General features: G+C 41.7%; 1 protein-coding gene and 1 long non-coding RNA gene across 3 annotated transcripts; one reads left to right on the forward strand and one right to left on the reverse strand.

Moving 5' to 3' along the window:
* Positions 1 to 233,641: 233,641 nt before the first annotated feature.
* Positions 233,642 to 376,581, reverse strand: LOC144594375 (uncharacterized). 2 transcript variants are annotated; one of them, XR_013547385.1, is made up of 5 exons: positions 373,533 to 376,581; positions 312,823 to 312,887; positions 268,404 to 268,643; positions 245,116 to 245,235; positions 233,642 to 236,853 (listed from the first exon to the last, which is right to left on the reverse strand). It is a non-coding gene; the product is annotated as an uncharacterized LOC144594375 (long non-coding RNA). The 2 variants fall into 2 exon arrangements; XR_013547384.1 differs by lacking the exon at positions 268,404 to 268,643.
* Positions 268,577 to 818,128, forward strand: pmfbp1 (polyamine modulated factor 1 binding protein 1). Its single transcript, XM_078400784.1, has 42 exons — positions 268,577 to 268,930; positions 286,282 to 286,433; positions 325,156 to 325,284; positions 335,623 to 335,706; positions 363,546 to 363,668; positions 375,407 to 375,474; positions 395,955 to 396,087; positions 432,934 to 433,077; positions 483,226 to 483,297; positions 501,571 to 501,654; positions 501,955 to 502,101; positions 505,688 to 505,771; positions 507,532 to 507,744; positions 524,653 to 524,736; positions 577,780 to 577,926; positions 591,081 to 591,239; positions 595,062 to 595,145; positions 605,678 to 605,824; positions 609,447 to 609,614; positions 631,598 to 631,681; positions 634,236 to 634,403; positions 639,206 to 639,289; positions 645,490 to 645,657; positions 665,710 to 665,952; positions 670,991 to 671,221; positions 672,397 to 672,627; positions 700,275 to 700,397; positions 708,135 to 708,252; positions 710,751 to 710,908; positions 718,545 to 718,791; positions 729,363 to 729,552; positions 750,880 to 751,033; positions 751,640 to 751,807; positions 757,220 to 757,387; positions 759,431 to 759,598; positions 761,883 to 762,050; positions 764,717 to 764,884; positions 765,903 to 766,012; positions 773,855 to 773,929; positions 778,705 to 778,798; positions 779,123 to 779,193; positions 815,736 to 818,128. Exons 1-42 carry the CDS (start codon positions 268,816 to 268,818, stop codon positions 815,821 to 815,823), a joined length of 5,814 nt encoding a protein of 1,937 aa, XP_078256910.1. The 5' UTR covers positions 268,577 to 268,815; the 3' UTR covers positions 815,824 to 818,128.
* The last annotated feature ends 15,166 nt before the right edge of the window (positions 818,129 to 833,294 follow it).

Raw genomic sequence — 833,294 nt, forward strand, 5'->3', positions numbered from 1 at the left:
AATGGTCTGGCACACATTGTTGTCAGGGCAGTGAATGGAGTGAATGTTTAAGATGGCAGATAGGGTTCCCATCAATGAATTAATGAATTAATACTTTATTGTCACATGTGACAAGTCACAGTGAAATCCTTTGCTCGCATGCCCAAGGTATACAAATAGTTGCCCATAAAGGGCGCTTACAAAGTTACAAAGTACCCCCACGCTAGGTCCCCCTTTGTTCTCCCCCCCCCCTTTACACCATCCCCCCACATCAGGTCCCCATTGTTCTTCCCCCTCCATCTCTCATGGCGGTCCCACCAAGCCGAGTCCTCCTTTGTTCCTTCCAAGTGGGCTACACTCATTCAGATACATGGAGATGTCTATCATGTCCCTGGCTTGTGGCTGGTGAGTGGTGGAAAACATCCTTGGGGTATCAGAAGATGATACATTCTCCACATGATACCTAGGATTTGACCTTTTATACCTTCTGCCTGACAGGAAAATGGAGAAAAGAGAATGACCGGGGTGTGAGTGGTCCTTGCTTAAGTTGGCTGCTTTCCTGAGGCAGTGTGAAGTATAAATTGATTTGCTGGGGGAGGGGAGGGGGGGGGGAGGGGGAAGGTGAGGGTGGCTAGTGCAATGAACTGGACTGTGTTCACAACTCTCTACAAGTTCTTGAGGTCTTGGGTAGAGCAGCTGCCTCACCAAACTGTGGTGATGCATCCTTTGGTACTTCTGTAGAAATTGGTAAAGGTCGTTGGAGACATGCAGAGTTTTCACCACCATTGGGTACGGGAGGACTACAGAGCATGAATCTGATCCATTGGTTGTGGACAAAATACAAGTAGTTTGGGTTTTTTTGTTCAATATTCCCACAAGGGCGGCACGGTAGCACAGCGGTAGAGTTGCTGCTTTACAGCGAATGCAGCGCCGGAGACTCAGGTTCGATCCTGACTACGGGTGCTGCACTGTAAGGAGTTTGTACGTTCTCCCCGTGACCTGCGTGGGTTTTCTCCGAGATCTTCGGTTTCCTCCCACACTCCAAAGACGTACAGGTATGTAGGTTAATTGGCTGGGTAAATGTAAAAAATTGTCCCTAGTGGGTGGGGGATAGTGTTAATGTACGGGAATCACTGGGCGGCACGGACTTGGAGGGCCGAAAAGGCCTGTTTCCGGCTGTATATATATGATATGATATGATGATATGATACAGCGCGGAAACAGGCCCTTCAGTCCACCGGGTCCGCGCCGACCAGCGATCCCCGCACATTAACACCATCCTACACCCACAAGGGACAATTTTTACATTTACCAAGCCAATTAACCTATCAACCTGTACTTCTTTGGAGTGTGGGAGGAAACCGAAGATCTCGGAGAAAACCCACACAGGTCACAGGGAGTGGTCGTGCATAAGTCAGATGTTTGCTTTCTGTAGGACTCGCATATCATTCACTCTTTCCCCACTTATCTCACAAGCCTCTTTACATCGGCGTGGCTTTTCACCCCTGGTCCTCCCATTTCTATGACAGACTGACCACCACATCAGTAAAGGAGACTATTCATTTACACAGTGTGTAGGAAGGAACTGCAGATGCTGGTCTAAACAGTAGACACAAAAAGCTGGAGAAGCTCCAGATGGAGGTCAGGCAGCATCTCTGGAGAAAAGGAATAGGTGACGTTTCGGATCGAGACCCTTCGTCATACTTCAGACTGATTCATTTACACAGATTCTACTGCACAAAGAGCTTCAAGATTCCAGAATCTACAATGTGTCACCTTAAGGAAGCCAACAATTTGGTACCACTTACCAAAATTCAACACAAATGCGGCTCTTCTATCACTTTAAATAGTGTGCCTTCATTGTTGGTGTCAAGGAATATTGGTTGTGCTACCATGTTGGCAAAACAAGTCTTAACCAGACACAGCATCCTAATAATATATCAAGGAAGCTCCTTTAGACCACTAAAACTAATCTAATCCAGAATCTCAATCAAGGAAATTCGGTGTTAAGGATAAGATACTGTGACTAATGGATTACAGGTTCTACAGGCCACACTTCCAGGTTTGTAATTTTGTTTTTAAATAAATCCCCTTACGGTGACAGTCTCCAGAAGTTTTGACTAAGTCTGCTGGTTAGGTTGGACCTAATTTTAGGAATTGTGCTTTCAACAGGTAGAAGGCAGCCGTCGGCAAAGATTTAAGGCCAAGAATCTTATTTGAAAATTGCTCAAAAGGTTGGCGCTGCAGAAACAAAGATCACCTTGATGAGTCTTTATCGAGAGTTGGTCGCAGAATTTCTCTATTCATTAAATTCCTTTCTTCAACCATGTCACGCCATGATGGAGCACATAACAAATTGCTGGAAGAACTCGGCAGATGCTGCCTGACCCACTGAGTTGCTCCAGCTACCTCGCTGTGTGCCCAAGGTCACAGCATCTGCAGTCTCTTTTGTCTCCATCAGACTCCGATGGGATTGACACTTCAGAAATGTGCAGGATATGTCCAGGCGATTTGTCGGTTGACTTCGAGGCAAAGTCCACATACGGCTGACAAATAGCTTCACTGTTTTTTTGAAGTGATTGTTTTGAAGTGATTGAAGTGGAGCCTCGAGGCGATGGGGCCTCGGCGGTGGTGAAGCCTCGCAGTGGCGGCGAAGCCTCGTGGGTCAACCCGCGGCCAATAAGAGCGGAGGGGGACGGCCGTGAGGGGAAGAACGATGGAGGAGCTGGAGTGGGGGGGACCACTGTGACGGAGGAGAAAGAACAATGGACAATGGGGAAGGGAGGGGGGTGAGGGTGGGAGAACAATGAACAATGCAGACCCGTCCTGGGGCAATGGCTGCGGGGAGGGAGGGAGAACAAAGGAGGAGCCGGCGTACTTTGTAACTTTGTCAGCGCTGTCAGTGGCCGCTACTTGTACGCCTTGGGTTTGCAAGCAACGAATGTCACTGTGCCTTGTCACATGTGACGAAGAACTATTCCATTCCAAAACGTTTTTACAGCAATTTTTTGTCCAATAAATAGGTTGCTACAATTTGAACTTCTCTTCCTGCTACATTCTGAATCTAACAATCATATTTATACATCACAAAATGAGAGCCAAGCCACAAGGCTCATACACCAAATTATTCATCTCAATTGACCTGTACGTGTTGGTCATTGACAGGCCAGCAATAGAACTGACCATGTTAAGATCGCGGGGATCGCTGGGCGGGGCGGACTTGGTGGGCCGAAAGGGCCTGTTTCCGCGCTGTAGAATCTAAATCTAAATCTAAAAATCTAAAAAAATGGGTGGCACAATGGTGCAGCTGTAGAGCTGCTATAGTGGAGCTGTTGCCTCACGACACTAGAGACCCAGGTTCGATCCTCACTACAGGTGCTGCCTGTGTGAAATTTGTACCTTTTCCCTGTGACCATGTGAGTTTTCTCTGTTTACTCCGGTTTCCTCCCAAGTTCCCAAGACGAAAAGGTTTAACGGGTTAAGAGGGCGGTTAATTGGCTTCAGTAAGCCCATCGTGTGCAGACGTGAAAGCGGGATAACATAGAACTAGTGTATGGATGGTCGGCATGAACTCGGTGGGCCAAAGGGCCTGTTTCCACACTACCTCTCTAAACTAAAAGAGAAAATTAATTAAGGGTGAAAATCTTTTGGAAAGAAGGAATCACTTGCATTTTGTTGCCAATTTTCAAGATCCAAAGATGTAAAAATCAAGTATTTTGCAGTTTAGTCAATGGTGTAAAATATGAAATATAGCAGTCAATTTTTCACACAGCAAGCTCTCACAAACACACATTTTAATGGCCGTCTGTTTTGTAACTTGGATTGGTACCATTTGGCTATGACACGAGATGCCACGTGCTATTCAGACAATAGTATTGAATTGAACAGAATAAAAGATTTTACACGTTGATAACTTCACGTATATACCAGTGTATAAACAGAAGACATTAAAAGACCCAGAGTTTTAATCTCATAATGGGTGGCACCGTAGTTTAGTGGAGCTACTGTCCTACAGCATCAGAGACCTGTGTTTGATCCTGACCAAAGGCGCTGTCTGTACGGAGTTTGGACGTTCTCCCCGTGACTGTGTGGGTTTTCTCCGAGATCTTCGGTTTCCTCCCACACCCCAAAGAGGTACAAGTTTGTAGGTTAATTGTCTTGGAATAAAATGTAAAATTGTCCCCAGTATGTACAGTGTTAATGTGCGGGGATCACTGGTCGGTGCAGATTCGAAGGGGCGAAAGGCTTGTTTCCATGCTGTATCTCCAAACTAAACCAAAAAACTCAACTAAACTCCAGCATTTTGTGTCTACCTTCAATTTAAACCAGCAACTGCAGTTCTTTCCGAGACATAAAAAATTAAACTAATGCTTAATTTTATTTGCCTAAAAATCTTTTTTAGTATTCATTGGATTACAACCATTTAAATGGTGGACAAGTAACTTCTATGTGATTGCATTAAGCAATTTAGTCAGAAGAAATAAGGTCCTATAAATATCATTAGCAATTCTACATAAGGCACATAACTCTTTTAAGTTATCCCGGAATTCCTAGTTTTCAGAATATATAATGCAATTTAGACTAAAAAGCACCACACTTCTCAAATAAAAGCAGGCATCACATGAATTTAAAGTTAAGCAATAAAGTATTCTATTTTTTTGTATTCTACTTTGTCTGTATGATTATTTAAAAGATCAAACAGATTCATTCCTATTTGAAAATTAACTTTTTGGGAGATCAGAATAAGATTTATTTGTGGGCTGCAATTAAATCCCTTTCTCTCCCAGTGGCATAGTTGTGAGAGCTGTTCGTAGCCCAGCAAGCCAGGTCTCTGACCTGACCTCCAAAGATGTTTCTGTCGAATTTACATGTTCCCTCAGTGACCCCATTAGTTTCTTCCACTTGTTCTGGCATCTCCCCTCATCCCAAAAACATGTGGGGTGGTAGGTTAAATGACCACAGTAAGATGCTCCGAGCGTATAGATAACTGGTTGATGAGAATGTGGAGATAATAAAATGAAATTAGAGCAAATGGGTTGTTGCTGGTCAGCCTGGACTCAGTAGGCCCATTACCATGGTTCTTGACTCTATGCTATTAGACCCAATTGGGTCAGTGAATGGATTACAGGTTCTACAGGCCACACTTCCAGGTTTGTAATTTTGTTTTTAAATAAACACCCTTATGGTGACAGTCTCCAGAAGTCTTGACTAAGTCTGCTGGTTAGGTTGGTCCTAATTTTAGGAATCGTGCTTTCAACAGGTAGAAGGCAGCTGCCGGCAAAGATTTAAGGCCAAGAACCTCATTTGAAAAATGCTCAAAAGGTTGGCGCTGCACAAACAAAGATCACCTTGATGAGTCCTTATCGAGAGTTGGTCGCAGAATTTCTCTAATTATTAAATTCCTTTCTTCAACCATGTCACACCATGATGGAGCAAAAAACAAATTGCTGGAAGAACTCAGCAGATGCTGCCTGACCCACTGAGTTGCTCCAGCTACCTCGCTGTGTGCTCAAGGTCACAGCATCTGCAGTCTCTTGTGTCTTCATCAGACTCCGATGGGATTGACACTTCAGAAATGTAAAGGATATGTTCAGGCAATTTGTCGGTTGACTGAGAGGCAAAGTCCACATACGGCTGACGAATAGCTTCACTGTTTTTTTGAAGTGATTTTTTTCCCAGTTTATAAAGGTTGAGATTATTATGGTGGGCATTCAGCATTAAATCACACAAAGCAGGTTAACTATGGTGCACAACACAACCTGAATAGGAAGGAACTGCAGATGCTGGTTTACATCAAAGATAGACACAAAATGTTAGAGTAACTCAGCGGGACAGGCAGTATGTTTGGATAGAAGGAATGGGTGACTTTTTGGGTCAAGACCATTCTTACATCTATCCAGAGATGCTGCCTGTCCCGCTGAGTTATTCCAGCATTTTGTGTCTTGAATAGGAGTTTCTCTTGAGGCACATTCATAATCAGTGAAGTTTATCATGAATGAGCCAAGCTAGTCCCAGTTAATAGACAATAGACAATAGACAATAGGTGCAGGAGTATGCCATTTGGTCCTTCGAGCCAGCACCGCCATTCAATGTGATCATGGCTGGTCATTCACAATCAGTACCCCATTCCTGCCTTCTCCCCATACCCCCTGACTCCACTATCATTAACTCTATCTAACTCTCTCTTGAAATCAGCCACAAATGCACAAGTTTTTAAAAAAAAATGCTGTACAGTGCAAGACCAGAAACTACACTTTGGATTCTTGGCAGCCAAAATTCTGTTGATATTGTTGGCTCTGCATGATTGGAAATGTAGCCCTGTTGTTTAGGAGTAAGTTGTTTAGGAGTAAGCTCAGAGCCTGCACTTCCAAATGCAGGGCCGTCTCTGAAGAGCTTGATGTTGAATTGTTTTGAGAAATAGGAAGAAGCCATGTTTTATTTTTTAATGTTTAAACTGGTTCCTGAGTCATTTGTAGGTTTGCAGCCACATTGGATTTGCATTCCATCTGGGATCAAAACCAAATGATGAGCTGTTACCATCTCTTGGGAATCCTGCTCTGCTTCAGATTAAAGTATACTTCAAGACCAGCTCTGCCAATTTACTGTCAACAAAAAACATAAATTTCTTCTCACCATTGATTATTTTGCACTGTAAATGCAAAATTTACTAGTGGAAACATCGTCTTGAAATCTCTTTTCTGGCCCTTAAAATATAAAATAGAAAATGTTCTAAAACTTTAACCAAAATCACAGTAATGGCTTGTGTGCCAGAGCAACAATTCTGCGATATTTACATACTGTAGTTGAATGTCCCAAGGAAGTAACATTGGTCTTTGTGGAAAGAACAGCAAGCAGAATGAGTTGACTTATTGGGCACACAGTTGGTTAGAAACATTTTGAAAGTGCCTCATAAAGTCAAAAAACAAATACAAGCAGTCTTAAGTTCTGAAGTGATAGGAGTAGAATTAGGCCATTCGGTCCATTGAGTCTATGGAGTCCATAGCTGATCTATCTTTCCTTCTCAATCCCATTCTCCTGCCTCCTCCACATAACCTTTGATACCTTCACTGATCACGAATCTGTCAATCTCCACTTTAAAAATACCCAATGACTTGGCTTCCACAGCCGTCTGCAGTAATGCAATCCACAGATTCACCATCCCCTGACTAAAACAAATTTCTCCTCACCTCCTTTCTAAAGATATGTCCTTTTATTCAGAGGTTGCGCCCTCTGGTCCTAGACTCTCCCACTAGTGGAAACATCGTCTCCACACCCACTCTATCCAGGCCTTTCACTATTCGATAATCTTTCTAAACTCCAGCGAGTACAGGCCCAGTGTGGAAATAAATGCTAACATTGTATTTGATTTCCTTACTACTGATATAAGTTGCAAATTAACCTTTTGGGAATCTTGCACCAGCACTCCCAAGTCCCTTTGCACCTCCAATTTCTGAATCCTCTCCCCATTTAGAAAATAGTCTTTGCCTTTATTCCTACTACTAAATTGCATGACTCCACACTTTGCTACGCTGTATTCCATCTGCCACATCTTTGCCCACTCTCCCAACCTGAACAAGTCCGTCTGCAGATTCCCTGCTTCCTCGACACTACCTGCCCCCTGCCTATCTTCGTATCATCCGTAGGTTGTCCCCAGGTTACATAAGTGGTCCATTCTTGCCTGTAAGCCCATTTTTACCTCAGTTAGAAATGTCCGTTTTCTACAGTTACCCATATCACATGGCTCTGCATTAACTTCCAGTAAATTCATTCATTTCATTGAATTTTCTCTCTAATGCAGTCTATGATTACACTGCTGGAATATATACACTGTATCTAGGTGCTAGTGAGTGCCAAAAGCAATTTTCTTGAAGATCTATGGGATAATTTGAGGAAAATCAGGAGTCCCATAAGCCTGTTCTTCCATAACCCAGAGAGCCCTGTATCCTAGTGAAACATCCAAAGCAATGAATACATTGGTGCATTATTTCAGGTGCAGCAGAAACATCAATTAGGTAAAACACAAGCAATGGAAATTTATAATAAAGATATACTTAGTTGAGAAGGCTGTAAAAACAATGAGTGGTTATAGGGTGCTGTTTGGAAACGCCCAGCCATGAAAGTCATTGGTGTGATGCATGGCTGATTAAACTTGAACTAAGGCTAGTCCCAGTTGCACACCCTGATAAGATGGAACAATAGGTTCTTTTCTAGATTGATATATTTTAACATGTAATCTCTAAACTTGCATAGTTAAGTCTCCAATATTAATAAAAGCAGAATCTGATTAAGAATTCATTTACATTGAAAAAACCCTTGCAAGAATTCAAATGCAGCATTCCTGAAAACAAACAGCCCACATGTTCTGGGTGTGTTCCATCATATCACCTTTGCATAACCCAGAATAGTTTGCGCTGCCAAATTATCAAGTACAAGCAAGAAAGTTAATTATCTGAGAGGAAAGGCAATCCAACCTTTTCGGTTAAATGTCTTAAACTATTTGCATATTGGCAGGATACACTTGAATTTTCTTGCCGTGAAATTCCTCAGTGAAGGTTGTATTTATTTACTTCCTTTTCAAGATTTTTTTACTCCTTGGTTTCTCCAGGGTCTCCTTGGTTTCCCCCTTGGTTACTCACATGAGGCTCAGCGTTTGCCCTCAAAGCTATAAACCGGCTATATGTTCCTCTCATAATTTACATGAAAATCTAAATGTGAGTAAATCGTGGAGGATAATGTAAATAGACACAAAATGCTGGAGTAACTCAGTGGGACAGGCAGCATCTTTGGAGAGAAGGAAAGGGTGACGTTTCAGGACGAGATCCTTTTTCAGACTGAGAGTCAAGGGAGAGGGAGACACTGAGATATGGAAGGATAAGGTGTGAAAACAAGACATCAAGGCGACGGGGATCAAGGAAAATGTGGAATAGATCACTGTTAGCCAGGGGAAAGTGACAATGAAGCACACAAAGATAACATTTTAATCAGGAGGAGAGTCAGACTGCTAGGAGAACTAGGATGGGGAAGGGATGGAGAGAAAGGGAAAGTAAGGGTTACTTGAAATTAGAGAAGTCAATATTCATACCGCTGGGATATGTTGCCCAAGAGAAATATGAGGTGATGTTCCTAGTGTAATGTTGGTATTGAAAGTTTCCAAACTATTTGTCATGTGTGGCACTGATTTGGGAAATTCTATCCCTGAAACATAGATTGGTTAAAAATATTGTCAAAATTTGTTGTTCACTCGCTATGCTAAAGTTAAACTTCTCCATTTCATAATGTTAACATCAAAGTGAGCATATTTCAAAAAAGTTAACTGAACATATTTTGAAACTTATCACCATGGAAGTGGGCAGATTCGTATGATACCCCAAATCCCCATCACTGCCCCAAAATTTCCCCGGCAGCTTTACCAATCATCTCACACTCTAGCTTATAAACCAAACACAGTGTCCATATATTTCTTGTCATTATTAACCTTCTACCTTCCACCCTTTCCAGTGCGATCAAAATGTCACGGTTGCTCAAATATTCATCGCTTTATATCATAAAGCTTCTAGATCAAGACTTTGCAAAAGCTATCCATTAAAAAAATGTTTGCTGCAGATTAAATTTCTATAGTGTTCAATAATAACAGGGATATCTTAACCTCTCACTTTCCATTATAGAATTAGAATTCAGATACTTAATGCTCATGATATAATCTCTGGCATCGGGTTGAAATGGCAGCAATCAGTTTTACGAACTGCCTGATGGCTGTGGTGTCACAATGTATAAAGAGCTTTATTTTCTCTTCCTTGATCCAAAGTGGAAGACACCTGACAGATGGTAGCTAGATGGGTTATGGGATCTATCCTCCTAAATACTATATTCATGTGTACCAGGCTGAGTGAATGGTTGTGCACAGTAGCTGACGTCGAAGGCTATTATGTTTCCCAAGAGGTCATGTGTAATTTTCCAAGAGGGACATTAACAGTTGAGAAGATTGGGTGGTACCAGCAGGAGCACAGGCCTTCACAATAATCATGGGGCCTAACAGAATGTATAGATATGATCATACAGATGTTACATCCATCTGCTGACAGTGCCACTTTAAAAAAAGTCGTGGCTAGCTTCCAATGCCCATCCTTGTTTTTAGTTCAGTTTAGTTTATAGATACAGCGCAGAAACAGGTCCTTCGGCCCACCGGGTCCGCGCCGACCAGCGATCCCCGCATATTAACACTATCCTACACACACCAAGGACAATTTTTACATTTACCAAGCCAATTTACCTACATACCTGTGCGTCTTTGGAGTGTGGGAGGAAACCGAAGATCTCAGAGAAAACCCATGTGGTCACGGGGAGAACGTACAGACTCCGTACAGACAGCACCCGTAGTCGGGATCAAACCCAGGTCTCAAGCGCTGTAAGGCAGCAACTCTACCGCTGCGCCACCGTGCTGCCCTAATGTCCTTGTTTTCTGCACAAGATCATTGGATTTACGAGCACAGGTTGAGCAAACATAATTGGATAAATGGGCTAAGATCTATTGAAACTGTCTTGCCACCCCTTTTAAGGAATACTGAGGGTGAGAACTGCCTCGCAGCAAAGGGTGAGAGGTTCATTTAAAATGTGTTTAGGGACATCTAACACAATTTCACAGTATTTTGTGCAAGTTCCCAATGACTGTTTGGCTAAATAGTTTCCAAAAGCATCAGAGTAATATAAAGGAAATATTACAACATTACTACGAAGGTTCTCGACTCGAAACATCACCCATTCCTTTTCTCCAGAGATGCTACCAGACCTGCTGAGTTACTCCAGCTTTTTGTGTCTATCTATTGACTTTTATGTTCCCTTAGTGGTAACTGCGATGTTTTTTTTAGTTTGCCCGGCACCATAGGATATCTCAAGTTTTTGGATTGATATCGAAGAGATAAACAACACCATGGATTCTACAGAGGTCCTCTCTGCCCACTCACCCACATCTGCAGATATGTATACACGTCATTCTGGAGGCTCTCTACATGGGCTGCGCTGATGGTACTGATGGGTGAGATCCAATACGGGTAATTCTGATGAACTATGCAGCTGGATACACCACAGCTATGAACTTCAGGCATTAAGATGTACTGCCTGAAGAAAAGCACGCCAGAGTTATTAACAACCAGCAGAATCTGTTTGACAACCATTTGTATTTTGGGGAAGATGACAAGGGAAGGCTTTCTCTTAGTGCATCATTAATCAGGAGAAATTAAAAATAGCCGTTTTGCTTGACAAAGAACACCATTGAGACATGGAAATGAGGGTGGAAGTTGAACCCATGAAGACTCTGAAAAAGTGCAGACAACTTTTGAAAACCAAAGATTTTTGTAGATTCTGCTGAAAGGTTACGAGGGATTTTCCCAATAAGTCTACCATGTACTATTTTTAGCACCCCGAATAATGGAATCATGGCAGAGGCTGAAGTGGGGGCAATAACATTTGCACACCATTAATGTCAGATAATGATCAATTCCAACAATAGAGATAGAAAGATTCTTGGTTAGTATAGTTGTGAGAGGTTATGGGGAGAAGGCAGGAGAATGGGGTTAGGAGGGAGAGATAGATCAGCTATGATTGAATAGCGGAGTAGACTTGATGGGCCGAATGGCCTAATTCTACTACTATTCCTTAAGACCTTATGACCTTAGGTGTCAGAGGTTATGCGGAGAAAGCAGCAGAATGAGGTTAGGAGGGGGAGATAGAGATAGACTTGATGGGCCAAATGACCTAATTCTACTCCGATTATTTATGACCCCATGACCTTATAACAAGACACCACCTTTTGCCATTCGGTAGCATCACCAGTGCTAAGTCTCTCAACATTATCAGTGGTCAGAAACATAATTGAAAAGCCACTGGGGCCACATCAGCAGGTTATCGGCTGGGTATTCTACAACTCACGATTCACACCTGACTAACTAAACCTTTTTCACAATGTACAAGGCACAAGCACTACTGTGATGAAAATAGTCCCCACTTCCGTAGATGAATATATTTGTATCTTTCCACTGTAAATGGCTCGATTGTAATCGTGTAATGTCTTTCCACTGACTGGATAGCATGCAACATGAGGTTTTCACTGTACACAATAAACTAGACTGAACTGAACGATCAACAAAAGATAGACACGAAAAGCGGGATAGTCAGCATCTCTCGAGAGAGAAGGAGTGGGTGAGGTTTCGGGTCAAGACCCTTCTTCAGACAAGCTCCAAACCATCCAGGAAAAACACCAGCCTGCTTAATTGACACCAAATCCAGCACGAAGCAGTCACACTCTTCCGTAACTAACCAAGGCTAGATCAACAACAACTCCTAAACCCACAACCTCTATCACCCAGAAGGACAAAGAAAGAAGGTGCATGGGAACACCATCAAAACCTAATAATACCTCTTCAACCACCAACCTGGTTTGAAATCAGCCAAAACATTATGACCAGATGAGCCAAAACATTATGACCACCTGCCCAATATGCTGTTGGTCCTCCATGTGCAGCCCCACATGCAGACGGGATAGCTTTCATTGCCCTCGTGCATCAATGAGCCTTGGGCGCCCAACACCCCGTTGCCGGTTTGTGGTTTGTCCCTCCTCAGACCACTGTCGGTAGGTACTCACCACTGCTGACCGGGAGCACCCCACAAGCCTTGCCATTTCAGAGATGCTCTGATCCAGTCGTCTGGCCATAACAATTTGGCCCTTGTCAAAGTCGCTCAGGTCTTTACTCCAGCCTATTTCTCCTGCATCCAACACATCAACTTCAAGAACTGTCTGTTCACTTGCTGTCCAATATATCCCACCCCTTGACAGGTGCCATTGGAACAAGATAATCAATGTTATTCACTTCGCCTGTCAGTGGTCATAATGTTTTGGCTGATTGGTGTACATTGACTTGAGTTTCCTTTGAAACATTGAATTGAAATGCTCGGAGTTGTTGTGGAAGTAGTGACTATTCACACGTCATGGGTCAGCAGGCTGTTCATTCCTGAGCAAGCTTGCAGAAACAGAACTTCCTAAGAGATTCCCTCACGGAGTCCAATGTAAATGTTTCATCTATTTCTCAGTTGTTACTCTGGGAAATCTGCCAGTAATTCTGGGCCATCATAGATGGGATATAGGTTCAGCAACTCCATCTGAAGAGGTATGGCTGTGAGGGTGCAAAACTATTTTCATATCATTTACATTATTTTTCCTGAATCCGTTAAGTTTTTAAGTATCTTTATCTTAATATTTAAAGAATTTGAATGCCAGCAACATTCTGGGGTTGTGGCGTAGCTAGGGTCTCAATGAGCTTCAGTGGCTCGGGCTGGATCAGACCTGACCACATCAAGCCAATTGCCAGCAGAAGACTCGAACAGCTTCGTCAACCAACTTCAGTCAGGGACCATTTGAAGATCCACTTAAGGGAAGTGCAGATCTACAGAATATGGGAGAGCAAGCAAGGTCAGTCCTCTTCTAACAGGGAATTCCAGGGTCTTGCCTTTCTTTCACTGATTCTGGGTTCAATCCTGCAGCTGCCCCCACCCCCTGCCCCCTGTGGGAATACCTTCAACACAAATGAATGAGCGCCTGAATACGTTATTGACACATGTGACAAGTCACAGTGTAGTTCTTTGCTTGCGTGCCCAAGGTATGCAAACAGTTGCCTCATAAAGGGTACTGACAAAATATCCCGCGCCAGGTCCACCATTGTTCTCCCCTCCCCCCTCCCCCCCTTCTCGCTAGTCCCCCCATTCCAGGTCCTCCTTTCTTCTCCCCAGTTCTGAGCACCTCAAATAATGAAGCAGGGGGCTGAAAAGTGGCAAATATAATTTGCTTCTCATTAATGCCAGATATCCGACAGCTCACCACTGCCTGACAGGCAATTAAAATGGGTCCCTCCGATAATGCTCATCAGTGATTGAAGAAACAACAATCATATGATTCTCCCTGGTACAAAGATTGTCGTAACAATCAGATATATGAGATTAAATACTAATCCCACACCATAAGAAGCTGCTTCCGCGTGTCAGCAGACAGTCAGGTGAAGATTTATGCCACCTACAAAGCTATTGAAGATAACATACACCAAAGGAATTGCACTACCCTCGACAACTCTCTTTCAACCTGCTTTAATTTGCTTGGATACATGCTGACTTTTGAAGCTGGTGCCATGAAGTTACAAATAGCGCTAAATTCCTTGTAAACACTTCACAAAGAACCAGCTCTACTTTACAGGCCATCAAACTGAGAATCGCATTTGTTGCTACTGTAAACCCATGCGTTGGGCCCGCTTTCATTTCTTTTCTGGCTATCTGTTCCTCAGTTCCTGTGCGAGGGCTGACAACGATCTTTTAAATGTTGCCTACACTGTGCTTTTTATAATAAGCTGTCTTCTCCATCGGTGCTTCGTGCACTTGTCCAAATCTGTATCTGGAGTTGTGCATAATTATAATCATAAATATGATTATAAATTGAAATGATTGCTCACCCTGTCCCCACGCTTACAGCAAGGTTTGCACATTTCTTGACATTTTCCCTCAGCGCTGATTATGTGTAATGAAGAAATACTTTGCACCTTGACAAACCTTTACCTGCAAAAATATCAATCCCACAATTTACTCTCCTAAAGTTGTCCCTACTTATATCTGCAAATCTCCAATCAATCCTCAATGCTGGCATGTTAAATGTAAAACATTGTCCTCATTAATTATTCCCTTGATATTTTCATTAGCTTAGCAACTCCATTTCTGCTACATGTCTTACATAAACCATGCGATATTCTCAAGTTTTGTAGGCTCACATCCACCTTCCTCTGCTTCATTCTCCACTACAATCAATTTGGACATATTCTTCACCTTCTTCCTCTAAATCCTTCTGTCTTTGGTCCTTGATTTCTTTCAACATTTTTCCATCACAAAACTTGGCTGTTATTTCTGTCACTCGACTCTTTGCAGTCATTGCCGCCTCGTGAGTTTTAGCATCTACTAGACCAAGTGGACCCGTTGGGCCCAAACCTCTCCTGCAGCACCCTCTCCTGCAGCACCCTCTCCTCCCCCACTCCCCCTGCCCTCTTCCTCCCCCTCCCCCCTACCCCTTCCCTCCCTCCTCCCCCTCCCTCCTCCCCCCTCCATCCACCACCCCTCCCCCTCCCCTCCCTCCTCCCCTCCCCTCCCCCTCCTCCTCCCCTCCCCCCTTCCCCTTCCCCCCACTCCATTCCCCCTTATCGTCCCTCAACCCCTCATTTACAGAATCAAATCATGTTCATAAGTTATGGGAGCAAAATTAGGCCATTTGGCCCATCGAGTCCACTCCGCCATTCAATCATGGCTGATCTATCTTCCCCTCTCAATCAATGTTAGCTCTGACCAGACAAGTTAACATTTGGCTTTGATAAAAAAAGTACTATCTTTGTTGATTGGAAAAGATAGGTAGCTGAAAGGCCGATCAACAAGTTCACTTACCTTTGGGTTATCGCAATCCGAAGTCTTTATCTACCTTGTTTCAGCAGTGTGCTTCATGCCAAAAAGTTACAAATACGTTTTATTCAATATAAAGAGTACAAATAATTAAATCTACAATTACATTCAAAAACCCAATGGAGCCATTGCCCTGTTTGTGGTAGATAGTGTTGACGTAAATTATTCTCAGCTCCGAAACAGACCATTCGGCCCAACTTCCCCATGCCGACCATGATGCTTCATCTACATTAGTCCCATGTGCCTGCCTTTGACCCTCTAAACCTTTCCTATCCACGTGCCTGTCCAAATATCTTATAAATGTTATTGTACCTGTACCTCTTCTGGTAGCTCGTTCCATATATCCACCACCCTCTCTGCGAAAATGTTTCCCCTCAGTTTCTTATTAATTTGTTCCCCCTCTCACCTTAAACCTATGTCCTCTGGTTCCTGATTTCCCTACTCTGGGTAAAAGACTCTGTGCGTTCACCCTACCTATCCCCCTCATGATATTATTCAACCCTATAAGATCACCGCTCATCCCCTTGCACTCCAGGCAATATAGTGCTAGGCTGCCCAATCTCGACCCGAAACGTCACTCGAGAAGGGTCTCGACCCGGAACGTCACCCATTCCTTCTCTCCAGAGATGTTGCCTGACCTGCTGAGTTACTCCAGCATTTTGTGTCTACCCTCTCCCTCTCAAGTCCTGGCAACTCTGCGCTCTTTCCCACTTAGTCGTATCCTTCTACTGGCAGGGTGACCAAAGCTGAACACAGTACTCCAAGTGTGGCCTCATCAACATCATGTACAACTGTAACATAACATCCCAACTTCTGTACTCCATACCCTGGCTGACCTTCACAACCACCCTATCAATCTGTGTGCCACTTTCAAGGAACTAGGTACCTGGACTCCTAGATCCCTCTGCTCTGCACACCTCCCCCGAAGCGTGCCATTCTGTGTAGGTCATGCTCTCGTTGACTGACCAAAATGCAACACCTCGCACTTATCTGTTTTAAACTTCATTAAGCATTCCTCAGCCCACTTGCCCAACTGATCAAGATCCTGCCGTGATTTTTGCTGTAATTCGCTATCCATGGTACTATCCACTTTAGTGTCATCTGCAGACTTACTAATCATGCCTTCTACATTTTCATCCAAATCAATAATATAAACCATTAACAGCATTGGGCCCAGCACCGATCCCTGAAGCACATCAGACCTCCAGACCAAAAAACAACCTTCCACCATCACCCTCTGCGTCTTTCCATGAAGCCAATTCTCTTTCCAGTCAGCTCTCTCGCTGGATCCCTTGCGATCAAATCTTCCAGAGCAGCCTACCCTGCAAAACCTTGCTGAACTACATCTAGACAACACCTATGGATTTGCCCTCATCACCCTTTTTGGTTACTTCCTTAAAAAACTCAATCAGATTCGTAAGACATGATCTCCCACATACAAAACCATGCTGACTATCCATAATCAACCACTGCATACCAAATCCATACGTATCTTATAGCTCAATATCCTTCCAGTAACTTGCTTACCACAGATGTTAGGCTCACAGGTCTATAGTTCTCAGACATTTCCTTGCAGCCCTTCTTAAATAGAAGCACAACCTTAGCCACCTTCCAGTCCACCGGCACCTCACTTGTGTTCAACGGTGATTCATATATCTCAGCCAGGGGACCCTACAATTTCGTCTCTAGCTTCCCACAGTGTACTCAGATATATCTGATCAGACCTGGGAGATTTATCTGCCTTCATACGCCTTAGGACACTCAGCACCTTCTCGACTGTAAAATACGGACTGTCCTCAAGACATTTCTATTAACTGTCCCAGGTTCCCCAGTCTTCATGTCTTTCTCCATGATAAAGACAGAGCAGAAATACTCATTGAAGACCTTGCCCATGTCCTACGGCTCCACACTGCGATGACCACTTTCTCAGGGGCCACATCCACTCTCTAGTTGCTATCTTTCCCTTTAAATACATAAAACCTCTTTGCATTTTCCTTAATATTATCTGCCAGGGCTATCTCCTGCCCCTTTTATTGCCCCCTCATTTTCTTCTTCAATATGCTCCTCATTTCCCGGAACTCCTCCAGGGATAAAATTGATCCCAGCTTCCTATACCTGATCCAGGCTTCCTTCTTTTTCCCGACCATTTCTTAATTAAAAGTTATGATGATCTACTATTCCATCAAATCCTAGAAAAGACCTTTGTATGACCAACCATCAAGATTAATTTGTTTGGCTCTTTCGGTGTCAGTTGTGTGATGTCAAGGTTTGTTTATTTACCACCATTATTAGTTTTCTTTCTAAGTACCCATAAATTGTTCAACTATTACCATCCTGGAAATCAATTTATTCCCTGTTCTGAAATTAAAGCTGCGGTCTCTCTACAGAGCTGGGTTACTGTATCTGAGACCTTATGGATAAATTACTGGTGAGCCTTACAACAAAAACATTGTGCACCCAAGGCTGGGTGAGCAAATGTTTCCACACTTATAACGGCTAAGTGGCTTGTTAGCTATTTTAGAAGCGCTAAAGAATCATTAGGTTGTTTCAAGATTGGCTGCTCCTTAGTTTCCTGCAAACGAAAGGTTCCTCTCAGGAAGCGCCTATCTCAAAACCACATGTTCTTGAGATTTTGTGAGTAGCTGATAAATTATGGGGAAGCATGGGTATTTTTCCCAACATATTTTTGTACTGAGAGTGTGGATCTGCGCTATCAATTGCTAGAGTCTACATAAGCTATAACCACTTGGTTTTCCCAACAGTTCTGCCTTGTGCACTTGGCTTTCCCAGAAGTGATCCAAGTGAAATTGTGAGCTTGGTTTGTGAATTATTATAAACATGCACATCATAGAGATGTCTGCCTTCTTCTTTATACGTAGTTTACCCTCCACCAGAGTTGAAGGCTCTCAACGGCATTAATTCATTTCCCACAATTGTGGTCTACGAACCGCTCCACCCACCCAGAACAATGCAAGGGGATTTTCTGTCCCTACCCTCCACACTCTCAGCTCCCACATCAAACAGATCATTCTCTGTTACATTCTCACCTTCTTTGATGCCACCACTAGACAAATCTTTACCTTCTCTTTCTCACCCACCTTTCAGCATTCCACCACAATGTTTTTGTTCTCTCTTCCTTCTCCAGTAAAACACCATCCCTTTTTATGGCACCTTTACACACCTTTGCACGAGTTGCAAAACCTGCCATTTTAGTTCTTGTCTTCCCAACAATAGACAATAGACAATAAGTGCAGGAGTAGGCCATTTAGCCCTTCGAGCCAGCACCACCATGGCTGATCATTCTCAATCAGTACCCCGTTCCTGCCTTCTCCCCATACCCCCTGACTCCACTATCCTTAAGAGCTCTATCTAGCTCTCTCTTGAATGCATTCAGAGAATTCGCCTCCACTGCCTTCTGAGGCAGAGAATTCCACAGATTTACAACTCTCTGACTGAAAAAGTTTTTCCTCATCTCCGTTCTAAATGGCCTACCCCTTATTCTTAAACTGTGGCCCCTGGTTCTGGATTCCCCCAACATTGGGAACATGTTTCCTGCCTCTAACGTGTCTCTAACCAATTGAAGAATCAACTTTACTGTGACTCTTTTGACTTATGTACTATATTCAGTTCTGAAGATGTAGATTTATCATCACTGGAGAAACCAGGTGCAAATTATGTAACCTCTTTACGTAACAGCCCATTCATTCAACAAAGAGTGACTTTGAGTTGCCCATAATTTAAATTCTCTTTAGACTTTAGAGATACAGCACTGAAACAGGCCCTTCGACCCACCGAGTCTGTGCCAAACAGGGATCACCCCATACACTAACATGATCCGACACATTAGGGACAATCTTACATTTTCTACAGAAGCCAATTAACCTACAAACCTGTATGTCTTTGCAGTGTGGGAGGAAACCGGAGCACCCAGAGAAAACCCATGTGGTCGCAGGGAGAACATATAAACTCCATACAGTCAGTGCCCACTGTCAGGATGGAGCCCGGTGCTACTCTACCACTGTGACAATCTGCCACCCTCCCTTCTCCTTCCTGTTCCCACTTTGACTTCTATATACTTTGTTTCTTTGGGTTTTCTTAGAACAGTGTAAGCTTGAGGAACAGCAACACATCATTCAACCTGGAACGTTATAATCCTCAGGAGTTAATGTTGAATTCAAACAATTTGGATAACAAAGCTTACTTGTTTTTGTCAGAAGTGGCCAATTCTGAAGAGAGTTAAAACTAATGGTTCTTTCTTTCTTTAATTCTGTATTAATTTCAGTTATTCAGCTTTTTGATCATACCTGACTGACCTCCTCCACAGGCACACTCCCACCTGCACCCTCCGCTCTGCTGCTGCCAATCTCCTGTCCCCCCCCATCCGGACCAAACTCAGATCCTGGGGGGACAGGGCTTTCTCCATCGCTGCTCCCACCCTATGGAACTCACTACCCCAAACCGTCAGAGACTCCTCCTCACTCACCACATTCAAAACATCACTGAAGTCTCACCTCTTCAGCACTGCCTTCAACCACTGAAGGTCACCTCACCTTCTGTCTCCTTTCTCTGTCCGTTTACTTATTTATCTATTTATTCACTTCTCTATGTTCTAGAAATCCCTGTAAAGCGTCTTTGAGTGTTTGAAAAGCGCTATATAAATGTAATGCATTATTATTATTATTATTATAAGCAAGCCATCAATCATAACACATTTCACTGAAAAATCAATCCAGAACATGGAAAACATAAAACATAGAACACAGAACAGTACGACACAGGAACAGGCCCTTTGGCCCACACTGTTTGTGTTGGACATGATGCCTTGTTCAGTCTGCACATCATCCCTATCCCTCCATTTCCTGCATATCTTAAACGCACCTATGGAACCTGCTTCCACCACCACCCAGGAATGAGTAGGTTAACCTATGATGAGTGTTTGTCGGCACTGGGCCTGTACTCACTGGGGTTTAGAAGAATGAGGGAGGACCTAATTGAAACATACAGAATAGTGAAAGGCTTGGATAGAGTGGATGTGGAGAGGATGGTTCCACTAGTGGGAGAGTCTAGGACTAGAGTTCATAGCCTCGGAAATGAAGGACATTCTTTTAGGAAGGAGATGAGGAGAAATTTCTTTAGGGTGGTGAATCTGTGGAATTCTTTGCCACAGAAGGCTGTGCGGGCCAAGTCAGTGGATATTTGTAAGGCAGAGATAGATAGATCTTTGATTAGTACAGATGTCAGAGGTTATGGGGAGAAGGCAGAAGAATGGGGTTCGGAGGGAGAGATAGATCAACCATGATTGAATGGTGGAGTAGACTTGATGGGCCGAATGGCCTAATTCTACTCCTATCACATGACCTTATGACCACCCCTGGCAGCGCATTCCAGGCACCAATCACTGAATTCTGCCAATTCTGAATTCAAACTGCCAAGTTAATGTGAATCCCATGCTTCATAATTTTCTTGATTAGCCGATAATGAGGGACCTTGTTAGCTGACAATATCCATTGTCCTACTCTTATTAATCAGCTTTGTCGCCCATTCATAAAATTCAGTAAAGTTTGTAAGACATGGCCTGCCCTGAACAAAGCCATGCTGACCCTCTCTAATTAGCACATTATGTTCCAAATGCAAGTAAATTCCATGCGTAAGAATCCTCTCAGATAGTTCCCTAGCACCGATGTGAGGCTCAGTGGCTTATCAGAACAATGTTCGTGCCAAATATGATGCCACGTTAAACTAATCTTCTTTGCCCTATCCATATCCCTGCATTCCCTGCATATCCATGTGCCTATCCAAAGCCTCATAAATGCCACTATTGTATCTGCCCTCACCACCAAACCTAGCAGCACCCACCAATCTGCGTAAAAAAACTTCCCCCTTACATCTCCTTTAACCCTTGCCAATCTCACCTTAAGGTTATGCTCACTGGTCTTCAACATTTTCACCCTGGAAAAAAGGTTCTGACTGTCTACCCTATCTATGCCTCTCATAATTTTATAAATTTCTATTAGGTCACCCCTCAGCCTCCGAAAATCCAGAGAAAACAAACCATGTTAGCCCTACCTCTCCTTGTCGCTCATACCTTCTAATCCACGCAGCATTCAGGTAAACCTCTTCTGCATCCGCTCCAGAGCTCCCACATTCTTCCTGTAATGGAGCGATCAGAACTGCATGCAATACTCCAAATCCAGCCCAATTTCCTGGATTATCCCCATTTTCCCTTCTTAAACAAAGGAACAACATTTACTACTCTCCTGTCCCCTGGGTTCTCACCTGTGGCTAGAATGGATACAAAGATCTTTATGTGGGAAGGAACTGCAGATGCTGGTTTACACCGAAGATAGATACAAAATGCTGGAGTAACTCAGCGGGACAGGGGGAGAGAAGGAAAGGGTAACGCTTTGGGTCAAGACCCTTCTTCAGACTTCAGTCTTCAGACAAAGACCTTTGTCGTGGCTACTGCAATTTCCTCTTTTGCCTCTCCCAATAACGTGGGATGGATCCCACCAGGCCCTGTGGACTTATCTGGAGACTTGTCCTCCTTAATGAAATGTAGCTGAAGGTCCTTCTGGGCAATTATTAGCAAGGAAAATAAAATACTTTAAAAGTATTTTCTTCTTAAAAAACAAATTTCATGAAGGTGAATTAATTTCAATTATTGAAGCCCAACTCTCATTGCTTTTGGAATGTACCTTCCATGGTTCAACAGCCAATAGTTCACAGTACTCAGTACATACTATAGTGCTCAGTACAAATGCCCATATGCAGTCACTTTGTCATGTAGCTGAAAATATGAGTGCAGCATCTGTGTAACATCTGAGCAGAACAGTGCAGCCTTTGCCTACGGACACAAGGCGTTGGAGTAACTCAGCAGCTCAAGCAGCATCTCTGGAGAACATGGAAAGAACATGTTTCAGGTCAAGACCCTTCTTCAGACTGATTGGAAGATGTGAGCGGCAGGACAGACCTGGAAGCTGGAAGGTGTGAGAGGCAGGACTGGTAGTAGGTGGATACAGAGAGTTTTTGATCGGCAAATGGTTCGAACAAAGGCCAGAGATAAAAGCAGATGACTTAAGACCAGAATGGGGAGACACAAAGAGCGGGTGGGATAGACAACATCTTTGGAGAAAAGGAATAGTTGACGTTTCGGGATCAAGACCCTTCTTCAGACTGACGAAGGGTCAGTTTGACTCAGGCTGAAGAAGGGTCCTGACCCGAAACGTCACCTATTCCTTTTCTACAGAGATGCTGCCTGACCCGCTGAGTTACTCCAGCTTTTTGTGTCTATCTATTAGTAAGAGGTTATCAGGGAGGTTTCCACTAGGACACGTGAGGTTTCTGAATGCCGGTACTTTGACAGACTGCAAAGCAGGAACAATCTGCTGTTGTGCTCCATCTGCTTCTGTAACCTGAAATATGGATGGTCTCCTTTAGTTGAGTATGGTGTTGGGGTGAGCAATGAGCAACCAAATGCGTTGCATCAGGGATGTACAGCAGAAGTCTGGAGTGACCGTGAATCTAGTCTTCATGGGCAAAGCAGTCAGATATCCACGCGGTCATATTGGAAGATATTGGAGATCAGAAATCTCAGCTAAAGACAAAGATTGTAGTTGTGTGTTGACTCTTTAAACAGCTCCACCTCAAGGGAATTGGCAAAGTAAATAAGAACCGATGCTCCTCACACCAGTGATGTACTTTGCATTTTGCACGACTGCCGAGAGAGTTTACACCAGAACAAAAAGTGCTGAGGTGAGTGAAAATGTCAGCCAGAAATGGAGAAATGAATTTTCCCAATGGCCGTTAACTTTCAACTGCATATTTCCATTTTATTAGAGTTGTGTGAACAAATTTCTCGCCCCAGGTCTGAATAACAGGAAGTTAAATTGCGTTCGGTTGATGCCAGCAACTCCGGAAAGTGCATCGTGTGAAGGTGCACCGCATGCTAACCAGTCAGCTTGCTGCTGAGTGTGTACTCCAACTGTGCTAATGAGGTGCAGTCTAATTTCAGCTGCAAGCTGTTCCGCGCCGGTCTGTTTACTTGCACATTTGGATTCCAGCACACATTTTCCAGCGTGGTCAAATCCCAGCCTTAGCGTGTAATGACAAGTGGGCTCTGCGGCACAGATTTAAATGAAAGTTAATGAAAACTTGCTGAGGTAGATTGTACATTTTCATGTTGATAATACGATCAGTTGAAGAAAAGTATGTGAATTCAATTAGCTGAATAACTTAATTCAGTGTCTCACTGCAGCCTTAAGATTTAAATATTTACTGTTATATCTGCTGTTTGTGCCAGTTTCTTGCATTTTTACATGACGTTACTTGCAACAGCAATCTAGTGATCTTCCTCATGATTTATTCATTCTCGAATTAGTTGAAAGAATCCTTTTAGTAATTACTAATTGAAAAATTGCTAAATGTTGAAAACACAGAGGTTGTCTTCTTTTTCCCATGTCCCTCAAACACCCAAATATGAATTCTTTCTTGTTGTCTTTAGCACTAATCCGATGTTCCCATCCCTTCCACATGCTATTATCCTATTATTATCAAAAACTTCTCATTTAAGCTGCCAGACTTTGGCATCCTTCCTTAATTCAGCTTTCCCTCTCATGACAAGCTATCAGGCAGTCTGCGCATTGCAACTATACACGTGCCAAGTTTTAGCAGATGACAAAATACTTTAACCAATTTATTACAAGAAAAAAAGATAAGAATCAATTCATTCAGAGCGATGTCGCATTCCCAGGGATGATCTGTAATTGAAAGCATCAACAACAGCAATTTCACAGCACTGCGCAGGGGTTTGGAGAAGAGTTCATGGATGTGATCAACAAAACAGTTGTTACAATACGGTAAACGATACAGAAAAAAGTTGGTTTAGGGCAACATTTAATGAAAGAATTAACATGGTGGCACGACACATAACGTGGCAGAGTCAGAATAATTCATGACTGCCAGATAGAGTACGCACAACAGCTCAGAATCAGAGGAGATCTAACTTAACATATCGATCTGGAGATGATCACAGATTAACGTGAAACAAAATCACAATGTAGATGATGGGTGAGATTGTGCTTGAAGTTTGGTTGAAATGCTTTAGGTGAAACTTTGGTGCAATACTCTGAACTAATTTAATGTGCTGACGTCCCCCTAAAGTCAAAGGCATAAAAATTGAAACCAACGTGGTGATCATTAATTCACAAAATGCTGGAGTAACTCAGCAGGTCAGGCAGCATCTCGGGAGAGAAGGAATGGGTGATGTTTCGGGTCGAGACCCTTCTTCAGACTGATGTCGGGGGTGGGACAAAGGAAGGATTCACAAAATGCTGGAGTAACTCAGCAGGTCAGGCAGCATCTCGGGAGAGAAGGAATTTTCACAAAATGCTGGAGTAACTCAGCAGGTCAGGCAGCATCTCGGGAGAGACGGAATTTTCACAAAATGCTGGATTAACACTGATCATTAACACTGGTACATCCTGGATAACATTTTGGATGGTTTGTCCTGGGCTCAACATACAAATGTAATCACAAAGAAGGCACCCCTACTTTCTGAGAATTTAAAGAGATTTAACATATCCCCAAATACTCTTACAAACTAAATTATAGAAAGTATCCTGACTGTTTGCGTCATGGTCTGGTTCAGCAATTCCAACACACAGGAACACAACAGGCTACAGAAAGTCGGGACTCAGCCCGGTCCATCACAGGCACAGCTAGCTCTCCCCTATATCGAAAGCATCTACATGAGGCGGAATCTGTCATTAAGAATCACCAGCATCTGAGCCATGCTCCCTTCTCACTTCTACTAGTGGGTAGAAGTACAGAAGGTATGAGTAACCATACAGCCAAGTTCAGGAACAGCTACTTTCCTACGACTAAGAAGTTCTTGAACTAAAACTAATCAATGGAACTTTTTGGGCACTCCCTTGCACTCCCATGGACTTTTTTTCCAAAATGTGTTTCGCACTAATGCTTGCCTTTCTGAAAAGTGTCCTTTCATTTAAAAAAAATGATGTATAGTTTATGTACTGCATAATTTGTGTTTGTGTGTTAGTCTGAGACAATATTCCTGTGTAGGAGCAAAAATGGAAAGGCCATGCGAAGTTGGCGTCCAAAGTAACGGGCGATTTATTAAACGATTTATTAAGCGTTGGCTGACCTCCTCGTGCACAAGCACCAGTTTAATAAATCGTCCATTACTTCGAACACCAACTTCACATGGCCTTTCCATTTTTGCTCCTACAACCTGGTGCAAGCAAGATCCTCATTATACTTGTACCTCATTCTGCTTGTGCGTATGACAATAAACTCTACTTCACCTGACCTGCATGTCCTTCCAACTGTTATTTCAAAACCGACTGCCAACATTTAACATCCGTGTAGGCAATGGACAGACAACGTTTCAGGTCAGGACTCTTCTCAACGGTTCAATATTGCTACCTATGCACAGCACTGTGAAATTATTTTGCATAACCCACAAATGCACAGTCGCCATATTGTGGCTCCGTTTACGAAGAAAATGGCCAAAGTCCAAAATGGTGACATGTTGGAACTACTAGAATTTCCCCAATCCAGGTTCAGACTGATTGAAGCAGAGGTTGGAAAGCTGAACTGTGATTCATCTCGGTCTTGGCATGTGTCTAATTTATGAACAGGCATTATTTAGGAACCTCAAGATTTGGTACAAAAGCATTCATGGATATTGAAGAGTTGCTTTAGGCGGGGTCAGGTTGCACCCAATCAGTGCTTTTCTGTAGTGGGATGTGGATATGCTGTATCTGCACTTTTACCCTGATCAGTTATTGGCCTAAAACATAAAATTTACGAGCCTTGGGTTCACCGCTCCCTCTCCTCAAGGTCTGGTCTTACTTGGAGTGGGTCTCTGAGCACAAACGTTTAATAGCTGATCAGCAGGATCCACTTGCCACACAGGGTCTTTCCCCAAAAAGGCCTTGCTACCGAGTTGATCAAAGGTGTCAAGGAAATTAAAATGTTATGAATGAGTTTGACACATTCAAAATTACTCACAAAAAACAATTATAAAGTAAAAACACTAAAACAATTTTGAATTATGAATTAACGAGCATAATAACACCTAATAACCCATGAATCAATTCAATTCACTGAATTCATTTATTTTTAAATGATCCTGTACTTATGTTTCTTTCCACAGCCATTCCTTGGGTTCAGCACACGGATTTCCCAGGTTAATTGCTGTGAAATCCCCAAAAGTTGGGAAGATCTCACTGGAGACCAACAGGGGAGGTCTTTTGACCTGGGACCTGCCACCGGCCGAACCGGACATTTGCTCCGTCCGGCTTTGCGGATGAAAGCTGCCAATTCTGAGCGGAACTGACATTTTTTTAGTCCGAAAACTGGACTACTGCAAACATTTCACCAGGAAGCATTTTTATTTGGATGCCTGACCACGTAGAAAGAAGTCTGTAAGTAGCTATTAATACTCTCTCTGCCGGGACTTGAGATGTGTGCCATTTCAACCCATGTTAAGCAATATAGAGCTGCTGATAATTTATAATTCATAACTAATTCTCTTGTAACTTTCAATGTGATTAAGCATCCAAACATAAATGGTTCATGGTCAAATATTTGCAGAGGTTTGCGTGGCGATGTCCTTCTTATACTCAGCTTGCCTTGGAGGTTTTTTTTGGCATTACTTGATTTTTTTCAATCATTTTTACAATATTCATTTAAAAACTGCAATTATAATAAAACTGCAATTGCACCAACATTTCACCCATCCTATCGATCATTGGCGACAATTTCTTCAGCAAACCTATAAACCAAATCAATAATTATCAGTAAAACCTTATAGATGTCATTATCAATGGCAGATAACAATAAGGGATAGAAGTAGAATTAGGCCGTTCGGCCCATCAAGTCTACTCTGCCATTCAATCATGGCTGATCTATCTCTCCCTCCCAACCCCATTCTCCTGCCTTCTCCCCATAAACTCTGATACCTGTATTAATCAAGAAGTAAATAATGTATAAACAACATGACTTCTTTATATGGAAGATGGACACAAAATGCTGGAGTAACTCAGCGGGACAGGCAGCATCTCTGGGAAGAAAGAATGGGTCGAGACCCTTTGGGTCGAGACCCTTCTTCAGACTATATAGAATTGGCCTGTATAATTGACTTTATTCTTTGTGTCACACAGTCAAGATAAAACTTCAAACTGATTCCTGTGTAGTATAGTCTGAGAAGTCCAGATGCCAAACTTGTTATTTCCACAGTCTGCATTTTAAAAAAAATTAAATCATTTTTCCATTGACCCTGAACTACATATTTTACAACAGCTATCATCTCTAACATCTGTTGAACTTGGTATTTATGTTTTGTAAAATCCTAAGGAAGGATTTTGCAAATCCAGTAAATTATAATGTTATCTTAAAAAACAAATTCAAAATCAGAATTGAATCCTGTCACAGAACCTCTTTAACTGCATATATTGGGCTCAGTGATTATTTTTTAATGATTATAAAATGTAATTATTTTTTATGATTGAATTAATGCATGAGAATACCTCTCTCAATCAGAATTTCACAAAAGCAGTGGTACCTGATACAAGAAAAGTCACAACACAAAGTGCTGGAGTAACTCAGCGGGTCAGGCAGTATCTCTGGAGAGCATGGATAGGTGACATTTCAGAGCAGGACCTTTCTTCAGACTGATGGTAGAGAGGGAGGAAAGAGATGAGGGGCAGGACAAAGCCTGGCAGGTAATTGCTTGATATAGGTGAGTGGGGGAGGTGATGGCCAGTTGGTTGGACAGAGACCAGAGATGGAAAGACCGAAGGTACGAAACAAAAAGATTGAAGAGTTGCAAATTGTGAAGCTCCAGGAAGAAATGTAGATGGTAGGGGAGGGGAGAAATAGGTATGATTCCAGGTGGGGCTTGGGGGGGGGGGGGGGGGGGGGGGGTTGAATGTGGGGGAGAAGAGGAGGTTTTTATAGTTACCTAAAATTGGAGAATTAATTGTTCATATTTTTGGGTTGTAAGCTACCCAAGCAGAATATGAAGTGTTTTTAGTTTTAGAGATGCAGCACGGAAACAGGCCCTTCGGCCCACTGAGACCACACCGGCCAGAGATCCCTGCAAATTAACACTGTCCTACATACACTAGGGACAATTTACACTTATACCAAGCCAATTTACCTACAAACTGTACTTGTACGTCTTTGGAGTGTGGGAGGAAACCGAAGATCTCGGAGAAAACCCACGCAGTCACCCAAACAGCACCCGCAGTCGGGATCGAACCCGGGTCTCCGGTGCTGCAAGCGCTGTAAGGCAGCAACTCTACCACTGTGCCACAATGCCGCCCGTTATTGTTCTGCTCCTTCATTGCTCCTTCAATTTACACTTGGCCTGGGAAGAGGAGTTAAAATGGTTTGCAAACCAAAGATCCAAAGGCCTTGGTATTCCGAGTGCAAGTGTTCAGGGAAACAGTCACCATCCACACTTGGTCCAGCCGATGTACACAAGGCCACATGGGGAACACCAGATACATGTTAGACCTCCTCTCTCACCTCCATCCAGGGACCTTAGTGGTCGCTCCAGATGAGACAGAGGTTCACATGCACCTTGTCTAACCTCATCTCATCCAGTGTTCCCAATGTGGTCTCTAGTACATCGGCGAGACCAAACGTAGACTCAGCAACCGTTTCGCTGAGCATTTGTGCTTGGCCCAGCAAGGCCTGCTGGATCTTCCAGTTGCCAACCATTTTAATCCTCTTCTCATTCCCTTACTGACTTTTCTTTCCTGGGCCTCCTCCATTGCCAGATTGAGGCCACATGCAAACTGGAGAAACAACACCTCGTATTCTGCTTGGGCAGCTTACAACCCAATGATATGAACATTGATTTTTTCCAATTTTAGGTAACTACAAAACCTCACCTTCTCCCCTCCCACCTACATTCTTTCCGCTAGCCTCACAATTCACAACTCATCCATCCTTTTGTCTCACCTGTATTTTCATCTCCAGCCCGGTCCATTCATCTGCCTATCAAAAACTCCACTCACCTGGATCAGCCTGTCACCTGCCAGGCTTTGTTCTGCCCCTCCTCCCTTCCAACTTTCTCCAACCCCCCCCCCTCCCCTCCCCCCATTCCCCCAATCTGCTGAGTTACTCCAACACTTTGTGTCATTTTGTGTAAACCATCATTTGCAGGTCTTCGTTTCTACCAAGAAAAGGCAAATAGTTCAAGTCCTCGATTCTATTATCTCCCCCTTTAATGAAAAAGTGATGAGTACTGCATCTGTCTTAAGTTAGTTTAGTTGCTTGAACCTGCCAGCATGAAATGTCCAACTAAAAGGGATGAATCAATTTGATGGAGAAAAAAATCTCAGGTTAGTTTGTAAAATGTGCAGACAAATATATTACCATAGGATGTACAATTAGTTAATTTGCTCCATGCTCCTTAAGGGAATGCATGTAAGTAAGTGGGAATAATTTGAATTAATTGGATTGGGAGGATAAACTTATTTATCCCATGTTGGTTTCAGGATAGAATTGTCTTGCAAGCAACTGTTTCGTCTTTCCCCAAAACGGCCTTGCATAATCGCCAACAAATACAGCCCCACCAGGATTTCAAATTTATCTTTTTTTCACAAAGTTAGCCAGTTAAAATATCCAGTCGATTGGCTAAGTTGAATGCAAAGGCACAAGATTAGACTTGGTGAGAGGCTGGTGCTTACATCATCTTCAGCTTGCAAATGGGAAAGTGATGTAAGAGGAGGAATAGAAATGAATATACCGTCTTCTTCAAAGTTTTCTGCCTGCAACTATTGAACATTGCTATTCCATTGCTATCATGATGAGCTAATTAAATTGTCTAGGAAGGAACTGCAGATGCAGGTTTACACCGATGATAGGCACAAAATGCTGGAGTAACTCAGATGGAGGGTTCTGGCCTAAAGCATCACCTATTCTTTTTCTCCAGAGATGTTGCCCGACCCGCTAAGTTACTCCAGCATTCTGTGTCTATCTTCAGGTTAAACTGTCTCTGCTAGTTCACAAAGACGGGTGCATCACCAGTTTGTTGGAGAGTTGCAGACTATGTTTGCTGATGTGATTGACATAAGTTCATAAGTTCATATGTGATAGGAGCAGATCTTTTCCTCTTAACCCCACTCTCCTGCCTACTTCCCATAACCCCTGACACCTGTACCAATCAAGACTCTATCTATCTCTGCCTTAGAAACATCCACTGACTTGGCCTCCACAGCCTTCGGTGGCAATGAATTCCACAGATTCACCACCCTTTGACTAAAGAAATTCCTCCTAATGTCCTTTGCAAAGGAACATCCTTTAATTCTGCGGCTATGGCCTCTGGTCCTAGACTCTCCCACTTGTGGAAACACCCTCTCCACATCCACTCTGACATGTTTGAAAAGCAGCCATCTTGTGCAAGATGCAAGATCTCGATGGTGGCTTGCAACGCTGTTCAGGGTGTGAGTGTTAGATTGACCACATGGTTGTTGGAGATCATTGGTAGCTGAATAATGAGAAGGTGGAACATTAAACAGTGTATGGGGCTAATTATTGAACCTGGGTTTGTTCGGTGAAATATTTGCTAATATTATACACAGAAGGACATTGAATATTTTTATGGCATTGCATCGAGAACCATGACTTCAGGCATTCACCACCTGAGTTATCTCCTCCTGCAGCATCTACAAGGCACCGCTGAATTGCACCCGGCCCCCAGTGGATGGATCTTCCCTTCCAGTCCCTCTACTTCCTTCCTTGCAGCATCAGAAAAGCATGGAACACTATCTCTGCTGAATCAAATTCTGTTTGCAGCTCTACTTGGCTCATTAAAGTTATTAAAAAAGTTATTTTACTTTGTCAAAGAATTAAAGTATAGTTCTTAAATTTCCAAACATTTAAAAGCAAAGTAAATGTAATAATGTAAAGCAAAACCTAATCCACTTCAGGGTCTCTCGCGGCCATTCCTCGCCATCGAAAGGAATGAACTCACTAACCAGATACAGATTTATAGGCAAATTCCCCACACAAGTCCTGGAAATTTGCTGCATTCCTGTTCTGCTGCCGGAGAGCACAATTGGGAAATCAGGGATGAGGAGCAGCCAGAGAGTTGCGGTTTTCATGTTTGTGCTGGAATACCAAACGGTGGAACATAGGCAGAGAAATGTCAGCGGTTTTACCCAGAGCAGCCAGTATTTCCCAGCATATTCTGGCCTAGAGCTACACTGAAGCCACCTGCTATAGTCCTCCTTCACTCCTTAGCTAACGTGAGCTAACGAGAATCTTCCGACTACCTTCTAACGGTATCCCAATGTGACGTTTGCAGGAATATATTTTTGGGATGTTCACATTCAGTTTCGTGTTTGGCAATATACAGGACAAAGATGTATGAACCTCTGCAAGTCATGCGGTGTTCGACGGAGAGCCTAATGGCGTCTTGACAATTCTGCCTTATTACAAAGTACCTTTGTAGATAATTACTTTGCTATTGCAATAATTCAAAGGGTTCTGACTACAAAGTTATAAATGTATCACCTTTCATTAGTCAAGCAATCACATGTTAAGATTATCACTCCTCTAATAACTTGTTCTAGAACTTCCTAATAGGAAACAGATAGGCTATTTTCTCGAATTACAAAGCCTGTTGTTTTAACAACTTGCAGGGTGGAGATTTTATCCTGGATTCCCAGTTGATTATTAGCTTGCTCGCACAACCATGAATGCTAAAGACTCTGGCCAAACTAACTGCTTGGTCTGCAACCCGAATTGCTCCCCCACAAAATTTATATGAAATGGTGATTTAACCCTTGGATGTTTGAGCTTCCACGGCCATTTCTGTTCAGCATTGCAATCCATCTGCTCCGTCATCAAAATCTCTGTTCCATTTCGATCACCACTCCCAACAAAAAGAGAATCAGCAGTGAGCCCGCCTGCCTTCAGACATTACACTATTTGCATCTGTTCCATTTTGTGCATTTGGCACAGGTTCCACATCATTATTTAATCTCATTTATATTCCCATTTGCTCTGGTGTGCAATGTAGTTAGCAATCTAACTTCCAATGTCCCTGTGCTATAGATGAAAAATACATATTCCTCACTAATCCCCAGTATGTTCCTGTTCACTCAGTTGAGATATTATTTCCTTGCCGCTAAATATTTTTAATACATTTTCTGTTATTTTTAAATGATGGAATCGTTGGAGCATTGGGGAATAAATAGCCTTTGGCCCATTCTTTCTCAGTGCTGATAGCTCCATCTTGGATATATTTACTTTGAAATTAGATCTTATGAGAACTGGCACTTATAGGTTCAATAAAGGACCTAAAATATACCAGAAGATGCTGCCCTTCAAATTAGATCAGCCATCAAATAAGAGAGAAATAAATTTAAAATTATTGCTCATTTACTTAAATTGGTGGAATCCTTTATGAAATATTTTTTGTCAATCACCATGATCACTGCACCCTGCAGATAACTAGGCCAAAAATCAGTAAGGGCCTTACTGGACTCCACCCTTTCATGCAAGTCAGTAGGTTAATTGCCAGCTTGCCAACCTAGATGCTAATTAGATTCACAGCCCTTGGCTGGTTTTCACTTTTCCCAAGAGAATCGCGGGTCTTGGTAATTTTGAGCTGGCGTTGAACTGCCTTTGAACACTTTATAACAAATCAAAAGTGATCTGAAGGTCAGCCTTTGAGGCTGAAAGTGAACAAGGTTAGGAATTTATGGGAGGAAAGGAAGATCGTGCCAGCAATGAGTCTTCATGCAATAATTTTCCCGATGATCAATCTTTGAAGCTCTGTTGGCCACCATGGCCGCAACTCCAGTGCCATACGAGGCAATTGGCAGCAGTTCTATGCATTCTAATGGTCTCAATTTTAGTAGTCATGCCTAATGGCTTTTGAGGATCCAAAGATGAGATGCCTTCAGTGTGTCTGGTAACGGTACCACATGCTCATGAGGTCTTTTTATTTTTATGGTTGGGATATGCAATCCTCAACGTCTATAAGTGCGGTGGCATAGTTGGCCCAGATAGACTGCTGTGGGATGGGGTCAAGTATGGCCACATCGAGAACAGGGTCACAGTCACAGTTGAGGTCTTTAGAATGGACCTGTCGGCGTTTGTTGACTGCCTGATGATTTAGCTCCCATTCCTGACTCTCAGTATTTGAACGAGAATTGGCTTTCATATTGTGGAAGACCTTAGCTGTGAATGAGTTGCATAGCTTCCTGGGCTCTCTCCATCTACCTACTGTTGTTTAATTTTTTTTTCTCAAAAAAACAACTTTATGAAAGATATATACAGCAAATGCAATAAAATCAGTACATGTCTTTCTTTACATTATTGTGCTACTAAACCAATACAGACTCTTACAAAGAACCTATAGTGCTCTTGTTTTATCCACTAGATCTCTATTTTCAGGGGCCTGTAGACCTACTTCATTTCATCGGAGATGTCCTCATTCTTTAGGGAGTGGGGGTTCCCCTCTTCCATTATAGATGAGGCTCTCACCAGGGTCTCCTCAATATCCCACAGCTCCACTGGACATCTCCACTCAGTTGGCCTTAACCTGCCTGATCTCTTGGTTGCACAGCACTTCAACTCCCCTTCCCATTCCCAATCTGACCTTTCTGTCAGAGTGAGGCCCAGCACAAATTGGAGGAACAGCACCTCATATTTCGCTTGGGTAGCTTACACCCCAGCAGTATGAACATTGACTTCTCTAACTTCAAATAGCCCTTGCTTTCCCCCTCTCTCCATCCCTTCCCCCTTCCCAGTTCTCCCACCATTCTTACTGTCTCCGACTACATTCTATCTCTGTCCTGCCCACTCCCCTGACATCAGTCTGAAGAAGGGTCTCGACCCGAAAGGTCACCAGAGATGCTGCCTGTCCCGCTGAGTTACTCCAGCAATTTTATCTCTCCCTTTGTCCTATTTCATTTTCCTTGAGTAAAATTGGAGCTTTCAGCCTAGGAACACCTCTTATTTGCAGTTACTCAGTTGCTAGATCTCTTAGTTGTTCTCATCAAACGAGTCCTGGTACTTTGCCAACTATAGCAGACCAGGAATTATTGACATTCTGTGGCTCCTGTAGTCTGGGAGTTGACAGGTTGTTTTTGGGAGGTGCTGTCTGAGAAGTGCTGCCTGTGTGGTCCTTGGAAGCTTTAATATTGATCTTTTTGTGACATGCTTCGGTTGACTCTGATGTTTAGGGCAACAATCGAGTGCATTAGGCAGTAATTGTCGACACCTAGCGTGGCGTGGTGCTTCAAACATCATGGTCCCTTGCTATCTATCAGTTGGTAATGCTTCAACCAGATTATTGGCACAAGCTCTTGTGTTCATCTCTCTGATGAAACAGAGTCTGTGTTATAATGCTCGAAGCATTTTGTCAGAAGCATAATCCCATCGGAGTTAGCCTTTCCCATTCTTCCATTTCCACCATGCCTTGCCAGGTGAAAGGCGTGATTGCTCATGTTCCCATCCTGGCATCAAAATATCCCATGAGTGTCAATTTGTCTCTCTTGATGTGTGGACCTAAGTACTTTCAAGTCACAGTCTCTGATGGCCTCATCCCAAACCTCTTATGCTTGGGGTGTGGGCACTGATGACTGGAGCATGTTGAACTGAGCCAAAGGACGTCAAACAATTCCACAGGGTGAGTCTTGCCCCAATGCTTTTTTGCAAGTGTTCTTGCCACTGTGTTGCATCCTGCCTCCAGTAAACCTCTCAGAGGAGTGGAGTTAATCTTCGGAACTAATGGGGAGCAGTTGAACCTCCAGCGGTTGGTTGCACCCCCAGAAGCAAGCTTATTCACAGAGTGGTGGTAGTAGTAGTAGTAGTAGTAGTACAAGTGCAGAGTGCCCCCTGCATACGTGTTGAAAGAAGTGGATTAATTCGCAAACTACCCACCTACCCGCACCATGAGCCACACCTGTCCCATCTGCAAAAGAGTCAGCTGTTCCCTTACTCGCCACTCCAGAACCCACACAACTGGAATAGTAGCAAGCGATCCTCCATCCAAGGAGCTGTTTAAAGGAGAGAAACATTCTGGCAGTGTAAAAGGTAGAATGTCCCAGGTTTAAGCCCAGCAACTCGTGAAGGAGCAGTGGCACATTTCCAACTCGGTAAAGTGTCCAACTTGACTGGAAACTTGCAAATTGCAAGGGTTCCCTCATGCTGATTACGTTAGTCCTCCTAGGTATTAATGGACAATGTGCTTTTGAGGAAACCTTGGCAATCGCCACAGTGTGCTTTGTGGATATACAAACTGTAGCCGTCGGGCACCAATTAAAGAGCATATATGTTTAGTGTGGTGCATAACATGTATATCGAGCCTCGGCATATAGCCACACTTCATGTTTGCATGCTTTGGCTCAATGCACAGCTTGATGCATCCATGCACAAAGCTGGCCCTCAGTCCAGGGCACTGTTGGGTACACTTCTTTTTTCCCCCCATTCTCTGGAGACAAGTGCATCATGACTCATTGGACCAGCTCCATTTTGGATCACCAGTGGACATATGGTGACTGTGGGACTCGGGTGACTACATCTGTGCAGGATTGGGATAGGAGCCACACCTGCACCTGTACAGCACCGAGAACACCTTGCCCCTGATGTGCAAGTTCGTGCCCACCATTGAGAGGAACTACCACTCCCAATTCAAGATTCAAGATTCAAGATTCAAGATAGCTTTATTTGTCATCCAATATTGGACGAAATTCAGTCACCCACAGTCCAACAATAAAAGCATTAAATAAGCATTAAAATTACACAACCCCAAAAAACCCCCAAAACACAGCCCAACAATAAAAGCATTAAATAGGCATTCAAATTACCCAACCCCAAAAACACACAAAAAAAGAAACATCCATCAAAGAAACATCCATCACAGTGAGTCTCCTCCTCCAGTACTCTCTCTCCTCACTGTGATGGAAGGCCACAATGTCTTTCCCTTCTCCTGCTGTCCTCGCCCGCAGTCAGGTTGTTGTTCGATCTGCCCTATCTGTTCAAATCAATTTTTGCCACATGTTCCCGCCCCTCCGAACCAGATCCCCAGATCCTTCCGGTAGCAAGACTTCATAGTGAAGGGCCATTACCAAAGACATGCCCTCAGTCATCCTGCAGTTGACACTAGCCCCCAAGGTGCTAATCAGTCTATGGACCAGCCATAGATTTCCTTCATCAATTGCATCATCCATGTACCGGGAGGTTTTTATCTGAGCTGTATTGTAAGATTTGTAGCGTTTTGTAACATTATGTGTAATATTTTCTCAAAGAATTTACCAAAAATTTACCAAAATAGCCCTAATTTCAGAGAGAAATTAGTCCTCCATTCCACTGAATCACTGAGCTATAACAATGCAGGTTGCACTGCATTTGTTTATGTATGAGCTGTTCATTAATCATATGGATGTGACTGGGACCAAAGGCTGCTGCCATACTGGAGTCTGTGGTCGTGTTATACCCACATGGTTGACTACGAACCAAAAATAGTTCCTAATTAGTGCAGAATTCTTTGAAGATCAGTCTTGATAAGGTGATTTATTTATAATTCAGTCAAACGCCCTCTGGCATCATTCCGATTTCAAGTTAATGTTCGTGGGAAGACATAAAGTGGCATTTTAAAAATACCGAATTTGAGTTATAGTGACATTGCAACTGCCATGGAATTAAACATTGTAACACTGCACTATTTGTAGTTATCTGAATCAGTTACAATTTACTTAGGTCCATTCTAGATCTAGTTGCCCAAAGTGGTTTTATTGGGGTTTTGTTGTTGGCTGAACAAATCTTCTACTACCAGGTAGCATATAATTTCATAAAAGTGAAATAATCTTTTTTCCAATTATGTTCATGTCAACTTTAGATGTCATTCACCCATAAACTGATGCTTAAGAGATGAGGAAAATATTGATTCCTGTAACAAAATTCAAAGAGCTTTTTAAAGAACAATATTCAAGGTGAAACAAGTTTAAAGTTTAAACAGGAATATATTTCACTTTCATTATTTGGGCACAGTTATCAATAACAAACAAAATTTTATATTATTAAGAGTCAATGAACCTGTCAAAAGCAAGTGCAGATCATTCAGGAGCATTTCAAAGTAGTTCACTTTCTACCTGGATTGCGGTCCCAAGGATTCTGTCCTGTGTTTGAGCCACCACTGCACTCTATGGCCCTGTCAGAATTTTGATGAAGGAAATCACAATCCCTGTAGACCATAGACAAAAATATCACAGAACGTATAGGATCTGCTGGGGTTTTCCTGAAATAGTCCGCGATTGAGCCTGACAAATATGGCATTGTACCAAGTAAGGAACCTTAAACCCTGCAAGACAAATACAGATGCCAAATCCCGCAAAGTTAAAATGGTGCATTTATAGAAATGTACTCTATGCCATGAAGACGTTTGTTTTCCCATGCTCCATTTTTATAACTGTGCATAGCTCCGAAGTCAGCCTTATGCAAGCCACATTCTTTCTAGTTCACAAAAATGAAAAAAAAGTTGTTGCATAATGGCCACTTGATAACAAGAACACGTCTGCTTTTAATCTGATGTGCTCTTTCTAAGTTAGTCTCCTGAGGTAGAAGAGAGACTCTAATAAAAGGGTTGAATTCTGTTGATGCTGGATGAATTTCAGAGATCATACCACCTGCAGATAAAATGTTTAAATGTCAAATGTCACTCAGATTTAATGGCTGAAAACAAGAAGAAAGGAACAGAAAGTCGTCCAATCTTTTTTAAATTAAGAATTCATTAAATATAAGTGACTGCAGTCACGTGACTAGGTTATATATACTGTGCAATGTATTAACGTGCCCAATGTGTGCTAACAGGCAGCATTGTTGTGTTACTGCATGAACTGACCATTGAAAACAGTTTTCTGCTTAAAATACACACTTATCTTTTTCTCCCCCGGCTCGCAGCAGGGTGCAGGATCGGGGCTCGTGATCAATTCACTTTTCTCACTGATGTTCAGTAAAGCTACAAGCCAAAGAAGGCTGCGTTACCATGCAAGAAACCTCCCAGCTCATGCCCCACAAGCACTGCATCAGAAGCCATGATGTACGTAAATTTTTAACCTCAACAAATTCATATTTATGAACGGCTTTTGTGAATTTTAAATCAGATTATTTTATAACAATTTCATGTTGGTATGTACTTTTTCTTTCGCCTTGTCACCTGAAGTATCATCAGTAGCCGAGGTAAATGGATTCTTCCCATTTGCCTTTTCCTGGCCTCCCATAATTTTATACAACTTAATTTCCCCTCAGCGTTTTCTGTTTTCAAGAAAACAACGTAGCTTTTCTAATTATTCCCCTGCAACTAAACACCGCTATTCCTGCTTTGTAAATCTGCTCTGAAACCCCACTTGCGCCAGTACATTCTTCACGTAACTGCGAGCATCGATCTTGCTTTGTGCAGTGCCTACTTTACCTCCCTGCTTTTAAATTCCAGGCCACAAACTGTGGTCACCTGGTGACAGTAATGGAGTTCAGTACAATTCAGTTATTATTGTTGGACTGCACAAATACTATAAGGATGCTTAGTTTTGAAGGCTGGGATAAGTTTTCAAGTTATTCCGCTTGGCATGGTGTTCTGTTACACATTTTCAGTCAGAGAGTTGTGAATCTGTGGAATCCTCTGCCTCAGAAGGCAGTGGAGGCCAATTCTCTGGATGCTTTCAAGAGAGAGCTAGATAGAGCTCTTAAAGATAGCAGAGTCAGGAGGTATGGGGAGAAGGCAGGAACGGGGTACTGATTGTGAATGATCAGCCATGATCACATTGAATGGCCTACTCCTGCACCTATTGTCTATAAAGTGGAAGTTGTCCTTGGGATAAAGATGGAGCTTTATGTACAGTGCATTCAGAAAGTATTCAGACCCCTTCACTTTTTCCACATTTTGCTACGTTACAGCCTTATTTTAAAATGGATTAAATTCATTTTTTTAATCATCAATCTACACACAATCCCCCATAATAAAAAAGTGAAAACAGATGTTTAGAAATTTTTTCAAAGTAATTAAAAAGAAATAACTGAAATATCACATTTACATAAGTATTCAGACCCTTTGCTATGACTATCATCCTGTTTCCATTGATTATCCTTGAGATGTTTCTACAACTTGATTGGAGTCCATCAGTGGTAAATTAAATTGATTGGACATGATTTGGAAAGGCACACGACTGTCTATATAAGGTCCCACAGTTGACAGTGCATGTCAGAGCAAAAACCAAGCCATGAAGATGAAGGAATTGTCCGTAGACCTCCGAGACAGGATTGTGTCGAGACACAGATCTGGGGAAGGGTATAAAACAATTTCTGCAGCATTGCAGGTCCCGAAGAGCACAGTGGCCTCTGTCATTCTTAAATGGAAAAACTTTGGAACCACCAGGACTCTTCATAGAGCTGGCCGCCTGGCCAAACTGAGCAATCGGGGGAGAAGGGCCTTGGTTAGGGAGGTGACCAAGAACCCGATGGTCACTCTGACAGAGCTCCAGAGTTCCTCTGTGAAGATGGGAGAATCTATCAGAAGGACAATTATATCTGCAGCACTCCACCAATCAGGACTTTATGGCAGAGTGGCCAGACGGAAGCCACTCCTCAGTAAAAGGCACATGACACCCGCATGGAGTTTGCCAAAAGGCACCCAAAGGACCCTCAGACCATGAGCAACAAGATTCTCTGATCTGATGAAACCAAGATTGAACTCTTTGGCCTGAATGCCAAGCGGCATTGTTCATCACCTGGCCAATACTATACCTACGGTGGTGGAAGCATCATGCTGTGGGGATGTTTTTCAGCGGCAGGAACTGGGAGACTAGTCAGGATTGAGGGAAGATAAGCGGAGCAAAGTACAGAGAGATCCTTGATGAAAACCTGCTCCAGAGCGTTGTGGACCTCAGACTGGGGCGGAGGTTCACCTTCCAACAGGACAACAACCCCAAGCACACAGCCAAGACAACGCATGAGTGGCTTCATGCCAAGTCTGTGAACGTCCTTGAGTGGCCCAGCCAGAGCCCGGACTTGAACCCGATCGAACATCTCTGGAGGGACTTGAAAATATCTGTGCATGGACGCCCCCCATCCAACCTGACAGAGCTTGAGAGGATCTACAGCGAAGAATGGGAGAAATGACCCAAATACAGATGTGCCAAGCTTGTAGCGTCATACCCAAGAAGACTTGAGGCTGTAATCGCTGCCAAAGGTGCCTCAACAAAGTATTGAGTAAAGGGTCTGAATACTTATGTAAATGTGATATTTCAGTTATTTATTTTTAATTTTTCGCAAAAATTTCTAAACACCTGTTTTTGTTTTTTTTAATTATGGAGTATTGTATGTAGATTGATGATAAAAAAATTGAATTTAATCCATTTTAAAATAAGGCTGTAATGTAGCAAAATATGGAAAAAGTGAAGGGATCTGATTACTTTCTGAATGCACTGTAGTTATCTCCCATTGACAGACACATCTGGTAGATTAGTAAATTAGCACGTAAATTAGGGAAGAATGAGGTCAAAGTATTCGTCTTCTTTATCATTACTCTCTCACCTTCTAACACCAGCCAACAACAACAAAGTCTTGTGTAGGAAGGAACTGCAGATGCTGGTTTAAGCCAAAGTTTCAAAGCTGGAGTAACTCAGCGGGCCAGGCAGCATCTCCGGAGAGAAGGAATGGATCACGTTTCGGGTCGAGACCCCTCTTCAGACTCAAGTCTTGGTGAGTTTGGACTATTATATTGCTACAAAGCAACACTTGGTGATGGATATTAAATCTCTCTATCTTGAGGACACACTTATGCCCTTGCTCACCTGAGTGCTACTTCTTAGCAAGGTTAAGCCTGACAGACTTTACTTGATTTTTCAAGCAACAGTAGTACAAGACAGGGTACAAGACATAAAGACGTTAATTACAAGTACATTAAGTGGTACTGCACTGCAAGGTAATAAGGGGGAGAACTTTATTTAAACTTTTATGAGCCTCATGCGTGGTGTACAGATGTAAGTAGTCATCATAAAATAGCACTGAATTTTTTATGGTAATTGCAAAATTAGGTATTTTTAAGATGTATATGCCTTTTTCCCCAGTCTATAGTCTGAAGAAGGGTCTCGACCCGAAACGTCACCTATTCCTTCTCTCCCGAGATGCTGCCTGACCCGCTGAGTTACTCCAGCGTTTTAGAAGGATGAGAGGAGATCTTATTGAAACGTATAAGATTATTAAGGGGTTGGACACGTTAGAGGCAGGAAACATGTTCCCAATGTTGGGGGAGTCCGGAACAAGGGGCCACAGTTTAAGAATAAAGTGTAGGCCATTTAGAACTGAGATGAGGAAAAACTTTTTCAGTCAGAGAGTTGTGAATCTGTGGAATTCTCTGCCTCAGAAGGCAGTGGAGGCCAATTCTCTGAATACATTCAAGAGAGAGCTGGATAGAGCTCTTAAGGATAGTGGAGTCAGGGGGTATGGGGAGAAGGCAGGAACGGGGTACTGATTGAGAATGATCAGCCATGATCACATTGAATGGCGGTGCTGGCTCGAAGGGTTGAATGGCCTCCTCCTGCACCTATTGTCTATTGTCTATTGTGTCTACCTTCAATGTAAATACTATATTTGCTACAGACGTGTAGAAGCCCTGAAGAAATACTGGTCGAACTGCCTTAGTTTTTAAGATGATGTGCATTAGGAAATGCCAAGATACTGGCCTTATGCCAATGAGGAAGCAGGAGAAGGTGCCTTGGTTTGAATACGTGCGCGTTACAGGGAATCCTACAGATGACATTGCTTTTCAAATGTTACTTGTCTTCTCCTTCTCAGTGATGGTGTTCCTTCGCTGAACAGTGCTGTTGACCAGTTAACTGGTTAATCTTCTTTTAACCAGTTATCGGAGAACCTCTGTCGAGAGTCTGAATTTGGAAAAAAACATCTCCTTGCTAGCATCACACCAGCGTGAGAACACAAAAGAAAAATCAAGGACAAGAAATCCAACACACTTTTATGAGGACACAAAGCTGATGAAAGCAGCAAAGTGTTTAAGTATTGAAATGCCAGCCTTCAATTCATAAGCCCTGAAATGGATGTTGTTGAGTTCAAAGGTTCAACAGGCATCGCTTTCCTTCATTTCTACTAAGTTTTTCATTTCCTTCTGAGTTTTGAAAGGAGAGGGATGTTGAGTTAGCAGAATAATGTTGACCAGTAAAGAGGTGGCACTTTACTTCAGATGAGGCATTATCCTTTCCTCACTGTATCCGAACAGACACTGTACAATCTGGAGTTATAATGTATAGCTATGAACTGTTACAGATGATCAATGCTGCAGATTACAGGAGAGATATACTGCAGCCTAATTTTAACGGTTTTAATTTCCCGAGAAATTGGACACAAAAATTATAAGGATCAATCTGGGCCCTCTTGTGGACTGAATTTTATTTGCTTTCCTTCTTGGAACATGCAGAAAGGAATAATAGAATTGATGGGATCCTCTTGTCAAGTTTAGTTTAGAGATAAAGTGTGGAAACAGGCCCTTCGGCCCACTTGGTCTGCGCTGACCAGCGATCCCCGCACATTAACACTATCCTACACACACTAATGACAATTTTTACATTTGCAACCTACAAACCTGTATGTTTTTGGAGTAAACTGAAGATATTGGAGAAAACCCACGAGCAGAACGTACAAACTCCGTACAGACAGCACCCGTCTTCAGGATCGAACCAGGGTCTCAGACGCTGCAAGTGCTGTAAAGCAGCAACTCCACTGCTGAGCCCATTTGAACTCTTGCTTTAACTTTTTTTTGTTAACTGCCTTTTCACTCTGCAGCATGGGTACTGCATTTAACATTGCCATAGCTTTGAATATTAGGGCAATGATGCAGCCTTGTTTAGTTTGAGTTTACTGAGGTACAGCGAAAAGATTTTGTTGTATGCTAACCAGTCAGTGGAAAGACAATACACGATTACAAGCCACCCATAGTGTACAGATACTTAATAAAGGGAATAAAGTCCAAGATAAAGGCCAGTAAAGCCCAATCAAAGATAGTCCGAAGGTCTCTAATAAAGTAGATAGTAGTTCAGGACTGCTCTCTATTGTTGGCAGGATGGTTCAGTTGCCTGAAAAGAAGCTGGGAAGAAACTGTCCCTGAATCTGGAGGTAAGTGTTTTCACACTTCTATACCTCTTGCCTAATGGCAGAGGGGAGAAGAGGGAATGGCCAGGGTGTAACTCGCTCTTGATTATGCTGATGGCCTTGCATGAGATGTAAATGGAGTCAATGGAAGGGAGGTTGGTTTGTGTGATGGTCTGGGCTACATCCACAATTGTCTTGCATGGAACTGGATAAGACCAGTGGATTTGGTTCACTGAATTTGGTTCTATTGTAGACATAATGATTAGTTTCATAATTTGCACAATACTGTGGAACAAATGTGAAAAGAACATCAATTTTATGGTCAGCTTCAATTGAGGAGGACATTCCGCAGTCCCTCCCGATTAATAGTTGAGGCCCCTGTTCTCTCCTTGTTCTTAGGCAGGATTAACAGAGACTTGCTTCCACTCTGGTTTAGTGGGCGTTGAGGGGGCTCATGAGAACATTATGGGAAGTGCATACATTTCCACGGATGACGCAGAAGTAGCTTTGGGTAAGTGATTTGTGTGGTGGTGTGCGTCCTCTGCCACTAGTGCATGGGCTATGCATGCTTCTGAAGTGTGGACTCAAGGTTGGCAATGCTATTTGAAATGCCCCTTCACCAGTTCAGTTCAGTTTAGTGTCACGTACACCGAGGTACAGTGAAAAGTTTTTGTTGAGTGCTAACCAGTCAGCGGAAAGACAGTACATTATTACAATCGAGCCATTTACAGCGTATAGATACATGATAAGGGAATAATATTTAGTGCAAGGTAAAGCCAGTAAAGTCCGATCAAGGGTAGTCCGAGATCATCAATTCTGAGCAGTTTTGAAGCAAGGAGTCAGTAGGAATTTCTTCAGGAAACTTTGAGCATTGGGGCAATCATGCAGCCTTGGTTCACACCAGTCTGAGATGCTGCCTGACCCGCTGAGTTACGCCAGCATTTTGTGTCTACCGTCAGTCTTCACTGAGGTTGGTTCTGTTGTAGACATACTGATTAGATTCATGGTTTACATGATGCTCTGGAGCAAATGTGAAAAGGATCGTTTTTGCAGGTCGCTTCATTTGAGGAGGATATTCTGCAGTCCCTCCCATTTGATGGAGTCAAGGCCCGTACATAGGGCCATATCAAGGCTCGTATATATATAGAGAGTCCGAAGAAGGGTGTTGACTCAAAACATCACCTATTCCTTCTCTCCAGAGATGCTGCCTGACCAGCTGAGTTACTGGTGCATTTTCATCATCATATCATATATATACAGCTGGAAACAGGCCTTTTCGGCCCTCCAAGTCCGTGCCGCCCAGTGATCCCCGTACATTAACACTATCCTACACCCACTAGGGACAATTTTTACATTTACCCAGCCAATTAACCTACATACCTGTACGTCTTTGGAGTGTGGGAGGAAACCGAAGATCTCGGAGAAAACCCACGCAGGTCACGGGGAGAACGTACAAACTCCTTACAGTGCAGCACCCGTAGTCAGGATCGAACCTGAGTCTCCGGCGCTGCATTCGCTGTAAAGCAGCAACTCTACCGCTGCGCTACCGTACCGCCCTGTGTCTATCTTCGGTGTAAACCAGCATCTGCAGTTTCTTCCTACGTATATCTATCTATCTATCTATATATATTATTATTATTATCTATATATCTATATATCTATATATCTATCTTCTATCTATCTATATCTATCTATCTTCTATCTATCTATATCTATCTATCTATCTATCTATCTATATCTATCTATCTATATCTATCTTCTATCTATCTATCTATCTATATCTATATAATACTAAAACTCTGCGGTCCAACATTCCGTATGTATGTATGTATATGTGTATGTACGGAAGATTACTTACAAACCCTACTCCTCCTAGACGGTACACCAAAGCGCTACGATTTTTGTACCGCCGTATTCACCATTAACCTGGGCAACTATTGTAAGTACTTTCGTTCAAATTGAAGCTACCTTTTTAAAGCTAGAGAGATATTAAAGTTTAAATTTTCATTTCTAACCCTTTTCTTCAAGGGGCTACATTTGTTTCCAAAAGTTTACAGAAAAGGATTTAGTTTTCAGCAAGGATTTAGTTTTCAGCTTGTGACGGCTACATTGTTTCGAAAAGCTTCCAAGAAGTCTTTTTTGTTATTGCAAGTCAAGTCAAGTCAAGTCACTTTTATTTGTATAGCACATTTAAAAACAACCCACGTTGACCAAAAAAAAAAGAATGAAGGCTATAGTGGTCACTTGACATACACAGATCAGGAGGACGGGCCCAACGGGCACACTTGGAGAGTAAGAGTGGGGCTGGGGGAGGAGAGAATGGGGGGTGTGGGGACGGGCCCAACGGGCCCTCTTTTCTAGTATAGTAAAACTCTGCGTTCGTATGTAGGGATGTATGTGTGTATGTACGGAAGTTTAACTTACAAACCCTACTCCTCCAAGACGGTACACCAAAGCGCTACGATTTTTGTACCGCCGTATTCACCATTAACCTGGGCAACTATTGTAAGTACTTTCGTTCAAATTGAAGCTACCTTTTTAAAGCTAGAGAGATATTAAAGTTTAAATTTTCATTTCTAACCCTTTTCTTCAAGGGGCTACATTTGTTTCAAAAAGTTTACAGAAAATCATTTAGTTTTCAGCAAGGATTTAGTTTTCAGCTTGTGACGGCTACATTGTTTCGAAAAGCTTCCAAGAAGTCTTTTTTGTTATTGCAAGTCAAGTCAAGTCAAGTCAAGTCAATTTTATTTGTATAGCACATTTAAAAACAACCCACGTTGACCAAAGTACTGCACATCTGATTAGGAAAAAAAAACAAAACATCTGATTAGGAAAAAAAAAAAAACGGGCACACTTGGAGAGTAAGAGTGGGGCTGGGGAAGGAGAGAATGGGGGGTGTGGGGACGGGCCCAACGGGCCCTCCCCAACGGGCACACTTGGAGAGTAAGAGTGGGGCTGGGGGAGGAGAGAATGGGGGGTGTGGGGACGGGCCCAACGGGCCCTCTTTTCTAGTATATAATACTAAAACTCTGCGTTCGTATGTAGGGATGTATGTGTGTATGTACGGAAGTTAACTTACAAACCCTACTCCTCCAAGACGGTACACCAAAGCGCTACGATTTTTGTACCGCCGTATTCACCATTAACCTGGGCAACTATTGTAAGTACTTTCGTTCAAATTGAAGCTACCTTTTTAAAGCTAGAGAGATATTAAAGTTTAAATTTTCATTTCTAACCCTTTTCTTCAAGGGGCAACATTTGTTTCCAAAAGTTTCCAGAAAAGGACAGAAAAGGATTTAGTTTTCAGCTTGTGACGGCTACATTGTTTCGAAAAGCTTCCAAGAAGTCTTTTTTGTTATTGCAAGTCAAGTCAAGTCAAGTCAAGTCAGTTTTATTTGTATAGCACATTTAAAAACAACCCACGTTGACCAAAGTGCTGCACATCTGATTAGGAAAAAAAAAAAGACATCTGATTAGGAAAAAGAAGGCTATAGTGGTCACTTGACATACACAGATCAGGAGGACGGGCCCAACGGGCACACTTGGAGAGTAAGAGTGGGGCTGGGGGAGGAGAGAATGGGGGGTGTGGGGACGGGCCCAACGGGCCCTCTTTTCTAGTAAATATATAAAATCGCTGGTGTTGTTCTTTGCATTTTTATTTGGAAATGATACTTGGTGAAAATCACACCATTTGTGTCTCTGGAATGAAAGGAAAGCACAGTGTGGTTTAGGGAGCAGTAGCCTATGGAGAACCCTGGTGATGACTTTCCCCATGGCACACAGCAGGGAGCCAGACCCCTCTGAGTTACCACATTCTGATACCTCCTTTCTTGAAGATGGTCACAATGACAGCATCTCTGCAGTCCCCCGGGATACCTTCCTTTCCCCAGATGTGGTCACGACTGAAGCTCTTCTCCGCCGAGCTTTAGGGTTTCCGTGGGGATTACATTTGTTTGCCAGGTCTTGAACAGGAAATCAAAGACAAGAATTCAAATGCTTCATCCTTTTACAAAGATCCAAAGCCAATGAAAAAAAGCAAAGTATTTAAGTATTGAAATGCCAGACTTCAATTCATAATTGAATGGATTTTCTTTAAATTCAAAGATTTAACAGACATCACTTTTCTTCATTTCTAATAAGCATTTCAATTCCTCTGAAACCTTGAAAATAGAATGATATTAAATTATCAAAGTAACTAGACCAAGTGGACCCATTGGGCCCAAACCTCTCCTGCATTGGTGTAGCATCCTCTCCCCCCCTCCCTTCCCCCCCTCCCGCTCCCTTACCCCCCTCCCCCTCTCCCCCTCTCTCCCTCCCTCCCTCCTCCCCTCCCTCCCTCCCTTCCCCTCCCCCCTCCACCCACCTCCTTCCCGCCCTCCCTCCCTAGGAGATAGATTTAAATTTTAAAACGTGAATAACTTTTAAAATATAACACCGATTTCAATGAAATTTCTTCCATTAATACCAAAGGGAGACGGCCTAAAATTGTTGTGCTATTGTGTACCGTTTTGGCTGCAGTTCAGGAACAAACAAACAAGCAAACGAGAGTTTTAGTATATAAATATTGGTGAATAAGTAAGATTTTTGTTGAATGTAACAGTAAATATTATTTACTCGATGCCAATTAGACACCTGATTCAAAAAGGGACACTTTAATTTGTGTTAGGTATTATCTTAGTCTCACTTTATACAAACAAACAGTAGAAAATCTACCCTTTTCATGTGCAGCTATGACATGTGATCGATGCTTAAGGGCCTGTCCCACGTAGGCAATTTTTTAGGCGACTGCCGGCGACTGTCAAAGTCGTAGCAGATCGCCAAAATGTTCTTTTACCTGATGACAATGACCACGACAATGCCGAGTCAGGTCGAGATGACACCGTCTTCGGAAACATCGCAAAATTCCCAGGCTGTCAATGCTTCTCCAGTGTCCTAATTTTCGCTGAAATCACTGACACGTCGGTAAGTACTTGAGAGTTTTGAACTATAATATCTTGTATGGGTTACTTAAAAACCAAGCTTCACGGTAACAAGGCATAAACTGGATTGACTTCCAGTTTACTAATGGCAGTATTAAGAAATTTAATTTAAAAAGTGGTTAAATGGATTTTTGTGAAAAGTGTGTGGGCATTCTTTGAAAATGTACGGGAGATGCATATCTGGTTTCTGGGTTGCATATCTGGGTTGGGAGCCCACTTTAAATGTGTTCGCTGATGGCCATAAACATCGCGTAAATTCCCACTCTTACTTGACTGTCAAATTGTCGCCTCTAATCTACCTGTCAAATGGCCTGACGGTAAATAAATTGGTTAAACACAAGTTTTTTATGGTATTTTGAAATGACTTTACTTATTTTAATATTATGTGCTTCTAAATGCATCTAAGAGAACCTAGCAAACCTGGGGACAGCATGCGACAGCGCCCGCAATAAGCAACGATACCTGGCGACAAGCCAGCTGTCACCGTGAAATTTCACTCTGGATGATTTCTCAGCGACGCGCTGAGATCCACTACGATTCTTGGAAGACTCCTCACGATCATGCCCGCGACACCCCGGTGAACTGTCAGCGACAGCCTAGTCGTTGGCAGTCGCCTTATAATCGCCTAAGTGGGACAGGCCCTTTAATATTACATGTTGCAGATTAAAATATTGGAAATTTTAATTTACAAGAAAATAGGCACAGATATTGTAAGGTGTGTAGGATGGAACTGCAGATGCTGGTTTAAATCGAAGATAGACGCACAATGCTGGACTTACTCAACGGGACAGGCAGCATCTCTGGAGAGAAGGAATGGGTGATGTTTCGAAGAAAGGTCTTGACCTGAAACGTCACACATTCCTTCTCTCCAGAGATGCTGCCTGTCCCGCTGAGTTACTCCAACATTTAGTGTCTATACAGATATTACAAGAATCAGTCTGGATCTGCAGTGAAGTTTGAGTCTTGCTTGCTTTCATTCTCAAGACGAGTAGATTTGATATGATCCTGTCCTTGTAACTTTGTCACAATATGTTTGGTGTGAAGCATAGGTGCTGGGTTTAACATTACCACAAATGAGGGATGTTCTCAGTCTTGGTTAGTCCTTCGGGATAAAGGGTGACTTGCTTCCACTCCAGTTTTGTAGGTTCTGAAGTGACAAATGAGGCCAATATGGGAACTGCAGACAGTTCCACGAATGAGGCAGGACGTGACTGATGAAACAGGCGGCTGGGTGGTTTGTGACTGCACTCCTTCCAAGGCCTTGGCATGTTTTAAGTCCATGGACTCAAGGTTCTCCAGACCGTCCCAAATGCTGTTTCTCCCTCTTGAGCAGTCTTGGACCAGAGATTCCCAGGAGTCAGTCAGACACTGCATTTCTTCAAGAAAGCCTTGAATCTTTCACTGCCTAATAATCTCTTCCCGTGATAGAGCTCAGTATGGAGAGTCCACTTCGGGAGTCTGCCTGCCAGCATGTGAATAGCTAATACAATTAATATGGTTCTCTTGCTGTGACTTTCCTTTTGTTGTAACTGTGAAACCTAGGTGCCATGTTTAACATTGCCATCACGAAGCCAAGCGTTTTAATTGGAAATGAAAATCAAAAAACTGCAGATACTTGAAATCGGGAATTAGAACAGAAAATGGTGGAAACACTCAGCAGGTCAAGCAGTATTCATGGGAAAAGAAACAGTTAACGTTTCAGTCAGATACTCTTCATCAGAGCTGGGCAGGAGGGAAATCATGTTAGTTTTCAGCAGAAGCAGAGGCAAGGTGTGGGAAGCGGTAGGTAGAACAGAGGGAATGTTTCCGATAGGTTGACACTAAATGAGTAAATGTAGTTCAAATCAGTTAATAATTCTTTATTTGTGTAATGTGTTCCTCATAGCAAGGCTGTGGGAAGTGTTCAGTGGATCAAAGCATGTAACTAGGAAAAGGAAACATTAAACCAAAATGCAGAAAGGCATAAATGGCTGGTTCCGATACAGACAGAAGAGAGTGTTAGCTAAAGTTGTTAAATTTGATATTGAATCCTGATGGCTCCATCATTCTCAGACAGAAACTAAGAGTCCCTCTTTACGACCGATTGCTCCATGACTACTGGTAATCTGAAATTTAACAAAGTAGAAATTATTGAAGTATTCAGTAAATCAGGCAACAGTGTTGGAGAGAGAAACAGGATTTGTATTTTAAGACAATGATCTCTCATTACTGAGCAAGACAGAAATGTTACAGGATTAACCAGGTATTAAGGCAGGGATGAGATATGGTGGTATTTAGGGAGTAGAGAGGAACACGCCAATTGGTGATAAATTGGATAACAAGAGACCTTCAGTGAAAATATGGATGCTGCAAGCCAGACATGGATGGTAATGAAACTATGGAAAACTGAAATTAATCTAGAGGAGCTGAAAATGACAAAGGAAGAGTCATGGCCACCAATTGTTATCTGACAAAATAGTAGCAGTAGTTCTGACCTGAAATGGTTGAATTTAGTGTAGTGTCTAAAACGGATTACGTTAGAGGTCGAATGCTATTCTCCAAGCTTCAGTAGAGCTTTATTGGGAAATTCAAGTGAGATTGAAAATCATGATGTCCGAATGGGAATGGGACAAAGGCGTAAAACGATAGGCAATTGGAAGGACTTCAGTGAATGGAGATGTTTTGTAAAACGATTGCCCTTTTGATTTCCTTTGTTGCCTCGTCCCCTTTCTGAACCTGACCAGAAGAAGATAATTACTTTTAGAACTGATAAATAAAAGCAAGAAAGCGAAGGGGGCATTGAATGAAATACTGAGTTAAACAGTTGCTTTGAATCTGTGGAATTCTCTTCCTCAGAAGGCAGTGGAGGCCAATTCTCTGAATGCATTCAAGAGAAAGCTAGATAGAGCTCTTAAGGATAGCGGAGTCAGGGGGTATGGGGAGAAGGCAGGAACGGGGTACTGATTGAGAATGATCAGCCATGATCACATTGAATGGCGGTGCTGGCTCGAAGGGCCAAATGGCCTCCTCCTGCACCTATTGTCTATTGTCTATTGTCTATTCACTTCCATGTTCAGCATTCAAATCCAATCAAAACTGATGAGATGATTGTTCAGCTTCTCTTTGCCAGGCTCCAGTATGAAATATCTCAAGGCAGTTCCTACTAAGGATGCAATACAAGGTTAAGTATTTTTTAAAAATGGCCACATAACAGTATAGTAAGAGGCCCTTCTTCTGAGGAGAAACCAAGAGGTGTTGTGGGAGCAGTATTGAAAGACTTTGCTTTGCATCTGGCTTTGACAATGGATCTAGGAATGCTACATTCCAACACTGGTTCCCATCAAACATTAAATGTTCCACTCGCCCACACTGATTCACATGTCTTGCTGCTAAAGCAAATGGAAAGGACATTTGACTCCTGCATCAGAGGGCAATGACATTTCTTCTGTGTTTCAAATTACCCATTATCTTTCTCCATCCTCCAGCCATCCGGCTGAAAGGGTAATGCAATGAAAGAGTACGTTTCATGTAATGAAAGGGTACATTATCTATATATTTATTATCTTACTGTCCTATACACTGGGGATGATAGACCAGTGAACCTAACATGTGTGGTAGGCAAGTTACTGGAGAGCATTCTGAGGGATAAGATATATATATGCATTAGGATGGACAAGGTCTGATTAGGGATAGTCAGCACAGTTTTGCATGTGGGTGATCGTGTCTCATGAATCTGATTGAGTATTTTGAAGATGTGTCCAAAAAGGGCACATGAGGGCAGAGCTGCAGTATAGATGTTGTATAGATGGACTTCAGCAAGGCATTTGATAAGGTTCCAAATGGTAGGGTGCTCTGGAAGGATAGATCACATGGGATCGCTTGATTTACAAATGTTCTAATTATACTGTAAATCTATATTTTAGCACCGTAAACTCTTCAGCAAATGCATGCTTGATTTATGAAGCTTTTCTCTCAATGACAAAAGTATTTTCTCCCACAGCATCCTTATGGACGTCATCAAGATTGTAGATTTTGCTTGTTATCAGAATTCATCATAGTCATAGTGCATCCTTCAAGAGAATTTCAAAATTCTCCATCACCTCTGAGATTTGCACTTGCTCTGGGAAATCTTGGAAAACTGAGTATTAGTTCTAATGAGATATAATTAATAGCGGTAGAGCTATGGCCTTACAGCGCCAGAGACCCGGGATCGATCCTGACTATGGCTGCTTGGCTGTATGGAGTTTGTACGTTCTCCCCGTGACCTTGCATGGGTTTTCTCCAAAATCTTCGGTTTCCTCCCACACTCCCAAAATGTACAGGGTTGTAGGTTAATTGATTTGGTATAAATGTTAAAAACCATCCCTACTGTGTGATGGGTAGTGTTAAAGTGCGGGGATTGCTGGTTGGTGTGGACCTCAGTGGGCCGAAGGGCCTGTTTCTGCGCTGTGTCTCTAAAACTTAAAAAAAACTAAAAAGAAATGAAATGGGTGAGTGTTTGGTGGATATCAGCCATTGTTAAATCGTGCAGCGTTGAAGGTGCAAACAATCTTTAATAACAAAAGCAAAATGTTGCCCCTGAACGCCATCCTGTGTAATAGCAGGCAGAGATATAGTAATGGAGAGATTGGGGAAAGGGTTAAGAGTGTGGTTGGAAGATCAGACTTAACGGCAGATAACCCTGGCAAAAGCATAATGTGGGTGATGAATCTTCTGAAAGAGGTGAATGTTCAGGGCAGCCACGACTGGTTTTCATGTTCCAAGAACCTGCATACCGTTCATGTTTGCCAAGTGTACAGCACACTGATGCCTTGGCAGCCGAACATTTTCCAAGAGAGCAGGAACAAATCATCGAGGAAGGTGGCTACTCTCCTGAAGAATTCTTTATGAATGAGACAGGTTCTTTTGGAAAAGGATGCCTTCTGTACACAAATCTCCACAAATGGAAAATCTGCTTTCATAGCTAAAGATGGGAAGACTCTGTTACATCGGCAACTGGCTGGGTTTGATGGTGTAGACCAGGAAGATGTAGAAGGGCCCACACCAGCAACAGCATAAACTAACACAAATTCACCATCAATACCATCACTCATAGAAAGTAGGTGCAGGAGTAGGCCATTCGGCCCTTTGAGCCAGCACTGCCATTCGATATGGTCATGGCTGATCATCCAAAATCAGTACTCAAACCTGGGACAATTCTCCCTCTCACCTCCATATGCAAAGCCATCTCTACCGCTGAGTAAGAGTAGACTACTCAGCCTCATTCTGCTGCATAGTTCAGTCAAATCATGACTGATCTGATTACAAACTCAGCTCCACACGTCTGCCTACTCACGTTAATGTTTAATCCTTTGTCTTATCAAAAACCTGCCTCAAAGTAAACCCTGCTTCCAACAGCCTTTGACCACGTGGGATTCAAAGACTCACAATCCAATGAGGAAAAAAATAATCTCAAGCAAGTATCTTGAGACACTGAATTGTACAGGAGGAAACATCTCTCCATTTTTATTTCACCAGGCTTCTCAGCTATTATATGTTTCTCTTGGTGAATATCTGGAAAGTGTACATTATATATATATATATATATATATATATATATATATATATATATATATATATATATATATATATATATATATCGTACTACACTGTAGAATGGAAACTATTGACCAGTGAGCCTAACATGTGTGGTGGGCAAGTTACTAGAGAGGATTCTGAGGTATAAGATATACGTTTGGATGGACAAGGTTTGATTAGGGATAGTCAGTACATTTTTTAATGTGGGAGATCGTGTCTCACGAATCTGATTGAGTTTTTTGAAGATGTGACCAAAATGGTTGATGAGAGCAGAGCTGCAGATGTTGTTTAGATGGATTTCAGCAAGGCATTTGATAAGGTTCCACATCGAAAGCTCTTGCGTTAACGGAATCAAGGGACTTGGGGAGAAAGCAGGAACGGGGTACTGATTTTGGATGATCAGCCATGATCATATTGAATGGTGGTGCTGGCTCGAAGGGCCGAATGATCTATTTCTGCACCTATTTTCTATGTTTCTACTCTGGAAGGTTAGATCGCTTGGGATCCAAGGGGAGCTAACCGACTGGACGGAGAATTGGCTTCATGGAGGGAAGCAGAGGATGATGGAAAAGATTGTTCTTCAGACTGTAGGCCTGTGACTAGTGGTGTGCCTCAGGGATCAGTGCTGGGCCCATTGCTGTTTGTGGTTTATAGCAATGATTTGGATGAGAATATATTCGGCATGATTAGTAAGTTTGCAGATGACATGAAAGCGGATGACATCATGGACAGTGAAGAAGGTTATAACAAATGTCAGCAGGATCTTGATCAATTGGGCAGGTGGGCTGAGGGCTGGTTAATGGTGTTTAATACTGATGTGTTGCATTTTGGAAAGTCAAGCCAGGGCAGAACCTTCACAGTGAATGGCAAAGCTCTGGGGAGTGTTGTACAGCAGAGGATCTAGGAGTGCAGGTATATAGTTCCTTGAAAGAAAAGTCACAGGTAGATAGTATGGACAAGAGGTTTTAACAAACTGGCCTTCATCAGTCAGAGTATTGAGCATGTTGTGTTACAGTTGTACAAGACATTGTTGAGGCCACATTTGGAGTATCTTTAAAAAAAATAAAGTTAATTTATTTATTTTTTCCAGTCAATACAATACAACAGATTGACCATATAGTTGTGAAAGTTAAATAGTGCAAAAAACATTGTATCAAAAAAAAAAACCCCCAATATAACCACACATATTTTCTGACCGGAAAAAAAGGTGTAGGCAGAAGCCAAAGCTTATTATGCCTACCCTTAATACTTAACAAACTATAATTAACAAAACACAGCACCATAGGTCAGAAGCAGATAAACAAAACATAGAAAGAAACACAAATATAGTCAAGAACCATCATTTCTGTCATGTCATTCATTTCTCAGTGCTGATCACATATTTTGTATCTTTCAAATATAATATTTTTGAACATTTTCTTGAATTTACACATATTACTACACTCTTTTAATTCATTGTTGCAACTATTCCATAAATGGACCCCTTTAACAGTCACACATCTATTTTTCACATTTGTTCTTACCCTCATTTTTTCAAATATATAATTACTCAGTCCATTGGTTCTTGATTCCTCTTCTCTGGGCAAAAGACTCTGTGCATTTATCCTATCTATTCCCCTCATAATTTTATAAGCCTCTATAAGATTGCCCTTGATCCTCCTGCACTCCAAAGAATAAAGTCCTAGCCTGCTCAACCTCTCCCTACAATGGAGGCCAGTTCGTTGGATGCTTTCAAGAGAGAGCTGGATAGAGCTCTTAAGGATAGCGGAGTGAGGGGGTATGGGGAGAAGGCAGGAACGGGGTACTGATTGAGAGTGATCAGCCATGATCGCATTGAATGGCGGTGCTGGCTCGAAGGGCTGAATGGCCTACTCCTGCACCTATTGTCTATTGTCTATTGTCTATTGTCTACCCCTGAATGGACACCTGCTCTCCCTCACTGAAAACAAACCTCTTGTTCAGTTTTAGTCACCCGGTGATAGGAAATATGTTGTTAAGCCGGAAAGGTATAGAGAAGATTTACAAGGATGCTTCCAGGACTTGTGGGCTTCAGCTGTAGGGAGAGGTTGAGCAGGCTAGGACTTTATTCTTTGGAGTGCAGGAGGATCAAGGGCAATCTTATAGAGGCTTATAAAATTATGAGGGGAATAGATAGGATAAATGCACAGAGTCTTTTGCCCAGAGAAGAGGAATCAAGAACCAATGGACTGAGATTTAAGGTGAGAAGGGAAAGATTTAATAGGAACCTGAGGGTCAATGTTTTTTACACAAAGGGTGGTGGGTATAGGGAATGTGCTGCCGGAGGAGGTAGTTGAGGCAGGTCACAACATTTAAAAAGCATTTGGACAGGTACATGGATTGGATTTAGAAGAATGTGAGCCTAATGCAGACAGGTGGGACTAGTGGAGATCTTGGTCCGGTTTGGCCGATGGGTCTGTTTCCATGCTGCATGACACTATAAGATATAATCGTTAATAAATTAATACTTTTTTTATTTCAGACACATGTGTTGACGTATTTATAAGTGGTTAGATTTTTATGACTGAAATTCTTGAGCTCTGGAACAAAACCAGAATTGTTAGCTTTGAAAATAATGAGAACTGCCCGTATGATTTAAGAATGTTTCTACAACAAAACATATTCCAGGCATGCAACTCCTCTGTAAATCAAGGGATATATGGTGATTAATTCCACATGAATCCTATATTTTTTTTTTTAATCTTCCTGACATCTGTGTGGTTTGCATGGATATAAGGATGAAACATACTGCACAAATGCAGAGCAATCAGCCTCACCAGTCTGTGCACGTACTTCATGCACATTTCCTCTTGAGCAAAACTGCTGGAGGAACTCCAGGCAGCATCTGTGAAGGCTAATGGCCAGACGATGGTTCAGGTCGGGACCCTGCATCGGAATGGTTGGAGTCGGGGTGTGAAAGCTGGAAAAGGGTGGTCAGGTGGGGGGGGGTGGGGGGTGGGGGTGGGGGGGGGTGGTGGGTGGGGGGGGGGGGTGGTGGGGGGGGGGGGTGGGGGGGTGGGGGGGGGGGGTTGAGGGAGAACACCTGGCAAGTAATAGGTGGCTACAGGTGGGGAGGAGATTTGCTGATGGGTGGAATAAGTGACCAGAGCTAGTGGTGAAAAGGAGGCAAAATGGTGCTGGATAAGGAAAGAAGAGCAGGTGTAAAACGTACAGATGGAGCAAAGTGTATAGGTGGAAGGGGACGCAGTGGAGTGGAAAGAGGGGGATGTGGGACTCTGGTGGGAGATGAGCATATGGAGAAGGGGAGAGGAACAGGGTTACTGGGTGGTGGGAGGTGCCGGGAGAAACGTGTGTGCACTGGAACGGATGGGGCAGGAGAACGAGACCCTCTCCTCCCTCCACTTGGTCCCCATCTGACCTTTTTTTCTCCACCTCTCTTTCTATTCATTATCCACCTGCCTCTGCCTCCTGACTCCACCACTCCCCCTCTTCTATCCGGTTCTGCCCATCATCCACCTATCATTTATTAGCCCCTGTCTCACCCCTCCACCCCACCTCTTCACATTGGCTATTTGCCCTCTCCATTCTCAGTACTGATGCAAGGCGTCGACCTGAAACAGCAAAAATCCCTCCCCCTCTCCTCCCCCCACCACTCCCCCCCACCCCATGACCTCCCAGCACTGCCTTACCCATTGAATTCCTCCAGCAGTTTTCTTTGCGTCCCAGATTCCAGCATCCGCAGCCTTGGGTCATCTTTTGCATTGTGGGTATCTTTGAAAGGGACTGAGATGAAGCATAGGATTCCTTTTTTGTAGATGCTTACAGACTCTTTCACTGATTCATATGAAGGGGTGTTAATGGAACCTTGTCCTCCTTTTCAATGGCTCAGTGGTACTTTAATGTCACAGGGAAATTCTGTTTTGGCATGCAATTCGGTAAAGATCTCACGATACATAAGCACAATCACATCCGAGTGCAAGAGTGTAAGAAGAGTGTAAGGGGCTTTTTTAATTTCAGACACATGTGTTGACATATTTCTGTCATGAAATACCGCAGCGGTACAGTTGCTGCCTTACAGCGAATGCAGCACCAGAGACCCGGGTTCGATCCCGACTACGGGTGCTGTGTGTACAGAGTTTCTCCATTCTTCCTGTGTCCTGCGTGGGTTTTCTCCGAGATTTTTGGTTTCCTCCCACACTCCAAAGACGTACAGGTATGTAGGCTAATTGGCTTGATAAATGTACAAATTGTCCCTAGTGGGTAAAGGATAGCGTTAATGTGCGGGGATCGCTGGTTGGCGCGGACCCAGTAGGCCAAAAGGGCCTGTTACTGCGATATATCTCTAAAATAAACTAAAATAGTAGATTGCATGGAGTACACAAGAGCCGCCATGTTTCTGTCAACATCTTGTCTCCTTCAGATTTCAATGCTCTTAAAATTGTACATTCTTAATTTGGCCCTAAAGTCCAAGTCAAGGTCAAATTAAGTTAATTGTCCATCTCTGTTCATGTAGCAGAGACTTTCAGCTAATCTTGGTTGTGCAACAAGTTAGAACTTTGCATGCTGTTTCCACTGTTTGGCGCGCATCGAGTACAGTGATGTAGCTTCACCAGATGTTAAATGGCTCAACTTGCCTCTTCTAATTGTATAATACGCTCCAAATGGCATGCCTCTGGGCTGATAGCTGTTTCAAGTGGTGACGATGGTAAGTGCTGTGGTGGGGCTTGTTGCCAAGCAAGCCTCCTGGATTGCCTCTGCTGCGGTTCTGTCTATTTGTAACAAGGAAAGATGTACATATGCTGACATACCATGTTCTTGCTTCACAGAAGATGACACAGTTCATGATTCAACACATTGAGAGTCACTGAGCTTTGGAGCACAGAAACGGTCCCTTCAGCCCACTGAATCTGCAGCATCATCGAGCACCCATTACACATTAATCCTATGTGTAGGAAGGAACTGCAAATGCTGGTTTACACTGAAGATAGACACAAAACATTTATACACATAATAATATACACATTAATCGTACCCCTTGTCTGTTTTATTTTCCCCACATTCCCATCAACTCCCCACAGATTCTACCACTCATCTACACATTCAGGGCAATTTATAGTGGCCAATTATCAATCTAGAATGTACTGAAGAAGGGCCTTGACCCGAAACGTCACCCATTCCTTCTCTGCCTGTCCCGCTGAGTTACTCCAGCAATTTGTGACTACCTTCGTTGTAAACCAGCATCTGCAGTTCATTCCCACACATACAGTTTTGGGAGGTGGGAGGAAACTAGAGTACTCAGAAAAACAAAAACAGTCGCAGGGAGAACATGCAAATTCCATACAGGCAGCATCCAAGTTTATCCCTGACCCTGTGTCACTGGAATGGTAAGGCAGCTGCTCTAGCAAAACGTGTCACTCTGCCACTCCAGCCCCACAGTGCTACCACTCACTACTATGGAACCCCATTCATTCTGTCTGATATTTTTCGATTAGTTCATAGATACAGCGCAGAAACAGGCCCTTCGGCCCACTGAGCCCGCACCGACCAGCGAACCCTGCACGTTAACACTACCCTGTACACACTAGGGATAATTTACATCTACACCAAGCCAATTAACCTCCAAATCTGTACGTCTATGGAGTGTGGGAGGAAACCGAAGATCTCGGAGAAAGCCCGCGGGGAGAACGTACAAACTCCGTACAGACGGCGCCTGTAGTTGGATCACTGGCGCTGTGAGGCAGCAACTCTACTGCCGCGTCACCGTGATGCCCTCCACCTTCACAAATAAAATGATAAGGATAGAGATTCTGATAAAACTGTCTTGGGGCAATCCCCCTGTCCGAATGTTTGCAAATGCTTACCTTTCACCTGGTGACCTCTAATTTTTCATAATTAAAAAAGTTTGATGGACAGGGCTTCCTGGAAACTAAAAAATAATAATTAGGATCAATAAGAAATTTTAAAAAAACCCATATTTATGACCAGAAATTCTGTGGTGTAGATTCATGGCCCTATACATCTACTACAATAAATTGCAATGCTTGAGGAATGGCTGGGTGAGTATTGGAACTGGCTCTTTGTACTGTCGTGAGGTCAGTTTCTCCAGTCTTTTGCAGCTGTTTCATTTAAGGTTCTCCTGTCTCGATCCTGCTGTGCAGGAAGGAACTGCAGACGCTGGTTTACACCGAAGATAGACACAAAATGCTGGAGTAACTCAGCGGGACAGGCAGCATCTCTGGAGAGGAGGAGTCTGAAGAAGGGTCTCCCATTCCTTCTCTCCAGAGACGCTGCCTGTCCCGCTGAGTTACTCCAGCATTCTGTGCTGATCCTGCTGTGTTCATTTTTCAAACTGCCCTTTGTATGGTGATCACTGCAGGTTACTGGATATTTGAGGGTTATCTAAGCAATAAATTAAGTACACCGATATCTGTAAAATTATTTTGATTGGCATCAGTAACTACCAAATCTGCATGAAGGACTTCTATAACATGCTATAGGTCTTGGTATTTTTCTTCAAGTTAGGCATATTTTTGCAAATTTCACACCAAATAAACGGAGTTTAGAATCGTGTAATTATATCTGGGGATGATGACTGGCCTTGCCTATCGGGTCTGCTGAGTACTCACAAGTGTCTTTCCACAGATGAATTCAGCACTTCAGCTTGAATGTGCATCACTTGATTCTGACCTGTTATCTGTCTTTCTCTGCCACTCTCCGAAAAAATCATAAATTGCACCTCTGTGTTGACCCAATGAGCACAAAACAAGTGCGGTTTAGTGTTCGTGGGGCAGCTGTGTATTACTCTGAGCATGTTCTAATGTACCCAGCCTTTAAGGCAACACCCTCACTAGCTATTACATACGTATGTGCGCATTGAAAGAAATAAGTTAAAATTTTGATTCAGAGTCGGTTCTCGGCGAGAAACATAATCCTCTTGGATGTAGTCTGTGTAATTTCAAGGGTATATCCAGATTTTGGAATCATCCCAGCATTTATGTTTTGTTTTAAATAATGGTTCATTTTTGAAGGAAATGCAACTGATATTAGAGTATTCTAATTTCCAGATCCATTTGATAAAGTCAATTATGAAAATGCAAGAGAGGAAATCTGGCCTCAATGCTGAAATGGCAAATTGTTGGAGAAGCAGAAATAGTACAACAAGACCACAGAGGAAGGAACAATTAGAATGGGTTTTTGACTTCTCTTGGTCACGTTATTTATCAGCAGTACCCACTACTGCAGGCAGTATATTTGAATTTGATGAATTTAGACTGTTTGCTGTAAAGCTATGAGTGTGATACAAAGACAATCTATGCACCTAGTTTGAGTAGAGCATTTAATGTTGATAAATGTGTAGATGTAACAATAAGAAATGCAAAGTTATACAAACAGGAAATGATGATGCAAGTGATTTCTTTGTTTAACGGAGAACGCTGATAGAGTGCTCAAATATGGTCTTCAAAATTGTGAAAGGTTTTGTCAGGGTGAACATGAAGGGAGTGTTACTATGGTAAACCCAAAAGAATCATCTTTACTGAGAGAATAGTAAGAATCAGTGGTGGGGAAGATGCTGGAGTCAATTATAAAAGACGAAATTGCGGAGCATTTGGATAGTAGTAACAGGATTGTTCCGAGTCAGCATGGATTTACGAAGGGGAAATCATGCTTGACTAATCTTCTGGAATTCTTTGAGGATGTAACCAGGAAAATTGACAGGGGAGAGCCGGTGGATGTGGTGTACCTTGACTATCAGAAAGCCTTTGACAAGGTTCCACATAGGAGATTAGTGGGCAAAATCAGAGCACATGGTATTGGAGGTAGGGTACTGACATGGATAGAAAATTGGTTGACAGACAGAAAGCAAAGAGTGGGGATAAATGGGTCCCTTTCAGAATGGCAGGCAGTAACTAGTGGAGTACCGCAAGGCTCGGTGCTGGGACCGCAGCTATTTACAATATACATTAATGACTTGGATGAAAGGATTAAAAGTAACATTAGCAAATTTGCAGATGATACAAAGCTGGGTGGTAGTGTGAACTGTGAGGAAAATGCTATGAGATTGCAGGGTGACTTAGACAGGTTGTGTGAGTGGGCGGATGCATGGCAGATGCAGTTTAATGTGGACAAGTGTGAGGTTATCCACTTTGGTGGTAAGAATAGGAAGGCAGAGTATTATCTGAATGGTGTCAAGTTAGGAACAGGGGACATACAACGAGATCTGGGTGTCCTAGTGCATCAGTCACTGAAAGGAAGCATGCAGGTACAGCAGGCAGTGAAGAAAGCCAATGGAATGTTGGCCTTCATAACAAGAGGAGTTGAGTATAGGAGCAAAGAGGTCCTTCTGCAGTTGTACAGGGCCCTAGTGAGACCGCACCTGGAATACTGTGCGCAGTTTTGGTCTCCAAATTTGAGGAAGGATATTCTTGCTATTGAGGTCGTGTAGCGTAGGTTTACTAGGTTAATTCCCGGAATGGCGGGACTTTCATATGTTGAAAGACTGGAGCGACTAGGCTTGTATACACTGGAATTTAGAAGGATGAGAGGAGATCTTATCGAAACATATAAGATTATTAAGGGGTTGGACACGTTAGAGGCAGGAAACATGTTCCCAATGTTGGGGGAGTCCAGAACAAGGGGCCACAGTTTAAGAATAAGGGGTAGGCCATTTAGAACTGAGATGAGGAAAAACTTTTTCAGTCAGAGAGTTGTGAATCTGTGGAATTCTCTGCCTCAGAAGGCAGTGGAGGCCAATTCTCTGAATGCATTCAAGAGAGAGCTGGATAGAGCTCTTAAGGATAGTGGAGTCAGGGGGTATGGGGAGAAGGCAGGAACGGGGTACTGATTAAGAATGATCAGCCATGATCACATTGAATGGTGGTGCTGGCTCAAAGGGCCGAATGGCCTCCTCTTGCACCTATTGTCTATTGTCTAATGTGAAACAATCTTTCACACTTAGTGGGTTTGGATAAATTAAAGAGCAAACTAAGTAAATATAAGATGGAAAATGGAAGGGAAGGTTTTGCTGATGGAATTGGGTGAGTTGGATAGGAAGAAATGTGAACACACAAGAAACTGCAGAGGCTGGAATCTTTAGCAAACAAACAAAAGGCCCGAGGAACTCAGCAGATCAAGCAGCATCTGTGAAGGGAATAGTCAGATGATATTTCAGGTCGAGGCCCTTCTTCAGACCTATGGAGTAGGGGAGAAACAGCTGGAAAAGAGATGTGGTGGTGGGGCAAAATGCTTTGTGGATAACATAGTCAAAGATAAGAAGGCATCACAGAAGGGGAGCAGTGACAAAGGGTCTCAAAGAACTATCGAGATCTTCTCTGTCAAGGAGTTCTCAAACTCCACCCATCACACTCCTTCTGGACTCGCCCTGCTGGCCTTCTACCTTCTCTCAAGCTTCTCATCTGCAACAGCGGCGCAACCTCATCTCTCGACCTCCACTCCCCTTATCCACTCAAACCTCGTTGTCTCTGGATGCACAGACCTCCGCTCACTAATAACAATTCTTGGCTTGGATAGAGTGGAGGATGCTTCCACCAGTCTAGGACTGGAGATAATAGAGAATTAAAGGATGTTTTAGGAAGGAGATGAGGAGGAATGTCTTTCATCAGAGGGTGGTGAATCTGTGGAATTCTTTGCTAAAGAAGGCTGTGGAGGCCAAGTCAGTGGATATATTTAAGGCAGAGATAGATAGATTCTTGATTAGTACAGGTGTCAGAGGTTATGGGGAGAAGGCAGGAGAATGGGGTTAGGAGGGCATGAATGAATGGTGGCGTATACTCGATGGGCCAAATGGCCTAATTCTACTCCTATCACTTATGATCTTATGAATTTGAATATTGTCATCAAGCCCGCTCAGGAGGGAAGTGCCATTGTAGTCCAGCAGACTGACCTCTACAATGTTGTGGCCAGTTTGTCACTCTCAGACACCACCTCATTCCTACCCCTTGATGAACACCAGGCCTCCATCTCCCAGCCCGTTGCCATTGTTATCACCTCAGGTCCCTCTGATTCTTGAACAAAGACCTAATCAGTCCCGCTCCTACGGCCTAGTATTCTCCACCCTCACCTTTAACAACTTTGTTTTTGCCTCTCTCACTTTCGTCAAATCAAAGGTGTGTCCAAGGGGACTTGCATGGACCCCAGCTGTGCTTGTCTTTTTATTGGTTATGTTGAACACCTCTTGTTCCAAATGTATCCCCACGTCCTTCCCCAACTCGATCTCCGTTACATCAATGATTGCATTGGGGCTGCCTCTTTACACTTAAAGTTCAGCAACTTTACCACTAATTCCCACCCCACCCTCAAATGTACTTGGACAATCTAGGGCAGCATGGTGGCACAGCGGTAGAGTTGCTGCCTTACAGCGCCAGAGACCCTGGTTCAATCCTGACTACGAGTGCTTCCTGGACGGAGTTTGTACGTTTCCCCCCGTGACCATGTGCGTTTTCTCCGAGTGTTTTTGTTTCTTCCCGCACTCTGAAGACGTACAGGTTTGTAGGTTCATATGGCTTCGGTTACAGAAAAATGGAAATTGTCTCTAGTGTGTAGGATAGTACTAGTATTCAGGGTGATCGCTGGTCAACGTAGACTGGGCTGAAGGGCCTGTTTCCATGCTATATCTCTAAACTAAACTAAACCAAATCTCGGACACCTCTATCCCTTCTCTTGATCTCTCTATCTCTGTTACAGGGGACACGCTACCGAATGATGTCTACAAATCCACTAACCCACACAACTACCTTGACTTCTCCCACCCTGTCCCTTGCAAGGATGCCATCCCTTATCTCTGCTGCATCTGCTGCCAAGATGAGGTTATTCAAACAAGGGCGTCCAATAAGTCCTCTTTCTTCAGTAAATGTGGATTCCCCTCTGTTGTTGTGGATAGAGCCCTATCCCATATTTCCTATCCATCCTGCAGTATAGTATAGTTTAGTTTAGTTTAGTTTAGAGGTGCACCGTGGAAATAGGCCCTTCAGTGTAGGGGAAACTGAAGATCTCGGAGGAAACCCAGGCGGTCACAGGGAGAACGAACAAACTCTGTACAGACTGAACCCATAATGGGGATTGAACCCGGGTCCCTGGCACTAAGGCAGGAACGCTATCACTGCGCCACCATGCCGCCCAAAACCAAACACACAGACTGGCTGACTCTTTCACAAGAAACACCTCATTTTGGTACAAAAGAAAAATAGCTCAGAGCTTCCAGTCACTTTAATTATCTACCAGTTCAGATGTTAAGTATTGTGCAAGAAATGATTTAACTGCTGGCTCCCTCGTGCAATCGACCCTCCCCACAACTAACAAATCCCCAAGTCAAGTCATCACATCCGGACAAGGGAGGCTCCCAGCGGCCGCAGTGGAGCCGTGCAAGAGCGGAGCCCCTGGCTGGCCGACAACAAGGACCCAGCAGCGGATGGCGGGCCTGGTTCTCCGCTGCCTTCAGGGAGAAGCTCGGACCCCCAGAAGACCCGAGAGTCGAGGAGGGAGCCGCTGGCGACGACGGACGCGAGGATTGGGCCGGTCGGAGAGGGGCCAGGGTATTGCCTCCAGCGCCTTCAAGGTCGGCTGCAGGAGGTTCCCCCTCGGGATACAGAGGCCGTAGGGTGAGGAGAGAGACGTTGGGTCACGGGACCGAGCCTCACCTGGGCTCACCTGGATCGGGGACATTCCAGTACTTCCAGCATGTGGACAAGTCTTTGGACATTTGGATTTTTTCTTTGTGAACGTCACCAAATCATGGTGACTGTGCATTTGTGGGTTGCGCGAATGAATTTCACTGTGCTGTGCATTTGTGACAATAAAGAGCCATTGAGAATTGAACCACAGATCAATACCACTCCCTTCACATTTCTGCTGCTTTTTTACTATGACGGGATGCAAACTACTGCCTGAACTCCAGTAACACTCAAAGAGCTCACAAAAACCTCCCTTACTTTGATATCCCATCCACCAATGTAATCCTCATTAGCAGTACACCCCAGATTCAATGGGTACCATCTTCAAGCTATACTGACAAAGACTTCTTCAATAGTACTTCCGTTACGAAATATTTCCGTTATTTCTACCGCCTAAACATTCATAGACAGCAGCAGATTACGAACAACACCACATCCAGATCCCTCTCCAAGTCACACAAACCTCTGAATGGATGTATATTGCTGTTCCTTCAGTCCCTGGGCCAATATCCTCACCACACAGAATGCAGTGATTCAAGTAGGCGGCTCCCAGCACCACCTGCTCAAGGAAACTGGACCTTAGCAATAAACATTGGCCTCACTAGCAACACCCACATCCTGTAAATTAACCAGTGAAGGAATCAAAATATAAACAAACATTTCTTGTTGAAAGGAAGAAGTGGAGGCAGAGGATAGTCTTGCCAATATACAGTTTGAACGGCTGAAGCAGCCCTACTGCTGTACGGATGGAAAAGTTGAATTGCTCCACTGATTGCATGAAATTTTGCTGACTCTCTTCATTAACTTCTTATCCTCATAGTGCGTATCATGAACGGAATGTGGGCTGCAAGCAACTGTTTGTGTTTTTCCATACATGTATCATAATTGTTGCACAAGCCAAGAAATATAAGAACTGTCAGATCAACGTTAATAGACATTAAAACAAATGACCGAAATTCAAAAAAACTGCAGATGTTGGAAATCTGAAATAACATTATTGAAATGACTGCCCTGGTTGAATTTCAGAATGTTATTAACATTAGTCAAACACTGATTGCTGCATGTGAATGCTGCTACAGTGGAGTTTCATACTCCAAATGTTGGTGTGTTCCATCAATGTAACTATTTACATCCTCAAAAACTGACCCTGATTCAAAAAAGTGGAAATGTGCAGTAGACAATAGACAATAGACAATAGGTGCAGGAGTAGGCCATTCGGCCCTTCTAGCCAGCACCGCCATTCAATGTGATCATGGCTGATCATTCTCAATCAGTACCCCGTTCCTGCTTTCTCCCCATACCCCCTGACTCTGCTATCCTTAAGAGCTCTATCTAGCTCTCTCTTGAATGTATTCAGAGAATTGGCCTCTGAGGCAGAGAATTCCACCAAGTAGCTGACCAAGCTAAAGCTAAGTGACCAAACTAAAGCCAAATTTGCAACTGATATCAACGTGGTGTGTCAATTGGGTCAGTAGAATGTAAGGGTGGTGCAGCCATAGAGTTGCAGCGCTCCGGGTTCGATCCAGACTACGGATATTGTCTGTACGGAGTTTGTATGTTCTCTCCGTGACTGCGTGGGTTTTCTCTGAGATCTTCGGTTTTCCTGCCACATTCCAAAGACGTACAGATTTGTAGGTTAATTGGCTTGGTGTAAATTGTCCCTAGTGTGTGAAGGATAGTGTTAATGTGCGGGGATCGCTGGTCGGTGTGGACTCGGTGGGCCGAAGGACCTGTTTCTGTGCTGTATCTCCAAACTAAATTAAATGTTGCCGTAATGCTTATAATATTTCTAGGAAGAGTGGTTGTGCTGAACATTACTATAGCAAGCTAAGGGTTAACAATTACAATGAATAATTCTAAGTCCATTCTGATTTGGACAATTTCTGTGTATATTATGCTAAAAAATGTGTCAGTGTGTGATTATTTTATCTGTGCAAGGTTAGTTATGAATCATAAATCATTATATTTTTTCCAAGTGGACCTGTTAAATAAACAAGTGAATTTAACTTTTAACTTCCCCGTCTCCTTTAAACTTCAACCATTGCAGGTTTATGCCTGTTCAGCGATTATTTCAGCAGGTACCATCTGTACACATTCACTGAAAGAATCTCCATGCATCACGATAATCTGTATCCTTTTCCATGCTAAGTACCTAACTGCAGATGCCAACAATGTGAAATATTAGTAACAGGGAGGTTATTGGATGTCCAGTAAAGCAGGTCTGATTGCACTTGTGAGAGTAGGATTAAAATCACTTGTCTTCTAGAAACTAGATGAGTGTTAAATAAATTAATTTACTCTCATAAGGAAGGTGTGTTGCTGCTGTGCAGTTTTAAAATGGTGCCCAAGGATCACAGTTTTCAGTTGTTTTAGCAATAGTGTAGATACATTATCTTCTCACATCTTATCATGTCTTCTTCAAACTCATCTATTGTATCCGCTTCTCTAGATATCAACTTCTTTACATCGGGGAAACCAAACGCAGGCTCGGCGATCGTTTCGCTCAACACCTTCGCTCAGTCCGCCTTAACCAACCTGATCTCCCGGTGGCTGAGCACTTCAACTCCCCCTCCCACTCCCAGTCTGACCTTTCTGCCATGGGCCTCCTCCAGTGCCATAGTGAGGCCCACCGGAAATTGGAGGATCAGCACCTCATATTTCGCTTGGGCAGCTTGCAGCCCAGCGGTATGAACATTGACTTCTCCAACTTTAGATAGTTCCTCTGTCCCTCTCTTCCCCTCCTCCTTCCCAGTTCTCCCACTGTCTTCCCGTCTCCACCTATATCCTTCCTTGGTCCCGCCCCCCTGACATCAGTCTGAAGAAGGGTCTCGACCCGAAACGTCACCCATGCCTTCTCTCCTGAGATGCTGCCTGACCTGCTGAGTTACTGCAGCATTTTGTGAAAGAAATTATCTTCCCACATACTTCCTTTTGGCAATAGGCATTGCCTAATAGAATCCCTGGTGACACAGTTGCTTGGCTCAGTGTCAGCAGCTCAAGGATGCTGTGGAGAGAGTAATGGCAGTGAGAAGACAAGCGAAGGGAAGTGCTGGAACAGGAGGTAGAGGAGGAGAAAGAGGGTGAGGAGGAAGTGCTGAGCTCATGGCTGAAGTAGCAGTGAGAGAATGTTTCACAAAACTCCAGCTCAAATATAGATACCTCAAGGGTGGAACATAGTTTTGGAGGGCCATGTTATATAAGGAGAAATAGCTGGCACAACAGGATGTAGTCAGGCCACAACGCCATGTGGGCTTGCAGGAGGATGATTCAGTACTGCCGAGGAGCAATTGGATTAAAATCACCAAACATGTCTAGGTGGTGGCTATATGGAATGAGCTGCCAATGGTGGTAATTGAGGCAGGTCCAACGACAACATTTAAAAGACATTTGGACAGGTACATGGATAGGAAAGGTTTGGAGGGAGATGGACCAAATATGGGCAAATGGGACTAGCTTAGATGGGGCATCTTGGTAGGTATAGACAAGTTGGGCTAAAGGGCATGTTTCTGTGCTGTATGTTTCTATGCCACTATGACTATATATATAATGAAATGTTATATGCATTTCCTATCCTGTCGGATTGAATAATTAAGATGACCAAAAGCATCAAGAAGCCTCATGCATGTTGCAGTATGCTGTATGGAGTTGGGAAGACATCCCATCTACTTGAGTTGATCCAAACAGCATCAGCAAGCACGTCAGCACTACACTGCTGATGAATCAAGTTTCTGCTTGCATTGAGGCATAAACAGAGACCATTCAAACTTTGATCCTAAGGTTACCATTCATATATGGATGGGAATCAATGGTAACACTGCATGGAGAGAGGACAGAAGACAAAACCAGACATGGACTAAGACCTGCACTGCAAGATGAAGGTAACATTGTAAAGATTTAGATTTAATTTAGATCCCATTTTACTTCAAAATATTAACTTTCAGGGTACTATTTACCTGATGTGAGGCATGAACAGGTTTTAATGGTGCTGAAGTGGGAGATATCATTCCTATCATTGAGGTTTCCCCAAAACGCACCCGTGCCTGCTGCTTGTGAGTCATTGTGTTAGCAGAGTCATGGGATATAAATCACTGCTCTCTGCTTTTCCTCTGCTCATCTCCATTTATGTTGTCTAATGCACCAGATGTCCCAGATTTAAAAAGTAAAATTCCATCTTTTTTTTACTTGGAACACCCTGCGCTTGATGATCTGACAGTTTGCATTCGGTTTGCAATTGTCTGAGTTGTATTTTATATTCCCAGGGACGGGTAAAGATGCCCGAAAACATCATATCGATTTATTTCTTTATGGTTTTCCAAAAGATAGTCAATCAAGTATCTGTCCTAAGGATTGAGCAATTTTGCATGACATAGCTTTCAACGTGTACATAAAATGTCTTCAAAAGCTGACCTTACTGTCGAGTTATTTGTGTCAGATCGAACAAAGTGCAAAGGAACAACTTTTTTTTTGGTCACCATAAAATTGGTGCATTTAAGAACAAAAGGAAAATCCTTGAGAATCAGTGGAATATCAAGTGGACTCCACATAGAATTTGACATACTAATCTTTTCGTGCCATGCACCTATTTAGTCACATGTTTGAATTTTTGCCTACTTTTCAAATAGTATCTTCCTCCCACTGCTGAGTGAGATAAAAAGGTGAGAAAATAATGAAAAATAACAACCTGTGTACAACGCCACTATTTATACTGTTAAAATAATAAGCACAATTTTTGATGCCCACTCCACTGACAAGTAAATATGTCAATTAATTTCCTGCTTTTATTCCTGTTAATAACATTGCCATTGTTCGAGATTTTTGCTATAAGATGAAAATGTAGCATAAATGATACAAAATGTGAAGGTACAGGTAGTAAACCTTTAGTTTAGTTTAGTTTAGTTTAGTTTAGTTTAGTTTAGCTTACAGACACAGCATGGAAACAGGCCCTTCAGCCCACCGGGTCCATGTCGGCCACCAATCACCCGTTCAAACTAGTTCTATGTGATCCCACTTCTCCATCTGTTCCTCACACACTAGTGGCATTTTACAGAGGCTAATTAACCTACAGACCTGTACGTCTCTGGGACGCGGGAGGAAACCGGAGCACCCGGAGGAAACACACGCAGTCACAGCAAGAACATGCACACTCCAGATAGACAGCACCCAAGGTCAGGATCGAACCCGGGTCTCTGGCGCTGAGAGGCAGCACCTCTACCAGCTGTGCCACTATGCTGCCCTTATTTTATTTGTGAAAGAAAGAGAGAGCCAAACCCAAAGTGTGCAGGAACTCAGCAGATCAGGCAGCATCTGTGGAGGGAAAGAACAGAGAGTGTTGCAGGTCAGGAGCAGATGAATAAAAATGGGAGGTGGGGTGGGGGGGGGGGGGGGGTGAGAGAAAGCTGAAAAGAGAGGTGGGGGCAGGGCAAAGCCTGGCAAGTGACAGGTTGATACAGTTGGGGGGATTGATTGGCGGTAGGGTGGACAGGAGACAAAGGCTGAAGGTGGAAAGGAGACCAAAAAGTGTCAGATAAGGAGAGAAGAGGATGAGTGAAATGTAAAGCTGCAGGGAGGGATATGGGTGGAAAGGAAATGCGGAGGGTAAAGAGGGGGATAAAAGGGAAGGGGGGGAGCATTGCTTGAAATTGGAGAATTGAATATTCTTACCGTAAACTACCCAAGCGGAATATTAGGTGCTGTTCCTCCAGTTCATGTGTGGCCTTACCCTGGAAATAGAGGAGGCTAAAGATAGAAAGGTCATTTGTGGGAAGGAACTGCAGATGCTGGGTTACACCAAAGATAGAAACAAAATGCTAGAGTAACTCAGCGGGACGGGCAGCATCTCTGGATGGAACAAATGGGTCACCTACTCCAGCATTTTGTGTCAATCTTCGATAGAAAGATCATTACGGGAATGGGAAGGGGAGTTGCAATCATTTGTTATTGGGCGATCCAACAGGACTTGGTGGACAGAGGGCAATTTGTGGCAAAACGGTCACCTAGTCTATGCTTGGACGTTTAGTATTTGTGAAGGCTGGGTTTCCAACTTTCATGTGCAAGCTCGGGATAGGAAAGGTTTAAAGTAGTTTAGTTTAGAGATACAGCACGGAAAAAAAGCCCTTCGGCCCACCGGGTCCGCGCCGACCAGCGATCCCCGCATATTAACACTATCCTACATACATTGGGGACGATTTTTACATTTACCTTGCTAATTTACCTACCTTTACCTGCACGTCTTTGGAATGTGGGAGGAAACCGATGATCTCGGAGAAAACCCATGCGGTCACGGGGAGAACGTACAAACTCCGTGCAGACAGCACCTGTCGGGACCGAAGCCGGTTCTCTGGCGCTGTAAGCGCTGTAAGGCAGCAACTCTACCACTGTACCGCACAGGTAAAGTAGGTAAGAATTTACAGCAGATAAACCATGCATTCAGCCCCACAGGCCTCAAAGCTCACGTCATCCTAACACTGTACCTCCGTATACTTTGCTCTCTCAGGAATGTATCCAACAAACAGCATCTCTTAAATTAAGCATGATTAAGTCAATAATTCCAGGAGAAACAGCCATAGAAATAGAGGAAACAATCAGGACTAGCACAATTGACCATGGAATATCCGCAAAGGCAACAATTTAAGAAGAATGGCATAAAAGAGCCCAGATTAGATCACAGGAGATAGGAAAAGACCCATGAGAGAGATGAAAGAACAATAATGATTTGTGTACAGATTTCTACAATATAAAGCTTCAGTGAACCTTCCTACCTAAAGGTACTGACCTGAAATATTAACTCTATTTCCCCACTTAAAATTTTAATTTGGTCCTTATTTTGACATAAAACATCATAACAAGCAAGTGAAATGTCTAAAGTGAATAAGAAAATTACATAAGCAAAGGACTAAATCTTAAAAACACACAACGATATCTACTCCCCTCTCTGGGGTTTCATAAGTGAATTTTACGAAAAACATAATTTGATCATTTTTCTTCGAGAGGGTTTGAAATGGATTGAAAATCATTTTGGTTAAATTTGAACACAAGAAACAACCTCATACAAGCAAACCTCAGTTTTAATTCTTTACAGTAAATATTTCTGTTGCACAACATTAAAATTTACACAAACGAACCTCATATGAATTCATTAACTATCTCAGATGATCATTTTTGTAAAGTTTCTGTCTTTTTCACTGAGAACATATTTTGCCAAATAGGGACAAATTGATACTACTTCAAAATGAGTAAAGATAGATTTATATAAGTTATGGCCACTGGTCCATGTTTAGCTCTGTGTCTAAACATAGACCAGAGAACTGAATTCCTGAAATGAGGCAAAAATGTGTTCCATGTCATTAAGGCAATATTTGATGCTTTGGTAATACTTTGATTTCTTATCCGTTGATTCTTAGTCCATTAATATCAACATTACCATTGCCGTCTACCCCACTAATTACATACTGAGGGCCAGCAGCATAATCAAGGACGAGTCACACTCTGGCAGCTCCCTCTTCTCCCCTCTCCCATCGGGTAAAAGGTATTGAAGTGTGAAAACGCACACCTCTACATTCAGGAAAACTGTTTCTTTCTGGCTGTTATCAGGCAACTGAACCATTCCACCACAACTAGAGAACAGTCTTGAACTGCTATCTACCTCATTGGAGACCCTGGCACCATGGCAGAAGCGTCCACATCGCGGGGCTGGAAACTGGAAGTGTCCTGAGCTAATTCTGCTACCACCATCGTCTATTGTACAAGTGATGGCTCCCACTGATTGTCACCGGAAGCTTGTGCCCTTTTCAGGACGGACGATGACAGTGATGCAACATTTGAAACATGGATGATGGACACGAAAGGAGAAGAAGAAGAAGAAGAAGAATGGGGACCCTTGGATTATCTTTGATCGGACCTTACTGGCTGTATCTTGCACTAAACGCTATTCACTTTATTCCCTTTAACATGCATCTGCACACTGTGAATGGCTCGATTGAAATCATGTATTGTCTTCCTGCCGACTGGTTGGCATGCAACAAAAGCTTTTTACTGAACCTCAGTACATGTGACAATAAACTAAACTAAACTAAACTAAAACGTTGACATGAAGCACAATTGGATCAGCCTCACAACACCCATTGTTAGAAGAACACTTCAGCACACAGATATCCTGGGGCTTGAAACTCACCTTCTAACACCCCAATGTCTTTTCACAATCTACAAAGCAGATGTTGGGAGCGCAATGGAATATCTACAAACGTCTGATGCAGTGCACCGCAGGCTTCAGTGCTGGGACCATTGTTGTTAGTCATATATATCTCTAAATGACTACAATGAGAATGTAGGTGGAGAGATTAGTAAGTTTGATGATAAATCAAAAATAGGTTGAGTAGTTCTGTAGATAGCGAAGAAAGTAGTGAGAGGATAAGAGGGCCATAAATCATTTGGGAAGTTGGGTGGAGGGACGGCAGATGGAATTAAATCCAAAACCAAGTGTAATTTCATGCCAGATACTGTGAGGACCTTTACAATAAATGGAAGGGTTTTCGGAAGTGTTGATATACGGAGAGACCTGAGGGATGCAAGTTGTTCACTCCCTGGAAATGATGATTCAGGATAGGGGAATAAAGAAGGCCTCAGGCATGGTCACCATTGACTGCCTTGACGAGCTGCACAAAACGCTGGTCGGCCAGCTCTTGGAACGCAATTCTGGTTGCCGCAAAACCGGAAAGATGTGGTAGCAGGAGAAAGAGTGCAAAAAGATTGACCGTGATGCTGCCCGGAGTAGAGGGCTTTACTTTAGTTTAGTTTTAGAGATACAGCATGGAAACAGGCCCTTCGGCCCACTGGGTCTGCGCCGACCAGCGATCCCCACATATTAACACTATCCTACACACACTAGGGATATTTTTTATATTTACCAAACCAATTTATCTACATACCGGTAGTGTGGGAGGAAACCGAAGATCTCAAAGGCCACGGGAAGAATGTATAAACTCCATACAGACAGCACCCGTAGTCGGGATCAAACTCAGGGGGGGAGGGGGAGGGGAAAGCGGGTGAGAGAGAAGGTGGGAAGCCTTCCTGGCAGCTGAGATCCCCTGAGGCATTGGGACAAACCCGAGACCACCAGCTCCACGATGTGGTCGAGACTAGGCCGCCAGAAAGAAGCACTGGACAACCAGCGCCTCTACTGAGGCTAAGACTGAGTAGCCGGGGCAAGCTTGAGACACCAGTGTCTCTTCCTGCCCATGGACAATGAGGGATTGTGCCCACACACAGAGGCAAAGATTGAGCCGCCAGGATAATCCAGAGACCACCAGCACCGTCCCTTCCAGCCCTGAAGCTGAGCCACCTGGATAAGTCTGAGACCGCCAGCACCTCCTCTGGAGGCAAGGGTGAACTGCAGGGAGAAGCCTGTAATCGCCGCGCCTCCTCCTTATAGAAACCAGGACTCAGCTGGCAGGACAAGCCTGAGATCACCAGTGTCACCTTGCATGTGCTCTGACAACGAGAGACAGCGCCCCCATCCAGCCCTGGACTTTCTTGTCACGGTAAATAAAGATATCATGTGCGTTCACCCTCTACTGGGGGTGTCGGTGAGGTCACCGACATCCGAACCCGGCATCATCTCCAATGCCAGACACAATGTAGCCAAATGGGATAGCATAGCATCATGGTTAGTATGGAAGAGTTGGGCTGAAGGGCCTGTTTCTGTGCTGTGAAACTCTATAACTCTGTGAGTGCAGCACAACTCTCACGAGGCTTGACACCACCCGGGTAAAGCAGTCTGCTTGGCTGGTGTCCCTTCAACCACCCTAAACATTAATTCCCTCCACCATTACTGCACAAGAGTACTGCAGGAGTACCTTCACCTGAAGAAATGCAGCAGTCACCACCTTACCAAGAGCAATTAGGGATAGGAAATAAATGCTGGCATTAATCGACATCTTGGAGAGAATGTGTATGTGAAAAAGCCCCTTCACTTTAATGTTTGAAGTCGATTTATTGAGTTCATCTTGAGTACGCTGTGTGTTCTGAGATGGAGCAGAACATAGGCCCATTAATTCCCAGTAATTCTGACAGCTGGAAATCACACCTTCCCCATGCCTCACACATTTAAACTTGCATGCGGTGATTCTAATATTCATTCGCGTCTTCTTACCTAAAGTACCCAATCCCCAACAAATCTGCCACCCCGATTTTCAAAACCAAAATGAATACATGGCAGCCGACAATCTTTCCTCCAAATCTACCGTTTGGTTCCAGAGCAGTTGGTGCATTTACTGGCTTGTGAATGAGAATTGCGGCTTGCTTTTGTGAACATTTCTGTTGCGAGTTAAGCGAACACAAAGTTATGAGCTTCAATTATTCTGAATTAATCAGGAGCAATGGCTGATTGGAGTTTCATATTGCAGAAATCTGTATTCCAATCAGCTCACTCAACAAGAGGGAAGATAATACATTCTGCAGAGCAGTGGTTGCTCATTTGGTTGCCTTATGTTTAAAAATAAAATTGAAGATTTTGTTTTATTTCTTAATTCCCCTGATGAGTTGCTTGCAAAAGTATTTAAATTGGAGGGAAAAAAATGTACTGTCAGCAAGGTCAGGAAACGAAGGGAGGGGCACTTTCTTTAATTTCTTGCAATCTTTCACAAGGTAGAATTCAAAATTTGGCTGTCATTTGCAGTTTCTGTGTGGGAGAGTTGGGAAGTATTCCCAAATGCAAGGCCCATACTCTCTGCTAAATCCATAAGTTATAATACGTCCTATCCATGCTAGTTATAACATTAAAATTTGCATTCTTCTAACAGGTCTTTGTGAAACAAAGCAGCATCGATTCTGGTAGCAAATCATAACATATAAGGTTTCCATTACTTGTCATACAATATGAGCCATGATTACACATTCTTAACATTTCCTTCTACTACCACGCCCTGAATTGAACATTTCAATGTTCCACTGCATGTAATTCAGATGAATGTAACATATTTCTGATAAGATAAAACAGAAATTGGCAGGGCCAATTTGATTGATATTTTATGTTTATTCAGACAATATTTAAGTTAAATTTTAGCTGTTAGTAAAATTTTATCCCAAATTTGCTGTTTTATCATGTTTATAATCCAGATGACTATGTTATTGTTGCCTTACTAAACTAGTAATGCAAACCAGCTGTGCATCTTAGCAAAGAGCTTTTCTAATCCTGACAACCTGTTTATTTTGGCTCTTTTACTTGGGGAAACTTCACTGAAATAGGATCACTGGAACTACTGCACATGCAAACACATTTGTCGGGGAAGGATTGTTGTCAAATTTATACATTACTGCCCATGAAAAGTGAATGTGAACCTGTTTTGCCATCTTGCGTATACTACCATGTAAGCATATATTTTTTAAGAAGTTAAGATAGATGAGGGAACCTAAACAAACCAATGTGTATCTGGTCTCCACACTACTGCAGCACTAAGTAGTAGAGGAGGAATTGAGTGAGACACAATAAAGTACTTTGTGCAGAAGATATTGGTTGGGATAAGAGATTTCCACTGAAAGTACTCACATCCTTAAGTATTGCGTGTCATTATTTTCTTTGGATGGAAATCAGCTTAAGAGAAGGTCTACTCCAAGATACTCTGAAAATAGAAAATAGAATTTAATAGAAGTGAATACGGTCCATGATGTCAAGCAATAAGGATTGTGATTCACATTGGTTAGCCAGATTGATTTCCATGCAATTTGTCTCCTCACACATTCTTTTACAAGCCCAGAGACTACCACAGCTACCGGGACTACACATTCTCTCACCAAACTCACCACCAAGTTCCAATACCTGGAATAAAAAGGAACTGCAGACGCTGGTTTATGCCAAAGAAAGACACAAATTGCCGGAGTAACTCAGTGGGTCAGGCAGCATCTCTGGAGAAAATGGATAGGCGATGTTTTGGGTCAGGACCTTTCTTCCGGTATCCAATACCTATCCAATACCTCTACCTCTGCACTTCATTTTACAATTGGATCCTTAACTTCCTCATTGGCAAACATTCCATTAGTGCAGATCAATGACTTATAATAATAATAATAATAATAATAATGCATTACATTTGTATAGCGCTTTTCTAAAAACTCAAAGACGCTTTACATGGTTTACTAAAACATAGAAAAAATAAATAAATAAATAAGTAAACGAACAGAAAAGGAAAAATAAGGTGAGGTGACGGTCAGTGGTTGAAGGCAGTGTTGAACAGGATGAAAGGATTAAAAGTAACATTAGCAAAGTTGCAGATGACACAAAGCTGGGTGGCAGTGTGAACTGTGAGGAAGATGCTATGAGGTTGCAGGGTGACCTGGACAGGTTGTGTGAGTGGGCGGATGCATGGCAGATGCAGTTTAATGTGGATAAATGTGAGGTTATCCACTTTAGTGATAGGAATAGGAAGGCAGATTATTATCTAATTGTGTCAAGGTAGGAAAAGGGGATGTTCAACGAGATCTGGGTGTCCTAGTGCATCAGTCACTGAAAGGAAGCATGCAGGTACAGCAGGCAGTGAAGAAAGCCAATGGAATGTTGGCTTTCAAAACAAGAGGAGTTGAGTATTGGAGCAAAGAGGTCCTTCTGCAGTTGTACAGGGCCCTAGTGAGACCGCACCTGGAGTACTGTGTGCAGTTTTGGTCTCCAAATTTGAGGAAGGATATTCTTGCTATTGAGGGCATGCAGCGTAGGTTCACTAGGTTAATTCCCGGAATGGTGGGACTGTCGTATGTTGAAAGACTGGAGCAACTTGGCTTGTATACACTGGAATTTAGAAGGATGAGAGGGGATCTTATTGAAACATATAAGATTATTAAGGGATTGGACACGTTAGAGGCAGGAAACATGTTCCCAATGTTGGGGGAGTCCAGAACAAGGGGCCACAGTTTAAGAATAAGGAGTATGCCATTTAGAACAGAGATGAGGAAAACCTTTTTCAGTCAGAGAGTTGTAAATCTGTGGAATTCTCTGCCTCAGAAGGCAGTGGAGGCCAATTCTCTGGATGCTTTCAAGAGAGAGCTAGATAGAGCTCTTAAAGATAGCGGAGACAGGGGGTATGGGGAGAAGGCAGGAACGGGGTACTGATTGTGAATGATCAGCCATGGTCACATTAAATGGTGGTGTTGGCTCGAAGGGCCGAATGGCCTCCTCCTGCACCTATTGTCTATTGTCTATCAGTGCCAATATCTCCTCCTCATTGACCATTGATGCAAGTGCACCTCAAGGCTGCCTGCTTAGGCCCCTGCCTTACTCTCTTTACACCCTTAACTGTGTGGCTAAGCACAGCTCCAAAGCCATCTACAAGTTTGACGATGACACAGCAGTGGTTGGCTAGGTGATGAGTCAAATAAAAGGAGAGAGATAGAGCGTGTGGTTGAGTGGCGCTGACACAACATCGACTCATTGAACATCAACAAAATCAAAGAACTAATCGTTGCCTTCCGAGAAAAAGTCATGAAATCACGTGCCAGCTTTCATAGAGAGGACAGTGCTGGAGGGAATTATCAGCTTCAACTTCCTGGGTTCTAACAGGCACGATGGCCTATCCTGGGCCCAGCACGTTGACGTAATTATGGAGAAGGACCACCAGCAGCACTTCTTTCTTAGACGTTTAAAGAGAATCGGTCGCTGAATACGCTTAAAGACTTTTGCAGATGTAGATTTTTTTTAGATTTAGATTTAAAGATACAGCACGGAAACAGGCCCTTTGGCCCACCGAGTCCGCGCCGCCCAGCGATCCCCGCACACTAACACTATCCTACACGCACTTACCCAGTCAATTAACCTACATACCTGTACGTCTTTGGAGTGTGGGAGGAAACCGAAGATCTCGGAGAAAACCCACGCAGGTCACGGGGAGAACGTACAAACTCTGTACAGACGGCGCCCGTAGTCAGGATCGTACTGTATATGTACTGTAGAAAGTATTCTGACTGGTTGCATCATGGCCTGGTGCGGCAATTCCAATGCACAAGATCCAAGTGGCTGCAGAGAGTGGTGGACTCAGCCTGGTCCATAACGAGCACCGCCCTCTCCGCCATCAAAAGCATCTACAGCGGACGCTGCCTCAGGAGAAAGCGACATCTATCATCAAGGAGCCCCACTATCCGAGCCATGCCCTCATCTCACTGCCACCATAGAGCAGGAGGTGCACTAACTTGAAGTTACACACCACCAGGTTTAGCAACAGCTACCTTCCCACAAGGTCTTGACAATCCTGCGCGACTCAAATCCTGCTTTGACGATGGAATAGGGCAGACCACCTTTTACACCAACATGGACTTGGGTTTTTTTCCAATTGGGTTTTGCACTAACGTCTTGTTTTCTGCACAGTCTTTTTTCTTTTCACTGTCTTGCAGAATTTTACGTGCAATTTATGTATAACTAATGGTTTGTGTGTTGGTCTGACTATATGTGTGGGTGATGCAGTTGCAGGGAAGATCTCTATTCCACCTGTACCTCACCGTACTTGTGCATATAACAGTACTTGAGCCTGGGCCTCCTGCAAGGACACATTCATGTTTCCCAGATGCATTTCAAAGATGAGGCCTTCCTCTCTGGTGCCTGGGGAATGTTGTGGAATCATAAAAAAGCATGGAAAAGGATATTTGGCCAAAGGTATACATCAGTAGGCTGCCACTTGGTTCATAGCCTGCTAAAGCAACACAAGTGCTCATCTAGACGCTTCTTAAATCCTGTCCCTGACGCAGGTTCAACCACTCTTTTTGATTGCATAGAAACATAGAAAATAGGTGCAGGAGTAGGCCATTCGGCCCTTCGAGCCTGTACGCACCGCCATTCAATATGATCATGGCTGATCATCCAGCTCAGTAACCTGTACCTGCCTTCTCTCCATACCCCCTGATCCCTTTAGCCACAAGGGCCACATCTAACTCCCTCTTAAATATAGCCAATGAACTGGCCTCAACTACCTTCTGTGGCAGAGAATTCCACAGACTCACCACTCTCTGTGTGAAGAAATGTTTTCTCATCTCGGTCCTAAAAGACTTCCCCCTTATCCTTAAGCTGTGACCCCTTGTTCTGGACTTCCCCAACATCGGGAACAATCTTCCCGCATCTAGCCTCTCCAACCCCTTAAGAATTTTATATGTTTCTATAAGATCCCCCCTCAGTCTTCTAAATTCCAGCGAGTTTGATTTTCTTTTTCCACGGATACTGCTGGACTGGCTGAGTTCTTCCAGTATTTCTGTTTTTCATTTCAGGTACCAGCATCTGGAGTTTTATTTCTTTTCCTCACACACTATGTTCGCTGCTGGCATTTTATTTTTAATGCACGCATGTTATAATTTTTGTAAGTTCAAAAGCATTGACGAAGGCATTAAGCTCCCAAATAATCTGCAACAAACCATACCCATGGGCCTCCATTGTAATAAAGTAGATGAAAAGGCCATCACCTTGACTTTGTGCAAGAACTCTCCTGATCTTACCCTTCACCAGTTTCTCTGGTTTTAATAAAGACCTTTTATGGTTTACCTGGGAATCCTGCCAACTTGAAGTGAAAATCAAAAACTGTGGATGCCTGAAGTCTGAAATTAAAACAGAAAATACTGGAAACACTCAGCAGGTCAATCAGCCTAAGAAGAAATAGGTTAAAGCCCCAGTTTTGATGAAGGGTCTAGGATATGGGATATTAAATCCATGTATCTTTCCACGGAGCACAAAATGAAGGGTCTCGACCTGAAATCTCACATATCCATGTTCTCCTGAGTCCAATAAATCAGCCAGCCAAATCTTCTTCTTTCCTTTCATTAACAATAAAATAAATACACAGAATCCTTTCTGTGCGTGTTCTCCTGAGTTACTACCTATCACGAGTTATCTACCAAGTTACTCCAGCAATATTTGTTTATTTTCCTCTTTCCGCAGATTCTGCCTGAGGTGTTTTGAGAATTTTCTGATTTTAATTCCAATGCAATTATGGCAAGAAATGAGATGAATACAGTGGACTATTTTCCCCAAGACAGAAGACTATTTGTGTCATCACTTAAAACATACAAATAAATTCAACGAGGCGTTGCATCAACGGAGAGCGTGAGGGGTTCAAAGCCGACGTGGTAAAGGGGACTGGGGATCATAATGATAAATTATCCAGGGGACCATGGAAAGACAGCAAATGGTGACCAAACATATGATGAAGTAGATTGAGGAAAATGAGAGAAGAGGAATGAATATAACTTCTATCAGCTTTTAAAAGTGAGACAGAGTTCAAGGTCCACATGTTGACTCCAAGAGTAAATACAAAACACGATGAAGCAGCTTTTAGTCACTCTGCTTCGTGCATCTGGAATAAACTCCCCGAAGAACTCAAACAGGCCCAAACTCTAAATATATTCAAAACTAGGCTTAAAAACATCATGTTCTGCAATGTCTATGACGAGCACTTTGATTCTTGCTACTCTATATATCTTACTTTTGGTCTATTTCTTATTACTTTTTATATCTTATTACTTTTAATCTAATTTTATTACTCTATCGTTCGCTCGTGTGTCAGACGACGTTAGCTCGCTTTTGGTTTCTTTCGTCGCCCAACATGTTGGCAGAATTGGTCGCCCGACGCGTCACAGAGTCGTGACGCATCGTGTCGTCTTTTCAGGGGGATGGCCATGAGGAGGCTTCTGTCATGGTCCTCCATCACTTTATTAATCTTACTTATAAATATTATTTATTTATCTTATTACTCTTATTATTTGTATTTTCCTATCTTTTCTCCTTGTTCTGTATTTTTTTATGCTCTGTGTAAAGCACTTTGATTTGCCATTGCTGAATGAAATGTGCTGTATAAATAAACTTGCCTTGCCTTGCCTTGCCTTGCCTTTCCATTGGGACAAGACAAGCAAGGAACCATGAAAGACAAGAGATATTGAGGCTCTGGTCAGAAAAGAAGGAGGCATGGATCAGGTATAGGCAGCTGGAAACAAGTTGAATCTTTGGAGGAGTATAGTGGATGCAAGAGTCTGCTTAAGAAGGAAACCATGAGGGCCAAAAAGGGCATGAGATAGAGTGATACAGGGATAGTATCATCGTGTCATAGAGTCATAGAATGATAGTGTGGAAAACAGGCCCTTCGGCCCAACTTGCCCAAACTGGCCAACATGTCCCAGCTACACTAGTCCCACCTGCCTGCGCTTAGTATAAATCCCTCCAATCCATGTACCTGTCAAACTGTTTCTTAAACATTGGGATAGTCCCAGCCGCAAATACCTCCTCTGGCAGCTTGTTCCATACACCCACCACCCTTTATGTGATAAAGATACCCCTCAGATTCCTATTAAATCTTTTCCCCTTCACCATAAACCTATGTCCTCTGGTCCTTGATTCACCTACTCTGGGCAAGAGACTCGGTGCATCTACCCAATCTATTGCTCTCATGATTTTATACACCTCTTTAAGATCACCTCTCATCCTCCTGCGCTCCAAGGAATAGTCCCAGCCTACTCAACCTCTCCCTATCGCTCAGACCCTCTAGTCCTAGAAACATCCTCGTAAATCTTCTCTGTACCCTTTCCAGCTTGACAACATCTTTCCTATGACATGGTGCCCAGAACTGAACACAAAATCTAATTGCGGCCTCACCAACGTCTTATACCTGCCAACTTCTATACTCAAAAATAAGCACCCAACATGATAGTTTTGACAGCGAAGATTAAGGGGAATCCAAAGAGATTTCATGTATATTATGGGGGGGAAAGAGTAACCATGGGGAGAATAAGGTCCCTCAAAGACTAAAGTAGACATTGAAGCACGGAGTACCAGGAGATGGGTGAGGCCTTCAATGAATATTCCTCCTCGATTTTACCACAGAAAAAGACATAAAGATAAAGGAACTTGGCAAAGTTAATGGATGTCTTGGCAACAGTCTGCATTACAGCGGAGGAGGTGTTGGATGTCTTAAAACATATGGTGGATAAATCTCTGAAGCCAGATCAAGTACAATCACGAACATGGGAAAGCGAGATATATACATCATCATTAGCCACAGATGATGTGACAAAGGACTGGAGGGTTGGACAGCTAATGCTGTGTTTATTTAAGAAGGGCTACAACGTGAGACCGGGAAACTTTAGGCAAGTGAGCCTGACATCTGTGGTAGGTGCGTTACTGGAAGGGGTTCCGAGAGATAAGATATACATACATTTGGAAATAAAATAGTTGTTAGGGATAATCAGCATGGCTTTGTTCGTGGGAAATTGTGTCTCATGGATTTAATTTGAAATGATTGAAGAAATAACCAGGAAGGTTAATAAAGGCAGAATGGTCGATGTAGTCCATATGTGCGTCAGCAAGGCCTGTAATAAGGTTCTCCATGGGAGGTTACTCTGGATGGTTAACCATGGGAAGCACGGGATCCAGGATTACATAATTGGCTTGATGGTAGGAACCGTAAGTGTGAGGGTGGAAGGTTGTTTTCCTGACTGGACCACTGGTGTGCCTCAGGGGTCGGTGCTGGGCACATTGTTGTTAGTCAACTATCTGCATCAACAATTTGGGTGATAATGTGCAAGATATGATTAGTAAGTTTGCAGATAACACCACAAGAGGTAGTATCATAGACAGTAAAGAAGGCTGTCAAGAATTACGGCAGGATGTTGATCAGCTTGGTAAGTGGATCGAGGAGTGGAAAATGTAGTTTAATTTGGATATGTGGGAGGTGTTGCAGTTTGGGAGGTCAATCCAGGGTCGGGCTTTTGCAGTGATCAGTAGGGCCCTGGAGTGCGTTGTAGAACAGGGAGACCTTGCAATACAAGTACATAGTTCTTTGGTGGGCAAGTGGGTGGACAGGGTGGTGAAGTAGGCTTTCAGCACATTGGCCTTCATCAGAAAGACCATTGAGTACAGAAGTTCGGATGTTATGTTGCAGTTGTACAAGACATTGGTGAGGTCGCACTTGGAGTATTTTTGTGTTCAGTTTCAGTCACGCTGCTTCAGGGAACATACCATTAAGCTGGAAGGAGTGCAGAGAAGATTTATGAGCATGTTGCTAGGACTCAAGGAACTGAGTTATAGGGACAGGTCAGACATGCTAGGAATTTATTTCTTGGAGGCAAGAGGTGAGGAGTGGTCTTATGGAGGTGTATAAAATCATGAGAGGCATTGATAGGGTAAATGATAAATGATATAAACATAGAAGGCGTAGATTTAAGATGAGAGTTGACAGATTTAATAGAAATCTGAAGGACAACTTTTTTACACAGAGGGTCACAAGTACATGGAAGGAGCTGCCAGAGGATGTGGCTGAGTGGTACGAAAAACAACGTTTAAAGGCATTTGGGCTCTACATGGATAGGAAAGGTTCAGACGGATATGGCAAATGGGACAAGCGTAGCAGGTCATATTGGTCACCATAGACTAGTTAGGCCCAAGGGTCTGTTTCAATGTTGTATGGTGCCTTGCCTCTATATAAAACAGTGGATAAAGTAGCATTGTCTGCTCGTCTTCTTTGCAAGAATATTATACCTTTTGGGTTTAGGTATATTATTGTCACATGTATTAAGTTACAGTGAAAATCTTTGTTTTGCATTCTATCCAACCAAATCAGATAATACGATGCATAAATACAATCAAGCCAAACTCGAGAACAATCAGAAGAGCAAAGGGAAAGATACAGAGTGCAGAATTTGATTTTTCAAAATTGTAGCAGACCCGTTCCAGAAACACAGTCCAATGTCCACAATGGGGTAGAGGTGAATCGAACAACACCCTAGCCTATGGAAGTACCGTACAGAAGCCTGAGTACAAAGGCGAAGAAGCTGTTCTTGAGTCTGGTGTTGTGCATTTTCAAACTTCCATATCTTCTGCCCAGTGAGAACCGGGAGAAGAAGGAATGACTTTCGTATTTGATGAATCTTTAATGAATCTTTGATTATGTTGGCAGCTTTTCCAAGGCAGCATGAAGTGTAGATGGGGGTCAGTTGACAGGGAGTCTGGTCTGTGTGATGGACTGGCCTACATCTACAACTCTGCAATTTCTTGAAGTCTTGACCAAGGCTGTTCCCTAACCAAGCTGCGATGGAACCCAACAATATGCTTTCTATGCTGCTACTGTAAAAGTTTGTAAGAGTCATTGGAGAGATGCCGAAGCTCCTCAGGTTCCCGAGGAAGTAGAGGTGTTGGTGTACTTGGCTGTCACTTCAACATATTTGGTCCATGATAGATCAATGGTGATATTTAAGCCAAGGAACATGAAGTTCTTAGCCATTTCCTCTTCGGCACCATTCATGCTGATAACTTGCTCTGATATCTTGCTGACGTTGAGGGAGAGGTAATTGTTCTGAAACCACATCACTACATTCTCTCTCTCTCCCTGTACTCTTCCCCATCTGTGTTCTTGTTCTGTCCCACCACAGTGGTGTCATCTGCAAACTTGCAGATGGAGTTAAAGCCAAATTTGGCCTCACACTTGTGAGTGTATGAGGAATATTGTAGGGGACTGAGAATGCATCATTGTGGGGCACCGGTGTTGAGAGTGATTGTGTTTCTGTGGGTGGGAAAGTCCAGAATCCAATGGCAGGGGGGGGGGGGGGGGGGGTGGGGGGGGGGCTGATTCCCTGGTCCAAGAGTTTGGAAATGAACGGATGGAATTATGTTGTTGAAGGTGGAGCTATAGTGGATATGTCCTTGTTGTCTAGGTGTTGCAGATATAGGTTTAGGGTCAGGGAGATGGACCTGTTTTAGATTTAGATTTTAGATTTAGAGATACAGCGCGGAAACAGGCCCTTCGGCCCACCGGGTCCGCGCCGCCCAGCGATCCCCGCACATTAACACTATCCTACACCCACTAGGGACAATTTTTTTTTTTTTAACATTTGCCCAGCCAATTAACCTACATACCTGTATGTCTTTGGAGTGTGGGAGGAAACCGAAGATATCGGAGAAAACCCATGCAGGTCACGGGGAGAACGTACAAACTCCGTACAGACGGCGTCCGTAGTCAGGATCGAACCTGAGTCTCCGGCGCTGCATTCGCTGTAAGGCAGCAACTCTACCGCTGCGCCACCGTGCCGCCCTGTTGTGACAGTCGGCAAGCTGTAGTGAATCAAGGCTCTCTGGGAGACTGAAGTTGATGTGTGGCATCACCAGTCTCTCGAAGCATTTCATGGTGGTCAGAGCTACTGCACAGTAATCATTAAAAGGCTTTGAACTACAAAATAATGCAATGCTATGATTTCCATATCAGAATTTTCTTTGTTGAATGAACATCTTATTTTATTAAATTTCTTGTAGTTGGCCAATGATTTATAAGGATTCAATGATGTTACTGTTTATCATAATGTGAATCCGATGCCATGATTTTTTTAAATTATTTATTGGTTCACAGGATGTTAACTTTGCTGGCAAAGCTACCATTTATTACTCTTCTTTGATGGATCCTGTGTTATTGGGATATTTCATGCAACCTTTAAGAGTCAACCACATTGGTGGATCTGGCATCATCAGTGTTCTGAAAAGGTAAGGATTGCAGAGTATTCTACCTGAGGGAGATTAGTGGAATGACCCAGTGTGAAGGAAGGAACTGCAGATGATGGTTTAAACCAAAGATAGACACAAAGGTCGAGACCCTCCTTCAGACTGACTTCAGACTTCTGCAAACTTGCAGTCTGAAGAAGGGTCCTGACCCGAAACGTCACCCATTCCTTCTATCCAGAGATGCTGCCTGACCCGCTGAGTTACTCCAGCATTTTGTGTCTATCTTCAGTGGAATAACCCAACTGTTTTATGGTTGTTATTGCTGATATTAGTTACCAGGATTTAGGTTTGCAGCTACCATGGTTTGATTCAACTTCATATATTATATTTCAGATACAGCGCGGAAACAGGCCCTTCGGCCCACCAAGTCCGCACCGCCCAGTGATCCCCGCACACTAACACTATCCTACACACACTAGGGACAATTTTTACATTTACCCAGTCAATTAACCTACATACCTGTACGTCTTTGGAGTGTGGGAGGAAACCGAAGATCTCGGAGAAAACCCACGCAGGTCACGGGGAGAACGTACAAACTCCTTACAGTACAGCACCCGTAGTCAGGATCGAACCTGAGTCTCCGGCGCTGCATTCGCTGTAAAGCAGCAACTCTACCGCTGCGCTACCGTGCCGCCCAGGTTCATACGTTATGATCAGTGGATGCTAGGCCAAATGAACATTGAAGGTTCATTTTCACTATGATTTTAGATTTATTTAGTTTAGTTTTTGTTTAGTTTAGTTTAGTTCAAAGATACAGCGAGGAAACCTCCCTAAAGCCCACCATCCAGACCGACCAGCGATCCCCATACTTTAACACGAGGGACAATTTTCAATTATACCAAGTAGCCAATTAACAACTTACAATTTTTACCAAGCCAATTAACCTACAAACCTGTACGTCTTTGGAGGAAACTGAAGTTCTCAGAGAAAACCCCCGCAGTCACGGGGAGAACATACAAACTCCGTGCCGACGGAGCCCGAAGTCGGGACTCTAGCGCTGCAAGCGCTGTAAGGGGCAGCAATTCTACTGCTGAGCCACCGTGCCACCCTGAAACTTATATATGACTTATTTCCAGAATACTCAATGAGATCATGTGAGGGATATCAGCAGTGTGTGTGTCGAACCTGATTTCTACCTAATGCCCTCTATTGCGCACGTGGTGTGTGAGGACTGTTTGGGCAAGTTTATGGCCCACATTCGCCGTTAGCAATTAGCAATGAGTCGACACCACTTGGAAGGGAAAGGAGTGAACCACGGATGCCTGTGAAGCTATATCCTCATAGAAAGCCAATGCCTCGAGGCGATGAGGTAAAATTGTCTGTGAAAATTGGGAAAAAAATTATGTTTCTTCAATTTAACATCTATCTTCTTTTGCTATTCCACCATCTTGATTGTGGGGACAGGATTGATCTATGATCATTCATGAACGCTCATTCATAAACGCTGCAAAGAAGAGCTTGCTTCATGTTCACTGATCTACAATGACTAATCTGCCACTATAACTCTTAACTAGTGGCCCCGTGTTATCTGACGTCAAGTCAGGACAAACATTTGATATAAAGTAGTTTATAAGCTCCGCATTGTATTGTAAGTGGAGCAGTTCAGTGCCTGATGCCAACTATGGAATCTAGCTCTCTGTTTCCTCCTTGTTCATCTGGTTGCCCTCAGGAATTCACATTATTTTGCTCTCATCTAAGTATTCAGTCACGCTCTTGATCACGATGTTATAATTGTATTTGTGATATGATAAAGTAATTTCAAATTTGGTGATCTCTACTAGTTTCTGAATCTGCATGTCTATTTTCAAGCTGCTATCAATTTTTGTACCTTTTTTCTCAGCTTCGCTTCTACAAATTTACATATGAACTTTTACTGTCTGGTCCTTCAAATCAGGTGATCGATCGATGGGCGGCATGGACTCGGTGGGCCGAAGGGCCTGCTTCCATGCTGTATCTTTCAGTCACTCAATTCAGTCAATCAGCAAGTCCAATAAATCAGCCAGCCAACTCCTCTTCTTTCCTTTCATTAACAACAAAATAAATACACAGAATCCTTTCTCAAAATCCGAACAAACTGTTTATTTTGGCTGATTTACTTAAGGAAACCTTAAGCTTCCTTAATACGTGCATGTAAATAAAGTAAAATTGAGGGAAAATATACGTAGCTTTTTTAGGATTAAAAAAATTAATACCAATAAAGAGCAAATAAATAAAACATAAATGATGAAAGTAAAAAAGGAAAATTAGATTAACAAACAAGCAAATCATCAATTCAATAAGAACGAGCAAAGATAAAATAGTATGATAACTATTATGTCACCAATATCTCTTATTCTGTGTTACAAGTCTTGCCTTCAAGTCTTGCGCTCTCTCCACTTCGAAACCCATGGAAAAAATAGGTGCAGGGGGAGGCCATTTGGCCCTCCGAGCATGATAAAATAGGCCAAAGTCAGCATGGTTTTGTGAAAGGGAAATCTTGCCTGAATCTTGTTGGAATTCTTTGGGGAAATAAATAGTAGGAGAGACAAAGGAGAGTCAGTGGGTGTTCTTTGCCTGGATTTTCAGAAGGCTTTTGATAAGGTGCCGCAAGTGAGGCTGCTAAAGAAGGTGAGAGCCCATGGTATCAAAGCGAAGATACTCGCATGGGTAGCAGGTTGGCTGGATGGCAGAAGTCAAAAAGTGGCAATAAAGGGGACTTTAACTGGTTGGCTGCCTGTGACTAGTGGTATTCCACAGGGGTCGGTGTGAGGCCACCATGTTGTGTATCAATGATTTGGATGAGGGGATTGAAGGCTTTGTGGCCAAGTTTGCAAGTAATACAAAGATAGGTGGAGGGACAGGTAGTGTGGAGAAAGCAGGGACTCTGCAGAAGGACATGGACAGGTTAGGTGAGTGGGCAAAGAAGTGGCAGATGGAATACAGTGCAGCAAAGTGTGGAGTCATGCAATTTGGAATAAGGAATAAAGGCATATAATATTTTCTAAATGGGGAGAGAATTCAGAAATCAGATGTGCAAAGGGATTTAGGAGTGCTGGTACAGGATTCCCAAAAAGTTAATTTGTAAGTTGAATCAGTAGTCAGGAAGGCACATGCATTGCTCGCATTTCAAGAGGACTGGAATATAAGAATAGAATGTAATGCTGAAGCTTTATAAAGCACTGGTCAGACCGCATTTGGAGTAATATGAACAGTTTTGAGCCCACATCTGAGAAAGCGTATGCTGGTGTTGGAGAGGGTCCAGAGAAGGTTTACGAGAATGATCCCGGGGATAATAGGGTTAACATGTGATGAGCATTTGATGGCTCTGGGCCTGTACACGCTGGAGTTTAGAAGGATGAGGGGGGATCTCAATGAAATGTACTGATTAGTGAACGGCCTGGATAGAGTGGATGTGGAGAGGATGTTTCCACTAGCGAGAGAGTCTAGGACCAGAGGCCACAGGCTCAGAATCAAAGAACATATCTTTAGAAAGGAGATGAGGAGAAATGTATTTAATGAGAGAGTGGTGGCGGCAGCAATGGCTGCCTCGCCAACAGTCTGTCTGTCCCTTCTTCACGGTTGTTTCTTTAGTTTGTGTTGAATGTATGTTTTTAGTGTTCTTCAGTTTGTTTTATGTGGGGGGTGGGGGGGGGGGTGTTTGGGGGAAAATGTTTTCATCTCTTACCTCGACGGAAATGCGATTTTTTTAAAATATTGTATCTCCGTCCGCACTGCGGCCTAACATCGAGGAGCTGGAGGCCTCTGCTGGAGACAGACTTCGGGAGCTCCATCTGCAGGAGCCTGCAGGACTTTATCATCGCGGAGATGGCGATCCCTTTGCCAGGGATCAACCCCTGAGCTGCAACCGCGGGAGCCTGCGGACTTTAACATCATGGAGCTTGCGGTCTCTGGTTAGAGACCTACTTTGGGAGCTCCAAGCGCAAAAGCTTCGACCGCCCCAACGTGGGAGCTTCGATCGCCCCGACATGGGAGCATCGATCGCCCTGATGCGGGGGCTTCGACCGAAGGCTGCGATCGCCCCGACGTGGGAGCATCCATCGCCCTGATGCGGGGGCTTCGACCACCAGCTGCGGGAGCTTCGATCGCCCCGACGTGGGAGCTTCGCTTGCCCCAAAGGATGGTTCGACTGCCCCGACCGCGGGAGAAAAATGAGGGAAGAAGATTAGACTTTATTGCCTTCCATCACAGTGAGGAATGTTGGGAATCCGCTGTGGTGGATGTTTATGTTAACTCTTATGTAGTTGTGTGTCTTGTTGCTTTTTTTAGTATGGCTGTATGGTAATACTGTACCTTAATTGGTACACGTGACAATAAAAGACCTTTGAAACCTTTGAAACCTTTGAATCTGTGGAATACATCGCCACAGACGGCTGTGGAGACCATCAAGGGGTATTTTAAAGGCACAGATTGGCAGATTCGTGATTAGTAAGGGTGCCAGAGGTTATGGGGAGAAGGCATGAGAATGGGGTTGAGAGGGAAAGATAGATCAGCCGCGATTGAATGGTGGAGTAGACTTGATGGGCCGAATGGCCTAATTCTATTGTAATTTATGAATTTATGAAGTTTCCCCAATCCTGTCTGACCTGCTGAGTGTTTCCAACATTTTCTGTTCTAATCTAAATGTGGAAGTGGCCCACAAGAAGATGTCCCCACATCCACACACACACACAAGCATGTCCACACAGATTATCATGCTGAAAGTGCGCTCAATTTCCTGTTGTTGTTGAATTGACTTGTTCAAGCGGGAGTTAGATATAACTCTTAGGGAAAAAATAGTCAAGGGATATGGGGAAAAAGCAGGAACGGGGTACTGATTTTGGATGATCAGCCATGATCATATTGAATGGTGGTGCTGGTTCGAAGGGCCGAACGGCCTACTCCTACACCTATTGTCTATGTTTCTATGATTTGAGGTAAAGTACGTGTGGTTACAACCACCTTTGAATACACCAGTGAAGATCTCCCATCCATTTTCACTTTAAACGGCCTGACCAAAGAAATAATATTGGGCATTCATCTAAAAACGTACTCATTTCATCTTGAACAGTTTGTTAAACTAAAAGGAATTAAACAGTTTTGCGGCTCCTTATCATTCAATCTCAAACAGAAAAACTGGGAGATCAGAAGACACGGTGAAAGTGGCTCTAATGAAGCAAGGCAGATAAAGTCTGACTATGTGGCGTCGACTGAAAGATTTTCTTCTGAGTTACAGATACGCACTGAACTTCACAACAGGGTACTCTTCTGCAGAGATGTTGACACACGGAGGGCTCAGATCTGTGTGCGTGTGGTTCAGCTGCATCCAGAAGGGAAGCTAGAAAAAAAGCAGCTGAACCAAAGCAAACATCATGGTATATCTCATAAAGAGAAAAGATTCTGATTACACGATAAGGTGTGCCTGTTGAGAGCTCGAGGCCGGTGGAGGTGAGGAAAGGAAATATTGTAGAGATTATGGAGACAGTTCCGAGAATTATCTCATAAGGATCGGTGAGACATTCAGAAAGGTTAATATAGACCACTTGATCTCAGTGTAAGATACCCAGGGGAATAGCTGGGAAGAGTGAGCTTTAATATAGATCTGAAGTGAGTCCTGCAATTATTGAAGAGTTGACACAGTGTGTGACTGAAGAGAGGCAGGAAGAGATACTTTCAATGAATTCACAGTTGGAAGGTATATCAACAGCATCTGCCGAGCCTCCTGGATCAATACAATTCACATTGGTGTAGTTGCCAAGACTGAAGAGAATTTGAAATACAGGCAGTTAAACTTGTACATTTGTAAGTATTGTTAGTTTTACTCTTTTAAAGGGAAATACAGTATGTATGTATGTATGTATGTATGTATGTATGTATGTATGTATGTATGTATGTATGTATGTATGTATGTATGTACGTTACGTATGTATGTATGTATGTATGTACGTATGTATGTATGTATGTATGTATGTATGTATGTATGTATGTAGTGTCAGAAAATAACTGCAGATGCTGGTACAAATTGAAGGTATTTATTCACAAAATGCTGGAGTAACTCAGCAGGTCAGGCAGCATCTCAGGAGAGAAGGAAGGGTCTCGACCCGAAACATCACCCATTTCTTCTCTCCTGAGATGCTGTCTGACCTGCTGAGTTACTCCAGCATTTTGTGAATATGTATGTATGTATGTGGGATATAACGGCATGCTTTATTGGTCATATGCATATTGATGTGCACACATTTGTAGTGTAACCTCAAACAAATCTAATAACCCTCTCGAGCTGCCCATGTTTCCAACCAGTCACTTTGCACATTCTGCATGTAATGCCAGTTTAATAGCCATTACCGTCGCTCCCAACTCTCACCCCCTTTACTCTTGGACTTTTTGCAACCAATGACAATATTTTTTTAGGTGGAATTCTAATGACTTCTGGTGGGAGCAATTGTATGAGCTGACAAAATATTTTCATGGAAAAGAAAATTATTATTGAGAGGTGAAGCGGTTTACAAATGAGCATGAAAACAGTTGATTTTCAGTGCGAATAAGTTAAAAATGGGGCGTCCGGATGCAAATGGCAACGTCCCTTTACCAAATGGACATGAGTTAGTAAAGTAGATAAGCGTAGTGGTGAACTGGTGTTCAACATGTCTTTGGAGTTTGAAGTGGTCTTTATTAATCCAAGCAATACTAGTACACATTGCCTGAGGAACCCAAAGTCCAAAGAATTGGCATGAATGCTGTAAAATTTATTGCATGCAGTTATAAGGTGGAAATTACTGTTTCTTATATTAGAATATGCTTCCAAGGGAATTCCTTTGTCTATTATCATCCTCCAGGCATTAACCCACTTAATCTAAATGGTCAATGCTTCAATAAACTAACAGACAAAGGAATGTGGTACAAGTGCATTAAGCATCTGTTCACTGCGTTCACGAAGGGTGTTTTCTGGGCTTAGACTTCTAATGAAAATTAGTGTTTGGTGGGAGAGTAGACAGCTGCAATTTCAAAGTCAAAATTGTGCCTTTGTACATAAGCATTTATTTATATAGCACCTTTAATGTAATAAAATATCCCGAGGCACATCACAGGATTTTTATCAAACAATTATTTTCACTGAGCCACTTTTGGAGTTATTAGAACAGGTGTCTAACCACCTGGACAAAGAGTTAGGCTTTAAGGAACACCTTAAATGAGGATGTAGAGATTTAATGGGGAGGATATAGGTAGGTGAAAGAGGATGGCCAGTAATTGTGGAAACAGTAAGAGGTGATAAAATTGAAGGAGTGAAGATCACTTGGAGAGTTATGAGGCTGAGAGGCGACTCCAGAGATAGGCCGGGGTGAGGCTGTAGATGGATTTACAAACGAGAATGAAAATTCTAGCTGAAACAATGAACTTCAAATGCTAGTTTACACCCCAAAAAAAACACACAAAGTGCTGGGGTAACTCAGCAGTCAGGCAGCATTTCTGGAGAACATGGATAGGCAATGTTTCAGGTCGAGATCATTCTTCAGACTGATTGGAGAAAGCTGGAAGAGAGGTGGGGACTGGTCAAAGCTGGGGACTGGGCAAATGATGGATGGATATAGGTGGGAATGAAAAGAGAAAAAGTGTGAGGTAAGGATTTCCCAGTTTCCAAACACCTTTACTCCCCTTTCCCATTCCCACACTGACCTTTCAGTCCTGGGCCTCCTCCATTGTCAGAGTGAGGCCAAATGCAAATTGGAGGAACAGGACCTCACGTTACTCTTGGGCAGCTTACAACCAGCGGTATGAGTATTGATTTCTTTAACTTCAAGTAACCCTTGCATCCCCCCTCTCTCTGTCCCTCCCCCACGCTAGAGGTCGTACCAGTTTCACTGTCGTCGTGTTAAGTTTGATTGTCTGTACAACTCATTATCACCTAGCCCACAGCCAACCATTGTGGGCTCTACCTTTCCTTGATCATCATTTCTTTTTTGCATAACTTTCATTCATTTGTTCTATATCTCTCTGTATCACAGTCTATATTTCTCGGTTCCCTTCAAGGTTTCAAGGCTTCAAGGCTTCAAGGTCAGTTTATTGTCACATGTACCAATTAAGGTACAGTGAAATTTGAGTTACCACACAGCCATACTAAGTGAAAAGCAACAAGACACACAGCCACATAAAATAAAAGTTAACATAAGCATCCACTACAGTGGCTCCCCACGTTCCTCACTGTGAAGGAAGGTAATAAAGTCCAATCTTCTCCCTCTTTATTCTCCCATGGTCGGGACTGCCGAACCATCCGCAGTCGGGGCCGTCAAAGCTCCCGCAGCCGGCGATCCGAACCCCTCGCGTCGGGGTGATCGAAACCCCCTCATCGGGACAGTTGAAACTCTCCACGGCTTGGCGGTCTCAGACCAGGGACCGCAGGCTCCATGATGTTAAAGTCCACAGGCCCGCGGTTAGATCTCTCCACAGTCGATCCCCGGCAAAGGGACCGCGAGCTCCACGATGGTGAGCCCGCGCCGCGCCGGCGGTTGAAGCGCCGAGTCGGTCTCCAGGAAAGGCTGCGCCACTCCGCGGTGTTAGGCCGCAGTGGGGACGGAGATATGATACGGGAAACAAAATGCATCTCCATCGAGGTAAGAGATTGAAAAAAGTTTCTCCCGGCCCCCACCCCTCCACCCCCCACACAAAACAAACCAAGGAACACTAAAACATACTCTTTAACACGTACTTAAAATAACAAAAACAGAAGAAAAGACAGACAGACTGTTGCCGAGGCAGCCATCTGACTCTCAATCTGAAGAAGGGTCTCGACTCAAACATCACTTAATTTAGAAGGATGAGAGGGGATCTTATCGAAACGTATAAGATTATTAAGGGGTTGGACAAGTTAGAGGCAGGAAACATGTTCCCAATGTTGGGGGAGTCCAGAACAAGGGGCCACAGTTTAAGAATAAGGGGTAGGCCATTTAGAACTGAGATGAGGAAAACCTTTTTCAGTCAGAGAGTTGTGAATATGTGGAATTCTCTGCCTCAGAAGGCAGTGGAGGCCAATTCTCTGAATGCATTCAAGAGAGAGCTAGATAGTGCTCTTAAGGATAGTGGAGTCAGGGGGTATGGGGAGAAGGCAAGAACGGGGTATTGATTGAGAATGATCAGCCATGATCACATTGAATGGCGGTGCTGGCTCGAAGGGCCGAATGGCATCCTCCTGCACCTATTGTCTATTGTCTACTGTCTATTAATCCTTTTCTCCAGAGATGCTGCCTGAACCGTTGAGTTACTCCAGCGTTTTGTGTCTATCGTTGAGATAAGGATATATGGATAGAAAAGAGGCATTTTAGTGTCTCATCTGGATTTTAGTGTCAAGACATGCTAGAATCAATGTAAGTCAAGTGGCACAGACAAAATGGATAGACTTTGTACTATTTAGAACTATTTACTATTTAGAACACTGGCTACAAGAGTTTTGGAAAATCTCCAATTTACAGAATTAGATAATAGGTGGCTCATGTGCCGAGCATCACAGTGCAATGTAGGAGTTGCAGATGAGCTAAGTCAAGGGCAGATTTGGACAATGAAAAGAGACTTCAAGGAGATAAGGATGAATAATCTATAAGTAGGAACTGCAGATGTTGATTTAAACTGTAGACACAAAATGCAGGAGTAACTCAGTGGGACAGGCAGCATCTCGGGAGAGAAGCAAGGGGCAACGTTTCTTCAGTCTGAAGAAGGGTCTCGACCCGAAAAGTCACCAATTCCTTCTCTCCAGAGATGCTGCCTGACCCGCTGAGTTACTCCAGCATTTTGTGTCTATCTTCGGATGAATAATCTAAGTGGGTAAGAACTTGGCAGATGCAATATAATGTGGGGACAATGTGGTTATTTATTTTGGAACAGAAACAGAAAAGTGGAGTATTTTGCAGTGGAGTATATTAGGTTGTGTTGAGTCTAAAGGGGATTGAGGGGTCCTTGAATTAGTCACAGGAAGCTAATACGCAGGTTCAGCAAATGATTAGGAAGGCAAATAGCATTTTTTTTTAACTACTTTCTTAACCTGCTCTGCCACTTTCAATAAACTCTGCATGTGTAACCCCGGGACTTTCTTTTGGTGCATTCTTTGGTGCTGCGTACGAATGCTCAAAGAACAAAAACCCCAACAGGAGAAATGATTCATTCATGGCTGACAAAAGAAATTAAAGATAGTGTTAAATCCAAGGAAGAGGCTTATAAAAGTTGCCAGCAACAGCCAGTTGGCCTGAGGATTTGGGAGCGTTTTAGAACTCAGCAAAGGAGAACCAAGAAAATGTTTGGTTTTTAAAAAAAAGGCAAGATAGAATATGTGAGATGACAGCTGTGAAACATAAAATCGGACTGCAAGCTTTTATAGGTACGCAGGGGCAAATGTGTGCTTACAGACTAAGGCTAGAGAATTTATAACGAGGAATAAGGAAATGGCTTCGGAAGTATACAAGCGCATCTTGTCTGTCTGCATTGAGGAACATACACAAAACCTGCCAGGCAACGAACAAAGGAGCTAGTGAGAATAAGGAAATGAAGGAACACAAACTAGTGGCTGCTATATTTATCATCTTCCACAGTACTATTCAGGAATTGTTCCTGTGGATTGGTTGGTTGCAAATACAGTGCGGCCCTACGATTTAAGAAATGAAGAAGGGAGAAAATAGAAAACTATTAGCCGGGTGTCAGTAGTAGGAAATATGCTGGAATTTTTATAACAAAGGATGTGATAATAGAAAACCTTGAAAATAATAATAGGATTGAGCAGGGCCAACGTGAATGGAAAATCATATTTGACCAATGTACTGGGGGTTTTTTGAGCTTGTGGCTAATAGAATCGATAAGGGAGGAGTTGTGTGCTTGCATTTGGATTTGTGAAAGACATTGGATAAGATCCCACACAGAATGGTCATAGAGCCATAGAGCCATAGAGCCATAGAGTGATACAGTGTGGAAACAGGCTCACCGGCCAACACCGGCCAACACGTCCCAGCTACACTAGTCCCACCTGCCTGCACTTGGTTCACATCCTTCCAAACCTGTCCTATCCATGTACCTGTCCAACTGTTTCTTAAATGTTGGGTTAGTCCCAGCCTCAACCACCTCCTCTGTTCCTTTGTCCCATACACCCACCACCCTTGTGTGAAAAAGTTACCCCTCAGATTCCTATTAAATCTTCTCCCTTTCACCTTGAACCTATGTCCTCTAGTCCTCGATTCCCCTACTCTGGGCAAGAGACTCTGTGCATCTACCCGATCTATTCCTCTCATGATTTTATACACCTCTATAAGATCAACAAAGTTAGAACTCTTAGAAGTAGGAGTAATATACTGATGTGGATTTAGAATTGATTACTGAATAGATAGCAAAGAGTGAGAATAAACAGATGATTGTTTGGTTGGCAGGCTGTGACTGATGGAGTACCACAGGAATCAGTGCTTGGGTCCCAAATATTCAAAATCTATATCACCAATTCATAGCGCTGGTGTAGGACTCCCAAAAAAATAATTTGCAAGTCGAATTGGTAGTAAGGAAGGCAAATTCAATGCTAGCATTTGTATCAAGAGGACTGGAATACAAAAACAGAGATGTGATGCTGAGGCTCTATAAGGTGCTGGTCGGGCCGCATTTGGAGTACCGTGAGCAAATTTGGGCCCCATGTCTGAGGAAGGATGTGCTGGCTCTGAAGAGGGTCCAACGGAGGTTTACAAGAATGAATGAGTGGGTTGGCATTTGATGAGCGCTCGACAGCACTGGGCCTCTACTCACTGGAGTTTGGAAGGTTGTGGGGGGACCTCATTGAAACGTACAGTATAATGGAAGGCCTAGATAGAGTGGATGTGGAAAGGATGTTTCCACTGGTGGGAGAGTCTAGGACCAGAGGTTATAGCCTCTGAATTAAAGGGCACTCTTTTAGAGGAGGAATTTCTTTAGTCAGAGGGTAATTAATCTGTGGAACTCATTGCCACAGAGGCCATCAGTGGATATTTTTAAGGCAGAGATAGACAAATTCTTGATTAGAACGGGTGTCAAGGGTTATGGGGAGAAGGCAGGAAAATGGGATTAGGAGGCAGAGATCAGACGTGATTGAATGGCGGAGTAGACTCGATGGACCGAATGGCCTAATTCTACTCTTATAACTTGTGAACTCGTGAATATGGCCGAGGGGACACAACGCCATATTCCACGTTTGCTGAACTATGTAAGATTGTGAGGGCAGAGGAGAATGTGAAGATTGTTCAAGGAGATATGGGCAAGTTAGTGAGTGGGCGCAAATGAGGCAGATGAAAATCAATGTGGAAAAATATGAGGTTATTCAACTTGGTGTGCGACACTGAAAAGCTGAGGACTCCTGACATTCAAGATTCAAGATAGCTTTATTGTCATCCAAATTGGACGAAATTCAGTCACCCACAGTCCAACAACAAAAGCATCGAAATAGGCATTAAAATTACACAACCCCAAAAACACACAAAAGAAGAAACATCCATCAAGAAAACATCCATCACAGTGAGTCTCCTCCAGTCCTCTCCTCACTGTGATGGAAGGCCACAATGTCTTTTCCCTTCCCCTGCTGTCCTCTCCCGCGGTCAGGTTGTTGTGGTTGCAGGCCGCGCCGGACGGTGGAAGGTCCACAGCGGGCCGACCCAAGCCCCGCGATCCGGGGCGGGCGAACACGCTGTCGCTGCCGCTGTTGCTGCATGTCGGGGCGGTCGTGGCTCCCGACATTGAAGCCCCCGCCCAGCAGAGAAAAATCCCGCGGCCTATTTTAGGCCTCTCTGGGTGAAAAAGTTTTTTCTCACCTCAGTTTTAAATGGTCTACCCTTTATTCTTAGAATGTGGCCCGTGGTTCTGGACTCCCCCAACATTGGGAACATTTTTCCTGCATCGAGTTGGTCCGGTCCTTTTATAACTTCAACCACTTATTAATTTATTCAGACTCCAGAATCTTCCTCGTTGCTGAAGGCTCATTTAAGGCACTTATTTAGTTCCTCGGCCATGTTTTCTGCCTCCATAAGTAAATTCCCTTCCCAATCTCTAATCGGCCCACCTCTCCTTTCACAATCCTTTTCTTCTTCACACACCTGTAGACTATTTTTGGATTTCTTTTTGTGTTTGCAGCCAGTCTTTTCTTGTGCTCTCTTTTTTTGCCTCTTTTGTTTCCTTTTATACTTCCCCTATGAACTTTACATAATCAACCTGGTTCTCACTTGTGTTAACAACCTACCATCTGTCAAATGCTCTTTTTTTACCATAAATTCTTATGTGTAGTGTTCCTTCCAGCTCTTTTCCAGATTGGAAACCATTTACAATTCAGCGTCCCGCTTGCAACTTAGTGAAACCATCACAAACATTAGAAAGTTATCTTCTAAGATGTTGAAACACTGGCTTTGCAAATAAAAAGCAATATATACTTTAACTACTTTTTATCATTTTCACCTGTGATGCTTTATAGCATTTTTGGGGAGTTTCTGAAAAACTCAAGTAAATTCAATAATAATTGTTATTAATGTTATTATGCCTTAATTAAATTCTTACTCGCCAATTCTGCAGAGAGTTTTGTTTTACTGTGAGGTAGAAACTTGAGAGCACAACATTTTTGCACTGTCTTTGTACAATTATCTTAGGTGGGTTATAATAATTGATATAAATCCGTAAATAAGCAAAACCAGGCACTGATGTGATTTTAAAAAAACCAGATGGGATATACTGAAAAATGATCCCAATATCTTTGCTTTTAGGTTATAAGGGTGACCTCTAGTGTACAATAATGTTCTCAGTAGACTGCATTATACACTATAACAGAAACACAATTATATAAATTCTTCTACAGCGTGGAAGTATACAGTTGGAGTTGGGAAACACATTTGTTCAGCTCCAATTCATGAAACATAAACTGAACATTTTAAATGCGGTCCCGTGCAGAAGTGATGGAGGCAGGTTTCATGGTGGTGTTGAAGAAGGAATTGGATTAATATACAGTGAAGAAATATCTGCAAGGCTGCAGAAAGAAGGTCAGGGTGCAACTAGTGAGATAATCTGATTGAGAGCTTTTCTCAATATGATGGGCCAAATGGCCTCCTTCTGTGCCGCAACCTTACTATGATAAGTAGAACAAGTGCTGTGTGCTGACTCACTTAAAATGCAATGATTTTAATAAAAGGGGATATCAGGTTTATTTGTTAGTCCTAATGCAATCTTTTACTCTTTTAATTTTGAAAGCCCATATATTTTAAATAACCATTCATTCTAGACCCAAATATAATCAACAAAAGCATAGTCACTCAATGCTGAATAAATCAATTTTTTTCTTGAAGAGCTGTGGTTCCCGACGATTGTGTTTTCCTCTTGTCGCTGATATTGACTCTGATATTTGTCAAGGCTTGGAGAGAGTGGGGATATAATGGTGCTGACCTTTGGAGGTAAGGATTTTCTGGTGACCCTGCGAGACTCACTTGTTTCCCAGTTGGCAGCCCACAGATTGAGAAGTACTTGACCACAAGTGGGAAGTGAAAAGGGCAGAGCAGGTCAGAAGAGTGGATGTGCGAGAGCATTGCGGGCTGGGATTTGATTGTTTAATTTAGTTTAGTTTAGAGATACAGCGCGGAAGCAGGACCTTCGGCCCACTGAGTCTGCACCGACCAGTGATCCCCGCACACTGACACTATCCTACACGCACTATGGACAATTTACATTTACACCGAGCCAATTAACCTACAAACCGGTACGTCTTTGGAGTGTGGGAGGAAACCGAAGATCTCGGAGAAAACCCACGCAGGTCACGGGGAAACTCCGTCCAGACAAGCACCCGGAGTCAGGATGGAACCCGTGTCTCGGGCGCTGTAAGGCAGTAGCTCTACCACTATGTCACCTGCCGAGTTCTGGAACTATTGTTGGAGGGGATGTGAGGAATGGGAAGGAAGGCATTGTAAAAACTGCCCACCTCCCAGCCCACCAGATAAAACAGACAACTGAGCAGCTTATGTTTAGGTTTAATTTTAAAACATTAAAAGGACCATTTCCAACTCCTGCCCTTCTCCCACCTGGCCTTTTATAAAGAAAGGTCTCGACCCAAAACGTCACCCATTCCTCCTATCCAGAGATGCTGCCTGTCCCACTGATTTACTCCAGCATCTTGTGAACCAGTGTCTGCAGTTCCTTCTGATCCATTTAGAATTACTCCCTCTGCTTTGGGTAGGTGATGAATTGAAATGTGATGCCCATTTTGGCAATGTAAATTGTATTGTCACATATTGAACTGCAGTGCAACAGCATCAGGGTGCATTCAAGCCAAGATTTGGTTAGAATGGACTGAAGCTTGTCATCAACAAGATATTGTATTCCAAAACGATACAACTTGCACAATTTGTACATCGACTATGATGATAGTTGGCAGTTCTGAAGGAGCATTATACAGTTATTCTTCGGATGATCTCATAAAATGAAGTAAAGTCCTGTCTCTCAACATTGCCAAACCACAGGATCAATCATGAATGTATTTTATATAAGAGGTAAATTTATACGAACAAAAGCAAGAAGATGTCCCCTTCATTTATCTGTATGCAACAAGTTCCTTATTCCATGATAAACTTTTGACAGTGTTGCTGCAGGCAATTCTGACATATATAAATTACTTTAGCACGTGAATTTCTTGTGGTTTTGTACTGCTCCAAAAACAACAATACAATAATAAATTAGCATGAGTCAGGACGATTATGCTTGACAATGTTTGTGGTGAATGAACCACTAGTACCAGTCTAAACCTGCATTTAAGTATTTGCCTTGAGGAAATAGCAGCAAATAATAACTACCAAACTCAGTGGTATCATAACTGGATTCCACTGCATTGACAATACTGCTCTTTGAAGTCAAAGATCCCTTTTACATGTCTAAGGTATTTATTCACAAAATGCTGGAGTAACTCAGCAGGTCAGGCAGCATCTCGGGAGAGAAGGAATGGGTGACGTTTCGGGTCGAAACCCTTCTTCAGAAGAAGGGTCTCGACCCAAAACGTCACCCATTCCTTCTCTCCCGAGATGCTGCCTGACCTGCTGAGTTACTCCAGCATTTTGTGAATAAATACCTTGATTTGTACCAGCATCTGCAGTTATTTTCTTATACTACTATTACATGTCTAAGATCAGTTGTAATATTTTAGAGAAAATTTGATCTATATCTCATATGGAAAATCACTAATATTTTATTTAACTTCAAAACTCTCTTTGGTCTGCTTGTTCTCAAAAACGAGTTTTTAATCTACCTTATTCCTTATAGGGAAACTAAAGTCATTTTTTATCTAATCTGCTTCTTCCAATGCAGGAACGTCAGGTTTCAAATTGGAATTGCAAACATCGTAACCATCCCACCATTTATTCTGATAATTTAAGGGAATAATCCTCACAATTATATTAGGTTCCTGATCAACTGTGCTGCCCCAGTAAAGGAAACACAGGTAGGGAAAATCTATATAACCAAAACTCTCGTTTATTTGTTTGTTTGTTCCTGAACTACAGCCAAAACGGTACACGATAGCGCGTCAATTTTCGGCCCACTTTACTCACCGTAGTTCCTTTGGTGCTAATGGAAGAAGTTTCATTGAAATCGGTGTTATATTTTTAAAGTTATTCACATTTTAAAGTTTAAATCAATCTCCGAGGGAGGGGGGGGGGAGGGAGGGAAGGAGGGAGGAAGGGGAGGGGGTAGGGGGAGGGGGGAGGAGGGTTGGGGGCATGGAGTGGGGGAGGAGAAGGGGGGAGGGGAAGGGGAAGGGGGTGGGGGAGTGGTGGAGGGATTGGAGAGGGGAGGGGTGAGGGTAGGAGGGAGGGGGAGAGAGAGGGGAGGGGGCAGGGAGGGGAAGGGAGGGGGGGAGGGGGGGGGGGGGGGAGGATGGAGGGGGGAAGGGGAAGGATGGGGAGAGAGGGGAAGGGGGAAAGGGGAGGGGTAGGGGGGATGGGAGAGAGGGGGGAGGGATGGGGATGAGGGAGGGGGAGGGCAGGGGTGGGTGCTACACCAATGCAGGAGAGGTTTGGGCCCAATGGGTCCACTTGGTCTAATACCTTTGTATTGGTTTGCACTGTTGATAAACGCAGCAAAACATTTAATTTAGAAAACAGGAACTGCAGTTGCTGGTTTACAAAAAAAAGCCACAAAGTGCTGGAGCAACTCAGCGGGTCAGGCAGCATCTCTAAAGAAATGAACAGGAAACGTGTCGAGTCGGGACCCTTCTTCAGCCTAATTGTATTGGTGGGGGGAGGGGGGTGAGAGGTGGTTAAGAAAGTTGGAAGATAGGAAGGCTAGGACAAAGCCTGGCAAGTGATAGGTGGATACAGGTGAGCGGATTTTGGATAGGCAGATGATTTGACAAAGGCCAGAGATGAAAAGACTATAAAGGTGTGAGATAAGGATAGAAGAGTAGATTGTAGGTGGTGGGGGGGGGGGGGGGGGGAGGGTGGGGGTAGGGGGGGGGGGGGAGAGGGAGAAATAGGTGCGGGTCCAGGTGGGGCACAGGAAAGAGGAGGAGGGAAAAAAGGGTGGGGGGGGTGGGGGTTGGTATGTTCCCTAAAATTAGAGAGTTCAATGTTCATACCATCGGGTTGTAAGCTACCCAAACAGAATCTGAGGTGCTGTTCCTCCAGTTTGTGTGTGGTCTCACTCTGGCAAAGGAGGAGGCCCAGGACAGAAAGGTCAGTACAGGAATGGGAGGGCAAGGGAAAGTTATTAGCAAACGGGAGATCCAGTAGGCCTTGGCGGACCCTTCATAAGTGTTCATCAATAGACAATAGACAATAGACAATAGGTGCAGGAGTAGGCCATTCGGCCCTTCGAGCCAGCACCGCCATTCAATGTGATCATGACTGATCATTCTCAATCAGTACCCCGTTCCTGCTTTCTCCCCATACCCTCTGACTCCGCTATCCTTAAGAGCTCTATCTAGCTCTCTCTTGAATGTATTCAGAGAATTGGCCTCCACTGCCCTCTGAGGCAGAGAATTCCACAGATAATGGTCACCAAATCGATGCGTTTAGTGTGGTTTAGTTTAGGGATACAGTGCGGAAACTGGCCCTTCAGCCCACTAAGTCCGCACTGACCAGTGATCCCCGCACATTAACACTACTTACACACACTAGGGACAATTCTTCATTTTTTTAATCCCAAACTAATTAACCTTCAAACCTGTACATCTTTGGAGTGTGAGAAGAAACCAAAGATCCCAGAGAAAACCCACACAGGTATCAGGGAGAACGTACAAAGTTCCTAGCGACAAGCACCGGTAACCAGGATGGAACTCGAGTCTGGTGGTGTAGGCAGTAGCTATACTACTATGCCACTGTGCTGCCCTGCGTGGCGATGTCTTGCCAATGTTAAGGAGGCCACGTCAGGAACACCAGGTACATTAGGCGAGGTTAGAGGAGGTGAATGTGAACCTCTGTCTCAGGAAAGAAGGACCTGTTGGAGGCCCCAGGATGGATGTGAGGGAGGAGGTATAGGGACAAGTGTAGTAGGAAAAAAACTGTAGATGCTGGTATAAATCAAATGTAGACAAAAAATGCTGGAGTAACTCAGCGGGTCAGGCGGCATCTCTGGAGAGAAGGAATGGGTGGTGACGTTTTGGGTCGAGACCCTTCTTCAGACTGATGAAGCACAGATACATCTCCTATAGTTGCAGGGGAAAGTACCTGAGGAGAGGGTGGTTTGGGTGGGAAGGGAGAGTGAACCAAGGAGTTGCGGTGGTAAGCAGTCTCCACAGAGGATGTCAAAGTGTGGGGATGGGAAGATGTGACTGGGAGTGGGACCAGGTTGGAGGTGGTGGAAACGTCAGAAAATTATTTGTCAGATGCCGAGGCTGGTGGGGTGAAAGGTGAGGGCCAGGCCAACTCTATCCTTGATCTGACTTGGAGGGAAGAGGGAGCAAGAGCAAGAGGGGAACAGAGTAGACGTGGGTGAGTGATCCATCTATGGCAGCTGTTTACTAAAGAAAGAGGACATCCCGGATGTCCTAGAATAGAAATCTCATCTGGGGAGAAACTGCGATGGTGATGGAGAAATGGAGAGTCGGGGATAGCGTCCTTGCAAGAGGCAGGGTGGGAGGAGAAACACATACTCCCTGTGGCCACGTGGGTATCCACCAGGTGCTCCAGAATTCTCCTACATACCAAAGCTTTGCCTGTTTGTAAGCTAATTGGCCTCTATAAATTGATCCTAGTGTGTAGGGAGTGGATGTGAGAATGAGACAACATAGAACTAGTGTGAACGGCTGATCAGTGTCATATATAAATGTCTCATCTTGTATGTATGTATGTATGTATGTAAGAAAATAACTGCAGATGCTGGTACAAATCGAAGATATTTATTTCACAAAATGCTGGAGTAATTCAGCAGGTCAGGCAGCATCTCAGGAGAGAAGGAATGGGTGACGTTTCGGGTCGAGACCCTTCTTCAGACTGATGTCAGAGGGCGGAACAAAGGAAGGATATAGGTGGAGACAGGAAGATAGAGGGAGAACTGGGAAGGGGGAGCGGAAGAGAGGGACAGAGGAACTATCTAAAGTTGGAGAAGTCAATGTTCATACTGCTGGGCTGCAAGCTGCCCAAGCGAAATATGAGGTCCTGTTCCTCCAATTTGGCACTGGAAGAGGAACTTTAGATAGTTCCTCTGTCCCTCTCTTCCCCTCCACTTTCCCAGTTTTCCCTCTATCTTCCTGTCTGCACCTATATCCTTCCTTTGTCCCGCCCTCCTGACATCAGTCTGAAGAAGGGTCTCGACCCGAAACGTCACCCATTCCTTCTCTCCTGAGATGCTGCCTGACCTGCTGAGTTACTCCAGCATTTTGTGAAATAAATAAATATGTATGTATGTATGTATGTATGTATGTATGTATGTATGTATGTATGTATGTATGTATGTATGTATGTTCCTGAAATACAGCGAACACAGTACATGATAGTGCGACAATTTTAGGGGCAACTTATTCACCATTCACCTGCGGTGTGCAGTATCAAGTTTCATAAGAAAATAACTGCAGATGCTGGTACAAATCGATTTATTCACAAAATGCTGGAGTAACTCAGCAGGTCAGGCAGCATCTCAGGAGAGAAGGAATGGGTGACGTTTCGGGTCGAGACCCTTCTTCAGACTGATGTCAGGGGGGCGGGACAAAGGAAGGATATAGGTGGAGAAAGGAAGATAGAGGGAGATCTGGGAAAGAGGAGGGGAAGGGAGGGACAGAGGAGCTATCTAAAGTTGGAGAAGTCGACGTTCATACCACTGGGCTGCAAACTGCCCAGGCGAAATATGAGGTGCAGTATGAGTATCAATTTTCATTATATTTTAAAAGTAATTCATTTTATAAACTTTAATAAACTTTATACTGTGAATGGGACAAGTTTCAATGGCCCGGCAGCTGTGCCTGTGCAGTTGGGGGAGGGTTGCTGGGACCGGTATCCGTGCGTGCGCAGTTGGGGGAGGGATGCTGGGCCTGGCGGCGGCACGCCTGTGCAGCAGCGCCGGGAGGACCGGCGCCCATCCCAGCATGCCCCGCGCCTGACCTTCCTCCCGCGGCAGCAGAGAGAAGGTCAAAGAAGATGGCCGCCGGCAGGCCGATCGTGGGGCAGCGCCTTGCGGCCCATCTGCTGGCCGCCACGATGGCCGCCCGGGGCTGGGGTGAGTGGCTCCCTCAATAGACAATAGACAATAGACAATAGGTGCAGGAGTAGGCCATTCAGCCCTTCGAGCCAGCACCGCCATTCAATGCGATCATGGCTGATCACTCTCTGCCCTTTCCTCTCCCCCCTCGTCCGCCCCCGGCCCCGAGGGAGACTCCCTGGCCGCCACAGCCTCGGATATACCGTGGTATTTTGCTGTGCGCTTTTGGAGTGGGGCCCGCTGTCTCAACGGGAACCCAACAGGTCGTGTTTCATTCAAATTGTTGCGCTATCGTGTACCGTTTTGGCTGCTTACTGCCCAATCAATTGTTCAAGCGCTTTTGATTGCAACATGCGTCTTAATTTAGTTCAACAAAGAAACTGACAAGTTACTGAAGAACCTTTACAAAAAGTAACAACGGGAACCCAATGGGTCCACGGGTCGTCTAGTGTATACAAAAAGAGTGGACTCGTTGGGCTGAAGGGCCTAGTTTCCATGCTGTAACTTTCAATGAAACGTTATTCCAAGTCCATTTGAGGCAGAGGCAATAGCACCCCCAGCATATGTCAGAGACATTCTGAGGTCCAAGTGGAATTTGTAACCATTTTTGGTCAGAGTTGTTCTAAAACTGCAGTGGGAATGTATTGGAGCAGTCAAGCAATTTCATATCCTTGCTTTCGTCCCTGAACAATATGGGAACAAAACCAAATGACTTCTAAGTGGGGGGAAAAATGTTTCGCTAAATCATACATGATGAAGCAATAGCATTTAATTACAAAAAGACAAGAACATTGGCTTTGTTGGTGATGCTTGTACGGTATGGTCATGATGTCATTATAGTTCATTCCCCATTGCTATGCCAACCGTGTAATAGTCTATGCTTGTTGCTAAGCTACTAACATAATAAAATCTTGCTTTTTTAACTTACATAAAGGAGAAATGGCTGCAGTGCATGTAAATGGGAATTATGAAGCAGATTTCTTTCTCGTTTGATTGGCAAAAACATTACTTTTATATTAAAAATAGAAGTTTTAACCTGTTTCTTAGAATTAAACTGATTATTAACAAATATCCTCCACAGATTAATCTCCCAAATAAAATAACAGACAAACAGATTTCATACAAGTGTACTGCGTTCATATTCAAATGTTTGAATAGCCAAACTTCAATGCAATTTTTTCTTCTGGTAGATCTTAATTTTTTTGTTAATATTACAATTAAGAATCATAATGACCCAGATTTTCTGAGAAATGTCAGCAGTTCTACATGTAGCTGTCTGGAGCTTGGAGACTCCTTTGCAGATGTGGAATAACTGAAATTGTCAAGGTCCTTTCCAGCGATTTATCCGACCATGCATTGTCATTAGACTTCTCAGGGAGTCTCGTGACCAGTGTCCATTCTGCAGGTTCTCAGCAGTTATATTGGAAAAATGGACCCAGTGATCGTAGGCCTGGCTAGAAAAAAGGAACCACAGATGCTGGTTTATGAAAAAAATACTCAAAATGCTACAGTAACTCCGCGGGTCAGGCAGCATCCCTGGAGAACATGGACAGGTGATGTTTTGGGTCAAGCCTGGCTAAATTGGGTATGGGTCCTGTGACTCCATTCATTTCAATGGAAAACAGAGAAATAAGTTTCAAGTTATTTGCTTGCTTTCCATTGATTAAAAAATATTCAGATGTTTTTGAATATTCCCAATGCTTTTAAGTGTCTTCATTTTTTAATCGTTTCAACGGTCTTTGAAACTTTTGACTTTTAACAATCTTTGACATTGGCACAGCTGGTAGAGCTGCTGCCTCACAGAGCCAGAGACCTGGGTTTGATCCTGACCTCGTGCGCTGTCTGTGTGGAGTTTGCACTTTCTCCTTGTGACTGCTTGGGTGGCTGGGTGCTCTGGTTTCCTCCCACTTCCCGAAGATGTGTGGGTTTGTAATTCAATTGCCCTGTGTGTAGGGAGTGGATATGAAAGTGGGACAACATGGAACTAGTATGAACGAGTGAGCGATGAGCGGCGTGGACCCGAAAGGGCCTGTTTCCATGCTGTATCTCCCTCTCTCCTTCTCTCTCTAATTCAAACTTGTTGACAGCCTTGACATTGGTTCAGCCTACTGACTGACAAGGTGTTTCTGTGGTATTTCCAATCGGAAGGTTAAAGGTAGTTTGTGAACAAAATTGCAATTGAAGGGTCTTCTCAAGGTGAGTACACACCCAGTAGATAGGGGAAGACTGATGAGAAATCCGCTTCATGGAAATTATGGGACAAACAGCATCAGATGGTCCAAGGGAGGTTTACAAGAATGATCCCAGGAATGAGTAGGTGAACCTATGATGAGCGTTTGTCGGCACTGGGCCTGTACTCACAGGAGTTTAGAAGAATGAGGAGGGGCCTCATTGAAACTTACAGTATAGTGAAAGGCTTGGATAGAGTGCATGTGGAGAGGATGTTTGCACTAGTTGGTGAGTCTAGGACGAGGGGGCATAGCCTGAGAATTAAAGGACGTTCTTTTAGGAAGGAGATGAGGAGAAATTTCTTTAGTCAGAGGGTGGTGAATCTGTGGAATTCTTTGCCACAGAAGGCTGTGGAAGCCAAGTCAATGGATATTTTTAAGGCAGAGATAGATAGATTCTTGATTAGTACAGGTGTCAGAGGTTATGGGGAGAAGGCAGGAGAATGGGATTAGGAGGGAGAGATAGATCAGCATTATTGAATAGCAGAGTAGACTTGATGGCCTAATTCTACTCCTATCCCTTTTGGCCTTATGACCTTATCTTTCTCTACAATTCAGTGATGGCAAATATCAATTGTAACTTTGATTCTTTATCAATTAGAGATGGGTTATTACAACTTTTGAATGATAGAAATGGGTTAGTGGTAATTCAATCACTCAGCCTCGTTCTCAACTGTTGTAATAATTTTAAGTTCCAGTTCAGAAATTGTCTTTCACTGGACAATGGAGATCCTGGAGCAATAATGTAATAAAACACTTGTCACCCTTGGCATTGAGATTTTTTTAAATGCACAAGACCAAAGAAAAAGATTTTCTAGTTTAGTTTAGTTTAGTTTGGAGATACAGCGTGGAAACAGGCCCTTCTGCCCACAGTGGCTGCATCGACCAGCGATCCCCGTTACACTAGCACACACTACACAACAGGGACAATTTTCAATTTTTACTGAAGCCAATAAACCCACAAACCTGTACATCTTTGGAGTGTGGGAGGAAACCGGAGCACCAGGTTAACCCCACATGGTCACAAGGAGAATGTACAAATTCCGTACAGACAGCAGTCGTAGTCAGGTAGTATAAGAAAATAACTGCAGATGCTGGTACAAATCGAAGGTATTTATTCACAAAATGCTGGAGTAACTCAGCAGGTCAGGCAGCATCTCAGGAGAGAAGGAATGGGTGACGTTTCTGGTCGAGACCCTTCTTCAGACTGATGTCAGAGGGGCGGGACAAAGGAAGGATATAGGTGGAGACAGGAAGATAGAGGGAGATCTGGGAAGGGGGAGGGGAAGAGAGGGACAGAGGGACTATCTAAAGTTGGAGAAGTCGATGTTCATACCACTGGGCTGCAAGCTGCCCAGGCGAAATATGAGGTGCTGTTCCTGCAATTTCCGGTGGGCCTCACTATGGCACTGGAGGAGGCCCATGACAGAAAGGTCAGACTGGGAATGGGAGGGGGAGTTGAAGTGCTCGGCCACCGGGAGATCAGATTGGCGAACGCGGACCGATCGTAGTCAGGATCGAACCTGGATCTCTGGCGCTGTAAGGCAGCAACTCTACTGCTGTGCCACTATGCCAACCTAATTTCTAATTTATTAAAATATGTTCAGTCCAAGAATAATTTTGAATGCTTATTTCCTGAACAAGTTTAGGGAAGTGCTTTAAATGATTTGAAAATAACAATAAGATTCTGCCATACCTTTATGAATAAAAACAATGTTATTAATTAATTGGTTATTATTTAAAAGACAGATGGAGGTTTTCAATAAATCCAAGAAAATAACCATGAGGGAAATTATTTGAGTTCTTATTATCAATCATGATATCTTTAGTAAAAGTTTTGAGATGCAGCATTTTAAAATCTGGCACATCCAAGTGACTGGCATTCAGAGGAGTCAGTGGGAGACAACACCAAGGGTGTGGCCAGGCCAACTCTTTAGAGTTTAGATGTGTAGGAAAGAACTGCAGATGCTGGTTTAAATCAAAGATAGACACAAAATGCTGGAGTAACTCAGCGGGACAGGCAGCTTCTCTGGAGAGAAGGAGTGGATGATGTTTCAGGTCGAGACCCTTCTTCAGACTGAAGAAGTCGGAATCAGTCTGAAGAAGGGTTTCGACCCGAAATGTCACCCATTCCTTCTCTCCAGAGATGCTGCCTGTCCCATTGAGTTACTCCAGCATTTTGCGTCTTTCTTTAGAGTTTAGAGTTTAGTTTAGTTTAGTTTAGAGATACAGCGCGGAAACAGGCCCTTCAGCCCACTGAGTCTACACTGACCGACCAGTGGTCCCTGCACAGCTCTGGATGAACTGAATGTCATTACATGTGTCTAAAGCATTTAAATTCCTATTTCTAGAAATTGCTTTGCACTCTTTGCTAAACCAATGCAGTGTATCATGCTACATTTCATTTAGTTTCCCTGCAAAAACTCGTGAGTTTGGTCTTAAAGACACTGAAACCCAGAAAGGTTTTGTGTAGTCCCAATCATAGAAGATCATCAGCCCTTAAAGAAACACTCCCCAGGCCAGCTGGATGGTGACAAGGGAGGAACAAAATGGCTGTCAGGGACAGTTAGCTGCTTAAATGGCAGTAAACTAAATAAGTCCTGTAGTTCTGGTGCGTTATTGAGGTAGGGTGGATGCCCTGTGCTGTGGGAAGAGGTTTGGCTGAGGACAAGGGAGACAGGAGCAGAGATGCCATTAGATGAGCTGGTGAGGGGATGGATGATGGTGTTATTCAGAGGCGAGAATTGCCGCAGCTTGAAGCAGTACAGGCAACATTCTCCTGACATTTGAAATGCCGAAAGGAGCACGGCATCAATGTAGGCAAAACATTTTTCTGATCAATCACACACACACATACCCACTCACACACACTCACACTCCAACTCACGTACTCGCACACCCGCATGCGCGTGCACACATACTCTCTCACACTCTCACACACCCTCTCTCGCACACTCACTCTCTCACTCTCACACACACTCAGTCACTCACTCACTCACTCTCTCACTCACTCACTCACACACTCTCTCACACACTCACTCTCTCACTCTCTCACACACTCAGTCTCCCACTCAAGCACTCTCTCACTCACTCACTCACTCACTCACTCACTCACTCACTCACTCACTCACTCACTCACTCACTCACTCACTCACTCACTCACTCACTCACTCACTCACTCTCACTCACTCACACATGTATTCCATCTAGATACCCACAAACTTCACCTTCATTTACACCAGTTCTGTCCTCACCATATGGTTACCATTCCACAACCTCCACCTGCACATGTAAATGTCAGGCTATGAAGTAGACAATAGTAAGATGGTTAATTAATGTGATTTCTGTCCTTGTTTTCGGCAAGGACCACTAAAAGTAGTAGAGAAGCCACCTGTGCAGGCTGTGGACTCTCCCAAATGTAGTGCTCACATTGCTGGAAGGACCTCTAATGAATGCCTACCAAGTTCCAAATAAATTCTGGTCAGACCACATTTGGAGTATTGTGAGCAATTTTAAGCCCCATATCTGAGGAAGGATGTGTTGGCCCAGAGGAGGTTTATGAGAATAATCCCAGGAATGAATGGATTAACAAATGATGAGCGTTTGTCGGCACTGGGCCTGTATTCGCTGGAGTTTAGAAGAATGAGGGGGCACCTCATTGAAACTAACAAAATAGCGAAAGGCTTGGATAGAGTGGACGTGGAGAGGATGTTTCCACTAGAGGGAGAGTCTAGGACATAGCCTCAGAATAAAAGGACGTTCCTTTAGGAAGGAGATGAGAATAAATTTCTTCAGTCACAGGGTGGTGAATCTGTGGAATTCATTGCCACAGAAGGCTGTGGAGGCCAAGTCAAAGGATATTTTTAAGGCAGAGATAGATTCTTAATTAGTACGGGAGTCAGAGTTTATGGGGAGAAAGCAGGAGAATGGGGTTGAGAGGGAAAGATAGATCAGCCAAGGTTCAATGGCAGAGTAGACTTGATGGGCCAAATGGCCTAATTCTGCTCTCATCACTAATGAATTTATGAACGTTGTAAATTCTATTGCAACAGTGACCCAGAGTCTCCAAGTATGCTCATCACCAGTGCTTTATTCATGGAGATCTTTCTTACATCCCCATTGATTTGATCAACAATAGCATCTGTGCTGCTGCATTACTATAAAAAGTGTTTTGACCGCTGCTTATAAATCGAATCAACTTAAATCCTTCCAGAATATTGGGATATGTTCTGTGTTAGCCATATGTGGAATAGATGCTGCAGGGAGACAGGAAGAGGAGTGGGATAATGGTGAAGAAGGGCAGAGTGCATCCTTTTAACCAGCCACTGGGACTGGGACAATCAAGGTTGAGCAGTCTAAGTTAGGAAGTCAGGTGTCACTGGGAGATGCACCAAGCTCTGGGGAGATGTTTAGTTCAGATACAGCGCGAAAACAGGACCTTCGGCCCACCGGGTCCGCGTCGACCAGTGATCACCGCATATTAACAGTATCCTACACACACTAGGGACAATTTGTTTTACATTTACCAAGCCCATTTACCTACATACCTGTACATCTTTGGGGTGTGGGAGGAAACTGTAGATCTTGGAGAAAGCCCACGCGGTCACGGGGAGAACGTACAAACTCCGTACAGACAGCACCCGTAGTCGGGATCGAACCCGGATCTCCGGCGCTGCCAGCGTTGTGAGGCAGCAACTCTACCGCTGCGCCACCGTGCTGATGTGATGATGGAATTGCCACCTGGATCTAGACTGAAGGGGTTATGTTGGGGAGTGGGGTGGGGGATCGTCAGAAGTTAGTGGGAGGTGCCCGCATACCCTTGCATTTCAGAAGCCCCCGATAATGCCATCTGGAAACATAGAAGAAGACGTAAAGTTGTGGTAACTGCAACCTCAAAATCTGCAAAGGTTAAGTTAGTACAACTCAAAACTTAAGTGGCACTTGAAAGGTTTGTGAAAAATTGGAGATATAAATTTGTGGCGAGCAAAATTTGAAAACATTTAACTAAAATGTTTTGTATTATTTATTATGAACATAATCAAAATATGTTAGCATATCTTTGAAAGGTATCCATATACTTTGATTTTAAATTGCAAGTTAACTGCAAGGTCAATAATGAAGATCTTAATTTAGAGTACTGTATTTTTAAACAATTTATTTATTCATTCATGGCCATCAATGATAAAGCCATTTATTGTCCATCCCAATTTTCCCTTGAGAAAATGGCACGCCACCTTAATGATGAAATATTATTAGGAAGGAAGTACCAAGATTGTGATCCAATGTTAAAGGAATGGCAAAATATTTCATAATCAGGATGATGATAATGTTTAAATTATTGAATAGCATGGGATTTTCATATTATTTTATTATTTTCATATTTCATATTTCAGATACAGCGCGGAAACAGGCCTTTTCGGCCCACCAAGTCCGCGCCGCCCAGCGATCCCCGCACACTAACACTATCCTACACACACTAGGGACAACTTTTACATTTACCCAGTCAATTAACCTACATACCTGTACGTCTTTGGAGTGTGGGAGGAAACCGAAGATCTCGGAGAAAACCCACGCAGGTCACGGGGAGAACGTACAAACTCCTTACAGTACAGCACCCGTAGTCAGGATCGAACCTGAGTCTTCGGCGCTGCATTCGCTGTAAAGCAGCAACTCTACCGCTGCGCTACCATGCCGCCCTATGTGTCCAGCTTCTTCAGTATGGTTGGGGCTGTATTCATTCAGGCAAAGCAGTTCGTTTATTCCCTTCCCTGTGCCCCATTTGGACTCGTACCCATTTCTCTCTTCCCCCTCCCCTTACATTCCCCATCCATGTTCATTTCTCTGGTTCGCACATAATCTATCCTTATCTCACATCTTTTCTCTTTTCATCGCTAGACTTTGTGCAACCATCTCCCTATCAAACCTTCCCCCCCCCCCCCCCTTCCCTCACCTGTATCACTCGCTAGGCCTTGTCCTACCCTGCCTCCCTTCCAGCTTTCCCTCCCCACCATAATCAGTCTGAAGAAGTGTCCCTACCCAAAACCTCACATATAAATGTTCTTCAGAAATGCTGTCTGACCTGCTGGATTACTCCAGCACTTTGTTTCTTTTTAAAGTATTTCCCCACTTCTGTCTTGTGCCTTAAATGTAAACTGGTAAAATGTAAACTGGTAATTTAGTTTAGTCTCAATAAGCAACAAGGGAAGCACAGTGGCGCAGCGGTAGTGTTGATGCCTTACAGCACCAAAGACCCGGGTTCGATCCTGACTGGGTGCTGTCTGTATAGAGTTTGCATGTTCTCCCTGTGACTGGGTGGGTTTTCTCCAGGTGCCATGGTTTCCTCCCACATTCCCAAGACATGCAGGTTTGTCGGTTAATTGGCTTCTGTAAATTGTCCCAGTGTGTCGCCGATTTCAACAGATACACCATAGCAGCCATCCTACCTGGATGCATCTCAGCTTGGTGTGGCAACTGCCCTGACCAAGATTGTCAGAAACTGCTGAGAGTTGTGAAGACAGCCCAGTTCATTACACAACCCAGCCTGTCCCCGTCAACTCCATCTATGCTTCACGCTACCTTGGAAAAACACCCGCACCCAGGTTATATCCGCTTCTTCCCCTCTCGTCGGGCAGAAGATACAATGGCTTAAGAGCATGGAGCACTAGATTGATGAGCAGATTCTTCACAGCTCTCATCAAGCTCAAGAATGGATCTCTCATTTACTGAGGATGAATTCCTGTTCTTTCAATCTACAGCATCATGACCCGTGCACTTTATTTAATCTGCACTTTCTCTACCGCTGTTGCTGTATATTCTGTCTCCTGTTTCACTCGGCCCTGTTTCCTTTCTCTTTTGCACAATCTGATTTACTCATGTACGCTACGGCCTGCCTGGATGGCATGGTTTTCCATGTCTTCATTGTATGTTGGTGAACGCAACAATCATTATAAACCAAACCAAACCAAGCCAAACAAATTCTGCCTTGCCCTCTCACTGAAGAGAAATTAAAATCATTGAGAAGTGAAGATTCAGCTTATTCACAAAATGCTGGAGTAACTCAGCAGGTCAGGCAGCATCTCGGGAGAGAAGGAATGGGTAACGTTTCGGGTCGAAAATAAATCGATTTGTACCAGCATCTGCAGTTATTTTCTTATACTGAAGATTCAGCTTACTTTGTTAACTTATATTTTCCTATTCACACATAAAATTCATCTGCAGTGACTTTTGCCATTTAGTCAAAGAATAACCAAACCTTTCTCACCTTTCTGAAGATGGTTCTTGACCCAAAATGTCACCCATTCCTTCTGAGATGCTGCCTGACCCGCTGAGTTACTCCAGCATTTTGTGTCTACCTTCGATTTAAACCAGCATCTGCATTTATTTTTCCTACATACCTTTCTAACCCCACTCTCTCTGAAACTTTACTGCTTGAAGGCCATCACACAAACATCAGAGATTGTCCTTCATGAGATCCTGGACCACAAACACCATCAAGGCTGTGCCCAGGGTGGTCATTGTCATAGTGACTGTCCACTCCTTAACCTCAGGGTCATTCCAGACTGCCACTGCAGACCGCTGCCACGTTTCAAGGTTGACTGATCATGGTTGCGTTTGGGAAGTCACCCAAATATTACTGAAGAGAGAAAAGACCGTCTACTTTTCTTCCAGCCCAAAGATGAGAATATACATTTGCTTTTATTGGCTTCCTTAAAGTGCAGGGATTCAAAATACACGTTTTGACAGAACCCATCTTTCAAGGTTCCACCTTTGCCCTTAGAGTTACTCCATGGTTTTCATGCACATGGTGAATTCCTGCTATCAGTATTGACTTCACTAGCCTCTAACAATTCCAATAACCCCTTTGGAACACTCACCCTCCCTTTCCATCTTTACAGCTTCTATCCATTCAGTAGCAGCACTACCGTGTGGCTGGAAGAGTTCTGCTTATGTTGTGCTATGCCCCTTTAAACATTGAGTGCAAAGATTACACATAGAAGGCTGTGTGCTGACAACTGTGGGATTTGTAGCATTTCAAAGGGAACACAGGGCCGAGACCACAGTGTTTTGCGGTGAAACCTGACAACGCTGTTCTATGCATTGAAGTTTACATGCGCAGTGCAACTTCCACAAGAAATACTAAGGTGGCCCATAGCGGTGTTTTACTATTGTAAAACTTTGTCGGCAATTTCTAAACTCTTTTCTCTTGGGTTAGATTAAGAAAATGCCATCAGCTCTTCACTTTCTATATGGTTTAGTTTAGTTTAGTTTAGTTTAGTTTAGTTTAGTGATACAAGGCAGAAATAGGCCCTTCGGCCCACCGAGTCCGCACCGACCAGCGATCCCCGCACACTAACACTATCCTACACACGGGACAATTTTACATTTATACCAAGCCAATTATCCTACAAACCTGTGTGTCTTTGGAGTGTTATGTTTCATAACATATTCCTGGTTTCTATATGTTGCATAGCGCCACTGTACAAGGAAGATGCTAAACTGACTCTAATCTGCGTACAATTGGCAATGGACACTAAATATATCAAACTCCCTAGTGCCTATAATATCGAAGATGCAAAGATCTAGGGTCCTTAACCCAGCCAACAAGTGGTGGGAATTATAAAGCATGTTGACAAATCGATTCAAAAATCAGATAATAATCTGCTTAAATAGAAGCCAGCGGATCATCTGTATTTAGTGAACAGCTGACTGAAGCAGCCCTAAGTATCCGTCAAAGGTTTGTGCCATTAACAACGAGGGAAGGGGAAGAATTTGGCCAGCTTTTATCTGCTCTGAGGACATTACAAATAGATAAAAGGGATGGCCATCACTCCTTGGCACCAGGCAAACAGCTAATGGAACTACATAGATTTTAACAAGGACTTTAAGTCAGTGCTATTAATGTGTTATAAGCAGCACCTTTGTAATAGAATTAACTGATAATAACAAGTGGTTAGTGCCATTTTATCAATAAGTAACTTCTGGAGATAAGCATGGACAATGTTGTTAGAGACTGTATCCCAATCTAAACTATTCTGTATATTTGGGTAAAATGTTTTATTGAAGGTGGATGTAGATTATACCAGTATTAATAATGGGGTCCAAAAATATAAATCAATCCAAATTTAGCTTCATACAGATTTAGTTCTGCCGTAGGTGAATAATACAGAAGGCAGGTGGTACATGCGTTAGATTACCTTTCTTTGACACAAAGATGCATTTAGTGCCAGAGCAGCAAGTTGTAGTTCCAAATTTCTGTCATCCACATCCAAATCAAAATAACGTCAGCGACCAGTGTACCTTCACATTCATTATTTTTTTCACATCTAGTGGTTCGGATCTAGTCCCTTGTGAACTCTATCCTCTAATGTCTGCTGACCTTTAGACAGAACTTTATGGAGTTTGCATATTACCGCAAGGTTCCCTGCAGATTTGGTGGTTATAATCCAAAACCCAGTTATAGGCCTCAGAGGAGTGGAATTAAATTTTGGGGTCCTTTGTACTTGACAGAGAGCAGAATTTTTTTTTACACCATGAAGCATATAGCAGGTCTCATAGTTTTCACAACAACTTCTGTTTTCATTTATTCCTAAATGAAGAACATCAGAAAGACTTTGAGAAAAACTGAGGAGAAATAGACCTTGACAGAAATACATTAGCTACGCACACAAGAGCTGATCATTTTTCCCCAAATAATTAGGTTAATATGTGAAAGGAATGCTTCATTTTTTTTTCCAAATGAATAGGGAATATGTTTTGGCAACAATGAGATTTTAATGCCTTTTCAGTACCTATTAGCTCCGTCTATCTGTTCTTGCTTTAGCAATCCCTTTGATCAGCTAAGCTTAGGAGAATAAATAACTTCAACATGAGGCACAAAGGTACAGTTTCATTTAGCACTGGGAAAAGGGCCAGGGGAAAAGTGGGTTCTTAATACTATAATTGTTCTCTTTTTAAATACTGGCAGGCCTTGATTTCCACTCGAGCCAGTCTGCTGTTAAGAATTCAGAGCAAAAATGTGTTGTAACTCCATGTTGACCTTTTACCGGTTTAATGATATAAAGATTAAAGTGCCTGTGGCTTAATTTACATACCAGTCCGATACAGGATGCATGGATATAGGGATGTGAAATTAATGGAGACCAGGTGTTTGAAACAGGAGCTTGCATTCAGCTTACTTGTATGTTCCTTCTGCTTCAGATCTGACTGTGCCACATAAATATAATCCTCCTAGATTGTCCAAATCCTTTCTTAATCAGAATAGAATAATTTTGGCAACGGAAGCACAGCAGAATAAAACCATTTGCTTTATCTTTCCTATATCGTTCGCTCTTTAGGATTTGGCAGCGAAAGCTAAATTGTAAAGCCCAGTTGTATTACATGTGTCACTGCATATACAGTAGTTGTGGTTTGTCAAGGCCTATCCTTCAAAACGGAACTACTGCTAAAGTTTGAACACGGTTCAATTCTGATAAGATCAATTCACTTTTGCCAAACTAAATTTATATTTAAGAGGAAAAGGATCACTGTTGCAGATGAAATTAGATTTAAAATAATAGGCTGGACTATCTAAAGACATTTGTTTATAGTCGACCAGCATATGCCTTTACATAGTTGAAAGTTTGTAACTAACAAGTGGATAAGAGTAATAGTCACCCTCGCTAATGAACCACTGTAATGTTGCTACAGAGTAGTGTCAGCTGGTTAGTTCAAACAACCTCCAGTGTCAGATACCACTATTAAAGGAAAGAAAATGATTGTGATCAGAATGTAAAAGATTCTTTAGGACTAACATGTCAATCTGCGGGCACAACCAATGTACACTAATGATCGACTTTAAACTAGAAAAAGCTGTAAAGTTGGCATCTCGTCCCATCTGCCAGAGGACATATTTGTTATTCTCTCCTTGTGCGAGAAAACGGTATCCCAGTTGCAGCACCCAGTAGATTCGGGATAGTATTTCACAACTTTTACCCAGACTTTCACTTGCAAACGGACACCAAGATTTGTGACCACTTCTTTTGACAGGCTTTGCCTGTACAAAAAAACACTTTTAACCAACATAGAGGCTATTCAATGAACAACTTAGTCACACTATTTCAATATTGCAGCAATCATTTTTTTTAACACCCACACTTACTTTCTAATGGTTTATATATGGAGTGCTGACCATATCATTCATCTATGGTTTAATTTGACTGCCTAATGAAATATCATTAGCATCAATTTCGTATGGTTTATTGTTATGTTTTGAATAATTTGACTTTTGAAAAAATACCTGAAATAGCTGTGCAAGGTGTTTGACCTGTTACATTAAGTGTTAATGAGTTCTGTGTGAAGAAATGATTTAGTTGCATGAAACATTGTGGGTAATAAACTACATCATCACTACTTAAAAAATGGCGGGTTTTGTAGAATGCATTTGTTCAGCTCACCTGCAAAATTGAAAATAATTCTTGGTGCCTTCCTGTCAAAGTTGACGCAAGCAGTAAATACAGAGTCATAGGGTGATACAGTGTGGAAACAGGCCCTTCGGCCCAACTTGCCCACACCGGCCAACATGTCCCAGTTACATTAGTCCCACCTGCCTGGATTGGTCCATATCCCTCCAAACTTGTCCTATCCATGTACTTGTCTAACTGTTTCTTAAATGTTGGGATAGTCCCAGCCTCAACTACCGCCTCTGGCAGCTTGTTCCATACATCCACCACCCTTTGTGTGAAAAAGTTACCCCTGAGATTCCTATTAAATCTTTTCCCCTTCACCTTGAAAAACTATGTCCTCTGGTCCTCGATTCCCCTCCTCTGGGCAAGGGATTTGGTGCATCTAAATTGTCAATTTCTTCTCCAGTTTGTGGGTCAGATAGTGCTTGATCTGACCTGCTCACCCCCTGTGCTTGACCACAGTCCTTGGTTCCATAATCATTTTATGAATGGTGGACTAGGACTAGTGACATGTCCTGAGGCTCCACTATCACAGCCACCCTTGTGACCCTTCACAACATGTTCTCTTAAAGGCCTGTTTCAATGATTTTAAATACATCTGATGACTGACTTAAATTGAAATGAATTGTTTTCAATAGCTAATTAAAACGTAATGGATTAAGCTGCAAATTAATTAAACACAATCGCACTGAAATAAACAAGAAGAGTCAAAGAAATTGGCGAAACTTACCTTTTCATTCAAGGAAGTGAGTGCATGCAAATGAATGGAGCCATGTGAGAGACAACAGTGTTTAGCTGGTGTAAACGCTGAAGGGCCAGGTATGAGGTGTATCTGGTCTCTGAGATCTGCACATGTATCGCATGTGACCTCTAGCTCTGTAACGCACAGGTGAAGAAGCATAAATAGTGCTGTGGCCGGATGTCCGTTGCCTCTGGAGCTGCTATCAGCCCTATCCAGCTGATCGTGTGTTTGGAAAAACCTAAGTGTACTGTCATAAACTAAAAACACATTAGTATAGGAACCCGAGATCAAATATCAGACAGATTTGTTGTAAATTCTCAAAGTCAACATCAAAGTCATTCCTGAGGCCACTGTGACCTTTGGCCACCTTTGATACACTGCAGTGTGTTTTGCATCATAACATGTTCTTGGACAGAGTTACCTACTCCAGGTAAACCCTGCTGTATCTGGTGCTTCTAGCAATCCCCATTCAATTTCTAATCTGACTGAGTCTCCTGGGATTAAATGGATTCAGGCATTTCCAGACGTATGAATAGACACGGTCTCAATGTCCCACTCTGACAGGAGGTACCTTTTAATAAGAATGTCATTGTGTTCATAATAATGAGAAAACGTATCTCTGCCTTCAATCCCAATAGGATGAATCGAACAGGATTTCAAAGAGATGTTGATTGACTAACTCAACCAAACACAGCAGTTTCCCCACCACTCTAATGCTAATGCACTTCAATATCCTTAGAGTATTTTGAATGCCTATCTCTTTTAATCAAGGAATATTTGTGACTAATTACTGAAGGCTGGCATCACTGGAGACGCAGCTTGTTGGAGTTCAGTGAGAACCACAAAACAAGGGAAGTGAATTAGCATGTGCAGCTGAATAATGCAGCTACTAACACATTACATTAATGATGATGCCTTTTCTGAAATTAATTAAGCTCCTTCAACTATAAGGCCCAGAAACACCTGGAAGTTCAGTACATATATTTAGGTCACCCTCACCGTTTTCCAAAATTATGGATGTTTCTGTCGTAGCAGAATAGTATCACTGAAACCCTGCATAAGCATTCTAGGATTCTGCCAAAGCTGCTACTTCGAATATTGCAACTCAGTCATCCAGCATTGCCAGGACACGGGAGAGGGGGGAGGTAAGCTGGGGGAGAGGAGATGGAGGACAAAATGTGACATGTAACAAATAGGTGAACACAGGTGGGGTGGTTGTTGGCCAAGTGGTTGAAGCCATCTTTGTTGGTCTTTGTGCCAACCATCTGCTTGTCAATAACCCCCTTCGCCAGAGTCCATCTATTACTAATCAGTCTACCAGTCTGAAGAAGCGTCTCAACCCAAGACCCTTTTCTTCAGAGATGCTGCCTGAGTTACTCCAGCATTTATGTGTCAATCTTTGGTGTAAACCAGCATCTGTAGTTGCTTCCTGTCCAACTGTTACCTGCCAGGCTTTGTGCTGCCTCTCATCTCTCCTGGCTTTCTCCACCCCCCCACCCGCCCCCCCCCCCCCCCGACACCACAATCAGACTGAAGAAAGGTTTCGATCTGCAATGTCACCTATCCATATCCTCCAGAAATGTTGCCTGACCCGCTGAGTTACTCCAGCACTTGGTTTCCTTCTGTGTAAACCAGCATTGCTGTTTCTACATTCAGCGTTGCCATTTCTTTTCCTCTTCTCGAGCTATTACACTACAACTAAATGAGCTCGGTGGTGCCCTCCCATAGGATGAATCCCACCTGCAATGAATTCTAAACTTAATCAACTAAAACTGTTAACTATACAAGCTGTTTCATACCATACAGTGAGTGCTTAATGAAATAATCCACCATTGAAACCGAAGATAGATACAAAATGCTGGATTAACTCAGCGGGACAGGCAGCATCTCTGGAGAGAAGGAATGGGTGACGTTTTGGGTCGAGACCGTTCTTCAGACTGAGGTCAGGGGAGAGGGAGATACGTGGAAAAGGAAGTGTAAGGTGTGAAAACAGGACAATGGGAATGGAGATCAAGGAAGATGTAGAATAGATCATTGTTAGCTGGGAGAAGGTAACAACAAAGCAAACAGAGATAAATTGTAGTCGGAGACAGACAGACTGGTTGGAGAACTGGGAAGGGGGAGAGATGGAGGGAGAGGGAAAACAAGGGTTACCTGAAGCTAGAGAAGTCAGTATTCATACTGCTGGGGTGTAAGCTGCCCAAGCAAAATATGAGGTGCTGTTCATCCAATTTGCACTGGGCCTCACTCTGACAATGGAGGAGGCCCAGGGCAGAAAGGTTGGTGTGGATATCTCACCGTTGAAATGACCTACGTTTCACTAATCAAAGCTCAGAAACTGGTTCTCTGGGAAAAATGTCTGATTTTTATGCATAATAACAAAACGCCCAGCTAGAGCTCAAGGGAACCTTAAATGTTCCCAGTGTTTGATGACGATCCTGAGCTATCAACCTTTAATCAGCACCTCTGACACCGAGCTAAGCACAGGATGCCCAAGTGAGTGGCGCTGTTTTGAAAATGCACCTTTATCTTGGCTAGATAACCATCAATGCAGATACTATCGTTGTGAGCATAGTACATGACAATCTACACAGATGATGTGACTTTTTGCATCGCGAGCACACAAAAATATTTCACCCTCACTTTTTCTAGGTCACTTTAAAACAATGTTAAAAAATTGTCACTTGAAACGCAAAAGCTTTACGTTTTTGTGTAATTCTTCGAGTGGTTGTATGACTTATCATAAATAGCCTTCTGCCAAAGCTACAGTAAATGCTGGTGCCCAGAGAAATCACTTAGTCCAGGAAATTAATGTTGGTGTCACTGCAGCGAGATAAGGCAACAATGTTGTTTTCATTGTCAAGGTACACTTTGCATAACTAATAATAAGGTGATTATATGAAATCCAGCTCAGTATACATTTCATTCTTTTATTGATGAGATGAGGTTATATCGTAGATTGCGATGACCATGTTTTAAGGACCTCCTAGCCAAGCCACCAACAAGTCAAATAATTTAAATATTTTTTTATCAAGTGTAGAATGCATATTCATAATCCTCTGGAGAATTTTTAATAACACAAGAAATAGGTGCAGGAGTGGGCCTTTTGACCACCTCAAGCCTGCTCAGTCCTTCAATAAGATTATTGCTGATCTGACCTGAGCCTATTCCGCAAAACCTTCGATTTCCAGTGGTCCAAAATTATCTTCATCTCAGCTTTGAATATATTCAATGGCTTGGTCTCCACGGGTCTGTAGGATAGTGAATTCCAAAGATTCACAACTGTCTGAAAGAAGAAATATCTCATCTCCATCTGAAATGGGTGACCCCCCCTTGTTCTCCCGATTGAAAACATTGTCGCAGCACTGACTCAGTATAACCCCCTGAGCATCATACATGTTCAGTAAGGTACTTTTCTTCCTTCCAAATTCCAGTGAGTGCAAGCGCAAAGTGCTCACAGTGACGACACAGTGGTAGAGTGGCTTCGTAGAGACAAAGACCTAGGATCGACCCTGACCTCGGGTGCTGACTTTGTGTTTAGTTTGCACATTCTCCCCCTAACCTCCGGCTGCTCTGGTTTCCTCCCACATCCCAAAGACATGTGGGTTTGTAGGTTAATTTGTCACTGTGCGTTGCCCCAAGACTGTAGGGAGTGGATACAAAAATGGGATAACATGGAACTAATTAGAACAGCAGATCAATGGTTGGCGTGGACTAGGTGGGCCAAAGGGCCTGTTTCCATGCGGTATCTCTAAACCAAACTAAACATCCCTTCACCTCAGGAACCAACTTTGTTGAACCCCTGTCCCACTTAGGCGATTTTTTAGACGACTACAGGCGACTAGGCTGTCACCACACGGTCGCCGGGGTGTCGCCTGTATAATAATAATATAATATTCATTTATTGTCATTGCAATGAGTACAACGAAATTAAAAAATAGCCAATCCTGACGGTGCGTACAAACATATATGCAATAAATGCAAAAACAAATAAATACATAAATACAATTAAATACAATTATATTAAGTACAAGATTTTTTAACGGTGTTGCCTAGTGCAAAGGTAGTGTTCAGTTCTCGTATGGCCCTGGGGTAAAAACTGTTCTTAAGTCTGTTTGTTCGGGATTTGATCGACCTGAAACGTCGACCAGAGGGCAGATGAACAAACAGACGGTGGCCGGGGTGGGATGGATCTTTTATTATTTTGCTTGCTCTACTGAGGCAGCGTAGGCTGAACAGGTGCTCCAGGGAGGGCAGTGAGTCGTCTCCAAAGAGTCGTAACGTTTTTCTGGTCGCCGCTTGATTTTGAAATGTTTAAACATTTTCGGCGACTGTTGGTTTGACGCCAATGATCGTAGCTTGACGTCTCCTGACGTGGGCGCTGTCGTAGGTTGTCGCCAGGTTGTCGCCAGGTGACGTAGGTTGTCGCCGGTGCTGACTTCAGTGAATTCCATTGGCGACTACCTACGTCAACCGGCGACAGGTACCGGCGGCAAAACCGGAGGCCAAAATGACGTGAATTGTCTTCAGTTGTCGCCGACAGGGTCATAACTTGTCGTAGTTTGTCGCGGGTAGACGTAGATTGACTTCAGTTGTCGTAGGTTGTCGCCTGCGTGGTCTTAGGTTGTTGTAGGTGTGGTCGCAGGTGGACGTCCTAAGTCACGACGACTGGGTCGCTGGTTGTAGGTAGCTTGCCATAGTTTGACGTCGACTAGGTGGTAGGTTGTTGTAGCTTGTCGTAGATATTGTCGTGGGGAGGGGGACCAGTCGCCGGTTTTTCGGTGACCTGCTACGACTATGACAGTCTCCGGAGGTTGACTAAAAAAACGCCTAAGTGGGGGACAGGCCCTTTTAATCTTCTCTGCATGTATTTCCTTTCTGTCTGCAGCTTTCCATGTGTGATCTCACTAACATCTTACACAGTTACAGCAGACTTCTCTAATTTTATACTCCAAACTTATTGTAATAAAGCCCACATCCCATTTGCCTTCATTATAACTTGTTGCACCTGCATGCTTAATGTCTTTGTTCCATGCATAAGGGCACCAGCATTCCCCCTGACAGCAGCAGTCTCTTAACCTCTCCCCAGTTAAACGACATTCTGGTATTCCGTTCTCATCAAAAAATAATAATAATCTGCCAATTTTTTCCCCCACTCGCTTAACTTTCTTATTTCCTCTTGGTGTCCTCCTCACAACTTGCTTTCCCATTTACCATCAGCGAATTTGGCGACAATTTCATGAAATTCCATCTCCCATGTCTGTGTTATAAATTATATATAGAGCCAATCCCTGTGAAAACTAATTGGTTATACTTACCCAACATGAAAATGACGCGTTTATCTCTGAAGAAGTGTCTCGACCCGAAATGTCACCCATTCCTTCTCTCCGGAGATGTTGCCTGTCCCGTGGAGTTACTCCAGCTTCTATCTTCAGTTTAAACCAGCATCTGCAGTTCCTTCCTACACATTTATCTCGATCATCTGCTCTTTTACATAGCCAACCCTCTGCCCATGTTAATGTATTATTCACAATTCTAGCATTGATTATCTAATAGAAACCTTTTCTGTGCCATCTTGTATGCACTGGAATTTAGAAGGATGAGAGGGGATCTTATCGCAACATATAAGATTATTAAGGGGTTGGACACGATAGAGGCAGGAAACATGTTCCCAATGTTGGGGGAGTCCAGAACCAGGGGCCACAGTTTAAGAATAAGGGGTAGGCCATTTAGAACGGAGATGAGGAAAAACTTTTTCAGTCAGAGAGTTGTAAATCTGTGGAATTCTCTGCCTCAGAAGGCAGTGGAGGCCAATTCTCTGAATGCATTCAAGAGAGAGCTAGATAGAGCTCTTAAGGATAGCGGAGTCAGGGGGTATGGGGAGAAGGCAGGAACGGGGTACTGATTGAGAATGATCAGCCATGATCACATTGAATGGTGGTGCTGGCTCGAAGGGCCGAATGGCCTCCTCCTGCACCTATTGTCTATTGTCTATTTTCTATCTTGTCTATTGCCATTTGGAAATCCAAATACACTGCAAACAGTGAATCTCCTCTATCCACTCTGCTAGTTACAAACAGCTCTAATGTACATGACAAGCACAATTTATTCTCTCATGTTAGCTCTACTTGATTGTATTATTATTACTGAGCAAGATGGCACCATAGGTAGGTGACTCTTTGCGGTATAGAAGAGGATCTGCTGTCATCCATCACAATTGCTCCACTCGTAGAGTCATAGAGTCATGGAGTGATACAGTGTGGAAACAGGACCTCTGGCCCAACTTGCCCGCACCGGCCAACATGTCCCAGCTACACTAGCCCCACCTACCTGCGTTTGGTCCATATCCCTCCAAACCTGTCCTATTCATGTACCTATCTAACGATCCCAGTCTTAGCTAACTACTCTGGCAGCTTGTTCCATACACCCAAAAAGTTACCCCTAAAATTCCTGTTAGCCTTATTATTCCTATTACCCCTCTGATTCTGATTAAATCTTTTCCCCTTCACCTTAAACCTATGTCCTCTGGTCCTCGATTCACCTACTCTGGGCAACAATGTGCATCTACCCGATCTATTCCTCTCATGATTTTATGCACCCCTATAAGATGTTGTAGGGGTGCTGGCTCCCCATCCCCCAGAGAATCCAGTACAAAATCCTCCTCATGACCTACAAAGCCCTCCATAACCTGGCCCCATCCTACCTGACTGACCTCCTCCACAGGCACACTCCCACCTGCACCCTCCGCTCTGCTGCTGCCAATCTCCTATCCCCCCCCCCCCATCCGGACCAAACTCAGATCCTGGGGGGACAGGGCTTTCTCCATCGCTGCTCCCACCCTATGGAACTCACTACCCCAAACCGTCAGAGACTCCTCCTCACTCACCACATTCAAAACATCACTGAAGTCTCACCTGTTCAGTACTGCCTTCAACCACTGAAGGTCACTTCACCTTCTGTCTCCTTTCTCTGTTCGTTTACTTATTTAACTATTTATTCACTTCCCTATGTTCTTTAAAATCCCTGTAAAGCGTCTTTGAGTGTATGAAAAGCGCTATATAAATGTAATGCATTATTATTATTATTATTATTATTAAATCTTTATTTCGACAGCAGCGTTTATTACACTAACAATGCTCTGTACTCGCTGGAGTTCACAAAAATGAGGGTGGACCCCATTGGAACTTACTGAAGAGTGAAAGGCTTGGATAGAGTGGATGTGGGGAGGATGTTTCCGCTAGTGGGAGAGTCTAGGATCAGAGGCCACAGCCTCAGAATAAAAGGACGCACCTTTAGAAAGGAGATGAGGAGGAATTTCTTTAATCAGAGGGTGGTGAATCTGTGGAGTTCATTGCCACAGAAGGCTGTGGAGGCCAAGTCAATGGATATTTTAAAGGCGGAGATTGACAGATTCTTGAATAGTACGGGTGTCAGGGGATATGGGTTGAAGGCAGGAGAATGGGGTTGAGAGGGAAAGATAGATCAGCCATGATTGAATGACGGAGTAGACTTGATGGGCCGAATGACCTAATTCTGCTCATATAACCTATGCTCCTATAACCTATTAAGTTATGAAAGCTCTCTTTAATCTCCTCTCAGGTCTGTGGAGGACTGTTGAAAGACTGGAGCGACTAGGCTTGTATACACTGGAATTTAGAAGGATGAGTGTGGATCTTATTGAAACATATAAGATTATTAAGGGGTTGGACACGTTAGAGGCAGGAAACATGTTCCCAATGTTGGGGGAGTCCAAGAATAAGGGGTTGGGGGAGTCCAAGAATAAGGGGTTGGCCATTTAGAACAGAGACGAGGTAAAGCTTTTTCAGTCAGAGAGTTGTAAATCTGTGGAATTCTCTGCCTCAGAAGGCAGTGGAGGCCAATTCTCTGAATGCTTTCAAGAGAGACCTAGATAGAGTTCTTAAGGATAGCGGAGTCAGGGGGTATGGGGAGAAGGCAGGAATGGGGTACTGATTGAGAATCATCAGCCATGATCACATTGAATGGTGGTGCTGGCTCGAAGGGCCGAATGGCCTCCTCCTGCACCTATTGCCTATTGTCTATTGTCTATTGATTCTCTGACCTCCCAGATTGACTCCTGGACCAGTAAGGACACAACCAGCGAGACCTACCACAACCAAGAAGACCTACAGCCTACCAATCTCTCAGAGCCTGCAACTGACTCTACCGACACCCCCCAACCCCCCCCCCCCCCCCCCCTCGGAGCTGACTGGACCTCTGGGCTCAACTGAAAACAGGCGGCTACTCGTAGGCAGATTCGTATACTGACAACGCTCCCTTTAATCTCCCCTCAGGACTACCACGACCGATGAGACCTACCGACCTCCCGGAGCATTCCAGGCACCCACCACCCTCTGTATATAAAAAAAATCCCCACACATCTCCTTTAAACTTTCACCTTGAAATTATGCCCCCTCGTCTTTGGCATTTCCATCCTGGAAAAGGCTTCCGATGGTCAAATTAGAACTAGCAATGCACTGTATGAAAATCTCATTGCAAAAGCAGCTACAGAAATGTGTGCACGGTCCATTACTCAATATCGTGCAGTTTCTGAGAAATTTAAAAGTCTCACAAAACCAGATCAAAATCCATTGAGTATCTTTATGTGAAGATTCCCCACTTGTATTGGGTCCGTGTGTGCTTTAAGTACATAGAATTCTAAATACTAGTTCCTGACCCTTCCATATAATTTCTAATGCGATAAGGCCATAAATTTATTCTTAAATTACAAAAAGAAATGTTCTTGACATTTTACTGTTTGTGATTTCAGATAATAAAGATCACCCTTTGAGAGGAACCTTTATCATTCAGATGTAGCACAAGCATGCTGATTGATATGGCACCCAAGTTGCAAATATATCAGTCATATTAGGGCACAAATTATGAATTCAAGCTCCTGTTCAGTCTAGATTGCAAGCCTCATCTTTCCAGTCCATTTGACTCAATTACATTATTCAGTAATTAAATTCACATCATCATCTGACTGTTACATGTAAATATTTACTCATGGAGATAATGGCAAATATCTTAGAAGTCCTTGATCCCAGCAAACCCATAAAAACCTTCTTCTCCCAATGGCAAGCCAAGAAGATCTTGGCACCACGATCCAATCTAACCTATTTGTAAGAAAATAACTGCAGATGCTGGTACAAATCGAAGGTATTTATTCACAAAATGCTGGAGTAACTCAGCAGGTCAGGCGGCATCTCAGAAGAGAAGGAATGGGTGACGTTTCGGGTCGAGACCCTTCTTCAGACTGACCTCGTCAAAGAGAGGAGGAGAACTTCTTCAAAGTGGACATCGCAGTGGAATGGGTGACGTTTCGGGTCGAGACCCTTCTTCAGACTGACCTCGTCAAAGAGAGGAGGAGAACTTCTTCAAAGTGGAAATCGCAGTGGAGCAACAGGTAGTGTAAGAAAATAACTGCAGATGCTGGTACAAATCGAAGCTATTTATTCACAAAATGCTGGAGTAACTCAGCAGGTCAGGCAGCATCTCAGGAGAGAAGGAATGCGGTTCGAGACCCTTCTTCAGATTGAACCTATTTGTGATAGCTAGCCCTGTTTAGGATTAGTGTTTTCAGCAGTTTACGTCCTGCTATCTTTATTGCCACGCTGTTTTTCCAAGTTGCCGATCAGTGTTGAATGGCTTTACCTACCTTGCTCTATTCTTCGCCTTCAACCATGGTCAGAACTATACAGAGGACCATGCGTTTGTAACATTAGGAAATATAGAACGGCAGGAACAGAGTCATAGGGTCATCCAGCACAGAAACAAACCATACAATCCACTGAATCAATGCCAACCGTCCAGTACTCATTACCAATTTATTTTATTCTCCCACATTCCCTTCAACACCTCCCTCGAGTTCCACCGCTCCCCTGCACACCAAGGGCAATTTAGAATAGCTACCAACCCTAAGTCTTTGTGATGCGGGAGGAAACTGCTCATAAAGCTCTTTAAGATGGAAACAGGCCCTCTGGCCCTGCTCATCCATGCTGACTAAGTTGCCTAACCGAACTAAGCCCAAGTGCCTGCACCTGGGCCATATCCCTCCAAATCTGTCCTATCCATGTACTTGCCGAAGTACCTTTTAAATGTTGCAATTGTACCCGCCTCTACCACTTCCTCTGGCAGCTTGTTTCATATACGCACCATCCTCTGTGTAGAAAGGTGTCCCTCAGGTGTTTTAAAAATCTTTTCCTCCTCACCTTAAACATATGCCCTCTAATTTTAGACTCCCTTACCCAGGGGAGGACTGTGCCTAGTCAGCTATGCCCATACTCAACTATTCTCTATAAGGTCACCCTTCAGCCTCCCCTGATCTAGGGGAAAATAACGAACCATCCTATCCAGCCTCTCCTGAGATCTCACACCCTCCTCACACAGTAATAGCCTCATAAATCTTTTTTTTCACCCAATCCAGTTTAATGACCTTTCTATCACAAGACAACCAGAACTCCCCAGAGCTCCCCATGTGTGGCCTTGCCAATGTCTTGTACAGCTGTAACATGACATTTCAACTCCTGCACTCAATACACGCAGGCCTTCGATCACCACATTATCCATCTGTGTCACCAGTTTCTTGGAAGCATGTATCTGCACCTTGAGATTCTTCTGTTCTACAACATTCGCCAGGGCTCCACTATTTACCCGTTAGCACTGCCCTGGTTTTTCTTATCAAAATGCAACACCCGACATTTATCTAAATTAAACTGCATCTGCCATTCCTTAGCTCAGTGGCCCAGTTGATCAAGATGCCATTCTAATCGTAGATAACCTTCTTCACTGTCCACGATGCCACCACTTTTAATGTCATCCACAAAGTTAACTGCCCACGTCACCTACACTCACATCCAAATTTTTAATATGAATATAAACATTAGGGGTGGCACGGTGGCGCAGAGGTAGAGTTGCTGCCTTACAGCACTTGCAGCGCCAGAGACCCGGGTTTGATCTAGACTACGGGTGCTGTCTGTACGGAGTTTGTACGTTCTCCCCGTGACCGCGTGGGTTTTCTCCGAGATCTCCAGTTTCCTCCCACACTCTAAACAGCTACAGGTTTGTAGGTTAATTGGCTTGGTATAAGTGTAAAAGATTGTACCTAATGTGTAGGGTGGTGTTAATGTGCGGGGATCGCTGGTCGGTACAGACTCAGTGGGCCGAAGGGCCTGTTCCCACTCTGTATCTCCAAACTAAACTAAACTAAACTAAACTAACCAAAATAATGAACAATAGTGAAAGCAGCATCCATCTCTGTGGTGCATCACTTGTTGCTGGCCTCCTGGCTGAAAACAATCCTTTACTATCACCATGCCAATTATGAATCCAATCAGCTAACTCACCGTAGATCCCATGTAATCTTTCGGAATAGCTTACCATGTGTTATCTCGTCAAACGCCTTGTTGAAGTGCATGTAGACAATATCTACTGAACTGCTCATATCAGTGGGTGTAAATGATACAAACATTGTTGCTGGTGACGGAACAATTTCTTGCCTAGCTTCTGTCCTAATGTCCTAGAATATGCTCGATTAGGTCTTGGGAATTTATCCCATTAATTAATGGGTTTCAAGATCTCCTGCACCTCCTCTTCTATAATGAGGACTCCCTTTCATGCACCTCTATTAACTTTCCTATCTTCCATAGCATCCATGTCTTCGTCCACAACGAATACAGATGAGAAATATTTAGTTAATACCTCGCCTATCTCCTGTACTCCACACATTGACGGCCTCTTTCAGCTTTAAGGAGCCCTATTCTCTGCCTAGTTACTCATTTGCCTTTAATATAAGCGTAGAATCTCTTTAGATTCTCCTTGACTTTATCTACCAAAGTATCTCATGACCTCGTTTCGAGTTCCTGATTTCCCTCGTAAGCGTATTCCTGTGCCCCCTATACTCCTCAAGGGACTCACTTGATTCCAGTTGCCCCCCTTTTCCTGCCCAGAACCTTAATATCTCCTGTCATCAGGGTTCCCTGCTTCTGCCAGTCTTACCCTTCCTTCCCTCTAGCATGAACGTGCTGGCCCTGAACTCTCACTATTTCATTAGCAGCTCTCGTTTTTTCTGCAAACTGCCTCTCCCAAACAATTTCTGAAAGTTCCTGTCCAATACAATGAAAATTGGCCTTGTCCCAATTTAGGATTTGAAATTGTGGACCAGTCCCGTCCTTTTACATAACTATTTAAGGTTAATAGAATTATGGCTACTGGCCTCAAAGAGTTCCCCACTAACACTTAGTCGGCTGTCCTGCCTTATTTCCCAAGAGGACATCGTTTAACACCTTCACTGGTCAGGGTATCTACATATTGATTTAGTTTAGTTTAGTTTAGTTTAGAGATACAGCTCGATAACAGGCCCTGCGAACTAAATCAATATGTAGATACCCTGACCAGTGAAGGTGTTAAACGATGTCCTCTTGGGAAATAAGGCAGGACAGCCGACTAAGTGTTAGTGGGGAACTCTTTGAGGCCAGTAGCCATAATTCTATTAACCTTAAATACACACACTAGGGCCAATTTTACACTTATACCAAGCCAATTAACCTACAAACCCTGTTGGAGTGTGGGAGGAAACCGAAGATCTCGGAGAAAACCCAAGCAGGTCACAGGGAGAACGTACAGACTCCGTATAGACAAGCAACCGTAGTCAGGATAGAACCTGGGTCTCTGGCACTGTTAGGCAATAGCTCTACCCCTATGCCACCCTACTGCCCTGATTGAGAAAATATTCCTGAACGCACTTAACAAATTTCACCCTTTGCACTATGGCAGCGTCAGTTGATATTTGGAAAGTTAAACCCCCCCTTTATTACGTTACTGTTACTCTTGCAGTTATCTGTGATCTCCCTACATATTTCCTCTAACTCCTGCTGACTATTGGGGACCTTCAATGCAAACCCATCAAAGTGATCATCCTGGAGAAACAAGTAACTGCAGATGTTAGTTAATACACAAAGTGCTGAAGTAACTCAGTCGGTCAGGCAGCATCTCTGGAGAACATGGACAGGTGACATTTTGGGTCAAGACCTTCAGATTAATCATCGCTTACTGTTTTTTAGTTCCACCCATTTTGAACCCCAGAACATTAAACTGCCAGTCCTGTCTCTCCTTCAGTAACTATTATAATAGTTATAATATCCCAGTTCCATGTATACCAATGCACTGTTCATCCTCTTTATGAAATAATTGCGGTTTAAACCATTGCCTTCCCTGACTCCTTGCCATGCTCCTGCCTGTCCTGTTTACGGAACTTGCTCTCCTTAACTTTTGTATTTGCCTCAACTTTCTCAGTTGCTTTGAGTCCCACCCCACTAGTTTAAACCCTCCCATGAGGCTCTAATGCATCTCTCTGCCATAATATTGGTCTCATGTGGTGGAAGATCTCAAGACAGATGCTGGGACTGGGGTGCCTAAATCACCAAGGCATCAACCAGAGACATGTTGCCAAATACGTCTGATATCAGTGTGTTATGCCTTCTTCTTTGGCTGTGCCTGAGGATTGAGGATAACCTGCCTCCATTCCACTTTTATGAAGTCTGAGGTGATTGTTAAAGCTAATGTAAGATCTGCAGATTTTTCTACAGATGGGGCACTCCACTAAAATGTGGCTGTCTGCAGAAATTTGTCTCCCAAACTTAAATTTGTTTAATGAGCGAGATGAATGGTTTGGTAGCTTGGGGGGTGATGTGCACGTCCAAAACTTACACACTTGATGCACAGACTTGAGGTCTTCAGTTCCACCCCAAATTATCTTTCTCCACTCCTTCTGCATGGAGGCTTTGAGCACATCCTTGAATCTTTGCCATTTTGTCCAAATGTTAATCTCTTCACGTAACTGAGCTGGGAATAGTATGTCCATTTTGGGAGTCTGATGATGTGTGAGCAAAAGTTGCGACAGTGATGTAGACTTGTTTGACACCACTCTTCACTGAGATTGGCTATTTTGTCGACCTAATGGTGAGGATCATGCCTTGTATCCCGTCATGAAACAAATTTAAGTTGGGGACAGATTTCTTTCGGCAGCTGAATTTTGGTCGACTGAGCCCCATTGTCCCTTCGAGTTGATGTTGACAAATCCTTTAGTGAGATTGGAAAAAGGTTAAGTATTGTGGCTTTGCTGCTGCCTGCGTATCTCTTGCAACTGCCGTGAAGTGCAGATCATGTCCATTATGTCTTTAGGTGGACAGAACTCACCCTGCGATTCAGGAAACACGGTGATGCAAACAGGTAGTTGGGGCAGTAGCAATGCAGAAATAATGCTTGGTTGAAAACTTTCAACAGTTCTGGTGCAGTAACGGAAAATAAATAGTCAGGTAGAAATAAGGAACTGCAGATGCCAGCTTACAAAAAAAAGGAAAGGTAAAAAAGGGAAGAGGTAGACCAGGTTTGGGAGTAAAAGAGTAAACATTTGCCAGAATAGTGGAACTAAAGGAAAAGTTTGATGGCTAGCTGTTTGATGCTTAATGACCAAAGACTTGCGGCACATGTTTACGTTTTGGCAGAAATAACTTTCATAAAATGTCTCCACTAACCCATATTGAATACAAAAACCAAGAGGGTGCAGATGCTGAAAATTTGATGAAGTTCTAATGAAGGGGTTTGATCCGGAAACATTCATTCTGTTTTTATTTCCCACAGATGCTGCCTGAGCTGCTGAAAGTTTCAAGCATTTTCTGTTTTTATTTTATACTGAATATTCACATGTCAGAGTGGGCAGCCTACAACCCAGCGGTATGAATATTGATTTCTCTAACTTCAAGTAACCTTTGCATCCCCTCTCTCACCGCCACTCCCCCACTCCAGTCGTTGCACAGGTTCCACTGTCGGCCAGGTGAGTTTCATTGTCTGTATACCTGTAATTCGCTTTTACCAAGCCCACAGCTAACAATGACCTGTTTCCTTTATCATCGTTACTTTTTTGCATATCTTTCATTCATTTGTTCTATATCTCTCTACATCACTGTGTACATCTCTCTTTCACCTTTCCCCTGATTTGCAGTCTGAAGAAGGGTCTCAACCTGAAACGTCACCTGTTCCTTTTCCCCAGAGATGCTGTCTGACCCGCTGAGTTTTATGTGTCTATTCACATGGCAGATCCATTCTTGTTCCATTTTCTTTGTCATGTTTTTAAATATCAGTAATTTTGAAAGTTCCCTTCAGTCTCTTGGTCATTGCCTCTCAAACCATGACCACATAAATGTTTGTGATCGACTTAAATCTCGTTTCCTTCAACCTACCTTTTTTGCTACCAGGGGAGTAAACATTTTAATTTGAACTGATGATGTCATTTGATTTATAAGTTCAATAAAGATTTGGGGAACAAACAAAGATTTAGTCTAATGTGTTGCCCTAACAACCCTTCTCCCTTTCCCGTAAAATGAAATTACGTAAGCAAATGTGGCAACCATATTGTGCACGACAAAATCCTCGACCACGAGGCACGGTAGCGCAGCGGTAGAGTTGCTGCTTTACAGCGAATGCAGCGCCGGAGACACAGGTTCGATCCTGACTACGGGTGCTGCACTGTAAGGATTTTGTACGTTCTCCCCGTGACCTGCGTGGGTTTTCTCCGAGATCTTCGGTTTCCTCCCACACTCCAAAGACGTACAGGTATGTAGGTTAATTGGCTGGGTAAATGTAAAAATTGTCCCTAGTGGGTGTAGGATAGTGTTAATGTACGGGGATCACTGGGCGGCACGGACTTGGAGGGCCGAAAAGGCCTGTTTCCGGCTGTAGATATATGATATGATATGATATGATATGTCATATGACCCCAATATATGTTAACAGGGATCCTTACTGAATCAAATGGGAACCTTGGCTTCTGGCCAAAAACCAGGGTCAACCTTGCCAAGGGGCATGAATGAAGCAGAGAACAGAACACACATTTTTATCTTCCAATTTGACCAGTTTCTACAGGGGGAAAGTGGGTTAAAATCACCTCCCATCACCCCTCCATATTCCCAGCCTCCACCCTGCCTTAATTTCTGCGCTAAATCAAAACGAAGTTATGAAATTAGAACCCACGCTACTGTTAATCATCTCACAGACTCCATGCATAATGCATAAGGATACAAATTTTCACCCATCTGCACACACATACTTCAATTATCTTGAAGGACCAAGTGTATTCAGTCTAAATGATGTTGGGCTGAAGTTCACATTCTCATTTTGATTGGATTGATAATTAAATGATAGTTTTGGCTTCTGTTCAATGAACATTCTGTTTTCCACAATTCATTTCACATCTGGGGTTTATTTATCATAAATCTAAGCACAACATAAATGAAAGTTTTTGTGTTGTCTTGTAATTAAAAGAGAATACTTTCTAAGATAGGAAACATTTTATGTTTGTGTTACTTTTAATTAACTCTACATTATTTTCTGTTTCCTTTTCCTTAATAGATACATATATTTATTATGAATTCCCCTAAGTGGGATTCACTATAACCTTTTCTGTATTATTAGGTCTGAGTAATGAATGCCTTGTGTAGATTTCAGCTGCATGTTATACATTCAAAGAATGTCAAGTGCTATAAAAGTTTTTAGTTCAATGGCAAGAAGAAAAAGAAGAGTGAGAGGGCATTAAAATCCTAAAGTTTCTTAACTTATACAAGTATAATGTTATCGTATTTAAAAAATGCTAAGCTTGCTGTCAAGTTTTATGCTAAGCTCCAGTATCTAAGAAGAAACATATTGTTGGACAAATATCTAAAGTTAATGTAAACTGGTAACATTAATACCCCTTTAAATGCTTTTCTCAAGTTTCAATATTTGTAGTGAATGCAGGTCTTATGCTAAATATAAACATCTGAAGTCAACTTATATTTATAATTATTACCAGGAAAGGGTTTAATAGAACACATGTTTTTAAGATTCCTGGAGAAGAATTAGTCCAGGTGCAAATTTAACATACAAACTATCCCAGGCAAAAGTACTGCCTCGAAAGATAGTTAAATACAAACCTAGAAAACTGGATCACGTTGTGCTTGTTATTAAGTCCTGATTTTACCTGAACTGAATCACATAAATAATCATTTCTAAGTTGTACCCTGTCCTTTGTAAAATTGGACTGGACATTTTCCCAGGGTGAGGTGCACCCATAATGATTTCAAACACGGTCTATAAATACCATACTGATGTTACTGTGCTAAAAGCTAAACATCCCACACCATAAGCATCATGGAATACTCCCACTCAAGTCGGGAGCATATTGTGGTAGTTTGCTTCCTTTGTCTCTACTTAAAGGGATATTCTGCAGACACTGAGATGCGTGACTTAAGGGCCTGTCCCACTTGAATGATTTTAAGGCGACTGCCGGCGGCTAGGCTGTCGCCGACAGTTTGCCGGGTGTCGCCGGCATGATCGTGAGGAGTCTTCCAAGAATCGTAGTGGATCTCAGCGACGCGCTGAGAAATCAACCGGAGTGAAATTTTGCGGCGACAGCTGGCTTGTCGCCAGGTATCGTTGCTTATTGCGGGAGTTGTTGCATGCTGTCCCCAGGTTTGCTAGGTTCTCTTAGATGCATTTAGAAGCACATAATATTAAAATAAGTAAAGTCATTTGAAGATACCATAAAATACTTGTGTTTAACCAATTTATTTACCGTCAGGACATTTGACGGGTAGATTAGAGGTGACAGTTTGACGGTCAGGTAAGCGTGAGAATTTTCGCGATGTTTATGGCCATCAGCGATTACATTTAAAGTAGGCACCCAACCCAGATATGCAACCCAGAAACCAGATATGCATCTCCCGTACATTTTCAAAGAATGCCCACACTCCGCACAAAAATCCATTTAACCACTTTTAAAATTAAATTTCTTAATACTGCTAATAGTAAAAGAAAGTAAAGCCAGTTTATGCCTTGCTACCGTGAAGCTTGGTTTTCAAGTAACCCGGGCAAGATGTTATATTTCAAAACTCTCAAGTACTTACCGACTTGTCAGTGATTTCAGCGAAAATTAGGATGCCGGAGAAGCATTGACAGCCTGGGAATTTTTGCGATGTTTCCGAAGACGGTGTCATCTCGACCTGACTCAGCATTGTCGTGGTCATTGTCGTCGGGTAAAAGAAAATTTTGGCGATCTGCTACGACTTTGACAGTCGCCGGCAGTCACCTAAAAAATCGCTTAAGTGGGACAGGCCCTTTAGGAGCAAGATAGCTGAATCAGACACATTTCGGAGTTCATAGAGGATGCTTAAACTAATAAGTCAGTGTTTGCTCCAACCTTCAGCTGCTAAGATCTTCATTTAACAAATGTCTCAGTAGTGATACCATTGCCAGAACTCCATTCTTTGAGACGTGGCAAGCAACTCCGGGTAGATTGGGAACATGGAGCTGGAGACAAAGACATACCTATCAGTGGAGAGTGTTCAGGGTAACCACACCTGACCTGCATCTTTCTGATGACCACGATGACCAAAGTTTGCCAGCACAAAGATACTTGGCATCCTTCAGGAAGACCTCCTGCCATGTCCTTGTGTCTGGACTGGTCCCTCTATTAATATCAAGTTTGTGTTGCCTCTCCACTTCCTCACCACAGGACCTTTGCTTTGTGTTCCAATGTGGTGCACCCAGGCATTGTATACAAGGAGAAATAATGTAATCTGCTTTGATTTTAGTGATGCCAAAGTAGCAGCTTAGCTTATGGTGTACAACGTTTAGCGTCTAGCACAGTAACATCAGTGTGGTGTTAATAGGCCTTGTTTGCTCTAAGAGTTACCAGCATTGGAGGTATCCAAAAGGTGCAATCAGCCGTAGACATGAATTCACAAGGGGGTTTCCAATAAGAAATCAGATTTCTATTGAACAAGTATGTTTTCCATTCCCTCTGCATTGTGGATTGTGAAAATAATTGTTTGATAGTAAATGCTAAGTTTCTGGGATGCTCACATGGCTTCTTCTTAATCCAAAGGAACTGCACGACCAATAATTTCTCCAATAAGAGTCGTGGAACTATATAGTCCCCATACAGGCTCTTCAGCCCAACCAATATAATATTAACTGAACTAGCCCCAGAAGGTAATCTTCACTTAGAAATGTGGCCCATTGTTTGCTAATTAGTCCTTATATAATTTCACAATATTTCCCACCGCTTGAAAGGTTAAGCAAATGGCCTGGAGAATGTTGTAATAAAGATTGCTTCATTTCTAACTTCTCCCGGTTCTAATGACAAAGTAATTGACCTGAGGCAATAACTCCCTTTCTCTCTCTACAAGTACTGCCTTAGCTGCTTTTCCTGTTTTTATTGGAGTCGGGTGAGTTTGAATGACACAAGTGGTTCACAGTCATGAAGCTATACAGAAAAGAAACAGGTCCATCAACAACCATGTCCATGCTGACCATTAAATACCCTTCTATGGTAATCCCCTTTACCAGCAACTGGTCTGCAGCCCTCTAAGTCTTAGTGATTTAAGTGCTCATCTAAATGCTTCATAAATGTTTGAGAACATCTGCCTCCACCTCAGTTGTGTTGGAGTTGGCTGAAAGAATGTGGTAAAGATCAGTGGTCAGTAGTAAAAAGGTCTATCTAAAGGAGGTGTAAATAGGACATGAATTAAATCCAGAAATATCAAAAAAAGACAGGGAAAGAAATCGGAAATATAAGTGACGACTGGAATGGTAGATGATATAGAATTTTTTGAATCAATGTAGAATCTGTTTCTGTTCAATGTTGAGAATAACACGCAGACCGTTTTGATCACCAACATTTACTGTTTCACAGACTGATTACAGAATGGCACACTCCGATTGAATCTGTCTCTGCTACTGCCCCATGTTGAGCATTCCTGGTACTAACCACATGCTGTGTAATAAACATTAATGTCACTGTTGATTCTTCTGTCAATCACCTTCATTCCAGTTCACCTTGTTCGTGATCATTCTCCCATTCGGAAGATAGACACAAAAAGCTGGAGTAACTCAGCGGGTTAGACAGCATCTCTGGAGAACAAGAATGGGTGATGTTTCGGATCATGACCCATCTTCAGACTGAGTCAAGGAAAAGGGAAATGAGAGATATAGATGGTAATGGAGAGAGGAATACACAAATAAATGAAAGATATGCAAAAAAGTAACAATGATACTGAGTCTGAAGTACAGAGTCAGGAAACAGGTAATTGCTAGCTGTTTGTCAGGTGAGAAAGAATACAGACAATGAGACTCAATGACAATAGACAATAGACAATAGACAATTGGTGCAGGAATAGGCCATTTGGCCCTTCGAGCCAGCACCGCCATTCAATGTGATCATGGCTGATCATCCACAATCAGTACCCCGTTCCTGCCCTCTCCCCATATCCCCTGACTCCGCTATCATTAAGAGCTCTATCTAACCCTCCCTTGAGACCATCCAGAGAATTGGCCTCCACTGCCTTCTGAGGCAGAGAATTCCACAGATTTACAGCTCTCTGAGTGAAAAGACAACTTTGAAGCTAGTACAACTTGGGTGTGGGAGGGGTGGAGAGAGTGGGAATGTAGGGTTTGCTTGCAGTTAGAGAAATCAAAATTGATACCACTGGGTTGCAAGCTGCCCAAACGAAATATGAGATGCTGTTCCTCCAATTTGCGTTTGGTCTCACTTTGACCACGGAGAAAGCCTAGTAGGAGGCCCAGTGTGGGAATGGGAAGAGGAATTAAAGTGTTTGGCAACCGGGAGATCAGGTAGGTCCAGGCTGACTGAGTGAAGGCGTTCAGAGAAATGATCGCCGAGCCTACAATAGGTCACATTGGGTTGTAAGCTGCCCAAGCATTCTCCCTTTAGGAAGAATGTCCAGCAGCTCTCTTTGTGACTCTCTTTGAGAGCAGTCCTAGATTCTGCCATCTATTCTCTTACCTAAAGTTGCTCATCCTGGAATGATGGCATGGCATGCCAACTGAGGCAATACTCCAGATGTAGCTGAAGCAGTCATTTACAGAGGTTCATCACTACTCTGTTGCTCTTCTACTCTTTGCTTACAAAAGCCCAAGATCCAGTTTGCTTTCTTAAACACTTTGTCAACTTTTTCTGCCATTTACAATGAACTTTCACTTATACCTCAAGAACCCTCTGCTCTCGACTCCAATTTAGAATTGTGCTCTCCAGTTTTCTCAGCCTTAAAATTACACCTGCCACCTTTCCATCAATTCCACCAGCCTGCCCGTATCCTCCAAGTCTTTTACTATCCTTGACCGGACTTTCCTGGCTTTACCTTGCACTAAACGTTATTCCCTTATCATGTATCTATACACTGTAAATGGATTGATTGTAATCATGTATTGTCTTTCCGCTGACCGGGTAGCACGCAACAAAAAGCTTTTCACTGTACCTCGGTACACGTGACAATAAATTAAACTGAACTGATTATTAAGGGGTTGGACACGTTAGAGGCAGGAAACATGTTCCCAATGTTGGGGAAGTCCAGAACCAGGGGCCACAGTTTAAGAATAAGGGGTAGGCCATTTACAACTGAGATGAGGAAAAACTTTTTCAGTCAGAGAGTTGTGAATCTGTGGAATTCTCTGCCTCAGAAGGCAGTGGAGGCCAATTCTCTGAATGCATTCAAGAGAGAGCTAGATAGAGCTCTTAAGGATAGCGGAGTCAGGGGGTATGGGGAGAAGGCAGGAACGGGGTACTGATTGAGAATGATCAGCCATGATCACATTTGCTGGCTCGAAGGGCCGAATGGCCTCCTTCTGCATCTATTGTCTATTGTCTATTGTCACAGTTCATTCTATCTCCTATTTTGTGGGCTTCCACAGATTTAGAAATTATATTTTGTGTACCCAAATCCAAATCATTATCTATATTTTTAAGAGAAGCAGTGTTCCCAGTACTAAACCCCAGGGAACCCAACTCTACATTTCAGTTCATTTTACCCAGGCCTCATCTGTTCTCATCTTATTGAAATTCATCTTTCTCCAATTGACTTTTTTTAATCTTGAAATGGTCTACATCCTTTTGCATAACAATTCTAAATCTTATGACATTATGGTCATTATTTCCTCGATGATATCCACTTGGCCTGGATAATTTCCCAGAACCTAGTCCAACAAAGCCACCTTCTGAGTTAGACCAGGAAGGTAGAGATCATGGATGTTTTCCTGAATACACTTCAGAAACTCCTTATACTCCTTTGGTACATAATTTCACAGTTGAAATTCTCCAACTTTATTATTTTATGGCTTTTGCACATAGAGTCATATCGCATGGAAACAGGCCCTTTGGCCTATCGCGTCCATGTCGAAAAAGATGCCCCAACCAAGCTAGTCCCGTTCGCCCAGGTTTGACCTCTATCCCTCCAACCCTTTCCTATCTATGTACCTGTCAAAAATGTCTTTTAAATCCTGTTACACTACCTGCCTCAATTACCTCTTCTGGCAGTTCGTTCCAGATCGTCACAGGATGTGGAAAAGAAGTTTCCACTAGTGGGAGAGTCTAGGACCAGAGGTCATTGCCTTAGAATAAAAGGATGTTTCTTTAGGAAGGAGATGAGGAGGAATTCTTTTAGTCAGATGGTAGTGAATCTGTGGAATTCAATGCCACAGAACACTGTGGAGGCTGTCAATGGTTATTTTTAAGGCAGAGTTAGATACATTCTTGATCAGTACGGGTGTCAGGAGTTATGGGGAGAAAGCAGGAGAATGGGGTTAAAAGGGGAAAGCAGATCAGCCACGGTTGAATGGCGGAGTAGATTTGAAAGAACGAATGGCCTAATTCTGAGTGAAAAAGTGGCAGCTCAGGTTCAGAGTAACATCTTGCCCTTCTCACTTCTGGTTCTTGATTCTCCCACAGTGAGTAAAAAGGCTGTATTCTCCCATCTTTTCCCCTCATGGTCTTAAACACCTCTATAAGATCACCCCTCACCCTCCTGCGCTCCAAGGAACAAAGACCTAACCCGCCCAACCTTTCCCTATAGCTCAAGCAACATCCTCGTAAATCTTCTCTGAACTCTTTCCATCTTAATGGCATCCTCCCTGGAGCAGGGTAACTAAACATCTCAGCCACACAGTACTCCAAATGCAGCCTCCCCAACATCTTGTACAACTGTGACTTAATGACCCAACATCTATACTTAATACTCTGACTGATGAGAGGCAATGTACCAAAAACATATCTACCTGTGACACCACTTTCAAGAAACTATGTGCCTGCACTCCTCGATCTCTCTGCTCTACAACACTCTGCGAGGGCCATACCATTCACAGTAAAGGCCCTCCTTGATTGAGTTCCACAAATTGGTTCTCTGCAGATTGGTTCTTCAATATCCTTCCCACTAGTTGGTATAGAATCATCGCAGATGTATATTGCACCTCTATGGCTTCTTTAATTATAATCAGATTGATTCTATCCTCTGTTTAACATACAGTATTCTCCTTGCTTAGCCTTTCCTTCCCACGTCTTCCTTTCTACATTTTTCTTGAACACCTTACATACAGAGATAATTACAATTTGTTTCTGTCCTGAACAGCCAGTTACCTCTCATTTCCCAACCCATTTCCCATCCCATTTCCCATCCCATTCCCACTCTGACTTCTCTGTCCTTGACCTCTTACCCCATTCCAATAAAACTCAACGCAAGCAGAAGAAATGCACGCGCAGTGCATCACGATTCCTAACATCTAACACTGAATTCACCAATTTTCCAATGTCAAAATTGGCCAGTTCTGATAACAGATCATCATCATTCACTCCATATCCTCTCCACGAATGTTGATCAATCTGCTGTGAGTTTCCAACCTTCTCTTTTTATCACAACACAAGCATTGTTGCCCCCCCCTCCCTCCACTCGTTTGATTCATTTTCTTCCACTTGCATCTCCTCAGCAGATATCAGCTGTGACCAACAATTCTTTTCCAGCCGCCCTTGGTTGGGACTGCCCTTGCACCATTCAGTTTCTCTTGGTAATCACACTGTCATGCACAGCCTCTATGTTTTCTCTCCACCACTCCCTACTCTTTTCTCTCCAACTTAACATATGTCTGATTTCTAGTTTTGTTTCTAGTTCTGGCGATGGCCATAGACATGAAACATCAACACTATTTCTCTCTCCACAGATGCTGACTAAGCTGCTAGGTATTTCCAGCATCTTCTGATCGCAGATCCAATAATAACACACATGCAAGCTTTTCTTTGACTGCCTTAGACTAAAAGTGACTGTCTTCCTCTTCCTCTTGGTTATGTGCTTATTACTCAGTTGCATACAGTCTAGCTGGTAACATGGGCTGACCTCCAGTTGTAGTGGGTTTACACAGTATAGAGCAAGCCAACACATGAGCAAAACACAAAGTGTTGGAGCAACTCAGTGGGTCAGGCAGCATCTGTGGAGGCGGCGTTTCAGGTAGGGACCCTTCTTGAGATTGGAGTCTGAAGTGTCCCGGCCCAAAACATCGCCCATCCATTCCCTCCACAGATTTCTGTCCCAAAAATAAACTTTATTCAGAATAATAAAAAATAGATTCAAACCAAGAGCAGTGTAAAAAGCAAAGAGTGGGGATAAATGGGTCCCTTTCAGAATGGCAGGCAGTGACTAGTGGGGTACCACAAGGCTCAGTGTTGGGACCGCAGCTATTTACAACACACATCAATGACTTGGATGAAGGGATTAAAAGTACCATTAGCAAATTTGCCGATGATACAAAGCTAGGTGGCAGTGTGAACTGTGAGGAAGATGCTATGAGGTTGCAGGGTGACTTGGACAGGTTGTGTGAGTGGGCGGATGCATGGCAAATGCAGTTTAATGTAGATAAGTGTGAGGTTATCCACTTTGGTGGTAAGAATAGGAAGGCAGATTATTATCTGAATGGTGTCAAGTTAGGAAAAGGGGGCGTACAACGTGATCTGGGTGTCTTAGTGCATCAGTCACTGAAAGGAAGTATGCAGGTACAGCAGGCAGTGAAGAAAGCCAATGGAATGTTGGCCTTCATAACAAGAGGAGTTGAGTATAGGAGCAAAGAGGTCCTTCTGCAGTTGTACAGGGCCCTAGTGAGACCGCACCTGGAGTACTGTGTGCAGTTTTGGTCTCCAAATTTGAGGAAGGATATTCTTGCTATTGAGGGCGTGCAGCGTAGGTTTACTAGGTTAATTCCCGGAATGGCGGGACTGTCATATGTTGAAAGACTGGAGCGACTAGGTTTGTATACACTGGAATTTAGAAGGATGAGAGGGGATCTTATCGAAACGTATAAAATTATTAAGGGGTTGGACACGTTAGAGGCAGGAAACATGTTCCCAATGTTGGGGGAGTCCAGAACCAGGGGCCACAGTTTAAGAATAAGGGGTAGGCCATTTAGAACAGAGATGAGGAAAAACTTTTTTAGTCAGAGAGTTGTGAATCTGTGGAATTCTCTGCCTCAGAGGGCAGTGGAGGCCAATTCTCTGAATACATTCAAGAGAGAGCTAGATAGAGCTCTTAAGGATAGCGGAGTCAGGGGGTATGGGGAGAAGGCAGGAACGGGGTACTGATTGAGAATGATCAGCCATGATCACATTGAATGGCGGTGCTGGCTCGAAGGGCCGAATGGCCTTCTCCTGCACCTATTGTCTATTGTCTATTGTCTAAAAACTCTTCCAACATTCTCAGCATCTACATATACATGCGTTCGTGTTCACAAACTATCCTTATATCAAGCACCCTTGCCACTCATGTGGCCCCCTGTTATCCCTTCCCTTGGTTGACGGGGGTCTCCACCAGACCAAGCTTGGGAAATAAGGGACTGCGCACTGAGTTACTCCAGCACTTTGTGTCTTGCCGAAGATTCCAGCACCTGCAGTTCCTTGTCTCCAGGGCAACACATGCCATGACTTTCACTTTGCCAACTACTGCAAGGCTCCTCCAGTGTTTATCAGGACGTTCAGCATTGCTTCACCCACACTGAGATGTTTCATGCATTTTATCCCATTTTATGTGGCAGAATGGATTCTATTGTATGGCTGCAGTTTATGCCAATGGGCTGTGCCCTGGAGTGAGTGGACATGTTGTCAGCAGGTGACCTATTGCTGTGAGCCTTTGATTTGCCCTGGGAACTCAAATACAAAAGACACAGTGGATTGTCATTGAGTGCCAGGATACTGGGCTTTCACTTACATGATCTGCTCCCTTGGCGGTGGCCCTTATGGTGGCACTTCAACTTCCGTTAAGGGAGTAGAGATCATTTTGGTTCTGGCAGATGTCAAAATAGATAAGCACCACTGTTAATCACTGTATCACCACTGTGATCAGCATGAGATCACGGTTCACTGTTGGAATCCCTGCAGTCCGAGCAAAGGCACATGCCCTCTCTGCTAGCTTGCTCTGCCAAGAGAGAATGGGACTTAGTCTGCCGATATTGAACAGACAGTATCAGTAACTTCTCCTGCACAAGAGCAGATGGGAAACTGCACGCGGCAACAGATATTTCCACCTCCCGCCTGAAACTGTTCAACAAGGAAAGATTCTCTGAATTGATCATCCTTACAGCTGGTGAAAACGGGATTCTTGCCCAAGGTTATAGTTGTGACCACTGCAGCAAGCAGATTAGACACAATATCAGTGTTAAAGCGCAGGTTTCAGATACATTGCTTTCTGAATAGTTCACATAGGAGAACACCTTCATTAATCCCCTATGGCTTTCCACTGAGAACTCTTTTCCTCTTGCAGTGATGTGTTCTCTGCATCACTTCTGCTCATCTTCCAAGTCATGTTGGATTCCAAATACATATTTGTCTTCGGTTTAAACCAGCATCTGCAGTTCCTTCTTGCACGTGTGAATGTACAGGTGAACAGCAGCAATGGGCTTGTGTAAAACACCGTGTCAGTAAATAGTCCGAAAGCACTTTCCACACCGCCCCATATATCGCTGAACAACTTGAAACCACAATGGAATGCGTCCAATAATTAAATAATCACAGTGACAGCGAAACATCAACTGCTGGCAACCCACTAACCTGCTTCTGTTCAATAACCCTCCAAGCATCATCTGTTGTTGATTCTTCCCTGCTGCAGAATGTAAGCTCAGGAACGTGGAACACGCTGAAAGAAGTGTTGAAGCCATGAGCAGCAAGATGGCAGCACAGGAGCCCGTCACGTGTCTGGTGAAGACCCGGTTCCGACACATACACAGCATTGGTGGTGGAGATGTGATGCCAGCTGAGTGGACAGCTTTGCCGTAGGTGCCCAGTATCTTGACTGACGATGGAGCGGCACTGATTCAGGTAAACGGGGAGCATTCTACCACAGTCCCACCTTGTGCCTCATAGATTGTGGAGAGGAATGGGTGTTTTAAGATCATTTCAATCTACTTTGTTATCCACGATATTTATCTGCCTAGTCCATTTGAATTTGCTGGTCAATGCAAATCTCCTGAGAGTAGATTACCAGAAATCCCACAATGGTATTACCATTCAAGGTGGCATTGCGATTAGACTCCCTCCTGTTGGATATGCTGATTACCTTGGTAATTTTATGCTGTAAATATTTCTTGACCTTTAACAGCCCATGCCTGAAGGTACCCTCGATCTTTCTGTACGTTGGCATGGATGCTTCGTTTTCAGAGAGCTACAAATGGAAGTGAACATTGCGCAATCAGTCATGATATCTCCGAGTCAACCACATGATGGAAGGAAGTTCATTGCTTTGGCTGGAGGTAATTGGGTGTAGTCCACTGCCCTGTGGAATTCCTGCAGGGACAGTTCAGGATTGGAGATGATGAACTTCCGTCAATCAGAACCATCTTCCTTTGCACCAGGTGTGCCCGCCAAGCTGTGGAAATGTATGTGATGGAATTGGACAGTTAGATTTTTCAAAGTGTGTCCATTTATTTTCCTTCTATTCTTTTGATTTCATGTGGCTTGATTGTATTTGATTGAGAGTTAGAAAACTATGACTTCTTGCGGTCAATGCATCCCCAGCTTCATGGAACAATACAGCGTAGGAACAGGCCCTTTGACTACCATGTCTGTATTACTCATGATGCCAAATTAAACTGTATACGATCCAAGCATTCCTTTCCCCTGCACATTCATATCCCCTGAATCAATGACTCTCACATGTTACTATTCTATCCACTTCAATCCTCCTCCACTAACCCCACCCACCCCTCCACCCCTCCACCCCTCCACCCCTCCACCCTTCCACCCCTCCACCCCTCCACCCCTCCAACCCTCCACCCTTCCACCCCCCCACCCCTCCACCCCTCCACCCCTCCACCCCTCCACCATTCCACCATTCCACCCCTCCACCCTTCCACCCCTCCACCCCTCCACCCTTCCACCCCTCCACCCTTCCACCCCTCCACCCCTCCACCCTTCCACCCCTCCACCCCTCCACCCTTCCACCTCCACCCCTCCACCCCTCCACCCTTCCACCCCTCCACCCCTCCACCCTTCCACCCCTCCAACCCTCCACCCCTCCACCCCTCCACCCCTCCATCCCTCCACCCCTCCACCCTTCCACCCCTCCAATCCTCCACCCTCCACCCCTCCACCCTTCTACCCTTCCACCCCTCCACCCCTCCACCCTTCCACCCCTCTACCCCTCCACCCTTCCACCCTCCACCCCTCCACCCCTCCACCCCTCCACCCTTCCACTCCTCCACCCTCCACACATCCACCCCTCCACCCCTCCACCCCTCCACCTCTCCACCTCTTCACCATTCCACCCTCCACCCTCCACCCCTCCACCCCTCCACCCCTCCACCCTTCCACCCCTCCACCCCTCCACCCTTCCACCCCCCCCACCCTTCTACCCCTCCACCCCTCCACCCCTCCACCCTTCCACCCTTCCACCCCTCCACCCCTCCACCCGCCCAACCCTCCACCCTTCCACCCCTCCACCCCTCTACCCTTCCACCCCTCCACCCCTCCACCCTCCACCCCTCCACCATCTTCCCTGGCAGCACCTTCCAAGTACCTACTGCTTTCTGTGTAAAAGATTCACTCAGCACATCATTAAACTTTCTCCTTCTCACTTTAAGACTGTGCCCTGTATAATTTGTGAAAAGGTCCCGGACTATCTACCCTAACTGTGCCTCTCATAATTTTATAAACTTCTTTCAGGTCTCCACTCAGCCTCTGATGCGCCAGAGAAACCATTCCAGGTTTGTGCACCTTTTCCTTATATCTAATACTCCAGTAACCAGACAACGTCCTAGTGAACCTCTTCTCCACTTTCTCTAAAACCTCCTGATCCTTCCTATTTAGTGGTGACCATAACTACACACTTTGTAGCCTATCTAAAGTTTCATACCGCTGCTAACTTTTTATCACCTCCCAACTTTTATACGCAGTGCCCTGATTAATGAAGACAAACATGCCATTTGCCTTCGGTACCACTCTATCTACTTGGGTTGCCAGTTTTAGGGAGCTATGGACTTGCACTCCAAGATCCCTCTGTATATCAAAGCTCACGGAGGTCCTACCATTTACTATATTCTTACCCCTTACATGTTATCTCCAAAATGCAACTCCTTACACTGATCCAGATTAATCTCTGTCTGCCATTTTTCTGCCTATAGTCCCAATTGATTTATATCCTGTTGCATCCTTTGCAAGCTTTCTCCCTTGTCCACTCCCTTGTCAACAGGCAGCCTTGGAAGCCTATCCTCCCTCGTCAAACCGCAAGTCAAAAACCTTGGCGTGATATTTGACTCTGCATTAAAGTTTGAAAAGCAAGTCAACGTTGTGGTAAAAGCCAGCTTCTTCCAGCTTCGTACCATAGCTAAAGTCAAACCATTCCTCCAATTTGACGACATTGAAAAAATTATCCACGCATTCATTTCCTCCCGCTTAGACTACTGCAACTCCGTATACACTGGGATCAGCCAATCATCCTTGTCCCGCCTGCAATTGGTCCAAAACGCCGCAGCGAGACTCCTGATGGGTACCCTTAAAAGGGACAACATCACCCCGATTCTGGCCTCTCTCCACTGGCTCCCAGTACAGTACAGAATCAACAAGCTCCTATTCACATACAAAGCCCTAAACGGGCTTCCCTCCCCCCCCCCCCCCCCCCCCCCCCCCATATCAAAAATCCTAACCTACCACTCTATCTCCAGGTCCCTCAGGTCGGCCGACTTGGGGCTACTCACTATCCCACGGTCTAGGCTTAAGCTCAGGGGTGACCGCGCTTTTGCGGTTGCAGCTCCTAGACTGTGGAACAGCATCCCTCTCCCCATCAGAACTGCCCCCTCCATCGACTCCTTTAAGTCCAGGCTCTAAACCTATTTCTACTCCCTAGCGTTTGAGGCCCTCGGAGGGGGCGCTGTGAATTGTTTATGTATGTGCTGTTATGTTTGTGTGCCTTTGTATGTTCGTTCTTAGTACCTGAACTGATGTACAGCACTTTGGTCAACGTGGGTTGTTTTAAAATGTGCTATACAAATAAAATTGACTTGACTTGACTTGACACTACTACACCATCTTTTGTGTCATCTGCAAAATAATTCACCAACCTATCCACATTTTTATCCAAATCATTCATATGTATCACGAGGAACAGATGTCCCAACATTGATCCCTCCAGAACACCACCGGTCACACACCTTCAGTCATCGAAACAACCCTCCTCCACTACTCTCCGTCTTCTTCCAGAAACACTTGCAATGATGACTGATGATAAGCCTTGCAAGATGCACATTGAAGAAGATTTTTTTATCATATTCGGAGAAATGACAAACATACAAGATAGCATTCCTGTTATGCCAATGCTTAACCAACACAAAGCAGCTCAGGAAAATCACCCATTCTTCCCCCATATACCGTGTCATTATGTCCCTGTTGCTGGTCGTACGGTGATATTTTGCCCTTATTACTCAGTGATTATTAACATGTTGTACATGACTTCACCTGAATTAGAGCTGTCAGTTTGTCCAAGGCTGTTGTTGATGATTTTAGCACGATAAATATATATGGAAAGTTGAGGTCAGCATGATAGTCAAATGTAAGGAAGTAGGTTGATCTAAGCCCATCATTATAAGCAGTGCCTTAGTAGCCAGGAAGCTTTGAACATCGTTCTCATCAAGTCCAAAAAGAACTGCTTGTTTATGCATAACTAAGTTGATAATGGATTTTATAATAGCCACTATATTGTAATTTTACTTTTTCCAGAAAGGAGAAGCATTTTGTTTGTCTTTGTTTCTTGTGCCTAATAAACGATATTAACCATACTTGAAACAGATCATTAACTTTGAAGTGTAAAGACTAAATTCTTAAAATTGTATTGTAAATAAAAAAACGTAGAAAAAAAAATACTGTTGAAACATAATATATGCGGAAAATTAGTTTCCACCACCAATTATCCAATGTGTAGGCTGGAACGATGAGTGTTCACTTCAAAGACCCGGAATATAATTATTTTCTTCTCTCTTAAAATCAGAAGAATGCTTTTTCCCAGTAGACTTGAGCAACTGTACAGTTCAAGTCATTAATGAAAGAAACAAGAGATAAAAGAATTCATGTCTGTCACAATGGTTATTAAATATAGTCTAATTTATCGGCAATGGCAGAGTGATTTCTACTGGTAATAACACATAGGTGACCTTTAGATAGACAGCTGCATTTCTGAATTTAATAAAACGCACATGTTTACTGAAATGTGCATACTTACAATATGTTGCTCTGTGTGGAATTCCCACACAATCTACTGCAGCTAACTTTGTGGTAATTTGGTAATAATGACATCAAGAGAAACATAATATCCTTCTGCGAATGCTATTTGGCACAGTGCTGAGACATTGGAATTTTTCCTCAGATGTAACTCCCTCCAAAAATACTTTAAAAAGTGAATGCCATATAATTTTATGCACAACGTATATATATTCTAAAATAGAAAGTACCAGAACCTACTGCAAGTTAAAGATTGTAATCTAAACTTAGAATTTCAAATGACACTTATAAAACCACTTGAGTTTCGTAGGTTATCTAATTCCTCCAATTGGACTAGAATCTAGTAACTCACTACAAGAATCTACTTTTCGGTATTTTTCTCAGTTTCAAGCAAAATCATGATTTGGTGGTGCAGTAGCTGAATTCTCAGGAAGGCCTTTTCATGCGTTTAAATATTCGATGAGACTTTAAACTGCAAAAACAGCAACAAATGTCACTCATTCTCTATTAATAAGGAACGTCAGGGACCTGAATTACGCATATGTCTGGTGTTGCTTTATCACCCTCTTCATACATCAGTATGAGATACATACACAGAATACCAAAAGATGAGTTACAAAAATGAATGAAACCAGACTTCGTTGCAATGACGGTAATATGAACCATAATGCTCGAGTCACATTTCTAGACTAAAATAATATTTGCTTTGAGTTTTCTCCCAGAGGGTGAATTTCCGATTGTTACTGAGTTGCCTAAGTGCATCTATGAAGTGGCATTTGAAGCAAGTGGAAGCAAAAATGCACAAAGAGGAAATGAAAAGATAATAATTAGTCAAAAAGAACATTACATGAAGAAGGCTACTTTGATGTTAAACTTTATGACAAGTTTTCTTACCCCAAAGTGAAAACCAAAACACTTGACGGTACAGGAAATATATTCAATGCAGTTGAACATGATCTTCCCAAATACAGAACAAAACCCATCATTAGATCAAATCCTACCTTGCTTATTTAATGCAAAGTCAATGATTTCAAAGCATATTTTCTTTCAACAGATGAATAAGGTTGCCGTTTCTCGAGCATGTTACATAACTTACAGTTTAAATTTTAGACACTAGTACCAGACAATGTGAATAACAAAAGAAGTAAAATTTTTGAGAAATCTGGAATCATTTTTAAACATTATGAGAGGCAACTGCTGTATATGAATCCTTCAATGCCGTGTGACTTTTGAAAACGCTGTAAAAAGAGTCCATCTGCTTTCTTATTTTGTTACATATTTTATTAATAACATATTTTCACTAATTTTGAATGAGTAACCATGGCTTTTAGTAAAGTCCTTTTAATTTGGAAAACATGTACAGTCCAGACTTCAATATGAATTTTAAAAGGCTTCTAAGTTACAGATTTTTTTTTTGGCCCACTGCAGGAGAGATCTAAATAAAGATTGATCAACATACGAGCAGGAATTTGATTTTCGATTCACCGCCGAGTGTCAGAAAATGCACGATTCTTGAACCAGAAATGAGGTTAACTAACAAGCCCTGCTTCCACTGATCACACAGTATCCATTTCTTGTACATATAAGCAAACAGTGCTACCTCCTGGTAAAATGGATAAAAGAGAACCAAGCAGGCCATGCTTTTTCTTTTCTGTTTCTTTCCCCCCGGGGGATAGGAGAGTGAGTGATTTAATAACTGGTTAGGGCTTTACAGCTAGAGTATATATTAGAAATTAATATTTTAAACCTCCTAGCACAAACACAACAATCTCTGCTGTTTATCTATAATTATTTTTAAAGGACATATTTTGCACGAATGTTAGGCGCCTGCAAGTTAATTCAGCTAATGGCACCTACTTCTTTCCAGTTTGTATCAATGTTTAGTGGTAGAGCTTAACCTTAAAAAAAGTAGATTAGACATGACTACTCAATAGGTGCCACTTGCACAAGTTTGGCAATGACTGAGTGGGTGCTTGCTACACTGTCCATCACATTGTAAAGCAAGACAGTACTACAATCTCACTGAATAAAACTGGTCGAAGTGGAGAGTATGGCAAGCGTGTGTAGTGTAACAGGCTGACATTGGATTAAAACCTATTCAAGCAATAAAATGGAATGAAAGAAGGTTCAACTAACGATTTAACTGCTGAGTTCCTCCAGCAGTTTGTTTTTTTGCTTTGGACTCTGGCATCCTCAGTCTTTTGTGTCTTCAACCAATGTATATTGGATAGTAACTTGCTGTAGAAAGCCAAGAAATTAATACAGCAAACGCATGAGTGAAAACTGATTATTTCCTCAAAGAAAATTGTCAAAATAGTGCAGTAATTCCTTTATTTTACAATTAATGCAGAATTTTGAATAATCAAACAAAAGCTGTTTTTTTGCTAAAGAGTCTTATGTTATAAATGAGAGGGGAAAAAATTGAAGAGAATCTGAATAATTGTTCTCTCAAAACCCTAATCTTTGAGCTCCAATTTACAATATGATAAAAGTCAAAAGTTTTCTAATGGAGCTTTATGTGTGTTAGATTTTGGCAGTCTCAGACCCCAGTAGACTAAGTACACATCTGTACCAGGTCAAAATGATCTTAAAAGTGAAGGAAAAAAAAAATCCCTTCATATAGAAAAAATTCCCTAAGCAGTTAATGTTTATATGTTGTATTCCACAGTTCCTATAGGGGATATAAGAAAATTTATGGAAGACAGGCAATTCATATTATCTGGAAAATCAATGCACTTTAATGGAGAACATATGGAGAACTTATAGACAAAAGCGAAATTGAAGAGCAAAATGTCAAAGCAGCGGAGAAATTAATGTAAAACTCATCTTTAAAAAGACAGTAAAAGAGAAGAAAAAAATGCAATGAAAAAAACAGTTTATTCAAAGTACAGAGGATACATGTAATGGCAATTTAGTAAATTCTTATGAGAGTCACCGATTTAAAAGAAAATGTCAGAACATTTCAATGGTAAAAAATAATATTTGCCTTTGACAATTGACAAAAGGAATATTCAAAAGCTTTAATCTATGATAAAAACCTAATCTTTTGTTATATTGATAGAAAGAGGAGGAAGTTGAATATTCAAACTCTGTGATCTCTGGGCACTTTGTCAATGTTAATTTTAAGTGTGGACAAGATGTAGAATTTGGTTTCATATTAAGAAGTAAATGCATTTGCAGGAGCCAGCTATAACCCAGAAACCACCATTAAAACTGTTTCTTGTCTTTCTGACAAGTCGATGCTGTCTTGAAGTGATAACAAAGATATTTCAGTTAATTTTTGCTCATATGCACTCTTACAAATAAAAGCAAGAGCGAACCTATCTGTATATTTTTTGTGTTTTGAAAGTACCAAAATAGCAATGCATCCAAATGAAATATATAACACAGCTCTGTCCCATTTGAAAACATTGCACACTCTCTAGAATCTTTGATGGTAAATCAAATACTTGTCATTTACTGAGGTCCACCAAAAGCTATTATTTCAATTCACATCATAAATTAAGCTTCCAAACTATAAATTAAGTATGGTCTATTTATTTCATGGCCATATTATCAACTGCTAATCACAATGCTCTTTGAGTGAAGGATTATACTGAAAACTAACAAGAAAGTGGAATTTTCTTTAGATTGCGAATGTTTAATGAAGGCTTCTGTTAATGGCTCATTCATTTGGCATGACTTTAAGCTCCGTGCTAGAAATGAATACAGATAGTACATAGGATCTACACCTGTAATTATTATGTAATCAATATTCTTCTTCAGCAGTATCTCCAAGAAATGTTTACATTATTAAATTTAAAAATGCACACAAATTGATTTCTTGTTTGTTTGTTTTATTATTTTAATGAAACTAGGCTTAACACTTTTGAAGAAAGCAGCAAAGACTGCGATAACTTTACAAAGTAATGTAGAAGGGATGAAGATTTAAAAGGTTTTCCAACCAGAAATTGAAAATATAAGTTTATCAAATCTGCAAAAAGCATCAAAATTAAAGTGCTTCGATTGTGGTTTTTATTACTCCTTAAATCAGACTAACACTGGTATGCAGACACACTGGAACCTGTGTCACAGAGTAGTGATTCACACTGCCAGCCAGCTTCTGTGTTAAATTAAGAATGCCGGCATTTTGGTCGGTCATCAGTGCTCCATAACAAATACAGGACAATTTTTTTGATATATTAATTTTTGACCAAATGTCCCCCGCTTGACTGCTGTAACGAGGTATGATATATTGAGCTCAGTCAGTTGCCTAGGAGACCTGGGTCCCCTGTTACTTGTCATTACAGTGCAAACAAGTCCTGGCATATAATGTCATTCCAGTCATCATAAAGAAATAAGGCAATGTTGGCCCATAGTTAATTGCATGCAGACACATCACAACCACTAAAAAGTCCCATTTTGTTTGCAAATAAGAACAAGAGGTTTCTGAATAGTTAGGATCAGAAACATGCTGTAATTGCATTTGAACACTTAAATTCACAAAAAGCAATATAGCCCGTGTTGAAGCACAGGCTTTTTGTGAATAACTGGAAATTGCAGCGAGAAAATGCTAGTCATTGAACATTGTTAGAATAATTTTATAGATAAGAGTAGATAGATGGTGGATTTTTTTTTTTTTCCTTTCCTTTCAGAAAATCTAAGGTGGTCACGTCTGTTCAGCCTTTTCTTTCATCTTCCCTTTTTTAGTTTCAAAGGAGAGAGCCCAATGGCTAAATAATGAGCTGTAATTTTCAATGCTAAAGTGCACCTTGCTTGGGATCTTTTTCGGCTCGGATACCTTATGATTTACCACTGCAGTAAGGTGGACAGATCAAAGCATCGCCAAACACACACTCGTTTCATGCTATTTTTTAAAAAAATTATACGCTAAATGGAAATTACAGCCGATTTTAATTTCCAACTATGGTAACAGAATAACTTTTAAAGCAACATTCAATTTTCTGAAATATTACCACTGGTGTGACCTTCATTCTTGGATGGCGTGTCATATCATATCATATCATATATATACAGCCGGAAACAGGCCTTTTCGGCCCTCCAAGTCCGTGCCGCCCAGTGATCCCCGCACATTAACACTATCCTACACCCACTAGGGACAATTTTGTACATTTACCCAGCCAATTAACCTACATACCTGTACGTCTTTGGAGTGTGGGAGGAAACCGAAGATCTCGGAGAAAACCCACGCAGGTCACGGGGAGAACGTACAAACGCCTTACAGTGCAGCACCCGTAGTCAGGATCGAACCTGAGTCGACGGCGCTGCATTCGCTGTAAAGCAGCAACTCTACCGCTGCGCTACCGTGCCGCACATAAGTGGAAATAAGTGTCCTTCCCAGTAAATGGGCACCTGCATTTGAATATTCTTCTCAAATCTTGTGCACTGAGAAATCCAATCTCATTCATTCACATGTATTAGTCGGATTCAACATATAATGTGAACACATAGGAAAATATTAAGTTAACACTGTTGCATCAGGTTAAGTCTTAGAAAGTCCCATGAGGTTGGAGAAATCCAACCTTGGAGATACTTAGTATTTTTTAAGTGTATTGTCGCTTAGTTGCATTTTGGGCAGAGAGTCCTACAGCGCGGAAACAGGGCCTTCAGCCTAACTTGTCCATGCTAATCAAGATGCATTAGTCGCACCTGCTCATGCTTGGTCCATATCCCTCTAAACCTTTTCTATCCATGTGCCTGTCCAAATGTCTTTTAGATGTTGTTATACTACCTGTCTCAACAACTTCCTGTGGGAGCTTGTTCCATATACCCACAGTCCTCTGTGTGAAAAAGTTGCCCTTCAGGTTCCTATTAAACTTTTCCCATCTCACCTGAAACCAATGTTCCCTGCATCTTGATTCTCCTATTCTGGGTAAAAGACTCTGCGTATTTATCCTATCTTTTCCCCTCACAATCTTATAAGATCAGCCCTGATCTTCCTGCACTCAAAGGACATAATCCTAACCCGCCCAACCTCTCCCTATAGCTCAGGCCCTCATGTCCTGGCAATGCCCTCAGAAATCTTCTCCGTAATCTTTCCAACTTAGCAACATCCTTCCTATAGCAAGGTGACTAAAACTGAACACAGTAACCCAAATACCAGTGTCGTGTACAACTGTAACATAACATCCCAACTTTTATACTCAGTACTCAGACTGATGAAGGCCAATGGACCGAAAGCCTTCTTGATCACTCTATCTACCTGTAATGCCACTTGTAAGGAACTATGTACCTGCATCCTAGTTCCCTTTGCTTTACAACACTCCCCAGGACCCTGCCATTCACTGCCAGCCATGAGTAACGTTTATTGCAAATTTTGCCTCCATTTTGATAAATTCACCTGTCTTTCCCACACCCCACCAGGAAATTGCAAGGAGACAAATGTCTCCCTTCTTTTTTGTTTGAAATTATTAAAAAACATTACTCACTTGCAATAACTACATTGATTCTTTAAAAGCACAGTGGCAGGAGAAGCTGCTGTTGATAGCTCCAGACATCTAAGGTGTTTCGACAAAGTAGAGCTTTGTTCAACAGGTCACTTCTCTTAAAGTTGGGGAGCAGATAATAAGGTAAGAACATTGAAACGGGGAAGATGAAAAAGAACTAGTCGAAAAAGAACGACTACTTTTGGGCATCAGAGTAACCATAATGTGGAAGCAAACAAAATATTGCAAATAACAGTCAAAGCTAATTCAAAAACATTAAAGAATATCATTTCAAATGTGATGCAGCAAAGCCATTCTGAGTAAGAGATAAGAAAAGATAAATGCTGAGTTTTCATGTAAGTAGATATTGGCTTTTAATTTGCTTTTTAAAATCCAGAAAGATCTCTCTGAAATCATCTGCTGACTATACTCCAGTGCAATCTGTCTTAACTATGAAACCCTAGCATAAGGCACTTGAAAAAATGGACTGTGTAGATTTACTGTAAGGAATAACATGAAGAGGTTTTCTCTTTGAGCAGTGCTTTCATCATGACAGGGATGAATTAAATGGTGGTCAGGTAACTGATGGCTCCAGGATACTGGGAGACAATGTAGTAAGAAAATAATGGTATATGGAGATTTTAAATCTGAAGACTTCTGATACCAATTTACTCCTGTAGGATTCAGTTGTCGATCCCACAGTGAGCTAAAACTGGATTTCATTTTCTTCTATGAAAAAAATGACAGCCTTGACTGGTGAGGTGTATCGTGGGTAAATTATAGATGTAAGACAGAAACTGGACACAGAGGAAGTCAGACAGGAGTTATCAATTTCACAGAACAAAAGATTTTGAACAATTTTTTCCACAATGGTTGCTGGATAGTTTTATTAAAACATTACAGGTCAACTAATGAAATAGGAAAACAGATTTCTTAAAAAGATCTGTTTTTGAAATTCGACCCATCTATGAGCAATGTAAAACCCGCAAGTAATTTAACAAAGGCTTGGTGGGTTTTATTTTTAACAGTTCGCTTCAATAACAAACAGATATCGTGAAATAAAATATATTTGACCCAGTGGGAACAAGTGAGCAGTGATTGTCATCCACATCATCTGTATAATAATTGGAAATGCTTACACAGAGCTTTTCACAGCAATTTCGTGTTCACGTCGTCACACACTCAAAAAAAAATAATCCTGGCTATAAACCTTGCACAACTTTTGTGTGCGTACCTATTCTTCACCCATTGCTTTCCTACTTCCTTGCAATTCTCCTTAATGAAGAGGAGTTTAGAGTTCATGGACATATCCATTTACAGCCGGGCAAAATCAGATCTGTGGTACGGAAGACAGATATTCTCCAGCCAGCGTTCGCATCTCTCTTCACATGATCCAACAGAAAACGGTAAATGTAATCAACGTTATAAAACATTGTAGAGAGGTAAATCAAAACCAGAAGATGCTCTCGACAGGAGGAGAGTTGACTAGCATCTGTGTTCTCAATAGTTATACCATAGTTCCTCTGAACCGATTCACATAACACATTATAGTGATAGGGGACTGATACTTAGAACACTCAAGTGTACCAAATCATTTTTCCTATTTGAGAGCCTAGAGTTTTATAGTTATGACCATTGGTCACAGACCAATATTTGAGGCAAGCAATAAGAGTGCAGCTTGTATACCCATGGATTCATGGGAGGTGGTCTTGGAAGGGAGGATGCTCCTCAAACTGCAGAGCATCTTGGACAATACAGCTCACCCCCTCCATGACACATTAGTCAACCTGAGGAGCACCTTCAGCAACAGACTGGTTCCCCCAAGATGCAGTACAGAACGCTACAGGAGATCCTTCTTCCCTGTGGCTATCAAACTGTACAACTCCTCCCCCTTCTGTCATGGGGTAGACTGACGACCCCCCCCCCCCCCCCACCCAAACGTTTGCACATCCCTAATCCTTTCCACTCGTCACTTTAATTTCATGTTTCATGTATCTTGTGTTTTATGGCTATTGGCAGATCAATTTCCCTCCTGGGATAAATAAAGTTATATCGAATCGTATTGTATCTTATCATCAAACACAGTTGGCATAGGACATTGAGGGATGTGAAATAGGCCTCTCCTTCCCATTCAGTTAATTCCTCTGTGACTTTTCTTCTGGGCTGCCACGTAACCATCTAGAGGCTAACCATAAGACACACACCCAGGACTGATCACCCTGTGGTGGGCCTGCCTCAACTGAGGGTGTCTTGTGATAAAAGGCCGAAACACCCAGTGACGTTGAGGTACACAACTGAAGATGTGTCTGAATGGTAGCAACATCACCTAGTGGTCACCCCCAAGAACAACACCAGTCAATTGTAGTGCAAACCTTAGGGATTGTAACATCTAGTCCTACTAATCAATCTGATCATAGATAAATATTTTTCCTTGGTGTTTTTGCTTTACTTCTCCATGCTGACTTTTATTCTTCTACTTTGGACTTCACGATCTTCCTAATTCCATCCATTTGGAGTGTTAGCTGTGACTAAGCCATTTGTGCTTTCCCCCCCAAAATCAGGAAGTTGTCATTTCAAGTCTTATTCTTTCTTCCAGGGGAGTGTTGATCTCTCCGAGCCATTGGCCTCTCCTCGGGTGCGGTGTTAAACCTTTGGGCCTATCTGTTCTCTGGAGATTACACTTTCTGTGGATCTATTTCCACATTTTTCTGGTCAAGATCTATTCTTCACTCAAGTGTTCAAACAGATTGTGCTTGCTAATTATGTGAGCTGGCTGCTGTGCTTCCTACATCAAAACAGTAATTACTTTTCAAAGGTACACCACCATGATATGCAATGTCCAAAAAGGAAGATGCAGGAGCCGAAGAAATACAAGAATTTGATCTTTAGGAACCGATCCATGTTCTGGGGAGATGCTGCCTGACCCGCTGAGTTACTCCAGCACTTTGTGTCTTCTCTGACCTTTAGGAGTGGTTGGTTCAGATCGCAAACTTCCAGAAAGTCTCCTCTGCTGAACATCTCTGCAAAATATAGAACCAAAAGAAAATGAGGGAGAGTTAATATAAGGATTCTGTCCATACTGAGTGAGCACCAACTCGTTTCAGCAGATGGATCACTTTAGCCTGCACTGTCCGATTTCCTGCCAAAATAACAGGGCAGTTTACGCGGAGCTACTGCGTGCCCGTTAAACTCGCACAATGAACCATCATCGCCAGGGACTCAGGGAGTTGGCCAATTTGAGTATTCCTAATAAGTGAGGGCAGTTACTGGAGAAGGAGATGGGAAAATAGCCCATGGAGGCAGCAATGGAAGGGTGCATCTGCAAAACAAAACAATTTATTCATCAACATTCATTTAACAAAACTATAACTGATTAGTACGGATGCCAGGGGTTAGAGGGAGACGGCAGGAGAATGTTTTTGAGAGGGAAAGATATATCAGCCATGATTGAATGGCGGAGTATACTTGATGGGCCGAATGGCCTGATGCTGCTCCTATGACTTATGAACTTACGAACTTATGAGCCACAGCAGGAAATGCAACCACAGATGAAACATACAATCATTTCCCTCTCCAAGCAGAACAACGTCATAAGCCACACCATCATCTCCTGCAGATGGATGGATGCCAACCACGCAGGGAGTAGAGGGACATGGATTATGTTCAGACAGATAAGAGTAGGTCTCGGCATCATGTTTGGCACAGTCATTGTGGGCTGAAGGGCCTGTCCTTGCGCTGTACTCTTCTGTTTTCTATGTTTTCTGTTCTGTATTCAGAATATGTGCTCAAGAGATCAGATGTGATCTCCAAACCAGTAATGTTTTGAATCAGTTATTTTATCTTTAAGCATTTGGGTTAAATTGGCAATAGCTCATCAGTACTGACATAGTTCTTACACAAGGGTAAAGGATTCATGACTCATGGGTGCTGTGTGCTTGATTCGAGTTGTTTATTGAAATGTTGCTGATGCACTCGTCTCTATGAATCTTAATTCCCTTTGTCTTCTTTAATTTTGGATTTTCTTTTAGAGGTTTTGTTTTTCTCCCAGAACTAACTGCATGACGAGTATGGCCTTCTTAACAGACCAGAGATATTCATGTATTTGAAATACTCTGTGTCCCGAGGGGTTTGGTGATTAAGGCTTTCTGGGCTTTTGAAGTATCAAGGACTGTGACAAACTCATTGGTACTCAAGATATGGTTTCTGAAACAGTGAAACAAGGCACAGAATAGTTATCTGTGTAGCCTGCGACTGCACACCAATGTCCCAGGAAACAGACAATCTAAATGCTAATCATTTTTGGTTTCCTATGCAGGTTGCATTTCGAATTCTAAAAAAATATATCTTCACAATACTCTAAAAATATTTCCAAATTTTCACAAAGATCTCCCATCTTTTATTTTGTTACCTAGCCTGGTGATGGTCCTTAATTCTTTAATTTATAGCCATCTCGCACTATGTAGTCCAAACTTCATTGCTCAGTCCTTTGAATCAATGCGTGACTTGGAGAGTTTAAAATATTACAGTGTGGAAATACCTTTCATTCTGCAAACTTTCTCTGTTTTGATCGATTCTCCGTGAGCTTGGTTGTATCTCATTTGCATCTATTGGTATTATTGCATTGTTGCACCTTGTATCATCCCAAAACCTTCAGCGATACTATATGTGCTCAGAAATCAACCAAGTTTTACAATCAACATCAGCCAAAATTCTCAACTATATGGATAGGAACATAGCTTAAACGCTGCAATGCCATTTTTTGCTGTATTAACTATGCCTTAGTCCTTCACAGCTTTCCTTGGTGATTGCAATGCTGTTGTTTAAAGGCTAATTAATACTACATTGTATAAATAAACATGATTACACTGGGATTGTTTCAATCAATGGATGTTTCATGCAAGGTATGTATTTTTCGACTGTCAGTAACATTGAATAAACATGTTCTCTGGAGATCTTCCCTCCACAGTTTCCAGCCCCATGGATTCTGACCATGTGCAGCCTGCCTCTTCCTTCTGCCTAAGAACCATAAGAAGCACTTTCCCAGTAGACCCATCATTTCAATCTGTTCCAGATCCACAGAACTCTCTGCTTTCTGCCACAAACCTGAATCTCCCCTCATCCTACATTTGCAATACCTCTGATGTGCTGCAATGTTAACAGTTTATGGTTTCCCAGTCTCCAATGGCTCTTTCTCACCATGAGTCATGGAGTCGTACAGCATGGAAACAGATCCCTTGGCCCAACTTGCCCATGATGACCAAAATGCCCCATTTACACTATTCCCACCTGCCTGTGTTTGGCCCAAATCTCTCTAAACATTTCCTATCCGTGTACCTGTCCAAATGTCTTTTAAATTTTATAGTACCTGCCTCAACTACTTCCTCTCACAGCTCCATCCATATACCCACCACCTTCTGTGTGAAAAAGCACCCCTCAGGTTCCTATTAAATCTTTCCTCTCTCACCTTAAACCTATGGTTCTTAATTCATCTACTCTGGGTAAAAGATTCTGTACATTTACTATATCTATTCCCCTCATGACCTCGATAAGATTACCCCTTAATCTGCTATGCTCCAAGGAATATAGTCTTGCCCAACCTCTCCCTATAGCTCAGGCCTTCAAGCCCCGGCAACATCCTTGTAAATCATCTCTACATTCTTTCCAGCTTAACAACATCTTTCCTAGAGCAGGGTGACCAAAACTGAACAGGATACTCCAAAATGGACTCACCAACCTCTTGTACAACTGTAACATAACATCCCAAGTTCTGTACTCAATACCCTGGCTAATGAAGGTCAATGTGCTAAAGCCTTCTTGACCACTTTCTTGAATGTATAAACACACTACATCTCCATCCCCCACCATAATGATCTGAGGGCCCTTTACTTGAACAGAGGCCTGGTCAGTCATTTTCCATTGTTAATTGCATTCACGGCTAAATATTCTCAGTTTGAGCAACCTTTCCTTTAATTGCATGCACTTTCTCCAAATAAAATGACTAACAAAGGGAATCCATTTGGCCCAATCTATTCCTGTTTCTTTGAGGAATATGTGAGCCAATCCATGCTTCAGTCAGTCAGGCCCGGCCCAACATCTTTTCCTGCTGCGTTGTTCTGTATTGTAGTGCAGGTGCTGCTTTTTTTTCCCCTTGAACAGAACTAGAAACTGTTATCATTTTTTGCTGCCAATTTCAAACCCACTCTCAGTTTCACATTCATTTTCTACCTCTTCCTTCATCAGGAACATAAGAAAATAGGAGCACGATTTGTCCACTTTGCTCCCTTAATTCTGCCCCACCATTCAAAATGGCTGATCAGCTCCAGGCCTCTCTGCTTTTTCTGTGCCAGTTCCACATCACTGCCAATACCTCAATCTTTTAAACATTTATCTATCTTCTCTTTAAATATGTCCTGTAATCTAGCCTTCACAATCCTCAGGGGCACCTTTCATGAAGAAGGACTCAATGTAATCATCTATTTTTTTCTGCTGTTTCCTTATTCCACAATATAATCTCAGCCCTGGCCCCCATTAACCTCTGCTAATCTTTTTTTTAACAATCTCTGCTAGCTTTTAAAGTCAGCTTTTTTTTCTGCTAGATTTCTCGCATGTGTTACTGCCTCAACTTCACCTGATGGGGGTTGGGGGAGGGTTGGGGAGAGCCTTTGTTGAATACTGAAATGTTTGCCCATCGTCATGGTTACTGGTCTGCTTGGAAAACATTATAAAACTTCTCCTCTGATTTTTAACTTCCTTTATCAGCAAGATCGGATCACTTTACCTGTTGGAGTTTTGCGCCGGACAGGGAAATATATTTGTCGCTAACTCGGTATAGCTTTTTTAAAAGGAGACATAAGAGACTGCAGATGCTGGAATCTTCAGCAAAAAACAGACTGCTGGAGGAACTCAATGGGTCAGACAGCATCTGTGAGGGAATAGACAGACGCCATTTTAGGTAGGGATTGAAGAATGGCCCCAACCCAAAATGCTATCTGGCCATTCCTTCACCAAAACTGCCCTCTGCTCCCCAGCGTCTACCTTTAAATGTCAACCATTGTTTGTTTCTTCTCTTATCTCCTTGTTTAATCTCCCAATTTGTGCAGCCAAATTATGCCTTATCCCTTTGTGGTTTATATTTAAGACCCAGGTTTTAGATTGAACTAAATTACACTCATTGTTAATATAAAATTCTATCATTAGGATCAACCTTCCCTGAAGGCAAATCAACTACATGTTTATTAATTAACTCTTTCATACGATGCCAGCTCCAAAATAATATTTCCATAATTGGTTTCTCAACATATTGATCTCAAAATAACATCCTGTATGTAGAAAATTAAAATCAAATAATTGATGCTGGAAATTTGCACCTATTTTGTTGTGAATGCTTTACGCATTTAGATACAATTACTTTAAATTTGGCTTTCTTTTTTTTCTGAATGCTTTATTTTCTGTATATTTTTGCTTACCCGCTCTGTTTACTTTTACCAACACCTCAACTCTTTCAGAAGGGTTTGGCATTTTATTACCTTTTTTTATTGTTACTCCATCTTCACATTCTATCCCTTCTCTGGCCTCAGATATAAAATGGAAGAACTTTCACCAGTGCACAATATAATGGCTACATTGATTTCACAAACCTCTGCACGTTCTTAAACTACAGGTAGAAACATTGCACAATATTTAACTAGAGAAAGAATGAGTCTACTTCAAAGGTAGTCACAAAATGCTGGAGTAACTCAACGGGTCAGGCAGCGTCTCTGGAGAGAAGGAATAGGTGATGTTTCAGGTTGAGACCCTTCTTTAGACTTATCCCCCCCGAGTCTACTTCAATGTGGGTACATAGAAATTCTATTGACTGGGAGCAGACTTCCCAATATCTCTGATTCGTGGACATTTAAACCTGACTTTGTCACATTTTTGGCATGATTCATAGAGCTTTAAATCAGGCGTGTCACATTTTGATCAGCCAGATTATCATTAAAAAATAAACAAGTGATGCATTATGGAGATGCAATTTCATACATCTTCACATGTAGAAAATTAAAATCTGTTTTGCTGAGTCACCTGCAATTAATAAATTGCCAATCCAGCAAAATGATCAAACATGATTAAATAACTTGAAGTACGATGAACAGGTCATTTCTATTGGGATCAGTCCAGTGACATTGTAATTATGAAACTTTCTTAGCAAATCTTGACTGAATTTGGCCATCACACATTTAGGATATACTAGACCAAGTGGACCCGTTGGGCCCAAACCTCTCCTGCATTGGTGCAACACCCTTTCCTCCCCCCCTCCCCTCTCTCCTCAACCCCCCCTCCCCTCTCCCTTCTCCCCCACTCCCCCCTTCCCCCTCCCTCCCTCCCCTCCTTTTAAACTTTAAAATGGAATAACTTTAAAAATATAACACCAATTTCAATAAAACTACTTGCATTATCACTAAAGTGACAATGATGAGTATGGTGGGCCTAACATTGTTGCGTTATCATGTACCGTTTTGGCTGAAGTTCAGTCACAAACAAGATAACAAACGAGAGTTTTAGTATATAGATAATGGTTGTAATCAGGTTGTTTTCAGACTCCAAAAACATGCAAATATGCACATGTGGTACGATCTTATAAACAATTGATGTACTTGGTCCTTCCAACACCTTCTTGGCTTAAATATGAAATAGAATTTGGATCTCAGCCATGTTCACACTTTCGTAATTGAATTGGAGGAAAGAATATTAGTCAACGATAGTTTAATGCCAACCTGCAACTGGAGAAGATTTGACTGAAGATGGGGCATCATCCATACATTTTCAGCCACAGCTAATGAAGCATTATGCTTACATTCACAATACGTAATGAGTTAATTAGATCTGAGATATATTTTCAATTTCCAGAATCATAAAAAAAACATACATTTTATTTTTATGATTTGTTCCATGACCTTCGGAAATCCAAGAGAATTTTATATTTGTTGTTTTGTTTCTGTTGTAACATGGAAAATGAGTCACTAATTTGCACATAGTAATGTCCTTCAAACGGATGGATAAAGAAAATATAATTAACTTTAGTGATGTTGTTGTAATGAAATTAATATTGTTAATGGCTTCCTTTTCCTAATATTATCCCTTTCTCCTTCATGTCTGTGTCATTAGATAGGTCTTGAAAAAGCCAAACATTGATAAAGAAATAGCCATTCTTGCCAATTCCAACAATACTTACACACTGTTTTTCTCTCCATTTTCTTCATAAATATATTCTCAAAACCATGACGTTTTCACCAAGATTTTTATCATCTGCTTTAACATTTTCTTTTGTAGCTTAGAGCTAGCTTTTTTTTTGGATAAAGTTGCTATTATAGTACACACTTGGAACATTTTGAAATATGAGCATGGCTATTTAATTATATCTTGTTGTTCATATCATATCATATATCTACAGCCGGAAACAGGCCTTTTCGGCCCTCCAAGTCCGTGCCGCCCAGCGATCCCCGTACATTAACACTATCCTACACCCACTAGGGACAATTTTTACATTTACCCAGCCAATTAACCTACATACCTGTACGTCTTTGGAGTGTGGGAGGAAACCGAAGATCTCGGAGAAAACCCACGCAGGTCACGGGGAGAACGTACAAACTCCTTACAGTGCAGCACCCGTAGTCAGGATCGAACCTGTGTCTCCGGCGCTGCATTCGCTGTAAAGCAGCAACTCTACCGCTGCGCTACCGTGCCAATAGATAACCATTAACTTGGACAATTTACGTACATTTCTTTTTATCAAAACGGTGCTGAGATATTTTTTGTTCATAGTATAACATTGCACCCAAAAGACGATTTGCATGCAGTTATACATTCAGATTTGCAGTTTAATACCTTGGAGTTATTCAGAAACTCATGACTTTCAAACTCAGAGGAGAATGTAATGCAATCTGAACTGGCAAAGATGGTACAAATGGATCAGCAATAAATATTCTCATAATCTCTGAAACTTGGCCCGTAATGGAAATGTTTGACATTAGGCAAAAACAAACACATTTCTATCCCGAAGAACATTGCAAATGTTTTTACATATTTTGAATGGCAAATCTTCCCCAAAACCATATGATGCTTTGTCTATAAGAAAATAACTGCAGATGCTGGTACAAATCGAAGGTATTTATTCACAAAATGCTGGAGTAACTCAGCAGGTCAGGCAGCATCTCAGGAGAGGAGGAATGGGTGACGTTTCGGGTTGACACCCTTGGACCCGAAACGTCGCCCATTCCTTCTCTCCTGAGATGCTGCCTGACCTGCTGAGTTACTCCAGCATTTTGTGAATAAATACCTACGATGCTTTGTCCATCATCAACAGTTTATTGGAATGCAAATCTATTTCCTACCATCAGACAAATGGGGTTGTCTGGAGATTATTCTTGGCAAGATTAAATATGTAAACAATACGCTGATTGTGATCATGCTACGAAGCACTTTGTTAACTTTACAAGGTTATCATATCTTAAGAGGCCATAAAAGTTATTACATGAATCTAAGTTAGTCTTGTCCACTGGTAATTTGCCCGTCTATGTATAACACTGCATCTCAGGAAACAGTAGTAGGTGTTCCAGCAGTTATGGCACGAGGCAGGACATCTGTCCGCTGTGTAATAGTACAGGGGCACTACTTGAGTCATCTGGATAAACTCATTTTAGGGGTGCACCCCAGTTTGAAGGGAAAGTGATGGATTACTGTGGCCTTGTAACCTAACCACACTAATGCTTCTTTATTGCTTAGGAATCATTGTGCATGATCTCCAGGATGCAATGTAAAATTCACTTTCTCTTCTATTTCAACAGCAGAATTTAAGTAGAGGAAGCTGGCATAAAGCCTCATAAGTAAGTTTATAGGCGACAAAAGAAATGTGCATTTTTTTATTCTCCATAGCTCCAAATTACCAGAAGACAAGAAAACAAAAGGCACGCCACAATTACACAACCATAAGAAGTAGCCAGTGATTTCTGAACAAAGCTAACCCCATTTTCCACTCAGCAGGAAATACATTATATAAATGACCGTCTAGCTCTTTTTGTAATTTGTGCATAGGAGAGTGTGATTGTGAGTGGTCGAGATGAGTCTCCTGGTGATTCAGAATAGAAGAAGAAGCAAGAGTCATCTTCTCATACAAAAAGGAAGCAATTCTCCCAATGACGGTGTGCATTGTCCAAGCTAAGAGCAGTCATTACACTCCTTAAGAGACATTTTTTAACAAAGGTAATTATTCTTATAATTGGTGTGATATTTTTCAGGAGCAAAATTTTCTTCTGGCAAATAACAAAGTTGTTAGCGAAAATTGGATAGCTGCAATTGTGGTTTTTTGTGACTGTAATCAGTGGAATTAAAACACAGATTCAGTCTCTGAGGCCAAGATCACAACATCCTTCAGGAGCGTGAATCCACACAAAGCACCTCGTCCAGGCAGCGTACATATATAACATATAACATATAACAACTACAGCATGGAAACAGGCCTGTCCGGCCCTACCAGTCCACGCCGACCATTCTCCCTGACCTAGTCTCATCTACCTGCACTCAGACCATAACCCTCCAATCCCCTCCTATCCATATACCTATCCAATTTACTCTTAAATAATAAAATCGAGCCAGCCTCCACCACTTCCACCGGAAGCCCATTCCATACAGCCACAACCCTCTGAGTAAAGAAGTTCCCCCTCATGTTACCCCTAAACCTTTGTCCCTCAATTCTGAAGCTATGTCCCCTTGTTGGAATCTTCCCCACTCTCAAAGGGAAAAGCCTACCCACGTCAACTCTGTCCGTCCCTCTCAAAATTTTAAAAACCTCTATCAAGTCCCCCCTCAACCTTCTACGCTCCAAAGAATAAAGACCCAACCTGTTCAACCTCTCTCTGTAGCCTAAGTGCTGAAACCCAGGCAACATTCTAGTAAATCTCCTCTGTACCCTCTCCATTTTGTCGACATCCTTCCTATAATTTGGCGACCAGAACTGCACACCATACTCCAGATTCGGCCTCACCAATGCCCTGTACAATTTCAACATTACATCCCAACTTCTATACTCGATGCTCTGATTTATAAAGGCAAGCATACCAAACGTCTTCTTCACCACCCTATCCACATGAGATTCCACCTTCAGGGAACAATGCACAGTTATTCCCAGATCCCTCTGTTCCACTGCATTCCTCAATTCCCTACCATTTACCCTGTACGTCCTATTTTGATTTGTCCTACCAAAATGCAGCACCTCACACTTATCAGCATTAAACTCCATCTGCCATCTTTCAGCCCACCCTTCCAAAAGGCCCAAGTCTCTCTGTAGACTTTGAAAATCTACCTCACTATCAACTACTCCACCTATCTTAGTATCATCTGCATATTTACTAATCCAATTTGCCACACCATCATCCAGATCATTAATGTAAATGACAACCAACAGTGGACCCAACACAGATCCTTGGGGCACTCCACTAGACACTGGCCTCCAACCTGACATACAATTGTCAACCGTTAACCTCTGGTATCTCCCATTCAGCCATTGTTGAATCCATCTTGCAACCTCACTATTAATACCCAACGATTTAACCTTCTTAATCAACCTTCCATGTGGAACCTTGTCAAATGCCTTACTGAAGTCCATATAGACAACATCCACAGCCTTGCCTTTATCAATTTCCCTGGTAACCTCTTCAAAAAATTCAAGAAGATTAGTCAAACATGACCTTCCAGGCACAAATCCATGTTGACTGTTTCTAATCAGGCCTTGATTATCCAAATAATTATATATATTGTCCCTAAGTATCTTTTCCATTAATTTTCCCACCACAGACGTCAAACTAATAGGTCTATAATTGCTAGGCTTACTTTTAGAACCTTTTTTAAACAAAGGCACAACATGCGCAATGCGCCAATCTTCCGGCACCATCCCTGTTTCTAATGACGTTTGAAATATTTCCGTCATAGCCCCTGCTATTTCTGCACTAACTTCCCTCAATGTCCTAGGGAATATCCTATCAGGACCTGGAGACTTATCCACTTTTATATTCTTCAAAAGTGTCCGTACCTCCTCTTCTTTAATCCTCCTAATTTCCATCACTACTCTACTTGTTTCGCTTACCTCACATAATTCAATATCCTTCTCCTCGGTAAATACCGAAGAAAAGAAATTGTTTAATATCTCCCCCATTTCTTCCGGCTCAGCACATAGCTGTCCACTCTGACTCTCTAATGGACCAATTTTATCCCTCACTATCCTTTTGCTATTGACATATCTGTAGAACCCCTTGGGGTTTACTTTTACATTATTTGCCAAAGCAGCCTCATATCTTTTTTTCGCTTTTCTAATTTCCTTTTTAAGATTCCTTTTACATTCTTTATATTCCTCAAGAACCTCATTTACTCCCTGCCGCTTATATTTATTGTATATCTCCCTCTTTTTCCGAACCAAGTGTCCAATTTCCCTGGAAAACCACGGCTCTTTCAAATTATTATTCTTTCCTTTCCACCAAACAGGGACATAAAGACTCTGTACTCTCAAAATTTCACCTTTAAATATCCTCCATTTCTCTATTATATCCTTTTCATAAAACAACAATTTCCATTTCACTCCTTTTAAATCCTTTCTCATCTCCTCAAAATTAGCCTTTCTCCAATCCAAAATCTCAACCCTTGGTCCAGATTTGACCTTCTCCATAATGATATTGAAACTAATGGCATTATGATCACTAGACCCAAAGTGCTCCTCAACACATACCTCCGTCACCTGACCCATCTCATTTCCTAACAGGAGGTCCAACACTGCCCCTTCTCTGGTAGGCACCTCTACGTATTGCTGCAAAAAACTATCCTGCACACATTTTACAAACTCCAAACCATCCAGCCCTTTAACAGAATGTGATTCCCAGTCTATATACGGAAAATTGAAATCACCCACAATCACCACTCTGTGCTTACTACTAATATCTGCTATCTCCTTACATATTTGCTCTTCCAATTCTCGTTCCCTATTTGGCGGTCTATAATACACCCCTATAAGTGTTGCTAAACCTTTCTCATTTCTGAGTTCCACCCAAACAGCCTCCTTAATCGAGCCTTCTAGTCTGTCCTGCCAAAGCACTGCTGTGATATCCTCCCTGACAAGCAATGCAACACCCCCACCTCTTGCCCCTCCGATTCTATCACATCTGAAACAATGAAATCCTGGAATATTTAATTGCCAATCGCAACCCTCCTGCAACCATGTTTCACTGATCGCCACAACATCATACTTCCAGATGTCAATCCAGGCTCTAAGCTCATCCACCTTTCTTACAATGCTCCTAGCATTAAAATATACACATTTAAGGGACCCATCATTTCTTATTCTCAGTTTATTTCTTTTCCCTTCTTTCTCTCCTACATATTGGGTCTGAGTGTTTCCCTTTTCTGCCTCCTGCCTCACACACTGCCTATTAGCTATCTGTGTTTGAGTCCCTCCCCCCAACCGTACTAGTTTAAAGTCTCCGCAGTTATTTTAGCAAATCTCCCCGCCAGGATATTGGTTCCCCTCGGGTTCAGATGCAACCCGTCCTTTTTGTACAGGTCATACTTCCCCCAGAAGAGGTCCCAATGATCCAGAAACTTGAAACCCTGCTCCCTGCACCAGTTCCTCAGCCACGTATTTATCCTCCACCTCACTCCATTCCTATTCTCACTATCGCGTGGCACAGGCAGTAAGCCTGAGATTATTACTTTGGAAGTCCTTTTTTTTAACTCTCTTCCTAGCCTCCTGAATTCTCCTTTCAGGACCTCTTCCCTTATCCTACCTATATTGTTGGTACCTATATGTACCACGACCTCTGGCTCCTCTCCCTCCCCTTTCAGGATATCCTGGACACGCTCAGACACATCCCGGACACCGGCACCAGGGAGGCAAACCACCATCCGGGTCTCCCGACTGCGTCCACAGAAACGCCTATCTGACCCCCTCACTATAGAGTCCCCTATTACTACTGCTCTCCTCTTCCTTTCCCTACCCTTCTGAGCAACAGGGCCGGACTCCTTGCCAGAGGCCCGGGCACCGTCGTTGCCCCCAGGTAGGCTGTCCCCCCCAACAGTACTTAAACAGGAGTACTTATTTCCAAGGGGTACAGCCACCGGGGTACTCCCTAGTCCCTGCCTCTGTTCCTTGCCCCCCCTAACAGTGACCCACTTGTCTACCTCCCGTGGTCTAGGAGTGACCACCTCCCTGTAACTCCTATCTATAACCTCCTCACTCTCCCTGATCAGACGGAGGTCATCAATCTGCCGCTCCAGGTTCCTAATACGGTCCCTTAGGAGCCCCATCTCGTCGCACCTGGCGCAGATGTGGATGTCTGGAAGACTATCAGACTCCCAGATTCCCCACATCTGACACCCAGAACAAAAAACTGCCCTGGCAGTCATACTCTCCAAAACAAAGCCCCGCGCTCGGTTACTAAACCTACCGCCCGGCCGCTACTCCAACCGCTCCAACCGCCCACCCAAAAGAACTGAGTGATCTCCTGGGAGAGGCGAAAAACCGGATAAAAAACCCAGGCCAATTTGGGAAAAAATCCGGGAAATTCCTCTCCGACTCTCTTGACTAAAGATCTGTGCAGACCAACTGGTTGGAGTATTTAAGGTTATTATCCACCTCTTTCTTCTGTGGTCTGGGGTACTTACCTGCTTCAAAAGGGTATCTACCATACCGGTACCCATGGGTGACCGCATCAATGACTACTTAGCACTTACGTACACCGTGATGAAGTGCTTCAAGAGGTTGAAGTGCTTCAAGGGTTGGCGCCAATCAATTCCAGCCTCAAAAATGAGCTGGATTCACTTTATTTTGCCTATGGCCATATCAGATCAACAATATAGAAACATAGAAACATAGAAAATAGGTGCAGGAGTAGGCCATTTGGCCCTTCGAGCCTGCACCGCCATTCAATATGATCATGGCTGATCATCCAACTCAGTATCCTGTACCTGCCTTCTCTCCATACCCCCTGATCCCTTTAGCCACAAGGGCCACATCTAACTCCCTCTTAAATATAGCCAATGAACTGGCCTCAACTACCTTCTGTGGCAGAGAATTCCACAGATTCACCACTCTCTGTGTGAAAAGAAACGTTCTCATCTCGGTCCTAAAAGACTTCCCCCTTATCCTTAAACTGTGACCCCTTGTTCTGGTCTTCCCCAACATCGGGAACAATCTTCCAGCATCTAGCCTGTCCAACCCCTTAAGAATTTTGTAAGTTTCTATAAGATCCCCCCTCAATCTTCTAAATTCCAGCGATATGTGCTCTCCACACTGCTTTGGACCATCTGGATAATAGGAACACATACTTCAGGCTGTTATCGACAGACTATTGCTTGTCATTCAACATGATCATTCAAACTCATCACCAAGCCCCAAGACCTGGGTTTCTTTACCTGCCTTTGCAACTTCACCGATCTTTAGCATTCACCCAGGAACACTGCCCGGGCTAGATGCTTTGCATGGATCATTGCCTTCCCCTTCGGAGGACCTCACGCAGTGCGATTCAGTAATAACATCACTTTCTTATCAAGGGCAGACACAAAATGCTGGAGTAACTCAGCGGGTCAGGCAGCATCTCAGGAGAGAAGGAAGGGGTGACGTTTTGGGTTGAGACCTCTCTTTCTTATCATGTACCAAGACACTATAAATGCCTTGACTGTAATCATGTTTTGTCTTTCTGCTGACTGGTTAGCATACCACAAAAGCTTTTCCCTGTACCTCGGTACACGTGACTATAAACTAAACTGAAACTTCTTACTGAGCATCGACACAGGCTGTGTACGTAGCCCCCTGCTCTACTCTTTTTACATCCATGACTGTGTGGCTAAGTGCAGCTTCATTGCTAATTATAAATTCACCAATGACACCACCGATGTTGGCCAAATCGTGGGTGGTGATGATTTCCCCCCCCCCCCCCCCTGTAGAGAGATGGAACATCTGGTTTAGTGGTACCACAATAACAGCCTCTCAATCGTTGTCCACAAAATCTAAAAACGTATCTGTCTGAAGAAGGGTCTCGACCCGAAAGGTCACGCATTCCTCCTCTCCAGAGATGCTGCCTGACCCGTTGAGTTACTCCAGCATTTTGTGCCTGCCTTCTAGAAACTTATCATCGGCTTCAGAAAGAGGAAGACCACATGCCAGTTTTTAGTCATGGGGCGACAGTGGGGAGAGTTAGCGGGTTCACATTCTTGGTGTAAGCACCTCAGATAACCTGACCTAGGCCCAGCACATAGATGTAATAATGACGATGCCACACCAGCGTCTCTAATGTTCTTATAAGTTTCTCATGAGCTATTGTGTAAGAAGGAACCGAAGATGGACACAAAAAGCTGGGGTAACTCAGCGGACAGGCAGCTTCTCTGGAGAGAAGGGATGGGTGACGTTTCGGGTCGAGAACCTTCCAAGTTCTAAGTGTATTAAAAAACAAATAAACGATAATAATAGTGGTAAATGCAAAAACAATGCCCTCCAGTCTATGTAGATTGGAGCTTAATAGGTCTCGACCCAAAACGTCACCCATTCCTTATCTCCAGAGATGCTGCCTGTCCCGCTGAGTAACTCCAACTTTTTGTGCCTGTCATGAGCTATGGTCAATAGCATGTCAAAAGCTATTCCAACAAACAGCAGCATCCTGACTGGCTGCAGCGTGACCTGAACACACAATCCTAACACACAAGAACACAAGAGACTCCAGAGAGCGGTGTGCTCAGCCCAGTCCATCACGGGCACACCTCTCCCCATCACCAAGAGCATCTATATCAGGCGCTGCCTCAAGACGGCAGCATCTTTCATCAAGGATCCCCACTCTCTGGTCATGCCCACTTCTTACCGCTCCCATCAGGCAGGAGATACAGAAGCCAGACGTTCCACACCACCAGGGACAGCTCCTTTCTAAATCATCAGGTTCTTGCATAACATAACCCTCCCTCATCTACAGAATACCACAGCTCCTACACTACCATGGACTTATTTTCGAAATGTGTTTCTCACGAATGTCTTGTTCTATGTAGATCTTTCCCTAACGCTGTCTTGTGGAATTTAAGCATCATTTATGTTCCTGTCTGCTGTCTGAGTCGATGGGTCTATGATTTTGCTGCACTCAAGCTTCTCGTTGTACCTGTAGCTCACCAGACCCGTGCGTATCACAATAAATTTTACTTGATCTGGCCTGATTTATTGCAAGGCAAGATATGTATATCCATTTGCCAAAATTATAATTCTTATTAGTTGGTGATGGACAATCCTCAAGAAAGGGGGATCATGGATACATTGTGAAGCGCAGCATGTTGATGACAATAGACAATAGACAATAGGTGCAGGAGGAGGCCATTTGGCCCTTCGAGCCAGCACCGCCATTCAATGTGATCATGGCTGATCATTCTCAATCAGTACCCCGTTCCTGCCTTCTCCCCACACCCCCTGACTCCGCTATCCTTAAGAGCTCTATCTAGCTCTCTCTTGAATGCATTCAGAGAATTGGCCTCCACTGCCTTCTGAGCAGTGAGTGAACATGAATGTGGAGTGAACATTCAATGCAAGAGTGCGCTGCAGATATGCTGCCAGAGTACTGCCATCTTGGAGCTCCACTTTCCAATTAGCTCCATTTATTCAGCAGCCAAAGAATTTACCACTGGAGATTTTAACGGATTATTTAGGATCAGCACATTAGCTCCGTGTGACTTTGTGTGGCTGAAAGTAGGAATCTACACGTACTTGAAGCTGAAGAATGTGTTTGGCACAAATCTGTTACTTCCACACATACATGCATTGGCTGGCATTACCTCAGAAAACAATGTCGTTGGAAATATGAGCAGTGAACACACCATGGCCCAACAAACTGGTGCTTGTGAAATTGTGTTATTCAAAATGCATAAAGCATTTACCTTTTATTTGCTTCTAGATGGCTAGGCATTTGATAAGGTTCCACATGGTAGGCTGCTCTGGAAGGTTAGATCGCATGGGATCATTAGTACAGAATTAGGCCATTCGTCCCATCATGTCTGCTCTGCTATTTAACCATGGCTGATCTACTTTACCCTCTCAAACCCATTCTACTGCCTTTTCCCTGACACCCTTACTATTCAAGATCCTATCAATCTCTGCTTAAGAAATACCCAATGACTTGACCTCCATCACCATCTGTGGCAATTAATTCCACAGATTCACCATGCTCTGGCGAAAGAAATGTCTCCTCTTCTACATTCTAAAGGCATGTCCTTTTATTCTGAGGCTGTGGCCTTTGGTCCTAGATTCTCCCACTACAGGGAATATCCTCTCCAAATCCACTCTATCCACGCCTTTTATTATTCGGTAGGTTTCAACAAGATCTGCACTCCCTCATCCTTCCAGACTCCAGTGAGTATAGGCCCAGAGCCTTCAATATCTCCTCATACATTAAATTAATCATTCCCGGGATAATTCTCGTAGACTTCCTTTGGACCCTCTCCAACACCAGTACATCTTTCCGCAGATATGGGACCCAAAACTGCTCACAATATTCCAAGTGGTCTGACCAGCGCCTTATAATGCATCAGCATTACATCCTTGCTTTTAATTTCTAGTCCTCTCAAAATAAATGCCAATATTGGATTTGTTTTCCTAACCACCGACTCGACATGCAAGTTAACTTTTTGAGAGTCGCCAACCAGCACTCCCAAGGCCTTTTGCACCTCCGATTTCTGAATCCTCTCCCCATTTAGAAAATAGTTTATGCTTTTATTTCTTCTACCGAAGTGCATGACTTTACACTTTGCTGCACTGTATGCCAGTTGCCACTTTTTGGCCACTCTTCCAACCTGTCCAAGTGCTTGTGCAGATTCCTGTTTCCTCAACACTACCTGCCCCTCAACCAATCTTTGTATCATCCACAAACCTGGCCACAAATTTGCATTCGGGGAGAGGTGGCTGATTGGGTAGAGAATTTACTTTGTAGAAGAAAGCAGAGGGTGAGGTTGGAAGATTGTTTTTCGGACTGGAGGCCTATGACTAGTGTTGTCCCTCAGAGAATGGTGCTGGGCCTAATGCTGTTTCTAGTTCATATCAATGAGTTGGATAAGAATGTAGAAAGCATGATTAGTACGTTTTCAGATGAAACTATAGTGGATAATATTAAAGATAGCAAAGATGGTTATCAAAAATGATAAGAGGATCTTGATCAGTTGAGCAAGTGGGCTGAGGAATGGTTAGTGGAGTTTGTGCCGATAGGTGAGAAGTCTTGCATTTTGGGAAGTTAAACCAGGGCAGGACCTTCATGGTAAATGGAAGGGCCCTGGGGAGCGTTGCAGAGCAGAGGCATCTATGAGTGCAGCTACATTGTTCCTTGAAAGTGTTGTCACAAGTAGTGAGGATGGTCATAAAGGCTTTGGTATATTGGCCTTCATCAGTCAAGGTATTGAGTGCAGAAGTTGGGATGTTATGTTACAGTTGTACAAGACGTTGGTGAGGCCACATTTGGAAAGGAGAAAGATTTAATAGGATCCTGAGGGGCAATTTTTTTCCACATGGAGGTTGGTCAATATATAGAACGAGCTCCCAGAGGAGGTAGATGAGGCAGAAACCATAACATTAGAAAGATATTTGTACAGGTTCATGGATAGGAATGCTTTAGAGGGATTTGGGCCAAATGCAAAGACCAAATGTCTGTACAAAGTTGTATGTTCTCCCCGTGACCGTGTGGGTTTTCTCTGAGAACTTTAGTTTCCTCCCACAGTCCAAAGACGTATAGGTTTGTAGGTTAATTGTCTTGGTATAAGTGTACATTGTCCCTACTGTGTGTAGGTACTGTGTGTAAGTGTACATTGTCCCTACTGTGTGTTAATATGCAGGGATTGCTGGTCATAGAAACATAGAAACATAGAAAATAGGTGCAGGAGTAGGCCATTCGGCCCTTCGAGCCTGTACCGCCATTCAATATGATCATGGCTGATCATCCAGCTCAGTAACCTGTACCTGCCTTCTCTCCATACCACATGATCCCTTTAGCCACAAGGGCCACATCTAACTCCCTCTTAAATATAGCCAATGAACTGGCCTCAACTACTTTCTGTGGCAGAGAATTCCACAGACTCACCACTCTATGTGAAGAAATGTTTTCTCATCTCGGTCCTAAACGACTTCCCCCTTATCCTTAAGCTGTGACCCCTGGTTCTGGACTTCCCCAACATCGGGAACAATCTTCCCGCATCTAGCCTCTCCAACCCCTTAAGAATTTTATATGTTTCAATCAGATCCCCCCTCAGTCTTCTAAATTCCAGCGAGTACAAGCCTAGTCTATCCAGTCTTTTTTCATATGAAAATCCCGCCATCCCAGGGATCAATCTGGTGAACCTTCTCTGTACTCCCTCTAAGGCTAGAAGGTTGGGGCAGACACGGTGGGCCGAAGGGCCTGTTTCCGCGCTATATATCTAAACTAATCTAAAACAGTTCAGCATCGGAACAGGCTCTCTAGCCCATGATGACTGTGTTGATCATGATGCCAATTTAAATTGCGCATCTGCCTGCACATGCTTTAGACCGGTCCATTCCCATATTCATTAACCATTGGCATTGCAGATTCAAAGAGCGTAGAAAGAGCTGAAGAAAATAAAGCAGAGGGTAACAAGGCACAGATTTATCGGGCTGATATATGTACAGCAGTGCTCATTTAAGAGGGTATGATTACCCTCTGCATTTGGCCTTCCTTGAATGAGAGGAAATGTTCCAAGCAATGATGTCCTCACGGAAAATGGGTGCGGTTTTACTTCTGGCTCAGTAGTTTTAGCTCTTCATGGTTAAATTAAGAACATAAATGGAAGAGGGCTGAATTAACTGTTTTTAAACTGGAGATTGAAGTATCTGGAAAGGCGAACAGGAAGCCATTGAAGAAAAAATGTCCAAGCTAGCATAACTTTAATCTTTTTTGATTTCTGACCAACCTTCTGTCCTCTACCCCAGCTCCCACCTTCCTCCCTCCCCCTCACACCCCTTCTCCCCGCTAATATGAATTAACTTCTTTCATTTCATCTGATAATGGAAATTATGGTACAGTATGTTGTGCAATTCACCAGATTAAACTTCTGGAAGTGACACGTGAGAATAAGGGGCCATGTTCACGTATAATTGTGGCAAGGTGTCAGATCACTTTCTCACCACTACATTGAGGCTGAAGTTTCCTCGTGACTAATACTGGAACAGAAACTGTATTCAAAATAGGCTCTATCTTAGCAGAAAGGTATAAATGTATAAAGAAACACTGTGACTTTTTTCTTTCTAACTTTATTGTTTATTTAGTGCACAACAAACAACGCATCCTACAAACAGAAAGAGATTATCCCATTTTTAAGAATTCCTGCTTACATTCTTTAGAATTGTATTAACTGAGCCTTAATCACGACTTAGTGCTTTAAAATAAACCACATTTTCTTGCTGAAGTTGGAACGGTTTTTTTGTGTTTCAGTTTTACATTTGCTTGATCTCTATGCCTCTTATTTCCTTTGTCTCACAGGCTTGGAAACAGTTCATTTTAATATTCTGTATGAATTAATGTTTAATAGAGCTGTAATACTGCACCTATAAATAATTAACAGTTTAATAAAATGTTATTGCATTGCAATGAATAACCGAGAAATGTTGGATAAGACAAAAAATGACATGCCACATTCTGATTCATTGCCGTGTGCTCAGACTGAAACCTTTAGTGTCACAGCCTACAGATGTGCTGTCATGGTTACATATTATTAGTTGTATACTACGCAGGTCATATTTGTTACTGCAATTTATAATTTACCTAAACAAATCAACAGCATGTGTTAAAAGCTACGTGTAAGATATATTTTCCACTTAAAATGAAATGGTATTTTTTCAATGGCTTGACACAGTTACATTTGTACGTTTGCAATGCCTCCCATCACATGACAATTTTTCAGTTTTCAGAGTAATGACTAAATCGCAAGCATGTGTGCTGAGAAACCTGTGATAATCTTGAGAAATAGACAAAGGGAAATGTCCGCCATGATTTCTTCCACCTCTTACGCATTTAAAGCTTCCATTACCTTCTACCTTCTACCTGCTTCACCAGCTGAAATTTAGATGAACTAGCATGCGTCGTTAAATGCGTCAAAATGTGCATAAATCAGGCTTCTGTAATTTTTCATGCTGATTTTGAAAACATCTTGCTAGAAACAGACACTGCTTCTGAAATAATTTTCCTTCCAGATCGGATTCTGTACACTACCTCACATTCTGCCCTTTTTTTTCAACAGAGACCTTCATATCAAACTTCAATTGAGGCTAAATAAACTTTATATTTGGTGAAGTAAGTTACTTTATCTGCCTTGTAAGATATTCAAAGGTATCTTCTGTTCTTAAAATGACTTTACTCTCAGGGGATTGATTTATTATCTTGAGCTGAATCCCTTTGGCAATGGCCAATTTACTTTAGATTTTAGACTTTAGAGACACGCAGCGGAAACGGGTCCTTCAGCCCACCAAGTCCGTGCCGACCAATGATCACCCCATACACTAACACTACCCTACACACTGAGGACACTCAACCGAAGTCAACTAACCTACAAACCTGTACATCTTTGGAGTGTGGGAGCACGCAGAGAAATCCCACGTGGTCACTAGGAGAACGTACAAACTCCATACAGACAGCACCCTTAGTCAGGATCAAACCTGGGTCTCTGGTAATGCAAAGCAGCAACTCTACCGCCGCGCCACTGAGCCATCCTGGAGAGAATTATTGCTCTGGTGAGATTTGTTTGCTTTCAGCCATTCCAGCCATTCAGCCATCCCAGTGCCTGTAAGTCGCTAAGAGACTGGAACGTATGACATCTACTTCCCAGGCAGCGCACCATCTTTTGAATTCTCACTCCACCATTGATTTTCTACACACTCCACACCTCCACACAGATGTTTCACCTCCAAAGGGGTAATGGTGAAAAGATTCCTCCATCTTCTCCATTTAGGCAAAGACAGTGAGAAATAGCGTGACATAGAGGACTTCAACTTCCTGCCAAGGGCTAAAAGGGGCCACAATCCCTAAACACCTCAAGAGCAAGAGTGTTCTGCAATCGGCCAGGTGTGCTCAACAAGTGTCTTTCATTGTAATTACTACATCCCCTTTGAGGCGATCAACAATACACCCCTCATTCCCATCTGCTGCCGCATCTCCGTCAAGCGTGTTTGGCCTGCGGCTTGCTTACAAGTGCAATTATCTTCTGTTTCATCTTTGCAAATTATCAGGATGCACCACCTGTTACCCCTTCCATACAAGAAAAGGATGCAGAACATGGAATAATGAACAGCAGAGTGCAACGTTGTCGCCGACATCCTCAGAGTCTGGCATTGACGGGGGGAGACAACAGAACCGAGCACCGGCAAGTTGCAGCCTGACGCCAGACATCGAGAATCTGGTGCATGGCCTCCATCTCCATACTGCCCAGAGGACATAACTGGACTAATGTGGATGCAATATGTTTAGAAACATGTCAGGCATTTCATGCGGAGAGTAACATCAAGGTTTACACCGAGGGTAACGCGGTGGTGCAGCGGTAGAGTTGCTGCCTTACAGCGCTTACAGCGCCAGAGACCTGGGTTCGATCCCGACTACGGGTGCTGTCTGTACGGAGTTTGTACGTTCTCCCCGTGATCGTGTAGGTTTTCTCCGAGAACTTTGGTTTCCTTCAACACTCCAAAGACGTACAGGTTTGTAGGTTAATTGGCTTGGTATAAATGTAAAATTGTCCCTAGTGTGTGTAGGGAATCGCTGGTTGGTTCGGACTTGGTGAGCCCAAGGGCCTGTTTCCGAGCTGCATCTCTAAACTAAACTAAACTAAGATATAAGGCTGTGATTTCCCTTTGGGCATCATGCACATTTGTTTGTTGAGCATTATCAGCAGCTGATCCCACAACACTTAATGGTCCAGGTGGTTAACTACTATGGACCTCAGATGGAGGCCATATGGCAACTTGTGCCTTTCTGGTCTCACACTGACCCAAATCAAAATCCGGTTTCTGCAAGTTGGACCTCGAAAGGAACAGTGCTATCCTCAGTGAATAGGTCACAAACAGATCACCGATCTCAATGGGTGTGAGAATAGTACTGCGCATGAGCAGATTGCCCTTGTACCTTAGCAGAGAGAGAGGCCACGTATGAACAGACCACTCTACTGCATCGTCAAAGAGAAGGGAAACCTAAGTGGAGATCTTTGCAACTCTAAAGAAGGGTATCGACCCGAAACATCACCCATTCCTTCTTTACAGAGATGCTGCCTGTCCCGCTGAGTTACTCCAGCATTTCGTGTCTTTCTTTGCAACTCACTGCAGTCTGTTGAGACATTTTCCAAATTCCACAGATTGGGCTAAAGCATTTATATGTTGACATTCTTGTTCAACGGGTTTCCCTACACAGTGACACAGCTGACGGCGCTCCATTAGCAAGCTTTTTAGGTAAGGTCTGGCAAAGCCAGGTCTGCAGCAACAACAGCGGCCACCATAATGGGCTCATTAATCTCTGCACTACGAAGAGTGCGATTTTGCCAAATTAACCAAATCTGCAAACCATATCCCAACAATCTTCCCCAACAAAATCGTCCCCAACAACTCTCACCAATATCTTCCCCAACAACTCTCACCAACTTCTACAGATGCGCCGTGGAAAGCGTTTCATCGGGATGCATCACAGCGTGGCTTGGGAACAACTCCGTCCAAGACAGCAAGAAATCGAAGAGAATTGTGAACACAGCCCAGACCATCACACAAACCGACCTCCCTTCCATCGACTCCATTTACACCTTACTCTGCCTCGCTCGGCAAGGCCACCAGCATAATCAAGGACGAGTCACACTCTGGCCACTCCCTCTTCTCTCCTATCCCTTCAGGCTAAAGGTATCGAAGTGTGAAACGTCACACCTCCAGTTTCAGGGACAGTTTCTTCCCAGCTATTATCAGGCAACTGAACCATCCTACCACAACTAGAGAGCAGTGCTGATCTACTATCTACCTCATTGGTGACCCTCGGACCATCTTTGATCTGACTTTACTGACTATATCTTGCACTAAATGTTATTCTCGTTATCCCCTTTATCATGTATCTGTATACTGGTGGTGGCTCGGTTGTAATCATGTGTTGCTTTTCTGCTGACTGGTTAGCACGCAACAAAAGTCTTTCACGGTACCTTGGTACACATGACAATAAACTAAATTCAAATAACAAGCATTTGAAAAGAGCTACTGTTTCTAAAATTGTTTCGTAATAAACAAAACAATCAAATAATATGAAAAAAGTCAAAATTCACAACATTTGGTTCTGAACGCTATATTCTCGTGTCTTTCCTCTCTCACGAGGCCATACGTGCGTTTCCATGTTTTAGTTGCATGTTGCAGTGTCCCCTTGGCGGCTACAGTCTAGCTTTGATCCCATTGAGATATCTTTGCTGATCCACACAAAATACTTGTGCAAGCTGGGCAGCTTTTAGTCTGCTGCCTATTCTAGGTGAAGGAGCTAGAAGGGATGATTCACTGGGCAACATGAGTGGCTACACTGCCTGAGAAACCATGGAAGGAGATTTGTTGCCGTGGTGAAGAGGACACCAATTTTCTGAACCTGTGCATCAAACAAGCTATGACAATATTGGATGGACTGACCAGCCAGCATAACAATGCCCCACCGTTCATCCGACCACCAGACCAGGAGCTGAACCAGTTAACAGAGTCTGAATCATAGGTAGAAATCAGCCTGAATAATTGTCTCAACCCAAAACGTCACCTATCATTGTTCTCCAGGGATGCTGCCTCGCCTGCTGAGTTACTCCAACACTTTGTGTTCTCCCGAATCCTAGGTGTTTAGTCCCTGTTTTCTTCATCTTTCTCCTCAGAAAAAAATCCCTGAGGTATTTCAGCACAAATCATCACGAAGAAGGGTTTGGGGCCAGGGAGGTGAGATGGAGTCACAGACAGCTTTTCTTCCTTTAACTGTGACTGTCCCACGACTGTTGTAAGTTGCACCTCTGAGCACCAACTTCTGCTGGTAAAGTTGTAAATTGATTTTGTGCCAATAACAAATTCATTAATAAAATCAGAACATGCAGGGAACACTCAGTGCCTGTTCCTATTACACAATGGTCACAGTTTTACCAGAGAAATGATTGCTAGCGCTATTTACTGCAAGCTCAATCAATTTGACAATTAGGAAACTATGCGTGCTACCCAAATCAATTTCCAGAGACACAAGAGACCGCAGATGCTAGAATCTTGAGGGGAAAAAAAAAACTAACTGCTGGAGTAACTCATTGGGTCAGGCAGCATCAGTAGAGGAAATAGACAGATGATGTTTCGGGTTGGAAGATTTTGGGTCTGAGGAAGAGACACGACTCAATACACCATCTGTCCAACAGGACAGGCAGCATCTCTGGACAGAAGGAATGGTATAAGCATTGGCCGTGGACAATGGCAGGGGTCTTTTATAGCCACCTTTTTGAGCAGACAGTTTAATATCTCGATTCACCTCCGATGCTGCGGCAGTCCCTCATCATTGTATTGGCATTTCAGCTTGAGAATCTCCATGCTTTCCCACACACAGCAGTGAACAGGGTCTGAATTACCCCTCTGCTGAACCCATTCTATATTGTAGTTTACACGCATGACAATTTCCTGGATGCCCTCTTGCAAACTTAAGAAAAAAGAGTAAACAGTTGAATCATTGAATTTATAAAATGATAGTTTTATTTTGAAAGTACAATCCTCCTCCATTTCCCTCTACAATCCTTACACAATATTAGGCTGAAATCTGGCATTGCTCCCCAATGGACATCTATTGATAATATGCTTGTTTATTTGCCTGAAGCAAAGTGTTGCTGGGAAGTATTTGACGAGCAGATCCTTCACAATTTCTGCATAATATAAAAATCTCCTTTATTCTATCTGTGTAATCAGACTGTTAATTAAAGTACATGGTTGGGTGGTCGCAATTCAAAACTTTCAAACTGTATGTGTTATGAACAGTTCTCGGAATCTGAGCCTTTGTAACCTGTGGGGGACTTGTATAAAGAATATCACCTGAGTGAAACACTGCATGATATCCTGCACCACTGACACACCCTTTAGTGGGCGAGTTGTAATGGAAAGAAATGGGCGGCACGGTGGCGCAGCGGTGGAAGTGTTGCCTTACAACACCAGAGACCCGAGTTCGATCCTGACTACAGGTGCTTGTCTGTACGGAGTTTGCATGTGACTGCACGAGTTTCTGGTGAAGCCTCACCAACAGCCTGTACAATTGCAACAAACACTGCCTATTTTTATACTTCAACTCCATTGCAATAAATGCCAATTGCTGTTTGCCTTCTCAACTATTTGTTCACTCTGCCTTCAAGCTCTTTGGAAGTTGGAACTGATGACAAGCAAATGAATCCCAATAACCAACTGAGAAATGATTTGGAGCTTTAAAGAGTGGCGTTCCTACTGCATTTTGAGTTTCACATACGGATTCTCAAATATTTTTACTTTCTTTCAAACCTCAACTTAAATATCATAGTTGGGAACCAGTGCTGCTGGCAAACTGGCCACACCCAGGAACCACATGAAATTGGTTGCTGGCAGCTGTTTATAATGATTCAGGACTGCAGCCAGCTAACTCATTACTTGTCTTTGGCTTTCTGCCTATTTCTGGAGATCAGGAAATAGTGTCTCTGACACTATTTAAAGGTAGTCAACAGTTAAAGGGAAAGTGTCAATTGAAGCAACTGGAACCAAGTATTGGGATTGAAAATATTGGTTGGAAGAAGTTGGCATATTCTCCTTTTCCCTCTGGCAGTTGGAAGTCCTCAGTCATAGAGTAATACGGCATGGAAACAGGCCCTTCAGTCCAACTCATTCTCGCTGATTGAGATAGCCATCTAAGCTGGTTCCATGTTAGGCCCAGAGCCTTCTGATCCTTTTCTGTCCCTGTATCTGTCAAATGTCTTTTAAATATTGTTAATTTACCTGCTCAACAACTTCCTCTGGCAGCTCACTCCATATATGCACCACCCTCTGTGCAAAGAAGGTGCCCCTCAGATCCCTTTTAAATCTTTCCCCTCTCATCTTAAACTTATCGCCTCTAGTTTTTCAATGCCCTTCCCTGGAAAAAGTTTGTGCATTCACCTTATCTATGCCCCTCATGATTTTATGCACATCTATAAGGTTTATCTCTCAGTCTCCTGCACTTCAGGGTGTAAAGCCTGCAAACCTCTCCCTGTAACTCAGGCCCTCAAGTCCTGACAATATTCCTGTCAATCTGCTTTGCACTCTTTGCTATAGCAAGATCACCAAAAACTATGCACAATACAACAGATGGGCAGCACAGTGGCATAGTGGTAGAGCTACCTGCCTTACAGGCAGGAACAGGGTACTGATTCTGGATGATTAGCCACGATCATATTGAATGGCGGTGCTGGGCCGAAGGGTCGAATGGCCTATTCCTGCACCTATTTTCTATGTTTCTATGTTTTTACAGCGCCAGAGACCCGGGTTCGATCCTGACTGTGGGTGATTGGCTGTGGGGAGTTTGTACGTTCTCCCCATGAACTGCGTGGGTTTACTCCGAGATCTTCAGTTTCCTCCCACATTCCAAAGATGTACAAATTTGTAGCTTAATTGGCTTGCTATAAAAGTGAAAATTGTCCCTAATATGTGTAGGGTAGTGTTAGTGTGTGGGGACCGTTGGTTGGTGCGGACTCGGTGGGCCAAAGGGTCTGTTTCCGCACTGTATATCTAAACGAAAAAAACATCAGTCTTAACAATATCTTGCAGCATGGCATCCCGACTCGTACTCCCTGAATGATGAAGTCAAGCATGCCAAATACTTTCTTCACCATCTTGTCTAGCTGTGATGCAACAACACTCTTCAGCATTCACTAGATGACTGTGGAATTCCTACCCTGGTTTGACTTCCCAAAATGCAACACCTTGCACTTGGCTGAATTCAATGTCATTTGCCTTTCCTTAGACCATTTATCTAGCTGTCCTGTTGTACTTGTTGATAATCTACTTCACTGTCAACAATACTACCTATTTTAATGTCCTCTGCAAATTTACAAACCGTGTGTGTGCATACTCATCGAAATCATTTATATAAATGACAAACAACAATGGTTCAGCATCACTCCCTGAGGGACACTGCGAGATACAGGCCTCCAGTCCAGAAGGCAACCTTCCATTGTCACCCACACATACCTTCCATCAAGCCAGTTCTGAATTCAATTAGCTCGCACTCCTTAGTTCCCATGCAATCTTCCAGAGCAGCGTAGCATGCAGGACATTGTCAAAGTACTTGCTGGTCCATGTAGACAACATCCCTCATCAGTCCTCTGTGCTGACCATCCCTAATCAATCCTTGTCCATCCAACCAGCTATGGTGGTGCAGCAGTAGAGTTGCTGCCTTGCAGTGCAGGAGACCCGGGTTCGACCCCGACTACGGGTGCTGTCTGTATGTAGTTTGTACGTTCTCCCCGTGACCGCATGGGTTTTCTCTGAGATCTTCGGTTTCCTCCAACACTCTAAAGATGTACAGACATGTAGGTTAATTGGCTTGGTTTATGTGTAAATTGTCCCCAGTGTGTATAGGATAGTGTTAATGTGCGGGGATCACTGGTTGGTGCGGACTTGGGTGGCCGAAGGGCCTGTTCCCTCGCTGTATCTCTAAAATAAAAACTACTCCGCAATAACTTACCCACCACTGATATCAGGCTCACTGGCCTGTCGTTCCCTGGCTTGTCATTGCTCTCCTTCTTAAATAGTGGTACAAAATTAGCCAATGTTCTGGAACTTCACCTGCAGCTAAAGAAGTAAATGTCTCTGCAAGGACCTCTGCAATTTCTTACCAAGCTTCCCATACGGTCCAAGGATGCACTTGGCCAGGCCTTGAGGATTTATCCACCTCAGTGCGCTTTAGGACTGCAATACCTGCTCTTTGGTCATTTGTATGTGGATCACAACACAAGACATCACAGCCCATATGCCAATTCCTTAGCTTCCATGCTCTTCTCCACTGTAAAAACCTGAAGATAAATATTTGTTAACGTGATCAGAGAGCCATGTGGAACTTTGAGACCTATTCTCTCCTTACCCTGTCAAAAGTCCTTGAAAAAGTAATTCTAAATCAACTACTGCCTTACCTACACCAAAATACCATCCTGGAAAGTTTCCAGTCAGGTTTCAGGGCCCACCACAGCACAGAGTCTGCCTTGTTGAAGGTACACAACGACCTGCTTCTCGCCATCGACACCGGCGACTGTGCAATCTTGCTCCTTCTCGATCTCAGCGCAGCGTTCGATACAGTGGACCACACCATCCTTATTGACTGTCTCCGGTACGGGGTTGGCGTTGATGGCACTGCCCTGAGCTGGTTCGTTTCCTACCTCAAAAATAGGAGTTTCTCCATCAACATAGGCAATTATTCCTCTTCCCCAGCTAGCCTCTCTTGCGGGGTTCCATAAGGCTTCATCCTAGGCCTCATTCTCTTCTCTCTATACATGTCCCCCCCTCGGCCAAATCATTCAAAGGCATGGCATTTCTTTCCACTACTATGCGGATGACACACAGCTTTATCTCCCCCTGAAACCCAACAACCGGTCAAATTTAAACAGCCTCATGCACTGCCTTGAGGACATAAAATGTTGGATGGCACAGAACTTCCTTCAACTAAACGAGAGGAAGTCTGAGGTCATCCTATTCGCCCCCCCCCCCCCCCCCCCCCCCTCCCCCCCCGACTCCATCAAAACGATAACAGGCTGAGGGAAGCCTATCCTCCCTAGTCGAACCGCATGTCAAAAACCTTGGCGTGATATTTGACTCTGCATTAAAGTTTGACAAGCAAGTAAACGCTGTGGTAAAAGCCAGCTTCTTCCAGCTTCGTACCATAGCTAAAATCAAACCATTCCTCCAATTTGACGACATTGAAAAAATTATCCACACATTCATTTCCTCCCGCCCAGACTACTGCAACTCCCTATACACTGGGATCAGCCAATCATCCCTGTCCCGCCTGCAATTGGTCTAAAAAGCCGCAGCGAGACTCCTGACGGGTATCCGTAAAAGGGACCACATCACCCCGATTCTGGCCTCTCTCCACTGGCTCCCAGTACAGTACAGAATCAACAAGCTCCTCCTATTCACATACAAAGCCCTAAACGGGCTTGCCCCCCCATATCAAAAATCTTCTAACCCACCACTCTATCTCCAGGTCCCTCAGGTCGGCCGACTTGGGGCTACTCACTATCCCACGGTCTTGGCTTAAGCTCAGGGGTGACCGCGCTTTTGCGTTTGCAGCTCCTAGACTGTGGAACAGCATCCCTCTCCCCATCAGAACTGCCCCCCCCCCCCCCCCCCCATCGATTCCTTTAAGTCCAGGCTCAAAACCTATTTCTACTCCCTAGTGTTTGAGGCCCTCTGAGGGGGCGCTGTGAACTGTTTATGTATGTACTGTTATGTTTGTGTGGCATTGTATGTTCGTTCTTAGTACAGCACCTTGGTCAACGTGGGTTGTTTTTAAATGTGCTAAACAAATAAAATTGACTTGACTTGACTTACCCACCCTTTAACTTTTAATTTACCTGCAGAACTCCTTTGATTTTCCTTCCTGTTGCCTGTCAGATCTATCTCGTTTCCATCTTTTTCCCCCCTCATGTCCCTCTTAAACTTCTACCCTCCTTATACTACCCCTACTCCTACATTTCCTGTACTCGTTGAGGGATCCGTTTGATCCCTGCTTCCTCAGTCTGACGAATGCCACCTTCTTTTCCCTTGCTCTTCAACGTAACAAAAACACACTGTCCCTGAACTTTAGCCATCGCATTTGTAAAATCCTCCCACTTGCCAGATGCCCCTTTGCCTGCAGACAGTCTCACCCAGTAAACCCCAGTAAGTTTCTGCCCAATGCCTCTAACATTGGACTTGCTTTAATTTAGGACGTGAACGAGTCCTATCTTTCTCCATAGCTATTTTAAAGCTAATAGAATTGTGGTCACTGGTCCCAGAGTGCTCCCCTGCTGACACTTCAGACTCTTGTCCTATCTCTTTCTCCAAGATGAGTTCCAGTGTTGGGCTTTCTCTATAAATTAATTAGGAATGTTTTCTTGGATACTTTTATCAAAGTCCAAGCCTTTTGCTCCACAGGTGACCAAGTCAATATTAGGGAAGTTAAAATCTCCCACTAATGCTTTCTTATTATTATTACAGCTATCCTTCAGCCAACTCCTCTGCTACTGCTGGAGGCCAGACCTTACCTGCCAGATAATGGCAACAATGTCCAAATAAATTCACTGAACTTAATAAAGCTGTCTTGTTACTCTTTAATCATTCTTCCACTTCCTTCAGCTTTTTAGTGCGTGGCGGTCTCTCACGAGTTCCTTCATTCTCCAACAGCCACTGCCTCACATCTAGATCTATATCTTTCTACTAGGCTCACGCATTCACCGGTACTGTATCGCATCTTCGCATATCAACCATTTTACAAAGCATCCCTATTTTCCAAGCAGTAACAACAATATACTATTATATTTTAAAGCAAGTAGAATTGAGGTGTCAGAGATTATGGGGAGAAGGCAGGAGAATGGGGTTAGGAGGGAGAGATAGATAAACCATGATTGAATGGCAGAGTAGACTTGATGGGCCGAATGGCCTGGTTCTACTCCCATCACTTATGATCTTATGATTGAGTTGAATTGAATTGAATTGAATTGAATTGAATAAGTATAAATTGATCCAATATACAATAAGTATATTGTATACAATATATAATTTACACTTTATCAACAATGCTTTTTTTGTTCTTCCATTCTTCCTTGCACAAGGAGGATGCATCCTGTGGCAGGAGGCTCCATCAATAGTCAAAGGTGCTGTTTTTGTTTTGCTCATGAGCACTACAACGCAGGCGGTGCTGAGAGCGGATTCCTCGTGATAGCAGATGGGTGCAAACAAGCTCTAATCTTGATAAACAGTCGTGGCTGTCGAGCAAAGCTGCCCCTGACCAGTCCAGGCAGCAGAGTTATCCTTGAGCGTTCTGACTGCTCGATGTTGTTTCTGGTGGCCGCAAGGCTTTCACTGTCGGCCAACTCTGCAGAAGTTAACTGGTAATTTCAAAGGCCAAACAAGCCATATATATTTACACAGTGGATGAATTCTTTAAGCAGCACTGTTGACGGGTCCTTGCTGCCTGTTAACCCCACAGGCATGAACACACACCAGTTTCACAAAAGGCTCCTACAAATAGTGCAGAATACTCCTCTAAACATTATTGAGCTTCGTAAATCTTTCTTATGGAAACAGCAAATACTCATATTGAATAGATTCTCATATTATCAAGTATTACAGCCTCTTCAATCTTGAGATGGGCAGGCACACAAGACAATGCAGGTCATGTTTTCCTTCTCTGTCATTTTTGGCTGAGTGGTGAAATGGTTTTCAGAATAAAGTTGAGGCTCATTGCTTCTTCCAACCAATGAAACAGCCACAATCTAAAACCAACAAAGTTGCTGACAGAGAACCCAGATCTCCTTTCCTGGCTTGGTTTTATTGTTCTGTCATCGATGAGCTTGCCTTTGGTCACCAAGTTTAATTTCATATTCCTAGCCTTTCAAACCTTCAAGCTCTTCGTTCCTTTTTAAGTCACTGCTTATGAATTAATTCTTGCCAAGTTTTCAGTCATCTGGCCCAATATTTTCAATATGACAAAATGCTTCCTTTGATCTGATAATGTTTCTGTAATGAGCCATATAAGGCCAAGAATAAGAAGGAGTCATGGGGGCAGGTTTTGGCAGCTGGGAATTCCTGGAGGGGTCTCGGGAACTGAAGAGCATGTTAAATAAGGAAATCAGGAGAGCAAAAAGGGGACAGGAAATAGCCCTGGCTGATAATATCAAGGACAATTCCAAGTGATTTTATAGTACATAAAAGGACAAAGGATAACGATAGAGAGAGAGAGAGAGTGGGACCCTTCGGGGGTCAAAGTGATCAACTCTGTGTGGATGGGCAAGGTCCTCAATGAGTATTTCTCCTTTATTTTTACCGTGGAAAAAAGACATGAGGATTGGGAACTTAGGACAGTCAATGGAAATGTTTTGAGGACAGTCAGTATCACGGTGGAGGAGATGCTGAAGGTCCTAACGCATATATATATGATATGATATGATATATGATATGAAGGTAGACAACTCTCCCGGGCCTGATCAGATATATCCAAGGACACTGTGGGAAGCTAGAGAGGAAAATGCTGGTGCCCTGGCCAAGATGTGTGAGTCATCATTAGATATCAGTGAGGTGTAGGAAGACTGGAGGGTGGCAAATGGAGTGCCTCAATTTCAGAAGGGCTGCAAGGAAAAGCCTGGGTAACTACAGCCCTGTGAGTCTAACATCTGTGGTTGGAAAGTTATTAGAGAGCATTAAGATAGACATGCATTTGGCTGGACAAGGGCTGATTAAGGATAGTCAGCACTGTTTTGTATGTGGGAGGTTGTGTTTCTTGAATCTGATTGAGGTTTTTGAAGATGTCACCAAAAAGGGTGATGAGGGCAAAGCTGTAGATGTTGTATATACGGAATTCAGCAAAACATTTGATAAGGTTCTGCATGGTAGGCTGCCATGGAAGGTTAGATCGCATGATATTCAAGGAGAGATGGCCGACTGGATAGAAAATTAGCTTCATGGAAGGAAGCAGAGGGTGATGGTGGAAGGTTGCTTTATGGACTGGAGGCCAAGACTGGAGACTAGTGGTGTGCCTCAGGGTTCGGTGCTGGGCCCATTGCTGTTTGTAGTTTATATCAATGATTGAGATGAGAACAGAAAGGACATGCTTAGTAAGTTTGCAGATGACAGTAAAGTGGGTGCTATTGCAGATGGTGAAGATGGGTGTCAAAGATTGCAGCAGGACCTGGATTAGTTGGGCAGGTGGGCTGCAGAATTGTTGATGGAGTTTAATACAGTGCCAAACCAGGGCAGGATCTACACAGCGAATGGCAGGGCTCTGGGGAGTGTTGTAGAGCAGAGGGATCTAGAAGTACAGGTACATTGAAAGTGGCATCACAGATAGACTGGGTCGTCAAAAAGGCTTTTGGCACATTGGCCTTCATCATTCAATGTATTGAATATAGATGTTGGGAGGTCATGTTAAGTTGCACAGTTAGAGTATTGTGTTCAGTTTTTGTCACCCTGTTGTAGGAAAGTTGTTGTTATGTTGGAAAGAGGGCAGAGAAGATTTACGAAGATGTTGCCAGAACTCGAGGGCCTGAGTAATAGAGAGGTTGAGCAGGCTAGGACTTTATTCCTTGGAGCACAGGAGGATGAGAGGTGATCATATAGAGATGTATAAGATCATGACAGGAATAGATAGGGTAAATGCACACAGTCTTTTACCCAGAATAGGGGTACCTAAGGACATAGGTTTAAGACGAGGGGTGGGAAAGATTTAATAGGAACCTGAGGGGCAACTTTCTTATACATAGGGTGGTAGGTATATGGAATGAGCTTTCAGAGGAGGTAGTTGTGGCAGGTACTATCACAATGCTGAGAAAACATTTGGACAGGTACATGGATAGGTTAGGTTCAGAGCGATATTGGCCAAATGTAGACAAGTGTGACTAGTGGACAAGTTGGGCCAAAGGGCCTGTTTCCATGCTGTATGACTCTATATGCATAAAAGTTGTTTGGAAGCAGAAGGGGCCATATTTGGATGATTCATTTTGAATGTTGTACTCCCCATTTACTTCTGCTCCATTTATATGCTCCTCAACTTGCAACAAAAAATTCTTATTGATATAAATCTTAATAATGAGTATCAACAATCTATGTATGCCATCCAGATTAATGGAATCCTGCATATTATCAATGTCCACCTGTACATCCAGCAAGTTTGATTTTTTTGTTTAAATACGGTGTCACCCAGGGAATTGGTTTATATCATAATGGACATTTTATGCTGAGTGCCAGAAATAGTTTAAATGCCCAAGTACCATCAGACTACAAGGAGAGATGGAGGCTCTACCTTGACTTCAACATAATCATTCTTATCACAGTGTCATAAAATAATATTAATTTGTCTTGATAAGCTATCTTCATTGCTCAAGTTGGCTTAAAGCCAATTGAAGAGGTGTAAAAAATGAACACCAAACCAAAGAAGAAGATAAAGGAGAGTTTTGAGAAACTTGTGAAAATAGCTGGATTTAAGGGTTTTAAAGGTCAAAGACAACCAATAGAAGTCAGAAAGAAATTCCAGAGTTAGTACCGAGGCAACTGAAGGAAATGCCACCGATGGTATTGTCAAAGAATAATTGAATAAGTCGATCACTAAATGGAGGAGAAATGGTGAGTGGGAAGGTTAGTGCGAAACATAAGTATAATCTTGGAAATCTCAAAATTTGAAACATTAGAAATCATGTAGAGAAGGAACAGACAAACAGTAGCATTCTTATAACAATGTACAGGCAGAAGTGTGAGCAGTTAGTATTCACAGACAATACAAGAATTAACGTGCAGAGATTTACCAGGAAATTGCTTTTGGTTATGAGGACTGAATGGATAGGCTGGGCTTGCTTTCCTTGGAATGGAGAAGACTGATGAGGGATCTGATGAAAGTGCACAAACTCAAGGGGGGCAGAGATAAAATGGAGAGTAGAACAATCTTCCCTACAATGGAGATGTCTAAGACCAGACACTACTGATTCAAGGTGAGAAATAAGAGATTTAGAAGCGATTTGAGAAAAAGAATTTTCACCGAGGGTAATTTAAATCTGGAACCCAATGCCTGAGAAGATGGTGAGGTAAAATAATTTCACAGCATTTAAATCATATCTGGATGAAAACTTGAATTGTCAAGATATATAATGCTTCTATCCAAGTGCCGGTAAATGGCATGGTTTAGTTCAGTTTAGTTCAGTTTATTATTGTCGTGTACATCGCTGGTACAGTGAAAAGCTTTTTTGTTGCGTGCTACCCAGTCAACGAAAAGACTACACATGATTACAATCAAGTGTACAGATACACGATAAATGGTGTGTTATTTTGTGCAAGATAAATTCAGATCAAGCCTAATTAAATTAGTTCAAAGATCTCATGAGTACGTGATGGTTGGCAGGGACCTGACGAGCCGAAGGGTATGTTTCTTTGTTAAACAATTCTATGACTTTACAGGAGATCAATAGGGAAACACTGGATTACCGGCTCCAACTTTCGCCTGGGCAGTTTGCAGCCCAGTGGTATGAACATCGACTTCTACAACTTTAGATAGTTCCTCTGTCCCTCCCTTCCCCTCCTCCTTCCCAGATCTCCCTCTATCTTCCTGTCTCCACCTATATCCTTCCTTTGTCCCGCCCCCCTGACATCAGTCTGAAGAAGGGTCTCGACCCGAAACGTCACCCATTCCTTCTCTCCTGAGATGCTGTCTGACCTGCTGAGTTACTCCAGCATTTTGTGAAATAAATACCTTCGATTTGTACCAGCATCTGCAGTTATTTTCTTAAACACGGGATTGATCCTGGAAAGGACAAATGCATCAATTAATATTTCAATCGTAGATAGGAATATAGAAACATTGGAGGAGGGATGGGCAATTTACCTTCTTGAGTTTGTTTTTCAAAAACTCCCATTTCTTGACCCATGCACAGATGATGCAACTTCCCACCACAAAAAAATTATAATACAGACCATTTTCTCAGAACATAACTCCCCTGCAAACCGAGCACTTCGTATATACTTTCACTGGGGCTGTATCATGGTATCACAAACCTCACTGACTAAGAGTGCATTTGTCTTTGGGGCAATCATATTTTTTAACTGAAAGCCACACGCATGTAAAATAATTTTGCGATGCTCAACATTGAGCCAATGCTACAATATCCTCTCGATCATCCTGCAATGGGTATCCCTGCCCACTATCATTTCTGCCCTTGTTGGCATCGTAAAGGGACTGCATATTAGTTTAGTTTGGTTTAGTTTAGTTTAGTTTAGAGATACAGCGAGGAAACAGACCCTTTGGCCCACTGAGTCCGCGGCGACCAGCGATCCCCACACATTAACACTATCCTACACACACTAGGGACAATTTACACATACATCAAGCCAATTAACCTACAAACCTGTACGTCTTTGGAGTGTGGGAGGAAACCGAAGATCTCGGAGAAAACCCGTGCGGTCACAGGGAGAACGTGCAAACTCCGCACAGACAGCACCCATAGTCGGGATTGAACCCATGTCTCCAGCGTGGTAAGCGCCGTAAGGCCGCTATGCCACTGTGCCGCCATTATGGTCCTTTTGAACCAGCCTGCATCCACTATTGATTTGTAGGCCTCCGATATCAATTAAACAATTCTCCAACCACCACCCTCTGACTCCTACCACCAAGCCTATTTGATTCAAAATGGTTAGCTCGCCCTGATCCCATGTAATCTAACCTTCCAAACTAACCTACCATGTGAGACCTAATCAAAGGCCTTGCTAATGTCCACATAGCCAATTGCCCCCATCAATCCTCTTCGTCACCTCTTCAAAAAGCTCAATCAAATTTGTGAGACACAATTTCCGACACAAAAAAACATGCCAATTATTTTTAATCAGTCCTTCCCTTTCCAAATTGGATCCAAAGTGAATCCAGTCCCTCAGAATCCCAGTAACATTCCCACCATTGATGTTAGGCTCACTAGCCTATAGTTCCTTGGCTTCTTCATGCAGCCCCTCTAGATGAAGCACAACATTAGCTACCCTCCAGTCTTCCAGTACCTCACCTCTAGCTACAGATGATGCAAATATATTTTCTAAGCCCTCTGCAATTTCATCTGGAGCTTCCCGTTGTGTCCTAGGATACACTTGGTCAAGCCATGGGGATTTATCTAACTTAACATGCCTTTAAAGCTCCATAATATGGATATGTTCCAAGATATTAGTATACATTTCCTTTAGTTCCTTAGCTGCCATGACCTTCCCTAGGGTAAATACAGATCAGTGATATTCATTTAACACCTCAAAGGTATTTATTCACAAACTGCCGGAGTAACTCAGCAGGTCAGGCAGCATCTCGGGAGAGAAGGAATGGGTGACGTTTCGGGTCGATACCTTTCTTCAGACTCTCGACCCGAAATGTCAACCATTCCTTCTCTCCCGAGATGCTGCCTGACCTGCTGAGTTACTCCAGCAGTTTATGAATAAATAGCTTCGATTTGTACCAGCATCTGCAGTTATTTTCTTATACTTCATTTAACACCTCGCCCATTTCTTGTGACTCCACACATAGATGACCACATTGATTCTTATGAGGACCTATTCTTTTCCTCGTTATCCTTTTGCTTTTAATATATTTGTAGAATCTCTTAGGATACAATAGTGGCATTTAAGAGGATTTAGATAGGCACATGGATATGCAGAGAATGGAGGGAAATGGATCACATGCTGGCAAAGGAGATTAACTTAACTTGGCATCATGTTGGCACAGATATTGGGCCAAAGGGCATGTTCCTGTGTAATACTATTCCATGTTCTATGTTCTACAATGACTTTGTGATTACAACTACTTAGCAGGTCTTGGACACTTGTATGACCACCCACTCTGAATCTCTTTTGAAAACGGCATATAGACAGAAAACCTAGAAAATAGGTGCAGGAGGAGGCCATTTGGCCCTTTGAGCCAGCACCACCATTCATTGTGATCATGGCTGATCATCCACAAGCAGTAACCTGTGCCTGCTTTCTCCCCATATCCCTTGATTCCACTAGCCCCTAGAGCTCTATCTAACTCTCTTTTAAATTCATCCAGTGAATTGGCCTCCACTGCCTTCTGTGGCAGAGAATTCCACAATTTCACAACTCTCTGGGTGAAAATTTTTCTTTGCACCTCAGTTTTAAATGGCTTCCTCTTTATTTTTAGACTGTGGCTCCTGGTTCTGGACTCCCCCAACATTGGAAACTTTTTTCCTGCACCTAGCTTGTCCAGTCCTTTTATAATTTTATAAGTCTCCAGAAGATCCCCTCTCATCCTTCTAAACTCCAGAGAATACAAGCCTAGTCTTTCCAATCTTTCCTCATATGACAGTCCTGCCATCCTGGGGATTAACCTCGTGAACCTAACATAGTTAGGTAAATAGTTGCGGCCCCAGCACCGAGCCTTGCGGCACTCCACTCGCCATTGCCTGCCATTCTGAAAAGGACCCGTTTAGTCCTACTCTTTGCTTCCTGTCTGCCAACCAATTCTCTATCTATGTCAATACCCTACCCTCAATACCATGTGCTCTAATTTTGCTCACTACTGTCCCATGTAGTACCTTATCAAAGGCTTTCTGAACGTTTAGATACGCTATATACACTGGCTCTCCTTCATCCATTTTACTTGTCACATCCTCAACAAATTTCAGAATATTAGTCAAGCAGGATTTCCCCTTCATAAATCCATGCTGACTTGGACCAATCCTTTTACTGGTATCCAAATGCACCATTATTACCTCTTTAATAATTGACTCCAGCATCTTCCCCACCACCGATGTCAGGCTAACTGGTCTATAATTCCCCGTTTTCTCTCTCGCTCCTTTCTTGAAAAGTGGGATAACATTAACTACCCTCCAATCCACAGGAACTGATCCTGAATCGATAGAACATTGGAAAATAATCACCAATGCATCCACGATTTCTAGAGCCACCTCCTTGAGTACCATGAGGATGCAAAGCATCAGGCCCTGGGGATTTATCAGCCTTCAGTCCCATCAGTCTACCCAATATTATTTCTCGCCTAATGCAAATTTCTTTCAGTTCCTCTGTCTCCCTAGATCCTCTGTCCTCTTATACTGGGAACTGTTCCCTTTGGCTCCTCTTCTATCCATCCCTCCAAACTGGGTTTGAGTTTGAATCCAAACTGGGCTGAGACTCAAGTTTTTTAATAGTGATTCTTAAGCATTTCCAATAATTCTGTTCTCGCTCCGCCTCCCCCCAAAAGGAACAAAGATAAGAGTTCACCCACCAGCCCTCATCCAACACATCATTCTCCAACATTTCTGTCACCTTCACAGTGATCCCACCACTAGTCACATCTTCTCTGGAGAAAAGGAATAGGTGTGTTTTGGATGGACACCCTTCTTCAGACTCTCGACATGAAAAATCACCTATTCCTTTTTTCCTGAGATACTGTCTGACCCGCTGAGTTACTCCAGGTTTTTGCATCTATCGTCGGTTTAAACCAGCAGTTCCTTCCTACACACCAGTCTCATCTTCCTATTCCGAGTGCGATATGTAAAAAGGAATAACACATTTCTGTGGTTCATGAAACCATTTGACATATTGTCCAACTCTGCCTCTCTGTGGGATGTCAGAATATAAAGAGGTGTACGGATCTGTCCAATGTGCTTAGTGCGCAGATATTTAAAACCAATTTCACCGTAAACTGTGAATTATAATTCCTGCCCTAGGATCTCCAACATTTTAATTTCCTAGTTGCACCTTAAGCTACTTAGAATGAATAAAGAATCGGATTCAACTGGAAAGAGTTGACTAAATGCATCTAGAAATGACTGAAACAGTAAAGCCAGATATCTCCATGTTAGTATTGAAACTTTGGGTAGCTTGGCCTTGAATTCTGGCAGGCAGGACAACTTTTGACTAAATCCTAATTATCTTGGCTTATTCCCAGCCAATATATGTAATTCCCTAAAGCCATCAGGCTATTAAACACTACAACCTCCAGTAAGCTCTGAACTACATAGACTAGTATTGTTATAATGCACTATTATTGTTTGTATCTTGCGCATGCGCGCACACACACATACACGCACACACGAGTATGTGTATATATACTGTATATATATGTGTATATGTCTGAAGAAGGGTCTCGACCCAAAACGTCACCCATTCCTTCTCTCCTGAGATGCTGCCTGACCTGCTGAGTTACTCCAGCATTTTGTGAATAAATACCTTGTATATACACATTTATACATTTTCCCGTTTATTATATTGTTTACAGTGTACTATATTTACAAATGTTGTTGTGCTGCTGCAAGTAAGAATTTCATTGTTCTGTCTGGGACATATGACAATAAAACACTCTTGACTCTTGACTCTCTTAATTTTGGCCCAAGACCAGATATGTCTGAGCCTTATGTTCTGAGTACAAATCTCACCAAGAACATGATGTTGCAACGCCCTTGAGATGACCATCTACTTGTCACAGGTCTGGTTTATGTTGAACTCATACCACTTTCACCATGAAGGCCAAATATCTTCACTGACGCCTACGTTTGACTAGTGCTATCTGGAAAGGCTTGTTCGTAGCTGTGACCAGAAAGTCATCTTTAATGAACTGGTTCATAAAGATTTCCACTCAAAATGATAGGTATTTTTCCATATTGGAACCACACCAGGGTCCACTGTATCATTCTGATTCAATTACATATTGCATCGTCCAAATGTGAGACCAGCATTCAAAGATGTGAGCATGTCACCATCGGAATAGTGGATTCTAGGCCAAAATCAGCAAATCAAACCCCATGGTCGATGTCTGGCATGATAGAGCATCTAGGCAGATGTGTTTATCAGCTTTAACAGTACATTAATATGTCTTTAAATAGATTGGCCTGATATTATTTACACCCATATTAAACACCCATTTAGCCCTGCATGCGGTTTATATAACTGAGAGTAAAGGCACAAGAGACCGCAGAAGCCTGAATCTTGAGCACTAAAACAAATTGCTCGAGGAACCCAATGTGCCAGGTAGTAACTGTGAGGGAATGGACAGGCAATGTGTCTCAGGTCAGCTGCGTTCCTCACACTGATGAATGAAAGGGGAAAAAGCTCACCGAGAGAGATGAGGGGAAGGGGTGGGGCTATAGCTGGCAAATGAATGATGGATTGAGATGAGGAGGGGTGATCGGCAGATGATTCAGATGGGGGAGAGATGGGTGGAGAGTGTAACCGAGGCTGGAGGTGCTGGAGAAGAGAAAAGGGTGCAGATCTGATAAGGAAGGAAGATGGGGAGTGAAATGTAGAACCAGAGGAAGCTACGCGGGTGGATACAATGACAACTTTCAAAAGATATTTGGATAGATATATGGACTGAAAGGGTTTGAAGGGACTTGGGTCAAATGCGGGGAAATGGGATTTGCCCCAAATGCCAACTTGGCCGGCCTTTCGGCCCATTTCCATGCTCTATAACGCAATAGCTCTCTGACTCTACGATTCACAGGGAGGAATAGAGGGTGAAAGGGGACCGGTGAGGAATGGCGGTGTGGTGAGGTGGGAAAGAAAAATGGGGATTCAGAGTAGTGATGGGTGGAAGAGGAGGGAGTGGAGGAAGTGGAAGGAACTGGGCGATGGGGGAAGGGGGAATGGCCTACTGGATTTCTTCGCTGCTAGCCATTTTATTTATCATCCACACTCCCCTCCCAACATTTCAGTCCTCGGCCTCCTCCACTGCCAGAGCGAGACCACATGGAAATGCGATGTAAGGCACCTCATATTCATCCTGGGGAGCCTGTAAATTAATGACATGAATATTGCCTTCTCCAATTTCAGGTAATCTGACCCCCCTTCTCAACGAATCAGTGTCCCCCTCTCCCACGCATACATTCCCCTCTCCCTGCCTCTATCATCCAATTCCTTATCCCTCTTACCCCTCACTACTTAGGGTGCTCTGTTTTCCTTTTCTCTTTCATCCACTTTCTCATCTATTCACTATCCCTCTCATTGGTTCTACGTTTCACCTTCATCTTCCTTCCTTATATCAGATTGCACATCTGCACCCCCTTGTTTTCTCCACCTCCACCAACCTTGTTTACTATCTCCTCCCACCTCCCCCCCACTTGGCTCATTTGACAATCACTCCTCCTCATCTGAATCTACCTTTCACTTGTTCTTTCCCTTCACATCCCTCGAGCAGCTTTCTCCCCTCGATTCCATCAGTGTGAAGGACGGTCCCGAACTGAAATGTTCCTCCACAGACGCTGCTGGCTTGGTGAGTTCCTCCAGAGGTTTGTTGTTTGCTTGTGTAACTGAGGATCTGTGCCCACATTTGGACCCCTTCCCCAAAAGTAACATTGGAGGGCGAGTGTGATTTGCCACAAACAATGTAATTGAATATCCCACGATTTCTCAGTCATTTTCAGTACATGTTTGCAACATTGTGGTGCCAGTGGTCAGCAATGTCCTAGCAAACCCCCATCGAGATGTGTCACAAATCAGTACTCAAGCCGAGTAGTGAGAGATCGAACCAAAGAGTTGCAAAAGGAGCAATCTCTGGAGTAGGCGGAATGAGGTAGTAATGGGGAGACGCAACTGGTGGTCAGATCACATTGGTGGCTATGGAAATGTTGGAGGATGATGCGTTAGATGTGGTGGCTGGTGGGGCATAAGGTGAGGACCAGAGGAATTCCACCCCTGCCCCAACCGGAGGTGAGGGGGAGCAAGAGCAGAACCATGGGATGCAGATGAGACACATGTGAGGGACCCATCCATGACAGCAGGGGGGAAACCACGCCTATTAACGAACAAGGGCATCTCGGATGTCCTAGACTGGAAAGCCTCATCCTGTGAGCAGATGCAGTGGAGGTGGAGAAACTGAGAGCAGGGACAGCATCCTTGAAACAGGCGAACCAAGGAGTTGTGGAGGGAGCAGTCTCTGTCGAACCAAGAAGCTGCAGAAGGAGGTACGATCAAGCTGAGTGACCCACCATGATACCCATTTCTAATTTTTTGATGCTCATTTTCTCATTTTAATTTATCATAGTGGCCTTAACATCAGAGCTGTGCCATGGAGACACCATTCAGGAGATGCATGGTTCTGAATTATCCTCATTTTATTCAGGACAATTCTGCACAAGGGCCACACCATTTATCTTCCTGCCTTTAGAATATTTCAGGAGTATCTACTTCTGTTTTCACATAGACCAACGTGCTCCAGCTAAACCTTGTGATTGTCGCCTTTTTTGACCACCAGGAGAGTGAGTATCTCTGGAAGAATACCTGCCAGGAGCTCTCCACACTTTATAGCCAACAGTGCCATTATACAATATTGTGTCTGAGGGATTTATATGCCATTTAATGCCTTCATACATGTATGTCCCACTGCTCCATGCTGTAAAACCTCTCTCATGCTGTTCAATACCCATAAAACTCTCAATCTTGCAGGCCATTTCAAAATGAAGCTCCAGTGATTGGGGTTATGCCTTTTCTGCCCAACTCCATCTGTGAGACCATGGATAATCCTTTAACACATAGCTGACAAATAGCCTAAATTGACATGGTGTGACAGAGTCTTTAGATTGCCAATATAATCACCTCACTGCTGGTGTGCAGAGCAAACATTAAACTTTGGACATTTTCCACGGGGTACGAGACTGGAAAGCCTGGGCAGAAGTTCCACCAACTTGTTTAAAGACCGATTAAATGTGTATTATGACAACATTGCATGTGTATTAGAACTTATCTGCACCAAAAGCATAACTTATTTTCATTTGGAAATTGCAGCATTGTGCACTTCGGTGTTTTTGATAATGTCGTTTGCCTTGAAGAACATATTTAACCATTCCAATATATAACACAAATATCTCTCACAGTCTGACATAATTTCTGACAAGTTTACTCATCACCAGTAAAGCATAGTTAATTTCCCTGGTATTGTACTATGGTGTTGTTGTTCGTCCTTCGGGTTCGAAGATGACCATGACTTCACTTTCAGTTGGAGGATTGGTGACTGTGGGTCCGGAAGTGACTGGTGAGGCCAATCCGGGCACGCCCACACGTAGGACACAAGTGGATGGGTGCTGCAGTGGAAGTGGAGGTAGCCCGGGCCTTGCGCGCGGTGCGTTTCCTCTGGGCCTCTGCAGTGCGTCTGTTCTCTGCTGCACGGGCTCCTGTGGTGAGCTTGCTATGCCAGGTTGGACGGTCCAGAGCAAGAGACTCCCAAGTGCTGAGGTTGATGTCCAAGTCTTTGAGGGACACTTTGAGGCAGTCCTTAAACTGTTTCTTCTGTCCTCCTACTGAGCGCTTGCCCTGACACAGTTCTCCATACAGAAGCTGTTTTGGCAGTCGACTCTCGGGCATTCTGACTATGATATTAGATAACTCCCAGGCCAGGAGAGCAGAGAAACATCCATATATTGTACAAGATCTGATTTTGCCTGAGACAATGGTTGAGTATTGGTAAGGAGACAGATGTGGGGGTACGGAGTATGTGAGAAGGACTATATACAAATGGCTTTGGTCCATTTATTGCCTAGAACTTGTGGATAATGATCCCATATTATTGGTAATCAGCAACATCCAGATAAGGAAGAGTAGGGAGGAAAGGATGGATCTCTGGAAATGATGGTGAAGGGATGGAAAGGGAAGACATTGGTACCATTTCTCTGGCTATGATCAGAGAAACAGGAATTAAACTGTAGTCCTACCAAACTGATCAATCGAGAAGAAATCATTTGTTGTAATTAAGTTTATTTTCAGAAATCATTCCGAAAATAATTTTAAAATGCAAGAAAGCAAAATAATTGAACACCTGTAACAAATATATATTTTTCATAGATTGAACAGGGTTCCCTGATCCTTTCTAGTTTATGGGCTTTACTCTGCAGTGCCCAAATGTACCCCTACGGACTTCAACCCCAAGTTCCCTCTGTAAAATAGAATTTAACAGCACTTAAGGAGTGGCCTGTCTGATGTGTGATAATCAATTTGTACAATGAATGATGCCTTTTCATGCAGAAAATGTTCCATCATAAACACAATCATTGTTCACAAATCCACAAAACAAAGGGAGCAAGTGTGCATTATTGCATTCTGGCAGGTCGAATGTAAGGGGAAGGCACACAGTTATTGGCAAGACCTTTAGCAACATTGATGTACAGAGGGATCTGGGGATCAAAGTCTGTTGCTCCCTGAAAGTGGCAACACAAGGAAATCGAGTGGTAAAGAAAGGCTTATGGTATGTTTGCCTTCATTGATCAAGGCATTGAGGATGAGAGTCAAGAACTCATGCGGCAGCATTATAGGAGTTTGGTTAGGCTGCATTTGGAATATTGTGTGCAGTTCTGCTTGCCCCCCATTACTGGAAAGACGTGGAGGCTTTGGAAAGGATGCACGAGTGGAATTACTGGAATGCTGCTTCGATTGAAAGGTATTAGCTATAAAGTCAAGTCAAGTCAATTTTATTTGTATAGCACATTTAAAAACAACCCACGTTGACCAAAGTGCTGTACATCAGTTCAGGTACTAAGAAACGAACATACAATGGCACACAAACATAACAGCACATACATAAACAGTTCACAGCGCCCCCTCAGAGGGCCTCAAACGCTAGGGAGTAGAAATACGTTTTGAGTCTGGACCTAAATGAATCGATGGAGGGACAAATATAATAAAGAGAAGTGGGACAAACATAAATTGTTTTCTCTGGACCGTCGGAGGCTGAGGAGAAGTCTGATGGAGATTTGTAAAATGATGAGTGCCATAGATAGGGTAGACAGAACCCTTTTCTCCCGGATGGACAATAGAAGTTTAAAGAAGATGTGTGGGGCAAGTTTTTTTACACAGAGAGCAGTGAGTGCAGGAATGCAGTAGTAGGGGTGATGATGGAAGTGGATCTAATGTAGCATTTAAGGGCCTTTAGATAGGCACATGGAAATGGAGGGAATGGAGGGATATGAATGACATGCAGGCAGAGGAGATTAGTTTAAACGCATCACATTTGGCATGGACATTGTGAGCCTAAGGCCCTGTTCCTGAGAAGTACTGTTCTATGTTTTATGTTCTATGTAATGTCAAACCATGGTGGATGCAACAACTGGGGTGGCTGAAAGCCTCATCTACAATATGTATTTTGATGTGGATGAAGGAGTGAACCAGGGAGATAGGTTGATATTCTGAGATATCAGGAACAGTTACAAGTCTGTATAAACGATCTGAAGCTCAACTCAAGCTTAAAGCTAAATGCATTATTAAGATTGGCATAGAAAGACACAAAATGCTGGAGTAACACAACAGGTCAGGCAGCATCCCTGGAGAACATGGATGCATGGGTGATGTTTCAGGTTGGGACCTTTCTTCAGACCTATTAAGATTGGCGTGTTTTAATAAGCCTGGGGGAACGCTTCAGGGAAGGACTGAAAGGCACAGGCACAGAATTTATGGAAAAAACCCCCAAATTATTTAGTTTCATCAAGAGTCAAGAGTGTTTTATTGCCATGTGTCTCAGACCGAACAATGAAATTCTTACTTGCAGCAGCACAACAGAATATGTAAACATAGTACTCTGTAAATAATATAACAAATGAGAATTTTTAAAATATATACACACACACACACACCCACACATACACATGCACGCATGTGCACACACACGCACACACACACACACACACACACACACACACACACGCACACATACACACACACACACACACACACGCACACACACACATATATATATATAAAATGTACACACATATACACATGAAAACAAACAATAATAGTGCAAAAAGACAAACCTATGACCCCAAGTCTGTGCAGTTAGAACAAGTTTACATACAATTAATATTGATTTATAAACAAACTGATATCAGACAGATACTCTGAGATATCCATAAAGCTGGGAAGAATTGGATAGATAGAAACAATGATAAAATCAGCCTGTGTTTTTGTGCCTTATTATCAATTCCTTCACATTGTTAGTCTGCATTTATCATTGTTTTCTGGTTAAAAAATAACTTTTGTACGAGTGTTCTTGATGTAACTGATTCTATAGCTTAATTAAAAGTTTACAATGCAAATGATTATTATAGCCATGCATTATTTTGCATTGTAAACTTCTTAAAATGGAATATTTCTGAGAAAAGACCTGATACTAGTGGAAACAATGGATGCTCCATATGCTTAAATATATGAGCAATAACATAGCCTAATAACTTAACATAATCCAATGTAGAGTTTCAGATGACGTCATAAACCAAGCTTGACTGGTTGGTATGAGAATGTGAACCCTAAAATTGGATTAGGGCACTGTAAACATGCCCCGGTATCTATTATTCAGAATACGTGGACCATTTCATTTTCAATTATGGAGGCTTTATTTTGTGTCTTGGTCAGTTTTATGCTGGCAGTTACTGTCACTATACTCTCTATCCTTGATGAACGATGACATTCACACACCAGGATTAATGAACGTGATGCCAATACTGCGGGTTTATCGAGAAGTAATTTTCTGTATATTGCTGGGAAATTCTGGGTACATTAAAATGGCTGGTTTGATAAGTGCATCCCGAAATGTTGTCAGAATTTCCTTGCAGAGATTTAGTCACACCAATCATGCAGCCAATTTTATTGTCAGTAAAATATTTACTACTAGAACTGCTAGATTGTTTTCATGGCGCGCGGGCTATGTTATTTTAAAAGTAGACACAAATAAGTGCACTTTCTGTGGTTTAATCATGAATTTGAAAACACGATCAAAATGGATGTAGCAATGTCGGTGTATATATTACCTGGCATTCTTTGTTTACTGACTTTACGGAATTTTTCCATCTATTTAATTTTCGTGGAGAATATGTAGAAGATTTTAAGAAAGGCATGAGCATATTAAGGTGGTTATTCTTTAAATTTGCTCTTTTACTAGTTTTGAAAAGCTAGTTTCTGCAGAAAAAAAACAAAAGAAAATGCTGCTTTCGTCAAGGGGAGTGCCTCCTTGAAAAGATATAGAAGCACAGAGATACGAAAGAACTAGCTCTCCAGAGCATTTTCTGAATATATACATTGATATTATTACATTATAACAACAGCCCATAGGGGTTTAAATTTTGCCATTTAGTTATCTTGGGAAAAGTAGTTATAAAAGCATTGTGTACATAAAAGACAAATTTTGTCAAAAATGTCAAATCCATTGCTTTCAGTTTCTTCTTTAGCAGATTGCCCTGCAAGGAATTCTCTCCTGTGTCCTCCAGGATTCTAACACAACACATACTTTGACAATGTTTAATATATAGTCACAGCAATCCATTATTGATTTCCCAACACAGATACGTAGGTGCTTGTTACCTGAGTTGACACATCCAAGATATGTTCTTTCATTGAAATGAATGAAAACGCAAAAGAGCAGTTAAAAAATAGTCTGCTTAAAGTAGTATGCCTGCCTCATACGAATCAGCACCCAATTATTTCCAATGGGGGGACCAAGTTGATGCATCAATTCCTCTCTGGTCTCTTTGGTCTACTGTAATACACAAAAAAGACCATTACATGTTTTATTACTTAGACAAAAGCCATGTAACAATATGCTTCAAAAACAGAATTAAAAAACATTTTCCAAATATTAACATATCAGTGAAAATGATGCATAGTCATTCGCATCTTCCATTCGCTGTGCAAATGTAGGTAGTGCTTTATAAATTGTAATTCAAATCTACCCTTCCATGACAACAAGTCAAATTTACCAATTTTTATCAGCATGTAAATTCTCTTGTGGTGTGGATAGCGTTAAAGTCTAAGGCATTTAACCTCTGATAGGATAAACATCATTATAACAAGTACCTGCTTACAGCCAACAGATTAACAGGCCTCACTGCTCCATTTTGGTGGAACATTAGCTGCCTGTATCACAAATCATTCTGCTGTAAATCTCTGGGCACTCACAAAAAGTGCCTGATGCAATCAAAACTTAAGAGCAGTGGTTCATGAACATGGGAAACAGCTTTGGCACTTCATTTTATTCACCAGTCTGCGGTCAAAGAGCTTGCACAGAAGATCTCTAATTTAGTGGGGGGGGGGGTTTATCTCTGAACAGATTTATATCGAATAACAAAACTGTTGTTTGAAGCTATGTAATCTCAAATTATTAAAAACTGGTGAAGCATTTATTCAAATAGAAGACAAAGACAAAGGATCAGAAAGCCAAACTAAGTCGAAATCTACAATGGGAGGTCTGTCATCAAGCAAAGATTCACTGCGAGCTTTCATTGTAGGATTTCCACTTCAACAAAGAGATACTCTTGAGTAATTCAGCCACAATCTCTCTACAGTTTTCATCTCTGCAGATGTTTTGCAATCATTGACTGATTAAAAATAGCGTAGGTACTGATTATTTTAACCTGGAAACCATTGTGAGTGGATCTTTTCACAATCTTTTCGTAGCTGAAAATCTGTCAGTCATGGTGATGGATGCGATATGAAAATAAATCCAGTGGTTGATGATTTAAGGGAAGAATTGCCTTTTTTTGTGGGGAATATGTGAATGTGTGTAATCAGCAACCAGCTGCCCCTTTGCAGATCATTTATCCAATATCTGCATCGGAGGATGACAACATGATGAATTGCAAACAAATGCATCTTTTATTGCCTGTACTTTCCAGCAGATTTCTGGACAGCTGGATACAGGAATTCATAAAATTTGTTCTGCTTCTTCTTTTCTTGTGTAATAGGATCTGCAGAAATAATTCAAAGGCTGAAAGGTAATTTACTTGCCTTTCACAATGAATGCAAGGTGCCCGCGAGATGAACTAATCATACTTAAAGCATAATGTCTGTTTCTAACATATTGTTTATTATGAATGTTTGAATTTTTCGTTAAGGAAAGGTTTGCACAAATGTATTTGTGCCTTTTCTGTCAATATTTTTGACACGTGCCGACCGCTCTGCTAGATTTTGTCATAGATTATGCAAGATAAAGCAATCAGACAAAAAGTTACAGTGGAACCCTTATGAAATCATTATTGTTTTGTGGCAATGGCTTTCTATGTGGTAAAGCAACACAACTTAAAGACTGCAACAAGGAATAATACACACAATAATGGTATTTAGTTTCCAACTAAACAAGAAAGTTAGAAAGCAGGAATGTAACCAAATAGTTCATGCCAGAAACAAGAACAAAGACTGAGCACAATATGCAGGGTATTTATGGCACGGTTTTGTATCACTGACTTTACTCCTATGGAATCAGCAATTTAAAAAAAACTAATTTTAATATGTTGGTTTTTTGATTCATAGAAACTGTAAATTAATAGTAACTTTGCCTCATTGAAAGGGTATCATGAAATATGGTGATGTCTACACGAATGCACTACGAGGGTGTGATGTTAGTTAATGTATGGTACAATTATTATCCCAAGCACCATCTCCACAAGCTGCATCCGAATTTATTATTCAGCCTAGATAAACAGTTGTGCTCCATCAACCAACCTGAATGTCTCCTTAAGTTAAACTTAGCCTTCAGTACAGGATTCTTCCCCTGTAGCTTATCTACAAACATGTCACCTCATTATTATCGGTCATCTCCACTGATATTCATTTCCCTCAGCAATGGAGTTATTTGCCCAAAATCTTTAATGGCCCAAGGGGCGATTTCCCCAAACTGCCATAGTCCTAACCCTCACTCAAACACACATTACTCACTAATGCCAATCTTATTACCCTACCTTTGGCCAGCAAGTTGAACCAGAAGCCATTCAAACATATAGTATAAGAAGATAACTGCAGATGCTGGTACAAATCGAAGGTATTTATTCACAAAATGCTGGAGTAACTCAGCAGGTCAGGCAGCATCTCGGGAGAGAAGGAATGGGTGAAGTTTCGGGTTGAGACCCTTCTTCAGACTGATCAGTCTGAAGAAGGGTCTCGACCCGAAACGTCACCCATTCCTTCTCTCCCGAGATGCTGCCTGACCTGCTGAGTTACTCCAGCATTTTGTGAATAAAGGCATTCAAACATGACTGTTCCTTATTTTGACAATATACCTCCTAGTTCTAGACTTGGAGCCCTTTTCAATAAGGTCATCTCTCATTCTCTAAACTTTAATAGGCCTACCCTATTTAATCTCTTGTCACGTGACAGACTCACTATTCCAGGAATCATTCAGGTGGAGAAACATTTTTCTTCACCCATCCATTTACCTGTTCACTTCTACCCACCATCCCTGCCTCTATTTCTATATTTCATTCCCCACATTCCTTCCTTATCAGATTCCACCATTTGCACCCTTTTGTCTTCTCCACTTATCACCTCCAACCTTACAGTGGAACAGCTGGTAGAGCTGCTGCCTTACAGCAACAGAGACCCTGGTTCGATCCTGATTATCAGAAACCCTCATCCATGCCTTCACCACCTTCCGTCTGGACTACTGTAACAGCCTCCTCTATGGTTCACCCTCAAAAATCATCAATAAACTCCAATACATCCAGAACTCCGCTGCCCGTCTACTCACCCACTCCCCGACCCGTGACCATATCACCCCGTCCTTTACAAGCTCCACTGGCTCCCCATCCCCCAGAGAATCCAGTACAAATTCCTCCTCATGACCTACAAAGCCCGCCATAACCTGGCCCCATCCTACCTGACTGACCTCCTCCACAGACACACTCCCACCCGCACCCTCCGCTCCGCTGCTGCTAACCTCCTGTCCCCCTCCATCCAGACCAAACTCAGATCCTGGGGGGACAGGGCTTTCTCCATCGCTGCTCCCACCCTCTGGAACTCACTACCTCAGACCATCAGAAACTCCTCCTCACTCACCACATTCAAAACATCACTTAAGACTCACCTGTTCAACACTGCCTTCAACCACTGACCGTCGCTTCTCCTTATCCTTCCTTTTTTGTTCGTTTATTTATTTATTTTTATGTTTTACTTACTCTGTAAAGCGTCTTTGAGTTTCCAGAAAAGCGCTATACAAATGAAATGTATTATTATTATTATGATGATGTATTATTATGGATGTTGCACATGTGGAGGTTTCACATTCTCCCTGTCACACAAGGGTTCCCTCCGGGTGCTCAGGTTTCCTCACACCTTCCAAAGGCATGTGGGTTTGTAGGTTAAATTGGCTGCTGTAGATTGTCCCTAGTGTGTAGGGAATGGATGCAAAAATGTAATAACAGAGAACGAGTGCGAACATGAAACCAATCGTCAACATAGATTCGGTGGGCCAAAGGGCCTGTTTCCATGTTGTATCTCTAAACTAAACTAAACTCAGATACTATCTCCACCCTTCCCTCTACCACCTGACATATCTGCTAATTAAACTCCTTACCTAGACCAGCTATCCCTTGCCAACTCTTGCCCGACCTCCACCCCTCATCTATTTCTATTTCCGCTCTACTCCATCAGTCTGAAGAAGTGTCCTGACCTGAAATGTCATCTGTCCATTTCCCTTCACAGATGTGCCTGATCCACTGTGTTAGTCCAGTAGTTTGCATTTTGCATCAGTCTGGTATATCTGCATTGCACTTCCCCTTAAGCATGTATATTTTTTCTTATGAAAGGAGACAAACCTGATATTAGAGTTGTGGTCTCACTATAATTTTAACATGGTGTTTGGTGTAAAATAGCCCAAACTATCCTTGTCTGCAGAGTTCTTTATGTGACAATATTATCAATTAAATTATTTACCCAACTCTTGATTGAATCATCACGTACTGTGCCAAGTTTACTCGTACTTATAGGAAAGTATACTTTAGGAAAGTCTCAGGTTTCTTGTTGATATGTCAATGTTTATGAAATTTTAAGTGCTCTTGATAATTACTTGAATCAAGTTCATAAGAACATCTATCTTAGAGTTGCCTCAGGAGCATAACAAAGAAATTATTAACACAGAATGTTTTGTCCAGGTTTCAGTTTGTTCCCACTTAAGGGAATAATCGACAGATCCCAAATAAACGCACCATTTCTCAAGAGTTCTGCAAATGGAAATTTGATGAGCTCTGAATATGTTTTGATCATAAATGATCTACAATTTTGATTTACAATTCTATAATCCAAATAATGCAATATTAGTTGCATACCATCAAATAGCCTTTAGAAGTTAAAAAATATATACTTTTCTTGCATTAAGCAAACATATTTTTAGATGGATTATTATTACTTGCCATTGTAACTTGCGAACTGCCTCCGATATGTCTGAAGGGGCAGCCTGCCAAGTGGTTAATAATCCTTCAACTAAGAATTAGGAGTTCCATCCTGGATAATTTCAATACAAAGATAATGTGATTTACCAGACACTCATTGAGCTAATATGAATACTTAGCTAAATGAGCACATGATAAAGACACAGACAAACACAATACCTGTTGACATTCACCTTTGATTATGTGGACTTGCGATTGTAATGCAAAACTATTGCTTAAGAACTCGAAGCAAAGGTTCGGCAGTGACAATACTTTGCTCTAAATCCCGGAACTCCTATAACTAAAACACTACTCCGGACTGCAGGCATCTGTAATAAATGGAATATTTGAGTGATGGCCACAGATAGGTCTTGTTTTCTCAGATTTTTCTCACTGCCACAATGTAAGCTTACGTATATGGTAAAAAAACCTATTTAGATTTACCATTGACTGCTATAAAAATAAATCTAGAGAGGGTCCCCACCCAAAACGTCATCTGTCCATTTCCCTCCACAGATGCTGACTGACCCACTGGGATCCACCGGCACTTTTTTTATTGCTCAAGTTTCCAATATCTGCAGTATCATGTATCTTCACAAAAATTGGAAAGCTAAAGTAAGCTACAAATGAGATACTTTTAGAATTTCTGGCACTCTGTGCATGTAGGAAAGGGAAGCTAGACCATTGTGGTGTGTTTGACAACATAGTGCTGTTACACAGGGCACCTCAAAGTATTTTAATCCAACAAGGAGCAACAATACATAGCTGGGTATTCAAAGCCAAATGCAGGATTTTGTGGGAACTTGTTTCATACTTTCTCCTCGTGATAATCGTTATTAGGCTGTCATTCCACAAGCTGCATGCATTAACCAGCACCTCATAGTACCAGGGCCATTTCTCACGTATGAGCAATCAATGATGATGCAGCATAGCTGAGTCCAAGCTCATCCTCATTTGTCATTCTGTTCTTCCTTCTGGAGATACTGAAAGCTTGAGAAAAAGATGAACGTCTATTGCATACCTGTAATTCACTTTCAGAAGATGATGGTGAGTTTTTATTATTTCTTGAATCACTGCAAGCTGTGGGTAGAATACACTCACATAGCCTCCCCAAATTTGGTCTCAGTAGTGACCAAGAGTGATATTCCTGTCTAAATCGCAGATTGCGAGACTCAAAGAGAAAATTGCCATGGCACTGCGCACATTTACTTGTTGTCCATGTCTTTCTACATGGTGAAGGTTGAGGCGTTGGGAAATGCTACTGGTGCACATGCATTTTTCAGCAGTAATAATTGAGCTGGGGCATGAATGTCACAGTTGACATGTCCCCTCCATTGCTCGGTCCAAAAATGCTGAAACCAAATGTAATAGTCGACACTAAAGTCAGCCAACTCACCATGAACTAATGACTGCATCTGGTGTCTTTGAGTTCCACAGGGCTTATTACTAAGATATCAAAGTCATTTGGGCCATCGGGCTGTCCTCTTAGAGGACCATATAAATCTGATCTTGAGGTCCAAGACTGCTCCTTGAAAGTGGTAACACAAGTAGATGGAAAGTAAAGAAGGTAAATAGTACATTTGCCTTCAACAGTTGCAACATTGAGTGTGAGAGTCAGGAAGGCATCTTGCAGCTTCATAAACCCTAGGTTAGATCGCATTTAGGGTATTGTCTGCAGTTCTGGTCACCCCATTACAGGAAGGATATAGAGGTGCAGAAGAGGTTTATCATTCTGCTGCATGAGGGTATAACTATTTGAGCAAACTTGGATTATTTTCTCTGAAGTGTCAGAGATTGAAGGGAGATCTGATGGAAGTATATAACATTATCGGAGACATAGATAGTGTAGACAGTCAGAACTTTTCTCCGAGGGTGGAAATGTTGCAGCATGAAGGGCAAAGCTTTAAGGTCAGAGAGGGAATACGTAAAAGAGATGTGTGGGGCAAGTTTATTTACACAGAGTGGTGGGTGCTTGGAGCGAACTGCCAGAGGTGGTGGTGTAAGCAGATACGATTACTGCATTGAAGAGCATTTTAGATAGGAACATGGACATATAAAGAATGGATATGGATCACATGCCAGCAGAGACGATTAACTAGACAACATGTTCGATTGTGGGCCGAAGGGCCTGTTCTTGTGCTATATTGTTCTATGGATCACAGACCCGGAACATTGACAGTTCATCTTTCCACTGATATGGGCTGCCCTGTGGGTTACTCTCGCATTTTCTCTACTATTCCTGATTTCCAACATCTGCATTATTTTTATTGCATTTATAAATAAAAAAAATCTTTGTGCTTAATAATGCAAAATCAATAGCTTCAAATGAGCATAAGTAATAAATTAGAACTTAATTTTACTTTAAAGTATATCTACAATGAAGTGGTTCTAAAATATCAGGTTTAGTCATTTCTACTTGCTCCCAGCTAAGTTTTCCAGCAACCTGCTCCAAGTTATTTCTTAACATTTCAAATGCCCCACCTAGTCTTTAGTGTGTCTCACTATAAAAAATCATCCATCAGGTTCTGATGTCTCTTACAGGCCCTAAAGACCACATTGACCTTGGTCGTTGAATCCTGCCAGATCTTGTTGCAACCAGGCTGTCTTCTCTTTGGGGTATCCTAATACACATATGACTGAGCAGTTGTCCCTCTGGCTAATGACCTCAGAAATTAAGATTTGCGTGCATCAAAGCTACATTTGGCAGCGCCCATCTTCCCTTTGGCTTCAAAACCACCACATAACTCAAAACTGTAGCAAGCTGGTTTAAATTTCCACATACTCTTCCATTGATTGTTATTAGCCCAGTCACTCTCATGAAATTTCCATTTGCTAGCAAATCCCAGTTTTTGCAAACCATGATTTTTTTAAAATGTTTTGGTCATTAAGAATAATAATAATAATAATAATAATAATAATAATAATAATAATAATAAACATTTATTTTATATAGCGCTTTTCCAAGTGCTCAAATACGCTTTACAAAAACAGTCATGACATAAAAACAAACAGACGAACTGTCCTGACGGAGAAGCGGCGAACAAATAGCGCCAGCGTCCTCTCACGTCAGGGTCTGGCAGTAGACAATAAAGAACACAAGACACACAATTACAATTTTAACACAAACAGCCATCACAGTGATTGCTCCAGGCACACCCTCACTGTGATGGAAGAATGGTATCTCAAAGCATAATTTATTTGAAAATAGTTAGATCTCAAAATAATAGTGTGATGATTTTTTCTCACAATCAACTCTGGATAAAAGCAAACTTGAATAAACTGCATAAAGCCAATATGTAAAAAATATCATATGGAATTATAGATGGAAATATAAAATTCTTACCGCGCCTTACTGAAAACTAAATCTTGTTTTATTAGTAATTTTGAATGCTCAGTACTTAAAATATCGTTTGCTACCAAATTTCACAAAAAATTATGGCACATACATTAAATTAACTTCAGTGTATTCAACAAGGGTTCAGTATCATCCTGAAAATTAAAAAACATGCAGTTGCTGGAAATCTGAAATAAAAACAGCAGGTTAGGCAGCATCTGTGGAGAGGGAAGTAAAGGTAATATCGGAAGTTGTTGATCCTTCAATAGAGCAGTAGATAGGTTGTTCCGATGAAGAATCTTGGAGCTGAAATGCTAACATTCTTTTTCTTAGCCGAGATGTTTTCCATCTTCCAGTGTTTTCATTGTAATATGGATGAATTCCATGGACACGATTATTCCGTTTTATTTCATCTTTGTTCTCATCTTGAACTTATAAACTTCACCATTTTCCATTGTCATCATGAAATAGTTTGTTAAAGTTGAATTACTACAACTGAACAAAGCACAATGGTTATTTGTTTAATTTATGTGTAATATAAGAACATGTGAGCACAAGAGACTGCAGATGCTTGAACCTTAGCAAATAAAGGCAAGCAGCTGGATTGAGCTCAATGGGTTAGGCAGCATCTGTGGAGGGAAATGTACAACTGATGGTTCAGATTGAGACCCTGTAATTATTATTTTTTTTAAATAATTGTCATTTTAAAAAAGAATTTGACCTACTGTTAAGCTAATTTTCTAAATTATAAATAGGACTCAATATGCATTTTATGGTATTTCAAAAGGTTAGTTAAATATTTTTGTCAGAAACCCCTTTTAATTTTTTTGATCAGTATATATACGTGACAAAAATATGACAAAAAAATATTTTGACAAAAATATTTAACTATATATATAGTTAATATATATATTTAATGTAGGCAATCAGCAATAGGTAAATACTTTTAAATCTAGAATATATTTCCAAACACATTTTTATTCAATACAATGGGTCATTTTGTTAAAGAGAGCAATGTCATTGTGAGTCAAGGAATCAAATGAAAAATGGTACCAGTGGATGATCTTTGATCCCTCCTCAATTGCAGTGAAGCAATGAAATAGAACAACTCATACGCTTAATTGTGTTAGACTGTAAGCATTTCTAAAGATTTTCTGTTTCAGTCTTTAAAAAATTTAACATATTGAAAAATTCACAGACTGGACTGTTTGTCAGTCTCTTTAATATTTGTTAGTGGTAGTCGCACATACCTGCCTGTGCCTATTTGATCCAACTGTTACAGAAATGGTCTGTTGTACTTTTGCTATTTATTGATATTTTTTGTACTATTTAAATTGCGTTAGAGAAAATTGCTTAAAAGAATTTGTAAATGTTAGGTTCAATCGTGATTATTCTCTTTTCAACAAATTTACTTAAATTTAACTTTTTTATTTATGATTGCAAATGCCATCAAATCAAAGTTTATGATAGCCATTATTTTGACTGATCCAGCATTGTTATCTGAATAGGGTAGGAGTGAAATGTTCAGTTTAGACATTGTTTACGTGCTTCAATAAACTGGAAGGTTAGAACAAGAAACAGGAGTAGAGCTTCCCTCTCCATCATTTAATATGATTATGTATGATCCTCCACATTATGAACATTTGTCCAACCTTTCCCCACATAGTAGTTTAGTTTAGTTTAGTTTAGAGATACAGCGTGGAAACAGATCCTTCAGCCCACTGGGTCCGCGCCGACCAGCGATCCCTGCTGTCGTGGATCAACACTATCCTACATCCACTAGGAACAATTTACATTTATAACAAGTTAATTAACCTTACAATTTTCAATAATACCCAAAAGTCTATTATAAGTCAATTATAATCCTGGATAAGCTTACCAAATGAATATGGCTGCCTGAGGTGGAAAATTCAAAAGACCTTCAACCTTTGTTGAGAAATCTCTTCACTGAACAAGAAGATAGACACAAAATGCTGGAGTAGCCCAGTGGGACAGGCAGCATTTGTGGAGAGAAGGAATGGGTGACGTTTCGGGTCAAGACCCTTCTTCAGACTGAGAGTCGGGAAACTGTTCACCCTCCATTCCTATAAAAAGTCAATTTTGGATTAAATTTGCCATCTTGCTCCGAATCCCATGTGCTGTAATCTTTTCAAAGTGCTGTTCCTCACATTTCGCTTGGGCATAACAGAACACAATGGTATGAATATTAATTTCTCTAACTTCAAGTAACCCTTGCTTTCCCTCTCTCTCTCTCTGTCCCTCCCCATCCCAGTTCTCTGACTAGTTTCACTGTCCTACTGAATACATTTTACTGATTGTATGCCTTGTTGTCAGCTTCCCCTCAGCTAACAATGAACCATTCTACATTTTCCTTGATTAGCATCCCCTTTGGCCTGTGTTTTCATACCCTTTCATATCCCTATGACTTCCTCTCCCCCGACTCTCAGTCTGAAGATGGGTGTCGACCCGAAACATCACCCATTCCTTCTCTCCAGAGATGCTGCCTGCCCCACTGAGTTACTCCAGCATTTTGAGTCTATCTTCAGTTTAAACCAGCATCTGAAGTTCCTTCCTACACTCTTCACTGAACAATCCAGCTTTTATTCCTTACTTGTACACCATTTTCTTACAATAAAGATGGACATGCTGCTTATTTTCTCAACCCTCACTGTATATGCTTGCTAACATTACATAATTAGTGTCCCAAAATTCACACTTCCTTCTGCCCACCAATGTTTTAGAAATGGCTTTTCCATTTGAAAATTTCATTTTATCATTTCTTCCACAAAAATGAATAACTTTGCACCTTTCCTTCATTATATTCGTGTGCCTACATTTTGTCCATTCAGTTAACCTGCCTCCCCTGGCGGACTTTCCATCCTCCTGTCAGCACATCTTCTCAGCTAACTTTGTGTTGTCAGCAAACTTCATACAATACATTTTGTTCTTTCCTCTAAGTTATTAATATAGATTGTCAATATCTGAAGGCTCATATCCAATTCTTGTAGCATTGCACTAATGGTAGTTTGTCAACCTAAACGTTATCCATTTATTCCTGCTGTACTTTCTGCCCTTTAAACAATCCTTTATCCATGTTGAAAATTAAAAAAATCCTTTAAGTGCTGGACATCTGAAATAAAAACAGAAAGTGCTGAATCTGGTAGCCTCCTCACAGAAAGACATGCTGTATTCAAAATCTTCATGACAATGAACCTTCATCAGAACTGGAAAAGAGAGTAAACAAGAGGGTTTCAAGTTGCAGAGAGGGTGAGAGAAGGATTTAATAAAGGGAAAGTTTGATAGATTGTGGACCACGATTGTCCAAGAAACGTAATATTTTAGAGTCTTTGAGTTAACGGAGAAGTAAGTCAGTTAGGGAGAAGGAGGTAAAATAATAAAAGGATATTCTGGAACTGTTTGTGGCATAACACTGCCATTGCTGGAAATATGATTTTTTTTAAATTCTGGAAATATTTAACAAAACTGGGAGCATCTATGGAGAGGGAAAATAGATTCAATGTTACAGTACATGTAGATGATTTTACATCCAAACTAGCCAGATAGAAGGTGTTTCTTGAGCATCACTGGAAGAGTGCAGGACAGAAGTCAGGCAAGGGATGGGATAGAGAATCAAGGTGTCAGCTGACTATAGTTCACGGCCAGTCTTGTGGTGGTGACACACAAAGCAATCACCCAAACTGTATCTTTTTTTAATTCAAAATAAACTTTATTCAGGTTAGAAAATATGTACAAAACAAGAACTGTGCAAAATTCCTCTGACATTCTCCACGGCTATACATACATTTATTAACGTTATAATTGGTAGTGTTCCCAAAAACCACAATTATACGTGGATCCCTTGCCACTCACCTGGCCCTCTGGGGTGATATACCTTCCCATGTTTGAGAGGAGTCTCCACCACACCTTCCCCCCTCGTGTCCAGCAGCAGAAAGACCCTCGTCTGTGGTCCTTCCCCACAGAGCCTTGGAGTTGGCTGCACCAACCTTCAGTGCGTCCATCAGCATGTACTCCTGCAGTCTGGAATGGGCCTGTCAGCAACGTTCCCTAATAGACATATCGCTCTGCTGGGAGGCCAACAAGTTTCGGGACGACCAAAGAGCGTCTTTCACCGGGTTGATGACCTTCCATTAGCATTTGATGTCCATCTCTGAATGTATCCGTGGAAACAGTCCATAAATCAGAGGATCCTCTGTTACTAGTCTCTCCAATGTAAAGGAGATTGCATCCTGCACACTGAATGTAATACACTGGGTTGGAAGAAGTGCAAGACAACTGCTGTTTCATCTAGGGACCCTTTGGTGTGAAGGAAAGAGATAATAGGGTAGGTGTTTAGTTTAGTTTAGTTTAGAGGTACAGCGCAGAAACGGGCCCTTTGGCCCACCGTGTCCATGCCGACCAGCGATCCCCGCACATTAACACTATCCTACACATATTAGGGGCAATTTTTACAAGTATCAAGCCAAAAAACCTACAAACCTGTACATCTTCGGAGTGTGGGAGAAAACCGAAGATCTCAGAGAAAACCCATGCAGGTCATGGGGAGAACGCACAAACTCCTTACAGACAGCACCCATAGTAGGGATCGAACCCGGGTCTCTGGCGCTGCATTCGCTGTAAGGCAGCAACTCTACCGCTGCGCCACCGTGCGGCCCTTGGATAATCCTGTTATCTATTTTGTATGAAACTCTCAATTATAGTAATTTCTGTGTAACTAATTTATGAAGGAAAAGTATAGAAATCCAGATATATTCCACCCATTGGTCCACCCTTATCTATCCTATTGGTTACATTTCTATAAAAAACATACATCAGAAGTGCTTTGTTGCTCAACTATCAATACCGTTGGCAATGTCGGTCTCCGGTAATCATCATTATGTTGGGAAGGGAGGTGGATGAGCAATTGAAAGCATGGCACAGTTTTAAAAAAAAAATATTAGTAATTAATCCTTCTCTTCCTTTGGCAGATTATACCTAAATTCTGAGTGGCTGCAGCAGAAAATATCTAATATGAATCTACAATCGTTAATAGTTTGAAGCTGAATGTTTAAAAGTTTGAATTATTATTACTTATCTGAACCTCTTTCTTTAGAGATAACTTGCATTTTTCACAACCATGCTCTGACGTCACCTTCAAACTGCAATATGAAGGAAAGAAACGACTGCATCAAAAATGTGGCAATGAATGGAGGAAAAAGATTGTGTGGGTTTATTAATGATCAATAGTTTTAGGTAAGGTTTGGCATGTAGGAGGCAAAAATAAAGGGAACATGAATAACTACAAGATGAAATGTAAAATGAAACAGTGATCAAAACAGAGTTCAAAAGAAAGATCTTAAAATCTGATTTATCAAAAGAAAATCTACTACCACCCCAGATCTCCTCCTGCTAATCCTCAAATGGCAAGTTCCAACGTCAGCTACACACTGACACAGGCACCAAGTAACGGTCAAACATTGGGAGGGGAAGTGTTTACCTGGGGCCAATCTCACACACCTCCCAGTGGCTAATCACTAAACTGCATTTACAGAGCAAAATGAAACTTCATAGTTGGTTAAATGTAGGAGAAAAAAACTGAGCAAAATTATGAGGGTGAAATGCTAAAACTGTGAGTAAATTAGAGTAAATTGATTCTTTACCATGTCCCTGTAACAGTGGATTGATTCGTTACCATGTCAGACACGATTTATACTCAGTGGGACTTAGTTATGATTTATATAGATCCTTGAAAATATTGATGAAAATTACATTCAAGTTCCCCTTTTACATTTCATGGCATAATTCACGTAAAAAAATAACAGGATATTTGTATTATTGATTAATAACTAATTATACGATTGTTGAGCTTCGAACAGATAAAGGATAATATATATTACAATGATTAAAAAATCAGCTTGCCATAATGGCACATCAGCCATGCCATAAAAATAACATTAAAATAAAATTACCTCTAGACAATTAAAAAACATAATTACCCAAACTGTACAGTAAAACACACAGAACTTTAAATTCACATTTCTGTAAACACATAAATTAACTAAATTATACTACCAAAATTCTTATAGGAATTATATTTGACTATATTCACTTCTGATATCTAAAGATGGATCAACCTCTTTGCTCAATTGACATTACAACAATTATAATTTTACCAGAATTAGGTACAATTGCATTGATTGGCGCATAACAAAATCTAGACCATCAAAATGTTCCTCTCTTTCAAAAACCAAGATAAAGCACACTATTTCACTGCTTTTTTGAAAAATGACATTAAAAGACATATTCCAAGACAACACTTTCCATTAATTTTATTTATTGTGTTAATTAAACACAATTTAAGTGCACAAAAATCCAAAAGTAGCAAATGAGCATCTGAATAGTATTTTCCCCATTCCTGTGATATGGTAAAACACTAAAGGGCCTGTCCCACTTAGGCGATTTTTTAGGCGACTGCCGGCGGCTGTCAAAGTCGTAGCAGATCGCCAAAATTTTCTTTTACTCGACGACAATGACCACGACAATGCCGAGTCAGGTCGAGATTACACCGACTTCGGAAACATCGCGAAATTCCCATGCTTATCAATGCTTCTCCGGCGTCCTAATTTTTGCTAAAATCATTGACAAGTCTGTAATTACTTGAGAGTTTTGAAATATAACATCTTGCCCGAGTTACCTGAAAACCAAGCTTCACGGTAACAAGGCATAAACTGGATTGACTTCCAGTTTACTAATAGCTGTATTAAGAAATTTAATTTTAAACGTGATTAAATGGATTTTTGTGCAGATTGTGGGCATTTTTTAAAAATGTTCGGGAGATGCATATCTGGTTTCTGGGTTGCATATCTGGGTTGGGAGCCTACTTTACATGTGATCGCTGATGGCCATAAACATCGCAAAAATTCCCACGCTTACTTGATCGTCAATCTACCTGTCAAATGTCCTGACGGTAAATAAATTGGTTAAACACAAGTATTTTATGATATCTTCAAATTACTTTACTTAATTTAATATTACGTGCTTCTAAATGCATCTAAGACAACCTAGCAAACCTGGGCTCAGCATGCGACAGCGCCCGCAATAAGCAACGATACCTGGCGACAAGCCAGCTGTCGCTGAGAAATTTAAATCCGGTTGATTTCGCAGCGACGCGCTGAGATCCACTATGATTCTTTGAAGACTCCTCACGATCATGCCTGTGACACCCGGCGAACTGTCGGCGACAGCCTAGTTGCTGGCAGTCGCCTTAAAATTGCCTAACTGGGACAGGCCCTTAAAACCATTGATCAATTCACTTCTGAAAAAAGTGTTCCTGCTATCCCAGGAATCAGTCCAAAGAACCTTGACTGCACTCTCTGTCAGGCTAGTATATCCTTTCTTGGCTAAGGGGACCAAAACTGCACACAGTACTTTACCACCCTATATAGGTGCCCCTGTATTTGAAGCCTCTTGCAATGAAGGCTAACATACTATTTAGAGTCAAAGCATCATGAAGTCATACAGCACAGAAACAGGCCCCTCGGCCCAACTCATTCATGCTGATCAAGATGCCCCATCTGAGCTAATCCCATTTACCCATGTTTGGCCCATATTCCTTGAAATTATTCCTTTCCATGTACCTGTCCAAATACCTTTTAAATGTTGTTATTGTACCTGCCTCAACTACTTCCTCAGGCAGATTGTCCCATATACCCACTACCCTCTGTGTGAAAAAGATGCCCCTCAGGTTCCTATTAAATCTATCCCTTCTCACCTTAAACCTAAGCCTCTCAGTTCTTGATTCCCATACCCTGGGGAAAAGACTGGATTTACCCTATCTATTCCTCTCATGATTTTATACAACTCTGCAAGATTACCCCTCTGCCTCCTGTGCTCCAAAGAATGATGTTCTAACCTGCCCAATCTCTCCCTGGAGCTGAGGCCCTCGAGTCCTGGTAATTTCTTCGTAAATCCTCTCTGCATCCTTTCCAGTTTAATGGCATCTTTTTGATAGCAGCGTGACCAAACTAAATGCAATACGCTGAGTGCAGCTTCACCAACGACTTGTACAACTGAAACATAACCTCCCAACTTCTATACTAATTTCCCTGACTGATGTAGGCCAATGTGCCTAAAACCTTTTTCATCACCTTATCTATCTGCGACGCCATTTTCAGGGAACTATGCACTTCTGGAACCTTCTGCTTACAACATTTCCCAAGATCCTATCGTTTCCAGTTACCTGGTTTGACTTCCCAAAAAATGCAACACCTCACACTGAATAAACTCCATTAGTCATTTCTTGGCCCATTCGCCCAGCTGATCAAGATCCTGCTTTAATTCTTGATAACAATTAACATTGTCTATGACACCACCTATTTTAATGTCTGCTCATGCCTTGTACATTCTCGTCAAAATCATTAAAGTAAATGACGAACAGCAATGGACCCTGCACTGATCTCTGAGAAACACCACTAGTCACAGGCTTCCAGTCTGAGAAACAACCTTCCACCACCACCCTCTGCTTCCTTCCATGAAGCCAATTCTATATCCAGTTAGCGAGCTTTCTTGTCCCCTGTGTCGCAACCTTCCAGAGCAGCCTACTATTCAAAACCTTATCAAAGGCCTACCCAAGTTAACCTCTTGGTTTCTTTTCAAAAACTCAACATTTTCAAAATATTACATTTGATTCCCTCATCCAAATCATTGACATAGATGGTGAATAGCTGGGGCCCAAGCACTGATCCCTGCATTAATCTACCAGTTACCACCTGCCACACCAAAAAAGGTCAATTTATTCCTACTCTCTGTTATTTGTTTGTCAACCAGGAAAGGCAGAGTCAACAGGGCAGGTAACCTCAGTAATCACTAGCATAGAATATATAATCCAGAACCTTGGACAAACACGCAAATTCATATCCCATCGTGGCAATTTCTGAATTTTAGTGAATCCATCTGCAGGAAATGGTATGAATCAGTAACGGTAACATGAAGCTATTGGATTGTCATTAAAACCTCACTAGTTTGTTAAGGCTCTTAAAGCAGGCCCTAGCCAGAATGGCTAAAGGCAGTTTAAGATACACAGTAAGGTAATTAATTCTGAACTGCTCTCTGAAATAGCTAAATAAACTATCCAGTTGCACGGCACCAGAATAAAACTGAATAGATCAGCTTGCACGGAACCACACAACAGATCATATGCAATAAAGCTACATCAGGACCAATTAAACTTTAAACCATTGCCATGCCCAACAGTTCGCAAGAGCTGAAGAGATGTCTGAATGACCCTGTTCTAGGATGAAGGGAGTTTAGTGAGTGTGATCAGAAGTGTAAAGAAAAAGTTCCAAAACAATGAATATTGCTCCACAGACCAATTAAGCAACAAACTGATACAGGTATGCTCACATAATTATACCTTGCATTGTAAAGCTGTGCAATGTGGCAGTGGTTAAATTACTGGATTAGCAGTCTCTGGAGTTGAGCAAGAGACATCAGTTTGAATCCCACTAAACCAGCTGGGGAACTTGAATTCAAGTAATTAATACAAATCTGTTTCTTTTTGAAATTAATGAGGTTAACCATAGATTTACTGGAATTCATTACAAAAAAAAATCATCTGGCTCACTTATGTTCTTTAGAGAAGGAGATCTGGCATCCTTAACTATTCTGGCCCAAATGTGATTCCAGAGCCACCAACTGGTTAAGTCTACTCTGTCCCTTGAGTTTGCAGCCAATTATAGATGAAGAATCAATGCCAGAAATGTCGACCTCCCGTGAATTAATAAATTAAACAAAAAACAAATTTCCAGATACATCCATCCTGTTATGCTTTGTTGTGCCATTGACACAAAAAAGCTTTAGAGGTTGTAGAATTATGGCAAATAATGAGCAAGGAGTGAAATTGTGAGTTGTCAGCAGATTTTCTATTCCTGATAAAATTTCCTAGCACTAGGAAAAACAAGGGCAAGAGAAAAAGAGTACCAGAGCTCAGATTATTCTCCAGGATGAACAATTTAAATGTCCACTCAACGTAATCTCGTCTAGAAGAATGTAGATGCTGGAACTGCCATGCAACAAATGATGAGAGTATTAATCCATGGTCTTCTCATTCTATTTAATGCATTTCACTGTGAAAGTATTGGTAGAAGCAATTGCTGTGTTTTGTGGGAATGTAACTATATCAGTTTGATTAGTTGGTGGAGTAGTCTTCTCTATTTTCTACAAGTATTCCATCATGTGAACAAGATTCTGGAGAGTTGACTCACCCGTTGTGACTTTATCATATCTGAATCCTATGTTCATTCAATTTATGCAACTTTGGGCACAGTTTTAGTCTTGTAGAGTCCTGCCTTCATACTGAGTAATTGAGTGGCACAATGATGCAGCTAGTAGAGCTGCAGCCTCAAAGCGCCAGAGATCTGGGTTCAATCCTGACCTCGACTGCTGTATGTGTGGAGTTTGCACATTTTCCCTGTGACTGCATGGGTTTTCTTCGTGTACTCCAGTTTCCTCCCACAAAGACATATGGATTTGTAGATTCATTGGTTTTGGTAAATTGCTCCTAGTGTGTAGGGCATGGATAAGAAAGTGGGATAACACAGAACTAGTGTGTGAAGAAGGGTCAGCATGGATTTGGTGGGCCAAAGGGCCTGTTTCCATGCTGTATCACTAAACTAAACTAAGCATACATTACATACTGTGGCACTACCATCTTGATAAATTGAAAACAGTTACAATAGATCCAGCAGTTCAAATTTGGATATTCATTGGTGTTGTGGGCCAGCAGCAAAACCCAATCCATCCCAAACCCTAATCACTTATACAGCCAAAACTTTAAAGTACAATTACATCAACTCTATATTCTAATTTTAGTTCAATCAGGAGTGGACCAAATAGAAAATACAACAAAAAAAATAGGTGCCACCAAACAATGGAGAAGCTCCTACATATGCTGATTAGTGTATGTGGTCTTGCACAGCATGCTATATTCAAAATAAAGTGACCCTACAAATAGATCCGTTCAAAACCATCACATGCAGCAAGTGATGAACAACAATCAGGATCAGTTTGAAAAGTGGAACGCAATGTGAAAAATAAGTGCCAAAGAATGACCAGCTGCTACCCGGAACGTCACCTATTCCTGAGATGCTATCTGACCTGCTGAGTTACTCCAGCTTTTTGTGTCTATCTTGTTACAAGTGAAAGTCCAAGAATCTTTTCTGGAGGTAATATCATCACCATATCCTCTCCAATCAGCATGCCAGGGAAGGATGTTGATGGGGGCAGTCTCCAACAATCAGAATGTAACTATTTAATTACAAGCCTGTCACTCTGCTGTGTGACTTTCCAACTGACTACCCAAAAATCTTTTCCATCACATTGTACATATGGTACAAATGTGACGGAATACTATCTACTGCTAAAGCTACAGCTCCAGCAATAGTCTGGAGAATTAATACCATCCAGGACAATGCAGCCCACATGATGAACACCACATTCACCATCTTAAATGTTTACGACATCTGCTAATAACCACTACCTTCTAAAAAAAGACACAAAGTCTTGGAATAACTCAGCAGGCCAGGCAGCATGTCTGCAGAACACGATAGATTATGTTTCAGGTCAGCACCATTCTTCAGACTACTCCCTTTGAAAAAGAATTGGCAAGGCTTTTTTGACAACACCTCCACGACCTGCATTCAATGGCATTCAATTTTCCCACCCAGAGACGGCAGTAGCTGACATGAAGAAAGGTCTCCTAATTCAAGTTCCCTCCACTAATGCATCATCTTGATATGGATATATACTGCTGTTCCATCTTCACAAGGTCAAAGCTTTTGAATTATCCATCTGATAACAATGTGAGCATTTTAATCACAGAGTACAATAGAATTAAAATGAAATGGTAACAGGAAAGGTAAATGTAGTTGTCCAATTATACACAACCCTTCAAAGTTTATGCTGCACTGCACAATACCCTTCCAACAAAAACTATTTCAAAAATTTAGCATGATTTAACAAAGCTGGTATTTATTCTATTGGTAGGCTATTAATCCGTAAAAAAACATTTTTTTCTTCAAGGATTGGACGAAGAAAACTTCTTGCTTTTAATTACTCTTCAGTTTTAATGTGCATCACAGCTATCTTTTTAATGTTTAAATTTCACTATTTATTGCTAAAATTTATCAGTCCCTTTGTCTGTTGACCTGTCTGCTCATACAGATAAATATATATTGATGACCATTTATGATCATTTAATTTGGGGTCTTCTAATTAAAAATATGCAGATTTTAACATCTGCTTATCTGAGTCAACCTATTAAAATGCCCTTTTGACTTTTGATCATGAATAATTTATGTCTAATTTATCTATTTTTACAATGCTTGAGCAATTTTAAAAGGAATGAAACTGTTGGTTACTTTCATCTGTTTGCAAGTATTCATGAGTCCATAAATATGGATTGATCAGAATTTAATCCTTAATCTTGAAGCAATAACATTAAAGCTGTTTTTTGCATTTTAATTAATGTTATTTTATTTTTGTCTTATTTTACAACTATGCTTGCAACTGATGTGCATCGATGCATTTGGCAGAATCTATAGCAGATTGTATATTATACTATTCCAGTTACCTTTTTTTCAAATTTTAAAACATCACTTAAGTAGTTAATCATACAAAATACATTGTGTGTAGGAAGGAACTGCAAATGCTGGTTTAAACCGAAGAGACACAAAATGCTAGAGTAACTCAGCGGGCCAGGAAGCATCTCTGGAGAGAAGGAATGGGTGACGTTTCCTATCGTCACCTATTCCTTCTCTCCAGAGATGCTGCCTGTCCCGCTGAGTTACTCTAGCATTTTATGTCTATCTTCATACAAATACCTTTATAGTTTCCTTGCAATCTTGGAAATAATTAATCTAGAATGCATTAAAAAATCGAATACGTGAAGGTGGGTTAGTTTGTACAGAACCTTAGCATCCTTCATCCCACAATGATCAGAACTGTCCTCATTTTAAATCCAAGCTACATCTGAAGAAGGGTTTCAACCCGAAACGTCACCTCCTCCTTTCTCCCGAGATGCTGCCTGACCCGCTGAGTTACTCCAGCATTTTGTGTCCACCTACATTTTATAACTTGAGCTGTAGCATGAGAGAGAAATTCACCTGCTCGCAAGATGTGACTGGTCAATATTTGCATCTCCTGCCCCCTTGTAGCCCACCCCTATAATCACTAACACCCCAGCACCATTCACCTAGTTGTTTTCCGTCAAGCCAGTTATGAAACATAGGTCCTCGGTCAGGTCAAGTTTATTGTCATATTCCCAAGTAATGTGAGGTGAAGGTATGATACAAAAATCTTGCTTGCAGCAGAATCAAAGGCACCCAAATACACAAAAACATAAATTATACATAATTACACATAAAACTCCAAAAGATAATAAAAAGAAAAACGATTGTACGGAAAAACAAGATATTAGCGCAAAGCACAATTGGGGGGAAAAAAACAAATGTCCATGGTAATGCAAAATGTGGTCAAGAGTGTTCCATTGTTGAGGCAGTAATAGGATTGTGAGGGTTGGTTCAAGAACCTGATAGTTGTAGGAAAGTAGCTGTTCCTGAACCTGATGATGTGCAACTTCAGGTTTCTATACTTCTCGCCTGATGGTTGCAGGGAGAAGAGGGCATAGCCTGGATGGTGGGGATTGCTGACGATAGATGATGATAAATAGCTTTGCTCTTTGCTGTGACAGGCAAACTTCTTGTTGTCATCACCGTCATGATGGAAAATTAGTTTGCTCGCCTCATTTATTTCTAACCATTAAGTTGAGAGCATCCGAGCTGGAGCCTGATTGCACACCAGTTTAATGCAATCCAATTCCTAAATTAATGGAATTTCACTCCCAGTCTCTCAGGGATTATGATCTGCAATTATCTTTTCTCAATCATTTTTGTGTCCTAGATATATATTGGTAATGATTGCAACCACACTGAATTAGTTACAAAAAAACAATTTGTATTTATATAACAGTTTAATATACCTGCGTAATGTTTCAAACAACAAATTACTTTTTGAATTATACTCACCCTTGTTATGAGGGCAAGTACATGAACAAGACTGTGCAATCAAGAACCTACAAACAGTGATAGGATAACTGAACAGATAAAAGGTAAACACAAAATGCTGGAGTAACTCAGCGGGCCAGGCAGCATCTCTGGAGAGAAGGAATGGGTGATGTTTCAGGTCGAGACCCTTCTTCAGACTCTGAACAGATAAAGCTTTCCTACTAGCATTGGTTGTCCGATAGAAAACCGTACTCTTCACAAAATGCTGTGGCAGGTCGAAAGGGCTTTATTTTATTAACAATGCTGACACTTCCAACAATGCAATCAGCTCTCAATACTCTAATTAAGTATCTGCCTACACTTTCTGTACTATAACTACAACATAGCTGAAACCAGAGGCACAAGTGCTGCCAAATCAACATATGTAATAGACATAAAGGGAAAGTTGTAATTATGCATCAAAAATACAGAAGGGGAAATAGTTGTTAAGGGAGGAATCAAAAATAACTGTGAGAGTAAATATAAAGTGGTCTCTACTACTACTTTCTATGTTTTCTTGCTTTGTCTCCTGTAGAAAGTTGACCAAATGGAAAGCAGGCATATATGCAGTATTCTACTTTTAAGCCTCTTGTAACAGAATAGTTTGTATTCTCCTTTGCTGTGATTTCTGTCCTACTATTTCCTTTCCTTTGTCTATTTAGTTTAGTTTAGAAATACAGCATGGAAACAGGCCCTTCGGCCCACCGAATCTGTGCCGACCACCGATCAACCCGTACACTAACACTACCCTACATACATGAGAGACAATTTACGATTTTACCAGGCCAAATAGCCCACAAACCTATACGTGATTGGAGTGTGGGTGGAAACCGGAACTCCTGCAGGTCACGGGGAGAACATACAAACTCTGTACAGACAGCGCCCGTAGTCAGGATCGAACCCGGGTCTCTGGCGCTGTAAGGCAGCAGCTTTACCGCTGCGCCACCGTGCTGGCCATAATTGGATATCATGACAGTTCACAAGATCAGTATAACTGCATTTTACTGTTCTACCAAATTCATTTTATATCACTCATGCCTCTTGTGTAGAAGTCTTACTCAGTAGCCCCAAAAATTATAGCTTGTTAGGTAGATAAACCATCTTCAGTGCTCGTGATAATACAAAATTAAAATGATTTTGTTTATTTACACTTACAATTTCCATGACTTTTGAAAACAGTTTTATAATGAATTATTTCATAGTAACAATATGATATGTTTTACATTTAATCTTGGACAAAGGAATGACAGATCCATCAATTGTTTAATACCAAGTCACATCAGAGTAGACACTAATTGAAATGAATGTGGCAATTTTATTCTGATGGTTTACAAGGATGGAAAAGAAAATTACCCCAGCGTAGGTGTTCTTCAGAAAAAGCTTCAAGATTTAATGGCGTTGATCCTTGCATTTGCTATAATATCCCATTGTGCTCCTTGGTGCAATGTGGATATTTGAGTCACATTATGCATATACAATTTAAAAGAAAACATTTCCTTGTGGTTTACATAATAAATCTGTTAATCTAAACTAGACATGACAATAAACGTGACAATAAATAAACGTGATAATAAACTGCACTTTGGTGCAGAAAATTCACTGGTGAGAAGACAATTTTCATGCAGCTTCTCTTACCATAAGTAAAATTATAAAATCGGTAAAAATAGGCTAAAGTCGTTTTTCTGCAAACTACTTTTCAATACTATGGGAAGCAATGATACTGCTAGTTACACTCATTTCTATAGAGTGTGGAAAGGCAAGAAACAATGCCATGGATATTTTTTTAATCATGCAAATCTTTCCTTTCGAATACTTTAATGAAATTAGTTTTTCTCAGTTGGAAATGTATGGGCAGAAATTCAGAAGCACAAGCTACACTAGCCGGCGTGCTTTGTAACTTTGTCAGCGCCATCGGTGGCCTCTATTTGTATACATTGTGTATGCAAGCAAAGAATTTCACTGTGCCTGGTCATTTGTGACAATAAAATATTCCTATTCCTATTTTGTTTCTATGATTTTTAAAAATGTAACCAAGTAGATATGGAGGGATCCTAGTTTCTTCCTAAATGGATTTTTTATCAGATGCGTTTTGCAATAACATGACAAAATGATGTCCAAAGTTGAAATTGAAGCTGTACTATAAAGAAAGCAATAATTGTTATCAATAAATATTTTCTATTGTACTATCTCTTGCAGTATAGAACAAGGGCAAATGAGTAGATCAAGACATTCCATTTCTGGTTAGATTATTTCATCCATTTTAAAAGGCATGATTAGAAGAATGTAAGAAAGATCAATCTCATTTGTTCAAATCGGTGGAAATTTAATGGCAGCAAAGTAGTTATACATTAAACTCATCATAAAACTTATTGTTCAGCCTAATTTTACCTCAATTTGTGTATATCTTACTTTGCATTATTTTTCAGTGTAAGTTTTCATTTAAATTAACTGTTCAACCTGTCAAAATCAAACCGACTGGAAGAGACTTTGGAAAACATTACGTTGACATTGTTTATGGGCGATACAGAGCATTTGATGCACATTTTAAATATCCCGTTTTTAAGAGAAAATGGTCAGAAACAAATTAGCCAAATATTTTCTGTATAATGTGAAACCACATTGATTTACAGTATCAATTAAATTTGTAAAGGATCAAGCATGGAGATTTAACATTTGGAAAGATAAAATAACTTTATACAAAATTATAAATGGTTTGTTTGTACTTATTAAAGTGGTCAGTATCATGATTTTAATCTAGTGTTTAAATTTGCTTAATCCTCTGAAGAAAATTTACAAAGGGAAAGAGGCATTTTAAATACAGATATTTATAATTTTACAAGTAATATGACCTTTTGTAAGTAAAATTAAGATACTCATGTGTCTTAATTTGCTAATAGGTTCTCTTATATTTGTGAATTCCCTACTTTCATGCTCACTAACTATTGTCATTCACCAGCATGCTGCTTCCATCTTGTCTAAAGAGACAAAATAAGTATTTCGGTAAGGTAGAGTTTAACATCCAATTTTTCTTTTCTCTCATGTGGATCATTGTTCATCAAACAACTTGAATAAGAACTTCTGAAATGAATTCCATGATTTCTGAAGCTGAGATCTCTGGTCCAGGATTTCTTGTTAAAATTCCACTCCTTGTCTGCTTGAACTACTGGGCCATCTAGATTTCCTCATGCTTCATTGGAAATCGAGTCGTTCCCCTGTGAAGAAATAAAAATAATTGAAAAACATACAATCTGCTAATCCTTTAAAGATGGCTCATTTTGCATAATGCTTAATTCCATTCATGATTCCTCAATGAATGAAACAGTTCATGCCAACATGGAGTAATAAGTGACAACTAATATCCACATCAGAAAAGTGCCAGACAATGACCATGTTCAACATGAGAACTCTCCATGTTTAAATTTCAACAGTATTGCGAGTCTGGAGGCTCGTTCTTTGTTGAAGAAGTTTATTGCGACAGCAATATTCGATCACAAAGTTTACTTAACGAGATTACAGACAACCATTAAAACTAACTGTTCACTTCGATGAAGTCTCCTAAACTGACTCTTTTTGGGCGCCAAAACCGCACGTGACGACGCTGTCCAATCAGCGGTCTCACTCCCTGGACCAATCCTTACGGTCGCACCCACACGTGACCTTGCTGGCCAATCTGAGGGTTCGACACCTAGGACCACTCTCTATGGTCGCTACAACGGTATTACAATCGCTGAATCTCCCTCCATCAATATGCTGGTATCCACCATTGATTAGAAACTCAAATGGGGCCAGCCATATAAGTTTCATGACTGGAAGAACGAGTCAGTGGCTGTATATCTGCAGAAAGTAACTCAACTTCTTATGTTCCAAAGACTTTTCACGATCTATTAAGCATGAGTCAGAGGTGCGATGGAGCGAAGTCCCAGCAACACCCAAGAGGCTCCACAGATTCCAGGACTAAATTATCTACTTGATTAGCATCCCTTCAATCACCCCAAACACACACTCCCTTCACCACCAACACACAATGCGTTTTGCATCATCACAGTGCAGTTTGTACCATCTGCAAAATGTAGCACCGTTACTCCCTAGGCTACATTGGTAATACCTATGAAACCTGCAATCTCCACCACCAAGAGTGAGAAGGGCAGCAGGCCAATGCAAATACTGGATACATGCAGATTCCTTTCCAAGTCGCACATTATCCTAATTTGAAAATCTATCAATGGCCCTTTATTGTTGCAGTGTCTGAACAGAACAGTGGGAGAACTGTGACCAGAAGGATTGAATGGATAACTGGAACTTTCTCAAGGATAACTAGGAATGCACAATAAACACTCAGCAATGTCCAAAATCTGAAAAATTAATAAATGGATAAACATCCTTTGTATTATCAAATTTAATTAAAGCAGAACTAATAAAAACATATAAAAAGCTTTTTTTAATGGGAGAGATGAATTTCCTCTTTTCCTCTTCCATGCAAGTAATTCAATATTTTATTGAAAACATGCTGATTCCTCAGTGTTAAGCCACTTCCTTTATATCAAGTACATCCTTAGTTTATTCAAATTCATCCAAGGAATATATGTGATATTTATATTTCCCCTTGTTTTAAACATAGAATATGTATTAAATGCTCATCTCTTTATGTTGTCCTCATCATTCTACAATTTCACTAATTCCTCTGGATTTGGCATTACTTGACAATTTTCATCAAGCTCATGCTTTTGATGAAGTTCATTGCGTTCATTCTTCTGTGAAAATTGCTCATGGTAGAAATTTCACTAATTCTTGGGCACCCAAATACTACCGTCTTACCAAACCAAATAATTCCTCTAAAGAAATTGCATTAGGAACATAAATCTCACCAATCATTTTCCTCATGGGTTAATACTTCATGTGGAACTTTATCAAAAATCTTGTGGAAATATAATTATGAAGAGGAAGAAATTTAGTGTTGTTTGCCAGCACTTGATGTGTACATGTACAGACCTCATTACTGCATGCTTCATTCCACTGACTTCAAAGAAAACAAGTGTAAGGTGATAAGAACATTCAATAACCATTTCTCTCACAGTGTTTAATGCCTATGACCAGGCCCAGACAAATGTCTTCCAATAGGTCATAGAATTTTATACTTCCACCCAAAGAATTAGTCGGCATAACTATCACACACAGTTTTGGCAAACTCAATAAGATCTAATGGTTTGTTTCCACACAGATATCTGGATATTCTAAGGAGATGCCCATCAAATGAAAAATTAAAGCTTGAACAGATGACAGAGATGATTATGTGGAAATTACCACTTAGAATTTGCAACCACATTTTGAAGAGTTAAGAGGAACTGGTTATGTTCAAGCTTTGCATCCATACCAATGACATTGTTAATTGAGGGTCTCTATTCTTGCAGCACTGAAGCATCTCTGTCCTTAAATTCAGTCTACTAGCTTCCTATTTCAGAAACACTAAAATAAATGGAAGGCTGAGAAATGAAAGACTCATTAAAAAATCATAAAGAGAAAAAACTAGCTCAAAAGCTGCTTCTTGGTGGTGTTTATTTTTATATGCAGTCTGAACAGACAGACCTAGATAGAGTGGATGTGGAGAGGATGTTTGCAGTAGTGGGAGAGTCGAGAAACAGAGGGCACAGCCTCAGAATAAAAGGACGTACCTTTAAAATGGAGATGCGGAGAAATTTCTTTAGCCAAAGGGTTGTGATTCTGTGGAATTCATTGCCACAGAGACCTGTGGAGGCCACATCATTAGATATTTTTAAAGCGGAGATTAATAGGTTCTTGCTTAGTAAGGGTGTCAAAGGTTTCAGGGAGAAGGCAGAGGAGAAAGGGGTTAAGGGGAAAAATAGAGCAGCCTGATTACATGGCAGAGCACACTCAATGCCGAATAGCCTAATTCTGCTCCTATGTCTTATGATCTTATGAACCATCTCAGGTGGGGAATATCAGGTAAGGGTTCCAAAGCAGCAAAATGATAACTGTTAAATATTTCATTAAAATCCGACCAAACACCACAAGTAAAATAATATAAATATAAACAACACAAATAATGTTACATATAACATTGTATAAAATTACCAAAAGTACGATTGGCAAACTTTGACACTGGAATGTTAGAATTAAGAGAAAGTTGGCAGGATTAATGGACCCTGAAGATGAGGGATATTGAGGCTATTGTCAGGAAAGAGAAGGGAACACATGTCAAGTTTAGGCAACTGGGATAAAGTGAACCCATTGAGGTGAACAAGGGATGTGGGAGAAGAAAATAAGGTCAAAAAGGGGACAATGAGATATCCAGGTCACATAGGTAAGGAAAATCTTAAAAGGTTCTGGAAGCATATTAAGAGCAAAAGGCTAACTACGAAGGGAGTAGGTCCCCATAACATGGGAGAGGGGCTGGGCAAGAGCGTGCGAGTGATGGGTGGATACAGGTGAGGAGGGGTTAATTGGCAGATAACAGACAGGTGGAGGATAAAAGTGCAGAGGTAGCAATAAAGGCTGACTGGTGATTAGTGGAGAACAAAAGATTGCAGATTCTGGTTCAAAGAAGAAAGAGGGTGATAAATGGTTTGGGAGTAAGGTGGGAAAAAGTGTGTGTGTGAGGGGACAGGGTAGATGAGAGAAAGGGGGGCAGAGGAGTGCAAGTTACCTGAAATTGGAAAATTCAATGGTGATATAGTTGGATTGTAAACTATGCAGCAGAAAATGAGATTCTGTTCTTCTGGTTTGTGGTAGGCCTCACCTGGGCCGTGGAGGAGACTTAGCACAGACAGGTCGAGATGGGAACGGGAAGGAGGATTAAAAAGGCAACTTGGAGAACCAGATGGCCACAGTAGACCGAGTGCAGATGTTCAGCATATTGTTCGCCCAGCCTGTATTCAGTCTCAGCGAGGTAGAGGAGGCCATGTCAGTAGCACTGAATGCAATGGACATGTTTGGAGGAGGTGCATGTGAATCTCTGTCTCACCTATAGAAGGGCTATTTAGGTCCATGAAATAGAAGTGAGGAGACAAGTGTTACACTCCTACGATTGCAGAGGAAAGTGCCGGAAGTGAGTGTAGGGAGTGAGGGGGAAGTAGAGGGATGTTGGCCGGAAATGTTGAAGAATGATGTGTTCGGTAGCTAATGATATTCCTTTTTTAGCAGTGGGCAAGTAAAGATTATCCGGGAAATTATAGGCCTGTGAGACTCGCATCAGTGGTAGGGAAGTTATTAAAGAGGATTCTTTGGGATAGAATTTACTTGCATTTGGAAGAGAATGGGCTAATTAGGGACTGTCAGCATGTTGTCTACAGTAAGTCACTTCTTACGAACTTGAATTAGTTTTTTGAGGAAGTTATGAAGGTGATCGAGAGGGCAGGGCAGTTGACGTCTACATGGATTTTAGTGAGGCATTTGATAAATCCCCTCATGTAGGCTAATCCAGAAGGCGAAAATGCAGGGGATCCATGGTAATTTGATCAGTTGGGTTCAGAACAAGTGATAAAACGGTGTTATTTTGGTTGGAGGTATGTGATCAGTGCACAGGGATCTGTGTTGGAACCTCTGTTGCTTGTGATATATATGTAAACGTAGATGGATTGGTTAATGAATTTGTAAACAACACCAAAATTGGTGAGTTGCGGACATTGAGGAGGGCTGTGAAAGTATACAGCGGGATGTAGAAATAGAAGAAGAAGTGGCAGATGGAGTTTAGTCTGATATTGAAGGTACCATTTCAGATTTTTTTTTTGGTAATTCTTGATCAACCATGAACAAGATCTCCCCAACATCTACAGTATTGCAATTTGGGAGGTCAAATGTGAGAGGAAGATATGCAATTAATAGCAGCACAAAGAAATGCAGATAGTGGAATCTTGAGCAAAACACAAAGTGCTGGAAGAACTCAGTGGGTCAGGCAAAATGGGTGGAGGTACCGGACTGGGGACACTTCAAGCCAAGACCCTTTCTTTAGACTGTTTGGAGTATTGAGTGGGGAGAAAAAACTGGAAAAGAGAGGTTGGGGCAGAACAAACCCTTGGAAGTGATTGGGGTGGGGGGTTGATTGGCAGATGAATGGAGTAAGTGACACAGAGGATGGTGGATGCTTGGACCTCGATGGCAGAGGTGGTGACATTTAAAACGCTTTTAAATAGACACATAATTATGCAAGGAATGGAGGGATATGGATCGCGTGTAGGCAGAGGAGATTAGCCGAACCTGACATCATGTTTGGCATGAACATTGTGGGCCATTGAGCCTGTTCCTGTGCTGATCTATGTTATTCTATGTGGATGCTGATGGGGTGAAAGGTAAGAATGAAGGAAGCTCTACTCCGTTCTGCTGCAGGAAGATGGGGTGAGAGCAGAAGAGAGGGATATAGAGGAGATTTGGGTGATGGCTGGGTCAAGCACATTGGGGGTGAGGGGTGGAGGACAGCCTGAGTTCCTGAAAAAGGAGAACATTTCAGATGTCCTGATGAGAAAACCTCAGCTCGAGAACAGATGTGGTGGAGAAGGCAAAACTGAGAGAAAGGGATGGCACCCTCACAAGAGAGAGGGTGGGAAGAGGAGTAGTCGAGGTAGCTTGTGGGTTTGTGGGGTGGGGAGGGGAGGGAAGAAGAGGGGAGGCAATGGGGAGCAGATGAGGCCGGGGTGGGGAGCGGATAGGTAGGGGGAAGGGAAAGTATAAGTGGGTATGAGCGAGTGAAGAGTGAACCCCCTTCACAGCATAGAGAGATGTAGTTTTTCACAAATGGTTTCAGTTCAGGGAGCTAGGCACAAGCAAGTCCACTTTAAATCAAAATCTTACTTTCAAGAAAGCTCTTCGTAAGACCTCCCCACTATACCTCAGTCAGTCACCATTCTAACCCTCTCCTCTGCCACTAATTGTGACCCAGACGCACACGATCCAGCAACCTACCATGATCCTCATGGTCTCAATTCCTACCACACTGTTATAAAAGTGTTTGGAATTCAATTTCCTTCAGTGAAACTCATTTTTGTTTCCTCATTACTTTCCTTCTTTTCTGTGCCCAGATTCAATGACCTAAATAGAAAATGAGTACTTGACTAAATTGAATGTGAGCATAAATGCAGACATCCATTTTAAGGCATGATTCCAATTAAATAGCCTGCATACTTTGCCTCATGCTCATTAACAGTGAGATTTCAGTTTGTATAGTGAATGTTTTATTCATGCTTTCCATCTCTTTTTAGCAACCATAATGATGTATAAACAAAAACTGCAGTGATGAGCTACACATGTCAGAACTCTTATTGTGGTTACCCATACAAATATTTATTGATATTCAGTAACACTTGATTCTCACCCCATCTTCAGACCACCAACATTGATGGTGTATATACAAAATATTCTAAATTTTGTTGATCCATTTCTATTGACAAACATCTGAAACCAGATTATTGGGGTCTGCACAAGTCTCATTACCTAATGTTCCATGTAACATACTGTAAAATGTAGCATTCCCAACTGCTGCCCTCGTAAGCTGACATGCCCTGTCATTGATGACAGCATGAAAGAGCAGTGTGAGACAGTTGGTATTGCATAATTGAAGTCTTACTCCTGGAAAAAACACGGCAAAACAACATTGTTTCTATGGCAGCATTCCAAGAGGGCATGTTGCTAAGCCTACGGCAGTACATGATATTGCCTAACACACGGATTAAAACTCTGCTCACTGGTGTGCATATTTTTTGTGAAGTCAAGACAAAGTCCAGAGGGGGTTGTGGAACTCCAGTGAAATCTCATTAAAGAGCAAGCCCTAAACATTGAAAATTTTGATGCAACTTAATTTTATTTTTAATAATTCCCACCACTATTTACAATGCAATTCTTCAACTACAATGCTCCTCTGGACTTGCTGGAATGAGGAATAAAGCACCCACGAAGCATTTTTCAAGAAGATGTGAAAAAAAGTAATTCAGTGATGAGTCACCTAAATTCATTTCGAATACTTAGTAAAAAATGGCTCATGAGATTGTTCTGTAATGGTATAATCTCCTGGTTATCCACAGATTATTTGCCTACCCTATCCATTATTGGGAGCCATGAATGGAAGCTGAAACATGGACAGGAATAGAGAGGAAGGAAAAAGAAAATATGAATGAAAAGAACTCCCTCTATCTTTCGTATAAGAAAATAACTGCAGATGCTGGTACAAATCGATTTATTCACAAAATGCTGGAGTAACTCAGCAGGTCAGGCAGCATCTCGGGAGAGAAGGAATGGGTGACGTTTCGGGTCAAGACCCTTCTTCAGACTGAAGTTCATGCATAGGGAAGTGTTAAATTACTTGCCTGAGGAAGGTTAAATTACTCAGACTGAAGAAGGGTCTCGACCCGAAACGTCACCCATTCCTTCTCTCCCGAGATGCTGCCTGACCTGCTGAGTTACTCCAGCATTTTGTGAATAAATCCCTCTATCTTTCTTTTGTTTGGACTGCAAACCAGGTGATTCACATTGGATTAACTAAATGGTTGGTGTGATCTCCTGCCGCCTGTATCAGTTCTTTAAAAAATCAGTACTTGCCTCAGGCAAGTAATTTAACACTTCCCTATGCATGAACTCAATTGGGTCATTCCTAAATATGAACCTTGGGGAATTATGCTGAGTTCAGGCTGACATGGTCTGCATTGAATCCAATCCTTATGAGGTTGAAATCTAAACAAGGTATAAAACAAAGGTAGCTATCTCCACTAGATATAATTTCTCATCCCTACAGGCAACATTGGGAAGAGAAGCAGATGCAATGTAATCCTCACCAATAATCTAAAATGATAATCACCCTGCTTCCTCCAAAAATCAGTTTCCAATTGAATGTCTATCATTTCAATAAATGAAAACAAAAACATCAACAATTATGAAATGTTTAGATAATAAAATATTTTGGACAAATTCTAGGGATGCTATTATAAATATACTAATTAAATATAAAAAATACAAAGTCATTAGATTCTGAGATGTAGAAAGCAATATTATTCTCAATCTGCATGTTGAAACTCAGATACTTTGATTAAATTTAACCTTGGAAAAGTTACCTTGGGTTTAAAAAATATAATGTATCAAAAAAGTTGATTAAATCTTTTGATGAACAGTTTTAATATTATTGCACCATTATGATTTCCGCAAGAGAAAAAGTGAATTTCCAGTATTTGCAATCATTTGAAATTGAATTAAATCTCACAGGATATTATGTAGAGAAGTCTTTTACATAGCAAGAACATATAAGGAATATTCTGCTGCAAAAAAAACTAATTGCCTATCTTGCCATATTTGAAATTAGAATATGGCATTCACATATGATTAGACATAAATCTAATTCAGTGACCTGAGTGCCCATATGAAGGACTTTCTTACAACCTTGCGTTTTCCTTTGACAGGGTTCCAATGCACATCCAAATTAACAGTTTACAATCTAGAGGTGCTTTTCACTTCAAAGGGAAATAATTTAAAAGACTAACCACATTCATCTTTGTGCTTCTCCTCTTTATTTGCTCTCTTCCTCGATTTATTTCCATACTTTGATCTGGACATTTCTGCCATAGATTTGCTGCTGCAGAAACTTCAGAGGCACCCTAGTCCTGAGAAATTAAACAATATCAACAAGTGTTACAGATTTTTCTAGCAGAAAAATATGGAACAAACTACATTTTGACAGGGGTAATGGGGAGAAGGCAGGAAAATGGGGTTGAGAGGGAGTGATAGATCAGCCATGATTGAATGGTGGAGCAGATTTGATGGGCTGAATAGCTCCAAGAACATGAAACTCAGGATTTGGGGACTGACTGTTGTAGTTGGAAAGGGGGTAAATGATTGGAGCTTCATGGGATTGGTCTTGGCATTGCGGCATTTGGGGGATGTGAGTATTGCGGCCATTAGGATTCAGAATGTCAGATGATGAGAGCGTCAAGAGTAGGGGTCTAGACCAATGGGGGAAGAGTACTTTGTTAGTTGGGAGGAGTGAGGTGAGGTGGAAGGTATCAGAGGGTTCATCTGAAGGAGAGGAAACAATAAAAGAACTTAATGGGGTGCCAGTCTGGCATTATGCAGTGAAAATACCCCAATGTTAGTTACTTGTGGGATAACGTGGCTTAATTTCTCTGAACGCTGTATGGTTGGAACATTATTGTACCTGACACTGAAAATGTACAGGATAATCTGGCACAACTCGTATTGTGAGGTACTTGGTCAAATATCCAGAGGCTTAATATTTCATGGAAATGGTTATTATTGTTTCACAATATTCAAAGTACATCTTAGTCATACATGAGATAAACAACGCTATGTGATCACATTTCTCGATAATTGTATTCAATTTAGGGAGATTCTCTGAGGCAATTTCAATGAATCATCAGATGAAAAAATCCACATGTAATTCCTTTCAAAGGCCACAGGCAGACACTATTAATTTTTATAAGAGGAAAATTATGGTGTGACTCATTTTGCAGATTCCTCAGGCAATGTTTATACTAGCATTCAGATGCTAAGTAGACCCTGGCATATTCCTAAAACAAACGTTAATTGTTGATTTGGACTTGAGTAAATGAGTTCCAATTTAGCACTGGAACATTCCAAAGTACTTCCAGATTCACTGTCATACTCAAAGCATATCAACCAATTCTGACCAATGTACCTTAACCTACTCCATTGGAATACATTGGTTTCATCCCACTGTGCATTTAAGAAAGTGGATGAAAGTAAGGAGTCCTGAGGAAGGAGGTACAACATATACGTGAGAAGACACAATGTGTTCGAGCAACTCAGCGGGTCAGGTGGCATCTCTGGAGAATATGGTTAGATGACATTTCGGATTGGGGCCTTTATTCAGGTCAGAGGCCTCCACGCTGCCGGCTCCAATTGCGTCATGTGGACTGACTCTCCTGGATCCTACTGCTACCCTCTTCCAACAAGGAACCTCAATACTGACAATACTGGGTCCTGCTTGCCTTCCCCCTGTGCCAACCATACAACCTCCCCTACTCCACCCCCCCTACACCACCCCTCACATCCCTCTCCCCTCCAAGCCTCCCTTCAACCCTCTGCCCCCTGCCCAGCCCTATACCCCTGTCAGGTTTTCATCATTCCCCCGTACCTCTTTATTTCTGATGCAGAACTGTTGGTCCTCAGCCGAGGCTTTACCGTTGTACCCTACGCAAACACCTCAAAAGGTTTCGCGCCCATCGTGATATTGTGCTCTTCGTCTCTGCCTCCTCTCCGGTAAAGAGTGATCACCGCCCAGTGATGATCCCCCCCTGTCTACCATCTCTAACACAGTGCCTGAAGAAGGTCCTAACCTGAGACGTCACCTATCTATGTTCTCCAGAGATGTTGCCTGACTTGCTGAGTTACTCCAGCACTTTGTGTCTTCTTTTGTAAAACCAGCATCTGCACTTCCTTGTTTCTACTGCAGATACCTGTATATGTATGTAACTTCCAGCATTATATGGGTCAAAATTCACCTTAGGTCGATGGTTAAATGAACAAAATTGAGGCAGTTACACATTGCAAAATTCATTTTCAAAATTCCAGTCCATTAAAGTCAACGGGTTTTAAAAGTGGACAGCTGCTACAATATTGGGCGTTGAATATAAGTAACCTGGTATGAAGCCTGAAATGACTAGGGTACATATAACATTTAAAAATACGATTTAAGTTTGTGGCTTAGAGATTTAATCAAACAGTGCATGTTCTTTAAGTGGCATATTATTGATTTCAGACCGCAGACTGCTCATTAACCATAACGTGATCTTTAATCAGTCGCTTGCATGTGGATGACACATCTACACATAGATCATGTGAACCACAAAACAAATTACATTAATTTGCATGCAACACCTAACTTTGGGCTCCTCTGTTAAATTGAATCAAATCTCAAATATGTAATTACAGGAGTGTGGCATGTGATTTGAGAGAACAAGTTTGAAATGAGGTGAGATTGGAAAGGTAGATTTAATATGGGTATGCCATCACTCTCAATGATCTTCAATTTGATGATCCTGTGGCAGCTGAGACCATAATAAGCAGTGTACTCTTTTCCCAACTGAGCCTCTAGGCACAATAACATCTCCAACAAGCCACTCTGCTCTTTTGCCTTAACTTGCGGCTGTATGCTGCCTTCCTCCGCAAGAGAGAATGTTTGTCCTTAAATGGATATGTGAAGTCATTGCATTTCTGGTGACACTGATACCAAATCATTGCAATATCCGTCCCCCACTGGCTCTGCAATTTCATTCTTTAGAGCTTCCCAGGCTGCTTGGTTTGCAGGATCTAACTTGTGGAGGGAGGCTTCTTTCACCAAGATTTTGAAGTCTGGCTTGGTGAATGTGGGTGTTCCTTCCAATGGCAAACTGCTGAAAATGTTTTCCCAGCTGCAGAATCACTTCCAGCAGTCTAAAGAAGGGTCTCGACACGAAACCCATTCCGTCTATTCAGAGATGCTGTCTGTGTCAATATTCACCCCAGCAGTATGAATATTGACTTTCTTAACTTCAAGTAACCCTTGTTTGGATCCCTGTAAACCAGCAACTACAGTTCCTTCTTACACACTTCCAACAGTGGTTGGGTTCAATGGCCATCTCCTCCATAGGAAATGGCATCCCTGTATGGTACCTCAGCTGCACGAAGCAGAAAGGAAAGCTCTTCAGCGGGTAGTCCATAGATCTCAGAGGACCATCGGAACACAGCTACCAGCCTTGGAGGGCATCTACAACACACGATGCCTCAGAAAAGCCACCAGCATCCGCAAAGACTCTTCACACCCCTGCAACAGCCTGTTCGAACTCCTTCCATTGGGCAGACGATACAAGGCCTTCTACGCCCGCACCTCCAGAGTCAGGAACAGCTTCATCCCCAGGGCCATAGCTGCTATGAACCGGTCCTGCTGAGCCGGATGGTCACATCGCACAGTGATCCGGCACAGATCTACTTGCACTTTATTCTGTCTCAAAACTGTTACAATTTGTTTCGTTGGGTTGTTGCTGTTTAAATTCATTAGATTATTGCATCGTATGGGAGGCGCATTCCCAATCTCGTTGTACCCCTGTACAATGACAATAAAGATATATTGTATTGTATTGTATTGTATTGCAGGCATGTTGCCAGCGTTAGCTGGATAATTTGCTGGATTAGTATCCAAGAATCCTAATTGTACTTTAATTGCTTAAAGGTGTGCCAATGTGAAAGATATTGTTTCTCTGAAATACTGCTTGAACAAGACAAAAAAATGATAATCAAGCACTGCTAACACTGGGAAAATGTAACATGTTCCCTTACAAAGTCATTCTTTCAAAAGTTATGGGCTCGGAGCCTGCAGCGTCGTACACATCCTATCAATTGCTTCTGGCTATCTTTGTGATTATACATAATCCTCATCAGCTGCTCCTTTCTCAAGATGCTTATTATTGCAGGCTCACATCGATAGAGAGAGACTGAATGCACCATAACTTTGTACTTTTCTTTCAAGCACCAGCACCAGCACAGAAGGTGATGCCCAGGAGTACAGATAATTAGCAAGAAGAGTTGATATTGGACAAATCATGGGCAGAAGTCAGCAACACCAGGTACAAGTGGAAAACAACAAAAAGATGTGAAGGAGAAAGAGCCACGGGATGCGATTGTGCTGGAGAGGGTGCAGAGGGCACACCAAGATGTTGCCTGGATTGGAGCATTTCAGTTATCAGGAAAGACTGGGTGGCGCTGGTTAGCCTGATGCAGATGTGGCTGGGAGGTGACTTGATAGAGGTATACAAAGTTATTCGGGGTATTGAGAGGGTATACAGTAAGAATTGTGGAGGTATGAAGAGGACAGGTGGGAGGTGGGAGGTTTAGATGGAATCTGAGGTGGTGGAGCTAGGTATACTCAAAACATTTAAGAAATACCTAAGCACGTATTTGAATCACCCATGCATAGAAAGCTATAGACCAAATGCGGGTAAATGGGATTTGTATAGGTAAATACAACGGTTGCCATGTGCACAGTTGGGTAAGGGGCCTGTTTCTATGTTATAAGTCTCTGGGACTCAAAAGGAAATGGTTCATCATTGTGGAAGCATGTGTATTGGCTGAAACGGGCAGACTTTGGTGCTGTGCCTTCACTCTATTTTTTTCTGATCGATGTAATGTTCCATCTATTAATGAACAATCAATGCTTGGTGAAGGAGCTAGTGATCAGCACATTCAATTAGTGTTAAATCTTCTTTGTGGGAATTATGGTGGTCATAGGAGTAACATCTCTAAAGGATCTTTTTTTTTGTTTTGTGTTGGTTTGTGATTGTGTGTGTAATTGCTTATTTTTATTGCTCTTATTGTTGGACTGTGGATGACAAAATCTCGTCCAAAAGACTTGGTTTTTTTGGATGACAATAAAGATTATTCTGATTCTGATGATTAAATTACCATCGTGAAGATCAGATCTGTATAATTTCCTCCATCTTTGGGAGACCAAATGATCACATGAAAGATCACATAAAGTATTTTTGCATATAATACTTCACTGGTTGATATCGCCTCTGCATGCCAGGCTACTCCACAATTTGATGCTAATAGCCAACTGGAATAGGATGTCTGGGCAGTTGCCAATAGGATGCAGGCAGCTACCGAGCTCATGTATGTTTGAGCTAATTACTGGAATCACAAGATCTTTATCTGAGATGGAGCAGGAGATATATGGACATTACAATTGCAAAGGCATTTACATCAGCAAAATTTATGGGAGGGGGAGGGAGAGAGATAGGGAGGGAGGGGGAGAAGATGGGGGGAGGGGGGGAGGAGGAGGAGGGGGGAGGAGGAGGAGGGGAGGAGGAGGGGGAGGAGGAGGGGGGGAGGAGGGAGGACGGTTAAGGGGGGTTGAAGGGGATGGAATGGGGGAAGGGAGGGGGGGTGGAGGTATGGAGGGAGGGGGATGGAGGGAGGGAGGGGGATGGCGATGGAGTGGGAGGAGGGGAAGGGGGTGGAGGGAGAATAAGGGGGATGGAGTGGGGGGAGGGAAAGGGGGGAGGGGAGGGGGGTTGGAGGGTGGGGGAGGGAGAGGGGAGGAGGGAGGGGAGGGGAGGAGAGGGGAGGAGGGAGGGGGAGGGAGGGGAGGTGGGAGGAGAGGGGAGGGGGGAACGGGGAGGGGGAGGGGGGAAGGGGAAGGAGAGGGTTTTGCACCAATGCAGGAGAGGTTTGGGCCCAACGGGTACACTTGGTCTAGTAACATAATAAAAATGTTCAGTGAATTTAAAAAAATCAACAATAGTGCAAAAAAAGCCCAAAACCCTAGTGTAGCAAAGACAGTTGGTAGTTTAGTTAGTATTTGTAGTGTTCAAGATGGTTGTAGGGAAAAAACTATTCCTGACTTCATGGTTTTTACACTCATACATACCTTCGTTCTGATGGCAGAAGTGAAATGAGAGCATGGCCAGGGTGGTATGGGTTCTTAATGATGAATGCTTTCGAGGCAGCGCCACCTATTGATCCCTTTGATGGTGGGGAGGTCAGTGCCTGTGAGAGTCCGGGCAGTGTCCACCACTTTTTGTATTCTCTTTTGTTTCTGGGCATTCGAGTTGCCAAACCAGGCCATGAGGCAACCAGTCAATATGCTCTCACTCTACACCTGTAGAGGTTCAAGAGAGTATTCATTGACATACTGAAGCATTGATGGGCTTGCTTTATGATTGCAGCAACATGATGGGCCCAGGACAGATCTTCAGATATGATTGTCCAGGAACTTGAATTTGTTGACACTCTTCACCCCGACCTCGATGAGGTTCATGGCACCTCAGTCTCCCTCTTCTAAAGTCAACAATCAGCTCCTTCGTCTCCTTGAATGTTGAGAGCAAGGTTGTTGCTCTGGCACCATACAATCAGGCGATCAAACTCTCTCCTGTACCCTGACTTATCATTACCCGTAATTCGTCTGTGAATGGCGATGTAGTCTGCTATGTCAATTGGTAACTTTGCTGTTTACATGATGTGAGTATCATGTAATCTTTAGCTGATGAACTTTGTTGGATGGTGGAATACCTCAGAGGGTGTACATAAGTTTTTAGACAATGTACTCCTCATCTGAGTTCATCTCAAGTGGTGTTTACTGCTCCCTATTCATTTACAATGCTCCCATCACTACCAAGCAACAGGACAGGCACCATCTCCCGGATGGCCGCTGCGGCAGACGTCTCCCGGCAGAGCCCGCGGCCTAGGTCGGAGCCGGCAGCTGTCGGAGCCCGGGTCGGTGGAGCCGTGAGTCGACGGAGCCTGCGGCTGGGTCAGCGTCATGGAGGCGTCAGGAGAGGACCCAGCAGAGTTAGTGGAGTGGTTGGTGTGGTGGTCGGTGGGGGCTCCGACCAACGGACAAGGACAGACCACATGGAAATGGGGACACCGTTGCCAAGGGAAGGAACAAAGGAGGACCAGGTTTGGGGGGACCACCGTGGGGGGGGGGGGGGGGGGGGGGATGTGGGTAGAACAATGGACAATAGACAATAGGTGCAGGAGGAGGCCATTCGTCCCTTCGAGCCAGCACCGCCATTCAATGTGATCATGGCTGATCATTCTCAATCAGTACCCCGTTCCTGCCTTCTCCCCATACCCCCTGACTCCGCTATCCTTAAGAGCTCTATCTAGCTCGAATGCATTCAGAGAACTGGCCTCCACTGCCTTCTGAGGCAGAGAATTCCACAGATTCACAACTTTCTGACTGAAAAAGCTTTTCCTCATCTCAGTTGTAAATGGCCTACCCCTTATTCTTAAACTGTGGCCGCTTGTTCTAGGCTCCCTCAACATTGGGAACATGTTTCCTGCCTCTAACTTGTCCAACCCCTTAATAATCTTATACGTTTCGATAAGATCTCCTCTCATCCTTCTAGAGGACCTGGCATGGGGGGACCACTGTGAGGGAGGGCGGAGGGGGAGAAGAACAAAGGGGGAACTGGCAAAGGGGGGGGGATAACTTTGTAAGCACCCCTTGTGGGCGGCTATTTGCATACCTTGGGTGGGAAGGGTGGGGGGGGGGGTGTGGAGAGAAGGAAAGCAAGGATTACTTGAAGTTAGAGGAGTCAATATTAATACTAGTACTAATATTAGTGAATATTGACTTCTCTAACTTCAAGTAACCCTTTAAGGAACTAATCAGGACAAAGGACATTAAATATGTATCTGACCAAAAGCAAAAGTTTGGAAATAGAAAAAGTGATTTACAAGCAATTTAAATAGGCCAGAGCCTGCAAATATGTTCACCATTGCACTCAAAAATGCACTCAACTGACGATGATGGGATCTGCTTGGAGATGTGATAGCTGAGGAGGAAGAATCAGCCAAGATCTTCAACAAGATGTACCTTCAGGCAAGAAACAGCAGAAGAATAGATCATTGGTATCTTTGTCCAGCTTCCCCAGAAAGAGATTCTGGGAAATACACTAACTGAATAGTTTCTGATGGCATCCTATAATCTTTAGCATAGTTGGGCGGTACGGTAGCGCAGCGGTAGAGTTGCTGCTTTTCAGCGAATGCAGCGCCGGAGACTCAGGTTCGATCCTGACTACGGGTGCTGCACTGTAAGGAGTTTGTACGTTCTCCCCGTGACCTGCGTGGGTTTACTCCGAGATCTTCGGTTTCCTCCCACACTCCAAAGACGTACAGGTATGTAGGTTAATTGGCTGGGTAAAATGTTTTTAAAAAAAATTGTCCCTAGTGGGTGTAGGATAGTGTTAATATACGGGGATCACTGGGCGGCACGGACTTGGAGGGCCGAAAAGGCCTGTTTCCGGCTGTATATATATGATATGATATGATATATGATAATCATAAAAATGTTAGCTACAATAATGGTTTCTGGAAAGAATAAGTTGATTTCAAGTGAAGGAAAAGCCACAGTGGCCGAATCCTCACCCTCACACATATCATTAAAAGGTCAGCTGAAGGGAATAGCTAATGTCAACGTTCCAGACTTCATTTTGAATTTTTCTGAAAAATCCTCTATTCATGCTAAAATCTCCCGGAAGAACATCATAAAACTCCTCTACAGGAACTCTGTACGCAAGGCTAACTAGCACTAATACCTCACAAATCGTTTCAGTGTTACTTTGGGAGTCAAACAACGTTGCATACTGTTTGAATAATATGGGCAGTGCGGCAGACGTTAGTCTCCTTCCAAACCACCAGAAAGTCATGCAAGACTAGACTGATGGATTGGCTGAGATGACCCAAAGGATGAAAGTGAGAAATGAAAGAACTGAACCATTGAAAATGAATCAGAAGAGAAATACCAATCCCTTCACCATCTCAAGAAGAAATGAATTTGTTAATCTACCAGGGAAGTAAGATAGCAACAGAGAGATGGTCTCCTTATCCATGTTGAAGAACATCTGGGCATCAGACCAGGTGGCACCATAGAAAAAGCTAAGTATCTTCAACAGGGACACGTTTACTGTCTTGTTGTATGTCGAACACTGAAGCTTTTCATATAAAGAACTCACAAGCTGGAGGTCTTCTAAAGCAAATATTTGTGGAGGATCTTTGGTATTTTGGTCTAAAACAAATTTCAAACAAAGAAATACACCAGAGGACAAATGCAAAGAGTACTGTCCAAACAGTGAAAAGGCAGAGATCGCATCATGGCACGCAGCCCAGAATAGCCATAAAATGGACACCACATCAGAGTGATTGCTGAGAGTAAGCATGGCACAAAAGAGCAGGGAAAGATGTGAAGATGTGCTTGATGCTATCATCAGACAGTCCACGCTCTATCTACAGGGATGGAAACTTTTGGGCACAAAGAGGATGGAATTTTCATCCATTTTCATCTGCATTATATCATGATTGAGTTCATAACTTTGGATTATAATGTGCACTTTCTGAAAACGGGTTACTGCTTTGATATGATTGCTAGCGTCAGAGAAAAGGCAAGACACTTCTGATGGCAAGCGGTCAGATCTCATCTCTGTAAATGGAGAATTGTGGTTGAGGTTTGTTTCATTTGTTAGTGATTTCTTGATGATGTAGAAAATGTAGGATGTCGCTTGTATTTCAGGGGCAGCCCTGCAGATGCTAAATGCATGAAAGAGAAACAATCAGCTTGCCAGAGATCTAAGTTGAAATTACGGGTGCAATGGGTGCAAGATTTCTGGCACAAGTTCTTTGGCGAAACATTATACCTCCTATATTTGAGGGAGTAAAACTGCCCCCTGGGCAGTTGTCACCTTTTGCTATGAGTCTTTCTCACCCTCCTCCTCCCTTCTCCAACTCCTTTTCCTGCATTCTCCTAATCTTGCTCAATTTCAAGAGGCCAGAGTGAAGCCATCTCTGAGAGTGACTTCTTTGAACTTAATTGAAAAGCCAAACATCGTAGATGCTGGAAAACCAAAACAAAGGAACAGACAATGATGGGGATACTAAGCAGTACAGGCAGCAACTGTGGAGAGAGAAATAACATTTCTGGTCAATGAACCTCTATTAGAAAAGGACAAGTGAGAAAACAAAAATGTTTTAAACTGAAGGGATAGGAAGGTTGAAGAGAAGAAAGGGAATCAAGGTTGTCATGGTGAAACAATTAACTTGCAGTCCTACGAAATTAAAATTAATATTCATTAACCATAGTTGATATAACTGGACATTTGTAAAATCGAGGATAGTGAACAAAGGTGGTGGTTGGTGGTTGGCATCCGTCCTTCTGCGAGAGATGATGGTGCAGTTTTGACGTTTTCCTGGTTGGAGAGGAGAATATTTCATCTGTGGTTGCAATTCCTGCTGTGACTGACTCGGCCTATCCTTGACAAGCGTTGGGGAGAGGGAGATTTAAAAAAATAACAAAATGCTGGAACTGCAAAATGGAGAACACAACACAGTTCTTGTTGGAGATTTGAAATGAAAGGGAATGTTTGAAATACTGAACAGTTCAGCAAGCAACCATGAATTAATATTACAGGTGGATGGTTAAACTTGAACTAGTGAATTCTGACAAAGAGAAAAGGTTGGTTATCTGAACTACAAAATTTCGATTCAAATTTTGAAATAAAGAAAATATTCTTCAACAATAGCTAGGCCACATTCTCCAACCTGCCCAGTTATGCAACGACAGTACATTGAGTAAGCTGAACCCTGGCATGTTACTGCCTTCAAACCAATCCAGAACTCGCAAAGATGTATAATTGTAAACATCCCCAAAACATAAATGTAATATATTCATGCATATTCATGTGCCATGTTAATGAGTGGGCGTTCCTTGAGCTAGGAATGCTGGGTAAATAAAGGCTGGTGTGATTCAGGCAACTAACGTGTGAGTGTACTTTATCTTTATGCCGTGTTGAACATAACAAAATTGGCGACGAGGACGGGATTGTGGAGGAGACTGAGTTTGTTTTGCATAGCTTTTGTACTGCTAAGTTTTAGGTGCTTTGCTACACCAGAACAGGCAGGAAATCTGAGCTTGTGCAAAGGGAAAAAAAAAGAGAGGGACAAAATGGCGGCATCCACGGGCTATATCGGAGACCTGGGCATCTTTGACAAAAGTAGAGAGCCGTTCAGCTCATATATGGAGAGAGCAAACATGTTCTTCATGGCAAACAACATCACGGAGACCAGTGGTGAAGGAGAGGTAGTGGCTGAAACAAACAGGGCCGTTCGTGAACGCATGAAAGCGATTCTGCTCACGGTGATCGGACCTGAAGTGTACGGCACACTTGTGAATATCCTTGCGCCCATAAAGGCAACAGATGTGCCATTCTGTGACATTAGAAAGAAGTTGGAGGAGCACTTCAACCCAAAGCCTCTGGAAATTGCAGAAAGCTACAAATTCGGCATGAGAAACCAGAAGCAAAACGAGACAATCAGTGAGTACATTGTTGCCTTGAAAAACTTAACGTTGCACTGTAACTTTGGAGCCTTTCTTGAACGCGCACTACGCGACAGATTTGTTTGTGGTCTAGTGGACGAACGAATTCAGTCCAGACTCATGAGCACTCCTGATCTTACATTTGAGATAGCATGCAAGATTGCTACTACAATGGAGATGGCATCAAAGAATGCTCGCGAGTTTCGTTCACCACATACTGCAGTGGCCGTGTATACTCACAAAGCAGCGCCTAGGGCCAAACTGAAACCGAAATATGGCGGGGAGCCGAGTGCAGCCAGTTGTTATCGTTGCAACGGTAATCACCCATCCCAATCCTGTCAGTTCAAAACAGCTAAGTGCTATAACTGCCAGACGAAAGGTCATATCGCCTCAGCATGTCGGGCCAAGCTTACAGTGGGAAACACACGACAACACCAGAAAGGAGTTCACAACTTAGAGATGAACCCGGATGACAATGAACTTGGGTTGTACATCATTCATGCAACTGATGTCAATAAGCCTACAACCAGCCAAGACAAGGACTTTCGAATTAAACTATTGGTTAATGAACAGTTAATTGATATGTGCATTGACACGGCAGCTGACTGTTCAGTCATGAGCAAAGACTTGTACGAAACAAAGTTCTCACAGACACCATTGTCCGAGAGTAAGGTCAAGTTGAGAACCTACTCCGGCGAAGCCTTGGAGACGTGCAGACAAATGGATTGCGAAGTTCAGTGTAATGGACAGTCAGTAACACTGCCCATCATAGTGGCCAGCTACAGAAATAAACCGACCCTCCTTGGAAAGGATTGGCTGCGTAAAATAAAATTAGACTGGAAGAACATTTTCAGCATTGATGTGTCCAAATCACGTCTTGAAAATGTCGTTAGCAAACACGCTGACATATTTGCTGACAGTTACACGGGAATAACAGGATACTCTGCACACATTCGACTGCAGCAAGATGCGACACCTGTATATTATCGACCAAGACCGGTACCATATGCGCTAAAGCAACAAGTGGAGGAAGAACTCAACAGGTTGGAGCGGAATGGAGTACTCGTGAAGACAGACCAGAGCAACTGGGCAACGCCAGTTGTGGCTGTGCTTAAGGCTGACAAAACTGTTCGACTATGCGGTGACTACAAAGTCACAATCAACCAAGTTGTTGATGACGAACAGTATCCTTTGCCAACCTCGCAGGATCTGTATGCAGAACTTAGCGGAGCAAGAGTTTTCACTAAGCTGGATTTGTCTCATGCTTATGCCCAACTCAATGTTGACAAAGAAAGTCAGCAGTGCTTGACCATCAACACACATAAGGGCTTGTATTCATACACAAAGCTGCCCTATGGTGTGAAATCTTCCCCGAAAATCTTTCAGTCCGTCATGGACAAAATGTTGCAAGGCATTCCGAACTGTGTGTGCAACCAGGATGATCTACTGATATTCACAGTGGGCATGGAAGAACATCTGGAGATACTTGAGCAAGTTCTCACACGATTGAACTGCCACAACGTAAAATTACGAAAGAGCAAATGTGCATTTGCACAATCAGAGGTGGTCTACCTTGGACTCAAAGTAGATTCCAACGGACTGCGCCCAGTGAAGGCGAAAATTGAAGCAATTGTGAATGCTCCAACGCCCAACAATGTGACAGAGCTACGATCATTCCTTGGGATGGTGCAATTCTATGCACGATTCCTTCCAGATTTAGCAACCGTGCTAAAGCCACTACATCATCTGTTACAAAAGGATGAGAATTGGATGTGGGGAAAGGAACAACAACATGCATACGACATCTGCAAGAAAAACCTGACAAGTGACAAACTCCTTGTTCACTACGACATGACGCGCGAGATGAAACTTGCTTGTGATGCTTCAAGTTATGGTGTAGGTGCAGTGATTTGCCACGTAATGGATGACGGACAGGAAAAGCCTATTGCTTTTGCCTCCCGCACCCTATCACCAAGTGAGCGCAACTATGCACAGATAGAGAAGGAAGCACTCAGCATTGTGTTCGGAATCAAGAAATTCCACCAGTTTCTTCTTGGCAGACCATTCACCCTTGTGACTGATCACAAACCACTACTCACGATACTGGGTCCCAAGTCAGCTATACCTTCCATGGCGGCATCAAGGATGCAGCGCTGGGCAATTCTGCTGTCCCAGTATGACTACAAGGTGGAGTACAGAAGCTCCAAATGCAACGCAGTCGCAGATGCGTTGTCCCGATTGCCCCATGAGAACTCTGATGTGGGAAGCGAGAACTCAATCTACATACTGCAAGTCGTAGATGAAGACTTTCCAGTGACTGCAACAGAAATTGCAGCTGAAACAGTGAAGGACACTGTGCTGAAGAGTGTTTATGAACAGACATTGAATGGTTGGACTGAAGTCGAGAGTGGATCAAACTCGGAACTGAAGCCTTTCTATAATCGACGACACGAATTATCATGCGAGCAGGGATGCATAAAGTGGGGTTATAGAGTGGTTGTACCAGAGTCTTTAAGAAACAAGATTATGTACGAACTTCATGCCGAACATCCTGGCATAGTTAGCATGAAGTCAATTGCTAGAAGTTTTGTGTATTGGCCTGGTATAGACAGTGACATAGAGTCACTGGTGAGCAAATGTAGCATGTGTCAAGATTGCCGCAGTAAACCACCAAAAACACCACTGCAACCCTGGTCATGGCCAAGTAGACCGTTTCAGAGAGTTCACGTAGACTTTTGTGAAAAGGGTAATGATAATTTTCTGGTGCTAGTAGATAGTCATTCCAAATGGATTGAGGCTAAGCATATGGGGTCAAGCACTACTGCTGAGCGTACCATAGACGAATTGAGATCAATTTTTGCATGTCATGGTTTACCAGAAGAACTTGTTTCTGATAACGGACCTCAGTTTCGTTCAGAACAGTTCAAACAGTTCATGCAGCGTAACGGGGTAAAACACACACTTGTTCCTCCATACCATCCAGCCTCCAATGGGGCGGCGGAAAGGTCTGTTAGAGTAGTCAAAGAGGCTCTCAAGAAACAGGTTTTGCAGGGTAGTTCAAAGCTCAGCATGAAACATCGTTTGGCTAGTTTCTTGCTGAAGTACAGAACTTCACCACACACAACTGCGGGTTATTCACCTGCAGAACTGTTGATGAAGAGAAGGCTAAGAATACGCCTAAGTCTAGTTCGACCCAATTTGGCCTCGAGAGTTGAGCAAAAACAGTTAAGTCAAAAACACCACTTTGACTTCCACAAAAAGGAGAGGAACTTCAAGCCAGATGAGCAAGTTCGTGTGCTCAGTCCTCCCAACAAGTCCAGTCGAGACAAATGGGATGTTGGGAAAATAGTGGAAGTGTGTGGAACAAAAAGATACTTAGTGGATGTTGGAGACAAGATCAAAAGTGTTCACGTGGATCAAATGATTCCAGCCAAAGACGAACCGAAAACTGAGCATGAATTCCTAATCCCTGAGTATTCATCTGAAAGTGAGTTAGAAAAGACTACTGTGGTTGATACACAAAATTCAGTGAGTACAGATAAAGAGACAGACTTCTCTAGTCAAGGTCAGCGTACTAACATAGAGCCAAACAAGCTAACAGTTGAGTCTACATGTACATCTGTTATGCCTGTTGCACCTGTTACTGTTAAACGATCAGGCAGGAACCGCAAACCAGTAACTAGGTTAAATTTGTAAATATGGTTAAAAGTATTGATGTAAATCAAGTATCACAATACCAAAATTGTAACTGAGTACTTGGATTTAATACTTTAAAAAAGGAGAGCAGTGTAATGTATTCATGCATATTCATGTGCCATGTTAATGAGTGGGCGTTCCTTGAGCTAGGAATGCTGGGTAAATAAAGGCTGGTGTGATTCAGGCAACTAACGTGTGAGTGTACTTTATCTTTATGCCGTGTTGAACATAACAATAAAGCACTCAAACAAATGTGTGGGACAGAGCATAATCATTTTGAACAGCTGGAGAACTGGGTACAAATTTGAAGCCTGAGCAATGTTTGTTTGATCAAATGACAGAGACAGAGTACAGGAAGAAGATAGAGAACTTTATGGTGTCAGGATAATAACCTCCCCCTCAAAGTCAGCAAGATGAAGGAGCTAGTCACAAAAAGCTGGAGTAACTCAACGGGACTGGCAGTATCTCTGGAGAGAAGGAATGGGAAGCGTTTCGGGTCGAGACCCTTCTTCAGACTGGTTAGGGATAAGGGAAACAAGAGATATAGACGGTGATGTGGCGAGATAAAGAACAATGAATGAAAGATATGTAAAAAAGTAATGATGATAAAGGAAACAAGCCATTGTTAGCTGTTTGTAGGATGAAAATGAGAAGCAAGTGTGACTTGGGTGGGGGAGGGATAGAGAGAGAGGGAATGGTGGGGCTACCTGAAGTAAGATAAATCAATATTCATACCACTGGGCTGTAAACTGCCCAAGCAAAATATGAGATGCTGTTCCTCCAATTTGCAGTTAGCCTCACTCTGACAATGGAGGTTCAGGTGGGCTGAGCGAAGATGTTCTGCAAAACGATTGCCCAGTCTAAGTTTGGTCTTGCCGATGTATAAGAGTCCACATATTGAACAACGGATGCAGTAGATGAGGTTGGAGGAGATGCAAGTGAACCTCTGCCTAATCTGAAAGGACTATTGGGGTTCCTGGATAGAGTCGAGGGAGGAGGTTTAGCGACAGGTGTTGCATCTTCTGTGGTTGCAGGGGAAGGTACCAGGGGAGGGGGTGGGTTGGGATGAGTTAACCAGGGAGTTACGGAGGGAACGGTCTCTGCAGAAGGTGGAAAGGGGTGGAGATGGGAAAATGTGACTTGTGGTGGGACCCCGTTGGAGGTGGCGGAAATTTCAGACAATTATGTGTTGTATGCGACGGCTGATGGGGTGGAAGGTAAGGACTAGGGGACTGTGTTGCGACTAGGGGGAGCAAGGGCGGAGCTGTGGGGTACCGAGGAGACACGAGTGAAGGCCTCATCTATGATGGAAGATGGGATCCGCCATTCCCTAAAGAATGAGGACGTCTCGGATGTTCTAGTATGGATCACCACATCTTGGGCGCAGATGCGGTGTAGACGGAGGAATTGGGAATAGGGGATAGTCTTTGCAGGAAGCAAGGTGGGAAGAAGTGTAGTCGAGATAGTTGTGGTAGTCAGTGGGTTTGTAACAGACGTCAGTCAATAGTCTATTTCCTGTGATGGAGACTGTGAGATCAAGAAATGGGAGGGTGTCGGAGATGGTCCAAGTAAATTTGAGTGTAGGATGAAAATTGGTGGTGAAGTTGATGAAGTCCATGAGTTCTGCATGGGTGCAGGAGGTAGCACCGATGCAGTCATCAATGTAACAGAGGTAGAGTTCGGGGATAGGGCCAGTGTACGCCTGGAACAGGGATTGTTCAACGTACCCTAGGGCTTGTTATTGACTTCAAGAATACATACCCCAACCAGCACGAATGGTGCAGATATGGAAATTGTTGTCAACCTTTTCCTTGGCAATAATATTACCAATAATCAGTCGTCGACCAACCACATTGATGTGACAGTCAAGAAGGACAGTCCTTCCATTAGCTATGGTACTGTTCAATTCATTTCTACCCCATTGAGGACATTGGACCTTTACTAAGGGACTGATGGGCTACAATGCTGAGATCTATATTCTGCACTCTGTACCTTCCTGTTCCCCCCTATTTATCGTACTTGAGTTTGAACTGATTATATCTATGTACAGTGTATCTAATCTGTTTGGATAGCGTGAAAAACAAAGTTTTTCACCGTATTTTGTTTTTTTTTACAATAATAAATCTATGATTCTCACGTGATGAGAAAGTTATTTAGAATTTGTTGAAATCAGTAACATTAAATAGTTAAAGAGCGGCACCTGGTTTGCCCAATCTTGCCAAGGCCAAAAGCAAGGATGTTAGAGATGTTGGAATTCAGAAAAAAACTATAGAAAAAGCTGAAAATACTCAGCAGAACAGGCTTCATTTATGCACAAAGAACTGGAATTAAAATATAAGGTGCAGTAACATATCCATCACTGATAAAGGGATTGCACGTAAGATCGTAAGACATGGCAGCTTCCGGCATTCACTAGTAACACATGCACCAGGTACATTCTTACCTTGAAAACCCGCCAAAATGGTCAATTTTTGTGCTGTAAAAAACGAGGAAGTAGCTAGACAATCTGGCAGAGGAAGTGGAACCAGGAGAAGAGCTGTCCAGCCCACAGACGCAAGAAGCAGCTGGGAAGACGTCTAGCCAGCCGGCGGGAGAAGGGGAAACGCGGCAGGGAAGGGAGGCCGGCGTGGGGGGGGGGAGAACAAGAGGAGGAGGAGGAGGAGGAAAGGATGGGGATGAGCGAACTGGGAGAGGAGCAGCGGGAAGAACCCGAGCCGAGGGGCCTGGAGGTCTGCAGGCGCAGAAGCAGCGAGCGCTGGAGGTCGGCGATCCGCCTGAGGGAGGAAGGGCTCGACGGCCTTGGAGGAGGAGGCAGTGGAAGTGGAGGAGGAGCGTTGAGCCCGAAGAGGAGGAGGAAGAGGACCGGGGAGAGGCCGATCGGCAGCTGAGGCCGAGCGGCAGCGAGAGCTGGGCTGGGCGCTGGGTGCTCGGAACCGAGGTGGAGGACCAGGCCACGGCTCAGCTCGGCGGCCCCAGCCACGAGGTATTGAGCGCTGGTCAAGTGGAAGCAGATGGCGAGCGGGGAGAAGGGGCTGGAGGGCCAGCAGGAGCGGTGAGCCTGGAGGAGCGCAGGAACGAGGAGAGGTGTCGGGACACTCGGAGCGACGGGAGGGAGCTGGAGATGCGCTGATGGGTGAAGACGGGTGAAGCCGAGCTGCAGCTAAGTGCAGCCGCAGCATTCAACTGCAACACCCTCTCATTAGGACTGGCGAATTGTTCCACAACAAAAGTCGTTCCATACATAAAATAGAAGAAAAAGACTAAACAAAGAGGTCCCGCTGCACTGTACGTGATTACCTGGCGTGCCCCCCCAGTAGGCTTTGCGTGGCAACAGTGCAGGTCAGGGGTCGTGACCTCGCCCGCAGTGCAACCCTCCTATAGTTAACTTTCCACCATTGTTGAAATTGCGCCCATCCTGGGAAATGACGCGTATTCCACAGTGATGGAAATGGGGGGGGGGGGGTACGCAAGGGGACGGCGTTCCCCTAGTTTTCAATTTCCAGCTCGGGTTTAATGAGTACTGCAGAAAGATTCGACTCGTTTATCACTTTATTCAACTCAGACGAAAACGATTTGTTAACTGCCACTGTTAGCACTTGAATAAAATTCAAGGGAGAATTTCTTAAACTCACTGTCAGGGCTACTGGACCGCGAGCACGGGCTCAGGTAAAGTCACGTTATTTTATTATTCCACGTTATTTTATTTGCCGCTGTGCCTCTCTGCCGCTGTGCCTCAGTTGTTTCAGTTAAATTAGAATGGATGGGGAGAAAATTAAATAAGTAGTACCAATAGTTTTTTCCAGCCTAAATCGTGAGTGGTGAATATTTTATCGTGGGTGGTTTAATTTAGCAAAACAATAGTGCAAGCGGAAATATTTTATTATATATCACTATCAAATTTTATTATATATCACTAGCAAATATCTATAAATTTCAGATTTGTGTACCCCTGTGAAAATGAGCATACTGAGATACATTGAAAGACAGAGTCTTCAGATTGATGAAGAAATAAATGATAATGAAAACACTCAGCCAGAAAAGAAGGCAAAATTACTTGAAAATGATAATGTAACTGATGCAGCTGTTTCGCCAGATGCTGCAATAGACAATAGACAATAGGTGCAGGAGTAGGCCATTCAGCCCTTCGAGCCAGCACCGCCATTCAATGCGATCATGGCTGATCACTCTCAATCAGTACCCCGTTCCTGCCTTCTCCCCATACCCCCTCACTCCGCTATCCTTAAGAGCTCTATCCAGCTCTCTCTTGAAAGCATCCAACGAACTGGCCTCCACTGCCTTCTGAGGCAGAGAATTCCACACCTTCACCACTCTCTGACTGAAAAAGTTCTTCCTCATCTCCGTTCTAAATGGCCTACCCCTTATTCTTAAACTGTGGCCCCTTGTTCTGGACTCCCCCAACATTGGGAACATGTTTCCTGCCTCTAATGTGTCCAATCCCCTAATTATCTTATATGTTTCAATAAGATCCCCCCTCATCCTTCTAAATTCCAGTGTATACAAGCCCAATCGCTCCAGCCTTTCAACATACGACAGTCCCGCCATTCCGGGAATTAACCTAGTGAACCTACGCTGCACGCCCTCCATAGCAAGAATATCCTTCCTCAAATTTGGAGACCAAAACTGCACACAGTACTCCAGGTGCGGTCTCACCAGGGCCCGGTACAACTGTAGAAGGACCTCTTTGCTCCTATACTCAACTCCTCTTGTTATGAAGGCCAACATTCCATTGGCTTTCTTCACTGCCTGCTGTACCTGCATGCTTCCTTTCATTGACTGATGCACTAGGACACCCAGATCTCGTTGAACTCCCCCTCCTCCTAACTTGACACCATTCAGATAATAATCTGCCTTTCTATTCTTACTTCCAAAGTGAATAACCTCACACTTATCTACATTAAACTGCATCTGCCATGTATCCGCCCACTCACACAACCTGTCCAAGTCACCCTGCAGCCTTATTGCATCTTCCTCACAATTCACACTACCCCCCAGCTTAGTATCATCTGCAAATTTGCTAATGGTACTTTTAATCCCTTCGTCTAAGTCATTAATGTATATCGTAAATAGCTGGGGTCCCAGCACCGAACCTTGCGGTACCCCACTGGTCACTGCCTGCCATTCCGAAAGGGACCCATTTATCCCCACTCTTTGCTTTCTGTCTGTCAACCAATTTTCTATCCATGTCAGTACCCTACCCCCAATACCATGTGCCCTAATTTTGCCCACTAATCTCCTATGTGGGACCTTGTTGAAGGCTTTCTGAAAGTCGAGGTACACCACGTCCACTGACTCTCCCCTGTCAATTTTCCTAGTTACATCCTCAAAAAATTCCAGTAGATTTGTCAAGCATGATTTCCCCTTCGTAAATCCATGCTGACTCGGAATGATCCTGTTACTGCTATCCAAATGCTCAGCAATTTCGTCTTTTATAATTGACTCCAGCATCTTCCCCACCACTGATGTCAGACTAACTGGTCTATAATTACCCGTTTTCTCTCTCCCTCCTTTCTTAAAAAGTGGGATAACATTTGCTATCCTCCAATCCACAGGAACTGATCCTGAATCTATAGAACATTGAAAAATGATCTCCAATACTTCCACTATTTCTAGAGCCACCTCCTTAAGTACCCTGGGATGCAGACCATCAGGCCCTGGGGATTTATCAGCCTTCAGTCCCATCAGTCTACCCAAAACCATTTCCTGCCTAATGTGGATTTCCTTCAGTTCCTCCATCACCCTAGGTTCTCCGGCCCCTAAAACATTTGGGAGATTGTGTGTATCTTCCTCAGTGAAGACAGATCCAAAGTAACGGTTTAACTCGTCTGCCATTTCTTTGTTCCCCATAATAAATTCCCCTGCTTCTGTCTTCAAGGGACCCACAATTGCCTTGACATTTGCATGTGAAGACATTTCAAAAGATATTGAAAAATGTGATCTTCCAGACTGTTGAACCCAAGAAATGGACGAAGCAAAATCAGGTCGAGTTTTTAGAACTGTACATAATATTGTACACAAAGGTAGGCCCTTCACAGATATGTCTTCTGATATTGAACTGCAAGAAAGAAACGGCATTGACTTTCTACACTCTCGTACGTCATGTGCAGATGTTTCTCACCACATAGGGAACCAGATGTGAAAGACAGTGGTGGAAAATATAATTTCAAAACAATCTAAAATGTCTATTATGATTGATGAATCTACTACTATTAATGGGAAAACTGTTCTAGTCTGCTTGAGAGCAGCAGTTGGTAAATCTTCCCAACCTATATCATTCTATTTTGACTTAGAACATATGAAAATTGGTGCAAATGCAAAATCTATATATGATGGGCTTCTAAGTTGCTTACAAAGAGGTGGTTTTTCAATACAGTACCTAAAAGAAAATGTGATATCACTTGTAACTGATGGTGCATCAGTAATGTTAGGACGAAATGCAGGGGTTGCAAAACTATTTCTTGATGATTTCCCTAATGCAACTGTTTGGCACTGTGCCAGTCACAGGCTTGAACTCAGTGTAGGTGATGCTATAAATGAAGTTGCAGGGTTGAATCATTTTCAGATATTTTGTGATAAATTGTATTCCTTATATCATAGGTCTCCTAAGAATCAGGATGAGTTAACTGCATGTGCTGAGGCTCTTCACTGTCAACTGTTGAAAATTGGTCGTGTTTTCAGTGTGAGATGGGTTGCTTCGTCTTACCAAACTGTAAAGGCAATGTGGCAGTCTTGTAAAGCTATTTGGGAGCATTTTGGAAAAGTACGCTGTGATGCTTCAAGATCTAGTGCAGAGAGAGCAAAGTACGAGGGGCTGAAAAAAGTATTAGAGTCATCAGCTTTCGTAAATAATTTGGACTTGTTGATGGACAGTTTGCTAGAGTTGTCTGAACTGTCACTTGAACTGCAGAACCGAAATTGTACACTTAGTAAAGCACATGAGGAAATTAAACGAACTATCAAGATTCTTGAATGTCAAATAGAGAAGCCAGAATTTTTTTATACTCAAGTGGAGAAAGCACCAAGCCAGATGATATTTAATGGAATAAATTTGAAAGCTGGTAAAGTACCTACTATACATAGATAACAGTTTTTGAGGAGTTTGGTCAATAATATGAAATCCAGGCTGCTTGAATCTATAACAGCTTCCAATGATAAATATAAAAAGTTAATTAACAAGTCGAAATATTTAGATATTAACAATATTCCAGAAGATTCACTTTTTACCTTTGGGGATAATAGTGTAGAAGAAAAGGCAGAACAATTTGGCCTAAATGGTCAGCTTTGTGCCAGAGCCTTCAGAGAATTCAAGGAATCTAAAGGGTGGATAGTTTCTGCAGATTTTCAGCAGCTGGTAACAACTGTAAATACAATTCCGGTATCAACAGCAGAATGTGAAAGAAGCTGCAGTGGGATGAATTTCTGCATGTTACCACAACGTGCAACACTTCAAACTGATCATCTCTCAACTCTTCTTTTAATTAAGTTGGTGGGACCTCCTCTGTCAAAATTCAACCCCGAAGAATATGTGAGGACATGGCTTCTTAGTGGCAGAAGGTGTGCTGAAGAAATGGCATGCAGAAAGAAAGAGGTGACAGACAAAAATGGAGATTATATACCATTATGGAACATTTTGTAATGTAAACAGAGAGAGATGCCAGAAAGCAGCTATGACATATAATACACAATAAACTATATTATAAATACACAATAAACAAGTTATGCATTCTTGTACTCTTACATGAGTATGACCACACATTAAAAAATCCCTCCCCCTTTCTTCCCAACCTCAGCCTCACGGACCTTAGTTCCTAAAACCCATTTCCACCACTGGTATTCCATCACACTTCTGATTTTAATCTTGTGGAAGGTGGACAGGCTTTTGGGATTTTGGAGGTGAGTTACTCACTTCAGGATTCCTAGCCTCTGACCTGCTTATGTAGCTGTATTATATATATGACTACTCCAATTCAGTTTCTGGTCAATGGTTTACACGTGGAATCAAAGAGTGATGGAGTAAATAAGGAGACACTTTTACCCATCGTTCCAGCGAAGTTTCTTTGGTATCTTGTCCAATTACAGTTTTCCCAAACTGTGATCCAACCATTTCCTATCTCAAGAAATTCTGTTCTATTTAAGAAATTGCAGCAGCACGATAAGATACCCGTTACCTATGAAATCTGACTGATGTTCACAGTATAGTCACAGTCAGGTAACCCCTATGCTACTTGCCTTGGGCTACTCCTCCTCCTTTCCAAACGGCCAAGCGAGGAGACGCTTCTGTTGCCCAGCCATCGCTTGGTCCCGCCTCCCCTCGCCCATGATTGGATGCGTCATTTCCAATACCCGCTCCTGGTTGGTCGGAGGAGCCGTCGGTCACGCCGCGTCCCTCCCACTGACGTCACCGCGCCGGCCATGGTCGCCGGGGCTCCGGCGGCGGCCAATGGCGAGGCGCGAAATGGCGTCGACAGGCTGCAGAGGCAAACACAAACTGCAGTTTGAACGGAGACCGCGGTGATCGAGTTGATGCCTTCCTTTCACAGAGGCGGCTTCGTTCATTACCCGCAAGCCCTTCCGTCTCCTCAAAAGTTTTGGACGTCGCTGTTAAATACCACAGCCCGGACTGTGTGAGAGAAGTGGTGTCATGTCCCAGCAGCAGAGTGTGAACGTGAACCGGCGGTGGGACAGAGATGCTGAGGCGGGAGTTGAAGAAGGCCAAAGCGGGAGGACTGGAGCACCTGCTGGCCTTCTCGGTACAGGTGAGACATCAATAAAAAACGGAAAATACAATAAAGGCATACAACGGTAAACTGCATATGAGTAAACCGTTAGTAAAAACAATGTTCTGATTTGTGTGTAGGGAGGAACTGCAGGTGCTGGTTTACACCCAGGGTAGACACAAGATGCTGGAGTAATTTAGTTGGGCAGGCAGCATCTCTGGAGAGAAGGAACAGGTAACGTTTCGGGTCGAGACCCTTCTTCAGACGGTCTTTTGGCAGTCACCTATACCTTTTCTCCAGAGATGCTGCCTGATCCGCAGAGTTACTCCAACATTTTGTGTCGATCTTCTGATTTGTGTTATTTGTTGATTAACTGTGTTAATCTGAAATCAAAGGACTTGACTCGTATTATAAACACATTTTCTTCCTAAACATAACTGAAATTATTTCATGATTATACAAATAGAATAGCGGATATCTACCGGAAATATTACCTGTTTAATAACACGGTGAAACATTATTTTCATAACAAGGGCATCATTATTTCATGCAGTGGGCCAGCTGCATGGCAATAGTAAAGACGTGACGACCTCCAAGAAGTTTCCTGTGTGATTTATATTTGTGCAACAAACGATAAGGAATTATATTTGAAGAACCTGGTCTTGATTAGTACAGGTGACAAGGGTTATGGGCAGAAGGCAGGAGAATGGGGCTAGGAGGGAGAGATAGATTAGCCATGATTGAATGGCGGAACAGTCTTGATGGGCCGAATGGCCTAATTCTGCTCGTATTACTTATGACATGACATAATATCTGTAAGGCACTTAAAATATTTGCATCCCTTGTTTCTGTATGAAATTATTGTATGATGTAATTTCTTATGTAAGAGGTATTAAAGTGAGAAATGATAAAGGATGTCTGAACATTTTCAGTGATCGAGAGTTTAGCTAAAGCACCATTTATGAAGGTTAGAAAGAAGCTGGGTAGAACTAATTATTTTATTAGATTTATCTATTAGGCTAGTATAATTTGACAACAACAAAGATTTGCATGGGTTATTGACTGTTTATTCTCAAATGTATTGTGTGTGTTATATATTAATTGAATCTTGAAGATTGTAATTTTCAAAATCAAGATTGTCAAGTGTGTTTATCTGTTATATGTGTCACATGTGAACTGGAACAAATGTATTCTTGCTTACTGCATACCACACTCTCTTCTAGCTGTTAGCATTGGGAGGAAGGTACAAGAGCTTGAAAACTGTTATCTCCAGAGCAGCTTCTTCCCATCCCAGGTTCTCAAATCACCCAGCACAGCCTAAACCACAACCTATCGAACCGCAATGGACTTTGCACCTACTTTGGGTGTTTGCAATACCATGGCCTACTTTACAGAAGATAACTGTTTTTATTCTATATGTATTATTGTTGTTGCATCTATTGTGCCTGTAAAGCTGCAGCAAGTAAGAGCTTCATTGTTTCCTGTAAAGCTGCAGCAAGTAATAATTTATTTGATCCGGTTCATATCCGGTGCACGTAACAGATAAACACTCCAGTGTTTGATGGTCTTGATTTGAATGTGATAATGTACATTAACATTTAACACTAGCATACATTTCAGCATAAACAGTCAATAAGCCATGCAAATCAGTATTGTTGTTAAAGTATACGGGCCAGATCTCAATCTTCTAAGGAAGTAGAGATAGACACACAATGATGGAGTAACAGCAGATCAGGCAGCATCTCCAGAGAAAATGGATAGGTGACATTTCGGGTCGGGACCCTACAAGGAAGTGGAGATGTGGGTAAGGTTTCTTTGTGATTGCAACAATATTCATGTGCATGAATGATTACTATGTAATGTCTAATAGATTTTGACGTGTACAACTTCAGTATGTATGAAAAGATTTTGAGTTTTTATTCTCCACAGAATGTGACTTCTCTGTCAAAATCAGCATTTAACACATTTTCCTTGACGATGATAACAGGTTGCCTTTTGAAGTGCTGCAGTTCTTTTGAGAGATGTTTTGTGAGAGATTTCAGAACATGTTCGGTCAGCAATGAAGGAACAACATATAACCAAATCTAAATGATGTGTAACTTGGATCAGTATATGTAATTGCAGATAGTTAACTTGATGAATTTGAGTGGTGTTATTGAAGAAGTCTTAGCAAGTTGTTGGTGATAATTTTTTAAAAATAGTACAAACAGTGGCAATGGTGCTGCGGTGATAGAAGATAAATTCAAGTGTAGATCTAGAAAATGGAAATAGTCATTTTCATCTTACTATTTGGGGAAAAAAAAAAATTCTGTTCTTGTAGCATCCTGTGATTGAATTTCTAGGCTAGAGGATCCTAAACCTGAGGTTAGCTCCACCAAAAATTGGCAAATCTCATATGAATTACCAAGATCATCTTGCTTTATAATTGGTAGTTGCCTAGGGTAGTCTTGAGAAATGTGAACACCTTGTGGATTTTTGTTTTTGCTCCATCCTTGGTTGAGTGTTCATCTCATTCAGCAAATTGGAGAATTATTTTCCATATGCAATAATTATTATTCTTGGAAGTTATAATTAATGCAATAAATTATTTTCATACTGATGAATTTCAATTCAATTATGATTTTTTTTGTACATTGATGAATACCTGAGTAGTAATTGCCATTCCATTTGATGGCTGGTCTCCTTAATAGCACACCATGTCCCTCCAGCCTGTTGGTTCACTGGGTCACTGAGAGGCCTGAATGGTAAAGCTTCTACCTATTATAGGGTTATAAGGATGCAGTATTTGTGAGTGAGGGCAAAGATAGCAATGACTGGTTGGTTGGGAGCCTCAACACCAATTGAACTGGGCTAGTTGTTGGTCTCTAATTAAGAAATTAGCTACTTACAAAAGAGTATCCAGCCAGTGTGTGGGGAGGGAGGGGGGAGGAAGGAGAAGGGGAAGGGGGAGGGGGAGAGGGAGAGGGAGAGGGAGAGGGAGAGGGAGAGGGAGAGGGAGAGGGAGAGAGTTAGTTAGTTAGTTAGTTAGTTAGTTAGTTGATGGAGAGAGTTGAAGTTGGAGAACATCTTCATACCGCTGGATTGTAAGCTGCCCAAGCAAAATATGAGGAACAGCGACTTAAAAAGATCACAGCACATGGGATTCAGAGCAAATTGCCAAATTGAATCCAAAATTGACTTGTAATAGGAATGGAGGCAGGTTGATTTTGTGATTGCAATTCTGTGACCAGTGATGTGCCATATAGGTCAATGTTGAGACCCTTGCTGTTTGCTATATATATGTATATTGACAGCAGGCTGTTCAACCTCGGGTGCCTGCAAGCTGTTACAAAGGTGAAGGAGACCATCATCAGAGATTTCTTGTTTGCTGATGACTGCGCCCTCAACGCCAGCACAGAGCAGAAGATGCAGCATGAAATCGACTGCTTCTCACAGGCCTGTGACAACTTTGGTCTCTCCATTAGCACCAAAAAGTCTGAATTTATGTACAAGCCCGCGCCTGGAAAGCCCTACCAGGAACCACACATCACGGTGAAGGGGCAGAATCTACAGGCAGTCGACAGCTTTACCTATCTGGGTAGTACACTCTTGCGAGTGGGGAACATTGACGCTGAGGTCAACAACAGGATTGCCAAGGCCAGCGCTGCCTTTGGGCGACTCCATGAGAATGTTTGGGAGCGGAGAGGGCTCAGCCTTACCACCAAGCTGAAGGTCTACCGTGCAGTGGTACTCACCACTCTTCTCTATGCCAGTGAGACTTGGACTGTCTACAGCAGACATGCCAAACAGCTCAATCACTTTCACTTGAGCTGCCTACGCAGAATCCTTCACATCAGGTGGCAGGACAAAATTCCCGACACAGAGGTCTTGGAACGGGCCGGAATCTCCAGCGTCCACACCCTCCTACGGAAAGCCCAAGCCAGATGGGCAGGCCATGTCGTCAGAATGCCCGAGAGTCGACTGCCAAAACAGTTTCTGTATGGAGAACTGTGTCAGGGCAAGCGCTCAGTAGGAGGACAGAAGAAACGGTTTAAGGACTGCCTCAAAGTGTCCCTCAAAGACTTGGACATCAACCTCAACACTTGGGAGTCTCTTGCTCTGGACCGTCCAACCTGGCGTAGCAAGCTCACCACAGTATCCCGTGCAGCAGAGAACAGACGCACTGCAGAGGCCCAGAGGAAACGCACCGGGAGCAAGGCCCGGGCTACCTCCACTTCCACTGCAGCACCCATCCACTTGTGTCCTACGTGTGGGCGTGCTTTCCGGGCCCGGATTGGCCTCACCAGTCACTTCCGGACCCACAGTCACCAATCCTCCAACTGAAAGTGAAGTCATGGTCATCTTCGAACCCGAAGAACGAACAACAACTACAAATATATATATATATATATATGTATATATATATATATATATAGTATAAGAAGATAACTGCAGATGCTGGTACAAATCGAAGGTATTTATTCACAAAATGCTGGAGTAACTCAGCAGGTCAGGCAGCATCTCGGGAGAGAAGAAATGGGTGACGTTTCGGGTCGAGACCCTTCTTCAGACTGATATATATATATATATATTGTTATATATATATATATATATATAAACAATTTTGATATGATTGTTGGAGATAATAGTAATTTTCCAGAGAACATGAAGATCAGTGTTGTTAACAATGAGAAGGATAGACTACAGGATTGTTTTTAACAATTGGTAAAATGGGCAGAGCAATGGCAGATGAAATTTAATCTTATGTGTGAAATGACAAACTTTGGAGGACTAACAAGGACAATAAATGATAGGGTCCTTGAAGTATTGATGAACAGAGGACCCTAATGTACAAGTTCAAGATATCAACATGAGTAGATAAAGTAACAAAGAAGACATACAGAATAATTTTCTTCATTAGCCCAGGCATAGAATACAAGAGCAACAAGATTATAGTTCAACTTTACAAAACATTAGTTGGGCCATAGTTGCAGTACTGTGAACATTTCTGGTTGTCCCACTGCAATAAGAAGATATTGGCGTTGGAGAAGGTGCAGCAGTGATATTACCAGAGTGTTGCCTGAGATGGGAGCTACAGACTATGTGCTAATAAAAGGGGTTGGCAGAGATAGGTACTTGATGGGACATGAGGAAATATTGTGTAATGCCAAAGAGACATGAAGGAATGTGTAGAAAAGAACTGTAGATGCTGGTTTAAATCGAAGGTAGACATAAAATGCTGTCATGGCGGCAGACTACATTTCGCCCCAGATAGCGCACTCCAATGTCGTCTCCATCATTGCTGGGAACTTCAACAAGGTTAGCTTGAAGAAGTTTTCCAAACTACCATCAGCATTTGTCATGCAAAACCATAGGATCAAACAATCTCGACCATTGCTGCTCCACTATCAAGGTTGTCTCTTGCTCCATTTCTCACCCGCACTTTGGAAAAGCAGACCGCCTGGCTGCACTTCTTCTTCCTGCTCATAGGCAGCAATGGAAGAGCATACAGTGCCTTCCATAATGTTTCGGACAAAGACCCATCATTTATTTATTTGCCTTTGTACTCCACAATTTGAGATTTGTAATAGAAAAAAACACATGGTTAAAGTGCACATTGTCAGATTTTTATAAAGGCCATTTTTATGCATTTTGGTTTCACCATATAGAAATTACAGCTGTGTTTGTACAAAGTCCTCCCATTTCAGGGCACCATAATGTTTGGGACACATGGCTTAACAGGTGTTTGTCATTGCTCAGGTGTGTTTAATTACCAGGTAATTAAGGTCAGGGCAGACCTTGACCTGCCTGCTTCAAGGTCTCCACTATTGTCCCTGTACCTAAAAAGACAAGGATCACTGGTTTTAATGACTACAGGCCTGTCGCAATGACCTCTGTAGTCATGAAGACCTTTGAAAGACTTGTGTTGGCCCAGCTGAAAAACATCACAAACCCCCTGCTGGCCCCCCTGCAGTTTGCATACAGGGCCAATAGATCGGTGGATGACGCAGGAAACCTAGGCCTGCACTTCATCCTCCAGCATCTAGACCGCAAGGGGACCTATGCCAGGATTCTGTTTGTGGACTTTAGCTCTGCATTTAACACCATTGTGCCAGAGCTACTACACTCCAAACTCTCCCAGTTGACTGTGCCTGAACCCCTCTGTCAGTGGATCGTCAAACTTCCTGACAGACAGAAAGCAGCATGTGAGGCTGGGAAAGCACATCTCGACCCGCAGACCCTCAGCATAGGAGCACGGCAAGGCTGCATACTCTCCCCTCTCCTTTACTCTCTCTACACCAACGTTTGCACCTCCACAGACTCCTCTGTCAAGCTCCTCAAGTTTGAAGATGACATAACCCTGATTGGACTGATCCAGGATGGGGAGGAAGTGTAAGAAAATAACTGCAGATGATGGTACAAATCAAACGTATTTATTTCACAAAATGCTGGAGTAACTCAGCAGGTCAGGCAGCATCTCAGGAGAGAAGGAATGGGTGACGTTTCGTGTCGAGACCCTTCTTCAGACTGATGTCATGGGGTCGGGACAAAGGAAGGATATAGGTGGATACAGGAAGATAGAGCGAGAACTGGGAAGGGGAGGCGAAGAGAGGGACAGAGGAACAATCTAAAGTTGGAGAAGTCAATGTTCATACCGTTGGGCTGCAAGCTGCCCAAGCGAAATATGAGGTGCTGTTCCTCCAATTTCCGGTGGGCCTCACTATGGCACTGGAGGCCCATGACAGAAAGGTCAGACTGGGAGTGGGAGGGGAAGTTGAAGTGCTCAGCCACCGGGAGTTAAGGCGGACTGAGCGAAGGTGTTGAGCGAAATGATCGCCGAACCTGCGTTTGGTTTCGCCGATGTAAAGAAGTTGACATCTGGAGCAGCAGATACAATAGATGAGGTTGGAGGAGGTGCAGATGAACCTCTGTCTCATCTGGAAAGACTGGGTCCTTGGATGGAGTTGAGGGGGGAGGTAAAGGGACAGGTGTTGCATCTCCTGAGGTTGCTGGGGAAAGTGCCCGGGGATGGGGTGGTTTGGGTAGGAAGGGACGAGTGGACCAGGGAGTTACGGAGGGAATGCAGAAAGGGGAGGGGATGGGAAGATGTGGCCAGTAGTGGGGTCCCGTTGTAGGTGACGGAAATGTTGGAGGATGATTTGTTGGATACGCTGGCTGATGGGGTGGAAGGTGAGAACGAGGGGGATTCTGTCCTTGTTACGAGTGGGGGGAGGGGGAGCAAGAGCGGAGCTGCGGGATGTAGAAGAGGCCCTAGTGAGAGCCTCATCTATAATGGAAGAGAGGAAGCCCCGTTTCCTGAAGAATGAGGACATCTCTGAAACCCTAGTGTGAAACACCTCATCCCGGGCGCAGATGCGGCGTAGACCGAGGAATTGGGAGTAGGGGATAGACTTTTTGCAGGATGGGGAGGAATCTGCCCAAAAGATGGGAAGTTCCACAGCTGGCATCCTGGTGCTGCCATCGCAACAACCTGGAGCTCAATGCTCTTAAGACAGTGGAACGTATTGTAGACTTTCGAAGAGCTCCCCCTCCCCTCCCCCCACTCGCCATCAACAACACATCTGTGGAGTCATTTAAGTTCCTTGGAACCATCATCTCCAAGGACCTTAAATGGGGGGCCACCATCGACTCCACAGTCAAAAAGGCCCAACAGAGGATGTACTTCCTACGGCAATCTGCCACAGGCAATGATGGTCCAATTCTATACTGCTATCATTGAGCCTGTCCTCAACTTCTTCATCATGGTGTGGTTTGGCTCAGCCACCAAGCACAACATCCGGAGGCTGCAACGGATCGTTCGTACAGCTGAAAAGGTTGTTGGCTGCAACCTTCCCCCCATTGACGAACTGTACACTGCAAGGGCCAGGAAGCGAGCGGGCAAGATCATCTCTGACCCCTCTCACCCTGGCCACAAACCCTTTGAAGCACTTCCCTCTGGAAGACGACTCCGAACTGTCAAAGCAGCCACAGCCAGACATAAAAATAGCTTTATTTCCAGGAGTGGCAGTTCTACTCAATAATCAAAGTCTGGGGTTTATTTTCACCCACTTGTTTAGACCGTAATGTTGTATCCTTATTGTTTTGATGCATTTATGCTTTATTCTTAATTGTTAACTGTATGTTTGTGTTGTCATTTGTGAGTGGAGCACCAAGGCACATTCCTTGTATATGCACATACTTGGCCAATAAACTTATTCATTCATTCATTCATTACCTCCTTAATGCAGGTATAAGAGAGCTCTCAGCATCTCCAGTCTTTCCATCACATTTGGAAACTTGTATTGCTGTTTATCAACATGAGGACCAAAGTTGTGCCAATGAAAATCAAAGAAGCCATTATGAGACTGAGAACCAAGAATAATGTTAGATACATCAGCCAAACAGGCTTACGAAAATCAACTGTTTGGAACATCATTAAGAAGAAAGAGAGCACTGGTAAGCTTACTAATCGCAAAGGGACTGGCAGGCCAAGAAAGACCTCCACAGCTGATGACAGAAGAATTCTATCTATAATAAAGAAAAATCTCCAAACATCTGTCGGACAGATCAGAAACACTCTTCAGGAGTCAGGTGTGGATTAGACAATGACCACTGTTTGCAGAAGACTTCATGAACAGAAATACAGAGACTACACTGCAAGCTGCAAACCGATGGTTAGCTGCACAAATAAGATGGCCAGGTTACAGTTTGCCAAGAAGTACTTAATAGAGCAACCACAGTTCTGGAAAAAGGTCTTGTGGTCAGATGAGACGAAGATTAACTTATATCAGAGTGATGGCAAGAGCAAAGTATGGAGGAGAGAAGGAACTGCCCAAGATCCAAAGCATACCACCTCATCTGTGAAACATGGTGGTGGGGGTGTTATGGCCTGGGCATTTATGGCTGCTGAAGGTACTGGCTCACTTACCTTCATTGATGACACAACTGCTGATTATAGTCGCATAATGAATTCTGGAGCCGATAGACACATCCTATCTGCTCAAGTTCAAACAAATGCCTCAAAACTTATTGGTCGGTGGTTCATTCTACAGCAAGCAATGATCCCAACCATACTGCTAAAGCAACAAAGGAGTTTTTCAAAGCTAAAAAATGGTCAATTCTCCAGTGGCCAAGTCAATTGCCCAATCTGAACCCAATTGAGCTTGCCTTTTACATGCTGAAGAGAAAACTAGAGGGTACTAGCCCCCAGCGGTGCTGGCTCGAAGGGCCGAATGGCCTACTCCTGCGTCTATTGTCTAAAACAAGCATAAGCTAAAGATGGCTGGAATATGGGTCTGGCAGAGCATCACCAGAGAAGACACCCAGCAACTGGTGATGTCCATGAATAGCAGACTTCAAGCAGTCATTGCATGCAAAGGATATGCAACAAAATACAAAACATGACTACTTTCATTTACATGACATTGCTGTGTCCCAAACATTATGGTGCCCTTAAATGGGGGACAATGTATAAACACTGCTGGAATTTCTACATTGTCTTCTTCTTCTTGCGTATGGCGTGCACAGCCTAAAGTTGTAGGTCAAGGGTAGACATCTGGGCCAGGGCAGTTGCTGGGTGGATGGCCTTGATGCCACCAGGGAAAAGCCTCAGAGTGCAGTCATTCACGATGTGTGGGATGGTCTGGTCTGGATATCCGCAGTCGCAAGCAGGGCGGTCTGTCATCCTCCACTTGTGCAGGTGATGGGCTGTTCTTGCATGGAGGGTGCGGATCCTGTTCAGGGTTAGCCATTGCTTGTGATGGAGGTCAAATCCCGGTGGTTTCACTGTGGGATCTGTGATGACCTCTCCGTTGTTGGTGTTGGCATCCTTCAAGGCTCTGTGCCACTCAGTCATGGGGTTAAAGTCTTCCTGGGAAGCCTACATGGTGAAACCAAAATGTATAAAAATGGCCTTTATCAAAATCTGACAATGTGCATTTTAACCACGTGATTTTTGTCTATTACAAATCTCAAATTGTGGAGTACAGAAGCAAATAAATAAATGACGATTCTTTGTCCCAAACATTATGGAGGGCACTGTAGTTCCGGTGGAGAGGATAGTACTGAACTGACACAGGAGGCAAAGGAGCAACTTTATGACTGCTTGGACTTGGTAGATTGGGCAATGTTCAAAGGTTTGGCAACAGACCTGAACGAATACGCAAATTCATTGTTTTGGTACATATGACGATTGGGTAGCGTCAACATTTGACGTTGCCCAATCTATCACTGGTATTAACTTTCCCACCATCAAAGGGAACACTAGGAAGTGCTGCCTCAAGAAGAAAGTTAATATCATGCACCCACATCACCCAGATCACTCTCATTGAGCAACTACCATCTTCAATAAGCTACAGGAGCCTGAAAACCGCTAATTCCAGCTTCAAGAACACCTTCTTCTCATCAACAAACCTGCAAAATCTTAACCATAGCCTTGCCTTAGTACCAAACGCCATAGATTTGCACTGAGGTTGGACTATGTACTTTGGCATGCAATATTATGGTCTGGTTCATGTAGAATGACAGACAATTATTAAATATTTATTTGTTGTATTGCTGAGTTTAATGTGCCTGTAAGGATGCAGCAAGTAAGAATTTCATTGTTATGGTCCTGGTGCATATGACAGTAAAACACTCTTGGCTATTGATGGCTAGGATGATCATTGTGGCTGAAAGGCTTGTTTCTATGCATTATGATGCCATGACTTTTTTTCTTCTCTCTTTTCTCAGATGCCGTTTTGACCTCACAGTTAAGGTTTCAGATCAAAGAATTGGGAAACGGAGAAATCAAGTCAATTTTAGATTGCAGAGAAGGCTGGGCAGATGATGGATAGCACAAAGGGAATATCTGTGAAAGGCAGACGCCAGGATTGCAGTTATTGGAGCAGTTAGAGGGTGATTAAGGATAGGAATACTTTATTGTCACATGTGACTAGGCACAGTGCGCTTCTTTGTTTGCATACACAATGTATACAAATAGCAGCTACCTGAGGCGCTGACAAAATTACAAAGCATACCGACTCCTCCTTTTGTCCTGCTCCCCCCCCCCCCCCAATTGTCCATTATTCTGCCTCCACCTCCCTCACGGCGGTCCATCCAAGCCGGGTCCACCATTGTTCTTCCCCTTCCCCCTCAGCGCGGTCCCTCCAAGCGGAGTCCTCCATTGTTCTTCCCCTCACCGTGGTGCTCCCACGCTCTCATTGACCGTTGGTCGTTGACCGTCGACTGAGCATTTGCTTTGGATATCCAGCATCTGCAGTTTTCATTCAGTGATGAATACATAGTGTTAGGTCTATATTGTGTGTGCACCAAATTGTTTCATAGAGTTCATTCCAAATATCTAAGAAACAAAAATCATATCTGTTATTTTTTCCATTTAAGTTAGGAGTTATGTGCTTTTGATGTAAGCATTTTTATCATAATAGGCACCCGTCTTTCTGAAATAAAAATAAAATGCCAGAAATAGGTAAATGACATCTGTTTGTTAATCTATTCTTTCAAAGATGGGGAAAATAATACGATGCAGAGGAGAGGAAAGAATAAAAGTCAGCAAGTGTCAAGCAGCAGCAGAGGATCAAACACTCTCAACCACCATTAAAGTCTTCTTCTGCTTTAGGGTAGAAGGCCTATGCAAGTGAAAAGCAAAGAGGAGACATGTATGGGAGTAGCAGAATTTGTAAAATTATTGATCTTACTGGGCCAGAAGTTGCAGTTAAAAGTAAGACACAAATGTCATTCTATTTAAAGGCAGCTTGATCTGGAGGCCTTGCGGATTCTTGGGTGATTATAATATACCATACACGGAGGTGCAAATAGGTTTTACACGCAAAATATTGAGGAAAAGTTTTCAAAGCCTGCTAAACCATGGCCTCCATTGCTACAAAACAAACTATTCATGAATATTCAAAAAAATGACTGAAAAATCATGATTCAAATACAAAGTCAAAGACCTAAGTATACTAGCATTTAAATTTGATTCAGATCAAAATTCTTAATTAATGATTACTTAATTAAACAATCTGCTGTGGCTATTCCTCTTAAATGGAATGGGTTGTGTGTTCCTATGTGTCTTCCTTGAACAGAGATCTTGATCAGTTTCTTTCCCCCCCCCCCTTGCCCAGACCCTTCCAACCAACATCTGAGACCTCTCACCTGCCCTTCAATAACTTTCAATTTCTAGGCCCCCATTATCTCATCTTTTCCATGAACGTCCAGTCCCTTTACACTTCCATCTGCCACCAGGAAGGTCTCAGGCCCTCGGTTTCTACCTTAAGCAGAGAACCAATCGGTTTCCCTCTCCTCCACCAGATAGAACATGTCCTCACATTCAACAGCTTCTCTTTTGACTCTTCTGTCTTTCTTCAAGTCAGCATTCTTTCTACTGCACACCTATAAAAGTGCAAGAGAGTCCTCAATCTTCCAAGGACGTACTGGTGTTGATGGGCTTTCTTTGTAATTGCATCAATGTGCTGGGTCCAGGACAGATCTTCATAGATTTGCAGTAACTTGAAGTTGTTGACTCTCTCCACCTTCAGAACCATCGATGAAGACGGGTTCATGGATCCTTGGCTTTCCCTGAAGTCCATAATCAACTCCTTGATCTTGCTAACGTTGAGAGCAGGATTGTTTTCTGGCAACTTTCAATTAGATTTTCAATCTCCCTCCTAAAGATGGCATTGCAGCTGTGCCTGGCTACACTTTTCATGGATGCAGAAATTTGAGCACACTGCCTTCAGGTGCTACTGAGTTGATGGTCATCGAGAAAGAAATGTTGTTGCCAATCAGTACTAAAGGTGCTCAGCCATCAATGAAGTTGGGGATCCAATTACTTGGGGACAAGCAGAGATTGTCCTACGTTTCCCGAGTTTGATGATAAATTTAGAGGGGTTAATGGTGTTGGTCATCGATTAATAATTTTTTATACATTTGCTTTAGGTCTTCCTCCCACAGAGGAAACACTATTGGGAGCAATGAAAATAATGTACTAATTTGAAAGAAGCAAAAGTAAATTGTTGTTACACATGTGAAGAGTCTGATGGAGGAAATTCTGAAAATTATATGAAAGATAAATAGTTTGTGATATGTATAACCCAAGAGCTTATGTACTGGGAAAGAATGACGGGAAAAGATGCCAACATAGTGAAGGGAACTTAAGGATGTTAGGAGATGCAATGAATAGATTTATCAGGTGTAAAATCCAAATATAATGGTACATAAACTGATGAGCCAAAACATTATGACCACCTGTCTAACATGCTGTTGGTCTTCCGTGTGCCACCAAAAAGCTCCGACCTGCCGATACCCTGAAGGTGTCCTGTGGTATCTGGCACCGAAACATTAGTAGCAGATCCTTCAAGTCCTGTAAGTTGCGTGGTGGAGCTGCCGTGGATTGGACTTGTCGATCCAGCACATCCCACAGATGCTCAATCGGATTGAGATCTGGAAAATTTGGAGGCCAGGGCAACACCATGAACACTTCATCATGTTCGGAGATACCATTCCCGAACAATGTGTACCAGGGCGCATTATCCTGCTGAAAGGCCACTGCCATCAGGGAATACCATTGCCATGAAGGGGTGTACGTGGTCTGCAACAATGCTTAGGTAGGTGACATGTGTCAAATTGACATCCACATGAATGGCCAGACCCAGGGTTTCCCAGCAGAACATTGCCCAGAACATCACACTCCCTCCACCGGCTTGTCATCTTCCCACAGTGCATCCTGGTGCCATCACTTTCCCAGGTAAACGGTGCACACGTACACGGATATCCACGTGATCTAAAAGGAAACGGGACTCATCGGATCAGGCGACCTTCTTGCACTGCTCCAAGATCCAGTTCTGACGCTCGCGTGCCCAATATAGGCGATTGTGACAGTGGACAGGGGTCATCATGGGCACTCTGACCAGTCTGCGGCTATGCAGCCCCATACGCAGCAGAGTGCAATGTACTGTATTGTGACACATTCCTCCCGTGACTGCCATTAAAATTTTCTGTGACTTGTCCCACAGTAGATCTTCTGACGGTTCGGACCAGACGGGTTAGCCTTTGTTGCTCTCGCACATCGATGAGCCTTGGGCGCCCAACACCCTGTCGCCGGTTTGTGGTTTGTCCCTCCTCGGACCACTGTCGGTAGGTACTCACCACTGCTGACCGGGAGCACCCCACAAGCCTTGCCGTTTCCGAGATGCTCTGACCTAGTCATCTGGCCGTAACAATCTGGCCCTTGTCAAAGTCGCTCAGGTCTTTACTCCTGCCCATTTCTCCTACATCCAACACATCAACTTCAAGAACTGACTGTTCACCTGCTGCCTAATATATCCCACCCCTTGACAGGTGCCATTGGAATAAGATAATCAATGTTATTCACTTCAGCTGTCAGTGGTCATAATGTTTTGGCTCATTGGTGTAGCTGTGTCCTTCATCGCACCCATTTGTTAGCTAAATGGAGTAATTGTTTCCTAATTACAGGAGGTTATACATTCATCATTGGTGAATTGGGTGAAAGATCTATTTCCTTTATTGCAACAATTTATTAGGTAAATTTGTTAGGAATTGTTTTCCAATGACAAGGAACAGGGTTAAACTTTGATAAATTGTTTTAAAGGTGTGAAATCAAAATGTAACCATTGTGTTGTGGGAATATAAAAATGCTGTGTGTGCTGTAAATCTTTGAAACACATGGGTTCTTTCAGAATGTTTCAAACAGTGCGCACTGTTGAGGCCTTGAATAAACTGACTTGTTTGAGAAGCTTACCACTGCTCTACGATGTGTTTTTTTGTGTCTGTTCCTATCTGAGTCACAATTAAGAGGGTAGTTGGGCCCGACATGAAAAACAGGTTCAGGGTACAGGTTGACCACTTAATTCCCCCCAACATCTTGAATGATGGGAAAGGTGAGATAAAAGGCAGGAATGGGAAAACATTGTTGAATGGTGTCAAGTTAGGAAAAGGGGACGTACAACGTGATCTGGGTGTCTTAGTGCATCAGTCACTGAAAGGAAGCATGCAGGTACAGCAGGCAGTGAAGAAAGCCAATGGAATGTTGGCATTCATAACAAGAGGAGTTGAGTATAGGAGCAAAGAGGTCCTTCTGCAGTTGTACAGGGCCCTAGTGAGACCGCACCTGGAGTACTGTGTGCAGTTTTGGTCTCCAAATTTGAGGAAGGATATTCTTGCTATTGAGGGCGTGCAGCGTAGGTTTACTAGGTTAATTCCCGGAATGGCGGGACTGTCATATGTTGAAAGACTGGAGCGACTAGGTTTGTATACACTGGAATTTAGAAGGATGAGAGGGGATCTTATCGAAGCGTATAAGATTATTAAGGGGTTGGACATGTTAGAGGCAGGAAACATGTTCCCAATGTTGGGGGAGTCCAGAACCAGGGGCCACAGTTTAAGAATAAGGGGTAGGCCATTTAGAACAGAGATGAGGAAAAACTTTTTTAGTCAGAGAGTTGTGAATCTATGGAATTCTCTGCCTCAGAGGGCAGTGGAGGCCAATTCTCTGAATACATTCAAGAGAGAGCTAGATAGAGCTCTTGAGGATAGCGGAGTCAGGGGGTATGGGGAGAAAGCAGGAACGGGGTACTGATTGAGAATGATCAGCCATGATCACATTGAATGGCGGTGCTGGCTCGAAGGGCCGAATGGCCTACTCCTGCACCTATTGTCTATTGTCTATAAAGGGCAAGGTGTGTTCATGATAATTGATGAGTGAATCAGCATATGGCCAAGGGAATAGCCCCTGCAGAATGGGGAAAGTACGATGTGCTGTGATTACTATTTTTGTATTTTGACCTAAATGAAATCAACACAATAAGTTTGAAACAATCATAAAGAAAATTTATTCAACTCATCATTTGCTTTGGATCCTAAAAGGTGTTTCGACTCATTGCCAGTCATTTAAAAAAAAAAAAATCTTTCTCGGATTTTTTGCAAATGTTTCTCAATCATTTTAGTAAGTTTATAAACTAAATATTTTGTAGTTAAAATATTAGTTTAAACCTGAATGCTTCATCTTGCTATCAGGTTTTGTCTGCATCAAATGCAAAATGATGATTTTTTTTCACATGTTGTCGAGTTTAGAAAATAGAATTATCTCTTAAATATATTATTCAATAAATTGGATATCATTTCATATGCCAAAAGCTCTAATTTGAAAAGACTAATGCCCCAAATGGGTGTGCCAAATGGCAATTGTAATACAGCGCTAATGATTCTTTTGGTTATGGGCCATTTGGCCCTTCGTGCGTGTTCTGCAATTCAATGCAATCATGGCTGATGGTTTATCTTGGTATTATATTTCCACTCTCTTTATTTCAAACCATTAAGGCATCAATCCACTTTCTCTTTAAACATATACAGCAACTTGGGCTACGTGATAGCGGATTTCTTAGCTTCACTGTCTTGTCAGTCGAAAATATTTTTACTCGTCACACGTGGACGCGTAAATTTACTATTCGACATGGTGACCATGTGGGTGCTTTGATGCGGAGACCACGAGGGCATCAGTGGGCTTCAAGAATTCCTTATGTCAGTGTGACTTTCTGTAAGTTGGAGAGTGCCTGTATAGTTGCACAAGAGTCAGTGGAAGCGATTTGCTTGTCATTTTCAGTGGCGACTTGTATTAAAACAAATAGACAGTATTTTACTGCCTGGACTTATTTTAACCAAGGCAACTTTTTTTTCTGCCGGACAATCACTAAAATAATATGAGTAGTTCTCTAATTCCCGAGCAAAATCATGTTAGAAACCAATTTGGTCCTATAATGCAAACAGTGTTCCTGATTCATCACTTGTTATACCAATCCGTGCAATGTAAACATGCTGTGGACCCTCCACAGCTCCAGAAGCTTTTCATGGGAGATGGATTGAGAAAGGATGGCAGTAAACAATCAAATGTCTAGAAATAAGATGTGTGAATAAGTCACTTCCTCTCTGTTCAGAAAGAGGTGGATTTATGGAGATCTTATGAAAATAAATTTCTTGAACAAATATTCAAACTCTAAATATGTATGAGCAAAACTGGACTGGATTCTAGAAATGTATAGGATTGGAAGAAGCTATTTTAGTCATTCTGGTCAGTTCCAAAGTTTGGGATAATGTTATTATTTATTTTTGCACAGCTTCTGCTTTCATATTTTGCTCTCCATCGTGGGCATTGCATAATACTAATGGCCAGAACAATTCTTGGGTGATTTCTTGGGATTGAGGGTATTAATCCCTGCAGATGGCTACCTTTCATACCATTGACTCCCAACGACACTTAAATGTTTGTTTTCTATGGGTTTGAAAAAAAATTAAATCATTTGTTTATTTTTTCTATCTTTTGAATGCATGGTAGTTTTGGATCACAGAAGTGGAAAGAAATTTGTGTCTTTATAAATAAATATATGTCTATTTCACAGGGAGCCATGCTGAGAGATTTAATATTAATCATGCCCTTGGAACTGTATCTCGCCCTGAGATGAAGGAACTTCTGGGTGAATTCCGCACACTATATCAGGAACGACTACACCGGTTAGAAGCCTTAACTGATGGAAGAGAAGAAACTCTTGGGGTTTGTTTCAGTTCTTAATCGTGTTAAATGTTTATTCTATTCAGTCAGTTGCAAGGTCGCCTATTTGCTATTTAACTGTGTATTTACACAAGCAAAAATCAAACCACAAAACGAGTACAAGAAATATTATTTTGTGGATAATCAGAATCTCAACAGAGTTCAAATTTAACAAATTGTTTTGGGATTAAATGAAACCATGCACCATTTATGCACCATTGTGGGAGGGGGGTGGGGTGGGGGGGGAGTGGTGGGGGGAAGTGGTGGGGTGGGGGGGGGGTGGGGGGGGGTAAGGGAGAGAGAAAGAAAAACGGTGTCATATTTTTACAAAGATGGTTGGACAAATTTTGTGATGTATCACTATTCATAATTCTGTCGCCATCTATCCCATTTAGTAGCATGTAGAAAACAACCTTACAATTTCCAATCTGTATTGGTTTTGTGTAGTAAAGAACTGCAGATGCTGGTTCAAATTGAAATTAGATACAAAATGCTGGAGGGAAGGAATGGATGACGTCCATTGAGACCCTTCTTCAGATTGATGTCAGGGGAGTGGGCAGTACAGAGATACAATGTAGTCGGAGACAATAATACTGGTATGAGAACTGGGAAGGGGGAGGGAATGGAGAGAGAGGGAAAGCAAGGGCTACTTGAAGTCACTGTTCATACCGCTGGGGTGTAAGCTACCCAAGCGAAATATGAGGTGCTAGGCCTCACCAGACCTCCCAACCCTTCCGAATTTGGCGGAAAGTTTCCGCTTTCTTATTTCATTTCCGCCATTCCGATTTCGCATCACATTTTTCTGAAAAAACACATGCCCTGCCGCTCGCCCTGCTGCAAGGCCTCGCCGCTGGCCTCGCCTCGCTGCTGACCTGGCCTCGCCGCTCGCCTGACTTCGCCACTGGCCTGGCCTCGCCGCTGGCCTGGCCTCGCCGCTGGCCTGGCCTCGCCGCTGGCCTGGCCTCGCCGCTGGCCTGGCCTCGCCGCTGGCCTGGCCCCGCCGCTGGCCTGGCCCCGCCGCTGGCCTGGCCCCGCCGCTGGCCTGGCCTCGCCGCTGGCCTGGCCTCGCCGCTGGCCTGGCCTCGCCGCTGGCCTGGCCTCGCCGCTGGCCTGGCCTCGCCGCTGGCCTGGCCTCACCGCTGGCCTGGCCTCGCCGCTGGCCTGGCCTCGCCGCTGGCCTGGCGGGGAGGGGGGGTGGGAGGGGAGTGGGGGTGGGAGGGGAGTGGGGGTGGGGGAGGAGGGTAGTGGGGGAGTGGGGTTGGGAGGGGAGTGGGGGTGGGGAGGAGGGGAAGGGGAGATGGGAGAGTGGGGGGGAATGTAGGTGGTGGAAAGGGGGGCGTGGGGGTAGAGTGGGGGGAGGGGAGAGGGGGGAGGGGAGAGGGGGGAGGGGAGAGGGGGTAGGGTGGGGAGGGGGTAGGGTGGGGAGGGGGTAGGGTGGGGAGGGGGTAGGGTGGGGAGGGGGTGTGGGGGAGACATGGACCATTATGGTTTGCTGTTGAAGACCACTGGAGCAAGTATGTCTTCAATGAAATTAGGTATGTGCAGTTTTAAATGAAACTCTTTCTTCAAAACTTAGTCATAAATATTTTGACCATTGTTCTTTTATTCAATACCAAGAGAATTGGGATGTGTAAGGAAAAACGTAAAATAGAAAAAACAAAGCAAAACAATTTTTTCTTTGTGTTGTAAAAAGTATTTCTGTTCAATAACCTTTCTATAATTGGAGAATATACTCATAATAGGTCTGACATTGTACATGTAGTCCAAGAACTACATTCTGTTGGAAATAATAGTAGTTTTTCACACATGAATGTAGCGCAACGTGTATGCGCATTTAGCGTGCATACTTTTTTTTTGCTGAACATTTGCATTACGAACCATATTATTAATTTTGATGTAAAATTCTGAATTTTGGACATCAAATTTATGAATTTGTAAAATCAAATGTTGGGAGGTCTGCCTCACTCTGACAATCGAGGGGGCCCTAAACAGAAAGGTCAGTGTGGGAATGGGAGGGGGAGTTAAAGTGTTGAGCAACCAGGAGATCAGTTGGGTTTAGGCGGACTGAGCGGAGGTGTTCAGCGAAACGATCGCCGAGCCTGCACTTGGTCTCCCCAATATACAAGATTCCACACCTGGAACAGCGGATACAGTAGATGAGGTGGAGGAGGTGCAAGTGAACCTCTGCCTCATCTGAAAAGCCTGTCAGGGTCCTTGGATGGAGTCGAAGGGGGAGGTATAGGGACAGGTGTTGCATCTCCTCCGGTTGCCGGGGAAAGTACCTGGGGAAGGGGTGCTTTGGGTGGGGAGGGGCGAGTTGACCAAGGAGTTGCAGAGGGAACGGTCTCTGCGGAAAGCAGAAAGGGGTGGAAATGGGAAGATGTGGCCAGTGGTGGGATCCCTTTGGAGGTGGCGAAAATGTCGGAGGATTATGTACTGTATGCGACGGCTGATGGGGTGGAAGGTGAGGACAAGGATGACTGTCCTTGTTACGAATGGGGGGAAGGGGAGCAAGGACAGAGCTGCGGGATATCGAGGAGACCCTAGTGAGAGCCTCTTCTATAATGGAAGAGGGGAACCCCCGTTCCCTAAAGAATGAGGACATCTCCGATGACCTGGTATGGAACACCTCATCCTGGGCGCAGATGCGGCGTAGATGGAGGAATTTTGTTGGTTTTGTGTTGTGCTCTGCTGACTAGAAAATGGATGGAGTTATTTAAGCTTGTTTGCCACTCAACTACAGCAGGTAGATAATTTTTTTTTGCCATTAATCAAGGGACCTAGGAGCTAAAGGGTTACTTTAGCAAATCAGTTACTTTAGCAAACTTACTTTAGCAAATCAGTTAGTTGTAACTTTCTATACTACCCTACATAATAAGAATTTAAGATCCCTTGCATAATTTACTTTCTTGCTGTTTGTAATAATGGTTCTTAATGTGAAGATCTAAAATATATATTGGATGACAAAATAAATGTTTTGATGTCCCATGGCAAAAGCAAATCAATGCTGATTTGTTTCTGATCAGAATTTGTCTTAAGAAGTATAATTTTAGGTATTGGAAAATAAAGGTTATTACTTTGATCGGTTAGTGCAAACTATTGAATCTAATTGTACCATATAATAAAAGTGACATTTTAATCAATACTATCAAATACTATCCTCGACTTCAGCTCTGCCTTTAACACGGTCATCCCGAGCAGACTGGTCACCAAACTTTCCGACCTTGGATTTTCCCAAACCATCTGCCAATGGATCAAGGACTTCCTGACCAACCGCCCCCAGACAGTCAAAATAGGCCCTCACCTCTCCTCCACCATTACACTGAGCACCGGCTCACCACAGGGCTGTGTGTTGAGCCCCATCCTTTACTCCCTCTACACTCACGACTGCGCCCCCACCCATCCCACCAACACCATCATCAAGTTCGCGGATGACACGACTGTGGTTGGACTCATCTCAGAAGGAGATGAGACAGCCTATAGGGATGAAATCCAAAGGCTGGCAGCATGGTGTTCAGTGAACAATCTGGTCCTGAACTCCTCCAAAACAAAGGAACTTATAATTGACTTTAGAAAAACCAGTGGAGATTACGACCCACTCTACATCAATGGGGTCTGTGTGGAAAGGGTACCAGCTTTCAGGTTCCTGGGTACGCACATCGCAGAGGATCTCACCTGGTCTACCAACACCATCACCACAGTAAAGAAGGCACAGCAGAGACTCCACTTCCTGAGGATCCTCAGGAAAACCAACCTGCAGGAGAAGCTCATGTTGTCCTTCTATCGCTGCTCCATCGAGAGTGTGCTGGCATACTGTATAACCACATGGTATGCCAGCTGCTCAGAAAAGGACAGGAAGGCCCTTCAGAGGGTCATCACGACGGCCCAGAAAATCATCGGCTGCTCACTGCCCTCCCTGGAGCACCTGTTCAGCCTACGCTGCCTCAGTAGAGCAGGCAAAATAATAAAAGATCCATCCCACCCCGGCCACCGTCTGTTTGTTCATCTGCCCTCTGGTCGACGTTTCAGGTCGATCAAATCCCGAACAAACAGACTTAAGAACAGTTTTTACCCCAGGGCCATACGAGAACTGAACACTACCTTGCACTAGGCAACACCGTTAAAAAATCGGTCATATAATTGTATTTAATTGTATTTATGTATTTATTTGTTTTTGCATTTATTGCATATATGTTTGTACGCACCGTCAGGATTGGCTATTTTTTAATTTCGTTGTACCCGTTGCAATGACAATAAATGAATATTATTATTATTATTATTAAATACATTCTTTTTTTTTTAACATGGAAAAGCTTTTTACTTCTGTTAATCCAGATTCATCATGTACAGCTTGTTTATCTCTGCATGTAGAGGTGAATGTCAGAATTGAGTGTGTGTGTATGTATGTATGTGTTATATTTCTTTGTAATTTATATAAATGACTTGGGCATAAACATGTACAGGTTGGTTAGTAACTTTGCAGGTGGCACCAAGATTGCTGGGGTCACGGACTGTGAAGAAGACAGTCAAGGGAAACAATGGGACATAGATCGGCCATGGAAATGGGTGGAGAAATGGCAGGTGGAGTTTATCTGAGCAAATGTGAGGTGTTGCATTTTGGGAGGTTAAATGTAAGGGGAAAATATACAATTAATGGCATGACCCTCAACAGAATTAATGTACAGAGGGACAGACAAAATGTGTTGGAAGGAACTGCAGATGCTGGTTTACATCAAAGATAGACACAAAATGCTGGAGTAACTCAGTGGGCAGGCAGCAACTCTGGATAGAAAGAATGGTTTGTCACTGGATAGGAGGAATGGGTACAGAGGGGTCCAAGTCCATAATTCCCTGAAAGTGGCAATACAAGGAGCTAGAGTGGTAAAGAAGGCATATTGTTTGCATTGAGTATCAGAGACAGGAAGTCATGATGCAGCTCCACGCATTTGGAGTATTGTGTGCAGTTCCAGTCCCCTCCAATTTCTTGTGAGAATTCTTTACGAAAGAAAATGCATCCGTTGAGGAGAATAGTAAGGCATAAAGGTTTACACAGTTATGAAATAGTAACAACAGGCAATTAGAGTTGCTGGGTAAAACTTCTCAAGGATGTGTAGAAATAGTTTCAGTCAAGAATTGAAGGTAACAAGGTTTCTTTTGAAACATTGACATGCAGGAAATTGTGTTGGTATACATTGATCGTGTGATGGAATTAGCAGCAAAAATCAAGACCAGCTGACTTATGCGAAGAGGTTGCTGAGATTGGGGGAAAAGAATACACCTGGAGTGAGGGTTAAGCCTCGGGAAAACATTTCCGTAACATCATAAGCAGAACGGAGAAATGTAAGAGGGCAGACAATAACCAGGAAAATTATGTTTGACGAGGTCACTTGTCTAAAAATACGAATTGGAGGAATCTAGTCTAAATTTTTAAAGACATTAGACGAATGAGAGATGAATAACTGAACAAGGGTTTTTAAAATGTAATAAAGCAACCCAGAAGGAACATTAAAATAAATCCACCACTCTTATTAAATGATTGCCTAATCCATTGCTAAAACAGATAATTGCAGTCTGCAAACTTCAGAAGAAGCCACGCAAATGAAATAGACCTATGGTTAAGGTATACGAGGTTAACTTATTTGTAGTGATGATTTGTGAGAATGAACTTCCCAAAAGAAATCACAAGTTGAATTGGTTATATGTGGCGCAGAAAAGATTGCACACGTTTGCAGATTTATCTGTAAGAGATGGGGCAGAATGAGATAAAATTGATCTGAACCATTAACCTGTTTCTATCTCCCCAAGTGCTGCCTGATCTGATCAGAATGTCTTTATTCACAAAATGCTGGAGTAACTCAGCAGGTCAGGCAGCATCTCAGGAGAGAAGGAATGGGTGACGTTTCGGGAAAATCAACAGACAAAAGAAAGAATGGGAAATGATGGATATAAAAAGTAAATACATTTATTGCGTTGTTATCCTACTTTAAAAGAATATCCTTTTAGTGCCGACTCGCTGCTCTGACCTTGCCTGTGAATTGTGGACGGCAATAGAATAATGCATATATTCACCAACATTGCAGAATTCAAAACCGATTGAAAACCAACACAAAAATCTCCAACCTTCTTCCACTAGTTCATTGTAGAAAGTTTTGACAAATTGACCTGATATTGTGGTTGGAATACTTTGCAACTATTGTTAACTGTCACTGTATTGTGAAATTGACTGTAACTTTGTGATATCTAAAGAATGTACATTAAGATGAGAGAATGATGAAGTTGTGCCTATTGTTAGTGATTCAGCTGTGGTCCTCACACTGTGATGGTTTACAACATGTTCACTGTAATTAAAGGTAATCGGTTGACAACGCTTTTAATACAAACTATTTTTTTACAGCAAAATACCTGTAAAATGTTATGCTTTGTTGCATAAAATATAAATGAAATTTTAATGGTAGACTTGGCCATAATCACAACTTAGAAAGCATTTAAATAACTTAATGTATATGGTTTGTTAATTCCTCAGACAAATATTTGAAAATATAATAGCTTAGATGTGTGATAGTACTGATATTACAACTGAAAATTTTGTGCTTGGCTGCATGAGATCTAAGTGAGTTTTAGTGATTCAACAAATTATAAAAACTAATTTTGTGTATTTTCGTGTATCTTTGTAATTTCATCTTATAAAAACATTTGTGGCTTAATTATTTTTTTGTAAAAGATAATTTAATAATGACCATTCCAGTTGTTATTTAGCTCTCCCTATAATGCCTCTGAACATTTTACATTGACAGCATAGAGTAATATTGTGAGGAAACAAGTCAGTTGGCCCAACTTGCCCATGCTGACCAACATGCCCCATCTACACTAGTCTCGCCTGCCTGTTTTTGGTCCATATCCTTCTAAACCTATCCTATCCATGTACCTGTCTTAATGTTTCTTAAACATTTTGATGGTACCTGACTAAACTACCTCCTCAGGCAGCTCATTCCATCTACCTACCACTCTTTGTGCTTTAAGGAAAAAAAGTTGGCCCTCAGGTTCTTATTAAATCTTTCTCCCCTCACCTTAAACCTATGTCCTCTGGTACCCCTACCCTGGGTAAAAAACTCTGTGTCTATTCCCCTCATGATCTTATACATCTCTACAAGATCACCCTTCATCCTTCTACACTCTGAGGATTAAAGCCCAGGCCTGCTCAACCTGTCCATATAGACCAGGCCCACAAATCCTGGCAACATCCTCCTAAATCTTCTCCGCACCCTTTCCAGCTTAATAACATATCTTTCCTGTAACTGGGTGACCACAGCTAAGAGTCGCATTTTATTTTTCTTTCTGCCTTATGACTGTGAATTCTTAAATGGAATTGGATGCCGCCGAGTCAATGTGATGACATCGTGGCAGCCGGACTCTCGGTCCTTTTGATTTGTGGCCCATCTGCAATGTGTTTGTAACGGGGAGATCTACACCACAAAGATTGCTAAATATTTGCAATTCGCTTTATTAGGGATATTTTAAAAAATTGTCACAAACCATTTCAAAGCCCGGACATAGCAAAATGAAGTAGTGGAGTATTTGTGTCCTGTAACTCAAATTATTGACTTCAGGGCTGTTCATGCACCATAAGAAGTTTTAAAATGAACCTAGTGCCGTTTAATAGCTGAGTACGAAAGTTGCAATGAGTATGGTGGTAGTTGATCCTTCCACTAGAGTGTTGCAATTTTTTTTAAATTAAAGATTTTTTGTTCGATCCTTCATTTATTGAGATATCTCTCACTTACTATTCAATCCCCATGATTTAACTGCATTTAAACAAATAGTAACAGGGTTGGTAATGTTATGGGTATTTGGGTGTGCTTTCTTTACGATTTTATTTCAAGCAATCCATCGTGGAGTCAATAATTCAGATTTTGCCATTTCATCAATAGCCCAATATTATTATTGGATTTCTGTTAAAGTTGATAACTGCTTCTTTATCAGGCACTGTTACTGAACAGAATGAAACCATTTTAGAAGCTGATTATCTGATTAATGGCTGAAATGATTCAAATTATTAACCTTTTTTTAATGTTGGTGTATTTGTGGCTTCCTGTGATGGGCTGTCGTCAATATTATAGTCTTCTGAAAATGCACATTGGTATGTTTTGTATTCATTGATGTACAGTAGGATCTTTAAACACCAAATAAAATCTAATTGAAACTTTTGAAAATTGGTTTGATGAGTTTGCTTGCATAAACAGCTGCTGAATATCCAAAACTGAACTTGGTATAATGGTCAGTATCCTAGGGGTTATCCTATGTCCACTGTGCTCAGCTACAGGCACAGTGGACATGATCTTGACTGTTCAACAGCTGCATGAAAAATGCTGCAATCCCATAAACCATCACTTTTCTTGACCTCACAAGAGCTTTTGATACATTTTTCAGACGATGCTGCAGAACAAAAGCAGAATGCTGGAAATCAGCCAGTCAAGCAGCTTCTGTGGAATGTGTAACTGGTTAATATTTTGGGTCAGGAACTGTTCCTCAGGACTGTAGAACGTTTGTAATGATGCGTACGTGTTGAAGTTTAGTAGGACGAATGGGGAACTCATTGAAACTTACCAAATAGTGAAAGGCCTGGATAGAGTGAATGTGGAGAGGATGTTTCCACTAGTTTAGTTTAATTTATTGTCACGTGTACCAAGGTACAGTGAAAAACTTTTTGTTGCGTGCTAACCAGTCAATGGAAAGACTATACATGATTACAATAGAGCCGTCCACAGTGATGAAGGGAATAACGTTTAGTACAAGATAAAGTCCAGTTAAGTGCAAATAAAGATACTGACGGTCTCCAATGAGGTAGATAGTGGCTCAGGACCACTCTCTAGATGTTGATAGGATGATTCAGTTGCCTGATAACAGCTGGGAAGGAACTGTCCCAAAATCTCTAGGAATGCATTTTCACACTTCTGTACCTCTTGCCTCATGGGAGAGGAGGGAAGAGTGAGTGGCCAGTGTGTGACTCGTCCTTGCTTATGCTGGTGACCTTGCCGAGGCAGCGTGAAGTATAGATGGAATCAGTAGAAGGGAGTATGGTTTGTGTGATGGTCTGGGCTGCGTCCACAATTCTCTGCAATTACGCGGTGCTGGAGGGAGCTGTTCCCAAACCAAGCTGTGATGCAGCCCGATAAAATGTTTTCTATGGCGCATCTGTAGGAGTTGGCAAGAGTTGCTGGGGAGACGCAAAACACGCTAAGCTTTCCAAGGAAGTAGTGGCATTGGAATGCATTCTTGCCATTGCTTTATTATATCTAGTCCAGGACGATGCTAGTGATATTTACTCCTAAAAACTTGAATCTGTCAAAGTAGTGGGAGAGTCAAAGGTGCTGTCAAAGTAGTGGGAGAGTCTAAAACCAGAGGGCATAACCTCAGAATAAAAGGACATATCTTTGAAAGAAAATGAGGAGGAATTTATTTAGTCAGTCGGTGGTAAATCTGTGGAATTCATTGCCCCAGATGGCCGTGGAAGCCAAGTCATCGGGTATTTTTAAGGCGAAGATTGACAGATACTTGATTGGTAAGGGAGTCAAGGATATGGGGAGAAGGCAGGAGAATGGGATTGAGGGGGAAAGATAGATCACCCATGAGTGAATGGCACAGTAGACACAATGGGCAAAATGGCATACTTCTGCTCCTAAGACTTATGAACTTATGACTTGAGGCTATGTACATGAAGACCGGCATCAAACATGACTGTCGCATTGTCCTGACATGTCAATTTTTTCCATGCTGCCACGTTACACAAAGCAATTGATTGCCTCATCCACATTGCAGCCATCTTGAGGGCAGCTTGCATTGGGAGTGGAACTCCAACTGTGCAGGAAGGATCTGACACATCCAGCCGAATTGTGAGTTCTGACAACAAGGCATTCTGCCAAATGATTTTGACAGTCTGTTTGTGAACCTTTCCAGAGATTTAATTGTGTCTCTCGCCTGCAGGGCCTGCATGATATTCAGTGCTGACCACTGCCCGATGGACTTGTGGTCCCAAGTGTTTCTGCAGGAACTTTTCTATAAAGGAAGGTAGCGTGTCACGGTCTAAATGAATGATGCTATGATTGGCTATGAGGCCAGACCCATTCTCTCCGACACAAGGAACAGGTAGATGCTTAGCACAAAGTTACATTTGATGCCTACATTCAGAGTTTAGGTTTGGGGTTTTTGTTTGGTTTCTTTTCATTTCTTTCCACCCCTTTTCTCTGGAGACATTTATGTCATGAGCTAAAAGACTCAATCCATAGTGTTTCTGCAGATGGACTGAAGGATGGCTTGGATGACTGCCATCCAGGATTGGAAGAGAGGAGTGTGGGCTTCAATTTGTGTAATACACCAAAAACACCTCGGACCTAATGGCCAATTCTTGCCTGTTATTTCAGAGGTACCGGTTTCCACAATCCAACATTTTGCTTTCTACTCCAGCCAATTCTTCACACCAGGCTCCGCTCCGCTGAACCTTATGTAGTTGGATGATGATGAAGTGAACAGAGGTTTGGTCAGATCAGTTGCCAAACATGGCATTCTTGTTGTGATTGATTTCTCTCTCTTTCCCCCTCCCAACCCTCCACCTCAAACTCTCCTGTGGCTGTTAAAACTGGTTGCAAATGCTGATTAACCTGCAAACTGGCCAGGGATCTGAGCAGAAGATGGTAATGTGGTACATCTAGCAACCTGCCCCCTCTGTAAAACTTGCCCTCTGACAGTAAAAGTCAGCCTCTCGGTGAAGACACACATGGAGAATGTTCATCGTCATCTTCAATTTATCACCATAGATTTTAGTCATTCAAAGAGAAGGAGTTTGAAGATCCAGACTTAAGACATGGCACAAAATGCATGGTCTACGTGGCCACAATGAATTCCTGCCCTCCCTCTTATATACTGAGACCTGATCTACCTATAAAAGACATCTGAAAAAACTTTAAATGAAGTACCAAGGCTGTCTCCACAAAATTCTCCAAGTTCACTCAAAGGATAAGTGAACTAATTGTCTTCCAGGCGAACTTCGCTGGCATTCACTTCCTGATTGCATCCATTTGGCTTCATTGGGCAGGCTGCACATGCTGGACTCCTGAAGCAGATACTCTGTCTGTTATGAGAAGAGATTACTAGGCAAACAGAGGGAAAGATTTAAGGATGTCCCAAACCTTCCTTGAAAAATGTTATCTCTGATGACTCCTTGACCCCCTTTTCCATGACTGCTGAAAGTGAAAAAGGAGCATTTGGAAAAGCATTAGAACCTGAAGTCCATACATCGAGAGTGCAAGGAAGCTCTGTGTAACCTGCAAAAAGTGTGCGCCACCTCACAAACTACCCACATACTTGCCCATCAGATACTTCCTGCCCTATCTGTGGTACAGTGTGCAATGCACAGATGAGCTTCATTAGTGTGTGGGAAAGAACTGCAGATGCTGGTTTAAATCGAAGGTAGACACAAAATGCTGGAGTAACTCAGCGAGGCAGGCAGCATCTCTGGAGAGAAGGAATGGGTGACGTTTCGGGTCGAGACCCTTCTTCAGACTGATGTCAGGGGAGTATTCTCCAAATCCTCTAAACTGTATGGAAGCTATTAATTTCGATCCTGAGGGATTGCCTAAGAAGCAAGAGATGAAATCCTTAGCTGCCAAAACAATTATTTTCTTACAATTGAATATTCGGTTTAAATATTTGTAAAAATGTATTTGTGTAATTAATAAATCTTCTAATTTCTTTTAAAACTTTAAAAACAAAAAAAAGAGACAATTAGAATTGTCAAAATGGTAGGGATGTGGATTTTATTGATGGTGGACTTTCTGATGTTTTGGGTTATGTCCTTCAGACAGAATTATCTTTTACAGTTATTTGAATTCAGTTTTAAATAAAATGTAATTAGTGTGGCAAAAATCTTTCAAAGCATAACGCATTGTATTGATGACAATGGGCACTTTGAGAAGGACTTTTAACATTTATGCAAATGTTGGGAATTCTGCTTTGGAAGTAATAGGGGATAGTTTATTATTAATAAGCAGCTTTAAAAAGGTAGATATCTATGGTATCCAGGTGTAGATTTTATCTAATTAGTAGTAAAATGGTGAATTAATTTATTTACTTTTCATACCAATGATCATTTTGTTGAGTTTTCAAGGTTGTCAAGGGAAACTTGATCAGTAATTAAGGGTGAAGGGTTGTTTTAATGTCATTGGACTATGTACAGAAATATAGATGTTTTATTTTTGTGGAGTTGGATATCAATGGTCTCGGCAACGAATAACGCATTACTTCACTTGGTCAAGTCAGTTACAAGTCTCTAAAAACACAAAGGTAAGGGGAAGAACATAAAATAAAGGTTATGGCATTGTAGTCTTAAAACGATTTATGAGTTTGTTGCATTTTAATAGAAAGAATGACCAGAGTATAGAAAAAAGAGGAGGTCATGGATCCCTTTTAAATCTGCTCCGATTTGATCTTGGCCTTGGATCACAGCTTATGATTTGATCTACACCTCAGCTTATCTTCCGTGCCTGTTCTCGATAACCTTTTGACTTCCCTCCAAGCTAAAAATTTGTCAACCTCGGCTATGATTTAACCAACAGTTGTCTGGGATAGAGAATTCCAAAGACTCTCAAAGCTTCAGAGAGAGAGAGAGAGTTAACTCCTTGAATTTGTCTTAATTCAGCAATTCCTTATTTTGAATCAAAGCCCCCCAGTTCCAGATTCCCCTGCCAGTTCCAGATTTCTCCTCGAGGGGAAACATCATTTTGACTTAGTCAAGTCCGCTCAGATTCTTGCATTTCAATAAAATCACCCATTTACAATTTTAAGCATTAGAATAATAATAACAATATTAAATGAAATAAATATAAGAATATATTCCATGGTTCTTCAGTGTGAATAAGCTTGGATTTGTACACCGTGGATTTAGCTTTAGAGTGAAAAATTGAAATGAATTGTGAAATTTTGAAACACTTTCAATGTTAGCTTAATTTAAAATATCAGGCTGCATTTAAAGTTTGATGTTTGACAGCACTGCAACATTTATTTCCTTTTTTGTCAAACTGTACATTAATCAGATGTGTTAATCTGTCTAAGTATAGGCTCATTTCTTCGACAGAAACGAAGGGACTTGTGAATTGTCCACAGCCTGTGCATTGGCTAAACAGCTTAACTGAAAGCTGTAGCCTCCAAAGATTTAGCATTTACCTGGCAAAGTGCTGTTGCTAGCTCTCGTCACAATACCAACACACAGGAGATGTGATCGAAAGTGTAAAGTTTTTCTCAAATATGAAGGTTCATTTTTAATTGGTATTCTCGGTCTGCTACAATGTTTTTGATATTATAATCCTGCTTTTTGCAATTCATGATATTTTTACCCATTTGCACTGTTGTATTCATTAATGATTGCAACGTGAATTTATTTGAGCAAAATATCAAGAATACAGATTTCTTAAAACCATATAAGAGTAGAATACTGAAAATGCTGGAAAGCTGCAATAGAAATATTCAGCGTGTCAGGTAGCATTTAGTGGAACGGGTGGGACAGACTTAATGTTAGAAATGTTACTTTTCATGGACATTTTAGTTTGGTTTAGAGATACATCATGGAAACGGGTCCTTAGGCCCACCGAGTCCACGTCAACCATCAACCAGCCGATCACAATAGTTCTATATTATCCCACGTTTGCATCCACTCCTCACACACGAGGGGCAATTTACCGAGGCCAATTAACCTAATAATTCACACGTCTTTGGGATGTACTCGGAGGAAACCCATGCGGTCACAGGGAGAATGTGTGAACAGACAGCATCTGTCAGGAACGAACCCGGGTCTCTGGCACTGCGAGGCAGCAGCTCTACCAGCTATGTGCCACTGCTACCAACAGGTTTAAAAATGCCGATGAGTTATTCAGTCATACAGCACAGAAACTGGCCCATCATGTCCATGTCCGTGCTGACCTTTTTTTCCCATCTGCATTAATCACATTTGCCAGCATTAAATCTATATCCTTCCATAATCTGTCTATTTAAATGTCTCTTTAAATGCTTAAACCTGGTAATTGTATCCTATTCCATCACCTCTTCTGGCAGCGCATTCCTGATATCAGCCACTTTTTTTATAATAGACTTAGATCCCCTTTTTGAAATACTGTTTTCTCATCTTAAAGCAATGGTGTCTTGGTTTTCATCTTAAAATGATTCTACACAGGGCTCATGAGAAGGGAGATGTTTAAGAGGAATCTCGGTGGCAACGTTTTCACTCTGAGGGTAATATGTATCTGGAATGAGCTGCCAGAAGAAACCATAGAAACAGATTCAGTAATGACTTTTAAAAGACATTGGTACAGATATATGGATAGGAGTGGTTTAAAAAGGTATAGTCTAAATGCAGGCAAATGGGTCTAGCCCAAAATGCCAACTTGGTCGGCATGGACCAGTTGAGCCGAAAAGCTATATAGCGTGGAAATGTCCTATGAATCTATGACTCTAAATCCTCCATTCAAAGCTACATCCCGGTGAACTCCACCTACATTGTCTCCAGAGCAGTCACAACTCTCTTATAATGTGGCAATCAGAACTGCACATGACATTCCAAGTCTGTCCAAATTGTGTTTTCTGAAGTAATGGGGCATTAAAGGTTGAGAAGGGGAGAAAATGCAAAGACATTTTCTCCAGTGATCAGAAATAATGAAATAATTTTCAATTCCCACCGCAAATCCTGTTGCCTGGCCATTGACTCCACACCTTGAACTGCACCAGAAATTAATAATATTGAGATCATAATTAAGGCTTTGCACCATTTATATGCATCATCTCTGATCTTGCCATATTCTATTCACAGCATCATCTGAAATCTTCTGCTGTAGCTCTCATTTACTTCTTTTTGTCTCTAAACTTGGCATTGCATGGTGCTGCTATTTCTGCTATTCCCCCAAATTATGTGGATTTGATCTTAATCAGACCTCTGCTATAAATGTCCTATTTTTCACCACCCTTTTAAGACGTATAACAATTGTTCTTGCTGTTCTGCAGTTCTTGTTTTCCTCCATTTAAAAAAAATCTCTATTTTCTCAAATACCTTCATGGTTTCACCAATCTTCATTTCTGTACTTTCTTCTTGCCATCTAAAACAATATTTGTCCTCTTCCAATTTATACACTTCTATTAATGTAACGGCACGGTGGCGCAGCGGTAGAGTTGCTGCCTTACAGCGAATGCAGCGCCGGAGACTCAGGTTCGATCCTGACTACGGGCGCCGTCTGTACGGAATTTGTACGTTCTCCCCGTGACCTGCGTGGGTTTTCTCTGAGATCTTCGGTTTCCTCCCACACTCCAAAGACGTACAGGTATGTAGGTTAATTGGCTGGGCAAATGTAAAAATTGTCCCTAGTGGGTGTAGGATAGTGTTAATGTGTGGGGATCGCTGGGCGGCGCGGACCCGGTGGGCCGAAGGGCCTGTTTCTGCGCTGTATCTTTAAATCTAAAAAAAAAAAATTAAATTTAATTGGCACCTGTGCCTTCAGAAGCCAAGGCCAAAGACACTGTAATTCCCTTTCTACATCTCTTCCCCTCTCTAACTTTACATTCTATAACATTATCTCTTTAAAGTGAACCATTTTAACAAAACTTCTTTGTAATGTGTTCTGGTATCTGCTAATGTGACTCATTATCAAACATTGCTTTGAATCACATCTTTTTTAAAGGCACTGAATAAATACAAGTTATTGTTGAATGTAAGAGTTTTTGATTGGTAACAATGAAGACTACAAATGTTTCTAAAAGGGATTATATAACTTGAAGAGGTATTTTGAGGTGGTGGTGTAATCTTGGGTTTGCTCGTTTTGATCTTCTAGCTGGCAGAGGTTATGGGGTTGGGAGGAATTGTGGGAGAAGCCTTGTGGAATGAATGTTGTAAATGGTACTGCATCCTGTTGTACTGATGGCAGAAGTGGTGAAAAATTTGTATTTTGTATGGGCGGTTGATCAAGAAACTGCTTTGTATTGGGAGGTGTTGATTTGTTTACATGTTATTGCAGCTACACTGAGGCAACCAAGTTGTATTCCATTACATTAATGATGTGCCCTTTGGCTGGTTTTAGTAATTGAGGAGGTGAGTAACATTCCACTAAATACTGCTTCTGACCTTTTGCAGGGTAGTTATGCGGATGATCCTTTGAAGTTTCCAGTAAGTAATGATCCCCACAGTATGGGGTAATAAACCTTCAGTAACGTTAACAATGGATTAGTGCTTGGCACTGACCCAATCCAACAAGAGAAAGCTCAGCTACCTGCCCATGTCATTTGATTGTCAAGAACTCCACCAACTGGACGATTTGCAGTTTTTGCTGCTTTTGTCACTGAGTGCTTCAATATTTGCATTGCGAATGGAACAAATGCTGCACAATTATCAGCAAAAATTTACTGCTTCTGAACATTAGATGGTGGAAAATTAATTGATAAAGCAAATGAGTTTTTTTTTAGCATAAGAACACATCAAGATTTTTTGCAGCAAAGTCTCAGGGGCAATGTGATTGGATTCCAACAATCATAACTTTTTTCTTTTCTGCTGGATGTGACTCTAATCAGCAATGATTTTTGTTGTTGTTATAGACTCTGGGGATTAAGAGCTCTGACGCTCAATATGGCATCACTTTTCAAGTTATTAGTGAGTAATAATACTGTCAACTACACCATTTTACTGGAGAGGGGAAGCATTCAAATAGGCAGTGATTGACAAATTAGATTTTTTCTGCTTTTAAAGGATGTCCGAGGTAGTTTTATGTGTAAGAAGGAACTGCAGATGCTGGTTTAAACCAAAGATAGACACAAAAAGCTGGAGTAACTCAGCGGGGCAGCTGGCATCTCTGGAGAGAAGGAACGGGTGACTTTTTAGGTCGAGATCCTTCTTCAGACTGGTTAGGGATAAGGGAAACGAGAGATATAGATGGTGGTGTGGAGAGAAAGAACAATGAATGAACGATATACAAAAAAGTAATGATGATAAAGGAAACAGGCCTGTTTGTAGGGGGGAAAATGAGAAGCTAGTGCGACTTGGGTGGGAAAAGGATAGTGAGAGAGGGGGAATGCCGGGGCTACCTGAAGTGAGAGAAATCAATATTCATACCACTGGGCTGTAAGCTGCCCAAGCGAAATAAGAGATGTTATTCCTCCGATTTGCATTTAGCCTCACTCTGACAATGGAGGACACCAAGGACAGAAAGGTCTGTGTAGGAATTGGAAGGAAAATTAAAGTGTCCAGCAACCGGGAGATTAGGTAGGTTCAGGCGGGCTGAGCGAAGGTATTCTGCGAAACGATTGCCCAGTCTGCGTTTGGTCTCGCCGATGTATAAGAGTCCACATCTTGAACAACAGATACAGTAGAGGAGGTTGGAGCAGGTGCAAGTAAACCTCTGCCTAACCTGAAAGGACTGACGGGGTTCCTGGACAAAGTCGAGGGAGGAGGGATAGCGACAGGTGTTGCATCTTCTGCTGTTGCAGGGAAAGGTGCCGGGGAGGGGGTGTTTTGGGTGGGAAGGGATGAGTTAAGCAGGGAGTTGCGGAGGGAACGGTCTCTGCGGAAGGCGGAAAGAGGTGGAGATAGGAAAATGTGGGATCCCGTTGGAGGTGGCAGACATTTCGGAGGATTATGTGATGTATGTGATGGCTGATGCGGTGGAAGGTAAGGACTAGGGGGATTCTGTCTCTGTTGCGAGTAAGTGGAGGGGGAGCAAGGCGGAGCTGTGGGGTACCGAGGAGACACGAGTGAGGGCTTCATCAATGATGGGAATGGGGAACTCCCGTTACCTAAAGAATGAGGACGTCTCGGATGTCCTAGTATGGAACACCTCATCTTGGGTGCAGAAGCGGCGTAGATGGAGGAATTGGGAGAAAGGGATAGAGTATTTGCAGGATGCAGGGTGGGAAGAAATGTAGTCGAGATAGTTGTGAAAGAAAATAACTGCAGATGCTGGTACAAATCAAACCCGAAACGTCACCCATTCCTTCTCTCCTGAGATGCTGCCTGACCTGCTGAGTTACTCCAGCATTTTGTGAATAAATACCTTCGAGATAGTTGTGAAGTCAGTGGGTTTGTAATAGACGTGAGTCAATAGTCTATTTTCTGTGATGGAGACTGTGAGATCAAGAAAGTTTTAGACAGTTTATGGCAGTTTTAATCAGTTTATGGCAGGTAGCTGAGTTGTATTGGAAATGTTTGACTAGCAGTGCAGGTGCAGCTATTTCTAGAGCACATCTTTAACATCTTGCAAGGGTAGGACCTACACAGTGAAGGGCTTTTGGGCAGTGGTGTAGGAGCAGGGCTTTTGGGCAGTGATCTAGGAGTGTAGGTACATATTCCTTGAAAGTGGCATCACCGGTAGATAGGTTGGTCAAAACGGCTTTCAGAATATTTGCCTTCATCAGCCAGAGTATTGAGTATAGAAGTTGGAAGGTAATGTTACAGTTGTATAAGGGTCTGAAGAAGGGTCTCGACCCGAAACGTCACCCATTCCTTCTCTCCCGAGATGCTGCCTGACCTGCTGAGTTACTCCAGCATTTTGTGAATAAATACCCACAGTTGTATAAGATATTGGTGAGGCCACATTTAGAGTATTGTGTTCAGTTTTGATCACCATGTTATTTGGAAAGATGTTGTCAAGCTTGAAAAGGTGCAGAGAAGATTTATGAGGATGTTGCCAGAATTCAAGGGTCTGAGCTATAGGAAGAGGTTGAGCATGCTAGTACTTTATTCCTTAGAGTACAGGAGGATGAGTGGTGATCTTATAGCGGTGTCCAAGATCATGGGAGGAATAGATCATGTAAATGTACAGTGTCTTGTGCCCATAGGGGAATCGAGAATCAGAGGATATAGGTTTAAGATGAGAGAGGAAAGATTTAATAGGAACCCGAGGGGTAACATTTTTACACAAAGGGTGGTGGGTATATGGAATGAGCTGCCAGAGAAGGTAGTTGAGGCAGGTACTATCATAACGTTTAAGAGACATTTGAACAGGTACATGGATAGGATAGGTTTAGAGGATTATGGGCCAGGCACGGGCAGGTGGGACTAGTGTAGATGGGGCATATTGGTCGGCGTGGGCAAGTTGGGCTGAAGGGCCTGTTTCCATGCTTTATGACTCTGAATGCTGATTGGAGATAATTAGAAATTATAACCTTTTTGTATCCTGTACTTTGGGTTGTATTTTTTAAACATTTATTGGATTTTTTAAACATTATTTCAATAGCAAACACCAAATTGGAATTCAAGGGAGTAAGTTTTTGAACCTCTTTTTTTCTATCAAAGGAAATTGTTTTGCACATCAGTGAAGAGTGGCTTTTTTGATAAATCAGCTCATTTACGGCGTAGGAATTTCATGCTGTTCAATATATTTGAATGGGGAGCCATAGCATGACATATTGTTTTTCTTTTGGCAGTTCATGATGCATCTAAAATAGTCATTTTATGTTTAACGGTGCATGTGTGCTTGCCAGAAATGGTCACTTGAGTATAAATTATAAGTGCTATTAGCCTCACTGTAATTTTCACGACAAAACATGGGCGATTGTTTAAGGCCATTTCTGTTGATGATCTCTGACTATTCTGAAAATTGAAGCAATTTCTTGGCATTAGTGCTTTTGTTCTCCAGGCCCTGATTTTAATATTTCAGTATCATCACCAAACTGTTAAATATTCATTACTTATGCATCAAAACTTTGAAAGTACTGCTTTGTAGAACATTTATGGGAATTATTTTTTCTTTCCATTTCTCTGCAAGATTAGCCTTGTAAAAATGCTGAAATTTGCAATTTGGGCCATTCTTAGTCATGTGTGTGGCCAAAAATGTGAAAAATTGTGGAATACATCTCTTCTAATTCTGAAAGCATTACAGGTATATTGTTTTGTATAGTGTGTATGACTTATATATGTCAAAGTTTATCAAGTGAAAATGTTATATCTTATGCTGACTGTTTAGGGTCAGAGGTCAAATATGACTGGTCACGTGTGTGGCCATATGAGGTCACACACGTGACTAAGAATGGCCCTTTTGTGCAAGCTTCACATGGTATACATTGGCACGTTATCAGCTTTAATTATATGCTAATAGAGACAGCGCAGAGGCATGAAATCCTGCATTCCCATAAATTTAATCCATTTTGATAATGGAGATGCAAATGCAGAAAAAATAAAGTCATCAACATCCAGCTCAAGGGAAGTTGTGCTAATGTATGAAATAGCTTAAAGACATACATTTTGCTCTTTAACCTAACTAAATTTGTAACATAGCATCACTTTTTCACCGGAGCCTTGAACCTCTGTTGATGACTATTTAATAGTGTGGATTGGACATGTTTTATATAACAAAGTTCATCAGACTGAAGAATCCATTAAATCAGAAAGCCAATTTGCTTATGTTTTTGTATGTTAGGATTTTTGGGTAGTGTTGTAATTAGTATTCATCATTAATGGAAGAAATCCTCATTGCAATGATAAAGGCAGATCAGGCAGCATTTGTGGTAAGAGAAAGCATTAACATTTTGCCTTGAAGACACTTCATCAGAATAAAATGAAAGTTTTAAATAGAAAATCTAATTCGTTTGTTATTGTCAACCTTTTAGTTCAGTTGCAATGTTAACTGTCAGGTAGTCTTTTGCTGCCCGACTGATTTTTTAAAAAAAGTAGATATTAATGCTATTAAATGTTTTTCTTAGCTCTGTTTTCTCTACAGCGAGGTAGTTAAATTTTACCCATCAGGTGGAACTTCAGTAGTTAATAATTTTAAAAACACACCTCACTTCCTGATTTTTGTCTGAACTTCATATATGCCGGTAACATATCATATCATATCATATATATACAGCCGGAAACAGGCCTTTTCGGCCCACCAAGTCCGTGCCGCCCAGCGATCCCCGTACATTAACACTATCCTACACCCACTAGGGACAATTTTTACATTTACCCAGCCAATTAACCTACATACCTGTACGTCTTTGGAGACGTCTTTGGAGACATCATATATGAGAACAACAATAACCTACATCATATATGAGAACAACAATAACCTGCATCTTAAATGCTTTTCACTAATGCAGGCTTTTAAGATGCAGGTTCAGGGTTATGTATTGTGATCTTGGTTTTGATTAAGTAGAAATGGACAAACTTAAATCAATCAAGTTTACATTTGAAGGCAACTTTGCGAACTAGGACTTTTGACTTTTTATTTGAAAAATGAAATGTCAAGTTGGGAAGGAAAATTCCGTACTCCATTAAAAGGACACAACAAAGTCTAAAAATGATTTAAAGTACTGTTGGTTGTCCTATCAATATTTACATTTAAAGGTTTCAGCCTGTGTTGTAGTGACAGCTGATCAATATTATCTACTGAATTTATGAATTCGTACTGAAGCAATAACAATGTACTTAGGAAGTGAATAAAGATTTTATACTGACATACTTCACACCAGAGAGAAATGTTTTAAATCCCTGAATGAATCCTTTTGAACAAATAGTACAGTATTAGCTAATATTTATAGATGTCTGTTAGTATTAGCACACCAGCAAAAGCTTATTTCAATGCGTTCATCAACGATGTATATTTGTTGTATGCGATCTGTTTTTCAAAGTGGAAAAATTAATTCAGGTTTTAAAGCATACTTGATATAGAAAAATGGCAATGTATCGATGGAAATGATCGTACATGTTATTGAAAATCTTAGTGTTTTGGATAAATGGGAAACTGGAATTTACATGGAATGAAAGAAATGTAACAATGCTTTGTTATGTAGAAACAAGGAACTGCAGATGTTGGTTTACAAAAACAGACACAAAATGCTGGAGTAACTCAGCAGAGTCAGGCAGCATCGCTGGATAAAACGGATAGGTGAAGTTTCGGGTCAGGATCCTTTGTCAGACTGTTTGTGGGGGGGGGGGGAAGGCGAGGGGCAAGACAAAGCCTGACAGGTAATGGGTTGATACAGGTGGAGGGGGGAGGGGGGGGGGGGTGATAGGCAAATACTGGACAAAGGCCAAAGATGAAAAGAAAATGGTGTGAGATGAAAGGATTGAAGAGTTGTGAATTGTGAAGCCAGAGGAAGGAATGTAGGTAGAAGGGGAATGGGTGGAGCAAAAAAGGTATGAGTGCAGATGGGGCGCAGGTGAAAAAAGGGGATGGGAGAAGGAGAGGGAGGTGGGGGAAGATGAAGGGTGGTGTAGTTATCTAAAATTGGAGAATTGAAATGGTTATACCATTGGTTTGTAAGCTAATGCAATACAAGGTGCTTTTCCTCCAGTTTGTGTGTGGCCTCACTTGGGCAATAGAGGAGGCCCAGGTCAGAAAGGTCAGTTTAGGAGTGGGAAGACGAGCTAAAATAGTTAGCAGCTGGGAGAACCAGAAGGTCTTGGTGGACCGAGTGCAAGTGTTCGACGAAAAGGTCTCCGAGACGCACATCATCCCGCCGATATACAGGAGGCCACGTTGGGAACACTACATGCAGTAGAAGAGGTTAGGGGTGCATGTAGTGATGATCCATTCTTGGTGAACAACATATTACTTTCAAACCAATATGCATATTTTGCCCTATCTATCCTAATTTCTTCTAAGTGGAGTTCTATTTGGTCTGAGAGGATAGTAAGCAAGGGGCCTCTCTGGTCATGACTCATAGTGCCCACGGATTCTGTTGATGATTTATGCCACCAATTGAGGTGAGTGTATTGCAGGATACATACAGGATATTTGGTAGACAAATTTGGAACATTGGCTCGTTCCATGGTAATGCTATCGTGTCAGGTTTATGAGAAGCACTTTGCAGGATCTAACAAGTTGGATGCATCTTTGCTATGTCCAGTGCTTATCTCTAAGTCTCTTGATGCTGGATGTTTGTTACGTTTTACTCCTATTATGTTTCATGTAATAGTTTTCTACGCTATTTCAAAGAGCAATTTAGAGTAGAGCACATTTCTATGCGTGTAGCATCTTATGCAGGCCAGATATTTAAGGGCAACAGAAACCCATGAGCCTTATGCCAATCAAATAGTTTCATGGACTAATACTTGTTTTTAGCTCTAGTTTATTTAATTCACTTAATATAATTTTCCCAGCTGCAGTGGGGTGGATTTAAACTAACATTTTCTAATGTTTAATGTAGGTTGATCAATTAATGTGTAGGAAGGATCTGCAGATGTTGGTTTAAACCGAAGTAAACACAAAAAGCTGAAGAAAGGTCTTGGCCTGAAATGTCACCTATTCCTTTTCTCCAGGGATGTTGTCTGACCCGCTGAGTTACTCCAGCTTTTTTGTGTCTATGATCAATTAATGGTTCAGCAATTTAACCTCTGTCCTCTTACATCCTGTTATCAGCATTGTATCTCTCAAAAACAATGTCTGCAACAAATTTCTAAGCTAGTTATGGTTACATATGTATCTTCATTTCTATATTTTACTCTCAGCACAATGTGATGCTTGACCAATACTTTAATGTTTAAATTGTTTCAATATAGAATCATTATTACCCTTGAGCATTATCTACATTCATGTAGGGCGGCACGGTAGCGCAGCGGTAGAGTTGCTGCTTTACAGCGAATGCAGCGCCGGAGACTCAGGTTCGATCCTGACTACGGGTGCTGCACTGTAAGGAGTTTGTACGTTCTCCCCGTGACCTGCGTGGGTTTTCTCCGAGATCTTCGGTTTCCTCCCACACTCCAAAGACGTACAGGTATGTAGGTTAATTGGCTGGGTAAATGTAAAAATTGTCCCTAGTGGGTGTAGGATAGTGTTAATGTACGGGGATCGCTGGGCGGCACGGACTTGGAGGGCCGAAAAGGCCTGTTTCCGGCTGTATAGATATGATATGATATGATATGATAAAATAACTGCAGATGCTGGTACAAATCGATGGTATTTATTTCACAAAATGCTGGAGTAACTCAGCAGGTCAGCCAGCATCTCAGGAGAGAAGGAATGGGTGACGTTTTGGGTCGAGACCCTTCTTCAGACTTACAAAATGCTGGAGTAACTCAGCAGGTCAGGCAGCGTCTCAGGAGAGAAGGAATGGGTGACCCGAAACGCAAACAGTAGAGGTCCCAGCGGGTCGAGACCCTTCTTCAGAAGAAGAAGGGTCTCGACCCGAAACGTCACCCATTCCTTCTCTCCTGATTTGCTGCCTGATCTACATTCATGTGATTGCTAGGGTAGACTTTTAGTTATCCTAGACATCGTATATTATGAGGTAGTAATGTATAACATCACAATTGATATTTGAAACATATGTAGAAATTGTAAAAGGAATATGCTTTAATTTCAAAAATATTTTATGCTCATCAGTCTGTATTCTTATTCCACTGTCTGGCAGTTACTAGCAGTCCTTGCAGGCTGGCAGGGACAATTTTTCTCCTCACTCTGACAATTTACTTTACAAGACGTACAGGTATGTAGGTTAATTGGCTGGGTAAATGTAAAAATTGTCCCTAGTGGGTGTAGGATCGTGTTAATGTACGGGGATCACTGGGCGGCACGGACTTGGTGGGCCGAGAAGGCCTGTTTCCGGCTGTATATATATGATATGATATGATATGATAAGAGATTCTGAAGTAAAATTTCTGAATGAAGTCAATAATTAAGCCCATGTGCAGAATTTGAAGCTGAAGCTGCAACATGGCGTGATGTCAAATGATTAGGGATAAAATTGAAGATTTTTCAATCATACTGCATAGAACTATTACTTCCTTAGCATGGAGTAGAATAGGATTGGTCAACTATGATAAAATTATTTGCAGAGACGTTGGCTGCTGGCTGCAAGATAATGCCGTGGAGATAAATGGCAAATATTTGACCCATTAGTCTTCTTGGTTGACAGAAAATACTTTTGTCGAGGTAAATGCATGGTCAAAACCTTTCCATTGATCTCTTGTGATAATTATGAAGGGCATCTGATAACATTGCCAGTAGATTTTACTGGTATTTGGGGAGTGGGAAATGAAATTCAATTGCACAACACTTTTTTTATTTCGGTGTCATGCAAAAACTATTTCTGGGTTTTCCAGAAACCCAATTGGAAATTTCTTGCTATAAATTGCCTTTGAACATCTAATGAGATTTCTACGTCGCTGTCGCACATGGGATGATGTTATACACCATGCACTGCTCCGCTTGAGCCATGCACGGAAACTTCAGTAAAATGCTCAGGACCTGTTGGGTGCTGCCAGGGCAGCCATGTTTTGGGACCCTGAACAGTGTGACACATACTTATTTTGGCCATCGGCCATCAAACCATTCCTCCCCCCCCCCCCCCCCCCCCCACCACCACCCATAGATATAGAACAACACAGTACAGGAGGAACAGGCCCTTCGGCCCACAATATCTGTGATGAGCATCATGCCTTGACCAACTCTTCTCTGCTTGCATATAATCCCTATTCCTCCACTATTGGCATATTCATGTGCCTATCCTGACCCATTTTAAGAAAACCGTACCATGATTCCATACAAGACTTGGGTTTCACCTCCTGACTCTACGGTTTTCTCATTTCTCTCATTTTCCCCTCATTCCTCTCATTTCCTCACCTTCCCACTCACCCCACACACACTCCACAGAGGCCTCCAAACCCAAAACAACCAGGTAGGTGGTGGTGATGGGGGTTTCACAACCAAGATAGTCATTAGTCTTCTGCTGCAGTCCCCTTTGTGTACTCAAGAGAGAGTTCCTTCACTTTCCTTTGTCACACAATATGTTTGACTCTACTTCTACCCGAAGTGGATCAGCTTTTCCTCTTTTCTGCTCTCTCTATTCTATGTCCATTCCATGATGGCATGTAATTTGGGTCCACCACAGATCAAATTCCCAGTGCAAACTAGAGACAAACAAGTCAGTAACAGCATTTAAAAGTAATTTAGACAGGTACATGCATAGGAAAGGTTTAGAGAGATATGGACCAGATTCTGGTAAGTAGAAATAGCTTAGATGGGGCATCTTAGTCAGCGTGGATGAGTCAGGCTGAAGCGCCAGTTTCCGTGCTCTATGATGCTGAGTCTTTGTTGTACCCAAACCCTCATCTTAGTCAGTCTTGTCCAATGTTACACCTTGCATCCTTTTGGCTTCCTGCTCAAGTTGAGTCAATCCTCTGGACAAATGGGAAACTGTTCAACCTCTGCTTCCATTCCCAAATCAAGGTAACTTCAACATCGTCAAGTTGTGGTACACTGACAATACTTGCATAGGCTTGCAGTTGGATGTCAAGCTCCAAGTCAATGTTAACTCATTTGATGAAGTTTGTGCGGTATGGACCTTGTGTTCAACAAAATTTGTTTTCGACAAAATAAAAGACATACAGCAACACCACTCACTGACAATGAATGTTCAGGACGAGACCTTGGAAATTCTGATCACTTACCATATCTCAGCAGCCAACTCTCAGCAAAGACGGACATCAAAAATGAAATTCACCACGGTTCCAGTCTGAGAAAACAAAGGTTTGACGGTCAGGACCCCAGCCTGATACAGAACTCTCGGTCTACTAGGACCGCTGATCATGCCATCTTATAAATCTCAGAAAATGATTGCCTGCAGTAGGCAATGGAATGGTGCCATCATTGTTGTCCTCCAAATGAACTGGCCTGGTAAATCAGCCAACATCAGCATTCTCTGTTAGGCTGATAATCCTCTCATTGAGGCTCTCATCACACTCCATCGCTACAAATTTGTGGGTTATCTGCATGCGCAGTATCACATGTCCAGAACTTCATTCTACTTTGAACTCTTTAGCAGCAAGAAATTGCCAGGGTGGCAAAGGAAATGTGTCAAGGCTTCTCAAAACTTCCATGACAAAATTTCACGTTCTCGAAGAGGTGTGCGAATTCCTGGCTAATGCCCAACCGAAATGGTGAAGCATCTGGGATGGCACAGAGAATCTCAACTGTTCAGGAGAGGGCAAAGGCTATATGAAAACTGTGGAAAGAGTGCATCTCCTCCCTCATTACATCCCATCTGTGCTGATGATCACAACCTCTCATGCCTTCTAGAGTTGGCAGATCCCATTTTAGCCTCATCAGCCACTCAGAACTTGAGGAATCGGAGAGGAAACAAGTTGTCCATAATCCCAAGAGGTTTCCTAAGAAAATGATATAACGATATTTTAATATATGTTTAAAAATATTATAAAGTAGTTTTAAGTTAGTCTGAAGAAGGGTCTCGATCCGAAACGTCACCCATTCCTTCTCTTCAGAGTTGCTGCTTGAACCGCTGAGTTACTCCAGCATTTTGTGTCTATCTTCGGTGTAAACCAGCATCTGCAGTTCCTTACTACACATTTAAATTATTGCTGCCCGTTTGTATCAATTCATTTCTAAAATGTATTTAAATATATAAGATTATGATTATTTTAGCAGTTACATGGTTTTACTTCACTGTTTTCTACAGAGATGACTGAAATATACTTGCTCGAACTACTTAAATGTTTCAACATGACGTTTCTATTAGTTCTGATACCTGATCTGATCTTAATGTTACAGTGAATGATAGATGGATAGATAATCCTGGCTGTCTACAGAGATTGATGGTTAGATTGATTGATCGCCTAATCATTTGAGGAAATGGGCCTGAAAATGAATGCAACTCTGCCCTTGGCTTTCAGGGAAAATTGCAAAGTTACAGGGTAATGTGCTAAGACAAGATTTCATTTACGGTTAATATGTAGTCATTGGATCCTGTACAATCCTCACATGATTAAAAAAAAGATGAAAATCAAGTTATATTGCTTACATATAATTTTCAGATTGATACTTTTTGCTTGAGGAGATCTAATGAATTTTTTTACATGGAAATGTTTAACACTTTTTACAAGGATGTGTTGAGGTAGGGAAGAGTACGGGTCACTGATTTGTCCTTTCACATGCTCTGTCATTTCTGAAGTGCTATTGAGTAGTGAAACCCTGAAGGAACAAATTATATTCAGTTTGATTATAAAACTGTAGGTTATGTAGGTATGTAGGTTAATTGACTGGGTAAAATGTAAAAATTGTCCCTAGTATGTGTAGGATAGTGTTAATGTGCGGGGATCGTTGGGCGGCGCGGACTTGGTGGGCCAAAGGGGCCTGTTTCCGCGCTGTATCTCTAATTCTAAAGAAAATATCTAAATAAAAGTAATGATTTGTTGCTGAATAAGTTTTGGATTAAAATCAATTTCCAGTTGTTATATTCAAAACAAATAGCTAATATATATATGAAATAGCTCTAATCTAGACACGTGAAAATCATGTTCATGTGATCCAGGTGGCGCAGAATATTAGTGTACTAATATTTTACTGCTTGCATTGACCTGGAAGAAGGATTTAGTCCAGTGATTTCCGTTTAGTCTGCAGTAGTAAGAGCACCTTCCCTGAAATAGGGGCGATAGAGGATGGATTGGAAGATGGGAGAAGAAAGGAACAATGAATAGGAAGGAACTGCAATAGACAATAGATGCAGGAGTAGGCCATTCGGCCCTTCGAGCCAGCACCGCCATTCAATGTGATCATGGCTGATCATTCTCAATCTGTACCCCGTTCCTGCCTTCTCCCCATACCCCCTGACTCCGCTATCCTTAAGAGCTCTATCGAGCTCTCTCTTGAATGCATTCAGAGAATTGGCCTCCACTGCCTTCTGAGGTAGAGAATTCCAGAGATTCACAACTCTCAGACTGAAAAAGTTTTTCCTCGTCTCCGTTCTAAATGGCCTACCCCTTATTCTTAAACTGTGGCCCCTGGTTCTGGACTCCCCCAACATTGGGAACATGTTTCCTGCCTCTAACGTGTCCAACCCCTTAATAATCTTATATGTTTCGATAAGATCCCCTCTCATCCTTCTAAATTCCAGCGTATACAAGCCTAGTCGCTCCAGTCTTTCAACATATGACGTCCCGCCATTCCGGGAATTAACCTAGTAAACCTACGCTGCACGCCCTCAATAGAAAGAATAGCCTTCCTCAAATTTGGAGACCAAAACTGCACACAGTACTCCAGGTGCTGTCTCACTAGGGCCCTGTACAACTGCAGAAGGACCGCTTTGCTCCTATACTCAACTCCTCTTGTTATGAAGGCCAACATTCCATTGGCTTTCTTCACTGCCTGCTGTATCTGCATGCTTCCTTTCAGTGACTGATGCAGATATCGGTTTACACCGAAGATAGACCCAAAATGCTGGAGTAACTCAGCGGGTCAGGCAGCATCTCTGGAGACAAGGGAAAATGAGGTCTGAAGAAGGGTCTCGACCCAAAACATCAATTATTCCTTTTCTCCTGAGATGCTGGCATTTTACCAGCATTTTGTGTCTATTTTCAAAAGAAAAACAAACCCTTGTGTTCCTTCCCCATTTTAGTTTAGTTCTGATCATTTACAAAGGAAAGCCGTAAATATAGTATGCATCCAATTTTATGGTAAAATGGAGGTGATTGTAACTGTACGGAAACTGAGCTTGACTGGATCAAATATTTTCAAGTAAATGAGGGGTGTTATGGGAATGTTACATGTGTTGCGTATGTGGACTTTTAAAAGAGATTTTTACAAAGTACCACAAAATGGACAATAACATTTAAACCTGTTAGGATTAAGGAAGAGCAATTGGTGAACTTAATTAGGAATTGATGGTGAAGTGAAAAGTGTTTTTTTTTAGTGAGAGAGTATATGTAATCATGTTGTCTAGTGGTCAGTGATGACCTGCACTTGGGTATTAAGACATTCATTTCAGTGTTTGCTGATGACACAAAACTATGAAACTAGAAAGACTTGAGGAGGACACTAGTGAAATAGACAGATGCACGGCAGTTGACATTTAGTCAGGATAGTGTGAAGTGATGGATATTGTCGGAGGAGGTCCATGCGCATGATACATTAGCAGATAAGGTGTGCAATGCTCAGCTGATGGTCTCCTGCACACAATTGTTTTACACAAGCCTGTGCGTAACCTGAATCGTGTTGGAATTAAAGGTTTGAGTTCTGTTTCAGCCTTGGTGGTAAGGCATCCTCTTGCTGTATAACTTTTTCATTATTACCAATTGGCCCTATTCTCTCCTATCTCCCTCCCCACTCCTGGCAATTGTCATTTCGCCTCTGACCAATCTTTACCTATCTGCCCTGGGTACGTGACCATTGAATATCGGAGCCTTCCTTTCAGGAATGCTTCCTTCAGAGAGACTGGGCATAAAATTAATTGTACGTTGAGCGCCCCTGGTCTAAAACTTTCAGTTCTGAATGCCACACTTTAGAGTGGAGAGCAGAGATTTACCGGATGTGTGCCTGGGATAAGTGACTTCAAGTTATTTGTAGATGCTAGAAAGCTAGATTTGCATTTCTAAAAGCTGAGGGAGGTGATGGTGATTTGTATCGTAATGGAACTGTTTCTGATGGCAAAAGGGTCATAAGGTGATTAACATTAGGAAACCTTTTTTTAATACAGTGATGTGGAAGGAACCTCTTTGAAAACATGACAAGGACAAGTCTTTGGTACAGAATCATGAGAGTACAACTAATTGGGTAGCTCCACCTAAGAGCTGTACCAGGCACAATGGGTTCAACATCCTGCATTTGTGTTTTCTAATATGACAATGCTAGAGAGCTCTACATCAACATTAACCAGATCCTTCAGAACAAAGCACTCATCAGTTAACTACTTTCCACATGAGATTGTGGTGAAAGGTCTTAATGGTGGTTGTTGAAATTATCCCGCTTTAGGATGGAGCCTTGCTGGCTGTCAAACTTGTTCTGATGAAATTTACCTGAAACATTATTTTTTTCCACAAATTCTGCCTGACCTGCAGAGTACCTCAATAAAATTCTGCATTTATACACCATTTTGTGGTGTTTGTTGGTGCTTCAGTGTGTCAGTATTCTCCAAACATTTCCACTCATTCAGGCTTGTTGACTTACTGCATAATAACATCAAAGCAAATAATTAATCTGGACGGAAAACTACAGATGTGCATCTATGTTGCCTGTGTGCTGCTTTGAAATTGGCAAAAATGGGTTTAAAATTCATCAACCTTATAATGAGGTAAAATGTAGTTCAATTAAATCTTTGTCAGATTGCTGTAATTAATAGAATTCCATCTTTTGTTCAAGAGGCATGCTACATTTATATATTGACCAAAGTACTCAAAATGACAAAATCTAGAGAATATAGAACATGATTACAAAATTAATGCCGTACCTTCTTCAAGTTGAAAATGTAACCTTTGCAAATACAGCCAGATGTTTGTGAATATATATCCCTTCATGTATGTTCATACAATGTATATGTTGGTATTTAAGAAGTTAAATGTGTCAACCACAAATGTTAATTGAGGCCATTTATGTGTAAATGAGCCATGGATTTTGTGCATTAATTCACATATAATGATATCTTAATGAGTTCAGACAGTTCTAATGAGCATTATTTTACATACTTGCCATAAATATCATGGTTATCAGTATTTCTAATCACAGAACTTATTGTTATTTCCTCTAGTAATAAATAAATAGCATTTTCTAATGTGGCAATATCATGTACAACTGTTCATATTTTGTTGTGTATCTGTTTCTCCTGAAATATTTAGGTATTGATGGGAATGTATTTTTTTCTTCTTTCATGAGATTCATGAGTGTTTGTTCTAAATGGATTATACAAATGTAAATGCAATTATTAAATACTTTGGACACAGGGATATGAATAGATCACAAAGCATTTTTTTCAGTACTGGCCACTCAAACTATCAGAATCCAACATTGTTGCCAGTGAATTTCCCCATTCAATAATGTTTGATTCAGTGTTTGTTATGTTTAGGCTGCACTGTTTACTGACTTGAATGAGGCTTATTGAACAAGTATTAACAGGTTTGCCTGAGTAGTATCTTTTTGAATTTCTGAAGATAAATCTGTGTTTCCAATCACAGTTCTCATAAAAATTTGAATTGAATTTTTAACTCCATTTACTCTATTGCAAAATATATCTATTTCCACTGCAGTATTATTTTCTACTACTTCCACAAAGACCGAGATGTTCATCCATGCTTTTAACATAAAACTTGACTATTCTAATGCCGTCCTGGCTCGCACTTGTATATCCCAACAGCAATAGCCATTTCCATTTCAGAAGATCTTTAAGTTTAGTTTATTATCACATGTGCAGTGAAAAGCTATTGTGATGCGCTAACCAATCAGCAGAAAGATAATAGATTATTATATTCGAGCCATTCACACTTTACAGATACATGATAAGGGAGTAATGTTTAGTGCAAGATAAAACCAGTAAAGTCTGATCAAAGATAGTCCAAGAGTCTCCAATGAGGTAGATAGTAATTCAGGACTGCTCTAGTTGTGATAGATCTCAAGATATGTTTCAGCAATGATTGTCAGAATTAGGATCTTTGGTTTTTTCAGTAAAACAATGAATGTGGGAAGCTAGGAAACCTCTTAAATCCAGCCACCAGAGCAAAGACCAGGAAAAATATTTGGCCATTCTCAGTAATGCATTATTTACTTTGCTTCAAACGATTCAAATGTTGGCAAGGTTACGAAACAAAATGTTCTTGCTGGGGTAAGCCATCTAATAATGGTGCAGCAACAGTGTGCGAATATGTTTGTGCATGACTTTACTTATATTGGCTTGGGTTCAACAGGAGATGTAATGTCTGTTCTACCCAAGTAGGCGTCTGGTGTCTCCATCCAGAGTACACTGGTGGTACTGCAAAAAAGCTGCGCACTACACATTCATTAATCAATTAATATTTATGGGTATGTTTGGAGCACACTTCAGCTGATTTTACAGTTCAAAATAAGATATCTATTTATCAATTTCTATATATGTGTTTAGTTTTCTGTCTTTCCAGAAATCTGTTTACTTTTAATATGTCTGTACACATGTCAGCTGGGAGCAACACCTGGCTTCACAAGTGATAGGAGAAGAAATAGGCCATTTGGCCTATCAAGTCTACTCCGCCAGTCAATCGTGGCTGATCTATCTTTCCCTCCCCATTCTCCTGCCTTCCCATAACCCCTGACACCCACACAAATCAAGTATCTGTCAATCTAAACAATCAAAATATCCATTGACTTGGCCTCCACAGCCTTTTGTGGCAATGAATTCCACAGATTCACCACCCACTGACTAAACAATTCCTCCTCATCTCCTTTCTAAAAGTTCATTCTTTTATTCTGTGGCCTCTGGTCCTAGACTCTCCCACAAGTGGAAGCATCCCCTGCACATCCCTCCTACCCAGGCCTTTCACTATTCACTAAGTTTCAATGAGGTCCCCCTCATCCCTGTAAACATCAGTGAACACAGGCCCAATGCCGTCAAATGCACATAGTCTGACTTGCTATCTCCTTTGTCCCATTCTTAATATTAAAAGCATAATTTCCTAGTTTTATAATGGTAACTGAAGCTTAATAAGATCCCAGAGCATCTTATTAAATTATAGCATATTTTGCAGAAAAATGGTGACATCGTCTTGCTGCTTAATGGCAATGTTAAAAGCTTACTTTCTTTGGAATGGTTCCATTATTCTAAGTCTAGATGTAGCTAGAGAGATGGGACAAATATCTCTACTGTATTAGCTTTGCTCAGTTGATTCAGTTTTGAACTGGAATTGTAGGGGCTATAGGATCAAATTTCATTCCAGAGTTTGAATGCATGAAACTAAGGTGACTCTATTGTGTTGTACTGAGGGAATCCTCGATTATCAGAGGAGCTTTCTTTTAATTTGGTATTAAATGAGAGTTTCATCTAGAAAAAAAAACATTTTTATAATAGCATTTGTAATCTCAGGATGTCCTTTGTACCGTCTCCTGTGATGATGTCTCCCAGTTTTGTTGATTTGGCAATAATGATCCACTTTAACCAGAAAATTAACCAGCATGTGTACCTTCAAGAGTTTCTGTAAAAAGGTATCTTTTTCTGATAGTGCAAGGTTTGTCACCACAAAGCTTGACATGGAGGTTCTGAACACTATCTGCAGAAGCATAGGTCACAAGGGAATAGCACAGCATTTGGTCATTGTGGTGTTTCTTCTTGTGTAGACGTGCTGTTCTTTGCATTCAGGTACATATTCATTTTGTGATTCGGTTGAAGAGGAGTGTTACATGGTGTGCTAATTTTGCAGTAACATAATTTCTCAGCAGTCTGGAACACTAAGGTCTGTACCAAGCCTGCTGTGTAAATAATTTAAGTGCACCGCTTTGCAAATAAAGCATTAGCTCTTGAGATCGTGTCATTACAGTCACTTTTCAATTTTGATTTATGGAGGTATAGAGCATCGTAGCAAGCCTCTGAGTCCATGCTGGCCATCAACATCTCGTTTACTATAATCTTACTCCAATACCATTTTTTAAACTCTGAAGAAGTCTAAAGTCTGACGAAGGGTCTTGACCCGGAACGCCACCTATTCCTTCTCGCCAGAGATGCTGCCTGTCCCGTATTTTGTCTGTCTTCCATTTTTTTACTTCCTGCATTCCCTGCAGCTCCCCCCCCCCTACCATTCATCTACACACCAAGAGGCAATCTACAATAGATATATAATGAAATACTAATGTTGACCCAAATGACTTTTTTTTCCCCCAAAACAACCACTGCTGAATTTGAATGTTGCTTGCAACATCCAGGGTATAAGGATATCCCTGCAGTGCACACCAGTTGCAGAAACTCTCCAATGGGCCAGTGGCTATTGTGTTCTTCCCCAGGAGTATCCAGATATTAGCGCACTCACCGAAGAAAGGCAGAGAGATTTTAAATGATAACATATCAGGAAATGATGTAAAAATTGGATTGACCAAATGATGTAAAAATTGTGCCACATGGATTGGTGTTGGGGCTGCAAATTTTTACAGTTTGTTTGAATTATCTGCACGAGGGATGGAAGGTGGAGAGGAGATTCAAGGGACTGCATGCTGGTTTACAAAGAAATGCTGTGGGTCTGACAGTATCTCTGGAGGACATGAATAGGCATTGTTTAGGGCCAAGACTTTTCTTCAGGCTGATTGTAGTGGGGGAAGAAAGGTTGGAAGAGAGGTGGAGGCAGGAAATGCCAGGCAAGTGATGAGTGGATGCAGGTGAGAGGGGTTTGATTGGCAAATGGTTGGACAAAGGCTAGAGACGAAAAGAGTAAAGGCTGTGAGATAAAGAGGGAAGTGCGAAATGTGAAGTCAAAGGAAGAGATTTGTGTGGAAGGAGATCGGGGTGGGAGGGGAAAGGGGGGGAGGGGCAGGATTGTGCGAGAAATAGTTGTGTATCCAGATGGTATATGTTGGCTAAATTTTCAGATAACAAAGAAAGATAGGAAAATCTGTTGTGAAGAGGATATAAGGAAGGGAGTGAAGAGGAGTAGGTTATGTGAGCAGGCAAAGATCTGACGGTTTGAATAGCATGCGAAAGAAAATGTGAAATTATAGCCAGAAACCTCCAATATAATAGAGATCAAGAAATCTTATTGGGAATTGAGAAGAAATGTTTTCCCCAAATAATGTGGATAATGTGGAGCTGCCTATTATAGGGTGTGACTGAACCAAATAATACAGTTGAACTTAAGGGGAATCCAGACATGCATTGAGTGTTACACTGACTGATTTACGTGAAGAAATACAGAAGGCAGGTTAAATGGAACATTAATACTGATGTGGACTAATTAAGCCCAGTATTTCTTTACTGTCTGCCCTATGTATTTTGCAGAAGGAATAGCTGCCAGTGGAGGATCAATTAAGTTCAAAAATGTTTAAGAGGCTAGAAGTCTAAACTAAGAAAAACTAATCTAGGTCAAATGCAATTTAAAAAAAAGGGACTCAGCATATTTGGAATGCAGATATGCCTTTTACAGTGGTTTAAGATAAAATAGTCTTTTGAATGAATCCCAGATGTTGCCATATAGAATTATACTACCTTTGATGCTACAGTCTATTCAGGAATATGAAAATATTCAGTTTACTAAGTATACCCATCAGATCTGTGCCTGGTGTTTTTCAAAGCAATCCATTTAGTTTTGTTCTCCTCCTCTTTTCCCATAATCCAGGACTTTTGTTTTCACCTGTAATTAATCAAACCTACTCTTTGGTGAGAAGGGTTATTCTGAATCCATATTGATGATATCACGCGACAGTCCAGTCTAAATCCTAATCATTTGTTGCATTAAAAAGATTATCTTCAAGCTAGTTACTGTAAAAGTTGATTTCTTGGAATCTTTCTGAGGAAGCCAAAAAGTGAGATGAGTGGTGTCTTTTATCAACAAAATCTATCCTTTTAAATGCATATGTTTTATTTGCTTTAACCACCCTAATCTATGGTGCATATCTATATATGTATCTCCTCCCATAATGTGGATTATGGCTTCACGGGATTGCATTGAGCCCACCATGTTGTCATGGACTCTGCCGGGCTGACTGCTCTGCTCACACTGTTGACTCGCTTCTTCCGTGTGTGAAACTGGTATGCACACTCAGACTGACCTATCCCAAATGACGACTGACCCCTCTCCAATATTGCTCTGGACCGTGTGTGTGGGATTTTCCCTCTGCCCCCATTGCCTCAATAATAAAAATATTGGCAGATCACTTGACTTCTCTGCCAATATCCTCCGATTGTAGACGAAGGTCCCAATGTTATACTCTGCATTACAACCTTTTCAGCAGGTCGACCATTTTCAAATTGAGGAGCACCTGGTCATGAGAACAGCGTACAGATAATGAAAAGATGGAAATTTATCAACAAAGTTATTTTCCTAGAACTGAATTCCCAAAGAGAGAGTGACTACTACATATATCTGTCTAGGTTTACAGTACCTTAGACTGTGTCTTCTAATTATCCAAAGATCGAAGGCTAATTACAGTTTTTCTTTATTTGTTATGACCTGTTTGTGATTTCAAACACTATAATCAAAATACCTGTAAGTCTTTTGCTCTGTGGACATGAGAACACTTGGTCTCCACCATCTTAATGAAACTGTTTGGCTTGAAAGTTATTTTCCCTGAAAATCATTTTATTTTGCTAATTAACCAGATGGTTTGCAGAAAATATTTCCTAATCTCTGGGTTAAACTAAATTTAACTAGATTTTTCCATTCATGCATGCGTATATTCACCTTATCAAGCAGTTCACCATACGAATAAAATCCATTAAAAGCTCATTTGTAAGTATGTATATTCACAATTAATTTGTGTGCTGGCATTGCCCAGGGGGTGAAGCATTTCAATGCAAAATCAGGGCAGCTATGGCTTCTTAAAGAAGTCTGTAAGTCTTAAAATAGTCGGGAAATTAACGACAATTATTTGTTTCTTATATATCAGTCCGTGAATGAGTGAACAGATATTTGTGGATTGAAAGATTGTATCGGCAGTACGTGTTACCTCTTAGCCTGCAGCTGTTAGAATTTGAGACTTTGAATAAACCTTTTGCTTAATTTGACAAAGTACCAATGTATCCATAAATGTAGATATGAGAGACAGATACTGGAATCTGGAGGAGAAAATCTGCTTGAGTAATTCAGTGGGTTGAGAGACATCTGTGTGGGGGAGGGGAGAAGCAATTGTCACTGTTTCAAACTACATGACAACATTAAGTAATCACATCTAAATTGATAATGAGCAATTGATAATTAGATATTGGATAGCTGAATAAAAAGTGATACAAAATGCTGGAGTAACTGAGCGGGTCAGGCAGCACCTCTGGAGAAAGTAGATCGGCGACATTTCGGATCGGGACCCTACTTCAGACTGTGTAGTTGAATAATAGGTGGGTCAGAGATTCATTTTAAGGAGCCTCTTAAAGGAGAAGAGGACAGAGAATTTAAAAGTTTGAATTCTGGAAATTCCAGAGTTAGGGACCTGGAAAGCTGAAGGTGTGGCTGTCAACAATGAGGCAAAATGAGCAGCAGGTAGAGGCTGGAATTTGCAAACGTTGCAAATTGGGGGATTGCTGAGTGCACTTTTCTTTATTTTTGTTCTTCCTGGCTTTTCAATATGTATTTCTTTACTCTGTCCTTCTCTTTCCTTTCTCCTTCTCTTTCTCATTCTAATTAAAACTGCTTATAGCCACAGCCTGGGCAAATTGATCAAGTCTAATGGACTGGGTTCAGCTAAGTTTCATTCGATATTGTCTTGGCTTCAATCTTGCAAGATACTTGGATCTCACAGCTTTCAGACTCAACCATGTTGCACCCTGGCACTGTCCCAACCATGCATCCAAAATTTACTGCACGTGACTATCAGATCCTACGTTACATCTATTTTTGTTACATGAATAAGCACCTCCAACATTTCTCTAAAGAAAGATTTGATGCAAACTGTCACGTGCAGTGTCAAAGGGGATCTGCTGGCATTTACGCAAATTAATTATGTCCCAAATTAAAACACAGGGCATTTTTGCCCCCTTATTTAGCCAACACTGTCCCCATTGGTGTTACTCAATTTCTCCTGGTTTTTGCTCCATCACACCCTGTTAGTGCTCCTCCTCTTAAACAAGTTTAATTTCTAACTCTCCCAGTTCCTATGAAAGGCAACATCCTGAAATATATGCTCTGTTTTTCTCTCCAGAGAACCTGCCTGACGTAATGAGTATTTGCAGTATTTTCTGTTTTTATTTGGTGTTATTATTTTAGTCATGTGTTGTCGATGTTAGAAATATGCTTACCCTCTGCATTCTGTTTGATTTTTTTACCTTACTTTTACATAGTATCTATCGAACATCATCAAAATAAATATATCACCAGATGTTTACACTTTTTCTCTTTGCTTAGTTGAAGGTGCAGATTCTTCAGTCTTACATCAATGACTTAAGTGAACAAAACGATGTCCTGATGCAGGCAATGGAGGAGCTTGAAAGAGAAGCTAATCGAAGAGTAACTACTTTGGAAGTCGACCTGCAGGTAATCATTTTCTTCTTCAAGACTGTAGTTGTAGATTTTTTACTTTCCATGCGGTTTGATAATGGTCCAAAGGGATACAATTCAGAACATCATGCACGGACTGCTGTAGGTAAAATGTATACTTTAAGGGAGATCAAAGTTGCATTGTAAACTATTCACGTTCATATTTCTCAAAATAAAATGAATTTTAATAGTGCATTTACGCTATGGATTTTAATACCTTTAGGCATTGTGCAGTCTTTCCTTTTTAAATGTCTTTGGGCATTAACTGATTTGTTACAAAAGGTATATTTATTGTCCAGATGTCTGTAACTGTTCACAACTGTTCTGGTATTGAAAATGCTGGGAGCAATTTTCTGTTTCCCTTGCACAAATTTATTTTACTTCATAAGGACATTTTCCATTACAAACCAGATAAAATGCCACAGAATGAATATAGCCATTTTATTTATTCTCGTTTCTTCTGGATGGACTATCTACATATTAGACTATACTTTGTTGATAGAATGATCAAACAAATTTTAAATTCATTTATATTATCTATGGTAGTCAGTCTGTTCACATATCACTCCTTTGTAATTGATGTAGGATAGACATTGCAGGCTGTTTGCCCCAAAGGATCTATGTCTCTTTGTATGTTCCGCATGAACTTCACCCCTCCCTTCTTCTATCAAATCTTATCAATATATAACTCGTATTTATTTTATTTTTTGCATTTATTCCAAAAATGCATCCATGCTTTCCCTTTTAACCACACTTTGTGGTTGTATTTTCCAGTTTAGCTGTTTTACAAGTATCGAATTTTCTCCTGTTGGATATTAATAATCATCTTAGGAATTCCAGCTCTGGTCCCCCTCAATGAATATAATGCAGAATTTTGAAAATTACATAATTAATTCACAAAGCAGAAATAAATGCACTTTAGTTTTTAACAATAACGTCTTTACACATCATGCAGGGGATGGAGGCGGCTGTAGTGGTGAACAAAGGGACAAAAGTGTTGCGTGCTGCAGTGTGTGCTGGCCATTTGGTAGAACCAGTGCTGGCAAAAACATTTCCACTGCCTGACCATGGGGAACTTGCTCACCAACAGCATCAGGAACTGATTATGGTAGAATATAAGTACCTACTCCACCCTGCCAGATTTAAAAATCATTGGCAGTACATTTTGAGGGATAAAAAGTTGCATTTTGTAAAATACATTAATTGAATTTGTACTCCAGAGCTGGCATGAATCCTGGCAGCTATGCATATAGATAATAACAACAACATCTCCGGCAGACTCCTATTTATGGAATAACATCATTATCCCAACCAAATTCATCTCCAAACTCCATGTGCTAGGAGTCATTCCCCCCCCCTCCCCCTCCCCTTTTGAAGTAGGGGTCTCGACCCGAAACGTCACCCATTTCTTCTCTCGAGAGATGCTACCTGTCCTACTGAGTTACTCCAGCATTTTGTGTCTATCTTCGGTATAAATCAGCATCTGTAGTTCCTTCCGACACACCACTAATCTATTTCAGTAGATTAGCACTATTATGGTCTTCCGATGGCAATGGAGTTACCGACTGTAAAGGAATCCCTGATAGCAGGGCGATCCCTAACTTCATGGAGGATCTCACTTACAAGGAATACAGCGCCAGAAAACACAGGGGAGGGTGCCATTGATCAACATGATGACCTGCAAGTAAGGGAACTACGACATTCCCCTCTCCACCATCCTACTGGAAATTGTACAATCCCTAGAAAATAAGGTTAAGGAATTAAGGGCAAGGCTGCTTTATCAGAGGGAATGCTGTGTATTCTGCTTCACAGAGACATGGCTCGCACTCAGCTCCCCAGAGCTGGCTTCGCAGACTCGGCCCTTAGCCCGAAGGTTTCTCCATTCATTGCATGGACTCAACAGAGGCACTGGGGAAAGGGAGATGCAGAGGGGTCTGCTTCATGATGAACTCTTTGTAGTGCTTAGAGGTGGCGATCCAGTCCAACTTTTGCTGATTGCACCTGAAACACCTTGCATTGAAGACCGTTCCTTCCATCTCCCGAAGGAATTCCCCTCCATCATCATGACTGGCCTACATCCCACCCTAGGCTCGCGTTCATCTAACACTGGAGGTGCTGCATGCTGTGGTCAACAAACACCAGCCGGTGTTCCTAGCATATCCAGGGATTTCAAAAAGGCCAGTTTGAAGAAGTAACTTCCAAACTACTACGTGTCCTGCAGCGTATAGGCAGTGACTGAAGAGCACAGCTCCAGTGGTGAGGACTGTAGAGCTGGTCAGGGGGAGGCAAAGGAATGACTCCAGGATTGTTTGGAGTTGGTAGTCTGGGCGATGATCAAGGACTCGGCAATAGACCTGAATGTATACGCCATGGTTGTTACCGACTTCGGAAGGAAATGTGTGAAGGGTGTGTTCCCAGCAAAACCATCTGAGTCTTCCCCAACCAGAAGCCTTGGATGAACCAGGTATCCGCAATATTCTGAGGACTAGATTTTGGGCGTTCGTCTAGCGAAGTATTCATACAGAAAGTCCAGGTATGACCTCGATAAGGCCATCTAAAAGGCTAAGAGGGTCTTTAGCTCCAAATTGGAGGTTGACATGGATATTTGGCGGCTGTGGCAGGGATTATGCAGTGCACGCCTAACGTCCTACAAGGTGAAACCAAGCGGCAGCTCTTGAAAGCGAATCAGCGTTCCTGGACGAGCTCGAAGCTTTCTACACATGCTTGAAAAAGGAGAACTCTGATATGCCTTCTTGGGTCCCCATAGCTCCCGATGGCACTGTAATCTCAGTCACCAAGGTTGACATGAAACGATCCTTCATGAGGGTGGACCTGATGGTGTACCAAGTTGCATTCTGAAATCCTGTGAGGACCAACTGGCTGGAGAACAACATGGTGCCACCAACCTTGCTCTCAACGTCAGTTAGACCAAGGAGCTGATTGTCGGCTTTAGAAGAAGGCCGAAGATTCATGAACCAGTGTCGTTGGTGGAGAGTGCCACTCACTTCACGTTCCTGGGCGTTACTATCGTTGAAGACTTGTCCTGGGTTCAGCATTTGATGCAATTGTAAAGAAAACCCATCAACACCTCTACTTCTTAAGAAGGTTAAGGAGATTTGGTATGTCGATGAATACCGTCATTATTTTCTGCAGGTGTACGGCGGAGAGCAAGTTGACTGGTTGTAAGAGCCTGGTTTGGCAACTTGAACGTCCAGGAATGAAGTTATTACAAAAGTGGTGAACACTGCCCAGTCCATCATGGGTACTGACCTCCCCACCATTGAAGGGATCTATTGGAGGTGCTGCCTCCAGAGGACAGCTAGCATCGTCAAGGACCCACACCGCCCTGGCCATGCTCTCATTTTACTCCTGCTATCGGAAAGAAGGATCAGGAGTCTGAAAACCATGACCTCCAGATTCAGGAACAGCTTCTTTTCAACAACCATCAGGCTCTTGAACACTAGGAACGGCAACTAAACTCCGAACTGTGTAGGTTGGTCCAGGGGCTTTGGGTATTTTTTGTGCACTCATTTTTTCTAATTTATTGAACAATGTTTTGTTTATTATGCTGTCTGTGAGCAGTGGGTTTACAAATCTGTTGTGCAGCTGCAAGTAAAAATTCCATTGTTCTGTTTTCGGCACATATGACAATTAGATATTCTGGAGTTGAATAATATACATTTGATTTAACAAAACATTTTGGATGTTCTCTAAACAAAAGGTTTTCTTTGTGCTCCATTTCACCGTACTACCTAAAGGATTACTTAGAAGTTGTTTAGTCCCACTTGCCTCATTTCCTTTATCTTTTCAAGAAACAACTCAATCCTCTTTAATATAATTATGAACTCCAGTTATAGTTCTCTTCTGTTAATTATATTCTATTTTATCTTAAATTTGTGCTCTTTAGTCCCTTTGGTGTTGTAAACTTTAAGTCATCTCTTAATTTTCACAGAGTGAAAATGATTGCAAAACAATGTAATAATGTCCAGAACATTTTAGAAAACCCATTTTAGAATATGTAAAATCTCATTGTTTGTTGAGACCAGTCCTTTGTGAGCAATTTCTGATTTTTATTCATTCTAAGAGGTAAAGAAAAATTCGGTCACCATTTAGATCGTTGGTTTGAGATCAAAATGGAAAATAAAATAGAGAAGTGCGCCACTTATAACTGCTTTCTTCTGCTTATTAAACCGATAATGCTGGTATAAAATGAAAGCAATGGGATTACATAGAGCTATTTATCTTTGGTGCTGCGCAGTCTAATTTTACCCATCATGTTTGGATAAGATTGGGCCTGCACAAGTGATCTTTTGCTGGCATCAATTTCGCACATAATGATGCACAAACCACCATGTTTGGCCCTTTGAACATAAATTGGAACTCAAAGATTTACTCCACACCACATGTGGAACTGTGTCAGTACAACCAGGAGCACATCATACCATTTAATTGCTTTTCTTGTCACTCAAAGGTATGCGCTCAATTTGGGGGTCTTGATTGGGCAGCTTCAGATCTCTTTGCAAGTTCAGTGTTCATAAAGTTATGTTTCCTCATTTCACTGCTAAGGTACTCATAGAGCTTAGGAGCCACCATTGGCAGCACTATTACTGGATGTCATTAGAGCCGTGACTAGCTGCTCGGGTTCGATCAGCAACCTTGAAACAGGAGGCATTCATCTATGAAGAGTTACTTCCATAGTCCGAGACACTGCATCATACTTCGACTACTTTGATGAGCACTATGTATTAAACTCTTAAGAGTTTTTAAATATACGTAAAATGTTACGGAAAGACACGGCTGTGTTCTTTGTCAAGATCAATGTCACCTCTGCGGGATCATGCTTTGTATCTGCTGCATATGTCTTCTATGTCGCCGTTCCTTTGACTCCCTGCAATATTGGAGAGAGAATTTCTCTGCAAATGAAGTACGCGGGTTATTTCATCTTTATTTTTTGGACGATTTAGGAGGAGCAGTAGCATTTGCCATCATTCTAGGGTTCCTGCAAGTGCAGACAGCTGTGTGCATGTTAATAACCCTAACCTTTTCTTCAGCAGAAAAGGTTTCCACTCCTTCGTTATTCAAGTAGTTGTAGATCATCATAAAAATGTCGCAGCTGCCAGTATCATGTTTGCAGGAAATACTTATGATACCTTCATCCTTGGGGAAATGATACTGCAGACATTTTCATCAGCCAGTGCTGTCTGGAGAAATGAATCCTGGAGGACATGGCAGTCCACCATTTTGTTGGCTCCAAAGACCAATTTTGCATTTCTACCAGCACATAGCTGAAACTGATGCAACGAAAGCCATACAATTACTAGAATCATCGATGAAAGAACAATTGGGTTTCTGAAAATGATATTCTGTTGGCTATATCAATCCAAGACCATTCTATAAATTACACCATTGTGACTCAGAAACGTTGTTGGATGTGCAACATGCAGTATACATCAAGTCAACTGAAGACAACAGCTATGTTGAAGGAAGAACAGTGACATGTAGATCAGCAGCCTCAAGGAGAAGAGGTAGAGCCTGGAATGCAGGAGCAGGACGATGAGAAAGTAATTGGACGAAGCTTTAACTGAGCAGTGCTGGCCTCCTTCCCAAGTAAAGCAAAGGATGAAGGCATTGATGCACAGGTTAGGGAGAAACTATTCTTATAAAGACCTGGCTATATGGGCTCCCAATACAGACCATACTATTTATTTCACAGTACCATCCAGCATGCATAATAAACTTTCTTTGCATGACAACATCTTCCTAATCTGTCACATCTAATGTAAAGAATTACGACTACACAAGATAACTTTTTTTTTCAGATCAGCTGCACTCTGCAGGTTTAAACATTGTTTGAAGACTCGATTCTTTGGACTGAAGTTCAACATCAATGCTGATTTGAGCAACAAGTGCAAGGTGCTGCATTGGTAGTGCTGTATTGAAAGGCTAACATTACGAGTCAATGAAGTCCATGATCACTCAGCAAAAAGTAATCCCTCATGAAATCCAAAGATTTTGGTAGTCTATTGCATCCAATTTATATTTTACAATCAGCTTGGTTTGGGAATAGCTCCATCCAAGACCGCAAGAAATTGTAGCGAATTGTGGAAGCAGCCCAGACCATCACACAAACCAACCTCCCTTCCATTGACTCCATTTATACCTCGCACTGCCTTGGCAAGGCCAGCAGTATAATCAAAGACACGTTGCATCCTGGCCATTCCCTCTTCTCCCTTCTCCCATCGGGCAAAGGGTATAGAAGTATGAAAATGCACACCTCCAGATTCAGACTTCCCAGCTGTTATCAGGCAACTGGACAATCCTACCGCAACTAAAGAGCAGTCCTGAACTACTATCTACCTCATCGGGGACCCTCGGGCTATCTTTGATTGGACTTTGCTGGCTTTACCTTGCACAAAACGTTATTCCCTTATCGTGTGAATGGCTGTGAATACAATGTGAATGGCTTGATTGCAATCATGTATTGTCTTTCCGCTGGCTGGTTAGCATGAAACAAATGCTTTTCACTGTACCTCGGTACCTAACAAAAGCTTTTCACTGTACTTCGGTACTTGACGAGCAGTCTGTCCGTGGGCGTGGGGTAGAGAGTGGAAGTTTTGTTGCCTCCATCACAGTGAAGGGGTGTTTGGAGTCACTGTGATGGACGTTTGTGTTGGGGTTTTGTGTCTTGTGTTCTTTGTTTTTTGTGTGACTGCTATGTAATTTCGTTCGGTACCTTGGTACCGAATGACAAATAAAGCTCTGTATTCTGTATTCTGTATTGACAATAAACAAAACTGTATTTGATAAACATTAGGTTACAATTGATGACCAATCAGCCATCAGTGGTTTTACATTTAACTTACAACAATAGGATCAGATTTTTTATTGTTATACTTTCCACAATCACTTTTCACTAATAGTTTCTCACCTACTTGTGTCACTTTTAATCCTCAACACAAACGAAGACTCTTACAGACCTGGCAAATTAAAGGAATTGTTGTCATTCAACTTCTCTCATATTATTCTGCCTCCAATAGAAGTCCTTCCTTCAGAGAACCAAATAAGCAGGGGATAAGAATCACAAGATAGTAACCAACTTTACATTGGGATTATATGCAATAATGTTTAAATAATATGGAAACCATGACATGAACCTAATTATTTCATGTGTTCTGCTACAATGAAGTAACGGTTTCTAAGGAGAAAGCACCACTTAACGTATGACAGCACACTTAGCTCAAACACAGTCACATGAAAGCATTCCACGTGAGGTAAAATAGGGTTGTCTGTGTGGAGTGTGCATGTTCCCCTGTGCTTCTGTTTCTTCCCACATTGCCAGGTAGTATGAAAAAATATCCAGGCCATAATTTAGCCTGAATTAATAGAAAACCTGAATTAGGTCAGCCCTTACCTTCTCTGCTATATAGAAAACCTTCCTAACATTTTCAAACTCGTTCCCAAATTATCCTTGGGAACATGCTTGTGCAATCCTCTGTACCCTTTCTAAGGTCCTTAAATCCTTATTGATACCCAGTATTGTCCACTGTGCCATAACTGAGGCCTAACCATTTACTTACAATGGCAATGAATTCCACAGATTCAACACCCTCTGGCTAAAGAAATTCCTGACACATCCCCTTTCTAAAGGTACGTCCTTTTATTCTAAGGCTGGGTCCTTCGGTCCTAGACTCTACCACTCATGAAAGCATCTTCTCCAAATCCACTCCATCCAGGCTTTCATTATTTGGTAAATTTTAATGAAATGGCCCCTCATCCTTAAAGCCCAGAATGTACAAGCCCAGAGCCATCAATCACATCATAAATTAACCCAGTCATCCCTGGGATAATTCTTGTAAACCTCCTCTGGACCCTCTCCAATGCCAGCAAATCCCTCCTCAGATGTGGGGCCCAAAACTGCTCACAATACTCCAAATGTAGTCTGACCAGTGCCTCACAAAGCCTCAGCATTACATCCCAGCTTTTATATTCTAGTCCTCTTGAAAATGAATGCTAACATTGCATTCGCTGTCCTTACTAACGATTCAACTTGCAAATTAACCTTTTGGAAATCCTGCATCAGCACTCCCAAGTCCCTTTGCACTTCCGATTTCTGAATATTCTCCCCATTTAGAAAATAGTCTATGCCCCCAACCTTAGAAAATAGTCTATTAGACCCCCCCCCCCTCCCCCTATCTACGGTCCTGGTTATGTTGTTTGCCAGGACCCTGGTCCCAGTATGGTTCAGGTGGAGTCCGTCCCATCGGAACAGCTCCCTTCTTCCCCAGTGTTGATGCCAATGTCCCACTTATTCAAACTCACTTCTCCCACACCAATCTTTGAGCCACGTGTCAACTCTTTAATCTTCTCACTCCGATGTCAATTTGCTCATAAATCGGGTAGCAATCCAGAGATTATTATCTTTTTGGTTCTGCTTTTTTAATTTAGTCCCTACCTACTCAAATTCCCCCAGTAGCAGCTCTTTCCTTCTACCCATGTCATTGGTACCCTCATGGACCACAACCTCTGGATCTTTCCCCTCCCACTCCAAATTCCTCTGCTGGCCAGACGAGATATCCCGAACCTGGTCACCAGGCAGGCGACTTGGCCTTCGGGACTCGACCCTTGCGACAGAGAATCGTGCCTATGCCCGTGATTATACTATTCCCAATGACAACTACATGTCATTTCTCTCTCTCCTCTTGAATGGCTCCCTAATCCGCAGTGCCATGGTTAGGGTTGCTCATCCTTCCTACAGCCCCTTCATTCGTCTGCACAGGGAACAAGAATCTCAGACCTGCTAGACAAGCTCATGGGTCGAGGCTCCTCTACCACTGCCTCTTTGATCCCCCTAACTGCCTCACTTGCAGTCACACCCTCCTTCTCCTGACTATGGACCAAACTGGAAGCAGTTAATCTAATGGGTGCGACTGCCTCCAGAAACACAACATCCAGGTATTTCTCCCTGTCCCTGATGTCCGGCAGCATTTCAAGCTCACACTCCCAGTTGTCAACTTTGAGCCTGAGTTCTTTGATCAACCAACACGCTGCAGATGTGGTCAATAAGTGAACCACCAAGGGTCCACCAGCTCCCACACCTCTGCAGCTGTGATACATTGCATGATCCTACATGCCTCCTTTATTTATTTCCAACAGCTCCTATTTACACTTCCTGTTTGCTGTTGCTCTGCTCCGGGCCTCACAGGTCAGCATTCTTTTCCTTAGCCCTTCTTGCCAAAGCCTTAAGTTGAACTTTTTCTCAACACAGCCCTTCCAAATAGGCCACTCTGCCATACCTTGGTTTCCTTGCATTTTTCTTCTCTGCCTCTTGCTCAGCCAATCGAATGTCTGTTTCTGTATCCCGCCTACCTTGCTACCATTTAGGGATTAAAAAAAAAAGTTTCTCAGTGTTCATATCTACTTTTCAAAATCAGCAATTCTAGCTGATCCGTAAGGTGTACTTCACTAGTCACATTGAACTTCACCTGCCCTGCTTCTGCCCATACCACATTTCATCTATCATTTTTAGTCTTGATCTCTATTGACAACATTGTTGAATTCTGAGATATCTGTAATGTTATAATGTTGTTTCTTGCATCCATGTGCAGGTTGTTTATAACAATTGAAAATAATTGGCTCAAACTGACTCATGGGAAATATTAGGAAAATAACTGCTGATGCTGGTACAAATCGAAGGTATCACAAAATGCTGGAGTAACTCAGCAGGTCAGGCAGCATCTCAGGAGAGAAGGAATGGGTGACGTTTCGGGTCGAGACCCTACTTCAGACTTCTTCAATCTGAAGAAGGGTCTCGACCCGAAACATCATCCATTCCTTCTCTCCTGAGATGCTGCCTGACCTGCTGAGTTACTCCAGCATTTTGTGATACCATGGGAAATATTACATCTGTTCACCTTTCAGTATGAAAATCCTCCATTGAACTCAAGTGCTTTCTGACACTGAGCCAGTGTTTTACCCAGTCACCTCCTCTAATTCCATGGGTTCTAACTTCTTTACAAGACTCCCTAAATTATACTATGCTGAACACATCCCAAAGTTCACACATACCAGGGTACAAACTGACGAGTCTTCCCTGTTGACCTCAAAGAATCCTATCAACCTAATGAATTATTTGTTCTATTTTTCAGCAACTTGTATTTCAGCAACTTCAAATTTGCGAAGATTTATAATGCGTATGGTGAAAAGATTTGTTAACTTATTTTAAGTAAATTTTCTGTTCAACTTATTTCAGCTCAAACAATGTGTGAAACAAGATTTTTGAGGCTGAACTAAATTTCATAAAATATATGATAATTATATCTGTTCAATATTTGACAGGAGTATGTTGCCAAAGTTACTGAGTGCAAGGCGGAGAATAATAGCCTGCTTGCAACAAAAGAAAATATGGACAAACAAATTGCTGTAAGTTCCTTCTAATGACTATGGTTTTGTCTGAAGTATTAATGACTAGAATTTATGGATTTTAATGGATGTAATTTTCATGTTATTGTTTAGGATTTTTTTTCCTTTTCCACTGATGTGGACTTGAAGATCATCCTCAAAGCTGTTGGGGAAAACATCTAGGCACAGCACATAGTGATTTAAAATCTTTAGCATTTTTATGCAATTATGATACTTTGTTGTAACCCTGCCTTGATGCTGTTCACTGCTGTAGAATCAGGAAAATGATGAAGATAACAATTGGTAACAATGGTAGCATTAATCAATGGTTATTAGCCGAGCCTACCAGTTTCTGTCTATATCACAAAACATTATTCATAAAGGAATAAATTGCGTTAAAGTGAATAAAATAATGCAACATTCAGGTGAATTTCTTTGGTGGCATCTTATATTGTATTTTATCATTGAATTGTGCAGTAAAATAAATGTTTCACAATTGTGCAATAAAGGAAAGGTCAGAAACGCGATTTGTGTTTTATATGCTGTAAAAGTATTCAATGATTTGGCAGAAATTCAAAGTTAACTTAATTAATATTCTACAATTTTAGAAGAAAAATAGCTTATGTATATAAGCAGGGAAAAGACTTTGCTACTATTTATTGACCAGAATAATATTATACAAGATGCTTGAGACGTTTATGCTTCTGTCTTTGTGTAACTTTTTAAAGCTGCTTGTTATTATAAAATATTAGATTTAATAAAAATTGATGGACAACAAATCTTAGATCTTTAGTGCATCATGATGGGTTCATCAGCTTTGAGCAATGTGAAATAGAATATGCAGTACAAAATTATTTATTCATTTGAAAAAGAACTAAAGTTCCACATGTAGATTCCACTAATGCAACCAAATGCAATTGCATACAGTTTTTTTTAGTGTATAGTGCTGGTCTGAAGGCAGAATAAACTCCACTTTCCTCGGGTTCAACTTATTGAGCTGAATTCTATATACAACAGGATTTTTCTCTGTTGATTTAATTTTAGTTTTCCTAGGCTAGAAAGGGAAAAACACAATTAATGTGACAGCTCAAAGTTAGTCATCCAAAACATAATCTAATTGCTGGATGTGCGTGTATATAGGCAGTCTGATGAATAGACAGATGTAGAGAAATTAGTTCATGTAACACTGTTGATATCAATGTTTTGTGGTTGAAAATGAAATTATCATGATGTGAAACATGATAATGACCATTCTTTATTTTTGCATCATCTTAAACCAAACACTTCATAACATATGACATATGCCATACACTAACACATGTGCAACGATTTCTGTGTCAGTTGCACACCAAATTATACTGTTCCCAAATAAGTTGGACCTAGTCTATGTAAATTTGGGCTAATTGACTACATTAATCCAACCAGAAATATAGTCTGGGGATCCAAGGGAAAATGGCAAATTGGATTCAAAATTGGGAGAAGTAATGGGTCATGGCTGACGTTTGTTTCTGTGACTGGGCAGCTGTTATCAGTGTGATTCTACAGTCCCATTACTCAGACCCTCACTTTTTCATATATATATATATATGAAAAACATATGATTTATGATATATGATTTAGATGTGACATGCAGGGTGAGTGCTAAAGATGCTTACAGATGATATATGAAAAAAGTGCAGTTTACAGTGAGAAGTAAAGTTTGCATTGTAGAACAATCTAGATCTAGATAGTCAATAAGGCAAAAAATGGGGGAAAATAGTATTTAATTCATAAATTTGCACGGTAATGTTCAGTGGATGCTCTCTTTTCTGATACTAGGTACAGAGAATAAAAGCAGTGAGGCTATGGTAGATCCATGTACAATGCTAGTTAGATCACAGCTTCGATAACTGCACACAATTCAAGTTAGAACGGTAGTTGAAATATGTGATTATATAGCTGGTATTTTAGCAAAGTGAGTCAGGAGTGCATTATTGCCATATGTCCAGAAGTGGAACAATTAAATTCTTACTGCGTAGGAAAGAACTGCAGATGCTGGTTTAAATCGAAGGTAGACACAAAATGCTAGAGTAACTCAGCGGGTCATGCAGCATCCCTGGAGAGAAGGAGTGGGTGACGTTTCAGGTCGAGACCCTTCTTCAGATTAAACCTCTTACTTGCAGCAGCACAACAGATATATAAACATAGTATTCAGTAGTAATAAACAAATTACTACTGAATAAATAAAATTATAATCATAATAAACAACAAAAAGTTCAATATATAAAACAAACAAAAATCTAATAAAAAGACTCAAAAATGTGCCTCCCAAGGCAGATTGTAGTTCACCATCAACCCCCTGCACTTCCCTATCCCCCACCATCCTTCCAGAGCCACATTCCTTGGGAATGGTTTTGGTGTTGCTTAGGAGGAAGCCTCATGTACTGAAAAACCTTGGTGGGGTAGTATCCCTGACTAGTGGGTCAAAAATCTGGCCTAATAAATTTGTTATATACGATTATAATTTTTTTTAAACAAAATTTTTGACTGATTATAATATGATTTTCTATATTGTCCTGCCACAGCTTCTTGACTAATCCCGATGTTTTCCCAATGTTAAGCTAATTCAGGCTAAATTATCAATATTAGGCTAAGCGGCTTCCTGCTTTCTGGCCCCATCTGACCTGAAAAAGGAGCATTATATATGTGTTGTTTTTTTTTTTCCAATCCACTGAAACTTTGTCGCAGTGTAGGAAAATTTGGAACAACATGGCTAATGCATCCATTGACTCTGTCACTTCTTGGAAAGTCCTACAGTGCAGGCCATCAGACCCAGGGGACTTGCTAGCCTTGAGTCCTTTAAGCTTACTTAGTATGCTTTCTTGAATGATAATGCATCTCTTGCTGAACATTTTCCACCATTATTGGGATGCTGTCAGTGTTTTCTGCTGTGAAAAATTGATACAAAATACTTGTTTGGAGCTTCTATCATTTCTTTCCCATTATCTGTTACCTGGTTTCATCCTTTTAGGAAACTAGCATTTACTTTAATGCTCTGATTTTTATGCATTTGTAGAAGCTCTTACTATCTGGGCGGCACGGTAGCGCAGCGGTAGAGTTGCTGCTTTACAGCGAATGCAGCGCCGGAGACTCAGGTTCGATCCTGACTACGGGTGCTGCACTGTAAGGAGTTTGTACGTTCTCCCCGTGACCTGCGTGGGTTTTCTCCGAGATCTTCGGTTTCCTCCCACACTCCAAAGACGTACAGGTATGTAGGTTAATTGACTGGGTAAATGTAAAAATTGTCCCTAGTGGGTGTAGGATAGTGTTAATGTACGGGGATCGCTGGGCGGCACGGACTTGGAGGGCCGAAAAGGCCTGTTTCCGGCTGTATATATATGATATGATATGATATCTGCTTTGTGCGTCTTGACAGATTACTCTCATAATATTTCTTCTCTTATTACTTACCCTTTCATAGAACATAGTACAGCACCAGAACAAGACCTTCAACCCACAATATTTGTGCTGAACATGATGCCGACACTATCTCTTATCTACCTGCACATAATCCATATCCCTCCATTCCCTGCATATCCATAAGCCTTGGCCTTCTCAACTTAAAACTATGCCCTGTAGTATTTGATTTTTCCATCCTGGGAGTAAATGTTCTGACTGTCTACTCTCTCTATGCCTCTCATAATCTTACCTACTTCTATCAGGTCTCCTGGGAACCTCTGGCATTACAAAGAAAACAATCCAGATCTGGCCAACCTCTCCCTGTAGCTAATAACAGTATAACAGGTATAACAGAGCTTTATTTGTCGTTCGGCACCGAAGTACCGAACTAAACTACATAGCAGTCATAGAAAAAAAGAACACAAGACACATAACCCCAACACAAACGTCCATCACAGTGACTCCAAACACCCCCTCACTGTGATGGAGGCAACAAAACTTCCACTCACTTCCCCACGCCCACGGACAGACAGCTCGTCCCCGACCGACCCGCACAGTCCCCGCACCGGGCGCTGAAACGTCCCGCGGCCGAACCGGGCGATGAAAGGCCCGCGACCAAGCCTTGCGCAGCTAAGTCCAGTGGCCGAGCCGCACCGGGCGATGTAAAGTCCCGTGGTCGAGCCGCACCAGCGATGTTAAGTCCCGTGGCCGAGCCGCACCGGGCGATGTTAAGTCCCGTGGTCGAGCCGCACCGGGCGATGTTAAGTCCCGTGGTCGAGCCGCACCGGGCGATGTTAAGTCCCGCAGTCGAGCCGCACCAGCGATGAAAAGACCCGCAGCCGAGCCGCACCGGGCGATGTTAAGTCCCGCGGCCGAGCTGCACCGGGCACTGTTAAGTCCAGCGGCCGAGCCGCACCGGGCGATGTAAAGTCCAGCGGCCAAGCCGCACCGGGCGATGTTAGGCCCCGTAGCCGAGCCGCACCCCGCGCCGTGAGGAAGAGAAAAGTCGTCCCCCCCCCACACCACCACCCCCTCCCACAACCAAAAATATATATAAAAACCATCCCAACACCGACACACAACAACAAAAAAAAAGGAAAAAAGACGAACAGACTGCTAGTGAGCCGCTGCCCCTAATGCAGGTACCATTCTGATAACACACCAATGCACCCTTTCCAAAGCCTCCACATCCTTCCTGTAATGGGGCAACCAGAATTGTACAAAGAACTCCAAATGCAGCCGAGCCAATGTGCTATAAAGCTGCGTCATGACTTCCTGACTCTTATACTCAATACCCGACCTATGAAAGCAAGTATGCTTTCTTTACCACTCTGTCTTCTTGTGTTGCCATTTTCAGGGAATTATGGAATTAGAATTGAAGATCCCTCTGAACATCAATGCTGTTAAGGGTCATGGCTGGTAGCTGTGTTCTGATAGTCTTCTGAGCTCTATGGACTACCCACTGAAGAGCTTTCCTCTCTGCCTCCGTGCAGCTGAGATACCACTGATTTCAGATCATCAGTTCTGAGGCAGTTATTTGGGCTGCCTGTGCTTCCTGAAGGTGGGTTCCATCAGTATAAACAGACTGTAGCCCAACACATGATTCATCCATGACCAGCTGTCTGAAGAAGGGTCTCGCCCCAAAACGCTACCCATTCCTTCTCTCCAGAGATGCTGCATGTCCTACTGAGTTACTCCAGCATTTTGTGTCTACCAGCATCTGCAGTTCCTTCCTACACATGACCTATCCTGCCATGTTTGGTTATAACTTAAATCACTCGTCTCTGCAATTGATTATTTAGTCTTAAGAAAATAATTTTAGTAATACTTTTTGCGCTGGATTACAATTTAGAGTGCATTTTGAAGTTGGAAGAAAATAAAACTGCAGCGCTCACTGGTCACTTAGTGAGGTGTCTGTCACACTTTTTAAAGCTCTTACTTTGCATTGTCAATGCTGCATCTCAATAATTCAAATCAGAATTTTCATTAAAGTCAAATCACTACACTTCGTTCCCCTGCATTATCTAATTGCCCCACTCACAAAATTAGATTAAAGCAAAGAAATGTTGATTAATTAAAGAATAGTTTAAAAAAATTACAGTGGTGGTGGTGTGAACAGAATCTTTAAAGCCCATTTGATCCTAAATATTCTGTTGTCTTTTATCTGGAAAACATGAATTTCCAAGCAAAAAAAGTCCTGCACCCTATGAAGAGTTATTTTTTGTCTGTCCATAGACCAATTTGTTTCTTGGATCTAGCAATGTATTTGTCGCTGCCAGGCTTAATTTTAATCTGCCGACCTGCTAGATGGATTTTATAGGCTTTCCTTTTCAGGGAATCATTGTTTACTCTTCCTTTTCAGGTCATTCTTTGAAAAGAAACTAAAATGAAACAGATGCAAATTAGTAGAACAGTGTCTGCAAATTCTTCTTGCATTTTTGCAGTGTGGTACAGTTGTCTCTAATCAAGTGGATGATTTAAAAGGTTGTGACGGCAGTAATAGCCTATTTTTACTTTTAGATGAGTATTAAAAATATATGTAAACTCTTGGTAATGTTATCAATAATTGCAATGATCTAAATGTTGCATGAGAGGAGCAGTGCAGAAAAACAAAGCAAAATAAATGCATATTTCAGAACATAAGTTTGGAGGAATTTATTTGGTGAACTGTCGCACTGTTTTCTCACTAACATAAGCTTCTGCAGGTAATTTGGTGCCTCTTTATCTCTGAGTATCAGAAGCCAGGATATCATAGAAACCAAATTCATGAACAAAGCTGCAACTGTTTCCATATAATGCAATGTTCTTACTCCAACAATGACGTGCAAGTGACCCATTGCTGCTTGGACTATTCGTGTGAGTTCAGTTTATTGCCAGGTGTACCGAGGTGCAGTGCAATCTTTTGTTGCATGCTGATCAGTCAGTGGAAAGACAATACATGATTACAATCGAATCATCCACAATGTACAGATACATGATAAAGGGAATAATGTTGAGTGCAAGATAAAGCCAGTAAAGTCCGATCAAAGATAGTCTGAGGGTCTCCAATGAGGTAGATAGTAGTTCAGGACTGCTCTCCACTTGTTGGTACGATGGTTCAGTTGCTTGATAACAGCAGGAAAGAAACTGTCCCTGAATCTGGAGGTGTGAGTTTTCGCACTTTTTTGTTTTCACTTTAATCTTTATTGCTTTTATACATACACAAATAAAACACACATGTAACAACAAAACGTACAACAGTTCAGTTTACAATTAATGATGCAGTATATAAACCTATTTTTTAAAATAAAACATTTTCCAATAACTTACATTATTGTCATTAAAATGATACAGTGTTTATGTCTTCTATACTTTTTGCCATAGGGGATAGAGGGAGTGGCCTGGGTGCGACTTGTCCCTGATTATTCGACATTTGGGCAGAATAATACCGTCGAGTTTGCTGATGCTAAGACAGGTGGGCAACGAATTGTGAGAAGGGTGCAAAGAGTGTGCTTTGGCATTTGAACAGGTTATTTAAATTAGAAAGTGTGCTGGATGAAGGATAATTAAAATGAAACGTGATTGATTTTCTTGGGAAGACAGTAATGTGGTGGGATTTTTTTTCTTAAATTGTTGAGAAACTAGTAAATCTTGGGTGCAGAAAGGTCCAAGAGTATTAAAACTGCAAACACAGAAATCTAGCATGCAGGTGTAGCAAACTCTGGAGGGGAAATAAAAAATGAAATGGCCGTTTGACCATTCCTGCAAGGGTTTTGAAGATCAATGAAATTTTGCTGAAATTATACAAGGTTTTAAGATTGTGCCCAAAGAACTGTATTTCAATTTTGGCCTCCATACCCAAGGAAAAATAAACTTGCCTTAGAAGTCATGCAGAATGAACCAGCTTCATTTCTGGGACGAAGGAGTTATTTGATGATGAAAGAAAAGGTATTCATTGCTAAAGAATGATTTGCTATTGGCTAGCCATGTCTTGCAAGTTGGTTTAATTTGTATGTATGTTCTGCGAAATGTCTTAGATATTAAAGATATAATTAGTTTAGTTTAGTTTGGAGATCCAGTATGGAAACAGGCACTTCAGCCCACCGAGTCCATTCCAACCATCAATCACCCATTCACACTAGTTTTGTTTATTATTGCCACGTGTACAGTGTTTGAAGTCGAGTGAAAAGCTTGTGCTTGCATGCTATCCAATCAAAGAAAAGACAATGCATGAATACAATCAAACCATCCACAGTGCACGGATAAAGGGCACAACATTTAGTGCAAGATATAGCATTGAAATCTGATAAAGTCCAATTAAAGTTCAACGGTCTTCAATGATGTAGATAGGATGTCAGGACGTATTCTAGCTGTTGTCAGGACCATTCAGTTGCCTGATAACAGTGGGAATCAACTGGCGTACCATTGCGTCAGTGATTCGCTACCCAGAAACCAAGATGATGTTCCTTTTCAACTTGTCTGTTCACATTCTGGCATTTTTTTAAAGCTGAAATCTACAGCCAGCAGTCCAGCAGTGGGAAATTAGCTTTTCAGCCATTTACAGTGCCCTCCATAATGTTTGGGACAAAGACCCAGCATTTATTGATTTGCCTCTGTACTCCACAATTTCAGATTTGTAATAGAAAAAATCAAATGTGGTTAAAGTGCACATTGTCAGATTTTATAAAGGCCATTTTTATACATTCTGGTTTCACCATGTAGAAATTCCAGCAGTGTTTATACATGGTCCCCCCATTTCAGGGCACCATAATGTTTGGGACATGGCAATGTCATGTAAATGAAAATAGCCATGTTTAGTATTTTGTTGCATATCCTTTGCATGCAATGACTGCTTGAAGTCTGCGATTCATGGACATCACCAGTTGCTGGGTACCTTCTGTGGTGATGCTGTGCCAGGCCTGTATTGCGGCCATTTTTAGCTTATGCTTGTTTTGGTGGCTAGTCCCCTTCAGATTTCTCTTCAGCATATAAAAGGCATGCTCAATTGGGTCAAATCGGGTGATTGACTTGGCCACTCAAGAATTTACCATTTTTTAGCATGGAAAAACTCCTTTGTTGCTTCAGCAGTATGTTTGGGATCATTGTCTTGCTGTAGAATGAACCGCCGGGCAATGAGTTTTGAGGCATTTGTTTGAACTTGAGCAGATAGGATGTGTCTATACACTTCAGAATTCATTACGCTAGTACCATCAGCAGTTGTATCATCAATGAAGATAAGTGAGTCAGTACCTTCAGCAGCCATAAATGCCCAGGCCATAACACCCCCCCACCACCGTGTTTCACAGAAGAGGTGGTATGCTTTGGATCTCGGCCAGTTCCTTCTCTCCTCCATACTTTGCTCTTGCCATCACTCTGATATGTTAATCTTCGTCTCATCTGTCCACAAGACCTTTTTCCAGAACTGTGGTTGCTCTTTTAAGTACTTCTTGGCAAACTGTAACCCGGCCATCTGTGGTTTGCATCTTGCAGTGTAGCCTCTGTATTTCTGTTCATGAAGTCTTCTGCGGACAATGGTCATTGACAAATCCACACCTGACTCCTGAAGAGTGTTTCTGATCGGTCGGACAGGTGTTTGGGGTTTCTCTTTATTAAAGAGAGAATTCTTCTGTCATCAGCTGTGGAAGGCTTCCTTGGCCTGCCAGTCCCTTTGCGATTAGTAAGCTCACCAGTGCTCTCTTTCTGCTTAATGATGCTCCAAACAGTTGATTTTGGTAAGCCTAAGGTTTGGCTGATGTCTCTAACAGTTGTATTCTTGTTTCTCAGTCTCATAATGGCTTCTTTGACTTTCATTGGCACAACTTTGGTCCTCATGTTGATAAATAGCAATACAAGTTTCCAAAGGTGATGGACAGACTGGAGGAAAGATTAGGTGCTGAGAACTCTGTTTTACCTGCATTGAGGAAGCAATTAACCACACCTGAGCAATTACAAACAACTGCGAAGCCATGTGTCCCAGACATTATGGCGCCCTGAAATGGGGGGACCATGTATAAACACAGCTGTAATTTCTACATGGTGAAACCAAAATATGTAAAAATACCCTTTAATAAAATCTGACAATGTGCACTTTAACCACATGTGATTTTTTTAAAATTACAAATCTCAAATTGTGGATTACAGAGGCAAATAAATAAATGATGGGTCTTTGTCCCAAACATTATGGAGAGCACTGTAAATGCATTAGTAATCATTATAGAGAGATTCTAAGCTCCTCATAAATTCTCTGTTGCATATCTGGTAAAGTGTAATGGTGGAAAGGAATGTGGCATGAAATTAACTTGTATTAAATACTTGATATTTCTCAATAAAAGTGTTGTGTGGCACCTTTTCACTTAGAACCATACGTAGACCATAATGACTGCTGTTTCGTTGGGGGGTGGGGGGGGTGGGGTAGAGAAATCGAAGCATTGCAGCTGCCCACAATTTTAAAGGATTTTTTGATGGGTAAGTTATCGGTGTTTTTTAGCAATGGAACAACCTGTCCTGTGTTGTGAGGAAGTGTACAGATATTAGGACTTGCTCGGAATGCTGAGTGTTTTTTTCTAGGAATACATTGATATGAGTTCATGTTTTTTTGAAAAATTCGGAATGCCCGCTTTAAATCATATTATGCTCTAATTATATACATGGCTACTACTATTAAAGATAGTCGAAACAATATAGTGGCATTATACGGAGGTACATTAATTCTCAAACTATTGATTCAAATTAAGCTTCATTTACCAGCAGACTGAAAGAAAAACAACTGGCGAGGTGTCAGTGCAATCATACTTTATCTGATTACATAGAACGTTTAGAAGATCAGATGCCAGCAAATCGGACCTCTCACTCTGCCCCTGGCTTTCCCTCCAGGTCCTGGGATGATTCAGGCTGTGGGGAACTCGTTATGTTTCATATCTGACCCCTTAGCTTTACACCAGGCAGGTTGGTGTCGATGTGCAGCAAGTCATTAGAATGGAGTCACCAACCTTAATGGAAAAGCAAAATGTTTGATTTGAATTTTAATTGATATCAATATTTTTTATCATTTTGCATAGGATAAAATTAAATGAAAAATTAAAGGCACATAATGACAATGGAGGTTAGGTTTAGTTGTAGAAAAGTAACACTGAGGTAAACTGTCAGTTATGAATTTATTGTAATGCAGCGCAAGGATGAGGGGCCAAATGGTCTTATCCTCCATCTATTTCTTATCTTCTTCTGTAAAATGATTACCCTCGGACCAATAGCTTGTCTGTATTTCCATCTTTCCCTTTTCTTTAATGCCAAAATGGCGAGTGTTATATTGTACTTTAAAGGAATCTTTCACAAAACAGAAGATTGTACTTGGGGCATTTCAATCTCCTTACCTATTTCTTAATCTTAAAGAGATATATAGAATTTCACAAATCTGTTAAAAATAATATAGGGCAACACAGTCTACTTAATGAGCACTTAATTCATTAATTTGAATGAACACCCCTCTGTACCACAAAGACTATTGTATCCTTTTTATGTCTTTGTCTTTGTCACCATTACAGAATGTGACAACAGTGCTTTTATTGTACAGACATGCTAGGTAAATAGGCAGCAAAAATAGTCCTTTGGGCCTGAGATTTTTAATGAAAGAGTCAGTTGGCAGCTTTGAAGAGTATCTTGTGGAGCAGCAATAATTTTGTCACCTTTTAGCAGGTGTAAGAAAAATGTTTATTTTTCATATTGTGATCAAACTGGTCAAGTTGACAAATTTGCATTATGTGCAAAGAGAAAGGTATTTGAAAATTAATGAACAAAGAACTTAAAGGATTTCATTTATGGAGCTTCTGTCATAAGTATATGTTGCAAATAGTCGATTTTTTTGCCATTTAAAAAAATCTTACTGAGAAGGAGAGCAGTTAAATAGCTTGTTTTAACATACTGTAATCAGCGTATGAAGCCTAGGCAATGATTCCCACTCAAACAGGATAATTAGCACATTCTGAATAGTGCCCAGCCATGAGGAAAAAAAAAGTCACCTTGCTTTGCTTGGAAATAATCCAGGTTGACAATTTGATGATTGGCAGGTGGAAAGGTGCAGATGTCTGTATGGTTTCAATACACTCTCATCTTTCCTGCTTTTATATGTTTCAATGCTTCCTTTGAGATCTTTTTATGCTATGCAATGGTAATCATTCTAGTAAAACTAGGTAGCTGTCATTAGTGTTGTGGAACATGCTGCTATTATGTGTACTGCACCAGTCCGGTGATGCACATTTTTTTTGTTCTCAGTCTCTCTGTGGAAATGTCTTGATTCTGTTTAGCATGCTGATTGAGATTTGGCGCAGGGCATGAGGAGCTGTGGGTGAATCTTTTATGTTGCCAGTTTATAGTGCAGCATTAATGCCACAGTATCTGCAGGGAATTTGTTTGTTTAGTATACTTTACTCTATGTTCTGTGTGATGTTGCAAGATAAAACCAGTATTTTCACCGTTCAGAGTTTTTACATGAGCAATGATAGTGCTTGCCAAGAAAATTATCACAATTCAAAATAACTGCATGGTTTATTCCTAATTAGACCATCTTCTTGACTGCTATTTTACTTGTCTCTTTAACTATTTTTATCTTGGCTTCATCCAGCAAATACTGAGAAAAATGTAGCAGAATTGAAGCACACTAATTAGCTTGCAGAATGGGCAACTGATTGGTAAATACATTTATATATAAACATAGCACAAAAAGTAAGGACATTTGTGTTTGGTAGATTATTTCTTTGTTGTAACAATGCTTCTTGGCAATAAATCTTATACCGTTGGAAAGCCTGTTTATTTCCCTTTTAAATGGTGCCACATTTGTAAGGAACATGCATTTGTGGGATGAGCAGCAGAGCTGAGTATGTGGGTTGCGCCCATGAAAAATCTGCCAAATCTTTGCCAATGCCAAACAGCTTATTCTGCCATTGACTCTTGTTCGGTGTTGTTTGGTGGATTGGATGATTGAAGTCTGAAGAAACAAGACATATTGGCAATTTAACAATTTATTCATTTAATAAACAGGAGCCTCAGTAGCATGTGGAAGAACCATACACAGCCACAACAGCCTGGCACCTCCTCCTCATGCTGGTCACCAGCCTGGTCACACACTGTTGTGGGATGGCATCCCATTCTTCAACCAGCATTTGTCGCAAGTCTGCCAATGTGGTTGTGTTGGTCACTCTGGCACGAACAGCACGCCCATGCTGATCCCACAAGTGTTCAATGGGGTTGAGGTCAGGACTGCTGGCAGGCCATTCCATCCTCTCCACTCCCAAATTCTGGAGGTAGTCTCTGAGAAACCCTGCTCTGTGGGGGCGAGCATTGTCATCTTGGAGGATAGAGTTCGGTCCCAGACTGTGGAGATATGGGATTGCCACTGGTTGCAGAATCTCATCTCGATATCTCTGCATTGAGATTGCCTCCAATGATGACAAGCCTCGTTTTTCCAGTGAGGGAGATGCCGCCCCACACCATCACACTGCCTCCACCAAAAGATGTTACTCTATCGGTGCAGCAATCAGCATAGCGTTCTCCGCGTCTTCTCCACACTTTGACCCTATGATCCAACTGCTGTAGGCAGAATCTGGACTCATCGCTGAACATAACGTTCCTCCACATGTTCAGGTTCCAGTGCACGTGTTGCCGACACCAGCACAAACGGGCCTGATGGTGAAGGGCAAACCTTGACTGCAAATCTGTAGAAGACAGCCTACGGTTCCTAAGTGCTGACAGGGTGAGGAAACGGTCTTCTTCGGGTGTCGTCTTCTTGGGACGCCCACTTCGCGGCCTGTCTCTGACATCCCCCGTTATATGGAACTTGGCCTTCACTTTGGAGATGGTACTAGGGCTCACTCCAAATAATGCTGCAACTTAGTTTTGCGGAACACCAGCTTGAAGTTGCCCTATCGCACGGGCCCTATCCAGATCAGTCAAACGTGGCATGCCGATTCTTGGAGCAGACACCTACTGACCACTGTAGCAGGGCCCATGCTCACAGATGCTGCCAATCAGGCACCTGATTGTCAACACCTGGGGGTACCAGAAGCTCAAAACAAGAGTCAATAGCAACAGCAGGATAAGCTGTTTGGCATTCATCATCATCATCATATATATACAGCCGGAAACAGGCCCAACCCATATGCTCAGCTCTGCTGCTCATCCCACAAATGCATGTTCCTTACAAATGTGGCACCATTTAAAAGGGAAATAAACAGGCTTTCCAACGGTATAAGATTTATTGCCAAGAAGCATTGTTACAACAAAGAAATAATCTACCAAACACAAATTTCCTTACTTTTTGTGCTATGTTTAGATATTTGTAGTGTGGCCCATTTCATCAGAAAAGATAAGTATCCCACTTTATCTTTGGAGAGTAAGAATCTAAATGGACTCGAGGGGCAAGAATTGTAGTGGTGAAAATTTACAAATATTGTAAATTTGAAAAGAATATTAAGAAACCCATAAAAATGTGCAGCAACATTAGGGCACATTTCCCACATAATAAAATTCAGAGGCAAAGAAAGACATAGAAACATAGAAACATAGGTGCAGGAGTAGGCCATTCGGCCCTTCGAGCCTGCACCGCCATTCAATATGATCATGGCTGATCATCCAACTCAGTATCCCGTACCTGCCTTCTCTCCATACCCCCTGATCCCTTTAGCCACAAGGGCCACATCTAACTCCCTCTTAAATATAGCCAATGAACTGGCCTCAACTACCTTCTGTGGCAGAGAATTCCACAGATTCACCACTCTCTGTGTGAAAAAAAACGTTCTCATCTCGGTCCTAAAAGACTTCCCCCTTATCCTTAAACTGTGACCCCTTGTTCTGGACTTCCCCAACATCGGGAACAATCTTCCAGCATCTAGCCTATCCAACCCCTTAAGAATTTTGTAAGTTTCTATAAGATCCCCCCTCAATCTTCTAAATTCCAGCGAGTATAAGCATGAAGTGCTGGAGTTACTTAGCGGGTCAGGCAGCATTCCTGGAGAACATGGATAGGTGATGTTTTGGGTCGGGATCCTTCTTCAGACTGATTCTAGGAGGGCGAGGTAGGGGGAGGAAAGCTGGAAGAGAGTCATCCCCTTTTCTCCCCACTCCCATTGAGCAGAAGATACAAAGCATGTGCCGCCAGATTCAAGAATCGCTTCTTTCCCACTGTTATCAGACCCTTGAACAGACTTCTTGCATGTTAAGGATTAATTCCAATCTTTAAATCTACCTTGTTGTGGCCCTTGAAACTTTTTTATTCTACATTTTCTTTGCAGGTGTAACAATATATTCTGCACTCTATTATTTTTTTTCTTTTGCACTATCTTAATGTACTTATATATAGTATGATTTGTGTGGATAACATGCAAACTAAAAGCTTTCACTATTTCAGTACACGTGACAATAATAAACCAATACCAATAGGGTGAGGTGAAATAACTCAAAGCATATCTCAATGAAGAGAGGCAAAACTGAATGGGCATGCAAGAGACGGGGTTTCAATCCACACACATCTTTGAAACTAGTCTATTAACATTTCAGATTGGAACTAATGTTCACGTACTTATTGTGGAAATTACAGATCGGTAGGCAAACTCAAGGCTATGTGCTTTGTCCCGAGTTCTTCTCTCTCTACATCCATGTCTGTGTAGCTGGACATTCCCCAATGCCATCTTTAAATATACTGCCGATCCCATTGTTGTTGGAGGAAGACGAGGTAACAATGGATCAGAGTATTGGAAGGAGATCAATAATCTGATTGAGTGGAGCCAGATCAACGATCTTTCTCTCAACATTAGAAAGACCCAGGAGCTGATTTATTGACTTTCGGAAGAGAAAGGTGAGGAACTATGCACCATCTTCATTGGCAGGACAGCAAAGGAGAAAGTCAACAGTTTTAAATTCCTGGGCATGCACATCACTGATGACTTGCCCTGGGCCCAGAAGCAGCACATCAATGCGATTACAAAGAAACCTCACCATTGCCTCTTCATCGTCAGACGTTTGAAGAGATTCTGCATGTCACGGGATACTCTATCAAATTTCTGCAGGTGTATGTTGGAGAGCGCACTGACTGCTTGCATCGTGGCCTGATTGGATAATTTGAATGCTCACAAGCAAAAAGACTGATGAAGGACCTGGGGATCAGCGGACAAGCCCTACACCAGGCCATCAAGGAAACATCAGGGGTGGCAGAGCGAAATAGCCAGTGGCTCTGGTTGAAGAGGAAAGACCCCATCTGGTCTCCTAAATAGGCCGGCTAGGCAGATGCAGAGGGGGGTGGTTGTGGGACACCAGCTGCACGGCTGAGCCTACTGGAGACGTCGTGGGCCCAATCAGCGAAACGTTGATGAAAGTAGGAGCCCACTTGATAACTCCAATGACGTGTCTGCCCAGCCTTTCTCAACATCAGAGGAGCGAAGGTGAGTGCTTAAAGGGCCTGTCCCACTTAGGCGATTTTAAGGACTGCCGGTGACTAGGCTGTCGCCAACAGTTCACTGGGGTGTCGCGGGCATGATCGTGAGGAGTCTTCCAAAGATCGTAATGATTCGTAGTGGATCTCGACGCGTCGCTGAGAAATCAAACGGTTTGAAATTTCTCTGTGACAGCTGGCTTGTCGCCAGGTATCGTAGCTTATTGCGGTTGCTGTCGCATGCTGTCCCCAGGTGTGATAGGTTCTCTTAAGATGCATTTAGAAGCACATAATATTAAAATAAGTAAAGTTATTTCAAAATACCATAAAATGCTTGTGTTTAACGAATTTATTTACCGTCAGGACATTTGACAGGTAGATTGGAGGCGACAGTTTGACGATCAGGTAAGCGTGGGAATTACCGCAATGTTTTTGGCCTCAGCCATTACATTTAAAGTGGGCTCCCAACCCAGATGTTCAACCCAGAAACCAGATATGCATCTCCCTTACATTTTCAAAGAATGCTCACACACTTTTCACAAAAATCCACTTAACCACTTAAATATTTTTTTAATACAGCTATTAGTAAACTGGAAATAAATCCAGTTTATTCCTTGTTACAGTGAAGCTTGGTTTTTAAGTAACCCATACAAGAAGTTATAGTTCAAAACTCTCAAGTACTTACCGACTTGTCAGTGATTTCAGCGAAAACCACGACGCCGGAGAAGCATTGACAGCGTGGGAATTTTCGCGATGTTTCAGAAGACGCTGTAATCTCGACCTGACTCGGCATTGTCGTGGTCATTGTCGTCGGGTAAAAGAAAAGTTCGGCGATCTGCTACGACTTTGGCAGTCGCCAAAAAAATCGCCTAGATGGGACAGGCCCTTAAGCCTTCCATCACCAATGGGAGCAAGTTAAGTGGTGGCACTTTGGATTTTGGATCACGTCCTGTGTATTTGAAAACAGCAGAAAGTGGTGGATATTACCCCGGACCATCACGGATATTAATCTCCCTGCCATTAAAGGGATCTACAGGAAGGACTGTCTCAAGAAGGCAGCAGATATCAAAGACCTACACCATCCTGGCCACACTCTCATCTCATTGCTACCATCAGGAAGGAGGTACAGGAGCCTGAGAATCGTTCGCTTCAGATTTAAGAACAGTTTAGTCCCATCAATCAATGGGTTTATGAATCATCCTGCATAACCCTAACCACAACCCCACAGTAGATTTTGCACTACTATAGTTGCGCAATGTACTTTGGCATGCACTAACATGGTCTGGTTTAGCTAGAATAACTGATGATTTTTTATATATTTATTTGTTGTATTATTTCATTTCATGTTCCTGTAAAGCTGCAGCGAGTAAGAATTTCATTGTTCTGGTCATAGTACACATGACAATTAAACATTACGTATCTCAATTGTGATACTGTTGCTTTTACCAATGCGGTTTAAGAGTTCAAAAAAGCATTAGATAATTTGCAGAAGGATTCACACCATAAAAACATTATACATAGGTGGTTGATCAACTTCTGTAATCTTCTGTAATTCCTTTTCCCCTTGCATTGAGTTACAGAACAGTGCTATTAGGAACTTTTCCAATACTGGTATGGAACCAAATCTTCTCCTCATCAATCAGTGAAGATATAACAATGATTATGGGACTCTTTTTTTCCTTTTTAAATTTTAGATCAGTACCATGGAGAGGGAAACAATTATTTGAGCAGTTCAAGTTCAAAGAAGAAAAAGAAGCAAGTAATGATTTTTTATGAAAGCATACTCGCTAACTTTCATTACAGATGTACACTGTTAGTGATCAATATCTACCTTGCCAAAATTATTGTTGTCATCCCACAATGGGGTCCATTTATATCATTAATAACTGGAAGTTGGCAATTTCACAGGGCTTTCAGCGGCAGATGAAGCCTGCATTTCATTTAGCTGGCCACAATAATAATGTTCTAGGATATACATTTGGCCCTAATTGCCATTTAAAAATAAAATTGGATGCATTAAGCATAAAGCTAGCTGCATTGTCGTCAATAAATAGGGTCTAGTAAATTCAGTCTAATTCTTTTTTGATTAGGGTGCATGTGACCAGTTTAATCTACTGGAAGCATCTTAGTGGCATCTAATATGAGTATAGAGAATGGGTTAATGTCAAAGGGTGGTAGTTTTTGGGATTCTTGGGACTGGAACAGAAAAAGGGCAGTAATGTGAAATGAAATACTAGATCAATTACTACGTATAATTAATATTAAAATCAGATTCATGTTTGTTTCTTTTATGAGAAGCTTTGTTCTTAGGTTATTTATTGGTTGAGAAAACACAGCATAAGTAACAAATTTATGTTATCCCATGAATTCCTGGGTTTTGATCTGGCGTGAGTATAGGAACAACAATGTATGTCCAGCAACATATTATCAAAGGCAGGGTGAGGGTGGTGTGTGATTTCAAGGAGAACATGGAGATTATCTTGTTCGGTGTGCCTGCAGTCCTGAAACTGAAATTGTCTTTCCAATCTTGTGAAAATGCCTGAACTTAAAATGGATGAGAAACAGCATATAAATTCAGGGCACAAAGAATATTGAATTTATGCCATAAAATACTTCTTAAGAAATGGAAATTTTGTTTTACCTCGTACAGCTGCCATTCAGGTAAGATTTTAGGAAATTGCATTAAAGTAATTTTGTTCAATTATTATTGTGACACACACTTGCACCAAATATGCAGTAAAGGGAATAGAAAGTAAATGACATTTCTATGAGTATACATTCAGAGAAAAACACTTTTTCTTTAAAGATATTAAGACGTGCACCCAAAGCTTGGCCAATGAGCCAAGGTATTAGTTTTAAGAAGCATCTTATATAGAGTTGGAAAACGGTAAGGTCTGGGGAGAGAATGATGGAATGATTAAAATTCAGAATGCGCAAGAGGGTGCAGAATTAGCGTGTGCCGATATGTCATACGTCATACAGCATCGAAACAGGCCTTTAAGCCAACCGAATCTGTACTGACAATTAAGCCACCAGTTCACACAATTTTTATATAAATCCTATTTTATGCTTCATATATTCCCCTCAACACCCCCAGCCTGTACCATTCACCTATGCACTAGGGGCACCATACAGTGGCCAATTGAAGACCAAGCCACGCATCCTTAGGATGTACAGGGAAACCGGAGCACCCAGCAGAAGACTGCATGTTCACAGGGAGAACATGCAAACTCCACCCAAGCAGCGCAGGAGGTCAGGATCGAACTCAGGCTGTTGGATCTGTGATAAAGCAGCATATGTGCCATTAAGCCAACCACATCAATTTGTAGGTTTCAGGACTAAAAGTGTTTGGAAAGGGAGTTCATGTTGGGGTTTGGGACAAGGGTGAGAAATGGAAAAGTAGATTCCAAAATGGATAGGGCTTGGTTTGAGTAAGAATGTGACTAGCAGAATTTAGGAGCACTTTAACTTAATGGATGATGCAAGATGGAAGTTATTCAGAAATATGTTCGTTTAAATGTAACAGAGAATAGCCATGTTTTGGCACAAGATGACAGGGCATTGGTGAACAATTGGGTGATTTTAGGGAGTTTGAAGGAGATGGGAAGTTGCTGACCAAAATCTGTAGTCCAGATCTTATCTCTGGATTAGATTCAGATTCAGGAGTCTAGCTTCAAATACCAGGAGCGAAATAGCAAGGAGATGTAAATTGTAGCACAAAGCTGGAAGGTGTCTTCCTAATGTTTAGTTTGAGGAAATTCCTGCTGGTGTAGTGCAAGCATCATGTGCTTTGGAGCAATTGAGAATCATAGAGAAGGTGGTAAAGTGGGGTTTGTGTTCTCAATCTGCATATGGAAACTGACTGCACCTTTGGATAAATCTCACCAAGTTGCTATGTGTAGATGAGACCAAGACTTTGGCACCAAGTCAAAGGCAAAATATGGACATGAGGACTTAGGTTATGGAGTTCGAGTAAAGATAAGCACATATTTGGAGACAACAGTATGTTCAAAGCTTTGAAGAGGAGGATAAGGTTTGAAAATGGGCAGTAATATTACAAGAATGAAGAGGGTCGAGTGATCTTGGAGAGGGTAGTGATGACAGCAGATTTAAAGCAGAGACGGACTGTACTAGAGAAGAGAGAATTGTTACAAATCTACGAAGATGTGGAAAGGAGAATTGGGTGATCTGTTTAGAAGGGATAGGGTGAGGAGAACAGGCATTGCTCCCATGTGGAAGATAACCTCATCCCTTCAGCTAAGGTATTCACTGCATTACGTACTTGCTTCCACCATCATCCCTGGCAGCGTGCTCCGGGCACTTACTACTCCATGTAAAACAAAATTGACCCACAGGTCTCCTTTAAACTTTCCCCTTTGACCTTAAAGCTGTGCCCTCTAGTCTTTGACATTTACACCTTGAGATAGCGTTCTGACTGTCGACCCAATGTATCCCTCTCATAATTTCATATACTTCTAACAGTCTCCCCTCAACCTCTGATGCTCCAGAAAAAGCTAAGTTCTTCCTTAACTAATATTTCCCAGCACCATATGGAATCCAACTGAAATTCCACCCTTAACAGCTCCAATCAACCAGATCAAAATAAACTTAAATCTGTCCATTGTTTTCCTGATCTCTGGTCTCATCATTTCCTCACATCAACGTGAGCTTAATGCTGTGCACCAACTCACTTGTATTCTTGACTGCTTTTTGCAACAGCACTAACTTGCTCTGCCTCAGAGCTGTACTGGTTTAACAATCCACTTTGTCCTTTACCATTTTTGGTGTTTCAACAAAACAAAATTTTCCTTTGCACATGAAAGATCATGAACTTCAAAAGTGAGTTAGCTCTTGAACTTTGAAAATAGTTCTCCATTTCCCCTTTTCATTTTCCTCCAGTCTCATCTCTCTACCTATTGCGTTTTCACTACTCTTGTACAATTTTGAATGATTAGTTCACACCAGTCATCCCCCATGTGCTCATTTTAATGAATTCCAAGCCTGGCATTATGCTGCGCCCGTTGTCTCCATGTCCATTTCTTTGCAAAGGAGAGCTGACCCCAGACTGGATTTCTTTCATTTCTAGAGTTCCCAATGTATCTGGACCCCAATGTCTGGCTTCTTTCTTTCTATTTATCACCAAGTGCCAATGTGACATTCATCACTTCAATTTTTCACTTTTTTTAAATTCGCCAATGACACCATAGTTGTTGGACAAATTGCAGATAATGATGAGTCAGTGTACAGGAAGGAGATCGATCATCTGACTGAATGGTGCCAGAAAAACAACCTTGCTCTCAACATCAATAAAACCAAGGAACTGATTGTTAATTTTAGAAGAGGAAGGCCATGGTTCCATAAACCTGTCTTCATCAATGGGTCGGTGATGGATAAAGTCAACAACTTCAAGTTCCTGGCACATCTCTGAAGATCTATCCCGGACCCAGCACATTGATGCAATCATAAAGAAAGCCCATCAAAGGGTCCACTTCCTGAGAGGATTGTGAGATTAGGTATGTCAATGAATACTTTCTTGAACTTCTACAGGTGTAAGGTGAAGAGCATGTTGACTGGTTACATCACGGCCTGGTTCAGCAACTCGAATGCCCATGAATGATGGAGATTGCAAAAAGTGGTGAACACAGCCCAGTACATCACCGATACCAACTTCCCCACCACCGAAGGGATTCAAGGAGGTGTTGCTTGAAAAAGGCAGCCAACATCATCAAGGACCCACACCACCCTGGCCACACTCTCATTTCAATTCTACCATTGGGAAGAAGATATGGGAGTCTGAAAGCTCAAACTTCCAGGTTCAGGAACAGTTTCTTCCCAAAAAACGTCATGCTGTTGAACACTACGAACTCCAACAAATCTATGAACTGCTTTGATTGCACTAGGAACTTCGGACTTTGTTTTTGTACTATATTGTTTTAAATTTTTTTATTAAATTACTTTTTGTTGATTATTAGCATAACTACTGACTACAGTCGGGTTGTATGTACTGTTTACAGCCTGTGAGTTAGTCTGAAGAAAGGTCGCAACGTGAAACATCACCTATCCATGTTCCCCATGGATGCTGCCCGACCTGCTGAGTTACTCCAGCACTTTGTGTCCTTTTCTATATTAACCAGCATTTGCAGTTCTTTGTTACTATATTCTATGTTTACATACTTAATGTGCTGCTGCATGTAAGAATTTCATTGATCTGTTTCGGGTCACCACTTTCTCACAGAAGCTTAATTTTGCTCAGACATTTCCATATGCCCCCCAATGCACCACCATCTACCATGGAACATAAGGCCAATATCTCTGTCACTGACCTCAAAAAGCCTGCTCTCCATAGCATCCCACCTCACAGTTCCACAGCCCTCATAGACTGCTTCTTATTTCTCCTCATGCAGATTCGCATGCCGAGCATTGTTTCAGCCTGCTCTGAATGCCCTTCACGTGTTTCTCTAACAATCCATTTTCACCATAACATTCATTGACTTGGTTAAATTTGTTCTTGCATTGAACGACATCTTTTTCAACGCCATTCATATCTTTCAATTTGAATGAGAACTCTCATGGCCCAAAGTCTTGCCTGTCATTTTGTTAGATATATCGAACAGACCTTGTTTAAGTCCTATTCAGCCTTCTTCACATAATTTTTGTCCCCATTACATTTGTGGCTGTATTTGACCCTGAGTTTCCAGTTTCATGTCATTTTAAAATATGTCCCATTCTTATTCTGACCTCTGTCCTACATTGCTACAATAATGCCCAACACAGGCCTGAGGAGCAGCACTTCATCATCCATCTGGGCATGTGGAAACCCTTGGATCATGATACTAAATTTAACAATTTTGGGTGATCACTTTCTTTTCTCCATGGATTTTACAGTGCTTTTTTGTTTCAATGGGGTTTTGTTCAGACCGTGATAGCTTTAAAAAATATATATTACCGTGCCAACTTCAACATAACGGAAATATTCTCCCTGTAGGAGCCATTTATGCTTAATTCAGTTATTGTCATTGTGTTATGGCTATGTTTTAATATTTCTAGTTTATGTCTTTTTTGCCTGCTTGTGGGTGTGAATTAATGCGTAATGGGGAGTGTCTAGATGGGAGGAGGCTAGCGTGTCGACAGAGGTTGTGGGTCAGTTTCAGACTCGGAGGATGGTGAGCATACAGTTCTTTACCATACACGCTCGTACCACACTCGCTCGTACCACACGCGCTCGTACCATGCGCTCGCATCGGTTATATTTGTAAGAACCATACGGTAATAACTGCAAGATTTCTAGATATTGTTAGAAGAAGAAACAGTTGATAAAGTACGGAAACTGATGAATTACTCTATGATTTGTGCTACTTTAATAAAACCAATTAATGAAGAAAAGAAGTTTGGAAGATTCGTTTTGTCATATCAGGGTGCGACGTGTGCGTAAGCTATAACTACATTTCATCCCGAGAAGTAATGGCTATCGAAGTGGGATTTCGAGATGGTATAGAAACTGCCATTACACTCCCTTTTTCTCCACTCCTTCTCTTCACTGTGACTCTCCTTCTTTCCTTACTGACGCCATGTGCCCTTCTGAGTACTTTGCAATTTCCTGCTTTTGTTACAGAAGAAAATAGTTTGGGGAAAATATGTAGATTGTGCATGATTCGAGGATTTAATCAGTGTTTCCCACATGTGTGACCTACACAAATGAGGGTATCAAGGCCAAGCGAGATGGCAATGTCAATGTGCTGAAAGTGGGTCGGGGAATTAATATGAAGGCCACATTTTACCTAATCATCAACACCATTCTGTAAAATCTGGGTAATGATATTTGTTTTAACATTCTTAATGCTCTTTCAGAAAGGACCAAAGATGTAGAGAAAAAGTAAGCTTACATCATTCTTTGGAAATAGTTTTGTTGTGTTAAATTTCTAGACTGCTGTGTGTTTCAGAGAAAGACAAAGGAATGGTTTGTCACACACTAATTAAAATTACAGTTACTCAAGCATTTTAAACTATTTGTTACACAACTAACAATCCCGCAGTGGGATAATTAATATTTCTATTATTGGTCCCGAGTTACAGGCCTAATGGAAAGTCATTAACAAAATTGTCATTAGTTCTTGCCTTTTGTTTGATTTTACAGTAGGATCATTACAGGGCTAGGAAATATTACCATTAGTTAATATTCAATTTTCAAGTGATATTGACATTGGAATTTAAAGCTCTGTAATATATTGGTATTTATTTTTAACGCACTAAAATAAATATTCAAATAAAACAGTGTTAGCATAATGAGTTCAATTTTGCAGCAGGAATGGCAGAAGAAGCGATATTGAAGCACATCGAAAATCCGAAAATGCATTCTGTGGAGAAACCTTTAAGGTATAGATCATGGCTAGGGGCAATTTATGATTCCCATGCACTTTCTTCATAAATATATTTGTCGCATCATTTGAAATCTAAAAATTAGATTCAAAATACTTTAAAAGGGTTGATCAACCTGAGGTTTTTAAAATTGGTCATTTGCTTTAAAGTAAACACCAATGATGCTACAGGACTCCTGAACTCAACAGATCTTTAATCATTTTATAATTATAAGCGGAGAAAAACCTCATGTTTTCTGCCATGCGGATAAGGTTAATATTTTATATTTATAGTTTTTCATAAAAGACTGTTGTCCGGCTACGGTTTGACCCCTTTAATAATAAATGATGGATATGAGAATTACAGAGAGAACTGAAAAAAATCCAATTTTGTCTTGGCTGTATTAAATGGAAACTGAAATTTGTGATTTAATGCATGGTGTGAATGGTTGCTATTATGTGTTATTAACAAATCAACCTTCTCTTTCTATAATACAAATCCTTATCGCACCAGGGACAGTATACACGCTTTTCTGTATTGATTTATTGCTGCTTGCCATATGACAATGGAAAGTAATGAGTTGACTACGTTTTTGATAGGATTGTGCAGTAAGTTCAGCAAGTTTTATCTCCGTCACTTGATTAGATTTTGCTAGGGTTACTTAGTTTGCAGAAAACGCTAACTCAGCTGCTACAATTGAATTGTTATGAAACAGATAATGGAATTTGAAGCATTTTGCTGTGTAGACTGGTGATGTTTTTGTAGATCTGAATGTTGCGCTACCAGAGACAGAAATTAGGTTTCCAGAAATCAGAATTTATATTGACAAAGTTTAAGTATAAAATGATATTAATGATACCACCATTCTCTGTTAAATTTTAAAACATTATTCTTTCTTTATAGAATGCACTGAGATTCTATTAATAAACTATTGCGATTCTCATGAAATACATTCTCGAGAGGAATAAGCTTAGTGAAAGGACGTTTTTAAGTTTTGATTAATCCGAAGGCCACAAATAATGCTTGTTACATGTACCTCAAACGCATTGGTCTCTGCAACAGAGTCGCCAGTTTTAACACTCAGAGAGAAGGCAGGCCATTAAAGCTGGAAATGTCAACAGGGAGCAACCGAGTACAAGTATTCGTATTAAAGATATTCTCGGATCATATGAATGTTCTCTATAATAAAATAGACTCTTTGGGGGACGTATTCAATTTATGAATCCATTTTTCACCATAATAGTATCCATTCTTCTCCCAGGGGAATACAGTATCAAAATACCCATAATGCATTTCCATCCATATTTTTCAATTTATCACATTTTGCTTAATGAAATGTTTTCTATGAATGCATCCCTTTTGTAAATTTCAGCATTTTTTTGACACTTGGATATTTGACAGACACAAGGCATTTACTTACTTGGGTACAGTGATTGCAACGTGAAGGTTAGTCTGGAATTTTGTGTTCGAATCAAGGATTTTTATTTTTGAAGGGATTGTATTTTTGAATACATATTTTGCAATTTCTTGTATTGAAAATATTCAAGTTAAAATTATTTTGTAAAATAACCAGGTAAGATGCTCTTGAGTACACGCCTCTTTTCCATCCCGACCACAATCAAAACCTGTCGGTAGCTAGAGTTACTTATTCCTGCACTATTCTATTTCCATGGCATAACATGATACAGGAAGAACAACTTAGGGTTTTGACCCGTAAGGTCACCTATCTCTGGAAGAACAACTTCGGAAGAACAACCTGTAACGTCACATTTCTCCACTGCTGAGTTACTCCAGCATTTTGTGTCTAACTTCAGCTCATTACTGGATTTATCGCTATAACTCAGGCTAGCTTAAGAGACAAGCAAATCTGACAATGTTAATCTTTAAAAAATGATTTCTTCAAGTAAAACATAACTAGGAAAATGTCTAAAGCAATTAAATGCAATTGTAATGCAACAATAACTCTCAGTAAGAATCTTTTTTTTCCAAGGTGGAAATGTCTAAGACTAGAGGATGTAAGTTTAAGACTAGAGGACCAGCATTTAAAGGAGATGTGTGGGGCAAATTTTTGTTTTACACAGAAGGTGATGCCTGGAACGTGCTGCCAATGATGGTGGCGGTGGCAGATACCATAGAGGCATTTAAGAGGCTTTTGGATATGCAGGAAATGGAGGGGTTGAATCACGCGTTGACAGAGGAGATTAGTTTAATTCAGCATCATGTTCGCCGTGAATATTGTGGGCTGAATGGCCTATTCCTGTGTTGTACTGTTCTATGTTTTACGAAATCTATAATTTACCCAAAACCTGCCCCCCCTTCCTTCCAGTTCATTCTCTTCAATAAAATGAATGGAGTTGCGTAACATGTGCCAAGAACAGGATATATCTAACCTCAGAGTAGATTCAGAAATCAACCAGGTTCCTTTTCAGAAACTCTGGGAATTCTGTGCTTGTGTACCCTTGCAAAAGTTCCAAACTTTCTGAAGGTTATGAATCCAAATGACAGAAGTACCACATTAGTCCCCATCATCGAAGGGATTTATCAGAATCACTGCCTCAAAAAGGCAGCCAGCATCATCAGAGAACCACACCATCCTGGCCACACACTCATTTTACCCCTACCATCGGGAAGAAGGTACAGGAGCCTAAAAACTGTAACGTCCAGGAACAGCTTCTTCCCTACAGCCATAAGCCTATTAAACACCATAACCTCAAATAAGCTCTGAACTACAATAGACTATTATTATTATTATTATTATTATTATTATTGCACTACTATTGTTTGTGTTTTGAGTATGTGTGTGTATATATATATATATGTGTATATATATATATATATATATCTATATATATATATATATATGTGTGTGTGTATTTGCGAGTATGTGTATATGTACACACACTGAACTTTTTTTTCCTCTCGTTTATCATATTGTTTACAATGTACTAGGTTTACATATTCTGTTGTGCTGCAGCAAGTAAGAATTCCATTGTTCTATCTGGGACATATGACAATAAAACACTCTTGACTCTTGAAATGCCTGCATTTCTCAGAAAAATCTGTGTCATTGTTTACTTGGGTGATCTGCGGAAGCTGGAGCACGCAATGCAATAGTCACTCCCACAGCTATAACAAAGTTATTGCAGATGAAACAAAACACTGATTCTGTTCAATTATTTCATTGGATTACAGGTAACCTTCCAAGTTGACAGTGTAACAGATTTGTGACTTGCGTGAAAAATATCTGATATTGTTGAAACTGTACATTGCATGAATAATATTCAGGGCAAGAGCAAGCATCTCTTCCATGCATTTCCTACCATTACACAGTGATTGTATTTTCTCCCTTATCAAAAAGTAGGTGTTTACCTTGGAATAAATTAGATAATTTTATCAGGCCTGGGAAATATACTTTAAGGAATCATTATTGGCAAATTATCCATGAATGGAAAAGATCATAACTATTCCTACCTTGCTGCCCATCTTGCAGCACCATCTTCCCCCCCCCCCCCCCCCCCCACCCCAACCCCCTCCCCTCACTGCCTCTCCCCCTCCTCCTTCCAGAGAAAAGCTGCTTTAAAATCATGGCCATTAATGAATGATAGTCAGATTTTCAGAGTAATGTCAGTGTTCAAAATATCCTTGACATTTTGTCTTGCTTTATATGAAGGATTTGCGATTTAAACTTGGATCTTCTGAGGAAGAAGTCTTAAAGGAACAAGTGGCGAACACATCCCTAAAAACAGAAATCTACAGTCTGAAGACCGCCCTCCAGCATACAAGATCAAAACAGGTGCTCTTTTTAAATAATTTGGCAGTATTTCTTATTTTATTTCCACATCCTTAGACATATGTAATCAAAATTGACGTAAGTTAGGAAGTTGGGACACTTCTAACACACCAATGGGCTGCAGTTGTGGTCCCATGTTTAAGTCTCTATGAATTCTGATGGAAAATATGCAGAGAAGGTAGAATAAAAGATCTTGTTAGTTAATCAGTTCTTTTTGAAGTAATGCTTAATTATTTTGCCTGAAAACCATTTCCAATTATTGCTATTAAGCTGTTAGATATCATGAAACATATCTTTTTCACTTTGTGCAGAATCACGCTGATTCACAGCTGGTGCTTCTGTAATGAATTACTAGCTTATTACAGGTTTTCCTGATTCCAAGCCAGGACATTACAATGCAAATTCATAAATAGGTCGGAGATCAGCCGTCAGCACATTGAACATGTTGTCTAAAAATGTGCTTATGTAATGAACAAAATCCTCAGTTACTCGGCCAATGCTTTGCGATGTACAGCAATGGAATCCTTGGTCTGTTGGATAATTTTGTCTTCCAACCTCAACGATGAGCGCTGATTATTTATGCTGCGTCTTCCACAACAACGTCACAGTAAAACATATTCACAGTCAAATGCAATAAAAATATGTAAGAAGGAACTGCAGATACTGGTTTATACCAAAGATAGACACAAAATGTTGGAGTAGCTCAGCGGGCCAGTCAGCATCTTTGGAGAGAAGGAACGGGTGACGTTTCGGGTCGAGACCCTTCATCAGATTGAGAGCCGGGAGAGGGAGACAGAGAGATATGGAAGGATAAGATGTGGAAACGAGAGATCAAAGGGGACGAGGTTCAGGCAAAATATAGAATGGATCATTGTTAGCTGAGGGGAAGGTGATATAGTCACGGTTACAATAATGGCTGTGGCAAAGCGATGGCAGAACGTCTTCTGACACACGAGCGAGCTAGGTTATAATATTAGTGAATGCGACAACTTGATTATGTGCAGAGCAGAGTTCCAGAAACAGAAACGTGATAATGATGAAGTCTGTTTTAGTAATGATGGTTGAACATTAAAGTTAAGAGTCTTTCAAAAAAACATTGATAAGGATTTAAATTTAAAAAAACTTAAAATAAGAATTAATCCATTTATTTAAATATTTAATTGATGTGGATTGATTAATATTCAAAACATAAATACATTAAGACAGGGGTTGTTTTCCTTGGAGCGAAGGAGCTTTGGGCATGACCTTATGGAGGTGTATAAAATTATGAGGGGCAACGATAGGATGGATGGTCACAGCTTTTTCCCAGGCTAGGAATGTATAAAACTAGAGACCATAGGTTTAAGGTGAGAGGGAAGAGATATAAAGGGATCCTTTGGGCGATTTTAAGAACGGTGGCGTCCAAGTTCAAGAACAATGTCTTCAGAGAAACATTGTTAGCTCTTGAACCATACAGCACGGCCCTACCTCAGCAATTATCTATCAAGGACTTTTGTGGGTTACATTTCTTTGCACGATTATAGTCTGGTTACTTAATACTACTTATTTCAAGGTTTCAAGCTCAAGGTCAGTTTATTCTCACATGTACCAATTAAGGTACAGTGAAATTCAAATTACCATACAGCCATACTAAAAAAAAAGCAACAAGACACACAACTACATAAAAGTTAACATAAACATCCAGCACAGTGGATTCCCCACGTTCCTTGCTGTGATGGAAGGCAATAAAGTCCAATCTCCCACTGTATTATTGATTATTGTTCATTTTTTATGTTGTTAGATTGTGTTAATGAGCCTGTAAAAGCTGCAAGAAAGAATTTCATTGTTCCCTCTATTTGTACATTTGACAATTAAACTCTTGACTCTCGACCAAAAGAGAGTGAAAAACAACCTATAAATACAAAATAAATACTCATTGTGATATTTAAGTTTTGCATATGTTGGTTAACATAATCTTTGTAAGTTATTTACTAAATAATACTCATTATAATCTATTTCCATAATTTAATTCTTGGAGTTTATGTGTCACTCTGCGCTTGGGCTGTGCTCCCGCCCAAGACTTGCGCATTCTTCCTATGGTTTGCCCACAGAACGGTTTTTTAATCTTTAAGGGCCATTCATAGTCACGTGTGTGACCAAAAATGTGAAAAATTGTGGAATACATCTCTTCTAATTCTGAAAGCACTAATCATAGGCACCAAAGAGTCAGAAGTCAAATATGACTGGTCACATGTGTGAAGTGACCAGTCATATTTGACTTTGACCCTAAACAAACATTGTCAGCATAACATATACAAATTTCACTTGATAAACTTCGACATATATAAGTCATATATACAGTACAAAACAATATACCTGTAATGCTTTCAGAATTAGAAGAGATGTATTCCACAATTTTTCACATTTTTGGTCACACACGTGACTAAGAATGGTCCTTTAAGCATTTTAAAATATTTTTTTAAATACCTTTTAGCTTCCAATTTTATGACCTGTTATTTTCAACTATAACATTTAATTGACCAGATTTTGCTTAATCTATAAATAACTTTTGTGTCGCTTCTTTTCAACTTGAACTCATCATCATTGTTAGATCGTTATTAGATAAGTGTTCAATTATTGTTAGGCGGTTGGCTAAAATTGATATAATACCCATCTCTATATCTAAATATTGTTGATTTGATAATGTTTATTGAAGAAAACCTACCCTGAAAACCCACATAGGCTCAAGTTAGCCGTGTGATGTAACACTCTTCACCTGCCTGGATGAGTGCAACCTCAACAACACTCAAGAAGCTCGACATCATACTGAACCTAACAGCCTTCTTCATAGGCACCTCACCCACAGCCGTACACACGCTTCATCACCAATGCACAAAAGCAGCAGTTTGTCTCATTTATAGGATGCACTGCACCAACTCACCAAGATTCCTTAGACAGCACCAGACAGATGCACAATCTCAATCAGTTAGAAGGACAAGGGCAGCAAAAGCATGGGAAACACATCACGAGGAAGTTGCCCTCCAAGCCACACACCATCACTATTGCCAGGTAAAAACCATGGAACTCCTTCCTCAAGGACTGAAGCAATTCAGGAAGGCAGCTCACCGCCCCATTCTCAAGAGCAATGAGGGATGGGGAATTAAATGCTGGCTCAGCCTGTGAAGCCCACATCACGAGAATGGGTTTTTTTTAAGTCCCCATTGCCTGCTTGTCTTTGCAATGCTTTCTCTAACTTAAATGGTTTCAGCCTTAATTGAAAGGTTAGTTTTTCAGTAGATCAAAGACACATTCGCTTCAATAATAACCTATTAATACATTTTCTTAGCAATAAATGATTACATTAAGCGGCTTATTTTATGCATGGTCCATAGGCCAAAAGTAATACTCTTCCATCATGGATCATCTTTACTGTAGTCCATATAACAAAAATATCTCAATATTATCAGGAAATAGTGAAAATATAAATAACGTTTACTTTTTCTTTGTCTACAAATATCAAGAGTTCTGTTAATTTAAAATGTTCTACTACCGCATTTGTGTGAGGCCTTGTTAAGAATGGATCTGGAGTATTGAATTCAACTTTGGTCATCTCAACTAAATAAGGAAATGCTTGCCATAGAGGGAGTAAAACAAATATTTAGAAGACTGGTTCCTGGGAGACTGGTTTGCAAAATAAGAATAGAATGAGTAGACTTTAAAGTTTAGAAAAGTGAGTGGATCTCATTGAAAAGTGCACCATTCTTTCGGGGCTCAGAGGGTGGTTGTGGAAAGGATGCTTCCACTGGCTGGAGTGTCTAGAACCAGGAGTTCAGAAGGAGTCACAGTATCAGAATAGGGGCTAGACCATTTAAGACTGAGATGAAATATCTTTAAACTGTGTGTGAATCTGTGGATTTTTTTTATCCTCGATGGGTATTGAGGCTCAGTCATTGGATTTAGTAAAAAAAAGATATATTTCTCAATATTAAGAGAATAAAGGGATACGGAGATAGAGCAAGAAAATGGTGGCGAAATAGAATGTTAGTCATCAACTGGATGCCAAGTGGAGCAGGGTCAGAAAGCCAGATGGTTTACTCTGTCCCTAGTTACATTCTTAAAATGCATGTGTGAGAATGAAACGTCTCAAATAAAATGAGAAAATGTATTATTTTAGAGCCTAATGTGCATGTTTTAGTTGCTTCAGAACTCGTATTTATAACTGCTGTTGATCATTCCAATAATCATTTCACATTAACAACTAATTATTCTTTAGTTGCTCACATTAGTGAAATTGCATTCTTAGATTTTCTTGAGCATCTTTCCTCCAAAACTGATTATTGTGGCGCATGCTGTGCAACGTATTTCTCGGGAAATGTATAACGTATTGACAATATTATATTGTTAGTTGAAAAAAAATCCATCTATTAAGTAGCTTTTGATTGCTGAATGTTTGATGACAATCTCTTTGGAAAGTGATGCAATAATAGGATAATGCTAATGCTGAGGTACTGCTATTTCCGTGAATATTAGTAACTTTTTTCCCTTCCCTTTCATTTTTTGGTGAATAATTTGAAATATCTCATTTGTTAAATGGTCTTTGAATTTTGCATTTACTGTCATGTTAATAAAAATTGAACTGACAGCAGTTTGAGTCAGAATATTATGATGAAATGAATCCTTGCAACTAATCTAAGGTCTTGCAGTGAAGCATATAAAGGACTCCTTCTTATGCTGCTGACTATGAAAAGAAATACTTGCTCGTTTCTCAAAATCTATTGAAAACATTTTACCAGGTAGGTTAGTGTTTGAGGATCCTTAAGTCCCCGACCCTCCTCGATGTTCTGAAGCATAGTTTATGGCTAAACCTTGTTTGAACTTGTTTCCCTGTCCAAAACTCTCAGAAATGACAAAACGGTGGTCATGGGAATTTTGGGTAGGAGCTACCCATTGCTTGCAATCCTCACATTTATTGTCGTATCCCAAAATATGTGCTGTAAGATGAATGAATAATAGTCAGGGGAAGGGAGTCCTGAGGATTCCTGCAAGGTTCTGAAGGAAAATTCCCACTTTACCTGGCCTTAAACAAAAAAAGAATCAAAACAATGTAGGAACGAACTGCAGATGCTGGTTTAAACCAAAAATAGACACAAAAAGAGGGATAGGCAGCATCTCTGGACAGAAGGAATGGGTTACATTTCGGGTCGAGACCCTTATTCAGACTGAAAAAGAATGAAAACTGTTCCTTACAATGACCATTTCTAGTCACTCTGCTGCACACTAGAAGGTTTGTTTCACTAGTTTAAAGAGATCTTGATCATTAGGATGAAGTAATTGCGAAAATCGCAAAGCAATGCTAATAAAATTATGCCCGTTCATTGTCTCCAGAGGGAACTTAAATGTCTGTAAAGTTCATAAATAAAATGGGGAAATCTGGCCACTTTTCCCCATGTCCCTGCAGTTTTCACAGGTTGAGCTTGGTTATTTTTGATCCCATATGTTCTAATAAGCTATCGATGTGTTTTTAGACTAATTACTTACAATACAACAAATTTAAAGCAACAATTATGGTTCCATAATGATAATGCATCTTAAATTTACGTGTGATCGATTTAAACAGGATAGAGTAAAAAGAATCAAGTAATCTCATAGTCAATGCCATTAATAAAAGAACAATGTTAGAGCAGGCGTCCAAGGATTTATCTAGCAGAATACTGCTATAAACAAAAATAACTAATGCACGGTAATGGAAATGGTAAAGCTGTGGAAAGTACATTGTGGGGAAAGTATTAGTGCGCGCCACAGGATCTAATGCGAGGTATGCACTAATACTTTCACCACAATGTAGATCTCTAAAATTCACACAGCTTTGCCATTTCCCTTAACAAGTAATAGTTATTTTTGTTTATAGCAGTATTGTGCTCTATACTGAATGGTGAACGAGTTTCTTGAACCAATGCCAATGTGATCACTGCTGCCAATTGCAATAGTGCTGGTAGATTTTCTAATTTATACATCTCCAGTGTGTAAATTCAGTGAGAGTTTAACATTTAATTGCATGCAATACAACTGATCAACTGAATGAACCAATTACTGTTCCCCTTAAATATAGAATTAATACTTTGCTAATGTTTTTATATTAGCAGTGAAATAAGGGAACATGATGAAAGATAATATCCTGTTGAATCCAATGACAGAGGTCTTCACTAACAAACCTTAACCCAGGGATCCCATGATTTGTTCTTGTCTATCTCATTCATAGTGGGTTAACTTGATTGTTTCTTGGATCACTTATTTAATGAGTATACATTTGGTTATTTGGTCTGGTGTCCAAGAAATTACATAGTAAACTGAAGATAGACACAAAAAGCTGGAGTAACTCAGCGGGACAGGCAGCATCTCTGGAGTGAAGGAATGCGTGACGTTTCGGGTCGAGATCTTTCTTCAGACCGGAAATATTACCCATTCCTTCTCTCCAGAGATGCTGCCTGTCCCGCTGAGTTACTCCAGTTTTTTGTGTCTATCTTCGGTTTAAACCAGTTCCTTCTTACACTGAAACTCCTGTTTATTTTGGTGCTCTGGAACTGAAAGATCAATATGATAATTTCTGGGTTGTTTCTCATCTCATCCAGTTCGGATATGAGCAACCCTTGCAGATCTTTTGTTGTATCAAACCACACCCCCTCCAACCAAGCCACTACCTGATCATTCTGATGTTACCTAAGAACACTGCCACTCTCCTCATCCCCTCACTCTAGAAACGAGACCCCAGATTTTTATTTGTGATCCCTATCTATCATTTAGGTATGGCCAAAATTGTCTAAAACTGTGCCATTGTATTTTGGTCTATGAAGTTTTACACAGGTCTGATTCTTTTTTTCCTGGTCACTTTAGACTTGGCTCAATAACGAACTTTTGCATTGATGCTGTACCTAAGGAAAGAATCCTGCCTTCATTCGATGCGGCGTTTACACTTAATGCGTGTTTAAAATTTCTGTTTTATTGAGATGTAGTTACAAATTATGCCCATTCATGAAAAGGCGAACGTTTGCAATAACAGTGAATAGCAGGAAATCATACAGGATGATTCCTGTATTTCTGCCATTAATGATATGGGTTGTATGAATAATGTGTTTTAGCATTCAGTGTTGATGAGTGCAGTGCCGGCATTTTTTAAATGAAGTCCACTTACTGACTGATTAGCTATGTAGAAATTGGTCTATTAATTTCTTTCACATGTATTTTGACAGTATTAAGGCTGGATTCTCTCTCCCCCTAGCTGGAGTGTGTTTGAAGATAAGCCTGCACTTTGAGGTGGAACTTTGGAAGGAACTACTGGCCAAATATCTGCTTTGTTTAGTTTTAGTTCAGTTTCTGGTCCCAAAAGTAAAACTAAGGAATTTTGACTTCACATCACATTTTTCTGCAAAATGGGTGTTTACTATATGGAGTGCTTAACAACACAATCTCTTCTAAGCTACATGTCAATTTAAATAGTCAGAGCAAATACCAGAATTGCTCAGATATGACATTTCAGTTTACATGCTGTTTCCCTCTCTGCGTACCCTCTCTGTTCTACTGAGTATTTTCTGCATCATCTGATCTTATTTCAGATGTCCAACATCTGTAGTATTTTATTTGCAAGCATGTTTAAAATCCCAGTTGCCATCCATAAAAAACAAAGTTAGTTCAGAGTTATTATTTTTAGCCAAAAGAATTCACAACATATATTGGGCTGCAATATTTGCATGATTGATGCAACTGCATGGATTAATATGACATAGAAGACCATTAATTCTACTTGTTTTCTTTATATCAGCAATTTCTTATTGCTTATTTCTTATTTCATTATCTTTTGAAGGGTATTGTTAAACTACATCCACCATCCTTTCAGGCACTGCATTGCATTGCAAATGTTAAACTTGGGGAAATGTTTTTTTTCTTTGGGTCCCCTTTGATTCATTTGTGATTTATATTATTAGTGGCCTGTTAGCAGTCCTTAAGCCACTGGAAACATTTACTCTGTGTTCACACATCATAAGTCTTCCCCTCTGAAGATAAACTACATTTTTCTAGACTATCAATATAACCTTCATCCGCAACACAACTTTAGTAAATTCAATAATCCAAAAGGGTGTGCCAAATAGCTAAACATTTTTAATTATAAGTGACTTCATTGTAAATTAGGAACCCAGCATTCTTTCATTTGTATGTCAAGGATCCCAAATGCTTTATTAACTTTTTGCTAAATTGTCAGACCTTCTTTATAAGTAATGCACTAAATCTGCATGTCTGTTTTTAGATGTTGCATCATTTACTTCATACTATTTGCTAATAATTTTTCAAATTGATTTGCTTCATCTTTGATGATTTCACCTATTCCACAAGCCTGAAGTATATCCTTTAGAAATGTGTATGAAGGAACTGCAAATACCGGTTTAAACGAAAATGGACACAAAATGCTGGACTAACTCAGCGGGACAGGCAGCATCACTGGAGAGAAGGAATGGGTGACATTTTGGATCGAGATCCTTCGAGGGCTCTTGACCCGAAACGTCACCCATTCCTTCTCTCCAGTGATGCTGCCTGTCCCGCTGAGTTACTCCAGCATTTTGTGTCTATTTTCGGTATATCCTTTGGAAGTCTGCTTCCTATCCTTCTTCCAGTGTCTCACACTTCCAAGTTTTGTATAAACCTGCACGCATAAGTTCATGTCATTCCCGGTCAACACAATCCCGGACCTGTTGAGTATTTCCACCATTTTCTATTTTTATCTAAAGAATTCCAGCTGCCTCAGTATTTGGTTTTCTAGGATAGTTGTTTGCAAGCCCGTTCCAGAAAATGTGTGTTTATGTCTGTCAACAAAACTATTTTAGTCATTAGGCATTGTGGATTAATTAACATGTTCATGTACAGCATTTCATTTCAGCTACCACTTTAAAAAATAGTTAATCCTAAAATGTTAACTTTGCTTTTATTTGTTAGATATTGGCTAATTTGTTTATCTCAAACATTTCCTGTTTACCTCAACATTGGGGATTCACCATGTCTACCAATAGTCACTGAGAATATATTGCGTTATCCCTTGTGTATGAAAAATATGCAGAATTAAATTAATTACGTTTCAGGACCGTTTTAATTACTGTTGCAAATACTGTTGAAAATTATCAAATAATATTTTTAATGAAAAATAGATCTATTTATGTCGTGGAATTTAACAGTGCAATTCGCAAAATTGTTTTTTTCCCTATATTGCGTTGGGAGAACAAAACAATTTTAATAAGCTAATTTGCGTTATTTGCATTGTGATCTGTTGTAATAATTTAAGACCTTGTTTTTCTCAGGCAGTTGACAGCTCCTTATAAACAAAGGTTGGTACAGTGTGGATCATACTGTTCTTCCAGATCTTAATTCTAATTTATATTAGCTACATGTTGTAATTAATAATCCGCACAAAACATTTCTCACAGTACATTTTCACCTTAAAGGAAACCGACTGTTCATTTTGTCTATTTATATTTGTTACACAGTTTCAAAGATTCCTACCAAAAACATTTTGATAAAAGTGATCACTTCAATTTGTTCTGTTAATAGAGAATAGTCCTCTGAATTATAGATTACTAATGATATACTTGCATAAATATATGCATAGGAAATGATTCTCATGAAACAAAAACACATTGTCAAATACACATTGAAATACCCTTTGAAAAGCCATTCATTAAATATGCAGGTCTTTTTTGTATTAATAAAAAGCATCGCAAATATTAATCAGTGCTAGCAAATGTAGATGTCATTAAGGTTTCAAGTGCTAACTTTTCATTTGCATGGAATTTGACAGTCTACACAGACGCAAAGTCAGTGCATGCATATAAATAAGTACCATCTTACCAACAGCAGTGAAAAGTGGTGACCTGAATACCAACGTTGTGAAAATCATCAGTGACTGAGTGATAATATCCGGTGGATAAATTAGTGAAAGCCATTGGAGAAATTTTTCTATAATTCAGTTATGTATGTAAAGTAGATCAAGTATTCAGTAATGGAAATAAAGGTTATCCATATTGATAAATCCATTCGAAGGTAGTTGAATTGGTACTATTCAGGACTACAGTAGATGACTACATGCACATTTATGTCATTATGTTTATAATTCCATGGCAAATGCTCCAGAATTCCAACACCATTTGATTCGAGCCACATTTATGAAGGCATTCCTCCAGAAGAAAAAGCAGAGATTTCTTGCAATAAAATTTAAATTACTTTGTATCCAAGTGATGCTCGCTGTTTTACATATCATTATAGCCATGTGAAGAACAACAGCGACATCTGCATGTCCTCTGCACAAAATGTCGCCGTCAGCAGTGTCTGGCTTTCATCGCCAGCTAATTGTACAGTAGAGTCACGATGTAGCTCATTTGAATATTAAGATTGGAAACAAAAGCGAGAGCGAAGGCAGGAACAAAGTGGCCTAATTTCCAAATGAATTCATGTGTTGTACATCAGCAAAGGATTTCCATGCTTAATTGTCTTTTTAGTTTTCCCAGGAAGTAATTTTGATTATCTGCCAGAACTCGGCAATGTTGGGGTGAATGAATTAAACCATTGAGTAGATACACAAAGGCCTGCGATTACTATGTTATTCATGTATGAAAGTGACAAAGACTCCACTGTATCTGTCGTGTTCGCATAATAGGCTTTCAGGGCAAAATAATTAATTAATCACATTAATGGTTTAATAGTGGCTATCGCAATCATATGCATACCAATCTGTGCACTATAGTTGACGCGTGCAGTCCGACTTTGAGGCAAACAAATGTTGCAACGTTAATTCACAATTTCACTTAATTTTCACTTCTGCTAATTTTTTTGTTTACTTATATAAACTAAAGTTCCCATTTTCACCGAAATTAAATAGTTATTAACATTGCTTTCCTATTAAGCAAAATTTCTATACTGGCGAATCCATGTCCCCTTAAATTTCCTTTGTTGCATAATTTTCAAAATATTTCAGCAATTTAAAATTTTAAATTAGAATTCCGTAATGACTTCCAGCCACCATGTACGAAATGTAACAAAGTCATCGGATTAAAAGCAAGAAAAAACGCAGACAGATCATTGAACAGACCAGCTTCTCTGATATGGATCATATGAGATTCGTATTGTATTCATCCCACTCTGAATACCCCATGCTTAACCAGCTTAATGATATGCAAATGAAATATGCATAAAACCATTCTACTGTAAGATGATTAAACACTTGGGACATTAACTGCCACCACATGACTGTTTGACTGTAATAATTTTAGAACATTCACTTTGATTGCGGCGTATGGAACCTAGCAGCTGGTAGAGCCCGTGACCCATTTAACGTTATCCCTCTGCAGAGAGCTTCTTTCCCCCTCGATCGTCGTTTTTTACAGGCGCTGCTGCCATTGTGTTCCAGCAAAATGCTCGAAGATTCTTTCCACACCACAAACGCATTGTTAGCAAATACCTCCTCCGTTTACATGCAGAAGCATATACTTGAAAATGAAAATTTTGATTAAAAGATATATCCACGTCTCATTGTAAAATTGCCCAGAAGATGCCAGGTTAAAATCCATCACCAGCAGAACGATTCAGCAGTCTATACACTTTGAATCTTGTGCAGTACTTGAGGAAGTTGCAGAAGTATATCCGTAACGTTGCTGTTGTTTCATGTAAAATCCATACCTAATTATTTTTAAAATTCCTTTTGTACTTTTTGTCCCTTTTGTTTTCAGCTCTCGTCAGTAATGCTGCGTGTGATGCCAACTGAACACCTTTCAGGATCCACGGCAACACTTCCACCGTAAGTAAGAGGCACTCTCTCCCATAAAAAGAGAAACATTTTAATTTCCCCATTCAACGTATTGTAGGATTTGTCCAAGTAGCACCTTTAAACCTTCTCACTTCAAGTTTGTACACGTCTCTCTGGCATCCCTCCTCCTTCATTCCCATAGTAGATCTTGTAAAAGGCTACAGATCGGCCCATTCATCTCCCTGGTGATAGCACTGAATGCAGATAAATCTCAGGCTGCCTGCCTGCTGCAAGAGTATGATTTTTATTTTCCTTGTGTACCTGGGTCAATTGATGGTTAAAAACAAGCTCCAGATTAAGTAGTAAATCTCCAATGTTCTGTCAGAAAGGATGTTCGCACCAACATTGCCTGTATTCCCATTTTTGTAAAGTGCAAGGCAGAATTTTTGCACAATCCTTGTTTTTTCTCTGAAGTGCCAGCACCCCGCAGACAAGTACGTTTGGTTCACTGTCATTCCCCATGGCATCGGGAAGAAAGCATTACTCCAATTCCTTTTGTATTTTCCTGTTGGTGTTGCTTTTGTAAACGAACTTGAATAGAACACAGGTCGACGTCGAACAAAACACTGACTCATGCTTTGACAGTTGGCCATATTGCCCCTGGCACCATGTCGTTGCTCCTGTTTTTTTTTTTCATCTCCTGGCATCTTTCGAAGAGGCAGTCGATGGCATGGCGGCTTTGTCTTCGAAGGGGGGAAAGTATCCGCAGTCGCTTCTGCACGGCCAAGCAAAAGATGATTAAACACAGACAGTGCACACATCCTTGTTTTCAACTTGAAACATGTCCTCTGAGGAAGGATTTACAGTGGAGCGCATGGTAATCCTGCCAGTTGCGCCTTCAGATATGACTTTGTGTTTGCTGTAAGGGTCTGGATAATCTCCCTTGGCTCAACAGTTCTGACAGACGTACATACGGGCCCTAACATACCCGCTGTTATCAAGAGAGCTGTGGCGCTGCCAGTGAGTGGATGGCAGTGTGCCAGCTCTTGCCATTTGCGGCTGCTTTCTATAGACTTGACACTAATTAACATAAGGGTTAATTGATTTTAAAAGCTGAAGAATTACAGTTAACATTCCCAAAGGGTAAACACACCAATAGCTTGGCATTACTGCCGAGCTGGCGCAGGGAAACCCGCAGCAGCAGCACAACAGTACCGGCTGCTTATTGGACTATGGCTGATGGGAGACGACGCTTTACAGTCTCATCTGCTACAATATGTTGCAATGATATTTTGTTATAAATAATCAAAGCCTATTTAAATAAAAGCTGGAATGAAGTTGTAGAGAAATTTTTGTCATAACCCCCTCGGGCTTTATTGTAATCAGTAAATTAGTCCCCTCTGTCATATTTGATTAAGTAATTATCAGCATATCGCTTTACCTAACATTTGAAAAGATGAGGCAAAGGGGAGAGGCTTTTAGATTTTTTAAATACTACTCTTCCTTAACCTTGTTTTTTCAGACAAGGTCATAGCTGACTAATTGGCTCAGGTGCTTAATTTAAATAAAGTACCTCATTAAAGAAAAGTTATTTCCTGCAATTAAGGGAAAAAAAAGAAAACCCAGAGCCTTGGCGCCTGCTTTACTCCGATAATTTCAGATGGTCACTGAAGGAATTTCTTTTACAAATCGGAGGCATGTTGTACAATATAAAATCCGTTCTCCGTAAAAAGAACTTGGCTTGTGGTATCAAAGCTCGCTGAATGGGAGGCAAAGAAAGGAGCTGAAGCAATGACAGGAATCCATTATGCAAATAGCCTTCATTTGCATGTATCCTACGACTAGAACATGTAAATGAAGAGCATAATTTAGCTTCGGCTGCTCTGCCTGAAACTATTACAATAAGTTGCAAAATTGGATCGCCGATGTTAAAATTAAAATTTGGCATAATTTTGCGGATAATTGTTTGTGTTAAGACAACAGGAAATCTAAACACGGTATGGATCAATATTTTGTACATCAACACACTCCAAAGACGTACAGGTTTATAGGCTAATTGGCTTGGTAAAATTGTTCCTCGTGTGTGTAGGATAGTGAAGGGCCTGTTTCAGGGCTGTATCTCTAAACTAAACTAAACTAAACATTTTAGTTCAATTTAAATCTAAACTTTATAACAAAACAATTCTTTGATCACATTCAAAACATGGGTATAAAATTGGATTTTTTTTCTTAAAGAGCAAACTACAAATTTCAAATTATTACATACCTTGATGTCAAAGGTTTTTAAAAGACAAGATTTTTGTAAAAAAGGGCAACTAATAAGAAAACTGGATATGTGATTTTTTTTAATGTTCTTTTGTTCTGCATTTGCATCAGTTGATTATACAAATTTCATCTCAAGTTTCATTTGATATTGAACCATTCTGTTTATTGAAGATAGACACAAAATGCTGAAGTAAGTCAGCAGGACAGACAGCATCTCTGCAGAGAAAGAATGGGTAACTTGCTTCTGAAAAAGGGTCTCGACCCGAAAAGTCACCCATTTCCTCCTCTCCAGAGATGCTGCCTGCCCCGCTGAGTTACTCCAGCATTTTGTGTCTGTCTTCGGTATAGACCAGCGTCTGCATTTCCTTCCTACACAATTCTTTTTATTAGTTAGTTTTGGGAATGAGAGATAATGTTGAGGTAAATGAAGGCTTCAGTCACTATTATCTCTGGATTTGCAACATCTCACACCTTTGCATTCTTATTTTACTTCTGATTCAAATGTGTGTTTCTGAAGTTCATGGTACGCATTTGAAGTCTTCTGTTCACTTCATGACAATGCTACCTGTAGCTGTTTTTTAAAAATTCATTCATATGTAGTTTTCCCTAAGGTTCCATCCACTGCATACGAGAGGATAAATGTATTTACATCAGTATAGCAATCCTCTGCTAATTTGTTAAACCAATGAATCTTCATTTGTGATTCAAGGTGGTGTCAATAGAATATTTGACTAGGTTGACACCATAATTTTCAATCATTCAAATTTACACAAATGCAGGAATGCTTTTGTTCCTCCTCATTCCACAAAGTCAGTAACCTAATTGAGATCATAATGAATAAGGATGATGTAAGATTTTTTTGTCTGTCACATTTAGTGCTACACAATACTCTTAATTCATCAATTTTGCTTTAAAATCAGTATCTACATTATTTAATATCTGACAAGTATGCAGTTTTCCGTGCTGCATGTGAAATGAGTAAAATTTGAGGTTCCCGAAAAGAGAAGTTAATAACTTAATAACAGTTGATCCTTGAACATTTGGAATCATTTTAATCATGAGCAAGCAGCAATCATCCTTTCCTCCCCTCAAATTCTATAAGAGATCGATGCATGTAATGTATGTCCATCCACCTTTTTTAGGAATGACCTTAATTCAGTAACTTGATATAATAATCATATCAAATAATATTTACAATACAATGATGTAGAAATTGCTTCAGCAGAGTATTTTTGCACGAGTATTTATGAATTTAATAGCTTATCCCTTTTGCAGCTTAACGCTACTTATTTCACTTCCTGTCATCAATATTGGAAGATTATTTTAAATGAATAGCAAGAGATTTCCATGTGGAATTAATTGATCCTTGCTTTGTGAAATGTTAGACATTATAATTGTAAATGCATTGGAAAACAGGACAAAATGGACATCAGACAAACTTACTTTATGGCAAATATTCCAGATTTTTAAAGTGTACTTCTGAAATTCTTTGTTTAAAATTCCACAACGTAGCTGGAAAGGCATATCAGTATGCTATAATTTAAGCTATCAATTTTTAAGTAGTGCGGTTATTTAAAAACAGGGAAGACATTATCCTTCCACCGTTTTTTTTTATTGCTTAACTATATTTAATAGTGTTCTGTTTAATTTTCACTTAACCAATAGCAGTTGAACATCATTGTCAGGTTAAATTAAATTGAGATGGTCGCCATTTTATGGCGCAGAATTCCTTATAATTAATCCAGCAATTGTCTGCAATTATTGTTGGAGATAGATTAATGTGGTGTGTACTGAACAACATGTCTAAAGTTGACTTTTTGCATCATGACTTCCGAGCAGTGTCAACTGGCTCAATCATCTTCAGCCACTTCAATCGTAATATTAGTTCCATCATAATATCAGGGGTGGGAATGTTCACTCATGAATGTACATTGCCAGTTCCATTTGCATCTCCTTACATAATGATGCAGATCGTCCTGTTTTACACTCTGGCCTGGCCTGACAATTAGCAAAGTAACATACGTCCCAAGTAAGTTCCAGGTAATTCTATCTAATTCTGTCAGGTCTCTCCTCAGCCTCCGATGCTCCAGAAAAAAACAATCCAAGTTTGTCAGACCTCTCCTCGTAGCTCGCATCCTCTAATCCAGGCAGCATTTTGGTAAACCTGCACCCTTTCCAAAACCTCCACAACCTTCCCTCAATGGGGCCACAGAACTGCACATAGTCCTCCAAATGCAGCCTAATCAATGTCCGATAAACAGAGTAACAGAGTAATTGTTAATTGCATTTCAAAAATGCTTCATTGGTTATTAAATGTCTCAGTATGTTATGAAGTCATGAAAGGCATATTTAAGTGAAAGGCCTTCTTCCTTACAAAACGTAAAATTAAAAAAATACAATTCTGATGTTTAATTTCAGTCAGAAGGCTAAATCTAAATCCACTTTTTGGAGAAAAAACTTGGACACAGAATTGTATCTGCTAAGTCAGTGTGAAGGCATATGTCTGGAAACTAATTGTGAAGTACCTTGCTTTGTGAACCATATGGAAGAATTTCAATGAAAGATGAAACTGAAGTGAAAACCAGGGACTTTGTTAATATTGTAGAGATCCATGAATTTTGTTCTGCGTCTAAGATGTGCCAATGCGTGGGGAAGTGTGCGATACATCCAGTTGCAGGCAAAGTATACTTCAGTGATTTTCAAACACGCTCATATAGAAACATGCTTCAACATCGTCTGTGAAGCTTGCTGCTGTATGATGTATAGGCAACCTTCCTGTGCAAATCCTAAGCTGCTGCTGGAAACTTGGTGTGGGAGTTTTCCCTGTAGGTTAGGACCCAACATTTCCTTCAGAACTACATAAGCCCCACAACCAATATTCCAACATCTACTGATCTATTGACAGAATATAAATAGCTTTCTAATAAAGTAATTTAAAGATTAGTTTAGTTTTGAGATACAGCACGGAAACAGGTCCTTTGGCCTACCAAGTCCATGCTGACCAGCGATCCCTGTACACTGACACCATCCTGAACACTAGGGACAATTTTTACCGAAACCAATTAACCTACAAACCTGTTCATTTTTGGAGTGTGAGAGGAAACCGGAGCACCTGGAGAAACCTAATGCGGTCATGGGGGGAATGTACAAACTCTGTACAGACAGCACCCTCGGTCAGGATCGAACCCGGGTCCCTGGCGTTGTAAGGCAGCAACTCTACCGCTGCACCATTGTGCTACCACAAATGATATAAAAATTGGCCATGAGCTTAATAAGGAAAAGAGGGAGCTTTCGACTTCAGGAGAATGTCAATGGTCTTGTCTGTTGGCTAAAAGGATATTGGAGTGGCACAAGAAGGCAAGGGAATATTGACAATAAGTGGAAGGATGTTGAGAACTGTGGTGGAACAAAGTGATCTTAGAATGTGTGTACACTGAATGTTTAAGACAGATCATAGAAAGAATAGTAAGCCGTACATGCTCCACCATTCAACACAATTGTGGCTGATCACCCATTTAAGTACCCTCTTCCTTTCTTCTGCCCATACTCCTTCATCCTTTTATCATTAAGAGGTCGGCACGGTGGAGTAGAGCTAGAGTTGCTGCCTTACAGCGCCAGAGACTCGGGTTTGATCCAGGCTTGGAGTGCTGTCTGTACTGAGTTTGTATGTCCTCCCCATGACCGCATGAGTTTTCTCCGGGTGCTCTGATTTCTCGCTGCGCTGGAGCAACTACATACAGTTCGGGTGATCACTCAATGTTCAGTCCAGGCGGGGGACCCTGAGCTTCCTGATTTCCCACTTCCATCGCTCATCATCCCACCAGCATGGATATTTCTGCTAGTGCGTTAGAGAGAGGATGGGCAAATGCTTCGGAGCAGCACCTATTCCTGGCCATTTCAATATTGAATTCTGCACCTTCCTGCCCTCACTCACCTGCCCTCCATCTCTCTCGCCCTCCCTTTTTCCTGCACTGCCTCTCCCACCCTCTCGCTCTCACCCGCCATTATTATCCCTCCCCTCCCTATCTCCCCACTCTCTCTGCCACCAAACCTCTCCTTACCTCCCTCTCTCCTGCCCTTCTCTCTCGTCCTCCCTCTCTCCCACCCTCCCTCTCTCCACCTCCCTCACTCCCACCCCTCGCTCCCTCCCATCTCTCTCCCCTCTTTGTCCTGCCCTGCCTCTCTGTCCCACCCTCTCCCTCTCACAAATCATTCTCTCTCCTCCCTATCTCCGGCCCCCTCTCTCATGCCCACTCCCTCACCCATCCTCTCACTCACCTGCCCTCTCTCTCACCCGCCCTCTCTCTCACCCACACCCTCTCACTCACCTGCCCTCTCTCTCTCACCCGCCCTCTCTCTCACCCGCCCTCTCTCTCACCCGCCCCCTCTCTCACCCGCCCCCTCTCTCATGCCCACTCCCTCACCCATCCTCTCTCTCACCCGCCCTCTCTCTCACCCACACCCTCTCACTCACCTGCCCTCTCTCTCACCCGCCCTCTCTCTCACCCACACCCTCTCACTCACCTGCCCTCTCTCTCACCCGCCCTCTCTCTCACCCGCCCTCTCTCTCACCCGCCCTCTCTCTCACCCGCCCTCTTTCTCACCCGCCCTCTCTCTCACCCGCCCTCTCTCTCACCCGCCCTCTGTCTCACCTGTCCTCTCTCTCACCCGCCCTCTCTCTCACCCGCCCTCTGTCTCACCCGCCCTCTCTCTCACCCGCCCTCTGTCTCACCCGCCCTCTCTCTCACCCGCCCTCTCTCTCACCCGCCCTCTCTCTCACCCGCCTTCTCTCTCACCCGCCCTCTCTCTCACCCGCCCTCTCTCTCACCCGCCCCCTCTCTCTCACCCGCCCTCTCTCTCACCCGCCTTCTCTCTCACCCGCCCTCTCTCTCACCCGCCCCCTCTCTCATGCCCACTCCCTCACCCATCCTCTCTCTCACCCACCCTCTCTCTCGCCTGCACCCTCTCTCTCACCCACCCTCTCTCTCACCTGCACCCTCTCTCTCACCCACCCTCTCTCTCACCTGCACCCTCTCTCTCACCCACCCTCTCTCTCACCTGCACCCTCTCTCTCACCCACCCTCTCTCTCACCTGCACCCTCTCTCACCCACCCTCTCTCTCACCTGCACCCTCTCTCTCACCCACCCTCTCTCTCACCTGCACCCTCTCTCTCACCCACCCTCTCTCTCACCTGCACCCTCTCTCACCCACCCTCTCTCTCACCTGCACCCTCTCTCTCACCTGCACCCTCTCTCTCACCCACCCTCTCTCTCACCTGCCCTCTCTCTCACCTGCACCCTCTCACCTGCACTCTCTCTCTCACCCGCAATTTCTCTCTCACCCACCCTCTCTCCCGCCCTCCCTCCCTCACAGCTTGCTCCCTCAACCTTCCCTCCCTCACCCATTCCGCCTCCCGCCCTTCCCGCTCCCGCCCTCCCTTTCACTCCTGCCTCTCTCCCGCCCTCCCTCTCACTCCTGTCCTGCCTCTTTCCCGCCCTCCCTTTCCCAGCCCTCCTCCTTCCCTGAGCCCTTTCTCACATCTTTCTCTTCCTCCCTCTCCACCACCTGCCACCTCTGCCCCGCACCCTCTCTCAACCCCTCTGTCTCACCCCCTCCATCTCCAACTCCCTCTCTCCCGCCCTCTCTCTCTCCCCTTCCCACTCCCCTCCAGCCCTCACCCCTCCATCCTTCACCCCACCATCCCTCCCCTCACCCTGCCCTCTCTCCTGCCCGCCCTCTCTCACCCCTTCCTCTCTCCTGCCCTCCCTCTCTCCCTCTTCTCCTCCCTCTCTCCCACCCTCTCAATCTCATCTAACCTAATTCACTCTCCCCCTCCCTTTCTCCTCCTCAGTCTCTCTCCCCTCCCTCTCGAATCCTTTCATCTCTTCCATCCCTCTCCATTCCATCTATCCCCCTTCATTTCTCTGCCCCCTCCCTCTCTTCCCCTCCCTCTCTTCCCCTCCCTCTTTTCCCCTCCCTCTCGTCCCCTCCCTGTCTCCTGCCTTCCCTCTCACCTGTTCTCCCTCTCTCCCTCTCCTCCCTCTGCCACCCTCTCACTCTCATCTACCATTTTCTCTCCCCCTCCTGATCTCCCCCTCATTCTCTACCCTCTAAACCCTCCCTCATTAAACTCTCCATCACTCTCCCATTGCACTTTTCTCCATCTATTCCCCCTCCATTCCTCTCCGCTCACGCTTCCCCCTCTCTCCCCCTCTCTCTCCTGCCCACATCCACCCTCCATCTCCCTCCCCCTGCCTATCTTCCCCTCCCTTTCTCCTGCCCTCTCTTCCGCCCTCGCGCTCTCACCCACCCTCATTCTCTCTCCCTTTTTCCCTCTCACTCTCTCCCGTCCTCCCTCTCACACCATCCCTCGCAATCCCCACCCTCACCGCTCCCTCCCCACTCCCTCCCTCCCTCCCTCCCTCCCTCCCTCCCTCCCTCCCTCCCTCCCTCCCTCCCTCCCTCCCTCCCTCCCTCCCTCCCTCCCTCCCTCCCTCCCTCCCTCCCTCCCTCCCTCCCTCTTTCCTCATCTTCACCTCCATCTCTCCCCTTGCCTACCCTTTCCCCTGTCCTGCCTCTCTCTTCCGGCCTCTCGCCCTCATTCTCTCTCCCCCTCCCTATCTCCCCCTCCCTATTTCCCCCTTCCTATCTACCCCTCCCTCTCTCCCCTCCCTCTCTCCCCTCTCTCTCTCCCCCTCCCTCTCTCCCCTCCCTCTCTCCCCCTCCCTATCCCCCCATCTCTCTCTCCCCCTCTCTCTCCCCCTCCCTATCTCCCCCTCCCTATTTCCCCCTTCTTATCTACCCCTCCCTCTCTCCCCCTCCCTCTCTCCCCCTCTCTCTCTCCCCCTCCCTCTCTCCCCTCCCTCTCTCCCCCTCCCTCTCTCCCCCTCCCTCTCTCCCGCTCCCTCTCTCCCCCTCCTTTTCTCCCCCTCCCTCTCTCCCACCGTTCCTCTCGCCCGTCTCTCTCCCCGGCCAATTACACCCACCCTTTCTCCTGCCCTGTCTCGTTCTTCTGCCCTTCGCCCTCATTCTATCTTCCCCCCCTCTCACCTGCCCTTCCTATCTCTCCCACCTTCCTCCTGTCGTTCCTCTCCCCATCCCCCTCTCTCTCCCTACTCCACCCCTCCTCTCCTTCCCTCCCTCTGTCCTGTCCTCCCTATCTCCTACTCTCCCTCTTTCCCCCAATCCTCTCTTTCCCTCTCTCTCCCTCTCTCCCTCTTTCTCCCTCTCTCTCCTCTTTCCCTCTCTCTCTCCCTCTCTCATCCCTCTCTCCCCTTTCCCTTTCTTCTCCCCTTCCTCCTTCACTGTCCCCCTCCCACACTCCCCCCTCCCTAACCCACATCCCTCACCCTTCCCTCTCTCCTTCCCTCGCTCTCTCCACCCCACCCCTCCCCCACCCCACTTCTCTCCCGCCCTCCACTCTCCCCTCCCTTCTCCCCCGTTCCCTCACCCCCTGCCTTCCTTCACCCCTCCCCTTCTCCTATCCCCCTCTCTCCTGCCCTCCCTCTGTACCAAACTCCCTCTCTCATTCCATCTCTATATACCTCAACCTCCCTCTCTCTCCTCCTCTTGCTCGCTCGCCCTTTCACTCCCCCTTCCTCTCTCACACCCTGTCTCTCTTCTACTCCCTCCCCATCCCTCTCAGTCCTTCCTCTCCTCATCCTTCTTCCCCCCCTCATTTGCCCCTCCCTCTCTCCCTCTCCCTTGTCCCTCACTCTCTCCCCTACCTCTCCCCCTCCCTTACTTCCCATCCTCCCATCTTTCCATAACCTCTCTATCCTCAACCTTACCTCCCACACCCCTCACCTCTCCCACCAATCTCTCACCCCTTCCCATCTCCTTCCCATCTCCTGCCCCCCCCCCTCCCACCCTCCCTCTCTCTCCCCCTGCCTATCCTGCCCTCCTTCTCATGCCCCGACTCTCTCTCTCCTGCCCTCATTCTCTCTCCCCCCTTTCTCCCCCTCACTCTCTCCCCTCCCTCTTCCCCTCCCCCTATCCCTCTCTCCCACTCCCAAACCCCCCTCCCGCCCTCCCTGTCCCACCCTCCCTCTCACCCCCAACTTCCCTTTCCCCCTCCCTCTCCCCACTCCTTCTCCCCCTCCCTCTCCTCCCTCCTTCTCCCACTACCTCTCCCCCTCGCTCCCCACCCCCTCCCTCTCTTCCCCCACCTTCTTCCTCCCACCTCTTCCCCAACACTCTCCCCCACCCTTTTTATCGTCCCTCTTTCCCTGACCCCACCCTCTCCCCCTCCCTCCCTCTGTCCTGTCCTCCCTCTCCCCAACCTCTCTTTCTCCCTCCCCCTCCCCCACCCTCTCCCCTCTATTCTCCTCTCGCACCCCCCCCTCTCCCTCTCCTTCCTGCCCCTCTCCCCCTCCCTCTCTCTCTCATGCAAGCCCCATCCCTCTCCCCCACCGTCTTGATCTCTCCCCTACCTCTCACCCTCCCTCCCCCTTCCCTCCTCTCCTTTCTCCCCAATCTCTCCACCATCTCCCCACACCTCTCTCTTCCACCCTCTCTCTCTTTCCTTTCTCCTCCTATCCCAAGCCCCAACTCCCTCTCTCCCCCTTCCCTCGCCCTCACTGCCCCCAGCTTCTCTCATCCACCTTCTCCCCCATTACCCTCCCACCCGCTCTGCCCCTGCGTCTCTCCCTCAGCCCCATCCCTCTCCTCCTTCTCAGTCCCCCCTCTCCCCACACTTTTCATACCCCCTCCCCCACTCTCTCCGTGTTCTCCCCTCCCCTCACATTCTCCCCCTCCCTCTCCCTCTCTCCCCTCACCCTTCTCCCCCAGCCTCTTTCTGTCACCCCCGTCTCCCCCTCTCCCCCTTTCTCGCTTCCCCTACCTCACCCCCCCTCCCTCTCTCCCCCTCCCTCTCTCCCCCTCCCTCTCTCCCCCTCCCTCTCTCCCCCTCCCTCTCTCCCTCTCCCTCTCTCCCCCTCCCTCTCTCTCTCTCCCCCTCCCTCTCTCCCCTCTCCCTCTCTCCCCTCCCTCTCTCCCCTCTCTCCCCTCTCCATCTCGCCCCTCTCCCCTCTCTCCATCTCGCCCCTCTCCCCCTTTCTGGCTTCCCCTACCTCACTCCTCCCTCCCTCTCTCCCTCTCCCTCTTTCCCCCTCCTTCTCTCTCCCTCCCTCTCCCCCTCCCTCTCCCGTCCCTCTCTCCCCCTCCCTCTCTTCCCGTCCCTCTCTCCCCCTCTCCCTCTCTCCCTCTCTCCCCTCTCCCCTCTCCCTCTCTCCCCTCTCTCCTCTCTCCTCTCTCCCCTCTCCCCTCTCCCTCTCTCCCCTCTCCCTCTCTCCGCTTTCCATCTCTCCCCTCTCCCTCTGCCCCCTCTCTGCTTCCCTCCCCCCTCTTCCCTTCTACCTCCCTCTCTTCTCTCCCAATCCCTCTCTACCCCCCTCCCACCGCCCTCCCTCTACCCCCTGCCCCATTCCCCATTCCCCATCTATCATCCCCCTCTTGTCCCACTGCCTTTCTTTTCCCCCTCTCGCTCCCCCCTGACTCTCTTCAACTCCCCCTCCGCCCCCCCCCCCTCCCACCCCCTTTCTTCCCCACACTCAGTTCCATCTAATTTTCATTCATCAGCAAACGTAGACATTTGGCAGTGGAAGTGTCCATGTAGATCGTGATAGCCGTTTCCCCGAGCAACAATCCAGGGGTGACATGAGGCATGTGAGTAAAATGCATAGGAAGGGTCCCAACCCGAAACATCGTCTGTCAATTCCCTCCACAGATGCTGACTGACCTGCCGAGTTATTCAGCACTTTGTATTTTACTCAACAATCCCTGTGGAACCCCACTAGCGATAATCTGCCAATGGGAGAAAGATTCCAACACTGCTTTCTTTCAGTTATACAATTCTCAGTCCATCACAGTGCATTACCACCAACTCCGTAGGATTTAACCTTGTTGTCCAGCCCTGTGTGCTTTATCAAAAGCTTTCTGCCTATCTAAATATGTTACATCCATTGGTTCCACTTTGTATTCTATTCATTACATTTTAAACATTTCAATAGATTAGATGAGCATAATTTCCCTTTCATCAGTGCACATAGACTCCACTCTATCCTGTTATTCTGAGTGTTCTGTTGTAATATCTTTCATACAGATTCCAACGTTTCCCTAAGTGGTCTGTACTTCATCCTTGTTCCTCCCCTCCCCCTTTTTATTTTTTTAAATTGTCAGGTCAAATTTGCTATCCTCCAACTTCAAAATACATCCAAGATCCATATAATTTTGAAAGATGGCAACTGATGCATCCTTTCTCTGCAGAATTATTTTTCTCACCCAGGGAGAAAAGCAGGTATATTCCAATTAACCCATGGAAATTTTGTCCAACGTTGGACGCACAGTCTAGGTTCGTTCCTCTAAGCCTACCCCGTCACCACAAGAAAGGTGCGGAAAATGGAACAGAAATTGCAAAATTGGATGTTGCCCTTACATCCATTTGATGAGACTTAAGGTTTTGATGAGACTTTGATATTAATCTGTGGGGTACCTTTCAAATAAACAGTTCTTCGTAACCTCTCACTCCGTCTCTCTTGCCGACTTTACTCACAGTTCTGCACCTCTCCGTTGCCGGTTTGCTCTGTACCGATAGCCGAACTGTTCCAGTACAGTTGCCACACTAGCATCTATCCTATACTAGGTTAATTCCCGGAATGGCGGGACTGTCATATGTTGAAAGACTGGAGCGACTAGGCTTGTATACACTGGAATTTAGAAGGATGAGAGGAGATCTTATCGAAACGTATAAGATTATTAAGGGGTTGGACACGTTAGAGGCAGGAAACATGTTCCCAATGTTGGGGGAGTCCAGAACAAGGGGCCGCAGTTTAAGAATAAGGGGTAGGCCATTTAGAACTGAGATGAGGAAAAACTTTTTCAGTCAGAGAGTTGTGAATCTGTGGAATTCTCTGCCTCAGAAGGCAGTGGAGGCCAATTCTCTGAATGCATTCAAGAGAGAGCTAGATAGAGCTCTTAAGGATAGCGGAGTCAGGGGGTATGGGGAGAAGGCAGGAACGGGCCATGATCACATTGAATGGCTCGAAGGGCCGAATGGCCTCCTCCTGTACCTATTGTCTATTGTCTAGTGTCTATTGTCTATCCACCAGTGTGATGAATTATGCTTTTCACAATAAAGGACACTTAATACAATTAATTTCTCCCTAATCTATCCTTTTTCATTCATCAGCAAAGTGCCACCAAGCCACACTTATTCACCTATAATCTGTTCTTAGCTGCCCAAATAAGCCTGAGTTTTGTAAGGACTATTTAGCGAAAGACATCTCAATGTTGGATGAAGGAAAACAATTTCAAAGGCAAGTTTTACTGTGTGGGAATGAACTGCAGATGCTTTTTTACACTGAAGATACTTACCAAATGCTGCAGTAACTCAGCATCTCTGGAGAAAAGGAATGGGTAACAGTTCGGTCCGAGATGCTTCTCCAGACTGAGTCAGGGGAGAGGGAAACTGGATGTAGAAGAGGTGATAACGAAGGAATACAAACAGTGAAACTAGCAAGACAACTAGGGCAAGGGAGGGACAGAGAGAGAAGGAATGCAAGGGCAACTTGAAATTAAAGACGTCCACATTCATACCACTGGTGCTCTTCCTCCAATTTGCATGTGGCCTTACTCTGACAGTGGAGGAGACCCAGGACAGAAAGATCAGAATGGGAATGGGAGGGGGAGTTAAAATTTTTGGCAACCACAAGATCACATGGGCCACGGCGGACTGAGCAGCGGTTTTCTTGGTCTCGCCATTATATAGTAATCCACATCGGGAACAATGGGTACAGTAGATGAGGTTAGAAGGAGGTGCAAGTGAACCTCTGCCCCACCTGAAAGAACTGTCGGGGTTCTTGGATGGAGTCAACGGAGGAGGTATAGGGATACAGATATAGGGATAAGTTGACTGACCTTGATATCAAGGCAGGTTTTGACTGAGTATCGAGGAGCCCTGGTGACATTGACGTTAACGCATATCAAGTAGAAAACATTCCAATCATTAGGGTAATACCCCGCACTAAGGAAGACAAATGTGATTTTCGTTAGCCCCTGACGTCACCGCATGGCCCTCCCAAAGATTGACAAATGCTTTAACAATAATCTTCCTTCCAGCACCATATAACAAGTAGGATCCTTGTTAACGAGTGCAATTCCTCAGCAGTCCATACCTGGATGCAGCAAGAACTTCATAACATTCTGACAGGGTTTGAGAAGTGGGAGATAATTTTCATCCTACAGAAGTGCCAGGCATTGGACTGTTTCTAACTGGAGAAAATCATACCGTATGTCATAAATTCTAGGAGCTGAACTGGGTCATTCGGTCCATCAAGCCTGCTCCGCCATTCAATCATAGCTGATCTTTTGTTCCCTCTCAACCCCATTCTCCTGCCTTCTCCCCATAACCCCTGACACCCGTACTAATCAAGAATCTGTCAATCCCCGCCTTAAAAATACCCAATGACGTGGCCTCCACAGCCTTCTGTGGCAATCAATTCCACAGATTCACCACGCTCTGACTAAAGAAATTCCTCATCTCCTTTTAAAAGGTACGTCCTTTTATTCTATCCTTTTATTCAATTTTATTAGCATTGACTTACCCACCCTCACCATTCTGGTGATTGCTATCGACCGGAAACTCAACTGTATCAACATCTTGGAGGAGGGGTATCCTTAAGTGACTCATCCCTCACATCCAAAAACATTTCAACCATCAAGAATATGATGGAATACCCTTTCCTTACCTGGACGACTGTAGCTCCATAAACAATTGAAGCTTGACTCCATCCAGGACAAAGCAACATACTTGAGCGTTAGCTCAGGTCCATCCTCAACAGTGCTCAATGGTTTATAAGTTCACAAGTCATAGGAGCAGAATTAGGCCCTTCAGCCCATTGAGTCTACTCCACCATTCAATCATGGCTGATCTATCTTTCCTTCTCAACTCCATTTTCCTGCCTTCTCCCCATAACCCTTGACATCTTTAGTAATCAAGAATCTGCCTTTAAAATACCCAATAACGTCAATGGCAATGAATTCCACGGATTCATTATTCTCTGACTAAAGAAGTTCCACCTCAGCTCCTTTCTAAAGGTGTGTCCTTTTATTCTGAGGCTGTGCCCTCTCCCGCTACTGGAAACGGCCTCTCCACATCTACTTAATCCAGGCCTGCAGGTTGCAGCATATAACGTCTACAAAATGTATTGCAGTTCCCCGGCATGCTGCACAAATAGCACTCTCAAAACCGCAACCTCTGCCAACAAGAAGGGGACAGATCCTTTATATGCGCACTGTGGATGGCTAGGTTGTATTCATGTGCGGTCTTTTCTTTGACTGGGTAGCATGCAAATGAAAGCTTTTCACTATGTGTGGGTACACGTGACAATAATAAACCAAACTGCACTAAACACTTCTGATGGTTGAGAACACCAACACTTACCACCCATACATTACTCTGACTTATATTGCTGTTCCTTTAATGTTACTGGTCTAAATTTTGGAACACCTGCCCCAAAGACACTGTAGTAATATGTTCACCAGAACGACTAAAATGGTTTGAAAAGGCTGATTACCATCACCTTTCAACATCAGGTATGGTTTGGTATAAATGGTATTGTGTGAAGGCAGTATTGTAACATATTGTAATCATTAAAAAATATAAAAGGATGAACACAATGTTAAGTACTCCCTGTATTTGAGTAGCATTGTGTACCCAATGTGTACAATTGCAACAGAGGAACACACAACTCGCACAACTTCCACAAGGGTCAATAAAAGCAACAATTTTATTTAACGAGGTTTTTGCAGGAGGTTGGAATAATGCCAATGTGTTGAAAACCTACACAGAAGTGCGTAATGGATCCAATTGCACCAGCGATAAGACTAAACTGATTGATTAAGTTTTCAGTGTGTCTCAGTTTACTGCTTTGCTGCATACAACGGAAAGCATTACCCTTGGAATCGCCTCTTTGATCTCATGCCAGGTCTTACCTGTTGTCGAATTGGAGAATGTATCCATTTAACAGATTAGCAAGCATAGGGTATGGGATGCAACTTTTCTTAACTTTAGTTTAACAGTGAAAACATTTTCTGGCGTTATGACTGGAGCACATTTCTTCGTGGAACAAAGCTTTCAAGGAATCCATTTTTTTTTTGCATTTTGGCATTTTGACAGCTGTGGAGGGGTGGGAACACTTCAGGGGTTAAAATGGAAATAACTGGCAGGTCAATCACCTTCCGTTTATGAGGTTAGTCCAAAGCATATTTAGATCCTCATGGAGGGAGATGAGATGAGTGTATACCTGAAAATAATACCACAAATGCTGAAAGGATATCAAAGCAGTTTATGGGAAGAAAATGTATAGCATGCTTTGAATTGTCTATCCAATAGATGCTGAGTTGAGAGAAACAAGATTTATTTCTTCTTCATAATTTCCAATCTATTGATTTTCCTATTTCATGGTAGTTATTTTACCAATATGCACACTTGTGATGAACTCGATTGAATTATTTTGCTTCAGATTGAAAGATCTCAAAGCATTTCACTCGGTTGCCTTTTTGATCTGCAGTGATTCTTCTTCTATTTCTTATGTAGGTTATAAAACACAACTGTCTTACAATATTTGTGGAGAAGAACTGCAGAAGCTGGTTTACACCGAAGATGGATACAAAATGCTGAAGTAATTCAGCAGGACAGTCAGCATCTCTGGAGAGAAGGAAAGGGTAACGATTTGAGTCGAGACCCTTCTTCAGACTGAGAGTCAGGGGAGAGGGCAACTAGAGAATATGGAGATATATACCCTTCTATTTCTCTATGTCTCTCTCTACACTGACTCAGTCTGAAGAATGGTCTCGACCCGAAACGTCACCCATTCCTTCTCTCCAGAGATGCTGCCTGTTCCGCTGAATTACTCCAGCATTTTGTGCCTCTCTTCGGTGTCTTACAATATTTGTTCCTTTCACTTGGTTGACCTGTTGTGCACGGTACATTTTGTAGTCATTCAATCATGTCATTGCACAGGTTTAGAAAATGATGCAACTAAAAAGCTTCATTGAATTGAATACACAAGTTAGGCTTGGCCTCTATTAGTATGACCGGTGGTAAAATATTACGGAAACTATGTCATTTACAGTGGTTGTTGCACTAATTGGATTATTTCTTCAAAATAGAAGTTATTATTCATTTCTTGCTGTAGCAAGAGGTGATCATCCACAAATGGGAATATAAAAGTTTGTAACTATTTCTGTTTCATATAGGAAGAAAGACCGTCTCGTATTTTAATGGAATGTGGAATTAAAACGTTTTCTAAATTTCACTGGTGTAGGTTTTTACATTCATCGTCATAGATTGCACTGGCCATCCATTCAGATTTACATATACAGCCAAAGCATGATAAAGTTTAGCAACAAAGACTTGCGTGGCAGTTGGGCAGATGATGCACTGGAGAAGACTTGCTCCAAAATTCCCATAACAACTTTTGACACTCAGTGAAGAAAGAAAAAACAAGACAAAATCCAGCTATCACTGCCTAACATTCAATGGCATCACCATCACTGATTTGCCTACAATCATACCCTGGGGTTTTACCTTTGAGCAGAAGCTACTGGAGTAACCATGTACACAATGTGGTTTCAAAAGAAAGGTCAGAGGGTAGGAATCCTGCAGCGAACAACTCGCCTCCTAACTCTCCAAAGCGAGTCCACAGTCTAACAAATCTAAGTCCAAGGGTGATGGTAGACATGAAATGCTGGAGCAACTCAGTGGGACATGCAGCATTTCTGGAGAGAAGGAATAGGTGACGTTTCGGGTCGAGACCCTTCTTCAGACTGAGATTCGGGGAGAGGGAGACATAAAGAAGGCTACATATCTCCATATCTCTAGTTTCCCTCTCCACTGGCTCTCAGTCTGAAGGAGGGTGTCAGCCCAAAACATCACCCATTCCTTCTCTCCAGAGATGCTGCCTGTCCCACTGAGTTACTCCAGCATTGTGTGTCTATCTTCAGTTTAAACCAGCATCTACAGTTCCTTTCTACACATTTCCAAGTGTGATGGTATACTCTCCACTTGCCTGCTTGAGTGTACTTTCAACAAAACGCGAGATAGTCAACAATAGACAATAGGTGCAGTAGGCCATTCGGCCCTTCGAGCCAGCACCACCATTCAATGTGATCATGGCTGATCATCCACAGTCAGTACCCCGTTCCTGCCCTCTCCCCATTCATCCTGACTCCACTATCATTCAGACCTCTATCTAACTCTCTTGAAAGCATCCAGAAAATTGGCCACCACTGCCTTCTGAGGCAGAGAATTCCACAGATTTATAACTCTCTGAGTGAAAAAGTTTTTCCTCATCTCCATTCTAGATGGCCTACCCCTTATTCTTAAACTGTGGCCCCTGGTTCTGGACTTCCCCGACATGTAGGATGAGGCAGCCCGTTTGCTGGGCACTCCATCCACGACCATTTATCCATTCTACCACCGATGGTAGCACCATAGCAGCAGTTTGTATCATCTACAGCATGCACTGCATCAACTCACCAAGACTTCCAAATCCACGACCTCTACCGGCCATGAGGACAAGGCCAAAGCGTGGAAACACCACAATCTGGAAGTTGCCCTTCAAACCACACAACATCCTGAATTGGAAACATATCCCTTCATTATTGCTGCGTTAAAGGTCTGGAACTCTCTTTATAGCGGCATTGTGGGTACACATATGCATAGACTGTAGTAGTTCATGAAGGCAGCTCACCACTGCCTCCTGATGGGCAATTAAATGCTGGCTCAACCTGCAAAGCCACTTCCCTTGAATGAATGTATATAGAAAAGCTCTGCCCCCTTAATTGCTGACTGTCAAAGATGTCAGGGTTTGTGACATTCAGAATCATTTTAAACTAAATAATGAACCTAAAAATTAAATTCCAAATTTAGAATACATCATATTCACTGAAAATACGTTTAAAATAATTTAAACACACTTTAACTTTAAGCACACTGCACCTAATTTACTATCAAAAGAACTTCCTCACCTACCCAACACTAGAATCACCAATTAAATCATAAGTTCATGTCATAGGAGCAGAATTAAGCCATTTGGCTTTTCCAGTCTACTCCACCATTCAATCATAGCTGATCTATCTTTCCCTCTTAACCCCATTATCCTGCCTTCTCTGTATAACCCTTGACACCCTTACCAATCAAGAACCTATCAATTTCTGCTTTAAAAATACCTAAAGATGCCCTCCACAGCCGTTTGTTGCAATAAATTCCACAGATCACTGCCCTCTAGCTAAAGAAATTCCCCCTCATCTCCTTTCTAAAGGTACGTCCTTTTATTCTGAGGCTGTGCCCTCTGGTCCTAGACATCCCCACTAGTGGAAACGTCCTCTCCACATCCACTCTATCCATGTCATAAATCAATGGCCTTGAAGATCTTGCGCCAGGATCGGAAGGTGGATTACCCATTACAATTGCTGGATAATTCCTGGGATGGACACCTTGGACATCCAGTGATGGACATGATTGAAAGATACAAGCTGCTGATGCAGTAAATCTAAGCCTGTCGCATATGAGAATGCATGCACAGAAATCCCAGACGTTTACTGGACAAACATAGGGCATTATTTTGACATCAATGATATGAGTATTGAAGGTCTAATTTATCGTTTGTTTCTAGTTTTGGAATATCATTTGAAGTAACTGTTTGAGTTGAAACATTTAAAAATGTGTAACCTCCACAAGTGGTACAGCAGAACCACTTGAGTTTGTAAGGGTGAGGGGGGACCTCAGTGAAACTTACCGAATAGTGAAAGGCCTGGATAGAGTGGATGTGGAGAGGATGTTTCCATTGGTGGGTAAGTCAAGGACCAGAGGCTTCAGAATAAATGGATATACCTTTAGAATGGAAATGAGGAGGAATTTATTTAGGCAGAGGGTGGTGAGTATGTGGCAATCATTGCCACAGAAGGCTGTGGAGGCCGTCAATGGATATTTGTAAGGTGGAAATTGATAGATTCTTGATTAGTACGGGTGTCAGGGGCTATGGGGAGAAGGCAGGAGAATGGGGTTGAGAGGGAAGGATAGATCAGCCATGATTGAATGGTGGCGTAGACTTGGTGGGCCGAATGGCCTAATTCTGCTCCTATAACGTATGAGAACCATTTAATTAAGATTTCATATGCTACCATGTACTCATTTAACAAATACATTCTTGTAAAGGCATTCAAATTTCACCTCTCTCTGTAACATTGTTTTATTTTGCAGCACAAACTCCAGTGAGCTTTTGATGGAATATGAAGAGGTCAAATCCCAGTTGGGGGCCAAAGAGCAGTTGATCCAAAGCTTACAGACCCAAATTCGAGAAGCTGTTTACCTACAACAGCAGTCAAAATATGAGGTTGGTTGGAATCCAATGATGCGATCTTTGAAACATAATAGATGGTGTTAATGTATTAGCCACAAAGGAAATGCAGTGAAAACATTTTTGCTGCGTTAAATTTTTATCACTTGCATAAGGTTTTGAGATCTTCAAATTCTCGGCTGTTAATAAAGTGGCAATCTTTTCACTGTCTTAATAAGTCAAAGTACATTGTCATCATATTCTACTAGAACCGAAGCCAATAACTATGTAACTGTGAAGCAATCAACTGTTTTGCTGTTGAATCACCCGAGTGAGAGAATTTGTTTTTTTGAGGATATTAAATTTTCCTATTTACTTCCTTGTATTCTCTAGTCTTCCCAGAGTACATTCATTTGCAGTGAGAGTGGATGAATTGCTCCCAGGTATCCATTGTTACTGCTGTTGAGCAAGCACAAGCTCGCTCTTAAATGCAGATAATAGGCAGGATCCCCCATTGTACTCTCCTTGTTGCCTCCAGTGAAATATTTCCAACTCTGCCTGGAGTGTCCTTCTAAAGCGATGAAGTTAGAAACTTGACAGTTAGGGCATTGCACCGCCATGGAGAGACCTATTTGCTGCAATCAGAATACGTACAATTAAGACTTAAAATCATGAACCATTTAGCTTTGGAACCTATTGCTGTTGCTCTCAAAGTTGAAATCCTCAATTTTTCACGATAAGTACCTATTTTTAACAGTGTTGAAGTAAGTTCTAGAATAATGTGCGACTTTTATTCTTTAAATGGCATTTGTAATAAAATAAACAGTTCACTGTGTCCTTTGACCATTTTTATGCTTTCCAACAAATATAACATATCAGCCAAATCTTAATTTACTGAAATTCGGCATGCTTTCACAATCTCTTGCATCACTAGCTATGAACTTTGTTTGAACATTGTTGCCTGCTTTCATTCATAAATCAGAGCCACCACTCCCATTCCTATTTTCAGCTTTGTTTGCTTTTTTCCTTTCTTCAACCTGACCAGTGAATCTCTTGTCCACATTTTCTTTACACAATCATATGGATTCTAAGCAGACCACTTGGTCTGATTAGCCTGCTGCACCATTTAATAAAATTGTGACTGATCTTATTGTAATCTCAACAATGCATTCCTGTGCACCCTTGCTAACTTTTCACCCTATTGCTTAGTGCTACGCTTGCCTTAAAAATATTGAAAGACTCTGCTTCCAGAGTCCAGGGGCCTTTGAAAAGTAAATTTGAAAGAATTATGAACTTCCAAAGGAAAAATAATCTTTAGCTTCAGATTCACACACAAGAGGAAACATCCTTTCCACATCCACCCTGTCAGAACCCTTTAGCATTTTTTCATGTTTCAATTAAGTCTTCTCTCCATCTTCTGAACATCAGTGGATGTAAATCTGTCCTACCATTATGCTTCTTTGCCTGATCTTGCATATATTGATGGAAATCCTTCCTTTTTGACTGGCACAGTCCAAGACCAGTCTTAATTGTAAAATGGGGTGCAATTGAGATTAAATGGTAATTAGATAAGATGCTGTACACCCCAGCCTGCGTGCATATTCAAAGCATATTAAGTAATTCAGAGATACAGTAGACACAAAATGTTGGAGTAACTCAGCGGACAGGCACCATTTATTCCCTCCAGAGATGCTGCCTGTTCCGCTGAGTTACTCCAGCAATTTGTGTCTATCTTCGGTTTAAACCTGCATCTGCAGTTCCTTCCTACACATCAAGTAATCCAGCTTGGTTTTATATTCCAATTTAATATGGGTCACAGAGTGGTACAGCTAGTAGAGCTGCTGCCACATTGCTCCAGCAATTCAGGTTCAATCCTAACGTCTGCTTCTGTCTGTGTGGAGTTTGCACATTCTCCCTATGACTGCATGTGGTTCCTCTGGAAGTTCCAGTTTCCTCCCAAATCTTAGACACCCGATTGGTAGATTAATTTGCTACTGTAAATTTCCCCATGTGTGTACGTGAATGGCAGAGTTGGAGAGAGCTGGTAGGAATGTAGGAGGACAACATAGTGAGGTAGGTTTTGTGTAATAATGGGTGTTTGATAGTTGGCGTAGATTCAGTGGACCAAGGGTCCCAAAGGGGACTCTTATTTCTGTGCTACACCTTTCTTTGACTATATAATAGAAATTAACACATTACTTAATATGGTAAACACTTATTTCCTATTCAATTGCTATTCATGGTTTGTAATTTTACATCGTAATGGTTGTGGTTTATTGATGTGTCATTATTATAGCACCACAACCTGATTGGATTGACTATATTGACATTTAATGTTATGCTTAAAAATGACCTTACTACTGAAGAAATTAGTTTAAAAATTGGGGGGGTGGGGGTTAGCTGGCTTGAAAGTTAAGGGCCTGTCCCACTTCGGCGATTTTTAAGGCGACTACAGGCGACTAGGCTGTCGCCACACGGTCATCGATGTGTCGCGGGGTGTCGCGGGCATGGTCATGAGTAGTTTCCAGGGAATTGTCTCTCTGCTCGAAATTTTTTGGCGACTGCTGGCTTGACGCCAATGATGGTAGCTTGTCGTCTCCTGTCGTGGGCGCTGTAGTAGGTTGTCGCCAGGTTGTCGCCGGGTGACTTAGGTTGTCGCCGGTGCTGACGACGGTTATCCACCTTTTATAAGAATTTTGTTTGTTTGAATAAAGTAGATTTTGGACATTTTGACAAAAGATTGTTGTTTGAAGTTATTGTATTTCAGAGTAGTTTCGCATGGCATCTCTTTCAAATATTTTAATTGAATTTATTTTGACCAATAAATAAACACAAACACAAGCATTGCACTGCATTGAAAAGTGAACTCTTTTCATTTATTTTGTCATTGCACTGCATTGGGTCTCTTCAGGGACAAGGGCTTCAACCACACAGACCTCTTCTTGGGCTTCTTCTTCCCCATTCTTCTTGTCCTTCTGTGTTGCAGAATTTTAAGCATGAGGGCCGCTGCAAGCAGCAGGGCTTGTTCATGTAAGAGCAATGCCATCATATGTTGCTCCATGGCAGTCATGAAGCAGAATGAGTGGAAACCCCACCCACACCCCTTTGGCGCCAAAATTACGTGAAATGGCTACAGTTGTCATCAGCTGTAACCAACAGGGTCGTAGCTTGTCGAGGGTGGAGGTAGGTTGACTTCGGTTGTCGTAGCTTGTCGTAGGCGCTGTCATAGGAGGAAGTCCTAAGTCGCGACGACTGGGTCGCCGGTTGTCGGCAGCTTGCCGTCTACTAGGTGGTAGGTTGTCGTAGCTTGTTGTAGACATTATCGTAGACATTGTCATAGGGGGAGTCCAGTCGCCGGTTTTTCGGTTTGCCGGCAGTCGCCTTAAAAATCGTCGAACTGGGACAGGCCCTTTTGCATGGAATAATGAAATTGCTTTAAATGAAATAACTGTGGGGAATTGTATCCATTTAACTCTTTGGAGCAACCTGTGTACAATTTGGTTAATCAAATACTACAAGTCTGGGAATAGAAGGGTATTAAAAATATAGGAGATTGCTATCAAGGAAATAACTTTTTGACATTTTCTCAATTGAGAAATAAATATCAAATTCCAGGGAATAGTATTTTTTTCTATTATCAATTACAATCTTTTTTAAGGGAAAAGTTAGGTAATTCAATGTCTCTATTTCAGATTAAAGGAATGGAATCCTTGATTCAGGGCAAGGGAATAAAAAAAATTATATCATCAATGTATAAATTATTACAAAAATCTAGTCCAAAGATAGGAATTCAAAAATCAAGACAAAGATGGGAAACAGATCTTAATATTATCATTGATGAACCAAGTTGGGAAAGACTGTGTTTAGATAGTATGAAAAATACTATTAATGTGAGATATAGTTTAGTACAATATAATTTTTTACATCAACTATATTTAACCCCGAAAAAATTAAACCATTTAAAACCAAACTCATCTGAAATTTGTTTTAGATGCAACCAAGATGTGGGTACTTTTTTACACTCTACATGGGCATGTCAGAAGGTAACTCCTTTTTGGAAAGACCTAAAAAAAAATTTGGAACAATTGATGAATAAGATCATACCAATGGATTCAAGGTTGTTTTTATTGGGAGATACAAAAGGAATATTACCAAAGCTAATTTTAGATAAACATCAGGAAAGATTTCTCAAAATAGCAATAGCAGTAGCAAAAAAATGTGTAGCGGTCACTTGGAAAGATCACAATGAAATAAGATTTGAAAGATGGTATGCAGAAATGCGTAGTTGTATCCCATTAGAAAAAGCAACGTATAATCTGAGAAATGGATATGACTTCTTGAAGGTGTGGAACCCATTCATTTTAAAGCTAGGATTAAGAATTGGAAATATTTAAATTCAGGATTGTTTTGATACCTTTAATAAGAATTTAATAAGAAATTACCCAGAAGTGTCTCCTTCTGGACTCCAGGTTTCTTTCTTTCTCTCTTTCTTTTTCTTTTTCTTTTTCCTTCTTTTTAACTGGAGGGTGGGGGGAAGGGGGGGTGTGGGAGGGGAGATAATACAGAACAATACGTGTATAATCGAATTTATAATGTAGTTATTATTGCTTACTATGAAATGTAAAATGTATGAGTTCTGTTCAAACTTAAATAAAATAAAAAAATAAAAAATAAAAATAAATGGCTACAGTTGTCATCAGCTGTAACCAACAGGGTCGTAGCTTGTCGAGTGTGGAGGTAGGTTGACTTCGGTTGTCGTAGCTTGTCGTAGGCGCTGTCGTAGGAGGAAGTCCTAAGTCGCGACGACTGGGTCGCCGGTTGTCGGCAGCTTGCCGTCTACTAGGTGGTAGGTTGTCGTAGCTTGTTGTAGACATTATCGTAGACATTGTCATAGGGGGAGTCCAGTCGCCGGTTTTTCGGTTTGCCGGCAGTCGCCTTAAAAATCGTCGAACTGGGACAGGCCCTTTTGCATGGAATAATGAAATTGCTTTAAATGAAATAACTGGGGAATTGTATCCATTTAACTCTTTGGAGCCACCTGTGTACAATTTGGTTAAATCTTAATTTGTTTATTAGATGTAAAATTCTGTTCCCTTTTAAAATTTTGATATATTGCTTGAATTTAATTCATTTTTCTTTTTTTTTAAAGTATCAGTTAAGCAAACAGAAAATAAATTCAAATTATACTGTATCTGCACTGAGATAATATCATAACTATCAAAGTTGATATATTTTTGAAGTACCTGATCATATTTGTTTCCTATTTAACAAGCATAAGACATTTTTTTGAACTTTGGAACAAACATATTGAGAATGCCGGTTATGACTGAAAACTCTTAAGTGGAAATACTATTTCAAGAATCATGTCAATCGAAGAGTGTTTAATTGTCACATGTACTGAAAACCGAACAGTGAACTTCTCACTTGCAGCAGTTTAACGGGCCCATAAACACAATTCACACAGATAAATAAAAATAAATACTTCTCTAGTGCAACCAAAGATACAGTTCATAGTGAGGTTACTATCCTGTAGTGTGTTAGTTTGATCTTTCAGTGCCATCTACTTTGGTCCAGATTTTGTGGGATTTTGCCAGCAGTTCCATCAGCAACTGCTAACATTTTACAGTTTGAGCATCAGTAAGTTTCAGTACTCCTACACAAGAATGGATATCGCCCTTGCTGGCTGAGATCCCACAGCAATTTCCTAGCTACATTCTGCGTTCAGCTGCTAGCGGAATCATATGGCATTAAAGGAGCTCACTGAAATTACTCAGCATTAAGGAAATGTGTGGAGGAGTGTGTTCTCACAAAAAAACATCCAAGTGTTCCCCAAACAGAAGCCTTGGGTGAACTAAGAAGTCCACGCACGGTCTTCTGAGGACCAGATCTTGGGAATTCAAGTCTGGTGACACAAATTCATATAAGGGGTTCAGACACAACCTCGACAAGGTCAACAAAAAGGCTAAAAGGGCCTTTTGCACTAAACTGCAGGCTTAATAGGGCAATGATCAGACCGCATTTGGAGTGTTGTGAGAAATTTTGGGGCCCACATCTGAGGAAGGATGTGTCGGCGTTGGAGAGGGTCCAGAGAGGTTTACGTGAATAATCCCGGGGATGATTGCGTTTTGATTGTGATCGTGTGATGAGCTTTTGACGGCACTGGACCTGTATTCACTGGAGTTTAGAAAGATGAAGGGGGGATCACATTGAAACTTTCCGAATAATGAATGGCCTGGATAGAGTGGATGTGGAGAGGATACTTACACAGAGGGATAGTCTAGGACCAGAGGGCACAGCTTCAGAATAAAAGAACATGCCTTTAGAAAGATGAGGAGGAGAAATTTCTTTAGCCAGATGGTGGTGAAACTGGAATTCATTGCCGCAGACAGCTGTGGAGGCCTATGGGTATTTTTAAAGTGGCGATTAATAAGCTCTTGATTAGTATGGGTGTCAAAGGTTACGGGGAGTAGGCAGGAGAATGGGGTTGTGAGGGAAAGACAGATCGGCCATGATTGAATAGTGGAGTAGACTTGATGAGCCAAATGGCCCAATTCTGCTCCTATGATTTATGAACTTTTGAGATGGAAATTCAGCAGTGGTGGCAGGGATTGCACGCCAACACTTCCTACAAAGCGAAATTGAGTGGCAGCACAAACGACAGTGAGGCAGCACTCCGGACGAGTTCAATACGTATTACACGAGCTTCAGTAGGGATAACACAGATGTGACATCTCTGGCTCCCATAGCCTCTGAAGTTATTGCAATCTCAGTCACAGAGGGCAACGTCGAAGATCCTTTATGAGGCTGAACCCTCAGAAAGAGTCTGGTCCCGATAGTGTACCTGGTCATTTTCTCAAATCCTGCGCCGACCAGCTAGCTGGAGTTTTTGTGGACATCTTCAACCTCTCATTAGTGAGGTATGAAGTTCCCACCTGATTAAAAAGGGCATCAACAAGAAGAGTAAGGTGACATGCCTCAGTGCCTGCTGACCAGTGGCACTAATATCCGTGGTGAAGAAGTGCTTTGAGAGGTTGGTCAACTCCTTCCTCAGCAAGAAACTGGACCCACTACAATTTGCCTGCCATTACAATAGATCAGTGGGGGATGCCAGCTCGCTGTCTCTCCATTCTACACAGGACCACTTGGACAATAAAAACACATATGTCAGGCTGCTGTTCATAGACTACAGGTTGGTATTCAACACCATCAACCTCTCCAAACTGGTTACCAAGCACAGGGAACTGTGTGTCCGTGCCTGCCTCTGCAACTGGATCCTCAACTTCCCCATCATCAGAATACAATCAGTCGAATTGGCAGCAACACTTCCTCTTGATAACTAACATCACAGAGGCAGTGCGCTCCAATGCCCAAGAGCGAAGAAGATTGCAAAAAGTGATGAACACTGCCCGGTCCATTACAGGTACTCACGTGCCCACCATCAAAGGGATCTACAGGAGGTGCTGACTAAAAAAGGGAGCCAGCATCATCAACGATCCACGCCTCCCTGGCCACACTCTCATTTCACTCCTGCCATTGGGATGAAGGTATAGCAGTCTGAAAATTGTAACGTCCAGGTTTAGGAAAAGATTCTTCCCATCAACCATCAGGCTATAGAATACTACGAACTCCAACTAAACTACGAACTGCCATGGCTGCACTCGGGATTTAGGGTTTTGTTTTGTTTTTGGATAGGTGGTTGGTGCAACTTATTCCTTTCGAGCTCTTATTTGATCAATGGTCCTTAAACATTCATGGGGTTTGGTGAATATATACCTGTGGTCCACTTGACTTGCATGATAAAATCTGAAATGAGAATGCCAAAAGTAATATAGAAAGGGTAAGAAGGGTATACTTCAACATTAGTCTTCATTTTGCATTCAATTAGATATTTGGGCTTTACTTTAGAGATCCAGCGAGGAAGCAGGGCTTTTGGCCCACAGAGTCCACACCAACCAGCGATCACCCTATATGCTAGCACTATCCTACACACCAGGGACAATTTATAATGTACAGAAGCCAATTAACCTACAAACCTGCACGCCTTTGGAGCGTCGCAGGAAACCAGAGCACCCAGAGAAAACCCACGCAGTCAAAGGGAGAACGGGCAAACTCCACACAAACAGCACCCATAGTCAGGATCTAACCCAGGTCTCTGGCACTTTAATATATATAATATATACATATATATATTAATATATATACAAATATATATATTTCTATATATATGTATGTGTGTGAGTGTGTGCATGCTTTGGAATTTGCCTGGGTAATGGAGTTATACTATGGGATCTTAGAGAAGAATAACCCAAGATTGAAAATCATGAATAGTTTCTGAGGCACATAATTTCAGATAAGTGATATTAAAAGATGGAGGAGTAAATGATAAGTGGGTTATGGAGCTTGACTAGATTACAGAGTAACCATATGTCATTCTGACTTGCAATATGATAGAATCTGTACATTAATCTTTTATCATTACATCTTCAATATTGTTTTCTTCTTTATTATAGTCCAGGGACCTACTACACATCAAAGTGGCATATTATACAAAGGTCCTGAAAATTGATATTATCATTGTGATTATATATTTATGGCAAACAAATAATCAGATTTGAAAAAGAGTGGTAAAATAGTGAGAAACATTAGGTGCAACAAAGATCAACGTAAATGAAGGTGTTGGAAAAATACCTCGAAGAATCGTTAATTATAAAATATACTCTCACAAAATAACATCCAAAAATGCAGACAGGCTTTCCAATTTTAATTCTTTTATTAAATATTTAGCTTCCATCTTTGAAAACACATTGCATACTTAACAATTAAATATTTATTAGAATCTCACATTTGATAGTTACATGACAGTAGTCTGTGTAAAATGCTTTGTGGTATGATGTAAAAAAAATGTAGTGCAGAAGCAAATCGAGTAGAACACAAATTCGAATTGAGAGTATTTTCTTCCTGAGTTATGGGTGAGCTGTCCAGATTTTGAGCATATGATGCATTGTGCAGTTTTCATAGTCTTTTGTATTGGTTTTGTTAGCTTCACAACTATTTGCTCAATTCCAGAAAGATTCAGGCAAAATGTTAAATCTTCTGTTATTTAGACGTTAAGAATGGTTGGCTTCCAAATAAAAATTATCCGTTACCAGAGGTAAAAGTGCCATTAGGATGCAGTGATCACAATATGACAAGTTTTACTCTACAAATTGAGAGGGAGAAGGGTAAATCGGAAGTGTCAGTATTACAGTAAAGCAAAGGGGATTACAGAGGCATGAGGCAGGAGCTGGCCAGAATTGACTGGAAGGAGGCCCTCGCAGGGAAGACGGTGGAACAGCAATGGCAGGTATTCCTGGGAATAATGCAGAAGTTGCAGGATCAATTTATCCCAAAGAGGAGGAAAGATTCCAAGGGGAGTAAGAGACACCCGTGGCTGACAAGGGAAGTCAAGGACAGCATAAAAATAAAAGAGCAGAAGTACAACAAAGCAAAGAAGAGTAGGAAGCCAGAGGATTGGGACTCTTTTAAAGAGCAACAGAAGATGACTAAGACTAAGAAGGTAATACGGGGAGAAAAGATGAGGTACGAGGGTAAACTAGCCAATAATATAAAGGAGGATAGTAAAAGCTTTTTTAGGTATGTAAAGAGGAAAAAACTAGTCAAGGCAAATGTGGGTCCCTTGAAGACAGAAGCGGGGGAATTTATTATGGGAAACAAGGAAATGGCAGACGAGTTGAACCGGTACTTTGGATCTGTCTTCACTAAGGAAGATACAAGCAATCTCCCAGATGTTCTAGTGGGCAGAGATCCTAGGGTGACGGAGGAACTGAAGGAAATCCACATTAGGCAGGAAATGGTGTTGGGTTGACTGATGGGACTTAAGGCTGATAAATCCCCAGGGCCTGATGGTCTGCATCCCAGAGTACTTAAGGAGGTGGCGCTAGAAATTGTGGACGCATTGGTGATCATTTTCCAATGTTCTATAGATTCAGGATCAGTTCCTGTGGATTGGAGGGTAGCTAAAGTTGTCCCACTTTTTAAGAAAGGAGGGAGAGAGAAAACGGGAAATTATAGACCAGTTAGTCTGACATCAGTGGTGGGGAAGATGCTGGAGTCAATTATAAAAGACGAAATTGCGGAGCATTTGGATAGTAGTAACAGGATTGTTCCGAGTCAGCATGGATTTACGAAGGGGAAATCATGCTTGACTAATCTGCTGGTATTCTTTGAGGATGTAACCAGGAAAATTGACAGGGGAGAGCCGGTGGATGTGGTGTACCTTGACTTTCAGAAAGCCTTTGACAAGGTTCCACATAGGAGATTAGTGAGCAAAATTAGAGCACATGGTATTGGAGGTAGGGTACTGACATGGATAGAAAATTGGTTGACAGACAGAAAGCAAAGAGTGGGGATAAATGGGTCCCTTTCAGAATGGCAGGCAGTAACTAGTGGAGTACCGCAAGGCTCGGTGCTGGGACCGCAGCTATTTACAATATACATTAATGACTTGGATGAAGGGATTAAAAGTACCATTAGCAAATTTGCAGATGATACAAAGCTGGGTGGTAGTGTGAACTGTGAGGAAGATGCTATGAGGTTGCAGGGTGACTTGGACAGGTTGTGTGAGTGGGCGGATGCATGGCAGATGCAGTTTAATGTGGATAAGTGTGAGGTTATCCACTGGTGGTAAGAATAGGAAGGCAGAGTATTATCTGAATGGTGTCAAGTTAGGAACAGGGGACGTACAACGAGATCTGGGTGTCCTAGTGCATTAGTCACTGAGGAAGCATGCAGGTACAGCAGGCAGTGAAGAAAGCCAATGGAATGTTGAATAACAATGGAATAACAAGAGGAGTTGAGTATAGGAGCAAAGAGGTCCTTCTGCAGTTGTACAGGGCCCTAGTGAGACCGCACCTGGAATACTGTGTGCAGTTTTGGTCTCCAAATTTGAGGAAGGATCATCTTGCTATTGAGGGCGTGCAGCGTAGGTTTACTAGGTTAATTCCCGCAATGGCGGGACTTTCATATGTTGAAAGACTGGAGCGACTAGGCTTGTATACACTGGAATTTAGAAGGATGAGAGGAGATCTTATCGAAACATATAAGATTATTAAGGGGTTGGACACGTTAGAGGCAGGAAACATTTTCCCAATGTTGGGGAGTCCAGAACAAGGGGTCACAGTTTAAGAATGAGGGGGAGGCCATTTAGAACTGAGATGAGGAAAAACCTTTTCAGTCAGAGAGTTGTGAATCTGTGGAATTCTCTGCCTCAGAAGGCAGTGGAGGCCAATTCTCTGAATGCATTCAAGAGAGAGCTGGATAGAGCTCTTAAGGATAGCGGAGTCAGGGGGTATGGGGAGAAGGCAGGAACGGGGTACTGATTGAGAATGATCAGCCATGATCACATTGAATGGCGGTGCTGGCTCGAAGGGCCGAATGGCCTCCTCCTGCACCTATTGTCTATTGTCCATTGAATGGGAAGAGGCAATATCTAGGAATTGTAGGATCTCGGACATTCGCCCATACTCTTGCTGATATTGACATTGTGTGCCCTTTTAATTTGTAAACTAGACCAAGTTAGGCCCAAACCTCTCCTGCATTGGTTCAGCACCCTCTCCTACCCCCCTCCCCCCTCCTCCCTCCCCCCCTTCTTCCCCCCCTTCTTCCCTCCCTCCCTCCCTCCCTCCCTCCCTCCCTCCCTCCCTCCCTCCCTCCCTCCCTCCCTCCCTTCCTCCCTCCCTCCCTCCCTCCCTCCCTCCCTCCCTCCCTCCCTCCCTCCCTCCCTCCCTCCCTCCCTCCCTCCCCTCCCCCTCCCTCCTTCCCCTCCCCCCCCACTCCATCCCCCTCAACCCCCCCTTATCCTCCCTCCCCCCCCTCCCTCTGCCCCTCCCCACTCCTCCCTCCCCCCCTTCTTCCCCCCCTTCTTCCCTCCCTCCCTCCCTCCCTCCCTCCCTCCCTCCCTCCCTCCCTCCCTCCCTCCCTCCCTCCCTCCCTCCCTCCCTCCCTCCCTCCCTCCCTCCCTCCCTCCCTCCCTCCCTCCCTCCCCTCCAACCCCCTCTCCCTCCCCTCCCCCTCCCTCCTTCCCCTCCCCCCCCACTCCATCCCCCTCAACCCCCCCTTATCCTCCCTCCCCCCCCCCCTCCCTCTGCCCCTCCCCCTCCCTCCCTAGGAGATAGATTTAAACTTTAAAATGTGAATAACTTTAAAAATATAACACCGATTTCAATGAAACTTCTTCCATTAGCACCATAGGGATGGCGGTGAGTAAGGTGGGCCTTAAATTTGTTGCGCTATCGTGTAACGTTTTGGCTGTAGTTCAGGAACAAACAAAGAAAAAAAAGAGAGTTTTAGTATATAGATAGCACATAGAAGATGTTTAACGTACAAATTAAAGAGATTACGAAAAATCGTATTACAAAATATGCTCAACAAGATATTGTTTCAGATACTTCTTTAGGCCATCCACACTTGCACAGAAAATAAACATTTCAGTCATAATTTGCAAAGCTAATACCATTATGGTTTATGAGTTCCTTTTCAGACTTTATGGCATGAATGTGGCTGATTTGGGTTCAACTCACCACTTTTAAAATCTACCCATATTGTGGCAGTCCAAAGGAGATTCGCTAGGCTCGTTCCTGGATGAGGTTTGTTGTATCAAGAGCAGGATAGTTTGGGTTTGGAGTTCAGAAGAACGGGGGGGGGGGGGGTGACCATACTCAAACATACAAGATCCTCAGATATTTTAGATGTTTTCTTGTGGGGAAAGTCACAAATAAGGGCATATACCTTAAAAACTGGAGCAAGCCAATTAAAGTTGAGGTGCATTGAAATTTCCTATCTCAAGGCGTAAATAATATCTGGAATTCTCTTCCCCCAAGGCTGGTTGATGCCAGATCATTATATAGTTTTGAGGTGGAGGTTGATAAATATTTGAAAAATCAAGAAGTTAAGTTATGGAGAACTGGTACAGAAGGGGAATTGAGGCCAGCATAGTTTAGCTATGATCATATTGAATGGAAGGATATATTTGTGGGGCCTAGTGGCCTATTCCAGGTCTTATTTGCTTATTTTCTTCTCCGAGAGGTCCGATCATCATGCTCTGTATCTTCAAGGTCATGGTGATCTTGACTATCAGCTGCTTCCCCACAGGGTTATTCTTACTGACCACAGCTGATCCATGTTATCCCAATTTGCTGCTCACTATTGCATCTGAACGGGCTGGTAGACAGTTTTATAAATGATCTAGTCATAAATGTAGATGAGTAAGTTTGCTGACGACACCAAAAATTTGAAGAGTTGCAGACAATGAGAAATGCTGTCAGAAGGTACAGCGGGACGTAGATCAGCCGCAGAAATGAGCAGAGAAATGGCAGATGGAGTTTAACCCGAGCAAGTGTGAGGTGTTGCACTGGGAGGTTGAATGTAAGGAGAGAGTATATAGTTAATGGCAAGACTCTTAACAACAGTGATGAACAATGGGATCTTGGAGTCCAAGTTTAATTTAGTTTAAAATAAAGGATAGTGTTTAGAGATAGTGTGGAAACAGGCCTTTCAGCCCATCGAGTCCATGTCGATCAGCAAACGCCATATACTAGGTCTATCCTATAAATTAGGGGTCATTTGCAGAAGCCAATTAACCTACAAACCTGCGCGTCTTTGGGATGTGGAAGGTAACTGGAGCACCCGGAAAAAACCTACAGGGTCACAGAGAGAACGTGCAAACTCCATACAGACAAGCACTCATAGACAGGACAGAACCTAGGTCTCTGGCGTTGTAAGGCTGCAACTCTATTGCTAAGTAGATAGAGTGGTAAAGAAGGCATATGTTTTGTTTGCCTTCTTTGCCAGAATGTATGAGTCAGGAAGTCATGATGCAGCTCTATAGGACTTTGATTAGGCTGCATTTGGAATGTTAGTGCAGTTCTGGTCGCCCCATTATAAGAAAGCTCTGGAGAGGGTGCAGAGACGGTTTATCAGAATGCTGCCTGGATGAAAGGGTTTCAGCTTCAGGGAGAGGTTAGATAGACTTGGATTGTTTTCTCTCAAAAGTGGGAGGTTGAGGGGAGAATTTTGTAGAAGAATATAACGTTTGGGGAGGCATAGTTAGGGTAGACAGTCAGAACCTTTCTCCCAGGGTGGAAATGTCCAACACATGAGAGCATAGCTATAAGGTGAGAGAGGGAAAGTTCAATGGAAATGCGCGGGGCAAGTTTTTTTATACAGAGTGGTGGTGGCCTGGAATGCATTGCCCGGGTTGCGGGTGGGTGCAAATACAATAATAGTGTTTAAGAGTCTTTTATATTGGTTCATGGAAGTGAAGGGAATAGAGGGGAATGGATCATGTAAAGGCAGCTGAGATCAGTTTAACCTGGCATCATGTTAGGGCCCATTCCTGTGCAGTACTGTTCTGTGTTCTATGACAAAAATACCATTATTGTTTTTGTTTTCATATGTATAACTTTGCTGCTGATAGGATATTCAGGATTATAGGAAGCCAATTTTTTTCCAGGTGAAGCAACAATTCACTTGCACTTCATCCAGACTGGTTTGGTGTTCACCACGTGGTCTCTGCTGCTGCATTGGTGAAATCAATATGTTGGGTGATTTATTTGCAAAGTTCCTTCATTTAACCTGCAGGATCTATCCTGAGATTCATGGTACCTGTCACTTTAATTCTCCATCCCCCTACCATTTCAACTTCTCTGTCCATGGGCTCCAGTTACAACAAGGTCCAATAGTATCTTGGGGAAGGCACTTCATTTTCCATTTAGGCATGTTGCAACCTTTCAGACTCAATGAATTATCCAACTCTAGGTAACTAGAGTTCTCTGTCTATATCAGAACAGGCAATTTCTACTATAAATCATCCATCTGTGAAAATGACTCAGTATTTCTGTCTCCATTATTACAGCTTGACCAGATGGGAATGTCCATATTAGCATAATGCTTCTTTGTCCATGTCAACTTTTAACAGACCCCATTAACCCATTTAAACAGAAAACAATTCATCCACATGGTCTGAAGAAGGGTCTCGAACCAAAATGTCACCCATTCCTTCTCTCCGGAGATGCTGCCTGTCCCGCTGAGTTACTCCAGGTTTTTGTGTCTATCATCCACATGGCAACCCTGGCCTTACTCTGTCACGTATATCCCTTTGTCTTCCACATTCTTCCCGCCGCCTTCTCTGCAACTTAAAACTAGCTTTCTAATCTATCGTTCCTAGCTCAGATGGCCTGAAACCTTAACTCTTTATCTCTTTGATGGTGGATATCTGGAAAGAGCTGCTAGTGGAGGTGGTGGAGCTAGATATCATTACAAAGTTTAAAGACATTTGGATATGGGGTTAATGTCAGTTCCCACACAATTAAATCTCCGAATGGAGATCTCACCTCCACCCTCTGGCTCCCACTTCCTGCCTTACTTCAGATGGTTCCAGCCCCAATTCCAGGTGTAATCTTATTCAGTGCCAAAATACCTTATCCAACGCTGACCTTGCACGCAGACCCCCGTCCCAGATGTACCCTGCTTCTTTTAGCTTGCTCGCCTATCCTGGCCTAACTTCACAGCCTACAGTCATAACCTCCTGATTCTGGCCTTAGGCAAGAATCCTTCATTGTCAACCTCCAGGGTGTCACTACTGGCCAGAAGGTTAACTGCCACAAAAATATTTTGGCTGCAAGAGTAATGTGCAGTCCAGAAGCTTGTTATGCTTTCTTGAAAGACATATTTCCATTCAACAATCTATAAGGCAGATGTCAAGAAAGTGATCTAATTATTTCCACATGCATGGAAGATGCAGCTTCAAAAAGATCAAAATGTTTGAACCAGCCCAGCGGAAATTATGTCATTCCGTGTAAAATCGTAGTGGAAATCGAAGCAAACAGACAAGGTGAATCGTGATCAGAAGTCCACAGATGAATTTCAGGAGTGGTGCGATTTGATTTACAAACGGTATTCCACCCTGGAACATGCATTACCTAGTAAAGCAGTGATTTGCTTCTGAATATCGACACCTTAATCGCTTTAAGCCTGTTGATCAAAAATCTATGGATCTCTGATTTAACTCTATCGAACAAGCATGCAGTGCTATTACTGTGTGACGGAATCACATTTCCACCATCCTTTTGTGTAAAGAAGTGTGGCCTGGTTCTAAATTAAAGTTTTTTTCCATGACCTAGAGCTAACAAGCAATGAAAAAAATGTTCTCTTTCTGCACTATCAATATCTTTCAAAATCCTGAAAGTCTCAATCAGGCTACTCGAAAAGTCAAGGATTTCCTGCCTGGAAAAGGCACGGTCGCAAATACCAAATCTGAAAGTGCATTGCGTGATCCCTTCAAAGCAGCACCAGCGTCCTTTCTGCCAGTTAATTTTGTGTTGTTCTGTTCGAGATCCACATGAGGTGACCTTTTAGGCTTTTCAAAGCAGGTCTTTGTATTGCAATATTGCAGATTTACAGGTAGTGTGATGTTTTAGGCTTTTCAAAGCAGGTCCTGTAAGAAGACAGAGGACCATTTGTCAGCCCTGAGAATGTTGTCAGTTTATATGCACTTACTTCCAATGTGATATCCTCAACAAATATAACAAGTTACTCACGTTGAGCCAGAATATTTGCACACAGTTCCTTCCTTTAATCACCTAAAGAGTAGTTAGCGCCAGAAAATAGGGTCAATGTTATGGTTACTATGTTCTAGGCTTTAATCCATTATTTGGGCATGTTATCCCTTCAAATTGTTGGTAAGGAAGACCTACTCTTTTCAAAGTTCTTACTTAGTAAATTATTTTCATTTGTACTTCACCCAGTTATTTTTTTCTAAATACTTTATCTTATTTATAGATTTTATTTTAGGTTTGACTGAATACTACACATTGAGGAAAAAATAGGCAGGGAATATTGATAGCTGGTAATGCTCATTTTGCATTTTGTTAGCTTGAATATCACGTTATCTCCAATATATGTGTACAACTCTCCCTGACCAATTTTCTTTTTATGCAATTTACTCGGGCAATCTTTTGTGCCATCGTGCATTATGAGGAACATCTTTTTCAACATTATTCTTAGAAAACATAGAAATCATAATGCTATCATCAGCACAGTCTTTCATATTTTCAAAACTTGTCTTTTAGTAAATAATTTTCTGTTGTTGTCATCTTTTGGATTCCAAGATGAAAATATTTGGATCTTCACCCTTAAAACAGAGGTATAGTTTTATTCCCATACATCAAATACACTCAACTTTCCTTCCAGAAAAAATTACATGCAAGAGCTTTTGCAATAAATGTATTTTTATGTTTGATTTCCACCTTTGCCTTGCACATTAGAAAATAATGTACTCGAACACTCGATAATGGGGCTCTAAGTAATGTACAGTTCTCACATGTGACCACTGCTATATATCATCTACGTTCTTCCATGATTCAGTTCTCTAATATATTTTATATTAGAACATTAATCCTTTTTTTAAAAAGTTTTTTTTAACCTAAATACTGCCAAAGAATTTCACTGTGGTTAATATGTATGGATCCTTCAAATAAAAATATGAATTCAGTCCCCAAAGGGTCAACAGTTGCAAACTCTTTCTGCATGCATTTTGAACAGTAGAATACAAATGATATAATGCTAATCAGATCATGAGATTTATGTGATTAGGGCTCGTGGGACTATTTCAAATGTTTCTGAAAAAAATTTAAAGAAAGCATTTTCCTAAAGTTATAATGGAAGCTTTTGAAGAATATTGTCAACTAAAATGTGAATGTAATTGTAATTTCATTGTTTATGAACAACAAATCATTTTAAAAGAATATAATCAACAGTGAGGAGGTTAAAGAGAAGTGGAAAGTAAAGTCACAAAATTAATTAGTACACTGAATTTGGATCAATTTCACCACATTTGATAGGTGCATATACAGTATTTCCTCAGCATTTTTTTCCCAAGAGATTGCTTTATCCATAACCCACATTTTACGTTCCTTCACTTCGTTGCATTTTCAGTTGACCTTTAGTAAAGTATTGCAGATTTACAGGTAGTGTGATGTTTTTAATCACACTGCTAAGACTCTGGGTGGATTCAGCATTTGGGGATTTTAAATGAAAAAAAAATCACCACCTTGAAGTCACCAATTCAAAAGTTAGAGATTAATCCTTAAAAGGGTAACTGCAGGGTTTATCTGGACTGGAACATATAATGCCTTTGAAGATGTAAATATCATGTTTTGGAACAAAATATTCACCAAGCTGTCGACCTGATACATTGCATTTTGTAGAGAACTTATACATTTCTCTACAAAATGCAAAGTCTCAGGTCAACAGCTTGGTGAATATTTTGTTCAAAAACATGATTGCGCAGAGGTACTTTCTTTCACGATCCTTAGTGAATCTACTCATGAATTGAAAAATGTAGGAGGTTGTAAAAAGATTCAAAACAAACCAAGATGCAGTGTCTCTTTGCATTGTGACTAACACATATTAAAATGAGAGTGCTGCTATTTATTTATTTATGAGCAGTTTGACATGTTTAAATTATGTACAAATTATTGATGATTTTTGTTTTCTCAAAATTTACAAAGATGTAGTGCCTGCTAGTGTAATCTGAACAGCAGTTTGGAGGACAGTGATTAAAGATACATAAGTTGCAGGGAGGAATTTCCACATCTCTGAAGCAGTCTAATTTCTGCATTATTGCCATAGTCAGTCTGAATGATGCTTAATTTTTGCATTCACAAGGGACTGATATGGGTCTAAATTATTCCCACTGCCTTTAGTACGTGCACTGGAAGAATTTCTCCATGTACATTTCTCCCCCTTGTCCGACTGACTTCATCCACAACTCTGTGATAAGGACACGAATCTTCCATTATTTAAATAGCAAGCATTCAGCCGCCAGCCTATATTACTGTATCTTGTCCTCTACTTAATTACTGGAAGTGAGTTTGGCAGCCCTAGTACTGGTCTGCCATCTACATACTTTTAATAGCTGCAAAACCATACAGCTCAGTGACCCGTGGAGAAGTGAGTGCCTTCAGATCAGTTCCATGGTGTATTCACACCTGATTTGTGAAAGCAGGAACTGTGTTTTTTTTCTGGTGGGGGGTAGGGTTGGTGGTAGAAACCCGAAGAATTTTCTATTAAAGGTGGGCAGAAGCGATTTCCATCAAACTAAAATGGATGAATTTCTTTAAGCAGCAACACACCAGCGCCCTCCTGCTAGATGCTGGTGTGACAAATAAAAATAACTGCAGCTTCAGAAAGCATGTGGACAGCAAAAAATGCAAACAGTATAAACAGAATTAAAAAACAAAGTCTTTGCCATATTTATGGGACATTCACAAGCTTTGGGAATCTGAGACCCTGATTAATCAAAATATTAAAATCTGATTATTTTTTTGATTTTTTAAAAAGTCTATTCTGTGTTTAGAAGCATGAGATAATCTATTACATATGCATAAAATGCAGATGGTCATAGTGTAGGAATGAGTAGACAAAGATATCCTTTCACAGTCTGATGTCTCTAAATTCATTTCATGGGGAGTGAGCACATACATATGGACATTTAATAGATATTTAAACAGCATGTGGCCTGCTTTTTTGTTTATATGGAAACATTGTTAATTTGCTATCCACTCTAATAACGGAAGAGGTTACCCCCCTTCAATTGCACAATCTATTAATGAAGGAGAATATTTATTTCATATTCCTTGTCAGTAACGAGCACATCTCGGATAATTCTAAATGAACTCTTAGTTTGCTATCTGTGCGATTTAAACAGTTTGAGAAGTTGTCATATTAAGTAATGTTGAACCTAATTAATATTTTAAATGTTTGTTGTTTTTCAGTAAAATGTGATTCTTAATGCTACATGCAAGACTAATTGGATAATGTAGGAGGGATACAATTGCAAAAGAATAATAATCAGTTGCCTGGAACTGTAGGGTGGGCTACGCATTAAAAATGAGTATTTTGAACATATTGCTCAGCACCCTTCTGCAGTTTACTTCTTCAAACAAATATCTGTGATAATATATCATATCATATCATATCATATCATATATATATACAGCCGGAAACAGGCCTTTTCGGCCCTCCAAGTCCGTGCCGCCCAGCGATCCCCGTACATTAACATTATCCTACACCCACTAGGGACAATTTTTACATTTACCCAGCCAATTAACCTACATTCATCAATTAACATAAAAATGCTATTAATATTTTATCTTTCTGTATTGTGCTTAAAATGTTAAAGATAAAAGCTACTGGTAAGGGGAAAAGGATTCATAATCTAAAGATTTAATGCAAGGATGTTATAATGCACAGGTAGGTGTGGAATAGAGGATTAAATACCAGTGATCTTGAACATGTTCTGAAGGACCAGGGCTGAGTGAGGACAACAGAGGAATATTGGACCACAAGGATATTTTTTGGAGCACAATGTCTGATCGAAGAGCAGCTAGCATTTTTATGTTAATTGATGAATGTGGCTGCTAGGAAAACGAATGAAAGCAAATTGTTACACTGTCCATTGAGAATAGCACACACGGGGGTGGCTGGAGGTGGGGGAGGGATCTAAATAGAAGGAATCATAATATTTAAAATAGGGCCGTAAGCTATTAAAGATTGTACATGCCCTTTTGGAATCATAGAATGTTTTATTGCAGAGGAAGCCATTCAGCTAATCGCACCTGCACGGTTCTTTATGAGAGCTCTCTAATTAGTCACAGTCAACTGCTCTTCCCTCATAGCCCTGGAATATTCTGCTATTCATCCATAGCCCTCTATAAATTTACCATTGAGTCCCCCTTAACAACCTTTTAGGTAGTGCATTACCTATTGAATTGAATAAAAACATTCTCATCATTCCCTACCCTTGCACCCCCAGCCCACCACTTTTATCCTAGTTATCTCAAATCTCCATCCTTTGGTCACCAGCGTTCCTCTTATTAGAAAATGTTTTGCTTTATTTTGAATATTGAATGTGTTTGTTGAATATTACCTTCAATCAAGGAGGTGGCCGTAGAAATCGTGGATGCAGAGTTAGATATAGCTCTTTGGGCTAAAGGAATCAAGGGATATGGGGGAAAAAGCAGGACCGGGGTACTGATTTTGGATGATCAGCCATGATCTACTCCTGCACCTATTTTCTATGTTTCTATGTTTCTAATCTTTTAAGTTCTGAGGAGAACAGTTCCAGCTTCTTCAGTCCCAGTGCGGAAATCAATTCCCTGATCCCCTACACTTCATGTCTCTTCTACCAACTCGTTACATCCTCCCTAAGTATGATATCCAGCTGTCGCTATTGTCACATCTAAAAATATTCTGTCCTATTTGTACTCGACAATCCTGTTTATTGACCAACGTCCCAGATGCTTTTTAAATCCCTTCATTGGATAATACCTTTTTAAAAAATTGTTTGTTGGAAGCTCTCGATTCATTTTCTCATAACTTTTTTAAATGGTACCATTTACTTTATGTGGCTTAATTATATTGTCTGATGCTGAATGCACAGCGCACCAAGTCACCAGCATCTTTCTGCAGTGTGGCACTGTGGCATTAACAGTTCACTATATTACAAAGTTATGGCATGCTTCAGGTCCCGTACTGTGAGGTCAAATGCAGGCAAGGAGCCCTGTCGCTGGTCACCTCCAGTCCTGCCTCAGCAAATAAATCAGAACACCATGTTCACAACATCTGCAAAAAAATTGTTGAGAGTTTTAAATGTATTCTGTGTGGGGGACTACACTGCTGATTACTAAGAACTGCCCAGTAGCATGATGGCGCAGCGATAGACTGACTGCCTAAAAGCGCCAGAGACCCGAGTTTGATCCTGACTACAGGTGCTGTTGGTACTGAGTTTGTACGTTCTCCCCATTATCGCGTGGGTTTTCCCCAGGTGCTCCTGTTTCCTCCCACGTTTCAAAGAAGTGCAGGTTTGTAGGTTAAATGGCTTCTGTAAAAATAGTAAATTGTCCCTAGTGTGTAGGATAGTGCTGATGTACAGGGATCGCTGGTCGGCACTGACTCAGTGGGCCGAAGAGCCTGTTTCCACGCTATATCTCTAAACTAAACTAAACTAAACTAAGCACCTCTACAGACTAAATGTGTATGAAGGAACTGCAGATGCTGGTTTAAACCAAAGATAGACACAAAATGCTGGAGTAACTCAACAGGACGGGCAGCATCGCTGGAGAGAAGGAATGAGCAATGTTTCGGTTTGAGACCCTTCTTCAGACTGACGTCAGGGGGAAGGGAGATAGATAAGGAAGTGTGAAGGTGTGAAAACAGGGCAAAGGGAATGGAGACCAAGGAAAATGTAGAATGGATCAATGTTAGCTGGGAGAAGGTAACAACAAGGCAAACAAAGATAAAATGTAGTCAGATGCAGTGAGACTGGTCGGAGAACTGGGAAGGGGGAGGGATGGAGAGAGAAAGCAAGGGTTACTTGAAGTTAGAGAAGTCAATGTCCATACCGCTGGGGTGCAAGATGCCCAAGCGAAATATGAAGTGCTGTTCCTTCAATTTGCGCTGGGCCTCACTCTGCCAATGGAGGAGGCCCAGGACAGAAAGGTCAGTGTGGGAATGGGAGGGGGAGTTAACGTGTGTAGCAACCGGGAGATCAGGTAAGTTTAGGCGGACTGAGTGGAGGGGTTCAGCAAAACGATCGCCGAGCCTGCGCTTGGTCTTGCCAATATACAGGAGTCCACACCTGGAACAGCAGATCCAGTAGATGAGGTTGGAGGAGGTGCAAGTGAACCTCTGCCTCACCTGAAAAGACTGTTGGGGTCCTTGGACGGAGTCGAGGGGGGAGGTATAGGTACAGGTGTTGCATCTCCTACGGTTGCAGGGGAAAGTACCTGGGGAGGGGGTGGTTTGGGTGGGAAGAGATGAGTTCACGAGGGAGTTGCGGAGGGAACGGTCTCTGCGGAATGCGGAAAGCAGTGGAGATGGGAAGATGTGGCTAGTGGTGGGATCCCGTTGGAGGTGGCGAAAATGTTGGAGGATTATGTGCTGTATGCGACGGCTGATGGGGTGGAAGGTTAGGACTAGGGGGAGTTATGAGGCCCTCACTAGGACCTCGATATCCCGCAGCTCCGCTCTTGCTCCCCCTTCCTCCAGTCGTAACAGGTTCAGTCCCCCTAGCAGGTATCGAGTTTTGATACCATGCTGTTTGTGAAAATCTCATAAACATGATTTTCAATTGGAGGCTCACAGAGCACAGTTGGCATGTTTCTCTGTGTAACACCACATCAGCTGTGCATTCTACCAGGCACAATGTGGTTACAAGTTAGTAAAACCCAGCTATTTTGTGAGTGCTGGTTTTGCCAACCGTTTAAAGCAATGCCAACCATCTCTTTAAGAAAGGTGGATGTAATGTAAACCTGCTTCAGCTCGTGCTCGCTGCACACAAAATTAAAACACAAGTATGCATTAAGACAATATACAGTTAGTAATGCTAAATAATACAATTATAATTTGGTCGTTTTATGTGCATCTAAGACCTGCGAAGAATGAGTGAGTTAATTGCACATTCTAATCTCAACAAATATTTGTCTCTGCTATGAAATTTAGCCCCTTAGAAATACAATAATAAGTGTACCACTTTCATCAGCATTTCCTGTTATTTCACCACAGTTACTTCAGTGATATGCTTTCATCAGATATATTGGAGGGGACCAATATCCTCTCTGGTGCTACTTGGGAGGGTTAAACTAGAGGGCGGTGGGGGGGGGGGGGGGGGGGGGGGGGGGGGGGGAAACGACTAGAGTAGTAGGTCAGCAATTGGAAGAACTGATGGGAAGGTACAGGTTAGGTCCAGTAAGTCTCAAAAGAAGGGCAGGCAGGGAGAGATAAAGGAAAATGGTGACTCTCATGGGCTGAAATGTGTTTATTTCAATGCAAGGAATATTGTGGGGAAATCAGAACTTAAAGCCAGGATCGGTGCTTGGGTCTCTGATGTTGTGGCCATTGAGAAAACGTGGTTGTGAGAGGGACACAACTGGCAGCTCCATGTTCCAGAGTGTTGATGTTTCAGATGTGATCGATAGGGAGAGAAAAGAGGTAAAGGAGTTGCACTTCAAATCAGGGAGACTGTCATAGCGGAACTCAGAGAGGACAAATTGGAGTGCTCATCCACTGAGGCAATACGATTAAAACACAGAAATGAGAAAGATGCAAGCACTTTAATGGACTTGTATTATAGACCCCACAATGGCAAGCGGGAGATCGAGGAAAGGATATATAGACATATTACTCTAAGATGCCAAAACAACATGGTCGTCTTAATGTTTGAGACATTAATGTTCTTAATGTCTAATGGATGATTTTGACTTCACCAATATTAACTGAGACTTACTCAGTACCAAAGGCTTTGATGGTGAGTAGTGAGGGCCAATTTTTTTAAACAGAGAGTAGTGAGTGCATAGAAGGTGCTATTTGGGGGGATTTTCAAAGCAGATGCGATAGCGGCTTTTAAGAGACTTTTGAATAGGTTTATGGAAATGCAGGGAATGGAGGGATATGAACTATGTGCGCGCAGATAAGAGTTGGTCTTGACCATGTTCGGCACAGACATTGTGGGCTGAAGGACCTCTTCTTGGGCTGTACTGCTCTGTTCTCTTGTTCATCCCCCTTCCACTCTGCAATTAATTTTGTCCGGGATTTTGGACCTGAAGAGTTTTGTTCAGAATCAAAAAGATGTGAAGAACTGCCTTTTCTGTTTTGATCTGGCTTAAAAGATCGTTCTGGGAATTTGGTAAATTTGAGTGGTGGCATATTCAGCTACTTTACAGGAAAGTGTTATCCCACATTCTAACGATTTTGGTTTACGTTTTAAGGCTGAATCACGAGCCTTGAAGAGTTTTGAAAACGTAGAAGTGAAATTAAAAGGGAAATTTGGGAAGGAAAGATAGGGTATGAAAAAAGATTGAAAAGTGAAAATTAAGGAAAATTAAAATGTCTTGTAAGTACAAAAAGAGTAGGAGATTACTAAGAAAAGACTTAGGACTACTAATAACCAAAACGATAACCTGGTTTGGAGGTGAAGCTTGTGGGTAAGGTTCAGAATGAATATATTTTGATAGGATTCACAAAATATGGAATAATGTAAGTATTGTAACTGAGATGAATACATTCACTAAACATACAAAAAATACATAGAGTAACTATAAAATAGTTTTTCACCTTTGAGAATAAATAGATCAATAACCACCACACAATTTTTAAGATAATAAAAGAAACGTGCAGGATATCACGAAGGCTCTAACTACATTTTTTAATCCCATCTGACCATAGGAGTGGTGCCAGGGCTGCTTACATTGTACCAATGTTTTAAAAGGAAGGGATAAAGAAGACCAGTTGGTTTAACTTCAGTAGTGAAGAAGTAATTGTAAATCCTCATTTAGAATGGCACAAATTAATCGGGGACAGTTAATTTTTGGATTTATTAAGGAGAGATCTAATACAACTAATGACTGATTTTTTTGTGTGGAGGATGTAAGAAAGGCCATCACTGGCAGTGCGTTTGATGCATTCCTCATGGATTTTAGAAAGTCTTTTGACAAAGTCTCACGTGGCAGGTTGCTCAAAAAGTTAAAGGCCAGTTATGCTCTGGTAAGCATATTGTCAAATGGAACCCAAAATTGACCCAGTGGTAGAAAGAAAGGGTAATGGTGTGCAATTGGAAAGCTAAAATAAGCACAGGACTTATTCCAGCACCAAACATCTTTTCCTCTCCTCCCTTTGCAGTGTGCCAAAGGAACCATTCCATCCACAACTCCCTGGGCCACTCTCTCATCTCCACCAACCCCTCCCCATTCTCACAGCACTTCCCTGTGCAACCACAAGAGATGCCGCAACTTTTTTTGCTTAACATGTACATACCCAAACAAAACTAGATGAAGCAGCAATTAATTTACACTTACAATTTAGTGCACTGTATTCAGAATGTGGTCGTCTTCACATTGGAGAAATCAAACCAGATAGAATGACTGCTTTGCAGAACACCGCCATTCAGTTCACATGGGTGACCATGATGTTTAGGTCTACTGACATTTTAATTCTACAGTCCATTCTTTATTTGATCTCCCTGTCTTCAGCCTCTTACCTTGCTTTAATGATGCCCAGTAAATCTAGAGGAAAACCATTTCATCTTGCATCTTGACAGATTGTGGCTTCTGGATTTTCATCTGAATTTAACCGTGTCAGTTAAATACCCTTTCTTCCCTCACCCCATAGATGTGGCTACACCTTTCTGTTTACATTTTATTTTTCTCTCTTTTGTTTCTCGCTGCTGGTTTTCAAATATAATTATTACCTTAATAGTGTTGGTCTCCATCGTAACGCAGATGTTCCGAATGTTCTCTCCACTTTCCCCCTCTGCTTCTTTTCTCACTTTCCCACTCCTTGACCTGGAACGTTGACTTTGTTTCTCTCACCATTGGAGCTGCTTGACATGCTGAGGTGATACCAGCATTTCCAGATTTTGTTTGGAACTTGGTCCCATGCTTTTTGTAAAATATATTAATAATTTAGATCTGAGCATATGGTCATGATAAAGAAGTTGGGAGATGATACAACAACTGGTCCTGATTTGACAATATGGAGGAGAGCTTTAGACTGGAGGAATATATAGGTGGTATAGCCAGTTGAATAGGAAAATGGTAGGGTAAATAGGAAGGACATATTCTTTATCTCTGCATCTTTAACCAAGTTTGATTTGTAATTCTTCCCGATTCTGATAAAAGATAACTGACCGGAAGCAATAGCTGTGTTTCTTTCTTCACTGCCTAACCTGCTAAGTGTATCCAACATTTTTTATTTTTGTTTCAGACTTTCAACACCTACAATTTTTTTTTCTATAATTACGAAGAATCTATTTTTGTTGGCAACGGCTATAGATTTAGAGTAACTGATAGAATGATTAGAGAGAAGATGAAACAAGGTTTTTTTACTTACACACAGTGAATGATGGGGTTAAGTCAAGTCAAGTCTACTTTATTTGTCACATACACATACAAGATGTGCAGTGAAATGAAAGTGGCAATGCCTGCGGATTGTGCTAAAACTACAAAACAGAATAGAACAATTTAAAAAAAAGACACAACACAAAAAATAAATTAATACAGTAAATTAGACCCTGGTGATATAAGAGTTAACAGTCCTGATAGCCTGTGGGAAAAAACTCCGTCTCATCCTCTCTGTTTTCACAGCGTGACAGCAGAGGCGTTGGCCTGACCGTAGCAGCTGGAACAGTCCGTTGCTGGGGTGGTAGGGATCCCCATAATGTTGCTGGCTCTGGATCTGCACCTCCTGATGTATATGTCCTGCAGGGGGGGCGAGTGTAGTTCCCATGGTGCGTTCAGCCGAAGCACTACTCTCCGCAGAGCCTTCCTGTCCTGGGCAGAGCTGTTCCCAAACCAGATTGAGATGTTGCTAGACAAGATGCTTTCTACAGCCCCAGAGTAGCCCCACTGAAGGATCCTCAGAGAGACTCTGAATTTCCTCAGCTGTCTGAGGTGGTAAAGGCACTGTCTTACCTTACTCACCAGTGCGGCAATGTGTGTTGTTCATGTCCGATCCTCTGTGATGTGGACTCCCAGGTATTCAAAGCTGCTCACCCTACCCACAGTAATCCCATTTATCTCCAGTGGCGTGTACGTCCTCGGATGTTGAGCCCTTCTAAAGTCCACAATCAGCTCCTTCGTTTTTGTGACATTTAAGAGGAGGCTGCAGTCCTGACACCAGAGTGCCAGATCAGCCACCTCCTCCTGGTAGGCCTTCTCATCGTTATCGGAGATCAGGCCCACCATTATAATTCATTGCCTCAAAGGATTGTTGAGACTGAAAACCTGAGCACATTTGAACAAAGCTTGGATATGTACTTAAAGTGCTGTTATCTTCAGGGCTATAGACATCGTATTAGATTAGATTAGTTTATCATCGTGGAAATTCCCTGATCATATGAAGCTCACAGAGTAAAATGCAAAGAGGAATGATAAATACAAAAATAAATACGGCAAGTGCAAAACCGCAGAATTCTTTTGTACCACTTTGATTTTGCATGACAATCAGGGAATAATCGAATGAGGTAGAGTTTAGAGTAAGAGAACATGGCAACACCTCTGGAAGTGGGTGTCAAAGAGGTGATTGATTCTGGAGTCAGACAGCAATGGGGAAGAAACTATTCTGAAGACTGGACATATGAGCTTTCAAGCTCCCGTATCTTCTCCCAGAAGGTAGCAGAGAGAAAAAGGAGTGTTCGGGGTTACAGGCATTCTTGATGAAGCTTCCAGCCCTACTGATGCAACGTGCCATGACGGTGGATTGGATGGAAGGAAGCTAGAGCCTGTAGTGAAATGGGCTGTGTTCATCAGTCTGCAGGTTCATGCTCCACGTAAAGAGTGCTGTAAAGTGTTCAATACAGTTCCGATGGTCCCTTTTCCTTTTCCCCCCTACCCTCCCCCATGCCCTGGGTCTCTCTTTGTTCTCGGTGGCCCCCCAACGCCGGGTCCGTCTTTCATCTCAGAGGCGGGTCCTTGACGGACTGCTAGAACCCCCGCAGGCTGTCCTCAGCTGACCCGGTACTGGCACTCAAGGGGACGATGGCTTGCTGGTGGTCCTCCTCGCTCACCGACGGTCCTCCTATCTCGTCAATGGTCCTCCTCGCTCACCGAATGTCCTCCTCGCTCGACCACTGGACCTGTCATCGTTCGCGCCAGCCCCCAGTCTAGCACCCGCTGGGAGTGCATCCCATCTGAATACTTTCTTTAGGTGGGATAGGGTTGGATAGCTTTTGTCTGTCCTATACATCTGCCAGGGGTTGAATTACTGCTTTTTTTCATAAATTTTAAATGATTTTATGAAGATTTGTGTTCCTGAACTAATCTACCCCTTTGTCATCTGAAATACAACATTATCAATGAAGATTATGCACATTTCCATTTCTATTTGAAGTAAGCTAAAGAAGATGGATACAAATAAACTGAGTTCCAGGAATTCAGTGCAGTCTCTTTTTGTGTGTATTTTTTAGCTTAATCTTTTTACATTGCATTTCTTTGAAATTATTAAAACGTGTATGTTAACTTTAAAAGTTCATTATCTGTTTGGGAAATTTGATTCACAGCACATTTCCTAAAGGGCTAAGACATGTAGATACACTGAAATAATCAAACGGGGAACCCTCAAGAGTTGAAGCCGTAATATCTTATTATCTAATTTAGTGTCAATTATTGTTTGGTAACACCCTGGAGAAATGATTTGTTGTTTTGCTAATTAAGTTTTTTTTGTTGCTGTTATTGTTTTTGGCAATAATATTGATGGCTTTCATTATCCTTAGTGAGACTCAAATAAATGTCAAGAGGTACAATTTGAAAATGGTGACATCAATATAGTTTGAATCAGTATGAAATTAGAAAAAAAAAGGATATAGAAGTCATGGATATGGAAAAGGTTATGATTAACTGCACAGAAAATTAGCAATTAGAATTAACTCTACAGTGGGGAAACCATTAAATATGAGATGGATAGAGTACAAATTAGATTTATACCTATAATACATAAAGATTAGAATTCAGCGGAGAATAGACATGATTAAAATGAAACCACAGTTTAGCAAAGTTAAATCCAGGACTGACAGTACATAAGAAAATCATGAAATATGTCACAATTCCAGTTACATTGCATAAAGGGAAATTGGAAAAGATTATAACAGTATCTGAATCAGGCTAATTTGATCCAGATCCCTTCTTAACTCAAGGAAATTTATTTTTCTTCACATTATTATCTATTCCATGGTCTGTATTTTACTCAGAATATTAAATGAACAATGTGAGCTAATTATTATAACTGCAAACCCTTTGTGGGAATTTGTACTCCAAACTCCTTTCGAGAGCCGAAATAAAAAATTGCTCTCTACCAGAAATTGAGAACCAGAATGAAATGGACAGGTATCGATCCAATCTGACTGAAGAATTGTGAAGGAATGGGGAAGAGTCTGAACTAGGATTTGTTAGAACAATTAACGTAAAGACAAATTAAATAAAGAAGGTGGATGAAAGAAAACATGATTAAATAAGAGCAATAAATGTGAGCAGAATGATTTTTTTTTAAATTAGATGACTGGTCAAATTGCATTTGGAGTATTCTGAGCAGTTTTGGGGCCCCATATCTGAGGAAAGATGTGCTGGCATTGGAGAGGGTCCAGAGGGGGATTACAAGAATGATTCCAGGACTGATTGGTGTAACATATGATGAGTATTTGAAGGCACTGGGCCTATACTCACTGGAGTTTAGAAGGATGAGGGGGGCCTCATTATTGAACTTACCGAGTAGTGAAAGGCCTGGATATAGTGAATGTGGAGAGGATGTTTCCACTAGTGGGGGAGTCTAGGACCAGAGGCCATAGCCTCAGAATAAAAGGACATACCTTTAGAAAAGAGATGAGGAGGAATTTCTTTAGTCAGAGAGTGGTGAATCTGTGGAATTCATTGCCACAATGGTGTTAACCATGGCATCTGTGATAAAGATCAGAAAGGAGGTAGCAGAGCAAAGACTAGGCAAGTGGTAGTATTATGGTTAAATTGCTGGGCTAGCAATCCAAATGCCTGGAATGATCATCTAAAATGCCTGGAATGATCATTTAAAATCCAAGAGCGCAACTGGACATTTTGAAGTTAGCTAATTTAATAATTATAGAATAAAGACTGATATAAGTATCAGTAACAAAGTCCATGAAATTACTGAATTATCATTCAAAAACAACCATTTTACTAATGTTCTTACCCAACAGATGTTTGACTTTTAAATGCCTTCTGAATCACATAACAAACCATTCAATTTGAGAGTAATTAGGGATGGGTATTAAATGTTGACTTTGTCAACCACACTAAGTGAATAGGAAAAAATCGCAATCTTCAAAAATCAAATGATATCCCGAGGCTAAAATACCCAATGGAATACCTCGAGAATGCACAGCAGAAAATGCCAGTTATTCCAGTTTTCCCTTGCAGGGAAACTCTTAAAATCTATAATTCAAGATTGAATAACGTGCATAACCTGGGTAAAACAGATAGGCAAAGAATAGAATAGACAAAATAGCTTTCACCATTTAATTATTACACTGATAACAAGAATGTGGTCCATTAAAGTTCATCAGAGAGTCAGAGTCCAATCGGATTGTTGATGAGGGTAGAACAAAGCAGAGAATATGATCAAATGGGTGAAGAATTGAATACATAGACAAATGAAAATGTTTTTTTAAGCAAGATAAGCTAGTTTATCATTCATTCAATCACACAGGCTGACAGCATTTGGCTTTTCATGTTGGTGCTAAGTTTAATAGTACAGTACATAGCCTCAATACAAGAGTGGTCTATGAATAGGTTGGTGATAGTTCTAAGGTTTGCAGCACCTTATTTTATTGATCTAAATCATACAGGCTTCTGACCATTGTTTCTTTTGCAAGTCAAGCCGCTCTCTGGCCTGGAATTATAGTTCTACTTGAATTTAAAGAATTCACTCAGTTTAGAAGTCTTAATTCTAGCAAGTGGTTGCAGTATTTTGAGCAAAGTTATCCTTTTCACACATCTCTGTTAATGCGCTCTTTTCGAAAGATGTGGAAGACAGAGCTGATGAAATTAGCCACTGAAAAATCTGTCAGCTGATTATTATAGACAATAGACAATAGGTGCAGGAGGAGGCCATTATTGAAAATCAAAACCTCAGAACAAGCAGTAAACAAGTTTTGTGTTGAATGAAATGTTCTGGTGTGAAAAACATTGGCATTGTATTATCAAGACCAATTCAAATTCAGCCAGTCTTAGCTTTAAAGCTAATCAAGGGTCAGACCTTAAAAACAGGGGAACAGAGTAAATGGAGTCTGAAGAAGGGTCTCATCCCGAAACATCACCCATTGCTTCTCTCCAGAGATGTCCCGCTGAGTTACTCCAGCATTTTGTGTCTATCTTCGGTTTAAACCAGCATCTGGAGGACCTTCCTACACAACAGCCAGCAGTGTTGTGAGTGAAAGAGCCATCCATTAGGAAATGTGGGAACCTCATTCATGCCTTACTTACTAAAACGCAAACATTTAAAAATATTTGTCTGATGATCTTGATCCAACAAATAATTTAGTAATAATGTAAAGAATAAGTGAACAAAGAAGAATCTATTAAACAGTTTGTGTACTGACAGAAAAAAAGCTTATCCCATATTGATTAACTAAATTTGTGTCATTTATTACCTGGTAAAAACGATATCTAGTAATATCTAAATCATGGACACTTTGCATAACTTTTACATGTGTCTATAATAAAAATGCTTCACTGAGATGCACTTTCTTTTTTATCACGCTTCAAGCTCGTATCTTAGAACGACAAATTGGAACGAAGGATAAATTGAATATCTGAATTAAAAAAACAAGAAATGCTGCATAGTACTTATGTAAATAACTAATTTTGAGTAACTAGTTAGAGAAACCTACAATTATCGAAAGGAGAAAAAGAACATTGAAATGGTATCCGTATTTTTTTAAGTCTACCCTTTTAGTCAGTTAGTAGTGTAACGGATTCATCCCATTTCAAGGTTCCCCATAAAGCACTTTATAAATTGTGTATAGAAAATGGTACTTTGCTTTTAAGCAGTTATATTCCCAAGACAGTAATGTGAAGAAATGGGATTAAGGTTCAATGAATGTCTAGCACCCATCCAACAATGAAAGTTAGTTTGGGTATTTCAGTAATAGTTCACGCTATTACGGCTTAAGTTTGATCATTTACTTGAGCTCAATGGGGGATGCTTCCAAGGTAATTTGATTCTAGTTTTATAATTAAACAGAACTGAAAATAAATCTGAATTTTAATCAATTGTACAGGCAAATACAAGAAGGAAACCCAGATGTGTACAAAATCATGAAAGGAATTGATTGAGTGGAAGCACATAGTCTCTGCCCCACAGCGGGGAAATCAAGGGCATAGGTTTAAGGCGAAGGGGGAAAGATTGAATAGGAAGCTGAGGGGTAACTTTCTCACGCCAAGGGTGGTGGGTGTATGGAACGAGCTGCTGGAGGAGGTAGTTGAGACAGGTGTTATCGCAACATTTAAGAAGCGGTACATGGTAAGGACAGGTTTAGAGGGATATGGATCAAACGCAAGCAAGTGCATATGGGACATGTTGGTTGGTGTGGGCAAGCTGGGCCAGTTTCCATGCTGTTTGACTCTATGACTCTTTGTGGTTAATATGTTTTCACAGCTCCCAAAATGAAGAAATTATTTTCCTATTAAAGAAATCAAAATAATATATTAATCTTTGTCAACCATAGGCAAAGAACGACAAGTCTGCTGTTCTTTGAAGAGTATGCAATGAAGAAATTTTGATTCTCTAGACAGTCAACGATAAAGTTGCAGAATATCTTCTGAGAAAATGTAGAATGAACTGCTGCAACTGGTGCAGCATTGTTTCTTGCAGTTACGGTCAATGGTACTCTGGTTCTTATTGGCTGTCGCATGAGAAATCGGCAATACAGTCAGATTCCAGCTCTGTTTTTATTAAATAGATGATTGATATCCTGTTTGTTGGCGGAAGTAGTTATTGCTTTTCTCATGGATACACAAAAGAAACAGGATAGAGCTGCAGGGTTATGACTGATTTCAGAATTCTCCATGTGCTGGATGTCATTGTCTTCACCCTCCACATCCTGCAGGCTCATTTCACATAATGTAGCTGCTTTTGAGAATTGCAAATGGTTTCATTTTCTTAATGTGTAACTGCTGTGTCATGACAAGGAACACATCATGCACATCTGTGCTTTCTTTCTTGGCAGCTATTATGATGCTTTTATGTGGCGTCAATCATCCAGCTGAACAATATTTACTTCTGAACAATAAGTTACAAGGTGCCTACTTGGAAATGAGGGATATTGTACATTTGATTCCTTTTAGGAACTCTCATTTCCCTGCAGAATTCTGTTAGGCTCAAGTCCATGATTCGACTTGAGCTCCAGCTGAGGTCTAAAACAATGTTGCAGCCCCAAATATTGTGGATCACCTGGGGCGGCACGTTGACGCAGCGGTAGAGTTGCTGCCTTACAGCGCCAGAGACTCAGGTTCGATCCTGACTACGGGTGCTGTCTTTACGGAGTTTGTAAGTTCTCCTCATGACCTGCGTGGGTTTTCTCCGGGTTTCCTCCCACACCCCAGATTTGTAGGTTAATTGGCTTTGGTAAAAATTGTCCTTCGTGTGTGTGGAGGATAGTGCCAGTGTACGGGGATCGCTGGTCGTCATGGACTCGGTGGGCCGAAAGGCCTGTAACCGCACTATATCGCTAAACTAAACGAGACTAAACTAATCTGACCTTGTGCCACGCTGTTTCTTCTCGCATGGATATGATGCAGTTCTGCAGTTCACTAGAAACCCCACTCCCCCTTTTTGTGCTCTATCTAGCTGTTTTGGCACCAGTGCTCTGTTGTGTTCACAGAATTTATTTGAGAGCTAAAAAAGCCCTGCCCTCCTTTGACTCATTGGCCATAAAAGATGTGAGCGTGGTCGCTGTCACTGAATGCTTGTCAATACCTTTGACAAGCACATTCAATAACAATGTGTGTGTGAAACCACAAAAAAAAATCCTTTACATTTACCAGCTAAAAATAACAGAATACTAAAATTCTATTAAAATCATTAAGAGTAAACTAGCCAATTAAAAAAAAAAGACCACTGGCAGTCCCTAGACTATGTCATGTCCGTAGCCAATTTCCCATCAAGTCAGAATCATCGGGTTTCATTAGCCATCAATATTGTATTGCTCTACATACACTTGCTATAACCCTTAAATTTTGTTGAATAGTTGCCCCAATACCACCTATAATTAAACTGATAGAATATACACTGTCCGGTCATTAATGAATACTGTGAATCATTTTATTATTGTTACTTGCTTGAAAAATGGTTTTAAAATGTGTGGGAGAATCTGCATAAATTTGGATTTCTGTAAATCGGGTAATTTGTAACTCAGGGAGTACCTGTACTGCAATTGCGTTGGTCTAGGGAGCTGGTCTCTCTTTTATATTAACGTCGCCCCATTGGTTTCTGGGCAGATTTTCCATTTTAAGATCTGGGAAATCCGTGGAAGTTCATCCTTACCTGTGGAATCCTTGAGAACTCCATTTGAGCAGCAAGGCAAAAGACGCTACTGCTAATTTAAACTAACACTAGTAATGGAAACCAGAACTTCATTGAGGAGAATTGGGTATATCACAATGCCAAGGTTGACAGTGGGTTGGATTATCTGACACAACATTTAAAATGGCTGAAGATAGACACAAAATGCTGGAGCATCTCAGCAGGCCAGGCACCATCTCTGGAGAAAAGGAATGGGTATCATTTCAAGACTTCTGTTCCTTTTCTCCAGAAATACTGCCTGACCCGCTGTGTTACTCCAGCATTTTGTGTCTATCTTTGATGAAAACCAGCACCTGCAGTTTTTTCCTACACAATTAAAATGGCTGAATGGTTTGGAGGCATTTTCAGTACAGCCAGAATAAATAAGATATACGATTGGGGTTTTGTTATTTCCCGCATAACTTTGTTCTGCATTGAGAGACAACACGTGGATCCATGACTTGAGAGAGACCTTGATGTGATAATAGAGTTGCTACTGATGATTAGAATGAAGAATGACAAAAAAAGGTGGGAAGTCCAATACTCCAGGGAAATGAGCCAGGCCGAATTACTTCATTTATTTATTCACTTTGTCGGTTGTCATTGGTGAGAGAAGCAATTAATGCCAATCCGTAAGTGTCTTTAAGAGGGTGGTGATAGCCTAGTGAACTGCGGAGAATGTTGCAGGACTTAGACCCAGTGACGGAATGGCAATATATTTCTAAATCAGGATGAAGTGCTACTTGAAGAGGATGAATAATAATCTCAAATCCCTATTGTGCTTGACCATCTGTGGTAGAGATCGTGGGCATGGAAATACTATGGGGAAGCTTAGTATTCCCCATACTGCAGTACCTTTTGTAGAAGACACACATAGTTGGATGAGATGGATGGCTGTTGTAGTTGATGAGGTGCCAATGGAATCTTGAATGTCATTGAGCTTTTTATGTGGTGGAACATCTCGAAAATAACATTGGTAATATCATAAGATTTAGTTATGGAAAAGAATAGAAACCACTCCACGGTAAAATTATTCAACTGAAGAATGGCCAACAGACCAATTTCAATGAGATGAACTAGATCGGACCCAAAACACAGCAATTGAACACGTGAAAGACATTTAATGTCGCGATCTTTCAACTGCAAGCTGGATACATTTCTAGATGGAAGAAGCCAGGAAGTAAAATTTTGAGCTCTCTGGCCGATCAAAAAGCTGTTAAATAAACCAGAGGGAAAAAAAGAGCAAATGTCAGATCCAAAAGGTTAATGCAAATAAAAAACAGACTAATTCCGCCATTATATTTCCTGTTCCCTAAACAGAAAACATTGACAGTACTCATAAGATCATAAGGTCCCAAGTGATAGGAGCAGAATTAGGCCATTCAGCCCACTGAGTCTACTCCGTCATTCAATCATGGCTGATCTATCTCTCCTTCCTAACCCCGTTCTCCTGCCTTCTGCCCATAATCCCTGACACCCGTATTAATCAAGAATCTATCTCTGCCTTAAAAATATCCATTGATAGCCTCCACAGCCTCCAGTGGCAAAGAATTCCACAGATTCCCCACCCTCTGACTACAGAAATTCCTCCTCATCTCCTTCCTAAAGGAACGTCCTTGAATTCTGAGGCTATGACCTCTAGTCCTAGACTCCCCCACTGGTGGAAACATCCTCTCCACATCCACTCTATCCAAGCCGGATACTCGGTGAAAATGTGAGGACAAGTGATTTTGTTTTATACTGATTTGTTTCTGATTATTATAGGTAGTTGATAAAGAACAAAAAAATCAGGAATTACAGGACATCATTACTGAATTACATAATGCAATGGCTGTGAAAGACACAGAGAATCTGAATCAGCTGCAGGATATACATCACCTGGAAAGCAAGATCAACGCCTTGAAACAGGTAAGAGTTCTGTTCTCAGCAAACTAGAAACCGATTTTAATGTTATTAGATCAATATATAATAAGCTCATTAATTGTCAAATTACACTTTGATCATTAAAATACAATAGAAAAATCATATACGATTTAAAACTCTTGGGTGGACAATGTGGTGAAGAAAACATTTGACGTGCTTGCCTTCATTGGGAAGGGTATCCAGTACCATAATTGGGACATCATGAAGCAGCTGTACAAGTCTTTAGTAAAAGTTGAGAGTATAGTGTGAATTTGTGGTCACCTAGTTATAGGAACAATGTCATTAAGTTTAAGACATTTGGACAGATATATGGTGTTGGAAGGAACTGCAGATGCTGGTTTGGACTAACGATAGACACAAAAAGCTGGAGTAACTCAGCGGGACAGGCAGCATCTCTGGAGACAAGGAATGGGTGACGTTTCGTGTCGAGACCCTGTTCACGCTGAAAGTCACGGGAAAGGGAAACGAGAGATATAGAACAAATGAATGAAAGATATGCAAAAAAGTAATGCCATTGTTAGCTGTTTGCTAGGTGAGAACGAAAAGCTGGCATGACTAGTGAGGGGGAGGAATGGAGAAAGAGGGGATGCAGGGGTGACTTGAAGTTAGAGAAATAATTTTTCATACCCCTGGGCTGTAAGCTGCCCAAACAGAATATGAGATGCTGTTCCTCCAATTTGTATTTAGCCTCACTCTGACAATGGAGGCCCAGGACAGAAGGATCAGTGTGGGAATGAGATGGGGAATTAAAGTGTTTAGCAGCAGGAGATCAGGTAGATCTAGGCAGACTACACGATGATGTTCAGTGAAACGATCGCCCAGTCCACGTTTGGTAAAGCCGATGTACAGTATAAGAGTCCAGTCTACGTTTGGTCTCATGAGATACTCCACCTGTCCCTATACCTCCTCCCTCGACTGTCCAGGGACCCCAACAGTCCTTTCAGGTTAGGCAGAGGTACACTTGCACCTCCTCCAACCTCATCTACTTTATCCGTTGCTCAAGATGTGGACTCTTATACATCTGTATATTTTTGATGTCCATATTTATGGAAGAGTATTAATGAGTTGGAAACATTTCAGAGGAGGTTTACTGGGCTAATACCTGGAATGAGTGAGTTGCTCTCTGTGGAAAGTTTCAACAGGCTTGCCTTGCATCCACTGGTGTTTAGAAGAGTGAAACACAAGATTCTGTCATGAACGTAAAGAAGATACTCCCACTTGTGGGAGAAAAAGGAATCATTGCCTAAAAATAAAATGGTTTGCAAATGTAAGACGGAATATTTTCATCTCAGAGACTCGTGTGTCTTGGGAACTCTTTTCCTCAAAGGGTGGGGGAAACAAAGTCTTTGTACATTTTCAAGCCAGAGGTAAATAGATACTTTAAGAGCAAGCAGTTGAAAGGTTACTGCAGATAGATGGGATGGTAGAGTTGAAGTTACAATCAGAACAATAAAGATTTTATTAAATGGTGGTTTGCTTTGGGAGCCAACCAATCATCTGCAGCTAATTTGTATGTTCATCAAATGGCGTCCCTGATGAATGTTACAAAGAAGTACAAAGGCAGGAAGCTCAGGCCATCTGGCCCATTATCTGATCATTATCATTTTGATATTGTAGATTGGCTGGTGATGTGCTTGCAAAGATTATATTTTAAAAGTTCTTTATTGTCTGTGAAACATTTAAAAGATGTGGGATTACATGCTCTGCTGTCAGCTTTCTTTCTAGTTGGTATTGAGTTCCAAAGGGAAATGGGTGATCAATAACCTGTTTACTTGGCAAGTCAACATCTATCTATCTATCTATCTATCTATCTATCTATCTATCTATCTATCTAATCTATCTATCTATCTATCTATCTATCTATCTATCTATCTATCTATCTATCTATCTATCTATCTATCTATCTATCTATCTATCTATCTATCTATCTATCTATCTATCTATCTATCTATCTATCTATCTATCTATCTATCTATCTATCTATCTATCTATCTATCTATCTATCTATCTATCTATCTATCTATCTATCTATCTATCTATCTATCTATCTATCTATCTATCTATCTATCTATCTATCTATCTATCTATCTATCTATCTATCTATCTATCTATCTATCTATCTATCTATCTATCTATCTATCTATCTATCTATCTATCTATCTATCTATCTATCTATCTATCTATCTATCTATCTATCTATCTATCTATCTATCTATCTATCTATCTATCTATCTATCTATCTATCTATCTATCTATCTATCTATCTATCTATCTATCTATCTATCTATCTATCTATCTATCTATCTATCTATCTATCTATCTATCTATCTATCTATCTATCTATCTATCTATCTATCTATCTATCTATCTATCTATCTATCTATCTATCTATCTATCTATCTATCTATTCTAAAGGGACATCGTCATGAATTTGTGTGCAAAATTAGATCACATGGTGTTGCGGGTAGGGTATTGACATGGATAGAGAACTGTTTGGCAGACAGGAAAGAAAGAGTAGGAATTAACAAGCCCTTTTCAGAATGGCAGGCAGCGACTAGTGGGGTGCCGCAAGACTCGGTGCTGGGACCCCAGTAGTTTACAATGTATATTGACCATTTAGATGAAGGAATTAAATGTAACATCTCCAAGTTTGAGGATGACATAAAGCTGGGTGGCAGTGTGAGCTGCGAGGGGATGCTATGAGGCTGCAGGGTGACTTGGATAGGTTGGGTGAGTGGGCAGATGCATGGAAGATGCAGTATAATGTGGATAAATGTGAGGTTATCCACTTTAGTGGCAAGAACAAGAAGGCAGATTATTATCTGAATGGTGTCAGATTAGGAAAAGGGGAGGTGCAACGAGTTTTGGGTGTCCTTGTACATTAGTCACTGAAAGTAAGCATGCAGGTAGAGCAGGCAATGAAGAAAGCAAATGGCATATTGGTCTTCATAGCAAGAGGAGCAAGGAGGTCCCATTGCAGTTGTACAGGGCCCTGGTGAGACCACACCTGGAATATTGTATGCAGTTTTAGTCTCCTAATTTGAGGAAGGACATTATTCCTATTGAAGGAGTGCAGCGTAGGTTCACTAGGTTAATTTCCGGAATGGCGGGACTGACATATGATGAAAGAATGGATCGACTCGGCTTATATTCACTGGAATTTAGAAGGATGCGAAGGGATCTTATAGAAAGATATAGAAAATTCTTAAGGGATTCGACAAGCTAAATGCAAGAAAAATTTTCCCGATTTTGGGGGAGTCCAGAACCAGGGTTCACAGTTTAAGAATACGGGATTGGCCATTTAGGACTAAGATGAGGAAAAACGTTTTCACCCAGAGAGTTGTAAATCTGTGGAATTCCCTGCCGCAGAAGGCCAATTCACTGGATGTATTCAAGAGAGAGTTATATATAGCTCTTCGGGCTAACAGAATCAAGGGATATGGGGAGAAAGCAGGAACGAGGTACTGATTTTGGATGATCAACCATGATCACATTGAATGGCGGTGCTGGCTCGAAGAACCAAATGGCCTACTTCTGCACCTGTTTTCTATGTTTATATGAAGCAATTAAAACAAAAGGAGAATATAAAATTGAAGGGTTATTAAATGACCAAGGATAGAAGTAACAGATTATCAGTAACAAACACCTAATTTAGGACGAGTTGAAATGTATGGAGTATAGAGGATTGGACACCAACCAAAAGAGCACTCATTGACATGGTTAAATCTTGAATTGAATTGAATACTTTATTGTCACATGAGACAAGTCACAGTGAAATTGCATACCCAAGGTACGCAAATAGTCATCCATAAAGGGCACTTACAAAGTTACAAAGTACAAAGTACCCCCGCGCCGAGTCCCCCTTTGTTCCCCCCCCCCCCCCTCACGGCGGTCTCCCCACGCCGGGTCCGCCTTTGTCCGTTGTTCTTCCCCCTCCTTCACGGTGGTCCTCCCAGGCCAGATCCTCCTTTGTTCCTTACCCCAGCAGCGGCGTCCTCACTTCCACGCGTCCATCCTCATCTGTCCGTCGGCGCCATCATCGACCGCCGCACCAACCTCTCCAGTATCGCCGTCGGGTCCTCTCAGGACGTCTCCGTGTCTTCGACCAGCGATACTCCACCTCTGACCTGCGAGGCTCCGACTCGCAAGACCTGGGCTCCGACCTGCGAGGCTCCGGCCTCGACTTCTCAGCGGCACCCCTGGAGTTATAATGGCATATAAGGGACATTTCATCGTAGATAGATAGAAAGAGCCAACAATACATAACACCAGAATATCCCAAAGCACTTCACAACCAAAGAAATACCTTTGAAGTTTAACCATAACATAGTGCCAATAATCTGCAGAGATTACTGGCACTTTATGGTTAAACTTCAAAGCAACGTGGTAATAATCAGATCTCCCAAACGTATGCTCACCACCAAACTTCTGAGCTGCTTCAATAATCCATTCCAATGGTCAAATAATTTAATGACCCATCAATGCAAGGCAGAGTAGAAGACTGCAGAAACTTAGGTTGAACCATTGAGTTAAATCTGTGGAAGTTTCTATTTGTTCTACACCATGTAATGTCTTTTGCAAAAACAGATTAACTGAGCAATTTTTTTAATGGGGTGATTGATACTTTTGTTTTGGAAAGTCAGCAGGCAGTGCAGAAGGAGAGGAGGTAATTTACATGGCATAGGATGGTAGTGCTTTAGGAAATTGGAGTGTCGATAGGTGACAATAGCATGGTAAGTGCCCAAAGGGGTAATGAAAGAGGAAAACAAAGAAACTCGAAATAGATGCAGAGAACATGGTGAGAGCAGTGAGGAGCTTGGACAGGTGCTTTAGCTGGTGAACAAAAGATTTCCTTCATATGTTTGGTTAACAAAAATCAAGCAAAATAATAATAATAATAATAATAATAATCCTTTATTCGTCCCACAACGGGAAAATTTGCAGGGTTACAGCAGCAAAGTGGATAGCAAAAATAAATAAGCGTTCATTAAAAAAAAAAATAACGGTAATTATCTTTATTTACTGGTCTGCTGGGAGCAGTGCTGATTGTGCAGTCTGACGGCAGCAGGAAGGAAGGACCTTCAATATCTCTCCTTCACACACTTGGGGTGAAGGAGTCTGTCACTGAAGGAGCTGCTCTGTGCAATGAGTGTCCTGCAGGGGTTGGGAGTCGTTGTCCAGCGGTGATGATAGCTTTGCCATCATCCTCCTCTCTCCCACCGCCTAAAACTTAAAGTCAATAACATCATCTGCCATTCACATCTGGCTTTAATATTTATATAATGACTTAATCCTCGACTTCACACTATAAATAATCAATGTATATTGAATGTTTATGGATTCTTTTGATATCATTTACAAAGAAGTCTGCAATGCTGTTAGCGTTTGGAAGTGAGAATGAAAGGAATAATGGTAAGTTCAGAAAGAACATAGCATTTGCTTTAGAGCAGACAGATCTGCTGTTAACAAGTTGAGTCATTTATAGACCATGTATGCTCTTTTTGACGTGAAGGAATACCAGAGAGTGCAACCAGGATAAAAGAAAAAAACATTTTATTGGAAATAAAGGGCAGCAATTGAGCCGGGGAGATAAAGAGCTGATCAATTATATCAAAGAATCAAATCTTGTGGAATAAGAAATAACAAAGGAGTTGAACAGTCTATTTGTAGGTTAACTCCATTAAGAGGTAGAGTTTTATTTTAAAAGCAAAGAAGGAGGAGAGATCAAAAGGAGATGAATGGTACACAAAAGTGATTGGAGAGGGCCCTTTCTATGATCGTGGCTAACGGGTCATGGTGTAAAAACATTAAAAAAAAAGAAAGGTAGTGACTTAGAAATGTATGGAGGAGCTTATAAAGAAGAAATCATTTGGGGACAACACGCGAGCATGGACATCAGAGGAGCAATAGTGAGGTAAGTGGAACATCTCTTAAATCTGATGAAGGGTCCCAGTCTAATGAAGGGTCCCGACCTGAAACATCACCTATCCATGTTCTCCAGAGGTGCTGCTTGACCCACTGAGTTGCTCTAGCAATTTGTGTCTTTTTGTTTCTATTACAAAAATCTTGTATTTTTCAAAACAAGATCCAGCACAGTTAAAACTCAGGATAAAAGCAGAAAAAGTGCAGACTTTGGAAATCTAAAGTTAAAAACAGAAAATCCAGGTTCTGGCAGAAAAAAATGGAGAGATGTGGAACTGCAGATGTTGGAATCTCGAGCAAAAAAACAAAGTACTGGAGTAACCCAGCGGGTCAAACAACACCCCAGGAGGACACGGATAGGTGACATTTTGAGTCAAGACCCTTCTTTCGACTTCAGTTTCTGACTCCATCTGTGAGGTTAACTCAGTTTCTCATCCAGGTCTGAGGGAGTACAGAGAAGGTTCACCAGATTGATCCCTGGGATGGCGGGACTTACATATGAGGAAAGACTAGTTAGACTGGGCTTGTACTCGCTGGAATTTAGAAGACTGAGGGGGGATCTTATAGAAACATATAAAATTCTTAAGGGGTTGGAGAGGCTAGATGCGGGAAAATTGTTCCCGATGTTGGGGGAGTCCAGAACCAGGGGTCACAGCTTAAGGATAGGGGGGAAGTCTTTTAGGACCGAGATGAGAAAACATTTCTTCACACAGAGAGTGGTGAGTCTGTGGAATTATCTGCCACAGAAGGTAGTTGAGGCCAGTTCATTGGCTATATTTAAGAGGGAGTTAGATGTGGCCCTTTTTGCTAAAGGGATCAGGGGGTATGGAGAGAAGGCAGGTACAGGCTACTGAGCTGAATGATCAGCCATGATCATATTGAATGGCGGTGCAGGCTCGAAGGGCCGAATGGCCTACTCCTGCACCTATTTTCTATGTTTCTATGTTTCTAACCCGAAAGGTCACCCATTCCTTCTCTCCAGAGATGCTGCTTGTCCCACTGAGTTACTCCAGCATTTTGTGTCTGCCTATAATTTTCAAGCAATTGACACCGAAAGGCAGGAAAATCCCTGAGAACCCTTTCGTTGGCTGAAGAACTGCCGAGGGAGGAGATCTGCCAGCACACAGAACCATTGGAATTACACCCTGTCATCCACATAATCTGTTTAAGCTCAGGGAGCATTTTTTTATTAAGAAAAGTAAAGATTTGAAGAAATATAGGCTGATTTACCTAGCAGAATATTTTCTTCCTGGTATTAGAACTATATAAACAATATGAAAAAACAAAGGAAAAGGATTAGACATGTTGGCTCATATTTCCACTTTGGGTTAAATATTATTAAGTAAAGACAAGTTAAGTCAAAATGCTTTTATACTTAATTCTACATACCACCGACATGTTGAACAAACCACAATAAGATGAAAATATCGAATTGACTATACACTTATTTTTTTGCTGCCACTGAAGTCGGAATGATCAGTGGTTCAATGCAATTCTATTTTTCACCAATTATCTATCATGCTGCCAAATTTCATCCAAGTAATTTATTTCAGCTGTTGCCTTCTATTACATATAGCTGAATATACCTGCATAGCTGTACTGCACTGGGTTATTTTGGAGCTAAGTTGCTGAAAGGATCATTTCTTGCCATAAAATACAAAAGAGTCTCTTTCTGAATTTATATGTTTTAGAAAGATTTGCTGGAGTCAAGGACACAAGGTTACATTTTCCATTTTAAAATGTACCTTTAAAGGCTATTTGCAGTAGGATCTACTAAATTGAACCACATTTATATATAAATTGAAAGCAGTGGTGGGTAAATCCCATTTGTAATTTAATCAAGTTTAGGGTTGGGGAATTCAAATAAAGAAAGAGGATTGGACATATGAGTTTCAGTGTTTTTTTAATCCCAAATCCAAATCTGGATGAATTGCTATTTTTCTAATGTTTTAATGCTGTTTATGCTATTTTGTGATGAATTTAATTTATTTCTCATTAAAATAAGCATTCTGTAGTTTATGATCAATTATAGAACCTTAATTGAACAAAATAGATTTGATGATAGTATCTAATGGAAAACCTGACATTGAAATTCAATATCGTCACCAGAGCTGAAATGGGGTTTAAATAATTATACATAACTGGGATTTAGAAATGCTTGGGTGTGACAATCTTTATATTGTTTGCGCGTTCAATTCATCCACCTTATTTCGAATGCTCCTCGCATTAGAGCACAAAGCTTTCAGGTTAGTTTTTCTTATCTCGCTTCTACCTTTTGCTTCTGTCCTCCTTTTCTGGCACTCTGTTTCCTTGCTTTGGGTCCCACCCCCCTGCCCTGTTAGTTTAAACGTGGCCTTTCCTAAACGCTTTTTCCCTTTAGCTGCACGGATACACGTCCACGTTGTAGACTCCACCCCCCACCTTTTTAGTTTAAACCCACCCGTGTAGCACTAGCAAACCTGCCTGCCAGAATGTAGGATATATGCCAGGATGTAGGATAGGCTGCCTGCCAGGATATAGTGGCACTAACAGTTAGTACGTTAAGTGATAGATACTGACAGGCGTCTTTTGGACTCTGCGAGCAACAGAGTACAAAGGCAAGGGAAATGAATATTTTAATGGCAGACACTAGCTGGCAACTTGAACTAATGTATTAATAAATACCTCCAACAGTTTTTGGGACTTCAACACTCCTTCCTTTTTGTCCTTTAGGACAACATACCAAGCTGATTCGGCCACTATGGGGAGCCTGAGAAACTCCTTCTGAATAGCCCTTCCAGGGTGGGGTGTTTGCACCAGCATCACTGTTGGTCCTGTGGTGACAAGGGTAGTAGCTGTCTGAGTGCAGCAACGTCAGATCAGGGCAGCAACAAACCCAGCATGCAGATTTGTTAATAGTCTTGGCATAAGTATGCGTCCTGTGTAAGAAGGTTTAGTTTGGGAGCGACCTGCATCAATACAATGGCAAGAGACAAGGTCTCCTCCATGTGGTTATGTTACTGGTATGCGCGGCCTTTTGCAGTTTGACACGTGCATCCACGTAGGACATTCTTTGACTTTGACTTTGACCGCTGTATTCGTAGTCAAAAGTACTTGGAAGGGTCCCTCAAAGCAGGGGTGCAGGTTGGTTTTACGCTTGACAGCTTGATGTGAATGAAATCGCCAGGTTCCAAAGAGTGGCACCTCCCGTCTGCTGGGTCAATCTGTGCCTCTTTCACCTGAGAATGAAAGCTGGAAATGCATCTGGTTAGATCAATACCGTAGCTGAGCATATCCTCATTCCTCTGGTGAATGTCCGCCTGTTTCACCATAGAAAGTGCAGAAAAAGGAAGGCACTGCGGGCAGCCCAGCAAATCCTCATGAGGAGACAGACCGGTCATTTTGAAACTAAGGGCAGGGCATCATCCCATTTCAGACCAGTTTCTGCACACATTTGTGCAAGTTTATTCTTGACCATTCCATCGTACCGTTCAACAAGTCCTGCAGACTGAGTGAGGGTGGTAGCTGCAGTGGAAACGTTGGCCAATCTGTAGTCCCTTGCACAGATGTCGGTCCTCCCGGCGGGGGATGGTGGGGAGCGCATTTATTAAAGTTTCAGCTCAACGGCTAAGCTGCCTCCCCCCCTCCCACCTCTTTGGCCGCCACTCCCATCACTCTGGCGGGTCCCGCCCCCGGTGGCCATCGTACCCCCCTCCATCCTCATTGGCCGCAACTCCCGTCACTCGGCTGGGTCCCATTGTGACATCGAACTCGACTGACGGCCAGGGTAAATGGAGAGGTGATTTTTAAACTTTAAAATGTCAATAACTTTAAAAATATAACACCAATTTGAATGAAACTTCCTCCAGCCCACCCCAGGACAATGGTGAGTAAGGTGGGCCTAAAATTGTTGCACTATCGTGTACCGTTTTGGCTGTATTTCGGGATCAAGCAAACTGACAAACCAACAAACTAACAGGATGATAGATTATTTAATTTCAAAACCATTAAAAATAATTTTTTGAAATCTGAAACAGGTGGACAGGCAAGCAAGAGATGTTGTCTCCCACATGGTACTTTTCTACTAATACAATTTGATATACACCATCACTTAACCTTCACTGCAAATTAACTATTTATTCTCTTAGCCATCCGCTTAGGGGACTTCCATACCCAAAGTATTTAGTTGCGACATAGGGCAATGGTCCTAATTTGGTCAAGGCTTTTTTTTAGCTCCTTATTGACATGTGGTAATACCCCTACAAATTGAAGATGATTTGTGTTCTTTCCCAAACATGACATCAATAAAATGTTCTGAAACTGTAACAATCTGAATTATGTTGCTGCTTAATATTAAACCATTTGGTCAATCAATTACCCAATTCACAAAAGGAAACAAGAAGCATCTCACTGCATCTTGTATTCACATCTTCAAGACTAACTTAAATCTTAGTGAGTCCTAACTATACGCTGATACTCTTCTTTCACTTTCAAATGCATGTTGAAAGGATCATACTGTAAACACATGCAATGTTTGTTTTGTTTTGTTTTAGGTTATTTTTGCCTTGTTTGTTGGTCTCGGAGAAAGAGTTGGCAGATCAAACCAAGAGCAACCCATCCCTTCAAGCCATATATAAATAGATCAAGGACAACATTTCTCCCAAACTGCGCACTGACAAAGGATTTGTCAACATTCCACCAAATCCCAATTTCTTTCCGAAATGTTGGCATCTCGTATCCAGAATAGAGATACCCACACTTCTGACACATAAACCAGGATTCCACATGGCCACTGTGGAATTACGGTATCTCTGTGAAATCAGTTCAAAGTAAATAGGAAGAAAACAAACTTAAAACACAGATAAGACAAGACAAACTGCATGTTTGCATCTCTCCTTTGTTAAAACTTTTATATTAAGAGAAAACAAAGGACAAAGAGTTAAATTTCACATAGGTAGCGCAGCGGTAGAGTTGCTGCTTTACAGCGAATGCAGCGCCGGAGACTCAGGTTCGATCCTGACTACGGGTGCTGCACTGTAAGGAGTTTGTACGTTCTCCCCGTGACCTGCGTGGGTTTTCTCCGAGATCTTCGGTTTCCTCCCACACTCCAAAGACGTACAGGTATGTAGGTTAATTGGCTGGTTAAATGTTAAAAAAAAATTGTCCCTAGTGGGTGTAGGATAGTGTTAATGTACGGGGATCGCTGGGCGGCACGGACTTGGAGGGCCGAAAAGGCCTGTTTCCGGCTGTATATATATGATATGATATGATATGATATGATATGATATGATATGATATGAAAAACATATCCAAAGAACAAAGGAAAAGATCTGTGTGTGGCTTCACCCCCACACAACTTGCACAACTTCTTCAAGAGGCACTACCTTTTAAAGCACAAGAGACTCTACAAATATATTTCCTACAGAGGAGCAAAATCATTCAGTGACATCCTATTTTTCTGGGCGGTAGGTTTAATTCACCATTCTCCCAGAATTGTCCCATTAAAACGTAACAATCTTTCAACTCACTTGCTTCATATCTTTTTTTTTAACTTCCTTACATACAAATCAAAATTCACTCACAAGTTGCCACGCCTCATGCAATATGCTGAATCTCTCAGATATCCACACACTTAAAACAATGCTTAAAACACAGTCATACACACCTCAAGGAAATCATTCAAACCCATAAGAATTTGATGCGGCAAAAGACACGTTCATACTTTGTTCATACATACAACACATACTTAAGAAAGGTCTCGACCCAGAAACATGCATACATTTAAGACTCTTAAGCAGTAAACAATTTTAAACAAGATTCCAAACAATAAACAATTTTAAACAAGAATGTAAACAGTAAATAATTTTAAACAAAACTCTAAACAGTAAACAATTTTACCCAGTAAGTTTAAACTTTAATAGTTCAGTTCAATTTACGTTGTTTGCCACCATGAATTGAGATCTTATCAACTTATTACTTTAAACCTAATTTTCCTGAATCTCGACTAAATCTTAACTTATCACTTTAAACCTTATCAACTTAGAGCTTTAAACCTTATCAACTTAGAGCTTTAAACCTTATTAACATCACTTTAAACCTAATTTTCTCAGATCTCGACTAAAACAGAACTTACCCTTAGACAATCGACTAATTACCTTAAACGTATCCTTATACTCTTAAGATTTGAGACCATTCTCAAATGGAATTCTCAGTTTATGTTTGTCGCCACTCTAAACTGAGGCCTTATACAACTAATTATCTTAAACTTATCTATGTACTACTTTAACTCAAAATCCTAATAGGCACCTTTTACCAGTGGCATATCTAGGGTATGGCAGCTATGGCACGTGCCCTGGGTGCCTCTTGAAGGGGGCGCCACAGAGCAGTTTCTATTAAAGTTAGACTAGCCATCCTCGGATAGTGAAAAAAGAATTTTCTTCAGATGTGTGATCTGTCTTTGATTATCATGAGTGAGAAGCACTGGGATGGCCAGAAAACCTCCTTCAATTTAGTGGAATGCCTTCAACTTGTACAATTGTACAATTATTCAAACTAATGAGTCCCGCCAAAATATTGCAGACTCCAAGATTACCATAGCCACAAGAGTATTATGGCATTTCTGATTCCGACTCAATCTCTAAAAGTGATCGGCGTACTGCTTCCAAAAATCAGTTCTTGGCTGATTCCATTCGACCAGCTGCAGTCTCTTCATCTACTGTCTAATCCCACAGGCTGCTACCACATGACTTAACTCTCCCTTTCGGCCTGAGTCCAATCGGCGCTATTATCCGATCCCATTATCCCTTCTTGCATTATGTGCAAACGGATACCACAGTACAAAAGAGTCAGAAACCATCTCAACTACGACCCAGTCCCCGTTCCCTCGAGGTCTTGCTACGCTCTTCTCTGACATGTCCCATCATTTCCTGCGGTTCAGCCCACAGTTTTCTTCGGCCATTTGCTAATGTGACCAAATTCCTCTCTCCTTTGCCGCCTGTTGACACTCCTCGCCCACCAACCGTCATTTCCTCTATCACATGTTTTCATTCTCCGATGATCCATTTTGACTACGGACCATGATCTCTGCCGCTGCTGTCCACTCCCTCCACCACTTTTCGATTTAGGTTTAGGTTTACTCTTGTCACGGGGGGACAGGAAAAACTCTTTCTCATGCTATCCAAACACATCGGGTAATACTGTACATAAATCCGATCAAGGCAAGTTCAACTACAATAAGTAGAGCAAAGGGGAAGATACAGAGTGCGGAATATAGTTCTCAGCATTGTAGCATCAGTTCCAGAGTCAAAGTCCAATGTCCACAATGGGGTAGAGGTGAATCGGACAGTACCCTAGTTTATGGAAAGACGGCTGGCAACAGGAGCGCAATTTCCATGCTTGCCATAGGCGCTGTTTTCCGTAGATACACCCTTGCCTTTTACTCTCTTGCCGGCAAACATCCTTGACGTCCTTTAGTTACGTTTTTTAGTTTTTACAGCAAACACGTCCCTGATGTGCCTTGTGCAGCATGATGCACTGGTACCTTTTAGCCAGCAAACAAACGTCCCTGACGCATCCCTGAAGCATTCTATCCAATTTCATGCCAATTCACAATTTTGGTTACTTTTTATACGGCAAACAAACGTCCCTGACGTGCCGAATGCATCCCTCATGCATCTTATCCAATTTCATGCCAATTCACAACGTATTTAAATTTAGTGGGTACCCTTTTATACAGAAAACACATCCATGACGTGCCTTGTGCATCCCTGATGTACGGGACATCCCTGATGTACAGGGCACCCCTGATGTACAGGATATCCCTGATGTGCAGGACATCCGTGATGTGCAGGACATCCCTGATGCCTGATCCCAACAGCTGCTGACGACCTTCTACCGCTGCACCATAGAGAGCATCCTAACGCATGGCATCCTTGTGTGGTACCTCAGCTGCACGGAGGCAGAAAGGAAAGCTCTACAGCGGGTAGTCCATAGAGCTCAGAGGGCCATCGGAACACAGCTACCAGACTTGGAGGGCATCTACAACACACGATGCCTCAGAAAAGCCACCAGCATCCACAAAGACTCTTCACACCCCTGCAACAGTCTGTTCGAACTCCTTCCATCAGGCAGACGATACAAGGCCTTCTACGCCCGCACCTCCAGACTCAGGAACAGCTTCATCCCCAGGGCCATAGCTGATATGAACCGGTCCTGCTGAGCCGGATGGTCACAACGCATAGATCAACTTGCACTTTACCCTGTCTAAAACTGTTACAATTGTTTCGTTGGGTTGCTGTTGTCTAAATTACTTAAATTATTGCATCGTATGGGAGGCGCATTCCCAATCTCATTGTACCCCTTGGTACAATGACAATAAAGATATATTGTATTGTATTGTATTGTATTGTATGTACAGGGTATCCCTGATGTGCAGGACATCCCTGATGTACTGGACATACCTGATGTACAGGGCACCCCTGATGTGCAGGACATCCCTGATGTACTGGACACCACTGATGTACTGGACACCCCTGATGTACAGGGCACCCCTGATGGACTGGACATCCCTGATGTGCAGGACATCCCTGATGTACTGGACATCCCTGATGTACTAGACATCCCTGATGTACAGGATATCCCTGATGTACTGGACATTCCTGATGTACTGGACATCCCTGATGTCCTGACATCGAATGTCAAACCTGCATGCTCTGTTACCTTAAAACTCTGATGCGTTAACGTTCAGGATCTGCTTTTTGCCGATCCCAGTCTCTTTAGCGCTTCTCTGTATAGAGCAAATGTTCAGTGAAAAGAAGGTCGGAAGCTGATACTGCCTATTTCTTGAGTTAGATTCACTGTGCAAGTGTTGGGACAGAGAGAGGGCCAAAACGACAAGTGGGTGGAAAGCCCCCTTGGTACAATGGTACACTGGTGGCCACAGGGAGGTTTTTCAGACGACAAACAGGAGCGGTCGTCTATCTCCGTCCGTTCTTACCTTAATAAGCGATCTCGGTGGGACTTTCAAACTGACTTTAATAAGACTCAAGGACTCTTTATGATTAACCATCAACAGTGAGTTTTACTTGCACAAGGGGAGAAGTGTCTCATTTAAAGGCTGTGATCACAACTCCAAAGTTAAGTCAGTGCAGCAGGATATTTATACACCAAAAAAAGATTACAGCTGAGGAAGTACAGATGTGAGGAAGATTGATATGTTCATTACAGGAATTGTGTTTTACGCTTACATTGTACAAACTCATGACTTCTCAGATCTCCATGCAACAAGATGCAAAGGTAACGTCAATGAAGGTGTTAATGGCGAGTCTGCGAGGACCGGGATATAGTGGAACTAACAGTTAGTATGTTAAGTGATAGATTCTGACTGCGAGCAACAGAGTACAATGGCAAGGGAAATGAATATGTGAATGGCGGACGCTAGCTGGCAACTTGAACTAATGTATTAATAAACACTGCCAACAGGTTTTGGGACTTCCACAGGATGCATAGGGGATTTCCGTAGCGTACCAAATGTATGAATGATGGCAAATAATCACATTGTGATATTCTGCTGTATTTCTGGAGGATGCAACTGGTGAAGTTGAGAGGAGGAAGAGATCCTGTCCCCACAGGAGAACTGCTTTAAACAGATAATCAGGTAGCAGTGGGATGAGGTAGCCAAGCTAGTATAAGACGTTAAGCCCCGAGGAAGTGAATGCAATGTTACAGAAAATGTGATGAATTACAAGGTCAGAGTACATTTCAGTAATATCATCAAAGGCCCACACCACCCTGGCCATGCTCTCATATCGCTGCTACCATTGGGAAGAAACATTACCTTCAGGTTTAAGGACAGTTTCTTCCCATTAGCCATCAGGTTTTTGAACCATCTGCACAATCCTAATCGCATCCCTACCTCAGCATTGGACTATTATGGACTTTGCACTAAGGTTGTGCTGCATGCTTTGGAATAACTGAAATAACTGATATTTTAATTATTGCATATTTATTTGTTGCTTGTCGTGTTTAAATATGCAACAAATATGCAGCAACAAATATGAATTTTATTACTTCAGTCCCGATGCATGTGACAATGAAAAATTCTTGGATCATTCTAACAATTTTCAAAAAATAAGAGAGACACAAGAGACTGCAGATGCTGGAATATGCAGCAAAAACAAGTTGCTGGAGGAAGTCGATAAGTCAAGTAGTGTCTGTGGAGGCAAAGAGATAATCGAGACTTTGCATCAGGAGTGAGAGTGTAAAGGAGAGATAGGCAAGGTAAAGAGGTGAAGGGGAGAGGTGAGGCAGGTGCTGACCATCTTTAGGTAGATCCAGATGAGGAGGAGAGATGGATGGGCAGATGGTGCCAGAGACTGTGGAGACAACAAAGGGCTCCAGACTATAGAATTTGATAAGAAAGGAAAGCGACAGAACCAGATAAAGGAAGGATGGTGGGCAGATTAGACTAGATTGGCAGTGGGAAGAGTCCCAGAGCAGAAAGAAGACAGATGAGAGGTTGAAGTTAAATACTGCCGTCAACGAGATCACGTTTAGTAGACAGGGCAGACAAGAGTATGGTAAAGAGAGATGAAAAAAATGGTGGTTTAAACTATTTAAATGCTAGAGGCTTAGCAGGTAAGGAGGATGAACTTAGGTTATAGATTGGATCAGGGGATTAGGATATTATAGCCATAACTATGGCCAAAATTAGGGAAATGGGACCAGCCCAAAATGGCAACTTGGTCAGAGTGGACAAGGTGAGTTGAAGGGCCTATTTCCATGCTGCACAGTTCTATTACTCTACGACTCCAGCTCTTGGGGAGAGGGCTGAGAAGTCAATATGGAACCCAAAAGCTGTCACGTGGTGCGGGACATCCTACCGGAGGCACAAGAGACGACAGATGCTGAAGTCTGAAGCAACAAAATAATATTTTTCAGGTGAGGCAGAGGTTCACTTGCACCTCCTCCAACCTCATTTACTGTATCCGCTGTTCCAGGTGTGGACTACTGTATATCGGCGAGACCAAGCGCTAGCTCAGCTATTGTTTCGCTGAACACTTCCGCTCAGTTCGCCTAAACCTACCTGATCTCCCGGTTGCTAAACACTTTAACTCCTCATCCCATTTCCACACTAACCTTTCTGTCCTGGGCCTCCTTCACTGACAGAATGAGGCCCAGTGCAAATTGGAGGAACAGCACCTCATATTTCACTTGGGCAGCTTACACCCCAGGGGTATGAACATTGACTCTCTAACTTCAAGTAACCCTTGCTTTCCCTTTCTCTCCATCCCTCCCACTTCTCAGTTCTCCGACCAGTGTTACTGTCTCCGACTACAATTTATCTCTGTTTGCTTTGTTGTTACCTTCTCCCCGCGAACAGTGATCTATTCTACATTTTCCTTGATCTCCATTCCCTTTGCCCTGTTTTTATACGTCACACTTCCTTATCGATATATCCTTCCCTCCCCTGACGTCAGTCTGAAGAAGGGTCTCGACCTGAAACGTCACCCATTCCTTCTCTCCAGAGATGCTGCCTGACCCGCTAAGTTACTCCAGCTTTTTGTGTCTATCTTTGGTTTAAACCAGCATCTGTAGTTCCTTCATACATGCAATAAATAATATGTTGGAAGAACTCAGTGGGTTGAGCAGCATCTTTGGGGGTGAGGGTGAGGGTGAGGGTAGAGACAGGGAGGAACAGTTGGCAGTTTAGATCAAAACCCTGAACCAGGAATAAACGTGAAGAGGGAAGTTGTCTCCTGCTGCTTCTCTCAGTCTCTCCCTTCTGCCCTCTGGCTATAATGCCTGGGTTTTATAGTGAGCACGCTGACAAGGTCGAGGTGGCCAAACCAATATCAGTACACCTGTAGAAGTTCAAGAGGGTCAAGAAGTTCAAGAAGGAAATAGAGGTATCGATGGGCTTCTTTTATGATTCTATCAATGTGCTGGGGCCAGGACAAACCTTCAGAGATATGCACACCAAGGAACATGAAATTGCTGACTCTCTCCACCACCAGTCGGCCAATGAAGACAGGATCAAGGATCTGGGGCTTTTCCTTTTTCACGTCAACAATCTGTTCCTTGACCGTGCTTACGCTGAGAGCGAGATTGGGCTTCTGACACACTCAATTAGATTTGACTCATTATTGCCTGCTCTTTGTCCAACAAAGGTGGCATCAGCAGCAAATTTATAGAACTGTGTTTGGCAACACAGTCATGAATATTGAGTAAGCAGAACTTGGGACTGAGCACACTGGCCAGAGCTGCTCCTGTGCTGATGGTTATCGAGGAGGAAGTGTTTTTGCCAATCCATACTGATTGTGGTCTTCCGATGAGGAAGTTGAGGATCTAGTTACATTAGGATAGCTGAGACCCAGTTCCCTGAGTTTGATAACAAGTTTAGAGGAGACGATGGTGTTGAACACTGTGCTGTAGTTGATGAACAACAGCCTGACATATGAGTTCTTATTGTCAAAACCTAGATGGAGGAAAATTCAGTGGATAAAATGTGTGCGTAGTAGGGTGATGGAACCAGTAGAGGGACAAAAATAGCTGCCTACTGTTCTCTGCCCATGATGAAGGAGATGGACTCTACTACACTTGAATGATGTGTCTCCAACAGCTGAATCGTCTGGTGTGTTGCAGATTTGGAAATATTGTTTGTATATCCTCCACTAGCCAAGAAAGGGCATGCAAGCATAAAAGAAAATTAATGTAATAATGCATGCATTTCAGAGCACAGTTTTTCTTTGCAAGATGTGGACCTTCTCAGAAACAGGCTTTTCTGTCGAGCTGATATTGAAAAAGTGGTAAGCCAGAGGTTTTTGCTTTCTTCTATTACTCTGCAGGCCCATCTGCTCCTCTTCCCTGTCTGGCTGAAGTCTTGGAGCCATCATGCTGAGATGCAACAAGGGAAATTCAATTGCAAGTCACAATCTCTCAAATTTTAAACCTATGAACCTGCATAACCAACCCGGCTTCCAATCAATCACAATCAACCTACTAGTCTTCGAAGAATCTTTTAAATAGCATAGGTTAGGCAGGTTCTTCCAGCTCCAAGGCACTGAGTTTCCCATGCCTGCTTAACGCATAGAGTTAGCTGGATGATTGGAGTTTAATTTGGCAGCACAAGCATCAAATTAAGAACGCATTATGATTGACATCGAATCTGCATTCTCTGTGTACTTATGATATGTATGAGCATTATATGCAACCTTCTCGTCAGCTTTCTGAACAGCATAAGCTGCACAAAGTTACATAAGTAATTGGAAATAAACTCGCATAATGACAGGTATTACAGAGTGCTAGTTGGTGACCAATGTATTTAAAATTCTTGTATCAGAGAGGAGGACATATTCAAACATAAGAGTTAATATTTTTAACTGTGTAATTAATCCAGTGGATATTTCTCCTTGGTGTTTGTATTCTTATTAGATGGGCACAGTTGCACCAGAATTATAATGCAGTGGAGAAAAAAAATGAGAACCAGCATCAATTAAATTCAGTATGAATTTGGTAGCAATATTAGGGCTGCTGTAATAATGTTGTTTGATTTTAATAGTTTTTAACTATCAAATATGTAAATCATCTAAATGTAGCAAAAAAAGGGACAGTGTATCATTATTGTTGCAAATGCTGCATTTTTGCAGTAATTTTTATTTTCCTGTCGTTGAATTAGCTAATTTATGAAGACTTTCTGGAAAAATGTTCTATTGGCTGCCAGGCTGTAATTTTTCAATTGTCAGGATATGTCCCAGACTTCCCAGGGACGTTACTTGTCCAATCCTAACAGTGTTTGTGTGTGGTGTTCTTTTTAATATGCCACAATGATTGAATTAGTTTATTTTCCTCTGCACTGGCTCCTGAACCTTTGTGACATGATGCATAGGTTTCCCTATGTATGCAGTTTTTGTGACCTCATTACAAAATTAATACATTTGCAGTAAAGCTAAAAATCTGAGCAGCATATCGTGACACAAATGTAAAATGATAAAACTATTACTTGCATATGTGTATATTTGTAACATTTCAGTATTTTATGGTTTTGCGGTTATTTAAATTATTGAAATCTAAAGGATGATTTCTGTTAAAAATAGGCTTTTCTGCATTTATTTGACAAAACTATACAAGTATATTACTGTCACGTTGAATTATTTCACCGCGACAAAGGATTTCCTATATAATTTATTACACAAAAAATAAGATAGGTCAATAATTGACTCACCATATAATTTTAGAATTTGGAAAATCAATTTTAGTCAAACATTACAATTTTTGTTTGTCCATTATAACAATGAGAAACTACACCTTTAAATGAGCAAGGTTAAACCTTGTCTGCTGCATTATCTCTTATTTACTCTTTGAATTTAATTGAAAAGAAAACAACTGATTAATGATTGCTTTATTTGACCACGTATTTATTACTATGCAATTAAAAATGTGCAGAAACTGTATTGCACTTGAATCAGCTATGCACACAGGATAAATATAGTTGTTTTGTGTCAGTTTTATGTATTATTTACAACAAAATCCAATCAATTTATTCAATTCCGTTGCCTCATAGTATAGCAAAGCATTATTTCCTATCAGACATATTAATCATATGGCACATTTGACGTGAATCCATTGGTTTACACTAAAAATGAAAAATCATCTATTGACAAAATTAATTTTAATGGATTTTCTGGCCGATTATATTTTCACATTTTTCAATCTAATCATAATTACACCCTGAAATGTAATAAATTAAATACGTTTTAAAAATGATCAAAAAATACCATTGGAAATTTTTATTTTCTTCAGTTTGCACATTATAATTACATGCATTCAGATCTGTGTTTCTATTTCACAAGGAAAATGTCGATCAAATTATTATATTCATGGTGGCAATTGCTTTTAGCTGACTGGACCAAGTTAAATTTAGTGCCGTGGCATCATATTCAGACTGACGTGTACAATTAATTAAAATTTATCTTAAGTAGATGGCATTCAAATTTAAAATGTCAAAATTGCAGGTTTTTGAATAAAAATGGAATCAGCTGCTTCAGCAGAGGTTGTAGGTTGAGAAGGGTGGCACGGTCACACAACATTAGCTTCTCATACAGCTCAGCACAAGTCATTACTCTTCACTGACAGTATCAAGAGACCGTTTGAATTTGCCATGGCTACCTTCTTTTAAGAGAACACTTTCCTGGTTGCAGAAATCGCTTTGTACTTCAGCCTTCGGTACTTGACACATACGACATGTCCCAATGTGTCACTTTGAACAATCTGCCCTAGGTGGGAGTGTAGCGTTGATGAATTTTTTAAAGCAGCCTTTAAGGAAGGTGTGGGGTATGAGATTTCTATGCCACAGCCCCCAAATACTAAATTCAGTTCATTTTCAGAAAAGAAATATGATATCTTGTTCTGTCCACACCTTTATTTATACATTTCCCTAAGGAGTTAAGGACGTGGGGAAAGAGGCTGATGAGGAAATCACAGCATGGTGTTAGCACACAATGGCAGTGACAAATTGTACTCTCTTCTAGTTACTTTAACTGCCATCATCATTGTGGTTTCTCTTTTAATGTGGGGTTGTCTGAAGTGTGAGTTATACTAATTTAAACAATAAAAAATTATAAGCATTCCACATTTTAAAGATGTCCGCTACAAATTCATTAGCACCCCTGTGTGCTTGGTAAGATCATAAACCTCGAAGGCAAGCTACCCTGCCGAGGTGACAGAGCATTTTACAATCTCTGCAGACAGGTTCTGCGGCAAATTACTATCTACCCTCATAAGTATTGCAGTTATAAATATTTAGAAGCTTACGTGCTTTGAGGGCTGGAGTTGACAGAAAATGAAAAAGCAACCTTGATTGCTACTAGGAGGCTCTGTGTGTATTCTGGATTCATCTTAACATTGGTTCTTTTTAGACAAAGCTATTTTGTTTTCATGTTGTGGTGCTCTGACGTGAATGATCATGTTGAAATATGGGTTAACAAACAAAATCATTAACTCATATGAGAGACTGAAATGTAACCCTCCTGAAATTGTTAAATTCAAATATATATCATATATTTTAAGAAAATAATTAAATTGATATCATAAATATATAGAATATTGGTTTTATAGATTAGATTTAAAATAACAACGCCTTATTTTCAGTCACGAGTTGGAAATTCAGTGATTTATTGAGTTCATGATAAAAAAAATTGCTGCAGGGTAGAATTGACCAGGGTTGGCTTAGCAATATTTTAATCATTCTTTGGTCTTAACTGATAGTATTTAATGCTAATTTCCTTCTTTCAAGCATGAGCCACACAGCGAACGTGTTGTTTCTTAGCTCAGTTCGGTACAGTCATCTAATTTAGTATTGAAGTGAAAACAAGGTGGAACAACGCAGATCCAAATAATGTGGAGGGGATGGTAGTAGGTGGGACAGAAAGAGGAAAGGGCAGGAATTGGGAAAGAATAGATGAGAAGCTGTATAGTGTCATTTATTGGAATACCTTTTTTTTCTTAAACCAGGTCAACAAAATTAATTAAATATTGTTTTTGTGAATTGTGCTGTGGTGATTAATAGAACATATCTACATTTTATATATTTAACATCTTATCTCATGCCATTGCTTTAAGATAGACTGGGATCTGAAAGCCACAATCTGAAATTGTAAATATAGCCTCTCTAAGAACACCTGAATCAACTAGAGCCGAATTACTAATAGTGTTGGAAGTTTCATTAGTTTACCAGGTCATGTTGAGAAGAAGTCTAATTATGTGAAAGTCAATGAAAATAGTGGGAAACAATTTTATTCCCTCTTTTACATTTTATTAAAAATTACAAATGATCAATAAAATGGTTCATACTAGCAAACCATTTCTGATGGATGAACAAACTTTTCTAATTATAAACAGACCTGTAATTTTCTTCAAATTGAGCACATAAATATATTAATGCCATATTGTGCATTGTATTTTTTTCCGGCATTATATTATTGATGACTAGTGATTGCGTCAGATTCAGATAATTGATGAATATCAAGTAATTGCTTCAGATGTGGACCCATCATTGCAGACAACTACGACAACAGCCTGTACTTCTGTAGTAGATTGAACATAAAAACAATGTAAACAAAATCTGATATTGAACCACATGAGGAAATACTAGTGTGGATGACATCAGCATTGTCTAATAGGTAGGTTTTAATGAGCCAAGAAAAAGGAAAGCAGCACAGCGAGCTTTAAAGGTGGAATTTCAAATCTGCATGCATGACCGCTAATGATAGCCTTTAAATCTGTGATTCCCAAGAGATCAAAATTGGAGCAGTGCAGATTTCCTGCACACCACAATAAATTAATGCATATCATGAAATGATTTCAGACTTCAAGCCAAGCAAGAGCCCTTCCGGGTTACTATTATTAGAACGTTGAACAATACAGCACAGGAACAGGCACTTCAGCCCACTGTGTCTGTCAAACTAATCCCATCTGGCTACACATGGTGTGGATCTGCCTATTCTCTGCATCTTCACACGTCTGTCTAAACATTGCAATCATTTCTGCTTCTACCACCACCCCTGGAAGTGCATTCCAGGCATCTACCAGGTCCTACCAGCACCTTCCAGACATTCCAGGTCCGTGTAAAAAACCTGTCCTTCACAACTCCTATAAACATTCTACGTCTCACCTTAAAACTATGCTCTCTAGTATTTAAAATTTTTGCTCTGAAAAAAAGAATCAGACTATCTGCCCTGTCTATGCCTCACATAATTTTACATTCTTCGATCAGGTTGTTTTTCAGCCTCCAACGCTTCAGAGAAAGCAATCCATTTTTCCGACCTCCTTATAGCTAATACACGAATCCAAGCAACCTTCTGGTGAACCTCTTCTGCACCCTTTCTGGAGCCTCCTCACCCTTCCTGTAGCGTGGCAACCAGAACTGTACATAATACTTCAAATGTGTCCTAACCAAAATTCTATTCAAATGCATTTTTCATGTGGGAGTACTGAATGCAGTAGACATCTGTAGAACCTCTGTCACACCTGGAAGGGCTGGTAGGGTCCCTGGACGATGGTGAGGGAGGAGCTGGGTCTTGCTGCCCTTCCCCGTATGCTAACCACACCACTTCTTCCATCCCTCCACCCCTATACTACCCTGTACATCCCTCGCCCCTCTGAGCCCCCATCCTTCTTCCATGGTGCTTGGGTTTTTACCATCCTCCCCGATTCCCCCTCTCCAATGTTGAACAGTCTGCCCTCAGCCAAGGCCGTCCTTTGTAACACTGTGCCCACATCTCAATGAGTTCCAAGCCTGTCATGCAGAACTCTTCCTCTGTAGCCTCCGCCTCCCAGTGATGACCCTTTTCCTATCTCCAACGTTCCTCCTCCTCCCGGACTCCCTCTGTCCACGTTCATCAACTCTGGATCTTGTGTGATAGACTGGGCTACACCTACAACTCTGCAATTTCTAGTGGTCTTGGGCAGAGCTGTTACCAAATCAAGTTGTGATGCATCCCAACAGTGTGCTTCTGGAAACCCAATGTTCCCGATGTCGGTGAGTTTAGCAGAGGTGCACGTGATCTTCTGTCTGACCTGGGCAGATTGCTGGGGGTCCTTGGATGGAGATTTTGGAGGAGGTATAGGGACTGGTGTTACATCTGCTGCAGTTGCAGGGGAAAGTACCTGGGGAGGGGTGGTGTGGGAAGGGATGAGTGAACCTAGGAGTATCAGAGGGAGCATGTCGGAGAATGATATGTTGGATGAGGTGGCTGGTGGGGTGAATGGTGAGGACCAGGGGAACTCTATCCTTGTTCCATCAGAAGAGAGGAGCAGTGAGAGCAGGACTACGGGACATAAAGGAGATGCAGGTGAGGGATCCATCTTATGGCAGCAAGGGAAAACTACATTTACTAAGAAAGAGGACATCTCGGATCTCCTGGAATGGAAAGCCTCATCCCTTCTCCAAGATTTCCGTCACCTTCAACTTGATCCCACCACCAGTTACATCTTCTCATCCCCGCCCCTTTCCTCGTTCCACAGCGACTGCTCCCTCTACAACTCCTTGGTTCACTCACCACCTTCCCACCCAAACCAATCCCTCCCCAGGTACTTTCCCCCGCAACCACAGGAGATGTGACCCCGGTCCCCATACTCCTCCCTCATCTCTATTGATGGACCTCTCTCATGTGCACCTCCTCTAATCTCATCTACTGCATCCTGTATTCCCGATGAGGGGCCCTGTACATGAGGAGACCAAGCGTAGACTCTGGGACCTTTTCACTGAACATTTGCACTTGGTCCGCCAAGGCCTACTGGATCTCCCGGTTGCTTATCATTTCAACCCCCCCATTCCCATACTGATCTTTCTGGCCTGGACCTCGTCCATTGCCAGAGTGACACCACATGCAAACTGGAGGAACAGCACCTCATGCTGCTTACAACACAACGGTATGAACATGGAATTCTCCAATTCTCCAAAAACCCTTCCTTTCTTAGCGCCCCCTCTCTTTCCTTTCTCTTTCTCCTCTGGGCCCCACTTGGGCTTGTACCTATTTATGCCTTTTCCTCCCACCTATATCCCTACAATCCATTTGTCTCACACCTTTTATCTTTTCATCTCTGGCTTTTGTCCAACCATCTGCCTATCAAACCCTCCATCACCTGTATCCATCTATTACTTGCCAGGCTTTATCCTGTCCTTCCTCTCTTCCAGTTGCTCCCCCCCCCCCCCCCCCACCATCACAATCAGTCTCAAGAAGGGTACTGTCTGAAATGTCACCTATTCATGTAATCCGGAGATGCTGCCTGACCTACTGAGTTACTCCAGCACTTTGTGTATTTTTTTGTCGACCAGTATCTGCAATTTCTTGTTTCTATATTGAAAACTCTTAACAGCTTTTACAGTTAACAAAACTGGGCAAGTTGTATCATTAGAGTTTTGAGAGTATATTTTGAAATGATTATATTGCTTGAAGCCCTGCAGCCATTCAAGGACTTGCGGATCAGCTCCCAAACAGATTTGGCTGGCAAGATTACCCTTTTCACATGCAGATAAGGTAAACAGACACTTTGGAGCAATGAGTGCAGGAAGTTAGTTCAATTTAGCAAACTCCAAGCCAATATCTCAGCTAGGTGATCATTCATTGGAATAGGAAAGTGTCAGTGATGTAACAACCAAGTACAGAGAAGGGGAAAGCACAGAGGAAAGTGAAGATAGAACAGAAGGCAAGGTCAAGGGTAGGGTAGATTTTCATGGCAGTGATTGAATAACAAATAATCTAAAAAGCTAAACGATACAGATGCTGGAAATCCAAAGTATAAACAAAAATGCTCAGCAGGTGTGGCAACATCTATGTAAAGTACAAAACAAAGGTCACCTTTGAGGCAAATCAGCTTTTATCAGAATTTATAAAAATGTACATCTATATAATTGATGAAAGTACTGATGGCAATGGAAAAGTTAAAACACGAATGATGGAGTTATAAATGAGAATTGAAAACTAATTGCAAAGGAATTTTGGAGAGCTAATGATCATGTTGAACTTGACAAGTGAACATGCTCAGGTTTATGCTTGTGCATAGAAAGGAATATTCTGCAAAATAATCACACCTTCAGCATTTGGACTCAACAATTTACAGGAAATTATATTGTGAGCAGTTTGAAAGAAAAAAACTTCTACATTTGGAAAAGAGACCGTCCTAGGCAGTTGAAAGAGAGATGTTAAGGAAGGAGAGATTTGTAACTCTCTTACATTAAAGGAAAGCTAGTCTTGGAAGGGCAGAGGAATTGGGAGTGGTTAGAGCATGAAACAGAATGTTGCATGCATAACACTGTTTCGAGAGTGCTAAAAGCAGAGAAGTAATGAAGGGTCAGTGGTGGCTGGAGATAGCACAAACAATAGCAGATGATGCATTGAATGTGAATGATTGAACGTGAGTTCAAGCAAATTCCCATTGTAGGTCTGTGAGCAAGGGATAAGGGAAGAACCGGAGATGGAATGGACATAATTGGGAGAGATGGCAAACACTGTCTAAAGTAATCCTTGTTTGAGAAAAGGATATATGATAGGCACTTGAAAATATTTTGTATCAGGATTAAGGAGAATCCCAAAGCATTTTATACATACAGTAAAAATAGGAGGCAAGCTCGGGGGAGATTAGGACCCCTCAAGGACTAAGGAGGGAATATATGTTTGGAGCCAGAGGAAGAGGGTGAGCAACTAAATGAATACTTTGCATCAATATTAGAGTCATAGAGTGAAACAGTGTGGAAACAGGCCCTTCGGCCCAACTTGCCCACACCGGCCAACAAGTCCTAGCTACACTAGTCTCACCTGCCAGCATTTGGCCCATATATCCTCTAAACCTGTCCTATCCATGTACCTGTCTAACTGCTTCTTAAATGTTGGGATAGTCCCAGCCTCAACTACCTCCTCTGGCAGCTTGTTCCATACACCCACCACCCTTTGTGTGAAAACGTTACCCCTCACATCTGATCAAGATATTGCAGCAGCTTCACCAAGTAAAATGATGTGCGGGATATCAGAGAGAGATGTGCTAATATTCTAGGGCATGTTGATATCAGGAAGGAGGAGATGTTGGATCTTTTGAATGTCCCAAAGTCTTATGGGATTTATCCCAGGTGACTGAGAGAGGCAAAAGAGGAGATTGCTTTGCCTTGGCAGACATCCTTTTCAGCCCCAGACAACTGGAGAATAGCAAAGATAGACACAAAATGCAGGAATAACTCAGCGGGACAGGCAGCATCTCTGGAGAGAAGGAATGGGTGACGTTTCAGGTCGAGACCCTTCTTCAGAGAATAGCTAATGCTGTTCCTTTTTTTAAATTAGCGCAATAGAAACAAGGAAATTGGAGGTCCGAGAGCCTTGCATCAGAGGCAGGGATATTATTGGAGAAGCTTCTTAGGCATAGGAATTACTCCCATCTGGTTGAAACATAGACAGGGATCGTCAGCATAGCTTTATGCAGTGGAAGTGATGTCCTACAAACTTGATTTCTTTTGATGAGGTGATGAAGATAATTGTAGACTGGGTGTAGTCTACATGGACTTTTTAGTAAAGCATTCAATAAGGTCCCTCTAGACATATCGATCCAGAAGGTTAAGCCACGTGGGATCCATGGAGTCATGGTAGACTGGATTCAAAGTTGGTTAGGTCATAGAAAACAGATGGTTGTGGTGGAGGAGGGTTATTTCACTGGAGACCTGTGACCAATGGTATTCTGCAGGGATCAGTGCTCGGCTCTTTGGATGAAAATGTAGATAGCTGATTAATAGGTTTACAGATTACATGAATTTGGTGAAAATATGGATAGCAAGAAAGATTGTCACTGAATACAGCAGGATAATCAGTTGGTAATATGGGCAAAAAAATGGTAGATGGTTTCATCTGGACAAGTGTGAGATGTTGTATTTTGTGAATTCAAATGTAAGAAGAAAATATATAGTGAATGGCAGGGCCCTTAGGAGTATTGATGTGCAGAAGGATATTGGGTTGCAAATCTACAGCTCCCAGAAAGTGGCAAAGCAAATAGGGCAGTGTTTTCCCCAGGCTGGACTAAATAGTATAGCTTTAAGGTGAAAGAGAGAACGTTTATGGGAAATGTGCAAGGCAAGTACTTTTGTACACAGTGGTAGCTGTTTTGAAAAAAGTGCTGGCTGCGGTGCTCGAAGCAAACATGATAATGATGTATAAGAGGCATTGAGACTTGAAATGCATGGAATGGAAGGATATGGATCATGTGCAGGCAGATAAAGTCAGTCTAATTTGGCATCATGTTTGGTACAGACATTGTGGGATGAAGAGCCTGTTCCTGTGTTCTATGGACTTTCTACTCCTGATGTGAGACTTTTCAGTCTGTTTTTTTACCAGGCTATGTCTTTAGCAGGGCTTTTAACTAAACTGCAATTATCAAGTTATCTCTCATCTCTTTTTAAAAGGAGCATTGCATTTACCATATTTCAATCCTTGAGTACCATTGCATTATAGTTTATTAATACTTATAAAGCAAAGATACAGCTTTATGTTGTTTTAAATCAAAATAGTGTAAATGGCAGCTAGCATTAGAGGCTAATATATAATTTTCATTGCATTCAAAAATTTTAGAGGTGCATTTTTATATGTCTTGCACCATTGATGATATGAATAGAATCCATCCATTTTTTTGCGTACATGGTCCAGCAGTCAAAAATCTCTCCTGTATATGCTAATCCTTTGAAATATCCCTGCAATTTATCTTAAAAATCAATTTAATACTTTGCAAAATTAAATTTTAAAGACACTTAATTCCTTACTGCAGAGAACGTAATTTCTGACTGCATTAATTAGTTTTTGCATTGGTAAATTTTAAGCGCATTTTGCACAACATTGCTCTTAACCTTACTCCCTAGAATTGGAAAAATAATCCTCAATCAAGTCAGAATATATAAGGAAAAGCTTGTGCAAAAAAAAGGTTGTAAATGAAAACCTAAACATTTGATGTTTTTTATACAATTCAAAAGCCTTTATGCACTGTGAGCGATGCACTATGTTAGGCTTGGGTTGGTAAAATTTGCACAGTTTATTGATGACTAGAATGCAGCATCCATCAACTAACTAAACAACTTAAATGACTACAAAGGCGTTACAAATTTTAAGCACGATCAGGAAGGCATAGTTATTGTCCACTCTTCCTTTTTTTTTACCAGCTTCCTTTGTCCTAATTTATTTTGCAATGCTGACAGGCTAGAAGAGTTAGTATAACAGTTTGCATCATCAAAGGCATTGAGTAATGTTTCTGTTGAAAAAGTAGGATTTAGAAAAAAAATTAGCTTTGCCTTGATGGTTAAATAGTCTAACTGTAGCAACAATATATAATTTCAACTAAAACACCACCATTTTGAGAGATTTTTAAAAATTATTACCTTTGTAACCACATTTAGCTCTTATTAAAATTGTCTGGGGAAATTTTACAGGGCTGTGATTTGATTTTATGAGCTTTGTGTCTGATATTGTTTCAGTGGAAAGCTTTCTGAATGCTACCAATGCTGCTGTTTTCAATTTGACACATGATGAAATCACAGATGAAATGTCGGAATCCGTAAATTGTTGATGATAGATATACCAGCCCCGTTTTATCTTTCACACCCTTTTCTGAACTTGACCGTGTTTTGCAGTGTATGTCTGCCTCTTTTATCTTAATTTGGTCATATAACCATTGTGGCACATGAATACTCCGTTTTGCATTGCTGCTGATGCAGTTGCACTGTGTTTAATGACTGCTTTAAAATCCTTGGCCTTACAGTTAAAATTTTTAGTGTCTCAATTCAGAGAAGGAAAATAGTTGGGATATCACGCTTGGTATGTTAATTTCATTGGTTTATGTTTAAACTTAAGCTTATTTTAATTTTAATTATCGAGGGTAGGTAGGGAAAGATATAAATACAGACCAAATAACATGGCGGCCGTGAAAGCTGCATTAAGCAATTACAGGAAGGCAGCGGAGAAATGAAATGATGTGGTGATTTTTCTTGGTAATTGCCTCAGTGATCGTCTTTGATCACAAGAGAGTAAAAGAGATATGCACAGTGTCTTGACATCAGCATTTTATATGAGAATGCGCAATGTAGCTGTGTGCAGCTTTACATAAACACTGTTGACCTGAAACTCTGAAATACTTCTCTTTCATTTTAATTTAAGTATAATGTCGCTGCAACAGCACTTGCATATAATCAGTTCCTTGCATGTATAATATATTAAAATTAGGTGTAAAAAATTACCTTTGTTAGAAGGTAGAATGCCTTGCTCAGCACCATTTCATGTTGTTTTTTTGTTAAGGTGGATTTAGCAATAAGTAAGGGGTTCTAATCTTAGCTGCTGTTCTATTGATTTGTAGCAGACCATTGCCTCAGGACACTACATAGATGGTAATTAAAAGTAAATGATCTATAAGCCACTTGGGCCTTGTACATTCCATCAATATTTTCACAGGCAGCGATAGAGATGGGTATTCTGCACTGATAGCTTAGGTTTGTCTTAATCTTCACTAATTTAGAAGAGTATTGGCTATATTTAATACAGTTAACAAAAAACTTCATATTCTACTGTATATTATGGTCAATTGAAATGAGATTGTTTCACAATGGAAATGTTGTAATGAAAGTAAATCTCTTCCATACTTTTTTTTAACTGTATGATTTTTATTTGTGTATGGTCAGATTTACATTATAATATAATCTTTTGAATTTATAATTTACCATTACAGCACTTATTATTGTGAATTAATGTGAAATAATTTGATTTATTTTTCCTCCTATATTCTTCTTTACATTCTTGTTGAATGCCACCATTATTTATAATTGAGATTGAGCTACAGGAAAACATACCTGTTTACGATATGGACAACTAGGCACACTGCTGTTAGTGATACCTGGTACGCTTCATAAAATAATCAACCATGATTTATTAATGGAAAACCCACCAGTCTGATTCCTTTGAATCACAATAGTGTCTTTAATTTTTAAAATAATAAGTAATCACGATATGCCATTTGAAGTGCAGAGATTTGGGTCTATTCTGTCTGAGAAGAGTAAAACTATTTTTAGTTCACACTAGATTATAACAGGATCTAAATAGAAGCAAATCATACTCGCTGCTTTATTTAGCCATTGGTGGAAAAGGTTTGCACACTAGTTGTAAATTACAACAAACTGGGGGAAAAGGTGAAAGACACTAGACCCTTTTGGAGTTTGGTGCAAAAACACTGATTGTCCTTTTCCTTCACTGCATAAAAGAAGGTTATTCGTGGACAGTCAACTCACATTGATGTCAGTCACTTTTTTCTGGTGCATATCAACAGGAGCATTTTGGTAAACGTTCATACTTTTATCACTCATCTTTCAGCTGTACAATTTAATTAAAACCATGTTTGTTAATCACTTTGTAAATTTTGATGCAAATTCTATCCTGACCATCATGAGTATCATCTTAATGTCATCTTTAATCCTGAATTTACCTTGCGCAAAATTTATTTGGGGTTTCAAAACGAATGTAATGTATTAGTTAGCAATGGTACCCTAGCCAGCAATATTACATACTGAGCAGAGAAATTGTTGGGGCTTTTCAATGCATTAAAGTGGCCACAGCTTGAAAGTATATCTACACTGCAACTTGGTATTGATGACAAATGCTAAACGTTCAAATTACTAAGTAAAGAACATTTTTTAAGTCCACAGATAACAAATGTCACACTCTGCATCTTAAACTTGACAGTGCTGCCTTTTGTACAGCTGGTACTAATTTGTTGTGTGGTACTCTTAAGATTTTGATCCAGAGAGTATGATTGAGGTGGGTACACATACATGTATGTATTTGCCCAAGATTGCTATTGGAACTTGCTGAGGATAGTGCTTGAGTAACATTTTCAATTAGGCGTTTTGATGAAGGAATTTAGAAGTGGCATTACTGGTATTGGCATTGATTTATTATTGTCACGAGTACTGAGATACAGTGCCAAGCTATTCAGTCAAATCATACTATACATGTACAATCAAGTAAGTACATGTTTACTAGTACAACCAGGTCATGCACAGCTACAATAGGTAGAGTAAATAGAAAAATACCAGAATGAAGAATGTATTGTTAAAGCATCATAGCATTACGGTTTCATAGAAATCGTCCAAACCTGCAATGAGTTAGGTTGGAAGATTGGGACCACAGCTCATGGGAAAACCGTCCAGTCGTCTGATAATAGTGGGGAAGAAGCTGTTCTTGATACTGAAAAAATGAGTTTTCAAGCTTGTGTATTTTCTGCATGATGCAAGAGGAGAAAACATAAAATATAGAATAGCACAGAACAGGAACAAGCCCATTTGCCCACAATGTTCGTGCCAAACGTAATGCCAAGTTGAATTAATCCCTCTGCCTACATGTGCTCCATATCCCACCATTTCCTACATTCGCATGTGCCGATCCAAAAGTCTCTCCAATGCCACTATCATGTTGGTCTTCATCACCACCCCGGCAGCTCATTCCAAGCACTCACCAATCTCTGTGTAAAAAACTTGCCCCACACAAACCCTTTAAAATTTGCTCCTCTCACCTTTAGAGCTATACCTTCTAGTTCTTGACATGTCTACCATGGGGAAAAAAGATTCTGACTTTCTACCCTATCTATGCTTCTCATAATTTTATATACTTCTATCAGGTCTCGCCTCAGCTTCCAATGTTCCAGAGAAATCAATCTAAGTTTGCCCCGCTTCTAAATAGCTAATATCCCAAGATCGCTTTGTGCATTAATATTGTTAAGGGTCTTGCCTGTAATTATATATTTTCCCCATACATTTGACCTCCCAAATTGCAACGCCTCAAACCTGCCTGGATTACCCATTATCTGCCATTTCTCTGCCATTTCTGTCGCTGACCACAATCCTGCCCTCACTGTCTGCACCCCCACCAAATTTGATATTGTCTGCAAACCTATTGACCATCCAAATTTACGTCCAAGTCATTTATATATATCTCACACATTAGAGGTCTCAGCACAGATCCCTGTGGAACTCCACTGGTCAGAGACTTCCAGCCAGAATAACATCTTCCCATCACAATCCGCGGGTCTTCCATGAGTAAGCCAGTTCTGAATCCAAATGTCCAAGTCATCTTGGTTCCCATGCCTGCAGTCCGTCTGTCTTTTGTGTTTTTTGTTGTTTTTGTCTGAATTGTAGTTTAATATGATGTAGTGTTGTATGTTATGTTTTGGGGGGGGGGGGGGGGGGGGGTGGGAGGGAACGGGAACTGTAACATTCTCTCTCCAGAACGGAGACGTGACCTTTGTTCTGTGTCGTGTCTCCGTTCCCGTTGCGGCCTACCACCGGACATTCACCTGGGAACACCTGGGGCTCTGGTTCGCAGAGCCCGCGGCGCGGACTCACCACCTGCGGCGCTGGCTGCCTGCGGATGTTGCGGGCGCGGCTGCGACTCGTCTCCGGAGGCTCCGGCGCGGGCCGCGTGGACGTCGGAAGCCCGCAGACCCCTGGGTGGGGGCCGACATCGAGAGCTCCGGCAGCGGCAGAGGCAGCGTGTTCGCCCGCCCCGAATCGCGGGGCTTGGGTCGGCCCGCCACGGACCTTTCACCGTCCGGCGCGGCCTGAAATAGGCCGTTGACCTTTCACCGCCCAGCGGCGGCTTCAATATCGGGAGCCCCGACCGCCCCGACGTGGCAAATCCAACAGCCTGACCGCGGGACAAGACGGCAGGGAAGAGAAAAAGACATTTTGGCCTTCCATCACAGTGAGGAGGGACTGGAGGAGACTCACTGTGATGGATGTTTCTTTTTGTTTGGTGTTAGTTGTGATTGTATGTGTTATTGCATTTTTATTGATTAATCTTATTGGTCTTATTGTTCAACTGCGGGTAATGTTTCATTTTACTACACATTTATGTGTATGTAACAAATAAACGACTATTGACTATTGACTATTGATCTTAATCCTCTGAGGGACTTTATCAAATGCCATTATAAAATCCATGGAGACAGCATCCACTGATATGCCTCCTTTGAGCATCTTTGTCACCTCCTCAAAAATCTCGTTGGAGACATGCCAATCTTCCTTCGAAGATAGACACAGAATGCTGAAGTAACTCAGCGGGACGGGCAGCATCTCTGAAGAGAAGGAATGGGAGACGTTTGGTGTTGAGACCCTTCAGACTTCCTTCGCCTTCTGAGGTAGATGTGTCATTGTGCTTTCTTGGCCTGAGCTTCATTACTTTCAATCATGTTAAGGCAATCACAATAGATTACTTTTACGTTTAAGAAAGTTATTCACCAATACCTTTCAAACGAATACTTGAGGTGAAGCTAAGTGATATATTTTCTCTTGCAAAGAGACATTAAGATTGAGTAACAGTGAACAACAGCCAGTGCTGATCAAGAATCATTGTCCTGAAACAGCAACTCTGTTTCTGTCTCCTTGAGTAGTGCCCGACTTGCTGATCATCACCAGTATTTCATGTTTTATTTCAGATGTTCAGCAGTTACAGGTTTTTTTTTGTTTTTCTTTGGGTATTAACTTTAACTTTCAAGTCCAGTTTCCACAATCCCCTGTATTGGGATGGGTACTAACTGGAAGGTTGAACACTAGGTCAGCTTTGCAAGAATCCAACTGCAGAAACTACCTTAACCAGAGTTGGTCAATATTAATTTAATAGCTGACTGTGGATACTAAAGCTAAGAGTGTCACTCGCTGTGACATCCTGAAGCTCAATACAAACCTCTTGAGGTTGTGGCTGATTGACCAATAACAAAAATTGAAACGAGGTGAATGCAGACATCATCAGTCCAGTACATTTTGTTGGGTCACTTTTTCTGAAAGTGGTTATGGTGTTGATAGTTTATCAATAAATGTGCCATGTGAACAGTAAGCTTGGGAAATAACACACATTTTAGTAACTTTGTTCATAGAATCAATACTAGAACTTGGTCCTAAATGGTATTGATATTTGTTTATTATTGTCACGTGCACCAAGAAACACTGAAAAGCTTTGTTTGGTGTGCTATCCAGGCAAATCACACCATACATGAGTATAATCAAACGATACGCAAACACTAGAGATAGTGCAAAAAAGCAGGAAGGAAACCGTGCAGAATATAGTTTTACAGCTAGAGAGAAAGTGCAGATAAAAATAAGTGCAAGGGCCACAACAAAGAAGATTAGGAGATGAGTACTACATCCTTAGCAGTCTGTCTAGTAGTCCAATAAAAGAGGGGAAGAAGCTATTCCTCAATCTGGTGGTATGTGTTTTCAAGCTTTTATTCTATCTGATGGGAGAGGGGAGAAAAGGGAATGACTGAGTGTTAGTGGTTCTTGATTATGTTTGTTTCTTTCCCAAGGCAGTGCAAAGTGTAGATGGAGTCACCGGAGGAGGGGGGAGGGTGTGTGATGCACTGAGCTGTGTCAACAACATCGCAATTTCGTGTGATCTTGGACAGATCATTTGCAGAACAAAGTGCTGGGGGAACTCAGTGGCTCAGGCATCATCTGTGAAGTGAATGGACAGGCAACCTTTTGGATTGGGATCCTTCTTCGGACTGAAGCAAGAGCAGTCAAGCTCATCCACATTTCCTATGATTTTCTAGGGAAGTAAAGGCGTCAATATGCTTTCTTGGCCAGAGCATTAATGGAGTTATAGTAAGATGGATTCTTGGTGATATTTATGTTTCAGAAGCTCTTGACCATCTTCACTTCAATGCCATTGCTGCAGACTGGAGCAAATACTCCACCCTGCTGCTTGAGGTTGATGACTAGTTGCTTCATTTTGCTGACATTGAGGGAGAGGTGAACTCCATGTTGCTACACCCTATTTCTTTTCTCTATTCTTTCTCATCGTTGCTTGAGATCCAGCCTACGAGAAGGTGACATTTTACATGGCATGAGAGCAGAATTTAGTAAGGAGCTCAGAACGTGGATCACTGATATTGAGAATCATGGAGGATATTTTGTTGCCTATCTTTACTGATTGTGGTCTATCGGTCAAGAATTTGAGGATCCAGATGCAGAGGGGACTGCTGAATCATAGATACAGGGGTTTGGAGATAAGTCCGGTTGGAATTATGGTGTTGAAGGTGGAGCTATAGTCTGACACAGATGTCCTTGTAATCCAGATGTTCCAGAGTGTAGGGTCAGGGAGGTGGCATCTGCCATGGATCAAGGCAATCCTAGAGGCTGGAATTGATGTGTGCTATGACCAGCCTCTTGTAGGACTTCATGATGGTGAATGTCAGAGCACCAAACAGTAATCATTGAGGCACACTATCTCACACTGGGATTATCATGCTTCTCTTAATGCAGGTGGCCACCTCAGATTGGAGTAGGGAGAGGTTAAAGATGTCCACGAATATTCCTGCCAACTGGTCCATGCAGGTTCTGAGGATAGAGCAGAGACTTTCATCTGGGCCAATTGCTTTCCAAGGGTTCCTCATTAGAGTCAATCAAACATCTGCGATGCTGACTGTTGGTACAGGTGCTCCCAAGGCTGTTGGGGAGTTAATGTCATTTTAATGACCTTCTGTTCAATGTGAGCATGGAAAGCTTCAAACTCGTTGGGGTGAGATAATTTCTTGCCAGTGTTCAATGGCATGCTTGTTCTTCTGTAAGGTCATTTGTAAGGTTAGTCTAAAATTAGTTACCCAAACTTCAAGGATTCCTGGAAATGCTCCTTATTAAATACAGCAAGACTGCTCTGGCACCAACTTTGACTAAACTAAAACTAATTACTTATCTATTGAGTTAGACAGATTGAAATCTCTGGGACTGAGTCCCCAGATCATAATAGCTTCCAAGAGTCAACCATTTAATACTTATAATAATGAATTGAAGTACTGTGTTATCTGAAACATTTGATTCTCTATTTCTGTAACAACAATGAGAACTGTTTTCATTTCCAAGCGCCAATTGATTAACTAGATTCATTATGCTCCATTCATTTATTTGGAAGAGTTGCTTGGGATTGCATTCTGATACATAATTGTATGTGGTAGCGATGTACTGTTGTCACAACTTGGGTGAGACCTTCGTGGATTAGAGGCACACTGGGATCTGGATTATCCATAATGATGGAAAGAGCCGTCATCATCGTAGACTGGTAGATAATCAAGAGTATGCAGCAGTACCCTTCTATGTGTGGCTCCAGCCAACAAAATTAACAAACATTGGAAATCCTGATCTAAAAGGGAACCTCAAATAAAATCAGTGTTATATGGTGTCTTTAACTTCATTAAAAAAATCCCAAGGTATTGCCGTGTCTGGGTTATTGTTCTGCACATATGTTTGTGGTTCCACGACTGGATGCTTGAATCATCTCAGGACTCAGATAAATCTGTGCTCGAGATCATCCTTGAATCATGGGATCACTGAACATAACAGTTGCCATCAAGCTTCAACAGTGTGCGTTATTATATGAAACTAAATATTAAGAGAGGTGATTCACAATTTAATCAAATAAGCACAGAAACACAAAGATATATACCACAGAATAAACATCTCCACTCTTTCCATAATCCTGCATCTTCTTGTGCTTCAAATATTTATTCATTTATATTTCTAAAAGTGGCATTCCCTCTCCCGCCTCTTACCACTGCAACTTAAAGCATCCCAGCGCTTTTATTGTTCCAATTCCGCTGAAGTGTCTTTGACCTGAAGGCTCTCTACGATTGCTGCCACATGTGTTAAGTTCATCTGACTTTCTCTGTTTTTTGTCTTGGTCATTTTAAACATGTTTAGTACAGTATTTTTATTGCCAGAGATTATAAATGTGTTTTTAGACTGATTTCAGAAAAGGTGTTTTTCTTTCACTTAGCTTAGCTTAGCTTAGTTTAGAGATATGGAGTGGAAACAGGCCCTTCGGCCCACCAAGTCCGCACCGATCAGCGATTCCCGCACATTCACCCTACCCTACACATACTATGGGCAATTTTACATTTATTCTTTCTTTCTTTAAATTTTTTTTATTTTATAATTGATTACAATGCATATAACAACAACAGTAAACCCCATCCCTCCCCTTCCCTACATAATCATGAAAACAAACAAACAAAAACAAACAAATAAATAAATAAAAATACATTAAAAAAAAACATAACTACAATGTAACAAAAAAAGACAAAAGCACAAAAACATGAGGCAAGGTAATTTTCACAAGTCAAATATTTCAGTATTTCCACTGCTGGATTCAAAGAAGGTACAAAAGCATGTGGCATTGAGGGGATAGTTTTACTTGTCCTTAATATGCTGCAGCACTGGGTTCCATATGTTGAAAAACTTTTGAGGGTTGCCAGACAATTCATATCTCAACCTCTCTATGTGTAATATGCCCATTAATTCTCTTAACCAAGTCTCAAACTGAGGAGCAGAGTCTGATTTCCATAGTTTCAAAATACATCTGTTGGCAATTACCATACCATAAACCAAGATTGTGCGAGCATTATGGTCTAGCTTCTCAAGCGTTGTGGAATACCCGAATAGAGCAGTTTCAGGGTCCGGAGTTAAAGTGACGTTTAAAACAGTGGAGTACCATTGAAATAAAAGACACCAAAAGTTGTGAAGTTTTGGACAAGTCCAAAAGTGGTGAGCGAGTGTACCCTCAGCGGTCTTGCATCTATTACACAAAGGTGAGAGATCAGGAAAGATTTTATGCAGCTTAACCTTAGAGTAGTGTAATCTGTGTATAACCTTGAATTGAATCAGTTGTAGCCTAGAATTAATAGAACAGGATTTTATACTTTTCAGTACTTCCTTCCAGACATCGTCATCAATTTCAATGTTAAGGTCTTCTTCCCAGGTTTGTTTTATTTTTAAAGTAGATTTATCTAGTTTGTTTAAAAAGATACCTACAAACGATGAGATTAGGTTCTTTGCTTCCGGGGGACCCAGCAAAATTTTGGACAACAAGTCGTCTTCGGGCAGGGACTCAAAAAGCGAATTGTTTTGTCGAACATAATTTCTCAGCTGTAAGTACCTGAAGAATTGAGTTTTGGGCAATGAGAACTTGGATTGTAGCTGATCAAATGATGCAAAGTGTCTATTTATGTAAAGATCTTTTATTGTAACTATCCCTTTACAGCTCCATTCTTTGAATGCTGTGTCTGTAAATGATGGGGGGAAAGCGTGGTTATGCCAGATTGGGGCGTGCATTGACGTATTCGGAAGCTCACAAGCTTTCCTAATTTGGTGCCATATTCTCTGAGCATTGGACAGAGTGAAGTGATCCTCTCTAAGAGAGGTGAGAGATCTGGGTAATGAAAAAAGGAGAGCAGGGAGAGAAGTTTTTGGGGTTAAGCTTTTTTCAATCGCCAGCCAAGGTGGCAGGTCATATCCAACTCCCCGTTCATATGCATACTGCCAGTATACCATGACTCTAACATTGGCCGCCCAATAGTAATATAAAAAGCACGGTAACCCCAGTCCCCCATGTTCCCTCGTTTTTTGAAGATAAGCTTTTGAGATCCTGTGTGCTTTATATCCCCAAATAAATGGCATAATGATAGAATCGATTAACTTAAAGTAGGATTTGGGGATAAAAACAGGAACATTCTGAAATAAATACAGAAATCTCGGCAGGGAGACCATCTTTACTGCGTTCACGCGGCCAATCAAGGAAATAGGCAACGTTCTCCATTTCTCTATGTTCTCCTTTAGCTTGTTCAACCTTTCGGTAAAGTTAATTTTAAAAAGGGTCTTGGGGTTTTTAGATATTTTAATGCCCAGATATTTTATACTATCCAGATTTGTTTTAAACTGCATGTTGGCTAAGAATACAGGGTCTAATTCTGCTGTTATCGATATAAGTTCACTCTTCTGCCAGTTTATAGTGTAACCTGAGACCTCGCCAAAGGAATTAATAAGCTGGAATAGGTAAGGAACAGAATGTTCTGGGTCAGATACAAAGATGGCAATATCATCCGCATAAAGCGAAATCTTATGTTCCACCCCACCCAGTATTATCGGTTTTATAAGCGCATGCCCTCTTATGCCGATTGCCAGCGGCTCAATGGCTAACGCAAAGAGGAGCGGCGAGAGGGGGCAGCCCTGTCGCGTACCCCTCTGAAGGGCAAAAGGGGGTGACCTATCCTGGTTTGTGAGTATGGAAGCGGTGGGATGAGCATATATAAGACGTACCCAGGAAATAAAAGAGGCTCCAAGACCAAACTCTTCCAGCACTCTGAATAAATATCCCCACTCAACCTGATCGAAAGCTTTTTCTGCGTCTAAACACAGAATGGCTTGTTTGGAAGAACTATCGAATTTGTGATACATAATGTTCATTACTCTTCTAACATTAAAGAAAGAGAACCTATTGGGGATGAACCCAGTCTGATCCGTATGGATAATGGATTCTATACACTTATTTAGTCTAGTCGCCATTATTTTAGTAAAAATCTTGAAATCCAAATTAAGCATAGAAATTGGTCGGTATGAGGAGGGATTGGTTTCATCCCTATCTTGTTTCAATAAGAGAGAAATATTAGCATTGTACAATGACGGTGGGAGCTTTTTCAACTCGATTGAGTGGGAGAGCATCCTGTGCAGAATCGGAGTTACCTGGTCAGCAAACTTCTTATAAAATTCGACTCCAAAACCGTCTGGCCCAGGGCTCTTGCCGTTTTGCAACGACCTAATTGCATCCTTGATTTCTACAGAGGAGGGTTCTGAGTTTAAGGCCTCACAAGAGGCACTATCTAATTTTGGTATGTCCAACTTTTTTAACCATGCATTGATATCACCGTTAGCTTTGGATTTATACAGCTCTTGATAATACTCCTCAAAGCGTTCATTTATTAATTTTGGATCGGTTAAAGCAACACCCTTGCCTGATTTTATTATATGTATGGCCCTACTTGCTTGTTGCCCTCTAAGCTGACGGGCTAACAATGTATTTATTCACAAAATGCTGGAGTAACTCAGCAGGTCAGGCAGCATCTCGGGAGAGAAGGAATGGGTGACGTTTCGGGTCGAGACCCTTCTTCAGACTGATGTCGGGGGTGGGACAAAGGAAGGATATAGGTGGAGACAGGAAGATAGAGGGAGATCTGGGAAGGAGGAGGGGAAGGGAGGGACAGAGGAGCTATCTGAAGTTGCGGTTCAACATTTAACAATGTATGCGGTTTGTCCCCTAATTCAAAATATCGCTGTTTCAGTCGCAGTAGCTAGTCACTGACTTGATTTGTTAGAATCGTGTTATACTCATATTTAAGACTGAGCATATTTTGCAGCGTTTGGGGGTTGTTTGTGCTCCGATACAACGTCTCCATTGGAGAAAGCTCCGAATCAATTTCTTGTAGACGTCTCTCTCTGGATTTCTTTAAAGACGCTTCATACGAAATAATATGACCCCTCATAACTGCCTTGAAAGCTTCCCACAAGGTGGAGTCCGAGACATCAGAAGTGTCATTGGTCTCCAAATATTCTGTAATTTTTTCAGACATGTATTTACAGAAAGTTCCATCATTAAGCAAGGAAAGGCGTAGTCGCCATTTAGCACATCGTTTAGACAGCTTAAAGTCAAAGATAATTGAGGTTGGAGCGTGATCTGAGATCAAAATGTTATGATATTTGGTATTTATTACATTAGGTATGAGTTTCGAGTCTAATAAAAAATAATCGATACGAGAGTATGAATTGTGCATTTTAGAAAAAAAAGAGTATTCTCTGTCTGTGGGATGTTGTATCCTCCAAATGTCAACTAAATTGGTGGAGGAGATGAGATTTTTCAAAACCGTGGATGCATTCGAAGGGCTACACATTTTATTTGATGACCTAGCCAGGTGCCAGTCAAGGATTGTGTTATGGTCCCCTGCAACAATCACATTCGTATTAGAAAGGTCAGGTAGCTTATCAAAGATTTTGCGAAAGAAAGCTGCATCATCAATATTCGGACCATAAATGTTAAGCAGTGTTACATGAACAGAGTAAAGGTACCCAGTTACTATGAGAAATCGACCATTCGGGTCACTTACTGTAGAAATATGTCTGAAATCTATGTTTTTCTTAACCATAATTGCCACCCCGCGGGCTTTGCTAGAAAATGTGGATTGAAATATCTGATCTGCCCATCTGCAGCGCAACTGTCTCTGCCCCAATGTTCTAATGTGAGTTTCTTGGAGGAACACAAGGTCGGCAGATAAAGACCTAAGATGTGAAAACACCTTAGCTCGTTTAATTGGGTGGCCCATGCCGCGGACATTCCAGCTCACCATGGTAACCCTCCCACGCACATCATCATCCCCAGGTACCATCAGAAGGTGTAAATTGTATTACATAAGCAGCGACATAATAATTTGCCTCAAACAAAAAAACAGGAAGACCACCAACACAAAAACACACACAAAACTCGGACTTTCCCTCCCCCCATCCCCACTCTCCCAAACAAAGTGAGAGAAAATATCCTAACATACTGTAAACGGGGGTTACTTCAACTATCTAGCCTGTTAAGCCCAAAGGCTAGCTAAAGGCTAAATTGTGAAACCGCTAGCTAGTTAACTACAAATTCAGTCGGCATCCCCTCCGATGAACAAACAAAATTACGGATCTGTTCAACAAAAAAAACGTTTCCCTTTGAAAAATTAGCAGGAACCCATCCTGTAAAATCATCCTATTCCTGAAACGAATTAAGCACATTAAACAAAGTTAAAGTTAAATCTATTGAGTCCAACGTCTACCTTTCGTGTGAATGACCATGTCCATGGCTCAGAGTTAACTCGTTCGCATGTTAGCCGACGCCCGCCGTCCACTCCGGGCCAGCGGCTTAAACATGGATAGACATGGGAGAGTCAGTGCACTTGGACAAAAGCTTGTATCCTCAGGATTTAAGCTTACTCGACAAGAGGGTGACCATGCCCCCACGTTGAGATTGGCTGAAACAGCTGGTCTGGAGACCAGCTAGTCAGTGTTAGTCTGTTAGCCGACATTAGCCCACCGTTGTCACCGGGCTGGGCGGCAGGTTATCCGCGAATAGTTTGGCCTCCTCCGGGGTGCTAAATATCGACGTGTCGATACCCTGGGTAACCCGGAGGCGAGCAGGGTAGATATATCCGGTTCGCAGGCCTGCCTCTTTGAGCTTCTTCCTCGTGACCTCGAAAAGACGACGTTGTTTCATTATCTCTGCCGGGAGATCAGGAAAAATGTGAATTTGCTTCCCATTGTAGTTCAGCGGGTATTGTTGTTGTGACAGTCGCATTATCCGCTCTTTCTGATGGCCGCTGTGGATCTTAACTATCATGACTCTGGGGCGCGCGAGATCGTTAGCCGGTTGTCCTCCCAGCCTATACGCCCTATCAACTTCTATGGGCATCGAGAAATGTTCTGCCCCCAACAAGTCCCGAATAAAGTTACCAATGAACTCCATGGGGCGGCCGCCTTCAAACTTTTCTGGTAGTCCGACCACTTTTATGTTCTGGCGTCTGGAGCGCGCCTCCAGATCAATAACTTTATCCTGGAGGGCCTTGTTAGCATATTCTAGCCTTAGCCACTGCTGCTCCAACTGAATTAGTCGAGTGTCATGGTCACTGCTCGCATCTTCTACCATAGATATCCGTGCTCCATGTTCAGTCAGAGTGGCTTGGGTAACTTGGAGGGACACCTCCAGGGTATTAAATCGGTCATCCATCTTCTTGCTCATTTCATTTATAGCTGTAAGAATGATGGCTGTTTCAGGAGTTCCTTCTGCCGATAGTGTGATTAGCTCCGGCTCTCCACCACTAGGCCGCTCCTCATCCAGTGACGATGCTGGGTTTTCATTAAATTTCCTGACGGCTGGCTGCTTTCTGGACGACTTCTGCGTTGTCATTTTATGTCGGTCTGTTATTACAGCAGTAGACACAACTTAAAGTGGGAGTTGTACTATAAATAGTCTTTTATTCCTTAATCTCGATTTATCGGAGGGGAGCTCTAGCAAAACACGTCTATTACATCATATGCACACTAGCGCCCCCTCGTCACCTCCTATTTTACATTTATAACCAAACCAATTAACCTACAAATCTGTACGTATTTGGAATGTGGGAAGAAACCGAAGATCTCGGAGAAAACCCACGCAGGTCATGGGGAGAAGGTAAAAACTCCATACAGACAAGCAGGATCGAACCCGGACGCTGTAAGGCAGTAGCTCTGCCGCTAAACCACCTTGCTGCACGAAAAATATTTTTTGTTTGATCTCAAACATTAGAGAATACAATGATAAGGATAGGTCCTCAAGTATATTGTGTGCAGTCCTTTTGGAGTATTATGTGCAGTTCTAGTCGTCCCTTTATAGGAGGGCCTTTGGAGAGCGTACAGAAAGGTTTACCAGAATGCTGTCTAGATTAGAGAGTTATAAGGAGAGGTTGGACAAAACTTGGATTGTTTTCTATGGAGCATTGAAGGTTGAGGACAGATCTCACGGAAGTGTATAAAATGATGAGAGGCATAGATAGGGTAGACATTTTCCCTTTTCCCAGGGTGGAAATGTCAAAGGCTAGAGGGCACAACATGACAACATGTTTGGCACGGACATAGTTGGCTGAAGAGCCTGTTCCTGCGCTGTACTGCACTTTATTCTATTAACTACCTTGGTCTTATCACTCCTAAAAAGAATATAATGGGGCAATGTTGTGATAGAAGTGTATAAACCTGAAACATTTTTACAAATTGCATCCACATGGTTTGCAAAATGTAAAAAATACTTAAATATATTTATGTTAACAACAAAACAAAAATTATTATTGTAAATACCAAATTGGTGGAACAGGTTACCAGCTCAAGTGATCCAGCTAAAAACTTCAATGGGCTTCAAGGATTAACAACATAGATTCATGTCAACAAATGGATTGAAGATTATGTGAAATACCCCATAAAACACTGTGTCTATATTGGCCTGTGTGTCGAAGGTTATCTGCTACTTGATCGCACCAATAAATATATGAAAGCAAAATCCACAATAGAGCATCAATTGTGAACAAATATTTCCGACTCTGTAGACCTAGTGTAGGGAATCATAGGGAGAAGCCATTCTATAGAAAATAAATAGTTTCTAAATAGTATGTATAAAAGTTAAGTAATTATAGTTATGATGCTGAAATATTTTGCACAGTCAATGCAAACAGCAAGATAAAAACAAAGGGAAAAAATTAGTTCATGAAATGCCTTGAGGATATTATACCTCGGGGACCTTTAAATGCTCTTCTGTAAAACATTCTAACTAGAAAGTCCTAAAAAACATTCTATTTGGATGAGTAGATGCAGAGTAAACAATGTAAACAGAAACAATATGAACATTTAAATAGTATCAAATATTTTATTTTATATAATTAACTTAATCCTGTGCTGGCATAAAATAAGAGGGACAAAGCAATTTGCACTATTATAGTGAACTATCACGGAGTTTCATGTTCATAAGTAATAGCAGCAGAATTAGACCAGCCCATCAAGTCTGCTCCGCCATTCAATCATGGCTGATCTATCTTTCCCTCGTAGCCACATTCTTCTGCCTTATCCTCATAACACCTATTTATGTTTAACTATGACAATGGCAAAATAACTAAACCTAGAAAAATGATAAACACAGAAATTTGGAAGATTTACAAAAGTTTATTGTGGCTTGCTGGTTTGTAAATGTTTACGTGAAATTGTTTTCGATGAATATTGAAGAAAAGTATTACTCTGACCCATCTTCAGACTTTGGGAAGCAGCTTCCAATATTACCAAACAATGCTTCAAATGCATTATCAACTGCCTTTTCTGCTCATGAATGACATTTTCTTGGTCTTGGAGAACAGGATTATTTTCTCATAATTAGTTTTACCTTTCACAGTGTTTATTTTTTTGTGTAATCTTTAGAGTTGCACTTACTTTTAATAATAATCCAAGCCGGTGACATAACCTTCTTCCCCATATTTCTGTTACAACTACAAGAATAACAACTTGTATTTATAAAATGACTTTAATGAGGTAAAGGCTTTTCCATGAACAGTTCAAGGCTTTTCCATGAACTGTTATCAGACAAAATTTGACGATGTGTCACATGAGTTAATAGTAGATGAATATTGGCTTCATGAACGAGCTAGGTTTGAAGGAGTGTTTTAATGAAAGGAGACGAGAAATTTGAGGCATTAAAGCATTGGCCATCATTAGTGGAACAAATTAATTTGTGAAAGATTAATAATCCAGAATTGGAGAAGGACATGTGTATTCGAAAGTTGAAGGACTGAACACATATGTAAACATAGAAATGCCAAGGTGGGATTTGAAAACAAACCAATAAAGTGCTCTTTTATATGTCCTCTCTATTTCATTGAAATATGCTTATGATGTCTATAATCCAATCTTCGATAAACTAATTTTCTTATATTTGAATATTATTAATGTCTCTAATCCTTGAATGGGGTACTATCAACATAAATCTCATACAAATTTCTCCATTTCAATTAAGCTGTTCAAAACTTGAATATCCTTTATGAATCAAGGCAGGTTCCTATATTTGTTAAGAAAGTAAATTTGATGGTACTCCTTCTTTCAACATGTTATTGAAAATCAATTTAATCCAGAATAAATCATCTTTGCAATCATTCCCAAGTCAAATCACGCAAATTAGGAAATTCACATGAACCTTCTGGTCAGGAGTCACCTACTCCCTCTGCTCTACTCCCTCTTCACACACGACTGTGTTCCTGCATTCGACACCAACACCATTGTCAAGTTTGCAGACGACACAACGGTGATCGGGCTTATCACCAACGGGGATGAAACAAACTATAGAGCGGAGGTGCAGAACCTGGCGGACTGGTGCTCAGATAACAACCTGTCCCTAAATACCACCAAGACCAAGGAGCTGATCATCAACTTCCGTAGGTCACATAACGGAGAATATGCCCCGATCTCTATCAACGGGGACAGTGTGGAGAGAGTGTCCAGCTTCAAGTTTCTGGGCACTCACATTTCGGAGGACCTAACATGGTCCAATAACACTGCTGCGCTGGTCAAGAAGGCACAACAAAGACTGTTCTACTTAAGAACACTGAAAAAGTCTGGTCTACCCCAACAGCTGCTGACGACCTTCTACCGCTGCACCATAGAGAGCATCCTAACGCATGGCATCCCTGTGTGGTACCTCAGCTGCACGGAAGCAGAAAGGAAAGCTCTACAGCGGGTAGTCCATAGAGCTCAGAGGGCCATCGGAACACAGCTACCAGACTTGGAGGGCATCTACAACACACGATGCCTCAGAAAAGCCACCAGCATCCACAAAGACTCTTCACACCCCTGCAACAGTCTGTTCGAACTCCTTCCATCGGGCAGACGATACAAGGCCTTCTACGCCCGCACCTCCAGACTCAGGAACAGCTTCATCCCCAGGGCCATAGCTGCTATGAACCGGTCCTGCTGAGCCGGATGGCCACAACACATAGATCAACTTGCACTTTACCCTGTCTAAAAACTGTTACAATTGTTTCGTTTCGTTGGGTTGCTGTTAATTACTTAAATTATTGCATCGTATGGGAGGCGCATTCCCAATCTCGTTGTACCCCTGGGTACAATGACAATAAAGATATATTGTATTGTATTGTATTGTATTATATACAACTCTATGGGCGATGTGCCACACGTGACTATTTAATTTCTCATGCATTGCTCCCCCGGGGGGGGGGGGGGGGTCATGCATTTTAGGGACCAACTATAATGTTGCACCAACAGGAAAGTAAATGAGAAATGTATCTAATTTGTTGCCACCCAACTGCCCCCAACAAATTGAACAGATCATAATATCCCAATCTCCCACATGTTCCCACTGCCAACATATGTTACTAGAGCTCTCAAGCCCATTTCTTCTATGTTGTTGGCCAGCATTTTGCAATGAGAGAGTACACCTCCTCGGATGTTGGTGTGATTCTTTCCCAATGCTTCTGGCCAGCCAGCCAGCCAGCGTTTATGCCAGTGACATCCCAGCAGTTTCCCAGCTTACAAACTGGTTATGGCTCCAATGCATTGATGTAATTCCACGCTGGAACTTCTGGACACCCATAATCTTTTTCACAAAGAATGCTGACTTCCAATATTGCCCCTCTAGCTCCAAATCATTCCCCATATCTGCCTCTATCTCACCCTAATTGCTACTGAAACTATCACCTAAGCCGGTCTAATCCCTATTCAAAATTACTTCATCATGCTGTACTCCAGGTTCAATCACACCCTCTATAGGTGCAGGTTTCGGTCAGTTTCACTAGTTCACCTCTATTGAATATGAAATTAAAATGAATTAAAACTAATATGGATATCCTGATAGCAGAATTGATCATGTATGTCTCTCTCACAATTCGATCATTTACTTTTGTTGCTTTTCTAACTCACTGGCGTTTAATGCAATGATGTCACCATGGCATGGCACCACCCAATTATCCTCTCTACATACTACCTCTTTCTACAATTTAATATATGCTTATTCTCACACTTTTCTCTTCTGACGGGGTTCCTGACCTAAAACTGTTTCCCTCTCCAAAGGGAAGTCTAAAGAGGGGTCCCAATCCAAAACATCACATATCCATATTCTCTAGAGATGCTACCTGACCCGCTGAGTTATTCCAGCACTTTGTGTCTTTTTTTCCCTTCTCCAAAAATGCTGCCTGACCTTACAAGTATGTCTAGCATTTTTCTGGTTTTGTTTCAGTTTTCCAGCATTTGCAGTATTCTACCTCAATAAAAATAATTAATTTGGATTATTATGTAACATAATGCTTCCCAATATATTGTTCGACTTAATGGCTTGGGAACATTTGTTGTTGAATCATTCACACAGTGGTGCAGCAGGCCGAGCTGCTGCCTCAGACGCCAGAGACCTGCGTTCAATCCTGACTTCAGGTGCTGTCTATGGGGAATTTACACTTTCTCCCTGTGACTGCACGGGTTTAAAGGTTAATTGTCCTCTGTAAATTGCCTCTAATGTGTGGGGAGTGGATGAAAAAGTGCGAAGGACCTGTTTTCATGCTGTATCTTTAAACTAAACTAAAGAAATGGTCTGCTAGAAACTCATGACCGTCAAAATATTCTTTATTCCTATAATATGTTGAATTATGTTTCTGATAATCGAAGTTAATAAAAAGACTTTACAGGTCTATAATTTGATAGGTCATTTCTCACCCCTTTACTAAAGAAGGGGCATTTCTAATTATTGCTACATGAAAGTTTAATTTCAATTTATTTGAATATATTGGTAAAATATTTTTTTATTTGTCTTGATAGAAATTCAAAATAAAATTGTTATGCTGTGCAAATTGACAATATTGATCCAGCTCATGGATATATTTTTATTTATGGTGATAATGGCATAACACTCATCGGATTTAGGAAATTGACAAAAATCATTTAAACATATTGACTTACAGTAAATATTGCTGGAAGTGTAAAAGCTTCCATTATATATTTTACACTATTATTTATACATATTGCTGGAGGTGTAAAAGCTTCCATTATATATTTTACATTATAAGGATGATTAAAAAATAGATAATCTAGATCAATTTGCTGTCCAATAATTTCTTAATTATTTATAATTAATGTTCAATTTATTTAGAAACTGAAACATTGAGCTGCTGCAAATAAGGCTGATTGTTGAAAAGTAAGCCTACTGCCTAGCCTGACGCGGACGTTTAAAACATATCCCCCAAAGCTCTACGTTAAATTATGTTTGAAAACACTGGCAGTTCTCATCACGATATATTTATATGTGTTCACAGCTTGGAAGTCCTCCCAGTACGCAAGAGAACCAAATTATGTCCTTCAGAGCCAATAGTCTACTGAAAATTGAGGTAATAAAAAGTATTGCAATCTTTATTGGAAAGGAGAGAATAAATTGTATCATAATAACATTCTGGAAATGTAGTGTGTTGACTACAAGTGGAATTAATTGTGGTCACTGAGAACAGATATTTTTTTCTCAGAAAATAATCATAGTTTTATATTTTTAGACTTCTGTCTTCTGTCTTCTAAGAGCACGTGTGACCAATACACTTGATTCTTTTATAATTCTGGTGAAAATTTAAAAAAAATTTAAGACAAGAGTTTATTGTCCTTTTCTTGAAAGGTGGACTGTGCTGGTGGGCAGAAAAGCCTTAGGTTTAATTATCTTTTGACATTATTGTATCCAGAATGACGTCTGGAAATTATTGGTCTAATCATTGGCAATGGAATTGAGAACATCATGGACGAATGAACAAGGTTTTTCTGTTTTAAAATTCAGTTGTCTTTCAGTCATATTTTCTCAATTTGATAATTTTATAGAATAAATCAAGTGTAGTAAAGAGCAATGTAATGTGGAGGAAAACACTAATAGATTATTGATCTGGGTACGATAGTTCTCAGAGCACTGCCACAGGAGTCTGGAAAGGTTTGAAAAAAGGTAGATGTTTACTGGTTTGGACCTTGTTGAGTATTAACAATTAGAAAACTGGTGCAAGACTCTCCCACTAGTGGAAACATCCTCTCCACATCCACTGTATCCAGGCCTTTCACTCGTATCCTCGGTATGCTCCAGTTTCCTCCCATATCCCAAAGATGAGTTACTGGGCACTGTAAATTGCCAGTAGTGTTTAGATGAGTGTGATAGTGGGGAGTTGAAAAGAATGTCGGGAGAATTAAAAAATAGTGTTAATGTAGGATTGGTGTAAAATGGGTGCTGGATAGTTAGTACAAATTTTATGGGCCAAAGGGCCTGTATCTGTGCTATATCTCTCCACGATTCTAATAAATTACCACTGAAAGGAGGAGGCATTGGATTTCTTAGTGAGGTTAAAGGTGGCTAAATCCCCAGGGCTTGGAATGCATCCTAAGCTACAATGACAGACAAAATAAGGAAGGAGACTGCTGGAGTCTGACAGAAAATCTCGAATCTTCCCTGGCTGCAGAAGAGGCATCAAATCACTAGAGCACAACAAATCTAGTACATTATACTCAAAAATGGCTGTTGGGATTAAACGCAAGGGAATTTTTTTGGAAAATATTCTGAAAGACAAATGAATCTGGAGCAGATGTGACTGAAACAGCATGGGTTTTTTGAAGAGTCTTGGCTGTAATTTGATTAAATTTAGAATCATACAGCACGGAAACAGGCCCTTCACCCTAAGATGCACCTTCTGATTAGTCCCATTTGTCCACATTTGGCCCATATCCCCCTAAACCTGCCCTATCAATGTACCTGTCTAAGTATCTTTTAAATGTTGTTGTTATACCTGCCTCAACTACCTCCTCTGACTGCTCAACCCATCACTCTCTGAGTGAAAAAGTTGCCCTCAAGTTCACCTCTCAACCTAAACCGATGTCCTCAGATTTTCGATTCCAGTATACCGTAAAAAAGGCCCTGTGCATTCACCCTATCAATTCCCCTTATGATTTTATACATCTCTATAAGATCACCCATTAGACTCCAGCGCTCCAAGGTATAAAGTCACAGTTTTCCCAAACTAAGGACTTGAACCCAAGATCCCTCTGTACATCAATAGTGTGAAGAAGGGTCTCGACCCGAAACGTCCCCGTTCCTTCACTCCAGTGATGCTGCCTGTCCCGCTGAGTTACTCCAGCATTTTGTGTCTACCTTCGATTTAAGCCAGCATCTGCAGTTCTTTCCTACTCTGTTAAATTTATTGCCGTTAACTGTACACTTTCCCCTTACACTCGACCTCCCCAAGTGCAACCTCTCACATTTACTCAGGTTAAACTCCACCCACCATTTTTCCACCTATTTCTACAGCTGGTCTGTATCCCACTGTAAACTGTGACGGCCTTCCTCACTGTCCGAAACGCCACAAATTTAGGTATTATCTGCAAAGTTACGAACCAACCCGTCTGTATTTATATCCAAGTCATTTATCATATATCACAATAAGGTCCCACCACAGACCTCACATGTCGCACATTTCCAGCCGGAATAGCACCCTTCCACCTCAGCCCTCTGTCTTCCATGCGTAAGCCAGTTCTGAATCCAAATGTCCAAGTCAATGTGATCCCATGCATCTTAACTTTCTAGGTCAGCATAACATGAGGGACTTTGTCAAATGCTTTACTGAAATCCATATAGACAACATCCACTGCCCTATCCTCATCGATCATCTTTGTTGGCTCCTCAGCTCTCAGACATGACCTCCTATGCTGACAAGGTCATGTTGACTATTTCTAATTGTCCCATACTCTTCTAAATATGAGTAAATCCTCTGCCCAGGAATTCCCTCCAATAGCTTCCCTATGACTGATGTGAGACTCATCTACTTCCTTTCTTAAATAAAGAAACAATATTGGTTACTCTCCTGTCCACCGGAACCTCGCCTGTGGCTAAAGAAGATGCAAAAATCTTCGTTAAGGCTCCTGCAATCTCCCTTCTTGCCTCTCTCACTAACCTGGGATAGATCCTTATCATGCCCTTGGGTTTATCCACTGTCATGCTCTTCAAGAGCCCCAATATCACCTGCTTCTTAATCTCTAACTCCCTGGCATATTACTCTTCCCTATATTGATCTCACTGTCCTCCATGTCCTACTCCTTGGTAAATACAGATGCAAAGCACTCGTTTAGTACTTCACCAACATCCTCTGACTCCAAGCATAAATTCTCTCCTTTATCCTAAAGTCTTCAGATGTCCTTTAATCCAACTCGCCAATGCCCTACATGCTTTATATTCCTCAAAGACCCTATCTGATTTCATCTTTCTAAACCTTACATACACTTCTTTTTTTGGCCAAGTTGACAACCTCTTTGGTCACCCAAGGGTCCCTGATCCTACCATCCTTATCCCCCCTCCGTAGTGGAACATGCCAAACCTGAACTCTGATCACTGACCTATAACATGTCAGTTGTGAACTCCCCAACAACAACCGCTCCCAAATTACTCTCCCGCCTCCTGGTTAATAATGCTAAATTCTGCCTCTCCCCAATTTAGTACCTTCCCTCAAAGTCCAGACTTAAGAATAACGGAATTGTGATCACAGTTCCAAAAATCCTCTTCCATTGAAGCACCAGTCAACTGGTCAGGCTCATGTCCTACTGTAAGATCCAGTATGATCCATCCTCAAGTTGCACTCTTTCCACATGCTGTTTCTGGAAACCCTCTTAAATGCACATAACTACTTTTGCTCCGTCTTAACCTTTTGCACTGAGTGAATCCCAGTCAATATTGGGGAAGTTAAAGTCACCCACACTGGCAACCCTGTTACTTTTGCATCTTTCTGTAATCTGTCCACGTGTCTGTTCCAGTATCCCATTGTCAATTGGGGGCCTATAGTATAATCTCACTAGAGTGATAGCATTTTTCTTATTGGTGAGCTCTACCCATATTGCCTCAGTGGACGAACCCACGAATATGTCTTCTCCAAGTGCTGTCGCAACATTCTTCCTCATTAGTAAAGTAAGTCCTCCACCTATTTTGCCCTATCTGTCACATCTGAAACATGGAAATCCTGGAACACTGAGCTCTAGTTACTAATTTTCCCTTAATATACGTAAAATCTCTTTGGATTCTCCATAATCTTATCTGCCAGAGCCTTCTTTTTACTTTTCTGATTTTCTTATATATGGTCCTCAATCCCATATACTGCTCCAAGGATACACTTGATCCAAAATGCCTTACCTGACTCATGCATGCCTCCTTTTTCGTGATGAGAGCCTTGATCACTACTATCTGAATCTTGAACATTAAAGTAGAAAGATGGAATAATTGAATGAGGTAGAGTTAAGTGCAAAAGTAAGTGGCAGTATCTCCGGGAATGGTGTGTGAAACAATAATAGTGCAATAATAACAATAATAGTCTATGTAGTTTAGAGCTTATTTGAGGTTGTAGTGTTTAATAGCTGTAGGGAAGAATCTGTTCCTGAACCTGGATGTTACAATTTTCAGGCTCTTGTACCTTCTTCCCGATGGCAGGGGTGAAATGAGTATGTGGCCATGGTGGTGATGCAACCAGTCAATATGCTCTCTACTGTACACCTGTAGAAGTTCAAGAGAATCCTCTCTGACATATCGAATCTCTGTAATCTTCTCAGGAAGTAGAGGCATTGATGTGCTTTATTTATAATTGCATCAGTGTGCTGGATCCACGAAGGATCTTCAGAAATATGCAAGGTCAGGAATTTGAAGCTTTCGACGTTCTCTACCATGTGTCTCCATGGAGATGTCTCCAACATCTGCAGTCTCTTGTGTCTCTAATCTAATTGTACTAATCTAATTGAAGGTCAGAGACACCCAGAAATATTTAAAACTCTGATAGCTTCAACTACAGGCAACGCTGGCGACTACCCTGGCTTTCAGAAAAGCTACACGGTGGCGCAGAGGTGGATATGCTGCCTTACTCTGCCAGAGACCAGGGTTCGATCCTGACTATGGGTGCTGTCTGTACAGAGTTTGTACATTCTACCCATAACCCCTGTGGATTTTCTTCAGGGCTCCGATTTCCTCCCACACTTCAAAGGCGTACAGGTTTATATGTTAATTGGCTTTGTAAATTTGTAAATTGTAAATTGTTCTTAGTGTGTGTAAGATAGTGTTAGTTTTCGGGGATCGCTGGTCGGCGCGGACTCAGTGGGCCGAAGAGCATGTTTCCGCACTGTATCTTTAAACTAAACTAAACTAAACTAAACTCACCATGCAAGAAAGCTACCACAACAATTGAAAACTTTAATCTTCATGTAGATTTGGGACAGTTTCCTAGAACAATACTTAGTGGAACCAACAATACCATAGACTATTTTAGATCTGGCCAAGTGTAATGATATGGAGTTAATTAAGTTAAGTAATCTAATCATAAATAATTCCCTTGACAAGAGTTGTCATAACCTCCTCCTGGGAAGTAAAGCAGTGCAATTGACTGAAATATTAGTGGGGGATCACTTTGGACTAGTGCCCATGATTCTAATAGTTTTTAAATACTTATGGAAAAGGCTAGGACTGATCTACAGGTTAAAGTCCTAAGTTGGCCCAAGGGCAATTTTGATGTTATTGGACATGAGTTTTCAAAAGAAGATCGAGGGAGGTAAAGGAAAGTCTGGTAAGTGGAGGATTTTAAAAATGGGATAGTGGACTTCAGGGCCAGCATGTTCATGTTAGAGTGAAAGGCAAGGTTGGCCCTGGATGACAATAGATGTTGAAGCTCTGATCAGGAAAAGGGAAGAGGCAAATGCCAGGTATAGGCAAGAGAGATAAAATGAATCCCTTGAGGGATATTGAGAGTGGAGGAGTAACATAAGTGGAAAATCAGAAGGGCAAAATCAGAAAATGACATGAGATAGCTTTAGCATAAAAGGTAAAGGAGAGTGCAAAGGGATTGTATATTAAGGACAAAAGGTATTAATGTTGGTTTATTATTGTTATATATACTGAGATACTGCATAAAACTTTGAAAACAAGAAAAACAGAGTAACTAGGGAGAGAATAGGGTCCCTTAAAGATACATAAGGACATCTATGTGTGGACCATAGGAGATGGGGGCAATCCTGAATGAATATTACTCTGTAGAGAAAGACGTAGATGAGTGCGAACATGGGCAAGATAATAGTGAAGTCTTGAAGAAAGTCCACATTACAAAACAAGAGGCGCTGAAGGTCTTTAAATGCATAAAGGTAGATAAATCCCTGGGACCTGGTCAAACGTATCCGAGGATATTGTCAGAAGCTAGGGAAGAAATGGCCGGGACCCTTGCAGAGAAAGGCATTATCAATAGCCACAATTGAGGTGCCGGAACACAGGAGTGTGGCCAGTGTTGCAGCAAATGGTATGGCCCTGGAGAGTGTTGTAGACCTAAGGGTTCAGGTGCATATTTCTTGGAAAGTGGCATCACAGGTACATAGGATGGTGTAAAAGGCATGTGGCATGCTTGCCTTCATTGGTCATAGTGAGAATATCATTAAACTGGAAAGGGTGCAAAAATGATTTACAAGGAAGCTATTGGGTTTGAAGAGTTTGAGTTAAAAGGAGATGCTGGACACATTGGGTTTTGTTTCCCTGGAGCATAGGAGGCTAAGGGGTGACCTTATAGAGGTTTATAAAATCATGAGGGGCATAGATAAGATGAACAGTCTTTTCCCCAGGTTGAGGAGGCTAAAATTAAAGGCAAAGACTTATGGTGAGAGGGGAAACTTGTTCATACAATGATGATGATACGTAAATGGAATTAACTGTCAGATGAAATGCGCAGGAAGGAACTGCAGATGCTGGTTTAAACCAAAGATAGATACAAAATGCTGAAGTAACTCAGCGGGACAAGCAGCATCTCCCTTTGAGGGCAGGATGGAAATTGGTGGTGAAGTTAATGAAGTCCATGAGTTCTGCATGGTTGCAAGAGGTAGCACCGATGTGGTCGTCAATGTAACGGAGATAGAGTACGGAGATAGGGCCAGTGTACGCCTGGAACAGGGATTGTTCAACGTACCCTACAAGGAGGCAGGCATAGCTGGGGCCCATGCGAGTGCCCATGGCTACGTCTTTGATTTGGAGGAAATGGGAGGAGTCAAAGGAGAAGTTGTTAAGGGTGAGGCCTGTGGACTAGGCAGAGTAGAGTGTGAGTAGAGGGAAATTGGCTGGTTCTGTGATTGAGGAAGAAATGGAGGGCTTTAAGGCCTTCCTGTTGGGGGACGGAGGTGTAGAGTGACTAGATGTCCACAGTAAAGATGAGGGAGTGGGGGCTCGGAAAGCAGAAGTCATTAAAGAAACGAAGGGCATGTGAGGTGTCTTGCACATAGGTCGTGAGAGATTGGACAAGGAAGGATAGGATGGAGTCGAGGTATGTGGAAATGATTTCAGTGGGACAGGAGCAGACAGAAACAATGGGTCTGCCAGGGCAGTTGTGTTTGTGGATTTTGGGGAGAAGGTAAAACCGGGCCGTGCGGGGCTGGGGAACGATAAAGTTGGAGGCTTTGCAGGGCAGACAGCCAGAAGTGATAAAATCAGAAATGGTCTGTGAGATTATGGCCTGGTGCTTATCTGTGGGATCATGGTCCAAGGATAAGTAGGAGGAGGTGTCCAAGAGTTGGTGCCTGGCCTCAGTGCGGTAGAGGTCAGCTCGGCAGACTACCGCGGCACCTCCCTTATCAGCGGGTTTGATGATAATGTCGGGGTTGCTGCTGAGTGAGTGGAGGGCTGTGAGGTTGGGGCAGGTAACAGGAGTGGAAAAGTTGAGACGATTCATGTCACACCAGCAGTTAGAAATAAAAAGTTCTAAAGATGGCAGCAGGCCATCCAGGGGAGTCCAAGAGGAGGGTAACCGGTGGAGACGGGAGAAGGGGTCATCACTGGGTGGTGAGGACACCTTCCATTGAGGGGGGGGGCGATGCAAGAAAAGCTCTATGTCATGGTGAACCCGGAATTCCTTGAGGTTGGGGGTGGAGGGGAACGAAGGTGAGGCCTCTGCTGCGGACAGACCATTCTGTATCAGAAAGTGGGAGGTCAGGGGGGATGGTGAAGACACGACAAGGGTTGGGGTTGGGGTCAGAGGAGGGCCGGGGAGTGGACGGAGGTTGAGGTGAGGTTCTGTGGGGGGATGGTGGGTATTCAAAGAGGTGGGGGGGCTGCCTGTCTCACTGAGTTGTTCCAGCATTTTGTTTCTGTCAGAAGAGGTGATTGAGGTGGGGACAATAACAACAGTTAAAAGACACTTCAACACGTACATGGATATGAAATGTTTGGAGGAATATGGGCCAGGCATAAGCAGATAACTCAGTTAGACAACTTGGTTAGCATGATCAAATTGATTGAAAGGTGTATTTCTACTCTGTATAGCTCCATGACTTCGTAACATGACAAAAATTCATTTTCAGTTTGTGAGTGAGAAACTTAGGTTTGAATCTCCTATCTTAAAATTATGAAGGCAAAATTAGTTAAGGTAGACTGGGCATATAAAACTACCTTTAATAGTATAAGAGTAGTGGTAGATCTTTAAAGGGTTTTCCGTGAACAAAGATTTATTCCAGTGGGAAAAGAAATCTCCAAGAGAAAGATGAATCATTCGTGGATGATGAGAAAAGGCAAAGCTGTCCTCAAATGAGAAGAAATTACATAGTGTTGCCAGGTTTTAGTGGCAATTTGGAAATTGGGAATATTATAGAAAAGTGACAAAAAGAATAATAGAATTGGGAAACATACATTAAGGGAGTAAACTAGCTAGAATATGAAAAGCAAACAGTAAGTGCTGCTAGAAGAATATACAATGGAAGAGGACAGCTACAGTACTGGTCCCATAGAGGGTGAAACTGGGGAATTCAGAATAGGAAATAAGGCAATGGCAGAGACTTTGAACAAACAATTGGTATCTACATTGTGGGAGACAGCAGAAGAATCTGAATAATAATTAGAGGGCAAAGGGAAGGGATGAACTAGTAACAGTCATCATTACGGAAAAGGGAGTAGGTGGGGTAATGGAATAAACGCTGACAAGTGCGCTGAACTTGATGGCCTGCATGCTAAGGACTTAAAAGTAGTGGCCTAGGTAAGTGTGGATGCATTAGTTTCATCTACCAAATTTCCTAGATCCAGTAAATGTTCCAGAAATATTCCAGGTGTCTGGTAAATAAAATGTCTTTATTTAATGGAGGAGGGAGACAGGATTCAGGAAATTCTAGGCAAGTTATCCTGACTTCTGACATTTGGAAAATGCCGGTATCCATTATTAAGGTAAGAGTAGAATATTTAGAAAATCATAATACTGTCAAGCAGACTCAACATGAAAGGGAAATGGTGCTTCATAAATGCATTAGTGCACATTGAGGTTGAATAAAGCAGAACTTTACAAAGGGTGACCTGCTTTTGTGGCAATTTTAGATTTCCAACAAAGTACAAAAATTACTGCTAAAATATTGTATTTGGGATAACATAATAGCACAAATTAGCAAACTAATAGAACACAGAGTGTTGGAATAAATTGGTCCTTTGTAGGGTGGCATGATGTAACTAGTAGAGTACCACAGTAATTAGTAAAACTATTTACAATCTATTAAGACGTAAAACACTGCAAATGCCTGTTTCTTGAGCAACAAAATGAACTGCTGGAGGAACTCAGCTATGCAATCTACTTACCATCTGTACTTGCACTGTTTAGTTTAGTTTAGAAAAAACGCACAGAAATAGGCACTTCAGACTACTGTAGCACTTTATGTCTTTTTAGTGTAAAATCCCCTTCACCTGTGTTCACCTATTATCTGCCATGCTTTGTCCTGCTGCCCCCCCCCCCCCCCCTTATCATAGAAACATATAGAAACATAGAAAATACGTGCAGGAGTAGGCCATTCGGCCCTTCGAGCCTGCACCGCCATTCAATATGATCATGGCTGATCATCCAACTCAGTATCCCATACCTGCCTTCTCTCCATACCCCCTGATCCCTTTAGCCACAAGGGCCACATCTAACTCCCTCTTAAAAATAGCCAATGAACTGGCCTCAACTGCCTTCTGTGGCAGAGAATTCCACAGATTCACCACTCTCTGTGTGAAAAAAAATGTTCTCATCTCGGTCCTAAAAGACTTCCCCCTTATCCTTAAACTGTGACCCCTTGTTCTGGACTTCCCCAACATCGGGAACAATCTTCCTGCATCTAGCCTGTCCAACCCCTTAAGAATTTTGTAAGTTTCTATAAGATCCCCCCTCAATCTTCTAAATTCCAGCGAGTACAAGCCGAGTCTATCCAGTCTTTCTTCATATGAAAGTCCTGCCATCCCAGGAATCAATCTGGTGAACCTTCTCTGTACTCCCTCTATGGCAAGAATGTCTTTCCTCAGATTAGGAGACCAAAACTGTACGCAATACTCCAAGTGTGGTCTCAACAATGCCCTGTATAACTGCAGCAGAACCTCCCTGCTCCTATACTCTAATCCCCTCGCTATGAATGCCAACATACCATTCGCTTTCTTCACTGCCTGCTGCACCTGCATGCCTACTTTCAATGACTGGTGTACCACGACACCCAGGTCTCGTTGCATCTCCCCTTCTCCTAATCGGCCACCATTCAGGTAATAGTCTGCTTTCCTGTTCTTGCCACCAAAGTGGATAACCTCACATTTATCCACATTATACTGCATCTGCCATGCATTTGCCCACTCACCTAACCTATCCAAGTCACGTTGCAGCCTCCTAGCATCCTCCTCACAGCTAACACTGCCCCCCAGCTTCGTGTCATCTGCAAACTTGGAGATGTTGCATTCAATTCCCTCGTCCAAATCATTAATATATATTGTAAATAGCTGGGGTCCCAGCACTGAGCCTTGCGGTACCCCACTAGTCACTGCCTGCCATTCTGAAAAGGATCCGTTTATTCCTACTCTTTGCTTCCTGTCTGCCAGCCAGTTCTCTATCCACATCAATACTGAACCCACAATACCGTGTGCTTTAAGTTTGCATACTAATCTCTTATGTGGGACCTTGTCGAAAGCCTTCTGGAAGTCCAGATATAACACATCCACTGGTTCTCCCTTATCCACTCTACTAGTTACATCCTCGAAAAATTCTATAAGATTCGTCAGACATGATTTACCTTTCATAAATCCATGCTGACTTTGTCCAATGATTTTACCACTTTCTAAATGTGCTGCTATCCCATCTTTAATAACTGACTCTAGCATTTTTCCCACTACCGATGTTAGGCTAACTGGTCTATAATTCCCCGTTTTCTCTCTCCCTCCCTTTTTGAAAAGTGGGGTTACATTAGCTACCCTCCAATCCTCAGGAACTACTCCAGAGTCTAAAGAGTTTTGAAAAATTATCACTAATGCATCCACTATTTCTGGGGCTACCTCCTTAAGCACTCTGGGATGCAGCCTATCTGGCCTTGGGGATTTATCGGCCTTTAATCCATTCAATTTACCTAACACCACTTCCTGACTAACCTGAATTTCACTCAGTTCCTCCATCTCATTTGACCCCCGGTCCCCTGCTATTTCAGGCAGATTATTTATGTCTTCCTTAGTGAAGACAGAACCAAAGTAGTTATTCAATTGGTCTACCATGTCCTTGTTCCCCATGATCAATTCACCTGTTTCTGACTGCAAGGGACCTACTTTGTTTTAACTAATCTTTTTCTCTTCACATATCTATAAAAGCTTTTGCAGTCAGTTTTTATGTTCCCTGCCAGTTTTCTTTCATAATCTATTTTCCCTTTCCTAATTAAGCCCTTTGTCCTCCTCTGCTGGACTCTGAATTTCTCCCAGTCCTCTGGTAGGCTGCTTTTTCTTGCTAATTTGTACGCTTCATCTTTTGTTTTGATACTGTCCCTAATCTCCCTTGTTAGCCACGGATGCACTACCTTCCCTGATTTATTCTTTTGCCAAACTGGGATGAACAATTGTTGTAGCTCATCCATGCGGTCTTTAAATGCCTTCCATTGCATATCCACCATCAACCCTTTAAGAATCAATTGCCAGTTTATCTTGGCCAATTCACGTCTCATGCCCTCAAAGTTACCTTTCTTTAAGTTCAGAACCGTTGTTTCTGAATTAACTAAGTCACTCTCCATCCTAATGAAGAACTCAACCATATTATGGTCACTCTTGCCCAAGGGGCCACGCACATCAAGACTACTAACTAACCCTTCCTCATTACTCAATACCCAGTCTAGAATAGCCTGCTCTCTCGTCGGTTCCTCTACATGTTGGTTTAGAAAACTATCCCGTATAAATTCCAATTATCCCGTATATCGACCCAAGATGTTACCTATCCATGTGCCTGACCCATCACTTTGTGTCTTTTATTGTTTGAAATGTCAGGTAAAAGACTGGAAAGGATAATTATCTGAAATTATTGAATTTACTGATGGATCAAGAAGCTAGTAATGTACCTTGTTGGAAGATGAGGTTTTGTTCCTTGAACATACTTTGAGCTTTATTGGAACAGTATATGTCATAGGCAGAGAGGTCAGACTAAGGGGGATGGAAAATAAAAATGGCAAACAACTGAAAGCTTAGAATCAGCTTTGTGGACTGAATGAAGTTCCCCTGAAAAATTGGTCACCCTATCCATATTCTGTTGCCTTAATGTGAAAGAGAATATTTCCCAAAAGATTCAGAAAATTGTGCCAATTAGCATCACTCATGTGCAACTAGCAGCTTCATTGCATAAGCATAAGGGCGGCATGGTGGTGCAGCGGTAGGTGCAGATGGATTCGATCCCGTCTATGGGCGCTGTCTGTATGGAGTTTGTATGTTTTCCCCGTAACCGCATCGGTTTTCTCCAAGATCTTCGGTTTCCTCCCACACTCCAAAAACTTACAGGTTAGTAGATTAATTGGCTTGGTGTATGTGTGAATTGTCCCTAGTGTGTGTAGGATAGTGTTAATGTGCAGGGATTGCTGGTCGGTGCGAACCTGGTGGGCCGAAGGGCCTGTTTCCGCTCTGTATCTCTAAACTAAGCAAAACATATCATAAATGTCGAGGATGTGAGGATGTGAATATCCAGAAGCCTGTTACGAGTGTACCACGTACCCGGTAGAATTTATTAATTTATTTCTGATTTTTCTTTCCATTCATTTATAGGACCAGCACATTGCAGTTAGGGTGGTATTTATTGTCACTCAATTTGGTAGCTTACAAAGTCATTTCAGAGAACAGTTAAAGTGTCAGCCATGTTGCTTTATGTTTGCAGTTACAAGTTATCCAGAAAAAAAATCTTCCATGAAGGACATTGATTAACTATACAGTTTTGTCCAAATGTCTGGAAATTTCATGGTCATCATTACTGACCTAATCATTTTATTTCTAAAATATTTAAATATGAATTCTCCATTGGCTGTGATGGCTTAAAAATTCTAGTATCCAGATCAATGGTCTAAGCATTAGGATACCAAACCTGTGACTTAACCTGTATGTTTTAACCATCAAATTAAATAATTGTGTAGGAAAATAGCTGCAGATGCTGGTACAAATCAAAGGTATCACAAAAAGTTGGAGTAACTCAGCGGATCAGGCAGCATCTCAGGAGAGAAGGAATGGGTGACGTTTCGGGTCGAGACTGTAAGGGGTTTCTGCGCCGAGCTTTCGCCCGACCTAAGGTCCCCGTGCCTTGCTCTGATCCCTTGACTAGGCCGCGCACACTGGTTCCCCGTGAGTGGTTCGACCCACTCACCCCCTACGGTTCTAGACACTGGACTTAGATGCAGGAGCGTTTATAGTGCAGAAAAATTCAACCAGACCAGATTTGAAGACCAGGGTTTAAATAGAAAAGGCTTTTATTGAGCGCTTGGGACTATTGTCCATGAATACTTATACAGTTCTATAAGACATATCTATAAGACACATACCGAATTACATGAATACTTTTGACTATGAATCATAAAACGCACAGTTCTACAAGACATATACATGAATACCTTTTACTCTGAATTCTAAAACGCACAGTTCTACAAGACATATACACGACAGTAAGATGGGGAACGTACGACACATCGCAAAATTGACCAACACATATTCCTTTACACACCCATGTTTATTCAAACCACCCTCCCCATTACACTAAACTATGTCCAGGATATGCAGGATCGGAGTACATGCTCACCATGGGGCTATTACTGGGGTTACTGGCTGTTCGTGCTGCTGCTCCGCTGCTTTCCATGAGGGTCGTGCTTGTCCCCTGAGTTTCTTCCTCCTGGCTTGCGTTCCTTGCAGGTTTTCTTGCAGTATTTCTTCTCGAGTTGCGTGCCGGTTGCTCTCTCTTGCACTTCGCTTCTTCTTGCCTGTCTTTTCTTCCTCCTGCATCCGTTTGACTTCTTTCTTGCATGAGTTTAAAACCCAAAAGTCATGGCCAGTTATACTAATTCTGGCCCGTCCTATCTCCCGCCAGATCTCGGGATCTCTTTGTTTAAAAGATATGTATTGAGTTTTCTCTCTGATCTGCGCTTATGTCCGGGGGTACCGGGGATGGCCAGACGGTGTTAACTGGTATTTCGTTGCGAGGTGATGGGTTTAACTGGTTTCCCATCACCTACCGTTTTCTATGGGCTATTGTGCCCCCTTAACGAGATTAACTGTGTAGGTCGGCTTGGGGCATTGTGAGTATGCTGATGTCAGCGCCCCAGTGTCTGGACTTCGACCTGGTTTCGCAGGTTTCTGCATGGCCAATACCCATCCATTGTTCTGGCCGTGGCTTTGCAGAAACCTAGAGACTGGGCTGTAAGGTTTTTACTTTTGTGGCTGGTCACGAGGTCCTGCAGCCATCTTAGGACCCACAGATTGTGACATCCCTTGGTAAACTGACCGCAGCCTTTCTCCGCTATCAGCCCCAGTCTCCCGTTTAAAATGTCCAAACTGCATCTCTTTGGTTTGGTGTTGATTGCAGAATGAGGGAAAACTTCTCAAATCTTACAGTCCCTCCTGTTGATTTGCATAACCCCAGCTTATCGAATCAATTAAATAATGTGGTTGAGCAATGTTTTCCCGATTCTCCACATCCAGACCCCTGAGGTTTTAACTAACTAGTGATCCATTGCGAACGTACAGTCCCCATCTTCTAGGCTGACCTTTACTGCCCGTGTCCCGGGCAAAACTATATTACAAGTATGTACATTTTCATGTCAGACATATACACCTACACCTTGTTCCAGGCCGATGCCTCCGCCATCCTCCTACTGGTGTCAGCTTTAATGTAGGACATGAAAACAACACAACAGCAAAACGATACATTTTTTTACATTCCTTCAACAATCATTCTTTATACAATTTTGAAAAAGGACAATGCAAAACACAGTTCACTCGGTGCGGAGGGGGCCCGTCCTCCTAGCAGCTTGCGGCTGGGTCCTGCTCGCCCACCCGCACGTCAGCGATACCTCGAACCCCACATACACATATAGATCCCCTCATCCGGTTCCCACCATTTGTCCCAACACACACTCAACTGTTCTTTAGTCCCAGAAATAGTCCTGTGAGTGTCGTTGTCAAGTCTCTCCCACTCAACAGTGGAGTTGGCCATTGTCCGGCTTGTTTTCCTCAGCCACCACCGCCTGCTCGCGGGGACCTTCCCCGTGCATACCAGGCAGATCCTTTTGGCAACGGTGGCGCTGATCTTTTGGGCGATGATCTTGACTCTCGGGCACAATAACGAAGTGTCCCGATAAGCAAAGCCTGAGGCGCTGGAATACTCTGAAGAGTTCGATCCCAGCCACCCCGGCCACCGGCCTTCATGGAAGTGAACTGCGGTCTCCTCCGCTTCTCTCCTTCCAGTCCCATCGGTCGCGATGGGAACCGTGTCCCCGGAGCAGCCGTAAATGATGATATCCTTGGTGCGGCCCCGATAGACCCACCCACATCCGATCGCCGTGGCAACGATCCACCATACGAGTGCCTCCTTCCACTCCAGAAAAACAGATAAAGAAATATGGTATAGCCAGCCTCTTGGGGAGCGCTTGGCTTTGTTAACGCCTCTGCGGGCGGGTCTCTTGACCCCCAGCCTGCACCCCACACCCACACATCCTGGACGCATCAACTCTATTTACCTCTATCCCCACAAAACTTATCTAAATTACTTATCCTTATCTAATTACCTAATCCTTATCTATAGCTGGAGTAACTCAGTGGGTCAGGCAGCATCTCAGGAGAGAAGGAATGGGTGACGTTTCGGGTCGAGACCCTTCTTCAGACTGATGTCAGGGGAGGGGGCGGGACAAAGAAAGGATGTAGTTGGAGACAGGAAGACAGTGGGAGAACTGGGAAGGGAGAGGGGAAAGAGAGGGACAGTGGAGCTATCTAAAGTTAGAGAAATCAATGTTCATACCGCTGGGGTGTAAGCTGCCCAAGTGAAATATGAGGTGCTGTTGTTGATTTAGCTCTAAATAGGCTACTATTACTACAAAATGTGCTTCCAGCTGATAATCAAAAATGACAACAGATATTTTGATGACTGGTTGATTGTTGGAATGACAATGATGTAATTGTCTTGGAATACTGGTTGTTGTCTCTCCTTTCATGAATTTCTCACCACCGTATACAGCTGAAGAAGATGAACATTGTAATCAACACTTCTCCAATGGTAGAGTGCCAAACCTCTCCACCATTGATGGCAAGTTTTGCAGTTGAAGCTGAGGTTCAAGATTCAATCTACATGAAATGCTTTTGTCTTCTTGCACTTTGTTCCTAATGTGCAGTTTTTATAGTATCTGTGTATGCAAAAACTCACTTCCAAATCAAAATAGAGCCATTAGCCCTAAACCTGGGATTAATGTGAATTTCTTAATGGGCCCTGTGGACGTCGGAAGCTCATAGTTCCCTGGGTGGGGGCCGACTTCGGGAGCTTCGGCAGCGGCAGCGTCTTCGTCCGCCCCGAATCGCGAGGCTTGGGTCGGCCCGCTGCGGTCCTTTCACCGTCCGGCGCGGCCTGGAATAGGTTGCGGGATTTTCCATCGCCCGGTGGGGGCTTCAATGTCGGCTCCAACCGCCCCGACGTGGCAATTTCGACAGCCTGACCGCAGGAGAAGATGGCAGGGAAGAGAGAAGACATTCTGGCCTTCCATCACAGTGAGGAGGTGACGAGAGGAGACTCACTGTGATGGATGTTTTTTGTTCTATGTTGGTTTTGTGATTGTGTGTTTTATTGCTTTCTTTTTTATTGCCTCTCATCGTTGACTGTGGGTCAAGTAATTTCGTCCAAAAACATGTTTTTGAATGACAATAAAGGCTATTCTATTCTATTCTATTCTATTATATCATGAGGTAGATTTTATTTAGTGTAGAAACTGTTCTGCAGATTTCTACTAATCTAAAAATCTAAAAATACTCTGAATAAACATTCTAAATGTGTAACTCTGAAAAGTTTCTTTGGAGGATTTGACAAGGTAACAATTATTATTTTGAGATATGCAAAGATTAATTTAGAATTCATGTTATATATATTATAAGAACCTTCTTGGTGTCAGCACTCTGCTATTCAGTTAATAGCCAGTTAGTTTGTTTTTAATCCCTATCATATAATCACCTAACATAATAAATAGAGAACCTTGAAGTACAGGAGCAGCTGTAACATTTGGATATGATCATCAACTTTGTGGCATGGAAGTGGAGTCATCATAGTTGATCCTCCCATGAATATACAGCTGATCCTCCTGCCAACCCATGCAGTTAAATGGGCAATAAAGCATGGATTTTTGAGAACATATGAACCAAGAACAAAATATGATCTTAATGACCATCAAAGTATTCTAATTAGTATTTTGAGTCAATTTTAATCAATTCAATCTTGAATTTCTTTAAAAATATCATCATTATTAAACAGATTTTTTAAAACATTAGTTTGTTCACTAATCACCTTGTGTCTTGTATGGATGATTTTAAGTAATCTCGGTTAATGTTGATTTTTTAATATTCGTCAGTTATATTATTTCTGATCCAGGATTGAATAAAAGCGATTTGTGCAAGAAACAGTTTTATTTTAAAGGACCCCAAATTATTAACTGATTATCAAGTTTTCAGATAATTCTAGTACGCCACTGAGTAATTGTAGTACGCCACATGCTCTTTAATTGATTTTTAATTCTGCACCAGTCTTCTGCACAGCTCTGATTCTGAACTCAATTCAATATTCATCTAGTTTATTAATTACTTTTTGTATTCGTTAACTAGTCCAGTATTTATCAAGCTTGTATTGCACACATTGAGCATGTAAATCGATTATAAAGAAAGGCCAAAAAAATGCTTAATGATGGCGAATTTTGTCATTTTAGAAATTTCACTTTTGTTTTAATGTTATTTTGATTTGTGTTGCTCTATTTTTATGGGAAAAGACATTCTGAATGTGGTTCAGTGAAAATCTTCCAACAGATATTTTAGTTTCTTTTATCAGAGAGATTTGTTCTTTTATTCCTCACTTAAGTGAAGGTGAAAAGGGCATTGACTTGCTTTCTTTAACCCCCTGCTCAATTTTATGGATTCAGTCAGGTTTTGTGATACTTAACAGTGATCAATAAAGGGCAGATGGTAATGAAGAGTTACCTTTCAATGCGGAGCTGGAGAAATGGGACCTTGCTTAGCTGTATGGCTGCAGCACTGGTTTTCTTAGCAAATCAATATCTTGTCTTGTCTTGCTAATTGCTCATTGGTTGACATTCGTGGATTCTTTCTTGAAATGTAAACTCTCTTCCAGCTCGAGCGGCGTGATGGTACGATCCTACATCTCCGTAAAGAGGTTCTTCTTTTACAAGAGAAGAGGGATGGGTTAACAGCTGAGGTACCTTGAATATTTTTATTGTTTTAATTCTATAGTAAATGATTTGTTACACAGAAATGTATTGCGTGAAGCTAAATGGATTAGGCTGATTTGAATCTGGACTGCAAGGGACATCAATAGTATTGGCTTAGCTGTTCAGTGCCACCATATTGGCTTTCTGAAGACTTAAGCACAGGCTCCCTATGCTATGTGTTGTGATTCTACCAAGATTTCATTCAGACTTTTTAAAATATCGTCTAGGACTGCAATACAAGAATGTAGCACAAATGTAATATCTGTGTTTTGTGTGCGGATTGATAGTTGGATGTACAGGAAAGAAAGATTTACCATCTTCAAGCAGAGCTAAGAGAAGGAGAAGCTAAACTGGAACAAAAGCAGAGCTCCCTGCAACAGCTGAAAGAGGAGCTGGAGACCACCAAGAAGCTACACAAAGAGGTCCAAAAACAGGTACATATTTACAATATTATTAGGCTTCAGGCCTTAATCTGCAAAATAGTTTGATTGTGCATAAAATATATTCAGCTCTGCTTTAGCTGTTTTTATTGCTGTTATATGTCTAAATTAATTTAGACCAGACATCTGTTTCAGTGGAAAACATGCACACCTTTTGTTTGTAGGGGATGGGAGTAGGTGGGGTAACAAAGAGGGTTATGAGGATGGCAATATATTTTTGTTATTTTAAATGGTGAAAATTGCTATAAATAGACATTCAAAAATAATTACACATTATAGTTAGTTTTCAGAATTTGAATTATTTTGATTACCTGAGATGAGGGAAGCGCACAGAATGACAAAATATTGAATTTCAGGTGATTAAAACAAGAAAGCTGCAGCCGATGGTTTATCCAACATGATGCATTTTAACTAGCGTTTATTGAACCTTTGACGACAAATTCCTGAGCGATGCAAAAAAAACACAGGTTTCCATCTGTGCGGAAGATTATTGGTTATTTGTCTAAATTTACAATGCCAAATAAAACTAAAATGAGTTAGAATGATAGGCCTTTCCTTTAATCAGTGCTTCCTACGTTATTTTTAAGAATAAATCTCTCAATTTAAATTCATTTTTGTTTTAATGTGCTGAATATGTGAATCTGTTATGATTTTGGATCACACACTCTGCTTAACTACCTATGTTTCTTTGCATAATTTTTATATGTGCTCCTTAAAGTGGAAGTATGCTTTCTGAGAAATATCCTCAAGTATAGCCATCCCCTCTCATACATATGTTGCGAGGGCCAGCCATACTTTATGTTTTTATAGCCCATTATTATGAAGATCTGATGATTTGTCAAGATAATTTTGGTTCATTTTCCATTGAGAATAGTGAACGCCTCATTATCTGTGCAGATTGTTTAAAAAATGGAGGGAATCTCTTTTTTCTTTCTTGGATATGCATTTTGAATATTGAGGCCACCAGAAGAGTACAGTTTACATGGAAATTGGCTGATATTTAGATAATGCTGCATACCATAAATATGAAGAAGTTTATGTTAAATCCTCAGATTGCAGGTCTATATTTTTATTGGTATGTTCATGGTATGTGGATTTTCCTGGCAAGGCCAGCATTTATTGTCCATCCCTAATTATCCATGAACTGAGGAGGCAATTGAGTTACCACATTGATTGCTCTGAAAATTCTAAATGAGTTTCAGTTGCACAAGGCAGCTTTTGTTATGAAGTTCTTAATTTCCACAAGAGTATATAATTCACAGAAATTAGATTATGTAACTATTTATTACACAAGTTGCAGTGGTTAGTTGTGTGGCATAGTTAATAAACAAATGTTACTTCTGGTATTGAAAGTATTTTGTTTCAGGTTACTTGCTCAGTAATATGCAATAGAAGCATTTTATATCTTTAATTGCCATTTCATTTTAAGGAGATTTGAAACAATTGAATACGCACAGACAATTCAGTCTTCACTTCAATAGGATCAATGATTTAGGTGTAGTTACTCTATAAATCTAATTTTTTCTGTTGTTTGAAGGAAGTGTTTTTTTGCTCAGTTGAGTTGTGCAATTAGTCACTTTTTATACCTTTTTAATGGTCCAGAATATTCAAGATTGTTTTGGACACATAAGGTTACCTGTATGAATTGCATTTTTAATCAATGGGAAATAAATTCAGTAAACTTTAGACAAGGCAGCAAGCGGGTATAACATTAAATGCAAGGTGCAAGAGTAGTATGAAGCGCGATTTCTGAATATTTCATTATAAACATAGAACAGTACAGCACAGGAAAGGCCCTTCGGCCCACAATGTTTGTGCCAAACATTTATGCTTAGTTAAGCAGATCTCAGCTGCCTGTACATGATCCATATTCCTCTATTCCCTGCACTTTCATGTGGCTATCCAAAAGCCTCTTAAACGCCACTATCATATCTACCTCCACCACCACCACTGGCAGTGTGTTCCAGGCCCCCATCACTCTCTGTGTAAAAAAAAAACTTGCCCCACACATCTCCATTAAACTTCCCCCCTCTGGCATTGGACATTTCCACTCTGGGGAAAAAGGTTTTGACTGCCTACCCTATCTATGCCTCTCATAATTTTAAATACTTTGATCAGGTCTTCCCTCAACCTCCGACGTTCCAGAGAAAACAATCTAAGTCTCTCCAACCTCTGCCTGTAGCTGAAACCCTCTGACCCAGGCAGCATTCTGCACCCTCTCCAAAGCCTCCACATCGTTCCTGTAATGGGGCAATCAGAACTGCACACAGATTTGTTGGATAAAAGGCACCATTTCCATCATTCAGTACAATGATGTCCAATGCCTGTTTCCTTTTGAGAATAGCTTAATATTAAAGTTAAATTACTCTCAGGTAATGTATTAATGTTTATTGAGTGAAGGCAGCAGTTTTCACTAGCCAACCTAAAGCTAGGGAGGACAACCCTCCAATATTCCAATTTTAGAGAATTCAATATTCATACCATTCTTCTTCCTCATCCCCCCTTCCTCACCCCCCCTCCCTGTACCCCACCTGCATGCGCACCCATTTCCTCCTTTCCCCATCCGTTTTCAACTCTATTTCTTATAGAAACATATAACATTCTTAAGGGGTTGGAGAAGCTAGATGCGGGAAGATTGTTCCCGATGTTGGGGAAGTCCAGAACCAGGGGTCACAGCTTAAGGATAAAGGGGAAGTCTTTTAGGACCGAGATGAGAAAACATTTCTTCACACAGAGTGGTGAGTCTGTGGAATTCTCTGCCACAGAAGGTAGTTGAGTCCAGTTCATTGGCTATATTTAAGAGGGAGTTAGATGTGGCCCTTGTGGCTAAAGGGATCAGGGGGGTATGGAGAGAAGGCAGGTACAGGTTACTGAGCTGGATGATCAGCCATGATCATATTGAATGGCAGTGCAGGCTCGAAGGGCTGAATGGCCTACTCCTGCACCTATTTTCTATGTTTCTATGTTTCTATTCAATCCTCTGAGTTCACATTTTGCTCATTGTCTATCCATTTCTCCTTATCTAATTTAATCTCTGGACTTTGTACAACCATCTGGCAATCAAGCCCCCCCCCCCCCAAATCTGTTTCCATCTCTGCTTGGGCTTTGTCCCACCCCCACTTCCCAGCTTTCTCACCCCAACTACAATCAGTCTGAAGAAGGGTCTCAACCCAAAACATCACCGATAAATGTCCTCCAGAGATGATGCATTACCTGCTGAGTTACTGTAGGACCTTGTGACTTTCACTGTAAAGTTTATGACACCACTTTGTAACGTGTAGGAAAAATTAAAGAAACATATGTTGGGCTACCTGTAGGAATAAACTCTGCAGGTCTGGAGATGAACGTTGGTTGTGGTATGTGCTGGGTTTGTAATGTGCTTGGACAACATTATCAGTGAGTTATGTTTGTCATCGGAAATTAAATCTGATTGTCAAGTTTTTAAAATTAATTATTGGACACACCCTTTAAATAATTTGGGAATAGATCATTGGGGAGGAAAAGAAAAAGTTGTTTCTTTTTAGAAATGGAAATGAAGCAGATTTTCCCTGAGGGATCATTTTTGCCTTATTATTTCTAGTTTACAGACCTTAAGGTATATTTTGGTCAGGTTGAAGATGAGAACGAGACACTGAAGACTTGTAGATTGGAACAGAAAACTGAGGTAAGTATTTCTGAACAAAAAAAAATCCTCTCACTGATCTTGCACATCTGCAGTACAATTAACATTATCATTTACATTATCATTTGTTGCAGTATTTTGGATCATAAAACTTAGTTGGTCATGAATTGCTCACATAGAATATTCTCTCTTCCCTTCAAAGAGCCTTGTTTCTTTGTTAGAGGTTACTGATAAAAATATTTTCTGTTATTGTAGTGTGAAAAACATTGTCAAAATATACTATCCATGTGTGGGAAAATTAATTTTTGTGATTAAAAATTAAAATGACTAAATGAACAAGTTGAATTTATGCAGGCTTTTATGAATTTTATGTCCATCATATTGTTTTGATTTTTCTGAACTATCTGTATCAGGAGATGTTTTATTCAAATTCCTAAACAAAAAATATTTTTTGGACAATCTTTCCAAATTCTGATTTGCTGATTTACTATGAAATGCTGCTCCTTTTACCAGAATATATTGCAGAATTCCTGTTACTTCAACTGGCTTGCATGCTTTTAATGCATTCCTGCTTCCTAGTAAATTTCTTCAAATCCAACATATTCGAGTGGATAGGCACTTAAATTTTACATCCTTTTTTTGTTATCTCCATTAGATACCAGTTATTCTCAAGGAAAGCAATTTTAGAATTGCTATTTGACAGGAAGAAGATTTTTGTTTGTAGACAGAAGAGACTGCAGATGCTGGAATCTGGCAATTTTTGCTTGTGTTTGAGAATATTGGACATGTAGATATTTTAATTTTGCTGTAATCGGGAATGGTATTGCCTGCAATCCACATGTGGCTGTGGAATCAGCAATTCTTTTGAGCACTATGTTTGTAAATCACAAATAATGGAGTTCCCGAACAGGGAATAAATCATTACTGCTTATAAATGCTGTAGCATTTTCCTCTCCCTAAACCAATGTTTTGGCTAAAAAGACAATTCCAAACATCCTGTAGTTTTTGTCCTCATGATCTATTTTCCATACTTTATAACATCAACATGATTCCAAAAACCTTCATTGTTATCCAGAGGTATCTGCACTTTGGCCAAATTTCTGTTCATTGCAGATTTCCTTTTGTGGACTGCATATGTAGTTTGATGAAGTGACCTGCAAAGGTTGATTTTTATATAGCACTAGATGACCCGTGGACCCGTTGGGTTCCCGTTGTGAGAGCGGTTGATGGAAAAAAGACACAATTTTAATATTATTGTGTGGTCAAACTTTAATTTGAAGAAAATTTGAGCATTTACCTCAGGAGTCATCGTTCAACAAAGCGCACTTTTAATGACAACATTGAACACGGAAGTATCAGATGAAAATGGCAATGTTTATTTTATGGGGTATGTGTCTGAAATACATCCAAAACGGTACATGATAGCGCAACAATTTGAACAAAACTTGAATCTGCACACCGAAGGTGAATGGTGAGTAAGGTGCCCCTAGAATTGTTGCGCTATCGTGTACCATTTTGGCTGTATTTCGGGAACATACATATATATATATATATATATATACAAGATGAGATTTTTAGAAATATATATAGACATCATATAGGTTTTGTACACTGGCTCATTAGCTTTATACATTATTGTTACCTTCAGCTGATAGAATGAAGCTGTTTTACTTGAAATAGCTGGTGTCTAATAGAGCTAATAGACTAAATGAAACATAACAGAGTACATTTTATTTGAAATAGGAGTAATGTAACTTTCTTTTACCATTCATTATCCTATTACCTTTGTTTTTTTCCTACAGATTGCCAAGCTCACTGTTATTATTCAGGATCTTAAGCTGAGTTCCCAAAATGCTAAATCAGCTTCAGCTGCTGAGGCAGCACAAAGATCCAAAGAATTGGCGTCTACAAGAGAAGAGCTTGAGGAGAAATTGTCAGAAGCACAGACAGAGCTCAGGGAAAGAGAAAATACCATACACAAACTGCGTTCGCAAGTGCAGGACGCCAACCAATCGGTGAGAGATGTAGTGCTTTATTAATTTTGATAAGGACATTGTTTGCATTAGAGATCTGGCAGTAACAAAAACAACAGTACCTGCTTATGTTAAAATCCAAAAGTAGACAACTGGAAATATGGAAAAAAACAGTAAAATGGCAGAAACAGTCAGCACTGATGGCAACATCTGTGGTGAGAAAACAGTTAATATTGGAAGCTAAAGACTTTTCAACAGAGCAGGAAAACTGAAAAATATAACATTGTTTTAAATTGCAAATAAGAGGGGTGGAGAGTAAAAAGGGTGAAAATGTATCGGAGAAGGAATGAACTCATGTCGGTCTGAAAAAGGGTCTCAACCCGAAACGTCACCTATTCCTTCTCTCCAGAGATGCTGCCTGTCCTGCTGAGTTACTCCAGCATTTTGTGCCTATCTTCAGAGAAGGAATAAAGATAGAATGAAGAAGGTGGTGGTACCAATGAGAAATGATGGTAAAGGTTTATCTTGAGAAAAAAAAGAATTAAATCTGAAATATCAGTAGGAAAGGCGAGGTGGCTGTGGGGAAGTGAATGCTGAAAATGCAATGGTACAGACTGGAATGGCAGATTACCAGAAATTGTGAACTTTTGAGTCCTGAAGCAGGATTGAACATAGTCATGGAGTTGTGCCGTGCAGAAGCAGGCGTTGCAGCCCTCCACATTCATGCCAATATTTTTACCCATCTGCACCAAACCTATTTGCCCACATAGTATTCTGGAGTTCAACGACCACAGTTGGACCATATCACAACCTAACTTCCATATCCTTTATCTCCAGTCCCTTGTAAGAATATGATGAATAAAAATCTTATCTGGGCACTGCTCAATCTCGTCACCATAGCTTGCTTTGACCTCGACAGCAGCACTTCGATCTTGCAGTCCCTCAAAAATAATCTCTTCAAAATAGCTTTCCCCAGTATGTATCCCCTTTTCAGATAGAAGTAAAAGATTCCTTGGCATTGCTTTGAAGAACCGAGAGATTGTCTCTGGTATCTTGGACCATACTTATCCCTCTATTAATGCAAAGGAATTGGAGAGGTTTCCCAGTGTGAGCTGTGGAGCATCCATCAGTGCACTCTGGACTTTCATGCCTGTGCACTGCAGTTCAAAACGATGGAATATACCAGTGATCAGACGCAGGCACATCTGATCTCGCTCCGCTCCAGGCTTGCCACTAATTCAAGAAACATTCTATAACATAATCAGCTGTTTATGCTGATGGTTCTACCATGGCCCATTCATTTTATTGGGGTCGCTAATCTTCATTAAAAAAGACATGTGAAGGTAGATGGTTTGCTTTTACTATATTTTAATTAATGTTAAAATTTTCATATTATTTTACATGTTCAGTGAATTTATTACTTCCAATGACCTTTGCTTTTTTTTCATTTGTTAATTTTTCTCATCTGTTTCTAAATGTCTCATAGAAACATGGAAACATAGAAAATAGGTGCAGGAGTAGGCCATTCGGCCCTTCGAGCCTGCACCGCCATTCAATATGATCATGGCTGATCATTCAGCTCAGTAACCTGTACCTGCCTTCTCTCCATACCCCCTGATCCCTTTAGCCACAAGAGCCGCATCTAACTCCCTCTTAAATATAGCCAATGAACTGGCCTCAACTACCTTCTGAGAATTCCACAGACTCACCACTCTCTGTGTGAAGAAATGTTTTCTCATCTCGGTCCTAAAAGACTTCCCCCTTATCCTTAAGCTGTGACCCCTGGTTCTGGACTTCCCCAATATCGGGAACAATCTTCCCGCATCTAGCCTCTCCAACCCTTTAAGAATTTTATATGTTTCTATAAGATCCCCCCTCAGTCTTCTAAATTCCAGCGAGTATATGCCTCGTCTCCAGTCTTTCTTCATATGAAAGTCCTGCCATCCCAGGAATCAATCTGGTCTCTGATCATCAGACGTTTGATAATGGTGAAAATGCCTTCTGGCAGCATGAATGGTCACAAGGCCATTAGGGCAGTCATGGGCAGGGCCTTAGTTTTGACCCTCTTTACCCAAAAGAAGACTTCATCTCACAGAGCAGTGCCACAAGTGCATTTGGAGCTACGTGGCAGCAAAGGATAAATGCAACTGCAACTTAGCACGGGACAACATTGAGTGTGGGCCAGATCAAGATTCATGTGGAAATTCATTTTGGATATTATTACACTGGTTGCAGAAGCTTGTGTGCAGATAGGCTGCCATGTTCCTGCATGAATACACCAATTCCACTGGCAGTGCCATGCTTTTGGCAGCCTGACGCTGTGAAAGACCTTTTTTGTCTTTCCATAGTGCCATTGAATTTAAGATGTGATTAATGATACTGGAACGTTTTTTCACTGTTTAACCTTTGTCTTCATCTGTCCCTTTAATGTCTTTTAAATAATTCTTGTTTATAGCGAAGTGGTCCAGAAATTGGATTTCTCCTGCTTTTTGATGCACTTAATAGGAGATACATTTTGGTTAATCGCCAAAAAGAGTGTTATCAGTTGGAATGCCCTATCTTTAAGATATCACTGTCATGATTGTTTTCACATTAAAAAGCGTTAGTAGGTGATTTGCTTGTACGTAGACAGCTGATAGTGACTGAACTCTATGCTGTACTCTCATTCGCATCTAGCCTGCTATAAGGCCTGCTATGGAGACAAGGGCAACTGATGGGGGTTGGGTCGGGACTGGATGGCACGGGAAACTCAAGGGGTGGTGTAGGGAGACAAGGGAAACTGAAGGAGGGAAATGCAGCAAGCAAAGGAAAAGCAGGAGAATTTGGGGTTAATAGTTGCAATGTTGGGTATTAGTATTTCCCTTCTGCTCCTTTCCTCCCATGGAGAGACCTGGACAGGCTCCAAGTCATGAATGAGTTCTATGTTACATACAGGCAATTGCTGCAGTACTAATCAATGTCTCAGATCTCATAGTCATTGTCATTAGTTTATTGTCACATGTACTGAGGTACAGTGAAAAGCTTTTGTTGTGTGCTAACCAGTCAGCGGAAAAACATGATTACAATCGAGCCATCCAGAATGTACAGATACATGATAAAGGAAATATCATGAATGACATTTAGTGTAAGATAAAGCCAGTAAAGTCCGATCAAAGATAGTCCGAGGGTCTTCAATAAGATAGATAGTAGTTTAGTTTAGTTTAGTTTAGAGATACATGCGGAACTAGGACCTTTGGCCCACCGAGTCCACACCGACCAGCGATCCCCACACATTGATACTATCCTACACACACAAGGGACAATTTACATTTTTACCATTCCAATTAACCTACAAACATGTACGTCTTTGAAGTGTGGGAGGAAACCGAAGATCTCGGAGAAAACCCATGCAGTCACGGGGAGAACGTACAAACTCCATTCAGACAGCAGCAGTAGTCAGGATCAAAGCAGCAACTACCGCTGCGCCACCATGCTGCCCTATTGCAGAGAATTGCTCAGGACTGCTCTTTAGTTGTTGGTAGGATGGTTCAGTCGTCTGATTACAGCTAGGAAGAAAATGTCCCTGAATCTGGAGGTGTGCATTTTCACACTTCTATACCTTTTGCCCAATGGGAGAAGAGGGAGTGGCCGGGGTGCGACGTCCTTGATTATGCTGGTGACATTGCCTAGGCGTAAATAGAATTAATGGAAGGGAGATTGGTTTGCGTGATGGTCTGGGCTGCATCCACACTTCTCTGCAATTTCTTGCGGTCTTGGATGGAGCTGTTCCCAAACAGCTGTGATGCATCCTAATAAAATGCTTTCCATGGCACATCTGTAGATGTTGGTATTAGTTGTTAGGGACATGCCCAACTTCTTAAGCCTTCTAAGGAAGTAGAGGTGTTGGTGTGTTTTCGTGGCTACTGCTTCAATATGGGTGGTCCAGGACAAGTTGTTGGTGATATTGACTCCTAGGAATTTGAAGCTTTCATCCATATCTACTTTGGCGTGGTCAATGCAAACTGGGGTATGTGTACCGCTTCACTTCCTGAAGTCGATCACTATCTCCTTCGTCTTGCTGACATTGAGAGAAAGGTTGCTGAATCGACACCAGGACACGAGGTTCTCAATCTCCATCCTGTACTCCATCTCATCATTATTTGATATCCAGCCCACAATTCTAGTGTCGTCTGCAAATTTGTAAATTGAATTGGATTTGTACTTGGCTGCACAAACGTGGGTGTACAAAGAGTGAAGAAGGGAGCTGAGAACGTATCCTTGCAGAGCACAAATGTTGAGGATTATCGTAGAGGTTTTGTCTCAGTACCTACAGTAGATTGTTGCAATCAAATTTAGGGCCGCCTACTTGCAAAATGACAGCACTTGTAAATTAATCTCCCAAGGGAAACATTTGTACAGGTACAATGATTGGAAAGGATTAGAGGGATATGATTCAAACATAGGCAAGCGGGACTGGTGTAGGGGCATCTTGGTCAGCATCGGCAAGTGGTGCCAAAGGGCCAGTTTTGTTTCCATGCTGTGTGACCCGCTCTACTTTAAGTCGCATGATTCCATGCTTGTTCTGTGAGGTATTTCAAATTTTGCTGTCAGTAAGGTTGCTGGTCATAATCCCTCAATCTATTTTTTTGTTGGTAGGTCCAAAACATTGTTGATGATGCCATTATATGTCAGCAAATGCCACCAGTGTTGGTGTGAATTGTGACAGGAAGTGCACGGTTCATTTCCCTGATGGTATATCGCCTGTTAGAAATCGGGGCAAACACTTCAAACTATTCGCAGAATGCTTTTCATGTGCATTTTATACAAAAAGACAAGCAGAGATGTTTCCTTGCCTGGTGTAGAAACAAGGAACTGCAGATGCTGGTTTCCAAAGAAGGACACAAAGTGCTGGAGTAACTCAGTGGGCCAGGCAGGGACCCTTCTTCAGTCTCTGTGCTTAATCAATTTCTTGCCAAGAGTCTATTGTCATGGTGGAGATTTTGTGAATTACTTTTGACATAGGAACATGCCTAAAGCATTGCAGAGAACTGATTTTTTTTTAAAGTAAACACGGAACCCAGAAAAGAGGCAGTCTTATAAATTAAAAAGTTCCGCTTTAAAGATCATTGACCCCAAACTTATTTTTGGACTGTTGGGATCTCTTGGAGAAGAGATGACGTGTATAAGAAAGATGAGTTGCACCCGAATTGGAGGGGGACCTCTATCCTTGCAGGGAGATCTGTTTGTGCTACTTGGGTTTTAACTACAGAGGCAGGGCAATAAGAACCAGACTAGAAACTCAGCAAATGGAAGGACTAATGACAAGTTGTGGATCAGACTGAAGCAGGGTCTCGACACGAAACGTCACCCTTCTCCAGAGGTGCTGCCTGACCTGCTGAGTAACTCCAGCACTTTGTGTCCTGATGGGCTGAAATGTGTTTATTTCAATGCAAGGAGTATTATGGGTAAAGGAGATGAATTTAGAGCATGGATCAGTGCTTGGAACTATGACGCCAAGGCCATTGTGTAGAAGTAATATCATAGTGTCATACAGCAAGGAAACAGGCACTTTGGCCCAACTTGCCTATGCCGACCAACATGCTCCATGTACACTAGTCCCACCTGCCCGTGCTTCTCCCATATCCCTCTAAACCCATCCTACCCACGTACTTGTCCAAATGTCTTTTTAAACGTTATGAGTACCTGCCTCGACTACCTCCTCCGGCAGTTCATTCCATATACTTGACACCCTTTGCCTAAAAAAAAGTTACCCTTCAGGTATCTGTTAAATCTTTCCCCCCTCACCTTAGACCTATGTCCTCTGGTTCAATCCCCTTATTCTGGGCAAAAGGCACTATGCATTTACCCTATCTATTCCTCTCTTGATCTTGTACACCTCTATAAGATCACCCCTCATCCTCCTGTGCTCCAAGAAATAAAGTCCTAGTCTGCTCAAGCTCTCCCTATAACTCAGGCTCTCGAGTCCTGGCAGCATCCTCGTAAATCTTCTCTGCACTCTTTCGAGCTTGACAACATCTTTCTTATAACACGGTGAGCAAAACTGAACACAAAACTCTAAATGTGACCTCACCAGTGTCTCATACAACTGTAACATGGCCTCCCAACTTCTATATTCAATACTCTTAAGCCTTTTTGACCACCCGGTCTACCAGTGACACCGCTTTGAAGGAACTATGTACCTGCACTCCTAGATCTCTATGCTCTACAACCCTCCCCAGAGCTCTGCCATTCACTGTATAGATCCTGTTCTTTTTAGACTTCCCAAAATGCAACAATTCACATTTCTCTGTATTAATTCCATCAACCATTCCTCAACCCACCTGCCTAACTGATCAATATCCTGCAGCAATTTTTGACAACCATCTTCACGAACTACAACACCACCCACTTTAATGTCACTGTTGCATGAGGGACAGGGCTGGCAGCTCAATGTTCCAGAGTTTCAAAGATTCAGACAGGATTGAGAGGGTATCGGAGTTGCTCTAAACATTAGGGAGAATGTCACAGCGGCACTCAGATAGAATGTACTGGAGGGTTCGTCCACTAAGACAATATGGGTAGAGTTTAAGAATAAGAAAGATGTAATCACTCAAATTGGGTTGTACTGCTGGCCTCCCAGTAACTATGGGAAGCTGGAGGAAGAGATATGTAGGTAGAATACAGAAAGATGCAAAAGCATCTAGGTTGGCCAAGTGGCCAACTTTAAATTCCCCAACATTAACGAGGACTTGCTAAATGCAAAAGGCTTAGACGGGGCAGATTTTGTAAGATGTATCCAAAAGAGATTCCTGAAACAATATGTGGATAGTGTAACTTGAGGAGGCACCATACTGGTACTGGGAAATGAGCCTGGATCTGGATCTTGGGAATTACAGCATTATTAGGCAGGAGTTAGGGAGAGTAAATTGGGGACAGTTGTTATTGGTGGAAAGTCTACATCTGATATGTGATAATAATTTAAAAGCCAGCTGACCAGAGTTCAGGATCAGCATGTTCCAGTAAGGAGGAGGGATAATAATAAAGCAAGGTAAGGGAACCTTGGATGACCAAAGTGGTTGTAAATTTGGTCAAAAAGAAAAAGGAAGCGTGTGTAACGTTTAGAAAGCTAAAAGCAGGTGAGACTTTTTAGGAATATAAAACAAGCAAGAAAGATCTCAGGTGGGCAAAATGTGGCCCAGATATGTCATTGGTGAGTAGGATTAAAGAAAATCCAAGGCTTTTTATGTGCATTAAAAACAAGAAGATAACCAAGGAGAAGGTAGGACCACTCAAGTATAAAGGAGGAAATTTATGTTTGGAGTCAAAGGAGGTACTAAACAAGTGCTTTGCATCTCTATTCACCAAGGAGAAGATCAGAGTGGGGAATAATAATATGCTAGGATAGTTTGAGATCAAGGTAGTGTTGGGGACCTTGAAGAGCATTAAAGTGGATAAATTTCAGGCCCTGATGGGATTTATCCCAGGTTTATTGAGAAGGGCAAGAGAGGAGATTGCATGGGCCTTGATGAAGTTCTTTGTATCTGCCTGAGCCATAGGTGAAGATCCGGAGGACTAGAGAGCAGCCTGCGTTGTTTAGCGGGACAGGCACCATCCCTGAAGAGAAGGATTGGGTGATGTTTCAGGTCAAGACCCTTCTTCAGACCCTGAAGAAGGGTCTCAACCCGAAACGTTACCCATTCCTTCTCTCCAGAAATGCTGTCTGTCCCGCTGAGTTACTTCAGCGTTTTGTGTCTATCTTCGGTGTAAACCAGCATCTGCAGTTCCTTCCTACACAGTCAGTGCCGTTTCCTTGTTTAAGAAGGAAAGTAGAGAAAATCCAGAAAATTCCACGTTCTATATATATTTGAAAAAAATAATGTTAATCAACAAATGCCATTTCCCCCAAATCCCCCAAATTATCAAGAAAGGTATCAAGCCAGAGGAGGTAGTGGTAGCAGGTAAGAAACATTTGGACAGGTACATGGATAGAAGGTTTAGGTTTAGAGGGATATGGGGCAAAGGCAGGCAGGTGGGACTATTGTGGATGAGGCATATTGGTCAGCATGAGCAAGTTGGGCGAAGGGCCAGTTTCCATGCTGTACGACTCTCTCTAACTCTATGATGTTGAACTGAAATTCCAACCTAGATCACCTGCACATGTCATTCAAAGATACCTTTTTAAAAATAGAACCAGGGAGACCAGAACCAACCAGGAGAGATATAGTCTGATCCCGCCAGTCAACTCCTTCTTGCACCTTGCTGCTTTTGATTATTTTGATTATTCTGTACCTCTAGTTTAATCTCAAATTGTCTTAAAATAATGTTTCTCAGAATTTAGTAAAGGGAAAGAGTAAAAATGGCAGACAAAAGGAACTGCAGATGCTGCTTTACAAAAAAAAGACACAAAGTACTGGAATAATTCAGCACGTCAGGCAGCAACTGGAGAATATGAATATATAACATATAACAACTACAGCATGGAAACAGGCCTGTCCGGCCCTACCAGTCCACGCCGACCATTCTCCCTGACCTAGTCTCATCTACCTGCACTCAGACCATAACCCTCTAATCCCCTCTTATCCATATACCTATCCAATTTACTCTTAAATAATAAAATCGAGCCAACCTCCACCACTTCCACCGGAAGCCCATTCCATACAGCCACAACCCTCTGAGTAAAGAAGTTCCCCCTCATGTTACCCCTAAACCTTTGTCCCTCAATTCTGAAGCTATGTCCCCTTGTTGGAATCTTCCCCACTCTCAAAGGGAAAAGCCTACCCACGTCAACTCTGTCCGTCCCTCTCAAAATTTTAAAAACCTCTATCAAGTCCCCCCTCAACCTTCTACGCTCCAAAGAATAAAGACCCAACCTGTTCAACCTCTCTCTGTAGCCTAAGTGCTGAAACCCAGGCAACATTCTAGTAAATCTCCTCTGTACCCTCTCCATTTTGTCGACATCCTTCCTATAATTTGGCGACCAGAACTGCACCCCATACTCCAGATTCGGCCTCACCAATGCCCTGTACAATTTCAACATTACATCCCAACTTCTATACTCGATGCTCTGATTTATAAAGGCAAGCATACCAAACGCCTTCTTCACCACCCTATCCACATGAGATTCCACCTTCAGGGAACAATGCACAGTTATTCCCAGATCCCTCTGTTCCACTGCATTCCTCAATTCCCTACCATTTACCCTGTACGTCCTATTTTGATTTGTCCTACCAAAATGCAGCACCTCACACTTATCAGCATTAAACTCCATCTGCCATCTTTCAGCCCACCCTTCCAAAAGGCCCAAGTCTCTCTGTAGACTTTGAAAATCTACCTCACTATCAACTACTCCACCTATCTTAGTATCATCTGCATATTTACTAATCCAATTTGCCACACCATCATCCAGATCATTAATGTAAATGACAAACAACAGTGGACCCAACACAGATCCTTGGGGCACTCCACTAGACACTGGCCTCCAACCTGACATACAATTGTCAACCATTACCCTCTGGTATCTCCCATTCAGCCATTGTTGAATCCATCCAATATGGGACGTTACGGGTCGGGACCCTTCTTCAGACACTTGCTCTGACATTTTTGCACTGCCCAGAGTACTAGGAACAATTATCTTGCATAAGAAGGAATGAAGATGCGAGATTGCATCTTTGGAAAATAACTTGCGTTTACAACCAAGTTTCTTGTATTATGACCTGTAGCACCCCTCCCCAGGAGCAGAATGGCAAATTTCTCACAGCACAGGAGGTTACAATTTTTGGAAGGTGCACATTTCCCGTAACCTCAATTGCTGCACATTGGTCTGTAAAGGAACAATATCAAAATAGTCTTTTGCAGGAAGCTGGTGTGGTAATGCTGCCAACATAGGCATGAGAACAGGTGCATGTAACGAGTAAATACACTCTCCATGGACCCTGGTGTGTTAAATACACTTAATCATGCAAATGAAAGGATAATCATAGGTGAAGGATGAGTAAGGCCATATAGGGCATCACATTACCTTTTAAATTAAGGGGCAGGCTTAGTTCAGTAAATGCATAAAAAGTATAACTGGCTCCTATTACATTGCTTAATCTAGTAAGATAATAACATTTTTAAAAGCATTAAGTAGTCATGTTGAAATTGACTCTGACTTCCCTGGCCACCTATTTATCCTTGTTAGCTGTCCTTAGTACCTTTTGTCTATTACATGGAAGACCTCCTTCCTCAGTAAAATCTTTTGAAGCATGCTTCAATATCAGCATTCACAAAGGAGGAAGAAAGTGGGCTGGATGGATGTTGCCTCTGTTCCTTTCACCTGCTCTCTGATATTTTAAGAAAATAACTGTTTTTCTTATTAAGTCTTGTCATAGTAGAAACATAGCCTATCCTGGACCTTGGCTGAATTATGCAGATCTTACCTAGCCTTCTATTTGTTGGGATTTAGACGATGGGGGTAAGTTTTTTTTTAAACCAATAGACATATGTAATAGACATCTGCAGTAAACAAAATGAATTCAATGAGATTCCCCTGCAAATGATATTGAAAGTAGGTTTTGCTGAGCTAAAGAAATTGTAACAAAGAAAGCTTTCTGACCAGTGTCAATGCCTCTACTAACTGACGATCCATTTTTTTCTATTCCTCCCATTAACTAAATTTTCTTAACCCTTGATTTTTAAAAACAGTCTGCTTTTTTATGAGTATTTTTAAATTTATCGATAGAAAATATTCTTTCCAGTTACATAGATATTTTGATACATAGACAATAAGTGCAGGAGTAGGCCATTCGGCCCTTCGATGCCAGCACCGCCATTCAATGTGATCATGGCTGATCATCCACAATCAGTACCCCGTTCCTGCCTTCTCCCCATACCCCTTGATTCCGCTAGCCCTAAGAGCTCTATCTAACTTTCTTTTGAATGCATCCAGTGAATCGGCCTCCACTGCCTTCTGAGGCAGAGAATTCCACAAATTCACAACTCTGTGCAAAAAAGTTTTTCCTCATCTCAGTTCTAAATGGCCTACCCCTTATTCTTAAACTGTGGCCCCTGGTTCTAGACTCCCCCAACATCGGGAACATGTTTCCTGCATCTAGCGTGTCCAATCCCTTAATGATTTAATATGTTTCTATAAGATCCCCTCTCATCCTTCTAAATCCCAGTGTCATTACACATGTAGAGAGGGAATGATTCCCCCCTGGTCTATTTAATATGTACATCTGTGGTACCTTGTACATCTCAGTATATACATGTTCTTAAACCAGCAAAAGGCCATGTGATTTCTATTCTCAAAAATTTAAATCTTTCTGGCTATTAAATTGGCTGAGGCAAATGAAGAAATCCACTTCCATGATCAAAATTATTCATAATTTGAAATACATCAGGCAAATGTTTGTAGTTATGATTTCCCTATTCCTAGTGTTCTCTCGGCAAATTGGAACTGCATATGCTCGACACCAGGAACTGCATATGCTGGTTTTTAAAAAATGGCACAATGTGCTGGAGTAACTCAGCTGGTCAGGCATCTCTGGAGAACATAGATATGCGATGATTCGGATCTGAAGAAGGGTCCTACCCCAAAACATTGCCTATCCACGTTCTCCAGAGATGCTGCCTGACCCGCTGAGTTACTCCAGCACTTTGTATCTTGTCCTGTAGGAAACTACTAGAATAGAATTTTACAACTGAACACGGTATTCTACCAAAAAAGTACTTAGTCTGATATTTTCTACGGACAAAAAAATATTAATGTCAGTGACTTAATGAAACATACTGCAGTATGGCTATGGCTAAATTATGGCTATATCTACATTAATCCTTGTCTACAGATATTCTGACAGACTACTTAGAAAAGCATTAGAAATTAGGATATGAGTATGAGAGATAGTTGGCTGTCTATGTATGTTGGTTTTATGGGCTTTTAGGGATTTAATGTAATGGATAAGGGATGATTTGAGAAATGTTGAAGGAAGAAAAATTAGTTTTTTTTTAAATGCTGTGCAATTTGAATAGAACTTTTACCCAGAGGAAATCACAACTGTGATTATGCTGCTGTGATTTCTGCTGCATGGCACTAATGGGAATATTGACGGCATTCTTCCATGTGTCAATCACCCTTTTGCCCCGACATTATTTTAGTATCCGGAGCACAGAGGGTGATGTCACTGACATGCGTTCTTTTATTTCTTTTTGAGCATACTAGGGGATTTTGCACTATACTCTAGGGCACTTCTTACCATCTGGAGCAACATTACCATCCTAGCATTACAGCAAACGGGAAGATTTTCAGGATGCGTGCATTACTTAGATCCTTGTATTATTTGTGTGTATTGCTTAGCTCACTATTGTACCAAAAGGACATTGTCTTCTACATGTATATATGCCCTTCTCCAGCCAACCATCTGAGCAATCTGAATTTGTATTTTCTTCCTCCTTTTGCTTCTCCAAAACAATGTATGATAATTCCCTCCCCTTAACACTGTTAAATGGAGGGAGAGGGGGGTGCGTGGGCACAGAATGGACGTAGTCTTAGTGGCTCCAACCAAGGACTTGCAAAGGGACATGATCACACTCTTTGTTTTGTATTGGGTAGAACTTGCCTATGCATCCTAATATTCTGTTTACTTTTACTTTTTCATTTCACTCTGATTCCAAACTTTTTAGAGACTCATGCACTGTATACCTCGTTCCCTTTTCCATTCAGCAAATTTTAATTTGGAAACCAACATGGTAAACATCGGTATGTTACAAAATGAAAATATAATATGTTTACTATTTAAAATTATTAATACAAGTGATGCATTCATATCACATTGTACCTTATTCATTGCAATGTTTTACAGCAAAACTAGGGGAATTTACATTGTATGTTACTGGAATCTGTTATAAGAACAATATAAGTTATCTGGTGGATTGGCTATAATTTAAAGCCCTTGAAATATTAAAATGTTGAAGTCCAGTGACTAGGATAACAGGGTCAACGCTGTATTTATGCCACACAGACTATGTAAGTTAATATATTCAAGATTCAAGATTCAAGATTCAAGATAGCTTTATTTGTCATCCAATATTGGACGAAATTCAGTCACCCACAGTCCAACAATAAAAGCATTAAATAAGCATTAAAATTACACAACCCCAAAAAAAACCCAAAACACAGTCCAACAATAAAAGCATTAAATAGGCATTCAAATTACACAACCCCAAAACCCCCAAAAACACAGTCCAACAATAAAAGCATTAAATAGGCATTCAAATTACCCAACCCCAAAAACACACAAAAAAGAAACATCCATCAAAGAAACATCCATCACAGTGAGTCTCCTCCAGTCCTCTCCTCACTGTGATGGAAGGCCACAATGTCTTTCCCTTCTCCTGCTGTCCTCGCCCGCAGTCAGGTTGTTGTGGTTGCAGGCCGCACCGGACGGTCCACAGCGGGCCAAGCCCAAGGCGAGTCGCAGCCGCTCCCGCAGCCTCCGAAGACGGCTGATACAGCTTTTAGGCAATATTGGCTAGGGCTCTGAGAAAATGTGTCCTTTGAATAGAATTGCAGGCTTTTTAAGAGCCATCCTAACGTATGCTCCTGTTTACTGTGTTTCTGTGATCATTTCCCTTTGCAAAGAGGTTGAAAACCAGTGGTCAAAATTTAATTAGCAGAAGGTTTGAGGGGAGATGTGCGTTGGTGAGGGTCTGGAGAGGTAGCAGAGGCAGAAACTATTACATTTAAAAGATCAATTGATCTGTATTTCAAGTCCTTTGACCTAAACAGTTACAGGCCAAGGGCTGAAAAGTGAGATTGGGCTAGATTGCAGTACTTAAGACAGCCCTCATACAATGGTCTGAATGGCCTTCTCTGCCTTAAATTTCTTTCACATTAATTAATAATATAAATTTAGAAAATGCCTGAACCTGTTACCGAAACGCTTTTCAAAATGAGTATATTGTTCAGACTTTATGATAGCATCTGAACCACCTTTATTAGACTATTTGTATGTAGCTAATCATGAATATCATTGTAATATGGTGTTGCTGGGTAAAACAGTTGTGCTATTTCAGAAAATGTATTACTCAACATTTCCTGTTCTTTGTTATGATAAAGAGACTAAATTTGCATTTTATCTTCAATCATGACAGTTAAGAAAAATCATAATCTTTCAAATTAACCTCATTAGACCAAAGAATTTGAATGAGGCAGTTGCAAAACATTTGCCTAGAAATTCAGTTGCAAAATGCTGTTATTTTTCACGGCTACACATTTGAAAATGAATGTTCCTTTTCCAAAATAAAATGTAACTTCATACCTTGAGCGCATCTTCGCCAAAGTGCAGATCAATGATTTGGATGTAGAGAACGTGATTAGTAAGTTTGCAGATGACACTAAAGTGGCTGGTATCGCAGATAGCGAAGATGGTTATCAAACATTACAGCAGAATCTTGATTAGGTGGGCAAGTTGGCTGGGGAATGGTGAATGGAGTTTATTGCAAATAAGTGCTAGGGTTACATTTTGTGAAGTCAAACCAGGACAGGACCTGCTATAGGAAGAATGTTGTTAACCTGCAAAGAGTGCAGAGAATATTTACGAGGATGTTGCCAAGACTTGAGGGCCTGAGCTGTAGGGAGAGATTGAGTAGGCTAGGACTTTATTCTGTGACGTGTAGGAGGATGAGGAGTGATGTTAAGGAGGTGTGTAAGATTATGAGGTGAATAGAAAGGGTTAATGCACAGTCTGTTACCCAGTATAGTGGAATCAAGAACCAGGTTTAAGGTGAGAGCGGAAATATTTAAGAGTAACCCGATTGGCAATTTTTTGAACCGTCATTGAGGAGGTAGTTGAGGCAGGTACTATAGCAACATTTAAACAACATTTGGAAAGGTACATTAAAAGGAAAGATTTAGAGTGATAGGTGGGACTAGGGTAGATGGGGCATCTTGAAACAGCATGGGTAAGTTGGGCTGAAGGGGCTGAAGACTCCATTACAGCACCTCTACCCATCCCTTGCCCTTGATCATTCATCTTCACAAAAGCTAGTGGTGTTGGGGATAGCAGATAAGATTGGCTGAGGCCACACCAAGATATTGATCAGACAGAGAGCTTGGCATAGATTTAGTTAGCTGAAATGGAATGAGAACAGGTGCATGGGAAAGCATTTTGGAAAGTCAAATTGTGGAAGGACAAATACAGTAAAGATAGGGCCCGAAAGAATGTTGATGAACAGAGAGACATCGGGGTTCAAGTCAATTGTTGCCTGAAAGAGGCAACACGTGGATCGGGTGATGAAGGTGGCACATGCCTTCTAGGGCGAGGCATAGAATATAAAAGTTGTGATGTTATATTGCAATTTTACGGACTCTAGTTAGAAGTATCTTGGAGTATTGTGTGCAGTTCGGGTTGCCACATTACAGGAAGGATAAGGTTGCACCACAGAGAATGCAGATGAGATTCACCACGATGTTGCCCGGATTAAAGGACTTCAGTTATGTGGGGAATTTAGATAGGCTGGGTTTGTTTTACCTGGAATGAAGGAGGATGAGGTTGTGACGTGATAGAGATAAATAAAATTATAAGAGGCATAGATAGCTTAGTCAGAATATTTTTTTCCATGATAAGTGTATCAAAAATAAGAGGGCATAGATTTAAGGTCAGAGTTTAGTTTTAGTTTAGTTTAGAGATACAGCGCAGAATCAGGCCCTTCGGCCCATCGAGTCAGCACCGACCAGCAATCCCTGCACATTAACTCTACTCTACACACAGTAGAGACAATGTTTTTTACATTTATACAATTTTACCAAGCCAAACCTGTGCGGCTTTGGAGTGTGGGAGTAAACCGAAGATCTTGGAGAAAACCAACACAGGTCACAGGGAGAACGTACAAACACCATACAGACAGCACCCGTGGTCAGGATCGAACCTGGGTCACTGGCGCTGTAAGGCAGTAGCTCTACCGCTACGCCACCATAGTCCATAGTCATAGAATTATACAGCACAGAAACAAGCCCTTGAACCCAAATCATCCAGGCTGACCAAAATCCCCCATATAAGCTATTTTTGTTTAATTTAGAGAACATACAAACTCCGTACAGATAGTACCCATAGTCAGGATCGAACCCGGGTCTCTGGTGGTGTAAGGCAACAACTCTACCGCTGCGCTACTGTGCCACCCCTTTGCTCGTGTTTTGATCATATCCCTCTAAACCTTTCCTTTCCATGTACTCATCCTATTTGACTCATTCCTATTTCCTAGCCTCAATTGCTCTCTTCATCCAGGCTGGGTTCCTTCCCTTGCTCTAACAAGAATGTGTGGAATTTGAACCTGATGGGGATGGAATTTTAGTGGAAATCCACGGGAAAAGTCTTGCTTTATACAGAGGTGTTGATATCTGGAAATCTCCAGAAGAGGAGGTGGTGGAGTCAGTCACAATCCCTGTAAGAGAGATTTAGACAGGCATTTAAATGTGCAAGGCTGAAAGGGGCATTTGAATGGGCAAATGGGATTAGGCTAGATGGGCAAAAATGTCAGCAAAGATGTAGTGGGTTGAAAGGCTCATTTGTGTGCTCTACAACTTTATGACTCCATTATAGACTCCGCCCTTATCTGTTCTCACAACAATTTTGGGCATACTACAATTTATTGATGATAATTTAAGCAGAATAATCATGTTTTCATTTGTGTAATTAGCCAAGAAAAAATGCATGGTCGTTGGTGCTAAGATCACCTAATATTGCCACCGATTTGATTCTGCGAATCCTGAATGTTTGCTTTTGTGTGTATTTGACTGAGCCAGTATGGATCATAGATTTCATTTGGACATTTGTCAGCTCTCAATGTATAGTATCAGTACCAAAATTTCATATCATCTGATTAATGGCTTTAATTAAGAAAATAACTCAACCATGCAAGGAGTACAACATGTGAGCCCCTGTTTTCTTGCTGCACAGGTAATCTTTAAATTTGCACTCAATATTCATCTTTCAGGCAGAAGAGACTAAGTTGCAGCTAGAAGAGGTGGATGCCGAAGTGAAAACCATGAAAACCAAATATAATCTTGCGATGAATGAGGTATGAACAACAAATTGGCACTTAGAAAATCAGAATATACATATGGTTTGTGGTTCTCTGTTATCATTTATAATCATTGTGGGTGAATTTAGTCTCCTTTTTGCTGTAGCAGAGAAGGAAATAATTGGGTATTTGATGAAACAAAGGTTTTCATGTTTTCTGATAACGATTAATGCTCTGTGCTCCTCATTGTCTTGTCCAGCTGTCTGGTCTGATCTGTCTCCTAGACAGTCATTGCATTATGAGTCAGTTTTAATGTCTGGTAAGCATTGTAAATTTCTAACGATCCTTATTTTGAAATTATACAGCTTGTACGCCATAGTATTATGCAGGTGTAAACACATAGTCAAAGAGAGCCACCAACTGGTTGTTTGTAATACTGCAATAATGCGTTAAATCCTTTTTTAAACCCCTTTTTACCTTGGATGTTAAATTAAGTGTGCAGATCCAAGTAGATTTTTTCTTCATATTTCATGATTAGAAGGGAGGATTATACGTTGAATGCCCTGGGTTTTCTCAATTCTCACATTTCTGATTGTCATTAGCTTCTTCCAGATTGGGTGATAACTGCAAGGAATTATTAATGTAAATACAACAATGGATAGTTGCTTTGGTTGAGAATTTGCTTCTGTTCGATTTTTTTTTATTTGTAGTTGCATTATGTGTTAATTCAAGTTCTTTTTTTATAACCTGATTGCTTTAATTTTTATTTTCATAATGTTTAAAAGCATCAATTTCTTCAAATTTTCAATAATTAAGATGTACTAAGGCATATCCATACAATTTTCACAGACAAAATCCATACTACAACCTATCACCATCAGCTTTGCTTGCAAATTGAAACTGTTCACAATTTTCTCAAAACACCAGATTTTGCTGTTCATTATTCCTCAATTTGCTAATGAATAATTTCACTCTTTAAGCTAGTGTAAAGTCCCAGAGTGAAAGTACATTTTTGCACATTTCAAAATGGAATCTACATACAAAGGTGTAATGGAGAAATGAAAGACAAAACAAAAAGAAATAATGGCCTGGATTTTCTGGTCATTGGCAAATTTACAGACTTTGAATGTTGACCTCTAATAAACGTGTCCACAATAAATCAGTCAGGCTCATGTCCCGATGCAATTTGCCATTCATTGGACAGCAACTGTAAAGGTTCTGCAGCATATAGCAACAGTGACATTGAGAAACTGGTTGAGCAGCATGTTAGTCTGAAGTGTTCTTAGAAAATACAAAAGAAATCAAACACAAGTTTTATTTCACTCATATATATATATATATATATATATATATATATATATATATATATATTGCAGCAAAATAAGGGGGGGGGTGCAGCATTAAAATACATCATAAACTTTAAAGAAGCATTGGCGATTTACTGTTGTACAAATAATGTTATCCTGAGGGATAAACAATGCATGCACTAAAAAAAATTAGGCCAAAGACATTATTCAACAATACTTGTGTCTTAGTATGAAAAACTCAGTTTCATCTCAATTAACTGGGCTTCAATGATTTTTACAGCACGAATAGTGCATTAAAGAATGAAGAGCATGTCAATCACAGGTTCTGTGTAGCAAGCAGCTGTGGTCTGCAACAGCATACCCTGTGGAGGAGCAGCATATTATCGTTAGCAGCTGATTTGCAATATTTTAACTGTGTATATGCTGGCAATTGCTCCTGGTTTTACAGTATAATCGTGGCAGACACTGGCTGATTCAGTCGTTGCAATAATAAATCCCAAGTAGCATTTTTTTTTTCCTGAGACGTTTGATTTATCTTGAACCCACATTGTAGAGGACCGTTTATTGCTGAGCGGGTGTATACATGCCTTGGGTTCCAACAGTGTAGGCACAGGATGAATTGCCTAGTAGCAGCTCTAGTTGGGTAATTTTCCATAAATGTAGGATTTCAAAAATGGAACGCCATTCTTCCGTTTTGATGCAATGCTTGTTCACGCTTATGTAACTGATCCACTGATGATGGAGTTCAGGGAAATCTTTATTCAAGAATCTGTTCATATTTGGAGATTTTACCTGGATGTTCTACCTTGTGTCATTCTTTATTTGCATCTGTTAGTTTTCAAAATCAAATGCCTCGACACTTTAAACTTCTAAAGAAAGCATTTTATCTTAATAACTTGCAGCCTTTTATTGAAGGGAATTTTAATTTTACCATACCATACATTGGCCAGTGTATTATGAAAAGGTTACCTTTCCTACTGTTAAAAGATTGTTCGAGCAAGATTGTTGTATGTTTTGCATCCCAAACCAAAACCAAATTTGCAAATAGGTACCATCGAGCTTACTATTTGCAAAGAATAAGCTGGATGCTGAAGGCTGGCCCAAAACAATTTTGCAGCCATTAGGTTTGAGAAACCAGGCTGCATGGTGAACAATTTACATTTCCAGCCAGTAACATTGTTGCAAAAGCAAAATACTGTAGATGCTAGAAATGTGAAATCACAGCTGAGTGCTGGAAATACTCAGCAAGTCAGACAGAATCAGTGGATAGAGAGTTATTTTTTTTTAGTTCCATGAGCTTTCATCTTGTGCTCTGAGATATCAATTCCATTTTCTCACTCCACATGCCTGTCACACTGAGTATTTCTAGCATTTCCATTTTTATTTAACATTTCTGTCAGGCAGTATTCCTGTGTTGGCAGGGCTTTCATGATAGTTTGTGATAAGTGTTCCACACTAATTCCAATTTAGATCCTGTACGATAATTACATAATTAACGTTACTTAACCTCGCAGGAAGGGAGATGCTGCTCAAGATCTCCCTGGCAAATTCTCCACACAAAGCATGAAAGTATCTATTTGATCATTCATTCATTTGTTGTTTGATGTGCATAATGTAGCTGACAAAAAAAAATCACATGAATTGATGGTTTACAAACGAACATAGTTTTAGCTCTAATGTGCTTTTGGACAGTTTTATGTTAAAGTGGTACATTGCAGTCTGTAATTTATAAGGTGATTAATTTGCAAGTGATGAATACAACATTCTTCAGTGCACAAAAATCTTTGATATGATCCCATGGCTGTTTGTTTTACTGGAATTGTTTATAGCACTTTCTTTACACTCAACTATATAAATACCGCCAACTCCAACCCTTGCTGTATCTCTTGTTCAGGCTGCAGCAGAACAGGTAACCTTTGTGACTGATGTTAGATTACATTAAATTATTTTTGTAGTGTTGTCCTCAACAATTTGTCATTCCGTATGCGTTTATTTATTTAGATTACAAGAGTTTCAGTATTCTTAAATCCCACAATAAATTATTTCAATAAAAATAGCATTGGAAAAATAGCTGTTGTTGTGAGACTAGCTACGATAAAACTTCCCAAGATATGAAGTAAGCTTTGAATTTGAGGCACATTTCTAATAAGGAAGAACTTCTGTTCATCTAAAGATTCCCTTGGGTGGTTTATAGCGGTTGATGGAGCCCGCGGCTGACGGACCCTGGGTCGGCGGAGCCCCCAGCCGAGGTCAGAGCCCGCATGCCGCAAGTCAACGGAGCCCGCGGCTGCGGTCTGGGTCGGCGCCACGGAGGTGTCCAGAGAGGACCCGGCAGCAATAGTGGAGAGGTCGGTGCAGCGGTCGATGGGGACGCCGACTGACGGACGAGGACGGACCACATGGAGTGAGGGCGCCGCTGACAAGGAACAAAGGAGGACCCGGCGTGGGGGGACCGCCATGGGGGAGGAGGAGAACAAAGTGGGACCTGGTGTATACTTTGTAACTGTCAGCGCCCTTATGTGGCGACTATTTGCACACAAGCAAAGAAATCAACTGTGACTTGTCACATGTGACAATAAAGTATTCATTTATTCATAGTGAATGTAGTCTAACTGCCCTTTGTTAATGTGCACTATGAAATACTTATACAGATGCAGACCTCCCAACCGTTCCGAATTTGGCGGAAAGTTTCCGCTTTCTTATTTCATTTCCGCCATTCCGATTTCGCCTCACATTTTTCCGCAAAACACATGCCTCGCCACACGCCTCGCCTCTGGTCTCGCCCCGCCACTGGCCCAGCCTCACCGCTGGTCTCGCCTCGCTGCTGGCCCGGCATCGCCACTGTACTCGCCGCTGTGCTCGCCTCGCCGCTGGCCCAGCCTCGCTGCTGGTCTCGCCTCGCCGCTGGCCCGGCCTCGCCGCTGTACTCGCCTCGCTGATGGCCCGGCCTCGCCGCTGTACTCGCCGCTGGCCCGGCCTCGCCGCTGTACTCGCCTCGCCGCTGTACTCGCCTCGCCGCTGACCCGGCCTCGCCGCTGTACTCGCCTCGCCGCTGGCCCGGCCTCGCCGCTGTACTCGCCTCGCCTCGCAGCTGGTCTCCCCTAGCTGCTGTATTCGCCTCACCTCACCACTGGTCTCGCCTCGCCGCTAGCCTCGCCTCACCTTGTCGCTCGCCCGGCCTTGCCTTGTCGCTGGCTTGGCCTCGCCTAGCCGCTGGCCCGGCCTCGCCTCTCACCGCTAGCCTCGCCTCTCGCCGGTAGCCCGGCCTCGCCTCGCTGTGGAGCGTGAGGCCTGTTGATATTAAGAGAGGATGGGGGGAGGGGGTTAGGGTGCGGGGGAGTGGGGCAGTGGAGTGGGAGGAGGGAGTGGGGGTCGGGGGGTGAAGAGAGAGGGAAGGGAGGGGGAGAGTGGGGATGGGAGGGGAGTGGGGGAGGAGGGGTGGGGGAGTGAATTTGGGGGAAGGGGGGAGGAGGGGTGGGGGGGAGTATGGGGGAGGGGTGGGGGGAAGTAGGGGGGTGGGGCGAGTAGGATTGGGGGGACATGGACTATTGAGATTTGCTGTTGAAGACCACTGGAGCAAGTAGGTCTTCAATTAAATTAGGTATGTGCATTTTTTTATATGAAACTCTTCATAACTTAGTCATACATTTTATGACTATTGTTCTTTTATTCAATACCAAGAGAATTGGGATGTGTAAGGAAAAAGCAAAATAGAAAAAACAAAACAAAACAATTTTTTCTTTGTTGTAAAAAGTATTTCTGTTCAATAACCTTTCTATAATAGTAGAATATACTCATGATAGGCCTGACATTGTACATGTAGTCCAAGAACTACAGACTGTTGGAAATAATAGTCGTTTTTCACACGTGAATGTAGCGCAACGCATACGCGCATTTGGAGTGCATACTTTTTTTTTGCTGAAAAGTTGCATTACGCGCCATATTATGAATTTTGATGTAAAATTTTGGACATCAAAACTCTGAATTGGTAAAATCAAATGTTGGGGGGTCTGCAGATGCCTAAGACCAACCTGAAGGTTGCAGCTAACCACATGCAGAATCTGTTATCTAAAAAGTCAGGCACATTGTACATTGCGGAACTCCCATGGATCTAAGCTGCCAGGCCCTGCCCCACCATGTGGCTTGCCATTTTGAGCCCTAACATGCCATGCTGTGTGTTCCAGCAGGAAGATGCATGGACTGATAAACTCCGTGTGCTGACAGATGAAGAGGCTAAAGAAAAATGGGAACAAAACTATGCTTGTTTTTTTTTCATTCTCTGCAATTAATGACTGCCAAGACAAATAATTTCTGCTTTTCAGCCCATTTGTAAATCTCTAAATGACACAGAAATGCCACAGAAGGCTGATATCAATGATATTTTTCAGACAGAGATAGATAGATTCTTGATTTGTACGAGTGTCAGGGGTTACGGGGAGAAGGAAGGAGAATGGAGATTAGAGTTGCTGCTTTACAGCGAATGCAGCGCCGGAGACTCAGGTTCGATCCTGACTACGGGTGCTGCACTGTAAGGAGTTTGTACGTTCTCCCCGTGACCTGCGTGGGTTTTCTCCGAGATCTTCGGTTTCCTCCCACACTCCAAAGACGTACAGGTATGTAGGTTAATTGGCTGGGTAGATGTAAAAAATTGTCCCTAGTGGGTGTAGGATAGTGTTAATGTACGGGGATCACTGGGCGGCACGGACTTGGAGGGCCGAAAAGGCCTGTTTCCGGCTGTATATATATGATATGATATGATATGATAGATCAGCCATGAATGAATGGCGGAGTAGACTTAATGGACCGAATGGCCTAATTCTGCTAATATCACTTACGATCTTATGACAAAGATTGGTGCCTGCATCTGACGATCCACCAACAACAATGCAAGGAGTTATTTTTGTGGATGTACTTCAACATTTACAAATTATTTACACGCCTGTAAGTATTGTTAGAAATTGTGCTTGTCCACGAGGCTCGGCAGGTGAAAATGCAAGTGTCTGCCTTTTGAGAGTCACTAAAGAGGTAACAAGAGGGGACCTGGAATATGTAGCCTTGAAACTTTAATAACAGGTATCATTTCTGAGACCCTATTAAATTAAAATAAATGCTGTTCACTAATAAATAAGAAATATTGGGCTTTTATTGCAAATTTTAACACCCTTTCAGGTAATTATAAAATATTTTAATCCTAATTATATTGCCCTTTGCTCCCAAGTGAGTGGAGTCCAGGAGTTACTAACCTGTGGCACAATTTAAATGCAACGTCTGCCTTTTATGGATTATGATAACAAATCATGGGCAACTGTAATTCAGGAGACAAGATAATGCACACAAGATAAAAGCCTCATTTCTATTAGAATCTCTATCATCGATATACTTTGTTTGTTCGTTCCTAAACTACAGCCAAAATGGTACACGATAGCGCGACAATTATAGGACCACCTTACTCACCGTCGTCCCTTTGGTGCTTATGGAAGAAGTTTCATTGAAATCGGTGTTATATTTTTAGTTATTCACATTTTAAAGTTTAAATCTATCTCCTAGGGAGGGAGGGAGGATAAGAGGGGTTGAGGGGGATGGAGTGGGGGGAAGAGGGGGAGGGGAGGGGGAGGGAGGGGGAAGTGGAGGGAGTGGGGAGGGGAAGGGAGGGGGAGGGGAGGGGGAGGGAGGGGGAAAGAGGAGTGGGGGGAGGGAGGGGGAGGGGGAAAGAGGAGTGGGGGAGGGTATGGGGGGGAGAGTGGAGGGGGGAGGGGGAGGGAGGGGAAGGGGGAAAGAGGAGTGGGGGAGGGAGGGGAGGGGGAAAGAGGAGTGGGGGGAGGGTATGGGGGGGAGAGTGGAGGGGGGTAGGAGAGGGTGCTGCACCAATGCAGGAGAGGTTTGGGCCCAGCGGGTCCACTTGGTCTAGTTGTGTTTAAAATGTTGCCTTTTGATAAAGCAATTGTAGTGTTACTGTGAATTGTGAATCACATACATCAACATTTTGATGTTATCCAGGATGACTTGTCAGATTTATTGCATTTTGGGCATTGGTTCAGTGGAACTATAAATACTGCAAATGCTGGGAGTCTTTTTGTAGTTTACAGATACAGCGAGGAAACAGGCCCTTCGGCCCACCGAGTCCGTGCCGACCAGTGATCACCCCGCACACTAACACTATCCTACACATACTAGAGACAATTTAACCAGGTCAATTAGCTTTCCTTTTTCTGGAGTCTTATGGAACATTGCTCCAGATTAAGTAGTCGTTTTGCTCCATTTAAAACATTTGAGAACAGTTTTTGTCTTTGGAACATACTTTTGTTAACTTAGAAAGACTTTTCAAAAAATGTAACTCTTTAGCCCAAAATCTCTAGTGATTCAGGCTTGGCTATCAGATGGGTATTTTTGTGACGGATTGTTCTAAAAAATTACTAAATCAAACCATTATTTGGGATTTTATCTATATACTAAAAGTTGATTACTGGATGCCCTCCCATGACATCCATTTGATGAGAATATTAAAAAAATGAGCATATGGAATCATCAGTCAATCAATATGGACTTCATCAGTCGGGGCATTGAGAAGAAGAATCAGGAAGTCATCTTGCAGTTTTATAAACTTTGTTTCGGCCACATTTGGAGTATTGTGTGCAGTTCTGGTTGCCCAATTACAGGAAAGATATGGAAGCTTTGGCGAGGTGTGAAAGTGATTTACCAGAATGCTGCCTGAGTAAGAGAGTATTAGCATAAGGAGAGGTTCAAAAAACTTGGATCGTTTTCCCAAGAGCATCAGAGGCTGAAGGAAGACCTGATAGAAGTGTACAAAATTATGAGAGGCATAGACAGGGTAGACAGTCAGAACCTTTCCCCAAGGCTGGAATTGTCAGACTAGATGAGATAGCTTAAAGGTGAGGGTGGAAAAGTTTAAAGGAGATGTACGGGGCAGGTTTTTCACGCAGAGAGTGATGGGTGCCTGGAATGTGTTGACAGGGCTGGTGGAAGCAAATATGATAGTGGATTTTAAGAGGCTTTTAGATATGCACATGAACAGGCAGGGAATGGAGTGAGATGAATCAACATGCAGACAGAAGAGATTTGCTTAACTTGCCATTATGTTCAGCACACGCATTGCGGGCCAAAGGGTGTGTTCTGGTGCTGTATTGTTCTACATTATTTGTATGACTCACTGGCCATCTGAAGATATGTCCACAGGTTTTCAGGCCACACCATTTTTAGGAACAGTGTCAACTGGAATTGAATGCCATATGACAAAAGTGTCAAGAAATTTTTGAACAGCAAAGGCCAAATGAGAGGAAAGGTTGTCGAGGTGCAACCATGCAGTTTTGATAGTGGGTAAAATAAGGGAAGGTCTCAGAATTGGATAGAGAGCGTAATTGTATTACGTCTTTCTGCATTCTTACGATAGCCCATTGCCTATCCTTGATCATCTTGGAATTCCTGAAGTCCATGTGGATAATTCAACATAGCAATGTTATAAAGAATGACCATTATAATATAGATTGGCCTTGACATTTCAGCTTAACTGATTTAAAACTCAAAAAATACAAAAGTTAAAGCTGTTTGGATAGTGCCACCATTTTGGGGAAAATGCAATACTTGCTTAAAATTGTTTAGTTGTAAAGGTACTTTAATATAGAAATTAATCCCTAGTTGCAACTGTGAAATGTGCAATGTGATCGCATTTGTACATCACCAATCTCTTCTAAAATTTGATTCTCTCGATGTCAATGAAACTGAATTTTAGAACTTGTTCTTATGTTGCACTCTTATTGAATGAATTCAGATACATTTCTAACCCTTCATATCAAGAGTCAAAATCTCCACGTTGTCAAATGCACCAGATATGAACCAGAACAATAAAATTCTTACTGTCTGCAGCTTTAAAGGAACATTAGGCACAGCAATACCAGCAATGAATAACTAATAAATTATCAGTTATTCTAAGTAAAACACTGACTGGGTTCTGCTGGTGTGGAAGTTAAGAATGCAGTTGCATAGGGAAAAGCAAAGACACAGTTTCCTGAGGTTGATAAGGAGTTGGACGGACTTAAAGTGTTGAATGCCGAGCTGTAGTTGATGAACAACATCCTGAAGTAGTGTAGATGGAGTCAATTGTCGAGAGTAGTTTGTGCAATGTACTGGGCTACAGCCATCCACTTGTGGTCTTGGGCAATGCTGTTCCGCACTCCAACAGTATGCTTTCTATGGTGCATCTGATGTTTGTGAGAGTCATTGCCAAGGAGAGTGTTGGAGACATTCCTGAGAAGTAGAGGCATCGGGGTGCCTACTTGGCTGTCGCTTCAATGTGGTTGTTCCATGACAAATATTGGTAATATTTACTCCAAGGAACTTGAAGCTCTTAACTGTTTCCACTGCGGCACTATTGATGCAGATTGCACCATGTACTGCAGCACCTTTTGAGGTCGATAACTAGTCCGTTCGACTTGGTGAGTTTGAGGAAGAGGTTGTTGTCCTAACACCAGGTTATTAAATTCTCTACCCCCTTCCTGCACTCGTCATTGGCCGTAATCCCGCCCACTTCAGGGGTGTCACCTGCAAACTTGTAGATCGCGTTAGAGCAGAATTTGGCTGCACATTTGTGAGCGTATAGGAAGTATAGTAGGGGACTGAGAATGCATCTTTGTGGGCCACTGGTGGTGAGAATATTGTGGAGGACGTGTTGTGCTTTAGTTAAACATTTTGTTCAAGATGGCCGCGCCGTTGTGTTTGGCTGCTTGCCACTGTATGTTTCTTTTTTTTTTCCTAATCAGATGTGCAGCACTTTGGTCAACGTGGGTTGTTTTTAAATGTGCTATACAAATAAAATTGACTTGACTTGACTTGACTTGACCTATTCCCACAGATTGTGCTCTGTGGGTCAGAAAGTCATGGATCCAGTGACAGAGTGGGGAGCTGATACCTAGAACAAGGAGTTTGGAGATGATTTTGGATGGGGTTATGGTGTTGAAGAGTGAGTTACAGTTGATAAACAGATGTCTGACAGAGGTCTCCTGGTTGTCTAGTTGTGGGGGGGGGGGGGGGGGGGCCTGCGGTGGCCGGGTGCGTCTTGTTGTCGTTGACTGAGGGGGGAGCAGACGGCTGGGAGCTGTGTCGTGGGCCATGGTGGCGGACGGTACGGTTGCTGATGGGGAGGAGCTCGCAGGTGCAGACCAGCGGCATCGCTGCTTAGTTTTAAGATGAAACAAAACAGGAGTAACTCAGCAGACTGAATCAGTCTAAAGAAGTGTCGCAATGTCACCTATCCATGTTTTCCAGAGATACTGCCTGACCTGCTGAGTTATTCCAGCACTTTATGTCCTTTTGTGTAGTTCATCTGCAGTTCTTTATTTCAACATACAATGATAATACCTTACCACTCGATTACAGCGGACAATCGTCAATAATGAACACCAACCCCACATGGTCTGTTAAAACAAGGGTTTACTGAAGAGCCAAAGTGAATTGCTGCGATAGTTAGCAGGGACGACACTTCACTGTAAAATATTCCTGGTCTGGGAGCAGGAACTCTCCAGGACAGCCATGTATCTATAACATTACTATGTAATTTTTAATCTTAGTTTTGACTGCTTGTTATATGTGTCAATTTAATTTTACAGTTAAAAGGTAAGCCTTAGGTAACCAACGTGGAACAATCAAGCTTTCTGAACCATATTGTAACAACAAAATAAATACATGGCTAGGTCAAATATATAGTAATCCCTGATTGAAATGTATCTCAAATGTGGGCTGCAGATTGTTTAAAATATTAGTAGCTTTGCTAGATAGATAAGAGCTAGTTAGAGCTCTTAAGGATAGCGGAGTCAGGGGGTATGGGGAGAAGGCAGGAACGGGGGAATTGCTTGAGAATGATCAGCCATGATCACATTGAATGGCGGTGCTGGCTCGAAGGGCTGAATAGCCTTCTCCTGCACCTATTTTCTATTGTCTATTGTCTATTGCTATTTTATCGAGAAGGTTTTATTATTTAGATTTTAAAACTTTGTTTTATTTTCATGCATTTGATAGATAAACCGATTTAATATTCTAAAATAATAATAATAATAATAATAATATTCATTTATTGTCATTGCAACGAGTACAACGAAATTAAAAAATAGCCAATCCTGACGGTGCGTACAAACATATATGCAATAAATGCAAAAACAAATAAATACATAAATACAATTAAATACAATTATATTAAGTACAAGATTTTTTAACGGTGTTGCCTAGTGCAAAGGTAGTGTTCAGTTCTCGTATGGCACTGGGGTAAAAACTGTTCTTAAGTCTGTTTGTTCGGGATTTGATCGACCTGAAACGTCGACCAGAGGGCAGATGAACAAACAGACGGTGGCCGGGGTGGGATGGATCTTTTATTATTTTGCCTGCTCTACTGAGGCAGCGTAGTCTGAACAGGTGCTCCAGGGAGGGCAGTGAGCAGCCGATGATCTTCTGGGCCGTCGTGATGACCCTCTGAAGGGCCTTCCTGTCCTTTTCTGAGCAGCTGGCATACCATGTGGTTATACAGTATGCCAGCACACTCTCGATGGAGCAGCGATAGAAGGACAACATGAGCTTCTCCTGCAGGTTGGTTTTCCTGAGGATCCTCAGGAAGTGGAGTCTCTGCTGTGCCTTCTTTACTGTGGTGATGGTGTTGGTAGACCAGGTAAGATCCTCTGCGATGTGCGTACCCAGGAACCTGAAAGCTGGTGATGAGACACACTGATGAGAGACCTGTGTTTGAAATGGCTAATGTTACTAATATACTCACATGACTCCATCATAATTTATTCAGTCACTACAATGTAAATAAATTGCAGTTAATTATTAGAGTCTGGAATGAGCTATGGATTGATTTATGAACTGAGCTGATACGTTTCGCGACACATTTTTCTTAATTTGTTTTTAATAAGGCTTTCAATTAATTTTCCTGGAAACATCTTAATAATGTTCACCATGGGTGTTGATGAGAATCAGTGTGCTTGTGACATGTGCATATTTTAAAAGAAATGATCATCTTTGGAATTTCAGTTGACAAATAACATTTTACAAAAGCCAAAGTCAAAAATCTGTTCACGGAGACTTTGTTTAAGAGATAGCCAAACTAGTTCATAGTCATCTAAAAATGTTGGCAATTCAAATTGTTGGGGAGATAGGCTGCCTCTCGTGGATGTGCTGCTTACCAATTCAAATCTGTTCATGGATAAGATAGACACAAAATGCTACAACTCAGCAGACCAGGCAGCATCTCTGGAGAGAAGGAGTGGGTGACTTTTCAGGTCGAGACCCTTCTTGGATCAGCCTTTTAAAGCAGTCTGTAATACCTGACACGTACATTTTTTGTCAAAAGCACACAAAGTGGCTTGCAAATAAATCAATGGAGTTAAGGTTACATTTGCGGCTTTGTTTGTAGGAACCAGTAGCAAATTGTGGTCCTACCCACCTTCCTCTAAGCTTGTAAGACTTGGACAGTGTAAAGCAGACATGCCAGGCAGCGTAACCACTTCCACGTGACCTATCTGTGCAGAATACCTCACATCAAATGGCAGGACAAGATTCCAAACACACAGATTCTGTCCCAGACAAACCTTTCGAACACCTACACACTTTTGAAAGAATCAGATCAGATGGGCAGCACGTGTCAGAAGAATTTCACAAAATGCTGGCGTAACTCAGTGGGTCAGGCAACATCTCTGGAGAAAAAGAATAGGTGACTTTTTCATGCCGGAACCCTTCTTCAGACTGGATAACGGAGAGAAGATAACTTCTTCAAAGTAGGCAAACCTTGAGAAGCTTTTGCAGTGGAGCGGACAAAATGTGTAGGAGGGAACTGCAGATGCTGGTTTATACCGAAGATAGTCACAAAATACTGAGTAACTCAGCGGGTCAGGTGGCATCTCTGGAGAAAGGAATAGGTGACGCTTTGGGTTGGAACCCTTCTTCAGACATTCAGAAGAATGCTTGATGACAGAAGGTCAGGGCAGATGCTTTACAGAGAACTGACTGAGGGCAAATGATCACGTGGTGAATGCAAAAAGAGATTCAAACACAGCAAATCCCTGAAGTTCAACATTGACGCACACCACTGGGAACAGGCATTGATCGTCTTCTTTGGCGTACCTGCATAAAAGGTGGTGATAATTCATATGAGCAAGCTAGAATGGAGGAAACCAAAGAGGAAAAGAGAATCTTGAAAATCTAGGGCCACTTATGCTACAGCTTCTCTACACTACTTTCACCTGCTTGGAAGGAACTTTTGAGTGCAAATTGGTCTAATGAGCCATCTCTGAGCACGTCATAACTCTATGGATTCTATGGTCTTACTCAGCAACAAATGGCTAACAAATAAGCAGCGCAGGTATAGTACAAATGACAAGAGGACATAGAAGTTAGGAAAATGGACAAATATATAGCAGACATAAGAAGTGAAGTTTAAAGCAATACATTTCGAGGGGAGGAATAGGAAAGAGAACAAAAAATATATAACATTTTAAAGGAAGTGCAGGAATCAAAGACCTACACACACATTTCTGAAAATGATGGTGGAAGTTGTGAAGGTTGTTGAAATAATAAAGGAGATCCTTGGTCATATTAAATGATGAATAGATTGCAAAAACGAGGAGGTTGTGCTAAATCTTGATAAAGCATGGTTAAACTTTGGCTGAAAGACAATATTCATTTCTGGTCAACATGCATCAGGAATGATATCAAATTCTTCCAAGAAGGTACAGCAGAGATTTATTGGAATGGTAGCAGGATGTTCTTGAATAGCTTTTGTTGGAAATCCGAAAGCAATGGTATTGTGGTGTTCAAAATCATGAATAGTTTTGATAAATAAGGAGAAATTGTTTCCAGTGGCAGAAAGATAAATAGGGAAGTTGAAAGGGAAATACAAAAAGGATATAAGAGAAACGGAATAAGCTGTACTGTCTCTCAAGTCTGCTCTGCCACTGAATAAGGTCGACTTGCCTCCAGTTTTCATTTCAAGGAGCAAGGTTAGCTGAATTCACCAACCTTTGTCTGATTAACTGTTCATGGGGAATTCAATGCAAAAATTTCCACCATCAGAAAACACTGAGCAATGCTCACATTATCCTGAAGAAGGGTCCCAATGCAAAAAGTCATCGATTCATGTTCTTCAATGATGCTGTCTGACCCACTGAGTTACTCTTTTTGGTTCACATAAGCCTGCAGTGCTTGGACTTAAAGTAATAGCTTAGTATCTTGGCTCAGAAGTCCATTATTGTGAACAAAAGTACCACTTAACTGCTAAATTATAAGGAGCTTTGAACTTGGTGCTTAAGTGCCTTTGATCTGTTATGTATCATACACTTCAAACTTGTTTTATGAAATTAGAATAAAATTTTGATGTTTGGAATCAATTTTAGTAACTAAATATGCATAGGAAAGAACTGCAGATGCTGGTTTAAATCGAAGGTGGACACAAAATACTGGAGTAACTCAGCGGGACAGGCAGCATCTCTGGAGAGAAGGAATGGGTGACATTCCCTTCTTCAGACTAAATATGCATGCCTGTTTTAGGATGTGTAGGACCAAACATCAATGATTCTTTCCAAAGTTTCATCCTTAGAAACCTAACTTGTATCTAAAAATGCATGCCACCAACCCAATTTCCGTTTGATATAATCTTAATCCTCCACAGAAGAGTCACCTTGAGAAACGTTGATATGCAAAAGTAAACAGAAAATACTGGAGATGTTTAACAGGGCGGCACAGTGGAACAGTGGTAGAGTCGCTGCCTTACAGTGCCAGAGATCTCGGTTCGATCCTGACTGCGGGTGCTGTCTGTACAGAGTTTGTACGTTCTCCCTATGACCACAGGTTTTCTCCAGGTGTTCTGGTTCCCTCTCACAGTCCAAAGACGTACATGTTTGTAGGTTCATTGGCTTTGGTAAAAAATTGACAATTGCCCCCAATGTGTAGGATAGTGCTAGTGTACGGGGTGATCACTGGTTGGCGCGGACCCGGTGGACTGAAGGGCCTGTTTCCACCTGTATCTCTAAAGTCCAAGGCCAGACAGCAGCTGTGCAAAGAAAAACACGATTCAGATTTCAGGTTGAAAGCGCTTTCTCAGAAGTGGGAAAGAGAGAAGTCAAGTTTAATTTATGTTGCTGAAAGGATGGTGGAGGCTTGGATCAGACGAAGTGGATATCAGTTTGTCACGAGGATAAACGGTAAATGAGGTCCTCTGGTCGATAGAGTCAGAAGGTTACATAACAGGAAAACAAGCTTTTCATCTGATCTATCATAAAGTGCGGTCAGCTGGAGAATGAGAGCACAAGGAGAAGAAATCGAACTGGAAAGAAGTTTAAAAATATTTACCCATTCACTAATCAGTCAGCTTAGGTTGCCTCTCCATCAATAGCAAAAATGTATTGTCTGGGATTAACACATTGGATGCAAACAATGAGGTTACATTAGTTGTTTGGAAAAATAAATTAATAATCTAACATTGCAATATATTGATTATTGATGTCAAGATAGAGACTGCTCAGCATCTAACTGTACCTCTAGCAGCCACCCACAAATGAACAGCTAACTCGCGTGAAGATTCAAAAAAATGATTGTCACTAATTCCTAAAACTTTGCACTGCTGAGGAGGATTAAGATCACATAGGAGATAAATTGGGGTGTCTACGTGCTTTTAAACACGATGTGCAATTATACAGAATAGGTAAATTATGATCACACTGCCATTCGCTGGCATTGCCCTTTGCTTTGGTATAAGAAAATAACTGCAGATGCTGGTACAAATCCATTTATTCACAAAATGCTGGAGTAACTCAGCAGGTCAGGCAGCATCTCAGGAGAGAAGGAATGGGTGACGTTTCGGGTCGAGACTCTTCTTCAGACTGATGTCAGGGGGGCGGGACAAAGGAAGGATATAGGTGGAGACAGGAAGATAGAGGGAGATCTGGGAAGGAGGAGGGGAAGGGAGGGACAGAGGAACTATCTAAAGTTGGAGAAGTCGATGTTCATACCACTGGGCTGCAAACTGCCCAGGCGAAATATGAGGTGCTGTTCCTCCAATTTCCGGTGAGCCTCACTATGGCACTGGAGGAGGCCCATGACAGAAAGGTCAGACTGGGAATGGGAGGGGGAGTTGAAGTGCTCGGCCACCGGGAGATCAGTTTGGTTAATGCGGACCGAGCGCAGGTGTTCAGCGAAGCGATCGCCGAGCCTGCGCTTGGTTTCACCGATGTAAATAAGTTGACATCTAGAGCAGCGGATGCAATAGATGAGGTTGGAGGAGGTGCAGGTGAACCTTTGTTCACCCATTTCTTCTCTCCCGAGATGCTGCCTGACCTGCTGAGTTACTCCAGCATTTTGTGAATAAGCCCTTTGCTTTGGTATCTGGCTCCATCCAGGGTGCCTGATACTGAAAGACATGAGCTTCCATAAGAGTTCAATTCCAGAACCCATTCCACAAAGGCAGTTTCATGTAAGTTAAATTTCCATGGAGTTATACACATGTTTACTATGTTATACTTTGGTGGTTCATATCCTATATGCACTGCGTGCAGTCACTGTATTCGGCATAAAAAATGATTTAATGTAATAAGTGGACACTGAAACTAAAAGCATTATTTATAAATTAATTTAGCATTAATCTCCCATACCTTAAATCCTAGAGTTGGTGTGCTTAAACAAAGGGCTACTGGGTAGTAAGATCTTCATTCATCAGATGAGAAGGGGATGGTGTGGGGTGGTTGTGTTTGTGCTGCTGCAGTTGAAGCAATGGATAGCTGGTCAAACATAATTTTTTTAGATTTAGATTTAGAAATACAGCGCGGAAACAGGGCCTTCGGCCCACCGAGTCCGCGCCGCCCAGCGATCCCCACACACTAACACTATCCTACACACACTAGGTACAATTTTTACATTTACCCAGTCAATTAACCTACATACCTGTACGTCTTTGGAGTGTGGGAGGAAACCGAAGATCTCGGAGAAAACCCACGCAGGTCACGGGGAGAACGTACAAACTCCGTACAGATGGCACCCGTAGTCAGGATCGAACCCGAGTCTCCGGCGCTGCATTCGCTGTAAGGCAGCAACTCTACCGCTGCGCCACCGTGCCGCCCAATATATTTTTTAATTTGTTCAGGAAGTACTGCACAGCAGCTTTTGCTTTCCTATTATAGATGGCCTTGTAACAAGACAAACCATCTTGGGTGATCTGCTGGTCTTCACAAGCTTAATGGCATTTAGATCCATCTTCTCAAAGGCATTGTCGCCCTGTAACAGAGTGAATGCCTCAGCCAAGTCCTGCATTGTGAACTGTGTTGGCTATTCGGCTGAAGGTGAATCATCAGCTTGGGGCTCTTCAGCAAACCTTTGTGTCTTCAACATTAGATATTCCTTTATCAGAGTGGAATTACAGTAACATTTTGACATTATTGACTTCCATCTCAAGCTGATCGATGAACCAGTTCAACAGCTTTATTGGTCACTTCACTAACTGTTTCCTCAAAGTCCTTGAAACTGTCTGAACTGAGGGCATGCTTTATTCCAAACACCATTCATATTTATTGACCCCTGCCCAGTGCACTGCAATTGTTCTTGAGTTTAAAGAAGGGTCCCGACCTAAAATATCACTTATTGTCCAGAGATGCTGCCTGACCCATTGAGTTACTCCAGCACTTTGTCTATTTTTGCTGCAATGTTCTTGATGGCCTTGCAGTTATTGGACCACTTCAAAAATTCCTTGTCATCTTATTCTCCCCTTCCACAGTCTGGAAAGTTTGAGCAACCATCTAGTGTTGATAGTGCACCTTGAAAGACACAACAAACCCTTTGATCCATGAGTTGAAACATTTTGCTTTGTAACATATACACAGTCCTAACACCTGAGTGACAATCGTCCAAACATTCAGGGTGCTGGAGGCATTATTAAATGTCAAGTTACTGAGGAGTATTTGCCGACCATACTACTTTAAGTAAGAGAATTTGTGGCCACTGAATAGGACGATAATAATCCAGACAACATGGTTCCAAGTAAGCCCATGTGTGTGGAGAGCTTTTCTGAATATCCATCTCTTGGTTGATTTGCTGAGTAGTGGGACAAAAAAACAAAGTGCTGGTGGAACCCAACAGGTCATGCAGCATCTGTGGGGGTAAAGGGATGATCGATGTTTCGAGAAAAGACCCTGCACCAGGACTGAGAGTGCAGAGGGAAGATGGCCTAAATAAAGAGTGGAATCAGGTGAACTGGAGGATGATGGGCAGATGGAGCCAGGACAGGAGTTTTGAGATAGAGATTGTGGATGAGGGGTGATGAACTAAGTGAGGGATAATTGGCAGATGGAAGCAGATGGGGAAGGGAATAGGAAAAGTAGACCAAGGAAGATGTCCTGGTCATGTAAGAAAATAACTGCAGATGCTGGTACAAATCGATTTATTCACAAAATGCAGACTGAAGAAGGGTCTCGACCCGAAACATCACCCATTCCTTCTCTCCCGAGATGCTGCCTGACCTGCTGAGTTACTCCAGCATTTTGTGAATAAATCAAGATGTCCTGGTCAAGTAGCTGTAGGTAGTTCCCACTTACTTCTGCATATCTATAAAAGATCTGCAAACATTCAAATTGTTTATGTACCTGTATAACTAAATCATACAGATGCTTGACATAAGAAACCACTAGACACACAGAGCTGCAGATGCTGGTTTACAGAAAAAGACACAAAGTGCTGGTGTAACTCCTCAGGTCAGGCAACATCTCTGGAGAACATGGATAGTTGACATTTCGGGTGGGGACCCTTCTTCAGACTGTATGGCAGGGGGAGGGGAAGAAGATAACTGGAAGAGAAGTGGGGGCAAGGCAAAGGCTGCCAAGTAATAGGTGGATAAGGGTGAGGGAAGGGGACGGATTGATGAGCAGATGGTTGAACAAAAGGCAGAAATGAAAAGGCAAAAAATGTGACATACGGAGATAAGGACAGAAGATGCGCAAAATGTGAAGCTAGAGGAAGGGGTATAGTTGGAAGGGCATGGGGGGGAAAGGGAGAGGGTAAAATGGGGGTGTATCTAGGTGGGGCACAGGGAAGAGCAGGGGAAAAGGTGGGGAAGGACAAGGAGGTGGTGTTTGTAGCTAGTTACCTATAATTGGAGAATTCAGTGTTCATACTGTTAGGTTGTAAGCTACCATGCATGAATATGAGGTGCTGTTCCACCAGTTTGCATATGGCATCACCCTGGTGGTGGAGATGGCCAAAGACAGAAAGGTAAATATGGGAATGAGAAGAGGAGTTAAAATGGTTTGAAACTGGGAGATCCAGCAGGTCTTGGTGGACCGAGTACAAGTGTTCGATGAAACGGTCGCCTAGGCTATGCTTGATCTCGCTGAAGACCAGAGATGTCCTTTTATCTCTTGCCTTTGTCCAACCATCTGCCAATCAAAACACCCTCACCTATAATCCACCTATCAGTCTGAAGAAGGGTCCCGACTTGAAACGTCACCTATCCATGTTCTCCGGGGATGCTGCCTGACCAGCTGAGTTACTCCACAATTTTGAGTCTATTTTTGTAAGCTAGTATGTGCAGTTCTGTGTTTCTACTTCTCCACCTATCACTTGCTCTCTTTGTTCCTCCCCCACTTCTCTCCCAGCTTTCTCCCCCCCCCCCCCTCCCCTTCCCACCACCCCAATCTACAATCTGTACTAATATGCCATACTTGAGGAGGTTTTCTCCAAATATTTTAATAATATTTCTCCAGACCTATGGTGCTTATCTTTCCATTTGTAAATATAGACAATGCAAGCCTTCAAGGTTTGCCTAAATATCTCTGTTGGCTTGGTAAGGGTCTTAACCTTAATTTTCTCTATGGAAATGAAATCCTTCCAATTCTCTGGTTCTTAACTTTTTATACCATCACAACTATCAGCAACATTTTTCCAGGTGTGTAAAGGACCCCAAAGAAATACTTAAGTTTCTGTTACGAAGTTGGAGTGGCCAATAACCAAAAGGATTTAGAATTGAATATCTTTAACTTTCAGAAAAGCATGAAATATGAACATTTGAAAACATCTCTAAGTACAACATCTGGGGAGACGTCAGCAATAATTTCTGAATAACCCTGCATTTCTAATCCAAAGTATATTGATTTACTAACAATATAAATGAACATGTGGTCCCCACTCTCTGTTCACAAGTGGTGCTGTGGTTCTTAATATTTGCCAAAGTGAAATTAAAATAAGTTGCATTTTACTGGTCTTCGCCCATGCCCCGTATTCACCTTTTGTGGGGTGCCATTTGTTGCATTTATTGCTTTTATTTTTTGCAGCCACACAGCACCAAGATTGCTAGTGCATTTCTAAGAAGCTGAGCTATCCACTAGTGGCACATGGGCTGTGAGAGATGGAAACGAAGGCTGGACTCACTGATTGCCATGTCTTACTGTCAGAAGGCACTTATCACTATTTCTAAATGTCTCTAGATTCCTGCAGAAACATTTGAAAGGCATTTGAATAATTTTAATTAATAAATGAATGAATTTAAATAAATAATTCAACGGCGCATTCAACTTATCTGAATCAAAATATAGACAGAGTAAAACCAGGCAGACTGATCAACAACAACCTAGGACGAGGCAAAGTAGCATCCAACCAGTTGACTTTGATGGACCTCCTTACAAAACTCTAGGAGCATTATCAAAAATGGAAAAGTAGTCCCATGGCCCAGTCGAGCTATGACCAGGTATGGTTGTGCTCACAGCATTATTTTGTACAGTTAATGTACCAGGCCCTTATGCCGCAATCGCTCATTACATCCAGTTCCAACAGCAGTACTGACTCATGGAATGATGTCCATGCAGGTAAGGAAACCAGATTACCACTGCTATTCTCCTTCACTGATCAATTACTGCTCCTCCATGTCGGATAGCACCTGGGAGGAATACTTAATTGCCAGTACTGGCTTGGCAGCATCACCACTGTCATCTAGTTGAATCATGAAGGGCATACCTACCAGAATTGCCTGCAGCAAATATGAGTGAACTAACATTATTGTACAGTCCTTGTTCAAATAAGGAGTGGATCAGGGGCAAGATAGCAAAGGACAATGCCCTTGCATTGACCAGTATCGAGAAGTGAGAAGTAGTCAAAGAAGGAAATTCGGAGGATGAAAAGATGAAGTTAGTACTTTTTACCAATCCCTTATGAGAAATAAGGATAAAATAAAATGTGTTCCAAAGAAATCTGATTTTAGCAAGTCGCATGACAGTTGTATCACTGTTGCATTCAAGTTTCTAAATATATGTTCAAGTTTACATGGTTTGCGTCACCGTAACTACAAATAATAAGAGCAGTGGAGCTGGCCTAGATGTATTAGTGCTTCCATGCAGGTGACGGTGGCCTGGGAATGGACTTTGCCAAAAGTCTTATGAAAGAGTCTGCACCATCGGTCACGACAAGAGAGAAAGAGAGGAGATAATCTAAGGATGCTCTCAAAAACTATGGAAAAACAATAACATCTTCACAAACTAGTTGGAACCCCTGTCACATCACCAATCAAAGTGGAGTATCCAGGGGATGATGACAACCTTGAGTATCTTTATCGAGAGCAAGGGAAACCAAGTGAAAATGGTGTAAAGAGCGCAACACCTCCATATCAACTAGCCACAAACACTTCATGCATCAAAGTGTAAAACATTGCAATCCATTTACTGGTGGGATTAGAGGAACAAGGAGATTTATTAATTGATGTTTTTATTATATAAATTGAGGAAGAAGAATGTGATTTATTGCACCACTTAAATTGGTGTGTGTTTTTGGGACTATTTCATTTAACCCCAAAGTTCTGGAATTAGGTCAACATGAGCAATTTATTGGAGATTTTTAAAGAAACATACAATTGTTAATTACGCGTAAAGTTCACCGCAATCATTTAATCTTAATTAAAAGTGCAAGGCATAAAGGTAATTAAACAATCTTAATTAATTTGAATAAATTGGCTAGATTTTTTCCCTAGTGCATGTGAAATTTTGTGGAGCAGTTAAAGCTGATTGATTTAACAAAGAGAAAATCATAATTGTTTTGGGAATTATGTGATTATAGTCATCTAACAATAGTGTTTAATTGGTACAAGTATAGTTTTAATTAGAGTGCATTGTTTCGGATGAAACTTGTTTATTCCCTAGTGTGCAACTGTCAGTGTAAAGTAGGTCAATAAATTTAAATCACAAGAAACAATATATTAACAGAGAATAAATGAATCATTTTTAAACATTTTGGGTAGAAATTCACCCTCCAATGCATATGCCAAAAGCATGTTACTGCAGCATATATTTAATGACCCAACCTCTTTAATTAATTTGAACACAATGGTTCAAATTACCACACTGTCCAGTGTTTGTAGCATGAATGAGTTTTCACACCTTTAAAAATATACTAGACCAAGTGGACCCGTTGGGCCCAAACCTCTCCTGCATTGGTGCAGCACCCTCTCCTTACACTACACTAGCTACACTCCTAGCTACACTAGTTCCACCTGCCTGCGTTTGGTCCATATCCCTCCAACCTAGTCCTACCATGTACCTGTCTAATTATTTCTTGAACGTTGCGATAGTCTCTGCCTCAACTACCTCCTCTGGCAGCTTGTTCCATACAGTGGTGCAGTCTGCTGCAGCTCACCGGAGCGCCACTCCAGCACCTCTGTAAAAAAAAGCCAAAATAAACAGCGGGGGACTTTAACTAGCGGGGAATTTAACAGTGGCCGCTCCGGCACCAGTGACAGCTTCAGCACCTAAAAAATTAGCACCGCATCACTGGTTCCATACACTCCTTTGTGTGAAAAAGCTACCCCTCAGATTTCTATTAAATCTTTTCACCTTCACCTTAAAGAATTGTGACTTTTTGAACTCAGACACTCAGATGCTCAAGGCTGGTTGATATAAAAGTCTTGATTGGTAACTAGAACAAGTGGACGTGTTGGGCCAAAACCTCTCCTGCATTGATGCAGCACCCTCTCCTCCCCCCTTCCCCTTTCCCCCCCTCCCCCCTGCTCTCCTCCCCTCCCCACCTCCCTCCTCCTTCCCCCTCCCCTCCCCATCCCCCTTCCCCTCCCCATTCCCCTCCCCCCCACTCCATCCCCCTCAAGCCCTCGTATCTTCCCTTCATCCCCCCCTCCCTCCGTCTCCCTCCCTCCCCCTCCCTCCCTAGGAGATAGATTTAAACTTTTGAATAACTTTAAAAATATAACACGGATTTCAATGAAACTTATTCCATTAGCACCAAAGGGACGACGGTGAGTAAGGTGGGCCTAAAATTGTTGCGCTATTGTGCACCGTTTTGGCCATAGTTCAGGAACAAACAAACAAACAAACGAGAGTTTTAGTATATAAATGGGAAATTTACCTAAAGCAAAACACAAGCTGCTGGAGGAAATAAGTGGTTCAAGCAGCATCCATGGAGGCAAAGGAATAGTCGACAATTCAGGTCAAGACCCTGAACCAGGACTGAGACTGAATCCTGATGCAGGATGTTGATCCAAACCATCAACTACCTTTTGCCTCCATGAATGCTGCTCGACCCATACAATTCCTCCAGCATTGTCTCCACCCAACGGCATCTGCAGTCTCTTCTGTTGGGAAAATTTACCTGCTGGTTACCTTAAAAAAAATATTGATCAATACATTACATGCTTCCTGCAAAACCATAAAGACATAGAGTCTAAACAATTCCTGGCTTGATGTTTCCTGTTTATTAGGCGTTCTCAGTAGAAGTAAATGTTCAAGCATAAGAACTGGCGCCAGCAACAGTGGGATTAAGAAATAAACCATATGATCCGATCATAAGTGCATTTAGGGTTGGATTAGTGCTACCAGCAATTAATATGTGTGTTTTATGGGGCCAAACATTTCCCTCGAGGAAACTTTGGAAGATATTGGTATTAGCATTGGATTAGTATTGTGTACTGAAATACAGTGAAATGCTTTTTGTTTGTGTGCTCTCCAGTCAAATATGTACTATACATAAGTACAATCAAGCACAAGAGGTTGTGCAGAGAGAAAAATACCAGAGTGCAGAATATAGTTTTACAGCATTGCAGCATTGCAATTACAGAGAAAAAGTTCAACGTCCACAGTGAGGTAGTTGGAAGATCGGGACTACACCCAAGTTTATGGGAGGACCGTTCAGTCGTCTGATAAAAGTGGGTTGGTGCTTTCAAGCTTTTGTACATTCTGCCCGAGGGAGAGGTGGAAAGAGGGAATGACCAGAGTGAATAAAGTCCTTTATAGTGTATAGGGAATATAGGAAGGGGCTGGAAACGCACCCTTGCAGGGCATTGTGTTGATTATTGTAATGGAGAATATTTTGTTGCGTTTACTCGCCTATTGTGGTCTATGGGTCAGAAAGTCAAGGATCCCGTGACAGAGGGGGTACTGACATATAGGTCCAGGAGTTTGGAGATGAGTTTGGTTGAAGGCAGAATTATAGTTAATAAGTAGGAGTCTGATGTAGGTGTCCTTGTTATTTTGATGTTCCAGAGATGTGTGTAGTGCCAGGGACTATTGCAATGGTCGGCAAACTGCAATGGATCCACGCTGTCTGGGATGCTGCAATTAATGTACATCATGACCATCCTCTCGAAGAACTTCATGATGGTGAATGTCAGATAGGCTGGACTATAGTCATCAAGGCACATTACCCTGATTTTCTTTGGCACCATGGTGATAGTGGTCTTCTTAAACCAAGATGGGACCTAAGAATGGAGTAGTGAGAGGTTTAAGGTGCTTGTGAATACTCCTGCCAGCTGGTCCGTGCAGTTTCAAAGGACAGGGGCCAATTGTTTTCCGCAGGTTAACCGGGTCAGGAAAGCCGATCTAATATCTTCTACATTGACAGTGGGTACAGGCGTACCCAAGGCTGCTGAGCAGAATAGCGTCATAGGGTTATGTTCACCTCTCACTTTCTATTGGCAACAACCAACTCCTTCATTTGCTGACATTAATGGTAAGTTGTTGCCCTGACACCACGCCACAAGGTTCTTGACCTTTTTCCTGTACATCGTCTCATCATTTTTGGTGATCTGGCCAACAAAACTGATGTCATCGATGAATCTAAAGATCGAATTGATGTTGTACTTGGCCACACAGTCATGGGTGTTGAGCGAGTAGAGTTAGGGATTGAGCACACCTTTATTGGAAAAAATGCTATGATCAATTCTAATTGACTGTGGTCTTCCGGTGAAATTTCTCAAGCAGATTTAATATAATATAATCTGATACTATAAGATTATGGGATATATTTACATTTAGAAGTGAATGAGCTAATTAGGGACAGTCAGCAGTCTTTAGCAATTGATGGAGATGATTGATGAGGGTAGGACAGTGGATGATGACTGTGTGGATTTTAGTAAGCCATTTGACCATGCCCCTCTTGGTCAGCTGATCCAGAAGATTAAGATGCAAGAGTTCTACGATGACTTGGTAAATTGGATTCAAAACTGTATTACCCATAGACGACAAAGGGTAACGGTGAAAAGGTGTTATTCTGGCTGAAGGTATGTAACCAGTGGTGTTCTGCAGGGATCAGTGCTGGGACCTTTATTATTTGTGATATAGAGAAATTAATTGGATGAAAATGGAGATGGGTTTGTTCATAAGTTTGTAAATTACTCAAAAATTGATGAAGTTGCGAACAGTGAAGAAAGCCTTTGAAGGATACAGCATTATATACAGTAGATCAGTTACAGATATAGCAAAGAAATGACAGATGGAGTTTAATCTGAGCAAATGTGAAGTATATGGCACTTTGGCAGGTGAAATGTCAGGGGAAAGTATATAGGTAACGGCAGAACCCATAACAGCATGGATGTACATATGGATCTTATTGCTCTGAGAGTAGCAACACAAGTAGATAGAGCGATAAAGAAGGTATGTTGTATGCTTGCCTATTGGCAGGGTTTGAGCATAAGAGGTACAAAGTCATGTTGCACCTTTACAAGTGCTTGGGTGGGCCGCATTTGGAGTATCATGTGCAATTCTAATCATCCCATTACTGAAAGAATGTAAAAGCTTTGGAGAGGATGCAGTAGAGGTGCAGAAGAGGTTTACCAGAATGCTACCTGGAATATAGTGTATTAGAAACGGGACAGATTGTACAGGTTGTACAAATTTGGATTGTTTACTCTTGAGGATCAGCGACTGAGGGGGAGATCTGATAGGCTTATAAAATCATAAGACGTACACAAAGAGTACACAGCCAGAATCTTTTCCCATGGTGGAAATGGCAAATACTAGACGGCATATGCAGTCGTACATAGTGATACTAGAGGAAAGCTTGGTGAGAGCTTTGGCGGCACAGAAGAGAAGCTCCTGGCTAGTGCCGCGGAGCAGTGCAAGAGTGGACCCCGTGGCCGGCTGAGGACGGGCCATGGAGAGACAGTTGGGCCACAGCTCGGGTTGCCGAGATAGAAGAGGGATCAACATGACTCTAATGAGTACTTTTGTAATTGTTGGTGCCAGAATCAATTCTTTGTGTACTTTGTGTATTAGAAACATAGAAACATAGAAAATAGGTGCAGGAGTAGGCCATTCGGCCCTTCGAGCCTGCACCGCCATTCAATATGATCATGGCTGATCATCCAGCTCAGTAACCTGTACCTGCCTTCTCTCCATACCCCCTGATCCCTTTAGCCACAAGTGCCACATCTAACTCCCTCTTAAATATAGCCAATGAACTGGCCTCAACTACCTTCTGTGGCAGAGAATTCCACAGATTCACCACTCTGTGTGAAAAAAAACTTTCTCATCTCGGTCCTAAAAGACTTCCCCCTTATCCTTAAACTGTGACCCCTTGTATGCAATAACATAGAATTTCACTGTACCTAGGTATATATAAAGTATAATTGAATCAATAGCTTTCAGGTGAGAGGAGGGAGGTTTAAAGGATCGGTGTTTTATACAATTCTGGAACTGACTGACAAGAGTCATAGTGCAAGCAGATGCAGTAGTAATGTTTTGGAGGCATTTACTTAGGCACATGAATATGCAGAAATTGGAAATATATGGATCAAGTGTAGGCAGTTGGGATTTGTTAAATTTGGCATCAAGTTTGGTAAAGACATTGTGTGCTGATGGGCCTGTCCCTGTGCTGTACTGTTCTATGTTTCATGTTCTGTACTGGGATACACCTGAAATGATAATATGCTTCTTCACTTTCTATGCATTAATGGACCTCTTGATAACTCCTGGCATTTTTTTTGTTTTTAATTTAAAGTATTTGCAGTTTTTCTTTATATTTTAAATGCTTGTTTGCTTCGTAATCTGCAAAACCTTAATACATTCACTAAATATCATTCTTGTTTTAGAGGCATGATTTTGAAATTTATCTTTTTTCTGAAATGAAAGGATAATTGACTCCAACATTAAATATGTAGACTATTCAAACTGAATATTACAAACAGGTAATATTCAGAAAACATCTCTTCCATTAGTGTCGAATGATTTGTTCTTTGATTCCTAAGTTAATTATTGTCAATTTATTTCTGAGCTCAAAGGTCATTTGACCACATTCAGTGTGGTAATAGGAAACAACTGGACTCTCGTTATCCCCACTGATTTAATGTGGTTTTGCCCCACAGCCAGCTACGAAGATCCATCTGAGAAAATAGTCTTAATTGTTTTGCCAGATGGAACTCCAAAAAACAATTCCGTACATTCAACAACATAATTAATAGCTAATATTACGAATTCAGGTCTGCAACATAATTATTGTGTCCTTATATTTAAATAATGTAGTTTCATAGCGTTTCCAATCTGTTTGCATAAGGAGGCAATCATGTGCAAAAGTATTTAATGGTTCGTAATCCACATCTTGATGCCATTTTACAAGACAATTAAGGCCTGTTTTAGCTCTGTTTAGACAAACAATCTGACCAGATCCATTAAAAGGCTTTTAGATGGGCACATGGATATACAGGGAATGGAGGGGTAGAGATCTTGTGCAGGCAGATGAGATTTGTTTAGCTTACATCATGTTCAGCACAAACATCATGGCCCCAAGGTCCTAGTTCCTGTAGTGGGCATTTCTATGTTCGATACGTTACTGCATATTCTTGGAGCATGGAGTCTGCTAGGGAAGATTTTGATTGCCTCTTGCTCACAGCGCACTCCCTGCGTCCTCTAATTAAATGCTTCCTTTGTTACTCCAGTGCTAAACTTCACCTCAGTCACGTAGGCTCCTGCTGTATCTCCTTGATAAGACATCTTCCTGCCTTAGCTCCTTGGTGCCCTGATTTGACTCTCAGAATTCTGATTGTCCATCCAAGTGAAGCACTCCTCCTACAGTATCCCCACCGAAGACCTTTGTATTCAGATGTGTAAGAGCAATTCAATACAATACAATACAATATATCTTTATTGTCATTGTACAGGGGTACAACGAGATTGGGAATGCGCCTCCCATACGATGCAATAAATCAATTAGCTAGTCAGTATTAATTTAAACAACCCAATGAAACAAATTAGAACAGTTTTAAAACAGAATAAAGTGCAAGTAGATCTGTGCCGGTTCACTGTGCGATGTGACCATCCGGCTCAGCAGGACCGGTTCATAGCAGCTATGGCCCTGGGGATGAAGCTGTTCCTGAGTCTAGAGCTGCGGGCATAGAAGGCCTTGTAGCGTCTGCCCGATGGTAGAAGTTCGAACAGACTGTTGCAGGGGTGTGAAGAGTCCTTGTGGATGCTGGTGGCTTTTCTGAGGCATCGTGTGTTGTAGATGCCCTCCAAGGCTGGTAGCTGTGTTCCGATAGTCCTCTGAGCTCTATGGACTACCAGCTGAAGAGCTTTCCTCTCTGCCTCCGTGCAGCTGAGATAACACTGTGCACGGCACTTTAGGACTTGTGTGCAATGTTTTGTACAGGAGTTTTACTGTGTAGCTGGATGAAGTTCTTCCTGATATCTATTCTAAATTTTCTTTCAACTGGTTTAACCTATATATGGGTTTATATTAATATCCTCAACAAAACTACCACCAGACTTCATTTCCACTTTGCCTTGACAATTACTATGTCATCCATAGGATTCTTGTGACATCTATTTATTTTTATAATTTGTAATGCTATAACTCTTATTCTATTACATTTCATGTATCTTTGAATAACCTTTGAGTCTCCAGAAATGAAAGACTGAGCTCCTAGACGCTGCTGCAAGCAGCCCAAAAGAAAAGTCAAAGATGCATAAGTAATATCATATGTTTCATTAACTTTCTTTGAACAATTCATGAACTTTCTTTGTGGTTAAGATGGGCTGGGAAAGCTCTCTGACTGGAAAGAGCATATAATGTGATGACAGCTTTAGTGATGTGCCCAGCTGGTTGGCAGTCCCGAGGTCACTGATCTTCTGAGTTTTATCTATCCTGTCTTAAGTCTCGAGATCCTTTCTTGCATTCAACTGTCCCTTCGTCCAGTTTATCAGCGCTTGCTAATTTGGCTAGTTCGCATTGAAATAAGTAATAGGGAACAGGAAAGCTGGCGGCATTGGTCCCTGTCCTATTTTGCTCAGGAGAACAGGGTCAAGACGAAAGAAAGTATCAAGCACCTATTGTTTAGAGGCTGCAAGCAGAGGGGTGAGTGGAAACTAATTATAACGTTTATTTTTCAAAAAAGCTTAGCGCCGACTCGATGAGCTGAATGGCCATTTTTAGCACATTATGTGTTTGCTCTTCATTCCTGACAACATCTGATCCACAATCAGACTTCAATCTTTTTCATTGTTCTCACTTTTTACGTGCCGAGTACCTTTGCAAATTTTGTCAGACTCTTTGGAAATCTGGTGCATTGTGCCTTATGATATGATTTACTGACAAATATCAAATCAATTAAATAGGCAATATCTCAAACTTCAAAAGTGTATTCCCAATTTTTTTAGTCATCTCGATGAGGCAAATGAAGAAACCGCGTGCTCTTCCACAGATGGGGCAGGAGAAAGCTGACAAGATCAAGAGAGTGGGAAGTTTATGAGGTGTTATGTCCGCCACAAGTAAGGCTTCTGTTTGCACCTGCTGTACAGCCTCGAGGTCCTCAATACAATCCCAAATCCAACTTATCTACTTTGAGCAGTCATGGGCCAGGGCTTCTCAGGAATCAGTGGGGATGATGCACTTCTTCAAGGAAGCTTTGAACCGATTCTGGAATGTATTTTCTGTAAAACTGGTGATCTTCTCCTACAACCGAGTTCAGAATAAAGTACTGTATTTATTTTGGAAGTCTGACATGAGGTATGCAGATAATAACTCCATCGTGACAGAGCAGGAGTTCCTAGGGATTCAGTGCCAAAATTTACGAAGACCAAATTGGTGGTATTTTTCCAGTGCATTCAGTTGCCTGCAGCAAGTAGTCAAGGCCTCAAGAAGCATACAGAAGGCCAGGGTTGACCATGAATTTTGTGTCAGTTCAGAGGTCTTAATTTTCAGATACTCATTTGCACAATCAACTAAAGACTGTCCCAGCCTGTTGAAATCAATGGTGAATTTTAATAATTCACGCTTTCCAGACTTTCATTGTGAATGTTTGGACGGCAATGAGGTGCGACTGGGTAGGTTTGCTGTGGGCTTCAGTGCGTATGCCTCATCAGAAGTTTCTAGAGATGGAGCATATGCACTGAAGACTGTAGCAGTTTGGTGTTGGAGTGAGGCAAAGGATCTAAAGGTTGTTGATCAGGGGGTTCTTCTGCGATGCCAGACTTGTTCATTCTTGATGGCAAAGCTCACACCATGAAGATGGTGATCTTTATCCTTATTCTTTAAACTGGTCATTTCTTGCCTGACATGTTTCACTCAGCGCAGCAATGCAAATGTCAAACTATCTGAGTTCCTGAGTTTTGATGTCGGAGCAGCATTAGGGCCTCTCAATGCTGTAATTATCTGTGAACTTCTGACTTTCCAAGTGCCAACTTCCAATGGTAGAATGGAAATTACCTGTGTGTGGCTTTGTTTAACATGGGGTATTTACCACATATCAGCTACCACATCAGTTATTATCTTCTTATCATCCTTATGTTCACTATGAATTATTAAGTTTATTATACATGGCTTGGTTAGCTTGTTTCCAACGTCCAATCGTGACGAGTGTAAGCATTTAAAAGGTGTTGTTCCTATCCTCTTTGATACATTGAAATAGGCTGCATTTATCTGGAGATCGTGTTCATGTGTCTTCAAAATTTGGCAGAAGCTTCAACCTGGAGTTCAATGCTCTTAAGACAGTGCAACTGATTGTAGACTTTAGAAGAGCTCCCCCTCCCCTACCCCCACTCACCATCGACAACACCACAGTCACATCTGTGGAGTTATTTAAGTTCCTTGGAACCATCATCTCCAAGGACCTTAAATGGGAGGCCACCATCAACTCCACAGTCAAAAAGGCCCAACAGAGGATGTACTTCCTGTGGCAGCTGAAGAAACACAATCTGCCACAGACAATGATGGTCCAATTCTATAATGCCTTCGTAGAGTCCATCCTCACCTTCTCCATCATGGTCTGGTTTGGCTCAGCCACCAAGCACGACATCCGGAGGCTGCAACGAATCATTCAATCAGCTGAGAAGGTTGTTGGCTGCAACCTTCCCCCATTGATGAACTGTACACTGCAAGGGCCAGGAAACGAGTGGGCAAGATCATCTCTGACCCCTCTCACCCTGGCCACAAACTCTTTGAAGCACTTCCCTCTGGAAGGCAACTCCGGACTGTCAAAGCAGCCACAGCCAGACATAAAAACAGCTTTTTTTTCACGAGTAGTAGCTCTACTCAATAACGAAAAATCTGTGGTCTCTTCTTGCTCTGGTTTATTTCACTCACATGTTTAAACCAATAATGTTGTATTCTTAATGTTTTATGCTTTATTCTTAATTATTTACTGTATGTTCGTGTTGTTACTTGCGAGCAGAGCACCAAGGCACATACCTTGTATGTGTACATACTTGGCCATACAAACCCACTGACTCCCACAGCTATCTGGGCTACACTTCTTCCCATCCTGTCTCCTGCCAAAAGTCTATCCCCTACTCCCAATTCCTCCATCTACGCCGTATCTGCGCCCAGAATGAGGTGTTTCACACTAGGGCATCAGAGATGTCGTCATTCTTTAGGAAACGGGGCTTCCCCTCTTCCATTATAGATGAGGCTCTCACTAGGGCCTCCTCTATATACCCCGCAACTCCACTCTTGCTCCCCCTCCACCCATTAGTAACAAGGACAGAATCCCCCTTGTCCTCACCTTCCACCCCATCAGCCAACATATCCAACAAATTATCCTCCAACCTTTTCATCACCTCCAACGGGATCCCACTACTGGCCACATCTTCCCATCTCCTTCCCTTATTGCCTTCCGCAGAGACCGTTCCCTCCGTAACTCCCTGGTCCACTCGTCCCTTCCTACCCAAACCACCCCATCCCCGGGCACTTTCCCCTACAACCGCAGGAGATGCAACACCTGCCCCATTACCTCCCCCCTCGATTCCATCCAAGGACCCAAACAGTCTTTCCAGGTGAGGCAGAGGTTCACCTGCACTTCCTCCAACCTCATCTATTGTATCCGCTGTTCCAGGTGTCAACTTCTCTACATCGGCGAGACCAAAGCAGGCTCGACGATTGTGTCGCTCAATACCTGTGCTCAGTCCGCCTTAACCAACCTGATCTCTCAGTGGCTGAGCACTTCAACTCCCCCTCCCACTCCCAGTCTGACCTTTCTGTCATGGGTCTCCTCCAGTGTCATAGTGAGGCCCACCGGAAATTGGAGGAACAGCACCTCATATTTCGCTTGGGCAGCTTGCAGCCCAGTGGTATGAACATTGACTTCTCCAACTTCAGATAGTTCCTCTGTCCCTCACTTCCCCTCCCCCTGTTCTCCCACTGTCTTCCTGTCTCCACCTACATCCTTTCTTTTTCTCACCCCCCTTGACATCAGTCTGAAGAAGGGTCTTGACCCGAAACGTCACCCATTCCTTCTCTCCAAGATGCTGCCTGACCTGCTGAGTTACCCCAGGATTTTGTGATACCTGGCCATTAAACATAAGGGCCTGTCCCAGTTACTCGATTTTTAAGGCAACTGCCGACGACTGTCAAAGTCGTAGCAGATCGCTGAAATATTTTACACCCTACGGCAATGTCTACAACAATGACCACGACAATGCCGAGTCAGGTCATTACAAGTTTCATTTTTTGTGAAACTAGCACCTGGCTAAGAGATTACACCGTCTTCGGAAACATCGCAAAATTCCCAGGCTTACCTGACCGTCAAACTGTCGCCTCCAATCTACCTGTCGAATGTCCTGACGGTAAATAAATTGGTTAAACAAAACTATCTTCTGGTATCTTCAAATGCATTTTCTTAATTTTAGTATTACGTGCTTCAAAATGCTTCTGCGACAAGGGTTTATCTGTGAACCTCCAGCAGAACCAATGCTTTCCCGTGGGAGACTTGGAATCTGGTTTTAAAGTGACGTCCAGGACTTTTCCGAAAGACGGCGAAACACTGCTGCGCTGGTCAAGAAGGCACAGCAACGACTGTTCTACCTAAGAACACTGAAAAAGTCTGGTCTACCCCAACAGCTGCTGACGACCTTCTACCGCTGCACCATAGAGAGCATCCTAATACATGGCATCCCTGTGTGGTATCTCACGGAGGCAGAGAGGAAAGCTCTTCAGCGGGTAGTCCATAGAGCTCAGAGGACCATCGGAACACAGCTACCAGCCTTGGAGGGCATCTACAACACACGATGCCTCAGAAAAGCCACCAGCATCCACAAAGACTCTTCACACCCCTGCAACAGTCTGTTTGAACTTCTACCATCGGGCAGACGATACAAGGCCTTCTACGCCCGCACCTCCAGACTCAGGAACAGCTTCATCCCCAGGGCCATAGCTGCTATGAGCCGGTCCTGCTGAGCCGGATGGTCACATCGCACAGTGAACCGGCACAGATCTACTTGCACTTTATTCTGTTTTAAAACTGTTCTAATTTGTTTCATTGGGTTGTTTAAATTAATACTGACTAGCTAATTAATTTATTGCATCGTATGGGAGGCGCAATCTCGTTGTACCCCTGTACAATGACAATAAAGATATATTGTATTGTATTGTATTGTAACCTGCTCCAGTCAGGTTCAGGTGTCCGCCCACCTTTGACAGCATCGCGTTCTCCGCCCCCATTCCACACCTGGCTGTTGCAGCTGCTTTTCAGTGGACGGGTTTTGACCACAGGTGTCAGGCATGGAGGCGCCAGTGACATGGTATTGGTCTGGCCTTGCTGTCCTTATGGTCGGGTGTCCATACCCCCTTTAACAGCATCACAGTAACTCCGTTTGTGTTAGTAGTGTCTGTCTTTGTGTGAGCGTTTGCCTTTAAACGTAGTGAAATGCTTGTGTATGTGTTTGCTTCATTGATCAAAATAAATGAATGAAAAGAGTTCTCACAGTGCAGTGCCTGTGTCAGCGTTTTATTTCATTGGTCAAAATGAATGAGACTAGAATCTTTGAATGAGATGCCGTGATAAAGTACTTAGAAACACAATAAATTCAGACTCTAATTTTATTTTAAATCACCAAAATTAACTTTATTAAAACAAACTATATTCCTATGAAAGATGGATAACTATATGTCAAAGTCTTTTTTTTAAAACGGACACTTCAAACGATTACAAAATATGCCTAAAAGTTTCACTGGCCGGACCTTGCTGTCGGTTTGTTCAAGTGTCCACCCACCTTTGACAGCATCGCGGTCTCCGCCCCCATTTCTCACCTGGCTGTTGCAGCTGCACTTCCGTCATCGGTCAAAACGGGTTTTGACAGTTCCTGTCTGACCTTGTCTGCTCCTGATCCCGGTATCAGTCTCCGGTTGACGTTGGTAGTCGACAATGAAATTCATCCGTCCTCAGTACCGGCGACAACCTAGCAAACCTGGGGACAGACTGCGTCAGCGCCCGCAATAAGCTACGGTACCTGGCGACAAGCCAGCTGTCGCTGAGAAATTTCTAGCAGGTAAGTTTTTCCACGACGAGCCGAGATCCGCTACGATTCATTTAAGGCTCCTCACGATCGTGCCCGCGACACCCCGGCGAACATTCGGCGACAGCCTAGTCGCCGGCAGTCGCCTTGAAATCGCCTAAGTGGGACAGGCCCTTTATTCATTCATTCATTCATGTTGAAATCATAAACTGCAAATCAGTGAAGATTAATTGTAACAAGTATTCAGTAAGGATATAAATGTGACAATAAATGAAAATGGAATGTTTTTTATTTAACTCCTTGGAACTCATGTGTTGCACACGTCAATTTATCGTTTCTGAGCTGACTGTTTTACGGGATTAGATAGATTAAATTAATTATTAATAGATTTCGTTGTGAATTAGTGTTTGATTTTCCTCTAAAAGGCTAAAGTGGTAGAGTCTTTTGCCAAAAGAACATAATGAGAATGTTACATTTAACCACTATACATCAAGATCAGGTAAATCTTGTGGTTTTAGGTACACACTCTCAATTTAAAACTAATGAAAGCAAAGGATGACATATATTTGCCAGTCTGACATATAAAAGGACAGATTCAGCACTAATCAAAACCTATATTTAGCAGCAGACAATGTTAATAGCACAAAGGAATATTACATAGAAACATAGAAAATAGTTGCTGGAGGCCATTTGGCCCTACGAGCCAGCACCACCATTCATTGTGATAGTGGCTGATCATCCACAATCAGTAACATGTGCCTGCCTTCTCCCCATATCCCTTGATTCCACTAGCCCCCAGAGCACTATCTAACTCTCTTTTAAATTAATCCAGTGAATTGGCCTCCACTGCCTTCTGTGGCAGAGAATTCCACAAATTCACAACTCTCTGGGTGGAAAAGTTGCTTCTCACCTCAGTTTTAAATGGCCTCCCCATTGTTCTTAGACTGTGGCCCCTGGTTCTGGACTCCTCCAACATTGGGACCATTTTTCCTGCATCTTGCTTGTCTAGTTCTTTTATAATGTTATACATCTCTATAAGGTTCCCTCTCATCCTTCGAAACTGCAATGAATACAAGTCTTTCCAATCTTTCCTCATATGACAGTCCCGCCATCCCGGGGATTAACCTCGTGGACCTATGCGGCACTGCCTCAATAGCAAGGATGTCCTTCCAAAAGGGTAGTTTGCAGATGCCTAATGATGCTTGCAGTACGACCGAGGTAATGCGCAATGCCGTACCCCTGATTTTCGGGCACGATTCACCGCCCTACAGGATGGGCTCTGGTCATGGTGAGCGAGAGGGGGATGGGGGCTGGGGAACAGCACGAACATCCCATTGTGGATATTGCTTGAGAATGCGGGGTTTGCCTGAGGGGAGAGACACATTGACAGTGAAGTAGGGGCAGGATAATTCTGGATGAGGGTTGTTTGGAGATGGCGATAGTGGCAGGATTTATCAAACTATATCCCCAAAATATAAACAGAAATGGAAAGCTTGTGGGCGGCACGGTGGCGCAGCGGTAGAGTTATTGCCTCACAGCGCCAGAGTCCTGGGTTCGATCCTGACTACAGGTGCTTGTCTGTACAGAGTTTGCACTTTCTCCCGTGACCGTGACCTGCATGGGTTTTCTCCAAGATCTTCTGTTTTCTCCCACACTCCAATGGCATACAGGTTTGTAGGTTAATTGGCTTGGTATAAATGTAAATTGGTCCTAGTGTGTGTGGATAGTGTTAATGTGCGGGGATTGCTGGTCGGTGCAGACACGGTGGGCCAATGGACCTCTTTCCACACTGTTTCTCTAAACTAAACTATCATCGACAGGTTGTTGTATCTGAATATGAGCCTATTTAATCTCACTTTTTGCCTAGATAAAGGCTTGTCATGTAGAGAAAACATAGGAATGGGAATTGCCCTCCAAAACAAATACATTCTCTATGGATTGAATATAGTATCAGTTCAGGTCACCCAGAAACCTTGAACTGCTTACAAACATCTCCTTTTGAAGATACCACATGAAGCTGAAAGAAGACTTAAACAACTGAGTAATTACAAAAAAAAGAATGGGTATAAATTGTTACATCCTGTCTGCATAGTTATTTTTGGAAGTATTTCCACCATTTATATCAGAGATTTTTTTCATTCAAATTCACGTTTACAGTATATACGATTCAAATTTCCTTTGCAATCGTAGTGTCCACAACCTAGATTAGATTTGTAGATCCCAGGCCTAAGATTATGGTGCTGGGTAAAGGAAGACTGTTTGATCAATGTAAGCATGAATAATTGTGAGCATAAGGGTACGGAAGCTGATCTCTTGTAAACTAAACAGTTGGGAGAAGACCCAATTAAGCTGAAAGCCCATGACGAGAAGAAACAAAAAACCAAGAAATATTCAAGCTAGGTAGTTTTCATGCCGCCCTCTGTTTGACTTTTTCAGTATTGTTACTGACTGAAACGCACATTGAAGCAAGCTCCATTTTGGTATGCAGCATAATTATTTCCACCTTCTACTTTCTTCAATCTTACATCTGTTATTGATCAATAGAGGGACTATTCAAAATGTTACAGAATATATTTCTGTTTTCTTTCATCTTGTGTCAGTATCATTATCTAAAGCTACAGTTATGATATTATTACCATAGTAGTTTAATTCACATCCTTGGCAGGACACTCCTGTGGGATTTAAATGGTCATAACCAAACCTTTGAAGTGTTGTTCATATCACGCGTGGGCCAAATATCAATTTTTGTCTATCTGCCAAAATATCATGGTGCTTAGGCTTGATATATTTAGTATGAAGGCCAATTCCTAGAAACTGAAGTAAGGTAAAAATGGCTAATTGAGAACAGGATTGGTGAAGCTTATATATAAATATATTTATTCATTTATTCTTTTATTTATTTATTTATTTATGTAAATACTGTCCTTTTTCCTTTCTCTCGAAGGTTTGGCGTTTATATTTCTTGTGATAACACACTCTTTTAGTCTTGGATCTAGTTGATTTGGACCAGTAAGAATCTCAGTAATATTTGAGTGATGGGGATATAGTTTTTTGAACCATATTTATCGAGGGAATTTCTGGCTTAGGCCTGCACAACATTTGGTAATGGCAGGAAGATGGTGTTTGTTGCATTGGGAATTCCGTGGCTCCTTGAAAATGTTGACACTGACACTTTACTAATGCCACACTGATTCTGGTATTTGGTGTTAGTTAAAATGAGTGTTAGGCACTTCAAAGGGAAATGCAAATATGCAAAAGAAGGAATGAGTTTGTTCATCATGCGTTATCATGGATTTAATTTAAATTATTACTTCTCTGGGGGGGGGGGGGGGGAAACAAGGGCAAAATCAGATTATTCCCTGTTGCCTGCACATCAAATATGTGCCATGTGGACCATGAAGTTGGCACAAAATTAAAATGCCAGACATGTGTTGGTGATCGTTTTGTATCTCAGTCCCCCTTCCCCTAGATGTATCAGTTAGCTGCCTAAATTTTAGATTTGATTTGAGCAGGCATCTGATGTGTATGTGGTCTGTGAAATAAATGACGGTGGGAACAGTAAGTAAACACATTTTTAAAACATTACCTAAACTAATGTCAGTTCAGAGGAAAAACAGTCCCGACCCGAAACGTCTTCTCCATTTTGCCTGGCCCGCTGAGTTGCTCCAGCACTTTGTGTCTATCTTTGTCGCTTCAGAGGTGGTGGACTTGTTTTACAGCAGTTGGAATTTAAAAAATATTTTTAATCAACCTTTTGGAGATCTTCCAGTTGTCTCTCTTTTGATCAATTGTTGCTGTTAAGGATTTTCTGTTGCGTCGAATGAAGAAAGGCAGTAATAAAGAAGGAACATCAACGGACCTCCAATTGGTGCAGAAGAGGGAGAAGAAGCATCTGGTGTGATAACAGGCACTTCTTTAGCCTGGCCTTTTCCTGGTTTCGAGGAAGTAGTCATTTTGCTTTCATTCAATTCTAGTCTGTAGTACCACTAAATTATTCACTATATAGGTTGCTGGGCATCAAGGTTTTTTTTACCATGCACAGATGGCTCATAATAAACGATAGTAAACCAAATAGACAACTTCAGAAACCTTATGTAGTAACTAACCTGATATGGAAGTTGGAGAAAGCCACATTACCTTGAAGATTGGGAAAGAATTTGCAGGAAGTCAAATAATTAATTTGGAAAATAGACAATAGACAATAGGTGCAGGAGTAGGCCATTCGGCCCTTCGAGCCAGCACCGCCATTCAATGTGATCATGACTGATCATTCTCAATCAGTACCCCGTTCCTGCCTTCTCCCCATACCCCCTGACTCCGCTATCCTTAAGAGCTCTATCGAGCTCTCTCTTGAATGCATTCAGAGAATTGGCCTCCCAGTCCCAATCCTTTTTAAATAAACATGAAATAAAGATGGTCATTGCACAGAGGGATAATGACCGTTGCAATCCTGGGCCCATTGCAATGACACCTTTGACTGAATAGTCATTATGTTTTTCCAAGGGGTAAAATGTGTTGCCCAAAATTAAGACTGGTTCAATCGGGAGAGAGGGCTCTTGGTCAAAGGTTCAGGTCAGCTGACAAGAATAGAGTCAGGGAAAGCCACGATATATTTATGAAAGGAAAATCTCATTTGACAACCTTGCTGGAGTTCTTTGAGGATTAGTAGAGTAAATCAGGAGGAAACAGTGAATGTGATGTATTTGGATTTTCAAAAAGCAAGCGATCGATGATGAACAAAGCTAAAGCATATGGGGGGTGAAAGCTCTTGGGGGTAATATACTACAGATAGAGAATTGGTTATTTGATAAAAAAGCAAACATTGGGAATAAATCATCATCCTCGTATTGGTAGGACATGATCAGTGGGATACCGCATAGATTGGTGTTGCTTAAAAGCCTCAATTTTTCAACATTTACATCAATGATTTGTTTGAGGGGTCCAAATGTCCTCTTTCCAGCTTTGCTGACAGAATGAAACTAGATGGGATTGCGAATACAGAGGAGGACATAAAGAGGCTTCAAGGAGATATGAACAAGCTGTGTGAGTGTGCAAGTATACGGCAGATGGAATATTTTGCAGAAAAATATGAGGCATCCACTTAGGTGCAACTGACAGAAAAGCAAATTATTTGTTAACTGGTAAGAATATGGGTAATGTTGATGATGGAACTGCGGATGCTGGTTTAAACCAAAGACAGACACAAAATGCTGGAGTAACTCAGCGGGACAGGCAGCATCTCTGAAGAGAAGGAATGGGTGACGTTTCAGGTCGAGTCCCTACTTCAGACTGACTTCAGCATTTGATTGCCATTTGAACTTTTCAGTAGAAACTTGAATTTGTACTACATTACTCATACCAGGAATGAGTAGGTTAACCTATGATGAGCGTTTGTCGGCACCGGGCCTGTACTCGCTGGAGTTTAGAAGAATGGGGGGGACCTCATTGAAACATACAGAATAGTGAAAGGCTTGGATAGAATGGATGTGGAGAGGATGTTTCCACTAGTGGGAGAGTCTAGGACTAGAGGTTATAGCCTCAGAATTAAAGGATATTCTTTTAGGAAGGAGATGAGGAGATATTTCTTTAGTCAGAGGGTGGTGAATCTGTGGAATTCTTTGCCACAGAAGGCTGTGGAAGCCATCAGTGGATATTTTTACAGCAGAAATAGATTGATTCTTGATTAGTACAGGTATCAGAGGATATGGGGAGAAGGCAAGAGAATGAGGTTAGGAGGTAGAGATGGATCAGCCATGATTGAATGACGGAGTAGACTTGATATGGGCCGAATGGCCTAAATTCTACTCTTATTCCTTATGACCTTATGACCTCATGATTTGTTGCATTGTTGCTTTGTGATTAGATTGCAAAAGTCATCAAAGTTAATAATGAACAAACATAAATTATTTGCCACGGTGGCACAGTAGGTAGAACGGCTGCCATGGAGCTCCAGTGACCCAGGTTCAAAACTCGTACTGTTTCTGTGGAGTTTGTGCATTCTCTCTATCACCTGGGTTTTCTCTAAACACTCTGGATTCTTCCCAAATCCCAAAGGCATGTGGGTTAGTAGGTTCATTGGCTCACAGGTGAATGGCAAGAGCAAAATGAATTGATCGAATGTAAAATAGGATTAGTGTAGAGTAAGTGTAAAATAGGTGTTTGATGGACAGCAAAGACTCAATAGAGCAAAGACCCTCTTTGAATGTTGTACAACTCTCTCACTATCAACTAACAAGCATTACAAATGAACTTTGGTCCATGAAAAAACAAAATTTTGTAATTGAAGAATTAATTCAGATTTCTATGTTAATTACCAAATAATTAACTTGGAAAATAGACAATAGACAATAGGTGCAGGAGTAGGCCATTCGGCCCTTCGAGCCAGCACCGCCATTCAATGTGATCATGGCTGATCATTCACAATCAGTACCCCGTTCCTGCCTTCTCCCTATACCCCGTGACTCTGCTATCTTTAAGAGCTCTATCTAGCTCTCTCCTGAAAGCATCCAGAGAATTGGCCTGCATTGCCTTCTGAGGCACAGAATTTCACAGGTTTACAACTCTCTGACTGAAAAAGTTTTTCCTCATCTCCGTTCCAAATGGCCTACCCCTTATTCTTAAACTGTGGCCCCTGGTTCTGGACTCCCCCAACATTGGGAACATATTTCCTGCCTCTAATGTGTCCAATCCCTTAATAATCTTATATGTTTCAATATGTCTCATCCTTCTAAATTCCAGCGTATACAAGCCTAGATGCTCCAGTCTTTCAACATACGACAGTCCCGCCATTCCCAAAATTAACCTAGTGAACCTACACTGCACATCCTCAATAGCAAGAATATCCTTCCTCAAATTTGGAGACCAAAACTGCACACTGTACTCCAGGTGCGGTCTCACTAGTGCCCTGTACAACTGCAGAAGGACCTGTTTGCTCCTATACTCAACTCCTCTTGTCATAAAGGCCAACATGCCATTAGCTTTCTTCACTGCCTGCTGTAAAAAAATTAATTTACATTTTAGTCTTTACCATCCACATAGAAGTTTTCTTGTACTAATCATAATACCTATCGAATTTTTCTGTTTGATAGTATATCTCCTACCTGTGTGTATATAATAGATTCCAGTGCTTTGCCTTTAATTTTTTTTGTGGTCAATAATTGTGTTGGGCTATTTGTTCATCCAATACACAATATATAAAATATTACTCTACATTAATATCAACTTACATCCCCACACCATTTTTCTGAGCCAAATAGTTGGAAAAAATGTCATTGAATGAGTAATACATTTTTTTTCCTTCAGTTTCTCACCCTCTCTCTCTCTCTCTCTCTCTCTCTCTCTCTCTCTCTCTCTCTCTCTCTCTCTCTCTCTCTCTCTCTCTCTCTCTCTCTCTCTCTCTCTCTCTCTCTCTCTCTCTCTCTCTCTCTCTCTCTCTCTCTCTCTCTCTCTCTCTCTCTCTCCTCTCTCTCTCCTCTCTCTCTCCTCTCTCTCTCCTCTCTCCCTCTCTCTCGTCTCACCCTCTCTCTCTCTCTCTCTCTCTCCCTCTCTCCCTCCCTCCCTCCCCTCCCTCCCTCCCTCCCTCCAGGGCCGTGATTGAATGCTGTACCTCAGCTGCACCGGTATGAATAGGTACAAGTTAACAATGCAGCATGATATTTAGCCTTCCATTTGAGGATGCAATTCAGTTTCTGCCAAATGTTAATTCTAGGTAATTCTATGTAACCACATGATTAGAAAATATCCAATGAGTAGGAAATTTAATGAGGATAAAACCTATTGCTAACAAGCCTCAGTTAGATTAAATGCATTATTATCCAAAGAATGAGTTGATGAATGCACAGTTTATTGAAAGCATGTGGCTAATTCGTAGCACTCGGTTCTATAACATGATCCATTCCACAATTGTTACATGATATACATTAGTGCAGTTAATGTATTCCAAGCCTTGAGCACTTATTGAATGAAGAGTATTGACATTGCCAAAACTCAGCAGCAAAACTGTCCTCAAAGATGGCTGTCTCCCACTCACTCACACTCTCTCCTTTGCTCACTTCTTCACCATTTTTTTCTTTTTTTTCCTTTTTTCTTTCACTTTCCCAGACAACCTCTGCAAGCACCACTACAGTTGGGGCCGTAAATGCCTGACAAGGCAGGTGGGTGGTTTTTTGTCAGGAAGTGAACCACCTGCAGTTCAAGCTGGACTTCTCCATGCCCCCCCCCCCCCCCCACCCCCAGCAACCAAAGGACAGGTTTCTCAATGCCATCCAAAATTAATTTTTATTTAGGTTGAGCTGTGATGGTCAGGCATTCCACTGTTGGTGGAGATGTTATTTTTGCTCATGGAGGCTTGAAGAACATCCTTGAATCATCATATCATATCATATCATATCATATATATACAGCCGGAAACAGGCCTTTTCGGCCCTCCAAGTCCGTGCCGCCCAGCGATCCCCGCACACTAACACTATCCTACACCCACTAGGGATAATTTTTACATTTACCCAGCCAATTAACCTACATACCTGTACGTCTTTGGAGTGTGGGAGGAAACCGAAGATCTCGGAGAAAATCCACGCAGGTCACGGGGAGAACGTACAAACTCCTTACAGTGCAGCACCCGTAGTCAGGATCGAACAATCTTTGGCCTTTCGCAAACTGCAATGTTTGGGAGAAGTCGGAAATGTGTATGTTGAAGTGTCTAGTGTTGGATGCATGAACAATGTGTTGAATCCAGTGGAGCTGACTGTATATAATTAGGATCATAGATTCATGGAGGTAGGCATCAGTTTCCATTCTGTACATCTAAGCTAATCCCATTTGCCTGCGTTTGAGCCATGTCATTCAAAACCTTTCTGATTCATGTATCTGTACAAATGTCTTTTTAACATTGTAACTACACCTGCCTTTTCCAGCTACTCTGGCAGTTTGTTCCATATACCTATCACCTTCTTCAAGAGTCAAGGATCAAGAGTATTTAACTGTCATTTGCACCAGGAACAGAACAAAAAAAAATCCTTATGCTGCAGCTTTACTTGAATATTAACCCACTACAATGTAAGGTGACCCACAAAGTTCACCTCATAGCACTTCTCTACAGAATAGCATTTGAAGGCAGCTTTATTGGTATTAAGACGAGACCCTGGGCAGAAGCTGCTGAGTTAAATGCCAGAGCAATGTCAAATGTGCAGCCATCTGACCACCAGCTTTTCGTTGATGTTGTGGCAGCTTCTGCCCAGGGTCTCATCTTTATACCACCCATGGCTGAAATAAATATCACTCCCTTGATCATTTATTTTATGACTCTCTGGCCGATCTACCACTTCCAGGGTAGACACAAAATGCTGGAGTAACTCAGCGGATCAGGCAGCATCTCTGGAGAGAAGGATTGAGTGACGTTTCGGGTCGAGACCCTTCTTCAGACTGAGGCCTTATCACTTTCCAGGCCTTGTCTCGCCTTCATCTCATTTACACCTTTCTTCCCCCTACCACAATTAGTCTGAAGAAGGGTCCCGACCCGAAATGGTGCCTATCTATATCTTCCAGAGATGGTGCCTGACCCGCTGAGTTGCTCCAACACTTTATGTCTTTTTTTGTAAACCAGTGCCTGCAATTCCTTGTGTCAGCAAGTTATCGAAAGTTAGAAAAGACAAGCTGGTGGGCACAGCATTAATGGTGATCGAGATCTCTCACTGTATGTGCAACCAACCATGTGCACACGGCCACTATGTCCTAAACCACACTAGAATAAATAGCATGAACCAAGGACAGGGTCTCTGGGCAGCAAAGATCTGCCCCATTATGATCTATCATTTCTTTTGGCTAATCGTGAATATCGCCAAGGGAGGTTCACACACTGTCTGAATATCTGTGGGAGGCTACCAGCTTTAAATTCCTCACATAAACATGGTAATATTGTTTGTTCTTTGTCATGCAGCACTATCAGATTACCACATCAAAAACCTCCACATCAAAGAAAGTGACCTCCACAGTTATATGAGAAAGATTTTGAGATGGAAATTTGCTGTATGGTATATATTAAAAATGATAATGGATACCTGTAAGCAAATTTAAGAATGTAATCTAATCTTGCAGCTGCTGATGTCTTCTGAACCCTCTGATTGGATTATTGTTTTACAATTTCCATATTTCTCTGTTTATCCTGTTTAACAAAATAACTGTTGGGTCTCCGATTTTAGTGTTGAAATTCCACAGCGTTTACAACAGTCCCTCACAGCTTTTCAAGAGGGATTCTAATTTCCCCCAGAAGTAGGAAATGGAAAGAAATCATGCAGAAAAGTAAAATTATAACATAAAGAATTGCATAAATATCCCTGGATAAATAAAGAACAATTTTACTTTGAATCAATGCTTTGAATTAATGTATTACCTACTCAATTTTGAGATGTTCTAAGATATATATGGGTAACTAATGAAGCATGGAATAATTGTCACAAGCCTTTTCAAATGCACAATATTAGAACAACGTTTAATATCTAAACGTCTCAGGAATGCAGTAACAAAATGCATTTCAGGAAATATGTAGTTGTAAACCAACAAATTTTATTTGAAAGGTACACACCTTAAAAGTGTATAAATAATGGTAAATTCTTTCTGCATAATAAATGTTTTGTAAATTGCCTAACTTGAATATTACATCAAAATTGAAATTGGGACACAATAATGTCTTGCAGCTATTTAGGTTAACTGATGGCTTTCTATGGGTTTTTAATAATTCTTTTATGTTCCCAGTGCATGTGACTATATGCCGTCAGCTACTCTATTCAATCACCATAGCAACTGCCGTTTCTTTGAAGTATGGTTAATTCCAGACTTGCTTCAATAATTGGCCATAAAATTCCTTGAAAAGGGTATGTGAATCGCATACAGACCAGCTTTTGGAAATTGAAGATATTCTACTCTAAATGGAATAAAAATTTATAAATGTTTTTGTCTGCTGCAGAAGCTTTCAAATTTATACTGTCTGTGTGCACTTGGCAGCAAAGTCTGTTAACCCTTGCCCATCCAGAACTTCATCCGGAAGACAGCTATGTTGGACTGGAAGTTAATTTATGTTTTGCTTATCTTGAGATTGAACCCTGCAGTTTCATAAATCACATTACTCAATTATGCAGCACAAAAGTGGTATTCAGGTTATCATAGTAAGGTGTAGGAAGTAACTGCACATGTTGGTTTAAACCGGAGATAGACACAAAAAGCTGGAGTAACTCAGCAGGTCAGTCAGCATCTCTGGAGAAAAGGGATAGGTGCTGTTTCGGGTCGAGACCCGTCTTCAGATTGAGAGCCAGGGAAAAGCGAAATTGGAGAAATAGATGATGATATAGAGATGTAGAACAAATGAATGAAAGATATGCAAAAGTAAGGGTCCAAATCCCTCTGCTCAATAACATTTCTTAATGCCCGACCATTTGCTATATATATCCTAGCCCCATATGACTTCCTAAAATGCATGAACTTGCATTTGTCAGTATTAAATTCCATCTGCCAATGATGCACCCAATATTCCATCTGTTCTGTATGCTGCTGTAGCCGACAGAACATTCCCTGCTCTCCACAACACCATCTACTTTGGGGGCATCTGCAGACTTACTAATCATACATCCTAACATTCATTAGAGAGTCCTTCATGAAGAGTAAAGGAGGTGTGGGGAGGTGTGCCTAAAGTCATTAACATAACATCCAAGTAACATGGGATCCAACTCCCATTAGTTGTTGGTCTTTCTGCTAAAGTGAGTGGCCCTTCACTTTATTCAAGCCTCACAATCCTTGGTCCAAAGAAAGCAATCCCAGCCTTGTCACTCTTTATAGCAATAATTCTCCAGCCCTGGCAACACCCTTAATACATTTCTCTGCACCCCCTCTAATGTAATCATATTGAATTGAATTGAATTGAATTGAATTGAATTGAATTGAATTAATTTTATTAGCCAAATATGTATACATACAAGGAATTTGCCTTGGTGCTTTGCTCGCAAGTAACAACACGATATACAGTAGACAATTAAAAATAAAACATATAATTTAAACATTTGAAGAATGAAATAAAATACCAAAACAAAAGTCAAGTCAAGTCAAGTCAATTTTATTTGTATAGCACATTTAAAAACAACCCACGTTGACCAAAGTGCTGTACATCTGATTAGGTTCCAATGGAAAAAAAATGAAACATACAGTAGCACGCAAACAGTTCACAGCGCCTCCTCAATGAGCCTCAAATGCTAGGGAGTAGAAATAGGTTTTGAGCCTGGACTTAAAGGAGTCGATGGAGGGGGCAGTTCTGATGGGGAGAGGGATGCTGTTCCACAGTCTAGGAGCTGCAACCGCAAAAGCGCGGTCACCCCTGAGCTTAAGCCTAGACCGCGGGATAGTGAGTAGCCCCAAGTCGGCCGACCTGAGGGACCTGGAGTTAGAGAGGGGGGTTAGAAGATTTTTGATGTAGGGGGGGGAGTGTCCATTTAGGGCTTTATACGTGAATAGGAGGAGCTTGAAGTTGATTCTGTACCGTACAGGAGGCGACAGACCTTTGGTTGTTGAGCAGAGCTACTGCTTGTGGAAAAAAAGCTTCCAGAAGGAAGTACTTCAAAGAATTTGTGGCCAGGATGAGAGAGGTCAGAGATGATCTTACCTGCTCTCTTCCTGGCCCTTGCAGTGTATAGTTCAGCCAACAACCTTATCGGCTGATCGAACGATGCGCTGCAGCCTCCGGATGTCATGCTTGGTGGCTGAGCCAAACCAGACCATGATGGAGAAGGTGAGGACTGACTCTATGATGGCAGTATAACACTGGACTATCATTACCTGTGGCAGATTGTGTTTTCTCAGCTGCCACAGGAAGTACATCCTCTGTTGGGCCATTTTGACTGTGGAGTCGATGGTGGCCTCCCATTTAAGGTTCCAAGGAACTTAAATAACTCCACAGATGTGACTGTGGTGTTGTTGATGGTGAGTGGGGGGAAGGGAGGGGGAGCTCTCCTAAAGTCTACAATCAATTCCACCATCTTAAAAGCATTGAGCTCCAGGGTGTTGTGATAGCACCAGGATGCCAGCTATGTCACTTCCTGTCTGTAGGCCGATTCCTCCCCATCCTGGATCAGTCCAATCAGGGTTGTCTCGTCCGCAAACTTGAGAAGCTTGACAGAGGAGTCCTTGGAGGTGCAATCATTGGTTTAGAGAGAGTAAAGGAGAGGGGAGAGTACGCGACCTTGCGGTGCTCCTATGTTGAGGGTCTGTGGGTTGAGATGTGCTTTCCCAGCCTCACATGCTGCTTCCTGTCTGTCAGGAAGTTGATGATCCACTGACAGAGGGGTTCAGGCACAGTCAACTGGGAGAGTTTGGAGTGTTGAATGCAGAGCTAAAGTCCACAAACAAAATCCTGGCATAGGTCCCCTGGCGGTCTAGATGCTGGAGAATGAAGTGCAGGCCTAGGTTGACTGCGTCATCCCCTGATCTATTTGCCCGGTATGCAAACTACAGGGGGTCCAGCAGGGGGTTTGTAATATTTTTCAGGTGGGCCAGCACAAGTCTTTCAAGGGTCTTCATGATTACAGTGCGACAGGCCTGTAGTCATTAAGACCAATAAACCTTGGCTTTTTGGGCACAGGAACAATAGTGGAGACTTTGAAGCAGGCAGGGACAGTGCAGGTTTGCATGGACTGGTTGAAAATGTTTGTGTAGACTGGTGCCAGTTGTTCGGCACAGAGCTTGAGAGTAGAGGGGGACACATTGTCCAGTCCTGGAGATTTCCGCCTTTTCTGTCTCCTGAATAGCTTTTCCATCTCCTCAATTGCTATTGGTAGTGATGGAGAAATGGCCAGTCCGATGTTGGGCAGCAAGGAGGGGGTGGGTAGTGGACGAGGGCCCACAGACTGGAGTCAGGCTGTAAGTAGGTTTGACGTGGTGATTGGGGAGGAGTGGTTGGGGAAGGGTCCAGTCTTTGCAGACTGCAGTCAGGCTGTAAGTAAGTGTGAAGTGGTGATTGGGGAGGAGCGGGTGGGGGAGGGAGGGAGGGGGTACCGGGATTATCTCGAGCCGTAGCCTAACAATCTGGGAATTCAAATTTTCCATATAAAGTTTGAATTCCCAGGAAAAAGTCCATTTATATATATATATGGATTTTTTTCTAAATTCTTGAACAGTAATCACAGCATTGTTGAATTATTATAAAAACCCATCTTGTTCACGGTTATCCTTTAGAAAGGAAAGCTGCAGTCCTTACTCAGTGCAGCCATGTACGAGACTCCAGATAGATACCAATATGGTTTGCTCATAACTGCTGTCATTATCAGGATATCCATGTGCTGTGAACAAATGTTTTAAAACTGGTATTTGGTTCTGGCCTTGCTCTTATATTCTACACCTTGGCCTATAATGACAAGCATCATTTTAGCATTAAATTATCGACATCCTGTGATTTCATGGAGCTGTAGGCACACATTCAAAGATACATCTGTTTTTTGACATTCGTTTCACTTTCAGAATTTGACAATGAACTTATGGATGTGGAGCGTCAGTCCCTAAGATCAGTCCCTCACATCTGTAGCAGGTCAGTTGGACATGTAGGGAGCGTGGCAGGTCCTGCATTTTGCGGCCTGTCAGTACAAAGGCATGAGTAAAGCATGGTAGAATATCAGATAAAGGGATGGTAGTAGTTATACATTTGGGAGAATGAAAACCATCCAGTAAATGTAAAATTGTCCCTAACGTGTTTTTATTTACAGTGCAAAGTCTTCAAATATTGTGGCTGATAGTCAATCTTTTTGGCCTTAGGCCACTGATTTGTTCACATAGGCTACAATACATTTAGGAGTTGGGAGAATTTTGCTATTGATCAAATGCTAAAAATCTACTTCTCTGTCTAAACTCTTATCGATGACCTCCTTGGAGAAGTGTATAAAGGATTGAATGAATTGAAATTTGATATCCAACATGCTTCTGTTACTTTCACCCGTTTGGAAAAAAAACTATAAAAGTGCGACTGAACACAATTTGGTCATTAGCTCTGCTGAGAAATTTAACATGATTCTTCAGACATTAACACAGAAAAAATAGTGTTATATATGCTGTGGTTCACTGTTAATAGATTGTAAACTTAATGGATTATTCCGGATATGTTAAAAATAGCATGAAAGGCACTTCTTGATTTTAAAAATATATATAATCAATGTGAAACACAGATAAGTACGATTAAGATCTTGTTAATTTTAAAATAATGGGAGGCATGAAATATTATACTTAATAGTTAACTTTTTTTGTTAAACATATTAATGTGCAAACAATGAAAATATATTGAAAATCTGTTTTTCACAAGGGAGCATTCATGTCATTACCAATATTAATTCATGTGGGATGAAAAGATAACTGATCCCACATGGTTCATTCGAGCACAGGTTAACTGGTTGCACGCTTAAAGTGAATTTTAATCCATCTGACAAGAATGGGGAGGATGGGGGAGGATTTGTAATGCAATCTACTTCAGATCATTAATACTGACTTTACTCTGGGCGGGGAATGGCCTCGAGTAGTTGGTCTTAAACTAAAAACACCGTTGCATCATAGGCAACATTTTATCCTCGGGCAAAGGCTGGTGGACAAGAGATTGCAAATCTGGGTTCCTAACTGAGCACTGTATGAGTAGGAAGGAACTGCAGATGCTGGTTTAAACTGTAGATAGACACAAAAAGCTGGAGTTACTCAGCAGGACAGGCAGCATCTCTGGATAGAAGGAATGGGCTCCTTCTCCCATTCCACCCATTCCTTCTCTCCAGAGATGCTGCTTGTCCGTTGAGTTACTCCAGCTTTTTGTGTCTATGAGCACTGTTTGAGTTGTTCTTCCATCCCCAGAAGGAAAGCCTGTCTTCTGCCTTGGCTTTCTGCTCCCCGATGACACTGCATTGCTCTCTCTCTATCTCCTCTCTCTTTCACACATACACACAAAAGCTCATATATATGCACTTGTCAAATATATGGTGCATTGGATAGTTGATTTTCCAGGGCAGTTCATTGAAATGGTTTTACAATCTGCTATCCACCAAGGCAAATTGCATTTATTTGAACGTACTCATTATAAATGACAGAGATGGAATATTAGACTGCGTCTACCCAATAGAAAGCAATTAAAACTTTCATTTTAGATCTTTGCATAAGGAAAGAGTGTGTGGGCCAGCAAGATGATCTTGAATCTTAATCTGGCTTGTAAATATGATGCCTGGGTCATTTAACCACTCAGTCTCAATATGGAAGCTGGTGTAGATGATTAAAATCTGAAGGTAGAGTGGTGCCACTGCGAGGCTGTGGTAAGTTTGGAGCCAACCGGTCAGTCCTTGCTGTTGAGGCAGTGCAATGTAGGTTCACGAGGTTAATCCCTGGGATGGAGGGACTGTCATATGAGGAAAGATTGGAAAGACTAGGCTTGTATTCACTGGAGTTTAGAAGGATGAGAGGGGATCTTATAGAGACGTATAAAATCATAAAAGGACTAGACAAGCGAGATGCAGGAGAAATGTTCCCAATGTTGGGCAAGTCCAGAACCAGGGGACACAGTCTAAGAATAAAGGGGAGGCCATTTAAAACTAAGGTGAGAAGAAACCTTTTCATCCAGAGAGTTGTGAATTTGTGGAATTCTCTGTCACAGAAGGCAGTGGAGGCAAATCCACTGGATGAATTTAAAAGAGAGTTAGATAGAGATCTAGGGGGCTAGTGGAATCAAGGGATGTGGGGAGAAGGCAGGCACAGGTTACTGATTGTGGATGACCCGCCATGATCACAATGAATGGCGGTGTGAGTCGAAGGGCCAAATGGCCTTCTCCTGCACCTATTTTCTATGTTTCTATGTAATATTCCTTTGTGCTATTATCATTGGTCTGCTGCTAAATTTAGGTTTTGATCAGTGGTGAATCTTTTGGCGAGTCTGGAGGCTTGTACTTTGTTAAAGAAGTTTATTGCGGCAGCAATATTCAATTACAAAGGATAACAAACGAGATTACAGACAACCATTAACTCAAACTGTTCACATCGAAGTTCTCTTCCCACTGCCTGGTTTTTGGGCCCAAAACCACCACCTGACCTTGCTGGCCAATCAGCAGGTTCGACTCTCAGGACCAATCCCTATGGTCGCACCACCATGTGACCTTGCTGGTCAATCCGAGGGTTCGACTCTCAGGACCAATCCCTATGGTCGCTACATGCTGTCCTTTATATGTCAGACTGGCAAATATATGTCATCCTTCATGAAGTTAGATCTTTTGATTTCACTTGAGAGTGTGTACCTGAAACCACAAGATTTACCTGATCTTGATGTATAGTGGTTACATGTAAATGATGCAGTTTACATGATCTTGGTCACAGGGAGCCAGGAGCAGGAGAGAACTTATGTTTCTTTGTGGAGAGCAGAGTAGCATTCCTGCTGGTCCTAGCCTAAGAAGAATCTTTAAAAAAATAAACATTACTCATCTATCTGTTCAATATTCCTGGCAAGGCCGCCACCAAGCATATAAGTTCCGTCATGAGGCATGATCCTCCTGCTCACTCAGAAACATGAATTTAGAGCAGAACGCAGGTGTCATAGATCTGGTAACGAGGAATTTGCTTTGATTTCAGTTCAGGGATTAAAATCAGAATTTTCTGGGGCAGCACTAGTTGCTATGCTTGATTATAATAAACAGATCAGTGAAGTAGTCATGTTATTCTTCTCGTAAGGTTTTCTCTTTTATTCTGATAATTCAATGGTCTATGTAAAGATTTGTCCTTATAAATTTATAACTGGTGTACAAAGATGTGAGTATTGATAATCATTCGATATTGTAACATTGCAGGTTGCAACAAAGGCAGAACAACTACGAATAATTAACGGAGCATATGAAGACTTGAAAGTGGCTGCTGCACAGTATGAAGAGACAATCCATGAACTGGAGTCAAAATTCCACCAAGGACAGAGTAATCAGGACCAGGCTAGAGATAAGGTATAATGGAACTATTTTACGTTTTCAGTGCACATAACAACATTCTTTAAAGCAACAAGATCAGTAACTTTAAAAAGAGCTGGCCAATAAACTTTATCTAGAAATGTTGAATTCAATTTATTGATCAATATTCATGCTACAAATCACATGGCTAGCACAAAACACAACTGCACTCACTATAAAAGGAATGTACAATGTAACGTGTGTTTTTAGATTATAAGGCATTTAGATTAAAAGTAGTTTTACTCTAAGTAAAACTACTGGAGGCATTTGGGTTCCCTAGCAGATGAAATGGCACAAATATAATTAAATAATTATTAGTAGGTCCCTTTAATTTTCTTTCCAACTCCGATGGCAAAATAAGTGCTTTGTCATTTTCACCTTCATAATGTTCACCAGTTAAATATTCTAACAGTCACAGATAATCCATTTCTACTAAAATCGAAAAACACAACTAGAAAAATCCTCAAACATGTTCCACTTTGATCTAATAAATTATTTTTGAAAGAAAAATAAATGAAACTCTCATATTTCAATCTTGCGTTCATGCACACAGATTGACCAAGGTGCCATTAGCCAAAATACTTTCTTTCCTCATTTGTGAAACTGTTTGATGAAGTGAAATAGGAAGCAGAACAGCAAATGTCATTGTCTGATCAGGATGCTTATATCTAAATAATTATTTCCTGTAGAATTTAATGTAATAGTTCTGCCTTATTGATTCATCAATCAAAACATTCAGCTTCTAAGTAAATTAAACTGCTCTAAAGGAGATCGGTGTTTGATTATGTGCTTGGAATCTGGCAGAACAGTAACTTCATAATTATCATTATTGAAACGCAGCAAAAAATTAATGACAATGAAATACATTTAGTTTAGTCTAGTTCGGGGGTACAGAGTGGAAACAAGCCCTTCGACCCACTGAGACCACGATCACCCACAGACTAATTCCATCCTACACACTAGGGGCAACTTACAGAAGCCAATTAACTTACAAACCTGCAAATCTTTGGAATGTGGGTGAAAACCGGAACACCCGGAGAAAACCCACGTGGTCATAGGGAGAACATGCAAACTCCGTGCAGACAGCTCCTGTAGACAGGATCAAACCCGGGACTCTGGCACTGCAAGGCAGCAACTCTACGACTGTGTTGCCCTGATCATCTTTAGTATTGATTATTAAAGTAGTACATTTCTAATTTCTTAAACATTGTGGTGGAAATCCATTTGAAGGAACGATCTTCATTTTTTTGATAATATTTTCTTAATTGTCATTACTGAATTTTCTAATTTTGGTGGATGACAGGTACTGGCCAAAAAAAAATCCATATACAGCCCTACCGCATAAATTAATGCCAAAATCATCCATATCTCAATATAATTTCGCCTGAACTTCATTGAATAGAGATCAATTTTATTCATAGTGCAAACGACTCATGACAGGAATCAACCCGTTAATTTACAATGTGCTACCAAATGGAATGTAAAATCCGCAGGTATGAAAACTAACATTTCACATTGTAGGGCTCCGTTCCTTCTCGCCAGTTAACGCCTTTTTCTGTCGGCTGTCGCAAGTTGGAGTGGGTCGGCGACTCCTGAGGAGGAGATGGAGGCAGCTGTGGAGGGGGGAGAGGCTAAGTGGGCAAAGTGACGGGAAAAGGAAGCGGCCATGGAGGGGTGGGGGGGGGGGGGAAGAGACCGGCAAGACCAAACGCAGACTGGGCGATCGTTTCACGGAATACCTTCGCTCAGCCCACCTGAACCAACCTGATCTTGCGGTTGCTGGACACTATAATTCTCCTTCCCATTCCTACACAGACCTTTCTGTCATCGGTCTCCTCCATTGTCAGAGTGAGGATAAACACAAATTGGAGGAACAGCATCTCATATTTTTCTTGGGCAGCTTATAGCCCAGTGGTATGAATATTGATTTCTCACTTCAGGTAGCCCCGGCATTCCCTCTCTCTCTATCCCTCCCCCACCCAAGTCGCACTAGCTTCTCATTTTCACCCTACAAACAGCTTACAAAGGCCTGTTTCCTTTATCATCGTTACTTTTTTGCATATCTTTCGTTCATTGATCTTTATCTCTCCACATCACCGTCCATATCTCTCCTTTCCCTTATCCCTAACCAGTCTGAAGAAGGGTCTCCACCCGAAAAGTCACCCGTTCCTTCTCTCCAGAGATGCTGCCTGTCCCGCTGAGTTACACCAGCGTTTTGTGTCTCCCTTCGGTTTAAACCAGCATCTGCAGTTCCTTCTCACACAAGTCACTGTAACATCTCTTTGTAGGTCAAACCTACTTTTGTCTGTTTTTGCCATTGGCTTATCTGTTTTAATATAAATGATTTGTGCAGAAAACACATCTGAATTTAACTTCTTAGCTGTTTTCTTTTAATTGATCTTGTTTAGTTCTGCAGTGTTACTATTAAAATATCTGTTTCTTCCTGCCGCACATGGTTCATTATTATCCAGATTAGTACCTTGCCATATGGGCTAGACTTCATATCATCACTAGAAATTTATGATATCAGAAACCCACCATGCCTTTGCCAGTCAAAAATAAAATCACCAGCCTAATCTCACCTTCCAACACCAGGCCTGTAGCACTGCAGATCACAGCTCTTCAGGTACAAAGTGATAGCGAAATGCAATGAAGATTTCTGCCTCTATCAATCTTTCATACAGTGAAATCCACACTAGTTCCACCCTCTGGGTAAAAATCCATCTTTTCAAATCCTTCTAATCCTTCAACCAAATTAAATCTGTAGACACTTGTTTTTTGACCCCTCTGCAGAGGCAAATCTTTCTTTCCTACGTTTCTATCTGGGACATTTTTGATTTTAAAATATATCAACTAAGTTTCCTCTCAGCAATCTCTATCCAGGAACCCAACCCTGCATTATCCTTTTTTTTTCATGGCTATAATTACCCACGGCGAACATTAATCTTTATTAATCTCCTGAATCATAGAGAGATATACAGCCCTTAAGCCAAACTTGTTCATGCAACCAAGTTGGCATTGTGGACTAGTCCCATTTGCTTATCTTTAGCCCATTCCCCCAAAGCCCTTCCTATCCATATACTTGTCCAAATGTCTTTGTGAAGTCGTGATTCTATCCACTTCTATAGCTTTCTCTGGCAAATTATTCCAAGTACAGGTTACTCACTGAATGAAAAGCTTGCCCCTCAGGTCCCTCTTACATCTCTCCCCTCTAACCTTAAGCCTACGCCCTCTTGTTTTAAAATCCTCTACCATGGTAAAAAGACAATTAAGGTTCCTTTGGTGAATGAAAGGGACCTGAGGGGCAAGCTTTTCATTCAGTGAGTAACCTGTACGTGGAATGGTTTGCCAGAGAAAGCTATAGAAATGGATAGAATCACGACTTCGCAAAGACATTTGGGTTCCTGGTGATCCTGGACACTTCAATAATGTCACTCCTCAATCTTCGACACTCCAACCATGTATTTGTGTCATCTGCAAATTTCCATATCACACCCCCTTTAAATTTATAAACTTCTCTTTTTCTTGAACCCTTCTTGTTTTAAATCCTATCTGCATTTCTAATTATCCAATTTGTCTGGATATTTGTTCCAGAGTATGTCCCGAATGAATAGCTCTCCCTTTCGCCAAACTCATGCCTGTGTCCCATGAACTGATACTGCTTTAGTTTAGTTTAGCTTAGTTTAGTTTAGTTTAGAGATACAGCGAGGAAATAGGCCCTTCGGCCCACCGTGTCCGTACTGACTAGCGATCCCTGCACATTAACACTATCTTACACACGCTAGGAACAAATTACACATATACCAAGCCAATTAACCTACAAACCTGTGCGTCCAATTGAGTGTGGGAGGAAACCAAAGATCTTGGAGAAAACTCATGCGGTCACGGGAAGAACATACAAACTCCGTACGGACAGCACCCGGATTGAACCCGGGTCTCCGGCGCTGCAAGCGCTGCAAGGCAGCAACTCTACCGCTGCACCACCGTGCCACTTTGTGGAGTAGGAAATTGGTGTCCCTGGTAAATATCACTTGATGTGTTACTCAGTGGCAACAGCAAATTGTATTTTGCTTCAGAAATTAATTCCATTGACATCAAACTCTTAATTTGACAAACGATTACCCCAACCAAGTGGCACTCCTTTAGTTATGCATTTCGGTGTTAGCCTGGAATATGTATTTGTTTGTCATATACAAATCCTCCCACTGAATCAAATGACGATTGCTTTATCAAGTATGGCAGACTCGTGCAGCACAGAAAGAAGCCCTTCGGCCCACCATGTACATTCCAACCATCAAGTACCCATCTATATTGTTCCCATTGACCAGAACCTGATCCATTGCCTTCATGCCTGGCAATTCAAATGTTTATTCCGATGTTTTTAAAGTGTGCCTCCACCACCTCCTCATGCAGTGCATTTCAGATTGCAACCATCTCTGGGTGAAAATATTCCTCTGATCCCCTCTAAAAGTTCTCCTGTTCCCCTTAAATATATGCCCTGTCCCCCTCTCATTGTAGATGCCTCTATTATGGAGAAACAATTCTCACTATCCACCTTAACTAGGTCGCTCATAATTTTGGTGGTTGCCACCAGTCTGAGCAACACAACTCCAGCCTACCCATTCTCTACTTACAACAGAAATGATACATCGCTATCAACATCCTGGTAAATTTCCTCAACACTGTCTCAATAGACAATAGATAATAGATGCAGGAGAAGGCCATTCGGCCCTTCGAGCCAGCACCACCATTCAATGTGATTATCTCAATCAGTACCCCGTTCCTGCCTTCTCCCCATACCCCCTGACTCCGCTATCCTTAAGAGCTCTATCTAGCTCTCTCTTGTAAGCATTCAGAGAATTGGCCTCCACTGCCTTCTGAGGCAGAGAATTCCACAAGTTTACAACTCTCTGACTGAAAAAGTGTTTCCTCATCTCCATTCTACATGGCCTACCCCTTATTCTTAAACTCCAGTGCAAGCATGTTCATTTATGTTGTTTGGAAAAAAAACATGTTCTTGTTAGTTTAGTAATATGCAAACATTTCAGGTGATTACCATTGATTTAAATTATTCAATAATGAAACACATGTTGCTGTACTGAGTTGTACTGTTTGTAGTGTATTTGCATTATATTTGTTTAATTTTTACTAAGACGCAGGACTAGCATTACAAATGATATGATTAATATTTCCTTACTTCATACTCTTACCCAAGTTCTTTTTTTAATCAAAATAAGCAAATAGATAACATTTGGGAACAGTAAAAGACATGCATCTTTTGTTTTGTGTGGGAGACTTCTTCATGCTGGCTCCCCAAGTAAGGTACAGGAGCGCATAACTGAGAAATCAGATAAGACGAATGTTCTGTTTTAATTAAATTATTAACTTGACATTGATCATGTGCAACTTCCAGAGTCTATACATAATTACATCTATGGCATTAAGGTGATGTGTTAATTTAAGGCTTTTTGCATTACTGAATTTGTAAATCTCGACACCTCATAAGACAATTTTTTGACAATATTAATAATAGTCCACTTTCTTATCAGGTGATTTTATATTTATTCAGGGATTTGTATTATGAAAATCTCTTAATAAGAATGAGTTTGTAATATATGAAACAGATTATTTGGATATATTGCATTTTCAATAGAAATCTACATAGATGTGACCTTTACCTCTACTTGCAAAATTTAAAAAAATAAAAATATATTGGTAAAGCAGGCTGAATTCAATTTCCAAATCACAGCAGATCTTTTCTGGTTAAAATAGAACATGCTAGAAACACTGATCTGGATGGGTAGCATTTGGTGAGAAAGATGCAGAATTAATACCTCAGGTCAATGAACATTCATTAGAACTGTTGTATGATCTTTTGATAGATTAATAATGCAATTTTTATTGGTTCGGCATCAATGTGTTAATTTAGTTTATTGTCACGTGTACCGAGGTGCAGTGAAAAGCTTTTGCAGAAAGACAATACATGCATACAATCGATCCATACCAGAGTCAGTACATTTTTCTTTCTTTATGATGCATTAACGTCATATCTCATTAGAATACATTGTTCAACAACTAGATATTACTTGAAAATACACTTGATTATACAGTTCTTAATAGCTAAAAATTGGTTTGATCCCATTCGGGAAAATGGCTGTATAAAGTAGACAGCCTATACTATTAAATTACAAGAATTAACTTTGACTGAATTCTTTCAAAACATATTCTATTGATTATGTACTTTGCCTCCATAATCCTATCTCCATAATCTTCACTTCATGTCATGTGTTTTGGTCATGATGTCAATATTGCAATCAACATTTCTCGTAAATATCTGCAATGCTGGATGTCACCATGGATGGACAACTGTAACCAGCCTACAGTATTGCAGACAGTGGATGTCACCTTTTCCTCTTTTCAGCTGGCTCCCTTTAGACTGGCATAGAAATAATAACTTGGCAAATGTACTGAGCATAAGTGAATCAAACAGAAACTGATACGTTCATTGGCACATCAAGCACTTTCCTTTGTCGTTGAATATCAATAGATTACACTGTTGCCCACTGACCTTATACTAACCCAATTATAAAGGTTGTTGCGAGCTACTGACCGTACTGCAGTCCTATTTTGAATCAAATGTGATCAGTTCTCACTTAGGTTGTTTATAAGAAAAAATGAAAGTGCACTGAAGATATTAATCACATACTACTGTATAACCTATGCCTGTTGATGTTCGGCACGTTAAACAGTACTTCAGCAAGGTTAAGTGATATTTTTTGTCTGTTGGTCAGGGGTTGATGGCTTCAACTCCTTGTGCATATTCCAGGCTCTGTCTTCAGTTTAGTATTGTGCATTGGGAGTTCTATAGATCTATATAGGACAGGTGATTTGTGGTGTTGTCGATAGTGAGGAGAGTCGTAGGCTAGAGGATGATATTGATCAGTTAGGAAGATGGGCAGACCAATAGCAAGAGAAATGCAAGGTGATGCATTGTGGGCGTACCATCAGGGGTAGGATAAATCCAATAAATTGTAGAACAGCAAAGTGTATTGAAGAACAGAGGGACCTAAGTGTACAAGCCCAAGGATCTCTGAATGTGGCAGCACAGGAAGGCAAGATGGGGAAAAATCCATTCAAAGTACTTGCCTTAGCTAGCTGGGACATTGAATGTAAGAGCAGAGAGCTTAGGGTAGAAAGTTACAAACATTAGGTTGAAGTACTGTGTTGCTGTACTATAGGAAGGACATGATTGGACTGGAAAGGATGTAGACGAGAATCGCCAAGATGTATGGGTTAAATATGTATTTCTTTGAGCGGAAGGGACAAGGTGGGATCCTGATAGAGGTACAGAAAATGATAAGGGGCATAGGTAGGGTAGATAGTAGAAAGCATTTCCACATAACTGAAATATCTGAAACCAGAGGGCACAGGTTGTGGTTAAGGGGTAAGAGGTTTAGATGGGATCTGAGGAAGAGCTTTCTCAGCCGGAGGGTAGATGCAATTTGGAATGCATGCCTGAGAAGGTGCTGGAGGAAGGTACTCTTTGAATATTTAAGAAGTATTTGGATTACCACTTGAGTCACTAAACCATAGAAGGCTATGGACCAAGTGCTAATAAATGGGATACTTAATTTTTGGCATGGATGTGGTGGGCCAAAGGCCTGTTTCTGTACTGTATGGCTCTGTAAAGATTGGCAAATCCATGACCCAGAAGGTTTTATAGCCTAAAACCCTAGAAGAGGTGTCCACCAGGATAGTGGCTGCCATGGATCGTAATCTCCCTTTTGTTACTGTTGAAGTAACAAAAGATTGGAAAATTTGATGTCCCTACTTGAAATAGGAGAGAAATAAAATGTGGATAATTATAGGTCAATTAGCCTAATATCCAGTTAGAAACATATTAGAATAGATTATTAAGGAAGCAGTAGCAGTACATTTGGAAAAGCATAATCTAATCAGGCTGAGTCAGCATGACTTCGTAAAGGGCAAATAATGTCTGATAAAGTATTAAAGTCGTGAAGAGGGCTTGATCAGCGTAGTTAGATGGGAACCAATAAACGGACTTTGAGAGGGGCTTTCATAAGATGCTTCTTAAAAGGCTAAGTCACAATGTAAAAGTGCTCGGTAATGGAAGTGATACATTGGTGTAGAAAGATGCTCAAGGGCAAGAAACAACCTGCAGGGAGGGGAAACTAATTTTTTTTAGTTTGCCACCTGCGGCCAGTGGGGCCTTATCAGTTGTGGGGCTGCCACTGTTTTCAATGTACAGTGCATTCAGAAAGTATTCGGACCCCTTCACCTTTTCCACATTTTGTTACGTTACAGCCTTATTTTTAAATGGATTAAATTCATTCTTTTTATCATCAATCTACACACAATATCCCAGAATGAAGAAGCAAAAACAGGTGTTTAGATTTTTTTTGCAAAGTAATTAAAAAGGAATAACTGAAATATCACATTTGCATAAGTATTCAGACCCTTTGCTATGACACTCAAAATTTAGCTTTGGTTCATCCTGATTCCATTGATTATCCTTGAATTGATTGGACATGATTTGGAAAGGCACACACCTGTCTTTACAAGGTCCTACATTTGACTGCGTGTCAGAGCAAAAACCAAACCATGAAGAAGAAGGAATTGTCCGTAGACCTCCAAGACAGGATTGTGTCTCGACACAGATCTGGGGAAGGGTATAAAACAATTTCTGCAACATTGCAGGTCCCGAAGAGCACAGTGGCCTCTCATTCTTAAATGGAAGAACTTTGGAACCACAAAGACTCTTCATAGAGCTGGCCACCCGGCCAAACTGAGCGATCGGAGGAAAAGGGCCTTGGTCAGGGAGGTGACCAAGAACCCGATGGTCACTCTGACAGAGCTCCAGAGTTCCTCTGTGGAGATGGGAGAACCTTCGAGAAGGACAACTATATCTGCAGCACCTCACCAATCAGGCCTTTATGTTGTGGCCAGACGGAAACAACTCCTCAGTAAAAGGCACATGACAACCCGCTTGGAGTTTGCCCAAAGGCACCTAAAGGACTCTCAGACCTTGAGAAACAAGATTCTCTGGTCTGATGAAACCAAGATTGAATTCTTTGGCATGAATGCCAAGCGTCACATCTAGAGGAAACCTGGCACCATACCTAAGGTGAAGCGTGGTGGTGACAGCATCATGCTGTGGGGATGTTTTTCAGCGGCAGGAACTGGGAGACTAGACAGGATCGAGGGAAAGATAACGGAGCAAAGTACAGAGAGATCCTTGATGAAAACCTGCTCCAGAGCATTCTGGACCTCAGACTGGGGCGGAGGTTCACCTTCCAACAGGACAGCAACCCTAAGCACACAGCCAGGACAACTCAGGAGTGGCTTTGTGCCAAGTATGTGAATGTCCTTGAGTGGCCCAGCCAGAGCCTGGGCTTGAACCCGATCGAACATCTTTGGAGGGACCTGAAAATAGCTGTGCATCGAGGCTCCCCATCCAACCTGACTTAGCATGAGAGGATCTGCAGAGAAGAATAGGAGAAATTACCCAAATACAGGTGTGCCAAGCTTGTAGCATCATACACAAGAAATATGAAATCATAGCCACCTCCGCATGATTGCTCAGATATGGATATTTTAAAGAAAGATTAACACTATATACTGGCAGAGGCAATATTTAAATTAGTTTAAAGGAATAGACATTTTAGTTGGTCACTTGCACATATTTCGAGCAACGGTTGCTGCACTTCTGAGGCTTAATTCTCTATTAAATTGAATTTCTGAACCAAAGTACGACAAGCAGTTTTTGTTCTTTCCTGAGTACAATTTTTGGGGGTTTTCTTGCATGCCTCAATGGGGATTATTCAATACACAAAATAACATGTTTGCCAGATTTGTGGGGAGAATCAACATTATTTGTCAGCCAAATTAAAAAAATTAAATAATGTTATTTAAAAGATTTCTTCAGTCATTTCTTATCCTTTGCAAAATTTAAAATGACTCTTAACATTCTCCAAACAGCTTAATAGATCAGTACTTGCATTTCAAACCTCTCAGTGGAATTATAATGAAAGCAGTAAAGCTGGGCATGTTCTTATTTTAAGAGGTTTTATTCCTGAATAATAACAATATGGGAGCACATCATGTGATGTTCAAGGTTTTAAATATCATTAGAGTATTAAACCATAAGTAACTATTGTCATCATAAATCTGGATGTAGATGTGGTATGATATTAAACTCTACTAAAGAAATCTGCTGAAATTCTTCAAAGTAAGTGATCATATGATGATCAGTTTTGGCTAATCTCCTGAGCAATTCATTCATGGCACCTCCAACAGAGTCTACTTATTGGGCCTGTTGCTACATGACAACTTCTTTTTCTTTCTTGTCTGGTTAGGCTAAGTCCCTCCATGCCTACTGTCAAATTTACTTTCACTTCTTCAGTGGATTCCGCGGAGAAGTAATATCACGAAGATCCACACACTAACATCTAGCTTCTCTTCCATCTCTTATTCCTGTGTGGTATTCAGAAAGACTTTTTCCTTCATAGTATTGATTAAAAGCAGTAGCTACTTTTGAAGCTGTCATAACTCTTAACCACATCACTTAAAGCGACAATATCCATCTGATGATGCTTCACAACATGTTCGTTCTATAAGGTTATTTGATTTATGTCAGTATACATAAAAATCTTAATTCCCAATTGCACATCTTACAAAAGTAAATCCCATGACTGAAAATTCATTCAGAACAACAGAATTCCTAACCAGTCAATCAATAGTCAAATTGATTTTGAACTCCTCTTGATCACTATCTCAGACTCCAGCAATGTCCGATCTCAGTACTACAGAATGCTGCTTTTTTTCTCCCTTGGATTATTGGGTGAAGAACTTAACATTATAATTCAAACAAAAAGTTGAAAAATAGACTGCTTAATTTAAATTCAGCATTGCGATCCAGCTTTTTATTCTTGAGATATATCATTTGTTTTGAATAATCAAGAACTTGAATAGCTGAAGATTAGATTTTGATAGGTTAAGTTGACATAAAAGCATCATTATGTTATTAGAAAGCTTAAATGATTGCACATTATACTGTCAAATTACCAAGAGTATACAGCGATATTATTTGTCTCAGGTTAGGGATCATATGATTTTTGGAGTGCTTTGCCTAAACTTGTCAAAGTAAATTGTGCAACAGCCTCAAAAACAAATTGTTGTCTTAATTGATTTGGCTCTGGAACATTTTTGAATGTGGTTATTGTTGATAAAAGGTCACTGCTGGCATAATACTGATTCATTGCATTTAAATCCAAGTTTGTTGTAAAATTGTATTTTCATTCTCAGCTTTTTACCAGTGAAGCGATGTCACATGCCATTTGATTTGTTCCTGTCCTATGCCATGTAGTTCCTATTTTGCAGGTACAGGAGGCCATTATTCTTTCGGACTGTGATAGCGCAGAGAATTATGCTCAATAATTCACTCAAATGTTTGCAGAATTTTTGCAAACTGATTATATCAGGAGCCGTGAAGATTTTGCACACTTCTTGTCATGTAGCAAGAAAGAGCCAAGACATTGTAATAAGGGATATTAAAGCTGTCAAGATTGACATGGTAATTTCTCTCCCAGATGTATCAGTTTCTGCATATTATTTCAGAATACCTTTGAACAGTTGTCTGGAAGCAACGACCCATGTAATTTTCAGATAACACAAGCAAAAAACAGTGCTGGAGTGAGGTTTCAGGTCTGGTCCCTTCTTCAGTCTGAAGAAGGCTTCTGACCCAAAACATCATCTATTCATGTTCTCCAGAGATGCTGCCTGACTCGCTGAGTCACTTCAGCACTTTGTGTCATTTTTTAGGTGGATAAAGGTGATGGAAGGGTGATTGGCAGACGGTGGAGTAAAGTGAAGAGGGGACAAAAGCATGTCAGAATAGGGAAAGAAGAGGATGCGTGAAATATAAAGTTGGAGTAATGGATATGGGTGGAAGGGGACATAGGGGAGGGGAAGAAGGGGGGAAATAAAATGGAAATATGGAACCCAGGGTTTGGAGATGTGCATATGGAAGAGCTCAGTTTGGAAGAGCGGCAAGATCCAGGGTGACTAAAATGGTGGGAGATCGTGGGAAAGATTTGTGAGCACTGGGAAGATGGATAGGGAGAGAGGGAGCCATAAGGGGTGGTATTACTTGAAATTGGAGAATTCAGTATTCATTTCTTTGGGTTGAAGGCTACCCAAGCAGAATATGACATGCCCTTCGTCCAGTTTGCGTGTGGCCTCTCTCTGGCAATTGAAGAGGCCAAGGATGGAAAGGGTGGTATGGGAATAGGAAAGGGAATGAAAATGGTTAGCAACCATGAGCTCCCGAGAACCTTGGCGGACCGAGAAGTGAGAGAAGAGGTGTGGGGACAGTTGCTCCATTTAGTATTTTTCTCGAATTTTATATCACAAACATTTTAATTTTAAATTGTTCAAAAATTCATTTACTGCCATATGTCAGTGTATTACTTTCAAAAGGCCTTTCTATATGTATGCCTCATTAACCACTTAAAAATTAAGGACTCAAGGCATATAGGAAAGTGACATTAAGGTAAGATATCAACCATAATTTCATTGAATTCCAGAAGAGATGTGAAAAGCCAAAAAACCTATATTCCTACTTATGTTCCTTCAAAACAAATTTTCAAAGTTCTTCATATAGTCTCTGAAAGTAAAATGTCATACCTCATGACTGGCAGAAATATATTAAGAAGGTTACTAGGTTACTTGAATTACTAGAATTTTACTAGATTACAGTGTACTTGCACAGGGCACCAAAAGATAACATGGTGCAATAAGTTTTTGTTCATTATCATCAGTGTACTCCACTGCAGAATGAATCTTGGACTGAGTGACCACGCCTGCAAAATCATCAATATTTCTGCTCCTGTCTTTTCAGTTCTTATGCCACCATGCAGTGCATAAAATTATCATAACTTTCTCTAAGGAGTTAATAAGTATTACGTTATATTTTCTTGACTCCAAATTTCATAAAAACATGTGTTGATAATAGTTTTGTGTTTCAAAGTTGATCCTCTTCAAGTAAACATTTTTGTCCGCTTAATATAAATTGACCAAATGCTTTATTATTTAAGAGGTAACGGTGATGTTGTGTAATCTTACCTTTGTAGATGACAATACTGGAACAGACAATTAAACAGCTCGAGGATGAGAGGGCCAGACTGCAGGAACATTGCTGGGAATTGGGTGAAGAAAATGGACAGCTTCATGTACAGCTGGAGATGGAGAATTTAGCCGTGCAAACTGAGCAGAATGTGATGTCAACAGAGGTCAGTTAATAGATCCATTTAGTCGATCATCAAGATCTAACGTTGCAATTTTAACTTCTTAATCCGTGTATACATATACTTTGAATGAAAAATGAAAGCATTTGACTTAAATACTGTACTTTAAGCATATTATGCACTTGCTCTTCATATATTAATGAATTTATAGAATATAGAACGGCACAGCACAAGAACAGGCCCTTTGGCCCAAAATGTCTGTGCCAAACATAATACCAAGACCAACTCTTATCTGGCTGTGCATAATCCATATTCCTCCATTCCCAACATATCCGTGTGCCTATCCAAAAGTCTCTTAAATGCCATTATCATATCTGCCTCAACCACTAGCTCTGGTAGCATGTTCCAGACATTCACCACCATCTGTGTAAAAAAAACTTGTCCTGCACATCTCCTTTAAACTTTGTCCCTCTCACCTTAAAGCTATGCCATCCAGTATTTGATATTTTTTATCAACCTCTAGTGCTTTATATTTAGCTAACAAAAAATCATTGGCATATTCCGTCTTCAATATATGTTTGAAATAATAGTCTATATCAAATGGCACATCCCCTTTTCTTGTGGTAACCCTTTCTCTGTCACTTCTTCCCATTCATACTCCATGATCTGCAGCCTCAGTATCTCACAGGAGTCATTGACCTGGAAATTGGATGAGTATGTAAGGGATGCCAGAATTGTAGATTTTATTTTGAGATACACCAGGCATCTTTCAGTAATTCAATCTCATGCCTTTTCTTGAGAGGAGTATGTTTTATTTTTCATGCATGGATCAATATGTATTCCTATATCATGAGTGGTGTACAATGTTACCTACATAGATAACATTTTACTCATTACGCAGCGGGTCAAGATTGTGTGAAAGCTGTCAGGCAAAGCCCATTGACATTCCCCGTGAGAGAGAAAAGGGTTAAAACATCAATTGCTTTGGTTGGTACCTGCCATATTTATTGTCTTTGTTTTCTTCTAAACTAAACTAAACCGTGGCTGCTATATTTACACCAGTTTAATTAAAATGTGCTTTTTTTTTTTGTTTCTTCCCTTAGATTTGTTCTTATCAATTTATTTTTTATTTGATTTTTGAGGACTTGCATTTCTTGCTCTTTGGTTCCATTGCCTATTTATTTCTACCAGGAATATTTCTTCAAAATTTTTCTTTTGACAATGCTTCCTGGTACGTGACAGTGATGCTCTTCATCCTTGCAACTGTCATTACGTTGTATATGGTTACTAAAATTGTTCAGGTGCTGTGTATGCATCGATCAGCACCCAGTTGCTGAATGTCAGCAGGCTTAGCATTTTTGCCGTAAAACATTTCTTCTGGATTTTATGGCATTCACTCTTAAGGTATTTTGTAGTCTGATCGTACACTTACTGTGTCTCTCGGACTAAACTCAAAAATGTCCATTAACATTGAACAGTACAGCACAGGAAACCACAATGTTTGTGCCAAACATGGTGGCAAGGTAATCTGACCTCATCTGCCTGTACATGATCCATATCCCACTATTCCCAGCACTTCCATGTGCCTATCTAAAGGCCTCTTAAACACCACCATCATATGTGCCTCCATCGCCACTGCCTGGCAATGTGTTCCAGGCCCCCATTACTTTCTGTGTAAAAGAAAACTTGCTCCCAACATCTCCATTAAACTTTTTCCTGGTCACCTTGTAGCAATGTCCTCTGGTGCTGGACATGTGAAACCTGGGAAAAAAAGGTTCTGACTGTCTACCCTATCTATGCCTCACATAATTTTGTGTACTTCTATTGTCTAACCTCTGACATTCCAGAAAAAACAATCCATCTATTCAACCTCTCTCTGTAGCTGAAACCCTCTAGTGTAGGCAGCATTCTGGTGGCTGTGTGAATAAATACCTTCGATTTGTACCAGCATCTGCAGTTATCTTCTTATATTCTGGTAGCTGGCCTCTGCCTCCTGAAAAGTACACTTCTTCCTGCCCTGCCTCTTGCAAAGACTCTATTCCCTACTCCCAATACCTCTGTCTCCACCAAGATGAGGTGTTCCATACCAGGACATCCGAGATGTCTTCATTCTTTAGGGAACAGTGGTTCTCCTCTTCTATCACAGACGAGCCCTTTGCACGTGTCTCCTCTGTGTCTCATAGTTCTGCACTTGCTCCCCCTATCCCCCAGTCGCAACAGGAATAGAGTCGTCTTAGTCCTCACCTTTCACCCCATCAGCCATCTTACTCGCCAACCCGTCTACATTTATGTCTAGATCATTTATAGATATCACAAATAGCAGAGGTCCCAGTACAGATCCATTGTGGAACGGCACTGGTCACAGACCTCCAGTTAGAATATCTCTGCTATTCCACCGCAACCCTCTGAATTCTATGAATAAGCCGGTTCTGAATCCATACAACTAAGTCATCATGAATCCTGTACATCTTAAATCTTCTGGATCAGTCCACCATGAGGGACCTCATTCAAAGCCTTGCTAAAATCCATGTATACAACATCCACCACCCTACCTTAATCAATCTCCTTCGTCACCTCTTCAAAATACTCAATCGCGTTAGTAAAACAGTTAATGCCTACTGAAAAGGCTGATTATCTGAAGTAGTTTAATTCAGTGTTGAGTCCTGGGGAGGGGGGAGGGGGTTAAAATGCACCGAATGAAAACGAATTGCTGTTTTTCACGTAAGTGGTCAAGTACAAAGAGGTCAGAGTACAATGAAAAAATTAAAGTGCCAGGCAGCTGGAAAAGCAATCACACAAGTGGATAGGATAGAGGTATTTCTTCAAAACAAGCACCAAATTTGTCTTTGGTTTCTGCAATATGACACCAGATGTAACTTAACTTTTTGAATCCCTCAAGATTCTAAATTACATACAAATCATCATTCTGAACTGTGATTGAATACATTTGTCTGGATAGGGATGCTCAAGAAGCTATGTACGATCTGGAACAAACCAATAGTTAACTTAATCAGGCATAAGTTTAAATATGTAGGAAGGAATTGCAGATGCTGGTTTAAATCGAAGGTAGACACAAAATGCTGGAGTAACTCAGTGGGACATGCAGCATCTCTGGAGAAGCTCTCCAGAGATGCTGCATGTCCCGCTGAGTTACTCCAGCATTTTGTGTCTACCTATAAGTTTAAATATTCTTGTTTAGTACCATCACCGTACCATATCTGCATAGCGTACGAACTGCAAAATACAAACCAGCGCCTTCAAAACATGCAACCTGTATCATCTAGATAAAAAAACAAAGGCAGGACCAGCTCTATCGAGAACCAGCTAAAAAAAATCCTTCTGTTCTCCATTTTCCTATGATTTTAGATGTTTGAGAACACCATCACTTCTAAGTAATACGCCTTGCATGTTGGACATTTATTTAATCGAGTCAAAATCTTCTCAGCTCTCTCTGCAAAATCTAGGATTGTCACCAAATGTTGTACTATAATTCAAATATAATTTCCAGCTAACCATTTTGATAAAACTATGAAAAGCCAATATATGTAATGGCTATATCCTAAGCTGCATTTAAAGAAAATATATTTGATTCATTTCTGGATAGCACAAGTGAAATGCTTTGGTCCAATCTCATTGAGAACAGAATGACCAAATATTACTCTGTATTTTATATATAGTTGTTTGCTGATTCATGATTCACTGTAATGTAGCCTATGAAACAAGAATAAGTTATTAACACACAAAATAATTTCACTTTACTACATCTTTAAAAAATTATAACTTTTGCCTAGCAAAACAGAACCATTATCAGATATATCTGGGTAAAAGTAAACTATTTTTGCTAAATAATTTTTTATTTTGGTTTAGTTACGTAGGAAAGAAGGATTAATTCACAAGCTGAAAAATGAAAGGATTGTCATGCAGGACAAAGCTAATGCAAGTGAAGAAACAGTAAGTATTCTGTATATTTGCATCTTTCCGAGTTTCGTGTAAGAAAAGATAAATTATTCCAAATAATTGCATGTTTATGGGGTTATTCAGGAAGGTCAGCATGGCTTTATGCAGAGGGGGGTCACGTCTTCCACGATTGAGGTTTTTGAGGAGGTGATGAAGATGATTGATCAGGGTATGGCAGTGGAAGGTGTCGATGTGGATTTTAACAAAGTATTTGACAAGATCCTTCATTGTACACTGATCCAGAACATTACAGCACCAGGCATCAATGGAAACGTGGGAGATTGGATTCCAAATTGGCTTGGCCATGGAAGAGAGAGGGTAGTGGTGGAGGGCTGTTATTTCGACTAGAGGTCTGTGATCAGTGATGTTCTACAGGGATCATTGATAGGACCTCTGTTCTTTGTCATATCTACAAAAATGATTTAGAGAAAAATGTAGGTGGGCTGATTAGTAAGTATGCAGATGGCACGAAAATTGATAAGAGTGGTGGAAAACGAAGAATGTTGTCAAAGGATATCACAGGATATAGGTCAGTTGAAAATAGGGGTGGAGAAATGGCAAATGGAGTTTAATCCAGACAAATTGAGGTGTTGCACTTTGGGGTCCAACGTAAGTGGAAAGTATACAGTGAATGGCAGGGTCCTTAGGAGCATTGATGTAAAGAGGGATCTTGGGATGCATGTCCATAGCTTCCAGAAATTGGCAACACAGGTAGATAGAGTGGTAAAGAAGGCGATGTCATGCTTGCCTTTATTGGTCAGGGCATTTAGTAAAACAGTTGGAAATCATGTTGCAGCTATACAACTTTAGGCCGCATTTGCAGTTTTGTGTGCAATTCTGGTCACGGCATTATGGGAAGGAAGTGGAGGCTTTGCGAGGGTGCAGAAGAGTTTCACCAGGATGAAGAAGATTCCCAACCTGAAACAATGCCTATCCATGTTCTCTAGAGTTGCTGCCTGACCCACTGAGTTACTCCAGCATTTTGTGTGTGTTTATTTTTGTAAACCGATATCTGTAGTTACTTGTGTCTTCACCAGGATACTGCCAGGATTAGAGTATTAGCAGTAATGAGAGGTTGGACAAACATTTTCTTTGGAATAGCAGAGACTGGGGAGTGTATATAAAATTATATAAAATCATATCATTATAAAATTGTATAAAATTATATAAAAAGTATGTAAAATTATAAAAGCATTGATGGGGTTGAAAGTCAGTCTTATTCTGAGGGTGGAAATGTCAACTACTAGAAGGTATAGATTTAAGTAGAGAAGGGGAAAGATATGGGGAGCGTTTATTTTGTACACAGAGAGTGATAGGTGCCTGGGACGTGCGCCATAGGAAGTGTTGGATGGAGATACAATAGCAACATTAGAGAGTCATGTAAGTAGACACAAGAACAGACAACAGATGGAAGGATATAGACTATGTGGCATATGAGATTAGTTTAAATTGGCATTGTGGTGAACACAGGCATTATAAAAGTAAAAGCAGAACATTTGACTTTAAGGAATTGAATTATATCTATTATTTCTGCATAACCAATTACCATCTAATATTATAAATATTATAATAAATCTGCAGTTATTTTCTTACACCATCTAATATTACATCACCTGAATACTATATTTATCTTAAAACTCCCTATGTCTTTTTTGCCTATTAGTTTTAGTTATTCTTGGATGGGATTTTGACATAACTGGTAACGCTAGTCCATTCCTAAAACCTCTACATTGAGACGGTAATTGAGTGCACCATATTGTAGCTCTGAAATCACTTAAAGGCCAGTCCTGGTTAATGTGGTAGTTTTCCTTACATGAAGAACATTAGAGGGTAGGGGGGTATTACTTGAAATTGGAGCATTCAGTGTTCTTACCATTAGATTGTAAACAGAATATGAGGTGTTGTCCTCCAGTTTGCATGTGGCCTCACTCTGGCAATGGAGGAGACCAGGTTAGAAAGGTCCTTATGGAAATGGAAAGGTGAGTTTAAATGGCTAGCAACCAAGAACTCCAGCTGACCTTGACAGACAGAGTGCAAGTGTTTGGCGAAATGGGCTTGTCAACGAAATCACCATTTCATCGAATACTTGCCTAACAGCTCCAGCAATCTATCTTCAATTCTGATGTCATGTACTGGTTATGTGGAGTTCTCCTTATGACAGAGTGGCTTTCCTTAGTAGTCTGGTTTCCTCCCAAAGACATGTAGGTCAGTAAGCTAAGTGGCCGTGTAAACTGCCCCCTAGTATGTAAGTGAATGGTAGAATCTGGGGAGAGTTGATGGGATAAAATGGGATTAATATAGGATTGGTGTGGGTGGACGGACGGCACATACCTAATTGGCTGAACGGCCTATTTCCGTGCTGTTTAACTCTGACTTTATATAGATGATATAAATGTCTAGAAATTGGTGTTCATTCCATTCCTTTACCAAGAAGGCAATACATTTTGTCTGAATGCATGATTGAGGATCTCCAAAAATAATATGAAGTTGAGACATTCTTGTTTTAATAAATCACGCAAAACTATATGTAAGGAAAGGGCTGAGCAATATAAAGCACCTAGGATAAACAATGCGGTAGTGGCTAGTACAGTGGAAGGCTTAATTTCTCCCAAATCACAATTTAGGTAGTGCCTTAAATGAAGGTAACAGGGGTAGAAGCTTTGTTAACCAACAGCAGCAGAGAGAAGGAATAAGTAGGGGCATTTTCACATTGAAAAGCTGCATTTAGTAGGATGCCATGATGGGCCCATGCTTGGTTTGTATCTAGGTTTACTCCATCGGCCTTTAGAGAATTTAAGAGTCAATCTGGAGTCACATGTACACCAGAATGGATAAGGATGACAGACTTCCTCCCCTGACTGCCATAAATGAATTAAATTGGCTTTTTGTTTTGAAGTCATCATTACATGTGGTCCTGGGTTACAAATGCCTGATCTATGAACATTCTACATGCAAAGAAGCTCCCATAAGGTTATTAAATTCAGAGATCTGACATATGCATTATTCCTAGGATCGGCAAAGCTTTCTTCCTCTCTACACTTTTCATAATAGTTCTTTTTTATCAATACTGTGTGCTTTTGATGCCATTCTGATGCCAATACTGTGGACAAATGGTTACATATTGAATGATTTTTGTACATTTTTCAACACGGACAAAATCATCTTATGGGTGTCAGTAAAAAGAATCCATTCATTGTTAGATAGAGCTCTCGGGGCTAGTGGAATCAAGGGATATGGGGAGAAGGCAAGCACGGGTTATTGATTGGGAACGATCAGCCATGATCACAATGAATGGTGGTGCTGGCTCGAAGGGCCGAATGGCCTCCTCCTGCACCTATTTTCTATGTTTCTACCTCGGAATATCCCGTAGTAATAACTAGTTTTCAATTTAATTCCAGATTAATCATTGTTTAAATTCCATGGCTGTCGTTGGGATTTGAGCTCATACCTCTGGATTGTTAGTCTAGGACCTCCAGGTTATAAGTCTTGTAATTTAATTACTGCACTCCCACTGCATCTGTGAACTGAAGACGCTTTGATCTCTGTTCACAGTTGCCAGCGAATATGTATTTTCAATGCATTAAAATGACTGAGGGGAAGGTATAAAATATAAAAATGATGTCTCAACAATGTCACTTCAAATCACCTGGATTTCACTACTTTAAGTGAAAATTGGTGAGCAGCCATTTTGAGAGAGAAGGCATTATTGATAAATCGGCAGGAGAATGGAAATAAAACTGTGTTTTGATTAAAAAGAGGCTTTTTCAGTCAGAGAGTTGTGAATCTGTGGAAATCTCTGCCTCAGAAGGCAGTGGAGGCCAATTCTCTGAATGCATTCAAGAGAGAACTGGATAGGGCTTTTAAGGATAGCGGAGTCAGGGGGTATGGGGAGAAGGCAGGAACGGGGTACTGATTGAGAATGATCAGCCATGATCACATTGAATGGCGGTGCCGGCTCGAAGGGCCGAATGGCCTCCTCCTGCACCTATTGTCTATTGTCTACTGTTTCAAGTGAAAGCAGGTCATTTGAAAAGCAGGCGTTTAATTGCCTGAGCAAGAGTCACAGCAGGCAATAAAAGACAAGGAAGGTTTAGTGAGATGGCCTATTGGGAGCGGGATGGTTGGGAGAGAGGCTGTATTGAGATGAAGTGCTTCGTGTCGGGAACGTGCAGCACTTGGGCTTTAGCTTAAGGGGCTTTGGCAAGAAATGTGAGAAAAGAGTAATAGCAGGTTAAGGTTTGGACTGTTTTTCTGGGTTATTCTTCCTAGGTTTGTCATAGAGATGAGGGGTAGGTTAGGGAATGGTCCACCTGCATGTTGTTGGAAGTCAGGCACATTTCCAGTGCCACTCAGAACTACAACTGCAGTAAGTGCGATCAGCGGCAGCGCCATAAGGACTGTGTTAAGGAATTGGAGCTGCAGCTGGATGTCCTCAGGATTATCCGGGGCTGGCACAGTGTCACAGATAAGAGTCACCGTGAGATGGTCTGACCTAAGATAAAGACAGGAAGTAGGTGGACGATACTCTAGCTGAAGGTCCATGACCAGTGGAGATCTGCCGTGGTAGAAGCTGGGACCGCAGCTGTTTATGATATATATAAATAACTGTAATGTAAACAGGTTGCTTAGTAACTTTGCAGATGGCACCAAGATTGCTGGGGTCGTGGACTATCAGGAAGGCTGTCAAAGTATGCAAGTGGGATATAGATCAACCACAGATGGAGAAATGGCAGATGGAGTTTAATCCTAGTAAGTGTGAGGTGTTGCACTTTGGGAGGTCAAATGTAAGGAGAAAATATGCAATTCACGGCATGACCCTTAACAGCATTGGTGTACAGAGAGATCCTGGGGTCCAAGTCCATAACTCACTGTAAGTGGCAACACAAGTGGATAGAGTGGTGGAGAAGGCACAGCTCTTGGAAAGGGTGCAGATGTTTTTTAGAATTATGCCTGCATTAGAGGGTATTAGCTACATGGAGAGGTTGGACAGACTTGAATTTTTTTCTCTAGAATGATGAAGATTGCAGGGAAACCTGATAGAAGGATATAAAATTACGATTGGCATAGATAAGAAAGACAGTTGAATCTTTTTATCAGAATGGAAAAGACAAATACTAGAGGCCATAATTCATAAGTTCATAAATTTTAGGAGCAGAATTAGGCCATTCGGCCCATCAAGTCTACTCCACAATAGCTTTCAGGTGAGAGGGGCAAAGTTTAAAGGAGTGTGCAGGATAAGATTTTTTTACATAGAGAGTGGTGCATGCCAAAACTCTGCTGTGGGTGGCAGTTGAAGCAGATATATAGGGGGCATTTAATTTGAAAGACCTTTGGATAGGCATATGGATATGCAGGGAATGGAGGAATATGGGTTATGTGCAGTGGATAAGTGATGGTTTTGGCATCATGTTCAGCACAGACATGGTGGGCCAAAGGACCTCTTCTGGCACTCTCCTGTTCTATGTTCAATGGTCTATGTTCTCAGCCTGGTATTTTCATGGTGGTACTTTGAGTTATCATGAAAATTGTCAATCACAATCTTTTGATTCATTTTCTGTTGATAATCATTCAATGTTCAGGGTGTGTATTGATATTGTAATCATGTGCATGAAATATAACAGGGAAATTAAATCATGTGCAGTTGCACCGTCCAATCTCCTGCTGGGTCAGACTGCAAGCAGAAATAAATGCAAACACTTCAATGCAGGGGAAATTATTTTATGAGTTTGGTTTTTGTATTTAAAAATACAAAAATGTAAAGTTTCTTTTGGCGAAATTCCAAACATCCTGAAAATTCCTCACCAACTCCAATTAACGAGTGACATTCCTAATTACTGCTTTTGATAGAACGAGCATTGCAGTCTTGCACTTAAACAAGTGGAATATTTGGAGAATGATGTCAGCCTAAATTAATTTAAGTGATTTGCATAGAAGTACTTTGTTGGAGAAAATAATCCTTTATGTGTTATATTGTAACCACTCAGGTTAAATTTCAACTTGCAGCAGTACATTGTGGGTTCTACAATTACTGAAAGCATGAAATATTTAGCTACTGGGAAGGGATAGTAGAAGAGGGGAAATGAATGGAATTAGATAGGTCCACAGCACTGCACAGTCTTATAGAGCACTTCCACAATCTCATGTGTTGGAAGGAACTGCAGATGCTGGTTTAAACCAGCATTCAAGAGAGAGCTAGATAGAGCACTTAAGGATAGCGGAGTCAGGGAGTATGGGGAGAAGGCAGGAACGGGGTACTGATTGAGAATGATCAGCCATGATCACATTGAATGGCCGAATGGCCTCCTCCTGCACCTATTGTCTATTGTCTATTGTCTATAAACCGAATGTAGACACAAAAAGTTCATTCTGAAAAAGGGTCTCGACCCGAAACGTCACCCATTCCTTCTCTCAGAGATGCTGCCTGTCCCGCTGAGTTACTCCAGGTTTTTGTGTCCGTCTTCCACAATCTCATGTTCTCTTGGCCAAGACCTGGTTTAATGTGTTTGTAATCGAGAATAGAAGCAGTTGGGTGACAATAAACCAGTGAATGATGAGTTTAGCTTGGGATGCTAATTGATGGAATGTACAATCTCTTCTTTGGAAAATTGTAGCTTATCATGACTTTTTTTTCCCAATGGTCCTATAATATCCTGCAGTCTTTACATTTTATATAGCTTTGGGTTATTGCAATTCCAGTCATTCATAAAAAAGCAATCAGGTTTGGGTAAAAATTTCATTTTGATAACATAAATGTGAATCCAAAGAGGAACTGAAATGCTTCAAATAATTTCCCACCTGATTTAAGGTGATCTCTGCATTGAATGAATAGTCTGATGAAAAATTATGCATATATGGCATGACATATTTTTATCCGATTTGATGCTCAGAGGTATGAAGCATTTTGTATTAGTGTAATTTGTGGCCCATTGTTTATTTAATCAATCCTTCCTCTGCCTTTTCATTACCTTACTATTTTCCTTCCTCCTTGTATTATTTTAACAGAGTAGGTATTGAATGCAGGCTTCTGATTAGCTATAACCTAACTACAGCATCAAATAATATGCTTTTTCAATAGCTTTCTTTGATTATCTTTATATATTTCACCTTTGGAGAAGCTGCTTCTCTTTCGCATTTGTCAAATGACTCCTAACTCTTCCCTATTGGACTACTCCTTCAACTTAAAATTCTTGTCCTTATTTACAACCATCCCCCACATTATCACTGAATTATTCTCTAGTTTTGTTTTGTTTTCTGCATCTTCAGCTTATCTTTTGGTCTTTTATTGCCCTTTACCATGTGTTACTGTTATACTGAACCTAGTATAACAGTAACACACGGTAAATAACAATAAAAGACCAAATCTTTTAAAGATTTAAAAGACCCCCCCCCCCTATCTGCAGCTTTTCCTCACCACCCCGTTTCTTCCTCCATTATTAATTTATTCTCCCAACTAATAAAAATATATGTTTTATTTCAAGGTTTTAAGCTTTGCTCCATAACTTTGCAACCATTTGCCTTTCTATTCACTTTATGAAGCATCTGGGGGTCATTTTAGCCTTGATGCTCAGCAAGGAATTGTTTTGCAGAAGAAAATATATTCTGCCAGCTCATTTTAGGACTGTGGTAACATAAATTAGTTACTTGACAGGGCAAGTGAAGCTAATTGTCATGTTCACAAGTACGGTGAGGTACGGGAGCAATGAAAATCTTGCATGCATCAGCAGCACTGCAGGCACACAGGCTCGGACTAACACACAAAAACATAAATGATACATAAATCACAGATAACGTCTATAAGAAAAGAAAATATCTCTGCAAAAAAACATTAGTGCAAAAATACTCAATTAGGAAAACAGCTCCATGGTAACGCAAGAGATAGGTACAGGTACAATGAAAGTCTTGCTTGAAGCACCATCACAGGCATAGTGCATTCAGACCCCTTCACTTTTTCCACATTTTGCTACGTTACAGCCTTATTTTAAAATGGATTAAATTCATTTTTTTTATCATCAATCTACACACAATACCCCATAATAAAAAAGATAAAACAGATGTTTAGAATTTTTTGCAAAGTAATTTTGCAAAGGCTCGGTCGCGGGGCCTTCAATCGCCCGGCTCGGCTGCGGGACGTTTCAGCGCCCGGTGCGGCTCGGCCGCGGGGACTCCCATCCCTTTGCGGGGACTGTGCGGGTCGGTCGGGGACGAGCTGTCTGTCCGTGGACATGGGGAAGAGAGTGAAAGTTTTGTTGCCTCCATCACAGTGAAGGGGTGTTTGGAGTCACTGTGATGGACGTTTGTGTTGGGGTTAGGTGTCTTGTGTTCTTTTTTTTTGTGTGACTGCTATGTAATTTCGTTCGGTACCTTGGTACCGAATGACAAATAAAGCTCTGTATTCTGTATTCTGTAAAAAGAAATAACTGAAATATCACATTTACATAAGGATTCAGACCCTTTGTTATGACACTCAAAATTGAGCTTATGTTCATCCCCTGTTTCCATTGATTATCCTTGAGATGTTTCTACAACTTGGTTGGAGTCCACCAGTGGTAAATTAAATTGATTGTACGTGATTTGGAAAGGCATACACCTATCTATACAAGGTCCCACAGTTGACAGTGCATGTCAAAGCAAAAAGCAAGCCATGAAGACAAAGGAATTGTCCGTAGACCTCCGAGACAGGATTGTGTCGAGACACAGACCTAGGGAAGGGTATAAAACAATTTCTGCAGCATTGCAGGTCCCGAAGAGCACAGTGGCCTCTGTCATTCTTAAATGGAAGAACTTTGGAACTCATGGAGCTGGCCGCCCCGCCAAACTGAGCAATCGGGGGAGAAGGGCCTTGGTCAGGGAGGTGACCAAGAACCCTATGGTCACTCTGACAGAGCTCCAGAGTTCCTCTGTGAAGATGGGAGAACATTCCAGAAGGACAACTATATCTGCAGCACTCCACCAATCATGCCTTTATTGGAGAGTGGCCAGACGGAAGCCACTCCTCAGTAAAAGGCACATAACAGCCCGCTTGGAGTTTGCCAAAAGGCACCTAAAGGACTCTCAGACCATGGGAAACAAGATTCTCTGGTCTGCTGAACCCAAGATTGAACTCTGGCCTAAATGCCAAGTGGCACCGCTCATCACCTGGCCAATACCATACGTACGGTGAAGCATGGTGATGGCAGCATAATGCTGTGGGGATGTTTTTCAGTGGCAGGAACTGGGAGACTAGTCAGGATCAAGGGAAAGATGAACGGAGCAAAGTACAGAGAGATCCTTGATATAAACCAGCTCCAGAGCGTTCTGGACCTCAGACTGGGGCGGAGGTTCACCTTCCAACAGGACAACAACCCCAAGCACACAGCCAAGACAACGCAGGAGTGGCTTCGTGACAAGTCTGTGAATGTCCTAGAGTGGCCCAGCCAGAGCCCGGACTTGAACCCGATCGAACATCTCTGGAGGGACCTGAAAATAGCTGTGCATCGACGCCCCCCATCCAACCTGACAGAGCTTGAGAGGATCTACAGAGAAGAATGGGAGAAATGACCCAAATACAGGTGTGCCAAGCTTGTTGCGTCATACCCAAGAAGACGAGGCTGTAATCGCTGCCAAAGGTGCCTCAACAAAGTACTGAGTAAAGGGTCTGAATACTTATGTAAATGTGATATTTCAGTTATTTTTAAATACTTTGCAAAAATTTCTAAACACCTGTTTTTGCTTTGTTATTTTGGGGTATTGTGTGTTGATTGATGATTAAAATAAAGAATTTAATCCATTTTAAAATAAGGCTGTAACGTAGCAAATTGTGGAAAAAGTGAAGGGGTCTGAATATTTTCTAAGTGCACTGTATAGACTCAGACAATACACAAAAATATAAATTATACATAAATTCTACAAGGCAATGAAAAGAAAAAGACTGCAAAAAAACAGGACATCAGTGCAGAAATTCACACGGAGAAAAAGAAGTCCATAGTAGTGTCAGAGGTGGTCGGAGGTGTTCCGTTGCTGAGCGTGGATTAGTGTTGTGCACGTTGGTTCAAAAGTCTGATAGTTGTAGAAAATAAAACCATGTGATCCAAACTAAAGGTTTATAGAAATCCTGACTGGATTTTGGGTATCTGAGATAATAACAATTATCATCTGACAGTGTGCTGCACTGGAAGTACTTTTTTGAATCAAATTATTTGAACCTACTTTGAAGAATCCTAAACGTTTTGAAACAAAGCTCAGGTTAACACGTTTCTTACATTTTAAAATGTTTTCCTTGGGTATATTGTGCATCTGGAACCTGGGAAATGTTCTCAATCCGCATGCATTCATTATTTCTGTTCAATGTAGAAGTACCATGTGTTAAAATCAGCAGGGCTATCTTTATTTCTTAGAATTGCAATTTACAAATTTATTGAAAGCTTTATTGTTTAGACTTCACAAGCATCTGAAGCCATTAGTCCACAGTTATTAAAAATCACGTTTCCATAGGTGAGAAAATAGCTTTGCGATCATTTGTCTTTTTCTTTATTTTCCTATCACAATAGGTTTTTCAATTTGAGATGCAGATGGAGCATCTAAAACAACAACTTAAAGCAGCAGAGTTGGAGAGAGAGAACAGCGACAAGGCAGTCCAGAGCGTGGAGAGACAGCTGCAAGAATATAGAACACTTCATCGTGAATCCATAAAGGAGGTCTCTGTTATATTCTAAACTATATTTGATTGTTATATCAGCTCACGGTCGTTTCCTGTAATATGTTTATCGCGGCACGGTGGCGCAGCGGCAGAGTTGCTGCCTTACAGCGAATGCAGCGCCGGAGACCTGGGTTCGATCCCGACTACGGGTGCTGTCTGTACGGAGTTTGTACGTTCAACCCGTGACCTGCGTGGGTTTTCTCCGAGATCTTCGGTCTCCTCCCACACTCCAAAGACGTACAGGTTTGTAGGTTAATTGACTTGGTAAATGTAAAAATTGTTCCTAGTGGGTGTAGCATGGTGTTAATGTGCGGGGATCAGTGGTCGGCGCAGACCCGGTGGGCCGAAAAGGCCAGTTTCCGCGCTGTATCTCTAAACTATCATTCACATGAGGGGCTGTATAGTGTTCCAACAGCTCTCCAAAGTACTAGATAGATCACTGAAATATTGAATAAACCACAGAGCTATAATTTCTCCGGAAAATACAGAAAATTGGAAAATGAGAAATCAAACTTACTTGGGAAGCAAATCTGAGGAGATTTTTCATTAACATTGTTTCAAGGTTAGCTACAACGAGAACATCCAGACAAACGTACTTCCATAAATCAATAGGAGAAGATAGTTATGGTCAATATTAGAAATGAAATCCGGAAGGTCAGGATACACTGCTCTGAGAATTTCATTGACCTCATGGGTGTGGTAAAGGTCAGTGAGATATCTTAGAATGGTATCTCTTACTAATTGCATACACCACACTCATACACCCACCACTCATCTTTGTCTGAGAGGACTCGTACCCAACATACATTTGCACCTGTGCATCTTTGCATAATTCTACACAGTGCCAGGTACTCAAGCACTCAAGTTCTGTAAACATACACCAACACATTTCACTCTCTTGCAGACCAATTTGCACATAATGGCAGGCAGCAACTATCACATATGCGGTCCATCTTTCTCACGTTCTATTTCTCCTTCACATTGCAATCTCTTTTGATTTTCAAACTTATAATGTTGTAAGCATGCACTTCCATCCATTTCTTTCAGGAGCTGGTTGGAGAATGACGAAAAATAAATATGAAAATATACTGCATCTTTAATTAACTCTGTTAGTCATAATTTCAGATGATATTTGTGATTCAGTAGTTTATTTAGATCTGGACTACGCACGTGATAACATGTTGAACAGAAGTGGCCTGCAGTGAGGGCAGGGAGAAGGGGTAGCATAGGTGCCAGCTCCCTGGATTTCATACTTCTGTAGTGCTTGGTGGATAAGGACTTAGTAGTCTGCTCTGTCAGCAATATAATGCTTGTTCTACAGGTTCCTAAATATGCATGAGATACTCTGGTCTTCTAAGATATTTTGTCAACAGATATCCTTGTAGCTCAATATGTTTGTGATGCAACAAATACAAATAGCACAATGAACTGCTGAAAAATGAATGCATCAATGAATATTGCCAGAATACTGTTCTTTGATATTCATGAAATGTTGTGCATGAACTACACCAAATGGGAATTGTTGTTTAATGCCAATAAAACAACAACCATGCTTCAATGTGACCCTGAACTGGAGGGAGTTCTCTAATTCTAGCAAAACTATTGATAGCTCCGCATGCTGTTTTCTGACTGACATCAAATGCAAAGCTTTGCTTTCATCATCTCCAGCTTATGGTAGAATGAGCCAGAAAAATTCTTGACCACAATGATCTTAACAGCTTCTGACAATGATTCAACCTACTCCAAACTCCAGGGCGGCACAGTGGCATAGCTGCTGCCTTACGGTGCCATAGACCTGGGTTCGATCCTGACCACGTGTGCTGCCTGTAAGGAGTTTGTACATTGTCTCTTGTGTGTAGGATAGTGTTAGTGTGTATGGGGTGATTGCTAGTCGGTGCGGGCTTGGTGGGTCGAACGTGGGCCAGTGTAGATGGCACCCACATTGTTCCTCTCCGAGATTTTTCTCTGAGCACATATGGCCTCTTTCTGAAACTCCATATTCCCCTCCATGTGTAATACCATATGCATGGCAAGAGATGCCAAAGATGTTTTGCAATTGATTTTGCACATCATTTTAATTCAGCAGCAAAAAATAAATAAACATTGGAATCTGTATTGGAATCTGCAAATTGTTCTTGTAAATTATTGCCATGAATATTTATCACTAACATTACTAATAATCCTGGTAAGAATGCTCTAAGTCAAATATCGAAACTCTTGACCCACAGTAAAATGGCTTTCAAACTTTAATAAGTTTAGTTTAATTTAGAGATACAGCGTGAAAACAGGCCCACCGGGTCCATGCCGACCATTGATCCCGCACATTAACACTATCCTACACACACTAGGGACAATTCAAACTTATTCCAAGCCAATTAACCTGCAAACCTGTACGTCTTTGGAGTGTGGGAGGAAACCGAAGATCTCAGAAAAAAACCCACGCAGGTCATGGGGAGAACGTACAAACTCCATTCGGACAGCATCCGTAATATCGGATTGGATCCGGGTGTCTGGCGCTGCAAGCACTGTCAGGCAGCAACTCTACCGCTGCGTTACCATGACGCCCCTAAGCTGACCCTAGAAATTGTAATGCAAACAGAAATGCTTTTCTGACACAGCAGGCTCATGGAAATTTTGTGTGAAGCCACAGACTCTGATATTCTGTACATGAGGTGCAAGTGTGAAATGTAATGGGAGGATTGCAAGATGACTTGGGGAAGACATTTGGTGGGACTTTCGTAAGTGAGATTTGTAAAGTTAATGGGTGTATGTAAGGGATGCAATTGTGGGATGCTGCGTTGATGATCAGTGAGGAGGGCGAATGTTGAGAAGGTAATTGGGGCAACTGCACAGAGGAAAAGAATCCCTGACTCTGTTAAGCTGAAGGATGAAACTAACTGAAGACAACTGAAGTTCCTGGCACTTGCTAGGTTATGATTAGGCCCTTTAATTTACCCTGCTTCAGTGCTAAGCTATTCATGGTCCTTTTATGCATGGAAAGAAATATGCATGTAATGTCAAATGAATGTTGTACACCATCACTGTCATTGCACATTCCCAGCAACTTTTAATGATTTGGTTTTTGTTTAAAAAATTGTGACCTACCCCACTAAAATATTGTGCTGTGCAGTTACATCTCTAAACTGCTTGGGCTTGTGGTTTCTTTCTTTTGTAGTGCATGAATTTGCTTCCACCTAATTACTTTTGTCGACCATCCATGGAGCAGAGGTTTAATATGCACTTTCCAGTGCCTTATAGTTTGCTGGCAATGTAATTTTGCATTCTAAATGAACTCTGAACACAATCAGGAATAATAACTTGTAGAGCCCTGACAGTGCAATCCCACGTGTGACATTATGATCTTATGGCCAAAACTCCTTTAAGCCTTATCAGGTTAATTTTCTTGGGTTCATCCTCATATGTGTTTTAAGGAACAAGATACAGTAATAAAACATCACATTTTTATTAATGATAGACGAGTGAGTTTTAACTATAAGGATGCTATGATGTCTCACTGTTTAATATTTTCATTAAGTATATTGGTTTGTTTATATCCAAATATGTTCATTTTGTGTGGGCTTGCTGCATAATGTCACACCAACTGTTGATCTTTGTTGTAGGTGCATCAGTGTCAAGAAACAATTAGACAGTTGAATGCAGAACTCTCATCTATTCACAATACCCAGGATTCGATCGAGAAGAGTTCAGCACAAAAGGAGAAGACTATACACCAACTGCAAAATGAAATTCAGACTCTACAAAGTGAAGTCTCTGAACTCCAGAGCAAGGTAAATCCACTTTGTGGCTGCAAATATACTGTATATGGCTAAACATTTAAAGAATAATTATAGCAAATGTATATAGCTGCAAATTCAATACCCTCTCATTTTTCTCCTCGTTTTGACAGTTGCATTAACTTGAATCAAGTACTTTGGCATGGAAAGATGTATATCAAAGACTGCATTAACAATATATTTAGCATTTCGGCAAAGGAAAATTACAGCTACAGAAAACTAACTCCTTGTTAGTTAAAAATATATGACTATTTGTCCCAGTTTAAGCAATCTGAATTGCATACAACATTATTTAATGTAAATGCAGAGTGCATAACTGCCAAGTGGAATATGAAGTGCTGTTCCTCCAGTTTGCGTGTGGCCTCACTCTGGCAATGGAGGAGGCCCAGGACAGAAAGATCAGAATGGGAATGGGAAGGGGAGTTAAAATGGTTACCATCCGATAGATCCAGTAGACATTGGTGGATCGGTCGCCGAGTTTACGCTTGGTTTTGCCAATGGGCGAAATGTTTACCGAGACTACATTTGGTCTTGCCTATGGCCAATGTGGCCTCGTGTACATCAGCGAGATCAAGCGTAGACTTGGCGGCCGTTTTTGCCTAATACTTGTGCTCGGTCCGCCAAGGCCTGCAGGAACTCCCAGATGCTAACCATTTAAACTCCTCTTCTCATTCCCATACTGACCTTTCTGTCCTGGGTCTCTTCCATTGCCGGAGTGAGAACACACACAAACGGGAGGAACAGCACCTCATATTCCGCCTAGATAGCTTGCAACCCAACGGTATGAACAGTGAATTCTCCAAACTCAGCTCTACATAAAACACCTCTCTTCCCCATAACCCTCCCACACACACACGCACACCATTTCTTTTCCTCCTGCCCCTCCTCTCCACTGAGCATGTACCTATCTTTTTCCTCTCCCTCCATCTATATCCCTAAAGATTTCATACATCGTCAGTCGCTTGCTTCACAATTTGCAACTCTCTAACCCCTTTGTCTCACACTTGTGTGTTCATCTCTGGCCTTTGTCCAACAATCTCCCAATCAAAATCCCCCTTTGCCTGTATTCACATGCTTTGTCCTGCCATGCTTTGTCCTGCCCCTCCTCTCTTCTAGTTTTCTTTACTCCCACCCCTGCAATCATCCTGAAGAAAGATCCCAACCTGAAACATCACCTATTAATGGTCTCCAAGGATGCTGCCTGACCCGCTGAGTTACTCCAGCATTTTGCGTCTTTCCATGTTTAAGAAACATTTGGACTGGTACATGGATAGGACAGGTTTAGAGGGTTATGGGCCAAGCGCAGGCAGGTGGGACTAGTTTAGATGGGACATGCTGGTCGGTATGGGCAAGATCGGCCGGAGGGCCTGTTTCCACACTGTATGATCTATGAATCCATGGTTTAATGTAACTTTATAAAATCGATAAATTAGGATTACGGCTAATAATTGAAAGCACCATAACCAGTATATTCTAGAAATTATAATGGGCCCGATATTCCTGATAAATGGCAACAGTTTCAGAACATAGAGCAGTATAGCACAGGAACAGACCATTTGGCCCTCAGTTCCGCATGAACCTATTGGCACTCCCTGCATGATGGTGAGGAGGTTTGGGATTCCTGCATGAAGCATGCATGAATGCCGAGATCACAAACTTTCTAAGACATGGGCGGCAAGGTGGCGTAGCGGTAGAGCCGCTACCTTACAACGCCAGAGACCTGTGTTTGATCCTGACTATGGGTGCTGTCTGTATGGAGTTTGTACCTTCTTCCCTTGACCTGCGTGGGTTTTCTCCGGGATCTCTCATTTCCTCCCACACTCCAAAGACATGCAGGTTTTGAGGTTAATTGGCTTTGGTAAAATAGTAAATTGTCAAAAGCAGAAAATCACTTTTCCTTTGATGTCCTTGGGAAATCAGTCACTTAACCTGCATCAATTTAGGCCTATCACAAATTCAGCAACTCCCTTTATTTCAATGGGGAAGAATGGTTGTGAGAAGATACGGAAGTTGAAAGCAATTTACATTTTTTTAATTAATTGCGTTAACTTAAACATTTTTTAAACTAATCAACTTAAATAATTTGAAAGGTATGATTAATTTATGCTTTTAAGCATATTCCAAAACTTTCACACTCTTTGAGTATTTTGACAATTGCAAAGCCTTTATATGTGGCTTAGCTAACACCAAACGTTTTACACAAGAGGACCTGCTATTTATCATTGCAAGGCTAGGCCAGTTAGGCTGTCACTGGAAATTTTGCTCCAATTGAATGTGGATCCAGCAGGTAAGATGGCAGTGAGATCAGGCGGTGTTCCCATTTCAGAAAGTTCTGCACCATAGTTATTAGAATATTTATAGGACTTTAACTTTTCAATTCATCCAAGTATGTTTTTGTTGTTTCAAAGTAGAAAAATGTGATTCACCTGAACATCTCTGCCTGCCGCCTCAGCAGACATTGAACAGTTTGTTTCCAATTGTTATGTTTGCGCCAAGAATCTTATAATTTAGATTGACTTGTGTACTATTTCTATGTTTTACAAAATCAATTCTCTATTATTCTGAAACCTGCTCAGCAGTCCATTCCCTACAGCCTCAAGGTACTTGGGGTAATAAAATTATGTCTACATTCTGTACTGTGAAGTGTTTGATGTTACTTTTTGTAGAATATAGCAGTAGAATAATAATGATGAATTCCCAGTGGGTTGATGGTGAAGAATGTATCAAGGCTGAAGATGTTTCCTGAATCAAAAAAATAGGCATTTCTTTTGTCTGCTGTTGAGATTAAGCATTGTGCAATATACTTCCTCCAGATTAAAACGTGACAATTAAATAATGATCGCTTAATCAAGTGTATTCTATTTCGATTCAAATTTGAATACACTAAATTCTACACAGATGTTGGAGCACTATTGTTTGATGTTGGCTTATCCGAGCCAGATGATGGTAAATGAATAACTATATTCATTAGGAGAAGAAAGCTGAGTGTATGTGGAGTCAATATTCCACCAGTATGCCACACCTGCTGATTGAAGTGAACCGTCTCAAGCCTCCAAAGGACTCAAAAATCTGATATTCGAAATAGCAGGTCCACATAATTCACGGCTTGATAAAACAGGTTTTACTTACTGGAAAAGCAGACCTGCTCATAGGGATTTTAACACTTCCCTATTGCTTTAGAATAACTGCATAATACAGCGCTTTAGTAGTGCAGATGATTCTAATTAGACAGGCTGTAAGACCCAGCCAAAACTCCAATTGTTAATCAGTAATTTGATATTAAGTCCTAGCACTAATATTTGAAGCCATGTAGTTCCATAAGGCCCAATGCCATGTATTTAATACTACCGTCAACTACAGTTAAAAGTCATTTTTTAACTAAAAAGTTAATTGCGTTAAACCTTGGTTTCATTAAAATGGTTCAATTAAGAACTTATTTTATACCTTATACTATGTAAATATATTTGCATAGATACATTTATCCAAACTTGAAGGCAAATAAATTTGATTTCCATTTATTTAAGGGGTGAGTAATTGAAAATGTATTTTTCCAAGGGTGAAACATGATAATAAACATTTCTCAGTTAATTCACTCACTCCAGACCGGGCACTTTCCTAACGATTGTTGGTACTATCCCCATCTGTAAAAACCTTTTGGCCAACTGTACTAAACTGCCTGAACCTTTGACCATCTCCTGACACTTCGATCCATCATTTCCTGCATTTTGCCAATCTCTGTTACTGATTGCTACTGAAATTTGCTGCAGGGCACTGAATATAGTTAACTTTCATCGTGCACCTATATTCGTAAGCCATATTTTCTTGGACTGAAGCAATTGATAAAAGTTTACTTTTGTGCAGTGCGTTCTGTAAGTTATGCTGTTAGAATGTTATTTGCAGAAAATATATTTGTGTGTTATTAAGATTTGACAACGTCGGATTGTTCAACATCTAGAAAGTCCTTTTTATGAATTCACCTTTAATTGCTACTACTAGTGTATCTAAAATTTGTGTCCATTCTGATACATTGTATCTAAAATTTGGTTTTCGCTGAAGCCAACGTAATTGAATTTCAGAAACAAGTCATATGTATCTGCTGCAATCTTGGGGGATTTCATGCAAGTGCACAAACCATTTCTCCCGGGTTTTTTTGTTCAAAGTGTCTTCAGAATGGATTGCAAGGTATATGGCAGAAAAGGTTTATAAAGTTTGACAGATGTGACAGTTCATAAAAAGAATTAATTCCACCAATGTCCAAAGAGATGTGCATTATTTCTATCCTACAAAATCAATTGATTTACAATCGTTTTTGATTGGGTATCTAGATTGGACACATACGCTTCATCTACAAATTTTGGATTTGGTTAGTAGTTTGAAATTTCTTGCATATTGGATATCCAATATTCAAAAATTGACCAGATTTTAAAGGAAACAACATTTTTTTAAAAGGTGAAGAGCAATTGTTAACTTGCAAATTAAATTGGCAAGAGTTATATTGCTATGGGTAGCTTTTAGCATTTAAGGTTTTCTTTGGAAGGCAACATTATGTTATAACAGTGTGAGCTTTTAAACAGTTGGAACACTTGGATGTTTTCCTAAAGATCAAACAAACGAACAGGATGTGAAAATCAAACAACCGCAGATCTTGGAAATCAATTTCAAAACCAGCAAATGTTGGAAACATTCAGCACCCACACAAATACGAGCAACACCAGCACCCTCATGCCCCCCCCCCCCGCCCCCCCCCCCCCCCCCTCCCACCACCATTCATTTGGACCATGGATGGTCTACTCGGGACTCAACTGCTCCTCGATGTCAGTGCCACCTCGCCCTCAACTCTCTGATCATTCAAAAATGTATCTATCTCCTCTCTAAATATCTCTAGTGTTTTACCCTCCGCTGGGTTAGAAAATTCCAGAGATTTATTGCCTTCTGCAAGAACCGCATGCCAGTTTTAAATGACTATTAAATTAGTTTAGCTTATCTGTATAATTATTTTCCCTTATTTTAAACTCTCCCATGTGAACATTTCCTTCATCTTTGTATCTGAAATTTGGTTTCACTGAAGTAAATGGAACAGAATTTCAGAAGCAGAGTCCCATGAAATGGCCCCCTTAGGATCTAATCTGTTTCAAAAAGGTCACCCCCCCTCCCCCATTCCTCTAAACTTCAAATAGTACCTGTGCAACCTTTTTAGTTATTTGTGAAAGGATACCCCCCTCCCAGTCCAATGCAGGGAAGCTCTTCTGGATGCCTCCAATGCTATTCTATTATTTTCTTAAATAATGGAACTAAAACTGCACCATCAGCCACCATCTGTGTAAAGAGAACGAGAGTTAATGTTTAGGGTTGAGACTATCCATCAGAACATGAAGAGCTAGACAATACGTTAGTTTTAGGCTGAAGAGAATGGATACAATAAAGGGAGTATTGTAGCGACCATAGGGATTGGTCCTGAGAGTCGAACCCTCGGATTGGACAGCTAGGTCAGGTGGTGGTTTTGGCGACCAAAACCAGTCAGTGGGAAGAGAACTTCGAAGCGAACAGTTTGATTTAATGGTTGTCTGTAAATCCGTTTGTTATACTTTGTAATCGAATATTGCTGCCGCAATAAACTTCTTTAACAAAGAACAAGCTTCCAGACTCGCCATATTGGTGACCCCGACGTGATCTAGCCGATCATCTACCATGGATGAACAAGGTGCTCCTCCTGCGGCTCCAGCGCCCGGCGTACCGCAGCTAAACGCGGTCAGCGTTCATCTTCCTCCGTTTTGGGCACATCAACCCCACCTGTGGTTTGCCCATGCGGAAGCCCAGTTCCACCTAAGAAACATCTCGGTGGACGAGACAAAGTATTATTACCTGGTCAGCGCCCTACCGCCTGAGACGTCCGCATGGGTGATGCAGTTCATCACCTCCCCTCCGGCAGACGGCAAGTATAAGGCGCTGAAAGTACTCATGCTTCGAACCTTCGGATTCAGTAGGCATGATCGAGCTGCGAGGCTTATGCACCTACCGGATCTCGGAGATTGGCTGCCGTCCGCCCTCATGGCTGAAATGTTGGCGCTGGCAGGTGAGCACAAGGATGGCCTCATGTTCGAGCAGGCATTTCGAGAGCAACTGCCAGAAGACGTTAGGCTTATGCTCATGGATTGTTCTTTTAAGGACCCCGTGGCATAAGCGGAGAAAGCCGATGCGCTTATGGCGTCCAAATCGAAGAAACATAGTTCGATCAACAGGGTCTCGGCACCATCGGGAAGCCCGCAGCGGCACCAAGATGGCGCCGCGACTCCCGCCATTTCTCCAAAAGCCCGCCAAAAGGACCCAGCCCGCCAAAAAGATCCGCACAAGCGCGGCTGGTGCTATTATCATCTGAGATGGGGTGGAGAAGCCCGCAACTGCCGCTCGCGTTGCACCTTCTCGGGAAATGCCTCGGCCGATCGTACATAGAGGCGGTTGCGATTGGCCAGAACAGACGCCTCTACGTCCGAGATCGATTCACGGACACAGAATTCTTGGTCGACACGGGAGCCATAGTCAGCATCGTACCGCCGACCGACCTTGAAGCACGATAGGGTAAGAAAGGGCCTACCCTCATCGCAGTTAACGGTAGCCCCATTCGCACATATGGTACACGGGCAATGTCTCTGTCCTTAGGCACCCGCACGTACGAATGGACGTTTATCGTCGCGGAAGTCGGTCAAGCGATCCTGGGTGCAGATTTCCTCTGGGCCTTTTCGCTAGTTCCCGATGTCCGAGGTAAAGGCCTTCGACCCTCCGCTAGCAGCGACGAGCCCGCTGCTCCACCGCCGGCCACCCCGCCCAGCCCGACTGTCCAGGCCATCGTCGCGGTCTCCGACCCGTATGCTGCGGTCCTGGCTGAGTTTCCGGAGCTGCTGGTTCAGCGTTTCGACACCCCTTCTGCAAGGCACGGCATTGTCCATCACATTCCCACCGAGGGGCCCCCCCCGTTTTCGCGCGGGCCCGGAGGTTGCCGCCGGACAAACTCAAGGTGGCGCGGGAAGAATTTCAGAAGATGGAACAAATGGGCATTGTCCGTCGGTCCGACAGCCCGTGGGCCTCTCCATTGCATATGGTCTCCAAAGCATCTGGGGGGTGGAGGCCATGTGGGGATTACCGGCGCCTTAACGCCGTCACCACGGCGGACCGCTACCCCATATCGCACATCCAGGATTTCTCGTCCGGGCTGGAAGGTGCCGTAGTGTTCTCCAAAATTGACTTGGTGCGGGGCTACCACCAGATCCCTGTGCATCCGGGAGACATTCCAAAGACTGCCAAGATCACTCCGTTTGGGTTGTTCGAATGGTTGCGTATGCCTTTCGGTTTAAAAAACGCGGCACAGGCGTTCCAGCGGCTGATGGACCGTGTGGGTCGAGATTTGTCTTTTGTTTTCATTTATTTGGACGATATCCTGGTCGCCAGCCGCTCGGTGCGAGAACACCTTGTACATTTGCGGACGGTGTTCAAGCGACTCCAAGACCACGGGCTCATCATACACCCCTCCAAGTGTCAATTTGGCCTCCACTTCTTAGGACACCGGATCACCTCACCTGACAAGGTGGAGGCGATTCGTGCCTTCCCGCGGCCCACCACGGTAAAAGGGTTGCAGGAGTTCGTGGGTATGGTGAATTTCTACCATAGGTTCGTGCCGGCAGCGGCACAGTCATGCGTCCGCTCTTCCAGTGTCTCGCAGGCAAACCTGTGGAGTTGGAGTGGTCTGCGGCCGCGGAGACGGCCTTTGAGGCAGCTAAAGTGGCTCTGGCAGACGCCACCATGCTCGTCCACCTGAGCGCCTCCGCCCCCACGGCCCTGACGGTCGATGCGTCGGACGTGGCGGTTGGAGCGGTTGTGGAACAGCATGTAGATGGCAGTTGGCAGCCCTTGGCATTTTTCAGCCGACAGCTTAATCCGGCTGAGCTGAAATATAGCGCTTTTGACCGAGAGCTTCTGGCTCTCTATTTAGCTGTCCGCCACTTTAGGTATTTTTTAGAAGGCCGCCCATTTGTGGCCTTTACGGACCACAAACCATTGACTTTTGCTTTTTCGAAAGTATCCGACCCATGGTCGGCCCGCCAGCAGTGGCACCTGACGGCCATCTCAGAGTTTACTACCGATGTTCGACATGTCGCGGGTAAGCTGAATGCCGTTGCTGACGCCCTGTCCCAGCCAGCCATTTCCCCAATTTCAGCGGTGGAATGCGAGGTGGATTTCCAGGAGCTTGCGGAGGCACAGCACCTGGCGGACACTACCTCAGCATACCAGTCCACCACTTCGGGGTTGAAGCTGACCCAAGTGGCTTGCGGGCCTGCGGGTACAAAAGTCTGGTGTGATGTTTCCCTTCCCCGCCCTAGGCCGGTGGTGCCGGCCGCCCTTCAGCGCCGGGTGTTTGATGCCATTCATGGGCTGGCGCACTGTGGATAAATAAATTCAGTGTCCACACTTAGTTGTTAGTTACTCGACGGTTGCCTGATTTTATTCTCTTATGAGGGAGCGTCTCACAGAGGACCAGCATCTGTATGAGTCTCGCCTGACTTGGTTACATTCAGTCAGTCTTTATAGGCAGAGACAAACAACCTTTCCGCGTGACACATACTCCGCCTATCTTGTGACGAACAACCTTTTAATGTGTTTTCCTAAGCTAAGTTTAGATTCTCCAGAAGTCGTTAGCCACTTCCAGAGAAGACAGTTGTAGTCTTTACTGTGGCTTGCAGCTTTAGCTAAATCAACCGTACTATCTCCGTATGTCTGGCATACAAGAAGAAGTGTCTCATCGGTGTTTTTTCTGTAAGTCATGCAACATATTTTTACTCACAATCCCCCCTTTTATACATGTAACATACATTTTATAACAATTTTCTTCATTTCATCCAGCCGTGGCCCGACACTTCCGTGCCTTGTGCCCACAGCCTTCATACACAAGAGTCTTCATAAAGTTGTACATTAACCATGTGATCTTCGGGACTTAAGTCCGCCGATGCTTCACCTTCCACATCTGGCCTTATTTCCTTCTCGGAGTCACCTGGCTCCTCTTGCCTGAGGGACTCGTACATCATATTTTCCTGCTTGGTCAGCGCTGTCTCAATCAAGCGCTGGGTCAGTCCCCGCATACAAGGTATAACACAACATCCAAACAATGTCAACAACGTTACGCATACAATAATAGTTGTTATTGTAGAGACAAAGAAATTCTTCCATCGGGGGCAGTGTTATTGGGAATAAAGGTACAGCATTCTTGTCCAAACATTACGCAAACACCCCCCTTCTCTGCCAATAACATATCCAAAGCCATCTGGTTTTGCCATGCCATAAGGCTCGTTTTATCCAATTGTTCGGCTAATCCTTTAACTGCGTCTCTAATATAGTTAGTAAATCGTTGCTGATTATAAAATAGGTAATTAATCCAAACTACGTTTTTGTTGATCGTAGACCACCAGAAGAACGCGCTCTCCAATCCTGCCGCGATCTGATTTTGAGCTTTAAACTCATCCGGTACCCCTCGGGGTACCCCAATAGCGTCAATATAAATGTGTGTGTCAAACGACCCCTGTACCCTCAGGCTGCGCTTAACCCTTCCCTGGGCCTTAGTTGCGTCGTTCTTCCCAATTCCTTGGGTGATAATAGTAAATGGCATAATTAGCTGAATCATTGCACACGTCCCCTGCCATCCTGCTGGGAGCTTGGTCCTTAATATTTTCCCCCCACAATACCACCACACGTCCGCTCGTCCTACGGATTGATTGGCAAACTGGGATATGTTAGTGACGTTTATGGTCTCATTACAGCCCGTCAAATGGCCCAACTCTTGTCCCCCATGTTTGTACCTGTTATAGCATTCGAAGTGCCCCTGTCCCCTAGTTGGGACCACAAAGGGCGGGGCCTGTTGCCCTTGCCCCGTGATAGGTGGAAACAAGTAGTGTAATGCTGCACATGACTCATCACTAGGTCTCTCCTTATTCGTATATAATGACGGCATACATCGTACTCCCCGCATGTTAAGGGGAAACGCCGTGGGCACCAACCGTGGTTTAGCCGCGGCGCAGGCATAACAGTTTTCCTTTCCCATTGTTCGGGTGGTGTACATCATCGACTTTATCCACTCATTTGTTCTGTCCGTTCCCGTTCCTACCTCTAAGTTGGCTCGTAACTGTTCAAACCCTTTAATCTCCACTACTTTAATCGGATGGGCCTGTATGATCAGTATGAAGGGCGGCACGGTAGCGCAGCGGTAGAGTTGCTGCTTTACAGCGAATGCAGCGCCGGAGACTCAGGTTCGATCCTGACTACGGGTGCTGCACTGTAAGGAGTTTGTACGTTCTCCCCGTGACCTGCGTGGGTTTTCTCCGAGATCTTCGGTTTCCTCCCACACTCCAAAGACGTACAGGTATGTAGGTTAATTGGCTGGGTAAATGTAAAAATTGTCCCTAGTGGGTGTAGGATAGTGTTAATGTGCGGGGATCGCTGGGCGGCACGGACTTGGTGGGCCGAAAGGGCCTGTTTCCGGCTGTATGTATATGATATGATATGATATGATATATTGTGGTGGCCTCCGTTGCTAGTGGCTTGGTGGGCTCTGCCTTATTCATTGGTTGCTCCATTATCTGGAACACTTCCCCATTCTCTGCCCAAAACACCAGGATGGAATCCCGCTTTATTTCTATAGTGAACTCACAACAGTTATCTACCCCACTTTGGTCAGCGCATACCCAGTATACCCCAGCAGGGTGATTCCACTTCTTCTTCTTCAAGACTTTCACAAAGACCCAATCACCTGGCCTTACCTTCAATTCAAGGTCTTCCTTTCCTGTCTCACCTGGTGCTGGGGGAGCAATAGCAGAGGTTCGGTTATCTAGCCGTTTACGCATATAGTCTGCCAGTGTTGCTTCTTCCATTTACCGTTTCTTCTTCCCTCTGCAGCCCGGGGTACGTGTAAGGTCTCCCAAACAGTATCTCATATGGTGAGGGACCCCCCTTCCCTGGTGTCATCCTCATATTTAACAACACCAAGGGGAGGCAATCCACCCACCCGAACCCTGTCTCGGCCATAGCCATCCTTAACTTATTCTTCACCGTTCCATTTGTCTGCTCAATCAATCCTGCTGACTGTGGATAGTAGGAGCAGTGTCGTTTACATGCAATGCCCATTTTGGTAGCCAGGCGATCCACAATTTCATTCACAAAGTGACTGCCGTTGTCACTATACAACGTTTCCGGGACCCCGAAGCGAGGAATGATGTCACACATTAGTGCTTTGGCCACGGTTAGGGCGTCGGCTGTAGAAGTGGGCAAGATCTCAACCCATCAGGAGAAAACATCAATAATCACCAGGCAGTACTTCACCCCTTTGCACATACTCAGTTCAAAATTTGAAAAAGGTAATTTGGTTGTGGGAGCAGACCGGGCTTCTGGCGGACGGCTCCCTGATAGTTGTACCGACTACAGACATCACAGAGCACACAATGCCGTTGCGCGTACCCTGTAAACCCATAATGTTGATAATGGTCTTCCACTATCCTTGTCATTCCCCCTGACGAGACATGGGTTACCCCATGGCTCGTAATAGCCGCATATCGATAGAGGGACTTGGGAAGAATGGGCAAGCCGTTTGTTGCCGTCCAGATTCCTTGTACATTAGGGGTTGCTCCTTCTCGTCTCCAGCGATCCTTTTCTTTGCTGGGTGCATTTTTCTGCATGTCATGCAAAACTTGTTCAACTTCACCCAGATTTAACTAGTAACTGTCCACTATAAGGCGGAATGCGCGTTGGAAAGGCCCGGAATTCCCTTTAGGCGACGGAATCCCTTCAACGGCCTTTCGTACGTCTTTTGCCGTCCAGGGGCGGTATACGTACAAGGGGACTGCTGCCCCACCGTCTGCTGGCGCATGTGGATTTGGCATTTGTATTAGTGGGTACATGTCACCTCTGTCTGTTTCTTCATCCTCCATAGCCCCAAACATTTTATACACCCCACCTGATCGCAGCCGGGACGTCGTTTTGTCCGATGGATCGTATCCCGTTGCCCCTTTGGAGGGCAAGGGTGGATCTAGGTCTGGTGCGCGGTCCAACTCCTCCTGTCGTCGGTCACCTCCACCGTCCCGACGGTGCGCTGTCCAATCGTATGAAGGTTGCGCGGATGGTGGGACCGGTGGGTATAGGGGCGCAGGTGTCGTTATCGGAACAGATGTCTTCGCTGGGGCTGGTGGTCCTGCCGGTGCCAGTGTTGGTGGTCTTCGTCCTTCTACAACACACAAATCACTATCTTCCTTGTTTAGAAAAGCACTTGTTACTTGTGTGCCGGTAGGGGTTCTCCCTTCATCACCTGCCTCTTTTTCCTTTCGCCTTTCCTCTTCCTCTTCCTCTCAACTTTTATCCTCCCCATCCCGGCGATTCCTTGCTTCCATTAGCCATAACCTTGCTTCATGATATCCCATTCTAGTTTTCATTTCCACATCTCCATTTGCTCTCTTACTTATAGCACATACTAATTTGTTACATTCATCTATTTTTAAAGTCCCTTTCCACTGGAACTTTTCCTTCCATAATTTTGTATATCTGCAACATTTCTGGTCCTGCCCAAACATAAACCTCTCATCGCCCGTCAGCGATTCTGCCTTTGATTTTGAAGACCCCATGTCAAGTCCGACTTGACTGTGTCCCTGACACTTGGTTTGAATAACTCCCTTATTTTAACCGTCCCTCTGTTTCCCTGAAACAGTGTCAAGTCCGACTTGACTGTGTCCCTGACACTTTGTTTAAATAACTCCCTTATTTCAACCGTCCCTGTTTCCCTGAAACAGTGGTCACCCTCCCTATCTCCAGCAGCAGCAGAAGTTTATGTCTGTCCAGTCCCTTTCAGATTTACGACAACCGTCGATTTCTAGATTTACATTCGTGTGCCCCAGCGCGTCTGATAGCCCAAAAAGCACTTACTTGGAGCTCTCGTTCAGTACTTCTTGGTCAATCACACGACGTGGGGCCCCACGTTGGGCGCCAATTATGTGGATAAATAAATTCAGTGTCCACACTTAGTTGTTAGTTACTCGACGGTTGCCTGATTTTATTCTCTTATGAGGGAGCGTCTCACAGAGGACCAGCATCTGTATGAGTCTCGCCTGACTTGGTTACATTCAGTCAGTCTTTATAGGCAGAGACAAACAACCTTTCCACGTGACACATACTCCGCCTATCTTGTGACGAACAACCTTTTAATGTGTTTTCCTAAGCTAAGTTTCGTTTCTCCAGAAGTCGTTAGCCACTTCCAGAGAAGGCAGTTGTAGTCTTTACTGTGGCTTGCAGCTTTAGCTAAATCAACCGTACTATCTCCGTATGTCTGGCATACAAGAAGAAGTGTCTCATCGGTGTTTTTTCTGTAAGCCATGCAACATATTTTTACTCACACGCACCCGTCCATCCGCTCCACCTCTTCCTTGGTAGCCGATAGGTTTGTGTGGCACGGCCTGCGCAAGCAGGTAGCCGCTTGGGCCCGTTCCTGTGTTCCCTGCCAAACCGCTGAGGTTCACAGGCATGTCCAACCTCCGGTACAGGAGTTTGAGGTACCTGCGGTCCGTTTTTTCCATATCCACGTTGATTTAGTTGGACCCTTGCCTTCCTCCAGGGGCTACACTCACCTACTCACGGTGGTTGACCGGTTTACCCGTTGGCTGAGGCTTTCCCGTTGTCCGACACCTCTGCCGCCTCTTGTGCCCGGGTCCTGGCCCTCCATTGGGTGGCCCGCTTCGGTGTTCCGTCCATGATTACCTCTACCCTTTGGGCTACGTTAGTGGAGCTGTACGGTTCCCGGTTGCAGCAGACCACGGCGTGCCACCCACAGGCTAATAGGCTCGTGGAGAGTTTCCACCGACAGCTTAAGGCGGCCCTCAGTGCGCCGCTGGACGGCCCTGACTGGGTAGACCAGCTCCCCTGGGTACTTTTGGGCATCTGTACGGCTCCTAAGCAGGACCTCGGAACTTCGTCTGCGGAACTGGTATATGGCTCGCCACTCAGGGTGCCCGGGGATTTCCTTCCGGAGCCCTCTGGTCAGCAGCCCTCGGTTCCGTCGGTTTTAGCATCCTTCCGGGCGCGAGTGGGTTCCCTGGCTCCAGTTCCTACTTCACGTCACGGGTGTTCCATGGTGCATGAACCGACTGCCTTGAAGGACTGTGAATTTGTGTTTCTGCGTAGAGATGCCCATCGTTCCCCGTTACAGAGGGTCTATGAGGGACCGTTCCGCGTGTTGCGTAAAGGGACGGTCACCTTCACCTTAGATGTTGGGGGCAGGAGTGAGCTCGTCTCTGTGTCCAGGCTCAAACCTGCACACTTGGATCAGGACCGCCCTGTCCTGGTTGGTCAGCCGCCTCGGCGGGGCCGCCCTCCTGCAGTTCCATCTGACCCGGGACCCCCTGCTCCTGTGGTGCCTGCAGCCCCTCTCCTTACTCGTTCTGGTCGCGAAGTCCGGCTCCCTGCTAGATTCTGTACCTCGGGTTCTGGGGGGGTCATGTAGCGACCATAGGGATTGGTCCTGAGAGTCGAACCCTCGGATTGGCCAGCTAGGTCAGGTGGTGGTTTTGGCGCCCAAAACCAGTCAGTGGGAAGAGAACTTCGAAGCGAACAGTTTGATTTAATGGTTGTCTGTAAATCCATTTGTTATACTTTGTAATCGAATATTGCTGCCGCAATAAACTTCTTTAACAAAGAACAAGCTTCCAGACTCGCCATAGTATCTTTGATTGGATGAGGCCAGGATTGCCTTGGGGATGGGTTGTCGAGGTCACCCAGTTTGGGGGGGGGGGGGGAGTGGAAGGGGGGAGAGAGAGAGAGAGAGATTTTTAAATTTTATTTATTTATTTTAAAAAGTCCTTAAATGCAGGACTCTGGTGCATGGCCAGTACGCCAAGGTGTGCCATTTGAGAGAAACACTGAGCTTATCTCATACAGAAAAAAACACACAAAATGTTGGCGTAACTCAGCGGGTCAGGCAATGCCTCTGGAGAAAATGGATATGTGACGTTTCCAGCCAGGACCCTTCTTCAGACTTCTTCAGAGCCCATATCATAAATGGGTACCTTACAGCAGAAATGGTCAGCTCTAATACAGACAGGGAGAGTGTGATACCAACAGTTGTAAAATTAAATGTTGATAGCTACAAAGTTCCCAGACAGCAGATGCAGCACTGTTTTTCAAGCTTAAATTGGTCTCATTATACCATTGAAGGGGCCACAGACAGATAGGTCAGAGTATGAGAAGGAGAATCAAACTGGCAAGCAAAGGGACCTCTAAGTCACCCCTCCACCTTGAATGCAGTCTGTGTGTTTTGTTTCTCGTGGAAAAAAAAAATTCAATCATCTTAAAATAATACAGGTAATCTCCAATGATCTGCTTTGTGACCATTCAGAAATCCTGATAGTTCAGGATTAAGGACGAGAAGGTGCCAAAATATTCACAATTGCTGTGACTGGAGGGCCTGAGTTGTAAGAAACTCGAAAGGCTGCGATTGTTTGATCTGGAGAGAAGGAGACGGAGGGGTGCACTTATAGAATCAGTGACCCAGTGTCACAATTGTTTTGTAGGGGAGTCTCAAAGTAGAGGGCACATGTTTAGGATGAGAGGGGAAAGACATAAAGTGGATGTGAGGGAAGTTTTTTTTCAGAAGGGAGTATTATGAGGGACCCCTGCCACCCCAGCAACGGACTGTTCCATCTGCTACGGTCAGGCAAACGCCTCCGCTGTCACGCTGTGAAAACGGAGAGGATGAAACGGAGTTTCTTCCCACAGGCCATCAGGACTGTTAACTATTATAACTCCAGGGACTAAATTTTGTCTTCTCTGTATTAACTTTAATTTATATGCTTTAACTGTAATTTTTTTTTGCACAATCCGCAGGCATTGCCACTTTCATTTCACTGCACATTGTGTATGTGTATGTGACAACAAACTTGACTTGATTTGACTTGAGCTGCCAGTGGAAGTGGTAGACGTGGGTACAGCTATAACATTTAAAGACATTTGAGCATGTTGATGAATGGGAAATGTTTAGAGGGATATGAACCATATGCAGGCAATTGGGTCAGGCTCAGGAAGGCATCTTGACCTGCATGAGTGAGCTGGGCAAATGGTCTGTTTCCATGCTGAATAACTTTATTATCCTGTTAAGAATGCTGAATATCAAATCCTATTCCAATCTATTTATTGCTTTTATAAAATTGCGGTAATTAACATTTATAGTTTTTCATATAGTGTATTTTAAAAATATTTCCGCTTTCCAAATGTGCAAAGTCAGTAAGTAACATTGCATGAAACCATGTTGTGGAAGAAATTCATTTAGAGGGAAATTAAAGGGAAATGAAAAGCTAAGACTTTGCAGGTTTGCTTCAAGAAACTTTATTGCACAATATCATTGGAGAGATGGCGGCAGTTAACTGCTCACCAATTCTCTGACTTCATAGCAGAATTAGCCGACAGTTATACTGTGCAGTAAACAACTTTTGTTTTTTTGTTAGTTACAACTATTCGAAAACATACTATCTACTACATGGGTACCAATTATTTCACTAGTCATAACATACTTTTTGTTCTATGTCAATCTTATTCAACGACAGATGGTTAATACAAGTCAAACACAATACAAGGGCATCTTGACATTATTCTATCTCACCTTTTAGACGGACCGCACCACCATCCCCCCTCCAAGCCAATCATAAGCCCCCCATTTACTGCAACGTATCTACGCTACTAGTGGTAGGGGGCACAGGTGGTCTACTGTAACACACTGCTGAGAGAAACAGGCTTCCTTATCTCCGTCTACTATTTCATGTTTACATTTACCATCCACCCTTCAACACATTCCTAGGCAAGAGGTAATATGTCTAATCTTATTTTGCCGATTCCCACAAACCTCTTCTACACCTGGTCAACGAGAGATGCCAATTGTCTCATCCAAACACCCTTTCGTTGCCTTGTTCAATTCCAATCAAAATTAAGTAAGAAAGGATATTAATATTTTCTTTCACACATGTAGTTATTTGCTTAATGGATTTATGCATATTTACATCTGAACTACAGTGATTATGACTAATTTATGATATAAGAAAATAACTGCAGATGCTGGTACAAATCAAAGGTATTTATTCACAAAATGCTGGAGTAACTCAGCAGGTCAGGCAGCATCTCAGGAGAGAAGGAATGGGTGACGTTTCGGGTCGAGACCCTTCTTCAGTCTCGACCCGAAACGTCACCTATTCCTTCTCTCCTGAGATGCTGCCTGGCCTGCTGAGTTACTCCAGCATTTTGTGAATAAATGACTAATTTATGAGTTCACCTGGCATTTCCCGAGGAAATGTTGAACCTTCTGAATAAACAGCCAACAAAAGACTGGAGTAATTAAAACAATCAGCAGGATCTGATTAATTTGTTTGATGAGGCCTTTAAGCTTTGTTCAATATTCATCTGTTTGCAGAGTTTCAAAGCAATGTCATGAATAGAAAGAAACTGAATGAATGATCTTTTCTATTTTGCCTATTTGATACATACACTGTTTTCTAAATGTAGCCCCAGCTGGGTTTTACCTACAAAAATGTAGTTCCCATTTACGAGACTGGTAAAAATTGGGTCATCGTAACATTGTCTGAATCAGTTGTAACGCTAGAAAATAATGGGCTGATCATATGGTCTACCAGCCAGAACTGGCAGAGTTGTTCACTGAACTACAGATCTTTCAACCACCTGTTTGCTGATGAAATGTCTCTGGCCTTTCTTTGGTGGGGTGACCTCTGCTTTCAGTGACCCAATTCCAGGCAGGATTTCTCAGCACACCTGAATGGTGGATTGCTTCTGGCTGAGTTAAACTGTGTGGTTGCATTGAGGGTGCTGTTCTGTGGCCCACTCTTATTGATGCAGTGACTGCTGAACATACTGATACTAAATAAAACTTGCACAAAGCATCCGTAATTCCTCAGAACAAAACCAGCTTCAGAATGTTTAATTGCTTTCAGATGATCTTGATAGATAAAGTTTAACTTCTTCAGTTCATTCTGTCACCTGAATGTCTGTTTTGACTTCTGTCTGCATTGCACACTGCCACCCAGCATTCCCAGCAGTCAGTGTTGAGTCCTAATCTTTTCATAATATATTCTACTTAAATGACCTTTCTACACCTCGTGGTTTTGGCCGATGGCCAGGTGCTGCAAGAAATATCTATCACTACAACAGGGAAAATCGTGTGATTGCCACTATCTGTGAGAGCCTGGGAATGCATGGGACTTTATAAATACATAAGGGGGAAAAGGGTAATGAGATAGAGTGGGACCTCACAGGAATCAAAGCGGTCACCTCTGTGTGGAGCCACAGGAGATGGGCAAGGTCCTGGTGCACCATGACACCCAGGTCACGTTGCATCTCCCCTTCTCCCAATCGGTCACCATTCAGGTAATACTCTGCTTTCCTGTTCTTGCCGCCAAAGTGGATAACCTCACATTTATCCACATTATATTGCATCTGCCATGCATTTGCTCACTCTCCTAATCTATCCAAGTCACTCTGCAGCCTCCTAGCATCCTCCTCGCAGCTAACACTGCCACCCAGCTTCGTGTCATCCGCAAACTTAGAGATGTTGCATTCAATTCCCTCGTCCAAATCATTAATATACACTGTAAATAACTGGGGTCCCAGCACTGAGCCTTGCGGTACCCCACTAGTCACTGCCTGCCATTCCGAAAAGGACCCATTTATTCCTACTCTTTGCTTCCTGTCCACCAACCAATTTTCTATCCACCTCAACACTGAACCCTCAATACCGTGTGCTTTAAGTTTGTACACCAATCTCCTATGTGGGACCTTGTTGAAGGCCTTCTGAAAGTCCAGATATAACACATCGACTGGTTCTCCCTTATCCACTCTACTAGTTACATCCTCGAAAAAATCTATAAGATTCGTCAGACATGATTTGCCTTTGGTAAATCCATGCTGACTTTGTCCGATGATTTCACCACTTTCCAAATGTAATGCTATCACATCTAGCATTTTCCCACTACCGATGTTAGGCTAACTGGTCTATAATTCCCCGTTTTCTCTCTCCCTCCCTTTTTAAAAAGTGGGGTTACATTAGCTACCCTCCAGTCCTCAGGAACTACTCCAGAATCTAAAGAGTTTTGAAAAATTATCACTAATGCATCCACTATTTCTGAGGCTACTCTGGGATGCAGCCTATCTGGCCCTGGGGATTTATCTGCCTTTAATCCATTTAATTTACCTAACACCACTTCCCGACTAACCTGGATTTCCCTCAGTTCCTCCATCTCATTAGACCCCCGGTCCCCCGCTATTTCCGGCAGACGGTTTATGTCTTCCTTAGTGAAGACAGAACCAAAGTATTTGTTCAATTGGTCTCCTTGTTCCCTTTGATCAATTCACCTGTTTCCGACTGCAAGGGACCTACATTTGCCTTAACTAATCTTTTTCTCTTGACATATCTATAAAAGCTTTTGCAGTCTGTTTTTATGTTCCTTGCCAGTTTTCCCTCATAATCTATTTTCCCTTTCCTAATTAAGCCCTTTGTCCTCCTCTGCTGGACTCTGAATTTCTCCCAGTCCTATGGTATGCTACTTTTTCTGGCTAATCTGTATGTTTCATCTTTTGTTTTAATACTATCCTTGATTTCCCTTGTTAGCCACGGATGCACTACCTTTCCTGGTTTGTTCTTTTGCCAAACTGGGATGAACACTTGTTGTAGTTCATCCATGCGACCTTTAAATGCCTTCCATTGCATGTCCACCGTCAACCCTTTCCGCATCAATCGCCAGTCTATCTTGGACAATTCACGCCTCATACCCTCAAAGTTACCTTTCTTTAAGTTCAGAACACTTGTTTCTGTATCGACTTTGTCACTCTCCATCCTAATGAAGAACTCTACCATATTATGATCACTCTTGCCCAAGGGGCCTCGCACAACAAGACTGCTACCTAACCCTTCCTCATTACTCAATACCCAGTCTAGAATGGCCTGTTCTCTCGTTGGTTCCTCGACATGTTGGTTTAGAAAACCATCTCTCAAACATTCCAAGAAATCCTCTTCCTCAGCACCCCTGCTAGTTTGGTTCACCCAATCTATATGTAGATTGAAGTCACCCATTATAACTGCTGCGCCTTTAGTGCATGCATTTCTAATTTCCTGCTTGATGCCATCCCCAACCTCCCTACTGCTGTTAGGTGGCCTGTACACAACTCCCACTAGCGTTTTCTGCCCCTTAGTGTTTCGTAGCTCTACCCATATCGATTCCACTTCCTCCAAGCTAATGTCCTTCCTTTCCACTGCTTTAATCTCCTCTCTAACCAGTAATGCTACCCCACCTCCTTTTCCTTTCTGTCTATCCCGCCTGAATATAGAATATCCCTGGATGTTGAGCTCCCAGCCTTGGTCACCCTGGAGCCATGTCTCCGTAATCCCAACTATATCATAATCATTAATAACTATCTCCACATTTAATTCATCCACCTTATTGCGTATACTCCTTGCATTGAGACACAAAGCCTTCAGGCTTGTTTTTACAACTCTCTTACCCCTTGTACGATTATGTGTTATGGAACAAGCTGCCAGAGGAGGTAGTTGGGGCTGGGACTATCCCATCGTTTAAGGAACAGTTAGACAGGTACATGGATAGGACAGATTTGGAGGGATATGGACCAAGCCCAGGCAGGTGGGACTAGTGTAGCTGGGACATGTTGGCCGGTGTGGGCAAGTTGGGCCGAAGGGCCAGTTTCCACACTTTATCACTCTATGACTCTATTACTGCTGGTAGCAGCATCAGCTTCAGATATTTCCACAGACGTCACTTTCAGTGCATCTCCCAAAGTAAACACTGAAAATTACATTCTGAAGGGCAATAAACACAAGGTCCAATAAATTTTCCTGTGACTTCAAGTTAATAAATCCGTCTTTGGTTCTGGCTCTGGCTGCATGTGATCCATCTGTCAAGGATCAATGGCTTTGGCCCAACACAAAGGCAATAGAAGATACACGCAAGGTAAGCTTATTAGGTAAAAGGAAAGGTAGATTGAAAAACAATAAGTGAAAGTTCTCCATTTACCAAGTCTTTGACTTGAAATGTAAAAGGTCGATCCCCACTACCACAACCAACCCCCGCACCACTACCACAACCTACCTCCGCACCACTACCACAACCTACCCCCGCACCAATACCACAACCTACCCCCGCACCAGTACCACAACCTACCTCTGCACCATTACCACAACTTACCCCCGCACCAGTACCACAACCTACCTCCGCACCACTACCACAACCTACCCCCGCACCAGTACCACAACCTACCTCCGCACCACTACCACAACCTACCCCCGCACCACTACCACAACCTACCCCCGCACCAGTACCACAACCTACCTCCGCACCACTACCACAACCTACCCCCGCACCAGTACCACAACCTACCTCTGCACCATTACCACAACTTACCCCCGCACCAGTACCACAACCTACCCCCGCACCACTACCTCCTCCCTGACAAATCAGAATTATTATTTTTTTTCCCCCATGCTTCTGTAACTGTGTTTAATTAGTTACATAAAACAGAAAATGAAATCAATAGAATGTGCAAGCAGAGTACACATTATTATCTAGATGTTCCACACACAAATAAGTAGCCCTAATACGTGAAGACATTTGTAAGCTAAAACAGAAACACAGCCACACTGTTAAATTATAAGCTATGAGAAAAGGCAGTAGTCACTGATCTGAAACTTGGCCTAGAGGCCAAAGCTGAAATCAGAACATATTTTTGTAAGACACTACATGAAGAAAATCATGCAGCATATAGATAAAGATCAATAGTCTTCAATCCTGTGCATTTTAAAAATGATTTGGGTGATTTGTCAGCCTGGTTATATGCAAATTAAATTAGTCTAATTCCCTTTGATATTGAATTAAACTATTTGAACGAATGTTCTGCAGGTTTTAAGCAGAGAAGAGAAGGCGTCTATGTTGCAGAACTGCAGAGAGGATTTGCAACATCAGTATAGCAACTGCTATTCTGAGGTGAGTGTTTTTGGTTATTTGTTGAATTTCTTCCTCAGTGCGTTATTAAATTGAAGGAGGTTTTATGTTGAGACGCAAGAAACTGCAGATGCTGGAATCTTGACCATAAAATACAAAGTGCTGGAGGAACTCAGCAGGGTGAAGAAAGGTCCCAACATGAAACATCATCAGTCCATTTCCCTCCTTTTTAATTTTAGAACCCCTCATTGGCATTAAATGTTTAATCTATACGTTCAACAGTTAATTCTTGATAAATTATGTCTTAGTATTATGTTTTAGAAGTACCTCCTATTTCAATGGTGTTTCATTTCTATACTTCGTACATAATTGTTAGCTCTATCAATACGTTAATCAATCAGGGCGGCACGGTGGCCCAGCGGAAGCGTTGCTGCCTTGCAGCACTTGCACCACCGGAGACCCGGGTTCGATCCCGACTACGGGTGCTGTCTGTGTGGAGTTTGTACGTTTTCCCCATGACCGTGTGGGTTTTTCCCGAGATCTTTGGTTTCCTCCCACACTCCTCCCACACAATGGCGTACAGGTTTGTAGGTTAATGGGTTATTATAAATGTAAAACTGTCCCTAGTGCATGTTGGATAGTGTTAATGTGCAGGGATTGTTGATCGGTGCTGACTCGGTGGGCCGAAGGGCATGTTTCCGCACTGTATTTCTAAATTAAACTAAACTAAACATTGCTAAATAATGGGACTACCTTATAGAGTCATAGAGTGATACAGTGTGGTAACAGGCCCTTTTGGCCCTACATGCCCACACCAGCCAACATGTCCCAGCTACACTAGCCCTACCTACATGTGCTTGGTCCATATCCCTCCAAACGTCCTATCCATGTACCTGTCCAACTGTTTCTTAAATTCTGAAGTGAATGCAGGTTGTCCACTAATTGGGTTTGGATTTCACAAGTTATTTCAAGTCATGTCCTTACAATCAGTTGAAAGAGTTGTATAGAAGATAGACACAAAAGGCTGAAGTAACAGTGAGAGGCAGCATCTCTGGAAAGAAGGAATGGGTGACGTTTCGGGGCGAGACCCTTCTTCAGACATTGTATGCACTTGCATCTGAAGAAGACCTGTGGTTTATATTTTTTTATTAAATCATGGTAAATGGGTGGAAATATAGGAAAGAATTATATCCATTAAAAAAGAACATTTCAAATGTGCTTACAGAATTGCAAGAAACAATTGTTTAAGTTGCAGTATAAAACTAAGATTGTACTTTCAGCCATTTGGCATAATATACACCAAAATTGTTGAGATAAAGTACACATGAGATAACACATGAAATAAAGCACAGTTTTAGTTATACAAGCAAAATATAACTGCTTGTTAAAAGCTACCTTCTTAGGAATGTGTCCGTACCTAGGTTACAGGCATGATAGTCAGCATGAAAATATAACTATAATCAAACAAACTGTATTCAACAAACAAAAATGTTTGAAGATGTTGTATGTCTTTGAATTTGAAAATTGTTTAAAATTGTTTGAAATTTGTTCTCTATGGAACATAAAATCCAGCTTGGTATAAAATAGATATCTAATCCAAACCTGTCCTGTTCATCTCGTGTGTGTTCAGTTACATTTGGGGCATTTATATCAATTTAGCTCAAAGGCTAAAACTATGTTAATATTGGAATATTCAAGGATGATGTTAAAACAATTCTTCTTTATTCTTGTAATTCTTGTTAACGGATCTTCATGGAAATATTGCATGTTTAAAGTATTCCTTTGATACTTCAGTATCAGATAAAGACAACAAAATAGTACATCAAACCTTATTATGTTGTTAGCATTGGATTTAATGAAGAGTTAATTTGGCAATCACTTCTTTATGCCAAAACACGAAGAAGGTAATTTATCATAACAGAAGAGGAAAAGAGCTGGCAGTTAACTTTACTGCAATTAAGCAACAATGATTTATCATAATAGTAGTGAGCTCATCAGTTCAATTGTTTACCAATAGAAAGAAAAAAATACAGCATTTACATAATTGGTGATGCATCATTAAAGCTTGTAATCTCATGAGGTGATGATGCCCCTTTAAATAGGTTACTGAGAGAGCGCATAGAATTACTGTTGAAAGAACCTTTCATCAAAGTCTGTATGTGAGAGGAATAGTTAATTAAGTAAGACATTTAGATTTCCCTACATAACATTCTCCTTAGATTTGAAATGTTGAGCATTGCAAAGATTTTTTAAACATGTTGGTAGCACTTGTAACTTATATGCTACTTCAGCAAATATATAGGAAAAAAAGATCCATTTCACTGATTTTAGTCTGCACCTGTATTTAGGTTTGTCTGAACCAAATAATCTTGACACCTTCAGCTCTTTAATCATGCAAATGCACACCAATCCACAGTTAAAGCACTGAAGCAGTGCAGATAATGGAGAATAGGTTCAAGATCTAAACACAATCTAAAATATACCCCAATAGGAATATTGTGTTGCTGCTACAGCAGCTATGTTATATTTCCATTTACTTGATAGTTAGAGTAAGTGTTATGGTTTATAATATGAAAATAATATTTATTCTTCACAGCTGTTGCGCAAAGAAGATAATCTGGAAAAAGTGAAGAAAGAGCTAGAAGCTGTAACAGAAGAATCGATACAATGTGCACATCAAATCTCTCACATTACTTTGGAGAAGCAGAAGCTAGACATAGATTTGACTGTCCTAAGGGAGAAATACAAAGCATCTCAACAAGAGGTATCACAATTTTGTTTGTAATTAGAGAATCGACAAGTAACATCAGTATAGTCATTGCTCCCATGTCTCCAGGGAAGATGAGTAGATAAAATCAATTGAAGAACACAGCAACATAGGCTCATGAGGTTCTGCCAAACAATACGTTCTTACTTGGCTGCTAGCAAACGGGACTTACTGGCTCAGCAGTGGGAAGCCAAGATGGGGCTGTTTATTAACTGTTAGGCATTGGTTGTGAGATGAAGTGAAGAAACTCATAAATAGGTAGGAAAGGGAGGAATACAACGATCAGGAGGCCGTGATTGTCACTGCAATACGCAAAATATATAAAGAAAAAGAGAGAGAGAGAGAGAGACACACACACACATCAAATCTGCAAAGAGGAGAGACAGTGTGCCAGGTTGAGTCAGTGTTGGACCAACAAAGAGCCTGTGATCCAGAAAGCTGTGAACAGGGTGAGGGAGTGATTGTGATCAGAGTTGATGAACTCAAACATTTCTATGAGAGGAAGCATATCTGTTTTTCCAAGCCATTGAGGGGTATACAGAAAAGCACATGCTTTGTGAAACATACCTTCTTTACCACCAGGTTTATGACGTCTATGAATTATGCACAGCAGCTGTACATTTAAAATTGTATTCCAATTGATTCTGTGCAAATGATTTTACAAAAGTTAATTAAGTATCCTGCATGTCATGATGACAGTCGGCCGTACAGATATCTGCTGGTCATTAAAATGGCGAAGGGCACCTGGATGCTGAGTTTCCTGTATTTAGGTCACTAAGCCCCAACTCCTTTCCTCCTGTTGCAGGGATTAGCATTAAAATCATTGCTCCCCAAAAAGTGTAAAATTTGGCATCTGGCATGTGGCTTACAGCTTATAATTCCACTGCTTTTCTGCTTCTGTTGAATCATGACATTAATGTTTCTAGTAAAAGTTAATAAATCTGGATTAATTCAAAAGCTCTGAGGAAATGACACTGAGGTGACGTTTTAGTAATATAAAATCACAAACTTTTTAGTAATCCTGAGGAATTAGGGTGCTGCAAGCAAATTTCTCGGCCATTGTACAGGTCACTTTGGAATATTCTGACAAGATGATGCTTTTTAATGCATCTTTTATGTCTTCAAGATGTTTCAAAGCACTTTAAAGTCAATTAATTATTTTGAACTATTGCCAAAAATGGAATGCAGATTTACACAGCAGTATCTCTCAAACAGCAATAAAACTAATTAAATCTGCTTCAATAATATTGCATAAAAAGTATTATTTTGATAATCTTGACAATAGTTGGTTCCTTAATAGTAATGAAAATGTTCAGGCTAACATATGCATTTGTGAAGGTAGCCGCAAAATGCTGGAGTAACTCAGCGGGTCAGGCAGCATCTCGGGAGAGAAGGAATGGGTGACGTTTCGGGTCGAGACCCTTCAAACTGATGTCAGGGGAGGGGGCGGGCCAAAGATTGAATGTAGTCAGAGACAGGAAGACTAGTGGGAGAACTGGGAAGGGGGTGGAAATAGAAGGGAAAGCAAGGACTATCTGAAGTTAGAGAAGTCAAAGTTCATACCACTGGGGTGTAAACTACCCAAGCAAAATATGAGGTGCTGTTCCTCCAATTTGCACTGGGCCTCACTCTGACAATGGAGCCACCCACCACTATGGCTCTGCCCGACGTCGGTCTCGCCGGTCGAGTCTCATCACTAGGATTGGAGCCACCGACCTGTCCGCCGCTCGGACTGGAAGTGTCGTCTGCCCCCGACAGCTCCCAGGAGGGTATACCTGTTTTCATTAGGTACAGCCACAAGGGTCTCCTGCACTCCATCTTTACTCCTCTTTCCCACAGTCACCCACCTTCGCTCCTCTAGTATCCTTGGTGTGACAACCTCAATGAAGGTCGTGTCCAGGAAACTCTCGTTTCCCCGAATGGCTCTGAGGTCATCCAGCTGCTTCTCCAGTTCCCCAACACGTTCATTCAGGAGCTGCACCTGGACACAATTTCTGCAGGTGTAGTTTCTAGAAGCACCAGCCGTGTCCCTGACTTCCCACATCCTGCAGGAAACACACTGCACCAACTTGCCTGTCATTTCTTCAGTGGACAAAAAATCCCAAATCTTAAATTTCGATCAAGTGTAGCCTCCTCACCGTAGACTCCCACTTTACTCATCAAGGCACTTCTCCCCAACAAGCCACTTCCCCTGGAGCAAGCCCTACTTTTATTTGCTGTTCACTTAACTAATTAGATCATTTACAGATTTAGTGACCATTTTTTAAATAACCCGCTCTTGAAAACTCACCAAGGCTTTAACTTCTTCAGCCAATCCCCCGCACTCGCTCCTTCACCTGCCGCTCCTCTGCCAACCTTGAGTGCATTTTTAATTTTGTTATAGTACCTGCCTCAACTACCTCTTCCGGCAGCTTATACCACATACCCATCACTCTCGGCTGGAAAAGGATTCCCCTCAGATTTCTTTTAAATCTCATTTATAACCTATTAAATCTTTTCCCTCTCACCGTAAACATGTGTCCTTTAGTTATTGATTTCCCTACACTGGGTAAAAGACTCCATGCATTCATTCTATTTGCCTCACAATCTTATATACCTCTATAAGATCACCTCAGCTTCCTGCACTCCAAGGAATAAAGTCTGAGCATCCCCAACCTTTCCCTGGAGCTCAACTCAGGCCCTGGCAAGTCGTGGCAACATCCTCGTAAATCTTCTCTGCACTCTTTCCAACTTAATGTCATTCTTCCTACAGCAGGGTGCACTCCTTGATTCCTTTGCTATATAACACTCTCCAAGTGCCTACTTCCCTGGTTGACTTCCCAAAATGCTACACCTCACACATATCCACATTAAACTCATTAGCCATCCCTCAGCCCACTTGCCTAAGATGGTCGAGATACTGCTTTAATTTTTGATAACGATCTTCGCTGTCTATGATACCTCCTACTTTAGTGCCATCTGCAAACTTTCTAATCATGCCTTGCATATTTTCATCCAAATCGCTGATATAAACCACATACACAATAAGCCCAGCATCGATCCCTGAGGCACATCACTTGTCACAGGCCTCCAGTCCGAAAAATAACCTTTCACCACCACTTTCTGCTCCTTTCATGAAGCCAATTCTGTATCCAGTTGTAACAATGTACCATTCTACATTTCCTTGATCATCGTCTGCTTTGCTCTGTCGTTTTCATACCTTACACTACCATATCTCTAGTCTCCCCTTCCCCTGATTCTCAGTGTGAAGAAGAGTCTCGCCCCGAACGTCACCCATTCCTTTTCGCCAAAGATGCTGCCTATCCCGCTGAGTTACTCGAGCATTTTGTGTCTATCTTCTGTATCCAGTTAGCTAGCTCTCCCTGTATCCCATTCGATCTAACCTTCCAGAGCAGCCTACCATGTGCAACCTTATCAAATAAGATGGACATTTTCTTAAACATCCCTCTCTTTCCAGCCTCTGAAATCTTCAGGCTCACTTCATTTGTTTCAAGTTAACCTAGTGAATGTTCAGCTATGGTAAACATCCTGGCCTAAGTTCTAGAAAATCTTTAGAAGTTTGCTCTCCCTCACTGATCTTCGAGAATCTGGCAGCAAAATGATCATCACCTGTTAGCCACATGGAACTGCTGCTACCGGTGGAAGCCCGGATAAACTATTTCAAATAGAATTCAAAATAATGCTTTATCAAGAGGAAAAGAAAACTGATCAAATATTCATTGGAAGTTTTTTTTTGGAAAGAAGTGTACATGTTTTTGACTGTAAGGTTATTCGGAAAGTTTGATCAGCTCAGTTTAATAGGCTGATCAGCTCAATAGACATAGAATAGAATAGTGGTTCACCTGCACCTCCTCCAACCTCATCTACTGTATCCGCTGTTCCAGGTGTCCTCTTCTCTACATCGGTGAGACCAAGCGCAGGCTTGGCGATTGTTTCGCTGAACACCTCCGCTCAGTCCGACTTAACCTACCTGATCTCCTGATGGCTCAGCACTTCAACTCCCCCTCCCATTCCCAATCTGACCTTTCTGTCCTGGGCCTCCTCCATTGTCAGAGTGAGGCCCAGCCCAAGTTGGAGAAACAGCACCTCATATTTCGCTTGCGTAGTTTACACCCCAGCGGTATGAACATTGACCTCTAACTTCAGATAGTCCCAGCTTTCCCTCTCTACACTTCCCAGTTCTCCCACCAGTCTTCCTGTCTCCGACTACATCCTATCTTTGTCCCGCCCCCTCCCCTGACATCAGTCTGAAGAAGGGTCTCGACCCGAAACGTCACCAATTCCTTTTCTCCCGAGATGCTGCCTGACCTGCTGAATTACTCCAGCATTTTGTGTCTCCCTTCGATTTTAACCAGCATCTGCAGATTTTTTTCCTATACATAGATTAGAAGGTTCTTGATTCTTCTACTTTTCTTAGTCATTTTTGAGTATCCCGAATACATGTGTTTGAAGCTCCACACATCTTTTATATTAATGCTAGCGAAGGGGAAGAGTGCAATGTATCCAAGTATAGCCATGATACAAAACTATGAAAGAGGGCATATTGTGATGAGGATATTTGTACTCTGCAACAGGATATACATCCTTAATGCAAGTGGAGTTTAATGAGGGAAACTGTAAAGGAAAAATGAATCTGGTAAGAAGATTCACCAAGCACGAACCACAATGCTTGATGTTTGCATGATTCTAACAGGAATGCAAGGTGCAAAAAGATATCATTCAAACTTTTGCTACAAATCAACAACTCTGAATGAAATCAACATTTAAAGAAAATGTCCGAAATTGTTTTTATGTGGCAGGTTCACAACAAGGATCAAACTATTTTTAATCTGAAATCAGATTTTAAAAATGCAGAAGAAAACTTGAGAGATGCAAAGGAGGAAGTAAGTGCGTAACAGTTATTTCTCTAGACTGCCTCTGGTATTCGCATTTCAGATTTTTTGAAGGATTAATGATTCGGGCAATTTGTAGTTCTTTCCTAAGTAGCATGAGATTGGCAAAGAAACCGAAACAAATGACAAAATTAAACTTTGGGAAATCCCCTGCCAAACCCCTAAAGATAATCATAATCGTAATTTATTAGCCAAATATGTTTTGCAACCTACGAGGAATTTGGTTTGCCATACAGTCATACCAAAAAAGGAACAAGACACACAACTACATAAAAATTTGACATAAACATCCACCACAGTGGCTCCTCCACATTCCCCACTGTGATAGAAGGCAATAAAGTTTTATCTTCTTTCCTGCCTTTTCTCCCGCGGTCAGGGGAGTCGAACCATCCGATTGAAGCTCCCACAGCCGGCGATCGAAGCTCCCATATTGGGACGATCAAAGCTCCCACGATCAGGGCAGTCGAAGCTCCCGTGATCGGGGCGGTCAAAGCTCCCACAGCATGGAACTCCCGAAATCCGTCTCTAACCAGGGACGCGAGCTCCACGTTGTTAAAGTCCGCAAGCCCACGCAGTTAGAGCTTCCGAGGTCGATCCCTGGCAAAGGGATCGCCAGCTCCGAAATGTTAAGTCCGCAGTCTCCCGCGGTTGGATGATCAATCAACTCCCAGAAGGTCAAGTGCCAGATAAAAGCCTGATGTACAAGATAATTATATTGGCTGAAATGTGACGGCATGGATTGAAGAATGGATGTCACACAGAGAATTGGAATAAATGGGTCTTTTATTTCAGGCTGGAAAGACATAACTAGTGGAAAACCACGGGATCTGGTGCAGGGTCTTGACCCGAAACATTGATCATCCCTTTGCTTCTATAGATGCTGTTTGATTCACTGAGTTCTTCCACAAGTTTATTTCTTGTTCAAGGATAAGTACTTGGCCCACAATTATTTATGATTTATATTAATAGCTCAGAGAAGGGCAAAGTGAAAGGCATCCAATTTTACCCATGATACAAACGTAGATAGGTTGACATATTATGATGAGGATATTTGGACTCTGTCAAGAGATATGGATAGGTTGAGTGAATAATGAAAATTTGGCAAGTGGAGTTTAATATGGGAAATGTTAGGGGAAGGAAAATTGCAGACGAGCAAATATGAAGCAAGTGCTCCAACCTTTGTTTGTTGTCTAACAGAGAAATGCAGAACAATCCAGGTTTTTTTGTAAACAAAATACAAAAATGTTAGCTGTCTAAATGCTTCACTTGGTTAATTTGAGGAAGGAGAGGTTTGTCCTTATCACAATTGGCCAAATAAATGATGTTCTTTGAAGTTCAGAGGAGTGAAGGGTGATCTTATTGAAATGTTTATGTGAAAAACTCGCCACGTTTTCATTCAAATGTTTGCTACAAATCCGCAAGTCTGAAATGTGCCAACTTGTTGCACTGAAGAGAAATTCCATAAGACATATCTCCTTGTTCTGTACTTACATAACCTATTTCCAGGTCCATGTCAACCTGTCCAATGCAAATATACTTTGCCGCTTCACTTGTGTCAGAGGTTTACTATCCAAAACAAAAGCTTAAATATACCTTAGATACTGATGATTGCAAAATTATAATTCATTGTTTGATCTCAGTTTCAAAGCAATGTTTACTTTTCTAAACAATGCAATGCAATTAAATCTGCAATATTATCATCACTCTGCAGATTTGCCAGAAAATTCTATGTATTTTTTTTAGTGAAGTGATGGGTTCTAGAACTGACAGACCGTAAAAGCTTTATGCCGTGTTGTACCTTGATGACTTCATTTATTTATTTGTTTATTCAATTATTCATTATTCATTCATTCAATCATAACTAAACCACATTTGGAAAGCTCAATATTTCCCAAGGGCCTGTTTCTAAAAAAAAAACATGCATCTGACCAATTTATAATTATTTTTTGACCAGACAAGAATGGTGATGCTTAGTGGTACGAACATTATGAAAAAGATGACTTGTGTTGAAGAATGTCTGACCATTTCTGCAATTGACATTAGACAATAGACAATAGGTGCAGGAGGAGGCCATTCGGCCCTTCGAGCCAGCACCGCCATTCAATGTGATCATGGCTGATCATTCTCAATCAGTACCCCGTTCCTGCCTTCTCCCCATACCCCCTGACTCCGCTATCCTTAAGAGCTCTATCCAGCTCTCTCTTGAATACATTCAGAGAATTGGCCTCCACTGCCTTCTGAGGCAGAGAATTCCACAGATTCACAACTCTCTGACTGAAAAAGTTTTTCCGCATCTCAGTTCTAAATGGCCTACCCCTTATTCTTAAACTGTGGCCCCTTGTTCTGGACTCCCCCAACATTGGGAACATGTTTCCTGCCTCTAACGTGTCCAACCCCTTAATAATCTTATACGTTTCGATAAGATCTCCTCTCATCCTTCTAAATTCCAGTGTATACAAACCTAGTCGCTCCGGTCTTTCAACATATGATAGTCCCGCCATTCCGGGAATTAACCTAGTAAACCTACGCCCTCAATAGCAAGAATATCCTTCCTCAAATTTGGAGACCAAAACTGCACACAGTACTCCAGGTGCGGGCTCACTAGGGCCCTGTACAACTGCAGAAGGACTCTTTGCTCCTATACTCAACTCCTCTTGTTATGAAGGCCAACATTCCATTGGCTTTCTTCACTGCCTGCTGTACCTGCATGCTTCCTTTCAGTGACTGATGTATTAGGACACCCAGATCTCGTTGTACGTCCCCTGTTCCTAACTTGACACCATTCAGATAATATTCTGACTTCCTATTCTTACCACCAAAGTGGATAACCTCACACTTATCCACATTAAACTGCATCTGCCATGCATCTGCCCACTCACACAACCTGTCCAAGTCACCCTGCAACCTCATAGCATCTTCCTCACAGTTCACACTACCACCCAGCTTTGTATCATCTGCAAATTTGCTAATGGTACTTTTAATCCCTTCATCCAAGTCATTAATGTATATTGTAAATAGCTGCGATCCCAGCACCGAGCCTTGCGGTACCCCACTAGTTACTGCCTGCCATTCTGAAAGGGACCCATTTATCCCCACTCTTTGCTTTCTGTCTGTCAACCAATTTTCTATCCATGTCAGTACCCTACCTCCAATACCATGTGCTCTAATTTTGCCCACTAATCTCCTATGTGGAACCTTGTCAAAGGGTTTCTGAAAGTCAAGGTACACCACATCCACCGGCTCTCCCCTATCAATTCTCCTGGTTACATCCTCAAAGAATTCCAGAAGATTAGTCAAGCATAATTTCCCCTTCGTAAATCCATGCTGACTCGGAACAATCCTTTTACTACTATCCAAATGCTCCGCAATTTCGTCTTTTATAATTGACTCCAGCATCTTCCCCACCACTGATGTCAGACTAACTGGTCTATAATTTCCCATTTTCTCTCTCCCTCCTTTCTTAAAAAGTGGGACAACATTAGCTACCCTCCAATCCACAGATCCTAAATCTATAGAACATTGGAAAATGATCACCAATGCGTCCACAATTTCTAGCGCCACCTCCTTAAGTATTCTGGGATGCAGACCATCAGGCCCTGGGGATTTATCAGCCTTCAGTCCCATCAGTCTACCCAACACCATTTCCTGCCTAATGTGGATTTCCTTCAGTTCCTCCGTCACCCTAGGATCTCTGGCCACTGGAACATCTGGGAGATTGCTTGTATCTTCCTTAGTGAAGACAGATCCAAAGTACCGGTTTAACTCGTCTGCCATTTCCTTGTTTCCCATAATAAATTCCCCCACTTCTGTTTTCAAGGGACCCACATTTGCCTTGACTATTTTTTTCCTCTTTACATACCTAAAAAAGCTTTTACTATCCTCCTTTATATTATTGGCTAGTTTACCCTCGTACCTCATCTTTTCTCCCCGTATTGCCTTCTTAGTCATCTTCTGTTGCGTATTGCCTTCTTAGTCATCTTCTGTTGTCCTCTTCTGAAGTCATCTTCTGATTGATTGTCCATATTAAGGGTGTTAGATGCTGTGAATTTCAGGCAGCTCTTTTGTCCACCTCAGTAAATACCTGTTCCCTGTTCCATCACTTTATTTTGTCTTTATAAGTTAACAATTGGCTGTGCTAAAGTTTAAACATTTATATCGGTGTATTACCTATTATTCTTGGCCTTTGGTGTGATTGAGAAGTTCCCATGTTGCATTCATGAAACATTTGCTTGCATGATTCTAATAGCAGGCTGGAAAACTGCGCATGGATTTAAATGTTTTCTAAATCTGATGAGATTATATTGGAAACTAATGTTTAAAGAATGCATTGATCATTTCTAATAAGGGAGAATCTAACCACCTACCCTTGATATTCACTGGCATTACCATCGCCAAATTTGCCATCAGTATCCTGGGTGGGGGTCACTAAGGACCAGAAACTCAACTGGGCCAGCATCATTAAAAAATAAACACTAAGTGCTGCAGTAGGGTCATTTGCCATCGCTGGAGGACATGGATAGGCAATTTATTGGGTCGGAGTCTTTTCCAGAGATGCTGTCGGATCCACTGAGTTACTCCAGCACTTTGTGCATTTTTTGCAATTCCCGCAACAGAAATAAAGTGGTTACCAGAGCAGCTCTGAGACTGCATGTCCTGTGGTGAGTGACTCACCATCTGATAACCTGAGGCCTTTCCCCCATCTATAAGATAAGGGAAAATGCAGCACCAACAAATCGAGAGAAGCTTGACATCATCCACTTGACTGGCACCCATCAACTGCCAAACGTTCATTCCTACCACAGTGGCTATAGTTGACACTATACACACCATGCACAATAGTTGCTTTATCATCTTCCTCACCTGCACCCTGTACCACCAAGAAGAACCACAGCAGCAGGCCACCACCACAGAAGGTTCCTATCCAAGTCCCACAACATCCTGGCTTAGAAATATATTACCATTCCTTCATTACCGAGTCTAAATCCTGCCCAACCGAACTCTTGGAATATCTTCACCAGCAAATCTGTAGCAGTTCCAGAAGGTGCTTTGCCACTGCCTTTCCCAGGGCAATTGGGGAAGAGCCGTAACTGCTGGCCTTGAAAGCAATTGCCGGATCCAAAAAATGAATATAAAACAAAATTACTTTTGCCTGTTACTTGTTACTTTAGTGGATCGTTCGTAATTAATTTCAACAATTTGCCTATTATAAGGTTCAGCATTTATTCTGTATGCCAAATATTATTTTTGCAAACTTTTTAGTGCATTGTACATTATACAATATGTTTTATGTAGTTCAAACTAATTTAAAAAACTAACAATCTATTAATGTTATATTTCTCACTATAATGTGTAACATCATGTTATTCCTCCTCATAGGGGAATAACATTACATGGGAAATAGTATCTTAAACTGATTACCCATGTTTGACATATGATCAACATTTTGTCCCCGAACTTTGCTTTCTTGGAAAAATTCAAATTCTCCTTCATTGATTTGCCAGTTGGTTGTATTTCTTTTAATCTATATAAAGTTTCCAGCCTTTTCTAACATTAAAAAAAGATGTATCATCCCAAGCTGACCAACAATTGGAATCTAAAATCCCTTAGTTGATATCTCAAGCTGCAATTTTAATTTCAATACCTACTAAATGATGGGCCAGATTTGCATTGCAAGTCAATGGGAGGTAAAATTAGTTGGAATATAAAGAAGAGTCTGATCTCAAACATCTGCAAGCTGGATACTCATTGGAACTTATATGTCTTTGTATCTATGCAATTGTGGACAATATTTTCCATTAAAGAATCTTGAATTATGATTCCAATAATAAATCTAATGAGAAAACGTACCCAAATAGCAACACGGCCCTTATCAGAAAATGTCCAGGTACTTCTGCTTATTAAAAGACTCAAGGGATATGGCATCAGTGTAGGAAAATACCACTTAGGCAGCTGATCAGTCATGAAGTTATTGAATGGCCTAGCAGCCTTGTATTCTACTGTTCCAATTTTTATGTTCTAATAACCAATATAACTCCCTATATTTTTTCCTATATTCCTTTTAATCAACATCATGGAACAAACTGCATTAAACAGTGATGCCAACCATTTTGCTTGTTATTTTTATCTTTAAGGATTTTGAAAGTTGATATATGGAGAAGTTTCAGGGATTCATATGTTTTCTGGTCCTACAGCTCACACTCCAGGAAGCAGAAGCTGCTAATTTAAAGACAAAGGTAAAAATGCTACAGGCTGAAGAACATAGCTTACGAGAAGCCTGCAGAGAACATGATAAGAAAATGAGTCAGCAGGAGAAGGCAATGCTGGACCTGCAGCAGGAGAAGGGCATCAGCAACCAGCAGGTGAGAGATAAGGTATTCCAGAATATGGGAAGTAAGAATCCTCATCAAATGTTAGCGAGTACCTCTTATTTATAGCCAAAATAATAAATGTGTGAAACTGTGATGGTAATATTGTAACTTGTAATTGCCAATATATGTTTTCAAATCTAATTTTCTTAAAGTAATGACATAAAATTTGAGCCCCTTAAATTTGTCCTGTAAATAATAGCAAAGTGAAAACCTTGATAATCCTTTTCATTTTGTTCTCTGTGTCATGCTCTGGCCCTCTGGCCAATTGGGTTAAGAACAATTAAAAGTAAAGAGAGGAGTCTTGATCTCATCTTGTTTGACCTGTTTAGTGTGAATTGCACAAGATTTGAACACAATTGGATTAGTTTCCATGTAATATAGTAAAAGACTTCAGCCTTGGGTATGTTGCATTGTTTGATGGGATGAAGGCTGTTCACTAAAATGAAGTTTACATTTTTTAAGGCACAAGTTCCCTATGCCCTTCTTCATTTACTTTGCAAGCACATTTCATCTTCATTTATGTTCACCAACAGCTTCTATTTTAGTTTTAAGCAAAAGTGCACTGCATCAGCATTGCATCGGTATTTGACATTAATAATGAACAAGATACTCAGCAGCCACAATTCTCTAGGGTATGCAGAGGGTTGCAAATCAATTTCATAGATTCACAGCCCTCTGTGAGAAGAAAATTCTTCCTCAGTTCACTCTTAAGTGGTTTGTCCATTATGTTGGAACTATGTTCCCTTGTTCTAGATTCTCTACCAGGGAAAACATTCTCATGGTGTCTACTTGGCAAGTCCCCTCTCTCCAAAGTGGGCCCAATCTAGTCAATCTTCTCTCACCAACTAACTCTCTCGTCATAGCATTCAGTCCTGTTATCCTTCACTTCTAAGGCAATTACATTATTTCTCTCTGGTGGAGAAGAAACAGTTTGCAGACCTCAAGGTATGTACAATTGTAAGAAAACGTTCTTATTCGTGTTCTCCATCCTCCTTGCAAAAAGGCCAATATTCCTTTAGAATTCATCTGAATTGTTTGCTGTCGCTGATTGCTATCTTCCTGGTTTGTTATTCAAGGATACTCAGATCTATCAAGCAACCAGGCCATAATCCATGAAAGAGGGCTTTACTGAAAGACAACAGATGCCAGAGGTTGAGGGGAGACTTAATAGAAGTATATAAAATGATGAGAAGCATAGATACTATAGACAGTCAGGGTGGAAATGTCCAACACCAGAGGGCATAGCTATAAGGTGAGAGGAGAAATGTTTAATGGGGATGTGCGGGGCGTTTTTTTTTACACAGGGAGTGGTGGGAGCCTGGAATGCATTGCCAGTGGTAGTGTTGGAGGCAGATACAATAGTGACAATTAAGAGACTTTTAAATAGACACATGGAAGTGCAAGGAATAGAAGGATATGGATCATGTACAGGCAGATGAGATCAGTTTAACTTGGTATCTTGTTTAGCACAAACATTGCGGACCAAAGAACCTGTTCCTGTACTGTTTCTAGTTCTATGTTCTAATAGATCCTTAAACTCCTAAGAATGGACTGATAATGCTGTGCTCCTTAACCAGCACCAAGGCAATCTTTGTTTGCAAAGTTTCCTGCAAAATGACATTTCTCTTTCATTACATAGCATTTGACATCAGTCTGTCGGCATGTATGCAATACATCCATAAAATCCTGAACAAATTTCCAGATGTCAGCAACCCACATTTTCTACCTGAATTTTTGATATAATTCAGTTCCGCAGCATACAAACAGGTTAAAATTAACTGATGTTGAATTGAGATTCCACAAGAAAATAAAATTGGAGACTATTTGGAAGACAATTACTTATTCACGTCAAAACAGCCAGGCCCTTGATTGTGCAAGATTCTTTCAGATTTTGTTGTTCAAGGAAACAAGCATAACATGGGGAGACAGAAAATGCTGGAGTGACTCAGTGGGTCAAGCAGCATCGCTGAAGAACACCGCTAGGTACTCCGCCAAGGCCTCTGGGATCCCCTGGTTGCTAATCATTTCAACTCCTTTTCCCATTCCCATGCTCACCTTTTTGCCCAGGGCCTCCTCCATGGCAAGAGTGAGGCAAACACACACCTCATATTCCGCTTGGGTAGATTAAACCCCAACTGTATTGGAATTCTCCAATTTTAGGATACCCACAAAACCCTACCCCTCTCCCTCTTCCTCCCCTAGCCCACCCCCTCCCCCGCACCTCTCCCCTGTGTCCCACTTGGACACACCTATTTCTCTCCTCCCCATCCCCATCCATCTACATTCCTTTCTCTAGCTTCACAATTTGGAATTTCTGCAATCCTTTAGTCTCACAGCTCTGGTTTTTCATCTCTTGCCTTTGTCCACCATCGGCCTATCAAACTCCCCTCTCACCTGCATCAACCTGCTTCCTACCATGCTTTTCTCCTATCCCTCCGTTCTTCCAGTTTTCTTCCCCCCTTGCCCTGCCTCCCCCTCCACAATCAATCTGAAGAAGGGTCTCGTCCCATAACATTACCAATCCAAGTTCTCCAGAGATGCTGCCTGACCTGCTCATTTACACCAGCACTATGTGTCTTTTTTTGTAAACCAGCATCTGTAGTTCCTTGTATCCGCATAACATAGAGAGAGTTTTGGCTCTTTAACTCATCCCAGACATTGAAAATCTGTTTGGCTGGCAGTTAAACTTTCTCTGTTGGCTTACCCACTGGATTTCGGCCAAGAATGCAATATTTTGATTTTTATCTGTAATCACAGAAAAAGCACCAAGGGCACTCTCACAGTTGTGTCCACCCCACTGTAATTTTAACCAAGGGTTGAACAGGGAAGTAGTTTCATTGTTTCCATTGGATGATTAGTAGGAAGAAAACCAAGAGCCAAAAGAAGCTCTCTGGGCAAGTATTCGGTTGGGCTAGTAGAGCTTGATTGCGTAAATAATATCAAAGTTATTTTAGTTGTGTTAAATGAAGGATCATGTTGGTCTTTTAAAGGAATTGCTAAAGTAAATCTTGTGTGAATAAAAAAAATCCATATTTTAGCCTGAGTTGCATTTCTAAACACAAAACTTTAGTCCAGTATTGCAAGGTAAGCATGTGGCTAAAATTGCTTCATTAACCAAAGAAATGGCTTCCAGCTAAAGGTAAAATAGATAGTGCTAAAAGCTCCCGCATCAATTAACCCAATTACTCGAGAAAATGAAGGTGGTTGTATTTTATTGGTTTCTATATTCATTTGAGATCTGAGATGGTTCTCATGGGATGTAAAATGTCTTGTACTCCATTTTAAAGGGAATAAATACTTTAAATGATATACAAGTTTAACTTTAGTCATGGAGAACTCGTTGATGGCACAGTTATAAAGATGCAGTCTATGATTGCTCAATGAGCCACAATTATTAGGGAAAGGTAGCCATGGTCATTCCTTCTTCTTCACACTCCCATTGGGCAGAAGGTACAGAAGTTTGAAAGCATGCACCACCAGCCTCCGTAACAACTTCTTCACCGCTGTTATCAGGCTTCTGAACGATCGTTCCATAAGCTAGGGTGCTGTCTAATTCACCTCTATTCCATTGACGACATTGAACTTTGTCTATGGAACTGATGTGCTACAATGCTAACTATAATCTGCACCTCCCCTTTGCTCCATCTATTGTACTTGGGTTTGACCTGATTGTATTTATGTGTGGTATACCTGTTCTTTTTGGATAGCATGGCAACCTTGATAGCAAAACAAGGCTTTTCACCATATGTCGGTACACGTGACAATAATAAACCTTAACATAAAGGTAAATCTAAACCTTCCCCTCTGTTATCAGGCTTCTGGATGATCTTTCCATAAGCTAAGGTACTGTTCGATTCACCTTTGCCCCATTGCGGATATTGGACATTGTCTCTGGAACTGGTACGCTACAATGCTGAGAACTATATTCTGCACTGTGTACCTTTCCCTTTGCTCTACCTACTTGAGTTGTACTTGAGTATGGGTTGATTGTATTTATACGTAGTATTACCTGATTTAAGTGGATAGCATGCAAATCAAAGCTTTTCATTGTACACAGGACAATAATAATAAACCTAAACCTTAAAGCCATGGATATAAAATAAATCTAGGTTCTGCTTTATTAATTTGATGTAATTTTTTAAAGAGTTGACCAAATAACTGGATAAATAGCTTTGTTTAACTTGTGTATCGTGATTTTCAAAAGTTATTGCAAACATTTCACAATGTTGGCTGTTACCAAAACATTCGGGCAATGAAGCACCATTAAGTTGGATGAAATTTGGTTTATCAAAAGATTAAAAGCTTCTGAATTTCAGTTGTGAGATGGGCTTGATTGATCTGATCTGTACATTGGCACCTTTATTGTTCAAGATGATAGTGATCTGCAGTAGGCATAAATTAAGTTATTGTTAAACTTATAAATGATGTGGGATTTGTAATTTAACTCAGTAGATTGGAGCTGCTTTTGATCAACAGGACAACAAGATCGACTATTGAAAAAACAATTATTACAACACAGGAGGCGTTTATACTTACTCACATTTTATCTCTCCATATTTCCCTGTACCCTGCAATTTATTCTCTCCCACGTTCCCATCAACACCCCTTTGTTTATTTTATTTGAATCACTTTCCTACAGTAAGAGGTAAATTCAATTATCCAACCATCACATCTTAGAGATGTTGGAGCACCCAACTGGACTCCACATGGCCATAAGGAGAATGAGCAAACTCCACACAGACCACATCCACAAGGTTGGGTTTGAACCTCGGTTCCTGGAGCTATGAGGCAGCAGCACTAACTGCTGCAACACCGCTCCACCCATTTGGCAGAGTTTCCAGAAAGAGGAAAGCAGAATATGCCCCCTTTTAATCAGTTTGAAGAAGGGTCTCGACCCGAAAAGTCGCCAATTCCTTCTCTCCAGAGATGGTGCCTGACCCGCTGAGTTACTCCAGCATTTTGTATCTACCTTCGATTTAAACCAGCACCTGCAGTTCTTTCCTACACATATGTTCCCTTTTAATATGGACAATAACAAAATCATTCAATTAAGATTCAAGACTCACCTACATTGTGGAGATATAAATTCAACAGATCAAAAGATTTGAAAGTACTTATGAAACTTTGGGGGAAAATCATGGTTTAGGTTTTATTGGCCATTGATTGTAAACTATAAAGTGCACAAAGAATATTTATGCCAATGGCATATCTGTACTTGGAGTATTCTGTTCAGCAGTGGTCCATTCATATGATGATATATACACCAAAGCCCTGGATAAGGTGCATGAAAAAATCAAATCTTGGATAGACTTAGAATTAATGGGCGGCACGGTGGCGCAGCGGTAGAGTTGCTGCCTTACAGCGAATGCAGCGCCGGAGACTCACTTTCGATCCTGACTACGGGCGCCGTCTGTACGGAGTTTGTACGTTCTCCCCGTGACCTGCGTGGGTTTTCTCCGAGATCTTCGGTTTCCTCCCACACTCCAAAGACGTACAGGTATGTAGGTTAATTGACTGGGTAAATATAAAAATTGTACCTAGTGTGTGTAGGATAGTGTTAATGTGTGGGGATCGCTGGGCGGCACGGGCTCGGTGGGCCGAAGGGCCTGTTTCCGCGCTGTATCTCTAAATCTAAAATCTAAATCTAATCATTTCAGATTAGAACAAGTTCATAGACAATGTTTGTAATTTAAGTTTCTAAAATGATAATCAGATGAGATGCACTATCGTTGAAAGGCTTATTAGAAATGTGGAGAGAAGGTAAGTCTAGAGGTCACATTTGTGAATTTGTAGGAAGAGTAATAGATTAGAAACCAGGATGTTTTTATCTTCACAGAGAATCCTCATACATGAAGTATGAGGCAAGGATAAAGTTATTTCAGTTTTTGCAAACGTCAATATGCTTGTTTGCATAGGGATTTTACCAATTTCAATCTGAGGTAGCTCAAATATATTCTTTATTTTTCTATTTTCCATAAAGGGACATGGTCATCAATGATATACAAGAGTGTATATTGTTGACGAGATGGAGTAGGAGTCATGATTTTTGTTTTCTTACCTTTGTTTCACTTGTTTAATTGCATGCTTCATGGAACCATCAACCTGCCCAAAAGCAGCATTCATATGTAATGATATAATGTACACAACACTATTTCTCAGTTAAGGTAAATAGGCTTAGAAATGTATCAGGTAGCACAATAGTTTGGGTGGTACATGATAATAATTTCATCAAAAACATGGTTGTTCAAAGCCATCAGATACCTAGTCTACAAGTATTAGCATTCATAAATACATTTGTTTTGGTCCTACATGCATATGACAGTTGTCATATGCATGTCCAGTTAACAAGTTTGCTCCTCCTGATTACCATTTGCCTGTCACCCTGGCCCCAATCATTGATATCTCCTTTAACTCATTCTTCCCACCCACTCCATTCTCTTCAACTGTCTTTGCTTGACATCTGATTGCCATTTACCACTTTGATCAGCCCAATGGCAGTGCAGCTTCAGTACAATATCCTGAACAAGAAACATTGGTATTCCTTTATCTCTAGATTGATTCTCCAACTCCTAATTGATCTGATACTCTTGTGTGATAAAATCTTTCAAAAGTTACTGTTTACTTATATTAAGATGAACCTCATGGAATTAATGACAGTTTATTGATCTATCAAGGAAGTTTGTTGAGTGGACAGAAACGGATAGTAGAGATTTCTTCAATTCATTTTTCAATATCTAGGGATTGCCAAGAAGAGCAACATTCATCACCCATCCTTAACTGCCCTCCAGAAGACAGTGCTGAGCCCCTGTTTTGAATTGTTGCAATTGTTCTAGCGAAGGTAATTCCACGGTGCTACTGGGTAGCGATTTCCAGGACTTAATCCAAGTGACAATAAAGAATTTGCAAATATTTCCAAGTCAGGACGTGCACAACCAGGAGGGAAAAGTGAAGATGCCGATATTCCCTTGTGCCAGAAAGAGTTGATCATCTTGGTGCTGGAGGTTACAGGTCTGGGATGCCTTGCAAGAGTCATCTTGAGAGTCATTGAAGTGCTTTATAGATGGTGCACATTGCAGCCATTGTGCATTAGTGGTGTAGTGAATGAATGTGTAGGCTGGTGGATTGGATGCCAGTCAAGTAAACTACTTGGTTTTGAACATTGAAAATTGTTGGAATTACACTCACTCAGGCAAGTGGAGACATAAATAGATTAAAAAATAAATAGGAGCAAGGATCGGCCATTTAGACCCTTGATCCTGTTCCACCACTCAAGACTAATCTGATTGTAACTTTAACTCCCCATTCATGCTTATCCCCAATATCCTTTCACCCACTTCCCATCAGGAATAATTCAAAGACTCTGCTTCCTCAGCCCTTTGAGAAAGAGGATTCCAGAGACAGAGCAAAATTTTGCCTCATCTCTCTCTCTTTTAAACCCCTCCGTTGTAAAGTAATACTTATTCTTGATTCTCCCACCAAAGGAAACATGCTCTTCACATCCACCTTGTCAAGTCCTACATCTTATGTGTTTCATTGTAGTTGTCTGTCACCCAAAGCTTAATTTTGTCCAGCTTTCCTTCATAAGATTATCCGCCTATTCCAGACATCAATCTGCTAGGGGTGGTAAGAGGTTGGAATGAATAGAAAAAACCCCAGAGAATTTTGATTTGAAACCCCCTACGGATTTCAAGAATGTAGGGCATTATTCCAGTGACACTATTTGTATCCTAAGTATGTTAATACTCAACTTTATAACTGTTTGCCAATGGGAACTGAACTAAGTCAGTCCTACCTATTTTCATGTATAGTCTTTACTGCATATTATAAAATACTTTGTCATTTACATTTAAATCTATAGTATAGAAGCATAAGTCTCTTAAGATTTGTTTGATTCATTTTCATGGGATGCAGCTGGAGCTGGCATGAGGTGCATTTATTGCACTTCCCTATTTGCCTTCTCGCACTCATGGTGAGAGGACTTAAACTGTTGTAGGTCTTTTGCTATGTTATTCCCAAGGATAGAAAGTTCCATTGCAAATGAAGAAACAATAATATATTTCACAATGATATATGATTTGGAGGGGAAACCACGTGCAAATGAAATTTGATCTAGTGGTGATCTTGCCATGTGTCTGCTCATTTATCTAGGTGCTTGAGGTCATAAGTTGGGGGGATGCTGTTAGACCTTCCTGGCCAAGTAAGTACATTAGAATTGGAAGATAGTATACATGGAAACCATGGCATGCAGTTGGAGAAGGAAGGGAATGTTAAAGGGAGCAGTGGTAATGGCTAATGTGCAGCATATGTTATTCGTGATAATGTGACTGAAATTGAGTAAGATACAGCACCGAAACAGGACCTTCGGCCCACCTAGTCCGCCCCAACCATCAACCTCCCATTTATATTAATCTAACAATAATCCCAATTATTCTCCCCCAGATTCTACCCTTCACCCACACACTCAGGCCAATTAATCTTTCACCTCGCGTACCATTGGGATGTGGGAGGAAACTGGTGCGCCTGGGAAAATCTCCATACAGACAGCATCTGGGGTTGGGATTGAACCTGGGTCTCTGGCACTGTGAAGCAGCAACTGCACTAGCTGTGCTATGGTGGCACCCTCTCACATTGGTTGGGCTTGGGATGGTGCCCTGGGGAATTGCTGCAATTATGTCCTCGGGTTGGAACGACTGACCTCCACAATCATAAGTATTTTCATTTGCACAAGTGATATCCTGTGATATTATTCACTTCAGTTTTACTGGATTCTGCCAGACCTGCTGAATATTAAATATTGCCAGTATTTCTTGTTGATATTGTTTGATATCTTACTTGGTCAAATGCTGCCTTAATATCATGTGTAGCTTCTCGTACATCTTTGTTCCGTTTTGGGCCAAGGGCATAATGAGGTCTGGATGCTTAACTGAAAAGCAGATTGAATATCACAGGGCTGGATACCGATATAAGTTGGTGCTGTTTGTCATACTCTTAATGATGCCTTCCTTCATTTTGCTGATGATTAAGAGTAGACTAATAAATATGCCTGTAGTTAGCGAAACCATGCAGTGTTGAGATACGTGTATTATTGGTATTAAGAAAATGGAAATATACAATATCACAATAGACCAATGCATTTATATGGTCAATTCCAAAGGTATTGGCTTTATCACAGGGCTTAAATCCTCAATTCTTTGTATATCGGGAAGCAAATGGTACAATGTCATATCTCAATTTCAAAGCAAATGGACTGTCATATGTTGAAATGCTGGAGCGACTAGGCTTGTATACACTGGAATTTAGAAGGATGAGAGGGGATCTTATTGAAACATATAAGATTATTAAGGGATTGGACACACTAGAGGCAGGAAACATGTTCCCAATGTTGGGAAGTCCAGAACCAGGGGCTACAGTTTAAGAATAAGGGGTAGGCCATTTAGAACGGAGATGAGGAAAAACCTTTTCACTCAGCGAGTTGTAAATCTGTGGAATTCTCTGCCTCAGCAGGCAGTGGAGGTCAAATCTCTGGATGCTTTCAAGAGAGAGTTAGATAGAGCTCTTAATGATAGCGGAGTTAGGGGGTATGGGGAGAGGGCAGGAACAGGGTACTGATTGTGAATGATCAGCCATGATCACGTTGAATGGTGGTGCTGGCTCGAAGGGCCGAATGGCCTACTCCTGCACCTATTGTCTATGGTCTATAATGTTAGAAAGAGTACATACAGCAGCAAAAGGGTTAATTTGCAGTGTTACACATTAGAAATGTCAGTATTTGTACCTTTCCTCTGACCTTCTTATCATTTAAAATTATGACAATTAAAATTATAATAAAGTGTATCCATTCCTGTCATCCTTATACACTGAAAATTATGTGATATTTCAAAATGATTTACATGAACTTTTGTCTTGTATTGAAGCAACCGGCATGACATTAATTTTTAATGATTTCTTTCTGCTTCATTTGGAAAGAGATTGTGGTAACCCATTTTACAGGTAATCAGGCATGCAGTCCTGTACAGAATGATAACCAGTACGCCAACAATCTGAAAAAAGGGAACAAGGTTGAGGTTAGTCAAAAAGGTGATGCAGTAATATATTCATTGCTAGCAAATTATTTGGACATTTGCTTTCTTTCCTCTAGCTTAGAAAACCAGGTATGTTTAATCGTCCAGGAATATTGGAATTCTGATTGACCAGCAGCATTCTGGAAAAGTGTTTCTTAATTTTGATTGATGAAGTGGTTTATCTTAGGCGTTTTCTCTACACTGCATCCTGAAAATTGTATTAGAATCTAAATGAGATTCAGAATTCCCTGTTTGACAAGGTTGGTTGATGAAAGGGTTCCATGTCAACGTCTGACACACTAAAATTATATGCAAATACTGTTTGAGCTCTATTCAAAATTAATCAAGGGGCAAAAAAGCAGACTATCATACGAACATGTTCATACTTCTGGCTCATTTTAATTTGCCAAAGGGTGTTTTCAGATTAGCTAGCTTGAGAAATTGGAGCTTGACAAGTATGCAAAAGTGCAGGCTTAGTGGATTTAGTTGTCTAATATTTCCTTAATTTTCATTATCTTTGCAAATTTACACATATTTGTTTTTGTTCCTTACATTGTATTGTTTTATAGCTCACAATGCCGACCAGTCTCCAAAATCAATGCTTCTTTTTAAAATAATTATATCGTATCCAGCCACCTTACTTTCATCTTTTGAAAATTCTCTGCAGTGCTTTGTGAAATATTAATGATAAAATTCAACATATAATAACATCAAACATATCAAGGATGAAGGGAAATGTATTATCAATATTAAGTATAGCCTAATTTTACTATTTACTATTTTCATTTTCTATATTCTCATACCCATATGTAAATACTTTATGTGTTTAAGAAATTATTTCTCTAATAGTTTGCCATTTGATATATTTTACCAGATATGTAGTTCATGTGGATTAACAGTATAGACATGGATAATGATTCAAGAGGAATACATAAAGACTGCTTGAGTTAATTGACAGAGGCTTTGCACGAACAAAGGTTAGATAAACCAATTGTGACAGGAAGTATAGATCAGATGAAAATTAAACTGAGAAAAAACTATATATCTTTATGGGAAGAAGATTAGTTATTCAAAGATAGATAATGAAAAGCTGCTGATGAAGAGCAATGTCAAGAGTAAAGTTGTGACTTTCAACTTTAAAATGTCAATGCAAGTTAACTCCACTGACTTCAAACATTGTACAGAGAAGAAAATTCCACATGACTATAACTTGTATTTACATAGTACTCTTAACGGACTAAAACATTCTGTGCATTTCAGTGCGACATTTGCAAAGAAAATGTAACAGTGGGCCACATATTAGGACATAGAGGAGGAAGGTTTTAAGGTATATTTATGGGAGGAAATTGAGGCATCAGGTTTTAAGGAAGTGATTACCTTCATTCTTTCCTGAATATCACTGTGGTTGGGAATGCTTAAAAAATATATGGTGACAGTCACAGTTTGTCTTCATGTTGTGCGTGTAATAGAAATGTGCGTCGAAAAAGACACGCCATGCAAGCTGGGCATTGACCCAGACAAAAAGGTCATCAAAAATTTGGCAAAAGGTTGGAGTTTTACAACAGCCTTATTAGTGAGAAGGGAGGTGTTCTTCTTTGTTGTGGGGAGGTGGTGATGTGGCAAAGGCCGTGTGTGTTTTGTTCTAAAATGGAGCAGAGAGCAACCTGGGGGTTAGGGGCCTGGGATCACAACATCAGGCAACTGAAGATACAGCTGAAACCGCGGCCGTTTGGCATTTCACAGGTAAATTTCTTCGATGTTTGGAGGAGGTTCCAGCGAGTGTTTAGTGTGGTTAATGGTGGATGTTTACCCATATTTTAATATCCCTGCGACCCTGTGGGATGAAGCACGCATATGCCAAGCGTAAATCTACCTTGTACACTAGAAGCAATATTTTCAGCTGGCTTACATTTCAGCTTGATACCCGGAATAAATCACTTTTCAGTGATACCTTTATAACTGTCTGATGTAGCCAGATTATTTCATTTCTTGTGTCTCTCTTCCTTTGTTTGATTGATTGATTTAAATTCCCTTAGTTCATACTCCACTTTGATGATCAAATAAAAATGAAGGCAAAGAAGTCATGTAAAACCTAAACTAAACTAGCAAGTCTGAAGTGCACAAAACAAGTGAAGGTATTTCAAAGTGCTGTTGTATATATATTTTTCTTTAATTTTTCAGTGAGAGTGCAATAACTGAAAAGTTCACCACTTTTAATGGGACCCATTAATACATTGCTGAAGGTATTATCAAATGTGATCAAATTATGAAAAGATACAGAGGCAAGAATACTATGTGTATTTTTCATCTCCATTTATTTCAACTTTGCTGGTAGAGGAGAATTCTTTTAGAATGTTGTAATTTTACATGATAGCCTAAACTACAAATCAGATGGCATGAGGGTTTGGGTACCATTTATTTAATTAATCTGCAAAGGCTACATTTCCCCATTCCAAATCAAATTTTGTTTCTAATATTATTAATTAATGGTAGCTCTGGTAAATAGTACATATGTGTATGCTTGTAATTCACCAATTAAAAATTGAAATATTTTTTCTACTATTAGCTAACGGGGATATAGATGTTGAAAAGTAGCAAACTAATTTCAGTACCCAGATGTCAATTATGAACAATGCACAATATGCACAACAATACAGCAAAATAGATTTTGAATTTATACGTTCCCTATTGAATTGGCTCTTCATAACTACCGCATTGTACATTCTAATCAAGTAAACTTTACAAGGTATTTCTCAGGAAATTTTAAATAAATTATTTTATTGTGATTGTTCATATACTCTCGGAAAATAATAGTCAAAAATTCAATTGCCATGGTATGCGCTTTATATTACAATTGAAATGTAACATTAAATCGGTTACAGGCTGCATGCACTGTACTGAAATGGGATTTTCAGTTGCCCTGTTCTGTGCATGTTGCACATGGGCTCAAAGCACACGCTATGATAGGATGACGTCAGTCCTTGTCAATGAACACATGATGCCATGTCATGCAATGTCATGTTATTGCACTAGCCATGCAATGTGGTCCACGCTCAAGTTGCCAGGTGTAAACTGCAGTACCAGCCCTTGATCTGTGCCGTTCAAATGAATCGCCAATCAGTTGCAGGTCTATTAGGGTGTGAGTGGGTGTAGAGCTTGTTGGAGGCAGAAGTTTAGAATTCCAACAATGTTGGAGGTGAAGTTATGTAATTGTTTAGCCTTGGTCCCTTTGGCATCCACCAAACTCCTATCTTGACCTATCAGAAGAACACAGATCCAAAGACCAAGAATAGACACCAAATGCTGGAGTAACTCAGCGGGACAGTCTGAATCTCTGGAGAGAAGGAATGGGTGACGTTTCGGGTCAAGACCCATCTTCAGACTGAGAGTCAGGGGAGGGGTAGATACAGAGATAAGGAGAGAACAAGACATCAAAGGCGGTGGATCTTTCATGCAACACCAGTCCCTATAACTCCTCCCTTGACTCCGTCCAAGGACCCCGACAGTCTTCAGGCAGAGGGTCACTTGCACCCCCTCCAACCTCATATACGGTATCCGCTTTTCCAGGTGTTGACTCTTATATATCAGTGAGACCAAGCGCAGGCTCAGCGATCGTTTCGCTGAACACCTCTGTTCAGTCTGCCGAAACGTACCTGATCTCCCGGTTGCTAAACATTTTAACTCCCCCTCCCATTCCCACGCTGACTTTTCTGTCCTGGGCCTCCTCCATTGTCAGAGTGAGGCCGCGCGCAAATTAGAGGAACAGCACCTCATATTTCGCTTGGGCAGCTTACACCCAAGTCAATGAATATTGACTTCTCTAACTTTAAGTAATCCTTGCTTTCCCTCTCTCCTCATCTCTCCCGCTTCTCCGACCGCATGTCAAACCGCAAAAACCATGGCGTGATATTTGACTCTGCATTAAAGTTTGACAAGCAAGTCAACGCTGTGGTAAAAGCCAGCTTCTTCCAGCTTCGTACCATAGCTAAAATCAAACCATTTCTCCAATTTGACGACATTGAAAAAAATCATTCACACATTCATTTCCTCCTGCCTAGACTACTGCAACTCCCTATACACTGGGATCAGCCAATCATCCTTGTCCCGCCTGCAATGAGTCCAAAACGCCGCAGCGAGACTCCTGACGGGTACCCGTAAAAGGGACCACATCACCCCGATTCTGGCCTCTCTCCACTGGCTCCCAGTACGGTACAGAATCAACAAGCTCCTCCTATTCACATACAAAGCCCTAAATGGGCTTGCCCCCCCCCCCCCCCCCCCCCCCCACATATCAAAAATCTTCTAACCCACCACTCTATCTCCAGGTCCCTCAGGTCGGCCGACTTGGGGCTACTGACTATCCCGCGGTCTAGGCTTAAGCTCAGGGGTGACCGCGCTTTTGCGGTTGCAGCTCCTAGACTGTGGAACAGCATCCCTCTCCACATCAGAACTGCCCCCTCCATCGACTTCTTTAAGTCCAGGCTCAAAACCTATTTCTACTCCCTAGCGTTTGAGGCCCTCTGAGGGGGCGCTGTGAACTGTTTATATATGTGCTGTTATGTTTGTGTGCCATTGGATGTTCGTTTCTTAGTACCTGAACTGATGTACAGCACTTTGGTCAACGTGGGTTGTTTTTAAATGTGCTATACAAATAAAATTGACTTGACTTGACTTGACCAGTCTGACTGTCCCCGATTACATTTTATCTCTGTTTGCTTTTGTGTTACCTTCTCCTAGCTAACAATTATCTATTCTACATTTTCCTTGATCTCCATTGCCTTTGATGTCTCGTTCTCACACCTTACACTTATCTTTGCATCTCCCCCTCCCCTGACTCTCAGTCTGATGAAGGGTCTCGAACCGAAACGTCACTCATTCCTTCACTCTGGAGATGCTGCCTGTCCCGCTGAGTTACTCCAGCATTTTGAGTCTATCTTTGGTTTAAACCAGCTTCTGCAGTTCCTCCGTACGCATCCAAACAAGAATTTCTTCTCTGTGCTTTCAGAGATCTGCCACTGGCTACCGGCAGAGCTCCACGTGTCCATGCGTAGGTTTAGGTTTATTATTCACATGTACTGAGATACAGTGTAAAGCTTTGTTTTGCATGCTATGCAATCAAATCAGATAATAGTATACATAAATGTAATCAAGCCAAACTCAAGTGCAATAGATAGAGCAAAGGGAAAGATACACAGTGCAGAATATAGTTCACAGCATTGTAGCGTACCAGTTCCAGAGAAAAAGCCCAATGTCCACAATGGGGTAGAGGTGTATCAGACTGTACCTTAGCTTATGGAAGGACCGTTCAGAAGTCTGATAACAGAGGAGAAGAAGCTGTTGAGCGGGCAGAATGGCGCAGTTGGTCAGCACAATGGTGCAGATTGTAGAGCCGCTGTACAATCCACCAGAGACCCGGATTCAATCCTGACCTCAAATGCTGTTTGTGGGGAGTTTGCATGTTCTCCCTGTGACAGCGTGGGTTTCATTCCAGTGTTCGTGTTTCCTCCCACATCTTAAAGACGTGGGAGTTGGTAGGTCAATTGGCCGCTGTAAATTGCCCCTTGTGTATAGTCAAGTCAAGTCAATTTTATTTGTATAGCACATTTAAAAACAACCCACGTTGACCAAAGTGCTGCACATCTGATTAGGAAAAAAAAAAAAAGAAACATACAGTGGCAGGCAGCCAAACACAACGGCGCGGCCATCTTGAACAAAATGTTTAACTAAAGCAGAATGGTGAGTGGTAGAATCTGGGGGGAATTGATAACAATATAGAGAGAATAAAGTTGGATTAGGTTAGTATAGGAATATTGTAAATGGGTAATTGTTGGTCGGCGTAGACGCAGTGGGTCAGAGATTCTGTTTCCATCTATCTATCTATCTATCTATCTATCTATCTATCTATCTATCTATCTATCTATCTATCTATCTATCTATCTATCTATCTATCTATCTATCTATCTATCTATCTATCTACCCATCTATCTATACGATACAAGATTAGGGTTATCAGCCTATAGGCCACAGTAGGAGTACTTTGTACAGTTCCAGTCATTGCATAACATTAAGGTTCTGATAGTGCTAAATAATGTGCAGGAGAGATTTACTAAGATGGTGCCAGAAATAATAATGGATCTATTATAGACCTTGCCATATACTGTAGATCATCAAATACTGGGATGGTGACAGAAGACAAGATTTATAAAGAAATTACTGAGATGTGCAAGATTGAAACAGGAAAAGGGAGCAAATGATGGATTTCAGCTTGAATCTTCAAGAGGAGAATCAGATTGAATATAAAAGATACAAAAGACGTTTAAAAAAAAGAAAAACTGTTACAATGGCAGTAAAAAAATATTGATAGCCAACCAGAAGGTAATCCAAAATTCTTAATCAATCCTGCATTAATAAAAAAAATTAAAAACAAAATTAAAGAAAAATAATGCTAGAAATCTGAAATACAAAATAGTGCTGGAAACACAGCAGGTCAGGAAAGAAACAGTTAATGTTTCAGGTTAAAGACCTTTCATTAAATCCCTTTTAATAGTAAAAGCTCTGGTGGGAATGGAGATCACAATCATGCTGCCTGGGTGGCGTTTGCTCCTTCTCCCTGTGACAGTCTGAATTTCCTGTCGATGCCCCAGTTGCTTGTAAATGCTCTGATTTCCTCTCACATCTCAAAAACATGAGGGTTGGTAGGTTAGTCGGTCACTGAAAATTATGCCAGTGTGTAGGTGAATGGCGGAATCTGAGAGGAGTTGATGGGATTGTGGGGAGATTAGGCCACGAGGAAATTTAATGGAGGAATGGGATTGCCCTGTGATTCGGCAGAGATTCAATGGGTAGAACTGGGTTGCATCTATCTTATAAGTGAATTTAGAAATAAAAGGCCTCCGAGCCTTTTTCCATGGGAAAGAGTCCTCACTACCCAGTGATGACCCCTTCTCCCGTCTCCAGCCGATCCCCTCCTCTTGGACCTTCCCCGGTTGACCAACAACCCTCACTAGAACTTTTCATTTCCAACTGCCGGCGAGACATTAACCGCCTCACATTTTCCACTCCCCTGACTCACTCCTCTCCCCTCCTGAACGTACAGCCCTCCACTCACTCTGCAACAACCCCGACTTAGTCATCAAACCCGCTGACAAGGGAGGTGCCTTGGTAGTCTGGCGTGCTGACCTCTACCGGATCGAGGCCAGACGTCAACTTCCAGACACCTCCTCCTACTTATCCTTGGACCATGACCCCACCGACGAGCACCAGACCTTAATCACTAACACTATCACTGATCTCACCAATTCTGGCGCTCTGCCCTCTAATGCCTCCAACCTTATTGTTCCCCAGCCCTGCACGGCCCGATTTTACCTTCTCCCTAAAATCCACAAACAGAACTGTCCTGGCAGACCCATTGTTTCTGCCGGTTCTTGTCCCACCGAATTAATTTCCACCTACCTCGACTCCACCCTATCCCCCCTATGTCCAAATCCCTCCCCACCTATGTCCAAGACACCTCACATGTTCTCCGTCTCCTCAACAACCGGTTTCCAGGCCCCCACTCCCTCATCTTTACCATGGATGTCCAGTCACTCTACAAGGATGGTCTTGAAGCCCTCCGTTTCTTCCTCGACCGTAGAACCAGCCAACCTCCATCTGCAAACGGGATCCCACTACTGCCCACATCTTCCCATCTCCTCCCCTTTCTGCTTTCCGCAGAGACCGTTCCCTCCGTAACTCCCTGGTCCACTCGTCCCTTCCCACCCAAACCACCCCCCTCCCCCCAGGCACTTTCTCCTGCAACCGCAGGTGAAGCAACACCTGTCCCTTTACCTCCCCCCTCGACTCCATCCAAGGACCCAAACAGTCTTTCCAGGTGAGGCAGAGGTTCACCTGCACCTCCTCCAACCTCATCAATTGTTCCAGATGTCAACTCCTCTACATCGGCGAGACCAAACGCAGGTTCGGCGATCGTTTCGCTGAACACCTTCGCTCGGTCTTCCTCAACCAACCTGATCTGGTGGCTCAGCACTTCAACTCCCCCTCCCACTCCCAGTCTGACCTTTCTGTCATGGGCCTCCTCCATTGTCATAGTGAGGCCCACCGCAAATTGGAGGAACAGCACCTCATATTTCGCTTGGGCACATTACACGCCAGCGATATGAACATTGACTTCTCTAACTTTAGATAGCTCCTCTGTCCCTCTCTCCCCCTCCCCCTTCCCAGTTCTCCCACTGTCTTCCCGTCTCCAACTACATCCTTTCTTTGTCCCGCCCCCTCCCCTGACATCAGTCTGAAGAAGGGTCTCGACCCGAAACGTCACCCATTCCTTCTCTCCTGAGATGCTGCCGTAACCCGCTGAATTACTCCAGCATTTTGGTATACCTTGGAAATGAAAGGATTTCCTACAGAAATGGTGAAATTGCCATGAAGATCTGTTAGGCTGCAATATGACAAGATACAGCAAGGTGCCAATAAATGTCTGCTCAATCAAGATGATGTAATAATGGCTGATGAAGAAAACCTTCAAATTTCAAATGCTCATAAGCATCAAATAAAGTTCTAAAGAAGCCCATATGTTATGAAATGAGTTGTGAAAATCAAAATAAACACTGCAAATACTGGAAATCTGAAATAAAAACAGAAAATCCTGACAAGACTGAGCAGCTCAGAATCTTCTTTGGAAAGAGAAACGGGTCAATATTCAGGTTAGAGAGTCGTCAAAATGTTCGCAGGCATTCTTTCCAAAGAAGGAGTCCAAAACAAAGTGGGAGCAGTCATGAAGGCCCGGAAAAATGGACTTCTCAATTTAGCAAATGACAATTCTGACATGGGGGATGAAAGCATGAAAATATTAAGACAACATTTTCTAATTGCAACAATGATGAGTCAAGAATATATTACATTGGAACATAAGAATTAGAAGTAGGAGTTGGCCATTCTGTGCCTTGTGCCTGCTCCACCTACTGTAAGATCCACCTACATTGCTATCTACGATGCATATATAATTTGGGGTCCAAGGCAGTGGGTCAAACAAATACACAGACCCCACCATTTTTACCTAAAAAAGATGTGTGCATATATATGTATGCCTGCCCATCCACCTCTCCAAAGCCTGATAAATTTGAGTTCTTGTTCATGTTCCTAGTGAAGATTTTAGAAAGAAAACCATGGTTTCTCCTCGAGGAACACGGGATCTTTCATATTCATTTATCTATATACTAAAACTCTTGTTTGTTTGTTTGTTTGTTCCTGAACTACAGCCAAACGGTGCATGATAGTGAGACAATTTTAGGCCCACCTTACTCACCGTTGTCCCTTTGGTGCTAATGGAAGATGATTCATTGATATCGGTGTTATATTTTTAAAGTTATTCACATTTTAAAGTTTAAATCTATCTCCTAGGAAGAGAGGGGGGAGGGGGGGAGGATAAGGAGGGTTGAGGGGGATGGAGTGGGAGCGAGAGGGGAAGGGGAGGGAGGGGGAGGGAGTGGGGGAGGGGGAAGAGGGAAGGTGAGCGAGGAGAGGGTGCTGCACCAATGCAGGAGAGGTTTGGGCTCACTTGGTCTAGTGATGATATAAAGTGCCTCCATTTCATATGTTATCTGTATGGTAGCACCTCCAACAGTACAGTACTACTCCGGTACTGGTCAAAGATTCAGCCAAAATTATATTCTCAAGAGTTTGTAGTGGGTTGTACATTTATCAACTGAGCCATGATTTCCAGAAGTTATGAATCACTTTGTGCATTAGAAACATTGATTGTATACATTTTATTTGTGATGTATTTTAGCATGTCTTCCTTGTCTGAAAGTTGACCGCTAAGAAAAATATTTATCGTTTTACAAAAAGTATTCTTAGACCAAGAGCACTGTGAATACCATTGTTTGAAAAAAAAACCTTCCTCCATACAGAGGCTCAGTAGCTGGTCAAGAAAATATAATATCTTTTAATAAAAAGCTATTTAAATTTCCAATTCCATCCTTAGAACCAGATTCAGGGGAAATCCATTCTTCATCTTCAGAAGGAACTGGAAGTTCTCAAGCATGCGCATGAATGTGACATGGACCATTATAATCTTGAATCTGCTCGACTCCGGAAAGAACTGGAGTCTTCTTCAAAAGAATTACAGGAGAAGATGACCAGACTGCAACAGTGCAAGTCCACAGTTGAGAGGCTGGATTCTGATTTACAGAATGCACATGAACAACACCAGGAGGTGCTCCATGAAGTAAGAATTGTTTTTAATCGTATAGTCATCGCACAGACTTGCTTTCAGGAAAGATTTTTGTTCTGTAATTTGGTCATTTCATAATTTCTTTCAGCAATGCCCGCAATGTATTTGATGTTTGAAAACTTGTAGCGACTATGTGAGGCAGAGAAAGTTCTATTAGTGGAATACAGTTTATTTCCCTGATACATGCTATGAACAGGCAGTATGGTGCAAAGCGAGTAGTATTTTGGTTCTAATATTATTTCTGTTAACCATTTCTTGCCATCATTTTTATCTCAACTTGGAGGAAAAACTGTATTTCAGGACAGCTGAAGCCCCTATTTCTGGTTCATAAGTTCTTACGTTCAAGGAACGGAATTAGGCCATTTGGACCATAAAGCCTATTCCGCCATTCAATTGTGGTTGATCTATCTTTCCCTCTCAAACCCATTCTCCTGCCTTCTCCCCATAATCCCTGATACCCTTACTAATCAAGAATCTGTCAATCTCCACCTTAAAAATATCCATTAACATGACCTCTAATGAATTCCACAGATTCACCACCCTCTGACCAAAGAAATTCCTCCTCATCTCCTTTCCAAAGGTACGTCCTTTTATTCTGACGCTATGTCCCCTGGTCCTGGTCTCCCTCACTAATGGAAGCATCCTCTACATTCACTCTACCCAGGCCTTTCAATTTTGGTTAAGTTTCAATGAGGTCCCTCCTTATCCTTCTAAACTCCTGTGCGTACTGGCCCAGTGCAGTCAAACGCTCATCGTATGTTAAGCCAATCATTCCTGGGATCATTCTTGCAAACCTCCTCTGGACCCTCTTCAATGCCAGCACATCCTTCCTCAGAAATGGGGCCCAAAACTGCTCACAATACTCGAATAAGCGGTCTGATCAGTGCCTTGTAGAGCCTCAGCATTACATCCCTCTGATGATGTCAGCTGCTGGCTTTACAGATTAACAAACCTACACAGATTAACAAAGCTACCCATCATTCATGGATACATTCATGGGGCTAATTATTAAATAATATCCCATGATTAAATAATGGTTAATATTCTTAATAAAAAACTGAATGATAAAATTGTATTTAAGTTCTAGATAGCTGGCATTCAAACTGTTTTTAAACAAACCCTTTCATTTTTGTAACACCAAGAAAGTAATTCCAAAAACCTGAAATCTCTCAGTTGATACTTATTGCTATCAGAAAATGAACTCACAGGACATATTTTAAATACTGTATTAATAATTCATTCATCTATTTTGCGTCATGTTGTAAAGTTGTTTACATCTAAAGGAGTGTTTCCTTTATATACTAATGTAGCTTTTAACTTCTAAGTTAAGCTGTCTTAATGAAAAAAAAACGGGCATTGCAAGTATGATGTATAGCTGTGTAAGATTTTAGTAAAGTCTTGTATGTTATTGTGCCACAAACACATACCAGATTACAGTTGGAATTTAACTAGCTAAAACCATATCAAATCACTGGTAAGCATCATACGACCATCTCAGCTTGGATGTGACTTCCATCAACACAAATTTACAGTTTTGCTGTTGCCACTGCCTCTTACATCAGTCTTATTCACCCACTGCTCAGGATCACCAGCAATTTGTTACTGAATGTACTCATACTTGTGTCAGTGACCATTGATCCAGATCGCTACTCAACAGTGGCAAGCTCTATCTAGAAATACAGGAAAGCATGCAAGATGATATAATGCCCGATATCGTAATATATACAGTGTGATAAATTGTCCTTGGCTGTTGTGTGAACAGATAAACAATGTTTCTGCACATTTCAACAAGCCAAGTAAATGATGCAGTGGAAGTCTGGAGCAGAATAGACTTTTTTCATACATGATTTCCTTAAATAAACTTTACTGGACATAGAATATACAACAATACATTACAGGGACAGGCCCCTATAGCCTGTAATGTCCTTTGCCAAACATGATGCCACATTAAACTAATCTCCCTTGCCTACACATGATCTATATCCCCCCTCCCCCTTTCCCTGCATATCAATGTGCCTTGTCGTCAGTTCTAAATAATTGCCCGGAAAATACAATTCACTGATTTTTGTTTTAGTACTTTAGACAGGTACTGCATTTAGCTCCAATGACTAATTGGGGAACCTGCAATAAATCACTAAATTAGTGAAACTTATCTTTGAAACAAGCTATTATGATGTCGCCTATCCATGTCTTCCAGAGATGCTGCCTGTCCCATTGAGTTACTCCAGCACTTTGTGTTTTTCTTTATAAATCGGCATCTGCAGTTCCTTGTGTCTACATTTTGATGGTTAGCATCATTCTATTCCTTTGTTAAAATATTCCCCATAGGTTTCCCAGTAGCTGTTATATTGGAGCTTGTATTGGCTGTGTCATTTCATCTCAGATTACTAGGAAATGAGTTCGCCTTGAAGTCCCATGTAGGAAGGAACTGCAGAAGCTGGTTTAAACTGAAGACAGACACAAAAAGCTGGAGTAACTCAGCGGGTCGGACAGCATCTCTGGAGAAAAGGAATAGGTGACGATTTCGGGTCGAGACTGTCTGAAGAAGGATCACAACCCGAAACGTCATCTGTTCCTTTTCTCTAGAAATCCAGTCTGACTCGTTGAGTTACTCCAACTTTTTATGTCTATCTTCAGCCTTGAAGTCCACTCTCTATTGCAGCCACATTATAGGAAATGAAAGGGATATTTGGAGGGGTGGTGAGATAGGAGAAGTGAAACAATGCTTTGAAGTGGGATTGGAGACTCCTACATTCCCCCCCATGCTATGACTCAGTGGTCTAATTGAGTGAGCCTGCATGTTACAACTAGACCCAGGCCAAATGATTGGACAAGTGATCACAGCATCTTGCACTGAGGAGATAATAGAGATCATAGTTCTAGACCCAGCTGCTCAACTTGTCCATGCTGACCAAAGGCCCCAGCTACTCTAATCCCACCGGCCTGAGTTTGGTCCATATCACTCTAAACCTTTCCTATCCATGTATCTGTCCCAGATGTCTTAAATATTGTTATAGTACCTGCCTCAACTACCCCCCCTGGCAGCCTGTTCCATATACCTACCATCCGCTGTGTGGAAAAAGTTACCTCTCAGATTCCTATTAAATCTTTCCCCTCTCACCTTAAACCTATGTCCTCTAGTTCTTGGTTCCCCTACTGTCAGTAAAAGACTGTGTATCTACACTATCTATTCCCCTCATAATTATAGCTATATATATAAATGTCGAATCACCCCTCATCCTCCTGTGCTCCAAGGAATAAACTAGCCTGCCCAACCTCTCCCTACAACTCCAGCCCTCAAGACCTGGCCATATCCTTGTAAAACTTCTCTTCACTCTTTCCAGCTTAATACCATCTTTCCTATAGCAGGATGACCAAAGCTGACCACAACTGTGACCTCACCAACATTTTGTACAACTGTAACATAACATCCCAACTTCTATACTCAATGCCATTACTGATGAAGCCTTCTTGACCATCCTATCTATCTGTGATGCCACTTTCAGGCAACAATGGATCTGCACTTCTACATCCCTCTGGTCTAGAGAACTCTGCGGGTCTTTACCATTCACTGTGAAGGTCCTGCCCTGGTTTGACTTCCCAAAATGCAACACCTCGCACCTACCTGCATTAAACTCCATTAACCATTCCTCAGCCCACTTGCCCTACTGATCAAGATCCTGCTGTAATGTTTGATAACAATCTTCGCTACAAAACAATAAGGGTCTCGACCCGAAATGTCACCCATTCCTTCTCTCCAGAGATGCTGCCTGTCCCATTGAGGTACTCCAGCATTTTGTGTGTACCTTCGATTTAAACCAGCATCTGCAGTTCTCTCCTCCACACTGCCCACTTTAGTGTTCTCTGCAAACAATGGTACATATGGAGAAAGTTGCAGAATATAGCGAATGATTGTGTCAAAGTCTGTGAGCAAAACATTGGTGTAGCATTATTCATGTAGGAATGCCAGCTTGCTGCTTGGTTTGCTGGCAACTGAATAGTTAAAAGGCATGACGAGCAACATGTGCTGATGATGTCATCATGTGCCAATGACAGCAGAAAAATGTCAAGAACAACCACTAATCTCTGGTCCAATTTTACAATCGGTGAAAGATCCCATGTAAAACAGGAGCAAGTGGGCATTATGTGCTCCAATTTCTTCAATGGCTGTTAGAAATTTCCAAATTTATTATCACTTTACTGTTAGCCACCGAAGGCTTGTAAATACTTAATACTTTGAACATAGTCTGCACCACAGCAGTAATCTCCTGTTGACTGGCAATCATGGAAGCTTGTTTACTAAATTACGAAATAGTACTCGCTTACTCCTACGTAAGTTTAGTCCAGTGAATTTGAGTAATCTTTTTTAAAAATTAAATAACTAATTATATTTTATTTAAAAATCCAACAATTCCACTCTAAGCACTTTTATAATTAATTCAGAAAATGAATGCTCTCTACTTGAGTTGAAAATGGGGTTGAGAGGGAAAAATAGATCAGCCATGATTGAATGGCAAAGCAGTCTTGATTGACCGAATGGCCTAATTCTGTTCCTCGAACTTGTGAACTTGATTAATAATTCTTGAAGGCATCTGGTCAAGTATCATCCACTATTCTATGAACCTAATCTCACACACTTCTAATATATCTTAAATTTACAGTTTTTCAATCAGGTGGGCTTTCTGTATTAGGAAATTTTCTGGGCGCTCTCAAGGACTTTGTGCAAGTCCTCTCCTATAAATCTAACCTAGTCCTATTCTATGTTTCATGTAACGTCATTGAAAGTTTATGAAAATAAAACAAAATATTATACTGATTAACCAAAGATTATCATATTGGGGATAATATATGCAAAATAATATTGAAAATAATAATGTTTATTGGAAAACAACCAATTAATATGTGGTCATGTTTCAGAGAGCTAATCCCATAATTGTCTCGAATCATTTCAAGTTTTAGCCATTCAGTTGTAACCAGTTTATATCTCTACCCTTTTTCAACAAACTGACATCCACAAGTGGATCTTTTTCAGATATCCCAGTTCGAAGACATTGTGCACAAACAGGAACTGGAAATGGCTCAGCTTAGACAGCAGAAAACTGACTCTGAAAATCAAATAGCTACAACCAATCACAACTGCAAATCACTTGAAGCCAACTTGGATCTTTATAAACAAAAATGTCAATCTTGCATTAACAAACTTAAAGAGCTGGAAAATACAAAGCAACAGCTGGAGGCAGATTTACAAGGTGCAAACAAACAGGTGAGTTGTGATCTCGTGTTTGCTTTGGAAAGGCTGGGCTTTAACTGTTCCCATTCCATTGAAAGTAACTGTTTTTATCTTGGAGTGGTCCATTTTTTCCCCATTAGAATCACTGTTATAAAGCTCTTCCCCCACTCATAATTGCTGACTTGGCCCGGCACACTTCTCAAAACAAAGCCCATCAATGCCACATTCCTTGTTGGACCAGAAAAGTACTGATCAAGAAGGTTCTTCAAAACAAACCAGAAATTCCTCCCCTTATTGATTGCTACCTTGGTCGATATTTGGAAACTGCTATGGCACATGTACATCTTTGTAATCTACCTACACATTTGTTCTTGACCAGAAGGACAACAGAACCAGTCACCGAAACACTGGGAGTACAAGAACAGGTCCATGGTCAAATGTCTTGTATTGAATAACTCGACATCTGACACCAACAATTTTCCAAAATCTGCAAGGCACAGGTTAAGGATCAATGGAATATTCTCCACCTGTCTGGATGAGTGCCACTAAACCAATACTCAAGAAACTTGATACCATCCAGAACAAAGCAGGCCACTTAAATAACACCTATCCACTACTCCCGACATTCATTTCTTCTATCATTATCGGTGGAGTGTGGTCCATCTACAAAATACAATGCCATTATTTGCCAACAATTATCTGACAGGATGTCCCAAAACCCATCCTCTACCACCAAGAAGAACAAGAACAACAGTCATATCAGAACATTATCACCTCCTGGTTCCCTTAAAAGCAAAACACCAGCCTTAGTGGAAATAATTGTCATTTCCTCACCATTGCAGCATCTCAATCCCAGTGTCCGTACCCTGCATAACAGCTTTGGGGTAATACTTTCTCAACAGGACCTCACTGATTCTAGAATGGAGCTATATCAACACATTCTTTAATGAAATTAAGGACGAGTAATAAATGTTGACCTTGTCAGTAAAGTTGGCACCCTGAAAATGCATTCAACAAAAATTTAATTTTCTTTATTAAATCCTGGACTAAATGTAACCTCACTAAAGCTTTGGGAAAGAGGTAAATAACATATTATTACAGATATCCCAAAGAGGAATTAAATGTATTGGCTACTAAAGTTAAATTCAAGATATTTAATGGAGAGGTGGATAGTTAATTCTGCCTCATTTCTCCTTACATTACCTTAGCTTTGTGGTCACGATGAAACTCATCACAAGCTACGAAATGAGATGCTTACAGCGAAGCATCAATATGAAACCAAGTGCAGGCAAGTGCAGAACTGTGAGGATGCAATTGAACATTTGACCCAACAGCTGCAGGTTACACAAGAAGATCTGTCCGCACACAGAGTACACATTGCCCAGTGTGAGGAAATCATTCGTAGTCTTCGGGAGCAAGCCATTCTTCATAAAAATCAGGTGAGTGTAGGTGTGTTTATTCACTTGTTGACTGTAATTGTTGAGAAAGGCTATCAGATAGTTTCACCTACGTAGCTTTTCATGGAACAGCTTGTAGAAATGAGCAAGTCATATAAAATCACGGTGTCATTTAGCACAGAAAAAGGCCCTTCAGTATCGACTGATTCATCTGGACCAAGAACCCCATCTATGCTTGTCCCATTTCCCCACGTTTGGTCAATATCCTTCTAAACCTTTCCTATCCATGTACCTGTCCAAATTACTTTTTAATGTTGTTATTGGAGCTGTGTCAATCACTTCCTCTGGCAGCTCATTCCATATGCCCACCATCCTTTATGTGAAAAAGTTACCTCTCAATACAATACAATACAATACAATATATCTTTATTGTCATTGTACAGGGGTACAACGAGATTAGGAATGCGCCTCCCATACGATGCAATAATTTAGTTAATTTAAACAACAGCAACCCAACGAAACAAATTGTAACAGTTTTAAGACAGAAAAACTGTCTCAGGTTTCCTATTAAATCTTTCCCCTCTCACGTTGTAATTCTTAATTCACCTACCCTGGCAAAAAAGACAATGTGTATTCATCTTGTCTATTCCCTCATGATTTTATACACCTCGATTAGATCACCTCTCAGCCTCCTGCAGTCCAACGAATAACTATGTACTTGTACTTCTGGTTCTCCCTATTCTACAACACTCACCAGGCCCATACCCTTCACTGTGAAAGTCCTGCCCTGATTTGACTTCCCAACATGGAACACTTTGCTCTTATCTTTTTTAAACCCCATTAGCCATTCCTTGGCCCACTCGCCCACCTGGTCAAAATCCCACTGTAATTCTTGATAATCATCTTCACTATCTACGATACCACCTATTTTAGTGTAATCTACAAACTTACTAATCATGCCTTGTACATTCTCATGCAAATCATTTATACAAATGGCAAACAGCAATGTCCCCAGCACTGACCACTGAGACACACCAGTAGTCACAGGCCTCCAATCCAAAAAACATCTTTACATCACCACTCTCTGCTTCCTGCCATGAGCCAATTGTGTATCTAGTTAGCTGGATCTCCCTGGATCCCAAGTGATCTAACCTTCCAGAACAGCCTACCACGAGGAGGAACCTGATCAAAGACCTTGATGAAGTCCATATGGACTACGTCTAGGGCTCTTCTCTCATCAACCATCTTGGTTACTTCCTCAAAACACTCAATCAAATTCATGTGACATGATCTTCCACACATAAAATCATGCTGAGTAGCGAAATGGATATATATCTTATTTCTCACTATCCTCTCCGGTAACTTTCATACCACAGATGTTAGATGTGCCGGTCCATAGTTCCTAGGTTTTTCTTTGCAGCTCCTCCTAAATAAAGGTATAATGTGTGCCACCCTCCAGTCTTCCAGCACCTTACCCATGTCTAACGATGATTCACATATCTCAGGCAGGGCTCCTGCAATTTCTTCTCTAGCTTCCCACTGTGACCTTGGATACATCTGATCAGGGCCAGGTGAGTTATCTACCATCGTATATTTTAGGATGTCCAGCACCTCCTCAACTGTAATACGGACTCTCAGGGTATTCCATACAAGATTCCAAGTTACCTAGTCTTCATGTCTTTCTCCAATGTAAAAACAGAGGAAAAATATTAATTGAGTTCCAACACATCTTCCTGTACCTCTACACATAGATGACTACTTTGGTTTCTGAGGGGCCGTGTTAACTTCCAGTTACCCTTTTTCCCTTAATATACTGATAATATCTTCTTGGATTCTCCTTAATCTTATCTACTAGAGCCATCAAAAGTCCCCATTTTGTCCTCCTGATTTCCTTCTTAAGTATGCTTCTCCACTCTTCCAGGGATATGCTTGAACACAGCGACCTGACCCATGCCTCCTTTTTCCTGACTCAAGCCTCAATTACTCTCATCACCCAGAGTCCCTTACACCCACATGTCCTGCCCTTCACTCTATCAGGAGGTGCATCACCCAGAGTCCCTTACACCCACATGTCCTGCCCTTCACTCTATCAGGAGGTGCATCACCCAGAGTCCCTTACACCCACATGTCCTGCCCTTCACTCTATCAGGAGGTGCATCACCCAGAGTCCCTTACACCCACATGTCCTGCCCTTCACTCTATCAGGAGGTGCATCACCCAGAGTCCCTTACACCCACATGTCCTGCCCTTCACTCTATCAGGAGGTGCATACCTTGAACTGTCGCACTTTTAAAAACATTCCTCTTTCCGATTGTCCCTTTGCACACAAACCACCTTCTCCAATAACTTTTGCGAGCTCCTATCTAATACCATCAATGTTGGCCTTGCCCCAATTTAGAACTTTAATTGTGGACCAATCCTGGCTTTATCCATAACTACTTTAAAGCTAAGAGAACTATGTTCACTGGTCCCAAAAGGTTTCCCCACTGACATGTCTGTTACTTGCCCTGCTCAGTTCCCTCAGAATGGGTCAAGCATTGCCCTCTCCCTGTTAGATCCTTGTAAGTATTGCCCGTGCAAACTTTCCTGAACAAATTCCACCCCATCTAAGGCCTTTGCATTAGGCATTCCCAGTCTGTATTGGGACCATTAAAAATCACTACTATGCAAACTCTTGCACCTGTCTGCAATTTCCTGTCGTATTTTTTCCTCTAATTCCGGTTAACTATTTGGAGGCCTGCAGTAGAATCCCAACAAGGTGATCATCCCCTTTTTATTTCTCAGCTCCACCCATAAAGCGATACAATTTTTCAGGGTTATCATCTCTGAAGACTGCCTTGATGTATGATGGCACAGTGGCACAGCTGGTACAGCTGCTACCTCATCGCGCCAGACACCTGGATTTGATCCTGGCCTCGGGTGCTGACAGTCTGGAGTTTACACGTTCTCCCTGTGCCACCATGGGTCTCCTCTGGGTGCTCCGGTTTCCTCCCACATCCCAAACATGTGCTGGATTGTAGGTTTATTGGTCTCTGTAAATTACCTCTTGTGTGTAGGGAGTAGATGCAAAAGTGTGATAACATGGAACTAGTGTGAACGGGTGATCGATGGTCAGCCTGGAATGGCTTGTTTCCATGTCATATCTCAAAATTAAACTCCCCCTTTTCTTTTATCTCTACCTCTATCGTGCTTGTAGCACCAGTACCCTGTCCTATTTCTCCCTATGCCCGGGTTCCATAATGTTCCATAACAGCCGCTGTACCCATCCACAGTCTACATTCATCCACCCTGTCAGTCCTTCCACATTGAAATAAATACAGTTTAGTTCAACTGTCTTTCCTCACTGTGCTCCTGCCTATCCTGTCAACTAAACTTGCTGTCACTGGCTTCCGTACCAACTTCAGCCTCCAACTTGCCTCACTACTGCATTGACCCCTGTACCCCTGCCAATGCAGAAGTGGATTTCCCCTGTTGGGGGAGTCCAGAACCAGGGGCCACAGTCTAAGAATAAAGGGGAAGCCATTTAAAACTGAGGTGAGAAGAAACCTTTTTCACCCAGTGAGTTGTGAATTTGTGGAATTCTCCGCCACAGAAGGCAGTGGGGGCCAATTCACTGGATGAATTTAAAAGAGAGTTAGATAGAGCTCGAGGGGCTGGTGGAATCAAGAGATATGAGGAGAAGGCAGGCACAGATTACTGATTGTGGATGATCACCCATGATCACAATGAATGGCGGTGCTGGCTCGAAGGGCCAAATGGCCTCCTCCTGCACCTATATTCTATGTTTCTATCTATTCTAATTTACATATTCAACATAGTATAGCACAAGAATGCCATGTATAAACCAAGCATTTGATCTTTTATTGCGGGTAACCTCAGAACATGTGGCTGTAGAGTGAAATAGTTATCAGGCAACTGAATCATCCAACCACAACCAGAGATCAGTGCTGACTACTATCTACCTCTTTGGTGACCTTCGGACAATCCTTGATTGGACTTTGTTGGCTTTACCTCGCACTAAACGTTATTCCATTATCATGTATCTGTAAATGGATAGATTGTAATCATGTATAGTCTTTCTGCTGACTAGTTAGCATGCAACAAAAGCTTTAATAATAATATAATATATTCCTTTATTTGTCCCACACCAGGGAAATTTACAATGTTACAGCAGCAAAGTGGATAGTAAGAGATCATTCATTATAAATAAAAGTAAAGACAAGGATAAATTGTCATCAGTTTACTGTGTATTCCCCTTAACTGTTACTGTTGACTGGTCTGCTGTGAGCAGTGCTGGTTGTGCAGTCTCACAGCAGCGGGAAGGAAGGACCTCCTATATCTCTCCTTCACGCACTTGGGGTGAAGGAGTCTGTCACTGAAGGACCTACTCAGTGCAGTGACAGTGTCCTGCATGGGGTGGGAGTCGTTGACCAGCAGCGATGTTAACTTTGCCATCATCCTCCTCTCTCCCTGCACTGAGTCGAGGGGGCAACCCAGGACAGAGCTGGCCTTCCTGACCAGCTTGTTGAGTCTCTTCCCTTCCGCCGCTGAGATGCTGCTGCTCCAGCAGACCACTCCATAGAAGATGGCTGATGCAACCACCGTGTTGTAGAAGGTCCTTAGGAGTGCCCCCTGGACTCCAAAGGATCTGAGTTTCTCAGCAGATAAAGTCTGCTCTGGCCCTTTTTGTATAACGCATTGGTGTTTTCAGTCCAGTCTAATTTATTGTTGAGGTAGACACCCAGGGACTAATAAGAGTCCACCCTCCCAATGTCCATTCCCTGGATGTTCACCGGTGTCGGGGGGACATGGCTGCGCCTGCGGAAATCCACCACCATCTCCCTGGTTTTCCCCGCGTTGATCCGGAGGCGGTTCCGCTGGCACCAGTCCACAAACTCCTTGATCAGTTCTCTGTACGCCCTGACATCGTCGCCTGTGATGAGGCCGACGATGGCAGAGTCGGCAGAGAACTTCTGTAGATAGCAGTTTGCAGAGCTGTGTCTGAAGTCCGCAGTGTACATGGTGAACAAGAATGGAGCTACTAGCACTGTTCCCTGCGGAACCCCTGTGCTGCAGACCACCATATCCGAGACATAGTCCTTTGTCCTCACATACTGTGGTCGGTTGGTGAGGTAGTCCAGAATCCAGGATGTGAGGTGGTGATCCACTCCTGTGCGCTCCAGCTTGCCCCCCAGAAGCCCCGGCTGGATGGTATTGAATGCATTGGAGAAATTTAAAAAAACATGATTCTCACATGATTACACTGTACCTCAGTACAAGTGACAATAAATTACACTAAACTAAAATAATTGAAGATAAGTTTATAACCTTGCATTATGTTAACCAAAATGGCAAAACAAAAAGGTTTTTCCCACCAAGCAATGGCATTGGGAGAGGTTCAAATATGATTGCTTTTAGATTCATGGAGCAATGGAAAGATACTGCCTGAAAACAGACCCCTCACCGTACCAAATGCACCATCAGTCCAGCACCCATTTACACTAATTGTCCCCACCTTTAACTTCCCTCTCAACCCAGATTCCACCACTCATCTACACACTCATGTGGACACAGTGGCCAACTAACCTACCAACGCTCCCCCTTCCCAGATCTCCCACTGTCTTCCTGTCTCCACCTATACCATTCCTTTGTCCCGCCCCCCTGACATCAGTCTGAAGAAGGGTCTCGACCCAAAATGTCACCCATTCCTTCTCTCCTGAGATGCTGCCTGACCTGCTGAGAGACTCAAGCATTTTGTGAAATAAATACTTTCGATTTGTACCAGCATCTGCAGTTATTTTCTTACACAACCTACCAACCCACACTTCTTTGAGATGTGGGAGTAAACCAAAGCACTCGAAGGAAACCTACACAGTCGCAGGGAAAGAATGCAAAACTCTGCATAAATAATTCCAGAGCTAAGGTTCGAACCCAGGTCAATGGAGATGTGAGACAGCAACTCGACCAAATGCACCACTCTGCCATACATGCGTCTCTCTACAAAAGCATCAAATTTCAGTTGAGACCCAGGGCATTGGAAGCTCGGAGCAGTGAAAGCAGAGGAGGGGCTACTGGTTACAACAGATGGGAGTATAGAGGCTAGGAGTCAGAGGTGTGGAGGCTCAGAAACTCAGAGGGATCATTGAGTCTTGAGGATAAGTGGTCAAGATGGTGCCTAGAGATTGAAGCAAGGGTCGTGTTTGTGAATTAGTGAAAGGCTTGGATAGAGTGGACGTGGAGAGGATGTTTCCACTAGTGGGAGAGTCTAGGACTAGAGGTCATAGCCTCAAAATTAAAGGAAGATCTTTTAGGAAGGAGACGAAGAGGAATTTCTTTAGTCAGAGGGTGGTGAATCTGTGGATTTCTTTGCCACAGAAGGCTGTGGAGACAGTCAGTGAATATATTTATGGCAGAGATATAGATAGATTCTTGATTAGTACTGGTGTTAGAGGTTATGGGGAGAAGGCAGGAGAATGGAGTTAGGAGGGATAGACAGATCAGCCATGATTGAATCTCTGAGTAGACTTGGTGGGTCGAATGGCCTAATTCTGCTCCTTTTATGATCTTATGAAATTCCTTTGCAGACGTGGCACTGTGGACATCAGACCATTTTATGCTCAGGACATTATTGTCCAACTTCTGCAATGCTTCAAAAGGAAGGTTGCATGAGGAATGGTATTAGCTCTGAAATGGCAATGGTCTTGAGTTTACAAGACTGACCATCGGAAATGTTTGTCAATTTTTCTTGCTAATGACAAACGACCCAAAATTGTTCATTGCTATCCTTCATTCTATTTAAAAACATATTTTCATTGGCATAAATTTGAACAACAGCTGTTGTGCAAATTGATTTCCAGTGAAATTTACTTTCTGGTGATTTCAGATTCTGTTCCTTCTGATACATTTGTTTCGCTTGTGACCACTTTTTAACATAACTAATTGAGACCATTATGGAGAACATCTCTATTCCTAAATTGTAAAGATCAACCCAAATTGTTCCCAGTCAGAATCAGCAAAACTCTGAAATCTGATGGATATCTTTACCTATGAAAATAGATAATTTGCTTCAAATAATTATTACATTGCCGTGAATCGTTTCAGTTTTTATGATAGGTGCAAAATCTACAGCTCCCACCAGCAACTAATTAATTTGATTTTAATGCATGCTAATTGTAACTCATTCTTTGTTAAGAAGTGTTCAGTTAAGCGTGTTATGAAAGTTATGAAAGCAAAGAATAGTTTTAGCCCAGTGAAGTAGACTGAGTGACTGATAACATATCAAAAGCACGCTAGACAGTAATAAAAAAACGATGGCTAAATTTCCTTCACATTTTTGTGTGTTATGGAAGATCCATTATTATTATATCTATAAGAAAACCATGATCCAGAATCAGCAAATTACAATACAATGGCCCATTGCTATAGCAACACATACTCTCCCAACCAAACAAGAATTTAAGCGGAGCACCAGGTTTGAGTTTGTACATCCATTAACTACATGAGTAGGAATGATGGTTAAAAGAAATAGGTAAGAGACCATTTTAACTCAGTGTGCGTGATGGAATAGATCAATTCAGTCACTTGTTTTACACGATGCACAATTTTGCTTCAAGTGATTTCAGTGTGAATTAAGCCATGGCAGGTGTATGTACAGGTATTATTCTTATCAAGGTTTGGAAGTATTTCTGATGAGATGGTATTTACAGAACTGTGAAATTACATTTCCACAAATCTTTAACTGCTGGCATATTTATGATAGGAAGAGGGAAGTTGTAAACAAGATTGCTCATTCAGTGGCAAGGAAAAGTAGTCAGGGAAAAGTGTCATGTATCAAACTGGCACTGATATTTCTTGCAGCTGCCAATGGAACCTTCCTCACATAAGTCAATTGTTCATTCTTCTCACGTTTATATTCCCAGGACTGTAATCCAGGGTCCCAATGAGGAAGTCATTTTCTATGTTATTTTTGTACATCCCTGATAAACTGGCTACTCTTAAATAACCAATACCCGATATCAAATGACTTCAACGCTTTAATAGTGTAGTTGGTTATACTGGTTATACAATTATACTGGTTTACGATTTGAGTTTGTGATATTACTCAGCTGGAGATCTCGGCAAGTGCAGATGCTTTCATGTAGAATTCTCAGTTCACTTTTGAACTGTCCAAGGATACCATCAGAGAAAGATTTCTGAAAGTGTCCTAACAGCTGGAGTCCAGATGCGAGCCTTGAAAATATACATATTGAGCTGATGTTGTTAGTCAAATTTTCTGTGCATGTGTATACAGAAATTAAAACCTAAAGAAAACCATTATTCGTACCAATATTTCCAATTATGTTTTATTTATATAATCATGTTATGGACTGTGAGCATCTTTAGCAAGGCCAGCAATTACTGCCCATCCCTATTTGTTCTTGAAAGGATCTTGCATTCGGCAATCCTTTTGGTAACAGTATTCCTACTATGCTGTTGCACAGGGCTTAGGTGAGATCCCAGGGCGTAGACTCAGCAAAAATGTAATCTATTTCCAAATCAGGACGGTGTACACTTGAAGAGCAGCCTAAACGTGATTGTTTAGTTTATAGATTCAGCAAGAAACAAGCCCTTTGGCCCACTGAGTCCACGCTGACCATCAATCACCCGTTCACACTAGCTCTATGTTATCCCACTTTCTTGTCTCCTCTCTCCACACTCGGGACCATTTGGAAAGGAAATTAACCTACAAACCCATACATCTTTGCAATGCGGGTGGAAACTGGAGCACCCGGAGGATACCCACTCAATCACATGGAGAACGTGCAAACTCCTGACAGACAGCACCCAAGGTCAGGAACGAACCTGGGTTTCTGGTGCTGTGAGGTTGTAGTTCTATCAGCTGTCTGCTAAAGCTTTGCTGCCCAGTGTTTTCAGGAGTTTGGTTTCTTATCCTTTTTAGTGGTAGTGGTTACAGCTTTTGGAAGTGTTGTTGCAATAGCCCAGTCAAGTAACTACAGTCCATTTTATAGATGGAGCAAACTGCAGCTACTGTGTACAGTTGGTGGTGGGCAGGAATTGTTTAAGAAGTTAAGTACCAAGCATAGTCTTTTACCCAGAGTAGGGAAACCAGGGGTCATAGGATTAAGGTGAGAGGGGAAAGATTTAATAGGGGGGAGGGGGGGGTTTAAAAGATTTAATAACTTGAGGGGCAACTTTTTCACTCAGTGGGTGGTGGGTGTATGGAACGATCTGCCAGAGGAGGTAGTTGAGGCAAGTACTAAACAAAGTTTAAAAGGCATTTGGACAGTTACATGAACAGCAAACGTTTAGTGGGATATGGGACAAATGCGGGCAGGTGGGGCAAGTGTAGATTGGTCAGCATGGGAAAGTTGGGCCGTAGGGCCTGTTTCCATGCTGTATGACTCTATAAAATGAGCTACTTTGTCCTGGGTGACTTTTAGTGTGTTGTCAGAGCTACACTCCTCCAGTTAAGTAGAGAGTATTCAGTCACACTCCTGCCTAGTGCCTTGTAAATGGTAAAAAGGCTTTGGAGTATCAGGGAGAATACTCAGCCTTTGATCTGCTGGACCAGTTGAGTTTCGAGTCAATGGTGACCTTCCTGGATGCTGATGGTGGGGGACTTGGCTGCCTCCCTCTTGCTGTAGATTAGCATTGCCTGACATCTTATTTGCCAATTATCAGCCTGTCCTGAATGTTGTCTAGGTCATGCTAAACGATGCGATACGACACGACCAGTGATGGAAATAGGTTTTAGGAACGAGGGGTACTCTAACGTCCGTGAGGCTGAGGTTGGGAAGGAAGGGGGGGGATTTTTGTATGTGCGGTCATACCCATGTAAGAGTACAAGAATGCATAACTTGTTTATTGTGTATTTATAATATAGTTTATTGTGTATTATATGTCATAGCTGCTTTCTGGCATCTCTCTCTCTCTCTCTGTTTACATTACAAAATGTTCCATAATGGTATATAATCTCCATTTTGTTCTGTCACCTCCTCTTTCTGCATGCCGTTTCTTCAGCACACCTTCTGCCAATAAGAAGCCATGTCCTCACATATTCTTCGGGGTTGAATTTTGACAGAGGAGGTCCCACCAACTTAATAAAGAGAAGAGTTGAGAGATGATCAGTTTGAAGTCTTGCACGTTGTGGTGACATGCAGAAATTCATGCCACTGAAGCTTCTTTCACATTCTGCTGTTGATACCGGAATTGTATTTACAGCCGTTACCAGCTGCTGAAAATCTGCAGAAACTATCTTCCCTTAGATTCCTTGAATTCTCTGACACAAAGCCAACCATTGTTCTGCTATTTCTTCTACATCATTATCCCCAAAGGTAAAAAGTGAATCTTCTGACTCATCCTGATTCTTAGGAGACCTATGATATAAGGAATACAATTTATCACAAAATATCTGAAAATGATTCAAACCTGCAACTTCATTTATAGCATCACCTACACTGAGTTCAAGCCTGTGTCTGGCACAGTGCCAAACAGTTGCATTAGGGAAATCATTAAGAAATAGTTTTGCAACCCCTGCATTTCGTCCTAACATTACTGATGCGCCATCAGTTACAAGTGATATCACATTTTCTTTTAGGTACTGTATTGAAAAACCACCTCTTTGTAAGCAACTTAGAAGCCCATCATATATAGATTTTGCATTTGCACCAAGTTTCATATGTTCTAAGTCAAAATAGAATGATATAGGTTGGGAAGATTCACCAACTGCTGCTCTCAAGCAGACGACTAGAACAGTTTTCCCATTAATAGTAGTAGATTCATCAATCATAATAGACATTTTAGATTGTTTTGAAATTATATTTTCCACCACTGTCTTTCGCATCTGGTTCCCTATGTGGTGAGAAACATCTGCACATGACTTACGAGAGTGTAGAACGTACCCTAAGTCGATGCCGTTTCTTTCTTGCAGTTCAGTATCAGAAGACATATCTGTGTAGGGCCTACCTTTGTGTACAATATTATATACAGTTCTAAAAACTCGACCTGTTTTTGCTTCGTCCTTTCTCAGTAACATATACATATATATAATAATCATCACTTTGTAATTGGCCTGAATTTCAGTTAAAACCTAAATCCATAAAATGAGGATTAGGGCTTGGATCTCAGTTATCAAAAAATGTATTGGTTGTTGGGGTCAATATGAGGTGGTGGGGTGGTGGCACCATTGGAAGAATCAATGCCTGATTATGAAACTTCTGAGTGTATCATCAAGAAGGATTCGGAGCTAGGAATAAGACCAAGCCAAGATCTTCTGGAGGGTTGGGCCTGAGAGGGTTTGTTTTCTGCAAGGGCCCAGCATGTCAACAATAAAGCTGCATAACTTTTGGTCAAAGTGTTTTGAAAATGTTTTATTCCTGTAGCAAAAGAAACTGAGATTAGCTTGAATTATCAACCGTGCACATAACTGGTAATGCTCATATTTTTTCATTGTAAGTTTGCAAAGAGTTGAAAATATTTGTCAAACACTCAATAAACATAATATACCTTTATCCTGATTGGTTGATGCATTCCTGTACTTTTGCTTTCATCATTTATTATTGGTTAGCTTCTACACCTTTCCATGTCAAATTTGTCAGTTAATAATGAAATGAGAGCAATGATGTGAGAATAAAGATTGATTAGTTAAACTCAAGATTGCAAGATTATGTGGTCCTGCACCATGTAGAAGGTAAATGACTTGCAACTAGGGACAGTTCAGATTTGTCCAGTTAGTTTTTATTAAATATAGATGAAGAAATCCAGTTAACGTTCATATTTCATGAAAGTCAAATTGCAAGACTCTCACTTTGTTAGAATTTTAACATTTTCTTTATACCTGCTTTTTAAAAGGCTTATTGTATTTAATTATGGTTAAGCATGGAAGAAGCAGCTATCAACCCAACACCTTAGATTAAAATAGATTGTTTTGTTACTATTTAATGCCATTTTCCTGAGCTGAAACTATAATTGAACAGGGTTCATTAAAATCCATTTCAAGATGCAAAAATTTTAAAAGAAAGAAATTAAAGAGCGATGGATTATAATCATCAGAATACATAATGCAAAAGCTTCTGATAATCACTGCATCTGGATTTCTCTCCCCATGCCCTTTTTCCTTGTACTATCCCTTCCCCATGAAAACCTTCTCACAGCTGGTGGAGCAAACCGGATGTTACTTTCCCTCAAAGTCATTCAACTAATTGTGGATCATAGGATATTATCACACTAAATTATATTGTATGTTTGCACACAAAGCAACGGTGGTAATTAATTCCTGGGAATGGGCAGTTAGTTACTATGCACAAAGATTCTTTATTTAGTTTTTCCCCAACTCTTGCCTGCAAGTTCCTTTTTCTCGTTATTAACGGTTAACTAAAAAGGTGAGCTATATACCTTAAGAAAACTAAGGTACTTGGTCCATCTGGTTGAAGATTGTTGTAAATCCTTCAGCTTTACCTGCCATTTTGAGGGCATGATATATAAAAGAGTGAAAATAATGTTTATTAATTGTGAGATCTATGGCAATCTGCTTTGCTGTTTAACAGGATTCTTTTGCACTGTAGATTCATCAGATTGAGGCCTCATTTTTAAGCACAACTGATGGTTTGATTCCTTAAGTTGATATTTAGTGTAGAGTGAGATATAATCTAAATTATGGAGATTATAGATTGTTTTGGAATAATCAAAACAATGCTGTTGTTGATAACAATTTATTCTTGGGTGGAATACTGGGATTGAGGATGAATTGCTTCTTGTCTGGTTCTCTGGCTTCTGAGATGACTGATAAGGTCACTGTGAGATCCGCAGTCTTCTACCAATGGGACAGGAGGTGCTTGATGCGAGAGATGGGCCACCTTTTGGACTCCACTTTATAGCTTTTGGGCTTTTAGATCTCTTATGAATTTATTTCCTGTAGCTTGGTGATAGTGCTACCCAACATCTTGTTGGTTCTATTACTTAAATTGGAAGTTGTAGCGGCTGATGCTTTCATGAAACGAGCACAGGAAATGTTCAGACTATTTCCCTGATCAACATCCCCAACCAGCCCTTTTCAACTGAATCCATGTACTTGCTGATAAACTATCTGATTTCAAAATTCATATTCTCTGCCTGTCATCTGGCTTGAATACTTTCTAGAATGATTCATTAATATAAACCATTAGCACTCAAGAATCATTCAAACAACCGTTTTTGAAACACATACACTTTTGCATTCAGATCCATTCATTTTGATCATTCTTTGCTTATTTGTATTGCATAGGAAGGAACTGCAGATGCTAGTTTAAACTGATGACGGACACAAAAAGCTGGAGTATGTCAGCAGGACAGGCAGCATCCCTGGAGAGAAGGAATGGCTGACGTTTCGGGTCTGAAGGAGGGTCTCGACCCGAAACGTTACCCATTCCTTCTCTCCAGAGATGCTGCCTGTCCCGCTGAGTTACTCCAGCCTTTTGTTGTCTATCTTGCCTATTTGTATTGGTCAGTTGACTTAGTGTTGCAATTGTAAATAGTTAACTGGGGGGTAATAACAAAAGTATAGTTTTTAAAATGGTACAAGGACCAGAGAATAGTTTTAAAGGTAATATAGCTATGATTAATGCATTTTCAAATCAGTTCCTAAAATGTCAGTAGATTACTGATGGAAGAAAAGACCATTCAAAGATCAGCTGTCAAAACTATGTGATTTAATAAAATCATCTAACCTGAAAGTACTCAATTCCTTCGAGACGTACAATATTGTATGGGCTAATCTAATGAACCTTAATTAGGAGCCAGGATAGCTTTTCCAACCTTAAACAATTCAGATTTAAATCTGAAAAGTAAAGATCAGAAGTTCAATAGACAGCTAAGCCAATGACCCATTAAAAATGAAGCTTCTGTGAAATTGGCATTTTTTGTGTTATCTTGGGTTTTCATATTGATTTCAAAGCAAATGTTATATGACTTTTCAATTTGCAAATATGTCATCAAGGTACAAGGCTTCCATTAGTCACACAGAGTCACTTGGAAAGAAAAGTAGTATTGATTTGAGTTTCTGTTAGCTGAGTGAAAGCCTGGTATGTTTCCCTTCATAGATACTTTCTTTAATAACAACAGACTAAAGGAACTCTTGGGGATTTGCAAAAGATTATCATGTTTTTATGACCCACAAAATATTTACCTTGTGTTTCATGGCAACTGAGATTGATATTTTGTGTTGCTGGATCTTTTCTTTGGCGTGACTTAATATAAGCTTGAGTTTTAATGTTTTTAATTTTTATCATGGAGCAATTAATTGTAATCAAATTTTGAGGCATAAGAACAGAGAATGCTGGAAATATTCAGCAAGCCAGGAAGCATTGTGAAATGAAAAAATGGTTACTATATTCTGAAAAGTTCCAGAACTGGATAAAGTCAGAGATGAAAGCAGGGGATATGAGGAAAGCTACAAAGGAAAGTACTGTAATTGGATATATTAAAATAGAACAAAGGCTCAAGGAAGAGGAAAGTATTAAAACAAATATAGAAGCAAAAGATGCATCTCAAGGAGGTGTAAATGAGTAAAGCCAGCAACAGAAGTCTGGAAAAATAAGGGGGAGAATTTAGAATAAGAATATTTTAACAATATTGAGTCCTGAATGGAATTGAGAAAGATGAGATGCTGCAGAGTCATAGAGTCATGCAGTATGGAAACAGGCCTTTCGGCCCAACTTGTTCACACCCATCAACATGTCCCATCTACACTAGTCCCACCTGCCTGCATTTGGCCCACATCCCTCTAAACCTGTCCTATCCATGTAATTGCGGTTCTGGTGTATTTCATGGAAACTGTGAATGATGACGAGCTTATACTAAGAGGAGAAGAGAAGTACAATGCACGGACAGAATTTAGGTCAGTTTTATAGGGAGAACAAATGAGACCTGCATAGTGATCTTTGAATCTGGTGCTGAATATTCTGCAGTGAGGAATTCACCTTCTGACACCACAAGACTGATCTACAAGCCACAGGCAACGAGGGTGATGGAATACTCTCCATTTCCCTGAATAATTGCAGCACCAGTAACTCTCAAGAGCCTCAAAAATATCCAGGAAAAAGTAGAATATTCCATTGGCACCCCTCTAACCACCCTAAGCATTAGTTTCTTGTGTCATCACCAGAGTAACTGCAGTTTATTACTATTTACAAAATGCACTGCAATTGCTCATCTAAGATATTCTGTTAGCAGATACATAAACTCAACCGGTATTGATTCTTCCAATGGTTCCACCACCTCATCTTCACCCAAAGAAGGACAAAAGCAATAGGCAGATGGGAACACCACCCACCACCGACACGTTTCCCTTCAAGTCGCACCATATCCTGTTTGGAAAATATATCCTCCGTTCTTCATCTTTGCTACATCTGAGTTACTTTCATTCTTCAGCCAACAACACTGAGATTACAAGATTGCTGCAGTTCAAGATGGCTTGTGACCATCTTCTCAAGGGCAATTAAAGATGGGCAATAACACTGGCCTTGCCAGCAATGTTCAGATTCCAAAACAAGTAAAATGAAAACCTAATGTTGGGCCCACGATGCTGCAGAAACCACAGCATCATCAGTAAATACAGAAGCTTCCTTAAAAGTAAAAAATGGCATATGTTTAAAATCTGAATAAAAATAGAAAATACAGGGAAGAAGCATCTGTGGGGGAGAGGAACAGAACTCACTTTTTCTGGTCAGTGAAACAGTAACTCTTTCTCTCTCAACAAACTTGCCCTGGTCTGTAATGATTAGAGGCTCAGAGCAATTTGATTAGCTCTTAGCTGTCTTCTGATAAAAACCATTTAATCCAAGGGCAGTTGGTGATGGGAAATAAATACAGTCCATATCTGCTATACCCACACCTTGGAGAGTCGGAAGAAGGGTCTCGACCTGAAACGTCACCCTGTGCCTTTCTTTCCAGAGATGCTGCCTGTCCCGCTGAGTTACTTCAGCATTTTGTGTCTACCATGGAATCATAAAAGATTTACAAAACAAAAGAAGGTAATTCAGCCCATTGTGTTTGTGCAACAAACAAATCCAATCTCTGAAAGATTCCTTCAAATCTGTAGAACTGTCATTACATTTTAACAGCTTCAGTTCCATGAAGAAAGTATGAAAGGTTTCTCTTTACTCCTGATTCTAAGAAAAGAACCAATACCAGTTGATTGTTTTAATTTTGAGGTGGATTGCAGTGCGCTGGTAAAACATCGAAGGTATTCTTTGGGGGGTTCTTTTGAGGGTCTCATAGTACAGTGCAACTCTTTGCCTTTGTGGTCAATGCACTATAATAGTACCTTTATTTTTGACAGTTCTTGCTTATCTTTCATTAACTCAAGACAGAGTGTAAACTCAACTCTCCATGGTCTCCATTCATCAGACAGATTACCTGCTCTTGGAGATTCAGTTATTCATTCCACAATATAGCATCTCACATGAATCCCACAACTCGGTATCCCTCAGCATACATCTCCATGTTATCTTAATTTTCAGGCACTAGGCTTAAATGTTATGGTTTCCTTAAATAGCCAACACTACTTATCAGTATCTCACCTTAAAATAGCAGACAATGGTCAGTGAGTTAAACTGACCATGTGCTTTATTGAGAAAATAATCTTACAGGAAGATAGAGGGTATTTCTTTTTCTGTATGCCATCTGCCATACACAAGCTGACAGTTTCTATAGAGAGAGCGATGGTTTCTAGATATTTCTCCCTAAATTTAGTTGCAATGCTATTGGTGACTTGCTACAATCCTTAAAAATGTATCCAACGTTGCAAATCCTTTATTTCTTACAGAATCTGCAAGTTATTATGCATTTGCAAGAGCTTCCTTATTGTGGATTTGTGAAGTACATATTTTGTTAGGCTTTCTCGTGTTAATTAAAAAATCTTCAGCTGTTTTATCTTGTTTGTCATTAGAGACATATTGCAAACATTTGTCCATATTATTGCTTATTGTACAATTTTGGAAGATGTTGAGTTATGGAATTTGGACAGATGGAATACTGTGTTTCATCATGGCCTTGAATTTTCTTGTTTTCACAATAAAATTACTTTGCATGTTTTTGAAGCAAAATGCCTACATTCTAAGACAGGTGTGACTTTAAAACCTTGTTAACATTAAATTGGAAGTTATCTGAATGCTGCATTTATAAATCGTGTTTGCCCTGGAGGTAACAAAAAAAAGATTGATTTTTCAGACTCGCTGGGAGTTTTGATTTACAGCTTTGGGTTACCTGGATACAGCATGTTTTAGTTTATTGCTTGTGCCAGTAAAGTCTGTGCTTGTCCACTGATTCATTTAATGAAACCAATGGCTTTTCCATGCAGAAAGCAAAGGCCTACTATGAAATAAGAAACTAACCCTGAGGTTGGTTAATCTATAACAGCATGGAATAATTGTAATACTTCCAACAGCTTGTGATGCACCAAGCAATTGTTTCTTTGTGAAGAATTTTGAAGTACTCAGTCTGACTTTATTTTATTTTAATTTTATTTTAACCAATTTTTTGAAAATTACAAAAGAACAGGAATTTGTGATACCTACGATTGAAAAAAACATGACCAGAAATAAAATAAGATCATTTGATTTAAATAACTGAAGAACTTTGCTATTTGACTTTTACACAAATGGAATATTACATAATTAAGCTTTTTGCAAAAGTGCAATGAATAAAATCAAATCTAACCCAGCTGCAATATTTATGAAGGCATTATTCAGTTGCTAAACAATGTTCCCTGAAATCAAATAAAAATTATGGATTGGACTCAATTTTATATGAGAGGCATTCTCCAACACAGTGTAGCTATTTTGGTGCTAAAAACATCCACCTAACTTTATCTTTGAACATGGCCATTAGTAAATCCAAGAAGGAGAGGTGAACAAAGCAGAGAAATCATGGTTAAACTCTGCCCATTTTAATGTATACTTTTCATTGATATGCAATTACTAGCTGTAATGGCAGTTTCTATATCTTCTCAAAGTCCAACTTCGATAGCCATTACTGCTCGGGGATGGAATGGAGCCTATGCACACACCGCACTCCGAGATAACAAAAACGAATCTTCCAAACGCTGTTTTTTGATTAATTGGTCTTTATTAAAGTAGCACAAATCAAAAGAGTAATTCATAACTTTTCGTTCTTATCAACTGTTTCTTCTTCAAGCAATACAGTAAAAATCGCGTAGTCGTTACCGTGTGGACCTTGTGAGTGTGGCAGACGTGAGTGTGACTGGTGCGGGCATGGTAAAAAACTGTATTCTTTCCATCCTCCGAGACTAAACTGACCCACAATCTCTGTCGCTATGCTAGCCTCCTCCCATGTGGACACTCCCCATTACGTATCAAATCACACCCACAAGCATGCAAAAAAGACAGAAACTAGAAATATTAAACATGGCCATAATATAATGACAGTAACTAAATTAAGCGTAAATGGCTCCTACACACCGGCCCCTAATTGTTCTGCGTATATGACGAAGCAATTACCAATAGATATTAAGAGCTATAAAAGCTTAATATTTATCAAAAACAAAAGTAATATACATTATATGTTGGTATTCAAACTTCCTTAGCGATTCTTCAATCTTCTCCTTCACCTTCTAGAAGCAGACATATCTTGGTTATTGGTCTTACCAAGATGTTGTCCTTAGTCTGAAGTCGTACAGTACGCACAAAACCTTTAACGTCTGACATGATCTCCAGTATCCTACCCATCAACCAATAACTTCGTGGTGCAGTAGAATCAACCACCCAAGACGTTATCACCTGGAATAAAATTTCTTCTCATTCTCAACCATCGTTGACGTTCTTGAATTAGAGGTAGGTATTCTTGTGTCCACCGTTTCCAAAAAAGGTCTGCCATATATTGTACCTGTCTCCATCTGCGTCTAACATACAAATCTTCCTTCACAAAGAGCCCAGGTGGTAACATTGGCTTGGTTTTCAATAAAAAGAATATGATTTGGTGTAAGTGCCTCCAGGTCACTCGGATCATCAGAACTCTTGGTAATGGGTCGGTCATTCAAAATTGCTTCAATTTCACAAAACAAAGTTTGCAATCCTTCATCATCCAGAACTTGTTGTTTAAGAACAGAGCGCAGCACATTTCGAACCATGCGAATCAATCGTTCCCGAACACCGCCGTGATGGGATCCCGCTGGGGGATTAAAGTTCCATCGTATCCCTTGCTGAAGCATATCATTCTGGATCTTGTTCTGATTCAAGCCTTTAAGCGCTTCTCTCAACTCTCTTTCCGCTCCAACAAAATTCGTACCATTATCTGATCTTAATGATAAAGCTTGACCTCGTCGACAAATAAATCTTCGTAATGCATGAATACAGGAGCCTGAGTCAAGTGTAGATGCAACTTCAAGATGTACCGCTCTACTTGCCATGTAAGTGAAGATTACACCATACCTTTTCACCAGACATCGTCCTCTTTTGACCTCGATAGGACCGAAATAATCAACTCCTACCTCTGTAAATGGAGGATTATCAGGTTGAATCTTTTCCAGAGGCAAGTCTGCCATTTTCTGTTCTCCAACTCTTCCTCGCTGATGTTTGCACACAACACAATTCTTTATAACCTTTCTTGCAGCGGAGTTACCTTTGACAATCCATTATTTTTTCGAAGTTTGGACAACATGTGATTTCTTCCTCCATGTCCGACCTGTTCATGAATATGTCGTAACAGCAATGTTGAAATGTGAAAGTCCTTTGAGAGAATAATAGGATGCTTAGCTTCTTCAGGCATCGCTAGTTTATTTAGGTGACCACCTACTCTCAGAAGTCCTTTATCCAGTATCGGGTCAAGCCTGTATAAACGATTACTTCTTTTAACACCATGTTCACCAGCTTGTAATGCTGATAGCTCTTCCTTATATTCTTGTCTTTGACAGAAAGAGATAACTGCATTTTCCGCCTTAAAAAGATCATCTGGACATAAACACTGTCCCCGGAATGATGCCTTAAAAACCTGCATCTCTCTGTCAACCTTTTCTTTCAGCTTGCCAGGATCCGATTCAAAGCTACTCATAGCAGCCCGCGTTTCCTTTCTCTTACAAGTCCACTGCAAAAGCATTGTTTTTAATTTAAGAAACCAAGCTACCACAGTCTTCAACTTATTCCATGATGAGAAATGGGTAATTATATAGTTTGTTGAATCCAATGGGTCCTTAATAATGGTGTTCACGAAGATGTCTTGCTTGATCTCCGGCTCATTAGCAGAGATTTCAGTTTCCAGGTTAAACTCTGGCCATTCTCGGTCTGGTTTACAGAGAAACTCTGGCCCATTGATCCATCTCTTACTGCTTAAAGAAGCAGTCTGCTGTTAATCCTCCAGAGGCTTCATCCGCAGGATTTTCCTTGGTATTAACATACTTCCACTGTGATACATTAGTAGCATCCCTTACAAAAGAGATCCTGTTTGCGACAAATGTTAGGAAACGTTTATTTTCATTGTTGATGTACCTAAGCACTGTCATGCTATCAGTCCAGAAGGTAGATTCCTCCAGCTTAAGCTGCAGTTCATTTTGCAGCAATATGTCAATTCTGACAGCTAAGACTGCGGCTGCAAGCTCCATTCTGGGAATCGTCATTTGCTTCAATGGAGCCACTCTGGCCTTTCCCATTAAGAATGCAGCATGTACCTCATTGTTAACATTTTCCAGTCTCAGATATGAAACAGTACCGTAACCACTTTCACTTGCGTCAGAAAAGTGATGCAGCTGTGCAAATCTGATTCGACCAAAGTTTGTAGGCTTCATACACCGGTCCACTCTGAACTCCGAGATCTTGTCGAGATCTTCTAACCACCCTGTCCATCGCCGAGAGAAGATTTGCGTTATACTCTCATCCCATCCAAGTTTCTTCTTACAGAGATCCTGCAAAATTAACTTGGCTGGTAGTGTAAATGGTGCAAGAAATCCCAAAGGGTCGTAAACAGAACCAATCACAGACAGGATGCCCCGTCTTGTACATGGTCGCTCCTGAATCGAAATTCTGAACTTGAACACATCTGTTTCAACGCACCAGTGCAATCCAAGTGCTCTCTCCATGGGCAGATTGTCTTTGTCCAAATCCAACTCCCAGGTCTCCTTGGCTCAGTTATCTAGTGGAATGGTTTCCAATACAGCACGGCTGTTGCTAATCCATTTCGATAGCATGAATCCACCCTTGAGGCAGAGGGAAGTCAAATGTTTTACCATTTGAATTGCTTCCTGTTCCGTAGACATGGATTTTGAACAATCGTCCACATAGAAATTGCTCTTTACTGTGTTTGTCACTTCTTCAGAAAAATTAGCTTTATTGTCCTCAGCGGTTTTCGTCAATGTGAAGTTTGCACAACTTGGTGATGACACTGGTCCAAAGAGATGTACCTTCATCCAGTATTCAACGAGATCTTGTTGTGCATCACCATCTGGCCACCATAGGAATCGCAAGGAGTCGACATGTTTTTCCGATACCTTGACCTGATGAAACATTGCATTGATATCCGCCATCAAAGCTACCGGCTCTTGTCTGAATCTGATGAGAACTCCGATGAGTGAGTTTGTTAAGTCTGGACCCTGCAGCAGTTGACACTTAAGTGATTTACCCTTCAAGACCGCAGCACAGTCGAAGACCACTCTTAATGTTCCTTTCTTTGAATGATACATCCCATGGTGTGGGATATACCAAAGCTTTCCATCACTTCGATTCAGCTGGTTTTCTGGCACCCTTTCGGCATAACCATTATCAATCATCTCTGTGAGGAAAGATGTATATTCATCATGAAATTTCGTATTCTTGCCAAACTTGCGTTTCAAATTCTGAATGCGATGTTCTGCAATGCAACGGTTATTCAGCAGACTAACCCTTTCTTGTTTAAAAGGTAAGTCTAGGCAATAGTGTCCTTCTATCATCTTTACTGAGTGATTCATAATTTCCAAGAATTTTACTTCTTCTCTGGACATTTCTTCTGATTCCTTGCTGGTTCTTTCATTGAAGTCGTGATTATATTGCTTGGTCAACAACTCCTCTAGATTTACAATAGATATTCGATTGACGGCAGCAGCAGTATAGTTATTCCTTTTCCTGCCTTTGATCCTTCTCAAGGAGCCATAGATAACCCATCCGAGTATGGTTCTCACAGCAAATGGTCCATCTCCTTGACTGGTAACAACCTTTCTAGGTTCTAATGCCTTCAAAGCATTCGTTCCGATAAGTAGGTCGATATCAGAATTTATTTTAGGTATCCTGACATCCTTCAAGTAAGGCCATTTTTCCAAGTCTTCTTGCTTAGGTATATTTGGATGAGAGACGGGCATAGTCTCTTGTGTAAACACATCAGATATTTGTATAAAATTGTCTTCCTCCAGACTAGATATTTCCATACTTATGATATGATAACTATCGTAGCATTTCTGACCATTCATGGTGTTCAAGAGAAGCTTAACCTTTTCTCCTGTAATGTCCAGCCTTCTCATCAAGCTTTCTGTGCATAAGGTAGCTGAACTTCCACTGTCCAAAAATGCGTATGTTTGCAACACTGTATTCCCCTCGCTACTCCTTACCTGTACTGGTAAGATGGAGAAAATACAGGTTTCTAGCCCGGCCCCAATATGTGCATTTAACTGAGGTGAGGCAACAACATCACTCGTAGCTGGCTTCTCCTTTTGTTCCATTTGCTCCGGCTTCTCGTTCGTATTCCTCTGTTCAATGTGAAGCAATTCAGGATGATCTTGTTTGCATATATTACAAGTTATCCAATTCCTGCAGTCTTTAACCATGTGTCCTTTCTTCAGACATCCATAACAGATTCCTTTCTCCTTCAAGAAGTCAATCTTATCTTTATATTCCTTTTTCTTGAATTTTCGACACCATCTCATAGTGTGACCAACTTCATTACATGAATAACAAAACCCTTGTGATTTAACGGTAGATACATCCTTTTTCATTCCGTCCTTCGTTTCTACGGGTATTACGGCAGCAGCAAAACTGCTTTCCCTTGGCCCTGATCGTCCCTTGGTTTTAGTAAAGGTAGAGCCTTTGACAGTTGCTGATTTAGGATCTTGAATATTCCCATAGCATAGGTCTGACATTAACCGTACTTCTCTTTCCATGAAATTCACCAGGTCAGGAAGCATGTCCTCTCTATCGTCAACCTCCTGTATCAGGCCTGCTTTATCTCTCCACTTTTCTCTAAGCCTGTAGGGCAGTTTTAGAACGATAGCCTTCATATTACTAACAACATTCATTTCTTCCATGTGGATGCTATTTCTCATTGAATTACAACAACCCCTAAGAAATATCGCAAACTCATGCAAAGCCTTCACATCTTCCGCCTTGACAACTGACCAAGCAAAGGACTTTTTCATGTATGCGTTAGCAATCTTCTGTTTGTTACCAAAATGCTCTTCCAGCAATTCTCTTGCCATTTGATAGCCCTCATCCGCAGGCAAATGTCGACAACTCTTAACAAGTTGCTTCGAATATCCGCTTGTGTATTGCTCCGGAAATCGTAAGCAATCTCTGTGACTTGTAGCTTTCATTTCCACTCCTTCTTCAAACGCTACTATGAAAGTTTCATATTGTAAAGGATCACCATCATATTTAGGAATTTCCTTTGGGGGTATGGTGACAGAAAGATTTTGGTGAACCATGAGCTCGCTGAGTCTCGTTTGATTCCTTACCAATTCATAGAATTCATTTTGAAATCCCTGGCCTAGTGCAGATCGATCCGGATAAATGTTGTCACGAGCCCCATAATCAGTTGTTTGTCTCTGGCTGGGTGCAGGTAGCTGATGAACAGGCCTCTGAGAAGAGTACTGGGTTGGCTCATTTCGAGCCATAACAGACATTCCAAAGGTAGGTTGCTTCGGTCTAGTTTTGTCGGCCATCCACTTACTCAGTGGCAGTTTGGCGTCACGAGACCAGACTGGCTCTGGCTGTGGGTTGACTTTAGCTGCTGTTTCCAGCTTAGTAGCTCTTCTTGGATTAAGGAACTCTTCTTCTGAGATACTCTTGAGCCGCATTTTGATCTTTGACCTTCCAGTACGTCCCTCCTTGCCCCAGCAGCTGCCAGCTTCATGACTATTTCCAACCGTTCCTTCTCTCTCTTCAGCTGTTCTTCTTGTCTTTTCAGCTGTTCTGCTTGTCTCTCAGCCTCTCTCTTCAGCTGTCTTCTTGTTCCTCAATCTCATAATTTTTCTCTAAGGCGGCAGCTTCTAGCGAGAGAGCAGCCATCTCAGCTTCAGCTTCCATTTGAGCAGAGACCCTCGTAGTTGAACTGGCTACAGAACCAGATTTACGTCTATATCTTCGCGTTGAAACGTTTGAGACACTATCCTGAGGTGTAATTCTTCTTCCACTTCAACACCTTGTTGCATCGCACCTTCTACTGTAGAGTGCAATGTTTGAGCTATGGTTTCAGACAACCACTTCTCCGCGTCAGCCATGAAACCATCAAAATAATTCACCCTCTCTTGGAACCACTGAGTGCCATTCGAGTTGCTCCTTTGGTAGTTGTAAACACAGTATTGAGTGTTGTTTTTCTCCAACCTCATGGCAAACGTTAAGTAGTTGATCCAGATTAGATTGTACAATGTTCGCATTCACAGCTGATTCCATTAGTTCCTTCTGATATTCAATTAATTTGATGACCTGCTTCCACAACTTGTCTCTCTCCTTCTGTTATCTTTCCAGATAGGCTGCCTGCCCTTTTTCCGAAAGCTTAATGTCTCTTTTCTCATATCTTCTTGATTTTTGCTCCGCATCTCCCTCCTGTGGCGGTTCTTCGTACTTACCTGATGGAAGATTCATGATGAATTGGTGCTTATCGCTATGTTCCAGAAACACCAGAAGAATTCAAAACAGAATGAGTATTTTTTCAAAACACATCATTAATTCCAAGGCTGAAAGTCTTCGGCCAGTACCTATGGTAAACAATCGCTAGCTGAGCACCTTATCTTGTAGGTTCACAACATCGTTAATTTTCAAGGTCGTGCTCTGCGAGTTTGGTTTTCTTATCTTCTCGTAGCATAAACAAGCTTCTTGTATCAAATAGTACTTCTGCAGAATTTTCTCACAGGCTTTTAAGTTTTTTAAACTTCTTAACTTAAAATTATGACTAAACAGTCGTCTACTCACGGTACCCGGCAATGAAGTCTTCAATCTTCTGATCATCCAGGTGTAGACCGTGTCAATTTGCCTTCGACCGGCCGGTTCTTTGTTCCATATTTCAGCTCTAATCCCAGGCAGAGATCCAGCTTCTTCTTCAGATCCACTGTTGAATTGGATTTTACTTGTAGAACAAGTCTTTCTTAGATTCTTCTGTCAGAATAGCTTTTTTTGCTCAAACTCCACTCGGAGAAACGTGTTTTGCTCTTATCTCCATTCAGAGAAAAGTTTTTTACTCTAGTGCAATGGCAGTTTCTATACCATCTCAAAGTCCAACTTCGATAGCCATTACTGCTCGGGGATGGAATGGAGGTATAGATTACACACACACCGCACTCTGAGATAATAAAAACAAATCTTCCAAACGTTGTTTCTTGATTAATTGGTCTTTATTAAAGTAGCACAAATCAAAAGAGTAATTCATAACTTTTCGTTCTTATCAACTGTTTCTTCTTCAAACAATACAGTAAAAATCGTGTAATCGTTACCGTGTGGTCCTTGTGAGTGTAGCTGGCTCGAGTGTGGCAATCGTGAGTGTGGCAGACGTGAGTGTGACTGGCGCGAGTGTGGTAAAAAGCTATTCTCTCCATCCTCCGAGACTAAACTGACCCACAATCTCTGTCGCTATGCTAGGCTCCTCCCATGTGGACACTCCCCATTACGTATCAAATCACACCCACAAGCATGAAAAAAGACAGAAACTAGAAATATTAAACATAGCCATAATACAATGACAGTAACTAAATTAAGCGTAAATGGCTCCTACACTAGCATTGGACTTGAATTAGAAAGATTAAAATAGCTCCATACTTGAAGCTGTTTGCAACACCACCTCAATGTGCCATTAAATGTCAACTATTTAGCATTTGCAGCCCAAATGCTACAGTTTGATGTGCAATTAGCCATATCAATGGAACAGCCATGTCACCAGAGAGAGATATTTTCAAATGAGGTCCAAAAATGCATAGTGCTTTACATGCTGAGGAATTTTTACCAAAGGCATAAATATTTTTCTAGTGGTACATTCCCAGGTTGGTTGTCATCCTGAACGATGGCCTTGACTTTAAGTGACTCTGAAGCAGATTGTAGAGCCTGGGAATTGATTGTCCAGTACAAGATAAGGTTTTTTTTACATTGAGGAGGGTCTAATATGGGGGACGTTGAGGAGCAGGGGATGTTCTTGCTTCTGCTGGACCACAACCACCGCTGTATTGGCACTCATGTTCTCCCAAAGCTGTCTCTTTTGAGATGCTCAACTTCCTGAAGCCTGGGAGACATGGGGCCATCTTTAAACCTGTAAAGGATGTTAATTACAAGGGTGATAGCTGTAATTCAAATATTTAAATCTCTGCTCTGGCTCCAGGATTATTCACTTCCTTAAAACCTAAGGTAGAGCAGACCGTGGTTGAATGCATTCATTGATGCTACAGGAGGACTATAGAGACTTTGGAGTGGATGCAGAATTATTTTCTAGTACATCTTTCGAATTACTTTTGTAATTCCCGTCAACCTTTTCCAAAGGATTATATGTGCACTTGTGGTACTTATATTATTAATCAAGCATAGCTTTAGCCTCGGAGATAGTACACCTTCCTGTGGCAATACAACAACTATAATATAACAAGAAAACACAAAGAGGTTTCAGCGTAAATATTCACAGTGCATCCAAAGAAAGTTTTTTTTATTCTGAGTGCACATACATAAAATGCTATGAGCTATCTAAAAATGGTTCCACTGTCAACTTCAAAAGCAAAATTCTGAAATAGAAATACAGAAACCTGAAAATACTCAGCAGGGCAGGAAACATTTGTGGAGAAAGAAACTGAATTAATATTTCAAGCTGAAGACCTTTCGCCAGAGCTTAGAACAGTCAGAAAAGAAACACGTGTTAAGTTGCAGAGATAATGAGGGGTGCAGGAAATAAAAGGGAAACAGCTCATCTTCAAACTATCCATATTCTTGCCTTCCAGACTCAAGGTTTAATTCAGCAATTTCTGATAATCCCCCATTCTGACTTTATATCTTACATTCACAGCGTTCAGATTTTTTTCTTTCACTGGCAAATCCAGATTTCACGAGTCTCCCCATACTTACACCTCCTTCACATATTTCTTGTTATATATCGGCTTTACCATCACTGAGAGTGTCATTCAACCTCTCCTAGTTTCCATCCTATCCTTGTCCTCTCCACCCTGCTCACTTCCAGGTAAGTTAATTTTAAACTTGCTTCTAATTTTTCTCAGTTTAGGCTTTAACTTGAAACATTGGGTGTTAGATCCGCTGAATATTTCCATCATTCCTGATTTTATTCTATTGCAAACTTGGTGGGCATCTGAAGTAAAAACAGAAAAGGCTGCAAATACTCAGTAGGTAAAGCAGCATCTGAGGGCAGAGAAAAAAAATCAAGTTAATGTTTCAAGTGTAATGAAAAATCCTGTTTGACCTGTTAAGAACTTGCAGCATTTCCGTTTTTACCTTGTATGATTATTTCCTTCTAAACCAATGTTTTGTTTTGAATTCCAGGCTGATGATTGGGAAGAAAATGGAGTAAAACTCCAAACAGACTTTGCTTCCTACAAAGCTACACATAGTCATGCTGATGCAGAGTACGATTTCCAGGTTACTCATCTTGAACAACTGAAGAAGGTAAGGCATTCCATTCCTTTATCTTCATTCGTTGCAGAATAACTTGTTTTGCATTGCTTTTGATCTCAAAGTAAGAGATGCATGAGAACTATAGAGCATGATGTGAAACCTGTTATCATCTTGAATTAATATCGCATTAAGGGAGGAATCGTTTCTGCAATTGCTAAAATACACAAAATATATTGCAAATTCTGTGGAATAATGTGCAAGAAAACTCGGTGCATTAGATTGAAATTACATAAAGTTACATTGAATTTACAATACCAAAATAATTAATTTGGCTCAAAAGATCTACACTATTTCTGCTCCACATGATCCTCTTCCCATTATGTCCCAATTACTTTTTACTCCTTTCACCACTCAATATGTCGACAAGTTCCACATTAACATCTATACGATAAAGGCTTTCTAAATGTTTGCTTTAATTTGATTGCAGCCATCTTATATCTGTTTCCCAGTTCCACTGCCTAGATTGCATTTGCTCCAATGATGAAACTTCCCACTTTCCTTTGAGATGTTTTCCATTTTGCTGCCCTGTAGCTTCTCCTCCACTGTAGTAACAGCGCCTTTCAAGAGTCAAATGTTTAATTGTCGGCAGTACAAAGGCCCATAAACATCAATGCACATGGATAATATATAATACACAAAAAATAAATTACTTAATGCTAGTGCCTACCACAATACCAGTCCGAAGACAGTCCACACTTCGTAGGTTAATGTTGTGTATAGTTCAAGAACCCAGTGGTTTGTTGGGAAGAAGCTGTTCTTGAACGTGGTGATCACAGTTTTCAGACTCTTATACATTCTTCCCAATGGTAAGAGGTAAATGAGTGTGGCCAGGGTGGCGTGGGTCTGAGATGATGCTGGCTGTCTTTTTAAGGCAGCGTCTCCTGTAGATCCCTTTGATGGTGGGGAGATCCGTACTGTGAGGAATTGGGTGGTGTCCACCACTTTTTGTAATCTCCTTCATTCCTGGGCATTCTAGTTTCTGAACCACTGTCCATGCAACCAGCCAACATGTCCTCTACCATATGCCTATAAAATTTAAAGAGAGTATTCAATAAGATTTTCATTAAGATTGAAATAAGAGGACATTCAATAGGATTTTCGATCTGCCTCCTATTCTTTGATTCATCATTACTTGATATTCATCGAACAACAGTGGTGCCATCGGCAAATTTAACTCTGGTGTTGGAAGTGCATCTGCCTATACAGTAATTGGAATAGAGTGAGTAGAGCAGGGGGCTGAGCACATAGCCCGAAGGTGTTCCTGTGTTGATGGTTAATGAGGAGAAGTGTCATTGCCAATTCATACTGATTGCAGTCTGCCATTGAGGAAGTTAAGGATCCAGTTAAATAGAGATGACCAGGGACCCAGTTTCCTGAGTTTGATGACAAGTTGGAGGGGATAATGGTGTTGAACGCAGAGCTGTAGTCGATATACAGCAGAACACTATCATGGAGACTGCTTTGGCAAGCTTTTCTTTTTGTAATTAAACTCATCTGTGGAGTTACATTAAGCTTTAGATTTTAGGAATATTGGCATCAGAAAATATATCAGTACTTTTAAATAAGGCTGTCTCTGTCACCCTTATAAGAAAATTTACATTTTGCATGGATTTCAAAGGTTAAATCTATATCCAAAGCTTTAGGAACATGGATTCATTGTTTTCAGCTGGGAAATACATGAAGAAGTATTTGTGACGTTGCCTTCAAATAATTTTGATGTATTTGACTTGATGTATTTGTTTTTCCACTAACCCTTGGGACTACTAGTATATTTTGATTGCTTTATCAGCTATCGATAGACAGTAGAGTAAACCAAAATTTATTTTTGCAGTTTTTATGATGATATTCTTTTTATTTTTGTTTAACTAATATCAAAAGTCCATCGGGGATTTTCTAAAACAATTTCCTGCCATGTTTTCAGTCCAAAAATGATAATGCTGTCTTAAACATAAACCAAAGTAATGAGCCAGTGCTAAAATCTCGAAAGTATAAGTTGAGCAAGATTGGCCAAAATTAAATGCCAATTGGGCTCTTTGTATTCCAGTTCCTTTTTCTTAACCAACATGGAATTCAAGACATTTATTTTGGGAGGGGAATAAAGGCAGATGAAGCAAAATTCAAATGAAAGAGAGCAGGCTAGTTGACACAAGGCACCCCCCTCCCTGACACCATAACATCGAGAATGAATAACTTATGTAAAGCAAACACATATATATTGTCCACATTAACGTTTCTAGTACTAATCGCAGGCAGATGCATTAATTTCCCATTCTACTAATTGGATTGTTCCCATTCCAATATTTCAATTATTATTTATTATCCTTTTAAACAAACAAAATAATAATACTGGTGATGTGCAAAATTATTGATTGTCACATAAAGCAGTTTATTCAGACAGGAAAGGATAAGATCTTTTATAAATATTTTTGATTGATGATTGCAGAGCATTTGGTTGTTCTTTTGCAATTTGTGTATTATTCATTTTTATTTGACAGGATTTAAGGTGCTTAAAAGTGAAGTATTAGCCTATTCAATAAAAAGTATTAATATGATATAATGTTGACCAGCAGAACTGGCAAATTTGTACCATTACATCCAAAGAAGTGATTCCATTCCTTGTAAAAAGATTTACAGCATTTTGCTGCAGATTTTAAGTCTTGCAAGTAAAATTGATAACTTTAAGGAACATGGAATAATTGTTTTCAGCTAAAACACATGCGGAGTGGCACATGGTATTGTCTCCAAATAGTTTTGTAGATTGTCTTGTTATTTAGTTACCATCTACTTGTTCACCAGTGAGCCTGCTAATGTGGTTTTGATATTAATCAACTTTCAGCGGTCTGAAGTACTGTGGAAGAATATTTGTTTCAGATGCTTTTGTGGTATTGATCTTAAATACTTTCATTCAGAGAATCCATATCCAATATCAGAAGCCCAACTTTTCTAAAACAATTTCTGTCATGCCTGTATTTCTATTTAAAATGTTACCTGTTTAATATCATCTTTGATTGTTCCTAAGATGTGGTGCTTTTCACACATTTTTCTCATTTTACGCTTCCACCTCTTAATTCTTTCTGCCTGCACCCTCTCCAATCTTCCATACATAGTTATAGTAACTACAGCCCAATGAGAAAATACAAACAACTACGAGGGGCTATTTAAGCACTGATTAGTCATGTTTCTCTTGGCTATTAACCTGTCATTGGTGCACTTTACAGATTACAGAGTGACAAACCCATGCAGCAAGGTTCACTCGCACATGTAGGCTCATGAGCACAGTCATCATGGATTACAGGATTTAGTGCAAGTCAGAACAAGTTAGAACAAGGGTGACAGCTTCACAGCTCCAGCGACCAAGTTTAATCATGACCGGCATTGTTGGTGTAGAGTTTGCTCATTCTTCCAAAGACCATGTGGATTTCTTCCGGGTTCAATTTCCTCCTACATCCCAAAGATGTGCGGTTTGGTAGTTTACTCAGTGACTGAAAACTGTATGTAGTTAGATGGCAGAATCTGGGGAGGGAGAGGAGAAATTGATAGGAATGTGGGAAATAAAATAGGATTTGTGTAGGTGAGTGTCAGATCCTCCATTGGCTTGTTTCAAAATTACATTTAACGCATTTTGGAGCTAATATATTTAAGGTTTTGTAATTCTAAGAGATATCTACTAATGCCAAAAATGGTGAGAAGTGCATTGGGGTTGCAGCCAAGATGAGAATGACAAATTAATTCTTTATATCATTGTTTATTAAGAGAGATAATATCAATATTGTTCAGTACTGCCTTCAACCACTGAAGGTCACCTCACCTTCTGTCTCCTTTCTCTGTTCATTTATTTATTTACTTATTTATCTATTTATTCATTTCCCTATGTTCTCAAAATCTCTGTAAAGCGTCTTTGAGTATATGAAAAGCGCTATATAAATAAAATGCATTATTATTATTATTATTAATATAAGTGGGGATAGTAGAGATATCAGATGTGGTGAAAATTGGTAGGTAGAATGTACGGGAGAAATATTGTTGGTGTGGATGTATTGTCAACAGCAAATGTCTAACATTACAAGTTGCTGAAGGAATTTGGGGTTGATGTAGATTTAAGGGCTAGCCATAATCCATCTTCTAGTTTCCCCGAGAGCTAAAGGAAATGTTGGGGCTTTGGAAAGTGGAAAATGCAACACTGTTGTTCTAGAAAGGAAATGGGAACATACCTTAACAATGTAGACGAATATTGGTGTGGGTAACCTTTTGAGAACAGTAATCAGCAAAATCATTAACATTAACTCACATTGGGAGAAGTTTGAGTTAATGAAGGGGGGGAGTCAGCATGGATTTGCGAAAAAGCTAATTGTGTCTGAATAACTCAACCAAACTTTTGATTAAAGTAATAGAGAGGATTGCTGAAGGGAATGCAGTAAATGCTTCGATATAGATGTTAACAAAGGAATTGATAAAGTAAATATAAAAGGCCAATAAACAAAATTAAGGCTCATGGAATAGGAGGATCAGTGACAGCTTTGAAAAAAAACAAGCCAAGGATAAAAACAATAAGTTAAACAATATATTAAACCAATAATGGTTGTATTCAGACTGGAGCATGGCAAACAGGGATGTTCCCAAAGTGTTATAATGAGATCACTGTGTTTTTGTTATGTGTAAATGATTTGAACTTGGGATTACTGAGTAAAGTTTCAAACTCTGCTGAGGATATTCATTTGGAGGGTGGCACCTTGGTGTAGTGGGAGAGCTACTGCTTTACAGCGCCAGAGACCCAGGTTCGATCCTGACCACGGGATTGTCTGTACGGAGATTGTACTTGACCTGCTTGGGTTTTCTCCGAAATGTTCGGTTTCCTCTCTCACAGCAAAGACGTACAGATTTGTAGGTTAATTGACTTGGTGTAAATGTAAATTGTCCCTCGTGTGTATAGGATAGTGTTGATGTGCGGGGATTGCTGGTCGGTGCGGACTCAGTGGGCTGAAGGGCCTGTTTCCGGGCTGTATCTCTAAACTAAACTATAGTAATGATGATGCCAATTAACAGTTGCAAAACATAAATAGGGTAAGTGGAATGATAGATAAAAAAATCAATGTGAAGGAGCATAAGGCGATGGGTTGGGGTAAGACAATGTAGACTAAATGACAGTTTTAAAAGGTACTAGACCAAATGGACCCGTTGGGCCCAAACCTTTCCTGCACTGGTGCAGCACCCTCTCCTCCCCCACTCCCCCTCCCCTCCACTCCCCCTCCCCTCCACTCCCCCTCCCCTCCACTCCCCCTCCCCTCCACTCCCCCTCCCCTCCACTCCCCCTCCCCTCCACTCCCCCTCCCCTCTCCCCCCTCTCCCCCCCCCACCCACTCCCCCCCTCCTTCCTCCCCCTCCCCTCTCCCCCCTCCCCCTCCTCCCCTACCCTCCCCTTCCCTCCCTCCACCCTCCCACCCCCTCTCCCCCCTCCCTCCCCCTCTCCCCCCCCCTCCCCCTCCCCCCCTCCCCCTCCCCTCCCCCCAACCCCCTTCCTTCCCCCCTTCCCCTCCCCCCCACTCCATCCCCCTCAACCCCCTCTTATCCCTCCTGCCTCCACCCCCACCCTCCTTCCCCCTCCCTCCCTAGGAGATAGATTTAAAATTTAAAATGTGAATAACTTTAAAAATATAACACCAATTTCAATGAAACTTCTTCCATTAGCACCAAAGGAACGACAGTGAGTAAGGTGGGCCTAAAATTGTTGCGTTATCGTGTACCGTTTGGCTGTAGTTCAGGAACAAACAAACAAGAGTTTTAGTATATAGATACAGGAAATGGAAGGTTCTGGGTGCATAAATCTTTAGAGGGCATATTGCGAAGGTAGTTGGTGACATATATTCGACTTTATAAACTAATGTGTCTGAATGCAATAGAAGCGAGGTTATAATTAACATTTATTAAACTTTGATTAAGACACAACTGTGGTATTATATCCAGATGTGGACATGGCACTGCAGGAGCAATGCGGAGGTCCTTGGGAGAGTGCAGAAGGATCCACTAGGTATGAGGGATTTTAGCCACATAGTAAAATTAGAGAAGTTGAGCTTATCTTTCTTCGAGTGGAGGAAATGAAAAGGAGATTTGATAGAGAAATAGCAATTTTCAGCAGGTGTTGTAAAGATAGGCAAAGAAAAGGTGTTCCCTTTAGCTAATGGTGCAAGCACAAAGGACACAATTAAAGGCTTTGGGAAAGAGGCACGGGAGAAAGCAAGGAAGAATGGGTTTTTTTGCACATTAATTGGTAATGACTTGTAGCTCACTGCTCGGAGAATGGTGGAAGCTGTTTTCATCATTAATTGAAGTCATTTCATGTGCTGCTTAATAAATACTCTCAGGTATCTCATATTCCCAATGTAATGAATAACAAAATAACAAAATATTACAAAACAATTTATGCCACCAGATTCTCAGGAAGATTACTGAGATACTCAATTAAAATGCCTTCATGTTCATATCGCACACAGATAGAATATTATCAATTAAAATAAATAATCTTGCATAGATCATTAACTGTACGCCATCTGGTGAAATAAATATTTTTGCTCTACCTTGTTGAACATGTAAAATATCTACAGGATCATGATAAATGCTTTATTATTTCAATGGGAACTGCTCATTGTCATTGGGTTCCCTCAAAATACTGGATACCAGCAATGCCTAGCTGCACTTCTCCAGGTTTTGAACTCAAGTCATGTAAAGACAATAAATATGACTGATGTTCATTGAATTATGTGGCATAATGACATATTTGTTATAGAAACCACTTTGAAAACCTGTAATTTTTGTTTAGTATGCTACAAGCAGGCAGTGAGGGAGAAAAGAACAAGGATCATAAGCTGAACCAGCTTATCTATCATATAGTCGTGACAATTCTGTGTATGGAGAGAGTAACTTTACTGTATGAAGGAGAACATACATTATTGCTAATCAAATCATTCTTGGATTCCAGAATGTTGCACAAGCTAATAGCTGGAACTCTGAACATTTTCACGTCGAGATTATCTTGCTTTACGATCTGAAAATATTTTCCAAGAAACCAAATCAGTATTTATCAGAAATAAAAGAAATGGTTGATAATTATATCAATTCATCTGCTTTTCTTAAGCCAGGTCATTTCTTTCCTGGAATGTTCCAATACTTGATTTCAATTCTTAACAATGTCCATTCAGAAATAAAAGGGAGGATATGATCCCTATTGTGTTTGATTTCTGTGGACAGAAATAGAAATCGGAGCCCACTGCCAGACCTAACTCATTATCAGTATATAAACGAGATGTGTGCAAGATTCAAGATTCAAGATATCTTTATTTGTCATCCAAAAAACAATTTTTTTGGACGAAATTTAGTCACCCACAGTCCAACAATAAAAGCAATAAAATAAGCAAATTACACAACCCCAACCAACACACAAAAAAAAGAAACATCCATCACAGTGAGTCTCCTCCAGTCCCCTCCTCACTGTGATGGAAGGCCAGCATGTGTGCACTACAATGGGATTAACACTAACTCCATTATTTTTGAGACAATGTCACAGGAGAAGTAAACAAATTACTTTAGTAAAGTGAGACGGGTGAAATGTGCAATTTTAAAATCTTTATTTCTAGTTCATCCAATTGCTTTGGTTTTGTTCAACTGTTGGAGTTGAGTAAAGATGCTGAATTATTACCAATCAAGTCATCCTTTAAAAAAAAATTGTACTTCCAGGATTTTGCACAAGCCAATACTCAGAACACTGAACGTTTTCAGGAAATCAAAAAATATCAAGAAACGGTGCATCAAATGAACCTGCAGCTAAATGCTGTAACAGAACAAAAGAATAATGGTAATATCCTCCGTGTCAATTGGTTTTCTCTCTGTATAAAGAGAACTTAGAAAAGGCAATGAGATGCAATGAAACTGGAAAAGCACTGCAGCATGTCTGCTTCCTGCAGGCAGGGCTGCGGGATGCCATGGTGATTTTAAACAGGGAACTTCATTTAAACATATCTGGCTCACTTCTTGCCTGGAATACAGTGAAGAGAGTGCACAGCTAGCAACAAGTGAAAATCAGTATGGCCCTTGGCTGACAATTGGTTGCCTGTTAAGTGACCAGGAACTGTTTTGGGAGCAAGGGGGCTTTTAGAGTTTGGTAGGCGGGCTGTTACCAGTCGTTCTGGTCCCATGAAGAAAAGATTTATATCCACCTTATGTTTGACATATCCACCTTATGTTTGACATATCCACCTTATGTTTGACATATCCACCTTATGTTTGATATATCCACCTTATGTTTGACATATCCACCTTATGTTTGACATATCCACCTTATGTGTGACATACTTATGCTTTTGCCTGCATGGAAATTGTGGCATGATGGAGGACAGGAAGGTTTGGGGATGTAAGGAAGAAGCAGATAGACACAAAATGCTGGAGTAACTCAGCGGGATAGGCAGCATCTCTGGACAATAGACAATAGGTGCAGGAGTAGGCCATTCGACCCTTCAAGCCAGCACCACCATTCATTGTGATCATGGGTGATCATTCACAATCAGTACCCCGTTCCTGCCTTCTCCCCATACCCCCTGACTCCGCTATATTTAAGACCTCTATCTAGCTCTCTCTTGGAAGCATCCAGAGAACTGGCCTCCACTGCCTTCTGAGGCAGAGAATTCCACAGATTTACAACTCTCTGAGTGAAAAAGTTGTTCCTCATCTCCATTCTAAATGGCCTACCCCTTATTCTTAAATTATGGACCCTAGTTCTGGACTCCCCCAACATTGGGAACATGTTTCCCGCCTCTAACGTGTCCAATCTTAATAATCTTGTATGTTTCAATATGATCCCCTCTCATCCTTCTAAATTCCAGCATAAACAAGCCTAGTCGCTCCATTCTTTCAACATACGACAGTCCCGCCATTCCGGGAATTAACCCAGTGGCAATTAACCTATGCTTCACGCCCTCAATAGCAAGAATGTCTTTCCTCAAATTTGGAGACCAAAACTGCACACAGTACTCCAGGTACGGTCTCACTAGGGCCCTGTACAACTGCAGAAGGACCTCTTTGCTCCTATACTCAACTCCTCTTGTCATAAAGGCCAACATGCCATTAGCTTTCTTCACTGCCTGCTGTACCTGCATGCTAACTTTAAGCGACTGATGAACAAGGACACCCAGATCTGTTTGAACTTTCCCATTTCCTGACTTGACACCATTCAGATAATAATCTGCCTTCCTGTTCTTACCACCAAAGTGGATAACCTCACATTTATCCACATTAAACTGCATCTGCCATGCATCTGCCCACTCACACAACCTGTCCAAGTCACCCTGCATCCTCATAACATTCTCCTCATAGTTCACACTGCCACCCAGCTTTGTGTCATCCGCAAATTTGCCATCGTGCATCCTCTTTAAATATGTGTAAATAAGGGGACTTTCCACCTGTGAGCAGGATTAATGCCTGATTGCTGTCCTTCCTCAGTTAAAACCAGAAGTGAATGTGTTCAATAATATATTTAACATCCCATCTTACCCAACCCCACCCATTTTTGCAGGTTAAATTGTTTCTCAGTATTACTCCAGAGATGTAAACAATGCCATTAAACATGAATACGTTTGAGGTATAATAATTACATTGAATAATCACAAATAAATCTCTGGTTCCAATTGTATACGTTTTTTAAGAATTTATGCCGCATATTTTACAGCTGTATTCTCCATCCACTGCTACATAATGAAATCAGGAAAGAGTCGGCGATGTAATGAAACGCTCTTTACCTGCATGGAATGCAGTTCTAATAATTCAAAGAACATTTAGTAGCTTCCAGGACAAAGTAAAATACATGCTTTGCTCCTCATCTACTATCTTTAACAGTCACTTTCTTTAATCACTGGTGGTTCTGGACTACAGTGTATACCATATCATAATGCACTGTAGCAATTCACAAAGGCTTCCACAGCATATCCTAAACTTTATTGTGATCTTTATTGATTACAAGGTGCTTGGGAATGTCAGTATTTGCGAGCCACTTTCCATATTTCATTGGAGTAGATTTCTAATAATCCGTTATGGTAACAGAAAATTTGCAGATGTTGTTTTTGTCTTATGCTGGAAAAAAGAAATCTAACTGATGAAAGGATTTCAGATATTCCCCGTGCTATAATCAATATTGTGTCCCTCTTCTGTTACAGTTTTTAAATGGTTGGTTCAATCTTTTTTTTACTGATTCTTTTCTCAACTGCTGTTTTGAAAATATGTATGTCAAAATACCTCACTTATGATTGCGCTAAACTATTTCAAAACATTCAGTAACATTTTAAACTTTAACCTCACTTAAAGAGATAACACATTTGGAGAAGATTATCCAAAGCTTGCAACTTGACAAGGCATCTGATTTACAAAAATACCAAATGGAGATGACCAGGCTGGAACAACAGATCATGAAACTGGAAAATGATCTCCGCAACTGTCAAAAACTATACAACCAGCAAGAGCAGGTAAGCTGAGTTGATACGGTTATTCCAGTTACTCTGAAAATAACATAGAAAGTAATACTGTACATTGAAATGAAAAAAAAACAATGATTTGAAACTGCAAAGGGGTAAAAATGTATCTTCTGACCTAGGCAATACAATGCACTGGTTGCATTCACGAATCCATGTCAGTATTCTCTCCCAGGCCAACCACCTTCAGCATGGACGTTGTAAGTACACTATGCAGGCTCTGATGATGGGCAAGCCACATTGTTTCTATGCCCAACATCAGACTCCTGAAACAAGCACTCCGTTCTGAGCTCTGACAAATTCCAGAGAGTCAGGGTGCAGATGTGAGTCCAGTCGCTGTTATTGAGGAGAAAGTGCTTAGAAAGCTCCAAGGTGTGAAGGTGGATAAGACACCTGGACCAAATCGACTACACCCCAGGTTTGTGAAAGAGATAGCTGAAGAGATTGAGGAGGCATTAATAGTGATCTTTCAAGAATCACATAAGTCAGGACGGGAAACTCGCAAATGTAAAACCACTGTGCCACTTAGGCGATTTTTTAGGCGACTACAGGTGACTAGGCTGTCACCACATGGTCGCCGGAGTATCGCCTGTCTGGTCGTGAGTAGTCTTCAAAGAGTCGTAGCGTCTTTCTGGTCAACGCTGGATTTTCAGAATGTTGATTTTTTTTTGGCGACAGTGGGTTTGACGCCAATGAGCGTAGCTTGACGTCTCCTGACATAGGTGCTATCGTATGTTGTCGCCAGGTGATGTAGGTTGTTGCCGATGCTGACTTCGGTGAATTCCATTGGTAACTACCTATGCCAACTTGCGTCAACCGGCGAGAGGTACCAGCGTCAAAACCGGAGGCCAAAATGACGTGAATTGTCTTCAGTTGTCGCCGACAGGGTAGTTGCTTGTCGTAGCTTGTCACGGGTAGACGTAGGTTGACTTTGGTTGGCGTAGGTTGTCGCCTGAGTTGTCGTAGGTGCGGGCGTAGGTGGACGTGATGATTGGGTCGCCGTTTGTCGGTAGCTTGCCGTAGCTTGACGTCGACTAGGTGATAGGTTGTTATAACTTGTCGTAGAAATTGTAGTAAGCGGGTCCAGTCGCCAGTTTTTCGGCGACCTGCTACGACTATGACAGTCTCCTAAAAAATCGCCTGTGGGACAGGCCCTATCCGCTGTTTATGAAGGGAACGAGGCAAAAGAAAGGAAATTATAGGCCAGTCAGTCTGACTTCTGTGGTTGTTAGCATTTTAGAGTCCATTATTGAGGATGAGGTTTCAAGGTACTTGGAAGCACATGATAAAATAGGCTAATGTTATCAAACTCAAACACAGATAGCTAATAGGCAGTGTGTGAGGCAGGAGGCAGAAAAGGGAAACACTCAGACCCAATATGTAGGAGAGAAAGAAGGGAAAAGAAATAAACTGAGAATAAGAAATGATGGGTCCCTTAAATGTGTATATTTTAATGCTAGGAGCATTGTAAGAAAGGTGGATGAGCTTAGAGCCTGGATTGACATCTGGAAGTATGATGTTGTGGCGATCAGTGAAACATGGTTGCAGGAGGGTTGCGATTGGCAATTAAATATTCCAGGATTTCATTGTTTCAGATGCGATAGAATCGGAGGGGCAAGAGGTGGGGGTGTTGCATTGCTTGTCAGGGAGGATATCACAGCAGTGCTTTGGCAGGACAGACTAGAAGGCTCGATTAGGGAGGCTGTTTGGGTGGAACTCAGAAATGAGAAAGGTTTAGCAACACTTATAGGGGTGTATTATAGACCGCCAAATAGGGAACGAGAATTGGAAGAGCAAATATGTAAGGAGATAGCAGATATTAGTAGTAAGCACAGAGTAGTGATTGTGGGTGATTTCAATTTTCCGTACATAGACTGGGAATCACATTCTGTTAAAGGACTGGATGGTTTGGAGTTTGTAAAATGTGTGCAGGATAGTTTTTTGCAGCAATACGTAGAGGTACCTACCAGAGAAGGGGCAGTGTTGGACCTCCTGTTGGGAAATGAGACGGGTCAGGTGACGGAGGTATGTGTTGAGGAGCACTTTGGGTCTAGTGATCACAATGCCATTAGTTTCAATATAATTATGGAGAAGGTCAAATCTGGACCAAGGGTTGAGATTTTGCATTGGAGAAAGGCTAATTTTGAGGAGATGAGAAAGGATTTAAAAGGAGTGAAATGGGACTTTTTGTTTTATGAAAAGGATATAATAGAGAAATGGAGGATATTTAAAGGTGAAATTTTGAGAGTACAGAGTCTTTATGTCCCAGTTCGGTGGAAAGGAAAGAATAATAATTTGAAAGAGCCGTAGTTTTCCAGGGAAATTGGACACTTGGTTCGGAAAAAGAGGGAGATATACAATAAATATAAGCGGCAGGGAGTAAATGAGGTTCTTGAGGAATATAAAGAATGTAAAAGGAATCTTAAGAAGGAAATTAGAAAAGCGAAAAAAAGATATGAGGCTGCTTTGGCAAGTAATGTAAAAGTAAACCCCAAGGGGTTCTACAGATATGTCAATAGCAAAAGGATAGCGAGGGATAAAATTGGTCCATTAGAGAGTCAGAGTGGACAGCTATGTGCTGAGCCGGAAGAAATGGGGGAGATATTAAACAATTTATTTTCTTCGGTATTCACCGAGGAGAAGGATATTGAATTATGTGAGGTAAGCGAAACAAGTAGAGTAGTGATGGAAATTATGAGGATTAAAGAAGAGGAGGTACGGACACTTTTGAAAAATATAAAAGTGGATAAGTCTCCAGGTCCTGATAGGATATTCCCTAGGACATTGAGGGAAGTTAGTGCAGAAATAGCAGGGGCTATGACTGAAATATTTCAAACGTCATTAGAAACGGGGATGGTGCCGGACGATTGGCGCATTGCGCATGTTGTGCCTTTGTTTAAAAAAGGTTCTAAAAGTAAACCTAGCAATTATAGACCTGTTAGTTTGACGTCTGTGGTGGGAAAATTAATGGAAAAGATACTTAGGAACAATATATATAATTATTTGGATAAAGAAGGCCTGATTAGAAACAGTCAACATGGATTTGTGCCTGGAAGGTCATGTTTGACTAATCTTCTTGAATTTTTTGAAGAGGTTACCAGGGAAATTGATAAGGGCAAGGCTGTGGATGTTGTCTATATGGACTTCAGTAAGGCATTTGACAAGGTTCCACATGGAAGGTTGATTAAGAAGGTTAAATCGTTGGGTATTAATAGTGAGGTTGCAAGATGGATTCAACAATGGCTGAATGGGAGATACCAGAGGGTAATGGTTGACAATTGTATGTCAGGTTGGAGGCCAGTGTCTAGTGGAGCACCCCAAGGATCTGTGTTGGGTCCACTGTTGTTTGTCATTTACATTAATGATCTGGATGATGGTGTGGCAAATTGGATTAGTAAATATGCAGATGATACTAAGATAGGTGGTGTAGTTAATAATGAAGTAGAGTTTTGGAAGGGTGGGCTGAAAGATGGCAGATGGAGTTTAATGCTGATAAGTGTGAGGTGCTGCATTTTGGTAGGACAAATCAAAATAGGACGTACAGGGTAAATGGTAGGGAATTGAGGAATGCAGTGGAACAGAGGGATCTGGGAATAACTGTGCATTGTTCCCTGAAGGTGGAATCTCATGTGGATAGGGTGGTGAAGAAGGCGTTTGCTATGCCTGCCTTTATAAATCAGAGCATCGAATATAGAAGTTGGGATGTAATGTTAAAATTGTACAGGACATTGGTGAGGCCGAATCTGGAGTATGGTGTGCAGTTCTGGTCGCCAAATTATAGGAAGGATGTCGACAAAATGGAGAGGGTACAGAGGAGATTTACTAGAATGTTGCCTGGGTTTCAGCACTTAAGCTACAGAGAGAGGTTGAACAGGTTGGGTCTTTATTCTTTGGAGCGTAGAAGGTTGAGGGGGGACTTGATAGAGGTTTTTAAAATTTTAAGAGGGACGGACAGAGTTGACGTGGGTAGGCTTTTCCCTTTGAGAGTGGGGAAGATTCCAACAAGGGGACATAGCTTCAGAATTGAGGGACAAAAGTTTAGGGGTAACATGAGGGGTAACTTCTTTACTCAGAGGGTCGTGGCTGTATGGAATGGGCTTCCGGTGGAAGTGGTGGAGGCAGGCTCGATTTTATTATTTAAGAGTAAATTGGATAGATATATGGATAAGAGGGGATTAGAGGGTTATGGTCTGAGAGCAGGTAGATGAGACTAGGTCAGAGAGAGTATTCGGCGTGGACTGGTAGGGCCGAACGGGCCTGTTTCCGTGCTGTAGTTGTTATATGGTTATATGGTTTTGTTAAGGGGAGAGATCTTGCCTGACAAATTTGTTGGAGTTTTTTGAGGAGGTAAAAAGCAGGATAGACAAAGGAGAGTCATTGGATGGTATTTACTTGGACTTTCAGATAGCCTTTGATAAGGTGCTGCACGGGAGGCTGCTAAACAAGATAGGAGCCCATGGTATTAGAGGTAAGGTACTAGCATGGATAAAAGATTGGCTGTCTAGGAGAAGGCAAAGAGTGGGAATAAAGGAGGCCTTTTCTGGTCGGCTGCCGGTGACTAGTAGTGTTCCATAGAGGTCGGTGTTGGGTCCGCTGCTTCTCGCGTTATAATATGTTAATGATCTGGATGATGGAATTGATGGCTTTGTGACCAAATTTGCAGAAGATATATTTTTTTTAGATTTAGAGATACAGCGCGGAAACAGGCCCTTCGGCCCACCGGGTCCGCGCCGCCCAGCGATCCCCGCACATTAACACTATCCTACACACACTAGGGACAATTTTTTTTTAACATTTTCCCAGCCAATTAACCTACATACCTGTACGTCTTTGGAGTGTGGGAGGAAACCGAAGATCTCGGAGAAAACCCACGCAGGTCACGGGGAGAACGTACAAACTCCGTACAGACGGCGCCCGTAGTCAGGATCGAACCTGAGTCTCCGGTGCTGCATTCGCTGTAAGGCAGTAACTCTACCGCTGCGCCACCGTGCCGCCCCAATATGAGGGTAGGCGGAGGAGCAGATGGTGTTGAGGAAGCAGGGAGGCTGCAGAAGGGCTTGGGACAGGTTGGGAGAGTAGGCAAATAGAATAACAGTGCAGCAAACTATATGGACATGCACTTTGGCAGAAGGAATAAAGGTGTAGACTACTTTCAAAATGGGAGAGGATTCAGAAATTAGTGGTGCAAAGGGACTTGGTAGTGCTGGCGCAGAGTTCCCAAAAGGTTAATTTTCAGGTTGAGTTGGCAGTAAGGAGGGCAAATGCAAGGCTAGCATACATTGTGAGGGCACTAGAATATAAAAACAAGGACGTAACACTGGGGCTTTATAAGGCACTGGAGAGGCCACATTTGGAGTATTGTGAGCAGTTTTAGCTGAGGAAGGATGTGCTGGCTTTGGAGAGGGTACAGAGGAGGTTTATGAGAACGATCCTGGGATGATTGGGTTAATTGGCGGCACGGTAGCGCAGCGGTAGAGTTGCTGCTTTACAGCGAATGCAGCGCCGGAGACTCAGGTTCGATCCTGACTACGGGTGCTGCACTGTAAGGAGTTTGTACGTTCTCCCCGTGACCTGTGTGGGTTTACTCCGAGATCTTCGGTTTCCTCCCACACTCCAAAGACGTACAGGTATGTAGGTTAATTGGCTGGGTAAATGTAAAAATTGTCCCTAGTGGGTGTAGGATAATGTTAATGTACGGGGATCACTGGGCGGCACGGACTTGGAGGGCCGAAAAGGCCTGTTTCCGGCTGTATGTATATGATATGATATGATAATGTATGAGGAGCGTTTGAAGGCTCTCCGCCTGTACACTCTTGAGTTTAGAAGGATTAGGGGGGATCTCATTGAAATCTGCCAGATGACGAAAGGCCAGGAAGGGATGTTTCCAGTAGTGAGACAGTCTAGAACCAGTGGGCACAGCCTCACAATGAAAAAAACATTCCTTTGGAAAGGAGCTGAAGAGGAATTTCTTTAGCCAGAGGATGGTGAATAGATGGAATTCATTGCAGTAGCTGACAGTGGAGGCCAAGACTTTGGGTATTTTTAAAAAGGAGATTGATAGTTTCTTGATTAGTAAGAGCGTCAAGGGTTATGTCATGAAGGCAGAAGAATGGAGTGGAGACGGAAAAATAGATCAACCATGATTGATTGGTGGAATAGACTCGATGGGCTGAATGGCCTAAATCTGTTCCTATGTCTTATGTTCTCTGCCAAGGCAAGCGGACAAAGTTTACAATTCAAGGATGTTCTCGAAACTTTCTTAAACAGAGTACATGGAAGCTGAATGAAAATGCCAAATGGAGTGCATCACTATCTGCACTATGGGAAGAGATGCTGCCCCATCAAGAACCTGCAGACCCACCTATGACTAAAGCTGCAGATCCACATTGGCCTCAGCAAACACCTCAATCACCTCAAAACCCACCCATCCAGATTGGAGTCATCTTCCTCCCTTAGAGACTATGTCAAATGATTTATTGTGATATTATTAGAAGTGGAATTCAACTTCCATGCATTACAGTGGCGTTTCGCACAATGTACATAAGACAGAAATCTACTCAAATGTCTTCCCAGCCAACACAGATATAAACACAATAGTGCATTACATTTGAGAATATTTTCAAAACATTAATTAAACTTAATGAACGTAGAAGATTTAAAATAATTCCCTCGTATTAATGCTAACTGCAAATACAAAGAAAATATGGAGATTTACAAGGATGTAGTTTTGTCCCAAAGGCAGAATCTCTCCTCTACGTGTTACCAATGAGTGGGATCAATCTGCCTGTGGTTGCCAGCGCTTTCATTAGTCCAGTTCCTGGAAAACCGACTGCATAACTAATTTATTCAGGATTCTAACCTCTTTGGTAATGTGTGTTGCCCTCCCTTGAGAGTTTTTCTAATCCAGCCTTTGCTTATCTAATGATGTGGAAAAGGTCATTAGCAATTTAGCATAAACATTGGTCAAAGCTGATAGGAGCTTGAGGCAATTTGCGACTAATTTGCTATCCTAAAAGTTTTTCATTTATAATTACCCAGTAATGTAATACAGTGGAAGTTTTCTGACGTGAAATAAAATTAACACACGGTGTGCTTTAAAAAAAATATATATAGTTTTATTATATACAATAACTTAGTCGGAATGAAAATATTCCACTTACATTTCAGAAACCTAACTGAATATTACGATAAAAGACATGTGACAAGAGGAAAAACTAATAATCAAACCTTTCTGTTAAATAAGACCTTCTTATTAAAAATGATTGAGCTTTTTGTTTTAAAATGTTGGCTTTCAACATAATTTCAGCCACAAAATTTATTTCAATCATTCCTATTAAGTTAATGAATTTGCTGCTGTTGGTTCATATTTCAGGGCCATAAGTTAGATCTGCTGGTGGGAGCCTTCATCATCTGCCTGTAGATGTATTCTTAATTCAGTTCTTCAGTGGTAGATGTGGTGTTTGAAGCTGTATAGTCACTTTGATGTTTCTTATTTAAGCTTTAATGCAGCCTCCGATGGGTACGATCAACTTTTGATCCAAGTGATTAAGCACAGGTTTTGGGCTGCTTAAATAATGCTCTTAGAAGTGAATTTCCACTGTACACACACTCACCATGGTTTCCTCCAAAGGCAATACAGAAGAGAGATGACCTCTTGAGAAAGTCCGAAGCAGACCTGCTCCAGGCTCGTGACTGTATCAAAGGGAAGGTAAGAGAAATTGAGAAACAAGGCAGCGTGGTGAAAGCCCTAACAATGGATCTGCAGAGGCTGGAAAAGGAAATGCAGCAAAAAGAAAATGATAACAATACCATCAAGTCCGAGAGAGAGCATCTGAAACAGGAACTACAAAAGACCAACAAACACTGTAGAGAGTTCGGTAAGGCATGCTAGAATTTGGTGGAATGTTTCACACTGTAAAATTTATGATACAATATCTCATTAACATACTATATATTTATTCCATTTATTCACAAAATGCTGGAGTAACTCAGCAGGTCAGGCAGCATCTCAGGAGAGAAGGAATGGGTGACGTTTCTAGAAGGGTCTCGACCTGAAACGTCACCCATTCCTTCTCTCCTGAGATGCTGCCTGACCCGCTGAGTTACTCCAGCATTTTGTGAATAAAAACCTTCGATTAGTACCAGCATCTGCAGTTATTTTCTTACACATATATTTATTCCAAGTTGCTTGTCAAAAATATCTGTTTCGTTATTGCTACATCTGGATTATTCAATTACACCGTACATTTTCCAGAAGTTTTTTGTCCCCTGCGTGCTTATTTTCAAATGACTTAAGATTTTGCTTGCAGATTTTTCATTATTTTTTTTCCACTTCATCGAATTAATCAATTTCTAAAAGAATTCACACCCAATATCTCTCTGCAGAAACCTAATCTTGCCACATTTATCTATGATACAAGTGAAAGGCCAGACTTAGTCAGGAAAACCAGCCAAAAAACTTCTGGAATGCGCAGTTAACATAAAGATCCAGCAGATGCCTCACTAGCATCTCATCCTCCAGCTTCTTTCTGAATGTATTAAGTATTATGAGGTTGCTACCCTGTAATTCTGTAATTATAGATCTTGACTACATCAAATAGTGACCAGTCAGGTCATTCCAGCCTAAATATTCTTCAAACAATTTGGTAAATCATTATCGTTAGACACAAAATGCTGGAGTAACTCAGTGGGTCAGGCAGCATCTCGGGAGAGAAGGAATGGGTGATGTTTCGGGTCAAGACCCCTCTTCAGACTGATGTCAGCGGAGGGGGCGGGACAAAGGTAGAATGCAGTCGGAGACAGGAAGACTAGTGGGAGAACTGGGAAGGGGGAGGTGATAGAGAGGGAAAGCAAGGACTATCTGAAGTTAGAGAAGTCAATCGTGCAGGTACAGCAGGCAGTGAAGGAAGCTTTCGTTGGCCTTCATAACGAGAGGATTTGAATATTGGAGTAAAGAGGTCCTTCTGCAGTTGCATAGGGCCCTGGTGAGACTACATCTGGAGTATTGTGTGCAGTTTTGGTCTCCTAATTTGAGGAAGGACATCCTTGCTATTGAGGCAGTGCAGCGTAGGTTCACGAGGTTAATCCCCGGGATGGCGGGACTGTTATGTGAGGAAAGATTAGAAAGACTGGGCTTGTATTCACTGGAATTTAGAAGGATGAGAGGGGAACTTATAGAAACGTATAATATTATAAAAGGACTGGACAAGCTAGATGCAGGAAAAATGTTCCCAATGTTGGGGGAGTCCAGAACCAGGCCATTTAAAACTGAGGTGAGAAAAAACTTTTTCACCCAGAGAGTTGTGAATTTGTGGAATTCGCTGCCACAGAAGGCAGCGGAGGCCAATTCACTGGATGAATTTAAAAGATAGTTAGATAGAGCTCCAGGAGTTAGTGGAATCAAGGGATATGGGGAGAAGGCCCATAGGATTGTGGATGATCAGCCATGATCACAATGAATGGCGGTGCTGGCTCGAAGGGCCAAATGGCCTTCTTCTGCACCTATTTGCTATGTTTCAATGTTCATACCACTGAGGTGTAAACTACCCAAGCGAAATATGGGGTGCTGTTCCTCCAATTTGTGCTGGGCCTCACGCTGACAATGGAGGAGGCCCAGGACAGAAAGGGCAGATTGGGAATGGGTGTGGGAGTTGAAGTGCTGAGCCACTGGGAGATCAAGTAGGTTAAGATGGACTGAGCGGAGGTGTTCAGTGAATCATTATTACTACTAAAGAAACTGGTTTGTACTGAAAGTTTACTTTAAGAAGGGTGAAATATGATTCTTTCTGTTTTTACTTTTTCCTTTCTTTTATTTACCTATTTTTTCCATTTCTTCTCCTTGTTCCAAGTTCTGTACCTGATTTGATCATGAATTCACTACTCCTATTTCTGAGCAGATTCCTGAATCACACTAGTTAAAGGTACATATACTATCTTGCCTTCTTCACAATTGACCCAGGTGCTCTGCAGTTGGTGAGAATTTTAAAAAACGGCAGATGCTGGAAACACAAAATAAAAACAGAAATTTATGGAAACACTCAGCAGATCAGGTAGCATCAATGGAAAGGGAAATCATTAAAGTTTTGGGCTAATTAAATAATGCCAGTAAAAGCATACTTCTGTTATAATACTCTGCAGTTAATGTTTTTCTTTCCATAAATGCTAACCAAGCTATTGAGTGTTTGCAGCATTTTCCATTAGCCCCCTGAAGGGTGCTGCACTATGCACACATTAATAGCATTAACAGCCCTTTCCTAATAACAGAAACTCAGGATCAATCGTTTAGAAATAAGCAACTGTTCTATTGTCAACTCTGCTTTCCTTATGTTGCAATTCCCACAGCAGTGAAATAGCCTTGATCAAAGTTACAATATACTTATTAACAATAGTGTCATGTCAATTCTCCTCTGATAAACTCCTGTGATTAAGCTAGAGAGAGTGCAGAATTTTTTTTGCCTGGACTGGAGGGCTTGCGTTAAAAGGAGAGACTGGATAATCTAGGACTATTTTCCCTGGATGGAATACGATTGAGTCGTAACGTTACAGAGATTTATAAAATCACTAGACCAAGCGGGCCCGTCGGGCCCAAACCTCTCCTGTATTGGTGCAGCACTCCCGTCCCCCCTCCCCTCCCCTCTCCCCCTTCCTCCCCTCCCCCCTCCTCCCCTCCCTCCCCCTCCTCTCCCTCCTCTCCCTCCTCCCCTCTCCTCCCCCTCCCTCCACCCCCTCCCTCCTCTCCCTCCTCCCCTCTCCTCCCCTCTCCCTCCACCCCCTCCCTCCAACCCCCACTCCATCCCCCTCAACCCCCTTTAGCCTCCCTCCTCCCCCTCCCCCCGCCTTCCTCCCCCCAACCTCCCTAGGAGATAGATTTAAACTTTAAAATGTGAATAACTTTAAAAATACGTACAAAATACGTACAAAAAATACGTCTCCAAAGACATACAGGTATGTAGGTTAATTGGCTGGGTAAATGTAAAAATTGTCCCTAGTGGGTGTAGGATAGTGTTAATGCACGGGGATCGCTGGGCGGCACGGACTTGGTGGGCCGAAAAGGCCTGTTTCCGGCTGTATGTATATGATATGGTATGATAACACCGATTTCAATGAAACTTCTTCCATTAGCACCATAGGGACGACGGTGAGTAAGGTGGACCTAAATTTGACTCGTTAACGTGTACCGTTTTGGCTGTAGTTCAGGACATAAATAAGGTGAATGATCAATCTTTTTCCAAGGTTAGGGGAGTCTAAAACTAGGTTTAAGGTGAGAGGAGAAAGATTTAAAGGGAACTGTGGGGAAACCTTTTCAAACAGTCGATGATGAGTATATGAACAAACTGCCAGAGGAAATGGTCATGGAGGGTACAATTACAACATTTTAAAAATATCGGGGCAATTGATTAGAAAATGTGTCATTGATGTAGGGATTCATATTCCATATCATGAGCACCAAACCGGGTGATGAAAAGTTTCTCAAGTGCTCAACTTGAATTAATCTTTGCCACTGATGGATAGCCTTTTGGGATCAAATGGAGAAGTAGTCTTAAAGTCTGCCCTACTCTAATGTGAGTGGTTCAATTAAGCTTCGGGTTAAAGATAATCCAAGAATGTTCATAGTGAGGCATTTGCAATGGTCAGGAGAATGGCTGGGCTTTCAATTGTTGAAGAAAGTCTGTGTGCCAGTAATATGTTAAAAATTGTACTTTTCACTTGTCAACTTGAATCTTGATACTTCACTTACTACTAGTTTAGGACTGACTGACTGTTCCATTATTGGAGCGGTGATGAAGGAAGCTTTAAACCGTAGAGACATTGATATATTGAAGCACCATCATCACAAATTATCTGTAAGCAGGTTATTTGAGAGTAGATTTCACTTCATGGCACTATTAACTACTTCATCTATCATCAGCTAATCAGGAAGAGGCTAATAAAAGAACAGGAAGTCATCAAATAACATAGACCAACTAGTTATGAATACAGAAGTTGTAGTGGATAGCGCTTAAATGGTAAGGTTATCCACTTTGGAATCAAGAAAGACAAATCAGAATATTCTCTTAATGGAGAGACCTGGAATTATAGAAGAGAATAAAGCTAATGGATTGGTTAAAAAAAAATAATGAAAAGGGCAAATTAAATTTTATCCTCTATGTCAAGCCAATATTTACAGAAAACTACTTCTCACTGTAGTGAATCTGGCCTTATACCAATTTATTTCCTTTATTGACATTTCATGTTCGTCCTTTTTCATTTATATGTAAAAATCCAACCAAATGTTGATCATTATGACAAGAGTCCTCTCCTACAGATATTCTTTCTACCTGTCTGTAGGAAGGAACTGTAGATGCTGGTTTAAATCGAAGATAGACAAAAAATGCTGGAGTAACTCAGCGGGACAGGCAGCATCTCTGGAGAGAAGGAATGGGTGACGTAGCGGATCGAGACTTCTCGACCCGAAAGTCACCCATTCCTTCGCTCCAGAGATGCTGCCTGTCCCGCTGAGTTAGTCCAGCATTTTGTGTCTATCTTAATTCTTTCTACCAACTTAGTTTCAATCCCTAAAGCTAAGACCAGACCTGCTCTTCCTGCACACTGGCTAAAGAAAGATCACCCATATCGAATTTAAGAAATGTTACGCCCCATACACCTTTTACATTTTATACATCCAGTTTACATTGAAGTAATTGAAACCTCACTCTAGTGTTTTTGTACAGATCAGAAACTTGCTTACACATTTGCTCTTTTGCAATTTTCCTTAGACTGTTTTGGGGTCTAATTGAATTTCCAAGTTTTATCAACCAGTTAGACAATGGTCCCACCAAAAAGGTGTTTAAATACCTCCGGGCCTACAATATCATGAACAACAAATGAATGTATAAGAAACACGAGTACAAAAGGGATAATTATTGTGTTTCAGAAGCCAGTGTTTCAGCCTCCTACTCTGGAGTACCAGTAAACTCTAACCTTCATGTATTTAACTTTCATGCTTCCCCGAATTTATGGTCAACACTGACTGTTACCGTCCACGAGTATCCCGTGGTACCCTGCACCCTGTGGCTCTCAAATATGGTCCCAAAAAGAAAAGTAGGTGCTTGAAAAGTGAAAAAATCCTCCTGTAATTCTAGATAACCAGCTTCACTGTCCACGATGCCATCTATTTTAGTGTCATCTGCAAACTTACTAATCATGCCTTGGACTTTCTCATCCAAATCGTTGATATAAATGACGGGCACAGCACCGATCCCTGAGGCACACCCTGAGTCACAGATCTCCAGTCTGAAAAACAACCTTCCACCATCTCCATGAAGACAATACTCCATCTAGTTAGCTAGCTGTCCCTGGATCACATGCCATCTAACCATCCAGAGCACCTTATCAGGTGACTAGGCTCCAAATAGACTAGGCTTATACTCGCTGGAATTTAGAAGACTGAGGGGGGATCTTATTGAAACATATAAAATTCTTAAGGGGTTGGAGAGGCTAGATGCGGGAAGATTGTTCCCGATGTTGGGGAAGTCCAGAACCAGGGGTCACAGCTTAAGGATAAGGGGGGTCTTTTAGGACCGAGATGAGAAAACATTTCTTCACACAGAGAGTGGTGAGTCTGTGGAATTCTCTGCCACAGAAGGTAGTTGAGGCCAGTTCATTGGCTATATTTAAGAGGGAGTTAGATGTGGCCCTTGTGGCTAAAGGGATCAGGGGGTATGGAGAGAAGGCAGGTACAGGTTACTGAGCTGGATGATCAGCCATGATCATATTGAATGGCGGTGCAGGCTCGAAGGGCCGAATTGCCTACTCCTGCACCTATTTTCTATGTTTTTATGTTTCTATCATGCAAAAGCTTATCAGCAGAAGCAGAAATCCATATAGACTATACCTATCTCCCTATCCTCATCACCTCTTCAAAATACTCAAATCAAATTAGTGCGACACAAAGTCCCACACATAAAACCATGCTACCTATCCCTAATCAACCCCTGCATTTCCAAATACATGTATATCTTATCCCTCAGAATTATCTCCTGTAGCTACTTTGCCATAGATGTTAGGCTTACTGGTCTATAATTCTGATTTTCAGTTTTCTTGTACCTCACCTATATCTACCGATGATTCATATATCTCAGCCACGGCTCTGCCAATTTCTTCTCTAGCTTCTCACAGTGTCCTTGTATATATCTGATCAGGCTTGGAAACTTATTTGCATTTGTTTTTAGTATATCCAGCAACTCCCATCTCAAATATGGATGGTCCTTAGGACATCACCGTTAACTTTCACAAGTTCCCAGTCTTCATGTCTTTCTCCAAGGTAGAAAGAGTGGAAATATTCATTGAGAACCTCGCCCATCTATTGTGGCTCTGCACATCGATGACTACTTTGGTTTCTGAGGGGTTCTATTTTCTCTCCAGTTACCCTTTACCCCTTAATACACAAGTTCAGAAGATCTACAAAGTCTCATTCATCCATCATTTCCGGGTTTACTGAACTAAACTAGCTCCTGATTAAGCAGCAGGTAGATTTTGAAGTTATCATCCTCCTTTCCAGTCTGCCCGTGGCCTCATCTCCTCAGAAAAAACTTTGAAGGTAGTGCATTCCTGAAATTCTGGCTTCTTTAGCTTCCCTGATTTATGTGGCTGGCAAACCTTCAGTTGTAGAAACTCAAAATGGAATTTCATCTCTCGCCCGTTCTGTCTTTCTACATTACTTGCCTTCCATAAGATGCTCCTTAAAAGTACTTTGACGGCTTATTCATAATCTGTTTAAATGTGTATTTATTTGGTTCTATGTCAAAATTTGTGAAGACCTTAAGTACTCCAAGAAGTGCTATATGAATGTAAGTTGTTGCAACTAGAAGTGTAAGTAACATATTTGATCATAATTAGCTAATTGCACTGCAGCATTAAAATTGTTTTAGACCTGTCTGCTGCATGATTAAATAGTGACATTGAAAGTGTGGACAAGACACCAAAGTGATTTGAATGGAATTAAACAATGAATAACAGGGGAGGTGTATCCCTGTCTGAAATATGATGGGGGCCATTTCTACTCAGAGTTAATACTATTGCAAACCATAACTCAAAAGAGCCCTCGGGGCTGGTGGAATCAAGGGATATGGGGAGAAGGCAGGCATGGGTTACTGATTGTGGTTGATTAGCCATGATCACAATGAATGGCGATGCTGGCTCGAAGGGCCGAATGGCCTCCTCCTGCACCTATTTTCTATGTTTCTAATTGCCTATCGACATTATAAATTTGTAAATGAATGCAATACATTGTGTCTGTTATTCAACAAGTATGATTAATTTTGTTAAATCTGGTAAAATACAAATGAAAGCAATATTGAGCATTACTCCGTATAGACAAATCGATCAGTTACCCGTTAACTATTTGAAACTAGCATTATAGAAAATAGAAAATGGTGCTATGTATTTTCTAAAGAGCATTACTTAAATGGAAAATAGATTTCTGGTATTTGTAGCTAAAATGTAAAATATTTTTTGTATTAAATTTCAATAAGTCCTTATAATAGACTGCCATAAACTAATTTTTTTTTGAGTGTCACCATTCCTTTTGGTTGCTGTTCAGTTATTGGAATTGTGTACAGGCGATACGAGAGAAATACACACACCAAATGCACATGTGCTAAATATTTGTTCTTCCTTTATTTATTGCCACTTTTCATTCACTCATTCATGTTGGTTCATTTGACTGTCCTTTGCTAACAATTACTAAAGTATACCTAAGATTTAAATAGTGTCTCCAATACAAAAAAAAAAGAATTATTTGATTATTCCTTGTGTATCTCAAAGCTATGTATTTTTGTTTTGTGACTGACCCGGAAAAGCTTAATGATCTTGTTTTTAAACCTTGTATATCAGTTACGTGTCATAGAGATACAGCCTCTCTTAGCCTTTTGCCTGTCATCAGAATTGTCCTTTGCCGTATTAGAAATGTAGCATTGCCTGAGGCAATGAATTGATGAACCTTTTTATTTCTTACTATCCGGCTCTACTAACAAGGTATGGGATTTTGGAGCTTATTAAAACTATCCATGGAGAGAGGTTAATCCTTTTCAGACATTGGGGAAGTAAGAAGAAAAGATATTAGCGCTCATTTCCTTTTTACTTATGTTAATTTTGCTAATTTGCTTATGCAACTAAAACACATAGTTATTTTTTAAATGCATACAAGAACTGATGTATGCAAAGACAGATTTTAAAGGTAGATGATATTGCCAAGAAACATTAGTATCTTAGAAAAGATTTTGCATATTTCAGCCCTATTAGGTATTTTGCTCTCCTAATGATTTTTTCCTTGTGGACCACATTTCTCTCACTGAACAAAGGCTCAGTTTTACCATTCCGCCCCCAAAAAGAAGAGTGGAAATTAAGTAAGTGGGGATTTTTTTTTTCAGCTTCTACGTGTCTTTCGATTAAATTTTTTGATGCAGTCGACACAGATTTATGGGTCTGACAAGTTCAGTAACTGCTTGTTGTAATCCACCCTTAGAGAGGAAAGAAGATGGAGGAAAACCTCATTATTACAGTAAAACAGCAGCATCTGACACTTCCTATTGGTCATTTCTTATGTTCACTTGCATGGACATTATTTAGTGCTTCCTGATGATTTTTATAAAAGTGACTATAACAATGACAAAGGTATCTGAATTCTGCTGACCCACACAGAATTTAATACTTCTAGTTGGACTGGCGTTGTAAATTGTAGTGCTGACTATTTGTCTCTTGTGAATATAGAACCAAAGTAGTTTATCTTAATAAAAAGACGCACCCAATATAGCTTTGTTTTTCAAATGCATGTTTAAATTATTTTTTAATTGCTTCTTTTTGAAGCTATGTTAAACTTTAATTTGTTATCTAAAATGTGACCTTGCCACAAAATTAAGTCAAAAATTATTATGCAAAAATACAAGACTGAATAGTTAACCATCCGAGAAGTAGTATTCCAGTCTATTCATCTTTTTCTAGTGTTTATCCCAACCTTGCAACATTTTTCACTGCAGAAATTTTATTTTATTGTCCGATTTTATTCATTCAACAATTCCAGCAGGGTGTTACATAATAATTAGATTCACTTTGTAGCTAAATCATTTGCATTTGTATTGCATCTTATGTCATTAGTATGTCACAAAGTAGTTCACAATAAATGTAAGACTTTTTAAGTACAATTACAGTTATTATGTAGGCAAACATAGTAGCTAGATTGAATATAGCAAAATTCCACTATTAGCAAACATGATAGATATTAAAATAATGATAAAATAAACTTTAATGAATAAAGGTTAACATCATCAATGCAGCTCAACATAATATGTTGATGTTACTCAACGATATACTTGATTGTCTCCATGTGTAGGAAGGAACTGCAGATGCTGGTTTAAATCGAAGATGGACACAAAATGCTGAAGTAACTCAGCAGGACAGGCAGCATCTCTGGAGAGAGACCCAAAATGTCACCCATTCCTTCTCTCCAGAGATGCTGTCTGTCCTGCTGAGTTGCTCCAGCATTTTGTGATTGTCTCTATCACTACTGAGCTAGTATTGTTTGTGAATAATTTAAAATCTTATCTATGTACAATGGGCAATATTTTGTAATGAGCTGTCATAAAATGGCACTTACCATACATATTTCAGACAGCCACTCACAAAGCTTTTACAGATTTCAAAATGCAGTTTTACTTCAATGTGGCACATGATTCAGCACAGCACCCAAACAGTCTTTGATATCTATGGCCTGTGTTATAATTAGATGGGCCCATCAATTGACCAAGGTTCCTGAATGCACCAAGCATAATCCTTTTATACAGAATGAATGACTGGTCCCCCAAGTTCTTCACTAATTTGAATATTGCGTTTAGCCATGTAAACTGCACATTGCACCCTGTTAAGAAGTAGAATATCTTGTCCAGAAACGTCTGCGTTTCCTTAATTAACTATATATATATATATATATATATACACACACACACAAAAGTTATTTTTTAATTTAACCCACTGCTTGCTGTTTACCCTGTCATCACTCGTATCACAAAATCTGGCCCGTTATGTTACAATGAGTTGAGTTTTGAAAAATGTATCACATGTCTCTTTCTCAGTTACACGCATTATTCATTCAGCAGATTGCAATTAGGACTCAGACTAGCAATGTACTGTGATTACATTTGTGCCAGTGTGTGTGATGTATATTTAAAATCCAATTTGTGACCAGCAAACAATGACCTCTGTCCTACATTTTGTAATATTTTCTTGGCAATAATTCTGTCCATACTTAAAATGATAGAGATGGTTTGATAATGAAATAATAACAAGTGAGGCCTAAAGGGCTTCACATATTTTTACAGTGATGAGACTGTTGTGTCATCAATTTATCAATAAATTAATTATTGCTGGGATTATTGTCGAATCCTTTCATGGTTGTGACTATTTTTCTTCACAGCACAGGAGCTGACACGCCAAAAGGAGAAAGATTTATTGGTGGCGAACAGCCTTCAAACCGCACAGGATCAACTCAGAGATCGTATCGCAGAAACAGTACGACATGAACAAGCAAACCGGAAACTACAGTCAGAACTCAAAGCATTGAAAGAGCAGGCAATTAACAACAAAAAAGAGAGGGAAGATTACAGGTGAACATAGTTATTACCTTGTTTGCTTGTGTCCTACAAATTGATGTGCTCGTAGTTTTCGGTTAAAAGTCAAATGAATTTATGATGTAATCTACATAGATGCAGTAACTGCAAAATATCAATATTAAAAGTCTCTGAGTTGTAAATACATCCTGAATGCTTTTGGTCTATAATTTCCACTGCCTATGTCTATAATAGGAATTTTCCATAAACTTAAGTTGTAGTTATACTCTCCCACATCTGGTGGTGCCAGATCATTTCAGTTTTGCAAATTCCAACTTCTGAGCCTTTCCTACAGAAAAATAACAAAGCTCCAGAACTTTTGTGCATTATAATATAAAAATGACAATGTACTTGACTTTAAAATGGAAGCTGAATTTTGTATTTGGGTCTTTTCTGATTTTCCTACATTATAATTTTTTTCTGAAATAAATCTGGGATAAAAAAAATTTGAGTACAGCAACTTCCCACTCCATTCTCTTCGTTTCAAAGCTTGGTTGATCTTTATGTTTGGAAATGCAGATGCTGGAATCAAGAGCAAAGAAACAAACTGCTGGAGGAACCCAGTCAGTCAGGCAGCATCTGTGGAGGCAGATGTTTTGATCGACACTCTGCATCAATCCTATCTTTCCACAGACTTTGCCTGACCTGCTGAGTATTTCCAACATATTCTGTCCTGATTTCAGTTCCCTAGTATTTGTATTTGTTTCCTTTTTGGTTTTATTTGTGCATTTTGACTGTCCTCTTTTTCTATTCAATTTCTTCCCCTTCTATCCACGTCTTCCATTCAGTCTCTTACCCCATCCCACACCTGATCTTCTGCTCTTCTCCAACCTCGTTCAAAATTCCTGACAAGCAGCAACCTTGTAAAAAAAGAACCAGTACTCCAGGCCACATGTTCCAGCTACACTACATAGTCGTAACATCAGGTCAACTTCTATGGCTCTGATTCGTATCAGAGCTCATTCCTCAGATATATATATATATGAATATATATTCATATATATATTCATATATATATAGAGTTGCTGCCTTACAGCGCCAGAGACCCAGGTTCGATCCTGATCCTGTTTGGAGTTTGTACGTTCTCCCTGTGACTGCGTGGGTTTTCTCCGGGTGCTCCGGTTTCCTCTCACATTCTAAAAACGTGCAGGTTTGTAGGTTAATTGGATTCTGTAAACTGTCCCTAGTGTGTAGAATAGAATTAGTGTTTGGGTGATCGTGGTCAGCATGGACTCGGTGGGCTGAAGGGCCTGTTTCCACGCTGTATGTCTAAAAGCTAAATTTACATGCTTCCTATCAATCGCTCCTGACAATTATAGTGCCTGAATGGCTCTGACTCATTGTTTTTTCGACCAAAATTTTTTCCCTGCAACATTGCGCCTCTTCAGATTGAGCGGGTATAGACCACCTGGCCTCATGTGCCTGCTCAGTAAAACCATTGCTGATCTGAGTGCGAAGTTAATTCGGGGTTCCTGACTATTCTCAATAACTTTTCACTCTCTTGCTTTGCCAAGACTCTTTCTACCTCTCTGAGAATCAAAGAGATTGTCTTCAGAAAATGGGGATAGCTGAGCCTTCATCTCTCTCATTAACCTATGGTTCGACTCAAATATAGGAATGTAGAATTGAATGGGATTAGGCCATTTAGCCCCTTAAACCTGTTCCACCATTTAATATGATCATGATTGATCATTAAAATTCAGTGTCCTATTTATGCTTTGTCCCCAATGCCTTGACCTCTTTAATTACTACTACTATATGTAACTCCTTCTTGAATATATCTTATGATTTGGCATCAACTGTCTTCCCACTGAATGCTCTTTTTTAGGTGAGAAAATGTCTCATCTCAATCCTAAATGGCTTCACCATTGGTAAGCCATTTAGGATTGAGATGAGACATTTTCCCTCCATTTAGGATTGAGATGAGACATTTGGACTTCCCCCTCCATCTGGAACTTCTTTTCTGCACCTAGTCCATCCAGTCCTATCAGAATTTTATAAATTTCAGTGTGGTCTCACCTCATTCCACTAAGCTCCAGCAAATATAAATTCAGTTGTTCCAATGTCTCTAAATACATCAGGAATGTTGTTCCAGATCATTTAAAAAAAGAAAAACAATGAAAAATTTCTTAAGGTCCTGGAAATCTAATAAAAAGAAAATACTGGAAATACACAATAGGTCAGTGGAAAGAGAAACAGTTAACGTTTCAGGTTCAAAACCTTTTATTGAGAAAGAGAGAAAACAAGTTTGTTTTCAGTAGCAGAATAGGTGAATGTGGGAAGTGAAGAACAAAGGGAGTGGCTCATAAAAAGTGAGACTAAAAGTGTTACTGTGCAGCAGGTGCACATTATCCACGTTATATATTGCAAGGCTGTAAAAGACAAATCGAGTCAAAAAGGATACAAAGTGCTGGAGTAACTCAGCGGGTCAGGCAACATCTCTGGAGAACATGGATAGGTGACATTTTGGGTCGAGACCCTTCTTCAGACTGATTGTGGGGTGGGGGGGGGGGGGGGGGGGGGGGGGGAGGGGGCCAAAAGATGATAGGCAGTGTTGGAAGGATTTGTGTGTTTGACCTGCATTCTGAATCTGGCTATAACGTGGGGCCTGATTGCCCGCTTAATTATGATTCAGATCCAGAGAGCACACAAAGAACATTTTGTACTGCAATGGTGAGTTTCTCGAGCAAGTCGGTTTATTCATGCCTTTACAGTATATCCTAGGAAGCACTTTGAGCAGACCCAGGTGCTTCACTGACTTAAAACACTCACATTTCATTCCATGCGTGTTACAATGGTTACATGTGGATTTTACATTTTTGGAATAATTCACAAGTAACCTACTTTTTGTAATCTTTAATCCTTGTTTTATCTCTGCTGGAGTTGCCTCGAGCTGATTCACAGGACTTTTCTTCCTGAGCTTAAAAAAACATTTTCCTATTTGTTGTGTAAATGGGAATGGGTGTCATAAAGTCTTACCTCGTATTCAGTTTTATTACTAGCTAGCTACACCTTGCAATCTAAATCTTCCCGAACCTGATTACTGCCTCTCCTAACGTCCTTTAAATTGCCTTCACTATGTTGGCCTCATTTCCCATCATGCTTCTCCAGCGTGTAATGCTCTTGGGTTAAAAATATTACAAATTTGCTCATTTTTATAAAACAATTCCAGAAATTCCTACACCAGGCAGAAATTACCAGTTCTTACACGGATAAAAGACAGACAGATTTGGGGTGGCACGGTGGCGCAGCGGTAGAGTTGCTGCCTTACAGCGCCAGATACCCAGGTTTGATCCTGACACCGGGTGCTGTCTGTAGGGAGTTTGTACATTCTCTCTGTGTACGAATGGGTTTTCTCCGGGTGCTCCTCATTCCTCTCATATCCCAAAGACTTACAGGTTTATAAGTTAATTGGCTTTGGTAAAGATTGTAAACTGTCACTGGTGTGTAGGATAGTACTAGCATACGGGGATCGCTGGTTGGTGCGGACTTGATGGGCCGAAGAGCCTGTTTCTGTGTTATATCTATAAACTAAATGAGGAAAGAAAGAGGTGAGCTACCTAAAGTTGGTGAATTTGAAATAGAGTCCAGCAGGCTGTCACATGTCTAGACAGAATATGAGGTGTTGTTCCTGGAACTTACGATGCAACTTGACTCAGCAGCACAGGAGGCCTCAGATAGATAGGTCAGAGTGGGAGTAGGAAATGAATTAAAGTAGCTGGCAACCAGAAACTCGTGCTCCCTCCTGCAGACTGAATATAGGTACTGTGCAAAGTGATCATCAACTGCATTTGGTTTCTCCAATGCTGTATGCTAGATTGGAAAGACCATAAGTAAATCACTGCTTATCCTGGAAAAGTTATGTTGGTCTCTGAGGTGGGAAGATGTTGTTGCCTTTTCCTGTGATCACATTGGTAAACTGCCATAACATGGGGTGGGTTTGGTGGGGCCAGAGTCATAGAGTGGTACAGTGTGGAAACAGGCCTTCGGCCCAACTTGCCCACATCAGCCAACATTTCCCAGCTACACAAGTCCCACCATTTGGTCCATATCCCTCCAAACCTCTCCTATCCATGTACCTGTTTAACTGTTTCTTTAACGTTGGGATAGTCCCAGCCTCAATTACCTCCACTGGCAGCTTGCTCCATACAGCCACCACCCTTTGTGTGAAAAGGGGCTGGTGGAACTTTTGAAGGAATCCTGTCATCCAAGGAATCGATATGATGAACCTACACTTCATTGCTTTCACAGCTAGAATATACTTCCTCAGGCAAGGAGATAAAACCGTACCCAATACACAACATATGGTCTCACCTTCTACAACTGCAGTACGACATCACTGTTCCTATATTTAAATTATCTGGCTATATAGGAGGACATCTCATTTGCTTTCTTAATACTCTGCTATTCCTGAATGCTTACTTTCATCAACTGGTGTAAATATCTCATTACACCTCCCCTCTTTCCTATTGTACCACGCTTTGGATAACAAGCTGCTTTCCTATTTTTCTCTTTCAAGGTGAATAACCTTACACCTAACCACATAACATATCCATTTACATTTTACCAACTTGCTCAACCTATCCAAATCACATTGAGCCTCTCACATCCTCCTGTGCATCCTCCCACATAGCTTTGTGTTGCCCACAAACGATGTGATGTTACATGTACAGCTGGGATTCCAGCACTGAACCTTGCAATACCCCACTGTTCACTGCCTGCCTTTAAAGGAGAGGGCTTCTTTACTCCCACTCTTTCTTTCCTGTCTGCTGGATGCCTGTACATTAGCCTCGATTGCATGTGCATTAGTTTTAGACAATAGACAATAGACAATAGGTGCAGGAGTAGGCCATTCAGCCCTTCGAGCCAGCACCGCCATTCAATGCGATCATGGCTGATCACTCTCAATCAGTACCCCGTTCCTGCCTTCTCCCCATACCCCCTCACTCCGCTATCCTTAAGAGCTCTATCCAGCTCTCTCTTGAAAGCATCCAACGAACTGGCCTCCACTGCCTTCTGAGGCAGAGAATTCCACACCTTCACCACTCTCTGACTGAAAAAGTTCTTCCTCATCTCCGTTCTAAATGGCCTACCCCTTATTCTTAAACTGTGGCCCCTTGTTCTGGACTTCCCCAACATTGGGAACATGTTTCCTGCCTCTAATGTGTCCAATCCCCTAATTATCTTATATGTTTCAATAAGATCCCCCCTCATCCTTCTAAATTCCAGTGTATACAAGCCTAATTGCTCCAGCCTTTCAACATACGACAGTCCCGCCATTCCGGGAATCAACCTAGTGAACCTACGCTGCACGCCCTCAATAGCAAGAATATCCTTCCTCAAATTTGGAGACCAAAACTGCACACAGTACTCCAGGTGCGGTCTCACCAGGGCCCGGTACAACTGTAGAAGGACCTCTTTGCTCCTATACTCAACTCCTCTTGTTACGAAGGCCAACATTCCATTGGCTTTCTTCACTGCCTGCTGTACCTGCATGCTTCCTTTCAGTGACTGATGCACTAGGACACCCAGATCTCGTTCAACATCCCCTCTTCCTAACTTGACATCATTCAGATAATAATCTGCCTTTCTATTCTTACTTCCAAAGTGAATAACCTCACACTTATCTACATTAAACTGCATCTGCCATGTATCCGCCCACTCACACAACCTGTCCAAGTCACCCTGCAGCCTTATTGCATCTTCCTCACAATTCACACTACCCCCTAGCTTAGTATCATCTGCAAATTTGCTAATGGTACTTTTAATCCCTTCATCTAAGTCATTAATGTATATCATAAATAGCTGGGGGGACATTGTTCAAAATCTCCCGGCTTTCATCTGATGATTACGCTTATTCTTAATTTCTTGTGTACAACACATGAGGATTTGCCAGGTACAATATATGTGATTCCTCACGTGGTCCAGGTTTTATTTTTGACCTATGCATAATGTGGATTCCAGACATGGTGGTGATATCTTCCTGATTTCCTTCTCACAATCTTGAAGGGAAGTGACCAAAGTGGGCTATTTGGAAACAAGATGAGATGTATTTGGGTGAATACACATCTCGGATAAGTGCTTTTTAGTGCACACACTAACCACACTGAATGCATCATTTTTGGTGCGATTCGTATCACATGGCTTTTTATAGCTTACTAAATTTTCAAATACGAGTATATTTACCATATTAATTCAACTTGGAGGCACAAGAGTGTGTCTGGTGGGGTGAAAGGTAAGAACTCAGTGAATTCTACCCCTGAACATAGGATCCCCCCAGGGTTGCGTCCTTAGCCCCCTACTGTACTCCCTGTACACACATGACTGTGGGGCCAGGTTCAGCTCAAACTCCATCATCAAGTTTGCTGATGACACTGTGGTGGTGGGCCGGATCTCCAACAACGATGAAAGGCCTACTGGGAGGAGGTGGCTGATCTGGCACTCTGGTGTCAGGACAATAGCCTCCTCTTGAATGTCACTAAAATGAAGGAGCTGATTGTGGACTTCAGAAGGGCTAAACATCCAAGGACGTACACGCCACTGGAGATAAATGGGTCTACTGTGGATAGGGTGAGCAGTTTTAAATACTTGGGAGTCCGCATCATAGAGGATCTGACATGGGCAACGCACATTGCCGCACTGGTGGGTAAGGCAAAGCAGCGCCTTTACCACCTTAGACAACTGAGGACATTCAGAGTGTCTCTGAGGATCCTTCATTGCTTCTACTCTGGGGCTGTAGAGAGCATCCTGTCCGGCAACATTACAGTCTGGTTTGGGAACAGATCTGCCCAGGACATGATGGTCCTGCAGAGAGTAGTGCGTTCGGCAGAACGCACCATGGGAACTACACTCGTCCCCCTGCAGGACCTATACATCAGGAGGTGCAGATCCAGAGCAAGCAAGATCATGAGGGACCCCTGCCATCCCAGCAACGGACTGTTCCAGATGCTACGATCAGGCAAACGCCTCCGCTGTCACGCTGTGAAAACGGAGAGGATGAGATGGAGTTTCTTCCCACAGGCCATCAGGACTGTCAACTTTTATAACTCCAGAGACTAAATTTTTGTCTACACTATAGTAACTTATTAACTTTATTTATATGCTGTAACTGTAATTCTTTTTTGTGCACAATTCGCAGGCATTGCCACTTTCATTTCACTGCACATCGTGTACATGTATGTGACAAATAAATTTGACTTGACTTGATTTCAACTTGATTTGTTTTAAATCTGTGTATTCTGATCAAATTTTAACCACAGACCTAACATTTCAGAAATCTCTTGTTGTTTATATTATGAATTGCAATAAACCCCTTTAAGAATCGCTTTTCAGCAATAATGCAAGAGCAAATTGCTCTTGGAGCAGGATGTGAGTGGTGGTAAATGAAGTGTATTTGCTGGCCATTTGACACACTGACTGAGAGGTCCAATCCATTTCTAGGAACCTGCATCCTTTGATGTCAAGAGATTATAAACATCTTGTTGGCACTGCCTATTGGCACTATGTTAGCTGATATGTTCAACTCACCGACCTGTCAACTTCCCAGTGCCCCCAGTTTGGAAGTCTCTGATAAAAAAGTGCATTATTTTACAGCCAGATAAGAGTAGGCATGTTAATACTCAGTAAAGTATGAGAACTTCCATATTTTGTACTATGAATATCATTCAGGACAAGCCACTTATTCCACCTATTGCTTTAAATATTTTCTTTATCTTTTATCTAAGTTATCAATTTAATTAAGGGTAAACAGATATACTTTCAACGCCTTTAGTTAAAATATTTTAATAATTTGGAATATTTCAACCATAAAATTAATAGTATTCGCTTCAGTGGATTATCAGTAACGCAAGCTGACATCTCTGCTGGAATGTTTACCTATCATCACTTAAGAAAAAGGATGTCTGCACAGCCAGTGAGCAGAGGTGTTAATGACGTGAAATGCCAATAGGCATTAGCTCGGATTAGCAATTAAGTGATGGGAAGAAGAATAAACTGGGTATTTGTCAAACATGAAATAATTCCTTAAGTATCTTCTGCCACAAGCCTGGGAAATGTAATTGCTGGGGTATTGATCAGGATTTATATTGCCTAGTGGCATGGATGGAAGAGAAAGCAACTGGAAGGCAGCAGTATTGACTATCCATTCCAGGAGTTAATGGTTTGTGATGCCTGTTGTTATTGTGACTTTTCTCGGTGAAAAATATTTCCTTTGACAGAATGAATGAGTAAATATAGTGCTGTATGAAAAATGGCTCTTCTGATTTCATGTAATATTGTAGATAGGCAATTTTATCCATGATATTGAACATCACTGGGAAATCACATGAAACACTATATTGTAACAGAATTATCCAATAGACTTTCAAATCAATGATTTTCATCTTGATGCACAGTAAGACTGAAATACATTTAGAATCTTTTTAGGATAAACCGTTTAGCAGAAGTATTAAACTGTAGAGAAACAGTTCCTCAATCCATCACAAAATAGTGGATATTCCACTCAACAATATTGACATTTTGAGAGAACTGGCCAATGTCCAATAAAAGAAAAGCATTTTAAAGACTATGCGTTGCCATTATTGGGTGCTCAGGCTGACTCCTGGTGAAAAACAAATGCTGATTTTGGGATGCTGCTATGAGCTAAGTTGACCCTGTCCTGATGTGACTCAGGAAACAGGTACTTTGGCAGAGTTAATATGCAGTGTTATTTGAAGATGGATGGAAGTGAAGAGAGGAACAGGGATAACGTGGCTTCCTACAGGGACATATACAAGTCTAGAGGGCAACATGTTAATCATAGACCAATCAACGTGTAATTTAAAGAAGGAAAGAAAAGCAAACTAACCTTGTATTTTCCCTATCACCTACCTGTTTTGTCCACATATATTTAACCTCAGAGCAACTATTGTTTGTCAAGTCTGTAAATTGGTCAGCCTCAGATTCAAACACGAAATTAGATCACCGAAAATACGTTAGAATTTATATTTTAAATGTAAATGTAAGAAACAGCTGGAGAAAGCCATTCATCCCATTGTTCCTGGTGAAAAGATGATGGCCTTTCACTTCAGTAATTTCTTGCACTAATCCCATAGTTTGTGACTTAATATCTAAAAGTCTGTCAACTTCTGTCATGAATATACTCAATCGCTGAGCTACCACAGCACTCTCAGACCAAGAATTCAAAAAAATCCTCTTTCCCTGGGTGAAAAAATGTTTTCTTGTTTCAGTCCAAAATGGCTGATCTCATGGTATTTGTGTGACAATAGACAGTACACAATAGACAATAGGTGCAGGAGGAGGCCATTTGTCCCTTCGAACCAACACCACCTTCAATGTGATCATGGCTGATCATTTTCAATCAGTACCCCGTTCCTGCCTTCTCCCCATACCCCCTGACTCCGCTATCCTTAAGAGCTCTATCTAGCTCTCTCTTGAATGCATTCAGAGAATTGGCCTCCACTACCTTCCGAGGCAGAGAATTCCACAGATTTACAACTCTCTGACTGAAAAGGTTTTTCCTCATCTCCGTTCTAAATGGCCTAACCCTTATTCTTAAACTGTGGCCCCTGGTTCTGGACTCCCCCAACATTGGGAACACGTTTCCTGCCTCTAACGTGTCCAACCCCTTAATAATCTTATATGTTTCGATAAGATCCACACTCATCCTTCTAAATTCCAGTGTATACAAGCCTAGTCGCTCCAGTCTTTCAACATATGACAGTCCTGTCATTCCGGGAATTAACCTAGTAAACCTACACTGCATGCCCTCAATAGCAAGAATATCCTTCCTCAAATTTGGAGACCAAAACTGCACACAGTACTCCAGGTGCGGTCTCACTAGGGCCCTGTACAACTGTAGAAGGACCCCTTTACAGAACTTTGTCATTCGGTACAGCTACCGAACGAAATTACATTTTCAGCAGTCACAGAACACAACAAAAAAGAAAAGAACACAGGACACACGACCCCAACACAAACATCCATCACAGTGACTCCAAACACCCCCTCACTGTGATGGAAGGCAACAAAACTTCCACTCTCTTCCCCCACGCCCACGGACAGGCAGCTCAACCCCTACCGAGGCGACCGACACGCACAGCTCCCGCAAGGGGATGGAAGGCCCCGCGGCCGAGCCGCACCGGGCACTGAAACGTCCCGCGGCCGAGCCGCACCAGCGATGTTAAGTCCAGCGGCCGAGCCGCGCCGGGCGATGGAAGGCCCCGCGGGCGATCGAAGGCCCCGTGGCTGAGCCGCACCGAGCGCTGAACCGTCCCGCGTTCGAGCCGCACCGAGCAATGGAAGGCCCCGCGGCCGAGCGCACCGGGCACTGTTAGGTCCTGCGGTCAAGCCGCGCGGGGCAATGTTTGGTCCCGCAGCCGAGCCGCGCCGGCGATGTTAAGTCCAGCGGCCGAGCCGCGTCCCGGGGAAGAGATCTAAAAAAAGAAAGGATTCCCCCACCCCACCCCACCACCCCCCGCCACCCCCCCCCACACATACACAGCACAAACAAAACAAAAAGGAAAAAAGACAAACAGACTGCCAGCGAGCCGCAGCCGTTAGGTTTCAGAGCCCACCACAGCACAGAGTCTGCCTTGTTGAAGGTACACAACGACCTGCTTCTCGCCATCGACACTGGCGACTGTGCAATCCTGCTCCTTCTCGACCTCAGCACAGCGTTCGATACAGTGGACCACACCATCCTTATTGACCGTCTCCGGTACGCGGTTGGCATTGATGGCACTGCCCTGAGCTGGTTCGCTTCGTACCTCAAAGATACCTCAAAGATCGCCATCAACATAGGCAGTTATTCCTCTGCTCCAGCTAGCCTCTCCTGCGGAGTTCCACAAGGTTCCATCCTAGGCCCCATTCTCTTCTCTCTATACATGCTCCCCCTTGGCCAAATCATGCAAAGGCACGGCATTTCTTTCCACTGCTATGCCGATGACACTCAGCTTTACCTCCCCCTGAAACCCAACAACCAGTCAAATTTAAACAGCCTCTTACACTGCCTTGAGGACATAAAATGTTGGATGGCACAGAACTTCCTCCAATTAAATGAGAGCAAGTCTGAGGTCATCCTATTCGGCCCCCCTGACTCCATCAAATCGATAACAGGCAGTCTTGGAAGTCTATCCTGCCTAGTCAAACCGCATGTCAAAAACCTCGGCATGATATTTGACTCTGCATTAAAATTTGATAAGCAAGTCAACGCTGTGGTAAAAGCCAGCTTCTTCCAACTTCGAACCATAGCTAAAATCAAACCTTTCCTCCAATTCGACGACACAGAAAAAATCATTCACGCTTTCATTTCCTCCCGCCTAGACTACTGCAACTCCCTATACACTGGGATCAGCCAATCTTCCCTGTCCCGCCTGCAACTGGTCCAAAACGCCGCAGCGAGACTCCTGACGGGTACCTGTAAAAGGGACCACATCACCCCGATTCTGGCCTCTCTCCACTGGCTCCCTGTACGGTACAGAATCAACTTCAAGCTCCTCCTATTCACATATAAAGCCCTAAATGGACATTCCCCCCCCCCCCCCCCACATCAAAAATCTTCTAACCCCCCTCTCTAACTCCAGGTCCCTCAGGTCGGCCGACTTGGGGCTACTCAATATCCCGCGGTCTAGGCTTAAGCTCAGGGGTGACCGCGCTTTTGCGGTTGCAGCTCCTAGACTGTGGAACAGCATCCCTCTCCCCATCAGAACTGCCCCCTCCATCGACTCCTTTAAGTCCAGGCTCAAAACCTATTTCTACTCCCTAGCGTTTGAGGCTCATTGAGGAGGCGCTGTGAACTGTTTGCGTGCTACTGTATGTTTCTTTTTCTTTTTTCCTTAGTACCTAATCAGATGTGCAGCACTTTGGTCAATGTGGGTTGTTTTTAAATGTGCTATACAAATAAAATTGACTTGACTTGACTCCTATACTCAACTCCTATACTCAACTCCTCTTGTTATGAAGGCCAACATTCCCTTGGCTTTCTTCACTGCCTGCTGTACCTGCATGCCTCCTTTCAGTGACTGATGCACTAGGACACCCAGATCTCGTTGTATGTCCCCTTTTCCTAACTTGACACCATTCAGATAATAATCTGCCTTCCTATTCTCACCATCAAAGTGGATAACCTCACACTTATCCACATTAAACTGCATCTGCCATGCATCCGCCCACTCACACAACCTGTCTAAGTCACCCTGCAACCTCATAGCATCTTCCTCACAGTTCACACTACCACCCAGCTTTGTATCATCTGCAAATTTGCTAATGGTACTTTTAATCCCTTCATCCAAGTCATTAATGTATATTGTAAATAGCTGCGGTCCCAGCACTGAGCCTTGCGGTACCCCACTAGTCACTGCCTGCCATTCTGAAAGGGACCCATTTATCCCCACTCTTTGCTTTCTGTCTGTCAACCAATTTTCTATCCATGTCAGTACCCTACCCCCAGTACCATGTGCTCTAATTTTGCCCACTAATCTATGTTGGACCTTGTCGAAGGCTTTCTGAAAGTCAAGGTACACTACATCCACTGTCAATTTTCCTAGTTACATCCTCAAAAAATTCCAGAAGATTAGTCAAGCATGATTTCCCCTTCGTAAATCCATGCTGACTCGGAATGATCCTGTTACTGCTATCCAAATGCTCCGCAATTTTGTTTTTTATAATTGACTCCAGCATCTTCCCCACCACTGATGTCAGACTAACTGGTCTATAATTTCCCGTTTTCTCTCTCCCTCCTTTCTTAAAAAGTGGGATAACATTAGCTGCCCTCCAATCCACAGGAACTGATCCTGAATCTATAGAACATTGGAAAATGATCACCAATGCGTCCACGATTTCTAGCGCCACCTCCTTAAGTACCCTGGGTGCAGACCATCAGGCCCTGGGGATTTATCAGCCTTCAGTCCCATCAGTCTACCCAACACCATTTCCTGCCTAATGTGAATTTCCTTCAGTTCCTCCGTCACCCTAAGATATCTGCCCACTAGAACATCTGGGAGATTGCTTGTATCTTCCTTAGTGAAGACAGATCCAAAGTACCGGTTCAACACGTCTGCCATTTCCTTGTTCCCCATAATAAATTCCCCTGCTTCTGTCTTCAAGGGACCCACATTTGCCTTGACTATTTTTTTCCTCTTCACGTACCTAAAGAAGCTTTTGCTATCCTCCTTTATATTATTGGCTAGTTTACCCTCGTACCTCATGTTTTCTCCCCGTATTGCCTTTTTAGTTAACTTTTGTTGCTCTTTAAAAGAGTCCCAGTCCTCTGGCTTCCCACTCTTCTTTGCTATGTTATACTTCTTCGCTTTTATTTTTATGCTGTCTTTGACTTCCCTTGTCAGCCACGGGTGCCTCTTACTCCCCTTAGAATCTTTCCTCCTCTTTGGGATAAATTGATCCTGCAACTTCTGCATTATTCCCAGGAATACCTGCCATTGCTGTTCTACCGTCTTCCCTGCTAGGGCCTCCTTCCAGTCAAATCTGGCCAGCTCCTGCCTCATGCCTCTGTAATCCCCTTTGCTATACTGTGATACTGACACTTCCGATTTTCCCTTCTCCCTCTCAATTTGTAGAGTAAAACTTATCATATTGTGATCACTGCCTCCTAATGGCTCTTTTACCTTGAGTTCCCTTATCAGATCAGGTTCATTACACAACACTAAATCCAGAATTGCCTTCTCCCTGGTAGGCTCCAGTACAAGCTGTTCTCAGAATCCATTCGGAGGCACTTCACAAACTCCCTTTCCTGGGGTCCAGTACCAACCTGATTTTCCCAGTCTACCTGCATGTTGAAATCCCCCATAACCACCGTAGCATTACATTTTGCGACATGCCAATTTTAGCTCTCGATTCAACTTGCACCCAATGTCGAGGCTACTGTTTGGGGGCCTGTAGATAACTCCCATTAGGGTCTTTTTACCCTTACAAGTCCTCATTTCTATCCATACTGATTCTACATCTCCTGATTCTATGTCACTCCTTGCAAGGGAGTGAATATCATTCCTTACCAACAGAGCGACCCCACCCACTCTGCCCACCTGTCTGTCTTTTCTATACATTGTGCACCCCTGAATATTCAGTTCCCAGCCCTGGTCCTCATGTAGCCATGTCTCTGTAATTCCCACAACATCATACTTGCCAATGTCTAACTGAACCTCAAGCTCATCCACTTTACTTTTAATACTTTGCGCATTTAAATACAACACTTTAACTTCGGTATTCACCTCACCTCTCACACCGGTCACCATTGGCCCTGACCTTACTCTCTTATCCCATCTAGAACTTTCCTTCCCATTTATTCGAGAGTCCTTTGCAATTTCCCCTGTATTCGCTTCCCCTTTAACTCCATCTTCATATTCCCAATTTGTCAACCCCTCCCTCCCACCTACTTAGTTTACAGCCACACATGTAGCACTAGCAAACCTGCCTGCCAAAATGTTGGTCCCCCTGCTGTTAAGGTGTAACCCATCCCTTTTGTACAGGTCATCCCTGCCCCAGAAGAGATTCCAGTGGTCTAGAAATCTAAATCCCTGCTCCCTGCACCAACCCCACAGCCATACATTCATATCCCCGATCTCTCTGTTCCTGCCCTCACCAGCACGAGGTACAGGTAGCAATCCAGAGATAACCACCCTCGACATCCTCCTACTCAGTCTTCTTCCTAACTGTCTAAATGCACCTTGCAGTATCTCCTCTTCCTACAACTACTTGTGCACAACTACTTCCGGTTGATCGCCTTCCCTCACTAGGATATTCTGTAGCTGGTCCGTGATGTCTTGCATCCTGGCACCAGGGAGGCAACAGACCATTCTCAAGTCCCGTCTGCCGACACAGAATCTACTGTCTGTACCTCGGACAATGGAGTCACCCACTACTATGGCTCTTCCTGACTTTGGTTTCCCCGGTCGAGTCTCCTTGCCTGGATTAGAGCCACCAACATGTCCGTCGCTCGGACTGGAAGCATCTTCTGCTCTGACGGTTCCCAAGAGGGTGTACCTGTTTGCAATAGGCACAGCCACCGGGGTCTCCTGTAGTCCATGTTCACTCCCCCTTTGAAACGGTCTCCCACCTTCGCTCGACCTGGACCCTTGGCGTGACAGCCTCACAGTAGGTCCTGTCCAGGAAACTCTCGCATTCCCGGATGGCCCCGAGGTCATCCAGCTGCTTCTCCAACTCCACCACACGTCCATTCAGGAGCTGCACCTGGACACAGTTCTTGCAGGTGTAGCTCCCAGAAGCTCCAGCTGAGTCCCTACCTTCCCACATCCTGCAGGAAACACACTGCACCAACTTGTCCGTCATTTCTTTAGTGTCAAAAAACAAATCAGGCTCAAAACAAGCATATCCTCACCGAAGATTCGCAGCTAAAGACTCACACATTTCTCACAGGGCACTTCCCTCGACAGGGCCGCACCCCTTGTGCAAGCCTTGTTTATATCAGTCACTACATTGACTAATTGACCAATTTACCAGACTTCTAATTTAATTGATCAGCCAATCCCCACACTCACTTGTATCCTGCCTTCCTCTGACTAGCTGGGAGGTGTGCACTTCACTGAATGACTGCTAGTATCCCTTTGGTGCTCTTTTTTAAACGGACTTTTATCTGCAATTCACACTTACTTACTTTCAGCCAACGGTCTTCCTTGTTGCTGCTGCTGCTCTCCCGACCTTTACTGAATGATATTCCACCCATTTATCTCCCTTCTTGTGATAAATGCTTTCAGATGTTACTAAGAGTAGGAATTTGGTGGATCCACATTGTTGCGTAATCCTTTTACAAAATTCTCCAAACAGCAGGAAAACAAGGTGATAAAACAGTGGAATATCAAGGCTGAGGTCTTAAATACCACCTACCCCTTTAGAAAACAGATGATGTACTTTCTGCATAACATCATATTCAAACCCCTTGAATAAGCAAATGAAATGTTTTTGTACAGCAGGACAATGTATCAGCACATATAGGTATGTTTTATTATTTTTAATTTAAATGAACACTGAGCTTGTATTTATTAAGATCCTTTTAGTGGTCAGAGCTTCCATCTTTAAGACAAGATGCAAACCTGAATTTTATCTGCCCTTTTAAGTAGATGTATGTAAGTATCATGGCAAAATACAAATAAACAGTGGAAGCTCACAATATTATTGGGTATATTTAATGGACCAAATTGCTACCAGCCTCTCTCCCCACCCACGATTTATGTCTATGGCTGCACCCACCATTTGTAGCCCTGCAGTTCCAAATGGCTTTGTGCTGGCTGCTGCAGCCATCTCATAAAGGGACATTTCCCCCCAGCGTGCAGTTTCGTGATGCGAAGAGACGCACACTGTACAGAATGCTCCTGCACATTCTGCACCTCCTTGTCTTCATCTACCGTCCTGACACATCTTGGCGGTCTGTGTTACCATCTGAAGGCGGGGGCGGACCTCAGTGGGGGTCTCTCTACAAGGGAGTCGTTCCCCTTTACATCGGGGACCTGGGGTGGAGAGTGTTGCACAGAGCGGTGGCGTGTAATAAACTGTTGAGTCGGTTCACGGGCTCGTCGACCGCCTGTATTTTCTGCGGTGAGGAAGAGACCGTGTTCCACGTGTATATGGAGTGTGAGAGGTTACTGCCCCTGTACCAATATCTGAAGGGGTTGTTCCTCAAGTTTTGGTTACACTTTAGTCCTACGATTCTAGTGTTTGGACACAAGGCAAGGAGTGGGGAGGGTCGTTCGGGGGGGTGGGACCTCCCTGTCGGTTTGCTCTTGGGCCTGGCCAAGATGGCCATTCGCGGGTCCAGGCAGCGAGCGGTCGATGGTCTTGCCAGAGTCGGCTGCCTTCCCCTCTTCCGGGCCTACGTCCGTGCGCGCGTGACCCTAGAGAGGGAACACGCGGAGACCACGGGGACTCTGGAGGCCTTCCGTGGGCGCTGGTCACCGCGGGGGGTTGAGAGCATTGTAAATAATGAAGGCAACATTGCATTATAATGATTACTTGATGTTTTGTAACCTCTGAATGTGGTTTTGATGTGATGTATCATGTGTTTGTGCTGAATAAAGTCTTTGAAAAGGGAAGAAAAAAAAGAAGAAAAAAAGGGACATTTCCCTTTGTTCTTTCCATGCCTCCACCTTCTCGGTACCTTAAATCGTGCTTGTTTATAACTGCCTGGTTCTGATGAAAGTTCATCAACCTGAAATACTAAGTCTCCACAGATGTTGCCTGACCTGCTGAATACTTATAACATTACCCTTTTGATTTCGGATACTCGAGTATTTTAGTCTCATTACTGATGGTGCAATTTTGATTTGTTCCAGCGTTTAATAAAGTAGTATTATTTACTCCCTGATAAACTTTAGGCTCACAGTCTACAAGTTTTTTTTAAAAATTACCCTAAATTAAGACGTCCTCTGTCACATCCTCTAATAAACTTTAGGTAATATCTCAAAGTAAGTAAGCAAATGCTCGTGCGACATGTGTTTATGCCCAATCCAGTGTTATTTATATTTAGTTCAAGGTCAGATCATTTGTCTGCATACATATTCTTTGGATGAGAGCTTGTCTGTTATTTGGGATGCTAGTAGACTGTCAAGTCTCATGTTTTTGACCCTAGAGCAACAGTATTTCTTTCCTCTTTTCGCATAACCACGTCTCTCTGGTCTGTACTCTTCCCCCAACAAGATAACTTGCCTTCAGGAATATTTCCACTCATTCCATGTACAGGATTGATGGCCAACTGTGCTTTTATTTCTCTAGCTCTCCAACTTATCTTCTGAATCCATTCCATTATTAATGTTCTCTGCCTCTTTGTTCTACATCACTGTCCTGCTCGTCCCTCAAGCAGCTAGATCTCCAACTCGATGCTGGTGTCGTGGCTGGGCTGTGTAATATTGCTGCTTGCAATGTTCGAGCTTTCAACAGAACATCCTTTATTGAAGGCAATAAATTATCAAATAATTGCATTATTTATACAGCAGTGTGTCAAAAGACATTGCACATGGTTCAATCAGTTTCCTAAAAAGCATACCTGTAAGCTCAAAAAACAGTCGCTAGAGCAACGTGCAGTGAAATGTGTCCCTGATTAGGGGCAGCGTTGATCGACTCAATGTAATACCACGTGTTTATGTATTTGTTGAGATCTAAGACTGAATGACAAGGCTCTTTCTCAAATTGCTCTTGGGAACAACTTGGTGGGCAACCTTCAAGATCTGTTGCAGGCCTTCTCGTAAAGATACCTCACAATAGTTCCAAGATTTAGGTACAGTGCATTCAAAATATATTCAGACCCCTTCCCTTTTTCCACATTTTGCTACATTACAGCCTTACTTTAAAATGGATTAAATTCATTTTTGTTTTCATTAATCTACACACAATACCCCATTTTTTTTAAAGCGAAAACAGATGTTTAGAAATTTTTGCAAAGTATTTAAAAAGAAATAACTGAAATATCACATTTAAATAAGTATTCAGACCCTTTACTCCGTATTTTGTTGAGGCACTTTTGGCAGTGATTACAGCCTCAAGTCTTCTTGGGTATGAGGCTACAAGCTTGGCACACCTGTATTTGGGTAATTTCTCCCATTCTTCTCTACAGATCCTCTCAAGCTAGGTCAGTTTGGATGGGGAGTGTCAATACACAGCTATTTTCAGGTTCCTCCAGAGATGTTCGATCGGGTTCAAGTCCGGGCTCTGGCTGGGCCACTCAAGGACATTCACAGACTTGTCACGAAGCCACTCCTGCGTTATCTTGGCTGTGTGCTTCGGGTTGTTGTCCTGTTGGTGAACCTCCGCCCCAGTCTGAGGTCCAGAATGCTCTGGAGCAGGTTTTCATCAAGGATCTCCCTGTACTTTGCTCCGTTCATCTTTCCCTCGATCCTGACTAGTCTCCCAGTTCCTGTCGCTGAAAAACATCCCCACAGCATGATGCTGCCACCACCACGCTTCACCATAGGTATGGTATTGGCCAGGTGATGAGTGGTGCCGCTTGGCATTCAGGCCAAAGAGTTCAATCTTGGTTTCATCAGACCAGAGAATCTTGTTTCCTTCGTCTTCATGGCTTGGTTTTTGCTCTGACATGCACTGTCAACTGGACCTTATATAGACAGGTGTGTGCCTTTCCAAATCATGTCCAATCAATTTAATTTACCACTGGTGGACTCCACTCAAGTTGCGGAAACATCTCAAGAATAATCAATGGAAACAGGATGAACATAAGCTCAATTTTGAGTGTCATAGCAAAGGGTCTGAATACTTAAGTAAATGTGATATTTCAGTTATTTCTTTTTAATTACTTTGCAAAAATTTCTAAACACCTCTTTTCACTTTTTTATTGTGGGGTCTTGTGTGTAGATTGATGATAAAAAAAATTTTTAATCCATTTTAAAATAAGGCTGTAACGTAGCAAAATGTGGAAAAGGGAAGGGGTTTGAATACTTTCTGAATGCACTGTATGGGAATAATTAAAGAACAACATTATATTTCCAAGTCGAGGAGCGTGGCTCAGTAGGAAACATAGAGATGATGGTGTGGCTTATGCCTGTAACTCTTGTATTTCTTGATCAATGGTCCCATTGACAAGTGCCATTGAATTAGCCTGCGTAAGTAGTACATGTTGTGAATGGTGCACACTGCTGTGTCTAAGGACCGATGGTACAGGGAATTAATGTTTAGTAGAGGAAAAAGCCTGCAGATGCTGGTTAAAGTCGAAGGGAGACACACAATGCTGGAGTAACTCAGCGGGTCATGCAGCATCTCAGGAGAGAAGGAATGGGTGATGTTTCGGGTCGAGACCCTTCTTCAGACTGATGTCACGGGAGGGGGCAGGACAAAGATAGGATGTAGTCGGAGACAGGAAGACTAGTGGGAGAACTGGGAAGGGGAGGGGATAGAGAAAGAAAGCAGGGACTATCTGAAGTTAGAGAAGTCAATGTTCATACCGCTGGGGTGTAAACTACCCAAGTGAAATATGAGGTGCTGTTCCTCCAATTTGCGCTGGGCCTCACTCTGACAATGGAGGAGGCCCAGGACAGAAAGGTCAGATTGGGAAGGGGAGGGGGAGTTGAAGTGCTGAGCCACCGGGAGATCAGATTGGTTAAGACAGACTGAGCGGAGGTGTTCAGCGAAACGATCGCCAAGCCTGCGCTTGCTCTCGCCGATGTAGAGAAGTTGACACCTGCAACAGCGGATACCCTTGTATGGAACACCTCATCCTGGGCGCAGATGCGGCGTAGACGGAAGAATTGGGAGTAGGGGATAGACTCTTTACAGGAAACAGGTGGGAAGAAGTGTAGTCAAGATAGCTACTACAAACCTACTACAAACCTACTGACTCCCATAGCTATCTTGACTACACTTCTTCCCACCCTGTAAAGGCTCCTGACTTGTTTCTTACAGATAGTTAAGTTACACACTTCAGGATATTGGAACACTGACTCGCTCTTCATTTTCTCGTCAACATTTCAAGATGTTTATGGTGGGGGAATTGAATGTGAAAAGTGGATGGGGAAATTGTCTGTGGAACAAAATGGTGAATGCCTGGCCCTTTTGTGGTGTGAATGTCACCTGCCACTTATCCAATCATGTCCGAATGCAATCTTGTACACACTCCATGGAACATTTTATTTTCTAAGAAGTTGTAAATAAATTAAACATTGTGCAATCATCAGGAAGGAAGGTCTTTGATGGAGCACTAAAAATGGTTGAGCTAAGGACACTTCCTGAGGTATACCTGAGAAGGTGAACTTCCAACAACCACAACCATCTTCCTTTGTGTGAGATATCACTCTAGACTTTTGGACTTTTTAAAATCTTGATACCTATGACTTCCACTTTACCAAACCTCTTTTATGCCATACTTGGTCAAACGCTGCTGTTATGTCCTAAGCTGTCACTCTCAACCCATCTCTGGAATTCTTTTTTTTGGTCTTCTTGTACCACCTGATTTTCCCTCACATTTTCCCTCACTTTATTGATGATTGAGAGTAGTCTGATTGGGTAGTAAATATCAAGATTGGATTTCACCAGCGTTTGTCAAACTTGGGGAATTTTCAACATTGATGAGTAATTGCAACTGTCTTGGAATCGTTTGTCTCGAGGCACAGCTAATTTTAGAACACAACAATCCTCTGGAACACTGTTACCGTTGTGAGTATTTGATACGTCTGAGCTGTTGATAATCTATTAATACTGTTTTATGCAGTATATTAAAAGCTATTTGCACATTTTTACTTTAGAATGTCGCATTTGACCGTTGGCATGCATGCTAGAGATTATTTTTTAATGGATAGAACTTAATTTTGATAGCAACCAGAGTTCTTAATTTATTTTCATTAATATGCGCAGGACACAGAATGAAAAACTCAAAGCTGAGAATGCCCAGAGTAAACAGAGTCATGAAAATGCAGTCAAGGAAGGGCAAATGCATCAGCAATCAATCTACAAGAAGGAGGTAGAAATCAATAGCAGCAGAGAACAAATCAAAATGTTACATGACCAGGTAGGCAAACAACATCTCAAAAGTTTGCAATCTCCTCCATTCAACCTTTGTGTCAATACAACTGAATATATGGAGTATATTGTATATATAATCATGACATGATATTTTAATTATTATAATGAATGGATCCTAAATTTTAGCAAAACCAGTAATTTGTATGTTAGTGCTTTGTTTTGTAACTGCAGATTATGATAGTTTTATCATCATAATTGCATTTTTAGCAACATTTACTGATATTCACAGAATACAGTATGGTACATTCCTTTCGGACCAAACATGACATTTGTGAGATTCAAATCTCTGCAGTGGCCTGCAGTTAGCCTTGGATTCTCAGAAGCTTCAATCAGCTGCCACTAGCACATGATGATATTCATTTAGAGGCAGGTGTGCTTATTTAAAGAGGGCCTGGCCAACTTTAGGTGTGTGCCATGGAGGCCTACAATGTTGAATGCAGTTGTACTGGATAGACATAGAAGGAATGGTTAAATCCTTGTGCTCCAATATTTTTTCCCACCATCTCTCTTCAGTATAAGACAGGGAGTTAAAACTGACACAAATTTTTTTTGTGAACTAGGTTTACTCACTTCAGATTTTGCCTTCAATTAGATTCAACTGAGGGAGGAGGAGCGCAACCAAATTTATGAAAAATTAAAATTAGAACAGACTAAACTACAGGAGTTACACAAGCACTTTCAGAAAATGAAGGATCAAGTAGGACAATTGGAAAGAGAGAGTGAAGAACAAAATGCGAAGTTGAAAGCCAATGCACTGGTGGTAAGTGGAGACTACTAAAATGTTTGCATCATGTATTACAAACATAGTATAAAATAAAGAGATGGATATTTAGTAGTTTAATGCATAGTTCTGAGCAAAAAATATTTTAAATCCCCTTGCAGATTTTTAAAAATCAGAAATTGCATCAAATGTATTGGTTCACAATTGTACAGTAGTAGCCAATAGAAAGAAAGTCATATGTCTATCATTAATCGTACACTTTTAAAAGTTATGCAAATGGAATAGGATTCAATTTTATTGGGGAAATGTGGACTCAATGATGTTGACAGTTTGCAAGGATGGCAGTGAGTTGAACTCTTTTAGTTAGAAGCTACTCTGTTCCTGGACTACTTCCGAGTCCAGTCGAGGGTGAAACCCTGGATGTCACCGCCCGCCGAGTGGGTGTGTGGATCTTTGCCCGTGACCTGAGATCCACGATTATTTCCACACACCCTCTACTCGGGAGGTGCAAGTTCCTGAAGTTTCTCATCCGGTTGTGGAATAACTCCTGGAATAAACTGGTGCACCTGAAAGAATCAACACAGAGCACAGCGGGATATAGATCAATTACTGATGTGGGTGGAGAATTGGCAGATTAAGTTTAATCCAACCAAGTGTGAGGTGTTGTATTTTGGAAGAGGAAGGTATACAGTTCATGGCAAAACTCTTAACAGCATTAATAATAATAATAATATATTTATTTTATATAGCGCCTTAACACATGCACAAAGCGCTTTACAAATACAATTAACATAGAAACAAACAGACAAACAGACAAACTATCCTGACGGAAAAGCAGCGAATAATCAACGCCAGCGTCCTCTCACGTCAGGGTCCGGCAGTAGACATTAAAGAACACAAGACACACAGATACAATTTTTTACACAAAACAGCCATCACAGTGATTGCTCTAGGCATACCCTCACTGTGATGGAAGGCAAAGTCTTATCTCCTCCTCGTTCTTCTCCCGTGGCGCCACGAGGCGATCGAGGCTCATAACCCCTTGAAGCCCCCACCGGGCGATGGAAAGTCCCAGGGTCGAGCCGAGCAGGCCGATGAAAGTCCTGAGCCCCCACCGGGCGATGGAAAATGCCGCGGCCGAGCCACGCAGGGTGATGAGAGTCCTGAGCCCCCACCGGGCGATGTAAAGTGCTGCGGCCGAGCCACGCAGGGTGATGAAGGGCCTGCGGGCGGGTTGATCGTGCCTCGTGCTTCGGGGCGGTCGAAGCTGCTACGGCTGGAGCTCCCAAAAGCCGGTCGCCAGCCAGGGACCTGCGAGCTCCCGATGTTGCGGTCTGCAGGGCCCACGGCCGAAGCCTCCGAGATGGTAAGTCCAGGCCCTGCGACCGGAGTCTTCGAGGTCGATCCCAGCTGGAGGCCGCCGACTCCACGATGTTAGGCCGTTGCGCGAACGGAGATGCGACACGGTAAAGGTCGCATCTCCGTTGAGGAGGAGATTTAAAAAAAGGTTTCCCCCAACCCCCCCACCACCCCCCTACATACACAGAATTAAAAATAAAACAAAACGTACATTTAACATCAACAATGACAAAAAAACACAAAAAAAAAACCGGAGAGACTGCCAGTGAGCCGCAGCTGCAGAACACAGCCACGCCGCATTGAAGTAAAGAGGGATCTCCATAGCACCCTGAAAGTGCCAACACAAATGGATTGTGTGGTAAAGAAGGCGTTTGGTGTGCTTGACTTCATAAGTCGGGACATTAGGTAGAAGAGTCAGGAAGTCATATTGCAGCTTTATAAAACTTTGGTTAGGCTGCATTTTGAATACAGTGTGCAGATCTGGCCACCCTATTGCAGGAAGGATGTGGAAATTTTGGAGAAGAGGTTTGACAGAATGCTGTCAGAATTTGAGGCTAGTAGATGTAAAAAGAGTTTGGATAAATGCAAATAGTTTTCTCTGGACCATCAGAAGTTGAAGGGGGACCTAGCAGAAGTACAGTATACAACATATTGAGAGGCGTGGATAGGGTTAACAATCAAATCCTTTTTTCCAGCGTAGAAATGTCAAAGACGAGAGGGCAAAGCTTTTAGGTCAGACAGGGAAAGTTTGAAGGACAAGTATTTTTACACAGAAAGTGGTGGGTGCCTGGAATGCACTGCCTGGCTTGGTGGTGGAAACGAATACCATAGTGGCAATTAAGAGATTTTTAGATAGTAACGTGGATATGGAGGGAATGGAAGCATATAGATCACATTTAGTTCAGTTTAGTTTAGTTTAGTTTAGAGATACAGCGTCCACATCGACCTAGATCCCTGTACACTAGCACTATCCTACACACTAGGAACAATTTACAATTTTTACCAAACCCAAGTAACCTATAAATCTGTATGTCTTTGGAGTGTGGGAGGAAACCAGGGCACCCAGGAAAACCCACGAGGTCACAGGGAGTACGTACAAACTCTGTACAGGCATCACCCATATTCAGGATCGAACCTGGGTCTCTGGCACTGTAAGGCAGAACTCTACCGCTGTGCTACTGTGCTGCCCATAAACCAGCATCTGCAGTTTTTTGTTTCTACCTGTTCACTCTAGTTCTATGTCATCCCAATTTCTCATCCACTCCGAACACACTAGGGGCAATTTACAAAAGGCCAATTAACCTACAAACCTACCACATCTATGAGATGTGGCAGGAATCCAGAGCACCCAGAGGAAACGTGCGAACTCCACACCGAGGTCAGGATCGAACCCGGGTCTCTGGCGCTGTGGGGCTGCGGCTCTACCACATGCGCCACTGTGTCGCTTTTAAATGCGTGGAGGCAGAGGAAATTATTTTAATTTGGCAAAGCCATTGTGGGCCAATGGGCCTAGTCCTGTGCTGTACTATTCTATATTCTATGTAGCTATTTTAAATAACCAAAGTTATTGACTATTTGCAGGCCTGGATTCTAGTTCTCCAGGCTTGACTTCTGGCATTTATAGTCTTAACTATCCAGCTTGTGCGTGGCATAGAGCTCTGCTGCCCCCCTGCAATTATAGGGCATCTGTTTAACATTGCATCAATATCATAGGATGATGCAATCAAAATCCATTAGGCTTGTGTGGTACAGTTCTTCAGAGTGTCCTCAATCAGAATAAGTTCTTGAACACTAACTAGAATGGTGTGGCTGTAATGCACCTCCACTCTAAACAGCAAACACTATCTAAATGATGTTGGCGAATTTTAAGTAATGCTAATCACTGAAGACATGCCAGTATCCTGCGAGGTTCTCAGCCAATGAACAGCACAATTGGACTTTGGATACCCAGGACTTGTGTAGAGGCAACACAATATTGCCATCATTAGATCACACTTTGCAATTTATATGCCCATTTCAACTCTTTCCAATTTAGCACCCTTAAATAAATTAATGCATTCTGCCTTTTTAAATAATTCCCAATACCTCTACCATGCTTTTTCCATCCACATCTCTGCAAATGAAGTGAAAAATACTGCAGCTGTACAAGATCTCTAGTCCCATGTTCCCAATTCCATTGTAATTTTGTGCTTTAAGAAGTCCCACCCTAACAAATCGCTGCTGGAAGTCTTTGTCAGTATCCATTGCAAGTTTCTGATGCTGAATAATATTATCATGTCCCGTAATTCACAGATATACATCCTCTCCAACCAATTGCATGAACTTCACATAATTCACATTTGTTTGCCTTAATAATTGTAATAACTGCTATTTATCCAGAAATATTTATTTGCATTTGATATTGATAACAGCCTAGAATTTCCATACCTGCTATAGTGCACTGAATTTCACTAATATTAAATACATGTTTGAACAGGTTGCTAAAGGTTAAATAAATAGACGTAAATGTCAAAAAAATAAAAGTTCTAGTCTTCAACCAAATGTCCTCTTGAGAGAGGTTTACATTTAATTGAAAAAATGATTATCTTAATCTGCGGAATAGATCTGAATACATTTAGGTTTGGCACCAGAAATCCCCTTCTTTGGATAAACCAAAACACTTTCTAGATGGAATGAAGCTATATTTGGGTACATTCCTCGCTTTGTGAAAGGAACATAATGCATTGAAATGCGTACCTGATCCAGTTAAATATGTTTCTTATCATCCCTGTTAATCTGACAATATATGATGTTGATATTCTGTATTAAAATGAAGTTTCCGTCAGACTGTTGTTGAATGGTTCATTATAAAGGTTATAGATTGTAGTGTAACATTTTACATACATGTGTTTTACAACGTACAATGGTTTACAAATGAATAGTCACAAGAATTTAATATTAATTGAAATTAGAGATGAATTTTGAGTATGGTGTTCATTGAATATTGATTTGTTAGGAAGCTGCATTGAGTTCTGATTGCTTATTACAATTATGCTCTGATGGGATTATTTCCTTCTCTGCCAAAATACCTTCCTATTGACTATTACATTAATAAGGGTTTTACATGTACATCAGTAAATGTGCTTTAATGCACTAAACATTCAATTTTCTGGGCACATGACCATTTTTACTGACAAAGCAAGCATATCTGTTCAATCTGTTTCTAAATTTAGGAATTGCATTAGAGGTGAAGCAGCCAATTACTGCCATTTAGTAATCTGATAAAAATTCTACATGGCTTTGTTTCTTTTTGCTTAGTTATACAATTTTAGTTTTAAATTTAATTACATTGATATGCCAAACCTCAAGGAACAAACAAAGTTGACCTAGCACTTACTCCACCCATCTGCCACTGGTATCCACCTATCACTTGTGTAGGAAGGAACTATACATGCTGGTTTAAACCGAAGCTAGACACAAAATGCTGGAGTAACTCAGCGGGACAGGCAGTATCTCTGGAGAGAAGGAATGGGTGACGTTTCGGGTCAAGACCCTTCTTCAGACAAAGAAGGGTCTCGACCCGAAACATCACCAATTCCTTCTCTCCAGAAATGCTGTCTGTCCCGCTGAGTTACTCCAGCATTTTGTGTCTATCCACCTATCACTTGCTATGCTTTGCCCCACTCCCACCTCTTTTCCGGCTATCTTCCCCCTGCTACAATCCGTCTGAAGAAAGATCACAACCCATAACATTCCTCCACAGATGCTGCGTGACCTGCTGCGTTTCTCCAGTACTTTGTGTTTTGCTCAAGGCATCATATTATTGAACAGAAGAGTGGCAGAGTCAGTGTCAGGAGCTGTGCAGCCACTGTTTTAGGTTTATTTTTTGTTCATGGATTTTACCCAAGTGGAGATAAAGAAATTAAAATTCACAATATCCCTGACTTTATACATATCCATAAATGTAATGTATTTTTCAAAATAGCACGATTAGGATAGCTCTGAAGGCTTATCTGCAGTTTGATTAATCATAAATATTTTAATGGACAATATTTGTGAGAAGAGTCACAAGTAGCAACAGCTAAATTGATCATTCAATCCTTTGTGTTCCAGCTGAGGCAGAAGGAGGATCATATTTTGAGTCTTGAAGATAGTTTAGCACACTTGCAGAAGAAGCATCATGCTCTGTTTAACAAACACAAAAACTGTGAATCAGAGTTGGAACTTGCCCAAAAAAATCTTTTGTCATCTCACAAACAGAACAAATATTATGTTGAAGAGGTAAGTCAGCATTATTACACCATTGTGTCAGTGATATATTGTAGTATTATTGAAATGTGCTATAATAAATTATTAATCATTGACTATTTGATACATAAAGGAAACGCAGAGCGATGGACATTACAGGGTCAAACCAACTTTCAAAATATGCGATCCATTCTTTTTCTTAAATTTATTTTATATTGCAAAGTTTGCCCCCATCAATGTGAAATATTTTTCTAAGTTTCAATTATCCAATGTATGTATCGAGACTTCTAGGTGTTTACATTTGGATGAAAGCTACCTCTCTCTAATCAACCCCAAAATACATTTGATCTCAGAAATGAGATGGGTCTCCCATCTCCAAAATGGTCATGAGCAAGTTAATTTCATGGATTGAATCAAACTGACTAACCACCGACAGTTCTGCAGGGAATGTAGGCTGTCATCCGATTGGGCCTCGGCATGTCTTGGTCCTCTGTGTACATCTGGAACTGCTGGTCGAGCAACAGCTGGCTTGCTGGTATGTCTGACGCATTCTGCTGCTGGATTCACTATTGAGCTCTGCAGTGGAGCACTGGCATATGGACCATAAGTCCTACCCTTACTGCTAATTTTAAATCGAGAAAAAAATCCTGTGAGGGAGCTTAGTCCAAATGCCTGTAAAAGTTAAGTGCCTGTGCATAGGGTAGGTCAAAGCAGCATAATAACAAAAATTAATGACTATTTTTTGCCCAAGTGCAATTATATTGATCTTGATAACAATGCTGCATTCAAAAATATTTAGGTTTTTTTAAGATTGGAAATACAGCACGGAAACAGGCCCTTCGGCCCAGCGATCCCCGCACAATAACACTATCCTACAACACGAGAGACAATTTTACATTTCACAAAGTCAATTAACCTACATACCTGTACGTTTTTGGAGTGTGAGAGGAAACCGAAGATCTCGGACAAAACCCACACGGTCACGGGGAGAACGTACAAACTCCGTACAGACCCTAACCCTAGTCGGGATCAAACCTGGATCTCCGCCGTTGCCCTGAATTCCATTAGCCTTAAGATCTATATCTAACTCTCTCTTGAATACATCCAGTGAATTAAACAGAGAAACATAGAAAATAAGTCCTGGAGTAGGCCATTCGGCCCTTCGAGCCAGCACCGCCATTCAATATGATCATGGCTGATCATCCAAATTCAGTGCCCTGTTCCTGCTTTCTCCCCATATCCCTTGATTCCATTACCCCTAAAAGCTATATCTAACTCTCTCTTGAAAATATCCATATAATTGGCCTCCACTTCCTTCTGTTCCACAGATTCACAACTCTCTGGGTAAAAAAGTTCTTCCTCATCTCAGTCCTAAATGGCCTAACCCTTATTCTTAAACTGTGACCCCCTGATTCTGGACTCCTCCAACTCAGGTATATTGTTCCTGTATCCAGCCTGTCGAATCCCTTAAGAATTTTATATGTTTCTATGTTTCTATAAGACTCATATATGGAATATCTCAAATGTTGCAAATCAAGTGGGAATTTCCTGATATCTGATCTAATTTTATTGTTCACAGGAACTAGATTACATTTTAGACTCCCCAACAAGGCACAAGAGGTTCCTGTCAATTGACCATCTCCTAAATGACAAGTGCAGACAGCTACATTTTTTTCAAAATATACTTTATTCGAGAAATAAATATATACAAAACATGTTCCTTACAAAACTCCATCTGACTTTCTCGGAGGCTATATATATATATATTCAATACATACATTCAATACACACATTCAATACACCAATTACACAAAATTACCCCCCACCCTTGCCACCCATGTGGCCCACCGGCGTGGAATCCCTTCCCTTATTTTGGGGGGCATCTTCACCACACCCTACCCCCCATGTCCAGCAGCGGAAGGATCCTAGACTGTGGTCCTCCCCCACAGAGCCTTGGCGTTGGCTTCACCGAGCTTCAGTGCAGACAGCTACATGCTGCGTCTCTCCATTAGAGAAAAAAATCAGTGTTGTAATTTGCCTGATTTACTTTGTGAAGCTGACATTGTCATTCCACAGGTGAGTCGACACGAGGATACATTTGCCAAGCACCAGTCACAGTTGGATGTGACCCAGGAACAGGTACAAAAAACTAAACATGAGCTGCTGGCAGCAAACAAACTCATCCATGAGCTCAGACTGGAGCTAACAGCATGTCAGGGCACCCAGAAAGAAAACGTGGAACAGGTTTGTAACTTGCAAATGGAAACTAGCCCGTGCCTTCATTTCTTGCTAAGTTTCAATGTATCATTGAATGTATCAGTATCAGTGCCTCCATTGGTTTTCTGAATGCCTTACCTTTTTGGAAGTCGCATTGCCAGACTTGTAGGCAATGCATGAGTTTTATAATGATTCACGGCCACAACACCACCCGTATCATTTGTATAGTTTAGATATTGTACATTAAAAAACTCCCATTAATACGTTCTATTTGCGTAAACTGTAAAAGGTGTGTGATATGTGAGAGCAGTATATAATTAAATTGGTGCATTAATCTATTATAAAACAAGGTGAAAGATTTGTTGACAATCGGGATTCTTTATGTGAGCAATCATGAGGTTCTCGGCAGCAATGGGGAAAACTGATCCAATTTGCTCTTTAACACTTTCTCTTGGTGAGATTTACACATGTGGATTGTTAATGGCCTTGCTTGTTGTATCCTTTGAGAAATTGTGCATAGCAAAGGAGAATCTAAGAGGGAAAAGTAAAGGGCCTGTCCCAGTTACGCGATTTATAAGGCGACTGCCGGCCACTGTCAAAGTCATAGCAGATCGCCGAAAAACTTTTTAAAAATGTACCCTACGACAATGCCCGTGACAAGCTACGACAACCTACCACCTAGGTAACGGCAAGCTGCCGACAACCGGTGACCCAGTCTTCGCGACCTAGGACGTCCACTACGACAGGGACCACGACAAGCTACGACAACCGACATCAACCTGCACTTCAATGTTGGAGGATCACAATTCTCTGTTGCTGTTCTTTCTTCCTCCCTGGCATGTGATCGGGAATAACACTCAGGATCAGCGTAGGGATCACATTTCTCAGGGGCTGTTCTCTCTTGCTCTCTTGAAGGCGTTTTGAGATGACAATCGGGATCCCTGGAAGGGTCACAGTTCTCAGTGGTTCCTCTTTCTTTCTCGCTGGTGCGGGATTGGGATTTACACTCAGGATCAGCGGACGGGTCACACTTCTCCGCACCAGATCTCTGCTTTTCCCTGCCGTAATATAGAGAGTAATAACACTCGGGATCAGAGTACGGATCACAGTTCTCAGTGGCTTCCCTTTGCTGCTCTCTGGACCGAGTTTGGGAATTACATTCGGGATCGGTGCGTGAAGCACAATTCTCAGTGGCTACTCTTTGTTGTTCCCTGGCCTGGTATCGGGAATAACACTCAGGATCAATGTATGGGTCACAGTTTTCAGTGTCTTCTCTTTGTCGCTGTCTAGCTTCGTGCCGGGAATAACACTCGGAATCCGTGTATGGATCACAGTTCTCCGAATCTCTTCTTTGTTGTTCCCTAGCCTGGTATCAGGCGTTGCACTCGGGATCCGTGTACGAGTCACAGTGCTCTATGTCCACTCTGTGCTCTTCCCTATCCCTGGATTGTGATCTGCATTCGGGATCAGTGCATAGATCACAGTTCTCCGAGTCTCCTCTTTGGTCCTGTCTAGCTCTGTATCGGGAATAACACTCGGGGTCAGAATACGGATCACAGTTACCTGTGTTTCCTCTTCCTTGTTCCCAAGCCAGGTATCGGGAATAACACTCGCGGTCAGTGTACAGGTCACAGTTCTCTGTGGCCACTCTTTGTTCTTCCCTCGCCCTGGATTGTGATCTGCACTCGGGATCAGTGCGTGGATCAGAGTTCTCCGTGACGCCTCTTTGTTGCAGCCTGGCCTGGTATCGGGCGTTACACTCTGGATCTGTGTATGGATCACAGTTCTCTGAATCTCTGTTGTACCCTAGAAAGCGGACGTACACTCCGAACTAGGCAGCGTACCATGGCAGAATGACATTATCTGAAGACCAGCAGCAAACAGGTTAAAAATTTCAAACAGGTTCGTTTTTCCGCAACGAGCCGAGATCTGCTATGACTCATTGGGGACTACTCACGATCATGCCCGCGACACCCCCGGTGAACGTGCGGCGACAGCCTAGTTGTCGGTAGTCACCTTAAAAATCGCCTAACAGGGACAGGCCCTTAACAAACAACGAAAAATAAAAGTGGACAAAAATGAAGTGGTGCGTGAGATTGCTGCATAGCTGCTAATGAAAATAATTGCTATATTGGCATGGCAATTTGTCACCCTCTTTTCATGAGCCTGGGGCAGGCAATTGGGACTAGCTCAGTTCGCGAACTTGGTCAGCATGGACAAGTTTGATCAAAGGCTCTGTTCCCATGCTGTGTAGATCCATGATTCATTGTCTCCTCAGATAGTCAACTGCTAACTGCATTTTCCTTTTCAGTTAGGTGAGAAGAGTCGAGAGATAGCAAGCCTGAAAAACGATATTGCATGTAGTCAACAGAGGACTATGCAGCTGGCAGACGAAAGTGCAACATGTGAGGAGCGGATGAACAGATTGCACAATGAACTGAGAAAAATGCAAGAACTGAATCGGCGAGCAGAGGAGGAGGTAAGGGAGAGCTTCATCTGACTTCAAAGTGCAGATAAGTAATTAGGTACAGTTCATAACTGTAGATTCATATTTTTCTCACCTGTTTTTCTTCATATATATGCTTCTCCCTGAATTTATTTACCTGATTCTAGGTCCAACAATTACATTGTAATAACATGAGCAGGTTGTTACTTGTGTAAATTTACATATCAGCATTCTGTTTTGCCACACATAGCATTTCAGCAGATCCAAGCCTGACATCAAATGTTGGGGTTTATAAAAAGATCAGAGCAATGTGTATTTCATGCAGGAGCTGTATTTCCTTTTGCCACTGGAATATTTAATAGCATTATACTATTTTAAATTTACATTTTACATATAAAAGATCATTTTGCATGGTGATTAATTTTGTCAATATAATTGTTAGAATAAAATCTTCACATAAAAGTTGCAAACCACAAGATAAATGTAATTGCAGAATACATGCTCAAAAACATCTTAGGACTGAAATTCTTCAAGCACTTATCAACACTGCTGAAAAATTCCCAAGTGAATTATTTCATCAGAATTCCTCTTGCAACTCGTGTTTCTATAGTTTCACTCTATACTTTACATATTACCATTTATTAGTCAATTTAATCATCCCTATGTAGCACTGCAATAGGTTGGGATTTACTTGATAACAAGAGAATGTGAGGTAAACTCTACATAAGCCCCACTTTTTACAGTCTATACCCAACACGAGTGTTAAACAATAGACCTCAATTCATTAACTCAATTAGATTTGAAATAAAAACAACATTATACTCTTTCTCTAATACTGTACAAATGTAATTATATTGAGAGCCCTCAGAGATAGTAGCAGGTGAAAAACAGAAAGAAATAATTATTTTTTTTCCAAAACCAATGAATTTTGCTAAGGTCATCCTCGGTACTGATTAAATGTAAGAAAATGATGAGTTTTTTTTATAGACCAAGTGACATAGTGATTGCTTAAGGATTAACCTGGATATGGCACTAATATAACAGCAGCCAATATTAATGTAATCTCATCTCCACATATTCACACATTGGGCATGCTTAATCAGCAGATGCTTAATTAAAAATGCTTTGCAAATTAAACTTGTATTAGTTTCTGCATTAAGCTGTTTTCCATTGATTTTCCTTTGCATTTCAAATAGAAAGGTCATCTGCTGATGCTTCATCTCAGTAAACAAATGGTGTAGGTTTAAGCTATTCAAAGTACATTTTTCAGTCATTTCATGCAGGTGATTCAATGCATTTTGTAAGACTATTCTGTTGAATAGAATGTAAATTTCTTGTTTTAATTACATTGCAGGTACTAAATGACTTATAAATGTCCATTGTGTACCAATGTCAAGTATTTATCTTCCCGATCTGCTTGAATTTGTGCTTCCATGTACTCCCATTTTTGAAACTTTCCAGGGACCGTGTGAAAGTCAATACCATAGAGTATAAAGATTCAGACTACCCCACTGCGCAATACGTTGATATTGTAGCTTCTCTCCCATGTCTATCTAATGGCCATTGAGGATTTCCTATTCAAGACCCAGTTAATGTAAACCCGACTGACTTTCAGGCCATTTCTGCCACACAAGACCTTACCACTACCTTCGGTGTCCATCCTTGCCATGGTGACATTGGAATTTCTTCAGTCAGATTAGTGGCTCTAAAAGCAGCAGCAACCTTGAGTCAGGGTTGCACATGAATGGACAAGTCCTTTCTCCTCTACCCCAAAAGGAGGGATATTTCCCTCGTCACCCAAGTACTAGTTCCAGACCATTCTTAAATCACCAGATTGTTCCTAAACTGGCTAGTTTTTAGTTTATTTGAGAAGAAACCATACAGTCTATGTCTGTACTCTGTGTAGAGTTTAGAGTTTTCAAGAATGAGGGGTGACCTCATTAAGACATTCAAAATACTTAGAGGGTTCAACAATTTTTTTTTCTGGCTTTTTTGTCTTGAGAGTAATAATCTTGTCTCAGTCACAAAATAAGGAAAAGGCTGTTTAATCATAAATTTCCTCACTTAGGGGATGGTGAATCTTGGAATTTTCTATCCAAGAGGATTGCAGAAGCCTAGCCATAAAAGAGCACAGCACAAAAACAGACCATGTGGCCCATTATGTCAGCGCCGACCATGATGCCAGTCTAACTAATCCCATCGTCCTGACATGGTCTTCATCGCTCTATTCCCTTCCTGTTCATGTGTCTGTCTCTTGAACATTGCCATCAAATCTGCTATTCCAGTAAACTTTACCCCTTTGACCGTAAAACTAAGCCCTCTGTTTTTTGACATTTCAACTCTGGGAAAAGGTTCTGACAGTCCACCCAAACTTGAAGTCCGTGAAAGAGTCGCAAAGCAGAAGATAAAGCTTTCCCATTACGTGAAGAGGTCGTGTGAATCTTTAACCAACAACCAAATACAGGCCTGTTGTACGTGGCCTGAGGAGAAGAAAAAAAATCACTTTGCTGCTTATTTAGTCAGAAAATGGAAAATATCCCAAAGGCACCTTAAGAAATAGTTATGTTATGCACCGTCAGTGATTAAAAGCATGGAAAGAAATGCAAGACATTGCTTGTCAGATTGAGCAAAATTGTGATAAAATGGACCACATTGCAATGCAAATATAATCTAAGTAAAAGATCTTTCTTGTACCGCAGGCACATATGTATGAGAAGCGGTTAATGGAACTCAGCAGCCAGGTGATGTTGTCACAAAGAAAGTCCCACAAATCCATGAAGGAGCTTACTAGCAAGGATGAAGAGTTAATGATAATGAAAGTAGAATTGACCTCACTTCGAGAGAGGTATCATTCCAAGGATGAAGAGGTACTGTTTTATTCCAAATTATTGAGATCCTCATGATTTCTGGTAAAATTTAGAAGTGAAATCTTAAGAGATAGATTCAAGTATCTTTAAAAATGAAGGTTATTGGTTGTAATCTTGTTTTTTTTTATGTTGATGTACTTAAATGCAGCCCTCATTATCCCATGCTTTTCTAATCGTATGTCTGAGGTGCAGCCCAGAGCCCATCTTAAATCCTCACAAATATTCACAAATGTTTAAAATAGCATCAAAAGGTTTGAAATGCCTCCAAAAGAATAGGAATGTGTACAGATGTATTCATCCATGTACACATTTTCATTGTTAAAGCCAAGCCAGCTACAAATAGGGGAGATAAGTCACAACCCCATCCGTCTTGTTCACTGCAACCTTGCTCCCAACCTCTATATTCTAGCTCAACAAATATTGGCCGAGAGTAAAAACCAGCCGCTCTCTCACGACCCTGTCAACAGAGAGGGGGTTGAGAGGCACATTTCCCCTCGACCTGTTGCAGTGCTGGATTACTGTATTAAAGGTACCTGCATATCTATGGTGATATTAATGTTTTATATTGTCCTATTACCTTATATTGCCTAAGATATTTGAACTATTTCGATGTTTTATGAAAGTGAATTAATGCTTTTAGAACATTTGAAGTCAACTTATGTTTTTTGGGGATAGGCACAAAGCTGGAGTAACTCAGTGGGACAGGCAGCATCTCTAGAAAAATCACCCATTCCTTCTCTCCAGAGATGCTGCCTGTCCCGCTGAGTTACGCCAGCATTTTGGGTTTATCTACTTGGCAATTCCTTGGCTTGTACTTCACTATTTTTTCATACAGCAGCATGGTTGAATTGAAACTCAATACATGAAGGATTAGACATGAAAACTAGCCTATAGCCTTTATAACACAGCATATTTCAGGATTGAACATAACTGGATCTTCGATATTTTATGAGGTTTAAATATTTTGCAGTCAGTTTGTTCTAACTCTAATCTATATTTTTGGATTGTGTTGTTTTAGCTTAGTACATTACGAAAGTCTTTGCACGGTGCAAGATCAGACAGTTCACGATTACATCGAGAAAGTGAACTGGTTGTGGCAAATGTTAATCAGTGGGTAAAGGACCAAAAGTAAGTACCTTTTAATATTTTCATTAGCGTTTAAATAAATACACAGCTTTATAAAGTATAAAACTGCTTAATATTCTGTAATATTTCAAATACTATCATATGTAGTTTTTCCATATTCCTGGAGACATATAAAACTAACAATGTACAGGAGGAGTCCAAACCTGTATTATTTTCAACTCACCCACTCCCCCCTTCTATTGTGAGGTTCAAGGCATTGTTTGCGATAGGAAGTTCCACAGCTACTATACTTATTTCAAGCAATTCCGATCTATCTTCCAAAAAAGTTTTTTTTTTAAATGGATTCAATTGTTACTAATTTTATTTGGGATTACAAGACTCATAGAATAAATAAAAGACATTTATGTAAGTCTAAAATTAATGGAGGAATTGCTTTACCTAACTTTTTATTTTATTATTGGGCGGTTAATATTAAAAATATAACCTGCTGGTTGGATGATTCTGATCAACAACCGGATTGGTTAAAGATGGAGAAAGAGGATTGTTTACCATTCGATATTGGTGCGATCCTCTTAGCTCCAATAAATTTAAATAAAAAAACATATGGAGGTAATCCCATTATACATAGTGTTATCCGTACCCGGAAACAATTAAAGCTTACGTTAAAATTGAGTAAATTATCTGTTTTCCTTCCTATTGCGAATAATCCTTCTTTTAAACCGTCTGTCTTAGATAGAGGCTTTGCTCAATGGAAAAGTTATGGAATCAAAAGGGTGGGAGATCTATATCATAAGGGAACTTTTCTCTCTTTTCAGGATTTACAGCAGAAGTACGGATTACATGTTAATAATTATTTTAGATATTTACAACTTAGAGATTATGTAAAATCACACATGCAAGAATATAAGTTTAGAGGTCCAGAAACACTTGATGTATGCCTGAATCGACATTATAACTCAAATAAATTAATATCCTTTATTTACAATACTCTCCTTGACACTGACATTCCGTCATCAGAATCTTATAGACGAGCATGGGAGGACGAATTGAATCAATTTATAATGCAAGATATATGGGATGAAAGTTTACAACATATACATCAATGTTCATTGAATACTAGACATTCCTTAATACAATTTAAAATAATACATAGATTACATTATTCGAGGACGAAATTAAATAGGATTTTTCCTAGTATCTCTCCTATTTGTGATAAATGTCAATTTCAAGAAGCTAATTTAACTCATATTTTCGTAACTTGTATAAAAATGCAAAACTTCTGGTTGGAGATTTTTAAAATAGTTTCTAAAGTTATTAATTAAAAATTAGATATGGACCCAAAATTAATTATATTAGGATTATCAGAACATACTACAAATTTTACAGTAAGTCAGGTACATTTTTTTGATTACAGTCTAATAACTGCGAAAAAATTAATACTTAAATTTTGGAAAAAACCAATAACCCCCACAATTAAAATGTGGACTACGGAAATGACAGAGACCCTGCATTTGGAAAAAATAAGGTTTGCCTTAATCGACAAACCTGAGTTATTTTTAAAAATATGGTCTCCATTTATTGAATTTTTAGAAAAGTAAATGGGTTTGGCACAGGACTAAAATAAAAAATTTAAATTAAAAGTTGAAACTTGAGTTAGGGGTTGGTTGTACAACTGTGGTTATTGTCTCCCGGATCTACTCCCGTTAATTTTTATTGTTAGATCCTTTTTTTTAACCCTCTTATTCTCTCTCCCCAAGTTTATAGTTTTTTATTTTTATTTTTACTTTCTCTCTTCAAAAATTTAAAAATTGAAGCTATGTAAGAACTTTGTAACAAATGTGTTTTTTCTTATTTCTATTTGTACATATGCTTTTCAAAAATAAAAAATATAAAATTAAAAAAAAGGAAGTTCCCGAAGTCAACTTCTTGGGGATCACCAATGACTTGAACCTTCCTGACGGCCAGCATCACACATATTATGGATATATCAGGAGGAAGGTATCCTATAATGAATGGCTCATCTACCGATCCCCAAAAGCTGCCTATCACCGAGTACAAGACACAAAGCTATTAAACAAATCTCCAAATAATCTCTGAATACATAGATATAAACATAGCACAAAAAGTAAGGAAATTTGTGTTTAGTAGATTATTTCTTTGTTGTAACAATGCTTCTTGGCAATAAATCTTATACCGTTGGAAAGCCTGTTTATTTCCCCTTTAAATGGTGCCACATTTGTAAGGAACATGCATTTGTGGGATGAGCAGCAGAGCTGAGTATATGGATTGTGCCCATGAAAAATTTGCCAAATCTTCTCTGCCAATGCCAAACAGCTTATTCTGCTGTTGCTATTGACTCTTGTTTTGAGCTTCTGGTACCCCCAGGTGCTGACAATCAGGTGCCTGATTGGTACCTGATTGGCAGCATCTGTGAGCATGGGCCCTGCTACAGTGGTCAGTAGGTGTTTGCTCCATGAATCGGCATGCCACGTTTGACTGATCTGGATAGGGCCCGTGCGATAGGGCAACTTCAAGCTGGTGTTCCGCAAAACCAAGTTGCGGCATTATTTGGAGTGAGCCCTAGTACCATTTCCAAAGTGAAGGCCAAGTTCCATATAACGGGGGATGTCAGAGACAGGCCGCGAAGTGGACGTCCCAAGAAGACGACACCCGAAGAAGACCGTTTCCTCACCCTGTCAGCACTTAGGAACCATAGGCTGTCTTCTTCAGATTTGCAGTCAAGGTTTGCAGGACGATATGGCCGACGGCTCTCTGCCCAGACAATTCAGAACAGACTGCACGCAGCCGATCTCCGGTCTCATAGGGCTGCCAGGAGGCCTGCCATGACTGCCCTTCACCGTCAGGCCCGTTTGCGCTGGTGTCGGCAACACGTGCTCTGGAACCTGAACATGTGGAGGAACGTTATGTTCAGCGATGAGTCCAGATTCTGCCTACGGCAGTTGGATCATAGGGTCAAAGTGTGGAGAAGACGCGGAGAACGCTATGCTGATTGCTGCACCGATAGAGTAACATCTTTTGGTGGAGGCAGTGTGATGGTGTGGGGCGGCATCTCCCTCACTGGAAAAACGAGGCTTGTCATCATTGGAGGCAATCTCAATGCAGAGAGATATCGAGATGAGATTCTGCAACCAGTGGCAATCCCATATCTCCACAGTCTGGGACCGAACTCTATCCTCCAAGATGACAATGCTCGCCCCCACAGAGCAGGGTTTCTCAGAGACTACCTCCAGAATTTGGGAGTGGAGAGGATGGAATGGCCTGCCAGCAGTCCTGACCTCAACCCCATTGAACACTTGTGGGATCAGCTTGGGCGTGCTGTTCATGCCAGAGTGACCAACACAACCACGTTGGCTGACTTGCGACAAATGCTGGTTGAAGAATGGGATGCCATCCCACAACAGTGTGTGACCAGGCTGGTGACCAGCATGAGGAGGAGGTGCCAGGCTGTTGTGGCTGTGTATGGTTCTTCCACACGCTACTGAGGCTCCTGTTTATTAAATGAATAAATTGTTAAATTGCCAATATGTCTTGTTTCTTCAGACTTCAATCATCCAATCCACCAAACAACACCGAACAAGAGTCAATGGCAGAATAAGCTGTTTGGCATTGGCAGAGAAGATTTGGCAGATTTTTCATGGGCTCAACCCACATACTCAGCTCTGCTGCTCATCCCAAAAATGCATGTTCCTTACAAATGTGGCACCATTTAAAAGGGAAATAAACAGGCTTTCCAACGGTATAAGATTTATTGCCAAGAAGCATTGTTACAACAAAGAAATAATCTACCAAACACAAATGTCCTTACTTTTTGTGCTATGTTTTATATATATATATATAAAACATAGCACAAAAAGTAAGGAAATATGTGTGTGTGTGTGTGTGTATATGTATGTGTGTGTATATATATGTACACACAAATACATACATACACACACTGTACACATATATACGTGTGTGTGTGTGTATGTATGTGTATATATGTGTTTATATATGTGTGTACGTGCGTATATGTGCGTATATGTGTGTACACTGAACTTTTTGTTCTCGTTTATTATATTGTTTACAGCGTAATCTCCTATCCCCCCACATCCGGACCAAACTCAGATCCTGGGGGGACAGGGCTTTCTCCATCGCTGCTCCCACCCTATGGAACTCACTACCCCAAACCGTTAGAGACTCCTCCACACTCACCACATTCAAAACATCACTGAAGTCTCACCTGTTCAGTACTGCCTTCAACCACTGAAGGTCACCTCACCTTCTGTCTCCTTTCTCTGTTCATTTATTTATTTACTTATTTATCTATTTATTAATTTCCCTATGTTCTCAAAATCTCTGTAAAGCGTCTTTGAGTATATGAAAAGCGCTATATAAATAAAATGCATTATTATTATTATTATTATTACATTTACATATTCTGTTGTGCTGCTGCAAGTAAGAATGTCATTGTTCTATCTGGGACATATGACAGTCAAACGGTCTTGAATCTTGGCTGGCACACTATGGTTGTCTGTATCATCCACAGGATACACTGTAGTAATACTGTTTTCACAATATCAGAGTCTTTGCCAATCAGAATAAGCTAGTATAGTACATGATAATAGAAGCATCTGCATTCATGATATGGAATCATATCATTGTTTCTTCAAGAAGCTGAGCCTGTTCTAGGACTCCCTTACCCACAATAATATGAAATATCATAATCCAAGGATTGTGTCAGTTCATGTGAGCTCAAGGACATTTAGACATGGGCAATGATTGCTGGACATGCTAATGATACTCATCTGTAAATGAAAAACAAACAAATATTTGTTATTAAATTCCTGACTGCGATGAATGTCATAAGAGATCCTCTCAAGCGTATTACAGATATTGCATTTGAATATAGACAATAGACAATAGACAATAGGTGCAGGAGTAGGCCATTCAGCCCTTCGAGCCAGCACCGCCATTCAATGCGATCATGGCTGATCACTCTCAATCAGTACCCCGTTCCTGCCTTCTCCCCATACCCCCTCACTCCGCTATCCTTAAGAGCTCTATCCAGCTCTCTCTTGAAAGCATCCAACGAACTGGCCTAGTGTATTCAAGCCTAATTGCTCCAGCCTTTCAACATACGACAGTCCCGCCATTCCGGGAATTAACCTAGTGAACCTACACTGCACGCCCTCAATAGCAAGAATATCCTTCCTCAAATTTGGAGACCAAAACTGCACACAGTACTCCAGGTGCGGTCTCACCAGGGCCCGGTACAACTGTAGAAGGACCTCTTTGCTCCTATACTCAACTCCTCTTGTTATGAAGGCCAACATTCCTTTGGCTTTCTTCACTGCCTGTTGTACCTGCATGCTTCCTTTCAGTGACTGATGCACTAGGACACCCAGATCTCGTTGAACATCCCCTCTTCCTAACTTGACACCATTCAGATAATAATCTGCCTTTCTATTCTTACTTCCAAAGTGAATAACCTCACACTTATCTACATTAAACTGCATCTGCCATGTATCCGCCCACTCACACAACCTGTCCAAGTCACCCTGCAGCCTTATTGCATCTTCCTCACAATTCACACTACCCCCCAGCTTAATATCATCTGCAAATTTGCTAATGGTACTTTTAATCCCTTCATCTAAGTCATTAATGTATAGCTGGGGTCCCAGCACCGAACCTTGCGGTACCCCACTGGTCACTGCCTGCCATTCCGAAAGGGACCCATTTATCCCCACTCTTTGCTTTCTGTCTGTCAACCAATTTTCTATCCATGTCAGTACCCTACCCCCAATACCATGTGCTCTAATTTTGCCCACTAATCTCCTATGTGGGACCTTGTCGAAGGCTTTCTGAAAGTCGAGGTACACCACATCCACCGACTCTCCCCTGTCAATTTTCCTAGTTACATCCTCAAAAAATTACAGTAGATTTGTCAAGCATGATTTCCCCTTCGTAAATCCATGCTGACTCGGAATGATCCTGTTACCGCTATCCAAATGCTCAGCAATTTTGTCTTTTATAATTGACTCCAGCATCTTCCCCACCACTGATGTCAGACTAACTGGTCTATAATTACCCGTTTTCTCTCTCCCTCCTTTCTTAAAAAGTGGGATAACATTTGCTATCCTCCAATCCACAGGAACTGATCCTGAATCTATAGAACATTGAAAAATGATCTCCAATGCTTCCACTATTTCTAGAGCCACCTCCTTAAGTACCCTGGGATGCAGACCATCAGACCCTGGGGATTTATCAGCCTTCAGTCCCATCAGTCTACCCAAAACCATTTCCTGCATCACCCTAAGTTCTCCGGCCCCTAGAACATTTGGGAGATTGTGTGTATCTTCCTCAGTGAAGACAGATCCAAAGTAACGGTTTAACTCGTCTGCCATTTCTTTGTTCCCCATAATAAATTCCCCTGCTTCTGTCTTCAAGGGACCCACATTTGCCTTGACTATTTTTTTCCTCTTCACGTACCTAAAAAAACTTTTGCTATCCTCCTTTATATTATTGGCTAGTTTACCCTCGTACCTCATCGTTTCTCCCCGTATTGCCTTTTTAGTTAACTTTAGTTGCTCTTTAAAAGAGTCCCAATCCTCTGTCTTCCCACTCTTCTTTGCTATGTTATACTTCCTCTCCTTAATTTTTATGCTGTCCTTGACTTCCCTCATCAGCCACAGGTGTCTCTTACTCCCCTTAGAGTCTTTCCGCCTCTTTGGGATAAATTGATCCTGCAACCTCTGCATTATTCCCAGGAATACCTGCCATTGCTGTTCTACCGTCTTCCCTGCTAGGGCCTCCTTCCAGTCAATTTTGGCCAGCTCCCGCCTCATGCCTCTGTAATCCCCTTTGCTATACTGTAATACTGACACTTCCGATTTTCCCTTCTGCCTTTCCATTTGCAGAGTAAAACTTATCATGTTGTGATCACTGCCTCCTAATGGCTCTTTTACCTCTAGTCCCATTATCAGATCAGGATCATTACACAACACTAAATCGAGAATTGCCTTCTCCCTGATAGGCTCCAGTACAAGCTGTTCTAAGAATCCATCTCGAACGCACTCTACAAACTCTCTTTCCTGGGGTCCATTTCCAACCTGATTTTCCCAGTCTACCTGCATGTTGAAATCTCCCATAACCACCGTAGCATTACATTTGTGACACGCCAATTTTATCTCCTGATTCAACTTGCACCCTATGTCGAGGCTACTGTTTGGGGGCCTATAGATAACTCCTATTAGGGTCTTTTTACCCTTACAATTCCTCATTTCTATCCATACTGATTCAACATCTCCTGATTCTATGTCACCCCTTGCAAGGGAATGAATATCATTCCTTACCAGCAGAGCAACCCCACCCCCTCTGCCCACCTGTCTGTCTTTTCTATACGTTGTGTACCCCTGAATATTCAGTTCCCAGCCCTGGTCCTCTTGTAGCCATGTCTCAGTGATCCCTACAACATCATACTTGCCCATGACTAACTGAGCCTCAAGCTCATCCACTTTATTTTTTATACTACGCGCATTTAAGTACAACGCTTTAACTTCTGTATTTACCTCCCCTCTCACATCGGTCACAAATGGCCCTGCCCTTAATCTCTTTTCCCCTCTAGAACTATTTCATTTTGTTTCAACCTCAGGTTTCTTTTTAACAATGTAAGAAAAAAAAGAATGTTTGAGTTTTAATATAAAAATAGAAAACAAGGGCACAATATGCAGGATATAAGTTATTATTTAAAAGAAAATTAGACAATATTGATATTATCAGACCAGGAGACCTTTCTACAACTGCATAATTCAATGTGGTTATTATATTTTCTGCCTTTCCTATATTCACAATTAAACAGATTTGCTTTTATTTTTTTTTAAACAGGCAAGCCAATGAAAAACTCGGAAATAAGATCAAAGAGCAAACCAAGCAAATCTGCCAACTATCAACTGAAAAAGAGTAAGTGCTATTGCTGGGAACTGAGTGGTATAAATGTCAGATTTCCTGGCAGTGGTATCAGTTATTAGTACTGTACTCGATCTGTGTTGGTCAGTAATACTTCTTTAAGTAGAAAGTGCAAACAGCTTATTCCCTGATGGTCATTGTTGCTAATCAACCTACAGAGTCAGATATGAGGAAATTATTTTTAGCAATTGACTAGATTGATCAAAGACAGAAAGGTTAAATGTTACTCTGCCTATTAAGGTGGGGGATCATATTACTGAGCAAGGAAATATTTTTCCACAAATCCTAAGTCAATGATGACTTAGTTCAAATGAGGTTCACAGTCTCAATTTCCCTATCTTCCTCACATCACAATTCCCTAGTCTTTCTTGTCCTTCTCACGATTCACCTTTAGACATGTTGATAACTGTCTTTCCAATTCTGATTAAAGACAAATGCACTAAGACATAAAGGTAGCACAGTGGCATAGCTAGCAGACCTGCTGCCTCACAGCACCAAAGACCCTGGTTCGATCCTGATCTCATGTGCTGTCTGTGTGGAGTTTACACTTGTAGGTTAATTGGCCTTTAAAATTGTCTCTGGTGTGTCGGGAGTGGACGAGAAAGTGGGAATAATATAGAACTAGTGAGAATGGATGATTGGCATGGCCTTAGTGGGTCAAAGGGCCTGTTTCCATGCTGTATGTCTAAACTTTAAATACTTAAATAAGGAATATAGCACATTTTAGTGACTTGAAGAGATAAATTTTGATTTTCTACAGACAGGAAAGGTACATAAGGAGAGGCTGGCAGGGTCTGACGTTATACCTTGAAGCATTGGACGGATGGACAGATGATCTTATAGAGGTGTATAAAATCATGAGGGGAACTGATAGGGTGAATGCACAGAGTCTTTTATCCTGGGTAAGGGAATCCAGAGGACATAAGTTTAAGGTGAGAGGGGAAAGATTTAATAGAAATCTGATGCGCAACCTTTTCATTTAGAGAGTGGTAAAAATATGGAACAAACTGCTAGAGGAGGTAGTTGAGGCAAGTATTATAACAGCATTTAAAAGACACTTAGTTACATAGATAGGAAAGGTTTACCAGACACATGAGACTAGCTTAGATGGGGCATATTGGTCTGTGTGGGCAAGTTGGGCCACGTAGTTTGAATCTATGCTGTGTGGATCTGTGACTTAATGCTCTAATGGTTGGTTAATCTGATCAAAATTTCTTCCTAAATACTTAAGTATGAAATTTTGGGGTTAATCTATTAACAAGATGAGATCTGTACATGTTCTGAGTATGGAAATGAAGCGGCTCTATTCCTTACAAGAGATTGTAAGCCCCTAAGCAAGTGACTATCGTCTTCCACCATTAAGTGATTATGCATGCATGACTTATAGAAAAAAGTAAATAAATCCACCAGAAACCAAATGGAATATGACTGATAAACAGAAGGTTGAGCTAAATATGGAATATGTTACCCACAAGAAAGGTCAAGAGTTTATAAAGTGGGGACAGAAGGTATTCTCAATGGATTATGTTTACAATAAGATTGTTGTCTTATCTCATGATAGCAGTTGAAATGCAAAATTAACAGTTAAAGCAGTTAGAGTAATAAAGAACAGGTGAGTTATTTAGGATACTTTTAGGTTGTGCATTTGGTTACTATATATTATAAACGGGATGAATGAATGCTGTGAGTTTAGAGATTTGTGATAATTTTTTTTTTTTTTTTTTTTTTTTTTTCTTTGGAAGTAAGCACATTACATTTTAATGGTTCCTTTTTACAGGTGCCAAGAATTATTAAAACATTATTTGTACAACTTCCTTTTTAAAAAGAAATGAGAAAGAAAGAAGTAGTGAAGAGTAAAGAATAAATTAGTGAGTATAGAGTGAAAAAAAAAAAAAAAAAAAAAAAAAGAAATGTGCGAAAGTAAAGCAGAAAGGAGATTCTCCCACGCAACCAATCGATTTTTTTTTTTTTTTTTTTTTTTTTTTTTTTTTTTTTAATATTCTTAATCAATTTTCAGTCAAACCCAGAATTTTTAATTTTATGCTGATATTACACCGCATGATTCCACAAGGTCAATAAATGGAGACCAACTCGATAAGAATTGGTCTTTTTTTTCTATTAGGAGGAGTCTCATTTCTTCCAAATGTGCTGTTTCCAACATATTACCAATCCACATTTTAAGTGTTGGTGGAGTAGACTTTTTCCACAATTTAAGTATGAGTTTTTTCGCTATTATTAAACCATAATTCAAAAATGAGATTTGGGATATATTTAATTTATTTACATCTCCAAAGATAATCATTTCCATGCTAGGTTCCATTTTTGTCTTAAATAAACTAGTAAATACATCAAATATATCACCCCAAAAACTTTGAAGTTTTATGCACGAAACGAAAGCGTGTGTAAGATTGGCATTTTGTGAAAGACATTTATCACAAATGGGTGAGATATTTGAATAAAATTTATTCAACCTAACTTTTGAGTAATATAGTCTGTGTAATATTTTAAATTGGATTAAATTATGTCTAGAGTTAATCGAACATTTATGTATGTATATCAAATACCTCTCCCATGTTTCTTTAGAAATTTTTATCAGTAATTCTTTTTCCCAGTCTTCTCTAATTGCCTCTGTTCTCTATTTATTTCAATCCATACCAATATATATACCAAAATATTTTTTTTTTAAACTAGAGTCAAATATTACTAATTTTATATGGGACTACAAAGCACATAGAATTAAAAGAAATCATTTGTGTAAACCTAAAGATGTAGGGGGACTTGCACTGCCTAATTTTTTATATTATTATTGGGCAGTGCATATTAAGAATATTATTTATTGGTTGGAGTGTCCTTCTCAACAGATGGAATGGATAAGAATGGAAAAAGAGGATTGTCTGCCTTATGATTTAGGAGCGATCCTCTTCTCCCCGATAAAATTGAATAATATATTATATAAGAAGAATCCAATTATACACAATATAATTCGAATTTGGAAACAAATAAAATTAAATTTAAAATTAAGAAACTTATCTTCATTAACACCAATAGTGAATAACCCGGTATTTAAACCAGCTATTATGGATAAAACATATAGACAATGGGAAAGACAGGGAATTAAAAAGTTGGGTGACATGTATGAAACGGGAAATTTATTATCATTTCAACAATTAAAATCAAAATTTAATCTCAATAATAACCAATACTTTAAATATTTACAGATATGTGACTTTATAAAAAAATATATACCAAGATCACAGAATATAACGATAGACCCACTGGAAGAAGCAATGAATATTAAGGCGGACTCACAAAAATTAATATCATATCTATATAACAGTATTTGTGATAAATAATAGCCAAATAAGACATTGCAGTTAGCAATCTACTGAAAAGTGGGAATCTCTTCAACAGTGGGAGATTCAGGCTTTATTCAGAAGGAGAAGTCTGGGAAGTAGCCAGAGGTGGTGGAGGCAGATATGATAGTGGTGTTTAAGAGGCTTTTAGATAGGCACATGGATATGTAAGAAATGGAGGTATTGGGTTCATGTCCAGGCAGATGAGATTAGTTTATCTCTGCATCATGTTTGGCACAAACATAATGGGTTGAGGGGCCTGTTCCTCAGCCGTGATCATATCATATCATATATATACAGCCGAAAACAGGCCTTTTCGGCCCTCCAAGTCCGTGCCGCCCAGCGATCCCCGTACATTAACACTATCCTACACCTACACCCACTAGGGACAATTTTTACATTTACCCAGCCAATTAACCTACATACCTGTACGTCTTTGGAGTGTGGGAGGAAACTGAAGATCTCGGAGAAAACCCACGCAGGTCACGGGGAGAACGTACAAACTCCTTACAGTGCAGCACCCGTAGTCAGGATCGAACCTGAGTCTCCGGCGCTGCATTCGCTGTAAAGCAGCAACTCTACCGCTGCGCTACCATGCCGCTACCGTGTCCTAACCATTTAACCAGATCTTGTTTGTTAACATTTATTCAGGTCATCTCATTTCACAATTGGTAACCATGGATAAGAGTTATCCAGTACAAACATTAATAGTTCTATGTTTTTCTATAGATTGTACATTCTACAATCTATAGAAAAACTGTTACGTTACGCGTGGACGACTTTCCATCAGAACTGAAGGTTGCAAAGTGCAAAGTGGAAGCTGGGGTGCTATTCCTCGAGATTATGTTGGGCCTCGTTGGAACAGTACAAGAGCAGTCCTTGTGATTCAATGGTGAATTAAGCAATTTCAGACATCCAACCTTTCCTGTTTGTGTCAGGACTAAGCAGTTCTGATGTAAGATCATCTGTAACATTAAGTCAATGTTTCCCTCTCCACAGATGCTGCCCTTGTCCATCCATGCAAAAGATGGTACTGAATGCATTATGCCACCCTATCACAAAATGTTCTTTTGCCCCTTCAACTTTGCAACTTAAAACATTGTTTTCTCACTTTTCTAGTTCTGGATTATTACCCGAAATATTAATTGTGTTTCTTTCTCTACTTTTACTGCCTGACTGTTTGAGTCTACTGAAAAATCAGTATGTGGCCTCTTTAGCCTTTGATTTTCTTACAAAGCAAACCCCACAGAAGGGTGTATTGGCGTAAAGCAGCATTCCAAAAGTATTGCGGCACATTTTCTCAAATAAGATTAATGACCACAAGATGGCTTGTTTTAGTTGAAATGTTTTTCATTGTTATTCCTTATCTTTACTGTAGTAATGACCTTTGCTGTTGAAATCTTTATCACAACACAGCCATCTACAGGAAATTAATGAACAGTTGCAGAAGGAAAACAAGAAATTAAAAGTTGAAATGGGTGAGAAGAGGATAACAAACGAGAGATTAAAGGTAAGCTTCATAAATCACTATAGGTACTTCAGGGGGACAGTGAAGTAGCAGCAGATTTGTGCAAGGGTCAGCTCAGCTCAGACAAAATTGCTTCCAAATGATGTCATCGGAATGCAAGTGCTGTGCAACATTTGTTAATTGTTTTATAAGTAATTGCCGAGTGTAAACTTTTTACTGCTTACCAAGGTTGTTGTATCACAGACAAGGTCTGAAACAGGACTCTCATCTGTCTGAGGATTGCAATTGATCACATAATTCCTGGAAAAATAACTGTTCCATTTGTCCTCAATTATTGAACCTTGCTAATTTATGTCTCTTATATAGGCATTGCGCAGTTACTCAACAGAAGACCCCAGGGTCATGCATCAGCTCCGGAGCCAAATTCAGGATGAAGAGTAAGTACTTACCTCTGAAGATTACCATGTTTCATTTGTTTTAAAGCTGAGCAATGCATTGAACTTGGCACGATTAACAAGAGTACTGACATTCAGCTGCAAATTGAAGTCCATTCTGTTTCATAGTACTTAATGTCATTTCTGAATCTTTATGTAAGTATCTTCCTAATGGCTTTGCAAGTTGATTTAATAAATGACCAGAGAAGCAAGTTACTAACTATAACACAAGTAGATTTGGCCTCAGCAGTCTTAAGTTAGATAAGATAAATTTTCTTGATCACTGTTACTCAGTCTCTACTATAAATATGTTTGATTATGAATGGACATCAGACAAGAGCTGTGTTGGCCTAGACGGCCAAAATAGTTCAACCTGTCGATAATCACCAATCAGACTCACGCAAAGCTTCAAACAGCATGGCACGATTGTAATTATGTATTGTCTTTCCACTAGCTGGTTAGCACACAACAAAAGCTTTTCACTCTACCTCAGTACACATGGCAATAAACTAAATTCAAAGATTACTAGCATGTGTAAAAGTGTGCCACGGTCAGATGACAAGATCTTCGAGAGAGAAAAAAATAATTAATACAGGAGGGAGGGAAAAAATAAATACATATATTTTGTAATGGATTGGCATAGCCAGGCTCAGTTCATGATCTGGAAACTAACTCCTCACATACCATTTCAGTGCAGAATTAGATGTTGGATAGATGTCATGTGAATAAATCTGATTTAATTGTTCAGAATTCAAATTCTGAACTCCTCAAAGAGGCTAAAAGCTATTACTGACCCATATCCAACGGAGTATTTAAAAAGTTTTTATACTCAGAAAACATTCATGTGATATGCTGTTGAACAAATACAGACTTGGAGACGGCAGGTATTTTATTAAATCATTGAATGACTATATCAATATGTATTGGAACCGGAAGTGGCTGCGTCTCGCCGGCAGTCTATGTCTTTTTCTTTCTTTGTGTATTGTTAACGTTTAAATGTATGTAATGTAATGACCTATTTTTAGCTATGTATACGTGGGGGGTGGTGGGGGAAACCTTTTGTTTTAAATCTCCTCCTCAACGGAGATGCGACCTTTTTCCATGTCGTATCTCCGGGAGTTGGCGGCTTCCAGCTGGGATCGACCTTGAAGGTTCCGATCGCAGGGCCTGGACTTTCCATTTCGGAGGCTTCGGCCGCAGGCCCTGGCCGGCGACCGGCTTTCGGGAGCTCCAGCCGTAGCAGCTTCGACCGCCCCGAAGCGCGAGGCTCGATCGACCCGTTTGCAGGACCTTCCATCGCCCGGCGGGGGCTTTGGGAGTCGGGAGCCTCGATCGCCTCGAGGCAGCAGAGAGGAACGGAGGAGGAGATAAGACTTTTCTTGCCTTCCATCACAGTGAGGGTGCGCCTGGAGGAATCACTGTGATGGTTGTCTGTGTTAAACTTGTGTGGTTGTGTGTCTTGTGCTCTTTATTGTTTGTGACTGCGTGGTAACGACAATTTCGTTCAAATTTATTTTTGAATGACAATAAAAGCAATTTGAATTTGAATTAAGTCAAGTTAATAAAATTCTAGCAATGCATCGGCTATAACCACAAAAACAGGTTGATATCAGAGACATCTTAAACTTTTGTGAACAGATGCTACTTTTTCTGCCCCAACGCCAAAAAAAACAGTCAACCCTATAAGCAAACATAAAATAAAACAGTGCAGGAAGGAACTACAGATGCTGGTTTAAATCGAAGATAGACACTAAATGCCGGAGTAACTCAGCGGGACAGACAGAGATGCTGCCTGTCCTGCTGAGTTACTCCAGCATTTTGTGTCTATAAAACAGGTTGAATGAACCAACTGATATCCCTCCGTTTCATTCAAAACTCACCTTTGCTGTGTTGCGAGAGCTTAGTTTTCGGCTTTTCCTCAACTAAACTCAGGATGTGTTAATATAAAATAGCACACATCCTTTGATTATTTTATTTTGGTAGTCTATTGTTATCAACAGTTTGTAGTGCACAGTAGTTGCTTTAAGCTTAAACTCCAGTGCTTGCAGTGCCTTTAAAATTTGTGCATTCCAAGATCTAAACTTTCACTGAAGAGAGTCCTGTGCTTGCTTGCCAAGAATAAACTAAAATCGCCAAAATAAAAATATACAATATTTTATATTGTAATCTTATATTAAATAAATTAAATTTTATATTAAATAAAAATATAATATACAAGAAGGCAGTGCAATGTTTTTGCACTTACTTATTATTTTACTGCATTTTATCATTTTGTTCTCATGATGTGTTTGGTCTAACATTTAATTTCATTGATTACATGACTTTCATTTTCAAAGTGAATAAATATGCAAATTTCTTACAATTCATTACAACTTCAACTTTCCTTTTCTAATTTAACTATATTTCACCATTAATCCACTACCAGATGATCTGACACTAAAATGGTGATTTGAGAAGCATCATTTTTCAGTTGTGGACATTTGGTCTGCTTCAATGTGTGACCTGATCATTTTTAATGTTGTTGTTGTTTGTCAAGGTTGTACTGCTCAGTTATCCAATCTATGAGTGAAATAGTTAACAACAAGTAGAAGCAAGGAACTGCAGATGCTGGGTTACAAAAAAAAGACACAATGTGTTAGAGTAAAACAGCGGGTCATGCAGCATCTCTGGAAAACATGGATAGGCGATGTTTTGGTTCGGGACCATTCTTCAGACTAATTGTAGGAGGGAGAAGAAAACAGGAAGAGAGGAAGGACAGGACAAAGCCTGACCCTCCTAAATCCCACCTACATTCCTTCTAGCTTCACATTCGCAACTCTTCAACCCTATCTTTTCATCTCTGGCCTTTGTCCAACCATCTGCCTATCAAACCACCCCCCCCACCCCAACTGTATCCACAATAAACACAAAAATCTGGAGTAACTCAGCGGGTCAGGCAATATCTCTGGAGAAAAGGAATAGGTGACACTTTGGGTCGAGATCCTTCTTCAGTCTGAGAGTCAGGGGAAAGGGAAACAAGAGATATAGACGGTGATATAGAGAACAATGAATGAAAGATATCCATAAAGTAACGGTGATCAAGGAAAGGTCCATTGTTGGCTGTGGGCTAGGTGATAACGAGCTATACAGACAGTGAAACCCCAACAAGACAATAGTGAAACTAGTATGGCGACTAGGGTGGAGGAAGGAATGGGGAGCGAGGGGATGCAAGGGTTACTTGAAGTTAGAGAAATGAATATTCATACCGCTGGGGTGTAAGATGCCCAAGCAAAATATGAGGTGCTGTTCCTCCAATTTGCGTTTGGCCTCACAATGGAGGAGGCCCAGGACAGAAAGGCCAGAGTGAGGCCAAATGCAAATTGGAGGAACAATTTGAAGATAGGTCCTGATCCAAAATATCACTAATCCAAGTTCTCCTGAGATACTGCCTAACCTCCTGAGTTACTCCAGCACTCGGAGTCTTCCATTTTATTCTTTACAGATGTCAGAAAGGCTCTGGGTAATAAAGATATCAATTATCTGCTGCAAGATATCCATCTTCTGCCCTTCTTCTGTGACTGCAGCATTCAAGTGGCTGATGATCCCTGTGGGTGATCCCTGTGATATTGATAGTGACGGTGTTTTCTTGTTGGAGATGATTAACATGTGGCTAGGGTTGCCAACTGTCCCGTATTAGCCAGGACATCCCGTATTTTGGGCTAAATTGGTTTGTCCCGTATGGGACCGCCCTTGTCCTGTATTAGGCCCAGGTGGTGCAGTTGGCTCAGACGCTGTAGGCCCGGACACTGTAGGTCCAGAGGCCCAGGCGCGGCCTAACGGAGGTTGCATAGCAACTCGCCTCCCGGCCCGGGCGGCTGCCATTGGTGGTGCGGGAGCACATGGCCCCTGGCTGGGTGAGGTCACGTGGGGCGGTGACGTCACCTTGTCCCTTATTTGGGAGTGAGATAGTTGGCAACCCTACATGTGGCACTGGTATTGTGTGAATGTCATTTGTCACTTTAACAGCCCATACTTAATGTTGGTTTGATCTTGCTTTACTCCGGCATGGATTACTTCATTAACATTAAAAAAAATTACGATTTCTGCCAAAATGAGAAAGCCAACGAAGGAGTAGCTATAAATGATTGTGCATGGAATACTTGCCTGCGATACTCCTGAATCGATGTTCCAGGGGTGCAATTTGATATCCAACAACACAGTCACCTGTGGTCATCTATTTTTCTTGCTGTTTGTTGCGTTGGGAAATAGAGAAAGCACCTGGCCCGAGGGAACCGCTTACAAAGCCAGTTCAGCATTTGGGTCCAGGAGGAAACTAGAAAGAGAGTTATGGGACCAGGATATGGCAGCAGATATAGTTTCCTTCAACCTCCTCCCCTATTATTTGCTTCACTTAATATTTTCTGCAGTGCGCTATCCTTGACCGTCAACTGATTTCAGCCACACACTGTGATGAGCCACCAAACGCTGCACAGAAGAGATGAAGTTTGATGCACCCTCTATTGTTGTTTCTGCTGCTGTTGTCTCCTTCCAAGAGAATTAGCCGAGGCTGCAGAATCTGTGACAATTATATTTTCAGCAGCAAACGTACAACCCAGAAACAGGCCTTTATAGGCCATCTCATCCATGCTGTTCATGTCTCGCCACAGTAATTGAATTTGCTCTCAGTCGGCCTGTATGCCCATACTCCTTTGCAACCAAATGCCTGTCCAAATGCCTTTGAAACCATATAATGGTATCTACCTCCACTGTGTCCCATGACAGATTCCAATAATGGAAAGGAAATTAAAGCAAACCCACCCCCTCTGCCCACCTGTCTGTCTTTTTCGATAGGATGTATACCCCTGAATATTCAGCTCCCAGCCCTGGTCCTCTTGCAGCCATGTCTCTGTAATTGCCACAACATCATACTTCCCAATATCTAACTGAACCTTGAGCTCATCCACTTTATTTTTTATACTTCGCACATTCAAATACAACACTCTAACGTTGGTATTCACCTCCTTTCTCACACCAGTCACTATTGGCCCTGACATTACTCTCTTATCCCTTCTCGAACTTTCCTTCCTATTAATTCGGGAATCTTTTGCAATTTTTCCTGTATTCACTTCCCCTTTAACTCCATCTTTATATTCCCAATTTGTCAACCCCTCCCCCCCACTATTTAGTTTAAACCCACACGTGTAGCACATGTGTATCCTTCATGTAATGTGGTGACTAGAAATGTAGACAATATTCCTAAGTGCGGCTTAATGAATAATTTGTCCAGCTGCAACATGATGTGCCAACTCTTATTCCCAATGCTTTTACTGACGAGGGCAAGCAGACAACATTTTTTTTTTCACAACCCTATCCATATGCATCACCACTTTCAGGGAGCTATGAACACACAACCCAAGGTTTCTCTGTATATCCACTTTCTGAAGGTCCCTGCCATGTCCAGACAGAATTTAACATCCCAAAGTGCATTGCCTCGCACTTATCTGGACAACAAACACACCAAGGTTTCAAACACTCCAAGGTTTCAAGGTCAGTTTATTGTCACATATACCAATTAAGCTACAGTGAAATTTGAGTTACCATACAGCCATACTAAGTGAAAAGTAACAAGACACACAACCACATAAAAGTTAACATAAACATCCATCACAGTGGATTCCGCATTCCTCACTGTGATTGAAGGCAATAAAGTTCAATTTTCTTCCTCTTTGTTCTCCCGCGGTCGAGGCAGTCGAACCATCTGCAGTCAGGGTGATCGAAGTCCCCATAGTCGACGATTGAAGCCCCCGTTGGGGTGATCGAAACCCCCGCGTCGGAGCGGTTGAAACTCTCTCCGCGGCATGGAGCTCCCAAGTCGGCCTCTTCTTTCGAGAGACCGTGGGCTTCACGATGTTAATGTCCACAGGGCCTGCGGTTGGAGCTTCGATCCCCTGCAAAGGGATCGCAAGCTCCGTGATGTCAAAGTCCCGCAGACTCCAGGAAAGGTCGGCAACTCCACGATGTTAGGCTACAGTGGAGACGGAGATACGATGCGAGGAAGAAAAAAAATCGCATCTCCGTCGAGGTAAGAGATTGAAAAAAAGTTTCCCCCAACCCCCGCATAAAACAAACCAAGGAATACTAAAACATACTTTTAACACATACTAAAAATAACAAAAAAGAAGAAAGAACAGACTGACTGTTGGCAAGGCAGCCACTGCTGGTGGCGCTATCCAGCAGCGATCACTGTGGTACACCACTTTTTTACCGATTTTTAGTCAGAAAAACACCTACTCATCGCTATCCTCTGCCTCCAATCACCGAAACTTTAGATCCAGTTCACCAATTTTGGATCCTTAACATTCTGGATCAACTTACCATGAGAGACCTGAGCAAAAGCCTTACTAAAATCCACATGGACAATATCGACCACTTTGCCGTCATCCATCAGAGTTGTGAGACTGTGCTGACTTTTCTTAAACAGTTCCTGCCTTTCAAAGTGAACCCAAATCCTCTCCTATAAATAAACCTATGGAAGAAATATTAACATGAAAAAATAGTGGGAATGTCATGAAAGAATTAAATGGAGTTAGACAATAGCAATTTGATAGTTTTACTTGGGGTTTTTTTTTTAACAGTGTGAATATCTTTGACATGCACTTATAGGGAATATTTAAGATAAATTTTTCAGGATGCAAACTTTGTATATTAACTAAGTTTAAAGGATCGGGTGGAGCATTCATTCAACAGTGATCCTTTGGCTGGCTGTCTTTTACCCAGCCCTGAGAGTTGAAAGTATTGTGAAAGCATTTACCTGAAACCTAATGTAGCTGTTTAATAACTGGTAATTACACCACAGAAAATCAATTCAACTGCTTCTCACTTAAAGGAAATCTACAGTTTTCCATTATCAAGCTTAAAGGGGAAAGATTTAACGCATGACCGACATCCAAAAGGTCACTCTCCCTCTACAATGAAATACTTATCAAAGAAAAGAAGCCAATTAACCCTATCTCTACTTGTAGCAATACAATTATTTTCCATATACATTTAAAATCATTTAGCCAGTGAATAGAGAGAAAATGGTGTTTGGGAATTTAATTCCAAATGGAAAGCAAAAACATAATTTAGTCAAGAAAGATTATGGCTGAAAGCAAGATAGATTGTAATAAAGCATCAGTTCCATGTAAGGCAGCAGCTTAGTATATATTAAACATTTCATCACGCAAAGAAAAACTCCAAAGCACTTGCTATTTCTGGAACATTGAAAGGATCAAGCAATATTTTTTCAAATCTTGCACATACAGAGGAGTGTAGAGAGCCACAAAGAATCCAAAAGTGGTGGTTGATTTACGTACCATGATAAAAAAAACCTCATCTTTACCTTTAAGAAATTTTCATTTGCAAACATTCAGAATGCTTAATTAAATATTGCATTTTTTGAGCCTCCGTGGAGCAACCTCATCGAATTTCTTACATTTTAGCTAGTTCGTACCTGTGTACATAACAATAACTGCAATGGTAATTTATCCAATATTTTGTATCAGTAAGCAACGTAATGAAAGAAACCAGCTCTGATTGAAATGTGAAAGGTTTCTGCCGTCAGAGTTGCTCTGCAAAAAATCTTTCCTGATCAGCCCTGATATTTTTTGAGCCGAATGGCCTTCTCCTGCACCTATTTTCTATTGTCTATTGTCTATTGTCTATTGTCTATCAGCCCTGATATTCTAAAAAAAACCAATTATATTTATTGTTAGGTTTTCATTTTTATTATAATGGTTTATTAAAATGCTTTTTATTTTAATAGAACTTGCACACATTTTTAGTCACTCTAACAGTTTTCTTTTTCTTGAGGCCCAGAAGAACAATCCCATGAGTTCCATACTCCTCTATCTTATTTCCTGTATCCCTGCAACTTATTCCCTCTGATGTAGGCCCTTCAAAATCCCTTTGATTATTTTTGCTATTAACCAACTCTGGAAGGAAAGCTATAGTGGTCGGTTAACCCACGTCTTCAGGGTGTGAAATGAAACAAGTGCACCGAGAGAAAAAACACACAGTCGTGGAGAAAGCATGCAAACTCTACACGGACAGCGTGCGAGGTCAGGATTAAATCCTGGTCGCTGGACCAATGAGGCAGGAGCACCAGCCACCCCGCCATCATGCCACACAGTAAATTTCAACCAGTGTAATTCACTATTACACCTGAAAAGATTAAATCAAAGTGTGCAGGAAGGGACCGCAGATGATGGTTTACACCAAAGATGGATACAAAATGTTGGAGTAACTCAGCGGGTCAGGCAGCAGCTCTGGGGAAAAGGAATAGGTGACGTTTTTGGTCGAGACCCTTCTTCAGAGTGTAATGTGTTAACAATGTGTTCTTAATTACTGCTTTAGATCCACTTCTTATCAATTATTAATATATTTTAAAGAAAATAACCCATGTCGTAAGATGTCAACAATGCAAACTAAGAAACCTTGTCCATTTCTGGTCGCCCTTTGAAATGGGTCTGCTGATCACTGCACTCTCGATACTTTAAATGGCTTACATCCACCGTAAAGGGATATCCACAAGCTGCAAGCCATCCCCCTGATCATCACACCTTCTTGGACACTTTTGCTACTGGCGCACATTCCAGCCTTTCTGTTTTGCTCATCTCCCAACAGAAAATGAATAAAAGGAATAGGGGATGTTTCAGGGCGAGACCCTTCTTCAGTCTTTCAGAAGTTCCTTACAATTAGGAAGGAGGTGACTCATATGGGCTGGGCTAAGTATTCAGCATTGTAGGGCCACAATGCGTGTTTTGTATTTAAAATGCTAAAGAAAACTTACCATTTAGGCTTCTTCCAGCCATGACTCATCTTTGTGTTCTGGTGTTAAGTGCACACCATCTCTCCAGATTAGAGCAGGAGTCAACTCATGATGTCAACGGGTTAGAATTGTAGATTATGGAACAACTCCCTCACAAATTAAACTCCAGCACCCCAAACACAAGGCAACCAAGAGCAAAGTTAAACTCACCCCACATAATATATCATAGAAACATAGGTGGAAGAGTAGGCCATTCGGCCCTTCGAGCCAGCACCGCCATTCAATATGATCATGGCTGATCATCTAAAATCAGTCCTCTGTTCCTGCTTTTTCCCCATATCCCTTGATTCCTTTAGCCCGAAGAGCTAAATCTAACTCTCTCTTGAAAACATCCAGTGAATTGGCCTCCACTGCCTTCTGTGGCAGAGAATTCCACAGATTCACAACTCTGGGTGAAGACGTTTTTCCTCATCACAGTCCTAAATGACCTACCCCTTATTCTTAAACTGTAACCCCTGGTTCTGGATTCCCCCAACATCGGGAACATTTTCCTGCAATCCTTTAAGAATGTTAAATGTTTCTATAAGATCCCCTCTCATCCTTCTAAATTCCAGTGACTACAAGCCCAGTCGACCCATTATTTCATCATATGTCAGTCCCCCCCATCCCGGGAATTAACCTGGTGAACCTACGCTTCACTCCCTCAATAGCAATAATGTCCTTTCTCAAATGAGACCAAAATTGCACACAGTACTCCAGGTGTGGACTCACCAGGGTCCTGTACAACTCCTTGCTCCTAAACTCAATTCCTCTCGCAATGAAGGCCAACATGCCATTAGCTTTCTTCACTGCCTGCTGTACCTGCATGCTTACTTTCAGTGACTGATGTACAACCAGGTCTCGTTGCCCCTCCCCTTTTCCTAATCTGCCACCAAAGTGGATAACCTCTCATTTATCCACATTATACTACATCTGCCATGCATCTGCCCACTCATCCACTGTCAACCCTTTAAGTATATCTGGAATCAATGTCTCTCCAAATACATTATACGTACCCTGGTCTCAATAGAGCATAATAAACAAGCTCAAGTGCAATCATTGAAAATCAGTTTTGATTTTCCACTGTGCTTCATAATTAAAATGTGAATTATTGAAGAGTCAAGAATAAGTCTTAAAATAAATCTAATCATCAAGGCATCAATGCTCAGTGAACAGTGGTAACAATCAGACGGTTTCATAGGGCCATAACATGGTCTTGCCTGCCAACCAACCAAGGTTTTCAATTCAGATTGTGCAATGATTAATTCATAATTTAGCATTTAATAGGCTTTTGGGGAAAGCCTATATTTTGGGGAAGTCCAATCAACCAATGCAAACTACAAAGGTACAAGGAGGAGAATAGCCAAACTCGCTCCCCTGACGTCAGTCTGAAGGGTCTCGACCCAAAACATCACCCATTCCTTCTCTCCTGAGATACTGCCTGACCCGCTGAGTTATTCCAGCATTTTGTGCCTACAAAGATACAAGGTGGGCGCTGACCTTGATAAATTAGGAAAGTTCGTCAAAAGAGATAAAAGTTGACAAGCAACATTTAAAGATTTAGCACACCAAATATCTTATCCATTTAACAACAGAGAAGGAAGTCTTTCAACTGCTTGGGTCCATGCCAACTCAGAGGAGAGCATCCTTGAATTGAATTGACTTGAATACTTTGAATTGAATACTTACTTTATTGTCACATGTGACAAGTCACGGTGAAATTCATTGCTTGGATACCTAAGGTATGCAAATAATGGCCCATAAAGGGCACTTACAAAGTTACAAAGCACCCCACGCCAGGTCCTCCTTTGACCTTCCCCCTCCCTTGTGGTGGTCCTCTCACGCCGGGTCCTCCTTTGTTCCTTCCCTCGGCAGCGGCGTCCTCACTTCCACGTGTCCGTCCTCGTCTGTCGGTCGGCGCGATCATCGGCCGTCGGACTGACTTCTCCACTATCGCTGTCGGGTCCTCTCTGGTCGATTAGTCGAATGCCCCCTTTTTTTTTCCTTGTATCCCTGAAACCCATATGTCCTCTCTCACCCATAGACATCAACAACCCAGCTATCAACATTGTCCTCAGCTTTGATTCTTTTCTCCTTAAACCTACACCAAGAGATAATTTAGTGTCAACCAATTAACACAGCAAATGTCCCCATAATAATAATGCACATAAAAATTGACACCGTGACAAATAACACTGTATCTAGTATCAAATCAAAAGAAAATTCTTATATCATTGCCAAGGAGAACCAGAAACCTCAGTATTGGAGGAATTTTAGGAAAGGAAAACCAAGAAATTAATAATGAAACGAGAAAGTAGAAAACAGGAGCATTCAGTGATATACAAAAACAAACTATAAAAGTTAGTAAAGATATGTAAAAATAAAATTTAGCATCAGTGTAAAAATACAATGGAACAAAAAGCTAATAAATTATATAATCTGATAGATTTGGACATGGAGACAGTGAACTTCTGTCACAGTACAAATGGAAGAATTTAGTCAAATCTGGGAGTCACAATGCAGGGAAGTCGAAATATAACCCCATGATTCAAGAAAGAGAAGAGAAAAAGCACACAGCGAACTGGAGACCAGTTACAAGAAGGGTTTCAACCCGAAACATCACCCATTCCTTCTCTCCAGAGATGCTGCCCTATCCCGCTGAGTTACTCCAGCTTTTTGTGTCTTCCTTGATATCTGAGCTTCAAGTCAAGTCCACAAGTCAAGTTTACTTTCAATGCACGAATACAGTGAGGTGCAGGTATAATTAAAAAATCTTGCCTGCAGCAACATCACAGGCACATAAACTCAGGCACACAGAAAAACAATAATGTTATATAAATTCAACAAGACAGTGAAAAAGAAAAAGGATTGCAAAAAACAATGCAAGAAGTCACAATCAGAAAACGAGTTAATGGTACTGCAAGAAGTGGTACATAGTGATCAGTTACCAAAGTAGGATTAGAGTTGTAAAAAGCTTGAAAGCATTATTACATACATTATAATAGGACAGTTAGAGAATCATAATGATGACCCAAGCTCAATGGGGACCATTGGAAAGGAAATCATGTGTGATTCATCTGTTAAGAGTTATTTGTGGTTGTATACAGTAGGCAGACAAGGCAAACACATTATATGGGTTGATTTGGGTTTGAAGAAAGCTTTTAATTAAGTACCACACAGTTTATTAAACAAAGTTCAACACATGAGATCAGGGTAATATTGCTGTGAATTGTAGACAGAAAGTTACGGGGAACAGTAGGGATAGGTGCTGAGATGAGAGTTGTTCACACCCTGCATCATCATTTGGTCTTGGTGACCCGGTGTATTATAATGATTCATAGCTAGGTGGCAGTGTCATACATGAGTAGAATACAGAGAGGATTAAAAGGGATACAGACATGCTCAGCAAATGGATAAAGACCCATTTCTTTAGTTGATCTATATCCTGCTGTAGACTTTGACTGCCTTCCTCACTGTCCACAACTCCAGCACTCTTCGTGTCACCTGCAAACTTACTAACCAACCCACCTTAATGACAGCAGTGTCAGGGGGTATGGGAAGAAGGCAGGAACGGGGTACTGATTGTGAATGATCGGCCATGATCACATTGAACGGCGGTGCTGGCTCGATGGGCCGATTGGCCTAATCCTGCACCTTTTGTCTATTGTCTATTATCTACATTTATGTCCAAAGATAGACACAAAAACGTGGAATAACTCAGCAGGACAGGCAGCACCTCTGTCTGAAGAAGGGTGTTGACCCGAAACATCACCCATTCCTCTCTTCAGAGATGCCGCCTGACCCGCTGAGTTACTCCAGCTTTTTGTGTCTATCTTCTGTTTAAACCAGCATCTGCAGTTCCTTCCTGCACATTTATGTCCAAGTCATTTAAATATATCACAAACAATTTCTGAGAGCCACAGCTAGCATATACAGTAAGAACCTTGCTTCCCCCTAGGGTGGCAATGTCAAAGACTGGAGGCCATAGCTTTCCGGTGAAAGGGCAACGTTTAAACAGAAGGTGTTTAGTGCCACAATCGCACTGCCGGGGAAGGTGGTTGAGGCAGATGTGGTAATGGCTTTTGGATAAGCATATGGATATCTAGAGAATGGTAGGATATGGAACATTTGCAGGCAGATGAGATTACTTTATCTTGGCATCATGTTTGGCACAGACATTGTGACAATTCCTGTGCTGTACGTCTCCATGTTCCAGCTGTTTATTTGCCCATCGGCCCAGCTCATCTTCACGATCAACGATCAACGATCCCACCTACATAGTGTGAAAATATATGAAATAATACCCTCCAGAAAATTGCAAATTCAAAATGAGTCTGAAACCCTCCGTGGTTAGAACTAGGTGGTACGTGTACCCAATATACTTGCCCTGGGCAGAAACACTCTGTATTTGCACAAGCTAAATCAACCAGTGCTGAATGATAGCTGCACAATCAATGGTTATGTGAAGCCAACAAGGAACAACAGCTTGTATATTCTCACTGGAACACTACCAACGGACAGCTGGATAGTTGTCCATTAAGAGGAAAGTAAACGGAAGATGTCGGACTTACAAGGTCACGCTATTGTAGAAAGCACCTGACGCCACACAGGAAACTAGAAACCGACCATTAGAAATGGGAAGAGATCATTCAGCCCTCAAGCCTGCTCCATTATTTAATAGGATCATGGTTGATACATGGTCTGAAGAAGGGTCTCGACCCGAAACGTCACCCATTCCTTCTCTCCCGAGATGCTGCCCGACCTGCTGAGTTACTCCAGCACTTTGTGAATAAATACCTATGGTTGATACAACATTCCTTAAGTCCATTTTCCTGCCCTTTCTTCATAACCATCAATTCCTTTACAATTAGAAATCTATCTGGCTTAGCCTTAACTACACACTTGGACTCTGCCCCCACTGCTCTCTGTGCCACAGTGTTCCAAAGATTTGCAACCTTCCAAGCAATTCTTCCTTATCTCAAATGGGCATCCTCCTATTCCAAGACCCTTTCATACTGAGGGAAATCCCATGAGGGAAATCACCCTCTCAGCATTCACCCTATCTAGCCCCCTGAGAATCACATGTTTCAACAGAACTGCCTCTCATTCTTCTAAACTCCAATGAGTCCCAACATGTTTAACTTTCCTCACAGGACAATCCCCCCATTCCAGGGATCATCCTAATGAACCTACTCTGAACTACCTCCAATGAAATAATGCATAGGAAGGAACTGCAGATGCTGGTTTACACCAAAGATAGACACAAAATGCTGGACTAATTCAGCGGGTCATGCAGCATCTCTGGAGAAAAGGAATAGGTGACGTTTCAGGTCGAGACCCTTCTTCAGATTCACAACCCGAAATGTCACCTATTCTTTTTCTCCAGAGATCCGCTAAGTTACTTCAGTATTTTGTGTCTAATGAGATAATATTAATTTGTAGTACTTGAGAGTAGATTCTGGAGAGATGGGCTGAACATTTCAACCAGGTCCTCAATCGCCCCGCTAATATCAACAACGAGGCCATCACTATCCTACCTCAGATGGAGATCAACCAGGACCTTGACAACCTCCCGACAGAAGAAGAAGTCACAAAGGCCATCAAGCAACTTTCCTGTGGCAAAGCACCAGGATCAGATGCAATTCCTGCTGAAGTGTACAAAGCAGGAGGCGCTGTCATGATGCAGAAGCTGAGTGAACTCTTCCAGTCCATGTGGAATGAAGGGAAGGTCCCACAACAGCTGAAAGATGCCAGCATAGTCTGAAGAAGGGTCTCGACCCGAAATGTCACCCATTCCTTCTCTCCCGAGATGCTGCCTGACCTGCTGAGTTACTCCAACATTTTGTGAATAAATCGATTTGTACCAGCATCTGCAGTTATTTTCTTATACCAGCATAGTCCACATCTACAAGAGGAGAGGCAACCGCCAGTCTTGCGACAATCATCGAGGCATCTCCCTCCTGTCCATAGCTGGGAAGATCTTGGCTCGCATCCTGCTCAACCGTCTCATTCAACACCTTGAGCAGGGTCTCCTTCCAGAAAGCCAGTTCGGTTTCCGTGCTGGGCGTGGGACTGTCGACATGATATTTGCTGCACGCCAACTCCAGGAAAAATGCCAAGAGCAGCACAGCGACCTGTTCGTGACCTTCGTCGATCTGACAAAGGACTTCGACACTGTCAGCAGAGTTGGCTTGTAGAAGATAATGCAGAAGTTTGGCTGTCCCAGCAAGTTCATCACGATTGTCCGGCAGTTCCATGACGGCATGATGGTGAAAGTGCTAGATGATGGAGACGAGTCGGAAGCCTTTCCAGTGACAAACGGCGTGAAGCAAGGTTGTGTTCTTGCCCCTACACTCTTCAGCATGGTCTTCCCTGCCATGCTGACTGATGCCTTCCGTGACTGCCAGGATAGAATACACATCAGGTACAGGACTGACAGCAGGCTGTTCAACCTCAGGCGCCTGCAAGCTATTACAAAGGTGAAGGAGACCATCATCAGAGATTTCTTGTTTGCTGATGACTGCGCCCTCAATGCCAGCACAGAGCAGAAGATGCAGCATGAAATGGACTGCTTCTCACAGGCCTGTGACAACTTTGGTCTCTCCATTAACACCAAAAAGTCTAAAGCTATGTACCAGCACGCGCCTGGAAAGCCCTACCAAGAACCACACATCACGGTGAAGGGGCAGAATCTACAGGCAGTCGACAGCTTTACCTATCTGGGTAGTACACTCTCGCGAGTGGGGAACATTGACGCTGAGGTCAACAACAGGATTGCCAAGGCCAGCGCTGCCTTTGGGCAACTCCGTGGGAATGTTTGGGAGCCGAGAGGGCTCAGCCTTACCACCAAGCTGAAGGTCTACCGTGCAGTGGTACTCACCACTCTTCTCGAGGCCCGTGAGACCTGGACTGTCTACAGCAGACATGCCAAACAGCTCAACCACTTTCACTTGAGCTGCCTACGCAGACTCCTTCACATCAGGTGGCAGGACAAAATTCCCGACACAGAGATCTTGGAACGGGCCGGAATCCCCAGCGTCCACACCCTCCTACGGAAAGCCCAAGCCAGATGGGCAGGCCATGTCGTCAGAATGCCCGAGAGTCGACTGCCAAAACAGCTTCTGTATGGAGAACTGTGTCAGGGCAAGCGCTCAGTAGGAGGACAGAAGAAACGGTTTAAGGACTGCCTCAAAGTGTCCCTCAAAGGACATCAACCTCAGCACTTGGGAGTCTCTTGCTCTGGACCGTCCAACCTGGCGTAGCAAGCTCACCACAGGAGCCCGTGCAGCAGAGAACAGACGCACTGCAGAGGCCCAGAGGAAACGCACCGTGCGCAAGGCCCGGGCTACCTCCACTTCCACTGCAGCACCCATCCACTTGTGTCCTACGTGTGGGCGTGCCTTCCGGGTCCGGATTGGCCTCACCAGTCACTTCCGGACCCACAGTCACCAATCCTCCAACTGAAAGTGAAGTCATGGTCATCTTCGAACCCGAAGGACGAACAACAACAACAATTTGTAGCACTTAAGATGCGGTTTCTCCTCGTGACTTGAATTGCCACCTACCTTTGCGCTATCTGCAAATTTGGAAAATCAGCACAGGAATACTATATTTCACGTCAAAATGTCAACATTTGATGGAGGTCATGGTACTGAAAAATTAAAGAACCATCTACAACCTAGATTATATGGTGAATGACTTCAAAGAAGGGCTGGGGGTGATGGGAAATCAAGCATGTGAAAATTAAATCTAAATCAAACTTGCCATTGCTAACCCTACAGGATTTAAATAAGCTCTTGCATCATTCCCTCTTTCTCCAATCTTTGATTATTTTAGACTGACTTGTGATTTCCTTCCTTTTCTTTGTGGTGAGATGTGCATCTGAAAAGTAGCCAAGCTACGAAATGCAGACTACTGGCACAGAAGTTTATATTTGGCCCAGCAGAGCATGCAAAGCTTGCAAAAAAAAAATGCAGAAATGACTTCCTTTTAATATATTGTCTGATTATCTTAAATTAAGAGCATGAGATATGCTATTGTCCCACCAGACATGGTCGGAAACATAAGACGCATGGCAGTGAGTGCAGGTTTAATCCTTTGTTCTGTAATTGATGCAGTTTTATTAACTGTCATTATAATCCTCAGATCTGTGAAACTAATGCAACAGAGTATTTCATCTCATCTGAATTAAGCCGCTTTGAAGTAAAAATCGTGGCAATTTTCTTGGTCAGAAAACCACACCTGCTTTGCCAAATTACCATATTTTAATAGAAATTTGTAGACTTTGCAATATAAGGAGAAAGCTGCACTGTCCCCTGATGTCTGACTTAAAGAGTTGTCCTCATTAATTTTTAGTCCATACAGATGGGACTCTTATTGATTGAATGCTCTATTTATTTGGGATTAAAATGAAATATTTATTTGATATGCTTATTCAAGCACGTTTTTTAATGTTGGTTGGGTTTTTTTGTCTTCTTGTTTGCAATGCGTCAGTTAACCAAAGTGGCATTGATGATACTTTCGGCTCCAAACTGCCATGCTGGAAAACTTGAAAAGCTCTTTAGGATATTTGGTTTACAGTGATGAATGAGTGGGAACTTAATGCAGCATGGCAAAAGTGCTTTGGATTGCAGGCTTTTATGTTGGACCATGTTAAATTGCTGAATATTTTGACTTTGTAACAGATTCCAATTACAGTGACAATTTTAATGAATTTCTGTGGGATCAAAACCACTGTAAAGTCATGCGGGATTTAAAAAAAATGCTTCATAATCTCTCATCATGATCTAAACCTGTTTTTGTTTTAGCAGTATCACCACAAGTAGATTCCTTCTCCAAACAAATGGTCACAGTAAGAAATGTGCAATTTCTTTAGGTTCCACATTCCTTTTCCCAATTAACAGAGTTGGTTTGAACCAAAACTTTAAGTGAAATTTTGTACGCCTTATGTCTAAATGTAGTGGCCAGATACATGAATGAAAAAAAATCAGACTTGCCCGCATTTAATTATTATTTGGCATTAACATAATTAACCCCAATGTTGGATTCGTTTCAGATAACCATCAAAACTTAATGTTAATCGTGTTTGCATCTTAGACAAGGCAGATGGATAGAATTGTGCAATTATTGTTAAGAATGTGTCCCCATGGGTATATTATCTAGTGGTTGGCTCAAGGGCATGTCATAAACCATTTTAGTTTAATTTAGAGATACAGCACGGAAACAGGCCCTTCGGCCCACTCAGTCCACAACGACCAGCAATCCCCGTACATTAACACTATCCTACACACATTAGGGACGATTTACACATACACCAAGCCAATTAACCTACAAACCTGTACGTCTTTGGAGTGTGGGAGGAAATCGAAGATCTCGGAGAAAACCCACGCGGGAGAACGCACAAGCTTCGTACAGACAGTACCCTTAGTCGGGATCGAACGCTGGACTCCGGCGCTCTAAGAGCTGTAAAGCAGCAACTCTACCGCTGCGCCACCCATTCTTTGGTCCTTACCTGCATGTGATTTGTTTCCATGTGGTTGCTGGTAGAGAATTTACTCATCATTAGAAACCTTCTTAATATACACCTGCTGACTTTTGTAGTACCTTTTATTAATTGTTGAGAGGGTCCCCCTGTAATTCAAATGTCTAATAGCAAATCTGTAGAAGAAAAAAACATATTTTATTATCTATTTCAGCATTTTCAATATTAGCTCATCTGCAGCTTGCAAGTTCCATAAATTAGCTCATCTACCCAAGTAAGTTCCATAGAAATTTCACCAGCTATCCATATCTTACCCTTTGGTACTTTGGAGCTCATTGTGGTAGTAGTACATTGACAGCAAAAAAAATAGCGATTAAACAAATTCGCTTTTGCAGACTGATCGCACTTTTGATTCTAAAGTAAATCAGAAGAGTCTTAATCTATCTTCATACCAGTTATTTAATGGAATTATTCCAAGTACTTTTACATGGATGAAACATTAAACTAAGATTCTATCTGCCTGCTCCGGTTTACATCAAAGGTCACATGGTGTTATTGGAAGATTTTCGCCTTGAATCTACTAATTAATGTCGCTACAACAGATTGGCCCAGAATTTTATGCTGGCATCAACTTGCTGTCTTACGCCAATGTACAAAAGTGAAACCTTGCATGGCAACAAGCCAATGAACAAGTAAATGTTACCAGACTGGATCAAGCCTCACTCAAAAGCCAGCTTGAACAAAATTTTAATAGCTGACCATGCCACAGTACTGTAGTTAAAAACTATAAATTTATTATTCAGAAACATTTGAAAGCTATAAAAAAAGAAAAACATCGAACAATTAATGTTATTGATATTATTAAAAAATCAAACACGCAAAGTAAAAATCATGTACCTACATTAATCTAAAGTGCACTGTCTCGGTCGGTGCCTTGCAGGCATTCCTTTTCATTCAAATGAATGGGGATGCCATGCCTATTCTGTGCCAGGTGTAATCTCCTGCATGCCCAGTATAAATGCGACATTATTACTGCCAAACTGGGATGAACAATTGTTGTAGTTCATCCATGTGGTCTTTAAATGCCTTCCATTGCATATCCACCGTCAACCCTTTAAGAATCAATTGCCAGTCTATCTTGGCCAATTCACGTCTCATACCCTCAGTTACCTTTCTTTAAGTTCAGAACCGCTGTTTCTGAATTAACTATGTCACTCTCCATCCTAATGAAGAACTCAACCATATTATGGTCACTCTTGCCCAAGGGGCCACGCACATCAAGACTGCTAACTAACCCTTCCTCATTACTCAATACCCAGTCTAGAATAGCCTGCTCTCTCGTTGGTTCCTCTACATGCTGGTTTAGAAAACTATTCCGCATACATTCCAAGAAATCCTCTTCCTCAGCACCTCTGCCAATTTGATTCACCCAATCTATATGTAGATTGAAGTCACCCATTATAACTGTTTTACATTTGTTGCACGCATTTCTAATTTCCTGTTTGATGCCATCCCCAACTCTACTACTACTGTTAGGTGGCCTGTACACAACTCCCACTAGCGTTTTCTGCCCCTTAGTGTTTCGCAGCTCTACCCATATCGATTCCACATCCTCCAAGCTAATGTCCTTCCTTTCTATTGCGTTAATCTCCTCTCTAACCAGCAACGCTACCCCACCTCCTTTTCCTTTCTGTCTATCCCTCCTGAATATTGAATATCCCTGGACGTTCAGCTCCCAGCCTTGGTCACCCTGGAGCCATGTCTCTGTAATCCCAACTATATCATATTCATTAATAACTATCTGTACATTCAACTCATCCACCTTATTACGAATGCTCCTTGCATTGAGACACAAAGCCTTCAGGCTTGTTTTTACAAAACTCTTGCCCCTTGTACAATTATGTTGACAAGTGGCCCTTTTGGATTTTTGCCCTGGATTTGTCTGCCTTCCACTTTTACTTTTCACCTTGCTACCTATTGCATCTACCATCATTTTACACCCCTCTGTCTCTCTGCTCATGCTCCCATCCCCCTGCCACATTAGTTTAAATCATATCATATATCATACATATCATATATATCCTCCCCGAAGACTTGAGGATGTAATCGCTGCCTCAACAAAGTACTTTAAATAAGGCTGTAACATAGCAAAATGTGGAAAACACGAAGGGGTCTGAATACTTTCTGAATGCACCGTATTTTGACCACAGAAGATGATGGGTTGGTGGATTTATTTCCAAGAAATTTCTGTTCTTCTGTGTTGGAACTTGCACAGTCCAAATGTTTTGCGATAATGGCAGGGCCAGAAGTACATTGTTAAGGTGCAGGAACAGGATCCATAACTGATGACTTTGGCCTCTAATGGATAGATAGGAATGAAAGTAGGAGAATGGAGTCTCATCAAGCTGGTTCGTGGATGTTCAATCCTGACCTCGGGTGCTGTCTTCGTGGAGTTTGCACATTCTTCCTGTGACCACGTACATCTCCTCCAGGTGCTCCAGTTTCCTCTGACATCCTTGAGACATGTAGGCTTATATGTTGAGTGGCTTCTGTAAATTGCCCCCAGTGTGCAGGGAGTGGTGTAAAAGTGGGATAACATAGAACAAATGTGAATGGGTGTTCGATGGTCAGCGTGAACGTGATACAATACAATACAATACAATATATCTTTATTGTCATTGTACCCAGGGATACAAAGAGATTGGGAATGCGCCTCCCATACGATGCAATAATTTAAGTAATTAACAGCAACCCAACGAAACGAAACAATTGTAACAGTTTTTAGACAGGGTAAAGTGCAAGTTGATCTATGCGTTGTGGCCATCCGGCTCAGAAGGACCGGTTCATAGCAGCTATGGCCCTGGGGATGAAGCTGTTCCTGAGTCTGGAGGTGCGGGCGTAGAAGGCCTTGTATCGTCTGCCCGATGGAAGGAGTTCAAACAGACTGTTGCAGGGGTGTGAAGAGTCTTTGTGGATGCTGGTAGCTTTTCTGAGGCATCGTGTGTTGTAGATGCCCTCCAAGTCTGGTAGCTGTGTTCCGATGGCCCTCTGAGTTCTATGGACTACCCGCTGTAGAGCTTTCCTTTCTGCCTCCGTGCAGCTGAGGTACCACACAGGGATGCCATGCATTAGGATGCTCTCTATGGTGCAGCGGTAGAAGGTCGTCAGCAGCTGTTGGGGTAGACCAGACTTTTTCAGTGTTCTTAAGTAGAACAGTCTTTGTTGTGCCTTCTTGACCAGCGCAGCAGTGTTATTGGACCATGTTAGGTCCTCCGAAATGTGAGTGCCCAGAAACTTGAAGCTGGACACTCTCTCCACGTTGATAGAGATCGGGGCATATTCCCCGTTATGTGACCTACGGAAGTTGATGATCAGCTCCTTGGTCTTGGTGGTATTTAGGGACAGGTTGTTATCCGAGCACCAGTCCGCCAGGTTCTGCACCTCCGCTCTATAGTTTGTTTCATCCCCGTTGGTGATAAGCCCGATCACCGTTGTGTCGTCTGCAAACTTGACAATGGTGTTGGTGTCGAATGCAGGAACACAGTCGTGTGTGAAGAGGGAGTAGAGCATGGGGCTCAGAACACAGCCCTGTGGTGTGCCGGTACTCAGGGTGATAGTGGAGGACAGGTGCGGGCCCATTCTCACTGCCTGCGGTCGTTCCAGGAGGAAGTCCAGGATCCAGTCACATAATGACGAGCTGAGGCCTAGCTGGTGGAGTTTGGTGATGAGCTTGGTGGGGATGACCGTGTTGAAGGCGGAGCTATAGTCTATGAATAGCATCCTCACGTACGTGCCCTGTCTCTCTAGGTGAGTCAGGACAGTGTGAAGAGCCAGAGAGTCTGTGGATCTATTTGCCCTGTATGCAAATTGATGTGGGTCCAGTGAGTCAGGGATGCTGGATTTGATGTGTGAGAGGACTTCATGACTATCGGCGTTAGGGCAACCGGGCGGTAGTCGTTCAGGTTGGAGATCTTTGCTTTTTTCGGCACCGGAACTATGATAGCCGACTTCAGGCACTTGGGGACCGTAGCTAGAGATAATGACAGGTTAAAGATCCTGGTGAATACCTCAGCCAGCTGTTCAGCACAGTCCTTCAGTACCCTTCCTTGAACTCCATCCGGTCCTGCAGCCTTGCGTGGGTTGACCCTTTGCAGAGCGCGTTGTACCTCATGTGTGTTCAGTTGCAAGACCTGTCCCTCCGCCTCGGCTGGGGTTCTTTCACTCAAGGTGGTTTTGCCAGTTTCAAAGCGGGCAAAGAAGTTGTTAAGCTCGTTGGTCAGTGCCATATCGCTGTGGGGGCAGGCAGGGCTGCTCTTGTAGCCAGTGATGTCCCTGACACCCTGCCACATGCTTCTGGTGTCCGTGATGTTGAAGTGGTCTTCCACCCGTTGCCTGTGGGTGTCTTTGGCCCTTTTAATACCTTTGTTCAGGTTTGACCTGGCAACACTGTATGCTGAAGTGTCACCAGATTTAAAGGCATTGTTGCGTGCCCTCAGCAGGTTCTGTACCTCCTTGTTCATCCAGGGTTTCCGGTTTGGGAACATCTTTATCTCCTTGTCCTCCGTGACATTCTCCACACAGCAGTTGATGTAGGAGAGCACAGTGGATGCGTATTCCTCCAAGTCTACCTCTGAACCGTAGGTGGCCTGTTGTGCAAACAGGTCCCAGTCGGTGCGATCAAAGCAGTCCTGGAGTTGTAGGGTGGCATCCTCGGGCCATATTTTGACCGTCTTTATTGTGGGTTTGGTCTTGCGGATGAGGGGTTTGTTTGCGGGCAGTAGAAACAGTGAGAGGTGATCGGATTGTCCCAGGGGTGGGCAGGGGAGAGCTCTGTAGGAGTCCTTTACATTGGTGTACACCTTATCCAGTGTGTTTGAGCCCCTGGTAGGGCACTGCACATGCTGATGGAATTTGTGGAGCGAGGCTCGTAGGTCGACCTGATTGAAGTCCCCTGCAACAATGAAGGCACCGTTGGGGTGGGCATCCTGCTGCTTGCTGATGGCCGAGTGCAGCTGTGCTAGCGCTAGGTTAGCATTAGCCTGTGGGGGAATGTATACGGCCATGATGATGACCACCGTAAACTCCCGCGGCAGATAGAATGGCTTACATTTGAGCAGTAAGTACTCCAGGTCTGGGGAGCAGTAGCTCTCTATTGCGGAGTGGTTGGTGCACCAGTCATTGTTAATGTAGACGCAGAGCCCACCGCCCTTGCTCTTACCGGTGTCCTTTGTTCTATCAGCACGATGTAGTGAGCGGTTTGTTAGCTCCACAGCCCCGTCGGGGACCAGCGCGTTGAGCCACGTCTCCGTGAAGATCAGCGCGCAGCAGTCTTTCAGGGATCGCTGGGTGTTGATCCACAGCCTTACCTCATCCAGCTTGTTGGAGAGTGACCGGACATTGGCGAGAAAGATGCTTGGTAATGGATGGTCTTTGTGGGGCCCTCCTTAGCCAAAATGACCCGTTTCCATGCAGGAGAAGGATGTGGTTAACTGTGTCAAAGACATCTACAGGACAGAAAAAAATAGATTAACTTTGAAATAATCAAATAGAATTTTAACGACTTTAGTCAGGGATGTTTGAAACATAGAAAATAGGTGCAGGAGTAGGCCATTCGGCCCTTCGAGCCTGCACCACCATTCAATATGATCATGGCTGATCATCCAGCTCAGTAACCTGTACCTGCCTTCTCTCCATACCCCCTGATCCCTTTAGCCACAAGGGTCACATCTAACTCCCTCTTAAATATAGCCAATGAACTGGCCTCAACTACCTTCTGTGGCAGAGAATTCCACAGACTCACCACTCTGTGTGAAGAAATGTTTTCTCATCTCGGTCCTAAAAGACTTCCCCCTTATCCTTAAGCTGTGATCCCTGGTTCTGGACTTCCCCAACATCGGGAACAATCTTCCCGCATCTAGCCTCTCCAACCCCTTAAGAATTTTATATGTTTCAATAAGATCCCCCCTCAGTCTTCTAAATTCCAGCGAGTATAAGCCTAGTCTATCCAGTCTTTCTTCATATGAAAGTCCTGCCATGAAAGTTGCGCACACTGGCAAAGACAGAAACTGAACAGAAGGATTCAATTGAGAAGTTCCAAGTAAGATGGGCATGGATTTCCAACACATGTTAGAACCTGAGGAAATAACGATGGAATTAGAAATAAATTAAAAGCTTTGTGGAATCCCAAAGGAGCCAAAGATTGGCAAGGACAGAATGGAAAATGGATTCAGGTATAGAGAAGGTAAATGAATCCAAATTCACTTACTTCCTTGTACCATATATACAATATCATACGTTTTACTTATATATTCTGGACTGTTAACTGAGCTAATCTCAGTTAAGAATATAATTGGAGGTTGCAAAATCACACAGAATTAATTTCTTGATCATTATCCATGCAGAGTCGTTTACCCAGAGTAGGGGAATAAAAAAATTAGTGGACATAGGTTTAAGGTGAGAGGAGAAAGATTTAATAGGAACCTGAGGGGAAACGTATCCACAGAGAGGGCAGTGGGTATATGGAATGAACTACCAAAGGAGGTAGTTGAGGCAGGGACTTTAAATAAGAACATTTGCACAAATATATGAATAGGAAAGCTTTAGAGGCAAATGGGCCAAACGCAGGCAAGTGGGTTTAGTATAGATAGGGCACCTTGGTTGGCATGGACAAGTTGGGCTGTTCGGCCCATTTCCATGCCATATGACCCCATTATCCAATAATTCTTTATGGAAGATACACGTCCACCTTTTCAGTGGTTGCACATTATTAACAATAAGCTTCAGTTGCGTATGGGAAGAAAGAAGCAAGTTATACAAAATGGAAGGTGAAGAAATCGATCAACAGAATGATCACAAAGTAAAAGTAATATGGTACTGCAAAAAGAATTTACTTTTAAGTGTGCAAGTATAACATTGTTAATTGGGCCAAAAATAGCATAAATACAAAAATAAATGTTATTCATCCAATAATAATTGATTTATCATGCATTTGTTTGGGGAAGTGAATAATATTTAGAAGTATATTGGCAATTGTTGTATCTATCCTTAAAAGCAGCTTTTATAAAAATGAGCTTGTTTATGTGAAACTTTTGAATAATTCTCGATTACCAGGTGTAATTTTTAATGCAAGATGACTAAAGCAGAAGAGTTCACAACAAATATGAATGGATTATCTAATCATAATAATGCAGCAATATTTTTCTTATTCTTATGATTTCTGCTTGCTTGCGTTATTTATGAATCACAGCCACATTCATTTTAGCAACATCCTAATTCAAACTGACAGGAAGCTTCTGTCCTACTGCAGTCAGCCCGCCTGCTGTGAAGCTGCACCCTAAGCTTCTATTTTTCCCTCCTAGTTTTGCAATTGACTGTATTTCCTTCTTAACTCTTTCCATAGGCACCTAGCAAAACTGCAACAGTAATTCCACGTTTTTTCCCAGTCCAACAAGTATCATTGTGCCATTTAAGGGGTTAATCTGGATTGCGCTGCACAATTGTCATCAGTAAGTAATTAAGTTCATTGGACTGTGACCTTCAAAGTCACAGCGGAAAAGTGAAAGACAATTAGAATAGGCTTTTGTCATGGATTCCACTATAAATTAAAGCAAGGCAAACATGACATTGATTTATGGACTGCAGTTATTTCCTTTAGCTCTTCAGAAGTTGATGGATTTGAAAGAAATATGAAGAATTCATGTGTTCTCTGCCACCACCACCCCCAATCTTCTTTTTCTCTTACATTCAATCTAGAAGGAGCATTTCATCTTTCTCTATGAATAACAAAATTGTTTCTGCTTAGTAGGAAACATCAATTTGATGTGTACTTCTAGTTTTGATTGCATACATTTTAAACCAAGTGCATATTTTATTGAACAGACCTTAAATGTAGTCAGAGCTTCAGTTAATATCAAGGTCGCAAGAATCAAAGGAAATTGGCTTTAATGCTGCTGCCTCCTATTTAAACAACTGCAGTTTTAGCTTTGATGCTGCCTTTCATATTCTTATTTAATTCATTTGATGTCATTGTGATAACTATATCTCATATCCTTTTGAAAATGTTCTTTTTTCCATCCAGCTTAATTTTCTCATTTTTGTAATGGTAACAAATTATAAATGAAGGTATCAAAATTATTTTAAAGAATATTAACCATCATATTTGTTGTGAACTATTCTGCTTTAGGCATCTTGCATTAAGTCTTACACCTGGTACATGAGAATGATTCAAATGTTAACATAAATGCATCTTGTCATTGCAGAGGAGATAGGATGCAAATGTTTTTTCTCACACATGGTAAATTCAGCTCATGGGCTCATAGCAACACAGGCTGCTGGAATGGATTCTCAAAGAAAAAAAACATTGAATACGTGAAAGATTATGTTCATATTTTTGAAACATTTTTAAGTGTTTCACGACTTCCATACACAACAATTTCTAAATGATTTAGCGATTAAAAAATTGTAAGCTTTTAAATTTCCCATAACAACGGATTCAAAACTACGAATCAGGCCATTTGATGACTTAATAGAATGAAGCAGTGAAAGATGATTGCAGATATTATTTTACCATATTTATGTGGCATCTGAATTTAACGTAGTATTTCTATCATTCTCATAGAATCATCACAAGTAATATCTTGTGTACCAATGAGAATACCGTTTACGCAAATTTATAGCAGTACAAGGTTATCTGATTATTCAAATCACTACTCTTCACCTTCAATTAAAACAAACTTGTCTTCCCACACTATAATTATAATGGCATCTTTCTTTCACTTTATAATGGTATTATGTTTAGGATTACGAGAACTATCTTCTGATAACCATAAAGACAAGAGTAGTAACTACCAGAACTCTAAGCTGTTTTAAATAAACGTTTGAAGGTACTCCAAGCTGCTGCAGGAATGCCATTTGCAAGATAGATTTGCATGATTGGCACAATTGTTGCTGATTTAGTTTAAAATATTAATTAAATCGGAACATTGATAACCCAGGAAATGGACAAGTTTTGCTGCGATTTGGAATTTGAACTTATTAGCCAAAATATTTATGTCTGGCGGCACGGTAGCGCAGCGGTAGAGTTGCTGCTTTACAGCGAATGCAGCGCCAGAGACTCAGGTTCGATCCTGACTACGGGTGCTGCACTGTAAGGAGTTTGTACGTTCTCCCCGTGACCTGCGTGGGTTTTCTCCGAGATCTTCGGTTTCCTCCCACACTCCAAAGACGTACAGGTATGTAGGTTAATTGGCTGGGTAAAAATGTTTAAAAAAAAAAAAAAAATTGTCCCTAGTGGGTGTAGGATGGTGTTAATGTACGGGGATCGCTGGGCGGCACGGACTTGGTGGGCCGAAAAGGCCTGTTTCCGGCTGTATATATATGATATGATATGATAACCTTAGTCATTAATTATGTCACACTTATGCAAAAAGCTATTACAGCAATTGTTGAACATTGTACATTGTAGGATTGGTGTGGGTAAAGGTGACGGGGGAAACTGATGGCTGGATTCCGTTTCTCAGTCACTGCCATCAATACAGGATTTCAAATATTAAAGTGGAAATTATTTTCTCAAAACCAGAACCTCAGCTATTTGCAACCAGGAGAATGCTCTCCACCTGCTGAAGATTCAAACTTAATGTGACGTTGAGTACCTACCCTTGGTTTATGATGCAATAGGAGATGGAGCGCACGGCACAACTGAATGTTTTTAAATCAGCTCTCTCTACTCTGTCACAAAAGATAGTGGAATGTTTATTGTGGCACAATCACATCATAAAATATCAAAGCTTTCTTTAAAGAAAGGAACAGAATTATATTACTGGTGTTAATATTTGGAATTTCTGGTACTTTCCATTCCAAAATGCAATTTGGTGAGATTCTGAAATGGAAATGGTCTCATGCTGTGACGGATTCAGGAGGCAACCTCTCTGGTCTGAATGCTTTGCCTTGCATAATGTCTGTATTCTGTAAGGAAGCTCATCCATTCTGTCTATCTCGACTATAACACAGCCATTTTATATCAGCAAAAATAATTGTACATTAAAAGAAAGACAGTGAACTACATTTAATTTTTAATTAGCCAATTATCCAGTAAACAATGATATAACTACTGAAGAACTGAATCTGCTGAATGAACTTGCAGAGTAATATCAACAGACAGTAGTTTTCGGTCCATTTGATTAATTTATCTAGTCACGGTTATAATGAATATTCTAGTTTATAGAAGCTATAATTGGAAATGGTGGCTAGATTACAGTATGATGCACACTCAAATGCTGGCATTTATTCTTAATCTTTTCCACCCATTGTATTAAACAGTGGCTTCACTAAAATCAGCAGTAGAGATGCAATATTTAATTATTTTTAAAAAAATCAGTGTTCTTAAAGTGTTCCTGAATCCCAGTCTCCAATCAAAAGTAACATCTGTGAAATTAACTTGTATTATCATATTTGTGCTTCTTTCACTTTCATTAATGCTTCTCTTTCATCTATATTTGGTCAACATACCCCTGCCTGCTGTTTGCCACTCTACCCGCCCGCAACATTATCGACAGTGGCTACTGCCTACTTCACCTGCTCAGGTCAATCAGTTCAGTCAGCTTCTTTGCCTTGTCTCTTCTTTACCCCACTCGTACCCTACAATATTACCAAATGTCTTCACTCAACCCTTGACTTAAGCATCAGCAAGTTTTCCAATTCCCCTGAAGCCCCCACCCTGCCTATTTACACACCAACTCTTAAGTCTCTCACTTTCTTCCACAACTATCTTTCCAAATTTTAATTATTAATTGCTCAGAGCACACCATGTATGGCAAGAAAAAAACCCAACACATTAGAAAACAACATAAAACTCTTCAGCCAGTTTCTTCCTTAATTGCTAATTCCTGATTACAACTATTTGCAATTACTGAGATAGATGCATTTTAAACAAACGGCTGATTGAAACTGCTTGAAGATTTAAACTGGCTAACACCATATGACTTTAAAAATCAATATTACAACATAAAATGCAGTTTATTAAACTGCAGGCTTAATGTATTACAAATGGTGTCTTTGACTGCTCTGAAAATCTAAATTGTATTTGTCTGGTATATGCAGCTACAGTTGTCAAATATGGATAGTGCAAGTCTGTGGAAGTGGAGACTGACCCTCATTTTCTTTCAAGAACAATAAACACATGCTATGATGGGGCCAGACCACTAAATCATTTCTAGATATATATATCCAACTCACTAGTTACAACATTAAAGTTGGGAAATTTAAAAGAAAAATGGGTATAAAATGTTCATTCATTCTTAATATACTGTACGTCACGAGTATTTTTTTCCATTTAGTACTTGAATTTAAAAATAAATAGACAAATACATCTTGTTATAAGGTGGGGATTATCACGGTAATGCAGAAACATCCCGACTTATGTAAACTCGCACGAACATAAGCAATTTTTTAAGCTCTCTGCTTTATTTCTGTGTTATGCGGCTCGGTAGCAGTGTGCCACTGTCGTCGCCTGTGGCGGTTTCCGAATGCCAGTCAGCTGTGGATGCTCTCACGTGATAGCCCCGGCGCGGTCCCCACCACCGAGCTCCCGCGCGGTCTCAACGACTGAGCTCCTGCCTGGTCTCCGCGACGGAGCTCCCGCCTGGTCTCCACGACGGAGCTTCCGCCTGGTCTCCACGACGGAGCTCCCGCCTGGTCTCCGCGACGGAGCTTCCGCGCAGTCTCCGCGACGGAGCTTCCGCCTGGTCTCCACGACGGAGCTCCCGCCTGGTCTCCGCGACGGAGCTTCCGCCTGGTCTCCACGACGGAGCTTCCGCGCGGTCTCAACGGCTGAGCTCCCGCCTCATCTCCCAACTGCTACCACACAGTATAATTAGTAAATTTACTAATCATAAACTTAAATTTCCGTTTCCGACTTACGTAACCTCTGACTTGCGCAAGTCGATGAGTGTCTATTTATATTCTTTATTTACATTCTTCTAGATTCTAGGTTTATATTGGCTTTCTCAATTTGTTAATGGGCAATTTGAAAAATGTGCTGGCAAAATAATTTCAAAACCACACACAAAAATCATAGATCCACAGAGCGATGCAGACGGATGCAGCCTTTCTGCCCATAAAGTTCATGTCAACATCCACCTTTACACCAAACTCAGCTTAACCCATCTTATTCTCCCCACATTCCCATCAACCTTTTTCTCGATTTTACCATTTGGAGCAATTTATAGTGGCCAAATAACCCGTATCAATCCACACATCTTTGGGGTATGGGATGAAACAAGAGCACCTGAAGGAAATCTTCATGTCACAGGAAGAATAGCACTGTCAGTGTGGTGTGTGCACCTGAATCTGGAAGCTGGAAGGCAACAGCTCTATTATGCTCTCTCGCTGCTCCCCCTCTGTGATTTCTCCTGCCCTCCTACTCTACGACCACATTTTGACCCAGACTCGCCAACTTTAGATAGTTCCTCTGTCCCTCTCTTCCTCTCCTCCTTCCCAGATCTCCCTCTATCTTCCTGTCTCCACCTATATCCTTCCTCTGTCCCACCCCCAACATCAGTCTGAAGAAGGGTCTCGACCCGAAACGTCACCCATTCCTTCTCTCCTGAGATGCTGCCTGACCTGCTGAGTTACTCCAGCATTTTGTGAATAAATAGCTCTATTAGCTGTGTCATTATGCAGCCCTTAAATGGTGAGAGTTTAGAGGGATTGAATATCAAAATGGACACAGGTGCACTTGTGCACAGGTTGTCAAAGGCCACATGGAGATGATGGCATAAAAATTCAAATCAGCATTAAATTGGGAGAAAGCTAAAAGGAAAATGTTACATGTAGGGCTGAGCTGAATGGCATAGATGCATTTGAAAAGAAGCTAGCAATATACGAGTGTGAAAAGGATGAAAGGACACAATGATAAGATGAGATAAAAGTAAGACAGCAGAAGGCTAGCGTAGAGCATATTTGACCGAAATACTTGCTTCTCTGCTCTGTGACGATCTGTTAGATCTTCCTTTCTTTAATCATTTAGCAGTAATATCTGTGTCACATTTGACACACTTCTGCACTTATTAAAGACTTTCAAAGATAAGCTAGACTGTGGACAGAAAAGTACAAACTTCTGGGAACTCAATTTTGATTTGCATTCTTCAAGAGTAATTGCATTTCACACCACTTTATATATTTTCTCTGTATACCGATGAGCCTAAACATATATGACCACTGACCGGTGAAGTGAATAACATTGATTACCTTGTTACAATGGCATCTGTCAAGGGGTGGGATATATTAGGCAGCAAGTGAACAGTCAGTTCTTGAAGTTGATGTTTGGATGCAGGAGAAATGGGCAGGAGTAAAGACCTGAGAGACTTTGACAAGGGCCAAATTGTTATGGACAGACAACTGGGTCAGAGCATCTCTGAAACGGCAAGGCTTGTGGGGTGCTCCCGGTCAGCAGTGGTGAGTACCTACCGACAGTGGTCCAAGAAGGGACAAACCACAAACCGATGACAGGATGTTGGGCGCCCAAGGCTCATCGATGCGCGAAGGCAACAAAGGCTATCCCGTCTGGTCCAAACCGACAGAAGGTCTACTGAGGCACAAGTCACAGAAAATTTTAATGGTGGTCACAGGAGGAATGTGTCACAATACACAGTGCATCGCACCCTGCTGCGTATGGGGCTGCGTAGCCACAGACCGGTCAGAGTGCCCATGATGACTCCTGTCCACCGACAAAAGTGCCTACATTGGGCACGCGAGCGTGGGAACTGGACCTTGGAGCAGTGGAAGAAGGTTGCCTGGTCCGATGAGACCCGTTTTCTTTTAGATCACATGGATGGCCCTGTATGCATTCGCCATTTACCTGGGGAAGTGATGGCACCAGGATGCACTATGGGAGGACAACAAGCCGGTCGGTGGAGGAAGTGTGATGCTATGGGCAATGTTCTGCTGGGAAAACTTGGGTCCGGCCATTCATGTGGACGTCAGTTTGACGCGTCATCTACCTAAACATCGTCGCAGACCAGGTACACCCCTTCATGGCAATGGTGTTCCCTGATGGCAGTGGCCTCTTTCAGCAGTGCCACACTGCACACATTGTTCAGGAATGGTTTGAGGAACATGAAGTGTTCACGATATTGCCCTGGCCTCCAATTTCTCCAGATCTCAATCCGATTGAGCATGTGTGGGATGTGCTGGATCGACAAGTCCGATTCACGGCGGCTCCACCTTGCAACTTATAGGACTTGAAGGATCTGCTGCCAGATACCACAGGACACCTTCAGGGGTCTTGTAGTCCATGCCTCGGCAAGTCGGCGCTGTTTTGGCGGCACACGGAGGACCAACAGCATATTAGGCAGATGGTCATAATGTTTTGGCTCATCGGTGTATGTGCTTTACAGTCAAGTGTTAGGCACAAAATTAGATCTATAAGTAATAATCTGTAACACAGCTCACCCTACAGATTATTATTGTAAAACTTGAAAGTAATTGGACTTTCTTCAACTTTGGGAGAAGATGATTAAGATGCTGACATCAGTCTCCAGAGGATATTCTGAAGATCTCAGGATAGGTTACACTCCGATTCCAATGTAGGGAGATTCATGCTAGAACACATTTATGTCATAACTAACTCACAAGTATTAGTACTGTCAGCAAAAACAAACACACTGTTTTTCAAGCTCACAACCACTTTGATGATCACAAACCGTGAAAAAAAAAGATTTCACGGAACTGTGACATTTTCTAAATGTGTCTTTCCAAAATTTCTGAAAATGCTCACATTTTTAGAACTAATTACTTATCTATGCTGTCTATTTTAAGCTCAATAAATAATGCTTTCACCACATTGATCACGTTAATATCAAACATCTGAATACATTATAATAATGATGGGCACTTAGACAAGCTGTTAAACAAATCTGTCTTAGTTAATAACACTCCTACTTACAACTAGCTTTCATAATTTACATCAAACTCATCTGAAAGCAATTCAGCATCACTTACCTGTAACAGGCGCTGGTGTAAATTGCTTGTAGTTCTATTTGTGCTGAACATGTTTGCAAACAAATCCTTACCTTTGTAAACAAATAAGTCATATAACATTTTCAGTATTGTATGATAGTGCAGGATAGTTGTGATTAATGGCAAAATATCCATCGCAAAAATAGTTATCTTCTCATTCATGGAAAATGATCATAGAAATATGAGAAAATGTGAGAAAGATTGTACCTGTCTCTATCCCGCTGAGTTACACCAGCATTTTGTGGGTATCTTTCCAAGGGCAATTTGTTTGCCTTTAAAAACATGGATTGTCATCATGTTTTGGTGAAAAGGAAACAGAAAAGACATTATTTTCATAGTCTGGACCAAATACACCAGAACACAAACAGGAAGAGGTGCAGATCAAGCTTGCCTCACCATTCATCATGACCACGGCTGATCCACCTCACCTCTGTGCTGGATCCACATTTCCCACAATCATTCAAATATTTATCTATTTACACTTTAAATACTTAAAATAAAGTAGTAGAGATATTCAGCCATTCACCAGCCTCTGCAAGAAATTTCTATGCACTTCTGCTTAAAATGACCATCCCTTTACCTTGAAACCATATCTGCCCCCCATTTGAGACTGTCCGACCGGTGAAAACACTCGATATCTTTCCTGTTAAGCTTCCCTAGGATCTAAAGTTTCCATATGTTTACCTTTCATTCTTCCAAGCTCTTTCACCATTTGCTTTCTTGAATACTTGCTGCACCCTCCAATTAACTGTTAATGAGATTCATGCATCTAACTGTTAATGGGATCCCATGTGCTCTAACTTTCCATTCCAGCCTAACATGCCAGATCTCGCCAAAGGCCTGGCTAATGTCCACAAAGATAGCATCTACTGCCCTGCCCTCACACACCTACTTGGTCATCTCTCCAACAATCTTATTTAGATTCAAAATTGATCATTTCACTCACACAAAGCCAGTAACTAATACTCCCTTCTAATTAGGTTTGTACATTTGTACTGATGTAACACAATAGTTACATTCCTAAGAAACCTTGTGCAAGAGAAAAGATCTGATGACTTTTTAATAAATGAGACAGATGCTTAATCTTTGCCCTTCATGTATTTGGTGTATTAGTTCTGTTCTTCAATTTCAACAAGTTTTCTGAATGTTGGTCTTACCCATTACTTGTTCTTCATCAAGGCAACACTCAAGAATCATTTTAACCTCCAGTCCAGCAGAAACTAAAATTTGAAATGGAACAAAGGATTCTGTTCCTACTCTCTCTGGCAATAAAAAAAATTAAGTTGTGAACAGGGTATAAATTTAAAAATAAAAAATAAATAACCTGCACAGTGGCACGGTTAGTCAAGTTGCAGATACCTAGGTAGACACAAAATGCTAGAGTAACTCAGCAGGTCAGGCAGCATCTCAGGAGAGAAGGAATGGGTGACGTTTCGGGTCGAGACCCTACTTCAGACTGATACCCAGGTTCAATCCTTTGCCCTTCATGTGCTGTGTGTGGAGTTTGCTCCTTGTCACTGCATGGATTTTCTTTGGGTGCTCTGGTTTCTTCTCACGTCACAAAGACATGCGGGTTGAAGGGGTAATTAACGGCTGAGAATTGCCCCTCATGTTAGGCGAGCGGTAGAATCTGGGGAGAGTAGTTAATGGGTGGTTGATGATCGGTGTGGTCTCAGAACCTTAAAGTCTGGCCTGGATTTCTTTATAACTCTTATAATATGCAGAGAAACCTCCAGTAATATCATCCGAACCCCATGACTATTTTTATTGAAGCCTTGAACAAAATATAAATATCCCAGATCCAAGCCCATAACTGGCCTAAATTCTTAATGCTTTCCCAAGGCCAAATTTGGTCTTCCCACAGTTGGCTCCCCTCTCTTTCCCCAGAAGCAATTGTCTTGATCAAATAATCATTCCAATGAATTTTTATCAACATCCTCTAAGGCTCCTAATCAACCACACAGCCACTCCATGATGGGACACAGTTAATGAGCGGGTTAGATTTGCTTCCAGAAATATTAACAGCTGGATTTCAAGGTGCCAAATATTACTCTGACCTTGATGCAGAAATAGACATCACCTCCCCAGCCCCAAGCTACTTTAGCTTGGTGAGTTATTGATCTCAGGATGCTCTGCACAGATATCAATAAAACTATTTGGCTTATTGAAGGCCAGACCACACAGTTCTTACCTTGATATCATGCATTTCATCTTGAGCAAAACACAAAAAAGTGCTGGAGGAACTCAGCAGGTCAGGCAGCACCTGTGGAGGGAATGGACAGACAATGTTTTGGGTCGGGCTCCCTCTTCAGGCGGATTGGAGTAAGAGGGAGAAACCTGGAAAAGAGAGGTGGTGGCGAAACAAAGCCTAACAAGTGATGGGTGGATACAAGTGAAGAGGGGTCGATGGGCGAATGGGTGGACTAAGTCAAAATGCTAGAGGTGAAAGGGAGACAAAAGGGTGTCAGATAAGGAGAGAAGAGGGGAAAAGAAAGGTAAAGCCAGAGGAATGGTTATGGGTGGAACGGGAGAGGAGGAATAAAAGGGGAAATGGGGGACACTGGGATGAAAGATGAGTGTACGAAGGAGAGGCAAGTAGCCGGGTGATTGTGGGGGAGAGGGTGGGGGTAATGCTGGGAGAAATGTGTGCACTCCAGGGTGGAGGGGGGACAATGGGAAAGAGAAAGGAGTGGGTGAGGTGAATTATAATATTCAATGAATTATAATATTTATACGCTACCGTAGCGAAATATAAAGTGCAGTCTCTCCAGATTGTGTACAGCAACTCATATTTTGCTTGGATAGTGTACAACCTAACAGTATGAAAACTGAATTCAATGTCAAGTATTACTCTTTCTCCCATCTCATCCCAGCGCGCATGCATTTCTTCCACCGCCCCCGATCAGCCTGCTCCGTTCCCCTCCATCTTCCATCCCCATTTCCCCTTTTATCACCCTTCTTTCCCCTATCCTCCCACCCTCCACCAGATGCTTTATGACCCACTGAGTTCCTGCAGTCCTTGTATTTTGTTCAAGATTCCAGCATCTGCATTTTATTGTGTCGCCTATATGCGTCTCAGCTTGTCCAACTTACCATTAATTGTCCTTGACTGACTGACCAAACATCATTCTTCTTCTACAGGAAATGTAGTTTGAGTGAAGCACATTTTCTATTCATCTGGATTTTTAAAAACTTTTTTCCCCATGTTATTTTTGCCTTCAGCTCTCCTCGCTCAATGAGAAGAACCTTCAGCAGCACGGGCAACACGAGAAGACCAAACTCACTTGCTGCAAACTGGAATGTCAATTAGAAATCACCGTGGAAAGGTCCAGACTGAGCCTCGGCTTGGTACACTTACCTGCTCAGCACCAGAGCAGTTCCGGGGAGAGAGGTGTATCAAATCTTTGCCTTCCTCATCTGAGACAGTACATGAGCAGATATTTGTGTGTCACAAATCAGAGATGGAAACCAAGGGAACCGGGCTCAATGTGTATTCAGGATGGATTCTAACCACTCACATACAAAACAGCCATACCAAACAGGGGTAAAATATCAGAGCATTCTCCAATATAAAAAGAATGAAATTGGTCATTGAATACTAAAAATAAACTAGTCTAGTTTTCATCCCTTTTGTTCAATCTAAAACGTCTGCGTACAAGCATTGGATTTAAATGCCTCGGTAACCAATGTATTCTCTAACTTTCCTTTCATTAACAATGGAATATTTAAGCTTGGATTCTTCTAGATTTGAAACCAAGAAAGCTGAGGGCTAATGGCGGTGCTTTTAGCCTGATTCAAATAGGGCTTAAAACTTGTCAAGGAATTTAAATGAAAATTGCTAACATCTGAACAATGTGTGGAAAGGAGGAGTATTGCTGAGGGTGGTGAGGAGAGAGGAGGCAGAAGGAGAGAAGGGTTAAAGCTTGCTGAAACGCTGACTTTCCTTGTCACTTTGGGGTCTAACAGATAGTGCTTCAAAAGGAAGCCACTAAAAGTGCTAACAAAATGACATACTTTGTCTAAAAAAACTAAAGGCAACTGACCTTGCACCACCAAGACTGCCCTGCAACTATTCTCTCAAATAGATTGTTAGATCACAACCAGAATCATAACATGCTGATGCTCTGCCAAATTTGCCTCAATGCCTCCGTCAGCCTCAGTAAAAGCCTCTTCAGATAGTTTTAATGTTTAGCAACTAAATCTTTTAAAATGGCCATTATTGGCCAATCTTGAAACACCATCAGATTATTTTAATATGGATTATTTTAATATGGCGTTATTAAATGGAATTATTAAATATTAATTAATATTGGAAGATACCCAAGTGGAATCTGTCTTGATGCACTGTCCATACATATTTCCAATATGATGAATGAAAATAATACAGGCCAATTGACCATTCTCCCTGCACGTACTGATGTCCATTATAAAGCCAAATCCAGGATAACACCTAGAATATCACTGCACTGTAGTTCAGTAATATAGCATGTAGTATGTTTACTCACCAGAAAAGGCACCTTGTGTGAAATATAAAATAGGGTGGGATCATAATTGCACACACATTTTAAACATTCTACTGGATGGGAGTATTTCTAATATAAATAACAGGAAAGCTCATTATATTCCACTTTAAATTTACTGCTGACACAGTTGCCCCTGTTTCAACGTAAACAGTTTGGTGTTCATTTCCTGTGGGAGATGTCACAATACACTACATGGTAGGAGAATCACTGAATAACTTGCTTCACCGAAATACATTCGCCAAGGTAGGAGTCAACCATTATTAATCACTACTTGTTACACTCACGTTCATTAAAACCATTAACAGTCTTGATAACCTTTTTTAATTTATTTATTTTAAGCTCTTATTTAACAACAACACGAGAAAACCCCTGCTAGTCCACTGGTTCTCAATTCAGAATGATACACAGTAAAACAAGCTCGTATTTTGGTACAATATTTTGTGAAAGGAAGATAACTACAACCTCGCTGTATAGACCGTGTGTGTGTGTGTGGGCACCAAAAGTCTAGTTCATGGTATAATCATATATTGCATTCATATGCAAAGTCAATTTCAAAAGACGATGACTTCCTTCATTAGCAGTTACTCCTTTAATAATAATCAACACCAAGTTGATTTGCGTGTTGGTAGCTTTAAACTATCTTTTGAAATTTATTTTTATTTGAAATTTCTCCTTGATTATGAAGATAGAAACTATGTTGTCATCGTTTGTAGTTGCCATTCAGTGTGATGATTTTCATTGTATACAATGCTGCTTTGCACAGGACAGACTTTTTGTAAAATGTTTACATCTTTTACTTGGATGCCTCGATTGTGGGGCCGACAAGCTACAGAGTTATCTTAACATTTATATATTTTCTGTGCACTGAGAGTATAATAATGAACTGACAATCAGTCCAAGTTAATAAATGATCAACTCATAATTTTTATGTATTTTGTAATTGGATAAATAAAGCCTATTTGATCAGTTTTGCAAATGGATGGTCCCATTTATCTCCATGTAATTACTTTGCTTGATAAATACTGTTAGCAATAATATATAGGTAGTTCTCTTAAAACATGTTTCTACACTACAAATTAGATATACTGTAATGCGGGTGATGAACGAAGAATCATTACATGCAATACTTGGGCCAGATTGGTTTTCATGCGATTTTGATCGGAAACCAGAGAACCACTTAGAGTCATTCAAACAGGCTCAATTCGTTCAAGTGCCTGAGAATGCTGTTATTGGCTGTTATTGTACCTGTCTCAATTACCACCGTTGGCAGCTCATTCCATGTACCCACCACCCTCTGTGTGAAAATGTTGCCCCTCAAGTTTCTATTAAACCTTTCCATTCTCACCTTAAAGCTATGCCCTCTAGTTCTTTATTCTCCTACATTGGGAAAAAGACTGTGCTTTCACCCTATCCTCCTCATGATTTTATAACCTTTATAAAATCATACCTCAGCCTCCTACGCTTCAAGGAATAAATTCCTAGCCTGCCCAACCGCCCCCTATAGCTCAGGCCCTCAAGTCCCAGCAACATAAAAAATCACTGCACCGTTTCCAGCTTAATGGCACCTTATCAATAGCAGAGTGGCCAAAACTGAACACAATGTTGTAAGTGCGACATCACCAGTGTCGTGTCCAACTATAATATAACATCTCAACTTCTATCTCAATGCCCTGACTAAAGGTCAATGTACCAGAAGCCTTCTTCACCACCCAATCTCCCTGCAATGCCACTTTCAGGTAACTATGTCCTTGTACTCCTGGATCTCTCTCTCTCTCACACACACTCCCTGGGACCTGTGAAGATCCTGCCCTGGTTTGACTTCCCCAAATTCCATATATTAAAATTATCTGTATTAAATCCCATTTTCCATTTCTCAGAGCACTTGTCCAGCTGATCAGGATCCCATTGTAATTCTTGATAACTGCAGTATCTTAACTATCCACAATACCACCTACTTTAGTGTCATTAGTGTAAAGTTACGAATCATGACTTTTATCTTCTCATCCAGATCATTGGTAGAGATGGCAAACAGCAATCGGCTCAGCACAACACTGAGGCAACACCACTCATCACAGGCTTCTAGTCTGAAAACAACCTTCCACCACCATCGGAAGATAGACACAAAAAGCTGGAGTAACTCAGCGGGACAGGCAGTATCTCCGGAGAGGAGTGGGTGACGTTTTGGGTCGAGACCCTTCAGACCACCACCGCCAGACCATCCTCTGCTTCCTACCATGACGCCAATTCTGTATACAATTAGCTAGCTCTCCCTGAATCCCATGCAATCTAGCCTTCCAGAACAGCCTTCCAAACTTAAAAGTTACTTTAGAAATTGACAAGCAGAAAATAAGCCATCCGATATCTAAACTATATAGGGGACAAAATAAACTGTTTCCAACAAAAAAAATATGGAAAAATAACTTTGTTATGGTGAGCCTGAAACTCTCTCACCACTAACCGTATTTTCCCCATTATCATATCATATCATATATATACAGCCGGAAACAGGCCTTTTTGGCCCTCCAAGTCCGTGCCGCCCAGCGATCACCGTACATTAATACTATCCTACACCCACTAGGGACAATTTTTTACATTTACCCAGCCAATTAACCTACATACCTGTACGTCTTTGGACACAATTATTTTTATAACTCGATTTTCTATTACACTACATTTCTTAAAAATGCAACTATCGTGTTCAAGCAGAACTATCTGTAGTTAGGTGCCAGTTACTGATAGATACCATGACAAGGCCAAATTATCTTTACATGTTTAGTTTAGTGTGCCGAGGTACAGTGAAAAGCTATTGTTGCATGCTAAACAGTCAGTGGGAAGGCAAAACATGATTACAATCAAGCCATCCACAGTGTAAAGATACACGATAAAGGGAACAACGTGAACTACGTTTAGAGCAAGATGTTCCGAATCAAAAGCAATAACCAACATTTCTGTTATCTGCTCATACATGAATAGCTCTGTACAAAGCAATTGTTCTACAGATGGCGAATTAGGGGAATAGCATCGAATAAGCATGAGAACAGTCAAAGAAAATGATTTTTTGATGGACGGGAATGAGGTAAATAGCTGTAGGAAGAAAGAAGATGCGACAGGCCCAATATAACGGCCGGGGTAAAATTGTGGAGCTTCGCCTGCCCCACACAGGGTACTAAAACTCCAGACCACTCCTGCACACCACAAATTGGTCTTCAAGTTCAATGATACTACTGTTGTAGGCCAAATCGATAATAAGACCAAGTATAGGAAAGAAATTCAGAACCGAGTATCATTGTGTCAGTATAACGACCTAGGCCTTAATGTCAGCAAGAAGAGTTGGTTGTTAATCAAAAGAAGGGAGAAGATGAACACAATCCTGTCCTCATCGATGAAGCTGCCATCAGTCTGAAGAAGGATCTCGACCCGAAACGTCACCCATTCCTTCTCTCCTGAGATGCTGCCTGACCTGCTGAGTTACTCCAGCATTTTGTGAATAAAAGCTGCTATAGAGATGGTTGACAACTTCAAGTTCCTAGACGTCCAGCAACCTAATGTAATTTCTCCAACAACCTAATGTTGTCTCTTCATACCAGTATTAGATGATTATTTTCATATGTACCGAGATGCAGTTAAATATGTGTGTGCTATCCAGGCAAATCATGCCATATATCAATGTAATCATACCATACATGAGTAAAACAGGGAGTACAAAATGAGAAAGGAAACAGAGTGCAGGATATAGTATTACAGCTATCGGAGGGCATAGCTATAAGGTGAGAGGGGGAACATATAATGGAGAGGTATGGGGCAGGTTTGTTTACACAGTGGTGGGAGCCTTGAACACATTGCCAGTGGTGGTGGTGAAGGCAGATACGATAGTGGCATTTCAGAGGCTTTTAGATATTCAGATAGACACATGGAAGCGCAGGGGATAGAGGGATATAGATCATGAACAAGCAAGTGAGATCAGTTTAACCAGGCATCGTGTTCGGCACAAACATTGTGGGCAGTATTGTCTTATATTCTATCAAGAAAGTACAGATTAAAACAGGCATAAGGGCCTCAATGAGGTAGATTGGAAAGCCAGGAACAGATCTTTAACATATGAGAAATCTGTTCAAATGTCTAATAACAGCAGGTAAGCTATCTTGAATCTAGTAATACGTGCTTTCAAGCCTTTGTATCTTCTGTCTGATGGCAGATGTGAGAAGAGAGAATGTTCGGGTTGAGTGTTCCTTGATTATGTTGGCTGCCAGCCTGGGGAAGCTTTTTTCAGATGGAAGTCGGGGTGGGGGGTGGGATTGAAGTGGGCTGGTTTGCACGATGGACTGATTGTGTCCACAACTATCAGAACTGTGCAATTGCTGGTGGGCAAAGCAACTGGGGTACTAAGCTGTGATGCATCTCGATAGGTTGCTTCTGTGATGCAACTGTTAGAAATTGGTAAGAGTCATTGGAGATGTACAGAATTTCCTTCATCGTCTGATGATATAGAGGCATCGGTGTGCTTACTTGACCGTACCATCGACGTGGCAGGATCAGATCAGATTGTTGGTGATATTTACAGCCAGAAAATTGATCAAGAAACCACTTCAGTATATTTACTTTCCTAGGCAAGAAGATTCAGCATGTCCAGGAGGATTCGCGTTAACTTCTGCAGATGTGCTATAGACAGTATTTTAACAGGAAGCGTCTCAGCCTGGTATGGCAACAAATCTGCTCTGAACCGCCCGAACCTGCAGAGAGTGGTGAACACAGCCCCATTATTTCCATCCATCCAGTCTAATTTCATGATGCGCCATATCAGCCAGGCTAGAGGTAGTGTAAGAAAATAACTGCAGATGCTGGTACAAATCGAAGGTATTTATTTCACAAAATGCTGGAGAAACTCAGCAGGTCAGGCAGTATCTCTGGAGAGAAGGAATGGGTGACGTTCCGGGTCGAGACCCTTCAGATTGAAGAAGGGTCTCGACCCGAAACGCCAGCCAGGCTAGAGGTATCGTCATAGATGCCAGGCACCTGGCCATTCCCTTTTTTCTCTTTTACCTCTGAAAAGAAGATGCAGGAGATTGAAAGCTTGGACATGGCAACATCGGTACTGCATCTTCCCCACTGTTTCTTCCCAATTCCTGAATCAATCACTTCTTTCAGCGCTTCATTCCCTGAGGTGCTGCCTCATATTCTCATACATTCAGTTATTCCGTTATTGTGCTTTAATATTCTTTGAATGCTGGATTTTGCCCAACAATCTTGGGTTATTCTGCTGTTTTGCATTCATTGTTTTATTATTGTATTTATCGTTCCTGAATATATACTATTTCCTCAATAAGCTACATAATGCAGCTCATCCTGGTATATATGACATAATGTAGCGCATCCTGGTATATATGACAATAAACTAATCTGATCGTAATCAGATATGACGATAAGAATCTAAACCTGGGAGATGAAGATTTTAAAGATAGGTTTGATGGCAGATGTGGTAAGTAAGTAAAGGTTACTCAGTTAAATGCAGATGTCAATGCTGATGGGAATGACATGTTGTTATTCTATTAGGTGAGGTCAGAAAGGGGCTGCTCAATTAATATTATTCACCTCTTGTTCTAATCAAATGAAAAGTTAATAGAAAGCATGTAATTTACTTTGCCAGTCTTCATTATATGATGTAGATGATGTTCAATCTTAAAATTTAGCTAATTAACTATTTTTGGTGCATGCGTTTATCAGCAAAACCATTCTGATTCCTATTCAACCACTATACCCACCATGACCCAAGGATGAACAAATCCTATTTGATGAAGTTGACCAAATCCTGAGGCAGTTGAACAACTGGTTGAAGGGTTTCTGTATTTTTTCTTTTCTCTCGAAGCTAATCGACTGAGACCAATTATTTGAATCTAAAGTAGATAGGATGATTAAAAAATTGAGTTAACCAGCTAAGTATCCATATCCCTTGAAACTTAACAAGTAACCCGTTTATTTTAATGTCCCATCGCTGCACCTAAAGGATTTGTACTGAGCTGTCGTGCCTTTGTTATAGCTAATTTTGCCACTTCAACTGAAATGCATCAACGGATCTCGGTAATGGCAAGATGTAATACATGGATTTTAACGGGCACATTAGTTTGTACCAACTCTCAGACCACGACTACCCACATGTAAACACGGTTTCCTTCAGGGTATAGAAAGCTGCACAAGAATGCACTAGTATTGAAGCAAGCTGAAAGGGCCAGTTACACAGTATATCCACTTACCTGATATAATGGGTCAGGTTCATGTTGGAGGTTAAGAATGTAGATTGACTCCTTGTGACACATTCAGGACGATCGAACATGCTGTGTTAATGATATATTTTCATTATCTCACCACGTAAAAGGAAACAAGATATTAGAAATAGCAGAAACATGGAACTGCAATTGCTGGTATACATAAAATGGACTTCCACTTGTTAAATAGAATGTATTCTTCCTGGGTTCCATGTAGCAAAATTCCAGCAAGTGTCAAAAACTGTCATCTGCAGCCCCAGAGATGCTGGCAAATGCATCCTACTGTTCTCCCCAACATATGTCTACATGTACAGGCCGTACATTCGTCAGGCATTCATAGCTGCGGAGGACCTGTATAGCATACAAAAACCTACAACACATGACATTACTGTTGGTAAGGCTGGATTATTGGAAGTCTCAGACTGCAAAAGTCAGTTTTCAAATCTCCGATGCATGATGCAAATATCCGATTAGATATTCCTCAAAACAAAAACCAGATTAGTTAAGGGCAGAATGGGATCACAGGACGAGTTTGGCAGAAACAGCATGCATGGGGCATATTGAAAAACACGGGAAATATAACATGTCCCATTGCCATAAGCGCCTGTTGTATTTGCTTGGAGCACAAGGACACTTTAAGATGGGTAACATTGCAGAGGCTACAGGTGACATTGGAGCAGAATGTGGAGATCCCAGTGTAGATGGACTTGGATATTTTTGAGAAACCAGCAAGAATTTCAATTACAATTGAAAATGATACTGGGAAAAATGACGTGTCAGTTTAGGTGCATGCAATTTTCTTGAGCAATGAATAATAACAGCCATCAGGACCTGGTCACATGAACATATTTAACATTAAGCCAGCTAAGCTTGGGAGGTCAGAAGAAAGGAAAAATACATGTCATATGTTTACAAATGGCAGCAGGTCGTCTGATGGAAACCTCATAGCTTCAGTCTGCCCATTGTTTTAATAGTAACACAATTGGTGAAGCAAACACAATATGACAGCCACAGAGGATCGCAATCCAGTTTGCTCGCAGACAAGGACACATAGCCACCAAATACACCCAGAAAAATACTCTGAACACCACCTGAAGTTGACGATAATAGAGGCATCCAAACAACAGATAGTAATAAGCCAACACACTCTATTAACATAACGAGTCAGGGCATTGTAATAACTGTGGATTCTGCAGGTAGCTCGTCTACACATTGAACATGGAAAGTAATATAGTTAATGATCTGTCCACAATGCGCAATAAGATCTGACCTTAACTTGGAACTGGGATTGCAGCCAAACTGCTGACATCACCAGCATAATATTAATTTCCTTTTAACTCGCAGAGATCATTTGAGTTAAAGTGGTGAGCAGCCCATTAAATGAAGGTGGCAAATAATTCAAAATACAAATAGCAAATGATTTTGAAGAATTGTAATGATTTTAATAATATTTTTCCATGGCGCGCCCCAGAGATGAGAGGGAGAAGAGAGAGAGAGATACTTTCTCTTTTTTGCTGATCCAGGCATTACTAATCCTATAGAAATCCAGATGCACGAGTTACCGCCTTGTGCATCTGAGTGTTACCTTGTCTCACGTAGTATTAAGTACCCTTTCCCAGTTTTGGTCTCCTAATCTGAGGAAAGACATTCTTGCCATAGAGGGAGTACAGAGAAGGTTCACCAGATTGATTCCTGGGATGGCAGGACTTTCATATGAAGAAAGACTGGATAGATTCGGCTTGTACCTGCTAGAATTTTGAAGATTGAGGGGGGATCTTATAGAAACGTACAAAATTCTTAAGGGGTTGGACAGGCTAGATGCAGGAAGATTGTTCCCGATGTTGGGGAAGTCCAGAACAAGGGGTCACAGCTTAAGGATAAGGGGGAAGTCTTTTAGGACCGAGATGAGAACGTTTTTTTTCACACAGAGAGTGGTGAATCTGTGTAATTCTCTGCCACAGAAGGTAGTTGAGGCCAGTTCATTGGCTATATTTAAGAGGGAGTTAGATGTGGCCCTTGTGGCTAAAGGGATCAGGGGGTATGGAGAGAAGGCAGGTACGGGATACTGAGTTGGATGATCAGCCATGGTCATATTGAATGGCGGTGCAGGCTCGAAGGGCCGAATGGCCTACTCCTGCACCTATTTTCTATGTCTATGTTCCCAGGTTATTGGCACATCTTTTCCTTCAACACACTTCCATGGTACTTTATTGTCACATGTATCTGGGTGCAGTGAGATTCCCTTTTGCATAGAGTGCAGTAAAAGTCTTGCTACGCATAGGCACAATCATACTTAAAAGAGTGCAGGAATAGTAGATCACACTGATAGATTACATCCGTATACCAACACAGGTTCACGCATTACAGAATATACACATTTAGAGTTTAGTTTAGAGTTTAGAGATACAGGGCAGAAACAGGCCCTTCGGCCCACCAAGTCCATGCCGACCAGCAATCCCCGCACACTAAGACTATCCTACACACACCAGGGACAATTTACAATTATACCAAGCCAATTAACCTACAAACATGTACGTCATTTGGGGTGTGGGAGGACACCGGATATCCTGGAGAAAACCCAGACAGGTCACAGGGAGAACGTACAAACCGCGTACAGACAGCACCCGTAGTCAGAATCAAAGACGTGTCTCTGATGCTGTAACGCAACAACTCTACCGCTGTGACTCTATGCTGCCCGTGCGCCACCATGCCGCCCGTAAATCGCTGGCACCATTTTGGGTGATTCAAGTCCAAAATTGTTAACAGTCTTAAGGCTCGCTTTCCTGGCAGTGGCTGTGCTGAGTCAGAGCTACAAGGTCGGTCTGGCCAAGCGATGTTGTTGGCGTCCTCCACCACTGCTCTGCCACTCCAGGACACACCTGATCCATGTGCTCGGCTACTTGGAGCAGCACCTGATCTAATTGACCCTAGAGCTACAGCGGCCCACTCCACCAACGCCTCAATCGGGAAACCGACCTACGAACAACCCTTGCCTCACAAGGCCACTGCTCGTCCTCGGTCAATCAATCCAACCATGGCACTGGGATGTAGCATGGTACATCAGTCTAATCTTCAGCCCTCACACACTTTATAGATTCACAAGATACTTCTACAGGCATGTCAATACATCCAACATCAACTGTTTCAGACTTCCACTAACATTACTTAGAACACTCTCCATCAGGTGGCGCCACCAGCAGTCTGTCTGTCCTTTCTTCTTTTTTGTTATTTTTAGTATGTGTTAAAGGTATGTTTTAGTGTTCCTTGGTTTGTTTTATGTAGGGGGTGAGGGGGCGGGAGTTGGGGGAAACTTTTTTTCAATCTCTTACCTCGACGGAGATGAGATTTTTTTCCGTATTGTATCTCCGTCCCTCATTGCGGCCTAACGTTGTGGAGTTGGCGGCCTTTCCTGGAGACCGACCCGGCGCTCCAAGCCGTGGGAGACTGTGGGACTTTAACATCGCAGAGCTTGTGATCTCTTTGCTGGGGATCGAAGCTCCAACCGCGGGGCCAGTGGACTTTAACAACGTGAAGCCCGCAGTCTCTCGTAAGAAGAGGCCGACTCGGGAGCTCCACGCTGCGGAGAGAGTTTCGACCGCCCCGACGCGGGAGTTTCAATCTCCCCGATGGGGGCTTCGATCGTCGGCTGCGGGAGCTTTGATGGCCCCGAATGCGGATGGTTCGACTTTCCCGACCATGGGAGAACAAAGAGGACGAAAATTGAACTTTATTGCCTTCCATCACAGTGAGGAATGTGGGGAGTCACTGTGGTGGGTTTATGTTAACTTTTATTTTATGTGGTTGTGGGTCTTGTTGCTTTTCACTTAGTATGACTGTATGGTAACTCAAATTTCACTGTACCTTAATTGGCACATGTGACAATAAACTGGCTTTGACCTCTTGAAACACGAAGGAGCACAACAGAGTAGTACCAGCATTAGTAAACATCGCAATAAAGACACACAGTCATAGGAACTGAGGGTCATGTGTTAGATCCTTTGAATATATTTGCCCATTGCTAAATCATGACAGATCTGTACTGAAACTCAATTTATTCAGTTACCTTGAATCCATCATCTGCCTTTGAAGAAGCAATTCCAAGTTTCTGATACCTTTTGCATGACAAAAACTTTTTCAATTTCACTCCCAAATGGCCAAGCTTTCAAATTTCAGATTATGTATTTTTGCTTTCAATTCTCCCACCAGAGGAAATGGTTCTTCAAATCATTTCATAATTAATAACATCTTGATTCATCCCTCTGCCTTCCAAACTCACTGGAAGATAAATAACATTTATGCAATCTATCCCCATAAATTCGTGCCAATTGGTTAAATCTGATTAATCTATGGAGCATCTCTTCCAAGGACAATGTATTTGTTGAGCTCTCAGGTGCTCAAACCTAAACAAGGTATTCCTGGATACAATTAGATTATGCCTCCATGTAGCTGAAGCATCACTTCCTCACGTTAGAAGTCCAACGCAGGCAAAACAAAGGCTTCGGTCTGAAGAAGGGTCTCGACCCGAATGGTCACCCATTCCTTCTCTCCAGGGATGCTGCCTGTCCTGCTGAGTTACTCCAGCATTTTGTGTCTATCTTCAATATAAAGGCAACATTCCATGAGCTTTGTTGGTTACTCTTTGCACCTCTTCCCTAGTTTATTTCAGAAATAATAGGCACAGAAAATCAAATTTGCCAGTTTTTAGTGGGACTAGTGTGTCCTTAACATTGAAGTCAAATGTTAAAGGTGTGAGTCCACATCCTCAGACTGCACACTAATTCAGTTGATTACCGAGGGTGGGAATGATACCTTGCTTGCCCTATCTTAAACCCCAGCTCTAATCCCTCACCTGCAATTGTAGCAGCTTTCCACAACAGCTAAATAATCTATTACATCCGATGAGAGTACTTAAATCTTTATAAACTGAATCTCTGATTGGACGAACTACTTTATCTGTCTATAACAGTTTGCAACAGTGGCAAACCCTCTGAGGAAACGATTTCTCGGTTGTACATTACGAGAGAAAGTTGCACAAATTATTTGCCACTGGCTGCAAGTGTTTTCCTGTTCAGCCATCTGCTGTGTGTCTCTTTTAACTGCAAGCAGTCAAGGTTAATACATACTAGTTCAGAGCAACACCCCATCACTTTCAGCCTTACAGCTAAATCAATAGCCAACATTTTTCTAGAGCACTTTAGTCAATATACAACACTTAAGTTGTCTGAAAGAAATGGAAGATGCCAATAATCACTACTAATGCAGTTTTATTTCTCAGATGTCTCCTGTGATACCTTGTTACTGCAGGTGATGGTTCCTTGTTATAGCAAGACTCAAAGTAGAACTGAATAACAATTGTCTCCTTGAAGTTGCTGTTTTTATCTTCATGTATTTGATGCTCCGTTCAGGCCTGTAAATTAAAAGTTCTCCAACAAGCTCATCTTTGTTTTACTGATTGAAATGTTCTCCATTTCTAAAACAAAATGCAGCATCTTGAACTTAATGTTTTATGCATTAGTGCGTTACCCACCTTGTTAATAGAAATTTACATTAGTAGAGATTATGAGACAACCCGAGTCCATTTAGGCCAACTCATTGTTTTAACTGCAGGAATTTGGGCATGGTCTCAGCCTGGAAATCCAGATACAGTACTACAATTATACTGTAGGCAGCAACAGTCCACGGATATCTGAGCAAAGGGGAGTAAACCTGGTAAGCAGTCACAAACAGAACGCCTATGTCCTGTGAAATTCTCTACCAAAGGTGGCTGTGGAGACCAAGTCACTGAACATATTCAGAGGAGGTAGATGGAATTATTGATGCCAAATAACCAAGAATATTGGAAAAAAGCAAAAATAGGTAGTGAAGTGGATAATCAGCCACAATTACATTAGATAGTGCTGCAGGTCCAAGGGGCCAAATGGACTACCTTTGCTCCTACTTCTTAATGTTTCTACGAAGGTCAAGATGTGGGAGAGAGAGCGATGTAGGGTGAAAAGATGGGATCAGATCTTTCTCACATCGGCTTTCTATTCACAATTGCTGTCTGTTGTTATCACAATTTGTAGTTGCAAGCAGCTCAACAGCAAATAATCAAATATAGCAGTTCGAAAATTATTTGGATAAAAGAAGCAGCACAAATCTGTGCTGTAACTAACAAGCTGTTAGTCCATTTAAATGGATTAGTGCTGATGCGATCCGCAGACGCCAACGTAGCTGCCAACCGTCAAGGAATCCCTGGTTACAGGGGAATCCCCGGCCTTGCCGAGCGAGGATTGCAGGTACAGTGAGTACAGTGCCAGGAAACACCAGGGAGGCCACCATTGTGTCCAGATACGTGGCCAACGGGGAGGCTTACAAGACGGAAGCACAGAGGACTACGAACCCCATTCCCCCCACTCCTTACCATTCTACCGGCCAACGTTCAGTCACTAGAAAATAAAATGGAAGACTTAAGGGCAAGGCTGCTTTATCAACAGATGAGAGAATGCTCTGTGCTCTTTTTCACAGAGACGTGGCTCACCCCCAGGCTCAGCCATCCAGCCCAATGGTTTCTCCATCCATTGCATGGAGAGAATGGAGGCATCAGGAAAAGGAAGGGGCAGTGGCATTTGCCTCATGGTAAATTCTTCCCGGTGCTCAGATTGTAGCAGTCCTGTCCAAATGTTGCTCTCCGCACCTGGAGGCAAAGGGCAGTCCCTTCTACCTCTCACGGTAGTGCACCTCCATCATCGTGACTGAGGTCTACATCCCAGCCCAGGCAGATGTCCATCTAGCACTGGAGGAGCTGCACGCCGTGGTCAAGAAACATCAGTCGACGTACACCAACGCCTTTCTCATCATAGCCAGGGACTTCAACAAAGCCAGCCTGAAATCACTCCTTAACTACCTTCAGCACATGTCCTGCAACACCAGAGGATCAAACACCCTCGACCTCTGCAAGACCACCATCAGAGATGCCCATGGCTCCATCCCTCACCCTCACTTTGGAAAATCCCACAACTCGTCTGTGCTCCCTCTTCCTGCATCTCGGCAGCGACTGAGAGGCAGGGCACTTTCATCCGAGAAGTTAAAGCCCAGGAATTTGAAGCTGCAAGTTCTCTTCACGACCAAACTTGATCTTTCCACTAATTATCCAATTAATCTCAATAAATTATACAACTAATCATAGCCTACTGCACTGTCCCCACAATTGTTTCCCTTTTAAATATTCATCCAATTCATTTCTGAAAATTATCATTTAATTTACATCCACTATTTTTTTCTGGCAATTCTCTGCAAATCTTAACAATTCAGTACATACATTCAACTTTCTCATTAATCGTTACCTTAAATCTTCATTTTCTGATTCTATCTCTTCGCCTCTTGAATCAATTTCAGAATGCTCAAACATAACTTTTCTTTAAACCAGTAAACTCTTGCAGGGAAATAATCATTGAGAGTGCATGTGGTATGGTCCGAGCATTTTAGGTGCATTGGCAATTTCCACTTCACTGACGAAAATTCAACTCTGAATCCTCACTAATTATTTTACCTCACACTTATTTTTAACCTGACATCCATACCCTTTTGCACTGTTTAATGCTCTTACGATTCAATCAATGTTTGCTCAACATGTTCGCTCCAGATAAAACAATAAAACAACGAAATGAAAATCATTAAAAGTCAACAGAAAGCAACTTTGTAGCTGCGCTATGAAAACAATAACATGTTAAAACACTTACACTGCAATTTTGTCTGGCAGACTTACTGTAGGGAGACATAATTAAGACCAAGTTAATACAGAAATTCAATACATCAATTTCAATCGCTACAAATCAGATTAGAATTCAGTCTTTTCACAACTTTAATAAATCTGAACAATCAAGGAAATCTCTAGTTGCTTAACAGTTTAAGAATACTCTCAACATCAGCTTTGCTGGAGCTCTTGTCAAACTATAAAGAAGAAACTTAACCCCACATGAGATATGAATTGTGCTAAATTTAATTTAGAAGCATCCTGAGGCACATTTTGATCAACGTTTTTGGGGAAAGCCTATGGTGAGAATTACAGTACGTGTTCCCATAGAGGTTTCCACAACAAGTCCGTGAACTAAATATGTAATTTTTCACCATAATAATTGATTGGAATTATTTGATTTTAGTTTCACAGCGAGGCAATAGAAGGGAAAGAAGGATGCGTTTGGAGTAGGCGGGGAGAGACAAGTGTCAGAGTGAGAGTAAGTAGGAATATACGACATGAGGAGTAGGGGCGATTTGGAGAATGAGGGGTAGGTACTGAGGGGTGGGGGGGAATTAATCACAAGGGCTGGGAGGAGTAGGATTTAGAGAGTAAGAGGATAAAGAGGCGAATAAAAAGGCCTGAGTAAAGTTATACCAGGATATGATTTGCATACAGAAATTCTTTATTATATTGGATACTATTTTTTTTTAATCCATCATCGTGATAGAATTAGACTGGGATGCAATGCTACAATGGGATGCATCACAACCAGGTTTGGCAATTGCTCTGACCAAGAGCACAAGAAATTGCAGAGCTGTGGATCCAGACCATCATTCAAACCAATGCCTCCCACCCCACCACAACAACCCCATCTACACTTCACACTGCATTGGGAAAGAAGTCAACATCATTAGGAACCACTTACACCCCAGTCATTCCTCTTCTCCCCTCTCCCATCGGGCAGAAGGTACAAAAGCTTGAAAGCACATGTGACCAGATTTAGGAACGATACGATAGAACTTTATTTATCCCAGGAGGGAAATTGGTGTGACATCAGTACAAGATACATGAAACTAAAAGTTAAATTAAACAGCTTCTTCCTCACTGTCATCAGACTACTGAATGGAGCTCTTATAAATTAAGGATGTAGTCCAAATCTCCCAACCTGTCCCATTATGGCCCCTGCACTTTTTTCTATCTGCACTTTGTAGCTGTTTTATTATATTCTGCAGTCTGGTTATCTTTGCTTTTTATATTACCTTTTGATTGTACTCATGCACAATATGATTTGACTGGAGAGTACATAAAATACTTCGGTACAAGTAACAACAGTAAAACACTGCCATTATATTACTTTAAGCAAAGTAAAATCTCCTACAAATGCTTACAAATTGACAGCTTCAGGTCCCATGCTCCAATGCAGTATTGAGGGAGTGCTGTGTTGTTGCAGGTGCCATCTTTTCTATTAAAGTCGTTGAAATAGTATGAAAAAAACATTCATAAAGAAGATTGAGGGAGTAAGCCAGAATATCCGAGCTAATATGTATCACCAACTTTAACCACAAGCAGTTTCTGTATGTCTGATCACATCGCTACCTGTGAGCTTGCTGTGTGCAAACTGGCTCATGCTTCTCCCAGTGTATGAGTGACTTCATTGCAGCAGATCTTTTGGACATCCTGAAGTTATGAAAGGTATTATATCACTGCACATCTCTTTCTTTCTATGATCTAGGTTCTCACGACAAACCTTAATTCCTGTACGCCAGAATAAACCAATTTATCATAATATTAGTTTAATGGCGCTTAACATTTGTATATAAAGTTGTTCAATTGTTGTTTAACACAGCACAAAATTATTTCACGAATTGATTTTCATATAACACTAGCACAAGTGTGCCCGTTGGGCCCGTCCTCGTAGGGTTTCCATTGTAACCGGGAGGGGAGTGGGGGGAGGGAAGGGAGGGAGGAGGGGAGGGGGAGGGAGGGGGGGAGGGGGAGGGGGGAGGGGAGGGGGAAGGGGGGGAGGGAGGAGGGAGGGGGGAGGGGAGGGCGGAAGGGGAGGGGGGAAGGAGAGGGAGGGGGAACTCCCCTTTTCCCAGTACCCCTCTTTCCCCGTTGGGCCCGTCCCCGTAGGGTTTCCATTGTAACCAGAAGGGGGGGAGGGAGGGTGGAAGGAGGGGGGAGGGGGAGAGGGATGGAAGGGTGGAGGGAGGGGGGAGGGATGGAGGGAAGGAGGGAGGGGGGGTGTTAGGGGAGGAGGGGTGAGGGAGGTGGGGAG

The sequence above is a fragment of the Rhinoraja longicauda genome, chromosome 6 (assembly GCF_053455715.1).
Source record: "Rhinoraja longicauda isolate Sanriku21f chromosome 6, sRhiLon1.1, whole genome shotgun sequence".
Taxonomy (NCBI): domain Eukaryota; kingdom Metazoa; phylum Chordata; class Chondrichthyes; order Rajiformes; family Arhynchobatidae; genus Rhinoraja; species Rhinoraja longicauda.

Bases quoted from the DNA above. Each gene is read 5' to 3' on its own strand.
- pmfbp1 (XM_078400784.1), top strand. From the start codon at position 268,816: ATGTCCCAGCAGCAGAGTGTGAACGTGAACCGGCGGTGGGACAGAGAT. The intron at 672,628-700,274 runs GTGAGTGTAGGT...TTTGAATTCCAG, and splicing joins CCATTCTTCATAAAAATCAG to GCTGATGATTGGGAAGAAAA. The intron at 764,885-765,902 runs GTACTGTTTTAT...GTGTTGTTTTAG, and splicing joins ATCATTCCAAGGATGAAGAG to CTTAGTACATTACGAAAGTC.